The 962,500-nt window shown below is 43.6% G+C and overlaps 23 protein-coding genes, 1 long non-coding RNA gene and 2 other non-coding genes across 53 annotated transcripts in view; 11 read left to right on the top strand and 15 right to left on the bottom strand.

The window, feature by feature from the left end:
• LOC117966150 (oxytocin-neurophysin 1-like) overlaps positions 1-156 on the bottom strand; it is a 3,338-nt gene extending 3,182 nt beyond the window's left edge. The window contains exon 1 of the mRNA XM_058985686.1: positions 1-156. This exon is cut by the window's left edge and continues 71 nt beyond it. Coding sequence (XP_058841669.1) covers positions 1-46 — 46 coding nt within the window. The 5' untranslated portion in view covers positions 47-156.
• The window catches only part of LOC117404086 (ATP-dependent RNA helicase DQX1), a 26,941-nt gene extending 1,497 nt beyond the window's left edge, over positions 1-25,444 (top strand). The window contains exons 1-12 of one of the 2 annotated variants that reach the window (XM_058985673.1): positions 6,284-6,607; positions 9,669-9,993; positions 11,463-11,656; positions 11,992-12,373; positions 14,824-15,075; positions 17,241-17,340; positions 17,918-18,076; positions 18,763-18,954; positions 19,343-19,468; positions 19,624-19,814; positions 20,158-20,348; positions 20,918-25,444. In XM_058985673.1, coding sequence (XP_058841656.1) covers positions 9,700-9,993; positions 11,463-11,656; positions 11,992-12,373; positions 14,824-15,075; positions 17,241-17,340; positions 17,918-18,076; positions 18,763-18,954; positions 19,343-19,468; positions 19,624-19,814; positions 20,158-20,348; positions 20,918-21,137 — 2,301 coding nt within the window. In that variant the 5' untranslated portion in view covers positions 6,284-6,607; positions 9,669-9,699 and the 3' untranslated portion in view covers positions 21,138-25,444. Of the gene's footprint in view, positions 1-6,283; positions 6,608-9,668; positions 9,994-11,462; positions 11,657-11,991; positions 12,374-14,823; positions 15,076-17,240; positions 17,341-17,917; positions 18,077-18,762; positions 18,955-19,342; positions 19,469-19,623; positions 19,815-20,157; positions 20,349-20,917 lie in introns of those variants that run through there. The other variant, XM_058985680.1, reaches the window with a different exon arrangement.
• Positions 25,445-44,246: 18,802 nt separating this feature from the next.
• On the top strand, positions 44,247-53,649 carry il12b2 (interleukin 12B 2). The gene is made up of 7 exons (XM_059006519.1): positions 44,247-44,371; positions 49,087-49,168; positions 49,486-49,722; positions 50,509-50,614; positions 51,345-51,526; positions 51,820-51,968; positions 53,006-53,649. Exons 2-7 carry the CDS (start codon positions 49,087-49,089, stop codon positions 53,126-53,128), a joined length of 879 nt encoding a protein of 292 aa, XP_058862502.1. The 5' UTR covers positions 44,247-44,371; the 3' UTR covers positions 53,129-53,649.
• Positions 53,650-63,286: 9,637 nt separating this feature from the next.
• On the bottom strand, positions 63,287-71,833 carry LOC117403803 (protease-associated domain-containing protein 1-like). The gene is made up of 5 exons (XM_034006223.3): positions 71,669-71,833; positions 67,973-68,073; positions 66,742-66,851; positions 66,114-66,281; positions 63,287-64,011 (listed from the first exon to the last, which is right to left on the bottom strand). The coding sequence occupies exons 1-5, from the start codon at positions 71,745-71,747 to the stop codon at positions 63,891-63,893; spliced, it is 579 nt and encodes a 192-aa protein (XP_033862114.1). The 5' UTR covers positions 71,748-71,833; the 3' UTR covers positions 63,287-63,890.
• Positions 71,834-94,227: 22,394 nt separating this feature from the next.
• Positions 94,228-522,571, top strand: LOC117403985 (dedicator of cytokinesis protein 2-like). Of its 2 annotated transcripts, XM_058985720.1 has the most exons (53): positions 94,228-94,360; positions 101,210-101,293; positions 103,085-103,125; positions 104,490-104,545; positions 105,096-105,192; positions 108,536-108,684; positions 109,696-109,831; positions 112,727-112,881; positions 116,802-116,883; positions 118,771-118,906; positions 128,838-128,913; positions 130,739-130,818; positions 132,778-132,903; positions 134,657-134,739; positions 134,893-134,934; positions 140,848-140,946; positions 141,274-141,346; positions 142,272-142,375; positions 151,513-151,708; positions 154,635-154,732; positions 156,895-156,984; positions 165,997-166,097; positions 177,398-177,532; positions 182,510-182,621; positions 193,331-193,401; positions 199,159-199,265; positions 201,235-201,362; positions 206,340-206,435; positions 411,664-411,762; positions 423,435-423,529; positions 435,588-435,666; positions 440,548-440,648; positions 442,811-442,869; positions 444,530-444,678; positions 448,885-448,970; positions 453,241-453,397; positions 468,071-468,111; positions 483,341-483,431; positions 487,764-487,877; positions 490,959-491,048; positions 492,924-493,028; positions 504,213-504,354; positions 505,759-505,840; positions 509,121-509,205; positions 510,538-510,624; positions 510,957-511,133; positions 512,696-512,779; positions 515,066-515,203; positions 515,667-515,779; positions 516,405-516,564; positions 518,057-518,171; positions 518,851-518,996; positions 520,404-522,571. In XM_058985720.1, the coding sequence occupies exons 1-53, from the start codon at positions 94,318-94,320 to the stop codon at positions 520,482-520,484; spliced, it is 5,472 nt and encodes a 1,823-aa protein (XP_058841703.1). In that variant the 5' UTR covers positions 94,228-94,317; the 3' UTR covers positions 520,485-522,571. The 2 variants fall into 2 exon arrangements, with proteins under 2 accessions (XP_058841703.1, XP_058841693.1); XM_058985710.1 differs by lacking the exon at positions 134,893-134,934 and having other exon boundaries at positions 134,657-134,781.
• On the bottom strand, positions 262,458-379,181 carry LOC131697403 (uncharacterized). The gene is made up of 4 exons (XM_058985727.1): positions 378,718-379,181; positions 347,041-350,117; positions 311,536-311,610; positions 262,458-262,971 (listed from the first exon to the last, which is right to left on the bottom strand). The coding sequence occupies exons 2-4, from the start codon at positions 349,209-349,211 to the stop codon at positions 262,776-262,778; spliced, it is 2,442 nt and encodes an 813-aa protein (XP_058841710.1). The 5' UTR covers positions 349,212-350,117; positions 378,718-379,181; the 3' UTR covers positions 262,458-262,775.
• On the bottom strand, positions 264,819-270,774 carry LOC131697405 (zinc finger protein 444-like). The gene is made up of 2 exons (XM_058985733.1): positions 268,975-270,774; positions 264,819-265,203 (listed from the first exon to the last, which is right to left on the bottom strand). Exons 1-2 carry the CDS (start codon positions 270,029-270,031, stop codon positions 265,196-265,198), a joined length of 1,065 nt encoding a protein of 354 aa, XP_058841716.1. The 5' UTR covers positions 270,032-270,774; the 3' UTR covers positions 264,819-265,195.
• Positions 522,572-527,418: 4,847 nt separating the features above from the next.
• Positions 527,419-544,252, bottom strand: LOC117404037 (BCL2/adenovirus E1B 19 kDa protein-interacting protein 3). 2 transcript variants are annotated; one of them, XM_058985740.1, is made up of 6 exons: positions 544,018-544,252; positions 533,668-533,833; positions 532,882-532,969; positions 531,919-532,025; positions 529,645-529,791; positions 527,419-528,903 (listed from the first exon to the last, which is right to left on the bottom strand). In XM_058985740.1, the coding sequence occupies exons 1-6, from the start codon at positions 544,055-544,057 to the stop codon at positions 528,855-528,857; spliced, it is 597 nt and encodes a 198-aa protein (XP_058841723.1). In that variant the 5' UTR covers positions 544,058-544,252; the 3' UTR covers positions 527,419-528,854. The 2 variants fall into 2 exon arrangements, with proteins under 2 accessions (XP_058841723.1, XP_033862564.3); XM_034006673.3 differs by lacking the exons at positions 533,668-533,833; positions 544,018-544,252 and adding an exon at positions 533,272-533,645.
• Positions 544,253-547,984: 3,732 nt separating this feature from the next.
• Positions 547,985-564,342, top strand: LOC117403993 (isocitrate dehydrogenase [NAD] subunit beta, mitochondrial). Of its 3 annotated transcripts, none has more exons than XM_058985765.1 (12): positions 547,985-548,116; positions 549,382-549,492; positions 549,737-549,835; positions 550,322-550,442; positions 550,663-550,723; positions 552,021-552,153; positions 552,690-552,823; positions 553,282-553,384; positions 555,012-555,158; positions 557,373-557,467; positions 558,096-558,156; positions 563,424-564,342. In XM_058985765.1, the coding sequence occupies exons 1-12, from the start codon at positions 548,075-548,077 to the stop codon at positions 563,499-563,501; spliced, it is 1,185 nt and encodes a 394-aa protein (XP_058841748.1). In that variant the 5' UTR covers positions 547,985-548,074; the 3' UTR covers positions 563,502-564,342. The 3 variants fall into 3 exon arrangements, with proteins under 3 accessions (XP_058841748.1, XP_058841739.1, XP_058841759.1); XM_058985756.1 differs by lacking the exon at positions 563,424-564,342 and adding an exon at positions 559,990-560,717; XM_058985776.1 differs by lacking the exon at positions 563,424-564,342 and adding an exon at positions 559,990-560,717 and having other exon boundaries at positions 549,382-549,462.
• Positions 564,343-564,936: 594 nt separating this feature from the next.
• LOC117962639 (threonine synthase-like 2) lies at positions 564,937-580,828 on the bottom strand. Of its 3 annotated transcripts, none has more exons than XM_058985743.1 (9): positions 580,694-580,828; positions 579,594-579,823; positions 575,106-575,300; positions 569,039-569,191; positions 567,719-567,949; positions 566,903-567,051; positions 566,459-566,584; positions 565,410-565,564; positions 564,937-565,315 (listed from the first exon to the last, which is right to left on the bottom strand). In XM_058985743.1, the coding sequence occupies exons 2-9, from the start codon at positions 579,814-579,816 to the stop codon at positions 565,099-565,101; spliced, it is 1,449 nt and encodes a 482-aa protein (XP_058841726.1). In that variant the 5' UTR covers positions 579,817-579,823; positions 580,694-580,828; the 3' UTR covers positions 564,937-565,098. The 3 variants fall into 3 exon arrangements, with proteins under 3 accessions (XP_058841726.1, XP_058841731.1, XP_058841736.1); XM_058985748.1 differs by having other exon boundaries at positions 579,594-579,838; positions 580,694-580,813; XM_058985753.1 differs by lacking the exons at positions 579,594-579,823; positions 580,694-580,828 and adding an exon at positions 579,414-579,587.
• Positions 580,829-648,635: 67,807 nt separating this feature from the next.
• On the bottom strand, positions 648,636-656,723 carry LOC117973520 (aquaporin-3-like). The gene is made up of 6 exons (XM_034926279.2): positions 656,514-656,723; positions 652,911-653,037; positions 651,762-651,899; positions 651,345-651,457; positions 650,401-650,618; positions 648,636-649,833 (listed from the first exon to the last, which is right to left on the bottom strand). Exons 1-6 carry the CDS (start codon positions 656,619-656,621, stop codon positions 649,653-649,655), a joined length of 885 nt encoding a protein of 294 aa, XP_034782170.1. The 5' UTR covers positions 656,622-656,723; the 3' UTR covers positions 648,636-649,652.
• Positions 656,724-695,775: 39,052 nt separating this feature from the next.
• Positions 695,776-744,159, bottom strand: LOC117404057 (nucleolar protein 6). The gene is made up of 26 exons (XM_058985798.1): positions 743,938-744,159; positions 742,939-743,163; positions 741,474-741,590; positions 741,001-741,180; positions 739,908-740,078; positions 739,560-739,689; positions 738,110-738,273; positions 737,648-737,768; positions 736,617-736,675; positions 736,373-736,474; positions 735,622-735,737; positions 733,894-734,071; positions 732,979-733,101; positions 726,154-726,302; positions 725,549-725,624; positions 723,165-723,305; positions 722,969-723,086; positions 722,504-722,658; positions 716,825-716,988; positions 716,401-716,553; positions 710,126-710,223; positions 708,746-708,870; positions 706,712-706,801; positions 706,315-706,515; positions 701,382-701,483; positions 695,776-696,502 (listed from the first exon to the last, which is right to left on the bottom strand). The coding sequence occupies exons 1-26, from the start codon at positions 744,001-744,003 to the stop codon at positions 696,353-696,355; spliced, it is 3,474 nt and encodes a 1,157-aa protein (XP_058841781.1). The 5' UTR covers positions 744,004-744,159; the 3' UTR covers positions 695,776-696,352.
• A 94-nt stretch (positions 744,160-744,253) lies between these two features.
• Positions 744,254-749,191, top strand: LOC131697411 (uncharacterized). The gene is made up of 3 exons (XR_009307246.1): positions 744,254-744,521; positions 745,732-745,819; positions 748,384-749,191. It is a non-coding gene; the product is annotated as an uncharacterized LOC131697411 (long non-coding RNA).
• A 1,395-nt stretch (positions 749,192-750,586) lies between these two features.
• LOC117962492 (ubiquitin-conjugating enzyme E2 R2) lies at positions 750,587-784,451 on the top strand. Its single transcript, XM_034927737.2, has 5 exons — positions 750,587-752,109; positions 775,300-775,386; positions 775,641-775,738; positions 776,122-776,256; positions 778,637-784,451. Exons 1-5 carry the CDS (start codon positions 751,933-751,935, stop codon positions 778,881-778,883), a joined length of 744 nt encoding a protein of 247 aa, XP_034783628.1. The 5' UTR covers positions 750,587-751,932; the 3' UTR covers positions 778,884-784,451.
• Positions 784,452-785,570: 1,119 nt separating this feature from the next.
• Positions 785,571-788,724, bottom strand: LOC117403958 (bis(5'-nucleosyl)-tetraphosphatase [asymmetrical]). 5 transcript variants are annotated; one of them, XM_034006481.3, is made up of 3 exons: positions 788,601-788,724; positions 786,934-787,076; positions 785,571-786,131 (listed from the first exon to the last, which is right to left on the bottom strand). In XM_034006481.3, the coding sequence occupies exons 2-3, from the start codon at positions 787,061-787,063 to the stop codon at positions 785,809-785,811; spliced, it is 453 nt and encodes a 150-aa protein (XP_033862372.3). In that variant the 5' UTR covers positions 787,064-787,076; positions 788,601-788,724; the 3' UTR covers positions 785,571-785,808. The 5 variants fall into 5 exon arrangements, with proteins under 5 accessions (XP_033862372.3, XP_033862375.3, XP_033862374.3 ...); XM_034006484.3 differs by lacking the exon at positions 788,601-788,724 and adding an exon at positions 788,445-788,587; XM_034006483.3 differs by lacking the exon at positions 788,601-788,724 and adding an exon at positions 788,090-788,361.
• A 476-nt stretch (positions 788,725-789,200) lies between these two features.
• LOC117963247 (kinesin-like protein KIF24) lies at positions 789,201-804,218 on the top strand. 3 transcript variants are annotated; one of them, XM_034902517.2, is made up of 14 exons: positions 789,201-789,644; positions 791,737-792,399; positions 792,659-792,842; positions 793,223-793,320; positions 793,724-793,939; positions 794,463-794,550; positions 794,949-795,070; positions 795,575-795,680; positions 796,306-796,377; positions 797,468-797,577; positions 797,767-799,652; positions 800,294-800,999; positions 801,756-801,849; positions 802,463-804,218. In XM_034902517.2, exons 2-14 carry the CDS (start codon positions 791,858-791,860, stop codon positions 802,580-802,582), a joined length of 4,344 nt encoding a protein of 1,447 aa, XP_034758408.2. In that variant the 5' UTR covers positions 789,201-789,644; positions 791,737-791,857; the 3' UTR covers positions 802,583-804,218. The 3 variants fall into 3 exon arrangements, with proteins under 3 accessions (XP_034758408.2, XP_058841820.1, XP_034758401.2); XM_058985837.1 differs by having other exon boundaries at positions 791,827-792,399; XM_034902510.2 differs by lacking the exon at positions 789,201-789,644 and adding an exon at positions 791,248-791,315.
• Positions 804,219-805,647: 1,429 nt separating this feature from the next.
• On the bottom strand, positions 805,648-831,243 carry LOC117962550 (ubiquitin-associated protein 1-like). Of its 4 annotated transcripts, none has more exons than XM_034902529.2 (7): positions 830,983-831,242; positions 823,797-823,843; positions 823,049-823,173; positions 814,784-815,617; positions 813,118-813,321; positions 809,978-810,079; positions 805,648-809,175 (listed from the first exon to the last, which is right to left on the bottom strand). In XM_034902529.2, the coding sequence occupies exons 2-7, from the start codon at positions 823,834-823,836 to the stop codon at positions 809,035-809,037; spliced, it is 1,446 nt and encodes a 481-aa protein (XP_034758420.2). In that variant the 5' UTR covers positions 823,837-823,843; positions 830,983-831,242; the 3' UTR covers positions 805,648-809,034. The 4 variants fall into 4 exon arrangements, with proteins under 4 accessions (XP_034758420.2, XP_058841842.1, XP_058841840.1 ...); XM_058985859.1 differs by lacking the exon at positions 830,983-831,242 and adding an exon at positions 830,772-830,790; XM_058985857.1 differs by lacking the exon at positions 830,983-831,242 and adding an exon at positions 830,457-830,478.
• A 4,106-nt stretch (positions 831,244-835,349) lies between these two features.
• On the top strand, positions 835,350-845,747 carry LOC117963251 (DDB1- and CUL4-associated factor 12-like). Its single transcript, XM_058985879.1, has 9 exons — positions 835,350-835,788; positions 839,622-839,885; positions 841,712-841,924; positions 842,579-842,639; positions 843,509-843,702; positions 844,079-844,144; positions 844,450-844,612; positions 845,086-845,264; positions 845,435-845,747. Exons 1-9 carry the CDS (start codon positions 835,732-835,734, stop codon positions 845,591-845,593), a joined length of 1,356 nt encoding a protein of 451 aa, XP_058841862.1. The 5' UTR covers positions 835,350-835,731; the 3' UTR covers positions 845,594-845,747.
• Positions 845,748-857,271: 11,524 nt separating this feature from the next.
• LOC117963253 (ubiquitin-associated protein 2-like) lies at positions 857,272-892,789 on the top strand. 8 transcript variants are annotated; one of them, XM_058985918.1, is made up of 27 exons: positions 857,272-857,370; positions 865,646-865,779; positions 867,574-867,651; positions 868,247-868,357; positions 870,643-870,793; positions 871,378-871,455; positions 874,362-874,425; positions 877,563-877,687; positions 878,217-878,269; positions 878,796-878,866; positions 879,191-879,377; positions 880,616-880,832; positions 881,355-881,668; positions 882,520-882,692; positions 883,120-883,348; positions 883,940-883,979; positions 884,812-884,998; positions 885,579-885,645; positions 886,987-887,182; positions 887,313-887,407; positions 887,599-887,649; positions 889,057-889,138; positions 889,525-889,848; positions 890,445-890,552; positions 890,722-890,789; positions 891,157-891,348; positions 891,732-892,789. In XM_058985918.1, the coding sequence occupies exons 2-27, from the start codon at positions 865,687-865,689 to the stop codon at positions 891,825-891,827; spliced, it is 3,450 nt and encodes a 1,149-aa protein (XP_058841901.1). In that variant the 5' UTR covers positions 857,272-857,370; positions 865,646-865,686; the 3' UTR covers positions 891,828-892,789. The 8 variants fall into 8 exon arrangements, with proteins under 8 accessions (XP_058841901.1, XP_058841873.1, XP_058841881.1 ...); XM_058985890.1 differs by lacking the exon at positions 857,272-857,370 and having other exon boundaries at positions 887,602-887,649; XM_058985898.1 differs by lacking the exon at positions 857,272-857,370 and having other exon boundaries at positions 887,316-887,407.
• Positions 892,790-898,747: 5,958 nt separating this feature from the next.
• On the bottom strand, positions 898,748-911,215 carry LOC117404075 (nucleolar protein 56). The gene is made up of 12 exons (XM_034006749.3): positions 911,113-911,215; positions 909,640-909,729; positions 907,673-907,787; positions 906,927-907,094; positions 905,683-905,881; positions 904,540-904,727; positions 903,843-903,994; positions 902,991-903,091; positions 902,203-902,351; positions 901,557-901,678; positions 900,691-900,843; positions 898,748-899,900 (listed from the first exon to the last, which is right to left on the bottom strand). Exons 1-12 carry the CDS (start codon positions 911,113-911,115, stop codon positions 899,673-899,675), a joined length of 1,668 nt encoding a protein of 555 aa, XP_033862640.3. The 5' UTR covers positions 911,116-911,215; the 3' UTR covers positions 898,748-899,672.
• LOC117973562 (small nucleolar RNA SNORD57) lies at positions 900,489-900,558 on the bottom strand. Its single transcript, XR_009310536.1, has one exon. It is a non-coding gene; the product is annotated as a small nucleolar RNA SNORD57 (small nucleolar RNA).
• On the bottom strand, positions 901,448-901,517 carry LOC117973563 (small nucleolar RNA SNORD57). The gene has a single exon (XR_009310545.1). It is a non-coding gene; the product is annotated as a small nucleolar RNA SNORD57 (small nucleolar RNA).
• Positions 910,625-916,098, top strand: LOC117973286 (uncharacterized). 2 transcript variants are annotated; one of them, XM_058985934.1, is made up of 4 exons: positions 910,625-910,693; positions 912,501-912,705; positions 913,246-913,412; positions 914,423-916,098. In XM_058985934.1, exons 2-4 carry the CDS (start codon positions 912,558-912,560, stop codon positions 915,716-915,718), a joined length of 1,611 nt encoding a protein of 536 aa, XP_058841917.1. In that variant the 5' UTR covers positions 910,625-910,693; positions 912,501-912,557; the 3' UTR covers positions 915,719-916,098. The 2 variants fall into 2 exon arrangements, with proteins under 2 accessions (XP_058841917.1, XP_058841913.1); XM_058985930.1 differs by lacking the exon at positions 910,625-910,693 and adding an exon at positions 911,273-911,704.
• A 3,073-nt stretch (positions 916,099-919,171) lies between these two features.
• Positions 919,172-929,737, bottom strand: LOC117973290 (retinol dehydrogenase 12-like). Its single transcript, XM_058985941.1, has 6 exons — positions 929,454-929,737; positions 925,513-925,752; positions 925,160-925,249; positions 924,379-924,567; positions 923,672-923,781; positions 919,172-920,578 (listed from the first exon to the last, which is right to left on the bottom strand). The coding sequence occupies exons 1-6, from the start codon at positions 929,614-929,616 to the stop codon at positions 920,384-920,386; spliced, it is 987 nt and encodes a 328-aa protein (XP_058841924.1). The 5' UTR covers positions 929,617-929,737; the 3' UTR covers positions 919,172-920,383.
• A 15,863-nt stretch (positions 929,738-945,600) lies between these two features.
• On the top strand, positions 945,601-956,199 carry LOC117403824 (aquaporin-7). 2 transcript variants are annotated; one of them, XM_034006264.3, is made up of 6 exons: positions 945,601-945,808; positions 948,205-948,331; positions 949,251-949,388; positions 953,142-953,260; positions 954,659-954,876; positions 955,290-956,199. In XM_034006264.3, the coding sequence occupies exons 1-6, from the start codon at positions 945,701-945,703 to the stop codon at positions 955,456-955,458; spliced, it is 879 nt and encodes a 292-aa protein (XP_033862155.3). In that variant the 5' UTR covers positions 945,601-945,700; the 3' UTR covers positions 955,459-956,199. The 2 variants fall into 2 exon arrangements, with proteins under 2 accessions (XP_033862155.3, XP_058841981.1); XM_058985998.1 differs by lacking the exon at positions 949,251-949,388.
• Positions 956,200-957,020: 821 nt separating this feature from the next.
• The window catches only part of LOC131697416 (tubulin polyglutamylase complex subunit 2-like), a 6,856-nt gene continuing 1,376 nt past the window's right edge, over positions 957,021-962,500 (bottom strand). Inside the window, exons 1-7 of one of the 3 annotated variants that reach the window (XM_058985974.1) lie at positions 962,454-962,500; positions 962,142-962,221; positions 960,735-960,822; positions 959,667-959,798; positions 959,094-959,207; positions 958,829-958,992; positions 957,021-958,402 (exon numbers count right to left, since the gene is read on the bottom strand). The exon at positions 962,454-962,500 is cut by the window's right edge and continues 29 nt beyond it. In XM_058985974.1, coding sequence (XP_058841957.1) covers positions 958,202-958,402; positions 958,829-958,992; positions 959,094-959,207; positions 959,667-959,798; positions 960,735-960,822; positions 962,142-962,221; positions 962,454-962,500 — 826 coding nt within the window. In that variant the 3' untranslated portion in view covers positions 957,021-958,201. Of the gene's footprint in view, positions 958,403-958,828; positions 958,993-959,093; positions 959,208-959,629; positions 959,799-960,734; positions 960,823-962,141; positions 962,222-962,453 lie in introns of those variants that run through there. The other 2 variants (XM_058985969.1, XM_058985983.1) reach the window with 2 other exon arrangements.

Below are 962,500 nucleotides of genomic sequence, written 5' to 3' on the forward strand. Positions count from 1 at the left end.
AGACAGCGAGCAGGCACAGGAAGCAGGCAATGGAAGCACCAGGCATGGCTCCTGCTGTGTGGGGTCTGAATGTTCTCAGCTCAAACTCGCACTTCCCTGCCCTCGCTCCGAGTCCGCTCCCCTTTCATAGCGCTGATGACTCACTCGCGCCCACTTAAAATAATGATCATTTATTGAAACACAAACAGGTAGCGCAGGACAGTTGCAGGATGTCTGATAATGAAATGACTGTGGGTTTCTGTGGAGTGATTACAGTGTGCAGGTTTTGCTGTGCCTGTGCATTAATGCCATTTAGACCAAAGTTATCCAGTTAATCTTGACTGCCCCTCCAGGTCACCTCTTGATGGAGAGACAAGGCCTCATTTAAATTCACACCCAGAGACGTCTCTAATGTCCTAATATTGAGACCATGCAAAGTGAGCACGTAGCACGGAGCGCCTGTCAAAGAAGGGCAGATTTAAATACTGAACAGCGCTGTATAAACAGTTTGCTTATGAGCGACTGTGTTGAGTGTGAACAGTGTCACTGCTTTAGTATGGGGTGCTATTCAAAAAATGTCATAAAGTACAAGAAGTTTATTTTTATTTGATAATAGTGTATTATTTTAAATTAAACATTTGTGTGTATTAATAGGAGGCTCGGGGTCTCTGTGTGTATTAATAGGAAGCTCGGGGTCTCTGTGTGTATTAATAGGAGGCTCGGGGTCTCTGTGTGTATTAATAGGAGGCTCGGGGTCTCTGTGTGTATTAATAGGAGGCTCGGGGTCTCTGTGTGTATTAATAGGAGGCTCGGGGTCTCTGTGTGTATTAATAGGAGGCTCGGGGTCTCTGTGTGTATTAATAGGAGGCTCGGGGTCTCTGTGTGTATTAATAGGAGGCTCGGGGTCTCTGTGTGTATTAATAGGAGGCTCGGGGTCTCTGTGTGTATTAATAGGAGGCTCGGGGTCTCTGTGTGTATTAATAGGAGGCTCGGGGTCTCTGTGTGTATTAATAGGAGGCTCGGGGTCTCTGTGTGTATTAATAGGAAGCTGGGGGTCTCTGTGTGTATTAATAGGAAGCTCGGGGTCTCTGTGTGTATTAATAGGAGGCACGGGGTCTCTGTGTGTATTAATAGGAGGCTCTGGGTCTCTGTGTGTATTAATAGGAAGCTCGGGGTCTCTGTGTGTATTAATAGGAAGCTCGGGGTCTCTGTGTGTATTAATAGGAAGCTCGGGGTCTCTGTGTGTATTAATAGGAGGCTCGGGGTCTCTGTGTGTATTAATAGGAGGCTCGGGGTCTCTGTGTGTATTAATAGGAGGCTCGGGGTCTCTGTGTGTATTAATAGGAAGCTCGGGGTCTCTGTGTGTATTAATAGGAAGCTCGGGGTCTCTGTGTGTATTAATAGGAGGCTCGGGGTCTCTGTGTGTATTAATAGGAGGCTCGGGGTCTCTGTGTGTATTAATAGGAGGCTCGGGGTCTCTGTGTGTATTAATAGGAGGCTCGGGGTCTCTGTGTGTATTAATAGGAAGCTGGGGGTCTCTGTGTGTATTAATAGGAGGCTTGGGGTCTCTGTGTGTATTAATAGGAGGCACGGGGTCTCTGTGTGTATTAATAGGAGGCTCGGGGTCTCTGTGTGTATTAATAGGAAGCTGGGGGTCTCTGTGTGTATTAATAGGAAGCTCGGGGTCTCTGTGTGTATTAATAGGAGGCTCGGGGTCTCTGTGTGTATTAATAGGAGGCTCGGGGTCTCTGTGTGTATTAATAGGAGGCTCGGGGTCTCTGTGTGTATTAATAGGAGGCTCGGGGTCTCTGTGTGTATTAATAGGAAGCTCGGGGTCTCTGTGTGTATTAATAGGAGGCTCGGGGTCTCTGTGTGTATTAATAGGAAGCTCGGGGTCTCTGTGTGTATTAATAGGAGGCTCGGGGTCTCTGTGTGTATTAATAGGAAGCTCGGGGTCTCTGTGTGTATTAATAGGAGGGTCGGGGTCTCTGTGTGTATTAATAGGAGGCACGGGGTCTCTGTGTGTATTAATAGGAGGCTCGGGGTCTCTGTGTGTATTAATAGGAGGCTCTGGGTCTCTGTGTGTATTAATAGCAGGCTCGGGGTCTCTGTGTGTATTAATAGGAGGCTCGGGGTCTCTGTGTGTATTAATAGCAGGCTCGGGGTCTCTGTGTGTATTAATAGGAGGCTCGGGGTCTCTGTGTGTATTAATAGGAGGCTCGGGGTCTCTGTGTGTATTAATAGGAGGCTCGGGGTCTCTGTGTGTTTTAATAGGAGGCTCGGGGTCTCTGTGTGTATTAATAGGAGGCTCGGGGTCTCTGTGTGTATTAATAGGAAGCTCGGGGTCTCTGTGTGTATTAATAGGAGGCTTGGGGTCTCTGTGTGTATTAATAGGAAGCTCGGGGTCTCTGTGTGTATTAATAGGAGGCTCGGGGTCTCTGTGTGTATTAATAGGAGGCTCGGGGTCTCTGTGTGTATTAATAGCAGGCTCGGGGTCTCTGTGTGTATTAATAGGAGGCTCGGGGTCTCTGTGTGTATTAATAGGAGGCTCGGGGTCTCTGTGTGTATTAATAGGAGGCTCGGGGTCTCTGTGTGTATTAATAGGAGGCTTGGGGTCTCTGTGTGTATTAATAGGAGGCTCGGGGTCTCTGTCTGTATTAATAGGAGGCTCGGGGTCTCTGTGTGTATTAATAGGAGGCTCGGGGTCTCTGTGTGTGTGTGTATTAATAGTTTGCTGAGCTGGTTTTGAGTTTGCTGAGCTGGTTGGTTTGCTGAACTGGTTTTGAGTTTGCTGAACTGGTTTTGAGTTTGCTGAACTGGTTTTGAGTTTGCTTAGCTGGTTTTGAGTTTGCTGAACTGGTTTTGAGTTTGCTGAGCTGGTTTTGAGTTTGCTGAGCTAGTTTTTAGTTTGCTGAACTGGTTTTGAGTTTGCTGAACTGGTTTTCAGTTTGCTGAGCTGGTTTTTAGTTTGCTGAACTTGTTTGCTGAGCTGGTTTTGAGTTTGCTGAACTGGTTTGAGTTTGTTGAACTAGTTTGCAACAATACATTCTCCCATAGTGGTAATGCAAGTGGCTTGGAGTCTTTCCAGGAAAGTAATGTGGCTTTTTTAGCGACCAAATAAGAATAGATTCCTTTTTGAAGTGGTTTTGTTCCATCAATTTCCAATTGTTCTGCTATTTCTTGACATGCGCCGTCCTTCTTTATAACCACTGCATCATAACTAAGATTAGTGCTTTTTTTAAACAGTTGTCGCCCCATGCATGGAAGCTGCATTTCGGCTCTGTTTCACTGACACACTCGCCACTTCAAACATCATTTCTCAGATTCTACATGTCCTAGAGTCAAGGTGACCATATGGCTCAGTGTTCAGCGGGACAGTTCAGGCTTTTCAAATCACAACCCAATGCATTCTGGTAAGCGTAGTCCTGCTTCTCTTATAGGAAAGAATGGTACCCGAGACAGGTAAAACGTACCAGAATGCATTGGGTTGACAGGTAAAACGTACCAGAATGCATTGGGTTGACAGGTAAAACGTACCAGAATGCATTGGGTTGGGAGTTGAAAAGCCTGAACTGTCCCAAACTGTCCCGCTGAACACGGAGCCATATGGTCACCTTACCTACAGTGATCATTTGCAAGGTAAGAACTTGGACTAATTAGCTGTATTTATTATGTATTTATTTAAAATGTTCTATTAGTCATAGTCGTGCCACCTTACCGACTCTCTGCACCCCCCGCTTTGCACACCGCTGCTCTAAATCACTGCTGGAAATAAAAAACAAGCCCATAGAGTTTGTCCACAAACATTTCAAATGAGCTTACACCAGATAGTGTCATTAACACTAAGCTCTGAGCCATGTGCTGCACAATACCACATGCTGAAGTAATTACTGCGCAACACCTCATTCTCAGCCGAACATAACTAAAGCACCATCAAAACACAGTGCTGCCAGACACATTCACAGAGGATTGTTATTCACTTCTTCCACAAGACTGTTCAGCAGGGATAGAAGATACTCTTAGCTGCAGTTTGGGGAAGCTCAGTCAAGGAAACGCCCTTATCCAGGACGACTTACAATTAAAATATCACAGCACAAAGTATCACATTACAAAATATCACATTGCAGAATATCAGAATACAGATAAGCAGTTATGTACAATAAGATCAAATTCAAGTAAGAGCAAAATAAAAATGCAATCAATTATAAGAGTGAGTTTGACTAAGAGCAGTTCAAACTTACAGTAAATATTTGCTTATATGAGTAAAGTCCAGTAAGAACACGGTAAGTATGATGAATGAATGATAATGATTTCAAATAAGAGCAATTACAGAAGAGGTGAGTACGGTTACCTGTAAGAGTAAAATCAAATACACGATACAGTAAGTAGTTATAGTTAGGATCAGTAGTTGAATGTGGCAAGGTATGGGGCAGTTCAGTGCAGATACAAGCTGATGCAAGTACTGGTACAAATTGGTGCCATGTAGTCCAGTGTGGTTGAGAGTTGTGAGGTTTACAGATGCTGTCTGCAGGTGTGTCTTGACGAGGCGTTGGAAGGTGGTCAGGGACTGAGCAGTCCTGATATCCATGGGTAGGTTGTTCCACCACTGAAGCAAGGGAGGAGAAGGAACGGGCTCTGGAGGCGGGGGTGCGGGGGGGGGGGGGGGTACAGCTAGTCTGCCGGAGGTGGAGGAGCAGAGGGGACGAGAGGGGGCGTAGGGAGAAATGATAGTCTAGAGACAGACAATAGGTGAGTACAAGAGTTGTGAATTGGATGGAAGCAGCGATAGGGAGAGGAGTGGAGCACCGGTGTAGCATGGGAGAAACGAGAAAGGGAAAAGACAGAGTCTGGGCGAGCAGCAGAGTTTGGGATGAGCTGTAGCGGACGGGTAGCAGAGGCAGGAAGGCCGGCCAGGAGGGAGTTGCAGTAATCAAGGAGGGACAGTACCAGCTGTGTGGAGTAGTCGGTGAGGAAGGGGTGAATTCTGCGTATGTTACTGAGGAAGAAGCGACAGGAGCGTGCCAGAGTAGTGATGTGCTGAGAGTAGGAGAGGGAGGGGTCTCGGGTGACACAATGTTATTGGTGGATGAGGAGGAGGAGAGGGTGGTGGATTGAGGCGGAAGAGCGAGAGAGAGATCAGCGGAGGGGGAAGACGAGGAGGTCTGACTTGGAGAGGTTGAGTTTGAGATGATGCGAGTGCATCCAGGAGGAGATGGCTGAGAGACAGGTAGAGATACTGGAGGAAATGTCAGCATCAGAGGAGGGAAAGGAGAGGAAGATCTGGACGACATCAGCATAGAAATGATACGAGAAGCCATGGGAGGAGATGAGGGGACCCAGGGAGCAGGTGTAGAGAGAAAACAGGAGGGGTCCCAGGACTGAGCCTTGGGGGACACCTGTCGAAAAAGAGTAATAGGTGGAGGGTGAGCCAAGCCAGGATGTGCGCTCAGAGAGGTAGGAGGAGAACTAGGCAACGAGCAGGGCCAGAGAGCAGCCTGGAATAGGCGAGTGGGGAGGGGGTCCAGAGCACACATGGTGGGTTCATGGCTCTGGAGCAGGGAGCAAAGATCGGCGACCGAGAGGGGCGAGAAGGAGGAGAAGGAGGGTAGGATAGTAGGGTTTGTAGAGGGTGATGGGGAGGGAGTGAGCAGAGAACAGGGTATGGGTGGGGAAGGCGTTTGCAGATATCTGCGATTTTGGATGAGAAGGAGGAGGCAAAGTCATCAGCCGAGATGGAGGAGGGTAGAAGAGGGGGGGAGGACTAAGGAGGGAGGAGAAGGTAGAAAAAAGTTTACGAGGATTGTTAGTGGAAGACAGAATGATAGAGTGGAAGTAGAAGATTTGGCAGAAGTGAGTGTAGAAGAGAAGGAAGCGAGGAGTGAATGATAGAGATCCAAGGCATCAGGTGATTGGTTTTATGACGTGTTCAAGCCCACTTTCTGTGCTCTTTCTAAAACTCTCAGAGCAACCTCATGAGCCTCAGAATGTAATGCTAGTTTTGACAGCTCTGTCTAGATTCTGAAGAACATGTTTTTCTCCTTTCAGAAAAAAGGTTAAAAAAACCCTATAGAAATCTATGGATATTTATAGAAATTTACAGAAAATGAAAGACGTGTATCGCCATTTTCACAGATATGGAGAAAACTGTATATATCTATAGAAACAGGTGAAAATTTGAAAAATATTATAGTTTTCTTAGACGAAACATGTCATTTCGAAATGAACAGAGCTAACGAGGGCAGTCATGTACACTGTAGCAAACTACAGTCCACCAGCTGTTTCCTACTGTCTGTTTTCCGTCGGCCAACACAAACCCAGCCCGTCTGGCCCCTCCCCTTTAATCCCCACCTGTCGACGCCGGTGTGGTTTGTGGAAAGATGGCTGCTGCTTTGGAGTGATTTTGTGGAGGAGCGAGAGATTGATTACTAGACACTGCGGGTGAATAATAACACTCAGAACAGGGATTCGGGAGGCGAGGACACAGGGGCACATCAGCAACCCTGTCACATTACATAAAGACATTGGGGGGACCTGTGACGAAGTGTCTAAACATACACACACAATATCCTCTGTGTGACACGACAGTGAGGACGTGGCAAGCGTCGGTTCGCTATATAATGAGAAGCAGGTGAGTGCTTTCATTATAATATGATACTGTTTTTCTTGTTTTATGTTTTTTAGTCGTATCGTCTTATTTTCGTGTTTGGTATAGTGTATCGCGCTTGTCGTCGGCAGAACTACTAGCCGGGACAGGTACCCGGTCACTCCCGTAGTAGTACTGTCTGTATCTCTATTGTAGCCTTTAGTTTTTGCATTTGGAAAATGTCTTTTCTTAATAAAACAACAACCTCAATTATTACTGATAACTGCAAATAAATGGCCGATAAATACACACTAGTGCTGACAATGCGTACGTGACGATTTGCGTCTCTAAAGGAAGGGCTGTACTGTGTTAGCTCGAGTGACACTAGTCTGGTTATGTTTTGGTAACAGTATTATTTATATATAGTATTATTATGTATAGAGAGAGATACATCATTAACGATTTTAATATTTTTTTGTATTACTGTTGAAATAAAACGTACTTCTTAATGGCCGTAAACCGCTCAATAATGTACAGTCGGTACAAAGGTTAATGAGTTTTCTGAGTTGTGTATACTGTTGTGTGAGCTGCAGATCGTAATCTGAGCAAGTGACCGGATATGGAGCATCGATAGAAATAAAGAAGGCGTGTTTCCTGTAGAGCTCGACACTGGGTGGATTCAGTTCAGGGGCCAAGCATAGGATAGGATAGGATAGAATAGGATAGGATAGGATAGGAGAGAGAGCTGGTCTGGTGAAGCGGGCAGGAATATTGTTCTTGCAAATAGAGGGCCTCCGTGGCTTCTGTTTGTATCTGCATGTCACACCCAATACACGGATGGATTTAAAATAAGTATCTGGGGCACGGCTTCCCACCCCTGTGTCTTCTGGTGTTCATTCCAATCGAGCTCTCAATCACTTAACTAAACCTGATCATGTGCTTAATTAGACTTTTATTACTTGTTTTCAGCTCTTTAACAGTTGCAGATTTCAAGTTAGCGATAACATTTTAGAAGTAACTTGAATGCTGTCACTTTTTAATGTCTAATTAAGCAAATGAATTTAAGGGTCTAGTTAAGTAATTGAGAGCTCAGTTGGAATGAAAAGCAGAAGACACAGGGGGTCCCCAGTAAGGATGAGGCGATGCATCCTATCGTTTGACAGCTAGCGATAGTCAAGCCTGTGCATTGCTTTTGTGTAAAGGGTTTAAGCAAAGGAAAGTTTTTATTTTTTATTAAATTTGGAATGGGCAGTTCTGTTTTGCATTAAGAGCAGAGCTTCTCTGCTCCCCTCAGGTGTGACTCTCTGAATCTGCATGCGATTGAGCTCAGCTTCTCCCCATGCGCCGCTCCCTGTGAGTGTTTACTGATGGCATTGCATCTGTGCAGGCAGGAGTCTTCAAAGTAGCAGAGCAAGTTTGGAAATGATTTTCTAAAGTAAGACTGTTAGATAGTAAAGAAAGTGATGTTTGGGATTCTCCGGTAACACATCTGAACTACGCCGTAGTGAAAATGAAGGAAATCAACCAAGATCCTTCCTAACGCTATGTCTTTGTTCAGACGTATGAAGCATCCCGGCAGCGTTGGTCCCTAGCGAGCAGGTATTCAGTAATGCTGGGCAGACTGTAAGCAAGGGCCAGTCATCGCTTAAAACAAAATGTGGACACTGTCACGTTCCTTCGCACAATTCAGATATAAGCCATGGACAGCACTCTTATCACTGAACTGCTGTGGACAGGGATAACTTTTAAAATTGTTTGTTTGTTTTTTCTCTTGGTTGGTTGTTGCTCTTGTTATGGATTTACAGCTTTTCTTTGGATTTTGCTTTGATCCCCAGCTGGTCCAGATAAACATGTCACTGGCAACGTTACACAGTAATCCACAGCTCCACATCTGGTACTGCAGGAGTTTTTAATTTATGTTTTGCACACACTTTCATAATGTCGATACATCGATGCATCTGCTTTCTCGGAGAACGATATATCGATAGTGAGAAGTTAGGCATCACCCCAGCCTGAGTCCCCAGGACCAGGGTTGGAAAGCCCTGATCGAGGGGCTTGCCCAACTAAAACAAGCTTACCATAGTAAAAGCATAGAAAAGTGTGCTGGAGGGTACAGTAGGTAAACACTGTACAGTCTAGAGAGGTATGGTATAGCATGAATGGCAAACCATGGTAAATGCATTGTATAACTACAGTGCAAATGTACCAGGGTTAATGTAAAAGGTGACCAAAGTGAAAGTGTGGTTTGATCTCAGTACCAGGGCTTGCATGCCACTCAGGTGAAATTCAGGGGAGTTTGTGGGAGTGAGTGGGAAGGAGGATTTGAGGGTGTCATCAGTAGGCTTGCATGCCACTCAGGTGAAATTCAGGGGAGTTTGTGGGAGTGAGTGGGAAGGAGGATTTGAGGGTGTCATCAGTAGGCTTGCATGCCACTCAGGTGAAATTCAGGGGAGTTTGTGGGCGTGAGTGGGAAGGAGGATTTGAGGGTGTCATCAGTAGGCTTGGTGTTACACAGTTTGATTCATGATTAAATAATTTCTCCATGAAAATGTCTAATGGAATCGTCTGGCAGTCGGGACCTATTACAGCAGGGGTCTTCAACCCTGGTCCTGGAGAGCTACTGTGGCTGCTGGTTTTCATTTCAGCCAATCTCTCTGTTACTTAATTGAACCAATTATTGGCTTAATTAGTCAAGATTAACAGGTGTTCCAGATCTTTAGCCACTGATGATGTAAAGACACCTATAAAACCTGCTGGATAGGGGCTCTCCAGGACCAGGGTTGGAGACCCCTGTATTACAGGAATGCAAATAAGACTCCCATTGCATAGCAGTTTGATCCAATCCTGGTTTTACTATGAGTTTAATAAGACATACCTGACTAGTTCCCTATACACTGGGGCTAATCAAGCTTGTATCAAAACCTGAAATGGGTGAAACTGCTGTGCAATAGGAGTCTTATTTCCATCCCTGTGGAATGATTTGCAGAGCGTGGCTTCATGGTTTATAGTTATGAAACTTCAGCACGTTCCTCTGTCTGTTAATCCAGTTGATATTTGGTGATCTCTGTGATGGCTGATGCCCTGTTTCCGTTACCCCCCATGGCAGGTGATCTCTTGCCCTGACTGCACTGTCAGAGATGGAGGCGGCGGTGTTGGAGGAGGACCCCAGTGGTACCCAGGGCCTCGACTCTCTCTCCCTGTCCTCCTTGCTGTCTCCAGACCTCGAGGAGGGAGAGGGGCTGGGCGGAGGGGAGGGGGATCTGGAGTTGAACCCCTACGATGGGCTGCCCTTCTCCTCGCGCTACTACGAGCTGCTGAAGGAGCGCAGGCAGTTACCAGTCTGGAGCGTCAAGTACGAGTTCCTGGAGAGCCTGGAGAGCAGCGGGGTGGTCATCGTCTCAGGGGAGCTGGGGGCCGGCAAGAGCACACAGGTGAGGGACGGACAGTCTGCGCACTGCATCACTGAGGAAGTGTCGCCTCACAGGAAATCGCATCACGTCTGACGTGTGGCGTACTCCCTGCAGCGCTCTGTACTAAAGGAGACCCACATCAGAACTAAGAACAGACATCAGATCTCACTCTGCTCACTCTAGAAGATCCAAATGCAGGGTCTGGACCAAAAGCTTGTAGTTTTTCCCCCATGCTTTTTGTTCATGGGTGTGCTATGCATTTACCATAGTTAACCCTAACCCTAAACTGGCAGGGATGAAAACTCCAGCCTTTCCATTATCAACCTGTTTTACTGCAGTTTGTCTGTTCTCACAGCCATATACCGGTACCTGTAGCAGCTGTAGTGCTTCAGTGAAATATATACTGAATACCTCGTGTACAAGACAGTGTAAGAGAAGTGCTGTGGTTGAATATGTTTGAAACATACAAAATATACGATGACACTAACAATTTTAATTTTGAAAACTGAGCACCGTCTGCCCCTCCCTCCTCCAGCTCGTGTTATCCAGAGGCAAACCTTTAATTTCATTCCTGTTTTCGACTCAAAGCGTTATGGAGCGTAAGCTGTATTGAAATGTCTCGAAACCCCCCTGCTTTTTGGGATTTTTTTGTTAAATGGCCAGACAACCAAAAAAAAAGTTGAATGCAAACTGTGCGAGCAACTCGTATCACGGAGGCATAACCAATCTCCGGGGTCACTTGACAAGCGTAAGTTCATATAATTATTAGTATTATTAATATTTCTAGCAGTAGTAAAATGTGGCTGATAACCTGCTTGGAACGGAGATGTTAAAGCTTTGTTTTGCCTCAGTCCGCTGCAGTTGGTGCTGCTGCACTGCAAGCTTACTGTATAGAGATCGCAAGCAGCCTCAATTACGTGTAAATAAACAACGGGTATTTTTATTTAAATTATAAAAACATGATTACTGTTCTATATAACATACTTTTAAACTACATGTGAATGTTTTATTCCATTTATATGGATTATCAGTAAAATAATTTCCAATCAAATATAAACAAGTAGCTATGGTGATGTCACCAATAAATTATGCAAATGAGTGTCATCGAAGGTTCGAACCTTTCTTCGGTAATGTGTTCCGAACCTTTGAAGGTCCAAATGTACCCTTCATTACAGCCCTCATGTTTCATTCTTGTTCTGCGCAGTGTTCCAGTGAATGACAGTGTGTTTCAGTGAATGACAGTGTGTTTTATTCTTGTTCTGGGCAGTGCTCCGGTGAATGACAGTGTGTTTCAGTCTTGTTCTGCGCAGTGCTCCAGTGAATGACAGTGTGTTTCAGTCTTGTTCTGGGCAGTGCTCCAGTGAATGACAGTGTGTTTCAGTCTTGTTCTGCGCAGTGCTCCAGTGAATGACAGTGTGTTTCAGTCTTGTTCTGCGCAGTGCTCCAGTGCTCCACTGAATGACGATGTGTCTCTGTGTTCCTCTCCTCAGATCCCGCAGTGGTGTGCAGAGTATGCCCTCTCACTGCAGTTTTCCAGCGGTCTGGTTGCCTGCACTCAGCCTCACAGCCTTGCTGCCATGGGCCTGGCGCTGCGGGTGGCGGATGAGATGGAGCTGAACCTGGGCCTGGAGGTGGGGTACCGGGTCCCTTATGAGGACTGCTGCAACTCAGACACCATGCTCAGGTACTGTAGGAGTTGCCTCGCCCTCGCAGACGCTGAATCTGTACAATGCACAGTGTAATCTTCTGTGTTCTGTTGAGATCCCAGTACAGTGTGTTCCAGTCTTGTCTGGAACCCCTGCTTCACCGGTACGGGGTGTGTGTGTGTGTGTGTGTGTGTGTGTGTGTGTGTGTGTGTGTGTGTGTGTACCTCCTGTAACCCTAACCCCTATCTCTCTGTGTGTTCAGGTTTGTGAGTGACTCTGTGCTGCTCAGTGAGATGATGTCGGACCCGCTGCTTCACCGGTTCGGTGTGTGTGTACCTCTGTAACCCTAACCCCTATCTCTCTGTGTGTTCAGGTTTGTGAGTGACTCTGTGCTGCTCAGTGAGATGATGTCGGACCCGCTGCTTCACCGGTACGGTGTTGTCGTGATCGATGAGATCCAGGAGCGCACTGTGCCCACGGACGTGCTGCTGGGGCTGCTGAAGGACGTGTGGCGGCAGCGTGCGGAGCTGCGCGTGGTCGTCGTGACGGCACCTTCTCTGCAGCCCAGCCTGGAGCGCTTCTTTGGGGAGGCAGTGCCGCTGGTCACCGTGCCCCAGAACAGACCCGTCGCCTTGGAAACGGTGTACCGCGACCCACAGTCCCGGGACCGACACTCTGCCGCCTGTCACATGGTCCTGGACATTCACCGCAAGGCAGAGCCTGGAGACGTGCTTGTCTTCCTGCCCAGCTCGCAGGTACGGTAGCAGAGTGTGTGGGAGGGAGGACACTTTGTGATTAGCGCTTTATAGCAACAGGCAGCTGACAGGATCATCTGCCAATAGTGAGTCATGAAACATCTCTGCCTTTCGTACACACACTCTTAAATATTATACATGTTTTATCCTGGTGAAGTGCTGTTGAGTAAAAACACAGGGCATGATTGTCAGAGCTACAGTACTCCAAATCATCATTGGCACAGTCTTTTTTTTTTTTTTTTTTTTCTAAAATGTAAAACAAATTAAGAACAACTTCAGACTACTTTGACATTTTTAATTTAATCACTGGCTTCACTTTATTGAGTGTGTTCTTTCTGAAAATAAAAATGTGCATGTCTGTGAATCTAGCCAGCTTTTTTTTAATGTTCAAGTACATTTAGGAGTATATAGTGTAAGTATATAATTCAAATACATACAGCACAGTGGTGTTTCAGAGCTTGCTCTTCAGGGGTTAAAAACTGATTAGCTGTAACATTTGGACCTTTGTGTGTGCTGGTTGATGTGGTGACAAGAATAAAAACCAAACCCAAATCACAGCCTTGGCACTTCAGTGAATCAGGATTGTGAGACTTAACTGGTGTAGACCCTTCTGATCATTTGAGAACCTGTTATTTCTTATGAACAGCGTGGTCTAGAGGTGACGTGCAAGTTATTTGTAATGTTGTTTTAATGCAAGAGAAATCTGTAGTCAAGAGATACATACAAGTAAACACAAACTCTTTAAATACAGTGATGCACACTATGTTTGATTTTATACCACAAGCAACTAATAATCAAACAAAAACTTTTCACCGGATACTGTACTAGTAATACAATGCGTTGCAAACATTAAAACCAGAGCTTTAAAACAGCTATGCAATGGTAAGGGAAACAGAAGTACAACGTTTTGTAAGCTGTGTTACATACAGCTTCTGCCGTTTTGGACATGTGCTAACCATCAGTAATGTGAAATGAATGCAGTGCTGTTTGTGAGAAGAGCGGTGACATGTGAAGAGTCACCCAGCAGGGCCAGCTGTCTGCGGTGCTGCTCAGCTGCCGTCCTCTCCTTTACCCTTTACATCCTAGAAACTACTGAGTGCAGGGACTGGGAGGGAGGCAGTGTGGTCTAGAGCTGAGGGACTGGGAGGGAGGCAGTGTGCTCTAGAGCTGAGGGACTGGGAGGGAGGCAGTGTGCTCTAGAGCTGAGGGACTGGGAGGGAGGCAGTGTGCTCTAGAGCTGAGGGACTGGGAGGGAGGCAGTGTGCTCTAGAGCTGAGGGACTTGGAGGGAAGCAGTGTGCTCTAGAGCTGAGGGACTGGGAGGGGGGCAGTGTGCTCTAGAGCTGAGGGACTGGGAGGGGGGCAGTGTGCTCTAGAGCTGAGGGACTGGGAGGGAGGCAGTGTGCTCTAGAGCTGAGGGACTGGGAGGGAGGCAGTGTGCTCTAGAGCTGAGGGACTGGGAGGGAAGCAGTGTGCTCTAGAGCTGAGGGATTGGGAGGGAGGCAGTGTGCTCTAGAGCTGAGGGACTGGGAGGGAGGCAGTGTGCTCTAGGGTTAGAGCTGAGGGAGGCAGTGTGCTCTAGGGTTAGAGCTGAGGGAAGCAGTGTGCTCTAGGGTTAGGTAGAGCTCTAGGTTAGGCAGTGTGGTTTAGTGGTAAGAGCTGAGAAATGGAGAGGCAGTGTGGTCTCATGATTAGAGCTGAGAGATTGGGAGGCCGTGTGGTCTCATGATTAGAAATTAGAGTCATAGGATACAAATACAAAGATCACATAGTAATTTACAAACACTATCTCCTTTGTCCACTGTTGTAAAAGAGGTTTGTGATTAAGAATACGTTATCAGAAAATATCTAACCATATGCTGCATTCCTGCAATGTGTGTTCTAAGGGCACTGTGCCTTTAAGGGTGCCCAGTCCTCCCCTTTAAGAGTAAAGCTCCCTGCCTGCCAGCTGGTCTGCAGTCCTGTTCCAAGGGTGAGTGAGAGAGCAGGCAGGCGGGCAGGCAGTTCATGACACCCACCCTAACTCACTCGTTTGATAGTGATGGTTGTTCATCTCGTTGGAATTTTAGAACTGACTGACATGGAGACATACCACCCCTTTCTACTGTATCTAAGTTTAAGAATCAAGTGGGTTCTGAATTGCCCAAAGAGAATTTAAGAACATTTATATACAGCATACACATCTGAAGAATATTTTATTTTCCATTCTGTACATTTTGTTTAAATGGAGTTTGCATGGTTCTGAATGGTTCTGTGTCTTGTTGGGCTGGGTTCAGCAGTCCAGTGAACGTGCTAACGGCTCTCGCTCTCTTTCTCTGTGTCTGCAGGAGATCAGCCCTTAGCCCTCGACTGACACACCTGGTCCACCTGCCTCTCCACTCAGGGCTGGGCTTGGCAGTGAATGTGCTAACTCTTTCCTTTCTCTCTCTCTCTCTCTCTCTGTGTCTTCAGGAGATAGAGCTGTGCTGTGCTCTGATCCAGAAGGAGAGTGTAGCTCTGAGTTCTCAGCTGGGAGAGCTGGTCCCCTTGCCTCTCCACTCAGGGCTGGGCTCAGCCGTGCAGAGGGTGTATGAGCCGCTGGGGGAGAGGGCAGTGCCGGGGGGGTGTCGGCGCAGAGTGGTGCTCACAGACGCGCTGGGGGAGTCCTCCTTCTCACTGCCACACATCCGCTACGTCATCGACACCGGCATCCAGCTCAAAACCGTGAGTCTGTTTTTTTTTTAATAAATATATTGTTGAGGTTTTATAGGAAACCACCATGAACACACACCCACACACACACACCCACACCCACACCCACACCCACACCCACAGACACAGACACAGACACACACCCACACACACCCACACCCCCACCCCCACACCCACACACACACACACACACAGACACCCACACAAACCCACACACACCCACACCCCCACCCCCACACCCACACACACACACACACACAGACACCCACACACACACACACACACAGACACACAGACACACACCCACACACCCACACACACAGACACCCACCCACACCCACCCACACCCCCACACACACACACACACACACACACACCCACCCCCCCACCCCCACACCCCCACACCCCCACACAGACCCACACACACAGACCCACCCCCACCCCCACCCCCACCCACACCCACACACAGGTACATATATATATACCTGTATTAGCCCAAATACAAGGCAAGGTTGTTTTTTTTGTTGTTTTTTTTAATGAAAATAAGATTTGAAAAATACAACTCGTCTTGTCAAGTCAAGGCTGTTGTGAAAGTGCGTATTGAGTAGAGTATACAGTGATGAAAATGGATCAGACTACCTGCAGTGATCATGTGGAAAAGAGTGGATTGAAAAGGGGTCAAGTATCAAAGGGATTACGATATAAGAAGTTATGATGGAATTTTTTAGATCAAGGTTATCAGAAAAGCTGATTCAGGCAGGGACAAAGCAACTGCTATTGAACGCCCAGGAAGTCGTTTTGTGAGCTGTGGGTTGTCTGTGTTTCTTAATTTCTTTCTTACCTAATGAGTCAGTAAGTTACAGTATTTCAGTTTCATTACTATTTTTGACAGAAACTTCTGTTCATAACATCAGCACTCACTTTTAAAATGATATAGAGCCTTTAATTATTGTGTGTGCATCACCAGGATGCAACACGTGTAAATAGTTGTTCTGGCATTACCATACTGTATGTCTGGATTACAAACAACCATCCCAACTTTACTGCATCAGTAAATGTGTACCACTGACGTAGTGCTGAGTAAAGAAACGTTAATTTTTCCAGATTCATTGCTGAAGTTGTCTTATCTGCTTTATATAATGCCATCTTATCAATCCTGTGTCTGCTGTATATTACTGTAATGTTTGTAATTGATTGTCCATGAAAAGATTTCACAGGGTCACTGTCAGGGGTCTGCTGTTCTGTGACAGTCTGTGGCCTGTGATCACAGACAAAATATGACAAAAATTGGTATTATAGGCCATAACAGACAATTGCTAAACTAATATAAACTATTTACAGAGTATAGATACTGAAGCGTATATTATTGGTAATCAAGCACATTACAGTTTTGGAGATTACGCTCCCCATGCACTGTAGCTGATCCGCACAGGTTTTGAATGGTCCACCACTGTTTTTCTTGTCGATCCCCATTTAGTCGCTGCCTCTGTTGATCAGTGGGATCCTGCTGCCTCTCCGGCGGTTCAGAAATGTAGGGCTGTGGACCCTGTTCTCTAAAATGAATTGGGTCTTGGACTTCATCTTCGATGTTTTCAGCGGCAGTCGCCATGTGTGTTTACCGTTTCGTACGTAACCTCTGGGTTTTATTTTATTTCTGTTGATTAAATCTGTACAGAAATGTATTGGTGAGTTTGACCTGCATGATGCACTTAAACCTGTCCTGATCTGAGATGGTATGTCCTCGTGAAGAGTTACTGAACAGCCTGGAGGGATTAATAAGCTACTAACAACCAAACAAGCAAGATGGGCTGAATGGCCTCCTCTTGTGTTGAAACTTTCTTATGTTCTTATGATTACAACAAAACCCATTTCTCTTATTTTCATGCTTTTTTCACGGTTGTCCTTGTTCATAAATCAGTTTTGAACCCTGGTTGTCGGGTCATGTCAGGTAAGTGTTTGTGTTTGTAGGTGTTTCGTTGTACACCTAGCGCCTGTTCACTATCACTTTAAATTCGACTCCCGTGAAATGTTTGATCTTTGCTCTCAGATTCCTATTGGAATGGTTTGAGTTCAGGTTTTGTGGTGCAGATGACAGAGTAGCTTCTCACCTCAGTGTGTGTTATTTCATTGCATTAAAGCTGCATCACTCAGCTGTCCTCGCTGCTTCTCGCCCACAGGTTTACAACCCTCGAATCAGAGCGGACTCGCAGGTGTTTCGAACAATCAGCAAGAGTCAAGCGGAGCTGCGGAGACAGAGGGTGAACAGCAGTAGTGCTGGTAAGATTCAGTGAAGTGGATGAGACTGCTTCTTGAATTGGTATGAAGCTTGACAAGGACAGCGTTTAGTCCTGTCTGTGTGTGTGTGTGTTAGCGCAGGGCTGTGTTGTTCATGATGTGTGTGTTTAATGGTCCTGTCTGTGTGTGTGTGTGTGTGTGTGTGTGTTAGCGCAGGGCTCTGTTTATGATGTGTGTGTTAGCGCAGGGCTCTGTTGTTTATGGTGTGTGTGTTAGCGCAGGGCTGTGTTGTTCATGACGTGTGTATTTAATGGTCCTGTCTGTGTGTGTGTGTGTGTGTGTGTGTGTGTGTTAGCGCAGGGCTGTGTTGTTCATGATGTGTGTGTTTAATGGTCCTGTCTGTGTGTGTGTGTTAGCGCAGGGCTGTGTTGTTCATGACGTGTGTATTTAATGGTCCTGTCTGTGTGTGTGTGTGTTAGCGCAGGGCTGTGTTGTTTATGATGTGTGTGTTTGTGCAGGGCTGTGTTGTTCATGATGTGTGTGTTTAATGGTCCTGTCTGTGTGTGTGTGTGTGTGTTAGCGCAGGGCTGTGTTGTTCATGATGTGTGTGTTTGTGCAGGGCTGTGTTTCCGGCTGTACCAGCAGAGTTTCCACGACTCAGACATGCCAGATTTCTCCGCTCCTCGAGTGTCGGAGGAGAACCTGAGTCAGCTGGTGCTGCTGCTGAAACGCCTGGACATCGCTGACATGGGCCAGTGCAAGTTCCTGGACAGGCCAGGTGAGGGCGCTGTGAGGCTAGCCAGCTTATAAAGGGCAGCTGGAACTGTATGTTGTTGAGTAGGAAACATAAAAGGACCAACTCCAAGGTTTCAGCAATCACGCTGTGTTAATTCACAGACAGGAATCCAAGGCTACACGTTGCACTTTCACGAGTTTGTCGAAGCATTTATTGAGTGAACATACTGCATGCAATGATCTGATGGACCGATAGAATATAGATACAGGTTCCTAATAGGCTTCTTAATACCGCTGTCTTAGTTAAGTGGTATTTTCATTACAGAGAGAGTGCTCACACATCCACCGTACTCTGTGCCCTGTTCTATCTCTCACTCACACTGTGATTGTGATCTAGCATGGAGAATAAGGGCTCCCATAGGGGTGTGGTTAAGCACAGAGCTGCTAGTACAGGGATGGGAATAAGCCCTGTTGCATAGCAGTTTCACCCAGTCCAGGTTTTGATACAAGCTTGATAAGTCCTAGTGTATAGGTAACAAGCTCAGATGTGTCTTTTTAAACCCATAGTAAAACCAGGAATGGATCAAACTGTTATGCAATGGGGGTCTTCTTTCCATCCCTGCAGTACAGTAAAATGATATTTTAAAGATTTTCAGGAGAGGTGTAGAGGTTCATTACATTGGAAACAGTGTGAGACTCTCTTCTCTGCGTCTCCTCCCCCCTCCGTAGCGCCGGAAGCTCTGATGCAGGCCCTGGAAGACCTGGATTACCTGGCTGCGCTGGACGACGATGGTAATCTCTCCGAAGTTGGAATCATCATGTCTGAGTTCCCGCTTGACCCCCAGCTGGCCAAGGCGCTCATCGCATCCTGCGAGTTCGACTGTGTCAGCGAGATGCTCACTGTGGCTGCCATGCTGACAGGTACACTCTCTCCATGCACTCCTGCGCTGCACTGCACTGCATCCATACACATGCCATGTGGCGGGTACACACTTCCTGTCAATCCAGGCATTATTAGCTTCAGATGCAGGTTTAGACACTCGCTCCAGGAACCAGGAATGTGAGCAATCAGCACCCCCTGGTAAATCTGCTCTCATCACAGAAAAAATAAGTCCATCTTGAAGTCTGTAAGTTTACTATTAGGAGTTGTTCATGCAGCTGCAGGGGAGGAACAGTGTATTTAACATGGACCTGATTGATATCCTGGAAAAGGATGATTTAAAATAACATACTTAAATGAAGATAGTTCTGAAACCAGGCCTGGAGATGCTGACGGGAAGGTCTCTTCCTAACCTCTCTCTCTCTCCAGCCTCGCCGTGTTTTGTGACCCCCCCTCAGCACTCGGAGGAAGCGGCCGCTACTCGACGCAGAGTCCTGCTGCACTCTGACGGGGATCACTTCACGCTCATCAACCTGTACAACGCATTCAAACAGCGTGAGTGCAGAATCGGGGAGGGAGGGAGAGTCAATACTAACAACATGCAAGACAAAATCCAATCAAACACACTGAGATGGTATAGAACATGAAAAATAAATATGAAGTATAGCCAGCCCAGTGTTCTTTTAAAATGAGGGGTGCTTGTGTTGCAGATAACGAGGACGAGGGCTGGTGCAGAAAGAACTTTGTGAGCCATTCTGCTCTGAAGCGCGCTGACGTGATCCGCTCTGAGCTGCTGGAGATCATGCACCGCATCGAGCTGCCAGTCTCGCCCCCTAGCTTCGGGACTGAGGACAACATCCACAACATCAAGAGAGCGCTCATCTCGGGCTACTTCCTCAGGGTAGGGGTCGGGCTCCAGGGGGGAGGGGGAGAGGAGGGGTGTGCAGATACTCTCTTTAACGGCAGGCTTTAAATGAAACAGAAACAAACCTGTTTTAAAATGTGTTCATTTCAACACAAGAAAAGCTCCCTGTCCCTCATTTACCCTCGACTCTATATTTAAGTACCGAATGATTTAAGCTGGAAAGCTTCGCCACGCTAATTTTTCTGTTATGTAAATGAAGAGTTTAAGAGGTTTTATTGCATTTAATTACACTTGAATTACTAAAAATCAGTATGTGCACACCCGTGTCAGACCCTAACGGATGTCCTGTTTTAACACTTCTCTCTGGTCTCTCTGGAAGGTGGCTCGTGATGTGGATGGTTCTGGAAACTACCTGCTCCTGACTCACAAGCACGTGGCTCACCTGCACCCCTTCTCAGGGTACCTGTCCCGCAAGCCTCTGCCACGCCCCCCCTGCTGGGTGCTGTACCACGAGTTCACCATCTCCCAGAACAACTGCATCAGTGTGGTCTCCGAGATACAGCCCCAAATGTGAGATACAGTATGTGTGTGAGATACAGCCCCGAATGTGAGATACAGTGTGTGTGTGTGAAATAGTGTGTGTGTGTGTGAGATACAGCCCTGAATGTGAGATACAGTGTGTGTGTGTGAAATAGTGTGTGTGTGAGATACAGCCCTGAATGTGAGATACAGTGTGTGTGTGTGAAATAGTGTGTGTGTGTGTGTGAGATACAGCTCTGAATGTGAGATACAGTGTGTGTGTGTGAAATAGTGTGTGTGTGAGATACAGCCCTGACTGTTATTACTAGGAATGCACCGGTAATCAGAATTGGTATCTACCTGTTGTTGATATGGCATTTCGGAATAGGTGCAACCATAATCATTTCCTTTTGTCCAACCCTAGAGTGTGGGTGGGGCTCTCTCTCTCTCTCTCTCCCTCTCTCTCTCTCTCGCGCTCTCTCTCTCTCTCTCTCTCTCTCTCTCTCTCTCTCTCTCTCTCTCTCTTGCTCTCTCTCTCTCCCTCTCTCTCTCGCTCGTTTAATTGTCTGTATGTAGTTGTACCTCTGTAAGCTGATGCAGTACGCCTCCTGTTTCTCCAGGCTGGTGGAGCTAGCCCCACAGTACTACCTGGGTAACCTACCCGCCAGTGAGGGGCGAGACCTGCTGATGGAGCTGCGTCACAAACTGTTTCTCCCGGACCCCCAGCGAGGAGAGGAGGAGGAAGAGCAGGGGGAAGGTGGTCAAGTGGAGAGTGCGGGGGCCAAGCTGCCCAAGGACCACCTGCACCAGGAGAGCCAGGAGCTCTGTGTGCTGCAGTAGGACCAGAGGGATTACACACAGCCCTGCCATGCTGGGAGGAATCTGCACTGCTTTGTGGAAGGCTGACCCTGAGCTGCTGTACTCCACACTTCCTACCTGTCTGTCTGGCGGACCCTCAGCAGGGATTTCAGCTCAATCAAAATGAATGCTGTATGCAGCAGTGGGAATATTCTGTCCCCCCTGACTGTCTGTCTATACAACCCTTTAAAAAGGGCACCCTGGGACGAGTCAGCTAAACTAAAGCTGGAAAGGTAAAAAGAAAAAAACTACAACATTTTCCTGTCTCAGCTTGGAATCCTGTCAGTAACACCATCCACACTCCAGTTTTTGTTGTGGACTTCAGCCCCTTGGAAATTAATTCCAAAGCTTAGGTGCACAGGAAGAAAATGCCTTGCAGCTCTTTGCTTTGAGATGGTCTAACATGGTGTGCCACTCCCTTCTGAATTTCATATGCTTTGGAGCCTACCATTGAACCTGATTGGCTTTGAGCACAGCAAGTGTCTTCACAGGACCTGCTAGAACGCTGTGGTTTATATCCTTGGTATGATATGGAGTATCTTGTCCTCCCTTAGCAGGCTGCGTTGGCTGGAGTCTGGGCTTGGCTGAGCTAATCCAGAGACAGGAGTTTCAGTCTGGAGTCCAATGAATAAACTGGCTCTGAAGTCCTATAAAGGCTCTGTGAAGTTAGAGCCATGCTCGCTGTGCTTTTCATTACAGTGTGTATCCTTCTCCATATGCAGGGCAAGTTCATTTATCCACGGCCTCAGCAAGAGTATATAGAGACCTGTCTGGAAGCCGTCGTGCAGAGAGTGCCTTTCTATAGAGGTGTGGCTCACATTTATGAGCTTGTTCTTTACCAACAAACAGCGCTTATGAGTTTAGTGAACTGCTAAGAGCAGATGAGTTTCTGTTTTGAATTCACAAATAAAGTCAACAGTTCTTAGAGGCAGAAATCATCAGAAGTTCAAAGAGCTGCTCATTATTCCATCATTTTATAAAAAATGTTTCAGCCCTCTTTTCATAAACTGGTAAAAGACTGTTCTAGTGTGTTCTGTCAGACTGTTTTCAGAGCAGGAGACACATCGACAGTCTTCTAGAATCTGCACTTCTGATTGTCTGAGAGGAGTTTTATGATTTGAGCTGAAGTATTATTTCAAGGTTAATGAATTGTAAACAAAGTCACCTAGTAATTCCCAGCATTGGTGCAACAAAACATTGTAACAAACCATGATCACAAGGCACTTGATGCTACGGGCAGATCACCTTTTTAATGATTCTTATTATTTCATAACAGGTATATTTAATATTACATTTTCCTCTAAAAGATTGTACATTACAGGGTTAAACCAGCCTTGCATTTAACCAGGTATATTTTATGAATCTGCTGGTCTGTGTTTGAGTTTAAACTTTGAACACATGGTGAATACAATATAGCATGTAAAGAATATTTGAGGCTGAAGTTTACAAAGATATTTAAAAATATCTTATTTTATAAATATCGAAATCCTATGTCATTAAATTCAGGCATTACAATATAATTACGGCTGTAGGTACATGGAAAAATCATTGTAATTGCATGTCTGTGTGTGCTATTCATTTCACATGATGGTTTCTTATCAACTGACTACAACTGTACATGTGTAATCAGTTACCCTTAAAATACATTACACCTGTACAGTGCTGCTGCAAATGGTTTCATATATGAGTGCAGTGTCGAGTGCAAAATGCACAGAACCCCTGAGATTCACTCTCCCTCTGAATGACATGCCATCTGGGGTTCTCAAGTCTTCTGTCCAAGACTGCAGGGGTCATGAAGTGTAATACTGTGAGACCGAACAGACCAGAGACCTGGGTCATCTAGAGATGATCTCCTTCCCTGGGACAAACAGTCCGGTCAGCGCAATGATTTTCAGATGTTGAAACATGGAGTCTCTGGATACTGTTAGAAACAAAGTACAGCTTTTACTAAGAAATTACAATAAACACAGACTAGATATGCAACAATCTTTCTTTCCTTACTGTAGAGGGAAAGTTGTATGTATGTATAATATTTATGACCCATTATTAATGTACATACAATGACATATGGTACCTGTAATATAATTTGCCTATTCTATTTATGATCATGGATAATTAATTCTGCTCTGTAATGCTATATATTAATTTATAGTATTGTAAATATGTTGTGAAAGGAAAAAAACATGATGTGTCCAAATCTGTTCTACCTAGAGTCCATAAAGCAATGGGACTGGGAGGCAGTGTGCTATTGGTTAGAGCTGAGAGACTGGAATGGAGGCAGTGTGGTTCAGTGGTTAAAGCTGAGAGACTGGAATGGAGGCAGTGTGGCTCAGTGGTTAGAGCTGAAGGACTGGAAGGCAGTGTGGTCTAAGATATGCTGCGACACAGTGTGATTCTTAGTGATGAGGCACAGAGGGGAAAGGCTTTTAAAATTCTGTTTATATCAGATTTGATGGAACAGGTATTATGAAGCCTGCTCCAGTGGAAATGCCTCTGTTTCTGTGTCAGAGACTTGTTTTAGGCAGCTGGCTCTCGGTAGAGGTGACCTTTAGCATAATAAAGCCTGGTCCTCATGACACCGAGCCTGTGTAATTCATCCAGAGTCTCTTTTCTGTGCTTGGATATCAAGAACTGAGCCCTAAGGGTGGACCACAGTTTATTACAGGGCTGTCAATTTCAAACCTCCTCAGCCCACTGTGAGCCGCTCTGCAGACGGGAGTTCTCACTTCTCAAGTGAAACGCTGTGAGCCGCTCTGCAGACGGGAGTTCTCACTTCTCAAGTGAAGCGCTGTGAGCCGCTCTGCAGACGGGAGTTCTCACTTCTCAAGTGAAGCGCTGTGAGCCGCTCTGCAGACGGGAGTTCTCACTTCTCAAGTGAAACGCTGTGAGCCGCTTTGCAGACGGGAGTTCTCACTTCTCAAGTGAAACGCTGTGAGCCGCTCTGCAGACGGGAGTTCTCACTTCTCAAGTGAAACGCTGTGAGCCGCTCTGCAGACGGGAGTTCTCACTTCTCAAGTGAAGCGCTGTGAGCCGCTCTGCAGACGGGAGTTCTCACTTCTCAAGTGAAGCGCTGTGAGCCGCTCTGCAGACGGGAGTTCTCACTTCTCAAGTGAAGCGCTGTGAGCCGCTCTGCAGACGGGAGTTCTCACTTCTCAAGTGAAACGCTGTGAGCCGCTCTGCAGACGGGAGTTCTCACTTCTCAAGTGAAACGCTGCGAGCCGCTCTGCAGACGGGAGTTCTCACTTCTCAAGTGAAACGCTGCGAGCCGCTCTGCAGACGGGAGTTCTCACTTCTCAAGTGAAACGCTGTGAGCCGCTCTGCAGACGGGAGTTCTCACTTCTCAAGTGAAACGCTGTGAGCCGCTCTGCAGACGGGAGTTCTCACTTCTCAAGTGAAACGCTGTGAGCCGCTTTGCAGACGGGAGTTCTCACTTCTCAAGTGAAACGCTGTGAGCCGCTTTGCAGACGGGAGTTCTCACTTCTCAAGTGAAACGCTGTGAGCCGCTTTGCAGACGGGAGTTCTCACTTCTCAAGTGAAACGCTGTGAGCCGCTCTGCAGACGGGAGTTCTCACTTCTCAAGTGAAACGCTGTGAGCCGCTCTGCAGACGGGAGTTCTCACTTCTCAAGTGAAGCGCTGTGAGCCGCTCTGCAGACGGGAGTTCTCACTTCTCAAGTGAAGCGCTGTGAGCCGCTCTGCAGACGGGAGTTCTCACTTCTCAAGTGAAGCGCTGTGAGCCGCTCTGCAGACGGGAGTTCTCACTTCTCAAGTGAAACGCTGTGAGCCGCTCTGCAGACGGGAGTTCTCACTTCTCAAGTGAAACGCTGTGAGCCGCTCTGCAGACGGGAGTTCTCACTTCTCAAGTGAAACGCTGTGAGCCGCTCTGCAGACGGGAGTTCTCACTTCTCAAGTGAAACGCTGGACAAATTGCATAATTGCATCAACGAGAGAAACTGAAAATAAAATCCAGTGCAATTTTATTGGTTTTGCCATTTTGTTTTTTTAAATAATATTAGTATTGTTATTTTTATAATTGATAGTAATGTTGAAATGCTTTTTCCTGTTTGTTAAACCTCATTTTGTTTCTTCGTGGTTTTCTGCACAGCAGGTAGTAGTCTGGGAGTTGGGATGTTAGTTTTTTGTGAATCGCTTCTGTGATGACGATTTCTGTGTTCCTTGATGGATCTTGGAGATTGATGTTCTGCTGTTATTGAATGCAATTGGACACTTCTAACTGTTCTCAAAAAGATAGGTGTCAGAATTCTTATAAATAAAATCAAACAAAATTAAATCTGCATTAACAATCTACTTCTTTAAGTTCATCTCAGTCTTAAGGAACTGTATTGTGGCCTTCCATGGCTTCCTGTTTCACTGGGGTATAATAATGAGGTAAGATGCATATGAAATCCATTTGTCATCCATCACCATGTGGAAAGGCAAAGAACTCACAAATGAAAACAGACAAATGGTTGTTGACCTTCATAAATCAGGCAATGGGTACAAAACAATAGCTAAAAAACTAAATATACCACTTACCACTATTAGGGCAGTAATTAAGAAGTTCAAAACCACTGGAACAGTGGTAAACTTGCCTGGTAGAGGATGCAAGTGTGTCTTGCCCCCACGCACAGTGAGGCGGATGGTTAGGGAGGCAAAGGGAAATCCAAGGGCCACAGTTGGAGAATTACAGAACTTGGTTGCATCTTGGGGTCACCAAGTCTCCAAATCTACAATTAGACACCACCTTCATGCCAATAGGCTATTTGGAAGGGTTGCTAGAAAAAAGCCTTTATTGAGAGCAACCAACAAACGTAAGCGCCTGGAGTTTGCTAAACGGCATCTCTTTGGCTAAGCACGCCAGCGGTGGGTTTGGCGTCGAAAGAAGGATGCGTGTGCAGAAAAGAACCTCATACCTACTGTAAAAAATGGTGGTGGATCTTTGATGTTATGGGGCTCTTTTGCTTCCACTGGTCCTGGGGCCCTTGTTAAGGTCAACGGCATCATGAACTCTACCCAGTACCAGGACATTTTACCCAAAAACCTGAAACTTGGCCGCAAGTGGATCTTCAAGCAAGACAATGACCCCAAGCACACATCAAAATCCACAAAGAAATGGTTAATTGACCACAAAATCAACATTTTGCAATGGCCATCTCAGTCTCTGGACGTGCACCCCATTGAAAACCTGTGGTTTCAATTGAAGAGGGCAGTCCATAAGCGCAGACTGAAGGATATCAAGGATCTGGAAAGATTCTGTATGGAGGAATGGTCTAAGATCCCTCCCAATGTGTTCTCCAGTCTAATTAAACATTATAGATAAAGACTCCGTGCCGTTATCCTTGCAAGGGGAGGGTGCACAAAGTACTGAAACAAAGGTGCCAATAATTGTGACACTTCATTATTTTATTTTTTTTGGAAATAAATTTTTAATTTGAGAAATGTGTAATTTTGGTTGATTCCATTGAATCATTAGTCAAATATATTCCACATGTTGGAAAATTACAATATAGCTCAGTACTGGTATTTATTTGATACAGTCTTTTTTTGCATATATGTGTTTTATATATGTGTGTTGTGCGCATGTGTTATCTCACTAGCATGTGGCATGATGCAGCAGACTGCTACGGTACAGTATATCCAAATAGTTTCAATCTAGGGGTGCTTCAGCAAAGAGGTTAGTACAGCGATATTTCCTTTCTGTTGAGCTGTTGAATGTGTGAGTGTTGTGTGTGTTTTTTTAATCATAATGCATAGAATTGTGCAGACCGATTTAGCCACAAGACGGGCTGCTGGAGAACTTTTACAAAATCAGCTGCACAACAGGCTCTCCTCCACTGGGGCTGTATTTCCTTCTGTTAAAAAAAAAAATAAAGGGATTAAAACTTGATAAAACATTGTCTGTCTAGCTTTGTTCTTAATGTGATTTTGTAATATTCCTTTAAAATAAATGTGCTTTATTGTGTTTACCTCTCCTGCCTGTTTCACGTACTGCAATGTGACGACTCAGAATATGAGTCCTAATTGATTGCTCCACGCCTGGTTGAACGGCTGCACAGGTTACTGTGTACTCGCTTGCAAACTGCCATCGTTTAGCTGCTAAGGGTTTCGCACTGCAACCCACTGCAAGCAAAGGTTAAAAAAAGACTTGTCAACGTCACACAGACATTTCTATCTAGAACAGGAACAAACTGTTCAGACCCTTATAAAAGTTTCCCATAGTAAAAATAACATGTTATAAAGCATAGGTAAAGCATAGTCAAATAATATGGCAAACCAGGGTAAACTATGGTAATGTATAGTACATCCATGGGAAAACTGCAAAATACCATTCTTTTTATTTTATTTTTTTAATATATTTATATTTTAAAAATGTCTAAGAAATATACCATGCAAATGAATATTTCATTTAATATTTTTTTTGGTGTTTAATACAATTGCACTTGGTGTAATGAATTGGCTTCTCAGCCCATAGAATTGAATGGAGAGGCAAGGGCTGGATGCAAACTGCAGACCATACTGGTCAAAGACAAACGCCTTCCCATTGAACCAAAGAGCTAATGAGAGTTTCCAGCAACAGCACCGTTGTGCAATTCAGTTTGGAAATGCAGTTTCCCTTGTTTGGCCACCAGAGGGAGGTGCAGTCCATTGATAGTGTTGCATGATTCTGCGCCTTCTTTCTAGAGGAAAGCAACATTTAAGCAATCAGTCTTTCCACAAGATTATGCCTTTTTATACTCAGAACTCTATTTCCAGCTGCAATGAATCTCCTTCTGGTGACTGATGAGTTAATAATACTGACTTCAGCATAAGACCCGTACTGACCTGTCCACTGGACAGAGCTTGCTCCTTCGTTGAAGGGTAAGACGTTCGTCTTTGATCGGTATGGTTTGCAGGTCATGTCCAGTCCTTGCCTTTCTATTGAATTCGTTACACAAGCATGGATTCTAGCTTGTATGTTTTACTAGCCACTGATAATAGCAATAAGCTTTGATAAACCTGGTCTGTCTTGTCCTCTGAGTGCTTGGTAAAACCAACTCACACATGTAGACTTACTTCAGGCTAAAGTGCATTGCAGAAGCAGTTTTGTTCATTGCATTTCCAGAATAAAGGGATATTGTATTGCAGAGTGTAATAACATCATGGTGAAAGCATAGCAAAGTGTAACAACACAATGAAAGCATGGTGAAAGCATGGCAAAGTGTAACAAAACACAAAACATAGTGAAAGCATAGCAAAGTGTAACAACACAATGAAAGCATAGTGAAAGCATAGCAAAGTGTAACAAAACACAAAGCATAGTGAAAGCATAGCAAAGTGTAACAAAACACAAAGCATAGTGAAAGCATAGCAAAGTGTAACAACACAATGAAAGCATAGTGAAAGCATAGCAGAGTTTAACAAAACACAAAGCATAGTGAAAGCATAGCAAAGTGTAACAAAACAAAGCATAGTGAAAGCATAGCAAAGTGTAACAAAACAAAGCATAGTGAAAGCATAGCAAAGTGTAACAACACAATGAAAGCATAGTGAAAGCATAGCAAAGTGTAACAAAACACAAAGCATAGTGAAAGCATAGCAAAGTGTAACAACACAATGAAAGCATAGTGAAAGCATAGCAAAGTGTAACAAAACACAAAGCATAGTGAAAGCATAGCAAAGTGTAACAAAACACAAAGCATAGTGAAAGCATAGCAGAGTTTAACAAAACACAAAGCATAGTGAAAGCATAGCAGAGTTTAACAAAACACAAAGCATAGTGAAAGCATAGCAGAGTTTAACAAAACACAAAGCATAGTGAAAGCATAGCAGAGTGTAACAAAACAAAGCATAGTGAAAGCATAGCAAAGTGTAACAAAACACAAAGCATAGTGAAAGCATAGCAAAGTGTAACAAAACAAAGCATAGTGAAAGCATAGCAAAGTGTAACAAAACACAAAGCATAGTGAAAGCATAGCAAAGTGTAACAAAACACAAAGCATAGTGAAAGCATAGCAAAGTGTAACAAAACACAAAGCATAGTGAAAGCATAGCAAAGTGTAACAAAACACAAAGCATAGTGAAAGCATAGCAAAGTGTAACAAAACAAAGCATAGTGAAAGCATAGCAAAGTGTAACAAAACACAAAGCATAGTGAAAGCATAGCAGAGTTTAACAAAACAGAAAGCATAGTGAAAGCATAGCAAAGTGTAACAACACAATGAAAGCATGGTGAAAGCATAGCAAAGTGTCCTAGTGAAGTATGTTACAGTAGTAAAGGCTGTTTCTCAAAGGGGTCACAGCAGACTCCACACTTATTGCAAAGAGTCCTGTAGTAGAGCATGTCTGAGAACCTCGAAGTTTTATGTCCAGAGTCATTAAGTGTATAAAGAAGACAGTGTTTGGACTCATTTTGTTTTGTTCACTGATCCTCATCCTGTTTTGAAATCCATTTATATTTTCAGTTCCTCTTTTACACAGTTCCACAATTCAACGTTAGGCTATAGTATATTTCAGTATAATTACGTCAGGACTCAACCCCTCTCATTGACTAAGGGAAGCTTAATACACGCAGAAACGTCATTCAAATTAATAGAAATGTGGAGTGCGATCGAGCGTCACACATTCACAATCACACACAGGAGTAGACTCTCGCTAATCCAAACCACGGCGCTGTAATTGGAATTGACCTATAATAGTCAGCAGCTGTAGAAACGTGTGTCATGTCACAGTTTTAGGGTTTAAAACATTTGCAGCTGTCTCTGTATTTTATTTTTATCAAAGGTTATTGAAGAATGTAGGTGTAATACATAAAACAAAGACTAGAGAAGGCATTTTAGTATGGTAGAGATTATGATTGGTATTCCAAAGAAAACACTAATCTGAACAGGACCAAATCCCGACTGGCTGGGATCACCATGTGTCTGCTGACCACAGTTCTATCAACTGCGCCTGGGACAAAAATGATTATGCTTTAATGTAATACAAAATCAACCATGTAAGAGAGAATTTACACACCAAGTATTCACTTCATTACACATGGGTACTATACAGCCTACAAAGAGGGGTCATGAGTAAGCAGACAGACGCAGACGGTGCTTTGTTCCCAGTGTTGGAGGGACCACGTGCACGTTTCACCTGCTGTTTCTCTTAATTCTGTAAGCATGTATCGGAACTTGTTCTGTAGATGTGAGGTGTTGGATGTGTGGCAGCTTGAAAGGTAGTAGTGGATTTACAAAGTCTAAGACAAACACCACCACCACCCCCTATGGCTGTAGCTAACAAAATCATTTCATAAACCGCACCCTGCCTGTCCTGCACTTTGCTTGAAATGTGCAGTTTTGAGAGAAACACATTTTATTGCCAACTTTTACAATTTTTTTTTATTTTTTAAAAGTGATACCTTGTACACAAACCTCTGTTTGGAAGCCTTACTTTCAGGTTGTCTTAGATGTTCTTAGGTAATTTTTCACCAGGACAGTAAAATGGTCCCAACCCCATTCCCTCACCACTCTCTGTGTGGAGAAGGGTCTCCTGCCCTCTGTCCTAAGTCTCTTTTGTCTCCACTTCATTTCCAGCTGTGGTTCATTTGGTCCTATTTGTGTTTAAAGTTTTGATTAGGGGCCACTTTGTCAAGTCCTTTTAATATTTCAGAGACCTGAGATTAGTCTGGTTGCTCTTCTCTGGACTGTTCAGGCAGACACAGGTCAGTCAGGTGAGAGAATAAATAATTTCTTAATAATACATCAGATTACGGGAAAGGCAGAATGGAGCCTGCCTGCTCATGTGCTGCCTTGGCTGAGTGTCAGTAAGGAGTGAGGCATTGCCACATACCAAGCAGGGAGCTCAACCCTGAGAATGTGAATGTGCAACCTGCATGACTCAGTGGGACTTAACAAAACACCTGGAACTTAGGCAAGCAGGAATTTAAGTGGCCACACTTAGGACAGAAAATATTTTACACAGAGAGTGAGAAGAGTTTCCTTGTTGGTTCAGAAGTTTTGGTGTCTAAAAAAAAACAAAAAAAAAAACCCAGTAATCTGAAGGAAAGAAGCTGCTTAAAGGCTAAGCCTGGTGCAGGTTCGAGTCCTGGCTGTCCGACGTCTGAGATTCTGAAGGGAGCGTCGCATTGGCTCTGGTGCTCCTGTGGGTTAGGGAGGCATGACCGACAGGGACTGTTTCTCCTCATCGTGTTACAGTGAACCCAGTGAGCTCAGAGCGGACACCTGCAGGGCTGGCCTTTGTCCTCCAGAGGCCGGTAGCTCGCTGACATCCACTCTCGAGTTCCTGGGTGTAAAAGACAAGGCTGGCTCGGTCGTGGGATCGAAGGACTCCCGCTGAACCTTCAGTTGTCCTGGCCTGTGGGGGGAATTGCTGCAGTAAGGGGGGACGGGGAGGGGGATATTATATTTGCTAAAATAATTGGTTACACTAAATCAATAAAACAAAAATGTAAAGAAAGGTTAGCCCTCCAAACATGGACATGTAAATGAATAGAAATGTATGCGACAGAATCGCACAGCGTCAGTTAAATATGTCAGTCAATGTGCTCACCAACACAGGCCACAAAAACCAAGTATCTATTATTGACTCTGACACATGAACCAGAATCCCACTGACATGCATTGCAAAATCGCAAATTAATGCAAGGGAGAGAAGGATTCAGAGAGAGAGAGAGGCAACAAGAAAGAAGTCCCTCGCTTGAGAGGTATCATGGGGGGTCCCTGCCTCCGGTGACATCACACTGTACCACTGGTGAATCACAGCTTCCACAAAAAACATGTGTGGTTGAAACCTCTGTGTATTACGACATAGCTGGTTTGACAGACCTGCCTCTGAGGAAGGTTGCAGCTGCGTGATCATCAGTCTGTGGGCACTGGCTTCAAACCTGCCCTGACGCAGAAGACACAGCTGGAAACTACTGTAGGTGACGACAGCTGGAAACTACTGTAGGTGACGACAGACTTAGGAGAGGGGAAGGAGGCACTTATTTTCACAGTGTGCTGAGGGTATGGAAACGGATACCTAGTCATGCTGTTGATGAATCACTGGGATCCTTTAAGACCTGACTTGACAAAGTTCAGCTACTAGGATCAGAAAGACCACTGATGAAACGAAAAGTTTCTCATTGGTAATGTCCCCATGTTCTTGTGCGTGTGCTCTCATTGGTAATGTTCCCATGTTCCCATGTTCTTGTGCATGTGCTCTCGTTGGTAATGTCCCCATGTTCTTGTGCATGTGCTCTCATTGGTAATGTTCCCATGTTCCCATGTTCTTGTGCATGTGCTCTCGTTGGTAATGTCCCCATGTTCTTGTGCATGTGCTCTCGTTGGTAATGTCCCCATGTTCTTGTGCGTGTGCTCTCATTGGTAATGTTCCCATGTTCCCATGTTCTTGTGCATGTGCTCTCGTTGGTAATGTCCCCATGTTCTTGTGCATGTGCTCTCATTGGTAATGTTCCCATGTTCCCATGTTCTTGTGCATGTGCTCTCGTTGGTAATGTCCCCATGTTCTTGTGCATGTGCTCTCATTGGTAATGTTCCCATGTTCCCATGTTCTTGTGCATGTGCTCTCGTTAGTAATGTCCCCATGTTCTTGTGCATGTGTAATGGATCCTGACCGGAATACAGGGAAGACAGTTGAGAAGTTTTTTTCATGAGATGTACGAGACTCGTGTCACAATCGTCGCAGTGTTGACTCGGGAGTCTGTGTCTTCTGCACCCTGACGAAGGAGCAGCTGCTGTTTCGTGGGAGGGGTGCTTTTATCTGTACCATTTAGGGTTTTATAAACTTCAATTAGAAATCATAGGTAAGCATTGTAAAGCACAAAAGTCTATGGTAAAGAATCTTAAAAAAAACAAACATGGCAAACCAGGGTTAATGCATTGTATAACCATAGGAAAAGCAAGGGAACACTGCAGAAGTACCCTGGAAAACTTTTATAAGGGTATATTTCTTCATCGTTCCCTACGGTATGTCCAGCCAATTAATTTGTACTTATATCCTAGATTTTTGCAACAAACTGTTTCTGAGTCCCCATTAGTTTGTTATCATTTCCAAATGTTACAATCTTGCAGTGTTTATATTGGTCTAAGTCATTTATAGAAATGAGGAACAGGAAATGCTCACTTTTGTTGTACCCCACAAAGTACAACACCCCCCCCCCCCCGTCCCCCCCGTCTAATTTTACACAACTTACAATTACTCTCTGCCTCCTGTTTTACTATTACAATACTACGATATTCAGACAGAAACCTTGCGAAAGTTCATATTGTGAGGAAATATTGTGTTTTGTGTTATTCAGATTTGTTATGACACTTTCTTTGTCAATTCAGTTTCAGTCACATTAAACTTTCAAAAGAAACAGGAGAGGTGTGTAATGGCTGACGAGGCTGATGATGAAATGCAGTTTCACTTACTCTGCAGCATTGCACAGTCACTGCTGCACCTTTGTCAGCTTTCACCTGAGGCATTCAGACAGCTGGGATTGAAACACAACACCGATGATTGACATGGGCATTGTTACAACCTTAACGACATGGCCGTCCTCCCATCTAACTACATTGCATTCGCTCTGTAGTTCAGAGGTATTCCTGTTTATGCTGATGTTGATATTACTGACATAAGAACATAAGAATATAAGAAAGGTTACAAACGAGAGGAGGCCATTCGGCCCATCTTGCTCATTTGGTTGTTAGTAGCTTATTGATCCCAGAATCTCATCAAGCAGCTTCTTGAAGGATCCCAGGGTGTCAGCTTCAACATTACTGGGGAGTTGGTTCCAGACCCTCACAATTCTCTGTGTAAAAAGTGCCTCCTGGGGGCTCCTGAGCGGCGCATCCTGTAAAAGCACTCGTATGGCGTGTAGGATGCGTCCTATAGCCTGGACGTCGTCGGTTCGAGTCCAGGCTATTCCACAGCTGACTGAGGATGGGAGCTCCCGGGGGGCGGAGCACAATTGGCCGAGCGCCACCCGGAGGGAGGGAGGATAAGGTCGGCGAGGGTGTCCTCGGCTCACCGCACACCAGCAACCCCTGTAGTCTGGCCAGGCGCCTGCGGGCTTGCCTGTAAGCTGCCTGAGAGCTGCGTTGTCCTCCGACGCTGTAGCTCTGGGTGGCTACATGGTGAGTTTGCAGTGTGAAAAAAGCTGTTGTCTGATGGCACACGCTTCGGAGGACAGCGTGTGCTCATCTTCACACTCCCGAGTCAGCGCGGGGGTGGTAGCCGTCGGCTGAGCTAAACAAAAAAAATTGGACACTATTAAATTAAGGAGAAAAAAAAGAAAAAAGTTCCTCCTATGTTCTGTTCTGAATGCCCCTTTATCTAATCTCCACTTGTGACTCCTGGTCCTTGCTTCTTTTTCACTTTGAAAAAGTCCCCTGGGTCGACATTGTCTATACCTTTTAGGATTCTGAATGTTTGAATCAGATCACCGCGTAGTCTTTGTTCAAGACTGAATAGATTCAATTATTTTAGCCTGTCTGCATACGACATGCCTTTTAAACCCGGGATAATTCTGGTTGCTCTTCTTTGCACTCTTTCTAGAGCAGCAATATCCTTTTTGTAACGAGGTGACCAGAACTGAACACAGTATTCTAGATGAGGTCTTATTAATGCATTGTAAAGTTTTAACATTACTTCCCTTGATTTAAATTCAACACTTTTCACAATATATCTGAGCATTTTGTTGGCCTTTTTTATAACTTCCCCACATTGTCTAGATGAAGACATTTATTTTATTATTATTATAATTTTTTTTAATTTAGTCATTGCCAGTTATTTTTATTATTTTCTCCCCAATTTGGAAAGGCCAATAGATTTTTAGGCTCAGCTCACCGCCACCACCCCTGCGCTGACTCGGGAGTGCGAAGATGAACACACTGTCCTCCGAAGCGTGTGCCGTCAGCCGTCCGCTTTTTTTCACACTGTGGACTCACCATGCAGCCACCCAAGAGCTACAGCGTCGGAGGACAACGCAGCTCTCGGGCAGCTTACAGGCAAGCCCGCAGGCGCCTGGCCAGACTACAGGGGTTGCTGGTGCGCGGTGAGCCGAGGACCCCCTCGCCGACCTTTGATGCTGCATCAGTGTTTGCCACTCCTCCTATTTTTGTGTCATCTGCAAATTTAACAAGTTTGCTTACTATACCAGAATCTAAGTCATTAATGTAGATTAGGAATAGCAGAGGACCTAATACTGATCCCTGTGGTACACCACTGATTACCTCTATTACTAACTCAGCCGCAAGCACTCAGAATGACTGTGTTAAGCACAGTAATCAGGAATGTTTTATTTAATCATGCATACAGTGTAGTGTGAATAAAATGTGCAAGGTTTAGCATTTTTGATCATTTTAGCATTGATGAGTCATCATGCAAATGATACAGCTCAGTCAGACAAAACTTATAAAAAGAGTACCAACAAATGTTTCAAACTTTACGCTTGAACTTGTTTTCTGCGTACAGCAGAGATGGGAAGTCCTGATCCCCCGGGTGCTTATGAAAGTGCTGTTGACTGAGAGCACATGGAAACACACCATGTCAGCAACTTCCCAGCACATCACTGTCAGCAGGGATGAACATGCATTCTAACCCATTCATCATGCTTCACAATGTGTGGAATACGCGTATCACATGGATACTAACTATAATAGGGTCTTATCCCATGGAAAATCATTTTTTTCCAGAAATAAGTTGCATTGCACTTTTGACATCAGAAATTTGTATTGTGCAGATCAAACTACTGCTACTTTCTCTGCCAATATAAACTGTACAAGTGTGTCCAAAAACCAAATGGGCAGCTAATTACAAGCAAATAAATGGGCTCTTATTTAATCTGGCAGTAAATTATTGATTGCAGTGTAGTTACTGATGTGGTTGTGTACTTACATTGTTTATATCAAGAGACTGGTTGCTAATGATTCTGCTGAGTGTATTTCTACACACCCCTCAGCAGTCCTTTCCATCTTGTCCATTGCCACCCTTGCTGTTTATTTTATCCTTATTATTTAGCCAATGGAATTAAGATAGCACAGACAAGACTTGAAAGATGCGACAGAACGTTAGAGTAAAATGCAACACAGTTGAAGTGTGTAGAAACATGCTGCTCTGCCTCCCTGAGGACGCACATCCTCCTGACTTGCAGCAGCCAGAGTCTGCAGATGCTGGGAGACATGGGATGCTAAAGGGAAGAGGAAATGCAACACAGTTGAAGTGTGTAGAAACATGCTGCTCTGCCTCCCTGAGGACGCACATCCTCCTGACTTGCAGCAGCCAGAGTCTGCAGATGCTGGGAGAGATGGGATGCTAAAGGGAAGAGGAAATGTAACACAGTTGAAGTGTGTAGAAACATGCTGCTCTGCCTCCCTGAGGATGCACATCCTCCTGACTTGCAGCAGCCAGAGTCTGCAGATGCTGGGAGAGATGGGATGCTAAAGGGAAGAGGAAATGCAACACAGTTGAAGTGTGTAGAAACATGCTGCTCTGCCTCCCTGAGGACGCACATCCTCCTGACTTGCAGCAGCCAGAGTCTGCAGATGCTGGGAGAGATGGGATGCTAAAGGGAAGAGGAAATGCAACACAGTTGAAGTGTGTAGAAACATGCTGCTCTGCCTCCCTGAGGACGCACATCCTCCTGACTTGCAGCAGCCAGAGTCTGCAGATGCTGGGAGAGATGGGATGCTAAAGGGAAGAGGAAATGCAACACAGTTGAAGTGTGTAGAAACATGCTGCTCTGCCTCCCTGAGGACGCACATCCTCCTGACTTGCAGCAGCCAGAGTCTGCAGATGCTGGGAGACATGGGATGCTAAAGGGAAGAGGAAATGCAACACAGTTGAAGTGTGTAGAAACATGCTGCTCTGCCTCCCTGAGGACGCACATCCTCCTGACTTGCAGCAGCCAGAGTCTGCAAATGCTGGGAGACATGGGATGCTAAAGGGAAGAGGAAATGCAACACAGTTGAAGTGTGTAGAAACATGCTGCTCTGCCTCCCTGAGGACGCACATCCTCCTGACTTGCAGCAGCCAGAGTCTGCAGATGCTGGGAGAGATGGGATGCTAAAGGGAAGAGGAAATGCAACACAGTTGAAGTGTGTAGAAACATGCTGCTCTGCCTCCCTGAGGACGCACATCCTCCTGACTTGCAGCAGCCAGAGTCTGCAGATGCTGGGAGAGATGGGATGCTAAAGGGAAGAGGAAATGCAACACAGTTGAAGTGTGTAGAAACATGCTGCTCTGCCTCCCTGAGGACACACATCCTCCTGACTTGCAGCAGCCAGAGTCTGCAGATGCTGGGAGAGATGGGATGCTAAAGGGAAGAGGAAATGCAACACAGTTGAAGTGTGTAGAAACATGCTGCTCTGCCTCCCTGAGGACGCACATCCTCCTGACTTGCAGCAGCCAGAGTCTGCAGATGCTGGGAGACATGGGATGCTAAAGGGAAGAGGAAATGCAACACAGCTGAAGTGTGTAGAAACATGCTGCTCTGCCTCCCTGAGGACGCACATCCTCCTGACTTGCAGCAGCCAGAGTCTGCAGATGCTGGGAGAGATGGGATGCTAAAGGGAAGAGGAAATGCAACACAGTGTCAAACCGATCTGCCACTTGTGATATGCGTTGCAGGCGTGGACAGCTTTCTCATTTGCAAATCATATTCTTCTTAGAAACGTTATTTGTAAAAGATTCAAGGTGATGCAACTATTTGCTGATAACAGTTGAGAAAGTGATTGTTTCTGATATCAAAAGCAGAATCTCTCTCCCATTTACTTTCATTGGGATTCCAAATCCTGTTACTCTGTTATAGGACACAGTGCAGTGTCAAAAAAACAAACGTCACAAAGCCTCCCATTGACAACACAGCACGTTAGGAATAGGTTGTACAATGCGCTGCTGAGCCCGTAATACTGTGTTTAGGGATGCAAATAAGAGTCCTGTTGCACAGCAGTTTCACCCATTCCAGGTTTTAATACTGTGGAAGTTTGTTAGCCACAGTGTATAGGTAACTAGCTCAGGCTACTAAACTCAGTAAAACCAGGAATGGATGCTATGCAATGGGAGTCTTCTTTCCATCCACGGTTTTCAGTTTGCAGGACAGACATTGTGACCCTGGAGAGAGTCCAATGAAGAGCAACCAGAATAATTTCAAGAATGAGCTACAGTCTGAAAACAGACTGATGGAACAATTCAGCCCAGAACAAAGAAGGATTAGGTGGGGCTTGTCTGAAGTCTTTTAAAATCATAGTTGACAAAGTCAACCCTTTTATAGACGTTTGCTTTTTTAATTATTATTATTTTTTTAATTCTCCATGTAGCCTGATTTCTGTCATCATTTGTGACTGCATTTTAAAGACAAAGATGTATGAAATCGCTGAACAATTATGTTATTCCCCCTCTATTGCCCTTTTCTGAAGAAAGTGTCTCTTGCTACGACTTTGAGACATGCTGTTTCTAAAGAAAATGAAAGGAACCCCCAAGACCTATGAAACAGACACTTGCTGCATGTTGAGACTCGGGCTGCTGTGCTGGCCACCCCCACAACAAATTCAATATGAATGACATGCGGATGATATAAAGTGTCCCTTTAAAGTCTACTGTATCTTTGTGTATTCAGTGGCTATAATCATGCTATGTATTTTCCACACTGCAGCCAAGCGCTCTAACCACTGAGTTACTCAGACCCACTGCCTTCCCCACTGCAGCCCAGCACTCTAACCACTGAGCTACTCAAACCCACTGCCTTCCCCACTGCAGCCCAGCACTCTAACTACTGAGCTACTCAGACCCACTGCCTTCCACACTGCAGCCCAGCACTCTAACCACTGAGCTACTCAAACTACCATCCTCCACACTGCAGCCCAGCACTCTAACTACTGAGTTACTCAGACCCACTGCCTTCCACACTGCAGCCCAGCACTCTAACTACTGAGTTACTCAGACCCACTGCCTTCCACACTGCAGCCCAGCACTCTAACTACTGAGTTACTCAGACCCACTGCCTTCCACACTGCAGCCCAGCACTCTAACTACTGAGTTACTCAGACCCACTGCCTTCCACACTGCAGCCCAGCATTCTAACTACAGAGCTACTCAAACTACCATCCTCCACACTGCAGCCCAGCACTCTAACCACTGAGCTACTCAAACCCACTGCCTTCCCCACTGCAGATTACAAAGCCTGTCTCATTTAGTTACTAAGCCTAATAATTCCAGCCCTGCTTTAGCATGTACATAAATGGTTGACAGTATTTTTGTAAACTTTATCAGCAAATGACACCACTGTGGTGTTAGTTCTGTGGTCGTGATCAGGAAGTGCAGTTTGAAGCAGTGTGTATGGGTTTGTACTCTACTAGTAACACAATGCTACTAATCTAGTATTCAGGGAAGCAGCTCTGTGACCTTTGTGTTATGAGGTAAAGCATGGAGCGCTAAAACTATTAGAAACTACATGAAGAAAAGAAGGTGTCATTAACAGCCTTTAGGTGTGAGGCTGAAAGCAGTCAGTGGTGGTGAGCTACCAGACAGTGGTGGTTTGAGTTCACTTGTGCTTGTTGACTATAATTCCTGTCCAGTGAAATGGGCTTTACACAGGAGGTCACACTAATGAACAGATCTGACAGATAGGAGGTCGGGGTCTGCGTGGGGGGGGGCTTCATCATAGGTTTTGTTCACACATATCTCAGAAATGGGTCTGTTTTTCTTTTTAAATGTTTTATTTTCTCCCCCAAGAATTCAGATTAATTTCTGAGTTCTCAGAAAGGAAAGAAAATACATTGTGGGATTCTTAAATGAATCACAGAGACTCTGAAATCCCATAGTTCAGAAGAATGTGTTCAGAGTATTATCCTGTGTTTCAAGCTCTGGGGTCATAGTCATAAAGCTTAAACTCAGAAGTTGTGTATTGATTATTTAGATTACATTTAGTATTTAAGACACAGTCCCGGCTGATTTCTTTAAAAACAGTTTAGTGAGTAATATTGACTGCATTGTGAAGAAATAACATTTAAATAAACATCACTTCAATCACAGTAATTTCAGTTATCTAGCTGACAGAGAAAGGGAGCCTCTTTCATGGTTCACATCATCCCTCCAATTCCCCAGCATGGTGTGAGGGGAGATGGAATTGTCAGCTTCCAGCCAGATATGTTAAAGAGTAGGTAGGGGGTTCCGAAAAATCTAGCGTTCCACGTCCCGCGTGTTGCTACAACTGTTTAAATAACGTACCTGTCATTTGTATTTTCATTGTTAACATCCTGACAACTTTTTACACATAACTTTTAAGTCTGTTTCAAAGCTTTTTTTCCAAATGTCCGCACTGATAGCTGTAAGGATTATTGCCCACATTGTCAAACAGGTAACACAGCAAGAACGATCCATGATGTGGTACGGAGAAGAAAAGCCAGAGCAGTTGTTGTTGTTATTATTATTTTAATCGCTCTTCCTGCAGTGATTTAGAGGACAGATCTCAAAACCCAGTGCACTAAAGCAGACATTTTGAAAAGAGCTTTGAAACACACTTTAAAGTTCTAAGTGTAAAAAGTTGTCAGGATGTTAACCATGAAAAGGAAAATGACAGGTACGTTATTTAAACAGTTGTAGCGACACGCGGGACGTACAATGTTATATTTTGTGGAACTCCACTACTTTAAGCTTTGCTACTAGCTGAAGATAAGGTGGCTGTTAAGGTGAGTGTCCAAGTCACATTCTAGACCTGTATTCCACTGCTGAGCTTCTCAAACCCACTACCTTCCACACTGCAGCCCAGCACTCTAACCACTGAGCTACTCAAACCAACTGCCTTCCACACTGCAGCCCAATACTCTAACCACTGAGCTACTCAAACCAACTGCCTTCCACACTGCAACCCAGCACTCTAACCACTGAGCTACTCAAACCATCTGCCTTCCACACTGCAGCCCAGCACTCTAACCACTGAGCTACTCAAACCCGCTGCCTTCCACACTGCAGCCCAGCACGCTAAACACTCAGCTACTCAATGTCGCAATGTCACATTTTTACAATTTTGGGTAGTTTTTTGTTAAGTATATGGAAAACTACAAAGCAGTGTGTAATTCAATATGTTAACGTTACATTATTCAGCAGGTTTCATTCGACTTTATGAAGAAGAATTAGTCAATTCTATAGGGTGATGCAAAACTTTTGGTCATAGCTGTAAATGTTGGCCAGGCAACAAGAGCAAACATATTGAGCTACAGTCCTTGGGATCCATCAAGAATCATCAACCTCGACCATGTTCTGAGATCAATGAGCTACTAGGAACTGGTGGAGCTCTCATGGGCTGAACGGCCTCTTCTAGTTCATAACATATTTTATGTTTGTTAAAGTGAACGTCACGGAGGAGAGGAACTGCAGAAAGGGAATTTGGTTAAGGGGTGGTTCATGAAGAGAAAAGAAAAAACAAGCTTTTCTTTAGACATACAGTATGAAAGGGTCTAAAGAGAACTGGAGGGAACACCCTTTCTCTTAGGAGGTGAGGGAGGGAGCAGTTCAGTCTCCATACCTCAAGCTTGCCCTGGACTGGAGGGAACACCCTTTCTCTTAGGAGGTGAGGGAGGGAGCAGTTCAGTCTCCATACCTCAAGCTTGCCCTGGACTGGAGGGAACACCCTTTCTCTTAGGAGGTGAGGGAGGGAGCAGTTCAGTCTCCATACCTCAAGCTTGCCCTGGACTGGAGGGAACACTCTTTCTTTTTGCAGCCGAGGGAGTAGTTCATCTCTTCCGTGGATGAGAGGTTTCGTCCAGTTGGCAGTTTATCACACAATTCGCCTGGACAAAACCAGCATGTGACGAGTTTTGCTACTTCCTCATGTGATGAAATTTGACATTACAATTGTGCCACCGGAGCAGTTTCTCTTTAGTGTCTCATAACAGAAACTTGATGACTGTCAATCTTCACAATCCTACAAGAAATCAGCAGTGTGGTATCTGAACACACCCTCCATCGAACCCAACAAAGAGCTGCTAATCCCTCGTGACAGCATGATACTGCCACCGCGATGGACACAGTCTACCCCACACACCGCCAGCATGACATGATGAGGTGGGAGCAGGGTTTCATGCTCACCAGCCACATGCTGATCCTCAGCATGCTAGGGTTTGCAACTTGTAAAATAAAATGTACATGGACATAGCAAATCCGGGACCGGAGGGTGGTTTTTTTATACACTCGATGTGCCGTCTAGTTAAAGGTTTTAAGCACCGGGTGCTTTGGACTTTCCTTTTAACAATCCTGGCTGAGCTGCTGCTTGGAGTCTGACTGGAACAGAATGTCGCTCTGTTGCAGGACAGCAGGATTTGGAACCCTCATGAAACTGAGCAGCAGACACATTCCACTGGGCAGTTCATCCCAATATTCTCATTCTCTGCTGTTCTGTGGATCCTCCGAATAGCTGTACCCCCTACAGCTACGGCCAAAAGGTTTCCTTCATGAAGTTCAATGGAACCTGCTGAATAATGTTACCTTAGCATATTGAATTACACACCCCTTTGTAGTTTTCCATATACTTAACAAAAGAAAACTGACAGAAATTGAAAAATGTGACATTTTCAAATCTATCATGAAATACTGTACTACTATTATCTTTTTGCAGTTTCTTTGATTACATGATGTTAAGTAAAAGATCTCAATTATATTCATATAGTTTTTTTTTTTTAATTATGTCTCGATCCTAAAGTTTTAGGTGTTGCAGAACTTTTGTCCAGAGCTGTACGTGCATGTTTGTTATTTATCCTGTTTGTATGTAGATTATGCATGTATATTGCAATGGGAGCAACGTTTGCAGGCTGTTCTCATGTATTATTGTAGGTGTGACTGGATCTGTCAGAGGGGACTGGATGGTACAAGTTTAGGGTTAAGTGGTCTTCAAATGAAGGTTTTAGTTGAAAGTGCATGGATATAGACTTATATACAAAGAAAGATTACTTTGTTACAAAAAAATAAGAGGGAACAAATAACCAAGGGCACATCTATTCTCTGAGAGCAGCTTTGTGGACATTAACAATCCCATGGCTCAATTCTAAAGAAGACCCGGGCTGTCAACCCAGTGCACTATCCCAGTGCAAAACCAGTGCATGCACCTACACTGGGGCCTCACAATAGCATCATACTTGCACAGTACCCAAAAGGTTACAAATATTTGTATAAAACTGAGAGTTTATCAGATTATAGACAAAAGCAATCCGAAAGATCTATAGGATAAAAGTTTGGTAAAGATCGATGCAAAATCCAAGCAGTTATCGTGTTCACCATGTAGAGTATGACAGAGACAGACAGGCAAGCAGGCAGGCAGGCGGACAGGCAGGCGGACAGGCAGGCAGGCAGGCAGACAGGCAGGCAGACAGACAGACAGACAGACAGACAGACAGACACTGAGTAATATATGTGATGTAGAGTGTCAAAATGATATTGAATTGAATCTGTTCAGTCTTGAACAAAGAAGACTATGCGGTGATCTGATTCAAGCATTCAAAATTCTAAAAAGTTATAGACAATGTTGACCCAGGGGACTTTTTCCACCTGAAAAAAAGAAACAAGGACCAGGGGTCACAAATGGAGATTAGAAAAAAGAAAATAGGAGGCACTTTTTTACAGAGAATTGTGAGGGTCTGGAATGAGATTCTGGGATCAATAAGCTACTAACAACCAAACGAGCAAGATGGGCTGAATGGCCTCCTCTCGTTTGCATACTTTCTTATGTTCTTATGATTGATACAGCATGACTGGAGTTAAGAGTCTGCAGAGAACAGAGATTGGACAGAACAAGAAACCTTTAGAAGAACTATGGCATTTAGCTAAACAACAGTGAATGTGCAGAAGATTAATGCTGCTGATCAGTGTAGAACTATAAATAAACAAGATAATAATAATAATAATAATAATAATAATAATAATAATAATAATAATAATAATAATAATAAAGACTTCTCTGAAATAAAATCCACTTTGTTGCAGACACAAAAAAGTGTTCCAGTGCTCCCTCTAGTGTTAATCTGCGGTACTGCAACGCCTCTAAATTCTCTGCTGTTCCACAATTCATCTTTCTTGGAACTCTGTTGTCATCGTCTCATTAAAGGGCTGCATGTAATTCTTTGGTATTTTCGATGGGGAAATTCTGGATGGAGAGTGTAGGTGTGGATAACCTATATAAACAGAAGATACTGCTCTCTGTTAAATCAGGACCAAGACAAGAACATCCTAAACACGTTGAGCCAGACTGCACACCGTTAAAAAGGTAAGACTTTTTAAAGTAGCACCACAGCTATACCATCCGCAATATTTCAACAGTATAAAACGACTGTAGTTTACATATGACCTGCCGTGAATTGCAAGAAGGAAAAAAGCATCACTGGGTCTGTGAAGTACAAGGACGAAGTAACAATGTTATTGTATGTTATTGCTGCCGTATAATATTATTATAGCATGTTTGAATGTAGTCGTGTTAAGCGGCTATACTGTATAGTGTTATTATTCGGCATAGTGCTGTACACACTGTAGCTACCTCCCCTTACCTGCACGTCGTGTACCTGTCCTTTTAACACTCGGAGCAGTAGCTGGGCTGCCTGGCATCTACACCACTTCAAACAGTACAGTAACATTCAGGTACCTTAAGCGAGATGAACACTGAGGCGAGTAACAGGTACAGTGTCAGGAGTCGGTATGTGCACATTGCTGGTATCAGTCGATGCTGGGGGTCCGGGATTGGATATCCTGTATACCACAATGCGTGTCCGGCACTCACACGGGGTTTCCCAGTAGCGAGCCCAGTCTCAGCTCAGCCCAGTCTTAGCTCGGCTCAGCCCAGTCTCAGCTCAGCTCGGCTCAGCTCAGCTCGGCTCAGCCCAGTCTCAGCTCGGCTCAGCTCAGGTACAGTGTCAGGAGTCGGTATGTGCACATTGCTGGTATCAGTCGATGCTGGGGGTCCGGGATTGGATATCCTGTATACCACAATGCGTGTCCGGCACTCACACGGGGTTTCCCAGTAGCGAGCCCAGTCTCAGCTCAGCTCGGCTCAGCCCAGTCTCAGCTCGGCTCAGCTCAGGTACAGTGTCAGGAGATGGTATGTGCACATGGCCGGTATCAGTCGATGCTGGGGGGGGGGTGGGATTGGATATCTTGAATACCTCAATGCGTGTCTGGCACTCACACGGGGTTGGCATCGATTCTACAAACTTCCATACTATACGTGGTACCTTGACTGCCTGTATTTGTAACATTCATTACGCACCCTGGGTACAGTTTAAGACTGTAGTTTGGAGCTGAGCGCTTGAGCGACAGCCAGGATGAAAACATATCAACTTCATATTCCTGAACCGCCAAGCGTTCTCACCTTCATTCGCCATCTCCTGAAAAATATTCCTCGTTCGAGTCAAGAAATACACTTATTTATCTTTCAAATCTATTTATTTATTTATTTATATATTTATTTATTGTTATTTTGTTGTTAAGAACAGACCTGCTACAATTAAAACCAAAGAAGTCCCTAAAATGACAGATTCTTATTCCAAATGAAGCAGACCCGACATGCACCCGATCCGCATTCCACTGCGCGCTTTTCACCTCCAGCGACAGCGTGTCACTGACGCTGGCATGCGTATCGGGTGCGACATGTCTGACACTATGTTATTCTAAAAAATAATGTATTTAATTGTACTGTGACTGTCTATTATTAAGCTGTTAAAAAAACAAATAGCCACTATAATGATTATTTTTTAAACCAAGGAGGTCCAGGTTGGAATATTAATTATTTATTCGTAATCCTTTTTTTTTTTTTTAAAGAGATCGATGCTAGATAAATACACCAATAAAGCCGTATCCTCATTACTGTATGTGACACTCCCGATTAGAAGAAAGAAACGGGATATTATATGACATTAAACAATTAATTAGAGTGAATTAGAAGTGAACGTATTTTACCCGTTTATAATAATCTTCTATACATTATCAGGTATTACATGTACATTATTACATTTCATTTGACACGATAAAGACTGAGAACTAAACGTTTTGTATCGGACATGTATTTTTTAATGGATTGAATTGAGATACACATAAGGGATGTGTTTCTCTCTCTCTCTCTGAATGAACAGTGTCCGCAATGTATCATTATAAGCACCTTTATTATAGCGAATCAAAGTAAAGTGCATTATATACTGGCACCCGATATATACAGAATCACGTGACATTTGTGTGTGTGTGTGTTATTTTTTATTTTTTAGTTTTAGTCTTTTTAAAATATGATTTTCTCTAGTTAGTTTTATCAATACAACAACATATCCGAAGCGTTAAATAACACTCCGGGCTACAAAAACAAACAAACAAACAAACAAACAAACAAACAAACAAACCAACAAACAAACAAACAAACAAACAAACCAACAAACAAACAAAAACAACAACAAATACTTACAGGTTTCTAAGTTTAAAAAAATGTGCTCATAACAATCTGCAGTAAATAGTCTCGAGAATTGATCCCAGTATGTTATACCAATGCTGTGTTTTCATTTCAGATACAGCTCTTTATTGTAGGAGGCTGCTGTGTTTTCATTTCAGATACAGCTCTTTATTGTAGGAGGCTGCTGTGTTTTCATTTCAGAGTCACACAGCTCTTTATTGTAGGAGGCTGCTGTGTTTTCATTTCAGATACAGCTCTTTATTGTAGGAGGCTGCTGTGTTTTCATTTCAGATACAGCTCTTTATTGTAGGAGTCTGCTGTGTTTTCATTTCAGATACAGCTCTTTATTGTAGGAGGCTGCTGTGTTTTCATTTCAGATACAGCTCTTTATTGTAGGAGGCTGCTGTGTTTTCATTTCAGATACAGCTCTTTATTGTAGGAGGCTGCTGTGTTTTCATTTCAGATACAGCTCTTTATTGTAGGAGGCTGCTGTGTTTTCATTTCAGATACAGCTCTTTATTGTAGGAGGCTGCTGTGTTTTCATTTCAGAGTCACACAGCTCTTTATTGTAGGAGGCTGCTGTGTTTTCATTTCAGAGTCACACAGCTCTTTATTGTAGGAGGCTGCTGTGTTTTCATTTCAGATACAGCTCTTTATTGTAGGAGGCTGCTGTGTTTACATTTCAGATACAGCTCTTTATTGTAGGAGGCTGCTGTGTTTTCATTTCAGATACAGCTCTTTATTGTAAGAGGCTGCTGTGTTTTCATTTCAGACACAGCTCTTTATTGTAGGAGGCTGCTGTGTTTTCATTTCAGATACAGCTCTTTATTGTAGGAGGCTGCTGTGTTTTCATTTCAGAGTCACACAGCTCTTTATTGTAGGAGCCTGCTCTTTTGCTTAAATTAGTTGTTGCTTAAGTGATATATCTCTTAAATTATTTCAGACTACTGGTAACTTTGATAAAAAGATAAGATATGAATATATTATAATTGCTGTTGTGTTTATTTTCTAGCAGAACATAATTTCTAGAAAACTTTCATTAAAAAAAATTGAAAAAACATTTTTTTTAAAGTTCTGCAAGTACAAAAAAATGCTCTATAAAGAAATTTTAAACAAATTGGAAAACACAGCAGTCCTGTAAAACTATCTAGGCCTGCTGTGCAATACAGTAGATTAGTACTGTATATATTAGTATGAGGGCAGATCTACAAAAGCATTCCCCAGAACATCTCAATATAACCTACATGTTGTGTTGCTGCTATCTGGACAGATGCTATTTCCTTTTTCTGAGCAAGCTGCATGAGCGCTTGAATACACATTCACAGAGCTGCTACTGTAAAAAAAAAACACCAAACATACATCGTTTTGGGGGAATTTCTGAAAACATTGGTATCTATAGGAATCTCCCTCCACAGTGTTTTTTTTGTTTGTTTTGTATGTTTTTAAAGTAAGGATTTTTCCACAGCGCATTGCAGATTTATTGTCAGAACTTCAAATAATATTAATACAAGGGAATGGGATGAGCTGCCCAGCGGTAGAAGATAATGTAACATGGAAAGAGTCTTTTTAACTGGATTAAAATTTCAAAACAGATTACTCTTTAAAATACGTTTCAGTAATTGAAATACAACTATCTGTGAACAAACACATTTACTCATGAATTCATTTGAAGCAAGCATCCATCCAGGGCACACACTCACATTTGTGGTATGTTACAATCCATGTTTAATTATTATTATTATTATTATTATTATTATTATTATTATTATTATTATTATTAATGAAAGCTGCTGTTAGGGTCACACATGGACTGCTGTTTGCTTGACTTGAACTCAGTAGTAAACAATGTGTTTGTTCATATGTAATTACACCTGAATTGAAGCCACTGTTATAAAGTGCTAAATAAAGGGTTAAATAAATTGAAACTACTTCAAAATACAAACAGCCCTTAATGAACGTCCACCGCAGCGGTGATTTCTTTTTTATACCCATTGTGATGAATTCTGCTAATAAAATGGAACACGAGTGCCTAATAGTATGTTTGCAACTGAGACACCGCTGCAGTTATTTCCCAGTAGCAAGCCCAGTCTCAGCTCAGCTTGGCTCAGCTCGGCTCAGCCCAGTCTCAGCTTGGCTCAGACACGCTGCTTCAGCACCATAACTTCCATTTGCACCAGTGGTTTAAAACGCGCACCAGCCCCGCACCTAGTCGAGGGTATGTTAAGGAATATTATTGAAATGCCCAGGTGCCAAGAGTTTGAACAATCACACACCTGGTAAGTCTGCTCTGACTTAACTGACTGCATGAATAACACTCACCTGCGAGTCTGTGTTCATTTCAACAATGTACTTCACTGAGGGGATTTCTAAACCCCAGGACTGGGGGGAGCAGCAGGGCTAGCGTGAGTTTCAAGTGCTTCTCTGGCTCCCTGACCTTTGCAATATCAGGCTAACTCATTCTCCTCATGTCACCAGTCCCGAATCTCACGAAAGTACTTTCAGTATATCCTGTTGTGTTGCTCTGTATTGACTGCCTTGCTTCTCTTCCGTTTCAGATGTGGAGTGGATCACTGCAAGCTCTCGTCGTCTTCACCTCGATGCTGACGGCACACACGCTCCACTCCTTTCCAAAGACATGTGAGTGGAACAAAATCTGATCATCTGAAAGTGGCCTGCGAACCTAATTTAGAGAAATCTTGTGTTTCTAAACTCGATCATGTCGCATGTTTTGCAACATGAAAACAAACTCAGATATTGTTTAGCAACAGTTGAGAAAATACCAAGAAACTTTTTAATTATTCCTCAAAACAAAAAAAGATAATGAGATGAAGTCTAATGAATACAACTATCCACACAAAGTGAAGTGAAGGTTTCTTGTTCTCTAAACTGTAATCTAACCCAGTCTAGATTCTTGTTGAATCCATGCTGCACTGACAGTGTCGTTGTGATTGCAGTCATGGTTGGCAAGGAGGACGGGGAGGTTACACTCACGTGCAGCACCCAGTTTCAGGGAACTGTAACCTGGAGGCATGACGACAACCCTGTGCCTGCGTCCGGATACAACGTGATGAGCGGACACACCCTGACACTGCACGGACTGGACTCCGAAGGCAGCCCAGGAAACTACACCTGCTGGGGCAACGACCAGCTGCTGGACCACTCCTACCTGGTGCTGGAGCAGGAGGAGGAGGAGGAAGAGGAGGAGGAGGAGGATGAGGAGGAGGGGAAGGGGGAGGATGAGGAGGAGAGAGGCAGCTCAGGTAGGGGTCATTGCGCACCCATTTTTCTTGTTTTCCTGTAACTTCGGAGTGGAGAAGGAGGAGCAGGAGAGGGAGGAGGGGGAGGAGGATGAGGGGAAGGGGGAGGAGGAGGAGGAGGAGGGGAGGAGGAGGAGGAGGAGGGGAAGGGGAGGATGAGGAGGAGAGAGGCAGCTCAGGTAGGGGTCATTGCACACCCATTTTTCTTGTTTTCCTGTAACTTCGGAGTGGAGAAGGAGGAGCAGGAGAGGGAGGAGGGGGAGGAGGATGAGGGGAAGGGGGAGGAGGAGGAGGAGGAGGGGAGGAGGAGGAGGAGGAGGGGAAGGGGGAGGATGAGGAGGAGAGAGGCAGCTCAGGTAGGGGTCATTGCACACCCATTTTTCTTGTTTTCCTGTAACTCCGGAGGGGAGGAGGGGAGGAGGGGAAGGAGGAGGAGGACGAGGAGGAAGGAGGCAGCTCAGGTAGGGGTCATTGCACACCCATTTTTCTTGTTTTCCTGTAACTTCGGATGCTGCCTTTTAAGTTTTTTGTTTGTTTGTTTTTGTTTCTACTGTCTTTTAAGAAGCATGTCAGTGCTGCACAGGCTGCAGTGCTCCTGTGGGCCTCAGTCTAAATTGCGATGCTAACATGCTTCCCCACCTTGTGAAAGCATGGTACAACTGCATCAAATACTGTGAAAAAATACTGTGAGGAACTTCTTCAAGAGTCTCCCTCTCGTTCCCCCCTCAGTCCACCTCTCCTGCTCAGCAAAGACCTACAGCTGCTCCTTTCTCTGCATCTGGAGACTGATGGGCTACGACGTTGCCAGGGTGAAGCACCAGCGCAGGTAAGCGTCCCGTCCCGTTATGAGGAGATGCTGTGTGCACAGAATTAGGGGGGTGCTGATACTCATACTCGCAATTGCCTTTAAGAAGTATTTATTAGCAGGTATCACATAAATCCATTCATGAATGTGTTGATTTCTAAACAAGAAATGCTGTCCTCCTCTCACCTTTACATCTGCGTACCAATCAATGGCAATTAACTTCTGCATTGAGTGTTTCGCAAGCGCCGACATTTTTACTGGCAGTGTATGGCCTCGGTGCGGTATATGTACGGGCATCAGCACAGCCCTGCACAGAATGTACCTGGCCATGCTGTCCTGACCGACTGGTTTTAGTCTGAAGGCTGTCTGTGACTTGGGGCCATATTTTCAAAGGGTTTCCTCCATTCTTTAATTAGAGGAGATAAAAGCATGTTAATGTTGCAAAATGAAAATCAAAACACCTTGAGCGTGCTGAGAAGAACTTGACATGATTCACTTAGTTGTTTGGTTCTAGTTTTGTAAAATGAACAGGTGTTTAGCCTCTGTCAAAAAATGGGAGTTGAATGGGCGGGGGAGGGGCAGGAGGATGTTGGCTGCCTGGAATGCTGTATGTTTTTTTTTTTAATGAAAACTGTTTTCTAAATGTGTTCTTGTCAGCGGAACATGGGGGTTCCACTGTAGCTCTGGGGCTGTCTCTCTGGGCTTCCTGAACTCTGCTTACAGAGCACTATGTGCTGTGTGTGTGTTTCAGCGAGGCCAGCGGAGGCTCGTCCTGGGATCTCGGCACTTGGATGCAGGACGGTTTCCACTTCCACTTGTCGGACCTCAGCTCACCGTTCACAGAGGAGGACCGGCCCATCCGCCTCACTGCCGAGGCGATGAGCGGCCAGCGCTACAAGAAACAGCAGCTCAGATTCTTCCTTCGTGAAATCAGTACGCATCAGCTGCTCCATTTAACTAGATCACACAGGGGTGCTCCTCTGACTCGAAACATCAGCTCAGATTCTTCCTCTGTGAAATCAGTACGCATAACCCTACTGGCCCTCAGGCTGTGGCAGGCAGACACATATTGGGCAGCTTTTCCTGTTGTCTGCGCGGCTCTGCTAGCAGGATTACTAGTTTCTTAGAGTCAGGCAGGTGAATGAATTGGGTCATCTGACTCGAGAATTTTTTTCAGTGTATTTGGAGCAAGATAACAGAAAGTGCATCTCTGTCTCTCTGTGTAGTTGAGCCGGACGCGCCGGAGATAAAGGACTGTGTGCGGACTGGGGACAGCCTGCACGTCTCAGTGGAGCCCCCCTCCTCCTGGGCCAAACCGCACAGCTACTTCCCCCTCGAACCCGAGGTCGAGTACGAGTACAAAGATGATGGCAAGGTAGGCATTCTGTGAACCTGAGAACCCCCTTCTGCTTCTCCTGTCTCCTGTGAGAGTGAAGGCCAACTTCAGAAAGAGTTCAAGGTGGAAGCAGAGTAATGTTTGTTAGATGTTGGCTTCTCTTGTTAGCGTCTCTTCCTGCTCTCTCCACATGGAAGAGGAATGTATAAAATCATACCCCATTCAAATGAAAATTAATTCAGAAGTATAGTAGGATTTTTTAGCATATAAATATTATAAAATGGCTGATGAGATATATTGCAATGCAGTATTGTGGGCAGCAGTGTGGAGTAGTGGTTAGGGCTCTGGACTCCTGATCGGAGTGTTGTGGGTTCAATCCCCAGTGGGGGACACTGCTGTTGTACCCTTGAGCAAGGTACTTTACCTAGATTGCTCCAGTAAAAACCCAACTGCATAAATGGGTAACTGTATGTAAAAATAATGTGATATCTGTATAATGTGATATCTTGTAACAATTGTAAGTCGCCCTGGATAAGGGCGTCTGCTAAGAAATAAATAAATAAAAAGTATATTTTGAAAGGATGCTGAAAGAATATGGGAGATGATTTAGGAATGCATCGCACTGTATGACATATCATGGAATATGATTGCTCTGCAGCTCTTCTCCTGCAGTGGTTTGGCAGTAGCCTGTGAGTTATAATACTTTTATAATCCGGTCCTACAGCGCTCTGTCATTTCTATTGATATGAATCAAATAAGCACAGTCAGCTTTTTACTTTGCCATAATATAGATGTGCCCAAGAAAAAGCTAACAGTATGTTCCATGCTACCTGTATAAAAAACCTCCATGGAACGTGTGGAAATCCCAATGATTCAGCATCAGCAATGTGTCCAGGTAAGCCTTGCTGCCCAGTCCATCTCTGTGTGAAGAAGCGCCTCCTTCCCTCCGTCCCAGGTCTGTCTCCACTCCTGCTCCTTGTTTGTGTGTGGCGCTTGAAGTACTGCTTGTGGTTTAAGTGCATGAGTAAGATGACAGTGGTGGTGTTAATGCTCTCCTCCCCTCCTCCCCCATGCAGATCGAGCGCTCCATGAACCTGGTCATCCCCAAGGACATCACAAGGCTGAGGGTGCGCGCCCGAGACCCCTACTTCAATTCCTCCTGGAGCAAGTGGACCCCCTGGAAAAAAGTAATGCAGTGATTTCAGTGACTCGCTCCTCACAGGGTCAGGGCCTGCGCGCACAGAGACAGGCAGCTGTGTGTCTCTGCACTAACACCAGTAATAATAATTATAACAGCACAGGAAAGCCTGCATTAACCCTTGGTAATCTGTCTTGTTGTGTGCATGTGCTCTTCTACCCTTTTGTCACTGAAAATACAGCCCTCCATCACCGGTACAGAACAGTTCAGCACAGTGTGTTTGATATTTACAGATAAAGGGGTTGAACTACATCTTTTTATGAGGTTTGGGAAAGACGTATAAACAATTTCAATTATACAAACTATTTGATTTTACAAACACCTCCTGGTCACAATTAGTTCGGATAATAGAGGTTTTACTGTACTACCAATAATAATAATAATAATAATAATAATAATAATAATAATAATAATAATAATGTGCCACCATAAAGAACGCTAGATACTTCAGCTCTCTGACGGTCTCAAGAATTCCATGAGTTCCATGAGTTCTGTTTTGTGATATCAGTTACAATAAGCTCGCTCTCTCTCTCTCTCTCTCTCTCTCTCTCTCTCTCTCTCTCTCCTCTCTCTCTCTCTCTCTCTCTCTCTCTCTCTCTCTCTCTCTCTCTCTCTCTCTCTCTCTCTCTCTATATATATATATTTTGTTTTAACAATAAGCTAAGCTATTTAATTTTTTTAACAATTAGATGAGCTATCTATTTGTTTATAACTTGATACGTTGTGTGTAAGGTGCCTCAGAAAAGTTGTCTAGTGTTTTTTTCAACAGTAAAATAAGCTTAGATAGAGGTGTGTCACTAACCTTTTATTTAAATATGACATGTTACTGACAAACGTGTTTATTAATAGTTAAAAACAGGTAGAACATATATAAGCTACTTTCTAGAGGGTCTTTTTAAATTCGGCTTTCCAGCCTTGTCTTTGTTTCAGGCAGTGTTTCAACACTATGTTACTACACAAAAAGAAAACAAATGATTTGAAACGACTGAAAGAGGCATAGATCACGTGACGCTAACCCTTTACTGCCCCGGTTATCTTCCCATATCTATTTAATGGCTATTTTCTCAATGTCAGATATATTGGACACTGGGCAGAAAAAGGTTACAGGTGTTTTATGGATCAGCTGCACATTACACAGAATGCAGCACATTGTTAAAACCCTTACTAACCTTTATGGATAAGTTCCTTCGTGTTTTGTATCTGTCTTGATCATGAGAATGTACTTTTCACTGCTGCCCCTTCTCTGTGGATTGACTGTCTGTCTTCTACTCAATTACATGACCTGAATTCCAAGCAAGACCTTCGGACATCTGTCTGTCTCTCAACCTGTCCTGTTCTGTTGTGGTTTTACTTCATGCTATTAAAATGCTCTGTCCAAACAACCTGCATTGCCGATTCTCTTTGTTTCTTTCATTTGCGTGTTTTACTGCTGTTATTGAATGTTTCAGACATATTTCTGATTTACTTTATACTGGGGGTGTGCAGATGCTTATGGCAAACCAAATGATCATTTAGAGATATCTCAAAATAACTTCCTGGTCATTTAAAGATAGACAGGAAGTCCATTCAAAACATTTTCACAAGAAGTAATTCAGAGATATCTTGAAATTACTTCCTGTTCATTTAGCGCTATCTCTAAATGAAAAGGAAGTAAAAAATAATGAACAGATATCTCTAAATGACCAGGAGGTTATTTAGAGATCTCTCTAAATGATAGTTTCAAAATTAAATGAAGATATCTTCAAAATGGTTCATTTAAAGATATCTCAAATTCATTTAAAGATATCTGCAAATGATTTACAGATATCTCTAAATATCTTAAAATGTAATTTCTAAATGACAGTTTGGCTTGCTAGACATACTAAGGTTTTCCAAGTAATTCCCTTTAAAAATAAAATAAATAAAAGATGTTTATTCAGAAAAAACTACTAGACAGGCGATCCTTCAGAAACACCGACACCAAGTATCACCTACAAACATGATCCAGAGATGGAAATAAGACTCCTATTGCATAGCAGTGTCACCCATTCCAGGTTTTATTACGAGCTTGATTAGCCACAGAGTATAGGTAACAGGCTCAGGTGTGTCTTATTAATAAACTCACAGTAAAACCAGGATTGGATCAAACTGCTCTGCAATGGGAGTCTTATTGCCGTCCCTGTGTAAATCACAAGCACATCAATTAATGGATTTATTGAATACCTGCCAACAAACACTTCATAAAGGCAGCTATGAGTATGACTTTCTGCACACCCCTACTATCTATATTTCTAAGTTTTGAATGGACTTATATCTTAAAGCAAATGTATTTGTGTGTGTGGATTGAGAAGAATGGTAGTTCCTCGCGCCAAGTTATCAGCGAGAACTGCCAGAGACTCTGTACAGCAAGGATGGTTTACGTGTTTTCAGGGTATTGGTGCAGCAAAAGTAAATCAGTCAAAAGAACCACATCACTTTTAATTTGTAGTTCCCAACACTCTTAGGTGAAATGTAGAAACAAAAGTCAATGCCTGTGTGGCAAAGTGGTTTGCAGTGCGCAGGTGTAAAGGTGATGCAGTGCTCAGGAATAACAAACACAACACAGTTCAGGTGAAAAACAGCTCTTTATTTGTGCAGCAAATAACAGTAACTGGCCCTCCACAGCGATGTGTGTGGCACAGGTAAACCCTCCGGGGTTCAGTCCTGAAATAATAAGAACACTAATAAAGACACACACTTTACACACTCACACGATCACAAGTGCAATAGTGAGTGCTCCGAGTGCAAGTGCTGAATTATACAGCAGCTAGTGAAGCAGTAATGCAGTGGTGTAGTGCAGCTAATGAAGCAGTAGTGCAGTGGTGTAGTGCAGTGGTGTACATCACTTAGTGAAGCAGTAGTGCAGTGGTGTAGTGCAGTGGTGTACATCACTTAGTGAAGCAGTAGTGCAGTGGTGTAGTGCAGTGGTGTACATCACTTAGTGAAGCAGTAGTGCAGTGGTGTAGTGCAGTTAGTAAAGCAGTAGTGCAGTGGTGGACAGCAGTTAGTGAAGCAGTAGTACAGTGGTGTAGTGCAGTGGACAGCAGCTAGTGAAGCAGTAGTGCAGTGGTGTAGTGCAGTTAGTGAAGCAGTAGTGCAGTGGTATAGTGCAGTTAGAGAAGCAGTAGTGCAGTGGTGTAGTGCAGTTAGTGAAGCAGTAGTGCAGTGGTGTAGTGCAGTGGTGTAGTGCAGTTAGTGAAGCAGTAGTGCAGTGGTGTAGTGCAGTTAGTGAAGCAGTAGTGCAGTGGTGTAGTGCAGTTAGTGAAGCAGTAGTGCAGTGGTGTAGTGCAGTTAGTGAAGCAGTAGTGCAGTGGTGTAGTGCAGTTAGTGAAGCAGTGGTATAATCCGGGGTTGGGGCTGGTTTTTAGCAACAGCTCCCCGATAGTTTAGCCGTCTAATAATGACAAATACAAGTATTAATAGACAGACCAAAACAACACGAAAAACTTGCTGTTTCTTTTTACAACAGTGCGTCCTTTATAGGTCTTTCCGTAACCATAACAAAGGAACAGATCGCTCGGCCACATCCCGATATAACTTCAGTCACTCCCCCTTCGGTAGCGAGTGCAATCACGTATCCTCCAATCCATGACTGACACATCGCCTAACGCAATAAGGCGATGACTTCTGGCATTATGACTCTGCTCCCTTTCTGGATGGCTGACTTCCGACTGGCCCTGGAATGAACTGTCAAACCATCCAGTGCAGGGCACGCTGTTCCTGTTATACAGCGCCCTCACAGGTCAGGAGGGAGATTGTTGACTAGGATTCATTCGCTCTCTGTCACAACCGGTCATACAGTAAGAGAAATACTGGTTGATGAGAGTAACACTATGTGTGGTCCCCACTGGACAAAAAGGAATGTTAATTTCTGAGAATTAGCCATGCTGAAGGTTGGCCTATATATTTGGTAAAAGTAAAACACAAATATAAATAAATACATTATTATTATTATTATTATTATTTATTTCTTAGCAGACGCTCTTATCCAGAGCGACTTACAATCGTAAGCAAATACATTTCAAGTGTTACAATACAAGTAGTACAATAAGAGCAAGAAATACAATAACTTTTGTTCAAGCAAAGTACAAGTGTGACAAACCACAATTCAATAATACAGCAGATAATAGTGATAGTTACATCAGGATATGATTAAATAGTGATAGTTACATCAGGATATGATTAAATACAAAATACTACAGGTTAAACACTTGGCAGATTACAGTATTCTGAAGTACAGGATTAAATGCAGTAAAATAGGGGGCAGATAAGAGCAAAATAAATAAATAAATAATAATACATCAATAAATATTGAAAAAAATGAATACATAAATCAATATATAGACATTTATTTCTTTCCTTATCTATCTTGATATTTATTTATTTCTTTTTCACTAGCAAATATAAACACTGCCATTTAATACTGTATGAAACGAAAATAAATACTCAACAGTTCTTGTTCAATTGTATATTAATTTTATATTTTTGTACATAAAGGTCGTCATGCTTTCATATATTTTTACTTTCAAATTAATAAATATATTGTAATGACCCGGACAATTGCTTTGTTGCAGGACTTGTTGTCTGTTCAGTTTGTCTTGTCTGTCTTTTATGTTTCATGTATTGTAAGGGGAACGGGTCGCACCGTTACTTGGGAAGGGGGAGTGAGTGAGTGAGTGAATGAATGGGAGAATGTGTGTTGCTGTTTTCGGGGGTTGCAGAGCATGGATGTTACTGGCTGATGAGCCGGACAGCGGCTAACGGGGTGCAAGAGCCTGGGGACTGGAGACAGTCCAGCGCTGAACTTGAATGAGAAACTGTGGGTGCGACTGAGCGAGCGTGTGAGCTGTGACCGGAGAGAATATGCAGTGAAAGTGCCAAGACTAAAACGCAGGGTTATTATTTTGGTACTGTGAATTCCAGACCCTGACAGGAATTCTCTGTAGTTTCAAATAAAACAAACATTTTGAGAATTCAACACCATCTCCTTGAATACTACAGTACTTTCTAAACATGAAAACGTTACAATATACTAAATGAACGGATCAAGCTTATTATGATAGTTTGCAAAATCAGATGAAAGCTTTCAATACAATCGGGATAATACATAATCATTATTTACAAAATCTTTTTCGTCTCATTACTAAAACTGTAACTTTACTGCTATACTATTCGCAAATGTTGTGAAATGGAAATACAAGCTTTGTGGTGTGAAAGTGAGGGTGTCTGCATTGGAAGCATGTCTTGGGTTCAGTGAAAGCCAGGGCGTCTGCATTGGAAGCATGTCTTGGGTTCAGTGAAAGTGAGGGTGTCTGCATTGGAAGCATGTCTTGGGTTCAGTGAAAGCCAGGGCGTCTGCATTGGAAGCATGTCTTGGGTTCAGTGAAAGCCAGGGCATCTGCATTGGAAGCATGTCTTGGGTTCAGTGAAAGCCAGGGCGTCCGCATTGGAAGCATGTCTTGGGTTCAGTGAAAGCCAGGGCATCTGCATTGGAAGCATGTCTTGGGTTCAGTGAAAGCCAGGGCGTCTGCATTGGAAGCATGTCTTGGGTTCAGTGAAAGCGAGGGCGTCTGCATTGGAAGCATGTCTTGGGTTCAGTGAAAGCGAGGGCGTCTGCATTGGAAGCATGTCTTGGGTTCAGTGAAAGCCAGGGCATCTGCATTGGAAGCATGTCTTGGGTTCAGTGAAAGCCAGGGCGTCCGCATTGGAAGCATGTCTTGGGTTCAGTGAAAGCCAGGGCATCTGCATTGGAAGCATGTCTTGGGTTCAGTGAAAGCCAGGGCGTCTGCATTGGAAGCATGTCTTGGGTTCAGTGAAAGCGAGGGCGTCTGCATTGGAAGCATGTCTTGGGTTCAGTGAAAGCCAGGGCGTCTGCATTGGAAGCATGTCTTGGGTTCAGTGAAAGCGAGGGCATCTGCATTGGAAGCATGTCTTGGGTTCAGTGAAAGCCAGGGCGTCTGCATTGGAAGCATGTCTTGGGTTCAGTGAAAGCGAGGGCGTCTGCATTGGAAGCATGTCTTGGGTTCAGTGAAAGCGAGGGCATCTGCATTGGAAGCATGTCTTGGGTTCAGTGAAAGCCAGGGCGTCTGCATTGGAAGCATGTCTTGGGTTCAGTGAAAGCGAGGGCGTCTGCATTGGAAGCATGTCTTGGGTTCAGTGAAAGCCAGGGCGTCTGCATTGGAAGCATGTCTTGGGTTCAGTGAAAGCGAGGGCGTCTGCATTGGAAGCATGTCTTGGGTTCAGTGAAAGCCAGGGCGTCTGCATTGGAAGCATGTCTTGGGTTCAGTGAAAGCGAGGGCGTCTGCATTGGAAGCATGTCTTGGGTTCAGTGAAAGCCAGGGCGTCTGCATTGGAAACATGTCTTGGGTTCAGTGAAAGCGAGGGCGTCTGCATTGGAAGCATGTCTTGGGTTCAGTGAAAGCGAGGGCGTCTGCATTGGAAGCATGTCTTGGGTTCAGTTGCCACACAGGGTTTATATTGCAGACTTTATTTTTTTTATTTAAGTGAAACAAACACATTTTTCGCCCCAGTTGTTTCTACTAACTTGTCTTGTGTTTTTCAGGCACAATAAAAGCGGATCGAACTTGCATGAGAAACACAAGCCAAGTTAGTAGAAACAATCGGGGCAACCTTGACCCCCATCGGTTTTACAGTTGTGCCTGTTTGCTTTGTGCTGGGCAAGGTTGCCACAATGGTTTCTTGAAACTTGGCTTGTGTTTTTGATATCTCCACTTTAAATGGCTGGGCACTTTTGGTAACTTGGCGTGTTACACATTTCCAATGTGTTTTTGTTTCAGATAGTAAATACATTAGCATTCGTATTACACAGTGTTACCATACTTATCAGAGAATAATAACGTTACTCCATCATGAAAACGCACTCCTGTGACCAGGCTTTTATTTATAGATCCCTTTTTTTAACAGGTAAAAAAAGGAAGAAAGGTGAACGGACAGAGAAAAAAGTCAATAAGATGCTGAAAAATCTAAACAAGAGTGTCGTCTTCGCTGGAGGGATTGACTCTCGCTGCTGGAAGAGCCGATACCCCTCCCGGGCTGGGGATCCAGAGAGTCTGCAGACCAAACTGCTTTTAATGCTTTTCATTAGGGATCCAGAGAGTCTGCAGACCAAACTGCTTTTAATGCTTTTCATTAGGGATCCAGAGAGTCTGCAGACCAAACTGCTTTTAATGCTTTTCATTAGGGATCAGAGAGCCTGGAGACCAAACTGCTTTTAATGCTTTTCATTAGGGATCCAGAGAGTCTGCAGACCAAACTGCTTTTAATGCTTTTCATTAGGGATCCAGAGAGTCTGCAGACCAAACTGCTTTTAATGCTTTTCATTAGGGATCAGAGAGCCTGGAGACCAAACTGCTTTTAATGCTTTCATTAGGGATCCAGAGAGCCTGCAGACCAAACTGCTTTTAATGCTTTTCATTAGGGATCCAGAGAGTCTGCAGACCAAACTGCTTTTAATGCTTTTCATTAGGGATCCAGAGAGTCTGCAGACCAAACTGCTTTTAATGCTTTTCATTAGGGATCCAGAGAGTCTGCAGACCAAACTGCTTTTAATGCTTTTCATTAGGGATCAGAGAGCCTGGAGACCAAACTGCTTTTAATGCTTTCATTAGGGATCCAGAGAGCCTGCAGACCAAACTGCTTTTAATGCTTTTCATTAGGGATCCAGGGAGCCTGCAGACCAAACTGCTTTTAATGCTTTTCATTAGGGATCCAGAGAGCCTGGAGACCAAACTGCTTTTAATGCTTTTCATTAGGGATCCAGAGAGTCTGCAGACCAAACTGCTTTTAATGCTTTTCATTAGGGATCCAGAGAGCCTGGAGACCAAACTGCTTTTAATGCTTTTCATTAGGGATCAGAGAGTCTGCAGACCAAACTGCTTTTAATGCTTTTCATTAGGGATCCAGAGAGTCTGCAGACCAAACTGCTTTTAATGCATTTCATTAGGGATCAGAGAGCCTGGAGACCAAACTGCTTTTAATGCTTTTCATTAGGGATCCAGAGAGTCTGCAGACCAAACTGCTTTTAATGCTTTTCATTAGGGATCCAGGGACAGCTAATGGGAGCTGCCTGGGAAGTGCCAGAAACACGGGACCAATAAGTCTGTGTTTTTATTAAAAAAAAACTAAAAATGTATGGAGTCCACTCACCTGCAATGTGTGTTTCTGTCTGGTGAATAAGCGACTGGATTCTTGATCCTCAGCGCAGTCTTAATCACCTTCAACCTAACCTTCCATCAATGTAATTTCTGGAAGGTAAATCTATAGAATAAATACAATATCCTTTGTTTGGAGAGTCGGGATGCTTTATATTGCTATAGCATGACCGATCTAAGGAATGCAATATTATCCTTTCTTTATAAATATATACTATGATCATGCTGGACTCTTGTTATTAAGAATATTCTATCTGCAGTGTTGGAATTTTAAAAATCTATGTTCTGTTTTGTGTTTTTTCCTTCACAGCCATATTGTTTTTGGTCAATAAAGCAAATATGAATATATATATATATATAGATTTTTATTGTAATACCAATTGTTGTACAATCATTGAAAGTAACATTACAGTTATCATTAAAGTATGTAAAGTATTATTGAAAGCACTCATGACTTCAAGGTAATGTTGCATTTTACTCACCCAAAATACATTTTACTCACATAGTGTCTAAACTGGAGAGTAAAATACTCAATGATCCAAAACCTTATCTGGAGCGCTGCCTATATGTAATCACTGCTTGAAACTTAACATATTCAATAACACATGTTTCTAAAGTCTTTTTCACTGTAAAAACATGTGCTGCGGAATTTGTTAAGTTTCTTTTAGCATTTCTAAAAGTAACACTAACAATCCAACTCCTGTTCAGTAAATGGGATTCACAAAACAAAGAAAGGTGTGACAGGGTGAGGGACATGCAGTGGTGAAGTTCGACTGTGTGACGGGGTGAGGGACATGCAGTGGTGAAGTTCGACTGTGTGACAGGGTGAGGGACATGCAGTGGTGAAGTTCGACTGTGTGCCAGGGTGAGGGACATGCAGTGGTGAAGTTCGACTGTGTGCCAGGGTGAGGGACATGCAGTGGTGAAGTTCGACTGTGTGACAGGGTGAGGGACATGCAGTGGTGAAGTTCGACTGTGTGACAGGGTGATGGACATGCAGTGGTGAAGTTCGACCTCCCGACACACAGAGGTGCTAAAGCCATTACCTTCCTTCCCTTGCCAGGATGGAACAGACCAGGGTCTATGGCTGGTTTACGGTGGCTAGCTTGGTAAGGTCAGCCACACAGACACTTTCAACCTTCCCTTCTCCAGTACAGAGATTAAAGAGATACATCTGCCAACTAGTGATAGGCGTACCAGTGACTGGGGCGGCGGAGATTGAAAGTATATAAGGGGACTGTGATGGCTTGGGAGTTAGTAGCGTTTGCATTGCAGATATCCCACTGATTTGATTAGCATTTTCTTATTTGTTTAATAAAAACATCCAAGATCATGCTGAGGTTCTATGCTGTTCTGCACACGTCTTCTACAACTCAAACGAACCCAAAGGGATCTGCCTCGTCCTTTAACAGACACAGCTGGTGATTGGAGAGCTGCTTGAGGACACAAGAGACTCCGCCCTCCCTCCCCAGAGTCCCTCTGAGTGAACAGCTACAGCCAGATTTTTATCCTTATATACATGTGGCCAGGTTGAACTGGCAACCAGTTACCCAATTTAACAAACAGAGATTTACTGTGCCCCTGCCTGCCAAATCTATTCATAACAATAAAACAATCAGTAATTATACATGCACATATTGGCATAATTTGGAAGACATCACCTGCTTGAAATATCCCATCGCTATCAGAATATGTAATGAGCCAATCACAATGCTCCCGGGGTCCTGGTTCCAATACAAGAGCCTCCTGTCGGCGTCAGGTGGGCCGCTGTTCTTGCTCTTGGGCTGGGAACGACAATCTGACTTTTCATTGGTACCAGGTCCAGATAAATAAGTGATCATGTGGATGCTGTATGCACTGTATCCACTCCTGTGCTGGATTGTGTTGCTGATCATTGGGCCCCCACCCGACTCTGTGGCAGCCCTGAATAGATTATCTTCCACTCTCGAAATACTGGACTTTCCACAGAATTCATCATTGAGTGTTTTAATTTACTGATGAACAGTAACTGCATAGAATCAAAAACCCAGAGTGTAAATACATGTTCTGTGCAAGATTGATTTGACTGAACAACAGCCTTACAATATTTGACAAAGAAACAAAAGAAAACAGTCAAAGAAGGGGCGTTTCCGTTGTTTTCAAAGGGAGATGTTTGAGGTGCACAAACCCTAAGCATACACACAGAGCCCACGTCTCCGGAGCAGGACTGAGTGTCAATGCATTTCAATCAGGTGTTTAAAACACTCGCTCACAGGGCAGACCTCCACTCCGGGCTCCACCCACATGAAAGGGAAATAAATCAAAACATATCCCAATAGCAGATTTTTAAATACATTTTTAAATATACTTCAAAGCATATTTAGAAACATTTGAAATACTCATAAATGGCCAATACAATACATTGCAACATTGCACAATATAACTTAGATTATAGAAAGGAAATGTATTGCAACATATCTGAAATACATTTCTAGTGCTTTGAAATATACTGCAATATATTTGTCTTCCATGTGGGCAGAGGGTAACGAGAGAGCAGGGGCCCCTCCCTCCCTCCCTGTCCGAGCAGTGCCTTCCCTACCAGAGGGTCCAGGGGGGCTGCATGAGCTGGAAGGAGGCAATGCTGGACACGTTGACAGGGATAGAGATGACAGCCCACGGCAGGGCATGCTTCTCCAGCGACCTCCGAATCATTAACCTGCAGGGGGAGGAGAGACTGTGTTTGGAGTGGCAATGATGAGCGATTCAGCAGTAGTGGTTATAATAGAAAACTGTGCAAAGATGCAGGCAGAAAACTATCAAAGCAATTGCAAAAACTCTTAATTGGCAGGTAAATCTTTGCAACCATCACCAAAAGTCAAGCAGAGAACCTCCCTTCCATGTCAACCTTCAATCAATGACAGCTACCATTAATATTCAAGCCAGGTCAATTTAAACCCACCTCCCAGCATGTACCTCGCCAGTCTCTCTCTCCCAAATTCAAATTCAAATTCAATTCAAATTCAAAAAATGCTTTATTGGCATGACAAAATGGAATTGAGTTTTGCCAAAGCAATTCAACAATGAACATTATCACAAACAGTCCAGACAATACAATACAACAACAACCCTCCCATTTCCCTCCCTCTCTGTATTTACAGTGGACATGGGTGCGCATGAGTGCCTGGTCCCCGTGCTCCCGGGTGTCTACACCAGGGTCTGTCTCTCTGTCTCTCTGTCTCTCTGGCTGCGGCAGGCAGCTACATACTGGGCAGCTAGCTCTGCTGTCTGCTGCTCCTCTCCTGACAGAACTGGCAGTTTTTCTAAGTCAGAGAGCAGCTGGAATGTTGTGGCCTGATTGGCCAGTTTGGGGAAGTACGTGTCCCTGATTTGCTTATACTGGGGACAGTGTAACAGGAAATGCATTTCTGTCTCTACCTCTCCCAGATCACAGTGACAGCACAGCCTTTTTTCTTTGGCAATCCAGGTTTTTTTGTGCCAGCCAGTTTCGATGGCCAGGCTGTAGTCACTGAGTCTGTACTTGGTCAGGATCTGTCTATGTTTTGTGTTTTTGACCCTGACCAGATATTCTGCTAGGGTAAATTCTTTTTTAGGGCCAGATAGCATTGTAATTTATTTTGTGATTCAATTTCGTTATTCCAATGTACTTTATAATTGTTTTCCAGATTTAGATTAATTTGTTTCATTTTTTGTGCTGGGAGTTTTTTGTTGGTGGTGTTCTGAAGCTCGCTGGTGTTAATTTGGCTCAATTGGCTGAGCTTCAGTACCATTCTACTGAGGGGATCCTCTTGTGGGGGCTGTGTGCAGCTCCACAGTGCAGTGTGGTGGTAGGACTGCGGATCAGCCTGCTGTTGATGGATCCAGTAGTTGAGCGCTCGTTTCTGTATGGAGTAAGGGGAACTGGCCCAATTCAGCCCTGCAAGCGCTATTGGCTGCACTCCTGTGAACCTGCAGGAGGTGTTTATAAAATTCCAAATGGAAAATTTCTATGGGGCTTTGATCCCATTTTTTTTATAATCAGGGTTCATAAGGGGACTCCATACTTCACTACAGAAGGATTGGCTTTATCATGCTGTCGAAAATTTTTAGCCAGATTTTTATTGGTGGTTTAATTTTGTATAGCCGATTCTTTATTGCATAAAAAGCCCTGCGCGCTTTATCTCTTAATGCATTTATAGCCAGGTTGAAGTTCCCAGACGCACTGATTTTTAGACCCAGGTAATTGTAGCTGGTGCTGTGCTCCAGTGTGTTGTTTCCAGGATGAAGTGGTACCTGTTTCTCCCTCTTTCTCCTACTCTCACTCACCACTCTCTCTCTCACCTCTCTCTCCCAGTCTCTCTCACCTCTCCCTCTCCCAGTCTCTCACTCACCTCTCTCCCAGTCTCTCGCTCACCTCTCTCTTCTCTCTCCCAGTCTCTCGCTCACCTCTCTCTTCTCTCTCCCAGTCTCTCGCTCACCTCTCTCTCTCTCCCAGACTCTCGCTCACCTCTCTCTCTCTCTTCTCTCTCCCAGTCTCTCGCTCACCTCTCTCTTCTCTCTCCCAGTCTCTCGCTCACCTCTCTCTCTCTCACCTCTCTCTCTCTCCCAGACTCTCGCTCACCTCTCTCTCTCTCTCTCTCTCCCAGTCTCTCGCTCACCTCTCTCTCTCTCTCCCAGTCTCTCGCTCACCTCTCTCTCTCTCTCCCAGTCTCTCGCTCACCTCTCTCTCTCTCTCCCAGTCTCTCGCTCACCTCTCTCTCTCTCCCTCTCCCAGTCTCTCACTTACCTCTCTCTCTCTCCCTCTCCCAGTCTCTCACTTACCCGTCTCTTCCAAGCAGGAACAGCGCTGGGATGCTGGTGGAGACTGCAGTGCCGTCCTGCACCATCTCCACGTAGAGGCTGTCGTTATCATATGCATTGTCAGCGATGAGGACCGCCTTGCCACCCGCTTCCTCCACCCGGCGAGCCTTGGAGAGGAAAGAGCACCCTCTGCAGGACAGAGAGACAATCGCACTGCATTCACACCATTTAAAATCAAACCCAGTTTAATATCACCATAAAAAAGCTGTCTCTGAATGGTGACAATAAGAGGAGCTGACACTTATCAATTAACCTGGAAAAATTAGCATCACAACACTAGAAATTATCCTGCTTTGCAGAGCACAGTAAACATCATCCTTCTGGCTCTCTTCTCTCTCCAGCTCATTAATACAGGTGGGTGCCCTCTCCTCTCAACAGCTCATTAATACAGGTGGGTGCCCTCTCCTCTCAACAGGTCATTAATACAGGTGGGTGCCCTCTCCTCTCAACAGGTCATTAATACAGGTGGGTGCCCTCTCCTCTCTCCAGGTCATTAATACAGGTGGGTGCCCTCTCCTCTCTCCAGGTCATTAGTACAGGTGGGTGCCCTACCCTCTCTCCAGGTCATTAGTACAGGTGGGTGCCCTACCCTCTCTCCAGCAACGTGACCTGTCCCTCCAGGAACGCTGCATTCCTCAGCTCAGCACAGCCATCGGGAGGCTCTGCCAGCACCAGGTAGATCTCCTCATACAGCTGGGTCTGAGACAAACAAATAAGACGTTAGGGAAACAGGGATGGAAGGAAGACTCCCATTGCATAACAGTGTCATCCATTCCTGCTTTTACTATGACTTTAAAAAAACACACCTGAGCTTGTTACCTATACACTGTGGCCAATCAAGCTCGTAGTAAAACCTGGAATGGGTGAAACTGCTTTGCAACAAGAGTCATATTTCTACTCCTGGGTAAACCTCTCTTCTGCTTCTGTATAATAATGCGTACTGAAGACATTCACACAATCGCTTTACACCCAATTATAAATTATGAGGTAGCTGAAAGACAAGTAAAAAGGGATAGAAGTAAGACTCCTGTTGCACAGCAGTTTCAGCCAGACCAGGTTTTATTATGAGCTTGGTAAGCCACAGCGTAAAGGTAACAAGCTCAGATGTGGCTTTTAATACATTTCTAGTAAAATCAGGAATGGATTGAACTGCTATGCAATCATCCCTGCAGTAAACAGAGATCAAGCTGAAAAAGACATTGGGGTCTATTATAATTATCATCTCATCAGTGGCGGATCTTAATACCACCGAACCTCACTTAACTGTATTTCTGTTGTACAGTAAAACCTGGATTATCTGAAATTCAATGATCTGAATACCTCTGTTATCTAAACAGCCCCCTGTTCACCTGTCTTGTGTGTAGGGCTCTTTGTCACAGATAATGCGCTATTCAGCCCTTCATTTCTGGAAATGTACAGAACAGTGTAGTACTGTATGTTATAACAGCTTGATTTTATTTTCTAAGCATTTATCGGAAAACACTGAAGAATTAAAGAGAGAGACACTTTTGGAATGCTTGTACCAATCATAAAACCAAAACACTCAATAACTTACAAACACAACTACACAGGTGTGTCAAGGTACAACTACACTTACAATTACACTGGAATTGCAATGGCAAACTACCCAATTACATTGTGACTGACCCCAGGTCTAGTATGTAACACATTAGTTAACGTCTGTGTTTCACAAGCTTATTTTTACACACAATTCTAAATGATTTACACTCAGTTAACACTTAAGTTGTTGTGACCCTTTAAAAGCTAAAGTTTAACCCCTTTAAAGCCAGATGGAAAGGGGGGAGGGGGGTGGTACTCACAAAGACCCCCCCGAAATCTTGAGCGGGAGCCGCAGTGAAGATGTAGCCGATGTCCTCGGGGCTGAGAACTCTGAAATACAGGAAGTCGTTCACACCGAGACCTGCAGGGAGTGAGAGAGCGCGGGAGGGAGGGAGGGAGGGAGGGAGGGAGTGAGGGAGGGAGGGAGGGAGAGAGCACGGGAGGGAGGGAGGGAGTGAGGGAGCGCAGGAGGGAGGGAGAGAGCACGGGAGAGAGGGAGGGAGGGAGCACGGGAGGGGGGGAGGGAGGGAGAGAGCGCGGGAGGGAGGGAGTGAGGGAGGGAGGGAGAGAGCACGGGAGGGAGTGAGGGAGCGCGGGAGGGAGGAAGAGAGCACGGGAGAGAGCACGGGAGGGAGTGAGGGAGCGCGGGAGGGAGGGAGAGAGCACGGGAGAGAGGGAGGGAGGGAGCACGGGAGGGGGAGAGGGAGGGAGAGAGCGCGGGAGGGAGGGAGGGAGCGCGGGAGGGAGGGAGGGAGGGAGAGAGCACGGGAGGGAGGGAGAGAGCGCGGGAGGGAGGGAGGGAGTGAGAGAGCACGGGAGGGAGGGAGAGAGCACGGGAGGGAGGGAGAGAGCGTGGGAGGGAGGGAGGGAGTGAGAGAGCGCGGGAGGGAGGGAGGGAGTGAGAGAGCGCGGGAGGGAGGGAGAGAGCGCAGGAGGGAGGGAGGGAGGGAGAGAGCGCGGGAGGGAGGGAGGGAGGGAGCGCGGGAGGGAGGGAGGGAGTGAGAGAGCACGGGAGGGAGGGAGAGAGCGCGGGAGGGAGGGAGGGAGTGAGAGAGCACAGGAGGGAGGGAGAGAGCACGGGAGGGAGGGAGAGAGCGCGGGAGGGAGGGAGGGAGTGAGAGAGCGCGGGAGGGAGGGAGGGAGTGAGAGAGCGCGGGAGGGAGGGAGAGAGCGCGGGAGGGAGGGAGGGAGGGAGGGAGGGAGCGCGGGAGGGAGGGAGGGAGTGAGAGAGCGCGGGAGGGAGGGAGGGAGCGCGGGAGGGAGGGAGGGAGTGAGAGAGCGCGGGAGGGAGGGAGAGAGCGCGGGAGGGAGGGAGGGAGGGAGGGAGCACGGGAGGGAGGGTGGTAGAAGGAATGCGCGGGAGAGAGGCACAGAGGAAGAAGAGCGTCACTGAGTCTGTCAGGTTTTCAGCACACTGCAAGAAGCTCAATGCAAATATCAACATTATACAGCAGTTTGGAGTGAACTATGCAGACATATGGCTAATGTAAAGAATCTGGGCAGGCCGCTGTTGAACACAGTGGGGCAGCAGCACAGTTAATAAGTACAGTGCTGGAACTGGTTTTGAGAAATACTGGAACTGCTCTTACAGAATGTCACGGTACTGAATGGACAATCTATGATGACTTGTGTAAAACACTCTGAGCTGTCTCTATTTTTTTTATTGAAAGGGTTATTACTCAATTTTGATCAAAAATAAGATAAGTACTCAGAACGAATCCCTAATCCGAACAGTGTGTTCCTGTATGCCTTGTATTAGCCACTAGGTGGAGCTCTCTTTACAGGTCATACAGAGCAGGCACAGAGCTGTTCAGGGTGGATCCACACAGGATGTTGTTAAAATTGGTTGCTTTTAACATTTGTTGTGACTGCTCAATCTAAAACAACAACAACAACAACTCATCATCACTGCACGTATACAGAGCCTTTCAAGACCAGGTCCTCTCAAAGCGCCGAACAAACTCTAGCACAGCAATATGATTAAAAACAAAGAGTTTAAAATGAAGAAGAAACATTTTAGTTATTGTTAGTCAGCTATTTCAAATCCATTCACAACCTTAATGCAGTGTTCAAAGAAATGCCTTTTCAAACAGGTATGTTTTAAATGAGACATAGAAACAGGAAGAGACTGCTTGTCTGACCAAAGGTGGTAAGGAATTCCAATGGCTAGGGCCCGGGGCGAGGTAAGAGGATGTGAGGTAAGAGGATGTCCTTTCACTCCTGGTACTCATTTTACACCTGGGAAGTTGCAGTAAACTGGCATCCTGTGTCCGGACAGGGATGTCGGGGATAATAATTCTGTGCTATATAATGGGGAAAGCCCATATACTCCTTATAGGTAAGGAGTAGGATCTTAAAGGCAGATCTAAATCGCACCAGAAGCCTGTGTAACAAGGTAAAAACTGGGGTGATGTGATCACATTCCCTAGAATTCATTAACACTCTCCCAGCGGCATTCTGAACAATCTGAACATGTGACAAAGCCTTTTCAGCTTGGACATCAGAGAGCATTGCAGTAATCAATCCTACAAGAAACGAAAGCATGGAGAAGCCTCTCAGCGTCAGGCAAGGATAGGACCCGAGTCTGGCTATAGTTCTAAGATGAAAAGAGGTGAAAGAAATGTGAGCTCTTCAGTTTGCTGTCTGTTTGGAGTTACATCATAGTTCATTCACCATGTGATTTGCACAGTTGGGGCTTTGGGCTTCAATATGTTTTCCTCATGGACTGTTCTGTTCCAGTACCAACATGCAGAGCTCACTCTGCGGTGCTGGAGGAGTCACAGTTGCCCTGAATATACCACAAGCCAAGTGACCTTATGCCAGTTGTGTATGGTAAATTGCCCTCCATCAGGTTCAAACAGACAGCTGAGGAGTGACATCTCAGGGATTTTCACAAGGATTTCTTCTACAAAGCCCCTCTCCAAACCTAGAAAACAGTCATCCCTTTGCAGATGCCGACTTTGAAACAGCTGCGTTCAAAACTAACAACGTTATCATCCAGACACACACACAGTACATCCCTACCGGCATTACGATGAATCACATGTCAACCGTATGTACTGAGTAGTACAGGATAAGAAATGGCAACGAATGAAAACATGAACATTGCATCAGCGGTATTTCAAATGTAGTCTCCAGGCACGCAAGAAGGTCGTCGGTGTCACGGCGATTTACATTATGTGGAATAACTGGAACAGCCTGTGTGTTCTCAAGACACATATGACTATGCATTGTGACATGCACAAGTCATCTGTACCTCATCACCTTGCGTAGTTTAACCGATGATACTGTAGTTGGAAGTTTGCTAATATGCGCAATACAGAGACTGAACCACAGGAGTGCTACCGATCCGAGACACCCGACCTGATTCTGAACTACAGGAGTCCCTCGATCACGCGGACACAGGTCACATTTTATTGTTCAATCTCGGGGGCAAAAAAAAAAAAAGTAAAAATCTTTAGCTGTAGACAGTGCTGGGCAGAGGGCAGCCTGATTCTGAATATATCACTTAGCTTCCACTAATTCATCAAAATGCACCGTATTATAATACTACTACTACTAATATCAAAATTCTAACATATATTCATAGGAATCTTATCTTTGAAGGCACCACATTGTATGTAGCCACGCACTGGATTTAATAATACATTAACATTTCACGTTAATATATTTTTTTAAAAAGGCATTTACATTACTATCTGTGCATGGGGGTGATGACTGACACAGCCACGTACATCTTGAGATTGTCTGAGTATATATGCTGGTCGTGTATATTTGCTCACGTTAAAATATATTTTGTTTCCGCACCATCCAAACACATTGTTTTCAATGTGGCGCTTTATTTTCAGAGCAATGCATTTAAATACACTGCCGTGGCAGCAGCTCCTGACTATGTACACAGACTGGAAGACAGGGGAGTAGGGGGATGCTATGCTGCGTACAGCGCCAGCTCCTACCTGTCGCGAGCTGTGGAAGATGAATAACAAGCCCCAAAACTTTAAGACAGAACAGCAAGCCCTGGATTCCTCTGATCATTCTGGGTGCACTCAGACCCCACGTCTCGACCGTCGCTCGTCTCACTCACAAGCCTGTGGGTTGAGAGTCACTCCGCGTAAGAAATGCTCGTGGAGGGAGCGGGCTGTGATTGGTTGCACAGAAATGTCGTCATTTAAAGCGACCCGCTTCCAGGTCTGCCAGATTGGCGGTTTTCCAGCCAAATGTGGCTTGTTTTGAAAGCATTTACGGGAAAATACTGTCTCTGGCGGTTTGGCTATTTTTTTTGGCTGTTTTTACCGTGCATGTTTTTTTGTTTTTTTTCTATTGCTTTTCATTATGAGGGCGTCATCAGTGAGGACTTCAATCACCACAATGCCTTGCACACTCTACCACGCCCTCCCCTGGGCGGGACTGTTCTGGAGCTCAGCATCCAATAAATGACAAATCACTCAAATGCCCACACTTGCATTCAGCCAATCCGGCTGAAGAACATGGTGAACCCGCCTACCTCTTTCATCAGGACTGGTTAATATGGGGAGTCTTACAGATAATTGACACTCGTATGCATTTGACCGAGGTTCTTGTTTAATTGTAAAACAGGGAGAAAATTATATATATATATATATATATATATATATATATATATATATATATATATATATATATATATGAGATCGCATTTGATCTCATCACATAAGAAACAGCCGTGCTTATACTGTAAATTGTGAGAAAAAACAAACAAACAAGCAAAACCCATATATAAATAAATAATTTATAATATTACTTACCTGTTATTTTTTATTTTAAATAAATATGTAACACTTATGCTTTTGTAATATATATTTAAGTCTTAAATGGAAGTACAGATTTTTGGCTGGTTTCAAAAACACAATTTGTGTTTTTGAAGTGCATGACTTTTTATTGTGCTGATTAACAATTGACATCACGAAGATGCTGCAAAATGATCTGTCGATCTCGGGCAGGTGTTGTGACTCTCGGTCTCCCAGTTCGTGGCTTGTCATTGACAGAGTGTGTCTGGTTATACCGTCTCGCCAGGTTTGAAATCGCTGGCTGTGAGCACCCAAGACGGCGAGCCACAGTGCGCTGCCTGAGTCCAGCCTCCAACGAAGGCGCCGCTGCTCTCTTCACAGACGTGGCATATTGTTTTATTTTCTGTGATTTTCTTTATTGCTTTTATTCAAGCTTGCAATTCAACAGCTGAAATCACTCCATATCCAGAGTCCAATCAACTGTTTCTCTAATTAGGTGATTAAGTGCATATGCTTCAGTCACAGTCACTCAAGCGTGTCATGGTCAAGGATAAATGACTGAGTGATTAAAAAGAAACCAAAAACATTTCGTCAATGTCCATCATTTATATACCTTATTTTTTTTTCAAAAATAAATGTGTTATAATAGTGATACGTTTCATTTGATGCTCGGTATATTAATCCAGTTATTAAAAGTTGTGTATTTAAGTCACTAGGTGGCGCTGTGTAATGCCAAGTCTTTTATAGCTAATTGTTTCATGAATGTATTGCACGTTTGGTATTCAAGTTAAAACAATGGTTATTTGAATCTGGTGTAAATCATGTTTTCCTTCAACATTGTCTTTTACATTGTTATAACACTATTAATGGGGGGGATTCTGCTTCCTTGTCCAGGGGCTCATACTAGTAGCTACTGTATTTGGAATTTGAGATTTTTTTTAAAAATTTTTTATCATTGCTTTAAGTAAAAAGTGACATTTTATGTTTTCGGTCAGAGCTGTTCAGTCGTTAAGGCAGGTAGATTAACACGGTAAGCTTACGTCTGTTTGAATGGATGTTTACTGTGTTTCTTGCCACCGCATAACAAACTGCCATTTTCATTTTCAGCTTCCAGTAGAGTTTTTCCATTGACCATTGCTGATTGTTACATTTTGAGTTGAATATTTTGTAATTACACGAGACGTAAATACAAGGAAGGCAGGGAGGGATGAGAGACGTAAATACAAGGAAGACAGGGAGGGATGAGAGACGTAAATACAAGGAAGACAGGGAGGGATGAGAGACGTAAATACAAGGAAGACAGGGAGGGATGAGAGACGTAAATACAAGGAAGACAGGGAGAGACGAGAGACGTAAATACAAGGAAGACAGGGAGGGATGAGAGACGCAAATACAAGGAAGACAGGGAGGGATGAGAGACGCAAATACAAGGAAGACAGGGAGGGATGAGAGACGTAAATACAAGGAAGACAGGGAGGGATGAGAGACGTAAATACAAGGAAGACAGGGAGGGATGAGAGACGTAAATACAAGGAAGACAGGGAGGGATGAGAGACGTAAATACAAGGAAGACAGGGAGGGATGAGAGACGTAAATACAAGGAAGACAGGGAGGGATGAGAGACGTAAATACAAGGAAGACAGGGAGAGACGAGAGACGTAAATACAAGGAAGACAGGGAGGGATGAGAGACGCAAATACAAGGAAGACAGGGAGGGATGAGAGACGCAAATACAAGGAAGACAGGGAGGGATGAGAGACGTAAATACAAGGAAGACAGGGAGGGATGAGAGACGTAAATACAAGGAAGACAGGGAGGGATGAGAGACGTAAATACAAGGAAGACAGGGAGAGACGAGAGACGTAAATACAAGGAAGACAGGGAGGGATGAGAGACGCAAATACAAGGAAGACAGGGAGGGATGAGAGACGCAAATACAAGGAAGGCAGGGAGAGATGAGAGACGTAAATACAAGGAAGGCAGGGAGAGATGAGAGACGTAAATACAAGGAAGACAGGGAGAGATGAGAGACGCAAATACAAGGAAGACAGGGAGGGATGAGAGACGTAAATACAAGGAAGACAGGGAGGGATGCGAGACGTAAATACAAGGAAGACGGGGGGGGGGGGTGAACTACTAAGAGATAAAACAATTCAAATAAAAACAAAATCTAAACAAATCCATTTACAACGATATTGACTTCAATCTTTCTTTCACTCTAAATAATTACTCTAAAAGCAACGCGACTCGCTCGATTGCTAACAGGTTTATTGCTCTGTATCCCCGAATTGCAATTTAAATAGCGCCCCTTTTAATGTAAACACATGAGATAATTAATAATTCAAGTCGTTTCTTTGTTAATTCTACATTTTGCTATTTGTTAAGTTCAAGCCGTGTGTATCCAGACAGGATATCTGTATTTTACGAAATCAGCGGTGTGTCGTGACTACATCCTCCTCACAGTGAGAGGAAAGCCGCCTGTTTTCATTAAGGAATATAGCGCTACAACATATTTGAGCTCGATTTAATCCAGCCCATGGTTAAATGATGCCAATTACAGCTTTAAAGACAGGCAGAGAGAACAAATAAATGTAAAAATCTACCAACCCTATATTAATAAGTAACAGTTGCTACCAAATACCAAGCAGTGGTGCACTGCCTTTAAAACTGGAGCTTTGTTTCCCAACGCGTCTCCACAGCGAATGTACGAAAGGCGGAATGTTCCCGAGTAGCACGGGTGTGTGTAACGTGTTCCCTTTCAAGTCGAAAATAACCATCAAGGTATGGGATATTGCCGTCAGGCAGTAGCGATTGGCTGAGCTTTTATAGCAAAGCTGCCGATAGGCCTCTGCGCGAGCTGCCACGTAAGCCCGCCCCCTTGGGAGCTTACTATACGCAGCGCGCAGAGACTCACTTCCTCTTTTGTCTTCAGCATTGGTAGCGGTAGGTATTAGAGCCTGTAGCTGACTGTACTCAAAAAGCTTAAAGCTTGAGAAGCTGGTTTTTGCCCCTTCTCCGAGTTTATTTCAGTTACACTCTTCGGAGTCGTTATTATTATTATTTAAGGATTTTATATATTGTGTATATTTTTATATATTTTATATATTTCCTTCACGCTTTGCTTGCATCGCGTTTCTCGTGGTCTCCCGTCTTTCCTTTATTAATTAATTTTGATTATTGTGTTGTGTTTTGGGTTGTATTAAAATATATATTTTTCTGTGTGTATTTGTATATATTTGTGACGCACGTTGCGTTGGCCTTGGCCGCGCGCGTGTCTGCAGCCCCGGTCTTGCCTTGGCTAGACCGCGTGTGTGTGGAGCCTGCTCTGCTGTCTCCCACGTACTGCCTGCGGTAAAAAAAAAAAAAAAAAAACCGCGTGGTAGTTGTACTGTGCCCACATATACTGTGTCCCAGTCACATAATCACCACCAGCAGTACTGCTGCAGCGAAAAAAAAAAAAAAAAAAAAAAAAAAAATCCCATTCACTACACAGAGGAAGACGACCACTAAGCCTCTATCCCCAGCACCAGCAGGTAAGTAGTGCACAGCATAAGACACTGTACCAGCACATAGCGTCTCCGCTCTGCGGGTCAGCTGACGCTTAGGCGTCTGTGCTAGCGTTCTACGCTCGGTACTCACGCTCCGGCGAGCTGCGCTTAGGCGCTTGGTGTCGGCACTTTGCCACTTGGTGCAGCGCTTCGGCGCTTTGTGCAGCGCATCAGCGCTTGGTGCTAGCGCGTCTGCGCTTGGGGACTTCGGCGCATCGACGCTCGGTGCACGCACCTCGACGCTCGACGCTTCGGCGCTCGACGCTCGGTGCACGCACCTCGACGCTCGGCGCTCGACGCTCGGCGCGTCGACGCCTCGACGCTCGGTGCACGCACCTCGACGCTTCGACGCTCGGCGCGTCGACGCCTCGACGCTCGGTGCACGCACCTCGACGCTCGACGCTCGGTGCACGCACCTCGACGCTTCGACGCTCGGCGCATCGGCGCCTCGACGCTCGGTGCACGCACCTCGACGCTCGGTGCACGCACCTCGACGCTCGGTGCACGCACCTCGACGCTCGACGCTTCGGCGCTCGACGCTCGGCGCATCGACGCCTTGACGCTCGGTGCACGCACCTCGACGCTCGACGCTCGACGCTCGGTGCACGCACCTCGACGCTCGACGCTCGGTGCACGCACCTCGACGCTCGGCGCTTCGACGCTCGACGCTTGGCGCATCGACGCCTTTACGACCAGGGCACGTCCACGCTTCGGCAACCATGTCCGGGTTCCACCGTTGCGTCACCTGCCAGGCAAAATTGCCAGCGAGCGATCCCCATGAGGACTGTGGCGTGTCTGGGGCCAGAGCACGCCGCATCCGCGTTGGCGGATAGGGCTTTTTGCCATCTTTGTGCTGGTTTCCAGACACGCACCCTCCGCCAAAGGGCGAAGAAAGCAGTGGGTGGGCGCTCTCCTTCCACTGGATCGTCCCACACCATTTCTGCCCCGCCGTCATCTACGGCGACGCCGCCAGGGCGGCTGCAGCTCTCCAGGAGCCCGTCCTCCCAGCTAACGGCTGGTCAGAGGTCCCCCACCAGACGCGCTCGGGAGCGCAGCCCCTCCCCTCGTAGGGTACGCCCCCGTCGGGAGTCTAGGTCGCACTCCAGATCGCCTCGACGGAGAGCACGCTCTCGTTCCCCTCGTCGGGACAGGCGATACAGAGACAGGTCGGGGGTGGCAGAGCTAACCTCCAAAATGTCCCAATTCATGGAGGTTATGATGGGGCAGCAGTCCATCCTCATGTCCTTAGCAAATGTGGTGCCTCCAGTCCCAGGACAACCGACTGGGCCCATTGCTAGTCAGCCAGTGGCCCCTCCACAACCTGCACCGGTCGTCGCTCCTCCAGTGCAGTCTCAAGGGGAGTGGGATATCGATGCGCTGTCTAGAGACGCATCTGACATCCTAGAGGGGGACAGTACAGAGGCTGAGGTAGCCTCCCAGCACTCTGAGGACGAGCTCCACGTGCTGGACACCAATGACCCTACGTGGTCTGTGGTGGACAGAGCAACCCGCCACTTGGGCGTCGAGTGGCCGATGGCGGAGCCGCCTCGGCGCTCCTTGTTTGAGTCGCCTTCAGCCCAGTCCAGTCAGTCCAGGATGCTTCCGGCATTCCCGGACTTTATTAAGGAGGTACAGTCCACCTGGGGGGCTCCGGCCTCTGCCCCGGCGACTTCTCGCAAGGCCTCGGCCTTTAACATGCAAGGGGCAAGTGAGGCTGGGTTGGCGTCCTTCCCACCTGTGGACGCTGCGTTCGCCGCGTTGGTGAAGACGCCAACACTATCGGGGCTGACGAAAGATCCTGCATGCCCCAATAAGCAGTGCAGGACCACTGAGGTACACCTCAAGAAGGGGTACGCTGCGGCCACAGAGGCGGTCAAGCTCTCTAATGTGGCCAGCTTGCTGACGGTCTACCAAGCGGCATTAATTAAAGACCTGCCTGAGTGCCCTTCGGCGGCCCTCAGAAGCGAGTTGGGGACCGTCAGTCAACTGCTGGTGAAGCTGGCCCAGCTCAACGCGCGGGCTCAGGGCAGGAGCATCGCGTCTCTGGTGGTGGCCAGAAGGCAGCTCTGGCTCTCGCAGGCGAGAGTGCAGGAACCTGATAAGGCCCCGTTGCTGGATGCCCCAATTACACCGGGACACACATTTGGTCCAGCGGTGGAGGAGATGCTGCAACGCTCCGCCAAGGCGCGGGAGGCGTCACAGCAGATGGCGAAAATGTGGCCAAAACCGTCGTTCCAGCCGAAGCGGCCTCAGGAACATCAGTGGCGCAGGGCACCACCACAGCACCAGCCACGGCCAGGGGGGACTAAGACCTCTCCCTCAAGCACAGCAGCGCGCGGTCAACCTCCTTTTTCAAGACCGCAGCGCGGAGGGTGGCGCCCTAGAGGTGGTGCCAAGCCACGCCCTCGGGGCTCTGGCCAGGCCCCTCGCGAACGAGCCCAGCCCAAACAGCCCTGAGAACACCAGGCAGCTGTTAACCCTCCCCTACACTGTCTCCCAGCTCCAGTTCTGGCAACAATGCACCAACGACATCTGGGTGCACAAAACTATATCCACCGGGTACACCCTTCAGTTCCAGTTAAAACCTCCCCCCTTTCGGGGGGTGGTCGTAACTGCAGTGAAGGACTCGGTTCAGTCCTCAGCTCTGAATGTGGAAATACAAGCATTGCTCAGCAAGCGTGCCATTCAACAAGTAGACCCTGCTCTGATCGACCAGGGGTTCTATTCCAAATACTTCCTGGTGCCCAAGAAGGACGGCGGGCTCCGTCCTATTTTAGATCTGCGAGTACTGAACAAATACCTGCGGGTGTTATCGTTCAGGATGCTTACGCACAGGCACATCATCCAGTCAGTCCGACACGGCGACTGGTTCACCACCGTGGACCTGACAGATGCGTACTTTCACGTTCCCATCTGCCCGGGTCACAGGAAGTATCTGCGTTTCGCATTCCAGAGCAGGGTATACGAGTTTTGTGTCCTTCCGTTCGGCCTGTCACTAGCTCCTCGAACCTTTTCGAAATGTATGGATGCCATTCTAGCTCCCTTGCGGGCTCAAGGTGTCCGACTGCTGAATTATCTGGACGACTGGCTCGTCTGCGCGCAGTCAAAGGAGCAGGTGGCACAGCACACAGTGATGGTTACAGACCATCTTCGGCGGCTAGGTCTGAAGATCAATTCAGAAAAGAGCCGCCTAGTGCCGAGCCAACAGACCGAGTTCTTGGGTCTGCATCTGGACTCAGTGTCCATGGAAGCGACCCTGTCGACACAAAGAGTTGCCTCAATAGAGCGGTGTCTTTCCCTATTCAGGTTGAGACAAACAGTCAGCATGGAGCTGTGTCAGCGCATGCTGGGGTTGATGGCTGCCGCCTCTCAAGCCCTTCCTTTGGGCTTACTACACCAGAGACCTCTGCAGGCCTGGTTCAATGCCTTCGCGTTGCATCCGCGGAGAGACAAACACCGCAGGCTAAGGGTATCCCAAGCCTGCTGGGAAGCGCTACGCTGGTGGAGAGTTCCGTCAAACCTCCGCCAAGGCGTACGCTTGGGTCCCATTTTCAGAAGGCAGGTCATCACGACCGACGCTTCCAACCACGGTTGGGGAGCAGTCTGGAACGGGACAGGGACCCGTGGAGTGTGGTCAGGACCCTGGAGGTCAGCCCACATCAACGCTCTGGAGCTCAGAGCGGTGGACCTCGCCCTCCGGCACTTCTTGCCAGTGCTTCTAGACAAGCACGTGTTAGTGCGGTCAGACAACACCACAGTAGTGGCGTATATCAATCGCCAGGGCGGATTGCGGTCCCCCAGTCTTCACCAGATGGTAACGCGGCTGTTGCTCTGGGCTCAACCGCGTTTAGCCTCTCTGCGTGCAGTTCATCTGCCGGGCAGAGTCAATTACGCAGCGGATCTCCTGTCCAGAGGAGGTCCTCTTGCGGGCGAATGGCGTCTCCACCCTCAAGTGGTGGAGCGCATCTGGGAATGGTTCGGCACAGCGCAGGTCGATCTCTTCGCTTCGCGAGAGACCACGCACTGTCCTCTATGGTTCTCGGTGAAGGACCTCGACAGCCCCCTGGGGGTGGATGCACTGGCTCACGAATGGCCGCCAGGGCTCCTGTATGCCTTTCCACCGATTCCGATGCTCCCCGCCTTCTTGGAGAAGGTCAGGGTAGAGCGAGCGACAGTGATTCTGATCGCTCCTCGGTGGCCTCGGAGAATATGGTTCCCGAGTCTAGTGCAGTTACTGCACGGTCGCCCGAGGGAACTCCCTTTGCGAGCGGACTTGTTGTCCCAAGCTCAAGGACAGCTTTGGCATCCGAACCCCAAACTCATGCAGTTGTGGGCTTGGCCCCTGAGCGGGAGCGCCTGTCAGCCTTAGGGCTTTCGACTGCAGTTATATCGACCATCCAGAGTGCGAGAGCGCCCTCTACTAGGTCGCAGTATGCGTATAAGTGGCAGCTGTTTCAGAGTTGGTGTCTGGCTGAGAGCCACGACCCAGTCTCCTGTCCTATGGCAGTAATATTGCAGTTTCTACAGAAACTGCTGGATGAAGGGAAATCTCCTTCTACACTTAAAGTGTATTTAGCCGCCATTTCGGTTTGTCATGTACGCATTGACGGGTTATCACCTGGTTGCCATTTTTTGGCATCTCAGTTTCTGAAAGGTGCAAGACGCTTGCGGCCTCCAAGAATGACCAGTTTACCGTCGTGGAGCCTTGATGTGGTGCTAGAAGCCCTTACCAAGGCACCGTTTGAGCCTCTCCACAGCGTGGATATGAAGCTCATATCTATTAAGACAGCTTTTTTGCTGGCTGTGGTATCAGCAAAACGCGTGAGCGAGTTACATGCACTTTCAGTGCATCCTTCTTGTACTCGTTTTGCAGGAGACGGTTCTAAGGTCTCCATGCGCCCTAATCCGGCCTTTTTACCAAAGGTTATATCCCCGTTCCACATGAACCAGTCAGTCGAGTTGATGGCGTTCCATCCTCCTCCTTTTTCTTCCCCAGAGGAAGAGCGGTTACACATGCTCTGCCCCGTGAGGGCATTGAGGTGTTATATGGACCGTACAAAGACTGTGAGGCAGACAGAACAGTTGTTCATATGCCATGGTTCTAGATCTTTGGGTCAGCCGCTGTCTAAACAGCGCCTTTCCCACTGGATAGTGGATGCTATTAAATTAGCGTATGAATCTGCAGGCCTTCCACCACCAGGGCAGTTGAAGGCGCATTCTACCAGGGGTATGGCGACATCCTGGGCCCTCTTTCGAGGGGTGCCGGTGTCTGATATTTGCGCGGCAGCCAGTTGGGCTACGCCGCATACTTTCATGAGGTTTTACAGGTTAAATGTACTGGATTCCTCTGCTCCACTGTTTGGAGCATCTGTTTTACACTCTACGACGCCTCAGGATGCGGACGTATAGAGTGGTTGATAGCATGGTGTTGACTGTTCCACCTTTAAGACAGGTGTCATTACGAGCATAGACGCTGAGGCGCAGCTCCGCATATGCCTAGATGTTCTGCCTACGCAGTTGCGTTATGACGTAAGTCTGTCCTACTGCCGAGAATCCTCCCTCGCGACGGCTTGGGTACACTGTTCCCATACCTTGATGGTTATTTTCGACTTGAAAGGGAACGATAGGTTGCGGATGCAACCCCGGTTCCCTGAAAGAGAAAATAACCATCAAGCCGCGTGGTCGCTTCAGAAGCCTTCACGGCCTGAAGAGCAAAAGGGGAAGTGAGTCTCTGCGCGCTGCGTATAGTAAGCTCCCAAGGGGGCGGGCTTACGTGGCAGCTCGCGCAGAGGCCTATCGGCAGCTTTGCTATAAAAGCTCAGCCAATCGCTACTGCCTGACGGCAATATCCCATACCTTGATGGTTATTTTCTCTTTCAGGGAACCGGGGTTGCATCCGCAACCTATCGTTTTCAAGTCTGATCTGTGTTACGTTAGAGACCAGCACAATGTATAATGTGTGAATAGACCTATAAACGTGTCCAATAGAATGAAAGCATTTTAGTGCTGAAGATTAATGTATTTTATTTGTATTTATTTTAAAGACATCTACATCTGATAGCAACGTAGTTAATACATTGTCTTGTTGCTTCGAATCTTACATAAATACACTATGTAACACAATTTTTTTTCCTGGGTAGTAAGTGTTATTTCCTAATTGCTTATGCCTCAAAAGTATAGAAAATGGCTATTATTCCCCACAAACTTTGCTTTTGTGACCAGGACAGTGATATTTTGAAATTTACCTATTTCCAATGAGAAAACAGGCAAATTTGTGTCTTTTCGTTCACATAAAGTCAGAAAAAAACAACATATGAATCCAAATTAACATGTATTTATACTAAAGTAATACAAAAATGACTACAAAAGATTTAGAAGTGAGTAGTTTTTCGAGATTTACGATTATACTGTAAATCACTTTCACGAATCAGCCCCCAAATGTAGTCTCCCATCATATTCTCGTTATACTGTCCTTGGTAGCAGCGTTCAAAGTCCAATATATCCTGGTGGAAGTGCTCGCATTGCTCCTCCGAGTACGCTCCCATGTTCTCCTTGAATTTATCAAGATGAGCATCAAGGATATGGACTTTGAGGGACATCCTACAGCCCATTGTGCCGTAGTTCTTCACCAGAGTCTCAACCAGCTCCACATAGTTTTCGGCCTTGTGATTGCCCAGGAAGCCCCGAACCACTGCGACAAAGCTGTTCCAAGCCGCTTTCTCCTTACTAGTGAGCTTCTTGGGGAATTCATTGCACTCCAGGATCTTCTTTATCTGTGGTCCGACGAAGACACCGGCTTTGACCTTTGCCTCAGACAGCTTAGGGAAGAAGTCTTGAAGGTACTTGAAGGCTGCCGACTCCTTATCTAGAGCTCTGACCAATTGTTTCATAAGGCCCAATTTGATGTGCAGTGGTGGCATCAGCACCGCCTTGGAGACCCATCAGGAATGCCACCATTTTGAAGTCTCCTATGACCTCCCAGCCGTACTCATCATACTTCAAGGCGTCCAGCAAGGTCTTGATGCTGTTATAATCCTTTTTGAGGTGCACCGAGTGAGCCAGGGGAAGAGACGGGTACTTGTTACCATTATGGAGCAGCACGGCTTTGAGGCTCCTGGATGTTCCTCACTCATTCTGGTTACAGGCGATTCCAATTGCCTCGAACAGACTGGTCACATTGTGGCAGAAGCAGAGCCCATCTTGACGGGTGAAGAAGCTGGAAAAAGGTTGGTGACGCTTCCTCTGATCTGCGACTTGCACACTTTCATCCAACAAGTTCCATTGCTTGAGCCTAGACGTCAAAAGCTCGGCATTGGACTTGGTGAGACCAAGATCTCTAATCAAGTCGTTGAGGTCTTTTTGGTTGGGGTAGTATGGGTTTCTCTCAGCTCCACCTCTGAAATTGTCATCTGGATCTACAACGTCTTCCTCGCTCTCTGACTTGCTGCTCTCTCTCCGGAGGAGTGGGTACGGAGAGCTCATGGCAGTGTGGCACCGGGGCGATGGATGAAGGAAGGTCCGGATACGTGATAGCAGGTGCATTCTTGCCAGTCCGACGTTTGGAAGGGTCCACCATGCAGAAGTAGCAGTTGCTTGAGTGGTCAGTGGGTTCCCACCAAATTCTTGGGATAGCGAACTTCATGGCTCTCTATTCCCCTCTGTACCATCCTACAAAAATACATTTATTTCACTCATGACTAATGTGTAAGAGATTCTCGCAACATTTTTCATATATGATATATTTTTTCAATAACATTGAAAATTGTAAAACATTTTAAAATTAAAGACTTTTACGATTTTAAAAATTTTAACAAATTTTATAACATAAAATTCCGAGCAACAATTGTCCATCTTACCTTCCAGAGTTTTTTTGCAGTGCTCGCAGGTGAAATGAGGTGCCCAGGGTTTGTCTTGATACCCGACAGGCATGCCGAAATATGCCTTGTAGGCCTCACACATCTTAGCAGATGCTTCCACGGAGTACTTTTTCGCTCTTGTCTTGATAAATTGGCCGCAGACATAGCAAAATGCGTCTGCAAGATGTTTGCAGCCTCTTGATGCCATCTCAGAAAAATGCAGATATGTATCCACTTAGGCAGCTGGAACTAAACTGAACTGGTGGGCTTAAGGCCCCTGTATTTATACTACTATTTATATTACTGGAAAGTTCTAGAAAGTTCTAGAAGTTACTCCAAGTTTACTCAGCACTGAATCTATCTGGAATGTTCTGGAAAATGGGTCAATTTCAAAATATCACTGTCCTGGTCACAAAAGCAAAGTTTGTGGGGAATAATAGCCATTTTCTATACTTTTGAGGCATAAGCAATTAGGAAATAACACTTACTACCCAGGAACAAAAAACGGTTTTGTATATATTGTGAAGTACTTTGTTCTTTCCAACAGGTGTTTGTCACTTTAATTATACACGAAACAAGGGTAGTGCTCTTTAAACGCCGTGGCGTACGTTTATTTAGCAAACTGTTCAAACAAAAAAACACACAAAACAAAACCTAGCCTTTCTTCAGGCGCTAACTAAACTGAGAAACAGAAAGGCTAACTAATGCAGGGCAGGGTAAGCCTGTTCCCCTGTTTAAACTAATTCCCAGAATCACCTCAGCCAAATCACCGTCCAGAACTTCGTTGTCAAGGATCGCCGTACCTTTATTTTGTTATAAGAAAACCTTTTGTCCAACACGCTTGTTTCACCACTTCAACCCTCTCCCGAACACACAAACTGAAGCCCTTTTTAACCCCGACCTGATCACTTCCATCTGATCAGCATTTGCCGATTAATTATACAATTAAACACTTGTTACATTTGTTTCAACACAGTGTGTGGCTACCCCCCATGGTCCTAAAGCCTCCAAATTACTGTCTGGTACATACACATCATCACATACCCTCCCCCTCTGCACGATCCCGTGGGGTCGGGCATACAAGACTTCTGCTGGCTGCGGAAACCTAGACAGGAAATCAGCATTTATGTGCTCTTTACCTTTTCTATGTATTAAGTCAAAACAGTAAGGCTGTAACGTTAAAAACCACCTGGTTATTCTCGCATTCTTGTCTTTCTGACGATACATCCACTGTAATGGGGCGTGGTCTGTAACCAGTGTAAATCTCCTTCCCCAGAGATAATACCTCAAAGAGTCCACTGCCCACTTGACAGCTAAGCACTCCTTTTCTATTGTAGCATATGCTTTTTCCCTTGGGAGGAGCTTTCTGCTCAAAAATAAAACAGGATGTTCCTCCCCCTCACAGGACTGTGATAACACTGCCCCTAAACCCACTTCCGAAGCATCTGTTTGTAATATAAACGGTTTATCAAAGTCAGGACTTATCAAAACAGGTTCAGAGCACAGTGCTGATTTCAAATCTAAAAATGCCCATTCAGCCTCTGCTGACCATTTTACCATGTTAGACGTGGATGTTTTAGTGAGATCTGTTAAGGGCACAGCTCTTGAGGCAAAATTTTCAATGAACTGACGATAATAGCCAATAAGTCCGAGAAAGGCTCAGACTTGTTTCTTGTTCACTGGACGGGGACAAGACAGAACAGCTTCAATTTTGTTTTGCTGTGGTCTAATTAAGCCACGTCCGAGTGAAAATCCCAGATACCTTGTTTCCTGCAGAGCGAATGCACACTTCTTTTTATTAGCTGTTAAGCCTGCTTCCCTTAACGATCTCAATACCGCTTCCACCTTGTATACATGAGACTCCCAATCAACGCTAAAAATGACCACATCGTCAAGATAAGCTGCTGCATAGTGACTATGTGGCCTGAGTACCCTGTTCATAAGCCTTTGGAACGTGGCTGGGGCACCATGCAGACCAAAGGGCAACACTGTAAATTGGAATAAACCCTGTGGAGTTACAAATGCTGTCTTTTCTTTTGACTCTGGTGACAATGGCACCTGCCAATAGCCTTTGGTCAAGTCGAGTGTGGTAATATACTTGGCTTTTCCCAACCTTTCTAGCAATTCATCCACCCTCGGCATTGGGTATGCATCAAACTTTGATATTTCGTTCACTTTTCTAAAATCCATACAAAATCTTATAGTTCCATCAGGTTTTGGCACCATCAACACCGGGCTGCACCAGTCACTATTTGATTCCTCAATTACTTGTAATTCCAACATCTTTTTTATTTCTTTAGCGAGATCCCCCTGTTTAGACTCTGGAATTCGAAATGGTTTCACTCTGACTCGGGCTCCTGGAGGGGTAATGATACTATGTGATATAAGATTAGCTCTCCCTGGCAAGTCTGAGAACACGTCATCATTTCGATTAATTAGTTCTTTAATTGCATTATTCTGTTCCGCAGTCAAGTGTTCACCAATTTTCATTTCAGTCACACTTGTCATATCCGGCAACTCAGGACCCAGTTCTAAATCTTCGCACTGTACTGTGCCTACTAAAGGTTCCCTGTCTACCCACGGTTTCAGCAGATTGACATGGTAAATCTGGTATGGTTTCCTTTTCCCTGTCTGGTACACCTTATAGTTTACATTACTTAACTTATCCGCTATTTGGAAAGGTCCCTGCCATTTAGCCAAAAACTTGTGTGCATGTGAAGGGAGCAAAACCAACACTTTGTCTCCCACTTTAAACTCTCTTAGACGAGCCCCGGCGTTATACGACGTTTTTTGTCGCTCTTGCGCTCTGACCAGATTTTCATTTACCAGGCTGCTAACCTTGTCCATTCTATCTCTCATTTTTATTACATACTCAACTAAATTGTCCCCTCTAGGTGGCGTTCCTTCCCACACTTCTTTGACAACGTCTAAAATTCCCCTCGGCTGTCTCCCATACAATAATTCAAACGGCGAAAACCCAGTCGAGGCTTGAGGAACCTCTCTGATAGCGAACATAAGATAAGGAAGAAAACTATCCCAGTCTCTGCCGTCTACGTGCATTACCTTCTTTATCATTTGTTTTAACGTTTTATTAAACCGTTCCACCAAACCATCCGTTTGTGGGTGGTGAACAGAGGTAGTAATTTTTTTTACTTTGCACAACTTACACATGTCTTTCATAACTGTGGACATAAAGGGGGTCCCTTGATCGGTAAGGATCTCTTTAGGGAAACCGACCCTAGAAAAAACCTGTATCAACGCCTGTGCTATATTCATTGAATTAGTGTTCCTTAACGGTATAGCCTCGGGGTATCTAGTGGCATAATCCACAATGACCAGAATGTACTGGAACCCTGTTTTAGACTTTTCCAAGGGCCCAATTAAGTCCATTCCCACTCTCTCAAATGGCACGTCTATGACAGGTAACGGGACAAGCGGGGCTCGAGTAGGTTTCCTGCCAGTGACCAGTTGACATTCCGGGCAAGCTATACAAAACCGCTCTACATCCTTATAGACTCCTGGCCAATGAAAACGCATCATTACCCGGTCCCTAGTTTTCTGTATGCCTAGATGCCCTCCTAACAGATGACTGTGAGCCAGCTGTAGTATTACCCCTTTGAACTTACTTGGCACCAGTAACTGTTCTAACCACTCGCCACATTCAGTTCTAGTGACCCTATACAAGAGATCATTTTTAACAATGAAATGTGGTATAGTCACCGTGTCCCTATTTTCCCAATAACGTTCGTCCGGTACCACAGCTTGATTAAAGGCATATTGTAGGTTTTTATCTTCTATTTGTTCTCGTTTGAAGTCCAAAGAAGACACTGCTAGCTCATCCCACATCTCGGGGAGGTTTTCTTCTAAACTTCCTAACGACTCAGATTCCCTGTTAGGCTGCCCTACACGCGTTTGGGGGTCTGCACTTTTGCTTGTATATTTCCCCCCAGGGAGCCTTTGCGGTTTAGCTTGGGTCCTATACTTTTGACTTCGTGTCTTCCTGGTTTTTCCCGGTTCAGCTAGTACCTCTTCGTCAAACGGAAACAATTCAGACAACTCTGGGTTCTGGCCACTAGATGACCCTGCCTCATTAGTAGCAACAAAAACCTCTCGCAACTGTACTAAGCGAGCAAATTCGGTACAATCACGACCCACAATCACTGGATAAGGAAGTCTAGGTAACACTCCCACTTTTAACTTTACCTCCTTGGAACCTATTTTTAGATTTACGGTGGTAGCTGGGTAGGTTTTAATATCACCGTGGATGCACATTATTCGTACCTCCGCCTGGTCTGTAGAAAAGTGTTCCCCCACCAGGTCAGAGGATATTAAACTCTGCCCACAGCCTGAATCTAACAAAGCTACTGTGCTTTTATCGCCTATTGTAACAGCAACCACATACTCTGTTTTTGGTGACCTGCAGGAAAATAAGTTATTAACCGTAGTCACTACATGACAGTCCATTGACTCTACCGTCTCCCTCTTGGGACAATTTCGGGCAATGTGCCCCCAACCATCACATTTAAAACATTGCACCCTGTGATATGGCAAACTCTGCATTTCATTCCACAATTTATTCTCCCCTGCCCAAGGTCCCTTCACGGTTCTAGACCGCTCTTCAGCGCCCCCTTTTTCCCAGTCATTCTTACCGGGATTCTCGGCGGTGCGTTGTTTCGGGCTTGTGGGGCGCCAGTTGCTTTTGGCAAAACGGGATGTGGGCTGGGCAATTTCCAGGGCAGTGAGTTGACGCTCGACCAGGGCGATTAGTTCATCGGCGGTGTTTGGACTGCCCTGTGCCACCCATTTTCGTAAGCCCACTGGAAGGTTCCTCAGATAATGGTCGAGGACCAGTAGTTCCACAACCCGCGCTGAGCTATTCGTCTCTGGTTTAAGCCACCTACGGGCTAAGTGGATTAAGTCAAACAGCTGTGACCTTGGTGCTTTTCCCTCTTCATATCTCCAAGAATGGAAGCGTTGAGCCCTCACAGCTACGGTGACCCCGGCTCTCGCCAGAATCTCAGCCTTCAGAAGATTATAATTAGCTGCTTCTGTTAGCTCCAAATCAAAATAAGCTTTTTGAGCATCTCCACTCAAAAAAGGCGCAACAATGCCAGCCCACTGCTCAAGTGGCCAAGCCTCACGCTCGGCGGTCCTTTCGAACGCCAGCAGGTAAGCTTCCACGTCGTCTGCTGGGTTCATTTTCTGTAAAACATGGCTAGCTCTTATAGGACGGGGTCCCGCAGAAGCTGCTCCCCCCCGTTCTCCAGAATTCATCTGGCTCCATAGTTCTCTCCACTCTCGACGATCCTGCGCTGCTTGTTCTGCCAGGGCTTTGGTATGCTCCTGCAAAGCCGCTGTGGCGAGCTGCTGAGCTGCTGTTGCTTGTAGAACTGTTTTAAGTAATTCTTCCATGTTGCGGGGTTCTCAAAGAAAACAAAGCCCCACTTCTGGTACCAAATGTGAAGTACTTTGTTCTTTCCAACAGGTGTTTGTCACTTTAATTATACACGAAACAAGGGTAGTGCTCTTTAAACGCCGTGGCGTACGTTTATTTAGCAAACTGTTCAAACAAAAAAACACACAAAACAAAACCTAGCCTTTCTTCAGGCGCTAACTAAACTGAGAAACAGAAAGGCTAACTAATGCAGGGCAGGGTAAGCCTGTTCCCCTGTTTAAACTAATTCCCAGAATCACCTCAGCCAAATCACCATCCAGAACTTCGTTGTCAAGGATCGCCGTACCTTTATTTTGTTATAAGAAAACCTTTTGTCCAACACGCTTGTTTCACCACTTCAACCCTCTCCCGAACACACAAACTGAAGCCCTTTTTAACCCCGACCTGATCACTTCCATCTGATCAGCATTTGCTGATTAATTATACAATTAAACACTTGTTACATTTGTTTCAACACAGTGTGTGGCTACCCCCCATGGTCCTAAAGCCTCCAAATTACTGTCTGGTACATACACATCATCACAATATTTAAATATCCCCCCCTTTTCATTTTCAGCACCCCCTGTTTGAAATGCTCTTCAGGATCGTGTTACTAAAGTGAAGCGATCTCAAGATGATGGAAAACGACTTCAAGCTCATTATCTTTCTGCAGACAGCCAGAATGAGTTTATCCAGGCATGCAGCGCAAACGTAGTTAAAGAAATACCATGGGGAAGACGGAAATCTAAATATTTTGTTGACTTCAGTTTGTTGACTTCAACAAAAAAAAAACTGGAGGAGATATTGCAAGCCTCATTATAACTGGACTGGAAAAGCACTATCCCATTGCAAGGCTGCAGGGGTCAGAGGTACGGCAATGGGTCCAATATGGCTGGCAAGTATAATGGTGCTCAAGCCTTTATTACTGAAATTAATCCTCTCGCCAAATTTTCTAATTGTGGAGCTCATAGCTTAAATTTGTGTGGCTCAAGTGGTGCTGAATCTACAATTTATTTGCTCACAGCCCTCAACGATGGGAGATACTGCAAGCTAAGATTGGGTGTTCATTGCACAATCTCTCTCAGACTAGATGGTCAGCTCACGTGGAAAGTGTTAAACCAATTGCAAAACATTTGCCACTAATAAAACATGTAATTGAGTGCCAGGAACTAAATCTGTCTTCTGAGTGCAAAACAGCACTAAAGGGAATTCAGCGCGACATCCAGTCATTTAAGTGTACTTTGATGGCACCAGTATGGCTCAAAATATTGGTTGCCGTAGATCAACGCAATGAGGTTCCTCAATCAAGAGAGGCAACTCTTGACGTGGAAGTACAAAACATTGACAGCTTGATTGAGGAGCTTAAAGAGTGACGTGATAAGTGGGAAACTCTTCTATCAGAAGCCATGTCAACAGACCTGCCAGCCGAAACTGAAACCCCAGAGAAGCTCACAAAAAAGAGAAGACCTTTTCACAATGAAACACCAGAGCTCCACCTGGACAAGAGAACGAGGAGGGGGATTTTAAAGGGAGTGTTTAAAAAGAGAAGACCATTTCACAATGAAACACCAGAGCTCCACCTGGACAAGAGAACGAGGAGGGGGATTTTAAAGGGAGTGTTTAAAAAGAGAAGACCTTTTCACAATGAAACACCAGAGCTCCGCCTGGACAAGAGAACGAGGAGGGGGATTTTAAAGGGAGTGTTTAAAAAGAGAAGACCTTTTCACAATGAAACACCAGAGCTCCACCTGGACAAGAGAACGAGGAGGGAGATTTTAAAGGGAGTGTTTAAAAAGAGAAGACCTTTTCACAATGAAACACCAGAGCTCCACCTGGACAAGAGAACGAGGAGGGGGATTTTAAAGGGAGTGTTTTTTACCAGCTTGTTGACTGTGTATCGGAGGGTTAACACAGCACTTTGTCTTGGCCAAAGATATCAATAATTCTTTCAGCTTTTTGTGGTTATTTTTGGAATTCACTGATACGGACATCATCGATGAGGTGAAACACATGAAAGCAATTTATAAGGCAAACTTGGAAGTGCATCTCTCAAACCACGAGAACTGTTAAATAAACTTCATACTTAAACTGGAATGTCTTTTTCCTGATGTCGCTGACGATTTCCTGTACCATACCCGTCACTGTTTCTGAAGACAAAAGATCTTTTAGCAAAATTAAGCAAATCAGAAGCATACAAAGATCAAAAATCAGACAAGAAAGACTCCATGGTCTTGCTCTTCTTGCTGTTGAGCGCGATCTTTCCGGGTCAGTGAACTTTCAAGACATCATTGATGATTTTGCTGCAAAATAATCCAGAAGACTTGCATTTTAGGACCCCTTCCCCATATTATGTGAGTATCTGACCTTTTTAAATACCTGTTTTATTGTTGTATGTTTTAACTTTGTTGGTCATGTTCAGTTACATCTTGTATATTTTTTGGTTAGTGTTTTGCTTGTTTGTTTTAGATTACACATGAATCAGGATCTGGTGTTTAATTAGCCTAATTGATATCTCTTAGCTTTGTGCTTCCACAGTTTAGGCATATTGGGTTCTAATGTGTTATTTAGGATAAAAAGTAGTGTCGTAACCCTCAGCTGTCCCGTTCTAGGGGGGCCTTTGACTGTTCTGCCCTGGGGCCCGGAATTGCTGTCGGCAGGTCTGGGTAAGAATGGTACCTGAGACAGGTAAATCGTACCGGAATGCATTGGGTTGACAGGTAAAACGTACCAGAATGCATTGGGTTGACAGGTAAAACGTACCAGAATGCATTGGGTTGACAGGTAAAATGTACCAGAATGCATTGGGTTGACAGGTAAAACATACCAGAATGCATTGGGTTGACAGGTAAAACGTACCAGAATGCATTGGGTTGACAGGTAAAACGTACCAGAATGCATTGGGTTGACAGGTAAAACGTACCAGAATGCATTGGGTTGACAGGTAAAACGTACCAAAATGCATTGGGTTGTGAGTTGAAAAGCCTGAATTGTCTCAAACTTTCCTGCTGAACACGGAGCCATGTGGTTGCCTTAACTAATACTAGACTAAAATCCCAAAAGCTTGTCTTCAACTACACTGAGAGATTGGCTAAAATAAAAACAATGTTGACTAAATGAAGGTTGCTTGGCTGGAGTCACAACATACAGTCTCCCCTCAAACACATGAAATAGATTTAAACGAGCAATCCGCAGCAAACCACATCTTAACACAAATATATTCATGGCTTCTAAACTGTCCGAATAATTTCAGTGAAAATGTTTTTTAGGTTTCTGTGTATGAGTGAGCAAATGAGCTTGTGTGATGTGATTTTGCCTTGATGGGAGTATTTTGTGTAATGAACTGTGTGAAGCATTACCCTCCTGCCACCCCATCTTCACACAAACATAGACAGCGTTTGTGTTTTATTGGGACTGCCCATATAGGGCATGATTGAATGACCGATCAGAAACAACAGAGGTGTAACCCCAGTGATTATACCCACTCTCGTGTGAGTCTGTCTTTGAAACGTGGTCATTCAGCCCATTGGTTTAGAAGAGCATTCTTGGCACAAGTCATAACTCGATTGTAAATCTAGGCTTCCTGGATTGAATTCTATCATTTTCTTTCTCCTTCAACACAGATCAGGCATGCTTTTGAATGGGGAACAGGAGCAGCGCTGATAGGCTGAATGATGTATCCGATATGTACAGTGCTGATTTCTTTCTTTTCAGCTGGAACCATTGCAGGGTATATTGTTTGTCAAGGAGGATGTATTCCCTGATCAAAGTGCCAGCCTAAATTGAACTAATTCAAGTCGGACCTGTGCAGCCCAGTTTAAACAGTACATGCAGACCTGTGCAGCCCAGTTTAAACAGTACATGCAGACCTGTGCAGCCCAGTTTAAACAGTACATGCAGACCTGTGCAGCCCAGTTTAAACAGTACATGCGGACCTGTGCAGCCCAGTTTAAACAGTACATGCGGACCTGTGCAGCCCAGTTTAAACAGTACATGCGGACCTGTGCAGCCCAGTTTAAACAGTACATGCGGACCTGTGCAGCCCAGTTTAAACAGTACATGCGGACCTGTGCAGCCCAGTTTAAACAGTACATGCGGACCTGTGCAGCCCAGTTTAAACAGTACATGCGGACCTGTGCAGCCCAGTTTAAACAGTACATGCGGACCTGTGCAGCCCAGTTTAAACAGTACATGCGGACCTGTGCAGCCCAGTTTAAACAGTACATGCGGAACTGTGCAGCCCAGTTTAAACAGTTCATGTGGTTTTTAAAGGAGCCCAGCATGCCTGAACAACTGAGATATGAAGACATGTGTTTGTGTCCCTGTGTCTCCTTCATTGTGATTAAACTTCAGAGACGGTACTGCCAAGATGAAATATGCTGGTGACTTACATAAACATCCCAAATATCTGAGTGCACACATAGTGAGAAATAAGGATTAAATAATGATTCTTTAAAATGAAATTCATGAAATTAATTAAATAAGGATTAAGAAGACATATAATACAAGATCATTACGAATCTTAGTGGATTTATTTGACCATGTTTCAATGCTGACCTGAAAACAAAAAGGCTGTAGAAAAATATCAAGTAAGTTAATGTGATACAGAAGTGAATTTCTATTTAATAAAGAGATTACCAATGTTCATTCAAATAAAGGCAAATTGCTTCCCATGCCCATCTTGAATTGTACCTCATGCATCACATATACATTTAGTAGAATATAAACTTTTATCACATTGATTTTGTATGTGTATTCAAGTTAGGATTGCCCATTTGGGGACGTTAAACTGTGACTGGATTCTGTCTTCACCTCTGCAGAGCAGATGAGCTTTTAAGGAACAAACAGGCTCGTGCACAGCAGTGTTGTGCACACGTGACCAGCAGGAGCGACAGTTTGAGAGCTTCACAGAAGGAACAGGAGTATACAGGAGGTGTAAGGTGTTACTGGAGTACAGCCAGTGCAGCAATCTGCAACAAAACCAGCCCAGGGCACCTGCAAAACATGTCTTGTTGGGCACGTACCAGTAAGGAGAAGTATGGAGTGGGTAAGTCATCACTTTTGGCATTTATAATCGGCAGTGTTACGTTTCCTTATGCAGAGTGAAGGTGCATTTCCAGTAAACAGCACAGCGCTCAAGCTGAAGCAATGTTGCAAGGGTTTCCTGAGCTGTCATCGACCCATAAACAGACACTCTGTAGCTGCACAGTAACGTTACAGCACTTTTAAGCAAAGGAATTTAAAGCTGTTCAGGTTATTACAGCACAGCAACACAAGGCATTAGATTTAAGAAGACGATAACTGTTTTTTTTAATTGTCAGCATACAGTAACTCTACCTCAGCTATGTGATAATGTATAGATATGCAAAACCTGTTAACATTTGATAATAAGTGTTATCAGCTCAGATGTAGTTACTGTCCATGTGAAGTTCCAGATGATTTCCTTATGAGAAGCATGTATGCCGAGTCAGGAGAGAAGGAGAAAATGCTTGGCACCGAATGTCACTTCCACCAGTATTGTATCTATGTAAAAGTCTCCTCTTTCAGCGAGATTGTCACTGGTTTTCATCAGGTGTCTGCTCATCTGGTGATTTACAATACCCAGGGAGAGACAATCAGCAGAAGACCTTTCTCCAGTTACTCAGAGCTGTGTGCAAAGTGCTCAGCAGCATTCTCACACAGCTCATTAATGAAAACAACTGTGCTGAAAAGACGCTGCAGGAAATCACACAGTACAGGAGAGTGCAGCGGTTTGTCCTCGTCTCTACATGCTCCGTGTCCAGTTGAGAGCGTCTCTCCAGCACGAGGGTTTCCTCATTATTGCTGAGCTTGTGCTGGTGCTCCTAGGGGTCAGGGGTATGCACAAAACTCTGCACGGCGGCATTTTCTGTTTTCTTTTTTAACCAACAAACCTGCTCTTATTACTCTTCTTTTGAACATTTAAAAGCAAACTTGCAATAAACATAATTTACTCTCCAGGTGAAATGACCCACAAGGTGCAAGACAGTCTGAAAGGACCAATCAGATTTCTTGAACTGAATGTAGTTCCAAAAGCATGGAAGCCACAGTAAAGTGTCTGAAGTTATCCTTACAGTTCATCATGTTTTATGACGGATACAGTTTGATACACAACTGGCCATTTGCAATCTACATGCCATAAAGAGCTTGTTTTTTAATACCTGATATATGTGGATGGACACAATCTCTGCTCCTATGCCACTTATTATTTTTCAGCATCTCTCTCGCTGTACACAATGATGCATTGTTAAAGGCTGTGTTTTCACTTCCCTGCTCATCATGGGGCCAGGTTCTCGATAGAAAAGGTAGTGTGTAAAGTACCCCCCCCCCCCCCCCCCATCCCCACTTCCCCAAACCATGGTCTCTTGGTCCCTGAATATAAAAGCTTTTCCGACCGTCAGGGAGGGCTTTTGTGGCGGGTTTTTTGTGTTTTTCGTGTTCCGAGCAAAAATCAAATATGGCCAGGCATACTTTAAGAGGATGGAAGCTGAAAATACTTTTTAAAAACACCCTTTTCTTAAACCAATACATGCTAGCATAATTTTAACAGCAAAGCTGTATTTATCTTAGTATTTCAATTGTGGGGTAACCCTCAATGTTTCTAGAAAGATACAGTGGATCAAAAGTATTCACCCCCCTTGGACTTTTCCACATTTTACTGTGTTACAACATGGAATCAGAATGGATTGAATTAGGAGTTTTTGCCACTGATCAACACAAGAAAATCCATAATGTCAAAGTGAAAAATAAAATCTACAAATTGTTCTAAATTAATTACAAATATAAAACAGAAAATAATTGATTGCATAAGTATTCACCCCCTTTGCTATAACACACTTAAATAAGCTCTGGTGCAACCAATTGTCTTTAGAAGTCACATAATTAGTTGAATGGAGTCCACCTGTGAACATTTCCAAGGCATTGAAAATCCCCCAAAGCACAGTAAAGTCCATTATTAAGAAATGGAGAGAATATGGCACAACTGTGTACCTGTCTAGAACAGGCCGTCCTCAAAAACTGAGTATCCGGGCGAGAAGGTCAGTCAGGGAGGCCACCAAGAGGCCTATGGCAACTCTAAAGGAGTTACAGTCTTCCACGGCTGAGCTGGGAGACACTGTGCATACGGCAACAATAGCCTGGGTTCTTCACAAAACTGGCCTTTATGGGAGAGTGGCAAAAAGAAAGCCGTTGTTGAAAAAAACTCACATCAAATCTCGGCTAGAGTTTGCCAGAAGGCATGTGGGAGACTCTGAGACCAAGTGGAAGAAGATTCTATGGTCTGATGAGACCAAAATAGAGCTTTTTGGTGGCAGCATCATGCTATGGGGATGCTTCTCTGCGTCAGGGCCTGGAAAGCTCGTGAAGATAGAGAGCAAAATGGATGCAGCAAAGTACCGAGAAATCCTGGAGGAAAACCTGCTGAAGTCTGCAAGAGACCTGGGACTTGGGAGAAGATTCATCTTCCAGCAGGACAATGACCCCAAACATACAGCCAAAGCCACACTGGAGTGGCTTAAAAACAAAAAGGTCAATGTCCTGGAGTGGTCCAGTCAAAGCCCGGACCTCAATCCAATTGAGAATATGTGGAAAGAGTTGAAAATATCTGTTCACCAAAGGTCCCCATCCAACTTGACGGAGCTTGAGCAATTTTGGAAAGAAGAATGGGCAAAAATTGCAGTGTCCAGATGTGCAAAGCTGGTAGAGACTTATCCAAATAGACTCATGGCTGTAATTGCACAGAAAAGAAGAAGCTGAATCATAGAGGCAGAGGCAAGGGGAAATTTCACCTCCTGTGTTCTCATTTCATCGGAACTGCTGTGCGAGAAAGGGTTCTGTAAGAGCATGCTGTGTGCATTCTGTACGTAGACTCTTCAGATATTTATAAAGCTCACATTGCTGTGTGAGACGGGGTTCTGTAAGAGCATGCTGTGTGCATTCTGTACGCAGACTCTTCAGATATTTATAAAGCTCACATTGCTGTGTGAGACGGGGTTCTGTAAGAGCATGCTGTGTGCATTCTGTACGTAGACTCTTCAGATATTTATAAAGCTCAGATTGCTGTGTGAGACGGGGTTCTGTAAGAGCATGCTGTGTGCATTCTGTACGTAGACTCTTCAGATATTTATAAAGCTCAGATTGCTGTGTGAGACAGGGTTCTGTAAGAGCATGCTGTGTGCATTCTGTACGCAGACTCTTCAGATATTTATAAAGCTCACATTGCTGTGTGAGACGGGGTTCTGTAAGAGCATGCAGTGTGCATTCTGTACGCAGGCTCTTCAGATATTTATAAAGCTCACATTGCTGTGTGAGACGGGGTTCTGTAAGAGCATGCTGTGTGCATTCTGTACGCAGACTCTTCAGATATTTATAAAGCTCACATTGCTGTGTGAGACGGGGTTCTGTAAGAGCATGCTGTGTGCATTCTGTACGCAGACTCTTCAGATATTTATAAAGCTCACATTGCTGTGTGAGACGGGGTTCTGTAAGAGCATGCTGTGTGCATTCTGTACGCAGACTCTTCAGATATTTATAAAGCTCACATTGCTGTGTGAGACGGGGTTCTGTAAGAGCATGCTGTGTGCATTCTGTACGTAGACTCTTCAGATATTTATAAAGCTCAGATTGCTGTGTGAGACGGGGTTCTGTAAGAGCATGCTGTGTGCATTCTGTACGTAGACTCTTCAGATATTTATAAAGCTCAGATTGCTGTGTGAGACGGGGTTCTGTAAGAGCATGCTGTGTGCATTCTGTACGCAGACTCTTCAGATATTTATAAAGCTCACATTGCTGTGTGAGACGGGGTTCTGTAAGAGCATGCAGTGTGCATTCTGTACGCAGGCTCTTCAGATATTTATAAAGCTCACATTGCTGTGTGAGACGGGGTTCTGTAAGAGCATGCTGTGTGCATTCTGTACGCAGACTCTTCAGATATTTATAAAGCTCACATTGCTGTGTGAGACGGGGTTCTGTAAGAGCATGCTGTGTGCATTCTGTACGCAGACTCTTCAGATATTTATAAAGCTCACATTGCTGTGTGAGACGGGGTTCTGTAAGAGCATGCTGTGTGCATTCTGTACGCAGACTCTTCAGATATTTATAAAGCTCACATTGCTGTGTGAGACGGGGTTCTGTAAGAGCATGCTGTGTGCATTCTGTACGCAGACTCTTCAGATATTTATAAAGCTCACATTGCTGTGTGAGACGGGGTTCTGTAAGAGCATGCTGTGTGCATTCTGTACGTAGACTCTTCAGATATTTATAAAGCTCAGATTGCTGTGTGAGACGGGGTTCTGTAAGAGCATGCTGTGTGCATTCTGTACGTAGACTCTTCAGATATTTATAAAGCTCAGATTGCTGTGTGAGACGGGGTTCTGTAAGAGCATGCTGTGTGCATTCTGTACGTAGACTCTTCAGATATTTATAAAGCTCAGATTGCTGTGTGAGACGGGGTTCTGTAAGAGCATGCTGTGTGCATTCTGTACGCAGACTCTTCAGATATTTATAAAGCTCACATTGCTGTGTGAGACGGGGTTCTGTAAGAGCATGCAGTGTGCATTCTGTACGCAGGCTCTTCAGATATTTATAAAGCTCACATTGCTGTGTGAGACGGGGTTCTGTAAGAGCATGCTGTGTGCATTCTGTACGCAGACTCTTCAGATATTTATAAAGCTCACATTGCTGTGTGAGACGGGGTTCTGTAAGAGCATGCTGTGTGCATTCTGTACGCAGACTCTTCAGATATTTATAAAGCTCACATTGCTGTGTGAGACGGGGTTCTGTAAGAGCATGCTGTGTGCATTCTGTACGCAGACTCTTCAGATATTTATAAAGCTCACATTGCTGTGTGAGACGGGGTTCTGTAAGAGCATGCTGTGTGCATTCTGTACGCAGACTCTTCAGATATTTATAAAGCTCACATTGCTGTGTGAGACGGGGTTCTGTAAGAGCATGCTGTGTGCATTCTGTACGTAGACTCTTCAGATATTTATAAAGCTCAGATTGCTGTGTGAGACGGGGTTCTGTAAGAGCATGCTGTGTGCATTCTGTACGTAGACTCTTCAGATATTTATAAAGCTCAGATTGCTGTGTGAGACGGGGTTCTGTAAGAGCATGCTGTGTGCATTCTGTACGCAGACTCTTCAGATATTTATAAAGCTCACATTGCTGTGTGAGACGGGGTTCTGTAAGAGCATGCAGTGTGCATTCTGTACGCAGGCTCTTCAGATATTTATAAAGCTCACATTGCTGTGTGAGACGGGGTTCTGTAAGAGCATGCTGTGTGCATTCTGTACGCAGACTCTTCAGATATTTATAAAGCTCACATTGCTGTGTGAGACGGGGTTCTGTAAGAGCATGCTGTGTGCATTCTGTACGCAGACTCTTCAGATATTTATAAAGCTCACATTGCTGTGTGAGACGGGGTTCTGTAAGAGCATGCAGTGTGCATTCTGTACGCAGACTCTTCAGATATTTATAAAGCTCAGATTGCTGTGTGAGAAGGGGTTCTGTAAGAGCATGCTGTGTGCATTCTGTACGCAGACTCTTCAGATATTTATAAAGCTCAGATTGCTGTGTGAGACAGGGTTCTGTAAGAGCATGCTGTGTGCATTCTGTACGCAGACTCTTCAGATATTTATAAAGCTCAGATTGCTGTGTGAAAATTGGTTCTGTAAGAGCACGCTGTGTGCATTCTGTACGCAGACTCTTCAGATATTTATAAAGCTCACATTGCTGTGTGAGACGGGGTTCTGTAAGAGCATGCTGTGTGCATTCTGTACGCAGACTCTTCAGATATTTATAAAGCTCACATTGCTGTGTGAGACGGGGTTCTGTAAGAGCATGCTGTGTGCATTCTGTACGCAGACTCTTCAGATATTTATAAAGCTCACATTGCTGTGTGAGACGGGGTTCTGTAAGAGCACGCAGTGTGCATTCTGTACGCAGACTCTTCAGATATTTATAAAGCTCACATTGCTGTGTGAGACGGGGTTCTGTAAGAGCACGCAGTGTGCATTCTGTATGCAGACTCTTCAGATATTTATAAAGCTCACAATGCTGTGTGAGACGGGGTTCTGTAAGAGCACGCAGTGTGCATTCTGTACGCAGACTCTTCAGATATTTATAAAGCTCACATTGCTGTGTGAGACGGGGTTCTGTGAGAGCACGCTGTGTGCATTCTGTACGCAGACTCTTCAGATATTTATAAAGCTCACATTGCTGTGTGAGACGGGGTTCTGTAAGAGCATGCTGTGTGCATTCTGTACGCAGACTCTTCAGATATTTATAAAGCTCAGATTGCTGTGTGAAAATTGGTTCTGTAAGAGCACGCAGTGTGCATTCTGTATGCAGACTTCAGATATTTATAAAGCTCACATTGCTGTGTGAGACGGGGTTCTGTAAAAGCATGCTGTGTGCATTCTGTACGCAGGCTCTTCAGATATTTATAAAGCTCACATTGCTGTGTGAGACGGGGTTCTGTATACAGGAACCACATTTTACACGAGGCACAGTAATCTGAGCTTTATTAATATATTATGTGAGGGTGTGAAATGACAAATCTCTTAGATGCCAACATGCTGAAGTGTAGCTTTTGTTTTGTTTTTCGACCTGTACCCTAGAAGGTGTTCTGATGGGAGTGCAAAGGCAACATTTCAGAGAGGAATTGGATGGTTCTAATGGCAGACATCTAATAAGAAACTGCACAGAAAACAATTCAGCCATTCTTCTTTGCAACTCAGCAGTTATTGACACTTTCTGTTTCTGATAAAATTGCCTCTGCCTTCAAAATAGGGCCTGTTGGGTATATATTGAGTATCCAATCTCTGGATTTGCGTCTTGTGTTTCCAGCTCTAACTGATCCTTCTCTCTCTCTACGCAGCGATTTGGAATTTCAAAGGGACGGGCGAGTATCACCTCCCCCTGCAGATTGGGGACACTGTGCATATCCTGGAGCTCAGAGAAGGTAACCTGGCACACAGTAGAATAAAGCTTGCACTCTCGTTCTGTCTTGAGAGTAACCGACACACCACCATCGGCATGGCTTTACAGAACATCATATCATTAACACCACCATGCTTGCAGTCTATAATAATGCATTAATATTCAAAGTGTAAACTAGTCCACTGTCACCCATCCCCCCCCCCCCCCGTAACGGGTCTCCTATCAGCTGATGAGTTAATAATACTGGCATCGGGGGAGGCACATGCTCGCCTCTCAGCTGCAGAGCTTCTCTTCAGTTGAATGGTATAAAAGTTGTAAAAGTCGTTCATTATTGAACCATGGGCGGTTCATGTCCAGCCCTTGCCTTCCCCAGGAGGCTTGGTGGTCCAGTGGTTAGAGAAAGGTCCTTATTACCAGGAAGTTCCTGGTTCAATCCCAGCTCAGCCACTGACTCACTGTGTGTGACTCTGAGCAAGCCACTTAACCTCCATGTGCTCCATCCTTCGGAGGTCCTATTGTAAGTGACTCTGCAGCAGCAGTAGACATGCATAGTTCACCTGCTAGGCTCTGTAAGTCACTTTGGATAAAATCATCTGCTAAAATGACAATAATAATTACGCCGTCTAACCAATTGTTTTCAGTATTTGCGTTTTTGCTTCTAACAAACCCTGTTGTAGATTGCGGTTACTCCTTTAAGGCAGGGGTTCCCACACGTTCTTACCTGAGGCCCAGCTTATTCAGCTGCATGAGGCACTGCTGCCCACTATTCAAACTTCTTAGGAATTTTTAAATTAAACCTGTAACACTGTAAATAAACTGAATTGAAATTGTTCTTTTTTCATTTTAGTAAGAAATTTTCTTCATTTAGTATTTTTGTTGCTTTTCGTTATTTTATATATATATATATATATATATATATATATATATATATATATATATATATATATATATATATAGTGTAAAAAAACCGCATCACTCACGGGTTCGTGCCCCTTTAAAAATACGACCCAACACACAGGAGCTTTGGATTTTTCTGCGTGATTGCGCTGATTTTTTAATAAACACAAAATAAAACAAAACAAACACCTAGCTCCGTTTTGGAGCGCTAACTAAACAGGTTATTCCCTGACCTAACTCGCAGGACGGCTAAGCCATTTACCTGCCCACCACACACAAAAACCACACAGGCTTAACACAGCACTTACTTTTCTACGACTGCTCGGAGACAGAGCACACCATCTGCCTCTTTCTGCTCAGCAGCCCCGAATAATCTGACTGCCTATCCTTTATTCCCTGCACCTGGTCCCATTCCCAATTACCGCCCAGGTGCAGGGGATAATTAAACAATAAAACAGTTAAATTAAACAATTAAACAATAAACCAAAAACAATTAAACAAACAAACGTGCTTACGCACATGTTTTCCTCAGGGAGGCTTTAACCCCCTCCCTGCTGTCTCACACACCCCGCTGCTGTTACAATATATATATATATATATAGATATACATAGGATGCCGTTGCTCCCGCTGCCCGCTTGGGACCCACAGTTTGTGAACCCCTGCTTTAAGGGGCCAGTGATCCCAAAGGTTTATGGGAGCTCTGTACTCATTGTTTAGTACATGTAATGGGTTAACATCAAGCATACTGTGGGGTTAATTTAACTGAGCAAGCCAGTTCATTCATTGTTGAAATCACAGGAGAAAGTCCTTATCCAGTAAAAAATATAATTAAAATAGTGTGCTCAACAACAAATCACCGATTTAAATGCTTTATCTAAAATAAATAATACATGCTTTAAAATCCCCTTTCTTTAGGTTGGTACAGAGGATACACACTGAAAAACACTTCGGTCTGGGTAAGGGATCTTTTAATATGTTTACTATCATAACATCTTTTCTGTAAGTCCCTCGTGTTTCTTCTATAGACATGTGTTTCATTTTCCAGACAATATTTTCACCTTGATTCTGATCCACTTAAAGTGGTTGTTGATAATACATCTGAAAGTATTTTCTTATCGGTCGTGCACGTGACTTTAATCATGCAAATTTAAGACATGACTTCTATTACTACTCTAGGGTATAAAAAGTTGTCAGTTTGTTTGCCTTGCCTCCCAGGAAGTCTTCTACACTTGCACCTCTAAGCTCAGCAGTGTAGTTAGAGGCGATTCATGTTAAGTATTAGCAGTGTGTAAGTATTGTGTGCATCAGGGCTCTGCAGATCGCTCAAGCCTCGGCCTTGCTCATCTGATCAGATAACCCCGAGAGCGTAGAGTCAGGAAGTCTTCTACACTTGCACCTCTTAGCTCAGCAGTGTAGTTAGAGGCGATTCATGTTAAGTATTAGCAGTGTGTAAGTATTGTGTGCGTCAGGGCTCTGCAGATCGCTCAAGCCTCGGCCTTGCTCATCTGATCAGATAACCCCGAGAGCGTAGAGTCAGTTTCCTCCTTTGGTGAAGGCCAGTTAAATCAACTCAGAGGTGGAGCTGAGTAGCGCTGTGACATCTTATCAGCTGCCAGGCCCCTATGGTTTCTGTATCCTTTGTTTTTCTGACGTGTCAGGCAGTTTCTAATTTATCAGAAGTCTGTAAGTGTTAAGGCCATTATAATTTAGGTTTGTGACCCCTTTGATTTAAAATGAATTGGTCGTCCGTTTTCACAGTCTGAGCACCGGTTCATTATAAGGTTACTTGCAGATACAGATGTACTATAGTACAGTCTGTGGTGCTGTTGCTGATTTTGTAAAATGAAGTGTGTAAAGCAGGATCTCTTGTGCCAGGGGTTGCCTCAACAGCTTATTATGCAATGTTTTAAAAACTACGCGCCGGCTCTCAAGATGGTCCTTATGATAAGAATGTTGTTTCTTCAGTAATGGGTTTCTTCAGAGGTGGCATACTGGTATGGAAAAGGGAATATCGTAACATTGGTACTAAATGGATAACATATGTGGTGCGCCTGCACTTGAGGGGCGTCTTGCTTATTGGGGTCTGCTGGAGAAAGGGGAGAAGCACTCCCAGCAAGTGTAATCTCAATGGCATAAGAGCATAAGAAAAAATTGGAGGAGGCCCCATATTAGCTGGTTGAGCTTAAACCGTGTTGAGTTGTAAAGGATTCCAGTAATTCAGCATGAGCATGTTTAGGTAACCACTGAAATCTGGCATGTCTTGTGACTGGCAGCACCTTCCTGTCTAAACTCTCTGCTCTCGAACCTTTGTGTCTTTCAGGGCATATTCCCCATATCCTTTATCAAAGTGAAGAACGCCAGAGTGGAGATGAGAGAGTAGGTGATAAAGCAGCTTGAAAACATTACAAATTTACATTACATTCAATATATATACACTTTATTTTACTTAAATTAAGGGCCTGTTCTTCAGAAATATTATTATAAATCTGACTTGTTTTGCCTTTCAACTTAAATTCGATTTTCTTCATATGTTAACGTAAATATGCAACAATTGCAGTTTTTGTATTTATTTTTTGTTCCGGAGCATTAGTTTTCCTGAGATTTACTCAATGTAACTTACCAAGCTTGGAATATCAGGCCCTTTGTAAGATACTGTGCTGTACTGGTACTGATGGTTGAAGGATGAAGTTCCATTTTTACTTCTAGAAAGTGAAATAAAGGCTGCGAACAACACCAACACTAAGTATGCAGTGTTCAGGATCATACTATCTCAGAAGACAGCTTCATATTTCATATAGTAAAGCTTCACACAGTGCACCCCTCAGCCCACCAGATCCGATTTTAATTATCATGTTTAACCCAATCTGTGTTGGTGTGTTCACCCCTGCCATGGCTCTCTATGGAAACCTCACTGTCTTTGTTTCAGCGGTCGAGAGACGATCATCTCGTCTGAGTTAGCGATGGTGCAGGAGATCACCACCACACTGAGGGAGTGGGCCCACAACTGGAGACAGGTCTACCTGGTGAGGAAACGCCAGCACCTTCCACCCCTTCTCCCAACCTACCCACTTCCTTCCATCCCTCCATCCTTCCTACCTCCATCTTTCCACCCCTCCATTCTTCTATCCCCTATCCTTCCTACCTGCTTCCTTCCATCTTTCCATTCCTTCATCCCTCAACCCTTCCTACTACCTCTTTCCTACCTCCATCCCTCTATCCTTCCTACCTCCATCATTCTATCCTTCCATCCCTCCATCCCATCCCTCCATCCTTCCTACCTACCTCCTTCTGCCTGTACAAACATGATACTGTATATAATTCAGTAATGCATAATGTACAAACATTATACTGTATATAATTCAGTAATGCATAATGTACAAACATTATACTGTATATAATTCAGTAATGCATAATGTACAAACATAGGCAAGATCTATTGGAGCCCAAATATATGGAACAAGCCTTCCTTAACTTATAATAATACAGTCATCTCCAATGAACACTGGGAAGACCCAGGGATCCGCTATACCAGTGATCTGTATTTTAAAGCAGGGGTCTCCAATCCTGGTCCTGCAGGGATGGTGTCCCTCCTTGTTTTTGTTCCAGCTGTACCCTAAATTAATTAATTGGACCAATTAAGCTTCTAATACGCATTTAATTGGTCCAATTAAGTAATTTAGGGTAACGTTAGAACAAAACCCAGGAGGGACACCGGCCCTCCAGGGCCAGGATTGGACACCCTTTTTTCAAAGGAACTATTCCATCTCTGAGGGTTCTTCAATATCAAATACCAGAACCTATAATCATATAAAATGAACTCTGATTCAAATATTAGGACAACAGACTCCCCTTCCCGCATGTTACAGAACTTGAGAGCTTAAATCGCAAGGCGCTTTACTGACTTTGGAAGCCCCCTAGAGCAGGGAGGGCCGTTCCACTCATGGTCTTTGTTCAAAACCTGGTCTAAAAAGTAATCTTATTGAAGAAGCTATTTTGCAGCTCTGTCTGTTTCTTTGTTGCTCTTGCTATAAAAGCATCTCACTGCAGCTGTGATCGATCTCAAACTCCAACAGTGCTTTCTTTAACGTTCTGAGATGACAGCCAGTAAATCTTCTAGGACTCAAAGAACACACCCCTGCTTCTAGTGCCTTTTAATAAAAACACAAATATACCAGCAGTGTGCCTCTGGAAAGCATGGCTGATGTAGCCATACAACACAAATAACAGGATTCCTCTTTCCCTCAAAGAAGAAGCGTATTAGCACTGGCTTCTGACATGTTCCTGATCACTGAGCAGCATAGCACTGGCAGAAAGGATCTTCACCAGCCTCAACCAAGATCTCAGGAAGAAGTTTAGCACAAAGCAGAACTTGTTGCAGAGGCTAGCACTGCAGCTATGAGGATATGATACAATGCAAACAGCAACTGAGCTGAAATGCTTTCTGTAGTAAAAGCCAAACTGAATTTGAAATGACTAATAATGAGGTAATAATGTGATGGAAACAGGAACCAGGGAATAAGACAATCTTCCTGGACACCTAAGATCTCACACAGTATGCTTAGTCTTAGCAAAATAATAAGAGCACAGATATTTTAAAGGGAACTGAAAACAATGAAGTATGTAGCAGGAAGCACAGTAGTCCTTCATTAATAACAGACAGCCAGGGAAGATAATTTGGATGCACTTAAACACAGGTACATTACTGTAGTTTCCATTTAGTAATAATGATGGAACGCCATACATAAACAACATGTATTAACAAAGTCATTTGTGTAATTTGTGAAACAAAGTGTAGTTAATGTACATGTATTGCAAAGTGTAGCTAGATACAGAGAAGGAGTTGTGGTGCCTTGTATTGGACTAACTAAATAATAATTAATCCCAAGCTTTCAAGACCTAGTAGGACAGAGAGATTAAGCTGTATCTAATCATTTATTAAAAGCAGCACTAGCACTTTCTACCTACATTTGAGGAAGGACTTGTTTAGACAGGCTTGTTGAAGAGAAGTGGAACTGTGTTTGTGAGGGTAAATTCTGCATCCTCATGCTGTGACGTTTAATCTCACAGAGTAACTGCTCTGACCTCAAAGCCTAGCAAGCAACTGTCACTTGTACCTCACACTAACCACAAACCCCAAACCACAGCACAACCCCAAACCCTGTGTACGCTCAAGAGAGCAGAAGAGACTGCCTAATGTTTCAGAGCAGAACACATGGCTATATATATATATATATATATATACACACACACACACACACACACCACAATAGATGATAGCTGTGTCTGGTATCTGGTGGCAGGGTTTTATTGTGATAAGAAACTGCTAAACGATGCCATTGTTGTAATTAAGAACATAAGAAAGTTTACAAACGAGAGGAGGCCATTCAGCCCATCTTGCTCGTTTGGTTGTTAGTAGCTTATTGATCCCAGAATCTCATCAAGCAGCTTATTGAAGGATCCCAGGGTGTCAGCTTCAACAACATTACTGGGGAGTTGGTTCCAGACCCTCACAATTCTCTGTGTAAAAAAGTGCCTCCTATTTTCTGTTCTGAATGCCCCTTTATCTAATCTTCATTTGTGACCCCTGGTCCTTGTTTCTTTTTTCATGTCAAAAAAGTCCCCTGGGTCGACATTGTCTATACCTTTTAGGATTTTGAAACTTAGAATCAGATCGCAGCGTAGTCTTCTTTGTTCAAGACTTTTAAACCCGGGATAATTCTGGTTGCTCTTCTTTGCACTCTTTTTAGAGCAGCAACATGCTTTTTGTAACGAGGTGACAAGAACCACAAACTAAAAAAAAATAATATATAGATCATTACTGCCAGATAAAAGAAATGCTAACTACTGTAAAAAAACCAAAAATTGAACATGTGTTTTATTAAGTGAAGTCATTCACTATACCTTCCATCTCTATGTGTGACTCTGCACTCTCTCTCTACTCTATGAGGATCATGCAGGTGGGTGTACAGTAGTGGTTCAGTATCTCAGTGACTCTGCACTCTCTCTCTCCTCTATGAGGATCATGCAGGTGTGTGTAGAGTAGTGGTTCAGTATCTCAGTGACTCTGCACTCTCTCTCTCCTCTATGAGGATCATGCAGGTGGGTGTACAGTAGTGGTTCAGTATCTCAGTGACTCTGCACTCTCTCTCTCCTCTATGAGGATCATGCAGGTGTGTGTAGAGTAGTGGTTCAGTATCTCAGTGACTCTGCACTCTCTCTCTACTCTATGAGGATCATGCAGGTGGGTGTACAGTAGTGGTTCAGTATCTCAGTGACTCTGCACTCTCTCTCTCCTCTATGAGGATCATGCAGGTGGGTGTACAGTAGTGGTTCAGTATCTCAGTGACTCTGCACTCTCTCCTCCAGGAGGGTGGGAAGGCTCTGTTCTTGCGGTTGGGTCATATGATGCGTGAGTTGATGGAGAGGAGGTCTCAGCTTCTCTCAGGGACCCTGCCGAAGGACAAGCTACAGGAGCTGAAGCAGCAGGTCACCTCCAAGATGGACTACGGGAACAAGTGAGTGTATCCCCCTTTACAACAACCTCCAGCTGTGCTACGTGAGTGTGCCCCCCTTTACAACCAGCCTCCAGCTGTGCTACGTGAGTGTGCCCCCCTTTACAACCAGCCTCCAGCTGTGCTACGTGAGTGTGCCCCCCTTTACAACCAGCATCCAGCTGTGCTACGTGAGTGTACCCCCTTTACAACCAGCTGTGGTACGTGAGTGTGCCCCCCTTTACAACCAGCTGTGGTACGTGAGTGTGCCCCCCTTTACAACCAGCTGTGCTACGTGAGTGTGCCCCCCTTTACAACCAGCCTCCAGCTGTGCTACGTGAGTGTGCCCCCCTTTACAACCAGCTGTGCTACGTGAGTGTGCCCCCCTTTACAACCAGTCTCCAGCTGTGCTACGTGAGTGTGCCCCCCTTTACAACCAGCTGTGGTACGTGAGTGTGCCCCCCTTTACAACCAGCTGTGCTACGTGAGTGTGCCCCCCTTTACAACCAGCTGTGGTACGTGAGTGTGCCCCCCTTTACAACCAGCTGTGCTACATGAGTGTGCCCCCCTTTACAACCAGCTGTGGTACGTGAGTGTGCCCCCCTTTACAACCAGCTGTGCTACGTGAGTGTGCCCCCCTTTACAACCAGCTGTGCACTGACTTGTATAAGTTTTGCTGTCATTAAGATTTCTAAAGCCCCTATAATTGTATTGCAGAATTGTGACTGTGACACTTTCAGAATTATTTGAGATGTATTTAAGAAGTCTTACGTGAACCTTTATTGTTTCTTGCCAGTCTGGTCATTTGTTTTTTGTTTTACAAACACAATGGGCAAGCCTGGCATGTGATGTATGCTTTGTGAAGATATCTGTTACCTTTGTTAACCCTCTCCTGACTCCTGGCTAAACAATAACACAAAGAAATGATGATAACATCGTGCGTGATCCTGGAGCCACTGGTCATGACGTCTGCACCACATGAAAGACGTTTCTGATTGGTAACCAGCACTGTGTCTCCCTCTCTCCACTTTACAGGATCCTGACGCTGGACCTGGTGGTGCGCGATGACGAGGGCAACATCCTGGATCCAGAACGCACCAGCGTGGTCAGCCTGTTCCGAGCCCACTGCAAGACCACCTGCCGCATCACGCAGCGAATCAATGAGGAGTCTGTAAGTCTGTGCCTGCGTGTGAGCCTGCCTGTACCTGTGTGAGCCTGCCTGTACCTGTGTGAGCCTGCCTGTACCTGCGTGTCAGCCTGCCTGTACCTGTGTGAGCCTGCCTGTACCTGCGTGTCAGCCTGCCTGTACCTGTGTGAGCCTGCCTGTACCTGTGTGTCAGCCTGCCTGTACCTGTGTGTGAGCCTGCCTGTACCTGTGTGTCAGCCTGCCTGTACCTGTGTGTCAGCCTGCCTGTACCTGCGTGTCAGCCTGCCTGTACCTGTGTGTCAGCCTGCCTGTACCTGTGTGTCAGCCTGCCTGTACCTGTGTGAGCCTGCCTGTACCTGCGTGTCAGCCTGCCTGTACCTGCGTGTCAGCCTGCCTGTACCTGTGTGTCAGCCTGCCTGTACCTGTGTGTCAGCCTGCCTGTACCTGTGTGAGCCTGCCTGTACCTGTGTGTCAGCCTGCCTGTACCTGTGTGTCAGCCTGCCTGTACCTGTGTGTCAGCCTGCCTGTACCTGTGTGTCAGCCTGCCTGTACCTGTGTGTCAGCCTGCCTGTACCTGCGTGTCAGCCTGCCTATACCTGTGTGTGAGCCTGCCTATACCTGTGTGTGAGCCTGCCTGTACCTGTGTGTCAGCCTGCCTGTACCTGTGTGTCAGCCTGCCTGTACCTGTGTGTCAGCCTGCCTGTACCTGTGTCAGCCTGCCTGTACCTGTGTGAGCCTGCCTGTACCTGTGTGTCAGCCTGCCTGTACCTGTGTGTCAGCCTGCCTGTACCTGTGAGTCAGCCTGCCTGTACCTGTGTGAGCCTGCCTGTACCTGTGTGTGAGCCTGCCTGTACCTTTTCAGACACCAGTGTTAATGTTTTGAACTCGTGGTATAGTAACAAGAGCTTTAGTAGCAAGTGATTTTCAAACGAAATGTGTTAATTAAATCAATCTGTTAATGGAAATTACTAGCGTGCAGTGAGACAGCTCTCCCACCAGCAGCCAAACGGAAATGGAAAATAATGGGAATATCTATTTTGTGTGTAATTCATTTATTTAGAACACTTCACATATAAAGTGGGTAAAAATCGGACGACACAGATTAAAAAAAAAACCTTTATTATTTATATTTTGGGCGGGGGTAATCTATCTGTGTATATTGGTTGGAATTAGTTTTCTTATGTTGACATCTATTTTTGTCTATTTTAGTCTGTACGATTGTAAGCTATAAATAAATACATTTGAAGTGTCATTTGTGTTTGTAGTTGTTAGTTATTATACATGTATACCATCAATCAATCAATCAATCAATAAATCAATCTTTATTTTATATAGCGCCTTTCATAGTGGAGCACCATCACAAAGCAATTTACAAGATGCAGTAACAAGAAGAAAATCCAGAATACTTTAAATACAGAGAAATGCATCATACATGATATACAGTAAAAAAACACCCCCCCCCCCCAAAAAAAAATAACCCCCCCCCCCCCCTCAATGCATATTACATTAAATACAGTGGAAAGTGCATAATACATGAAAGAGCAGCAGCAACACAGCAGCTAATAGGATGATGTGTTACCATGTATGTAACACTTCATTATGTATTTATCAAGCTTTTAAAAGGATGATGGAGCTCCCTAACCCATACACTGTTTGCTTATAGTTAATTGTTCGGGGAATTCCTCTAATCTTTTCTCTGGTACGGTTTGCTCACCTCCGCGATAAATAAACTCAACATGATTAGAATTAGCCACCGCGCACTTCCAGTATTATAAGAAGATGTTATAATATATACATACAGACGTGTGAGAGTGTACACTGTGCATACAGTGTGGGGGGAGTCAGACAACATTACAAATACGTTTAGGAAAAATCCACGTGAGTGATCTGGATCACATTCGATGTAAATAAAATGGAATTTGGTATAATTTAATGATAACGATATTAATAATAAATAAATCAAGATTATAGCAGCAGTTTTTATTCGGTAAATATTTTGTCTAATAGTTAAAAAGTACAATGTGGGGCTGTCAGGTCTTGTTTTCAGAAAATATCGGCACAGACATTATATACAAACCAATGGAATACCGTGTGTGTGTGTGTGTTTAATAGAGAAAACACATGCATGTCTCCAGTCACGTGGTTTTCACAATCATGTCACCTTAAGTTCTAGCCAGGATTGTAGATATTTATTACTGCCATAGCCTTATCTTTTCGCCTATGGATTCTCCCCATTGCCACTGTACTTTATGCATCCATGCATCCCTTCCTGTGATGTAATCGGGCAGTGTGTTCCGGTGTTGTGTAATATTCTGAATCCTGTAATATTACAACCTTTTGAAAATCCTGCCCTGTGTGTCAAAGACGATCTTTCCCTGTACGGTACCAGTGTCACCCAGTAGCAAACCCTCAGTGACCAGTGCAGTCCTGGCTGAAGAGTTTCTGTCTCTTTACTGAAGGCAGTGTGTGTTTCAGTTAAAGTACACAAGCTGACCACACTGAGAGCCAGTGAGGCCCCACGACACATAGTTAATACTCTGTGACATCACATGCACAATGTAAAACTACAACTAAGCTTAACTGGGCCAATCAATTCATTTAGGGTACAGCTGGAACAAAAATCAGGAGGGACAGCGGCCCTCCAGGACCAGGATTGGAGACCCTGATGTAAAATGTTGCTTGCATTGTGCCTGTGCAGCCTCAATACTTGCTGCCAACAGACCTTTGCTGTTATAGCAAAGTGTAACAAAGCACAGTGAAAGCACAGTCAAGCAGACGTAAGCATGCACATTTAAAAAACATAGCAACCAAGCTTAACTGTGGTGTGACCATGGGAAAAGCTTAGGAAAACTGCAGTGTAAAATTACTGTAGTAAATATGTAAAAGCGTGAGCCTACTACTCCTGTCTCCTCTCCACAGTGCAGTGATCAGAGTGGGATAAACCAGACAGACGTTTTCTCCAGCTCCCCCACGCACAGTCTCTACGTCTGCGTTCGGAACTTCGTCTGCAAGCTGGGAGAGGAGGCTGAGCTCTTCATGTGTCTGTATGACCCTGCCGAGCAGAAGATAATCAGGTGAGGGGAGGAACCTTGCAATCACTGCATCCTTGCTTACAGGACAGGTGGCTCTTACTGTGTGTGTTCAAATATCACACTTGTCTACTCTAATCGCTTGCATACTCAGCATAGTTCCTTAGAGTTCAGCAGTGCACACTGAAGAAGGCACTACTGTGACAGGGTGGGGGCTGGACACAAACCCGCGACCATGCACTCCAGATACAGGGTCACCAGTTCACATCTGACCCCCGCCCTGTTACACCAGCTGAAGTGTTTGTCTTCTTGACTGAGTCTCTTAAAGTTTTACCTGTAAGAGCATACAGGAAGCTTTGTAAATCCCTTAGAGAAGTGCAGTAAAACACTTACCTGTGACACCACCTCCATAGAGAACGGGATTTGAGAGAACACACTGCAGAATTTGACTTTGAGCCTGATTTTAAATCTAGAATGTGAACATACAGGGCCTTGAGTGTTTCAGTGCAAGTACTGTTCCCATACTGTGTCTACTGATATCCAGTCTGCATGCACCATGGAGATCACTGCTAATGATAGGCTTTTCCAAAACCCTGGCAAGTATGAATGCTGAATCAGATCATGTTAATCTGCGGGCTGATCAAACATTAACATCCCTTTAACATGCTGCAAAAGCTTTGAGAGTAAGGGGAAACGGTGACACCCTCATTGTAACAATGTTGTGAGGGGCTAAACGTGCAGCAAGCTGCTTGCGAGAACCGACACTGCATGGGCTGTGATTTAAAAATGTGCTGATTGGGTAAGAGGGAAACGTAAAGACAAGAACACGAGACGTGAATTTGAGACGTGTGTTTGTTTGCGGCAGTCTTTGATACCCTGATTAATTAACATGATTGTAAAAGAGGAGGCTGGCCCTTATAACATGCAGTAGCGTGGTGTGATCATGACCCAGGCCACAGGCAAGGTCAGCTGCATACTGAAGTCCAAACAGGAGAACATCTGCTGTTTTTTCCTAGGACTACCTTTACTGTGGAATTAAATTACACAACAGTTTACAGAGGTGTGGCCACCAGAGGGCAGCCTAACCCCAGGAATACAGAGCTCACAGAATGAAAGTGCCCGGAATGCAACAGCGAGATTTCTCGGGTGTGACAATCTGTAATAATTAGCAGGCAGGTATTTAAACCAGGAGAAATGTTTGTTCAGGGTGGTTTTCAGTCTGTGTGAAGCCAGGCTGTCATGAAGAAGAATCCTGTGTGAAAAGGTCGAGTGAAGACCGTGTGTGTGTGTGTTTGGTTTGGAAAACATTGTGTTAAAGTGTTGTTTTCACTGGTAAACGGCTTAGCCGTCCAGTGGTTAGCAAGGGAAACGAAGGAAAGTGTTTATCAAGCGCTACAAAACTGAGTTAGGTTTTGGTTTGTGTTTCTTTTCTTTTCTTACATTTCTGTACAATTTAATAAGTCCTGCACTGAAGTGCTGAAAACTTTCAAATCCTGTCTGGGTCTGCATTAGAAGAGCCGAACGAACCAGAGTGAAGCAACATCTTAACAATATATACTATGTCTGATTTTACTTGCCAGCACCTACTCCAGAATACATTGAATTCCTGTGTCATTTAGACTCCCTGTTAAATTACATTTCTGTCAATCCTTTAATATTTGTGGTAACTTACAAAAAAACAAGAGTGAAGGTCAAGTTTATGAAGAACGCCGAGAATCACCATCATATTACTGTGTTCAACACTTCGAAACACATCCAGACACTTTTCTAAGAGTGGCCCGAATTATCCAGGGTAGTACACTCCCTCCCTCCCAGTCCCTCAGCTCTAACCACCAGACCACACTCCCTCCCAGTCCCTCATCTCAGCTCTAACAACTAGACCACACTGCCTCCCTCCCAGTCCCTCATCTCTATCCTCTAGACCATGCTGCCTCCCTCCCAGTCCCTCAGCTCAAACCACTAGATCACACTGCCTCCCTCCCAGTCCCTCAGCTCAAACCACTAGACCACACGGCCTCCCTCCCAGTCCCTCAGCTCTAACCACTTGACCTCACTGCCTCCCTCCCAGTCCCTCAGCTCTAACCTCTAGACCACACTGCCTCCCTCACAGTCCCTCAGCTCTAACCACTTGACCTCACTGCCTCCCTCCCAGTCCCTCAGCTCTAACCTCTAGACCACACTGCCTCCCTGACAGTTTCTCAGCTCTTTTGCTTAATTTATTTCTACTTGTCTGTCTGTCTAATCAAGCCAAGTGTTGATGCAGATTGGCTTGGCTTCATTCCTTATCATTTCTGCGAGACTCCCCAAGTCGGATACTGGATTTATGAACACCGCTCTCTCATTGATGTCATTGGATTAGGACAGATGGTGAAGGATTTTGTTTTGTTTGAAGGGATCATTTTGTTGGTTTTGCACATCGAGTAACCTTGTTAAAAGGCATAATCTGAAGGATTCAGCAGAAACTATACAAGAGACAAGCGAACAGTGTCACTGTTAACCCTTTCACACCCTGACAGGAGTGTCAGCTACAATGGGCTTTCCTCTGTCCCTGGCAAATAGGGGTACTGCATGTTTACTTCAGCACAAGGGTGGTCTGCTTTTTGCTTTTATTAGTTTTCTCCCTCTTCTTGACACTGAACCCTGTAATATAAAATGTGTTGTAATGCATGTAGGACGTGTGAGGGTCCAGGCTTCTCGCACAGCGGTCAGGGCTTTGGGACGGCCATGACAGAACACGTCTTTATGTCTTTTCTAAAAACAACGCATAACTGCAGTCCCAGAGGTCATGGGCGTGGTTCAGGATATCGGTCAGAATGATAATGTTTCTCTCGCACTCTATCCATGATCGGAGAGCTGTGATAATGCTGCTGATGCTTTAATGGGACCCGTTTGAAAGCCGTGAACCCTGGAAGTGTGGTAATACACAGGAGGTAGGGTGCAGTCCTGGGGAGACTCCGCTTGGAGGAAACGTGTTCAAAACAGCAGCTGCTAACAGAGTCTGACAGGTCAATTAGAAAGAGGGACCTCTTAGAAGGAAGGATTCATAATTGAGCAGGCTGTTGGAAGCAAACCCAAGACTTAGTGATCAATTAATGATGCAAATGAAGAGCTGACGGGATTGGAGAAGACGTCAGATTGTTCATTTCTGCTGGTGTCTAAGTTTCTTCGCAGTGCTCGGATCCCCTTTGCACCTATAATGGGAGTCTGCATTTGTTTGCTTGTGCTTTGCTTAAGTGGCTGTCTAATTTTGGCAGTCAGTTCTTAAGGTTTTACTTTTTATAGTGACATGAATATACCAAGAGCTTCTACAAGCTGACAGCGCTAAAGACTTGTATTTCTCTACACAGCCTGTCCACTCATGTCTCAGCCACAGAGCTGTGCCTCCACCCACATCCTTTATAAACAGAACGGTGCATCAGATATCTCTCCAGCAAAAACATGGATTTACCCTTCTAAACTCTGCAGCCGTACACCTTGTGAAACTGCCTCACATTAGGAGATTTCCTCCTTTTCTATCAAAGAGAGATCTTATAGCATCTAAGCCAGAGTGGCAGAGGCATTGGTACAATGGACAACCCTGCAGGAACCTGCATGGTAAAGCATAGATAGGTAACCATTGTAAAGTCCAGAGAGAGAGAGAGAGAGAGCTATAGTCAAGCTGTGGGAAAAGCATCGTATAACTATGGGAAAAGCATGAGAAAAGTGTTGTTTAGGTACTGGAAGTATTTACACAAGCATATAAGAAAATCAGAAGGGTTACGGACAAGGGGAGGTCACTCATCAATGCTTGTCTGGTCCCCTGTAGCTGATGCATCTTAAAACTGTCTAATGATTGAGCTGAAACAGCCTCTGAAAAGCACCCTGAAAGTGTTGTGAATGCATCTCTTCAGTTGCAATAACAGGTTATTGAAGCGTTCTCTAAGGTCAGTACGCCTGCATTTAAATGTTCTTTGTGTTTGTTTCAGTGAGAACTTCCTCATTCGCTGGGCACACACTGGCTTGCCAAAAGAGATTGACAAACTAAACAACCTCAAAGTCGTTTTCACTGTAAGTGCTGATTTATACGGGGGGGGGTTGCGGTTTGGGGGGGGGTTTCATAGATACTGCACCTCACCAGTACTCATTTTTCATAAACTACAGCCCTGTCATTCAAGGGCGCCTTGTCTTTTTCATTTATCAGCACTAGAAGAAAGATTTCATAATCCTACGAATGAGAATATTGCATTAGTTATTGAGGTATAAAATGTCAGACGACAGCCTGTGTCACCAAGTTGGATGTAATTTTAGAAATGATCAGTGGATCAGCTGACCACATCCCATGCATATTATTTCTAGAATCTCACACTAACCAGAAAAGGAAAGGTGAGAGAAAAAAAAAAAAAGTGTGCAGATCTATTTATATTTTATGAAGGGCACTGAAACTCAAACGCACCATTTTAGGTAAAGGCAATTTGCTCTTAAAATGCAATGTGTCTAACTCAATCACTCAGCTGGTTCAGGGTTATTGGATGGTGGAGTGCAGGTGAGATGTTTTTGTTTCTGGGAAGGAGGGACTTCTGTGTTTGCAGGGAGTTGCTCACTTTTTCCTCAAGATTACAGGTGCTGTGTGTGTGCGTGCGTGCGTGTGCGTGTGTGTGTGTGCGTGCGTGCGCGTGTGTGTGCGTGTGCGTGTCCGTGTGCGTGTGTGTGTGCGTGTGTGTTTTTATTTTTTGTTTTTGTTTTTTAAAATACTTGTTGTCCATTGTGACTGCAACATAACTTATTAATATTTTGTGGTGCAGAAAAAGGAACAGTTTCACATTCATGTTTGAAGACAAAGCCCTTACAAAACTAAAATACACACAAGTTATTATCAGTTTCCAGTAGCAATATGTCATTTTCTTTTCTTGTTGTGTGCCTACACGTGGTTTTGGGATGGTGTTGGTGTCGTGTGCTGTGAGATGTACTGGATCGAGAGCATTCAGCATGCCTGATGTCTGATCCATCAAAGCAATTCTGAGTATGGGTTTCTGCACACCCTTAAACACACACACACACACCCTTACACACACACACACACTCACACACACACACACACACACACACACACACACACACCCTTAAACACACACACACACACACACACACACACACACACCCTTAAACACACACACACACACACACTCACACACACACACACACACACACACACCCTTAAACACACACACACACACACACACACACACACACACACTCACACACACACACACACACACACACACACTCACACACACACACACACACACACACACACACCCTTAAACACACTCACACACACACACACACTCACACACTCACACACACACACACACACACACCCTTAAACACACTCACACACACACACACACACACACACACACACTCACACACACACACACACACACACACACACACACACACACCCTTAAACACACTCACACACACACACACACACTCACACACACACACACACACACACACACACACACACCCTTAAACACACTCACACACACACACACACACTCACACACTCACACACACACACACACACACACACCCTTAAACACACACACACACACACACACACACTCACACACTCACACACACACACACACACACACACACACACACACACACACACACACCCTTACACCCTTACACACACACACACACACTCACACACACACACACACCCTTAAACACACTCACACACACACACACACACACTCACACACTCACACACACACACACACACACACACACACACACACACACACACACATCACTCTGAAGGCTTTACCCTGGAGTGAGGTAGAGTGAGGGTGAGGGTGAAGTTTAGAGTTTGACTTCAACCACAGGTTCCTGTTATCATTGGGAGCTCTGGAAGCGCTGACGTCTCTGTTTCCTTTGCTGCAGGATCTGGGGAGGAAGGAGCTGAGCCGGGAGAAGCTGTTCCTGGTGTGCCAGATTGTCCGAGTGGGAAGGATGGATCTGAAGGAAGCGAATGTCCGGAAAGCTACCCTGGGGCTGCGGAGGCCGCTTGGAGTCTCAGGTGGGGCAGCACTTTTAAAGTCTCTCTCTTTAGTCTGCCCCATGGCCTTCTACACTATAAGTAGTACACCAATGTTTCGGTTCATGCCTTCATCTCTCATACCTGAATAAGTGTTACTCTGACCTCAGATTGAAGCGATCATGGACAGACCCCTGACATTCACTTGAGGGGGTTCTGTACCTGTTAGACCCCTCTCCTTTCAAAAGCACCTTGACTCATGAAAATGAAATGGAACAGGGAGGAGTTTCAGAGAGTCCCGTCAATACCAAGCCATGCCTTGTCTGCTATATAATGGTACCTTACAGGTGAAAAGAGAAACATTGAAGGGACTATGAGGGTGTTGTGCCCCACATAGACTGTGATAAACCTGGAATAAGATCTGCCTAATTCAGACTGCAGCCAAGTGGATTAGATTACTCTTCAGGGATGGAATTCCATTGCATAGCAGTTTGAGCCATTCCTAGTTTTACTATGACTTTAGAAAGATACAGCTGAGCTTGTTCCCTATGCACTGGGGCTAATCAAGCATGTATTAAAACCTGGAATGGGTGAAACTGCTATGCAGTAGGAGTGTTATTTCCCTGCTGTTCCTGTAACTTTGAGAGTCGGCCCTGCATTCCACCTCCCTCTTCGATGGAGGTAATTTACTGCTTGAGAGCACTGCCTTCGGAACTCGGATCCAAGAACGACACGTTCCATCAGGATGATGGTGTTGAAATGTGCTGAGCGCTGGGAGGCACGGCCCTGCTGTGCTGTGTGCTCCTGGCAATCAGACACGGCACCTCTGTAATCTTTCTTTAGTCTTTTGTAAAAGGAAACAGCTATGGGTTTGACTGTGCATGCATCATCCAAACAACATGATGTGATAAAAACTATAACAATAATACATCATCATCATCATCATCATCATCATCATCATCATCATCATCATCATCATAATAATCATAATAATAATAATAATAATAATAATAATAATAATAATAATAATAATAATAATAATAATACCAAATTAGAATGTGGTCCCGAGGACAAGGTGAGCCCCAGAGGTCCACAGAAATGCATTAGATGGGTGGGATTTTGGCCCATATTTTAAACTAAGATAACCATGTTGTCAGAGGAAGCATGCATTTTTTCTGTTTCTGTTGCTTGTGAGAGCATGCATGCATTTATAGCTTTACCATGTCACATTTTTATAAATGTTGAAGTGCAGACAGCGCTTCTAGCGTGATTTAAGATGTTTGTGACTGTGAGAATCCTGTAAATATGGGGTTACATTGTAACACAGCCACACGTGTTAGTACTGTGCTGTTACAGTGCAATGGAGTGTTAGAGATGTGTGTTTACTTACACATCCTGCCATCACATTGTTAGATCACACAGCACAGTAAATACATAGTAGAAGTAATCTTAGAGATGAAGGATTGGGTGTTGGCCAGTATGCATACTTTGAGATGTTAGCTTAGTTTTGCTGCTGAGCTTTCCTGTGTTTTTAAGTGTTCGATGGCTGCCTCTGATCACATTGAGAGTCTATTTTTCACGCACTCTTTGTTGGAGGAGCCACCGAACACTTAGAAACATATAAGAAGTCCTGAAATAAAATCTAAACTGCCGAATCCCTGATATTAATGTACTGGATCTGTTCAGATAGACGCTGGTGTGGTTAAACATTTAGAATGCTTTGTCCTTGCCATTCGAAATGCGGGTTCTGATTGTAAGAGTTTCCAATGGGGCGTGACTTACAATGTGCCTTATAGACATGAGTGTGTTTATGTAGAGCAATCTCACAGCAGGATTTGTAGGGGTGCAGTTTCATTGAGGGACAATCTGGACCTGCTCCATCTGTTAACAGACCTTATTTTTTGTGTGTTTTTTTTGTTGTTGTTTTTTGTAGATAAACCCAATAGCAATTGATTGGTGTGCAAAAACAACAGAGAAAGCATTTAATTTGAGACGATTGATTTTCGATTTCCTAATTACTGTCTCTCGCGTACAAATTGCTCTGTAAGTAGGGGGTGAATTATTAATGCTGTTTTTCACAGGGCCCAGGCTAATGAATTGATTTCAATGATAGATGTGGTTTGAATTACTAAAAGGGCTGGATACAACTTTGAATTATTTTTTTTACTTTTTAAAAACAGGGGTTGCATCAAATGAAAAAAATGAAAATGGAAATGTTCCCGCAGCTCCTCCAGTATCGTTGTCTCTAGAGAAGTGTGCTGCATTGCATTTCAACGTGTTTGCTGTGAAGCCCTTGATCAGCGCACAGTGTGTGTGTGAGCCAGTGAACAGCGACGCTCAGTAAAGGATTTCTTTATTAGTTTTCTTTTCCGGCCGGGACGGTGTCTGAATGAGGTGAATATCAGTTCTGTAGTGCGGAGTGCTCACTGAATGGGTTTCTAGCTTCAGACGCATGCTCTTGGGCTCTGCTGCGTACGGGTGATGTACTCTCTTATTCTAATTGATTCGAGAAACATCTGCTTTGCATAATGCAGCAGAAGCTTGTGGACTTTGTAAGAGAGGAGAAGCTGATATATATTCATGTTCCAGAGCGGGAGGTGAGGAGTCCGTCGCTACACATACAGTCATGAAAGTCGGCTTGCTTTAATGGCAGTTTGAAATCTCCTGGCAGGAATTGTAATGCTCCAGTGGTTTCTTTAGGTTGCAGCTGCAGTTTTTCAATGTCATTTCAAATGGTAAAAAAAAAGAAAAAAGGTTTCTAATTCATACCCCAAACCCATTAATTTCCTTAAGATACTGGATGAGCAGTCTGACACTACAGCCACTCTGCCACACTGGCCTGGAGATTCTACTTCCCCTTGTTTAGGTGCGTTGGAAATCCTTATTTTAAGTTCATTATTATAAGGGACATTCAGTTAGCAACACCACCCATGCCATCTATTGAATCATTGAGTGCAGTAAAATAGCCTTAATGTTTCTTTTGTTATTAAAACAATGGTTTTCATGTGACTGTGAGGACTAGGGAGTGCCACCCTGTGCATTCAGGCATATTCGATTATAAAGCACAGTAGAGCATGTGGTGCTGTCAGTGATCCTCGCATGCACTGTGAGGCATGAAACACAGCCAGGTGAGCACCTTCAACCCCTGTATTGCGATTCTGAAATGAACCACTTCAAATCTCAGCATGCTTTGGCATTTCTCTCCACTCAATGAAAGTTTGCTGGACAGGAGCGGTTGTAAATGCAAACGGGAGTACTGCGACATTAACATCATGGGATGAATTTTTCGTTGCCTGACTTAAATGAATGAATGAATAACTCTGACAAACAAGGATTTTAATTTGAGGCTGATGAATGACCGCAATCGCTGCCCATGCTGAAGGTGTGAATACATTAGGCAAATCAATTCAGACCCATGGCTTTATACTATATCAGCTTGAAACCCTCATGGAACAACCACACGACAGGAATTTAAAAGGCCGGGGGAACACTAGGATTCAGGTGACTATGCAGTCTGTGGGAAGCATTTCCTTCAGTCGTGCAGTCCGGCAACAATCGGGCATATTTCTCTAGTATCTCACACACATGTTTCTCTAGTATCTCACACATGTTTCTCTAGTATCTCACACACGTGTTTCTCTAGTTTCTCACACACGTGTTTCACTAATATCTCACACACGTGTTTCTCTAGTTTCTCACACACGTGTTTCACTAATATCTCACACACGTGTTTCTCTAGTTTCTCACACACGTGTTTCTCTAGTATCTCACACACGATTCTCTAGTATCTCACACACGTGTTTCTCTAGTATCTCACACACGTGTTTCTCTAGTTTCTCACACACGTGTTTCACTAATATCTCACACGTGTTTCTCTAGTTTCTCACAAACGTGTTTCTCTAGTATCTCACACATGATTCTCTAGTATCTCACACACGTGTTTCTCTAGTATCTCACACACATGTTTCTCTAGTATCTCACACACGTGTTTCTCTAGTATCTCACACACGTGTTTCACTAATATCTCACACACGTGTTTCTCTAGTTTCTCACACACGTGTTTCTCTAGTATCTCACACACATTCACATCAGGGATTTCATTTCAGTCAACACCACCAGGCCTGCTCACAGTCATCTACATTTTTTTATTAATATATTTTTAAGTCACCTTAACCTTAAAAGGTTTTTGTTTTGGCTTTTTCTTGCTTTTAAAAAAAAAAAAAATTTTCTAAGTAAGCAAAGCAAATCCCTGTTCGGAGTCGCCCGTGCCACACAGATCCCAGATGCAGCTTCTCTGCTGCCCACAGCTGTTAAAGCTTCAGGGTTTGGAGCCGGGCCCAGTCTGTGATACAAACTGCTTCAAACACGTTAATGTCCAGTCTGTGATACAAACACGTTGATGTCCAGTCTGTGATACAAACACATTAATGTCCAGTCTGTGATACAAACTGCTTCAAACACGTTGATGTCCAGTCTGTGATGCAAACACGTTAATGTCCAGTCTGTGATACAAACACGTTAATGTCCAGTCTGTGATACAAACACGTTAATGTCCAGTCTGTGATACAAACACGTTAATGTCCAGTCTGTGATACAAACACGTTAATGTCCAGTCTGTGATACAAACACGTTAATGTCCAGTCTGTGATACAAACACGTTAATGTCCAGTCTGTGATACAAACACGTTAATGTCCAGTCTGTGATACAAACTGCTTCAAACACGTTAATGTCCAGTCTGTGATACAAACTGCTTCAAACACGTTAATGTCCAGTCTGTGATACAAACACGTTAATGTCCAGTCTGTGATACAAACACGTTAATGTCCAGTCTGTGATACAAACACGTTAATGTCCAGTCTGTGATACAAACACGTTAATGTCCAGTCTGTGATACAAACACGTTAATGTCCAGTCTGTGATACAAACTGCTTCAAACACGTTAATGTCCAGTCTGTGATACAAACACGTTACTGTCCAGTCTGTGATACAAACACGTTAATGTCCAGTCTGTGATACAAACTGCTTCAAACACGTTAATGTCCAGTCTGTGATACAAACACGTTGATGTCCAGTCTGTGATACAAACACGTTAATGTCCAGTCTGTGATACAAACACGTTGATGTCCAGTCTGTGATGCAAACACGTTAATGTCCAGTCTGTGATACAAACTGCTTCAAACACGTTAATGTCCAGTCTGTGATACAAACTGCTTCAAACACGTTAATGTCCAGTCTGTGATACAAACACGTTAATGTCCAGTCTGTGATACAAACACGTTAATGTCCAGTCTGTGATACAAACACGTTAATGTCCAGTCTGTGATACAAACACGTTAATGTCCAGTCTGTGATACAAACACGTTAATGTCCAGTCTGTGATACAAACTGCTTCAAACACGTTAATGTCCAGTCTGTGATACAAACTGCTTCAAACACGTTAATGTCCAGTCTGTGATACAAACACGTTAATGTCCAGTCTGTGATACAAACACGTTAATGTCCAGTCTGTGATACAAACACGTTGATGTCCAGTCTGTGATACAAACACGTTAATGTCCAGTCTGTGATACAAACACGTTAATGTCCAGTCTGTGATACAAACTGCTTCAAACACGTTAATGTCCAGTCTGTGATACAAACACGTTAATGTCCAGTCTGTGATACAAACACGTTAATGTCCAGTCTGTGATACAAACACGTTGATGTCCAGTCTGTGATACAAACACGTTAATGTCCAGTCTGTGATACAAACACGTTAATGTCCAGTCTGTGATACAAACTGCTTCAAACACGTTAATGTCCAGTCTGTGATACAAACACGTTGATGTCCAGTCTGTGATACAAACACGTTAATGTCCAGTCTGTGATACAAACACGTTAATGTCCAGTCTGTGATACAAACTGCTTCAAACACGTTAATGTCCAGTCTGTGATACAAACACGTTAATGTCCAGTCTGTGATACAAACACGTTAATGTCCAGTCTGTGATACAAACACGTTAATGTCCAGTCTGTGATACAAACACGTTAATGTCCAGTCTGTGATACAAACACGTTAATGTCCAGTCTGTGATACAAACTGCTTCAAACACGTTAATGTCCAGTCTGTGATACAAACTGCTTCAAACACGTTAATGTCCAGTCTGTGATACAAACACGTTAATGTCCAGTCTGTGATACAAACACGTTAATGTCCAGTCTGTGATACAAACACGTTAATGTCCAGTCTGTGATACAAACACGTTAATGTCCAGTCTGTGATACAAACTGCTTCAAACACGTTAATGTCCAGTCTGTGATACAAACACGTTGATGTCCAGTCTGTGATACAAACACGTTAATGTCCAGTCTGTGATACAAACACGTTAATGTCCAGTCTGTGATACAAACTGCTTCAAACACGTTAATGTCCAGTCTGTGATACAAACTGCTTCAAACACGTTAATGTCCAGTCTGTGATACAAACACGTTAATGTCCAGTCTGTGATACAAACACGTTAATGTCCAGTCTGTGATACAAACACGTTAATGTCCAGTCTGTGATACAAACACGTTAATGTCCAGTCTGTGATACAAACACGTTAATGTCCAGTCTGTGATACAAACTGCTTCAAACACGTTGATGTCCAGTCTGTGATACAAACACGTTGATGTCCAGTCTGTGATACAAACACGTTAATGTCCAGTCTGTGATACAAACACGTTAATGTCCAGTCTGTGATACAAACACGTTAATGTCCAGTCTGTGATACAAACACGTTAATGTCCAGTCTGTGATACAAACACGTTAATGTCCAGTCTGTGATACAAACACGTTAATGTCCAGTCTGTGATACAAACTGCTTCAAACACGTTAATGTCCAGTCTGTGATACAAACACGTTGATGTCCAGTCTGTGATACAAACACGTTAATGTCCAGTCTGTGATACAAACACGTTAATGTCCAGTCTGTGATACAAACACGTTGATGTCCAGTCTGTGATACAAACACGTTAATGTCCAGTCTGTGATACAAACACGTTAATGTCCAGTCTGTGATACAAACACGTTAATGTCCAGTCTGTGATACAAACTGCTTCAAACACGTTAATGTCCAGTCTGTGATACAAACACGTTACTGTCCAGTCTGTGATACAAACTGCTTCAAACACGTTAATGTCCAGTCTGTGATACAAACTGCTTCAAACACGTTAATGTCCAGTCTGTGATACAAACACGTTAATGTCCAGTCTGTGATACAAACTGCTTCAAACACGTTGATGTCCAGTCTGTGATACAAACACGTTAATGTCCAGTCTGTGATACAAACACGTTGATGTCCAGTCTGTGATACAAACACGTTAATGTCCAGTCTGTGATACAAACACGTTAATGTCCAGTCTGTGATGCAAACACGTTAATGTCCAGTCTGTGATGCAAACACGTTGATGTCCAGTCTGTGATACAAACTGCTTCAAACACGTTAATGTCCAGTCTGTGATACAAACTGCTTCAAACACGTTGATGTCCAGTCTGTGATACAAACTGCTTCAAACACGTTAATGTCCAGTCTGTGATACAAACTGCTTCAAACACGTTGATGTCCAGTCTGTGATACAAACTGCTTCAAACACGTTGATGTCCAGTCTGTGATACAAACTGCTTCAAACACGTTAATGTCCAGTCTGTGATACAAACACGTTACTGTCTAGTCTGTGATACAAACACGTTAATGTCAATACCTTGTAGAATTTTGAATCAGATCTCCGCGTAGTCTTCTTTGTTCAAGACTGAACAGATTCAGTTCTTTGAACCTGTCTGCATACAACATGCCTTTTAAACCTGGGATCATTCTGGTCTTTCTAGAGCAGCAATATCCTTTTTGTGACGAGGTGACCAGAACTGAACACAGTATTACTTTTTGGGTTTTAAAAAGCACTTCAAATGGGACCATGTTGTGGTCTGAGTTTGCCAATGCTTCTCTGGCCTCTGTTTTAGTTATTCTGTCTTTGTTATTTGAAAAGACTAAATCAAGGCGTGCCTCCTCTCTAGTCAGTGCCTTGACAGATTGCATTAGGAAGCATGTATTTTTTTTTGCTGGTTAGAATTCCTTTGCTGAATCATGAACATAAATAAATGTCACATTAAGTCAAACAGGGGAAGAACACATGCCTGTAATATCATGGGAAGACACAAGAGAAATAAATGGCTGTGGCATTCACCCTTTGCACATGTCTGTGTGCTGAATAATAGCTGTCATCTATCATTTTTACAGGAGTAACGTTTCCACAGCAATCAGAGGCTGCTGGCTGAATCCATTCACACACGCAGCGGCAGTGACCTCTGTAGAGCACCAGTATCCTGGAGCCTCCCCATCCAGCACAGACCTCTGCTGTAAATACAGTCTGTAGCCGTCTGTCAGTGGCTCTCAGAGACTGTGGTCAGAAAGGACAGAGGCTCCACCAGACACGGGTTCAGCTGCCTGACTGCACCATGGTCAGGGGCTTTTAAATCAACATGTTCATGGTTTGGTTTTGGATCACCCTTTGTACAGTAATCGAATCATTTTTAAAAGCAATGGTGGGTTATGGGATATATAACTCCTTGTTAACGGCTATGTGGTGTAGTGTCCCAGTCAAGGCTGATCTGCATCCTTGAAACCGTAAACCCAGACTCAAAGTGCAATTTAGCGCTTCTTCACACACTTTTATTATTCTCAAACAGGACCAAACAAAACAGGAACAAAACAAAGATTTAAACAAAACCCGTCAAAACAGCACCCAGGCCTCGGCTATCCCTGTGCCTTAAACACAGAGAGCACGGCCCGCTGCTTGCTTCTCTTTGTTCCATCCAAGCGCTCAATTACATAATTCAACCCTTAATTGAACTAATAATTTGCCTGATCTGAGCTTTTCAATTATTTTAAACAGATGGAGATTTCAATTTAGGTATAAAATTGTATAAGGAACTTAAATTCTCCAACTTTTTATAAGCTACACTATTTAAAAAGTCAAATTTAAGCTAATTGTTAGTTCAGTTAAGGGTTCAGTTAAGTAATTGAGAGCTTGGTTGGAACAAAAACCAGCAGGGCAGTGGTCCCGCAGGACCAGGATTGAGAACCACTGGCTTAGAACCTCCTGCCAATGCTTCTCATCCAGTCCACATGAACACACAGATATGAAAAGCTGAGTTAGAGTTGGAGAAGAACAGGGTTTTGTTCTGGTGTCAAGGAGGAAGATTCTGGCCAGGTTGCACAGGTTTCACAGAGAGGCAAGGTAAATAAGAAACAGTAAAGATTAGGCACAAGTGGGATTTCACGAACCTGCCTTCTGTGTAGGGCTCAGCTGAAGAGGATGCACTGAGCCTGCGTGACCGCTGGTTAGGAAGATCTCGTTGATGTAGCATTAACAACATGGCTTGGTAACCCGTTCCATACCCTCCCTCTGTAAAGAAGATCTCCACTCTTCAGAGTAGCTGCTCCCTTCTAATGACAATGACATTAAAGGCATGCTTCCCATGTGCTTACCTCTCCTTGGCATAATCAACACCTTCTTTCCTCAACCACTTTCGCTTAATTAGATAAAAAAAAATTATCAAAAGTTTTCCTTGAATAACTGCACCTGTGAATAAATTATAGGCAAAGGATTTATTTTTTACTGTTTATTGCTTTTGCGAGATGGAAAGTCATCTTGAATCTTAAATTATAAGAGAATGTTGCTTCATGGTCTCTACTAATCTTTCATAATGTTTTCAAATTTTTTTTTTACATAAAGTCCCCCGTCCCTGACACCCTCTACACTGTATATAGTGTACACATTCACAATCACAATCATACAAGCCTGCACTTTATGCATAGTGCTCAATACTGAGTTATTCCGAACACCTCTAACCTATCTGTATGCATACAGTTCAGGCCAGGCAAGTTGTGTTAGCGTTGCCTCACCCTGTGGAGCTGCTGTGAAGAAGTGTGCTGTGCTGACTTGTTGTTGCAGTGATGGACGTGACGGAGATCGTTAAAGGGAAGGTGGAGAGCGACGAGGACAAACAGCACTTCATCCCCTTCGTGCAGTGAGTACCTCCCTCCCAGCCTGTCCTCTCCGCACACACTTCCCTTGCTGCTTCCCTCCCAGCCTGTCCTCTCCGCACACACTTCCCTTGCTGCTTCCCTCCCAGCCTGTCCTCTCTGCACACACTTCCCTTGCTGCTTCCCTCCCAGTCTGTCCTCTCCGCACACACTTCCCTTGCTGCTTCCCTCCCAGCATGCTGTCCTCTCCGCACACACTTCCCTTGCTGCTTCCCTCCCAGCCTGTCCTCTCCGCACACACTTCCCTTGCTGCTTCCCTCCCAGCCTGTCCTCTCCGCACACACTTCCCTTGCTGCTTCCCTCCCAGCCTGTCCTCTCCGCACACACTTCCCTTGCTGCTTCCCTCCCAGCCTGACCTCTCCGCACACACTTCCCTTGCTGCTTCCCTCCCAGTCTGTCCTCTCCGCACACACTTCCCTTGCTGCTTCCCTCCCAGCCTGTCCTCTCCGCACACACTTCCCTTGCTGTTTCCCTCCCAGTCTGTCCTCTCCGCACACACTTCCCTTGCTGTTTCCCTCCCAGCCTGTCCTCTCCGCACACACTTCACTTGCTGCTTCCCTCCCAGCCTGTCCTCTCCGCACACACTTCCCTTGCTGCTTCCCTCCCAGTCTGTCCTCTCCGCACACACTTCCCTTGCTGCTTCCCTCCCAGCCTGTCCTCTCCGCACACACTTCCCTTGCTGCTTCCCTCCCAGTCTGTCCTCTCCGCACACACTTCCCTTGCTGCTTCCCTCCCAGCCTGTCCTCTCTGCACACACTTCCCTTGCTGCTTCCCTCCCAGCCTGTCCTCTCCGCACACACTTCCCTTGCTGCTTCCCTCCCAGCCTGTCCTCTCCGCACACACTTCCCTTGCTGCTTCCCTCCCAGCCTGTCCTCTCCGCACACACTTCCCTTGCTGCTTCCCTCCCAGCCTGTCCTCTCCGCACACACTTCCCTTGCTGCTTCCCTCCCAGCCTGTCCTCTCCGCACACACTTCCCTTGCTGCTTCCCTCCCAGCCTGTCCTCTCCGCACACACTTCCCTTGCTGCTTCCCTCCCAGTCTGTCCTCTCCGCACACACTTCCCTTGCTGCTTCCCTCCCAGCCTGTCCTCTCCGCACACACTTCCCTTGCTGCTTCCCTCCCAGCCTGTCCTCTCCGCACACACTTCCCTTGCTGCTTCCCTCCCAGTCTGTCCTCTCCGCACACACTTCCCTTGCTGCTTCCCTCCCAGCCTGTCCTCTCCGCACACACTTCCCTTGCTGCTTCCCTCCCAGTCTGTCCTCTCCGCACACACTTCCCTTGCTGCTTCCCTCCCAGCCTGTCCTCTCCGCACACACTTCCCTTGCTGTTTCCCTCCCAGCCTGTCCTCTTCGCACACACTTCCCTTGCTGCTTCCCTCCCAGCCTGTCCTCTCCGCACACACTTCCCTTGCTGCTTCCCTCCCAGCCTGTCCTCTCCGCACACACTTCCCTTGCTGCTTCCCTCCCAGCCTGTCCTCTCCGCACACACTTCCCTTGCTGCTTCCCTCCCAGCCTGTCCTCTCCGCACACACTTCTCTTGCTGCTTCCCTCCCATTCCTCTCTATGCTCAACAGTGCTTGCCTATGCTTTATCCTTTTGCTTTGGTAAACTTATACAAGGGCCTGGTCATTTTTTTGAGAAATTGTCAAACTGACCAGACACTTCCCCCAACCTCTGGAAATGGCACTGAACACCATGTCTCTGAACACCTTGTCTCTGAACACCTTGTCTCTGAACACCTTGTCTCCTGAACACCTTGTCTGTGAGCACCTTGTCTCTGAACACCATGTCTCTGCTCTTTGTTATTCAGAGTGGCAGCCGAGAATGATTTTCTTCACAGCTTGATCAAGAAAGTCATTGAAGCCAAAGACATAAACCACAAAGGACAAGGTAAACTAACTCCATAAGAATGCGACGTGTGTCTCTGCTGCGCTGTGATTTATAGTCTGGTGTGCTCCGGCTGTAACGCAGAGTGACTGGGAGAGGGATGCAACCCGACACCTGGCAGAGCGGCTCAGGGAAACTGCCTCAAATCACATGGACAATGGATTGTGCAGAAGGGAGGCCCTTTGAATAGCTGTGTGGTGCAATAGCTCTCTACTGAACCCATCTGCCCACGTATTCATCTGTATATGTATCTATCCCAGTCGAAATAGAAACACTTCTACTGTTGCCCATGCTGACAGGGCTGGAGAAAGCCTCTAAACCCTGTTTGCTGAGCTAAGTAAAATCAATGCTGAAAAGATCCACATTTGTTTTTTTCATATAAAGCAAAAGGTCCCATTGAGATTGAAATCTCTTTTTCGAGGGAGACCTGATCAAGAAGGAGGCATTTCAGGTATAATGTATTGACAAGCAAGCGTTATCCAGAAACCTTGAATCCTAGCCTTGTATGTTTGTTAATATGCGTGTCACAGAATATCACAAGTATACCACGCTTTGATTTCAACAGCATGTTTTATTTTATTTATTTATTTATTTATTTATATTTATATAGTGCCTTTGACCAGGGCGCTTTACAATTATTAGACTAAACGGTACAATCAGGAGAAATGGCGGAAGGAAGAAGGTATGTTTATTGGGCAAGGGTGAGGAATAGAGAGTGGTGCTACTGTGAGAACAGAGGCTAGGACAGGGTTGGGCAAACAGGCAGGGTCTTGACCGGGGGTTAGGGGCTAGGGCACGCAGTGAGATGAGCTAGGGTGAAAAGATGTGTTTTAAGGGAGGAGCGAAAACTGCGTAGTGTAGGGGACTGTTTTATATGGAGTGGGAGTTTATTCCAATGAAGGGGAGCCAGGAGGGAGAAGGAACGGAAACGGGATTGACAGGACGAGGGTGGGACCGAGAGGGACAACAGAGTTTGAGAGCGTAAGGGACGGGCGGGAGCATGGTAAGTGATAAGTGCAGCCAGGTAGGGTGGGGCGAGACCATGGAGGGATTTATAGACTAGAGTAAGGAATTTAAATAAGCAGCGATAGTAAACAGGGAGCAGGTGTAGCTGAAGGAGAAGAGGGGAGGTATGAGAGGAGAGGGGGGAGGTTGAAAATAATACGAGTAGAGGAGTTTTGAATTTGCTGTAGTGGTCTGAAGGCGTAGGAGGGAAGGCCAAGGAGGAGGGAGTTGCAGTAATCGAGGCGGGTGAAAATGAGAGCATGAAGCAGGAGTTTAGCGGCAGAGAAAGAGATGGAGGGGCGTATTTTGCGGATGTTAAATAGGTGGAATCGACAGGTGCGTGTAGTGGCCGAGATATGATCAGCAAGGGAAAGGGTCGCGTCAAAGATGACGCCGAGGTTGCGAGCAGAGTTGTTTAAATGCTAACCCTTGAATGGCCACACATTGCAAACATAACAACTAGGATATGGTAGTGATCGTTCTTGGACAATGACATTTTATTTGGCTGAAACCATTAGCCATACATTTGTAACAAGCAGTGTGATGTGATGCTGTTGGTGAGATGGAATGGGTTTAAAATCTCTATAACCACGAATGCGGTGTGTGGGGTCACCATTACATGACCATCTGTTACACTTTAGACTTCTACCACTTCACAAACACAGCTTATATTTGTTAGAAGTGAAGCTTAGCGAAACAAAAACAAAATTCTAATGTACACAGTCCTGACCTTAAAAAAATCGATTTAAAAAAACACCTGGCTAGAGAACCCATTGAGGTTTGCCTCTTATTTTCAAAGGTGGTCCAAGAAGCAGCGATACAAAGTCTCACTCTGTTACAAACAAATGACAAATAATATCAATAAAACTAGGATATCTTGCTGTGGGAAGCCCATTTTGATAGAGAGCCTCCTCCTCTCTCCGGTTTCCATGGTGACCTGTGTGTTCTGTGTTCCAGGGCTCTGGGTGTCCATTAAGATGCTGAACTGGGACCTGAAGCAGCTTCAGCAGGAGCAGCCTCATCTATTGGACCGGGGTGCCGTGGTGGCACGGAAGATGGGCTTCCCTGAGATCATCATGCCAGGTGAGACTGTATCCCATGGAGCTGCCCTCTGCTTTACATTTCCAGCATCTATGGCACAGACTGAAGAGCCCACAATGTGAGGACATTTACAGCTGCATTACAGCACTGTTTTACAGCAGAATGCAATTGCTTGGTTGTATTTAGCCAGGAGTGGAAAACAGAACCTAGCTGATAATCCACTGACACATTCAGCTTGCCAATGGAGCTGTGCCAAACCAGCATGCTCCTGCTTTTACTTGCAGCAGTAGTAGGTTATACAGCATGTGACATATTGAATATCTTTCACAGCTCACGACTTTACAAGAAAGAATAATCTTATTTCGAGATTTTGAGCATCACTCTTTGAGCAGATGTTTTTAATTGCTTTAACTTATTTATGTGCTGGATGGAAATAAGACCCCCATTGCATAGCAGTTCACCCATTCCAGGCGTTAATATAAGCTTGATTAGCCACAGTGTACAGGTAACGACCTCAGGTGTGTCTTATTAAACTCACAGTAAAACCAGGAATGGATCAAACTGCTATGGAATGGAAGTTTCCATTCATGCTTAATTATTATATGACACATAAATAAGTGAAATCATCTGCTCAGAAGGTAATGCTTACTTATATCCCAGATTATGGTATATGATTGATACGATCTCTGGCTGTAACCAAACCATATTGCATATCTCTGTTACCCCTTTAAGAGATTTTTTTAAAGATATTCTTACCTGCATGCTTATATATTACTGTTGCCCCTTTGAGTGACCGAAGACCTGCAGTGAATATGTGAAAATAGACTCGACTCGGAAGCTGTTAGGGTGTTTGCATCTTTTATTTCTTGCAAATAACCCAAACTGAATGTGACTACACTAGAACAAAGAAGGATGAGGGGGGCTTGATATGGATATTTTTCAAATCTTAAAAGGAGTTGACAGTTAACCCTGTAGCCAGTTCTTTAAACTCAGCACTGAAACAAGGAACATAGGACACGGTTGGAAATTGGGTCAGGAGACTTGGTATGGAATGTGTTGCCAAGCTGCCTTGTTGATGCTAAATCATTGGGATCCTTTAAGACACAAAGTTCTTATTGTATGTTCTAACACTGTGTGAGTGAATCCATTTCATTTGAGCTGGTTGGACACGTGTGGGTTTACCCCAGAAGCCCCTAACACAGTACTCTGGGTCTTGGAGCTCATTATAGGCCACAGCAGCATATTAATAAGGGGTGTCCTATCAATGCAGTCCACGAGAGGCTCCTCTGATAAAGAACTGACTGCATGGTGTGCAGGGTGAGCCACACAGCCAGGGGAGTTCATAATAATAAGAGGTGTCCTATCAATGCAGTCCACGAGAGGCTCCTCTGATAAAGAACTGACTGCATGGTGTGCAGGGTGAGTCACACAGCCAGGGGAGTTCATAATAATAAGAGGTGTCCTATCAATGCAGTCCATGAGAGGCTCCTCTGATAAAGAACTGACTGCATGGTGTGCAGGGTGAGTCACACAGCCAGGGGAGTTCATAATAATAAGGGGTGTCCTATCAATGCAGTCCACGAGAGGCTCCTCTGATAAAGAACTGACTGCATGGTGTTCAGGGTGAGCCACACAGCCAGGGGAGTTCAGGTCCTGGCTGTGCCTGAGCTCTTGTGGGAAATGTTTGCATTGAGGGGAAGTACTAGGGCATTCTGAATAGGGGACAGAACCAGTGATAATATAATTAGGCACTCTAAATAAATACATACCAAAGCTGTTTTTTTTTTTTTCTCAGGGGATGTGAGGAATGATATCTACGTGACACTGGTTCAGGGCGAGTTTGACAAGTGTAACAAAACCACCCAGAAGAATGTGGAGGTGACCATGGTGGTGTGCAGCGAAGAGGGGGAGGTGATCTCTGTGAGTACAGCGATGGAGCAGGGCAGAGCGCCCTCATCAACAGCTGCTTAGAGCTGCAGTGATGTTTATGAACCTGCTATGCAATGTGGTCCGTACAGTAAGAATGTGGAGGTGACCATGGTGGTGTGCAGCGAGGAGGGGGAGGTGATCTCTGTGAGTACAGCGATGGAGCAGGGCAGAGCGCCCTTATCAACAGCTGCTTAGAGCTGCAGTGATGTTTATGAACCTGCTATGCAATGTGGTCCGTACAGTAAGAATGTGGAGGTGACCATGGTGGTGTGCAGCGAAGAGGGGGAGGTGATCTCTGTGAGTACAGCGATGGAGCAGGGCAGAGCGCCCTCATCAACAGCTGCTTAGAGCTGCACTGATGTTTATGAACCTGCTATGCAATGTGGTCCGTACAGTAAGAATGTGGAGGTGACCATGGTGGTGTGCAGCGAGGAGGGGGAGGTGATCTCTGTGAGTACAGCGATGGAGCAGGGCAGAGCGCCCTCATCAACAGCTGCTTAGAGCTGCAGTGATGTTTATGAACCTGCTATGCAATGTGGTCCGTACAGTAAGTCAGACACCATGAGTAATATCTTAGATAATGCCGAGCAGGATGTGTTCTGTAAAATCGGGCGGCTACACGCCATTTATCATGTGCACCACATTTCAAAATAATCTGAATTTATTCCTCTTTGCTTAAAGAAATCGTACACGTGAAAGAAAGGGAAACAACCAATATCAACAGTGCCTGACCTATGGGATATATATATATATATATATATATATATATATATATATATATATATATATATATATATATACAGTATATATATATATATATATATATACAGTTGTCATTGACTTTGACTTATTGAATGGTTTAAGCTGTATTTTTAGCAACAGAAAAGTAGCGTGCACGTGAAGTTTTTAAGTTTTATCTTTATCTTTATTAAGGATTATTCAGTCAAACAGTGCTTTGAAAATAAGAATGAGAAACTAGTAAACGCTCTCTAGATCAGCTGGAAAAAGTTTAATCAACACAAAGCTACAGTCCTTTAAGATTTGAGAATAGTTCTAAAAGTTATCCAATACTTTCACATAGTCATCTTATGCAGTTACCAGAGTTTACCATGGTTTGCCATGTTTTTAACATGCTTTACTAAACAGTACATCTCAGGGCTTTACAATTCATGCCTGCGCTTTTCCATGCTTTCACTATGCTTTATTACATTGTGCTATGCTTTGCTGTACTGTGGTAAACTTTTATAAAGGAAGAGGGGCCATTTTAACAAAGCATTTAGCAGCATGCTAAGTTTACTTTAAAAAACAAAACATCAATGCTACAAAAACGCATTTAATTGACTATCATTAATGCACCTTAGTAACGTCTTGCTAGTTCTATACCAGTTGGTGTTTCTTTTTACAAAAAGGGATGCAAACTTCGAAATGTGGTAAATGCTTTGTGAATATGGCTGATGTACTTTAGCTAATACTCATTTATAAATGAGGTGCATTCAAAGCAGCACCTCTAAACAGCACTGGAAACAAGACTCCTATTGCATAGCAGTTTCACCCATTCCAGGTTTATCTACAAGCCTGATGAACCGCAGTGTATAGGTAACATGTTCAGGTGTGTCTTATTAAACTCATAGTAAAACCAGGAATGGATGAAACTGCTAAGCAATGGGAGTCTTTGTTCTCTTCCTTTAAAAGTGTCTGTATCAGTGTTTACAGCAGGCTCTTCTTCTATCCACTTCTCTGGATGAGACTGACTTGTCGAATCTATAATTAAAAACCAAATGCAGGCTGTTGCCGGTTGTTGTCAGGGCTGCTTCTGCAAAGCGAGAGGTGATTTTCCGGCAGGTTGTCTGGCATAAATTTTTCAGCTGATAAATAAATAAACACTGTCGGGTACGGTTAAAGCACAAGAAGGCTTCGTGTGTTCAATTACACCTCCTTGGTCCTTTGCACTCTGATACGTCCCTGCTGTTTATGGTAAATGGAAGGGATTCAATTATTCTTGTGTGTCTGTGAGCTTCCCTCATTATTCATGGGACAGGAGCAAGGCCTGTGTGGAGGAAGAACCTCGGGAATTGATAATGTAGGGATTCCCCTTGACTCGCGGAGAGCTGCCCTCGCAAAGGTGAGACCGAACCGATCGGACTCCAAGGCTGGGAAGCAACTGATATTTCCAAAGGGAACCGAGCGGTGTGAAAATGGGAAAAGGAAAGATAGATAGATTTGTCCGGGGGTCCCCTTTGTCTCACAGAGGACAAAGCCAGCACTGCTGGGCTTCTTAGCTTGGGAAGTGAGCTTCACTTACCCCCAAAAGAGGACCCCAGCGCTATTTAATAAAATAGAGGTTAATAATGTAATGTAATATATATATACATATACACAGACGTGCTCAAATTTGTTGGTACCCCTCCACAAAAAACGAAGAATGCACAATTTTCTCTGAAATAACTTGAAACTGACAAAAGTAATTGGCATCCACCATTGTTTATTCCATAGTTAATAGAAATCAGACTTTGCTTTTGATTTTTTATTCAACATAATATTGTAAATAATAAAACAAATGAAAATGGCATGGACAAAAATGATGGGACCGCTAACCTAACCTAATGTTGCACAACCTTTAGAGGCAATCACTGCAATCAAACGTTTTCTGTAGCTCTCAATGAGACTTCTGCACCTGTTAACAGGTAGTTTGGCCCACTCTTCCTGAGCAAACTGCTCCAGCTGTCTCAGGTTTGATGGGTGCCTTCTCCAGACTGCAAGTTTCAGCTCTTTCCATAGATGTTCGATAGGATTCAGATCAGGACTCATAGAAGGCCATTTCAGAATAGTCCAATGTTTTGTTCTTATCCATTCTTGGGTGCTTTTAGCTGTGTGTTTTGGGTCATTATCCTGTTGGAGGACCCATGACCTGCGACTGAGACAGAGCTTTCTGACACTGGGCAGTACGTTTCGCTCCAGAATGCCTTGATAGTCTTGAGATTTCATTGTGTCCTCACAGATTCAAGGCACCCTGTGCCAGGTGCAGCAAAGCAGCCCCAAAACATAACCGAGCCTCCTCCATGTTTCACTGTAGGTATGGTGTTCTTTTCTTTGAAAGCTTCATTTTTTCATCTGTGAACATAGAGCTGATGTGACTTGCCAAAAAGCTCCAGTTTTGACTCATCTGTCCAAAGGACATTCTCCCAGAAGGATTGTGGCTTGTCAATATGCATTTTAGCAAATTCCAGTCTGGCTTTTTTATGTTTTTCTTTCAAAAGTGGAGTCCTCCTGGGTCTTCTTCCATGGAGCCCACTTTCGCTCAAAAAGCGACGGATGGTGCGATCAGAAACTGACGTACCTTCACCTTGGAGTTCAGCTTGTATTTTTTTGGCAGTTATCCTTGGTTCTTTTTCTACCATTCGCACTATCCTTCTGTTCAATCTGGGGTCGATTTTCCTCTTGCGGCCGCGCCCAGGGAGGTTGGCTACAGTTCCATGGACCTTAAACTTCTTAATAATATTTGCAACTGTTGTCACAGGAACATCGAGCTGCTTGGAGATGGTCTTGTAGCCTTTACCTTTGCCATGCTTGTCTATTATTTTCTTTCTGATCTCCTCAGACAACTCTCTCCTTTGCTTTCTCCGGTCCATGTTCAGTGTGGTGCACACAATGATACCAAACAGCACAGTGACTACTTTTCTCCATTTAAATAGGCTGAATGACTGATTACAAGATTGGAGACATGTGTGATACTAATTAAAGAAACTAATTAGTTTGAAATATCACTATAATCCAATTATTTATTATCTTTTCTAAGGGGTACCAACAAATGTGTCCAGGCCATTTTAGAATATCTTTGTAGAATAAGCAATAATTCATCTCTTTTCACAGCTTCTTTGCTTTATTCTATGACATACCAAAGGCATGCAAGTATACATGATAAAATAGCTTTTAATTTCATCACTTTTCAGGAGGAATGAAGCATTATTTCAATGAGCTGTAAGGGTACCAACAAATTTGAGCACGTCTGTATATATATAAATAACCTCTGGTGGTCCTGTCAGAGAGATGGCCCCCACTCATGGGCATACTAGCAATACTCTGTTGGGTAAAGATATATCATAGAGAAGAGCGAACTCAAGAGTCCACTGCAGTGGAAGACCTGCTGACCTGACTGCTGCATCTATACGGAAGGAATGCATATGATGTTTAATTGTGAAAATCTTCAAATAGGTGCTTTAGACTGAAATGATGTGAACGAGTCTGATGAAACCATACACAGCCATAACTGAATATCCCTTTTGATTACATGCTGGTTAAAATACTTTTGGCTGCTGAGGTTGCTGCCTAATACTGAATGAATAGGTGGCTACAGGATATGACGTCATCGCAGAACAGAGATAGTAATAGGAGCTAGTGCAGCGTCCGTGTAAACTTGAGCGGACGTGATGAGACTGCATGGACATGGAAAAAAACACAAGCCAGAGAGCAATGCATGACTTTGGGTTTAAATAGGGGTTTGGCAGATATTATTGGCAGGATGGAATGGGGGGGGGGCTCGATCCTGCCCCCCGAACCACACTAAAGGTTATAATTAAAACATGTCTTTGTACAAACGACTGGAGATATTTCAGAGCTCTCTATTTTTTTGGAGCTGTTTGTAGCTAACAAAATAGTTCTGTAACTCTATTTCCTCTCACCTCTATAAGTCTCAAATATGCAGAAAGAAAAAAACCAAACAAAAACACATGATATAGCAAACATGTCCTGAGGTTATCTGGTGATACAGCAGGTTAAAGACAGTTCTCAGTGTCCACATTTTATTCTCAGGAAGCCTGCTTCTGTTTTACTTGCTAGATCTTTTCACCTCAGCGGTGTCTTCAGGATCAAAGGCTGTTCCTGGCTGTAAAGCAGGTCAGGTAATCGAGGAAGCAGCTAGTTGGTAATAGTGACAAGAAAAAATGCACTGAAGGGGTGCCTGCAATTTCACTCTAACTGAAAGCAATGATGCAAACAGATTGCTGGAACCTAGCGCAGAACCAGATGTCATGGTTTTAAATGAAAATGGAATGTTTGCTAGAGCTTGTTCAAAGCTGCCGTTTTCAGTCCTGTATTGGGAATGGAAGTGGAATGTTTGCTAGAGCTTGTTCAAAGCTGCCGTTTTCAGTGCTGTATTGGGAATGGAAGTGGAATGTTTGCTAGAGCTTGTTCAAAGCTGCCGTTTTCAGTCCTGTATTGGGAATGGAAATGGAATGTTTGCTAGAGCTTGTTCAAAGCTGCCGTTTTCAGTCCTGTATTGGGAATGGAAGTGTACGACAGGTGAGAGTTCTGGAATTCTTTGGTCTGCTCCGAGCACTTTGAAACGGTGTCCTTTACGCTCCAGAGTGGAGAGTTTTAGTTCTCATTATTGAGCTGCAGGGTGACAATGCTCTCTGTATGCGTGAGTAGAGAATCTGTTAGAGATTGTAATCCAGCTTTGAGCTGCCCTTGTGAAGAAGAATACCTAGTGATTCACGGCAGCTCTGAATCCTCTCTGTCACTCACAGTGAAGGCTCTCCGCGCTCAAGTGGAGCTCATGTTATCTCACGCACCACGGTCGTACTCATTAACACTCACAGTGAAGGCTCTCCACACTCAAGTGGCGCTCATATTATCTCATGCACCACTGTCATACTCATTAACACTCACAGTGAAGGCTCTCCGTGCTCAAGTGGAGCTCATATTATCTCACGCACCACTGTCGTACTCATTAACACTCACAGTGAAGGCTCTCCGCGCTCAAGTGGAGCTCATATTATCTCACGCACCACTGTCATACTCATTAACACCACAGACTCATGGAGCCCCGCGGTAATCACTGGAGCCAACACTGGATGACTTGTAATAATGAGCAGCTCCAAATCAACAAGCCCTGCCCTCATACTGCCCTGTGAGAGACTATTCATCAGGAGCCTGCTGCACTGGAACGACAAGCATGATCATCATAATCATAACAGTAATAATAATAGTAATAATAATAATAACAGTAATAATAATAATAGTAATAATGATGATGTTCCTGTTTTTTTATGTCCTCAGAACGCTATCTCCCTGGGTACAGGAGACAAGAATGTGAGCGAGTTCCAGTCTACGGTGTATTACCAGTTGAAGCACCAGCACTGGATGGAGACAGTCAAGGTGCTGCAGTTATCACAGCTATGCCATAGAGACACATAACTAATTACTGTAGTTATTTTGTACAGCAATTCAAGGCACAGAATGCAGGCATTGCTTGCAACTTAACAAATTGCAATTTTGCATAAGTCTGCTAATAATATAGAGATACTTTATCTACAACCCATTTATTTATTTATGAATGAATTAAAAACTAACACACTTTTGATGTCGACATACCCACCTGCGAGACAAGACATGATACCCAGATCCTTGCAGCCCCCCGCAGCACTGATGGAAAGGTGGAGCTCTGGAAAGAACCCCTTTTCACTGGTGTTCCTTTTTCTACAGGTATCCATCCCTATTGAAGATGTTCAAAAGACTCACCTGAGATTCACCTTCAAGCACCGGCCCTCAAGTGACTGTAAGTGAGATTTGGTCTTCTATGAGAGCAGTAACACTGATGACAAGGTTTTGAAATTGAGGTTTGGAATGGCCTCTGTATTGCTTTAATTCACCTGGTTGTTGAATGTAAAGCTATGCAAAGTTTCAGACAGGAAACTAAACTCACCTACAAAATAATATGAGAATTTGATTGACAAGAAAATCTTTGCAAGTCAAGCTTTATCTAGTGCCAGCTACCAATAGCATTCAAGCCAGGCACATTGAACCCTTTCTTTTGAGTCTGTACCATGTGTTGAGCTTAGCTCCTCCTCCACACCATTGTCACCTCACCAGCAGGGCTGACGGTCAAACTGACTGTCTTTTAACTCCAGCTGATAGATGTGAATTCAGATTTCAAGGCAGCCCAGTATGCCCAAAATTGAAAGGCAAGACCAAACCAGCAAGTCAAAATGCTGTGATACAGTCTAATGACAACTGTTTTTATACAATCGGAATGTGGTTTTAAATCGCAAGAATTCCACCTCCGATCCCGAGAGAGACTCGGCCCTGCTCAGTAACTGGATGGATGGGAGATCTCCAGGGAATACAAGGGGATGAACTGCATGCACACTGGTTGGTGGTTCAGTAACTGGATGGATGGGAGATCTCCAGGGAGTACCAGGGGATGAACTGCATGCACACTGGTTGGTGGCTCAGTGACTGGATGGATGGGAGATCTCCAGGGAATACCAGGGGATGAACTGCATGCACACTGGTTGGTGGCTCAGTGACTGGATGGATGGGAGATCTCCAGGGAATACCAGGGGATGTACTGCATGCACACTGGTTGGTGGTTCAGTAGGGAGCTCTTAACGGTCACCCCAGCATGGTGTAGGAACTGCTGTATTGCAGGAGGTCCTTAAGTTCAGACAAGATGCTGCATCTCCTTTTTCTTGTTTCCTTAGCCAAAGACAAGGGTGAGAAGAATTTCGCCATGGCGTTTGTGAGGCTGATGAGGCCAGATGGGACAACTCTGAGGGATGGTGAGCACGACCTGGTTCTCTACAAGGTAAGAGGAGAGCTGGAGAGACCTTGCTCTCTGTTAGGCTCACAGAGGGATATTAACACCACACTTTTACATCCCCAGGTATCATTGTAGGCTACATCCAATTAGTGCACAGTACTTATTATATGTAGGCTATTATTTACACTCCCTGTGTATTAAAGTGGTTATTACAATATTATATTTAAAAACAAAAGCCTGGGGCATGCATATTCCATGTATAATAACTGGGGAATACAGATTCATAATCACCAACTCCTAAATGAAGGAGCGAGACGTGTATGTTATGCTCACTGTGTGGCTGTTTCCACAAATACCAGTTTAAGTAACAATAATGCCACACTGTTAGTTAGAGGAGGTGTGAGTCCATACAATGCACAGTAGGCTGTTAGCAGCTATTTAAATGCACATAAAGAAATGATCTAAATAGAACGACTCTCTAAATAATGAAGATTTAGATCCTTGCACCTACTGCACCTACTAGCTAGAGTATAATTAATCAGGAAATAGTGTTACCTGCGTTCTAGAGTATAATTAATCAGGGAATAGTGTTACCTGCGTTCTAGAGTATAATTAATCAGGGAATAGTGTTACCTGTGTTCTAGAGTATAATTAATCAGGGAATAATGTTACCTGCATTCTAGAGTATAATTAGTCAGGGAATAGTGTTACCTGCGTTCTGGAGTATAAGTAATCAGGTAATAGTGTTACCTGCGTTCTAGAGTATAATTAATCAGGTAATAGTGTTACCTGCGTTCTAGAGTATAATTAATCAGGGAATAGTGTTACCTGCGTTCTAGAGTATTATTAATCAGGTAATAGTGTTACCTGTGTTCTAGAGTATAATTAATCAGGTAATAGTGTTACCTGCGTTCTAGAGTATAATTAATCAGGTAATAGTGTTACCTGCATTCTAGAGTATAATTAATCAGGTAATAGTGTTACCTGCATTCTAGAGTATAATTAATCAGGGAATAGTGTTACCTGCATTCTAGAGTATAATTAATCAGGGAATAGTGTTACCTGCGTTCTAGAGTATAATTAATGAGGGAATAGTGTTACCTGTGTTCTAGAGTATAATTAATCAGGGAATAGTGTTACCTGTGTTCTAGAGTATAATTAATCAGGGAATAGTGTTACCTGTGTTCTAGAGTATAATTAATCAGGGAATAGTGTTACCTGTGTTCTAGAGTATAATTAATCAGGGAATAGTGTTACCTGTGTTCTAGAGTATAATTAATCAGGTAATAGTGTTACTTGTATTCTAGAGTATAATTAATTAGGGAATAGTGTTACCTGTGTTCTAGAGTATAATTAATCAGGGAATAGTGTTACCTGTGTTCTAGAGTATAATTAATCAGGGAATAGTGTTACCTGTGTTCTAGAGTATAATTAATCAGGGAATAGTGTTACCTGTGTTAGAGATTGTTTTCCTGCATTCTCCCACAGCTCCTGGTGTTATTAAAAAGCTGACCAGTTTGTTTCTGTTCCCCTGTGAGTTTGATGGCTGCAGGTTTGACTTCAGACCAGGGAAATGAAACACAACAAGGAATGAGGGGCAAACCGAGACGCTGCGGTGCTCAGCTTTCTATTAAACAAAAACACAAAAGAAAAGGGCACGTGAGCCAAACAGACAGAGAACAAACAATAACAAGTATTGTGCTGGTTTAATAACCAGCATGCTTAGCAATTGTTATTTTCTTCTGAATGGTCTTTTACCTCCTGTCTCCACTCTCTCCCTGTGCAGCCAAACTGCAGGTCTTTTATATTCTAACTAGCTATTAATGATCTTATTACCCCTCGGCCATAGTCTGCACGGGTTTACTAAGTCTGTGTGACTGCCAGCCAGTTAAACAAGCAGTAGCTGAGAGTCACGCATCCTCACAGGTAATTAAAATAATACAAAACAGTAATGGCAGCAGCATCTCACTCGTCTGACTAAACACAGCTTTTCACCATCATAAATATATTTACAGAAATCATAATACAAATACAAAATCATACAATAAATCATAATATATACATAGGAGTGGGGCTCCCCATCACATCCCCAAAGGTAGCTTCAGGTATGGGGACAGGAGTTTCTTTGCTTGTCCCTTGAAACATGCTTCCCACAATCTGATTGTATGAACCAGCTAGTGGTTCTGTATGTAACTCTGATAACTGTGACCTGCAGGGGTCTTTAATCTCATGCTCTTTAGGTGATAGAGGAGTCTGAGGCAGGCTCAATAGGGTGCTAGAAGACAGATCTGGTGTAAAGCAGTTTAATTTAGCAACGTTGCTCATGGGTTTAGGCGACTGCATCACAGATCCTGATTGCTGTGATCATGTTTTTTATTTTTTTCATTCTCACGCTGATGTTACTGAGCTCCATTTGCCTGTGAAAGGACTTTACTCACCAAACAGCACACCTGCCATCCAGCTGCAGATATAACCTTATGATAGCTTTCTGCACCTCAACACAGAATGAAAGGGAGGTCAAGCTGTTTGGCATTCGACGCTCGTTACAGAGATCAACTCTGTGATCTTTTATGATAGATGGATATTCACGCCCCGCCCCCTCCTCTGCCCCCATGCTAAACCTGTCATGTGCAATTTGAGTGTCTTGTCGGATGCTGAACTATCTTTTAATGATCACATCTGTCAGCATGCAAAATAGCATATTACCAATACCCCTGCAATGGCTCGGCTGGCATCACTGTCTGAGCACATCAGCAGAAGAGCCTCTGGAGCGTGCGATCAGCACAGCCCTAACTGATTAACGCAGGCCTCGCTGCTGCCGGACACACCTACTCTGCATGCTCCGCCTTGTACAACGGATACCAAAGCCACTTCCTTTCCATTTTCTCTGTAATGCAACACAAAATACAAGTCCTGCATATAATCATTATTATTATGACAATCATACGTTTTTTGATTGAATTTTGCTAAAGGCATTCAAATATTCCACATCCTGCCGGAGCGATCCCGTGGGCAGCGAGCGCCTCTTCTATTGACTGTTCAAGAATCCAAGCTTAGTATTCCTGTGCAGTAGCTGAAGATATTTACCACTGCTGTCACGGAAATGAAGCAGGTGAAGCCCCTGGCTGGCTGGGATTTCCTGATGCGCTTTTCATCTCACGATCGTCCCATCAATTCATGGGAAATCACGTACGCGCTTCGAAACACCCACGCGCTTCAGAGAGAGCTCGTTTGATGTTATGAAAGGTTACTGTTTGTTTTTTTGTTTTTTTTTATTGCTTGTTTTACTAATTTATCAGACTCTTAGAATAAACACATTTTAAAGACATTCAAGCGAGTGTTTTGGTGATAAGCAGTAAATTAAACTGCCAAAATACTTTGACAAGCTGTTTATATTCCCCGGGATGGTGGTGTGATATTCTCAGCTTAGCCCCCTAGACTTCAAACACAGCACACAGATGGTCAATTGACACAAATCCTTTTCTTATCTATGAAGATTTTCAAACCTCATGTGTCCTGCAAGAAGGGAACGTTGTTGTACAAGAGGACATTTTCTCTTGCTGAACCTAAGCAACAATTGTTGCCGTGCAACTAGTCTCCACCAGACCTTTGAACAGCAGGCATCCCTGAAACCCAAGAGGAGCAGAGAGGCTAATACAGCACTCTGTGTGGGGATTCTAGTACGGCAGGCATCTGTGTATGAAGGACTATTGGAACGAGTTGAAGTGAACAGCTTGTTTAGATATACGAGTGTCCTTGTAACCCACACACAGACTCTTGCAGTCCTATTATTATTATTATTATTATTATTATTATTATTATTATTATTATTATTATTATTATTATTATTATTATTATGTGTTTATTTAGCAGACACCTTTATCCAAGGCGACTTACAGAGACTAGGGTGTGTGAACCATGCAGACAGAGTCTCTTACAGCTGTGTCTCACCCGAAAGACGGAGCACAAGGAGGTGAAGTGACTTGCTCAAGGTCACACAGTGAGTCAGTGAGGGAGCCAGGATTTGAACCGGACCACACAGACTCCTATAACTCTTATGTACTGCTTTATTGCTAATATACAAGTAATTAAATGCAACTATAGCCCCTTTCATACTGGCATGCTCTACCCGGGTGGGAACCTACAGAGGTCAGGACCCGGCGTCACACGGGTCGGCTATGGGATTTCACACTGCTTTTGATTGACCTGGGTGACAGACGAGTGCACAATGTGCGTATATCAATGCCCTGGAAGCAGTTTGTTACTGACACTTCCTTCCAAGCTTCTCTGGATTGAACCGTCAGCCCAAATGTTGATTAGAGCAAATGTTTCTTCATCCCTGCTGCAGTCTGGCTCATGCTGTGTCTCAATCAACACAAATATGTCTATACGTATTTGTGGAAGTGAAACCTGGGTCGGGATCCGGGCAGGAGTGCCAGTGTGAAAGGGGCTTATATTTGTTTCTATTCATGAGCAACCTTTCTATAACTCAATTGTCCTTTTCATTGAAAAGAGGGAAAATGTTGAAGAAAATACCATTAAGGGGCTGCTAGGTGTGTGTTTGTGATGTCACTGTTTGGAATTGACGTTGAACTTCAGTTTGGAGAGGAGCCTCGGTTTTGATTTTTTTTATAGCAGGCAGCATCAACCACACTGATTTTGAGAATAAAGGCTGATGTCATCAATGGGGTTTCTTGTGTTGTGGAATATAGGCAGCAGTGTGGAGTAATGATTAGGGCTCTGGGCTCTTGACTGGAGGGTTGTGGGTTCAATCCCAGGTGGGGGACACTGCTCTGTACACTTGAGCAATGTACTTTACCTAGATTGCTCCAGTAAAAACCCAACTGTATAAATGGGTAATTGTATGTAAAAATAATGTGATATCTTGTAACAATTGTAAGTCGCCCTGGATAAGGGCGTCTTCTAAGAAATAATAATAATAATAATATAGCAGACGAAACATGCGCTCTGATTGGCTGAACGATCCTAACCCATCCTATAATTTTAATGAATATTCTTAAACGTTAAATAAGAAATTTAAATGCATGCTTGTGTTCCATGACAAAATGCAATACCTAATTACATACATGCTTTCATCTACATTAAGTATAAGATTGCATTACTCAAGTTTGTTTTCAATTTAATTAAACCTAATTATAACATAATTATTGCTTCAAATAATTGCTGTCTCGTGGCTCTAATTCAGAGACGAAAGACCGCTGCACAAAGTCAAAACAGAACAAAGAGTAATCGCAGAGAGCACAGGTACACGTTTGTGTCGTGAGGGCACGTTAATTGTTTTTGCTTGGGATTAAACGGCTCAGCGTGTGGTCTGATGTGTATATTAGCTCTCGGTTCATTCATCACCTCCTTCGCCCTCAAGTAAACCAAATTACCACTTAATTGACTCATAAAGTGTGGTTTGCTTGCGTTTCAAGGCCCTTTACTAGGTCAGAGGTAATTCATCAAATAATTAGGATCAATGTCTAAACCAGGAATCCATTTAAAGCAATGCACAATGTAATTAGAGCTTAAAGGAACAGTGAATTTATAAAGTGAAACTCCTGCTCTCTCTCTCATCAGACAATCCGCGAACGTGTTTCTCACTGCGTTTCAGTCATATGGCCTGTGAACACACACAGAGAGGGAGGAGGATAACCTTGTATTATCTGAACATACTGAAATTCTGGACTGGAGATAACTGGCTATTTTTTAAATATAACTGGGAGGGTGCGGGGTTTCACTGAACGCACGGGAGACAGAAAGTTAATTTGAGGCCAATTTTTATTTAATACACAAGGGGGCACCGTTGTACCGCGGACGAACAATACCAACACCGGTAAGGTTCTGTCCATGGCAGCATGCTGCTAAATACCAACGCTGGTAAGGTTCTGTCCACGGCAGTGTGCTGCTAAATACCAACGCTGGTAAGGTTCTGTCCACGGCAGTGTGCTGCTAAATACCAACGCTGGTAAGGTTCTGTCCATGGCAGCGTGCTGCTAAATACCAACGCTGGTAAGGTTCTGTCCACGGCAGTGTGCTGCTAAATACCAACGCTGGTAAGGTTCTGTCCATGGCAGCGTGCTGCAAAATACCAACGCTGGTAAGGTTCTGTCCACGGCAGCTTGCTGCAAAATACCAACGCTGGTAAGGTTCTGTCCATGGCAGCGTGCTGCTAAATACCAACGCTGCGAAGGTTCTGTCCACGGCAGTGTGCTGCTAAATACCAACGCTGGTAAGGTTCTGCACACGGCAGCGTGCTGCAAAATACCAACGCTGGTAAGGTTCTGTCCACGGCAGCGTGCTGCTAGATACCAACGCTGGTAAGGTTCTTGTGTCCGGCAGTTTACTGTGCACATGCAGGTGCTGAAAAGAATATTCAAAACAGAAGGCGAAAGTAAAAGGAAAATAAAACACAGTAACAAAACTACAAACAAAAGGTGCTGCGTCTTGCAGCGTCCCGCAGCCTGCACTGTCTGGGGCGGCTCGGGTTTCAGTCATGCTTTGCTGTTCCCTTGCTGTCACTCAAGGGGTTGCCCAGACTTCCTCGTCGCACTCGGGCACGTAATTCATTCTTTACTGTGACAGCCTTCCTCCGTCAGGCTTGCTCGGCTCTTTCCTCATTCCAGACCCTGGCGTTCCTGTTCTGTTTATTCCAGGGTTATGAACCCAGCTCCCGCTGTCATTTCTTCCCTCAAACACATCTCAAGCTTTGTGATGGCAGCCGAGTACCAGCTCCTTGTGCTGAAATGTGCACAAGTCAGCAGAAGCGGGTTTGAATCAAGGCCCTTTGGGGCACATTTGAACCCATTTTGTTTATAAATGTGATCATGTAGTGAGACAGGACCTCATTGAGAAGCTTCTTCTTATTTATAAATGTGCTCATGTGGTGAGACAGGACCTCATTGAGAAGCTTCTTCTTATTTATAAATGTGCTCATGTGGTAAAACAGGACCTCATTGAGAAGCTTCTTCTTACACTGATGCACTTCTTATTTATAAATGTGCTCATGTAGTGAGACAGGACCTCATTGAGAAGCTTCTTCTTATTTATAAATGTGCTCATGTGGTGAGACAGGACCTCATTGATAAGCTTCTTATTTATAAATGTGCTCATGTGGTGAGACAGGACCTCATTGAGAAGCTTCTTCTTATTTATAAATGTGCTCATGTGGTGAGACAGGACCTCATTGAGAAGCTTCTTCTTATTTATAAATGTGCTCATGTGGTGAGACAGGACCTCATTGAGAAGCTTCTTCTTATTTATAAATGTGCTCATGTAGTGAGACAGGACCTCATTGATAAGCTTCTTCTTATTTATAAATGTGCTCATGTGGTGAGACAGGACCTCATTGAGAAGCTTCTTCTTATTTATAAATGTGATCATGTGGTGAGACAGGACCTCATTGAGAAGCTTCTTCTTATTTATAAATGTGCTCATGTGGTGAGACAGGACCTCATTGAGAAGCTTCTTCTTATTTATAAATGTGCTCATGTGGTGAGACAGGACCTCATTGAGAAGCTTCTTCTTATTTATAAATGTGCTCATGTGGTGAGACAGGACCTCATTGAGAAGCTTCTTCTTATTTATAAATGTGCTCATGTGGTGAGACAGGACCTCATTGAGAAGCTTCTTCTTATTTATAAATGTGCTCATGTGGTGATACAGGACCTCATTGAGAACTTCTTATTTATAAATGTGCTCATGTGGTGAGACAGGACCTCATTGAGAAGCTTCTTCTTATTTATAAATGTGCTCATGTGGTGAGACAGGACCTCATTGAGAAGCTTCTTCTTATTTATAAATGTGCTCATGTGGTGAGACAGGACCTCATTGAGAAGCTTCTTCTTATTTATAAATGTGCTCATGTGGTGAGACAGGACCTCATTGAGAAGCTTCTTCTTATTTATAAATGTGCTCATGTAGTGAGACAGGACCTCATTGAGAAGCTTCTTCTTATTTATAAATGTGATCATGTGGTGAGACAGGACCTCATTGAGAAGCTTCTTCTTATTTATAAATGTGCTCATGTGGTGAGACAGGACCTCATTGAGAAGCTTCTTCTTATTTATAAATGTGCTCATGTGGTGAGACAGGACCTCATTGAGAAGCTTCTTCTTATTTATAAATGTGCTCATGTGGTGAGACAGGACCTCATTGATAAGCTTCTTCTTATTTATAAATGTGCTCATGTGGTGATACAGGACCTCATTGAGAAGCTTCTTCTTATTTATAAATGTGCTCATGTGGTGAGACAGGACCTCATTGAGAAGCTTCTTCTTATTTATGAATGTGCTCATGTGGTGAGACAGGACCTCATTGAGAAGCTTCTTGTCGTTTCAGCTGAACGTGGTGCACACATGTAGTGCCCGTGCAGTTGAGTTTTGCATGTTTGAATTCGCACAGCTTCAGCTGATGTCTACCTGATTAGCAAGCCGGTAGTTTTCTTACCGTATCCGGCTTTGTTAATAAAAAACGTTGATGACTGCAAAAGTGCAAGGCTTGTCTGCATGAGCTGCTACAGAGCTTATAAAGGTGAGAATTCATAATGGCAATGTATCCCACAACACTGCCCCTGACACTCTCCCACCCCCTTAATACATGTGATCGAGGCTGGGCACGATCCAGCTACCCTGCACACCAAAGCAAGCTTCTTAACCACTATCCCAAAGAGCGGGGCTCCTCTGCATTGATTCGTGGTTATAGAGCTTTGATCCTCATTTCACTGATGGGACAGTAGCGGCAGTGCATCACACAACACTACAAAAACAAAAGCCAGATTTGACTCTTTTAAGGCAGTGTCCTTAATCTGGAGATTACACATTAGATTTCAGTAACACTTTACATAGAAGTGTCTCTAATTGCTGTGCATTTACATAGAAGTTACTTAGATCTTTTTTGCATGATATATGTAAGTACGCAATTGTATCAGAAATGGGTTAGGGTTAGGTTTAGAGTTAGGGTTAGGGTCATTTACACATGAAGTACATTTTCACAATGCATAATAGCATTGCAATTCTGTGTAAGTACACATGTATTTACTAAGTATATACAGTATGTGTATATATAATGTTGCAGACAGTCTGTTTGAATGACCCTATTGTTCCAATGTGTGCATTCAGCTCGTAATCCCAGTGTAATTAACAGTGCTCATAGCCTAGCTCCTCTTCTCCGGGATGCAGGGCGACAGCAGAAAACTGGAGGACATCAACGTGTACAGAAACCTTCTGTCCACCAGGAGCAATGGTGAGCAGCAGAGCCGCCACTCCCTGGTCTCCACCGTGAAGGGAACCCTGGGAGGGGCCAGCGGGCTGAGCTGCAGCAGGGACAGCTTCCAGATCGCCACTCTCATCTGCTCCACCAAACTCACCCAGAACGGTGCGTCTGTCTGTCTGCTCCTAGCAGAGCAATGGAGATTCTGTAAACGGAGACACATACAGCATTGCACAGATAAGTGCAGCACAGGAGGCGGGGGCTCTGGGTGCTGTTTGGAAATTGAAGAGTAGGCAGGTTTAAAGGACTTTCTTTTTTTGGTGCCCTTACATTTTATACTGGAATATTTCTTGTTGCAATCACTCAGATATCTTTTGTTTTAAGTCTGTGTCAGGGTGCTTCTGTCCGAGTTCAGCAGCTACTGTTCAATTCTAATTGATGGAATAGGCATATGTAACAGAGGCTCGATCAGTGTCTTTACACAAGTAAGAACCAGAGCCATCTTGTGATCAGCCTCGTTTTCTGCTGTATTGCTGGCAGTACTCAGTGGTGCCCTTAACCCTTTCAGGTACAAGGGAGATAAGTGTTTCACAAATAAAACGATGCTAACTTTCTTATTTTTGCAAAAAGCTGCACAAAACAGTTGTACAAAACAGTTGTTCAAAATGTTTCTTTTAAGAAGAAACAGTTTGAACAACGGCTCAATTCCTTGTGTACCTGAAGGGGTGACAGTGCCAGTGCTTACTACTGAAAAGACACTTTGTATCCAGCCTGTGCTACATATGGCTGTGGCAGGCTAATAGAACTGATGAGCAACTCATGACTAAGGGGGAAAAAACATACACAGATTGCATAAAAATATTTATAAGGGACACACACACACAAGAACTCACTGCTGACCCCCAGCCCACAACACCTGCATTAGGCCCTGAGATGGGGCAGTGTAGTCTGGAAGGGGGGCTGGCATGCAAATAAGGTACCGAAGACGCAGGGATTGAGAAATGTTTTGGGAAAAAGCGTTCTTGTTTTGTTCATTAATTGTTGTACAGTGTCATGTTTCAGTAAATCAGTTACCCTTATGTCCTAGTTTTCAAAGATGTTTTCATTTATTGTTCATAAGTAATTACCTTTTGTTCAATGCCTGTTGGGGTTGGGAAGTGATTGCTGTGTGTGTGAGTGTGTGTGTTTGATGTGTGTTTGATGTGTGTGAGTGAGTGTTTGTGTGTGTGTGTGTGTGTTTGATGTGTGTGTGTTTGATGTGTGTGTGTGTGTGTGTGTTTGTGTGTTTGATGTGTGTTTGATGTGTGTGAGTGTGTGTGTGTGTGTTTGTGATTGATGTGTGTGTGTGTTTGATGTGTGTGAGTGAGTGTTTGTGTATGTGTGTGTTAGTGTGTGGATGGTGCTAGCTGTTGTTAGCTGCCAATGAAACTGCACTGTACTAACAGAGCTTTGGTGCGTGCGTCAGTCACTCCCCTGCTCACGACAGTATTCTACCATGGAGTGCTTTCCTGGTTAAGGATGAACTTATGATTGACATTCAGTTTGCATCTGCCCACTCATCCGGGCTCAGTTTAATGCAGCTGATGAGATATGAAGAGTAAATTGAAAGTTATCACATTAAGTCGCAATGCCTTTGACACTCGATGCACAGTTAACAGAATTCACAATGTTCCAGTGAAGAAGTGTGAGTGACGTATTACAGTATATTGTGTACTTGTCATCAAAAAAGAAAAGCCAAGCATTCCAGAATGTACAGTTCACAGGAATTTAAAGAGAAAAGCCAAGCATTCCAGAATGTATAGTGCGCAGGAATTTAAAGAGAAAAGCCAAGCATTCCAGAATGTATAGTGCACAGGAATTTAAAGAGAAAAGCCAAGCATTCTAGAATGTACAGTTCACAGGAATTTAAAGAGAAAAGCCAAGCATTCCAGAATGTACAGTTCACAGGAATTTAAAGAGAAAAGCCAAGCATTCCAGAATGTATAGTGCACAGGAATTTAAAGAGAAAAGCCAAGCATTCCAGAATGTATAGTGCACAGGAATTTAAAGAGAAAAGCCAAGCATTACAGAATGTATAGTGCGCAGGAATTTAAAGAGAAAAGCCAAGCATTCCAGAATGTATAGTGCACAGGAATTTAAAGAGAAAAGCCAAGCATTCCAGAATGTAGTGCGCAGGAATTTAAAACAAACGGGCACAAACTGAAATCAGTAGCCCTGTGTTGTGTGCATTGTTTCCCTCCAGTTGTTGAAGTTTGCCTGGGGTATGTTTCTTTATGTTTTCATGTAACCTCGCGCTCCCTTGTGCTTACACTTTGTATTTACTGAGCTTCTACTACTATGCTTTCCATACTTTCCCAAAATGTTCCATTCTTATCTGAGATTTACCATGCATGACAATGTTTTCACTATGCTTTAATAAGGATTGCAGTGTTGATCTATGCAGATGTAGTCACTCTAGGCTTTGTGCAGTCAAACGCAGTGTCTCAGCCACCCCTCCCGGTATAATTGCACTCGGCAGTCGGATGTATGTGTGCCCCTCAGGGCAGCATTCCCCTCTCGCTCTGTGGCTGCAGCGCTGCTTAGCTCTCCACTCCATTCCTCTCTGTCTCTTCTAAAGATCATTTTCAGAAAAAAGGCACTTTCCTGGGAGCTCAGGGCTGAACTCTCAAATTCTCAGGTGCTGTCTTTCTCTCAGCTTGTTTTTCTGTCTCACTCTTTACTGGCCTTTTCACTCACAATTTTTTTTTGTGTCTGAGCTGAAAATTAGGACATACTATAGAGCTGAGGGGGCTGGGAGGCAGTGTGGTCTAGTGGTTAGAGCTGAGGGGGCTGGGAGGCAGTGTGGTCTAGTGGTTAGAGCTGAGGGGGCTGGGAGGCAGTGTGGTCTAGTGGTTAGAGCTGAGGGGGCTGGGAGGCAGTGTGGTCTAGTGGTTAGAGCTGGGAGGCAGTGTGGATTAGGGTTTAGAGCTGAGGGCTGTAAGGAAGCAGTGTGGTCTACTGATTAGACCTAATGCATAAGGATTTTGTCCTGTCTGTATTCCTGAAAGCTGCTACAGTTTGTTTCTGAACCCCTCTGTCTGCTCCCTCACAGTGGACCTCCTAGGCCTGTTGAAATGGCGTTCGAACCCGAGCCTGCTGGAGCAGAACCTGAGGAAGCTGATGAAGGTGGAGGGAGGGGAGGTGGTGAAGGTAAGCGAATTCAGGACATGCTTGAGTGGATTGAGGCACAATTTACAGTCTTCTTGAGCAAGTTCTACTGAACCTGAACAAAACAGTTTCACAAATGTCTGGATCATTGTGAAGTCGTTCTGGTTAATATATGCTTTTACTGCATTGAACAGTCACATATATACCTTCCTAAGTTAACACTTGCACTGTAATTTAGCAGTTTTCCACCGTGCTTTTCCAATGATTATACTATGCATTTACCATAGCTGACATGTTTTTTGTATTATGCTTTACTATACCTCTATGTCTGACCTACAGTGCCTTGCGAAAGCATTCGGCCCCCTTGAACTTTGCGACCTTTTGCCACATTTCAGGCTTCAAACATAAAGATATGAAACTGTAATTTTTTGTGAAGAATCAACAACAAGTGGGACACAATCATGAAGTGGAACGAAATTTATTGGATATTTCAAACTTTTTTAACAAATAAAAAACTGAAAAATGTGGCAAAAGGTCGCAAAGTTCAAGGGGGCCGAATACTTTCGCAAGGCACTGTATGCCTGTCACTGTGCTTTATTACACTTTGCTGTGCTTTTACTGTGGGCACTTTTTCCAGGTTTCTGAGTGGCCATCAGGTTTGGGAGTTGAGAATGTGAATATTTCATGAGCAGTTTAAATGAGCTTGCTTCTTACTTGCAACACGCTTTTATTTGTCATCTGGGCTGTCACTGTGCGCATCAGTATTTCGTTTGGAGAATATTTATTCTGCTACTTGCTTGTGCAGTTACTAGCTCAGTGTATGTTGTGTTGCATCTTGCTGATGCTTTTCAAGTTCCACCGCTTTCACGTTGATGCAGACAGATCCGCACACTGTCTGCTCTGAGCCAGGTCAGGCCGTCCTCTGTTGTCTCTAAGGAGCTTTGTTTTTGGTTGCAGCGTCCTCAAAGGGGTAAAAAGTGTTTCCTTTTAAGATCGCAGCAGGTTTTTGTCCTCCTCTTACTTGTTATCTCATCGCTGCCACCACCTGGGAGAAACCAGACACAAGCGCTCGGTGTGTTGAATTAATGGGATTAATATCACCGGTTTTATGGCTGTGATGGATTGCAGTTTGGGGATTAGATATATTTCCTATAATAAACATGTTGAGCGGAAGAAAGGGACCTGGATAGTGACTGGAAAGCCAGTATCTTATTAACCGTGGGTTATCACTTTTTAAAGAGATTTATTTAGCTAGCTTTTTTTTATTCATCAAGTCACAGACACTGCACTGATAACAGCAGTATTTTTCACATTTTGATCACAGAGGATAAAAAATCTCCTTAGTTTCACAGGTTTTATTTTCTTAAAGTTCTCGTATTCTCCATTGGACGCATTTGGATTAAGACACATGGGTACACAAGAACATAAATACAGAAGAAAATGTATGAATGAGAGGAAGTCGTTGGGACTATCTTTGCTTGTCTGGTTCCTGCTGTCTGATTGATCTCAAACCTTTGTCAAGTTGGGTCTTAAAGGATCCAAGTGTTTCTGCCTCAAAAGCATGAGTAGGTAACCCCCTTCCCTCTGCCCTAAGTCTCTCTGCGTTTCTAATATCCCTTTCTTTCCAGCACCAGCTCTTCCTTGTACTCTTCTTGTTTTGCTGTGCTTTTGTCTGTTTTTGAATGCTTGGTAGATCTCCCACTTCTTCCTCATGCTTCGCTGGATGGATCGATTAACCCATTTTGGCCTCTGTGAGTTTAGTTTGGACTGCTTAGTGTTTGGGATGAATTGGTCTTGCATTCCCAGCATGAGGTCTCTAAACTTTGTCCACCCGCCCTCCACGGAGTCTTCTTCCGGTGTGTTATTTGCCTGCATCTCCAGTGTTGTTGTGTAAAGTGGAGCTGTCAGTGGTATCCATGTTTGTCAGTCTGTAGCACACTCCTAGCTTCAGTCCTTTTGTTTTCTTGTCAGTTACCTTGACCCAGATGGGTTGGCACAGGTTTTGGGTTCCACCTATCCATTGGTTTTACCTCTTTGTTGTCTCTATGCCACCCCTCCTCCTCCTCTTCTGTCTGGTCTGTCTCTCCTAAACTGCCTCAACCCACGAACTGAGTCCCAATGGCATCGTAGTTTTCATAAACAAGGGATCTACAGATCGCAGGTGGTTCCAATGTTTTTCTTCTAATCCTTTTGTCGTTCTATAGTTCCTGCAGGACACTCTGGACGCCCTCTTCACTATAATGATGGAAAACGCTGAGACTGATACCTACGACTGCCTGATCTTTGATGCACTGGTAAGTAATATGAGAGGGTGTGGGAGATGAAAGGAAGTGGTCTTTCCAGGGGCACGCTGTGGAAGCCCCTCGGAACCAGGCAAGGGCCCCGCAGGCCTGCTTAACGGACAGTGTTGTGTGAGGCGCTGCTGTTATGGATTCTGCCCCCCCTGTCCGTGAGAGGAGGTTGAAAGCTCTAAAATCAAGAAAGCAGATGAGCCTGGCTCTTGTGCATAGGGGTTAAGGTGCTCGCCCGTGGTGTGCACGGTTTCCATGGTCACCAAGCCTCCTCCCTGTTACAGTTGTACACAGTTTATTTTTTTTAGTGCCAGAAATAGCCGCTCAGAATGCCAACATGCGTTGATGTCAGGCTATCTTAAGTATTTTTTTTTAGATGGCGGGTAGCTAGTAGCTATGAGTGGGATGGAGAGAACTTTATGTATCACTTGCAAAAACAAACAAGGTTAGTAAAAAAAAATAAAAAAAGGAGCGGGTTTCAAACTAGAATGTGTTATACAAGCTCAGCCAATACAGACTTTTATTTTACTACAAAGGGCACACAGTGATTGTTTGAATTGAGTTCCTATGGGAAATGGGAAAAGCATGTGGGGGGGGGGGACTGCAAAATGATCCTGCAGATTTACCGTGGAGTCATTTAACAGTGTGGGTGGTTTGGCCCCATGCTAACAACACCCCAGCATGAACCGGCATTGAGCTGCACTTGCGAGACTTGTTCAGTAAAACAATTTGAATATATTTGAAGAGCTGTGGACAAATATATTTAGTTTAAACCGCCAACATCTTCGGTCCCCAGAAACCACTACTGTTTTGTGATGTACTGTATACCCTTGCATCGCATCCCAGGGGAGTTCTGATGTATAAACAAGATGTGATCTGGGTTTAAATCCAGCATTCCAAATCCCAGTCTCCTTACTTTGGTTTCCTTCGCTTGTAACGAATAGCTTGTCTCTGTGCAGGAGGTCACATGTGTCGTTCTCTGAAGTGCCTTCAGATGTCTTGAATAGCAATACACCCCTCATGCTGAGGTTGTTGCTGTTATTGTTGTGTGTGTTGAATTGACTCATCGAGTTCCTTGTCTTGAGTGTGATTTCACTTCTGCAGTGCTGTGTGTTTCACATTCAGAAGCGTGAGCTATTATGATTCAGATCCAGAAAGCACCATTTCTCTCTTTCTGGTCTCTTTGCTTTGGCTGCCAGTCAAGCTGAGAATAAAGATCAGGATACTGCTGTTGACTAGAAGGCTGTGGAAGGTTAGGATGTGGCTGCTGCAGACATGGATTCTCCTGCACACAAACCCCACAACTCTTTACTGTGTAGGTGTTCCTATAGTTATTCCATGCATACGCACCCACATAATGCAACACTATGACAGAGCATACAGTATCTGTCTGATTGAGCCAGCTTGTACCTGGTTGAACTTTGTTTGTTCAAAATAATTGTCTCCACAATGTATCTTTGATGGTCCTCTGTTCCAGCCTCACAAGGTCTTGATGATGGTTCATGCTTTAGTCGTGGTGTGGGCGATTTCTAGTTTCTCTAGTCGTGTGACTGTCTGGCTATCTAAGGGAGAGTGGTCACCAGGGAGAATTGTTCTTAACCATTCCATGTGCAAGCATCCCAGGGCACTTTACAAAAATGCATACTGACTCAGCTTTCCGGATAAAATTTGGAAGTGAGTTTTCAAAGTAAGAGAGCTAGAAAACTAAACTCTGTTGCACCATAGGTTTTTAATCAAGTTCTTGGAATTATCAAGAGGCCATCGTTTGTTCATCTCAAAATACGAGCTGGTTTGTAGGGAACAAGTAACTCACACAAATAGGCAGGGCAAGAAGCAGGAATAGCCTTCCAAGTGAGGAGCAGGGTTTTGAAATCAATGCGCTGCTTCACAGGAAGCCAATGTAGAGATCTTAAAACTGGGGACACACAGCAAACCAGACTTCGTGTGTGTAAGTATTCTTACTGCAGCAACTCTATCTGGTCAAGCCACTCAACTGCTGCATGACTGTCTCCTCGCTGGAGTCAAGGCTGAAGTATGAACAAGCCTTTAATCTGAGTATGAAGTCTCCCACTGTGGGTGCATTGTTATCACAGTCCAGAGGTGAGGGAGCCTGTAGTCCGGGCAGGGATCCCACAGCTATGAGAACTGAACAGCCCTGTCCTCTGTCTCTAATGTTGCACCCACTGGTTTATGACAGTTTTAGAGACAGACTAGATGAGACACTCTTTGTACATCTTGGAGGTTTGGTCTACTTCTGAATTGATATAATTGTCATTATAAATCACATATGAGAAATCACAATTCCAGTACAACTTATCCTGTGTGGAGATGTCACCCTGTACATGGAGCCCATATGACAACTTCACCTATCCCAGTATGGCTTACAGTGCCATACTTCTAGAATTACTTTGAATTGTGCTGTATAGTATTGTGTTTCACCAAGCTATACTGCAGGGATGGAAGTACTCTTATTGTATAGCAGTTTGATCCATTCCTGGTATTACTATGAGTTTAATAAGACTCATCTGAGCTTATTCTCTATACACCGTGGCTAATCAAGCTCGTAGTAAAACCTGGAATGGATGAACATGCTAAGCAATAGGAGTCTTTCTATCCATGCTTTACAATGGTTACAGTACCTGTGTTTTGCCATGCTTTCACAGGGCTTTGTTATACTTTGCTATGCTTTTACTGTGGGAAACTTTTTTCTAAGGTTCCACTCAGTGTCTCTCAATCCAGTCGGAGCTCTACAGGCCTGTAGCTATCAAAGACTGCAGGGTAGTGTGCAGTATTCCTGCCCTGATTTCAATGAGAATCTGCGGCCTGTTACTTTAAGATAATCGAATCTGATAGACTGCAGGGCAGTGTGCAGTATTTCTGCCCTGATTTCAATTGCAGACCTTCATGACTTGACCCCCCCTCCACCCTATTGCAGACCTGCATGACTTGATTCCCCGCTCCACCCAATTGCAGACCTGCATGACTTGACCCCCCCCCCCCCTCCACCCTATTGCAGACCTGCATGACTTGATCCCCCCCCCCCATGTCTGGACTCCTTATTCAGTTCAATATTATTCTACACAACGCTGCTCAGACATGGAACCTCACAATTCATTTTCCTGCAGAGCAGACAGTCTTGCGCTGAGATTCTTCAGTGATGTTTTTCTGAAGTTAAGTCTGATTGCTTCTGACAGGTTGATGATGGTAATACTGTATGTAAACCCTGGTTTCCCCTTGCCTAAGCCTGCATACAAACTTTCTTCTCATTTCCTGCTTTGCAAATCCATTGTGACAACCCCAGCTTGCTTATGAGGTAAAGGCAATCTGTTGTCAACCTGCTTCTTCCTTCCTGAAATATATATTTTTTGCAAATGTTAGGGGTCGCTACTGAACCATAAGAGCAGTTTTCATGTGTTTACTGCAGTGTACTGCAACCCTTTAACTTAGGATTTTACTGGGAAAGTAGGTAAAATCATAATCTCTTTGAAAAAAAATTTTTTGTATTTGTTTACTGTGATTTGGTGCATTCTCAGAACGTGCAAATTAGTAAAATAAAGACGGTATGCTGTACTCTGCGAGCCAGACAGCAAGGTGGTCATGCCATTCTGCATTATTTGCCTTGACAAGCTTCAAGGAAGGGGTTTGTAGTTTTCCGATACATTTATTTTCAAGGACACTGTGGTCGTGTGCAGTATTTTCTGTGGGTAATGTACTGTAAATGGCAGTATTTATAAAGGCTCAGTATCAGCATTTCTTTACATGTATTTCAATCTGTTACTTCAGAAGTAACCACCGCTCTGGGTGGGGTGAAGTTAACACACCGTGTGTTTGGGAAGTAAGATCAGGAAACGTGTTAAATGTGTAAATCAGCTTGTGTATTGACACTGCCATTCATCCTGGCCGATGATTGCAGTGGTGTCAGCGTCTCTGCACAGTGTGTCTGCTCTCTGGACCCGCTGCCCTCCACTTCCCCAGGTGTAGATGAGGACAGACAGGATTGGATGACCCCTGGTGACCTGCCATGACACCTGTGTCCTGCGGGCCTGCAGCGCCAATGAGCTGAGCTGAGTAAAATGTAATCCAGACTCCGACCGCCCACTCATACCACCTCCGGGATCCTGCAGCGAGTGGGAGATACGGACTGCGTTACCATGCACAGGGAATCGATCCTCTGGTGTTTGAAAACAGATATACAGAGTTTACAAGCCAAACTCAGTGTGGTTCAGAGGAGTCGTGCAATGAGTGCTTCTGAACCTGACACAATCGGAATCAGACACAATTCTAGTTCACAACCTGTATGCATGCAGAATAGACGGATATGCTACATTAGTGCCATGATCTGTTCTTGTAGATTGGCTGCAGCCGATCGCTGAGGTTAAAGGGGGGGCAGAGTGTAATGGGTAGCGTTGTGTGATACACTGTCTTTGTGGATTTTGTCCCTTGTCAGTGAGATGAGGTTAAAGGGGGGGCAGAGTGTAATGGGTAGCGTTGTGTGATACACTGCCTTTGTGGATTTTGTCCCCTGTCAGTGAGATGAGGTTAAAGGGGGGGCAGAGTGTAATGGGTAGCGTTGTGTGATACACTGCCTTTGTGGATTTTGTCCCCTGTCAGTGAGATGAGGATAAAAGCTTTCCAACCCATGACTGCAGACGAGCCCCACTCTTTTGCACAGTGGTTAAGACACTCGCTTATGGTGTCCACCTTGTTACAATGGATGCAGAATAAACAGTATGCATGCAGAATAGACAGAGGATTTGAATCCTATTAGATTGTGCATATAAACAAGGTAATTGAGAGAGCCCATTCTGTGAAAAATAAACTGTTTGTAAAATCAATAGCAGGGGTTTGTAATTGCTGTTCCATTTTTCCACTGGGGGTTAGGAGTAATTGATTTTATAAGCTCCAGCATAAGCGCACACACACACACACACACACACACACACACACACACACACACACATTGTAAAGCACAGGGTGAACATGCAGAAAAGTAATCCATGTTTGAAAGGCATTTTCTGTGCTTCGGAGACATACTGGTAGAATGTATACTGCTGGTGCCCCAGGTTACAGGGTTTCAAATACAGGACGCTTGCTAATATTATTCCAGGAGGAATTCAATTTGCACTCCATTTTTGTATTAGTTTTACAATTACAACCCGCCCCCCCATCCTCTTTTTAAAACTTTAGCCCCAACTTACAGTAATCCGTCGTGTCTCCACCCGTCACACATCCACCCTGACCGTTTATCCACCATGATCAACCTCTTCAGCAACGTTCGTTTATTATTGAACAGACAGGATTCCTTCAGATACTGTAGATCCTACCAACGTTTTCATACACTGTGTTGTATGTACTCTGTGCGCTACCATTGCTGTTAGTTTCACATGAGCTGTTCAGTGTGTTGATATGTAAATAAATCCTGTTCAGTGTGTAGATATGTAAATAAATCCTGTTCAGTGTGTAGATATGTAAATAAATCCTGTTCAGTGTGTTGATATGTAAATAAATCCTGTTCAGTGTTTCAACTTCAACCTCCATCTCGCTCTCCTGCCTGTCACTCAGCAGCGAATGCACGCACCCACATGGCAGATGGCTACCCTGTCACATGCATTAATACCCTGTATCTTTCTAAAGAAGGGATTTAGGGGAGCTCCCTAATAAAAGCTGAATCTCAGAACAGTAATTGTGTGAATATAACAATTGTTACAGCTAGTGTATAATTTAAAACAAGATTCATTTATCCAACTTTTTGGGATGGTAAAGAATCGAGAGGTGTGGTAAAGAATCGAGAGGTGTGGTAAAGAATCGAGAGGTGTGGTAAAGAATCGAGAGGTGTGGTAAAGAATCGAGAAGGATGGTAAGGAATCGAGAGGGATGGTAAAGAATCGAGAAGGATGGTAAAGAATCGAGAGGGATGGTAAAGAATCGAGAGGGATGGTAAAGAATCGAGAGGGATGGTAAAGAATCGAGAGGTGCGGTAAAGAATCGAGAGGTGCGGTAAAGAATCGAGAGGGATGGTAAAGAATCGAGAGGGATGGTAAAGAATCGAGAGGGATGGTAAAGAATCGAGAAGGATGGTAAAGAATCGAGAGGGATGGTAAAGAATCGAGAGGGATGGTAAAGAATCGAGAGGGATGGTAAAGAATCGAGAGGTGTGGTAAAGAATCGAGAGGGATGGTAAAGAATCGAGAGGGATGGTAAAGAATCGAGAGGGGTGGTAAAGAATCGAGAGGTGTGGTAAAGAATCGAGAAGGATGGTAAAGAATCGAGAGGGATGGTAAAGAATCGAGAGGGATGGTAAAGAATCGAGAGGGATGGTAAAGAATCGAGAGGGATGGTAAAGAATCGAGAGGTGTGGTAAAGAATCGAGAGGGATGGTAAAGAATCGAGAGGTGCGGTAAAGAATCGAGAGGTGCGGTAAAGAATCGAGAGGGATGGTAAAGAATCGAGAGGGATGGTAAAGAATCGAGAGGGGTGGTAAAGAATCGAGAGGTGTGGTAAAGAATCGAGAAGGATGGTAAAGAATCGAGAGGGATGGTAAAGAATCGAGAGGGATGGTAAAGAATCGAGAGGGATGGTAAAGAATCGAGAGGGATGGTAAAGAATCGAGAGGTGTGGTAAAGAATCGAGAGGGATGGTAAAGAATCGAGAGGGATGGTAAAGAATCGAGAGGGATGGTAAAGAATCGAGAGGGATGGTAAAGAATCGAGAAGGATGGTAAAGAATCGAGAGGGATGGTAAAGAATCGAGAGGGATGGTAAAGAATCGAGAGGGATGGTAAAGAATCGAGAGGTGTGGTAAAGAATCGAGAGGTGTGGTAAAGAATCGAGAGGTGTGGTAAAGAATCGAGAGGGTTGGTAAAGAATCGAGAAGGATGGTAAAGAATCGAGAGGGATGGTAAAGAATCGAGAGGTGTGGTAAAGAATCGAGAAGGATGGTAAAGAATCGAGAGGTGTGGTAAAGAATCGAGAGGGATGGTAAAGAATCGAGAGGTGTGGTAAAGAATCGAGAGGTGTGGTAAAGAATCGAGAGGTGTGGTAAAGAATCGAGAGGGATGGTAAAGAATCGAGAGGTGTGGTAAAGAATTGAGAGGGATGGTAAAGAATCGAGAGGTGTGGTAAAGAATCGAGAGGGATGGTAAAGAATCGAGAGGCATTGTAAAAAATCGAGAGGCATTGTAAACGAGGTAATATATGGCAGTGCACTCTGCAGACATGAGGTAATATATGGCAGTGCTCTCTGCAGACATGAGGTAATATATGGCAGTGCTCTCTGCAGACATGAGGTAATATATGGCAGTGCACTCTGCAGACATGAGGTAATATATGGCAGTGCACTCTGCAGACATGAGGTAATATATGGCAGTGCGCTCTGGAGACATGAGGTAATATATGGCAGTGCGCTCTGCAGACACAAGGTAATATATGGCAGTGCACTCTGGAGACATGAGGTAATATATGGCAGTGCACTCTGCAGACATGAGGTAATATATGGCAGTGCACTCTGGAGACATGAGGTAATATATGGCAGTGCGCTCTGCAGACACGAGGTAATATATGTCAGTGCACTCTGGAGACATGAGGTAATATATGGCAGTGCGCTCTGGAGACATGAGGTAATATATGGCAGTGCACTCTGCAGACATGAGGTAATATATGGCAGTGCGCGCTGGAGACATGAGGTAATCTATGGCAGTGCGCTCTGCAGACACAAGGTAATATATGGCAGTGCACTCTGCAGACATGAGGTAATATATGGCAGTGCACTCTGGAGACATGAGGTAATATATGGCAGTGCGCTCTGCAGATAGGAGGTAATATATGGCAGTGCACTCTGCAGACATGAGGTAATATATGGCAGTGCGCTCTGGAGACATGAGGTAATATATGGCAGTGCGCTCTGCAGACAGGAGGTAATATATGGCAGTGCGCTCTGCAGACATGAGGTAATATATGGCAGTGCACTCTGCAGACATGAGGTAATATATGGCAGTGCGCTCTGGAGACATGAGGTAATATATGGCAGTGCTCTCTGCAGACATGAGGTAATATATGGCAGTGCGCTCTGGAGACATGAGGTAATATATGGCAGTGCGCTCTGCAGACAGGAGGCTTATGCCTGCGGCCGAGTGGAGAGAAAAAACAACACATTATCTGTGCACATCACTCCGCTCCGATAATTCCATGTTAGCTTTCATGCTTTACATAAACCACATTAATTACATACTCACCAGAGTCTTTGCTTTCTAAATTCTAAATCCCACAATCCCAGTAGGTGCCTGGTCCCTGTAAATAACACATTATACATTTACATTAAATCTCTGTGCGTGGAGCATGAACAGCAGCCTTATGGATGGAATATAGACTTTCATTTTAGAAACCAGCTGGATATACAATTATGTCAAAGCATTGTTAAGAACAAGCTTCTTATTGTGTATCTGAGTTCAACTTTGTGAATAGATAAAGGCTTTAGTATACAGCAAAAAAGCAGCTTTCTGTGCCTGTAACTAGAGTGCAGTTGTGTGAAAGAGGTACGTGAAGGTTCTGTAGCAGAAGCTACAGCCTGATTTAGCTGATCTGACCCATGGATGCTATAATAACAAATGGACAGTAATACACTGGTTTTACTAAACCCCCTAAGGAATCTGCTTAGTTTAGAACATAAGAAGCCATTCTGCAGATTATTGCTCATCGGTTCCTACAGTATACTCGCTGATTGATTTTAAAACTTTGTCCAGTTGGGTCTTGAAGGATCCCAGTGATTCAGCATCAATAACATGCCTATGCTGTTTCCATACCCGCTCCACTCTCCTACTCTTTGTGGCTTCATGTTTTATGCTTGTACACCAGCTCTTGCAAACCTAATCACAGGTTGTAAGGGATGGTAAGAAGATATTTCTTAAGTGCTGGATGTTTTTCAGGTCAGTAGACACTGTATGAGAATAGGAATGTGATGGTGTAAATGAAGGAATGAAGTGTTTAAAGAGATAACGTCTTTCTTCTTTTTTCCCTCCAGGTTTTTATCATCAACCTGATTGCTGATAAGAAGTTCCAGCACTTCAATGCGGTCCTGGAGGCCTACATCTGCCTGCACTTCAGCGCCACCCTTGCTTACAAGTATGTTTCCACCAGGGCCACGCCTCAAAACACAGACCCAACCGGCTGAGCACAGCGGATTAGAAATAGCAATGCAGCTGTTTATTTATTTAACCAGCGATGAATCCACGGAGTCCCCAGTCCTTCTCCCTATCATTACAAACCTGCAGCCCCATGCACGGGTTCCTCTAGTGAGAGTGCTGAGCAGGGCATGCAGGCAGGGCAGTGCAGCTCTGCGTCCTGGCTGTGCCCACTTAACTGGGGATCCCACAGAAAGCATTGCTTTAGCCTAGCTTTCCCGTGGGTTTGGGAAGCAAAATCAATAGGTACTGCTTCACCTCGCCATGCTACAGTGGCCCCTACTGGCCAGGTGGCCGGTGAACTCATGCAGACCTACATGGCTTTGTTATCCAAGGGCCGGTAATTTACTGACATCCACTGTGGAGCTCCTGGGTGTAAAGAGGCGCTTGGCTTTGTTATCCAGGGCTGGTAATTTACTGACATCCACTGTGGAGCTCCTGGGTGTAAAGAGGCGTTTGGCTTTGTTATCCAGGGCTGGTAATTTACTGACATCCACTGTGGAGCTCCTGGGTGTAAAGAGGCATTTGGCTTTGTTATCCAGGGCTGGTAATTTACTGACATCCACTGTGGAGCTCCTGGGTGTAAAGAGGCGTTTGGCTTTGTTATCCAGGGCTGGTAATTTACTGACATCCACTGTGGAGCTCCTGGGTGTAAAGAGGCGCTTGGCTTTGTTATCCAGGGCTGGTAATTTACTGACATCCACTGTGGAGCTCCTGGGTGTAAAGAGGCGCTTGGCTTTGTTATCCAAGGCTGGTAATTCACTGACATCCACTGTGGAGCTCCTGGGTGTAAAGAGGCGCTTGGCTTTGTTATCCAAGGCTGGTAATTCACTGACATCCACTGTGGAGCTCCTGGGTGTAAAGAGGCGTTTGGCTTTGTTATCCAGGGCTGGTAATTCACTGACATCCACTGTGGAGCTCCTGGGTGTAAAGAGGCGCTTGGCTTTGTTATCCAAGGCTGGTAATTCACTGACATCCACTGTGGAGCTCCTGGGTGTAAAGAGGCGCTTGGCTTTGTTATCCAAGGCTGGTAATTCACTGACATCCACTGTGGAGCTCCTGGGTGTAAAGAGGCGCTTGGCTTTGTTATCCAAGGGCCGGTAATTTACTGACATCCACTGTGGAGCTCCTGGGTGTAAAGAGGCGCTTGGCTTTGGGATCCGAGGATGTCTACCGAGCTGCTGTGGGGAGCCTCTGCAATGAGGGAACATAATCAGAGAATCTATTGTGGGGAGAATAATGTGAACAGATAGGAATATCACTGGGGAAGGATCATTACAGTGCTAAATGAAGACCTTGTCATGGTTATAAAAAAGAAATCTGTTCAAGCAGGTCTCAGAGGTTTTTATACACAGGGGACTTCACAAATTTATGTTTTCTCTGCTTGTGTCACTTTTCATCAAGTTATCAACAGCCAAACACTGACCTTCCCCTTGGTCCAGCATAACAGTGGGGTTCTTGGAGTTCATGGTTACTCTCATACAACACATTTGGGGTGACCTGATAATCCCCCCTGTACTTTTCACTTGCTCAGTGTCTCCAGCACACACCGCTGCTGGAAGAGCAAAGACCCACCTATATTTTGAAGTGATTGTAACAGTTTGAAACTAGCAGCTGTCTTCCTGTTTCTAGTCATTCTTTTTGTTATTTTTTTTAATGTAATATGTCTCTAATCATTTCAAGCAGGGGATGCCTGTCAGATGCATGTGATTATTGTATTCAGGCTCATAGCAAATGAAGCTTATATCTTTGGAACACGTTACAGTACATTATTCAGCATGGTGTGAATATTACATTTTTTTGTCTTCAGAACTGCTCTGTACACATCTTTACCACAAGCGTTGTCAGACTACACTTTTAACTCAGTGCATTGCCCTGACCTCTCCACAAGGTGTGAGTGGCTTATTCTGCAGTCTGCAAGATGTTAGTAGAGTGGGTCTGACAACCCACACAATGTGCAGAGAGATCTAGGAAGTACAGTTATAATTGTATCACAAGTCAAAGTCAAAAAAAGGAGACTTGCTAGTTTTAAAATAATTGACAATATATTTTGTTACTAAAGGAAAAGCAAGGTTTTTCAAATGCTTTTGCTGGCATATTGTTTCTCACTCTTATGGTTCATTTATTTTAAAGTATTTAACATACTGTTTTCATTTTGATCAGGCAGCACGGGCACAATCTTTACAGGGGGGTTTGATCAAATAAGTTATTGAGCACAATCTAGATCTATGTGGATCAGGATAGAAGTGTTGTGGGTCATTCATTTGTAGATGTCTGATTTTTATCTTTACATACATAACATTTTCGGTTCAGGTCAGCAGATTTTGTTACTGTAGCTGCTGTGTTTTTCACCTCGTCCGATGCTGAGCTGGTAACAAGGCACTTGATGGTTTCTGACGTATATCTCCTCAGACTCCTGTGGTCTGTGGTGGCAGGCAGGCAGGCAGGCAGCTACCTGAAGCAGCCTCTGCTGGCCAGGCTGGCTGTCACTGGCTGACGAATGAAGCTGATCACATATTCCCTGTCTTTAAGATGCATCCCATCCTAACTAGCCTTCCTGCCCCCTGGACCATCAAACCTCCCTGAGGTTTCTATTTCATGATGCTTTCGCACATTCTATTTTAGTCACACATACGGTTTTGAGAAAAAAAGCCTGAAGTTCCCTTCGAAGTTTGAATTGTAACCATTTCCATAACGTGTCCCAAAGTGATATTAAAATAAAAGTATGCAAATCATATATATTGTGCCAAATCACTTTTTTCAATAACATTTGTTTTTATAATATGTGTGTATATAATTTTATATTATGTTTGTGCTTGTCCTTTCTCTAATTTTTAGTTTTGTTTCATAGTTTGTTTTGTGAAAACGTAACATTAGCGTAATATTTCTATGTGATGTGGTATATCATGGATCCTGGCCTTGACACTGACCTCGACAAGCTCCAGCCTAGTAAAAAACAAAACAAAAAAACACACAACCTAAATTCTCAAAGCAAAACAACAAATGTCAGGTTATTATCATAACCCTGGTACCCTGAAATAGAAATGTAACCATTACCGTCTGGGTATTTACCTCCTAAAGACCCGAAACCTGAATACTGATATACCAAAGCTGCTCGTAGAGCCTGTGACGCAGTCATGGCCCGCCCCCTAGGGCACAAAAGGACTGCGCTCACAGATCTCTGTGCCATTGTTGCTCTCAAGACTGACCTGATTGGAAAGCAACAAGAACCTGCTCCATGTGTCCAAGCTGAGCGGACAGGCTGTGGGTAGGAACCTGGCTGCACTGGTAGCTGCACATAGGCAGCTTTGACTTTCCCAGGCACGCGTTGTTAGACGCCCAGATCACACCAGGGCATACGTTTGGTCCGGCAGTGGACGAGATGCTACAGCACTCTCACCGCGTGCGGGAATCCACGAAGGAGCTGGTTCGCCCGCTTCCCAAGCGACCCCCTCCAGTGTGTAAACCAGCGGCAAACTGGCACCCTAGGCCCCAGCAACCTCAAAGACTGGCACAGCTGGCTGCAGCCACTGCCAGAGGTGATGTTCAAGACCAGCCCTAGTCTCCAGGTTCTTAGACTCCAGGTGCTTGGACTCCAGGGCCATGCTGTCCACTCTGTCAGACGGCAGAATGCAGAGAATAGCCGTCTGCTTTGAGCTCTTTCAGCTCAGCAGAGTGCTAAAGGTAGTGACGTTCCAGAAACATGGGCCTGATGGCAGCAGCTTCCCAGACCCTTCCATTGGGTCTCCGTCACATGGGCCCCCTGCAGGCCTGGTTCAACAGCAGGGTTTTTCAGCCCGCATTGAACCACAGCCTCCAGTTGACAGGGTCTCATCACTGTCTAAAGGCACGCTCTGGGTGGAAACAGCTGGCCCATCTATGCCTAGGCGTGGCGTCAGGCAATGTCACCAGAAGAGAGATTGTCATGGACACGTCCAGCCTGGGCTGGGTCGCTGTGGGGAATGGCCGGGGTGCGCAAGATGTGTGGAACGCCTCTTGGCAGGGTCTCCACATCAGTGTTTTAGAGCTGCAGGCAGTCTACCTGGCCTTGCAGAATTTTTTGCAAGAGATCACTGTTTTATGCCTTCCCACCGCTCGCCCTGCTTCCGCTGTGTCTGGAGAAAATCAGACAGGACCGGTACAAGGTGCTCCTAGAAGTCCCTTATTGGCTCAGGAGACTCTGCTTCTCAACCGTGATGCAGCTCCTGCCGAAGCGCAGCGACCTGCTCAGTCAGGCACGGGGGACCTTATGGCATCCCGACCCATCAAGCCTGCAGCTCTGGGTCTGGCCTCTGAATGGCTGAATTTGAGCTGTCTGGGGCTTTCTAATAGGGTTATTGACACCATGAAAAATACCAGAGCTCTGTCCACGCGTTCCCAATACCTTTTTGCAGAGGATGATCTTGGCATTCCATGTCTGTGGAATTAGAGGCTTTCCATCCACCTCCTTTCCAATCTGACAGAGAGTGGCAGCTCCATACACTCTGCTTAGTGCAGGCCCTGGCGTGCTATGTTGACAGGACGAAAAGTTGGAGGCAGTCTGAACAATTTTTTGTCTGCTATGGGCAAAGTCCCATGGTAAAGCCCTGTCTAAGCAGCAGCTGTCGAAGTGGATAGCAGACACGTTCAGGGCTGCCTATGAGCTGGCCAACTTGCCCCCTCCAGAAAAGCTCAGTGCCCATTCCACTAGGGGCATGATAACTTTGTGGGCTTTATTCCAGGGTGCATCTGTCAAGGACATCTGCAAGGCAGCAGTGTGGGCTACTCTCTATACCTTCACTAGGTTCTACAGGTTAAATGTCATGGATCCTCAAAACCCTGGTTTTGGAACTGGAGTGTCAAGGACGGCATCCCAGTCGACCCTTACAACACAAGCATAGAGGTGAGTATCTCCCTCAATTTTTTCACCCTAGCTACTGGGGTTCCATATGATAACGCACAGGGCAGCCTCTCGGCTTAGCCTTGTAGCTTTCCAGTCGTTCTGCAATATTGCCTTGCGACGGCTTTGGTACACTCACCCACATGGTAATGGTTACATTTCATACTTGAAAGGGAACGTTAGGTTATTATCATAACCCTGGTTCCCTGAAATAGAAATGTAACCAATAACCTTCAAGGTCGCTGCGTCCATGATTGCAGCAGACTTGAAGGAAAAATGACGCTGAGATCTGTGAGCGCATTCTGTTTGTGCCGTTGAGCAGCTTTGGTATATCAGTACCAGACGGTAATGGTTACATTTCTATTTCAGGGTACCAGAGTTATGATAATAACTGACGTTTGTTGTTTTGCTTTGTCTGAGGATTTAGGTTGTGTGTTTTTTTGTTTTGTTTTTTATTAGGCTGGGGCTTGTCGAGGTCAGTGTCAAGTCCAGGATCCATGATATACCACACCACATAGAAATATTACACTAATGTTACGTTTTCACAAAACAAACTATGAAACAAAACTAAAAATTAGAGAACAAGCACAAACATATGAAATGTATACACATAAGTGTAGAAAAATAATATAAAAACAAATGTTATTAAAAAAAGTGATTTGGCACGATATATATGATTTGCATACTATCGCTTTGGGACGTGTTAGTTAAAGAATCACCCTATAGTTATTATTAACAGATGTGCAGCAGTGTTATAAACAAAACATGTAACAAAGACATTTTAAAGAAATGATTACTCTATACTGCCACTTGACGAGAAGCTTTAGGCTAGTAATATGCCATTACAATTGTATTGTAGTAAATTGTTACCCCTTGTCGATAATAAATCAATGATAAATGTTAATGCATGTTTAATAACACATTTATAGGTGAATCCTTAAACTGAAGTGTGATCAAAGCACAGCTGAAATGTGCTCTTTGCAGGTGTATTATATGACCTTGTGGAAGGGTAGCGTTTCGGTCAAGGCTAGCGGTAGGATAGCAGAAGCAGGAGATTGCATTTTCAGCACTTTTTCTGAATGCTTTTATTTTAGCAAACAAAGAAATCAAAACTAAACCCAAATAAGCATGCACCCAAGCAAAGGCTGTCCCGGTGCAGAAGAGAGAGCGCCACCTGCTGCTCTCTGAACAAACTCCTAGTGTGGAGCTGCTAGCCAGCTCCTCTTGTATAGCACGTGACCAGTGTCCTTGATCAGCAGTGCCTCAATTAGCACCTGCAGGCCACATGCCACACATGCTTTAGCAGGGAGAGGATTCTAACCCCAGCCCTGCCATATGTTTCAAAAGAAAAACAAATGCGTACCCTCCCACAGACCTGTATTCCATTTCATTGAGGTCAGGGGTCATGGTGAGAATCAGGCGGACCAATGCCTGACTGGTGCCAGTCTGTATTATTCAGCTTTTCTGTTGAACACAAATTGGATAAACTATGTATCACAGGAAGAGGTAGTACAAACCAAGACATGATTTCAATGCTGAGGGATGAACCCAAGCCTGGATAGAATAATTCTAGTAGTAATTGGATGACTTCTTTCAGTAATTGGATAGCAGTTCATTAATGGCTGCGTTCAGTTTCAACAGTCAGGGGATAATCTGTCTAGAGCACCGTGAGGAGCTGTCTGGTGCAGTGTGTGTGTGTGTGTGTGTGTGCAGCTCCTAGCGCTGCGGCAGTCGTGTCCAGTCACTCCAGTGCAGGTGTCAGGTTAGCAGTCTCTCTTTGATGCAGGACTTTATGTTTAAAAGAGGTATTGCTGGGCATTATGCTGTAGAGACCATAATAAAGCTCCATGCATTGTGACAGTTGCACATACAGACCAAGGTGACTAATTCTCAATGTGAACCTGACCTGAATGGTGCATTGTAAATGTGTACCTGTAGAATAATGAGTCCAGCCATCATGCCAGAAGGACAGGGGAATAAAACCCATTAGTTTTTCTAATTACTCCTGCATATGGAATTCATTTTAAATGTTACAGGGTATTGAGCTGTTTCTCGCTGCTTTCCAGCATGGCAGTGTCCCTGAGCTGACTCAATTGAGTGCAGGCTTCTGTATTATTGAAACATTTCTTAAGGCTTATTCACAGTTCCTTTAACATTTGAATTGTGGCAAAAATGGTAATTGCTATCAAGGATTCATAAATGCATGTTTTAATCTACTTCACTCTTTTATATTATATACATTAAGAATATTCTGTCTACTCTCAACTGTACAGTCATATACAATTTTACAAACAAAGACTAATCCTAACGCATGTTTTTTGGAAGCATTTATCTGATATAAATTGTGCCTCTGTTTGTATGAAAGATCTTATTTAAAGTTAGCCTTGAGCAAAGAAGAATAATGGGGACTTGACTGAAGTCTATAACATCCTGAAAGGACTTGACATAGTTAACCCTATAGCCAATACTTTTAAGTGCATTATAGAAACCAGGACCAGAGGCCACAGTAGGAAATGAAGTGGAGACAGACTTAGGACAGAGAGTAGGAGGCACATTACACAGAGTGGTGAGTGTATGGTATGGGTTAACTAGCCATGATGCTAATGCTGGATCATCAGGAACTTTTAAGACCTGACTTGAAGTTTTCGGCTCATTCTTATGCTATGTAGCAAGTCTCATATTGTGATGAACTCTCTTCAGTTGCTCACTGACAGAGTAATACAAAATCACACCTGTGCTCCTTTTGCTCAGTGGGCAGATGTAGATTTAAAACTAGACGACCAGGGTTGGATCCCAAGTCTCTTCCTCTGTGTTGAGTTATGGATGCTGGTGTACCTTCCCAGCAGATCCTTACAAGAGGCATGTGGCAGGTCCAAGTCCATTAAAACAATGACTGTTGAATACCATGGAAAGTGCAGTAAAGAATAGTAAAAGCAGACTGAAGTCATGCTGAAGCAAAGGTGAACATGATGGATCACATTTTTGTAGAAGTACTGCTCAGCCATGGTGAAAGCATCAGGGGCCTGTCAGGCAGTGACATAGCAGTCCAGGTGTGCTTTGCAGAGGCTCAAACGAATTGAAGCCACATGACCGAGAGACACACAGCAGCTTGAATCTGTCGATACACCACGCTCACAACTCAGACTCTTCAAACTGCTTTATTTCACTCTGCCATGTTTGTCATTCAGTCCATTTGTGATCTTAATTGAATTTCTTGTTCACTGTCGTCATTGAAGTGTTGATGAACCCATTTGTAAGTGCTGCTGCCACAGTCAGTTGGTGCTTCCTGGAAGTAAGATGTAATTCTCAGTGAGAGTTCACAGAAAAACAAACCTGCTGTCATCTTGCTCCCCCTGTTCACTAATGGCAACATTAGCTGCACTGTGAGGGCCCTGGACAAGGCTAGTGCTGTTGTGTGATCCTTTATATAAGAAGCCCTTTATTTTTTATTCATGGTTCATACATAAAAGGAAATTCAGTGAAGCAGTTTCCTTTTTTCTTAGAAAGAATATTCGGGTCTATTCAACATATCTATAACATCTATTTTTGTTGCTGCTTGTATCCCATGACATCTTGGAGATATGAAATCCTGAAATCCTTCCGTTCATGAAAAAAAAAAAAAACAGTAACTTGTTAAGATGCTGGTTGGACGATCAGCTTTGTCCTGCCTGGCCGTCTTTTCTATAGAGTTGAAAGAGCCAACTCTGTGAGCTCTGAGGTCAGCAGCACTGAAAACACATCCCAGCCATTCAGCAGCAGAGGCAGCTTGTCACACACGGAACACAAATAGTTAGGCACAGATGAGTTTAAAATGCAGATGCTGTTCCAGCCAAGTGGTACAAAACACACTGAATTAAAGGAGAACTCTTAAGCAGTACATGTCCAGAGCACACTTCTTACAATAAACCCCTCCAGCTGCTACATGTAGTGTTTCCAAATCCCAAAGTGTTTTCTATATGATCACATTTATAGCTGAGTGCTGTTTTGCTCTAACATGCCCAACCCTCCTATTATGTGTCGGATCTGTTGACCTTAAGTGTTACTTTTCCTAGGTTGGGGTCACAAACTAATAAACAGAAAATAAAAACTTTGAAATGTTTATTTTTTTTTTTAGAACTGATCTGTATACAAACATAATGCCTTGGTTCAGTATGACCAGAGGTAATTATCTCTTCATGAGGTATTCATGAAGAAAATCAAATGCTTTTACTAGGTCTATTATCATTATTATCATTATTATTATTATTATTATTATTATTATTATTATTGTAATGATGTCTGGAAATGGCTGCACCTGTCTGGAGAGATGTTTATTAACACGTTCATACAAATCTCTGCAAGGCAGAGGTTAGTAGAGACTCATACAAGGCATCTCTCTGGTAAAGAGGTTAGTAGAGACTCATACAAGGCATCTCTCTGGTAAAGAGGTTAGTAGAGACTCATACAAGGCATCTCTCTGGTAAAGAGGTTAGTAGAGACTCATACAAGGCATCTCTCTGGTAAAGAGGTTAGTAGAGACTCATACAAGGCATCTCTCTGGTAAAGAGGTTAGTAGAGACTCATACAAGGCATCTCTCTGGTAAAGAGGTTAGTAGAGACTCATACAAGGCATCTCTCTGGTAAAGAGGTTAAAAATGAGCAGTGACAAGTGGTTATCAGACACAGACATTTTAGCAGAGCTGGACAGAGACAGTGAAGTGGAAGAGGATGTGTCAGAAACTGAAGACAATAATGATGATGGTCATGATTAACCTGAGTCATCCTTTAAGGAGTCTAAAGGTGCTGACATGAATGTGCCATGGCTTCTCCTTCAACATCAAAGGGAAGAGGCGGAGAATCAAACTCTCCCCACCTGCCTATTGCTTCTAATGTGAACGTCAAACATTCAAGATGGAAGGGCAGCAGTGTGGAGTAGTGGTTAGGGCTCTGGACTCTTGACCGGAGGGTCGTTGGTTCAATCCCCAGTGGGGGACACTGCTGCTGTACCCTTGAGCAAGGTACTTTACCTAGATTGTTCCAGTAAAAACCCAACTGTATAAATGGGTAATTGTATGTAAAAATAATGTGATATCTGTATAATGTGTAATGTGATATCTTATAACAATTGTAAGTCGCCCTGGATAAGGGCGTCTGCTAAGAAATAAATAATAATAATAATAATAACATGGGCAGCATCTCCACATATGAATCAATGTGGGCTGTCAAAAATAAAAGCAAAATGCTGTTGTGATGAACAGGGATGCGATAATGTGTACCAGGGATGACATGAAGCCAGACGTGACTACCATTCCTCCAAAGGGGGAGTTGACAACTGCCCGCTGGCCACTGGCCATATTCTACAATGCAACTGATGTGTTGGCATACAATGATATCAAAGCAATGTGGAATGCTGGCATACGTTTCATAGAGATGTTGGGCAAGGCACCAGTCACACTACTCATTCAAAGAAGATCAGGAATGCCTACAGCACCGGCAGCAATGGCTCTCATCCAGAATGTTTGGCATTTGCAAAAACATGCAACTGTTGCCCTTCAATCAGTGATGATAAGACACACATTACCTTTGTGAAATGCAGAAAAGGGCAGCAGTGTGGAGTAGTGGTTAGGGCTCTGGACTCTGGACCGGAGGGTCGTGGGTTCAGTCCCAAGTGGGGACACTGCTGCTGTGCCCTTGAGCAAGGTACTTTACCTAGATTGGTCCAGTAAAAACCCAGCTGTATAAATGGGTAATTGTATGTAAAAATAATGTGTAAAAAATAATGTAAGTGTATGTAAAAATAATGTAATTGTATGTAAATAATGTGATATCTTGTAACAATTGTAAGTCTCCCTGGATAAGGGCATCTGTTAAGAAATACATAATAATGATAAAGTATCTCTGCAGACGTCGTGTCTGCCTTTTGCCCATCATGTGCAATGTGATCTCACAGCTCTGTTCTGCATTTACAAAGGAACCTGAGAGTACATAGCCTTCATCCACAACAAAAATGATGTTTTGTTTTGTCAGTTTAGCACTTTTGTCCTTTTTTTATATATCCACATTTATTGGGACATTTATAAAGAAATATTATTGAAAATGAATGTACCATAGTGATAATTAATAGCACTTTTTACATACTTGAAATTCTGGACTATGCTCAAGCTTAATCCATTCCCTTCTCCAGATATTAAGGGAGAAAACCATTTTGCTTTCTGTGTAATACAATGGTCACATAATGTTATGATGCAATTATAATAGAGTTTACATACATTTCTAATATTTAACATGAAAGTATAAAAGTTATGCAAAGAAAAATGGTTTTATCAATTCATGGCTGTTTGAATGTATTTGCCTTGTTGACCGATCACCCTGCTGTGTTCCAGGAAGCTGATTGTGGTTCTGACGAGCTACCTGGAGCAAAGCAGCAAAGAGGAGCCCAACGAGAAGATGATGGTCACCTTCAAGGGGCTGGAGTACATCTTCAAGTTCATCGTGCGCTCGCGCAGCCTCTTCGCCAAGTGAGTCTCCATTCTCCTTTATGTGCCTTATTATTATTATTATTAGTTTATTTAGCAGACGCCTTTATCCAAGGCGACTTACAGAGGCTAGGGTGTGTGAACTATGCATCAGCTGCAGAGTCACTTACAAATACGTCTCACCCGAAAGATGGAGCACAAGGAGGTTAAGTGACTTGCTCAGAGACACACAATGAGTCAGTGGCTGAGGTGGGATTTGAACCAGGGACCTGCGGGTTACAAGCCCATTTCTTTAACCACTGGACCACACAGCCTTCATTGTCATCATCACAGGGAGGTTCTTACTTCCCAGGGTGCCTTAAAACATGAGCTGATAAAGTAGCACTTGAATAGAAGGATACTTTTCAAGAACCAGTGTGGTCTTGGGGTTACCTGTGTGTCATTTCTCCCTGGCATTATTTTGAAGTGCTAACCTCAGTACCCAGGCCTTTTTAACAAAGATATAGAATCACCTCTGCACCTTCTGCTCATGCTGTTCTGGTTCTGGTCTAGATGGGAAGAGTTCCTCATACTGAAACACATCAGGTGTCACAGACCTTGTCATATATTAATATGCTGGCATAGCATAGACATCGGACCTGCCCAGGAGAGGAGGACGTTGTGGGCAGGCAGAGAGAGAGAGAGAGAGACTTTTAACAGTTCTTTATTGACGGAACACTTCTTACAAGTTACAAGTTTTATAAATATATTTTATAAACCCGAAGGCTTCCAGACTTATAAAAGATAGCGATGGTCAACGCGATCAAAGGCTTTTTCCTGATCTAGGAAACCAAACCCACATTAAAATCTCCACTTTTTGCAAACGGGTATACAATAACTCTGATCTGGGTGAATGATCTTGTTGATACAGTTCTTCAATCTCATTGCCAAACATTTTGAATATATTTTCAGGTCAGAGCATAAAAGTGACACTGGTCTCCAGTTTTTGATTTAAACACAAATCCCCTTTCTTTGGCAACAAACTAATTACAGCCCTCCGACAGCTGAGCGGTAACTGCCTGTCCTGCAGGCTTTCTTGTAACTACAGAGACAGGTCACACCCCAGATCTTTCCAAAAGTGTTGATAGAACTCCACCGACAATCCATCTGTCCCAGCTTCTAACAGCATCATTTAACTCCTGGAAGCACAGTTTTATATCCAAGCTCTGCTGATCCCCCAAACCTTAACCCTAGCCCCACCACTGCCTTAAGTTTCATATTTTTCTGTTCTTTCCATTTTTTCCAAAAATCATGAAATTGTGAATTGAACCTTTTGTAATAATTTAACATTTAAATGCCAATATGATGCACTATGTATTTCCCTGTTTTTAATTACTGTGATTAATAAACAGTGAGGATCAGTTATTTGGTATTATTGTTGCTTTAGTACATTTATTTAAATGACACCGGGGTACATGTGTCCTATCTAACCTAGCTCTCACTACATGCTGACAGATATTATGGGACCATGTGTACTGACGAGTGGTGGGATGCAGACACCTCCAGGCGTCAACCGAGGCATTGGATATTAAAATAGCAGCCAACTCCGTCACTGAAGGAGGATGAGGCTCAAAACTATTCCGATCAATATTACAATCAACTGTGTAATGAAAATCACCTTTAGTATTAGAATATCACCATCAATTGTTAGATGTTCCTTTAAAATGTTCAAGAACAAAACCCTATCTCTTCCAATATTAGGAGCATAAACATTAATAAAAACATAAATACTCCTTCCTATTTCAGCTCTTACTCTCATCATTCACCCTCTAATGATCTCTTTAACTTCTAAAATATTACTGTCCATTCCAGGTCGAAAGAGCACCGCTACCCCCACACTGTTATTAGAGCGATGGCTCATCACATGCCTCCCTTCAGAGGGAGTGTGTTGAGCCAGCCCTCGATCCGAGGAGAAAGCCCCAGAGCTCTGCTCCGACACGCTTTCACCTTGTCCACCATCTTTACTAAGTTTGTTTCCTTTTTTTTCTGAACCACAATTAACTCTCACCTGACAGCAGTATCTCCGTCATTGTTTTCTGCTGCCTGACCAGCTGGCCCGGTCTGCTCGCCCGCTTCTGGCAGCTCTAGCTGCAGCGGATCTTCATCCTGCTCTCCCTGATCACTCCTGACAGCCTCCCCGCCAATCTCACCCTGTTCCTCCTGTCCTCCTCTATCATTCCTGACAGCCTCGCCCCAATCTCACCCGGTTCCTCCTGTCCTCTTCTATCACTCCTGACAGCCTCCCTGCCAATCTCACCCTGTTCCTCCTGTCCTCCTCTATCACTCCTGACAGCCTCCCCTCCCTTCAGTTCCATCACTGAAGTATGTGTGCCGATAACCTCAATCCTCACCTGACCTGGCTCATTACCCCTGCTGGACACATGCTGCACACATGCTGCTCCGTGGGGGGCGTGGTTAAGCTATACTGTGCTGCAGAAGTCTTTAAATAAATCAGAATCCAAGGTGATGTAGGGCTGGGTCACAAATCTTATATGTTGGGATCCTGGCAATTTCATAAATAACTACTCAAATAAATACATATATTCATAGGATTAAGAGAAAGGTTAGTTGCTCAGACGCTGCCAATCTGAGTTGCATGGTTTATGATGTGACCTCAGAGCCTGGATTCACATGATGATAGTAATTGGGAGCCCATGGCCTCCTTGCAGCTCTAAAGAGGGATCACAGGTCACTAATGAGGTTTGCAGCCAGAGCATCTTGCCAACATTGACAATACTGACAGAAATGAGAGACTGGTGTCTTATGACTGTTTGTGTATTTTAGCTAAGGGACAAAGATGTAGCGACTGGGAGGCAGTGTGGTCCAGTGGTTAGAGCTGAGTGACTGGGAGGGAGGCAGTGTGATCTAAGGGTTAGAGTTGAGGGACTGGGAGGCAGTGTGGTCCAGTAGTTAGAGCTGAGTGACTGGGAGGGAGGCAGTGTGATCTAAGGGTTAGAGTTGAGGGACTGGGAGGCAGTGTAGTCCAGTGGTTAGAGCTGAGTGACTGGGAGGGAGGCAGTGTGATCTAAGGGTTAGAGTTGAGGGACTGGGAGGCAGTGTGGTCCAGTGGTTAGAGCTGAGTGACTGGGAGGGAGGCAGTGTGATCTAGGGGTTAGAGTTGAGGGACTTGGAGGCAGTGTGGTCCAGTGGTTAGCACTGTGGGACTCTAAGAGTAAGGTGCTACTGTAGAAGATAAAATAATAGAACTTTAAGTGCTTATTATTTAAGCCGTTCGACACAGGTGAGCATGTGAGGTGGAGGAAACAGGCTAAATAATGATGTTTTCAGGACCAGAGGAAAATTGATGAGAATCGTAGTTTTTTGGAAATTGCATTTCAAACCGATTTACTTGAGCATGATGGAAGAGGCTTTCTAGTTTACACCCAGTGATCGTTGAATTTCATTTAATTATACCTTGTAAAGACCAGCATTACTTTAAGAGAAGTGCAGGGCCACTTCATTGCCAGTTGCGTAGGATGATCTCCCCTTCAGCTGTACAACACTGAAAACGGAACAATAAATAAAAACTACAATAACAGCTTTATGTCACCCTGAAGCTTCCAAGAAACACATTCTACCCTGTGTTGTCCGTTCAATTTTTTTTTAAAAATCAAACATCATAAAGGGCATAAATCAGATGGGGATTGCATTTCTCAGCATTTTACTCAGGAGCATTCACCAGGAGAAAGAGGCTCTCTCTTGTGGACATCACAGTGTGTCCAATCATGCTCCCTTCTTTCTTTTGTGAACGTCACAGTGTGTCCAATCACACTCCCTAATTTCTCTTGTGAACGTCACAGTGTGTCCAATCACACTCCCTAATTTCTCTTGTGAACGTCACAGTGTGTCCAATCACACTCCCTAATTTCTCTTGTGAATGTCACAGTGTGTCCAATCACACTCCCTAATTTCTCTTGTGAACGTCACAGTGTGTCCAATCACACTCCCTCCTGCAGCAGTGCTCGTTTTCTGTTTGTCCAATCCACCACCAGCATTGTTGCATTGTGGCAGAATAAACTGGATACATCATGGCGCTCACAAGAGAACATTTCTCTGCCGGAGCTCCCGAGTGAAAAATATCAAAAGAATCAGGATGACGCTGAGATTATCCTGATAGCAGCATCGACAGTCACTAAAAACTATTATGAAAAGGTCACAAACAGAACTGTCTGAAGTTCTTCTGAAGCAATGCAACAAGAAAAGAGAACCATTTGTTTATTGTTCAGTCCATGTTGCATTAATGACTCTGAAATGAAGTTGTGGGAGGCAGCAATCGGGGTGCGCAGAATACTGATTGATATTGTGTTAATAGAAAAAAAACCCACGACAAACAATGTAAACAGTTGTATGTGCTATAGAGTACATACATTCTGAAGCTTAAATATGTTGTGCTATGCTCTGACCTCTCTGTGATATTTACAGTGATTGGGGTTTTTTGCAGTTAAATATTGTGCTGGTTTATTTATTTATTTGACTCTGCTATAAAGCCCTTTGATCTGAATTCTGCAGCAGCTCAATTGGCTTTCACCGTAGAGATGTCCATGCAGGCATGATCAGCAAAGTGTAAGGGCCAGCAGCAGCTAGTGGACAGGTCAGAGCAGGTATACACAAGCATACACTGGATGACACTGGCCATGAAACCCGAATGGGTACTTTGCTAGAACCTGGCAACTAGTGCTGAAGAGCTGCTACAACACACAAGAGTATATGAACATGATTTAGGCGCAACATTTGAGTAACTGCAGTAATCTCCATTAAAAACCAAACAAATAAAACATCAGAAAAAGAAAGGAGGACAGTAAAAAAAGATTTGTGCTAACCTGGGTCTTTGAAAGCAGCCTTCTTGTAAGTGTGCTGTGTCTTTGCATAGTAAGGACTGCAATCTCCGACTGTGAGTTTGTTAAGAAGTGTAGAATACCATTATTGCTATGGAATAGCTCCTCCCCTCCAACTCACTGGTTGTATTTGTGTGTCTGTCAGGCTGTACGAAGGGAAGGAGGAAGCAGAGTTTGAGCTTTCTATCCAGAAGTTCTTCCAGGCGCTGAATGCAGTGATGGGATCCACAGTGGAGGGCTCCATCATCCTGGCACAGGTAAGCACGACACACAGGGTCACGATCACCATGACAACGGCAGCAGCAGACACACTGCTCCTCCATGTCCTAAACAACATCTTAAACAGCGTGCGCCGGACACCAAAAGATTGGTAAGGCGTGCGATCAAAGCTGTCAGGGGTCTTCTTCCTCTGAGATTGCAGCGAGCACCTGTCAAGCGTCACTCAACCAAGGACGTGGCATTGCAGCAGAATACAAGAAGAGCAGTGGCTCTCAAACTGGGGTCTGCTGACCCCTTTGGGTCCACAAAGGTTGCCCAGTCGGCCCCTGTAAATTCTGTAAAACCTCTCTTTTGTAAAATAACATAAAATGTGATGTACAGAAAAATAAATTCTCGCACTGTTGTGGTGAGAGGCTGACCGCCACTATATTGTTTTGTCATGTGAAGTTAGATTCAGAAAGTATTTGTATTTTCTCTATGCAAATGGCTTAGGAGGTAGTGGTAATCTGTTGACTGGAGTTCCAGAGTTTGTACAACATAAGCTCTCATTTAGAACAGATGAAGGGAATCACAGCTCGCTGTCTCTCTCACCAGCCTGCATATTGAAGCAATCTCCGTATTAGCGCTCTCAGGGGAAGCCTGATCTGACAGGGGTCACATTGAAACAAATTGATATCCGAGCAGAGAAATGCATTGCTGAGGAAAGGAGCAGGGACTTAGCAGTAATGGAGTGTGGAAAAATGCATTGTCCTTAGTCTGGAATATTATTCACAACACCTCTCCCCCAGCCTGCATCCCAATTAGAGAAAGACAGTACCAGCCCCCTCCCCTGACCTGGCTCTGAGAACCTTGTGACTCTGGCATTTCCATTATTGAGACCCAATCATTGTTCTAAGACAATGTCAAGGGTGCATTTCTAGAAAATAAGAAACGTTTCATAAACTTTGTAATGAACTGGCATTTGAGCCTTTTGAATTGAATGGAAAAGCAAGGGCTGAACACCAGCTGATAAGCATACAGTTCAACAATGAACATCTTACCATGCAATTAAACAGCAAGCTCTGCCCTTGAGAGGTAAGAAGGTGTATTATTCTGAGGTCAGTGTTATTAACTCGTCAGCCACTAGGAGGAGGTCCATTACAGTTTACATTAATCACACAGTAGCTACACTGTTACATTATTTATTATTATTATTATTATTATTTATTTCTCAGCAGACGCCTTATCCAGGACGACTTACAATTGTTACAAGATATCACATTATTTTTACATACAATTACATTATTTTTACACATTATTTTTACATACAATTACCCATTTATACAGCTGGGTTTTTACTGGAGCAATCTAGGTAAAGTACCTTGCTCAAGGGCACAGCAGCAGTGTCTCCCACCGGGGATTGAACCCACGACCCTCCGGTCAAGAGTCCAGAGCCCTAACCACTACTCCACACTGCTATTTAATATGTGTAGCAAACACTTCTGTAACATGGTAATAACTGAGCAGCTCTCAATGGTTCCTGCTGTTACATGGTAATGGAGGTATAGGTGTGTAATTGCATGGCAATGGCCTGTGCAGCTATTACAGTGTAATTACACCAGATAATACAATCACATAGCTATCACAGTGTAATTACACCAGGTAATACAATTGCATGGCTATCTACATGTAATTACACCAGATAATACAATCACATAGCCATTACAGTGCAATTACACCAGATAATTCAATTGCATGACTATCTACATGTAATTACACCAAATAATACAATCACATAGCTATCTACATGTAATTACACCAGGTAATACACTCACATAGCTATTACATTGTAATTACACCAGGTAATACAATCACATGGTTATCTACATGTAATTACACCAGGTAATACAATCGCATGGTTATTTATGTGTAATTACACCAGGTAATACAATCACATAGCTATTACAGTGTAATTATACCAGGTAATACAATCGCATGGTTATCTACATGTAATTACACCAGGTAATACAAGCGCATGGCTATCTAAGTGTACTTACACCAGGTAATACAATCACATAGCTATTACAGTATAATTACACCAGGTAATACAATCGCATGGCTATCTATGTATAATTACACCAGGTAATACAATTGCATGACTATCTATGTGTAAATACACCAGGTAATACAATTGCATGGCTATCTACGTGTAATTACACAGCAATTACCATGTAAGAACAGGATCATTATCCAGTTATGTAATTACATGACTATTTATTATCTGTAGTTTAACCCTCTGCCGTCCATTTATTATGTGCGTGTCAGGCGCGTCAGGTCCAATTTATTTTCAAACACGCAATTAATTTTAGACATGCTGTTTAAAAGTATTTTTTTCCAAGTCAAATGGGTTTAAAAAGGCCCTGCATATCAACAAAGCACTCACTAGGCATCTCCAGCCCCGCCCCACCCTTTCGTTTGCTATCGCTTTCACATATGCTAAGTAATAAATAATAATAATAATAGTCGTACATACCGATCAATCATCTCCTGATCACTCGTTTTATCACCAAACTCCTCAATAATGCAATCCAAGTCATTATTACTATAACATCTCAAAAAAGCTCTGCAAATGTCTGTGATATTCCCTGTGCGCTGATGCAGTATCAGCCAGCTTGTTTCCTTATGACCGCCCCATTATCTGATGCCAGGGCCATGTATGAGTATTCATGAGATACGCCCTTTTTTCCGGCTTGTCTCGGCTCCTGTTGCTCCCACTCGGCCATTGAATGGTTTTCTCTGCTTTTTCTGGAGAAAAAAACTGTTTTTTGCGTATTTTTGATGATGTCAGACAGGGTCCGACATTGGACCGTATAGGAATAATTGCAATGTCGGACCAGGTCCGACATAGGACCGCAAAGGGCTAAACTGCTAACCAAGCATTTCAGAAGAAACAATCTTAATTAACATGTTAAACAGAAAGAAATGTGGACATTTTTTCTTCTCATTCCAATAAGAATGTTTCAACATGTTCTGTGTCAGTTGCAGGAATGTATATATTCCTAAAACACTTTGTACCATTGAAACGGGCCCAGCATCTCTGTTGATGTAAAACCAGAATAAGCAATGTATATGTTTGGAAGCAATTCTGTTAATCCTGATACTGAAACATCTAGTCATTTGAAGCTTACTATAATTATTTTGATATACTGTATAAGCAATTAATGAAGCAAATGAAATAAGATGAAAGAACATGTGTGTGTGTTTAATCATCAAAGAGCTGTGTGCCTTCACTCAGACAAAAATAACACAAAGAGACCAGCAATAAAACTCTGAGCAATGTTCCAGCGATTCATTTGATCTATCATTCCTTATCCTTAACCGGCACGTAGAAAAACTCTTTCTATATGAAATTAATCTTCAGCACAATAATGAAAAAAAAAAATCATTGTCAAATCAAAGGACGATTTATGTTTTTCATTTCATCTCGTCTTCAAAAAAATGACCAAAAAACAACACCTATGTTATTACGCAGCAAAGAAATGATCGGCCCCTGTCGTTGTAGTGTTGAATAACAATGAAAAAACATCTTGTGATAAAATGCCCGTAAGTGTGACTCCACATAACAGATGGAGTTTAATATCGTGTACATGTTAATGATCTGATGTTCAATATAGTCTGCAAATGAAGCGCCGCTAAACAGATGCTGAGAATGACACATTAAACACAGATATAAAATCACATGAACTGTTTAAGGCCGCCTAAGGTTGTTTCTTTCATCTTTTATATTTGGCAAGTTCTGTAAGAGGGACAGGGCGGCACGGTGGCGTGGTGGTTAGCGCTGCTGCCTCACAGCTCCAGGGTCCTGGGTTCGATTCCAACCTCAGGGATCTGTCTGTGTGGAGTGTGCATGTTCTCCCTGTGTTCACGTGGGTTTTCTCTGGTTTCCTCCTACAGTCTAAAGACATGGTGGATTGGACTCTCTAAATTGCTCCTTAGTTTCCCTGCGATGGACAGGCGTCCCGTCCAGGGTGTAGTCCCGCCTTGTGCCCTGTGTCTGCCGAGTTAGGCTCCGGCTCACCACAACCCTCTATAGGATTAAGCGGTTATAGATAATGGATGTAAGAGGGACAGCAGGTTTGCATTACGGTCAGTTTGCATACTATTAGAACAGCATGGAACAGTGGGTTCTAGAACTCTTCATAATGTGGGATTTACTGCACTTTTGGAATTGCCATTTATTTCTTCTTATAAAGAAATTCTGAACATAAATATCCTAAGAAACACGCCCCAGACATGCTTCAAAATTCCCTTAAACTTTAAAGCCTGTTCATAACAGTACCTCACCCAATAGCTTCACCCACAGGAATGGAAATAAGACTCCTGTTGCATAGCAGTTTGATCCATTCCTGGTTTTATTACGAGCTTGATTAGTCACAGAGTATACGTAACAAGCTCAGGTGTGTCCTATTAAACTCATAATGAAACCAGGAATGGATCAAACTGCTGTGCAAGGTGTCTCATTTCCACCCCTGAACCATTCCCCAAAAGAAGTGACCATTGACAGAGAGATTGAATTGTGTGTGTGTGTGTGGAGGGAGAAGTGACCATGACAGAGAGATTGAATTGTGTGTGTGTTTGTGTGTGGGGAGGGAGAAGTGACCATGACAGAGAGATTGAATTGTGTGTGTGTGTGTGTGTGTGTGTGTGGGGAGGGAGAAGTGACCATGACAGAGAGATTGAATTGTGTGTGTGTGTGTGTGTGTGTGGGGAGGGAGAAGTGACCATGACAGAGAGATTGAATTGTGTGTGTGTGTGTGGAGGGAGAAGTGACCATGACAGAGAGATTGAATTGTGTGTGTGTGTGTGTGTGTGTGTGGGGAGGGAGAAGTGACCATGACAGAGAGATTGAATTGTGTGTGTGTGTGTGTGTGTGTGTGTGTGGAGGGAGAAGTGACCATGACAGAGAGATTGAATTGTGTGTGTGTGTGTGTGTGTGTGTGTGTGTGGAGGGAGAAGTGACCATGACAGAGAGATTGAATTGTGTGTGTGTGTGTGGAGGGAGAAGTGACCATGACAGAGAGATTGAATTGTGTGTGTGTGTGTGTGTGTGTGTGTGTGTGTGTGTGTGGAGGGAGAAGTGACCATGACAGAGAGATTGAATTGTGTGTGTGTGTGTGTGTGTGTGTGGGGAGGGAGAAGTGACCATGACAGAGAGATTGAATTGTGTGTGTGTGTGTGTGTGTGTGTGTGTGTGTGTGTGTGTGTGGAGGGAGAAGTGACCATGACAGAGAGATTGAATTGTGTGTGTGTGTGTGTGTGTGTGTGGAGGGAGAAGTGACCATGACAGAGAGATTGAATTGTGTGTGTGTGTGTGTGTGGAGGGAGAAGTGACCATGACAGAGAGATTGAATTGTGTGTGTGTGTGCGTGTGTGTGTGTGTGTGTGGAGGGAGAAGTGACATGCACATTGAAGCTCTCCTCACAGCTCCATCAGCTCCACAGCCAGTCAGTTTCAGCCCTGGGCTACTTTGTCAGGAGTTGTAAGGAGTGAGCTAATGGAACCACAGAGTACCGCAAACACACCTGCAGAGTCTGGAATATTAATCGCAGCTTGAGAGACGAGTGCAGAGGTGAAGTTCAGCATGAATCGCAATGTAACAGTGCTCTGCAATCCTTTCTTTTATGTATTTTGATTCCATTCTGCTGCTTGTAAGCCTTAGAGATGGAGAAGGAATTTCATTGTATTGTTGTTTTATTTAGCAGCATTAGTTCTTGATTTTTCAATTAAATGCAAATACCTTCACACACCATAGCCCTATAAAGATGTATACACTACAGGACAGTGATTAAACCCCATTTGAATTATACGATATGATCATTTCCCAAGCATAGAAAATCACGAAGACATTTTTAGCCCAACATAGTCCCTCTACTCCTGGATACCATTTTCTCAGCTCTAACCACTAGACCTCACTGCCTCACTGCCTCCGGGCTCCCAGTCCTCAGCTCTAACCACTAGACCTCACTGCCTCCTGGCTCCCAGTCCTCAGCTCTAACCACTAGAGCTCACTGCCTCCTGGCTCCCAGTCCTCAGCTCTAACCACTAGAGCTCACTGCCTCCTGGCTCCCAGTCCTCAGCTCTAACCACTAGACCTCACTGCCTCCTGGCTCCCAGTCCTCAGCTCTAACCACTAGACCACACTGCCTCCCTCCCATTCCCTCAGTTCTAACCACACACCACACTGACTCCTAATTAGCTCAGCTCTAAAACTCTACCAGGCTGAGATGGTGCAAATAAAGACACAGATTTCATAGTCAACCATTGACGTTCCTAATTACTGAAATTCTCCGCAGATACTGTGAAGGGTACAGTAATAGTATGCTCAGGCAGCTTTCCTCTGGATTTGAAAAGATGTGTTGGATGTTCTGAAATCTCGCTTCTTGACACAAACCAAATGACTGCTCCGCCATACAGTGTAACTAACAACCTCAGGAGAAATCATTTATTGCTGCAGTATGTACCATTCATTTAACACGCTGATCCCATCTGTTGTGTTAAAAATGGCATCCATCAGTTCCTGTCCAGAGGGCAAGCAGCATCAGAGATTGTGTGACCCATCTTGCAGTGATGTTCCTTTCATTTAGACACTCTGATTCTGAATCTGAAGGAGATTTATGCACAACACTGATGCATTTGTTATTTTTCTATAATACTTCAACAGTATTGTAACAGGGGTGTTCTGTTACTGTGTGGGTATCCGCTGAGAGACGAGAGAGACACAGACGGTTTGTAGTTGAAATGTCGCTTGGGCGTCCAGGTTTTATTTAAATCACAGGCTGTTGCAGGGGTTGGTGGTCGCCACTAGGGTATTATTATTATTATTATTATTATTATTATTATTATTATTATTATTATTATTTAGCAACGCCTTTATCCAAAGCGATTTACAGAAAATTAAACAAAATATGAAAGTATCTAAATTACAGCTAAATTAAAATGCAAAACAAACAAATACAGTATATGCAAAATAAATATAAATACAGGAAAATACAAAAAGATATATAAATAGGAATTTACAAGTAAAGATTGAACAAGTGGGTTTTGAGATGATGGCAGAAAGCAGTAAAAGACTGAACAGTCCTGAGGAGAACTGGTAGCTGCTTCCACCACAGGGGGACAAGGGAAGAGAAGGAGCAAGCATGGGAGGAAGGAGAGTGAAGAGAAGGAGGGAGCACGAGAGGAAGGAGAGTGAAGAGAAGAAGCAGCATGGGAGGAAGGAGAGTGGAGAGAAGGAGGGAGCACGGGAGGAAGGAAAGTGAAAAGAAGGAGGGAGCACGGGAGGAAGGAGAGGGAAGAGAAGGAGGGAGCACAGGAGGAAGGAGAGGGAAGAGAAGGAGGGAGCACGGGAGGAAGGAGAGGGAAGAGAAGGAGGGAGCACGGGAGGAAGGAGAGGGAAGAGAAGAAGCAGCACGGGAGGTAGGAGAGTGAAGAGAAGGAGGGAGCACAGGAGGAAGGAGAGGGAAGAGAAGAAGCAGCACGGGAGGAAGGAGAGTGAAGAGAAGAAGCAGCACGGGAGGAAGGAGAGGGAAGAGAAGGAGGGAGCACGGGAGGAAGGAGAGTGAAGAGAAGGAGGGAGCACAGGAGGAAGGAGAGTGAAGAGAAGGAGGGAGCACAGGAGGAAGGAGAGAGAAGAGAAGGAGGGAGCATGGGAGGAAGGAGAGTGAAGAGAAGGAGGGAGCACAGGAGGAAGGAGAGGGAAGAGAAGGAGCAGCACGGGAGGAAGGAGAGTGAAGAGAAGGAGGGAGCACAGGAGGAAGGAGAGAGAAGAGAAGGAGGGAGCATGGGAGGAAGGAGAGTGAAGAGAAGGAGGGAGCACAGGAGGAAGGAGAGGGAAGAGAAGGAGCAGCACGGGAGGAAGGAGAGTGAAGAGAAGGAGGGAGCACAGGAGGAAGGAGAGAGAAGAGAAGGAGGGAGCACGGGAGGAAGGAGAGTGAAGAGAAGGAGGGAGCACAATACCTTACTGTCCTGTAACCCTACCCTACTGTAGTACAATACCTTACTGTCCTGTAACCCTACCCTACTGTAGTATAATACCTTACTGTCCTGTAACCCTACTGTACTGTAGTGCAATACCTTACTGTCCTGTAACCCTACCCTACTGTAGTGCAATACCTTACTGTCCTGTAACCCTACCCTACTGTAGTGCAATACCTTACTGTCCTGTAACCCTACCCTACTGTAGTGCAATACCTTACTGTCCTGTAACCCTACCCTACTGTAGTGCAATACCTTACTGTCCTGTAACCCTACCGTACTGTAGTGCAATACCTTACTGTCCTGTAACCCTACCCTACTGTAGTGCAATACCTTACTGTCCTGTAACCCTACCCTACTGTAGTGCAATACCTTACTGTCCTGTAACCCTACCCTACTGTAGTGCAATACCTTACTGTCCTGTAACCCTACCCTACTGTAGTGCAATACCTTACTGTCCTGTAACCCTACCCTACTGTAGTGCAATACCTTACTGTCCTGTAACCCTACCCTACTGTAGTACAATACCTTACTGTCCTGTAACCCTACCGTACTGTAGTGCAATACCTTACTGTCCTGTAACCCTACCCTACTGTAGTGCAATACCTTACTGTCCTGTAACCCTACCCTCCCGTACTGTAGTGCAATACCTTACTGTCCTGTAACCCTACCCTACTGTAGTGCAATACCTTACTGTCCTGTAACCCTACCGTACTGTAGTGCAATACCTTACTGTCCTGTAACCCTACCCTACTGTAGTGCAATACCTTACTGTCCTGTAACCCTACCGTACTGTAGTGCAATACCTTACTGTCCTGTGACCCTACCGTACTGTAGTGCAATACCTTACTGTCCTGTGACCCTACCGTACTGTATTACAATACCTTACTGTCCTGTAACCCTACCCTACTGTAGTGCAATACCTTACTGTCCTGTAACCCTACCGTACTGTAGTACAATACCTTACTGTCCTGTAACCCTACCCTACTGTAGTGCAATACCTTACTGTCCTGTAACCCTACCCTACTGTAGTGCAATACCTTACTGTCCTGTAACCCTACCCTACCGTACTGTAGTGCAATACCTTACTGTCCTGTGACCCTACCCTACTGTAGTACAATACCTTACTGTCCTGTAACCCTACCCTACTGTAGTGCAATACCTTACTGTCCTGTAACCCTACCCTACTGTAGTGCAATACCTTACTGTCCTGTAACCCTACCCTACCGTACTGTAGTGCAATACCTTACTGTCCTGTAACCCTACCGTACTGTAGTGCAATACCTTACTGTCCTGTAACCCTACCCTCCTGTACTGCAGTGCAATACCTTACTGTCCTGTAACCCTACCCTACTGTAGTGCAATACCTTACTGTCCTGTAACCCTACCCTACTGTAGTGCAATACCTTACTGTCCTGTAACCCTACCATACTGTAGTACAATACCTTACTGTCCTGTAACCCTACCCTACTGTAGTACAATACCTTACTGTCCTGTAACCCTACTGTACTGTAGTGCAATACCTTACTGTCCTGTAACCCTACCCTACTGTAGTGCAATACCTTACTGTCCTGTAACCCTACCGTACTGTAGTGCAATACCTTACTGTCCTGTAACCCTACCCTACTGTAGTGCAATACCTTACTGTCCTGTAACCCTACCCTACTGTAGTACAATACCTTACTGTCCTGTAACCCTACCCTCCCGTACTGTAGTGCAATACCTTACTGTCCTGTAACCCTACCGTACTGTAGTACAATACCTTACTGTCCTGTAACCCTACCCTACTGTAGTGCAATACCTTACTGTCCTGTAACCCTACCCTACTGTAGTACAATACCTTACTGTCCTGTAACCCTACCCTCCCGTACTGTAGTGCAATACCTTACTGTCCTGTAACCCTACCGTACTGTAGTACAATACCTTACTGTCCTGTAACCCTACCCTACTGTAGTACAATACCTTACTGTCCTGTAACCCTACCGTACTGTAGTGCAATACCTTACTGTCCTGTAACCCTACCCTACTGTAGTGCAATACCTTACTGTCCTGTAACCCTACCCTACTGTAGTGCAATACCTTACTGTCCTGTAACCCTACCCTACTGTAGTGCAATACCTTACTGTCCTGTAACCCTACCCTACTGTAGTACAATACCTTACTGTCCTGTAACCCTACCGTACTGTAGTGCAATACCTTACTGTCCTGTAACCCTACCCTACTGTAGTGCAATACCTTACTGTCCTGTAACCCTACCCTACTGTAGTGCAATACCTTACTGTCCTGTAACCCTACCCTACTGTAGTGCAATACCTTACTGTCCTGTAACCCTACCCTACTGTAGTACAATACCTTACTGTCCTGTAACCCTACCCTACTGTAGTACAATACCTTACTGTCCTGTAACCCTACCGTACTGTAGTGCAATACCTTACTGTCCTGTAACCCTACCCTACTGTAGTGCAATACCTTACTGTCCTGTAACCCTACCCTACTGTAGTGCAATACCTTACTGTCCTGTAACCCTACCCTACTGTAGTGCAATACCTTACTGTCCTGTAACCCTACCCTACTGTAGTGCAATACCTTACTGTCCTGTAACCCTACCGTACTGTAGTGCAATACCTTACTGTCCTGTGACCCTACCGTACTGTAGTACAATACCTTACTGTCCTGTAACCCTACCGTACTGTAGTACAATGCAGTGTAATGTTGTTCTCTTGGCTGATTGCAGGGTTACGCTCTGAGGTATGTGCCAACAATACTGCAGGATCTGGCTAGGATATTCAACCCGGCACTGCTAAGGTAAGAGCATTTCAAAAGAAATACTGTGAGCACAAAGGGGGCCTGGGCCATGCTGGTGAGAGTGTGGAAACACGACGAGTTACAAGTGCAGCAGCAGCACTGCATGAATGGTGTTAACATTCCTGCTCCTCTCTCTCACACTGTAGTGCTGTACTGGGATGTGTGTGTTAATATTTCTACTCCTCTCTCTCACACTGTAGTGCTGTACCGGGATGAGTGTGTTAATATTTCTACTCCTCTGTCTCACACTGTAGTGCTGTACCGGGATGAGTGTGTTAATATTTCTACTCCTCTCTCTCACACTGTAGTGCTGTACCGGGATGAGTGTGTTAATATTTCTACTCCTCTCTCTCACACTGTAGTGCTGTACCGGGATGAGTGTGTTAATATTTCTACTCCTCTCTCTCACACTGTAGTGCTGTATCGGGATGAGTGTGTTAATATTTCTACTCCTCTCTCTCACACTGTAGTGCTGTACCGGGATGAGTGTGTTAATATTTCTACTCCTCTCTCTCACACTGTAGTGCTGTACCGGGATGTGTGTGTTAATATTTCTACTCCTCTCTCTCACACTGTAGTGCTGTATCGGGATGTGTGTGTTAATATTTCTACTCCTCTCTCTCACACTGTAGTGCTGTATCGGGATGTGTGTGTTAATATTTCTACTCCTCTCTCTCACACTGTAGTGCTGTATCGGGATGTGTGTGTTAATATTTCTACTCCTCTCTCTCACACTGTAGTGCTGTATCGGGATGTGTGTGTTAATATTTCTACTCCTCTCTCTCACACTGTAGTGCTGTACTGGGATGAGTGTGTGTTAACATTCCTGCTCCTCTCTCTCACACTGTAGTGCTGTACCGGGGTGTGTGTGTTAATATTTCTACTCCTCTGTCTCACACTGTAGTGCTGTACCGGGGTGTGTGTGTTAACATTCCTGCTCCTCTCTCTCACACTGTAGTGCTGTACCGGGATGTGTGTGTTAATATTTCTACTCCTCTCTCTCACACTGTAGTGCTGTACTGGGATGTGTGATTGCTTGATGTGAGAACATGAGTTATAACTCATTTTTTGCGCTAAGATATCATCGAATATTAAAACAATAATTGCAAGTGCTGCTTCAAGAGTGAGAGTGTCCCGCAGACAAGGAGAGGATGTGGGAGCAGGTGTGGCAGCGTGAGTGAGTGCAGATGGAAATGCAGGTTAAAGACGAAAAGCAGGGGCATGTTGGAATGGAACAAGCTATTGATTGGTGGACGAAACACCTTTCTGTGTTTATTTGGCAAATTCATCTCTTTCATGGATTAAACCGACATGTACCTGGAATAGGTGACTCTGCAAGGAAATACACAGATCTCTTTGGTGTCCTTTTTCGTATCGTTCTGGAGCCACGAAGAACAGACAAGACAACACTCTTATACCAAAGAGGTAGTCCCTCACATGTAAGCTTCGGACTGCTTACAAGTCCCTCGGTTAAGTGTCTGAGTTGTAGTGCTGCACAAACCGATTATTTCATTATTCAGATTGAGCGAGCCACAAAAACCAGGTGCTGACAATCAGGTGATGGCCATTGGTGTTGATTGGACTAATTTACCATTCAAAGAGAAACCAATGAACTGCTTTTATTAGACTCTGTGGAGAACAGCAATCCACACAAATCCAAGCAGCTGCTTCTACTGTTTCCCTTGTACTGGTAAATGAGCTCAATCAACACCAATGACCCTCACCTGTGGAGAGCCTGATCCGCATCATCACACCGTCAGTTTGTGCAGCTCTTCTGAGTTGTTTATTTCTGGAAGAAAGAGCTTTCCACTGCTGGGAATGTGGATTTCTGAGACGTTTAATGCCATCATTAATGTTTCATGTTAAAGGCCTCGTGTGTCCATTTCTAAGTAATTAGAGGGTATGAATTTACAACATGGGTTTGGCTCAGGCTCACCGCGACCCTCTATAGGATTAAGCGGTTACAGGTAATGAATGGATGAATGGAATTTACGACATAAGAACATAAGAAGAAGAAAGTTTACAAACGAGAGGAGGCCGTTCAGCCCATCTTGCTCGTTTGGTTGTTAGTAGCTTATTGATCCCAGAATCTCATCAAGCAGGTTCTTGAATGATCCCAGGGTGTCAGCTTCAACAACATTACTGGGGAGTTGGTTCCAGACCTTCACAATTCTCTATGTAAAATAGTGCCTATCTTCTGTTCTGAATGCCCCTTTATCTAATCTCCATTTGTGACCCCTGGTCCTTGTTTCTTTTTTCAGGGGTCGTCAAAAAAGTCCCCCGTGTCAACATTGTCTATACCTTTTAGGATTTTGAATGTTTGATTCAGATCGCCGCGTAGTCTTCTTTGTTCAAGACTGAATAGATTAAATTATTTTAGCCTGTCTGCATACGACATGCCTTTTAAACCCAGGATAATTCTGGTTGCTCTTCTTTGCACTCTTTCTAGAGCAGCAATATCCTTTTTGTAACGAGGTGACCAGAACTGAACACAATATTCTAGGTGAGGTCTTACTAATGCATTGTAAAGTTTTAACATTACTTCCCTTGATTTAAATTCAACACTTCTAACAACATATCCAAGCATCTTGTTGGCCTTTTTATATAGTTTCCCCACATTGTCTAGATGAAGACATTTATGAGTCAGCATAAACTCCTAGGTCTTTTTCATAGTTCCCTTCTTCAATTTCAGTATCTCCCATATGATATTTATAATGCATATTTTTATTGCCTGCATGCAATACTTTACACTTTACACATATCAAGTGAAACCAGAATCGTATCTAATTTCCCTATTGGTCATCTCTGAATTTCTCTGAAGGTATTTTCAGAACTGTTAGTAATAGATGAAGCCACGTTTTGGGCTGGGGATGCACTAGCCTTGTGCTCTCAGATACTTGAAGGTATTTTCAGAACTGTTAGTAATAGATGAAGCCACGTTTTGGGCTGGGGATGCACTAGCCTTGTGCTCTCAGATACTTGAAGGTATTTTCAGAACTGTTAGTAATAGATGAAGCCACGTTTTGGGCTGGGGATGCACTAGCCTTGTGCTCTCAGATACTTGAAGGTATTTTCAGAACTGTTAGTAATAGATGAAGCCACGTTTTGGGCTGGGGATGCACTAGCCTTGTGCTCTCAGATACTTGAAGGTATTTTCAGAACTGTTAGTAATAGATGAAGCCACGTTTTGGGCTGGGGATGCACTAGCCTTGTGCTCTCAGATACTTGAAGGTATTTTCAGAACTGTTAGTAATAGATGAAGCCACGTTTTGGGCTGGGGATGCACTAGCCTTGTGCTCTCAGATACTTGAAGGTATTTTCAGAACTGTTAGTAATAGATGAAGCCACGTTTTGGGCTGGGGATGCACTAGCCTTGTGCTCTCAGATACTTGAAGGTATTTTCAGAACTGTTAGTAATAGATGAAGCCACGTTTTGGGCTGGGGATGCACTAGCCTTGTGCTCTCAGATACTTGAAGGTATTTTCAGAACTGTTAGTAATAGATGAAGCCACGTTTTGGGCTGGGGATGCACTAGCCTTGTGCTCTCAGATACTTGAAGGTATTTTCAGAACTGTTAGTAATAGATGAAGCCACGTTTTGGGCTGGGGATGCACTAGCCTTGTGCTCTCAGATACTTGAAGGTATTTTCAGAACTGTTAGTAATAGATGAAGCCACGTTTTGGGCTGGGGATGCACTAGCCTTGTGCTCTCAGATACTTGAAGGTATTTTCAGAACTGTTAGTAATAGATGAAGCCACGTTTTGGGCTGGGGATGCACTAGCCTTGTGCTCTCAGATACTTGAAGGTATTTTCAGAACTGTTAGTAATAGATGAAGCCACGTTTTGGGCTGGGGATGCACTAGCCTTGTGCTCTCAGATACTTGAAGGTATTTTCAGAACTGTTAGTAATAGATGAAGCCACGTTTTGGGCTGGGGATGCACTAGCCTTGTGCTCTCAGATACTTGAAGGTATTTTCAGAACTGTTAGTAATAGATGAAGCCACGTTTTGGGCTGGGGATGCACTAGCCTTGTGCTCTCAGATACTTGAAGGTATTCCTGAAGAGTTTCTTAACTCCGCCTCACACAGAAAGGCTCCTCTGTTTCTCTGAGTAAACTGATGGGCAGTACAGGCTGTTTGATGCTTCATTAAGAAAGTAAGCAAGGGAAATTAAAAAGAAAACCTTATAGATTTACTTCTCATGACTGCAAAAAGGTGTCTCTTTACACTGCTGAATTATCTTCTAAACGGTATATTGCTGTCCTGGGCTCAGCAGTGCAGGCAGCAAAGCCTTGATTTCATCCCCTGGCTTTATCGATTTGTTGAGTCAGAAAATGACATCCCTCGTTTCTTTAAACCACGTCCAAAACAGAGGACTATGATTGGATATTTAAGGAACATCATGGACATTGTTTCCAGATATCACATTTAGTATAAGAAGTATTAAGTGTTGCTTTGAATGTGTAAAACAGCACATATTATTTTGTTAGATATTCAGCGGACTGATTGCATTTTTAAAGTAATTGTAGCTAACAATCATTTCATATCTTACCTGTTATGCAATGTTGTATTTTCCATTTAAAACACTAAATCAAGTTAAAGAAAATTCTCAGTTTCTGTGCCTTATTGTGCAACAGTTAACTGAAAGCCTGGCTTGCAGGCAGATATTTCTTTTACCTGTGGTTGAAAATGATACGGTTATACATTCTATTAACATTGAACTTCTGAAATTGAATGTCACAAAATTACCACACTGAGTGAAAGTCAAATGACAAAGAAACATGAAAAAGGTCTGATGATTACTGATAAGTATATAACCATCACTGAGAATGAACGCTGTCCTCATTCAAGACACTGCTGCAAATGTACAAACAAGCCTTTTCTTTGCATTGTGTGTTGGGATTGAATTGAATAGAAGTTTGATGCTTTTTGCAAATTAGGCACTCACGCAGTGTTGACAAAACGAGCATTACCATACCAATAAGACCATCAATAACTGACATGGCAATTTTAGGTCCTTCTTTTAAAGGTCCCAACTCTAGCAATATCTGGAACCATGTAACTTTTTTAAATGGACTGTTTTTCTATTCTATTCTACCATGAACTGTTACATATGTCAGCAGTTAAATCCATGCAATCAATTTAACTGCAGTTGTGTGTCTGAGTTGCGTGGTTAAAAAATAACATCAGCAGAATAGGGCTAATATTGAATGACTTTGTTTTCATTAACTCCCAGTGGGTTGTCTTCCTAGCCTGCAGTGTCACCCGCGGTCAGATGTTTTAATTGCAGCTGGGAAGCCATCTTGAATTAAAAGCTGAATGCTTTCCCTGCACACCCCTGCTCTTTGCCTGACCCCTGACAGACTTTTGTAAATATTAAACACTTCATTGAAGACACTGAGAAAGATGGTTGTCGATAGTTTGTCATTTCATTTATTACGTTTCTTTTAGTATTTCTAACCCTAACCAAAACTTCAAGCGCAGTACAGAGGCCAGGACAGGGGACACTGCTGGAAATTAAGTGGAGACAGACTTTGGACAGAGGGTAGGAGACACTGCTTCACACAGAGAGTGGTGAGGGTATGGAATGGGTGACCGAGGGTTAAACAGCCATGCTGTTGATGCTGAATCACTGAGATCCTTTAAAACCTGACTTGATAACATTTTGTGATCAATCAGACAATAGGAAACAGAGAAGGACTGATGGACTGACTGGCCTCCTCTCATTGGTGAACTTCTTTATGTTTCTTCTTGTCAGTAACCTGCTGAAGGACTTCATCCTGAGCCTGCCTCCGGACAGACTGGAGAAACAGAAGCTGCAGTCTCTCACAGCCATGGTCAACAGCCAGATCTTCCACAGGCCAGGTGAGGCAGGGCAGGGGTGGAAAATCAATTCACAATGTGAGTGCTTCTCCATAGACTCCAGCGTAAACAAACCAAGCAGACCAGTGATCTGTGCAGGGTCCCATTAGTAATTACAATAGACACAGTGCAGGGTCCCATTAGTAATTACAATAGACACTGTGCAGGGTCCCATTAGTAATTACAATAGACACTGTGCAGGGTCTCATTAGTAATTACAATAGACACTGTGCAGGGTCTCATTAGTAATTACAATAGTGGTCGGCAGCTAATGATTTATTGACAAATTGGCTGTCGACCGCGCATATCAGAAATCCTGTGCAGAATGTGGTCGAGGGGTAAACTAGGTAATTGTTAGCCACTTAATCCCGCAACCACGATATAAAAAACGAGCAGCTTCAGCTGACCGGGGTCGGGGTTGTTCAGAGGTGGAACTGAAAGAAAAGAGAGAACTAAACATATCAATAGAATTGCTACTCCTGCTGGATTTCCACCAGCACGGTACTTGTTTTGTTTAATTGTTGTGTCTGTTTTGGCCACCGTGCCGTTTTTGTTTTGTGTCAGTCTTTTGTTTTGTTTATGTATTTTCTTTACACATAAAGCATGAAGAGCGTGTTTGCGATCACCCTGCAGTACTTGTTGCCTGTATTTCCTGCTCATCCTGTCCACAGTGTTTTAGGTACAGCCCTCTGTAAAGAAGCCATTTAAGTGCCTATAGACTCTCCACGTTGTCGTGACACGGACACTGACACCTATTATACTTCACAAGACACATGCAGGTACACACACACACACACATGCAGGTACACACACACACACACACACACACACACACGCACACAGGTACAGACACAGACACACACACACACACACACACATATGCAGGTACACACACACACACGCAGGTACAGACACACACACACACAGGTACAGACACACACACATGCAGGTACACACACACACACACGCACACACACACAGGTAGAGACACACATGCATACACACACGCACGCAAGCATACACACATACCCACACACACATCCATAATTACAGTGCTTGTTTTCCAATCTGTTTACCTCACTGGTTTGTGATCTGTAATAAACTCTTCCTAATTAAAGCAGTTAGTTGCAGTAATGAGGGAAGATGGGCAGCTTTGCCTGACACTGCCAAATGAACAGATGTTCTCAGTATTTGTTTTATTAACAAACTTCAGCTCTCAAGCTGACAGCCTGGGAAGAAGGCTGGAGAGTCTGAATAAGGAGCGCTGTGTGAGACAGTGTGGTTTGGAGTGAAGGGACTGGGAGGCAGTGTAGCCTAGTGGTTAAAGGCAAGGGACTGGAAAGCAGTGTGGTCTAGTGGTTAGAGCTGAGGGACTGTGAGGGAGGCAGTGTGGTTTAGTGGTTAGAGCTGAGCGACTGGGAGGCAGTGTGGTTTAGTGTTTAGAGCTGAGCGACTGGGAGGCAGTCACTCTTATCATGTAAGAGCAGGAACCATTGGAAGCTACTCAGTTATTACCATGTTAGAGAATTGCTTGCTGCGTGTAACAAAGTGTAATGTAACAAAGTTTAGCTACTGTGTGGTTAATGTTAATTACAATGAGCCTCCTCCTAGTGGTTGATGAGTTAATAATACTGACATCAGCAGTATTATTAATAATACTGACATCTTACCTCTCGAGGCAGTGCTTGCTGTTTATGTTGAATGGTAAGACGTTAGCCTTTGAACCAAAGGGTTTGCAGTTTGAGTCCAGTCCTTGCCTTTCCATTCAGTTCAATGTACTGAGGTACAGATTCATTCCAACACGTATCAAATGCTTCTTATATATAGAAACACAAGGCTGACGTTGTTTTAGAACAGAACACATCCGAAAGCACAGGGATTGGGTCGGCACAATGGAAACGTCAAGGTCACGAAGGTCCTCAGCTGGCAGAGCTGGCCACGTGTGTCATCCCCTTTGTGTTGTTGTCTTCAGAGTGCAGAGACGCCCTGCTGCCCATGATGATTGAGGAGCTGAAGATGCTAATATTGAACTGGTCAGAGGAAGAGACCTGCATTGAGCTGCTGAGCAACATCCTGGAGGTTCTGCACAGGCCTGACATGGTGGGTGTGCACTGCAATGCTGCAACACTGTCTAACAATGCCCTTAGGAAAGGTTATACTCAGCAGATACCATAGTGTTCCATGCTTTACCACACCTCTCTGGCTTTACAATGCTTATCTTAGCTCACCATGTCTTCACTGGGATTTATTACACTTTGCTTTTACCATGGTAAACTTTCATAAGGGTGAACCCTGTCAGTGAGATTAGGGAGGCTAAAAGCTTATAGAACAGCACAGCACAAAGCAAGCACCAGTCAGTGGTATCGTGCACCACACAACATAACACAGTGCAAACCTATACAACACATCGTTATGCAATTTGATAGTGCAAATGCAATTCAGCTGGGTGCAATATTATATAGCACAGTTCAAAGTAAGTGTGTAAGTCATACTGGGGTAGATGGAGCAAGTCCTGAAGAGAGGCTCTCCACTATCCTCTGAGCCAGTCGCACTCTTTATATTGTGTTTAAGGTGAATTTGTGAGACCTCAGGTAGGTTTGGTACATGAGAAAGAGAACCCCTCAATGTTCCCTATCAGACAGCCTCTCAGACTCCATGCAGTGCTGTGGATAGGACAGCTCCCTATCGGACAGCCTCTCAGACTCAGTGCAGTGCTGTGGATAGGACAGCTCCCTGTCGGACAGCCTCTCAGACTTTGTGCAGTGCTGTGGATAGGACAGCTCCCTATCGGACAGCCTCTCAGACTCTGTGCAGTGCTGTGGATAGGACAGCTCTCTATCAGACAGCCTCTCAGACTCCGTGCAGTGCTGTGGATAGGACAGCTCCCTGTCGGACAGCCTCTCAGACTCCGTGCAGTGCTGTGGATAGGACAGCTCCCTATCAGACAGCCTCTCAGACTCTGTGCAGTGCTGTGGATAGGACAGCTCCCTATCGGACAGCCTCTCAGGCTCCGTGCAGTGCTGTGGATAGGACAGCTCCCTATCGGACAGCCTCTCAGACTCTGTGCAGTGCTGTGGATAGGACAGCTCCCTATCAGACAGCCTCTCAGACTCTGTGCAGTGCTGTGGATAGGACAGCTCTCTATCGGACAGCCTCTCAGACTCTGTGCAGTGCTGTGGATAGGACAGCTCCCTATCAGACAGCCTCTCAGACTCTGTGCAGTGCTGTGGATAGGACAGCTCCCTATCGGACAGCCTCTCAGGCTCTGTGCAGTGCTGTGGATAGGACAGCTCCCTATCAGACAGCCTCTCAGACTCCGTGCAGTGCTGTGGATAGGACAGCTCTCTATCGGACAGCCTCTCAGACTCTGTGCAGTGCTGTGGATAGGACAGCTCCCTATCAGACAGCCTCTCAGACTCTGTGCAGTGCTGTGGATAGGACAGCTCCCTATCGGACAGCCTCTCAGGCTCCGTGCAGTGCTGTGGATAGGACAGCTCCCTATCGGACAGCCTCTCAGACTCTGTGCAGTGCTGTGGATAGGACAGCTCCCTATCAGACAGCCTCTCAGACTCTGTGCAGTGCTGTGGATAGGACAGCTCCCTATCAGACAGCCTCTCAGACTCTGTGCAGTGCTGTGGATAGGACAGCTCTCTATCGGACAGCCTCTCAGACTCTGTGCAGTGCTGTGGATAGGACAGCTCTCTATCGGACAGCCTCTCAGACTCTGTGCAGTGCTGTGGATAGGACAGCTCCCTATCGGACAGCCTCTCAGGCTCTGTGCAGTGCTGTGGATAGGACAGCTCCCTATCAGACAGCCTCTCAGACTCCGTGCAGTGCTGTGGATAGGACAGCTCTCTATCGGACAGCCTCTCAGACTCTGTGCAGTGCTGTGGATAGGACAGCTCCCTATCAGACAGCCTCTCAGACTCTGTGCAGTGTTCCCTGGAACAGTTTCCTGTGTGATTCAATAGTGCAATCAGCAGCACTTTCACTTTAATTAATCTCACACACTGCAGAACGAAAAGAAAATGAAGTAATAAATGAAACGTAAAAAGATCCGAACTGAAACTGCACATTTGAATTTCCCTGGCACAGCCGGAGGTAAATGATTTTACAGCAACAGAGTGACTGAGCTCTTCACTGTTTTAGTGGGGTGATCAACCTGGAACCGTCCCAGCTGGAATGGTACTGTATGTCTACAGTCGCATCTCCATCTCAAAAGAGCAGAACTGACCCGCTGTGAGAGATTCTCGTTTTGAATAGGGGCCTACACCTGAACTGAAACTGCTTAAGTATAATTTAGTATGCAGGGATGGAAATAAGACTCCCAATGCATAGCAGCTTGATCCATTCCTGGTTTTACTCAGAGCTTAATATGACACACCTGAGCCTGTTACCTGTACAATGTGGCGAATATATATAATGTGGAAGGACACAGCCATTTTACCTGTGGAAGTAATTTATCACAAATAATTTTATTTAGTATTAACTTTGACTTAGCGTACCAGCTTTCTAATCATATAGTATAAACTGACAAAACTGACAAATAATCTCGAGGGAGAGTTATAAGACACGTCTCCTTCCCGTGAGCACCCTGAGAAAATGGTAGCAACAATAAATAAAGAAACCCACCAGTGCATACGTGTCGTTCTTAGTAGATGCATAGTGATTTCACCCCAGTATACATATGAATAATAACATCACAATGAAAGAGGTGTAAAAAGAGAATCATCTGCTCCTGCACTGAATGGGTTAATCAGCATCATCTATGGACAGATTTGAAGTGAGTCATTACACGCTGAATAAACTTGCACTTGGGATGAAGAAAGCCATTTGAATTTCAGAATTCAACTTGATGTCTACGATCTCACAACAGGCTCTCCCGCTCTTGTGTGTTATTGCTTCATTAGGAAAGGCTACCCAAGTGTGAAGCACCCCTCAATCTAACAGCCATCTGTCACCCAATCAAACCTCTCAATCAGGCAGTCAGAAACTTGAAGGGGTGCTGCCTGAGGTCCCTCTCGAGACGCAAGTGCAGCAGCTGTGCTTGTTTCTGAGATCATAACTCAGCGTGTGGGTTTATTTACTTATTTCTATATTTTTATTATAACAGAAATGAAGTGATTGAAGTCTGATCCCATGTGGGAAACTGAGCCCAGAAACAAAGCCTGTTCCTTTCAGACTTGCAAACTCTTTTCATTAATGAATTCGATTGAACAAAATAAAGTTTTGAAAAAGAACCTCCAGCATTTTTCTCAGCTTTTAGCCCAGTACTTGGAAACGTCGCGCATGTTGTAAGACACGGCTGAGTGTGAAAGGTCATCCGAGCAGCCAGACAGGAGGTGAGCACACAAACAAAAAGAAATGGGTTTGAAGCACCAAAGCACACTTTTATTCACACAAAAAAGAACGTGATTCAACAAACAACAGTGTTCTGCGTTTTAAACAAATAAGAACATAAGAACAAACGAAAGGAGGCCATTCAGCCCATAATTGTTTGGTTGCTTTGACCTGTACAAGCTGCTGCCTCCACTCCTCCCTCTCTGCAACAAGGGCCGATTGCAGCCTTTCATACACCTACTGTCCACATGGATTCGTTTCATTAACTAACTGGCCAGTGCTCAGTGATCTTATCTGCAGAGGCCATCAGTAATGCTGCTATTATCACAATCATTGTAGTTATAAACCCCTGACTGCAAAACAAACATTCCACAGCACCAACACCGTCCATACAGCCTGCATACTGACAGACCAGGTGAAAGAAACCCGATAGAACAGACGGCACACCTTGATGTACGCAGGGCCGGCATGGTGCTGCCACTGCTTTCGTCTTTGACATCCTGGACCTGCGTCTGTCCTGGAGCTGAAGTAGTTAAAATCAGCATCTGTGACAAAGTGAGAAAGAATCTAAGCTGTAAATCTCCCTCCCAACCAGAAAGGGTGCTGTGTAAGGTGAGTGGCATGCTTCCCCGTAGACTGGTAGGCAGAAACCGGAACTCAGCCATCTTGGCAAAGGCACGTAGCAGCACGCACACGAAACGAATCCCTTGTGATTGGCTACGGGGCAGGCAGCGATTAGAGAAACCAGGGTGCAGGGACGAGTTGGGCAGTACAAAGGGGACGCAGCTATGTGAGTACGGCCCCTTGCGCTGAGACGTAGCTGCCAGCCGGAGCGTGTGCGTGTGCGTGTGCGTGCGCGTGTTTGTTTTCTCTATCTGCAGAAGACTGAGGAGGAGATCCATAGCTGCAGCCACAGAGCCAGCTGATTGATAATCGCAAACCTCCCTGCACAGCACAGTGCAGCACGGACACCTGCCCACTTCCACTCAAGATAGGGAGCACAGTTTCGTGCTCCGAGGATCATGGTAAAGGAGTGTCGTTTTGTTGGGGACTGCAGCCCGCGATGTTTGGCTTCCCCGATGCCATTGCTGGTCATTTCTTTTTGTATCTGTTCAGAACTTTAATTAAACACAGTCGTTTTTGAAAGAATACAGTGTGTTTGCTTGTTGTTTATTATCACACCACTCACCAGCCTGTCACAGCATCTTGACATATAGGAGGACCAATGGTAAATGTATTCTAGTCTATATCTAAAAAAAATAGTAATATATTGAGGGTATATCAATTATGTATCAAGATAATATCTGTAAAATATATAACAATATGCTGTATTATTCTGAATGTAAAAGCAAACTGTTCTCGAGGCTTTAACATCTGAATTATTGAAAACCTGCTTTGATGGATTAATAAAAATGTATCTCCATGAAACTTCTAGACACTAGCAAAAGAAACCAAATAATAGTGAAAAAAGGGTTATGAAAATCTAACTTTAATCAATCAATCAAAATGGGCTTTAATAAAGCAAAAATGTTTCTTCAAATTGTTCTCATTACCTTCATGGTCCTTCTGTTAGGGTTAGGGTTAGGGCCTGTTGATTCCCTTTCTTCCCTGAGGTCACATAGCACTGCTCAACTGGTGATTCCTGTAAGCTGGTTAAAATGGGCTGAGTCTTTGGGGCATGAAGAGTGGGGTATAAGAGGACATTTGTCTTGTTTTTTATTGTACTGTCTCATTCAGGGGGAGGTGCGTGGACACATTCAGCTGATCCTGAAAAAGCTGCTTCAAACCGTCAACCAGCGCGTGATGATCCTGGGCCAGGAGCACGAGCTGAGCGTGAGTCACCCCGGGGTCCTGCCTCTTTCTATCTCTCTGCGCTGGGAACCAGGCTCTCAAACCAGCCCCTGGTGTCTGTACAGCTCTGCTGCAGTGTCTGCAGGTTTCTTCTGAGGCACCGCTGCCTTGTCATGGCAGTGTAGAGGTTAATACCAAGCTGGGAAGCTGATAGCTCTGTCTCATAGGACTGCTGCAGGAATGAATTGTTAGATTATTCATATTGAGCTCTCCACAGAAATCAGATGAGGGGCATTGGTGTTGATTGGGCTAATTTACAATTGAAAGTGAAACAAGTGAACAAGCAGCTGCTTCGATTTATGATGACTGCTGCTTTTCTTGCTCTGTGTGGAGAACAGCAGTTCGCACAAATTGAAGCAGCTGTTTCTTCACTTGTTTCCCCTGGAATGGTAAATGAGCCCGATCAACACCAGTGCCCCTCGTCTGTAGAGAGCTCAATCCCAGTAATGAAATAAGCGGTTTGTGCAGCTCTACTTTAAACACTTGTTCATAAAACAATATTTGCATTACAATTCGATTCACTAAAGATATTTGCTGTGAGTCTTTTAAATAAATGTCTCTTTCCACTTAACCAAGACTATCCCAGCCTGAACCAGAGCGGTCCAAAGCGAATGCCTCTAAATGCAAAGAGGGTCCTTGTGGATAATTCAGTTCTGATGGGATCACTGCACGGGAGTATAGCTGAAATGTTGCTGCTGGTTTGGGCAGGAGGTATTTAGCTTTGTGGTGTTGATACCACTTGAACTGGCATGCTTCCCAGTATGAGTAAATGGCGTTGGTGTCCCGGGTTTGAATGAACAGAGCGATTTGCTTGTTTTATTTGCCAGACATATGTTTGTGTACTGTGTGTGTATATATATATTCTTTCATGTATTTATTTTTTAACTTCGAGATGTGGATTTCTTCTTGCATTTGATCAGTCTGTTTTACACAGTTCTGATGTTGAGGGCTCTGTATATATTTACATACAGGACAAAGCTACCTTGGGTTTCTGGGCAAACGTGTTTTCGAGGCATGCCAAGCTGCAGAAACACATGAAAGAGGTTTATCAAGCACCTCTGTACTGTTCAGATTATGCATTCAGTCCACGGTCTCTCTCTTTGTTCTAACGGGGGTAGCTTTTAAAATGTAAAATTAAGTGGCCCATCCTTTGCCTTGAATGCGTACTGTGTAACCGATATTCAATGGTACTATTGTGATATTGGTCATGCCATCCACTTTGATCAATCTAGTACCACTGCAGGTGATACAGGTACACTTGTTTCCCTAGCTTCAGTGAATCCTGAGTTTTTACATTTCCGTTTATCCTGTTTTACCTGAAAACACATGGAGGGTTTCTCGCAGTGGAGTAAATGTTTAGCTGTAGCTGCTTTTATAGAAATCTGCTGCAGACTTTTGAGAAATGGTGTCCACAACGAAAACAAAGCAATACGTTATCATGAGTGTAGTTTAGGGCTGTCTTTGAACAGAGTTTCAGAGCATGGCAAGCACTTTAAACTACTTGTGGTTTACATGTTGTGGATTCTGTAAGGGGAAAGCATTGTCTACAGAAATGGTAAACAGGTTTACATGTTGTGGATTCTGTAAGGGGAAAGCATTGTCTACAGAAATGGTAAACAGGTTTACATGTTGTGGATTCTGTAAGGGGAAAGCATTGTCTACAGAAATGGTAAACAGGTTTACATGTTGTGGATTCTGTAAGGGGAACGCATTGTCTACAGAAATGGTAAACAGGTTTACATGTTGTGGATTCTGTAAGGGGAACGCATTGTCTACAGAAATGGTAAACAGGTTTACATGTTGTGGATTCTGTAAGGGGAACGCATTGTCTACAGAAATGGTAAACAGGTTTACATGTTGTGGATTCTGTAAGGGGAACGCATTGTCTACAGAAATGGTAAACAGTCTTTCCTTTTTGACAGTGAGGTATCGAGACATGTTTGGAGGCCCTAAACTTTCAACCCAGTGTTTTCCAAATGGAGATGTTTAATGAATGAATGAACTCAGCTTTGCAAAAAGAGAACCCGTTACTGTCTATCTCTTTAAATGCAATAGTTTCAGTGTTTTGTTATGGAAATAAGTAATAGAACAGTTATATACAGTAAGGGCATACCCATCACTGGAGCTCTGTTCCTGTGCTATGCTTAAAGTCTGCTGTCTTGAGTGCAGCTATCTTTCTTTAGAGGCCTGCAGTGTTAAAACAAATAAACATTGTAGAGATTGCGTAAGTTCATCCCAGGGAAAGAACTTCAGGGCACGCTAAACTGTTTCAAATACTATTCCATGGATGTGACCTGCTTTTCTCTGAGATGCTGACCTTCTTGTGCAGGGATTTCACTGCAGACAGAGGTAAGTTTTGTTTCCATTTCATTGCTTGTTTTTTTGTGTTTTTTGTATCCTGTAACGCTGTGTGAAACCCGACCTAGTCCTTCCATAACACTGCCAATCAGATGCACATTCATCAGCTTGTGATTGTATTTATTGTTTTTCTTGTGATACAGTGACCAGAGTGAAAGTGCAGTACAGTGTAGGTGCCCATGAGAAGCATGGTAAAGCAATCCGAAGCATTAAAACAGCATGCAAGGAAATGCGTAGTTAAGCATTTGTCATCCACTGTCCCCGATGGCGAAGCATGGCTAACCATTGTAGTGGCAGCATGGTTATTAATCATTATCATAACAGAGATATGTAGGAGAGCGCTGACACATCTTATAAAGAATCATTATACCAGCAAGCAAAGAAATGCATGGAAAGCATTGTCGTGTGTGTGGAGATTTATACCAGCAAGCAAAGAAATGCATGGAAAGCATTGTCGTGTGTGTGGAGATTTATACCAGCATGTAAAGAAATGCATGGAAAGCATTGTCGTGTGTGTGGAGATTTATACCAGCAAGCAAAGAAATGCATGGAAAGCATTGTCGTGTGTGTGGAGATTTATACCAGCAAGCAAAGAAATGCATGGAAAGCATTGTCGTGTGTGTGGAGATTTATACCAGCAAGCAAAGAAATGCATGGAAAGCATTGTCGTGTGTGTGGAGATTTATACCAGCATGTAAAGAAATGCATGGAAAGCATTGTCGTGTGTGTGGAGATTTATACCAGCATGCAAAGAAATGCATGGAAAGCATTGTCGTGTGTGTGGAGATTTATACCAGCAAGCAAAGAAATGCATGGAAAGCATTGTCGTGTGTGTGGAGATTTATACCAGCAAGCAAAGAAATGCATGGAAAGCATTGTCGTGTGTGTGGAGATTTATACCAGCAAGCAAAGAAATGCATGGAAAGCATTGTCGTGTGTGGAGATTTATACCAGCATGCAAAGAAATGCATGGAAAGCATTGTCGTGTGTGTGGAGATTTGGTAAAGCATCCCCCCCCCCCCACCCCCCAACAACTATTCCAGTACTTCAATAATCTAACAATAATTTCTTTTATGAGTGCTTCTATTGGGATTTTAATAAACTATTTCAAGAATTTCATCAATTCCAATAGCAAGGCCATTCTCTGTATTTTGCACAGCTTGCACCTCTAGTACATCTCTAGAACTCCAATAACACAAACACGGTTTTAAAGATATTTACACTAATCAGGATTTTCATAACATATTCTATTTTGTGATGCTTCAGTTTGGTTTTGGAAGAAATTTAACATAGAAGAAATTGAATTGCTGTTAGACGCTTTTTTTATTTTGTCATTCAATTCTTAATCAGCATACAGTAAGTTTTAATAATGCAAATGCAGTTTCTGCATATGGATATATTGCATTGCCTTTCTTTTAATTTGTCAAAGCAAGGAAACCAATTAAAATGCTGGTGTAAAACACATTTCAATAAATCTAGCTGGCTTTCCTTTGCACACGTGACTGATCGGGGTTTTGATTGTTTGATTTAACAAGAGGCTCGTTTTCAGAAAGGGGGTTTTCATTGGTGTGCAATTGCAAATTAAAGTGGAACCCTAAACCCTATAGGATTCCACAGCAGTGATCAATATACAGTAGCATGTAGTAAACTGTAGTGTTTTAGCTGGTGCTGTCGAATACTATAGTATTAAAAAAAAGATTACTATTGAAAAAATGTGTTATTGAATTCATTCCTGAGGGGTTTAGAGCCTTAAACAGAACAAACCTCATAAATAGCTTCTATCTGCAGCATATATAGCACAGGTATAAATCACCTATCTGCCTCTCCCCGGGGCACTGAGAATTGGCTCAAGGTGAAATACAGTAACTAGAACAGGTCCCCAGGACTTGAATACTGTCTGCCTCGCTTTGACTTTTACATTGCTTTACATGTGTCAGTCATGGTAAAGTCTGAAAGTGAAACAGGCAGGACCTCCAGCATAAGTCATATAGAGCAGCATGCAAAGTTTTTAGAGCAGTGAGTGTTTGATTTCTGTAGCGCTCCTCAGAGCTCTCAGAAACACTCAGAACTCAAGAAAGACACAAACAGAGAGAGTGTACAGTATGTAAAAGAGTTGAGGCTGGGAGCAACCTCACCCTGCAAGCAAGCGTCTCAACCACAGCACAAAACAGACAGTGCTGCTTCTTACACACACAGTTGTGCCAGTCAATAACAGGCAACCGTGCTGCTATGAGTTTGATCCAGTCCAGGCTAATGCCCCAGTTCCTCTTTACCTCCTGCAGTGTGAGGTTCAACAGAAGTGGCCAAAATGTATTATTTGTAAATCCAGCCCTAAGCAATTGAACTGATTGTGTGCAAATGGAGATCGTGTTTTACTTTAGAATTGCTGAGGGCATAGTGAAGCCTAAAACGACTGAAAAAAAGAAATCCCCATCAAATTCTTCCAACAAAAAGATCAGAGATGCTAACAGTAATCAGAACAGGAGAGACCAAACAGAAAGACTAATATTCATATCTAAAGGATTGCCATGGTAACAGATATAGTTCGTTTCAACCTGGGAGGTTCTGCTACGGATTCATCGTACCATTTTGTAAAAACGCTGACCGTGCAGAAACAGACCAGGATAATGATCATTTCACTTGACAGGGAAAAGCTCTTGTGCACAGCATGGAGGGGTTGGGATCGTCTTGCTGTTTTGTAATTGAATAATTAGGACGAAAGCAAAATGCTGTGATAACCCTTACGAAAAGCAATTTTCTTTTTAGTTAATTCAATTAACCCGGCTGTACGCAGCCAATGGGTCCTTCCTCAGACAAAACAGGGCTAGTATATTCAGAGATATTCAGAGAACGTTTAAGGAGATATTGCATTCTTTTGTTACTTGGTTCATCTTGGGTCCCTTGATTACTCCGAAAGTCTGAACAAATGCTGTAATTTACCAAAGCATTACGAACCCCAGACCTCAATCCAATTAAGCGTATTTGAGATGAATGTGAACAATCCTATGCCTCAGTTGTGTGAATTATTAATGATTAAATGGATTAACACCCCTCAAGACACTTTGCAGCACCTTGTGATCGATGCCTGTGAGGAGGGCAGGCTTTGAGTAGCATCCCTCAAGGCATTTTCCAGCACCTTGTGATCGATGCCTGTGAGGAGGGCAGGCTTTGAGTAGCATCCCTCAAGGCATTTTCCAGCACCTTGTGATCGATGCCTGTGAGCAGGGCAGGCTTTGAGTAGCATCCCTCAAGGCATTTTCCAGCACCTTGTGATAGATGCCTGTGAGGAGGGCAGGCTTTGAGTAACATCCCTCAAGGCATTTTCCAGCACCTTGTGATCGATGCCTGTGAGCAGGGCAGGCTTTGAGTAGCATCCCTCAAGGCATTTTCCAGCACCTTGTGATCGATGCCTGTGAGCAGGGCAGGCTTTGGTCCAGCCTGATCGGAGGTGCAGTCTTGCTCCATTCTTGCTTTGCTTCATCCCTCAATCTAAAAATTGCTCTGCAGTTTCTGCTCTTTTTTTGGGGTGGGGGGTTCTCGTGAGTCCTGGAGACCTGGACTAGCTACCTTCTAACTTGAGTTTTGGGAACTAGGTTTTCGATAGAATTGTCTCCAGTGTTTTAGAAATATGCAGTGTAGCTCAGTTGTACAGCAAGGAGAGTGCATGCGTGATACACTGTTAAACTCTACTGCTGTATCCTAATGGACAGGTTTGGGCTCGCACAGGATCACTAGCCACCTCTCTCTCTCTCTCTCTCTCTCTCTCTCTCTCTCTCTCTCTCTCTGCAGTTCCACACAGCTGCTCCAGTGTAATGCCTGGCTTCACTTTGAGCCTGAGAAGAAGCAGACTGAGTACCTGCTGGCCTGTGAACTGACTAGGGCCCAGCCTGTGGTTCGAGTTGGCAGCCTGTAACAAATCTAGGAAAGTAGTGTTGAACCCCAGCGGTCTGACACTACTATAGGAAACGTTTTACTTTTTTTTACAAAAAAAATTAAAATTAAATCAACGATGTTCTGTTACTATTACTGTAATTTCACTGACAGTAATATCACCTATAAATAAGGCAGGGGAGGTTAGATAGATTTTCTTCATACTTAGGGTTTGCATTAGAGATTTACAAAGGAGAGGAGCACTGCCTTCAGTACTTGTACCTATTCCTGGTACTGATGGTACGAGTGGCCTTCACTCATTCATAATAAAACATCAGGCGTACATGTGTGTGTGTGTGCGTGTGCGTGTGCGTGTGCGTGTGTGTGTGTGTGTGTGGTGTTTTGTGTATTAATCCAGCATGATTCACTCAATATCACAATTAGTCTGTTTAATAATATTTGATTAAACATCAAAATCAGCATGCAATACGGAAAAGACATTTTCCGTACATATTTACCATTTTCAGAGATGACAGAGATGTGCAATCTCCATTCATTCCTCTGTTCAATTAAAAAGCTTTCTACACGCCTTTTTATACCTAACCTGTGGTTACATCATTATATCGATCTCAGATTCATCATCTTCAACAATTATTAACAATTATTCTTCAACTGTCTTCCAATATAGCTTGATATCCTTTCCTGCCAGGAGGCTGTGTGGTCCAGTGGTTAAAGAAACGGGCTTGTAACCAGGAGGTCCCCGGTTCAAATCCCACCTCAGCCACTGACTCATTGTGTGACCCTGAGCAAGTCACTTAACCTCCTTGTGCTCCGTCTTTCGGGTGAGACGTAGTTGTAAGTGACTCTGCAGCTGATGCATAGGTCACACACCCTAGTCTCTGTAAGTCACCTTGGATAAAGGCGTCTGCTAAATAAACTAATAATAATAATAATAATAATAATAATAATAATAACCTTTAAATAAACATACCCACAATTCATGCATTTGACACACACACACACATACACACTGACACACACACACACACACACACACACACATCCTACTAAGTTGTATTACTACAGAGGTTACAACAGAAGAATACAAACAACAGCTTCCATATATCATACTGATAAGGAATGTGTCCTTATCAGTAACTTTACATTGAGAACTTACACAATAGAACAGAACAAAAAGAAAATACACAGACAAAGCATAGCCACATATAAAATGCGTGTGTGTAGCTGATTTCTTACATTGCTCCCGTCACAGGCAAATCAGTGCAGCAGAGGGAACGAGGCAGTTTCATCCCTTGGTAATACTGTTTATAAGAAGCAAACATTGCGAGGGGCAGAGATTGCACAGCGACCTCAGAGGCCCTATCGATCACAGATATTGAGGATTGTCAGGGGTGTCAGGCTGTCGTATTGCTGTGGCTGAGGTGACAGTGGAGTGACACGCCACCTCAGCTGACCTTTGCCTGGCTCAGGATGTATAAGGGATGTATACCCACCCCCACCCCATTTGTGTATCAGTCTGCATGTGTGCAGCATTTCATAAATGGACTATGAAATAAACTGACTTGCACTGTGCACGTACTGCTTTGTAAGCACTAAGGCTAACACTAAGGCCTGCATATTTTTGGCATAGTGTTACATATGTATGTTTAACACTTAAACTAAAGAGTTAAAACTGCAACCTCTAAAGTGTGAACATCCCCAATGTGAATTCAACACATACACATTGGAACACATACGTTGCTTTTTATAATTAAAAAGAAGTTGCACTCTCTGGGTCTGTCTGGCTCTCTCGTAAGACAAGCAATTCAGGAACACTAGTACATGCTGCCATGTTGGTTCCTCTTCTCTCATGAACCTTCTTTCCTGAGTCTGTCTATATTTTCTATCACTTATTAAAAGGTGAGTGCTGATAGTCGTAATAGAAAGAAGACAAGCGTTGAATTGACAACAGAACTGGCAGAAGGCACAGGTGTCGTTGGCCATCCATCAACAGTCCAAAGCACCTTTGACCATTGTTCCATAGTCCAATTTCTGTGTTCTTGTGCATATTTTAGTCTGTACTTGTTGATTATGCTTCGGATACCACACCTTGAAAATCGTGTCATGCGAGCTATTTCACTCAATGTTTTTCCTTCTTTATGCAAGTCAATGTTGTTATAATAGTAGAAAACACTAGTGGAGGCTTTGAGTAAATTGTCGATGCTCATAATGTATCAGAATAATGAATATAATTATTTTATTAGCTATAATCATTATAAAAAGTTGCCTTCTTATACTGTACAAAAAAATCACTGTAGCAGTGTGTTGATTGAAGATGATGTCTGCTGGGTCAGGTATCGCTGTTATTAAAAGAAAAATGGAGTTCTAAAATACTGTTAGGATTTCTAATCAATAGGCTTGTTTTAAAGATGCATAATTTCACTTGACATCAGAAGTTGCATCTTGGTAGTGTTTTCAGTGGAAGAGTTCTGATCTTCTCACCCACTGGGGCTCCTGCTGAACCAGCGTCCCAGAGGGGAGGCAGTGAACAGCCAGCATTCTCCCTGCACCAAACAGACAGCTCACTAAACACCCCTCTCACATTGATCCGACAGACTGAGGACAAGTGTTACTGCAGAGATCACACAGCATTACTTGACTGCTGTATCACTCATCAACACCGCGCTGATGGAAAATCCCCATGCCTCTGATAGAGCCTCTGCTCTTTGGTCTGTAAGAATCTGCGGAAAAGTTGCTGCATTACGGTCGTGTATTATCGGTCTGAAAGCTTTGAATTTCATTCATTCATTCTTCTTTCAGTGCTGAAGATTGCAATCGGAATCAGACACAAAAAGTTCCTTCATCGTTTCTATTAGTATTTTCCTCTGATGTGGCAACTCATAGTTAACCCTTTTAGACATTAAATCATCCTGTTTCTGACACCTTCATATTATCTGTTTGCATTCAGGGCCTGTATCCAGTATTGTCCCCAACAAAGATGGAGCTGTATATGAACAGTACAGTATGCATTAGACACTGAAAGCCAATACATGTGTATGTGTATGTGTGTATATATATATATATATATGTATATGTATATATAGTTTTAATATCTCCGCACAGTAGTACACTAACACACACAAGGTCCAGTACTGTTGAGGCACCACAGCAGCACGATGAATAGTTTTCATTAATAAATCAGCCCCTTGGCTTGTAGTCGGTGTCTAGCAGTCGAGCATTAAATATCTGTGGACAGGCAGCTTCCAGCCGCTCCGTGAGTTGGAGACGTATTCCTGCAGGCCAGCTATCGCTCATCCCAGTACTGCACGGGGCAGCCGGCTGACTGATGGGCTCAGCTCAGGGGCCTCCGCAGCAGGGAGTACCTGTTGCACGCTGCCAGGATCTGAGTGTGTTTGTGTGCACATGTATGGGGAAACTTTCCATGTTGTTAACTAATAGCGAGTGGATTAAAATTGACATTAAATATTGTTTTTATTTAAAGCACCATTTCAAAAAACGGATAAAAGCCGCAGCTATGGACTGTTTTAATCTTTAAAACTAAACAACAACTAAACAGCTTCCCAGTCCCCCAGCTCTACCACTAGACCACACTGCCTCCCAGTCTCTCAGCTCTACCACTAGACCACACTGCCTCCCAGTGCCTCAGCTCTACCACTAGACCACACTGCCTCCCAGTCTCTCAGCTCTACCACTAGACCACACTGCCTCCCAGTGCCTCAGCTCTACCACTAGACCACACTGCCTCCCAGTCTCTCAGCTCTACCACTAGACCACACTGCCTCCCAGTGCCTCAGCTCTACCACTAGACCACACTGCCTCCCAGTCTCTCAGCTCTACCACTAGACCACACTGCCTCCCAGTGCCTCAGCTCTACCACTAGACCACACTGCCTCCCAGTCTCTCAGCTCTACCACTAGACCACACTGCCTCCCAGTGCCTCAGCTCTACCACTAGACCACACTGCCTCCCAGTCTCTCAGCTCTACCACTAGACCACACTGCCTCCCAGTGCCTCAGCTCTAACCACTAGACCACACTGCCTTCCAGTCTCTCAGCTCTACCACTAGACCACACTGCCTCCCAGTGCCTCAGCTCTACCACTAGACCACACTGCCTCCCAGTCTCTCAGCTCTACCACTACACCACACTGCCTCCCAGTGCCTCAGCTCTACCACTAGACCACACTGCCTCCCAGTCTCTCAGCTCTACCACTAGACCACACTGCCTTCCAGTCTCTCAGCTCTACCACTAGACCACACTGCCTCCCAGTCTCTCAGCTCTAACCACTAGACCACACTGCCTCCCAGTGCCTCAGCTCTACCACTAGACCACACTGCCTCCCAGTCTCTCAGCTCTACCACTAGACCACACTGCCTCCCAGTGCCTCAGCTCTACCACTAGACCACACTGCCTCCCAGTCTCTCAGCTCTACCACTAGACCACACTGCCTCCCAGTCTCTCAGCTCTACCACTAGACCACACTGCCTCCCAGTCTCTCAGCTCTAACCACTAGACCACACTGCCTCCCAGTGCCTCAGCTCTAACCAAAAGACCACACTGCGTCCTGGCTCCCAGTCTTCAGCTCTAACCACTAGACCACACTGCCTTCCAGTCTCTCAGCTCTACCACTAGACCACACTGCCTCCCAGTCTCTCAGCTCTACCACTAGACCACACTGCCTCCCAGTCTCTCAGCTCTACCACTAGACCACACTGCCTTCCAGTCTCTCAGCTCTAACCACTAGACCACACTGCCTTCCAGTGCCTCAGCTCTAACCACTAGACCACACTGCCTCCTGCCTCCCAGTCTCTCAGCTCTGACCACTAGACCACACTGCCTTCCAGTCTCTCAGCTCTAACCACTAGACCACACTGCCTCCCAGTTCCTCAGCTGTAACCCCTAGACCACACTGCTTTCCATCTTAATATATACTGAAGGAGTGTATATAAATGCCACATTGGTTGAAATCCGTTCAGTTAAGTCTGTTCATTTAGAACAAGTTTAAAGTCAGTTAGTGTTACAGCTGAATAACTTTTTGTATCCACTGTTTTAATTGATATATACCATGTACTGTAGCGTAACAAATAGAATCTTGAACATCATCAGGGAATTTTCACCGAAACGACACCATTCATTTTCTAATAAACAGCGAGCACGTTGCAATCTTAAAGTGGCCCTGGGGACCTGGTGCAGAGCAAAAACACAATTCAAAATGCAAACTCCACATTTCCAAAAATAAGCGGTCAAAAAAGCTCATCTGAGCTGAAGATTAACAGCCAGGCTTACATGCCATGGCACTCACCTAAAAGCAATAGAGTTTGTGTTACTGACAAATTGAACTGCTATTTGATATCTCCTGCTGCTGCTTATACAGTACCTATTTCACTCCTGCTCTGATCCGAAAGATCATGCAAGTGACTATAACATTCGCTACACCTGGACCTGCTCCACCTGCTAGCTACCCAGCATGGAGTTCTGGAAATCAGGCATCAGGGTAATGATGAATCTGCTCCTCCTCCTGTACGAGCAACATAATAATCACAATATCTTACACTAACGTGTGAATAGTCGTGCTCCTCCACATACAAAATGCATTAGTGCTCTTCAAGGTCAGTTACACGTTACACCTGCTGTTAGGAGAGACGAGTAGGAAGAACATTTGAGAACAGCATTGAATCTGTCCAATTAACAGCTTTGAACTATGTAGGTCACTTGATATATCGGCTGATAGCTTAATAATACAGACTTCAGCATAAGACGTGTTCTTCCCTCTTGACTACAGGGCTTGCTCTTGAATTGTAAGCCAATCATTTTTTAACTGCTTTGTTTGTGGTTCCTATCTAGCCCTTGCCTTTCCATTGAATTCAATGGGCTGGAATGCCAAGTCATTACAGTGGCGTCGAAATGGACCCCTGACCCCTGTGGCTGAAACAGGTCATTAAATATCTGTGTTGCATTAAAGCTATAGCATCTGTGCAGTGTTTGCGAGTCACCCCGAATCCCGGGGGGACAGTGAGTTGTCACGGTTACAAGCCCAACGTTGAAACTCCCTGAGTCTGGGTGGATGTGCACTTGTGTCCACGCTTGAGGCAAGGTTTGATTAGGAACTGGTAGAACGTCATTGTTTTTAATGGGTAAGAGGGGGTTTGATATTTGATATACCTTTAGTAAAAGATGAAACGGAAGAAAGACATTTCATCGTCTCCCATTCAGACCCCCCCTCCCATTTCAGTTAGAGTGAATGGACTGACCCAAAGTTCTGCCCATCTCTTGATTCAAGTTGTGTTTATCAAACTACACAAGTCTTTATTAACATACTTGAAATACTTGTTTAAGATTTTGCTAACTTTCTTTTTAATACTTCTAGAAGTGCAATATCTAAGTTATGTAAACTATTTCTATCTCTGTGATCCTAGATGAGGTAGGGATGTACTGAAGGAGTTTGCTGTGTACTGTGGTCCCGGGGGCTATAGTCTTAGCTGACTTTGGTATGAGCTCCTAAGTGCAGTGCCAGGTTTCTCCTGTGTGTCGCTCTGAGGATGATCCCTCTGAGTTAGTGATGAGGAGCATCTGGATGGAGACAGCGTGACTGTCCTGGGCTGTTCGGGGGCTGCTGTCCAGCTGTTTCGACAGCGTGACTGTCCTGGGCTGTTCGGAGGCTGCTGTCCAGCTGTTTCGACAGCAGTAATAACATCCGACTGACATAATTCGTCTTCCCTGATCTCCAGCTTGTGTGATTGTGCTTTGATGGAAAGGCTGTCAGTATTCAGCCACTGGCTGTGTCACTAAGGGAGGAATATAACAACATAACACATTCTTGGGACTTGAGTTTGTTGATTTATTTATCTCTGCTTTCTTAATTTCTCCCAGCAACCCGACACACCCTCTCCTCTCTCACACAAATACCCTCTTTTTGTGATTACTGTGTAGTCATTCATTCACAATACTTCTTGCTAAGTGTCCTCCCTAAATAAGGACAGGGTTGTGCTCTTCAAGAATATTGGAATTATTTGTCTCTTTTGTTTGAAATTCTGATCATATTTACCACATAGTCACAATTGCCCAGAATGACCATACCTGTATTTATTTTCCCATATACTGACCAGTGAAAGTAACACACCATGTACAGTACATGGTAGCGTTTCATAAGGTGAATCTGGTATTGGAACTTTTCATTAAATGCCTTGATTACCAAAACCCGATTCACTGGAATAAATACAGGGCCATGTGAAATGGACTTCAACAGTGTCACCCTGTGTGATTTTTTAAATTTCTTTTTATTATTGCATCGTGTGGAAGGGGTTGAACTATTTCAGTGGAAGTGTGACGCAGGAGAAACACCTTGTTCTGTGAAATGATCACAGACAATCCCTCGATTACGTACACCGGTTACACTTCACTGAAAGAATGGGATTCAAATGATTAGAACACTGAAAGGGTTTTCAGTACTATTAAAATGGTTAAAACCACATTAAAATGATGGAAGCATCTGGAATACATTAATTACAGCTTGAGAAAGTCACCCGCAACAGCAGTGGTTTATCAACTCTGTGGGCAGATATGAATAGAACTCACCTTGTAGTAAATAACTGCAGTAAACCCTACCTGAGATGCATTACAATGACTTTGTAAATCCATGTGTGTGTATTTATACACTGATCATGTCCATCCGTCCGTCCCAGTGTCTGTCTGTCCCCTTGATCTTCATCATGTCCATCCGTCCGTCCCAGTGTCTGTCTGTCACCTTGATCGTCATCATGTCCATCCGTCCATCCCAGTGTCTGTCACCTTGATCTTCATCATGTCCATCCGTCCGTCCCAGTGTCTGTCTGTCACCTTGATCGTCATCATGTCCATCCGTCCGTCCCAGTGTCTGTCTGTCCCCTTGATCTTCATCATGTCCATCCGTCCGTCCCAGTGTCTGTCTGTCCCCTTGATCTTCATCATGTCCATCCGTCCGTCCCAGTGTCTGTCTGTCACCTTGATCTTCATCATGTCTGTCCGTCCATCCCAGTGTCTGTCTGTCTCACCTTGATCTTCACCAGGTGTGTGTCCCGCACTCCTGGCCTCCTCCTGTACACGTTTCAGATTGTATGTGGCTATAATCCAAAACACGTTCCATTTATACAGATAGTTTTAACCTTTCCCATAGTGTGCAGTTGTTGAGATTATGAGGCCCCTCTGTATATGTGGTTTTGCATAGAAATTTGTGAACAAAAAAGTGTGTGAATGCCTTTGTGCTTGCATGAGGTCAGCCTTGATAACGTAACAGGGAAAGCTGTGATCGCTTCCTGACAGAGCATGGATGACTTACTTATGTTCTTTTATAGTAATATGACACTCCTCACAAATACTGATAATACACGTTTGGAATTAATGTGTTAGCTTTATGTACTTCATAACATAACACACAGACACAGTCTCTTATCTCGCTGCCTCTCTGTCCACGTACCTACAGAATTCAATTCAATCTGAAACAGTCTGATTTGTTTGATCATATAAATTTGTTTTCTCAGACAATCAGCAAAGAGCAATGGATTAGATACAGCCCTGCAGTGTTCATGTCAGCTGACCTATCTATTCAATTTTAAATCTATATTTTTCAACCCATGTTTTTTGCATGTATTTCTCCTGAATTTCTCTCAATGTTATGCTTTTATCAGGGTGCTTTCAGCATAATGGATTTTATCCCATCACCATAGTATATATACAAATCCAATAATACATCTCCCAGTCTATCTGCCAAATCCACTTGCCCCAAGTTTGGTATGCTAGAGGCCTTGGATTCGGGCACACCCGCTGCAGTGCTAGCTCCTTATGGATCCCATGCATCATCTTACAGCAGCATGAAGTGGCTGAGCGTAGATAGAGCCTTATTTGAATTCAGTGACCATCAGCAGGGAAAAAAGTGCTGTAATGGAAATCAGTGTGTTTGGTTATAATATCGTACTTAGCTTGATTCGTGGGTTTGCAGCGATCTGGAATTTCTCTGTCAAAACTGACAGGTTTCATGTGTTGCTGTATTGCTGTTGTTTGTAGCAGAAGAACTACTAGAAAGTGTATGTTTAGAGAAAGCACGCAGGCGGTACAGCAGACTAGAAGCACTTCTGTGATACTGGAACTCACTGTGACAGTAGATACAAGCAACCCTCTTTCTATCCAGTGAACCGTCAAAAAGTTTTTAAAAAATAAACTTCCCTTTTGCAAGTCCTTCAGTGTGAGTGCTTTGCTACATAATGCGGTCCTTTGACTAATTTTCTATTCAAACGATGACTACACTCCTTCAATCCTGGCATGCATTTGATGTATTAAAATCGAAGTTTACTGAGAGTTAGGGTTGACTTCCACCTGCTTGATTCACCCTTAAAAAATGTGGTTCACTGTAACTGTGTTTTTGCTTTTGTTTTGTTTTTCATTGCCTGAAGAACAATAACCATGCAAGCCCCTGAATGCAACAGAGCAGTCGATCGGCAGGATACCAAATAGTGTGCAGGCTGGTTTGAGAGAAGAGTTGCATTATCATGAGAGTGCAGAGGGTGGAGGTTAATATAAACACCAAATAGTGTGCAGGCTGGTTTGAGAGAAGAGTTGCATTATCATGAGAGTGCAGAGGGTGGAGGTTAATATAAACACCAAATAGTGTGCAGGCTGGTTAGACAGAAGAGTTGCATTATCATGAGAGTGCAGAGGGTGGAGGTTAATATAAACACCAAATAGTGTGCAGGCTGGTTTGAGAGAAGAGTTGCATTATCATGAGAGTGCAGAGGGTGGAGGTTAATATAAACACCAAATAGTGTGCAGGCTGGTTAGACAGAGGAGTTGCATTATCATGAGAGTGCAGAGGGTGGAGGTTAATATAAACACCAAATAGTGTGCAGGCTGGTTAGACAGAAGAGTTGCATTATCATGAGAGTGCAGAGGGTGGAGGTTAATATAAACACCAAATAGTGTGCAGGCTGGTTTGAGAGAAGAGTTGCATTATCATGAGAATGCAGAGGGTGGAGGTTAGTATAGTGTGGGGAAGCTGGTAGCTCTGGGTCTCCATTCTTCAGATGGAGCTCTCCATGAAAATCAGGTACTGACTATCAGGTGAGGGCCACTGCAGTTGATTGAGCTAATTTACCATGAAAAGTGAAACAAGAGAGAAACAGCTGCTTGGACCCACTGCCACTGTGTTCTAATCTAGGACAGCATCAACAGACCCGGAGTTTAACTGCAATGCCCTTTAGAGATTCATGCATTCTGCCTGTCTGTGAAACTACCCCTAGGAATCTTTTCTACATTACTGTTAATGACATTATAATGCAAACATTCTTGACATAAAATGCAAATTAATTGCTCTACCATGACTTTACACAACTAATACAAAATGACTTCCTTTTTTCAGCGCCATCCAAGCGACCTACATCTGCTTTCTAAAGGCAATCTGAGGAACCCTCCCTCCAGTCTCTGTTATTTCTATTAGCCGTCAGTCACAGTCACAGCGTAAGGCTATGAACAGACTAGGAGGATCCCTTTTTAAAACAAATTCACAATGAAGTTCAAAATCAGATCTGTTCTGCTCTGCTGACAGGATTTATTCTAACTGGAATAAATCCTTTCCCATCTCAGCTTGTAACCTGTTATTTTGATCTTTCAATTTGCATATATCTATTTACCTGTCAGTCTCTGTCTCAACATCTGCTTGTCTGCCTGACTGCTTCTCTCTCTCTCTCTCTCTCTCTCTCTCTCTCTCTCTCTCTCTGTAGGAATATTACTATATAGGACGGTCCTCATAAAAAAAGTGTGAGGACATCAATACGATGATCAATATGGCCTGTCTTTGACATCAATACGATGATCAATACGGCCTGTCTTTGACATCAATATGATGATCAATAAGGCCTGTCTTTGACATCAATACGATAATTCAATATGGCCTGTCTTTGACATCAATACGATAATCAATACGGCCTGTCTTTGACATCAATACGATAATCAATAAGGCCTGTCTTTGACATCAATACGATGATCAATACGACCTGTCTTTGACATCAATACGATGATCAATAAGGCCTGTCTTTGACATCAATACGATAATTCAATATGGCCTGTCTTTGACATCAATACGATGATCAATACGGCCTGTCTTTGACATCAATACGATGATCAATAAGGCCTGTCTTTGACATCAATACGATGATCAATAAGGCCTGTCTTTGACATCAATACGATGATCAATAAGGCCTGTCTTTGACATCAATACGATAATTCAATATGGCCTGTCTTTGACATAAATACGATAATCAATACGGCCTGTCTTTGACATCAATACGATGATCAATAAGGCCTGTCTTTGACATCAATACGATGATCAATAAGGCCTGTCTTTGACATCAATACGATAATTCAATATGGCCTGTCTTTGACATCAATACGATGATCAATACGGCCTGTCTTTGACATCAATACGATGATCAATAAGGCCTGTCTTTGACATCAATACGATGATCAATAAGGCCTGTCTTTGACATCAATACGATGATCAATACGGCCTGTCTTTGACATCAATACGATGATCAATAAGGCCTGTCTTTGACATCAATACGATGATCAATAAGGCCTGTCTTTGACATAAATACGATGATCAATAAGGCCTGTCTTTGACATCAATACGATGATCAATACAGCCTGTCTTTGACATCAATACGATGATCAATACGGCCTGTCTTTGACATCAATACGATGATCAATACGGCCTGTCTTTGACATCAATACGATAATCAATACGGCCTGTCTTTGACATCAATACGATGATCAATAAGGCCTGTCTTTGACATCAATACGATGATCAATACAGCCTGTCTTTGACATCAATACGATGATCAATACAGCCTGTCTTTGACATCAATACGATGATCAATACGGCCTGTCTTTGACATCAATACGATGATCAATACAGCCTGTCTTTGACATCAATACGATGATCAATACAGCCTGTCTTTGACATCAATACGATGATCAATACGGCCTGTCTTTGACATCAATACGATGATCAATACGGCCTGTCTTTGACATCAATACGATGATCAATAAGGCCTGTCTTTGACATCAATACGATGATCAATAAGGCCTGTCTTTGACATCAATACGATGATCAATAAGGCCTGTCTTTGACATCAATACGATGATCAATACAGCCTGTCTTTGACATCAATACGATGATCAATACAGCCTGTCTTTGACATCAATACGATGATCAATACGGCCTGTCTTTGACATCAATACGATAATCAATACGGCCTGTCTTTGACATCAATACGATGATCAATAAGGCCTGTCTTTGACATCAATACGATGATCAATACGGCCTGTCTTTGACATCAATACGATAATCAATACGGCCTGTCTTTGACATCAATACGATGATCAATAAGGCCTGTCTTTGACATCAATACGATGATCAATACAGCCTGTCTTTGACATCAATACGATGATCAATACAGCCTGTCTTTGACATCAATACGATGATCAATACGGCCTGTCTTTGACATCAATACGATGATCAATACAGCCTGTCTTTGACATCAATACGATGATCAATACAGCCTGTCTTTGACATCAATACGATGATCAATACGGCCTGTCTTTGACATCAATACGATGATCAATACGGCCTGTCTTTGACATCAATACGATGATCAATACGGCCTGTCTTTGACATCAATACGATGATCAATACGGCCTGTCTTTGACATCAATACGATAATCAATACGGCCTGTCTTTGACATCAATACGATGATCAATAAGGCCTGTCTTTGACATCAATACGATGATCAATACGGCCTGTCTTTGACATCAATACGATAATCAATACGGCCTGTCTTTGACATCAATACGATGATCAATAAGGCCTGTCTTTGACATCAATACGATGATCAATACAGCCTGTCTTTGACATCAATACGATGATCAATACAGCCTGTCTTTGACATCAATACGATGATCAATACGGCCTGTCTTTGACATCAATACGATGATCAATACAGCCTGTCTTTGACATCAATACGATGATCAATACAGCCTGTCTTTGACATCAATACGATGATCAATAAGGCCTGTCTTTGACATCAATACGATGATCAATACGGCCTGTCTTTGACATCAATACGATGATCAATACGGCCTGTCTTTGACATCAATACGATGATCAATAAGGCCTGTCTTTGACATCAATACGATGATCAATAAGGCCTGTCTTTGACATCAATACGATGATCAATACGGCCTGTCTTTGACATCAATACGATAATCAATACGGCCTGTCTTTGACATCAATACGATGATCAATACGGCCTGTCTTTGACATCAATACGATGATCAATAAGGCCTGTCTTTGACATCAATACGATGATCAATACGGCCTGTCTTTGACATCAATACGATGATCAATACGGCCTGTCTTTGACATCAATACGATGATCAATAAGGCCTGTCTTTGACATCAATACGATGATCAATACGACCTGTCTTTGACATCAATACGATGATCAATACGGCCTGTCTTTGACATCAATACGATGATCAATACGGCCTGTCTTTGACATCAATACGATGATCAATAAGGCCTGTCTTTGACATCAATACGATGATCAATAAGGCCTGTCTTTGACATCAATACGATGATCAATACGGCCTGTCTTTGACATCAATACGATGATCAATAAGGCCTGTCTTTGACATCAATACGATGATCAATACGGCCTGTCTTTGACATCAATACGATAATCAATACGGCCTGTCTTTGACATCAATACGATGATCAATAAGGCCTGTCTTTGACATCAATACGATGATCAATACGGCCTGTCTTTGACATCAATACGATGATCAATACGGCCTGTCTTTGACATCAATACGATGATCAATACGGCCTGTCTTTGACATCAATACGATGATCAATACGGCCTGTCTTTGACATCAATACGATGATCAATACAGCCTGTCTTTGACATCAATACGATGATCAATACGGCCTGTCTTTGACATCAATACGATGATCAATACGGCCTGTCTTTGACATCAATCCTGATTTTGAATGCAGTGACAGATCAATCCTGATTTTGAATGCAGTGACAGATCAATCCTGATTTTGAATGCAGTGACAGATCAATCCTGATTTTGAATGCAGTGACAGATCAATCCTGATTTTGAATGCAGTGACAGATCAATCCTGATTTTGAATGCAGTGACAGATCAATCCTGATTTTGAATGCAGTGACAGATCAATCCTGATTTTGAATGCAGTGACAGATCAATCCTGATTTTGAATGCAGTGACAGATCAATCCTGATTTTGAATGCAGTGACAGTGGGTGTGTACTGTATGTGCTTATTTCTCAGCCTTGTAAAAACGGACGTGCTCGGGGGCTCGTGGCTTCCGAAAGCAGGGAAGAACTATACTAAGAAATCACATGCATTGTTCTATCCAGGACTCGAGGTCCCTGCACTGCGTTTCTCCTGGACCAGCAGAGCCTGCTCTGGAAGGAACCAGGGAGCTGCAGTATGTAAAAGTGCTTTGAAATGGTTTCACGCGAGCTTTTTTCTGTTGTGCTTACACTAGCAAACTGGAAGCAGATGCATTGAGTTAGTTATGATTCTGTCACCAGACCGTGGCTGATGTTCAGATTAGGAATTATGAAAGTTCACATTTCTGAATCCCCTTGTGCTCTCTCTCTGATTCTGTCTCTGATCTCACAGGAAGATCATGGTCTCTTAGATCATCAAGTTTTCAAACCAGTAATACACAACTCAGACATTGAATTCATGTGCTTCAGTTGTTTCTTTTTTATTATACTGATTGTGTATCTATGAATCTGCATACTTTCTTTACATGATGCAGTATACCGTAATAGAGGGATGGAGCGTTTGCATTGAGGTGCAAGAACAAAAGCACAGCATAGCTTCTGGTTCACCAAAAGGTTCTTGTATGAAATGTGTTTTATTCTCAGCATGAATACATACTCTCACTGTAACATTTAATTGTGTTTTTTTTTAACAAAATAATGCTTCATTAAGTGATCAGTTGATTTTTTTCTGCATCATACAAGAATCAGGACCAACACATGAGTCGTGATCCGTATCGTAGCGTGACATTAGAGTATCGAGATACCCCTACCTAAAAACAGCCACTTTCTATATACATGGCTGGATGTATGTGATGAATACATCTATTTCAAGGAGTAGGCACATATAAAGCAATGACATGCATAAAGGGGAAAGCAGAAATGTTATTTTTGACCCTTTTAATATAATTTAAGCTATGACAGGTTTTGTCATTGGCAGTGGGCCATATGGAGAAATTCCATCCAATGCACGGCTTTTACAACTGTCTTCAACCAGGTCACACTAAAAGAAACTTTGTCAAACGCTTTGAAAAACATAGAACTCTCCATTCACAAATATGATAAATAGCTTTTAGTAGTACTTCAGATTCTACCATTGAGTGTTTACAGTTGGCATTTGTGTGTTATTCCAGAAATGTTAAATACAAATGAATTCATCACAGCCATAATAGGAAGTTTAATTGCATGCAGAGTAGTAGTTGGTTCAGGGCTCTGATAACTGATAATGTAGGGATGGAAATTCACTTCTCAGCTCTCTCGTCTCCCTGAGGGGACGGGTGTCAGGGATGAAGGCAGCGTGGAGCAGTGGGAAGAGTCACTTTGCTGAGTACTTGTGGCAAAGTGGTACATGATCTGCAGGTGAAGAACAGGTGCAGTAATCCAATTGAAACAAACAGGCAACAAAGTATGGGTGAAATGGTTTGTTTATTAATTTGTAATCCAGATGGTCTGATGACCAGACAGAAAAGAATAAAGATCTGGCAGTACAATGTATGAGGACAGCCACGCATTTTACAGGTACAAATATAAACAGATTAAACATGCAGCAGTGGAGTGAACTTAAAGAGGTCATGTTTGCTCTGGGCTCGCTGACATGTCAAACTGCTTTCTGCTCTGAGTTTCCTGTACAGTTAGATGGCCTTTGCACGGCTTGCCTGAGTTCACCAAGGTGTCCCCGAAGCCCGAATCCCCAGCCTTCCAGCACCTGACAGTGGGGGAGTTTCCATGCATGCTTATTTACACGTGAAGTGGCAGTGTGCGTGCACGCTTGGAAGAACAGCTTGAGAGGATCAGGTTTGTGGCCGAAAATAAACCCGACATGTATAGGGCCATTTTTCATTTGGCTCGAGCACAATGTCTCGAGTAAAATTAGAATACACATGGAAACTTCCCCATTGTCTCTTTTGCCTAATATATGTAAATTAATATTTGATTAATTGTCATTTTCCTGAAAATAATGAGTCTTCCCTTTGCTTCCTTTTAAAACATGTCAGCCAATTTGTTCTGCTCAATTTATATATATATATATATATATATATATATATATATATATATAGAGAGAGAGAGAGAGAGAGAGAGAGAGAGAGAGAGAGAGAGAGAGAGAGAGAGAGAGAGAGAGAGAGAGAGAGAATAATGGCCTAGGATGCAAATATAGCTTTCATCCATGTATTATATGTAAACAACGTGTATACTCATATAATATACACATTCACAGTGTAATGGGTTGACCACTAGATGTCATGAGTTCCCACATGTAGGCACACCCATGCAAGCTGCTTTTCCTTAACGGATTATGGATAATAGTTAATTGGTTAGCTGCTTGTTAAAGTTAATGACACCTCCATAGAAATGGCTTAGCTGATATCTTTGTGATGGGGGGGGTATAGAGGCGTAAGGAAGCAGAAGTAACACAAAGAAACCAGAACACGAGTAAGAGAGCTAGTGTTTGTTCCACATGAAGTACTGTTAGTTAGTGATTCATTGTGTAAGAAAAATAAAACCAACACCGGTTTAAAACTCTAAATCAAGACTCCAGCCTGATCATTTACACTGTCCTCGGCCACTCTGTCGCATTACAATTAGCAAAAGTGTGCCATCAGCAGTTTAAATACAGTATACAGATGGCAATGGTACTCAGTCATTCAGGACAATACAAAACAAGTCCTTGTGGGTAAGCAGCTTGTTATATGGTCACAGTTGTGTTTACTCAAGGCTGCAGAATCCTATTTTACTGCAGTATACTTGAGAAGCGATCGTCTCGTGAGGGTGCCTAGTTTAACTGTCATGCGTTGGTACATGTAATGGCCTTTGAATTAAAATGATATCACAGTACAGTACTTTACTGTCAGGACTACCACTGCACTTAAGCATCTGTGGCTTACTTATTTTCTGTTGTGATGCAAATCTCACAGTTTTTCACTAAGTGGAGATGCAAAGCTCTGCAATCCCTCTCCTCCCCCTCCTCTTCCTCCCCCTCCTCCTCCCCCTCTCCTCTTCCTCCCCCCTCCTCATCCTCCCCCCTCCTCCTCCTCCCCCTCTCCTCTTCCTCCCCCCTCCTCCTCCCCCTCTCCTCTTCCTCCCCCTCCTCCTCCCCCTCTCCTCTTCCTCCCCCCTCCTCATCCTCCCCCCTCCTCCTCCTCCCCCTCTCCTCTTCCTCCCCCTCCTCCTCCCCCTCTCCTCTTCCTCCCCTCCCCCTCTCCTCTTCCTCCCCCCTCCTCATCCTCCCCCCTCCTCCTCCTCCCCCTCTCCTCTTCCTCCCCCTCCTCCTCCCCCTCTCCTCTTCCTCCCCCCTCCTCATCCTCCCCCCTCCTCCTCCTCCCCCTCTCCTCTTCCTCCCCCTCCTCCTCCCCCTCTCCTCTTCCTCCCCTCCCCCTCTCCTCTTCCTCCCCCCTCCTCATCCTCCCCCCTCCTCCTCCTCCCCCTCTCCTCTTCCTCCCCCTCCTCCTCCCCCTCTCCTCTTCCTCCCCCCTCCTCATCCTCCCCCCTCCTCCTCCTCCCCCTCCTCCTCTTCCTCCCCCTCCTCCTCCCCCTCTCCTCTTCCTCCCCTCCTCCTCCCCCTCTCCTCTTCCTCCCCCCTCCTCATCCTCCCCCCTCCTCCTCCTCCCCCTCTCCTCTTCCTCCCCCCTCCTCCTCCCCCTCTCCTCTTCCTCCCCCTCCTCCTCCCCCTCTCCTCTTCCTCCCCCCTCCTCATCCTCCCCCCCTCCTCCTCCTCCCCCTCTCCTCTTCCTCCCCCCTCCGCCTCCCCCTCCTCTCCTCCTCTTCCTCCCCCTCCTCCTCCCCTCCTCTCCTCCTCCTCTTCCTCCCCCGATCCACCCCCGATCCACGCTGTGTACGTGCTTAATCACGCGAGATGTGATCAAATTCAAATTCAAAAACAGCTTTTATTTGCTGTATACATTATAAAAGCCCTATTTTGAAGGTTTCATTTTGCTGCGTGGGTATAGTGTTGCCCCATTACTGATTACAAGCACCATTCTCAAAGTCAAACTGCAGATGTGTTGTTGGCTCAGCCACTGAGTTTATCTTGAGCAGTTTGAAATGTACTACAGCGTGGAATCAGTGAGACACGGCTCTCAGTGCGTTGTCCAGAGCAGGCTACAATTAAGTGGAATTAGAGGTATTTCGTGGGCTGTGCTCCTCATCTCTCCGGGGAGGCAGTTTGATGGTACGGTTGGAAAATCAATCACGAATGTGTGTCAGTAACTCCCCGTCGCTCCGCATTGTCCCTTCGCATTGTCCCCCGTGCGCATCCCTGCTCAAATGATTACATCGTAGAGAGCAAAAAAATATATCTTTTCAATAAAGAGTATCATCTTGTTTCCTTTTTATCAAAATAAGTTATTTCCCCAGGATGTATTCAATAAGTGTCTCTCTATCTCAATTTACATTTTTCTGTGCCAAGTTTCACAGCTGCTCCAGGGGTCTCGCCATACACATTAACCCATTGCGTACCAAATTCATTTTTAAAAAAAAAATCTGAACACAATTTTTAGGCTTCAGATCTGTAGGGCTATATTTGCTGAATTAACGGTTACATTTAGACGTAAGATTTGTGGTTAACAGAATTAGAGTAAGTTATCATAGCCATATAGTTAAATAAAAAATGAAAAAAAAAACAAGTAGATGCCAGTAAAAATGCACCAAAAAATTTCGAAGTTAGCCTGTCCTCAATGAGGTTCTTAATGGATTAAAAAATAGAATGACAACATCTTCCTCAAAATTGTCGATGTCCTGTAGATTCCCCAGTGACTCCTCCAGTACAGACTGTACTGCGTGGAAGATCAAGAGGACAGTCGGCTTGGTTCAGTTCACCTCATCGTACTTCCCCAGTGACTCCTCCAGTACAGACTGTACTGCGTGGAAGATCAAGAGGACAGTCGGCTTGGTTCAGTTCACCTCATCGTACTTCCCCAGTGACTCCTCCAGTACAGACTGTACTGCGTGGAAGATCAAGAGGACAGTCGGCTTGGTTCAGTTCACCTCATCGTACTTCCCCAGTGACTCCTCCAGTACAGACTGTACTGCATGGAAGATCAAGAGGACAGTCGGCTTGGTTCAGTTCACCTCATCGTACTTCCCCAGTGACTCCTCCAGTACAGACTGTACTGCGTGGAAGATCAAGAGGACAGTCGGCTTGGTTCAGTTCACCTCATCGTACTTCCCCAGTGACTCCTCCAGTACAGACTGTACTGCGTGGAAGATCAAGAGGACAGTCGGCTTGGTTCAGTTCACCTCATCGTACTTCCCCAGTGACTCCACGCAGTACAGACTGTACTGCGTGGAAGATCAAGAGGACAGTCGGCTTGGTTCAGTTCACCTCATCGTACTTCCCCAGTGACTCCTCCAGTACAGACTGTACTGCGTGGAAGATCAAGAGGACAGTCGGCTTGGTTCAGTTCACCTCGTCGTACTTCCCCAGTGACTCCTCCAGTACAGACTGTACTGTGTGGAAGATCAAGAGGACAGTCGGCTTGGTTCAGTTCACCTCATCGTACTTCCCCAGTGACTCCTCCAGTACAGACTGTACTGCGTGGAAGATCAAGAGGACAGTCGGCTTGGTTCAGTTCACCTCATCGTACTTCCCCAGTGACTCCTCCAGTACAGACTGTACTGCGTGGAAGATCAAGAGGACAGTCGGCTTGGTTCAGTTCACCTCATCGTACTTCCCCAGTGACTCCTCCAGTACAGACTGTACTGCATGGAAGATCAAGAGGACAGTCGGCTTGGTTCAGTTCACCTCATCGTACTTCCCCAGTGACTCCTCCAGTACAGACTGTACTGCGTGGAAGATCAAGAGGACAGTCGGCTTGGTTCAGTTCACCTCATCGTACTTCCCCAGTGACTCCTCCAGTACAGACTGTACTGCGTGGAAGATCAAGAGGACAGTCGGCTTGGTTCAGTTCACCTCATCGTACTTCCCCAGTGACTCCACGCAGTACAGACTGTACTGCGTGGAAGATCAAGAGGACAGTCGGCTTGGTTCAGTTCACCTCATCGTACTTCCCCAGTGACTCCTCCAGTACAGACTGTACTGCGTGGAAGATCAAGAGGACAGTCGGCTTGGTTCAGTTCACCTCGTCGTACTTCCCCAGTGACTCCTCCAGTACAGACTGTACTGCGTGGAAGATCAAGAGGACAGTCGGCTTGGTTCAGTTCACCTCATCGTACTTCCCCAGTGACTCCTCCAGTACAGACTGTACTGCGTGGAAGATCAAGAGGACAGTCGGCTTGGTTCAGTTCACCTCATCGTACTTCCCCAGTGACTCCTCCAGTACAGACTGTACTGCGTGGAAGATCAAGAGGACAGTCGGCTTGGTTCAGTTCACCTCATCGTACTTCCCCAGTGACTCCTCCAGTACAGACTGTACTGCATGGAAGATCAAGAGGACAGTCGGCTTGGTTCAGTTCACCTCATCGTACTTCCCCAGTGACTCCTCCAGTACAGACTGTACTGCGTGGAAGATCAAGAGGACAGTCGGCTTGGTTCAGTTCACCTCATCGTACTTCTGTGACCACTGATAGTCAAGTCCAGGTGGAGAACGCAGGTCACAGCCTGGGCTCGTACTCAGTATCTTGGTATCATGGGTTGCTTTTAGGTCTGGGAGGTGAAAAGAGGTAATAAGCTCAATGACCATCCTGAGGGATAAGGGGTTGCATTTCCTTACTCATAGCCCTTGATTGCTAAACATCTTTCTATGTCTGAATGGATAATCACGTCTTCAAACCTGTGCACATATTTAATGAGCAACCCCTCCCATAGAGTGAAGTGGTACACCTCATGTTATGCATTTGATACCAATGCAGAATGGCAGGGCAGGCTTGTGTTCTTTATTTTGCCATTGAAAATTGGTTTCTGATGCTGGGCTTTCTGTGACTAAGCGTATGTGACTAAGCGTGTTTCTCTGGTGGTTGTGCCTTTAGTCACCTTGCACCTGCCCTGGAGAATGCCTTTCCTTTGTTTATTCATAAGGCTGATTCTCTGGAGAGATTTAAATGTAGAGTTGAGACCTATCTGTTCATCCAGGCCTATGTATAATATAGGATTTGCAAGGTTGTGCTGTTGAGTGAAACAAATATTGGTTATTGTGGTTATATTGTACAATTTTAAAAGCCCTTTCCCTTCTTTTTGTGTAGTAAATTAAAAAGGAACAAAAAACTAAGGCTTTGACAAATGTTTAATGCTTTGTTTAAATATGTATACCAGTTTTTTTTTTTTTCTCAGACATTTTGTTTGAATGTTTAGCAAGTTAATAAAGCAGGGGTCACTTTGGAGGAAGTACCTTGACATATATTCAATTAAAAGCTGATAGATTTAAATAGGGTGACATGTCATTATGCTGAGCAAGCAACGTGCTGTCACGCTTTAGTTTGCAGATCCGTTTCTATCTGTAAATGATTGAGAATAGAGGATATGTCATGAAAAACCCAACATACAGTATTTAAATCACCTTCGAGGACCTTTGCTACCCTTCCACCGCTAGCCGCTCATGACATTAATGCCGTATGGCTTGGTTTCTCGTGACATTCATGCCGTATGGCTTGGTTTCTCATGACATTAATGTCGTATGGCTTGGTTTCTCATGACATTAATGCCGTATGGCTTGGTTTCTCATAACATTAATGCCGTATGGCTTGGTTTCTCGTGACATTAATGCCTTATGGTTTGGATTCTCATGACATTAATGCCGTATGGCTTGGTTTCTCGTGACATTAATGCCGTATGGCTTGGTTTCTCATAACATTAATGCCGTATGGCTTGGTTTCTCGTGACATTAATGCCGTATGGCTTGGTTTCTCGTGACATTAATGCCGTATGGCTTGGTTTCTCATGACATTAATGCCGTATGGCTTGGATTCTCATGACATTAATGCCGTATGGCTTGGTTTCTCGTGACATTAATGCCGTATGGCTTGGTTTCTCATAACATTAATGCCGTATGGCTTGGTTTCTCGTGACATTAATGCCGTATGGCTTGGTTTCTCGTGACATTAATGCCGTATGGCTTGGTTTCTCGTGACATTAATGCCGTATGGCTTGGTTTCTCGTGACATTAATGCCGTATGGCTTGGTTTCTCGTGACATTAATGCCGGATGGCTTGGTTTCTCATGACATTAATGCCGTATGGCTTGGTTTCTCATGACATTAATGCCGTATGGCTTGGTTTCTCATAACATTAATGCCGTATGGCTTGGTTTCTCGTGACATTAATGCCGTATGGCTTGGTTTCTCATGACATTAATGCCGTATGGCTTGGTTTCTCGTGACATTAATGTCGTATGGCTTGGTTTCTCATAACATTAATGCCGTATGGCTTGGTTTCTCGTGACATTAATGCCGTATGGCTTGGTTTCTCGTGACATTAATGCCATATGGCTTGGTTTCTCGTGACATTAATGCCGTATGGCTTGGTTTCTCGTGACATTAATGCCGTATGGCTTGGTTTCTCGTGACATTGATGTCGTATGGCTTGGTTTCTCGTGACATTAATGCCGTATGGCTTGGTTTCTCGTGACATTAATGCCGTATGGCTTGGTTTCTCATAACATTAATGCCGTATGGCTTGGTTTCTCGTGACATTAATGCCGTATGGCTTGGTTTCTCGTGACATTAATGCCGTATGGCTTGGTTTCTCATGACATTAATGCCGTATGGCTTGGTTTCTCGTGACATTAATGCCGTATGGCTTGGTTTCTCGTGACATTAATGCCGTATGGCTCGGTTTCTCATGACATTAATGTCGTATGACATGGTTTCTCATGACATTAATGCCGTATGGCTTGGTTTCTCATGACAATGAAGCCGTATGACATGGTTTCTCATGACATTAATGCTGTATAGCTTGGTTTCTCATGACATTAAAGCCGTATGGCTTGGTTTCTCATGACATTAATGCCGTATGGCTTGGTTTCTCATGACATTAATGCTGTATAGCTTGGTTTCTCATGACATTAAAGCCGTATGGCTTGGTTTCTCATGACATTAATGTCGTATGGCTTGGTTTCTCATGACGTATCTTGTTTATGCCACATGTTTCTGTTTTCTATAAGTAAGTTATCAGTAAGACTACTGCAGCTATCCTAACTCATTTAAAGATACTGCACTGTGATCTGCTTTTAACAAGGCACTGCAGAGTAGGCACCACAGAGCTCGTCCCTTTCTGACAGGCGGGCTGGTGTAGAGAAGCACGTTCTTAATTTCAACTTCTTCAAACTCCTCTAATAAAATATTATCTAATTAAAAATGTAGTTGAAGTTTACTTCTTTTACACGATACGCAGTATGCTTAGCAGTAGAATGTATATTGTTATTTATTTCTTAGCAGACGCCCTTATCCAGGGCGACTTACAATTGTTACATTATTTTTATATACAATTACATTATTTTTTACATATAATTACCCATTTATACAGTTGGGTTTTTACTGGAGCAATCTAGGTAAAGTATCATCTAAAGTAATGACGCTGTTTCTTATACATGCTTTGGTAACACGTTTCTATAACACTGTACTGCTATTGCCTTGTTACTATTATTATTATTACTATTATTATTACTATTATTATTATTATTATTATTACTATTATTACTATTATTACTATTATTATTATTATTTATTTCTTAGCAGACGCCCTTATCCAGGGCGACTTACAATTGTCACAAGATATCACATTATTTTTACATACAATTACATTTTTTTTACATACAATTACCCATTTATACAGTTGGGTTTTTTTTTTTTTTTTACTGGAGCAATCTAGGTAAAGTACCTTGCTCAAGGGTACAGCAGCAGTGTCCCCCCACCAGGGATTGAACCCACGACCCTCCGGTCAAGAGTCCAGAGCCCTAACCACTACTCCACACTGCTGCCCTTACTAATGATAATTGCATGCTCTTGTTTACAGCATCCTTTATAACACACATGCATTACTGGTTGTTTACAAGGCATCCTTAAACAGTGCTACCCGACCCCAATGTGTTAACTTGATACTGCAGGCAGATTGCTTCTGAGACTCAATGAACTTGTTGTTGATAAATTGAAAAGCAGCAGAAATGAGCACAGAAGCCCTTAATAAACCTTTCAAAAGGCACAAGCACCTTGATGAATAGTTCCCAATGTATGACTTGTATCACAAGGTTTTCTAATGAAAATTGCTTATTTTTTTCAGGACTACATTATTAATGACCGATAACGTATTTTCCCACAAGCTACAAGAACACAGGGCTTATTTGTTTCTAAGGAGCATTTTGTTCTTTTGGAAACCATAATTGAACCAGCTTGAACAGCCAATCACAGTGTGTATTACACCTGTACAGTACGTGTCATAGACTGGAACACAGTGTGGATTGGATTAACCCAGGCTCTTCATCTTACTGGTAGCTCGACTTAACCATGCCAGGCGAAAGAAAGAAATAAAGAAAGAAAGAAAACAATAATCACATTTAAAGTAAATAATAATAATAATAATAATAATAATAATAATAATAATAATAATAATAATAATAATAATAATAATCACATTTTCCACCTACTGGCGATCTGCTGACCATTCTGTTAGGTCCTCAGAGAGAATGGTGCTGTCCATCATCTTTGGTGCTGAAACTGGCACTTTGCTGCCTGCCTGGCAGCCAGTGTGGTTACAGTAAACAGATCTGTTAAAAGAGGGATCCAGGGCTATGTTCCCCTGCCTGAACATTTGGCCCTGGAGCTGGTGTGTTTGAGCTGTGAAAACACAGAGTGCTCCTTGCTAGATACAACCTTGGCCTGGGCTGTGTGCTGCATTCTTTATTGGCAGCAGAAGGATTTCTGAGATGGCCACTCACTCACTTGAAGCAGGGCAGCTGCCGTTCCATTTCAAAGAGAGATTAACATGATCACATTTCAATGTACAGCCAATCCAATGATGACTCATCATTACAGGTTTATTATACCAATCCCATCTGTACACAGGGAACGGGTTTTGATTATCTGTGTGCATAGAGCTATGGAAATAAGACTCCCATTGCATAGCAGTTTCACCCATTCCAGGTTTTACTTTGAGCTTGGTTAACCACAGTGTATAGGTAACAAGCTCGGGTGTTTCCTATTCAACTTACAGTAAAACCAGGAATGAATCAAAACTGCTATACAATGGGGGTCTTATTGCTATCCCTGTGCATATCAGCCAGAGTTTAACTGCAGTGAAAAGGCAATATATTGGGGTACTGCTCTTCAGTTTTTGTTGCCAGCCATAGACATACAAATAACCAATACATGAGGGAGACAGAAACACAGAGGGGCAAAGTTACTCACAAATGTTATCTTTGAGTTACCCACTTAGAACCATTATGTTTTCTGTGTATCCAATGCATAATTAACCATTTACTTATGATGATAGATTGAAGTAAGTCCCTTTTTTTGTTTTATGAATTACACATTGCCGTTGTTGAGGGGAGCTCTCAATTCGAGGCTTGGCGAAGTCACAATTGCGATGTCGCTGCAACAGACATTGAAATGTATCCGAATGACTCTGATGGCAAGTGCATAACAGAGTCATTTACATGGCGTACTGTGTGTATATTTTGAATTCTACAGATGATCTTAATCACCTCATACCAGGCGTACCGTTCTGTGTTTCATGAAATGCAGACGTGTGATTGTGTCTGTTTATGTCGATGTTTAAATTGATATTTCATGCAGATGCCGTGATGTTCCTGGTGTTTTACTTCATATATAATGTTTTAATCCGTGACCTCAAGGCAACGTGACATTTTGATATTCTTAACAGAGATTTAACTCCTTTTAATCAGCTGAAATGTCAATTGAAATAGAGGGAAACTCAATCTAGTGTTATTGTGTTTGGCAGCTAACAGTAAACACAAATTTGCCATATTACCATATTATTAATGTTAATATAATTACATCTGCAGTGTCCTACACAAACATGACTTGCCTGTGTCTGTTGTTGCTTTCTTCCATAGTTTTCTGTGCACAGTTCAGATTTTACAGATAAAATGGTTCATAAAGTATCTGTTGACTGTTTGGATGAGCTGTTATACAAATGTTGAGGGTGGAAGTGGGAAGGACACTTTTTAAACAATTTAAAAAAAAATCTGTGTTTTAAATGTTATATATTTGCATGTGGTACATTTAACTACAATTTTCTACATATGTGTTTTGTCTCTCTGTAAATAAGTTAGTAAAATACAAATAAAAAATGAAAATAAAGAAAAAACAACACCATCATATTATTTAAAATCACACTCACACATCTCATATCTGCACTACTGCGAGGATCAGCTGGTGCAGTCAGAATTGAAACAGACAATATCAGCTGTATTCTAATGATCTGACTGTCGTTTAGAGGGGAACTTTCCCTAGTGTGGCCCAGTAACAGCTTGCTGGCTGGCATTTCAAGACCTAACGAAGGTATTCAGTGTTTGTAGACTTTTTTTCTTAGAAATTGTACTTGAGATCCTGTCTCAGGCCCAAAAGCTGTGAAACTGCAGACTCTCCATTAACCTTTAATCCAGGATTTTGGAAAGCTTAAAAAGAATACTACTACTGAACCGCTGAAGTAAACAAGAAGGTTTTTAAAAGATATTCAGACTCAGTCATTTCAAATCCAGAAGGTTTGATTATGTTTGGCCAGGCTGTGGCCTTGGAAATAATTTGTTTGGTTACCTGTGCTGCTGTTGGACAGACAGCCAAGCCGTCTTTGTGTGGTTACGAGTCTACTCTGACCCCGGGGGAAATAACTGGTGGTAAAAAGGTACTGAATGAGTATCCGTAATGCTTCCTGTAATTCCTCACCTTGTCTGTGCCTCTGCAGTTTGTGTTCCCCACGTGCCATGGCAGCCTCGCTCGCTGTACTCCCTAGCTTTGCACTGCAGCCTTTGCACCCCCCTCACGTCACCTCCAGACCCCCCTCACATCACCTCCGGACAACCCTCCCGTCACCTCCAGACCACCTCTCACATCACCTCCAGACCCCCCTCACGTCACTTCCAGACCCCCCCTCCCGTCACCTCCAGACCACCTCTCACATCACCTCCAGACCCCCCTCACGTCACTTCCAGACCCCCCCTCACGTCACCTCCAGACCCCCTCATGTCACCCCCAGACCACCCTCACGACACCTCCAGATCCCCCCTCAGGTCACCTCCAGACCCCCTCACGTCACCTCCAGATCCCCCCTCAGGTCACCTCCAAACCACCTCTCACGTCACCTCCAGATCCCCCCTCAGGTCACCTCCAGACCCCCCTCACGTCACCTCCAAACCACCTCTCACGTCACCTCCAGATCCCCCCTCAGGTCACCTCCAGACCCCCCTCACGTCACCTCCAGACCCCCTCACATCACCTCCAGATCCCCCCTCACGTCACCTCCAAACCACCTCTCACGTCACCTCCAGATCCCCCCTCAGGTCACCTCCAGACCCCCCTCACGTCACCTCCAAACCACCTCTTACGTCACCTCTTTGGGACTGTAAAACAAAATGCAAGAACAAGAAAACCTCCACCAGTAACAGAAACTCCTAAATGTAGAAACTGCCACAGTGGTATTTTTTAAATTATTTTCTGTTGCACATAAATAGTGATGCATTTTGAATCAGCTTTATCATTGTGTTTCAAGCACTCGTTGAAGCTGCATGAATATTAATACTTGCATTCTGTTTGTATTCAGGGTTTTTTAAGCCTCTCATAGCACACTAAGCCTAGGCAAGCATTCCCTGTTCATCAGGTCTGTCAAGTCAGATATTAGTTAAAGGGAAAGCTGCGTAGTCCAGCTTTCATTACCTATAATGATGTCCTCCTAGAAGTTGCAAAATCACGTACATTTCCTGATGGTTTTTATGTGTCTTTGGCAGGGAGCTCCAGTCCCTCCCATGGAATCAGAACAATACAATAGACGAGTGAAGAACCAGCTCATCCACTTCCTAATTGCCAAGCCATTTCTTTCTTTTTATTTTTTGGCTGTAGAATATGAGTACACTGGTATTCTCCAGCTGGCTGGCCCTCTGTCTGGAAGTAATCTATTTTTTTCAGTGCAGAGTCTGTCGAAGTGAGATGGAGTAGCTTTAACAATGAGAACTCTGCTCCAGTTTCATCTTCAAAAGCTCCTTACGTTCTCTTGATAGTCACAGAACCTTACAGGAATCACACCTTTGCCTGCACGCCAGCCCACTGCATCCACTTTTGAAACAGCTGCTGTACAAAGCAGCCTGGAAACACTCAGTGCCTGTCAAGACGCAAGGTCGTTATAGTTGTAGTTTGAAACTGCTGTTTAACCCTTATAAAAGTTTACCAGAGTGTTTTTGCAGTTTTCCTATGCTATTTCCATGGTTATACTATGCAGTTACCCTGGTGTGCTTTACCCTACCTCTATTCTCACCTCAGTTAGCGTGTGTGTGTGTATTTATATATATATATATATCAAATACAAGATACAGTAAGTAGTTATAGTTAGGAGCAGTAGTTGAACACAGCCAGGTATGGAGCAGTTCAGTGCAGGTACAAGTTGATGCAAGTACTGGTACAATTGGGTGCCGTATAGTCCAGTATAGTCGAGAGTTGAGGTTTACAGATGCTGTCTGAACAGGTGTGTCTTGAGGAGGCGTCGGAAGGTGGTCAGGGACTGAGCAGTCTTGATATCCATGGGTAGGTCGTTCCACCACTGAGGGACGAGGGTGGAGAAGGAGCGGGCTCTGGAGGCGGGGGAGCTGACGGGGGGTACAGCTAGTCTGCCGGAGGTGGAGGAGCAGAGGGGGCGAGAGGGGGTGTAGGGAGAAATGATAGTCTGGAGATAGAAGGGAGTACAGCGATAGGCGAGTACAAGAGTTTTGAATTGGATGCGAGCAGAGATGGGAGCCAGTGCAGAGAGCGGAGTAGTGGTGTAGCGTGGGAGAAACGAGGAAGGGAAAAGACAGCAGAGGTGTCTTTTGGATGAGCTGGAGCGGACGGGTAGCAGAGGCAGGAAGGCCGACCAGGAAGGAGTTGGCGGTGTACAGCTCGGTTTTAGAGAAGAACGGGAGGAGGGAGACAGGACGTTAAGTAGGGGTTGCAGAGAATGATGGGGAGGGAGTGAGCAGAGGACAGGGTATGGGTGGGGAAAGGGGTGAGGTAGTGAAGAGTTTGCAGATGTCTGCGATTTTGGAGGAGAAGGAAGCGGCAAAGTCATCAGCCGAGATGGAGGAGGGTGGAAGAGGAGGGAGGAGAAGGTAAAGAAAAGTATACAAGGATTGTTGATAGAAGACTGAATGATAGAGTGGAAGTAGGAGTGTTTGGCAGAGGTGAGTGTAATGTACCGAATGTATACTTACTGAGGAAGAGCCTGATGGCTCCCGACTGCAAACAGAGTGTTGAAGTTTACATTCCATCAGTCACCAAACTGTGAAACGCACCTTCCTCTGTCTCTAGATGCCCAGGCCTCTCTGGGGTGACTTTCGATGGCCTCAGCGTGGCTTTGCACTGCCACCTACTGACTAAAAGCCACTGTGCGGCTGTATCTGTAATATTGTTAATGAATTGTCGATCTGTAAGTTTCTAATTTCTTCTGTTGAAAGCTGATAGAAAAATGTTTCAGGTCATCTTTGAATGTGGCACCCTTAGGAAACCGAAAGATGAAGAAGTTTTCCTCCTAATTAGGCCGTCAAATAAGTTTAAATACTAAAATAAATAAATGGAAGCTCAGTAGCTAAAAGGAATGAATGTTTCCTAAGTGATGTAATAGTTGGTGTCTTCGTGGGACAGAGTGGCATGTCTTGCTAATTTATTGTCTCAGACTTCAAGCCTGTTCAAAGCAGACTCTGTGAATTGTCAGGGTGTGATTTAATTGTGCTGTTTCCTCAGCTGAAGGCAATCTTTTACGCCTCGACAGTGATGAGGTGGCATAAAGAACCCAGCCTGCATCAGCTGATTGTGTCTGCAGTCACAGAGCTTTGTCCCTTAAGTGATAACTCAGAATCAATTATCAACACCCATCTTCAAATCTCGTACAGATGTCAAACACAGTATACAAAACTGAACCGAGTCTCACAAAACATGGTTTAGGCCTCCCAATACTGTCCCTTATAAAAGTTTACCAAGGTATTTTTGCAGTTTTCCCATGATTAACCCATACATTTACCATAGTTTACCCTGGTTTGCCATGTTTATTAATATGCTTTACCATACCTTTAATCTTTACAAAGCTTACCCATGCGTTAACATGCTTTCACTGTGCTTTATTACACTTTGCTATATTTTTACTTCTATAAGGGGTTAGAAAGTGCTGAAACATATTCGCCCTATTAAGACTCAGCACATACAGTGCTCCCTCTTTATAAGGCGGCCTGTTATGCTGTGTAACAGGTTATAAGGCGGTATGGTCTTGGCCCATAAAGCCATTACACTAACACTAGTATTCTCGTTATAAGGTGGAACACAAATAGCACGGCCTCTTAACTATGGGTCCCGACTACAGTGTTATAAAGAGGGAGCACTGTACTTGTAAGAGACAGCAGCAATGCCTCATCTCTCAGAGTCTGGTCTCTAGTTGGATTGTGATCTGATCAGATCTCAGAATTAGGCTCAGCTCTGCACAGTAGGTTAGAGTCTGGTCTCTAGTTGGATTGTGATCTGATCAGATATCAGAAGTAGGCTCAGCTCTGCACAGTAGGTTAGAGTCTGGTCTCTAGTTGGATTGTGATCTGATCAGATATCAGAAGTAGGCTCAGCTCTGCACAGTAGGTTAGAGTTTGGTCTCTAGTTGGATTGTGATCTGATCAGATCTCAGAAGTAGGCTCAGCTCTTCACAGTAGGTTAGAGTCTGGTCTCTAGTTGGATTGTGATCTGATCAGAGGTTCAGCTCTGGTGTGTACATGCTGTGTTATCTGGTGTCTGCTTTGCATAGCAGACTCCCACATGTACTAACCAAGCCCACCCTGCCTCCCTTTTCTCCATCACAAGTGATTTTATGTATTCTGAGTCACAAATAGAGGAAACACCTCCTCAGAATGCTCTTGAGCTGGTAAAACCCACATCCATTAATTACAAATATGAAGGGTCTGGATGGTCACGGTAGCTGTTTCCTATTTTATTTCACATCCTCAGTTATGTGAATACTGTCAACATAGGATTCTTGTCAATTGTAAAGTACTATAAAGCAGAGATGGCTATCTGTCCATATACAGAATCTTACTGGGGTTAGAAGTAGAACATCAGCTAGTAGAATTTGCTGGATAATTCAAGTATTAAGCAATATTGGGTTGGGTAAATTAAGGCTTCAACAATAACATGTACTGTATATGAGACAAGCAGTGTTGTGTGAGATGAGATGAGATGAGGTTAAAAGCTCTATGACAACAAATGCAGATGAGCCGGGCACTTTTGCATAGTGGTTAAGATGCTCACCTGCAGTGCGCGGGGTCGCCGGTTCTCGTCCAGCCTCCACCTATCCGTTACACGTGCTTGTGTGTGTCTGTGTGAATGCATGCATGGCTCACTCCCAGAGGGGCAGCTGTGAGTGTGTCAGGGATATCACAGATCCTCCTTCCTTCCTGGGTTATTAGAAATGAAACAAGATAAACGTCTAGACCTCTTTGTCACTGTCTTTGGCTTGTGTGCTGCTATGAAGTTCGAGAGGTTTGCTGCAAAGTGTTTGTGGCAGCTGGCTCTAGAAACTTGCAGGAAACCCCAAAGATTCAGACTCACGAACACAGTGTACTGGGGGTTTATACTGTTCCTTTATGAGGCTGCCATGAACTCCCTTCGACTAGCAGCAGTGTGTATAGTAAAGGGTGATATACAGCAGCTGCTGTTAGATGGACAGAATGATCATGTCTGGCCCTGGGTCTGGACACCCTCATCTGGATGCTGTAACCTTTGTGATTATGTATTCATTTCTGCTGTTCATATCATGTATTAAACCCATTTACCTCCTGTGAATAAAGCTGTTTCCTTAACTAAAACCATTGCAATGTTGCACAAACGGCATGCTTTGAACCTTATTCATGTGATGGATTGAGATACTCTGGAAAGCTGTGGTACAGCTTTCCCTGATTCTTACAGCAGTGCACATGACAAACCCCAGAGTCTCATACTGCAGGAAGCAGATGAACATTACATTTCTACCGGAGGAAGATATGCCTTTTTTGTTAAAGCTTTGAAGTGAATCTTTCAGATGCTAAGTAAGGTGCTTCAGCTATTCACTAGGGGTGGGAATTTCGAGTAATTTAGTGCTCGAGTACTCCAGCGTTAAAAATTTCGAGCACTCGAACCTAATGCCTGACAATATAATAACCGGCGCGGTTATACTCATACCTAAAACCACCGCCAGCAGCCATTGTGACGGTTACATTTTAAACAACATCAATATTAAAATGAAAGACAAACTATCGGGTACAACTCAAGAGTTTTATTCAAGCACATCATATCAAACATCTGCACAGCCAAAACGCCGTATTTAAATGAATGATTAAACATAAAAGGGTTTATTTTCTAAATTACCACATATAAAGCACTAATTCAAAAAATTACAGAAATATAATAAACATTTTAAAAGAAACTAGTGTGTAAAGAGGTATACGTACATACAAAACTGTAAAAACGAAAGTAGTTTTTAATTTAAACCGAAAGTAACATGTGTTAGCTCTTGCGTGTGTCAGCACAGAATCCAGGTTGAGCTGCTGCAGCCTGCAGCTTTGCAGTTTTCTGATTGAAATGTTTTTGCTGAAGCACTGTGGCTAGCTTCAAGATGAAATCTCTCATACTTATATTTTATATAAGAATATTGTAGGTTATATTCAAAATAAAAACTTGTATTAAAGTCAAAATAACGGCTTTGTTGCTTTGTTGCGTGCTTCCTTATTTTCGTAATCCTGCCTTTCAAACGCCATCGGGGTATTTATTTAGGAAAAGTCATAAACGGACAACCGCATAACTTTCAGACATGCAGAGTAATTTAAATTTGAAAACCTCAACCCGTCAAAATGACTTCCGTGGCTAGTGTTAAGGTGGTATATGTGAATAAATAACAACTCCTGGTCTTGAGGCTCAAAGCGGGAGACGGAGCCGGGATTCAGACTCTAACAAAACTACTTTATTAATTAAACAGGGTCCGTGTCTGGGTCAAGACCACACCACAAAAACAATAAATTCTTCCTGCTGTCTCCATCCTAAAAACTCGCTCACTTTCTGGCTCGCTCTATTCCACACACACGCACGCACGCACCACACACACACACACGCACGCACGCACGCACCACACACACCACACACACACACACACACACACACACACACACACACAGCACACAGCACACACACACTGAGACACCATCAGGGTAGATGTTATTTACTTCTGAGCCAAGCTGAGCTTTCATGGCACAGAGATGTTGTTTTTTTCTGAGCTTTCATGGCACAGAGATGTTGTTTTTTTCTGAGCCGGCATGGCACAGACATGTTAGTTTCTGTGCCTCCATCAGTGTAGATGTTAGTTTCTGAGCTGAGCTGACCCAACCTGACCAAAGAAATGACTTCGTACAGCACAGATCTACAGCTAGCTGACATAATTTCCTTCACAAATTTGGTCTTATTTCCCTCTAGCATGATGCGTGGTGTGAGAGAAAGCACATCTGCGTTTCATCTTCACTTTACCAATGTCAGCAGAAACCCAGAGAACAAAAAGTTACATTTTAGAACAATGCTATGAGTTTTGCTCAATTCTCACAGGCAGCACAGTGCTATACCCATGCATCACAAGGTCGAACAACAAGGCTGGTGATTGCAAACCTGCACTGCACAGATTGACTGCAACACTCTGGGGCACTCCCATGATGACAGCAAATAGAAAATGAATTAGAGCTGTCAGTATGAGGAAGAATATCACCAAGAACTGCATCCGCCGCCTGGCTGTACAGTATATGTAAAACGTACGGGCAGAGAGACAATCCGCTGCCTGGCTGTACAGTATATGTAAAACGTACGGGCAGAGAGACAATCCGCTGCCTGGCTGTACAGTATATGTAAAACGTACGGGCAGAGAGACAATCCGCTGCCTGGCTGTACAGTATATGTAAAACGTACGGGCAGAGGGACAATCCGTCGCCTGTCTGTACAGTATATGTAAAACGTACGGGCAGAGGGACAATCCATCGCCTGTCTGTACAGTATATGTAAAACGTACGGGCAGAGGGACAATCCATCGCCTGTCTGTACAGTATATGTAAAACGTACGGGCAGAGGGACAATCCATCGCCTGTCTGTACAGTATATGTAAAACGTACGGGCAGAGGGACAATCCATCGCCTGTCTGTACAGTATATGTAAAACGTACGGGCAGAGAGACAATCCGCTGCCTGGCTGTACAGTATATGTAAAACGTACGGGCAGAGGGACAATCCATCGCCTGTCTGTACAGTATATGTAAAACGTACGGGCAGAGAGACAATCCGCTGCCTGGCTGTACAGTATATGTAAAACGTACGGGCAGAGGGACAATCCATCGCCTGTCTGTACAGTATATGTAAAACGTACGGGCAGAGGGACAATCCATCGCCTGTCTGTACAGTATATGTAAAACGTACGGGCAGAGGGACAATCCATCGCCTGTCTGTACAGTATATGTAAAACGTACGGGCAGAGGGACAATCCATCGCCTGTCTGTACAGTATATGTAAAACGTACGGGCAGAGGGACAATCCATCGCCTGTCTGTACAGTATATGTAAAACGTACGGGCAGAGAGACAATCCGCTGCCTGGCTGTACAGTATATGTAAAACGTACGGGCAGAGGGACAATCCATCGCCTGTCTGTACAGTATATGTAAAACGTACGGGCAGAGAGACAATCCATCGCCTGGCTGTACAGTATATGTAAAACGTACGGGCAGAGAGACAATCCGCTGCCTGGCTGTACAGTATATGTAAAACGTACGGGCAGAGAGACAATCCGCTGCCTGGCTGTACAGTATATGTAAAACGTACGGGCAGAGAGACAATCCGCTGCCTGGCTGTACAGTATATGTAAAACGTACGGGCAGAGAGACAATCCGCTGCCTGGCTGTACAGTATATGTAAAACGTACGGGCAGACGTACAGAGGGACAGGTGGACAGATTTGTTCATATATACCCAGATTCTCAATTAATAATGTTGTTGTAGAATGCAGAGCAGCGCACAGGCAGACATTAAGTATTGTGGGGGAAAGTATTGTAAGCTTCAAAACTACTGAGAAACTTTTACTGTGTGAGAGTCATACAGTAGCCTTACCTGCAACCACGCAGAGAATCTGCATGTCCCCAGTGCTAGACAGTGCTTCCTTCAATCTTCATCCCATTACCATGCTATCCATGTGGGGTAGTAAACACATGCAGAATATTTTGACATCACAGAATGAGATATTCACACAAACAGAAAAAACCCACGCAGCTGTCTTATTAAAGCCTTCGAGTCAGGCTCAGAGAAATTCAATAGCTCGGGATTTGAGTTATTAAGGATCGTGTAATGGAGGCAAGCATACTGTATTGTTACGCGGAATGGGTTTTTATGACCTTCTCGACAAGCTTAAGTGAAGATTTAAGCACTACAGGAGTTGGCAGGATGTTGTTTATCTCCTTGCGTTCTATGGAAGCTTGTGCTCTGTCTTCACTGTGGTTTTAATTAAGTGGTGTTGCCTAACTCTATGTGAAATTGGTCACATAATCCAATTCTTACTGCAGAATTGTCAATAAGACATTTACAATCACAAACCCTCTAGAAATATTTACAATAAAACCCCTGTTAAGACCAGGGGCAGGTTATAAACACCAGGCTCATATAAACAAGCTTTGGCTGTATTACTGTTAAAGTTTCTTTCACAGGTGAAAAGAGGTGCTCATTAGTGTGCCGTGCTGACGAGGCATTCCTGACACATCATTAAAGAGGATCTAGCTACAGCAGCTAATGAAATGATTCCCTTAAAGGTGCCATTCACTATATGTATCGTTTTTAAAGAAGATGTTACAGTAAATATATTTACTGCAGTTTGTAAAGAATCATGTTACAGCACAGGCATTAATTTCCCTTTACTTTAAATATACATAAATAGTTATTGTGCCATACTTTGTTAGACATCTTCCATTGCCCTACTTTCTTGTAGTCCAGCACTTGCCCCCGCTTCTTTAATGCCTGTCATCACCAGTCAGCAACTGTGCCTGATTACTAACATGCTTTGAAGTGAAATGACCCTGGAAGTAAAACAATAACTGACGACCTGAAAGTAAATGCACAGCAGTGTATATGCACATAAATCCTGTTTATCACATATTCATAATCTCCGACCCATCATTGCAAAAAAAAAGAAGCAGTGCAAACTTGCTTCGACTCCTATTTAAAAGACAGAGTGGGTTTAAAGGTATGGCTCATTGACCAAATCAATAACAGACAAAACATGCATTCTGATGCCAGACAAGGAAATAGTTTGCAATGTTTTGCCATCGGTTCTCATAATCTCTTGAGTTTGGGGCGCATGTGTTGAAAGGGCTGGCAGTGCTATTGAGTGTGAGCGATGAGAGAGAGGGGGGAGGGGGGAGGGGAGGGATGCTGTCTGCAGTGAGATCTTCTTTGTGCCATGCTGTGGAAGTGCTGCTGCTCTGTGTGTATCAGGGGACACAGATTAACCGTGACCCGGTCACTCATGCTTCCTCTGAGGTTAAGAGCTGAAGTGGACTCGAATCAGTGGTGCACAGAGCAGCTATTCATCTCTGATTGTCAGTGCTAAAACACATTCCAAAAATATATAGTTGTATTTAGGCACAGGGATTGCACAATCACTTCACGTGCATTTAAAGTATGTAATAGTATGTGAGCACGGGATTGCACGAATTAGTTCATGTGCTGGGATTCAAGTGAATAATTAATTAGTAATTGAATCCCAGCACAACAGTATATATAGATGCATGTTTCACTCACTCGGGGTGGGGTGTTTGAACAGTATATATAGGTGCATGTTTCACTCACTCGGGGTGGGTGTTTGAACAGTATATATAGATGCATGTTTCACTCACTCGGGGTGGGTGTTTGAACAGTATATATAGATGCATGTTTCACTCACTCGGGGTGGGGTGTTTGAACAGTATATATAGATGCATGTTTCACTCACTCGGGGTGGGTGTTTGAACAGTATATATAGATGCATGTTTCACTCACTCGGGGTGGGGTGTTTGAACAGTATATATAGATGCATGTTTCACTCACTCGGGGTGGGTGTTTGAACAGTATATATAGATGCATGTTTCACTCACTCGGGGTGGGTGTTTGAACAGTATATATAGATGCATGTTTCACTCACTCGGGGTGGGTGTTTGAACAGTATATATAGATGCATGTTTCACTCACTCGGGGTGGGGTGTTTGAACAGTATATATAGATGCATGTTTCACTCACTCGGGGTGGGTGTTTGAACAGTATATATAGATGCATGTTTCACTCACTCGGGGTGGGTGTTTGAACAGTATATATAGATGCATGTTTCACTCACTCGGGGTGGGTGTTTGAACAGTATATATAGATGCATGTTTCACTCACTCGGGGTGGGTGTTTGAACAGTATATATAGATGCATGTTTCACTCACTCGGGGTGGGTGTTCGGTGAGTAGTGAACGAGAGAAAGAGGAGGAGTAAAATAAAGGATAATAATAATAATAATAATAATAATAATAATAATAATAATAATAATAATAATAATTGATAACAGTTGCTTTTGCGTGCTGGTAGGGCCAGCACAATACTCCAGGTCTGACGTCATCACTGTAACCTGCTTCTCACAGACCCATGTCAAGGTGAGGGTACTACTTTTGTGGGTGATGGGTGTAAGTTTGAATTAGGCTTGCTCCTTTTCAATGTTTCTGTTAAAGGGGATAATAAAATGCTGTATTAAATCACTCTAAGTATTTGACTGAGGTTTTTCATTGGAACACCATGAATCCTGGTAATACCTGGTTTCAGCGCTTTCAGTTTGTGAGTCATTTCTGACCAGCTGAGCTGATTTAGTGAGGTGAGATACTGGGACAGCAACAGGAAAGTGTCAGTCTTTGCTGAGGATTCCACAGGGAGCAAAGCATTCGCTGTGGCTGCAATTAAACAGGAACTCTATATTAACCAGGCCTCAGTTACAGTACCAGGAGCTGCAGAGCAATTAAAAAGGCAATTGCCTGTAATTTGCTCTGTTTCACAGTAATAGTGGTTAGATTGATTGATCAGTAACACTTTAAAAGAATGGCTGTACATGTATAATGCATTCCGGCTGACTCCCACAGGAATAACACCTGAATATCTCCTGCACTGCCTCTGAGTTTTGATGTCATTCATTCTGAATTCAGCCCTGTGAATTCCTGTGGATTTAATTACCTGCAGTCATTCCATCATTCTTTGTAACACATGCTGCTGATCACATTACTGGCTAGGTCGCACTTGTAAAAGAGATTTTAATCTCAATGTGCTTACCTAGTAAAATAAAGGGTTAAAACTAAAAAAAAGGTTAGGGGTGAGCCTAAGTTTAGGACAACACAATGAAATAATGCAATGACAGTTTCTGGCAATTATCACTTGGTCCTGATAATCTGTCATTCTCTGGCAGGTCCTAATAAATCTGTTGTTCACTGTGTGTCTGTGTGTATGTGTCTGTGTGTGTCTATGTGTATCTGTGTGTGTGTGTGTGTGTGTGTGTGTGTCTGTGTCTACAGCTATGGCCAAAAGCTTTGCCTGACCCTATAGAATTAATTAAAGTCGAATGAAACCTGCTGAATAATGTTACATTAACACATTGAATTGCATACTGCTTCGTAGCAGGGGTGTCATTTGCTATAGGGCAGGGGGGACAGTTGCTCCCCCCAGACCTTTGTTTGCCCCCCCCCCCCCAGACGATCTACATGACATGATGTCTTCCATTTGACCCCCCCGACACATAATATAATCGCATATAAGATGGTCGAAGTTTTCCTCCCAAACAAATAAAATATGTTTTTCAAACATCGTTCTTTTCTAATCTAACCTGGCTCTGGAATGAAGTCGGCCACGGTTGTCATGGTGATGTAATTGCTCGCGTGCGCTCAGAGTCTTAAGGTGTCGGCTGCATTCATTCATTTTGATTGATAGTTCATTGTTGTCCAGTGATTCTGTCGACAACACAGAATGGGGTTGCATGTTATTGTTTCTATAATGCAATGTTATTGATATCATGATGAGTCAAGGGGAAATGTCGGATATGTTTGCCACAGCAGGTGGAAAGCGAAAGAAATGAAACACAGGGAGACAACAAGGAGGGATTCACTTGCGGAAGAAATTATGAATATTGCTGATGCCCAGGTACAATCACTTAAGAAAAGGTACCATCGATTTTAAATGAGATTGAGGCTCATGCGTAGGGCTGTGCTGTGTGCTTTCGTTTTAAGGATTTATTTCTTTAACAGAATTTTGCCATATGTAAATGTTGATATTAGTTTGGCAAATGAAAAGTTCTTTTGAAATCTAACATGAAATACTGTACAGTAGTCTCTGGGTATAGGAACTGAGAGAACACTTCGCCTAAGAGAACACACTTGTGATGAAAGATTTTTCCCATTGTAAATGCTCTGCCTAAAGGAACAGGAACTTTGCTTAAAAGAATACCTTTTTGACACTGCTAGCGATTCGTACACAACTGATACAGTACTGTTTTGTAACCTGATAACTCATCATCATCAAACTTAAATTCAAATGGTTTATTCAGTCTTTTCAAATGTAACTTGCCATTGAGAGGCTCATTGATTGGTTTATGAAATCTCTCCAGAAATGCCATGTGGAAGGGTGGTGGACAGTTCACTGACACACACGGGAGACACAAGTTTTACTTCAAAACACCGCACTGGTGCCCAGTTTTATTATTTTGGATATTTTTCTTTTAGCCTGCAGAGGGCGCTGTTGTCTGTAGCCTGAGTACTGGCAACGGTACACAGGACCACAGAAATACCAATACTGGTAAACAGTTAAAAGCTGACACACTCACAGGTGCTCAAAATAATAATGAAAACAAAAGGTGAAATGAAAAGGGAAAATAAAACACAGTAATAAAACTACAATATAAAGGTGCTGCTTACGCAGTGTCTCCACTGCCGCTAAGCTGGTCAGCTCGGGATCTCCATCCTACACTGTTATACATAACCCAGCGCAGTACTTATGGGCTGAGCAATCCCCCAAGGCCCACCTCTCAGCCACTCAGAGAGAGGGAAAGCCAACACACGCTCTTCCCCACCTCTCCGTGTCACTGCCATGACTGACAGGCGGATCTAAGGGGCTGCTGCCCCCTTCCTGCAGTACCACGCATGCGCCAGATAGTCAGCACACCCCCCCCTCCCCGTTGCATGCCGTCATATCATTGCCTCGTTTTGTATCCTGATTTCCACGAGTGCACCTCATTGCTACAAAATGGCATGTAAGCAAACAGTGAAACGCGCCGCTGTTTCTTTTGCTACAAAAAGTTTGAAATTGTTCGAGCTCCTGAAAAAAACCTAAATCAGACACAAGTCACCGAGCAATGTGGTGTTTTCCGTTCTGGTGAGTTGCTTCACCATTCTGTTAAATAATTTTGTGCCTGTCTTGAATATTGCTCCTGTACAGGTATTCATAATTAATCTAGAGCAACTGCAGTATTTTTTGACGTGTGTAGGGATGCTGTGTAATTTAGTTTGACAGTTAGTTCATTAATGTTAGTTTGTCTGTTACTTTATTATTATAGTTTATTAACATACACTTGCATATGGCTTTCTTTGTGACTGTGTATGTGTGTGACTGTTTGTGTGAGTGTCTGTGTGTGTGACTGGGTGTCTGTGTGTGTGTGAGTGTGTGTGTGTTTCTGAGTGTATGACTGTGTCTGTGTGTGTGTGTTTCTGTGTGTGTGTGACTGGGTGTCTGGGTGTCTGTGTGTGTGTCTGTGTCTGTGAGTGTGTGTGTGTGTGTGTGTTTCTGTGTGTGTATCTGTGTGTAGGTGTATGTCTGCTTTCGTTTTCTTTTTCATGTATTTTCTTTCGAATGCAATACAACAGCTGCCCACTTTCCTGTCCTAGGATGGCTTTTTTTTTTATAATTGTATAATCTTATACCCTGCCGTAAATGTGCAGGATATTCTTAAATGATGCGCTTTGTAGATACTGAAATATGTGCTGCAGGTGATGGAAGATGTGTTGAATGCTGTAAGAGTGAAATCCACACCCGTTTGTTTTTATTTGGTAAAAGTCAGCATATATTGTTCATAAAAAGAAAGCAGAATATTTAATCAAATGTAAAATGTTCAAACCTCAATAAAACAGATCAGCAGTGAGACCATTCTTACAAAGTCCAAAAATGTACATAAAAATAGATAGATAGTATGTCGACCTAATACCCAGTGAGGTCCTGTCGAAATAAAAAGGGTGGAACCCACATATAAAAAGAAATGACATATTGAAATGAAAATGTAATAATATGGGTCGCAGGGGCATTCAGGGAGACATGGTTTCTTCCATCTGAAGTCTCCTATTAGATAAAAATGTCTTTGCCTCCTTCTTAAAAACATTCCTGCTGTTCAAACTCTTCATATGGTTTGGGAGTGAATTCCAGATCTGTGTGCCAGTGAAATAAGAGCTATCCATAGCTGAACTGTTTAGCATTGGCACAACACAGTTATAAATACTATTCCTAGTAGAATGACTATGCTGTTCTACTACTCTCTTGAAATTGTTGTGTAAATAATTACTTGATAAATTCTTATGAATTTTGAAAACATGATTTAGTTTTAACGGATTGACTCGTTGACATTGAGAAGTCTAATACTAATCAATTCTTTCTGTCCAATATGTGACCCTGAGTCCCTGTCTTTTATAAAGAGAATTACTTTATTTTGTGCCTCTTGTTACTTATTCTTCAGTGTTTGGGTAAGGCCTGAATACCAAGATGAACAAGAGTAGTCACCTGGTGTGCAAAAAAAAACAAAAAACTAAAAAAAGAATGAAATAAGAAAGAAAGAACGACCCCTTCTCGTCAAAATGTTTGTCAAAGAAGTTTACTAGTTTCTTATTTGTATTTATGATTGAGTGCCTTATAGTTATGGATTAAACAAGGAAACTGCTGCTCTGTGTGTGTGTGTGTGTGTGCGCGCGCGCGTGTATGTGTGTGTGTGCCCGTGTGTGTGCATGTGTGTGTGCGTGCGCATGTGCGTGCGCGTGTGCGTGCGCGTGTGCGTGTGTGTGCGTTGAGATCAAAGCACATTTTTACTGATTAAAAATATACTTCTTTGCAGGATCTATACTTGATAAGACTTGTGAATATATTCATGCAGTATATACTGCGATGCTTTCAAGATGTTTCTGGCTTCTGCTGAAAGTATCCTGACAGGTAAAGGCTATTGCTTCTAAAGTGAGGAAGAGTTTCAGTCTTTTGATTTCTTACAAATGATATCCCTGCTGGAGCCCAATTTAGAAGATGCTTGTGCTCTACCTTTCATGACTTGCTCTCTCAATAAGGAAACATTGGAATTAAAATTCAGAACCAGTACACTCAACCCATTAGACAAGACAGATTTGGAACAACACATTACAGCTTTACATTTCTGTCTGCCCCTTACTGTGACTGCTCAAGTACACAGTGTGGAGCTCATGGAAATTCACACTCACTGTTACCCGGGTCCATGCTGCTCATTGAAGTTGCACAGTACAGTATGGATGCAGGGTTAGTGAGGTAGCAGCCCCTCAGCTCTAAAGAGAACATGGCCAACTGCCCCCACAGATCCTCAACTGGACCACTTAACCACACTTCCTCCCAGTCTCTCAGCTCTAACCACTAGACCACACTGCCTCCGTTCTCTCTGTCTCTCAGCTCTAACCACTAGACCACACTGCCTCCTTCTCTCTCAGTCTCTCAGCTCTAACCACTAGACCACATTGCCTCCCTTCTCTCTGTCTCTCAGCTCTAACCACTAGACCACACTGCCTCCTTCTCTCTCAGTCTCTCAGCTCTAACCACTAGACCACACTGCCTCCCTTATCTTTGTCTCTCAGCTCTAACCACTAGACCACACTGCCTCCTTCTCTCTCAGTCTCTCAGCTCTAACCACTAGACCACACTGCCTCCCTTCTCTCTGTCTCTCAGCTCTAACCACTAGACCACACTGCCTCCCTTCTCTCTGTCTCTCAGCTCTAACCACTAGACCACACTGCCTCCCTTCTCTCTGTCTCTCAGCTCTAACCACTAGACCACACTGCCTCCTTCTCTCTCTGTCTCTCAGCTCTAACCACTAGACCACACTGCCTCCCTTCTCTCTGTCTCTCAGCTCTAACCACTAGACCACACTGCCTCCCTTCTCTCTCAGTCTCTCAGCTCTAACCACTAGACCACACTGCCTCCCTTCTCTCTGTCTCTCAGCTCTAACCACTAGACCACACTGCCTCCCTTCTCTCTGTCTCTCAGCTCTAACCACTAGACCACACTGCCTCCCTTCTCTTTGTCTCTCAGCTCTAACCACTAGACCATGCTGTCTCCCAGCCGCTAAGCCTTAACCACTAGAGTACACTGCTGCCTTCCCTGCCACCCTCAGCTCTAACCACTAAACCACATTGCCTCTTTCCCAGTCCTCATCTCTAACCACAACACCACACTGCCTCCCTCCCAGTCCCTCAGCTGTAACCACTAGACCACACTGTCTTCCAGTCTCTCAGTCCTCTTTGTTAATATTGTCTAATTAGTTAATAGACGCACTGAATGATTAAGCAACTCAGATCCCACTTGTGCAATTCAAGGTTTTGCCTTCCCTGTGTGGGTAGGACTATGGGGGAGGTAATTGCTCAGGAAACAGTCAGACAGGCTGGGACTACAGTAACGCTGCCTCCAGATTCCTGAATGATGAATTGTGTGTGAAAAGTTTCTCTCAATCAGAAGTACAGCTATGGACAAAGGTTTTGCATCGCCTTATAGAATTAACTCATTTTGCTTCATGAAGTCGAACGAAACCTGCTGAATAACGTTAACCTATTGAATTACAAACCACTTTGTTGTTTTCTATATACTGGCAGTTTGAAATCTTGCATGAAATACTATTTTGCTTCCAGTAGACTTTTGCAATACCATGTTGTAGTGTCCTTGATTACATGATGTTAAATAAAAGATCTAAATTATGTTCAGATCTTTTTCTTTTTTTATTATGTCTCAGTCCTAAACTTCTATGTGATGCAGACCTTGTGGCCTTAGCTATACACATTACTGTATGAACACCCCAGGACAAGGTAGGTAATATACGGTAGTCCTTCCTGTGTGGTCAGTTTTAACTGTGTAGTAAAGCACAGGGATAAAGCTGTACACATTACTGTATGAACACCCCAGGACAAGGTAGGTAATATACGGTAGTCCTTCCTGTTAGCTTCCTGTGTGGTCAGTTTTAACTGTGTAGTAAAGCACAGGGATAACACTGTACACATTACTGTATGAACACCACAGGACAAGATAGGTAATATACGGTAGTCCTTCCTGTGTGGTCAGTTTTAACTGTGTAGTAAGGCATTGGGATAGATATCACTATGCTGTGGTACTGTAGCTAAACCCAGTATACTGTACTGTAGCTACAGAACCACAGGGTCAAATAGCCAAAACAAGGTCCAGGAAATGGAAATACAGAAGTACCTGTGGAATTGCAGGATCTCCAGACCAACATATGCCTGGTCTGCATGGCATCTTAAAGAAACAAGGAGAATTACCAGAGGAGATTTGTGACAAATCAGCAAAGACAGGAGATGCCCCTGCTGACTGCCAGATTGTTGTATTGATATTTAAGAGGGAAGATGAGGCAGAGCAGGGACATTAGAGACCTATCATTCTCACCTCCATAACATGTCAGGTCATGGAATCATGCATGCGAGGGAACCTAGAGGGACTGTCTTTATCATCACCGGCGTTATAGCAGGCAGAACATGACACTCCTGTCTGACTAACCTCTGCTCTTCAAGAATGGATAAAAGTCCAGCGATGAGTAACCAGACTAATCCTGGGGCTAACAGTTATGAGCAGGGATGCTAGTTCTCAGCAATATATAATAATAATATTTTTAATATATATTGCGCCTTTCATAGTGGACCACCATCACAAAGTGCTTTACAGAGCTAGGCTGTGGACTGTGCATTATATGCAGTGTCACTTACAACAGGACATTGATTTAACATCTTATCCGCAGGACGGAGCACAAGGAGGTTAAGTGACTTGCTCAGGGTCACAGTGAGTCAGTCAGTGGCAGAGGTGGGTTTGAACCGGTGACCTTCTGGTTACAAGCCAGGGACTTTAACCACTGGACCACAAACTAAAAAAAAATTGTTTTTCTGTGATTAATGTAAAATGCTAACATTTCCCCAAACCCAGTATTGATAACCAGGCTATCTACTTAAATAGCAATGTACACAGGGTGTGGTTATTGATACAAAGCTAATTCACTGTTTTTATTGGTTATTGAGACAAAGCTAATTCATTGTTGTTATTGGTTATTGATACAAAGCTAATTCACTGTTGTTATTGGTTATTGATACAAAGCTAATTCACTGTTGTTATTGGTTATTGATACAAAGCTAATTCACTGTTGTTATTGGTTATTGATACAAAACTAATTCACTGTTGTTATTGGTTATTGATACAAAGCTAATTCACTGTTGTTATTGGTTATTGATACAAAGCTAATTCACTGTTGTTATTGGTTGTATTGATTTTACAAAAAGAAAAAGAAACTTCAAAAAACAAAAACAATTACTGTTTTTTTTTTCCTATGGAGTGTAAAAACAAAAGAGAACCTTTGTTTTTCCTCGCTATTTTGCATCAAACAGATTGCTAGCAACCCTGGTTATTATTGAAGGATATATAAAATCAGGGCTTCATTTATGCCAGAGAGCACCAGATCCCAGATCCGGTACCTTATTGCCTGACAGGCACGAATGAAGCAGTTTGCAAATGATGACCCTTAGGAATTATTACTTTGTTGTTGCAAAAATAACTGTATATACATAACATGTACAATACAAACCCTGCATTCCTGTTCCAAGAATGGAATGCCAAAACCTGCATTCCTGTTCCAAGAATGGAATGCCAAAACCTGCATTCCTGTTCCAAGAATGGAATGCCAAAACCCTACATTCCTGTTCCAAGAATGGAATGCCAAAACCTGCATTCCTGTTCCAAGAATGGAATGCCAAAACCCTACATTCCTGTTCCAAAAATGGAATGCCAAAACCTGCATTCCTGTTCCAAGAATGGAATGCCAAAACCTGCATTCCTGTTCCAAGAATGGAATGCCAAAACCCTACATTCCTGTTCCAAGAATGGAATGCCAAAACCTGCATTCCTGTTCCAAGAATGGAATGCCAAAACCCTACATTCCTGTTCCAAAAATGGAATGCCAAAACCTGCATTCCTGTTCCAAGAATGGAATGCCAAAACCTGCATTCCTGTTCCAAGAATGGAATGCCAAAACCTACATTCCTGTTCCAATAATGGAATGCCAAAACCTACATTCCTGTTCCAAGAATGGAATGCCAAAACCTGCATTCCTGTTCCAAGAATGGAATGCCAAAACCTGCATTCCTGTTCCAAGAATGGAATGCCAAAACCCTACATTCCTGTTCCAAAAATGGAATGCCAAAACCTACATTCCTGTTCCAAGAATGGAATGCCAAAACCTACATTCCTGTTCCAAGAATGGAATGCCAAAACCTACATTCCTGTTCCAAGAATGGAATGACAAACCCTGCATTCCTGTTCCAAGAATGGAATGCCAAAACCTGCATTCCTGTTCCAAGAATGGAATGCCAAAACATACATTCCTTTTCCAAGAATGGAATGCCAAAACCTACATTCCTGTTCCAAGAATGGAATGCCAAAACCTACATTCCTGTTCCAAGAATGGAATGCCAAAACCTACATTCCTGTTCCAAGAATGGAATGCCAAAAGTGTTCGGTAACAATATATTTTAGGGTGCAACAGTGCCGATCCACAAGCAGATGAGAACTTGAAGCATATATGCAAGCTACTGTAAATCCAGGTCAGTACATCAGGTCTAGAAACAACGATGCTGTCCCTCTTCCTTCATTAGAAGATCTGCTACCTGTGTTTTTATTTATTATTTGAATGAAAGATAGAAATTCCCAAATGAGATCTGATAACAATTCATAACAGGCTGATCTTTCACCATCTGTTTTATAAATACAAATTATTCTTCAGGATAACAAATAATGTTATAATGTTCCATAACTTTACCAGATCGCATACTGTTTGTAATTGCACTTGTATTATCTTCCCATTGCAATCCTTACAAAATGCAGCTCAATTGCAAATGAAAGATAGCTTTCATTAACTTGTGAATCTTTGTTGGACCTCGTGTTGGGTAAACATTCCCTCGTTTGTTCCTCTTTCTGTACATTTGTCTGTTACCCTTAGACAGTATTCGGGTTGGCGTCAGTGGTTTTCTCACTAATGAGCTGCTTGCTGGAAAGATGTAAGCTCTTCAGAATCTTTCAGATTGTTTGGTTGTTAGGAGGTGAATTACTATTGAAATTACAATTGAGCCTGTAGGAGTGAAAAACCTAATGAGACCGTGTTTGATCCAAAGAGTTGAAAGGCGAACACACACATCTGCTAAAATTAAAATAATACATACTCTGAATGAAAGATCATTACATTGAAATGAATACGTGTGGAGAAAAGGCAGATGTGGAGAGTTGCATATTTGTAGAGAATTGTGCAGTATTTAATTTTCTGGCCTGGTTGAGTCTTCTACCTGCAACCCTGCACTCTAACCACTGAGCTACTCAAACCCACTGCCTTCCCTACTGCAGCCCAGAACTCTAACCACTGAGCTACTCAAACCCACTGCCTTCCCCACTGCAGCCCACAACTCTAACCACTGAGCTACTCAAACCCACTGCCTTCCCCACTGCAGCCCACCACTCTAACCACTGAGCTACTCAAACCCACTGCCTTCCCTGCAGCCCAGAACTCTAACCACTGAGCTACTCAAACCCACTGCCTTCCACACTGCAGCCCAGAACTCTAACCACTGAGCTACTCAAACCTACTGCCTTCCACAGTGCAGCCCAGAACTCTAACCACTGAGCTATTCAAACCCACTGCCTTCCACACTGCAGCCCAGAACTCTAACCAATTAACTACTCAAGGTAATTATCGTCCACTGGGCAGTAGACAAGCAGTAAAATATTGAGCGTAAAATACTTTTCTTGTACATGAGACGTGGAGAAGCTTCTTGATATTAAAGTCTCTTTCCTGCACTCCCGTGTACTCACGTCTTCAGCCTGAGAGCTCTTCATTCTCAGTGAGTGCTGGGGGGAGAACACAATGTTCCATGTACAACTCTGCTTACAGTGGCATAGTTAGTTGAAATATGAGGATTGTCTAAAACATAATAATTTAATGATATTGAAAAATAAATGTAAAACAAAGAAACATTAGTCTTTCCTCGAATAATTAACATGATATATGCAGAATATTGTATAGGGTGCTGTATGATAAAAAGCTGCCATCCACCACATGGGAGTTCACTTTTCCACAAGTAGCCTTTTTGGCTGTTCTGACCATAAGTGCGTGAAAATGGTCTTGTCCCTTATTGAACCTGTATTGTAAGGGGCAGTGTTGTGTGAAGACGAGCCTGGCTCTTCAAGATGCTCGCTTGCGGTATGTGTGGTCGCCAGTTCAAACCCAGCCTCCTCCCTGTTACAAATACATGCAGGCATAGATGCTACATACATACATACTGGTCATGCAAAAGGTTCGGCAAAGCCTCTGTTCACAGTAATTGTTGGTGTTGTTTTACTGGCCTCTGTAGTGTGAGTGCTGAGTGCCCTGTACAATAGGACAATCCAGTAGAAAAATAGACATTTCACAAAGCATATGAGAAGCGTGAGTCCACTAAAATGTACCTGTTCTGTACGGCACATTCTGGGCTGGTCTTCTGCTACATGCTGTCTGTCAGCTTGCTGGTCCTCTTGTGTAATATGGAGATGTTTTGTGTCGTAGGGGATGTTGTAAACTCTGTTTAGTTGTTTAGCTATTCTAATGCAGTGGTTTATTTAATGTGTTGGCACTGATACCATAGTAAAAGCACAGCCCAATGTAATAAAGAATTGCACGGTAAAGCACAGGTCAGCATTGTAAAGCCCAGGGAGGAATGGTAAAGCATATTAAAAACACAGCATAGCACCGTCAACGATGGTGAATGTGTTGTATAACAATAAGAAAGCATGAGGGGAGAACTGGAAAATGAACGTGCAAATCAGTGTGGTAACCTTTCATAAGGGTAAGTGCAGGAGAGCAATGATAACCTTCATCTCTACAAATGAATTTCACTCTACCCAACAAACACAAGAGCAATGGCATTAAAACCTGTGTAATAAAATACTTTATAGATCCGTTTATTCCATGGTTTGAAATAGAGCATTCACAAACTGCTAGAATTCTCTGTTATTTACAATAGTTGTTAGTAATTGATTTTCACAGCTGTAATAATAATTCATTTTAAAAATAGAAAAGCTGGTGTTCACCAAACCCTCGCTTCCCTGTGCTGATGAAAAGTCCCGGATAGCGATCCCACCCCATTCCAGCAGGAGCTTTTGTTAAGTTTGCTTTTGTCTTTATTTCACCCTGTACCCTCAGAAGGGGGTCTTTATTTATTTATTTTTCAATCCCATTGTTCATTGTCTTGGTTCACAAAAACCAGAAACATTTGCGTTTGGACTTTTTGGACTCCATCTTGGTGGCGGGCGTGGGTTTGGGCACTGGGGAGTCTTCTTGCCGACTGGCAGTCGAGCTCGTCAGAGGAGAGCTCTGGCTGGACTCCAGATCAACGACCCTCCATGTCCTCTGGAACTGACCCTCCTGCAGCCTGAAGTCGTGCTCCACACTGTGAACAAAGAAACAGACAACATCACTCATCAGAACAAAGCAACACAAGACAATTTACAAACGAGATGAGGCCATTTGGCCTGTAAACACTTGTCCGGTTCCTACATAATTAGCTGAATCATCTCAAAATAGTGTCAAGTTGGGTCTTGAAAGTTCGCAATGATTCAGCATCAACAATATGCCAAGGTAACCCATTCCATACCCTTAACATTTACACAACAAACTCCAGAAACTGCTGTTTTGTTACTACCTTTTGTAACAGATAATGCAGACCCCTGATTCACTCAATCTGTTCCGTTTGTACAGTGGTTAAGTTGTGTGTCTCGGAAATACGGAGGGAACAGGCCTCTGCCCAGCCCACTCTACTAACTGTGCATCCAACTCCCCTCGCGCTTCCACAATGTAAAGCCATATAGATACATGAAGATCATCATTACAATGAATACATGAAAGAAATCATTCATGACTAGTGATACCATTTGCTGATTCTCTATCGTTCTGTGGTTTTCCACTTCCAAGGCACGCAGATTTAATTAACACAAGTGCTGACACTAGGGTACCAATAATGGTAGCCCTAGTCTCACATTTAATAAACAAAACAAAGCAAAACAAAGGTAAAAATAAAAGTTTGCCACACAAGGCGAGCACTAGCCTCACTAAGAAACGTCCCGCTCCAGGAACCTACAACACTACAAAAACCCTCTCTGTACACTGGGATCAAGCTCCCCTAAACTAACCTACTTCCTGAAGTCCCGGCATCCTCATGGAGACTCCTGCCTCTTCAAACAGCCTGGGCTGGGCAACGCCTTCACGAGCGCTGTTTGTGTGGCGCAGACCCATTTCCTTTATTGTTATCATTGTTTGCAAATTAAATGTTTTGCAAGTTAAAGGTTTCTCCTCACACTACAGACAACAACAACATGGTTCATTTGTGCGCAGCATCGCTGGCTGCATGTGGCACATGTTTGAGCCCTGCTTGGATCCGTGCCCTTTCCCATGCAGACAGTGCTAACATTTATAACAGAAAGTGTTGCAGGGCGTGATCCTAACAAGAACATTTTCAGCTCACATTTTACTCATGATGACTGAGAAGTTAAAATTGACACATATAACAATGGGTATGACAACGGTCAGTACAAAAGTCAGTGAGAGGCAAGGGCATGGATTTTAAAAGACACACCAGAACATCTTTTAACTGAAGATTGAACACAAATACAAAGCATCAGACAAAGCCACCAGAAGTAGTCACAGATTCTGTATGGCCTCCCTACAGCAACAGCTGCTATGGAGATACACATATGCGCAGCATTAGCATTAAATACAGTAATTCAAAATCATAGCTTTTGTTATGTGGTACTTTTAAAAAGCCACGATTAGGACACCAATATAAAATGTTACCTCTGTAACTGTATATAGTCATTTTGCCGTTTTTCCATTTCCCATGGTTATACCATTGTTTGCCATGTTTTATAATAGGCTTTACCATACCTCTCTGGCATTTCTAATGCTTGCCTTTACTTTACTATGCTTCCAGACAGAGAGACACCAAAGGGAGGTCACTTAAAGGTCATGCTGTATGGAAGGTTTATATTTTGCACATACGTGTAACACAGAGCACTGCTTCTCACTCCACCTTCTATACAGGGGGTCCTTGGCCACAGTTTACAATACTTTACATTGCTAGAAGAGATACAGTATGGAATACAGATATACATATAAAGAGGTCTGTGAATTCATTATTCTGGAATATGTTTTGCTAGGGACTTGAGATCGCTGGACACTGATCTACTGGTCCAGTATATAAAAGAGTATTTGTATTTTATTGAATTGTTGAATGCATGTGTGTGGGAGGGTAGTGGGTGGAGCTTTAGGGAAGGACCAGAAATGACAGCACACAGGAGCCGGAAGTGTCGTTTAGTCCTTGGAGCCCTGTACCTTCAATGGTACAGGCAGGATTTTATTTTAACAAACAAAAATAGAACAGTCCAGTATTCCAGAAAATAAACAAGAAAACCACCTGGAATACCAGCGATGGTAAACTCAGGTTTCAAATAAAAAGAATAAACAAAAACGTCCCGTTACACACAACAATAAAGGAAGCACTGGGTTTCTCTGTGCTCCTGCAGTGGGTTTCCTCTCACCGCCTCCTGGCCCCCTTCCACGGATTACTGGCTTGTCCTGGGTTTCTTCCACTGCGGCAATCCACCAAAGTCCCTTAAGTTTCAAGCTTCTGCGAATTACAGCAGTTTGATAAAACAAAACAACAACAAAGCACAGCACGTGTTTTCAGTTCAGGACAGGGGGCCGAATGGCAAAACCATACTGCTTAAATACTGCCAAGTCCCACCCCTGCAATCAGCACGCTGCCTCACGTCAGCCAATCGATGAGAACAGCACAGCTGATTGCAATGATGGGACCTGACGGCCGCATGGTCCCACCTTGGGCCAAGATGGCCGCCTGACCCGGAACTTCCTGTATGGTCAGAGTTCAGCCTCCTGACCCAATCACGGTCAACCCTACACAGCGCTGCCGGTGGTCGGGAGGGCGAATTACAACAGGGACTCCTTTCAATCCTGTCACACATCCCCCCCCTCAGAGTGGAGCCGTAGGCACACTCGGCCAACCCTAACTCCCCTAAATGACCCCCCTCCCTTGAAAAAAAATCAGCATTTTGATGCTCCTTACCCGAACGATGTTTAACAGTGAAGTTAAAGGGTTGCAGCGCCAGACTCCACCGAGTAATCCGGGCGTTCGTGTCCCTCATCGTGTTTAGCCACTTAAGAGGAGCGTGATCTGTGACAAGAGTGAAGGACCGCCCCAGGAGATAATATCGAAGAGAGTTTGTGGCCCATTTAATGGCCAGGCACTCCTTCTCAATAACTGAGTAGTTGCGCTCCCTTTGAGCCATTTTCCTGCTAATGTATAGCACGGGGTGTTCTACCCCATCGATCTCCTGGGACAAGACGGCCCCCAGACCGACATCCGAGGCGTCTGTCTGGAGGATGAATTCCCTGTCGAAATCTGGTGAAACTAGTGCAGGGGCTTGGCAAAGTATCCGCTTTATCGTGTCAAACGCTTCCTGACACTCATCTGACCATTTTACAGTGTTTGGGGCGCTCTTCTTAGTGAGGTCAATCAAGGGGCTAACAATGGTGGAAAACTCGGGGATAAAACGGCGATAATAGCCTGCCAGCCCCAAAAGTGACCTCACTTGAGCCTTGGTTCGTGGGACCGGAGTGTCCACCAAGGCCTGGACCTTGGAAGCCACTGGTTTCACCCGACCATTACCCATGCTAAAGCCAAGATATTGGGTCTCTTGTTTGCCAAACGCGCATTTGCCTAGGTTGACTGTTAGCCCCGCCTCCCTCAAAGACTGCAGGACAGCCGCCAATCTATCAAGGTGCTCCTTCCAGGTAGAGCTAAAAATAACAACGTCATCAATACATGCTGCCGCATACTGATGATGGGGACGTAACACCTTGTCCATCAGTCTCTGGAAGGTAGCTGGGGCCCCATGCAAACCGAAGGGCATGGTCTTGAAATGAAACAAGCCATCCGGGGTAGCAAATGCGGTTTTCTCCTTGGAACTGGGTGTTAACGGGATCTGCCAATATCCCTTTGTCAGGTCCAGAGTGGACAAGAACCTCGCCTTACCCAGTCTGTCGAGGAGCTCATCCACTCGAGGCATGGGGTACGCATCGAACTTAGAGATAGCGTTCACCTTTCTAAAGTCCACACAGAAACGAGTGGAGCCATCCTTCTTAGGTACCATTACCACAGGACTACACCACTCGCTCTGGGAAGGCTGCACTACTCCCAGCTCGAGCATACTGGCCACTTCCCGGCGCATTACACCCCGCCGACTTTCCGGGATCCGGTAAGGCCTCTGACGCACCCGAACACCTGGCGGAGTAATAATGGCATGTTCAATAATGTCAGTTCTACCGGGCAACTCAGAAAAAACATCACTGAATTCCTCAATTAATTGACCCAGCTCCTGTTTCTGACGGGGAAGTAACTGTTCCCCCATCGAAATTTTAGCTGTTTGACCAGATGGCCCTGCCTCAGGACCGAAATCCTCCTCGGGGCTATCATTAGCAACAAACAGGGCTTCTCTGTCTCTCCAGGGTTTTAACAAATTTACATGATAAATTTGGAGTGGTTTTCGATGGTCGGGCTGCCTGATTTCATAATTCACTCTCCCTATAGCCCGAACCACCTCATAAGGCCCCTGCCACTTGGCAAACAACTTAGATTCGGCTGTGGGAAGGAGCAGCAGTACCTTATCTCCAGGTCGAAAAGTCCGAATTCGTGCTTTTTGATTGTACTGCTGCTGCTGCTGATGCTGAGCATTGCGCAGGTTCTCTTGAGCCAAACGACCGACTAATTCTAAGCGATCTCTTAGCAGTAGTACGTATTTGACTACATTTTTAGAAGTAGAGGTTTGGTCCTCCCACCCTTCTCGCACGAGATCGAGAATGCCTCGGGGTTGTCTCCCATATAGCAGCTCAAACGGGGAGAACCCTGTTGAACTCTGTGGCACCTCTCTCACTGCAAACATCAGGAAGGGGAGGAGTTTTGCCCAATGTTTTTGTTCCTGGTTCACAAATCGCCTCAGCATTTGCTTCAGGGTCTGATTAAACCTTTCCACCAGGCCATCTGTCTGCGGATGGTACACAGAGGTCCTGATGGGACGGATTTTCAAAATTTTGTATACTTCTTTGAGGGTATCGGACATGAAGTTGGTTCCCTGATCCGTCAGAATCTCTTTGGGCACCCCTACTCTAGCAATGATCTCAACTAGTTCTTTAGCAATGGCGACGGCACTAGTGGAGCGCAGTGGCACCGCCTCTGGATATCGCGTAGCATAATCCACCACTACTAGAATGTGCGTATATCCAGAGTCGGCGGGATGCACTGGGCCCACTATGTCCATGGCTATGCGATCGAAGGGAGTACAAACCAGGGGCAGTGGGACCAGCGGGGCCGGGCGAACCCGCCCCGGCGCTACTCTCTGGCAATCGGGACACTCCGCTACATATTTCCTCACATCCACGTGGAGTCCCATCCAATAAAACCGGGCCAGTATTCGTTCCAAGGTCTTTTCCCGCCCCAGGTGGCCAGAAAAGGGAATATCATGTGCCAACCGCATGACCTCCCGGCGGAAAGACCCCGGAACCAATAATTGGGTTACAGGCTGTCCTGTGCCCGGGGCTTGGGATACCCTATACAGCAAATGCCCCATCACGATGAAGTGAGGAAATGTGAGCGGCCCGCAGCCTTCAACTTCCTTCCCCTCGACAGACCGAACCCGCCCCCGGATGTGCACCAGAGTGGGGTCGTTACTTTGCTCCCACTCTAGGTCCACACCCCGGTCCCAGAATTGCGGTATGCCGAGCGGGGCCACAGTAGCTTCTGCTCTAGGGATCTCAGTAACCCGCTCCTGCTGGTCACACTGGACACCCACCCCCTTCTGTGTTCGTTTGACAGGCAAAGCAGATTCTCCCACCAATCCCCAGCCTTGCCTCATTAATGCCCCCTCAAGTTTCTCGGCCCTCCGCTCTCTTTTAGTTTTATGGGGCCGGAACCTGGAAGTAAATATGTCGGCCTGCAAGGGGAAGATCTGGCCAATTGGATCCCCCATTGCGACCACCTTTTCTACAATAGGTGGCCGAGCCGCATTGACCTTAACTTGTGTATAGTAAGGCCAATCTCGACCCAAAATTACTGGGTATGGCACCTTTTTAGCAACGGCCACGACTACGTGGCACGTCCGACTTTCCACAGTCATTCTAACTTTAGTGGTAGGATACGCCTTGGTTTCTCCATGAATACACGAGATGGTCACAGACCCCTGTGGCCGCCAGGGCGTACCCTCCAAGAGAGCAGACCGAATTATAGTGTGACTACACCCTGAGTCCACTAATGCGTGGGTACTCATATTACCAACAACTACATTAATAATGCAAGGCCCCTCCCGACCCCTTCCCCTGTACTCACCACCCTCTGCGTCCGGACATCGCAAGGCCACGTCACACTCCATTGCGGCAGGACAGAATCTCGCGATGTGTCCCACCTCATGGCACCGGAAGCAGGTAGGGGAAGGCAACGCTGTGGGAGACGGCTGCTTGTCCCTTGGTCCACCACTGGGGGGGGGGGTCCAGGGATTCTCTCTGGCCCAGCTGGGAGCTAACCTCGGTCTCCACTTTGGAGTCGAGGCGCTCAAAGGGACGGGGAAAACTGAAGGCCTCGCTGCAGTCCTTGGGTGCGCTGGTAAAGGGCGATGCTTCACTGGGACTGCTGGGGCTGGACTGGGGTCCACCCGAAGCAGTGAATCCTCGAAAGCCTCCGCCAGTTCGACGGCCTTGTCCATCGTCTCGGGTCTGTGGCGAGCGACCCAGGCTCGAGTCTCCGGTTCCAACACCTCCAGGAACTGGTCGACCCCCACAGACTCCATGATTTGTTGGGTGGTCCGTTCAGTGGGACGCAGCCAGCGGGTCAGATGGTCCCAGAGTTGCTGGGCCGCAATGCGGGGCCGGGTTCCCTCTGGACGCTTGTAGGTCCGGAAACGCCGGCAATGCGTTTCCGGAGTGATATTGAGGCGTTGGAGGATAGCTGCCTTCACCTGGGGATAATCCTCCGCTGCCACATTGCTCAGGGCCCGGTATGCTGCCTGCGCCTCACCAGTCAGACAAGGGGCGAGTTGTGCCGCCCAACATCTGGCTGGCCACCCTGACACTGTAGCCACCCGCTCAAACGTGGTCAGGAAGGCCTCCGGGTCATCTTCTGAGGTCATCTTTTGCAGCCGGATTTTGGGCGTCGGCTGCGCTGGTCCAGCTGCTGCGGCCGGGACCTGGGCTTGGGCCTGGGCCTGGGCCACTACCAGGTTCTGAATGGCCAGACACATGGCCGCCATCTTGTCAGTCATCGCGGTCAGATGGGCTGAACGCTCAGCATCCCTCTGAGCATCCCGTTCTTCCCGACGCCGCTCTACACCGTCACGGTGTCTCTCCTGATCCTCCAAGACGGCTTGCAGGGTGTGCCGGTCCATGCTCATCCCACTTCTGACACCACCTTGTGGGAGGGTAGTGGGTGGAGCTTTAGGGAAGGACCAGAAATGACAGCACACAGGAGCCGGAAGTGTCGTTTAGTCCTTGGAGCCCTGTACCTTCAATGGTACAGGCAGGATTTTATTTTAACAAACAAAAATAGAACAGTCCAGTATTCCAGAAAATAAACAAGAAAACCACCTGGAATACCAGCGATGGTAAACTCAGGTTTCAAATAAAAAGAATAAACAAAAACGTCCCGTTACACACAACAATAAAGGAAGCACTGGGTTTCTCTGTGCTCCTGCAGTGGGTTTCCTCTCACCGCCTCCTGGCCCCCTTCCACGGATTACTGGCTTGTCCTGGGTTTCTTCCACTGCGGCAATCCACCAAAGTCCCTTAAGTTTCAAGCTTCTGCGAATTACAGCAGTTTGATAAAACAAAACAACAACAAAGCACAGCACGTGTTTTCAGTTCAGGACAGGGGGCCGAATGGCAAAACCATACTGCTTAAATACTGCCAAGTCCCACCCCTGCAATCAGCACGCTGCCTCACGTCAGCCAATCGATGAGAACAGCACAGCTGATTGCAATGATGGGACCTGACGGCCGCATGGTCCCACCTTGGGCCAAGATGGCCGCCTGACCCGGAACTTCCTGTATGGTCAGAGTTCAGCCTCCTGACCCAATCACGGTCAACCCTACACAGCGCTGCCGGTGGTCGGGAGGGCGAATTACAACAGGGACTCCTTTCAATCCTGTCACAATGTGTTACTCAATTTCTATTGGTTGTTGTGTTTCCAGTTCTAGCCTTATAAAAGTTTGCCATAGTAAAAGCATAACAGAGAGGTATGGTAAAGCATATTAATAAACATGACAAACCAGGTTAGACTATGGTAAAGGCATAGCATAATCATGGGGAAAGCATGGTAAAATTGTAAAAATACTGTGGTAAACTTTTCCTCAAATAACTGTGCCCAGCAGAAAGAAAACACCATTAAAAAAAACAGCTTACAAAGCTGTACTTTTTTTCCTTTTGATTTAGAATATGTGAGTTTTTTACCTTTTTGCAGCCTCATCAATGAACAAATTCTAGAATGGCCCCAAGCTGATCTTTGAAGTGAGTCTCTGGAGAATCATCTAGTCAATACTCTGCCTTTATCTGCAAGCATGCCTGATCCCCACTCTCAGCACGGTTTAACACAGGGGTTAGCTGCTGCATTGCCTCAGTAACAGCACTGGTTCTGAACTGCCAAATACAAACTGTTGAAGGTGATCCTAGCAGAAATTAACCAAAAAAAATCAAATAAATTTCAACCCAATTTCATGGATTCCTAACTTGAATATGTCTTTGATATAATACAATAATATATACGATAGTAGCATTAAGCATATATCAAATTAATATCTCTGCAGGTGAAATCCTGTTTATTTTAATCAATGGAAAAATCTGATTCCTAATGAGATTTCTACATTGCCGCATCTGCTTGCTAAACTTTGTGATTGTGTATTGTTGTTTAAATAGATCATCAAAGCTCCTCTTAAAGGCAAAATCAAATCTGTTTTCCTTTTCAGATGTTGACTGAGCAGTTGTTTACTTGCCCCTATGGTTAGGACCTGGACGTCCTCCCTACGTTAATGACAGGTCAACAAGCCTGTAGCTGGAAGAAGCAGAGATGGGCAAACAGGCAGACACAACTCTTATGAAAGGTGTCCCTGAAGCAGTTAAACTTACTGTTCTCTGTTGCTTGAAATGTTTTTTGGTGTAATCTCAGGTCCCCAGAATACCCCAAGCAAACAGAAGCCAATAAATCCAATTATTTTAAGCAGTGACTAAGACTAATAGTGCTGGTGTGACATCTCAGGATAGAATACTAATCTCTGACAGCTCTTAACTCCTTGCTGTCATGCTGGGACTCATATCTGACAATACATGTCATTTGTGACTCGCTGAGTCTCTCTGTTTCTACACCACTGTATGCAGAGGTTAAGTACTGTAGCATTACCAGATCCCTTTTCTCTGGAAAGCAGGTGGAATTAATCACATCAAGGCAACATAATAATAAAATGGGCTGATTATATATGTGAATCATAGTAACAATGTAACAACATGAACCTAATGTCAGTCATACAGTAAAAGAAAATCCTGGATCAGAGGAATATGTGACATAATAACAAAGATGTCTTTTGCTGGTTTGGGCACAAATATTAAGCCATAGGCTAAGGTATTTGATCTGCAGCCAGGCTTAAACACAAAGGTTAATGGCCAGCTGGTTCTCTTAAGAGGATCAGGGGCATGGACAGCATTCAGTTGATTCTTCTGAAGGAGATTCAGCACCTTGGACAGACAGCTGGTTATTTTGAAGAATATTCAGCACTCTGGACAGCGGACGGCTGGCTCTTCTGAAAGAGATTCAGCATCTTGGACAGTGGACATTTGGTTCTTCTGAAGGAGATTCAGCACCTTGGACAGCTGGTTCTTCTGAAGGAGATTCAGCACCTTGGACAGTGGACATTTGGGTTTTCTGAAGGAGATTCAGCACCTTGGACAGCGGGTTCTTCTGAAAGATATTCAGCACCTTGGACAGCTGGATCATCTGAAGGAAATTCAGCACCTTAGACAGAGGACAGCAGGTTTTTCTGAAGGAGATTCAGCACCTTGGATAGCGGGTTCTTCTGAAGGATATTCAGCACCTTGGACAGCGGGTTCTTCTGACAGAAGAGGACAGAGGACAGCTATTTCCGAAGCTTCACTGATCAGTTCAGCACATTAGACAGCGACTGCTGGATCATGCTGGATTTCCTCTCTATCAATTGGCAGGCGTTTAAAAGTAGGAGCTTTTACAATGGTTAGGTGGTTGAAGCAATGACCTCTCCAGCAGTAAACCAGTTTTTCAATAGGCATCAGCTGCTAAGATCCAAACAGTGTAGGCCTTCAAACATTTCGTATCCTACCTGTCCTCCCCATCTCTTCAGTCCCTGGATCTGGGTCTGCTCTGTGACCAGGAGGCCCATGCTGTGCTCATAGTCTCTGGAGCACCCTGCTGCAGCTTATTAGGGATTCCTAGACTATGACAGTTCTTAAAGATCCTCTTTAGACTTATTTGTTTCACATAGCTTTTAATTAAATGAATACCATTTTGTAAGGAGATTTGGGATGGCCTTGGTCATGAAAGTTGCTAATAAGTTGGATAATGCTGTTGTTTTTGTTGTTGTCGAGTAGGGGAACAAACAGTTTGAATTTGCAAAATGGTTGGTCAGCAGTTGACAATTCACATAAAATATCATCCGAATTTTAATGAAATTACCTTTGCCTGACAGCCATCAAGCTGGGTATCTGAGACGTGTTTAATAGAAATGAAAAATGACGCTCACGGTTCTGTGTATTGATCTGGCAACATGAATTTGTTTTGATACAAGGAATCATTGTGGGATCATAGCCTGACCTTCATGATCTTGCACAGGGTCACCCTGTGTGTCATATGAAGGAGGACTTTGAGCACATTGTGGGTCAATTGCAGCGTACCAGTGATTCAGTCACATCAAGCGACTAAAATGCAGACTAGAAAATCCTGCAAGTCTGTACTAACTTAATCCTGATTGCAGCGCACCAAATGGATGATCCCGGTAACTGATTTAGCGGACAGGAACAAGAGGAACAAGTGGAACAAGTGGGGACTAACCTACAGCTATGGCCAAAAGCTTTGCATCACCGCATAGAATTAACGCATTTTGCTTTATAAAGTCGAATGAAACCAGCTCAATAATGTTACGTTAATATATGAAATGACATACAGCTTTGTAGTTTTCCATATACAAAAAACTGACACATTGAAAAATGTGACATTTTGAAATCTAACATGAAATACTGTACAACTGTTATGGCTTCCCGGGAGACTTTTGCAATATCATTTTGTAGTTTCTTTGATTACATGATATTAAATAAAAGATCTAAATTATGTTCATATATATTTTTTTAGATTATGTCTGAATCCTAAAATTCTAGGTGAGGCAAAACACTTAGCTGTATAAACCCTTCTTTACTAATCCGATATGTGGGATTCAGTGCCAGATAAATATATAAAGGAATCCCTGTACAAAAAGCAAGATGTTTTATTGCATTTTTTAAATGTAGGGCCTATTATAACATTATCAATAACTGACCAGAAATCACAGTGGCTATTGCAACCAATCACCCTAATGTGCACTGCAATATGTACTTCTTCTGTTACCAAAGATAGCGGTAATTGGGTTATCAGTGAGGAAGGCCTGCATCCTGAGGCCCTCAGGTGGTACTGTATCAAATAAACTGCAGTGACAGTATTGTGAATAAGAAGGACAGGAAATGTGCCTGTTAATAAAGATATACTCATTCTGGAAGCAGAAATGAAAAGAAACCTTAAAATGAGATGTCATCTCTTGTGTGTTTAACTGAAAATAGATCAAAGACATTCTCCTCCCTGCAGTAATAAGATTAATTTGTTTGTTTTTATAAATAGAACATTTTTATTAGGGGCTGCCATATTGCTGTGATGTAGCTTTATGTTTTCTGGATGATTAAGACCAAAAAAATAAAAGATATTACAAGAAGCCAACAAAGGTCTCTATGGGGAAGTTTCCATGTGTGTTCTAATTTCACTCGAGACATTGTGCTCCAGCCAAATGAGAAATGACCCTATACATGTCGGGTTTCCATTGGCTCAAGTTATATTACTCGAGAAGTCCCTCTTTTCACCTGACGTTATACAAATGAAGGGGAAAGGAGGATATGCACATTAGCCATGTGTAGCGTTCAGTGCTGTTTTCACAGACAGCTTGGGAAAGCGTGGTTTCCATGCTCAGAGAACAGGTACACCAGAGAATCTCACCTGGAAATCCATGATTGTCAGGTGACATCTTGTTTGAGTGAAACTCTGAAGCACAGTGAAAATAATTAACCCAGAGGTGTATAATGGAACTGTTCGACCCAGCTATTGCAGATCACCATGGCTGAAAACCAGCAGAGACGCAGGATTATAGAGATCTGTGCCAGACACCTTCCACGTGTGCTCCCAAGGCTGTCTGGATTGGGAGCAGTGGACGTTTTCATGTGAAATGCGTGTTTCTATGTGAAAATAGGCGTGTTTTACATCATGCTCATGGGTAAATGAGATTTACCCTATCCCTCTCTGTGTCAAACTGTATTTTACTCAAACAAGAAAAAAATATTATTTAAATAACCCAGAGGTGTTCAATGAATTGCAGAATATGTCTTTCAAGTAAGTCTCTTGACAAAGCAACATATCAGATCTGAGGGGCTGTTTAAGATACATACTTCATATTTCACATTTGCATTATTATCGTATGCCTGTAGTTAAGTAGACATGCAGCCATCTCCCCTCAGTCCAGGAGCTCAGCACATCATTCTTCTTCAGCTCTCATCTCTATATACAGTGTATTGGATTATTTCCCGATCAGTCGTTCCATAGAAGGCTGCAGCACTCACACATGTCCGTCATGCAGCTTCATTTTGACTTGCAGGACTGAGCTTGTGGACCAGCTCAGACACAGTGTGGCTAATGTATGGGATTCCTTTTGTGAGCACAAAACACACCCAGCTCTGTATCCAAAGAAAGCAGGGGAGCAATAAGAGCCTTGCATTGTAAATAGTTATCTGTTCAACCACACCAGCAGTCTTATACAGGTACCTGCAGTAGCTATTGAGTCCTGGAACCCGCATGCACTTGAATGCACTTTGATATGTGCACATGTGTAAAGACTGCTTAGTGAGTCTGCAATGACTGTCTTAAGTGAATAGAGAACACCGAACAGCAGAGAAAGGATTGTTTGACCAAAGGCCTGCTCCAGCAATCAAATTGTATTCTTCTCATCAAAACTACCTGAGAGGCACACATGACCTTACCGCTGCGAAGGGATTTCAAGGGTTTTTTTTCAGTTTTTTTTAGTATAAGTCACCCGTTGTGGCCTGTGAGTGTCCAGAAAGATTGGATCAAAATAAAAAAGCACAGGTACCAACAAACACATTCAGGTTACTGAACATACCTGAAGGGGAGAAACAACTCGAAACAAATACATTTTAAAGACTTCTGATACAATAGTGGGTGAGCTCCCCTGCCCTCTCCGCAGCCTGCGTAAGAAGCCAGTCTTATCTTGTACTTACAGTTGGCGCAGCACATGGATTTTTACAGCAAACCTCATTTATGCATCGGTTTCCTTTGCCCGATATCTTTATCTTAACAAGGGTTCAGGGAACTGCAATGCACATCTACTAAGCCATGGAGGTAGGAAGTCTGACGTGTGTAGTTAAGGATCGCTTTAGTTTATAGCTTATAAAACCTTCTCCTGTCACGTGTTTTGTAACAACCTCTGTTTTGTAGGCTGAGCAATGAATTGTTGTAGTGTGCTGTGGGACCATACTATAAATGAAACTAAGGTCACTTTCCTGATGCTAGTCTTCTTCCATTAAATGTGCTGGACAAGAATACAATTAAAAACATCAACTGTAGTGCTGACTGAGTGCAGAACACTGCCCTTTGCTCATCGGACATCCGTGTGTCTGCAGCTGTCTGTTTGAGTTGAGAGGGTTCGCCCCCTTGATGCAGCTTCTCCTTCCCCGTCTCCTCTAGTTTAAAGTCCCTGTTTTATGCTGAATAAAATCTCTTTCTAATAATGTATTTATTATTTATTAAAACATTAATATTTTGTATCAGGTATCTGTGAGACTCACAGGAAGTACTTTTCAGTGATTCAGAATTCACAGGCACCCGTTCTATAAAACGCTGGAGGACAAAAAGGTATTAAAGCTGACCTTTCGTGAGTAATAATAATAAAACAGACACATATTAAAATATTCTGTCAGCACTGCATTTTTGCTGGGAAAGCACAGTTTAGGGTGCAGGTGTTAACTCCCTGCTTGCTCCCCGGGGTATCCTGTGTGTTTTATGGGATTCTTGTCTTGAATAAGGATTATCAGAGGCGGCCACCATCTGCTAGGAATGCAGTGTCGAGGCTCGCGCTCTCTTTATGAGACAGGGCACTGCTGCTGCTGCAGGGGGCTGGCAGGCAGGGAGCTGGGAGAGCTTATTCACAGGAATCACTCTGATAGTCACAGCTTGCACAGAACGGGACGGAAAAGAGCGGGTCATTAAAGATGTGCAGAATCTTACCACAACTGCAACGCTTGATGCCCAGGTGACGGTGTGTGCTGTGCAAAGCGAGTCCAAGCCAAAGATACAGCAGTGTGGAGTAGTGGTTAGGGTTCTGGACTCTTGATCAGAGGGTCGTGGGTTCAATCCCCAGTGATGGACACTGCTGCTGTACACTTGAGCAAGGTACTTTACCTAGATTGCTCCAGTAAAAACCCAACTGTATAAATGGGTAATTGTATGTAAAAATAATGTGATATCTTGTAACAAGTCGCCCTGGATAAGGGCATCGGCTAAGAAATAAATAATAATAATAATACAGAGCTGGTTAACAGCACGTGTCTCTGGTCCAGTGAACATGCGTCAAACACAAGTTCAAAGAGGAGGTGATTTTAGAGAGAGTATGCTGAGTGAGTGGATCTACTGATCAACATTAGATGCAATTGAGAATCATGTAATAGTTAGTGCTGACGGTTATATACAGCACAGTGGGCCATTCACAAAACTTTAACTCGCTTAAAGAATGTTTTTTCAAAGTCTGTTTTTCTAAATAAATTTAAGTTTGATTTCCATGAAATTGTTCATTACCGTTGTAAAGGAAACCATCAATAGCCCAGAACCGTTTCAGCAATATCAAATATTGGCGATTGGAGCCTTGGGACTGGGAGGCAGTGTGGTGTAGTGATTGGAGCTGAGAGACTGGGAGGCAGTGTGGTGTAGTGATTGGAGCTGAGGCACTGGGAGGCAGTGTGATGTAGTGATTGGAGCTGAGGGAGTTGGAGGCAGTGTGGTGTAGTGATTGGAGCTGAGGCACTGGGAGGCAGTGTGGTGTAGTGATTGGAGCTGTGAGACTGGGAGGCAGTGTGGTGTAGTGATTGGAGCTGAGGCACTAGGAGGCAGTGTGGTGTAATGATTGGAGCTGAGAGACTGGGAGGCAGTGTGGTGTAGTGATTGGAGCTGAGGCACTAGGAGGCAGTGTGGTGTAGTGATTGGAGCTGAGAGACTGGGAGGCAGTGTGGTGTAGTGATTGGAGCTGAGGCACTGGGAGGCAGTGTGGTGTAGTGATTGGAGCTGAGGCACTAGGAGGCAGTGTGGTGTAATGATTGGAGCTGAGAGACTGGGAGGCAGTGTGGTGTAGTGATTGGAGCTGAGGGAGTTGGAGGCAGTGTGGTGTAGTGATTGGAGCTGAGGGACTGGGAGGCAGTGTGGTGTAGTGATTGGAGCTGAGAGACTGGGAGGCAGTGTGGTGTAGTGATTGGAGCTGGGAGGCAGTGTGGTGTAGTGATTGGAGCTGAGGGACTAGGAGGCAGTGTGGTGTAGTGATTGGAGCTGAGAGACTGGGAGGCAGTGTGGTGTAGTGATTGGAGCTGAGGGACTGGGAGGCAGTGTGGTGTAGTGATTGGAGCTGAGGGAGTTGGAGGCAGTGTGGTGTAGTGATTGGAGCTGAGAGACTGGGAGGCAGTGTGGTGTAGTGATTGGAGCTGAGGGACTAGGAGGCAGTGTGGTGTAGTGATTGGAGCTGAGGCACTAGGAGGCAGTGTGGTGTAATGATTGGAGCTGAGAGACTGGGAGGCAGTGTGGTGTAGTGATTGGAGCTGAGGGACTGGGAGGCAGTGTGGTGTAGTGATTGGAGCTGAGGGAGTTGGAGGCAGTGTGGTGTAGTGATTGGAGCTGAGAGACTGGGAGGCAGTGTGGTGTAGTGATTGGAGCTGAGGGAGTAGGAGGCAGTGTGGTGTAGTGATTGGAGCTGAGGGAGTTGGAGGCATAGCAGATATTGTTTTATAGAGACAGGATTTTCACATTATATAAATAGTGGCTTTATTCTTATTTATGAACATGTCTATCAATGTATTGATAGGCAGTCTTGTGTTCAACCTGTAGCCTGTTCTGTCTATTTCCATGGCATTTGTCTTTACAATGTACTGCTGTGTTTGTCACAGCTTCAATGACAAGCAGCCTTTAGCTAGAAGTATTACGGTGAATAAATACAACAAATGGATTATCAAAACAAAAAAAGAGCTCTTTTTAATTCATTAGTCTCTCCTGAAACCAGAAATGAATGATGTATGTGATTAATGGAGAACTCGGCCATGCTTCTGGGTGTCCGCAGCAGAACCACTGTGTGTGGATGTTCTCTAATTCCATTGCTGTTGCGTTTACAGCCATCAATAAAAGTAAAACACCCGTTAAACTGGCCATAAAGAAAAACATTTTGCTTTTTATAATGGTGATAATTTGCAGTTCCCTGCTTGGTGGCATCCTGTGTGGAGCAATGAATCCCTTCACCTGCCCCAGTGCAAACGTGATTTGCATCAGGAATGTCTTATATAAATAACGCTCAGCCACAGAGCTAAGGCCATCAACATATAAATATTCAGATTAACCCTATAAACGTTTACAGTAGTAAAAGCATAGTAAAGTGTAATAAATCATTGATAAAGATGGTAATGTAAATTAATAAAAATATCAAGCCAGAGTAAACTATTGTAAATGCATACAATAGTATAACCATGGGAAAAGCTTGTTAAAACTGACAAAATATTGTGGTAAACTTTTATATGGGTAAAGTAGTTGCAGCTAACAGAATAATACTATGAAACGTGGAGTGTTGTAAGAAGCACATGTTACAGTAAACATGTGTTTTAATTTTAAACATTACATATAGTACTACACATGGTGACAGAAATCTCTGTCTGCAAGCCATGCTTCCCGTTAGGGTTGCACTTGTTTGATCATTACACCTGGAGGGTGAATTTGTCTCCACCCCTTCACTGGCTTCTTTCCTGTCATTAACCAATCATCTGCTTCTCCTGTTGACTGACATGCTTTCAGCCAGTAACATGACTCAGGAAGTGCTAGTGGAACATCTATCCTGTGATTTTTGAAATATCACAATTCCTTTCTGAATCAACAGCCTCAATTTAAGACAGAATTATGGATCCTGGCTCAAATGAAACCTGTTAGTTGTCTCTCTGGTGCACTGTTTACCTGCTTAAAGACTGCTACCTACCAGATGTGATGCGATTTTTCATCGGGCGACAAGATACTTGTGCAGCGACATGACAATACACACCACGAGCGTCACAGGCACGATGCAACGGATTGGAAAACTGCCAGATCTATAAAACTATAACAAAATTGCTATTGCTATTCGTCAGCATGATGTGAAAATTATGAGTTTTTTTTCTGATGGTATTTTAACTTATGTGGCAATAAATCATACATACCAGGCTTATCGAGTTCCTTCGAAATGGACTCCCATATATTATCTTTCATCTCTGTGTCTTTGTAATTGCGATGATCTTTGTCATGAAGCTCTGGGTATTTTCCTACAGAAAGTGGTGTTTTTTCTCTGTCATTTTGGATCCTGTTTCAACCTGGTGGACCACGTGCATTGAAGCTGTTCTCTGATTGTTTAATTCCTTGGATGTTGCGTGAAGAAATCACAGAAAATCGGATTCCCCCCTATTTATTTTGTGTTGCTCCAGTGTCGCCCTGGTGTTGCCCCTGCATCGCCTGTCATGTCGCCTGGGGTGTGAAAGACACTTATCAAAAGTATTGGTTCTATTCATTTTGTCGCATCATGTCTGGTGTGTCCGGGCCAGCTGAGACACAATCACTGCCAAACCTGTTTACTGCAGGAATCATGATATTATTAATATAATAACTGCACACCCACATTGTGATCAATGCAGCCTTGGGGGAAATGTTTTAATGAAAGAGTGTCAGCCACTCGTTTCTCATGTTGGATCAGAAGATAGAAGAATGTCAGCAAGAATTATACTGCTGTTCAAGATTCTAGACTGCTAGTTAATCAGTGACAAAGAGCTGATTAAATCTTGAGCAAGCACACTATTATCTTGGGGTGTGTTACTATAATTTCTCTTGGATTAACTTTGGCTCCCTTCCCTATTCATTCTGCATAATATCCATACTGCTCGACTTTCCATTTCTCTTGCAGTAACGTTGCAGTATACTCTGCTTTTACCATCTTTATACCTTGTGTTTCTCAAGCTGGTGTTTACAATGCTTTAGCACACTTCTATGTATGTGATTCACCATGCGTACCTGTGCTTTGCCAGGCTGGATTCACCACACCTTGCTATGCTTTTGCTATGAGGTAGACTTTTACAAGGCAAGGAGCACAGCTCTGTTCTCTGCCGTGACAGCCATTCTCTCACAGTCATTCTGAGATGCAATGACGCTGTTGTCTTCTGCTTGCCCTATATCAGCAATACCTTGAGACCAATGGATTTAGTGATTGATCACAAGACATAGAGAACGGACTGGAACACTAGACCGGCTGTCTGATCCCCAGGGTGAGAGAGAGAGAGAGAGAGAGAGAGAGAGAGAGAGGAATGTTGTAATGAGCCTACTTACCTACTTAAAGTACTATATCTTTTTACTTTTCTAGGAAACACGCTAGCTATGTTAAAAGTACACTGTCCTATTCCTTATAGCACAGATTAAGTAAAAAGAGCCACATTCAGAGCTACAGGTAGTGGACAGAAAAATGGAAACACCAATGTAAATTCACTTAATAGGGTGTTGGCCACTATGGTATCCCGCTCTGTGGAGTTCTCAGTGGACCGTTTTTGATGAAACTGGCTTCTTGAGCCCCAGGTTGAAATTTGCAGTCAGTTGATCTGCAGTTGCTTGCCTGTTTTGCCTTGCACTTCGAATTGATGCACGGATATCACGATCCTGGAGTATGCGCTTCCACCCACTGTTGCCCTTTGCTGATGATGTCTTTCCCTCGGAGTTCCATGCTGACATCACCTTAGACACCGTTGCTCGTGAAACATCAGCAAGTTGAGCTGTCTTGGTCACTGAAGCTCCTGCTAAACGCGCCCCAACAATCACCCCTCTTTCAAAGTCACTGAGGTCTCCTCTTGCAGCCATGCTAGCCATAATTTTACCTGTGTGGAAGCCCTTGCTTTCAATATACTTGGTGTCCCTCATTTACCCAGGTGTTTCCATTTTATTGTCCACTATCCATATATTAATGTTGAATCTAGAGCCACGTTCAGAGCTATATTAATGTTGAATCTAGAGCCACATTCAGAGCTATATTAATGTCGAATCTAGAGCCACATTCAGACCTATATTAATGTTGAATCTAGAGCCACATTCAGAGCTATATTAATGTTGAATCTAGAGCCACATTCAGAGCTATATTAATGTTGAATCTAGAGCCACATTCAGAGCTATATTAATGTTGAATCTAGATTCACATTCAGAGCTATATTAATGTTGAATCTAGAGCCACATTCAGAGCTATATTAATGTTGAATCTAGAGTCACATTCAGAGCTATATTAATGTTGAATCTAGAGCCACATTCAGAGCTATATTAATGTTGAATCTAGAGTCACGTTCAGAGCTATATTAATGTTGAATCTAGAGCCACATTCAGAGCTATATTAATGTTGAATCTAGAGCCACATTCAGAGCTATATTAATGTTGAATCTAGTTTTCTTTTTCTTTTTTTTAATACATTTATTTTTCCAGTAAAGAAACCCTGCTGCACTGCAAGATCATTAGTGTAATTTTCAGGTGCCTGGAACAAACACATTTTCACTGTCACTCTTACCTGCAGGCGATTCTTGTTGAAGGTTATACCAACCAAACTGTAAAATACACCTCCTGTACTATATGTACTTAAAGAAGACCCTGCTCACTGTGACTGCAGGGCTATACAGCTAACCCTGCTCACTGTGACTGCAGGGCTATACAGCTAACCCTGCTCACTGTGACTGCAGGGCTATACAGCTAACCCTGCTCACTGTGACTGGACTATACAGCTAACCCTGCTCACTGTGACTGGACTATACAGCTAACCCTGCTCACTGTGACTGGACTATACAGCTAACCCTGCTCACTGTGACTGCTGGGCTATACAGCTAACCCTGCTCACTGTGACTGCTGGGCTATACAGCTAACCCTGCTCACTGTGACTGGACTATACAGCTAACCCTGCTCACTGTGACTGGACTATACAGCTAACCCTGCTCACTGTGACTGCTGGACTATACAGCTAACCCTGCTCACTGTGACTGGACTAGAAAGTACTGATTAGAGGAGAAACCTCGAAATGGAGCGAGGTAACCAGTGGTGTACCACAGGGATCAGTATTAGGTCCTCTGCTATTCCTAATCTACATTAATGATTTAGACTCTGATATAGTAAGCAAACTCGTTAAATTTGCAGACGACACAAAAATAGGAGGAGTGGCAGACACTGTTGAAGCAGCAAAGGTCATTCAAAATGATCTAGACCGAATTCAAATGAAATTTAATAGAGAAAAGTGTAAAGTATTGCATGCGGGCAATAAAAATGTGCATTATAAATATCATATGGGAGATAGTGAAATTGATGAAGGGAACTATGAAAAAGACCTAGGAGTTTATGTTGACTCAGAAATGTCTTCATCTAGACAATGTGGGGAATCTATAAAAAAGGCTAACAAGATGCTTGGATATATTGTGAGAAGTGTTGAATTTAAATCAAGGGAAGTAATGTTAAAACTCTACAATGCATTAGTAAGACCTCACCTAGAATATTGTGTTCAGTTCTGGTCACCTCGTTACAAAAAGGATATTGCTGCTCTAGAAAGAGTGCAAAGAAGAGCAACCAGAATTATCCTGGGTTTAAAAGGCATGTCGTATGCAGACAGGCTAAAAGAATTGAATCTATTCAGTCTTGAACAAAGAAGACTACGCGGCGATCTGATTCAAACATTCAAAATCCTAAAAGGTATAGACAATGTCAACCCGGGGGACTTCTTTGACTTGAAAAAAGAAAAAAGGACCAGGGGTCATAAATGGAGATTAGATAAAGGGGCATTCAGAACAGAAAATAGGAGGCACTTTTTTACACAGAGAATTGTGAGTGTCTGGAACCAACTCCCCAGTAATGTTGTTGAAGCTGACACCCTGGGATCCTTCAAGAAGCTGCTTGATGAGATTCTGGGATCAATAAGCTACTAACAACCAAACGAGCAAGATGGGCTGAATGGCCTCCTCTCGTTTGTAAACTTTCTTATGTTCTTATGTTCTTATGTTCTTATGACTATACAGCTAACCCTGCTCACTGTGACTGGACTATATAGCTAACCCTGCTCCCTGTGACTGCTGGGCTGTTCTTAAAGAAGGCTTACCATGCTCAACATTATGTTAAGGCTAGTCATGAAGAAAGCTATTATAGTAGCCAAGGTATTTTGTGAATGCTCCAAAGATTTCACATATGTCAGCGTTTCTGCTTTGAAACATGTTTAATCCTTCATTGTAAACACTGACTGCTAGTTTCACAGACCCTGATTTGCTCTAATCTTGGACTACACAAAATCAATTTAGGTAATCCAAGTTTAGACCTAATTAGAATCTGTGAAACTAGCTTTTAATTAATAGAATTAATTCGTACAGACCTGATAATAAATTGGTTAACATACTTCATACATTAACTAACCATTGACACAAATCGAAGAATGCGTTAATATTTAAGCAAAACTCTTAATAAAAAAAGTGTTTCTTAAACTAAAGAGTTACTTCTCTCTCATAAAAAAGAGAACTAAGATGAGGAATCAGTGAAGACTGCAGTGTATGCATCATGATCCCAATTTAACTGGGTAAGACATACTGTATATAGTTCTCATTATTCATAGCCAGCGCACAGAGTTAGGGATAACATTGATGAATGCAGGAAAAGCAAATGCTAAAAAGACAATGTCATATTTAAATGCAAATATTTCAAAAGCCTGGTTGTAAAATATGTGTGAGGACCTTTCGAACTGCAAGGAGGCGTATTGTTCAGCTGCTTTATTTTATCTAAATGGAATGTCTCAGTTGCCAGATTAAATTTATTGCAGAAACTGGAAGAGTAGAGGGAAATAATAAAAAAAGAAAAACAGCTGATTTTAACATTTGCAAAAGTGATTACTGAAGTTGTAAAGTGAGCTGAGCAATATCAGTCTTTCCCCCTCCCCTCCAACATGCACCGAAAGAAAGAATTGTTTAAACAGAATGCAGTCAGCAAAACCAACTAGTATTGTGGGACTTTTCATCCTGCCCGCAGTGGCTTCACAGAGCTCATGCGCAGCCTGGCAGTCTGAGAGGATAGCACGCTCGGTATGCCAGTGTTGAGTCTCAGTGGCATTGCTGAGCCTCGCTCTGAAACACAGCAGGCTTAATGCCCACCTCGTCCCTAGCAGGAGCTGCTGCCATGCTGAGCTGCTGACTCTGACTCTGGTTCTCTGGGGAGCTAAGAGCACCCGTGCCTCCCAGAACAGAATGGTTCCGGCTAACTCAAAGGGACCAAACAACATGCTGTTGTCAAAAAGACCTGTGCTGTGCTAACATGCTTATTTCTGCGTTGGGGATTTCAGAGATCTCTGGTGCCAGCCTGCAGTTCAGTGATGCCTCAGTGATCAGAGCTGTGCTGCATTTTATCAAAGAATGTGTTTAGAAACAGTAGAAAATTTGACGGGCGAGAGGAGGACATTCAGCCCATCAATGCTTGTCCCATTCCTAGTAGCTGATTGATCTCAAAACCTTGCCAAGTCATGTCTTAATGGATCCCAATGACTGATAATCTATTGATAGCCTGGTCCATCCCCTCACCACTGTGTGTGAAGACATGCCTCCTGCCCTCTGTCCTGAGTCTGTCTCCTCCTCATTTCCAGCTGCTCTCTTCTGATCCTGGTTTCTGTGCCACACTTAAGATATTAGGTAGGATTAACTTTGCCCATTTTTACTGAATGCTGTTTTATTTTATTGCTACAGTTTGTATGCAGATTCAAAGGGAAAAAGTAAGCGATGAGATCATGTGATCCCTGTTAGCTAACAATGTAATATTATGTGATTAGACAGCATTAGTGAGAACACATTCGGGTACATTGGTTGCCAAACTCAGGGTGCCTAAGAAGTATTCAAAACCAGCATTTCTGCTTTTTGGTTTTAGATTGATTCCATGAAAGCAGTTGTAGTTCAATGCGCGACTCCTGGGTCCCACTTTCCCACTGAGCTCTGACTGCGATTCAGCATGAAAGCAGTAGAGGTCACAGAGGATGCTAGACTGCTCTTCCAAGGCCAGGTCAGCTAAGATGCCAGATTTTGGTGGCTGTTTAGGAATGAGAGAAAGAAGAAGCCTTGTTTGTATTACACTGCTGAGCATTGTGTACAAGGCAATCGAAACATGCATGCTTTTTCTGGAGTATAACAACATTTCATGACAGAAGCTACATGACAGAGACTACAGAACCTCTGCCTATGTTTCTGATCATGGCAAGAAATACCAATGTAAGGGGGGGGGGGGGGCTAAAACAGTTCATGAAAACAGCGTTATTTTCACGCTGCATGTAAACCTTGCATTTGACCTCATATTTTGGAATGCTAAGCCTAATGGATCTATTCATTTGGCCTAAACAGTGGCATACCTAAGGACAGCCACTGCTTAGAAATAACCTGCATTGTACTTTCTTTTAAAGACAAAAAACACACTAAAGAGACTCACGCACACACGCTGTAAAATAGAGGCATTGACGAATCATGATTCTTTCTTTACATCATAATGTATATCGTATCATAGAGGTATGTATTGTTTGAATGGTAATACAAGGCCAAAAGCACAGCATAGCTCATTGTATTCCACCAAATGGTTCTCGAATGCAGAATAAGTGTGTTTTATAGTTGATATACTTAATGGTCCATCATTTAAATTACCGTTGAATCCTACTCTGCATCACACAAGTAGCCCATCAGGACCATCACTTTACGAGAGGGTGATTTAAAAGAAGGCAGTATTTCAATCAATTGCACAAACCTCAATATATTTTACAGTGGAAGTTCAGTATAAGGCAGTGGAATGATGCCCATTGTGTTGCTCCCAGACTCCCAGACTGTTTGTTTGCTGGTTCTTTGACAGCAAGAATGAAACATATTAATTAAATTATGTGTTTTTGTTATTACTGTTTATTTACAGGGGTTCTGGAGCATTCAAACTGTGTTTATTTACAGGGGTTCTGGAGCATTCAAACTGTGTTTATTTACAGGGGTTCTGGAGCATTCAAACTGTGTTTATTTACAGGGGTTCTGGAGCATTCAAACTGTGTTTATTGCAGGTGTTCTGTTGCAGGATCCTGAGCCCTTTGGATTGTTTACAGTGAAGACTAAGCATCTTTAAATGTGTGTTTCTTAGTGTTCGGTGGCTGGCTGTTATCAAGTTGAGAAAGTACGCTCTCAACTTCAATAGATGCAGGCTTTGCAAACCGCTTGCCTGATGAAGGCACAAGCCAAAACGTTTGTCTACGAGACTTGGTTTCCTCTAAGTTGTATCTTTTGAGTGTGTGTTACGGATCAGTCTGTTGAACATACTCCTCTTCCACCATCCAGCATGGTTTCTATCCCTGTTGAGAGGCACTTCTGCTCCTGACATGCCTTGTTATTGTGTTGTAATTATCTGTTTAAGTGTGAGATTTTACTGTCAGCACAGAGAACATGTTGATCATTGGCTTGTACTGACTGTCAAGTAAAGCAATGAGAAAATCATACAGCAGTGTTCTGTAATGGGCTTGTCTGTCTGCTACAGATTTGACATGTGCTGGTGTCTCTGTAATGTAACAGTTAGGGGTTTTTGTTGTTGTTGTTGTTTTAATTATTATTATTGTTTGTTTTTCCCAGAAGAGTTGTCAGTGTTGATGTACCTGATTCAGCTACAACAATGGAGTGTCATTATTTTAAACCCAGCTCTCCTTCACTGTGACCTTGTTCTCAATCCACAGCTCTTCTTCACTGTGACCTTGTTCTCAATCTGCAGCTCTTCTTCACTGTGACCTTGTTCTCAATCTGCAGCTCTTCTGCACTGTGACCTTGTTCTCAATCTGCAGCTCTCCTCCACTGTAACCTTGTTCTCAATCTGCAGCTCTTCTGCACTGTGACCTTGTTCTCAATCTGCAGCTCTTCTTCACTGTGACCTTGTTCTCAATCCACAGCTCTTCTTCACTGTGACCTTGTTCTCAATCTGCAGCTCTTCTTCACTGTGACCTTGTTCTCAATCTGCAGCTCTTCTTCACTGTGACCTTGTTCTCAATCTGCAGCTCTCCTCCACTGTAACCTTGTTCTCAATCTGCAGCTCTTCTGCACTGTGACCTTGTTCTCAATCTGCAGCTCTTCTTCACTGTGACCTTGTTCTCAATCTGCAGTTCTTCTTCACTGTGACCTTGTTCTCAATCCACAGCTCTTCTTCACTGTGACCTTGTTCTCAATCCACAGCTCTTCTGCACAGTGACCTTGTTCTCAATCCACAGCTCTTCTGCACTGTGACCTTGTTCTCAATCTGCAGCTCTTCTGCACTGTGACCTTGTTCTCAATCTGCAGCTCTTCTTCACTGTGACCTTGTTCTCAATCCACAGCTCTTCTGCACTGTGACCTTGTTCTCAATCTGCAGCTCTTCTTCACTGTGACCTTGTTCTCAATCCGCAGCTCTTCTTCACTGTGACCTTGTTCTCAATCCACAGCTCTTCTTCACTGTCTCAGAAGAGTTTCACGCGTCTTACCAGTTGTGCTCTTCCATTAGCTACATGTCTCAGAAGAGTTTCACGCATCTTACCAGTTGTGCTCTTCCATTAGCTACATGTCTCAGAAGAGTTTCACGCATCTTACCAGTTGTGCTCTTCCATTAGCTACATGTCTCAGAAGAGCCAGAAATACAGTTAACATAGCTTTTCATTTGAAGTTAAAGTTCTCAGTTTCTATGTCTTATTCTCAGGATATCTGTTACAATTGTGCTTCTTGGGTCATTTCACCTCAGCAGTGTTTTCAGGGTCAAAGCATGTTACTGGCTGAAAAGCATGTCAGTCAGCAGGGGAAGCAGCTGATTGGTTAATGAGAGGAACAAAGCTATTTGGGTGGGGGCTGAAATTAAACAGAGATTTCTTTAACCAAGTGCAGTAGCAGATATTATGTTTTACAACATGTGTTTCTTTCAAACTGGATATTTGAGGCTTATTTAACTATATTTAACTATATTATATTAATGAATCACAATTCGCATTAGCTATGAACTGTTTTTCAAACCTAGAGGGTAAGTCCTGTTTAGGGAATAGCGAAACACTAGGAAGGGTCTGTGGAAATATTCCAGCCTGACTCTAGCATCAAACACTATTTCCACAGAAATTGTGTGGAGTAGTGGTTAGGGCTCTGGACTCTTGACCGGAGGGTCGTGGGTTCAATCCCCGATGGGGACACTGCTGCTGTACCCTTGAGCAAGGTACTTTACCTAGATTGCTTCAGTAAAAACCCAATTGTATAAATGGGTAATTGTATGTAAAAATAATGTGATATCTTGTAACAATTGTAAGTCGCCCTGGATAAGGGTGTCAGCTAAGAAATAAATATTAATAATAATGTAAGACAGCAATTTAGTTCTGTGAAATCAGAATGAGAAAGCGCATGTGAATCTTGTGTTGACTTGTGCATTGTTTAAATTTATAGATGTTAGAATTTGACATTTCAATTCCTCTAAATACAGTAAGTAGCTGAGTTTGATGTGCGTATTTTGGCAGGATTAAACTTCACTAAATTTATTGAAGGAAATAGGTTTCCAATGAATAGTATGCTTCAGGTGGTGTATGCAGATTTTATTGCAACATTTCTTGTTGTTTGTTTTTCCCATGTCATTTGGAGCGACATTGTTTTGTTTTGTTTTGTTTGTTCCCTTTCGTATTCCGATGTGTATTTTTTTAAAGACTCTCTCGAAACCATCTTTGCCTGAAAAAAAAAAATGTTGTCAAAGGTGATCTACCGCAGGAGCTGGGCTCAGGGCACAGGGCCACCTGTTTAACCCCTATAGGGGTTAAACAGCAGTGTGGAGTAGTGGTTAGGGATCTGGACCCTTGACCGGAGGGTCGTGGGTTCAGTCCCCAGTGGAGGACACTGCTGTTGTACCCTTGAGCAAGGTACTTTACCTAGATTGCTCCAGTAAAAACCCAACTGTATAAATGGGTAATTGTATGTAAAAATAATGTGATATCTGTATAATGTGAAATAATGTATAATGTGATATCTTGTAACAATTGTAAGTCGCCCTGGATAAGGGCGTCTGCTAAGAAATAAATAATAATAATAATATATGGGTTCACAGCCGAGCCTCAGCAAGGACATTTCCATTGTGCACCCTGGCTCATCTTCCAGTTCTAACAGAAGTACAATGTCTTCTTCTTAAGCTTGTACTGTATGTATCCCAGGGGTGCTCATTTCTGCTGGCTGGGCAGAAATGCAGATGCAAACTTCAGTGAGCGAATCCCCTCACACCAGCATTGCTCTGTCTCCGGCACTTCACCCAGGTCCCTCTGCAGCTCATTAACACCATCATTAATCTAAATCTGCTGTGGAAAGTGGGTGCAGGAGGAGCTGGCTCTGCAGAATGATGACATTACCATCCGATTGCTTACTTGTCTCCTTGCTGCTGCAGATTCAAATAAGGCAGGGGGAGGGAGGTGGGGGGTTCTATCTAATACAGTATACAGGATTTTATTCCAGGGATTGTCATTGGCAGGGTATGGCCATGCTGGCTGATTCCCTAGATAGAGACACACAACACTCAGGGTTAACGAAGCGAAGGCCAGCCTGGGAAGTTCAGGGTGATTGACACTGTGGGAGAGCCAGGAGCGCCTGGGATTGAGATGAATGAGGAATATTGCAATGTGTGGGAGAGAGAGGCTCATTTCAGAAATGGAGAGAAGAGCACCGGCCTGTCCTTGTACCTAATCACAGAGTCAAGGTTAGCGCTGCTGCATTATTCATCGCACAGGGCACGGCTCACCACGTGGGTAATGGCTTAGAGGAGGATGTGCACTTGATGTGAACCACCTCCAAGGCCATTTTAGTCATTTTTTATTTTTATTAGCAAGGAGTTATATAAAACTTGACTTTCCATCTTCATTTTTGCAGTCTTCTGCCGTACTTCCGACAATAGGTATGGAATGGTGCAGTTTTCTTTGTAAATTGAAGGATGTGGTTCTAGCTACCCCTCCCAAAGCCATGTAGATGTTCAATTGATTTTGAAAACGTCCAGGGATGCTGGCACAGGAACGATGCTACACAATGGTACTTTGTAGGGCTAAGTAAATAACGTACTGATGCAGAGATTACTATTACACAGGAGGTTGTGTAGTTACAATGGGACATATTTTCAAAAGTCTACTCCAGTCTTTAATTAACTTCTGTTTTTGACAGGAGAAATTATATATCAACTTTACAAAACATTTAAGTAATGTATTTGAAGATCTCTTAGGACACGGTCTAACAAGACTGTTGCTAACTACAGAAAACCTCTTTTGTAATAGCGCTGTAATTACACATGCAGGTGTACATTTAATGTAGTTACTATATACCTTGAGGAGCAATTGCAGTGTAATAAGAGTATGGTGAGACATTCTGGGCCTTTTTCACACAGCATTTACAGTAATTGGGTGCTAATTTTCAAATTGCTAATGTACAGAACCAGCACAAAAGAACTAACGTGCAGACAGGAGCTCTACAATTAACCTCATCAGTGATTTATTTGAACTTTTTTTTTTTTTTTTTTAGAAACAAATTGTTGTTACTTTATAGTCCATTGGTAAATTTACGAATAAAATGTAATGTAATAAGAATATAAGAACATAAGAAAGTTGACAAACGAGAGGAGGCCTTTCGGCCCATCTTGCTCGTTTGGTTTTAAGTAGCTTATTGATCCCAGAATCTCATCATTCAGCTTCTTAAAGGATCCCAGGGTGTCAGCTTCAAAAACATTACCGGGGAGTTGGTTCCAGACCCTCACAATTCTCTGTGTAAAAAAGTGCCTCCTATTTTCTGTTCTGAATACCCCTTTATCTAATCTCCATTTGTGAACCCTGGTCCTTGTTTCCTTTTTCAGGTCGAAAAAATCCCGTGGGTCGACATTGTCTAGACCTTTTAGGATTTTTAATGCTTGAATCAGATCACCGTGTTGTCTTCTTTGTTCAAGACTGAATAGATTCAATTATTTTAGCCTCTCGAGGCCCTACGCTCCCTAAGCAGGGCCCTGGATTGGCACTGTTCATGTGTTTACACAACTAACTTCAATAATAGAGCCACCGTGTCGGCATCTGGGGAATACAAACACCACACAGACCTCCATATGTCTCATAGAGCGAGCTTTGAAATAACTGCCTTCAAAAGAATGTCAAGCGAATAGCTTATAAATACTATATGGATTGGGTCTGCTAGCTATTCTGTGAGTTTTAAATAAGGACAAATTGGATGAGAATAAGTTTGCTGCCAATGCTGTAATGTTCACACGGTCTACAAAGACCTTCGTGTAATGTGTCTGTTTGTGCTGGCTTGCTCTCTCTTGTATAAAGCAGGGGTTTTGTGATTACTCTGGGAATGTACTGTATTGTATTGTAAGCAAGTTTTCCGGGTTCAGTGAGTTACAAGAACTTTTTAAATATTTTTTTAAATGAGGGATCGTAAAAGCGAGAGAGGTTTGCAAGCAGATCCTTTTTGCCTACATCCTGTGAATTAGTTAGGATGACCTACATAGTTTGTTATATATGAATGTATTCATATTCTCAGCAGGTATACAGTGCTTCATAGCTCAGCACTATCGCTCACTAAAGTAAAAGGGTAACTTCCATGTTTGGAATGATAATACATGTTTCATCATGCTCTCACTGGCTCTAAGGACAGCAACTATTTCTCAAAAAGGGGGCAGGGATAGTGCAAATGAGGGTTCTCAAATATTCTAATGAGATGTACGAAAGCTGCCATTGCAACACTTACAATTGCATCAATTTGTTAAATTTCTATGACATTTCTGGTTGCCTCAACGTGTTAGGAGAAAAAGACTGCACACATGTGCCACTAACCCCTCCAGCTCATTCTGAGCATCTGTATAGGACTGTGATCTGTTTTGTGTCAATTGTCTAAGCTACTAAGTAGGCCAAGTTAAAAATAAAAATAATTAAAAACAAAACAAAACAAAAAACCAAATGCTAAAATCATTTAGTTTCAATTGTCTTCGCATTGTACAGCAATGTGTGCAATGCAGCAGCATGATTTATTTTGTGTTACCGGTAGCTTACAGGCTAAAGTAAAAAGAAAGTGTGCTAGGTGTTCATTTGATTTTACTACTGTACTGTATACTGTATAGGCCTACTGTACAGATTTATATCATACAGATGACATTTACATTGAACAAAAACAATGCAAACCACAACTCAACTTCCACTATTTATTTGAACAAATCGAGTATGTGTTTCCACTGTATAGATCACTGTTGTCCAAGGCTGATAAATCTTGCTAGGGACCATCTTCAGCACAAGTTATTTAGCATATCATTATCTGGAGATTCTCTGTCTGTCTGCATGTTACCTATGTACACTGCGTCCCATTGGTGAAGCATTGTGCGTCTTTTCAGAAGCTCCATTTTCACTGGAACAGTATGTAGTTACAGATTTTACAGTACATTCCAATACAAACACAGTTATAATAATATACTACTGTAAGTATTATTGTCCCCCTCTGCCTCTCTGGCTAGGCACGGCACACATGTGAGTTTGACTTGACGCTCCTCAGCTGGGCAGTCTGTGTACAGACATCCCTCAGTGTCACATGATCACTGGAGTGTACCTGTAGTTCAGCAGTGTTTTCAGTGCTATTGCAGTGTAATGATTTCATACTGCAGCTACGATATACCAGGGCTGTAGTGCAGCAGCTAATTTGTAGTTAGGAGTGATTGTGGTTTTTATTCTTGCTTCATGCACTTAAAAAAAGAAACGGCCAAACAATCAATACACTATTACAATCCTAGTGCTTCAGCTTCCCAAGAATGAACACTGATTACCAGTCAATAGCAACAGAACTTCAGGACGTGCTCCATTCCATGTCAGAATGCTGCTAACTCGAACCCTCACCCTCACCAGAATCCTCACCCTCACCCTAACCCTCACTCAAACTCTTACCCTAACCCTAACCCTCACTCAAACTCTTACCCTAACCCTAACGCTCACTCAAACTCTTACCCTAACCCTAACCCTCACTCAAACTCTTACCCTAACCCTAACCCTCACTCAAACTCTTACCCTAACCCTCACCCTCACTCAAACTCTTACCCTAACCCTCACTCAAACTCTTACCCTAACCCTAACCCTCACTCAAACTCTTATCCTAACCCTAACCCTCACTCAAACTCTTACCCTAACCCTAACGCTCACTCAAACTCTTACCCTAACCCTCACCCTCACTCAAACTCTTACCCTAACCCTAACCCTCACTCAAACTCTTACCCTAACCCTAACCCTCACTCAAACTCTTACCCTAACCCTCACCCTCACTCAAACTCTTACCCTAACCCTAACCCTCACTCAAACTCTTACCCTAACCCTCACCCTCACTCAAACTCTTACCCTAACCCTAACCCTCACTCAAACTCTTACCCTAACCCTAACCCTCACTCAAACTCTTACCCTAACCCTAACCCTCACTCAAACTCTTACCCTAACCCTAACCCTCATCCTCTAAACAAAGCTGTTAAACTAAAACTGCAAATTTTGTATTTGTGTTTTAATCTGTAAAACAAAAAGAAATTGCTTAATTAAATCTATCATAATGAGTAAATGTTTAATAATGCAAGTTATAAACAGAAAACGCACGGGTTCTTCATGTGTAACTCAAATGATTAATTTGGGAGTAAAGAACTCTGAGTCATCATCCATCTGTGTCTCTGTCATCCCTCACAGTCGGTTCTTTGTGTCTATGGCTTTGTTCACTCAATGATTATTTTTACGTTACGCACTTAGAGCCATTGTGTATCCTCTCTATGTAACAACACACAGGAAAGCTCTGAGCAGTTCATTATAGGCTTTTAAAAAAGAATACATTTACAAAATGTGTTCAGTTAATTAGCGAGCAGGGTAATTGAACATTTCAATAGACGGCTAAAAAAAACGTCACTTTTTTTTAAGCATCTTTCTTGTCATTTCTCCGCTCGGAAGATCCTCTACAGCAGCTGCAGCTTTTCAAAGTCATGCATATTTCATGCCTCTTTTCCATTGTTTCTTCTTCTTTAATTAGAACTCAATGGTAGGTAAGCATTCCCAATAAAGACACTGTAGATGCAGTGAGCAGCAGACTGTGTCTGGATTTAGTAACAGCTTGACTAGCGATGCTTGTGGAACCAGGACTTACAGAACCAGGACTAATCATTTATTTGACCAACTTTAACTGTTATCTGTAGGCTCTTGAAGAGTGCTGCAGAATACTATTCTTTCGTACGTCAGTCTTTCTGTCTGTCTGTCCTGCATCCTTCATGACGTATCTCACAAGCAGAGGTCATGGTCATTTTGACACAGATACACTTCTGTGCAGCACATACAAGCATTGGTGAATCTTTGACCTTTGACTTCCAGGTCAAGGTCATGGAATACCAGACCAGTCTTGTTTTCAACATTCTCGGAAGTAGAACAGACCATTTGATTTGTATTCATTTTTGTTCAATTACTCACTTAAGTACAAACTTGTTTCCTATTGATTTTCAAGAAAGTAGGCCATGTCGTCCCAGATGCTACAGCGATGTTGTCTATGTGTAAGGCAATGGCTGCAGGTAACACAAAACAGGATTCTACCTTGTTAGATACATTAGCATGCTTTCTGTTTTAACTTTTAACTTTTACAGTAACCTTTGCTGAATGCTAATCTGCAGAAGCTGAACTACAGTTTAATTAAATACATTTGCAGTTGAGTTTCCAGATGATTATTAGCATTGGTTTTAATATTAGTAATACTTAGTATTCTTATTACAAAAAAAACGGGGGGGGGGGGGGGGTTACATTGATAAGTACATTTATATCAATATGATCTGATGGAAATTCAATCCCACAAACCTCTTTATTTGTGCAGTGCATTACACTATCAGCCACCATTCAAGTTAGCAATTCGCTGCACTCTGTGGAATGAGCTCAAATACATGTGTAGAGGGTTGGTGGGTAGCAGGAAGCATGCTGGCTTTTAAAAACTCTGATCATGCATGTGGAATTCTGCAGTCACAGAACAGCTGTCACTCATAGAAACGAAATTCCACTGTCGCTTCCCAGGTAACCATTAGCATTAGGTGACACCTCTCTCAGTATGGACATCACTCTTGCTTAGTATGGATTATTTAAGTTTGCATGGACCTGTCGAGTCCTTCATGCTTAGATGAGGCTAGCCATTATGAAGTTAGAGCTTAAGAGAGGATTGCAAAGAAGCAAAGCACAGTTATTGATGTTTGGAGAGGTAACTTTCATCACACAAGTGATTCCCTGTGTCTGTGTGTGTGTATGGCTGCTGTCCTGAGGAGGGTCATCACAGAGTCTCTTCTAACCTTGGAGTTACAGTAGTTGGAATGTGCTGGTGTTGTGTGTGTGTATATGCTGTATATATATATATATATATATATATATATATATATATATATATATATATATATATATATAAATTAGTCATTCATCTGAATTTCTTTTTTCTAGTAAGTCTCAGAGTCTTGGAATGCCCTCTTCCCAGCAGTGAAGAGAAATAAGGACGGCTGCAAGCCTCAAACTGATGGTTTGAAGACTTTACTTTTGGCCTCCAATGTACAGAATAAGATTAGCTTGTCATGTACGCTGTCTGTTTCTTTGTAACATTCCTGTTTCTGTAAAAAAAGCAATTCATAATAAACAGCTTAGCGTACCGTACCGAAGCCATTTCATTTATACAGAGTCCTTCATGTGCGAGCATCCCAGGGCGCTTTACACAAAGAAACAACAAGCTTGCTAGTGAAAGGTCAAATCTCTCACTGCATCCAGCTGAGCCTTTTTTACAACCTCAAGCTCCTAAGAAAATCTAAAATAAACCTTCACTGAACTGTCAAACTGTCAAAGGCAAGAAGCCCATCGCGGCCTGTCTGAGTGGCTGCTATCTCCCTGGCTCAGGCAGCAAGGAGAACCACGATGCCTACAGTACACAGGGAAGGGAGATGAATACACACAGGGTTGCCTTTTCACTCTCTGAGCATTATATCATCTTCACTGTACAAGGAGAACCACGATGCCTACAGTACGCAGGGAAGGGAGATGAATACACACAGGGCTGCCTTTTCACTCTCTGAGCATTATATCATCTTCACTGTACAAGGAGAACCACGATGCCTACAGTACGCAGGGAAGGGAGATGAATACACACAGGGCTGCCTTTTCACTCTCTGAGCATTATATCATCTTCACTGTACAAGGAGACCCAGGATGCCTACAGTACACAGGGAAGGGAGATGAATACACACAGGGCTGCCTTTTCACTCTCTGAGGAGAGAACACACTTCATTTGTGTGATCCGCACTATTGTTGTTTCAAAAAGGTTCCTGATGGGCAGCGGTTAAAGGCATGTGGACATTCTTCAACGTTTTAACCCTGTGTTGCACACTTCAAAACCAAAACTGCAGCCCATTATCACTGTGGTGGGGTAGCGTCACAGCGAGGCTGGCCAGCGGCAGAAATAGCAAAGCCAGAGGCGGCCGACTGCCATTCAGCACTTTATCCAACTTTCATTCTTTAACAAACAAACAGTTTAAACAATTAAACAAATCCAAACAAAAACAGTTTAAAACCGCAGCCGAGTCTCAGCGACCTCGGTGCACAGACAGGGAGCACAAGCTGCCACTCCCAGTCTGCTCACTGAACTCTCTCTCTAACTAATGTTTCTTTGTCTTTTTAAATGGGGTGGTGTCTTCTCCAGGAGGCCAGCCAGGAACGGCATGCCTCTCATTCTCAGCTAATCAGCCTTCCCAGAAAGACACCACACCAATCATCTTCACTTCCATGTGGCTGTGCAAAGGGCGGCCATCTTAGCTCCAGGCAGTTCCCCCGCTGATGAGCCAAGATGGCTGCCAGCCACAAAACACATATTTTAATGTGCAAGGCCTCTGCCCTGCGACAGCACTTACATTGTAATCATTGAGATCCAGTACGTATGTTTTTGCATGTTTGATTCTTTTTATTATAACGTACATGGCAAGCGTCTGATGAGTACCTCGGTGCGTGCTATGAATGATAATGCGCATACTGTAGTTATACTGTGTTATGCTTCTGAAAATGTTAGGACTGCTAGATTCACAAAGCTGTTTACTCCACACAGTCATTAGCACAATAAGCTCAGGCAGAAATAAACTCAGACACTTGATGGGTTTTTTTCATTTGTTTTAGAAATGTAATTTGTGCTTTTTCCTTAAAGAAAACAATTGGAGTAAATAGCTTTAAGAATCTAGCCCAGCCTCTTTTACTAATAAAACTTTACTAAATTTCTGTTACTACTTGTACTTATTGTATTAGTGGAGCTCCAGGAGCAATGCATTCTGCCACACTGTGGAACTGAGCCTTTCATTTCTGAGCCAGAAAGTATACAATAATTGACAGATAGACTCTGAATAGGATCAAATGCAGCAGTACGCACAATTAATGCAAAGCTGTAAGAAAGAATATATACTGCAGATCAGCTTTAAAGGTTTTGTGCTTGAGAAAGCGAAAAAAAAACAACAAAAAAAAAACAGAACCAGTGAGACAGCTTAAAAAGAAGCTGCTGTTTGAGTCTCTGCAAATTGAGAAGAGACCTCTCACATTCCCAGAGAGGCAGGCATGTTGAAGAGATCTCTCACATTCCCAGAGAGGCAGGCATGTTGAAGAGACCTCTCACATTCCCAGAGAGGCAGGCATGTTGAAGAGACCTCTCACATTCCCAGAGAGACAGGCATGTTGAAGAGACCTCTCACATTCCCAGAGAGGCAGGCATGTTGAAGAGACCTCTCACATTCCCAGAGAGGCAGGCATGTTGAAGAGACCTCTCACATTCCCAGAGAGGCAGGCATGTTGAAGAGACCTCTCACATTCCCAGAGAGGCAGGCATGTTGAAGAGACCTCTCACATTCCCAGAGAGGCAGGCATGTTGAAGAGACCTCTCACATTCCCAGAGAGGCAGGCATGTTGAAGAGACCTCTCACATTCCCAGAGAGGCAGGCATGTTGAAGAGACCTCTCACATTCCAAGAGAGGCAGGCATGTTGAAGAGACCTCTCACATTCCCAGAGAGGCAGGCATGTTGAAGAGACCTCTCACATTCCCAGAGAGGCAGGCATGTTGAAGAGACCTCTCACATTCCCAGAGAGGCAGGCATGTTGAAGAGACCTCTCACATTCCCAGAGAGGCAGGCATGTTGAAGAGACCTCTCACATTCCCAGAGAGGCAGGCATGTTGAAGAGACCTCTCACATTCCCAGAGAGGCAGGCATGTTGAAGAGACCTCTCACATTCCTAGAGAGGCAGGCATGTTGAAGAGACCTCTCACATTCCCAGAGGCAGGCATGTTGAAGAGACCTCTCACATTCCCAGAGAGGCAGGCATGTTGAAGAGACCTCTCACATTCCCAGAGAGGCAGGCATGTTTGTAGAGCTCTCCCAGCCCTGAGGGAACAGACCTATGTGCTGAAAGGCGAGACACAGCTTTTGTTCAGTCCAAAGACACACACCAAACACATACAGAGGAAATTATTTTTCTCTCTCCAAGGTAATGCTGGTCCATTACTGTTAATTAGAGCAGCTCTTAAAAGCCAGACACAGAGTCCAGACTGTGATGCTCTTTCTGACAATGTACAGAACTTTCTCTAGTTCATCCTTTTGAAAAGATAAGAAAAAAAATCCTAATGAATCAAAATGATCAGCTCAAGAATGCAGACCATTACTTGATTAGCTTCTACAGTAGCTTCATTTACACTGGCGTGTAAGAGCAGTTCTTTGTACAAACTGTTCTATACGTTTCTGGTTCTTTTTGGAAGTTCCTCTTGCAAGGCCAGCACAGCAATAAACCAGCGAACACTCTCTCACACACACACACTCTATTTAAATTCTTGTCAAAACCAAGACTCCTGCCATTACATCTATATTTGTTAAGTGCTAAGTCAGCTCAGAAGGTGAACAGCTGTTGAGCTAATTCCAAGCTGTCTGGAGCTGCTGTGAGCTGCAACTTTTATCAATTAGTGTTTAAAATATCAGCCCTGGCCAGCTGACTGAGTACAAGACAGACGTCAGCTCCTGTTGGATCGGGTCATGGGCGCTTGGTGTTTGGTACAGTTGGTGAGGCAGGAGTGGACTGGTCGTCTGGTTCAGCACACTGGCATTCTCTGTGTAATGGACTTGTTATGTCACAATCATGTCAGTCTCTTTCACAATTACACAGGTCACTTTGAACGCTGAGCCCAAGTCCTGGGTTAACTCTCCTTCAGGGAGCCAATTTGCTTAATAGTGACACCAGTCGGTCAGTCAGTCACACACGTACTGCCTTCCTGGCAGAGCATTGAACAGCCAGTTACTTATTAGATTTCTAGTGTCTGTTTATAGAAACGCTGTATTTGAGGGTTTCATTAGTAAAGTTATCGGATGTTGTCAGGAAATCTAGCAGGATTTATAGGTCAGACTTTACAGTGTAAGGTCAGATTTCTGTGGTTGTCAGTGACTCTACCATTGCTTCAATGTGCAGTACAGTAAGATGTATGGATTCAATGTGCAGTACAGTAAGATGCATAGCTTCAATGTGCAGTACAGTAAGATGCATGGCTTCAATGTGCAGTACAGTAAGATGCATGGCTTCAATGTGCAGTACAGTAAGATGTATGGCTTCAATGTGCAGTACAGTAAGATGCATGGCTTCAATGTGCAGTACCGTAAGATGTATGGATTCAATGTGCAGTACAGTAAGATGCATGGCTTCAATGTGCAGTACAGTAAGATGCATGGCTTCAATGTGCAGTACAGTAAGATGCATGGCTTCAATGTGCAGTACAGTAAGATGCATGGCTTCAATGTGCAGTACAGTAAGATGCATAGCTTCAATGTACAGTACAGTAAGATGCATGGCTTCAATGTGCAGTACAGTAAGATGTATGGCTTCAATGTGCAGTACAGTAAGATGTATGGCTTCAATGTGCAGTACAGTAAGATGCATGGCTTCAATGTGCAGTACAGTAAGATGCATGGCTTCAATGTGCAGTACAGTAAGATGCATGGCTTCAATGTGGAGTCCAGTGTGTGGACCAGTGGTTAAAGAAAAGGGCTTGTAATCATGAGGTCCCCGGTTCAAATCCCACCTCAGCCACTGACTCATTGTGTGACCCTGAATAAGTCACTTCACCTCCTTGTGCTCCGTCTTTTGGGTTAGACGTAATTGTAAGTGACTCTGCAGCTGATGCATAGTTCACACACCCTAGTCTCTGTAAGTCGCCTTGGATAACGGTGTCTGCTAAATAAACAAATAATAATAATGCATGGCTTCAATGTGCAGTACAGTAAGATGTTAAACATTTGTTTGAATCCCTAAAGAAAGAAAGCAGCACCTCTGCACCTCAAACAAGCCAGGCTTACTAATCAGTAGCTGCTTATCTTTACAGTGATGCCACGTGATAGAGTCACACTGACATCTCAGGCAACACAGCGTTCCTCTGATTTTATTACAAGTGTATGAGATTAAACATAGCGGCTACCCAGACAAAATCAAAGATCGCCAACGGGCCCCGGATTCAAATAATAAATCAACAAACCATTTCAGCTATGCAGTATTAGTATAACTAATTATATTGCAATACTGAATAATGTCTTTTACTTAAGGAGAGCATCTTCAGATATTAAACGCCATTCCACCACTGCGTTTCAATCAAAATAACTCCACTCAATAGAAACTGATTAGAGGGTATGGATTTCAATTCAGGCTAAATCTGCCTTGACATCCATAAAACCTTATTCATCAGTAAGCTCTAGGCTATACATTACAATTATGTACCAAATACAACACATAACGTTAACTGTTTTGCTTATATATGATAACCAGTAAATGCTTCCTTAGAACAGTGTTTTCACTGAACACTAGAATGTGCAGGCATTCAAACTGTGCGTATTCACCAATAACTGTGATTCAAACGTACCTTTGCCGTACACGATGCAGTAAAAACGCTTTGTCTAAAACATTGCCTCCCATTGTGTTTCATTTTACAGATGGGACTTACAGTGAGGCACTTGGCTTCAGGCAGGCGGGGGGTCTTACTGCCCCAATCCCTGAGATACAGCTGCCAGGGCTGCTGACCTGTGAAGGATCATGCAGTCAGACCGAGTGTGGCAGTGTAGGGTAGGAGTGATGCGTTGGATTCATTTGGATGGAGCTCAAACGCAGGCTGCCAATGTTTGCATCCTCCAAGCCCCTTGTGATTGAATTGCTATTTGGTGCCCAGCCATTCGTCATCAGTATAAATCTTCAGTTTGTTTGCTCCTGTGTGCATTCATGTTTATCTTAGAAAAGTTTTGCAGTTAACTGCAAGTCCCTGGCTAAGTGGTGTAGGCAAGACTTGAGTCTCATTGGATTCGTCTTATTAAATAAATACGTGAATAACTAAATAAACAAACATGATCCCAGCCACACTGTGACTCCCTGAATTACACACATCACATGAGATCTTCAACACTATTTGTGTGGTATAACCTTCAGGCGATTCCATCACAATATCACTTTATCAAAAGCAAACTAATAGCTGGAGTCGCAGATATAAACCGAGTGAAAGTTCAAATCACTGCAGCTTTAAAGTGGTATGTAAATGTTAACCAGAACTGGTAAAGACTTGCTGATGTTATCCCAGGCCAGTGATACTGTACACTGTGTAGTGGGGAATGAAACATCTGCCAAAAAGGACGCTGTAGTAGTCATGTAAGTCTGCTTCATTCACACACCCACACCTCCATACCACCGTCTCCTCACTGAGGTGAGTCTGCTTCATTCACACACCCACGCCTCCACACCACCGTCTCCTCACTGAGGTGAGTCTGCTTCATTCACACACCCACGCCTCCATACCACCGTCTCCTTACTGAGGTGAGTCTGCTTCATTCACACACCCACACCTCCACACCACCGTCTCCTCACTGAGGTGAGTCTGGTTCATTCACATGCCCACGCCTCCACACCACCGTCTCCTCACTGAGGTGAGTCTGCTTCATTCACACACCCATGCCTCCACACCACCGTCTCCTCACTGAGGTGAGTCTGCTTCATTCACACACCCACACCTCCACACCACCGTCTCCTCACTGAGGTGAGTCTGCTTCATTCACACACCCACGCCTCCTCACCACCGTCTCCTCACTGAGGTGAGTCTGCTCCATTCACACACCCACGCCTCCACACCACCTTCTCCTCACTGAGGTGAGTCTGCTTCATTCACACACCCACACCTCCATACCACCGTCTCCTCACTGAGGTGAGTCTGGTTCATTCACACGCCCACGCCTCCATACCACCGTCTCCTCACTGAGGTGAGTCTGCTTCATTCACACACCCACGCCTCCACACCACCCTCTCCTCACTGAGGTGAGTCTGCTTCATTCACACACCCACACCTCCATACCACCGTCTCCTCACTGAGGTGAGTCTGCTTCATTCACACACCCACACCTCCATACCACCGTCTCCTCACTGAGGTGAGTCTGCTTCATTCACACACACACGCCTCCTCACCACCGTCTCCTCACTGAGGTGAGTCTGCTTCATTCACACACCCACGCCTCCATACCACCGTCTCCTCACTGAGGTGAGTCTGCTTCATTCACACACCCACGCCTCCTCACCACCGTCTCCTCACTGAGGTGAGTCTGGTTCATTCACACACCCACGCCTCCATACCACCGTCTCCTCACTGAGGTGAGTCTGCTTCATTCACACACCCACGCCTCCACACCACCGTCTCCTCACTGAGGTGAGTCTGGTTCATTCACACACCCACACCTCCATACCACCGTCTCCTCACTGAGGTGAGTCTGCTTCATTCACACACCCACGCCTCCATACCACCGTCTCCTCACTGAGGTGAGTCTGCTTCATTCACACACCCAGGGATATTGTTGCACCTCAGACCTCTGAGGACTTCCAAAATAAACTCAGTCAGAAAGTCCCAACTTCTGCAAGTTACGTTTTGTGTCTATTTCAAAGATCTGCAGTGCATCGTATCTTCATACCGCCACAATAAAACTTGTAGACCATCATGCATGTCTTTGCATTGTATTTGTTGAGGGTCCTCATTAAAAAATGGGGACCCTTATGTGCTGCTTGTGCCCTTGCATCTGCCTGTCTGCCTGTCACAGTCTATATGGTAAAGCCTTGGTTTTGCATTGGCCTGACCAGACTTTTTTTATCATGCTCTCCTAGTCTCCTGTAGACACTGCGGATTGCACTTGGCTGGAATCTGATCCACGCCTGGGAACCTGTTTAGTGATCTTGAAAATCGCCTTTGACAGAAGACATGATTGTGATTATGCCACTGTAGCGTGATATTACAAGGTGTCAGTATTACATGTAAGATCCACCACTGTTTAGATTATTCACATGAACCCCATTGTCTGCACAGTGCTGGGGACCGCTCCCCACACACACCAGACCTGGGTGCCAGTATGCATTACATTGAGTTAACGCATGACCTACAGGTACTTCATTTAGAAACAGTTTTGCTATTTTAATAAACTCTGTACATTTTTATAAACCCAATACTTGGTATGTATAAATCATTTAACACATACCATTTTAATTGGCATGTATTTACATTCTGTTCATTAAAAAAAAAAAAATCTATGAACCTTTTGCAGCAGAGAAGGAAATGGCATTGAATAGCAGAATTGAATTTGCATTAAAAAATGATACAGTGCTATTGAACACATAAATAATTCAGCTTCTCACCTGTGTTGATGCTTATCATCCTGCTGGGTGATATTTATTCCTTAGAAGAGTGTTAACTCTGAATATTGTAATGGATAATGTGCAATCAGACTATCATAATGGAAATGTTTTAATGAAACTGCAGATGGTTTTTTGCTATATATATAGAGAGTCAGTTTTAGTAAAATGCTCCAGTAGGGATAATAATAAAACCGTGAGAAGATTCATGCTTCATTGTGGAAGGGATTAATGTCTTATTTCTCTGCGGGGGAGCAAAAAATCACGGGTGAGCTGCACGAATCCACGTAATCCACCTTCTGGCAACACTGTAGTTGACATGCATGATCCACGGCTGTCTTGTAGTTTGCACAGCCCAGTGACGTTGTGCTTCAGAATTTCTGTGGCGTGTTCATTTTAGGTTGCGACTATGTAAATGTCACCGTGATTTACGATGGCTTAGGCAATGGCTTTGGTTGCAGGCTGGTTGTAAGCCGGGTAAAACGAGAGTAAACAGTGCTCTTCTTCCCCTGACCACACTTGCAGACAGCTCCCTGCTCCCAGCTCCCAGATCCCTGCTCCCAGCTCCCAGATCCCTGCTCCCAGCTCCCAGCCCCCAGCTCACTGCTCCATGCTCCCTGCTCCCAGCTCCCAGCTCCCTGCTCCCAGCTCCCAGCTCCCTGCTCCCAGCTCCCAGCTCCCAGCTCCCAGCTCCCTGTCCCCTACTCCAAGCTCCCAGCCCCCAGCTCACTGCTCCATGCTCCCAGCTCCAAGCTCCCTCTCCCTGCTCCCTGCTCCCTGCAATCTGCCACTTTATCTGTTTTAATTCATTTTATTAGTCTTGATTGTGTTTGTATTGATTTTATCTTACTTTCGACTTTTATTAGTTAGAAAGCTCACTGAGCCTGCTGTGGAAGACGGTTATGGGAAATCGCTCCACGTTTAAGACATGTGTTAGATAATAGAAATCAGAGTTTACTGTGGTGTAGGCGTGAATGCTGCCTGACCTGGTGGAGAGAGGGATAGAGTGATGGAATCCTAGCAGAATCACAGGCTGGAGGAGAGAGGGATAGAGAGTGATGGAATCCTAGCAGTATCACAGGCTGGTGGAGAGAGGGATAGAGAGTGATGGAATCCTAGCAGTATCACAGGCTGGTGGAGAGAGGGATAGAGAGTGATGGAATCCTAGCAGTATCACAGGCTGGTGGAGAGAGGGATAGAGAGTGATGGAATCCTAGCAGTATCACAGGCTGGTGGAGAGAGGGATAGAGACTGATGGAATCCTAGCAGTATCACAGGCTGGTGGAGAGAGGGATAGAGAGTGATGGAATCCTAGCAGTATCACAGGCTGGTGGAGAGAGGGATAGAGAGTGATGGAATCCTAGCAGTATCACAGGCTGGTGGAGAGAGGGATAGAGAGTGATGGAATCCTAGCAGAATCACAGGCTGGTGGAGAGGGATAGAGAGTGATGGAATCCTAGCAGTATCACAGGCTGGTGGAGAGAGGGATAGAGAGTGATGGAATCCTAGCAGTATCACAGGCTGGTGGAGAGAGGGATAGAGAGTGATGGAATCCTAGCAGTATCACAGGCTGGTGGAGAGAGGGATAGGGAGTGATGGAATCCTAGCAGTATCACAGGCTGGTGGAGAGAGGGATAGAGAGTGATGGAATCCTAGCAGTATCACAGGCTGGTGGAGAGAGGGATAGAGAGTGATGGAATCCTAGCAGTATCACAGGCTGGTGGAGAGAGGGATAGAGAGTGATGGAATCCTAGCAGTATCACAGGCTGGTGGAGAGAGGAATAGAGAATGATGGAATCCTAGCAGTATCACAGGCTGGTGGAGAGAGGGATAGAGAGTGATGGAATCCTAGCAGAATCACAGGCTGGTGGAGAGAGGGATAGAGAGTGATGGAATCCTAGCAGTATCACAGGCTGGTGGAGAGAGGGATAGAGAGTGATAGAATCCTAGCAGTATCACAGGCTGGTGGAGAGAGGGATAGAGAGTGATGGAATCCTAGCAGAATCACAGGCTGGTGGAGAGAGGGATAGAGAATGATAGAATCCTAGCAGTATCACAGGCTGGTGGAGAGAGGGATAGAGAGTGATGGAATCCTAGCAGTATCACAGGCTGGTGGAGAGAGGGATAGAGAGTGATGGAATCCTAGCAGTATCACAGGCTGGTGGAGAGAGGGATAGAGAGTGATGGAATCCTAGCAGTATCACAGGCTGGTGGAGAGAGGGATAGAGAGTGATGGAATCCTAGCAGTATCACAGGCTGGTGGAGAGAGGGATAGAGAGTGATGGAATCCTAGCAGTATCACAGGCTGGTGGAGAGAGGGATAGAGAGTGATGGAATCCTAGCAGTATCACAGGCTGGTGGAGAGAGGGATAGAGAGTGATGGAATCCTAGCAGTATCACAGGCTGGTGGAGAGAGGGATAGGGAGTGATGGAATCCTAGCAGTATCACAGGCTGGTGGAGAGAGGGATAGAGAGTGATGGAATCCTAGCAGTATCACAGGCTGGTGGAGAGAGGGATAGAGAGTGATGGAATCCTAGCAGTATCACAGGCTGGTGGAGAGAGGGATAGAGAGTGATGGAATCCTAGCAGTATCACAGGCTGGTGGAGAGAGGGATAGAGAGTGATGGAATCCTAGCAGTATCACAGGCTGGTGGAGAGAGGGATAGAGAGTGATGGAATCCTAGCAGTATCACAGGCTGGTGGAGAGAGGGATAGAGAGTGATGGAATCCTACCAGTATCACAGGCTGGTGGAGAGAGGGATAGAGAATGATGGAATCCTAGCAGTATCACAGGCTGGTGGAGAGAGGGATAGAGAGTGATGGAATCCTAGCAGAATCACAGGCTGGTGGAGAGAGGGATAGAGAATGATGGAATCCTAGCAGTACCACAGGCTGGTGGAGAGAGGGATAGAGAGTGATGGAATCCTAGCAGTATCACAGGCTGGTGGAGAGAGGGATAGAGAGTGATGGAATCCTAGCAGAATCACAGGCTGGTGGAGAGAGGGATAGAGAGTGATGGAATCCTAGCAGTATCACAGGCTGGTGGAGAGAGGGATAGAGAGTGATGGAATCCTAGCAGAATCACAGGCTGGTGGAGAGAGGGATAGAGAGTGATGGAATTAGAAGAGTGGTGCCATTCTCATGTTTCAGGTACTGTAGATGTGAACGACTTGTTTGTGAAGGTTTGTGTTTTATAGTTTGAACTGCGTCAGGCAGCCGATGGTTCAGTTGGTTGTTTAGTAAACTGTTTGATAAAATATCAAAATCCACATTGAAAGGTCATATTTCAATTAGAAAGGAAATGTGAAAAAAATAAAAATAAGTTTTGCAGCTCCTTCCTCTAACTTTTTTCCTAATTTTCCATTCCACTGTACAGTGTAGTTTACCCTTCTGTGCAGCAGCATGAGGTTACACATGTCAAAATATAATCGCGTTATTATTTTTATACATCCAGCATTGTAGCTGATTTTACAATAAATTATATCTGTCCTGATTCAGCGAGGACTTGTGTCCAGATTTTTTTTTTTTTTCAAGGAAAGCAAATCACATCCCTGAGCTGTGCTCTAATGAATCATCGTGAGCATTTGTAGTTCTTTATCATCGTTATGGTTTCTAGATGGTAATATAGCTGATGTATGTGTGCCAGCAGGGCCCCTGAGAGAATGAAATGTTTCATATCAGTGGAATTCCAACTTGTTTAAACAGAATGAGTAACGATGATAATAATGGTAATGAACAATCACTGCTCGCTGTAGAACCCCAAGGTCAACACAAGACAACATTAGCAGATATTAGGAGGTCTTTTAACTCCGCGGATCTCAGGATAAGGCACTAGCTACTGTAGGCAAGGATTGCTCTTTTTTTGTGCAGGGTTTACTTGCTGGGTTTTTAAACATTCATTTAATCAGGAAGAAAAAAGAGAGAACTCATTGTGCCTAAAACCATTCTTTATCGCAATGAGGCTTGTGAGATATCCAGCTACCCAGGTCCACAGTAGCATGCAGATTACCTGCTTGCTTCCCCCAGCAACAAAGCATTGAGCGTTTGAAGAGGTACAAGTTACCAGAAACGTTAGCAGTTCCTTTGAAGCCCCAAAGCAGACTGGGAGCAGATACTGAGACAACTGCTTAAAGGCCATAGAGTTAGAAAATAATTCCAGTAACCCTTTCCTAATGCAAATTACCATCACTGTGTGTGTGTGCTTGTGTGTGTGTGTGTGCGCGTGTGTGTGTGTGTGTGTGTGTGTGTGTGTGTGTATGTGTGTGCGCGCGCGCGTGTGTGTGTGTGTGTGTATGTGTGTCCGTGTGTGTGTGTGTGTGTGTGTGTATGTGTGTGTGTGCGCGTGTGTGCGTGTGTGTGTGTGTGTGTGTATGTGTGTGTGTGTGTGTGTATGTGTGTGTGTGTGTGTGTGTGTATGTGTGTGTGTTTCTGTGTATGTGTGTGTATGTGTGTGTGTGTGTGTGTGTGCGTGTGTGTGTGCGTGTGTGTTTGTGTTTCTGTGTGTGTATGTGTGCGTGTGTGTATGTGTGTGTGTGTGTGTGTTTCTGTGTATGTGTGTGTATGTGTGTGTGTGTGTGTGTGTGTGCGTGTGTGTGCGTGTGTGTTTCTGTGTATGTGTGTGTATGTGTGTGTGTGTGTGTGTGTGTGTGTGCATGTGTGTGTGTGTGCGTGTGTGTGCGTGTGTGTGTTTCTGTGTGTGTGTGTGTGTGTTTCTGTGTGTGTGTGTGTGTGTGTATGTGTGTGTGTGTGTGTGTGTGTGTGTGTGTGTGTATTATTATTATTATTATTATTTATTTTTTAGCAGACGCCCTTATCCAGGGCGACTTACAATTGTTACAACATATCACATTATACATTATACAGATATCACATTATTTACATACAATTACCCATTTATACAGTTGTTTTTTTTTACTGGAGCAATCTAGGTAAAGTACCTTGCTCAAGGGTACAACAGCAGTGTCCCCCACTGGGGATTGAACCCACAACCCTCCGGTCAAGAGTCCAGAGCCCTAACCACTACTCCACACTGCTGCCCTAATGTATGTGTGTGTGTGTGTGTGTGTGTGTGTGTTTCTATGTTATTTTTTCCCTAGCAATTAATGAATAAAACAGCCCAACTCTTGTACATTTTTCAGTGCTGCAAAAGATAGGCATGTAGGATTTCATAGAAGTTTATTAAACATTTAGAGCAGAGAGGCCTACAGTAGAAGCAAGGCACAAACATGAGCTGAAAGGATCCTCCCCAAATATTTCATATGTTCTGAAGTGTGATTTCTTAACAAAAAAACAAACAAAAAAATGACGTAGGAGCCTTTTAATTACAGTAATTGAAGAAGCTTCCTGAATATTTTAACCAGATCACAAAACAAAGCACAAAAAAAGTCTAAAAATAGGATAGAAATATTTTGCATTTGAACACAAGAACTGTAGTCCTGCCCCCAGAGACCAGTCACACTTTGATTGCAGTGCCAGTGCCAGCCAGTATAGAAGACAAAGGCCTGCTCCCGTCTGAACAATGTGCATTTCCACTTCACAAATTCTGAACCATTACAGGACAGGGCAGGAGAACTGATTAGTGAGCCTCTTGGAAAGGGAAATGCTTTGATAAGGTGAGGTTAGTTTACGCAGTTTTGTTGTGTTAGTTATACTCATTAGCAAAGACAAATGTAAATAAAAATTAAAATAAATCCCTTGAAGGCCTCTTGGATAAATCAGTTCAGGATTCTTTAAATTAGGATTAAAGCTAAGTATGTATTAATATATTATATCCATGTGAGTTTAGTAATGTAAGAATAACAGAACATAAGAACATTTAGGAATGAGAGGAGGCCATTAGGCCCATCAATGCATGTCCAGTTCCTAATAGATGATTTATCTCAAAACTTCTGAAAGGAATCCAGTGATTCAGCAACAACAACATGGCAATGTAACCCATTCCATACCCTCTCCTACCCTCTGCCCCCTCAGTCCTCTTAACATGGCAATGTAACCCATTCCATACCCTCTCCTACCCTCTGCCCCCTCAGTCCTCTTAACATGGCAATGTAACCCATTCCATACCCTCTCCTACCCTCTGCCCCCTCAGTCCTTTTAACATGGCAATGTAACCCATTCCATACCCTCTCCTACCCTCTGCCCTCAGTCCTCTTAACATGGCAATGTAACCCATTCCATACCCTCTCCTACCCTCTGCCCCCTCAGTCCTCTTAACATGGCAATGTAACCCATTCCATACCCTCTCCTACCCTCTGCCCCCTCAGTCCTCTTAACATGGCAATGTAACCCATTCCATACCCTCTCCTACCCTCTGCCCTCAGTCCTCTTAACATGGCAATGTAACCCATTCCATACCCTCTCCTACCCTCTGCCCCCTCAGTCCTCTTAACATGGCAATGTAACCCATTCCATACCCTCTCCTACCCTCTGCCCCCTCAGTCCTCTTAACATGGCAATGTAACCCATTCCATACCCTCTCCTACCTTCTGCCCTCAGTCCTCTTACTTTCCAAATGGTCCTGTTTTTTGTGCTGCACTTGAGGTACAGTATTAGTTAGGCCAAATCCTTTTAAGACATAGTCTTACCTATATATGATGCAGGCACAGTCCCTGCAGGTGCCACAGTTTTCAATGTCCTGACCCGTCCTGTACGAGTGCCTCCTAGAGAGAGAGAGAGAGAGAGAGAGAGAAAGTGAGGGGAGAGAGAGAGAGAGAGAGAGAGAGAGAGAGAGAGAGAGAGAAACATGTTCATGTTCTTGAAATTGGCAGTTCCAAGGGTTTCATCTGCTTTCATTTAATTCAGGGATTTGAAATTGATCAATCTGGTTTCTGTTAACCTTTTAGTTATAAACAGGATCTTCTACTTCCTGTTAATTCTGCACTGAGCGGGCTGGATAGCATTGTTTTATCTTACTCCTGGTGAAGTCTTGTAATGTGTCTCATGTATTGTATTGTGTTGTTGCATCGTGGTTGTTTATGATGGAAGTTAAGTATATGTTGTCTTTGCTGCAGTTTGGTCACCATTCTGAACGCTAACTTGTTCTCAACCGCTTTCTTACCTGGTTACATAAAGGAATTGAATTGAATTGAATGTTCGCATGAGGTACACGTGGCTGAGTAGTTACTGTGACGTACTGGACTCAGTTTAGACTGTCTTGGGATGGCTATGTCCCATTCCTCCAGCAGCACAGATGCTTCAGCAAGGACTCGAGGGATTTATATATGATTCTATAGCCAATCAGGGCTTGTGGAACTGGAAAAGGTCTACAAGCTGGCAAAACACGTTCCAGTGGTTCAAATAAATGATACCGCATTGCCTCCCGGTCCTGCAGCTTGAAACACAGAGTCTTCCTGCTGAGTCCTGAATACCAGGTCACACTAATGAGAAAGAAAGCTGCTCTGAAGCCTCAGCTTGGTGCAACAACACACCCGCTTGTGAATATTTGAATTACTGTATTTAAGCAGCTTACTAAAATACAATAATTATACATTCTTCAATATATTATCAAATACAATGGTGTGCATCAGTTCATCTCTTAGAAAGCCACAGACCCACTTAATAAAAAAATTCATAGTTGTCATCATGCAAAAAGAAACTGATGGCAATAAAACATACTTGCCCCTCCTGAAGCAGCTCTTAATAACAGATCTGTGTAATAGCTGTTTGAGCAGTGCAGGACAACCCTACCCAGCTCTCTATTTGTAATGAATGGTATTTATTTGATGGTCCTGGATCGTGGCACCTGGGCCTTCTTTGTATTATTTGTTAACAAGGATAGGGCAATACCCAGTCAGTAAAGCCAGCATTTTCAACAGACTGCTGCAAAAACAGGTCTTCTAACAGACATGAGGGTTTACTAGTAAATCTGACAGTGAAGGCACAGTGAATCCGTCCCACGGTCTGTGCTTAAAACAGGATTAAGAGTTATCAAAACACAGCTGGGCTTTTCATAGAGACACTCCATACTGTATGTCTTACGCATGGATGTGCACATAATGCATATCTCAGCTGCTCAAGCCAGTATAGTTAGCACCCCTGAGCACAATTTACAGTGCTGTATTTCAGCGGAACAGCCACATAGATCTCTGTGTTTCCTCAAGCAGAGTGTGAAGGGTTGACAGCACACGGGATTGGCAGGTAGCTCACGCCCGTCAGAGGGCAGCTCATCAGGAATGCAGAGGGTTCAGGCAGTGACTGGACTGTACGGCACTAAAGTATAAAATAGCTGGTAAATAAGGGAGCTAACCAAAAGCAATCTGTTACTGCGCGCAAAAAAAAACAACTCATCTGGAAGCAGCTCAACAGTGAATTGAGATTTCATGAGCGTCTGTGTGTGTGTTGAGGGGGGGGGGGGCGGGCAGGCTAAGTGCTGCAGTAACTGGAGCAATTAAACCACTGCACGGGGTCTGTTTTATCAGTTGTGTGCAATTAATCACCGATAGCAGTAAAAGCAATATGATTTGTTATTTTATTTTGTTTAACCTTTATTTGCCTCTCGACTACAGCTCTTGCTCTTTAGTTGAATGGCAAGTGATTCGTCTTTGAACCGCCTTGTTTGCGATCATATCCAGCCTTTGCCTTTCTATTCAATTCAATGGGCGGAGATGCCAGGTCATTACCATATGCTTACATGGAGGGAGTGGTTTCAAATATAACACCCTAAAGACACAGTATAGCTTAACATTGCCCTTATAGAACTTTACCATGGTGTTTTTGAATGGTATTTCTGCAGTTTCACCTCTCTGTGCTTTACGATGCTTCCCTATGCTTTACCACACCTCTCTGTGCTTTACAATGCTTCCCTATGCTTTACTACACCTCTTTGTGCTTTACAATGCTTCCCTATGCTTTGCCACACCTCTCTGTGCTTTACAATGCTTCCATATGCTTTACCACACCTCTCTGTGCTTTACAATGCTTCCCTATGCTTTACCACACCTCTCTGTGCTTTACAATGCTTCCCTATGCTTTACCACACCTCTCTGCTTTACAATGCTTCCCTATGCTTTACCAGACCTCTCTGTGCTTTACAATGCTTCCCTATGCTTTACCACACCTCTCTGTGCTTTACGATGCTTCCCTATGCTTTACCAGACCTCTCTGTGCTTTACAATGCTTCCCTATGCTTTACCAGACCTCTCTGTGCTTTACAATGCTTCCCTATGCTTTACCAAACCTCTCTGTGCTTTACAATGCTTCCCTATGCTTTACCAGACCTCTCTGTGCTTTACAATGCTTCCCTATGCTTTACCACACCTCTCTGTGCTTTACAATGCTTCCCTATGCTTTACCAGACCTCTCTGTGCTTTACAATGCTTCCCTATGCTTTACCAGACCTCTCTGTGCTTTACAATGCTTCCCTATGCTTTACTACACCTCTCTGTGCTTTACGATGCTTCCCTATGCTTTACCACACCTCTCTGTGCTTTACATTGCTTCCCTATGCTTTACCACACCTCTCTGCTTTACAATGCTTCCCTGTGATTTACCAGACCTCTCTGTGCTTTACAATGCTTCCCTATGCTTTACCAGACCTCTCTGTGCTTTACAATGCTTCCCTATGCTTTACCAGACCTCTCTGTGCTTTACAATACTTCCCTATGCTTTACCAAACCTCTCTGTGCTTTACAATGCTTCCCTATGCTTTACCAGACCTCTCTGTGCTTTACAATGCTTCCCTATGCTTTACCATGCCTCTCTGTGCTTTACGATGCTTCCCTATGCTTTACCACACCTCTCTGTGCTTTACATTGCTTCCCTATGCTTTACCACACCTCTCTACTTTACAATGCTTCCCTGTGCTTTACCAGACCTCTCTGTGCTTTACAATGCTTCCCTATGCTTTACCAGACCTCTCTGTGCTTTACAATACTTCCCTATGCTTTACCAGACCTCTCTGTTCTTTACAATGCTTCCCTATGCTTTACCATACCTATCTGTGCTTTACAATGCTTCCCTATGCTTTACCAGACCTCTCTGTTCTTTACAATGCTTCCCTATGCTTTACCATACCTCTCTGTGCTTTACAATGCTTCCCTATGCTTTACCAGACCTCTCTGTGCTTTACAATGCTTCCCTATGCTTTACCATACCTCTCTGTGCTTTACAATGCTTCCCTATGCTTTACCACACCTCTCTGTGCTTTACAATGCTTCCCTATGCTTTACCACGCCTCTCTGTGCTTTACAATGCTTCTCAATGCTTTACCACACCTCTCTGTGCTTTACAATGCTCCCCTATGCTTTACCAGACCTCTCTGTGCTTTACAATGCTTCCCTATGCTTTACCATGCCTCTATGTTCTTTACAATGCTTCCCTATGCTTTACCATGCCTCTCTGTTCTTTACAATGCTTCCCTATGCTTTACCAGACCTCTCTGTGCTTTACAATGCTTCCCTATGCTTTACCACACCTCTCTGTGCTTTACAATGCTTCCCTATGCTTTACCACACCTCTCTGCTTTACAATGCTTCCCTATGCTTTACCAGACCTCTCTGTGCTTTACAATGCTTCCCTATGCTTTACCACACCTCTCTGTGCTTTACGATGCTTCCCTATGCTTTACCAGACCTCTCTGTGCTTTACAATGCTTCCCTATGCTTTACCAGACCTCTCTGTGCTTTACAATGCTTCCCTATGCTTTACCAAACCTCTCTGTGCTTTACAATGCTTCCCTATGCTTTACCAGACCTCTCTGTGCTTTACAATGCTTCCCTATGCTTTACCACACCTCTCTGTGCTTTACAATGCTTCCCTATGCTTTACCAGACCTCTCTGTGCTTTACAATGCTTCCCTATGCTTTACCAGACCTCTCTGTGCTTTACAATGCTTCCCTATGCTTTACTACACCTCTCTGTGCTTTACGATGCTTCCCTATGCTTTACCACACCTCTCTGTGCTTTACATTGCTTCCCTATGCTTTACCACACCTCTCTGCTTTACAATGCTTCCCTGTGATTTACCAGACCTCTCTGTGCTTTACAATGCTTCCCTATGCTTTACCAGACCTCTCTGTGCTTTACAATGCTTCCCTATGCTTTACCAGACCTCTCTGTGCTTTACAATACTTCCCTATGCTTTACCAAACCTCTCTGTGCTTTACAATGCTTCCCTATGCTTTACCAGACCTCTCTGTGCTTTACAATGCTTCCCTATGCTTTACCATGCCTCTCTGTGCTTTACGATGCTTCCCTATGCTTTACCACACCTCTCTGTGCTTTACATTGCTTCCCTATGCTTTACCACACCTCTCTACTTTACAATGCTTCCCTGTGCTTTACCAGACCTCTCTGTGCTTTACAATGCTTCCCTATGCTTTACCAGACCTCTCTGTGCTTTACAATACTTCCCTATGCTTTACCAGACCTCTCTGTTCTTTACAATGCTTCCCTATGCTTTACCATACCTATCTGTGCTTTACAATGCTTCCCTATGCTTTACCAGACCTCTCTGTTCTTTACAATGCTTCCCTATGCTTTACCATACCTCTCTGTGCTTTACAATGCTTCCCTATGCTTTACCAGACCTCTCTGTGCTTTACAATGCTTCCCTATGCTTTACCATACCTCTCTGTGCTTTACAATGCTTCCCTATGCTTTACCACACCTCTCTGTGCTTTACAATGCTTCCCTATGCTTTACCACGCCTCTCTGTGCTTTACAATGCTTCTCAATGCTTTACCACACCTCTCTGTGCTTTACAATGCTCCCCTATGCTTTACCAGACCTCTCTGTGCTTTACAATGCTTCTCTATGCTTTACCAGACCTCTCTGTGCTTTACAATGCTTCCCTATGCTTTACCATGCCTCTCTGTGCTTTACAATGCTTCTCTATGCTTTACCAGACCTCTCTGTGCTTTAGTGATTTTTTTTCTCTGCTTGTTTAATGGTCTAAATTTCAGTCTGCAGACAGTTCCAGAATTTAAGTTGACATTTTTTAACTTTTTTTTTAATTTTTAATTTTTTTAACAACATTTTGTGCTTTTGGACAAAAGTTTGCAATTGAGCCAAAAAAATCCAACAAAAAAACAATGTTGTAACAATGAAGGTTCCTTATAAAAAAGAACAACCAAACAACAAAGCCACTGTTTACCCACCCGGGGTTTCGTAGTGACATGACTACAGCAGGCTCCAGGAATGTCAGTATCAGACTGCCAGCTAAATCAGCTCCAAACTGAGCACACTTCCTGTATCATCTCAGCATGAGCCTCACTTGAGTTCTGTAGGTTTACTATTAGGACTTGTTCACACAGCTGTGAGGGAGAGCTGTAGGTTTACTATTGGGACTTGTTCACACAGCTGTGAGGGAGAGAAACATTTGTTTAACAGGGGTCTGATTGCTCAAACTCCTGGCTGAGATCATTTAAATAATCTACTTAATTGGGGGTAGCTTTGAAGCCAGCACTGTGTGTAGGATTAGCATGAGCTTCGAACCCTGCACACATTAACCCTTTGATTGCCACTGCAGACTGAGTAAGACATGCAACTTGACTTGAGGTCATAGAAGACAGGCTCCTGGTCCACAGCAATAACTGTTAGGCTCTTCTCTATTACAACAACAGCAGTGAATGTGTTTAGGGTTATTGCTCTGAAAAAAACAAACACAATCATTTCTTATTAGCCCAGCAGGGATGAACTCCACTGCCCTCGGCTTACATAAGCTGCTGCTGGGCCCTGAACAGAGTGCCTTTCTTATTTGGGTCTCTACGCATGGTGGTCATTTCCCTTTGAAAGGGAGTGTATCTGACAGGTCTGCAGATAACCGCAGGAGCTGAAATAACATGACAGCAGAATCCTCTTCATTAACTTTCTGTGGTTTTGTTCTGCCTAGTATTGTGAATTGTGGTGTGTATAGTAGTTTAAATCACTGAAAATAATGTTGTAGTTCATGACAGACCCTCTTGACACAGAATGTGTCACTAATGCAATATATTTGATGATTATTGAGATTGGTAGAAGATTAAGCATTTGGCCTCAAAGGCACTTTGAGGGGGCATCGCCTGGCTGTTGGGACGAGACAATAGACCCTGACTGTGGTTGACCATGGGGTAATTGAAAGACAGGGGGCGATTGGGGGAGGTGGAGGGAAGAGGGATGAGTGACAGGACAATTCAGATTTTTTGCTGAAAGGTGATGTAATGTGGGGGGGGGGGGGGCAATCCTTCCTAACAAGCAAGTTAAAAACGTTCATAAAGTCTCTCAGCGTCTGCTTTTCAAACATGATCATGTCAGCAGCTCAATAAACACACCTGAGGAGTTCAGTATTTCCATATCGTACCTGTCGTGCGCTTCCATTTGCTGTGGGTGCAGTTTATTTTTATTTTATTCATGGCATGTGGTATGATGAAATGTTGAGCTATAGGTTAAATACATCTCTGATTGCATCTGATTGCAAGCCTTACTTTCAGGTAGTCTTGCACTTCCTTTCTCGTTCCACTTGGAGAGTGAAATTGTCGCCAACCCTACAACTCCTTCTTTCTTGTTATTAACCAATCAGCTGCTTCCCATACTGACAGGCGTGCTTTTCTGACAGTAGCATGCTTTGACCCAGAAGGGAAACAGTACGAGACTTCCTGAAAGTAAAGCAAACAAGCTGATAATTGGTGTGTACCTGCTGTGGTATCAACTGTGATCTTTTATAACAAAACAGGTCCTGTTTGTTCTGCAGTTTTAGTTCTATGCAGATAAAGCACTGGAGTGTTTCAGATCTCTGAGCAGCAGCGTCTGCTGCATTGTTCCTCTGATAGGAGAACATGCTTGATGGGAAACACTAATAATTGATGGCGTTTACACTTGAGGTATGAGCAAAAGTGACTGCTGACTTTAGCACATAATTAGGGCTTCTGATTTTCGGTTTTAACCAATCAAACCCTATGAAACACCCCCGATACAAAAAAATAAAATCGGTGGATAGCCAATAAACACCGGAAAACACCGGAAAACACCGGAAAAACTGTGGAAATGGTTAATCTATTCACGTTGACTTTACCCTTATCACATTAAAAAAAATAAAACCTACTACAAAAATAATAATAAATACATTTCCCAGTGCTGCTGGGCAATGCCCCGCCTTCCTGAGTTGTATCTATCATTGATTTGTTCTGAATACTTTAAACCCGCCCCAACTACTGAGTGACAGCACATTCCTACATTTCTATTGGAGACTCCGCTTGCGAGATTTAAAACAAGATTACAATCAGGATGGAGGCTTGTTAGCGGGATTTAAAGCTGCATTACACTTAAGATACGGAGGATTTAAAACAGAATTGTGGCGAAATGTACAAAAATGCCTACACACAAAAACCACAGAAGAATGTGCCTGTGACCAGAGGGATTTCATTGTGGAAGACAGCAAAGGAAAGAAGGTAGCTGTGTGGTCCAGTGGTTAAAGAAAAGGGCTTGTAACCAGAAGGTGCCTGGTTCAAAATCCCCCCTCAGCCACTGACTCACTGTGTGACCCTGAGCAAGTCACTTAACCTCCTTGTGCTCCATCTTTCGGGTGAGACGTAGTTGGAAGTGACTCTGCAGCTGATGCCTAGTTCACACACCCTAGTCTCTGTAAGTCGCCTTGGATAAAGGCGTCTGCTAAATAAACAAATAATAATAAAATGGTACAACTTAAGTGTGCAAGTACTGTCAAGTTAGTACTATACATATTTTGACAGAAAAAAACAAACGCTCAAGCATTTTGGAAAGTAACCGAAAACACTAATTTCATACAGTATGTCAAAAACAAAAGCCCTGAAAAAAAACGATTTACATAAAACTCGAAAATAGCTAAAAATAAGTATTGAAAAATACAATGAATAAAACCCGAAAAACAGAAGCCCTACACATAATTAAACAGATGGGGCCTTCTGGATTGACTGAATCACTGTTTAACAATAACACTAAAGCTAAAAAGAAAAAAAAGTTGAGAAAAGTGAAGAAAGGAAGCAGTGTGGCAGGAATGCCGTGGGAACTGAATGAACCAGCTTCAAATCCCAGGTCTGATCAAGAACAAGGGGGCTGCAACTGAGTGGACGGTCTTATAAGTCAACGCTGGATCACAGAAAAAAACAATATGCCACGTCTGTCAAGACAGCAGCACCTTCATGCAATCGGCATGTTGGAGGCTGGACTCAGGCAGCGTACTGTGGCTCGCCGTCTTGGGTGCTCACAGCCAGCAATTTCAAACCTGGCGAGACGGTATAACCAGACACACTCTGTCAATGAAAGGCCATGAACTGGGAGACCAAGAGTCACAACGCCTGCCCGAGATTGACAGATCATTTTGCAGCATCTTCGTGATGTCAGTTGTTAATCAGCACAATAAAAAGTCACTGCACCTGCTCTAAAACAGAGTTTGTCATTTTGCGATCACATCTAGTGAATTGTATCCAAATACAAGTGATACGTTTCTTTTGCTGCTCAAATATAAGTGATAAGTTTCTTTTGATGCTCAGTATATAATCCAAGATGTTATGAGTTTTTTTCCTCATGCTTCTCCACCCCAACATATTGCAACCATTTCGTTAATGCTTTATAGATACAGCCCTCTCTCGAGTGTTTAAAACAATTCGTCAGAACGCAGTCTGCCCAGTGTACAAACCTGACATTTTAAAACAGTTAATGAGCCCTTTATTAGAGAGTTAACAATCCCATTGTTTCTCGTGCTTGATTGCAGGGTATAGAGCTGTTTGGTATTTACAGTTTAGGGTTTGCTATTTGATTCTCCATTATCAGTGCTTGTAAGCAGGCTCCCTTGCAGTTTGGTGGCAGCATGAGTCACAATGCCTACAGTAATCTCACATCTTGAAAAGGACACAGGACTAGAGTGCAGGAATCCGCCGGGAATTCCAACAGACCTCTCTGTGGAACCCTACAGAGCAAAGATTCTGCTGAGATAACCAGGCTGGGGTTTCACAGGTGAAATACCTTCAAACTGATGCTCATTTTGAGAGCAAACACTAGTTTTCCATAGAGTACCATAGAACACTACATGCACCCTTTAAAAAGCAAAGCATTAAATTACGTGGTATACCTGAGTGATTGATTCCACTAAATATTATTTTTTTGCTTTTAGCGTACCAGAGAAGGATGTTTTACAAATGGTGCACATTATACAAGCTGTATTGGGTTATACTGGTATTGGGTTATACAAGGGGTGTTGAGTTATATAAAGGGTACTGGCTTATACAAGGGGTGTTGAGTTATATAAAGGGTGTTGAGTTATATAAAGGGTACTGGGTTATACAAGGGGTATTGAGTTATGTAAAGGGTGTTGAGTTATATAAAGGGTATTGCATTATATAAAGGGTGTTGAGTTATATAAAGGGTACTGGGTTATACAAGGGGTGTTGAGTTATATAAAGGGTATTGAGTTATATAAAGGGTACTGGGTTATACAAGGGGTATTGAGTTATGTAAAGGGTGTTGAGTTATATAAAGGGTATTGCATTATATAAAGGGTATTGAGTTATATAAAGGGTACTGGGTTATACAAGGGGTGTTGAGTTATATAAAGGGTATTGAGTTATATAAAGGGTACTGGGTTATACAAGGGGTGTTGAGTTATATAAAGGGTGTTGAGTTATATAAAGGGTGTTGAGTTATATAAAGGGTATTGTGTTATATAAAGGGTAGTGCATTATATAAAGGGTGTTGAGTTATATAAAGGGTATTGTGTTATATAAAGGGTATTGTGTTATATAAAGGGTATTGTGTTATATAAAGGGTAGTGCATTATATAAAGGGTGTTGTGTTATATAAAGGGTGTTGTGTTATATAAAGGGTATTGTGTTATATAAAGGGTATTGTGTTATATAAAGGGTAGTGCATTTTATAAAGGGTATTGTGTTATATAAAGGGTGTTGAGTTATATAAAGGGTATTGTGTTATATAAAGGGTAGTGCATTTTATAAAGGGTATTGTGTTATATAAAGGGTGTTGAGTTATATAAAGGGTATTGTGTTATATAAAGGGTATTGTGTTATATAAAGGGTGTTGTGTTATATAAAGGGTATTGTGTTATATAAAGGGTATTGTGTTATATAAAGGGTATTGTGTTATATAAAGGGTATTGTGTTATATAAAGGGTATTGTGTTATATAAAGGGTGTTGTGTTATATAAAGGGTGTTGTGTTATATAAAGGGTATTGTGTTATATAAAGGGTATTGTGTTATATAAAGGGTAGTGCATTTTATAAAGGGTATTGTGTTATATAAAGGGTGTTGAGTTATATAAAGGGTATTGTGTTATATAAAGGGTATTGTGTTATATAAAGGGTAGTGCATTATATAAAGGGTGTTGTGTTATATAAAGGGTAGTGCATTATATAAAGGGTGTTGAGTTATATAAAGGGTAGTGCATTATATAAAGGGTGTTGAGTTATATAAAGGGTAGTGCATTATATAAAGGGTGTTGAGTTATACAGGAGATGTTAAATGAAACCGCTGTGTCATGCACACAATGCATGTTATAGTTCCTCAGTTTGAACAGAACCGTGGGAACAGGATAAGGTTGCAACCAGGGAAATTAAAACAGTTTCCGCAGCAGTTCAAAATGAAACATTTGCATTAAACAAATGTATTCTACACAGATGCAATCCCATTTACTTTGCCGAAATGCACACACAGGCCCTTGTAAATAAGTATCGTACTCACAACATAATGCATCAAATTAAAGGACTGAATGCGACACATTTATAATAGCAATTTGTGGAATAATCATGAAGTAACGCAATTAAACAGGAGATGAGAATTGAAATGCCACGTCTCTTCCCATGCCTTGCCAATCTGGTAGTGTTGCGTGCCGGAGTCAGCTGGGAGTACTCTCATCCCTTTTTAAACCCATCTGAATCGTTTAGCTGAATGACACTGACTTGGTCTTTCTGTTCTCACCCTGACAAGGGATATTAAGTTCAGGTGACAATCAACATCATCCTAGATAATAATCACCTGCACTACAAACAATGTGGAGTGAAGCCGAAGCTCTGTAAACGTACTGAGCCTCTGGACTTCCGTACACAGCGGCCAAGCAAACAAATAACTTGGAGGGTCTGGAGATGAAATGGCATCCGTGCTGCGGCCACTCACTTCCTGAGGAGCTCTTCAGTGACTCTAACAGAGTGCTCGTACTATTGAGGCATGTTATAAATCACATCCCCATTGGAACCTATTAGCACTTATCATTTCACTGAGAGTGTATCTGAATATCTGATCAGGGTCAAAAACACAAAACATAGACAGATCCTGACCAAGTACAGACTAAGTGACCACAGCCTGGCCATCGAAACTGGCCAGCACAAAAAAACCTGGATTGCCAAAGAAAAAAGGCTGTGCTGTCACTGTGATCTGGGAGAGGTAGAGACAGAAATGCACTTCCTGTTACACTGTCCCCGGTATAAGCAAATCAGGGACACATACTTCCCCAAACTGGCCAATCAGGCCACAACATTCCAGCTGCTCCCTGACTTAGAAAAACTGCCAGTTCTGTTAGGAGAGGAGCAGCAGACAGCAGAGCTAGCTGCCCAGTATGTAGCTGCCTGCCACAGCCAGAGAGACAGCGAGACAGACCCTGGTGTAGACACCCTGGAGCACGGGGACCAGGCACTCATGCGCACCCATGTCCCCTGTAAATACAGAGGGAGGGAGGGAAATGGGAGGGTTGTTGTTGTATTGTATTGTCTGGACTGTTTCGTGATAATGTTCATTGTTGAATTGCTTTGGCAAAACTCAATTTCATCTTGTCATGCCAATAAAGCATTTTTTGAATTTGAATTTGAATTTGAATTTGTGTAGATCTCGCATGCAGAATGCCAATGATAAAACATTCTCAATGTTTAAACCACAACAGCTTCTATAGAAACAGGTTAAGGGCATTCATGTCGGGGCTTCGTCTGCTTTTTATTTAGATTGAATGTGTTTATGAGTGTTCAGTGGCTGCCTCTAATCAAGTGGGCAGTGTACTTTCTCTTACACTCTTTGTATGAGAGACACTTACACACGCTCTCTCTCTCTCTCTCTCTCTCTCTCTCTCTCTCTCTCTCTCTCTCTCTCTCTCTCTCTGTAAAAGACAGGGTCCACTCTGAATATTGACATTTTATATAATTTGGCTTATATTCCACATATCCTGGAGAGAGAAATTTAAAGTAAATTAATAAATGCATACTGTACATAAATAGTCCAGTGGACAGCAGGTTGTTTTTAGGGTACCTATAGCTTTGGGATCACCTTCTTAAGGCAATTCAGTGCAGTTCAATACAGTGCAAGTCCCAGGTCTAAGTCTGAAATCATACTTCATAGCTTCTTTTCTACTGTTAATAACCTACAAGGTCTCACATGGTCTTAGTCCTTCCTATATTTCAAAGCTGCTCATTCCTTTTGTCCCCAGTTGTGCCCTGCAGTCTCAAGATGTATTGGTGGAGCACAGACTTTCTCCCCTAGGAGCGCGCCCCTTTTCAAACTATGTGAATAAACTCTGGAAATTAATTTCATTAGGGACGTTCATTATTTATTTTGATACAAGAAACAATTTAAAAGTTAAAATGTCTTGTTGTTTGTGTTGTTGTTTGTGTTGTTGGTGTTGTTGGTGTTGGTGTTGGTGTTGCTGTTGGTGTTGTTGGTGTTGGTGTTGGTGTTGGTGTTGTTGGTGTTGGTGTTGGTGTTGTTGTTGTTGGTGTTGGTGTTGGTGGCATTGCTGTTGGTGTTGCTGTTGGAGTTGTTGTTGGTGTTGCTGTTGGTGTTGTTGTTGGTGGTGTTGGTGTTGGTGCTGGCGTTGGTGTTGGTGTTGTTGTTGTTGGTGTTGGTGTTGGTGTTGGTGTTGTTGTTGGTTATGTTGGTGTTGTTGTTGTTGGTGTTGTTGTTGGTGTTGCTGTTGGTGTTGTTGTTGGTGTTGCTGTTGGTGTTGTTGTTGGTGGTGTTGGTGTTGGTGTTGGTGTTGCTGTTGCTGTTGGTGTTGTTGTTGGTGGTGTTGGTGTTGGTGTTGGTGTTGTTGTTGTTGGTGTTGTTGTTGGTTGTGTTGGTGTTGGTGGTGTTGGTGTTGGTGCTGGCGTTGGTGTTGGTGTTGTTGTTGGTGTTGTTGGTGTTGGTGTTGTTGTTGGTGTTGTTGGTGTTGTTGTTGGTGTTGTTGTTGGTGTTGGTGTTGGTGTTGGTGTTGTTGGTGCTGGCGTTGGTGTTGGTGTTGTTGTTGGTGTTGTTGGTGTTGTTGTTGGTGTTGTTGTTGGTGTTGGTGTTGGTGTTGGTGTTGTTGGTGTTGGTGTTGGTGTTGTTGTTGTTGGTTGTGTTGGTGTTGTTGTTGTTGTTGGTTGTGTTGGTGTTGTTGTTGTTGTTGTTGTTGGTGTTGTTGTTGGTGTTGTTGTTGTTGGTGTTGGTGTTGGTGTTGTTGTTGTTGTTGTTGGTGTTGTTGGTGTTGGTGTTGCTGTTGGTGTTGTTGTTGGTTATGTTGGTGTTGTTGGTGTTGGTGTTGTTGTTGTTGGTGTTGTTGTTGGTGTTGTTGTTGTTGGTGTTGGTGTTGGTGTTGGTGTTGTTGTTGGTGTTGTTGTTGTTGGTGTTGGTGTTGGTGTTGGTGTTGTTGTTGTTGGTGTTGGTGTTGTTGTTGTTGGTGTTGGTGTTGCTGTTGGTGTTGTTGGTGTTGGTGTTGTTGTTGTTGGTGTTGGTGTTGGTGTTGGTGTTGTTGGTGTTGGTGTTGGTGTTGGTGTTGGTGTTGTTGTTGTTGGTGTTGGTGTTGTTGGTGTTGGTGTTGCTGTTGGTGTTGTTGTTGGTTATGTTGGTGTTGTTGGTGTTGGTGTTGTTGTTGGTGTTGTTGTTGGTGTTGGTGTTGGTGTTGTTGGTGTTGGTGTTGCTGTTGGTGTTGTTGTTGTTGTTGTTGGTGTTGGTGTTGCTGTTGGTGTTGTTGTTGGTTATGTTGGTGTTGTTGGTGTTGTTGTTGGTGTTGGTGTTGGTGTTGTTGGTGTTGGTGTTGCTGTTGGTGTTGTTGTTGGTGGTGTTGGTGTTGGTGCTGGCGTTGTTGTTGGTGTTGTTGTTGTTGGTGTTGGTGTTGGTGTTGTTGGTGTTGGTGTTGGTGTTGGTGCTGGCGTTGGTGTTGTTGTTGTTGTTGTTGTTGTTGTTGTTGTTGTTGTTGTTGGTGTTGGTGTTGCTGGTGTTGGTGTCGGTGTTGTTGTTGGTGTTGATGTTGGTGTTGGTGTTGTTGTTGGTGTTGGTGTTGGTGCTGTTGCTGTTGGTGTTGGTGTTGGTGTTGGTGTTGGTGTTGTTGCTGCTGTTGCAAGGCTGCAGATGTAAAGGGCAGTGTTGTGTGATTCACTGCCGTTGTGGATTCTGTCCCCTGTCTGTAAGATGAGACCAGGTTAAAAGCTCTAGAACCACGAATGCCCGTGAGCCTGGCTCTTTTGCATAGTGGTTTAGACACTCACTTGTGATGTGTGAGGTTGTCGGTTTATGCCCAGCCTCCATCCTGACAATATTTCTAATTCAGAATGTGGTTGTACAGCTGGACTTGTTTTTAATCAGATCTTTGCCTAACTGAAGCACAGTGTTTTGAATGGCTTTGTATCGTCTATTGTATTGTATTGCAGAAACAGTAGATGAGATATACAAGCATTAAGACTACAGTCCAGTGCATTCTGCAGAGAGACTCCACTAACCTTCACAGAGCCCAGATTCAGAGTGCTGGAGCAGGAGTAAAGGGAACCCTGATGTTAGATGTGTGCTTGTCCCATAAATCAGGAGAGGACAGCCGGGTGGTTAATGTCTCAGCCTTGAGCCCAGGTGAGGCTCCCTGCGCATTGCTTGTTTGCCAAAGTCCAGGAGAGTAATTTAAAGTCATTTTAAATCAATAGTGTTTTTTTTCCCCAATGATGAACTTTAACACTGCTATTCATCTTGCTTTCTGATCCGCTGACTTATTTATTCCACACTTTCCTTGAATAATTAGAAAGAAATGGAAATCTATAAGTTCTTTCTGGGACAGCAGCAGAGTAGCTTCCCCTCTGCTGTTCATTTATTTACTGTTTAACCCCCCCTCCCCATCTCCCGCTGGACGCTCACAGGTCAGGCGAGGGGTGGAGGAATACACAACAGTGTCAGGGCCCCATTCAAGTAATTGTAAGTTAGGAAAAAGCATTACAATGCATTTTAGGAAAACAGAAGTACAGTCAATATCACCTCAAAAGGACTGTGAAAAAATGGTGGCAATAAACAGGGTTGTTTTTATCAAGAGTTCACCAATAGCCTGGGAAAATAAGGTTTGACAACAGATACAGTATGCTTGTTTATATAAATATTATACTAGGTATTGCATTGCTTGCAACAGTTCATTAATAAAGCACAAGTGATATTGAATGGGTTTCACTGTACTTGCAAGAAATAAATTATGACCCAGGAGAAATATTTCTTTTGTGATGCATCGTAATTAAATTGGATCCACATTTGTTCTGTTTATTGCATGGATTTGTATTTTCATAAACATTTTTTTTAAAAGCTAGTTGAATTCGGCCCGCAGTAGCTCACAACGAGAACACAAAAGCATTGACAGCAGGCAGAGCTGCGTCCCGAGTCTCTCAATAATCAACACGAAACAATGGAAACCGCAGGAGTAATAGGAATACAATACCAACTTGATTAACTTGGTAATGTAATCAAATCAGACCCGGTGCAGCCTGTCTCTGTTCACAGGCACAGCGATGCCCAGGAGGCTTTTCTTACCCACATTTCAGGAACAGCAGATTCTGGATCCCACACCTTATAATTCTGTAATTAGTATTGATTTGATTGATTGAATGAGGGAAAGTAAGATAATAAGATATACTACGATTACTGTACTTCTACTAAGATTATTATTATTATTATTATTATTATTATTATTATTATTATTATTATTATTATTATTATTTGTAGTAGTAGTAGTAGTAGTAGTAGTAGTAGTAGTAGTATTCAATTATTCAAACGAAAGGATATTAAAACCTGTGCACACATTTGTTAAGTTATGGCATTGCCACCAGTGGAACAGGGTGGCTATTGTAGATGGCAGGGTAATTATCTGTGCATCAGCCCATAGGAATATAGCCCCATTAGAAAATGTATAAATAAGAGGAGTCCATTCAGCCCATCAGTGCTCGTCCGGTTCCTAGTATCTGTCTGATCTCAAAACCTTGCCAAGCCGGGTCTCCCAATGATTCATCATCATCAACGTGTCCAAGTAACCCAATCCCTAGCACTCTCATTGTGAAGAAGTGCCAGCCCTCTCTCTTAAGTCAGATTTATAGTACATTTGCCATCCTCCAAATCCAGCCCATTCCAGTCTTGTGTAGTTGAATCCAGTTTGGACCTCCAGCAGGGAGGTAACCATCCGCAGAGCAAACTCATAGAGTGCATACCTACTGCTTGTGACGTCCCACATGAAAGAGAAATAGCGATAGATAGAGAGATATAGATAGAAAAAGCATTTAGAGATATATCTAGAATCGCGCTGTTCTCAGAAAAATATCCCAAATTGGCTGCTAAAATATACTGCAAAACAGTTCATCATCAAGCTCATCCAGGGCTGGGCATTGCAAACTTGGTCTTGCTCAGAGCTCATTTATGATCCACCACCAGTTTCTAATTCATCCACCGTTCATTTAGTCAGCTCCTTTTAGGGTTTTTGAAGACTTCAATCAAGTCCCCTCTGACTCTACGGGTGGGTTGATCACTTTCTTATCCAGTTTGATTGTATATTTCCCAAAGCCTTACTGTGTACCTGCTGCTGCTGCTTCTGTATTCCCAGAGTCTCGTTTGGAAATAAAAGTAATATGTTGAAACAAAAGGAGCTGAATACTGTTAAGCTGGTGAATAAATACGATTCCAATTGGAAAATCGCCTTTTCCAGAGGCACCACTGAGAGGAGAGAGGAGAGGAGAGGAGAGGTGAGAGGAGAGGAGAGAGGAGGGGAGGGGAGGAGTGGACAGAAGAGGAGAGAGGGGAGCACAAAAACTACAAAATGATTGTGCAGACAGATTTATCATGCAATGAGGCTTGCCTCCGATTCTGAAGTGTTTCCTGGTATTTAGTCTTGTACTGACATGGTAGTGAATGTGTTTACAGTTGTCAATGCAGTTTGCCATACACATGGTTCATACAGTTTGTCTGATACAAGTTTCAAGGACTTTTCAAGGACCATTTTGACAATTTTCAAAGATCTAATGTAAGGCGTGTGATATCGTTTTCAATGTTGATAACTAATAACCAACTGTAAAAGTAAAGCTTTGGCATTATGCGTGTGAATAAGCTCTGGAGCAGTATACTTTCTTATCCAATCACACCAAGTCAGTTTTGGTATCTATTCCTGTTTCATTCTGAAAGCAGTCCAACACTTCAGTGTTTAATCAATGTCAGAAGCAATAGTCCAAGAATGTTGTGTCTCAATCACAGGCGCCTAACTTTATTAAAAAGTGGGCGGCAAATGGAAGGACGAACTGCCGTAGAGGCAAATGCATTGATTTAGTTCATTTTTACAATTAAGAAGCTCTAAGAAACCAAGCATTTTTAGTAATTGCAAACCTACAAAACTGGGCAGATGTTTCAGCATAACATGTTCAACATGTACTTACTGAGCATGCATTAATTACAAAATCGAAACATGCAAGTAGCACCAAATGGCACAACCAGTACCAATGGCACCTCTGCACAGAGCTGCAGCTGGAATTCACACATGAAGTTTATTAAAGGAAAGTATTAAACAATCAAAGAAAAGCAAGTCCTGTTCTTTTGAAGTAATCCCTAATTAAGGCAGTTCAAAATGCTTGCCATGTCAGAAGCACTGGTGTGCTTTATAAAAGAATACTTCGTCCTAAAGCAAAGACTGAACAAAACCATTTCAACAGTATGTATTTAACAGTATAAACTGAGTTGCAGGAAGGACCAGTCAAGAGTTGTTTTTGTTTTATACCATTAAAATGGTCTTGTTCCTCTAAGAAATGATGTATTTTCCTTTTGTGCTTGCTTCTAGATATGGTCCATTGAGTTAGAGGGGAGAGTCTGCCCATAATAAAATAAGTTAAAACAACCATGTAACTGCTGCTAGTCAGCTCTTGCTAGTTTTAAAATATTCATATTTTTTACTTTAAATTTTGGGGCAAGTTTTCCACTTGCTTCGGATCGGGTACATTATTCAAAGTATACGAAATACAGTGAGTGTATGTTATAGCATTGTAAAATGTCTTATGCATTGACTTATAAGATCGCTCTGAAACCTAGCATGTACGATTGATTCAGGTAACGATATTCGCATTGCGCAATTAATGAATAGATTATTTTATTAGCATGTGCTTTGTTTTGCTGATTCAGTCTTTATTAAACAAAACATCTCAAGATATACCGGTCAGATCTTTTGATGCATAATCAGTGGCTGTAAAACTGTGGTCTAGTAACATTATTGACTATTTACACACAACATGTTTATACAGATAAAAAGTCCATCCACACACACACAAACACGCACATACAAACACGCATGAACACATACTGTGTTTTTTTTATAGGCACGGTACTAAAGATGATTCCTTAAAAAAGGAATCTAAATTCCTTTTTTAAGAAGTTCAAGTCAAATGTAAATTTATGTTCAAACATCTGTACAGTACGAATCTCTTCCTCTTCCTCCTCCTCTTCTGGTGATGTCACACTTTCACAGCCCTGTTTTCTTTGTATATTAGGTAAGAGCAGCAGTGGGGGAGGGAGGGGATTTTCACACTGAATTGAATGCTATAAAGCACTTTTTTATGCAGGAAATGGAATTGACGCGTGGGTACAGCAAAGTGACGCAGTGTGACACGCTGGTGTGTCCAGGGCTTAAGAGATTCAAGAAAAAAGAGTTGGTGCAAGACTGACCCCTGTGGTGTAATGAGGTAGTGCACGAGAAAGCGCCAGGTCTGTAACTGCACGCCTGGCCTCTTGTACAGCGGTTAAGACCTGGGCTGACATGCGCTAGGTAGCGTCATGCCAAGTCTCCAGCTGTGTGTTGGGTTTCCTCACCTTCTGTCACCCGCAGGAACGCTCCACAAGCATACTGTATTTTATTGAACCTTTCATTATCCTTTCTCTTTCTCTTTCTCTCTCTCTCTCACTTTCTCTCTCTCTCTCTCTCTCTCTCTCTCTCTCTCTCTCTCTCTCTCTCTCTCTCTCCATTTTATACCATGTGGCTAGGAGTTAATTGACAATTAATCATCTAATCACCACCTGGCCACATTCCACACTTTTCCCATTAACAATCCAAACATTCCCCATTATTCAATCAATCAAACAATTACACAATTACACAATGTGGCTGTGCAAATGGCAGCTGTCTTGACTCCAGGCTGTTTGCCCCACACCCAAGCCAAGATGGCTGCCAGCCACAAAATACACAGACACGTGCAGAGTCTCTGCTGTGCCACAATCTCCAATGTGTTTGATATGTAATATAAAGTTAACGCTAAAATAAGCTTAAAAGAAGTAACGTGGTGCAGGAATATCGAGTTGCACAGCTATCATGTAAACAGCAGCATGACGAGCACACCTCTGATATCTCAGCAGCTGTCCTCATTGACTGATTCCGTTAAGATGAGTGATAATCTTTCATGCTACACATTATACAACATTAATGGATGACAATTTCATGCTGTATGATTCTTGATTTCAGATAAGCATTCTGGATTTTGCTATTGCACCTATAAAAAAAACTACAGAATAATTACTTTCAGAGAGCTTTATGGCAGCTCACTTGTGCCGTGTTTCCACTTGGAGCAGGCACTGGGTTAACACACGTCTGCAGTTCAGTCTCACAGCAGGCACTGGGTTGACACACTTCTGCAGTTCAGTCTCACAGCAGGCACTGGGTTGACACACGTCTGCAGTTCACTCTCACAGCAGGCACTGGATTGACACACGTCTGCAGTTCACTCTCACAGCAGGCACTGGGTTGACACACTTCTGCAGTTCACTCTCACAGCAGGCACTGGGTTGACACACGTCTGCAGTTCAGTCTCACAGCAGGCACTGGATTGACACACGTCTGCAGTTCACTCTCACAGCAGGCACTGGGTTGACACACTTCTGCAGTTCAGTCTCACAGCAGGCACTGGGTTGACACACTTCTGCAGTTCACTCTCACAGCAGGCACTGGGTTGACACACGTCTGCAGTTCAGTCTCACAGCAGGCACTGGATTGACACACGTCTGCAGTTCACTCTCACAGCAGGCACTGGGTTGACACACGTCTGCAGTTCAGTCTCACAGCAGGCACTGGGTTGACACACGTCTGCAGTTCAGTCTCACAGCAGGCACTGGGTTGACACACGTCTGCAGTTCAGTCTCACAGCAGGCACTGGGTTGACACACGTCTGCAGTTCACTCTCACAGCAGCCCCTTGCTGTCATGATTGATACCTTGCTACCACATTCTCTGTGTTTTGTTTTGTCTGAATGTAATCCTCATTCTGACATTTCCTTGATATTTGTGCTTCTGCAAAACCTGTTACGAGTCATGTCTAGCGAAGACAGTTTCAGAGGGCAACAATTGCAACAATGTGTCATGCCATGATGAGTGAGTACTTGCACTGTACCTACAGTAGAGGCCAGTACAAACAAAAGGTAGAGGAGCTAGCTAGGTTTATGAAGATCATGTAAAACAATGGCCATGTGTTCTCTGAGTGGCTCACCCAGTAAAGGCACGGGCGTGTGGTGTGCAGGGTGAATCTTACAGGTAGAGGAGCTAGGTTTATGAAGATCATGTAAAACAATTGCCATGTGTTCTCTGAGTGGCTCACCCAGTAAAGGCACGGGCGTGTGGTGTGCAGGGTGAATCTTACAGGTAGAGGAGCTAGGTCTATGAAGATCATGTAAAACAATGTCCAGGTGGTCTCTGAGTGGCTCACCCAGTAAAGGCACCGGCGTGTGCTGTGCAGGGTGAATCTTACAGGTAGAGGAGCTAGGTTTATGAAGATCATGTAAAACAATGTCCAGGTGGTCTCTGAGTGGCTCACCCAGTAAAGGCACCGGCGTGTGCTGTGCAGGGTGAATCTTACAGGTAGAGGAGCTAGGTTTCGAGTCCTGGCTGGGCTAAGTTGCCAATTTGGGGATTCCACAGGGAGTATTGCAATGGCTCTGGCTCTCTAGCGGGGAAGGCATTCAAAATCGTCAGGCAGTTAGAAAAGACCTTCCATTCTCCTGAGCTGTTGTGGGGATTGCTTCAGTGAGGGAACATAATTGGACATTACAAATTGGGGAGAAAAAATGATTGGGAAGACCAAAAAAAAAAAGGCTGCCTTACTCTTCCTTGTATGGCAGTGCACTGAAACACTCGATGTGCATCAATCGTGGCTTTACTCCTGAGCTAGAAGTGCTTTTTCCATAAACTCCAGTGGTTTACAGCAGTCACAACACATGTTCACCCCCGGGATTATTTACTGTGATGAGGACAGCTGTGAAGAATGGAGAATTGGATTATGACATTTTCTTGCAAGTTTCACAGGATAACTATAAGATTACTCCTCCAACAAGTGCTTCGAAATAGCTCCCAGCGATTTATACTTCCAAATGTAGTGCTGGGTATGTAGAAGCCAAATGCTGCGACAGGAGCACACAGCGGTTTGGCTAGGTGTGTAATTTGTGGCATTCATCTCGCCACTGCTCCATAAATTCAGCTAAACCCTTCAGTACCGCCTTATAAAAATGGGTACTTACAGCATCACATCCCTTAACATACACTATAAAACAAACACACAATAGAGAAACAATAACAGACCTTTCCCCAGTTTAAAGTAGGACAGACTTGTGTTTTATTTATTTGTTAGGTTTTTTTTTTACATTGGGTGCCTCTAAGTTAACTGTCATTAAACTGTATTGACACATGCAGTTACATAGTAATTACACCCATCCATAAAAACACTCAATGGTAGAATATGTAATACTAACATAAGCTTAATAGAATTCTTTGATTTTAGACTTTCATTTTTTCTCTCTTTGTCTTTCAATACAGTTTAACTGCAGAAGCTCGCATATACAGTATATATACAGTATATATATATCTACAGTATAGATATCTATATATATACAGTATATATCTCTATAAAACAAGTAGCTTTCGAGTTAAGGTGGAAGAAAGCAGTAACTATAAAACTGTGGGTAGTCGGGATTTATGCAAATATCAGAATTACAAGAGCCAATCAAATCACGTGAAAGTGGCCAAAAGACTTCTACATTCACAGAATTTTAAAAGTCACAGCACAGTATCTGCAGACATGTTTGGCTCTGTTTGGGGCTCATCAGTGCAGCGTAACTGTACTTTGACTAGTGAGAAGCTCAGGAGAGTAAAGTAAGTTCAGGGTGATTGTAAAGGAAGTTTACCACATCAACGCGCCACATCATTGGTGTGGTAAACTTGCTTTCTAATCACCCTGTATATTTACTCATTTTGGGAATCTGTCTTGCCTGCACTCAAATCGAATCGGTCGGATCGCGCTGTTCTGAATTCCGCCGCATTGCTAAGCACATTCAGAGCTTGTTCTTGTTTAATATCATTTTAAATTACGGGAGGGATATATGACCAGTCCTTAACGGTACAATAGTGTCTGGGATACGCTGACCGCTGAGCTGGTGAATCTACTCATATACTGGATATTTTATCGACTGACCGCTGAGCTGGTGAATCTACTCATATACTGGTTATTTTATAGACTGACCGCTGAGCTGGTGAATCTACTCATATACTGGATATTTTATAGACTGACCGCTGAGCTGGTGAATCTACTCATATACTGGATATTTTATCGACTGACCGCTGAGCTGGTGAATCTACTCATATACTGGTTATTTTATAGACTGAACGCTGAGCTGGTAACACATTTATCGGTTAAACATAACCTTTCCTTCTCTCTAACCCTGAGGGAGAAGAGTTTGCACAGGAAACCACCCCCAGGAGTAGACTAGATGAGTAAGAATCCCCTCTATTTGTTTCCAGCCTAATCCTGGAGTGGCTTTCCATGTTTCTGCAGATCTATACTGTGGCCAGCACTGTGTTGAAGTGGGTCAGTGTGTGGTTTTAACTGGGTAGATTACAGTTCAAGATAAATAAGACAGCATAGGTTGTTCAACGTAACTTAAAGAAATGTGCAGAACTTTTCAGCAGTCCAGTATTCCCCGTGTTTGAGCCTGCCTGAGCTTGTTCCCTATACACCCTGGCTGATCAGGCTTGTATTAAAAACTGGAATGGGTGAAACTGCTCTGCAATAGGAGTCTGATTCCCATCCCAGGTTGCATGTTGTTTAGTATAACCAGGGAAGCACAAGGATACCGAGTCCTCTAGGATTTATTGGTATCATTAAATATTTAACTGATTAGTACAGTACAAAAAAATAAATAAACCCAACCTTGCAGTAAGTGTTTTTAATGACACCAGGAATGATCCAGAGTGGCACAGATGCAGGGGTGGTTCATGTTTAAGAATGTCCTTTCTGCAGCCAGACTCACTAATATGACTTCCATGCAGCTCATATACTTTACCTTTATATCTGAATTAATTCACTGCCTGGAAATCAAGGCTATACGTACAGCGCTGTTCTGCTTGCTTGAGTCTAAGTATTCATTTAGTGAACTTAATACCATTGTCTTTGTTAACATGGTATTTGAATAGCAGAGCAATGCTCATGCATCTGTTATACTCTCCACCTATCACTCTCAAGCGCTAAAAGGGACAGCCGGCCCATAATAGTGTGGCTGAGCGTGCCAGTACTGGACAAGCATATTTTAAAGGAAAAGTACGTTTTAAGAGGTTCATTGCAGATTGAACACACAGGAAGGAATCAGGTCAAGTATTATAATGATAAAGTAGTGCCTAGTGACAGCAATGGCTGAGAGCACTGTCGTTGCACTGCAGGAGTGATGCAGAGTGGCACAGACGCTGGTATTTAAACCGTTGGTCCTGCAGGGGTGATTAGTGTTGGGGTGTGACCTTTCTGCTGTGCGACAGACTAATGTCACTTTCACACAGCACACATCATTTTCCTTCATACAGATTTCTTACTGTCAAGGGAACTGGTTCTTTATTAGGCTGTGAATTAAAAAAAATCATAATAATCATGTCCACACTATAATTATTTTTTACATAACTATTATTGTGTTTTTTGCAGTTTATTAAAATATATTTAAAGGGTGCTTTATAACTTTAAAATCTTCAGACCTGTTCCTTTTGCTGTATGTTCTTTCTTTATCGATCTCTTTTGTCATTTGTGCCGGCAAGGACTGTTTCTCCTCATCGCACTACAGCGAATCCTGTTGGCCAGGCACCCAGTGAGCTCAGAGCGGACACATGCAGGGCTGGCCTTTGTTCTCCAGAGGTCGGTAGCTCGCTGACATCCGCTCTCGAGTTCCTGGGTGTTAAAGGAAGCCGGCTTGGTCGTGGGATTGGAGGATGCCCACTGAGCCTTCGGGTCTCCTGAGCCACGTGGGGAATTACTGCGGTGAGGGGAAAAGCGATTGGGCATTTCAAATTGGAAGAAAATCAGGGGGGAAAATAATAATTGGACACACTAAATTAAAAAAAAGAAAAGAAAAAAGAAAGAAGAACAGTGATTAGAAAAAAAAACACTTGGGACAGACCTGTTGAAACAAGATTATCCCGGGGTAGAGAGTGCAAGCTGGAAATGATTGCACTCTGGAAATACATGATATAAACATAATAAAAGGTGACCCGAGAGACGCAGGCAATGTTCAGAGGAGAGGAAGAAGAAACAAACTGATTTGACTTTGTTTGATTATCAGGAGTATTTGTTTATTGATTTTACTATACTACTTTTATATACTCTCTGCCCTTGTCTTCTCTTCACAGTAAAGTCACCACAGACATTATTATTATTATTATTATTATTTATTTCTTAGCAGACGCCCTTATCCAGGGCGACTTACAATCTTACAGACATATTTTCATAAAATAATAACATGACTTTTTTAACTTTAATAAACAATTCAAATAAAATAAATATGAAAAGGGGGCTGTTGTAGTCACAGTTTCATTTATCTTATCGTATCGCAGCTTATAAAAAGAGATTGATTGGAAAAGCCAGTGCTGGTGAACAGTTTTCAAAAAGCTCTTCTTTTTCACTGAACCTTGTCAAATGTGTCATTTTAAAAACGTGTGCAAATACAGTACTGCTCTCTTGGAAATTAGGCTTTGGTTTTTCTGTCTGCAGACCTTGAACACAAATGTTTTTTTTCCTTTTTGGAGTGAGGTCCACTACATGTTTCATATGGAAGACAGAAACAGAAGCCGAATGACTTGCTTCACAAAGCTGAAGAAGCACCGGAGGCTTTAGGTAGAGGTCACTTTTTAAAGAGATCTCACACAGACTGAGATATTTTCCCACTTGCTGTCTGTCGCGCAAATTCTGGTAAATACTGTAGGTGCAAACCAAACACGTTGTAATACGTATTTAACATTTATATCAGTTGTGGAATTTCTGCCAGACACGGACATGCTTTTTTGCCTTAGGATACATGTCAGTAACAGTTGTTTGGATATTCGGATATTTCTTCCAGCAGAACGTTAAGTAGGGAGTTCCTCAGTCATTCTGCAGGCTATACACAGTATAGGGGGTTCTTCAGTTCCTCTGCATGGGGCAGGGAGAGCTTCAATACAGGAAAGTGATGATAAAGGGATATAGCCATGCAAATAAAAACTGCTCAGAAAGTTACAGAATGACACAGCTCTGTAATATGCTGATGCTCACTCGTAATGCACACCCCTGTTCAGTGCATGCTTTTTAATATCAGCACCAGCATAAAGCTCAAACCTTGTTCAGGAGCGGACAGATACCACGACAAGGCCATTACTTAGTGAAGCAACAACAGAAATGGCACTGGAGTAACACAGGCTAATTACTCACATGCTTAATCAAATAATTAGGCCATGTAACCATTGGGGTCATGCTTCAGATCAATGTACAATATGGAAATAAATACAAGAAACTGGCAGCATCTGTAAGACCATTAATATTCAACACAGCTTTATTGAGGAATACATTTTTTTGTAGAAATGCCTTCAAGCCAAGCAATGCGGTTTGAAAAGAACACTAATTGCATCTCCCATGAAAGCTGACAGAAAAGGAACAGGGTCATTTTCATTTTCCAGTTTTTAAAGGTTGCAACTCAGTTTCCAGTAAACATTCCCTAATAAAACTTTGCAGAGAGGCTTTTGAAGGCAGCGAGTCTTATTTACAAAGCAAACTGAACTTGATATTGAGTTATTTAAACATTGGTTTGATGGATTAAGTTCAGTTGTATTGTGATTCTACTAGGAGTGTATTGAGTTACATTGAAGGAATTTCAATTGTATTGTGATTCTACTAGGAGTGTATTGAGTTACATTGAAGGAATTTCAATTGTATTGTGTTTCTACTAGGAGTGTATTGAGTTACATTGAAGGAATTTCAATTGTATTGTGATTCTACTAGGAGTGTATTGAGTTACATTGAAGGAATTTCAATTGTATTGTGATTCTACTAGGAGTGTATTGAGTTACATTGAAGGAATTTCAATTGTATTGTGATTCTACTAGGAGTGTATTGAGTTACATTGAAGGAATTTCAATTGTATTGTGATTCTACTAGGAGTGTATTGAGTTACATTGAAGGAATTTCAATTGTATTGTGATTCTACTAGGAGTGTATTGAGTTACATTGAAGGAATTTCAATTGTATTGTGATTCTACTAGGAGTGCTCTGAGTTACATTGAAGGAATTTCAATTGTATTGTGTTTCTACTAGGAGTGTATTGAGTTACATTGAAGGAATTTCAATTGTATTGTGATTCTACTAGGAGTGTATTGAGTTACATTGAAGGAATTTCAATTGTATTGTGTTTACTAGGAGTGCTCTGAATTACATTGAAGGAATTTCAGTTGTATTGTGTTTCTACTAGGAGTGTATTGAGTTACATTGAAGGAATTTCAATTGTATTGTGATTCTACTAGGAGTGTTACGAAACTCATATTTTCTGAGTAATTACCTTTAAGGAATTTCAAGGTATTAATTAAATGCAATAAAAGGTGTTAATTACTCAACACAAAACAATGGCGTTGTTCCCCTAGTTACACAATTACTGAGTATCACTCAGTACCAATCTGACACCAATCTAACACTCGTTTAGATTTTATAAGCGATTATTTGCCTTAGCATTTTTTATCCTTTTGATATAGAATATATTTTGTGCACTTTCCTTAGTTTCATCTCTGCAGTGAATTGTGAGATTGCAGTCCTGGTCAAGGTGTTATCTCTGATTAAACTTGACAAAGAAATACAGACCTCTGTTCCCACAGCAGTACCTCGAGTTCGGTTTAACACCAGAGCGAGCGTGTTTATACTCATACCGAGAACAACCATGAGCGGTCAATTTGACCCGCGTATTAAAAACAACATCAATATTATAATGAAAGGACAAACAATTGAATGTAAGTCGTAGTTTTATCCAAGAGCGTCATCTAAAGCATCTACACAACCGCAACATTGTAAATAATAAAACGCATCTACACAACCGAAGCTGCGTTTATACACAGACGTACTAGAATTGAAATGACATGAATAAATAAACATGTGAACAGAATGGACTTCAAAGTCTAAATGCTGGCACAAATCACACAGATCCTGCGATTTTCAACATATACAGTGCACATCACAGACTGTCGTGTGCATTTGGCACAGCTGTCAACAGTAACCCAGGCTTCTGGCACCAAATGCTCCACGGGCACATACTAGTGCAATGAAAGCTTCTAATTCCTCCAAGGCATTGACCAGGGATCACCTTGGTGTCACTGCTGCAAGCCCAGTCTGCTTCAGAGCCAGATTCGTCATTGTCCCTCTCTGCTGCATCAGACTTGTTGTTTGGTAAACTTTGCAGTAATTCCAAACACTGCTTTGCTGTTCTGCGTCTTCCGTGATCCAATTTCAATGTGTATTGCGGTAACAATGAATTTCTTAGAAAAACGAGTGACTTACAGTAACCAGAGTCCCGGGTGCTGTGAACTGTCAAGGCTGATTGATTGGCTATCAGGAGGCTCATTGGTACAATAGAAACAGACAACAACTTCAGTACAAGGCTGCAAGTCCCGACTGATAAACACAAATAATAGCGCAACATTTCATTGTTATAATATGTTCTATATGTAGCGGTCAATTTGACCGCTCCAGGTCGGAATAGGTATGACAGTATTTTATCTCCCTTTTGCAGCTACGTGATTCTTTCTTTGTCAGGATAATTAGTACATATATTTAGGAAAAGTCAGGAAAGCACAGCTCCGGATCTTAAACACACGCACAGCAATTTATATTTAAATTCCAAAAGTGGTCAAAATGACCGCTTTGGTCATTCTAGTGTTAACAAAAGGTGACATTTCCAAACAGCTTTTAAAACACTCAGAAGTTAATTGCCATCGATGGATACTCAATTGTAAAGGTGAGGGAAGAGCAGCTTTTGTTGTTTTAAAATAAACACTTTAATAAACAGATGTGTTTTGATTTATTTAATACCTGCCGACAAATACTTCTTAAAGGTATCAGCACACCCCTACTACCTCATTTACACCACAGGGGTCAGCCTGGTAGCCTCTTACACTTTGTGTATACATTCTTATTTCTTAACAGACGCCCTTATCCAGGGTGACTTACAATTGTTACAAGATATCACAATATTTTTACATACAATTACATTATTTTTTACACATTAAAAAACATGGCAAACAGGATAATCTACTGTAAATGTGTAGTATAACCATAGGAAAAGCATGGGGAAAGTGCAGAACGAGTGTGTGAATTGAGTGTGGTAAACTTTTATAAGAGCAGACATGCAAGGATGGTCATCGTATCATCCTTCTCTTTTCCTGAGCGACCAATACAAAGCAAGACCTCTTAAAAGCGTTTTTGTTTTATGTGCAGTATTGCAGTTAAGACCTCCACATGGTTAGCATTCTGCACTTTGTCTGTGTGGAAGAAATGTTCCCAGGGTGTCCCTTTTATACAAATCTCTGGTTTGAAAGCCCTTAAACACCTCTGAGTTATTAATGCAAGAGCTAATCGTGCCACATTAACACCCGCTTCCTCGGACTCAGGTGGTCGTGCGCTGTGAGGATGAGGCGAATCCTGAGGGCTGCAGAGTCGCATGCTGTTCCAACATGACTCGCTGCTATTTAAAGAGAGCTGACGTAGCATCAAATTAAACAATATTGCATCAAATTCCAAAGTTTAAACTGTTCACAACTCTGTGTCATCTGTGGTGTTACTGTAGATCACTAAGAACTATAACTGTGCAATCCACGATGCAAAACCCATGATAGAGCCAGTTCATTCTCGAGCTGGTGTCTTGCATAAATAAGCTGGTTTTCCACTCTAGGTCTAAAGCTAATGTAGCTGTCAGAGTCTGCCTAGTGAAAAGGAGCACTGCTACTAATACCCATAGTAGATAACCAAACAAGGGGACAGATAAGAAGCCAGTAGCCGAGGAGATTGGCCAAGTAAGGAAGTGCCATGGGCTTCACATTGTTTTCACTTCTCTACAGTAGTAGGCAAACCAAACCTTGTGTAGCACAAACTGTAACTGTCTATCAGTATCTACCGAATGCAATTCTATATTTTTTAATGAACCCTTAGTCTAGTGGGATATGAAGTGAGCAGCTGCTGTACATGTGCAGTCAGTCTCTGGGCTTCATTTTGATGGGAGTACTGCCTTTAGCCTACAGCAGTGGTGGCTTGTGTATAGAGGGTGTTAGGGTGCTGCCCCTCCACATTTATATTTATTTTTAGTTTTTAGTGGGATCTGGGGCACTGGATTCACCGCCCTAGCTCTCTATGTTGCAGTAGTTAACTAGGAAACGATAACTGGCACGAAGGTTCATTTCTACCAGTAGACAAGATTAATACAGTTACTCGTGAAACCATTCTTGGGACTGAGTTATGACGATTAGGACCTCATCAGCCTGATTTAATCCTGGATCAGTCCTCAAAAGACAGGGATAAGGAGTATGTTTGGAGGTTTACAACGACCTGGTAGGATAAAAAGAAGTGGCTTTGTGGCAGTGCTTGTAGAAAGTCACTGTTCTGTTTTCCCTGCTTGCTGTTTGGGGGTGAAATAACTTGGAAGCAAACGGAAGTGAATGACTTAAATCATCTTTCCGAAAAAATTAAGAAACACAAACCATGTGAATGCCACTTAGACAACGCAATAAAGCTGGCAATGTTAGGAAGTGTAAATATTGCAACACTATTGGATGAAAGATATTGTGTTGGGATAAGAAAGCATAACGAGGAAGCTGAAAGGAATCAGTACATTCTGTCTAAATTAATCGATTGTGTACGGTTTTGTGGTGATTTTGAATCCAGGAGTGTTTAGGGGCCTAGTGGATTTTGTATCCCTATAGACAGTACAATGGAGAAGCATGGGAAAACTGCAACAGTGTTTAATTCAGGGCACTTCAAAACCATTCAGAACAAACTGCTGGACTGCGTGCTGGACAGGACTAGGGAGCACACTGTCCAGCAGCTGAGAAACACCGAATATGTGGCTATACAAGCTGACGATGCCGCTGATGTGTCGACAAAGTGTCAACGGAAAACGATAAAGCTGTTCTGAGTTTTTACAGTTTCACACATTTAAAAGAAGCTACAGCTTTGCTGATCAACTGAATTTGGTTTTCCCAGAGCACTGTGATAAACAAAAACGGATTGCTCAAAGTTACGATGGTGCCAGTGTGATGTTTGGAGAAACTGTCTAGGTTAAGGTGAAGGACAGATAGCCTGATGCACATGTTTTTCATTGCTATGCCCACCAGCTGAACCTCATGGAGCAAGCTGTACCTGAAATCTCACAAGTTAGAATTTTCTTTTGCTATTTGTTTGGCTTTCCGGCATTCTTTTCACACTCTCCAAAGAGGTCTGAGGTATTGAATGCCATAGTAAGCAGGAGGCTTCTGACAGGGGCGATGGAATTTAGTATTCTGACAGTTAATATTGTCTACGAGCACAGAGAGGACCTCCTTGAATCCTTTAAGACAATCGAAAGTTCAGGAGATTTCGAGTCCAACGCTATTCGTGAGGCCAGAGGATTTATTCGGATGCTTGAAGACAGGGAGTTTTTTTCTTTTTCTTGATATAATTCCCCATGTTGACGTGTTGTACAGTCAGCTCCAGAAAGGAGACATTGACACAGTCCATGTTGAGAGAGTTACTGCCGAGTTTATCAGGAGTAGCAACACAGTGCGCGAATGCAAGTGATTGCAAAGTGACTTGTTTGAAAGAAACCAATGCTTTCCAATGCAGGCACAGTGCAAGCATATCCGATGCTTACAAAGAAAGATTGCGCACTGAACTTTCTGTTATATATGGGGAGCCTGAATTGAGTTGTTCCAGTGGTGCTGTGGCACTGTTTCGTTGTGTCAGTGGTGCTATGGCACTGTTTCGTTGTGTCAGTGGTGCTATGGCACTGTTTCGTTGTGCCAGTGGTGCTATGGCACTGTTTCGTTGTGTCAGTGGTGCTATGGCACTGTTTCGTTGTGTCAGTGGTGCTATGGCACTGTTTCGTTGTGCCAGTGGTGCTATGGCACTGTTTCGTTGTGTCAGTGGTGCTATGCCACTGTTTCGTTGTGCCAGTGGTGCTATGGCACTGTTTCGTTGTGCCAGTGGTGCTATGGCACTGTTTCGTTGTGTCAGTGGTGCTATGCCACTGTTTCGTTGTGCCAGTGGTGCTATGGCACTGTTTCGTTGTGTCAGTGATGCTATGGCACTGTTTCGTTGTGTCAGTGGTGCTATGGCACTGTTTCGTTGTGCCAGTGATGCTATGGCACTGTTTCGTTGTTCCAGTGGTGCTATGACACTGTTTTGTTGTTCCAGTGGTGCTATGGCACTGTTTTGTTGTGCCAGTGGTGCTATGGCACTGTTTCGTTGTGTCAGTGATGCTATGGCACTGTTTTGTTGTGTCAGTGGTGCTATGGCACTGTTTTGTTGTGCCAGTGGTGCTATGGTACTGTTTCGTTGTGTCAGTGATGCTATGGCACTGTTTTGTTGTTCCAGTGGTGCTATGGCACTGTTTTGTTGTTCCAGTGGTGCTATGGCACTGTTTCGTTGTGTCAGTGATGCTATGCCACTGTTTCGTTGTGCCAGTGGTGCAATGGCACTGTTTCGTTGTGCCAGTGGTGCTATGGCACTGTTTCATTGTTCCAGTGGTGCTATGGCACTGTTTCATTGTGCCAGTGGTGCTATGGCACTGTTTCGTTGTGTCAGTGGTGCTATGGCACTGTTTCATTGTGCCAGTGGTGCTATGGCACTGTTTCGTTGTGTCAGTGATGCTATGCCACTGTTTCGTTGTGCCAGTGGTGCTATGGCACTGTTTCGTTGTGTCAGTGATGCTATGCCACTGTTTCGTTGTGCCAGTGGTGCTATGGCACTGTTTCGTTGTGTCAGTGGTGCTATGGCACTGTTTCGTTGTGCCAGTGGTGCTATGGCACTGTTTCGTTGTGTCAGTGGTGCTATGGCATTGTTTCGTAGTGCCAGTGGTGCTATGGCACTGTTTCGTTGTGTCAGTGGTGCTATGGCACTGTTTTGTTGTGTCAGTGGTGCTATGGCACTGTTTCATTGTGTCAGTGGTGCTATGGCACTGTTTCGTTGTGTCAGTGGTGCTATGGCATTGTTTCGTTGTGCCAGTGGTGCTATGGCACTGTTTCGTTGTGTCAGTGGTGCTATGGCACTGTTTTGTTGTGCCAGTGGTGCTATGGCACTGTTTCGTTGTGTCAGTGGTGCTATGGCATTGTTTCGTTGTGCCAGTGGTGCTATGGCACTGTTTCGTTGTGTCAGTGGTGCTATGGCACTGTTTTGTTGTGTCAGTGGTGCTATGGCACTGTTTCGTTGTGTCAGTGGTGCTATGGCATTGTTTCGTTGTGCCAGTGGTGCTATGGCATTGTTTCGTTGTGCCAGTGGTGCTATGGCACTGTTTCGTTGTGTCAGTGGTGCTATGGCACTGTTTTGTTGTGTCAGTGGTGCTATGGCACTGTTTCGTTGTGTCAGTGGTGCTATGGCACTGTTTCGTTGTGCCAGTGGTGCTATGGCACTGTTTCGTTGTGTCAGTGGTGCTATAGCACTGTTTTGTTGTGTCAGTGGTGCTATTGCACTGTTTCATTTTGCCAGTGGTGCTATGGCACTGTTTCGTTGTGTCAGTGGTGCTATGGCACTGTTTCGTTGTGTCAGTGGTGCTATGGCACTGTTTCGTTTTGCCAGTGGTGCTATGGCACTGTTTCGTTGTGTCAGTGGTGCTATGGCACTGTTTCGTTGTGTCAGTGGTGCTATGGCACTGTTTCATTTTGCCAGTGGTGCTATGGCACTGTTTCGTTGTGTCAGTGGTGCTATGGCACTGTTTCGTTGTGCCAGAGGTGCTATGGCACTGTTTCGTTGTGCCAGTGGTGCTATGGCACTGTTTCGTTGTGTCAGTGGTGCTATGGCACTGTTTCGTTGTGCCAGTGGTGCTATGGCACTGTTTTGTTGTGCCAGTCGTGCTATGGCACTGTTTCGTTGTGTCAGTGGTGCTATGGCACTGTTTCGTTGTGTCAGTGGTGCTATGGCACTGTTTCGTTGTGCCAGTGGTGCTATGGCACTGTTTTGGTTGTTTCTTGAAAATAATCTCCAGGATACATTTTCAGAGACTGTAACATGACTGCGAATTCTCATCACAACATCCACGACAACGGCACAATCTGAGAGGTGGTTTTCAACTCTAAAGAAGATAAAAACATTTTTAAGAAACACGATGAACCAGGATTGACTCAACTCACTGGCGATGCTGTCAATAGAGAAACAGCTGATACACGAGATACCGGACTTCAACAAGAGAACCATTGAGAAGTTTGCTGCCTTGAAAGATCGACAGGCAAAATTTGTGTATAAGTAGAGGTGAGCTGTTTACTTAACCACTTTACTTATGTGATTATACATATGATGTTTCTATTGCTGTTCATTAAAATATATTTGTATTAATATGCACTGTACACAGAGCTAATATAAATACATTTAACTGAATGAATTGCACAGTAACAAACCAAACAGAAATCAGTATTTAAATTAGCCATGTGCGAATATACGTGGCTTTACATAACATCAAGACATTTCAATCACAGTGGAATTCCAATGGTAAGAAAGAATCGGTGTGAAAATATCTTATACTGTAAGCATTCGTTCATTTTCTTTCTCCAACATCCCACTTGACTCAAAGTTCACCAGCTGCCACTGCCCTACAGGAAAAAACAGTATATGGGAGTTCTGCTCTGAAATTCAGTTGCATCGTTCTGTTGTACAAGCCTATTTTCTCTCCAGCACTAGAGCTATGGAACTTTAACCTTTTTAAAAGACGGCTGTCAGACTGCTCCACAGCACTTGTTTTGTACATTACTGTGTAGCTTGGTCATGTGGGAGCATTTCAGTTACTCATTGGGACACACTACAGTATGCTATATATATATATATATATATATATATATATATATATATATATATATATATATATATATATATATATATAAAACTATCAGTATTTGCATATAAAGTTAGTCACAGAACTGCATCATGGAGCAAAGTACTAAAAGTGAAGGACTTGTGAATGGGAAGTTTATTTCAAAAAACTTTCTGATGTATCTGCTGTCAAAATGAGTTTCAGTATAACTAATGTAGACTACATGTAATCTGAAGTACCACCTGTGTGCTAAACATGCTTTCACTTCTCAAAATACACTTTCTAGCAACAACACAACAAGAAATGAAACCCGTCAGTATTGACAGAGTACACTTTTGCTATCACATGAATCAAGCTGAGTATGATAATATAACCAATCCTGTTGCAAAGAGGACCAACTTTAAATTAAACAAAGCATTCATTGAGTAGCGGCCGTATTCTCCTGAATTGTAAATAGTATTTTATATATATATATATATATATATATATATATATATATATATATATATATATATATTTACAGGGTTAATTAAGATAATTTTGGGCGGCACATGAAAGCCCACCCTTGTTGTAGAAGCATTGAAATCAACCACAGCAGCTGCAGCAGCAGCAGGGAAACTCAAGACTTACCCATCCCTTATTGCTTCTTTCTTCTCCATGTCCTGAATTACATCCAAGAGGACCTTGATGGTGTGCTGGCTGGTCTCCAGAACGTCCTCCATGCTTTCCAGCCGGGACTGCAGGTTGCTGATTTCGTACTGTGTTGGCTCTGGGTTGCCTGTGGAAGGCCTGCCCTCTTTCTGACTTCCCTGTGACAGCAGGCCCCCCCTCACCTTGGCCAAATCAATTTGCCCCTTGGCCTCGGCCACCAGCTCCAGCAGCTCATGGACCTGCTTGAGGGTTTCTGACTGGCTGGCCGTCAGGGGAACCCCCCCTGGCTGCTCCGCAGTCCGTATAGTTCTGTCTGAAAGCTCTGCTTTGCCCTGAAGGGTTTGCGGCTGGCTTTCTCGGCTGGCTGGTTCTGGTGTCTTGGGTTTTCCATGAGAATTAGCAGGGGGCTCGGTGTAAAAAACGGTCCTGGCCGTGGCTTCCGAACATTGGTTCTGGCCAGGACTGGGGGTCTCGTCGGAGTTCAACAGAGCTGTCTTGGACACGCTCTCTCTGCACTGCCCTGATTCAGATCTGTTGGTGTCCGGAGCCTTCTTTGACTCAGACGTTGGATTCGACTGCTCTGCTTTTACTGATCTGTGTTCGACCACCTTAGGCAAGTCCACTAAGCCTTCTCCATTGTGTCGAACTACATTCTGGGGTTCAGAAACTTGACTTCGGGGCAACGTGTGGTGGATTAGGACCTTGTTAGTGAGATGACAATTACTGCAGTTCAGATCACATTTAGACCCTTTACTCAGCCCCCCAGAGCAGCCCCAGGTTTGCATGGATGGTTTGGAAACTGGCAGGGTAGGAACTGGAGTGCAGGTATTACTCCATTCCTTGCACCTTTGACCCTGAGATGTTTTGGGAGACGGTGCTGAATTGCAAGGAAGAGATTGTCCAAGGTCTCTCTGTCCTCCTTTGTCCACCAGATATCTTTGGTAGTGTCGGGTTGGGGTCTGTCTCTTACTCACTGCAGCAATGGCTTCATAATGGTGCCCTGATTTTGGCACAATCACCTTTTGTGGTGCAGAACAGGAGCCTGTGCAGCAGTTCCTTTCCTTTGAAGAGGTTCTACTGTGACAAAACATGGCTGAGTTGGGACTCAGTGGAGTCTGCTTCCCGTCACAAAGGCACTGCTCTCTCCACAGCACATTCTGGGCAACATTGACACACTGAGAGGAGGCAGAAACGTCACAGGCCTGGGGGGCGGGAGCAGGCCTGCCCCATGATACTGAACACCCGAGCCCTTCCAGGCCCTGTAGGGTTGTGTTTCCCAGGCTTCCAGGGTTCCATATTTGGGGCGGAACGTCCTGGTTCCTGGGTAGGCAGTTGCAGGATCCAGTGCAATTGACTTGGGCAGCTTTCAGAGGCTCCTCCACTGCTGTCTCCCAGTACCTCACAGCTCCCACCCCCTGACAGCATTGTTCACCCAGCATGTGCTGTACCTCATTGTTGGCAAACAGGGTCCCTTCCTCCGGCTCCGCTTTGGGGTCTTCTGTTTCCCCAAAGTCTCCCACGCTCTTGCTGCGAAACCTGAATGTGGGGAACTGTTTCTGCAGGCTGGGGGACGTCTGGATGGCAGTGCTCATGCAGCACTTCCTGGGGTTGGGCAGGGTCAGCGAGGATGGCCTGGGTTGGCTCCAGGGCTTCCTGGGGCCCCCTTTGGCCAGCACCGACGCCACTGCTCCCACTGCTCCCACTGTACCCACTGCTCCCACAGCTCCCACTGCTCCCACAGCTCCCACTGCTCCCACTGTTCCCACTGCTCCCACATCTCCCACTGCTCCCACTGCACCCCCATTGGCAGACACAACCTGCTGCTTCCTGCTGCTCTCTGCAAGACTCTTAGGGCCCGGCTCAGGCTTGCTGCTAGGGCCCTGATCGGGTACCACAATGACAGCCGGCCCGGTGTTGTTGATGCCAATGTTCTTGCTGGGATCGGTTGTCGGCCCAGGCCTGGGGCTTTCCTCGGCCCCGTCCTCCAGGTCCTTGAAGCGCACCTGCTGTGTGCGGTTGCGCCTGCGCTTGAGCCGCGTCTCGATGTCCGGGGAGTCCCTGTTGAGCAGCACTGATCTCACTGTCATGTTTTTTTCCTGGTTTAAGCTGATACTTGGAGCCAGTATATGGTTAGGTTCTTTGCTGACCATATCTTCTTGGTAACACTCTGTTTGTAACACAATGTCCTCCACACAGAAACAAACTTAGCTGTTTTGTGTTATTATTATTATTATTATTATTATTATTATTATTATTATTATTATTATTATTATTCAATTTGTGCAGCTGCTGTTCTATTAAAAAGGGAGAGGGGGCTTAGTAATTACAGAACATAAACTTTTTTGGGCTGCCGTTATGATTAATAATCTGTTATGATTGCAGTTGATGGAATTTGGCATTGTTGTTATAATTATTGTTTTTGTTCTTGTTATTACAAATATAAAACATTGTCCTTATTAAGCCCAGAACGGTGAAGAAAATGCCAGTGAATACTGTTGTGCATGGATCGAATAAAAGTAGAGTGTATTGTCTTTTTACTGTTATTAGAGTTCAGTTAGTTCAGTTGAACCATTGGGATCACATGGCTGAAGTTTAATTTTGTTTTCACTCATGGCTAAAGACAGCACTCCAGATATATTGATTTAATAACAGCTTTTGTTTTTGTAATGAGTCAGAGAATTCTGAGCTAGCAGCCAAGTTGGGCTGGCTGGCATGGCTCGGAGTTATTGTCCATGGGATACTGCTCCATGAGTTTCTAGCGTGTCCTGGTGGATACAGTGAAGTTATAAAGGGGGAATAAGCTGCGTTGAGTTCCAGGGCGAGGAGGTGACAAGTTGAGAGGTTAAGGCTGTGCCTCTGTGTCCCATGGTTGTGTGCATGGCGAGGTGCTGCTAGCTGTCCACGGTGCAGTGCATGCTGGGCCGAGTGCCCAGTGATGAAGGTTCATTTTACAGACCAGCCAGGGCGGGCACAGCTCGGCAGTCTCCCCGTCTGCATCCGCACTCCTGTTCCGGCCATCGCTCCACTCCCTAGCCCGCGGGACGGGCAGCCAGCGCCTAGAGACCAAAGAGAAGCCTGTTAACTGCTGCTTTACTTCTTCCTTCATTTGCATGTGTTTTCTGTAAACATGTAAACAAGTCACATCAGGTGTTAAACTAGTTGAATTTGCCTGAACTGTGACTCTGTGGTGTCCCTTAGTAAAGTATTAGAAGTCACATCCCTGTCAGAACCAATTAGCAGCAACTGCACTTCTAATGTCAGTGACAGTGCCGATCTCACACTCTAAATATGAGAATATCAGCTTTCTGTTTGTTTTCTAGTTAGATTTAATGACTTGTAATATTTTCAAGTTTTTGGTGGCTGCATCTAATCAATTTGTGAGTGCATTTCCTCTCGCACTCTTTATATGACAGACCTGACTTGGTTTGTAAAGAGTGTGCGAGAAGTACACTCTCAATTTGATTCATCAGTGAACACTGATAAACATACAAAAGAGGGTTCACATCCTCATTGTTTTATTCATTGGTGAAATACAGAAGGAATATAAGTGATCTGATAGGAAACAACTACTGCTGCCCAAAAACTCTCTAATCCTTTACTAAAGTTGTGATGGGACCATCCTTTTACCATAAGCAGAAGTCTTAAAACCTGACAGTAACACAGTAACGTATCCAAGCACATCCCCTCACTGTTAGGAAAGGAAAGACCTGCCCAAGCACAACAAGGTGCGTTCAAGCACATGATCTGTTTGACTGAAACAGTTTATGAATCACAGCGACATTCATTCAGAAGAGCACGGAATAGGATTCTCTGATAGTTAAAGGGCACAGAGACTCGTCCCTATGCTTATCTGTGTGGGGCTGGGAGGGGGACGCGGAGGGTTCCTGATAGTTAAAGGGCACAGAGACTCGTCCCTATGCTTATCTGTGTGGGGCTGGGAGGGGGACACGGAGGGTTGTGGAATCCTGACAGTTAAAGGGCACAGAGGCCCGTCCCTATGCTTATCTGTGTGGGGCTGGGAGGGAGGCGCGGAGGGTTGTGGAATCTGTAAAGACAGGCATGTTTTGTGGTGATCCAGGCCAGAAAGCAGTACAGAGAGCAAATGCGCTTTGCAGATACAAGAGCAGATCACATTTATTTTAGTAGTCAAATGATTCAGCCCGTAGCCTAATGTCACAGTTCCATTCTATAACACATGCCATCAAGTCAGGTACTCCTATTATTTAGCTTGCTAGTTAACCCACACTATTCAAGATGCATCGAGGCACATCTAGACAGCTTTCCACCCTCCTTGCAACGCAGAGATATTCCACAGAGTACAGTAGGTGGTGCTAAAAAGAACTACAATTTCAGTGTTACTGAAAGGATCCCTTCAACCACTTTGAGTTGACAGTATTGTTTTCATGCTGGGATGAAATGTAAAACAAGCCAACTGCATAGTGGACAATGGCTGGATGCAGTGAAGACACTAATAATGTCATTTCCATCGGCTCACTTGCTTCCGTTATGTGTAATGAAGTCACCTCACTGATTTGCTACACTAATGTCCTGGTTTCTGATTAGGAGTACATCTGTTCGTGACCATTGTAAAGATTTCCCTATCCTTGCAATATACTTTGCATGCCCCCATGAGGTTAACTTCAGAGCACAATTGAGTATTTTGTTTTTGAGGTACTTGAATATGTAATAATGCCTCTGATTTTCCACTGTGGGCAAATCAAATTGCCCTCATCAAACATTTTGCTATGGAGTAGGCAATTTGCCTGGAGTTTGCCAACAATGGAAAATGCTGCCAAGTGTGTGTTGCAGGGATGGAAATAAGACACCTATTGCATAGTGTGGGCAGCAGTGTGGAGTAGTGGTTAAGGCTCTGGACTCCTGACCAGAGGGTCGTGGGTTCAATCCCCAGTGAGGGACACTGCTGTTGTACCCTTGAGCAAGGTACTTTACCTAGATTGTTCCAGTAAAAACCCAACTGTTTAAATGGGTAATTGTATGTAAAAATAAAGTGGAATAATGTATAATGTGATATCTTGTAACAATTGTAAGTCGCCCTGGATAAGGGCGTCTGCTAAGAAATAAATAATAATAATAATAATATCAGTTTCACCCATTCCAGGTTTTACTACTCGTTTCATTAGCCACAGTGTATAGGTACGAAGCTCTTATTAAACTCCCAGTAAAACCAGGAATGGATAAAACTGCAATGCAATGGGACTTTTATTCCCATGCCGTGTTGGTAGTAAACGCACATGGCTTACAGATTGCCAGCAGCCTGCGCTGAAGGGTTTTTATTTGTTCACATTGGTCATGCGCTTTGGCACTGTACCTCACCTCTGCTATTTGTCATGAATCTGATAGCTTCATACTGTTTCAACTGATTGAAAATTCAGGAACATTAAATATGTATGTGAGCATCGTTTATCAATTTGTAGCACAAGGAATAATCTGAATATTAAAATATGAACTCAAATGGCCCATATACACAGTCAGCACATACTGTACGTCGTATGCTGTGCCAAGGTGTAACACCACATTTGTGTTTCACTATGTTCTCTAAGTAGCATTATGAATTTCATGACTGCTTTTGACTGCAGAGCATTCATTTTGATTCATGGTAATCTGCGTTGCACAAGTTATACAGGGCCTGTGTTTGACAAGGTGCTCTACAGGAGCTTTACCAGCCTCTGCGTTGCACAGGGTTATACAGGGTCTGTGTTTCACAAGCTGCTCTACAGGAGCTTTACCAGGGTTATACAGGGTCTGTGTTTGACAAGGTGCTCTACAGGAGCTTTACCAGCCTCTGCGTTGCACAGGGTTATACAGGGTCTGTGTTTGACAAGGTGCTCTACAGGAGCTTTACCAGCCTCTGCGTTGCACAGGGTTATACAGGGTCTGTGTTTGACAAGGTGCTCTACAGGAGGTTTACCAGCCTCTGCGTTGCACAGGGTTATACAGGGTCTGTGTTTCACAAGCTGCTCTACAGGAGCTTTACCAGCCTCTGCGTTGCACAGGGTTATACAGGGTCTGTGTTTGACAAGGTGCTCTACAGGAGCTTTACCAGCCTCTGCGTTGCACAGGGTTATACAGGGTCTGTGTTTGACAAGGTGCTCTACAGGAGCTTTACCAGCCTCTGCGTTGCACAGGGTTATACAGGGTCTGTGTTTGACAAGGTGCTCTACAGGAGCTTTACCAGCCTCTGCGTTGCACAGGGTTATACAGGGTCTGTGTTTCACAAGGTGCTCTACAGGAGGTTTACCAGCCTCTGCGTTGCACAGGGTTATACAGGGTCTGTGTTTGACAAGGTGCTCTACAGGAGCTTTACCAGCCTCTGCGTTGCACAGGGTTATACAGGGTCTGTGTTTGACAAGGTGCTCTACAGGAGCTTTATCAGCCTCTGCGTTGCACAGGGTTATACAGGGTCTGTGTTTGACAAGGTGCTCTACAGGAGGTTTACCAGCCTCTGCGTTGCACAGGGTTATACAGGGTCTGTGTTTGACAAGGTGCTCTACAGGAGCTTTACCAGCCTCTGCGTTGCACAGGGTTATACAGGGTCTGTGTTTGACAAGGTGCTCTACAGGAGGTTTACCAGCCTCTGCGTTGCACAGGGTTATACAGGGTCTGTGTTTGACAAGGTGCTCTACAGGAGCTTTACCAGCCTCTGCGTTGCACAGGGTTATACAGGGTCTGTGTTTCACAAGGTGCTTTACAGGAGGTTTACCAGCCTCTGCGTTGCACAGGGTTATACAGGGTCTGTGTTTGACAAGGTGCTCTACAGGAGCTTTACCAGCCTCTGCGTTGCACAGGGTTATACAGGGTCTGTGTTTGACAAGGTGCTCTACAGGAGGTTTACCAGCCTCTGCGTTGCACAGGGTTATACAGGGTCTGTGTTTGACAAGGTGCTCTACAGGAGCTTTACCAGCCTCTGCGTTGCACAGGGTTATACAGGGTCTGTGTTTGACAAGCTGCTCTACAGGAGCTTTACCAGCCTCTGCGTTGCACAGGGTTATACAGGGTCTGTGTTTGACAAGCTGCTCTACAGGAGCTTTACCAGCCTCTGCGTTGCACAGGGTTATACAGGGTCTGTGTTTGACAAGGTGCTCTACAGGTGCTTTACCAGCCAGCCCTGTACAGAATAGAGTGTCCTGTCTTGTATGAAACAATCATTTTAAAATGAATGCATTTAGTGGCCTGCTGAAAGGAGGGCCCCCTGGCTACTTGGTGGTGAGTCACTTCAGAATAGTTAGTGACCCCAATGAAAAGACTCCACTCCTACCGCCCATTGCATCACAGTTTCATTTCAATAATGCACAAACCAGGGGTTCATTTGGGACGGATCACACCAGATCCCAGATCCAGTATCTTTTGAGAATTGTACAGTTTGCAAATGATAAAATGTATGAAAAAACAAACCAAAAAATAACTATATATACATAACATGCACAGTAAAATTAAAATTTAAAAATCTCCATGCTCGCTTATATGTAGAGCATAATTCTAAACAAGCTGTTTCATTTCCAGAGCTACCTACAAGCTAATGTTCCTGACAGGTACATTATAATCTGGAGCCCCTACGTGCTTTCTTAAAGATGCCTTGGTGTTGTGTTGTGTTGTGCAGTAGCAGTGGTTACTCAGTGTTGTAATGACTGTGCTACGTGCTTTCTTAAAGATGCCTTGGTGTTGTGTTGTGTTGTGCAGTAGCAGTGGTTACTCAGTGTTGTAATGACTGTGCTACATGCTTTCTTAAAGATGCCTTGGTGTTGTGTTGTGTTGTGCAGTAGCAGTGGTTACTCAGTGTTGCAATGACTGTGCTACATGCTTTCTTAAAGATGCCTTGGTGTTGTGTTGTGTTGTGCAGTAGCAGTGGTTACTCAGTGTTGTAATGACTGTGCTACGTGCTTTCTTAAAGATGCCTTGGTGTTGTGTTGTGTTGTGCAGTAGCAGTGGTTACTCAGTGTTGTAATGACTGTGCTACATGCTTTCTTAAAGATGCCTTGGTGTTGTGTTGTGTTGTGCAGTAGCAGTGGTTACTCAGTGTTGTAATGACTGTGCTATGTGCTTTCTTAAAGATGCCTTGGTGTTGTGTTGTGTTGTGCAGTAGCAGTGGTTACTCAGTGTTGTAATGACTGTGCTACATGCTTTCTTAAAGATGCCTTGGTGTTGTGTTGTGTTGTGCAGTAGCAGTGGTTACTCAGTGTTGTAATGACTGTGCTACGTGCTTTCTTAAAGATGCCTTGGTGTTGTGTTGTGTTGTGCAGTAGCAGTGGTTACTCAGTGTTGTAATGACTGTGCTACGTGCTTTCTTAAAGATGCCTTGGTGTTGTGTTGTGTTGTGCAGTAGCAGTGGTTACTCAGTGTTGTAATGACTGTGCTACGTGCTTTCTTAAAGATGCCTTGGTGTTGTGCAGTAGCAGTGGTTACTCAGTGTTGTAATGACATGTCTGTTTCAAGCCACCTCAGTTTCTGAATTGAGGGATAGGGTTATGGTTAGGGTTAGGGTTAGGGTTAGGGTTAGTTATAGCTTTCAGTTTAGTATTATTATTAGTAGTAGTGGTGGTAGTAGTGGTAGTGGTAGTGGTAGTAGTAGTAGTAGTAGTAGTGGTAGTAGTAGTAGTAGTGGTAGTGGTAGTAGTAGTAGTGGTGGTAGTAGTAGTAGTGGTAGTAGTGGTGGTAGTGGTAGTAGTCATAGTAGTAGTAGTAGTAGTGGTAGTAGTAGTTGTTGTAGTAGTAGTAGTAGTAGTAGTCGTAGTAGTGGTGGTAGTAGCAGTATTGTTATTATTGTTTCTAATCATATGCATTCCACTGTGCCTGGGATTCAAAGGGAAACCACGTACAGAGAGCCAGCAAGTCAGATTCCAATCAAATGTTACATCCTGCCTCCAGAACCTGAGTCAGCTGGGAACAAACACAATCCTCAAAAGTATGAAGTTATTTATTTTGGTATTTCAGGCACTAGTCAAAAATAAACACTGTAATGTTTGAGCCATAATTATAGATAATACATATCATTAACCGTTAGTCATCTCTGAGTCAACCAGTGCCCCCACAAACACCATGCTATGGTACTGGTAGATGTAGCAGGTCCAGGTTAACCCTAGACTGAACACAGCACAGCACAGCACAGCGCCCCCACACACATGCACACTGCAACAAGGATAGGAAAGGTCCACTTGTTCATTAAAACATCGTGGTGTTGGAAGATAGACTAAAGGCTGTATATCCGCAGGCTATCCCCAGGCTGGCTCCCAAGTAGTGACTTTCTGCCTGTCCTGGAGGCAACTGTGCTAACAAGTGATCAACACTCGCTGTGCTGCTCTTTAAAAGGCGTGCCCAGCTTTGCAATGTGTTCACCCATCATGCGATACAGAGGCTCCTCTCCATATATTAGGGTGCAACAATTAATCGATGCATCAATTATTGATCATTTCCGAGCTTCGATTACATATTGGTGAATCGATGCATCAAATTAGAACCCAGTTTGAAGTCTCCTGTTGCCGGTTTGATTCAAACCTTGAGTGTGTGAGAGTGCGCTTCTTTCAGCGCTTCTTTTTTAACCTATTTAATCTACTGATTACCTTTGTTTGTTTCAAAGCATGTTGTGTTTGGATTATATGGCAATATTATAGAAAAAGAAGCGGAATTTAGTATGATAGTTAAATTAGTCAGGATGTGTGAGATTAATTCAAATGTTTTGCTTGGCTTTTGGTCATTATCTCCCTCACATCGGATGTCCACACTCATCAAAGAAGCAAGTTCAAATAATTATTATTTCAGATTATTTTATTTTCAAAGTTAAAAACACAAATACAAAAAAACAAACATGTTTTGACCAAACAATGGCCATCCTCAAATGTTAACAGTAATGAACACCCATAGTTCAGATAGAAATGACTTCTGTTAAAATCCAGGATTTTTTCTTATTATTATTACAATGTTAAGGGGCATCTGATGAGGACGCACGCATATTCTTCAGGTGTTTAAAACTCAAGTCCTTTGTATTTCTTTTTTTTTTATAATCGGAAGTCTTCTAATTTGATTGTAAGTCGTGCCTTTTTGTTTAACTATTATGCACAGCAGTGTTTTTAGTTATTGGATCTTCTGTTAAAAAAAACAAATGTTTGTTCTTTATTTTGAAAAATAAAATGTCAATGCATCGATTATCGTTGATAAATGCCTAAACAATAATTGAATTTGAAATTAGGGTGCCGATTGCACCACTAATATATACTGAACTTGAAGAAGGAGTCTCTGAAAAAGACCTAGGAGTTTATGTTGACTCAGAAATGTCTTCATCTGGACAGTGTGGGGAAGCTATAAAAAAAAGGCCAACAAGATGCTCAGATATGTTGTGAGAAGTGTTGAATTTAAATCAAGGGAAGTAATGTTAAAACTTTACAATGCATTAGTAAGACCTCACCATGAATATTGTGTTCATTTCTGGTCACCTCGTTACAAACAGGATATCGCTGCTCTAGAAAGAGTGATGCATTGCTTTCTTGATTTGTTTTGTTTGCATTGATAAAAGCCTCTTGCGCCAATCATTATATAACATGTTTATTAGCTGTTTGTTAATAGTTAATAAACAAAAAAACAGCCATACAATAAAGCGTGACCTTTGTATTTACTATTTCTAACTCCAGTCAGACGAAACTCCACGCAGGGTGAAAATCGACAACAAACTAAATATTTTGGCACTTTTTTACATTTTTTTGAAGGCATATTTAGTTTTTAAAAAGGTGTTTTACAAAGTGGGGAATCTCCACAATGTTGTTTTTTCAGGTGTCGGCTTTAGGAGCATGAGATCATATCCAGGACAACTGACATGATGCGCTGGTGCTTATACCTGGCCCCCTTCCACCACAACACACACAGATCATTGTAAGAAAGCTATCCTCAAACAACGGAGATTGGTTGAGCCCATTAGTTCATGTATTTATCTTTTTAAGATTATTACAGTATTAAAGATTTTCATGGATGTGTGTTCTGCATTTCTTATGGCACAGACATTGTCTGTATTTGCGGATGCAAACCTATGGATGCAGTGCAATGATAAGGTAACAGAGGACTTCAGTTTCCATTTCTATCAGCTGCAGCTTCTGCTCATGATGAGTCAATGGAAAACTCACACTGTCTGCAGAGCTGGGAGACTCCCGTGTGGTGAAGCTCCTCGTTATTACTGCACGGAGGGGACAGGAGCTGGCTAGTATTCTTCATTGTTTCAGTGTTTCCGTGTGTAAGGAGGCAGGACCTGCTGAGTCGGTAGTCCTTCCCAAAGCTGCAGAGAAGATTTCTCTCCTCAGATCACTGCATCCAGCACACACCTGATGATCACTGCTTTACAGAGCAGCACACACCTGATGATCACTGCTTTACAGAGCAGCACACACCTGATGATCACTGCTTTACAGAGCAGCACACACCTAATGATCACTGCTTTACAGACCAGCACACACCTAATGATCACTGCTTTACAGAGCAGCACACACCTGATGATCACTGCTTTACAGAGCAGCACACACCTAATGATCACTGCTTTACAGAGCAGCACACACCTAATGATCACTGCTTTACAGAGCAGCACACACCTGATGATCACTGCTTTACAGAGCAGCACACACCTGATGATCACTGCTTTACAGACCAGCACACACACCTGATGATCACTGCTTTACAGAGCAGCACACACCTGATGATCACTGCTTTACAGAGCAGCACACACCTGATGATCACTGCTTTACAGACCAGCACACACACCTAATTATCACTGCTTTACAGACCAGCACACACACCTAATGATCACTGCTTTACAGAGCAGCACACACCTGATGATCACTGGAATGAAAGATCTCTCCCTGGCACACCGTAAAGGTCATTCATTATTCATTATTTCATTTTTTAAATATGCAGCTGTAGAGCACAGATGAAATAATAAAAAAGCAAGAATCCTGCCGAAGCATCTTGATCATTTCACACAAGCTCTTCAAGACCACCTCACCCCACTGCCAGTCATACAGTTCATTTATCTTTTTAAATCATTCGTAATTACACCGTATTTGTAGATATAACAGGAAGGTAAGCTATTTTAATTTTGTACAATCAATGCATTGCTTTCTTGATTTTTGTTTGCATTGATCAAAAGCCTCTTGCGCCAATCATTATATTGATGGATCTCAAATTACATTCAATTGCTTAGGAGTCAATACATACACATGAATCATTGTCTAAAGAAAACAGTACGCTCCAAAATATTACAGCACCCAGTACAACATACAGCATTTACAATTGTGTAACTATTTACCACAAATTAGTATAGAAAGCTTCCCAAATCTGAAAATGCTGAGTGCTGCGGCATAGCTGTCAGTAACACTCATCCCCCACCACTGCTGTCAATTCAAAATCACTATTATGAAAACGTTGGTGACCATGATAGTTTTTGGTAGGGAGTGTAGGCGAGAATGCAAGGAAATGAAAGGGTTGACCCTGATCTGCAGACAGTGAGAATCTGAGCGATCTGCTCTTAGTTACATACAGAGTGTGTGGCAGGGTGTGCGATGAGAGAGCTCCGAATGGAAATCTCGCCACTGATTATTTCTGAGCTCTTATTAAGAGTGGGGCAGAAGCTGGGAGCTGTAGCCCTGGGCTGGATGCTGCTTCCTGTTGCTATTTCTGAATTGTTCCTGTTTACCAGGCCCTGACAAACAGAGTTACCATCATTGCTTTAACTAAACTAGATTACCGCTGGCCCTCAACTAAATCTGAGTTGAACTCCTTGGAAAGGCAGTGGAGCCCTGGAGCTGAGAGAAAACTGGGAGGCAGTGTGGTCTAGTGGTTAGAGCTGAGAGGCTGTGAGGCAGGTAGGGTGGGTTAGTGGTTGAAGCTGATGAACTGGGAGGCAGTGTGGTCTAGTGGTTAGAGCTGAGAGGCTGGGAGGCAGTGTGGTTTAGTGGTTAGAGCTGATGAACTGGGAGGCAGTGTGGTCTAGTGGTTAGAGCTGAGAGGCTGGGAGGCAGGTAGGGTGGTTTAGTGGTTAGAGCTGATGAACTGGGAGGCATTGTGGTCTAGTGGTTGGAGCTGGCGGTCTGGGAGGCAGTGTGGTCTAGTGGTTGGAGCTGGAGGTCTGGGAGGCATTGTGGTCTAGTGGTTGGAGCTGGAGGTCTGGGAGGCAGTGTGGTGTAGTGGTTGGATCATTTGTGTTGCTTTAAGGCTGTATGGTTTTAGGACTTGTACATGGAATGAAAGCATAATATAATGTTCCAAACAGCTTATTGAATCAGTCTTTGAGGTTTAAGTATTGTTTCTTGTAATCAAAAGATATCAGATCCCGTCGTGTTCAGACTTCTGCTTGTGTTTGTTGTCTCTGTATTTGTGCCATAAGTGTTGTCTTCAGCAAGGCTTTGAAGGACTGCAGATATGTTAAGAGGCCTTTATTAAAGCTGCTCTGAAATATCAGGTTTTGCAGCATCAGAGAGCTGCAGGTTGCTGTAATGTCTGATGAAAGGGAAGAGATCTTCTGTGCGATCAACAACTGAACCTGCAGAAAACTGTAAAGAAAGTAGCAACATGTACACTGTGCTGCAGCGTTAGAATGCGGCTCTGTTACTGCATGATGATGTGCCTACAATGTGCTGTGGAATTACTCTTAATGCAGATACCGTCTAGATTTAAACACATGGGCATATTGTAGTTATAGCACACAGCCAAATGAATGCAACCTCCCCTAAAAGGACCCAGTGTTATAGAATTTCAATATCCCTACCTTTTAACCAGTGAATACATTAAGGAGGGCTCAATAAAGATCCATTATCAGGTGCTTAAGTGAGAGCATCCACAGTTTCCTGTGGTCTAATCAGCAGTTATCTTGTTTACCGTAATTATTAGTATATAATCATCATGTCTCTCTTGATGGGGTTCATTGACTTCCCACTTGTATTGTACAAAGGTTTTCTTTTACAGAATTAGTACAACATGAATATCAACAGGCACATTTCCTGCGTGATTTATACACAGAGCGCATTACTAGAATGTGTGTTATATACAGCCGTGGATTATATGTAGGCTTGTGTCAACGTAATTAATTATGGTAAATATTTAAAAAGATTTTCTCCAAATCATCATTAACTCTTTTTTCTAAAAGAAGAAAACATGTAAACCCAAGACTTCTTACAAGCACCTAAATTAAATGTGTTAGTTGCTTACACCTGGTTATTGGGTGTGTTTTACCTTTAAAAAAAATTAAATGCTAATGATGACCAATTCAGAATCTAGTGTTAAAATGTTTTTTATTAAAGACAAACAGCTGCCAAGTAACAATGATTTGAAGTTAACGTTACAATAACAGAAGGTAACACGCCTATGGGGCTTGGTCCCTTTATAGAAGTGGGTTTTGCATGGTCCTAGCTCTCTGTGAGTGTGTGATTCACAAGAGTGAGAGAGAATCTCATGTGCAGTGTGTGTGTGCATGCATGTGTGTGTGTGTGTGTGTCCATGCCTGTGTGTGTGTGTGTGTGTCCATGCCTGTGTGTGTGTGTGTGTGTCCATGCCTGTGTGTGTGTGTGTGTGTGTGTGTGCCCATGCCTGTGTGTGTGTGTGTGTGTGTCCATGCCTGTGTGTGTGTGTGTGTGTGTGTGTGTGTGTCCATGCCTCTGTGTGTGTGTGTGTGTGTGTGTGTGTGTGTGTCCATGCCTCTGTGTGTGTGTGTGTGTGTGTGTGTGTGTGTGCGCGCAGCCACACAGTAGATCAGTTATACAATAGCAGTGTGATCTGAGTCCCGGGCAGCCTGCCTGAATCATCTGCAGAACGCTGTGCCCTCGATCTGTTCAGGACAATCAAACAGGTTTGCATTCTGCGTTCTCATCTTCAAGGGAAACCAAACCACACAGGATTTTCTCTTTCGTTTTTTTTTTTCATTGTTGTTTCCTTTTAAAGAAATACTGTAGATTCTCGGCATTCCGTACAAAGAAAAACTATGACTTGTATTTGAGGAACTGTAAAGGGAGACGTTTGTTCTTTCATTGAAATTTGTAAGTGCACGAGTTGGGGGAATAACACAGCAGTAAAAGACAAAAATGTGTCCTTTTTTTCAGTGAACACAAAAAAGATACAATGTCAAAAATACAGAGCCGAAAGGACTGTTTTAAAATAAGTAGACTTCCATTTAGATGTACTGTATTGGTTTTGTTGGTACAGTACTATATGTTCAACAGAAGAAGTATTATAATTCAGAACGATGTGATTCTGAAATTAACACTTGCCAAAAGAGACGACTGGACACGTGGACTGTAACACAGTACATACTTTTAAATCCAGTATGTATTGTAGCAGCATGTAAAATTCACCATTAACGACACAACTGCAAAATTAAATCAAAATGTTACCCATGCACAGAACTGCTTCAAACGTAAACACAATGCCATTTAGCAAAATATTAAAAAATAACAACACAGTCTCCAGAATAAAACTGTATCTAAAGTCAGTCTTCAAAATTACTGAATATAGTGCTTGATAAGGCCCTAATGTCACAGTTCACTTGCAAATGAAAATGCACAAAAACAGCTAATGGTCACAGATTTAAAAAAATGCATCACAGTATCTAAGACCATTTTTTGGAGGAAGCGCTGTGTAACTGCAGCGCACAATAAAGACAGACTGATTTGCCATCCCAGAAAAAAACAAAAAAAACAAAAAAAACAAAAAAAACAAAAAAAACAAAAAAAACAAAAAAAACAAAAAAAACAAAAAAAACAAAAAAAACAAAAACGCGGGCTGTGACTGTTAGTGAATTGTAACATAGAAGAGATGGGCTTTGTATCAGAAATCTGGTGACGGAGTCTGAAATCACGAGTGATGGGAAGTGCATTCATTTGATACAGAGTCTGAAATCACGAGTGATGGGGAAGTGCATTCATTTGATACAGAGTCTGAAATCACGAGTGATGGGGAAGTGCATTCATTTGATACAGAGTCTGAAATCGCGAGTGATGGGAAGTGCATTCATTTGATACAGAGTCTGAAATCACGAGTGATGGGGAAGTGCATTCATTTGATACAGAGTCTGAAATCGCGAGTGATGGGAAGTGCATTCATTTGATACAGAGTCTGAAATCGCGAGTGATGGGAAGTGCATTAATTTGATACAGAGTCTGAAATCACGAGTGATGAGAAGTGCATTCATTTGATACAGAGTCTGAAATCACGAGTGATGGGAAGTGCATTCATTTGATACAGAGTCTGAAATCACGAGTGATGAGAAGTGCATTCATTTGATACAGAGTCTGAAATCACGAGTGATGGGAAGTGCATTCATTTGATACAGAGTCTGAAATCACGAGTGATGAGAAGTGCATTCATTTGATACAGAGTCTGAAATCACGAGTGATGAGAAGTGCATTCATTTGATACAGAGTCTGAAATCACGAGTGATGAGAAGTGCATTCATTTGATACAGAGTCTGAAATCACGAGTGATGAGAAGTGCATTCATTTGATACAGAGTCTGAAATCGCGAGTGATGGGAAGTGCATTCATTTGATACAGAGTCTGAAATCACGAGTGATGGGGAAGTGCATTCATTTGATACAGAGTCTGAAATCACGAGTGATGAGAAGTGCATTCATTTGATACAGAGTCTGAAATCACGAGTGATGGGGAAGTGCATTCATTTGATACGGAGTCTGAAATCACGAGTGATGGGAAGTGCATTCATTTGATACAGAGTCTGAAATCACGAGTGATGAGAAGTGCATTCATTTGATACAGAGTCTGAAATCACGAGTGATGGGGAAGTGCATTCATTTGATACGGAGTCTGAAATCACGAGTGATGGGGAAGTGCATTCATTTGATACGGAGTCTGAAATCACGAGTGATGGGGAAGTGCATTCATTTGATACAGAGTCTGAAATCGCGAGTGATGGGAAGTGCATTCATTTGATACAGAGTCTGAAATCGCGAGTGATGGGAAGTGCATTCATTTGATACAGAGTCTGAAATCACGAGTGATGAGAAGTGCATTCATTTGATACAGAGTCTGAAATCGCGAGTGATGGGAAGTGCATTCATTTGATACAGAGTCTGAAATCACGAGTGATGAGAAGTGCATTCATTTGATACAGAGTCTGAAATCACGAGTGATGGGAAGTGCATTCATTTGATACAGAGTCTGAAATCACGAGTGATGGGAAGTGCATTCATTTGATACGGAGTCTGAAATCACGAGTGATGAGAAGTGCATTCATTTGATACAGAGTCTGAAATCTCGAGTGATGGGAAGTGCATTCATTTGATTCATATATAATGTGGATTGGTTTTATTCTTAACTCTTTGCGGTCCATTTATTCAGCGCCTGTCAGGCGCATCAGTTCCAATTTATTTTCACACATGCTGTTTATTTTACATGTGCTGTTTAAAAGTAATTTTATTCAAAGGTTTAAAAGGCACTGCATATCAACAGGACACTCAGTACTGCATCACCAGCACCGCCCCACCCCTTGTTCACTGTATTTTTCACATACCTCTTCATAGTCGTGCATACTGATAAATCATCTCCTGATCACTCGTTTTATCACCAAACTCCTCAATAATGCTATCCAAGTCGTTATTTTATTACTATAACATCTCAAAAAGCTCTGCAAATGTCTGTGATATTGTCTGAGCGCTGGATGCAGAAGCAGCTATCTTGTTAGTTTGTGTCCGTGTTATGCCTGTAGTGAAGGGACTATGTGTATTGCTCAGATTCGCCTACTTTTTTTTCCGGCTTCTCTCTACTCCTATCGTTCTCACTCGGCCATTGTAAGGTTTTCTCGGCTTTTTCCAGAGAAAAAATGACTAGACCCGTGCTTGACGTCGTTTTGATGATGTCAGACAGGGTCCAACATCAGACCGGAAAGGAATAATTGTAATGTCGGACCTGGTCCAACAGAGGACCGCAAAGGGTTAATACAAGGATGGTGAAATGCGAGTGGCGTGTATCCGAGTGTCGTATATCCGAGTGCTGACTGTACACAGTAACACTGAGATGTGCTAATGAAGTACCTCTCGGGTCATTTCCTTCCATGTTACCCGAATCACATGCAGTGGGTTTATTCTGTGGAAAAGCGTTTCAGGGCATGTTTTCACTTTGGATGAAGCCTTGCCGACAGTGAGCGCAGTTCCCCTAAACGACACTTGAAGACAGCAATGCAAGTGCAGGTTTTACCTCCAGTTATTTAGTCCTTTAAACAAAGGAAGTCCGACTGCAGTTTTTGTGTCATGGTATCGAACACCTTTGATCTGTATTTTTTTAGCTAGCTTGTTGAACGTACAGCCTGTCAGAAACGTCAAAGAGCTTTTCTCTTGGTTTCAGTAAAGAAGACTTACCAAGTATTTGGACAGACAGGCTTTCTGCACATTTCCATGCAATCAGAGATGCCGTTCTGCTAACATCGGGCCCCCGAGAGGCTTTGTATTTGTCACAACAACAAAAACAAAACCATTGACAGTTGATATATGAAAATAAAAACACACTGAAATGAACAAGGACAGTGCTACTTGAAGAGGTTCTTAGGGAACAGGCATTGTTTGAATCAGCTTTAATGTATGTTTACAGCCACCTAACACATACAGAACCCGTTGTGGTTTAACTGTTTAGAATGCTTTGCCATTGAAATTCTGCGTGTGAGTTCAACACTCTCAGCAAAATTCTAAGTGTAGTGGCTGCTAATAGGTTCAATGGGGATGTGACTTAGAATGAAAACGAGAGCCTATTGAGTTTTGCAACTCATTCACAAGAGGGTGCTACTGAGATATATTATCTTCAGAAAAGGAAAGGCGTGTGTTCCGGTTAGCTTATCGATCTTCACAATAGCTGTGGTAGTTACTTAACTAAAGTCTTTACAATCTTAAAAGGAGTTGACATAGAAACCAGGACCAGAGGACACATTTGGAAATTAATTGGAGATAGACTTGGGACAGGGGGAAGGAGACACTTCTTCACACAGAGGGTAGTGTTGAGGCTATGGAGTGGGTTACAAAAGAACATAAGAACATAAGAAAGTTTACAAATTAGAGGAGGCCATTCAGCCCATCTTGCTCGTTTGGTTGTTAGTAGCTTATTGATCCCAGAATCTCATCAAGCAGCTTCTTGAAGGATCCCAGGGTGTCGGCTTCAACAACATTACTGGGGAGTTGGTTCCAGACCCTCACAATTCTCTGTGTAAAAATGTGCCTCCTATTTTCTGTTCTGAATGCCCCTTTATCTAATCTCCATTTGTGTCCCCTGGTCCTTGTTTCTTTTTTCAGGTCAAAAAAATCCCCTGGGTCGACATACCTTTTAGGATTTTGAATGCTTGAATCAGATCGCGGCGTAGTCTTCTTTGTTCAAGACTGAATAGATTAAATTATTTTAGCCTGTCTGCATACGACATGCCTTTTAAACCTGGGGTAATTCTGGTTGCTCTTCTTTGCACTGTTTCTAGAGCAGCAATATCCTTTTTGTAATGAGGTGACTAGAACTGAACACAATATTCTAGGTGAGGTCTTACTAATGCATTGTAAAGTTTTAACATTATTTCCCTTGATTTAAATTCAACACTTCTCATAATATATCCAAGCATCTTGTTGGCCTTTTTTATAGCTTCCCCACATTGTCTAGATGAAGATATTTCTGAGTCAACATAATCTCCTAGGTCTTTTTCATAGTTCCCTTCTTCAATTTCACTATCTCCCATATGATATTTATAATGCACATTTTTATTGCCTGCATGCAATACTTTACACTTTTCTCTATTAAATGTCATTTGCCATGTGTCTGCCCAGTTCTGAATGCTGTCTAGATCATTTTGAATTACCTTTGCTGCTGCAACAGTGTTTGCCACTCCTCCTATTTTTGTGTCGTCTGCAAATTTAACAAGTTTGCATACTATACCAGAATCTAAATCATTAATGTAGATTAGGAATAGCAAAGGACCTAATACTGATCCCTGTGGTACACCTACTGTAGTCATATCATTGATGCTGAATCATTGGGATCCTTTAAGACCCGGCCTGACAAATGTTTGAGATCAATCAGATACTGGGAGCCTGATGGGCTGAATGGGCTCCTCTCTTTCATAAATGTTCTTATGTTCTTATGTACTATGCAGCCAGCCGGATGGCAGTGAGCTGGCTGCACCACAGCAGTACTCAGTGGGGCTGAAAGCTTGACACAGAGATGACTGCCAGAGGACGCCAGTGGATATCTGAGTGCCATTGTCTCCTTTGTGATATTTGTCTTTGATTCTCATGAAGGTGTCCTGCGCTGCTGGCGTATACAGGTGGCCCTGGGGTGTATGATAACTGTAGTCATTCATTGAATATTGTTACGAAACAAAGCGGCAAATCTACTTGCTGCAGCAAATCTTGCTTTTCAGCAGATTCAAAAGTGTGACAGTGATAAAGAGCAGTATGTAATGAAGCTCATATTCTATAAATAACACCTGACGAGGCCCCTCCCCTGGCACAGTAGAGCAGAGCATTGTGGGTAGAGAGAGAGCGATAGAGACTGACAAACGAGGTGCAAGGCTTCAGGCAGCTGGTCTGAAGGGTTAGTATTTCAGCAGTGCAATATGGGTGTTGACTAATCAAAGTGGCTGTAAGGACTAGATATAATCCCTAGCTGTGGACTGCCTGCAAAACTCTGTGCAGAATCCTTCATTCACCATAACCTAAATTACAATACAAGAACTGTAATACTGTCCCGAAATTTCTTTTTTTTTAAAAACCAGAATTTGCTTCCACGCTCTGTTTGTGATGCAATGTTCTAGAGTCCCTATCTGCACTTTTATCACGGCCCCGGGGTTCTGATAAGTGAAATACCTGTTGACAGATGTGTGGTTGACAGAGACGGCACCGCTCAGGGAAGGAGACAGAGTGTCTGTATCCCGTTGGGGCTGGCTGATTTATACAGACAGCTTAATGGGGCAGGCTTTGTAACGCTGTATTACATTTCCTGGGAAAAGTAATTGTATCGCCTTCATTGCCTGTTTCTTGGCTGCATTTATTAACTGAAAATGAGCACTTCATTTTGTGTCCTACACTGTGCATGCATGTACATATTTATGTGTTCATTAGCTGACAAAGAGTAGACCGTTTAACCAGTGAGCCTTTAACCAGTTCTTACATGATTCAGTCAGCCCAGCATCCTTCTTCAGCCTTCCACACATTGATCAGCAACACAGTGATTTCATTACAATAGCTTTAAAGTAGTGCTGCACAAACCGATGATCTGATTATTCGGAATGCGCTCTCTGCAGAAACCAAGCGTTGATAATCAGGTGAGGGTCATTGGTGTTCATTGGGGTAGTTTACCAGCTGTTTGGATTTGTGGTGATTCTGCTTTTCTTAGACTGTGAACAGGAATCCACACAAATCCAAGCAGCTGTTTCTTCACTTGGATGTTAAATTAGCCCGATCAACAGCAACGCCGCTCACCTCTGGAGTGCTTGATCCAAGTAATCGGTGTGTGCAGCCCTACTTTAAACTAGATAGAACTCTTACAATCATTCTTGCAAATCTTACTTAATCTGTATTACCTTGAGATTACTTCGTAGGTCTCACGTCTTCCTATGTAAAAGATTCACACATTTTGCTAAACGTGTATTAGGTTGTATAGCTATTAGTTTAACGATCGCTCCTTGCAGGTATTTCAAACGCTACACTTCCAGCAGGGACGTCATCCCTTTAACATTGGGGGGGGGGGGGGGGGCACAGTCAAAAAAGCAAGTGCTTTTATTATTATTATGGTATTTAATGCATTCAAAGGCATGTGTAGAGGCTGCTTAAATCTACAGATATAGTTTTATTCTTGATTACCCTACACAATATGTATAATGTCAACAGTGTTTGTTTCTCACTGGCATGTACACATTTATCTCACCCGCCTCCTCACTGACTGCGGAGAACTTTGTCTACCTTTGCTGTTGCTGCTGGTACTGCTACTGCTTCTCTGCATACCCCTCAACTTGCCCCCCCCATGCACAATGCCACTGACTTCCAGGTTCACACAATCTGCTTAAAAAGGTCACATGAAGGGACACAGATGCCATTGACAACAGTCCAATGAAACAGCAGCGATTGGTTACTGGGAACTCAGATGAACTTTAGAAAATAAGAACATCTGCGGATGAGAGGAGGCCATTCGGCCGATCTGAGCTCGTCCATTTCCTAGCAGCTGATTGATCTCAGAACTTCATCAAGCTGGGTCTTAAAGGGTTCAGATGATTCAGACTCAACAACATGACTAGGTAACCCATTCCACCCTCTCCTTCCATCTGTCCTTTTCATGTTTTCAGTGTCATCTGTGTTTCTTCATGATCGGAAGTGCAAGACTGCAGTATATACCAGAGAGTTTGGCAATTGTTTGTTCACTAACTGCAATGAAAATTAATACCTTGTCAAGTGATTATCAACTCTGACTTACTCATTCCAGTGAAACGCTTCACACTTTGTTTGAAAGATGCAGTAGTAGTACTTTTAAACAGTTCATATTAACTAAACATTTACAACAACAACAAAAAAACACAATTATTAATAAGTCAGAGCCCCTTAAAATAAAAGCTGAACCCTTTAATATTTAGAAAGCAAGCAAAGTGGAACTGGTGGAAAGTTTACAAACGAGAGGAGGCCATTCGGCCCATCTTGCTCGTTTGGTTGTTAGTAGCTTATGATCCCAGAATCTCATCAAGCAGTTTCTTGAAGGATCCCAGGGTGTCAGCTTCAACAACATTACTGGGGAGTTGGTTCCAGACCCTCACAATTCTCTGTGTAAAAAAGTGCCTCCTATTTTATGTTCTGAATGCCCCTTTATCTAATCTCCATTTGTGACCCCTGGTCCTTGTTTCTTTTTTCAGGTCAAAGAAGTCCCCTGGGTTGACATTGTCTATACCTTTTAGGATTTTGAATGTTTGAATCAGATCGCCGTGTAGTCTTCTTTGTTCAAGGCTGAATAGATTCAATTCTTTTAGCCTGTCTGCATACGACATGCCTTTTAAACCCGGGATAATTCTGGTTGCTCTTCTTTGTTCTTCTTCTTTGCACTCTTTCTACAGCGAAATCCTTTTTGTAACAAGGTGACCAGAACTGAACACAATATTCTAGATGAGGTGTTACTAATGCATTGTAAAGTTTTAACATTACTTCCCTTGATTTAAATTCAACACTTTTCACAATATATCTGAGCATCTTGTTGTCCTTTTTTATAGCTTCCCCACATTGTCTAGATGAAGACATTTCTGAGTCAACATAAACTCCTAGGTCTTTTTCATAGATTCCTTCTTCAGTTTCAGGTTGGAGGTTAAGACCCCCTAGAAAGGACCTTGTCCCTAGCTGGTGGCTCAATGTAGTGCTGGACGCACTTACAAGACTGCTGCTCAAACCCCTTCATTCAGCAGAGCTGAAATTCCTGTCCTTAAAGACAGCTTTACTGCTTGCCATTGCCTCTGCCAAGCGGGTAGGTGAAAAGCAAGCATTCTCAACAGAGAAAGCCTGTTTGTTTTTTTTTGGTGGAGGCCAGAACTAAGGTTACTCTTTTCTCCCTAAAGCATTTCTGCTTTCCATATCGACCAGTCAGTGGAATTGGAGGCCTTCCATCCACCTCCTTTCCAGTCTGTGAGGGACAGAAAGCTCCACACGCTCTGTCCAGGTTGGGCACTGGCGTATTATGTTGACCGCACCCAGAGTTGGCGACAATCAAAGCAATTGTTTATTTGCTGCATGTCGAAGTTCCATGGACAAGCCCTGTCTAAACAGCGGCTGTCGAGGTTGATTGCAGACACGGTCAGTATTGCATACGATCTTGCCAACCTGCCCCTACCAGAAAAGGTCACTAGTCCCTCCGCAAGAAGCCTTGCAACCTTCTGGCCGTTATTCCAGGGCGCATCTGTCTCAGACATGTGCAGCGCTGCAGTACGGGCCACACCTCATACTTTTACAAGGCTCTACCGACTATAGATCAGCAGACCCCCTGGTTTTGGGACCAGAGTGTTAAGAGCAGCCACTCATTCTGCTTTTTAACACATTTTTATTATGTTCAACTTTAAGTCCTGGGGTAGTTAGCCATACACCCTTTGTGGACTTCTGGTGTTAAATGCTGAGGTTACTCAGTGTAACCTTGCACTATATACACTGCATTAGGCGTCACTTGCGACGGCTTGGGTATTGTATCCCATTGGGTAATGGTTACATTTCGTACTTGAAAGGGAACATGAGGTTATTATCATAACCCTGGTTCCCTGAAATAGAAATGTAACCATTACCCACACTCCAACGCAGCAGGCCTGAAGAGAAAATGGCTCTGAGCCTGATGTGTCACTCATATTCATCTCCTGGGGGCTGAGACGATTGTCTGATGCATACAGGGCTCTTGAAGGAGCAGCTTTGATATAAGTGCTCAGGTCATTTGGGCTGTAAGAGAGATATCCCATTAGGTAATGGTTACATTTCTATTTCAGGGAACCAGGGTTATGATAATAACCTAACGGTTTCTTGCTGTTTGCTCTTTAAGAGGCGAGAGAAGTCTGGAGACCTGAAACTAAGCGGGGTACACACTAGGTCTTGCAATATAAGAGGGCATGTAAAAATGAAAGTCAATTTACTCTGGCCTATCTTTTCTCTAACATAGTAACCTCCTGAAAAGTTCATTTTATTGTTTTCTCATCTCCTATGGCAGAAGTGTTATTTTATTGCCAATAAGTAATTTAGAGCTCTAGCTAAGGTTTTAAATCGGGCCTCTCGCATTGCATTTATGGCTGGCTGGCAGCTCCCGATACCCGTTCTCCTTATTAAAATTATCTTCCACAGACATGTAAACAGCTGTTTCATATAATAATGGGGCTGGGGGGGGAGCCCTGGATGAACCGATGCTGTGCAGGTTTTCTTTTTAATGAATTTCAGAAGGACGTAGTGTGGAAGTGAGACAGACAGACATGATGTTTCTTAGGGAGTCTGCTCACTACCGGCTCCAGAAGAAGAGTGCCAGCCATTGCCCGTGAGCCCTGAGCTTGCCATGAACAGAGGGCAGCAAGGACAGCTTCTCACACGCTGTGCGTCTGCCAATGAAATGACCTTTACCTAATACAAACAAACTGGAAAGCCAACAAGGCATGCTTCTAGCGTAATCAAGGGCACAGAATGATTACTGTGGAGGAATGTTGAAACCAGGAATCATATCGTTTTAACGGAACATGACACTGCAGTTTTAATGGAAATAATAAAACGCCTGTATTTCCACATATCAATAGATTTAATTCAGGTCTGGTTAATTCAGCAGTCAGTTGCAGATCAACAGCGGGTGTGAGCCAGCTGTGAGTCAGCTGTTCCCAACACAAAACACAGGCTGACTCCTCCTCTGGCTGAACACGAGTCTCTTGATTGATTCATGTATTTATTTTATTTGCAATCCCTTTTATCCTGAATACCCTTTGTAATGAATTCTAATAAGAAACACTTATTGAAAATAGACCAGTACTAATCCTTGTCTGGGATTTTCCTGTGCCCGGGATGTTTTCTAGGAAGTGTCTATACTGTACTGACTGACTGTCCCGTAACTGTAAGGGACCAAAGTGATTGTTAGGATGCATTCAATACTTATTCATGGCAGTTGTATTTTTAGATTGTGTGTCTGTTCATGACTGACTCATGTTTGTGTTTGTGTCAACTATTCATGGGTATGGAGGTTCCCACGGTAGCCATACATTACCAGTTACAGTTCAGTCATCCACAACTGTTAAACACTCACCCGGGCTCAATTCAGAAATGTTAAAATAACCTTGATAAATTCAATGACAAGAAGTCTTCCTCAATCAGTGTACGCTCTAGCAAAGCAAAATATTACGATATTAAAGAGCTAAAATGACTGTTCAAAAGCATTACTGTTTGCAATGCATCTACACCATAGCACCTACAGTACTTACTCCAAGATAAGACCGCGTGAAAACAATGAGATCCTGAAGTCAGGTGTATTATTCTGATCGTCTGTGGACAGGAGTGAAAGGGCACAGTTCCAGATCATTTCCTCTCTCTCTCTCTCTCTCTCTCTCTCTCTCTCTCTCTCTCTCTCTCTCTCTCTCTCTCTCTCTCTCTCTCTCTCTCTCTCTCTCTCTCTCTCTCTCTCCTCTTCAGTGCCAACATTTCAAAGAGGAAAGTCATTGTTCCTCTATTAGACTCCACATAACAGCATATTTAAAAAAAAAACACAGCCTGTATGACAACAGCAGCAACCCCACATGGACACTGCCCCCTAGTGGAGAATAAGAAGCAAACAGCACCAGCAGCAAATAACACATCATGCCAGCCCCGTAACCAGGCATCGCTATTAAAACAAATAAATACAGTCATCTGCAGCATTGTTAGGTGTTGTCACGAGTATAATGCATCTTGATTTAAACACAGGATTAAAACACCTATAACTGCAATCAGACTTAAATACAAACACCCATCGCACAGCTTGCAAGACCAAACCAGCCTCCTTCAACATGTGTGGGTGTGGATTAATCAAATGACAGGACACTGCAAATGGATATACTGTATGACTTTGTCATTATCATAACAGTGGCAAAGAAAGGCATAGATTAATGCTTTAAATAGTATCTATTCTATACCTAAAACTCTATGACTCATAAAATAAAATATGACAAATATCAAAAATAATAAAATAGCAATCAAACGGATATTCGGTGAGGGTGAAACCACTTCTGGTTTTGAAAAGTTACTCAGCCTAAATACTATTCTATAGTTTTCTAATGGTCAAGACACTGCACTATTATTAGTAGTATTATTTTACAACACACACATATATTTACAATGCAGCATTTCTATTAGATAGTAAACTGGCTTTGCACAGGTGATTTGTGAAGCATGAAATGTTGCACAGCTCACATAATGAGAATGGGAGGAACCCGTTTCATGCCTTCCAGGTTAAAAAACAATGCCAGCTGAAATGTTTCTATGGCAGGGTACCTATGCATACACAGCGTGTGTTGAAATTAGAATTCCTTATAAAAGTTTTGCACAGTAAAAGCACAGCAAAGTGTAATAAAGCATTGTAAAAGCAACGTGCTGCGCAGGTACGCATTGTAAAAGCAACGTGCAGCGCAGGTACGCATTGTAAAAGCATGGTGCAGCGCAGGTACGCATTGTAAAAGCATGGTGCAGCGCAGGTACGCATTGTAAAAGCATGGTGCAGCGCAGGTACGCATTGTAAAAGCATGGCGCAGCGCAGGTACGCATTGTAAAAGCATGGCGCAGTGCAGGTACGCATTGTAAAAGCATGGCGCAGCGCAGGTACGCATTGTAAAAGCATGGTGCAGCGCAGGTATGCATTGTAAAAGCATGGCGCAGCACAGGTACGCATTGTAAAAGCATGGCGCAGCGCAGGTACGCATTGAAAAAGCATGGTGCAGCGCAGGTACGCATTGTAAAAGCATGGCGCAGCGCAGGTACACATTGTAAAAGCATGGCGCAGCGCAGGTACGCATTGAAAAACCTAGAAAGGTCTAGCAAAACACACAAAACATGTTTTACCAAATAAATGATAAACTATGGAAATGCATCGTATGAGAAGGGGAACACAAATATACCATGGTAAAGTTCAGTGAAGACACTAGCAGAACCCTCACACATACTGTATGAACAAATATACCATGGTAAAGTTCAGTGAAGATACTAGCAGAACCCTCACACATACTGTATGAACAAATATACCATGGTAAAGTTCAGTGAAGACACTAGCAGAACCCTCACACATACTGTATGAACAAATATACCATGGTAAAGTTCAGTGAAGACACTAGCAGAACGCTCACACATACTGTATAAGCATGTATGCTTGCAGTGAGTTTACATCTCAGTCTTCAGTGGTAGAGTACAGTTTAAATCCACATTGTACTTGTAGCATGTAACGCATGTAGCTCCTGTTTCTCACTGCTCTTGCTCGCATTGTGGAATATGGGTAACACTGTGTTCAGAGTTTCCATAGCGCAGGTTATAGCGTTATCAAGTGGCTCTCTGTCTATACATGTATGTTTAAGGACCAAGCGTTTTTCAGTGGGATGCTCCCCCAGGACCAGTTTTTTTTGGCTGTATTTGACTCTCTTCCTATAAAAATGTACCAACATTTTAGTTTTTTACAGTAGCATCTTGGAATGGGTGTGCTTTTTTCAGAACTCCCTCGGGAACTTTATAAACTACTTCAGAAACCATACAAAACGTTTTGCTTTTTTTTTTTTCAACACAATTTTTTTTTTTTTTAAACATTAAGCATTTTTTATGATGATGATGTATTCTGCTTAGAGATACATGTATAACATCTGGTTAGTCTATGACCTGAGGGACCTTACAATATTTCCTGAAAGTGTTGTAGGAAAATATTGATGTTTGGGCAATTTACAAGACATTGTTTCACCTGAGTGATTGCAATGACATAACAAACGATTATAAGGAATAATGGACACTACTCTCGATTTCCTCAAAAGAAATATTTATAAATAAAATAATAGCTCATCATTCCATTATTATCAGTAATAAGAAAAAAAATGTACCTGATACATTTAGTTAATGAAAGCTGATCTGCTTACATATAAATATATATATAAAGACATGAGACAGAATACATGTTCTGATGTCATTCTAAGTCAGATACTTCGGATTACAGTGTGTTTGGTGTCTTTCTTATACCTCTAAACACATTCCTGTGATTTTTTTTTTTTTCTGTGTGCTGCTGTAAACTGTCTCATCCCTTTACAAACGAAATGCCCGTCTCAGTGACGTCACATGAGTAAAAACCAATCAGGCAGTGAGATTCACTCCCTCCCCATCCAATGATATGCATTTACAGGCTGTACTGCATGCGTGGTGGCGCAGCAAGTCAAAGAAACGAAGTGCATTTTTTTATCGTGTTTACGTGATCACAGTCCCAGAATGACACTTCAGTATGATAGTGGTCCTTACAGAGTTAATTAGTCATGATAGAAAAAACCATGCGATTCAAGCACACTCCTCCAGGGGAGACCACAAACTGAATGCAAAAACTTAGATCAACAATTCAAGCACACTCCTCCAGGGGAGACCACAGACTGAATGCAAAAACTTAGATCAACAATTCAAGCACACTCCTCCAGGGGAGACCACAGACTGAATGCAAAAACTTAGATCAACAATTCAAGCACACTCCTCCAGGGGAGACCACAAACTGAATGCAAAAACTTAGATCAACAATTCCGGCCATCCTTGTTTACTTTAAGACAAAATCTGTTTCATCACATCAAATACATGAAGTACCGTATTCCTCTGAATTTAAGACACACTCCAATTTACGTCGCAGCCCAAATTTCCCACCAAATAAAGATGCGTTTCCAAAGATACAACCTCAAATCTGCGTATAAGAAAACTGGAGGCAGCTTGCGGACGTCTGCTGTCACACACAGAGCATTACAGTTATGAGCTGCTTCTCATTTCCAGTCTGCTGTCACACAGAGCATTACAGTTATGAGCTGCTTCTCATTTCCAGTCTGCTGTCACACAGAGCATTACAGTTATGAGCTGCTTCTCATTTCCAGTCTGCTGTCACACACAGAGCATTACAGTTATGAGCTGCTTCTCATTTCCAGTCTGCTGTCACACAGAGCATTACAGTTATGAGCTGCTTCTCATTTCCAGTCTGCTGTCACACAGAGCATTACAGTTATGAGCTGCTTCTCATTTCCAGTCTGCTGTCACACACACAGCATTACAGTTATGAGCTGCTTCTCATTTCCAGTCTGCTGTCACACACAGCATTACAGTTATGAGCTGCTTCTCATTTCCAGTCTGCTGTCACACACAGCATTACAGTTATGAGCTGCTTCTCATTTCCAGTCTGCTGTCACACAGAGCATTACAGTTATGAGCTGCTTCTCATTTCCAGTCTGCTGTCACACACACAGCATTACAGTTATGAGCTGCTTCTCATTTCTAGTCTGCTGTCACACACAGCATTACAGTTATGAGCTGCTTCTCATTTCCAGTCTGCTGTCACACACAGCATTACAGTTATGAGCTGCTTCTCATTTCCAGTCTGGTATTGCTTGGCATGTCAAAAAATACAGGGGTCTTGATGAGCATTTCCGATCCGTCCAAGCTGGTCCTGTTTGTTAGAACTGAGCCTAATAACGAAACACTGACATTGTAAAAGCTTCTCTTGGAATTCCCCAGGAAGCTCATGACGCTTCTTTGAGAATGTCTGTCTGCGTGTCATGGATGCTTCGAGATCGGGCGGTGACGTCTTTGTTCGTCTTTTCTCAGCATTCAGTCACGTTTCTGTTTGTGTATTGGACAGTCGCGTCTTTTGTTGATGATTTTAATGCGCATCACTGTACTCGCATTTAAGACGCAGGCCATTTCTGAGAAGAAAAAATGTGAGTCTTAAATTTGAAGGAATACGGTAACCCAGTCACTATACATTATATTCATGTAATATAACAAATACATATCTAATGAGATCTTCCAACTGTGATGGCACTATCACTGTAAAAAAGGATTATACATGGTATACAGCCTCTAGGATACCAGGATCTGTATAAGATTGCATTGGAAAGTCTATTATTGTCTACAGACACACTTTACTCCCAGCGGCATACAAAGAAGCACAAGCATGACATGTTTGCTGTTATTAAATTGAAGAGTTTGCTTATTTGTGCACAGGGCACTGGCAGACAGCTGAGTCCTATTCTGTGTTCATAAACAGAGCGCGCTGAGAGCCTGTGTGATGTTGCGTCTAGTCCTGTAACTTTAAACTGTTTAGTATGAATGAACAAGCGAGGAGGAGACACTGGCCAGTCAAACTATAGTCATGGCAAGAAGGGTAGCTGTCAAAAACACTGTGTCAGTCTGTCCGTCTGTCTATCGAAGCATGCACTCCACTCACATGTGTACTGGGATCCAGGGTGTTGGATCCCAATAAAGACTGTTCTGTGTATCAGGGTCAGTTACATGCTAACATTAGCACAATCGCAAACTAACACACACACACACACACTAATACACACACACATGCACACACACACACACACACTAATACACACACACATGCACGCGCACACACACACACGCACACACACACACACGCACACGCACTAATACACACACACACACACGCACACACACTAATACACACACTAATGCACACACACTAATACACACGCACACACGCACACACTAATGCACACACACTAATACACACGCACACACTAATGCACACACACTAATACACACACACACTAGTACACACACACACACACACGTACACACACACACAGTACCCTTGAACCCCTATCCTGAAGGTGACACTGGTGTGTCTCTGGAGAATCCTGGACCGCTCTTTAGGTTCAAGTATGACTGTCCAGAAATTGTCTTGAAATTTCTGAACTGGTTAAACAATGAGAAACAAACAAAACAACAAAAATACAAGAGTGTGTCACATGCTAGTATGTATTTAAATAATGTCAATTATTGCTAGACAGATAGACAGATACATAGTGTTTGACTTTTTTATAGGGTAATGCTATTCAGTAAAATAGTAGTATACACTGTGCGTTACTGATCTAGAGTGGAATACATGCAGGCATCCAATACCCTCCGTCCATCAAGTATTCAAAGTGAAAGCTTCAACTCACCTCCGCAGCTCGCGCCCTGTTACCACACTTTCTTTTGGTCTTCTTTTCGAACAATTCGCGAGGGGGGGAGCTGTTGTGATTAAATTGTAAAACAGGTTTCAGTGTTATTAGTTCCCAGGCTACTCGAAGCTGACTCTCACTCTTTGTCCTCTCCCATCTGACGAGCCTCTCACAGCCTCTCACAGCCTCTCCCGCTGCTCCCTCTGCGCTGCCTGCCACACGATCCCCCTGCTGAGCTCTGCCGATCCTGCTCCGCTGCTGCTGACTCCGTCCCTCTCAGGAAAGCCCATCTCTGCTATAACACGCTGCCACACCGGCAGTCCTGGGGTGTATTTTGCAATGTGCTCCTTCCCTCTCAGTGTGTAGGAGTGTGTGTATGTGTGTGATTGTGGAAAGGCTCTCTGATTGGAGCGCTGTGCTTGGCTGTTTGAGCAACCAAGGAAAAGCTAACTGCCTCTCTCTCTCTCTCTCTCTCTCTCTCTCTCTCTCTCTCTCTCTCTCTCTCTCTCTCTCTCTCTCTCTCTCTCTCTCTCTGTCACAAAGGTGCTCTTTGCCAGCATGTACTCATCACAGTTAGTTCAGGGGGAGAGGGAGTGGCCTCCTGTGTTTCAGTTTAATTAAAAAAACAGCCAGCACGCTGTTGCAGCTGCTGGAGCATCATCACAAGGCTGCTGTTTAGTAAGCGCTAAGGCAGGAGGAAGCAGAGAGTATCCTGTACTGTACAGTGAGAGCTGAGGTAGGAGGAAGCAGAGAGTATCCTGTACTGTACAGTGAGAGCTGAGGCAGGAGGAAGCAGAGGAGTATCCTGTACTGTACAGTGAGAGCTGAGGCAGGAGGAAGCAGAGGAGTATCCTGTACTGTACAGTGAGAGCTGAGGCAGGAGGAAGCAGAGGAGTATCCTGTACTGTACAGTGAGAGCTGAGGCAGGAGGAAGCAGAGGAGTATCCTGTACTGTACAGTGAGAGCTGAGGCAGGAGGAAGCAGAGGAGTATCCTGTACTGTACAGTGAGAGCTGAGGCAGGAGGAAGCAGAGGAGTATCCTGTACTGTACAGTGAGAGCTGAGGCAGGAGGAAGCAGAGGAGTATCCTGTAAGAGCTGAGGCAGGCAGCCTGCTTCTCATCTCTAGAGGTTTTACAAAGTATGAAGTGAGCTCGTTTGTGTAGTTATTCTGGACAAACTATGAAAGAGAAGGCAAAGACCGATGCCTGGCGTATCAGCCCTGAATGCGTGAACCTGTCTACCTTTATAATAAACTAGTCATGGAGCAGATTTGGGGATGCAGTGTTACTTTGTGTGTTAGCTCATCAAACGAAGCTCCACTTGTGTGGATGCGACGAGGCCTGGATTTATCACAAAGTTAGTCAACGGTTTCACAAATTCATGTAACAGACAGGTTGGTGGAAGCACTTCTCTTCATAAACGAAGCCCTCACAGGGACATAGAAGAGCAAGTCCACACTTTCCCTGAGGTTTAACTGTGGTGCTGCAAGCAGCTTTTGAAAAGTACCAAATATAAAACAAACAACAACTTTTATATATAAAAAACAGATTGCAAAAAATTGCATACTTTGTGATAGATCCTAATCCAGATATAATCCCGGGGTTTCTGAGTCTTCCAATAACAGAGCAGGTTTTAATAATCCACATCATCCAAAATAAAAAAAAAGATCTACACTACCAAAAAAACTAAAAAATGCTTGATAAAACCCAGAGAATAAACATTAAGCCTCCTTCAAAACCTTCAAGTGTGTGCAGCTCTCCCAAACGGGGTCTGTCACGCTGTAGCCAGCACCATCTGTGAAACAGTGGGTCGCTGGACTCCAACCACTCTGACATTGAGTACAGGAATACAGCAAGCTGTGGAGGTTTGTCCTGCCCTGTGATTACACGAGACCATGCAGGACAATTCAGAGGCATTTTTATAACAATTTCTTTGAAACCAGCTTGTTATGCTTTTTCAAAAAATGCTGCTGGCAACCTGGAGTCCTGATTGAGTAAGCACTGATGAAGACTTCACCCTTTAAGATGCTTGATTCTGCCACCTAGTGATAGCCAAGGGAAGTGCATTTTGACACAAAATTTAGTACAGCATGTATCAGTTGGGTTACTATTATCATTGGATCCATTGATGGAAACAGAAATGGTGTGTATATCATAACTGTGTACAGTGGTTCCCATAGGGATGGGCCCCGGTACTGTGGTTGACGTGGTAATTGGTACAGCAGTACACCACAGGTCACTGATCTTGGGAAAAGGCTGACAATTCATAATCACCCCTAGTATGCCACGAATTAACCATCCTCTTGTAGTAGTATGATAAGCTCTTATCATCTAAATAATAGCAGTGCCATTTCAGTTGTTGAATAGGATCTTCTTTGAATTTTTAGACAGTTTTCAGTACAGAGCCCCAAATGCACTGATGAAGTTTGTACTTGGTGTCAGTTACACATGCCGTCATCTCGATCATTAAATTAGGATCCCAAGAGTTTACAGTGCAATAACAACAGAGGCTTATTTCATTAGGCAGCCCTACAGTAGAGCATGTGAGTGAGAGACAGCAAGAGTGAGAGATAGAGAGATTCTCCTTACCCAATATTGATATGGCTCTAAGTGATCCCCAGTGGATCATAAAAAAAGGTTATACAAGAATCTCAAAATACATTTCAGGAACGGGAGGAGTCCATTAGACTGGTTCATCTCATATCTCCCACTTCTGACTTTCTGGCTCTCTCCTGAACCTGTCCAAAGTGTTTGTTATTTCAGTGATCTTCCCTGACAACGTACAGCTCCACATACGTACTGTACTACCCCTTCTAAAAGTTTACTGTGGCGCACAATGGCACACGCATCACAAAGTGATTGAAAGAACATTCATAAGCATGTCGAAGCACATGCAGATGGAACTATCAGAGATGGTCAAGCATATTTAATCACGTGAAATGTATTGTACAAGCATTGAGTTATAGTAATCTTTGTACTATAGTATTTTTGCTAGTGTTGTGTGTTAGAGGTGCGCTTTTTACAAGAGGTGTCTCTCTTATAAGTGATGCATGTCCCTTATACACTGTATGTGTGTTATACACAGGATGCACATTATATCATGAAAATTACGGTAAATGGCTAGGTATGCTGCAGGGTGTTCACCTGCAGCCTTCAGAGACAAACAGAGAAAAAGACATTGACAACTTGCTACTGTATTGCATGTTGTGCGCTGTTTTTTAAATGTCCTTAAAGATCAACTAAATGTTTAAGTAAAATGAAAGTAATTTCTCTCAAGATCAAATTCCTGGAATGGTTTGCAAAGCAGTGCTCTTGCTGTGCAGTGACATTGCCATCCTTGTGTCCTTGATGTCGAGGTAATTACTCATAGCCTGAATCTGAAATCCAGATGAGGCTTTTAATAAAGAAGACTGATGCAACTCTTAATCTTACAGCATAGGTGGAGTATGTGCCGTACATTTGTGTATGCAAAACAGGACAAAGTCAGGTATTTTTGCTGACCCAGATGGCATACAGGTGGACACTTCATAAAGCATGCTGCTTTCTGATACATTTTAAAACAGATTACAATGCATTTCGTGGCTGTGTCTGCTGATTATAAACAGGCAATAATAATAAAGGGTTCTGTGATTCAGTCCGGCTGAGAGAACAAAGCATGAAGGCCTTATTTTGGCAAGCGATCAGCACCCTCTTGTGGTAGCAGCGGAATATCGGGAAACTCACCCTGTGTTTCCCAGCAATGGACTGTGTAAATGACCTTTAAATTGCTTCTTAAAATACAATGTAAAAGTCTAAATGCTGTGTGCAATTCAAATAGTTAAATAGTATTAAATTAAGGCAATGCCATGGCCATTTCATAAAGCAACAGTAAACTATTCTTGTGCTTTTTTGTTGTTGTTTAAATACTATTACAATGCCTCCTAGTCTCTCAGCTCTAACTTTTAGACCACACTTCCTCCCTCCATATCCTACAGCTGTAACCACTAGACCACACTGCCTCCCCTCCCAGTCCCTCAGCTGTAACCACTAGACCACACTGCCTCCCCTCCCAGTCCCTCAGCTGTAACCACTAGACCACACTGCCTCCCCCCCAGTCCCCCACTAGACCACACTGCCTCCCCTCCCAGTCCCTCAGCTGTAACCACTAGACCACACTGCCTCCCCCCCAGTCCCCCACTAGACCACACTGCCTCCCCTCCCAGTCCCTCAGCTGTAACCACTAGACCACACTGCCTCCCCTCCCAGTCCCTCAGCTGTAACCACTAGACCACACTGCCTCCCCCCCAGTCTCTCACTAGACCACACTGCCTCCCCTCCCAGTCCCTCACTAGACCACACTGCCTCCCCTCCCAGTCCCTCACTAGACCACACTGCCTCCCCTCCCAGCCCTCACTAGACCACACTTCCTCCCCTCCCAGTCCCTCAGCTGTAACCACTAGACCACACTGCCTCCCCTCTCAGCCCTCACTAGACCACACTTCCTCCCCTCCCAGTCCCTCAGCTGTAACCACTAGACCACACTGCCTCCCCTCCCAGTCCCCCACTAGACCACACTGCCTCCCCTCCCAGTCCCTCAGCTGTAACCACTAGACCACACTGCCTCCCCTCCCAGCCCTCACTAGACCACACTGCCTCCCCTCCCAGTCCCTCAGCTGTAACCACTAGACCACACTGCCTCCCCTCCCAGTCCCTCACTAGACCACACTGCCTCCCCTCCCAGTCCCTCAGCTGTAACCCCTGCCATGTTGTTGTGAGAATGGGTGAGAGGTTTTCCAAGCATCGGTTTCAATCAGAAACTCTATCAGCAGCTTCATTGATAAGCCTGGCTTTATCAGCACAGATCCTTTCATCCGGGTAAAGCAGTTACAAATCCTACAGGAAAATAATCAGGCAGGTGTAATTAGTGTGAGATGAGATAAGAACAATCCTGCCTGTTGATGCAGAACACAAGCGATTGCAGACTGGCTGACTGACTGTGTGACGGAAGGGGAAGAATCCGTCACGACAGCAGCACGACAATACCAGACAGGCTCCTTCCCAAAAGAGCAGCTGCACATCCAGCCCTTCAGAATAGTGTAGACTTGCCTGATTATTATTATTATTATTATTATTATTATTATTATTATTATTATTATTATTATTATCATTATTCCAGAGAGTTGGGTTCAAGTTTTAACACTTTGAAACGATCAATTTGAAAGTGCTGGTTGTGTAGGGGTGTATTTTCTCAAAATGAAATGAAATTTGAATAAATAACATCTCAGGGTAAAAAAACTAAACCAAGTACTTTAGAAAGGTTTGAAGTTTTGAAGTTTTTTGCAGATACTGCAGAATGAAATAGCAAAAATGTGTGTTACGGTGGGTTGGGACACATGGGCTGAATGGAAGCAGATGGGAGAGAGATAGGATACAGTTGGGTTTATTGCACAATTGAAAATGTATAGCTAAATGCAACTGTGGTTGGCATTATCTCCTAGATAACTGACCACTGTAATAGTTACACTAGGTATCCTGAAAGAAAGACAAGGTCACTCATCTACAGGGTAGTGACTGCTGCAGAGGATAGTAATGCTCTTATTAACGGGACAAATGTTTTTGTGTGTGAAATCGCCTTTTAAACTGAGTTTTAAGATTCTAAAGTCCTGTTAGCTTTTAGCTTGAAAACCCCTTGTAAAAATATCCCATAGTAAAAACACAGCAATGTGTAATAAAATAAAGTGAAAGCATGGTAAAGCATAAGCAAGATTTGTAAAGAATAAACACGTCAGACCAGGGTAAAGTATGGGAAATGTAAAGTATAACCATGGGAGAAGCACAGGAAAGCTGCAAATATACTGTGTAAACCTTTAGAAGGGATCTGAGTGACTGAGACAAAAAGAACAAGTTACTGATCCTTTAAAATGTTGTTTAACTGGGGTGGTAAAAGACAAGTTTCCTAAACAAGCACTGTCCCAAGAGAAATACTAAAGCAATGTACTTCTCTTTCCAGTGCTTTCAAATGATGTGCCAGAGTTAGTCCAGGTTATCCCTGAACTTAACTGAGAAGTACAGAGCTCTCTAAACACCATAAGAACATAAGAACATAAGAAAGTTTACAAACGAGAGGAGGCCATTCTCCGGTGTAGACACGTGTTCTGACTTCTCAATGAGAAGGAGCTGCTGGATGTATTTATGTTCAGTAGTCTGACAAACCCCCCACAACACAGAATTTGTAACAAATTGTATTTATTTTGTTATTATGGAGTATGCTACAAGATGCAGTATTTGGCCTCAAACACACTTGGTTTGGGGGTCCATTGCCTGGCTGTTTGGACGAGACCATAGACCCCTCTGTGGTTGACCATGGAGTAATTGAAGAAGCAAGGAAGCAATAATTACGCAACAGCACAAATTCATCACAATGTAAATCAATGCTAAGCCATGCAGTTGTGCTGCTAAACGTGTAATTATAGCCATGCAGTTCTACTGCAGCCGCTGTGCCGCCTCCTTCAACCTGAATAGGCTGCTGTACCGGCAGTGGACCAGCCACACCTGAGCTTACAGGAGAGAAGGAGCACTACACTTTTATATTCAAAGTGTTGCAGGAATGAAATAATGGAGCAGCATTTCCTGGTAACCTATGGACATTCCCTTTGTAAAGGCTTCCCATAGTGAAGGCACAGCACAGTGTAGTAAAGCAGAGTGAAAGGACGATAACGCATATGCAAGCATTGTAAAGCACCTGACAAACCAGGGTCAACTGTGGTAAATGCATCGTATAATCATGGGAAAAGCATGGGAAAAGTGTGAACACACTGCCGTAAACTTTTCTAAGGGTTAGATTGGGTGCTCTCTTGAACCTACACTGGCAGTGACCCTTCAAAAGGCCTGGTTGTGAGGAGACTGCAGACTGTGACCGTTGGGATCAGAGGAATCAGCCTCTGCAGCTGGTCAGCGTACTGAGCACAGCTGTCAAACTACTTTAAAGCTGCCAGGCAGTGCTCCTTTGTTGCTTGTGTAATCTACTACAGCTAGATGCTTAAAGATGTTTTACATGATGCATCATTTTTATTTTTGAACGTTTTACATACAGTTCTAGAAGCACAGTCAGTTTAATCGACTCTTGGGTGTCGTCGGACTGTGAGGCCGACAGGGGAATCTGCTTGTTACTCCAAGGCAGATATCTTGACACTGCCTGGGCACTGAAGGAAGGGGCTGTAACGGCCGGAGATACAGGCTCTGGAAATGTCAGGATCGATAGAGTCTGAACACTCCACACAAAGCAGGCATGACTGTCCAATTCATCAGTGTTTAAACTGTTTAAAAAATCCTGCTATTTTATAGAAGAAATGTTTTTCCTGGTGGTAAAAGCTGAGGGACTGGGAGGCAGTGTGGTCTTGTGGTCAGAGCTTATCGACTGGGAGGTAGTATGGTCTAGTGTTAAGGATGAGGGACTGGGAGGCAGTGTGGTCCCCTGGTCAGAGCTTATCGACTGGGAGGTAGTATGGTCTAGTGTTAAGGCTGAGGGGCTGGGAGGCAGTGTGGTCTGGTGGTCAGAGCTTATCGACTGGGAGGTAGTATGGTCTAGTGTTAAGGATGAGGGGCTGGGAGGCAGTGTGGTCTGGTGGTCAGAGCTTATCGACTGGGAGGTAGTATGGTCTAGTGTTAAGGCTGAGGGACTGGGAGGCAGTGTGGTCTGGTGGTCAGAGCTTATCGACTGGGAGGTAGTATGGTCTAGTGTTAAGGCTGAGGGACTGGGAGGCAGTGTGGTCCCCTGGTCAGAGCTTATCGACTGGGAGGTAGTATGGTCTAGTGTTAAGGCTGAGGGACTGGGAGGCAGTGTGGTCCCCTGGTCAGAGCTTATCGACTGGGAGGTAGTATGGTCTAGTGTTAAGGATGAGGGGCTAGGAGGCAGTGTGGTCCCCTGGTCAGAGCTTATCGACTGGGAGGTAGTATGGTCTAGTGTTAAGGCTGAGAGGCTGGGAGGCAGTGTGGTCCCTTGGTCAGAGCTTATCGACTGGGAGGTAGTATGGTCTAGTGTTAAGGCTGAGGGACTGGGAGGCAGTGTGGCCTGTTTGTCTTTTCTAAACGTAACAACTATGGTACTCTTGAACGATCAGCCCCTTAAAGAAAATACATAAAGAAAACAGCTCAGATTCGCTCAAGATAGATATATTAGCCATTCTAAAAGCAATGCTAGTGTATTTCCAGCCAAACAGAAATCAATGAATTTTTTTAATTAAAGTCACTTCATAAGTTATTTTTAGATCGAGCTGCTTGTTAGCGCTGTACCTTTGGGACCCAGAGCTTCTGAAACACGTGAAACTGATCCATGTTTAACAATGCAGGTAAAAGCGTGCTGAAAACAAATAGAAGTGTATCTCAGTTAAAGCAGTGCTGCTCGAACGGCTCCACAGCTGTGTTTTACTCAAAGCGGAATTAGTGTTTGTTGTGTCAAAGCTGTGTTGGGAAGATACAGTATGTTTCCCTGCTTCATTGTAATTGTAGTTTGACATCTCTATACAATAGAACACCTCAGTGTTAGGAACCCCACCCATCATGAGCTGACTGGTGCTCTGAACACACAGCCACAAACAGGGCTTCCAGCTACTGTAAAAGACATGCAGTGAAACATGCCGTGTTTGGATTGTACTATTACTTTTCATGTTAAAGATTAAACATTGTATTAATACAATGCACGTGTTCACAACTGGCATTGTAATGGATCTTCTACAAGCGGCTGATGAGCTGATAATACCGACTTTAGCATAAGACCTGTACTTACCTCTCCACTACAGAGCTTGCTCTTTAGCTGAACAGTAAGACTTTAAAACCGTACGACTGGCATCCAGCCCTTGCCTTTCTATTCAGTTCAATGGGCTGAGCTGTCAATACAACACAATGCGTGGCAGTGACCTTAACCCCCAATCCAATGTACTGTAGCTCCAATGTTGCTGTCATGTGTGTCCTGTGACCTTGAGATGATGGAGACCCCACAAGCTCAACACTGCCTTCATGTTTCATACCCAGCTGTGTTTTTTTATGATTCCCTGGGTCAAGTTTGATTACTGGTATTGTCCAATTTAAAAACCTTTTGGGACCACAGTCATATCTCAGAAACCATTTGAGGTATGGGAGTTCATTTAACAGATCTAAACGGTGGTGCATCTTAAATAACACCATAGCTTTAAATCATTAAAATAGAAATACATTAAAGAAGCTCACAGGCACAGCTTGTGACCCAAAGGGCACTATCTTTGTAAGCTGTCGCTTAACGTACATAAGAGGCTTCCGTGCAATCAAGCTATAAGCTCATTGTAACTCACACAGAGTGATGTTAGACTAATAAGAGGTAATAACATGTATTTTTAAAGCCTTTAGCTTTTTACACTTTTAAATTAAAATGAGGCTTGCGGCAGAGAGGAGGGTGTCCTCCTGTGGTTTGATAGGATTCTTCTCTCCTTGAAATCAATCTTGTCCTGCATTAGCTTGGCACTTAACCAGACCCTTAGTGTAGCTGTGTATCTCCCTTTGCACACAGAAGCTAATCCAGCCCCGCACTGGTGGTGTCACAGATGAAAGTGATCTGGAGAGCTTCTGTGAGATTTAGCTGCTTTGATTCAAGGAAACGCAGAGCTCAGCGATTATGCTGCCTTGGCAGAAATACAAAGCTGTCTCCATTGCCTCTGTGCCTGCAGATCACAGCATCCCAACACAAATAAAGGCAGAGTGGAGGCATCGACTCTTCAATATCCTGCTCCACCTTCCCTGGGAAACACTACATTTATACGGGTCAAAGAGCCATGTGTGCCGTTATAGAAGTTTACTGCTCTAAATGTGCACGCTCATTTCACAGTTTTACTGTGCTTTTCCCCTAACTACCACAGTTTACCCTGCTTATTAAAATGCTTTACCTTGCCTCGCTATTCTTTACAATGCTTTAACATTATTTGCTGCAGTTTATTACACTGCTCTGCTTTTACCACGGTAACCCTTTAAAGGCTAATCCTTTTCATTGTTCATTATTTAAAGATGTATTATGATGCTTCAGGCAGATTGGGGAGTTGCTACGTGCTGCAGACCTTTGAGTATCCCCTGCTCTGTGTTGTTATTGCAACTCTGATCTGATCTGTGCTTCTACCAGCAATCCCTGTCTGGACTCTCTATACTGAACTAACATCAAACCAAATCACATTGTTACAATATTGCATTTGGAAGCTCTGTTCCAGCAAATTCAGTGCCAACATACAGTACATACTAATTCTCCTGAACCAGCAAAACCAGTCATGTTGTGGCTTTCCTCTTTCCCTGATAAATTCTATCACATATTTAACATTCACTTCGTGACTTCACTTTTATCAGACACTTTAGGTGTATGGCAAGCCAAACGATCATTTAGAGATGTCGCAAATGAATTTAGAGATATCGAAATATTTGAAGATATCTCAAACACATTTAGAGATATCTCAAAATTATTTAAAGATATCTCAAATACATTTAGAGATACCTCAAAATTATTTAAAGCTATCTCAAATACATTTAGAGATATCTCAAAATTATTTAAAGCTATCTCAAATACATTTAGAGATATCTCAAAATTATTTAAAGCTATCTCAAATACATTTAGAGATATCTCAAAATTATTTAAAGATATCGCAAACACATTTAGAGATATCTCAAAATTATTTAAAGCTATCTCAAATACATTCAGAGATATCTCAAAATTATTTAAAGCTATCTCAGATACATTTAGAGATATCTCAAAATTATTTAAAGCTATCTCAAATACATTTAAAGATACCTCAAAATTATTTAAAGCTATCTCAAATACATTTAGAGATATCTCAAAATTTTTTAAAGCTATCTCAAATACATTTAGAGATATCTCAAAATTATTTCCAGATATCTTTAAATGGAGCTTTAAATGAGATATCTAAAATGTATTTTCAGAGATCTTTAAATCATTTTAAGATACAGTATCTGAAAATGTTTTTGAGATATCTTTAACCCATTTTTAGACATCTCTAAATCATTTAGAGATATCTCAAAATAACATCCTGTTCATTTAGACCAGGGGTGCACAACATATGGCCCGTGACAATTGTGTGTCTTGCCAAGACAGAAACACAGTATTTGGGATTTTTAATGGGAAATGAAAGGGTGAGACCCATTGTCACCAAAATCCAGGCTTTGGTCAATGCGGCGATCCCCAAAACCAAGACTCCGGTGAAGTCACTACTGGGATTAGCCGGTTATTACCGCCGCTTTATCCCTGAGTGTGCCACAGTGGTTAACCCTTTAGTGACCCTTGGCCAGTTGTCTTTTTCGTGATCTGGCCCTCACAAAAATAAGGTTGTGCACCCCTGATTTAGACCTATCTCTAAATCATTTACTGATATCTCTGAACAACTTCCTGTTAATTTAGAGATCTCTCTAAATGGACAGGAAGTCCATTCAAAACATAGAGCATGTTCACAAGAAGTGATTTAGAGATATCTTGAAATGACTTCCTGTTCATTTTGGGATATCTCTAAATGAACAGGAAGTTATTTCAAGATATCTCTAAACGAACAGGAAGTTATTTCAAGATATCTCTAAATGAACAGGAAGTTATTTCAAGATATCTCTAAATGAACAGGAAGTTATTTCAAAATATCTCTAAACGAACAGGAAGTTATTTCAAGATATCTCTAAACGAACAGGAAGTTATTTCAAGATATCTCTAAACGAACAGGAAGTTATTTCAAGATATCTCTAAATGAACAGGAAGATATTTCAAGATATCTCTAAACGAACAGGAAGTTATTTCAAAATATCTCTAAACGAACAGGAAGTTATTTCAAGATATCTCTAAACGAACAGGAAGTTATTTCAAGATATCTCTAAACGAACAGGAAGTTATTTCAAGATATCTCTAAACGAACAGGAAGTTATTTCAAGATATCTCTAAACGAACAGGAAGTTATTTCAAGATATCTCTAAATGAACAGGAAGTTATTTCAAGATATCTCTAAATGAACAGGAAGTTATTTCAAGATATCTCTAAACGAACAGGAAGTTATTTCAAGATATCTCTAAACGAACAGGAAGTTATTTCAAGATATCTCTAAACGAACAGGAAGTTATTTCAAGATATCTCTAAACGAACAGGAAGTTATTTCAAGATATCTCTAAATGAACAGGAAGTTATTTCAAGATATCTGTAAATGCAATTTGAAATCTCTCTAAGCGATCGTTTGGCTTGCCATATAGGTGTGCTGATCAGGTTACAGCCACTGTAGCAACAGATCAGTAATCATGAAACAGTTTCATTCCATTTCAATGATTCTCAGAGTTAATAAGAGGAAATGCCGGGATCAATAATGTGCTGTTTCATGAGGTGGAACAACGAATCCCGCACACAGAGGTTAAGCATTTATGTAATAATGTTACAGATTGTTTTCCAATCCCCTGTAATGTGTTTACTTTGAGTATGACAGCCCTGGGGAAATTGACACAGCAGCAGGCAGTCTCTGTAATACTTTGAATACATGCATGCAAAAAAATATTTTTAAAATGCTTGTCCGATACTACATGACAATGTGATTACATTATTACAATCCGGGCAGTCACTTAGCTTTACCAGCATCAAACCCTTTTTGAAACACTTAGTGGCTGAACTGTGATACTCTCAACCCAAGCCCCTCAGTGGACATTACAAGAAGTCCTGCTAACAAAACCACCACAAAACCCAGCAAAGTTCACCACGCTGCATTTGCTCCATCATTTTGCAGTTTTACCATTCTTTTACCATATTTTGTACTATGCATTTACCACAGTTTACCTTGTTTTTTTAATATGCTTTCCTACCATTTACTATGCTTTATTACACTTTGCTTTGCTTTTACTATGCTTTATTACACTTTGCTTTGCTTTTACTGTGCTTTATTACATTTGCTTTGCTTTTAGCCGTGTTAAACTAGTAAGAAACAGCTTGAAACTGCTGGATGGACAGACCAATACCAATCCACAAGCTAAAAAATAAGTACAACATAAAACACCCCATCATGAAACCGGAGTGTAACTTAGGGGCCCTTTAAAAACTGAATGAAAGTAATATCCTGAAATCCAGTTACAGATGATTTATGGACAGGGACCCATCATCAGTGACTCTGTTCACTGAGAGTTTCCTGAGGGTACAGTTCCACAGCAGCGAGCAGAAAGAGCACTTCAAATTAGCGCTCAATAAAACAGAGAAACACAGAGACACATTAGCCACTGATGGGGCACACTCACTAACGAGATCCAATTGAAGCAGTCAGTGTGTGTCTGTGATGCAGTTAATATCACTGAGATGTCTGTGTATTCGTTATGCGAAGATGCACTGTACAGCAGTTGGATTGGAGATAACAGTAACACCCTAAAGGGTGTTCAGATATGGTCCAATATCCGCCTGTCAAGAGGCGTTGTTTCATCACAATTTTAAACCATATCTGAACCTTGTCATGAGTTATTGTGCTTAGAAATGGCATTACTGGGTGCTACCTCCGGGATCAGTTTCCCAAATAACCCAACATTGATCTCAATTGATGAAAATAGAGGTGCAACACCATAATAATAGATCATAGATCAAATTTCCATTCTTTGTTAAATATTATTTAAAAAGAACAAAGCAACGTTTCAGCCATGCGGCCTTCATCAGGCTGTAGTGTATAAAGTTCTCAAAGTTCTTATTTTCTGTTTAGAAGTTCGTGACCCCAACCTAGGAAATGTCATCAAGTATTGTAGGAAAAAAAGTAACATTTCAGGTCAATGGAAACCAGTGCCATGTCAAATAGAGCCGAAACATAATAAGAAGGTTAAGAAGTATTTGCAGGGATTGAAACTTGATTCCCAGTCATCCCTCACCTCTTTATAAATCTCAGTTTCTCAGAAATATACAGTACTGCACACTTCCTGCACAAAATATTGCTGGTATTTTAATGATATGGCCATTACAGGCCCACAAATAAAGTGTGTGCTTGCCTGGTAATGGAATAATGGGATCTGGATAGAGGAGCAGTGAGTCTGACTGTGTGGCTCATTGGAATTGGAGAGATGAGCCGGCTGTAGCTGCATCACATACTTCTAGTAGCTCCTAATGAAAACATTCCCATTATCTAGTTAATGGATCCCGACACCAAACACAACTCTCTATTACAGCAGCCACCCGAGTGCAAAGGACAAGCACTGTAAGACATCCCTGCCTCCCTTCCCTTTCCCACATCACTCCTACCCTCCCTCCCCTTACTCCCTGACCCCCCCCCCCCTTTAACATTAACTTCAAGAACATAAGAGAGATTGTGAAAGAGAGGAGTCCATTCAGCCTGGCAATGCTTGACCAGTCCCTAACAGCTCACTTTGTCAAGTTGAGTCTTAATGGATCACACAACATGACTAGGTAGCCCATTCCATACCCTCGCCACTCACTTTGTGAAGAAATGTCTCCTACCCTCTGTCCTAAGTCTGTCTCCTCTTAATTTCCAGTGGTGTTCTCTGATCCTGGTATCTGTCCTGTGCTTACGTATTGGTTTGGGTTAACTCCCTTTGTAGGATCTCCGCAGTGTGTGACATTTTCTAATGTGCGCATTTCGAGGGCGGAGTCATATTGCATGTAGAATTGTTTCATGTCATTTCGAGGGCGGAGTCATATTGCTTGTAGAATTGTTTCATGTCATTTCGAGGGCGGAGTCATATTGCTTGTAGAATTGTTTCATGTCATTTCGAGGGCGGAGTCATATTGCTTGTAGAAGTGTTTCATGTCATTTTCGAGGGCGGAGTCATATTGCATGTAGAATTGTTTCATGTCATTTCGAGGGCGGAGTCATATTGCATGTAGAATTGTTTCATGTCATTTCGAGGGCGGAGTCATATTGCATGTAGAATTGTTTCATGTCATTTCGAGGGCGGAGTCATATTGCATGTAGAAGTGTTTCATGTCATTTCGAGGGCGGAGTCATATTGCATGTAGAATTGTTTCATGTCATTTCGAGGGCGGAGTCATATTGCATGTAGAATTGTTTCATGTCATTTCGAGGGTGGAGTCATATTGCATGTAGAATTGTTTCATGTCATTTCCCCTACAGGTCACCTGTTTATTTATTTGTTTATGTGGTAATTTCCAGCTGATTTGGTAACTAATAGAAACATAAAACATTGTGTCTAAAGGAATCAGACTTATTTACGAGAGCTCATACATTTATATATGCAAGATGGCCTGGTTGAGTGGCAGTGTGGGCCATGCCTGTTCTTCAAGTATACAGGGTCAATTAGCAATTGGCTGAAAATGTCTGTGACAATCACAATCATATGCATTGATTTGACTTCCTCTCCAGTTCTTTCTCTTTTAATGTTTGTTGGCTTTTTAAAATAAAGTCAGGTAACTGTTTTCTTCCACAATAGAGGGGGGCAGAACCAAAGTAATTGAATTACATGAGGTTTAACCCCCAGCATTGTGGACCAATCAGTTTAAACCGCAGGTAAACTCATCTGGCTGTTGCTGACGCAATCCCAGTTGTAACTTCATCTGCCACCTCACAACCTCCACCTTATTTGCAGGCAGTCCCCTCAATTGGGGGGGGGGGGGTGGCATCCCCAGTTCAGCTGCTCTTTCAGAGGGCAGTGTCCTCCTTCTACAATTGAGATGCGGGACCAGCGGCCAAAACCATAAGCACTAACATCACCTGTACCCCAAGCAATCAACCATTATCCATGGGCTTTCTCTAGCTTTAGATGACTGTCAGAAACACAATTATTGACAGTAATCCAGTTATCAATAATAGTTTGGTAACACTTTACATTTCATGTCTCTCATTACTATGTGTTTACAGAGTATTTACTTAGTAAATACATGTGTACTTACACATATTTACAATGTTATTATGCATAGATTTTGCATGATATTTTTGCGTGAAATAACCCTAACCCTAAACCTAATTCTAAACCAAACCCCAACAGTGCTATAGTGTATATGATGCACACACAGCATAGGTAATGTTCTAGTGTTCTTAGTTTGATATTGATTTGTTAATGGCTTTACCGGTGTTTTACGCACATGGCAGTGTTCTGCGCACAAGGGATTGTGTGTGATGTTTGATATTTATTTTTTGCAAGACGTGGCAGTAAGCAAGCCTGGCAGTGCAACAGGAGTAAATTATTCATGTGCTGTGGGTGGGTGAGTTTGGCCGTCAAAGAGTAAAGGGACGTACGCCGGTCTCCTTCGTCCCAGTATAATAAACAGTTATGTGACAGGTGCTTAGCAGAGACACGCTATGCTGGCCACGCAGACAACACCATTTGTTATTCGGCGTATGCAAGTCGCACCAGCATGCATCGCTACATGTTGCAATTACAAAACACACCAGAGAGAATCACAAGGGAACAGGAGTGTTTAAATGAGACAGAGGTTTTAGGAGAGGCAGAGAGAAACACAAGGGAACAGGAGTGTTTAAATGAGACAGAGGTTTCAGGAGAGGCAGAGAGGATCACAAGGGAACAGGAGTGTTTAAATGAGACAGAGGTTTCAGGAGAGGCAGAGAGAATCACAAGGGAACAGGAGTGTTTAAATGAGACAGAGGTTTCAGGAGAGGCAGAGAGAATCACAAGGGAACAGGAGTGTTTAAATGGGACAGAGGTTTCAGGAGAGGCAGAGAGAATCACAAGGAGACAGGAGTGTTTAAATGAGACAGAGGTTTCAGGAGAGGCAGAGAGAATCACAAGGAGACAGGAGTGTTTAAATGAGACAGAGGTTTTAGGAGAGGCAGAGAGAATCACAAGGGAACGGGAGTGTTTAAATGAGACAGAGGTTTTAGGAGAGGCAGAGAGAATCACAAGGGAACAGGAGTGTTTAAATGAGACAGAGGTTTTAGGAGAGGCAGAGAGAATCACAAGGGAACGGGAGTGTTTAAATGAGACAGAGGTTTTAGGAGAGGCAGAGAGAATCACAAGGGAACAGGAGTGTTTAAATGAGACAGAGGTTTCAGGAGAGGCAGAGAGAATCACAAGGAGACAGGAGTGTTTAAATGAGACAGAGGTTTTAGGAGAGTCAAAGAGAATCACAAGGGAACAGGAGTGTTTAAATGAGACAGAGGTTTTAGGAGAGGCAGAGAGAAACACAAGGGAACAGGAGTGTTTAAATGAGACAGAGGTTTCAGGAGAGGCAGAGAGGATCACAAGGGAACAGGAGTGTTTAAATGAGACAGAGGTTTCAGGAGAGGCAGAGAGAATCACAAGGGAACAGGAGTGTTTAAATGAGACAGAGGTTTCAGGAGAGGCAGAGAGAATCACAAGGGAACAGGAGTGTTTAAATGGGACAGAGGTTTCAGGAGAGGCAGAGAGAATCACAAGGAGACAGGAGTGTTTAAATGAGACAGAGGTTTCAGGAGAGGCAGAGAGAATCACAAGGAGACAGGAGTGTTTAAATGAGACAGAGGTTTTAGGAGAGGCAGAGAGAATCACAAGGGAACGGGAGTGTTTAAATGAGACAGAGGTTTTAGGAGAGGCAGAGAGAATCACAAGGGAACAGGAGTGTTTAAATGAGACAGAGGTTTTAGGAGAGGCAGAGAGAATCACAAGGGAACGGGAGTGTTTAAATGAGACAGAGGTTTTAGGAGAGGCAGAGAGAATCACAAGGGAACAGGAGTGTTTAAATGAGACAGAGGTTTCAGGAGAGGCAGAGAGAATCACAAGGAGACAGGAGTGTTTAAATGAGACAGAGGTTTTAGGAGAGTCAAAGAGAATCACAAGGGAACAGGAGTGTTTAAATGAGACAGAGGTTTTAGGAGAGGCAGAGAGAATCACAAGGGAACAGGAGTGTTTAAATGAGACAGAGGTTTTAGGAGAGGCAGAGAGAATCACAAGGAAACAGGAGTGTTTAAATGAGACAGAGGTTTTAGGAGAGGCAGAGAGAATCACAAGGGAACAGGAGTGTTTAAATGAGACAGAGGTTTTAGGAGAGGCAGAGAGAATCACAAGGAGACAGGAGTGTTTAAATGAGACAGAGGTTTTAGGAGAGGCAGAGAGAATCACAAGGAAACAGGAGTGTTTAAATGAGACAGAGGTTTTAGGAGAGGCAGAGAGAATCACAAGGAAACAGGAGTGTTTAAATGAGACAGAGGTTTCAAGAGAGGCAGAGAGAATCACAAGGAAACAGGAGTGTTTAAATGGGACAGAGGTTTTAGGAGAGGCAGAGAGAATCACAAGGAGACAGGAGTGTTTAAATGAGACAGAGGTTTCAGGAGAGGCAGAGAGAATCACAAGGAGACAGGAGTGTTTAAATGAGACAGAGGTTTTAGGAGAGGCAGAGAGAATCACAAGGAAACAGGAGTGTTTAAATGAGACAGAGGTTTTAGGAGAGGCAGAGAGAATCACAAGGGAACAGGAGTGTTTAAATGAGACAGAGGTTTTAGGAGAGGCAGAGAGAATCACAAGGAGACAGGAGTGTTTAAATGAGACAGAGGTTTCAGGAGAGGCAGAGAGAATCACAAGGAGACAGGAGTGTTTAAATGAGACAGAGGTTTTAGGAGAGGCAGAGAGAATCACGAGGGAACAGGAGTGTTTAAATGAGACAGAGGTTTCAGGAGAGACAGAGAGAATCACAAGGGAACAGGAGTGTTTAAATGGGACAGAGGTTTTAGGAGAGGCAAAGAGAATCACAAGGAAACAGGAGTGTTTAAATGAGACAGAGGTTTTAGGAGAGGCAGAGAGAATCACAAGGAGACAGGAGTGTTTAAATGAGACATAGGTTTTAGGAGAGGCAGAGAGAATCACAAGGAAACAGGAGTGTTTAAATGAGACAGAGGTTTTAGGAGATGCAGAGAGAATCACAAGGGAACAGGAGTGTTTAAATGAGACAGAGGTTTCAGGAGAGGCAGAGAGAATCACAAGGGAACAGGAGTGTTTAAATGAGACAGAGGTTTTAGGAGAGGCAGAGAGAATCACAAGGGAACAGGAGTGTTTAAATGAGACAGAGGTTTCAGGAGAGGCAGAGAGAATCACAAGGAGACAGGAGTGTTTAAATGAGACAGAGGTTTCAGGAGAGGCAGAGAGAATCACAAGGGAACAGGAGTGTTTAAATGAGACAGAGGTTTTAGGAGAGGCAGAGAGAATCACAAGGGAACAGGAGTGTTTAAATGAGACAGAGGTTTCAGGAGAGGCAGAGAGAATCACAAGGAGACAGGAGTGTTTAAATGAGACAGAGGTTTTAGGAGAGGCAGAGAGAATCACAAGGGAACAGGAGTGTTTAAATGAGACAGAGGTTTCAGGAGAGGCAGAGAGAATCACAAGGGAACAGGAGTGTTTAAATGAGACAGAGGTTTCAGGAGAGGCAGAGAGAATCACAAGGGAACAGGAGTGTTTAAATGAGACAGAGGTTTTAGGAGAGGCAGAGAGAATCACAAGGGAACAGGAGTGTTTAAATGAGACAGAGGTTTTAGGAGAGGCAGAGAGAATCACAAGGGAACAGGAGTGTTTAAATGAGACAGAGGTTTTAGGAGAGGCAGAGAGAATCACAAGGAGGAGTGTTTAAATGGGACAGAGGTTTTAGGAGAGGCAGAGAGAATCACAAGGGAACAGGAGTGTTTAAATGGGACAGAGGTTTTAGGAGAGGCAGAGAGAATCACAAGGGAACAGGAGTGTTTAAATGGGACAGAGGTTTTACGAGAGGCAGAGAGAATCACAAGGAGGAGTGTTTAAATGGGACAGAGGTTTTAGGAGAGGCAGAGAGAATCACAAGGGAACAGGAGTGTTTAAATGGGACAGAGGTTTTAGGAGAGGCAGAGAGAATCACAAGGGAACAGGAGTGTTTAAATGAGACAGAGTTTTTAGGAGAGGCAGAGAGAATCACAAGGAAACAGGAGTGTTTAAATGAGACAGAGGTTTTAGGAGAGGCAGAGAGAATCACAAGGAAACAGGAGTGTTTAAATGGGACAGAGGTGCTAGATGTTGCATCTAAACATCTGTTGCACGTTAAATAATACGCAGCTGGGGTCTGTTGGGTATGGAGCATTTAGCACTTTTTCTTCATTGACAATAAAACCTGAGGCAAAGTGAGTGACTGTGGCAATGTGCCCCGCCCCTGTGTGCATATTATGTGTTGTATGTTGCGTGCGTGTGTTAATGTTGGTGTATAGATTGGTACACGGGATATAAACGGGTCTGTGTTTCACGTGTGTTTAAAAAGTGTAGATTTGTATTTAGGCACGAGGAGAGCACAAATCACTTCACATGCTGGTTAAATGTAATATGTGAGCATGGGGTTGCACAGAATTAATTCACGTGCTGGGATTCAAGTGAATAATTAATTAGTAATTGAATCCCAGCACAACAGTATATATAGATGCACGTTTCTTTCAGTCGGGGTTGGGTGTTCGGTGAGTGGAGAACGGGATTGGAGACGGAGGTAATTGTAAATTGTAAACGTAAATAGTTAGAGTATCTGCTCACCGTGTTTGTTTGTCTGTGTAGTCCGTTTTGTTTGTCTATTTATTTTGGCCTCAAGTGCCGTGTGCTGTGTTCTGTTTGTTAAACCTTTTTATTTATTTGTTATTAAACGCTGAGTGCAACCATCGCACTCAGTTTCTCTCATCATCACCGTCTGTCTGTGTGTTTCTCTCTCTGGTCTGAGTTCCTCCCTGCAGCCAGCCTGTCACAGTGACTTTCAATTCTCTTCTGTCCTTTGTTATGATCCCGCATACAGTTTGTGTCAGGATTTGTTTTTTTCTGCAGACTGCAAAGTTTAGGCTCTGACTGTATTTTGCCCTTGATTTGCACACAGCAACACAACAGGAAACCTCCTGGGTGACTTCTACTTCGTTTCTGAACCAGGCAAAATCAAAAAGCTCTTAAAAGTTCACGCTTCCCCCTGGCAGTTTGCATTGAGCACAGTTGATTGCAACGAGTGCAAGGTTAATGCTGGGAGACTGGGATTTAATCCACGTGATTTCAGGCAGCTTCCCTGACAGTACTGCACATGATTGAACCAGGATTACAGTAGCTAGTGGGCGTGCTATAATATCTTATATTAGAAAGCTCATGTTCAGAACTGGGGTCCACAGGGGGTTTGTGAATAATAGATCATTTCAAAGTTTAAATTCACAATGTTGCTGTCAATTGATGAATTGGAATAATAATACCAGCATATTTCCACTGGATTATTTAACAAGAATATTAAGCCTTTACCCAAATGTCCCACTGTCTAGGGTTTTCAATTTGAAAGACTATTACAGGGGAACAGTCATCTCTGGTGGATGAATATATAATATTTTTAATAATATCTATGACTGTTAAGCACTCAATAGTACGATGATGATGACGATAAAAGAAACTTAATAATTTAAATAACAAACGCCTCTCTCTCTCTCTTTCTAATTCACACACTCTGCTTCTGTTTATTTATGTTGTCTTTTGATCTCCTTATTTCTCTCTCTCTCTTGTCTCTCTCTCCTGGTCCCTTTTTTCTCTCCCTTATTTTTTCAGTCGCTTATTCTCACCCTTACTCGTACTTTCTCCGTCCTAGCTTTCTCTTTTCAACGCTCCCTCTCTCTGTCTCTCTCTCTCCTTCCTCTCATTCTCTCTTAATATTTTGCCCAGTGGATCCCCCTCCAAGATAAAAGATTCTTTGACATAAACATCAAACAATAATTTAGAACCCAGTCGCTGACAGAGTCGTTTAAGGAAGGTTCCTAGCGGGGCGCACATCAAACACTACAGCTATAAAAAAATCATTTGAAAAGGTCCAGCCTATATATTACAGCCAGTTATTTAAAACACGCACATGGGTGATTTACAGATGAAATTGTGCCCAGGCTAATAGCCCGGGACTGTGGGCTGATTCAAGCCGTAGGAGAGACATGGAGAAAGGCATTGATCATGTCAGTTCTGCCAGGGGACCCTGGTTAATGCGTTGCACTTTCTCTTCCGGTGAAAACTCCATATCTAGCCGCAGGATCACATCACAAAAACACCCTAGCATTTGGCATACGTGATCTTGATCATTGGCTTGTGTAAGGAGTTAGCGGTGAAGTTACAAGATGTAAAACTACGAATGTAGACGAGCCTGGCACTTGTCACATGCGGTGTGTGTGTGCCCACCACTTCATGCCCAGCTTCTGAAGTGCCTTCAACAGTATTTAAACCTACCCAGGCAGTACTTTCAGAGTCTTGCTTGAGCAAGAGCTGCTTATTTCCAGGATTTCCTGCAAGCTTAGCTAGTGTGTCAGTCATTAGGCTTGCAGTAAATCATGGACTGGCTCTACCAGCTCTGAAATGGGAACCTCATTCCCAGCCTTGTTTGAAACCCCCTGGGTCTCACTGCACTCTCCGACCCCGCTCTGATCTCTCTTGTTAAAAAGCTACATGCCCAGACAGTTGCTCTGGAGTTTGAATGTCATGATGAGTGAATACATTCTGCAGCTCACCAAGGCCCTCCGGAAACAGATTGTATTTACTGCTTCTGTTTGCTCGTTAACATTTAAATGTGAAGCCATCCACTGCTACGTTTACATTAGCTTTTCAGAGCAGAGCGAGCGAAGCAAGGAGCAGCAGGAGATGGGATCACAGCCTGAGGCAGGACAGACAGCCTGTGTCAGCCACATACACATACAGCATAATCACACAAACAGGCACACGTGCTTATGCTTGGGTACACGCGGCTTTTTCAGAAAATGATGTTACTCCGTTGGTTTCATGTATAAACTCATGTGTTTGTCTCCAAGTACAAGCACCCCCACAGCTGAAGATAAGTGTAGATGCAAGTGGTGTTTTTAAATCAGTATTACTATACAACAGCATGGTGAGCTGTGACAGTGATGTTAATAACAGACCACATTAAAAACCTTTCCATTGTATTTCTAATGGATTTTCTTTCTCTTCAACTCTTTAATAAAACAGTTTCACTTACAAGCCCATCTCTCATATACAGAAAGTACCAGCTAAATACAGAAGCAAATACGCCTCTTTGCATGATTATATGGTATTGCTTACCTGCAGTCTAACACTTCTCCTGTGTTGCAGTTCTGTTTTACATTGGGTCCTGCCTTCTTTGTTTAAAAGAAACCTTTTTTAATGCAGAATTTAATTTTAAAAATGCAGTCATGGTTTAGTTTGAAAACATAAATTTACAATACATTAAATCTACAGTAATATAAGGTGAAACTTATAGGAAACCTAAAGTCAGGCAAACAAACGTCTCAGCCAGCGCCTTCATCAGCGTACATTGAAGAGGGCTCCAACCGCAGTGTTCGTCTAATTGATGGATTTAATTATATAGTTTAATTATATAGTTTTTCAAAGGGAGCGTTTCAAGTTATGAATAAAGGATCGTAATATATCCTTTAAAAAATGAAATAGACCCATTAATGTAACAAGGGTATGGAATTCAACACCAGGCTGTGTTTTTGAGGAAGGCTGCAGTATTCAGATCAATTAGACAGACCCTGCAGATTGCAGATTGATAGGTGTGAGTCTGGGGGGGGGAGGACAGCAGCCTGAAGTTCAGTGTAACAGTCTAAACTGCACACATTTTCACAAGCATGGAATTCATCTAAAGAAACAACTGCAAATGGAAACAAATTGGTCAGATTTACCCCTGGCTGGTATGGTGTTAATCCAGAAAGTCCAGCCACGGATTGCGGGTGCAAGCAATGGACACACTTTGTTGATTATTTTAGTATGAAAATGCTTCACAGCATTCATAGCCTAGTTCCGCAGTTCCATTCTAGAACACACATATCAAAGAGGCATGCATGCTTTTAATATACCCACAGCAAGTCAATTATTCAGGGATACAGGGCTAGATTCTCAGAGCTATTTACTGCAAAATGTCATTAGCATGATATTTTCACAAAGTAATGAAACAAGCAATAAAGTTACCAAACCAGAAATGAACAACTCAGACATTCGATGCAGGGGCTTGTGAGGAGTCTTGAGTTGTGTCTTATTTGTTTTCAGAATTGTAAATGGTGTTTTTTTTTATCAAAAGTAAAAAATAATGCTAATGCCGATTTAGAGTAAACAGCTTTGAGAGTAGCCCACAGTGTTCAAACGGCACACATGGGCCCACCAGTTAGCATGCTGAGTTTGTTTGGTCTTTCATCAGAAGTTTGTGTTATCGGCTAAGCACTTGGATATGTCAGGTTATCAGAATTAGTTGTGTTACTGCAGCGATTGCTTTTATGAGTGAAGTGTGTGGTCTCTTCATATACAGGAAGACTGGTCTTGTAGCAGTGTTAAGCAGCTTCATTGAGTGTCACACGTTACACACAGTAGGTACTACACTGTAGTAAGGCAGAGAGACAGATCGAGAGAAAGAGCTTGCCAGTAGAGCACAATGCAATAGAATAAAGTGCTGAGTGCCGTTTATATTGGAAGGCATTAAAACAGAGAATCTCAAGTGTGACAGGATGGCCTCAGCTGTACTGCACTGTGCTGGCCATGCAAGACAGGACTGACAGCTGCACTGTGCTGGCCATGCAAGACAGTTCTAATTGCAGCACTGGCTTTAGGGCCTTGTCTGGGTCATCTCAGGCCGCAGATTGAACTGTGTGTTCCTTCCTGATCTTAAGTCAGCTGTGGAAGTCCAGCTGTGCAGTCTGGGCAGTAGCTTGTGATGTTGTGGTGTCAGACCCTACCGACCAGACTACACTGCACTGCTGCACACAGTCAAGGCTCAGAACAGCTGTGCTGGAATACTGAGGACAGATAGGGCCATGTTTTCAAAGCGTTGCCTTCATTCTTTAATGAACTCCTGTTTTTTGAAAGGAGAAAAAATCACGATAATGTTACATAATGAGAAACCAACACTGTGTGAGAGTGCTTAACACAAATTGGATTATATTACTTTGTTTTTTGGTTTTCATTTTGTAAAATTAACAGACAATTGACCGCTTTCAAAAAATATGGCCTATTGGGTTACTGGCCATGTGTTTTTGTCTGTTTTTGTCTTATCGCTGTACCACCTTCCTCTAGTGTTTCTCTGAAGAGATTATGGGAGTGGGATGCCATAGGGGTTGACCCTGGGTCCTCTGCTTTTTCTTGTCTATGTAAATGACCTAGACAGGGTGATAATTACAGTAGTAGGCTTATAAAAAATATATAAAAATATGTACAAAACTGTTACACATGCAACAGCTTAGGAAATGAAACCTCATTTAGAGGAAAGCAGTTTTGTGGTGAGAGTATGGAATAGGTAACCTAGCCATGTTGTTTATGCTGATTCATTGGGATCCTTTAACACTAGAAGCCCCGCAGTGCTATTTTGGCGGTTTTTGGTTTTAAAATGTAATTTTCTCCACTCGTGTAACACATATGGGGCTAGGCGTTCCTGTACCTTTCCGTCCGTATGTATTAAATATTCTCACAAAGCATGAAACGGAGTGCAGAAATAAAGGAGATCTAATACATTATACCTAAAAGCCTCGAGAGCAGTCACATTGTCGGCCACACAGAAAACAATTGTATTTTGATTATACAGAACGGTATTCTACTTTATTATTTTTATTTACCAGTCTGCAATGTGTTTAGCTGTAATCAGATTAGTCTCTACTCTATGCCTGAGTCTATTGTTTTCTATCAGCCTTTGAAGGCTGGCGCCTGCTTTCCAGCTGCTCTGCTTTGGTCAGTCAATTAGCATCAGGACTAGTGAAAATAAATACCAGAGACCGTGGGGTTTTACAATGCAACAAAATATGGAGTTGATGTTTTGGATCAGACGGCACGGAAGTATTCTGTGAAAGCTGGCTCCCGACGGTGGCCTGTTCAGGTGTTTTACAATGTATTGGACCTAGCAGCCATCAACTCCTGGGTACTTTACGAAGAATGCACGAAGAAGAATTTACCAAGGAGAGAATATATTTAGCACATTTAGCTTCGCAAGAAGCATTTGGAACAGAGGGAGACTGCCAAGCGTGTCCCCACAGTTGAAGCTGCTCATGTGATGACAAACCGATTGCTGTTGAAAAGTAAAAAATGTATTGCTATCATTTCAGTTTTATAAATATGTATGTTGTAAACCGATGTCTGTTCAGATGTTTATTTATTCACATTCTTGTTTTGATTTGTAAAATAAATGTTCATATATATATATATATATATATATATATATATATATATATATATATATATATATGCTTTGGCTGTTCAGATGTTTATGCAACGTACTCAATAAAACTAAAACTAATTACATCCAACTGTTTCTCCTTTCGTTATACTATTTACAGTGTTTTGAATACAGCCGTCAGAAAGACGGCTGCGGGGCTTCTAGGTATGAGTATATCTCCGGTCCTTCTAGTGCTAAGAACCGACTTGACCAAGTTCTGAGATCTACTACAGGAACAGGACGAGCACTGAGGAGCCGGCCCCCGCTCATTTTCACATTTTCTTAAGTTCTTGTGAATGAAAGGTCTGCCTGTAGTTCAAGAACATGAAATCATAAGCGTCCGGTTCCTAGTTTCTGTTTGATCCCCGAACCTCATCTAGTCAATACCTAAAAGATCCCATTGACAACGTGGCTTGGTCCAAATCCTGCACAACCAATTACAATAAGTAGTCTTTTAGTATGGAATTATTGAAAAACGAAATTAAAGACAGTTGCATGTACTGTAAACCGGCTAATTTCACTCCTTATACCCTAATAACACTGTGGATGGAAGACAGCAGCACATCATAGTAGGTGGTGTAAAACACATTAAATTATGTGAATAATTCATCCATTCAGGATGTTGGTCAGGTCAAATTGTCAAACTATCTTTCTTTTGTTCCAACATGTGCATGTAAGAGATAGCCATAGGGTTTGTCAAGTGTATAAGACAATAGCATCACTGCATTGATGACCACAAAGACAATTTAATATTATCAGGAGTCATATTATCAGATATTCAGTTGCCTGACCCCTATGATTATCCCTATTTAATATGCAACATACACTGTACACATGTATTGTGGTTCATACTGGAATACAAGCCAGTGTTTCTGATTACCTTTTGACTGATGAGTACCTTGCTGTGTGGACTGTGACTGTTTAAGAAGCAAAGCCCGGCCGCTTGCAGGGTTTTAAGCAAATCTCTTGTTAGCGCTTAAATAAACAATGTTCATGCTATCTGACTCGAGGACTCAGTGGCTTAATACCAGACTTAAAACAAATCCATCTGACCTTGTTTTTTCCTACATAAATTGTACAGCACTTAACTGCTTAATAGAAGACAAAAGCTATTTGGGTAAAATGAAAGCATCCAGTTTGAAATCAGTAAATGTCATGTGTGATTGTCTTGTGATGTGGACTACTGATATTGTTGCCACCAATATCAGTCTTGAGCATCACCCACAGAACCACAGCTCCACGCAGCCGCCGCTCATCAGGGCACTTACAACTCAGTTGTCTAGAAGGCTTATGGATTTCGGTGCTAAGGGTCTTTATATTCAGAGGTTGTGTAAGGTTTATTGCTCTCCTTTGTCCCTGCTGGAGTGTCTACAGCTCTGTGCTGGGCAGAGTGCCTCGTGGTATATTTATAAGCATGATCTTACAGTTATATAGCCCTGTTTCATGCACTACAGCATTTTAAAGCAAATTAATGAAAGCACAAGGCACAAGTTATTGCACCTGGTAATTGACATGGACAGTCATTATGGGCTCAGCAATATATAAAAGTACTTACAGCATGGTAAAAGCATATTGTAGCAGTCATTTTGTAGCGGTCATATTGTAGCGGTCATATTGTAGCGGTCATATTGTAGCGGTCATATTGTAGCGGTCATATTGTAGTGGTCATATTGTAATGGTCATATTGTAGTGGTCATATTGTAGCGGTCATATTGTAGCGGTCATATTGTAGTGGTCATATTGTAGTGGTCATATTGTAGCGGTCATATTGTAGTGGTCATATTGTAGTGGTCATATTGTAGCGGTCATATTGTAGAGGTCATATTGTAGCGGTCATATTGTAGTGGTCACATTGTAGCTATCATATTGTAGTGGTCATATTGTAGTGGTCATATTGTAGCGGTCATATTGTAGCGGTCATATTGTAGCGGTCATATTGTAGCTATCATATTGTAGTGGTCACATTGTAGCGGGTTACGTGGCTGACTTTAGGGGTGACGGGGTGACTAGCCCCTGTAGTTTCCAGCCTGGTCCACAGACGAATCCCCAGCCAGTTGGGGTGGTTGGTTGGGCTTGTGTCATTGTGAGGGAGACCTCGCTGGTTGGGGTGGTTGGTTGGGCTTGTGTCATTGTGAGGGAGACCTCGCTGGTTGGGATGGTTGGTTAGGCTTGTGTCATTGTGAGGGAGACCTCGCTGGTTGGGGTGGTTGGTTGGGCTTGTGTCATTGTGAGGGAGACCTCGCTGGTTGGGGTGGTTGGTTGGGCTTGTGTCATTGTGAGGGAGACCTCGCTGGTTGGGGTGGTTGGTTGGGCTTGTGTCATTGTGAGGGAGACCTCGCTGGTTGGGGTGGTTGGTTGGGCTTGTGTCATTGTGAGGGAGACCTCGCTGGTTGGGGTGGTTGGTTAGGCTTGTGTCATTGTGAGGGAGACCTCGCTGGTTGGGGTGGTTGGTTGGGCTTGTGTCATTGTGAGGGAGACCTCGCTGGTTGGGGTGGTTGGTTGGGCTTGTGTCATTGTGAGGGAGACCTCGCTGGTTGGGGTGGTTGGTTAGGCTTGTGTCATTGTGAGGGAGACCTCGCTGGTTGGGGTGGTTGGTTAGGCTTGTGTCATTGTGAGGGAGACCTCGCTGGTTGGGGTGGTTGGTTAGGCTTGTGTCATTGTGAGGGAGACCTTGCTGGTTGGGGTGGTTGGTTGGGCTTGTGTCATTGTGAGGGAGACCTCGCTGGTTGGGGTGGTTGGTTGGGCTTGTGTCATTGTGAGGGAGACCTCGCTGGTTGGGGTGGTTGGTTGGGCTTGTGTCATTGTGAGGGAGACCTCGCTGGTTGGGGTGGTTGGTTGAGCTTGTGTCATTGTGAGGGAGACCTCGCTGGTTGGGGTGGTTGGTTGGGCTTGTGTCATTGTGAGGGAGACCTCGCTGGTTGGGGTGGTTGGTTGGGCTTGTGTCATTGTGAGGGAGACCTCGCTGGTTGGGGTGGTTGGTTGGGCTTGTGTCATTGTGAGGGAGACCTCGCTGGTTGGGGTGGTTGGTTGGGCTTGTGTCATTGTGAGGGAGACCTCGCTGGTTGGGGTGGTTGGTTGGGCTTGTGTCATTGTGAGGGAGACCTCGCTGGTTGGGGTGGTTGGTTGGGCTTGTGTCATTGTGAGGGAGACCTCGCTGGTTGGGGTGGTTGGTTGGGCTTGTGTCATTGTGAGGGAGACCTCGCTGGTTGGGGTGGTTGGTTGGGCTTGTGTCATTGTGAGGGAGACCTCGCTGGTTGGGGTGGTTGGTTGGGCTTGTGTCATTGTGAGGGAGACCTCGCTGGTTGGGGTGGTTGGTTGGGCTTGTGTCATTGTGAGGGAGACCTCGCTGGTTGGGGTGGTTGGTTGGGCTTGTGTCATTGTGAGGGAGACCTCGCTGGTTGGGGTGGTTGGTTAGGCTTGTGTCATTGTGAGGGAGACCTCGCTGGTTGGGGTGGTTGGTTGGGCTTGTGTCATTGTGAGGGAGACCTCGCTGGTTGGGGTGGTTGGTTGGGCTTGTGTCATTGTGAGGGAGACCTCGCTGGTTGGGGTGGTTGGTTGGGCTTGTGTCATTGTGAGGGAGACCTCGCTGGTTGGGGTGGTTGGTTAGGCTTGTGTCATTGTGAGGGAGACCTCGCTGGTTGGGGTGGTTGGTTAGGCTTGTGTCATTGTGAGGGAGACCTCGCTGGTTGGGGTGGTTGGTTAGGCTTGTGTCATTGTGAGGGAGACCTTGCTGGTTGGGGTGGTTGGTTGGGCTTGTGTCATTGTGAGGGAGACCTCGCTGGTTGGGGTGGTTGGTTGGGCTTGTGTCATTGTGAGGGAGACCTCGCTGGTTGGGGTGGTTGGTTGGGCTTGTGTCATTGTGAGGGAGACCTCGCTGGTTGGGGTGGTTGGTTGGGCTTGTGTCATTGTGAGGGAGACCTCGCTGGTTGGGGTGGTTGGTTGGGCTTGTGTCATTGTGAGGGAGACCTCGCTGGTTGGGGTGGTTGGTTGGGCTTGTGTCATTGTGAGGGAGACCTCGCTGGTTGGGGTGGTTGGTTGGGCTTGTGTCATTGTGAGGGAGACCTCGCTGGTTGGGGTGGTTGGTTGGGCTTGTGTCATTGTGAGGGAGACCTCGCTGGTTGGGGTGGTTGGTTGGGCTTGTGTCATTGTGAGGGAGACCTCGCTGGTTGGGGTGGTTGGTTGGGCTTGTGTCATTGTGAGGGAGACCTCGCTGGTTGGGGTGGTTGGTTGGGCTTGTGTCATTGTGAGGGAGACCTCGCTGGTTGGGGTGGTTGGTTGGGCTTGTGTCATTGTGAGGGAGACCTCGCTGGTTGGGGTGGTTGGTTAGGCTTGTGTCATTGTGAGGGAGACCTCGCTGGTTGGGGTGGTTGGTTAGGCTTGTGTCATTGTGAGGGAGACCTCGCTGGTTGGGGTGGTTGGTTAGGCTTGTGTCATTGTGAGGGAGACCTTGCTGGTTGGGGTGGTTGGTTGGGCTTGTGTCATTGTGAGGGAGACCTCGCTGGTTGGGGTGGTTGGTTGGGCTTGTGTCATTGTGAGGGAGACCTCGCTGGTTGGGGTGGTTGGTTGGGCTTGTGTCATTGTGAGGGAGACCTCGCTGGTTGGGGTGGTTGGTTGGGCTTGTGTCATTGTGAGGGAGACCTCGCTGGTTGGGGTGGTTGGTTGGGCTTGTGTCATTGTGAGGGAGACCTCGCTGGTTGGGGTGGTTGGTTGGGCTTGTGTCATTGTGAGGGAGACCTCGCTGGTTGGGGTGGTTGGTTGGGCTTGTGTCATTGTGAGGGAGACCTCGCTGGTTGGGGTGGTTGGTTGGGCTTGTGTCATTGTGAGGGAGACCTCGCTGGTTGGGGTGGTTGGTTGGGCTTGTGTCATTGTGAGGGAGACCTCGCTGGTTGGGGTGGTTGGTTGGGCTTGTGTCATTGTGAGGGAGACCTCGCTGGTTGGGGTGGTTGGTTGGGCTTGTGTCATTGTGAGGGAGACCTCGCTGGTTGGGGTGGTTGGTTGGGCTTGTGTCATTGTGAGGGAGACCTCGCTGGTTGGGGTGGTTGGTTGGGCTTGTGTCATTGTGAGGGAGACCTCGCTGGTTGGGGTGGTTGGTTGGGCTTGTGTCATTGTGAGGGAGACCTCGCTGGTTGGGGTGGTTGGTTAGGCTTGTGTCATTGTGAGGGAGACCTCGCTGGTTGGGGTGGTTGGTTGGGCTTGTGTCATTGTGAGGGAGACCTCGCTGGTTGGGGTGGTTGGTTGGGCTTGTGTCATTGTGAGGGAGACCTCGCTGGTTGGGGTGGTTGGTTGGGCTTGTGTCATTGTGAGGGAGACCTCGCTGGTTGTTTTGGGCTACGCTCCCGTCCAACACCATTGGTGGCTGGGCCGTGACATCATTAATTAAGGGGGTGGAGATAAGAGAGGATAAATCACAGCGCCACGCGGGAGTGACACAATTCAGAGTAGAGCGAGTCGTGAAGAGGAGCATTGGTGGCAACAAAAATACCTCTTTCAGCTCCGGTCTTGAGCTCTGTTTTGCAATATCAAAGTACAGCACAGCGGTAAAGCACAACAAAACTTCAAAAAGCCAAGAATACTCATTTTAGAGCATGGTACTCTGCAAAACAGTCGTGCGAATGTGAAGTGTTTTAAATGTTCTCTGCTGTAGCCCGAGAGTTTAAAAAGTTTGTGAGAAACAGCTTTCTGTTCTAAAGTTCGCGAGTCTCCGAGAACGCTGGCTGACACATTACCAGACACAGCTCAACAACAGATGAGAACAGACCAAATGCTTTAATACCGGCCAATTCACACAGCTGTCTCTTTAAACATTCAATACAAATGCTCCATTCAATTCCGTCTCTTGATTCCATTCCAAAGAATGCTTAAAAAGGGCTTTTTGAAGCATGTCAGGCTGTGAGTCAAAAGAAATGGAAATCAATATTATGTGTAAGGGGTTTTGGATGAAGTGAGCACTTTTATTTATTTATTTATTTTACTGCAAAATTCTGCAACAGTCTATTATTTATAATTTTGCTGTCAGTTCACTTCGCAGGGTTCTTTGCAATCTAAATATAAAAAGCACCTGATCCCAGAAACAGGGCTGACCGTGCGGCCTGTTCGCTGTGCGCAAGAGACAGACTCCCTCCGTGCCGCTGCCCAACAGGTCTTTATGCTGTACTGCTCAACTCAGTCAGCTACTGAAGAGAGGCTTTATCTCAAGGCACAGCAGTCTAGAACTGTGGACTTTATTCCAACCCAGTCTGAAATTAGTTTAATTGACCCTCAGCATGTTCAGTTAACTCATTATGGTTGAAAAGAAAAACTCTGGACTGGAGTGGATTGTGGCAATAGACACGTTTATTACTGCCAGTACATATACCCTATGGTAGTTCCATTAAAGGTGAAAGAACTGTGTGTAAATATTTCCTTTATGTTCATCATTTGTTGGCAGAAATCCCATCATATAGACCCCAGTCCTTACATATGGAATTGTTTTGTGTTTTTTAATGATTATGTGTTCTAGTCGACCACAAAACAGTAGGGGGGTTACATTTGCTATTGGGGAATAGCTTTCAAAAATGGTTTAGGCTTGTCGTCTTTAAGCCTGGTCCTGCATCCGAGCCTGGAGCAGACGGTCCTCCCTGTGCCAGGGTGTTTCTGCTGCCCTGTTAATGTATGCTTGTGTGTAGGAGAGGCAGGTTTGTATTAAGTAATGAGGAAGCTAGAGCCAGGCACTCACTGAACATGTGACTGTGAGTCCTATCAGAAGTGAAAGGTCAAGTCCACTAGGATTCCCATGTATTTCAATTCTGCTTGGATAATTCTGCCTTGAATTGCATTGTAACCGTTCCTCTCTCTCTCTCTCTCTCTCTCTTTCTCAGAGTCACTATGTGGCGTGCATGACAGCAATCCTCAGCCACATGGACGATTCCCACTACAGAGATTATATCCAGTCCTTCACCACGCGCCAGGACCTCATGGTGAGTGCACAGGCCTCTCACAAGCCCCGGCTTCACCGCTGTGACCCCCTGAAGACCTATCCCTCCACAGGGGACCCCACAATCCCGGGAGTAGCATTGCTAAAGGCAGCGCATCCCAAGGTGCTGAAATTCCATGGTGTGACTTATTTAATGTAGGAGAATTCAATATATTGAATTATCACAACTTCCTGTAAATAAACTCATATTACACACCCCTTAACTGGAATTGTCAGACATTCTCAACACAGCGTATTAAGGGAAAGTGGAAAATCAAGATCAGTATCCCAAACTGCCAAAAATTCAAAAGGCAGCCCAGGAAATTCAGCTTTACAGTTTCAACCTAGTAAGAGGATCTTCTTTTGTTCAGCAAGTGATGCTGCTGGGGTTAATGCTGTGTGTGCGAAAAATACAAATGATGGCCAACAAAATAATCTCACCAGCATGGGTTAGATTTATTGATTTATTTATCCAGGAGATTTACCCATTGAGACCCAGGCCTCATTTACAAGGAGTCATAGGAGAACAATCACAAAGCTCTAACAATACACTAAAAACATGTGTGGTTCAGACTTAATCAGCACCTTACAGAGATCGAAGGGCAGAATAAATAATATCTGTGTGTTAATGTGGACTGAAGGAGAAGCATTGGCAGGAGGTTCGAAGCAATTCCCAAATATGATCCATGTAAACGAAGAAGTAGTACAATCTTAGACAAGGGGTCAAACGTGTCAACTATTGTAGTCAAGCATCCTAACCTGAAGGGTCCTGTCTGTTAGCTAGAAACTGTGCCTCCGTTCACACCAAAAACACCCTGATCTTCCTTCGTCTATTATTCGTTTGAGAAAGGTGTGCACAATGTTCACAATGGCCCTAAACAGTTATTGATTGTGGGGCTATGAAGCCAAATATAATAAGAAAGGAGTAGAACTTACCCTGTTAAATAATCCAGGCTAATTAAACAGCAATGCGGATTAAAGAGGGTACCGTTCTGCACGGCAGTGGAGAACCAGGGCACAGAACCCTCTGGACTTCAGAAACACTTACACTGCAGAGCATCTGTATGCACTGCATGCTGCTCAATTGCTTTTTGTGGCGACTGTCATCACAATTTACTCAGGACTCAGCAGCCTGACATTGTGCAGTATGTTGAACATCTCTCCAATCCTCTGAAGTCTTGCGCTGTTATGTTTCCATTTCTGTTGGTATCTAGTTATGTGTATTGTGACTCTACAGAAACTCAATTCCACATCCTGTAAACTGCATTGACAGAGAACCGGTGTATTATAAACTAACACATCCAGAAACACACAGACATATATTCAAGTGGTGGGGCGAAGACAAGTGTCTCATGTTCGAATATAATTTCATTTTGAAGTAGCTGGTAAACAAAATAAAAATCCGTACCATATTGAAGAAAGCAGAGAAGCACTCTTCTGTGCAGCAGAATGGGTGTCATTCATTTCAGATGTCATTTATCTATTGGTTTCATGATTTCTTTTTGGATGCTGTAATTTCTAAATTCAGTTTTATGAAATCTAGACATGGTCACATTTACATTTAAAGCAGTTAGAATATTTGAATATTTGTTCCAGCACTATTCATATACAGACAAGAAAAATATTCACCACCATGTGGACAAACAGTGTGTGTACAGTATATATATATATATATATATATATATATATATATATGAGAATGTGCAAGAAATCTCTTTGGAATTGCAGTAGTTTATTGAACATGCTTTCATTGCACTTTAACAGCAGTTGCTTATCATATTGTATTCACACACACAGACAAACTCGACCCTTAATTGCTGGAGAGCTGGCAAACGCAGCCCCTTGTGTTCAATTTAAAGGTTTTGTGAATTCCATATCGTTCAGGGGGTATAAATCTCTGTAATTGCTTTCATCAGCAAAGCAGTCCGAGGACTGGATAAACACGCACACCCCGTTTTCACACGGAATCTTCTCATTAGAAACTTCAGTGTAAAAAGGCCAGACGGAGGGGCGGCAATCTGTCACCCTGTCGCAGAGCTGCCCTCAATTAGAGGGCTATTAGTTTGATTCAGAGCACAACAAAGAGAGAGACGAGCATTGCAAAATACACTGTTTATAGCGGCTGTGTACTACAAGCACCACAACATGGTTTTACCTCCATGTATAACACACAATGCATGTGCCATGGACCCAGCAGAACCCCTGCCACTTGGGGTGATTCCTGCAAGCATAGCGGGTAGTGTTGAGTGATCCACGCCGTCATGGAGTCTGACCACCGTGGTGAGAGGAGGTTAGATTCCTGCAAGCATAGCGGGTAGTGTTGAGTGATCCACACCATCATGGAGTCTGACCCCTGTGGTGAGAGGAGGTTAGATTCCTGCAAGCATAGCGGGTAGTGTTGTGTGATCCACACCGTCATGGAGTCTGAACCCTGTGGTGAGAGGAGGTTAGATTCCTGCAAGCATAGCGGGTAGTGTTGTGTGATCCACACCATCATGGAGTCTGAACCCTGTGATGAGAGGAGGTTAGATTCCTGCAAGCATAGCGGGTAGCGTCATGGAGTCTGACCCCTGTGATGAGAGGAGGTTAGATTCCTGCAAGCATAGCGGGTAGTGTTGAGTGATCCACACCATCATGGAGTCTGACCCCTGTGATGAGAGGAGGTTAGATTCCTGCAAGTATAGCGGGTAGCGTCATGGAGTCTGACCCCTGTGGTGAGAGGAGGTTAGATTCCTGCAAGCATAGCGGGTAGTGTTGAGTGATCCACACCATCATGGAGTCTGACCCCTGTGGTGAGAGGAGGTTAGATTCCTGCAAGCATAGCGGGTAGTGTTGAGTGATCCACACCATCATGGAGTCTGACCCCTGTGGTGAGAGGAGGTTAGATTCCTGCAAGCATAGCGGGTAGTGTTGTGTGATACACACCGTCATGGAGTCTGAACCCTGTGATGAGAGGAGGTTAGATTCCTGCAAGCATAGCGGGTAGTGTTGAGTGATCCACGCCGTCATAGAGTCTGACCCCTGTGATGAGAGGAGGTTAGATTCCTGCAAGCATAGCGGGTAGTGTTGAGTGATCCACGCCGTCATGGAGTCTGACCCCTGTGGTGAGAGGAGGTTAGATTCCTGCAAGCATAGCGGGTAGTGTTGAGTGATCCACGCCGTCATGGAGTCTGACCCCTGTGATGAGAGAAGGTTAGATTCCTGCAAGCATAGCGGGTAGTGTTGTGTGATCCACACCGTCATGGAGTCTGACCCCTGTGATGAGAGGAGGTTAGATTCCTGCAAGAATAGCGGATAGTGTTGTGTGATCCACGCCGTCATGGAGTCTGACCCCTGTGGTGAGAGGAGGTTAGATTCCTGCAAGCATAGCGGGTAGTGTTGTGTGATCCACACCGTCATGGAGTCTGACCCCTGTGATGAGAGGAGGTTAGATTCCTGCAAGAATAGCGGATAGTGTTGTGTGATCCACGCCTTCATGGAGTCTGACCCCTGTGATGAGAGGAGGTTAGATTCCTGCAAGCATAGCGGGTAGTGTTGAGTGATCCACACCATCATGGTGTGCATGAACTCTTTTGCATCGTGGTTAAGATGCTGGTTTCAGTGTGCATGAACTCTTTTGCATAGTGGTTAAGATGCTGGTTTCAGGGTGCATGAACTCTTTTGCATCGTGGTTAAGATGCTGGTTTCAGTGTGCATGAACTCTTTTGCATAGTGGTTAAGATGCTGGTTTCAGGGTGCATGAACTCTTTTGCATCGTGGTTAAGATGCTGGTTTCAGTGTGCATGAACTCTTTTGCATCGTGGTTAAGATGCTGGTTTCAGTGTGCATGAACTCTTTTGCATCGTGGTTAAGATGCTGGTTTCAGTGTGCATGAACTCTTTTGCATCGTGGTTAAGATGCTGGTTTCAGTGTGCATGAACTCTTTTGCATCGTGGTTAAGATGCTGGTTTCAGTGTGCATGAACTCTTTTGCATAGTGGTTAAGATGCTGGTTTCAGTGTGCATGAACTCTTTTGCATCGTGGTTAAGATGCTGGTTTCAGTGTGCATGAACTCTTTTGCATCGTGGTTAAGATGCTGGTTTCAGTGTGCATGAACTCTTTTGCATAGTGGTTAAGATGCTGGTTTCAGTGTGCATGAACTCTTTTGCATCGTGGTTAAGATGCTGGTTTCAGTGTGCATGAACTCTTTTGCATCGTGGTTAAGATGCTGGTTTCAGTGTGCATGAACTCTTTTGCATTGTGGTTAAGATGCTGGTTTCAGTGTGCATGAACTCTTTTGCATCGTGGTTAAGATGCTGGTTTCAGTGTGCATGAACTCTTTTGCATAGTGGTTAAGATGCTGGTTTCAGGGTGCATGAACTCTTTTGCATCGTGGTTAAGATGCTGGTTTCAGTGTGCATGAACTCTTTTGCATCGTGGTTAAGATGCTGGTTTCAGTGTGCATGAACTCTTTTGCATCGTGGTTAAGATGCTGGTTTCAGGGTGCATGAACTCTTTTGCATCATGGTTAAGATGCTGGTTTCAGTGTGCATGAACTCTTTTGCATAGTGGTTAAGATGCTGGTTTCACTGTGCATTAACTATTTTGTGCAGTGGTTAAGATGCTGGTTTCAGGGTGCATGAACTCTTTTGCATCATGGTTAAGATGCTGGTTTCAGTGTGCATGAACTCTTCTGCATCGTTGTTAAGATGCTGGTTTCAGTGTGCATGAACTCATTTGCATCGTGGTTAAGATGCTGGTTTCAGTGTGCATGAACTCTTTTGCATAGTGGTTAAGATGCTGGTTTCACTGTGCATTAACTATTTTGTGCAGTGGTTAAGATGCTGGTTTCAGGGTACATGAACTCTTTTGCATCATGGTTAAGATGCTGGTTTCAGTGTGCATGAACTCTTTTGCATCGTTGTTAAGATGCTGGTTTCAGTGTGCATGAACTCATTTGCATCGTGGTTAAGATGCTGGTTTCAGTGTGCATGAACTCTTCTGCATAGCTCAGGTGTAACTTTTTGATGCTTTTGAAAAGTGCTTTTACATTAGACTAGTGCTTTTCCAAAATACCCATGTAGATGGTGTATCTCACTGTATCCATCCTGTAGAAATGAATGAAGTGTCAAATGTGTGGAGTGAGTGCACACTGCTGATGCTGAGTATCTGAGCTGCACAGCAGGCTTGCTAAAAGATGATCATTCAGCATTGCTTGGTTAAAGCTCTCAGGATGTATTTGGCTTGCTTTCAGTGTAATGCTCACTGTATGACTGTCTAACACTCTTGTGTAATAAAGGGTTTTTGGAAAAGCATACACTATATAAAGAGCAGTGCTTTAGTTTCTTATGGGGTATAGTGATGAAAAATGCAAAGCAAGCATTGTTAGCTTATATGAGACAGAAAACTCCCCTACCACCTCCCCAAGTGGTGTGAAAGAGATGAGCTCGCTCACCTTTACTAATCTCCAGCATCCACTTTATTGCTGAGCTTGCTACAACAAAACCACGTCACGCTTCAGTTATGAAGCATCCCCCTTCTCCTGAATCTTGCCAACCTTGCATTGATTTTTATATTAAATATAGACTTCTACAAACTCATTCTTCCCTTTTATTGCATTTCCTGAAGCTCAAACCTGTTTGTTTATTTTAATTAACAAAAAAAACACGTAATTGGAAGCTCCTGGGGTTCATTTATCATTAGGTAGCAATTTTGTGCTGTGCTGTTTGATCTTGTGGGCCACAGTCTAGTATTAGCCCCCCATGGGCCCTGTATTGACTTATCTGATGCTACTGTCACGGCAAGTTTGGGATTTCTGTTAAGACTGTTTATATAATAATCTTATTATTATTATTTATTTCTTAGCAGATGCCCTTATCCAGGGTGACTTACAATTGTTACAAGATATCACATTATTTGTACATACAATTACATTATTTTTACATACAATTACCCATTTATACAGTTGTGTTTTTACTGGAGCAATCTAGGTAAAGTACCTTGCTCAAGGGTACAGCAGCAGTGCCCCCCACCTGGGATTGAACCCATGACCATCCAGTCAAGAGTCCAGAGCCCTAACCACTACTCCACACTGCTCCTATCTAGCCTTGCGGCCTCAAGCGACAGCTCCCGGATGTTTTGCAGTCCAGGTTTTCGTGCTGGCCTCAAGCGACAGCTCCCGGATGTTTTGCAGTCTGGGTTTTCGTGCTGGCCTCAAGCGACAGCTCCTGGATGTTTTGCAGTCCAGGTTTCCGTGCTGGCCTCAAGCGACAGCTCCCGGATGTTTTGCAGTCTGCGTTTCCGTGCTGGCCTCAAGCGACAACTCCCGGATGTTTTGCAGTCCAGGTTTCCATGCTGGCCTCAAGCAACAGCTCCCAGATGTTTTGCAGTCCAGGTTTCCATGCTGGCCTCAAGCGACAGCTCCCGGATGTTTTGCAGTCTGCGTTTCCGTGCTGGCCTCAAGCGACAGCTCCCGGATGTTTTGCAGTCCAGGTTTTCGTGCTGGCCTCAAGCGACAGCTCCCGGATGTTTTGCAGTCCAGGTTTCCGTGCTGGCCTCAAGCGACAGCTCCCGGATGTTTTGCAGTCTGCGTTTCCGTGCTGGCCTCAAGCGACAACTCCCGGATGTTTTGCAGTCCAGGTTTCCATGCTGGCCTCAAGCAACAGCTCCCAGATGTTTTGCAGTCCAGGTTTCCATGCTGGCCTCAAGCGACAGCTTCCGGATGTTTTGCAGTCTGCGTTTCCGTGCTGGCCTCAAGCGACAGCTCCCGGATGTTTTGCAGTCTGGGTTTCCGTGCTGGCCTCAAGCGACAGCTCCCAGATGTTTTGCAGTCCAGGTTTCCGTGCTGGCCTCAAGCGACAGCTCCCGGATGTTTTGCAGTCTGGGTTTCCGTGCTGGCCTCAAGCGACAGCTCCCAGATGTTTTGCAGTCCAGGTTTCCGTGCTGGCCTCAAGCGACAGCTCCCAGATGTTTTGCAGTCCAGGTTTCCGTGCTGGCCTCAAGCGACAGCTCCCGGATGTTTTGCAGTCCAGGTTTCCGTGCTGGCCTCAAGCGACAGCTCCCGGATGTTTTGCAGTCCAGGTTTCTGTGCTGGCCTCAAGCGACAGCTCCCGGATGTTTTGCAGTCCAGGTTTCCGTGCTGGCCTCAAGCGACAGCTCCCGGATGTTTTGCAGTCCAGGTTTCCATGCTGGCCTCAAGCGACAGCTCCCGGATGTTTTGCAGTCTGCGTTTCCGTGCTGGCCTCAAGCGACAGCTCCCGGATGTTTTAGCCGTCTAACAGGAACAAACCATAACAATTAGACAGGTACCAAACAAACAAAACATGAAACACTCACGATCTCACAGTCCTCGTTTCCTCTCATTAACCACAACAAAGGAACTGCGGGGTGCAACAATGACTAAAGGGGCAGTTCTGTAAAATATTAAAATGCTTTTTTCTTTTTAAAGGATAGAAAATCTTAAATAAATACATAAATGACTGCTAATTAGTGCAAGTTCTTACCTTTTAAATGAGCCGTTGACGGTCACTCTAGGACTTGTAGAACCGGAGAAATGATGTTTGACGTGGCGAGGGTCAGTGTAGCTGCAGAGTATAGAGCTGAAATTACAGCATCCATGCGGCGCCAAATGTAAAAAAAATGTATGTTAAGAAAAGGGGGCGGCATAGGAAAAGTTTACTCCACTGCAATAGACTGCACACATAACCTCTCCAGCTCATTCTGAGCATCTGTATAGGAACAGGAAACACACCCATTATATTAAGGTTTGGAATTGTAAAAAGAGCTAAAATAATTCAGTTTCAATTTTAAATACTCTTTTATTCTCATTGTACAGCAATGTGTGCAATGCAGCAGCATGATTTATTTTGTGTTACCAGTAGCTTACAGGCTAAAGTAAAAAGAAAGTGCGCTAGGTGTTCATTTGATTTTACTACTGTACTGTATACTGTATAGGCCTACTGTACAGATTTATATATTATTTCATATTGTAATGTGCAGCCTACCCAAAACACATGAGTGTTATTTCAGCTCAATGATTTATACATTTAAAATACATTGAGCATTTATAAATGTATGCGTGTGCGATTTTATTGTATTTTTTTAAAACCTGACACCTCCTTATGTCAGGCAAGCATGTCCAGTTAAGCGAGGGGCTGCTGTATGATTATGAAAAGCTTTTTCATAAAAACACAATATTTGACTTGGAATATTGCAGCTCTCTTCATTAACATATTTTTTTCTTAATACATACGACAAAATGTGCACTTCGCAAACTGTCGCAACAAAAATGCAAACTGCGGTATGTTTGCGCTGCGACTGGCCCATCTTAGCACACCTGCCCCTGAGACTTTGAACTTAGTGAGTTGTAAGCAGTCTGAGGTTGTTTCTTTTTCACTTTAGAATTGTAATGGTGTTTTTTCTTTTCCTTTCAAATACAAATTGTGCTAATGATGATTTGGAGTAAATAGCTTTGAGAATCCAGCCCAGAGTGTCAGACTCTGCTGGCTCAGACTGTCAGTAAAGAGAACTGTCCTCCGGCTCAGACGCTTCGCTCGCCAGCCTCCTGGCGGACATGCAGCCTTTTTATTTTGTAATGAAATTAACATGAAGGAAATGATCTGAAAGGGTCATTAGGATGATTGAAGGAAGACACTTTGAGAATGGAAGCAATGTGCACAGATGGGCTGGAAGGAGCAGGCACAGTGATTAATGGGGCTCCCGTCATACTGCTTTCAGACTTTATTAATGTCACTGCGACTTCCCAGTAGCACCAGGCTTCGCAAATTATATATTTCATTTTTAAAAAAAATGGCTAAATTTGTTTCGAATGCTTTGAGGCTGTAACACGTAGCTTGGGTGGCAAAGCTGATATAATTGTAATCAGTCTGTTAAATGGGGTATTTTGAAGGAATATTGTCCCATTCGTACAGGCCAGTTGGGAACCTCTTGCTCTACTGTATTGGCATAGTCAGATTCATAAGGATGAACAGTGCCATAGCTTAATAATGCACAGAATTGAGCAAATTAATAAAATACCCCAAATCCTGAGAGTGTAATTTAAAGCAATGGACAGATCTGAGAAGAATGCAATCAGCCCATGAAATCGTTGATATCAACCTAATAGTTACTGTAGGAAGTTCCTAATGACCCATCTGAACGGGATGACATTAGATGTCATAATGTCACATGATGTCACATTTGGTATCTGGTACTCAGCTCTCAGGAGGGACTGTCTGCACGAGTTCACCCCCCATCCCTCACTCAGGCTCATCCTGGACCAGCTCTATCCACCAGCATCACAGCATCTGAGCCAGAACCTGCACATCTTATATGGGCCCATCTCTGAATCAATGACAAACACAAGGTGCTGTACGCTGACCAGGGCTCAGTCGACAAAGCACACGGGAGACGCAAGCACAGGTTTAAAACAGATGAGCTTTATCTGCAATGATCATGAGTGCGGTGAGCCATGCCCCTCTGGTGTTTAGAATAGTAGATCTCATGAATAGCGATGCAAGACGTGCAGAAAGACAGCCACTCACACCGGATGCCAACGTGTACACTGGAAATTGTTCCAGGAGCATTCGTACAGTAACTCCAGCAGCATCCACACAGACTGCGGGTTTCCAGTCATACTTATACTTTGAGGCTCTAGGTTGGTGCTCTGCTGTTGCTGTTAGGCTTTGAATTACTGAGAGAGTAGCATCACTGTGGAGAAGGGGTTCACTTCTGGGTTAGCAATTTGCTATTTATTTTTTTGTGTGTTTGTTTAGTTGTTTCACAACCACTACCAAGATATTAACTTTTAAACAAAAACACATTAACATAAAATAAAGATTAGTAATATTTCAAATAAACATTATTGATTAAATATTGCAGCCTGACACTAATCCTAATAAGGTTTACACCCCTATCAGAATCAGTGGTAAGATCAGATCCCAAACTTCCTTTAATAAATAAAAGTACAAGACTCAAAAAGGTCTGGATTTAAAGCAACATTCCTCATTTCCATGTATCCTCTGTGACAAAGCTGTCACGCCACCAAGTGGAAGCACAGATCACAGCGCCAGAGCCAGGCTGACATAGACAGTAAAACCAATACAGGCTAACACAAAATCCCACTTCCAGTTTATACTACTAGTACAAAATATCCATTATATTTCCCACAGGTACGATCAACTAAATCCTGGTTAAGATGAATATTACTACCACGTTTTGAGCAGGCATTGCCGTTCCAGCTGTATAAACTCTTAGATTACAGCACAGCAGTATAAAGGTGTGGCAAACATAACTCTACTCAAAGCTGCAAAGCATTCCAGTAGTAATACAGGAAGGATAGCTCACTGATATGTCCAGCTCTGTTTGTTTTTGTCAGTGCAAGTCACTGAAACTATTTCATTAGTTATCCTAGAGTAGCTTTTATACAAGTTTAAAGGTAGTGTTGATTGCGTCGCTTTGCTAACCTTTTTTTCTTATGCATTCATTTATCTGAAGAGTGCTCACAATGCACCATGCTTTGGATTCCTAGAGCTACACTGCCACTCCTCTCCTTAATATAAATGTCTCACAGTGGGTTTTGGGGGGTGCTATACTGTACTATATATAAAATATGTACCTAATGGAAGCAGAATATTCGTTACCTTCTTATTTCTCACAGAGCTGTCCCAAGCAAACCTTTACACTTGTCTTTTTTTTCACAGAATCAATTTATTCCAGCAGCCTATACAGCACTTTTTATAAGAGGAGCAACCAAGCAAAAGAACGGAGTTTATTATCCTTCAGCTCAGCAGCGCTGCCTCATAAAGAACACACACAAACCGCGGGTCTTTTACAGTTCCCATTACTAATTCATTGGTTTACTGTGCATCGGATGGCAAGCTCTCTTTTATGGCTGATATTGAGTGTACTTGAGTAACACAAGCCCCAGGACCTGCTCCATCTACCAGGATCCAGCATGGTGTATGGGGGCCGTGTGTGGTTAGAGGACTGCATGGATCTTGGATGATGGTGTAATGGGTTACCCCTAGCTGCTCATGTACAGTATGTAGCCTATTGTTCTGACATCTGTATAAGACATGCACTTAACCGCCTGTGTAGCGGGCAGTGTTGCATTTCCATTGTGTATTCTGACCCCAAAATCAGATGAGGTTAAAGGGCACGTAAGGACCTTTTTATTTTATTATGTTACATGTTCCCATGTGTTGCTACAACTGTTTACGCAAGGTGTGTGTATTGTTTTAATTTTTTATTTTTTTTTACATTTTGACCACTTTTTTAAACTTTTAAATTGCATTCCCTGCCTCAAGATGGCTTCCCATGTACCCGCAGGGACCTCTCAGAACTACATTTCCCATCATCCTCCTGCTCACTGGTAAATTCATCTCAGTTACATATGTGAGCAGGAGGATGATGGGAAATGTAGTTCTGAGAGGTCCATGTGGGTACAAAATTTTAAAAAAAATTAAAACACACACCTTATGTAAACAGTTACAGTTACTCATCAGCACACATGCAGATGAGTCTGCCTCTGTTACATAGTGGTTAATATGCTTGCTTGTGGTCTAGTTTGCACCCAGCCTCCGCCCCATTACACTGGTGTCATGGCCTGGACCTTACATACCTGCTGCACGCTGCCTGCAGAGCTGAGTGTTTGTGATGGAATCTCCTCCTCCTCAGTGTTTTCTGGTTCTTGTGCAGGACTTCCTGATGGAGACCTTCATCATCTTCAAGGACCTGATTGGGAAGACAGTCTACCCCTCTGACTGGATGGTGATGACCATGGTCCAGAACAGGTAGGGAACCACAGGGCTGGGGCAAGATGGATTGCATATTGTAATATAGCAAAAGCTTACTCTAGATCCAGTCCAGGTATTACATAGTGCACGGTAATAGCTATCCACATTTCTCTGCGTAGGTGTAACCTAGCACGCTGATAGGACGCAGTACAACCACAGCAGCAACATGTGTACAGTCCCAGCAGCAAAGTAAATACAGTATTCTTTATTTTATTATGAACATAACCACCTGAGTTTATTTGCATCATTACACACATGTAACTGGATTCTGTCCAGTCTCTGTCCTCTGCTTACCGCTAAGGTTAACATAAGTCTTGACTGACTCTTGGGCCCTTATTAAAAAAAAAATGCAATCTGCACACATCCTACAGCATGCAGCCTTCCCTGAGCTCTCTCTCCTACTGAGGTCAGCACAAACAGGGCTAAAGGGCTTCTGCTACCTTGCTAGGTATAGCACATCTCATCCATAATTATGAAACACTCGATACTGCTAAACTTAGAAATATGAAAAGAAACTTGGACGATGAGTCTTTCTCACTGTCTTCAACAAGCTTATTTTAGTATTTCTAAGTTTAGCACTATTGAGTGTTTAATAATTTATACAAGAGATGCTGTACTTAACATAGAGCACATGTGTTACAGACAGGGTTCACGTTATACACAGTGCGTTCCCTTAAAATAACTCTGGTACCGTGGTAACCAGTGTGGAACAAATCAGCTCAAAGTGCTGGTCTCAGGGCTCAGTTGAATATATTTCTGAGGATATGTGCCTGTGCACAGTGTGTCCTCTGTGCAGTACACAATTCCACGATTATGTTTTTGAGCTCTTTGTATAATCAGATAAAAATTGACCACTGGCTGCATTATTTCTTAGGACTATCAAATCATGCCCAGAATCAGCTCCAGTACTACGTCTATGTCTGAACAAATTCGTTTTAATCAATACATTGATTTATAGCCCCTGGAGTGAAATACAATTAGATCTCATTAAGGAGGGAGTGCAGCTTAAATATTAGGAGACAGGACCAAGTCCAGGATATCTGCCTTTGAAACTCAGCGCCACAGAACTCATGTGTGTATAAAGAGTGGCTGTCCATGAAGGTGGTAAGCCTTACCACCTGGAAAATGGACTCAACCAGAACAACCTTCATGTAATAACTGTCCGGTTTTCCTGTGCTAATCAATACTACAGTTATTAGGAAGTAATATTATTATTATTATTATTATTATTATTATTATTATTATTATTATTATTATTATTATTATTATTATTATTATTTATTAGCAGACGCCCTTATCCAGGGCGACTTACAGTCGTAAACAAAAATACATTTCAAGAATCACAGTACAAGTAATAATACAATTAAGAGCAAAATAAATACAATGACTTTGGTTCTAGCAAGTACAAGTGTGACAAAATACGATTCAAAAAAGGAGGAGTGTTTACTCTTCTACATCATCTGGGTGGATGAACTTCAATTGGATGATTCCATCCACGGCACACCTCTGACAAAATGAACTTCAATTGGATGATTCAACCCACGGCACACCTCTGACAAAATGAACTTCAATTGGATGATTCAACCCACGGCACACCTCTGACAAAATGAACTTCAATTGGATGATTCAACCCACGGCACACCTCTGACAAAATGAACTTCAATTGGATGATTCAACCCACGGCACACCTCTGACAAAATGAAGTTCAATTGGATGATTCAACCCACGGCACACCTCTGACAAAATGAACTTCAATTGGATGATTCAACCCACGGCACACCTCTGACAAAATGAACTTCAATTGGATGATTCAACCCACGGCACACCTCTGACAAAATGAAGTTCAATTGGATGATTCAACCCACGGCACACCTCTGACAAAATGAACTTCAATTGGATGATTCAACCCACGGCACACCTCTGACAAAATGAACTTCAATTGGATGATTCAACCCACGGCACACCTCTGACAAAATGAACTTCAATTGGATGATTCAACCCACGGCACACCTCTGACAAAATGAACTTCAATTGGATGATTCAACCCACGGCACACCTCTGACAAAATGAACTTCAATTGGATGATTCAACCCACGGCACACCTCTGACAAAATGAACTTCAATTGGATGATTCAACCCACGGCACACCTCTGACAAAATGAACTTCAATTGGATGATTCAACCCACGGCACACCTCTGACAAAATGAAGTTCAATTGGATGATTCAACCCACGGCACACCTCTGACAAAATGAACTTCAATTGGATGATTCAACCCACGGCACACCTCTGACAAAATTAACTTCAATTGGATGATTCAACCCACGGCACACCTCTGACAAAATGAACTTCAATTGGATGATTCAACCCACGGCACACCTCTGACAAAATGAACTTCAATTGGATGATTCAACCCACGGCACACCTCTGACAAAATGAACTTCAATTGGATGATTCAACCCACGGCACACCTCTGACAAAATGAACTTCAATTGGATGATTCAACCCACGGCACACCTCTGACAAAATGAACTTCAATTGGATGATTCCATCCATGGCACACCTCTGACAAAATGAACTTCAATTGGATGATTCAAACCACGGCACACCTCTGACAAAATGAACTTCAATTGGATGATTCAACCCACGGCACACCTCTGACAAAATGAACTTCAATTGGATGATTCAACCCACGGCACACCTCTGACAAAATGAATTTCAATTGGATGATTCAACCCACGGCACACCTCTGACAAAATGAACTTCAATTGGATGATTCAACCCACGGCACACCTCTGGCAAAATGAACTTCAATTGGATGATTCAACCCACGGCACACCTCTGACAAAATGAACTTCAATTGGATGATTCCATCCATGGCACACCTCTGACAAAATGAACTTCAATTGGATGATTCAACCCACGGCACACCTCTGACAAAATGAACTTCAATTGGATGATTCAACCCACGGCACACCTCTGACAAAATGAACTTCAATTGGATGATTCCATCCATGGCACACCTCTGACAAAATGAACTTCAATTGGATGATTCAACCCACGGCACACCTCTGACAAAATGAACTTCAATTGGATGATTCCATCCATGGCACACCTCTGACAAAATTAACTTCAATTGGATGATTCAACCCACGGCACACCTCTGACAAAATGAACTTCAATTGGATGATTCCATCCATGGCACACCTCTGACAAAATGAACTTCAATTGGATGATTCCATCCACACCACACCTCTGACAAAATGAACTTCAATTGGATGATTCAACCCACGGCACACCTCTGACAAAATTAACTTCAATTGGATGATTCCATCCACACCATGCCTCTGACAAAATGAACTTCAATTGGATGATTCAACCCACGGCACACCTCTGACAAAATGAACTTCAATTAGATGATTCCATCCACGGCACACCTCTGACAAAATGAACTTCAATTGGATGATTCAACCCACGGCACACCTCTGACAAAATGAACTTCAATTGGATGATTCAACCCACGGCACACCTCTGACAAAATGAACTTCAATTGGATGATTCAACCCACGGCACACCTCTGACAAAATGAACTTCAATTAGATGATTCCATCCACGGCACACCTCTGACAAAATGAACTTCAATTAGATGATTCCATCCACGGCACACCTCTGACAAAATGAACTTCAATTGGATGATTCCATCCACGGCACACCTCTGACAAAATGAACTTCAATTGGATGATTCAACCCACGGCACACCTCTGACAAAATGAACTTCAATTGGATGATTCAACCCACGGCACACCTCTGACAAAATGAACTTCAATTGGATGATTCCATCCACACCACACCTCTGACAAAATGAACTTCAATTGGATGATTCAACCCACGGCACACCTCTGACAAAATGAAGTTCAATTGGATGATTCAACCCACGGCACACCTCTGATAAAATGAACTTCAATTGGGTGATTCCATCCATGGCACACCTCTGATAAAATGAACTCAATTGGATGATTCCATCCACGGCACACCTCTGACAAAATGAACTTCAATTGGATGATTCCATCCACACCACACTGAAATCATTGGATTGAACCAAGAACTCCATCTTGATTTGAACCAATAATGATCAATATTATTTTGAATATGTGGATACATGTATTTGGTGGTATAAAGTTATTTAAAAATCGATTTGCCATTAAGCATATCAGTACAATGGATCTGACGTTTGAATGGGACGAGTAAGTCTGTTGTTCAATGCTAGGCAGGAAACATAAAGAAACATTAACTGTGAATATACTGCAGGACAATCAGGAGCCAGAAACATTAACTGTGAATATACTGCAGGAGAATCAGGAGCCAGAAACATTAACTGTGAATATACTGCAGGAGAATCAGGAGCCAGAAACATTAACTGTGAATATACTGCAGGAGAATCAGGAGCCAGAAACATTAACTGTGAATATACTGCAGGAGAATCAGGAGCCAGAAACATTAACTGTGAATATACTGCAGGAGAATCAGGAGCCAGAAACATTAACTGTGAATATACTGCAGGAGAATCAGGAGCCAGAAACATTAACTGTGAATATACTGCAGGAGAATCAGGAGCCAGAAACATTAACTGTGAATATACTGCAGGAGAATCAGGAGCCAGAAACATTAACTGTGAATATACTGCAGGAGAATCAGGAGCCAGAAACATTAACTGTGAATATACTGCAGGAGAATCAGGAGCCAGAAACATTAACTGTGAATATACTGCAGGAGAATCAGGAGCCAGAAACATTAACTGTGAATATACTGCAGGAGAATCAGGAGCCAGAAACATTAACTGTGAATATACTGCAGGAGAATCAGGAGCCAGAAACATTAACTGTGAATATACTGCAGGAGAATCAGGAGCCAGAAACATTAACTGTGAATATACTGCAGGAGAATCAGGAGCCAGGAGTTTACATTGCTTTCTGTTCTTTAGCATAAAAGGGTAAAAGCTATGCAAAGAAAAAAAAGACATGAGCTCAATTCAAGGCTGTTTCAATGTGTTTGAAATTACACAAATATGACCTAAAACACCTCAATTCTGAGCACAATAGGAGGGTTCATGTATTTATTTTATTGCTAGAGATGAATATATATATATATATATATATATATATATATATATATATATATATATATATATATATAAGCGTGGCCTATTTTTAAATGTGCTTTGTGGGAGCAGGTGCATATCCACTCTGCATCCTCCTTCACTTTACCAAATGCAATACAAATCTGATGTGTGCTGACGTGCGCGGTGAGGAAAGTACATTTAAAAAATGTTTTAATAAATATTAAACCCATATTTTAATAAGCCGGTGGTGGTGTTCTGCTTCATCGCACCCCTTTTAGATATTCCTTCAAAATTGACTTTGTTCTCCGGGAAGCTTTGTGATCTAACTTTTAAATGATTCAATAAAAATGCAGTTACATGGCAGATTGTAAACACCTCCCATATATAATGCAGCCTTCTGAGAGGGACGCACGGTGGTTTTAAGAAAGGGGGTGGTTTTAAGTTGTTAGACATTAATTAAATGGAATAAAACGTGGCAGTTACTGAATACTAAACAAAGCGCTCCCTCAGTTGCCCTTGTTTACACAATTATTGAGCACCAATTTAATACAGAACGTGTTGTGATCAAACTAACTCAAACCCCTCGTGTGATCTACGGCCTCTCAGATTACATCTGGATATAATCCCATAAGCTGTTGATTTTATAACATTGCACCAATATTTAAATCCCTCTGTGCTGTGTGTACATGCGCTGCTGTCCAGCTCCCCAGCCCCCCTTTGCCATGGTAAAAGGTTTGTTAATTAGGTTTCCCACTTTCCCCATGCTGGTACATTGCACACACTTTGCTTTGTAATTTAAACTGTGCTCTACGACATGTTTTTTCTCTGCCTTTACCATGGTAACCCTAGTTTGCCTATGCGTTAATCCGGCCCTGGGTACACCGCAGGTAAAGCTTATAGGGGGTCTGAATTGAAATCCTAATCCATTTCAATTCAAAGCGACTGGCTTGCTGAGGAGAGCTGGTATTGCCAAAGCTAATGTAGTACACCAAACAGCAGAGCCGTCAAAATAACAGGACAAGGAAATCCAAACATGTGATATCTTCTGCTTTTCACATGAAATGGCTGTCAGGGTGCAAGCCAACGTGCAGCTTGGGCTGGATTTCTTCTTCTTTAGTTTCTTATAGTTAATCTTTGGATTCCTATCAAGAGGTTTGAAGATTATTTACTGAATGTCTTTCATAAAAAAACCTCAGGGAATAGGTTTTGTAATTGAGCTGAATGGCAGCGGTATGAACTGTTCAGATCAATTGAATCGACCACACTGTATGAATGGCAAACCAACACCAAACTCCAGTGGTTCACAGACTGAAAAAGGGTTTGAGGAAAAAAAGCTTTCCCCCCGAGCAGGGTGAGGAAAGGAGCTCCAGAGCTGGGAGAGACGTCTGGCTGCAGCATGTCCCTGCGTCAAGAAAGGGCACTCGTCTATCTGAGGAGACTGGCAGCAGCACCTGTCTCACCGCCATAGGAGGGCAACGACTCCTCAATTATTATTATTATTATTATTATTATTATTTGTTTATTTAGCAGACGCCTTTATCCAAGGCGACTTACAGAGACTAGGGTGTGTGAACTATGCATCAGCTGCAGAGTCACTTACAACTACATCTCACCCGAAAGACGGAGCACAAGGAGGTTAAGTGACTTGCTCAGGGTCACACAATGAGTCAGTGGCTGAGGTGGGATTTGAACCGGGGACCTCCTGGTTACAAGCCCTTTTCTTTAACCACTGGACCACACAGCCTCCTCAATGATCTTGTAATTGCTTAAGATGCCTAATTAAAGCACAAAGCGGTCTGTCAGTGCCTATTGTTTCTATATCACTGATTACTGACCGAAAATTGCAAGAAAGTATATAATGGATAGAGGTGTTCTAATACATTTGCACACTACTGCATATTTTTAATCAAGATATTTAATTCAGCTTTTACAAGGGATCCCGCTATCCACGTACCCACTTCCTGTTTGCGTTCCTGCCTCGTAAACCCTGCTCTTCAGCATCCCAGACACTCTGCTCCTGTTTTTATTATAATTCACATGGAGCAGCAAGCTGAGTCCTCAGCTGGGTCCTGGTGTCACTTTATGAATTATTTTGAGTGAGTCACACTCCTGCAGCACCGCTGACTTACAATGCTTTACGCAGCCACTTCAAGCTACACATTCCACTGACGCCACGTCTTTGCTGATCTAAATCAAGGGTTTATATCGTATGCTGTGTTTATGAACAGTTTCATTCTCTGTATGGGAGAGGAATGTAGAACAACTAGAGGCTGCTGCAGACCAGTGTGTTCGGAATACAGTAGATGGGGCGTGATGCAAAGCAGGGGAGGCCAGACCACACAGGACACAGAATATAAAAAGAAGATACGACTCGCTTTTTATTTTTAAATGGCAGAATTATTATTATTATTATTATTAGTGGTAGTAGTAGTAGTAGTAGTAGTATTTATTTATAATTAAAGATTATTTCTATCATAAACATATGAAAAATATCATGCAGGAAGTATGCAGTCGCCTCCTTTTTTTGACAGCTTTGTTTAGTTTGTTAATATTGTAATGATCCCTGTAAGAGTTTTAAGTGCACTCATCTCTGGGAATGCCTTTAGTTACTGGTTAGCTCTGGAATGGCTGGTACAGTCTGAGACAGAGATAGAGGTTGGATGAACATCTGGTGCAGTACTAGGGACAGACAAGAAATGTGAACTGAGACTACTAATCGAGCCTTGTTTAGGTTGAGGTTGTTGTGTAGGAGGTGTGTCGTATGAAACTGGAAAATAGGTTGGAGTATGTGTAGAGTAGTTCTGAAGGTGCTGAGTAACTCTGTGATTGTTAACTGCTGTCCAGTCCAAGACTACCTTTGCACCTCTGGATCAGAACATCAAACCATACAATCTTCAGTGTCTAGGGGAAGCACATCTTTAAGTGCATCCCTGTATACCTGAATGCACTTGCTTGTCTCTAGCATACATTGCAGGTTTGAGATTTGATTTCAGCTCACTTTGCCACACGTTGCATTCCGCATCTATAAAGAGCAGCAGTTCAAAGCTTAGCTTAACATTTTGCAGCTCCGCAGATAACTGTCATTAGCAAACAGTGTGGAGCGCTGTCTCCATTCGGATATGGGTTTTTCTTCTTCTCTGCATTCGTTTCAATGAAACCTCGGCATGACCACTCACAGCAGGAGTGGATGAGCGGCAGAGAGATAGAGAGGGAAACTGTGGGAGTCTTCACAAAGAATGAGCAATGTCAATGTGTGAGCAAGAGACCCCCCCAGCTCTCTCCACGAGTTATACAACAAAGCCTTGGTGAGCAGGAAGCAGAGCATCGACAAGAGGGGACGTGCAGGGATCTGTCTCCGCTTGTTCCTCTAGCAATCCTCCCTCCTCTTTGTTTCCAATCTCTTTAATCAATTACCCCTGCCGGGCTCTCTCCTGTCGATCTGCACTCCCTCAGAGCTCATGCCTACCTGACAGGACACTCTAAATACCTTTTGTCAAAATAACGTAAACAACCGCTTTTAGTTTATAGTACCTGCAGTGAAAACAAAATCAAATTAAAAAAATAAGTTGGTTCCAGACCCTCACAATTCTCTGTGTAAAAAAGTGCCTCCTATTTTCTGTTCTGAATGCCCCTTTATCTAATCCTCTGGGTCGACATTGTCAATACCTTTTAGAATTTTGAATGCTTGAATCAGATCGCCGCGTAGTCTTCTTTGTTCAAGACTGAATAGATTGAATTATTTTAGCCTGTCTATGACATTTTAAACCAGGAATAATTCTGATAGCTCTTCTTTGCACTCTTTCTAGAACAGCAATATCCTTTTTGTAGCGAGGTGACCAGAATGGAACACAGTATTCTAGATGAGGTCTTACTAGTGCATTGTAAAGTTTTAACATTACTTCCCTTGATTTAAATTCAACATGCATGCATTTCCTTGAATCCCTACTGTGTTCAGTTTGAGAATTAATCTTTTATGTGGGACTTTGTCAAAAGCTTTCTGGAAATCTAAATAAACCATGTCATATGCTTTGCAATTATCAGTTGTCGATGTTGCATCCTCAAAAAAATCAAGTAGGTTAGTTAGACACGATCTCCCTTTCCTAAAACCATGCTGACTGTCACCCAGGATAATGTTACCATATAGGTAATTTTCCATTTTGGATCTTATTATAGTTTCCATAAGTTTACATATACTAGAAGTTCGGCTTATTGGTCTGTAGTTACCTGGTTCGGTTTTGTCTCCCTTTTTGTGGATCGGTATTACATTTGCAATACTAGGGTAAAATGTAGGGCAGCAGTGTGTTGTTGTGGTTAGGGCAGCAGTATGGAGTAGTGGTTAGGGCTCTGGACTGTTGTACCCTTGAGCAAGGTACTTTACCTAGATTGCTCCAGTAAAAACCCAACTGTATAAATGGGTAATTGTATGTAAAAATAATGTGATATCTGTATAATGTGAAATAATGTATATGTGATATCTTGTAACAATTGTAAGTCGCCCTGGATAAGGGCATCTGCTAAGAAATAAATAATAATAATAATAAGGGTGTCTGCTAATAAATAAATAATAATCAAGAACATTATTTTTATGAAGTGATTAACACAGGCGTACATGCTTATTCCTCAGTGTGCCACATGTTTTCATTTAGATTATATTCAATATTAATCTAAACTTGCTTGTCATTTTGTAGCTGTTCAGTTCTGAGGGGATTTAGCCCAGACAGAACAGCTAGAGGGTGCAAGCGTCCGAATCCACCAGGTTAAACCACATCAACAACATCACTAAACAGAGCCATCGTGATGCAGTGACTATAAAAAAGAATTAAACAAAGAAATGCCAAAACATACATTTATTTTTTATGACTTAATTTATTATTAGTAGCAGTATTATTATTGAACTTAATATTAAAGTATGCAATATGTAAAACACAATATGGCTACTTAAACTAATTAGCCTTAAATTATACACCCAGGCATGTACTGAAATTAGCTAGCTGCTTAACATACCGCAATTTGCATTTTTATTCCGACACTTAGCAAAGTAAACATTTTGTCATATGTACTAAGAGAAAATATGTTAATAAAGACAGCTGCAATATGCTAATTTAAATATGTGTTGCATCTTCTTAGTGAGCTCTATAGCATTATACATTACGAGAGTCATGCGACATTGTTCAAATAAGTAGCGGGAGTTGAGTTGTGGTTTGCTGCAGCAGAGGGTAAATAAATGAATCTCCCTCCCGACCTGTGAGGACGCAGTATAGCGGGAACAGAGTGCCCTGGACTGGATGGCCTGACAATTCATTCCCAGGGTTAGGCGGAAGTCAGCCATCTAGAAAGGGGGCAGTACACTAAGTCATCACCCCAGTGGGAAAGCGATGTGGCAACCGTGGACTGGAGGAGAAACGGCTGCACTCGCTAACCAAGGGGGCATGACTGACAGTACAAACAGGAGACGAAGCTAGGTGATCTATTCCTTTGTTTATGGTTAAGGTCAAACCGCCAAAGGACAAGTATAAAGTAACCGTGAGTGTTTTCTTTGTACTGTTTGTTATTTATTATATGGCTAATGCGATCCTGAGCTGTCAGGACAGGCCAGCACAAACCCGGACAACACTGCACTATTGTTCACGGATGAATTGTATTTGCACCACTAGCACTAACCTCACTCACCCTGGACTTGCACTCGTGTTTGTGTATTGCGTGTGTTTAAATGCTGTGCTTATTATTTCAGGACTGAACCCCATGTTGGGTACTGCCAGTCCTCTATTTATTGTTTACTGTTGTCATCAGACTATTGGATTACAAATTCAAGCCACAATTTCACCAGTACTTTGTTGTCTGTCGTTATCTTGAACACTGCATCACCTCTACACCTGCGCACTGCAACCCACCTTCCCACAGGCATATACACCCGTTCATTTTACAAAACTAGAACCAAATAGCTAAGAAACATCACGTGAGTTCACTAACAAAGTCAAGTAAATGCTTTTGAAAATATGAACCAGTATGTTTAATTTACAGTGCTCAATCACACTGGATTGAACGTCACTTCAAATAGAGCATTGCCAGTGTGAATATTGTGGATGCTAGAACTTGACATTCTGTGAGCTCTCAAACCACGTGGTTTTAATAATCATGAAGAGATGATTGTTAAGGAAGCTCTCTGTGAAACTCTCCTCAAAGAACTCTATCAGCTGCAAATTATATTTGTATGAAGAGGCAGTAAGTGAAAGGCTTTCTGGCGAAAAGAAAAATAACACATTCTGCCAAAGGACAAAAGCAATATTTTCAATCCTTCTCAAAAAGCAACAGACTCATTAAAATGTGACAGGGTGATACAGCATGCAGGCTGATTTACATGAGGAAATGATTACACAGTGATTCGGGTTGCAGGCAGGTACAGTACAATAGAACAACACAAACAGCCTGTGTTTTTTGAACGTGAGCAACAAAAAACAATGAGAAACACATTTGACATTGAACTGTTCAGAAACAAGGCTTCATGAAAACACGTTTCTGATAGATTTCTACAGGTTCATTCTCAGATTCAGACAGTACTGCAAATGCCATGATCTAGGAGCCTTAACAAACCTGCATCCAGGTGCATGCAAGAAAATGAAATCTGGTGCTACAGAAGGTTAAATAAATCTGCTTGCAAACCATACTGTACCAGGAGCAAGTGAACACAACAAGCAAATCATAATCTGAGCTGCGACCCTGCTGCTGAGAAGCTGCCAGGTCACATCCAGTCAGTTAGAAGATGTAGTGGTGTTTAGAGGGGTCAGGGGTTTGAGGGGTAACAGGTGACAAGAGTGACCGTAGTGTAAGTGTGAGCATCGGCCACAGCATCCTCCTTGATAAATTGTGCCAAACTGCATTTCTATGTAGGTGTGATGACAGCCTTCTCCTCTTCCTCTCCCTCTCTCACTTTCTCAAGGGTGTTCTGCCGAGCAATCAACCAGTTTGCTGAGACTCTCACCCAGAACTTCCTCCACGGATCCAATTTTGAACTGCAGGTGGGTTTCACAGAAACATCCAAACTTTTCAATGTCCAGCAGATGAACTTGGGAGTACTTGGAAAGGGGGCTTCATTGAAAATTTGTGTGTGTGTGTGTGTGTGTGTGTGTGTGCTAATGAGTTAACATATTATAATCCGGATTTCAAACCCTTTTTTTATCTGAAATTGAAGATGCTTGGGAAGTAACATTTTGGAAAGCACTACAGGTTTTTGTTTCCCAAAACTTTTTTTTTTAGCATTACATATTTTTTTTTTATCAAAAGTAAGCATTTTTTTTTAGTTGCATTGCATTATATTACATTCATAGTCAGCAGTTATTTGGTTGTAAACTTGTTGTAAAAGGGACAGCAGCGTTCGATTCACTGTGGTGCATAAGAGGTTAGGAAGCCCAGAGAAAGCCGCAGAAGGCGGGCGTGGACGTACTGGACCACACGAAGCGGCAGCAATGAAGAGTAGAGAAGGTCTGAGCGAGCCTCAAGGGGGTTCCCTCATCGGGTGAAAAGTAGAGAAGGTCTGAGCGAGCTTCGAGGGGGCGCCCTTATCGAGTGAAAAGTAGAGAAGGTCTGAGCGAGCTTCGAGGGGGCGGCCTCATCGGGTGAAAAGTAGGGAAGGTCTGAGCGAGCTTTGAGGGGGCGCCCTTATCGGGTGAAAAGTAGAGAAGGTCTGAGCGAGCCTCGAGGGGGCTCCCTTATCGGGTGAAAAGTAGAGAAGGTCTGAGCGAGCCTCGAGGGGGCTCCCTTATCGGGTGAAAAGTAGAGAAGGTCTGAGCGAGCTTCGAGGGGGCGCCCTCATCGAGTGAAAAGTAGAGAAGGTCTGAGCGAGCTTTGAGGGGGCGCCCTTATCGGGTGAAAAGTAGAGAAGGTCTGAGCGAGCCTCAAGGGGGCGCCCTCATCGGGATAAAAGTAGAGAAGGTCTGAGCGAGCCTCGAGGGGGCTCCCTCATTGGGTGAAAAGTAGAGAAGGGCTGAGCGAGCTTCGAGGGGGCGCCCTCATTGGATGAAAAGTAGAGAAGGTCTGAGCGAGCCTCGAGGGGGCGCCCTCATTGGGTGAAAAGTAGGGAAGGGCTGAGCGAGCCTCGAGGGGGCTTCCTCATCGAGTGAAAAGTAGAGAAGATCTTAGTGAGCCTCGAGGGGCTTCCCTCATCGGGTGAAAAGTAGAGAAGGTCTGAGCGAGCCTCGAGGGGGCTCCCTCATCGGGTGAAAAGTAGAGAAGGTCTGAACGAGCTTCGAGAGGGCGCCCTCATTGGGTGAAAAGTAGAGAAGGCCTGAGCGAGCCTCGAGGGGGCTCCCTCATCGGGTGAAAAGTAGGGAAGGTCTGAGCGAGCTTCGAGAGGACGCCCTCATTGGGTGAAAAGTAGAGAAGGTCTGAGCGAGCCTCGAGGGGGCTCCCTCATCGGGTGAAAAGTAGAGAAGGTCTGAGCGATGGTTACTTTCACTGTGTCCTTGAGGTCTGGAGCACTTCTGCTCTTTGATCCAGCTATACCCTTAATTAATTAGATGAACTAATGTAACCTTTTTCCGGATTCACAGGGGTAGAAATAAGACTCATAGTCTTCTTTCCATCCCTGTGTTCATAATCTCACAATTATTAAATGGTACCTATAAAACCTGGTAAAAAAAAAAAGCATAATGTAACGCTGTTCACGAAAATGAAATTCGATTCCAGATTTATAAGAAAGGTTCTGTTCTGCCTTCCTTGTTAAAATCAGTTTGCTTTGTAGAACATTCAGCCTTTTATCTTCTGTTACATAATTCAATTCTTCAAACTGAGTATCCCCTGTCGTTTTGTTTTAATCAAATAAGCATGCAGCCAGGATGTGCAGGCATTAAACAAGCAGGATCTAAAGCACTGGTGTCAGTCATCTTTTGAAATTTCTGAAATCAAACGAGCAAGATGGGCTGAATGGCCTCCTCACGTTTGTAAACTTTCTTATGTTCTTATGTCAGACCCAGAAGAGAATAGATACACAGAGACAGAACTGGGGTCTGAAAAGCGCTGCGGCGCGTTTTAATTATAAATAAACAAAAGATTTGAACAAAACAAAACACAAAACAAACGGCATGGTGGCCAAAACAAATAGACAAACAAAACAGACACGAAATGAAACAAAACAAGTATTGTGCTGTTGTGTAATCAGCACGCGTAGCAATTGTTATGTTTAAGCTTTTAATTTCTCTTTCACTCACGTCTCGTTCCGCCTCCGAACACACTCTCCATGTTCAGCCAAAGCTGCAGTTTTTTATATTGTGGCCGAGGGATTAACTGGCTATTAATTACCTAGTCTACCCCTCTGCCACATTCGACACAGGGCTTCTCATATGCTCGCTGCTGGCCACGCATTCTCATGATTTTATCTGGATGGGGTATTTTAACACCATCCAGGCTGTCAAACAAGAACAATAAAATGGCATGTTTTTACACACAAACAATACATTTTAAATAACAATGCCATAGGAAATCGGAGAATCTATGTGAAAAGAAAGGGAATAGTGATACTCACTGTGGAGAAATATAGTACTAGTACTATACATAATTAGATTTGGTACCAAGATGAAGTTTAGTGATGTTAAATAGATGATGCTCTCCACTTCCATAATAAGCCCGCTAATGAGCATTGATCAGGCGCAGATGCTGATTAGCTGTGTTGATTGATTGGGTCTCTGGTATCTTATTGATTTGGAAAATGCACAACATTGCAGAGCGAGTAAATCAGTGCAACGCAAACATCGATTCTGTCCAATCAGTGTGCGACGGCTGGATGTAAAAAGTACATTTAAAGACAGTAACAGTCACTGTTTTGCTATTTTAATGATGTACTCATCAGCTGAGAAAGCAAGGATGTTGTAGCTAACCACATTTTAAAGGTTTACTATCAAAACATAAACTAGATGTCAGATGTTTTTCTTTCATAATTGTAGTGATTCTCTGAGAGAGAACAAAGCAGAACATTTACAACGTGTTCTGAGCTGCCAGTAAATCACCCCTGTGGAAATACCAGGATTAATACACAGTAGGTATTTCAATCTGTCTTTGTTAAACACTTTTTATTGACTGTAACAACTTAAAAACCAGCCGTGATATCCCCTGATTTAAAACCAAGTTAATTGACATGTTTGCTAAGCTGATCCAACTAAAGGTGTGATTTTTCAATGACAACATCAGTGTGGGTTACCACAACCTTGCCCAGACTGCTTCCTGTATGTGCCCAGTACAGACGACACAGGGGGACCCGGTTACCTCTAAACTACACAGCACCACACTCAGGTGTCGCTAGAGGAAGCAGGTCCGTGTTAAACAGCTCCGCTTGTTTTGATTGCTAGAGACTTGGTGTTGAAGTAGCCTCTTGTAAGGAAACATTAATCTTCCATAATCTCAGAGGGAGCTATTTCACTGCGGCTGAGGATTTGACAGGAGTATACATTTTGCTATCAGACACCTGGGTCTCAGTCCATAATGCATTCAAAAGAAACCGTTTCCACAAGACAGCTTCTGAGTTTGAAATGATGCTGGCGGGACAAGCAATAAAAGCAGCTTGCTTGTAAAAGCATTGTCTGCCCATCCATTTGTCTCATTCGATTATGTCATTTCTTTTATTTTTTCTTCTGTATCTGTGTACAGCTCCTGTCGTTCTGAAAAGGTATTGACCCTGGTGTCTTGTGTAAATTCCAATGCACCTTATTCCCAGCTTTACATTTCCACTTGCAGAGGCTAAGTTACCTCTTGCTAGTTTGTAACCAGTGCAATTGTTTAACTCACCTGTGAAAATGTGCTTCAGCTCTGGCTTCACAGGCCCTTCAGCCTAGCTGTGCTTGTACGGGTGTTACCACTATAGCTTGTTGAACCCAAACCTTTTTAAAGTCAGATCTTAAAGGATTCCAGTGGCTCGGGATCGACAGCGTGGCTCGATAACAGTTCTGTTAGAGTCGTTTATAAAATGTTATGGATGACGGAAGCATCTATAGCAATCGCATGATCACCGATTGCTCTGATCTTTGAATTGCCTGTTTTATAAGTGCAATGACACACTACAGGGTGTGCCTCACCATGCCCCAGGGCTGCAGTGGTTGATTTACTGTTTGAAATGCAGCACACCCTGGGTCACATGGGGTGTTGATATTACAGTGTATCACCATGGGTCGGCACTTCTTTTCAAAAAGGGGCAAATTACTGGTAGATATCCATACGCCACCAGAATAATAAAAATAAGAAAACATACCATTATACACCTGGCTGAGTCGGCGATACACAGACCTTAGATCAACAGCAATGCATCTCCTTGCCGATGCAGGTCTCAAAGCACATAATGTCTGTCCCTGTGGAGTCACGTCTTCTCTTGCACTCCCTCAGACAAGAACAAGGAAAGCAGCAAACAAACAGCAGGCTCCTCCAATTAGCTTGCTGCAGCTCAACCTGCTGTTCAGAATGACAATCTAGATGCCTGTACATCTTCAAAACTGCACTTCCAATGGCAATGATTAATTCAACAGCTATAGATAACTCTTCTTGTTTTTAATCAATTCAATCTCTATAAAAATGTGTTTTGCTTTTAGTTATCTTTTTTAATGCATTTTTGTTTTTTAATTTTAAAAAGTTATAAAGGACAGTTTCTTCTTAGGGCAGTCTTGGCAGAAGGATATTTGATAAAAGAAATTCACTTTTGTAGTTAGTTAACCCATTTTCTAAGCGCAATAAGGCACTTGTGGGTGTGTGTTGTACTCTGATCTCACCACTTCCCAGGAGGTTGAAGTCACTTTCGTATGTTCCTATTGCATTACTCACCAGACGAACTGGCAGCATGTGTATGTTGGTCCCATGCATTTAGTGTTCTGTTCAGAATGTTCCCTCTCTCATTCCGTGTGTCTGTGTGTTCTGTATTCCAGCTCTGGAACAACTACTTCCACCTGGCCGTAGCCTTTCTCACCCAGAAGTCTTTGCAGCTGGAGAACTACTCCCACGTGAAGCGCTCCGCCATCCTGTACAAGTGAGTGTGTCTGTCAGCCACGAATCCCAGCTACACAGCCCAGCCTCAGTGCTGCTCTGCCCATCAGAAAGAGGCAGCAGAAACCAGTTACAGCACAGAGTAATCCTCTGGGCATCATAAGTGACCATTTGGAAGGAAGCAAAATAAACACTCATAGAACATTTACCTTTTTTGCTTGGTTTGCACATTTGGAAACAATTTACAATAAGTGTGTCTAACTACACTGTAATTAGACCATAATAACACAGTCATAACAAAGATGCTTGTGTAATTACAGTGCAACGTTCTCACTCCAAACCACTTTTTACTAAAGAAATGTTGATTTTTAGTAGGGGTAGGCATCAATATGAAAATTGTATCTTGCACGTATTTCGCTATTGATACTATCGAAGTCTTCCAAAACACAGAAATATATAATATCACAATTGCAATATAATACATATAGACGTTAACAGATATTTACATAATAAAAGCAATAACTTACTTTAACTTAGCTTTGCTTCACAATATCCATGGAGAAAAACAAGGTCTTGTTATATTGTTTTACTATTCCATGCCACATCAGCCACCTCAAAACCGAAATATTTATATACTTCACTGTGCAGGCCTGCCAATCCGGAAGTAATTTAATCTGCTCTGCGTATAAATGCAGGACACATCTAAAAGTATTAAGTACGGTGTCATGCTGAATGTTGCATTATTTTGAGATGTGTTTTGATGTTTTAAAAGTACATCTCATATATAATACAGAAAGTTCACATTTAAAAAATACATTAATAACAGGGTAAGTAAACGCATAGAAAAAATGCAATGCACCACACTGAGGCATGCGCATCTCTCACAATAATCCCAACAGTGCTTAATGCACCACACTGAGGCATGCGCATCTCTCACAATAATCCCAACAGTGCTTAATGCAGCATGCAAATAGCATGCAGTACCTTGCGAGTACGTTCTGAATGGAAGAAAAAAAACATATATACATATATCAAATTATTTAAGACGATTTTCCTGTGTATTATGTTTCTTGTGTTAAGTTTGTTTTTAGGTGTGCATCCCTTTAAAAAGACGGTCCTGTTTCTTAATTAGTTGGTGCGCGCACTTTTTGACAGCAGGATATAGTTTCCAGTAAGACTGGCCGGTGAGAGGAAACAGGTGAAGAAACGGGAGTAGAGCACACGAGAGGGAGGACACAGGTTGTGGATTTGTTGCTTTTCTAGATTTATAGCTATTGAATGTTTGAAATACATTTGTTAATCGGGTTCTTAGAAAAAGAAAAACGCCAATCAATGGAATACAATGGTTAAATAATACTTTAATGTGTGTGGTGTCTGCCTACCAGACTAACAATGACTGGCATGTTTGGGGTTTGTTGTATCTTAATATAAAATAAACGTGATTATACTGCGTTTGTATTTTTAGCAGGATTAGCAATACAAAGAATGTCTCTGCTAGCGGACGTGATTTTTTTATCCCACGATATCGCGATGTGGAAATTATCGATATCGAACGATATCGATAAAAATATCGATATTTGTGCCCACCCCTAATTTTTTCTATTAAGTATTCTAACAAATACCGCGGTCAACTTTCTCGTAGGTCAAGCGAAGCTAGCCAGTTTGAAATCTGCAAGAACAGGCTGTCCTGCGCTGGTATAGATGATGCTGTGTGTGTTTTTAGAGTCCTGGTTGCAACCAGAATTCATTTATTACAGTATGGTTCAAGATATGGATCATTTTAAGATAAGGTGGTGGTGCATTGGAGAGGGAGTGTGTGGGGTGGGTGAAGATTGCAATTTCATTTTTCATTTTTAAAAAGATAACGTGATTCTATCACTGTTGCTGCCCTTTGTGTTTTAATCATTGTTGCTGCTGTTTGATGGTGTAGAATGGATTGGTGTTGAATATTTTTTTCTGTTTCTTATAAACAATTTTTTTTGGTGTTTCAATAAAAAGATTTTAAAATTCAAATTCTCATTCTCATTCTCATTCTCATTCTCATTCTCTCTCTCTCTCTCTCTCTCTCTCTCTCTCTCTCTCTCTCTCTCTCTCTCTCTCTCTCTCTCTCTCTCTCTCTCTCTCTCTCTCTCTCTCTCTCTCTCTCTCTCTCTCTCTCTCTCTCTCTCTCTCTCTCTCTCTCTCTCTCTGTTTTTTCTCCTGCAGGTATGGTGATATGCGAGAAGCTCTGGGTGGTTCAATCAGGGACATGTGGTGCAATCTGGGTAAGGCTCCAGTGCATTTAGGCAGGAGGCCTGGGTAAGCAAACCCACACAACACAGTGCAGTTCAGAGGCAGATGCAGAAAGCTGTACTGAGGGAGGAGTCTAAGTGACTGCTGGGAGACAGCCTCCTGTGGCACCAATGCAATATCACCCAGTCTCTAGATCATTATTATTATTATTATTTATTTCTTAGCAGGCACCCTTATCCAGGGCGACTTACAATCGTAAGCAAATACATTTCAAGTGTTACAATACAAGTAATACAATAAGAGCAAGAATACAATAACTTTTGTTCAAGCAAAAGATTCCACTTCCCAGCTCTGCAAGCTGCCACATGCTCGCCTCCATCATGAGTCCTGTCTGCCTGTGCTGTTTGTCAAAGAATGTCGACACATTGGCAAACGTTTCGTTAGTGCCTTCATCAGTGAAACGTTTGTCTTATATACTGAAATTGGCTGAAGTGACTCTAGAAATCCAATCTACAGAGCGTGAGCAGAGTGTTTGCCATTGCCTCTACTTATACGTTGAATATTGTCATGGTTGTTACTTTGGTGAAATGGAGGACACGAAAAAGATTATACTAAATCCAAAGCGCTTTCATTGCTCGCAAGTACAGTGTGCAGAACAGGCAATACTGCTGTGGTAGAACAGATACCTGGGTGCTGTAGCTACAGCACAGTGCATCGTACACAAACGTCCAAGTCTTGAGCCTTCAAGCAACCAACTGACTCGACACCTCAAGTGCTGTTGGTTTTGAGCTCTCCCCGCTGTATCTTGTTGGAACCAAGCTCTGTCACAGGCAAGCCAGCAGGAAGGGCTGGCCCAGATATGTCACTATAACAAACAGTGAGTGCAATTATCTCAGCTTCTAACATCTGACCAATTCACAATCCAGAAGATGCATGGCTAAAGGGTAACTAAGCAGACCTGTAAATCTTCTGACAACAGCCCTGCAGAAAATACCTTTTGCCTGGCTGATTTATGTGGCATGATTGTGTCAAGCACTACCCTGCGTCCATAAACTGACATTAATTAACAATCTGAGCCAGAATGATTGCACGACAATGAGGAACGAGCTGTGGCTGTCTGGAGAATTATTCACTGCTGAAGCAAAGCATCCCTGAGGGCCAGCGTTTGAGGTTTCATAATTCATTATTTTTATTTTCAAAATGAGCTTGATATCATTGGTGGAGGAAGTATTCATTCACATGCAAATTATCTTTCCATGATAAAGACATTTGAATGCGATGTGTGCGGACGTGACGTGTCAGATTTGTCCTGTACTGGTGTTTACGAGATTGTCTTTATCCCGATCCTGGTGGGGGGCGGGGGGGGGGGATACTGCTGTGATCTGGGCAGGCAGGATACTGCTGTGATCTGGGCAGGAGGGATACTGCTGTGATCTGGGCAGGAGGGATACTGCTGTGATCTGGGCAGGTGGGATACTGCTGTGATCTGGGTAGGCGGGATACTGCTGTGATCTGGGCAGGCAGGATACTGCTGTGATCTGGTCATGCGGGATACTGCTGTGATCTGGGCAGGGAGGATACTGCTGTGATCTGGGCATGCGGGATACTGCTGTGATCAGGGCATGCGGGACACTGCTGTGATCTGGGCAGGCAGGTCTTCTCATGACAGTGCATGTGTGTGTTTCTTTTCAGGGGAGCACCAGATCTCCTTCATCCCTGACCTAGTGGGCCCGATCCTGGAGATGACGCTGGTGCCTCACGTGGAGCTGCAGCGCTCGACCATCCCGCTATTCTTCGACATGATGCTGTGCGAGTACCGCCTCACCGCCAAGTTCAGCTCGGTACGTCGCCCAGCCGCCATGCAGCATTCACTTTACACCGGGTCACATCCGCTGCCAAGTGGATTAGCACACAATGAAATAGATTACATAAGAACGTGAGAAAACCCACACATGAAAGGAGGCCATTCGGCCCTTCGGTGCTTGTCCAGTTCCTAGTAGCTGATTGATCTCAAAACTTTGACAAGTTGAGCGTCAGTAACATGACTAGGTACCCCAAGTCATACTCTCATACCTTTGTAAGAAAATTGTCTTAACCTAAGTCTGTCTCCACTTATTCTCTAACGGTGTATCTTGGTTTGGTATAAATGCTATCATACAGAAATGATGTGCTCTATAATAATGCCATAGAGGCTGACACGTAGTCCTTGTTGAACTCTATACAGAGTGTCTGCTGTGTGCAATGGTGGAATGCTATCATACAGAAATGATGTGCTCTATAATAATGCCATAGAGGCTGACACATGTCTACAGTGTCTGCTGTGTGCAATGGTCATTATGCTGCCTCCTCTCAAAGCCCATCTCAATAAGATGCCATGCTGCAATCTCAGCAGCTGTAAATAACCGGCTGTCAGGTGGAGAAATGTCCTGGTGCATTGTGGTTTATGCAAAGTAATGGTGAGGCTCGTGTGATCTCATCCCCTGTTGTAAACGCCTCTCATACCTTATCCACACAACCTGACTAATGCATGATCAACAACCTATGTGATTGCCATTCATGTCATTGACAGACATCAAAACATGATTTACTGTATGTAGTGTGAACAGGTTATAACTCTATCTGCTGTTCTGCTGTGCATTGCCACTTTAAATAAGACTTGATCTTTCAAGTCTAAATATATAAAGTGAGTCCCAGAGCAATCTGCCATGATCCAGTCCAACAGTGAAGGAGTTCTTTGTGTCTGAAACCATTTCAATCTATTGCAAATTTAGGAAATCACTAGAGAGATGCTGTTTCATTCCCTTACCAGTTGCTTTGCAGTGTTCTGCTTGGTATCGTAGTGATCTGAAATGGTTTGTGTCACAACAGACAAGGACAATTAAAAAGTAAAAAGTCTCTTCTAATCATCATGGAAATACAGCTCGTTATGATGCAGAGCGAGCCCTTTGATTCGGCTCAGCATCCTCACCCTCTGAACACTATGATAGGCTATTGTTTCAATGTTAATGTATACATCTCTTCACATGTAACAAAAAAAAAGACTCCAACTCAAAAATAAAACAAAAAATATAAAACAAATGTCATGGTTTGACCTTAACTGTGAACCATTCTGCCTAAATACTCCTGGGTGCTTTAGTACAGTATGAAAAGCAGACAGTGTTAGCTGTAGGGGAACAATGCAGCTTCATAAAGATCAGCCAATGGACTTGAATAATCCAGACCTGAAGGATCACTTTATCCTGCTACTCAGACCTGGAACACTCCCAAGCAAAAACGGACCGTTGTGCCAAATCGTCTCCAAACTATTTGGAGGTTTTGACATGTGGGTTAATGGGAAGCAGAACTGAGAACAAAGGTGATCGATTCCAGATTGAAAACCAACCCCCCAGAGGTGAAAGACTATCACAGCACCCGAGTGCACAACCTCTGCGTCTTTCAGGAAAATACACAGCACCGGACACGCTCGATGGACCCTGCTGTTTGTTTTTTTCAGTATCACTACGAGGACCGTCTCTTGAAGAAAGGATAATTTCCTGCATTTCAAATAAAACCCACGATTCAAGTCCAAATCCAGACTGGTCTGTACAAGTGACAGTCCTGACAGCAGTGCTCAGCATTGGACAGACCATTTCCACTACTGCTGGCTACTTTTCAAAATATACCTGCCCAAAAAACATTTCACATGTGCAGAAATGGTCAAGTTAGAATAAAGGAGCCAGATAAAGATGTGATTTTTTATTGCAATAGAAACCAGTAACAACTGGATAGATAGATCGATAGATCAATAGATAGATAGATCGATAGATAGATCGATAGATCGATTGATAGATAGATCGATAGATAGATTGATAGATAGATCGATAGATAGATTGATAGATAGATAGATAGATAGATCGATAGATAGATAGATGGATAGACAGATAGATATAAAGATGTTTATGAAGGATAGTCAAGCTTCAACAATGATAAAATGGCCCCTTTTCATCTGTGAAATGGCACCGTGGTGTCTTTCAAATCCACAACGTTGACAGCACAGCAGCTTGTCCCCTCATTGCAAGGACATCTCCCCCAGCAGCACAAACCCCCATGCAGAGACATAAGAAGAGCCCCAGCTTAGAGGCGAGAGGGCCCCCCAGACACACCGGCAGAGCAGCGTGGCTATCCTCTGCAGCTGCAGTTTAACTGCACTGTTCCAGCACTGCACTGTAATTCACAGTAATAATAAGTGTATTAAAGTTAGTTAAAGTTAGTTCTGCCATGGACGTTGTTTCTTAAATAAGATTATAGTGCTCCTTGTATTGTGCTTTTGAAACCCATCGTTTGAAAGGCCATCAGATATCAGTGTAATTGACACTTCAGTGTAATGCAGGGCGCTTGCAATTAAGAAGCTTGTTACTTATTCAATACGCTGCATTTGGCAGGAATTAGAAGGTCTGGGGTCAATCAAGCTAAATGTATTAAATGGATACATGAACAATTTAATTAAATTGATAAACAGCCAGAACATTTCTTCTAATAATCCCCTGACCTGTGCATTTAAACAATGGATTAGGCATCCAGTGCTGGGCTGCAGTGTGGAAGGCAGCGGGTTTGAGTAGCTCAGTGGTTAGTGCTGGGCTGCAGTTTGGAAGGCAGCGGGTTTGAGTAGCTCAGTGGTGAGAGTTATTTTACCTCCTCTGTATTGCTGCAGCTTCTTGTCTACCTCACTAAATGTTTACTAACTAAACACTAAATCCCTCCAACAAAATGAGCTATAGTTAATTATAGTAATTGATGCTGGAGAACGAACATTGTTTCACTGGCTTCATATCTTCAGAGGAGATCCGTAAAAGACATGTGCACCTGGAACTTTCTCAAAAAGGAAACTGAAACTCTGAATTTAAAAACCCTGTACAGTGTTTGAGATGAGAGGGCCGGACGCACCCGGGGCTGGAGGGGATGTTTACTGCTTTATGTACGATTGTCGAGGGACGTAACCTTTCATCATGCCACGCCGGTGAAAACATTTTTAATTAAAAATAGCACTTTTATTAAACACAGTCTCCAGAGGTTTTTTTTTTTTCATGACTTGATGATTTGAGATGGTCGTGGTTGTAAACCTTGGTACTGTATTGTGTTTTGATCTATCATGTTCCTTCCCCCCCTAACACATGCGCTCGCACGCCTCTGCATACTCACTGAGGCACGCAAGCTTCAAATGTTAATTGTCCTCATTTATACCGATCTCCATTGACAAAGCCAATTTTCCAAAAGAATATTCCACGGCACACGGTAATTATGATCTGCTTTTATGCACAGTGATGATGCTGTCAGGTTCACAGCCCACTTTGATCTTTCCTGTGCACATTTATTGTGTCTACTGGGAAGTGACGTAGCACTGGGGCTGTTTCTACCCCTTTAAGAACTATGTTTAACATGCCCGATAGCTGGTTTTATTTTGAACTGCTGTGAATGTGTTGGTCCTGTAGGTCGAGCAGGGGTCTAACTTTCCACGCTGCTTTCCACTGCCAGATGCAGCTTTTCACATGACGCTTTTGAGCCAGCTCTTAGAAAAGCACTGACGTTTTCATCACGTCTCGCCTGGGCTTTTTAAGATTAATGATACATGTGCAGCATATCCATTTGCAGTGGCGTGTAAGATCTCTGACATGCACTCTTGCCTTGCCTTGCTAGTCACATGTTCTGACTGCCATGCAGCATGTACCCAGCATGATGTGCCACTGAGCTCTCACATTGCAGGCAAAAAAGAAAGTGCAGTACGACAGAAACCTAGAAAGCTCCAGAGGTTTGGTCCTAAAACCTGTAAGAACAAAACAACTTATTTCATTTCATTTCATTTAGTTCCCTTCTCGTGAATTGAGCTGGAGTCAGGCTCCAAACAGGATTTCCTTGAATGTTTTTGCTGCACTGTGTAGTGACCCTTAAACCCTTTTGTTCAAGCTGAAATCTTCAAACAACTGCAGGGGCTCTAAGTCACACTATGAGCTAAGTACAAAATACATGGGTTTGACCAGGTCTCTATAATATTGTGTTCTTCTCACTGTCAGTTCGAAGACGAGATCATCAAGAAGCTGGACAGCGAAGTGGAGGGAGGCCGGGGAGATGAGCAGTACAAGCAACTCTTCCAGAAAACGTGAGTCTGCAAACTCAAACTCCTGAGCACAGAGTATGAGAGAGGGGATATGGGATGGGGGCTGAAACAGACCAGCGCGAGAGCATTCAGAAAACATGAGTCTGCAAACTCAAACTCCTGAGCATAGAGTATGAGAGAAGGGATATGGGATGGGGGCTGAAACAGACCAGCGCGAGAGCATTCAGAAAACATGAGTCTCCAAACTCAAACTCCTGAACACAGAGTATGAGAGAGGGGATATGGGATGGGGGCTGAAACAGACCAGCGCGAGAGCATTCAGAAAACGTGAGTCTCCAAACTCAAACTCCTGAGCACAGAGTATGAGAGAGGGGATATGGGATGGGGCTGAAACAGACCAGCACGAGAGCATTCAGAAAACGTGAGTCTCCAAACTCAAACTCCTGAGCACAGAGTATGAGAGAGGGGATATGGGATGGGGCTGAAACAGACCAGCGCGAGAGCATTCAGAAAACATGAGTCTGCAAACTCAAACTCCTGAGCACAGAGTATGAGAGAGGGGATATGGGATGGGGCTGAAACAGACCAGCGCGAGAGCATTCAGAAAACATGAGTCTGCAAACTCAAACTCCTGAACACAGAGTATGAGAGAGGGGATATGGGATGGGGCTGAAACAGACCAGTGCGAGAGCATTCAGAAAACATGAGTCTGCAAACTCAAACTCCTGAGCACAGAGTATGAGAGAGGTGATATGGGATGTGTGCTGAAACAGACCAGTGCGAGAGCATTCAGAAAACATGAGTCTCCAAACTCAAACTACTGAGCACAGAGTATGAGAGAGGGGATATGGGATGGGGCTGAAACAGACCAGCGCGAGAGCATTCAGAAAACATGAGTCTGCAAACTCAAACTCCTGAGCACAGAGTATGAGAGAGGGGATATGGGATGGGGCTGAAACAGACCAGTGCGAGAGCATTCAGAAAACATGAGTCTGCAAACTCAAACTCCTGAGCACAGAGTATGAGAGAGGTGATATGGGATGTGTGCTGAAACAGACCAGTGCGAGAGCATTCAGAAAACATGAGTCTGCAAACTCAAACTCCTGAGCACAGAGTATGAGAGAGGTGATATGGGATGTGTGCTGAAACAGACCAGTGCGAGAGCATTCAGAAAACATGAGTCTCCAAACTCAAACTACTGAGCACAGAGTATGAGAGAGGGGATATGGGATGGGGCTGAAACAGACCAGCGCGAGAGCATTCAGAAAACATGAGTCTGCAAACTCAAACTCCTGAGCACAGAGTATGAGAGAGGGGATATGGGATGGGGCTGAAACAGACCAGTGCGAGAGCATTCAGAAAACATGAGTCTGCAAACTCAAACTCCTGAGCACAGAGTATGAGAGAGGGGATATGGGATGGGGCTGAAACAGACCAGCGCGAGAGCATTCAGAAAACATGAGTCTGCAAACTCAAACTCCTGAACACAGATTATGAGAGAGGGGATATGGGATGGGGCTGAAACAGACCAGTGCGAGAGCATTCAGAAAACATGAGTGTGCAAACTCAAACTCCTGAGCACAGAGTATGAGAGAGGTGATATGGGATGTGTGCTGAAACAGACCAGTGCGAGAGCATTCAGAAAACATGAGTCTGCAAACTCAAACTCCTGAGCACAGAGTATGAGAGAGGGGATATGGGATGGGGCTGAAACAGACCAGCGCGAGAGCATTTAGAAAACAACAAATTGAGGGTTAGGGCGTGATTGTAACAGTCCATAAAGGGGTTTGATAATCCCCTTAGCCCAGCGAGCAGATCTCCTGTTGTACTTAAAAATACACCCCTGAGCTCAGTCGACCAGCTTCTATTGTTCATCATTTAATTACGCCTTAAAGGAAAGGGGTTGATAAAAAAGAAAGACCAAGCCTGTGTCTTAAAATGTATATGAAAAGAGAAGTAATGCAGGAGAATAACAAGTACAATCCTACTGAAAGCAGAAACGGTTAACTGCAGGGTCTGGGAGTCTTGTGGAGAATGAGGTCATCGCTGAAGTGCAGTGTGCAGGTTTTCATGATGCTGCTTTCGGACGATGTCTTGTGGGTGCGGACGTAAAGACTTCCCGTGGGTTCATTCATTTTGCACAAGCCTTCTTGACATTTGAATCTACCTGGTGAGGGGTCTCAGGACACTTTGTTAAAATGAACCCAATTCATGCTTATGCACAGCACTTGCTGAAGGCATAGAGGGATGAAATTAAACATAATTATTAATTCTATACTATTTGAGGGTTTTTTTGTACTGGAATTGAGAGACTAAAGTTGCACTTCATATTTTCACTGTAAGATGTGCTCTTGAATGTAGGTCTCATTAAGATGCCTGTGCTGCTTTGAAGGAATTGGCTCATTAGCTGTAACCCCTTTGATCTGGGTTATTGGCGCTCTTTACTTTCTCTTTCATCTTTTGCCTACTCTTTTTATTTTGAAGCAGTCATGAGACCTGTTTCGTGTCTCTTCCTCTTCATGATATCCCTGATGTGTGTACAGTGCCTCTCCCCACCATCCTTTACCATGGCCAGCCTGGTCCGCTTCCTCTCTTGTTTGAAAAGTTCTCTTCTTATAACGGGCAGTGTTGTGTGCAGCACTGTCGTGGATTCTGCCCCCTGTTGGTGAGATGAGATGAGGTTGAAAGCTATAAAACCATGAATACAGATGCAAATGACATTTGAAGCTACTCTCTATACAGAGACTTAGCATAAGTAAATGGACACCAAGTATAAAAGAAGACCTGTTTATTCTAGAAGCATACATAGCACTGGCAAAATATGAGTAGCTTCATATACATCAGCATTCTCCAAGAGGGACTTCTGCCTGCCTATGACAATGGTCATCCAAAGAGGCCAGTGTTTTTGTGGAAGAAGGTGCCCCAGGTCACACTGCCCATGCAAAACAAAGAAGGAAAGACAGTCGGGGCATCACAACTCTGCCATGGCCTGGTCAATCACTGGACATGAACTCCATTGAGCATGTGTGGGCAATCCTTGACCGATCCCTGTGAAAGTGTCCCACTAAACTAACTTCCCCAGACTCCATAATACGGGTTCTGTGCCAGGAATGGACTGCAGTCGTGCAGACCGGAATTGCTGATCTCATCCACACAATGTATAAGTACGTTGCACCACAAAGTATTAACCCTACTCTTATTTTGCCATTTTGCTATGTATGGTTCCAGAATAAACAGGTGTTCTTTCAAACTTCAGTGTCTATTTACTTATATCAAGTCTCTGCATATAGCAGTTTTATTTACCTGTATCAATAAAATGTTCACTCTGGAAGAAGAGACTTGGTTTTCTAATTAAACTTCCCCATTAGGGGAGCATCTGTGTTTTTGTAAATCTGCCTACTCCCTGACTCCATCACAAGCCTGTAAGTGAGTTGAGCTTCTGTACTATAAAGACAGTATGTGACCCTCCTCTGCCATGTATGAATAAACCAGCATCAACGAATACAAAACTGACAAAACCCGTGTCTGTGGATGTTATCTTCACTGCAGCCACGCTGAGCAGCAGTAAAATCTTCTGTCAAGACAAAGAGCCTCGCCCTGTATGTGAGTGCTTGAACTGGTTTAGGGCTACAGTGAAATCCGGAGCCCAGAGTTTAGAGAGGCTGTCACACAGTTCAAACCTCATGATCTTCACTGCAGCCACGCTGAGCAGCAGTAAAATCTTCTATCAAGACAGAATTGGATGTTTCTGCTGGATTGGAAAAGGAGTAATAACAAGTGTCTCAGTGCATCATCCATACCGCTCATCCAATTCGATCCAACACGCGTGGAAATCTGAGCCATCTAATCAAGGACCCTGACCGTTAAACCTTCAAAGTGACCGCACAGCATAATGAAGAGAGAACCCAGTTTGTCGCAGAGTGGAAATTATTTCCCTGGAGGAACGACTGTGTTTTCCGAACAAGAGGTCTATGTTTTCAAAACTCTGAAAGTAATAATTGGTGGGTTCGAGAACAGTTCTTGCTTTAGTTCAGATTCGAACATTGACATGTCAGATAGTCCCAAAATTAATCTGTATTTTATTGTGTAACTATTTCATTCTATATGTGTGATTTTTTATATAAAAAATACAAGCTTTGATTTACATGCACAATTTAAAAAGTTGTCAAAGCATTTCTAAATGTGTTTATATTCTAAATGCATTTTGTATATTATTTTCTTTACAAACGGTTGTGAATGAAGGCTCTTGACTTTTTCACTTGCACCTCTTATGGTGTTCTGAATTGACTCCTGCCATGCCCCATCTCTCCAGCCTCCTGGACTGCTGCAAAAAGCACCCCCACCTGGCCAAGCCCTGTGAGAACTTTGTTGCCATGGTGACAGGGCTGATGGAGCGGCTGCTTGACTACAGAGCGGTGATGTACGATGAGAACCAGGCCTACCGCATGAGGTGCACCGTCAACCTGCTGGTAAGTGCCTGCTCACCCAGACACACACGCAGAGAAACACGCGTACACACACACACCCGGAGAAACACACTTACACACACACGCACCCGGAGAAACACGCTCGCACACGCACACACACACACACACACACGCACCCGGAGAAACACACTCTCACACACACACACATGCACGCACACGCACCCGGAGAAACACGCTCGCACACGCACACACACACGCACACGCACCTGGAGAAACACACTCTCACACACACACACACACGCACACAAACGCACCCGGAGAAACACGCTCGCACACGCACACACACACACGGAGAAACACGCTTGCACACGCACATGCACACACACACAGAGAAACACGCTCGCACACGCACACACACACACACACGCACCCGGAGAAACACACTCTCTCACACACACACACACGCACGCACACGCACCCGGAGAAACACGCTCGCACACGCACACACACACGCACACGCACCCGGAGAAACATGCTCGCACACACACACACACACGGAGAAACACGCTTGCACACGCACATGCACACACACACACAGAAACACGCTTGCACACGCACATGCACACACACAGAGAAACACGCTCGCACACGCACACACACACGCACCCGGAGAAACACGTTCACACACGCACACGCACACGGGGAAACACGCTCGCACACGCACATGCACACGCACACACACCCGGAGACACACGCACATGCACACACATCAGAAGGGTGCTCATACCACACTGCACTGTGCCATGCTTCTATTCAGCTTCATCATACAGAACCAGGCGCAGCCCTGCACAAACATTCAAAACAAATTAGAAATTAGAAAGTATGCAGATCTGCATGGGAACAGCACATTGTTTACTGTTGTGTCATTTTTGTAAGTTACATTAAGGGTTAACTTTCCCGTTGGTACCTTTTAGTTTCTATAGTCTATTGCAGTTTATTGTGGATGTAAAGGGACTTTGTTCAATTTGTCTAGCCTTAATAAAGGAAAACTTTATTTTTACTTTCTGTCCTGCATTACTTTCAACTTGTAGAATTGCTTTAAATGAAGCAGAGCTTTCCATTCTTCACAAGTGCTAAAAGCGGTGTGTGAAACCAGCTGATAGTGTTTAAAGTAAATGGATGATGCTACGAATAATTGAAGCTTAGCAAGTATGTTTTCACACTAGACTTCAACACCTGATAAATATAGCAAATTTTATCACCACAGCATGGCTTAGCAGCACAGTGTTATAACACTGCAATACGTAAAATAATTATATTTTCAGCAGGGAACAAGAACATAATATTTTGTTTTCCTTAACCGTGTGGAGTTTAGTACAGGACGGTTTTGCTCAAGCCTGATACAGCCTGTGAACATCATCAAAATACAATTCAATACGTGAAGCATTCATTATGGTAAGCCATTGAGGAGTCTTGCATGTGTTCCTCAAAGTATCCACTTGTGCGTTTTAAAGTAAAAGCCTCTGTTTGTTTTTAATATGAAGAGAATGCAATACTCCTTGGGAAACATTACTGAGGTACTGTATCCATTGGTAAACTAATAGCAAAGTAAACTGCCTGACTAATTATTGGGGTGCTTGATCACTCGTCCCCACATTTTTGGCACTAGTTTCCAGCTGGGGGTGTCCGGTGGAATTAGGGAGGGCCCCATGCAAAGTGAATCCCCGGGGGTTGCCTTGTTTTAGTCGGCTGCTTTGGGCTTCACACACGTGGGAAGAGGGGCGAGGGGATGGGTTAGGACTGAACGCCATTGATGCAGTTGAGTTAAGCGAGGATCAATTACAGAGCCAAGCAGGAGTTAGTTAGCATTTGGAATGTAGTGTGCAGTGAAGAGGATCAATGTGAATGGGACAGACTTCACCAGGTATGGTCTGGGCTCCGTTCAGCGGCCCGCTCAAGTCATAGAGTGGGGAACTAGGCATGGGCCTCGAGGTAAGTATTAACAAGTTACCATTACTATACACAGAACAGAAAGTACCATTCTTAAAGGTAAGCATTGGTAACAATTAGTTCATATAATATAGAAAACAGAAAGTACCATTCTTAAATGTACCGCTACATGTAGTATTACTAAGACACTCATCTTGCAGTCAGGGTTACAACTACATAACTTATAATGTTTTTTTCACCCAGACTGTATAACTTTCTTAAATGGCCTACTTACTTAAGCAAGGAGTGAATGTACTTTTGCATACCCAAATGTGCCCCCACTAGACCAAACAGCAACATGTCTAAGTTAGACTGAGGAGTTGACTGATATTTTGATTAGTCGTGAGCTGGTTTTTTGGTTTGTTCTCTTGCAAGTGCATCATAATGCCTGTGCATTAAATTTCTTTAATGCACAGGCATGAAAGAGTCTTGGAAGCTCAAATTAAATTGTATTGTGATGCAAAAACCCTTTTTAGTTTCAGGAGAGAACATTTGAAATATGTAGACACCAGGGACAGCTGTTTGAAATGACCCACAGCACTTAGCAGTGCCTGGAAGGAGGTGCAGCTGAATAGTGATTTGTGAAGCACCGCATCAGCTTCTCCAAACCAACACGCCTTCTCTTTTGTTTGTATCTGCTTTTAGATTGATACTGTATATCATTGCTGTTTTACACAATCATACATTGTTGAGTTGTTCAAAACAGCTACCTGTCTGACTGCAAAATGAATAGAGACAGCTGCTAACATCTTTGCTAATGACACTACATTCACATATGTGATTACAATACATTTACAATGTATACTCATTAGAGTACAACATCTCTTACAGATGGGTATATACCCATGGACGGTATAAAACACAGAATAAACCATGATCTTCACACACATTGCTCAGGGACAGCTGGTTTTTTTTTTTTTTTTTTGGTATTCGTATTTTCTGGTCATTAATCAGGCTCAGTTTATTCCAGAAGTTAGCCACTGTGCTGTAAGTTGAGATGTAATTCAGATCCCTTCGGACCACTCAATAAGCTCAGTAATGTGATATCTGACAAGGCTTTGCTCTCCTGTCTCCACTCGCGCCCCTGCCAGTCTTTAGCTCCTGTTGAAGGGACGTGCTACGAAGGGGTTACGAAGTGGAAATGTCTTTGCAAATCTGTCCAGAAGACAAGCAGGCAAAAAAAACCTCTGGTGCTCCAATGCACCTGAATATGATCCTGTGTATGAACCACCGAACCAGATCCGCTGTAGTCTGCAGTCCTGGGCTTTGAGAGAATGAGTGAGGCCAGATTCTCCATGGTGTCCTAATGATAAGGCACGACTTACTTTACGACTTACATTAGAATGGTTAAAAAAAGATGCTACAATCACACCTTCTGTAAATACAAGTAAAGAACAGTTTTATTAACCCTTAGCGGTCCATTTATTCAGCGCGTCTCAGGCGCGTCAGGTCCAATTTATTTTCACATGCGCAGTTTATTTTAGACGTGCTGTTTAAAAGTATTTTTTTCACAGTAAAACTGGTTTAAAAGGCACTGCATATCAACAGGACACTCAGTACTGCATCTCCAGCCCCGCCCCACCCCTCGTTCGCTGTTTTTTTCACATACCCCTTGATAGTAGTGCATACCGATAAATCATCTCCTGATCACTCGTTTTATCACCAAACTCCTCAATAATGTGATCCAAGTCATTATTTTATTACTATAACATCTAAAAAAAGCTCTGCAAATGTCTGTGATATTCTTTGAGCGCTGGATGCAGAAGCATCTATCTTGTTTGTTATCTATGTGGTGCCGGGGCGATCTGTATTCATGAGATACGCCCCTTTTTTCGGCTTCTCTCGGCTCCTATCGGTCTCACTCGGCCATTGAATGGTTTTCTCGACTTTTTCTGGAGAAAAAACAACTAGAGACCCGTCTTTTGCGTCTTTTTGATGATGTCGGACAGGGTCCGACACTGGACCGGAAAGGGTTAAATGTCATATATTTTCATATCCCATGTCCTTTAAACTGGGATACATGAAAGATGTTTACAATACAAATGAATATAGGGAAGAATGGGATCTTGATACCTTTAAACTTGCTCTAAGATAGAAAACATATTGCTGTATTTTTGCAGTAGTTTATGATGTTAACAAGGGGGGAAACAGTAGTAGGATTAGGATGAAACCAGGTGGAGGAGTCGCTTAGCTGGAGCTTCTGTCTGACAGCAGTAATGAAGGCCCTGCCAGTTGGTTTCTGTGCTGTGCTGTTACAGTGTCCTCAGTGTCCTGTGATGGCAGTGCTGTGTTGAGTGCTTGGTGAGCTATAGAGAGTCATGCCAGTCTTGGCTGGGGGCCCCCAGGGAATGTTCTATACAGGACAGTAGGTGTGCTTCTGCATGTTAGGTAGAAAAATCCACTGGGGTTAGCTTGAGCAGGACGAGCCCAGCAGAGCTGACTGTGAGAGATAGAAAGTTTCCATCTCAGAGAAGCTGAACGCCTGTCTAAGGGGACTCTGATTTTGGGCTCAGGAGCTCACCAGGTGCGTCATTCCATCATGAATTATTACAGATCGCTGGACTCGCACCAGGTGCGTCATTCCATCATGAATTATTACAGATCGCTGGACTCGCACCAGGTGCGTCATTCCATCATGAATTATTACAGATCGCTGGACTCGCACCAGGTGCGTCATTCCATCGTGAATTATTACAGATCGCTGGACTCGCACCAGGTGCATCATTCCAACGTGAATTATTACAGATCGCTGGACTCGCACCAGGTGCGTCATTCCATCATGAATTATTACAGATCGCTGGACTCGCACCAGGTGCGTCATTCCATCGTGAATTATTACAGATCCCTGGCCTCGCACCAGGTGCGTCATTCCATCATGAATTATTACAGATCGCTGGACTCGCACCAGGTGCGTCATTCCATCATGAATTATTACAGATCGCTGGACTCGCACCAGGTGCGTCATTCCATCGTGAATTATTACAGATCCCTGGCCTCGCACCAGGTGCGTCATTCCATCATGAATTATTACAGATCGCTGGACTCGCACCAGGTGCGTCATTCCATCATGAATTATTACAGATCGCTGGACTCGCACCAGGTGCGTCATTCCATCATGAATTATTACAGATCGCTGGACTCGCACCAGATGCGTCATTCCATCGTGAATTATTACAGATCCCTGGCCTCGCACCAGATGCGTCATTCCATCATGAATTATTACAGATCGCTGGACTCGCACCAGGTGCGTCATTCCATCGTGAATTATTACAGATCGCTGGACTCGCACCAGGTGCGTCATTCCATCGTGAATTATTACAGATCCCTGGCCTCGCACCAGGTGCGTCATTCCATCATGAATTATTACAGATCGCTGGACTCGCACCAGGTGCGTCATTCCATCGTGAATTATTACAGATCGCTTGACTCGTACCAGGTGCGTCATTCCATCGTGAATTATTACAGATCGCTGGACTCACACCAGGTGCGTCATTCCATCGTGAATTATTACAGATCGCTGGACTCGCATCTATCTATGCAGCAGAGAGTCAATGATCCGATCTTTGATCAACCGTACTGTCTAATTCCGGGGTTCCCAAACTGTGGTCCACGGCCCAAAGGTGGACTGCGACTCAGCCCCAGGTGGGCCGCGTGAGCAATGACATTCAATGTATTTTTCTCTATTAATAGCAAAAAGCAAGCACCGGCAGTATTGGCGGACTGTCAACCTCCGCTCCATTACTCAACCTCCACTCCATTACTCAACCTCCACTCCATTACTCACCCTCTGCTCCATTACTCAACCTCCACTCCATTACTCACCCTCTGCTCCATTACTCACCCTCTGCTCCATTACTCACCCTCCACTCCATTACTCAACCTCCACTCCATTACTCAACCTCCACTCCATTATTCAACCTCCGCTCCATTTCTCACCCTCCACTCCATTACTCAACCTCCACTCCATTACTCAACCTCCGCTCCATTATTCAACCTCCACTCCATTATTCAACCTCCGCTCCATTACTCAACCTCCGCTCCATTACTCACCCTCCACTCCATTATTCAACCTCCACTCCATTACTCAACCTCCGCTCCATTATTCAGCCTCCACTCCATTATTCAACCTCCGCTCCATTTCTCACCCTCCACTCCATTACTCACCCTCCACTCCATTACTCAACCTCCGCTCCATTATTCAACCTCTGCTCCATTGCTTAACCTCTGCTGCGTCTCCATTATAATGAATGGCCCTCCAGCAAACTTTTTAAAGCTCTGTTCGACAAAGGCATCAACATTCCCATCTGCTCAATCGCCTTGCCCTTATCATTTATTGCGAAGCTTTGTTTGCAGTCTTTTCATCCGCTGCAAACAACTACAAGCAGGCGCCCCTCCCCGACTTTTCTTTAAAGATTCGTACATCAACAAGATTCTGAAAGCTATTTTCGTAAAGGTATTTTCTCCTGTGTAGCAGTTCAGTGTTAGAGCAGCAGTATTCTCCCTGCCCACCTGGTCATTTGATAACAGAATCACACAATTCTGTTACACTCTCGTCTCGACGCCATTGCTGCCTCTGCTCCCTCAGCGCCCGCCTCCGCAGCAGATCTGTCAATCATCTCGCTTGTGTCTGTTCCCCATGTGGGTTCCTGGTTTAGTAATTCACTGCTACTTACGTTCAGCGGCCGACACAAAAACAAAAAAAATCACATTGGGTGAGCACATTTGTTTGAATTCCCAGTTCAACGTGGGAACCTCAGCTTTGTTCTCGTTCTAGTTTTGTGCTTTGTAATTACGTGAAGCCTACTCGCATAACATCACTTTCAAAACAAACCATTGCAAAAAAAAAACTCCCACGATACTGCCGTGCTGCAACTTTCCACTTGTGCCTCACAGGCCATGGTTACCACGGCAACGACCTCATCGAGCTACTACTGGGAGGGTTACGTTGCCATGGTAACCAGGCAGTTTCATGAGGCCCTGTGAGCTCTGTGCCTCAGTACTGCAATCTTCCAGCTTCCTGCCGCTGCGTTTTCACAACTGGAGAGAGAAAGTTCAACTCACAGAATTCATGACATTTAAATCAACTGCAGGAGCAACTCTTGGACCTATGTTAACTTACTTATATACATGCTTAACTGTCCTAAAATATGCATTCAGTATGTATTTTAATTAATAATAAATATGTAAAGAATATGGTAAATGTCTTCATAGATAGTCAGATAGACTAGCAGGCCACCTGTGATTTCAACAGCCCCTTCTATCAGGCATCACTCTCTCTCCTAACATCAGACAATAAATAATTAAAGGTAAAGATATCAATGTTACAGTCAAGTCATGAGACATTAACTTCCACACTGCCAGCAAGAGCTGGAGCAATACTTTATTCTACATCGTGGAGCTCTCAGTTAGATACGAGGGTACTATGTTCTATGAGTAACATTACATTACATTGACATTATTATTATTTATCAGACACCCTTATCCAGGGCGATTTACAATTGTTACAAGATATTTTTACATACAATTACATTATTATTATTTTTTTTTTTACACATTATTTTTACATGTAATTACCCATTTATACAGTTGGGTTTTTACTGGAGCAATCTAGGTAAAGTACCTTGCTCAAGGGTACAGCAGCAGTGTCCCCCACCTGGGATCGAACCCACGACCCTCCGGTCAAGAGTCCAGAGTCCTGACCACTACTCCACACTGCTGCCCATAAGCATTCCATAAAGCATTATCCGCTGAAGCCGCCACCATCTTATCAGCAGATAATGTAGATTGGTCTTTGGCTCTTTTAAGCGTTTTCAGTGGTTTGTGATCCAACGCCTGCGGATCAAACGCCTTCAGCTCGTCCTTTCATTGCGAAAGTCATGTATTTTCAAATCAGGTTAATATTTAATTCCATGTCAGCTGCCAGTCAGGTACGGAAGGTATGTCCTTCGATTTATCACTTAAAACAGCTTCCTACCTTGCAATGCACAATACACTCATAGACTGCTCCTGACCAAATCAATAGGTTTTGCAGCGGCCTCACAGCAATGCATTCTACATCTCTCCTGAAAGCAGCCTCATCTTTGGCTCCATCTAAATCGCCTTAACACTTAAAGACCAACATCGACGTCTTATCAAAATTTTGATTGGCAGACAAATGTGCAACATCCTCCTGCAATCCCAAGGAGGATCTTCATGCAGCTTAAATTTGCTCGTATCTCACAATGAGTTTCTTTACACTCACTTCAGCAGATCTCTGAAATCTCTTGAAATGTATTTGCTTTCGATTGTAAGTCACCCTGGATAAGGGCGTCTGCTAAGAAATAAATAATAATAATAATAATCTCTGCTCTCTATAGCAGGCCACCACACACTGTTACAGATCACTGCTTCAGCAGATCTCTGCTCTCTATAGCAGGCCACCACACACTGTTACAGATCACTGCTTCAGCAGATCTCTGGTCTCTATAGCAGTCCACCGCACACTGTTACAGGTCACTGCTTCAGCGGATCTCTGCTCTCTATAGCAGGCCACCACACACTGTTACAGATCACTGCTTCAGCAGATCTCTGGTCTCTATAGCAGTCCACCGCACACTGTTACAGATAACTGCTTCAGCAGATCTCTGCTCTCTATAGCAGTCCACCGCACACTGTTACAGATCACTGCTTCAGCAGATCTCTGCTCTCTATAGCAGTCCACCGCACACTGTTACAGATCACTGCTTCAGCAGATCTCTGCTCTCTATAGCAGGCCACCGCACACTGTTACAGATCACTGCTTCAGCAGATCTCTGCTCTCTATAGCAGGCCACCACACACTGTTACAGATCACTGCTTCAGCAGATCTCTGCTCTCTATAGCAGTCCACCGCACACTGTTACAGATCACTGCTTCAGCAGATCTCTGCTCTCTATAGCAGTCCACCACACACTGTTACAGATCACTGCTCTCTATAGCAGTCCACCGCACACTGTTACAGATCACTGCTTCAGCAGATCTCTGCTCTCTATAGCAGTCCACCGCACACTGTTACAGATCACTGCTTCAGCAGATCTCTGCTCTCTATAGCAGTCCACCGCACACTGTTACAGATCACTGCTTCAGCGGATCTCTGCTCTCTATAGCAGGCCACCGCACACTGTTACAGATCACTGCTTCAGCGGATCTCTGCTCTCTATAGCAGTCCACCACACACTGTTACAGATCACTGCTTCAGCAGATATCTGCTCTCTATAGCAGTCCACCGCACACTGTTACAGATCACTGCTTCAGTCGATCTCTGCTCTCTATAGCAGTCCACCACACACTGTTACAGATCACTGCTTCAGCAGATATCTGCTCTCTATAGCAGTCCACCGCACACTGTTACAGATCACTGCTTCAGCAGATCTCTGGTCTCTATAGCAGTCCACCACACACTGTTCCAGATCACTGCTTCAGCAGATATCTGCTCTCTATAGCAGTCCACCGCACACTGTTACAGATCTCTGCTCTCTATAGCAGTCCACCACACACTGTTACAGATCACTGCTTCAGCAGATCTCTGCTCTCTATAGCAGTCCACCGCACACTGTTACAGATCACTGCTTCAGCAGATCTCTGCTCTCTATAGCAGTCCACCGCACACTGTTACAGATCACTGCTTCAGCAGATCTCTGCTCTCTATAGCAGGCCACCACACACTGTTACAGATCACTGCTTCAGCAGATCTCTGCTCTCTATAGCAGTCCACCGCACACTGTTACAGATCACTGCTTCAGCAGATCTCTGCTCTCTATAGCAGTCCACCGCACACTGTTACAGGTCACTGCTTCAGCGGATCTCTGCTCTCTATAGCAGTCCACCGCACACTGTTACAGGTCACTGCTTCAGCAGATCTCTGCTCTCTATAGCAGTCCACCGCACACTGTTACAGGTCACTGCTTCAGCGGATCTCTGCTCTCTATAGCAGTCCACTGCACACTGTTCCAGATCACTGCTTCAGCAGATCTCTGCTCTCTATAGCAGTCCACCGCACACTGTTACAGATCACTGCTTCAGCAGATCTCTGGTCTCTATAGCAGGCCACCGCACACTGTTACAGATCACTGCTTCAGTAGATCTCTGCTCTCTATAGCAGTCCACCACACACTGTTCCAGATCACTGCTTCAGCAGATATCTGCTCTCTATAGCAGTCCACCGCACACTGTTACAGATCTCTGCTCTCTATAGCAGTCCACCGCACACTGTTACAGATCACTGCTTCAGCAGATCTCTGCTCTCTATAGCAGTCCACCGCACACTGTTACAGATCACTGCTTCAGCAGATCTCTGCTCTCTATAGCAGTCCACCGCACACTGTTACAGATCACTGCTTCAGCGGATCTCTGCTCTCTATAGCAGGCCACCGCACACTGTTACAGATCACTGCTTCAGCGGATCTCTGCTCTCTATAGCAGTCCACCACACACTGTTACAGATCACTGCTTCAGCAGATATCTGCTCTCTATAGCAGTCCACCGCACACTGTTACAGATCACTGCTTCAGTGGATCTCTGCTCTCTATAGCAGTCCACCACACACTGTTACAGATCACTGCTTCAGCAGATATCTGCTCTCTATAGCAGTCCACCGCACACTGTTACAGATCACTGCTTCAGCAGATCTCTGGTCTCTATAGCAGTCCACCACACACTGTTCCAGATCACTGCTTCAGCAGATATCTGCTCTCTATAGCAGTCCACCGCACACTGTTACAGATCTCTGCTCTCTATAGCAGTCCACCGCACACTGTTACAGATCACTGCTTCAGCAGATCTCTGCTCTCTATAGCAGTCCACCGCACACTGTTCCAGATCACTGCTTCAGCAGATCTCTGCTCTCTATAGCAGTCCACCACACACTGTTACAGATCACTGCTTCAGCAGATATCTGCTCTCTATAGCAGTCCACCGCACACTGTTACAGATCACTGCTTCAGCAGATCTCTGCTCTCTATAGCAGGCCACCGCACACTGTTACAGATCTCTGCTCTCTATAGCAGTCCACCGCACACTGTTACAGATCACTGCTTCAGAGGATCTCTGCTCTCTATAGCAGTCCACCACACACTGTTACAGGTCACTGCTTCAGCGGATCTCTGCTCTCTATAGCAGTCCACCGCACACTGTTACAGATCACTGCTTCAGCAGATCTCTGCTCTCTATAGCAGTCCACCGCACACTGTTACAGATCACTGCTTCAGCAGATCTCTGCTCTCTATAGCAGGCCACCGCACACTGTTACAGGTCACTGCTTCAGCGGATCTCTGCTCTCTATAGCAGTCCACCACACACTGTTACAGATCACTGCTTCAGCAGATCTCTGCTCTCTATAGCAGTCCACCGCACACTGTTCCAGATCACTGCTTCAGCAGATCTCTGCTCTCTATAGCAGTCCACCGCACACTGTTACAGATCACTGCTTCAGCAGATCTCTGCTCTCTATAGCAGTCCACAACACACTGTTACAGGTCACTGTTTCAGCGGATCTCTGCTCTCTATAGCAGTCCACTGCACACTGTTCCAGATCACTGCTTCAGCGGATCTCTGCTCTCTATAGCAGTCCACCGCACACTGTTACAGATCACTGCTTCAGCGGATCTCTGCTCTCTATAGCAGTCCACCGCACACTGTTCCAGGTCACTGCTTCAGCGGATCTCTGCTCTCTATAGCAGTCCACTGCACACTGTTCCAGATCACTGCTTCAGCAGATATCTGCTCTCTATAGCAGTCCACCGCACACTGTTCCAGATCACTGCTTCAGCGGATCTCTGCTCTCTATAGCAGTCCACCGCACACTGTTCCAGGTCACTGCTTCAGCGGATCTCTGCTCTCTATAGCAGGCCACCGCACACTGTTACAGGTCACTGCTTCAGCGGATCTCTGCTCTCTATAGCAGTCCACCGCACACTGTTACAGATCACTGCTTCAGTGGATCTCTGCTCTCTATAGCAGGCCACCGCACACTGTTACAGATCACTGCTTCAGCGGATCTCTGCTCTCTATAGCAGTCCACCGCACACTGTTACAGATCACTGCTTCAGCAGATCTCTGCTCTCTATAGCAGTCCACCGCACACTGTTACAGATCACTGCTTCAGCGGATCTCTGCTCTCTATAGCAGTCCACTGCACACTGTTACAGATCACTGCTTCAGCAGATCTCTGCTCTCTATAGCAGGCCACCGCACACTGTTACAGATCACTGCTTCAGCAGATCTCTGCTCTCTATAGCAGGCCACCGCACACTGTTACAGGTCACTGCTTCAGCGGATCTCTGCTCTCTATAGCAGTCCACCGCACACTGTTACAGATCACTGCTTCAGTGGATCTCTGCTCTCTATAGCAGGCCACCGCACACTGTTACAGATCACTGCTTCAGCGGATCTCTGCTCTCTATAGCAGTCCACCGCACACTGTTACAGATCACTGCTTCAGCAGATCTCTGCTCTCTATAGCAGTCCACCGCACACTGTTACAGATCACTGCTTCAGCGGATCTCTGCTCTCTATAGCAGTCCACTGCACACTGTTACAGATCACTGCTTCAGCAGATCTCTGCTCTCTATAGCAGGCCACCGCACACTGTTACAGATCACTGCTTCAGCAGATCTCTGCTCTCTATAGCAGGCCACCGCACACTGTTACAGGTCACTGCTTCAGCGGATCTCTGCTCTCTATAGCAGTCCACCGCACACTGTTACAGATCACTGCTTCAGTGGATCTCTGCTCTCTATAGCAGTCCACTGCACACTGTTACAGGTCACTGCTTCAGCAGATCTCTGCTCTCTATAGCAGGCCACCGCACACTGTTACAGATCACTGCTTCAGCGGATCTCTGCTCTCTATAGCAGTCCACCGCACACTGTTACAGATCACTGCTTCAGCAGATCTCTGCTCTCTATAGCAGTCCACCGCACACTGTTACAGATCACTGCTTCAGCGGATCTCTGCTCTCTATAGCAGTCCACTGCACACTGTTACAGATCACTGCTTCAGCAGATCTCTGCTCTCTATAGCAGGCCACCGCACACTGTTACAGATCACTGCTTCAGCAGATCTCTGGTCTCTATAGCAGTCCACCGCACACTGTTACAGATCACTGCTTCAGCAGATCTCTGCTCTCTATAGCAGGCCACCGCACACTGTTACAGATCACTGCTTCAGCAGATCTCTGCTCTCTATAGCAGGCCACCACACACTGTTACAGATCACTGCTTCAGCAGATCTCTGCTCTCTATAGCAGGCCACCGCACACTGTTACAGATCACTGCTTCAGCAGATCTCTGGTCTCTATAGCAGTCCACCGCACACTGTTACAGATCACTGCTTCAGCGGATCTCTGCTCTCTATAGCAGTCCACTGCACACTGTTACAGATCACTGCTTCAGCAGATCTCTGCTCTCTATAGCAGGCCACCGCACACTGTTACAGATCACTGCTTCAGCGGATCTCTGCTCTCTATAGCAGTCCACCGCACAATGTTCCAGATCACTGCTTCAGCAGATCTCTGCTCTCTATAGCAGTCCACCGCACACTGTTACAGATCACTGCTTCAGCAGATCTCTGCTCTCTATAGCAGTCCACCGCACACTGTTCCAGATCACTGCTTCAGCAGATCTCTGCTCTCTATAGCAGTCCACCGCACACTGTTACAGATCACTGCTTCAGCGGATCTCTGCTCTCTATAGCAGTCCACCGCACAATGTTCCAGATCACTGCTTCAGCAGATCTCTGCTCTCTATAGCAGTCCACCGCACACTGTTACAGATCACTGCTTCAGCAGATCTCTGCTCTCTATAGCAGTCCACCGCACACTGTTCCAGATCACTGCTTCAGCAGATCTCTGCTCTCTATAGCAGGCCACCGCACACTGTTACAGATCACTGCTTCAGCAGATCTCTGCTCTCTATAGCAGTCCACCGCACACTGTTCCAGATCACTGCTTCAGCAGATCTCTGCTCTCTATAGCAGGCCACCGCGCACTAGCTGGAGCATTGTGTGCTTTAAATTGTTGCAGTTAAGCAAATTCAAACAGTCGCCTCGTTCTTGATTTTTCTTCTATTTCATCAGTAAGGGCTGGAGATCCTGTCTGTCACTGAGCAGCTAAGAACGTTTATTCATTTCAATTGCACGTTATTACAATGCCTTAACAGCAAGTATCAAAGTATAGAAACAGTGTACTGAATTTTTGAAGTTTAATGATTCCTAAAGTTCTGTAATTTGTCAGAGTTGTACTGAACTGTATTCTTTGTTGATTTTCAAAGTTTGGTATATGGGACGTTTAATTACAGTATTTCAGTACCTTAACTGTAGGTGTTGAAGTTTTACTGAATTGCATTAATGTAATGATTTGTAAAGCTTTGTAATTGTTTATTCTTAATGTGATAGAATAGGTTTCTAGCTATATATCATCATTAGGTACTTGTGCACTAAGTACTTGTGTGTGTGTTAACTTTATTCTGTACATTATTAAAGGTACTGTAATTGTTATTAATACCTGTTTGATTACCCATACAAATGATGTGAACTAGTATCGGTACCAATTACTTCGGATAATTGACTCTCTACTATATATATATATATATATATATATATATACAGTATGTATAATACTGTGGTTTGTTTATTTATTCAAAATATAGGATGGATTATTTGATATTTAACAACTCCAAGGCTATTAACTAATTACTGTTTGTCTTTTAACAGAATTTCTACAAAGAGATAGACAGACAGGAAATGTACATCCGGTGAGTTAACCCAAATTCTTTCTTTCTTTCTTTCTTCCTTTCTTTCTTTCTTTCTTTCTTAACAAGTAACATGTTCAGCATGATTTAGTGTATCTAAAGGATTATGTCAGTGTCTTGGCTGTAATTAAATAACAAATACAGCTCAGCAATTATAGCCAATATTGTATAATATATATATATATATATATATATATATATATATATATATATATATATATATATATATACTGTCTATATATATATATATATATATATATATATATATATATATATATATATATTGTAACACAGCAGGGAGGGGGTTAATATCCTCCCTGCATAAAACGTGCTTATGCACAGTTTGTTTAATGATTTCATTGTTTTATTGTTAATGATCCCCTGCACCCGGCTATCATTGTAAATTAGAGCCAGGTGCAGGGTACTTAAGGAGAGCAGTCAGTCTGCTCAGGGCTGCTGCTGCTGTGTGGAGGAGCCCGACTGAAGAGGTGCTCAATCGGTCTGAAAAAAAAGGTAACTGGGTGTCCTTTTCGGTGTGTAAAATTGTGTGTTTTCCAGCCGGCAAACAGCTTAGCTGTCCGGCTTACTATAATTAGGTTCCTGACGTGTGTAGTTAGCGCTCCAAAAACGGAGTTAGGATTTTTGTTTGCTTTGATTTGTAAAAAATTAAAGTGCGTACAAACGTGTTTCTTTCAATTTCTGGTTGTGGAGTCGTGTTTTGAAGGGAAAAGAGCCTGAGTGAGCCTGTGTGGTGAGCGTCTCCATTACAATATATATGTACTCACATTTGCCAGGCCTTTTAACTTCACATCTCAACATACTTAATGTTTTGTTTAATGAAATCACTCAATGTGTTTCCCTGCACTACAGCTTTGACACACACCATTGTGCTGGGTTGTGTTGGGTTGGGTTCTGTTGTGTTGTGCTGGGTTATACTGGGTTGTGTTGTACTGGGTTGTGTTGTGCTGGGTTGTGTGTTGGGATGTACTGGGTTCGGTTGGGTTGTGCATTGATTCCTATGTATTATACTAATGGTTCCTAACTTTTCCACAAAACTATTTTCCAACCAGGTTCTAAATTATTTAATTGAGTCGGCTTTAGGTCAGTTAAACTAACTAATGAGCAGACTGTGCACTGTAAAGCACAGGAAAGCGTTGCAAAGCATGGCAAGAAACAGCGATAAAGCTCAGAATAGTCAGTGCAGGAGCTGACCAACAGTAAATTACAGACAAGAAGCAATTAACTGTGCTGCCACATGTGATCTGTATTTCTAGAGACAGAAGGCAATCACTCTGTGGCTCATGCACGGCGTATATTAACTTTTTTAAAGCTGGGTATATAATTGTGTCTAAATAATAAGTCCCTTTTACAATAACCTGCGTTTCAGTGACTTACAAAAGAACATCCTGCTGTGTACTGTAGAAAATTAATTGCTGTTTTTTTAAAGTATACAATGAGCTTACAGTATTTCCTGTTCATATGGTAATCAAGCAATTGAAAAATAATCCAGGCTAAAATTTAGACAGTAATCCATTAGGGTATTAAAGCTGTAGTTACAAAATACAGCTTGTAATGCAAACCAAGCCAGTCCGCTCACAGATATGATCGAGCGCCACGCCTGTGTCCTGCCATTTCTGGTTTACAGCCAAAAAAATGTTTAGTTCAATGGTTGCATAAAATAATAATGAGATGTTTGTAATAATGTTCATCAGAGCCTACAGTGTATACTAGCTGGATTCGGGACGATGTGTTGAGGCAGTGCTGTGAACAAAATCAGCACAGACTTTGCTGGATGTGAAGCTCTCTCCTCTCCCTTACACAGGTACAGGCTGGCATAAGCACAGTCTGATTGCTGGATGTGAAGCTCTCTCCTCTTCCTTACACAGGTACAGGCTGGCATAAGCACAGTCTGATTGCTGGATGTGAAGCTCTCTCCTCTCCTTACACAGGTACAGGCTGGCATAAGCACAGGCTGATTGCTGGATGTGAAGCTCTGTCCTCTCCTTACACAGGTACAGGCTGGCATAAGCACAGTCTGATTGCTGGATGTGAAGCTCTCTCCTCTTCCTTACACAGGTACAGGCTGGCATAAGCACAGGCTGATTGCTGGATGTGAAGCTCTCTCCTCTTCCTTACACAGGTACAGGCTGGCATAAGCACAGTCTGATTGCTGGATGTGAAGCTCTCTCCTCTCCCTTACACAGGTACAGGCTGGCATAAGCACAGTCTGATTGCTGGATGTGAAGCTCTCTCCTCTCCCTTACACAGGTACAGGCTGGCATAAGCACAGGCTGATTGCTGGATGTGAAGCTCTGTCCTCTCCTTACACAGGTACAGGCTGGCATAAGCACAGTCTGATTGCTGGATGTGAAGCTCTCTCCTCTTCCTTACACAGGTACAGGCTGGCATAAGCACAGTCTGATTGCTGGATGTGAAGCTCTCTCCTCTCCCTTACACAGGTACAGGCTGGCATAAGCACAGTCTGATTGCTGGATGTGAAGCTCTCTCCTCTCCCTTACACAGGTACAGGCTGGCATAAGCACAGTCTGATTGCTGGATGTGAAGCTCTCTCCTCTTCCTTACACAGGTACAGGCTGGCATAAGCACAGGCTGATTGCTGGATGTGAAGCTCTCTCCTCTTCCTTACACAGGTACAGGCTGGCATAAGCACAGGCTGATTGCTGGATGTGAAGCTCTGTCCTCTCCTTACACAGGTACAGGCTGGCATAAGCACAGTCTGATTGCTGGATGTGAAGCTCTCTCCTCTCCCTTACACAGGTACAGGCTGGCAGCTGGTGAGGGTAGAGTGATTAATCATATCTGCTCTGCGAACAAACAATTAGCTGGAGAAGGTCTCATCCTGTCGCCTGTATGCAGGTTGCGTGGTACCCGTATCACTGGCACCGTGTTCACAGGGAATTAGCTGTGTTCAGCAAGGTATGTCAGCCCGTAATGAGGCCCCTCGGGCAGCGGCGAAGACGACCTATAATTAATGTCATGGAGAATTTCATTATTCAGTCAGATTGATACCAAAGGTATGCAGCGGTGGAATAAACAAGATTCGGATGCCCTCAGTTCAGCAGCAATTAATATTAATGGATCGTGCTCCCAGGATTTTACTGAACAAGATTTAAGCATTTCATTTAACTTTTGCATCTTACCATGGTTCAAAGTAGAGAGACTAACAGTTGGTCTACATGAAGTCTTCCTCCTAGCCTCTCAGCTTTAACCACTAGACCACACTGTCTTCCTCCCAGTTCATCAGCTCTAACCACTAGACCACACTGCCTCCCAGTCTCTCAGCTCTAACCAGTAGACCACACTGCCTCCCAGTCCCTTAGCTTTAACCAGTAGACCACACTGCCTCCCAGTCTCTCGGCTCTAGCCACTAGACCACACTGCCTCCCAGTCTCTCGGCTCTAGCCACTAGACCACACTGCCTCCCAGTCACTCGGCTCTAGCCACTAGACCACACTGCCTCCCAGTCCCTCGGCTCTAACCACTAGACCACACTGCCTCCCAGTCCCTCGGCTCTAACCACTAGACCACACTGCCTCCCAGTCCCTTGGCTCTAACCACTAGACCACACTGCCTCCCAGTCCCTTGGCTCTAACCACTAGACCACACTGCCTCCCAGTCCCTCGGCTCTAACCACTAGACCACACTGCCTCCCAGTCCCTCAGCTCCAACCACTAGACCACACTGCCTCCCAGTCCCTCAGCTCTAACCACTAGACCACACTGCCTCCCAGTCTCTCAGCTCTAACCACTAGACCACACTGCCTCCCAGTCCCTCAGCTCTAACCACTAGACCACACTGCCTCCCAGTCTCTCAGCTCTAACCACTAGACCACACTGCCTCCCAGCCCCCTCAGCTCTAACCACTAGACCACACTGCCTCCCAGTCCCTCAGTAAGTTATTTCTACTTTACCTTTGTACCTCTCCCCATATCCACTCTGGGGTCTTTTCATAGCAGTTGCGTAGAAACCAAGAAGAAACAAATTGGGTAATTTAAAAAGCAGTTAAAGATTTAACTGGCAGGTGCATGGATTCAAACTGCTTAATGGGAGTATTAAATCCATATCTGCTATCCCATTACTAAGCTTGTTAAATGCATTCTTAAATGACTTCAATAACATTTATTGGGATGGAAAGGAGTGCTTAACTATATTTGCCGTAGCTGTTGTAGACATAGTTTATATATATATGATTTATTTAATGCATTTAAATGTATTAAAAACAATATCAAACAGATTTGTTGTTATTTTTCCATAGTACTTTGTTATTCAGTTAAAAAAATGATCATTTGTTATTGGCTCAGTATTCATCTTATCAGATAGTAAGACCTTTGCTGTGCAGTGTCAGCATGGATTTTGTTATCAGCGCTAAACATTGATAATCAGCGCTTGTCCTTTATTGTGATCTCGCTGTTACAATCCTGAACCTCCTTGCTATTGATTAGATTTTGACATGTACACATTTTAAACATCATCTATTCTCTCGGGGTCCGGTCTGGTGAATGTCCACTGCAATTAGACACACCTTTTTAAATAGATTATTATCTAAGCCAGGGGTCTCCAACCCTGGTCCTGGAGAGCCCCTATCCAGCAGGTTTTATAGGTGTCTTTACATTATCAGTGGCTAAAGATCTGGAACACCTGTTAATCTTGACTAATTAAGCCAATAATTGGTTCAATTAAGTAACTGAGAGATTGGTTGAAATGAAAACCAGCAGCCACGGTAGCTCTCCAGGACCAGGGTGGGAGACCCCTGCTCTAAGCGATATACAATTTACAGTTAAGCGCTCCCTTTTATTATCCCCAGCAGGGGATAAATCCCGGGGAGGTGATCGCATGTCCGTACGTAGGTCTCGCTTTACCGTTTCCTATATATTTGGATAAGCGCTTATACAGCAGTGCTCTTCTGGCTGCCCATTGTTGCCCTACACCTCATTGATAGTGTTGTGGCAGGAGTTTGTATTTTAGACTTGAGGACAGAATGTAGGAGACGCTTCGTTGCACAGAGAGCGCTCAGTGTGTAGTACGGGTTACCTAGCCAAGTTGTTGATGCTGAATCATTGGGGTCCTGTAACACCCGGCCTAGGTTTTTTTAGATTATAAAGCTATAATCTTTATAAAGATTATAAAGCTATGAACCGGATGAGCCCTGATGGGACTAATTGACTTATCTTGCTTGTAAGTTTTCTTAAGTATAACTTGCCTAATTTAAATGTAGACAGGTAAAAGGCCATGGCTACACACTGCTGCACAGTGAGCAGTCTCTGCACCCCACAGTAAGCTGGTGATGCCGGGAGATCAGTCAGGGTTCTGCCCTCTTGTCTGTCACTGTCAGGGCCTCTCCACTCTCTCTCTCTCTCTCTCTCAATGCTGGGGATTCTGCGCCCCTCCGTTTGCATCATTATTTCATCATGTATGCTGTCACTCTCCTGGCTGTCTTGAGCTCAGAGATGTGTGGCCTTTCTAAATGGAAATATTGATGGAAAGCTGCAGGGTAGCAGTCTTCCGTCCCCCTGCCTGCCTGCCCGCTGTTATTACTGGACTGTTTTCAAAGGTGAGCAATGCTGTGCACACCGAGGCAGGGAAACGAATTTGCTGGCATTAACACATATCTCCTGTCCCACTTATTCAGGGGGTTTTGGGATATAATAGTTTTCCTGTGGTTCGCAGCACATTCTCTGCTTTTAAAAGTTGTGTATCTTTTGTTGTATTCCGCAGCAGTTTTAGTGGCACGCTAATGTAGGTCCTACGGGGTTTCCTCTCAAGGGGGCTCGTGTAGAGCAGCAGGATAATTCAATAGCTTCACACGCCTTTCTGCCTTGGAGGCTTGTGTGCGAGTCACATGGGGATTGGTTTGATGGCAGGCAGGCTGTACTTGAAAGAGGCACAGGACTGAATGGCAGGCAGATCTGGATTGAGGTTCACTGTCTCGCTTGCACAAATGTGAGGGGAAGCTCTTGTGATGTCTGACAGTACCTTGTGCCTCAAATAACTAGACAAATAAAGTAATGTTAATACTTAACCCTTTCAAAACTGCAGTCCTCTAAAGCAGTCGTTCTCAAACTGGGCTCCACAAATGTTGCCTAGAGGGTCCTTCTTTTTTTACAGTGATGGCAGTTACTGTATAGTTGGGGTGGCCAGATGTTGCAGTTTCCTTTTCCTCAGTTTTCAGTTCAGGGTTCCTATTTAAAATGTTTTTTGAAAAAATGGGTGTCACTCCCATCCACACCCCCTAACAAAATACTTTGAGAACCTCTAAAGAGGTCTGAGGGAAATAACTCCATACAAAACAGCAGTCTGCTAATGCCACTGCATTCAACACAGAAGCCCCTGTCTTGGTGTTGCCACTGTGAAGCTACTTAATCTAATAGTTAAATCAGGGTTGTGTTTTTGCAAAGTTACTTTAGTGCTGAAAGAGTAAGTAGGATTGTCCTATTGAGTGTGACACTGGGGCAAGACTTATCAGGTTATCTCCGTTGTGTGGGGGTGAGGGCTATAGTTTCTCAATGGGATTTTATTTGTATTGAAACACATTTGTACTTGAAACTAACAAAGCCTGCCCTACAGAAATAGTTCAAGATTGTGAGATTAGCAGGCCTTGAGATAATGACTTGCATTAATGTGTTTAAACTTTTTTTCCCCTTAAAAATGAATTCTTCGCTTTTCTGGATCCACTCCAATAGTAGCGAACAGGAAGGAAGGGGAGAGGGAGAGAAGGAGTGAAAAAGGGGGAGAGGGAGAGAAGAGGATGGGGAGAAAGAAAGAGAGGGGAAGAATGAGAGATTTAAACAAAGATTAGGAATACATTTATACATCAACAGTACATTTAAATTATATTTTAAATCTGAGTTCACTTTTCCACTGGGCAATCTGTCCATATTAACAAAAAGAAAATCCATTCGGAAAGCCATCTTTAGCTGGATTATCCCTGTTCGCTTTCCGAGGTAATCTCAGAAGCAATGATTTTGGAACTCTTTATTCCACAGTGCTTCCTCCGCACAACCAATAAGAGATAAGGGATTATTGTCAAGAAATCCTCGGAAAAGGCAAACCTCCACTCAATGAAGCAGAGAGAACACGTCGCTCCGGAAAGAAAGGCTTCTCTGGTGGGAAGGTCCAGACTGTGGGATTGGTCTGTGGCTGACTATCAGGTTCCTGCACTATCATTTAAAATGCAATAGCTGTATAGAGCCAGGTTAGGGAAGTTGTTTTGATATTGTCATATTCTACTCCTGAATTGCCATAGCAATTTTCTTAAGTAAAAGATTCTCATTTAAGATTGACAGTCATCACTGCCCTGTTGGAACCAGGCGCTAATTGCATGCATTTTTTACGTAGATTTTTTTTACAATTCGGGAAAATGACCATACTCGTTATGAATATTTGTTTGTACTCATTGCTCAGCACGGGCCAAGTAAAAACAATTTATATTATATTAGATTAAGGACTCATTTCTCACTTGCATCTCAAAAGCCAAGAATTATTCCCTTGTAATGTTGCTTTTGTTTTGCATGATTAGCTCACCCTATACCTACAAGACAATGAAAAGCGCAGTACGTTTGGACAACGCATAACAGAGTGGTATTGTGATACTGCAGTCACACAGCACTGCAGCTACATTGTATGTGGAAAGTGGTCACTTCCTGCCTTAGTTAATGTCCTGGCATCCCTGCCCATTGAATTGAAAGGAAAGACAAAAGCTGGATGCAAACCACTACCCACTGTTTTACCATTCAACTAAGGGTAAGACAAGCTTGGCAACGTCTTACCATTCAACTAAGGGTAAGACAAGCTTGGCAACGTCTTACCATTCAACTAAGGGCAAGACAAGCTTGGCAACGTCTTACCATTCAACTAAGGGTAAGCAAGCTCTGTAGTGGAGAGGGAAGTATGTGTCTTGTGCTGATGTCAGTAGTATTAACTTCATTACAACTGCCTGATTTGGATGCAGGTACAGCTCTGTTTTAATTGCTGTTCTGGCACAAAAGTATTTAAACAAAGTTAATGCTAGCCATAGCAGTGTTGCAAATCTATGAGCAGGATGTAATTATACACGGAGCGAATGTGTCACCAACTATAATTAAAAATGTACAATTGCCAGGGGGGTCTGCAGTAGCTGAATGGAATGACTCATATAAATTAAAAGTAGCGCCGCTTCATTCTTGAAATGCCAGAGATGCTCGCAAACCAGCTTTTCTTTCTGATAGAGAAATGATCCGTGCCCCGCTATAGAGTTCTCAATCAATCGCTACAAATGAATGTTTGTTCAGTGATTTGTTTTGAAACGCAATCATGAGATATAGAGAATTTCTAAAAGGAACTTAAATGTAGACATCTGTCTCATACACAGAAAAGAGAAAAGACAGTCACTCTTTTTGCTTCTGTCATGTTTTACAATAAATACACGTTATTTTGTAATAATGTACAATATTTAACTTTCCTAAACAGATATCTGGCTTATTGATACGGCCACAGCTATTTCCCTGGCAGCCCAGAGAGAGGGAGCAGTCTGGGGTAGAGGAGAGGATGCATTACTATTTGAATCTCTGATTAATAATCTGTTGCATGGTTTCCCTTCTTCATGTTGGGTGCTTCTTCAATTTAATATGATTTACTACTAGGCAGGCAATTTATCCATACTTGGCAACAACCTCAGATATTTATTTTTAGTCTACATATAGACAAATCAAGCTTGTCATACATTGAGCAAGACCCATACATTACAAGCTGGATTTTTCCCAGCAGACGAGTCACTGCGCTGTCTATAGAAATACAGGCTGTAGGGGACTGGAGACTCCAGAGAACAGAGCTGCACACTTTAGTTAAAGTGAAAAGGACCCATGCAGGTCTCAGTTCGCCTCCCTTGTGCAATGTTGCTAGTTTCATGTTTCATGTTAGTTTATGGCACCACCTCTGGTATGGCAGTCATAATGTCAGCGCCGCAAGGCCAAAGGAAAAGCGCGCTCCGAGCCCCTTTGAAATCCGCTCATGTGAATGCGCATTGACATTGATTGGCACTCAGTTGTACCGATGAGAGAAAGGCAGCTTGTTGTGAAATGAACACATGTTTAACATGTGCTTGTTTTCGGTTTCATTTAATACCTGATGAAAAGGGTCTTCAGAAAAATGTTCACAGGAATTGCTGGGATAATCCATGTACTGTATCTGCACACTCCTCGTAACAATGCAGCTAAACAGCTGGGTTTATTTGACAGAAACATGCTAAAAGTGCTCGATTTTTATTTCTTTGTTTTGAAAAGATTTCCCAAAGGATGAATTTTAAACAAAGAAAACACTGATACTGAAAAACAAAAACCTGAATGTATTTTCTTGGTGACTGCTTTTTAATTAAAACAAGCAGCCTGGTGTCTGAAGGGTGCTAATTGAGAGTGTGTTTCTTAATTGTTTCGGAAGCCAAGTGAAGCGATCTTGTGTTTTTGTTTTGTGTTGAAGCTGCTGGCCTTGGTGCTGAATGGGTTCCATGTGAGTGAAGCAGCATGCCCATCACTTTATCAAGCACTGCTCCAGATGACACACCCGTTTATGTAACTCCGTTCCTTGGAGAAGCAGCTTGTCTGTCTGTATGGGGGGGCTGGTCTCGGAATCTTACATTTAAAGGTGTGCTGGGACCTGTTGCAAATCCTAACAGTTTGACTGCAGTTAAATAAGTCTAACTGTACAGAACAGGCACAGGATAGGAAATGTGAAACTCTTGACATAACCAGACCTCTGCAGGCAGCCAGGCTGGCACTGCTCTGTTGTCTTGAATGCCAATGCACCTGCCAACCAAGTGTGAACATCGGGTGAAAAGCAGGTTGTATCTCACGCAGCACCCCATACTGTGGTTTCATTTCATTTCATAATCTATAGTAAAATAAGGTTAATTAAAGTATAGTTCATTTTAATGTGACGTCATTTCTATCTGATACAGACCATCTGATATAAGCTATCCGATGGAAACACATCTAAGATCCCATCATTATCAGTCTGCTGTATATTCGGGGGTATAGTCTGCAGTAACAGTGCTGTTAATGGCAGTGCAGCAGTGCATTCCATCAAATAAATAACATGCTGTAGTGCTGACAGATGGGCTGCTTCACCAGTTATACAAAACTAGCATACTGGAGTATTTTGGCAATAAAGGATATTGTTTAGTTTCATTTTTGTGTGGAATGTCAGCAGATTAAATACATGAATCTGCACATTCAAATAATTTGTAAATTATTATTTTTAATTTTACTGCATACCAAAGCCTCACAGCACTCTTTTTAGCTTTATTAAATATCACAGCTAGGAATATATATATATATATATATATATTATATAGTGAAATTTCTTCTACCCTACCCCCACGCCCAGCGCCCCACCGTGAGCTGTTTCTAAATGTGATTTCCTCCCTGAGTTTAAACCACAGCTTTCTAAAATAATCAAGTTTCATGCCTTAGGTTACGCTTTTCATTCGAGGTGCATTGTCAAAATGGTATCTGCACAACTGAGAAAATGAGTCCATGCATTAAATACACTTTCCTTCCAGTCCATGTTTCCGACACGGTGACGCGCGGCTCTGCTTGCACGCTTTGATGTCTCAGCACCTCCATGCTTCCCTGCATTAGGAAGGTGTTCTCTTTGATTAGAAACGTGCGGCTGCATGACAGGCAAGGCTCAGCTCAGTGCAGCACAGTACAGAAGCTTAAAGGTGCAGAGTCCCATACAGCCCTTAAAACTGCAGTCTCACACTACAGGATAATTCATAGGTGTCTGTTTTCCACATCCTTTTTTAACTAGCGAGCATTGTGGTCCTCTTTTTAGTCTGTTTGATTTATTTTTGTAAGGCACAATGGGATGCTTGTTCATGTACAGTATAAATTCAAGAATGGAAATATTGCATAGCAGCATTCCTGGTTTTACTATGAGTTTAAGAAGGCACACCTGAGCTTGTTACCTATAGGTATGCACTGTGGCAATCAGGCTCATTTTAAAACCTGAAATGGGAGAAACTGCTATGCAGTTGGAGTCTTATTTCCATCCTTGTAATGGTATGGTATGGTCTTCTGTGTAAACAGCTTTGTCAACCCTGTTGACAGTTAGCTTTGTATTTAAAGAAGTTTTTACAATGTTGGTCAGTTGTTAGTCTACCATGCACAAGAAGAGACTTATGGATAAATAAGATGTTAATTGTGCCGTCCCGACAGGCTGAGAGTGTGTCGTGGTTTATAATGCAATAATATAATATAATGGCTGTAGTGTCATTGGTGTGATCGGAATTGCTGGATTGGGACTCCCGCTTGAAGATTTCTAAAATAAACAGGACTCGGCTCCCAGTGAAATAATGATTTGTTCTCATTATTGAAGGTTACGGGCAGAGTTAATTTGATTTGCTTTAATTAAGATATTTAAATGACTTCAGACAGTGATTATGATCTGCTGGTTGTATAATGGCATCAATTAAAATTAATAATGGCTGCTGCAAACAAAACTATATTCAGATTAATTAAAAAGGCTTGATGGTTCATTAATCTGCTTTAATTAAGATATGGAATGTAGATCAAAGGTCAATCATCATCATCATCATCATCATCATCATCGTCATCCATCATTATTATTTATTTCTTAGCAGACTTTCAATTGTTACAAGATATCACATTATACATTATTTCACATTATACAGATATCACATTATTTCACATTATACATTATTTCACATTATACAGATCACATTATTTTTTACATACAATTACCCATTTATACAGTTTGGTTTTTACTGGAGCAATCTAGGTAAAGTACCTTGCTCAAGGGTACAGCAGCAGTGTCCCCCACCTGGGATTGAACCCACGATCCTCCGGTGAAGAGTCCAGAGCCCTGACCACTACTCCACCATCATCGTCATCATCATCATGCAGCAGTACTATAAGATTTATTACACTATGTAACACAATTTTTGTTCCTGGGTAGTAAGTGTTATTTCCTAATTGCTCATGCCTCAAAAGTATAGAAAATGGCTATTATTCCCCACAAACTTTGCTTTTGTGACCAGGACAGTGATATTTTGAAATGTACCTATTTCCAATGAGAAAACGGGCGAATTTGTGTCTTTTCGTTCACATAAAGACAGAAAAAAACAACTTATGAATCCAATTTAACATGTATTTACACTAAAGTAATACAAAAATGACTACAAAAGATTTAGAAGTGAGTAGTTTTTCGAGATTTACGATTATACTGTAAATCACTTTCACGAATCAGCCCCCAAATATAGTCTCCCATCATGTTCTCGTTATACTGTCCTTGGTAGCGGCGTTCAAAGTCCAGTATATCCTGGTGGAAGCGCTCGCCTTGCTCCTCCGAGTACGCTCCCATGTTCTCCTTGAATTTATCAAGATGAGCATCAAGGATATGGACTTTGAGGGACATCCTACAGCCCATTGTGCCGTAGTTCTTCACCAGAGTCTCAACCAGCTCCACATAATTTTCGGCCTTGTGATTGCCCAGGAAGCCCCGAACCACTGCGACAAAGCTGTTCCAAGCCGCTTTCTCCTTACAAGTGAGCTTCTTGGGGAATTCATTGCACTCCAGGATCTTCTTTATCTGTGGTCCGACGAAGACACCGGCTTTGACCTTTGCCTCATACAGCTTAAGGGAAGAAGTCTTGAAGGTACTTGAAGGCTGCCGACTCCTTATCTAGAGCTCTGACAAATTGTTTCATAAGGCCCAATTTGATGTGCAGTGGTGGCATCAGCACCTTCCGGGGGTCCACCAGTGGCTCCCACTTGACGTTGTTCCTCCCCACAGAGAACTCGGTCCGCTGTGGCCGGTCCCGTCTGTGGTAGTGCGCCTTGGTGTCCCTGCTGTCCCAAAGGCAAAGATAGCAGGGAAACTTGGTAAAACCGCCTTGGAGACCCATCAGGAATGCCACCATTTTGAAGTCTCCTATGACCTTGATGCCATCTCAGAAAAATGCAGATATGTATCCACTTAGGCAGCTGGAACTAAACTGAACTGGTGGGCTTAAGGCCCCTGTATTTATACTACTATTTATATTACTGGAAAGTTCTAGAAAGTTCTAGAAGTTACTCCAAGTTTACTCAGCACTGAATCTATCTGGAATGTTCTGGAAAATAGGTCAATTTCAAAATATCACTGTCCTGGTCACAAAAGCAAAGTTTGTGGGGAATAATAGCCATTTTCTATACTTTTGAGGCATAAGCAATTAAGAAATAACACTTACTACCCAGGAACAAAAAAAATAAATAAAATTGTTACATGGTGTTATTAATGTTGCTGGTTTTTTTTTAAATTATCTTCATACAGTAATAAAAAATATATTGCAAATGCTGTAAAATAGTAAGGGAAATGTAAAAAATAAATTAAAATTATGCTACATGTACCTCAACAACTCAGCAACAACTACGTGAAGTAAGATTCTAAGCACAATGCATTTTTTTTCCAAGATATGCAAATATTAAAAATGCAATATGCAAAGGAAGCTGCATGCATAAACCAGTACCCTTGCTGTACAGTCGCTCAGAATGGTCATATTGCAGCTAGCGCATGAAAGTGAATTTCAAGTGATTAGGTACATAAGAACATAGTGACATTTACAAACGAGAGGAAGCCAGAGTAATCTTGCCCTGCATTAGCTCATCCGGTTTCGAGGAGCTGATTGATCTCAGACCTGTGCCACGTTGGGTCTTAAAGGATCCCAGTGATTCTGCCTCACAACACAGAGGTAGCCGATTCCATACACTCTCTGTGAAGAATGTGAGACATGTTTAAAACGTCTGACTCTGTAGAATGTGAGGCGTGGTTAAAACGTCTGACTCTGTAGAATGTGAGGCGTGGTTAAAACGTCTGACTCTAGAATGTGAGGCGTGGTTAAAACGTCTGACTGTGTAGAATGTGAGGCGTGGTTAAAACGTCTGACTGTGTAGAATGTGAGGCATGGTTAAAACGTCTGACTCTGTAGAATGTGAGGCATGGTTAAAACGTCTGAATGTGTAGAATGTGAGGCGTGGTTAAAACGTCTGACTGTGTAGAATGTGAGGCGTGGTTAAAACGTCTGACTCTAGAATGTGAGGCGTGGTTAAAACGTCTGACTGTAGAATGTGAGGCGTGGTTAAAACGTCTGACTCTGTAGAATGTGAGGCGTGGTTAAAACGTCTGACTCTAGAATGTGAGGCGTGGTTAAAACGTCTGACTGTAGAATGTGAGGCGTGGTTAAAACATCTGAATGTGAGGCGTGGTTAAAACGTCTGACTGTGTAGAATGTGAGGCGTGGTTAAAGCGTAGTGAGTATTGAACCTGGAACGCGGGTTGTGTCATTGTGTAATACAGTGTTTAATAATAGTTGGAGCAGATCCATTACCCAGATAAGACTCAGAGCCTTTCATTGTTCTTAATCTGAGATCCTTTATCGACCGAGGCAGCTGCAGGTGTACTTAACAGCATTGTAAAAGTCCCTCTGGCTTTAGATTGCAGTTCCACTCCCCTGACAGCTGCACACTGGTGTCAGGATTCTTCTTTTTAAGTTAATGTAGGAAGTCTCTGGTTTCAGACTGTGTTGCTCACAGTGAGTGTAAGAGCCTTGCTTACACCTGCTGTGTGCAACGTGTCACCCTTCACCTGATATATCATATTACTCAGTTCCCTCACTGCGATTTCTAGCCTCTGGTCAGTTGAAGCTGGTGGTCAGATTCAGCAGTAATTGATGTGGCTTTGCTCCCTGTTCTATTCACACTATAAACGTGTCCCAGATTTGATGCTGCTTAGTTTTTCTTTAGAGTAGACACACTAAAGCTGGATTTGACTTTGCAGTGCGGTTCTTTGATCTGCGCCTGTATAAAACACTCTTTACCTGCTTGATAGTCGCATTATGTTTTAATGTGGCTTTGTTAGTTTACACACGCTAATGCAGGGTAAGATTACTCTGGTAGTAATTAACGCAGACTCGAAACTACCTCAGGAGGTGGATTAGTTAGTCCAGCAGTCAGTCGAACTCAGGTAAGTGTGAACAAAACAAAACCTGGTTGTGAGTCTTGCTTCACTCAACACCACTCTAAAGCAACAGTGTGAAAAAGTATCAGAAAAAAAATTATATTAACTCAATATGGGCGCAGCAGAGCCCCAAACCACTATGATATATTATAATATTGCTCTAATCCCACATTCGCACTCAGCCGGTCACTCCCTAACCCTGCCCCTGTCCCCCTCCCTCACAGATACTTACACAAGCTCCGGGACCTGCACCTGTGCTACGAGAACTACACTGAGGCAGCCTTCACCCTGCTGCTGCACGCCAAGCTGCTCAAGGTGAGAGACAGACACGGGTTCAACCGGCCTGGACTAGGGAGGGCCAGGCTGCACTTACAAACAGTCAAGCACAGCTGAACTCTAGTTACAGTTACACGTCAAACTGTATCTCTAACTACACAGTAATAACACAGGTGTGCAGTTTCAGGGCAACGACGTTAAAATTAAAAATTGCTAGTATGATTTGTTAATAGACTGTGTTTACACATATGTTATTACAATGTAATTACTATGTAACTGTGTATTCAATTACAGTGTAATTACAGTGTAGTTAGTCAACTAATGGAAAGCTGTACACAATGTAGCCACTGTGAGGGATAATTCATAGGTAAGACCCAAGCAGTGAGTTGGACCCAACTCACTGGTTGGGTCTTACCTTAAGAATTGTACCTAAAAAATGTTTTAGTCACCACTTGATTCTGTGTTTCTAAACTATATTGAACATGTTTTTAAAACCTACCATTAGGAATCTTGGGGTTTTATTTGACATAGAGCATAACTTTAGCAGCACATCAAAATGGTTTTCAGAACAGCCTTTTTCATCTAAGGAATATAGCTAGGCTGAGAAATGTTTTAGAACAAGGCTTTGCTGAAACTCTGCTCCATGCGTTTATTTTTTCGCGACTGGATTATTGTAACTGTCAAAACTCCAGTTGGTTATGAATTCTGCTGTGTGAGTCGAGACTCATACCGGCTCTTCAGAGCATATCATACCAGTGTTGAAAAGCCTTCATTGGCTGCCTGTTTGGTTTTGGATTGAACTGACCTATAAGATCCTTCATGGGCTAGCTTCTTAGTACCTTTCAGACATGTCGTCTGAATAAGAGCCAGCCTGTTCGCCATGCTGTCTACTGCAGGGCTAGCAACCATCCCGAAGGCTCGGTTCAGAACTGTGGGAGGTACAGTAGGGCGTTCGGATCTGTGGGAGGTACAGTAGGGCGTTCGGAACTGTGGGAGGTACAGTAGGGCGTTCGGAACTGTGGGAGGTACAGTAGGGCGTTCAGAACTGTGCTCCCTGCTTGTGGAATTCTCTACCAAAACACACTAGGGCATCGGTGCCAATTCTTAAATCAAGGCTAAAAAAGTAGTCATTTGAGGCGTTTCACAGAAGTTGCTTTATAAATCCCTATTGTATTGTATTTTCTATTTATCCTAGCACTTTAATGTTTAACGCTGGTCTGCATCTGTTACATCAAGGATACTAGCTGAAGTGCACTGCTGTTTTCATTTGATTTGATTCCTGTTGAATCAAACTCAGCTTATTCAGTTGCTGTTAGCTATTAGATTTTCTTTCAGTACCACAAGCTGGACATTGATTTTTGACACAATCATTATTTTGTAAGATCCCAAAATAAAGTGTTCCATCTAGTTTCATTTAAACTGCAATTACAATGCAATTCAGCTGCAGGTAAATTGCAGGCAGCGTTAGTTCTTATAATGGAAGACTCGTTCAAAACGTAATTGTAGCTTTTAATCTGCGCTGCTATTCCAGCTCATCTGATCTGAAATCTAAATATGCAGAGTAAAACGCAGCTGCTTTCTCAATGCATGTGGTTTTAAATACATGCCTCGGTGTGCTGTCTGTGAATAGCCCCTCAGTGCTGCCATGTGGTTTCAGGGGGCAGGAGCACATACAGTTCAATCATGTTCTCTCCTAAGTGACCCTGACAGGGTACCCCACACCCCTGGGTGTATTTTGGATTGTCTATTGTTGTTTTATGTATGTGTTGGTGCATGGGGTATAGCTTGGGTTGTGTAGCATGGGTGATTTGAAAAGTATATTTGTATTTAGGCACAGGGATTGCACAATCACTTCATGTGCATATTAAAGTGGGTATTTGTATAGGGGGAATGGGGATTCCACAAATGAGTTCACGTGGAGACTGTGCCGGGATTCAAGTGAATGATTGATTAAGCAAGCAAGTCTCAGCACAGCTGCATGACAAGAGCCAGTTTTCGCGCACACAGGGTTGGTGTGTTCAGAGGCGGAACGAGAGTCGGGAGGTAAAGAGAAAGAATAAATAATAAGAAAGCAGTCGCTACACGTGCCGGGTACACACCAGTGCGATACTTGTTTGTTTTGTTCCTTGTCTGTTTTGGCCATCGTGCTGTTTCGGTTTGTTCAGTGTTTTTGTTTTGTTCAAGCTTTGTATTTGTTTATTTATAATAAACTCACGCTTCACTCACTCCAGTACTGTGTCTGTCTGCTCCTGGGTGTGTGACGTCGCCACGCAAGCTATCCGTGACGCTTCTACACAAGCCAACCATACCACTCCCTCTTATTCTTACAGGCAGGTTAATGTTGCATTTGCAGTCAGACAGTGCACAGTAATTATGGAGCGGTTTCACAACATGTCTGAGAAATGGCACTGAACACAATGAAAGCAGCAGCACTTCTACCAGTGCAAACGAACACGCTCTTGCAGTAAAGGATCAGAATTAAAACTGCAGGCGGGGTTCCTCAGTCAGGGTGCCTCGTGTCTTGATCCAAGCTTGGGAAGCCCTGCCGTAGCTGTCAGCTGTGTTGGGAAGGGCTCCGTACAGCGTGCATTCATTAGCAGTGGATGCAGATTGAAACACAAGCTGTTCAAGCGTATTGCAGCTCACCACAGCACATCACGCTGCCCCAGTGAAAGCAAAGTCTTTGAGAACTGGAGACTGGACCGAAGCTACCTGGGTCTGAACCCTGTTTCATTAGATTACACTCCCAGCAGAGCAGAGCGCCCTGCCAGTTCACTCTTTAATTCTCTTTAGATTGCGCTGCTCTTTACTGAGGTTTACATGCAGTCTGGAGTGCAAGGAAACTGGTCTGCGAGCAAGGGGGCTGGCAGGCAGCAGACACATGTGCGTAAGTGATGCAAGGACGGACTTACATGTGCATGTATAATAATATCATCATAATAAACATTATTTTATACAGCGCCTTTCATGTACAAACATCACAAAGCACTGTACAGTTCAATAAAAAAGACATAGTCAAACATTAGGAAAAGCTAGTGTATAAAAGTAAGTTTTAAGATGTGATTTAAATATACCCAAAGTCTGAGAGTCCTTGATCACCCCAGGAAGAGCATTCCACAATCTTGGTGCAGAGCTGCAGAATGCTCCATGGAATGTTGCCTTGTTTTTGGAATAATTACAAGACCAGAGTCCATTGACCGCAAATGACGTGTTAACATTCCACACGTGTATAACAGCGCTGAGCTACAAAATCTGCAAATGCAAGTGCAGAAGACTGGGATTGCTGTGTCATCAGTGTAGTGAAAACAAGCAGTAGAATGAGAGCACAGAGTAGAAAGATGTGCATTTACATGAATACTATTACTGGCTAAAAAGACAAGTCTGTCATTTTAACAAGTGTGCCCCTTCATAATGTCTAACAGTTATTTAGGTAGTATGTGTTTCACATAGAAAGCTGTTTCAGTTACTGGCGGCTTTGAAGGCGATGGTTGGTATTGCATCACTGGAAGCTAATATAAATTATAAACACACCTGTAATTAAACAGATACGGGGGGTGCAGACTACATACATATCTTATTGTATATAATGTGGTTTAATCTGTTTGTTGTGCTGCTTAGTGATATAAATATTGTGGTAGTACAACATGTGATTGTGTAGAAATGGATTTATGCAAGAACTGCTTAACCAAATGTTGGGAGTTGTTTGCAGACCACATGGAGTTTCCTGACAGACCACAGGCTGGGAAGCATTGCTTTAAAGGAAGCATCTTGAGAGCCTCCAGGGAGACAGATCTGTTTCTAATTAGGGATCTGAGGTGATTTCTGAGATAGCTGTTACCAGATGCAGCGCTTATCTGAACAGTTTAAATGATCAGAGAATTTGGAATTGCACTATCTCAAGAGAGTTTAGCATAGAGCTGGGGGCTCAGCCAAGTACACCGCTTGACACAAACAACGTCGCTTTCTATAGTCCTGTAATGAATCTGAATTTTTTCTCCAAATGTTAACCCACAGATGAGACTAGAAACAAAGTGCAAAGCTCACGGCTAACCTTCTTAACGTGATTGAGGCTTACACAATAATTCAATAAATCCTACATGTTTAGCACTTGCGTTGGTTATATAGGTTTCAAGATTCCGCTTTTCAAATCCTTTCATCATATTTACCACGAGCTATCATGTTTTAAATTGAAAGTACATGTGTGCTGTAACATTTGCCTCTTTCCAAACTGTGCATTTCAGACCCATGTAGTGCAAAACAGGTAAGACTTAAGGATTCTTTAAAGTAAAACTTAAGGATTTTTTAAGGATTCTTTTGTTGACTTTAACAAAACCCTTTAACTGCCTTGTTCTGTGTGTTTCTCGCTGGCAGTGGTCGGACGAGCCCTTCTCTGCCCAGACACAGGGCTTCGAGAGCATGCACACCCAGCGACAGGTGAAGGAGAGCCTCTACAGCAAGATCATCGACTACTTCGACAAGGGCAAGGTACTGTACACCCGCACCGACCACTGAGCAGAGCAGGGCAGGGGCACGCACACTGCTATACCTGGGGTAACGATGGGCAAGCTGGTTTGAGGTTAATCCAGACCAGAAGCCAGTATAGAGAGTCCAGACACAGGGTTCAGCAGTCAACTGCTTCAGACCACACAGAGCCAAGATCCAGTTTCATTCTATAACACACAAGTCATGCTGGTTAGCCCGCGTTTACTACGGATACTTCTGAGGCACGTCTACACGGCTCTGCAGCGTCTGACAACTGAGAGCGAGTCACTAACCCAGTGAGTGGTGCTAAAGAACTACATGTGCTACTTAAAGGTGCAGTAACCAATTAGTAACAGTTCATTACACTGCCTGCTGACATTGACTCACTCTCACCTGAAGAATATTTAAATTTGGGAAAAACAATGTTATAAAACTGCACAGCCCAACTACAACCACAACGACTCCTGTTAAAACACAGGCAGACGCATTTCAAGTTCCTTTCCATGCTCCATCTGTCTTTCACAAGATGATACACATTAACAATGGCTAATAATAAATGCAATCTCTTAATCTGGGCCAGTTCTCAAAAGCAGACTGACCTCCGTTCAGGATCATTATTTCCAGCTCTGGTACTGCTGTGTCCAATCAGTGCTCTCCTCTGCTCTCCTCGACTGACCCCCCACACCCCCTGGGGCCAGGAGGTTAATTTGAGTTTAAAATGCAAATAGCATCAGAGCCCAGTGGGATGACCCTGCTCAGCCCTGTGATCGTCCGTGCTAATGGAGCTCTCCACACAGAATATCAAGTGGCATTGCTCAGCCTTCGTACCGCAGCCCCGAGTCCTTCACAGGCCACAGAGGGGCTTGTGCTCCACCTGGTATCATAATGTGAATGACTCACCTTTAGAAAAGTTTACTGCTGGATCTTTCCCATACTTGTCCCATGGTTAAATTATGCATTTACCGTTGTTTACCCTGGTCTACCATTTATAGTAATATGCTTTACCATACCTCACTAGTCTTTACAATCCTTACCTATTCTTTACCATGCTTTCACTGTGCTTTATTACACTTTGCTGTGCTTTTACTGTGGGGAAATGTTATAAAGACATTCTCCACCCGCAAGTACAATGCAGGAGACTCTGGTTAAGTGGAAGCGTATGGCCTTGCTGTTTCTCTCTGTCAGATTGTAATGTCATAGTCTGTCGACGAGGAATGAATAGACTGTTCAGTCGTTGCTCATTTATTTTGTAATGTCATAGTCTGTCGAAGAGGAATGAAAAGACTGTTCAGTCGTTGTTCATTTATTTTGTAATGTCATAGTCTGTCGAAGAGGAATGAAAAGCCTGTTCAGTGGTTGCTCATTTATTTTGTAATGTCATAGTCTGTCGAAGAGGAATGAAAAGACTGTTCAGTCGTTGTTCATTTATTTTGTAATGTCGTAGTCTGTCGAAGAGGAATGAAAAGACTGTTCAGTCGTTGTTCATTTATTTTGTAATGTCGTAGTCTGTCCACGAGGAATGAAAAGCCTGTTCAGTCGTTGTTCATTTATTTTGTAATGTCATAGTCTGTCGAAGAGGAATGAAAAGCCTGTTCAGTGGTTGCTCATTTATTTTGTAATGTCATAGTCTGTCGAAGAGGAATGAAAAGAGTGTTCAGTCGTTGTTCATTTATTTTGTAATGTCATAGTCTGTCGAAGAGGAATGAAAAGACTGTTCAGTCGTTGTTCATTTATTTTGTAATGTCATAGTCTGTCGAAGAGGAATGAAAAGCCTGTTCAGTGGTTGCTCATTTATTTTGTAATGTCATAGTCTGTCCACGAGGAATGAATAGACTGTTCAGTCATTGTTCATTTATTTTGTAATGTCAGTCTGTCGAAGAGGAATGAATAGACTGTTCAGAGTGCACATTACAGTACTTAAAATGTGTGTTTCCTGATTACATTCATTCTACAGCAAATAGCCAGCATATGAAATAAAACAAAAAGTACTATACTGTAACTTAAATATTAAATGCAAAAATGGTATAGCAAAACAAAGACTATGTTTTTTGGTACATTGGAGCAGTACTAATATGTGTTGTCCATGGTCTTACAAGACCTGGCATTGGCATCCATCCTTTGTCATTTTAAACTTTATTTAAGGGTGCTGGTCAGTGAACACAAATACTGTGTACACCGCTCCACTGTAACCACGACAACCTCTTAGCAGCCAATGGGGTACATTTCCTGGTGGAATAAAATAAAAGGTCCTCGATTGCTGTAAAAAGGTGTTTGTTTTAACAGTATGGTCCCACGCGGCAGCCCCTCTGAAATTGTATCGGCAATTCTATAAGACGGAGCACGGACTGGCAGGAAAATAATGCAGTGCCAACAAGCAGGCCAACTGCAACTAACTTAGAATAAATATTTAGGTAAACAATTAGATGTAATTGCCAGTCATTCGAATTCGTTTGGATCCACCCCTGTTCTTTGCCTCCCCGAGTCACTACACAGTAACTACAGCATTCTGTGCCATTGTTTTGACATGTGTAGTTTAATTTCAGTGAAGTGATCACTTCCAGTACAGTTCACAGACAGGCTGTCTTGCAGCTGCAGCACAATGCTGAAAGTTGATTGAACTCCAGTGTTCTAGTTGCAGTTGTCTTTTTTAAGCATTAACACTTCAAGATGCCGATTGCATTGTGCAGATCCTTGTTGCATTACACCCAAACTGCATGTGGATTCTGTGCTGTTGAACAAAGCTACCACAAGCTGGCAAGGGTGGATCACATTCCTTGAAAGGGATTTCTGCAAACAGGCTACAATGCATTATTATTTCAATTGACCTTACTGTACTTTTTGTATTCTTCATGGGGAAAAAAAAAACTAACATTTCCAATAGCAAAGTATTAGAGGATCTGTTCCTGTCAATTGATTTAAACTTTATAAAGTGCTTGCAGACAGACAGACAGCCAACACTCTTTCTAAAGTATGTAAAGTGCTGTGTAAACAGCATGTGAAAGTCTATTCACTGTATTTTGTGTTTATTCTGGACCCTGTCAGGAAAGTGTTCTGTGTTGATTTGAATGTGTCTTCATGTGTCAGATGTGGGAGGAGGCAATCGTGCTGTGCAAGGAGCTGGCTCAGCAGTACGAGAGCGAGCTGTTCGACTACGAGATGCTGAGCGCCAACCTGGTGAGTCGAGGGACGAGAGGAAGGGGAGTGAGGGAGAGGAGAGGAGGGTAAAGGAGAGGACAGGGAGGGAGAGGAGGTGGGGGAGTGAGGGAGAGGAGAGGATGGTAGAGGAGAGGACAGGGAGGGAGGGAGAGGAGGTGAGGGAGAGGAGAGGACAGGGAGGGAGAGGAGGTGGGGGAGCGAGCTGTTCGACTATGAGATGCTGAGCGCCAACCTGGTGAGTCGAGGGACGAGAGGAAGGGGAGTGAGGGAGAGGAGAGGAGGGGGAGAGGAGAGGACAGGGAGGGAGAGGAGGTGGGGGAGTGAGGGAGAGGAGAGGATGGTAGAGGAGAGGACAGGGAGGGAGGGAGAGGAGGTGAGGGAGATGAGAGGAGGGTAGAGGAGAGGACAGGGAGAGAGAGGAGGGTAGAGGAGAGGACAGGGAGGGAGAGGAGGTGGGGGAGTGAGGTACTCCACTACGAGATGCTGAGCGCCAGCCTAGTGAGTCGAGGAAAGGGAGTGAGGGAGAGGAGGGTAGAGGAGAGGACAGGGAGGGAGAGGAGATGGGGTGATGGAGAGGAGAGGAAGGTAGAAGAGATGAAAGGGAGAGAGGAGGGAAAGGAGGTGGGGGAGTGAGGTACTTGACTACAAGATGCTGAGCGCCAGCTTAGTCAAGAGAGAGCAAGGGGGAACTGGAGTGGAGGAAGAGGGAGAGAGAGGGCGAGGATGTGGGGAGAGTGAGGTATTCAACTACGAGATGCTGAAATTCCAACTTAGTCGAGAGAGAGCAAGGGAGAACTAGAGTAGAGGGAAGGAGGGAGAGGGAGAGGGATGGAGGAGAGGGGGAGGGAGAAAGGAGGGGAGTGGGGGAGGGAGATGGGAGGGAGGGAGGGAGGGAGGGACAGAGGAAGAGATAGGGAGATAGAGAGGGTAGGAAGGGGAGAGAGAGAGGAGGGGGGTATAGATGGGCAGAGGGTGAGCGGTTTAACCATTAGATGCTCAGTGCCAATTTGAGTCAAGAGGGTGCAGCTGGAGATGGGTTGGAGGGAGGGGTAGTGAAGGGAAAGCAGCAGGGTGGACAGTGGTATCCTTTAAGCCGTTTCTTTACAGACAAACAGAATAGACTCTGGCGCTGCTCGCATCACGGGTACACCTGCGAGACAGGAGGCAGCAGAGATGATTTTATTTCTTTGGTATAAAGGAGTTCACCTGAGCCTAGCAGCCTCTGGTGATGATTGAGAGGAGACAGCTGCTGGGAGTGTAATTGGCACCTCAAAGCTCTTCTATCCCCAGCACACCCAGGGGTCACACAGATCCACACGGTTCACACAGCAGAGTCAGGGCTTCAAACAGGCTTCATTTTCAGGCAGCACGGAGAATCTTATCATTTGCTTTCTCTAAAATATTTGATTTGATAATAACAAAAAGACCGGTTAAAAACAAAACTCCATGCTTTAATCATTGAGATCACCAAACAAACATGCTGACTGCTTTAATAACACATTCAATTGCTTATCATGGTAAGTTGCTTTTCATTCTACAGCAGTGCAACCTCTTTAGTGTACACTAAATTGAATGGGAGTCAAGTGACCTTTCTGAATACCAATGCTAACTTAAGCATAAATCATTTCAATAGATACTACTTCTCTATGCACTACACAAAGCGTATGCTAAACTCGAAGGTCAGTGTTCTGTTAATACGGACCTCAGAGGTTATGACTGAGGGTTTACAGTTATAGATGGACTGTCTGTAATATTGCAAGTTCAACACAAGAAAAAAGTGTTAGGTACCTACTATGAAAATATTAGCAGAAGGATTTTGTTTTATCCTGTCTCTCGTTCAAATCCACATCTCTCTCTCTCTCTCTCTCTCTCTCTCTCTCTCTCTCTCTCTAGCAAATACAGGCCAAGTTCTTCCAGAACATCATGACTGTGCTCCGGCCCAAGCCAGACTACTTCGCAGTGGGGTACTATGGCCAGGGGTTCCCCACCTTCCTCCGGGTAGGCTTGCTGTCTGTCCCCAAGTGTCACTGTGTGCTTTATTAAACTGCACCCGTGCTGGCATTCTACTGTTATTTACTAAACTTCTGTGATGCTTAACTACAGTACAGTATACCACATGTCTGTCTGTCTTTCTTTCTGATGTGTATTTCACATAGAATGCACAATAACCCAGACTGTATCTACTGTAGGTTTTAAACATAGAGATAAACAGCCTATTTCAAGATATCTAATTTGTTTTAGAACTTAATTGGATGACAGTTTTTTCAAAACCTATTATATTATTATTTGTTTATTTAGCAGACGCTTTTATCCAAGGCGACTTACAGAGACTAGGGTGTGTGAGCTATGCATCAGCTGCAGAGTCACTTACAATTACATCTCACCCGAAAGACAGAGCACAAGGAGGTTAAGTGACTTGCTCAGGGTCACACAATGAGTCAGTAGCTGAGGTGGGATTTGAACCGGGGACCTCCTGGTTACAAGCCCTTTACTTTAACCACTGGACCACACAGCCTCCTTATAAACAACTCAAGTTCAAATTTCACTTTCAAAGCTTTCAAAGGCAATGTTCTCTCTCTCTCTCTCTCTCTCTCTCTCTCTCTCTCATTTTCAAAGCGTAACCTTTTTAGCAGTAATTATTCAAGACCCCCCCCCCCCTTATTAAATATGGTATATACATTTTGATACTTTGAAATAATGTGTGAAATCCATTGTCTCCTCGTACTCCAGTTTAAATCGAGAGGCTAAATCCGCTTTTTCGTCTGAATCATCAGAAAGCAAGCTCGTCTGTACAGTTCTGTCTAAACTGGGAGATTAATTCACATGCAGGGAGACCCTCCACTGCAGAGAAATGACTTTCACGCCATCCTCCGTGCTCCATGCTGGCTTTCAGGCTCCTGTCCTGGAGCCAGCACCCCACCCTCTCTCCTCCTGCTATCGGCACGCCGAGGCTGGACGATGGCAGATGGCACAGTGATAAGCTACATCAGGAAATGCTCTTTTACCTTACACAATAGCCCTGTATGTCTAGTGGCTCCTGCTCACTAGACATGCAACATATGGACTTGCTGTATTGGTACAGGTCCTCATGAAGTGACCAAACAGTGTATGTGTCCCAGTAAATTGAAATGTGTGAGAGTAACACCATCATGTGGCTGGGTGGCTTGTGCTGCAGGGGTTGCTGTCCTGATGTCAAGCCAAGGGCTGTTACAGTATAATCCCAACACAGGTCAATAAATCACCTGTCTGCATTCCTCCAACATGGCTTATTTTCAGATGCTCTCAAGTCTCCATTCCCCTCCCTATTCCCCCAGGCTACCACAGTTTAAATATCTTACAGATTCATGTAATCCGAAGGGATACTGGAAGGTTCAAACCTCAGGAACAAGGACAGCTCGAGGCCATTTTTGCACGCATATGACCTGACCATCGTGCCCCATTTGGAGGTGGGTTTGGATGTCAGTGTCCAGAAAGCCTAAACCTTAAAGCTTTAATAGAAATATATATAAGGGATCATTAAGAATTTCAGCATGCTAATGATTCAACAAGCACTATTTAGGCAGAAATGGTATACATGGGAAACTGATGGCGGTGATAGAGCCAGCACAGTCTGCTAGAGAACCAAAGGCAGTGCTTTAGTATACGCTGGCCAAGGCAAAGACAACGAACCTCGAGCAGAAGAAGACTGAGATTCCACTGGACTCTGTCAGAGACATCAATGCTGACCCAATCAGTCTTACCCAATGAATAGAGACATCAATGCTGACCCAATCAGTCTCACCCGCTGAATAGAGACATCAATGCTGACCCAATCAGTCTTATCCAATGAATAGAGACATCAATGCTGACCCAATCAGTCTTACCCGCTGAATAGAGACATCACTGCTGACACAATCAGTCTTACCCAATGAATAGAGACATCAATGCTGACCCAATCAGTCTTACCCAATGAATAGAGACATCAATGCTGACCCAATCATTCTTACCCAATGAATAGAGACATCAATGCTGACCCAATCAGTCTTATCCAATGAATAGAGACATCAATGCTGACCCAATCAGTCTTACCCAATGAATAGAGACATCAATGCTGACCCAATCAGTCTTACCCGCTGAATAGAGACATCAATGCTGACCCAATCAGTCTTACCCAATGAATAGAGATATCAATGCTGACCCAATCAGTCTTACCCGCTGAATAGAGACATCAATGCTGACCCAATCAGTCTTACCCAATGAATAGAGATATCAATGCTGACCCAATCAGTCTTACCCAATGAATGGACATCAATGCTGACCCAATCAGTCTTATCCAATGAATAGAGACATCAATGCTAACCCAATCAGTCTTACCCAATGAATAGAGACATCAATGCTGACCCAATCAGTCTTACCCGCTGAATAGAGACATCAATGCTGACCCAATCAGTCTTACCCAATGAATAGAGATATCAATGCTGACCCAATCAGTCTTACCCAATGAATAGAGACATCAATGCTGACCCAATCAGTCTTACCCAATGAATAGAGACATCAATGCTGACCCAATCAGTCTTACCCGCTGAATAGAGACATCAATGCTGACCCAATCAGTCTTACCCAATGAATAGAGACATCAATGCTGACCCAATCAGTCTTACCCAATGAATAGAGATATCAATGCTGACCCAATCAGTCTTACCCAATGAATAGACATCAATGCTGACCCAATCAGTCTTACCCAATGAATAGAGACATCAATGCTGATCCAATCAGTCTTACCCGCTGAATAGAGACATCAATGCTGACCCAATCAGTCTCACCCAATGAATAGAGACATCAATGCTGACCCAATCAGTCTCACCCGCTGAATAGAGACATCAATGCTGACCCAATCAGTCTTATCCAATGAATAGAGACATCAATGCTGACCCAATCAGTCTTATCCAATGAATAGAGACATCAATGCTGACCCAATCAGTCTCACCCGCTGAATAGAGACATCAATGCTGACCCAATCAGTCTTACCCGCTGAATAGAGACATCAATGCTGACCCAATCAGTCTTACCCAATGAATAGAGACATCAATGCTGACCCAATCAGTCTTACCCAATGAATAGAGACATCAATGCTGACCCAATCAGTCTTACCCAATGAATAGAGACATCAATGCTGACCCAATCAGTCTTACCCAATGAATAGAGACATCAATGCTGACCCAATCAGTCTTACCCGCTGAATAGAGACATCAATGCTGACCCAATCAGTCTTACCCAATGAATAGAGACATCACTGCTGACCCAATCAGTCTTACCCAATGAATAGAGACATCAATGCTGACACAATCAGTCTCACCCAATGAATAGAGACATCAATGCTGACCCAATCAGTCTTATCCGCTGAATAGAGACATCAATGCTGACCCAATCAGTCTTACCCAATGAATAGAGACATCAATGCTGACCCAATCAGTCTCACCCAATGAATAGAGACATCAATGCTGACCCAATCAGTCTTAACCAATGAATAGAGACATCAATGCTGACCCAATCAGTCTTACCCGCTGAATAGAGACATCAATGCTGACCCAATCAGTCTTATCCAATGAATAGAGACATCAATGCTGACCCAATCAGTCTTACCCAATGAATAGAGACATCAATGCTGACCCAATGAGTCTTACCCAATGAATAGACATCAATGCTGACCCAATCAGTCTTACCCGCTGAATAGAGACATCAATGCTGACCCAATCAGTCTTATCCAATGAATAGAGACATCAATGCTGACCCAATCAGTCTTACCCAATGAATAGAGACATCAATGCTGACCCAATCAGTCTCACCCGCTGAATAGAGACATCAATGCTGACCCAATCAGTCTTACCCAATGAATAGAGACATCAATGCTGACCCAATCAGTCTTATCCAATGAATAGCAAGTAAGGTTTGTGATCAAGCTGATAGAGTGTAAAGCTGAAGCTGAGTCAGTTGCATTCAGCTTATTATTTGGTATTTTGTTCATTTCTAGACCTTTTTGGGACATTGTGCTGGTGGGGAATGGTGCGCTGGGACCAGGTTTGCTCATCCTTGTAGAACCTGTGAAACATGAATGTACATTACTGGGTAAAACGTATTTCAGTCAACACTTAGCAGCAGATATTTGCAGCCAAGCAAAAAGAGAAAGTTAACCGTCTCTCTGGGATGGTTAAAAAATCAAACCAGAATTCAAACACACTTTTTTAAAGAACGAAAAGCCCGGGTTGCCATCCATTATCAATGAACAACCTACTGGAGTCCAGGTCTGGTTCTGAACCAGAAACACCGAGACAGGGCTGTGCGGGGAACTCTCCCTGCAAACTGCTTTCTCACAGAGGCTTTTCCATGAGTAAAGCCACCTGCTTCTGCACTGTACATGGCTCCATGTACTCAATGAAGTTTGTAAATCATGACACTAAAGCTCCTGTTATCATTATAGAAGACAGTTACTGCTGTAATCCCAGAGTAGAAGCTTAGTAAATCATAGACAATGCAAAAGACTTCAAGTTGAAATGTTTGTCAATGACTCTATTCATTTTCTTTTAGTATTTCTACGTTTAGCGCTATTGAGTGTTTAATAATTGTGGTAAAGCACAAAGCAGATTTTCAAAGCACTTGAATGGCTTGCACAATTACTGTGAACAGCTTTCTTAAGGGTATTATCAAAGGCACACATCGAAGCGCACGGCTGCTGCTGTTTTTGCAAGCCCAGCAGTATTTAAAGCAATAATCTCCCATAGGGGGCTGGTGCAGGTGAACAAAGTAAAAAGCAGGCTGTAAGCTGTGCTAGGTCTTCATTAAAACCAAGCCAGCTCCCCTGTGAGCCCCCTGCAGGGATTCATTACTGTACACTCCATCTCTCGCTTGCATCCTTCTTTTTTAGTGACGTTCTGACGTCATTTTGTTTGTTCATCCAAGTTTTATGAGGTTTGAAGGTCTGCAAGTCCCTGTGCTTTAAAAGTTTTTTTTTTATTATTGTTTCAATCAAAATGTAATGAAATTGCAGTACTGTACTTGTAAAATGCATCACGTTTTCCCTGCAGTAATGACAATTGTAAAAAATAAAATAAAAACACACCCGCTGTTCTTTTTACAACCCTTTACAATAAGTTTCCCATAGTAAGAGCATAGCACAATGTAATAAAGCAGAGTGAAAGCATGGTAAAGCACAGGCAAGCATTCTAAAGCCCAGAGAGGTGCAGTAAAGCATATTAATAAACATGGCAAACCCTGTTAAACTATGCTAATGCATTGTATAAACATGGCGGGAAAGTGCGTAATTACTGTGCAAATTTACTGTGGGTAACTTTAATAAAATAAGGAAACCAACATTCCTACAAACAGTAAAAGAAACAGGGTGAACAGATTACTGATTAGAGTGTCAGGGCTCTTCATTACATTGCATTACATGCCCGTGTGTCCAGGTGAGAGACAGAGCTGCAGCTTCAGAAAGCAGTCTGCTAAATCCCATTCACTTCCATAAAAAATAATAACACCTTTATCCTTTAATCACACAGACTTAGGCTGAGTGGATATCGTTTTCTGAAAATAATATAGTTTGCTTGCTAGCTAGCTTGCCCCAGGTCTGTCTGCACATCGTGTAGTTTCACATGCTTGTACAGTAATATGTTTTTACTGTGCATTTACAATGGCAATTAAAACCTTCTACCCCAGTGCTGGAGAATGCCCCGTCATAATTTCCATGGCAGTGGCGGGACAATCTGTTTAACCAGCTGTTGTGTGTTTTGCATATTAGAGGGCGCTAAGTGACTAGAAACTGGAATTGCATGCATTATTAACACATATCCATAAATATCCAAAGTTTGACATACAGACAGATGAAAGCACGGGCAGACAGGCCCCTCCATATCCAGATAATCTGATAGCTTATTCTAAATAACGTTAGCACCAAGTTTCATTCCAGTTGGATAAGCGGTTGTCCAGATATATGCAAACATGTCAGTGTGACGTACAGACGGACGGATCAGGGCAGATTAAAGGACGAGGGGGCCCTACGCTAACCCGTATTTTGGGGGCCGAATGCACAATAGCTTATGAAACGGTGTTGTAATTAACAGCCTGTAGATAAAGTGTGGACAGCTTTCAGTTCTACGTCAGATGCATGTTCACCATTTAGGCCTTGTAAAACAAATACAATGTGTAGCCCATACTGATCTTGTGCATCAGTCAACTCGTCAGTGTGACCACTGACAAGCAACCAGACTGTTTTACCAATTCCATAATCTCCTTCTTGTGATACTAGGCAACTTAAGTATTCACGTCTCAGCTGGGCTGATGAAGGAATCGCTCCACTATTTGCTACACTCAGTCTGAAGAATTTATGTAACTTTTTGGTTGTCCAATTTTTCAAGAGAGATATTTGCGCAAACAAACACCTCTGTCCAGTCAAAATGTAATGTGTTTCGTGCTTCACGGTTTTCAGTGGAATTTTGGAACATGAAAGTCACCGTTTTTTGTTTCTTTGCAAGTAAAGCAGTCGCAGTACTGCTCTGGATTTCTCTTTCGGTGAATACTTGAATCTAAATGCCTGTCAACAGCTGATTCTCGCTAGTGATCTACAGTAACGTACAGGACTTACAGAAGAGCTTCCCTTCATCGCTGTGTAAACTCCTGCTGGATTCTGCTTCACATGATTTGCTGCAGACACATTTTGAGACATGCATTGTCTTGTTTACAGTGTGTAGTATTTTAATTTCCTGCCTAGATTGCATATAGTCACATGACATAATCACTGCACAGCACTATGTGCATGGCGTGTGTTACACGCAGGCACACAACAGAGCTGTACAGTTTAGTTAAAGTGATTTTTTTTGTATGTAATACAAATAATTATGAACCGAAAAAATGAACCGAAAGCCAGTTTTCTTGCGCCCCTCTTCCTGTGTGCTTGGGCCCGGCCGCCCACATGCAGTTTGTGTAAAATGTCCCAAAAACGTCGACCTCGCGTGGGCCCCAGTTCTGCTGTGGGCCCTACGCTATAGCATAATTTGTGTAGAGGTTCATCCGGCCCAGGGATGGATGTATGTACAGACTCCCCCATGTATCCACAGGATGTGATATTCTCCATGTCCTTTGATAAATAATGGTAATACCAAGTTTCATCAAAAAGGGATAGGTGGGTTTCCAGAAATATGGAAAAATGTTAAGTGTACAACTTCCTCCGATCTATCCTCTTCCCCAGGGCTTTCCTCCCCTCCGGAGGATAATATGGATCTATCCTCTTCCCCGGGGATTTCCTCCCCTCCAGAGGATAATATGGATCTATCCTCTTCCCCGGGGATTTCCTCCCCTCCGGAGGATAATATGGATCTATCCTCTTCCCTGGGGATTTCCTCCCCTCCGGAGGATAATATGAATCTATCCTCTTCCCCGGGGATTTCCTCCCCTCCGGAGGATAATATGGATCTATCCTCTTCCCCGGGGATTTCCTCCCCTCCGGAGGATAATATGGATCTATCCTCTTCCCCAGGTATTCCTCCCCTCCGGAGGATAATATGGAAGGGAATGCACGTACCTACAGTCACATACAGGCACGATCATGGTCCATAGGGTTGGGTGTTAGGAGGCAGGTTCTGCAAGGTTCTGAAAATAAACAAATATTATACCGTTTTCTAAAAAAAAGTGTAAAACAATCTCATATTTAAAAAATGTGGCTCCTTTATTTACGTTTGTACTGAATCAGAAGCCACATAGGTATTTGTTGTCAACAAACATACTTAAAAAATGCTGTGAGTCAAGGCAGAGCAATTTCAATCCCAACGCTAGAGGAATCGTCTCTACTGCATCCTACTCAAATACCTCGCAGTATTTCTTCATGATGATTTGCAATGCCTGTCTGTGGTTAATGCAGCCACAGTTTCACCACGTTTTTAACATGCTTAACTACACATTGCTATGCTACTTTGCAATGACTAGGCAACTCTGCAATGCTGGAAAAAAAACAAAGCAATTTGAAGGCTGCTGTCTGTGAAGAGCCTCTGTGCGCCCCTGTGAAAACGCTGTGCCTGCTGTTTCGATGTTATCTCTATGAATAAGCTCTTCAGCAGCCGTTACTGTAGTGGGGTTCCCTGCAGAGCTCTTTATGACCCCTGTGGAGGCCCTTCAGTCTCGCTGCTCCTCCTCATCAGCTTCCTCCAGCTGCCACGCTTCATATTCATTCAGATATTTATCCACGACTGAGATGCCGCATCTCATTTGCAGTATGTGGCATACAGTATGACAAAGTGCCACGTGTCACTTGAGACGAACGCTCGTTATTTCAATGTTTCTAGCAGGGCCACTGAGCCACAGCACGTTCTCTCTCTCTTGTATCCCAAACTTGTCTCAGTTCAAACAGTCGTAGGGCTGTCTGTCTCCTCTCTTGCAGTGGAGGAGCTATGGCAGCGAGTGGCTATAATACTAACCCTGTTCTGTGTTTCCACTGATTGAACTGTGGAACCTGTAAGGCATTGGGAATTCCAGTCAGATCGTGTAACTGGCTGGGCTGCTCTTGTGTTTTAAGAACTGATTTTGTGTCTCAGGACATGGTGCTCCTGCTCCACGGCAGGGTGATTAAAGACAGCCAACTTGTCCGTAAGCAAACCCCCCCTTCCCCTGCTGCAGATTAACATTTAGATGTGCACAATCAAAAGTAATAGATACCTGAACCTTTGCAAACAATGAAAATCGATTATGTGTAGCGGTGCTGTCAAAAGCCCGCCTTTCTGCAGAGACAGACAGGGAGCTTAAAGGATACTCAAGGAATGCAGCACACACCCGATCCAGTTAGATTTATCACTGACGTGTGTGGAGCAGGGGCCGGGTTTCTCCGAAGCTGGAACAGCACCAGGCCCGGTCCACTGCTGCAAGCCAGAGCCACCTGATCAGTGCTCTCATGGAAACAGAAAAAATTAATAAACGCTGTCACAGAATTTCAGGAAAAAGGGCTCAGTCTACCCGTTTGATAGGACATTGCCCTGGTGTGAGGCAGCTTCTGGTGTACCCTCATCTGTGCCCGAATTGGGCACAAATGGTTTGAGGAGCATGGCAGAGAATCATCTTTAAGGCAGTTTTTTTTTTTTCACGATTTCCATGAAATTGTCATGTAATATGTAGTTCCCGTTTATGAAAGAATAGTGTAAATATACATGTTTTGTATCACGTACAAATAAATACAGTAAAAGTTTTCCTTATTGACAACATCAGCTGTTGCATTTAGAACCTGGCAGCCTTTTTGGTTTGATTCTGGTAAATGATGGAACACACTGCATAGAGCTGCATGATTTCTTTAAAATGTTTTCAACAAAAAAGCCAGCAGCTGCATCAAAGATCGGAAATATTTCTGCTGAAGCTTGCTCTGTCCAGATAGAATCTCTATAAAGGAGGAATTCAAAAATGAAATATTCTACAATGTAGCTGTTTTTCGGTTAAGCATTTAAATATTTAGGAAAAGTTAGGAGTTATTATACAAACTTTGTTGTATAATAACTCTAGAGAAAATAATCACATTTTGAATGTGACAACACAATGTTTTCTGCTTTTAATAAATATTATGTTTGATGGTAAAATCATGAAATATCAAGCCATTTTTTACCATGAAAACAATACAGCCCTAGTCATCTCCCATGGACACCACAATCCCATTGAGTTTATATGGGATGAACTTGAACAAACATGATCCTTTGCCTTCTTTTGCTGGCTGTGATCTGTGAACGGTGGCTCAACCTGATATTAGTTGCAGGTTCTAAAAAATGTGGACAGGCCGTGTATATATGTATATTTACATGGGCATCTATACCTCAAGCTATTTTAATCTGTTTGATTTGTAGGGAAATGCTGTAAGGCTTAGCAAACCCCATTAAAATGAAACAAACACTAGAAAACCAGCCAGCACAAATACAATACGAAAGGGATTTACAGATCGCCTTCCATGAAACACCTCAAAGCCCTAAAGGCTTGATAGAAACCCTGCAAGCAGCAGCTAACAGAAAACCCAAGAGAAAGGACAAGCAGCGCCTGCATGCTGTAAGTAGCGCCTGCGTGCTGTAAGTAGCGCCTGCATGCTGGAAGCAGCGCCTGCATGCTGGAAGCAGCACCTGCATGCTGTAAGCAACGCCTGCGTGCTGTAAGCAGCGCCTGCATGCTGGAAGCAGCGCCTGCATGTGGAGCTTGGGGGTCATCAATAGGGTGGATTTGCTGGTGTCTCCTGGGCTCAGTCAGGCTGGGGTCCAATCACAGCACATGCAGGAGAAAGGATAGATCTGTATGGTTTCCACACATGGAGCCCCCTTTCATCTTTACTGATCCTGTCTCAGTGACGCTGCATTTCCATCAGTGCTTCTCCAGCAAGCCCCTCGATGTGCTCCTGTTTCCATCAGAGCAGCCTGGCAGTCTCTTTCCATAAGCCCCTCGATGTGCTCCTGTTTCCATCAGAGCAGCCTGGCAGTCTCTTTCCATAAGCCCCTCGATGTGCTCCTGTTTCCATCAGAGCAGCCTGGCAGTCTCTTTCCATTCCCTTGACCTGGGAGGCACTAGGTCATGGCTGTTAACTTCATTCTGTCTGCTGGGTGCAAAGGTTCCAGCCCACGCAGTTACTTCATTAAATATATTGTAGAGAATCAAAAGGATGGAGTGGCTCACACAGAGGCAAAGCTCATTTTCCACAACCTTTATTGAAATGAAAATTGGTACCCGGAGTTAAGCTAGTTAATAGTGTGCTTTAACAACCATTACCAGACCTCAGAACAGCACTACTTAGATAGGGGTGAATAGCAACTCGCAGCCCAGTGCACCATCAGGGGGGTAGCAATACACACAGTCCTAGCAAGGAGGCCAAGAGTCTGATTTCTGCCTCAGAAATCATTACCCATAATCACTAGCAGCTCTGCATTTGCATATCGCCATTAGATTATACAGATTAACACAAGGGGGAGGTAAACTGCTCCAGTATTATTTATATTAGATTGCAGGGGACAACACTAAAAGGCATGTGGGTGTGCTATACACGTCTTTACTCACCAGCTGCTGGGATGATCTTTATAAAAGCTAAATAAAAGGTAAATGCATAGCATAACCACAGGAAAAAGCATGGGAAAAATACTGTGGTAAACTTTTATAAGGGGAGATCTCAAGGTTTGTTTTGTGTGTTTCTGTCTCCCTCCACAGAACATGATCTTCATCCACCGCGGGAAGGAGTACGAGAGGAGGGAGGACTTTGAGCTGCAGCTCATGACTCAGTTCCCCAGCGCAGAGAAACTCAAGACCACATCGCCCCCTGGAGACGACATCAAGAACTCCCCTGGACAGTGTATCCTACAGTGAGAGGAGACGGGGGGGGGGGGTTGCAGGGTTACAGTTGGAAATTAAATGGTGATGGATTTATGACAGAAGGTAGGAGACAGTTCTTCACACAGAAAGTGGTGAGGGTATGGAATGGGTTCCCTAGTCATGCAGTTGATGCCAGATTACTGAGTGCATTTGAGACCTGTCTTGACAAAGTCCTGAGATCTATCAGCTACTTGGAACCGGGCGAGCACTGATGGGCAGCATAGCCTCCTCTCATTTGTAGATGTTCTTATTGTTTTGATGAACTCTCCTTGTTTAGCTATATTAATGAAATGAGCAATCAGGCCCCTGCTGAACTGAACTGATGGCACTTATCCTGGCTCCATGAACAAGTCTCACTTTACAAGAGTCACTTTATTATCATTCATGCAGTGGGATGGATTTGATTTGCCAAGGGCCTGATTACTTCAGTTCCTGTCTCCTTCTCATTTACATAACGCACAGATCTGAAGGTAGACTGAGGTCAGGGCCAGGTTACACCGAATCTTGAACTGAACTCTAACCTGAAAGAAAGGCACTATCAGACTTGAAAACTGCCATTCAGTCCCACTGAACAGTTTCCAAATGTTGGCAAGTATGCATAAGAACATAAGAAAGTTTACAAACGAGAGGAGGCCGTTCAGCCCATCTTGCTCGTTTGGTTGTTAGTAGCTTATTGGTCCCAGAATCTCATCAAGCAGCTTCTTGAAGGATCCCAGGGTGTCAGCTTCAACAACATTACTGGGGAGTTGGTTCCAGATCCTCACAATTCTCTGTGTAAAAAATTGCCTCCTATGTTCTGTTCTGAATGCCCCCTTTATCTAATCTCCATTTGTGACCCCTGGTCCTTGTTTCTTTTTTCAGGTTGAAAAAGTCCCTTGGGTCGACACTTTTAGAATTTTGAATGCTTGAATCAGATCGTCTTCTTTGTTCAAGACTGAATAGATTCGATTCTTTTAGCCTGTCTGCATATCACATACATTTTAAACCAGATATAATTCTGGTTGCTCTTCTTTGCACTCTTTCTAGAGCAGCAATATCCTTTTTGTAGCGAGGTGACCAGAATGGAACACAGTATTCTAGATGAGGTCTTACTAGTGCATTGTAAAGTTTTAACATTACCTCACTTGATTTAAATTCGATACTTTTCACAATATAGATGAGATGATATTGAAAGCTCTATAACCATGCATGCATGCAAGTCCTAACCCTTTGCATAAGTGCTCGCTTGAATGTACAGTGGATTATTTACATCTTAGATCTTAGAAGGAAAGAAAAAGCTTCCACATCCATGTATTATTATTTCTTTCTCTCTTGACTGTGTTGTCCCATGTTCTTTAAGTCTCTTGCTCCCCCTAGTGTCACCCACCCTTAACTGTGCTCTTAGATATCCAGTGCTTCACTGTCCAGCCGATCCTGGTGGAAAACAACCTGTTTAAGAACAAGTGTGTCCCCGATCAGATCCTCGAGTAAGTGTGACAGATTGAGGTGTCTCAAGGAAACCTTCTTTCACTTCACTTTGAGACTTGTGCATTCTCATCTCAAAAGGCATGTCCTGGCAACATTGTACTGTATCTAGTTAAAAGTGCATTCCACTTCTAAACATAATGTACTGTATTTGACAAGGGTGTTTCTTACATTATAACTATAATCCTGTGTTAAAAGATCAGTTTAATGGGTGTCTTCTATAGAAAATGTTACCTGTACACTGTGGGGTAGGTGCACTAAAGTGTTGTGCCTGTCTCAATAGTCACAAACCAGTTGCAAACGAGTCGGAAGTCTAGGGTGAAATGTACTAAACAAGCGAATGCTATTTCCAGCTTTTTCGGGAATGCTTTGCAGCTGCAGTTTCTGTTTGCGGTTCAAGCGTAGATGAATATGTAATTATCGGCGTTCCTGCATAAATTCTCAAAAAGGGGGCGGAGATAATGCAAATGAGGGTTCTCAAATATTATAATGAGATGTATGAAAGCTGCAGGCAATTGTGACACTTACAATTGCATCAATGTGTTCAGAACTTTTGAAAGCATGTTTTAAACAGTCACAATTGTTGCTGGCATTTCCCAGTCCGTTTTTTCTCGTGTGTTGCCAGTTGTGCTCAATGCATTTTTGAGGCGAACGGCCAAATACCTATTTTTCCCTAAAAGCAGGGTGTACTTACAAGCCTTGAAAACAAATTTCTATGGCATTTCTGGTTTCCGCAACATGTTGGGAGCAATAGGCTGGACACTTGTGCCGGTAACCCCTCCAGCTCATTCTGAACATCTGTATAGGAATAGTTAACACACCTATTCTGCATTTGGCTTATAGGCTGTTAATGATAATATGAATTAGTGGTATAATGCAAAATTGGTTGCAGGTCCTTTGAAGTTGGTATTAACGAGAATGGACTGTCCTCCTGTAAGTATCGTAACTTGTCAATGCGGCTCCATGATCATTCAGTTTCAATTTTAAATACTCTTTTATTCTCATTGTACAGCAATGTGTGCAATGCAGCAGCATGATTTATTTTGTGTTACCGGTAGCCTACAGGCTAAAATAAAAAGAAAGTGCGCTGGGTGCTCATTTGATTTTGCTACTGTACTGTACAGATTTATATATTATTTCATATTGTAATGTGCAGCCTACCCAAAACACATTAGTGTTTTTTCAGCACAATGATTTATACATTTAAAATACATTGAGCCTTATAAATGTATGTGTGTGTGTGATTTTATTGTATTTTTTAAAACCCGACACCTCCTAACAAAAGCAATGTTGTTTTGATTCTTGCACCCTTGCATGTATAGACGTTATCCTTCGGACACCCTCTACTGCAGCAAACCACAACTCAGCTCCCGCTATTTATTTGAACAATGTCGCCCGACTCTCGCAATAGAGCTCACTAAGAAGATGCAACAAATATTTCAATTAGTATATTGCGTCTCTTTTCATTAACATATTTTCTCTTAATAAATACGACAAAATGTATGGGATGTTTGCGCTGCTGCTGGCCCATCTTAGTACACCTGCCCCTGTGTTTAATTAACAGGGCAATTCCAGATGTGTCCCATTTTGCTGAATATTACCACTATGTACTATTTTCTTTAAAAAAAAAAAAAAAAGATGTGGTAGAAAATCAGGATAGGCCATAAACATTTCATTTTTCAGGAATTTATGTTTATTTTTAATAAGAAGCAAGGTTAGCTTTTCTAAAGAAAAGAAAATCGTGGGTTGTCAAGTTTTTCCAGGACACCCCTAAAAGTGAAGACATGTTTTTAAAACCAACACATGAAAGCAAGCAGAGAGTGGAGTCCTTACAGCTAAAAGCGCCTCTGGAGACTGTAAACAAACCGGGCTGTCAACAGACACTGCCGCTCTGCACAGCAGATCCAGCAGCAGGGGTCTTCCCTCATTTGTACGATTGTTTTCCAGCTGGGTCGAAAGGCTCCAGGGGGCAAAGCTAATGTTGATCTAATTGTCTGTACAAAGCAGCAGCATCTAGCAAGAGCCATTAGGCTCTATTTGCTTTGTATTTGTGTGGCAGGATCTCATATAATTAAGCAAGTAAATTACAATTTCAGAGCCGGGAGCCCTATTATCTCTATCAGTTTTTAATGCAGCTCGCAGTGCTGGCTGTCTCGAGGACAGATGGGCAGAGCCTCCAAAGCACAGCTCAGTGTGCCCCTGAAGACACAGGGGGGAGAACCTCACCTCCTAAAGGGATGAGCTACGATGAAAGGGTGCAGGAACTTCATTTAGTTAGCCTGGAACAAAGGAGAATTAGGGGAGACTTGATTAAAGTCTTTAAAATCTTAAAAGCAGTTGAAATTAACCCGAAGAATACAGAAACCAGGACCAGAAGACACAGATGGAAATTAAGTGGAAAGAGACTTAGGAGCATTGATGGGCTGAATGGCCTCCCTCTTGTTCTTAACCCTTTGCGGTCCATTTATTCAGCGCCTGTCAGGTGTGTCAGGTCCAATTTATTTTCACACGCGCAGTTTATTTTAGACGCGCTGTTTAAAAGTATTTTTTTCACAGTAAAACTGGTTTAAAAGGCACTGCATATCAACAGGACACTCAGTACTGCATCTCCAGTCCCGCCCCACCCCTTGTTCGCTGTATTTTTCTCATACCTCTTCATACCTCTTCTCATCGCTCGTTTTATCACCAAGCTCCTCAATAATGCAATCCAAGTCATTATTTTATTACTATAACATCTCAAAAAGCTTGGCAAATGTCCGTGATATTCTTTGAGCGCTGGATGCAGAAGCAGCTATCTTGGACCGGAAAGGAAAAATTGTAATGTCAGACCTGGTCCGACATAGGACCGCAAAGGGTTAAATTTCCATTTATGTTAGTATGGAATGGGTCAGAAAGTATTGCTGTCTTATATGATCAACATACAGGATCAAGAAAGCTACACAAATATGAGGGGCTTATTACGAATCGTTTTCTTGTTAACCCTTAGTTTTGAGTTTCTTGGTAAGTGTGTAATAGTACCGCCTCCAATCAGTGTACTCTCTATTGTAAAAGCATTAGAACTGTGCAGATACAATATCTAACCTCATAACTGTGTATAATGTAGGGATTTACTGCTGATATCAGCATGACATTATTGCAAACAAGAGATTCCCTAAACAGATAAATAGAATCATCCATACAAACCATGATTATAATGTACTTAAGAGGCATAGACAGCTAAATATAAGAAAACAAAGATACATGAATATTCAGGTTTCTAACAAACTTCTTTTTGTTTTTTAGTTTCTACAAAGCCAATAAAGTTCAGAACTTCACCTACTCTCGGCCAGTTAGGAAGGGACCCAAAAACCCCGAGAACGAGTTTGCGGTAAAAACATAATCACCTGCATCCGTGCACTGAATCACTGTGCTTATATCACCTGCATCCTCACACTGAATCACTGTGCTTATATCACCTGCATCCTCGCACTGAATCACTGTGCTTATATCACCTGCATCCTCGCACTGAATCACTGTGCTTATATCACCTGCATCCTCGCACTGAATCACTGTGCTTATATCACCTGCATCCTCGCACTGAATCACTGTGCTTATATCACCTGCATCCTCGCACTGAATCACTGTGCTTATATCACCTGCATCCTCGCACTGAATCACTGTGCTTATATCACCTGCATCCTCGCACTGAATCACTGTGCTTATATCACCTGCATCCTCGCACTGAATCACTGTGCTTATATCACCTGCATCCTCGCACTGCATCACTGTGCTTATATCACCTGCATCCTCGCACTGCATCACTGTGCTTATATCACCTGCATCCTCGCACTGCATCACTGTGCTTATATCACCTGCATCCTCGCACTGCATCACTGTGCTTATATCACCTGCATCCTCGCACTGCATCACTTTGCTTATATCACCTGCATCCTCGCACTGCATCACTGTGCTTATATCACCTGCATCCTCGCACTGCATCACTGTGCTTATATCACCTGCATCCTCGCACTGCATCACTGTGCTTATATCACCTGCATCCTCGCACTGCATCACTTTGCTTATATCACCTGCATCCTCGCACTGCATCACTGTGCTTATATCACCTGCATCCTCGCACTGCATCACTGTGCTTATATCACCTGCATCCTCACACTGCGTCACTGTGCTATAACCAGCTTTGGTGACCTGTGGTATTATTTAAATTATATTATAACATGCTCAAGGTCATTTAAAGCCAATTGGAGCACAGATCGTCATTAATTTGTTACACAACAACAGCACAAATCCTGCACAACCTTTGCACATTTCCTCAACCATGCAGATGTACCACTAATGAGTTCCCATAGCCAGCTATACTGTACTACAGCCTCAGATGAGACGTGCATTCCACTTACATCACAGTTTGAAGCAATGTCTGTGTCATGGTTCAGTTCAAACACAGCACCATAGCCGCCACGGCCCCTGAGCTCACAACGTGTCTCCTGTCTAACTGCACGGATAGAAGGAGCTGCAGTAACCGAGGAGCTTTACCTGGTAACACCAGGGGGCGCTGCACTTGCCATTCTGCTTGTGTTGACTAATCCTGCTGGCCGGGTGTAAATATTCCCTCGGTAACCAAGCACTGCTGCTCATGATTATTCCATATTTCACTTTTTTCATTTTTATTTTTTTCTTGTTTGTGTTTCCTCTCTGCTCTCAGACCATGTGGATCGAGCGAACCACCTTCAGCACGGCATACAGACTGCCGGATATCCTGCGCTGGTACAAGGTGACCAGCATGTGCGAGGTGAGTACGGCACCGTCAGAGCCCCTCTAAATCTGAAGTGCAGGATCATTATTTCATATATAAGTGTGTAAAACATTTTCAGCAGTCTGATTTCTAATGAAAAGTAGATATCAAAAACATAAAATGAAGACTGGACATGTTAGTCAGAACATGGTCTGGTAGGAACTGCTTCAGTTAAGCGAGGGTATTCTGTACTGTCAAAGATCTGAATGTACAGACAACTCTGAGGATTGTGCCCATCTCTTCACTCTCCTATACTGTTGAATTCAATTATGTTTCTCCTCATTGAGGACGGTTTTCTGTTACTGGAGTTTTTGCTGTATGATTCCTAGATCACGCTGAGTCCGCTGGAGAACGCCATTGAGACGATGCAGACAGCCAATGAAAAGATCCTGACTATGATCAAACAGCAGCAGAGCGACCCCTCACTCTCCATCAACCCGCTCTCCATGCTGCTCAATGGCATTGTGGACCCAGCTGTCATGGGAGGCTTCGCCAAGTACGAGAAGGTCTGTCTCTCTCTGTTTGTCTGCATGTCTGCCTGTCTCTCTGTTTGCCTGCATGTCTGCCTGTCTCTCGTTCCGAGTATCTGCCTGTCTCTCTGCCTGCTTGTTTGTCTGTGTCTCTCTGTATGCCTGTCTCTGTATCTGTGTCTGTCTGTCTGTGTGTCTATCTGTCTATCTGTATGCATGTCTGTGTGTCTGCCTAGCTTTCTCTGATATGTAGCCAACTTGAGGTTCTTAAGAGACATGGAATTACATAGCTTGGTTGTTTGGATCTAGTTTTGCTTTATTATTGCTTTTAAAATACAGACATCTCGACTCAAACTCAATAAAAACCAGATCGTTGTTGAGCACCTTGTCCTCACCTTAAACACCAGCTACAGTAAAGGCAGCTGAGCGTTGAACTGCATGTACAGCACTGAGCACCATCATAGACACAGGGATACTAAACAGAAAAGGACATTAAAAACGATATTGTCCTGGTATTAGCTGTGCCCCTGGGGCAGCCCCTGCAGCATTCTGCACCATGCAGACAGGCATAGTGCAAGAGCACCCCCTACTGTCCACACACCACCTCAAATCATCAGGAACTACACTAACAGCCCAGGGCACAACACTGTATCTCCAGAAATATTACAAGCATCTTTAAATGGCAGTTTGGCTTGACTCATTCAATATGCTTCTTGATCTGTGTTTTTTGTGTGTGTGTGTGTTTGTTTGTTTGTTTGTGTGTGTGTGTGTGTGTGTGTGTGTGTGTTTGTTTGTTTGTATTTTCTGTTGGGCTGTGATCGTGCAGCTTTTTGACAGCTCTGGCAAATCTTCTTGAAGTTCAAATCAGCTATAATTACTTAGCGGATAAAGGAAAGTATTACATAAACACACCATGTCCCATACGGCATTAGATTTTCCTTCTGCAGCACGCAGTGTAAATGTGCGTTTCCAAATTTAGGAGGTGAGATTAGCAAATGTGTGTTTCCAAATTTAGGAGGTGAGATTAGCTGGATACTGTGAAGCCGATGAACAGCGTGTTTGACAGGAACAGTGCAGGAGCTTTGCGATGGCTAGAGTATGGTAATACTGCAGCCGTGCTGGCTGTCTTTGGGTCTTTTTAGACCCACAAGCATGCATACCCATGGATCTCTGGGGCAGCAGTGTAGGAAGTGTGGTGTTGGAGGCTCTGGAGAGGGCGTACTCTCCCCGAGGGCTCTACCAGCATGTAATGTACAAAAACAAAAAATCGTTTACTGTTTTGGTGAGAGACAGGTCTTGTGATATGCATGACATCTACTTTCACTGCAGTAGTGTCTTTTTTTCTAGTTTGTGATTTTCTGATTCCTTAGTTTTTAGTTGGGGGTCCCCAGTTCAAAACAGTTTTTTAAAAAGGGGTCCCCCAAACAAAAGTGTTTAAGAACCACTGCTGTAGATCACACTTCTGTACACCAAGCCTATTTGGCTACCCAGATTTGTATCGCTTCTCATTTGCCGGCAGTCTGGCTCTAGATGGATTCTCATTGGTCCGTTTGTGTACTGAGGGTGGCAGGATCTCTGATGGGCTCTCTTCCCTGCAGGCGTTCTTCACTGAAGACTACAAGCAGAAGCACCCGGAAGACCAGGAGAAAATCCTCAAGCTGCAGGACCTCATTGCCTGGCAGGTAGGCATACTAATAATAATACTAATAATAATAATAAACCTCACAGATCATCTCAGCTAATCCTCTGCATTTAACCTCATCTCATCTCATTGACAGGGGTCAGAATCCCTAACCGCAGCTCAGCACACAACACTGCCACTTACACTCTCCTCCAACTTTAACCTCAGCCATCTGTGAGATCCAGGTCATGGCACCAATATAGCAGGGCATAGGCTGGGCATGAATCAGGGACCCAGGCTCATATGCACTGTGCTTAAGACACTCGCGTGCAGAGTGCGAGGGCATTGGTTCACACTCAACCTCCGCCCTGTTACACAGACACTATCCCACAGGGAGATGCCCTCTAAGTGCTATAAAATAATAATAATAAAATTCTGTTCATATAGTTGTCGTTTTTTAAATTCTCTCAATCCCAAATTCTAGGTGATGCAAAACTTTTGGCCATAGCTGTATTCACAGCATGAATTCATCTTGCTCATTTTTTCCAATTGTATCTCTTGTGAAGTGCACAGAACAGGACTATCTGTTTTAACTGTCTGGAAATAAAGTGGAAAGCGAAGGAGAGATTTCTCAGCCGGCTTCATGTTCTCATTAATACTTCAGCACATTCTTATGTCTGATACCTTTGAAGAAGATAGAACTGTTCTGGCAGTGGCAAGTTTTTAAAGACATCATCAGAAATGATGTATTTCTTTCTCCAGGTAGTGAGATTACTGAGCTGGCTATCATCCGGTGTGATCAGGGGATAGAGGAGTCCTGTTATTGTGTTAACTGCAGCAGTCTGTAATTACATGTCTGTGCTATTAAAAGCTTCAAATAATTCAACAAATACATACAGTAATTATGCTGTCAACTCATAAGCAGTTAAGGAGATTCTGTCAAACGTTCAGAGCAGGATAACCCCTATGAGATAAACAGCTTGTTTCCAAGGGGGTCTGTAACAGGGCGAGCAGCCCTGTACATTGTTTATTTATTTTTAGATCGGGGTCTCCCCCTCCGCCCCTGTGCAGATTGTTTTGTATTGTTTATTTATTTTTAGTGTATTGTATTTGTCGGCGAGCGCCGTATGTTTTATTGTTTTGATTAAATGACGGCGTAGCGCCGTGTTATTGTTTTGTTTATTTTTCAAACGTGTCCTGGCAGAGGCGAGATCGGTGCTCGTCCTCTGCCAGGAGTAATAATTAATAAACCCGTGCAGATTGTGGCCGAGGGGTAGTAGGATGATTTACTAATTAGTTAAACCCCTCGGCCATGATATAAAAAGCCTGCAGATCTCCAACTCGGGGTGGGTGTTTTAGGTGGGTGTTGTAGGTGCGGAGAGAGCGAGACGGAGATTAAAAGCGAAACTAAAAGAAAATAACATAGGAACAGTGAAGGCAATCTGCCCAGCCTGACCTGTGTTTTATTTATTTTGTGTCCGTGATTTGTTTATGTTTAAACCTTTTATTTAGCTCTGTGAGCGAGTGTTTATTTTTGTTTGAATATTTTATTTATTTTTGGTTGCTTTAAATAAAACGGCGCCCGCGCCACTGCACCTTACTTTTTGTTTTTGTTGTCCCTTCTTCTGGTCTGACGTCACCCTCAGCCATTCCTGCCACAGGGTCCTACAGGACAACATCAGCAGCTCCCAGCGCACATGCACACACGTACACGCATGCACACACATTACAGTACATTAACACATCATACAGACAACACTACCATCATAATCCATGTCAATACATCCATTTAGTTACAACAGCAATGTTCAACACTGGAAATAGGCAGGACTTTAACTGTGTTGCCAGGGTTCTGGCTGTTTTTAAAATAACAGAGAGAATCAAACTTATTGGTAGTCTTGCTCCTTCTGACGTGTATCTTTCAGGGGCTCTCAAAATACCATCATAAATCACTCATCCTTTAGAGTATCCTGCTGAATATACAACTGCTTTCACCTCTTTTAGTTAATGAGATGTTTCTGAACAGCCGAGCTGAAGACAAGCTGTGAATTAGTGATGCAGATGTTTCCTTAGCCTGGAAACTTCCGCTCTGGCCTCATCTGGTCAGTTGCTGGTCAGACGCAAAGAGTGTTCATGCAGCTGCTCAGGATGAAGATAATCCTGGTAGATGGAGGTCCTACCCTGCTGGAGATTCTGGTACAGTACAGTACGAGTCAGTCCCCCTGATTTAAGTTTGGGCAAAGATACCCCTGGAGTTGATGCTCCCCAGCCAGTTTCCTCGGGCAGTCCATCGACAGTCTGGTGGTGGTGATGATGGTGATGATGATGATGATGGCCTCTGTTTCAGATCCCTCTGCTGGCTAGTGGAATTCACATCCACGGGCAGAAAGTGACGGGGGACCTGAAACCCTTCCATGAGCGCATGGAGGAGTGCTTCACCCAGCTCAGGGCCAAGGTGGAGAGCCAGTATGGAGTGCGGCAGCTGGTAAGATCCTTAAGAGCCTTCAGCACAAAGCAGATCCCACTGGCATCCATTAATACAGCCATTCAGAATTCAAAGACACTCATTAAAAGATTTCAGCACAAAGCAGATCCCACCGGCATCCATTAATACAGCCATTCAGAATTCAAAGACACTCATTGAGACTTGGGGTACCGGTAGTGCCTGCACTCTCCACACCAAACTAAATCTCTTTCCCGGTTTTTTATAACAGTGATGTGATTTTTTTCCCTTTCAAATAATAAAAGGTTACTTGAATGGAGAAAACAATGAGTAGTATTACAACATAACTCTCCATTCAGTTTTTTTTGGCTGAAATAAATATGATCCTCAGGTTTCTGACCCCTCTCCCCCCTGCCTCTCTCCCCTCTCCTCTCCCCTCTCCCCCCTCTCCCCTCTCCCCTCCATGTCACTCTCTTTCCCTTTCCCATGCTCTCCCCCCCCCCAGCCATTGTTTGAAGGTCCTCACAGCTCCCGCCCTCGCTCCATGATGACCTCATTCAGACCCATGTCCACCATCTCTACCGGGTCGCTGGGGTCCCCCGGATTTGACAAGGACAGGTCAGCAGCACCTCCTCAACACTACAACACATTACCAGTCATTAGAACATACAGAAATACACTTAGAATGCTGCAGGGAATGTAGATCTTTCATTTAGAAACATCCACAACACATTCTATAGAAACAGATTAAATACTTTAAAATCAGCTTTTTGTCTTTTTTATTTAATGTACTGTAATATGTTTATAAGTGTTCACTGGCTCCCAAGAAACACTGTCAACTGAACAATTATAAACATACAGTACAACACTGCCCCCTGTCTCTCCGGAGCAAACCCACTGTATTTATTGTGTCAAAGGGAAAGCTGTGTTGCTAAAAGCTAACATGATTTATAGAGCATGCCTTTCAGCCCAAAATTGTGCCAATAATGCATATCAATTAAAAAAAAAATTCTACTCGCTTAGGCACATTCCTGGCAGCAATTCAGCAAGTCAGAACCAAATAATAAATAGAAAGTTGTTGCATTAAATGTAAAAACCTGGCACACAATTAACAGGTTTCACAATGAAGAGCCCCCAGTGAAGTAAGTGATTTAGTATGGTATAATGTGCAATGAAAAACTGGGAACTCTAGTTATAAGTATCTCTTTAACAGCAGTCTAAATACATTTCAATGTGTTTGTAGTCTGGAGCTGCCCCTACCGAAGAAGGGAATCTCCAAATCACAGGAGAAGGTGGATGTGGAGGAGAAGAAGAGTGAGAAGAGAGAGAACAGGAACAGCCTGCTCTTCATGTACCGGAAGAACGATCGTCCGTCCATCTCTGACACCACCGAGCACAGCAAGGTAAACCAGCCTGCTGCAGGTTGGCATGCTGATAGCAGCTGATAATAACACTCACCTGTCGACTAGACAGCACCCAGCCCTTGCCTCTCCATTCAGTTCCATGGGCTGAGATGCCATGCCATTACATTGGCGCCCGAACAGGGACCGACTTCTGTCCCCTGTGATTGAAAAAGGCAATGTAAAGGTCTGTGTTTTTTGCATTAGAAAAGCTGTAGCATGTATGTTGACTTGCGAGACGTGTAATTGTCTCTAGTTCCAGATCCTGGGGGACAGCAAGTGGTCACGGAATCCCTGAGCCTGGTTCGAGGACCAGCTCTGATTAACCCTTTGCAGTCCTATGTCAGACCTGGTCCGACATTATTATTTTCCCTTTCCGGTCCAATGTTGGACACTGTCCGACATCATCAAAAAGACGTAAAAAAAAACAGGTCTCTAGTCATTTTTTCTCCGGAAAAAGCTGAGAAAACCATTCAATGGGCGAGTGAGACTGATAGGAGCCGAGAGAAGCCGAAAAAAAGGGGGCGTATCTCATGAATACAGATCGCCCCGGCACCACATAGATAACACGGACATAAACAAACAAGATAGCTGCTTCTGCATTCAGTGCTCAAAGAATATCACAGACATTTGCAGAGCTTTTTTTAGATGTTATAGTAATAAAATAATGACTTGGATCGCATTATTGAGGAGTTTGGTGATAAAATGAGCGATCAGGTATGCACGACTATCAAGAGGTATGTGAAAAATACAGCGAACGGGGGGGGGCGGAGTTGGAGATGCAGTACTGAGTGTCCTGTTGATATGCAGTGCCTTTAAAACCTGTTTTACTGTGAAAAAAATACTTTTAAAACAGCGCATCTAAAATAAACTGCAAGTGTGAAAATAAATTGTACCCGACGCGCCTGAGACACGCTGAATAAATGGACCGCAAAGGGTTAAGCAAGGAGAGTATGTAATGAATACTGACATTAGCATGAGACTTACTTATCTCACAGCTACAGAGCTTGCTCTTTAGTGGAATGTTAAGGCATTCATCTTTGAATAGTGATGCTAGCAGTTCGCTTCCAGCCCTTGCCTCTCTATGTAATTCAATCTGCTGAGCTGCCATGCCATAAGAAGGTGCATGTACTGCTGTGATATGCCCACAGAATTGACAAGAACAGCCAAATAACAACTTCCCCCTTACGGCCATTATTTTAACAAGCCACAAGGATATGATGTGCATTTGAAGAGTTTCAGAACGTATGCAGAGGGCTCTGTCCGGTTCATTGCACAGTGGATGACTGGCCTGGACTACAGTGTGTGAATGACACATATCTAAGCTATAACAGATATTGCAGGTGTAGAGGAATTGGTATTCAACAGGAGACAGGCGCAGAAGACCGTCAGGGTCTTATAAACATTACCTGGTGTCACTTAACAACTCGTTTTCTTGGTTTTGTTTTTGAACTCTTCCAAAGTGTCTGAAATGCTCTTTTCTCTTCTCACTCAGGATGTGGGGGCGAGCATGTCCCGAAACATGAGCGACAGTGTGCTTGATAAGAGGGACGAGCAGAGACCCGCTCCTCAAGGCAAGACCACCAGCTCCTCTCTCCCCGCTATATCAGGTGAGCTGTCACTCAGAGCCGAGGCAGGGCCAGTTCTTCGCCTGCTGCCTCAGCCTGTGTTTGCTGTTACTTTAGGAAGCATTGGGGGGTATCCTGTGCTCCAGCGTTCCGTCTTTATTTCACTGTCTGACTCACATCACAAAATCATGACCTTTTGAAAACAGTGAATTGGTGACTTATACTGTAAAATATAGCACATGCTGATTTACTGTCGTACATGGCCAAACCATGAATTAGTCAAATTAGCTGAATCATCGAATCGTGACATGACGAAGGAGCACTGTACTATACATCCACACAGCCTTGTCTTTAATGAAGGAGCACTGTACTATACATCCACACAGCCTTGTCTTTAATGAAGGAGCACTGTACTATACATCCACACAGCCTTGTCTTTAATGAAGGAGCACTGTACTATACATTCACACAGCCTTGTCTTTAATGAAGGAGCACTGTACTATACACCCATGTAGCCTTGTCTTTAATGAAGGAGCACTGTACTATACATCCATGTAGCCTTGTCTTTAATGAAGGAGCACTGTACTATACATCCATGTAGCCTTGTCTTTAATGAAGGAGCTCTACTATACATCCATGTAGCCTTGTCTTTAATGAAGGAGCACTGTACTATACATCCATGTAGCCTTGTCTTTAAAGGGCTGAAACTTTCTTTTTGCAGGATCGAGGAAGAACAGTTTTGGGGGCCGAGTGAAGAGCGCCAAGCCCCCCCCTCTCCCGAAGAAGATCAGCCCCACGGTGTACGAGCAGTTCAGCCCCGACGCACCCCCAGAGGCCCCCCGCCCTGCCAGACTGGGCTCCGTCAAGGTAATCAATCAATCAATCAATCCTTTATTTATATAACGTCTTTATACAGCGTCTTTCATACAAAACGTATATCAAAGCGCTGTACAGAACAAAACAGAAGACAATCTAAATACAATTCATGTGTATAGAAATTAAAGAAAAAAAGAGTTTAAAATTCAGTTTAAAAATGCTAATCTAAAAAAGTATGTTTTCAATTTTGACTTCAATTCATCAACTGATGTAGCCCTTCTGCTATGAGGTGGCAGAGCATTCCACAATCTGGGAGCACAGTGACTACAAGCTCTCTCTCCCTTCCTTTGTGTGTACACTTGTGGGAGGCACAGGCCGATCTTAAATCACGAGAAGGTATAGATGTGACTAGAAGCTCCTTTATATAATCTGGTGCCATAGCTTTAAGTGCTTTATAAGTAATAAGTAAAATTGTAAAATCAACTCTAAACTTCACTGGGAGCCAGTGCAGTGAAGCCAGCACAGGTGTTACATGGTCTCTTTTTTTCATTCTGCTGAGAAGCCCAGCAGCTGCATTCTGTATACGCCGCAGTGAAGCCCAGCAGCTGCATTCTGTATAAGCTGCAGATTTATGGTGTGACCCGGAAGCCCAGTGAATAGATAACTGCATAGAATGGATCGGGAAGCATGAATTAGTTTATCAGCATCAGGCAAAGATAGAAATGACCTCATTTTAGCAATGTTTCGCAAAATGGTAAAAGGACAGTTTGGTGATATTGCAAATATGCGACTCAACAGATAAATCAGAGTCAAATGAGACCCCTCGATTTTTCACTTCTGTTTTTATGTTTGTGGTCAAATTGCCCAGATCAGTTTTTAGAGATTGTGTTGCTTCTAGTTGCTGCTGAGAACTTAATAACAGCAGCAATCTCTTATCAGAGTTTAACTGCTAGGGCAGCAGTGTGGAGTAGTGGTTAGGGCTCTGGACTCTGGACTGGAGGGTCGTGGGTTCAATCCCTGGTAGGGGACACTGCTGCTGTACCCTTGAGCAAGGTACTTAACCTGGCTTGCTCCAGTAAAAACCCAACTGTATAAATGGGTAATTGTATGTAAAAAAAATAATGCGATATCTTGTAACAATTGTAAGTCGCCCTGGATAAGGGCGTCAGCTAAGAAATAAATAATAATAATAATAATAATAATAATAATAATAACTGCAACTGTAAGGAATGTTGCTGATGCTGAATCATGGAGATCTTTCAAAACACAACTTTACAGTTCAGGTTTGAGATCCATCAGCTGCTACGAAAGCTGAAGGGCCCAGCAGCCTCTGGTCATTGAAATGTTCTGAAGGGGGTTTGGAGCCCAAGGGGGCACATTGCACAGTGAATTCCTATAAACAGTGAACATCAAAAGTTTTAAACAGTATCAAACTCTTTTTTTTCCCCTCCCTTACAGTCTCCAAGTTCGTTGAGCCCTGTGAAGTCAAAGTCTCCACCCACTCCCCCACCCAAGGGCAAACGCCAGAGCCAAATGTGAGACAATCAAAACTTTTCATCAGTGAACCAAACCAATCAGAGCTTCTCTTCAGTGAACCAAACCAATCAGAGCTTCTCTTCAGTGAACCAAACCAATCAGAGCTTCTCTTCAGTGAACCAATAAGATCGCCTCTTTAACAAATCAGAGCTTCTTTTTATTAAACCAATCAAAGTGTCTTGTCTTTACAGTGAATCAATCAGAACTTTGTCTCCGTGAACCAATCAGAACTTGTCTACAGTGACCCAATCAGAACTTCTTCTCAGTGAACCAATCAGAACATGTCTACTGTGAAACAATCATAACATCTTTTCATTGAAAGTTTGACACAACAAGTAGACTTCTGATCAACATGAAACACAAACAACTAAGTGTGCAGATATTCAACTGAAAGTAGCGTGTGAGAAACTTCGAGATACACAGACAGACAGGGCTCCAATTCTCCTTCTTCCCCCTCCCCCTCCCTACCTGAGTTTAGGATTATGGGGTAGCCCTTTAAATCTAATCAGGTTTGCCAAACTGTTTGTTTTTTTGTTTTTTTGGGGTTAATACAGTCGGCAAGCAGGGGTCACTGTGGCTTCATGTCAGGTAAAGAGAATCTAAATCTAGAATCCGTTTCCCAGCCAAGAGTTTTTTTGGTTTGTTTTTTAAATAATACTTTTTAAATAGCTGTTTCCTGTAAAATTATTGTCAGCACAACAGATGCCCTTTTTACTGTCTAATCTTGATAGTCTGCACAATCTGCTTTTTGATACAGCAGAGTGCACCAAAAGGCTTGCATGCAGTATAGAGCAGGAGGTGAATGAATTCGGTGTTAACATTGAACATGAGTGTGGGACAATGCAGCTTGAAATCCAGCCTGATACCTAGTTTGAAAAGTTCTGACAGAACAGCTACTTAGTTTTTCATATGTCATATAAAAGGACAAATACTGTGAATGCCAAGCTTGTCAAGGCAACCTCTCGACTTCATGTCAACCCCTTCACTGTTGCATTTTAGCTGGAAAGCTGCAATCCTAAAAGACAGAGAGGAATGCTTGCACAGGTGTTATTGCTGGCAAGTGTAACATAACCAATAATTACCAGGTTTTACGTAGCCGCAGATGTCCACCAGATGGCGGACAATGATTAAAAAAGCAACAGTCCAGTCATTCAATATGTGAAGGCTGCCTGCACCTGGTAGGGTCTTTAATATCCACCTTGCATTGCAATTGCTGTTCTAGGAAAGGTTGACCAGGTGCCCCTTAATCATGTCCTGAACAGCACTGTGTGCAAGCAGTGACAGGGAGGCGATGAGCCGGAGATTGAGGACAAACTTATTAACAATCACCTTCAATTCGAAGAAAAGCAATGAAACTCCTGCATACCTCATTTGTTAACAGTTCTGTTTATTTAATAAGAATTATACGGTGCATTACAGGTACAGCGATCATTTTACTTAAGGTTTTTTTAAACTCACATCCCACTGCATCCAGTACCTTTACCTGTCCTTTACTTTAAGAGACACGGGACTACAACTACCAGCATGCACTGTAATTTAAAACTACATGATGGAGACCTTTTAAATTCCCCAGCGAGGAGGAACCCTGCTAGCACCAGCCTGGTGAACCTGAAGCAGTATGATCCCCCCACACCTCATTTGTTGACACTTGTATGTATTTGTTTAGTTAGTTTAATAAGAATTTGACAGCAGTTACAATGCCATGTGGATTCTGTAGACCTTCCCAGGGGCAGGCAACCTCAGCTCCTCCAGTCTACTTCATTGCAGGTGCCTTGATCCCGTAATCGACCCTGCATGGTTAGGGTTGTCTCCCCGTGTTGCTTTGTACCAGTGTACTGCACCTCTGTAGCAGGACTGCAGCTGTGACCTCCCCTTACCTTCCTGTCCTTTGTATGGCTGCCATTGGCAGGGGCTGGGACTCTGAGGGAGGTACAGTGGAGCTCGAACCCAGCCCCACACAATTCAATTCAGCTCAGCTCAGTCTGCAGGGTGTCCAGTGCCATTTAGACAGTGCGCTCCCTCTCTCCACACTTTCAGCTTGTTAAGTGTCCTGCTCTGTAACTGTGATTTTAATAAAGCTCATTAACAATAACAAGCCAAAGCTGTTGTTTTTATTTCTCATTGTAGTAAAAAATAAAAAAAATTAAAAACGAACCGTGGCGCAGGGGTCAGTCAGTGCAAGACTGACCCCTGCGGCATAAATGGGGTACTGCACTGAAAGGGAAACAAACCAGGTCCTTGATCTGCTGTAGCTTTTAACTACAGTACTAGCCTTGGTTAAAAAATAAATAAATAAATAAAAGGTTCTACAGCAGCGGGCTGGACTGAGTGTTCATCCACAGCTTCTGCCGTTTGAATTTTTGAATCCGACATTGAATCTAATATTAGCTATGGTTTGAATCTGACATTGAATCTAATATTAGCTAGTGTAAAACTGAAAATAACAATAATTTGAAAATAAACTGTGTACATTGTTAATACAAACTGAACCGTGTCATGGTCAACATGGTTTGTCTCAAGAGAACAACAGCAAATCAATACGTGTACTAAAATATTTGAAACGCATACTAAATAACACGTTTCTGACCTGCATGGCCTTCTATACTGCTGCGAATTTGACGTGTGCAATACTAAACTTGTTCAGCATATATATTTAAATGGTTAAACATTTAGACACAAATGTCTAATGGGGTGTTATATTATAGTACCTGGCCAACATTTAACACTCCACATTAGACAGAGAGAGTGGAACAAAACACAAAATAGACACGTTTTAAACGGGTTTCAGCGTAATTGTATTTATTTCTTGACAACACACCATCCCTCCCTCCCTTGCTTCGTACTGCCCCATGCTGTTAGTAACCTCCCTACAAAGCAATACACAATGTTCAATGCAGATGAAGGCTACAAAGCTAAAGTTATTCCCCAAACCCTCCTTCAGGGGTTTGTTCTGAGATAAAGAATATACAGTACAGGTTTCCCAGCTAGGTTAAAAGCTCCTGGAAGTGTTACATTATATTGTGCTTGTTTAGTTTTAGTTTTTTAAACTAACTTGTTACTGGTCCTGAAATGAATGCAACCAGTCATATAAAAGCAAGAGTCACGGGGAAGCTGAAGGATCTCGGTGACTTCACAAGCTGCATGAGTTTGCATGCAACCAGCAAGATTCACAACACAGTGGCTGCATTGACCAACTGTAGTGTCTATGAAGACACTCTTCCTGGAAAGGCAACTCTTGCAGAAAACTACAACAGGCAAGAAAGCACACCACCGGTCAGAGGCAGGTCATGACAAGTCGAGCCTGCAGCCTGGTACAACGTCTCAAGAAAGCACACCACCGGTCGGAGGCAGGTCATGACAAGTCGAGCCTGCAGCCTAGTGCAACGTATCAAGAAAGCACACCACCGGTCAGAGGCAGGTCATGACGAGTCGAGCCTGCAGCCTGGTACAACGTATCAAGAAAGCACACCACCATTCACAGGCAGGTCATGACGAGTCGAGCCTGCACCCTGGTACAACGTCTCAAGAAAGCACACCACCGGTCACAGGCAGGTCATGACCAGTCGAGCCTGCAGCCTGGTACAACGTATCAAGAAAGCACACCACCGGTCAGAGGCAGGTCATGACGAGTCGAGCCTGCAGCCTGGTACAACGTCTCAAGAAAGCACACCACCGGTCAGAGGCAGGTCATGACGAGTCGAGCCTGCAGCCTAGTGCAACGTATCAAGAAAGCACACCACCGGTCAGAGGCAGGTCATGACGAGTCGAGCCTGCACCCTGGTACAACGTCTCAAGAAAGCACACCACCGGTCAGAGGCAGGTCATGACGAGTCGAGCCTGCACCCTGGTACAACGTCTCAAGAAAGCACACCACCGGTCAGAGGCAGGTCATGACGAGTCGAGCCTGCAGCCTAGTGCAACGTATCAAGAAAGCACACCACCGGTCAGAGGCAGGTCATGACGAGTCGAGCCTGCAGCCTGGTACAACGTCTCAAGAAAGCACACCACCGGTCAGAGGCAGGTCATGACGAGTCGAGCCTGCACCCTGGTACAACGTATCAAGAAAGCACACCACCGGTCAGAGGCAGGTCATGACGAGTCGACCCTGCAGCCTGGTACAACGTATCAAGAAAGCACACCACCGGTCACAGGCAGGTCATGACCAGTCGAGCCTGCACCCTGGTACAACGTATCAAGAAAGCACACCACCGGTCAGAGGCAGGTCATGACGAGTCGAGCCTGCAGCCTGGTACAACGTCTCAAGAAAGCACACCACCGGTCAGAGGCAGGTCATGACGAGTCGAGCCTGCAGCCTGGTACAACGTCTCAAGAAAGCACACCACCGGTCAGAGGCAGGTCATGACGAGTCGAGCCTGCACCCTGGTACAACGTCTCAAGAAAGCACACCACCGGTCAGAGGCAGGTCATGACGAGTCGAGCCTGCACCCTGGTACAACGTCTCAAGAAAGCACACCACCGGTCAGAGGCAGGTCATGACGAGTCGAGCCTGCACCCTGGTGCAACGTATCAAGAAAGCACACCACCGGTCAGAGGCAGGTCATGACGAGTCGAGCCTGCAGCCTGGTACAACGTCTCAAGAAAGCACACCACCGGTCAGAGGCAGGTCATGACGAGTCGAGCCTGCACCCTGGTACAACGTATCAAGAAAGCACACCACCGGTCAGAGGCAGGTCATGACGAGTCGAGCCTGCAGCCTGGTACAACGTCTCAAGAAAGCACACCACCGGTCAGAGGCAGGTCATGACGAGTCGAGCCTGCAGCCTGGTACAACGTCTCAAGAAAGCACACCACCGGTCAGAGGCAGGTCATGACGAGTCGAGCCTGCACCCTGGTACAACGTCTCAAGAAAGCACACCACCGGTCAGAGGCAGGTCATGACGAGTCGAGCCTGCAGCCTGGTACAACGTCTCAAGAAAGCACACCACCGGTCAGAGGCAGGTCATGACGAGTCGAGCCTGCACCCTAGTACAACGTATCAAGAAAGCACACCACCGGTCAGAGGCAGGTCATGACGAGTCGACCCTGCAGCCTGGTACAACGTATCAAGAAAGCACACCACCGGTCACAGGCAGGTCATGACCAGTCGAGCCTGCAGCCTGGTACAACGTATCAAGAAAGCACACCACCGGTCACAGGCAGGTCATGACGAGTCGAGCCTGCACCCTGGTACAACGTATCAAGAAAGCACACCACCGGTCACAGGCAGGTCATGACGAGTCGAGCCTGCAGCCTGGTACAACTATCATAACAAGCAGGTGCTTCAGTGGCCCAAATCACAGAAACCACAGCTCAACAGTGTACCAGGATATATGGACAGAGGGCTTCTGAGACCACAATCTCATTTTCTAGGCCAGTCATTCTACAATTAGCCAGCATGACATAACCAGGTCTTGTGATCATGGACCAGTGTCACAGCAGCATGTCACCTGATGGCTTGCAGGATACTTGCACATTCTGATGTCAACACTGCTCCAGGCTGTCTTGCACATCCAAATGCTGTTTCAGATGCAATGAGAACAAAAAAGAAACACGCACAATATTTTCTGTAACACTTAAACAGAGTCCAAGTAAAGAAATCTGCTTTACTACCCAGGTGCAGAACTCGTACTTCTTATATAATAACAAGGCATCGCTGCCTGGAATTCACTCTACTTTTTTAAATATTGAAATATAGATATTTAGATAGATATACAAGCTGGATATATTCACATTTAAAGAATTATTTTCTAAATGTTCATTTAAAACAGAAAATATGCACATATAAAATGGAAAGCTGAGCTATTTCAGTGGTCGTGTGTTGCAGTGGCGTGCAGTGGGTTTCCCAGCAGGTCATGCAGCAAGACTATATGAATGTAACATTAGATAGAGGTGGGCACTGGTAGCCGAAAACTGGGTACCCGTCGGGTTTTAAAATGACCTGTTTACTACCCGGGTATCAATTGATGCCACTGATTACTTATTTTTCTCAGTAATTTTTTCATATACCACAAGCCAGTACTTTGGGTGGCACTAGGACCCAGTGAAAAGGCCAGCCTGCCTGCCTTGGTTAGTGCGCAATGCATTATGGCGCGCTCTAAAGGTGCAAACAGAATGAAATCAGTATGAGTGAACCACAGTGCGCAGTCGCAGACTGTCTTGCTACTTGAATACAGCATGGCTTGAGCTCCACTAGGCAGGTGTGGCTGCGACGTCACTCACAGAGCCTGGTACTGTTTGAAGTGCCGGACTAGTCATGCAGAGCTAACGCAGCATGACTTGAGCACAGCACAAAGAATGGAGTGGTCCGCGCAGTGAACACGCATACAAAAAAGATTATATAAAGACAGAGAGACACATTTTATGTTCTAGTGTTATCACAACATTTGTAGTTTTCAGATTGGTCATGCAGTGCATGACCTGCATGCCCTGACTGCACGCCACTGCTGTGCTGCAACTCCCTGTTTGTAAATCATGGTGAAGTAGCTGACTACAGAAGGTTCCACAGCTGTGCTGCAATGTGTCCTCCCTGCTTGTAAGTCGTGGTGGAGTAGATGACTACAGAAGGTTCCACTGCTGTGCTGCAATGTGTCCTCCCTGCTTGTAAGTCGTGGTGGAGTAGATAACTGCACAAGGTTCCAGGTGGTTGCACTGGCCAGGATAGTCAAGATAAAGACGTTCCGGAGACCAGCTCCATCCACAGCTGCCTCTCACAGTACTGACAGAGGGGATCTGTGCACAGCAGCTCAAGATGAAGGCTGCATAGTGAAAGGTATCTATGAGATCTTTAACCAGTGAGCACCAGCCCCTGCTAGTGCAGATACTCCCTTAGAAACGTGTACTGCAGTAAAAGCATATCAAAGTGTAATAAAGCATAGTGCGCAATGGTAAGCATTGTAAAGGATAAGGAGGTATGGTAAAGCACATTAAAACACATAGCAAACTAGGGTAAACTAAGAGAAGGCAAAACAAAAACAAAATCAGCAGACAGACATTAAAAGACTCTGGAGTATCGCACAATGATTGTAGTCTAAATGAGAAACGACCACGTACTCGCTCTGCTGGAGTTTATAATAACAAACAGTGTGGTTCAGCTGCTTCTGCTAAATGACTGTGTTCCATAATTTATTAGACGCTTCACAACCCATCTGTGTACCAGCGAATCTGCAGGATAGAGCACTGTGCTGCTCCCAGCATTACTATAGTAGCTCAGAAGTTCTAGTACTGGGCTGCAGCGGTGCAGAGGGACACAGGTACGAGCAGCTCAGCGTAGTGTAGAGTGCAGGGAGCACTTTCACCTCTGCCTGGAGTCTGCTAAATCCAGTGCAATTATATAGAAGGAGATGCACTGACAGAAACCATTTATCTTTCGATCTTTCTGTCTTCTTGAAAAAACGTTTTCTGAAAAAACATTTTCTGAAAAACAATGCAAGATGTTTTTGCTAGCTGGAAGACCGTTGAGTCTGAAAAACACTTTGTGAAACTGGCCCCAGTTTAACTCCAGTTTAGATTCCACAAAACACATTTAAAGTCTATGAAATCTGGGGTAGTTTGAATGCTTTTTATGTATTTTATAATTGTACATTTTTTTAGATTTTCGAAATTAAATTGTAATTGCGCTAATTACACAGCTGACAGAATCAAATAAAAATATTTTGAAAACACAAGGAGAAAATACTTCAAGGTAGAGGAAGCAATCCAGCCCTGCTGGCTCTGGCTTTCCAGGACAGAACTCTACCAGCTGGGGCTGAAGGAACGGCTCCTTGAGCCTGGCTGGCAGAAATTCTCAAATGTGTCTTTATACAGTATGAGTACATTACCTCACAGTGCTGGAACAGGGAGACAGACAACACAGTGCAGTGAGACAGCTTTCTGTATTATTGCATTAGGATTAGGACTGATTTCCAAAATTAAATGCAAAACAAAACAAAAAAATCTTAACTGCCAGCAACAGACAATCTCCACTGTCATAAACAGCGTCCAGCTCCCACCCGAGCACTCACAGTGCTGCAGCTCGCTGCCAGTGTGGTGGACACAAAGCTCTCTCTCAGGTCTGTGTATCATTGGGTCAGATATCAAATATATCTCTTTCTCCCCCTACCAGAGGGGTTAACAACGCAAAAGTGAGCCTCACTTTTTTCTTACTTCAATTTGAGTATCGGAAGAAAAAAAAAATCAGAAAACAACAAAAGATACAAAAAACAAAAAAAGGAAACAAACCAAAAAAACAAATCTGTAACCCTCCTCCTCCTCCTCTCAGGAAGGAGGATCTGCTGTCCTCCAATGTGAGATGAGTGGATGGAGATGTCAACGCTACGTTCCTATTGGTTCAAGTATTCAGAGTTGTTATGTTGTTCCTGCAGGGGGTGCTGGCGCTCACAGCGTGCTGGCTGTGGATGCAGCCAGCCTCTTCCCAATGTAGATCCTGGAGAGAGAGAGAGAGAGAGAGAGGACAGTTAGCAGGCTAGCATGTCCGCTACAAACCCAAACACCGTTCTGCTCTCCGAGGAGGCAGCAAAGGCTCCAGTTTAGTCAATCAACCCTTATAAAAGCTGACCACAGTATTTTTGCACGGTACTGAGCTGCGGTCCTAAACACTGACACTGTTAAAGTCCCTTACAGCACATGCTCGCATATCCAGAGATATTAATCTCTGCAGACTGGACCCAGGAAGAGTTCTGATTGGTTTTGAAGAACATAAAAGGGTAAAAACACACCTGCTTGAGTCCGCGCTTAAGCCACAGTATTCTTTTAGTTTTACCATGGTTATATTGTATTACACTTTGCTATGCTTTTACTGTGGGGAAACTTCTATAAGGAAAGTATAGGTACTTGGTCAGGTAGCAGCACTGTGTAATTTTCAATATGTTACCCTAAAGTTATACAATTGAGGAATCGCTACCCTATCTCTGTTTACTAGTCTGTATTGTAAAACATTGCAGCACACCTTAGACCACTTGCATTCAGGAAGACGATTAAAAAAAAATGGAGTAATTGTGCTGCTATCATGACGATCGTTGTATCGTGACAGACAAGGCTCACAGTTATCGAGTAAATGTTTCATCACCAGCACCCAGCGAGTACAGTACTGCCCCCCTGGCTGGTAGCTGGCAGGACTGTGCTCTGGGTGGGAGAGTGGAAGCGAGACCAGTCCAGTTCTCATTACCCGAGTCCGAGGGTGAGCAGGTGAGAGACGACGATGGAGGGGATAAAGATGACCAGGAATTCAGAGGATAAGATCCCCTTCTTCATCATGCGAGCCTTCCTCATGCTCAGCGAGCCTGTCTGCTTTGGGTGCTGGAACAGAAACTCCCTGAGAGAAAGAGGGAGGGAGTCAACGCTTTCATAATCAAATTATAGGAGCATGTGAATACACACATGATCAATGATGTGTAAATAAATGTATTTTCAGATCTCACCTTATACAGATGCATACTAAAATAAATCTCTGCCTACCTACCTTCCCTCCACCCCACAATCCCTCCCTTCTCCCTCCCATCCCATCCCATTTGTGTGATTTAGTTAATGTACTTGATGTAGTGTAGTACAGTAGATACAGCTGATGTAGTAGATCTAGTTGATGTAGTCGGTCTAGGTAATATAGTTGTTGTAGTAGGTTTAGTTGATATAGTTGATGTAGTGGGTGTAGATCTAGTTGATGTGTAGTTGATCTAGGTAATATAGTTGTTGTAGTCCTAATTCTCCTCGACCTCTCTGCTGCCTTTGACACTGTTGATCACTCTATTCTACTATCATCTCTTGCTGACCTGGGGATCTCTGGCACTGCTCTGGCCTGGTTCTCCTCCTACCTCTCCAACCGCACTTACCAGGTAACCTGGCGTGGAGCAACCTCCACACCTCACCCTCTCTTAACTGGAGTCCCCCAAGGGTCAGTCTTGGGTCCTCTCCTGTTCTCTCTCTACACCCGCTCCCTGGGCCCCCTCATCGCATCCTATGGTTTCTCATACCATTTCTATGCTGATGATGCTCAGATTTTCCTCTCCTTCCCCACCTCTGACTCCACCATCTCCTCCCGTATCTCTCCCTGTCTGTCTGCTATTTCCTCCTGGATGCACTCGCATCAGCTCAAACTCAACCTCTCTAAATCTGACCTCCTTTTCTTTCCCTCCTCCTCCCCCTCCTCTGATCTCTCTATCTCTGTTCCTCTGGAATCTATCACACTCTCTCCCTCTTCCTCCGCTAAGAACCTTGGAGTCACCCTGGACCCCTGTCTCTCTTATTCCCAGCACATCTCCACTCTGGCACGCACTTGCCGATTCTTCCTGAGCAACATCCAAAGAATCCGACCCTTCCTCACCAACTATGCTACCCAGCTCCTGGTCCAGGCCCTGGTACTCTCCCGCCTAGACTACTGCAACTCCCTCCTGGCTGGCCTCCCTGCGTCCGCCACCCGTCCGCTCCAGCTCATCCAGAACTCTGCTGCCCGCCTGGTGTTCTCTCTGCCTCGCTTCGCCCACGCTACTCCACTACTCCGCTCGCTCCACTGGCTCCCGATCACCGCTCGCATCCAGTTCAAGACTCTTGTACTAGCCTACAGATGCCTTGACCAGTCTGCACCCAGCTACCTCCAGACCCTCATCTCTCCCTACACCCCCACTCGACCTCTCCGCTCCGCCTGCACTAGAAGACTAGCTCTACCACCGCTACGCTCCCCTGCCTCCAAAGCCCGCTCCTTCTCCACCCTTGCTCCGCAGTGGTGGAATGACCTTCCTACAGATGTCAGGACTGCCCAGTCCCTGACCACATTCCGGCGCCTCCTTAAGACTCACCTCTTCAAAGAGCACCTGTAGAACTCCTCTGTTTGTATCCTGGGACACTATCACCCTTCATGTAAATGTGCTTTATTTTGCTCTTATCAGCCCCCTATTTTACTGCATTTAATCCTGTACTTCAGAATACTGTAATCTGCCAAGTTTTTAACCTGTAGTACTTTGTATTTAATCACATCCTGATGTAACTATCACTATTTAATCACATCCTGATGTAACTATCACTATTACCTGCTGTATTATTGAATTGTGGTTTGTCAAACTTGTACTTTGCTTGAACAAAAGTTATTGTATTTCTTGCTCTTATTGTATTACTTGTATTGTAACGCTTGAAATGTTTTTGCTTACGATTGTAAGTCGCCCTGGATAAGGGCGTCTGCTAAGAAATAAATAATAATAATAATAATAATAATAATAATAATAATAATAATAATAGTAGGTTTAGTTGATATAGTTGATGTAGTGGGTGTAGATCTAGTTGATGTGTAGTTGATACAGGTGGTGTAATAGATCTAGGTGATGTAGTTGGTGTAGTAGGTTTAGTTGATATAGTTGATGTAGTGGGTGTAGATCTAGTTGATGTGTAGTTGATACAGGTGGTGTAATAGATCTAGGTGATGTAGTTGGTGTAGCCGGGTGGCTGTTCATACTTTGGCGGCAGGTTCTCCGGACGGCTTGACCAGTCCCAGATCCAGTCAGCACTGCTCTTCAGCATGCTCTCCACCTCCACAGCACGCTCCTGACCATCCTCCTCCGACTGCGTCACACACAGAGCATGATTAAACACACATTGCAACAGAGAAAACAATGCACCTCCTTCAAGAACTACATCCACAACTTCAAACAATAGGGGTGTTACAATTCATTGTGTAATCAATGAATCGTAACACTTTCTATACATGACCTATGGTGTCGTAATAGAGGTATGAATAGTTTGTATTGTGAGACAAGACCAAGAAAGCACAACAGAGCTCACTGTAGTTCACCAAATGGTTCTTGAATGAATGTGATTAACAACTGGTAAAAGATAAATACATTTCCATATCTCGTTAAATTGTTGTCGTAACAAAATAGTCCATCATTATTGATCTTATTATACATCATACAAGCAGCCCATCAGGACCATCCCATGAATCCTATATAAAGTTGTAGTATGAGATGACAGATTTGCCTGCTTGAGTTTTAAGGACTCTGGTTATTTTCATTGATACAGCATTCCTGAGACATGCAATAGATAGGAAGAGCACGTGAAGTGCTCAGCACAGCCGCCCCTCCCGCAGCTCACCACACTTCATTGTATCTGCACTACGACTACAACTAGAGGGCAACAACTACAAAGAGGTGCAACAGCACAGAAACTCTGGGAGATTGCTGGGCTGCAACATGTAATGAACACATGTATATTTCTACCAATATATAACCCATTTGAAAGCAGGTCTATTAAGCATCTCTCCATTCAGTTGGGCTACAACTTATGGCGCACCCGTGTCATATGCACAGGGGTAGCCTAGCTGATTTGTTTCCTCTAGTCGTGGATATAAATTAATTGCTGGTCAGTGGGCCAGGCTGCACTAGTGTGTGAGCTGGGAAGTGTGTGTGATGTGTGGTGGTACCTGTGTGCTGGTGTGGTCTGCGCTGCTCCCAGACTCGCTGGGTGCTGCTCGAGGGGCTGCTGTCTTTGGCCTCATCACCAGGGGAGGGCTGGGGACACAAACACACTGAGCTTATTGACAGAGATAGCCTGTGAAGTCTATTACTGCTGGGTAGGCTGTGACATTTCAGATTCTTCAGAGTACAGTGACCTGGAGTAACAGTGCAAGATCTCAGGGGCATTGCACAACACAGAGCTGCAGTAGAGAGCACAAAAATGGCTAGAATGAGCAAAGGCAAGTCAACATAACATCCTTATTGTTGTCACACTCTTGCTGCGATTGCCCTATGGCACTACTATACTGCACCTCTGTTTCTGCCCTATGTCAGTACTTTACCGCTGCGATACAGACCTGTCGGAGGAGCTGTTTCTGTCAGACTCGAGCTGAGCATCCAGCAGGATCTGCTCCATGTCGCGCTGGTGCACTATCATACTGCACCTCTGTTTCTGCCCTATGTCAGTACTATACCGCTGCGATACAGACCTGTCGGAGGAGCTGTTTCTGTCAGACTCGAGCTGAGCATCCAGCAGGATCTGCTCCATGTCGCGCTGGTGCACTATCATACTGCACCTCTGTTTCTGCCCTATGTCAGTACTATACCGCTGCGATACAGACCTGTCGGAGGAGCTGTTTCTGTCAGACTCGAGCTGAGCATCCAGCAGGATCTGCTCCATGTCGCGCTGGTGCACTATCATACTGCACCTCTGTTTCTGCCCTATGTCAGTACTATACCGCTGCGATACAGACCTGTCGGAGGAGCTGTTTCTGTCAGACTCGAGCTGAGCATCCAGCAGGATCTGCTCCATGTCACCCTGGTGCTGTGAGGAGGAGGAGGGCATGTGTTCCAGCCCCCCTCCCACGCTCGATCTCCTGCTGCTGCTGCTCTGACTGTACTGCAGTTCCACCCAAGAGCCTAGAGACACAAGACAACACAACGCAGATCACATGAGAGACACAACACAACACAACACAGGTCACATGAGAGACACAACACAGATCACATGAGAGACACAACACAACACAGGTCACAGTGGAGACAACGCAACAACACAACACAGGTCACATGAGAAACACAAGACAACACAGGTCACATGAGAGACACAACACAACAACACAACACAGATCACATGAGAGACACAACACAACACAGGTCACAGTGGAGACAACACAACAGGTCCCATGACAGATGCAACACAACACAGGTCACATGGGAGACAACACAACATGGGTGAAGGCACAACACAACTCAGGCATTGTTTCGTGTTTGCAATTAACTTTTTTTCATTCTGTTTGAATTAATACCTTCATTAAAACTTGTTAAAAGGGAATTACTTGGCCCACACCTAGTTTAAACCCTTCACAAATTAGTCAAAAACCCACACATGAAAATTTGAATTGGAGATCAGTATTGGGGATTCAGGGTTTCTTTGTTTTTAAAGAACAGCCTTACTTCAGAAGTAGGGAATCACAGATGTGCACATTACAATGCACATTACAATGCACATTACAATGCACATTACAATGCACATTACAATGCACATTACAATGCACATTACAATGCACATTACAATGGAGAGCTAGCTTCGCCATCTTTCTTAAATAAAGCATTTAAAATGATGTTCTTAAGCAACACAACATCACATCAAATGAGAGGCTAAAATCAATGTGGCATTGAAACCAGTAAATGTACACTGGACACCACCTGCAATGGAACTCTGTTGAGAGAATCATAGAATATAGCTGAGTACCAACTATGAAGACGCATATATCTTCAATATGGCCAGGCATCAGCCCACAGAAAATCTAGCTGAGCTTTGAAATCTTGACCATCTGCTTTCAACTTCAGCTGTATATGTTATACTTAGAACCGGATTCTGCCAAGTCAACGCCCCGGTTTGAACAATCGCCGCAACATCCCCCAACCCCACAACCTGCAGCTGAAAGTAACATTTTCACCAAGAGTGTGACAGACATACTCTTCATCAGAGAAACTGGGATACAGAAGAAGACGAGCTTCAACTTATCTTAGTCGAGTCCCTTGCTCTTCATCCAGAAGCAGTCCCCAACTGTTTCGATCAAGAAGGATTTGGTGATAGATAGATAAGAACATAACAACATAAGAAAGTTTACAAACAAGAGGAGGCCATTCTCTCGGCCCATCTTGCTCATTTGGTTGTTAGTAGCTTATTGATCCCAGAATCTCATCAAGCAGCTTCATGAAGGATCCCTGGGTGTCAGCTTCAACAACATTACTGAGGAGTTGGTTCCAGACCCTCACAATTCTCTGTGTAAAAAAGTGCCTCCTATTTTCTGTTCTGAATGCCCCTTTATCTAATCTCCATTTGTGACCCCTGGTCCTTGTTTCTTTTTTCAGGTCGAAAAAGTCCCCTGGGTTGACATTGTCAATACTTTTTAGAATTTTGAATGCGGAGTCGCCAATAGAAATGTAAGAATTTGCTGCCACCGAGTAGCTGGGGTGGGTTTAAAGTATTTGGAACAAATCAATTATAGAGAAGTCAAGAAGGAGCGACATTGCCCAGCTGCACTACAAGGTAGTTTGTTTTTGTTTTTTTTAAATGGGAAAGGGGTGAAGTCAGTGTGAATGGAGTAACCATTTCCAGTGCTTCTTGGCTAGACACAGATTTCATTTTCTTTGTATTGAGGGTATTTTATCGTTATTTATTATATATTTATTTTTTTTGTAATCTTTTAAAACAGAAAATCCGAAGCCCTAGTTATGCTGTGCCCGGGGTACTCACTATACCTACACACTGGGAACAATGCCCTTTAAGGGTTACTTCAGGGCACTGGAAACAAAGCTGAAAACTGCTACTGTACATTGTGTGTGTTAACAAATCTCCAATTCAACAAACAAAGGCATGCGTATGGATGTGATCAAAACTCTAACCCTAAAACCTTTAAACAAGGTTTTAATATAATTAAAGACAGGAACTGCACAATTATAATTGATCGTTACCTCAATTATCATCACGCTAGTCATCAAATGATGGCTCAGGTGAAGGGCTGAGGGTTGGAGAGAGGCCCATTACAAGCAAGACACAAGTCAGAAGATTTCATCTGAACTTCTGTAATGTGCGGAGGTAACAGGTTTTGTGCAGGGGTGCTGGCAGATGGAGCAGGTCCAGTTTATCAGTATGCAAGATTTAAACCCAATTAGCTTGGCAGTGGCCCAGTTCTGCACCACAGCAGGCAGGGATCAGGACCAACACAAGCTGACAGGAGGCTGTTATGTAACACATCTATTCCTGCCTGAGATTATCGTCACCCTCCCTCCCTCTGTGAGCTCTGTGCCTGCCCCCACGTGCGCCAGCTGGAAACCTACCCAGACAGTGTGTCTGCAGGGTTTACTCACTCCCAGGCTGGGCAGACTAGGCTTGAAGGGTCTGGCTGTCTACGTTTCTCCTCTTCTGGGCCTTGCAACTAGTTTACATCTTTTTTAACCCTTTGCATGCTATAGTGGCTCACTGTGCCTATCAGTGATCAAAAGGAGGGGCTTCAAGAGCAAATGGCTTCCAATGTCTTTACATTTCCTTTTCAACTTCCCTATTTTATTGTATTGCATTTACAATCATTCTGACTAGGTTCTCAGTTCTGTTAAGAACATAAGAAAGTTTACAAAACGAGAGGAGGCCATTCAGCCCATCTTGCTCGTTTGGATGAAAGTAGCTTATTTATCCCAGAATCTCATCAAGCAGCTTCTTGAAGGATCCCAGGGTGTCAGCTTCAACAACATTACTGGGGAGTTGGTTCCAGACCCTCACAATTCTCTGTGTAAAAAAGTGCCTCCTATTTTCTGTTCTGAATGCCCCTTTATCTAATCTTCATTTGTAACGCCTGGTCCTTGTTTCTTTTATCAGGTCGAAAAAGTCCCTTGGGTCAACATTGTCAATACCTTTTAAGATTTTGAATGCTTGAATCAGATCGCCGCGTAGTCTTCTTTGTTCAAGACTGAATAGATTCAATTCTTTTAGCCTGTCTGCATACGACATGCCATTTAAACCCAGGGTAATTCCGGTTGCTCTTCTTTGCACTCTTTCTAGAGCGGCAATATCCTTTTTGTAACGAGGTGACCAGAACTGAACACAATATTCTAGATGAGGTCTTACAAATGCATTGTAAAGTTTTAACATTACTTCCCTTGACTTAAATTCAACACTTTTCACAATATATCCGAGCATCTTGTTGGCCTTTTTTTATAGCTCCCCCACATTGTCTAGACATTTCTGAGTCAACATAAACTCCTTGGTCTTTTTCATAAATTCCTTCTTCAATTTCAGTATCTCCCATATGATATTTATAATGCACATTTTTATTGCCTGCGCGCAGTACCTTACACTTCTCTATTAAACATTGCTCCAATACTGAGTTATTTGAACATTTCTCTAGCTCTGCCTTTACCTGGTATTGAGCTGCTTTGAGCTTGTCTGGCAAACCCTAAGTGCCAGGACTGAACAGCCTTCCTCATTCCATTCAAATCAAGTGCCAGTGTGACCTTTCAACTTTGCTGGGCCAGGAAAACCTAAAGAAAAAACAAACCCTGGCAAGTCCAGTTGCTGACAGAACCAGCTTGTTCCATTCTGAACACTGGTAGCCACCTCACTGTATGAAGGCACAGTCAGGCTTGTTGTAGTGCCCCCTATAGCGCAGTTCAGGTAGTGCATCAGCTACAACAGACCTAAGAACAAGGGATTCCAAATCCCAGCGGAGATAAAGGATGACCCCCAGCCTAGCTGGTATAAAGAACCAATGCAGTTCTCTGTCTGTGTGTCTGTGCAGCTGGCTGCTGAATGTGGCTATTGTGTTTTGCAGTGTCTGTCTGTCCGTATTGCTGATATGCAGGGAGGTGTGTCACAGAGCAGCATGCTTGTGTCTTGCTTCCTGCGCGGGGCACAGAGATGCAGGGTGACGACACTGTGATTCTCAGTGCAGGTCGCTGTACAGCAGTCCTGGAGAGAGCCATGTGTCTGGGCTTAGCTCCAGCCTGTCCCTCTGGTTCACTGGAGCCGACCCCACCAACAACAGAGCCCTGAGTCAGCAGCACAGGCACTGCCACACACCAACCTACAGTACCATGGGAAGTGTGCCGCGCAGCGTGCTATGCTTTTCACAAGTGACAATGGTGAGTTTAGGGGTGTCCAACGATGAATCGTGGTACTTTATTTACATGGTATGTCGTATTGTAATAAAAGCATGTATCATTTGTAACTTGATACAAGAGCAAAAGCACAACAGATCTCATTGTAGTTCACCAAATGGTTCTTGAATGAAGAACAAGTGTGTTTTATAGCTGGTATGAATACACTCTCTCCCTATTTCATTTAATCTTTTTTTATTTTATTTTTTTAAAACAAAATAGCACATTCTTAAATGGTCATTTGATCTTATTGTGCATATACAAGTAACCAATCTGGAGCGTCACATGTATCGGGATACATATTGTATCACTACCTGCATATCACGATATGTATCATAACGTGACATTATTATACTGTCAAACCCCTAGGAGAGTTACAAAGAAAAGGGAAGACAAGTGATGAAAACTGGGGCCCCGCGCTCAGTCCTGCCCTGCTCCAGACAGACAGCCCTCCGATGTGCTCTAAACTACGTCTCTTTCCAGCAGGGTCAATGAAAACTACCTGCAATCGATTAACTGCAGTCGGGGTTTGTAGTGATTGAAACAACGAGGTAGCAGAGCAAGCAGAAAAAGAGACAAAATCAATACGAGAGAACAGATGGACTTAGGTACACAAGAAAATGTACATACTGGGTACACAGTGTGCAGTAATCCAGAGATGCCCTAGCTTTAAGAGAAAGGGATGAGAGCAGCCAGGGCTGCAGAGGAGAGGCATGCTAGATCTCACGTACTACAAATCATCTATATTGCACTGTGCCACCCTGCACGTCTGCCAGAGAGGAGGGGGGGGGGGGGCGGTCTCTCTCTCTCTCTCTCTCTCTCGCTCTCCCTCCTTTTGCTTTGTTTCTTTGTCAGAAAATACAGCATGTGTTTTATTACGTACATTTGAAGTACTGTAACTGTGTTTGTTGTTTTATAGTAAGCACTGATGCACTTTATCCTGCACATCGCCTCTCTGTTAATAAAGTTTCAACAATCAGATGACGAGCAAGTTAAATGAGTCACGTTCAGAGTAGCAGTTTGGAGTAGAGTTGAAATTCAGTTTTATTTTCTACAGAATTGAGCTCACAAGGCACAACTCAATCATTTGTTTTCAGTGTAGCAGTATTAGAACCAAACATGTTTTCCGTTGCTGCTTCACCCGTTTCAGTTGCAGTGGTTTGTTAGGGATTAGGTAGGAATCTTTTTTTTTGCAGCAGCAGTCTGTTCCTCTGGATTTGGCCTCCCTGTCTCAATGTGTTTCTCTGTGCTGTGTGCCAGGCTGATACAGAGACAGACGATGACATCACGAGGAGTGGACAGAGACGGGGGCAACTACTCAAGCTGTCAGAACTTGGTCCCACTCTTTAAAAACTGCGAAGGGCTGCGACTGCGATCGGATTTACCAGGCTGTTGCTCCGATTGCAAGAAGTGCTACACTTACTAGTGTTGAGAAATATTCAAACAGACACTGGCTAAAATGATTACAATAATGACTGTGTTCGTATTGCATAGCAAACCAAAGCAGAACTGTGTTTTTCTCCATTCTTTAATAGACAATTTGATGCATTACAATTTTACTCTAAATATGGTACTCCAATAAGTTAAACATTTGTTTTCCAGCTAATTCAAAATGAAAGAACATTTTAATATTCATATACATTTTCACTTTGAAAGAACATTTGAAAATGTAAAACCCATGTTCATCCTGGCAATAACACTTTCACATCTGAGGTGTCACTTCTTTATCTGAAGTCTTGTACAGCCACTACTGTTTGCAACCATTTCATCTAATGAGCTGCGGGCCTAAACACTGACACTGTTAAAGCCCCTTCCAGCACATGCTCGCATATCCAGAGATCACAGCTCGTCCACAAGTCATTAATCCCTGCTGACTGGACCCAGGAAGAGTTCTGATCAGTTTGTGAGGAACGTAAAAGGGTAAAAACACATCTAGACCAAATCAAAGTGTGCCTTTATGAAAGTGTTCCCATGGTTACACCACATTTACCACAGCTTACCATGTTTATCCTCTCTGTACTTTACAGTGCTTATCTCTGCTTTACCATACTTTCACTGTGCTTTATTACACTTTGCTGTGCTTTCACTCTGGGAAGCTCTTAAGGGTTGCTTTACTATCATTTGTTTTTTAATATACTTTACCATACCGCTCTGTGCTTCACAATGCTTACCTCTGTTTTACCAAGCTTCCACTGTGCTTTATTACACTTTGCAATGCTTTCACTAGGGGACTCTGTTATAAGGGTCGTGTTTGGCCTTTGAGTTGGTCACTGTCAACAGTTTTTACCCTCTGAGAGCACCAGGACAGTCAGAGCAGAACAATGGGAGGTAAAAGGCAGAGTTAGCAGACAGAGTCGGCCAGGGTCACGCTGATACTGACACTGCACAAAGCGGACAGGCAAAACAAACAAAGAAATCCACTTGAGTTCTGCTTGAACACTCACACAACAAGCTAAACTAAGAAATATCACACACCGATAACAGCACCAAGGGTGCAGTAGACTGCAGTAATAAAATAAGAAATATCATGCACCGATAACAGCACCAAGGGTGCAGTAGACTGCAGTAATAAACTAAGAAATATCATGCACAGATAACAGCACCAAGGGTGCAGTAGACTGCAGTAATAAACTAAGAAATATCATGCACAGATAACAGCACCAAGGGTGCAGCAGACTGCAGTAATAAACTAAGAAATATCACACACCGATAACAGCACCAAGGGTGCAGTAGACTGCAGTAATAAACTAAGAAATATCATGCACAGATAACAGCACCAAGGGTGCAGTAGACTGCAGTAATAAGGTGGCTATAGCTAACACAATAATTCCACACATTTTACACCATGTTTAGCCTCCGCAGGTCATGCAGTTTAAATGTAGTTTAATCTTTAATCTGACACAACAGTAGCAGACACCACGAATGACCCCTTCATTATAGACACAAAGCTCTTCAGAAAAACAACTGATCCAGAGACCGTCTCTACAGTATGCAACACTGATGAGCTTTTTAACCCCTTTCACCAGAATGAGGCTTCACTGTTTGCAAATAGTGAGTAACATCTGCTTTACAGGGATGGAAAGAAGACTCCTACTGCATATCAGTTTCACCCGTTCCAGGTTTTAATACGAGCATGATTAGCTACAGTGTATAGGGAACAGTAGCTCAGGTGAGTCTTATTAAACTCACAGTCAAACCAAGAATGGATCAAACTGCTATGTCATGGGGTCTTATTTCCATCCCTGCTTTATGATGTTATTGGGCTAAAAAGCCACTGATTAGACCTGGATTACCTTGTGGAGAAAATAGGTATCAAACTCAGACTACACTGTATTTTGCAGGGTTGTTATTGACTACAGTATTAAATCAAATGGGCCATAGTCACTAAACATTCATTCCACTTCTTGTTTTCACCAATGTTTGTTTCTAAAAAGGAAAGACAAACTTGTTCAGCTAACAGAATTACTTGCATAAGAACATAAGAAAAATGAAGAGCGAGAGGAGGCCGTTCATCCCCTCAGTGCTCGCCTGGTTCCTGGATAGCTGGCTGATCTCAAAACTCTGTCAATCGGATCCTGATAACCCCATTCTGTACCGTCACCGCTCTCTGTGTGAAGGTGTCCTGCCCTCTGTCTCCTAAGTCTTTTAACACTTCACTTCCAACTGTCCCCTCTGGTCCTGGTTTCTGTGCTGCGCTTCAAGTATTAATCAGGATTAACTTTGTCAGCTGCCTTTTAATATTTTAAAAGACTATATCACGTGCCCCCCCCCCCCCCTCTCCTATTTCTTCTTTGTTCTTGGCTGGATTAATTCAGTCCCTGTTTTCTCACTGTTTTGCAGCATTAGTGTGTTGTTCTTCTCTGGTGAAGGGTTCTGAGAAACTCCAGGAATCAAGGGAGGATGTATTCTTAAAACTACTGCATCACTTTACACCATTTATTTGGAGGGACCTCAAATCGCAGACAGAAATATTATTTTGTTTAATAATTTGCATAGAATCAACAGTGTATGGGATTATATCCAGATGCAATCCTAGAGGTCTATAGGAGGCGAGGAGAAATAAAAAGAGACTTCAAGTGGCAGACACGGTCAGTGCTTTGAGACAGGTCCACATTCTTAATAACTACTGCTACACTATGGTATGCCAACCCTCCCAGCACTATGTGAAAGCGACACCCTCCACGTCAGCAGGACATAAACACCTCACATGTACACACTGACCACAGGAAACCTGCACGCAATCGCTTCTACCTGCAAGTCACTCGGATAAATTTAGAACATAAATCTGTGCGTCTTAACAAGCCAACAACAACAACAACAACAACAACAAGGGGCTTAAACTTCCTGACGACACGGAACACATCCCTTTATAAATGAGGGGGGGGGGGGGTGGATTAATATGCAGAGCTGTTGCAATCACCGCAATGCTGTGTATGAGTCAGCTTGACTTGCCTCTGTCTCCAGCTAAAAAAAATAATAAAGCTGCTGACAGTGTTTAGGGAGCCGATATAAACTTCATTGATCCCTCAGGAACTATGAAAACACCTGTCAGCCTCATCATGTTGAACCAGCTTCCACCTGGCTGCTCATGGTGGCCCTCCACCACATTCACGCTGTAGTGCAGATATTTTACTTTGTCCAGCCTATCTGATCTCAATAAAACGCACGGGGTAAAGGAGAAGACATGCTGTTAAACAGGAGGCTCTCGCCCTCGTCCATCACTCGAGTCCCTGCCTACACATGACATGCTGTCCAGAGCAACACAACACACACCACATGCTGTCCAGAGCAACACCACACACACAACATGCTGTCCAGAGCAACACAACACACACGACATGCTGTCCAGAGCAACACCACACACACGACATGCTGTCCAGAGCAACACAAGACACACGACATGCTGTCCAGAGCAATACAACACACACCACATGCTGTCTTGTCTTGCTCTGGGGGCCTAGGTCACAAGTAAGCCGAGTTCAGTGCTCCCAGTTTCATGGCAGACATCCCCAACAACACAAACTGGTACCACCTGACACGATAGGCAGACTGGCGACCCGAGGGACCAGGCCACCATTGGACCTGTGCTGCACTCTGTGCCATTCACCCCCTTATAAACGTTTCCCACAGTAAAAGCACAGCAAAGTGTAATAAAGCACCGAAAGCTTGGTAAGGCAAAGATAAACGTTGTAAAGACTAGAGAGGTATGGTACAGCATGTTAATAAACACGGCAAACTATGGTTAGTGCACAGTATAACCATGAGGAAACTCAGCTCTCCTCTTTCATTAGGACAAGACATTGTCAGGATCACCTAGAAGGAGAAAACCTGCTGCTCCTTTTCTTGACAATCCTCCTGCCAATTCACTCCTGGGTGTGTTAAAGGAATCTTCATGTGTAATATTTAATGAATGGCTATTCAGCGGTAAATTATTTCAATGCAATTCCCGTGTCAAACCAAGCAGTATATTATACAGTTATACACTGTTGCTTCTGATATTGTCTTTCAAACAGGACTTTCAAACAGACACCTCGTTTTTGAATGGAAGAATGCACTCTCGTGTTTAACGATGCGTGGCACAGTCTTCTTTGTTTTGGTGTTCAAAATAAATAAATATATAAATAAATAAATAAATAAATAAATAAAAATTACATTCACAAGTAACTAACAACGTGAATCGCAAACAAAACGTATTAACATTCATTTAAAAACGAGCATTTCAATTGTTTGTTTATTTAATACATACGTGACCCCTGTTGCCTATTCCATTACACTTTCACTGTTTAAAACAGTTATTCTTTCTTGCAATGACTGTACATGCATTGCAACTATAAATTGAACGTATAGCGTGAAAGAAACACACACACACGATATATACCGGTATATTAAATACAAAATACTAAAATAAAATAAAACCACACGCTCACAAATCCAGTGCTTACTGTGCAGGTTATCCTCGGGGTCTTGTCCGTGATGAGACATGATTGTTCTGTATTGCCGGTTCCGTTCTCCAGTAATCAGTGACGGGACGTGTGTATAGCAATGCTCTTTCTTTCTTTCTCTCGCTGTCTCAGTCAGTGCTGCTGGCTCTGTATTGATTGTTATTGCACGCACACGGCATGCTCTGCTGCAGTTATGGAATGCTCTGGCCCCTCCCCTCTCGCGGTCCGGCACCGCAGGTCATGCAGCGCCGCTCCCACATCACGTGTCCGCGTCGTGCTCGCGAGGTAAACAAAGGCCTGTCCGAGCTCTTGCTGGGGATTGGCTGGACTGGCAGTGACGGTGTCGAGATCCGCGTGCTGCCTGCAGCGGCTCGCAGACCCGGTGTGCTCCCTCCCGCACGCGCGCGATGCAGGCGATGCACAGTCACTTTCCTTCATAAATCTGTACATGTAGAGACAGCGCAGGGATGGAAGTTGAGCACGTTCACCCATTGCAGGTTTTACTAGGAGCTTGATGTGCCACAGTGTATAATGTGTATCCCTGTGCGTTGCTGTGCTTCCTTCTCATACATAGTGGCGGGAGGGGTTCTTCTTTGGAAAGAGGACAGCTGTTTGGATTATATTTCAAAATATTATCTCAAAAGGGGGGAACGCTAAGTGCAATGTGGACACAATGTGCCGTGCACAAAGCAGCTGAGGAGTAAACAAACTCCCCAGAGAACTGCTGGTCCCGTGACGCTGCTGTGGAGCAATGTGACAGCTCCAGTTGTACTGTTTGATCTGTGCTGTCAGTGTGGACAGGCAGGGTCAGGTGTCAGTAATGTGTATACTTCTCCATAAGGAAGGTGTTTGTTCTGTACACACCTTTCTAATGGAGTAACTCCAGCCTCTAACCTTAAAAGGTAAAACAAATCGAAGTACACAATGGTATAATTCTCTCACCTACTTATCATTCATGATTCAGTTCTTGAACGTCTTTTTAAACAACACATTCAACCCCCTCTCCGCCCCCCTCTGAATAATTCGGTAACGTCTCACACCAGGGGATTCCTTGAAACAGACGCAAACAGTTTGACAAATAACTTATCACTGAGCACTGCGTCTCCAAAAGGGCATTGTGACCTTGGACAGAGTACAACGATGAGCAGCAACCAGACTAATCTCAGAGCTTAAAGAAATGAGATAGAACAGCGAGGAATTGGGGGGGGGGGGGGGACTTACTGAAGTCTTTAATAGTCTTTAAAATCTTAAAAGAGTTGAGAAACTTAACCCTAACCAATATACAGTGTGGAAATTAAGTGGAGACAGACTTAGGACAGAGGGTAGGAGACACTGCTTCACATAGAGAGTGGTGAGGGTACGGAATGGGTGACCAAGGGTTAAACAGCCATGCTGTTGATGTGGAATCACTGAGATCCTTGACAATATTTTGAGATCAATCCGATACTAGGAACGGAATGACCTCTCGGTCGTAACTCTTTATGTTCTTATATAGTTCTTGTTAGAGAAGCTGTAATGATTCCCTCCGTGGAAGATGTGCCAGTCTTCCAGTATGACGCCCAACGCGCCACAAACACTGCATCCTCACAGCGTTCACCTTCCTCTACAGGTAAACAGAGACACGAGATAGCAGGGTTTGATTCTGTTTGATTTAATGACAAAAACATTACTGGCAATACAGAGCCAGGAGGACACAAGAAACATACTTTTTTAAATTACTTTCTTTTTTTCTATGCAGTTTTAGGTTCTGACATATTGCCCCATCTCCTCTTTGAATATATTCTGTTTCATACATCCACATTTATTTTTTTTCAAATTTGCAATATAAATGACATTTGTAACGTTAGTCGGCACGAGAGTAATATCAGCAGCCCACATGCATGTGTGTCTTTGGTTTTGGTGTAAGGTGCGAGGTACGGTAGCACAGAGCTGTGTAGCGAGCAGTGTTGAATGATGCAGTGTAGTTATATGTTCTGACCCCCGTCGGTGGGATATAGGCCTACTGTAGTGCTGGAAGTTTTTAATTCTCTACTGAAAGGGTAACATACCCATATTTAAAATACTGCAATCAAATATGTTAACTAATAACCAATGAAAGTACTGCAGGACGGTTCTTCAGATTTGTATTACATCTCTCTTTCTGTGTCTCATTTCCTCTTATTTGTTGCCTCCCTTTTTTCCTCCCTCTCTCTCTCCATCCTTCCATGTCACTGTCTCCCTGTTTCCTTCTCTCTCCATCCTTCCATGTCACTGTCTCCCTGTTTCCTTCTCTCTCCATCCTTCCATGTCACTGTCTCCCTCTTTTCTTCTCTCTCCATCCTTCCATGTCACTGTCTCCCTGTTTCCTTCTCTCTCCATCCTTCCATGTCACTGTCTCCCTGTTTCCTTCTCTCTCCATCCTTCCATGTCACTGTCTCCCTCTTTCCTTCTCTCTCCCACAATGTTTTTTGGCTGTGTTTCTCTTTCCCTCCCTCTCCCTCTTTCTCTTGCTCACTCTCTCAGTCAGTATGAATGGTGGCGTGTCAGTGCTGCTGACATGTCGATCTGCACGCAGGCTGTGGAGCTGTATGTGGGGGGGGGGGGGCTCATCTTACCCACACCAGTGACCTACTTCAGAATGAGGAGAGTGAGGGGAGGGAGGAGAGAGGGGAGAGACGTTTCTGATGGGATAACTCTATCCTCTAACCTTAAAAGGTAAAACAAATAGGATGTACACCATTGTATAATTCTCTCACCTACGTATCATTCATGATTCAGCTGTTTTCTTTGTTTTTTGTTACACCCGAGCACTTATTTTTAAAAGCAGTCTGGAGGGACCAGAGTAAAAGCATGCTAACTGTGCTACATGTATTACATAAGGTTTCATTTATAGAAGTATTGTATAAGGCTTGTAAAGACATGGTATTTCCCATTGCCTCTGACTGATAGTGAAGCAGCTTCGCCAATATCAGGATCCTTGGTCACCCATTCCGTACCCTCAGCACGCTGTGTGTGAAGAAGCGTCTCCTTCCTTCGGTCCCATCTCCACTTGATCATCTGTTTGCTCTTTTTCAGACTCTCTCCAGGGCCACAATGTCTCTTTGGTGTCGCGGTGACCGGAATCGGACACACTATTCCAGTGCATTAAACAACCTCATCGTAACAGCCTCCTGGGATTTGTGCTCGACACTTTCAGCCTAAGCTTTGTTTTTTCGTTTGTTTGCTGACGGCTGAGTCTATTATTACAACAATGCGAGCTTCTCTTGGCGAGCCTGCTCTGGTTCTACACCTCCCGTTTGGTATCCGGATCTTATATTTTATTATGAGCTTTACATAAAGAGGAACTGAAATGCATTGCCTGTGTTAAATCAATTGTGTCGCACTCAATCAGTGGGTGTAGAGCGGGGCTGAGGCGATGCGGTGCATGCACCGTCTGAGCACGGGGTGGCGTTTCAGCAGAAAACAAGTTTCTTATTCCTATATCCTGTATCTGCTGCAGACAATGCTACCAATAAAACTTCATTTATTCATATTTAAAAAAAAATAACTTAAAACTTACTTAAAGGAAACAGTGTACCGCCTGGGCAATACAAACCCCATTGTGTAGCAACACTACTTGAGCTGGAGTCTGATGAGATATTATAAAGTACACAGGCACGTCATTTAACGGTAGTAACTTTTGGATGGTAGTCGACAACATTCCTGAGATATATTCGTGTTTATTACAAAAAAGTCAGCATATAACATGATTGTAATCAAGACAATAAAAGACTGCAAATTAATTTGCACCAAAACAGAACTAGGTTTTTTTTTATTTGATTTCACATTATTTTATTTTTTCCCAAAACGTAACTAGTTTTTTATTTATTTATTTGATTTATATGATTTATATGATTTTTTCTAAAACAGAACTAATGCTTACTGCTTTACAATCGTGCAAGTACAATCCTGCCGGTAAATGAAAATACCCGTGTTTAAAAAAAAAAAAAGGGTTTTGCCCCGGAAGCAGATCCGCGTTGTGGAGTAACAGTTTGCGGTGTCATTGTCAGCGGCAGGGTCACTCTGATAATACTGTGCGATGGCTGCTTCGTTGAGAGGAGTGCTTTCTGCCGTGTCTAAGGTCTGATTCTAACCCAGATAAGTGTGGGAATGACACTGTGTGTTTATTCAGCACACGAAGCAGCGCACCCATTTTCCAGCAGGGATTAGCTAACGTTGTGTGTGATTGCAATACGATGAGATCAGTGCCATTTCAGTGAAGGTTGTTGGATGTTGATGCTGGGGATTATATATATATATATATATATATATATACAACATATCGAAACGTTGGGCAGCTGGCTCTTTGACCTAAAATATTATATATATATATATATATATATATATATATATATATATATATATATATATATTACATACACACAGAGATGTGTTTTTACAATAGCGATTCAGCCGTGTGTGTTTCTTGTGTTCGGAAAAAAATGTTTTGAGCTGGGGTCGGTTGCGCTTTTGAATTCCTGTTTATGTACGACTAATAATAATAATAATAATAATCACCGTCATCATAATCACCTGTGCAGTGTACGGACTGGCCTTTCTCTGCGTCTCCAGCGTCTCCCCATTGATGTGTTACTTGTGGATACTACTAGTGGCAGGTTAGACGTCGGGTGGGGGGTAATTAGGGCCAGCATGTTTAAAGGGAATTCACAGCCCCCGTCCATTATACTTGATGTTGATGGGAAGCAGTGATGTTGAGCGAGCAGTCCAGATAAAGAGGGGTCTCTCCCTTATTAAAAAACAGGCCTTGTAATTTCTAATAATATAGTACTATATGTGCTGTATGCACAATGGTGTTTTGGTGTTCTGTGACAATGACAGATGCTTAAGAAGAGGAAGGTAGGTTAAAGCACTATCCCTTCTCTGGAGACCTGGGTTTCAATCGTTTTTTAAGTATAAGATGGAAAAGGGGATTTTTGTAGTCTCAGTCGTGCACTTGGTATAGGACATACAGAACTTCAAGTAATTGTAGCTGAGAAAGGCTTACCTGATTGTGTGGCTACACAGGTCTCACAATTATTATTATTATTATTATTATTATTTATTTCTTAGCAGACGCCCTTATCCATGTATGTGTAGTTTAGAAAGAAACACATGTTATAGCACACTTGGATTTTCATTTTAAAACACAATATCTGCGTGTAGTTTTTTTTATAGTATAAACAGGAAGTGCATTGAACATTTTATATTTTTAATCTTTCATCATAGCACAATTCTTGACTGAACAAAAAAACGAATTACAAAATAATTAAACCACACATTTCCATTCTGTTCTTGTACAGAAGATAGAGCTGGATGCCACTAACTCTGTCTCTCTCTCTTTTTCAGGGGTTCATTGCTCCATGGGCACAGATCGGTTCCAGAGCTCTCGGGACCACACCCTGCCTCCAGCACCTGACAGGCAGCCAGGTGAGGCGGGAGATGGGAGCTGAACACTGGGTACTGGGAACAAGGGACAGGGCAATTTCCTTTCCCCAAGTACCCCTCCCCACCCCCCCAACCACGCTCCCCCTACCCCCCTAAAACAGTCACTGTGGCTGCAAAGTGAGCTAGAAGTAGAGCATTATTGCTATACCAGTGTGTAAAGTGCTGTGCATCACAGATTGGATACGATCCCCCACAACAGGATCTGTGAAGGAGTCTAACCTTCCTCCTCCTCCTCCTCCTCTCCTCCTTTGTGCAGGGTGACGCTGTGCGCGCGGACGTGCAGTTCAAGGTAACGATGGTCCCTGGGGATGGAGTGGGACCTGAGCTCATGACTGCTGTCAAGGAGGTCTTCAAGGTAGTCTTTAAAATCTTACAAGAACTGGACAAAGTTAACAAATACAAATTCATTGACATGACAAGCCATACAAGCATTGCCCAAATGAATGTAGCAAATGTACAGAAGAAACCCCACTTGTTTGAAATAACAGCAGGACAAGATGTGTTGAAAGGGCTCTACTCTGCTCTTCAACAAAGTTAACCCTAAACAATACTTTAAGTGCATCACAGAAACCTGGAGCAGTCTAAGACAGACTGGAAACTGTAAATCAAGCGGAGACAGAGGTTAGGAGACACTTCACACAGAGAGGGGTTAGGGTGTAGAATGAGTTCCCACGTTGTTGATGCTGAGTCACAGGGATACTTTAAGACCGACTTGACAAAGTTTTAACATCTATCAGCTACTAGGAACCAGATGAACACTGATGGACCGAATGGCCTCCTCTTGCTCGTCAATCTTAATTTCTCTCTCCCCCTCTCCCTTTGGTTTTTCTCTCTCTCTCAGGCAGCCGATGTCCCCGTGGTTTTTGAGGAGTTCCACCTCAGTGAGGTTCAGAACATGGCATCAGAGGAGAAGCTGGAGCAGGTCCTCAACTCCATGAGAAGCAACCGGGTAGCCATCAAAGGTAAGAGCGATCCCAGCTCCGGAGAGAGAGAGACGCACTGCGGACCATGTACACGTTTTATAGTTCTGTATCGTTAGCCACTTTAAAATGGTGTAAGTTTAGCATTGCAGCAATTGTGTTCTGAGTATGATCCGCTTTCTGGAAACGCCTCTAGACACAGGCTTGTATCTCTTCTGTAAGCAGTGAGGGATTTTAAGCCGGCTTTGTTATTTTGCTGCAGGAAAGATCCACACCCCCATGGAGTACAAGGGAGAGCTGGCGTCATATGAGATGAAACTGAGGTAAGACACACACACCTGCGTACAACTGAGACTAATGATAACGGTTAAGAAATGCAAACCAAATGGGGGTCTGCTTTTTACAAGAGCAGTGGCACCCAAAATGTTACAGTGCTCCCTCGTTATAAGACCTTTATTTCTTTATTTATTTATTAAAAAATGGTTTTCCAGCAAATAACATATGATCTACAATCAGCTCGTTTACAAAGGCATCCCAGGGGGAAGGCAGGAGCACGTTCCAGTTACAGGCAAGCACACAGTTACGCAGTCCATGTGTTACTGTATCCACATCACATCACATGCAATCACAAGGCTGCTTCGAATGATCAAGCAATAGCCTCGAAGCTTGAGGAAGTGACACAGTGGATCTGAGTTCTATGGGTGGTTTATTCCAGTCTGAGGGGCAGCAAAAGCTTTCCTTCCAATAGTACTTCTCATTGTTGGGATTTGGAAATATTTAGTATCGCCAGCATTTCTTAAGGAATAAACACAATGAACTATTTAGATAGCCAGGTAGTTATTTGACCCTTTAAAAAGGATCCGAGCCCAGTGAAAGCTCCTGTTCTCTGGTGACAGTACGTTTAGCCTGGTGTACCGAGTGCGATGGGGTTCTAATGGAGGACGCTGAAGAGTAAATCTGCAAATCCCAGCGAGCACTGGATGTCTTTCCTTTAACAGAACTTTACGTGCAGTCATTTATATCACATCCCCATAATCCAGAGTTAGAAACGGTTTGTTTTTCACTGTGAATCCGCTTCTAATGCAGTATGGTCATGGCTCCCATTGGTGCAATAAAGCCATTCCACCAGCTCTTGTCTTCTCGTTATAAAGCGGAACACAAATAGCACTGTCTTATAACTAGGGCTCCTGACTACAGCATTATAAAGAACAACTTGGTGAAACATTTGTTCTTCATTTTACCCAAAAAAAAGTTCTGCAGTCTCCACTGCCATGGCTGGTATTGCATTCAGTTACCACTAAAAAAAAATGCAGTTTCAAGTGATCCTCGATGTTCTACACTTTGGAAGTACTCACAAAACCAGCTCAGGTGTGTCTTATTAAACTCCTAGTAAAACCAGGACTGTATCAAACTGCTATGCAATGGGAGTGTTATTTCCATCCCTCTTGTGCTGTCTTGTGGTTAGAGCTGTGAATCTGTATTGAGTGAGTGCAGGTGTTGACTTTTTATAAAGCTCAGCACTGAGCATGCTGTCCTGCTCGAGGGTAAGCTGGCTGGCTTGCTTGCATACCCACTGTAGTTGCGAGCTGTGTTTGCTTTTATCTCCTGTTTGTTTGCCAGGCGGAAGCTGGACCTGTTTGCCAATGTGGTTCGTGTGAACAGTCTTCCTGGGTATAAAACTCGGCACAACAACCTGGACCTGGTGATCATTCGGGAGCAGACGGAGGGAGAGTACAGCTCTCTGGAGCACGAGGTACCGCGTTCTTTACTCCATGACATTCAAATGTAACACGCTTACCCTCATGAAGTTTACCGTGCTGGCTGAGATCCTGTGTTCAGGGTTTTTAAATAGCCTTTGCCATACCTCTCTGCTCTTTACAAGGCTTGCATATGCTTTACCTTGCTTTCACTATGCTTTATTGCTCAGGGATGAAAATACGACTCCCATCGCATAGCAGTTGTACCCATTCCAGGTTTTATTACAAACTTGATTAGCCACAGTGTACGTATAGGTAACAAGCTCAGGTGTGTCTTATTAAACTCCTAGTGAAACCAGGAATGGATCAAGCAGTGTCTTTAATGAGACACAGCTGAGCTTGTTACCTGTGCACTGTGGCTAATCAAGCTCATAGTGAAACTGCTATGCAATAGGAGTCTTGTTTCCACCCCTGCATTATCACTTAGCATTATTGCTTCTACTACAGTACACTTCTGTAAGGGTTCCCAGTATAATCCCGGGGTTCTGTGTTAAAAGCTGCTCGCGGCTGAAGATTTCCTCTCTCTTTGCAGAGTGTGACAGGCGTGGTCGAGTGTCTCAAGATCATCACTCGAGTGAAGTCCCGGCGCATCGCCAAGTTCGCCTTCGACTACGCCACAAAGAATGGCCGGTCAAAGGTCACCGCCGTGCACAAGGCCAACATCATGTGAGTGCAGGGCAGCTCTGTCTGTCAGCTAGGGTGGGACTGAGACGCTCGATTGACTTGCACTAAGAGCCTAATGAGCAACTGATGTTGAGTAAAGCCTATATACCTGGAATATTGAAGGGCCCTTACACAGTAAAATACAGTAATATAGTGCAATTAAATGTCAGCATGGTATAACTGTGAATGAACCTGGCTCACGAGTTAGTGAATAGCACTGTAGTAGAATACAGATTCATCCTTTTGAAAAATGAGTACATTTATTCAAAATCCACTTACCAAGTATTGAGAATTGGATGCATCCAGTGAGAAACTAAAGCCACCACTTTTTTCTCTAGCCACTCTGTTATGCTGAGGCTGCAACTCTGTATGTCTTTCCTCCCCTCCTGACTTCTCGCTCTCTCTTGCTCTCTCTCTCTCTCCTCTCTCTTTCTCTCTCTCTCTCTCTCTCTCATATGTAGGAAGCTAGCGGACGGTCTGTTCCTGCAGAGCTGTCAGGAGGTGGGTGAACTGTACCCAAAAATCAAGTTTGAGACCATCATCATCGACAACTGCTGCATGCAGGTACTCTCTCCATGTTATATATTTTATTGGTGCCAAGTGCAATGCTGTTTTAAAAGCTGTGGGCACCCCAGAATTATGTAGGGTCTGCCTGCAGAGTGTGAGAGTGAGGAGGGTGAAAGGGGTCCTGGGGCTGTGTTCTCTTGTGGATGATCTGTGCTGTGTTCAGGGGTAGCCTGGACCTGCCTCCAGAGTGTGAGAGTGAGGATGGTGAAAGGGGTCCTGGGGCTGTGTTCTCTTGTGGATGATCTGTGCTGTGTTCAGGGGTAGCCTGAACCTGCCTCCAGAGTGTGAGAGTGAGGATGGTGAAAGGGGTCCTGGGGCTGTGTTCTCTTGTGGGTGATCTGTGCTGTGTTCAGGGGTAGCCTGGACCTGCCTCCAGAGTGTGAGAGTGAGGAGGGTGAAAGGGGTCCTGGGGCTGTGTTCTCTTGTGGATGATCTGTGCTGTGTTCAGGGGTAGCCTGGACCTGCCTCCAGAGTGTGAGAGTGAGGATGGTGAAAGGGGTCCTGGGGCTGTGTTCTCTTGTGGGTGATCTGTGCTGTGTTCAGGGGTAGCCTGAACCTGCCTCCAGAGTGTGAGAGTGAGGAGGGTGAAAGGGGTCCTGGGGCTGTGTTCTCTTGTGGGTGATCTGTGCTGTGTTCAGGGGTAGCCTGGACCTGCCTCCAGAGTGTGAGAGTGAGGATGGTGAAAGGGGTCCTGGGGCTGTGTTCTCTTGTGGGTGATCTGTGCTGTGTTCAGGGGTAGCCTGGACCTGCCTCCAGAGTGTGAGAGTGAGGATGGTGAAAGGGGTCCTGGGGCTGTGTTCTCTTGTGGGTGATCTGTGCTGTGTTCAGGGGTAGCCTGGACCTGCCTCCAGAGTGTGAGAGTGAGGATGGTGAAAGGGGTCCTGGGGCTGTGTTCTCTTGTGGATGATCTGTGCTGTGTTCAGGGGTAGCCTGGACCTGCCTCCAGAGTGTGAGAGTGAGGATGGTGAAAGGGGTCCTGGGGCTGTGTTCTCTTGTGGATGATCTGTGCTGTGTTCAGGGGTAGCCTGGACCTGCCTCCAGAGTGTGAGAGTGAGGATGGTGAAAGGGGTCCTGGGGCTGTGTTCTCTTGGCAGTTGGATGATGTGTGCTGTGCTCAATCAGTCCCGCCTCGTCCCACTCGACGGCCAATCACCAGCATCTTGTGGACCGGGGCTGTTGCCCATAGGCTGTTCGACTGCTGTGAAACACAGCCCCTCCTGCTCCAAGCGTTCCTGCACTTCACAGACCTCCCATACGCTATAATATTATCTTTTGTTGTTTTTTTTATTTGGGGTCCAGCAGCCAGGCTCGTTATAGCCAAAGGTTCATTATAATGAACGGCGTTCTAGCGAGAGTGTGCTGTACTCTCCATCTCTCATTTAATCTTTAAACAAAATGATCCCTTATTAAATGACCATTTGAACTTACTGTGCATCACACAAGTAGCCAATCAGGACAATCGCATGTATGGTGAGGCATATCCGATCACAACCTGCATGTCACGATGCGTATCGTACTGTGAGATTGGGGTTACACCCCTATTGAGCTGTGAGTGCTGTGTTAGAGATGCTGCATTAATAAACTATACCCTAACTGCTCGCTCACTGTCTCTGTCTCTCCACAGCTGGTGCAGAACCCGTACCAGTTTGACGTGCTGGTGATGCCCAACCTGTACGGGAACATCATTGACAACCTGGCGGCTGGGCTGGTGGGGGGCGCTGGGGTGGTGCCTGGAGAGAGCTACAGCGCGGAGTACGCTGTCTTCGAGACGGTCAGTGTGCCTTCAATAAACCTTCTGTGAAAACGTGTTTACTGTTTAAACTGTCAGACCCGTTTTCAGTGAAGCAGACTCCATATAGCAGGGATATTCATCTTTATTCTGAATATTTATTTCAAATTCCAATCGTTTTTTACACACAGTTTTCAATGACGGTTGTTAACAATACATCAGGATTGTTATTGTTGTGAAACCCTCTGTGAAGGGGGTACGGTGGAGGCAGACGCTGGGGATGAAGCCCCCTGTGAAGGGGGTACGGTGGAGGCAGACGCTGGGGATGAAGCCCCCTGTGAAGGGGGTACGGTGGAGGCAGACGCTGGGGATGAAGCCCCCTGTGAAGGGGGTACGGTGGTGGCAGACGCTGGGGATGGAGCCCCCTGTGGAGGGGGTACGGTGGAGGCAGACGCTGGGGATGAAGCCCCCTGTGAAGGGGGTACGGTGGAGGCAGACGCTGGGGATGGAGCCCCCTGTGGAGGGGGTACGGCGGAGGCAGACGCTGGGGATGAAGCCCCCGGTGGAGGGGGTACGGCGGAGGCAGACGCTGGGGATGAAGCCCCCCGTGGAGGGGGTACGGCGGAGGCAGACGCTGGGGATGAAGCCCCCCGTGGAGGGGGTACGGCGGAGGCAGACGCTGGGGATGAAGCCCCCCGTGGAGGGGGTACGGCGGAGGCAGACGCTGGGGATGAAGCCCCCCGTGGAGGGGGTACGGCGGAGGCAGACGCTGGGGATGAAGCCCCCCGTGGAGGGGGTACGGCGGAGGCAGACGCTGGGGATGAAGCCCCCCGTGGAGGGGGTACGGCGGAGGCAGACGCTGGGGATGAAGCCCCCCTTGGAGGGGGTACGGCGGAGGCAGACGCTGGGGATGAAGCCCCCCGTGGAGGGGGTACGGCGGAGGCAGACGCTGGGGATGAAGCCCCCCGTGGAGGGGGTACGGCGGAGGCAGACGCTGGGGATGAAGCCCCCCGTGGAGGGGGTACGGCGGAGGCAGACGCTGGGGATGAAGCCCCCCGTGGAGGGGGTACGGCGGAGGCAGACGCTGGGGATGAAGCCCCCCGTGGAGGGGGTACGGCGGAGGCAGACGCTGGGGATGAAGCCCCCCGTGGAGGGGGTACGGCGGAGGCAGACGCTGGGGATGAAGCCCCCCGTGGAGGGGGTACGGCGGAGGCAGACGCTGGGGATGGAGCCCCCCGTGGAGGGGGTACGGCGGAGGCAGACGCTGGGGATGGAGCCCCCCGTGGAGGGGGTACGGCGGAGGCAGACGCTGGGGATGGAGCCCCCCGTGGAGGGGGTACGGCGGAGGCAGACGCTGGGGATGAAGCCCCCCGTGAAGGGGGTACGGCGGAGGCAGACGCTGGGGATGAAGCCCCCCGTGAAGGGGGTACGGTGGAGGCAGACTCTGGGGATAAAGCCCCCTGTGAAGGGGGTACGGTGGAGGTTGTCACATGTCGCATGTTTACATACATCTAGAGAACTGCTTAGTGCTGCACAAACCGATCATTGGGATTGAGCGCTCCACAGAAATCGGGTGCTGACAAACAGGTGGGGGTCACTGGTGTTGACTGGGCTAATTACCAACCCAAGAGAAACAAGTGAACAAACAGCTGCTTGGGTTTGTGGTGATTGCTGCTTTTATTAGACTGTGTGGAGAACAGCGATCCACACAAACCCTAGCAGCTGCTTCTTCACTTGTTTCACTCTGAATGTTAAATTAGCCCGATCAACCCCAATGACCCTTATCTGTGGAGAGCTTGATCTGAATAATCAGTTTGTGCAGCACTATTGCATATCCCTAGCAGCAGTGTGGAGTAGTGGTTAGGGCTCTGGACTCTTGACCGGAGGGTCGTGGGTTCAGTCCCAGATGGGGGACACTGCTGCTGTACCCTTGAGCAAGGTACCTTACCTAGATTGCTCCAGTAAAAACCCAACTGTATAAATGGGTAATTGTATGTAAAAATAATGTGATATCTTGTAACAATTGTAAATCGCCCTGGATAAGCGCGTCTGCTAATAAATAAATAATAATAATAATAATAATCCCTGGAGACCTGCTCATCACACTGAGATTGAAGCATTTCATTGCAATTCTTATTCTGTACATGATGCTGATACATGTCGTGGTTTCCTCTTATGTGAATGTCCCGCAGTGGCAGGGGGGGTGTGTTACTGACATGCTTGTCATTATATCATCCTCCTCCTCTCTTGTTTCAGGGCGCTCGGCACCCCTTCGCTCAGGCTGTGGGCCGGAACATCGCCAACCCCACCGCCATGCTGCTCAGCTCTGCAAACATGCTGCACCACCTCAAGTGAGTCTCCTCCTGCTGGCCGGAGGGTGCCAACACATTAACAACTTCAGCATGGCTCCAAAAACACAAATAAACCTTTTAGAATTCAAATTAGTCTAACCTCTTGAAGTACACAGCTTTAAAAATGATTGAAGGTCAGTTTATGATGTTATTTTTGGACAAGCGTATGAAGTCTATTCACAAGGTTCTATTTGATAGTGCCCCAAGTAATAAACTTTTCAATTAATTGAACTTTTAAAATACCCGTTCAAGGACAGCTGTTTTAATAAATGTGTTTTTAAACTGGTCTAAAAGGCATGCATCTGTATTTTATTATATTATTTCATGGCATGTTTAAGGAATACCACGGAAATGTATGTGATAGTTTATCGTATGTGTAAGTGTCTTTGTGTTTAGTAATTACTTTATTAAAGATGCAATCCATTACTGAGTCTTACAAAAAAAAAAAGATTTCAAGTGAAGATTTAAAAAGTTGTAAAAATAAATAAATAAATAAATGCAGTAAATATTACAAATATTTTTGCTTTATGAAAAATAATCAATGTCAGGTATTCCTGTACAACAGATAGCAAGCGCGTCACCCAAGACCTCCCCCCCGGACTGATCTCTTTGTGTTTGTTGTTTGCAGCCTGGAGTATCACTCCAACCTGATCTCTGAGGCAGTGAAGAGAGTGATCAAACTGGGCAAGGTAACAACCCTCTGAGTGTGAGTGTGAGCAGGGATGGAAATCAGACTCCTCTTGCAAAACACTTTCACCCAAGCCAGGTTTTACTACAAGCTTGATTAGCCTCAGTGTATAGCTATCAAGCTCAGATGTGTCTTATTAAACTCATAGTAAAACCAGGAATGGATGAAACGGCTATGCAATGGGAGTCTTGTTTCCATCTCTGGAGAGTGCGAGTTTGCATTGTTAATAGTTTAGAGTTGAAGCCTTTGAACAGTTTCCCTGTGTCACATATACAGGTCAGCTGTAGTGTTTATATAGTGGGGTGTGTGCTGTGTAAGGCTATTTATTCAATATGAATTCAAAGTCTGCAACCTACAGTATGTACCCACATGCTGTACACGTGGAGTCTCCTCCTCTTTAATGTTGTATAGTGTAGAAACGTAACCACACTCCAATGGAAGGCTTCTCATTGGTTTTCATTGGTTACAAAAATAACTGCTGAGTTCAAGTTGCAACGTGTTTAATCCTGTAGTTCAAACGTTTATGAAATTACACAGAGTCTGACACCCCGAGTGTGAGTGTGAGGTGGGTTGTTGAAAAGGTTGTTTTCTGTTCTTTTAGAGATCTTAAAAGAAACCGAATGCATTCCATGACAAACGATTCAACTACAAGTCTTTCTCGTTGTCTTCAGTTGAAGACATTGAGAAAGACTTCAGTTGGAAGCGTTTGTTTTCTGTTCTTGCTGATACCTTGGCATGCAGTGTGCGGTGTGCTTGCCCTGCGTGTTGTGATCGGGGCTAGCTGATACCTTGGCATGCAGTGTGTGGTGTGCTTGCCCTGAGTGTTGTGATCGGGGCTAGAGGAGACAGCAGTGTTGATTTGCTGCATGGCTGTTTCGTGATCCACAGAGAGGATGAACACCTTGCTGATGTTTGTGCTTCAATGGAGTCCCAATGGAAACATGCATCTTGATTCACTGCTACTGTTTCAATGAGGCCCTCCTGTTTTTCTGCAGATGTCCTGTATCCCTTCCAAACCCAATATATTCACATACTAACTCTACTGTGGTTGATTCCTTCTCTGTTTCACTGTTTGTCTGCCTGCCTGGTGTAACCCTGGGATGTGGGTCCTCTAAACCTGCTGTAAATCTCTGGAGGTGAAACTGTCAAGTCAAGTAAACAAAGGTTTCGGGCCAAAACCTTCATCGGAGATGGCAGTAACCAGAATAAGCGTCTAGTCCTGTAGCTTTACCTTCCTGCAAACGTAACCGCGCTGCTGCTTTCTGCTGCTTCTTTCTGTCTGTCTCTCTTCCCCTTTCTTTAACCTGCTCAATCAACGCTTTCAAGTGAAGATTGTTTTAAATGAAGGTCTTTGTTGGAATGGGACAGCGCTCTGGCTCTCAGGGTCTCAGTCATGTTCTGAGATTTCCTGCTGCACTCTGTGTCAGACCCAGATCAGGGCTGTGTTGTTTCACTTGGTACTGACGCGCTTTATTGTTGATCTAACACAATCAGTTAATGCTTTCCCCAAAGCACCACTTCATATGTCTCTTCAAATCAGCAGAAAACATGTGATGCCACTGCTCGTGACCTGCAGTCTCTGCAGGTATCCTAGCGTTCTAATTTTGCTTTGGATCTGTGGGCTTGCTGGTTGGCTGAGCTGTGTCTGTGTGTTAGCAGGTCAGTTTGCTTGCTTGGACAGTCAGTGTAGATGTGCACCCTCAACACTAAGCCCTGTACTCCTGCCTCTCATCGCTCTCCTGCGGGTGTGATACTGGCTCTCGTTTTTAGTTACTTTTTTCTTTTCTGTTTTGAGTCTCGCTCATTTCCTCTCCCCTCCTTGCATGTGTACCAGGTGAAAACCCGAGACCTGGGTGGTTACTGCACCACCAACGATTTCGTCAAGTCTGTTATTGACAACCTGCACCCCCGGCGCCTGCCCTAAGGACCCCAGGATCTGCTCTCTGCTCATACCTGCTGAATCCTCTGCCTCTGCTGACTCTCTCCTGACGCCACTCAAACCTGACCGCTTTCCACTCAGTTCCACTCATCCCAGTCCAGACTTTCAAGTGCTTAAACTTTAAAGCTGTGAAGCTACGTTTAAACCACCTTCTGTCGTTTACCATGTAAACTATCACATACATTCTCAGAATTCCATGTGTGGTCTGGTAGCCTCCAGGCTTCAGGATCTCAGTTTAAATTGTTCATTCAAAGTCCTTTACAATATTAAAATTGAGATCCTCTGAATTTTACCTATATTTTTTCTAGACGGGGTCGTGTGCTGTATCTTTAAAGCTTTAAATTACCAGCGCTGGACGATGTCACGTTGTGGGTATTTTCAGAAGCCTAAATAACTTCATACTAAAATAAAGTCTTCTATCACATGGAGCGGTTCTTCAGTTCAGGTACCTCGTACACAAACGCGAACGTGGTTTGTAAACTATGGTTTTTATCTACCTCATAAATGTAAAACATTTCAAAGAATACAAATACCTGTAACTTTATTTTTTAATTAGGATTTGAGTACGCGTTTGTGTATTTATTTGCTATACTGAACTTTTAAATAAAAAGGACAACGAGGAAGCAGACTTTAGTCTGTATTGAAAGACACTATTCAGAGTGTCTTTCAAGCAGAAAAAAAGGTAAATTACATAAATGGAATACTGTATTTAGATATCTTCTGACGGATTGATTTGGAGCAGAGATTAAACATAGTTTGAAAGATAACAATCAATGGCCTTCACCTGAGATTAGGGACCTCATATTGACCAATCAGGTTAAAGGAGATCTTCGACCCATTTTCTAATTCCATTTGTTGTTTAACTCTTTACAGCCTGAAATACATTTGAATGTGTTAATATTAAACTAGTAAGATCCTTCCTTTTCTGTCATAATGTTTGTACTGGAACGTGCTCCGAGGTGCTGAGTGCCCTGTGCTGCCTCTGAGCAGCGTTCCTGAGGAAGAGTGCTCGGACTCCCAGCGCACTCCATGCTTCCCTGGCATACTCGCTGTGTGCTTCCATTGATTACAGCAGCTGCTATTCGTTTTCTTTCATTCTTTATAGAAGAATAAAGCAAAATAAACGGATAAATCAACTCAATACCACCATGCCTGAAGGTTTAAATAGAAAGGAAAAGTAGATTGTTACACCATTAACTATGTCGTAAATGACATCACAGGCACATCAGTAGATTTAAATAGAAATACATGTGTAGTTGCCATGGCATCAAAAGCCTGTAAGTACCTCCACTGTTTTGTTTTCAAACACACTTTCCCTATGTTAAACATACTCAAACATTGGCTCTTTAACTGGAATAATGGATTACTACACTGTTTGTGTTTCCTGCTTTGTGATTGGCTGGATTGGTACATTATAAATCACTGGGCTGGTACAGCAGCTTCTGGGTATTTTATAAAAACGACAGCGGCAACTTGAACTGCCTCACAGCTGATGAGTGCAATAGAATGAAAAAAATAATGCAAACATTACATCTCCCGGCTTTAAGAGAGAAATAGGTAGAGATTCTGTTTGTTTTTTTAGCCTCACATATCCGAGCTAGCCAGACAGGATGGTGATGTTGCACCTCCTTTCTAAACTCCGCCCCTTCATTACCTCACTTGTTTACCGCTTTGTGACTGAGAAAGCATCCCGTTACAGAACGAGGGAATGAAGAGTCGGGGTTTAAAATTGTGACAGCTACTCCAGGGCCAACATTAAAATAGAGATGTGTGAAAATGGAAGAGATTCGTTTTGGGTAATCTGAACTAGAGCTACCAGGACACAAGTATGTGTGTGCTGTCTGTGCGGAACAGCCAACAGAAGCAAAACGGAGTTCAAGCCATTAGAAAAATCAATGTTTGTATTTGTGTGGCGCCGGCTCACTGAGTAGGCGTTGATTCCTGAGGTCGTCATTTCTTAGTACACTCCAGGTGCTCTCCTAGAAGCCAGTCTCGGTCACTCACATGCTCATGTTGTTCATAGTGGTTGGTGTCTCGTTCTGTGCATTTCATTGTGTCACTCCTGTCTGATGTATTTGTGTTGAGCTCATTCTAAAGTGTCAGTGGGTGTCAGCACTGTGTTTTACATGCACAGTGTAGATTTGAAATGGAGGCTGTAAAGATGTGTTCAGAGAAGAGGTTTTTAAAACATTTCATCTACTAAACAATCTTTTACTCTTTTAAACTGTCATGAACATTTTCAATGGAAAAAGTAGTCTAAATATATTTATACACAGATTTTTACATACATTGTTTAAGTTCACAATTGCAGTATTTTGCAATGCATCAGAATGCTTTAAATGACGAAACCCTTTGAAAAGGTTAATGTAAGATCCGAAACGTTCAGTAAAGTACTGTGTCCTTTAGGATTTCTGTTTACCGTTGTAACTTTGACAGCCTCCAGGGCTCCAGGAAGGCTGGGTTAGGTTGATCTTCTGCTGCCTGGGAACCACATTTAAAGGGTTTGTTTATCCCAGTGTTTGTATCTGTATGATGCCCAATATAAACCATGTTAAAGTACCAAAAGGAAATCAAGAAAGAACACATTGTTCAGCATCTCAATAGCAGCACACTTCCCAGAGAAGACCTGTACTGAGCACAAAGAACAGCACATTGAGTGTAAAGGTAAGCAAAAAAACATGCCATGGTGCTTCATCAATGACATGACGTGCTGGACCTCAGATTCAGTGAAAGAGCCTACGCTGTGGAGTGGTGTTATCCAGCTATGGGATCGCTTTGGGAAACTCGCACATGTACTGTCTCTCTCCATCATTTTGCAATTTTACTAAACCCAGATTGATTAACCCACGTTAAAAATGATGGATCTGGGTAAGAAAATACAGAGAGTTTTTATAGGGGTATGTGGAGGTGACTGTCCGTCCGTCCATATGTAGGTATGTCCTTCTTGCATTTTTACATCTGGTTAACTGTTAGTGTGTGACCAGGGAATCTGTGAATCTGCAGGCAATGTAGATCTCCACTAGGGGGACTCCGAATCCAATTCCTGAATTACCTCTGTGTGTCTCTCTTGAAATACAGCCTTACTCCGTACCAGACAAAGGGCATGTGGATTTATACTGTAGCGGATCAATCAGTTCACCAGTTACTACATGAACTTGTTCATCACTTGTCTAGTTACTACATGAACTTGTTCATCACCTGTATGGTGAACGGTGAATGGTTTGGTTTTCGCCCTGTTCTCGGGGTGAGTAAGGTTGTTTCTCACTTACAGTTCCACACATTGCTAATGGAGGTGTGTTTCTTTCTCTCTCTGCCCGTGTGTGTGGCAGGTTCGGACCGGAGATCTGGGGGGCTATGCTTCCTGTGACGAGTTCACACGTGCTGTCATCGGAAACCTGGGCTGCTGAGCATGACCTCCTGCACCTTTCTACTGCAGCCCCCTCGCTACCAGATTCTATATCATTTACAATTTCAATATCAGCTGAAGAAAAGAAGAAACATTTGTTATGTTGAGCTCACGAGGCAAATGATCTCAGGAACTCCATTTCAAACTGTTGTGTTTGTCTTGTGATCGCAACATAACACTGTTTTATTTCATTCCCCTCCCCATGTCCTCTATAGGCCCCACTCTACTTTCATGCTACCGAGTCTATATCCTGCATTGGCACATTGATTCATCCAATTTCATCCAATTACATGCTAGTTTTTTTGGCCATTTCAAAGTAGCAGCATTGGGGCAGCCTAAAGCTGTCCCACCACTCAGTACCAGCACGGAGCACTAATGGCCCTCAAGTTTGAGGGACCTTAAAGAAAGTGGTAGTACATTTCAACTGGGAAGAACCTGCATTGAGAGAGGAGTTCTTATTCCTTCAGACAGCACTCCTTTTAATCATCTGTATGCTGCTGCTGCTCCACAGGGGTAGCAGTGCAACTCCTGTTGAATTGCAGTTTGAGCCGTAACAGATTTACTATGAGCCTGAAACAGAGGAGTTCCCAAATGAATGCAGTATCTCATTTAGAACCTGAAACCTGGAGTGACTCGATCTGCTATGGAGTCAGTCTTGTTTCCTTAAGGCCAGTTACACTGGAGCCTGATTTCTGCTAAAGGTCAACTTGATACAAAAAAAAATATGTGTTGCTGCTTCTGGTCAACCATCAATGCAAGTGCTGATAATGGATCAATGTATTTATCTGTCAGATGTCTTATTTATCTGTCAACCAAATAAAGTCTTGACATGTCTTATTGTACACTTGTTGAATGGAGTATGTGTGTGTGTGTTTGTTTATTGTACTTGATTTAGCAGAGTGGTTAGAGCTGAGCGACTAGGAGGCAGTGAGGTCTAGTGGTTAGAGCTGAGGGATTGGGGCAGTGATCTAATGGTTAGAGCTGAGGGACGGCGGGAGGCAGTGAGGTCTAGTGGTTAGAGCTGAGGGACTGGGAGCGAGGCAGTGAGGTCTAGTGGTTAGAGCAGAGGGATTGGGGCAGAGTGGTGTAGTGGTTAGAGCAGAGGGACTGGGAGGGGGTGTGGGTCATGGATAAAGGAATGGCCCCTTCTAAAGGCACAAATCACACATGACTGGCTGTGACAGGTGTGAGTGAAATCCCAGACAGATTTCACTGAGAACTAAGATATTCACAGAGTTGTAGCCTGCAGATCAGTCATCCTCTGATAGACTGGATTATTGATGCAATCTCAATTTGCACAATTATCCTGTGCCTCTAACTGACACTTCAATTAAAACACGTGTTTTGGCTACAGTTTAATCTGTAATAAAAAAAAAAGGTTTTCAATATTGTCTTTTGAAACAAAAAAAGAAATGAAATCAGTAGAGTAGCAGTAACAATGTTATTATTATTTTTATTTATTTATTTATTTATTTTTTTGCCAGATTTTCTAAGCAGCAAGGGTCACATTTACATTTCTGAAAAACATTTTTAAATGTTTTCAGAACTGGATTATTCCACAGTAAAATACTGAAATTGTCCAGTATGTGTAAGGTGAGCTACACGGAGTTCCCTCCTTTCCTGGTGCTGGAGATGAGCTCAATCTTCTCTCTCAGGATTCCTTCCCAGCATTCCCCTCTCCTCATCGGGGTGGAGTGTGTCACCATGGTTTCCAGGGCTCGGATTTCCGCAGGGATCTCGGGGGTTAGTCCCGCCTTCAGCACTGCATCCTGGAACTTCGCCGCAGAGGCAGTTGCTAGGCAACACCTGGGAAGACTGAACAACAATATTATATTGTTTGTTTTATTGTTAGTTGCTTGTTTAACAGGTACGAAGCCCCAGTTCCTGCTGTGAGCGTCTAAAGCTGTACCTGGCGTGTTTGAGCTGCTGCTGCTGCTGGTAATGATGCTGCACTGCGACCGCAGAGTGGGGGCACAGCAGGTAGTGGTTCTCCTCCCAGCATCTCCTCATGGTCTCCACGATGTCTCTGTCCGTCACTGACCGGGAGGACACCACCTCTGAGACCTGGGGCATAGCAACACACCGGGGTCATCCCCAGGTCAGACTGCAGCACGGACCGACAAGAGGCACTTGGATCTTTTCATAGAGTCTCAAACTGAGTTAATTCAGTTCTACTGTTCCTTTACCTTGATGCCTGCAATCCTGCAGAGTGGTTCTGACTGCAGTTACTGAAATGTTGTTTTCATTTTTTTTTTTCATGTGTGTTAAGGTGCTTTGAGTACGGCTTCAGGAGCTGCTAGATCAGCCAGCGTCTTTTATATTAGTAAGTACCAGCACCATCTAGTGCACAGCTGTGTATTGCCAGAACAACACATTTAACTTAATCCAAAGTAGCAGCTCACTAGATGGCACTGGCTCTTCCATTGGTTAATCCAGCCTGTTACGTCAATGGCAGCCAACTAGAGTGGAAGAGCAGTTCCTGAACTCCTCAACACAGACTTATAAAAAAATAACATGTAAAGAACACAGCACCCGAGTAACCGGGTTATATGGATTCAAAATCTTACTTTTATTATCCAAAGAATACAAACTGAGAAAAGCAAGCATGCTTTTGAGTATAATGCACCTGTGTCATGTGAATGAAATGCCAAACAAAGCGTTTGTGAGCTTTTTTATTAGGGCAGTCTGATATTCACTATATACAGTACAGGGCTCCCCCTGTATAAGGCTGTAGTCAGGAGTCATAGCTAACAGACCTTGGAATGTGTGTTCTGCCTTCTAACAAGAACACATGCTGGTGTAAGGACACTGTGGGGCAAATGGGAGGCAGGACTGTAGGGCTAATAGAAAGAGCCACTTATTACGAGGGAGCACTGTAGGGTGTAAATGTGCAGTTTTGAAAGAAAAACACATTTTATCAAATATGTATTTTCTTTTATTTAAAAACATGATACTGACCGTCTTGTGCAAACCTGGTGGTAATCTCAGCTTCCCTGTGGAGTAGAACTCCTCCATCAGCCCTTTCATCAAGCTGCTATCCATTCCAGACAACAGCCAGAACACCCGCTCCATATTGTAGGGGTCCTGGAAAACACCAAGCGAGAGCGGAACACTGAGCCACCCGCACAGCGTGGGCTGTTACAGCACAGAGAAGCAGTAGCACCAGTCTGTTCAGATGGTTCACTTGAGCTTGATATTTGGGGGACAATATCACTTTTTACCATACTGTGCCGTTCCATGAAAACGGTCCGCTTCTTACACTGGTTTGTCATTAGTATTAGACTAATGAAAAGTGTCATTTTTTTCTGGTGATGTCAAGAAGTTTGATTATTAAATTATACTACAGCAGTGTGTGTGTGTAAGGATGAACGGAGGCTGCCGTTCCCTGTGTAGGATCCTCACCTGGATATCGATGGCTGGAGCCAGCGTGTGCTTCACAGACTCGGATAGGGAGAAATCCCCAAGCTGAACGGCCCTGTGGATGATATCATTCTCATTCACCACGGCAACGAGGCGCACAGGCAGGCCCATCTTCACTGCCACACACCCAGCTGCAGGAAGTCAGTTACTATTAGAGTGGAGTGGGGATTTCATAACAAGTACATGCATAGCTTCAGTTCATCAGTGAACTGAAGGACTGGGAGGGAGGCAGTGTGTCCCTGAGCTCTAACCACTAGACACGCTGCCTCCCTCCCAGTCCCTCAGCTCTAACCACTAGACACACTGCCTCCCTCCCAGTCCCTCAGCTCTAACCACTAGACACACTGCCTCCCTCCCAGTCCCTCAGCTCTAACCACTAGACACACTGCCTCCCTCCCAGTCCCTCAGCTCTAACCACTAGACACACTGCCTCCCTCCCAGTCCCTCAGCTCTAACCACTAGACACGCTGCCTCCCTCCCAGTCCCTCAGCTCTAACCACTAGACACGCTGCCTCCCTCCCAGTCCCTCAGCTCTAACCACTAGACATGCTGCCTCCCTCCCAGTCCCTCAGCTCTAACCACTAGACACGCTGCCTCCCTCCCAGTCCCTCAGCTCTAACCACTAGACTCGCTGCCTCCCTCCCAGTCCCTCAGCTCTAACCACTAGACACGCTGCCTCCCTCCCAGTCCCTCAGCTCTAACCACTAGACACACTGCCTCCCTCCCAGTCCCTCAGCTCTAACCACTAGACACACTGCCTCCCTCCCAGTCCCTCAGCTCTGGATTTTCCCTGTGTACCTGTGATGTTCCCAGCTCCCCCAGTGGGCACCACTATCTCCACTTCAGGCAGCGGTGAGTTCTCCAGTGAGGGTGCGCACTGAAAGTAGGCGTAGAAGAAGTGTGCCACCTGCACCATGATCCGAGCCCAGTTCACAGAGTTCAGACTCATCAGCCCGTGCTGCTCCACAAACCCAGCGTCGGAGAACAGCTTCCGGATCGGCACGTCGATGTCATCAGAGGTGCCATCAGCTGCAGGGGCGAGAAACAACAGCCATTCTCCCCTGACCCTTTTCAATGCAGTACCACTACCAACCACCTGATGGCACTGGTTTACATGGGCTTTTCTAACAATTTCCAGCGTAGCCTCGTACCTGTAACCCTAATTCATTAATTCACCTTATTGAAGAATCCCAGAGGAAGGGGTGTTCCATGTAACATTGCAACTAACCAACACAATACAGTGGGCTGGATTCTCAAAGCTATTTACTCCAAACTGTCATTAGTGCAATTCTTACCTGAAAGGGGGAAAAAAAAAAAAAACGCCATTACAATTCTGAAACAAACAGGAAACAACTTAAGACTACTTAAAGGTTATTCAGTTAAGTCTTAGTTGTTTGTATCTGGTTTGGTAACTTTATTGGGTGTGTTTTTCCTTTGTACTAATGTTGATTTGGAGTAAACAACTTTGAAAATTTAGCCCAGTACCTTCTAAAATATATTTGTTACATGTTTGAAGAAATCTAGCCCCCTAACCCTCATCTGTAATAAGCCCTGGTTTACATGGTACAGAAACAAGTAGTTCCTGTGAAGTCTGGTAACCCTGGATCCTGGAATGCAGTAAGAATACCGGAATCAGTGTTAACCACTAGACTTTACAGAATCAAAAATAAAAACAGTTTTTCACTAGAACTGTGATTTTGTTTTTTAATGAGCTCAAACCCAAGTGAACACCTGGTACTACACAAGGTTAAATACATCTCTGTTTGCAAGCCATGCTTTCAGTTAGTGTTGCACTTGCTTGGCCACTTCACCGGGCCGGTGAAGTCGTCCCCACCTCTTCGATGGCTTCTTTCCTGTCAATAACAGCCAGCAAGATACCCAAAAACACTGCTGGGTTGAAATGACTTAGTAAAACAGCAACACACCAAAAACATTGCTGGGTTGAAATGACTTAGTAAAATAGCAACAGACATCCTGGAAGGCAAGGAGAGCAAACAGAGCTTTCTTAACCTAGTTCAGAACCAGGTGTTTTAAAATCATGTTTTAAAATTCAAATCTCTCTTTTTTGCTTTCGTGCCCAGTGCAGGGCTCTGACCTCACAGCCGCTCATGCACTGACCTGCAAACACGTGCACGTTGTCCTCCTTGACGGTGGTCATCTGCAGCTCCTGCACAGGGGTGCAGCGCCCCTTTGGGAAGGTCACGATGATGTCGACCCCCTCCATCCCGCGCACGCTCTCGATAGCTGAGCTCCCCGTGTCTCCGGAGGTCCCTGCATGAAGAGAAGCTGCGGGAGTGAGTGCTGGTATCCCTGCTTCTCCGTACCTGCCCCTCGAAAAGCCTACCGCAGTATTTCTGCAGTTTCCTATGCAAGTGTTTACCATGTTTTGCAATCCCTTTGCAGACTTGACTTTCCTGTGCTTCAAAATGCTTTCACTACGCTGCACTTTGCTGTTCTTTTGTCTTTGTGCAACACAGTAAACTTTTCTAATAGTACAGCTGATAAACTCATATATAAAAAGTACTGTGCATTTTATGATAAAAGCATGACATTTTCTACAGTCTTTCTACACACCCTGAGGTTTATTTTCAGAAGTGGAGCCATCTCAGATTTGACTTCTGATGACCTTGAGAGGTCAATGACCTCGGACAACAATTGTTTGCTATTTTAGCACCGAATGTCATAAAACATGATCATAACTCCCTAAATGACATCGTTTTATGTGTATTTCTGGGTCCTGGAACACTATTTGTCACATGTGAAATCACTGGAGGTTTGACCTCTGTTGACCTCACTCAGGGCTCACATGTGCTGTCCGATTGGGAAGGTGTAATGAATGCCACAAATAAAACAGTTTATTAGAAATGTGGGGTCTACATGTACAATAGATATAGACACAGATACCTATCTGATGCAAAGATCTAAAGAACTGGTAGGTCCGAGTAATGATCTAAGTACTAGCTTAGTGCTAACCTTCTCCAGAACAGGAGCAGAGGGCAGTGCACTTGCATTGCTCAGTGCATTCCTTCCTACACCCACAGTGAATGAGTTCACAGCACGACTGTGATGCTTCTGGAAGGGTGGTCCACAGTGAATGAGTTCACAGCACGACTGTGATGCTTCTGGAAGGATGGTCTACAGTGAATGAGTTCATAGCACGACTGTGATGCTTCTGGAAGGGTGGTCCACAGTGAATGAGTTCATAGCACGACTGCGATGCTTCTGGAAGGGTGGTCCACAGTGAATGAGTTCATAGCACGACTGTGATGCTTCTGGAAGGGTGGTCCACAGTGAATGAGTTCACAGCACGACTGTGATGCTTCTGGAAGGGTGGTCCACAGTGAATGAGTTCATAGCACGACTGTGATGCTTCTGGAAGGGTGGTCCACAGTGAATGAGTTCATAGCACGACTGTGATGCTTCTGGAAGGGTGGTCCACAGTGAATGAGTTCACAGCACGACTGTGATGCTTCTGGAAGGGTGGTCCACAGTGAATGAGTTCATAGCACGACTGTGATGTTTCTGGAAGGGTGGTCCACAGTGAATGAGTTCATAGCTTGACTGTGATGATTCTGGAAGGGTGGTCCACAGTGAATGAGTTCATAGCACGACTGCGATGCTTCTGGAAGGGTGGTCCACAGTGAATGAGTTCACAGCACGACTGCGATGCTTCTGGAAGGGTGGTCCACAGTGAATGAGTTCATAGCACGACTGCGATGCTTCTGGAAGGGTGGTCCACAGTGAATGAGTTCATAGCACGACTGTGATGCTTCTGGAAGGGTGGTCCACAGTGAATGAGTTCATAGCACGACTGTGATGCTTCTGGAAGGGTGGTCCACAGTGAATGAGTTCATAGCACGACTGCGATGCTTCTGGAAGGGTGGTCCACAGTGAATGAGTTCACAGCACGACTGTGATGCTTCTGGAAGGGTGGTCCACAGTGAATGAGTTCATAGCACGACTGCGATGCTTCTGGAAGGGTGGTCCACAGTGAATGAGTTCATAGCACGACTGTGATGCTTCTGGAAGGGTGGTCCACAGTGAATGAGTTCATAGTACGACTGTGATGCTTCTGGAAGGGTGGTCCACAGTGAATGAGTTCACAGCACGACTGTGATGCTTCTGGAAGGGTGGTCCACAGTGAATGAGTTCATAGCACGACTGTGATGCTTCTGGAAGGGTGGTCCACAGTGAATGAGTTCATAGCACGACTGTGATGCTTCTGGAAGGGTGGTCCACAGTGAATGAGTTCACAGCACGACTGTGATGCTTCTGGAAGGGTGATCCACAGTGAATGAGTTCATAGCACGACTGTGATGCTTCTGGAAGGGTGGTCCACAGTGAATGAGTTCATAGCTTGACTGTGATGCTTCTGGAAGGATGGTCCACAGTGAATGAGTTCATAGCACGACTGCGATGCTTCTGGAAGGGTGGTCCACAGTGAATGAGTTCACAGCACGACTGTGATGCTTCTGGAAGGGTGGTCCACAGTGAATGAGTTCATAACACGACTGTGATGCGTCTGGAAGGGTGGTCCACAGTGAATGAGTTCATAGCACGACTGTGATGCTTCTGGAAGGGTGGTCCACAGTGAATGAGTTCACAGCACGACTGTGATGCTTCTGGAAGGGTGGTCCACAGTGAATGAGTTCACAGCACGACTGTGATGCTTCTGGAAGGGTGGTCCACAGTGAATGAGTTCACAGCACGACTGTGATGCTTCTGGAAGGGTGGTCCACAGTGAATGAGTTCATAGCACGACTGTGATGCTTCTGGAAGGGTGGTCCACAGTGAATGAGTTCACAGCACGACTGTGATGCTTCTGGAAGGGTGGTCCACAGTGAATGAGTTCATAGCTTGACTGTGATGCTTCTGGAAGGGTGGTCCACAGTGAATGAGTTCACAGCACGACTGTGATGCTTCTGGAAGGGTGGTCCACAGTGAATGAGTTCATAGCACGACTGTGATGCTTCTGGAAGGGTGTTCCACAGTGAATGAGTTCACAGCACGACTGTGATGCTTCTGGAAGGGTGGTCCACAGTGAATGAGTTCATAGCACGACTGTGATGCTTCTGGAAGGGTGGTCCACAGTGAATGAGTTCATAGCTTGACTGTGATGATTCTGGAAGGGTCGTCCACAGTGAATGAGTTCATAGCACGACTGCGATGCTTCTGGAAGGGTGGTCCACAGTGAATGAGTTCACAGCACGACTGTGATGCTTCTGGAAGGGTGGTCCACAGTGAATGAGTTCATAGCACGACTGCGATGCTTCTGGAAGGGTGGTCCACAGTGAATGAGTTCATAGCACGACTGTGATGCTTCTGGAAGGGTGGTCCACAGTGAATGAGTTCACAGCACGACTGTGATGCTTCTGGAAGGGTGGTCCACAGTGAATGAGTTCATAGCACGACTGTGATGCTTCTGGAAGGGTGGTCCACAGTGAATGAGTTCATAGCACGACTGTGATGCTTCTGGAAGGGTGGTCCACAGTGAATGAGTTCACAGCACGACTGTGATGCTTCTGGAAGGGTGGTCCACAGTGAATGAGTTCATAGCACGACTGTGATGCTTCTGGAAGGGTGGTCCACAGTGAATGAGTTCATAGCACGACTGTGATGCTTCTGGAAGGGTGGTCCACAGTGAATGAGTTCATAGCACGACTGTGATGCTTCTGGAAGGGTGATCCACAGTGAATGAGTTCACAGCACGATTGTGATGCTTCTGGAAGGGTGGTCCACAGTGAATGAGTTCATAGCACGACTGTGATGCCTCTAGAAGGGTGGTCCACAGTGAATGAGTTCACAGCACCACTGTGATGCTTCTGGAAGGGTGGTCCACAGTGAATGAGTTCATAGCACGACTGTGATGCTTCTGGAAGGGTGGTCCACAGTGAATGAGTTCACAGTATGACTGTGATGCTTCTGGAAGGGTGGTCCACAGTGAATGAGTTCATAGCACGACTGTGATGCTTCTGGAAGGGTGGTCCACAGTGAATGAGTTCATAGCACGACTGTGATGCTTCTGGAAGGGTGGTCCACAGTGAATGAGTTCATAGCACGACTGTGATGCTTCTGGAAGGGTGGTCCACAGTGAATGAGTTCATAGCACGACTGTGATGCTTCTGGAAGGGTGATCCACAGTGAATGAGTTCATAGCACGACTGTGATGCTTCTGGAAGGGTGGTCCACAGTGAATGAGTTCACAGCACGACTGTGATGCTTCTGGAAGGGTGATCCACAGTGAATGAGTTCACAGCACGACTGTGATGCTTCTGGAAGGGTGGTCCACAGTGAATGAGTTCACAGCACGACTGTGATGCTTCTGGAAGGGTGATCCACAGTGAATGAGTTCATAGCACGACTGTGATGCTTCTGGAAGGGTGGTCCACAGTGAATGAGTTCACAGCACGACTGTGATGCTTCTGGAAGGGTGATCCACAGTGAATGAGTTCACAGCACGACTGTGATGCTTCTGGAAGGGTGGTCCACAGTGAATGAGTTCACAGCACGACTGTGATGCTTCTGGAAGGGTGGTCCACAGTGAATGAGTTCATAGCACAAGTTCCTGAAACTGATCGAGGTGACCTGCTAATGATTTGTAGCCGCTGCCAGTGAGTGCCTTGGTTGATTTAGCTGGACCGTGCAAAGCTTCCCCAGCCTCTTCTGATAAAGCACACACAGATCCCAATCTGCCAGCTGGCTTGGAGGGCTTGGGTTTAGGTGTGGTAGGGTCTACCAGGATGTGACGCTTTGCCATGGTGATAGGTGAGGAGAGGGCACGAACACCAGAGAAAAAGGTTCAATACAATTGTCTCTAATACCAATTATGTAATCAATTTGAATACCTGTTCAACCTGTTGTTTTGAACTTGGATTAGTTATAATTAATTACCCAAGTGAACTTGACTGAAACTTTTTATTGAGGATGATTTGTGTCTCTATTTAGCGACACCTGTTGTGCAGATCTGAATATTCTGTTTTTTCCCTCTGATAAAGACAAAAATGTATCTGCTTTGTATATAACATGGACTTTTAATTTACTTCAATGAAGTTTGATGATTTTACTGAATCCACTCGTGACTAATGAACGAAAGAAACACGAGTTAGTGTGTTAATATTTACTACACCGGCTGCCAGCGCTAAAGAGGTGCTGATCATGCACAAGAAACTCACCTGCAGCATACAAGCATGTCACAATGGTGTAGTATTGCACTGTGCAATTATAAAAAAAATATAAAATAAATATTCTCAGAACACAAGGATTTATCATGTTCTTAAAATACTTGTTATTTCTTCAAAATAGTTTGTGTTTCCTCAAAATACTTTTTGTTTCCTTAAAATATTTTTTGTGTTTTTAAAAATATTTTTAAAAATTCCAAAAACATTCTGAGGACTCAAAAAATATTTTGTGTGTGTTCAAAATATTTTTGGAATTTAAAAAAAATATTTTTGGTGTTTTCAAAATACTTTTTGTGTCCTTAAAACATTTTTTGATGTCCTGCAGGTTTCACCTCCACCTTACTGCACGCGTGCCGCGTGAGATCAATAATGGTCACGAGAGGTCAATACTGATTGACCTCTCAATGGCCACTATTCTGATAAATGTATGGTGGCTTCTGCATTATTATGTACATATAAACTCTGTGGGACAGAACAAAAGCATAATGCTCATAAAAGTGGTTTATCTTTTTATTTGTATGTATTATGATGCAGGGTTCAGACAAGTGAAAATCAGCATTGTCCAAACTCACTGACCTCTCAAGGTCATCAGAAGTCAAATCTGAGATGGCTCCACTTCTGAAAATAAACCTCAGGGTGTGTAGAAAGACTGTAGAAGATGTCATGCTTTTATCATAAAATGCACGATACGTTTGCTTGTCAGCTGTACTATAAGGGTGGATGTTCCTGAGCAGCATGTTGTTTAACTCTTCCGGGCTTAATGGGTTTATGAGGTCGCCCCCTATCCACAGCTCTTCCCTAAAACACAGACACACGTTGGAATCTAAGCAGGACTGGGTCTGGTCCCACCTAGTATACCAGGCAGCTGCTTAAAAGCAAGGGGAGTTTGCAGACATTTAGTTTTGGACAGGAAAATACAACATCACTATTAGGAGCACCTATAAGCCAGTAGTACAGGACAGCAGGATCCCGGGAAGGAAACCAGGCTGTTGAAGATCTCTACGTACCGACCACGATGGTGGCGTGTCTGTTGAGCTTGCTCAGGAAGTAGCGCAGGAACTGCCCCACGCAGGACATGGCCAGGTCCTTGAAGGCCAGCGTAGCCCCGTGCCACAACTCCACCACACGAAGTCCGTCCTTCAGCCTGGCCACACGCACCACCTCTGCCAGCGGGAACCGGCTGAACGCTGTGCTGAGGAGAGCTAAGAGCACAGGACACAGGAATCACTCACTGAGCAGAGAGAGCACAGGACACTGGAATCACTCACTGAGCAGAGAGAGCACAGGGCACAGGAATCACTCACTGAGCAGAGAGAGCACAGGACACTGGAATCACTCACTGAGCACAGAGAGCACAGGACACAGGAATCACTCACTGACAGAGAGAGCACAGGACACAGGAATCACTCACTGAGCAGAGAGAGCACAGGACACTGGAATCACTCACTGAGCACAGAGAGCACAGGACACTGGAATCACTCACTGAGCACAGAGAGCACAGGGCACAGGAATCACTCACTGAGCAGAGAGAGCACAGGACACAGGAATCACTCACTGAGCAGAGAGAGCACAGGACACTGGAATCACTCACTGAGCAGAGAGAACACAAGGCACAGGAATCACTCACTGAGCACAGAGAGAGCACAGGGCACAGGAATCACTCACTGAGCAGAGAGAGCACAGGGCACAGGAATCACTCACTGAGCAGAGAGAGCACAGGACACAGGAATCACTCACTGAGCAGAGAGAGCACAGGGCACAGGAATCACTCACTGAGCAGAGAGAGCACAGGACACAGGAATCACTCACTGAGCAGAGAGAGCACAGGGCACAGGAATCACTCACTGAGCAGAGAGAGCACAGGGCACAGGAATCACTCACTGAGCACAGAGAGCACAGGACACAGGAATCACTCACTGAGCACAGAGAGCACAGGACACAGGAATCACTCACTGAGCAGAGAGAGCACAGGGCACAGGAATCACTCACTGAGCAGAGAGAGCACAGGGCACAGGAATCACTCACTGAGCACAGAGAGCACAGGACACTGGAATCACTCACTGAGCACAGAGAGCACAGGACACAGGAATCACTCACTGAGCACAGAGAGCACAGGGCACAGGAATCACTCACTGAGCAGAGAGAGCACAGGGCACAGGAATCACTCACTGAGCAGAGAGAGCACAGGGCACAGGAATCACTCACTGAGCAGAGAGAGCACAGGGCACAGGAATCACTCACTGAGCACAGAGAACACAAGGCACAGGAATCACTCACTGAGCAGAGAGAGCACAGGACACAGGAATCACTCACTGAGCAGAGAGAGCACAGGGCACAGGAATCACTCACTGACAGAGAGAGCACAGGGCACAGGAATCACTCACTGAGCACAGAGAGCACAGGACACAGGAATCACTCACTGAGCAGAGAGAGCACAGGGCACAGGAATCACTCACTGACAGAGAGAGCACAGGGCACAGGAATCACTCACTGAGCAGAGAGAGCACAGGACACAGGAATCACTCACTGAGCACAGAGAGAGCACAGGGCACAGGAATCACTCACTGAGCAGAGAGAGCACAGGACACAGGAATCACTCACTGAGCAGAGAGAGCACAGGACACAGGAATCACTCACTGAGCAGAGAGAGCACAGGGCACAGGAATCACTCACTGACAGAGAGAGCACAGGGCACAGGAATCACTCACTGAGCACAGAGAGCACAGGGCACAGGAATCACTCACTGAGCACAGAGAGCACAGGGCACAGGAATCACTCACTGAGCAGAGAGAGCACAGGGCACAGGAATCACTCACTGAGCAGAGAGAGCACAGGACACTGGAATCACTCAGAGAGCACAGGGCACAGGAATCACTCACTGAGCACAGAGAGCACAGGACACAGGAATCACTCACTGACAGAGAGAGCACAGGGCACAGGAATCACTCACTGAGCACAGAGAGCACAGGGCACAGGAATCACTCACTGACAGAGAGAGCACAGGACACAGGAATCACTCACTGAGCAGAGAGAACACAAGGCACAGGAATCACTCACTGAGCACAGAGAGCACAGGGCACAGGAATCACTCACTGAGCACAGAGAGCACAGGGCACAGGAATCACTCACTGAGCAGAGAGCACAGGAATCACTCACTGAGCAGAGAGAGCACAGGACACAGGAATCACTCACTGAGCACAGAGAGCACAGGGCACAGGAATCACTCACTGAGCACAGAGAGCACAGGAATCACTCACTGAGCAGAGAGAGCACAGGACACAGGAATCACTCACTGAGCAGAGAGAGCACAGGACACAGGAATCACTCACTGAGCAGAGAGAGCACAGGACACTGGAATCACTCACTGAGCACAGAGAGAGCACAGGGCACAGGAATCACTCACTGAGCACAGAGAGCACAGGGCACAGGAATCACTCACTGAGCACAGAGAGAGCACAGGGCACAGGAATCACTCACTGAGCACAGAGAGAGCACAGGGCACAGGAATCACTCACTGAGCACAGAGAGCACAGGACACTGGAATCACTCACTGAGCACAGAGAACACAAGGCACAGGAATCACTCACTGAGCACAGAGAGCACAGGGCACAGGAATCACTCACTGAGCACAGAGAGAGCACAGGGCACAGGAATCACTCACTGAGCACAGAGAGAGCACAGGGCACAGGAATCACTCACTGAGCACAGAGAGCACAGGACACTGGAATCACTCACTGAGCACAGAGAACACAAGGCACAGGAATCACTCACTGAGCACAGAGAGCACAGGACACAGGAATCACTCACTGAGCAGAGAGAGCACAGGGCACAGGAATCACTCACTGAGCAGAGAGAGCACAGGGCACAGGAATCACTCACTGAGCAGAGAGAGCACAGGGCACAGGAATCACTCATTGAGCACAGAGAGCACAGGACACAGGAATCACTCACTGACAGAGAGAGCACAGGACACAGGAATCACTCACTGAGCAGAGAGAGCACAGGGCACAGGAATCACTCACTGAGCACAGAGAGAGCACAGGGCACAGGAATCACTCACTGAGCAGAGAGAGCACAGGGCACAGGAATCACTCACTGAGCAGAGAGAGCACAGGGCACAGGAATCACTCACTGAGCAGAGAGAGCACAGGGCACAGGAATCACTCACTGAGCACAGAGAACACAAGGCACAGGAATCACTCACTGAGCAGAGAGAGCACAGGGCACAGGAATCACTCACTGACAGAGAGAGCACAGGACACAGGAATCACTCACTGAGCAGAGAGAGCACAGGGCACAGGAATCACTCACTGAGCAGAGAGAGCACAGGGCACAGGAATCACTCACTGAGCAGAGAGAGCACAGGACACTGGAATCACTCACTGAGCACAGAGAGCACAGGGCACAGGAATCACTCACTGAGCAGAGAGAGCACAGGGCACAGGAATCACTCACTGAGCACAGAGAGAGCACAGGGCACAGGAATCACTCACTGAGCAGAGAGAGCACAGGACACTGGAATCACTCACTGAGCAGAGAGAGCACAGGACACTGGAATCACTCACTGAGCAGAGAGAGCACAGGACACAGGAATCACTCACTGAGCAGAGAGAGCACAGGACACTGGAATCACTCACTGAGCAGAGAGAGCACAGGGCACAGGAATCACTCACTGACAGAGAGAGCACAGGGCACAGGAATCACTCACTGACAGAGAGAGCACAGGACACAGGAATCACTCACTGAGCACAGAGAGCACAGGGCACAGGAATCACTCACTGAGCACAGAGAGCACAGGGCACAGGAATCACTCACTGAGCAGAGAGAGCACAGGGCACAGGAATCACTCACTGAGCACAGAGAGAGCACAGGACACTGGAATCACTCACTGAGCACAGAGAGCACAGGACACTGGAATCACTCACTGAGCAGAGAGAGCACAGGACACTGGAATCACTCACTGAGCACAGAGAGCACAGGGCACAGGAATCACTCACTGTTTAACTACACTTCTGCAAACACAATATACAGATTTTTTTATAGAAATCTACAGAACATAAACGAAATGGCTGGTTCATTTAAGCACCATAAAAACAAGTTAATTATACCAGTTTTCGCCATTTTCAGTTATTTCTGACCTGCTGAGCTGGTGAGTCCCTGAAAAATAAATACTGCAAAGGAGAGCTGTGTGAGATGTGAGACAGGCTTATCAGCCAGGTCCGCTCTGGGGATGAGGTGCTGGGGGATGAAGAGAGAGCAGACCTCCTGCACCAGCTCAGTGTAGGAGAGCTGTGTGAGATGAGAGGCAGGCTTACCGGCCAGGTCCGCTCTGGGGATGAAGAGAGAGCAGACCTCCTGCACCAGCTCAGTGTAGGAGAGCTGTGTGAGATGAGAGGCAGGCTTACCGGCCAGGTCCGCTCTGGGGATGAAGAGAGAGCAGACCTCCTGCACCAGCTCAGTGTAGGAGAGCTGTGTGAGATGAGAGGCAGGCTTACCGGCCAGGTCCGCTCTGGGGATGAGGTGCTGGGGGATGAAGAGAGAGCAGACCTCCTGCACCAGCTCAGTGTAGGACAGCCGGCTCCAGCTCCGCAGGGTGGCAGTGTCCAGCGCCGGGATCTCCTCAGGCATGAAGAGTCCTCCATCCGGAGCGAAGCCAGAGAACAGCACCGCCTGGAAGTCCCAGCGCAGCACCCCTCCACGTGTGCTACAGTAACGCATGCTGGACCTGGACAGGAGAATGCTGGGTCAGATCAATACAAGATCGTTCATATTTGAATGACTGGATAACCGGCAAATCCTTAAAAAAACTAAATTTAGAGAGAGGACACAGTACAGACCATGCATATGTACAAAGCGCTTATTTATTAATGAATGCATGTGTGTGTGTATTCATGTATGTGTGTGTGTGTATTTATGTATGTGTGTGTATGTATGTTTGCATGTATGTGTACTTTTATATAACAATATTTAAACTCAGAATACTCCTGAACGTCGTTTATTATTTACTTCTTAGCAGACGCCCTTATCCAGGGCGACTTACAATTGTTACAAGACATCACATTATACATTATTTCACATTATACAGATATCACATTATTTATTTATATTTTTTTATACAATTCCCCATTTATACAGTTGGGTTTTTACTGGAGCAATCTAGGTAAAGTACCTTGCTCAAGGGTACAGCAGCAGTGTCCCCCATCCTGGGATTGAACCCCCGACCCTCCGGTAAAGAGTCCAGAGCCCTAACCACTACTGCACACTGCTGCCCTAGTTCAATGTCAATAATAATAAATACTACTACTACGACTACTACTACTACTAATAATAATAATAATGGTATAATAATAATAATCTTCACAATGACATATTTAATTCAAGACTTTAAACCTCGTGTTTTATTAGAAGTCGTAGTATAAAAGAGAGATCTCTTTTTTTAAATACGAAGTTTCACTGCTGTGCTGTGCAGACATGCCCTAAGTTTCACATTGCAGTAATCGAGGCTGCGATCCTCGCTTAAATCCGCTACACTTGCTTGATGCTCATGTATCAAAGCTTTTCGTATGCTCAAAGCAAACAATAAAAAACTAGTTACCGGGGTCTGTGTGTGTGTCTGCTGGAAGGACTGTGGCCGTGTGTACAGCAGCACGCTGACCAGCACTTCGAGACTGCGTGGACTTTGTCTTCATATCACGAGACTGTCGGAAGCGAGGCGAACAGCTTCCAGAGTGCAGGACAGTGAAGGAGGGGACACGGGAGCGCCCTCTGCTGGCTCTCAGGAGACACACTCTCGTCCAGGATACATACTGTATATTTCCAGAGTAGTTTGAAGGCTTTGCATTTCAGTTTCAAGTTAAGATGTCTGAAGAATCAATAATAATAATAATAATAATAATAATAATAATAATAATAATAATCTTAACAACCACCACAAAATAATGATTAATATGATTATTTTTAACAGATATTACTGTACTTAAAAAGTATTTAACTTGTATATTTATTATTTTCAGTATTATCAGTATTTTACTCTAAACTCACCTTACCCTGTGTCTCAACTAGCCCCGGTCTCCCCTACATTGTACCTTACTCGCTGTGGCATTGCAGACATGCTGGGCAACATGAGGCACACACAACAAGAAACATGTCTCACTCACTCAATCAATCAATCAATCAATCAACCTGCATTTTATATAGCGCCTTTCATAGTGGAGCACCATCACAAAGCAATTTACAAGATGCAGTAACAACAATGCATAATACATTAAGTACAGGAAAAAAAAAGTTAGAAGCAGCAAAGACGCAACAGCTAACAGATATCAGGCTTAAAGAGCATGGAAAGCAAGAGAGAACAGGCGGGTCTTGAGAGTTGATTTAAAGAGAGTGACGGTGGGAGCATCACGCACCAAAGCTGGGAGAGAGTTTCAAAGAGTCGGAGCACTTTTGCTTGGGGATAACAAGCAGGCCAGAGTCGGAGGACCTCAGCTCATCTGTTTTACAGATATAGTGTTTTATGTGATACACCGCCATTAATGATTGTGTCCCCTGCTGCTGAGGCCAGGTTAAAAGCTCTAGAACCACGAATGCAGATGAGCCCGGCTTTTAGCACAGAGGTTAAGACGCTCGGTTGGTGTGTGAGCAGCTGTGGGGAATATATAATTACATTCTGAGATTTTGAGAAACAAAGCAAGTTCTTATGTGCCTCTATTACAGTGGAGCACACCGAAGGTCATTGTAGCCCCAGGCGTTTGTTACAATCACACCCTCATAGATCTAACTGAACCGACTCCACGCTGGTCATTGAAGCCCCAGGCGTTTGTTACATTCATACCCTCATAGATCTAACTGAACCGACTCCACGAAGGTCATTGTAGCCCCAGGCGTTTGTTACATTCATACCCTCATAGATCTAACTGAACCGACTCCACGAATGTCATTGTAGCCCCAGACGTTTGTTACATTCACACCCTCATAGATCTAACTGAACCGACTCCACGAAGGTCATTGTAGCCCCAGGCGTTTGTTACATTCATACCCTCATAGATCTAACTGAACCGACTCCACGAAGGTCATTGTAGCCCCAGGCGTTTGTTACAATCACACCCTCATAGATCTAACTGAACCGACTCCACGAAGGTCATTGTAGCCCCAGGCGTTTGTTACATTCACACCCTCATAGATCTAACTGAACCGACTCCACGAAGGTCATTGTAGCCCCAGGCGTTTGTTACATTCACACCCTCATAGATCTAACTGAACCGACTCCACGAAGGTCATTGTAGCCCCAGGCGTTTGTTACATTCATACCCTCATAGATCTAACTGAACCGACTCCACGAAGGTCATTGTAGCCCCAGGCGTTTGTTACATTCATACCCTCATAGATCTAACTGAACCGACTCCACGAAGGTCATTGTAGCCCCAGGCGTTTGTTACATTCACACCCTCATAGATCTAACTGAACCGACTCCACGAAGGTCATTGTAGCCCCAGGCGTTTGTTACATTCACACCCTCATAGATCTAACTGAACCGACTCCACGAAGGTCATTGTAGCCCCAGGCGTTTGTTACATTCATACCCTCATAGATCTAACTGAACCGACTCCACGAAGGTCATTGTAGCCCCAGGCGTTTGTTACATTCACACCCTCATAGATCTAACTGAACCGACTCCACGAAGGTCATTGCAGCCCCAGGCGTTTGTTACATTCACACCCTCATAGATCTAACTGAACCGACTCCACGCTGGTCATTGTAGCCCCAGACGTTTGTTACAATCACACCCTCATAGATCTAACTGAACCGACTCCACGAATGTCATTGTAGCCCCAGGCGTTTGTTACATTCACACCCTCATAGATCTAACTGAACCGACTCCACGCTGGTCATTGTAGCCCCAGGCGTTTGTTACATTCATACCCTCATAGATCTAACTGAACCGACTCCACGAAGGTCATTGTAGCCCCAGGCGTTTGTTACATTCACACCCTCATAGATCTAACTGAACCGACTCCACGAATGTCATTGTAGCCCCAGGCGTTTGTTACATTCACACCCTCATAGATCTAACTGAACCGACTCCACGAAGGTCATTGTAGCCCCAGGCGTTTGTTACATTCATACCCTCATAGATCTAACTGAACCGACTCCACGAAGGTCATTGTAGCCCCAGGCGTTTGTTACATTCATACCCTCATAGATCTAACTGAACCGACTCCACGAAGGTCATTGTAGCCCCAGGCGTTTGTTACATTCACACCCTCATAGATCTAACTGAACCGACTCCACGAAGGTCATTGCAGCCCCAGGCGTTTGTTACATTCACACCCTCATAGATCTAACTGAACCGACTCCACGAAGGTCATTGTAGCCCCAGGCGTTTGTTACATTCATACCCTCATAGATCTAACTGAACCGACTCCACGAAGGTCATTGTAGCCCCAGGCGTTTGTTACATTCATACCCTCATAGATCTAACTGAACCGACTCCACGAAGGTCATTGTAGCCCCAGGCGTTTGTTACATTCACACCCTCATAGATCTAACTGAACCGACTCCACGAAGGTCATTGTAGCCCCAGGCGTTTGTTACAATCACACCCTCATAGATCTAACTGAACCGACTCCACGAATGTCATTGTAGCCCCAGGCGTTTGTTACAATCACACCCTCATAGATCTAACTGAACCGACTCCACGAAGGTCATTGTAGCCCCAGGCGTTTGTTACATTCATACCCTCATAGATCTAACTGAACCGACTCCACGAAGGTCATTGTAGCCCCAGGCGTTTGTTACATTCACACCCTCATAGATCTAACTGAACCGACTCCACGAAGGTCATTGTAGCCCCAGGCGTTTGTTACATTCACACCCTCATAGATCTAACTGAACCGACTCCACGCAGGTCATTGTAGCCCCAGGCGTTTGTTACATTCACACCCTCATAGATCTAACTGAACCGACTCCACGCAGGTCATTGTAGCCCCAGGCGTTTGTTACATTCACACCCTCATAGATCTAACTGAACCGACTCCACGAAGGTCATTGTAGCCCCAGGCGTTTGTTACATTCACACCCTCATAGATCTAACTGAACCGACTCCACGAAGGTCATTGTAGCCCCAGGCGTTTGTTACAATCACACCCTCATAGATCTAGCTGAACCGACTCCACGAATGTCATTGTAGCCCCAGGCGTTTGTTACATTCACACCCTCATAGATCTAACTGAACCGACTCCACGAAGGTCATTGTAGCCCCAGGCGTTTGTTACATTCATACCCTCATAGATCTAACTGAACCGACTCCACGAAGGTCATTGTAGCCCCAGGCGTTTGTTACATTCATACCCTCATAGATCTAACTGAACCGACTCCACGAAGGTCATTGTAGCCCCAGGCGTTTGTTACAATCACACCCTCATAGATCTAACTGAACCGACTCCACGAAGGTCATTGTAGCCCCAGGCGTTTGTTACATTCACACCCTCATAGATCTAACTGAACCGACTCCACGAAGGTCATTGTAGCCCCAGGCGTTTGTTACAATCACACCCTCATAGATCTAACTGAACCGACTCCACGAAGGTCATTGTAGCCCCAGGCGTTTGTTACATTCACACCCTCATAGATCTAACTGAACCGACTCCACGCTGGTCATTGTAGCCCCAGGCGTTTGTTACATTCATACCCTCATAGATCTAACTGAACCGACTCCACGAAGGTCATTGTAGCCCCAGGCGTTTGTTACATTCACACCCTCATAGATCTAACTGAACCGACTCCACGAATGTCATTGTAGCCCCAGGCGTTTGTTACATTCACACCCTCATAGATCTAACTGAACCGACTCCACGAAGGTCATTGTAGCCCCAGGCGTTTGTTACATTCACACCCTCATAGATCTAACTGAACCGACTCCACGAAGGTCATTGTAGCCCCAGGCGTTTGTTACATTCACACCCTCATAGATCTAACTGAACCGACTCCACGAAGGTCATTGTAGCCCCAGGCGTTTGTTACATTCACACCCTCATAGATCTAACTGAACCGACTCCACGAAGGTCATTGTAGCCCCAGGCGTTTGTTACAATCACACCCTCATAGATCTAACTGAACCGACTCCACGAAGGTCATTGTAGCCCCAGGCGTTTGTTACATTCACACCCTCATAGATCTAACTGAACCGACTCCACGAAGGTCATTGTAGCCCCAGGCGTTTGTTACATTCACACCCTCATAGATCTAACTGAACCGACTCCACGAAGGTCATTGTAGCCCCAGGCGTTTGTTACAATCACACCCTCATAGATCTAACTGAACTGACTCCACGAAGGTCATTGTAGCCCCAGGCGTTTGTTACATTCATACCCTCATAGATCTAACTGAACCGACTCCACGAAGGTCATTGTAGCCCCAGGCGTTTGTTACATTCATACCCTCATAGATCTAACTGAACCGACTCCACGAAGGTCATTGCAGCCCCAGACGTTTGTTACATTCACACCCTCATAGATCTAACTGAACCGACTCCACGAAGGTCATTGTAGCCCCAGGCGTTTGTTACATTCATACCCTCATAGATCTAACTGAACCGACTCCACGCTGGTCATTGTAGCCCCAGACGTTTGTTACAATCACACCCTCATAGATCTAACTGAACTGACTCCACGAAGGTCATTGTAGCCCCAGGCGTTTGTTACATTCATACCCTCATAGATCTAACTGAACTGACTCCACGAAGGTCATTGTAGCCCCAGGCGTTTGTTACATTCATACCCTCATAGATCTAACTGAACCGACTCCACGCTGGTCATTGTAGCCCCAGACGTTTGTTACAATCACACCCTCATAGATCTAACTGAACTGACTCCACGCTGGTCATTGTAGCCCCAGGCGTTTGTTACATTCACACCCTCATAGATCTAACTGAACCGACTCCACGAAGGTCATTGTAGCCCCAGGCGTTTGTTACATTCACACCCTCATAGATCTAACTGAACCGACTCCACGAAGGTCATTGTAGCCCCAGGCGTTTGTTACAATCACACCCTCATAGATCTAACTGAACCGACTCCACGAAGGTCATTGTAGCCCCAGGCGTTTGTTACAATCACACCCTCATAGATCTAACTGAACCGACTCCACGAAGGTCATTGTAGCCCCAGGCGTTTGTTACATTCACACCCTCATAGATCTAACTGAACCGACTCCACGAAGGTCATTGTAGCCCCAGGCGTTTGTTACATTCACACCCTCATAGATCTAACTGAACCGACTCCACGAAGGTCATTGTAGCCCCAGGCGTTTGTTACAATCACACCCTCATAGATCTAACTGAACCGACTCCACGAAGGTCATTGTAGCCCCAGGCGTTTGTTACAATCACACCCTCATAGATCTAACTGAACCGACTCCACGAAGGTCATTGTAGTCCCAGGCGTTTGTTACAATCACACCCTCATAGATCTAACTGAACCGACTCCACGAAGGTCATTGTAGCCCCAGGCGTTTGTTACAATCACACCCTCATAGATCTAACTGAACAGACTCCACGCTGGCAGTTATTCATCCCTGCTCTATTACAGTGCCTCTGTGTCTCGTTGTACTGCCTGATGCTCTTGCTGGATGAACTTCATCTCCATGCTCAGTCACAGTTCATTTCACCCCGGAGTGCTGCTTTCTTGTGTTCTCGATGGAGGGTCACTGAGCTGAACGCTCTGTTCTCAACCGCAGCAATTCATCACAATAAAACCTTCTGAGCCCCTTAATGGAAATGATGCCCGATTCAGAGGGAACTTAATTGAAGTCTTTCAAAATCTTAAAAGGAGTTGACATAGTTAACCCAAAGCAATTCTTTAAGCGCAGTACAGAAACCAGGTCCAGAGAACACAGAGGTGGAAATCAAGTTAGATAGAGATAGAGCTAGGGCAGAGGGAAGGAGACTCTTCTTCACACAGAGAGTGGTGAAGGGATGGAATGGGTTACCTGGTCATGTTGCTGAAGGAGACGCTTCTTCACACAGAGAGTGGTGAAGGGATGGAATGGGTTACCTGGTCATGTTGTTGAAGGAGACTCTTCTTCACACAGAGAGGGGTGAGGGGATGGAATGGGTTACCTGGTCATGTTGTTGAAGGAGACGCTTCTTCACGCAAAGAGTGGTGAGGGGATGGAATGGGTTACCTAGTCATGTTGTTGAAGGAGACTCTTCTTCACAAAGAGAGGGGTGAGGGGATGGAATGGGTTACCTAGTCATGTTGTTGAAGGAGACTCTTCTTCACACAGAGAGGGGTGAGGGGATGGAATGGGTTACCTAGTCATGTTGCTGAAGGAGACTCTTCTTCACACAGAGAGGGGTGAGGGGATGGAATGGGTTACCTAGTCATGTTGCTGAAGGAGACTCTTCTTACACAGAGAGGGGTGAGGGGATGGAATGGGTTACCTAGTCATGTTGCTGAAGGAGACTCTTCTTACACAGAGAGGGGTGAGGGGATGGAATGGGTTACCTAGTCATGTTGCTGAAGGTGACACTTACACAGAGAGGGGTGAGGGGATGGAATGGGTTACCTAGTCATGTTGCTGAAGGTGACACTTACACAGAGAGGGGTGAGGGGATGGAATGTGTTACCTAGTCATGTTGTTGAGACAGAATCAGTGTAATGTTTAAGACTCAACTTCATAAAGTTCAGAGATGAATGAGCTACTAGGGACCGGAGGAATTTAAATGGGCTGAATGACCTCCTCTCGTTCAAAGAGCGTGTTGTTTTTCCTGAAAACTGCCGTCTTCCTTGAGTCCCAGCCTAGCTCGCTACAATAAAAAGCACTGGAGGCAGTCGCATGTCACACTTCACATTTGCCTGGAGGACCGCTTATCTGATTGTCATGAAAATCAGTATTATCATAATTCAGCGTAAGGTAATGAGAGTATTAGATTGTGGGAGATACTGAAGTACACCTGTCCATCTGCATGTCACATATATCTGGAAAAGTGCCAAGTAAATTGTGATGAAACCTGGTATTAACATTGTTTAGCAAAGGTGTCTATCTGTTCACCCATCACTGAAACGTGTACATACAGTATATCTTGAAAGCCTCCTATGTAATGAAACTTAGCATAAGATATTGAGAGTAAAAAGATCTGAAGGTGCATATGCATCCATTTAATGAAGCTTTCTGATTGGTGGAGGCAGTAAGATCTTTCACAGACCCCAATCAGCACGAATCTTGGACTACCTCACCTAAAATAACATCAAGCAGTCCAAGATTAGTGCTGATCAGGGTGTGTGAAGCCAGCCCTTGTGTTTAAATTGAACAGGCATTGCTTCGCACAGTCTGGTGGAGAACGTGTCTATTTGCTTCCAGACTGTGGTATTGATATCTATGATTCCACCAGGTTCCATGCGATTGCCATGACCTTTGTTTTAATTCTTCACAAAGCACATCTTATCTGAAACTGAATATTTTATCAGGACTCTAATCAGATTGTGTGCTGGACCTTTGACTGATAATCACCCTGCTGTGGCACTAGAGAGCAAAGTCGACAGCGTTTCATTTTAGTGTTAGCTGGATCAATCTAAGAAGATCTAGTCAGTGCACAGGTCGTCTCAAAGCGCTGAATGCATTAAGCAGAGCAAATATGATTGAAATAACAGTTTAAAACGAATAAGAAACCGTGTAGTTGTTAATCAGCTATTTAAAATGAATATCTATGTTATTATATATACACAATTAAAATAGTGTTGTTGTGGCAATGCCATACAGTCTAACTTCCCCTTTTGTTTCTTTCCAGTGTGTATTCATGACTCCTAAAGTGCAGAAGTGCTCCGTGCAAAGCACAATGCAGAGGTTTCCTCTTGAGACCTTCCTCAGTGCTAACTCCAAATCACTCATACACCCAACAACACTTACATCATGTTATATCCCTTATATCACTCTGCTTTACCGCACTTTCACTGTGCTTTATTACACCTTGCTATGCTTTTGTTATGGGGAACTACAGGGAAAATACAGGACAGGTCCAGTGAATAAATAGAATGAGGTGTTAGGCATTTGTCTGCCACTAGAGGGCACAAGGAGGTCGTGCTTTTCAACACACACACTTTCTTAAAGGTGTACTACCTAAGATTTTGAAACTGGATGAAACTGCTATGCAGCAGGAACTTTATTTCCATCCCTGCCTATACATACACCACTTGTGCTGCTTGATAAGTGAAACTTAATAGCTGCAAGTCGAACGAGAACCACGTCATAAAACACTGACTAGCGCAACCTTGAGAACAGTTTGAATGTGTTTTACTATTATTATTATTATTATTATTATTATTATTATTATTATTATTATTATTATTATTATTATTTCAGTTTACACATAAAAGCAGCTCATGAATGTACAGGTGTACTAAGGCCATGAGTGTCTCAGTTTCGTGCCACCCGAGCTCTTAATTTTGTAATTGGTGTAATTATTTGATTAATTGGACTAATTGAACACTTCTCTCCAGGCCTCAACATGTTTCAGAGGTAGTGTCCATTGAATCATGTGCATTTCATAAACCATCCATTGTAAAAGACCTTGAAAATTATTGAATATGTCCAATTGAACAAATAATTAGGTCAATTATGTTAATTGAGAGCTTAAGTTGGAATGAAAACCAGAAGACCCTGCGTTTGACACCCCTGCTGTAGGGTTTTTGGCATGTTGTATGGCATGCTGTAGAGTGTTTGGCATGCTGTAGAGTGTTTGGCATGTTGTAGGGTGTTTGGCATGTTGTAGGGTGTTTGGCATGTTGTAGGGTGTTTGGCATGTTGTAGAGTGTTTGGCATGTTGTAGGGTGTTTGGCATGTTGTAGGGTGCTTGGCATGTTGTAGGGTGTTTGGCATGTTGTAGAGTGTTTGGCATGTTGTAGGGTGTTTGGCATGTTGTATGGTGTTTGGCATGTTGTAGGGTGTTTGGTATGTTGTAGGGTGTTTGGTATGTTGTAGAGTGTTTGGTATGTTGTAGAGTGTTTGGCATGTTGTAGGGTGTTTGGCATGTTGTATGGTGTTTGGCATGTTGTAGGGTGTTTGGTATGTTGTAGGGTGTTTGGTATGTTGTAGAGTGTTTGGCATGTTGTAGGGTGTTTGGCATGTTGTATGGTGTTTGGCATGTTGTAGGGTGTTTGGTATGTTGTAGGGTGTTTGGTTTGTTGTAGAGTGTTTGGCATGTTGTAGGGTGTTTGGCATGTTGTAGGGTGTTTGGTATGTTGTAGGGTGTTTGGTATGTTGTAGGGTGTTTGGCATGTTGTAGGGTGTTTGGCATGTTATAGGGTATTTGCGCTGACGTAATGATAAATAGGTTTAAATAGAATCATTTGATACAACAGAACCCTAATAAGAGGTTCCAAATCCCATATTTGGAAGCTTTATCATTGGCACACTTTCGGGCAGCGACACGAGTACATTCCAGTTTGATTTTGTTTGAATACAGCAAACGATGTCTCTTTCGGAGGCAGCAAAGCACAAACACAAGAAACGAGAAGAAGATGAATGCAAGCGGCAAAGGGGGCAGAGAAATCATTTTACAAATCGGTGCTGAACGCCCCGTAGCACCCAAAACCTTCTCCCAGACCGACCCTGGAGAACGAGCATTTTCATAAACAAAGCGTGTCAGAAACCACCTCCGATCAACAGCAAGGAAAGCGCGCTGCCTTTCTGTATGAGACTGAGAAGTAAGCCACGTTAACATGCATTTGACTGAAGGTTGCCAACTGTCCATTAAGGCCAGTCAGTAAAAGAAAAAGTCACATTTGAACACTAAAACCTAAATAAATTAAAAAAAAAATGTCTGTAGTTTTGGATCAAAATAAATGTGGTATATTTTTTTTATTGCTTGCAGCTTTCCAAATCAGCTTGAATGCCATATCCCCGCACCTTATGTGATGGCAGTGAAAAGCATCTAAAGAAGAATGCCAATTAACAGTACTGTGCTGAAATGAGTGGACGTGTTCTTCAACCAAGTAACCAAAGCACAGCGAGCTCCGAGCCATCGTCCAGCTTGCAGTGTTTTTTTGTTATTGGAAATCTGCTGGATCACGCAGATGGTATTAATGCAGTAACAAGAGAATGGCTAGACGGGATCTGGCAGCTGAGGAAAACTGGCACACAAGTGCGCTCTTGTCTACACCTAGCGGAGAGCCACGCTTTCATACACTTGCCAAGTTTATTTTTTCTCAGATGAACCTTGTAAAAACAGATGTAAGAAATGAATCGTCTCCAGACATTCTGAATGGAATTCTGGCTATCAAGGCTGCTGTTAAAAACAGCACCAGCTTCAGAGCAACGAAGCAAACGATCCAGTCTGCAAAAGTGTCCGTGTATGACCAGAAGAAGTGACTGTGACCCAGATGTGAGTACACAAAACTAGCCTCTCTTATAATGGATTTTATTGTTTCCATTTTCTTTTTAATTATGTCAGTAAAAAAAAAATAGATTGGGTCAGTCTTTCAGAATTCAGAGCAGTGCGTGAAACTTGAGTCATAATTAATAACTTGAATTCGGCATAATCGACCATTTCTGATCAAAACCATGTATAGAACTTAAAAACAAAAATGATACCTTTTGCAGATTGGTGAAGCGTGAGTTAAGATAATATAAACATATATGTGTTGTTATTCATATAAGAAGATAGGGTATGTCTGGCCAGGGCCCCGTGATGTGTGAATCCAGCCCTGCTCATGGAGGAAAGCAGACAGGCCTGTGCAAGGGAAGCATTGTATGCGTCTCTGTGGCATGTGTCCCTAACCTGTGGCAAATTGTCTTTTACACCACAAGTATCTAAACTATTTGCACAGTTTGTAGTCTTGCATAATAGTAACGCAATCATTGTCCTGAAAACATTGTCAAACATGTTGGTTTATTGTCAGATAGCAAAACAGGATATTCCTCACCGAGTCAATGGAGTCTTTCCCAGTACATGATCATAAACTTAAACACTGTTGTGACTAAGTGCTAATGCAGAAACTTGGCCTGCACATTACTTCCTGGCACTCTCATTCACCTGTCAGAATGAAGACTTCTACCACAAGGCAACCGAAACATATTATCTGCTGTATTATTGAATTGTGATTTGTCACACTTGAACAAAAATTATTGTATTTCTCGCTCTTATTGTATTACTTGTATTGTAACACTTGAAATGTATTTGCTTACGATTGTAAGTCGCCCTGGATAAGGGCGTCTGCTAAGAAATAAATAATAATAATAATAATAATAATAATAATATTACCTTCTGTACTGCAGCCCAGCTCTCTAACCACTGAGCTACTCAAACCCACTGCCTTCTCCACTGCAGCCCAGCACTCTAACCACTGAGCTACTCAAACCCACTGCCTTCTCCACTGCAGCCCAGCACGCTAAACACTCAGCTACTCAAACCCACTGCCTTCCCCACTGCAGCCCAGCACTCTAACCACTGAGCTACTCAAACCCACTGCCTTCCCCACTGCAGCCCAGCACTCTAACCACTGAGCTACTCAAACCCACTGCCTTCCCCACTGCAGCCCAGCACTCTAACCACTGAGCTACTCAAACCCACTGCCTTCCCCACTGCAGCCCAGCACTCTCAACATCTATACATCAGTCTGTCCCCTGTCAAGCTTCAGATAATGCCTCAGCCTGGCACTGCCTGTGTCTGCCGTTGGATCCCATCAAACTGCACAGTGCACACCTGCCACCACCATCCTGGAGATATTTTATAGCTTATATGCATGCAGGCCCTGGAAGCTGTTAATGCATAAAGCCATTCCAGATGAGTGGAGAATTCTTTCCATGCCTTTGATCCCCCTCCTCTCCGCCCCTCTCCTCTCTACCACAGTGCCCCATATTGATGATCCCTCTCCTCTCCGCCCCTCTCCTCTCTGCCACAGTGCCCCATATTGATGATCCCTCTCCTCTCCGCCCCTCTCCTCTCTACCACAGTGCCCCATATTGATGATCCCTCTCCTCTCCGCCCCTCTCCTCTCTGCCACAGTGCCCCATATTGATGATCCCCCCCTCTCTGCCCTCTCTCCTCTCTACCACTGTGCCCCATATTGATGATCCCTCTCCTCTCCGCCCCTCTCCTCTCTACCACAGTGCCCCATATTGATGATCCCTCTCCTCTCTGCCACAGTGCCCCATATTGATGATCCCCCTCCTCTCCGCCCCTCTCCTCTCTACCAGTGCCCCATATTGATGATCCCTCTCCTCTCTGCCCCCTCTCCTCTCTACCACAGTGCCCCATATTGATGATCCCCCCCTCTCTGCCCCCTCTCCTCTCTACCACAGTGCCCCATATTGATGATCCCCCTCCTCTCCGCCCCTCTCCTCTCTACCACAGTGCCCCATATTGATGATCCCCCTCCTTTCTGCCCCTCTCCTCTCTACCACAGTGCCCCATATTGATGATCCCCCTCCTCTCCTCTCTACCACAGTGCCCCATATTGATGATCCCCCTCCTCTCTGCCCCCTCTCCTCTCTGCCACAGTGCCCCATATTGATGATCCCTCTCCTCTCTGCCCCCTCTCCTCTCTACCAGTGCCCCATATTGATGATCCCTCTCCTCTCTGACCCCTCTCCTCTCTGCCACAGTGCCCCATATTGATGATCTCTCTCCTCTCTGCCCCCTCTCCTCTCTACCACAGTGCCCCATATTGATGATCCCCCCTTCTCCGCCCCTCTCCTCTCTACCACAGTGCCCCATATTGATGATCCCCCTCCTCTCCGTCCCCTCTCCTCTCTGCCACAGTGCCCCATATTGATGATCCCCCTCCTCTCTGCCCCCTCTCCTCTCTACCACAGTGCCCCATATTGATGATCCCTCTCCTCTCCGCCCCTCTCCTCTCTACCACAGTGCCCCATATTGATGATCCCTCTCCTCTCTGCCCCCTCTCCTCTCTACCACAGTGCCCCATATTGATGATCCCCCTCCTCTCTGCCCCCTCTCCTCTACCACAGTGCCCCATATTGATGATCCCTCTCCTCTCCGTCCCCTCTCCTCTCTGCCACAGTGCCCCATATTGATGATCCCCCTCCTCTCTGCCCCCTCTCCTCTCTACCACAGTGCCCAATATTGATGATCCCCCCTTCTCCGCCCCTCTCCTCTCTACCACAGTGCCCCATATTGATGATCCGCCCTTCTCCGCCCCTCTCCTCTCTACCACAGTGCCCCATATTGATGATCCCCCTCCTCTCCGTCCCCTCTCCTCTCTGCCACAGTGCCCCATATTGATGATCCCCCTCCTCTCTGCCCCCTCTCCTCTCTGCCACAGTGCCCCATATTGATGATTCCCCTCCTCTCTGCCCCCTCTCCTCTACCACAGTGCCCCATATTGATGATCCCCCTCCTCTCCGTCCCCTCTCCTCTCTGCCACAGTGCCCCATATTGATGATCCCCCTCCTCTCTGCCCCCTCTCCTCTCTACCACAGTGCCCAATATTGATGATCCCCCCTTCTCCGCCCCTCTCCTCTCTACCACAGTGCCCCATATTGATGATCCGCCCTTCTCCGCCCCTCTCCTCTCTACCACAGTGCCCCATATTGATGATCCCCCTCCTCTCCGTCCCCTCTCCTCTCTGCCACAGTGCCCCATATTGATGATCCCCCTCCTCTCTGCCCCCTCTCCTCTCTGCCACAGTGCCCCATATTGATGATTCCCCTCCTCTCTGCCCCCTCTCCTCTACCACAGTGCCCCATATTGATGATCCGCCCTTCTCCGTCCCCTCTCCTCTCTGCCACAGTGCCCCATATTGATGATCCCCCTCCTCTCTGCCCCCTCTCCTCTCTGCCACAGTGCCCCATATTGATGATTCCCCTCCTCTCTGCCCCCTCTCCTCTACCACAGTGCCCCATATTGATGATCCGCCCTTCTCCGTCCCCTCTCCTCTCTGCCACAGTGCCCCATATTGATGATCCCCCTCCTCTCTGCCCCCTCTCCTCTCTGCCACAGTGCCCCATATTGATGATCCCCCTCCTCTCTGCCCCCTCTCCTCTCTGCCACAGTGTTAGTGATCTCAGTACCCCCCATTGACACCCCCACTCTCAAGTAATGGGATATTTCTGGAGTTGTTGATAATCATTTTAGGAATCACCTCAATATGTAGAACACATTTTTTTTTCTTATCATTTATTTTTTGCCACATTTTTAAATTAGGCTCCTGTCTAGCGTACATTTTTTGTCTAAATGGGCCAGTCTTAACTCGACTGATTACCCTAACCCTAACCCTAACCCTAACCCTAACCCTAACCCTAACCCTAACCCTAACTCTAACCCTAACCCTAATCCTAATCCTAACCCTAACCCTAACCCTAACCCTAACCCTAACCCTAACCCTAATCCTAACCCTAACCCTAACCCTAACCCTAATCCTAACCCTAACCCTAACCCGAACCCTAACCCTCCAACATGCATTCTGCAATATATAAAAGATGAATCTCCCTATTGCATGACTGTGTCCGTCATGATGGGCTAAACAGCGCAAGCTCTGGCAGATACTGATAGAAGGCTGACATCAGGTGTTCGGTTGACAGGTGCTTCTGTATCCAGCTGCACAAATTAGTGATATTTCACAAGGACTCAGGGTATGGAGGTACGTTATGGACCATTCAGGAGAACAGACCGCCGACTTCCTATTAACATTTCCCAGCAGATATAAGCAAAAGGGTGCCGGTCCCAAATGAAATACCACAAGATCATGGACCAGGTTCACCGAACACCTTGATTAACCATTTATAAAGCAGTACTTAAGAGCAGCACGTGACACAGTCATCAGATATATACTAACATTCATTTAGACCAATGTTATTACACAGTCATCAGATATATACTAACATTCATTTAGACCAATGTTATTACACAGTCATCAGATATATACTAACATTCATTTAGACCAATGTTATTACACAGTCATCAGATATATACTAACATTCATTTAGACCAATGTTATTACACAGTCATCAGATATATACTAACATTCATTTAGACCAATGTTATTACACAGTCATCAGATATATACTAACATTCATTTAGACCAATGTTATTACACAGCTTCATTGCTTTTTATAGTTTTCTCTCTCTCTCTCTCTCTCTCTCTCTATATATATATATATATATATATATATAAATTTAGTAGTCGGCAATTGATTTTTACCCCATTTTGAAATTGCCAATTGTATTATTTTAGGCTCAGCTCACTGCTCCCACCCCCGCGCTGACTCGGGAGCGGCAAAGACGGGACCTTGCCAAGAGCTGCTGTCTGCAGATTTAGACATCTCGCTCTCCTGAAGTAATAAGAGGTGGGACCCTCTGAGGAGCAGCCATGTACCCTCAAGCACAATGCACACACCCTGCTTACTCAGTGTCGTCACGGCTTCTCATTGTGGGAAGCCTCCCTCCTGACATGATGATAATTATTATTATTATTATTATTATTATTATTATTATTATTATTATTATTATTATTATTAGTAGTAGTAGTAGTAGTAGTAGTAGTATTGGTATTATTATTATTGTTGTTCTCATAAGTCCCTTCACCAAAAAATATATATTAGTGGAGGTTTTCACAAGTCTCGGTTTGACAACAGTGGCAAAAGAAACATATTTCTCTTGAATCACCAACATGGTAAACACCTGCGATTGTACTGAAAGTGCTAAGAATTTCTACAGTCAGACTGTAATGAAAGTGCAAAGCAACCGAACAGTCATCAGTTCCAGTTAAAGAGGCTTTATTCTGAACAGGTCACCCTTACTGGAATGTATAACTGTGTGGGCGCCTTGCATTGTTCTAATTGAGTGAATTTAGATTCCATGTAATTTTGCTTAAAGAGAAACTTAATAGCTCTTCTAAAAGTTCACCACAGTTTTCTGAGTGATTCACTCACTAATTGTTACAAAAATAAAATTAGGTCACTTTTCCATTGTAAAAATGAATGGTATAACAAATCCAATTTAAAAAACATAAACTTTCAGAAAGAAAAAATACAGCTGGTAATTCTGCCAAAAATAAATACTCAGGATATTTTTAATGAACTCAGTCACACACCACTAATACAAAGATTAGACTAGAGGCTTAGATACAGCCTCAGTGATACAACAGCACTATAAGCAATGTCAGTGAAGGGGACGTTAAAAGATAGATTTTCAGGTAAACTGGCTGAAGAGTTACACATGGCTGGTGTAATAACGATAGAGGTCAAATGAGTTGTTCAGTGTGTGCAACTGTAGTTTGCTAACCGGTGCTACAAAACCTGTACAAACAACGCAGCTTTGAAAAAAACAACTTGAAACAGAAACTTGGTCAGGCAATGGAGAGGCTCTGCATCCCAACGATGAAGAGCTGGATGTACATAATGTTGGATGCTTACATTTGAGAGACTTTAGATAGATTCCCAGTTCTTGAAATCTACAGTTGCAAAGGATTTACAGTTTTGTTATGGTGCATTGCTGGACACTCGATTCAGGAAATGACGGACGGGCTTACAGGCAGCTATTGCCGTAAGTTTTTTTTTAAATTTGGGAGGCACTGCGGTGAGCAGCTTGGGCACGTCACAGTTCCACCCGTGTCGTCGGTTATTTCGCACCCTGAACTACTGCATTCCTCTTCGTGTTTAAATTCACTTTGTAACATTTTACTGATTCACTCAACACTTCTTCATCAGGATGTTCCTGGAGTAATATTTTCTTTAAATAATTGTAATAAATATACAGAATGCAACTGGAATATCTTCCATTTAAATACGTCCTTAATCTAATTTTATGAAATGTTAATATCCTGTTTAATATTGTTAAGTCCTGATGGTAATCAATGAAACCCCAGCTCAAACTCTCTCCTTAAAATTAAAAAAAGCTACATGAACTTCTAACCCCTTCTGAAAACTAAATTAAAAATATCCTATTTCTACCCCAGATGTGAACCCTGCTCCCCCTGTGCTGTTCAGAGGCTTGGTCCAGTGGTTAGAGAAACAGACTTGTAACCAGGAGGTCCCCGGTTCAAATCCCGACACAACCACTGACTCATTGTGTGACCCTGAGCAAGTCACTTAACCTCCTTGTACTCCGTCTTTCGGGTGAGGCGTTGTTGTTGACTCTACAGCTGATGCATAGTTCACACACCCTAATCTCTGTAAGTTGCCTTGGATAAAGGTGTGTGCTAAATAAGCAAATAATAATCCAAAGCTTAAAGACATGATTATGATAAGTATTTATTGGCAAGTATTAAACACATTGATTTACGAATGTATTCATTTCAAAACGTCAGAGCTCCAGATGAGAGGACGCTCTCTAAAACAATCAGCCAAGAAGTTAATTGCCTTTGATTGGTGCTCAGTTGTAAAGGTGAGGAAAGGACAGCTCTTCTTGTTTTGAAATCAACACATTATGAAATGGATTAATACCTGCTAATAAATACTTCTGAAAGCCAATTACATGTACGAGTATCGGTGCACTCCTAGTAAAAACAGCACAGTGAAGACAGTCCCTGATGTCCTCAGCCACTGGGCTCAACCACACTTATTATTTTCTCTCAAATCCACTGTGACAGGGTAGTGTCACGACCCAAGCTGTTACCGACAGGAAAGAGACCTAGAGACAGAAAGATAGAGTTTAAGTGCTGGTGCGCACCTTTATTAACAAAACCAACACAAAAACAGGAACAAAATAAACTGGCATGAGGGCCAAAATAAAATGTTGAAACAAAACAATAATCACTTGTAGGCTGGGAATTAGCCGTCGCTACAGATACAAAACAATACAAAACTCAGAGCACAAACTCCTCTCCTCGACACAGGATCTCGGGATCCTTTTATACAGGAGGCCACTCAATTAGCACCAGTTACCTAATTGTGACAGGGTTAGATTTAACCCCCTCCCTGCCAACCTTGCATTCCCACACGCACACTATTTACAGCAGCAGGGCTTCTGCCCTGCCACACCCACTCATACAGATAACAACTGTCTTACCTTTCACAAACTATACCGAGCACATGTATTGCTATCCTTAGTGTATAAGAAACGCAATGCACATTCACGGGCACAGACCACTGGAGAATGCCATGAAGAGTTCATTACAGACAATGTGAGATGATTCCCATACTAAAAAAATATATATTTTAAATATATTTTTGTAAACATATTATTCATATAAAACTCATAGTCTTTGAGAATGATAAAATATATGGAAAAATATATGTATTATGTATGTAATGTTATATAAAATATATTTAACATATTACAAAATTGGCCCGTTTTCATCATATGGAAAATATATTTACAATCTATTTGCTTAAACATATTTTAAATATATTTAAAATATAATTTCAGGTAACACTATATCAATTAAATTGTCAATTTTTTTAGAAATGTATTATTCAATATATTTACTAAACATGTATTATATAATGTATTCACAATATATTGCATCATGTAAAGTGCCTGGACGCACACCGTATTTTGCATGTGTTCCACCAAACAGATATGAAGCAAATAAATAAGAAAGGAATTGAATTCCGCAATTTCACTTAAAAATAACTACTATCTTTAAACATAACGGAATATATCAACATTTTGTAAAAATTCAGTGTATATAAAACACTCAAGTACAAAAATGAAAAGCTTTCAACATATGCTAAAAGGCTGTTTTTTACAATTTCATTCTTTTTTTCTTATTGGTGGGCATACAGTTTAAATATAAGGTGACTTAAAATATGAACAACCTATTGTGTCCTTGATTGTTATTGACCTCTCTTTTTTTTTCTTCTAAATACTAGGCTTAGCCCAGTTATTTTTTATGAGGTATCTGTAACACTTCGGTATCTGCAGAAAGATTGATTAACGAACATAACGTCAAGAATAAACTTATTTACCGAATTAAAATCACAGTGTCTGTGTTTTTATCTGCTGTACATGGATAAACTTATGAAGCCTTCTTGTTTTAAATTTAATGCTGCCTGACTGTCGCAGTCTCCCATTATATGCAATATATAAATATATTGTTTGAAAACACTGCATACACTTTTAAATATATTAATGTAAATATATTTATTTACAACATATTTTACAATGTATTTTGAATATAATTTAGAAAAATAAAATGTATAAATGTGAATATGTTGATTTACAAAATGCATTTATAGTATATTATAAATATATTTAAGCAACATGTCATGTTTAAGAAAATATATTATAAATACATTTCAGGTTTAAAAAAGATCTAATTCCATATATTAAAAATATATTTATTTTCCGTATGGGTTGCTTTACAGTAAACCGACAGGTTCCAAAAACGGAATGTGCCCCTTTGTGCTAACATGAAAACACATGCTCAGTGCAGACTGCCAGCATACCTGACAAGGAAAAAATACAAAGTAAAACAGATGGGTGACACGTGGGCAGAATCCAGAGAAGAAAAAAAGACAGAAACATTACATCCACGTCAAGTTTTCCATTATAAACTTTGGACATTTTTTTTTTTTTTTTTTACTATTTTATTATTGGTAACTGCATATTTTTGCATAAAGAAAGAAAGAAAGAAAGAAAGAAAGAAAGAAAGAAAGCTGTGTCTGTGCTTGTACTTGTGCTTGTGTCTGTGCTTGTGCTTGTGCCTGTGCTTGTGTCTGTGCTTGTGCTTGTGCCTGTGTTTGTGCCTGTACTTATACCTGTGCCTGTGTTTGTGCCTGTACTTATACCTGTGCCTGTGCCTGTGCCTGTACTTATACCTGTGCCTGTGCTTGTGCCTGTACTTATACCTGTGCCTGTGCCTATGCCTGTACTTATACCTGTGCCTGTGTTTGTGCCTGTACTTATACCTGTGCATGTGTTTGTGCTTGTACTTATACCTTTGCCTGTGCTTGTGCCTGTACTTATACCTGTGCCTGTGTTTCTGCCTGTGCTTGTGCCTGTGATTGTGCTCGTGCTTGCCTCAGTGGTTTTGTGTTTTGTGTTATGTGTTTGTGATTGTGTTCGTGCTTGCCTCAGTGGTTTTGTGTTTTATGTTATGTGTTTGTGATTGTGCTCGTGCTTGCCTCAGTGGTTTTGTGTTTTGTGTTATGTGTTTGTGATTGTGTTCGTGCTTGCCTCAGTGGTTTTGTGTTTTATGTTATGTGTTTGTGATTGTGTTCGTGCTTGCCTCAGTGGTTTTGTGTTTTATGTTATGTGTTTGTGATTGTGTTCGTGCTTGCCTCAGTGGTTTTGTGTTTTATGTTATGTGTTTGATCCTGTGCTCGTGCTTGCCTCAGTGGTTTTGTGTTTTATGTTATGTGTTTGTGATTGTGTTCGTGCTTGCCTCAGTGGTTTTGTGTTTTATGTTATGTGTTTGATCCTGTGCTCGTGCTTGCCTCAGTGGTTTTGTGTTTTATGTTATGTGTTTGTGATTGTGCTCGTGCTTGCCTCAGTGGTTTTGTGTTTTATGTTATGTGTTTGTGATTGTGCTCGTGCTTGCCTCAGTGGTTTTGTGTTTTATGTTATGTGTTTGATCCTGTGCTCGTGCTTGCCTCAGTGGTTTTGTGTTTTATGTTATGTGTTTGTGATTGTGCTCGTGTTTGCCTCAGTGGTTTTGTGTTTTATGTTATGTGTTTGTGATTGTGCTCGTGCTTGCCTCAGTGGTTTTGTGTTTTATGTTATGTGTTTGTGATTGTGCTCGTGTTTGCCTCAGTGGTTTTGTGTTTTATGTTATGTGTTTGATCCTGTGCTCGTGCTTGCCTCAGTGGTTTTGTGTTTTATGTTATGTGTTTGTGATTGTGCTCGTGTTTGCCTCAGTGGTTTTGTGTTTTATGTTATGTGTTTGTGATTGTGCTCGTGCTTGCCTCAGTGGTTTTGTGTTTTATGTTATGTGTTTGATCCTGTGCTCGTGTTTGCCTCAGTGGTTTTGTGTTTTATGTTATGTGTTTGTGATTGTGCTCGTGCTTGCCTCAGTGGTTTTGTGTTTTATGTTATGTGTTTGTGATTGTGCTCGTGCTTGCCTCAGTGGTTTTGTGTTTTATGTTATGTGTTTGTGATTGTGTTCGTGCTTGCCTCAGTGGTTTTGTGTTTTATGTTATGTGTTTGTGATTGTGCTCGTGCTTGCCTCAGTGGTTTTGTGTTTTATGTTATGTGTTTGATCCTGTGCTCGTGCGTGCCTCAGTGGTTTTGTGTTTTATGTTATGTGTTTGTGATTGTGTTCGTGCTTGCCTCAGTGGTTTTGTGTTTTATGTTATGTGTTTGTGATTGTGCTCGTGCTTGCCTCAGTGGTTTTGTGTTTTATGTTATGTGTTTGATCCTGTGCTCGTGCTTGCCTCAGTGGTTTTGTGTTTTGTGTTATGTGTTTGATCCTGTGCTCGTGCTTGCCTCAGTGGTTTTGTGTTTTATGTTATGTGTTTGTGATTGTGCTCGTGCTTGCCTCAGTGGTTTTGTGTTTTATGTTATGTGTTTGTGATTGTGCTCGTGCTTGCCTCAGTGGTTTTGTGTTTTATGTTATGTGTTTGATCCTGTGCTCGTGCTTGCCTCAGTGGTTTTGTGTTTTATGTTATGTGTTTGTGATTGTGCTCGTGCTTGCCTCAGTGGTTTTGTGTTTTATGTTATGTGTTTGATCCTGTGCTCATGCTTGCCTCAGTGGTTTTGTGTTTTATGTTATGTGTTTGTGATTGTGCTCGTGCTTGCCTCAGTGGTTTTGTGTTTTATGTTATGTGTTTGTGATTGTGCTCGTGCTTGCCTCAGTGGTTTTGTGTTTTATGTTATGTGTTTGTGATTGTGCTCGTGCTTGCCTCAGTGGTTTTGTGTTTTATGTTATGTGTTTGTGATTGTGCTCGTGTTTGCCTCAGTGGTTTTGTGTTTTATGTTATGTGTTTGATCCTGTGCTCGTGCTTGCCTCAGTGGTTTTGTGTTTTATGTTATGTGTTTGTGATTGTGCTCGTGCTTGCCTCAGTGGTTTTGTGTTTTATGTTATGTGTTTGTGATTGTGCTCGTGCTTGCCTCAGTGGTTTTGTGTTTTATGTTATGTGTTTGATCCTGTGCTCGTGCTTGCCTCAGTGGTTTTGTGTTTTATGTTATGTGTTTGATCCTGTGCTCGTGCGTGCCTCAGTGGTTTTGTGTTTTATGTTATGTGTTTGTGATTGTGTTGGTGCTTGCCTCAGTGGTTTTGTGTTTTATGTTATGTGTTTGTGATTGTGCTCGTGCTTGCCTCAGTGGTTTTGTGTTTTATGTTATGTGTTTGTGAGTGTGCTCGTGCTTGCCTCAGTGGTTTTGTGTTTTATGTTATGTGTTTGATCCTGTGCTCGTGCTTGCCTCAGTGGTTTTGTGTTTTATGTTATGTGTTTGATCCTGTACTCGTGCTTGCCTCAGTGGTTTTGTGTTTTATGTTATGTGTTTGATTCTGTGCTCGTGCTTGCCTCAGTGGTTTTGTGTTTTATGTTATGTGTTTGTGATTGTGCTCGTGCTTGCCTCAGTGGTTTTGTGTTTTATGTTATGTGTTTGTGATTGTGCTCGTGCTTGCCTCAGTGGTTTTGTGTTTTTTTTTATGTGTTTGTGAAAATGACTCTATCCCTAATTGTCTGACTCCTACTTCTTGGGACAAACTGCAGCTGGAGAAAGTGGCAGGGTTACTCTAGGTCAAACTGAATTGAATGTGACTGTTAGTAAACAGCAATTAGCACTGTACCAGGGGGAGTGTTTTTTTGTTTGCTTCTGAGTCGGATCTATCCGGTTTATACTGTACACCCTGTGGGTGAAAAAACAGGCATGCACAGGCATGAGGGAGTTCTGACAGACTCTACTTAACTGTCATCAGGGAAATAGCTGAGCTTCCTTCCTACCCATCAACACTAGAGGCGCTTCACAGGGTGAAAAAATAAAACCAGTACATTGTCAGTTTAGAGCAGAATCCATCAGACAACAGGAATACAAAGTGAATACAACAAAACAGTAAGAACAGAACAATAAAACATGCAGGCAAGTCATTAAAAAAATAGGATTGCTCACTACCCCAAAAAATACACGCATGGAGCTTTCAGCTATAGGGCTCCTGAACTTTGGAATAAACCACCTCGTTCCAGAAGGGAAGCACCAGCCATTGCTGTTTGTAAAACAAGACTAAAGACACATTTTATAGTCTAGCCAGCGTCCCGTGATCGGAGTGGTTGTCTGGGAACATGTGGGATCAACAAGCCATTCAAATAAGATGGGACTGAAGTATTTATGGTTTTGTAGCTTATTAGCAGGACTTTAAAATCAATCCTGAACCGAACTGGAAGCCAGTGCAGGGATGCTAAGATAGGCGTGATATGGTCATATTTTTTTGTTTTTTGTATTTTGCTCAAGCTGCAATCAGGATAAGACATCCCTTGAAACAGCAGTAAACAGGGCACTGCAGTGATCAATTCTGGATGATACAAAAGCATGAATCAGCCTCTCAACATCATGTTGTGAAAGCGAGCATCTTAGTTTTGCAAGGTTCCTTAGATGGAAAAACAACACTTTGGTTACATTCCTAATGTAGTACATTCCTGTAGTATTTCTTATTGAATTATATCCTGATGTAACTATCACTGACACTGTGTTATCTGCTCCGTTATTGAATCATATTTTGTCATACTTGTACTTGCTAGAACCAAAGTCATTGTATTTATCTTGCTCTTAATTGTATTATTACTTGTACTGTGATTCTTGAAATGCATTTTTGGGCGTCTGCTAAGAAATAAATGATAATAATAATAATAATAATAATAATAATAATAATAATAATAATAATAATGTGAGGTTCGAATAAAAGATTTCTCATTGCAGTCAAAAGGGAAGCTGTCCACTCTCGTTATTTAGTTGACCTTTTGATCCCAAGAACATGATCTCTGTTTTATCCGGGTTTAACATTAAGAAATGTTCGGACCTCCACATCTGTAGCTGTTGTATAAAGACACGTCTGTATGTGAGATTGGGGCTTGATTTTTACTGATTAACAGCAGGGCTTCAGAAAATGTGATATTTGTATTTCATGGTGTTTAGTCAGGAGAATGGGAAATGGGAAGCTACTGTATATTAATAATTACTAAGATTAGGTTAAGGAAATATTTCAAAGGAAGATATTCCAGGATCCTGAGGGAAGAGTTGCAACGTGATTGAAGCTGACAGGACTTTATGTTCCTGAACACTATAGTATTGAATACCATATAAATGTCCTATTGGAGATAAAAGAACATTGTTCTCTCAGGCAGTTTTCCCAAACAGGAATGCAAGTGTGTCCCGATATCCCACTTTTTCCATAGCAGCCAGAGATGTAGGAGGTTTATCTATTGAACTCACAGAAATCTGTGTGATGGCGTGGAGGAAAGGCAGCATGGGCAGCATGGCCTCACAGGGCTCCATGAGAAACACATGGTAAAATGAATTCCAGCTCAGAGGGTCTGTCTCCAACAGCCTCCTCTGGAAGAGCTCAGACAAGCCCTTACAATGTTATTCTATTTCAATCATGTGAACATCTAAGATTTCTTATAATTATCAGTCAGAAATAATGTACCGCATTCATACTTTATTGTATAATTTTCTTCATATAATTACCATTTTCAAGTGGGCTTCCAAGTAATACTTGACAGGAGACAAGAACAAGCCTGTAGTTTAATTTGAGATGCAAGCCTGGTGAAAACATTCTTAACAGAGGTATTCACACTTCAACACATCCTTTAAGTCCTGATTTCAAGAGTGACCTTCATACTGTTGATTTGATGGACAACGACACCAGCTTGTTAGACAGCTTTTTGGGTCTTCCAGTCCTGGGTTTGTCAATTACAGATGATGCTTCGGATACCACACCTTGAAGCTATTTCACTCAATGTTTTTCCTTCTTTATGTAAGTCAAGGTTTTTATAATAGTAGAAAACACTAGTGGAGGCTTTGAGTAAATTGTTGATGCTCATAATGCATCAGAGTAGAAAAATGTCTAAGACTTTTGTACAGCAGTGTGTGTGTGTGTATATATGTGTGTGTGTGTGTGTGTGTGTGTATGTGTGTGTGTGTGTGTGTGTGTGTGTGTGTGTGTGTGTGTGTCTGTGTGCGTGTGCCTGTGTGTGTACGTACAGTGGTTTGCAGAAGTATTCACCCCCCTGCAAAGTTTTCACATTTTGTTGGCACCTGAGTGTACTCCACGACACTTTAAAAATTAGACTTTACATGTAGAATCTACACAAAATACTCCACATTGATAGTTAAAAAAATGCATATAGAATATAAATAAGTAAGATTTATAGAGAAAAACAGATTAATCTCAGTTGCATAAGTATTCAACCCCTTTGCTACTGCAGCCCTAAATCTGCTCAGGTGCAAATGATTTGTCTGAAAGGTCACAAAACTAGTGAAATGGGTTCAGCCTGTGTGTTCTCAAAGTGGTTTAACTTGTAGATAATTTCCCTCAGGTATATAAAGACTTTCAAGCTACAACTCACATAGTGACCTAACAAAGCAACCATGAAGACCAAGGAGCTTTCTAAACAAGCCAGGGATAAAGTGGTAGAGAGGCGCAGAGCAGGAGAAGGGTACAAGAACATTTCAAAGGTGCTGATTATCCCTCTCAGAACAGTGAAGTCCATCATTAAGAAGTGGAAGATGCATCATACCACCCAGACACTACCCAGATCAGGTTGCCCTCCCAAACTGAGCAGCCAGGCAAACAGGAAACTGGTTCGGGATGTCACTCTGAAGCCAACAATGACCTTGAGGGATCTGCAAAGTTCTGTGTCTGAGATGGGAGTCAGTATTCACACATCAACAATAAGCCGGTCCCTGCACAAAGATGGCCTGTATGGACAGGTGGCAAGAAAGAAGCCTTTACTCAAAAGCCTCATCTTAAAGCAGGTATGGTTTGTGAAAAAGCATGTAGATGATACTGCAGACATGTGGAAAAAGGTTTTGTGGTCAGACGAGACAAAAATTCCAAGCGTTACGTCTGGCACAGGCCCAACACTGCACATCACCCAGTCAACACCATCCCAACTGTCAAGCATGGTGGTGGCAGCATCATTTTATGGGGATGCTTCTCTTCAGCAGGGACTGGGAAGCTTGTCAGGATAGAGGGTAGAATGGATAGTGTAAAGTACAGGCAAATCCTCGAGGAAAACCTGTTTGAGTCAGCCAAGACTCACATTTCAGCAGGACAATGACCAGAAGCACAAAGCCAAAGCCACACTGGAGTGGCTGAACAAGAAGAGAATTAATCTTCTTGAGTGGCCCAGTCAAAGTCTTGACTTGAATCCAATCAAAAATTTATGTCGAGGCTTGAAGATTGAAGTCCATCGACGATCCCCAACAAACTTATCAGAACTGGAGCAATTTTCCTGTGAAGAATGGGCAAAATGTTCACCATCCTACTGTGCAAAGCTAGTAGAGACCTATCCAAAAAGACTCAGTAATTGCTGCAAAAGGTGCTTCTACCAGGGGCTGAATACTTATGCAACCAGTAAATTTCATTTTGTACATTTTCTTTGCAAGTTTTGCTGACATTTAACCTCCTCCTCATATAACAGTGTTGAGTTTAACCACTACAGCTTTGAATAAAAAAAGCGTGTTTGAAAAACTGTGCATACGTTATTTGTAATTCAATAAATTGTCAAAACTTTGCAGGGGGGTGAATACTTCTGCAAACCACTGTGTGTATATATATATATATATATATATATATATATATATATATATATATATATATGCCCTGCAGGTCTGGTCTGAACAGGTGGCATGCAGACTTGTTTTTCAAAAACTGCGGCTCACACTTGCTGTACGTTTGAAAATAAATCACACACCCACAGATTTGCACACATGCCCAAATTCAAACCAGACCCAAGTTCAGATTTCAGGGGCCGGTGTTTTTCTGTGCTATACCATTGTTTTCAAGCAAGGAGAAACAGGTTATTCTTCTTCACTCCCACTCCCACGCTACGTGAGATGCTGCATCAGGGCTGATTCTGTAGCTCTTAAGAGGTAACCGGTGACACAAAATGTTTTTGAGTTTTCAGTGCTTCCTGTCATACTGTAATGTGATCTTTACAGTTCAATGAGATGCCCTTAAGTGATCATGTGTTTTTCAGTGCAGTGTATTATTATTATTATTATTTATTTCTTAGCAGACGCCCTTATCCAGGGCGACTTACAATTGTTACAACATATCACATTATACATTATTTCACATTATTTTTACATACAATTACCCATTTATACAGTTGGGTTTTTACTGGAGCAATCTAGGTAAAGTACCTTGCTCAAGGGTACAACAGCAGTGTCCCCCACTGGGGATTGAACCCACAACCCTCCGGTCAAGAGTCCAGAGCCCTAACCACTACTCCACACTGCTGCCCTATAAGAACATAAGAAAGTTTACAAATGAGAGGAGGCCATTCAGCCCATCTTGCTCGTTTGGTTGTTAGTAGCTTATTGATCCCAGAATCTCATCAAGCAGCTTCTTGAAGGATCCCAGGGTGTCAGCTTCAACAACATTACTGGGGAGTTGGTTCCAGACCCTCACAATTCTCTGTGTAAAAAAGTGCCTCCTATTTTCTGTTCTGAATGCCCCTTTATCTAATCTCCATTTGTGACCCCTGGTCCTTGTTTCTTTTTTCAGGTCAAAAAAGTCCCCTGGGTCATTTGCCATGTGTCTGCCCAGTTCTGAATGCTGTCTAGATCATTTTGAATGACCTTTGCTGCTTCAACAGTGTTTGCCACTCTTCATATTTTTGTGTCGTCTGCAAATTTAACAAGTTTGCTTACTATACCAGAATCTAAATCATTAATGTAGATTAGGAATAGCAGAGGACCTAATACTGATCCCTGTGGTACTCCACTGGTTACCTCACTCCATTTTGAGGTTTCTCCTCTAATCAGTACTTTCTGTTTTCTACATGTTAACCACTCCCTAATCCATGTGCATGCATTTCCTTGAATCCCTACTGAGTTCAGTGGAACTATGTGGAAGTAAACATTGTGAATTGTAATAAACAGCAGGTCCCAGGGTGGTTTGTAATGTTTCCCTTCGAGTTCACTGCAGTGGTAGTAATGTTGTCTCGGCTCATTCAATTGAATGCTAACCTTACGGTTCAAACAAAAATTGCTCTGTAGTGATGTCATTTTTTATTTTTTTTCTAGCTTAAACTAGATCTGATCCATTTCATGCACTCCAGAAATCAAAAGCTCTGGTGTATCATAAGAACATAAGAACATAAGAACATAGGAAATTTACAAACGAGAGGAGGCCATTCAGCCCATCTTGCTCGTTTGGTTGTTAGTAGCTTATTGATCCCAAAATCTCATCAAGCAGCTTCTTGAAGGATCCCAGGGTGTCAGCTTCAACAACATTACTGGGGAGTTGGTTCCAGACCCTCACAATTTTCTGTGTAAAAAAGTGCCTCCTATTTTCTGTTTCTTCATCTCCATTTGTGACCCCTGGTCCTTGTTTCTTTTTTCAGGTCGAAAAAGTTCTCTGGGTCAACATTGTCAATACCTTTTAGAATTTGGAATGCTTGAATCAGATCATCGTGTAGTCTTCTTTGTTCAAGATTGAACAGTTTCAATTCTTTTAGCCTGTCTGCATACGACATGCCTTTTAAACCCGGGATAATTCTGGTTGCGTACATGTGCAATTCATTCTAAATATAGAGAGGCACAGTCAATAACTAAGGGAGGCACTGATAGAATTTAGATTACGCTAATATACGTGAACTTGGTTTCTTTGATTACTGGGTTTGAAGTTACAAAAGAGACAACAGATCCACACTTTTTTGCATGCAGACAGAAACAAAGCATACCGAACAAAAGAGGTTGAAATCTGACGACTATTATGGCTTCCAGGATACTTTTACAATATCATTTTGTAGTTTCTTTGATTACATATAGTTTTTTTTTTGTTTGTTTTTTTAATTTTAAAATTCTAGGTAATGCTAAAGTTTTGGCTGGAGCTGTAGGTTTGGCAGCCAGTGGAAGCTGCTCTTCTATATTTGTGCTGTAACTTGCAGCAGGAGGGTATGTGATTTGAATGTCAGAAGTTGATCCCTCAAGTGTTCTGAATCTCATGCTGTTCCACCCTCACACAGTGGAGCACAGCTAAGCAGACTGAAAGAGGCACATCATATAGGTTTTCTTCTAGGTGATGCAAAACTTTTAGCCATAAAAACTCTTAGCCATAGATGTTGTTTGTGTTTTTTTTGTCATTTTATAATGCCTTATAAAATAATCACATCTATTATCAGAAAAGTCATTTAATCCTGATAAGCTTCATGAACTTTCTGTAAAACAGGTTTAGATATGTATAAAAAGTTAGCAGGTCTTCAGACTAAGGCATGATGATGTATCATATACTGTAGCTTAATTAAAATATTGAGGTTTACAAAATGACTCCCAATATTCCCCAATTGTGATGCACACTTCACGCAATTTTATTAATTTGGTACATTAGTAGGAATGTTTAAGTACAAACATGGTTTTAGAAATCTTTGTTTGACTGTAAGTTTGTCACTATGGCTGTGAGAAGCAGAGACAGGCTTCATCCTGACTGTTGTGAACAAAAGTGTAAGGAGTGAACCAGCGCTTGAGGTCTTTTCTGTAAACTAGTATATACAGATCCACTAAACTATTGTGTCAGTTCTGTGTTATACAGTGGAAACCACATACTCTAATAGCTTGACTTATTAATAATATTGTAAATAGTATTGCAATTCAATCAGTCAGGATAGCCAATGCAATATTAATCCATAAATGTAACCCTTATAAAAGTTTACCATGGTAATATTTCATAATCAGTTTTTCAATTTTCTTTACCATCCTTTTCTGAGCTTTATAATGCTGGCCAGTGCTTTACCCTGCTTTTTCTATGCATTATTACACTTTGCCATGCTTTTACTATGGGAATCTTTTGAAAGAGAAAACTCACTGACCGAAGCTAAAAAGAAACATATTTATAAGGTAGGATCAAGAGTATGAGAAAGAAAAGGTTTCTTAAAACAGGGGTGAGAGATTGTTCACTGGAAGGGAGCCAGCTGCTTCAAAAAACTGCTTTTAAATACAGCTTCTTTCAAATGTCATTTTTAAATATAACAGTCATAATACATGTCAGAACAAGTCAAAACCCATACCCTCCACACAACACCCACACCCACATTCACTCACAGACATTCACATGCAGGCACAAACCGGCTGATGCAGTCATTTCTCTTACAGGTAGGGGGAGCTCCTGAGGTGCTGACAGTGCCTTCTGAGGTACAGGCATCGAAAGAAAGTCTTAATGTTGCTTATTTTCCCATTTTCTGGCAGTCATTTGTAAACATTTTCCACTAATTAGAACAAACTACCACACTATTGTGCAGCAATAAGAAATTATGAAATTATATATTGTGGTTTTTTTAGTAAATCAAGCTTTGCTCTTGTGGTTGTGGTCATCTGAACCCCTCACTAAAATCACAGCCGTATCATGTACATTGTGAACTAATTGAGATTGAACGCAGGCTCCTTCCAGAGATTTGGCAGAGCTATCTGGACATGCGTTTTTAGCTAAATCGGAAATGCTCACCCTACTGTAATTTAAAGATCAACATGGTACAGGAATGAAGTATAACAGTTATCTTGACTAATGTATGCTTCTGCTTTCTTTCAAATTAATCATTTTCTGTTTCAGTCATCTCTTTGTCGTGACTTTTTAAACTTTTTTTCACAGTTCAGTTTATGTTTTGGGAGGTTTTTCACTCTTGACATTTAACCTTTAGCTACTTATTGCAAAAATAAAATCTGATTAAAATAGAGATTTATCAAATGGCACAAATACAGAGATGGCGAGCACAGGGCTGTAGCTGGTAATGATTTAGGTCCTTCTACATCAGAACTGCGGTGTTGCAGATTATGTCAGCTGGCATTGTGGGCACGGCTGTGAGGACCACTGTGCCAAGTGGATTTAGAAATACTAAAATAAACAGTGAAGCACAGCATCAGGCTTACATGGTTTTTAAAAATATTTTAATTTAGGTGAGTCCAATCTGTAGATCTTTTTCCATTGTAGGTCTCTTCAAGCCCCAAGGCCTAGCAGATATTATAGGCTTAGGAGACGTCACATGTTGCCATGAAGGGGTCCGTTTGTTTATTGCCTTACTCCAGTTGTGCTCTTCAATGCAAAGTTCCCATGACAAATTGATTTTTTAAACAGATGCTTGGAGTCTCCAAACCGTTCAAGACCAGGGTTGGGATCAGAAGTTTGGTTCACCTAGTCAATGCCGCGTGGTGTGCAGTGTGAGTCACAGAGTCAGGGTACAGCAGGCTTGGATCCTGGCTGTGGGAAGTTGCAGATCTTCGCTGGAGAAGATTTGCTCTGGTGTCACAGAGGTGACTAAATGTGTGCACTGTATTAGTATTATTATATATGTTGTTTAATGAGCACATTATGATTTATTTGTCGTTATGTTGTTGTGCCTTTTTTAATGATTTTACACAGATTATTTTCTAAAAATGTGTCCTATTTTCACGTACTTGTGTGTGTGGGTTTTCATTGTGCACTTAGTGTTTTTTTTGTGGATTTTCGTTGAGCATGTAGTGGTGGCTTCGACCCCCCCACCCCCCCAATGATGATGATGCCTTTCTTTATGGGTGCACCCTGGATCTCTAAATTTAAAGGAAAAGGTGAGGGAATAAAATTGGTAGAATGGAGGGAGCAAGTCAAGGGAATGTTGCGCATGCAGAAACTAAACAATGAACAGTCTTGATTTTGTACTTGGTACAGTAGAAGGGAAAGCCAAGCATGAAATTTTGGTCATAGATGAGGGTGATAGGTCCACTCCTGAGGGTGATAGGTCCACTCCTGATAAAATATGTAATTTGTTGGATGAACTGTTTGGTGACAAAGTGCCTAATTCTGTGCTGCAGTCCTCTTTTTTTGTTGTAAATAAGAAAGTAATGAAAGTATTAAGCCTTCACTTTACACCTTGGAGAACTCCTTCGTAGGTTGCAGTGGTGAGAACCTCACTCTCCACTCTCAGATCCCTACTTACAAGACCAGTTTTTGTTTGGATTGCGTGATGGTGCTCTCCGACAAGAACTTAAAGCAATGATCCGGAGAGACGCAAGCCAGACCTTTTGAAGACATCCGTAAGGAAGCATTCTTCTACGAGGAGGAATGGTCTGTAGAGGGTTGGAAGCCAGAAGTGTGCAAAGTGGTTGGTGAGGCTGTTACTTCCTCTATACAGGATCCTAAGGACTGGAAGCAGGATTTTCGGAAGGAGCTGATCCAGGAAGTTAAAGGACAGCTGGTGGATTGCAAGCAGGAAATGTGGGCTGAATTCAGTGGAATGAGAGGGCCTCCTCCAGGTGGGAATCCATCTGTTCGAGAGCATCCTGTTCAAGGTCCCCCTTTACATCAAGGGAGTACCTTTCGCTGGAGCAACTGCCCTATGCCCTCCCCTAATCAGTGGGATGATCAAGGTAGGCCGATATGTCGTAGGTGTGGGGAAAGCGGCCATATAACAAGATTACCACAGCAGGCATGGTGCAACCCCGCCCAGAAGACAAGCCTACAGATGGGAGAGGCTATCGTGGTTGAGCAGTTTTGCCATGTGGTCGGCGCCGACACACAGGAGTGGATACGGCGCCACAACCCCGACACCCTGGAAAAGCAGTGAAACTCGCTGAGGACTTCGAGGACTCCCTGGTTTCTGCCCAGACCGGCCTACTCACCGCTCCAGTACAACAGAGCAGCCGAGTACCACCACCTCGCCCACTTTGAGCGCATTGCGATGGACATAGTGGGCTCTTTGTTACCTTCTCATTTCAGGTATATGCATATATTAGTGGTGGTAGATTACACAACGCGATACCTGGAGGCAGTTCCATTGAGGTCCACTAATGCAGATGCAATTGCCAAAGAACTAGTGCAGATTATGGCTAGAGTAGGGATCCCCAAGGAGATTTTGACTGATCAGGGAATCAACTTTCTGTCTAACTCGTTAAAGCAAGTTTATAAAATACAAAAAATCTGTTTATCATCCACAGACAGATGGTTTGGTGGAATGTTTCAATCAGACCCTGAAGCAGCTGCTGAAATGACTTGTGAACCAAGAGCAAAAACATTGGGCATCGCTTCTCCCCTACCTCCTTTTCGCAGTGAGAGAGGTGCCGCAGAGCTCAACAGGGTTCTCCGACAGCCTCGCAGCATCCTCGATCTGCTAAGAGAGGGGTGGGAGGAGCACAAAGGCTTGTTCAAAAATGTAGTGCAGCATGTGCTCCTACTCAGAGATCGCCTAGATTTGGTCGGTCGTTTGGCCCAGGACAACCTCAAATCGGCTCAGCACCGACAAAAGCAACATTACAACAAAAATGCAAGAATTCGAACTGTATTGCTTCATTACCATTGTTATTATTTACTGTTGTTTTGCCATCAGGCCATTGGATTTAAAAAGCATTAAACAACATTGCACCTGTCTGTTTATTGATCACCTGCACCTGCACACTGCTAACCACTTTGACACACCCTGTCTCTGACCTCTCACCAGACTGAAATCACAATCCCCAACCCAAAGGGCCCTGTTGCTGCTCACACCACACATTTAAAATAAATCTGTGCAATAACACAGAATTTTAAAAGGAATTACAAAAAAAGTATGTATATGTGGAAGGGTGGTGGACAATTCACTGGCACACTGGAGACAGAACTTTATTTGTAACGCTGCTCAGGCACACCGATTTATTTTAGCCCGCAGAGGGCGCTGTTGTCCGTGGCCTGAATACCGGCAACAGTAATCAGGTCCACAGGAATACCAACACAGGTAAACAGTTCAAATGCGGATGCACTCACAGGTGCTCTGAAAATAATAAGAATGAATGACAAAAGGAGAATGAAAAAGGGAAAATAAAACACAGTAATAAAACTACAAAATAAAGGTGCTGCACTCTGCAGCTTTACCCCGACCGTCGCTATCCGCACGGCCCGGGTCTCCGTCCTACGCTGACCCGTTCCCTCACTATACTATGTAGTCTTTTCCCCGCTATTAAAAACATAATTTTTCTTTCTTTTTATTTTCGGCTTCTTTCTTTTTATTTTGCTTTGTTTTGGTCCTCTCCTGCTGTGTTTGGTCCGGCAGCAGCGCTTCCGCTGGCTTGTTTCTCGTCTTAGAGGGGCAGATCAGAGGGAACAACAGAGCCTTATTTAAAGGTTCAGCAATCCCCCATGGCCCGCCTCTCAGCCACTCAGAGAGAGAGAAATCCAACACACCCTCTTCCCCACCTCTCCATGTCATCGCCATGACTGACAGGCAGATCTTACGAGGCTGCTGCCCTCTTCCTGCAGCACCATACATACGTCAGACAGTCAGTACAGATCTCCCCTGTTACAGTGTATTTCTTGGAAAATAAGGTAAAAAAAGAGAAGAACATAAAATGTGGTGCTGTCTGACTCTGTTCCTAGCTGAGATGACTCTGTTCCTTGCTTTTGTTTATGCTAAACTGTAAGTACAAGTTTGAAAGTTATGAGAGCTTAAAAAACAAACAAACTCAAATTTAAGGATATACAGCGTGTCTGGTGTTTAGGTAACAAAAAAACAACCTATCTTGGTTTGCACTATAAGGTTGTGAGCCTTCTATATCTTCATGTGACTCGTCTTGCTTCTGTTTGGAGGCTGTCTGGAAGTTTGACGGGCAGAGAGAAGCTGTGATTTACTTTAATGTCTCCGTTTTGTGCATCGCAGAGCTCAGAGCAGTGCGCTCCTTGTTCCTATGCAGTCAGCTATATCGGTTGTTAAGTCTAGCATTTCTTGTGCGTCTGTAAAATCCAGTAGTGCTATCTATTGTATCCTCTCTGCTGCCGGCTTGTAAATCACTTTAACGAGCATCAGCTCAAAGAAGACTTGATGCTCTACATGGCACTTCAAATTCCTCTCGTCGTTTCCAGTTGAAGTCCACCCCAGAGACACAGGCGAGTGCAGTGGTCAGCAGCTACTGTGGCAGGATTTGTGCATTATTTAGAAATACAAAAATAATCTTCAATGACTAATGTTTCCACTGAAAGTCTTTTCGCACACACGTATTCCTCTTAAAGTATATGAATCAAAACTAATTTCAACATTTAAGACATAAAACGTTGGTCAGTGAATTCATACATTTCTATCCAGTGTTTCTAAATGCAGCACTGTTGAGTGCTTTATACTGTTGCTATGAATGTTACAAGCAATACACCAAACACTATAAATATAAAGTATATACTATCCAAGCACAAATGCACAAATATATACTCACTATACTGTACAGATTTGTGCAGTGTTCAAACCTTGTCGATAGCTGTTCAGACATGATTCTGTTGTGATTGTGTTGCTATGAAATAGAAATTCATTATCACTAGGTAAACAGCCATCAACACCAAACTAGCTGACATGAATGAAGGAGATTATAGAAGTTTCAATCGCTTCTCATGGGCATATTCGTACAGTATATCTTTGCAGACACATGCAGAACTGGCAACATGCCGCTCTCAGACTCTAGCCAGCCTCTCCCTGGGCTATCCAGAACTGAGAAAATGATACCAACCAACCACCAACCCATAAACAAAGTAAAAAAAAGAGCTACTGAGCTTATCTCATGGGCTGATGCCACTCCCTCTCAGCTATGGGAAGCTGGAGCTGGACCAAGATGTGTTGCTTCATTATCTTAATGAATCTCCTTAGTTTGGCATTTCGAATGAACTTTAGAACTAGTCTTGTATATAATCTCAACAGAACAGGTTTTATATTTATGTATTTTTTTAACAGTATTATATTAATAAACAAAACATTTATTAATTAATTAATAATTACATATATTTGGGAGGGGGTGTAGGGAAAATTACTAGAATCAATATGGAAAACATTGTATATCATTATTTTAATATAAAAAAGGCAGGTTTTTTTTTTTTTTTTTGGTTTTTGTTGTACATGTCTATACATTTCCAGATAAAATACTGTAAACCGGAAGATGTACAGAATGTTATCAGTAAACAAACTGTCTGCTACGGTTATACTAATGCATTCAACAGAAATGTGTTTTTTTTTTTGTTTTTTTTTTTGTTGTTGAATATTTTATAAAAATGATATTTCTTCTTATTTACTTTCTTAAATGAGTTGAAAGGTGATACCAGCTCCATGAAAACAAGAAATGAGGGATCTGACTTCCTAATATTCAAAAAGCACAAATACATAAAATTATTATTAGGGGTGTGCATGAAACCGGAGCTCAGACCACAGAGCACAGACCATACCAGCTTTAGTGGTTTAGATGGATACATTAACATACATTCGCAGCAATGTGTGCAAGCCTGCTTCACACCCCTGGGACCCCACTCACACTCCTCAGCAGCTGAGGACATACACTGTTCATTTCAGTCAAAGAGACAGGAAAAAGAACATAAACCCTAAACCAAAATCCATTCTGTACTGAATTCTGAATAATGCACTCCCAACAAATGATAATAAACAAACATCTATCAGCGAAATATCCGATAAATCTGTAGTCTTATTATAACAACACAATATTAATACAATTACAGTATGGTTCAAATCCCACCTCAGCCACTGACTCATTGTGTGACCCTGAGCAAGTCACTTAACCTCCTTGTGCTCCGTCTTTCGGGTGAGACGTAATTGTAAGTGACTCTGCAGCTGATGCATAGGTCACACACCCTAGTCTCTGTAAGTCGCCTTGGATAAAGGCATCTGCTAAATAAACAAATAATAATAATAATAATAATGTACAGAATAAAGTTAACACACACACAAGTGCTTAGTGCACAAGTACCTAATGATGATATATAGCTAGAAACCTATTCTATCACATTAAGCATAAACAATTACAAAGCTTTACAAATCATTACATTAATGCAATTCAGTAAAACTTCAACACCTACAGTTAAGGTAATGAAGGTAATGCTAAATCTTTTAGCAGTAGAAGCTGTGTGTGTAATACACCACACATAATTCATCACATGAGTACAGGTGCGTTGGGTTGATTAAACAGTACGGTTGATTAAAGATCGGAGAATTGACTCACTACTGTATTCTCAATTAGCACTGCAGTGACCATATGGCTCCGGGCAGTTTGGAATACCTTGGGTTTCAAAACTCACACCAAGTGATTCAAGTATCAGTGAGACAAACATGCACATATGCGCGTTGGGATCCTCTGCTCTTACAATAATGCTACTTTGTTTTCTAAAGAAAGATCTACACAGGTCCCTGTGTGGTTTACTAGTTTATTATTATAATAATTGCAAAAATTGTTGGCAGTGAAACCATGTGCATACATGCAGAGACACAGTGACTCCTGTGTAATTGACTGCAGAGGCGGTTTAAACAGAGCAAGTTGGTTCTAGATGCTCAAACAACTCAGGTTAGGACATGGTATTTATTCAAAGATAATATAACCATGGAAATAAACCAGGTTCAGATACACAATGGGAATGTCTAGTCGACCTGCTTGTCCTAAACCAGGCACCCAAGTTCATGGGAAAATAAATCAATTTCCAATTAATGAGAAACTGTTTTGTGTGGGCGTGTTTTTTGTCACGCATACTGTTTCAGCAATGCTCCAGCAATGGCGACTAATTGTGTTGCTGTTTCTCTAAGCAGAGCTCTTAATTGGTATTTAAATCAAGGGAAGTAATGTTAAAACTTTACAATGCATTAGTAAGGCCTCACCTAGAATATTGTGTTCAGTTCTGGTCACCTTGTTACAGAAAGGATATTGCTGCTCTAGAAAGAGTGCAAAGAAGCGCAAGCAGAATTATCCCTGGTTTAAAAGGCTTGAACAAAGAAGAATACGCAGGGATCTGATTCAAACATTCAAAATCCTAAAAGGTATAGACAATGTCAACCCAGGGGACTTTTTTGACCTGAAAAAAGAAACAAGGACCAGGGGTCACAAATGGAGATTAGATAAAGGGGCATTCAGAACAGAAAATAGGAGGCACTTTTTTACAGAGAATTGTGAGGGTCTGGAACCAACTCCCCAGTAATGTTGTTGAAGTTGACACCCTGGGATCCTTCAAGAAGCTGCTTGATAAGATTCTGGGATCAATAAGCTACTAACAACCAAACGAGCAAGATGGGCTGAATGGCCTCCTCTCGTTTGTAAACTTTCTTATGTTCTTATGTTCTAACAGTGCGGTCATTTGTGTATGATTGAAGGGTGCTCTCTTTTACAGTGCATCGCTGTTTCTCTGTGGGACAGCCTTGTAAACAGGGTGCTAACAACCCTAGTACCCATCCTACTGGTAGAAACCTTTTATAAACAGAGGCCAAGCTGGTGAGGGGTGGTACATGTCTCCTCTAAAGAACAAGGAGGAATGAGAGGGTAATGTAAAGGCATGATATCAGATACAGAGCAGATGTGTCGAACAGGGGAAGGCAACTCCAGTCATGGATTTCATCAGTTCATATGAAGTATTAAGGACTGGTGTAGTATGTGTAAAGTTGAACAAAATGAAATGTTTGAAATCACACAGGCCTACAGTATTTCATTGTTCATTGCACATCACAGCTTGAAGATTCAAAGGCTCAGTCGATCCCTGCCTCGTTGGTTAAATATTGCTGTTTCACACAAACACATTTCATCCTCTCATAGTTATTAATACAAATAAACAAAGTGCTCTGAATTGAAATAGTTCTTTAACCACCACATGTTATCAGAGACAAACTATGCTCTGTCCTCCACCCATGCCATCAGCAATTCAACTCCAATCTAGTCCCAGGCATGTCTGGCTATGACTTTTCAAAGTGTTTCCTCCATTCTTTAAGAAAAACCAATCATGTTAATATTACACAATGAAAAACAAAACACCTGGAGAGGACCTGAAATGTATCATCTTGTTTTTGTTTTTAGTGTAAAACAGGTGTTTTATGTCTTTAAAAAAAGGGGGTTGGATAAAGACTCAGTGGCCCTGTAGCAGGGTGATTGCCCTGCATGTGTGTGTTTAGTGTTGATATAATTTGTATGGGGAATGGGTTTATTTTGTGTCATTTTGGGAGCTGATTTGTTTAATTGAATTATTGTTTACAGACGGACGCTCGATTGAGACTTGCTGCCTGCTAGGCTTGGTTGAGGGGAAGGGCAGCAGGGTGGGGGTGTGGCAGGGTGGTTGTGTGGCAGGGTGGGGGTGTGGCAGGGTGGTGGTGTGGCAGTGTGGCATGGTGGCAGTGTGGCAGGGTGGCTGTGTGGCAGGGTGGTTGTGTGGCAGGGTGGTGGTGTGGTGGTGTGGCGGTGTGGCGGTGTGGCGGTGTGGCAGGGTGGTTGTGTGGCAGGGTGGTTGTGTGGCAGGGTGGTGGTGTGGTGGTGTGGCGGTGTGGCGGTGTGGCAGGGTGGTTGTGTGGCAGGGTGGTGGTGTGGTGGTGTGGCGGTGTGGCGGTGTGGCAGGGTGGTTGTGTGGCAGGGTGGTGGTGTGTCGGTGTGGCAGGGTGGTTGTGTGGCAGGGTGGTGGTGTGTCGGTGTGGCAGGGTGGTTGTGTGGCAGGGTGGGGGTGTGGCTGGGTGGTTGTGTGGTGGTGTGGTGGTGTGGTTGTGTGGCAGGGTGGTTGTGTGGCAGGGTGGGGGGGTGTCAGTGTGGCAGGGTGGTTGTGTGGCAGGGTGGCGGTGTGTCGGTGTGGAAGGGTGGTTGTGTGGCAGGGTGGTTGTGTGGCAGGGTGGTTGTGTGGTGGTGTGGTGGTGTGGTTGTGTGGCAGGGTGGTTGTGTGGCAGGGTGGGGGTGTGTCGGTGTGGCAGGGTGGTTGTGTGGCAGGGTGGTGGTGTGTCGGTGTGGCGGTGTGGCAGTGTGGCAGGGTGGTTGTGTGGCAGGGTGGTGGTGTGTCGGTGTGGTGGTGTGGTGGTGTGGCAGTGTGGCAGGGTGGTTGTGTGGCAGGGTGGTTGTGTGGCAGGGTGGTGGTGTGTCGGTGTGGCAGGGTGGTTGTGTGGCAGGGTGGCGGTGTGGCGGTGTGGCAGGGTGGTTGTGTGGCAGGGTGGTTGTGTGGCGGTGTGGTTGTGTGGTGGTGTGGTGGTGTGGTTGTGTGGCAGGGTGGTTGTGTGGCAGGGTGGGGGTGTGTCAGTGTGGCAGGGTGGTTGTGTGGCAGGGTGGTGGTGTGTCGGTGTGGCGGTGTGGCAGTGTGGCAGGGTGGTTGTGTGGCAGGGTGGTGGTGTGTCGGTGTGGTGGTGTGGTGGTGTGGTTGTGTGGCAGGGTGGTTGTGTGGCAGGGTGGTTGTGTGGCAGGGTGGTGGTGTGTCGGTGTGGCAGGGTGGTTGTGTGGCAGGGTGGCGGTGTGGCGGTGTGGCAGGGTGGTTGTGTGGCAGGGTGGTTGTGTGGCGGTGTGGTGGTGTGGTGGTGTGGTGGTGTGGCAGTGTGGCAGGGTGGTTGTGTGGCAGGGTGGTGGTGTGTCGGTGTGGCAGGGTGGTTGTGTGGCAGGGTGGGGGTGTGGCAGGGTGGTGGTGTGGCATGGTGGCAGTGTGGCAGGGTGGCTGTGTGGCAGGGTGGTTGTGTGGCAGGGTGGTGGTGTGGTGGTGTGGCAGTGTGGCGGTGTGGCGGTGTGGCAGGGTGGTTGTGTGGCAGGGTGGTGGTGTGGCAGGGTGGTGGTGTGGTGGTGTGGCAGGGTGGTTGTGTGGCAGGGTGGTGGTGTGGTGGTGTGGCGGTGTGGCGGTGTGGCAGGGTGGTTGTGTGGCAGGGTGGTTGTGTGGCAGGGTGGGGGTGTGGCAGGGTGGTTGTGTGGTGGTGTGACGGTGTGGTGGTGTGGTTGTGTGGCAGGGTGGTTGTGTGGCAGGGTGGGGGTGTGTCGGTGTGGCAGGGTGGTTGTGTGGCAGGGTGGTGGTGTGTCGGTGTGGCAGGGTGGTTGTGTGGCAGGGTGGTGGTGTAGCGGTGTGGCGGTGTGGTGGTGTGTCGGTGTGGCAGGGTGTTTGTGTGGCAGGGTGGGGGTGTAGCGGTGTGGCGGTGTGGTGGTGTGTCGGTGTGGCAGGGTGGTTGTGTGGCAGGGTGGTTGTGTGGTGGTGTGGCGGTGTGGCGGTGTGGCGGTGAGGCAGGGTGGTGGTGTGGCGGTGTGGGGGTTCATGGGAGTTTTAGGAAGCCATGTTTCCTTGAAAGCGGCAGCTCAGCCTGGAACCAACATTTTTATTAAGCTGGATATACAGGACGCTGCTCAGGAGTGTTTGCCAGGAGGAAGAGACGTTTTTATTTGAGAAGATATAGATTTTAATGATATAAAAAGAAAATGAAAATAATCCAGCACCCAGTAATGCAGTGCAAGTGTGTGTAATGGGCGGGGTCATGTGATCATGTGCACAGCGGTTAAGACGCTCGCATGCCGTGTGCAGGGTCCCTAGCTTGCCTCCAGACTCCACCCTGCTACATTAGTGCCGTGACCCTATGATGCAACTTTATATAGTGTATAGAGCCTTGTTTTAAAGATGATCGTCGTCTTTTGAATAGTGTTAGAGAGTTGCTGACTAAAGAAACTGAAGGTGGTGTACCACAGAGCCTTGCTCGTCTGTCTGTGTGTGTGTGGTCAGGGTTGTACCACAGAGCCTTGCACGTCTGTGTGTGTGTGTGTGGTCAGGGTTGTACCATAGAGCCTTGCACGTCTGTGTGTGTGTGTGTGGTCAGGGTTGTACCACAGAACCTTGCACGTCTGTCTGTGTGTGTGGTCAGGGTTGTACCACAGAGCCTTGCACGTCTGTCTGTCTGTGTGTGTGGTCAGGGTTGTACCACAGAACCTTGCACGTCTGTCTGTGTGTGTGGTCAGGGTTGTACCACAGAGTCTTGCACGTCTGTCTGTGTGTGTGTTCAGGGTTGTACCACAGAGCCTTGCACGTCTGTCTGTCTGTGTGTGTGGTCAGGGTTGTACCACAGAGCCTTGCACGTCTGTCTGTCTGTGTGTGTGGTCAGGGTTGTACCACAGAACCTTGCACGTCTGTCTGTGTGTGTGTGTGTGGTCAGGGTTGTACCACAGAGCCTTGCACGTCTGTCTGTCTGTGTGTGTGTTCAGGGTTGTACCACAGAACCTTGCACGTCTGTCTGTGTGTGTGTTCAGGGTTGTACCACAGAACCTTGCACATCTGTCTGTGTGTGTGTGGTCAGGGTTGTACCACAGAGTCTTGCACGTCTGTCTGTGTGTGTGGTCAGGGTTGTACCACAGAGCCTTGCATGGCTTTCTTTACCCACCGGACCTCACAGCCTCCTTGTAAACATTTACATCTTGATTAAGGAGTTTCTCTTTTCTTCCCATGTGAGAGGCTGCATGGCTGCATGTACCCGCTGTAGTCTTATAAACACAGCTTCCTCCCCTGACTGCCTGAGCAGCAGTACAAACCGAAAGCCAAAATCAGCTGATACAAATGACAGATTGTGACCTAGGAGGAGCAATACCTTCTTATTGTCTGCTTCATTTTCTATGATGGCTGCAAAGATATTCCCATCAAGCAAATGATCATATTTGCAGGTGTATGTAGTTGCCTGCCTGGAACGTCACATAGCTTCTATGTACTCAGTGTCTCAATAGTCGCTGGAAAAAGGAGAAGCCGCAGATGTAATCAGGCTTACATTAACTATCAGCCAGTTTACACTGGGAGAGTACACGTTGATCAATCGAGTGCTTACACGTTCACAGTGAAATGACTTTATAAGTTCATTTTGGAAATAGTTCCAGTTTACATGAATTGCCGGTTTGGTGAAGTGAGGTGTATACAAGGGACTTCACAGCAGATTCTGCTGAGCGCCTTTCAGTTTGAGAGGTATAATTGATTCCTTTGAATGCTCTTTAATTTAGAGGCTCACAGTCTGTACTTCCAAGCAAACCCTCAGTAGCAGGGATAAGAAATGACAGGCTTGGATGGCTTAAAATGGTTTCAGACGATTATCAGCCCCAGGTTAGTATTTAGTGTAAACATCCAATGCTGGAGACAACAGGGCAAAATCTGCAGATATTCCAGCGAATCAGCTTTGAAAAAATGTAATACAAAATGTGTTTGGTCCCTGTTGTAACAACTAAATGAACTATGGAGGGAGAGAACAGTATGTGGATTGTCTATTTTAAACCTCTGGTGTCATCTTTAAATGTCAAAATATCCTTCCAGGGTTTGATGTTGACTAGAGTTAGAAGCCAACAATCCTGCATGCTGATTGGTTGAGCCACTGTCCAGCATTCAATCATGTTTATTGTGTATATATATATATATATCACATGAAACAAAAAAGTTATAGTTGTTGGCTTTCGTGAGGAACACACGTTGAACAGATGCTGACTTCAAAAAGAATTTAAAAAGAAACCATGTGTTAGACCATACATCGAAAACACACCAGCCCGACCTCATAGGGTGAACTAGTTTTCAAGCAGGACCAGAGGTCATCTGCTACAAATACATATTCCATCATTCATTCCACACACACACACACACACACTCACACACACACACACACACACACACACACACACACACACACACACACACACACACAAACACACACACACACGCATGCAGACACACACTCACACACACACTCACACACACACACACACACACACACACACACACACACACTCACACACACACACACACACACACACACACACACACAAACACACACACACACGCATGCAGACACACACTCACACACAAACACACACACACACACTCACACACACACACACACACACACACACAAACACACACACACGCATGCAGACACACACTCACACACAAACACACACACACACACACACAAACACACACACACACACTCACACACACATGCAGACACACACACACACACACTCACACACACACGCAGACACACACAAACACACGCAGACACACACACACACACACACACACTCACACACACACACACACACAAACACACACACACACACATGCAGACACACACTCACACAAACACACACACACACACACACACAAACACACACACACACACTCACACACACACGCAGACACACACAAACACACACACACACACAAACACACACACACACGCACTCACACACAAACACACACACACACACACACACACACACACACACACACACTCACACACACTCCATTGAACAAGCCAGTTCAGTCTGAAAGATAATTACTAGGAACTTTTATATAAATGATCATTGCTCAACTTATTAATATAGCAATAAACCAGCTAATGTTTTATGCATATGATCAGAGTGTTCACGTGATCTAAACACTGCTTCTAGTATAGAATAATCACATACAGTTCCAATATGATCAGAGTGTTTACATGATCTAAAAACTGCTTCCAGAATAGTCACATACAATTCCAAAAATCTATTGTGTGTGTATTATTCCTCATCGCAATCCCTCCAACATGGACAAGAAACATTAGAATGTGATTAAAATGGAATTAATGTGAATGGAAGTCACAGACTTTCCTTTTGCATTCTAGTTACACCATCCAATACATTTACAGGTCTGAAGATAAAGATGTTGCATTTTTTATTTCTGTTTTATTTATTTATTTTCCTTCAAAAATATAATTTATGAATGTTTACAGAGAGTACATCGCAATAATAGCAACACATAGTGACATGCAGCCTCCCTCAACACTGCCCGTTACATGATGTGTTTCTTTCTGATAGCCTGCATGCACGCCAGTAGACTTCAATCTTGATTAATACAGCGTGCGAGAGAGTGATCGGCCCCAAACACTACACACCCTGTCAGCCTTCTCCCTTTGTGAAAGCATTCAAGCACTGCAGGGATCAATGGGATTAGAGGTGATGTGTAACAAAGTGTGTTCAAAACCTCTTAAGGGATAATAACAGATAAAGCTTAAAAAATGACTGGTAAGTAAAACATTTCAGGCATAACTCCCAAACAAACTCACTCATCTAATCCACCTATCTCACCCACCTATCTAATCCAGGCACTAATTAGTTTATTCCACCAAATCCCAGACAAGCTCCCCATGTGTTTAAAACCTAGGAAGTACACATAGTACAGTATGTGCAGTTTCTCTGTTTTATGTACCATAAAATGCTCAGACATTTCAAAAGTTATTAGTGCCCATTATCCCTCTAATCATCACTTCTACACTACATCCTGATCAACCCTGTATAGCATAGCAACCCACATACAGTCTTATAACAAATAGATCGGACATATGCTTATTGAATATCTTTAAGGGACATTTTATTCCATTTATCTAACTTTAAATGGAATATTGCCAGTGCTAATAAGACGTTGGAAATCAGATTCCGTACAGTACCCTTAGTGGCTCACCTGGTAAAGGCATGACTGCGTGGTGAGCAGGGTGAGTTTAAAGATGCAATTGGCTTGGTGAGGCAACATAATTGTACATTCTAAATGTACAATTATGACGTGCTGTTTAAAAGTATTTTTTTCACAATTAAACAGGTTTAAAAGGCACTGCATATCAACAGGACACTCAGTACTGCATCTCCAGCACCGCCCCACCCCTTGTTCGCTGTATTTATCACATACCTCTTGATGAAATGTATTTGCTTACGATTGTAAGTCGCCCTAGATAAGGGCGTCTGCTAAGAAATGAATAATAATAATAATAATAGTTGTGCATACTGATAAAGCATCTCCTGATCACTCGTTTTATCACCAAACTCCTCAATAATGCGATCCAAGTCATTATTTTATTACTGTAACATCTCTAAAAGCTCTGCAAATGTCTGTGATCTATGTAACACAATTTTTGTTCCTGGGTAGTAAGTGTTATTTCCTAATTGCTTATGCCTCAAAAGTATAGAAAATGGCTATTATTCCCCACAAACTTTGCTTTTATGACCAGGATAGTGATATTTTGAAATTTACCTATTTCCAATGAGAAAACGGGCGAATTTGTGTCTTTTCGTTCACATAAAGTAAAAAAAAACAACAACATATGAATCCAAATTAACATGTATTTATACTAAAGTAATACAAAAATGACTACAAAAGATTTAGAAGTGAGTAGTTTTTCGAGATTTACGATTATACTGTAAATCACTTTTACGAATCAGCCCCCAAATGTAGTCTCCCATCATGTTCTCGTTATACTGTCCTTGGTAGCGGCGTTCAAAGTCCAGTATATCCTGGTGGAAGTGCTCGCCTTGCTCCTCCGAGTACGCTCCCATGTTCTCCTTGAATTTATCAAGATGAGCATCAAGGATATGGACTTTGAGGGACATCCTACAGCCCATTGTGCCATAGTTCTTCACCAGAGTCTCAACCAGCTCCACATAGTTTTCGGCCTTGTGATTGCCCAGGAAGCCCTGAACCACTGCGACAAAGCTGTTCCAAGCCGCTTTCTCCTTACTAGTGAGCTTCTTGGGGAATTCATTGCACTCCAGGATCTTCTTTATCTGTGGTTCGACGAAGACACCGGCTTTGACCTTTGCCTCAGACAGCTTAGGGAAGAAGTCTTGAAGGTACTTGAAGGCTGCCGACTCCTTATCTAGAGCTCTGACAAATTGTTTCATAAGGCCCAATTTGATGTGCAGTGGTGGCATCAGCACCTTCCGGGGGTCCACCAGTGGCTCCCACTTGACGTTGTTCCTCCCCACAGAGAACTCGGTCCGCTGTGGCCAGTCCCGCCTGTGGTAGTGCGCCTTGGTGTCCCTGCTGTCCCAAAGGCAAAGATAGCAGGGAAACTTGGTAAAACCGCCTCGGAGACCCATCAGGAATGCCACCATTTTGAAGTCTCCTATGACCTCCCAGCCGTACTCATCATACTTCAAGGCGTCCAGCAAGGTCTTGATGCTGTTGTAATCCTCTTTGAGGTGCACCGAGTGAGCCAGGTGAAGAGACGGGTACTTGTTACCATTATGGAGCAGCACGGCTTTGAGGCTCCTGGATAAGCTGTCAATGAAGAGGCGCCACTCATTCTGGTTACAGGCGATTCCGATTGCCTCGAACAGACTGGTCACATTGTGGCAGAAGCAGAGCCCATCTTGACGGGTGAAGAAGCTGGAAAAAGGTTGGTGACGCTTCCTCTGATCTGCGACTTGCACACTTTCATCCAACAAGTTCCACTGCTTGAGCCTAGACGTCAAAAGCTCGGCATTGGACTTGGTGAGACTAAGATCTCTAATCAAGTCGTTGAGGTCTTTTTGGTTGGGGTAGTATGGGTTTCTCTCCTCAGCTCCACCTCTGAAATTGTCATCTGGATCTACAACGTCTTCCTCGCTCTCTGACTTGCTGCTCTCTTCTAAAGACGGCTACTCTCTCTCAGGAGGAGTGGGTATGGGGAGCTCATGGCAGTGTGGCACCGGGGCGATGGATGAAGGAAGGTCCGGATACATGATAGCAGGTGCATTCTTGCCAGTCCGATGTTTGGAAGGGTCCACCATGCAGAAGTAGCAGTTGCTGGAGTGGTCAAGTGGGTTCCCGCCAAATTCTTGAGATAGCGAACTTCATGGCTCTCTTTTCCCCTCTGTACCATCCTACAAAAATACATTTATTTCACCCAGCACTGAATCTATCTGGAATGTTCTGGAAAATAGGTAAATTTCAAAATATCACTGTCCTGGTCACAAAAGCAAAGTTTGTGGGGAATAATAGCCATTTTCTATATTTTTGAGGCATAAGCAATTAGGAAATAACACTTTTTTTGTACCCAGGAACAAAAAAAAAAAGAAATTTGTTACACGGTAATACTGATTGACCTCTCAATGGCCACTATTCTGATAAATGTATAGTGGCTTCTGCATTATTATGTACATATAAACTCTGTGGGACAGAACAAAAGCATAATGCTCATAAAAGTGGTTTATCTTTTTATTTGTATGTATTATGATGCAGAGTTCAGACAAGTGAAAATCAGCATTGTCCAAACTCACTGACCTCTCAAGGTCATCAGAAGTCAAATCTGAGATGGCTCCACTTCTGAAAATAAACCTTAGGGTGTGTAGAAAGACTGTAGAAAATGTCATGCTTTTATCATAAAATGCACGATACGTTCTTTGAGCGCTGGATGCAGAAGCAGCTGTCTTGTTTGTTTATGGCCGTGTTATCTCTGTGGTGTCGGGGCTATCTGTATTCATGAGACACGCACCTTTTTTTTCGGTCTCACTCGGCGATTGAATGGTTTTCTCGACTTTTTCCAGAGAAAAAAAACAACTAGATACCTGTGCTTTGCGTCTTTTTGATGATGTCAGACAGGGTCGTATGACACGTATAACCGGACAGGTTATTTTATTTAATTATTTTTTTCATTTATATTTCAGACAGGTTTGCCTAGCCCCCCCCCCCCCCCCCCCCCCAAAAAAATGACCTTAATAAATTGCTAATTCCCTCTAGTAGTACTTATAATCTGAGATCCCAGACTATTCTCAGTGTCTCAGTTCATACAATCTGACTGAATTTGTAAACAAGGCATTCGGTTTTCTTGTTTTGGAATAAACTTCAGGAACAAACTAATCTTGTCTTGATACCTTTCAACGAGTTCAAACAAAAAAATAGCATCTAGATGCTTGCTTTGGCTGGTGCTAATAAATCTTTTTTTTTCATTTAATGAACTTGTTTGTATTGTTGTGTTCATTTGAATGTGTGTTCTTTTGTATTTTATGGCACCATCCTGACCAGGCCTCCTTTGAAAAATAGATTTTAATCTCAATGGGACTATCTTGGTTCAATAAAGGTTAAATGAACAAATAAAATAAAAATAAATGAATTTGCAACACTGTGCACACTGGCCTGGGTGACCCTTGACACTGAAGAATGAGGGTCCAGGATTCACAGTGACTCACCAAGCCAGAATCATGCTGCTGGGGTCTGAAATGAAAATATTAAGCAATAGCTAATAGCTAAGATCCTACTGTGAAAACACTGGACAGATATAAACGTCACATTTATTTAAAAGGAGAAAGAATCCTCTTTGAGCAGAGGTTATGATGAAGTTATATAATACACATGTGTGAGACCTCTCTTATGGGGTTATTCTGCCACCAGGGTACATTAAACATTAAATTCTGGCACCAGCACACATGCTTCATTTATTTTATTCCTTAGCAACCATAGATGATGATCGTTTTTCATTGGGTCTGGACTACTCACATGACCCACCCACTCATCCACATACACAGGAGAGAAGGTTTGTGTCGTGTGGGAAGTTTAATTGCAGAAACTGGTCGCACACATATATTCGCAGCGCATTTTTACCCAATTATAAGACAAAAAAATTCATCAAAGAGGGGGGGGGGGCTTGATTAGGGCGGATTGGATCATTTAGCATCAGTATGCTCTCTGGCGCTAAACTTTCAAAGCAGTTTAGCACCAATTTTCAAAACGATTTACACCCCTGACTGCATGTCCAGATGGAAGTCACATGAAAAGAAACACTGTAGGTGTTACCATTTGTGTTTAAGTTTTCCTAGATTTATCCTTTATTCTCAACGGGTCTTGAGAACGCACGTCTTAATAAATAGTTAGCAAATGTTCGTAACAAACATGACTTTAAGAACTTATATCGTTACGAGTCATTTTAGAAAAAAGCTAACCTACGTGTCATTCACCTCCCGTGAGAAGATGGCAGTATTCGAATGACAGGTTACTTCTAGAGCATTTCTTGATTCCTGAAGTGTTTTCAAATCAAATTAGTGCTTTTTTAAGTAGTGCTTTGATTCCTTAGTACTGAAACGTTTTCAGGTAAGGTCAATTGTTTCTAATTGAAAAAGAATGCACGTGCACCACTATGCAGTTTAAACTATGATTTCTGGTCATGTGTTTCTCCTTTTGTGTCTCCTAAAGGGGTTTTAGGAGAAAACTGTGTCGACATATCTCATATTGAAACGAGAAGGAAAAGATTAATACACAATATAGCAACTATTTTCTGAAATATTTCTTTTAGACCCTAAGGGTGTCCCTTGTATTTCTAATGCGCCTGAAAGATAACTGAGGAAATGAGGGTCAAGGTTTTACATGGACTCACCAAGCCAGAATCATCCAGCTGGAGTCTGAAATGAAAGCACTGGGACCGCTTTAATGAAAAACAAATATTAAAGCGGGCATGCATTGCCACTGTGAAAAACACTGGACGTGATAAATGTCAGATTTATTGAGAAGGGAAAAGAAACCTTTGAGGCTGAGGATTAAGAGCCAGGGGGCTTGAGGCCCAGAGATTCCAAAGGGAGGCTCGACAGGTTATTCTCAAAGGTTGCGCATTCCAAAACACAAATCCAGACCTTATTTTTGCTAAATAAAAGCATGACGACCCTTAATAAAGTCTGGTAAAGCACAGGTAAGCATTGTAAAGGCCAGAGTAAAGGACTATAGTAAAAGCACATTTAAAAACATGCTAAACTACTGTAAAATAATAGAATAACAATGGGGAAAACATTGAAAAACTGCAACATTTCCCATGGTACATTTCTGCTGGGGTGGATCCAGCATTAGACTGTGTGATGAGAATGAGCAACACCTTGCACCAGCAGGGCACCCTTTACTTTCTGTGTGTGTATTTATCTATCTGTCTATCTCTCTGTCTATCTATCTATCCAGAGCTGGTCATAAGGCAAGGCGAGGGAGGCAGCCTCCTAGGGCCCCCACACTTTAGGTGGCCCCGCGCTCAATCAGACTGTCCTGAGATAAAATGTGCTGCAAAATTTAGTGTGTTTGTTACGTGTGCGTAAAATGCTCAGGGGTGCAAATATGGCTCTATGGTGCTGGATTCTAAATTCTGGCACCAGTATTGTTCAGACGATTACATTACCATTTGTTTCACGATTTGAATTTTTTTTTTTTTTTATTGGTGGTGAATAAGCTGATATTATCTAAAATGTACCTTACCTGACATGACATGTTCTCCCATTACAAATTGCAAAGGTATGTATTAAAGCAAGTCAGGACAGCAAGGTTGTACTTCTGGTGACTCAGCGATGTCAATGGGTTAGAGTTTCAGTAAAGAAGTGACCCTCGAGAGGGGATGGTATCAACACTGAAGAAAAACAAGAGGGTATTCTGTGCTATACTGCCCCTTGTCCAGCTAGTTCAGTAACACTCACTTGTAATCTCAGTGCATTCTCCAGTTAAACGGTTAATTGCAAGACACAAAGGTACAAACACCCCAACAAGTTCAGGATCAGGGCACAGGCCCATTATCTGATAAACTCTATAGAGCTCCTGGAAACCTTTCTGGTCACTGGTCACTTAAAGGGGTAACACTAACATACAATATGCATACAGTTAAGTAACTTGTAATGAATCTCCTCCTAGCGGCTGATGAGTGAACAATACTGACATCAACATAAGACACGTACCTGCCTGTGGACTACAGAGCTTGTTCTTTAGGTGAATGGTGAGGCATTCGTTTTGGAACCGTACAGCTTGTGGTTCGCATCCAGCCCTTACTCATTACAACAGGCTGAAGCCCAGGCTCAGATGATGCAAAGCCACAGATTCTGTGGTGATTTACTGTCTCTGGGCAGAGAGATTGGATTCATGGTAATAATAAAAACAGGTTATATAACAACAGGTGCTGTTAAGAAACTTGCTCAGCTTAAAGAGCCAGTATCATGATTACACCTTCACAGAGTTGTTCATTCAGTTATGGCCAGCAGCATGTTTGCATCACCTAGAATTTTAGGATTGAGACATAATTAAAAAAACTACTATATAAACATGATTTAGATATTTTATTTAACATCATGTAATCAAATAAACTACAAAATGATATTGCAAAAGTCTACCAGAAGCCATAATAGTAGTAGAGAATTTCATGTTAGGATTTGAAATGTCACATTTTTGTCAGTTTTTCGTAAAGTATGTGGAAAACTACAAAGCAGTATGTAATTCAACATGTTAATGTAACATTATTCAGCAGGTTTCGTTCGGCTTTATGAATTAATTCTATAGGGTGATGCAAAACGCTTGGCCATGGATGTACATTTATTTTTCACCACAAACCGTTTTACCTCACCTGGGAACGTTTCTGTGCTGTGTCCCGTATCGGACATGCCCTGAGCAATCCTTTTGTAGATGGTTGGATAAAAGGACCAGATTTTTTTAATCTTGTCCGTGATTCAGGGGTCAGGAGCTAGGGCTCCTCTCCTGTTCAGTCCTGCCAATAATCTCTGCCAATCTCCCTATTTAAACCCCAAGTCATGCACTCGTTCTCTGTCTTGTGTTTTTCATTTTCATGTTGTTACACAGCTGACAAACGCCACAGACCATTCTACCCTCGACACTGCTGGACAAAGCTTTCTCGCTCCGAATTCTGAATCTGAATTCCCGAACGGGCTACCTGTTTTTGTTAATGTATCGCTACACAGCCCTGCAGACTCCGACTCAATCATTCAGATCTCATTATCAATTTAGATTTGAAATGGCTACTCAGAGCGCACTTTTCTTTCTCTGCAGAATCAAATCCTCGAATGGTGACTGCATTTCTCGTCCTGGACAATCCACCGATCCTGCGCTCCCGCAAAATCTAATCCCTGGCAATCTGCACTCAAATGATGTTATCATCAGTAGGCTATGCTACAGTATGTACAGGTAACATTGTTGCATGTGCAAGAAAGAGTGCAAAGAAGAGCAACCAGAATTATCCCGGGTTTAAAAGGCATGTCGTATGTAGACAGGCTAAAAGAATTGAATCTATTCAGTCTTGAACAAAGAAGACTACGCGGCGATCTGATTCAAGCATTCAAAATCCTAAAAGATATAGACAATGTCCACCCAGGGGAATTTTTTGACCTGAAAAAGGAAACAAGGACCAGGGGTCACAAATGGAGATTAGATAAAGGGGCATTCAGAACAGAAAATAGGAGGCACTTTTTTACACAGAGAATTGTGAGGGTCTGGAACCAACTCCCCAGTAATGTTGTTGAAGCTGACATCCTGGGATCCTTCAAGAAGCTGCTTGATGAGATTCTGGGATCAATAAGCTACTAACAACCAAACGAGCAAGATGGGCTGAATGGCCTCCTCTCGTTTGTAAACTTTCTTATGTTCTTATGTTCTTATGCAAGTCCAGTCTATATTGGGTGCAACAAATTGCAGTTTAGCCTGAATATGTTCTCTACTACAAAATCAGTGTCACCAGAACGCATTTGGCTGGTGTGCCTTCACAACCTTGTGCAAGCAAGGTTGTATCTGCCCTGCACCCTTCAATCAGGATTCCATTCCGTCTTTCCTTGTTCACACATAAGATAACCAACACAATTCAGCCATCTGATATTGACCTTAAATTCATCGATTTCACAATCCCTTCACCTCCACTGAAGTTTGCACAGCTTGCACTTGCTCCTATTACATTCTCGCTCTTCCTACGCAACCAGCTGGTCTGCCTTCTGCAAGCAGACGTCTGGTTCTCTGAGCTGACCTCTTCCACCTGCCTGTACCTCCATTGAGAGAGCTGATATTCAGTTAAATCAGTCCCTTTCCAATCTCCTCTCTTCAGCTCAAGACTATATGATCGCTGCCATCGCTCCATCCATCCGCTCCTCCTGAGCAACAGGTTGGTCTGCTTTCAGTACCTTCTGCAAGCAAAATCAGATCACACCTTCACCTTTCATGCTAGTTTTGCAACATATTTTCATTGTAAGTTTATAGCCTTGGGATAGTATACAGCAGTAAAAAACAGTGAGTGCTTATTGATACACTGACTGTTGACCACGCATATGATAAACCCCATGCCGAATGTGGTTGAGGGGTAAATTAGGTAATTGATAGCCAGTTAAACCCTCGGCCACAATGTAAAAGTCCTGCAGCTTTGGCTGAACGGGGTTAGTGTGTTCAGAGGCGGAACGAGACGTGAGTGAAAGAGAAACTAAAAAGCTTAAATCAGAACAATTGCTGCTCGTGCTGGCTTGACACCAGCATGATACTTGTTTGTTCCATGTCTGTTTGTTTTGTTTGTCTGTTTTGGCCACTGTGCCGTTTTGTTTTGTTCAAACCTTTTATTTATTTTACAATAAACAGGCACACCAGCGCATTCATTCATATTCCAGCACTGTTGTCTGTTAATTGCCATTGATTGGTACTCCTCTAATGCCTGTACACCCTCTCTTACAGCATCTCTCTGGTACCCTATTTCACCACCGCAACACCCCCAAATCTTAATTCCGCTCTCCGAAGCCCCTTGTGGGATTCTGCTCAACACTCATTGTGTCCCCTTCCAGCTGCACTTGCTGGATGACTTTCTCCTCCCTCGATTTCTCTCGTTTCTTGTTAATGTCTGATGCTTTTCATTCTTTTCACTGTGTCTCAATGGTTGCCCCCAGTAGGAGTACTCCCGAAACCCAGGTCCCTCTTCTCTACAGTCGGTGTTCTCCTCTGAGGAGACAAACTTAGGTTCTGTCCACTCTCTCAGATTTCTCAGAATAACCTTGGACACTCTTCGCCTCGAAGCACGCCTCCCCCTGATAAACTGGAATGCATTCGCACCCGTTCAAAACAGGACCATCTTTCGCTCCTAGGACATATCAATTTCAATATATATATATATATAAGGACCGACCCACCCTCAAGCCCGTCCGTGGAAGAGGGTGAAGATTAAAAAGATGGGACTTGAGGGTGGGTGGTATATATATATTGTAAAAAAAACACAGCCAAAACAGCCAAAATCGTACACACAGTACCTTTTTTCCTTTTAATGACTCACAGTCGGGCTCTTCACACAGTAGCAGCCCTGAGCAGACTGACTGCTCTCCTTAAGTACCCTGCACCTGGCTCTAATTTACAATGATAGCCAGGTGCAGGTGATAATTAACAAAAATTAACAATTAAATTAGGGTTTTTCAGCCCATGTCCTTCTGGGAGGTGTAGTCCTGTTTTTTCCCCGGACTACACTATCTTACACTTCCTCCCCCATGTGTGTAACACACCGGCCATTCTACGGCCACCTCCCCCCCTAAAACACAACCACCCACCCTCAAGTCCAAAGATTGCCATCTTCTCCCGATCCTTCAGGTGGGCTTGAGGATGGGTTGATTCCTCCGGCGCTTCAGGGTAGGGACGGCAACCTGGCGATGAGGGACCCAGACAGGGTGACTGGGGCAAAAGCTGTGCAGGCCTGTGAGCTGTCGGGAGCAGCAGCAGGCAGAGGCTTGAGGCTTGGTCATAGTGCAGCGATGTCTGATCCACCAGGGGGAGTACAGCAACAGGCAGGGGGAGCCCAAGTGACGTCTGCCAATCGCACCACGACGTCTGGGGCTTCAGGGTGAGTGGTGCTCCAGACGTCCAGACTGATCTTCAGGCCCAACGGCTGGAGGTCCGGGCACTCTGACCAGGTGTCCAGGAGCACAGGTTGCTGGACCGCACTGTTTTGTGGCAGACTAGCTCTCAGGGGTGGAGGTTGAGGCTGTGGTGGCAGTACAGACTTCACCTCCTCCCCCTTGTCTGAAGCCCGTGGTTCTGGAGAAGGTAATGGTTCCACTTCCTCTGGCTCTGGGAAGGACTCCTCCTCCTGCTCTGGACGTAGCACCAGCTCCTCTGGTGCAGGAGACCGCAGGGCTTCTCTCTCCAACTCCCACCTCTGGAGCAGCAGCTCCAGCTCGTTCGGCTCTCGTTCCGGCAGCCCCCTCTCCAGTCTCCATGTCTTGTTCTGCTCAGTTTGAGCAGCAGTGTTTTTATTTATTTGTTTCATTAACTCTTCTAAATCAATTTTACTGTGTTTTGAGCCAGAAGGGCACTTCTGACACCATATGTAAAAGTGTACACCATATGTACACTTTCTTACTTTCTTACAATATATAGCAAACAAGTTCTTTCACAAGTGCGAGTCCTCTCCATAGAACAAATGCCAGCTGAGACAGTATTAAAAAGCAATACATTTTTATTACAAATAGAGAATTACAATTCTTATTGGGCAGTCCACCATAAACTACTTGAGTGTGTATAGAGACAGGCAACACCAGTAGAATTATAACCGTTTGCTTGAGTACTGAGGCAGATCATTTTCCACTGTCTGCACTCAACCCAAAACAAACAACACAAGAAAGAAAAACAAAAACTCCAATAATAAATAAAACAAAAGAAACGCAGCTAATCCACTGAATTAATATTCAAACGGAAATTCAATAATGAACAAAACAATCCACATAACAAACGTGCGTTTACACTCACAATCAGAGCCGTTTCAAATATAAATACAAATAAACATAAGACCACATTCCGGCGCCTCCTCAAGACTCACCTCTTCAGACAGCACCTGTACAACTCCTCTGTTCTTCGCCTGGGACACTATCACCCTTCTTTAAATGCGCCTTATTTGCTTTTATCTGCCCCCTATTTTACTGCATTTAATCCTGTACTTCAGAGTACTGTAATCTGTCACAAGTGTTATTTAATCTGTAGTATTTTGTATTTAATCATATCTTGATGTAACTGTCACTGTTATCTTCTGTATTATTGAATTGTATTTTGTCACACTTGTACTTACTTGAACCAAAGTCATTGTATTTATCTTGCTCTTATTGTATTATTACTTGTACTGTAACACTTGAAATGTATTTGCTTACGATTGTAAGTCGCCCTGGATAAGGGCGTCTGCTAAGAAATAAATAATAATAATAATAATAATTAACAACTAGAGTATGATTTAGCAGCAATAATATAAGTTAGCAGCAAAAGTATACTTTAGCAGGAATAATACACATTAATAACTATATAAGTATACTTTAGCAAGAATAATACACATTAATAACTATATAAGTATACTTTAGCAGGAATAATACACATTAATAACTATATAAGTATACTTTAGCAGCAATAATACACATTAATGACTACATAAGTATACTTTAGCAGCAATAATACACATTAATAACTATATAAGTATACTTTAGCAGCAATAATACACATTAATAACTATATAAGTATACTTTAGCAGCAATAATACACATTAATAACTATATAAGTATACTTTAGCAGCAATAATACACATTAATAACTATATAAGTATACTTTAGCAGCAATAATACACATTAATAACTATATAAGTATACTTTAGCAGGAATAATACACATTTGCAGCAATCTTAATTAACAATACCAGATGCCCTGCAGAAGCAATCTCATACTATAGTAGACATAAGACTTTAATAACCCTGCCCCCTCAAGGATACCTCCTAAACACATATATCTGATGCTATCATTATTATTATTATTATTATTATTATTATTATTATTATTATAATAAAGTTCTTCTTATAGATTTATCACCTTTGGAAGTTCAAAATATAGTAACTTCTGACCTTTCTATTTCTGATCATCTTGCAATTCATTTTGAGATTAAACTACCCTTAATTGTGAAGAACCAGGCTCATATAATTACTACTCGGGTAGTTAACTCATTAACTGCTACAAAGTTTTGTGAGGCTTTTAATTAATTGGCAGCTGCTCAGGCTGTATCATTAAATGAGTTAGCTGACACCTATAACACCTCCATGACTAACATGTTTGATACTATAGCTCCAGTTAAAACACGGAGGGTGTTTTCCAAAAGAAGCGCTCCATGGTTTAATGATTCTACTCGGAAGCTGAAATGTGACGCTCGTGAATTGGAACACAGATGGAAGAAATCCAAACTGCATGTTCATTATCTTGCATGGAAAAGACACCAAGTTAAATATAAGAAGGCTTTGTCCCAGGCTGGATCTTCATACTATTCTAACCTGACTGAAAAAATAAAAATAATGCTGGATTTCTTTTTGCAGCTATAGATAAATGAGTTAATCCACCTTCTATTACTTCTACCTCTAATATTGGTTTAGTTTTTAAAATTCTTTCACACTGGCCTCGTCCACCCCCAGGAAGGTCCTCTGCAAGCCAGTCTTTCGTTTCCCATTCTCTCTGAGGAAGGCTATCTGCGAGCCAAGGGGAAAACCATGTATAACAAAGCACTGCTCAATTCAAGAGGTTCTTCATCCACTCAGCCCTTCTGCTCCGTGAATCTACAATCGAAGTGGGACTAATGGCACTGGAAAAGGCAAAAGATATTTACATTGTGTGGACTTTGTATTACCTCCCCATGTCTTTGGTCTTTTACAAAAATAAACCATGCTTTCAACACAAGATCAAATATGTTTCCGTGTGTTTAAATGTGTTTTATCAGGATGTTCAAATACATGCACACAGCAATTAAAAACACCCAGTCGCAGTGACTAGTAGCTTAGCAATTGTCCATTTTCTAATGACTAATTAGATACCAGTGATTTTACCAGTGTTCCTGAAACCATATTAATGATGATAAGAAGAACTGGAAATAAATCTTACACCGATTTGTATTTCTCAATTGACCTTAACACAAGTTTTAAGGAAAGCGTTCTTTCATGCCCGCTTTATGGGTTGTTTGCCTCTGTGGGTTCAGGCAGTTTTTAAGGTGTTTATTAAGGGTTTACAATCCCTGACTTCCATGCCTTACTCGTGGTTTAACTCTCAGGTCCTTCCCCTCCCAACTCTCATACCCCTAACTGTGTTCATTTAAATCTGGTTCACTTCATTTATTTTCATACAAAGAAAATACTACTAATTGTTTGGAAAATGGCAATTATTTATTATTGTAGGGGCTATGGGACTGATAATTATTTCATTAAATAACTATTAAGGCTATTAACTATTGGCCAGACCCTTAGACATTTAACTAGATATTAAATTGCTTGTGAAGTTACAGAGGTCAGAGCCATAGCAGGTACTATAATACAGAATTGCCATTTTCCAAACAGTTAATAGTATTTGTGTGTGTGTGAGAGTGTGCATGTGCGTGCACACGTTCATGCGTTTGCACGTGTGTGTGCGTGCGTGCGAGCGTGCGTGTGTGCGTGTGTGTGTTTTTGTAAACTTTCTTATGTTCTTATGTTCTTATGTCACTGAACTGAGAAAACGGGCAAAGTCATGTGAATTTGGAGAATTATAAGAATCCCTAAATAAGAGACAGAATTGTTTGTGGGATTGCAACAGATTCTCTGAGAGAAAGGCTTCTGAGAGAAGGTGATCTGACACTAGGAAAAGCAGACGACAAAAAGCCAAATGAAAGTAAAGACGACTTCGCAAATAAGCAAGTAAGTAGATGCGCTAAAAAAGAAGCTGCCTCAGTGAAAACGGAAGCAAACCCAAAGTAAAGAGCACAGCTCGGGCATGAAGAAGTTTAAATGCAAAAGATGCGGATTAGAGCATTCGCCACGAAAGCGTCCAGCCTATGGAAAGCAATGTAGAAACTGTGACAAAAGAACCACTATACCAGGAAAGTGCACACAATGGAGGATGATGAAACAGGTTCAGAAAATGAACTTTTCATGGGAACTGTAACAGCACCATATTCCAGAGAAGATGAATGGAAGGTGAATTTAAAAGTTTGTGATGCAGTCGTGAACTTTAAGCTTGATACAGGTGCACACGCTAATGTAACCCCAGCAGGCTTGTATGATCAAATATGCCAAGGCAAGCAACTAGAGAAAACAAAAGTAAGGCTGTCCACCTACACTGGAGAACAAATAAAAGTTGAAGGCAAGTGCACACTCAAAGTGAACTGCAGTGAAAACAGATGCAAAACCCCATTCTAGGAATAAGAGCATGTGACAATTTGAACCTTATTCAGAGAGTAATGGCTGTAACCACAACTGATGTTCTCAGTGAGTATGAGGATGTGTTTCAGAGTACTGGCTGCTTGAAAGGGGAACATTCTATCAGAATAGATGAAACCACTCCACCCAAAATACACCCACGCAGAAAAGTTCCAGTCATGCTGTAACAGAGTGGTGAGTGGGATGATGATAAAAAAAAACAAGCAACACACTGTATCCTTTCCATATTTAATGAAATAATTCACAAAAAGAAAACTAATCACCCCTGTACCAGCAATCGTATAGGGGAATCAAAATGCAGGGGGTTGCAGTCCCAAACAAAACAAAACTCCTTTAACCACGATCCTCTGTGCACGAAACTGTGCTCTGCGATTCGGAAAGTGGTGCGAGTGTCCGTGCTGTGCTGTGCTGTGCTGTGCTGTGATTCGTGTAGTGAGCTGGCCACATGGCTGCAGCTCCCGATCTCCTCCTTACTCCTCTGCAATATACAAACATAAACAAAGCAAACACGCTCCGGCTGGTCAAACGTCTCAGTTCAAGGGGCCGTACTTACATAGCTGCATCCCCTTTATACTACCCAACTCCTCCCTGCGATCAGACCCGCGCCATGGTTTCTCCAATCGCTGCCTGCCCCACAGCTGATCGCAAGGGATTAGTTTTGTGTACGTGCAGCTACACGCTTCCATCAAGCTGGCCGACTTCTAGTTTCTGCCTACCGTCGAGTTGAACTGTCTACGGGGAAGCATACCGCCAACCTTACACAGCGCCCTTTGTGGTTGTGGAGATTTACAGCTTAGATTCTTTCTCTCTCTGTCACACATGCTGAGAGGTCGACTTATTGCAGAACTAAACAGAATGGATAAACGTCACGTGATCAAGAAAAGTGAAGAACCGACAGAGTGGGCGTGACAGAGATAAATCTCCCTCCAGACCTGTGAAGGCGCCATGCAAAGGGAACAGAGTGCCCTGGACTGGATGGCCAGACAATTCATTCCCAGGGTTAGAAGGAAGTTGGCCATCTAGAAAGGGGGTGGAGCTACGGTACACTAAATCATCGACCCGGAAGGGAAACGATGTGGCAGCTGCGGATTGGAGGAGCGGTTGCAATCGTTAACGAAGGGGTCATGATTGATGGTATATAAGGGGACGTAGTGAGGTGATCTGTTCCTTTGTTATGGTTAACGCTGAACTGGAAGGAGAACCGTATTGTCTATCGTGAGTGTTTTGTTTGTTTGTCGTGTCTAATTATACTTGTTTGTTGTTATAAGACGGCTAACACGATCCGGAGCTGTTGCTACAGGCCAGCACAAAACCCAGACAACACTGCATTTGTTTCATGATAAATTGTATTTGCACCAAGAGCACTACAGCACTCACTTTGGACTGGTGACGGTGTTTGTATATTGTGTGTGTATTAAAGGCTGTGTTTATTGTTTCAGGACTGAACCCCTGGGTTAAACTGTGTAGTACACATCATGGTGTACTACCATTCATTATTATTTAGTTGTGAAGTTGTGAAGTGACTTTTAGGATTATAAATAAACACCATTGCACCTTGATTATCGTTGTCTGTCTGTTATTGATCACCGCATCACTCCTGCACCTGCACACTGCAAACCACTTTGCCAAAGTTGGTTAATCCAATCATGAGTGTGGAAAAGGCCGATGGAAATCTAAGAGTCTGCCTGGATCCAAGGGATTTGAATGTGTATCAGTTGTCCACAGTAGAGGAGGGCACATGTAAACTGACTGATACTACTCAGTCCTGGATGCAAGCTCTGGTTTCTGGCAACTCGAGACAGATTTCCTGACTCTGCACCTTCAACACACCGTACGGACGCTACAGATTTATGTGTTTACTCTTTGACATCGATTCAGCGCCAGAGGTTTTTCACAGAACGGAGGCACAGCTGTTTGAAGGAATTGAAGGAGTTGAAACCTACATAGATGATGTGCTTGTTTGGGGAGCTACCATAGAACAACATGGCGACAGATTGAAGCAAGTCCTGGAAAGAGCAAGGGAAAAGAAGTTCAAGATGAAAAAGGGAAAATGCAAAATAAGACTTAGTGAAATAAAATATCTGGGACATGTGCTTCCAAGCGATGGACTGAAACCAGAGCAGAGCAAGATTGAAGCAATAGTGTACATGCCCCCACCAGAATGCAAAAAAACACCTGGAGAGATTCCTAGGCATGGTGACTTACTTAGAGAAGTTCATTCCAAAGATGTTATGAAGGAGGTGTTTGTTTATTCAGACTGAGATGCTGGATGCTATTGCCAGGATGCAGCCTTGAACAGAATGATCAAGCAATAACAACAATGACTTCTCTTCGCTTTCCCTAACCCGAATTTCCAGCTTTTAATTCATTATCCAATCACACTCACTACTGGCTACTTATTATACTAGAATAGTGACACCTAATTCTAAGTAGTATTAACTCACCAAAATGCCAATTCCTATTACACTACGATTGCAAGGATTAGGTGCAAGGCACAGGGGCTTTAATACACACACACCCCCCCCCCTCCATTCTGCTGAACTGTGTGCAGGCTTCTTGAATATCAATTACAGCATACTTTCATGTGCTATAAAAACCAAACAAATCAATCAATAAATAAATAAATACAGAAATAAATAAAGTACCCACTGAAACGTCTGTGGTGGTACTCTTTGTACTTGCTGTTACATGAAACGTGTTAAAAAGAAGATAGCGTGCTATTAAAGGGTTTTAAAGGATTTCATAGGCGTAACCAGGAAGCATTATGCTCCTGGCACTGAGTTAACTATCATACAAGCACAGCATTAAATTAAGCTGAGTATTTGATGTCCTTGTTATTGTTCATCTGCTCACACCTTTCAAAGTCTTGACAAAAAACGGTGTAAACTAAAACAGCGAAACCTGTTTCTGATGACTGCACTGATCTGTCTGGTTTGCCTTACCCGCCCCAGTTTGCTCCAGATTAACTTTTTTTATAAGGCAACATAATAACATTTTGAAAGATGTATAGAGCATCAGACTAGACCACCCAGCCTCCTGGCTCCCAGGCCTCGGCTCTAACCACAGATCTTAGCTGAAATTTAAAAAAAAGGTTGGCAATCTCTGAAAGACTTTTATATTGACTGTTATTTTGTTTTTTGACTGAACCTACCTACTAAAATAAAATCAGCACAGTGTCTGTGGGCCAGGCTAACAATATTCAATCTGACTCTGAAATGGAACGGGAACACCTAGGAGATAGAATTTCCTCCCAGGGTTGATCAACGCTCCAGATAAGCTGCTTAAGGGTGTTTTAAGCATTGAAAAACTATGAATTACACATTATATTGAAGAAAAGTGCTAAAAGGAGGAGCGTGAAGCAGGTTTGCGATTCAGAACAGCAACTCTTTTATTAAACAGCCCAATCAGGATCGGACAGTTGTACAACACAAGCAAATCAGCAGACAGAACTACACTGCCAGTGCCAGCACACAGGCTGCCCCTCTTTATACCCACCACCCTCACAACACTGCGACAGAGTAATCAGTGCTCGTTGTCCGTCCCAGCCCCATGCCTGGCAGGGCTCAGTGTTGGTGCAGAGTTAACCAAACGAGCAAGATGGGCTGAATGGCCTCCTCTCATTTGTAAACTTTCTTATGTTCTTCTTATGTTCAATATCCAGCATAGGGAACTAGTTTCTGCCACACGGTAGGCGTTCCTGCATGCAGAAGCACGTTTCCAGACCGGACACCCAGTCCTGCAAACAGCATAATCCGATTGCAAGCACAGAGAGTTCTAGCAGCTGGCAAAGTGTCAAACACGGAAAAGGTTGCATGATCCGCAGCACGGCAGCAAGTGAACTCCTAGGCCCATTAATATTTACCTTTAATGCGTACTGAATACGCGTAGCAATCCTGCTGCAGAGCTATCAGGCTTCTTACTTCGTTGAGTCCCGGGGTCTCAATGGTCAGTTGTGAATACACTGCATGCGGTAACTAGAGAATGTCGGGACAGCTCATTGTAACCTGCCTGGGAATTGCTAGAAACAGGCGACCAGTAAGTCTGGGTTTTCATAAAAAAAGTAAAAAAAAGTAAAAAAAAACATATGTTGAATCCTCACTTGCAATGTGTGTTTGTGTCTGGTGAATAATCGACTAGACACGCAATAACCCTAAAAGCCCAAAGAGAACTTCAGTGAAATACCTGGTGTGTTTATATCCAGTTTAACAGATGTTTTGTTCTCAATTTGTACAAGTTTCACTTCACAGTTAAAACCTTTGAATATGGTGTATTGGAAACACATTCCAGATCTAGAGGTAAAGCAGCAGATATCAGAACCTGAAACTAATTTCACACTTCAGAGAAACTTCAGTTTTTAATAATCCTGATTTCCTGAAACACACTGGAGGCTGCAGATGCAGTATTACCCCGGTTCAAACTGATGCTCCAGTGGTGTGCCGAACTCAATTGAAATTCCGTACGTGTTAGAGCCGCACTTCATTATATTCCAAGAACCCGTTGATTTCATACCGGCAAACTGAAGCACGCGGCACTTAATCCAAAGCAATCTCCCACAATGCATTGCAGTAAGTAATGACAAAAACAGGAAGCGGGTGTGAATGTATGTGTTTGTTTACGTTTGTTATCGATATTGTGCAATTGTACCAATAAAAACATTTCCCCACTCTATCACATAGCATTCCGTGTTCTAGCTAGCTAGCTAGATATGGATTCAAGTGATACCAGACGGCAAATCATTATTTGGAAGATTCTTCAAGAGAGAAAGAAAAGAAGAAAGATGATGGCTATTCTCAGCATGATGGTGCCGACGAAATGTCTCATACAATACGTAATTACACGTGTGAGATTCAGAACTGGTTGCTCCTCTGTGAGCGCTGCCATGATCGAGTCTGGTGGGAACAGGTGATCAGTGTAGCATTGTGGGACACATGCATCTCATTAGCATCTCATTTGAGTACATTAGCATTAAGTACAGTTCGCTGCTGGAGCGCTGTATGAAGCCAAGGCGCACCAGAGGCGCTCGGAGCGGCAGAGGAAGGCGCGCTAACGTCGAAAGAGCGCCAAGGCTTACTTCATTGTTTCAGACGCTGCTCTAACCAGGTACTTCATGGGGACATTGTAAATATTTGGTGTTTTAATTCAGTTTGGCACGCCGCTGAAGCATCACTTTGAAACAGGGGTTACTCTCTCTTCTCAGGGAAGACTTGTGTCTCCGCGGGCAAGCCGTCAATCTAGTCTCTGCAGTCAGATTATACTGCACAGCTCCATTCAAGTTCTATTCAGAGATGGGAACTGTATATTAAGGCTCTTGTTGACAGCATGCATAATAGTTGTCAGGCTTCGTAGACATTAAGAACAACTTCTCGTAAAAATGTTTGCCAAAGAACTTTCTTTTTAGTCTATGTAGGCATGAGATAGTGACTTTACTAATATAGTGCTCTTGTTGACCGTGTGTGTGTGCGTTCTGTAACTGGAAAGGGGAACTAAATAACAAGTGAGATGTTTCCCTAGGGGGACATTTTGAAGATCAGAGAACATTGTACTGCTAATTAGTATATTTACTAGTGTAGAGGAGCAGAATACCGTCTCCGTTCACCTTTTAATGGGCAAAATAAAAACATAAATACATGTCAAAATAACAACAAGCATGTGCAATATCCCCTTTTATGTATTGGACAAAGCGATCTTTAACAGAAATATTTCCGATCTGTGATGCAGCTGGTGTCTTTCATTGAGCAGCTGCCAGGTAATAAATTGGCCTCACTCTCCGTGTGGAAGCTCACCATGAACTGGTGCACACACTCAGAGGGGGGACAATCAGGGCAGGTGTGGCCCTGTGACTATCAGGACCCAACCAATCGGGATCCCCTTTCCAGCTATTATTTAAATACAGAACCTGGGTGTTTTAATGCCCAATATACAGCTTGGCCATAAGTTTTCCATCATCCTGTATAAATAATTAATTTTATAAAGTCGAATGAAACCTGCTGAATAATGTTACGTTAACATATTGAATTACATACTACGTTGTAGTTTTCCATATACAGATTAACCTGTTTTATATCACATTGCTTAATATCACGCCTCGTTTATTATCATGATTTTTGAAAAACCGCTCGCCATGCACCATAGGTTCTTTGAGAAATTACTTCTCTTAATATCATCTCACAAACCGGCTTATTTTTTGTGCAGCCTGTCAGATGCTGCGTGGCCGGGCTTTACTAAGTAACCACAGGATAGAATTAATTTCCAGCACAACGAACAACCAATAATCATCTTGGCTGATAAACTGACATTTTGTGCAGCTTGTCAAATGCTGCGTGGGCGGTCTTAACGGGATACAGTTTAGTTACAAAACACCAACAGCACCAAGTTTTAACAGTCAGTCTTATACAAATGCACACAAAACAACACCAAGCATTGACAGCTTTAATCAGTCGATAATGACTGTGACAGAGCAGCTGTTGTTGAGTGGCGTGTGTGGTGACGTCACGGACCAGGAAGTACCAGAAACAAAACAGTGGATGGGCGGGTGAAGCTGAACGCTACTGCGCTCAGCGTATTTATTAAATAATAAAACAAAACAAAAGATTTAAACAAACAACAAAACAAAAGGGCACGTTGGCCAAATAAATAAACAAACAAATAAGAGTGCTGGTTTTAGCACCAGCACGATACTTGGCAGTTGTTTTTAAATGGAGTTTCTCTCTCCTCGCTCTCTCCGCTCCCCGTACTCTCCGCTGTACACTCTCCCCCGCAGCACGGACAGCTGCAGGTTCTTCTACTCTGGCCGAGGGGTTAATTAGCTGTTAATTATCTTATTACCCCTCGGCCACAGTCTGCACGAGTTTAGTAAGGATGCGTGACTGACAGCTAGTTAAATAATCAGTAGCTGATCAGCCACGCATCCTCACGAGATTTTTAAAATATAAAAACAATAACAAATACGCTGCGCTTTGATCTGCGCCGCAAACAAAAATACAAATAATAATAAATATAAATATAGGGGCAGGGCAAGCCGCCACAATGACACAAACTGTTTCATTCCAGTTAAGGATACATCACGTATTTGTCCTGCAGTAAACTATATGCATTTGTATAAATGTTAAGAACGACTAAATGTACAGCATTAAAACACTGAACATGTTGATTGCTAACATGTGTTTATATACAGTGTTTTCATTTGAAGTAGAAGATAGTTGACAGTGAAATGTTACTGACAGTGGCATTATTGATTCGCCTCATGAGTGCAGTGGAATGAACTTGCAACACCATGTTGTTCTGTATTTTGGCTTTTTAAAATTAATTAATTATTGTATTTTTTATGATGGACTTACTGAATGTAGATGTTTTTTTTTCTTGTTATAGATGGCATAGCTCATCCTTTGATGACGAGGTCAGCGTGCAGCACCAAACTCAGCCTTCAGGTTTGTGGTGTGATGAAAGTAACAACACCAACTGTGTATGCTTTGCTGTCGTGCAAAATCAACTACCGTTGACAAAGTATTGGCTGCTGCCCAATCAGCCACCTACAACTACAGTGCAAGAAGAACCACACGGGCCAAGAGAGAATTGGATTGTGAGGTGTGTCATGGTTGTTTCTCTGGTTGATATTTTTCCTTTTTAAAAGCAGGAGCGCCATATCACAGTCTATCATTCTACCAAGTAATAAAGTGGAATAGCTGTATGCCTTTGGCTATGTTGGTATTCACTTCAATTCAGCCACTAAGATTTCAGTTTACAAAAGCCCCCGTATTTTGAAAACTCAATGTTGATAAGTATGTAGCACACAATAATGTTGTTTTGTTTTTGTTTGTTTTTGTTTTCCAAATGCATGTTTTATATCAGTATGTATAACATGCCCATGCACATTTGAAGTTATATTTGATGACTTGCATGTTATTTCAGACACAGTCAGCTTTGCAGTATATGCTAGACACAGCTGTGGAGCGCGGTACCTGTTTTTATCATCATGTTAATGGATAATGGGGGCGGGATACCTACAGTAGAACCGTTTGCTGTAAGTGGCCTTGCAGTACAAGATGACTTGTGAGTTTCTCACAAAATCCCTTTGAAAACCTGTATCATTCATTTAATAAGGTCTTTAATGACCAAGAAATACAATAATACATACAAAAAGACAACAGAGAAATGTGCATTTGAAATGCCCCTTCAAGCTGAAAAACAATCTGGATATTTTACAAAATGATGTTCATCTGCACACCTCCATGATATAAAACAACGAAACAATCACATGCAAAAATAATTCATCAATATCAGAATGCACAGGCAGCAGAAGGCAGCCTTTCCTAGGGTTAGTTAATAAAGACTTCCAATGAAGCAGACATTAGTTGCATTTACAACCTTTGGTAGAAAATACATAATATAATTTGTGTTTCAACCCTACGTTTCAACGTTCCAACCTTAACATTTCTACACACACCATACACATCACTTGAAGGCCATTTATGTTGATATGTGGTTTGAAGGGTCTAACAGAAAAGCAAAAAAGTAACCAGGCAAGCTAAACAAAAGAAAGTACATTAGTTCAGGTTCATTTCAAATACTTTTAAATAAAGGGGTAATTAAGTGTGCATAGCTGTGCTGTGGACAGGCAGGACGATGATGCAGGGAGACAGAGAGATTGTCACTCTACCGCTCACAATGACCAGACTTGCTAAATTTATTCACTGTGCTTCAAATAAAAATAGTTGAGGGTCCCACCCCACGTTGGCCCACTGCCTGTGTGCTGCCCAGACAGGATTCAAGATTTGTTCACTTAGTAAAAGTCTAAAGTAAAACCTGACAAAACACTAAAGAAAAGTAAAAAGCTGTAGAAAGTAAATACAGACAGATTACTCTAATCCAGGAGATGTCAGGACAAATATAAAGACACTGATACTACATCAACAGGGTTCTCTGGAAGATCTAATTCCATCAGTAGAGAAGAGGGTATTGTGTGTGTCCTGCTCCACTCCTCCTTCTCCTCCTCTCTCAGTTGGAATGCAAGGGGGAAGCCCCCACAATGACAGGCGTGCTGTTACAGTCACAACATGTATGGAGGTCAGAAAGTTCTGTGTGTGCTAGACAGGGCAGGGGGCTGATCAAGCTGTCTGTTTGGAGTGAATGTTGGACAGCTTGACGTTCTCCTCATTGTCCTCCCTTGCGCGGTCTTTGGCCTCGCCCTCAGTGTGGAAGCCCACCATGAACTGGTACACCAGAACCCCGATGACGGCACCCAGGAAGGGGGCAAAGATGGGCACCAACCACCAGTGAGGTCCAGTGCTGGAAAAGAAAAGACAGACCTAAGCTCTGGCATTCTCATAATCAGAAATAAAACACACACACACACACACACACACACACACACACACACACACACACACACACACACACACACACACCACAACTCAGGAGAATAGGGTTCCGGGTGAGGAAACACTGAATTAAATGGAAAACTCTAACAGAGAGGACCTTTCCTAATTGTCCCCAAGGATAAATAAAACTCCCATTGCATAGCAGTCTGATCCATTTTTGGTTTTACTATGAGTTTAATAAGACACACCTGAGCTTGTTACCTGTACACTGTGGCTAATCAAGCTCATTTTAAAACCTGGAATGGGTGAAACTGCTATGCAATAGGAGATATTTTCATCCCTGCCCAACACAGGGGAATAAACTACGAAAGGCTCCTTTAAAGTCGTCTTTTTCAGCAGTTCTGGTGGTATGCAGAGACATGAACAGGGTACAAGGATTTCATTGGAGATGAAGTTCAGCAGTTCTGGTGGTATGCAGAGACATGAACAGGGTACGAGGATTTCATGGGAGATGAAGTTCATGGCTGTGACTTACGTGAAGACCTCTGTGCCCCAGCCGGCTATGGCGGTGAAGAGGCGAGGACCAAAGTCTCTGGCAGGGTTGACGGCGTAGCCAGAGTTGAAGCCCATGGACAGACCGATGACCAAGACGACAAAGCCCACAGTAAAGGCCTCCAGACCCCTGGGGATGGGGTTGTTGTAGGGGTCCACGATGGCCAGGAGGCACACGATCAGGGCAGCAGTACCAATCATCTGCAGGGGAGGAGAGAAGAGAGGGAGGAATTAGAGATTAGAAACCAAGTCAAGTAGACAGAATGTTTGGGGTAGGAGGCTGTGTGGTCCAGTGGTTAAAGAAAAAGGCTTGTAACCAGGAGGTCCCCGGTTCAAATCCCACCTCAGCCACTGACTCATTGTGTGACCCTGAGCAAGTCACTTAACCTCCTTGTGCTCCGTCTTTTGGGTGAGACATAGTTGTAAGTGACTCTGCAGCTGATGCATAGTTCACACACCCTAGTCTCTGTTAGTCTCCTTGGATAAAGGCATCTGCTAAATAAACAAATAATAATAATAATAATAAAAATAGTGCCTCCAGTGTATACCTATGAGGGCACCAGCTGAAATGTCTGTCTACTTGACTCAGTTACAGTAACTGAAATTATGAAATTATGAATCAACATCTTCAGGGGGGTGCAGAGGACTCCAAAATAAGTCTTAGTTTTGCGATTTTATTGAAACTCTCTATTGGAGCAATTTTATAATCAAGCAATTATTTTTACCTCAAAATGGGCTGTGCTGAGGCCAAGAACTTTGATTCATTTAATATAAAAAGTACATTTTCATAAGCGTACTGCATAAAAAGAAAAAGGAGCCATGTGCTGTAGTTGCTCATCATTCAGCGAATGGGATTTTCACAAGGTATAAGTGCCTCCGCCTGGGGAAAGTGCCAATGCAGCCAGCTAAAGTGATTCAACTCCTTACCTGGTCAAAGAAGCCATTGAGCAGGGTCAAGTGCTGAGATGGATAGGTAGCAAAGATCCCGGCGGTACCGTTTGACACTAACAGATTGTCATTCCCAAAGAACCACAAGGCATCTGTGAGCACAAACCAACCATCAGAATCACAGCCCAGACAAAACCAGCATGTTAAATACAGGGCTGTACGTGACAGCTAGGCGCTAAAGGAGTGATTTCATTCCATGTTAAAACACAATTTGACTTGAATCACAATGGACATAATGCAAGGCTTCAGATCATACGGCTAGGTATCTAGACACTGATTCGCACGCTGTCACCTCAAGGTAAGGTAGTTCAAGCATGAAACCAGCCGGAAATGTTATTTGATAACCTTTCCAAACACGGCTATTTGTCATTTATATTTTGGGGGGTGCCCACTCACCGAAGTACATTCCAAAGATGACCCCAGCCCCCAGGAAGGCACCCACCGTCTGCGCCAAGAAGTACACCGGCATCTTGCGCCACGGCTCCCGCCCCAGCAGACAGAGGGCAAAGGTCAGAGCCGGGTTCAGATGGCCACCTGCAGAGACGGGTCAGGAAGGTCAAGGGTTTGTCCGAACAAACCGGCAAATAGCGTTGCCGACACGCACGTGCAGAACGAATAACTAATTAAGAGTAATGTGTACTTGCTAAATGCAGCACCTTTACTCTGAAAATAGGTAACCATGCTACTGCAAACTAATGAATTCCACTGCTTGAGAAGCATTAGGTTATTTGGAACTCCTGCATGTTCAAATGCACTTCTTAAAGCTAAAAAGGCGTAATACTTAAAACGCATGTAATGCTAGTGTGCAGATAGCACCAAGCAAACACAAACAAGTCTTAGCAAGTTCACACAAGGGTGGACACACATGCCGGGTGTGGTTTATAGAACCACTGTTTGGGTGGATTTGAGTGTGTTGCATGTGTTTTAATCCTCAAATTTGTGTCACCATCTTGATCTAGGAGCGTCCTGTTAAGCATAGCTGTGTGCCTGTCTCCTGCAGGTGAATCACAAGAACACTACCTAAAATTATGAAGACAGGTTTTGGTAGTATGTGGAGCAATGCACCTCACCTGATTGAAGCAAACACTGCACTTTGAGAGTCTCTTGCCCCCTTTGTTGTCTAAATTGTACTCTTGCTTAGGCAGTATCTTTTGAGGCACGTATGCAGTTAAGTTACACCTGAAAGCCTGCTCAGCACTAATGGTTTCAGGTTATATTTGCACACCTCCATTAGGGAGTAGTGTAAACCTCACCTAACTGGTGAGGCATGTTTATTGAATTTTTTTTTATAATCCTACCCCAGTATCAGAGCAGGTAGGAAAATAAATAATTCACTCCAATAGTTGTGTAGGATGCTTCATTCTAGCACAGGACTGTTTAATTATAATGTGCATTAATGGTGCCATAGGAAGTCTTAAAATTCCTGAAGTAGTAGGAGTGCATTTACTGTTGGAATTCTCACTGGAGTGAAGAGGTCTCTGCACTACAGCAAGCACTGAAAACGTGCAGAAATTGAAACCAGAATCATCCCCTGACAGCTCTTACCTGACACCTGCCCAGACACCAGGACACCCAGGGTCGCAGCAAAGCCGAAAGCGAAGTTCACAGTCAGGAACTGTCCATGAGATCCACCACTGAGAACTAGCTGAGCGACAGAGCCACAGCCGAACATCTGCAGAGAAGAGGAGGGAAGCAGGACGAGTCAGAGCCTGCGCTTACATTTTACACACATCACATTTATACACACACACACACACACACACACACACACACACACACACACACACGCACACAGGAGAGAAGTGGGGGGGGGGGGGACCAACACTACATTTTTACAGTAAATGCAATCACGGATTGTGCGATCCCCTATCCCAATCCCAAGTACATGGAGAAGGGGCATACATCAGTGTCGTTCAAATAACAATTTAGAGTCAGCTGCATCAAAGACGCCCTGCAAAAGGAAGCCAGTGCGTTCATGAGGTCATAAATAAGCATTCTACTGCACAAAGCAGTTTTTCTCATTTCTATAAACAAGTTATTTTTCGTGGGGTGCCACTAGTCTTTTGTTTTTTTCTATTCCAAAGAGTTTTCCAGCTCATTCAAAATGAAAGAATATTGGAATAATCATTTCAATTTTAAAGGAATATTCGAACATGTGCCACCACAAGTAGCACTACATTTGGGTCTGTCACTATTGAAAAAAGGCGCAGCAAGGCACAAACTCCAGGGATGGAAATAACACTCTTATTGCAGAGCAGTTTCACCCAGTCCAGGTTTTACGAGGAGCTTGATTAGCCGCAGTGTCTTATTAAACACAGTAAAACCAGGAATGGCTCAAACTGTGATTCGTTTACTTAATTTAAAGTGAAAGGGTGCTGTGAAGCAACTGTTAAACATGTGTAGTGGAGCTGGTCTTTCAAAGAAAAAAACAGCCACGTCAACAACCTGCTGATTAGGCAAAGAGGTGCACAGTGTGTTCCAAACCATGCTTTCACTACTCTGCAGTAAACCTTCAGAAGGGCATTCTGCAGAGCCGCTGAAAAGCTTAGCCAATAAAAGAGGCAGCCGAAGAGTTGTGAAAGCAGTTCAAATCTAAAGGCTAGAACTTTGTTAAGCTAGCACACAGTACCAGCTTGTGAGTTTCCCCCAACTGTCCATCTAACGAAGAGCTAGTAGATGCAAGTAAACCTTCCGTAGAGAAGAGAAGCATGAAAAATGAATTTAATTAAAATAAAACTGCATGTTACAAAGAGTTTGTTCTTTTGTTACAACTGCCCATCACGTAAAGTGAGTTTTATGACCATGTAATTGAATTAAACATCTTTTTATTTTTCGGACTGTGTCTTACGATTGAGCGTTATGGAGGAGCACCCTAACAAAGTCATCTAGACAAGAGAGGCACACCCAGCTCCATTGGATTGTAGCCCCGTTGCTGTTGGTTTGTCCCGGGGCAGAAAGATAATTAGTCTGTTATTCAAAACTCAGCAGCTCCGGCAGCACACAACGTGTCAAGTCTTGTTGAGAACCACAAGAAAAATTCATTTTGTAAAAAGAAACAGAGAGAACTAAAACATAGTATATGCTTTCAGTAAACTCCTGTGTGGCCTTTCAGAAAACCTCTAAAAACATGTATTAAATAATTAGAACTGCTATCCAACATTGTGTTCTTATTCTTAACCCCACCAATGAGCCAACCAGACTGTTAATCTGATGTGTTCATATAAACCACCTGTTCAAACCACTGAAGAGTGCTAATGAGTCAGGATACACCTGAAGTGTGTCAGCCAAGCACAACAAGCCACTGATAAGCACCCCTTCCAGTGTGAAAGCCATTGACAAGCACCCCTTCCAGTGTGAAAGCCATTGACAAGCACCCCTTCCAGTGTGAAAGCTATTGACAAGCACCCCTTCCACGGTGAAAGCCATTGAGAAGCGCCCCTTCCAGTGTGAAACAGTGTCTTATAACAGGTCAGCTCTGATTGAAAGCTGCCACACCAAGGCTGCTCTTCAGGTCATCCCCACAAACAATTCCTTTGTAACCCTGAACGGAACCCATTCACCAGCTAGTGAAATCGCTCTGTCAGCACCTTCTCAGATACAAGTCCAAACCCACAACGAGCCTGTCGTTTCAGAACTAGCCCATCCATCGCTCTGCTGGCAGAGTGACATTCTAGACCAAGGGGCTGGTGGAAGTTCTTGCTCTTCAGAAATGAAATGAAGCCTTTGTTCCTACAGGGACCTCATTTCCTTCATTGCTCAGGAGTCCTGCAATGGAATAGATTGGGAGAGCCAGGGCTCCCTGCCCTTTCTCTAAAGCACTCTTGGAAGGGAAGTCAGGTGGCGCACTTGGCTAAGATATAACTATCTCTCACAAGCCAAGCCACATACAGCATATATATAAAAAAAGATTTCAGCAACAATTTGTTACATAGTTAAAATGTGTACTAATATATTACTTTTATACAAGTGAAATTAAAATGTCACAGATAAGTAGGAGAGGATAGCAGGGATGGAAATAAGACTCCCATTGCATAGCAGTTTGATCCAGAATTCAGCTTCACAATAACAGTTTAGAAGCCATAATCCAGTATGAAACATCACACTAAAATTACAGCGAGATGTGAAGTATCAGATCAGTGACATCTAATAGAATTTTTCAAGCAATTGTAAAAGGAATTATGGAGACTGGACTTTAATGCTGCCAAGCATACCTAGTCATCACCCATCATATACAGAGAACGCAGTCAGAGGCCAAAAGCAACAGGCTGCATATCTGAAGCAGGCTGCATATCTGAAGCAGGCTGCATATCTGAAGCAGGGTGCATATCTGAAGCAGGGTGCATATCTGAAGCAGGGTGCATATCTGAAGCAGGCTGCATATCTGAAGCAGGCTGCATATCTGAAGCAGGGTGCATATCTGAAGCAGGGTGCATATCTGAAGCAGGGTGCATATCTGAAGCAGGGTCAGGTAAAGAGTCTCTGGAAGGAATGTACTTCAAGCCACCTGGACTCCAAACTGAGACACTTTAACACCGAGCTGCACACTTAAACGTATGCTGTGCTGTGCCTTAGGAAGGTGCAGTTAAGACTAAGCTATGGTTTAAAAAAAATAAAACAAAAACATACACAGGGTCAAATAACAGTAACTGTACACCAGGAGCAATAAAAAGAAACACTGGCAAAGTGTCAGATTCAAAAGATTTAATGCAAAGAACTTAGTAACAGGGACCTACCCCAGCAAAACCAAGACTAAAAAGTAACTCAGACCCAGCCCGATCTGGTATAGGACATGTGCTGAATGAAGATGCTCAAAAAGGCTGTTTAAAAAAGGCAATGTACACCAAGAAACAAGCTTGATTAAGAACGTGAAATCTGATATCACAGAAGTTTGAGTTTACAATAATAGCACCTCAATCTGGGGGACCATGCAACATTAACTCTCTAAATATTTGCTTGGCAAATGTGTGGCAAAATTGTGTTAATGTAAACTTTTTCTGTTAAGCAAAAAAATGTAATTAAAAATTATTCAACTTCTCCCCACTAAAGCAATATCATTTTGTAAAGTGATCAATTTCATTCAAACTACATAACATCAATTAAACACTCGCAAAATAACAGAAGTCAGGAAGATTTGTTTGTGTCTCTCACCACTAGAACGAGGGTCCCCAGACATTCTGCCAGAGCTTGCCTCAGCAGCAAGTTCTGGATATAAAACAGCTCAGAGATCCTGGTCAGAGCCTGCTTCTGTCTGCCCATGCTTGTGTGTGCTTGAGGTCCTGGGAGCACGAAGAAGAAGAGAGTGCAAAGCTGATACTCACTAGATCCTAACCAGCTGCTGACTGACTAATACTGCTCTGTCTTGTGTCAGGGGTCTTATAGGGACCAAGTCAGAGTCCTCCCATTCTACACACCTACACAACCCCAATGCACCTCCCTCCATGATCCAGCACAGTGAGCCCTGTCCACTTTTAAAGAGACAGCACCACACTGCTGAGGAACTGTTACAAAACAAACCTATGGGACACTCCCAATATACTGGAAATCCCATGAAAGCAATGCATGTTAATCCATGGAAAGAAAGTATGTCACAGGAGTGGCCAAGTTAATGAACATTTAGCACAGAAAAAAATGTATAATCTCAATTGGTAAAAGGGTTGTAAAGCATGTCATTTTCCACCATCTGAAACATTTACAAGTGATTTGTCCAGATCTCTGGGTGAACATTTTAAAAAGTGTCAATGACATCATTCTCTTACTGCAGAGAAACACCCCCGCTAAACGAGAACACAAGAACAGTGGCTGCAGCATCTCCGCTGAGGAGAAAGAAAAACACAATAAATACCCTTACAAAAGATTACCATAGTAAAAGCGTAGACCAGGGAAAGCACAGTAAATAACACAGCGGTATGGGAAGGCAGATTTTAAAAATGGCAAATTATAGTAAATGCATAGCACAACCCTGGAAAAACATTGGAGTCAATCTGAAGTAATCAGAGAACTGGATCACTATAAAAATAGAAGATTGTATTGTATCAGCGATTACATACACATTGAGAAGATAAGAAACGTGTAAGTTAAATATTTAAAATGAAGTGAAGCTGCATTCCACATATCCAATGGCAACACAATCCCAAGTGTTCTTTAAACCAGGGCTGTCCAATCGATGGCTTTCGAGCCATACACAGTGGCTCTCAAAAGTATTCAACCCCCTTGGACTTTTCCACATGTTATTGTGTTACAACATGGAATCAAAATGGATTTAATTAGGTGCTTTTGCCACTGATCAACACAAAAAAAGTCCATAATGTCAAAGTGAAAAATAAAATCTACAAATTGTTCTAAATTAATTACAAATATAAAACAGAAAATAATTGATTGCATAAGTATTCACCCCCTTTGCTATGACACACCTAAATAAGCGCTGGTGCAACCAATTGTCTTTAGAAGTCACATAAGTAGTTGAATGGAGTCCACCTGTGTGCAATTAAGGTGTTTCACATGATTTCAGGTTAAATACACCTGTCTCTGGGAGGTCCCACAGTTGGTTAGTACATTTCCTAACAAAAACTACATCATGAAGACGAAGGAACATTCAAAGCAAATCCGGAATGAGGTTCTTCAAAAGCACCAATCAGGGGTAGGATATAAGAACATTTCCAAGGCACTGAATATCCCCCGGAGCACAGTAAAGTCCATTATTATTATTATTATTATTTATTTCTTAGCAGACGCCCTTATCCAGGGCGACTTACAATCGTAAGCAAAAACATTTCAAGCGTTACAATACAAGTAATACAATAAGAGCAAGAAATACAATAACTTTTGTTCAAGTAAAGTACAAGTTTGACAAACCACAATTCAATAATACAGCAGGTAATAGTGATAGTTACATCAGGATATGATTAAATAGTGATAGTTACATCAGGATGTGATTAAATACAAAGTACTACAGGTTAAAAACTTGGCAGATTACAGTATTCTGAAGTACAGGATTAAATGCAGTAAAATAGGGGCTGATAAGAGCAAAATAAAGCACATTTACATGAAGGGTGATAGTGTCCCAGGATACAAACAGAGGAGTTCTACAGGTGCTCTTTGAAGAGGTGAGTCTTAAGGAGGCGCCGGAATGTGGTCAGGGACTGGGCAGTCCTGACATCTGTAGGAAGGTCATTCCACCACTGCGGAGCAAGGGTGGAGAAGGAGCGGGCTTTGGAGGCAGGGGAGCGTAGCGGTGGTAGAGCTAGTCTTCTAGTGCAGGCGGAGCGGAGAGGTCGAGTGGGGGTGTAGGGAGAGATGAGGGTCTGGAGGTAGCTGGGTGCAGACTGGTCAAGGCATCTGTAGGCTAGTACAAGAGTCTTGAACTGGATGCGAGCGGTGATCGGGAGCCAGTGGAGCGAGCGGAGTAGTGGAGTAGCGTGGGCGAAGCGAGGCAGAGAGAACACCAGGCGGGCAGCAGAGTTCTGGATGAGCTGGAGCGGACGGGTGGCGGACGCAGGGAGGCCAGCCAGGAGGGAGTTGCAGTAGTCTAGGCGGGAGAGTACCAGGGCCTGGACCAGGAGCTGGGTAGCATAGTTGGTGAGGAAGGGTCGGATTCTTCGGATGTTGCTCAGGAAGAATCGGCAAGTGCGTGCCAGAGTGGAGATGTGCTGGGAATAAGAGAGGCAGGGGTCCAGGGTGACTCCAAGGTTCTTAGCTGAGGAAGAGGGAGAGAGTGTGGTAGATTCCAGAGGAACAGAGATGGAGAGATCAGAGGAGGGGGAGGAGGAGGGAAAGAAAAGGAGGTCAGATTTAGAGAGGTTGAGTTTGAGGTGATGCAAGTGCATCCAGGAGGAAATAGCAGACAGACAGGTAGAGATACGGGAGGAGATGGTGGAGTCAGAGGTGGGGAAGGAGAGGAAAATCTGAGCATCATCAGCATAGAAATGGTATGAGAAACCATAGGATGCGATGAGGGGGCCCAGGGAGCGGGTGTAGAGAGAGAACAGGAGAGGACCCAAGACTGACCCTTGGGGGACTCCAGTTAAGAGAGGGTGAGGTGTGGAGGTTGCTCCACGCCAGGTTACCTGGTAAGTGCGGTTGGAGAGGTAGGAGGAGAACCAGGCCAGAGCAGTGCCAGAGATCCCCAGGTCAGCAAGAGATGATAGTAGAATAGAGTGATCAACAGTGTCAAAGGCAGCAGAGAGGTCGAGGAGAATTAGGACAGAGGAGAGAGAGGCAGCTCGGGCACATTTAAGTGAGTTGGTGACAGACAGGAGGGCGGTTTCAGTAGAGTGAGCAGAGCGGAAGCCAGATTGGAGAGGGTCAAGCAGAGAGTGGTTGGACAGGAAAGCAGAGAGCTGGCGGTGTACAGTCCGCTCGAGGGTTTTGGAGAGGAAGGGTAGGAGGGAGACAGGACGGTAGCTCTGGAGGGAGGTGGGGTCGAGGGTAGGTTTTTTGAGGAGGGGAGTGATAGAGGCTTTTTTGAAGGCAGAGGGAAAGATACCAGAAAGTAGAGAGGTGTTGAGGAGGGAGGAGATGAAGGGGAGTAGAGCAGGAGCAGCAGCTTGAAAGAGGTGAGTGGGGAGGGGGTCCAAGGCACACGTGGTGGGTTTGTGACCCTGGAGCAGGGAGGAGAGGTCAGAGTCTGAGAGGGGCAAGAAGGTGGAGAAGGAGGGTGAGTTAGTAGGGGTTGCAGTGGGTGTAGGAGTTGGAGCGGGAGGGGGTGCGGGGGAGGGAGAGGTGTTAAAGAGTTTGCGGATATCTGAAATTTTAGAAGAGAAGAAGGAGGCAAAGTCATCAGGGGAGATAGAGGAGGGAGGAGGAGGGGGGGAGGGTTAAGGAGGGAGGAGAAGGTAGAGAATAGTTTACGTGGGTTGTTAGTGGAGGCTTGGATTACAGATTGGAAATAAGCACATTTAGCAGAGGAGAGAGTAGAGGAGAAGGAGGAGAGGAGAGTGCGGTAAAGGTCTAGGGCAGCAGGGAGTTTGGTTCTCTTCCATTTCTTTTCAGCAGATCGCAGTGTGATTCTTGCCGAGCGGAGCGCAGAGGAGAGCCAGGGATGGGGAGGGGAGGGGCGAGCAGGACGGGAGGTGAGGGGACAGAGGGAGTCGAGGGAGGAGGTGAGTGAGGAGAAGAGGGTGGAGGTAGCAGAGTCTACGGAGAGTTGTGAAAAGGAGTCGATAGGAGGGAGGTGAGAGAGAGCAGTGGAGGCAAGGACAGAGGGGGAGATAGAGCGGAGGTTACGGTGAGAGGTGACAGTGGGGGTAGGAGGAGCAGGGAGAGGGGGGAGAGACAGAGAAAAAGAGATGAAATAGTGATCAGAGAGGTCCAGGGGGGTGACAGAGAGGGCACAACTGTGAATCTGTCTAGAACAGGTCGTCCTCAAAAACCGGTATCCGGACGAGAAGGGCACTAGTCAGGGGGGCCACCAAGAGGCCTATGGCAACTCTAAAGGAGTTACAGTCTTCCACGGCTGAGCTGGGAGACACTGTGCATACAGCAACAATAGCCCGGGTGCTTATGGGAGAGTGGCAAAAAGAAAGCCATCTTTGAAAAAAACTCACATCAAATCTAAGATAGTTTGCCAGAAGGCATGTGGGAGACTCTGAGACCAAGTGGAAGAAGATTCTATAGTCTGATGAGATCAAAATAGAGCTTTTTGACCTCAACGCTAAGTGCTATGTTTGGCGCAAGCCTAACACCGCACATCATCCTGAGAACAACATCCCTACCGTGCAGCATGGTGGTGGCAGCATCATGCTATGGGGATGCTTCTCTCTGTCAGGGACTGGAAAGCTTGTGAAGATAGAGGGCAAAATGGATGCAGCAAAGTACAGAGAAATCCTGGAGGAAAACCTGCTGGAAAAGTCTGCAAGAGACCTGGGACTTGGGAGAAGATTCATCTTCCAGCAGGACAATGACCCCAAACATACAGCCAAAGCCACACTGGAGTGGCTTAAAAACAAAAAGGTCAATGTCCTGGAGTGGCCCAGTCATAGCCCGGACCTCAATCCAATTGAGAATATGTGGAAAGAGTTGAAAATATCTGTTCACCAAAGGTCCCCATCCAACTTGACGGAGCTTGAGCAATTTTGGAAAGAAGACTGGGCAAAAATTGCAGTGTCCAGATGTGCAAAGCTGGTAGAGACTTATCCAAATAGACTCATGGCTGTACCAAATATTGACTCAAGGGAATACTTATGCAATCAATTATTTTCTGTTTTGTATTTGTAATTAATTTAGAACAATTTGTAGATTTTATTTTTCACTTCGACATGATGGACTTTTTTGTGTTGGCAAAAACTCCTAATTAAATCAATTTTGATTCCATGTTGTAACACAATAAAATGTGGAAAAGTCCAAGGGGGTGAATACTTTTGAGAGCCACTGTATGCCTCACCAAGCTTCCCAATTTAGCTCTTTCAATTTAGAAGCACCGTATCCCATTCAAAGGCTCTTTGTGGGTTTGAAAAGACTACAAGGGTAATGGACAGTCTTTGGTAGAAGTACTATACGAATACATTGATCCCAATAGTACTCAAAGAAATGAAAGAAATTATTTACAAACCGCTAACCAAGACCATGCAACGGTCTCTTGACACAGGGGTTGTACCAACAGACTGGAGAATTGCAAACGTAATACCGATCCACAAAAAGGGATACAAAACCAAACCAGGTAACTACAGATCAATAAGCCTGACTTCTATTACATGTAAACTTATGGAAACTATAATAAGATCCAAAATGGAAAATTGCCTATATAGTAACAGTATCCTGGGAGACAGTCAGCATGGTTTTAGGAAAGGGAGATCGTGTCTAACTAACCTGCTAGATTTTTTTGAGGATGCAACATTGAAAATGCATAATTGCAAAGCATATGACATGGTTTATTTAGATTTCCAGAAAGCTTTTGACAAAGTCCTGCATAAAAGATTAATTCTCAAACTGAACTCAGTAGGGATTCAAGGAAATGCATGCACCTGGATTAGGGAGTGGTTAACATGTAGAAAACAGAAAGTACTGATTAGAGGAGAAACCTCAAAATGGAGTGAGGTTACCAGTGGTGTACCACAGGGATCAATATTAGGTCCTCTGCTATTCCTAATCTATATTAATGATTTAGATTCTGAAATAGTAAGCAAACTTGTTAAATTTGCTGACGACACAAAAATAGGAGGAGTGGCATACACTGTTGCAGCAGCAAAGGTCATTCAAAATGATCTAGACAGCATTCAGAACTGGGCAGACACATGGCAAATGAAATTTAATAGAGAAAAGTTTAAGGTACTACACGCAGGAAATAAAAATGTGCATTATAAATATCATATGGGAGATACTGAAATTAAAGAAGGAATCTATGAAAAAGACCTAGGAGTTTATGTTGACTCAGAAATGTCTTCATCTAGACAATGTGGGGAAGCTATAATAAAGGCCAACAAGATGCTCGGATATATTGTGAAGTGTTGAATTTAAATCAAGGGAAGTAATGTTAAAACTTTACAATGCATTAGTAAGACCTCATCTAGAATATTGTGTTCAATTCTGGTCACCTCGTTACAAAAAGGATATTGCTGCTCTAGAAAGAGTGCAAAGAGGAGCGACCAGAATTATCCTGGGTTTAAAAGGCATGTCGTATGCAGACAGCTTAAAAGAATTGAATCTATTCAGTCTTGAACAAAGAAGACTATGCGGTGATCTGATTCAAGCATTCAAAATTCCAAAAGGTATTGACAATGTTGACCCAGGGGACTTTTTCAACCTATCAAAAGAAACAAAGGACCAGGGGTCACAAATAGAGATTAGATAAAGGGGCATTCAGAACAGAAAATAGGAGGCACTTTTTTACACAGAGAACTGTGAGGGTCTGGAACCAACTCCCCAGTAATGTTGTTGAAGCTGACACCCTGGGATTCTTCAAGAAGCTGCTTATCTTTCAAATCTGTCTGTCAAAGATAAACTTGCTTACATTTTTGACAAAAGAAATACTAACCGGTTGTCACACCTGTTCCAGGTTTTGCTGTAATAAAATACAAAATAGAATGAAAATAGAAAACATTTTGTGCTGGTAAGTTGATGTAACAACTGAGTCTGTGAAACAAAGCAGTTTCCATGGAAGACATTTAAAAAAAGACTGTCGCTCCATTTGGAACAAGAAAATAGACTATGCTTTTTCTTATGGCAGTTTGTTGCAATTCCTTTAGGCATATTCATAGTTCATATTAGTTTCATAGCAAAACAAGTTTATTCATAAAAGTACTCATTTCTTCAGTATCATATGTCTGTTAACCACGCCATTTAAAAACATTACCCTTGTGTATTTGAACCAATGCATTTGACCTAGTGCTTGCCTATGGTTAAGTTGCATTCAAAATATCTATGCATTAAGTTTTAGGGTGGTTAATTTATCCTTGGTTGTTGGTGTCTCTGCTCACCAACACAGTTGTCTGTTATCTTAATTGCTCAGGTTGTGCCAAGCGTCAGGCTTCAGGACACACCCAGCACTTAAATAAACATGTTGTTTTCCACATACAGGGGCGAGGGAATGTTGGGTCACAGTGGGTTTGCAGCCTAAAAGTGTTTTCAAAATCATTCCAAGATGTATCTTAGAAACTGTTGGAAATACTGAAACAAATTGTCAATCAGTTGAATTGACTATGCCCCAAACAAACTTCTCCAGTGACATTTGAACCAGGGGTCTTCTTTATTCCAAACTTCAGCCACTAGGCTCTAGAACTACCCCAAGCTTGTATGGATGTCAGACATTTGCTGTTGTACTGTGTGTGTAGTGACTTCGTTTCTAGCTGACATTGAAACGATTACGGTAGAAGACAAACAAATGTGAAAAAGTGCTCAATGTAAATTTTTATTATCATGAGTTGGTATATTGGGATTTGGTCATGAGTCACTAAGAAGAATGCTTGTAACTTATTTTTAGATGAAATTACATCTCTGAAAAACAGGTGGAAAGGTAATTGTAATACATTATATTACTTAGTTTATAAACTGTAAACTGCACCATACAGCATAATTGGCTGCGGCCCAATGCCCCTGGTTGCCAACAAGTAAGAAAAGGTTTTAATTTGTCAGTGAATATTTGTGTTCTGTCAACTGCATGTGTTTCCTACTTAAATATCATGAGCATCAGATACAATCTGATCATGTAAATTAAGCACATTATCTATGGAGGTGACATTGGTACCAAGTTTCTCTATTTTACTTATTTTACTTCAGTCGTGTTATATATATATATATATATATATATATATATATATATATATATATATATATATAGGAGGCTATGTGGTCAAAGTGGTTAAAGAAAAGGGCTTGTAACCAGGAAGTCCCCAGTTCAAATCCCACCTCAGCCACTGACTCATTGTGTGACCCTGAGCAAGTCACTTAACCTCCTTGTGCTCCGTCTTTTGGGTGAGACGTAGTTGTAAGTGACTCTGCAGCTGATGCATAGTTCACACACCCTAGTCTCTGTAAGTTGCCTTGGATAAAGGCGTCTGCTAAATAAACAAATAATAATAATAATTCCCCTGGTAAACAATGAAACAGTGGTACTGCCTCCCAGCTGAGGGAGATATTTATTTAACTTCATTTCGGTGCATTCAAACATTGGCTTTTTATTTTCAGGAACTTTGAGGAGGAGCCCCTCTGTCAAAGAGTCCTAAATACCGTATTCTGAAGAATGTGGTTATCAAGTGACTGCATTACACCCCAGATAGGGCGGGTGTAAGTTAGATAGCCACGAGAGACGACAGGTTAAAGAAGAACCCCTCACCCCCTTGTTTTTACACACTCTGTTTTAACAAGTCAATTTGTAAACCAAGACAAAATCCTTAAAGAGAATTTAGGATACCTTCACAAATTATTCTTTGCAAAGAAAATGCTTAACATCTGCAAAAAGTATTTGTTTGTGTTTATATATATATATATATATAAATTTACACTGAGTGTACAAAACATTAGGAACACCTGCTCTTTCCATGAAATAGCCTGACGAGGTGAATCCAGGTGAAAGCTATGATCCCTTATTGATGTAACCTGTTAAATCCACTTCAATCAGTGTAGATTGGTTAAACAAGGATTTTTAAGCCTTGACACAATTGAGACATGGACTGTGTATGTGTGCCATTCAGAGGGTAAATGGGCAAGACAAAAGATTTAAGTGCCTTTAAGTTTGAGTGTGTCAAGAACTGCAGCGCTGCTGGGTTTTTCACACTCAACAGGCTATATCTGGAACACCCAAAGGACATCCAGCCAACGGCAGGCCAGAGGTCGAAAACGGTTCATTGATGAAAGAGGCCAAAGGAGGCTGACATGAACTGTGCAGAGCAAAAGACGGGCTACAGTTAGTCAGCTGACAGTCCAGTACAACACTGGTGCTGAAAGACCCATAAAAGAATGCAAAACTTTTTCTGATGATTAAATTGGATTTTTTTTTTTTTTTAAATTAACATGTTTATTGTTTTTTTAAAGATTTCAGTTAGCATAACTGAATTACTAGCATTTTTCAATACTACACAGTAGCTGGTTGCAGAACATTGACACAAAAGCGTTTCTAAAAGGACAATAATGTGAACACCACGAGGTCGGTTGGCCACTTTGGCGTCTTAAAACACCACATTTTCTTAGCTTACCGTCACAAACTGGACATTCTCAAAAACACCCAACCCAGCTAATGAGGGGCCCAACCAGCATCTCTAAAGTTTAACTATTTTCACTTGGCTAAAATAACAAACTCAAATAAACTCAAATAACAGATTTATTTTGTTTTGGCATTTCTTTTTTTCATTTCAAAATGTTGTCACCGCTACATCATAACTAAAATAGTTGTAACAAACTCTTGAGCTTGTCTATGATGATATACTGTAACATGAACACCAAACATGTATTTATGTTTCTCTTCATTTCAGCACTTTGTAAATGTTTTCATCTTGACTAAAATAATTGTAAAATTAAAGAATATGAGAGAGAGAGAGAGACAGAGAGAGAGAGAGACAGAGAGAGAGAGAGAGAGAGCACAAACTTTTGTTCTTAATTTCTGGGCTTTCAAACTTTGGCTTTCATTTCCAGGAACAAAACTGTGAAGTGTAAGGACAACAAAAGTGAATAGTTTTACAGTGTGTGCTCCAAGTAGGCCTATACCTGTTGTCAATATTTTGAAAATGTTTTGGAAACCATGTTTTCTGATGAATAACATGTATTTATGTTTTTTTTTTATTTCAGTTAGCATAACAGAATTACTAGAGCCACATTTTCTCCAGTACTTCATTGCAGAACATTGACACAAAAGTGTTTCTGAAAGGACAGTCATGTGAATGTACTCAAAAAAATCCTGTAGACAGATTTCACCGCAAGATTCCCACACTATGAAGCACTTTAATGGTAACACTCAAATGGTTTTCAAATGCTTTGTCATCAGACTCTTTTTCAGTTCAGAAAAGCCTTGATCTCTGTGTATTTTCTTAGTCCCCTCTAACAATTCCCAGTCACGACATCCACGGTCTTGTGCAACCCGAAAACACTGCCTGCAAAACAAAGATTGTTAGCCTAGTTGTTTAAGTCGAACAACACAGCTCTTTGCAGTGCTTTTCAATACATGTTTCAGTACTACTAAAAGCCTGTGTGCACCGCCATCCATATTCCAAACAACCGTCAGGACTAAGCATAGTCTGTCTTAGTCAGCAGCTCTGTGCGACAGATCAATGACATTCTACGCGCCCTGTGCTAAGAACTCCCCAACAATTCTTTATCGCAATTGCATTGGCGATTCTCTTGTGAATCTGGCTGGACAACCTCTAGATATCAGCACAGGATGCAGTGGTTGGAGGCTTTGAAATGCGCTGTTCACTTCTTTAGCTGTCTTGCTTGTCAAAGGGCCAGCCCCTGCATCCTTAGACAGCACAGCTATACACGCTTTAATGTAACCAAAAACCATCGTTGAAGTTTGAATACCAGCACATCTCTAGTTCATTTTGCCATTGCGACTCAGTCAACAACCTCAGTCAGTCTGTTTTATTTTGTTTTTCCCCATTTTTACTGACCGTTGTGACTCAATGTCAGCAACTGCAGTTCTGTTTCTCTTAAAAAATGTTTCCCCTGTTTGCTTTGTGCATCGTGTAAGCGTACTGGTCAGTTAACCAATTCTGTTAACCAATTTGACCCTTATTTTCTTTATACAGACACCCCGCTATTCTGAGCACTTTTTAACAGGCTATATCTGGAATAGTTTTTCGTGCAGTTTTCTGTAAATATACAACAGTCCTATGTATGAAAAACTTTAAAAGGGAGTGAAATACTGTCTATGTCATTATTGAGAGGAGCTATCTATACGATAAATGACTGTTTTTTAATTTAACACAAACACCAACACTGCCAATTCTTGTTTTAATTAACTTATAAATTGTTTACCATTCCACTCTTTGAAACTGTTCTCATTCTACCTAAAGGAATTACAGCAAACTCTTGTACAGCATCTTACAATAAAACACACCAGTCACTTATCGCCTATAGCCTCACCACAGGCCAGTGTAATCCTCAGCCCCTCGTCCAGGAGGGGGGCCTGGCGCTTGTACAGTTGTCTCTCAGTTTGCCGTGCTCACACAAGAATAGACACAGTCGAAGTTTGTCACATTTTATTTAAAAACTGTTTTTTGTTTTAAAGTAAATACATTGTAACAAAGTTGGAAATTGTCTAAAATATGACCGCTAATAGTCAATGTTTGTAGCATTTTTTTTTGTGACATTTTTAAGCTTTAAACTAAATAAACTTAAATAGACATTCATGATCCGTGCATTTCAGCATAAACACCGGGTTTCAAAGTGTTTACGTGCCTAACGACTGTTTTGTTCAGTTGATAATAGTTTGTAGTTTTTTTGTTTGTTTTTTTTATAAATTTAGTTGTTGCCAATTATTTTTTATTGTTTTCTCCCAATTTAGAATGGCTAACCTACCCCCCCCACCCCGGGCGACACTCGGCCAATTGTGCTCCTCCCCCTGGAAGCTCCCGTCCACGGACTCGAACTCGCAACGTCCAGGCTATAGAGCACATCCTGCACTCCACGTGGAGCGCCTTTGCTGGATGCGCCACTCGGGAGCCCCCCAGTCTGTAGTTTTGAAAACTTTTGTGTTTGTTTACTTCTGCATAAGCATACAGGCCGCTCCAGCTTTGCCAAGAGAGACCCAAACTGATCTTTCTGCACGGCTGGGTCAACATATACCTTATTTTATTTGTATAAATTAAAAAATACAACAACTCTATACTTTAGTTTTATTTACCATTTTACGGTAACAATTTGTTTTCTTTATATCAAAATTGACTTGAAACTACAATCTTTAAAACTGTTGCTTGAAAACTACACACATGGCCCTGAACCGAGGTAAAGCTTCTGTAAAAACTACAAGAACGTGACAGGAAGAGGTAGTGGCACTTCCACAACACCCCCTCAGCACACTGGGGGAACTGCCAGCCACACTCGCAACTCTCTCTCAGTTTGTTCAGATACAGACAAGCACTGACACTGAAAAAGTTTGTAGCGTTTTATTTTAAAACTGTTTTTTTTTTCTTCAGTTTAAGTAAATACATTGTAACAAGTCTAACATAGCGGCAGCTGATAGTCATGGTTTGTATTCTTTTTTTGTTGGACATTTTAATGTTTTAAACTGAAGACACTTGGTACGGACATTTCAGAACCCGACCGTGCTGTTTTACACTTGCTTGTACATCCAGCTGTGTAAAATAAATAATGCAATTAGGTTTTTAAAATGTTAACTTCTCAATGTATCCAGGGTCTCACATTATTATTATTTTATTTTGTTTGTTTATTTTATTTATTTATTTACTTATTTATTTGTGTTGGGTTAAGTATGTACATTTTTTAACAGGTTGTTCCTTATTTTAAACACTCTTCTCTGTTTAAAGCCATCCTGTGTCGCTTCCTTCTGTGTCAGGGCAATATAGCTCTGGACATGCAGCCTCTACACGTGTTAACAATTTCACATTTTAATTCACATTTCTCCCCTTTGAAATAGTTTTTCATTTTTAAGTAACTGCTTTGCAACCTTGTTTTTACCATTTATTGCAAAGATTCAGCGTTTGGTTCTGGACCGTTTCTTATCTTATACAAACATACCAGCAACACCCTTAGCACATGCTAGCCAGTGCTGGGGCCCCCTAGTTTCTTATCTTCGAGCGACGCCCTTAGCTGCATGTAGGGCACAGTTTAGTGTACAACAGTGTTCTCTTTCCCTCAGACACAGACAAACACAGTCATAATTAAGGTTTGTAGCGTTTTATTTAAAAAAAAGTTTCTTTCTTTAAGCAAATACATTGTAACAAGTCTAACATCGCCGCCTCCGCAGCAGCAGCAGGTAGTCAAGGTTTGTTTTCTTTTGTATTGTGTTTTTTAATGTTTTAAACTCAAGGCCCTTTGTAGCGCATTTCAGAAGAGCCGTGTGTTTCTTTTACACCTGCTTCGGTCTCAAGCTGTCTAAAATGAGGTTTTAAAAATGCTAACTTAGCCGTGTATACAGGTTCTCACATTTTATTTAGTTTTATTTATTTATGTGTTGGTTAAGAAGTGTTTTAAACGGTTTAGCACGTTTTTAGTCTTTTTTCAACAGACACACTTCTCTGTTCTCTGCAGGTTTTAACCGTTCACATTTCTCCGCTTTTAAACTGTTTTTCATGTTTAAGTACACGCATTGTAACCTTGTTTTTAACATTTTACTGCTCATTTTATTTTCAAAACTTGCTTTATCTTTCAACACTATACATTTTGGTTTTACTCATTATATTTTTCAACACTGTACCCTTTTTTACTGCTTATTTTATTTTCGATAATTAAGAATATAACAAACTGTATATCCCTGTTTTCAAACTTACTTTTATTTTTCTAAGGTCCTGTTTTATTTTGTTTTTCCCCATTTTTACCGACCCGTTTATTTTTTTCTGAAATAAAAAATACAACAAACTATATACCCCTGTTTTCAAACGTATTTTATTTTTCTAAAAAGCTTATTTTATTTTCTGAAATAACACATATAACAAAACAATGTATTCCCCTTGTTTTTCTCCATTTCACTCTTAAATACATTTAAAAATAATACCCCAAACCTTTGTTTCATTGCCCATTTTAATGTGATAAACTACAATCATGGAACACGGTTTCCAAAAGTGCATTACAAACTACAAAACTACAAAACGTCACAGGGCGGGAGGGTGGGACTTCCGGAATTGCTTAAAGACTACAAACATATGACCGGAATTGGGAGGCGGGACTTCCGGTCAATTCTGATTGGCTAAGGGGACCTGTCAAAACCAAATGCTGCATTCTCATTGGTTAAAAATTAACATGGTGATGGCGCATATAGCGTTTACTACTATTATCATTATGCATATGGTAAAACAGCTGTTGGTAAACCTACCTGCGGCTATTTGGTTTTAGTAAATGAAACTTATTTTATGTTGCAGTCCTTCTTTTTTATGTTAGTATTAATACAGCACAAATATATTTTCCGTGTCTCTTTATTAAGAACTCCCGAGTCACCGGTACGGCTCTTAAAACCAGAAGGGTTGGAAAGCTCTGCTTTAAAACTACAGCACTGCTTAACTTCAGATACCAACATGGACTGGAGGCATCCTGAACCATCACCATTTCTAGATGTGTGAACCTCTTCTCAACTGCAATGGCAACAGACACATGTTAATATGCAGTGGGGAGCTAAACCAGCACAGAGCAAGGCAAGCATTCTTTAAATGAGAAACAGATCTGTACGATTTAACCCTGCTTTTTGAAAGCAGGATGAGATGCCCAGTGAGAAACAGCACTATCCCCAGTCTGTGAAGCTAAATGGTTCTAAAATTGACATCATGTTTGCCATGCACTTACCTCAAACCCTCCTATGCTGTCCATAACTGCTATTATGTTTGATGGAGTGATTTTAGCAGTCCTCCTGTGGAAAGGGATGTGGTTACTGGGCAGTCGAAGCCCTCAGGAAGGCTTGCACTTTGTGTAAGTGAATGTAAACCAGGACACACTTTCCTGAAGGGGGAAATAATGAAATAAGGACAGTGAATCATCATTTTATCAAGTGAACATACTTCAAAACATTGCACAATGAACGTGTGTCCTTGTTTTAATTAGGAAGCTGCTCTTCTGAGGTTAGCAAACCTCTTCATTGTTCCAAGTTTACTGCAGTGTTGGTTGATGACAGTGGCTCTTATTGAAGTGATGATGATAGAGCGCTGTTATAGAGATAATAGCTTGTGCACTCGAGACAGATCTATCTATCTATCTATGTGTGTGTGTGTGTGCGCGTGCGTGTCTCAGTGTGTCAGTGGGTGTGTGTCTCAGTGTGTGTGTGTGTCAGTGTGTCTGTGTGTGTGTGTCAGTGTGTCAGTGTGTGTCTCTCAGTGTGTGTGTGCGCGTGCTTGTCTCAGTGTGTGTGTGTGTGTGTGTGTGTGTGTTTTCTCTCATTTCCCCTCCAGGGCTCAGTATGGTGTAAAGAAGCATTGGAGTTAAAATGTTTAAAGCCCATTAGCCTTTTTAAAGGGGGGGGGGGGGGGGCACTTTGGAGAGTGCCAGTAAAACTGTGTGCTAATATGAGTAGGGCAGACAGTCGAGACTGGGTGTTATATCAAGCATATATAGTAGGGTTTCACAGACCCCTGCTAGCACTAATCTAAAACTACCTTAACCATTAGGTAGTCTCAATATTAGTGCTAACCTTGGTCTGTAAAACTATTGTACTAGTGCACTAGTATCAATTAACCAGTGACACCCAATTCACCCTCTCCAATCTAAAACCTAAAATGGTTTGGAGAAAACAAATAAAGGGCTTTCTCTTTTGTTGAATGGTAAGGCGTTCGTCTTTGAACCGCAGGATTCGCGTCCAGCCCTTGCCTTTCCGTTCACTTCAATGGGCTGAGATGCCAGTTCATTACAACAAGGTTACGTAGTGTTAGGCCTCGTACACACACAGCCTGAATTCGGTTTCGAGTTCACCTTTTGTCTTAATACAGTTTAAATCCACACACATACATTTTTAATCCAGTCGCTTGGAAACCATTGACGAGCTCTCAATCAATTACGTACTGTACTTTCTTCCAAAAGCATAAACAAAAACACAGCCTCCATGCTGCCCCACACAAACCTAACGAATGTCGTGTAATGATGGTCCGAGTTCAGCTGTTAGTTTAACCGCAGTGTGTGTGTGTGTATGAGGCCTTAGTGTATTAATGAGAGTGCTGTAGGACACAATAAAACCAGACAGAACTTCAGCAACCAAATGTATAAATGTTGTTATGAATTATGAAGAAAAAAAATCTAGTTGGTTAATTTTAGACATTCCCAAATAAATAAATCCAAACTTGACATGTGTGGTTTTGATCATGACAGTCGCCACACAGTGTATGACACACATGCAGTGCCATGCCAAGGGTACTCCAGGCCCAGTTCAAAGACTCAAATCCAGCCCCTCCATCATACCCACGAAAAATGTAATCAGCACAAAGTACTTTTAAAAAGGGACCTTCCTAGCCTTCTCTGAAGCAATGTCAGGGGCCACAACAGAAGAAAAGAGCAGGAAAGGGGCAGCACTGTGGAGTAGTGGTTAGGACTCTCGACTCTTGTCCAGAGGGTCGTGGGTTCAATCCCAGGAGGGGGACACTGCTGCTGTACCCTTGAGCAAGGTACTTTACCTAGGTTGCTCCAGTAAAAACCCAACTGTATAAATGGGTAATTGTATGTAAAAACAATGTGATATAATTTTAACAATTGTAAGACACCCTGGATAAGAAATTAAAAAAGTGAATCAGCTGTGATCATGATCAAGGCTACACAGCTTACAGGTCTGCAATTCACTAATCTGTAACTTAAAAGTCGTTTTATTAATACAATCCGTTAAAACAGTTTTAGAAACTTTCCTAAAATGTTTTGCAAATGCCAATCTTTATCAAACAGATTTTGAAATGCATTTTCTTTAATTAGATTTTTTTCGCATCCATGTTAAAACGAATGAACCCTTATGTGCTGATCGTGTCCGCCCATCAGTCATGATAACTGCCTTCAATCTGCATCAGCCTGTCACCAAACATTTATCATGCACTCCTCGCCTTCTACACAAGTTTCTGATTGCATTTGGTGTAATCAGTTTAACTCACGGTCTTATACAAACAGTTCAGATAATTATGTGATCACGTGAATGCAATGGTTTAAACAGCTGGGGCCAAGTGTACCTTTTAACCCAGATCAACAGAAGCTTTCCACACCAGTTACAAGCCTGATCACAAGAGACAAGCCTTAAAGCCTTTGAGCCTATCCTTAGAAGTACTTATTCCATTGCTGTGGAACAGTTCTGCTGCGCTACTCGGACTCTGAATCATTCAATCAGGACCCCAGGTCAGCTGTGCCTCAAGGAGAAGCAACTCTTTCAGAAAATGTTTGATAAGCTTGACAGTCAGAGTTCAGATCAGTTTAGTGAGAGTCAGTAACAGCATTTATTGTGAATCAGCTGCATTCATTTGGTTTAGTGGAACATCTGGAAGGCAATTGGCCTCGATGTTTGTCATCGATTGACACAGTATCAAAACCTAACTCCCCAAGTTCCTGGCATTTGAGACACCAAAAAGAAACTGCAAACCAAGAGGGTGTGTTAGTTTCACTGCTCTAGCACATCCAGTAAGCTTTTTTGCATTGTTTTATTCATTTAAAAAGAGTGATTGTGTCCCCACATGTGTAGGAAGGATAGTCATTTAGTCATGAAACATCCTATTCATTGAGGAACATGCAGTAAACAGCAAACAGAGGGGAAAGATGCAGATAGACACAAACCACAACACTGGCAAGAAAAGGGATTACCAAACACCTTCACAAGCAGGAGGAACAGGACAGTAATGCTGTACTTTAGAGGACTCTACCTGAACTGCTGGTCACCTTGTTTGAGACCTAGAATATCTAGGGTTCAATTACTATACAAATGATGAAATCCTCTTTGCTGCATTCAGAATTTGTATTCATATATATAGTGTATATATATATTGTAACCGGACTCACCCACTTGGGTTCGTTGCCCCTTTAAAAACACGACCCAGGACACTCAAATGGATTTTTTTCAGCGCTCACGCGCTATTTTTTTAATAAACACAAAAGTAAAACAAAGTACACAAAATAAACACCTAGCTCTTTCTGAGCACTAACTACACACGCAGGAACCTAACTATCACAGGACGGCTAAGCCGTTTCCCTGTTCCACAAAACTTAACCACACAGGTTTGCACTGTACCTTTTTCCTCGGGACTGCCAGGAAGCAGAGCACTCCTTTCTGCCTCCTTCTCCTTAGCAGCCCCGAGCAGACTGCCTGCTCTCCTTTTAAACCCCCGCACCTGGGTCTAATTCCCTAATAGCCCAGGTGCGGATGATAATTAATAAAACAATTAAACTAAACAATAATACAATTAAGAAATCAATTAGAAAATCAAATGAAACAATAAAGCAACACAAATCAAAACGGTGCATTTCTATAGCAGGGAGGTTTTAACACCCTCCCTGCTGTTTCTCATAACCCACTACTTCACACATCCCCCCCCTTGTCTTTACAAGACACAGGCCACGAGACGGCCACCTCCTCCCCTGAAACACAACCACCCACCCTCAAGTGCATAAATGTCCTTTCTTGCCCTCTTCCACGGGCAGGCTTGAGGGTGGATCGGTCCACATCCCGGCTCAGCCAGGTAAGGACCGCGCACCGGCGACAAGGGGACCCAACGGTTCGACAGGGGCGACCGGAGCGTAGACCGTGGCACTGGAGGATGCAGCAGTGGGCAGAGATCTTCCCCTGGGAACCGGTGCAGTGATGTCCGATCACCCAGGGGAAGCGAAGCAGCGAACAGGGGGAGCGACAGCGACGTCTGGCAGCAGCCCAGCGACGTCTGGGTGCTCGGGGAGAGCGGAGCAGGGAACCAGGGGCAAAGCTGTGGCTAGTGCTGCAGACTCCTGGGCTCTAGGTCCAGCGCAGGAAGGTCCAGGAAGACCGGCCGGGTGTCCTGGAGCAAGGAGTGAGGGACTGGACGCAGCAGCGCCGGACTGGACCGTAGGGGTGGTGGTCGGGGCTGTGGTGGAGGTATGCGTTCCCCCTCCTCCCCGGGCTCCAGAAGCAGCGGCTCCTCCCCTCTGGGTTCTGTCAACGGCAGCTCCTCCCCTCTGGGCTCTGGCAGCGGCAGCTCCTCCCCTCTGGGCTCTGGCAGCGGCAGCTCCTCCCCTCTGGGCTCCGGCAGCGGCAGCTCCTCCCCTTTGGGCTCCGGCAGCGGCGGCTCCTCCCCTTTGGGCTCCGGCAGCGGCGGCTCCTCCCCTCTGGGCTCCGGAAGCGGCAGCTCCTCCTCTCTAGGCTCTGGCAGCGGCGGCTCCTCCCCCTCTGACTCGGGAGGCTGCGGAGCTCCGCTAGCCTGCTCCCATTCTTGGAGCAGCAGCTCCAATTCTGTTGGCTCCCTTTTCTTCACTGGGGCCAACCCCATCTCTCTCTCCCATCTCCCAAGTTGCTCTCTCTGAGCAACAGCCTTCTTTGTAATCTGCTCAATCATCTGCAGTAAATCCATTTTCTGGGTCTTAGGGGCGCCCACACTCTCTGCCACCATATGTGAAAGATTCGCACCCACTCGGGTTCGTTGCCCCTTTAAAAACACGACCCAGGACACTCAAATGGATTTTTTTCAGCGCTCACGCGCTATTTTTTTAATAAACACAAAAGTAAAACAAAGTACACAAAATAAACACCTAGCTCTTTCTGAGCACTAACTACACACGCAGGAACCTAACTATCACAGGACGGCTAAGCCGTTTCCCTGTTCCACAAAACTTAACCACACAGGTTTGCACTGTACCTTTTTCCTCGGGACTGCCAGGAAGCAGAGCACTCCTTTCTGCCTCCTTCTCCTTAGCAGCCCCGAGCAGACTGCCTGCTCTCCTTTTAAACCCCCGCACCTGGGTCTAATTCCCTAATAGCCCAGGTGCGGATGATAATTAATAAAACAATTAAACTAAACAATAATACAATTAAGAAATCAATTAGAAAATCAAATGAAACAATAAAGCAACACAAATCAAAACGGTGCATTTCTATAGCAGGGAGGTTTTAACCCCCTCCCTGCTGTTTCTCATAACCCACTACTTCACAATATATATATATATATATATATATATATATATATATATATATATATATATATATATATGGGAGGGACCATATATAGAGGATACAGAATGGCCGTTCATGGTATACAGTCTTTATTCACCGCAGGAGGATGTCCCAGTAAATCACAAGCCACGACAAAGGCGAGTGGTTTATGTAAAGACATACTCCTAAGTGAAATAAAAACCATATACCACAAACCATCATGCTGTTTATACCACAAGTATATATTTTTAATAAATAACAATAAAATGTGTATATTTTTTATATTAAATCGATTAATTCAGGGATTATTTTACCTGACAGATCTTTACTTTCATTGTCAGCAGACTGTGATCGACACAGATTCATTTCGAACCCTGTTGATGGCTTCTTCACAAGCCTCTTCAGATAGAACCTTGCTCTCAGTCTGTCAGTTGACATCCTCTCTGTTGCTTCCTACCTTTACTGGTTTCAATGAAGGGGCTGCAGGCTGCTCAGATTAGTCAAACGCATTTCCTGACTAAACTTGTTCAAGGAAATCGGAGTCCAAATCAAAATAACAATAGAAATTTCAGCCATTTTAAAGCATAGGTGTAGAATGACAGGCCAGCTGAGAGAATTAAAATACTGAGTCTATAAAAACATAAGAGGTCATTCGGCCCATCTTGCTTGCTTAGTTGTTATAGGCTTATTGATCCCAGGATCTCATCAAGCAGGTTCTTGAAGGATCCCAGGGTGTCGAGGTGACCAGAACTGAACACAATATTCTAGATGAGGTCTTACTAATGCAGTTTTAACATTACTTCCCTTAATTTAAATTCAACACTTTTCACAATATATCCAAGCATTTTGTTGGCCTTTTTTATAGCTTCCCCACATTGTCTAGATGAAGACATTTCTCAGTCAGCATGAACTCCTAGATCCTTTTCATAGATTCCTTCTTCAATTTTAGTATCTCCCATACTAGAATCTGAAACTCGGAAACTGTCTGCTGACTTCTTCTTGACAGCAACCTCTCATTTGATGCCCACATCTCCTCCATGGTCAAATCTTCCTTCTACCATCTTCGAAACATCTCCAAAGTCCGTCCCTACCTTTCCCTCCCAGATGCGGAGATACTTTGTCATGCATTTGTCTCCTCTCGACTCGACTACTGCAACTCTCTATATGGTGATCTTCCGGAACGCACCATCATCGGCTAGTTCAGAATGCCGCTGCCAGGATCCTTACCAGATGTAAAAAATGTGATCACATCCCCAGCTGCACTGGCTACCTGTATTGTTCAGGATTATTTTCAAAACTCTCCTGCTCACCTACAATGCCCTTCATCACACAGGTCTCAAGTCCCTCCTCAAACTGCTGACCCTCTATGTCCCTGCCCACAAGCTGAGGTCCTCTGACTCTACTTTGCTTGTTATCCCCAAGCATGTGCAGCACACTTGGAGAACGCTCGTTCAGCTTCATGGCTCTGACTCTTTGGAACTCTCTCCCAGCTTTGGTGTGTGATGCTCCCACTGTCGCTCGCTTTAAATCAACTCTCAAGACCCACTTGTTCTCTCTTGCTTTCCATGCTCTTTAAGCCTGATGTCTGCTATTAGTTGCTGTTACTATCATGTATTATGCACTTTCCACTGTATTTAATGTATTATTCATTTTTCACTGTACTGTTTTATGCATATGGGAGATACTGAAATTGAAGAAGGAATTTATGAATCTATGAAAAAGACCTAGAAGTTTATGTTGACTCAGAAATGTCTTCATCTAGACAATGTGGGTAAGCTATAAAAAAGGCCAACAAGATGCTCAGATATATTGTGAGAAGTGTCGAATTTAAATCAAGGGAAGTAATGTTAAAACATTACAATGCATTAGTAAGACCTCACCTAGAATATTGTGTTCAGTTCTGGTCACCGCATTACAAAAAGGATATTGCTGATCTAGAAAGAGTGCAAAGAAGAGCAACCAGAATTATCCCGGGTTTAAAAGGCATGTCGTATGCAGACAGGCTAAAAGAATTTAATCTATTCAGTCGAACAAAGAAGACTACGCAGTGATCTGATTCAAACATTCAGAATCCTAAAAGGTATAGACAATGTCGACCCAGAGGACTTTTTTGACCTGAAAAAAGAAACAAGGACCAGGGGTCACGAATGGAGATTAGATAAAGGGGCATTCAGAACAGAAAATAGAAGGCACTTTTTTACACAGAGAATTGTGAGGGTCTGGAACCAACTCCCCAGTAATGTTGTTGAAGCTGACACCCTGGGATCCTTCAATAAGCTGCTTGCTGAGATTCTGGGATCAATAATCTAATAAGCTACTAACAACCAAACGAGCAAGATGGGCTGAATGGCCTTCTCTCGTTTGTAATCTTTCTTATGTTCTTATTTTTTTTCTTACTGTATATCATGTATTATGCATTTGGATTATGGATTTTCTTGTTGTTACTGCATCTTGTAAAGCACTTTGTGATGGTGCTCCACTATGAAAGATGCTATATCAAATAAAGATTGATTGCTTGATTGCTTGATATGGTATTTATAATGCACATTTTTATTGCTTGCGTGCAGTACCTTACACTTTTCTCTATTAAATGTCATTTGCCATGTGTCTGCCCAGTTCTGAATGCTGTCCAGATCATTATGAATGAGCCTTGTTGCTGCAACAGTGTTTGCCACTCCTCCTATTTTTGTGTTGTCTGCAAATTTAACAAGTTTGCTTACTATACCAGAATCTAAGTCATGAATATTAGGAAGAGCAGAGGACTTAATACTGATTCCTGTGGTACACCACTGGTTACCTCGTTCCATTTTGAGGTTTCTCCTCTAATCAGTACTTTCTGTTTTCTACGTTAACCACTCCCTAATCCATGCATTTCCTTGAATCCCTAGTGCGTTCAGTTTGAGGATTAATCTTTTATGCGGGACTTTGTCAAAAGCTTTCTGGAAATCTACTCTAAATAAGCCATGTCGTATGCTTGGCAGTTATCCATTGTCGATGTTGCAGCTCCTTTTCCTAAAACCATGCGGGCTGTCTCACAGGATACTGTTACCATATAGGTAATTTTCCATTTTGGATCTTATTATAATTTATGTAAGTTTACATATAATAGAAGTCAGGCTTATTGGTCTGTAGTTACCTGGTTCGGTTTTGTTTCCCTTTTTGTGGATCGGTATTACATTCGCAATTCTCCAGTCTGTCAGTATAACCCCTTTGTCAAGAGACTGTTGCATGATCTTGGTTAGCGGTTTGTAAATAACTTTTTTCATTTCTTCGAGTTCTATTGGGAGGATCTCATCCGGCCCAGGGGATTTGTTTATTTTAATAGCTCCTAGTCCCTTTAACACTTCTGCCTCTGTTATGCTAAAGTTATTTAAAACTGGATAGGAACAGGTCGACATGTGGGGCATGTTGTCCGTATCCTCCTTTGTAATCATTAAATAAATTTGCTATTTTTTCTCTTCATCGATGATTTTGCCATTTTGTATCTCTTAGACCTCCTCCTTGAATGTTCTTTTGCTGTTATAATATTGGAAGAATTGCTAGAATTGGTTTTAGCCCCCTTAGCAATGTTCATTTCTATCTCTCTCTTGACCTTTCTAACTTCCTTTTTGACTTGCGCTTGCAGTTTCAAGTACTCTTTCTGTGTACTTTGTTCTTGGTACCTTATGATTTAAATAATTTAATTCCAACACACACACACACACACACACACACCTACCTTAACATAAGGGTTGGGGTTAGGACCATAGATATAAGAATCGCATTCATGGCAATTCATTTTGTTTTTCAGAACTCAATATAGCGTACCTGTCAACATTGAGTTTTCAAAATAAGGGGGCGTTTGTAAACTGAAATCTTTGTGGCCTGAATACCTACATAAGACAAAGGCACACAACTATTCCACTGTATTACTTCCTTCTAATTGCTTTTAAAAGGAACAAGAAATACAACTATTGCTCTTTATTACTTCCTTCTAATTGCTTTTCAAAAGGAACAATATTAAACAGAAACAATCATGACACGACTCACAATCCAATTCTCTCTTGGCCCGTGTGGTTCTTCTTGCACTGTAGTTGTAGGTGGCTGATTGGGCAGCAGCCAATACTTTGTCAACGGTAGTTGATTTTGCATGACAGCAAAGCATACACGGTTGGTGTTGTTACTTTCATCACACCACAAACCTGAAGGCTGAGTTTGGTGCTGCACGCTGACCTCGTCATCAAAGGATGAGCTATGCCACCTATAACAACATGGTATTGCAACATTATTAATTCCACTGCACACATGTGGAGGATCAATAATACCACTGTCAGTAACATTTCATTGTCAACTATCTTCTACTTTAAATGAGCACACTGTATATAAACACACTATCAATCAATCTGCATTCCTAAAGCAATGTTGATGCTGAAATTGTAATAGAAACACTTTCACTATTTGTGTGACTTTTAGACTTTCCTGCAGAATACTTTGCAATGTGAGTCTGGGAATATGTCTGCGACAGGGTTGCTGAACTAGTCACAACATGCAACGGTCTCTGCATACATAACTTTCTTAGTCTCTGTTTTCCCTTTGGCAAAATGTTATTGAAGCACTGCTTTCTGAGCGTCGCTGTCTTTTTGGTGTTTTTGTGCTCTCTCGTGCTCACCACAAACATCATTCCTGCTCCCATGTCCCACCGTCAGTATATAGGGTGACCAGATTTTCAAAGCTCAAAACCGGGACACTTTGTTAAATAGTTAAGACTGACTAGGAGAAAATTGATAAGACTAATTAAACCATTTAAACATATGCTATTTAATGGTTATTTAAATAGACATCCTCTCACTCTTAGCATTATCTTTTTTTATTTGAGGTAATTATCTCCTCATGTATAATTTTGGGGGGGAGAGGGGGGGTGCAGGTGCGTGACTGAGTATGTGAACTTGCCTTAAGCACTGAATGCATGCCTGCCACAGGGCTCCCCTGGGTCCTAAACCCTGCTAGGTACAGGTGGGGATTGCAGTAACCACACACCGGCCATGACTTTTGCAGACATTAAAGGGGTCTCCAACCCCGGTCCTGGAAGAGCTACTGGGTCTGCTGGCTTTCATTCCAACCGAGTTCTCAGTTACTTAATTGCACCAATTACTGTCTTAAATTAGTCAAGATGAACAGGTGTTCCAACTCTTTAGTCACTGATGATGTAAAGACACCTATAAAACCTGCAGCACAGGGGCTCTCCAGGACCAGGGATGGAGATCCCTGAATTAAAGGCTTGCGGACATAAGAGTTTAACAGTAGAGTTCTGAGCAAAATACGGGAGAAAATCTGTCCCGGGAGTTGTCCAGGAGAAGTTTAAAAAAAAACAGAACAGGAGCGTCCAGGCAAATAAGGCAGAGTCGACAAGTCTGCACTCACTCACCACTTTTATTGTATCAGAGGCGATTATGAAAACAGAGCACACAGGAGGACACATTGTAAGCACTCAAAAAAGTCCTGCAAAAAAAGTACTTGGAAAAAAGATGTGTTAAAATGTTAAGGCTTTTTTTACACTTGGCGCCCCATACATGACTACCTCAAACCACAACTGACTTCAGCAAGCAAGCGAGCCCCAAATATGATAGAACTGCTGGAGGAGAACAAAAAGAAATGGCCAGAATATTAGAACCCTGGTCCGGGTTAGGCAAAGCAACAGAGGGTCTGGCAGACCACCTGGAAGTTGGTTCCTTATTCCCGGTTCCTTATTCGCGGTATACTTGACAAAGCAGCGTGTGTTTTAACTCACTTACACATATTGCTCAATAAATATATTGCTACCATTTAAAAGATAATCGCTCCCTCTTTCAAGAAAAAAGAAAATAAAAAAAATCTGTATAAGGAGCATAGCGGTACCCCATATATTACCCGCTTGTTTTGCCCCATCATCTCCTCTTTGCAAAAACACTTAATATTTTAATGAGCAAGCCGTACCCCAGGAGCAGCAGCACTCCAAAGTGTAACCAATACAAATCCCTTTGCTCTTAGTAACTTGTTTATACACAGGATCCAAAGAATGATGCTGAAGTTGGCTTCTTACTCACCAGCTTCTTATTCACCAGCTTCTTATTCACCAGCTTCTTATTCGCCAGCTTCTTTTTCGCCAGCTTCTTATTTGGCCAGCTTCTAATTCACCAGCTTCTTATTTGGCCAGCTTCTAATTCACCAGCTTCTTATTTGGCCAGCTTCTTATTCACCAGCTTCTTATTTCGCCAGCTTCTTATTTCGCCAGTTTCTTATTCGCATTCCAGCTTATTTGTCTCCGCAAATGTAACACAAATTGAAAAGTAACTTGTGTATTTCAGGGGTTAAATCATTTTGGGCCACTTATTTCAAAGCTGATTCTCACACAGGGGGAACCCCTCTATGTCCCCCACATGTATTTATCCCGGCCCAAAACGGATTTTGATACAAAAACAGCAGCAAACATGACACGTACTGCAAGTTGGTCAACCTATAACTATATGATAACCTATCTAGGGGTACCTCGATATTTAGTGAGCAAAGCGTCTAAGAGGGTAAATGGGGCAAAACAAGCGGGTAATATAGGGAACCGCTATGCTGCTGATACAGATTTGTTATTAATATTTTCATTTTTCTTGAAAGAGAGAGCGATTATCTTTTAAATGGTAGCAATATATTTATTGAGCAAGATGTGTAAGTTAGATAAAACACACAGAAAAATGGCACGCTGCTTTTTCAACTATACCTCGAATAAGGAACTGGGAATAAGTTACCAACTTCCAGGTGGTCAAAAAGGACACGCTGCTTTGACAACTGTACCGTGAATAAGGAACTGGGAAGAGGCAACCAACTTCCATGTAGTCAAAAAGGACACGGTGCTTTGACAAGTGTACCATGAATAAGGAACTGGGAAGAGGCAACCAACTTCCAGGTGGTGTCTCGCTGGGGGTTAGACAGACACAAAACAAAAGCGAAATCAATTCAGCGTCAAAAATAAAACACACACACAACTCTCTTTGTAAATAAAATATCATTCTAATAAAAATCAAAGCAAACTACCCTGACCCAAAAACTAAACCAAAACTAAGTAGCGGTTTCCATTTACACCTTGTATGGAAGTGTAAGACAGGATGCTGTCGTGTCATTGGACAAGCACCGAAACCGCCTCTGGTTTGGTTTAGTCTTTACAGCTGTGGAGGACATGGTTCCGATTTGTTCAAGGTGCAGCGTCCTGCATGGTTTTAAAATGGTGCAATTTCCACACGTTGAAGGGGACTGGTTGTAACCCTATCCCAGATCCGAAGTAGACTGGCTTGTGCAATGTTACAATTTGTAAGACATTTTTCAAAAACATTTTTAATGTGTTATTTTTAAACAACTCCAGAGTTGTGTGTCTAATGAGATGTGATAAATAATAAACAATGATATTGTTGAAGGACAGCGCTCATATTCCTGGATTTCTGAGCTGTTTCTCCAGCATTCCCTGCAGTTGTATAACTACAATACAATCAAACCCTTTATTCATGCAATTTCTAGCATTTAACATGCTGTCAGTCTAGTGTAGTTTCGTCATATATTCAAATATATTTTTGTTGTTGCCAAACATGATAACTAGAACTAGAAGTCTAAATAACTTTTAAATAACATTACTGGTGTTTTAATAACATGGACTCCAAGTAAGTGATCAATAGACTTCAATTGACTTATATGGACAGATTTGAATATCTAACTAACTTTACACTGTAAACTGTGGCAGTTCTTCAGTAAGTGGCCAATTAGTTACTATTCTGGCTGTGTTTTAATGCCAATAATGTGTGGGTGTTCTTTTTTTTACTTTGACCAGCTGTCATAGGCAAGTCCTCTTCAACCCTGCTTGTTCTCCCTGACCCTTGTACGTCTCTCTCCCCCCGCCTGCCCCTCCCTACAGCTGCCTGCAGGTGCACCTCCTCCCCCCCCCATTCCACCCAAAACAACCAAGAGACTGTTTGGATCCAGTGAAAGCTCGTGCATGGAGCCGACTGGCTGTCCTGGCAGGCTAGCGGCATGCATCTCCAAAACTAGAATACATAACAGATCATGAAGTGCAAGGTAAGGTAGTGACAGTTATCATCTTCGCACAGTTAGCAGATTTGCATTGACTGGTGTCTACATGTACTATTCCCCTGGGAGTATAATATAACCGTGTTCTATTTTTGATGGATTTGTATTCTTAAATCAGGGTTCCCAAACTTTTTTTTTTTTACCTGTGGCCCACCTGTTCAGCTACATTAGGCACTGCGAACCACTATTAGCACTAAAGAAGAAATGACAAATTAAACATGAACTTTGCTTGCGATTTGAAAACTGATCTGGTCGGGGAGGACTTGAACCAGTTCCAGTGATTGAAGGGCCTAACCTTAAGAAAGCAGTCTGTAAACACAAAAATAAGGCAGATAAGGATTATTATAGCACACTGGTCTTTCACCTCTTGTGATTGACTCCAGCTCAGGGATTAGGTGAGGCAGGGATTATTATAGCACACTGGTTTTTCACCTCTTGTGACTGACTCCAGCTCAGGGATTAGGTGAGGCAGGGATTAGTATAGCACATTGGTCTTTCACCTCTTGTGATTGATTCCAGCTCAGGTGATAATTGAAATGATTTCTGGTACTCCAGACTACTGGATAGTCAGACTAGACCAGGGCTTCTCACTCTGGTTTAAAATGACACCGCACATGCAGTGAATGATTTGCCAAAATTCCAGTACATCTTGTCCTGTGGACTGATGTAACCCCGTGCACACACCACCACACCTGATTCCAATGCTCAAAAAACCCAATATTTAAGTAAAATAAAAAAACACATTCCTGGTACCTTTTTTCACTCTTTCTTAAAATGTTGATGAACTCAAGACTAGTGTTTCTGAAGATTACTGAAATCGCTACAAGCTTTTAAAAGCACACGTTTCTCAGGTTGCACTTTTGTTTTTAATAGTCTGTCATTAACCAGCACATCACCACAGACGCCACTCATCATCGTACTTTACTACATGCTCATACTGGACTTCACTGGCAGAAGCAAATTCTTTTAATTGAAGTGAACTGCTCTCACATGTCATTATTTACTGTATTCTCTGCTCTCATCTGTAATGTGATATTTTAATGTAATGTGATACTTTACAATGTGATATCTGTACTGTGATATTTTGTAACAATTGTAAGTCGCCCTGGTTAAGGGCGTCTGCTAATTAATTAATAAATAAATAAACAAACAAACAAACAAACTGCAGTGCCATCAAAGGCAAATGCAATCTCCAGGCAGCTTTTTTCATATTTGCGAGCATTTTGTTTTTTAGACAGTGATGCCCCTGCACAATCGTTTTTTTTCACACACCACAAAGCGATCCATTTCAAGCACTGCACAAGGGCACAAAACAATCCATTTCATGCACTGCACAAGGGCACAAAACAATCCATTTCATGCACTGCACAAGGGCACAAAACGATCCATTTCATGCACTGCACAAGGGCACAAAACGATCCATTTCATGCACTGCACAAGGGCACAAAACGATCCATTTCATGCACTGCACATGGGCACAAAACGATCCATTTCAAGCACTGCACAAGGGCACAAAGCGATCCATTTCAAGCACTGCACATGGGCACAAAGCGATCCATTTCATGCACTGCACAAGGGCACAAAACGATCCATTTCATGCACTGCACATGGGCACAAAGCGATCCATTTCAAGCACTGCACAAGGGCACAAAGCGATCCATTTCAAGCACTGCACATGGGCACAAAGCGATCCATTTCAAGCACTGCACATGGGCACAAAGCGATCCATTTCAAGCACTGCACATGGGCACAAAGCGATCCATTTCAAGCACTGCACATGGGCACAAAGCGATCCATTTCATGCACTGCACAAGGGCACAAAACAATCCATTTCATGCACTGCACAAGGGCACAAAACGATCCATTTCATGCACTGGACAAGGGCACAAAACAATCCATTTCATGCACTGCACAAGGGCACAAAGCGATAGGAACTGAACGGCCACAGATTCCTAAACACAGAATCACTCGTGATTGGGGCTCTGACTAAGACACATTTTGGTGTAAAAGTTGGTAACCAGGCTAAAAATCAAGACTCTCAATGACGATTATGCTGCTTATGTTTGATTGCAAGAATATTGTAATACGAAAAGAAACTTAAGAAATTATATTTATTAAATACGGATTTAGTTTCTTTCAGTATTACCACTTACACTACCATAGAGAAAAATAAATAAAATGACACAGTACAAATTACACCTGCTCTTAAGCATGATCTTAGTGCAGATCCTTCCATTTCAGACATGCTGGTGCACGTTTGAAATGTTTCCACGGAAGGAGTTCTGTTTTCAAAGTGATTACAGGGCATGGCAGTGACTGCAGTGCCACAGTCACAGTGATGTGAACCCAGTGGAGCTGCCCTAACGATCGCTCTGTCCCTCCCCTTCCACAGACACCCAATGTACTAGCAACACATAAAAAAAATAAAAAAAAAACATTAAAACAATTTGGCAACTAATTAACTAAAAACACATTGGCAAATCGGTGAGTAATTTATTTATTTATTTTTCACACTTTATAATGAAATCTTCCTGGCTGTTCCATCAATGTAGCCCGGCTCTTTAGACACACACACAGCGATGATCTTCGAACCTGGGGGCTGCGGTTCCATCCTCGCTCCCCATCTCAACAGCACTTCCTCAGAACTCCACTCAAGTCGTCAGTCTGCTGGTTCAGGTATGCTGGCATTTCAGAGACAGCGGTGGGACCCCTGCTTCAGATGATCCGCGCACTTACCATACCAATTTCATTTATAGTGTCTTTCCTGTGCAAGCATCCAAGGGTGCTTTATACAAAATACACAGAATGCAAAAAGAGCTCCACACTGCTCACTAGTGAAAAGGTAAAATCAAAGAAATTTGTTTTGAGTTGAGATTCAAAAACACTGATAGACTCAGCATTCCGGATGAAACTTGGAAGTAACTTCCAAAGAGAAGGAGCTTGAACACTACAAGCTCTCACACAGCAGGGTTTTAGTTCCAAAGAGAAGGAGCTTGAACACTACAAGCTCTCACACAGCAGGGTTTTAGTTCCAAAGTGAAGGCGCTTGAACACTACAAGCTCTCACACAGCAGGGTTTTAGTGCTGAAGTGAAGGAGCTTGAACACTACAAGCTCTCACACAGCAGGGTTTTAGTTCCAAAGAGAAGGAGCTTGAACACTACAAGCTCTCACACAGCAGGGTTTTAGTTCCAAAGTGAAGGCGCTTGAACACTACAAGCTCTCACACAGCAGGGTTTTAGTGCTGAAGTGAAGGAGCTTGAACACTACAAGCTCTCACACAGCAGGGTTTTAGTTCCAAAGTGAAGGAGCTTGAACACTACAAGCTCTCACACAGCAGGGTTTTAGTGCTGAAGTGAAGGCGCTTGAACACTACAAGCTCTCACACAGCAGGGTTTTAGTGCTGAAGTGAAGGAGCTTGAACACTACAAGCTCTCACACAGCAGGGTTTTAGTGCTGAAGTGAAGGCGCTTGAACACTACAAGCTCTCACACAGCAGGGTTTTAGTGCCAAAGTGAAGGCGCTTGAACACTACAAGCTCTCACACAGCAGGGTTTTAGTTCCAAAGTGAAGGAGCTTGAACACTACAAGCTCTCACACAGCAGGGTTTTAGTGCTGAAGTGAAGGCGCTTGAACACTACAAGCTCTCACACAGCAGGGTTTTAGTTCCAAAGTGAAGGAGCTTGAACACTACAAGCTCTCACACAGCAGGGTTTTAGTGCTGAAGTGAAGGCGCTTGAACACTACAAGCTCTCACACAGCAGGGTTTTAGTGCTGAAGTGAAGGCGCTTGAACACTACAAGCTCTCACACAGCAGGGTTTTAGTGCTGAAGTGAAGGCGCTTGAACACTACAAGCTCTCACACAGCAGGGTTTTAGTGCCGAAGTGAAGGCGCTTGAACACTACAAGCTCTCACACAGCAGGGTTTTAGTTCCAAAGTGAAGGAGCTTGAACACTACAAGCTCTCACACAGCAGGGTTTTAGTGCTGAAGTGAAGGCGCTTGAACACTACAAGCTCTCACACAGCAGGGTTTTAGTGCTGAAGTGAAGGCGCTTGAACACTACAAGCTCTCACACAGCAGGGTTTTAGTGCTGAAGTGAAGGAGCTTGAACACTACAAGCTCTCACACAGCAGGGTTTTAGTGCTGAAGTGAAGGAGCTTGAACACTACAAGCTCTCACACAGCAGGGTTTTAGTGCTGAAGTGAAGGAGCTTGAACACTACAAGCTCTCACACAGCAGGGTTTTAGTGCTGAAGTGAAGGAGCTTGAACACTACAAGCTCTCACACAGCAGGGTTTTAGTGCCGAAGTGAAGGCGCTTGAACACTACAAGCTCTCACACAGCAGGGTTTTAGTGCTGAAGTGAAGGAGCTTGAACACTACAAGCTCTCACACAGCAGGGTTTTAGTTCCAAAGTGAAGGAGCTTGAACACTACAAGCTCTCACACAGCAGGGTTTTAGTGCTGAAGTGAAGGCGCTTGAACACTACAAGCTCTCACACAGCAGGGTTTTAGTTCCAAAGTGAAGGAGCTTGAACACTACAAGCTCTCACACAGCAGGGTTTTAGTGCTGAAGTGAAGGAGCTTGAACACTACAAGCTCTCACACAGCAGGGTTTTAGTTCCAAAGTGAAGGAGCTTGAACACTACAAGCTCTCACACAGCAGGGTTTTAGTGCTGAAGTGAAGGCGCTTGAACACTACAAGCTCTCACACAGCAGGGTTTTAGTGCCGAAGTGAAGGCGCTTGAACACTACAAGCTCTCACACAGCAGGGTTTTAGTGCTGAAGTGAAGGAGCTTGAACACTACAAGCTCTCACACAGCAGGGTTTTAGTGCTGAAGTGAAGGAGCTTGAACACTACAAGCTCTCACACAGCAGGGTTTTAGTGCTGAAGTGAAGGCGCTTGAACACTACAAGCTCTCACACAGCAGGGTTTTAGTGCTGAAGTGAAGGAGCTTGAACACTACAAGCTCTCACACAGCAGGGTTTTAGTGCTGAAGTGAAGGCGCTTGAACACTACAAGCTCTCACACAGCAGGGTTTTAGTGCTGAAGTGAAGGAGCTTGAACACTACAAGCTCTCACACAGCAGGGTTTTAGTGCTGAAGTGAAGGCGCTTGAACACTACAAGCTCTCACACAGCAGGGTTTTAGTGCTGAAGTGAAGGAGCTTGAACACTACAAGCTCTCACACAGCAGGGTTTTAGTTCCAAAGTGAAGGAGCTTGAACACTACAAGCTCTCACACAGCAGGGTTTTAGTTCCAAAGTGAAGGAGCTTGAACACTACAAGCTCTCACACAGCAGGGTTTTAGTGCTGAAGTGAAGGCGCTTGAACACTACAAGCTCTCACACAGCAGGGTTTTAGTGCCGAAGTGAAGGAGCTTGAACACTACAAGCTCTCACACAGCAGGGTTTTAGTGCCGAAGTGAAGGAGCTTGAACACTACAAGCTCTCACACAGCAGGGTTTTAGTTCCAAAGAGAAGGAGCTTGAACACTACAAGCTCTCACACAGCAGGGTTTTAGTTCCAAAGTGAAGGAGCTTGAACACTACAAGCTCTCACACAGCAGGGTTTTAGTGCTGAAGTGAAGGCGCTTGAACACTACAAGCTCTCACACAGCAGGGTTTTAGTGCCGAAGTGAAGGAGCTTGAACACTACAAGCTCTCACACAGCAGGGTTTTAGTGCCAAAGTGAAGGCGCTTGAACACTACAAGCTCTCACACAGCAGGGTTTTAGTGCCGAAGTGAAGGCGCTTGAACACTACAAGCTCTCACACAGCAGGGTTTTAGTGCCGAAGTGAAGGCGCTTGAACACTACAAGCTCTCACACAGCAGGGTTTTAGTTCCAAAGAGAAGGAGCTTGAACACTACAAGCTCTCACACAGCAGGGTTTTAGTTCCAGAGTGAAGGAGCTTGAACACTACAAGCTCTCACACAGCAGGGTTTTAGTTCCAAAGTGAAGGAGCTTGAACACTACAAGCTCTCACACAGCAGGGTTTTAGTTCCAAAGTGAAGGAGCTTGAACACTACAAGCTCTCACACAGCAGGGTTTTAGTGCTGAAGTGAAGGAGCTTGAACACTACAAGCTCTCACACAGCAGGGTTTTAGTGCTGAAGTGAAGGAGCTTGAACACTACAAGCTCTCACACAGCAGGGTTTTAGTGCTGAAGTGAAGGTGCTTGAACACTACAAGCTCTCACACAGCAGGGTTTTAGTTCCAAAGAGAAGGAGCTTGAACACTACAAGCTCTCACACAGCAGGGTTTTAGTGCTGAAGTGAAGGAGCTTGAACACTACAAGCTCTCACACAGCAGGGTTTTAGTTCCAAAGAGAAGGAGCTTGAACACTACAAGCTCTCACACAGCAGGGTTTTAGTGCTGAAGTGAAGGAGCTTGAACACTACAAGCTCTCACACAGCAGGGTTTTAGTGCTGAAGTGAAGGAGCTTGAACACTACAAGCTCTCACACAGCAGGGTTTTAGTGCCAAAGTGAAGGAGCTTGAACACTACAAGCTCTCACACAGCAGGGTTTTAGTTCCAAAGAGAAGGAGCTTGAACACTACAAGCTCTCACACAGCAGGGTTTTAGTTCCAAAGTGAAGGAGCTTGAACACTACAAGCTTTCACACAGCAGGGTTTTAGTTCCAAAGTGAAGGAGCTTGAACACTACAAGCTCTCACACAGCAGGGTTTTAGTTCCAAAGAGAAGGAGCTTGAACACTACAAGCTCTCACACAGCAGGGTTTTAGTGCTGAAGTGAAGGAGCTTGAACACTACAAGCTCTCACACAGCAGGGTTTTAGTTCCAAAGAGAAGGAGCTTGAACACTACAAGCTCTCACACAGCAGGGTTTTAGTGCTGAAGTGAAGGCGCTTGAACACTACAAGCTCTCACACAGCAGGGTTTTAGTGCTGAAGTGAAGGCGCTTGAACACTACAAGCTCTCACACAGCAGGGTTTTAGTGCCGAAGTGAAGGAGCTTGAACACTACAAGCTCTCACACAGCAGGGTTTTAGTGCTGAAGTGAAGGCGCTTGAACACTACAAGCTCTCACACAGCAGGGTTTTAGTGCCGAAGTGAAGGAGCTTGAACACTACAAGCTCTCACACAGCAGGGTTTTAGTGCCGAAGTGAAGGAGCTTGAACACTACAAGCTCTCACACAGCAGGGTTTTAGTGCTGAAGTGAAGGCGCTTGAACACTACAAGCTCTCACACAGCAGGGTTTTAGTGCTGAAGTGAAGGCGCTTGAACACTACAAGCTCTCACACAGCAGGGTTTTAGTTCCAAAGAGAAGGAGCTTGAACACTACAAGCTCTCACACAGCAGGGTTTTAGTGCTGAAGTGAAGGCGCTTGAACACTACAAGCTCTCACACAGCAGGGTTTTAGTGCTGAAGTGAAGGCGCTTGAACACTACAAGCTCTCACACAGCAGGGTTTTAGTTCCAAAGTGAAGGCGCTTGAACACTACAAGCTCTCACACAGCAGGGTTTTAGTTCCAAAGTGAAGGAGCTTGAACACTACAAGCTCTCACACAGCAGGGTTTTAGTGCTGAAGTGAAGGCGCTTGAACACTACAAGCTCTCACACAGCAGGGTTTTAGTGCTGAAGTGAAGGAGCTTGAACACTACAAGCTCTCACACAGCAGGGTTTTAGTGCTGAAGTGAAGGCGCTTGAACACTACAAGCTCTCACACAGCAGGGTTTTAGTGCTGAAGTGAAGGAGCTTGAACACTACAAGCTCTCACACAGCAGGGTTTTAGTGCTGAAGTGAAGGAGCTTGAACACTACAAGCTCTCACACAGCAGGGTTTTAGTGCTGAAGTGAAGGTGCTTGAACACTACAAGCTCTCACACAGCAGGGTTTTAGTTCCAAAGAGAAGGAGCTTGAACACTACAAGCTCTCACACAGCAGGGTTTTAGTTCCAGAGTGAAGGAGCTTGAACACTACAAGCTCTCACACAGCAGGGTTTTAGTTCCAAAGTGAAGGAGCTTGAACACTACAAGCTCTCACACAGCAGGGTTTTAGTTCCAAAGTGAAGGAGCTTGAACACTACAAGCTCTCACACAGCAGGGTTTTAGTGCTGAAGTGAAGGAGCTTGAACACTACAAGCTCTCACACAGCAGGGTTTTAGTGCTGAAGTGAAGGAGCTTGAACACTACAAGCTCTCACACAGCAGGGTTTTAGTGCTGAAGTGAAGGTGCTTGAACACTACAAGCTCTCACACAGCAGGGTTTTAGTTCCAAAGAGAAGGAGCTTGAACACTACAAGCTCTCACACAGCAGGGTTTTAGTGCTGAAGTGAAGGAGCTTGAACACTACAAGCTCTCACACAGCAGGGTTTTAGTTCCAAAGAGAAGGAGCTTGAACACTACAAGCTCTCACACAGCAGGGTTTTAGTGCTGAAGTGAAGGAGCTTGAACACTACAAGCTCTCACACAGCAGGGTTTTAGTGCTGAAGTGAAGGAGCTTGAACACTACAAGCTCTCACACAGCAGGGTTTTAGTGCCAAAGTGAAGGAGCTTGAACACTACAAGCTCTCACACAGCAGGGTTTTAGTTCCAAAGAGAAGGAGCTTGAACACTACAAGCTCTCACACAGCAGGGTTTTAGTTCCAAAGTGAAGGAGCTTGAACACTACAAGCTCTCACACAGCAGGGTTTTAGTTCCAAAGTGAAGGAGCTTGAACACTACAAGCTCTCACACAGCAGGGTTTTAGTTCCAAAGAGAAGGAGCTTGAACACTACAAGCTCTCACACAGCAGGGTTTTAGTGCTGAAGTGAAGGAGCTTGAACACTACAAGCTCTCACACAGCAGGGTTTTAGTTCCAAAGAGAAGGAGCTTGAACACTACAAGCTCTCACACAGCAGGGTTTTAGTGCTGAAGTGAAGGCGCTTGAACACTACAAGCTCTCACACAGCAGGGTTTTAGTGCTGAAGTGAAGGCGCTTGAACACTACAAGCTCTCACACAGCAGGGTTTTAGTGCCGAAGTGAAGGAGCTTGAACACTACAAGCTCTCACACAGCAGGGTTTTAGTGCTGAAGTGAAGGCGCTTGAACACTACAAGCTCTCACACAGCAGGGTTTTAGTGCCGAAGTGAAGGAGCTTGAACACTACAAGCTCTCACACAGCAGGGTTTTAGTGCCGAAGTGAAGGAGCTTGAACACTACAAGCTCTCACACAGCAGGGTTTTAGTGCTGAAGTGAAGGAGCTTGAACACTACAAGCTCTCACACAGCAGGGTTTTAGTTCCAAAGTGAAGGAGCTTGAACACTACAAGCTCTCACACAGCAGGGTTTTAGTGCTGAAGTGAAGGAGCTTGAACACTACAAGCTCTCACACAGCAGGGTTTTAGTTCCAAAGTGAAGGAGCTTGAACACTACAAGCTCTCACACAGCAGGGTTTTAGTGCTGAAGTGAAGGAGCTTGAACACTACAAGCTCTCACACAGCAGGGTTTTAGTGCTGAAGTGAAGGCGCTTGAACACTACAAGCTCTCACACAGCAGGGTTTTAGTTCCAAAGTGAAGGCGCTTGAACACTACAAGCTCTCACACAGCAGGGTTTTAGTTCCAAAGTGAAGGAGCTTGAACACTACAAGCTCTCACACAGCAGGGTTTTAGTGCTGAAGTGAAGGAGCTTGAACACTACAAGCTCTCACACAGCAGGGTTTTAGTGCTGAAGTGAAGGAGCTTGAACACTACAAGCTCTCACACAGCAGGGTTTTAGTGCTGAAGTGAAGGCGCTTGAACACTACAAGCTCTCACACAGCAGGGTTTTAGTTCCAAAGTGAAGGAGCTTGAACACTACAAGCTCTCACACAGCAGGGTTTTAGTGCTGAAGTGAAGGCGCTTGAACACTACAAGCTCTCACACAGCAGGGTTTTAGTGCTGAAGTGAAGGCGCTTGAACACTACAAGCTCTCACACAGCAGGGTTTTAGTGCTGAAGTGAAGGAGCTTGAACACTACAAGCTCTCACACAGCAGGGTTTTAGTGCTGAAGTGAAGGCGCTTGAACACTACAAGCTCTCACACAGCAGGGTTTTAGTGCCGAAGTGAAGGCGCTTGAACACTACAAGCTCTCACACAGCAGGGTTTTAGTGCTGAAGTGAAGGCGCTTGAACACTACAAGCTCTCACACAGCAGGGTTTTAGTTCCAAAGTGAAGGAGCTTGAACACTACAAGCTCTCACACAGCAGGGTTTTAGTTCCAAAGTGAAGGAGCTTGAACACTACAAGCTCTCACACAGCAGGGTTTTAGTGCTGAAGTGAAGGAGCTTGAACACTACAAGCTCTCACACAGCAGGGTTTTAGTTCCAAAGTGAAGGAGCTTGAACACTACAAGCTCTCACACAGCAGGGTTTTAGTGCTGAAGTGAAGGAGCTTGAACACTACAAGCTCTCACACAGCAGGGTTTTAGTGCTGAAGTGAAGGAGCTTGAACACTACAAGCTCTCACACAGCAGGGTTTTAGTGCTGAAGTGAAGGAGCTTGAACACTACAAGCTCTCACACAGCAGGGTTTTAGTGCCGAAGTGAAGGAGCTTGAACACTACAAGCTCTCACACAGCAGGGTTTTAGTGCTGAAGTGAAGGAGCTTGAACACTACAAGCTCTCACACAGCAGGGTTTTAGTGCCGAAGTGAAGGCGCTTGAACACTACAAGCTCTCACACAGCAGGGTTTTAGTTCCAAAGTGAAGGAGCTTGAACACTACAAGCTCTCACACAGCAGGGTTTTAGTTCCAAAGTGAAGGAGCTTGAACACTACAAGCTCTCACACAGCAGGGTTTTAACCAAGCTCTTGGAATGATCAAGAGGCCATCATTTGCAGCTCTTAAAGTGTGAGCTGGTTTAGAGGGTAACTCACACAAACAGCCAGGGCCAGAGCCTTAAGAGAGCAGCAGCATTTTGAAATCAATGTGTTGCTTCACAGGAAGCCAACGTAGTGACCTTAAAATGTGGAAATACAGCAAACAGACTTATTGTGTGGAAATATTCTTGCACACACACTAACTCTGTTAGTGAGAGCTCAGGCAAGAGAAAGGTGGGGTTCCATAAAAATGCAGTCATTAAATTCCAGTCTGACTGCAAATAAGAATCGCAGCGTGGGTGAAAGTGACCCAACTCTGTGGTGTGCTTCCTGGAGAAGAAATGAAAATTCCCTCGGGAAAGAAGCCATGACAAGAGGACACTGATGAGAAGGAGGGTTTTTTAATTGGACAGGATTACATTACAGAGGAATCTGTGTAATTGGAAATGATGTATGTATTCAGATGCCTGTTTTCTTCACATGTGGGTCGAGATTCAATTCTCTTTGTGCTGGAATGGGTCAGCAAAATGACCTCTAATAAAAAGCTAGTAAGGGCTGTGGTCCAGTCCAGGTATGAAATAACAAGGCGACTGCATTATAAAGACCCTGTATTGCATACCGCCGATGCTTCTACACCTCTAATAAACAGCCACAACTGGAAAGACCAAACAGGAGGTGCAGTCTCCTTAATTTATCAAATTAAACAAAGCATAAAACCAAAATGACTGTAGAAAACGTAATGTATACAACGGGACTCCCCTCGAGAGGGCAGGTATCTCACAGTCAGCCCACTCAGGGCAAGCTGCAGCCACCACTCCAGCATGGAGCATATCAGATATCGCCATCAATCCAACACAGAGTAGAGATACAGCCATCAAATTAGGCATGGAGTAGATCCACACAGCCTCAACACCTGAGGGGTCTTTGGGGGAGGCAGGAGGGGTGATCGGGGGGGGGGGTCCTCAGACAGTCCACCGCTCGCTGCGCACCTCCACCTCCCGCACCAGCCCCGCCCCAAGGGTCTCGAAGTCTTCCAGGATGGCCTCCACGTTGGGCACGGTCTGCGCCTCGCTCCCCTTCACCTGCACCAGCCGGGCCTTCACATGGGCCGTCTTATAGAGAGAGAAAGAGAGAGGAGGTTACACCACAGCATCCCTCCCAATCAATCAATCAATCAATCTCATCAATCAATCAATCAATCAATCAATCAATCAATGGTAACCTGGCCAATAAGGATCAGGCTGCAGCAACACAGGACAACGTACAATACGCATGTAAAAAATAAAAATCAATGTTATAGCAACACACGGTTCTCCCCAGGCCTTTCAGATGCTACTGTGCCTTTAACAATAAGGATCTGATTGCGCTTCTAGCAGACTAGATCAGTTGGAACCACATGACAGCTGTTTTACGTCTTGACACAACATTTAACCAATCAGAGACTTGAAGGGGCGGGTTTTCTGTGTTAAACACTAAAACGTTAAAATGACTGCTAAAAAAATAACCGATTACTTTCAAGGCAAAAATAGCGACAATGAATGCAGGGTTTTCAAAACAAGCAGGCGATCTGCGCAATCCAATGCTTGTGAGAGATATTGGGGGTTGTATAGAGGTTGTACACCTTTAAGAAGAAAGGCATGCTGGGATATCAGCTGAACACTTGTCAGCTGACCTACAAATGCTTCAGTGCAGCGGTGCTGGATTATTACACTGCGGTTTCATGATGACCAAACGTGTGTGAGTTCTGCTGTGTACAAAAATGGATAAAATGAACAGCAAAAAACAAAAATAGACATGAAAACTTAAAGAAAACCATTTAAATGAAGCAATAAGCTAATTAAGCTAAAAAGGAAGTGAAAAGGGTTACCATTTTTTTTGTGAACTCCAGTAACCCTACGTTATCTTTCCCCGGTCAAATCGTAGAGTGCCTAAATAAGCAGGTAATTTACCAGAATATAAAACCAGATATAGTCAACGAAAGACAACACATTATTAGAATTCTTTGTCGTATTATATATTTAAGGTAAGGCAAGTTTATTTTTCTGTTAAAAGTGCTCCCGGCTGGAATGTTCTGCCGCCCGGCTGCACAGAATTCCTGGGGGGAGCCCTGGAACATAACACAAAGTACACAATAACTACATCCGATACGAAACTGCATCATAAATACGGATAAAGCATACAAGCCCACCCAATGCAGAGTCAGCAGTTACAAGAATCAACAGCAAATCCAAGCTGTGATGAACAATGTTAGCAGAAACTAAACAGATTCATTTCACATGTAAACAGATTCATTTCACATGTATGGAACTATCTGCTTCTGCAAATTCAAACAAGTGGCTACCAAATACAGACAAGATCTCAGCAACTGCCATTTAAAAACATTGCATCTTACTTCCATCCCTGTACCACAATTTTGTCCACCTCAGTGCAATAAGCAACTACCCACCCCTTCTCAGAGGTTCATAGCCTTTAAATCATAGTCTTATGTTTGTGGGGGCACCATTTAAAAAAAAATGTATACATTCTTTGAATAGTGATCTTTCGTTAAACTGAGGGAAAGGCAATCCAAAAAAAAGACAGTGGATTTATGATGTGAAACACAACATGCAGGAATGGAGAGCGCGAGTACCAGGCTCCACCAAGAATACACGGCTCCGGACACAACACCTCGGAAATCTCCTTTCAATTCTTATTTTTCCAGCTCATACTTCTTGAAACTCTGTTACAAGGTCAGCTGTATAACACCAACACCACATGTATACAGTGCCTTTCAAGATGAGAAGTATTCTCAAAAGCACTTCTCTAACAGTAGGGCCTGCAGGCAGTGGTACTTACAGGTCAAACAAAAGGGACCAGGAACAAAGCCTGCCTGCTGCTGGGAATCTGAGGAAGGGCTGCAGGGAGCCACGCAGATCACAGGTTGATTAAGAGCATAATGCGAGCTGAAGAATTAACCTCGCGTTGCCTGACTTGTGATTGATCGACCAGCTGATTTGTGTTGGTAAAAAATCTGCACAGGTTAATTGGTTGATTGTAATTTCCTGAAATTGTCATGCTTTCCATGGGAACAGTGGGAGGATTCAATCAATCAAGTGTCATGTCTGGATGATAGAAAAAGCCTGGCGATAGCGTTTATGCACAGTTATTATTTGTCCTGTTTTATTGTTTTACAATATTGCTATTGTTGCTGTGAAACATAACCTGCAGGATCTGGAATCTCATTCCTGGTATCCAGGTTATAATTAATAAAATTGAGCCGACACAGCATTTCATCCAGATATCTCTGGTCTCCAGCGGCTCTCTGCTCTCTGGCACCTAGTTCTCCTGCTACAGCTTAACACGAAGTTCATCAGTTTGACCCGACTAAATACTTGAGCCTGCTGTTTAGAAAAGACTTGTTCAAACAAGCGTGTCTTCAGATAAGATTTTAAAAAACAAGACCGACGTCCCATGGCAAGGCATTCCAAAGCCTTGGAGCACAAAAGTGATTTCACCCTTTGTACTCAGATTGAGTCTAGGAGGCCTCAACAACCCTGTGTCAAGTACAGGCAGGAGCAAGTGGTTACAATAACAACAAGAGGCAGGATCCAGTTCAATTAACAGCCTCACAAGCTAAAGGCAAGCTTTTAAAATCTACTCTTTTTTATCTAAGCCATGACCTCATAACATCAGGCATCGCTGTAAATCAGGGCTTCTCAAACTCGGTCCTGGGGACCCCCTGTGGCTGCTGGTTTTCATTCAAACCCAGCTCTCAATTACTGAACTAGACCCTTAACTGAACTGATCATTAGCTTAATTAGACCTTTTTACTTGTTTTCAGCTCTTAAACAGTTGCTGTTCAAGTTACTTATCAAATGTTACAGCGAACTTGAAATCTGCTACTGTTCAAGAGCTGAAAACAAGTAAATGAACAGTTAGAGCAGGGGTGTCAAACTCCAGTCCTCGAGGGCCACAGGGTCTTCTGGTTTTCATTCCAACTTAAGCTCTCAATTGACATAATTGATCTAATTATTTGTTCAATTTGACATATGTAATATTTTTCAAGGTCTTTTACAGTTGACGGGTTAAAAAATGCACTGATTCAAGGTACACTACCTATGAAACATGTTGAGGCCTGAAGAGAAGTGTTAAATGTGTCCAGTTAATCAAATAATTAGACCAATTAAATAATTGAGAGCTCGGGTGGAACGAAAGCCAGAAGACACTGCGGCCCTCCAGGAACCGAGTTTGACACCCCTGAGTTAGAGGCTGGGAGTGGAAGGGGACTTCAGGCCATGCACAACACAAATAAGCCCTCAGACCAGGGGAGTGAGGCTGGGAGTGATAGGGGACTTCAGACCACGCACCACAAATAAGCCCTCAGACCAGGGGAGTGAGGCTGGGAGTGATAGGGGACTTCAGACCATGCACCACAAATAAGCCCTCAGACCAGGGGAGTGAGGCTGGGAGTGATAGGGGACTTCAGACCATGCACCACAAATAAGCCCTCAGACCAGGGGGGGGCAAAGCTGGGCCCTTCCACTCCTGGTCTTTGTTCCAACCCTGGTCTGAATTGTTTAACCTAACCCATTAAACCTCCATCCAGACCCTAGTTCACATGATACCTGTACCTGTTAAATGTGGAGTGGATTGGCCCTCCAGGACCGTGATTGGACAGCCCTGCCTTAACAAAACACAGCTCCAGTGTAGATAGCTATATCTTAGTGAAGAGCAGCGGGTTTAAAAGTGTTTCCACTGGCATAAGATGTCACACGGTGTGAAGTGCACAGTGTGAAATGCTTTCATCCTTGATTACCGTTCTTAAAAAGACAGCTTCTCTTCCAGAACGGATCACGTTTCACAGTAAATGCAGTCTTAAGCCCTGAAGACCTAAATACCAACAACCTCTGCTGTGTCGCAGACAACGCCTGAGAATACCTCGGAATCCAATGCAAAGCAGCAAGACTCTGCATGTTCTACAGGACCTCCTGATTTAACCCCTTCACACCCAGGACGTGCATAACCCCCCCCCCCCCTTTGTGACTTCCTGGATGATTTTACGCCTTGCTCTTGGAAACATTTTGGCAGGACGGCCACTCCTGGGAAGATTCACTACTGTCCCAAACTTTCTTCATTTGTACAATATGGCTCTGACTGTGGTTCGGTGGAGCCCCAGAGCCTTAGAAAAGGCTTTGTAACCCTTTGCAGACTGATAGGCATCAACAACTCTTTTCCGGAGGTCTTCAGTAATTTCTTTTGTTCGTGCCTCTAGAAATTGTGTGCTGACAACTTCACTCTGATGGCAAGGGTCAAAGTTAGTCAGATTTATATTGGGCAGGGCTGGCCCAAATCAGAACTGGTTGTTAACCAAAGTACTCAAGCAGCTGACCCTAATTATCGCTTTAATTGTGTTGAGTTAACTACGGGGGGGGGGGGGGGGGCAATAACTTTTTCACACCTGAAGATTGCATGTTTGATTACCTTGCACACCAAACAAATGAAAGAAGCACCAAATTTTGGTGTCATTTTTTCTCTCAGACTCCCTCTATATACTACTACAACCCCCCAAAAAATCTGACCAAATACAATGTGAATAATGTGCAAAAATAAGACAGGGGGCAAATGCTTTTTCACGGCACTATATATATATTACATATACTCCAACTGCATATATTATATACATATATATATATATATATATATATATATATGTATATATATATAATCATTGATTTATGGTATTTTCACACCCGGAGTTGAGGTGGCTAATCTGGGTGTGTCAATGTCTCAGAGCTCAAGCACAAGGAAACTGAAAGATGAATAGCCATCTGGTTCCCCGCGGTGACTTGCTGCATGTTATGACACGCCTATCTGTACATGTTCCTACTTGGAACTACTGTAAGCGCAGGGGTCAACATATGTAACCAGGGCCAGATTACAGGGCGTTTGTCTAGGGCACAGGAACCTCAGATGGAACCGGAATCATGGCTGCTCCCTCCTCCCTTCACTCACCCGGAATGGCTGGGGTGCGAAGGCCTGTGGTTTCCACAGCACTGCAATCACCGTGCCTCCGAACGGGTCACAGAAAAACAACGCCAGCTCTTCAAAGGCATCCTGGGAAAAAAAACACCACAGCGGTCATGAGCACCAGCCACCGCACCACCACGCTGTTACTTCTGCAAATATACCCCATGACAGTTCCATTAAATGGTGTTAAAACTTGCACAGTAAATATTTCCTTTTTGGCCATCGCTTGTGGGCAAAGTTCCCCTCCTACAGCCTCTCAAGATGTAAGAGTGTCTGTCCCCCCAATCAGTGCTAGAGAGTTTTAAAATAGCCGTGGTGCACAGAGGGAAGAGAAGAGCTGAACAATACTATATGAAGCACGCAAGAGCCTCTTCATTGCCACCTGGGGTACAAGCATTCCTCCAGCAGGAAATAAGAGTTATCTGACCAGCATCAGTACACAGCTCAATTACAGAGATGGAAGCAACAGCGATAAGCCTCAGTCACAACAGGGACAGAGACAGGGTAATCTGCCTGCAGATTGAAGGCATTAGAAGGAACGTGCTTTAAGGAGTGGCACATGCTATTTCTTTTTTTTAACACATGCAATGGGGCGAATGACCGTGAGACCGGGGGTTCAGTTTCATGCTGGTTGGTCCCCAGGGCTGTGATGGGGAAGCAATCAAGGGATGGAGTCTGGACAGATAAATATTTGCAGCCATAATGATGGGAAATTGTAAATCACCATAGGAGATAATGCAGCGTCTTCGCTGTGATAAAGAGAACTCTTGGGAGAAGCGGTCTGCTCCCATAATAAAGACATTGAGAAGTGTAACAAAGCTTTAGAGTCATGCCAGTGTAAGGGTGCCTCAATCATGCTGAACTGATACGATACGAAATGCTTTAGAGGCACGCCGGACATTCAGATCTGCCACAAGCTTTGGCAAACTGCTTTTCAATTGACTTTTTCATTTCGGGTCCTAAAGGATCCCAGTGATTCAGCATCAAGGACATGACTAGGCAGCCCATTCCATTCCGTCTCTGTGTGAAGAAGAGTCTCCATCAGCAGCATGACTAGGTAACCCATTCCATCCCCTCACCACTCTCTGTGTGAAGAAGAGTCTCCTTCAGCAACATGACTAGGTAACCCATTCCATCCCCTCACCCCTCTCTGTGTGAAGAAGAGTCTCCTTCAGCAGCATGACTAGGTAACCCATTCCATCCCCTCACCACTCTCTGTGTGAAGAAGAGTCTCCTTCAGCAACATGGCTAGGGAACCCATTCCATCCCCTCACCCCTCTCTGTGTGAAGAAGAGTCTCCTTCAGCAACATGACTAGGTAACCCATTCCATCCCCTCACCACTCTCTGTGTGAAGAAGAGTCTCCTTCAGCAACATGGCTAGGTAACCCATTCCATCCCCTCACCCCTCTATGTGTGAGGAAGAGTCTCCTTCAGCAACATGACTAGGTAACACATTCCATCCCCTCACCCCTCTCTGTGTGAGGAGTCTCCTTCAGCAACATGACTAGGTAACCCATTCCATCCCCTCACCCCTCTCTGTGTGAAGAGTCTCCTTCAGCAACATGACTAGGTAACCCATTCCATCCCCTCACCCCTCTCTGTGTGAAGAAGAGACTCCTTCAACAACATGACTAGGTAACCCATTCCATCCCCTCACTCCTCTTTGTGTGAAGAGTCTCCTTCCCTCTGTCCCAAGTCCATTTCCACTTAATTTCTGGTCCTGGTTTCTGTGCTGCATTTACTGTATTGGTTAGACTTAACTTTGTCAACTCCTTTTAAGATTTTAAGGACTTCAGATCATGTCCCCTTTAATTCTTCTTTGTTTGAGGCTAAATGGACGTCATTATTTTAGCCTATCTAAAGTGTTTGTGCTGAAGCTTGCTTAGACTCTGAATGTAGGACAGTGCTTTCATCCTTGATTACCGTTCTTAAAAAGACAGCTTCTCTTCCAGAACGGATCACGTTTCACAGTAAATGCAGTCTTAAGCCCTGAAGACCTAAATACCAACAACCTCTGCTGTGTCGCAGACAACGCCTGAGAATACCTCAGAATCCAATGCAAAGCAGCAAGACTCTGCATGTTCTACAGGACCTCCTGACGAATTCCAACCTCCTGATTTAACCCCTTCACACCCAGGACGTGCGTAACCTGTGTATAACAAGGTTTCTTTCGCGTGCAGAGTCAGCTTGCGTGTTCAGTCATCAGTACACAGCTCAATTACAGAGATGGAAGCAACAGCGATAAGCCTCAGTCACAACAGGGACAAAGACAGGGTAATCTGCCTGCAGATTGAAGGCATTAGAAGGAACGTGCTTTAAGGAGTGGCACATGCTATTTCTTTTTTTTAACACATGCAATGGGTTAAAGTCAGTGTGCTCAATCATTGCGCGTGTTCAGTCAGTGTGCTCAATCAGTGCGCATGCTCAGTCAGTGTGCTCAATCATTGCGCGTGTTCAGTCAGTGCGCGTGTTCAGTCAGTGTGCTCAATCAGTGCGCATGCTCAGTCAGTGTGCTCAATCATTGCGCGTGTTCAGTCAGTGTGCATGCTCAATCAGTGTGCGTGTTCAGTGCGCATGTTCAGTAAGTGCGCGTGCTCAGTCAGTGTGCTCACTCAGTCAGTGTGCTCAGTCAGTGTGCTCAGGCAGTGTGCGCGTGCTCAGTCAGTGTGCTCAGTCAGTGTTTGTGCTCAGTCAGTGTGTTCGCGTGGTCAGTCAGTGTGTGCGTGCTCAGTCAGTGTACGCGTGCTCAGTCAGTGTGTGCTCAGTCAGTGTGCGCGTGGTCAGTCAGTGTGCTCAGTCAGTGTGCTCAGTCAGTGTGCGCGTGGTCAGTCAGTGTGCTCAGGCAGTGTGCGCGTGCTCAGTCAGTGTGCTCAATCAGTGTTTGTGCTCAGTCAGTGTTTGTGTTCAGTCAGTGTGTTCGCGTGGTCAGTCAGTGTGTGCGTGCTCAGTCAGTGTGCTCAGTCAGTGTGCGCGTGCTCAGTCAGTGTGTGCTCAGTCAGTGTGTGCTCAGTCAGTGTGCGCGTGGTCAGTCAGTGTGCTCAGTCAGTGTGCTCAGTCAGTGTGCGCGTGTTCAGTCAGTGTGCTCAATCAGTGCGCATGCTCAGTCAGTGTGCTCAATCATTGCGCGTGTTCAGTCAGTGTGCATGCTCAATCAGTGTGCGTGTTCAGTGCGCATGTTCAGTAAGTGCGCGTGCTCAGTCAGTGTGCTCACTCAGTCAGTGTGCGCGTGCTCAGTCAGTGTGCTCAGGCAGTGTGCGCGTGCTCAGTCAGTGTGCTCAGTCAGTGTTTGTGCTCAGTCAGTGTGTTCGCGTGGTCAGTCAGTGTGTGCGTGCTCAGTCAGTGTGCTCAGTCAGTGTGCGCGTGCTCAGTCAGTGTGTGCTCAGTCAGTGTGCGCGTGGTCAGTCAGTGTGCTCAGTCAGTGTGCTCAGTCAGTGTGCGCGTGGTCAGTCAGTGTGCTCAGGCAGTGTGCGCGTGCTCAGTCAGTGTGCTCAATCAGTGTTTGTGCTCAGTCAGTGTTTGTGTTCAGTCAGTGTGTTCGCGTGCTCAGTCAGTGTGTGCGTGCTCAGTCAGTGTGCTCAGTCAGTGTGCGCGTGGTCAGTCAGTGTGCTCACTCAGTCAGTGTGCGCGTGGTCAGTCAGTGTGCTCAGGCAGTGTGCTCAGTCAGTGTTTGTGCTCAGTCAGTGTGTTCGCGTGGTCAGTCAGTGTGTGCGTGCTCAGTCAGTGTGCTCAGTCAGTGTGCGCGTGCTCAGTCAGTGTGTGTTCAGTGTGCTCATGCTCAGTCAGTGAGCTCAGTCAGTGTGCTCAGTCAGTGTGCATGCTGTATAGGCTGTGTTGGTGCTGGGGAATGTTTGTTTTGCAGTTGGATCAGAAAACTGCAAAGCTGCAGGCTGCTGCTGCTCAACCAGGATTCAGTGCTGCACTGAGTGACACACACAAGAGAAAACATGTGTTACTTTCATTATATATATTTTTTGTCATTTTTTGAAGCAGTGCTTTATATGTGGCAAGTTAGAAAATAAACCCTTTTATGTTTAATTGTTCATTTAAATACGGCGTTTCGGCTGTGCAGATGTTTGATATGATGTGCTTGAATAAAACTCTTGAGTTGTATCTGATAGTTTGTCTTTCATTTTAATATTGATGTTGTTTAAAATGTAACCGTCACATGGCTGCTGGCGGTGGTTTTAGGTATGAGTATAACCGCGCCGGTTCTAGTGTTAAGCCCCAGGTCTTGTCTGGTTGACCGCCGCTGGCCTCTCTCCAGGGTCACAATGTCCCTTTGGTACTGTGGTGAGCAGAACTGGATACGAAGTGCGGTCTCACCCGTGTATTACACAGCCTCTTCATACCCTCCTTGGATTGGTATTCTACACTTCTGGCGATATACCTAAGCATTCTGTTTCGAGTGCTTTCCTGCACTGTGTGGTTGGGTGCTGACAGCGATGACACTATTACATCACCAAGGTCTTTCTCGTGGTGAGCCTGTTCTAGTTCTATCCGACACATTTGGTATTTGCATCCTACATGTAACATATAGCCGCGGAGCACACAGACAGTCAGACAGAGAGACACAGGGCCAGTCAAACAGGCAGCCAGCCGGCCACCAGGAGAGACAGCACAGACACCCAGCCATAGAGAAAGCAGAGACACCCAGCAATAGAGAAAGCAGAGACACCCAGCCATAGAGACAGCACAGACACCCAGCCATAGACAGCAGACAGCACAGACGCCCAGCCATAGATACAGCACAGACGCCCAGCCATAGACAGCTAAACAGACGTACTCTCAGCTCGCTCAGGTAGCACAGACAGCACAGGCACCCAGCCATAGAGACAGCTAAACAGACGTACTCTCAGCTCGCTCAGGTAGCACAGACAGCACAGACACCCAGCCATAGAGACAGCTAAACAGACGTACTCTCAGCTCGCTCAGGTAGCAGGCGACGGGGTTGAAGTCGACGACGGGCATGTTACCCGAGCCCCCTGCCGCCCCGCTCGGCAGCGCCCCCCTGCTGAAAACGATGCGCGGCGTGTCGACGGCCTGTGCATGCAGAGGAACCTGCTTGGGGTTCAGGTGAATCAGCACATCGTAGATATCCAGGGGAGGACGCAGCACCATCTGCAGGATGGGAGGGAGACAGCAAGCACAGAAAATGTCAATACTGAGCGCAGAAATCAACCTTGATTGCCTCAACCAATGACTTGAAGTTGACCGATGCACATTAGCTACAGGCATTTCTGACAAGTCTGTTTCTTTTGCCTGAAACCATTTTAATGGGGTTGCAAGCATTTCCACACAGTCCTGTCCTCCTCACCTTGACGTCTTGCGGCTGAGTTGGGTCCGTCAGCTGTGTCTCCAGGACCCGCAGGCTCTCTGCAGCCAGAACGATCAGCCTCTGCAGGATCTGAAAGGAAAGCGCCCACAGGACAGAGATTAGCACGGCACACCGTGACACCATGCTGATCTGATTAAAAATGACATCAACGAAGAACACATCCTCGGAGACACAGAGCATGTGACATTTACCCAGAGCAGAATTCAAGATTCATCAGCCTATCGAGGGATTTGCTCAGGGCAGACAGTGTAGGTAAACTGGACACACACACACACACACAAAAAAAAGAGACCAGTCAGGCTGTACTGGGGGGGGGGGGGGGGGGGGGGGGGGGGGGGGAGACCAGGCTGGGTGTACGGGGAGAGAGACCAGGCTGGGTGTACTGAGAGGGATAGGGAGAGAGACCAGGCTGGGTGTACTGGGAGGGATAGGGAGAGAGACCAGGCTGGGTGTACTGAGAGGGATAGGGAGAGAGACCAGGCTGGGTGTACTGAGAGGGATAGGGAGAGAGACTAGGCTGGGTGTACTGGGAGAGAGACCAGGCTGGGTGTACGGGGAGGGATAGGGAGAGAGACCAGGCTGGGTATACTGGGAGAGAGACCAGGCTGGGTGTGCTGGGAGAGAGACCAGGCTGGGTGTACGGGGAGGGATAGGGAGAGAGACCAGGCTGAGTGTACGGGGAGAGAGACCAGGCTGGGTGTACTGAGAGAGAGACCAGGCTGGGTGTACTGGGAGGGATAGGGAGAGAGACCAGGCTGGGTGTACTGAGAGACCAGGCTGGGTGTAATGGGAGGGATAGAGAGAGAGACCAGGCTGGGTGTACGGGGAGAGAGACCAGGCTGGGTGTACTGAGAGAGAGACCAGGCTGGGTGTACTGGGAGGGATAGGGAGAGAGACCAGGCTGGGTGTACTGAGAGACCAGGCTGGGTGTACTGGGAGGGATAGAGAGAGAGACCAGGCTGGGTGTACGGGGAGAGAGACCAGGCTGGGTGTACTGAGAGAGAGACCAGGCTGGGTGTACTGAGAGAGAGACCAGGCTGGGTGTACTGAGAGAGAGACCAGGCTGGGTGTACTGGGAGAGAGACCAGGCTGGGTGTACGGGGAGGGATAGGGAGAGAGACCAGGCTGGGTATACTGGGAGAGAGACCAGGCTGGGTGTGCTGGGAGAGAGACCAGGCTGGGTGTACGGGGAGGGATAGGGAGAGAGACCAGGCTGAGTGTACGGGGAGAGAGACCAGGCTGGGTGTACTGAGAGAGAGACCAGGCTGGGTGTACTGGGAGGGATAGGGAGAGAGACCAGGCTGGGTGTACTGAGAGACCAGGCTGGGTGTGCGGGGAGAGAGACCAGGCTGGGTGTACTGAGAGAGAGACCAGGCTGGGTGTACTGGGAGGGATGGGGAGAGAGACCAGGCTGGGTGTACTGGGAGGGATGGGGAGAGAGACCAGGCTGGGTGTACTGGGAGAGATAGGGAGAGAGACCAGGCTGGGGTGTACTGAGAGGGATAGGGAGAGAGACCAGGCTGGGTGTACTGGGAGGGATAGAGAGAGAGACCAGGCTGGGTGTACGGGGAGAGAGACCAGGCTGGGTGTACGGGGAGAGAGACCAGGCTGGGTGTACGGGGAGAGAGACCAGGCTGGGTGTACGGGGAGAGAGACCAGGCTGGGTGTACGGGGAGAGAGACCAGGCTGGGTGTACGGGGAGAGAGACCAGGCTGGGTGTACGGGGAGAGAGACCAGGCTGGGTGTACGGGGAGAGAGACCAGGCTGGGTGTACGGGGAGAGAGACCAGGCTGGGTGTACGGGGAGAGAGACCAGGCTGGGTGTACGGGGAGAGAGACCAGGCTGGGTGTACGGGGAGAGAGACCAGGCTGGGTGTACGGGGAGAGAGACCAGGCTGGGTGTACGGGGAGAGAGACCAGGCTGGGTGTACTGGGAGGGATAGGGAGAGAGACCAGGCTGGGTGTACTGAGAGATCAGGCTGGGTGCACGGGGAGGGTGAGAGACCCCCTTTACCTGCACGGATGGCCCCTCTTTGGTCCAGACTGAGTTCTTCTTGTCTTTGGGGGTGGCGATGAACATGGCAGGCAGCGAGGAGCGGGAGGCGATAAAATCGTTTCTAATCTCTGTGATTTCCGTGGCTGCGGGATGAGAAAGAGAGGTGCGCCATGTGAATGCAAATGCTATTATACAGTAATAAAAAAAAAAAAAGTACCATTGGATCACTGGAAATCTAATTAACCAAAACCAGCACTGAACAGCATAAGGCATGCACTTACCTCGATTTGAACCATATGGTTTGCGCTTCACGTCAAATCCTTGTTTTTCCATTCAATCCAACTCGCAGCGATGCTAAGCCGTTACAGTATACCCAAGGGTGAAGTCCACCGTTCAGGCAGAGTCAGCTACCCTGACCTTGGCTTTAACATTCAGAGGACTAGAGGCAGATATATCGGCTCAGTGGTGTATGACACTAGAGGACTAAGGGCTGATCTATCTATCTATCTATCTATCTATCTGCTGGCAGAAATTATTTGATTTAGCTATTCTACCTAGGAACAAAATGTGTCAACCAGCAGATGTTTTTACAAATAGCACTAGCATATATTTTTAATAGTTGTAAAATTAATTACAGCTACAACTAATGGTGAATTTAGCAAGCTGTTTTCCGGCTTCTGAAGTCGCTTGAACTGGGGTGGATCTGCACAGAAACCTGGAAAGCGAGGACTGCGATTGGAATTTCAATGAAGAGGACGAGGAGGAGGAGAGAGCTTCGCACGGCAGCCAGGAGACGGGAGTTCTGCATACAATCCCCAGCACTTTCCTATGCTTTACTACACTTTGCTATGCTTTCACTATGATACACTTTTATAAGGGACAGACCTGTAGTCTTTCAGTGAAGATTGCAGTGTGCGCTGCTTAGTCTCCTGAAGGCTAACCCACTCAGATTATTTTTAACCCTGGTTTCTGGTCAAACATTACTCACCACCTTCCTACTTCTTGGTCTTTGCGCAATGAGACGGGCTGGGTTTCCCAGCATTCACAGCACATTCGGATAACTAGTCACCTCCCTTCATTTGGTAGTATGACTAAAGTTTTTAACCCGCCTCAATTCTACAGACATACGTGCTCACAAAATGAAGGTCCCGTTGCCCTGCACTGACAGGACACACTATGTGCACGTCCCTGTTTTTATTGTGCAATTTGGTTTAACTCCCAGACATAGAAAGACATGTCCTTAACATAGTAACAATTCCCTGTCCTCACAATTCTATTAGGTTTAATGTCGCTACAAAACAATGCAGTAACACAGGCACTATGTGTTTTAATTGCTGGAACACTGTGAGATGTACAGAGGCAGCGTCAGTTAGCTACACAGGGGAGGCGGGGTCTCACCTGTGATGTCACCGTTGAGGTTCACAATGAGAGGGTCGTTCCTCCAATCAAATGAGACGAGCAGGTGAAGGAAGCGCAGGAATCCCACCTGCGGGGAGCTGCACAAACAGAGAGAGGGTTGGGTTACAGTAGCTCCCAGAATTCACTGCTTTCCTCTATTGCTCTAATTATTGAGCTCCAGCTGTGAAATCTGAAAATGTTTTTCCAAATCCAGCAACCTCATAAAATAGATTTTCTACAAACCCTGCACCTTTACAGGGATGGGAATAAGACTCCTATTTCAGAGCAGTTTGAGTCATTCCTGTTTATAATAGGAGTTTAATAAGACACACCTAAGCTCGTTACCTGTACACTGTGGATAACCATGCTTGTAGCAAAACCTGGAATGGTTGAAACTGCTGTGCAATAGGAGTCCAATTTCCATCCCTGCTTTCCATATTTAACACACAGTCCAGCACTGTTATGAAAATGCCAGATATTGAGCTCTGAATAGTGTATCCAGCCTTCTCATTTCCATCCCTGCTTTCCATATTTAACACACAGTCCAGCACTGTTCTGACAGTGCCAGATATTGAGCTCTGAATAGTGTATCCAGCCTTCTCATTTCCATCCCTGCTTTCCATATTTAACACACAGTCCAGCACTGTTCTGAAAATGCCAGATATTGAGCTCTGAATAGTGTATCCAGCCTTCTCATTTCCATCCCTGCTTTCCATATTTAACACACAGTCCAGCACTGTTCTGACAATGCCAGATATTGAGCTCTGAATAGTGTATCCAGCCTTCTCATTTCCATCCCTGCTTTCCATATTTAACACACAGTCCAGCACTGTTCTGACAGTGCCAGATATTGAGCTCTGAATAGTGTATCCAGCCTTCTCATTTCCATCCCTGCTTTCCATATTTAACACAGTCCAGCACTGTTCTGACAGTGCCAGATATTGAGCTCTGAATAGTGTATCCAGCCTTCTCATTTCCATCCCTGCTTTCCATATTTAACACACAGTCCAGCACTGTTCTGAAAATGCCAGATATTGAGCACTGAATAGTGTATCCAGCCTTCTCATTTCCATCCCTGCTTTCCATATTTAACACACAGTCCAGCACTGTTCTGACAGTGCCAGATATTGAGCACTGAATAGTGTATCCAGCCTTCTCATTTCCATCCCTGCTTTCCATATTTAACACACAGTCCAGCACTGTTCTGACAATGCCAGATATTGAACACTGAATAGTGTATCCAGACTTCTCATTTCCATCCCTGCTTTCCATATTTAACACACAGTCCAGCACTGTTCTGAAAATGCCAGATATTGAGCACTGAATAGTGTATCCAGACTTCTCATTTCCTGCCCGCGGTTGGCTTAATTGCTGTCTACTTTTCCAGATAAGCCACCTAAAATATTTATTGTTATTTATATCAAACAAACAAAAAAAGGTTTTACAGTGCTTGTATGTTCCTGTGAATAGTATTCAAAATGTTTATTTTCTTCCAGTAAAGTAGCAGCAATTTGCACAATTCATTGTGTATGTAGGTCGAGTAAAACATGCCTTCTCTGAGGGCATTTCGTTACCGGACTTCTGTTTCCATGGACACCGTGAAATCGCGACGGACCCGTCAGTTTCTTACAAGTGATGTTGGTGATGATGGCTGAACGATGAAGCGGTTATCAAATCAATCATCGATTTACACTTTATACCCAAGAAAACAGAGGACAGTGGAGGCGAGTAATGCACATCTTACTGTGATTGATCATTTTTATTGAAAACAGAGGGCAGTGGAGGCGAGTAATGCACATCTTACTGTGACTGATCATTTTTATTGAAAACGTTCAGTAGCTGTACGCTTACACGTTGCCTCTTCTTTTTGAGTGCACAGGCTCTCACTGCCATCGAAACCAGGGGTACCAGATTTCCACAGTAAAAAACTGAAACCTTTTTTTTTTTTTCCAGCGAACCAGTTTGCCATTTTGATTACAAACAAAGCGCTTTTTTGTTTTAGTGTTTCAGTACATACCAGTCGTTATCTGTGACTTGTTGAATCTTGTTGTCAGTAGCTTAAATAACTCCTTTTGTAGGCATTCATGGTTTTGCTTTCACTTTGAAACATTCTACACCTACGCACTCACAAGCTGTATATAGGATAGTTGGCTCGTCAATCCGAGTGCCTCACGCTCTGGCAATACTGAGCTACAACAGTATTACATATTGGAAGTCTTGAATGGACTGAATACAATCTACGTTAACAGCTTTGACCCTTTTCCTACATGAACATTAACGGTCGCACTATAATTCAATACAGATAGCTAGTAAGATGAGACAGACTGCAAGCACCTGTTTGCAGGGGAAGCTTCTCCAGATTTCCTATCGCTCATGCTAATCTCCCAAGGAAGGAGGGAAGCTTCTCCAGATTTCCTATCGCTCATGCTAATCTCCCAAGGAAGGAGGGAAGCTTCTCCAGATTTCCTATCGCTCATGCTAATCTCCCAAGGAAGGGAGGGAAGATTCTCCAGATTTCCTATCGCTCATGCTAATCTCCCAAGGAAGGGGGGAAGCTTCTCCAGATTTCCTATCGCTCATGCTAATCTCCCAAGGAAGGGAGGAATCTTCTCCAGATTTCCTATCGCTCATGCTAATCTCCCAAGGAAGGGAGGGAAGATTCTCCAGATTTCCTATCGCTCATGCTAATCTCCCAAGGAAGGGAGGAATCTTCTCCAGATTTCCTATCGCTCATGCTAATCTCCCAAGGAAGGAGGGAAGCTTCTCCAGATTTCCTATCGCTCATGCTAATCTCCCAAGGAAGGGAGGAATCTTCTCCAGATTTCCTATCGCTCATGCTAATCTCCCAAGGAAGGGAGGAATCTTCTCCAGATTTCCTATCGCTCATGCTAATCTCCCAAGGAAGGGAGGGAAGATTCTCCAGATTTCCTATCGCTCATGCTAATCTCCCAAGGAAGGGAGGAATCTTCTCCAGATTTCCTATCGCTCATGCTAATCTCCCAAGGAAGGAGGGAAGCTTCTCCAGATTTCCTATCGCTCATGCTAATCTCCCAAGGAAGGGAGGAATCTTCTCCAGATTTCCTATCGCTCATGCTAATCTCCCAAGGAAGGGGGGGAAGATTCTCCAGATTTCCTATCGCTCATGCTAATCTCCCAAGGAAGGGAGGAATCTTCTCCAGATTTCCTATCGCTCATGCTAATCTCCCAAGGAAGGGGGGAAGCTTCTCCAGATTTCCTATCGCTCATGCTAATCTCCCAAGGAAGGGAGGAATCTTCTCCAGATTTCCTATCGCTCATGCTAATCTCCCAAGGAAGGGGGGGAAGATTCTCCAGATTTCCTATCGCTCATGCTAATCTCCCAAGGAAGGGAGGAATCTTCTCCAGATTTCCTATCGCTCATGCTAATCTCCCAAGGAAGGAGGGAAGCTTCTCCAGATTTCCTATCGCTCATGCTAATCTCCCAAGGAAGGGAGGGAAGATTCTCCAGATTTCCTATCGCTCATGCTAATCTCCCAAGGAAGGGGGGAAGCTTCTCCAGATTTCCTATCGCTCATGCTAATCTCCCAAGGAAGGGAGGAATCTTCTCCAGATTTCCTATCGCTCATGCTAATCTCCCAAGGAAGGGAGGGAAGATTCTCCAGATTTCCTATCGCTCATGCTAATCTCCCAAGGAAGGGAGGAATCTTCTCCAGATTTCCTATCGCTCATGCTAATCTCCCAAGGAAGGAGGGAAGCTTCTCCAGATTTCCTATCGCTCATGCTAATCTCCCAAGGAAGGGAGGAATCTTCTCCAGATTTCCTATCGCTCATGCTAATCTCCCAAGGAAGGGAGGAATCTTCTCCAGATTTCCTATCGCTCATGCTAATCTCCCAAGGAAGGGAGGGAAGATTCTCCAGATTTCCTATCGCTCATGCTAATCTCCCAAGGAAGGGAGGAATCTTCTCCAGATTTCCTATCGCTCATGCTAATCTCCCAAGGAAGGAGGGAAGCTTCTCCAGATTTCCTATCGCTCATGCTAATCTCCCAAGGAAGGGAGGAATCTTCTCCAGATTTCCTATCGCTCATGCTAATCTCCCAAGGAAGGGGGGGAAGATTCTCCAGATTTCCTATCGCTCATGCTAATCTCCCAAGGAAGGGAGGAATCTTCTCCAGATTTCCTATCGCTCATGCTAATCTCCCAAGGAAGGGGGGAAGCTTCTCCAGATTTCCTATCGCTCATGCTAATCTCCCAAGGAAGGGAGGAATCTTCTCCAGATTTCCTATCGCTCATGCTAATCTCCCAAGGAAGGGGGGAAGCTTCTCCAGATTTCCTATCGCTCATGCTAATCTCCCAAGGAAGGGGGGAATCTTCTCCAGATTTCCTATCGCTCATGCTAATCTCCCAAGGAAGGGAGGAATCTTCTCCAGATTTCCTATCGCTCATGCTAATCTCCCAAGGAAGGGAGGAAGCTTCTCCAGATTTCCTATCGCTCATGCTAATCTCCCAAGGAAGGGAGGAATCTTCTCCAGATTTCCTATCGCTCATGCTAATCTCCCAAGGAAGGGGGGAAGCTTGTGTTGCTTTGTGCCAATCTGCATTAATAAAAATGATTAAGAAATATCCAAAACCATTTGTGTGCAATTTTCCATTTCAACACTACTCTTTCCATTTGAGAAGTCATTTCCATGTTTTTCCATTTCATTATTATTATTTGTTTATTTAGCAGACGCCTTTATCCAAGGCGACTTACAGAGCGACTAGGGTGTGTGAACTATGCATCAGCTGTAGAGTCATTTACAACTACGTCTCACCCGAAAGACGGAGCACAAGGAGGTTAAGTGACTTGCTCAGGGTCACACAATGAGTCAGTGGCTGAGGTGGGGACCTCCTGGTTACAAGCCCTTTTCTTTAACCACTGGACCACACAGCCTCCTATTTCATATACGTATTACTTGATATTTATGTACTGGACTTTTACTTTCAAGCTACATTGTTCAAGTAAATGCCAATTCATTACTTATTGTTATTTGTATTTATTTGAATCAAGCAACAGTTAACAGAATTTAAAAAAAACAAAAGAAAAAATACAACTTGCTGTAGAAATCGCATTAATGCTTACAGAAACTGCAACAGAAACGAACTTCTGAAAACTGTAAAATAAACAGCGTTTGAAATGGCAGTTCTTGCAAACACATTTTGATTTATTTATTATAATTGATTTATTAATGCTCTTGCGCATTCTCGCACTCTGTATTTAATGAGAAGCGGCGTCACGGGATCGTATGTACACTCCGAATCCCGGAAAACTAAAAATACACGGAAGGACTGGTGGTTCCATGAATGTTTTCAGAAACTGAGAATTGGTCTGAAAAAATGAAATACATGAAAAAATAGAAAACAAAACACGGCTTACATTTTCTGTATTCAAATTTACTACCAATTAATACTGCTTATCTTAGATCTATAATTTAGAAATTGCTTCACTGTTCTCTTCTGGCTCACCTGGTATTATGGTATCTATATAATGTGACACTGTGTGTTTTTGTGCCTGAAATATCATTTCTCTGTCTTTCCACGCTTTTTTTCTGTGTGTAAAATTATTGCAAAAAATTATTGTAAAGGACTTTACTTACTTTGACATGTACTGTGTGTTAAGACAAGTTTGTGGTTTTAAGCTTCTAATATAAATAGGTTATTTTGTCATTTCTTTTCATAGACACTATAAGTCACTTTTACTCGCTCTTTAAATCTGGACACCTGCAATCATAAAAAACAAACAAAAAGTTACACGCTTATTTGGATTTTTGGGGTCCTATCAAGGCACATATTTAGGCCCAGGATATGCAGTTTTAGACCCCTGCAAAACCCTGAAATTGGTTTTCGGTGGGGGGGTGTTGGCCCCTGCACCCCCAATGGCGGAGGACCCCCATACCCCCCTGCACCCCCACACCCCGCAGGGGGAGGACCCCCACACCCCGACCCCCACACCCCCCTGCTTTCTACTTAGGATTTCTAGCCTCCTACTTTAAATGGAAGTGAAGACTGCCTGCATTGTTTATTTTGCACAATCCTCAGCACAAATCGCTGCATTTTTGCCCATGTTCTGCTCCAACTCATGCAAAGGAATGCTGCCTCACTGTTTGTAATCCATCTCAAAAAGAGGCTGTTCTGCAGACGCCTCTACGGCCAGATTACTACACAGCAAAAAGTGTTCCTGTGTGGAAGCATGAGCACTGATCACGATCAGATGGTAGCAGTGTGGCACCCCCCCCCCGTCCGCCTATGCCCTGTTACCTGGGCGCTGTGTGTGGCGCAGGCTGCAGGAACAGAGATGCTGCCAGCAGGTCCACGCTCTCCTCGCTCAGGCTGGCGCTCAGGAGGTGCGCACCGACCCAGCGCTTCGCCAGTCGGGCCGTGGCACCAAACACAGAGTGCTGCTGCTGGAGCCTGGAGCAGAGACACGGGCACACACACACACACTTGTAAACGATTCCCATAGAAAAAGCACCGCAAAGAGTGATAAAGCATAGTGAAAGCATGGTAAAGAATAGGTCAGCACTGTAAAGAGAGAGGCAAGGTAAAGCATATTGATAAACAGAGCAAACTACAATACATGCACAGTATAAAGGGGAAAAGCATTGTTCTCTATTAATCTTCAACAGTTTCTATGTTGTTGAGAATAGCTGTGTTAGAGCTCCCCCTGGTGTTGGCTGCGTACCCGTGCAGTGTGCTGGTGAGGTAGGGCCGGTGCACCGTCTCCAGCTCAAGCCGCAGGGCCTCCTCGTTGTCACGGTAACGCACCATCCCCTCGGGAGTCATCGTCTCCCTCAGGATTTGTAGCTCCCGGTGATAGGCCACCTGCACCCGGAACACCAGCCCGTCCTGCAACACAGAGAGAGAAAACACAAGGGCATTAGTACCAGGGACGGGCTCCTACTGCATAGCAGATTCACTCACGCTAGGTTTTAATACGAGCTTGACTAGACACAGCGTACAGGTAACAAGCTCAGGTGAGTCTTATTAAACTCATAGTGAAGCCAGGAATGGATCAAATTTCTATGCAATGGGAGTCTTATTTCCGTATTACAGTTCTCCCAGGAATAATACACTTAATAAACTAAGGACTATCTATACAGGTGGGACGGACTGCACTTAAACAGAAAGGGAACCAATCTACTCGGAGAAAGGATCCTTCAGGCGGTACAGAAGCATTTAAACTAGAAAGGAAGGGGGGAGAAAACAAAAAAACAGAAGGGAGACCACATCAAAACAAGGGCAACAACTCAGGTAAGACCACTATTAAATGTATTTATCTTAATGCTAGAAGTCTCAGAAACAAAATGTTAGAACTTGAAGCTACTGCACTAACAAGTAACTACGACGTGATAGGTGTTACAGAAACTTGGTTGTCTGAGAGTGATGGAGATGAATATGATATTAGTGGGTACACACTATATAGGAAAGACAGGCAGGACAGAAGAGGCGGAGGGGTAGCGCTATACATAAGAAATAGCCTTGAAGCCCAGGTGTTAAATCAGGACAAAGAAAACAATGCAGAATCAATATGGGTCAGAATAATGGACACAAATTCAAAGGGCATAATAACAGGATCACGGTATAGACCGCCAAATTCAGACGCTGAGCAAAATAATCTGTTATACAATGACATTCGAAATGCGTGTAGAAAAGGAGAAGCCATACTAATGGGGGATTTCAACTTCCCCTGTATAAAATGGGAAAACCCAATGGGAGGCACGACGGACGAAATTGAAATGGTGGAAATGACAAATGACTGCTTCCTATATTTTTTAAAACCCCAAAAGTAATGACTAAAGCTAAGGTTTACAATTTTAGAAAAGCAAACTACAAAGGTATGAAACAGAGACTAACAGAAGTAGATTGGAGTAAAATAGAGAAAACATCCACAGAAAAAGGGTGGCTGTTTTTTAAAAATGTAGTACTAGAGGCACAAAACAATTACATCCCAAAAGTAGACAAATCTAAATCTAAAACAAAATGGCCAAAATGGTTTAATAGATCAATTAAAAAAAATATTCAGCGAAAAAAGGCTCTTTACAGAGCGTTTAAAAGGGACCAAAAACAAAGCACACAGAAAGAGTACTTGGAACTGCAAACACAAGTCAAAAGGGAAGTTAGAAAGGCCAAGAGAGAGATAGAAATCAATATTGCTAAGGGGGCTAAAACCAATTCCAAAATGTTTTTCCAATATTACAACAGCAAGAGAACATTCAAAGAGGAGGTTAAATGTCTAAGAGACACAAATGGCAAAATCATAGATGAAGAAAAAAAAATAGCAAATATATTACATGATTACTTTTCACAGGTTTTTACAAAGGAGGACACGGACAACATCCCCACATGTCAACCTGTTCCTATCCAATTTTAAATAACTTTAGCATAACAGAGGCAGAAGTGTTAAAGGGACTAGGAGCTCTTAAAATAAACAAATCCCCTGGGCCGGATGAGATCCTCCCAATAGTACTCAAAGAAATGAAAGAAGTTATTTACAAACCGCTAACCAAGATCATGCAACAGTCTCTTGACACAGGGGTTGTACCAACAGACTGGAAAATAGCAAATGTAATACCAATCCACAAAAAGGGAGACAAAACCGAACCAGGTAACTACAGACCAATAAGCCTGACTTCTATTATATGTAAACTTATGGAAACTATAATAAGATCCAAAATGGAAAATTACTTATATGGTAACAATATCCTGGGAGACAGCCAGCATGGTTTTAGGAAAGGGAGATCGTGTCTAACTAACCTGCTTGACTTTTTTGAGGATGCAACATTGAAAATGGATAACTGCAAAGCATACGACATGGTTTATTTAGATTTCCAGAAAGCTTTTGACAAAGTCCCGCATAAAAGATTAATTCTCAAACTGAACGCAGTAGGGATTCAAGGAAATGCATGCACATGGATTAGGGATTGGTTAACAGGTAGAAAACAGAAAGTACTGATTAGAGGAGAAACCTCAAAATGGAGTGAGGTAACCAGTGGTGTACCACAGGGATCAGTATTAGGTCCTCTGCTATTCCTAATCTACATTAATGATTTAGACTCTGATATAGTAAGCAAACTCGTTAAATTTGCAGACGACACAAAAATAGGAGGAGTGGCAGACACTGTTGAAGCAGCAAAGGTCATTCAAAATGATCTAGACAGCATTCAAAATTGGGCAGACACATGGCAAATGAAATTTAATAGAGAAAAGTGTAAAGTATTGCATGCGGGCAGTAAAAATGTGCATTACAAATATCAGATGGGAGATAGTGAAATTGAAGAAGGGAACTATGAAAAAGACCTAGGAGTTTATGTTGACTCAGAAATGTCTTCATCTAGACAATGTGGGGAAGCTATAAAAAAGGCTAACAAGATGCTTGGATATATTGTGAGAAGTGTTGAATTTAAATCAAGGGAAGTAATGTTAAAACTCTACAATGCATTAGTAAGACCTCACCTAGAATATTGTGTTCAGTTCTGGTCACCTCGTTACAAAAAGGATATTGCTGCTCTAGAAAGAGTGCAAAGAAGAGCAACCAGAATTATCCCGGGTTTAAAAGGCATGTCGTATGCAGACAGGCTAAAAGAATTGAATCTATTCAGTCTTGAACAAAGAAGACTACGCGGCGATCTGATTCAAACATTCAAAATCCTAAAGGGTATAGACAATGTCAACCCGGGGGACTTCTTTGACTTGAAAAAAGAAAAAAGGACCAGGGGTCACAAATGGAGATTAGATAAAGGGGCATTCAGAACAGAAAATAGGAGGCACTTTTTTACACAGAGAATTGTGAGGGTCTGGAACCAACTCCCCAGTAATGTTGTTGAAGCTGACACCATGGGATCCTTCAAGAAGCTGCTTGATGAGATTCTGGGATCAATAAGCTACTAACAACCAAACGAGCAAGATGGGCTGAATGGCCTCCTCTCGTTTGTAAACTTTCTTATGTTCTTATGTTCTAATACTTACATGGTTCTTTTTACCAGCGAATACAATTCAAGCATTGTTTGTTTGAAAATCTCTCTCAAGCTGTGATAGTAACGGGCAGTGTGGTGTGCTGCGGTGCCGTTACGGAATTGATGATGATGATGATGATGATGATGATGATGATGATGATGATGAGGATGATGATGATGAGGATGATGATGATGAGGATGATGAGGATGAGGATGATGAGGATGAGGATGATGAGGATGATGATGATGAGGATGATGATGATGAGGATGATGATGATGATGATGATGAGGAGGATGAGGATGAGGATGAGGATGATGATGATGATGATGATGATAGGAGCCTGGCTCTTTCACAGGTAAGACACTCGCTCATGGAGTACAGTGTCCCCAGATCCCATCAGGGGCATGTCTATGCTGCTCACATACTGGTTTGCATTGTAATGCTACGCACAGGGACTTGCTGAAAATGATTGTTGTGCTGTTGTTCACAGGAGGTGATCCACCGCCTAATACTATATTTGCGTCGGCTACTTTATTAAAAATATTAGGATTATTTTTAGGTATTATCATTCAGTCCATGTTTTGTCGTATTGTCGTACTGTAAGGCGAAATATAGTACATAATAAATATACATATGCACCACGGGGAAGACAACAAAAAACAAAAGCAAATTCCCTTTGTTGTGATTTCATAAAAATATGTACCCAGGTGCTTGTTTGAGATATTGAGGATTCATGTATAGAGGCTGTATGCCTTTTAGAAGAAAGGCATGATGGGATATCAGGGGAGCCCTTTCCAGCTGATATACACATGCTGCAGTGCAGAGAGGTGCTGTATTCACACCAGCAGAGTATGGGAACCCCAGTTTCATGCAGCAGATATACACATGCTGCAGTGCAGAGAGGTGCTGTATTCACACCAGCAGAGTATGGGAACCCCAGTTTCATGCAGCAGTTGTGATGGTGATCAAACGTGCGAGTACTGCTGTTGTGTAAAAAAAATGCTTAAAATGAACAGCTGCATTGAAGAAATTTAGAACAAGAACAGCGAAAAACACAAATAAAAATACAGTGTTGCACATGTCGTGCCATTAACAAAATGATCTGAAAACTTAAAGAAAATCAATTGAATGAAGTGCTGTAATGTTTTGAGTCCATCAGGAGTTTAAGGATGATTTAATCACACAGCAGATTCCCTAGTTGTACTACAGCAGGGTCAGCTGTTGCAGGGAAAATGATTCTAAAACGGACCAGAAAGGTGAAATCAGAACGCATAGAAATACTTGGAACTGTAATTAGGAAGTGTACTGCTGAGAGAAAAACTAAATATTTAGGTAATGCAGCTGATTTGACAGGTCAGGACTTGACTAACACTGCGTATGGGAGCCGCAGCACCGATTCCCAGCTGTACACAGTTAAAGGCGTGGTCTCCAATTCCACACACACTTTCAGCCAAACAGTCTTGTATTGCAAGGGGCTTGATGCTCCAAAAGCATTGTTCTTCTTGTTGCTCTTGCCTTGCTATGAGCAGTGCTGAAATAAAGCTCTATCAGACACTACAAGCACACCACAACTAGTCTAGCACATCCACAACTGCACCAGAATGCACCATTTTAATCTCTCTTCAAGAATTTCCCTGGAGCTCCCGAGTGGCGCATCCGGTAGAGGCGCTCCACGTGGAGTGCAGGATGCGCTCTATAGCCTGGACGTCGCCGGTTCGAGTCCAGGCTATTCCACTGCCGACCGTGGATGGGAGCTCCCAGGGGGCGGAGCACAATTGGCCGAGCATCGCCGGGAGGGAGGGGGAGGGTTAGGTCGGCCAGGTTGTCCTCGGCTCACCGCACACCAGCCATCCCTGTAGTCTGGCCGGGTGCCTGCGGGCTTGCCTGTAAGCTGCCTGAGAGCTGCGTTGTCCTCCGACGCTGTAGCTCTTGGGTGGCTGCATGGTGAGTCTGCAGTGTGAAAAAAAGCGGTCGGCTGACAGCACACGCTTCGGAGGACAGGATGCGTTTGTCTTTACCCTCCCGAGTCAGCACAAGGGTGGTAGCGGTGAGCTGAGCTTAAAAAATAATTGACCATTCCAAATTGGGAGAAAATAATAGGCAACGACTAAATTAAAAAATAAAAAAAAAATTTAAAAAATTTAAAAAAATGTCCCAGTGGGTGTCTCTCCCCCATCAGCACTACGCACCACGATGAGATCGGTGTCCCCTACTACCTTAGCAATACACTTTAATACGAATCGAAAACCCTGTTGAAGGCTCTACTCTTTCCAAGGGTGAATCCTAGTTTGTCACTCCTTAACCCATCAATAAGCATTTCCGCTTGCCTACCAGGCAGGTGCTCCACACCCCTCGCCGCCCCAGCGAGTGGGCCGTGCCCTCACTTGGGACGCACGCAGGGCCCTACCTTGTAGACGTCGAGGTGCGTGGGTGCGGGTCGGCAGATGAGTCGGTGCTGCTGTCCCAGGAGCTCTCCCAGGCGGATGTGGAAGGCAGCCTTGATGTGCCGGATCGCCTCCCGGTCCTGGGGCCACTTCCCACTGCCCTCCATGTGGCAAATCACTGCGAAAGAGGGACGTCAAAATATCATTATGAGTGTGTGGGGAAAACCACTGCAAGAGAGACAGGGGGGAGGCAAGTCAAGACACCTCTGATACAGGGGGGCAGAGAGGAAGAGAGGCAAATCACTGCAACAAACAAAAACAAACAGTAGCAATCAGAGGGAGGGAAAGAAACAAACAAACAGACAGAGAGGGAGGGGGACCTGGCAGAGAGTTAAAATGATGAAAGATGATGCCTTAACTTAATAAAACACGTCATGCCAACAAAGACAAACTGAACTGGATACAGATGCAGACAGAGACAGGGTTACCCTTGATCGCCGGGACGTATGCAGGGCAGGGCTTCCCTTCCAGGGGCAGTAGGGAGCGGTGGGATTTCTCCACCCGGAAAAAGGAGTAGTCAGGCTTCATCGGGACAGGAGGAAACACCTGCAGAGAGGGAGCGTACGTTACTTGAACAGAAAGTCCTCGTGCTTGCCGCCCCCCCTCGTATGTGAGGGCACTGACCTGGGTGTAGCGCAGCGCGGGGTGAGCCCCCTGTACCGAGGTCACCGTCAGGGGCAGCCCATCCAGGTTCCACAGCTTGCGGCTCAGGTCATCGTAGGACTGGATCACCTGCACACTCGCCTCCTCCCCAGTGCTGCCGCCCTACAGGGAGAACACAGCAAATGCACCTTCAAGAGCGGCGCCAGGTCACAGCACACCGCAGTGACTAACCATTATTTTAGTCATCCTCAGACATACCGCTCATCAATGCTTCATCAAATCTGCCATCAGGGACTACATTTGAAAAACAAAAATGAATGCCATCTTGTAACCAAAAATATATTTTACTCTGATAAAAGTACACTAGACTGACAACATTGCATTAATAAAGGGGTTGATTGTAACTACTGTAGCTTTTAGCTGAATGCACCTTGTAAGGTTTTATATACATTGAACTCATATTATGTGCCCTTTAAATGGTAAAGAAGTGAGAAATTATTGAAGCTCTGTTTCTGAACATTGTGTGATTTTCCTGTTTAACGTAAGGCTTTTCAACTCTGCACAGACATTTCACACCTACGCGGATTAACTGGTATAACTTCGGTCCCGTCTTTGTTTCTCACAAGATGTTATCGCTTCAGAAGCTGTTTCCTCATTTCTATTGAAAAAGCACAAACCTGTCTGATAAAATCAGACATGCTAATTGTACCCCTGCTCAAAAACTTCTGCTTAAATGACACAATATAGTCATAGCGTTCCAAGCTCAGGTGAGTCTTATTAACCCTTTAGGTCCAATTTATTTTCACACATGCAGTTTATTTTAGACGCGCTGTTTAAAGGTATTTTTTTTCCCACAGTAAAACAGGTTTAAAATGCACTGCATATCAACAGCCCCGCCCCACCCCTTCTTCGCTGTATTTTTCTCATACCTCTTCATAGTCGTGTATACCGATAAATCATCTCCTGATCGCTCGTTTTATCACCAAACTCCTCAATAATGCGATCCAAGTCATTATTTTTTTACTATAACATCTCAAAAAGCTCTGCAAATGTCCGTGATATTGTTTGAGCGCTGGATGCAGAAGCAGCTATCTTGTTTGTTTATGGCCGTGTTGTGTCTGTGGTCCCGGGGCTGTCTGCATTCATGAGATACACCCCTTTTTTTATTTATTTATTTTTTTCGGCTTCTCTCGGCTCCTATCGGTCTCACTCTGCCATTGAATGCCTTTCTCGGCTTTTTCCGGAAAGTAGAGAAAGAGACCTGTGTTTTACGTCTTTTTGATGATGTCGGACAGGGTCCTGCATTGGACCGGAAAGGGAAAATTGTAATGTCGGACCGCAAAGGGTTAAAGACTCCTAGTAAAACCAGGAATGGATCAAACTGCTATGCAACGGCTCTTATTTCCATCCCTGCACTGGCAACAGCTTTCCAATGGACACACACTTACAACAGAAGAAGGGTCATAGTTAGAGCGCAGCACAGAAACCAGGACCAGATGACACAGTTGGAAATGAAATGGACTCAGGACAGAGGGTAGGAGTCACTTCCTCACACAGTGTTTCGGGTTTGGAATGGGTTATCTAGTAAAGGGTCAAATGGCCTCCTCTTGTTTATGAATTTTCTTTTGTTCTAGTAAAAGTGCCGCAGTGGAAACAGAATTTTCAGGATGTCCTGTGTTACACTGCCCTCTATGAGGCGTGTAGCAGTACTGCGGGCAACAGGATTTGATACCCACATTCCAAACTGCAGCATCACTCGCCTCATAATTCTATAGTGGTGCAACAATTAAATCGATACATTTATTTATATTATTTATTTATATTATTTAATTTATATAGCGCCTTTCATACGAAGTACCACAAGGCGCTGTACATAAATCCATAAAAATACAATAAAATACAAATAATAATAAAAAAAATACCATTAAAAGCTTGCAATTATGTTTCATTAAAACCACGAAGATAAAAATGCCATTTTATAAAAATGTGTTTTAAGTTTAGACTTAAAAATCCCCACAGACCCAGCTTCTCCAACACATGGAGGTAGAGCTTTCCATAGCTTAGGGGCTCTGAAAGAAAAAGCCCTCCCTCCCTCCCGTATTGATTATTGATCATCTGTCCTTAAATTTCTCGAGCTTCGATTGCATATTGGTGAATCTGTGCATCAAATTAGAACCCAGTTTGAAGTCTCCAGTTGCCGGTTTGCATTAAACCTGGAGTGCGCTTCTTTTAGTGTTATTACGGTAGATAAACAACATCAGCACGTTGCTAGGATACGCACTTAGGCCTCTACATTCGCGTAAACCTATTAGCACACCTCAGCCCAGGTATCACCCAACACTGTCACAGTCCTGAGAGCAGTGTGCTCACAATCCCACTCGCCTGTTTAATCATCACCTCCTTACCTCTCGTCCCACCTTGATGACCTCATCAAGCAGCGCCCCCACGTAGCGCACCGAGGACTCTGGGATATTTGCATGTCTGCAAACATGAAGAGAGTGCAGGGTTAGCAATGCTGAGCTGTGAGCACAGGCTGTCGTACAAGAGCAGAGGCGTCACGGAGGAGATGCAGCTCCTCATGTGTACAATACATGGGACTGTCTTGATGGGTTACTTTGTAATGTGTGTTGCAAGACAAGACATTATTAAATGGTGGACTATTTTGTTAAAAGGGAAAACTTCACAGAAGGGGAGCATGTGTTCAATGTGACGTCGATGCCATCTGAAATTGCTTTGTATTAGTTTGTGTAAGACGGCTTGCATCGTGCTAATTACGTCACAATTCTGTGTCAGATACAAGCTGATTTTCACCCACTCTCAACTCCTCTGGAGTGGATGTGGGCTTGTATCATATAGCTCCCTATGCAATCATTGGTATACATTGTAATGCAATTCCATACACAGCATACAGTTTCATTCTCTTGCCCAGGTCTTTCTTGTAAACAGGGTCTCAATGGCAGCGCCTGGTGAGACTGACAAATAAGAGGAAGAAATAGAGGTCGACACGTACAGCTGCAGCAGGTGCTTGATGATCTGCTCCGGGATCAGCCTCTTCTGGAACGCAGATCCCCCCTGCCACACCACAGCCTCGCAGATCGAGCCGTCCTGGAAGCGCCGCAGCTCCGCCCTCTCACCCCAGAGCTTACGGAACTCCAGCGCCTGTGAGGACGAGAACGGGAACAACAAACAGGATCAGCTAGCTGCATTACAACACTGTATCACTCCCCCTGAGTCAGTGGAGACTAGATGACACTCAGCTAGCTGCATTACAACACTGTATCAATCCCCCTGAGTCAGTGGAGACTAGATCACACTCAGCTAGCTGCACCTACAACACTGTATCAATCCTCCTGAGTCAGTGGAGACTAGATCACACTCAGCTAGCTGCATTACAACACTGTATCAATCCCCCTGAGTCAGTGGAGACTAGATCACACTCAGCTAGCTGCACCTACAACACTGTATCACTCCCCCTGAGTCAGTGGAGACTAGATCACACTCAGCTAGCTGCACCTACAACACTGTATCACTCCCCCTGAGTCAGTGGAGACTAGATCACACTCAGCAAGCTGCACCTACAACACTGTATCACTCCCCCTGAGTCAGTGGAGACGAGATCACACTCAGCTAGCTGCATTACAACACTGTATCACTCCCCCTGAGTCAGTGGAGACTAGATCACACTCAGCAAGCTGCAGTACAACACTGTATCACTCCCCGAGTCAGTGGAGACTAGATCACACTCAGCTAGCTGCATTACAACACTGTATCACTCCCCCTGAGTCAGTGGAGACTAGATCACACTCAGCTAGCTGCATTACAACACTGTATCACTCCCCCTGAGTCAGTGGAGACTAGATCACACTCAGCTAGCTGCATTACAACACTGTATCACTCCCCCCGAGTCAGTGGAGACTAGATCACACTCAGCTAGCTGCACCTACAACACTGTATCACTCCCCCTGAGTCAGTGGAGACTAGATCACACTCAGCAAGCTACATTACAGCACTGTATCACTCCCCCTGAGTCAGTGGAGACTAGATCACACTCAGCTAGCTGCATTACAACACTGTATCACTCCCCCTGAGTCAGTGGAGACTAGATCACACTCAGCTAGCTGCAGCTACAACACTGTATCACTCCCCCTGAGTCAGTGGAGACTAGATCACACTCAGCTAGCTGCATTACAACACTGTATCAATCCCCCTGAGTCAGTGGAGACTAGATCACACTCAGCTAGCTGCATTACAACACTGTATCACTCCCCTTGAGTCAGTGGAGACTAGATCACACTCAGCTAGCTGCACCTACAACACTGTATCTCTCCCCCTGAGTCAGTGGAGACTAGATCACACTCAGCTAGCTGCATTACAACACTGTATCACTCCCCCTGAGTCAGTGGAGACTAGATCACACTCAGCTAGCTGCACCTACAACACTGTATCTCTCCCCCTGAGTCAGTGGAGACTAGATCACACTCAGCTAGCTGCACCTACAACACTGTATCACTCCCCCTGAGTCAGTGGAGACTAGATCACACTCAGCTAGCTGCATTACAACACTGTATCACTCCCCCTGAGTCAGTGGAGACTAGATCACACTCAGCTAGCTGCATTACAGCACTGTATCACTCCCCCTGAGTCAGTGGAGACTAGATCACACTCAGCTAGCTGCACCTACAACACTGTATCACTCCCCCTGAGTCAGTGGAGACTAGATCACACTCAGCAAGCTGCATTACAACACTGTATCACTCCCCCTGAGTCAGTGGAGACGAGATCACACTCAGCTAGCTGCATTACAACACTGCATCACTCACCCTGAGTCAGTGGAGACTAGATCACACTCAGCAAGCTGCAGTACAACACTGTATCACTCCCCGAGTCAGTGGAGACTAGATCACACTCAGCTAGCTGCATTACAACACTGTATCACTCCCCCTGAGTCAGTGGAGACTAGATCACACTCAGCTAGCTGCATTACAACACTGTATCACTCCCCCTGAGTCAGTGGAGACTAGATCACACTCAGCTAGCTGCATTACAACACTGTATCACTCCCCCTGAGTCAGTGGAGACTAGATCACACTCAGCTAGCTGCACCTACAACACTGTATCACTCCCCCTGAGTCAGTGGAGACTAGATCACACTCAGCAAGCTACATTACAACACTGTATCACTCCCCCTGAGTCAGTGGAGACTAGATCACACTCAGCAAGCTGCATTACAACACTGTATCACTCCCCCTGAGTCAGTGGAGACTAGATCACACTCAGCAAGCTGCACCTACAACACTGTATCACTCCCCCTGAGTCAGTGGAGACTAGATCACACTCAGCTAGCTGCATTACAACACTGTATCACTCCCCCTGAGTCAGTGGAGACTAGATCACACTCAGCTAGCTGCACCTACAACACTGTATCACTCCCCCTGAGTCAGTGGAGACTAGATCACACTCAGCTAGCTGCATTACAAAACTGTATCACTCCCCCTGAGTCAGTGGAGACTAGATGACACTCAGCTAGCTGCACCTACAACACTGTATCAATCCTCCTGAGTCAGTGGAGACTAGATCACACTCAGCAAGCTGCACCTACAACACTGTATCACTCCCCCTGAGTCAGTGGAGACTAGATCACACTCAGCTAGCTGCATTACAACACTGTATCACTCCCCCTGAGTCAGTGGAGACTAGATCACACTCAGCAAGCTGCATTACAACACTGTATCACTCCCCCTGAGTCAGTGGAGACTAGATCACACTCAGCTAGCTGCACCTACAACACTGTATCACTCCCCCTGAGTCAGTGGAGACTAGATCACACTCAGCTAGCTGCACCTACAACACTGCATCACTCCCCCTGAGTCAGTGGAGACTAGATCACACTCAGCTAGCTGCATTACAGCACTGCATCACTCCCCCTGAGTCAGTGGAGACTAGATCACACTCAGCTAGCTGCATTACAACACTGTATCAATCCCCCTGAGTCAGTGGAGACTAGATCACACTCAGCTAGCTGCATTACAACACTGTATCACTCCCCCTGAGTCAGTGGAGACTAGATCACACTCAGCTAGCTGCACCTACAACACTGTATCACTCCTCCTGAGTCAGTGGAGACTAGATCACACTCAGCTAGCTGCACCTACAACACTGTATCACTCCCTTTGAGTCAGTGGAGACTAGATCACACTCAGCTAGCTGCACCTACAACACTGTATCAATCCCCCTGAGTCAGTGGAGACTAGATCACACTCAGCTAGCTGCATTACAACACTGTATCACTCCCCCTGAGTCAGTGGAGACTAGATCACACAGCTAGCTGCATTACAGCACTGTATCACTCCCCCTGAGTCAGTGGAGACTAGATCACACTCAGCTAGCTGCACCTACAACACTCTATCACTCCCCCTGAGTCAGTGGAGACTAGATCACACTCAGCTAGCTGCACCTACAACACTGTATCACTCCCCCTGAGTCAGTGGAGACTAGATCACACTCAGCAAGCTGCACCTACAACACTGTATCACACCCCCTGAGTCAGTGGAGACTAGATCACACTCAGCTAGCTGCACCTACAACACTGTATCACTCCCCCTGAGTCAGTGGAGACTAGATCACACTCAGCTAGCTGCACCTACAACACTGCATCACTCCCCCTGAGTCAGTGGAGACTAGATCACACTCAGCTAGCTGCATTACAGCACTGCATCACTCCCCCTGAGTCAGTGGAGACTAGATCACACTCAGCTAGCTGCATTACAACACTGCATCACTCCTCCTGAGTCAGTGGAGACTAGATCACACTCAGCTAGCTGCATTACAACACTGTATCACTCCTCCTGAGTCAGTGGAGACTAGATCACACTCAGCTAGCTGCATTACAGCACTGTATCACTCCCCCAGAGTCAGTGGAGACTAGATCACACTCAGCAAGCTGCACCTACAACACTGTATCACTCCCCCTGAGTCAGTGGAGACTAGATCACACTCAGCAAGCTGCACCTACAACACTGTATCACTCCCCCTGAGTCAGTGGAGACTAGATCACACTCAGCAAGCTGCATTACAACACTGTATCACTCCCCCTGAGTCAGTGGAGACTAGATCACACTCAGCTAGCTGCACCTACAACACTGTATCACTCCCCCTGAGTCAGTGGAGACTAGATCACACTCAGCTAGCTGCACCTACAACACTGCATCACTCCCCCTGAGTCAGTGGAGACTAGATCACACTCAGCCAGCTGCATTACAACACTGCATCACTCCTCCTGAGTCAGTGGAGACTAGATCACACTCAGCTAGCTGCATTACAACACTGTATCACTCCTCCTGAGTCAGTGGAGACTAGATCACACTCAGCTAGCTGCATTACAGCACTGTATCACTCCCCCAGAGTCAGTGGAGACTAGATCACACTCAGCTAGCTGCATTACAACACTGTATCACTCCCCCTGAGTCAGTGGAGAATAGATCACACTCAGCTAGCTGCACCTACAACACTGCATCACTCCCCCTGAGTCAGTGGAGACTAGATCACACTCAGCTAGCTGCACCTACAACACTGTATCACTCCCCCTGAGTCAGTGGAGACTAGATCACACTCAGCTAGCTGCACCTACAACACTGTATCACTCCCCCTGAGTCAGTGGAGACTAGATCACACTCAGCTAGCTGCATTACAACACTGTATCACTCCCCCTGAGTCAGTGGAGACTAGATCACACTCAGCTAGCTGCACCTACAACACTGTATCACTCCCCCTGAGTCAGTGGAGACTAGATCACACTCAGCTAGCTGCATTACAACACTGTATCACTCCCCCTGAGTCAGTGGAGAATAGATCACACTCAGCTAGCTGCACCTACAACACTGCATCACTCCCCCTGAGTCAGTGGAGACTAGATCACACTCAGCTAGCTGCACCTACAACACTGTATCAATCCCCCTGAGTCAGTGGAGACTAGATCACACTCAGCTAGCTGCACCTACAACACTGCATCACTCCCCCTGAGTCAGTGGAGACTAGATCACACTCAGCTAGCTGCACCTACAACACTGTATCACTCCCCCTGAGTCAGTGGAGACTAGATCACACTCAGCAAGCTGCATTACAACACTGTATCACTCCCCCTGAGTCAGTGGAGACTAGATCACACTCAGCTAGCTGCATTACAACACTGTATCACTCCCCCTGAGTCAGTGGAGACTAGATCACACTCAGCTAGCTGCATTACAGCACTGTATCAATCCTCCTGAGTCAGTGGAGACTAGATCACACTCAGCTAGCTGCACCTACAACACTGTATCAATCCCCTTGAGTCAGTGGAGACTAGATCACACTCAGCTAGCTGCACCTACAACACTGTATCACTCCTCCTGAGTCAGTGGAGACTAGATCACACTCAGCTAGCTGCATTACAACACTGTATCACTCCCCCTGAGTCAGTGGAGACTAGATCACACTCAGCTAGCTGCACCTACAACACTGTATCACTCCCCCTGAGTCAGTGGAGACTAGATCACACTCAGCTAGCTGCACCTACAACACTGTATCACTCCTCCTGAGTCAGTGGAGACTAGATCACACTCAGCAAGCTGCATTACAACACTGTATCACTCCCCGAGTCAGTGGAGACTACAAACTCACCAGCACAATGCCAGGGATTCCTAAAGCTTTTTAAAGACCATTTCAACAACATGTTCAAATGGTCTTCATTCTAATTCTTTTGGATTGTGCAATGCTTGCAGGAGACTAATTTACAGACAGGGTGGATCAATGCAAGAGGCAGTGTGGTCTAGTGGTTAGAGCTGGGGACTGGGAAGCAGTGTGGTCTAGTGGTTAGAGCTGGGGACTGGGAGGAAGTGTAGTCTAGTGGTTACAGTTGAGGACTGGGAGGCAGTGTGGTCTAGTAGTTAGAGCCGAGGACTGGGAGGCAGAGTGGTCTCGTGGTTAGAGGTGTGGTTCTGACGGGGGTGCAGTGTGGTCTCGTGGTTAGAGGTGTGGTTCTGACGGGGGTGCAGTGTGGTCTCGTGGTTAGAGGTGTGGTTCTGACGGGGGTGCAGTGTGGTCTCGTGGTTAGAGGTGTGGTTCTGACGGGGGTGCAGTGTGGTCTCGTGGTTAGAGGTGTGGTTCTGACGGGGGTGCAGTGTGGTCTCGTGGTTAGAGGTGTGGTTCTGACGGGGTGCAGTGTGGTCTCGTGGTTAGAGGTGTGGTTCTGACGGGGGTGCAGTGTGGTCTCGTGGTTAGAGGTGTGGTTCTGACGGGGTGCAGTGTGGTCTCGTGGTTAGAGGTGTGGTTCTGACGGGGGTGCAGTGTGGTCTCGTGGTTAGAGGTGTGGTTCTGACGGGGGTGTAGTGTGGTCTCGTGGTTAGAGGTGTGGTTCTGACGGGGGTGCAGTGTGGTCTCGTGGTTAGAGGTGTGGTTCTGACGGGGTGCAGTGTGGTCTCGTGGTTAGAGGTGTGGTTCTGACGGGGTGCAGTGTGGTCTCGTGGTTAGAGGTGTGGTTCTGACAGGGGTGCAGTGTGGTCTCGTGGTTAGAGGTGTGGTTCTGACAGGGGTGCAGTGTGGTCTTGTGGTTAGAGGTGTGGTTCTGACAGGGGTGCAGTGTGGTCTCGTGGTTAGAGGAGTGGTTCTGACAGGGGTGCAGTGTGGTCTCGTGGTTAGAGGTGTGGTTCTGACGGGGGTGCAGTGTGGTCTCGTGGTTAGAGGTGTGGTTCTGACGGGGGTGCAGTGTGGTCTCGTGGTTAGAGGTGTGGTTCTGACGGGGGTGCAGTGTGGTCTCGTGGTTAGAGGTGTGGTTCTGACGGGGGTGCAGTGTGGTTCCTACCTGTGCACTGTCGGCTGGGGGTCCCCTCTCCAGTGTATTTGTACTGAACTCGGGATTCAGGAGCAACCCGAAGGACAGCAGCCCCTTGTCTTTGTGTTTGGGGGGCTCAGAGTCGATCGTCCACTGAAAATCAAACAAGGAAAACAGAGACAAATTAAAAACCAGACTAACACAATCAACAAATATTTGACTTGCCTATTGACCCACTTTTCACAACTCAACGGAGCAGTCACTCAGTCAATAGACTAGTTCTCACCCTCTTTCCTCCATTGTTTCAGCACTAAGTAACCTTACGAAAGACAGAAAGACTAGACAATTAATTAATACTTTAAAAATAAATACAAACATACATATTACTAGATTGGAGTAAAAAAGAGCTAAATTGCAGTAAACACTGCATGGAGCATCTGCACAGGTAACTTACAAATACGGCTCACAGGAATACCCACGCGATGGGAGTCTTAAATTACTCCCTGATTAAAGTGTACACTGCAGAAGAGCAGAGCTGCACAGACCAATTACTTGGATATGCTCTCCACATGTGAGGGTCACTGGTGTTGACTGGGCTAATGGACCATTTCCAGTAAAACAAGTGAAGCAGCAGCTGCTTGGGTTTGTGTGGGTCACTGCTTTCCGCAGTCTAGGAAGAGCAGCAGTCACCACAAATCCAAGCAGCTGCTTCTTTACTGCTTCTATTTTTAATGGTACATTAGCCCGATCAACACCAGTGACCCTCACCTGATCTTCAGCAGATTTCAGAGGAGAGTCCAATCCTAATAATCAAATGACCTGTTTGTGCAGCACGAATGGAAAGAGCCTGCATGATTCTGCAGCTCTCTCCAAAACGATTGCAGTTATGAACTAGGTCATACAGATCTCAAGGTACAGAGCAGATCCTCTCCGACAGAACCTTACCTCGGGGCTCTGAGGCAGGGAGTGTGCCAGAAGCCGGACTCTGTCTCCCAGCCCTCGCTGCAGGAGGGACATGATGAAAGGCAGAGCCGCTGCCACGTAGTTCCCAGCGTGGTCCATGAGCTCAGACAGCAGCTCCATTTTCTTACAGGCGGCCTGCAGCTTCACCACAGCGGGTAGGCTGTGGAAGAGGGGAAACAAGCAGGGTTCGTCAGCACCTGCAGGTCACCAGCATCCCAGCACAGCACGACTCACCGTGGCTTCTGATTGGTCACGAAACATTTCTAACGGAACCCAACCTCCCCCTATTTAACAAATATCACGGTAGGGCCAAGTCCCTTCCGCCTCATAGAGACTGCAAATAAAGAAATACAGCCTGGACTCAGGAAGGCAGGCCATTACCGTAGTGTCTATAAAACAAGCCCAGACAAAACCTGTCATGCCTTTCTCTGGATTCCACTGAAGTGACATTTTTTGTGCAACCACCAGTTATACAACCACAAAATATTCTTCTGGCGAGTACAATGCCAGATCACACAGTGCCACATGCTGTACACTGCCAGATCACACAGTGCCACATGCTGTACACTGCCAGATCACAGTGCCACATGCTGTACACTGCCAGATCACACAGTGCCACATGCTGTACACTGCCAGATCACACAGTGCCACATGCTGTACACTGCCAGATCACACAGTGCCACATGCTGTACACTGCCAGATCACAGTGCCACATGCTGTACACTGCCAGATCACACAGTGCCACATGCTGTACACTGCCAGATCACAGTGCCACATACTGTACACTGCCAGATCACACAGTGCCACATGCTGTACACTGCCAGATCACACAGTGTCACATGCTGTACACTGCCAGATCACACAGTGTCACATGCTGTACACTGCCAGATCACACAGTGCCACATGCTGTACACTGCAGGGATGGAAATAAGATCCATTCCTGGTTTTACTATGAGTTTAATTGAATACACCAGAGCTTGTTACCTATACACTGTGGCAAATCAAGCTCGAAATAAAACCAGGAATGGGTGAAACTGCTATGCAACAGGGTCTTACTGCCATCCCTGTAGGTCATGTGAAAGGTCAACTTCTGACCTCACACTGGGTTAATACAAACGAGAGGAGGCCATTCAGCCCATCTTGCTCGTTTGGTTGTTAGTAGCTTATTGATCCCAGAATCTTATCAAGCAGCTTCTTGAAGGAGCCCAGGGTGTCAGCTTCAACAGCATTACTGGGGAGTTGGTTCCAGACCCTCACAATTCTCTGTGTAAAAAAGTGCCTCCTATTTTCTGTTCTGAATGCCCCTTTATCTAATCTCCATTTGTGACCCCTGATCCTTGTTTCTTTTTACAGGTCGAAAAAGTCCCCTGGGTTGACATTGTCAATACCTTTTAGGATTTTAAATGCTTGAATCAGATCACCGCGTAGTCTTCTTTGTTCAAGACTGAATAGATTCAATTCTTTTAGCCTGTCTGCATACGACATGCCTTTTAAACCCGGGACCATTCTGGTCGCTCTCCTTTGCACTCTTTTTAGAGCAGCAATATCCTTTTTGTAAGGAGGTGACCAGAACTGAACACAGTATTCTAGATGAGGTCTTACTAATGCATTGTAAAATTTTAACATTACTTCCCTTGATTTAATGTTAAAATCATTAAATCAGTGTAGTGCTGCCCCCTGGTGGAGCAAGCCCACCACTGCAGTACTTACTGAAAGATGTGGTCGAAGGTGCGGACCAGGGGCTTGGGGGTCATCAGGAGGGCATGAAACCCGTCCAGTTTGGGGTTGTCCCACACCTGCATGGAGAGACGTGCCTCGTGCTGTACCTGGGGAGGGACAGGGGGACAGTCATTGACACGCAGACAGAAGGAGAGCCCTGTGGATGTATTAGGGCTGTAACGATTCATCGGGTACCCATGAATCGTGGTACCTTCTTTACAGCATATACTGTATCAAACCAAAGGTATGTATCGTTTGTATCGTGGTACAAGACCAAAAGCACAACAGAGCTCATTGTGGTTCACCAAGTGATTCTTAAATGACGAACAAGTGTGTTTTATAGTTGGTATTTAGGTGTTTAAAAACAGTCTATTGTTAAATGATCATTTGATCTTATTATGCATCACACAAGTTGTCATTCTGGACCATCACATCTATCGGGGTGCACGACAATTCATCCCTATTACTAGACCTACATATTTTAAGAGTCACACTATAAGAAACCTGTGTGTGTACTTAGGATGCTGACTGTGAGACCACATAGAAACTGATCATCGCTGACTTCAACAAGCTAGTGTGTTTTTTTGTGGTTCACCTGGAGCAGTGGGGAGGGGGTGTGCTTTATAAATGTTACACTTCAGTTATTGATAATAGACTGCAAGGGCAACTCATGTCATGTGTCTTATTATTATTATTATTATTATTATTATTTGTAATTGTTACACCCCTAAGCAGAACCCACCTGTCTGTATTTGCTGGCAGTCATGTCTCCGCAGAGGTTGACGTGACCCGAGGGATCAACAAACACCACCTGGAAAGCATCGTGGAACTCGGACAGGGCCGGCTACCGGAGGGGAAACGAGAGAGAGAGCGAGAGCGAGAGCGAGAGAGAGAGAGAGAGAGAGAGAGAGGGAGAGAGACACAGTCAGATCAGATTCTGGACTGACAGGCAGTAAACAGGAAGAGAAACAAAAGCAGCGTCTCACCAGCGTGCTGTCTGTGCCTTTCACCAGAGTAATCCCGCTTTCTGTCAGGTCCGTGGTGGCTGAGGGTCAGAGGGAGAGAGAGGGTCAGAGGGAGAGAGAGGGTCAGAGGGAGAGAGAGGGTCAGAGGGAGAGAGAGGGTCAGAGGGAGAGAGGGTCAGAGGGAGAGAGAGGGTCAGAGGGAGAGAGAGGGTCAGAGGGAGAGAGAGGGTCAGCCGCTGTATTTGGTTGATGTTGTTTTTGGAGTGTATATCTATAGATGGAATGGAGTCGCTGGGTACTAAAAGACCCAATATCAGGTGTTTAGGTTTCCCTTGTCACATGATCAGTGGATATATGTTGTGTTTTGGGGACAATAGAGTTAAAATTCCTTATCCCTGCAAGAAGATGAATACCTCTGCTCCTCTCCGTTCGAGCCATGAGACAACGCTGCTGGAATGAAGGCAAATCAAACCCTGGTCACTCAATCAACAATTACTTCAATGAAGGAATCAGCTGATTGATTCCCCTGCAGGTCACATGAGGTGTGGATCTGGGCATTTGATTAGGTCAGGGGCTGCTCGCTGTACCCGTTAAGATAACCTTTGGTTGAAGTTTACAAGTATTAACTTTGGTGCCAGCCAACAAAAAAAATGCTCAAAGCAGCTGAATTCTATTTTTTTTCATCTTTACTGTTTTCACCTCCCTGACAATCAGCCGTCCTGTCACACCCATAAAAACAGACCTAGCTGAAGACAGAATGACGGGGCGACAGCGGTTCATATTTCACATCACAGCCAGATGAACGAGAACATTGTAAGGGTGCGCTGTTTACTAGTGTCTTAAAGCAGCACTGAAAATTCATGAACATGTCGATTTCAAAACAAGGAAAGCTGTCCTCCCTCTAACAACAACCAGGTACCAATCAATGGCAATTAACTTCCCATTGAGTGTTTTTAAAAGCTGATTGGAAGAAAACTGTCCTCTTGTCTGGGGCCCTGACATTCTCCGTCTCCACTTCATCCTTTATGAGAGGAGCCCCCCATCACACTTACCCAGAAACTGGAGCACGTTCCTCAGCACCTGGTATGCGCTCATCATGGAGTTGATCTTGTGTTTGGAGAGCAGGTAGGCGACAAGCATGGAGGCCAGGAAGCCACTGAAACAGCCATAGCCCTGCAGGGGAGAGAGACACAGATCCATGAGAGGATGAAAACAATCTGTAAAGCACACACACACAGACAGGGAAAATGACAGCAGAATGATCAGACCCTTCCTTTCGGTATGAATTGCATAACTGCACATTATCATTCAGCCTGTCCTGTATCTGTGATGGATAGATGTGCTGCTCCTGCAGCTAAAATGATAAGAAACTAAAAAATGTAAGTAGACAAACGTTTTGGTAAACTGTTCCGTAGTCGTGCTGCTGTTCTTTTGCTAAAAGGGGTCTTGAGCAGTTTCCCCAGACAGAGCTCTTTGGCAGTGGTTCTCAGAGTGAATGAGCAGCTGCACTGTACCTGGTGGAGCTCTCTCTGACGCAGCCACACCTTGATGACAGCCACCCCCTCCCTGAAGCCGGGGAAGTCGGCAGCGCTGGCAGACAGGAAGCTCTTGTGGGACTCCAGCAGCATGTCACTCAGCACAGAGTTGTTGTAGTGAGGGGTGGGTGGCTCGCTGATGTCTACACACAGCCAGACCAGAATTAAAAACAGACAGTTAGGAACAGAAGGGGGGGCCGGCCTCACCCCAAAAAGCGTTTTGCACGTGTTGCATGTACACAGTCAGTGATGTGCTTGTGTTACTGAGGTACCCCATTGTTCCCTGATCGTGAATTCATTATTGTCCTGAGCGGTGTTGGCATGTCAGCATCACAGGTGTCTCGCCTTGTGATAAGATGTGATTTCATTCTCATTTCACGTAGAAATAAACAATGTGACTAAGGTCGGCTCAAATGCCTCTCATTTAATTGGTGCAGCCGCTTATTCATGACATTGTTACATCTCCCAACGCGTCCCAGTGAAGCGGCGCCGACTGTACCTTCAAGAACGCGTGCTTGAAAACACCCATACATAGCTTCTCGCAGTACCACACTGCTCCCTGATGTGCATGGGGACACCCAAGCAGTAAAGGAGAGACACTTTGTTTTGTTTCAGTTTGTATCAAGCATGATGTCTGAGCTCCCGTACTTCAACACACCAGCAGACAAAGTGCTGAGCTAGTGTCCCCATCACAGGATTTCCACACTCTTGAGTTTACAGGTACGGCACAATTACAGGGATGGAAATAAGACTCCTATTCCAGAGCAGTTTCCCCCCATTCCAGGTTTTAATACAAGCCTGATTAGCCACGGTGTATAGGGAACAAGCTCAGGTGTGTCTTATTAAACTCACAGTAAAACCAGGATTGGATCAAATTGCTATGCAATCGGATTCTTATTTCCATCCCTGGATTAGCAGATTTTAAGTTGACGGTAATGCCAATATAGTCAAACGGAATTCCTCGCCGGAATTACCAGTTGTATGATTCCAGATTGATGAGATCTGGTGAAACTGGGACCCAACTGTATTCTCAAAACCTGCTTATATGAAGTGTCAGTTGTATTTCCTAGAGCGTTAAACAGTTAGACTGAATTACTGATAAATGGAATTGGTGTGGAAATACATACAGCATTAGAATGGTAGATAATGAGTTTACTTGCAGAATCTGTTTCCGTGCTCTACTGTTTCAAAGCATGAAGAATTACAATTTGCACTGCTTCCAGTTCTACTATGTATTGGTCGTATATTGCAGCTCACTCTGCACCACTGCAACTGTACAGACAGATGAAGCTAAGAAGGGCCACAGGTGTGCTGCAGTATCATTGCAAACTCGTGCAGCTGTGACAGCACTGCTCTTGACTATTTTGGGCTCCCGGTGATGGTTCCTGGAGAGACGGGGGTAAGTTTGCCCCCCCGGAGCGCTACATACCCTGCTGGGGGGTCTCCTGGCCCAGGAACCAGGCCGTGCGCACGTTGTTTTTGCGGGGGTGGAATCGGCTCGGCTTGAAGAACCCGGCGGGGGGGCAGACGTGGAGCCGCAGGGTCACCGAGCGCTCCTCCTTACCTGGGGAGACAGCGGCAGAGACACAGAGTCGAGGAAACAGCAGGCAACTTATAAGGCAATTGGTTGTCGATTTTAAAATACTTTTTCACACTGTGAATAGTTCGAGCTACACATTTAAAACAAGCTGCCTGGTTCACACAATCCCACCCAGCGCCTGGCATCACACAGCGTGTTTTGACTGGCTATGAAGCCTCTGTCTCAGCTGGGCCGAACCTTACCCTGCGGAGTGAGTAGAAGGAGGGGTCGCAGGTGGTTCCCATGGTGATAGGTGAAACGCAGGCTGCCGAAGGCGTGGCTGGAGGACAGGTGGTGTGCCAGGCCGGTGAGGTACAGCGCCCTCTTGCGGTGATAACGCTGGTTCAGGTAGTCCTTTGGGTGCAGGACCTTATGGGGGAGGGAGGGAGAATTATTATTATTATTATTTTTTTTTTAATTGTTTGCTATTTTAACGAGTAAGTAGCCGGGTTCCGAAATATCTAGCGTTCCACGTCCCCACATGTTGCTACAACTGTTTAAATAATGTACATGTCATGTTTCTTTTCATTGTTAACATCCTGACAACACTTAAACTTTAAAGCCTGTTTCAAAGCTCTTTTCCAAATGGCTGCTCTAGTGCATTGATAGTGTAAGGATTACTGCTACACTGTCAGACAGATAACACTGCAATAACGACCCACGATGTGGTACAGAACAGAAAATAAATAAAAACAAACAAACAAACATAACGAGCGCTCTGGCGTTTCAGTCCCGTACCACATCGAGGATCGTTCTTGCTGTGTTACCTGTTTGATCAGATTAAAAGACAGCCCTGACACGCGGCCCGTTGGTATTTCCAACCTTTTCTTTTTTTTCAAGTTTGCTTTTCAAATTGAAACTATCACTGATTCTAAATGACATCGGCTCCAACTGGTTCAGAAGGCTGCAGCCCGAGTGCTGCCTCGCCCGCGCCGTTCACAGCCTGTTACTCCAGTTCAGAAATCACTGCGCTGGTCTCCTGTTCAATTCAGGATTGATTTAAAAATTCTGCTTGCAACTTATAAAGCCTGTTTTTTTATTTTGCAGATAACTGAGCTGCTGCAACGGTGCAAGACAGTTCTCAAAGGACTTTTCCACCGAGACAGCTTTGTGCCTTTCACTATGCACGTGCAAATTACAATTGTTCATAATATGCTCCCTCATTATAATGCTGTAGTCTGGAGCCAACGATTTATAGCTGCATGTCAGACTAATTACTGAGGCACACAAAGCAGCTCCAATCAAAGCCACCGCATCACCGATCCTGCCTCCACTCGTTCTGTATTCTTACCGCTGGCATGGTGACGGCCAGGTCCACATTGACGTCAGGTTTGGAGCAGGTGCCCAGGGGGTAGCTGCCCACCAGCTTGACAGAGAGGGGGGGTGCCATTCTGAAGCGTCCCTTCACAGAGTAGGGGACCTGCAGCAGGGGCACCTTCACACCACGTGGCACCCAGGACTGATCACTCAGCTGGGGGGACACACCAGGGCAGAGGGGTTAATATCCAGGCAAGTCAGAGTCCTGGCTCACAAGATTCTTAAGCGGAATAACCTCTATTTCAATCGCTCCATAGTGAACTGTTGCACTGTTACTCTTTCAATGTCTTCAAGAAAACATTCAGGACTCAAAACATTAGAATTTATTCAGTTTCTTTTAGTATTTCTGGCAGAACGTGCATCACAAGAGGCGTAGCATGATTTTGTGGTTCAAACCCTAAGGAAGGCGCATGGATTTTACAGCAGGTTAGGCGACTAACCCCTTACCTCTGTGTCAGTCGTCTCAGGGACACTAGCCAGCAGCGATGTCACTTCCTGCACGAGCGAGTCGATCGTCTTTCTCCTGCGCTCAGAAAGAGTCACTTCCTTCAGAAGCTCCTCCATCTGCAGAGCAAACACACAGTGCACAGAGAATCAAACAGGACCACGCAGGAGACACAGAGCAGGGCGTGTCTAACAGGAGGTATACCACATTACTTGGGGGCATTTTATATATAAAGCAGATTAAAACAGGTGAGAACTACCATATCACAGGGGTCAGAGAGGAATACACGGGACATGAGGCTGTATCCAGGACCACAGGGCTTACATGCATCATATACAAGAGATTAGTACAAGCAGATGAATTTAAGAGAAAGGGGTCTGAGCGCATTGTGCGACACCCAAGATCAGTAACTTATAGGAAACCAAAAGGCTACCGTTCCCCAATTTGTCATGCATGAAATATTGAAATATTGAATTTCCCCAGGCAATGCCGGGTACTTCAGCTAGTACAGATATATTCTTTAAAGGTATGCTAAAACAATCCATTTCCATGCTTCTTATTGTTAGTATGATTGTTACACCAAATATGTACAGAATCTTGTTTCTCCTCCACCTTTCTTCTTTTTTTTATTTCAGTGTTAACACTATAGATACAGTGCTGCATCCTGGTACCTTTGCTGTATGTCACGTGGTTACACATGAAGTCAAAGTACAGCACGGTGCAACATCTTAAACAGTGGGAATAATGTACAGTAGATACTGCTAATAAGAGCCAAGAGAATTCATTTGAAAAGCTTGTTAAGGACTCCTTTAAAGTCTTAACCAGGACCCACTGACTGAGATACCCAGGACCACCCTGAGCAAAAGAGCCGAGATACCCAGGCCCACCCTGAGCAAAAGAGCCGAGATACCCAGGATCACCCTGAGCAAAAGAGCCGAGATACCCAGGACCACCCTGAGCAAAAGAGCCGAGATACCCAGTCCCACCCTGAGCAAAAGAGCCGAGATACCCAGTCCCACCCTGAGCAAAAGAGCCGAGATACCCAGGACCACCCTGAGCAAAAGAGCCGAGATACCCAGGACCACCCTGAGCAAAAGAGCCGAGATACCCAGGACCACCCTGAGCAAAAGAGCCGAGATACCCAGGACCACCCTGAGCAAAAGAGCCGAGATACCCAGGACCACCCTGAGCAAAAGAGCCGAGATACCCAGTCCCACCCTGAGCAAAAGAGCCGAGATACCCAGGATCACCCTGAGCAAAAGAGCCGAGATACCCAGGACCACCCTGAGCAAAAGAGCCGAGATACCCAGGATCACCCTGAGCAAAAGAGCCGAGATACCCAGGATCACCCTGAGCAAAAGAGCCGAGATACCCAGTCCCACCCTGAGCAAAAAGAGCCGAGATACCCAGGACCACCCTGAGCAAAAGAGCTGCCCCAGGAGGCTGAAAGGGAAGCGCGTCTCTCACCTGCATCCTCAGCAGGCTGGAGTGGAAGAGGCTCTCGGTCTCTTGCAGGCGGTTCAGTTCCTCATTAGTGGGGGGTTTGTACAGCTCCTGCTTGGTCAGTTTTACAGGCTTCAGGACCCCATCCCCCAAACTCTTCCCCTGAACACGACTCCTCTTCAGTGGGCCCCCTGGACCACCACCCCCCTCGTCTCCATCCTCCTCCTCTGAGAGGTCCGACAGCTCCTCCTGGGACACACACAAACACAAACCAGTAAATATTTATGAACTTAATTCAGACATTTGGCAGAGGTGCAATTGGTAACTAACTTCCTAATGGAACATCGGACAGGTATTAATCAACAATGACCATTTGAGGTAAGAGAACACTAACATATGCCTTATCTGATTTTGAGCTGCAAAGAACACAAAGGTGTGAATGAGATGTACACAAAGCTGTCATGCTGGGCTAGTCCTCAACTCTGTTATCTTACAGAACAGACAGTGGAAAAGTTCATGTTCTCCACAGTCTGCTCACACTGGCAGGTTCTGACCCGGAACCATTTATTCTTCAACTTTAAACACTTTGGGTAAACTGTACAGTGTCAGTAGACGTCAGGCTAGGGATGGAAACAAGGCTCCCACTGCACAGCAACTTGATCCATTCCTGGTTTTACTTTAAGTATAGGAAGACACGCATGAGCTTGCTCCATAAACACTGTGTCTAATCAAGCTCGTATTAAAACCTGGAATGGTGTGATAACTGATAAACAATGGGAGTCTTATTTTCATCCGCCTGGCGTTCCATCAAAGCCAATGCGGTAGTGTGTATCTCTCTCTCTCTCTCTCTCTCTCTCTCTATATATATATTATTTATTTTTATTTGCACTGAATAACTGTTCGATGCTGATATTCGTATTAATAAGTCACATCATTTAAACCCACAAATTTGAAACAAACATTTTTAAAATGCGGTCATGTGCTTAATCTGCGCTCACTAGTCTTATTATGATCACATCGTACCTCGTTCTCCTTCTCCATCTCCATCACCGCCGTCTCCTGCACTTTCCTCTTCATCTTCATCTTCATCTTCTACTTTCTTTCGATATTATTGTTTTTTATTTGTGTTTGGTTGGTATTTCCTGCACGGCACAATCACGCATCAGACCCCAGGTTTGCGTGTTAGACTCACATGGACATACACGTGGACAGTCTAACCCACTTACACCGAAACCGCGCCCCTTGTCGTCCCCTATTGGTGGGGTCAGGCTGCTGTAGGATCGCTCGTTTTGATTGGTGTAACTGAGAGTTCTGACGGTCTTTCCCCGCCCACTGAAGCTTGGGTGCACCACACGCTAAAGTACGGCAGGAGATTTTGCGACTGGTTTTGAAGTCTGGTCAGCGGTGTACGGCAGGCGGGATTCCTCAAGTCTGCCGGTCGCGTTTCCACGAGTTCTTGGAGTTGGCTGAGGAAACAACACGTGCAATAAAACAGCACAGTCATGCCAGTCAGAGTGCCTTTAACCCCAGATTGAAATGCAGGCTTTACCTGGAAGTAATATTCGTGTTTCAAACACAGATGTGATCGTGATGTTGTGGAAGTGCAGGTATATTCGTGTGGGTGGGAGGGGGCACAGAATGTGTTCAACCCATGCAGTTCCTTTTGTTAAACGTTTACAATTCGAGCACTCTTTATAGCATATGCATGTTTATGAAAGAATGGCGCTGTTAGAGAAGATAGTGACTTTTTACATCATTACTTTCACATTGTAGTGTCGACAAACCGCAGCAAGTGTGAGAAATGTACGCTGCTGATATCAATCACTGCGCGCATGCACGCAGGCCTCCTGTAAGACTGGACAACCTTGGAGACATGCTTTAGTCCAGAGTTATTAGATTTGGTTTTAATGTAAGTTTTCATTGTTCAAAATGTTAATTCCAGCACAAAAGACAGATCGCGATCGCTATAACTAACGTTGGCCGCCATGATTGTTTTGGTTTTAACCCTAGCCTCGTTATGAGTTGGCTTATGAATATTCATGAGACAGAATTAAGGGTGCGTCACGACACTTTTTTGCCGGCTAGATTGCAGACGGGAGTCTGCGTCTGACGTCACGGTCTGTGCAGACGCAGCGTGGACAGCTTTGGTATTGGACAGCTGAGCAGAACCTAAATGGAGGTGGTGTTGAGAGAAATTCTAATCACAGAAGAAGTGGATGCAATCGAAGATCCCTTTGTGCTCCACCAGCTTCATAATTTACAGCATGATCAGAAAAAGTATAGAAGAAACAGGCCCTGCTATAAAGAGATCATATAAACGTATGTTTTAATTCGACCGTTGTTAGACAGTACTGTATTTTGATCTGGGACAAAAATAGTTCAAATATTTAAGCAGACTTAGCAAAGTCTGGACAGATTCTGCGGAAAACCTGTCCAAATTGAAAAGACGTCACCAGGTCACGCATCCACCAGTTTAAAAGTCTGCAGAGCCGCGCAGCTTCTCAAGGGGTCCTGCGCTGGAGCAGCCGCGGCTCAAAACAGTAGAGGAGCGCTGGCTGACAAAAGTGTGTAGCAAGCAGATCCAATCCTCACTCCATGTGCCACTGCCACCGAGTCAGGGTGTGTGAACCGCCTTCCAGTCAGATCATTAATTATCTCATGAATGATTTGTAATACAAATGGAAATGATTTAACTCTTTTTCCACACAGTTATTATACTCAAATATTCAGATATTTATTCTAAAGGTTTAAACATGTGAAAAAATAAAATAATGCTAAACGATTGAAATGAACCTAAAACCGCTCTGTTATTTTCAGCAGGTGTAATTGGTTATTGATGAAAGGCTATCAGGGACAGGGAATAACCTACTTTGAATTAAGGAGAATAAATCAGCTTTAATAACAGGTAGGTGAAGTGAGATATGTGACCATATGTGCAAGTATTTGAACTATTTTTGTCCCAGATCAAAATACAGTACTGTCTAACAACCCCTTTGTTAGAGGGCGGGGGGGGGGAATCCTGCCTGTTATAGCAGCAGTGTGGAGTAGCGGTTAGGGCTCTGGACTCTTGACCAGAGGGTTGTGGGTTTAATCCCCAGCGGGGGACACTGCTGCTGTACCCTTGAGCAAGGTACTTTATCTAGATTGCTCCAGTAAAAACCCAACTGTATAAATGGGTAATTGTATGTAAAATAATGTAATATCTGTATAATGTGAAATAATGTATAATGTGATATCTTGTAACAGTTGTAAGTCTCTCTGGATAAGGGCGTCTGCTAAGAAATAAATAATAATAATAATAATACTCATTAATTTGTCTCACATCACAAAACATACGTTTATATTATCTCTTTATAACAGGGACTGTTTCTACTATACATTTTCTAATCATGCTGTAAATTATGAAGCTGGTGGAGCACAAATGGAACTTTGATTGCATCCACTTCTGCGATTAGAATTTCTCTCAAACCACCTCCATTTAGGTTCTGCTCAGAACTGTTGTTCATCTACCAAAGGTGTCCATGCTACGTCTGCACAGACTGTGACGTTACACGCAGACTCCCGTCTGCAATCTAGCCGGCAAAAAAGTGTCGTGAACGCACCCTAAGAGTCACCTATGCCTGCTCTTTCTAATGAGGCCCCGGATGTTTCCTGTCTCTTGCAGTGCCTGAGTAAAAAGATTTTAAATCTGTATAATATTTATTTTACTCAAAATGCATGAGATAAGCTTCGGAATGTGTGAGAGTGAAAAAAGAAACAATGACCAGGGGTCACAAATGGAGATTAGATAAAGGGGCATTCAGAACAGAAAATAGGAGGCACTTTTTTACACAGAGAATTGTGAGGGTCTAGAACCAACTCCCCAGTAATGTTGTTGAAGCTGACACCCTGGGATCCTTCAAGAAGCTGCTTGATGAGATTCTGGGATCAATAAGCTACTAACAACCAAACGAGCAAGATGGGCCGAATGGCCTCCTCTCGTTTGTAAGCTTTCTTATGTTCTTAATGCGTTAGTGTCACGCTGAATGCGTGAGACTTGACGTGTCTGCAATTGTAGAACAGTGTTGCACCCTCGTCTTGTTACTCGACCGATTCTGCAGAAACAAATGGAGTATTCTCCATAGAAATTAAATAATAGAAAAGATGAACAGGAACTATACTCGGGGAATGTAATCAATGTATATTTACAGAAAGGGTTATGTAAACAGTTGTGATCAGGAGTTGCTTTATCACAAAAATAAGTAAATTTTAATATTTCATGAAAGTAAATTAAGAACTAAACAGAGTTAGAATAATTAAAGCAATCTAAGAAATTGAGAGGTGCTGGAATAAATGTAAACAAATTAAATGGTGTTATGTGCCGTGATTCTAACTGAAGGTTATATATATATAAATGTCAACCCGGGGGACTTCTTTGACTTGAAAAAAGAAACAAGGACCAGGGGTCACAAATGGAGATTAGATAAAGGGGCATTCAGAACAGAAAATAGGAGGCACTTTTTTACACAGAGAATTGTGAGGGTCTAGAACCAACTCCCCAGTAATGTTGTTGAAGCTGACACCCTGGGATCCTTCAAGAAGCTGCTTGATGAGATTCTGGGATCAATAAGCTACTAACAACCAAACGAGCAAGATGGGCTGAATGGCCTCCTCTCGTTTGTAAACTTTCTTATGTTCTTATCTATATATATATACAGTATAGTATTTATTTCTTAGCAGATGCCCTTATCCAGGGTGACTTACAGTTGTTGCAAGATATCACATTATTTTTTACATACAATTACCCATTTATACAGTTGGGTTTTTACTGGAGCAATCTAGGTAAAGGGTACAACAGCAGTGTCCCCCACCTGGGATTGAACCCACGACCCTCCGGTCAAGAGTCCAGAGCCCTAACCACTACTCCACACTGCTATATATATATATATATATATATATATATATATATATATAAATATAAATATAAACAATGGATAGACAGATAAAGGACTAATCAATATTGTGTAATATATAATTTGAATTAACTGGGATTTTATATCAGATATTTACTGAAACAGTTATCCTGCTTGCATATTCATATTCATTATATATGCTGATGTAAGAATGATATTAGGTAGAAAAGCCAAATTATAGACAATTGATAAGTGTTTGCTTTTACATGTAATTTATATCTACATAAGCTGAGATATTATCTGAATATTATTGCTTGCTGAGATTAGTATACTGGCTTGTGCTGTATCGATATTAATCTTCTTTTCTATTTTTGTACTGTATTATTTTACTAACCTTTTGATAAAATGTATAAAAGATATATAAACAGTGTTGAATGCTTTATTGTTCAATTGTTTAAAGATATATAAACAGTGTTGAATGCTTTATTGTTCAATTGTTTAAAGATATATAAACAGTGTTGAATGCTTTATTGTTCAATTGTTTTTTTTCTCTGTGATCTTGCACTCATTTTGGGAGAAACAACATCCGAAGAATCCGACCCTTCCTCACCAACTACGCCACCCAGCTCCTGGTCCAGGCCTTGGTACTCTCCCGCCTAGACTACTGCAACTTCCTCCTGGCTTGCCTCCCTGCATCCGCCACCCGTCCGCTCCAGCTCATCCAGAACTCTGCTGCTCGCCTGGTGTTCTCTCTGCCTCGCTTCGCCCACGCTACTCCACTACTCTGCTCACTCCACTGGCTCCCGATCACCGCTCGCATCCAGTTCAAGACTCTTCTACTAGCCTACAGATGCCTTGACCAGACTGCACCCAGCTACCTCCAGACCCTCATCTCTCCCTACACCCCCACTCGACCTCTCCGCTCTGCCTGCACTAGAAGACTGGCTCTACCTCCTCTACGCTCCCCTGCCTCCAGAGCCCGCTCCTTCTCCACCCTCACTCCGCAGTGGTGGAATGACCATCCTACAGATGTCAGGACTGCCCAGTCCCTGACCACATTCCGGCGCCTCCTTAAGACTCACCTCTTCAGACAGCACCTGTAGAACTCCTTTGTTTTTCCCCTGGGACACTATCACCCTTCCTTAAATGCGCTTTACTTGCTCTTATCTGCCCCCTATTTTACTGCATTTAATCCTGTACTTCAGAGTACTGTAATCTGCCAAGTGTTTAATCTGTAGTATTTTGTATTTAATCATATCTTGATGTAACTGTTACTGTTATCTTCTGTATTATTGAATTGTATTTTGTCACACTTGTACTTACTTGAACCAAAGTCATTGTATTTATCTTGCTCTTATTGTATTACTTGTACTGTAACACTTGAAATGTATTTGCTTTACGATTGTAAGTCACCCTGGATAAGGGCGTCTGCTAAGAAATAAATAATAATAATAATAATAATAATAATAATAACTAACAGTGCTAATTAAAGTAACCCATTAACCCATTGCACAGTAGTTAATGTGCTGAAGAGCCCATGGTATCAGTTTCACACCCAGCCTCCACTTGTGTACTAGGTCCCTTCTTCCTGTCAATCTCTCCTGAGTAGCACCCCTGCCACTCGCTGGAAACCCCAGCTACTGTCGCACAAGGGCAGTCACATTGTGTCGTCATGCCAGGGGCAGATTTTGCCCCCTGGTTTTTCCACACAATTTGAAATGCCCAGTTCAAATGTCACCTCACAGTTGCAAGCCACTTACAAATCTGGATGACTGCAGGTCAGCAGGCGACCCTGATTCCCACTGTCCAGCCAATCGCCTCTTTCCACCTGCTAAACCTAAGCAATGGCCGGTCTCGCTTGGGTCTGCCTGGATTTGAGAACGACTGTACCCTTAGATTTCCTTCCCTAACACATGGGAGCACAAAGGCCGATGCAGCAGCCCTGTGAGCCCCCAGCCGAGATCGGCAATGTGGCTTGAAGTGGTAGGAAACCAGCGAGCTACCACCCACAAGGATGTGCCTTTACTAGGTGAACCATTCACAGAACTTCTAATGTGGGGCGTAATGAATCTCCTAGCATCCGATCAGTTAATAATCCTGACATCAGCATGGGGCCCGTACTCGCCTCTCCACTACAGAGCTTGCTCTGGAATATAAGGGAAACATCAGTGTAGCGCTTTCATGTTTCAGTCCATCTGCCAGTGTCTGTCACAAGCGGAGGAATGCCAGCACTCTCACCCAGCTCACAGCAGAAACAGCAGTTGTAGGTGTTAAACTAAGTTACAAGGGTCACGTTGAACATTGCATTACTGACGTTGGGAGAACTTACAGTGAAATGAATGAATAAGCAGCTGCAAAGGTCACAACACATTTGTGCCATGCAAGGAACACACAGACCCAGTGTTCTTGTACACCTAACCTCATGTGATGCCAGAGGCATTGAGAAACGTGAACATGTGCTACTCTTCTTCAACCAGTATTGGGACATAGGAATACAGAAATACCAGGGGTGGGACATTTGTTGGGACATCATGTGTAGATCTCACACAGAATGTCATTGACATTGTGCAACAGAAAGAACACTCGCAACTTGAACAGTTAGCCACTGAACACTAATAAACATATACGTTTTGGCTAGTAAGTGTGTAACTATAAGTCCGTATAAGGCAATGGTAACAAAGGCAATTACAATGATTTTCGCAATGTGATTTTTGTTCAACCAATTTATGAATCAATACAATATTAGTTATCACCGGGGACGCGCTTGAGCGGTGGGCGCGCACGGCAGCTGTGACCCTGTGCGTGTTGGGGTCACTTGGCGACGTGAGGGCGGAGCAGCACAGCAGCATCAGCACAGCCGGAAGCCGAAGAGATCCATCTGTATCCAAGACTCTCTTTACTTCTAACTAAAATAAGATAAATAAGCACCGAGCACAATACATTATACACTATAAAGCGTGTTAACTCAGCTGGTATTTACCGTATAACCGAGACACTGTATCAAATCTGAGATTTAAAAAAAATAATAATAATAATTCAACGAAAACGGAGGCGCAGGCGGCCGGACGGGGGCGAAGGGGGCAGCGGGAGAGATTTTGTTTCCCCGGCTGTTTGGCAAAGGAAATAAATAAATAAATAAGCCCAGAAACTGGACGGACTCGGAGGAGCTCGGAGACCCGTGATCTAACATCTCTCCCCTCGGATAAGAGAAGGAAGCCACGCGTCTGGGTTGTTGTTTTTCTGTTTGTTTTCACAGAACTCGGGTTCTAACCCCCTCTTCGGTTTATATTTCTTAACAGCAGCACCTCGATAGTTCGCTTGTCTGCTTCTTTTGGAAAGTCGGACCCCGGAGCTGCATTGCCATTTCTTTTTTCATGTTGTTATAGTTTCAGTTTTTTTAATTTTTATTATTATTATTATTATTTCTGGCAATGATAGCAGCATTGCGGAATGAGTCAAGTTGAAACAAAGTGAGATCCTTTTTTTTTAGTGCTTCTGCTCTTTCTATGGCAAGAGTCGCGTTGTTATTTTAAATTATAACAGTTCTTTTGTTTCTTGTTTTAGATTGGTTATTGTGGGTTGTAAATGGATTCTTCACACTCTCTCCCCTCCCCCCTTTGATAACCCTTCCCCAGTTTCCCCCCCACCGCTGCGGCCTGATTTCTCGGTTCGGTTTGGTCCAGGACCCGCAGGATCACGCCGACCCCAGCACGCCTTGTACTTCGAATCGACATCCCATAATTAACTCAAGGAAGACACATTCGTTCCCCTCACGTTTGTTTAGTCGGATCTGTTCTATTTTGGGGGACTTCAGATCGAGTACGTCCAGACTGGCTCTTGGTCAGATTTAACCCGGGATTTGCTTGGCCTGTTTGGGATTGATCAAGGTCCATTCCTCATTAAGACTGCTTTTTTCCCCAGGGCTGCCACAACATAAATTGGGTTTCCGACTAATACTAGTCATCAGTGGATGTATTTCAGAAGTTGCGGTCCCGTTTAACTTCATCGACTCAGCTGGGAACCGGAGCCTCCTGCACACAATCACAGTCCGAGGCCATCTCAGCATCCGAGATTCCGACTGATTTCTATTAGTCCCAGTGTCGCCCCGGTCCGGCTGTACTGCAGTATGGCTCAGCAGCAGATGCCCAGCTCGCAGAAAGCGCTGATGTTGGAGCTCAAGTCTCTGCAGGAGGAGCCGGTGGAGGGGTTCCGCATAACCCTAGTGGAGGAGTCCGATCTTTACAACTGGGAGGTGGCGATCTTTGGGCCCCCCAACACACTGTACGAGGGGGGCTACTTTAAGGTAAAGCTACCCGCCATGGGGCCCTAATAAGGGAGGGAGGGAGGGAGGGAGGGAGGGAGGGGGGGGGGCTAGTACACGCAAAGCGCACATTGTGTTTGTTTCTTTATTTACATTAATATGTTTATTCTTTGTCTAACTGGTTCACAACTGGGACACATTTCGGTGTAAGATTTGCCCCATGGGTTATATATGCACATACTGACAATGGGTTAGAAGTTGCTCTGCGTTCACATACAGCCACACATCCCAGTGCAGCACGATGAGTCTATACGTCTGTTTTGTAAAGTCAAGAATGTAGTAAACTGGACACCATTCATGGTGTCTTTGCAAACCCCAAATTCTATTGCAACACACCTCAAGCAATTCAAGTAAAAGCATTATAATAAGGAAAATGTCCTTTTTATATAAAGGCACAATGGTGATAATATTACACAGTGAAGCTTGTTTTAGAATCAGGTCATGTTTTACACAGTGTTGGTAAAAGGCTGAGCCACAGCAGTTCCCATCCTATATTGCAGATCAGGTTTTGTGAGAATCTCCGTCAGTATTGGAAGCAGTGCTTCCCCCAGTCAGCAGCTCTTGCCTGTCAGTTTGTAAACAGGGTTTGTTAGCTGAACCTGTGTGGTAAAGGTGAATATACTCCCCTCTGCCGTCCCTGTCATTCATAGTATTGTATTTAGTTGCACATAGGAGGCTGTGTGGTCCAGTGGTTAAAAAAAAGGGGGCTTGTAACCAAGAGGTCCCCAGTTCAAATCCCAACTCACTCACTGACTCACTGTGTGACCCTGAGCAAGTCACTTCACCTCCTTGTGCTCCAGAGATGATGCTGTAGGTGACTCTGCAGCTGATGCATAGTTCACTCACCCTAAGTGGACTTGGCTAAAGGGTCTGCTAAACAAACAAATCATACTGTGGATCTGATGCTACAGTACACAGTGTATTTAAACATATGTTGCTGCATTGCCAATGCCCAGCCTCCTCTTTGTTTTGGGATACCCACTGAACTTGGTTTAGCAGCTTTAATTGGTGGTGGTGGTGGTTTTAACCTGGGATGCAGTACTTGTCAGAGTGTGAGAAAGACAGCAGCGTTTTCAGTCGGTCCTCCAGTGGGGTGTCCTGTAGCTGGAGAGCACATGATCACTTCGGTACAGTACACTGTTAGTGTTATTGATTTCATAGCAGACTTACAGTGGTTACAAAATATCACAGTACAGAAAATCACATTACAGAATATCACATTTCAGTTAAAATCAGTAGTTAGGGCAATGCTTAAAGGGGAAGGTAGCAATGAACAGTTTGAGGCAGGGAGGGGGAAGCTGTTTGAAAGGCTACCAATTTCTGTTTTTAAGTGGTGGGTTAAAATAATTATTTTTGAACATGTGTTAAAACAATAAATAAATAAATCATAATGGAATGGAGAAGTATTGAGCAACAAATCAAAGATGGGGGAGGGAAGTGATTTCTTAACTGCTGGGAAGATTAGAAAGGGAGTGAAACATTTCAGGAACTGCATCAATGCGATGAACAAGCTGAAAGAGCTGCACGGAGCTCGAAACGGGGTATTTAAGGGTTAGGGATGTGCTTGTGATGCAAGAAGAAAAGGTGTAGAGTAAGGTGTGCTGGAGGATGTGCGCCTTAGAGAGACGAGAGTGGAGCATTTTTGTAAGTGTTCGTTGTGGTACAAGGAGCTGATAAAGCAGCTTTATAAGGCACTGAGCTGCTGTGCTGGAGTGTTATAAGTGTTCGTTGTGGTGCAGGGTGTACAATACCAAAGATGGGATCTTGGATATAGTTTAAATAGTTCAAATCTGGATTACTTTAACAGAAGGCACGGCACTGTATATTGCTGCTGAACATTCTTTTTCTTGTTTAAACAAAAAAACATCATATACGAATCTTGGGTAAACTTTTCCCTCGTCTCCTAGACTGAAACCCTCAAGGGCAGCAGAGAAAAAGCGCTGCCTTCTTTTCCTGTCTTTGCCAGTCTTGTGTCTGTTCAGGATCACAGCAACGGGGAGCAGAACAAGGGCTGCTGTTGCTCAGAGACATTCCCTGGATAGATAACTGTAATACATTTCCACAGCAATGCACACACACGCACGCACACACACACAACCAACATGCACACAAATAAAAACAACGTCTTACACTTTACACAAACAAAAAAGCTAGCATAGTATGAGGTTTTGCCATCTAGAAGTCCTCAGCACCATGCACGTGGGGTTTGTAATAGTAGGTGCTTTTAGCAGGGTTTCTCTTGCTCAGACTGTAGATAGAGCTTATTCAGGTTATCTCAAAACTAGCTTATCCCGAACAGCATGCTGTGTTTCCCTCCCATACTATTATTATTATTATTATGATTAGTGTATTTATTATTATTATTATTATTATTATTATTATTATTATTATTATTTATTTCTTATCCAGGGCGTATATTTGTTACCCTCCTTCTCTCACTTCAGTTTATTAAACATGTGATATGCATTTTTTCCTCTTACAGACCGACGTCTTGGCGCATTCATAAATATTGACACATGCTTTTAAAGGGAGAGGCAGCATTTTTGTGTTACAGGCGCCAATGTGACTAACCCCGAAAAAACTAGATAGATAGATAGATAGATAGATATTTGTTGCATTTGCAATCATTTTATTCCGTCAGGAACCCTGCAAATTCGAATCTTGCACATTTTCTATCCAGCATGACTCTTCTCAAGAACATGCAGCGAGTCCACACTGGATTTTAAACCGTCCAGAGCAGGTTGAATTTCACTGTCACCCTGATGAGATTATCAACATTAAAAACCTGTCTCCGCTCAGCTTCCGTTTCACTCTCCGCTGCCGGCAGACCGACAGAAACACTGTGAACACAGTGATTGGTAGGTGAGGCTCAGAAATAATATTTGTAGACACAAATGAATGCGTGTTTATGTTAGCAGATCCAATTTTACTTACTGTATGGAAATGGTATGGTTGAGGAATATCACGGTTCACTGTGTGGCTCGATGAATCAGCACACCCCTAAAATGGGATGTTAGGGCTGATCTGTGGAGCATGCATTTACTGTACTTTATCTGACTCAATTTATTGATATTCACCTTGGCTAAAAGCAGAGCAGCAGTCTGATCATAGCACAATGCATTACAGTTCACACGGGGAATGCAACAGTCAGTGCAAGTGTCAAAACACATAGAACAGTCCTAGATTAGAATGAGGAACTGCAGTGCTAGATTCTACACTTAAATGTACCGCATGAACACATTTGCAAAGTGCCTTTCATGCTATGCATCCAAAATTAAAATGGGCGTTGATTAATATTGATAGCACCCGCTGAATTATAGATTGGTCCATCTAACTCTGTTGTTTACCAGCCTTCATGATGCAGGAGTGGAACAATTCATAGCCTTGGGATGCATTCCTCCTCCTCCTGCCCTCCATGCACACGCACACGCACGCATACGCACACACACACTCTGCTGCCTTGAAGAGGCACCTGCTTGCAAATGCAGGAGTGTTTACCACACTACACAAAGCCTCAGTGAGATACAGAAACAGGGTTGTCTCGCAGTTTCAAGTAAAGAATTTCACTAGCAGGTTATGTTCTCTTTTGTTAGACAGAACTGATAGTTAATAAAGAACATGTCAAATCTTGTTCTTTTCCAAGACCCCCAGAGGACATGGCTTTCCTCTTCATGATTAGATTTTTTTTCCTTTGGTTCTGAACCCAGCAAGTCCCTCGGTGTAAAGTGATTTGTTGGTTTAACTTTAACACATTGGGATAAATTCTCAAAGCGATTTGCTCCAGGTTGTCATTCGCACACTTTCTTTGTTTTTTGGTTTTTCAGAAGGGGGAAATGCACCCAATAAAGTTACCAAAGCAGAAATGAACAACAAAGACTTTTAATCCAGGGTCTGAATGAAGTATCGAGTTGGGTCGTGTTCGTTTTAGATGTTTTAATTGGTGGTTTTTTTTTTCCATTGAATTGTGCTTATGATGATTTGGAGCAAACCGCTTTGAGAATCAGGCCTATTGTCACCCTCTGCAAAGTATTAGGGGTCTGTTCAATTGAACCAAGTCCTTTAAATCATTCAGGTAGCACCCTTCTTGATGTTTTATATTTGCAGATAGACTTGCATACACTTTGAGAAGTTTGATTTTATTTTTTGTAACCTTGATACACAGAAAGTCCTGTTTGAATGGTCTGAACAGTGGTGGTATTTAGATCAGCTGTGCTTCCAAGCCAGCCTCCTAGAACACCATTTAGTGATATTCTGTACTGTATCATGTGTTGATGGGCAGATTATTTGGTACAAGAAATCATCTAGTTGCTGTGTGTGTGTGTAGATGGATAGATAGATAGATAGATAGATTAGAACCTGTTATATCTGGTGTAATTGGTTCCAGGGATTCATCGGTTGTGTAAATATCGTATCTCGGAGGGAGTCGTTCGTTGTACTACACTGTAGCTGCTTCTTACAGTAACGTCAGGGCATAATAAATGAACAATGTCAGGTACATCAGTGTGTCTGAAACACCAAAGCACTGACTGCACATTATACAAAGAAAATCAATCAGAGAAAAAACTAAGCACTGTAATGCAGTATCTGGCAATTTCCAAAACATCATTCCAAAAACCGTTCTTCCCAAGGCTTCTCAGTCCATGTCAAAGCATTATTTTTTTATATTACATTCCACATAATTATATAACATTATTCTATTACATTCCACATAACAAAAACTAGGATCTTGACAAAACAGACAAACAAACCGTTGATCACTGTACAAACATTTCCTTTGCAGGGGGTCAGTGTTGTGAAAGCGCCTCAGTTGCTGATGGAAACGGACCCCGACCTGACTTGCTTCCTAAATCTGAAGCAGCCCCGGCGAGTTAGAGCTCACTATTTGGCAGCTTGTGCTGCATGCTCTTCCCAGTCTGGACTCTGGTTAAAAGGCTGAAGGCTGGTTTTTGACAGCCAGCAGTAAATCGGGCACCAGGAGTGGCTGTGTTGATATTTTGTTTTATTATATAGAAATCACACACAGACAGAGCTATTTTTACACTTGCTAATTTAGAAGCTGCCTCGAGGATTCTGCCAATGTGGTAAATTGACGCAAGGCAAAACACTTTGATACGTACTTTCTTGAAGACAAAGACTTCATTTTTAGGCTTCGAATGCATATTCAGGTATTTGCCCCGGTACTGACGTACAGTATATCTTTTATTGTATGTATAAAATAAATAAAATACTCTGCTCAATTCAATATAACCCTTTGTGTTCAGCACTGCTACTGAGTCAGTTAATGTGCTGTAAAAGAAGCATTACAACATGTTGTTGCCACACTAAACTGAGCAGCGTTTTAAGCCATATTAGAAACTTATACAATTAAACTAGAAAGTGTTAAGAGGCCATACTGTGTAATACTCTGTTTGTGTTCAGCGGCTAATGCTTTGGAAACAAGAATACATTATGGAAGGTTCAACAAAGTCAACAAAGTTTTATGAGTGCTTTACATTTTTTTTTTCTTAGGAGTGGTTTGTTCGGATTGGTTGCAGCGGCATCCAGTTTGCATGTTAGGCACCAGAAGGAGAAACAGTGTGCAGTGTTTGTTTTTTTGGGGTCAGTATCCTAAGCTGCGGTGCCACCTTGGCTCTGCTTTGTGTGTTCAGTGTTCTGCAGTGAGTGGTAAACGCTGCTGGAGCTGCAGGCTCTGAACTCTAGCCCTGCCAGCCAGGCTTCCTGCTGCCAGCTTCACTGCCCACATGTTTCAAACCACCACCGAAGCTGACACTGGCATTTACTTGCATTTAGTTTCCCGTACAAAAAAAGGTTTTGCGCCAGTAAGCCCTTTTACTGTCAGGATCCAGTTTGCTGTATTTTGTCTTCAAAGCAGTTGTGCTTGAAAATCCTCTGCTTGTGTTTGGTGTAGGGATGGGTCGGGATGCTGCAGTTTAGGTTCGTTACACTATTGATAGCGTTCCTTTTGTTCTATTTATTTTTTTTGCACAAACTCCACATGTGTTATAATCATTAGTAACAAACAGCATTGGAAGCTTACTGTCAATGTCATGCACATGTCAATGTCAGCTATAAATCCAATAACACGTTTTAGTATTAAAATACATTTTTAATAGTGTTGCTATACATAGTTCATTTATCCAGTGCAAAAATGAAACCACTCATCTCTGCTCTTCAATAATAACCTGTATTGGTACGTGTTTGTGTTTTAAGCAATAAGACCGATCATTTCCTAATTCTGTTTACCATCAGCTGAACAAAGTGCTTATTTAATTTCATAACAAACTGCAGCATCACGTCATTGTGGGGGTCGCGACCCAAACATGGGTCGAGGCAAGGTTTCTGATAGGTCTCCAAACAATCTACAAAATATGACGTTCAGTGCACACTGTTAAGATTTTGTTTCACTATAAATTTCTTGTGCTATATTCAAAATAAATATAATTTGCATACAAATCATTAGCAGTAATTATGGAAGCAATGTATTTATCACCAGTCTTCTGCTTTAAATATGAACTGTAAAATAGAGCATAAAAGGTCATTTTATTTGCGGTTACTTGTGATTTTTAAAACAGCTGTTAAAATGGATGCAAAGCGAAAAATGTCTAATCCTACATGCAACTCAAAGAAACAAAAAATGATCACAATTCCGTACCGTCTTATATTAAGTTGGGTTCTTCTTGCATTGGAAGGAGGATGGTCCCAGTACTCGTGTGTCATTGGTTGTATGGTATTGGCTCCCGACAGCCTTAAGCCATCCAAATTGAAGCAGCCTCTTGAGACGCGATTGCGTTGGGAAAGGATGAGTTGTTCCAGAAGAAAGATGATCAATTAGCGATACAGCAAGACATTCGTAAAACAATCAGTCACCCTCTCGATGCATGGGTGCTATCTGGTTGCAATGCATATTGCAAAAAACAAAAAACTGCACACAGTTGCTGAGGAACTAATCTTACCAGCGTGAATCGGCATGCGCAGTGAAATGCTGGGTGCCAGTGCTGCAGAAATGTTCAAAGTAATTCCACTGCTTTCTACACCCTGAAGCTGTGGTTTTAAATGCAGCAGTTAAGGGTGTGAACTATACTGAGACCGGTGCTTTACATGCACGTTGCTTTTAGGCTTTGTAATTTGAATTAGGAGCCGTTCATGAACAGCTATTAATGCACACTGAAATACATTGGCTTTCCCATGGGAAGATGCTGCAGCGTCTGTTTTAATTTCAAAAAGAGGTGGATTCCTTCCTCACTGAGAAAAAGCACCCCCTTGCTGATTTTATTGATGATCAGAATTGGCTTCTTTAGCTGGAATACCTTGCATATTTATTCACTTACCTAAACGAATTACATTTAGCAATGCAGGGAAAATGAGCGGCATTGCAAAACTGAGGCATTCAAAGTAAAGCTGCAACTGTGGCAGAAAAGAATGGCAGAATGCCGTTATGAAATGTATTGGAAAGAACGAGGAGTTTGATGTCTCCATTACCAAACGGGTAATTGACCAGCATTTAAAAGCCCTTTCCTGGAAACCCACATGATGAGTACTGCTGGGTGCTGATCCCTTTGCCGTGGAGGTAGCAAATCTCTCTTTGCAATACCAACTGAGTCACAGCTCCTCGATCTGTCATGTGACCTCTCAGTAAAAGGTACATTTAGCAATTTACCTGTGAAGAAGTTGTGGCTGCTTGCTGTAGACTCTTAGTGTACTGTACGCATTATAACAGCTTAAGTTTCTGCACTACCATCAACAGAAAATGATTATTCCCCACGGGGAATGAATATCCTGGCAGCTGTTAGGCCTATAAAAGGGCTTGAAATTCGTAGGCCCCAAACCCATTGCTGGCTTTCAGACCTACCTTCACTTCAATTATTCCAATGATCCAGGAGCCAGGGGCTTGATGTTAAATATACTGTTCCAGCATTTTACAGCTCTCATTAATATAAACCTACAGGTTAAGGTATGCTTTATTCATGCTGTGATCAGTTCAGAGCAAGTTTATTAGGGACATAATTGTTCTTGATGCCAGTTCAATATATATCTGTCTCTCAACAAGGGGCATTCTGAAACCCAGGACTGGGTGCAGGGCTAATGCGAGTTTCAAGCCCTGCTATAAGCTCTGGTGGAGGTGCCCATACTTACATGTGTGTCTGGACAACTGCTTATCCAATAAAAGATTTGCCTAAACTTGGTTGGGACATTCCTTAGCACACGTTATTAAGAAGAGATTTGTTTTACTAACATAAGCACAGTATGTCAGTAACATTTTTATTTGTATTTTGAGAATTACTTTTCCAATTGATATTGATTATACAAGTTTAAATCTGGGTCCAGCATGAAGGAACGTGGACGTCTGTTTTAATGCACTGTATAATACATACCGTGGATGTAGAGCATAGGGGTGTACTGTTAAACTAGAATTTACAGCACTGGCAGGGGAGGTATGTTACTGACATACTTGTTTTAGCAGTGCAGGTTTTGACTTGATATCGTATGCAAAGCAATGCTATTATTATTATTATTATTATTATTATTATTATTATTATTTCAGCTGCCGGTGCTGGAGGGGGTGAGATGGGGTGTAGGGAGAAATGATAATCTGGAGATAGGAGGGAGCAAAAAGGTCAAGACAGTGATAGACGAGTACAAGAGTTTTGAATTGGATGCGAGCAGTGATAGGGAGCCAGTGCAGAGAGCAGAGCAGCGATGTAGCATGGGAGAAACGAGGAAGGGAAAAGACAAGGCTGGCAGGGAGTTTTGGATGATCTGGAGCGGACGGATAGCAGAGGCAGGGAGGCCGGCTAGGAGTGCATTGCAGTAGTCAAGGTGGGACAGTACCATGAACTAGGAGCTGTGTGGAGTAGTTGGTGAGGAATGGGTGAATTCTGTGTCTGTTGTTCACGGCACTGTATATATATATACAGTAATAACCCCCCTCTTTGTTGTATAATGGTACAAACTGTTAGTGCAGGCATTGTAAATGAAGATTCTTAATTCCGTGTATATAAAGCCAGGTGTTGGGGCTCCGTTGTTGGAAGAGAACATTTCTGTATGTGCTGAGGCCCCCCTGTAACCATCTCACAGCCTCCAGGGTATCCCAGCCCCCAGTCTGGGACCTGCTTGTCTAGAGGTTGAAGTTATTATTATTATTATTTTGTTTATTTAGCAGACACCTTTATCCAAGGCGACTTACAGAGACTCGGGTGTGTGAACTGTGCATCAGCTGCAGAGTCACTTACAACTACGTCTCACCCGAAAGACGGAGCACAAGGAGGTTAAGTGACTTGCTCAGGGTCACACAATGAGTCAGTGGCTGAGGTGGGATTTGAACCGGGGACCTCCTGGTTACATGCCCTTTTCTTTAACCACTGGACCACACAGCCTCCCTTGGGAGCCAGGACGCAGTGTGGTGTACTGCAGTGGTTGGAGCTGTGTGATTTGACATACTGAGCGCCATGACCCTGTTCTCGTCTTGTTTTCTGTACAGTATTGGCATTCTTCTATCTAGTAATGGTACAGGTTTATTGGTGGACATGAATAATATTTAGTGTGTTTGCACGTCTGTGTGATGTTGCAGTCTTGACTTTGTTCTGGTGTATCCCAGCTGTAGACTCTTGATAGTGTTATCACCTCCAGTGGAACATGGCCTCACCCAGGGACCTGCACATCGAAGGACACCAAATGTTCAAGCAACATCATCATACAGTTTGGATTTGATAAACTTGCTGGTCATTTCTTCAAGATGTCACATTAAACTAGTTGCTTTGAAAGTAAGAGGAAAATGTTGCAGGGATGGGAATAACCACAGTGTATAGGTAACAAGCTCAGGTGTGTCTTATTAAACTCCTAAACCAGGAATGGATCAAACTGCTGTGAGTCTTACAGTATTTCCATCCCATTGCCTGAAAGTTGCTGCCTTGACATTTACTGAACACCAACTCTGTCAGAAAAGCTCTCCCTGAAGTATGATTGACACACACACACACAGTCACCTGTACATTCTTTTCAGTAGACTACTGTGCCACAGATTTTTTATTAAAGACAATATGCTGTTGACTGTCCCAAATATTTATTTATTTATTCTTTTGTTTTTCTTTTAAGGTCCTTTTGAAAGGGTTAAATAGAATTCTGTTCCTGGTTGACGTACAGACAGTGACTTGGAGGGTTTCTTACACAGTGTGCAGAGTAATGACAAGTGGAAGCACGGTTTTTAATTCTGTTTATTCAACAAGGTGATGCTGGTTCGTGGTATGATGCTTGTGTTAGTTTTTTGTTTCAAATTGTTTTCACCAGCCAGCGGAGCATTCCGATGAACAGCAGACTCTCCTAGCCCTGTACATAATGAGCATGCTGGAAAGGTAACCCGGTCGTGGAGTGTGTAATCAGTAGTGGCTATTGTGTGCTGTAATGAGAGCAGGTATACTTGCTGAGCTGCATTGTGTGGCTTGGTTTATTTGTTTCCGGGTAGTATATTAGGTATGGTAGGAAAAGCGTGTTGTTCTTTCTGATTTCAGAGTTGTATAATACAACATTAAGTAGGTTTGAAATCTGCCTTCATCAAACCGCAGCTCCCGTATCAGCCGATGATATTCGCCGTACCTTATTCTTTTCTTGAGGATGTCACGGATCCACAGCGATCTTGCGTTTATTTTTCTTTCTCCAGTAGAGAAGGGCGATCGCAATGATCTTTTTTTTGTTTGCTGTTCATTGTTCCAGGTATTGTGTTGTCGCTTTTACAGCCCCACCACCCAGTTTCGCTCCTCATTACTTGAAATATATTTATATTTATATATTTTTTTTAATAAGCTTTGTGTCTTCAGTATAAAGAGTTTTCCCACCCCGCTGACTTTCCCCTGCCGCTCCCTTGTCGTGTTCGGTGTGAGCAGAGGTCTGCGGTGACTGCAGAGAGACGCGCAAGGAGACGGCATGCGCGCCGCGTCCGGTGTGAACGCCCCTCAACTCCTGACCCTGTCCTGTATTAAACTTGATGTTATCATACCTATTGAGCCCTTGTGATAAAATTGTATTGGATGTAAGACTTTCTTATAAGGTATTAAATATGGCCTTGGATTAGCCGTGTTTATTATGGAATTTAACCTTAAATATGTGTTTGTTTTGTGATGAAGCGTGTGCTGTCATGCAAGGGGGGAACAGAAAATCTACTTTTAATCAATGGTGCATATCTAATGAAATGAAAAGCATATTTCAAGGGAATCTAAATCTGCATCTCGTTTTATTTCTTGCTCTGCATGCATAGATTTTCAATACTATATGTTTTCTTAGTCTCTCTCAGCTGAATTCCAGACAGCCTCTCTGATATGCTCCAGGTCTGTTCACTGAGTTCTCTCTGCTTCAGCTGCAATAATCAGAAGGTCTTTCATCTCTACCATCTGTGGGTCTGCATCTCCTCTCTACTGTATTAGCTGTAAGATGCCTCAGTCTGTATTCCTGCTCTACCATCGGTGGGTCTGCATCTCTATACTGTAGTAGCTGTAAGCTGCCTCAGTCTGTGGGTCTGCATCTCTATACTGTAGTAGCTGTAAGCTGCCTCAGTCTGTGGGTCTGCATCTCTATACTGTAGTAGCTGTAAGCTGCCTCAGTCTTCAGATTTTTGTCAGGCTGCCTGCAGGTATGTGTTTTAACAGTGGCAATGCTCCAGCATTACAACTGTGTCATACTTTCTGTATGTAGATCCAGGGTTGCAAAGCAGAATTCAGTGCAAATGTTAGCCTTTTTTTTCAAATATTTTTTAAATATTGATTTAAAAAGAGATTGAAGATATCACCAAAGTTTCCGTACACCGTGTTGTATGTGTTCCATGCGCTGCCATTGCTGGCAGTGTCTCGTGAGCTGTTCAGTGTGTTGACTTGATATGTAAATACATCCTGTTCACCTGCGGGGGGCGTATCAACTTCAACCTCCGTCTGGATCTCCTGCCTGTCACTCAGCACCGAATGCACGCAGACACGCTGCAGACGGCTACCCTGTCACAAGCATTAATAACCTGTATCTTTCTAAACAGGGGATTTAGGGGAGCTCCCTAATAAAAGCTGAATCTCAACACAATAATTGTGTGAATAGTAATTATTATCCGACTTTTTACATAGCCGCCCTTACTCTGGTCTCACCGCAGTCGGATATGCAATGGATTACTGTACTGTGTTTCAGAGCTGTCCATTTCTGTACCCAAAACTCTTTAAAAAAAAAAAAAAAAAAAAAAAACAAACAAAAAACACACCCTCACCAAGGTACTCTCACTGTGCTTAAATTTACCAGATTCGCCCACTCCAAAAATAATTCCCATGGTCTCCAAAAAAATAAAACCCATCTCAAGGGGGCACACTGTAGGTATCCCCTCCTTTTATCCAATTACCAGTTTTGAGTGGACGGTCCTTTTTGTACTTTTCTTGGTCTCTGTTCCTGAAACTCTACTTGTATTTTTCAAGCAAGCTCTTCAGTTTCAGTCTGAAATGTTTAATCTGATCTTAGAGTAAGTAGCGGGGTTCCAAAAAATATACCATTATACATCCCCATGTGTTGCTCCAACTGTTTAAATAGTGCACCTGTCATTTCTTTTCATTGTTAACATCCTGACAACTTTTTACACTTACAACTTTTAAAGCCTGTTTCAGAGCTCTTCTCAAAATGTCCGCTGTAGTGCACTGGGGTTTGAGATCTGTCCTGTAAATCCGTAGTGCTCTGGCTTTTCTGTTCTGTACCACATCATGGATCGTTCTTGCTGTGTTACCTGTTTGACAATGTGGGCAATAATCCTTACACTATCAGTGCACTAGAGTGGACATTTTGAAAAGAGCTTTGAGTTTTATAAGTGTAAAAAGTTGTCAGGATGTTAACAATGAAAAGAGAAATTACAGGTGCGTTATTTAAACAGTTGGAGCAGCATGCAGGGACGTGTGACGCTGTGTTTTTTGGAACCCCTCTACTTACTCTTTAAAGTCTGCATGTCCACAGATGTTGAGGCCACATCTGTTACTGAAAGAATTCTGCTAAATCCTATCCAATAAAAGCAAAAATAAGTCAACAGCTTTGCAGAGTGCCAGAGCTGCACCAAAATAGTATCTGTCAAATGCTGTGTTGGTCTGAGTTTGTCGTAGTGCCTGTAGAACTGACTCAGTGGTGGAAAGAAAGGCTTTGCAGCTGTCAGCTCTGCTTGACCATTTAGTTACACTCATCAGTTTCACTAAGTTTCAGTAAAGCAGGAGTCGCTGGCTTTCACATTCTTCCTGTACTGCAAGAAACAGGCCATGTCTCTTGGTGGAGTTTTTGATAAATGTGAACAGCTGTTCAGTGACTCCAAAAAAGTTACGACAGGGTTATCATGCAGCGTGTGTCAACAAGAAGATTTAATCTGTGTGCATAGCAGTGCACAAAACATGCTTTATCCCTCGACTTGCAGATTATTGACTAAACACTTCTGTATGCACCTGACAGTTGCACAAGCATCGTATCCTTGGCCCTTTGCATTGCAGACGTTGAGTCTCATGAAGATAACTTGCCAGAAGAGCACCGGTTATCATTTTTGCTGAATTACTGTACATCAATCATGTCATTCAGTTTATAAGTGCTCTTGCCTGGCACAATCAGGAGTTGTGTCTAAGCAAACAGATTTTTTTTTTATTTCTGTTTTAATTGGACTTCAGACCCAAACTGGTCAAATACTAACAGCATGCAGTTACAGTGTGCAAGATAGCTTGCATTTAGTCTCCTGAATGAGCTAGCAATGTGATAGTAGTACCACATGTTTCATTAGTATTATATACAAAATAAAACTCAACCACATCAGTTAAATATATACCAAAACAACTAGATTCGTATGCCTTTGGTGTTCTAGGAAATTCAATGCAGAAACATCTGCCAGTACCAGCTTTCCATCTGCAGTACGAGTTCACTTGCTGTATGGAAATCTGTGCACTTCTCAAACATTTCATACTTAATAACAAGAACTTGCTAAATTCAACTCTATGTGCAAGAGGGGTATATTATTACGACAGCAAGTAAATATATCCTGGTATTTCCTTAGTTTTAACACAGTATTTTTGCACTTTCCCCATGCTTTTCCAATGGTTATGCTATGCATTTACCATAGCTTAACCAGGCTTGCCTTATATTTTAATATGCTTTATCATACCTCTCTGTGCTTCACCATGCTTTCACTATGCTTCAGTACACTTTGCTATGCTTTTACTATGATACAGTTTTATAAGGGTGCTCAAACTCGAGTCTGAAACAATTTAAATTAAAATGAAGCGCTCTTCCCGTACAGCAAATGACACGATAGTGTCAATTTCAAAACTAATATCGGCTGTTTCTCCCAAGGATCTCTAATGACGCCTCTTGTTTTAAAGTCTTTTAACAGTAGAGCGAGCGTGTTTATACTCATACCTAGAACAACCATGAGCGGTCAATTTGACCGGCGTATTAAAAACAACATCAGTATTATAATGAAAGGACAAACAATTGAATGCAAGTCGTAGTTATATCCAAGAGCGTCATCTAAAGCATCTACACAACCGCAACATTGTAAATAAACCGACATTTGAACAGAAATGTGTTTATATACAGACATATTACATAAAGGGCAACCTCAAAAAACAGTAAAAAATGAAATAAACAAATTTGAAAATAAATTTGTATATACAGGTATATCATGTACATACAAAACTGTACAACTGAAATGATATAAATAAGTATCCACATATTTTTTAAATAAATGGGTTTATATTGCCTACATAACAAAGCACATATACGCAAACAAAGCTCTGCATTTATACACAGACATACTAGAATCGAAATGACATGAAGAAATAAACATGTGAACAGAATGAGCTTCATTTACAATCGGTTACCAAGCCTAAGTGCTGGCACACATCACACAGATCCTGCGCTTTTCAACACATGCAGTGCACTTACTGCAGACTCTCTGCGCTTTTGGCACAGCTATGAGCAGTAACCCAGGCTTCTGACACCAAATGCTCCACGGGCATGTACTAGTACAATGAAAGCTTCTAATTCCTCCAAGGCATTGACCAGGGATCTTCTTGTAGTTGCCGGGTTTCTGCTTCGTGCACTCAGTCCTGGCACGTCACTGGCATCCTCCTCACTGTCACTGCTGCTGTAAGATTTATCTTCGCAAACCCAGTCTGCTTCAGAGCCAGATTGGTCATTGTCCGTCTCTGCTGAATCGTTGTTTGGTAAACTTTGCAGTAATTCCAAACACTGCTTTGCTGTTCTGCGTCTTCCACTATCCAATTTCAATGTGTATTGGGATAACAATTTATTTCTTGGAAAAACCGAGTGACTTGTATAGTAACCAGAGTGCCGGGTGCCGTGAGCTGTCAAGGCTGATTGATGGGCATCAGGAGGTGCATTGAAACCAAAGAAATGTCAGAAGACTGCTCACTCGAGGAATGCAGACTGTTATAATCAAACTTCAATACAAGGCTGCAAGTCCCGACTGATAAATACAAATAATACCGCAACATTTCATTGTTATAATATGTTTTATATATGTAGCAGTCAATTTGACCGCTCCAGGTCGGAATAGGTATGACAGTATTTTATCTCCCTTTTGCAGCTACGTGATTCTTTCTTTGTCAGGATAATTAGTACATATATTTAGGAAAAGTCAGGAAAGCACAGCTCCGGATCTTAAACACACGCACAGCAATTTATATTTAAATTCCAAAAGTGGTCAAAATGACTGCCTTGGTCGGTCTAGTGTTAAATACAGTAAACCCGGAACCAGACCCTCTTTTGAAGCCCTGATAGATAAAGTAGGCACCTTGCATCTCAATACATTTTACACATGAATGTGAGACTTAAGATGCCACTGCTCAGTATTCAAATTAAAGTAGCCGGACCTCAGATCCCCTGTGTTGAATTAGTCGGATCTCCGATTGTGATCTGTTAATCTTCTGGCTTGGCATTGCTGGCTCTGAGATACCAGTAGAGTGCTGTCACGGTGTTGAATTTTCTGGGGCTATAATCAGAAAAAAACAAAACAAAACAGAGAGGTAGGATAGAGACTGATGTAATGAAGGCCTGGAGAGGCTGAGAGGTTGCTGGAGGTGCAGAGCTGGGCAGCCGAGAGGGAGTGGTTCAGGATGAGGCGTCTGTGCTGGGCTGCTGTCTCTGTGTGTATGTGTGTGTGTGTGTGTGTGGAAGGTCCCTGTTCCTGAGGGCAAGGCAGCTTGTTTGTGTGCTGGGTGAGAGTGCACACTGAAACTGGCAATGACAGAGACACCAGGCTATTGGTACAACTCAACTTTGAGAGTGCACACTGAAGCTGGCAACGACAGAGACGCCAGGCTATCAGTACAACTCAACTTTGATGAGAGTGCACACCGAAGCTGGCAACGACAGAGACACCAGGCTATATCGGTACAACTCAACTTTGATTCTTCAGGCTGGGCTGTCAGGACAGGTTTGTATCCCCAAAAAGAAAAGAAAGGAAAAAAGAAAAGAAAAAAGACTGCACAGAATTACCACAAACTCTGAGAACAGCTGCTTAACAATCCCTTTATTTATTTCAACAGACTAGAAGTCTCTTTCTCTGTGAGGTCCTAGGGCAAGTCTGTGAGTCAGAGCTGTAATTGATTTGTTGATTCTTGTGTGTGTCCAGACTCCTAGTACTGTAGTTCAAGTCAGATCTGGAAATGAAAAACCTTGCTTCATGGATCTTTTACAGGTCCCATATGTGCACATTGCCATTTTTTGTTTCTATAAAAGTCACAGTTTAAACCTTCCTTACTGAGATCTGTGTTCTGTTTATTGTCTTGCCTTTTTTGTGATCCAAGTTTGTTTAGTACAGATGTACAGTTCAAACCTGCTATCATACTGAACATCAGGAGTCTGTATGGTTTAGAGCAGTGGTTTTCAGCCTTTTTTAAAAACTGTACCCCTTCTGTCTGAAGCTTTCAGCTCAAGTACCCCTTTAACATTTTCGCTGTACTGATTGGTACCACGGTTGCAATGAAAGGCAGTATAATCTGATTAACAGTTTGGGACTGACACACGGCTGGTGTAGGACAGAATACCAAACAGTAATTCATAAAACATTTCAGCACAGAATCAAGAGACATTATTTGGGAATCTCTTCAGAAACGCACGTATTCGCTTTCTATTCGGCAAAGTTATTAAAAATAAATAAATCCAAAATAGTCTGCACTGTAAATGTTTCACGTTACCATTTACTTCCCGTCTCGGCATAACTGTGTGCCATTTAAGTGTACAACATAAAAAACCTTAACCTGAAGATAATTAACAATGATAAACGTTGTATTAAAGCCAACAAGTGTTTTCTTCTTTCATTCTCTTTTGCAAGTAAGAATTATATCCATTTTTGATTTAAGAAACAATTCACAGGATAATCTGCTAATCTATCAAACACCAAAACCAATTCAACCTGCCGCTAGTGCAGTTACTAAAATGCACCCATGCTGTAATATCAGAGTGGAAACCTGCCCCATTCAAATCACGATGGGTACAGGTGGGTGATCATTTTGAAATGTAGTCAGACTGTGAACTCTGAGCTGCTAAACAAAGATGAAAGATTTCTGCACAGTGGTTTAGAGAGAATACATAATACCATTTAAAAGAAAATCAATTTAAGATCATTGTGTTCTTTTACTTCCATTTTTATCTTTGCATGTGTGAGTCGACCTTCGCATCCCCTAGGACCATTAGAAGCGCCCCCAGGGGTACGCGCAGCCGGGCTGAAAAGCTCTGGTTTACATCGTCATGTATTTAAATGTGCAGAGCCCTCCGTGTGTCAGCAGTGCATATACTGCACTGCACTGCTAGTCTTTATTGAAATAGAGATCACTTTGCATTGTGTGCTATTTTTTGCTCTGCAGTGTGCCGGTCTATCACATGCAAGTCCAGAGAACAGTAACCCAATGCATTTCCAATGCTGATTCCTCTTCTAGTGCGCTCTGTGGATGGTGTTTCAAGTAGAATAATAAACTACATCTGCTGCAGTTTGCCCAGGGGACCTCAAGGAAACACACTGCTATTACTGCTGCTCTGGGCTTTTAAAGCAGTGTGCTGTAGTCTAAACACTACATGATTCTGAGCTAATTGGCTGTTTGGCATCCCGTTCTAAACGGTATGTCGTGATTACAGTACATGTGTTTTAATAAACAGGCATTTCAAAGTTGCTGGCCACTCTCCTAGCGTGTCCCCTGAGTGGAGGCTGACGTAACCGATGGACATCCTTATTTTATGGTGCTGGCGCAGCAGCAAGTCTGCAGAGTTCAGAGTTCAAACAAGGCTGTCAAATTGTGTGACTGTGGTCTAGAAGGTGATTGCGGTCTATATGAACATACTGCATTGAAATGTGCGAGTCCTCCAATGCTTCCAGGTGCAATGCAGTACATTAGGCTTCAGGCACGTGCACACACATGCATCAAGCTGGTGCTTATGTCACTGAAACTAAAAGCAGACAGGATACAAAGATTGCAGCTGCAACAATAAATCTCACAACTATCTATTGTACCTGTTTTTAAAAGGTTAAATGCATTTCAATTTAAAAACCTCTAATCAGGTATATATAACTTAAAGCTCTGGAAAATGTCATTTAGAGTACATCATTTGATAGACGCTTTGAGACCCAGAATTGTCTATAAATGCAGTTTGGGGAGTAGTGTGGTCCCACCACCAAATCAACTTCCACTGACAACCAAAAATACAACTGCTGCTCAAGACTGTGCAGTAAAAATGATGGAAATAATGTCAAAGAACAGCTGATGAAATCACTTTGCTAGAATATACTGTAGGTCTATTCCCCATACAGTATCTTACACAAAAGGTTCACAGCTACAACTGATGACTTCAGTACTTTTGAATCTGAGATCATTAAACCATCTCATTTACAAAACTGTCCCGGGGGGGAAATGATTTAAGCCATCCATACAGTCACCTTAATATACCTACTGTGCCTGACTACAGTTAATCCACAGTCCCAAGGCCAGTAAAGAACCCAGGTTATTTAGGGCAGTGTATTCGATGCAGGTAAGTAGAGATCTAGCCCTGTATATCCTCACAGGAGAGAGGTTTAATGTGGGCCCTGAGGCGGCATACTGTACTGTACTGTAGTTATTATAATGTGACCAGATCCAACACATTTTAGAAATGAACCAGCAAAGGATTGGGTGCATTCTTGACTCCCAGTCCCTCCGCTCTAACATGTAGCCCACATTCCCTCCCAGTCGTCAGTGCTCACCACTAGACCACACTGCCTCCTGCCCCCAGTCCTAACCTTTCCCCTAGTCTACACCCCACAGATACACTGACCGAGGCACTGCTATATTTAGCTTTGTGGAATTGGCACAGAGGGAGAGTTTGCAGCCTGTGTGCTCCTGCCCTCTAAACTGAATCAAGTTTCATCTCCCCACCACCCTACCCACAGCCATGCAGATTTTCCTTTTTAAATCACTTTTTTCCCCAGACCCCCGCTTGTGCCCAGCATCTCGCACACGGTGTAGTCGAATGTTGAAGACACTTTTTTTTCTGGCCCACAAACCATAGCCCGAATATTGTATGAGATTTAGTTGATGTAAAATGGACAGAGCAGTATACTGTATATTGTGGTCACTGCCTCCTGCCCTCTCTTTCTGTCTGACCTCTTTTGTACTGTTTTTTTGTTTGTTTGCTCTTTCACCCACGCTCTCGTTCCCCCTCCCTGCAGATCTCTCATTAGCTCATCTTTGCAGCTTCATCTTTCCTTTTTCATTTGATCTCTTCCACTCCTTTCTTCTCCTTCCCTCCCTGTGTCTTTCACACTTGTCCTTCACCTTCCCCTCATCTGTTCTCATACAGTCTCTCTCTCTCTCTCTCCTCCCTCCTTTCCTTCCTCTCTCGCAAACACCACACTTTTGCACTGTCCCTCCCCCTTCCTCGATCATCTGATTGGCTGTATCCACAGTTTGCCTTAATTTAACCCTCGGTGCTTCCTGCTCTGTACTGTAAATCTAAGCTGATCCAGTCTGCCAGACTAAAAGCCCTGGCACGGTTATTTATTTTTAATTATAAAATCTTTGTACTGTATAAACGAAGAATACATTGTATACAACACTGCTGTATGTGTATACTGCTTATCAAGGAGGGGAAAAAACATAAAAACAACTGTATATAACCAATGCAGTGAATATTGCCTTTACCATTTTAAGACCTACATTTTAACTACATTCTGCCTGCAACCTATGGTCTGTCTTGCAGATAATCTGCTACACAAGCAGCTACAATCAAAGTGTTGCAGTTCCGTTTTCTTTTAGTTTTTTCCTTCTAATTTGGTAAGGGTACAGGCTTCCGTCTTAAATCATGTGCTTTTCAAAGAGATCGGGTGAGATCTCAAGTGATTCAGTCTGCGGTACAAGAATAGTGTATGAGCACAGGCACAGACACACACTGATACTGTACGTGGCCTGGCTAATATCACTTTTCTGCATTGCATCTCTCACCCCTTGCAGCACGATGGGATAGTAGAGTCATTCCCTAAAAAGGCCATCTCGCTCTCTCTCTCTCCTCTCTCGCTCTCTCTCTCACGCTCTCACTCTCTCTCGTTCTCTCGCCTCTCTCATCTCTCTCTCTCCTCTCGCTCTCTCTCTCTCTCTCTCCTCTCACGCTCTTTCTTTCTCTCTCATATTTACGATGTGCTCCCCCACTCCCCTCTCTCCTCTGCTCTCTGCTGCTAGAATGTAAGGTTCTAGGGTTGCAGGGACTGGCTGTACAGGGCAGGCAGTGAGTCAGCAATTCATGAGCTGGGACAGAGCTCAACACACACACACACACACACACAGAGTCTCCCCCACAGCACCTGCTGGTAGTCTGTTTAAACCTCACTTCAAGAGTACATTGCTGACAAATAATTGATATTGATTGTCTGTTTCAGTTAGTGTTGGGACGATAATGGGATTTTAGTATCATGATTATCATCTGAAAAATCAACACGATAGCTGCTTTTATTGCAATCATTCGTTTTTGTGTTTTTGAAACTTTAAAATTGCAGCAGCAATGCTTTATTTTATCCCCCCCCCCAAGAAAAAGGTTTGAACAAAAAATACATTGAGCCTTTGTTTTAACTACTCTTAAAGCTTAGCTTACACTCTTGCTCAGTATTTTTAGCTCCAGGTTTGTTACTGAAGTCCATGGGCTGATTTCAATAGGACAGATCATAGCCAGAAACCTGTCCATGGATTCTGTGTTTTTAGAGCTTGTTAACCACCTGGGGGAGCATTTACATGTAGGTTATAGCACGTCTGTCTGAGTGACTCGCTTCCATTTGTTCAGCTTTATATTGAGAACCACTCATTGAATTGGTATGGACACTTGGTATGGGCATTCTGCATTATACCAGTATCTACTGTAGACTGTGCTGAAGGCTTTTCCACATACAGTGAGTGTAACTTCCTCTTTGCTGTATTAGAGGGTATATCTTTGGAACTGCTTGCTTGGTTTCATTGATAATTTCACAAATCATTTCCATTGTATGATGTCCCCTGTGAGTGCCTGGCTCCTTTATGATCATTGGCATTTGGCCTGGACGTTACGGTCACTGGGGGCACGTGTGGTGATGGAATCAATGTTTTCAAATGGTCTTCCTGCACTGCAAAGCCTTTCAGCTGTAAATCAAGGGAGTCTCAGTGTCTAGTGCTTGATGTTGATTGAAGGAGCAACTCAGAAGAGACAGATGTGTCTTTCCCTCCCATGGGAGAAGGATGAGAGAAGCTTGGCATGGAGAACCTCACCTAAAGCCCCTTTCACAAGGTGTTACAGCAGTGAAGCGGCATGTTGGGCTGTGTGAATTGCCTGTACCAGCATTATGCCAGCACAGAAGCGCTATAGTGGGCGTGGATTAAATGGCAACACACCCCACATGACTGCATACAAGACAATAAAAATACATCACCGTGTTGGCGTTCCCTTACCCAAGTCGAGCGTTCACACCAGTAACCTTTATGTAACGCAAATATCCACCATATTGTCACTCTCTGCTGTTGCCTGAACAGCTGGACTTGTTTTAACAATACTGTATCGTCTACAGTGTGCCTGAAGCACCTGCAATTTGGTACTTGCCATATTGTATAACTTATATTGTATAAATACAATTGAAAACTAAAAGCAAACAAAACACAGCCAAATCCACTTCTTCGGTCATTCTTTTGGTTTTCCGTTGCCATGAGAACAATCTGTTGACTGACAGGTTTGAAAGTTGGTCTGTCATGATCCCTTTAGCTGTGTGAAAGGGTTCTGAAGTTATAATGGAGCAATTTTGTGCTGTGTGAATGGGGCTTTTTAAGAATTGTTGAAACATCTCTGAGATGGCTCTAGTGTACTCGTGCTGCAGTACTTCTAAATTGAGCACTATTGAGTGTTCAATAGTTATGGATGATACATATCTACGGCATCACCAGAGCCATGTGCTAATTATTATTTGTTTATTTCCAAGGCGACTTACAGAGACTAGGGTGTGTGAACTATGCATCAGCTGCAGAGTCGCTTACAATTACGTCTCACCCGAAAGACGGAGCACAAGGAGGTTAAGTGACTTGCTCAGGGTCACACAATGAGTCAGTGGTTGAGGTGGGATTTGAACCGGCGACCTTCAGAATACAAGCCCTTTTCTTTAATCACTGGACGACACAGCCTCCTAATGCATCCGGTTTGAAAACAGGCTTTAATTAGCAGAGTGCAAGCAGGTGGGAAGTGAAAACTGTCATCTTACACCTCCTGATAAAACCAGGGAACTGGCAGTAGTTGAAGTAAACTTAGTTTTGCTGTCTTAACATAACCTGGGAGTTGAATTCCACATGTTTGCTTTAATAGGATCAGCTTAAAAGGGGAATGATAATGTGAGAGAACTACAGGGCGCCCTAAAGGCTGGTTTCACAGACACAGATAAGCACGAATCTTGGATAACCTTACATAAAATAACATTAGGTAGTCCAAGATTAGTTCTCATCGGGGTCTGTGAAACCAGCCATGAAAGTACAGGCAAAGTGAGAATCGAAGGAGGTGGTTGTCTCCACTTGATGCATCTTCATGTGTTATAGCTATTATTGTTTATGCTGTCTAAGTGTCTTGCTACTGTTTTTATTACTGTATAACAATTGTTTCCTGGGTAACTGATGGATTAACTCTTTCTTTCTCTCTGTGTTTCAGGCTCATATTAAGTTCCCGATGGACTATCCCTACTCCCCTCCCACCTTCAGGTTCCTCACCAAGATGTGGCATCCTAATATCTACGAGGTAAGAGCGTGCGCTCAAGTGCCTGGGTAGTTTGTGGCTGCAAATGGGATTTAGTGTTTTAATCCAAGCGTTTTGACAAGAAGTATTTCCCAATATCTTAACGTTTCTTTTAGTATTACTACCACCGACTATCTAGATCTCCTTTGATAATGCTGTTCTGTATTCAGAATGCTCCCTGTTGTTTTTTGTATTGTGACTGCACCCCAGTAGAAGTGTGCAACACTCACTTTGCCTGTGTCCGTGTTCACCCACAGAACGGAGATGTGTGCATCTCGATCCTTCACCCCCCTGTGGACGACCCTCAAAGCGGAGAGCTGCCCTCCGAGAGGTGGAACCCCACCCAGAACGTCAGGTAACGCGGGGAGCCACTTATTGAAACACCTTTTGAGGGGGGCTATACCGCAGAATCGCACAAATAGGTGCACAGGCTTCTACTTGCTTCCCCTTTACTATAATGTTGCATTGAAAGTCATCAATGCTTAACTCTCAGCCCCACCACAGTGTTTCTGGAGGTGCTGTTCCACAGTTGTCTTGTCCCGTATTCACTGTAAAGGGATATGCTGCCATTGCAGCTTGGCATCTCCGTCCTTGTGTACACATCTTTAGATCGTGTTAGGAGGTTGAGGTAGGAGTCTGCATGTGACACATGGAGACATTACAGCACTAGGAAGGGAGGCAGTTAAATGCAGGGAATTGTGTGAATACAGAGCATGTTCTCAGTGTTTGTGTTTGCAGGACCATCCTGCTGAGCGTCATCTCCCTGCTTAATGAGCCCAACACCTTCTCTCCTGCCAACGTGGACGCCTCTGTCATGTTCCGCAAGTGGAGAGACAGCAAAGGGAAGGACAAGGAGTACGCTGAGATCATTAGGTACGTGGTCGTGCTCGTACAGGCACATTGTGAAATGGAACACACTCACTCACACTGTTTCCTGTATTACTCCTTTGTTATTTCACAATTCGGTAGTTCATGAATTCGGTTAATTTGCAGTTAGGCCATCCCGACTGTAAATTGTTATGTCCTATAGTCCTTCGCTTTATAAGGGCTATTTAACTGTTTTCAATATTTCACAATTTTCAGCACTATAGGGAGCACTGTGCTTCAAAACCACTCTTAAGGCTGGTTTATACTCCATCGCTCGGCCATCGTTAACAAGCAAAGCGACCGGCGATCATCGCTGTCGTGTCGCTCTGCAGTTTATAGTGTCTTCCGACAAGCGCCCTGCTCCAAAACGGCAGTCGCTGAGAGTTCAAATCAACTGAACTTTGACCTCGTCGCTGACCTTGTTGCTAGGTGATAGAACGCTAAAAATGGATGACAGGCTATTTATTGAGAAGCTGCTCAGTATAATTACTGCCTATCCCTGCATGTATGTTGTAGATAGAGCAGATTATAAAGATCAGCAGAAAAAAGAGAATGCTTGAGGATTTTACACTCTCGGCAAATGAAAGGCTTCAAAGTTGTGTGTCTTTTGACCGGCACATAATGTCACTGTCATATCTTAATATATGTTCGAATAATATTAAAGAACCGCAATGCGGAACTGTGGGACAATACGATTGAATTATAAATGGAATATAACAAATAAACGAGCTTTGAAATCAAACGATATATTTGTCTATCTAATCTAGCTACCTACTGCATACTGTGTTTCTTTCTAGAACGCAGTCAGTTAAAATAACAGAATGAGAGCTAGCCTGCATTGCAGTACAGCTCAGATAAAAACCACATGAATTCATAACGAAACGGAACACCAGCGCTCAACCCATGACAGCCCCAGTGTGTCTTTCTTGTGATCTGTCTAGAACACACGTATTGTATAATACCAGATGCCAGAATGCATCTGCATGTAGCGCCGGGATGGAAATTAGACACTCGCTGCACAGCATTTTGAGACCTTTTAGGTTTACTAGCTGCAGGCTCTTGATGAAGCAGAAAAGCTTCAAAACCTGAAATGCCTCAAACTGCTAAAGTCTTATTTCCATCCATGTAGCTTGTAGCTCAGAAAAACAGATTCGTCAAAACAGAGTTAATACACAAAGTCTTTTTCATATCGTGAATGTACTAGCTTTTCAGACCATAGAATAAATGTTTACTGTGTGTGGATAGACACAGAGACTGTGAAAATAATTACAAACTGATATTGAAAGTATGTAAAATACGTGTTACAGTTTGGTAGTAATATGACATTTTGTTTTTGACATTTGCAAGTCAAGTTAAATATATTTAAATTGCTGCGTTTTAGCTGAATTATAAGATGTGTAAATAATAGGATGTGTTCCTATTTTTGTTCTTGTTTGTGGTTAGCTATGTACATGTGTAGGAACACATTGTTTAAAAGGTCTCGGAGCCCTCTAAGCTAAATTAGTATTTGTCTTCTTAGAAGTACTTCAGTGTCGCTGTGTGTTTACAGTGCGTCGATGGACGGTGGCAGTGTGTTGGTCAGTTGATAATCGAGAGACAGCCGGCTGTCACTGGGCTTTCAGTTGAGCGATAGTCGAGTGATGGAGTATAAACCAGCCTTCAGAGTGTATGGTAACACTTAATAACTAAGTCAAGTACACAAACATTTTGACTAGGGGCTTCATTATTGTACATTTAGTTTTGCAGTCTGTCCACAGTTCTGTTGTTTCTAACTTGGGGTTAAACAGTCAAAGAACAATGCGTTTTCTTCAAACAGCAGCTTATGTAATTGTTTACTCCAGTGATTCTAATTAGCCTGGTATGGTGGATTCAGCTTCTCTCGCATGGAGTTTAAACACTGATCACTTGAGCTCTCTGTGCTCAATCTACCTACAGGCTGAATGCTTTGCGTATGATCATTCCTTGCAAACCCAGTAATTTTTTTATGTTCTGTGTCTTTGATCCATCCATCATCACAAAAGCCTTGCCATGTAGCTTGATATTGATGCCTTGTCTCTATATCAAACAAACCATTTTCACAAGACCTGAATGAGCTTCTGCTGTTAAAACCATTGATGAACAGATTCCCCAGAAAGAGATCTGAGGCAGTGGAAATGCAGTCCCCGATACAGTGCTACTCAACTCTGGCACTCGAGATCCATTCCAGTGCTGGTCTTTATTCCAGCCAGGTCCTAAATTAGTGAATTGTCTCTTAGCAGCTTCAATTAACTACATTAGAACCTGCTTGGAGTGAAAACCTGGACTGGATTCAATCTCGAGGGCCAGTTGAGTACCGCTACCCTAATATGACCCCCTCCTGTCCTCTGTGTTTGCCCACCCCCTTCAGGAAGCAGGTCCTAGCCACCAAGGCAGAGGCTGAGAAGGATGGTGTGAAGGTGCCCACCACGCTGGCAGAGTACTGCATCCAGACCAAAGTGCCTTCCCACGACAGCAGCTCGGACCTGCTGTACGACGACCTGTACGATGATGACATAGAGGAGGAGGAGGAGGATGAGGACGGGGAGTGCGGGGGGGGTGCCGAGGAGGGTGACTGCTACGAGGACGACGACGACTCTGGGAACGAGGAGTCCTGACCGCCCCCCCCCAACCCGAAACAGCCCACTCATCCATCCGCTCATCTGTCTGTCTCTCCGCCCGTCCAACGCACACACATACAGACATAGACACACACACACACACACACACACACACACACACACACACACACACACACACACACACACACACACACACACACACACACAAGCTGAAAAAGAGCAGGCAATGCAACAAGCAAAACCGCCAGTGCAAACAATTCAGATGAACCCCCGCAGCTTGTAATCCAATCCCAGTTTATTTCTAATTTAACAGACCTCCTCTCCACGGTGCTCTGGAGTAGGAGAATAGGGGATGCGAGGCAGTGGGGTGAAGAGGAGCACTGTTGGGGTTAAAAAATATTCAGAATTTGAATTCAGTAGCGGTTATTAATAACAAGTAACTTGCCCACTCTGTGCTGTTTCCTGTTGTGTGGCTTTTACCAGTTGCTCCTTTTTTATGGACTTTTGATTTAAATTTTAAAAAAGAAACACACACCTCATTACTCTTCACCCATTATTGTACAGAGTGTGTAACTCCCGGCTCCCGAACAAAATGAAATTCTCTTGCAAACAGCCTGGTTTTTCTTTTTTTTCTTTTTAAATGTTTGTGGTACAGTACAATAGAAAATCAAAACCTCTTTTTAAGGGTACTCCCTTGTCCCATTTCCTTGCCCTTTTCAGCAGATTTCTGCCCTGTCAGGTACCAACCAGTAATCATGAATTTAAGCAACCTACAGGTAGGGAGACTGTGGCTAAAATGAGCTCCCCTTTAAAATACGTTTTCAGTTTTGATAATAAAGGGGTTGATTACTGGTACTTTTTTTTTTTTTTTAAGAGGATTTCAGTGGGGGTTTTTTTTTAAGGAAGGTCAATTCAGAGTTTGCTGCATGGCCCAACCTACAGCACAGGCCATCCCATAGTTGAAGGTCTTCTGAACTTGTTACAGAAAGGAATTTGGTCAACACAGACCCATACTGAATAGAGACTAGCAAAGTAATTACTGCAGTGGCATGTCAACAGCCTGACTGGTAAATTCCACTGTTGGCTTTTATTCAGGTAGAAAGATTAAAACTAACTTGGCATGAACCCTACTTTGTGTGCAGTTGATAGTCTGGCATAGATAGAGGCTTCCCTTGATAATACAGTACTGGCTAGCAGGGCTATGTAACCTCTTCTATGTCTCTGGGAGTACAGACGTGCAAAACACACTACAAGCCATCCTGGTTAACAACAGCTTCTTATGCCACGACATTTCAAGGGTCTTTACTGAGGAAATACACAGCCACAGATTCTGCAGAGACATTTTACTTATTAACAGAGGAGTGGAGAGGGCTCCCTGATAACCCTGTGCAGAGGGTTCCACAGAAATGTGCTTCAAGGCTAAAACAAAGTGTGGCATGCTTAGGACTGAAATAACAAGGAGGTCGGCACCAGGTGAACCTCATTGGGGCTTGGAGAATGAAGGGTGTCCCAAGACAGTCCAAGAAAGATATCTTGGACCAAGGCACATGGACAGCTAACCAGACTATTTTAGATGCTGCGTTTGGAGTAGAGGATATCCCTTCTCTAGCTACAGTCACAGGCTTTCTGCGAGACACACGACCGCTGTTTGTGATAGAAAACCAGATCATCATTTTTAGGGTTAATTGAAATTACGAGCGATCATACCTTTTAATGACGTATGGTGCTTGTTTAGGATGCTGCCATGTGTCCTAGTTGGCATTGTGCAGACACTCTCAGCTTGTGCCTGCATCAACCAGCTTTATAAATATGGCAGCATGTTCGTGCTTCTGCATGCAGCGGAGGCTGAGGAATCCTGGAAAACAGAGAGCCCCTACTCCTGTTCTATGAGCTGGCAGCTCTCCAGAGCTGGGGCACAGTTTGATGGCTGCTCACGATTGCTCTGTTGCAAACACGTGTCATTTCAGTGGGGAGCCTGTTTGTGGTAGCAGTGTCTGAGGATTGCTGCAATTGGGTAAAGCAGGACTGGACACTCTATATGGATTTCTTTGTGTGTTTAGTTATGTAACCTGTACAGGTAGCATCCCTCCCCCAGGTTGAATCCCACTCCACAGTTGAAATGACATGCCTCACTGTGGCCCGCAGATAAGTCTTCTTTGAGACTGTGGAAGAGACCCAACCAATTCCTAGCACATGTTTTGAAGTTTTTCTGGAATTATCAGTGCTAGAAATTGTTTTTTTTAAATGTTATTCTGCTGTATGGTAGTTATGGTATGTTCTCTTACTATACTTCAGGCTGCATTCATTAAACATTAGTGGGCTATTAAATGCATAGAGGCTTCAATGTGTTTACTGGGACGCTTTTAGAAATGACTTGTGCATTACCTAGAAGTTCTGGAAAATTGGGTCATGTGGAACAGTCCATCCACCTCAAGGTTACTATGGTAGAAGTGTCTGACAATGTGCCATACTACTGCTGCACAGATAAATAACATCTCAACAAACCGCTGCAAACGTCCTGGTCTTGAAGTGAGGTTATGTTTCCATGTTCCTCAAATCTCATTCCCATTTATACGCTTTGTCAAGCAATCAGGATATTTCTGGTATGGTGTACAGTGCCAAAAATATCCACCAGCTGTCTGACTAGGTGTACTGTCTGTATTATTTGAAACCTCAGTGCTTTTGGACAGGTGTGTGGAAACTGCATTAGTTTAGCTCCTGACTCTTTGAATTGGTTTGAGCTGAGAAGTGGGGGTGGTGTGACCTGGCTTCTACCCCACTGTAGACACTCCTGTATGTAAGCTCCCCATAGTAAAAACATAGAACAGTTTAATAAAGCGTGGTAGAACATAGGTAAGCACTGTAAAAAATAATGAGGTATGGTAAAGCATATTCATAAACTGTGGGAAATGCATAGTATAACAATGGGAAATCTGCACAAATACCATGGTGAACTTTTATAAGAGCTGATTTGGAGTGTGACCCTGAGTGAATTGGTTCACCTTCCTTTTACTTCAGTAATGTACACATGTGTGTAATAATGCAGTATAGAGCAGGCTTTCTAAAGCTGATTCTCCCTCACTGCTTCAAATCTAAACCATGCTACCCAGAGCCATGTAATCATATACAGCCTGCCAAAGTGCAAGGTCAGAGTAGTAGAAGCTAGGCCAGCTGGTCAGCTGACGTCCTCTCCGTGTTTCAGAACTGATTGCCAAGGCTTTTCTGCTTCTGATTTGCAAAATAAATGTAAGACTGTGTGTGCAATTGCACCTCTACTAAGCAGTTCGGTTCGGTGTGCTTGTCTAGCTCCTTTAAAGGGATTAGGGGTGGGGCACATCTGTTACTGAAGGGATGGCCATTTTAATTTTCTGCAGCTCGACATTCAAGAAGTTTGTATGTTTGATCCATTATTGCGATGGGCTGCCTTAACAGTGCATATGTCCCCAGTTCCTCATGTGTTAGTATTAAAAGTTTTAAGGATGTGTTGCCTACCTTTTTAGTTTGATTCTATACAACACTGTAGAACAGTTGATGTTTGGTGGACATTACCCAGCTGACCGCTGTGATTTGCTGTCATTTGGAGACTTGTTACAACCCCTTAACCTGTCTGCCCCATGTTATCATGGACGTGTTTGCGTGTTGCTTTACAAATACAGTATCCCATTTCTAAACATGGCAACGCTGAGACCCCCTGGAGGATACCCTCGCAACTGCAGCTTCGAGCACGTTTTTCATGTTATACAATAGAGCACCATCTAGGCAGATTTCACCAGGCTGCCGCTACTGCAGCTCTGTTCAAAGTGTCTGTGGTGAAACATGCACACACCAGTAGCAGCATCCAATACATTGTTTTTTATTCAAAAAAATGAAACTCTGAATATCGTGGCTTCCGTTTAATTAAAATGGCATTTTCGCTTGGCGCTGCTAGTTTTTGAAAGAGAATTTAAATGTTTCTTAAAAGAATGGGTTATTTGTAGATGCCTACTGAAATTCTCTTATCCCATATAAGAGTACAGTGATATTTCAGTATTCCTGATTATGAATCTGCATCTATCCATCTGTTTTGGTATAAAGCAGGCATGCATAGTTGGAGGGGCTGAGCTGATGATTGGAAGTAGTTTTAATAATTATAATTCTGTTTTGTCATTTTTGACCAAAAGATTAGTCTTGTGTTTCCATTAGGCATTAGGATGAGTGTCAGTAAGGCCTGGATTTTGCCCCAGAATATTGATTTAGAAATTCCTACAGCATGAAAGCTATGGTATAAACTGGAGTTTATGGTACTGCAGTATATTTCCACCTGTGTATAACTGGGTTTGAAGCGAAGGCCATTTTGGACTCGGTTGTGAGGTTTGAAACAAATATTTCACCGAATTCCCAAACGGTCTCTTTGCACGCTAGCTTTGAAGCTCACTTTGTGGGAATATTCAGGCTTTCTGTTTCACAAATATTTGCCGTTGCCCCCTGAATATAGGTTTTAAAGCCCCAACACAAATTGACAGTGTGGGTTACTACACAAGTATTGACAATTTCAAAAGTGATACGACTGGCTGTCACGTCCCACGACGACTGTGTAAAGAGTGCAGCCTGTCTGAATGTGAGCAGGTATGCTGGCTATGGCAAAGGGCTGACCCTGTGCTGTGTCATTTTAAGCTGTCTCTGGACAGCAGCTTGATGTGTTTTTTTTTTTTTTTTTTTCAAATGTACCTTTTACTATGTTCTTTTTTTTCTGAACAGGAGCCATAAAAGCCCAACCCAGCCTGTGTGTTTGGGTTTTATTTTCTCTAAAGTGGTATCTTTTTCCCTGGTCAATGTGTCACTCTTGTGCTGTGTCTGTGGTGCTGCAGCTGTTAATCGGATTTGGCTCGGTGCTTGGGTACCCTAACACAGTATGATGGTTGAGAATGGATACGGCGTTGCGTTCTGTTTTACTGATACTTTGTTAGAATTCTGTTTTAGCCACGTTCTCTGTACTGGGGTTTGTTCGTGTGCAGGCCCATTGCTACAGGGTACTAATCGTGGTCCCTGGCTCTCTTTCTAAGTGACAGGTTTCCATGGAACTCCCATCCTTTGTCGTGGGGTAAAGAACTGCAGAGTTCCTTGGGTGACACAAATACTGCTTTTACTTCTGCTTTTGTTGTTTTCTTTCAACAGGCTCCCGGGATGTGTAGAAATAAGAAACTCGTACAGTTAAGATTTCTGTTCTGCCATTCGCTTGTTTGTCATCCACTTGGAGAAAATAAAAAAATAAAAAAATGAGTTTACATGTTGTGTAAATAAAAACTGAAAAAAGTTAAATAACTTTGGATTTGAACTGTAGCCTGAAGATTTCAATACATTGAAAATGCTGCACTAAAGTATCTTGATAGTCCTGTCTGAGTTGAAATTGCAGTTCTTTTCTTTTTCCTGGTTTTTTATAGTTTGCCTCCTGCGTTTACCTGTCCCAGTAGAATTCTCTTTCTGTGTCTCTCTCTCTCTCTCTCTCTCTTTCTCTTGTTCAAGCAAATTTTCCCTTCTTACTGCCTCTTTTTTGCTGTAGATTTTATTTTGGTCTCTGCATTTACTGACTAATAAAAATGTGAAATAAAGGATGCTGTATTGTTAGTTTGTGTCGTGTTTTTTTTTTTTTTTTTCACACGAGCACCACTGAGAGGGAATTTTCTTTTTCAATTATATATATAAAATGAAACTTGATTGAAATAAATAAATCAGACACGAGTGTTAACCAGCAGCAGTCCAAACAGCATCATCTGTTTGGATTTGTTCATGTTCTGTGGATTTTACACCAGCTAATTGTATTCATTGGTAAGAAAGTATGCAATATTTTTCTTTTTGTTTAGAATCACATAACACAAAAATGAACTTGGAGACCTCTACAGACTATGTTTATTACTTAAATCCATGTGGCAATACGTATAGACTATTGTATAGGGTGCTGCGCGATACAAGGTCGAAGCAGGTTTTATTATATTTAAATCTATATGTGTGTGCTGAAGTGGGGAGCTGTACCGAATGGAGATAAAGCAGCGGGCCGTTAGGAAACAATAAATAAAAATATTTGGGTAACCCATGCCTTAATTGACCTTACTCTTATTTCACCCAAATCAAGATCAATCTAGATGCAATACAACATTGTCACATATCCAGTCCTGTAAGCCCCCTCCTCCATTAGACACCACATCACAGACCCCTCTCTATATTGTACTGCTAATCTTCCCCAAACCTATAAGGTTCTCCCAGGTGACTTGGCAAAGCCAGTTTGCAAAAGATATTGATGTTTACTTGTATGAAACCTTGAAACAAACATTAACCAAGACCTGTCATCTCTATTAGAATGTACTGGATGAACTTTTTAAGCAGCTAGTTTTGGGATATCTCCAGCAGTAGGGGTATTTGTAACTGAAGTGGCATTAGCCAAAACGTGCCAGTAAGTAAGTAGTCATTGAGGAATGGTCACATACGCAATTTAACAACTTTAAACAGCTCACTGGCTCTCTGCCACGTACAAACAGTGCTGTCCTGGTGCCTCTAAATTCTATTATGGAATGTGTTTTCTATTCCTGCTCCAACCCCTGTACAAAACGTTCTACCTTCAGTTTTCAAAATGAAATAAGCCTTCGACACTGAAAAATAATCATCTTAGGCTTGACTAACCGAGCTTTTGCTAGAGGGCCAAATTCTGTCCCATAGACAAATCAAAACATTTGAAATACAATTAATAAGGCCAATTTAAAGGATAGTGCAGGCACCAATATTTATTATTTTTCTCATTACAAGATTTCTTACCAGATTTTTTTTCTTTTTTTTTTTTTGTCAAAACACACATATGTTTTTGTTTAGTACAGTAACAATCACCAACAACAATAAGCATGCTACAGACAAAACGAGCAATGAAGTCAGATTCAGATCTGTCCGGTAGACAGGCAGGTTCTGTGTTAGCGTGCGTGTGTGTGTGTGTAGATCAGGATGGCTGTTGTCTGTTCAGTATAAAGCTGTGTGCCTCTCTCAAGGCTTCCTGCATGTCCTTATACTCTGAGAGCTGGCAAGCCTCCTCCACGCCCAGCCAGCGGTAGTCCTGGTGCTCCTCGGACAGCCGGACTGAAGTGCCGCTGTCGCACAGCTCCGCCAGCCAGTACACCACAGTCTTGGGCTGGCTCTTCACCATGTAGCGCAGCTCCTTCCTGTAGCCCTCCAGAATGCGGAAGTGCTCCTCCCCCAGCCCCGCCTCTTCCTGCGTCTCCCTCAGAGCGGTCTGCAGGTCATCCTCCCCAGGGTCCACATGTCCTAGGAGGGGAGGCTGGAGGGTCACTCAAGAACTGAATTCCTGCCTTGGTTCAGCTAAACTACTATATCTTGGGAACAGTTTGCCTGAATTTGATCAGTCACCCATAACTATTAAACACTCAGTAGTGCTACACTTACAAATACCAAAAGAAACTGAATAAGTAATGACAACAGATTATCTTCTTGAAGACACTGAGAAAGACTTCTAGTCAATAGTTTTGTCATCACTTTATTAAAAGTTTATTTTAGTACTTCTGAATTTCATTCAAGAAGTTATTGAAAAAAAAACTTTTAGGGCCATTAACGTTCATAACGCGTGATCAACTTTAAATATTTCTAATTGAACTGATATCATTCAAAATGCCATTGATATGCCACCCCTTCTTAGCAATTAAACCACATTGGTTTTGACTATTACATTGACTTTAAGTTTGGAAAATGAGAAATTGACTACTGCAGATTCCAAAGCTCTATTCTTTAACTAGTCCACCGTTCCCCTTATTCTGTTTTACCCTATCCACACTCCCAAAACAATGCTAGATCAACATGAGGCAAAACCACATGACTGCCTGTTACATAAAGCACAGTTACGTTTTATTACAGTGATGATCGCACGTTACATAGGAAAAGTAAATGGGGCATCTATCACCAGTTTTCAGTTGAACTGTTCCATGAACTAATTAAAAGACTGGCCCATAGTTCTGTTTATAAATGGGGATATGTTTCCTTTCAGACCTGCCCTTGTGTTCTGTGGGCATTATTCCCCCTCCCGTTGCCTCTGTGCCATGCAGCTGGATGTTACCTTTGGGGGGAGTCCAGTGATGTTTCCCATAAGAGGTCTGAAGCAGCAGGAATTCGATTTCATCCCCCATCTTCAGTGCACTCCCACTCAGCGTTCTGCATATGATGAGGCCGCATGCCCTTAAAGCCATAACCCTCAGCAGACTACAGAAGACAGAGAAACAGTCTGGGGTCAGGAGGAGCTCTAGAGTGTCTCACAGGCATTGGACCTGCCAGAAAGAGTTGCAGGTAGGAGCTGCTGTGGACCGCCAGCGTGTTAAAATCATCCTGGGGGGAGGCATGGCCCTTCCTCAATGATTTCTGAATTGCTGAAAGCCCCACTGGAAGTCACCTCTCTGAAACAGCAGCACTCTCTGCAGTCTTGGGTAAGCTACAGAAGCACCTGCCAACAGAGCACCCACCATCAGCCCTGGACAAAGTCTGACTATGCTTCTGCTTGGGAGCTGTCCTTTTGGATTTGAGGGCTGCCACAAAGGCCACCCTTCGAGTTTTAGAAAAGAGAAGAAAAACAAAGCTTGAAAAACGTACAGAAATCCACCTGCATGGCTTCTTAATGTTACTGTGACGATGTGCTGGAGTACAGTAATGCGATTTGGATAGCACCTTATAGTAATCCCCACGTCTTGCATGACAATCAACATCAGCACATGAGCTTATATATGTGAAACCAAAGGAGTAACCAAAGGAGTAACAGTGTGACCGTTTACACGCTGTCTGCCGACTGAAAGCAAGCAAGGAGTAACAGTGTGACCGTTTACACGCTGTCTGCCGACTGAAAGCAAGCAAGGAGTAACAGTGTGACCGTTTACACGCTGTCTGCCGACTGAAAGCAAGCAAGGAGTAACAGTGTGACCGTTTACACGCTGTCTGCCGACTGAAAGCAAGCTGCTGCAAATCTTTTATCTCACCATACCCAGGACGGACAGTTAATTATACAGGCATCTGAGATTCACAAATAACAACTTCATTACTAACAGTACCTGTGCTCAAAACAAACATGTATTTTCTTTCTGAACGTTTCAGAACGGTATCGTTGCTCGAGAAATGGAAATGCACTGTGCTCTTAATTTGTTTTACAAGTCTACTGTCTTCAAATAACTGGTTTGGAATAAATGATGAATATAATGTGTCATAATTTACTTTTATGCTAGACCTACCGATACAGAGATAAGTAGCTACATGGTACAGGCACATTTAATGACACATTCAAGGAGGCAGTGTGGTCCAGTGGTTAAAGTCCAGTGGTTATATCCAGACAATCACTGGTTCAAATCCCACCTCTGCCACTGACTGACTCGCTGTGTGACCCTGAGCAAGTCACTGAACCTCCTTGTGCTCCGTCCTGCGGATGAGATGTTAAATCAGTGTCCTATTGTAAGTGACTCTGCATATAATCTACAGTTCACAGCCTACCTCTGTAAAGCACTTTGTGATGGTGGACCACTATGAAAGGTGCTATATATAAAATAAATAAATAAAGATATTATTATTATTATTTTGCAATTAACTCACCGAATCACACAGAATGCCTCCCCAGAATCTGTTGATACCCTGGGCACGTTAAACTAGTCGATGGTGCAAATGTGATATGTGTACACAAGTGAATGCCGGGCAGTATAAACGCGATTAAATGATGTTCAGAAATGTAAATAAACAGCACACACTTACATCTTTCCGCACACACATCACCCAGCTCGCTTCCTGAATGAAAGGGGCAAGTCTACGCGTCACGCAAGTCTTCAGATGATATTAAAACACCAATGACTGCGTTAGACGACTACCGTATAACCCTGGGAATAAGCGCGTTTCCTTATCCATGGACACAGGTGTTTAATGACCTGATAAACCAATGCGCCTGGACCGAGTATTAGCGACCCACCAGCCCGCGTCGTAAATTATGATAATTACATTCATTACAAATACACTGAAGCATTGTAATCGCATTTCACTGTTTGCTTTCTCTTCAGTTCTTTCCTAAAATAGCCCCGCATGTCGGTGCTCTTATCTGTAATAGCGCACCCCCGTTTCATAATAATATGCGCCTATTTGCTTGGTTATACGGTACTAAATGGGACCTGGTTGAAAACGGAGAGAACCCGCCCATCCGTTATGCATTTCTGGTTGGTCACGTTGCGACCTAGACCTACAGGGCTAGCGCTGATAGTTCAGAATGATTGGCCGGCAGGGGATCAGCGAGAGAGAACAGTGAGCTCTCATTGGTTAACTTGTTGTAACCCCACCCCTCCACTCCATTTATGCACTCTGATTGGCTTGTCTCCCACCACCTGGACGCGGGAGTCCCGGCGCGAGTCTGGTGTAAGTTTGAAACGGTTCGCGGCGTTGCCATGGATACCCGAGAGCAGGGGCAGCGTCTTGGAAGCGGAAGGGAGAGAATGGTTTAGATATTATATATATACACGGGGCATCGAAGACACAAGAAAACAAAGTAGCTTAAACTGAACATGTTCTGTATTTAAATGTACATTTATTCTCCAGTAACGGGCTGTAAGTGCTAGTCTCAACACGGTAAATAATGTGTAATTAATGCTGCATATGATGTATTGGGTTTTAAATACTACCAGTCCGAAGAAGAAATGATTAAGATACAGTATTTACAAAAGTGTATGCGGTTTCACTAAACTGGGTCCACACTTTTTCAAAAGTAAATGAAGGCTCGGTGACACAACCGTCTGTCCATACCAAAATAACAAGGTAAGTTATTAGAACAAATACATTTTAAAAAGGGCAGTTAACACATTGTATTTCAAAGGATTTCATTTAAAACCTTGATTTTAACCCTAACACCGAGCTAATCAATAACCCTACATTTGATTATTATTATTATTATTATTATTATTATTATTATTATTATTATTATTATTATCTATTTATTTATTTCTGTTAAATTGACTAATGTGCAGGTTCATGTCCAGGTAAGTCATACGCAATCAACTGTAATATAAGCGAGTGGCTTCGTGTGACATAACATTCCGGGTAGCGATTGTTTACTGTGTATTGTTGCACCTTGAAGGCTAATAGAAAAATGTGTGGCTCGAAATAGTGAAGGAAGCTCATTGTTCATTAGGAGACTGACAGTGTAAGAGTGAGATAGACCATTCAATAACATTGCTCATAATAAATACCCAGCTTCCGTTCAGTGCTAGGACCACGACCAGCATGCTTAGCTTTCACTGTTGTGTGCAGTTATCAAATAATATCCCACGCTAGGCTACAGTGCGAATTCATGTGGTTTCTTTCCTCCTAAGTTTATAGTATCATTTTAGGCAGTTCAGTTAAAGGGTGATGGATTTTGTAGGGCCCTCTACGCACTACAATGAGTAGGGAGGCAGTGTTGTGTATGACAGGTCAGATCTCCATACATCTCCATACACTGTGCTGTCTGATTCTGATCTGCAGTAACTAAAGGTGCTTACAGTTTTATCACAATTGAATAATCAGCTGTGTAGATGCAGTGTAAAGTGTGACTACTGTGTGACATGCATTCCAAGTGGGGGGTAAGAACTGTGTATTCTTGACTTGTATTTATTATAGGCTATTAAAGGATAATCAACTTGCTATAGTAATTTGTATGAAGACATGACTTTAGTGTTTCATTTAAATTCACAGGATTTTGTTGGATGTAGTCTATACCTTGAAATAAGAAATACAAAAATTAAACTTTTTTTTTTCCTGTCCCCTCTGTAACACAAATAAAAACCTAGTTGTTTTTTTAAAAAAAAAGGTTTGTTGAGTTTCTATGTATTAAGACAAGTCCAAATTTAATCTACTACTGAAACACTTTTGAAAAATGAGCTGAAATAAGTAGATTTAGGAACAACAAGACAGTTATTGTGGAATGCCCCTTTATATAGTCTTGAAGATGAATGTGAAACAGCCAGCTGTCAAGTTTTGTCAGAACATAAACCTTTATCAAGTCGAAGCAGCAGCTGACTGGTATAGTCCACACTTTTACAGTGGCCACACAGTGTTTTGATTGTGGCATTATTGTGTTGTGTTGTTGTTGTTGTTTTCCCTTGAAGAGGTCTTTTCTACTAGAGATCTTGTCATACAGTTTCTAATAGTTAGTGTCTGCTGTGTTTATTTATTTATTTTTTTACCAGTTGTCTGGTCTGCATAGACCAGCTGACATTCAGCATCAGAGTTTTCCCTTCCTACATACTCTATGCCCTGCCCTGCTTTGCATGAGCCAGCAGCTGCCCTGATACAGCACTGCAGCTGCTCTGGCTTCTCTAAAATGAACAGAGTTATTTCATATTGCTGTGGGATTGGGTTTCACTAGTCAATAGCCTGAGCTGCAGTCTGACATCACTTTCACAGTAACATGTACAGTACAAGGCTTGGCCACAGATAAAACTCAAGCAAGTAAGTGATTTATTATTTTTGTTAGAATTCAGAGATTATTAATTTGTTTTAAATATGTAAACCAATAGGAATAACTTATTTATATGTAAACTGTATCTTATTGCAAGAGCCAGGGGATTAGCAAAGGAGATGTAAGATTACAGCTTTTTATACTGTAACAAGGATCAATGAAACTGTAAAGCATCCGTGTGTCTTGATACAGTAAGTACCCCTATACTAGGTCAGTGAAAGTATCCCATGTCTCAAGGAATTTAGTCATGAGGAATAGTTACAGGTGTTAGGCTTACTGACTGAAGAGGATTAATAAAGGTTAGTAAATTGGATGCTAACAAATCAAACAAACTTTAATAAACAAATTACCAAGGAAGCCAAGTGAAACAAAGTAGGTTCAAGAGTGATCTGCAATTGTTTTTTTTTTAAGGGGGGATGAAGATACCCAAAAGAGGCAGGCCTATTGGACAGAAAGTGCTACCCTTTTCCTGTTCCTGAAGTTTGTCCTGTTTGTTGGCAGCCCTCTTCTGCTCCCAGGTGTTGATGTGAAGATGGCGACGTGTCTGTACGAGTGTCTGAGCGAGGCCGGCCTGCAGCGCTACTACCCTCAGTTCACAGCCCTGGGTGTGCGCCGGCCCCAGCAGCTCTCCCGGGTCACCATGAGTGACTACCCGCGGCTGGGCGTGCATGACATGCAGGACCGCACCCGGCTCTTTGAGCTGGTGCAGATTGTCAAGGCTCTCCAGGGTGACATGAGTGGAGAGGGGCACGACCCTCACTCCCCCAGGCGGGCCACACTGACCAGGTCCACTCCCCGCCGGCAGCTGGACTTCACTGCCCTGCCCACGAGTGAGCCAGCCGAGCAAAGAGGGTGCCGTCCCTCCTCCTCCTCCGCCTACTGCAAGACAAGCAAACAAGAGGGCAGGGAGCGCTCGCCCAGGCACACGCTGGCAAGAGGGGAATGGCACCACAACAGGGTGGCTGGCAGGGTGGAGGAGACTTGGGCAGCAGAGGAGGAACAGGTACACCTTGAGAGAGTAGCATGCTCCTCCACCTCAGGATACAACTACGGAGTCACACACTCCACCACCAGGTACCTATTATTAGATACCTGTATGTACCTGACGTACTTGTCTGTTAGCAGTAGAAATATTGTTCTGGGATTAGGGGTAACATATTGAATATATAATTTATTGCATTTTTGCAGTGAGACAAGCCTTTTGAGACAGATAAGCACTTGTCTTGGTACCGGAGCATAAATAAAATATCATAGGAGGGATTGCGTTACGTTGTCAGGTGACCTCAGTGTGTGGAACGACCGTGAGAGCGTGTGCTGGCTGGCTGTGTTTCAGGAAGACGAGCTGGGAGCGGGGCCAGGCGGAGTCCGATAGGATCCGTGTGTGTGTGCGGAAGCGGCCGCTGGGAATGCGAGAGGAGCGTCGAGGGGAGGCGGACGTGGTCAGCACCCGGGACAGCGGGACCGTTCTCATCCAAGAGAAGAAGGAGGCTGTGGACCTCACCCAGTACATCCTGCAGGTACCTCGCTCCACTCCACTTCCACTAGCTAGATTGGTAACGTGTAGGATTTTTGTATATTTTATTGTACAGTGCTCCCTATTTCACTACCTGATTTTCAGAATAGTACAGTATGTATTTGATCTTTCCTGAATTACTGTTTGGTTGGCAATTCTTTTATTGTTTTGTTTGGGAGCTTCTAACCAGTCTCACACATGCCCTGGGAATGCGGGGGGGGGGGGGGGGGGAGGGGGGGGGTCACAAGGATTAGCTTCCCAACATTTAAACAGACTGTGTACTGCCCTGCACCATAGTCATACAGTGCCTCTTATTATACAAAGAGAAGCACGTGCAAGTTCACTGTTTTGGAATACCATTTACCCCCTGTCTCCTTTCTTCAGCATGTGTTTCATTTTGATGGCGTTTTTGACGATGCGTGCTCCAATCAGGATGTGTATATGAAGACAGCCTATCCCCTAATCCAGCATGTCTTCAATGGGTACGACACTCCGCTTCCTTTCATTTCCATCTGCTGACATCCTGGGCGCTGTTTATTTGTCACAGTTTAGAAAGTCAGCCTACAGTACTTAAAATGTCACAGACACACATAATTAGTGGTAGAAACAGGACATTAGTGTCTTTATGTTCAAAGGTGCATGGAACCCTTTTCAGCTGTGTAAGAGCGTAACAAGTGCATTCTCAGGTTTAAAGTAATGTTTAACCTAGGCGAGTGTTTAAAAACACTGTCTTTTTCAAAGATCATGTACTGTACTCTGTTTTACGACAAACTCGATATGCTAGAAGCAGCATATGTATATAGACATGTGTATCGAGACAGATCTAGGGGTGTTTTATATTTTGTGGAGCTGCCCTTACCCATTCCTACTGACTTCCTGTTTCAGGGGGAAGGCTACTTGCTTTGCATATGGACAGACAGGCGCTGGGAAGACGCACACCATGATCGGGACACGGCAGAACCCGGGGCTCTACGCTCTGGCTGCAAAGGACATCTTCCTGCAGCTCGAGGCCCTGCAGCCCGGCCGCCACCTCCACGTCTACATCAGCTTCTTCGAGATCTACTGCGGCCAGCTCTACGACCTGCTGGACGGGAAGAAACGGTACCAAGAATCTCCTTAGCACGAGAAGACTAGGCCAGTTAAAATGATGTGGCTTACGGTTAGGGGTGTGTGGAAACAGCTTCCTTCTGTTTATTTATTCTTCATTTAAAGGTGAACCCTTATTATAACAGAATGTAGCATGTTGTGTTTATCTAAGGAGTTACACAGATATAGAAATATATAGTGTATACATAAACATATAACCCATAAACAAAGACTTTATGGCTTGATCCTGACACTTGTCACAAAACCGTACTGCATATCATACTGCCTTAAATTCTGTCCATGAATGAGAAATGGGAATGAGAGCATTATGGGATTTTCCATGAGGGCTTGGTTTGTACAAGCTATTTTAGAGTTAAATATACTATTGTATTGTGTCTTCTTGTTTTATAGATATGCACTACCAGAAATTGGGTTCATGTGTATTTCTTTCAGTGGAGGATGGGGCAGAGTTTTGGGGGTTTGTGGGCTCTGTGGCATTGCGCAGTAACCTGAAGCTGCTGTTTTCTCTCCTCTCCAGGCTGTTTGCCAGGGAGGATGGGAACCATGTGGTGCAGATAGTGGGGCTGCGAGAGGAGAGGGTGGCAAGGGTGGACACGCTGCTGGAGGTAATCCCTTTCTACTCTCTCCATCAACACTAAACACCATGTGATCTCCAGTGTTATTTCATGCTCTGTTCTTTTTAGCTCTATTTCAGCTTTCAGGGTTCACAGCTAGAGTTGTTGATTGTTGTTTTTTTCTTGATCAGAGGATGTTGAATAAAGTTTGTATTTGACAGAGTGTATGTGCTGTAGTCCAGTATGTTAAATTCAAACATCACATCAATAAAACACTGGTGTTCAATTTAGAAAATCCGACCCCACCAGCGCGCCATCTATACACGTGTAGATATAATGCTTGCTTTCTATGAGCCTGTACGCTGTTGCTGTTTCTCACCTTTCTGTGCGGCCTGGAAGATGGTAAGTGGCAGCTGTCTGAGCGGTGTGTGTGCCCCCTGTGTGTGCAGGTGATCTCGTGGGGCAGTAAGGAGCGCAGCACGGGAGCCAGCGGGGTGAACGCAGACTCCTCTCGCTCGCACGCCATCATTCAGGTACAGATCAAGGACTCGGACGCCAGGGTGTACGGGAGGTAAGAGACCCTTTCCATAGGAGGCACAGTCACAGACACGGAGGGCACGGACTCACAGTGAAGTTTCTTTGTATTTTACCCACCAAGATGATTTAAAAATGATTACAAATAAAAAAGCTATTATCATTAGTATTATTTTCTAAATAATTATTGTCAACATTTCAAAGGGCATCTAGTCACATTATTTAGCCACCAAGGACCACATTTTCCCTTTTTTGTTATAGAAATATAACAAGTCAGAATATTGCCTGCATGAGAAGTTTGTAACCTTAACATGTTAAAGTGCTTTAAAAAATTAATTGTATTGTTGTTAATTTGATTTGTAAACTCTTTGGTCAAAAGTGAACCTCTGTGATTGAAGGTTGTAGTTTAGAGGGAGTCACTAATCTCCTCCCTTCTGGTTTTTGCTGAACTAGCAGCTTGTGTGTCTCTCAGCTGGCGTGCTTGACGTGATCCGTGAAGGCTGTCAGTAAGCTGTGTTTCTCTGCTCTCTCTTGGCCACAGGATTTCTTTTATTGATCTGGCAGGCAGCGAGAGGGCAGCTGATGCCAGGGACCCTGACAAACAGACCAAGATGGAGGGAGCTGAAATTAACCAGAGCCTGTTAGCTGTGAGTTCATTCATTCCGTTTCCCCTGTAGCCTGTTTAAATACTGCAGACTAAAAACCTGGGGCTTAGAGGAGGTGGAGATAGTATGCATAGAACGTTTCCTTTAGAATAGGAACACAAAGTAACTGAAATAACAAACATGGATTTACTGTTTCACTCGTCGCACTGTAGACCATAAATCCATGTCACAGAATAAGAATACTGTGGAGAGTTGTTTTGAAAGTCGGTAAAATAAAGAAGAATTCATCTTAACAAGCAGTGTTTTAGTAGTTCGTTCTTGCTGCATGTATTTTCTGATTTAACATTGTAAAATCCTACCTAATTCCTGACTGTGTGAGCCTCTTTGCATCAAATCTGTTCCCACGATATGGCTGCTATCGTGTTCATTCACAAAGTAATTATCCTGGTTATGAATGCTGTCAGACTAAATGCCACTAACACGAGTTCTGATCCCACACATACAGTGGGTACACATTAATACACGTTTGCAGTTTAATCAGCTGGGTATTCTGAAGCTTTTCCATGTCAGTTCTTGTTAAAACGAAATGATTAAAATATATATGATAAGGTACATAGGGTTAGATGCAGGTCTGTGCAGTAACGCAGGAGTGTGTTTTGTTCCTTAGCTGAAGGAGTGTATTCGAGCTCTGGACCAGGAACACGCCCATACGCCATTCAGACAGAGCAAACTGACCCAGGTAACTGCGGGTCCCTTCCTGCTGTAAATCCCTTGCTTGACTCGATTTATCCACATCCCCAGCCCATCGTTAAAACAGCATGTCCACAAGTACAAACAGAAACATCCTTAATAATACAAGAAGGGTCTCCCAGCTCACTGCCAGGGTTATACCATTTTTCATGTAAATTTGTATTTAGAATACTATGAAATTCAAGTAAATCATTTCACAGATAGCAAAAAAATGAGAAGAAGAAAAACAAGAGTAAATATAAAAATGTTGAACTATTTTTGAAATGTAGAAGTCACAAGTTTATATGATAGAGAGGTGAGGTGCTTTATACCATGTATATTTTTATTTTTTAATGCAAGGTTTTCATTTCTTGCCTGTTTAATATCACACAACTAATTTTATAGAGAGTGCCCATCCCTAGTATCTTATTTGTGCACTTTGTGAAGTGGCTGTGAGAAAACAAGGCCTACTTTCCTTAATATTTCCCAGAGACACTGAGAGGGTAAGCACCAAACATGACAAACAATTTCAAGTCACAGCAATCTAGTTCCATTAACATAGAGGTAAAGTTATACAGAGAAATTCACTACTACTAGAGTATATGAACTAGCCCTAATACAGAGTAATAGGAAATGTTAATACTCAGCTGCTAGATCTGGACTGGCAATGTCAGCTCTCTTCTCTCTTTCCAGCTGTGCTGAGTTTAACAGTGTAACAATACATATAACCTAACCCCCAGCCTCTACTGGCCACAACCCACACATTCCCCAGACAAGACGAGAGCGGTCCTCTCCTTATCTCTCTTCTCCAACACAGACCCCGACTTGTCAGACAGTCCGCAACTCCCCACTAACAGAACAGATGTCACCTCTCCCAACAGTTCTCAGACATTGCATGTATAAAAACATTTCAGTTCTCAGCAAGAAAGTTAGTCAATTAAATGATTATTAAAATACTAAAATGGTTAAAAGTACTAGATTTTACATGACCTTTTCAATTTGGAGAATTATGAAACCGTTAACTTTTAAAAGCATTGAATGCTGTCATGATTTTGACTTCAGAGCGTTTAATGTGATTTATTTTGTATGTTCTTCTCCAGGTACTGAAAGACTCATTTATTGGAAATTCAAAGACCTGTATGATTGCTAACATCTCACCCAGCCACATAGCCACAGAACACACTCTTAACACTTTACGTTATGCAGACAGGTAAGCACAGGTCTGTACTGTCTTCTTGACTTTCAGTGTAAAACCTGCAAGACTGTGCCACTACAGTAATATGGCTCTAAACCACTAGCAGGCTATATATCGGCATGGTACCAGTCCCTTGAAGCTCCCAAAGAGACAGTAGCATGTTTGCATTACTTTTGTTTACATCATTTTTTTTCATTCTGTAAGGGTTAAGGAGCTGAAGAGAGGAGTGAAACATTCCCCAGGTCACCTTCACAAAGCAGGCAGGCCAGTGGGAAGCCCGTCTCCCAAACGCAACAAGAACTTCTGCCGGGAGAGAAACTCGCCTAAGAAAGTGAAGCTCTTGGGGGACAGAGGGGTGAAGCAGTCCGCTCAGCCGCAGCCGAGACCCACCCAGGGTCTATTCCAGCCGAGCAGCGTGCTCCTCTGCTCCACGCCAAAGGACGAGGCTGTCACTACCCGGGGGACCCAACGGACTGTGAAGGAGGCCTGGCTGGAGCAGACAACCCCTGTGAAGGGGACATTGAGAGGCGGCAGAAGAAGGGAAGACGTGGCAGAACTAGGGTCCGGAACACACGCTGTTAGAAGGACTGACTCTTCCGTAAAGAACAAATATTTTATTAAAGGGCATTACACGAAGGTCAATGCGACAGCAGCTCAGAAATTACAGGGAGTGCGACCGGTTTGGAAGGAAACTGTTACCAGAGAGAGATCCGGGGACCAGAGAGGATGGGGCCCCCAGCACTCAGATATCAGCTACGCAGAGATGTACCTTGAGCAGAAGGAGCGGGAGCGGCACCTGAGAATCTACCACCAGCAGCTGCAGCAGCTCCAGCCATCGCCCATACTGCAGCAGAAGCTGCCCTATCAACCCCTGGAGAGCCTGCTAGCTCTCTACAGGGCAGAGGGGATGGGAGCAGAGCAGAAGCAGCATACAAACAGTAAGAGTTACCAGAGGCGTGGTCTAGGGGAGACAGTAGAAGAGAGGAGAAACAGCAGCAGCAGCCAGGGTTCTCTCACTCACGTCAGGGTTGGAGGTGCTGAGAGGAGTGGAGCTAGTGGTGGGGATGGCCACAGTGACGGCAGTCATGATTCCTTCGTCTTCCTTCCCAGCACAAAGCCGACAGCCCTCCGGAGCAATGCTGACCACCTGGAGAACGCAGAACAGTCCAATAGCGGAGATGAGCACGTATTTCCAGGAAGAGATCTTAGATACCAGGAAGATGGCTACAGGTTCGTAGAAAACTTCGAATACCAAGGAGAGTGTGATCGAGAGCAAAGATATGGAGAAGATTATGAGTTCGGGCAGAGTGGAGAAAGGGAAGACAGTGACCTAGATGATCTGGCATTCTATGAGAGCTGGAAGCTGGAGAGAGAGCACTGGGAGGACCAGGCTAAAGACAGCCCCATCCACGCCGAGTGGAACACAGAGGAAGATTATGCCAGCTACAGATCGTGCAGCGACAACAGGGCAGAGAAACCCTACTGCCAAGAGGAGGATCACAGCTTCCCAGAGGAGAATCTCAACGACCTGTCGGCTGATCAGAAGCAGATCAACTCGTTCGTCATCCAAGCTGGGTCAGAAGCGAGTGCAGTAGCCTCTCTGCCGTCTCTTCAGGAAACAGGCTCCAATATACCGCCAACCGGGACCGGCTTAGCCAAATCAGAAATGGGGAGTGTGATGGGAGTTGTTGGATCAGCATCTGTAACAGGTATGGACAATAAACCTGATTCCCAACCCTCGTCAGAGACAGAAGATCTGCTTGAGATGCACGATTCTAAAGATTCTTCTTCGGGGATGATGGCCCCCCTAACGATATCCCTCCTGGACATTGAAAGGACGGCCGCTTCAGATTCTGTTTTCCACTGCGGTCCCCTGACTCCCGACAGACTTCTCGCTCAGGGAGGGACATCCACTCCAAAGAATTCCAGGGAAGAGGCCCCCGAGGGACTGGCTCGAGATCCAGAATCCTCTCTGGAGCCATCCTCAAGGTCAGAGAGGAGCTGGAAGCCAGAATCTGCAGCACCAGAGCAGCAGGGGGGACAGTTTTACCTGAAACCTGGCCTGGACACAACCATTTCCTCTGTTAATGGTGAGCTAGTATTTAAGTACATTTTTATCTGGTGATTTAAAGAAAGGAGATTCTGGGTCCAGATCTTGTGTATTGTTGTATAGCGCATTATTTTTTTTATTGTCAATCCCGGTTGACAGATATAGTGGAAGATACTCTGAAATTATATAATGACGGAGGTCTCCACTATATCCCTGTGAGGAGGAAAATGTAGCCACAATTTTGCTTCACTGCAAAGTTAACAAAAATGGTGCTTGTGGTGTGGTGGTTCTTTATCTTGACTTTAAACCTTGCTGTTACATCACTCATAACCAATCACAGCTGCATTCGTCTAAATATCTTAGGAAAAACCTTTGTGAATAAAGGAAAAACTAAACTGAATGCAGTTACATAAGTTAAACTTTTGATTGAAACCCTATTGGCTAATACAGTGTCACGTAATTTGTGCTATTGCCCACAAACCGGGCAAAAGTTACGCTAGCGGTCAGTAGTAATATTGACTACAGTTTTTGCCTTATAGTGGAAAACGGCCCCCTTTTGGGCTGAGAGAGCAACTTTGAGCAATAAAGACCTAATTATTGTTGTTTTTGTCAACGCTCAGGGAAATAGTTTTCAATCATAAGACTCCATGCCCGTTAGTAATCTGTTTTTTTCTGTGTCAGGCTCTACCCAGGGTTTTGTGACCATCGATGATACATTTGGACTAGAAGTGGAACCGGAGGGACTGGGACAAGGCATAGTCCTAGGGAACAAAGAGAAGCCCTCCCAAAACTTGATCACTAGTACAGGCAGCTTCAGTAAGAGCCTACTCAGCATTCCAGAGGGCTCAAGCAGCAGGCACTACCAGCCCTGCGCAGGAGTCTGTGTAAGTGGCAGTGGTGAGACTAAAGAACAAGGAGATGTCACAAACAAGAGTAGCGGTCTCTACACTGCACCTCCAGAGAGCCACTACTGGAGGGCCCCAGAGACGACTGTCCTCACTTTGCTGTCAACACTGCAGGACCAGTCTGAGCTAGAGCTACATAGCCCTGGCAGAGAAGATCTGGGCAGATCAAAGTTCGATGCCTCAAAAAACAGCAGAGCTTCAGGGCCAGCACCTAAGGGTGAACAGGACTCGTTGGAGGAAACAGGAAGCAGTCCAGCAGCGGTGGAGCCAAGCAGGAGGGAGGTGCTTCAGAACACTTTCACCCAGTTCAGTTACATGGCCTGTGCAGAGCTGGACTCCACCTCTCCCATTAGACCGGACCAGAGATCTCGTCCCCAGAGCCCTGACGAGGAGACAGGCTGGCGGTGGCTCTCGGCACACACAGGAGCCAGGCACCCACAGCAGATCACTGACCAGCAACTGGAAGCGCTGGGAAAGGCACAGTACGTTTCTGTTTTACTGTTGTTGGAAAGTTAGAGAATCTCTACAAGCTTGACTCCGTCCTGACCTTTTTAGATTAGAACCGATGATCCATTATGGACATGCACAACAGAAATCGGTCAAGACGGCCATTATAAATAGACACATCTTCTATGTTCGCTTTTCTCAAAGTAGGAGAACAGTTGACGACATTTGGATAATTTGTGCTGTTCAACTTCCAGAAATCCCAAAACGAGGAGACTGCATTCCCTGCTGATGTCAGGGGGTGTCATTTTATTACTATCCTGTCAGTGAAGCCCAAGCTGTTACCAGGGATCTTTTCACACTTTGTGTTATTGATAAGAACCAAGACTTCGTCACATATTGGTGTCTTTGTATCTGGCAACATTTATTTTAACCATTAATGTTAGGGTAGACTCTGTAAGTCGCCTTGGATAAAGGCGTCTGCTAAATAAACTAATAATTGTAATGTATTGTATCTTATAATCTTTTTCAAAGTATTCTCATATGTAAGATTTAACTTTCATATAAATGTAATATGTACTGTACTGCTTCCTGTGTCATCCAGAACTTTAAGCAGTCGATCATAGGACACACAGAAGTACTGACATACTGTTTGTCAAACCCGATCAGTGGTTGAGGGACTGGGTTAACCAAGCCCTCTGTCAAATGATTCTGTTCGTCAGGCACACAGCTGTGGGTTGGTAAGGATCAGAGTGAGCAAAGTGTTCCTAATACTTGTGATGGTTGATTCCCAGGAGGCTGGTTGTCCAGGCACACTGTGAAGAGATGGAGGAGATGGACACTCTGAGGCAGAGGGAGGAGGCTCTGCTGAGCCAGCTGCCAGGACTGGTAAGAGTGCCCGGCACCTCCTTATACCTTTTTTGGTCAGTGGTTCAGTTAGGATTCCACCACTCCCTTTTACCCCAATTGTAGGCCACTTGCATAGTAACTGTTAAAAGTACGTCCTCTTCCCTAATAAGGTGTAAAGTTGTTGGGGTCCCTGGTAAAGGCATGTCCACGTTGAGTGCAGGGTGAGTTATACAGTCAGGGCAGTGCAGGTTTGAGTCAACCTTCACGGGGGCTTGGCTCTGGCACTCCCGTGGGTTAGGAAGGCAGAATTGTCGGGGGCACTTGCAGGGCTGGATATCCGCTGTCAAGCTCCTGGGTGTAAAGAGGCAACTGGCTTGGTTGTGGGATTGGAGGACACTCACTGACCTTAAGTCCTCCAGAGCTTTTGTGGGAATTGCAGTGGTAAAATACTTAATTAAACATTCTAAAGTTGCTACGAAAAGAAGAGTAAAACGTACAAAAATTGGGAACTCTTAAATTATAAATATATAAATAGATAGATAGAGATAGATAGATAGATAGATAAAGGTTATTAGCATTAGGTTGCATAGTTCAGTTGCTTCTATCTAGGTGATGGTTAACTCCTCCTGTCTCTCCCTCTCTGTCTCCCCAGGACTTCACAGACTATGCTCGGAAGCTGGAGGAGATCATGGTGCAGAAAGCCAAGTGTATGCGCAGCATCCGGGCTCAGCTCCAACTCTACCTCACCTACCCGGGGGCTGGGGGCCCTTAGCCAGCCTGGGACCCTCTGGCTCTGTGTGAGTCCAGCTCACAGCCCCTGCACTGTGCATCAGTGTGTCCACACATGTTTGGAGTTCTAATCTAGCATATGTACTGAACACCTTTTACAAACTAAAGTGTGTATAATCCGTCGTACAACTCGGTCGCTGCTCAGGAAGTTAGATGTAGTTCAGTTATAAATATTTTCCCTATTAATTTTTGTATCTGATATGATCAATGTGTTATGTATTGTGTATATATACTATAGCGGATAAACATAGAAGTACATTCAAGCCGTGGTAAACCTTGCAGCATAGAAGCTTATGATTTAGTGCTGTTGCGATGGTGTGAAAGCAAAACATTTCAATCCTGACTGCTTTTATCCGACCCTGAGAAATCCGGCTGGAATACTGAAACCTGGGTTTGATCCCTGTTTCACACAGTACACAGTGTTTCACACTTTAAGACCATGTCACCCTGAAGCCACTTTAAAAGATTTAAACCGAAGCAAATCTTTAAATACACACTGTTTCAAATCCGTTCAGCCGCACCTTTGCTGTGTGAAGTGCACTGATCTTACAGAGCCCACTGTTAGATTGGAACAAAGGAAGATGCTGGCCCGGAGATGATTCTTAAGCCGTTGCTAAAATAATGTCACAAATCCCCTGGTTTCTAAAAGAGAAATCGACAGCTGCTTACATTTTAAAGCACTGCTAGCATCTACATAACCTATGTGTTTTTGTGACAAAAGTTAAGGTCACCAGGGCTACCTCAAGGTGTGACAATCCATGTTGTAATGTAGTCACTTCAAATGCCTTGGGTAAACTGGCACTGGCTAGAGCACAGGGGAAGGTGGGTAGTTCTAGTTCAATCAGATGAGAGTTAATTAAGTGAGAACAAGGAGCATCCAGTGTATGAGTAGATCAAATCCGAGACAGTGCAGGTTTTAAGACTAGGGAGAGAGATGTGTCATATAATCATGCAATAACTGGTATCTTGCTTAGAAGCAGCAGGATACTTCAGCCAGCTTATCACCACCAGGGGTCACTTTTGAGTGCATTATGCAGGTTGAGTTTTCAGCTTTTTGTGTCTGGTTTATTAACTAGTTCTGTTTCTCCAAAGCTTTGCCCTGCTCTAAAACACCCCGCATCCAACACCTGGGCTCTGTAGAGAAGTTAGAAACCTGTTTCGCTGTGTGTGCCACATTTTCAATCTTGTAAAGGTGTAATTAATTGGCATCTCAGCCCATTGAATTGAAAGGCAAGAGCGGGACGCAAACGAGGCATTTTAAAGACAAACAGAATCTTACCCTTCAATTGAAGAGCTAGCTCTGTAGTTGAGTGGTAAATATTATTAACTCATCAGTTGCTAGGAGGAGATGCAGTGCAAGAGTCATCTCAGGCTGTACTTCAGCTTCCTAGTTTGGATGTGTTTAAAATGAATGAATACCCATGGAGACCTACAGGACTAAAACAATGTGCCTTCCTATTTATAAATGCTTTGCAGTACATCTAACTATACTGTTATGGATAAGCACTGGGTTATGTTTTGTATTTATTATTAAATATGGATTGTATGAAATATTGACAGTACCATATGGAATACTAAAAATGATTTATGAAAATAATAAAACAAAATGTACATGTTGATTTACTTGTTTCAAACATCTTATAGCAGGAATTAAAGTAGATGTGGTAACAGCAAGGCTTTAAATGAACATGTCTATGCCTCTCCTGAGCACAATAACTTTCTTGCAAGCCCATTCTCATTCTTTTGCAGCTTTCCACACCTTTTTTAAGGTCTTCACATATGAAACTTCCTTTGCAGCATATAGGACTTAAGTGTGATTTGAATACATGTTGCACAGGTCAGCTTCACATACAGTAATTTAAAAAAGTCTGGAAAGCTAAACAAGCTTCAGTAAAATGATAAAGGACTTGTGGCAATGTGCTCCGCCCCTGTGTGCGTTTCTGTGTTGTATGTTGCGTGTGCTGTGTTAATGTTGGTGTATAGGCATTGGTACATGGGATATAAACGGGTCTGTGTTTCACATGTGATTTAAAATGTAGAATTGTATTTAGGCACGAGGATGGCACATCACTTCACGTGCATTTAAAGTATATAATATGCGAGCACGAGGTTGCACATAATTAATTCACGTGCTGGGATTCAAATGAATAATTAATTAGTAATTGAATCCCAGCACAACAGTATATATAGGTGCACGTTTCACTCACTCGGGGTTGTGTGTTCGGTGAGTGGAGAACGGGTGTGGAGAAGGAGGTAAAATTAACAAAAATAAACTAAAATAATAATTGATAGTTGTCTGACTCACCGTGTTTCGTTTGTCTGTCCGTCCACTGTTTTGTTTAGTGTTAATCTGTTTTGTTTCATGTTAATCTGTTTTGTTTAGTGTTAATCTGTTTTGTTTGTCTCTTTATTTTGGCCTCAAGGGCCGTGTCCTGTCTTGTTTTGTTCAACCTTTTTATTTATTTGTTTATTAAAGACTGAGTGCTGCCGCGACTCAGTTTCTCTCATCACCACTGTCTCTCTGTGTATTCATTTCCTGGATCTGACGGCACCACTCAGCAAGCCGTGTGACAGGACTTTATTATAACCATCACACAGATGCCACATTTGTACTGTGAAGTGTATTCTGGCATCTCCAGTTTGCAATAGAAATTCTTTAATGCATTATAATCAGGATGCATGGCACAAGAGATAAGAGAGGCGTGGTATCGAGACCAATCATTTGCACATCTGATGAGAGTTCATGCAGTTTCCTGGGCTTCACCACACTGGCTGAGAGGACTTGCAGAGGCTCACAGTGAATCCAAGCTGCTTCGGTGTCATTTTATTTATAAAATGCCAGGGAGGACCCTCTGTAGTACCAGACTGACACATCTCACACAAATGAAAAAGTGTGGTTCTTTCTAATAGACTGCAATATAGCTCTCCCGTAGCCATCTATCGTAACTGACAGTGAGATTTTTCTACAGTCCGATCAAGTCCAAACCGTCCTTTTTAAAACCACAATATGCCTTTCATGCAGCAATGGAAATAAATAAAACAGGTTGGTTTCATATTTATTTTGTATTTATTATTAGTACCTTTTTATGTAGCAATCAATTTTAAGCATTTTTTAAATATGTTGTAATCACTGCTCTGTATATAAAGTTCAGTTTCTGTACTTCACACTTAACATTTACAAGTTGTACTATTGAGAGGAGGGGAAGGTACTCCTATACGCTGACAAACATTTCACCCAACACTGCAGGAAAAAACACCCACAGCTGGTGAGAACTGAAATACATTTAAAAAAAAAAAAATTAAGTGTTTAAAGAAAGTGCTTAAACTAGACCAAACATAAATGGATAGTCTCACCCCACAAAGCCGCATCCATTGTCCTGTGGTCGTATCTCCAAATACACCATATTGTGAGATGTAGCAGTTAAATATATTTATACATCCCTGGGAATCACAATGAGAGGATTTTCCTTCTGCCAGTTGGGAAACTGGAAACTATGAAAATACATTTGTGGAAACCAGTAGAACAGTGCCTGGTTTATTACAAAACACCAAGAAAATACAATTTTCTTTTCTTTTTCAAATTATTTAAAACAGTCCTACAGTAGCAAAAAAACAAATGTAAGTTGGCTGAAATCAAAACTGAAACAACTGGGAACTTCCAAGACAATTTTACCACCATCCTCTTCCCTGGTGGTTTTAATCTACAAACTTCACTCAACCTTTAAATGAATACTTTTCAATCCGACACAATCGGCGCTCTCATTCCTAGCAATCCTCCCTAAGGGCACCGAAGGAGCTAACAACATTTTGAAATCCACCTTTTCTAATTTCACTAGAATGATTTAACCTTTTTATTACATAGTATAACTCTGATTCTCTAGGGGGTCTAGCACCACTCTGGAAATGTGTTTCTGTCTGATAAACATTTCCGCGGAGTGAATGAAATGACTTTTCAAAACATTCCCATCAGCTACTTCACTAACAGTGAGTGTATTCCTGGTTATTACTGCACTATGGTGGGGGTCCCAAAATACCTCGAACATGGACAAGAAGTCCTGTTCTCCTGGTTTCAGAAAGCTCAACTTGACTGTTGCAGAGTTCGACTATGCCAAACACTACCTTTCCAAAAAAACAATGTGTGCATCTGTATAGTTGACAACGTCCAATTTTTCTAATGGGACATATTAACACAAGTGTCCACATCACTATGGCATGTGTTCAGGCTGGCTGCCCAAGAGAATCCAGGGTGTAGTGTCATCTACCGCCTTTCAGTTTGTGATCCTATAAGGATAGAGCAGGCAGGCGGAGCGCAGCTCTCTTACAACACCCTGCTGGGACAGGGAACAGCCAGCAACACACAGACAGCCACTCCCTCCATGAACAAATGGGAGTCACTCATGGCTTGCTTAGCCAAACCGGCTACCATCCCTCCTGAAAAGTTGTGTTGTAGAGGCAATATCCCTCTAAAAGCCTTACACAAAAGGGAAGGTGTTCCTGCGGATTGACCAAGAGACCTGGGGGTTTGTACCACAGCTCCTGCCACTCTCACCGTGAACTTGTGATGATTGGACTTGAAGCCCTTGCCCTCCTCATGCTTCAGTCTCATTTATCGGTTAATGCAGGACAAGCACAATGATTTTAATGAGCAGAGTGCAGCACGAACACTGCCACACTCCAGCCTCCGGGAGCTTTGAGTCACACCGTGAAGGGAAGGTTAGGGGTATAATCAGCATGACAGTGGTGTTCAGAAATAGAAACATTGTTTCTTTCATTTTATTTTCATGGTTTTATGATGTGGATGTCTTGGGACCTTTTAGAATGGCTTTCAAGCTATGAAAACAAAAGCTGCTTCTTTGCTCTGTTATTCTAAACTTCATCGGATGTTTAATTGAATGCTCCAAAACATTCTGAAGCATAAAACTGCAGAAATAAGCAGAGCAAAGGCGGCAGCAACAGTTAGTGTTGAGTTTAGTGTAAAAACAGCACTTCAGTATTAAATGAGTTTTGTGTAACCTCAGACACTAGGGAGCAGGGTGGGATTATAGAACTGCTAAAGCTGATCTTAAAACTGGATCTGCACTCTGATACACTGCAATCTGGGATGAGACCGGACAATTTAGACAACTGCCCCCTTTCCAGCGCTCCCTTTAGGAACTGCACTGCTCTGAGTTTCAGCAAACCAGGCTGGCTGCTAATGAATCGTCTGGTCAGAGTAAAAATCACATGCAGTGCTCATGGATGTTAAGCTGAACAGAGTCCAATAGAAATCCTTTAGGCCCAAACATGAGAAATATTTTTTGTTGCACAAAACAGTTCAACACAAGTCCCTTTGTTTGGGTATCCACACAAAATTAAACAAACAAACAAACAAAAAAAACACAGAATACTTTTGCCCCATATAATAATTTTCAGAGAAAAATCTACAATTATTTCAGCAGTAATTGGAAGTGGGAGGGGGGGAACAAAAAAAAAGAAAAGTGTATGGCACTTAACGCATCTACGATCCCAAAGAATTTAAAGTGGCTTCCCACTTCTATTGGGCAACACAGACTTTTTACCATTTCAGATGACAATTCCATTGAATTCTATTGAAAGGGTTCCCAGAAGCCCAAGAGCTGGTTTTACTATACAAACCACAAAAGCCTGGTGCCACACAATGCATCTCTTTCTTGCCACTTCAAACAGGCAGCAGTGCAGGGCTGTTATCCAGAGACACCACCCCCCCTCCCCCCAGAGTTCATCCAAAAACACAGTCCTGCCCCTGGCTGCTCTACACAATATCTATTGCACTAATAGGTTGGCTGCAATTAAATACAAACTTAGACAGTTTTACAATCTGTTAGACACAAACAAACCTTTTGGAGCAGCTTTTACGCGTCATGTTTCTGTTTTGCTACTGATTTCTTTCTTTCAGGTTTCTCCTGCCTTCGTCCTCATCCAGTGAAAGGTGCACAACTTTGTTTTTTGTCTACTAATGCAGAGGAAAATTCCAGGAAAGAGAATTCAGTCACTCCTTCGACACAAACGTTTTTGAAGGACACTTCTTATTTTCTGTCTTTTTTTTTTTTTTTTTAAAGCCAGAGCTCTCCTCCCCGCTGTAAGACAGAAGCAGATCCCAAGCAGACAGGCAGGCATTCTGTAACATTCTTGAAATTTTGCAGAAGCTGCTGGTTAGCCAGAGGTCTGCCTGGGAATCCCCAGCTTATTGTTTTCTATGGCATTTCTTGCCCACAAACAGAAGTGTGAGCATGCTTTGAAATGTATTTTGTTTTAGAACAGAAGCTGGAAATGTCTTGAGAAGGCAGCTCTATTGTCTCTCTCTCGCTCTATAACTTTCTCTCTCTAAGCATCATCCAGCGCAGTTAACGAGAACATTGACTGCAAATGTTTAAAAGAAAGCAAAATGAATGAGAACGTTAGTGCAGCTTGTGCGTCTCAGCTGGCCTCTGCGCGAGCCATCAGGTCCTCCAGAGCTTTCTCCTGGTTGTTGTTGTGAACCACCAACACCTCCTTGATGGTACCCGGCTCAAAACCCATCTCCTGGAACTTGGACATCAGCTGGAGGAACTCCAGAGCCTGCAAGACAGGGACACGCATCCTGAAGAGGCACAGCTGCACAACAATGATTACAGCATGTGTGTGTGTGTGTGTGTGTGTGTGTGTGTGTGTGTGTGTGTGTGTGTGTGCGTACGCAGCAGACTGGTTTAGTTCACTCTTCAAAATATTCAACTATACTCCAAATCACAGCTGTACAATCTTTTAGCTATGGAATGCTCTTAAGAGCCAGAAAATTTTGTTTTGGCTTAACATGTACATTTGTGTGTATCATCGTTACTGTATTTCCCACAAAGGTGACCGATTATCACCGAGTTCCTTTAAAATCAAGAGAGCCCCGTTTTCAATTTCAATGACCAGGATATGGCTCAAGAGCCACCCTTTGGACAGTCATGCTCTAAATATTTAAAATAAACCCACACAGACATCACCGACTTTTGTCACCACTCAAACGTGGACAATTGTTTAGCACATTTTATTGAGGAAACTAATCCTTGAACTGTGGAGCTCCATTAGTACCTACTAGAAATCACTCCATTCCAGTAAAAATTCCATTTCAGTTCCCATCATGGGCACATCCAGACCCAAGACTTTATTCCTACCTAGCCCTCCCCACAGGTTGAACAGGACACATCTCAGACCCTAAATCTAAATCTTTGACAGCCTAATACTGACAGGACTCCAGTGTGATACTGAACACTAGGGCCTGTATTATCGCCTATGGGCAATCCGCAGGTAAATGACCCCTTCCATAGTAAATGTATAACACAGGCCAATTGCCCACAGTGGAAAACCGAGGCACAACTGCAGCTCCGACACTCACCTTCTCCTCCGAACACTGATACATCTCCAGACACTCCTCCACTGCGCCGGCCTCGAAGCCCCTCTCACACAGCCTCCCGTGCACAAACAGATAGTCCAGCACCTACAGACCAAGAGCAGGACGGGTCAGACTGGAGGCAGAGGTACAGCCTGATCCTGGAACATAGGGGGGTACTGCTATTCTGAAAGTATGACACAGCCTCCTGTGCACAAACAGATAGTCCAGCACCTACAGACCAAGAGCAGGACGGGTCAGACTGGAGGCAGAGGTACAGCCTGATCCTGGCACACAGGAGGGTACTGCTATTCTGAAAGTATGACACAGCCTCCCGTGCACAAACAGATAGTCCAGCACCTACAGACCAAGAGCAGGACGGGTCAGACTGGAGGCAGAGGTACCGCCTGATCCTGGAACATAGGGGGGTACTGCTATTCTGAAAGTATGAGGCATACTTCAACCTGCTTCACCTTTGAGAACATGGCCACTCATGGATTTGAAGATTATAATATTGATTATCATGATGTATTTGCATAGAGGTAATTCAAATGTTTTTTCTTCAAACAGATACATCAGATTTAAGACAAACCTTTAATGGGATGTGTTTTGTGAATATAATGCAAGGACAATGGCATCTGCTAGAATGGGTTGTACGCATGACAAAATGGATGTGTGAAAAAAGACTAGTGGTTAACAAAGTGGACTAGTGGACAAAGCAAAATGAAAATATGTGAAATGTAGATCAAACATTTTTACAAGATATGGCTGGATGCTCATTTCTGACTGGACATGACAGAGAGAATCATAGAATACAGCTGCATACCAAATGTGAAGAATATACAGGCTAACTTCACTATAACAAAGCCCCGTTTTTAACAATCCCAACAGCAAGAACTGATTCTTATCAACAGAAATTAGCCCTATTAAAACGATCACTTACCAGGATCAACCAGATACAACAATCTCAGTACGGACTGACACTGAACTTTCTCCAGTGTGAATGTGTTATCCTCTCAGTGAAAACAAACACCATGGTTGGCCAATTCAAAGGTAAGGCTGATTCAAAGAGAACCTATTGTAGTGTGAATCATGCGTGACTTCCACAATCGCTGCCTGTGTGCCATCTTCACACAAACTGTAACCAGGCAACGGCAAACAGTGCATTGAGAATCACAACAATATCAAGCAAATCGACACTGGATATTTTTTTCAAGGGAAAGGACATGCAAGTGTACATTCTTCCCTTTATTATTTTATGTTTTGATTTAAACATACCGTTTACATTTTGATCAATGTGAAGTAATCTTCATAAAAGTACGATATATTGATGTTCAAAAATTGATGCTGCAAATTGCCAAACCCTGTTATACTGAACACCCCGATACACCAACATTTCTCCAGGTCCCATGGGGGTTCGTTACAGTGAAGTTAGCCTGTATTTAATAGTTAAATGTGCTTTATCTATCCAGTTATATTAGGTCACAAGTCCCCTCTAGTAAAGGTGCCCTTACATTTCGCCCAAGGAGTTTTCATCACACTGGAAATAGGAAGCCGTCCCCTCAAATGGTTTATGCGACACGAGAAGTTGAAAAGGGAGCAGCAGATTCATAAAAAGAGGAACATCCCTCTTACACGCTGCTTAACAGTGAAAAGTGATGATGGGTTTGTGCTGACATGTGACCCCTCCAGTGCTGGGGGAGTTGGGGTGCACATTCACACTCTGAATTGCTGCTTTGCACTGAATGTATAGTTATAGTCAGGGGCATGGTTCTTCTAACAATAGGAATATTAAAATAGAAATGCTTAGATTCCATGTAGGGCTGTCACTTATTCATTACATGTTCATTTCTTGGGAGATTCATGTTTTTAGCATACTGCAATTCATTTACTGCAGCACCATTTCAGCGCATGCCAGGACTGAAGGAGTGTAGTCATCATTTGAATATAAAATTAGTCACAGAATCGCATTATGCAGCAAAGCACTCTAACTGAAGGACTTGCGGGACGTTTATTTGGATTTATTTTTTTAACTTTGATGGTTTATTGGATAGAAAGAGGGTTGCTTGTATCTACTGTCAAAGTGAGTTCCAGTATCACAGAAGTGCTTCTAATCTGCTGTACCGCCTGCGTGCTAAACATGCTTTCACTTCTCAAAACAGACTGGTATCTCTTTCTACAGACAACAACAAATGAAAACCGTCAGTTTCAGAGCACTCTTTTAGAAATTCAGGATCGCTGCAAACCCATGAATCAAGCTCAGTACGATACTGGAAGTATAACCAGTGCTGTTGGATAGCTACCGACTGCAGACCCGTTAACACTGTAGCTTTGTTTTATTTCAATAAGCACACTTATTTTAAACAACATTATTTACAATTATGGAGGATAGAACAGTTACTCAGTGAATGCTGTGTTTTATTTGGCAATTTCAAGTTATTAATAAAAGAGAGTTAATTATAATAATTATTATTAAATCAGCAATGGAAGACATCAGTTTATGAGCAAAGCAAACTGATCACTGTAAATGCAGTAGGAGAGTAATAAACAGACTCCATTGGGATTTAGCCGCTGGTTCAAACAATGCTGGTGTAAATAAATATAAAACTACAAGAGGGACGAACAAATAGGAAAATAGGGTTTTTATGCGGGGCTGTTTTATGGATAATAATAATAATAATAATAATAATAATAATAATAATAATAATAATAATAATAATAGCATCAGTAATAAAACTTAAATGAGACGGATGCAGTAATTTTATCAATTAACTATGCGATTACAACCAAGATTACAGATTCATTTTTTTAATCTCAAGATTAATGCCGATTCTTTTTTTCATTGCTTGACAGCCCTAACATATACTACAGGGACTCCCACTGCATAGCAATTTGATCCATTTCTGGTTTTACTATGTTTAATAAGACGCACCTGAGCTTGTTATCTATACTCTGTGCCTAATCAAGCTTGTAATAAAACCTGGAAGGGGCAAAAATGCAGGGTTTGATTTCCTTCCCTGTACTGTATATTTTTTCCCCCAGGAGTGCTTTTTTGCTCAGGTCTCATAAAGCTTTAAGGTACAGCTTGTGTTGTCACAGTGGACAGTGATAGACTGGATGAGGTGCTGAAGTGCCTGCAGCTTTACCTGCTCCATGCTCTGACCCTGCTTCTGCATGGCTCCGATGACGCTCTCGTAGGAGTAGCCCATGCTGACGATGGTCTCCACACACTGCCGCTCACCGGGGGACAGGGCCAGCAGATTACTGCAGTACCCACCCGGCACAGCAGGGGGAGTCGCTGCTGCCACCGACACAGCTTCAGCAGTACCAGGTGCTTTCGGGGAGTTTGACTGGAAGGGGACACAGTTTGTCAGTTAAAACTGATTTAGTGAAGTATCGAATCGCAAACAAAGGGCCCTCAAATCACACATTATCAGAAGGTAAAAGAGTAAGAGTTTACAGTAGGGACAGGTCAGTGTAGTCGAATATACACAAATATAAACTATTCATATTAGCTACTAGTGTTAAACGTCAGTCTTAAACCCCAAGTCAAACGTTGTTATGCCTGTTGTTATGACAATTTAGCCTGGCTTAGCCATATCCAGTGTTAATATGGAGCTCGAAATGCAAGTTCATGTGAATGAGATTTGCATATTAAACGTAAGGATCCTCATTAACTATGCAATGCTTGGAACAGCAACATACTCTGTTTGACATTGTTGCCTTGTTTTCAGCTAATGTTAACAGATCCCCGCTTGAGTTCCCCTGTAATGACAGCACACTGCAGCTATTTTCTATTGTTTTGGCCAGGTTACAATATTTGCACTATTCAGATTATTTTATGAATGTTATTTGTTGGAATTAAATAGACTGAGAACATTTAGGTTGCTATGGGATAAGTTTTATTTTAAACTGCTACTGTTTTGTACTGTACAGCATTATGCTGCTGTAGCTTTAACTGGATGCACGCTGTGACTTTGCTGCTCAACTGCATCTTGGTATAAATTTCAAAGAGTTGTGTATTTGAATTCAGTAAACAGGAAATAAAAGAAATAAAGACCATTGAACAAGGAACCTGTGTCTTGGACACGGTTTGTACACAACCCAGCCAGCTCCTCTGAAGTGTACACTTAGTCTTTACCAGCCTACACGGTTATGTGGTCTGCTTGTACTACACATACGGATTTGCCTTGGGAGCAGGAGAGCAGGGACTTGCGTTCGGGTAATCAAATACACGGAAATGTTGGACCCTGTGTATTCGAATAGGAAACTATTCAAAAATTCCCATCCCTAGTTTACCTAGTTTATAGACAAATGCAATAGGTCTACAGGAGGCTAGGGCAGTATTGTGCAAAATCAAGCAGTTATCTTAATTTCTGAATGAGGACCCCAAAAAAATTGACAAGACAGCTTAGAGCTTTCACCCAATCAGTAACCAATGTTAAAACAGCTGCTTTTTTAAATTTTGATACTGGTACCCCTGTGCACCTGTCTCTGAGTAGAAGTTCACCCATGTCTTAAAAGAAGTGGAAATGCAAGGCCTGGGGGTCAAGATATTTATAAATCTGCTTTGCTATACATCAGCATGGTAATATTTGATAGCAACATTGACAAAAGAGCACATTAAAGCCTTATGATTGGACTTCTAATAGATTTTAATTGTTTCTCTTCAGCTCTTATCTAAAATAGTCCTGCTACAAGCCCATGTGATTATCCTGCATATAAGCGCACTCCTATTGTATAACCTGATGGGCCTACTTAAACGATTATACGGTAAACAGAAGAAACCGACTGCAGTGCAACAAGTCAGACCTGTGTGGAGGCCCCGTTATGCGTGTGCCCGGCCAGCTCCGAGGGCTGTGTGCGAGGAGGGTCCCCCTGGAAAGAGGGCAGTGGCAGCTGCCCATTGGACCTGCCGTGGAGCAGGGCCCCCAGCAGGGAGGCGGAGGTGCCGTTGGGAAGGCCGGGGCCCCTGGTCACTGCGTCCATGGTGCTGTAGCTCTTGTGGTTGTCGTAAGCCGGGGGCAGCTCATCCTCTGACTCGGAGAACTTGGGGAAGGAGAGGGAGCGGATGTTGCAGGGAAAGGCAGCGAGTGGCCCCCTGGGCCCCAGGGAAGAGGAGGAGACGTGGCCCCCAGGCTCGTCCAGCTGCAGCAGGGCTACCAGGCCGTTGGGTTTGTGGAGGTGTTTGGAGAGCAGGGGTTTGGGTTCGCAGGCTGGGTCAGGCTGCTCGGGCGGGTTCACAGCTTGCAGCTGCAGGATGCTGCGGAGCTCCTCCTTGTCGTTGATGGTCTTCAGCTCCAGCTTGTCGAAGGGGTCCTCCTCACACTCGAAGTCGGCCAGGTTGAAGCCGCTGTTGTGCTGCGGCGGGGGGCTGGGCTCTCTGTGCCGGGGGCCTGACAAGCTGGGGGCCGGAAGGGGGGTCAGGATGTCGTTGTGCCGGAGTCCCGCCATGACTGGGTTGATGGCGGGAGGGAGAGGGTCTGGCAGGGCGGTCTGGGAGGAGTCTTCTCTGGCTGAACCTGTCTCTGAAGCTTGTTGCTGCCCCTCCCCCGACGCCTTCAGCTTGGCACGCTCCTGTGCCACTCTGATCTGATCCAGCTCCTCGGCCCATTGTATCGTCCGCATCTCCAGAGAGAAGTCATACTGCAGCACAGAGAGAGAGGGGGAGAGAGAACTGAGCTGTCTTTCCACATCCCACAGGACCCTACAGCACACATCATCATCCCACAGGACCCTACAGCACATGTCATCATCATCATCCCACAGGACTCTACAGCACACATCATCATCCCACAGGACCCTACAGCACACAACATCATCATCATCATCATCATCATCCCACAGGACCCTACAGCACACATCATCATCATCATCATCATCATCATCCCACAGGACTCTACAGCACACATCATCATCATCATCATCCCACAGGACTCTACAGCACACATCATCATCATCATCATCATCATCCCACAGGACTCTACAGCACACATCATCATCCCACAGGACCCTACAGCACACATCATCATCATCATCATCATCATCATCATCATCATCATCATCATCATCATCATCATCATCATCATCATCATCCCACAGGACTCTACAGCACACATCATCATCCCACATGACCCTACAGCACACAACATCATCATCATCATCATCCCACATGACCCTACAGCACACAACATCATCATCATCATCATCCCACAGGACCCTACAGCACACAACATCATCATCATCATCATCATCATCCCACAGGACCCTACAGCACACATCATCATCATCATCATCATCATCCCACAGGACCCTACAGCACACATCATCATCATCATCATCATCATCATCATCATCATCATCATCATCATCCCACAGGACCCTACAGCACACAACATCATCATCATCATCATCATCCCACAGGACCCTACAGCACACATCATCATCATCATCCCACAGGACTCTACAGCACACATCATCATCATCATCATCATCATCCCACAGGACTCTACAGCACACATCACCATCATCATCATCATCATCATCCCACAGGACTCTACAGCACACATCATCATCATCATCATCATCATCATCATCCCACAGGACCCTACAGCACACATCATCATCATCATCATCATCATCCCACAGGACCCTACAGCACACATCATCATCATCCCACAGGACCCTACAGCACACATCATCATCATCATCATCATCCCACAGGACCCTACAGCACACATCATCATCATCATCATCATCATCCCACAGGACCCTACAGCACACATCATCATCATCATCATCATCATCCCACAGGACTCTACAGCACACATCATCATCCCACAGGACCCTACAGCACATGTCATCATCATCATCCCACAGGACCCTACAGCACACAACATCATCATCATCATCATCATCCCACAGGACCCTACAGCACACATCATCATCATCATCATCATCATCCCACAGGACCCTACAGCACACATCATCATCATCATCATCATCATCATCATCATCATCCCACAGGACCCTACAGCACACAACATCATCATCATCATCATCATCATCCCACAGGACCCTACAGCACACATCATCATCATCATCCCACAGGACTCTACAGCACACATCATCATCATCATCATCATCATCCCACAGGACTCTACAGCACACATCACCATCATCATCATCATCATCATCCCACAGGACTCTACAGCACACATCATCATCATCATCATCATCATCATCCCACAGGACCCTACAGCACACATCATCATCATCATCATCATCATCCCACAGGACCCTACAGCACACATCATCATCATCCCACAGGACCCTACAGCACACATCATCATCATCATCATCATCATCCCACAGGACCCTACAGCACACATCATCATCATCATCATCATCATCCCACAGGACCCTACAGCACACATCATCATCATCATCATCATCATCATCATCATCCCACAGGACCCTACAGCACACAACATCATCATCATCATCATCATCCCACAGGACCCTACAGCACACATCATCATCATCATCCCACAGGACTCTACAGCACACATCATCATCATCATCATCATCATCCCACAGGACTCTACAGCACACATCACCATCATCATCATCATCATCATCCCACAGGACTCTACAGCACACATCATCATCATCATCATCATCATCATCCCACAGGACCCTACAGCACACATCATCATCATCATCATCATCCCACAGGACCCTACAGCACACATCATCATCATCCCACAGGACCCTACAGCACACATCATCATCATCATCATCATCATCATCATCCCACAGGACCCTACAGCACACATCATCATCATCATCATCATCATCCCACAGGACCCTACAGCACACAACATCATCATCATCATCATCATCCCACAGGACCCTACAGCACACATCATCATCATCATCCCACAGGACTCTACAGCACACATCATCATCATCATCATCATCATCCCACAGGACTCTACAGCACACATCATCATCATCATCATCATCATCATCATCATCATCATCATCATCATCATCATCATCCCACAGGACTCTACAGCACACATCATCATCATCATCATCATCATCCCACAGGACCCTACAGCACACATCATCATCATCATCATCATCATCCCACAGGACCCTACAGCACACATCATCATCATCCCACAGGACCCTACAGCACACATCATCATCATCATCATCATCATCCCACAGGACCCTACAGCACACATCATCATCATCATCATCATCATCCCACAGGACCCTACAGCACACATCATCATCATCATCATCATCATCATCATCATCATCCCACAGGACCCTACAGCACACAACATCATCATCATCATCATCATCCCACAGGACCCTACAGCACACATCATCATCATCATCCCACAGGACTCTACAGCACACATCATCATCATCATCATCATCATCATCCCACAGGACCCTACAGCACACATCATCATCATCATCATCATCATCATCATCATCATCATCCCACAGGACCCTACAGCACACAACATCATCATCATCATCATCATCCCACAGGACCCTACAGCACACATCATCATCATCATCCCACAGGACTCTACAGCACACATCATCATCATCATCATCATCATCATCATCATCATCATCCCACAGGACCCTACAGCACACATCATCATCATCATCATCATCATCCCACAGGACCCTACAGCACACATCATCATCATCCCACAGGACCCTACAGCACACATCATCATCATCATCATCATCATCCCACATGACCCTACAGCACACAACATCATCATCATCATCATCCCACAGGACTCTACAGCACACATCATCATCCCACAGGACCCTACAGCACATGTCATCATCATCATCCCACAGGACCCTACAGCACACATCATCATCCCACATGACCCTACAGCACACAACATCATCATCATCATCATCCCACATGACCCTACAGCACACAACATCATCATCATCATCATCATCATCATCCCACAGGACCCTACAGCACACATCATCATCCCACATGACCCTACAGCACACAACATCATCATCATCATCATCCCACATGACCCTACAGCACACATCATCATCATCATCCCACAGGACCCTACAGCACACAACATCATCATCATCATCATCATCATCCCACAGGACCCTACAGCACACATCATCATCATCATCATCCCACAGGACCCTACAGCACATGTCATCATCATCATCACACAGGACCCTACAGCACACATCATCATCCCACATGACCCTACAGCACACAACATCATCATCATCATCATCCCACAGGACCCTACAGCACACATCATCATCATCATCATCATCATCATCATCATCCCACAGGACCCTACAGCACACATCATCATCATCATCATCATCATCCCACAGGACTCTACAGCACACATCATCATCATCATCATCATCATCCCATAGGACCCTACAGCACACATCATCATCATCATCATCATCATCATCCCATAGGACCCTACAGCACACATCATCATCATCATCCCACAGGACTCTACAGCACACATCATCATCATCATCATCATCATCATCCCACAGGACCCTACAGCACACATCACCATCATCATCAACCCACAGGACTCTACAGCACACATCATCATCATCATCCCACAGGACTCTACAGCACACATCATCATCATCATCATCATCATCATCCCACAGGACCCTACAGCACACATCATCATCATCATCATCATCATCATCATCATCATCCCACAGGACTCTACAGCACACATCATCATCCCACAGGACCCTACAGCACACAACATCATCATCATCATCATCATCATCATCATCATCATCATCATCCCACAGGACTCTACAGCACACATCATCATCCCACATGACCCTACAGCACACAACATCATCATCATCATCATCCCACATGACCCTACAGCACACAACATCATCATCATCATCATCCCACAGGACCCTACAGCACACAACATCATCATCATCATCATCATCATCCCACAGGACCCTACAGCACACATCATCATCATCATCCCACAGGACTCTACAGCACACATCATCATCATCATCATCATCATCATCCCACAGGACTCTACAGCACACATCACCATCATCATCATCATCATCATCCCACAGGACTCTACAGCACACATCATCATCATCATCATCATCATCATCATCATCATCCCACAGGACCCTACAGCACACATCATCATCATCATCATCATCATCATCCCACAGGACCCTACAGCACACATCATCATCATCATCATCATCATCCCACAGGACCCTACAGCACACATCATCATCATCATCATCATCATCCCACAGGACCCTACAGCACACATCATCATCATCATCATCATCATCATCATCCCACAGGACTCTACAGCACACATCATCATCCCACAGGACCCTACAGCACATGTCATCATCATCATCCCACAGGACCCTACAGCACACATCATCATCCCACATGACCCTACAGCACACAACATCATCATCATCATCATCATCCCACATGATCCTACAGCACACAACATCATCATCATCATCATCATCCCACAGGACCCTACAGCACACAACATCATCATCATCATCATCATCATCATCATCATCATCCCACAGGACCCTACAGCACACATCATCATCCCACATGACCCTACAGCACACAACATCATCATCATCATCATCATCCCACATGACCCTACAGCACACATCATCATCATCATCATCATCCCACAGGACCCTACAGCACACAACATCATCATCATCATCATCATCATCCCACATGATCCTACAGCACACAACATCATCATCATCATCATCCCACAGGACCCTACAGCACACAACATCATCATCATCATCATCATCATCATCCCACAGGACCCTACAGCACACATCATCATCCCACATGACCCTACAGCACACAACATCATCATCATCATCATCCCACATGACCCTACAGCACACATCATCATCATCATCATCATCCCACAGGACCCTACAGCACACATCATCATCATCATCATCATCATCATCCCACAGGACCCTACAGCACACAACATCATCATCATCATCATCATCATCATCATCATCCCACAGGACCCTACAGCACACATCATCATCATCATCATCATCATCCCACAGGACCCTACAGCACACATCATCATCATCATCATCATCATCCCACAGGACCCTACAGCACACATCATCATCATCATCATCCCACAGGACCCTACAGCACATGTCATCATCATCATCACACAGGACCCTACAGCACACATCATCATCCCACATGACCCTACAGCACACAACATCATCATCATCATCATCCCACAGGACCCTACAGCACACATCATCATCATCATCATCATCATCCCACAGGACCCTACAGCACACATCATCATCCCACAGGACCCTACAGCACATGTCATCATCATCATCCCACAGGACCCTACAGCACACATCATCATCCCACATGACCCTACAGCACACAACATCATCATCATCATCATCATCATCCCACATGACCCTACAGCACACAACATCATCATCATCATCATCATCATCCCACAGGACCCTACAGCACACATCATCATCCCACATGACCCTACAGCACACAACATCATCATCATCATCATCATCATCCCACAGGACCCTACAGCACACATCATCATCATCATCATCATCATCATCATCCCACATGACCCTACAGCACACAACATCATCATCATCATCATCCCACATGACCCTACAGCACACATCATCATCATCATCATCATCATCCCACAGGACCCTACAGCACACATCATCATCATCATCATCATCATCCCACAGGACCCTACAGCACACAACATCATCATCATCATCATCATCATCATCCCACAGGACCCTACAGCACACAACATCATCATCATCATCATCATCATCATCCCACAGGACCCTACAGCACACATCATCATCATCATCATCCCACAGGACCCTACAGCACATGTCATCATCATCATCACACAGGACCCTACAGCACACACCATCATCCCACATGACCCTACAGCACACAACATCATCATCATCATCATCCCACAGGACCCTACAGCACACATCATCATCATCATCATCCCACAGGACCCTACAGCACACATCATCATCATCATCATCATCATCCCACAGGACTCTACAGCACACATCATCATCATCATCATCATCATCCCATAGGACCCTACAGCACACATCATCATCATCATCATCATCATCATCATCATCATCCCATAGGACCCTACAGCACACATCATCATCATCATCCCACAGGACTCTACAGCACACATCATCATCATCATCATCATCATCATCATCCCACAGGACCCTACAGCACACATCATCATCATCATCAACCCACAGGACTCTACAGCACACATCATCATCATCATCCCACAGGACTCTACAGCACACATCATCATCAACTCACAGGACTACAGCACACACCATCATCTCACATTTTTGTTCACAGATTTTCTTAGCTGATGCGATTGTTGCTAACAAAATAATTCCTTAAGGTCACACCTGGTTTTGAATTTCCATTAGCTACACAGGTCTTAAATGTGCAGTCAACAGGGAACGCTGCTTGTTGGTTAAAACAGGAAAGGAGCGCAGAGAATTTGACCCTTCAGATGAAATAACCAAGGAAGTTCAACACTATGTGAAAGCATGGCATGCAAAAGAGATAGCTTCAACCTAGTGTAGTCCAGGGAATTTTTAAAAAACCAAAACACGTCTCTTTCAAAACTGCACATTTGAGGCGTATCAGCCTATATAAAAGTGCACAAAAGGCAGGACTGATGGAATTAGTTTCAGCTACAATCACTTGAAGGGTTAAGGAGTTCACACCACAGAGCACCTGGGAGGCAGCACAGCATCATTACGAACAGGACAAAACGGATCTGGAGGCTCTGGACACGGTTCCAACACGATAACCTAGAAATGCTTACATCCCATGCCAACATGTTTACAATCACGTTGATGTTTTATCAATTCACTTACCTGTGATTCACGGAGCAGGGGGGCACAGTCAGGCACACAGAAGCCAATGGGCAAGCCTACTTTAGCAGGGCTCCTGAACTTATCTCCAATTTTAAAGGAAACATCCTCCAGGTAACTGACGGGCCCTGGAAGGGAAGAGGCGATGGGGTCCAGCATCAAAACAAGAAGCAACTTGAACGTTAGACATTAAAACATTTAGAAATGTGTCTAACATTTTCATCAATCAAACGTTGGCCTTTGAATGTTGGCATTTCTATAGTAGTAACTATGCATTTTTAAATGGAAGATTCAGTGTTTATTCCTAGTCTATTCCATTTCCAAGTTTAGTGCAGACATGTAGTCTTAAACATATTAATATTGTGGTCCTTTCTTTTACTCTTGGGGCTCTTCTCGTTATGGCTTGTCTGAGTGGTTACCAACATTGCCAAATATGCTCCAATAAAACAGACTTTGTCTTCAGGAAATAAACTGAATCTACAGCACCACCTCCACTTCACAGGATTGTATTAGAGAGACACCCTGCAGAGCGAGATCAGCCATTAAAAGAGGTTCAGAGCTACACAGAATAACAGATAGAGAGATAAATAAACAGAATCTACAGCAGCACCTCCGCTTCACAGGATTGTATTAGAGAGACACCCTGCAGAGCGAGATCAGCCATTAAAAGAGGTTCAGAGCTACACAGAATAACAAAGATAGAGAGATAAATAAACGTCAGTGGACACTTGTCAACACAACACACACTCACCAGTGTTATGAATATCTGATCCCGACTTCCTTGAAGCCATTTAGAATCTGCGAAAACAAAAGGCAGTTTATTACGTGGGGTATATTTTGCATAATTACTTATATATTCAAATTGGGTAACAGGGAAAAACAAATCTTGCAGACACATGCTGTAACCCAATAGCAGGATTTTTATAACTGACGCTCTCGCACAGTGCTTCCTACCGGCAATGTATTTAGCTATTGCACGGATGGAAATCAGACTGCATAGCAGTTTCGCCCATTCCAGGTTTTACTACGAGCTTGATCAGCCACAGTGTATAAGTAACAAGCTCACATATACTGTGGCTAATCAAGCTTGCAGTAAAACCAGGAATGGATCAAACTGCTATGTACTGGATTACCACAACAATCAACTCTGTTTTTACTGGATAAAAGATGATGGAATCATCAAAATAAACAACTGGTATTTTAGCACTAGAACCGCCGGATATTCAAACCAGAAACCGCCACGTGGATCACTGTAGGGTTGGAACAATAATCGATTATCGTGATATTATCGATAATGTTTTTGCATCGGTAATTGTATTGAGTTGAAAAATAATTATCGATAATCATTTTATCGTCCGTTATCCACTATGATATGCTTGTCTGTAACAGTAACTCTGCATTTAAGCAGTAAGACAGGACTTAACTGTCTGCGTGAGACGCAACACATGATCTGTGCGCGCTGCGTAGTGGGAAGTTGTAACATGTGACGTAAGATTCACCAAGTAAAGGCAAACATTTGTGCTAATGGTGATGGCAACTGCAGAAACTACCAAACCTTCCGAAAAGATTTAAAAAAAAAAAGAAACAGCATCAGTCCTGTGTGGCAGTTTTTTTGGAGTGACAGAAAGTGATCCGCAAGGTAATAAGCCCGTCTGTAGGCAGTGTGGAAAAGCTACCAAACAAACATTTGGTTATATTATTTGTGCTTTTTTGTAACCAACCATTGTTTCATATCTTTTATTAAAGATGCTGGTCTTTTTGAAAATTGTCTAGTTTTATTTCTTCTAAACTCGTAAAGGCAGTTGTCATATTGCTCAAGTATATATAGCTTTTAATTTGATAAATTCCAAGATATTTTACATATGTTATTTTTTCAGCCGATAATCATGATTATCGTGCTAATTTACAGCCGATAATTGATAACTGAAAATGTCATTATCGTCCAACCGACCCGTACATTTTTAAACTGCTTCATGATGAAAATGAGATGTACTATCGGACACAACTCAAAAGTTTTATTCATGAACATCATATCTAAACATCTGCGTCCCAGAAACACTATTTAAATGAAGAATTAAACATAAAAGGGTTTATTTTCAAAATGAGCGCACACATAGCATGACTAGAAACAGTGAAAAAATGTAATAAACATTTCTAAAGAAACAGGTTTGTACATAAACGCGTGTACAGGTGTAAACGGGTACATGAACACACAAAACTATAAATCCCAAATCATTGTTTCTAACACTACAGAAAAAGAAAATATGACACTACTTCCAGTATGACGGCTGCATTGTACTCTGTGGAGGAGCGTACGCGTCTGCCAGCTGTCTGTGCCTGCATCCAGGAGCTGTGTTGTAAACACAGACGCCGTTCCATTGAACACTATTGTGTAAACACGTGTAAACTGGGACTTACAATCCTGTAAAACCAAAATATTTTTTTCTAAAAGTAATATAAAAAATATATAACACATGTTTCATATTTGGCACCTACAGTAAGTTGTTATCCTACCTGTCATTTCAGTTTGCTGTGTGCATCTGAGTGCAGATTGCTGTATTCCAATCAAAATGAATACTTTCAGGATTAAATATTTCCTTCTGATATATTCCCATTGCATTTCTGGAACAAAATGAAGGATTGCCGTCTCCCAGGTACATTGAGAAATAAAGTATAGGCTGCTTTCACTGAGTTGGCATCTTGGTGCAACTGTACAAATCCACAATCATAGCAATCTCTGTCTCGTAGTCAGTCTACAAACAAAGAAAAGCTTGAAATAAAAAAAATAAAAACACATGGTGTGCTAGAGGAGGAGGCGTGTCTTGTTTGCTGCATTAAAAAAAAAAGATAGATATCTTACGTTATATTAAAAAGAAAAACGATGTATTGTAATGCAAGGATCAAACTGACCCACGTGGTGGTTCTAGGTAGAACTGTTTATAACTTTTCGCGATGCTGTAGAGGTTGTAACCTATCCCTTAAATGGATGCGATCATTCCAGCGTCCCAACGGCCCCATCCAAAAAAATAAAATTGAGGTGTAAAGGATCTAAACATTGTGGAAAATAGTACGTTGCTTCTCACTGATGACAATTAAATGGAAAAGTACACAAGCTTCACTACAGAGTAAAACATGTTTGCTGCCTGACCTACTTGGCACACATACAGTAATGGCATCTTTAATTTGATACATGCTACAGTTAATAGTATAGTACTTGAACAGTACTCCAACTATCCCTCAATTAACAATTCATCAAATAGTCCTGAGCTCAAAGCAACAGTGCCCCTCAATTCTAGTTGCCAACCACAGACATATTGCATAGTCTAGGTCAGCCAGTGTCTTCTGGCTGGTTTCGTAGACCCGAATTCGCACTAGTCTTGAATTCCCTTAACTAAACTATTATTAGGGACTCCAGGATTAGTGCTGATTGGGGTCTGAGAAACCAGATGTTTATGTTTAAGCACCAGCAATGTTTTGTTTTGTATTGCTGGCAATGCAGAGTGAGGCTTTCTCTAGATGATTGCTTGCGCTTTACTAACAAAGACATTTTGGCAGATCTACAGCAGCTTATGCTGCATGCAGTATTTGAGGGATTCCATTCAGAATAACAGCAGACATCATAAAAAAAGCAACGGAAATGTAGTTTGAAACTACAGTGCTGGATCATTAACATGTACTGTACAGTACAGACAGAACCACTTGCAGTTGAACACTTCCAAACGGTATTTACCTTTACAGGTGAGCCCTGTCTTAAACTGGCTTTCAATTCCAGTGGCTGTATAGCCTCTCACTCACACCCAGGACACAGTACCGAGCAACCACTGCAGCTCCACCTCTATGAATGGAGGAGGAACTCAGCTCTGCAATTGTATTGATTTGCTCTCAGTATTACTGTACATTTAAAACTTGACACAAGTTCCTAAATGCTTAACAGTATTGGACTTGTTTTGTAATGAATCGGATTGTCACTTTGCTTTAGGGCTGTCCCGATTCTCATGTGAATGTGAGACTTTCTTAGAGTTTGAACCACACTGCACTAACCAAACAATGTAGTGGCTCATCAGAACAAAAACACACAGCGTACAGCAGCAGCAGCAACGACGACGACAAGAAAAACAGCACGGGATCAACTGCATTTCCATGGGAGGGGAATCAAACGTGACAACAGCGCCAACACAACTTCAATCACTGCCATAAATACCATGCCATTCACCAGACAGGCCACAGTAGAATCACAAGAGGCCATTACTGACAAACACATTTCTGATTTACTAAACAACTCATCATCTAACACCAATGGGCTGTTTGGCAGTATAATAATTATATCTTTAAATGAATACATGACACAGTTAACAATACAGTGCTTGTACAGTATTTAAAATAGTTTTAACCAATTTTCCTTCAATGTATTAGGCCTAAATGACAGTAGATCCTATCATATCATATCATATATGGACCACTGGCATATGTCATTTACACATACTGGTAGCATTTGAACAGTACAGACGGAAACTGATCAATGTTCATTTTATTAAGTGTCTAAAACAGTCCATTCAGCTCTAAGCAAGACAGAACAGAATCAGTTCCATATAAAAACAGGTGCTAGAAAAGACCAGAGGGGTGCTGCAGACCTGGAAATACGTAAAACAGAACAAGAGAGAGCGGGATTACACAAGGATTGTACCGGTAACGCTTCAAAAGCAGTCTGTGTGCACACTTCTTTTTTTGTTGTTCTTGTTTTGTTTTTTAAAACATGCATTTTCGGTGCAAAAAAAACCCTAAAACTGTCGGATTACTTTGCCATTAACTGAGAATGCTGTATTACAGAGCTTTGTTTTACAGTAATTTTCACTGAGAATGCTGTATTACAGAGCTTTGTTTTACAGTAACTTTCACTGAGTGTCTTCGTATAGTACATATAGTGCATTGGAAATTAATACAATAGTATCCCACTATGCACTGGATTTTATTTTAAAATAATGTGTTATGCCCCATATTAACAGAGGTCCATATTGCTAAGAAATAAAACGAGTATTTTGGAAAAAGTAAATGCAAACACACACACAAGTAGGGCTTGAAGTTTTGGGGGGTTATTTTTAATCATGTGACAAATTTAGCTGATTCTGTTTCATAATTAAACTCAGAAAAAGCTGTTAATTGCAAAACAATCTTTGCTTTTACCTTCATATCTTGCCTGAGCCTAATTCTGGTCCCTTTAATTTTATGTCAAACAGAGCTGACAAATGATGTGAATTGTTCATCCTTGATCCTACTTTTAACTCGCATTTCATTTTTGCAGTCACCTAATTTAAAGTTGTGCTTTTGTTATTTTCTGCACTAGTTTAATAGGGATGCCCTTACAGATTTTTTAAGCATAAAAATTAATACCTAGTGCAGATTGTACACTGACAGCAAGAAAATGCAGAAAAATATTAAAACACACGTAGATGAAGGCAACAAACAGTGCTTAGAATCCCGTCTCGTTGTCATGCGAACGGTCTACTGTTAGTATATATAACAAAGAAAAGTGTGTCTGTGTTTACATGTATATCTATACACAGACAGAGATTTTTTAAACTACTACATGCCATAGAGTTTAAACGTTCAGAAAAATGAACCAAAATGCACATCCCTGGAGTTTATTAGCCTTTGTGCTAAAATGTATATTTGATGGATGGAACGCAAAATTTTGGGTATGTGTGTTTCAGGAACGCATGAAAAGAAAAGCTAGAAAATGCAGAATTGGACTGGTTGACTGATTTTCATTCCATTTTTTGAACGTCAGAAGCCCCTTCTTTTACTTGAGTGCCAATCCTCGCAGCGACACCATGTCACACTGAGCTGCAGGGCTCCTCTGTGAGACACCCCAAGCCTGCAGGTCTCAGGTCAGGCACAGCACAAGCCTCTGTGCATCGAAAATCACAACAGCAATGCATTCTCAAAATGCAAGACAGCAATAAACACAACCTGGAAAAACTAAATCCAACACCATCACAATCCTGATATAGTTGTATTGGAAGTGGATTTAAATATGGTTTAAATTAGTCTTATCAGGAGAGGGCTTTCTAATTCTTGGCATGTATAGAAAGGGCCCTTTTTTAATTATGCAAATGGGTTATTTAGACTGCATACTGAAACAGCACTATGTCCTGCAATGTGAAGCCAATCTATATTCTTTGCGAGTTCAGAGGAATATGGCATAGTGTTACAGTACACACAAACATTACACGAAGACCCCTGTATGTAAACAATAAAACTAACAAACAATGGAAGAATAAAGAATTTAAAACCAGTTCAGTTTCTGAATCCTTCCAGTGACCCCGACTGCAGGCTGTTTCTAAAGCCCTAGTGATAAACAAGCTACAAAACCACTGCCTGACAGTCCCAACCCTGTCAAGATACTGTACATCAAAATCTCCCGTCACAAGTGGAAACAATCACTCCTCATTAATAAGCATGATCACAAGGAAAAACGAAAGTAACAAACACGCACACACACACACACACAGACACACCCACCACAGACTTCCAAAGCAAAATGGCATGTTCTAGAATAGGTTCATGCCAACTGCTGAAGTACAAGCTGTGTGCTATTACTGCGCACATTTCATTTGTAGAGTCTCTAGCTCAGCCAGTGGCTTTCTATTACAGTGTAGTAATGTACGCTATATAGACTAGAATAAAGGGGAGGGGGAGTACACTGAACAGCACCTGAACCGTGTGCTAAGGGCTAGTCATGAGGGGATTAGGGGAAGGACATGCCAACATTGTACTTTCATTGGTTAGGGGAACAGAGACTGTGTTCTACCATTTCAAAACCCAAAACAGAAGTGCAATCGATTTTAAATCTCAAGCACAGATGTTTGCACATGTTCTTCCTCTAGCACTACCGCACTTGAGATGGGGGTTTTCCTTCTTGAGAGTCACACTGCATTTTACATACACCTACATTCATGATCTGTTTTAACATGTTGCACCAATTTTACAAGAATGGCTAGGTGGAAATTTCATGAGAACCGATTAAATGACTCAAACAAATCACTTGTTAAATGCCGCTATAAGATTAAAAAGTAACCACAACCTCCGTTTTCTGCTAGAACAAGGGATTATTAATATCGAGGTTATAAAAGGTATTGCACCTGGGGCACAATCTATTGTATTTTCATTCTATTGCTAAGAATTGATTCGATGTCTACATACCGGCAGCTTCATGTATACTCCTGTACTTCAAACCCACGAAGGAGGTGCAACCTGATCCAGTAATACCCCCCACCAGAAAGAAAAAAAACTCCCCGAGCTCTACTTTAAACGTCATTCTCTCTCTCATATATATATATATATATATATATATATATATATATATATATATATATATATATATATATATATGATTCGTTTAACTGAAAATTACCTTTCGTATATTTTATCCAGCTTGTCTCAGCTACTGATATCGGAGTGAGAACAGATCCGACTAGTACAGTTTGTAGACACAGATGCTACTGACTTAGTCTAGCCGTATCTTCTCGAAGTGTGACTGGATGAACAAACGCACTGACGAAGTTACCCAGCTTGTCAATTAATTCAGCAACAACCTCCAATAATACAAAGATACGGATAGCAGGTCGAGTACAGCGCGATGCATCATGAACCGAACCAAACCACCCCAGCCTGCGTCAGACTGGAGAAACCTGACCTGTGACAGTGACACTAAACCCAGCTGGCTTACCAACGGTGTTTAAAACATACAAATCCGTTTCCATCTGGTTCTGTGAGCACCGGGCCTGCTCTGTCACCCCAAACCGCTGTCTAGTAGTTTATATAACTGATACAGCGAGCCCGGAGCCCGGGTCCACTCGTATTATTGGTGCGCTCTATGGTCCCCTTCCCAGCCACACATCCGCTTCATACTGACTGTCGCCTCTTTTACACCCTCTCACCTCTTTCGACTGCTTCTTGTGTATCTGAAGGGATTTCTTCGGTTTCCTCCGCTCTCTCCTTTGGAAACTCTGTTGAAATATGTTTTAGTGAAACTGAAATGTATTTCCTGCTTCATCGCGGGACACCATCTTGTTTCGCTATTCCCCTCCTCGTTCCTGTCTGACGTCATCGCGCAGGCCACGTGACGTGTCTGGACCAATGGGGCTTCCTGGAGTTGACGTCATGCTCTCCGTTCTTTTGGGGTGGAGTGGAGTTCAGTGTCAGCTTCTGTCAGATGTTTCTGTTTTTTAATGTGAAGGTTACGATCATATTAATCATGTACAGGTGTAGATTGATGGCGGTGCTTGACCAGCCTGAAACCAGCATAGCTCAACTCCTGACGTTAGTACAATAGGTTTCTTTAAACCTGCAATATCCGAATCAGGCATCGATCGTATGTGTAAAAATATAATGTTTCACCTTGTAACGCAACGTTAATTATACTAATCTATTGCTTAATTTTACTTAACATGGTTAAACTGGGTAGTTACGCGAAGTGACAGCGTGTAAAAAATAAAACAGAATTATTATTTGTTTATTCAGCAGGCACCTTTATCTAAGGCGACTTACATAAACTAGGGGTGTGTGAACTATGCCTCAGCTGCAGAGTCACTAACAACGTCTCACCCGAAAGACGGAGCACAAGTAACTTGATCTGAGTCACAGAATGAGTCAGTGGCTAAACCGGGCTTTGAACTGGAGACCTCCTGGTTACAAGCCCTGTTCTTTAACCACTGGACCACACAACCTTTTCTACAGGAGTTCTGTCTTTTTTATTTATTTATTTGTATCTGCAAGTTAATCCATTCTGTCGTGCCAGCTGAATACCGTTTTAGATCCATAGTTAAATGTGCATTGATTAGTTTCCATCTGTAGCGTTCATTTGGTAGCAGCAGCCTGTGCAACTGACATATGCCAGAGGTCCATAGGATAATATCTATCTAACAGGATCGGATATGACGTGACAGGTTCTGCTGTAATACGCATTACAGCAGGATCCGATATGACGTAAAATCCAGGGTGTTGCCAATTCCAGTTCATGTCACTTGCAACAAAACATGTTGTAACTGTGGAGAAATAGGCAGACAAAACATGGGAACAATATCTATTTTTTGTTTAATACGTATATTAATACTGTAGTAAGTAAACAATGGAGGGTTGTCATGATATTTCATCCATGGGGTATGATCATCGGTATGATTTAGGGAAGGTTCAGCTCTCGATACGATTATTTGGGACTCCTCTGTTTGCTCTTCTTCAGACTCTCTCCAGGGCTGCAATGTCCCTGGTGCTGTGAGGATCACATTTGAACACAGTATTCCAAGAGCGGTCACCAGTGCATTGTACAGCCTCATCTTGGATTTGTATGCTATTACTAACAACCCTTCTCTTGTGTTCTTTTCTGTATCAAGATAATAAATCCAGGGTGCACCTACAAGTACAGTACAGCGCAGTGGATTAAATTAACTAGCGCTTGTTCCTGGTATCCAATCACTTCTTGTGGTGTAGGTCACATGAGCTAGACCACTGGAGACTGGTGTGAAACCAAGCTACAGCACAGGAACTGGTTTTGTACCAGGAATTAGCAGCAACTTTTACTTCAATTGTATGTCTGTGTATTCTTCCAAATTGAAGTATAAAATACAAGCAAAGTACCAAAAGATCTTCAACTGAAGAAAAGACCATGATAAGAAGCTAAGCACTGTTGTAAATTGATTAATTTAAACAAACATGGGACTCAGCAATTAAATATATAATGACTGTCTGACCATCCCTGGGATTGAAAGAAAAAAAATAGAGGTTGAATAAAACTTTATTAAACAAATCAAAATCATAACAATGTGTTTAAAAATAGGTATTCAATAAATCTATGGAATAACGCGTTGGTTTCAAAACAAGAAATGCTGTCCTCCCTCACATTTACAATTGAGTACCAATCAATGGCAATTAACTGCAGCATGGCACCGTGTAACAATTTTTTTTTTTTTTTTTTGTTCCTGGGTAGTAAGTGTTATTTCCTAATTGCTTATGCCTCAAAAGTATAGAAAATGGCTATTATTCCCCACAAACTTTGCTTTTGTGACCAGGACAGTGATATTTTGAAATTTACCTATTTCCAATGAGAAAACAGGCGAATTTGTGTCTTTTCGTTCACATAAAGTCAGAAAAAAACAACATATGAATCCAAATTAACATGTATTTATACTAAAGTAATACAAAAATGACTACAAAAGATTTAGAAGTGAGTAGTTTTTCGAGATTTACGATTATACTGTAAATTACTTTCACGAATCAGCCCCCAAATGTAGTCTCCCATCTTGTTCTCGTTATACTGTCCTTGGTAGCGGCGTTCAAAGTCCAGTATATCCTGGTGGAAGCGCTCGCCTTGCTCCTCCGGGTACGCTCCCATGTTCTCCTTGAATTTATCAAGATGAGCATCAAGGATATGGACTTTGAGGGACATCCTACAGCCCATTGTGCCGTAGTTCTTCACCAGAGTCGCAACCAGCTCCACATAGTTTTGGCCTTGTGATTGCCCAGGAAGCCCCGAACCACTGCGACAAAGCTGTTCCAAGCCGCTTTCTCCTTACTAATGAGCTTCTTGGGGAATTCATTGCACTCCAGGATCTTCTTTATCTGTGGTTCAACGAAGACACCGGCTTTGACCTTTGCCTCAGACAGCTTAGGGAAGAAGTCTTGAAGGTACTTGAAGGCTGCCGACTCCTTATCTAGAGCTCTGACAAATTGTTTCATAAGGCCCAATTTGATGTGCAGTGGTGGCAACAGCACCTTCCGGGGGTCCCAGCCGCACTCATCATACTTCAAGGCGTCCAGCAAGGTCTTGATGCTGTTGTAATCCTCTTTGAGGTGCACCAAGTGAGCCAGGGGAAGAGACGGGTACTTGTTACCATTATGGAGCAGCACGGCTTTGAGGCTCCTAGAGGCTGATTCGTGAAAGTGATTTACAGTATAATCGTAAATCTCGAAAAACTACTCACTTATAAATCTTTTGTAGTCATTTTTGTATTACTTTAGTATAAATACATGTTAATTTGGATTCATATGTTGTTTTTTTCTGACTTTATGTGAACGAAAAGACACAAATTCGCCTGTTTTCTCATTGGAAATAGGTAAATTTCAAAATATCACTGTCCTGGTCACAAAAGCAAAGTTTGTGGGGAATAATAGCCATTTTCTATACTTTTGAGGCATAAGCAATTAGGAAATAACACTTACTACCCAGGAACAAAAATTGTGTTACATAGTGTTATTATCCTCTCATCTGGGGCGCTGACATTTTTACTGCTGTACTGGCATACCAAGGTCGTAAACTGCCTTTTAATTGTCACACCCCGATATGTTATTGAATTGATTACATGACAACTGCAGTTTGATGTTACTGTGTAATCCTATTTGCTATGCTTTGTTTGATGAAAGCCCCTCTCCATTGGAATTTCACCGGAGGGTTGCTCCATGCCTCACTCTGGAGTTGCAATATCACAGCCCAGTCCTCCCGTGCTCTCTCTCTCACTGTTTAACTTCCAAGGCAGTGAAATGCACTCCAACACACCTAGCGCAACACTCAGTCTCCTAAGAATTTGCCTGTGATTTTTAAATGCTAAAGTTAGAAATCTTATTAGACTTTTTTTTTCTCAAACTTGGTCCCTAGCACATCTAGTTTTCATATATTTGTATAGCTTATTACTCTAATAATGTTGATAATGTTGTTGAAGCTGACACCCTGGGATCCTTCAAGAAGCTGCTTGATGAGATTATGGGATCAATAAGCTACTAACAACCAAACGAGCAAGATGGGCTGAATGGCCTCCTCTCGTTTGTAAACTTTCTTATGTTCTTTAACTTGGCTTTTATTGTATTTATGTTTTGTTTTATTAGACCATGTTGACTTCCCATAGTTCTGTTTCTTTAATCCAAACTTGGCTTGACAGCCCCCTGCTGGCCGTAGCGGTAACTAAACTAACCGGGGTTGCTGCGCTGCTGCTGTTGTTGTTGTTTGATTGCACTGCGGCTGCGTGTGTTGTTGTTTGATTGCACTGCGGCTGCGTGTGTTGTTGTTTGATTGCACTGCGGCTGCGCGTGTTGTTGTTTGATTGCACTGCGGCTGCGTGTGTTGTTGTTTGATTGCACTGTGGCTGCGTGTGTTGTTGTTTGATTGCACTGCGGCTGCGTGTGTTGTTGTTTGATTGCACTGCGGCTGCGTGTGTTGTTGTTTGATTGCACTGCGGCTGCGTGTGTTGTTGTTTGATTGCACTGCGGCTGCGTGTGTTGTTGTTTGATTGCACTGCGGCTGCGTGTGTTGTTGTTTGATTGCACTGTGGCTGCGTGTGTTGTTGTTTGATTGCACTGCGGCTGCGTGTGTTGTTGTTTGATTGCACTGCGGCTGCGCGTGTTGTTGCCGATGGTGCCACAGGGTCTCAAGACAAGCCGAGCGGAGACGGAGGAGGAGGCGGGCTCAGGGCTCCTACAGTACACTGTGCAATCCTGCCATCGATGCTGCACGACTCGCCTGGATTAACACATTCAACAGCTTTAGAAGAACCACTGGATATTATTATTTAAACATTGCAATAGCAGCCCTGCCGTTACTAACCCCCGATAATCAGCGAATCCCCGTTATATGATACATTATCCAGTTGCTAAACCCGTCCTATCATCCATGTGGGTTCGGGACCTCTGTGTTTCGGACTATGGCGAGGAAAACAGTTAGCAGGAAAAGGAAGGCAGCGGAGCAGCAGGCGGAACAGGTAGGTTTCATTTGGATCCATGTTATTGTTATGTGATTTCTGTAAATTCAACCAGCAGCAGGACTCGGGGCTCACGGAGAGTGCTGTTTATGTATCTGACTACGAATTGAATCCCTAAAAACACGAGCAGCTGTGATTACCCACGAAAACAAGATCACGGAAAACGCTGACGTGTTTACAAACAAATGGTTGAGTAAAGGGGCGCGGGTAATCCTCGGTGCATTGCTATTGCATAGGGGATCTCGCTGAAGTAACACCAGCAACCCTGCTTCCGAAATGCGATCCCCGGTTAGGCCCAGGCCCTTGTAAATGACCAAATCCTAAATGCTATGTGAAAACACAAGTCGATCTGCCGCCCTGAGGAGGACGAAGCAACGCTCAAAACAAACAAAATGCGAAACAGATTTGGGTTGTGGTGTGTGCTGTGGCCCGCGGCTTGCGGCCTGTTCTTTTGGAAAGGCCGCGGAGTTAGTATCCGGAGCAGGCATGGGTTCAACAACCTGTGAACGAAGCCAGTGGCAGCTCCTTCATTTTCAAATCAACCCTTCACAGTGCAGTGTGCAATCTGTAATCCACGACAGAAGCAGACAGAGCCACGCCGCGTCTTCGCGTGGATCACTGGGGTGACCACACCAGGAGCCGTGTCACCAGCAAAACCAGTGCAGGAAGAGCAAGAGCAGTCTTACGAAGTTACAAAAACAAAACTCTTTATATATATATATATATATATATATGAATACCGGTATCGTTTTCATTGTTTATTGTACATCAGTTGCAGGTTGCAAAATTAAATATGATGTACAGTGACAGTTGGTGGTTAGGAATAATAAACGCGTGCAAGGTCAAAAAGGTTGATATTTAAAATGACACAACAGTTTCCAACGTGTTAACTCTACGCACCCGACATATAATCAGTACAGCCTGTCGAACAGCACATAAAACCATTGTAAACGAGCTAGAGGTATGTGTGTTGACAGCGGGTGGCTAGGTGATGCTTTTGTTACTTACAACAGAACCATGATATCTTTTATGACAGAGAGATATAGATCTGCGTGCATTAAAAAAAAAAAAGAAGTACGTTGCAACGTTTCATTGTGATCGCCTGGGCATCATACGGCTGCGCAGTGCAATAATATATTATTAGACAAGGCGAGTAGTGGTTAGGGCGCTGGACTCTTGACCGGAGGGTCGTGGGTTCAATCCCAGGTGGGGGACACTGCTGCTGTACCCTTGAGCAAGGTACTTTACCTAGATTGCTCCAGTAAAAACCCAACTGTATAAATGGGTAATTGTATGTAAAAAATAATGTGATAAGTCACCCTGGATAAGGGCGTCTGCTAAGAAATAAATAAATAATAATCCGTAAGTGTGGTACTGCCACATTAGTGTACCCTTACATCCCTCGGTATAACTTCTGAGAGAGAGTGTAAATGCAAGCTGTGGCTTCAACGTGCCTGGTATGACTGCTTGGCACAGGCCCCCGATAGGACATCATCATAAGGAGATTTGACATACGTCATTTCTACATTATTTGAATAGGCTGCGTATCTGTGTCTCTAACCTGAAGTAACCTGAAGATGTCTTTCGTAATCTGTAATGCATAACCCCCCAGATCGCTGTTAATGAGTTTCCCTTATTCGCGCGGAGGGCCCAGCAGCATGAAGAGCGGCTGTCTCGCCTTGCAGACTGTATCCTCTCATTAGTATTTGTCGCTGTGAATTAGTTTTCCTGGAATGCAGCGGCTCTGTTTGTCTTGATTTCCATTGGGTCTGATGCCCGGTGAAAAGGAAGAACAGAGCAATCTTGAGAGAGACAGAAAATGAAAGAGCTGCTGTGTAGTGCAGAGTGGGGGGAAAAGCTGCTAGAAATCTAACGTTACCTTCTCCTGCCTCGCAATACGCATTTAACAGCAGGAGAAGCTACACTGGCATTTTACTTCAGTCCTCCTAGCTTTCTCATTGGCTTAAGCACTTGTGTTTCCGACTCGAGGGGCTTGTTTTTACACTTTATAAAGATCAGTAGAATCAATGAGAGAGCCACATTAATATTTACAGGGATGGAAATCAGACTCCTATTGCATAGCAGTTTTATTACCAGTTTGATTAACCCCATTGTATTAGGTAACAAGCTCAGGTGTGCCCTATTAAACTCCTAGCAAAACCAGGAATTATGTCCATCCCTGATTAAGATGTTTGTAAGCGTTGAGTATTACAAAGTAGTGTCTCCAGAATGATCTTCTTAAGCCCGCTGCACACAGCCCGACTCAAGCCATCCCGACTCATCTCATCTGAGTTTGCACAGATTTTGCGATCAGTTGTGCTCAGTTTTGGTTTGACGTCACAGTTGAGTTTTTCCCGACTGGGTGTCTCACACTGCTAAGACTGAATTAGACGGACCACAACTAGATCCTGGTGATTGCTATGTATGCAGATTTAATTAATACTGCCCTGTACACATTTTTGTATTAACTTAGCCCAGCATAGCGACCCTCATATTATGCATGGCATCGTATGCTGATTAGACGGCGGAGACAGCGCCGCGCGGCAACCAAAAAAATAACTTAGCCCATTAATTTAGCTATTGATCATTGATACCGTGCAAACGTTTCAGACAGTGTTTGACTTTTTGTATAGCTTGTCTACTGCACTTTAGCCTGTGGTAAATAAAATCCAACCTGTTGATTTTTTTATTTGACTTTGGCGGTTTTTTTCTCAGCGTGTGGATCTAGGGGCTTGTGATTTGTGACCTATTGGAGATCGACACACCGGTTACTTCTGTTTTAATGCAGTAAGAAAATATACGCTGACAGTAGATTGATAATAAAAAGGTAAATTGATCATTTATCTTTGATTAGTAAATGCCTAAAAAAACCTATTCAAATGTGCACATATCTGATATTTTTGAATTCAGGACACTCAGAGCAATTCAAGACTAATGTATTTTTACATGTGGAACTACAGCTGTCAATATTCCGTCATCTTGTATGACAAGTTACATGACAAGCTACGTCACTTAAACCTGCTTCACCATTGGTTGACACCCTCATGACTAATCAGTCTCAGTCAGTCTTGGTCGGCAATCGCTGCACACAGACAGACTGATCACATCTGAACGAAACTGCGTCTGAAAAAGATTCAACATGTTCAGTCTTCAAATCTGAAGACATCCCGACTGCAATCTGCATAATCTTGGTTTTAAGGGCACGCACACTGATACGATTCATCCAGACTCTGTACGGCCAGATGAGATGAGTCGGGACGGCTTGAGTCGGGCTGTGTGCGGCGGGCTTTACAGACACATGATGAAGATGCTGTTCATTCCCCTGAATGTCTACTGCCATATAAGGTGTTTGTTTATTTTCTAACACCGCTGGGCCCGTGGATCTGAGCAGTTCAATCTGAATAGTGCTATTTCTGGAAAACTAAACCACTGTACGCATTCCGGAAAATGTTTACAACATGAGTTGGCACTTGGTTTTGTGAAAACTGTGTTTGGTCTTTCAGAAAACATTTCCCTAAAACAATCTGAATTCTCGTGAGCATGTTATTTTGCTTACTTGATGTAACTGCACAGCAGATTACAGCAGCATGGAAATAAGACTCCTGTTGCATAGCAGTTTAATCCGTTCCAGGTTTTTAATATGAGCTTGATTAGCTCAGGTGTGTCTTATTAAGCACCTAATAAAACCGGGAATGGACGTGTGCGATGGGAGTCTCCCTTCCATCCCCGATGTACGCTGCGAATGATTCTGCTCATAGATCTGTTACTAGCCAGCAGGTGTTGTTTTCGGGGTGATGTAAACATGTGGCCCTGTGGCTGTTTGGTCCCTGCAGCTGGCCTGGGGTGAGTCGGTGTGCAAGCGGAAGCGTCTGCCGGTGGTGAAGAAGTCTGTGGTGTGTTTCCTGAAGGGCCGGGAGTTCCGGCAGCAGCAGCAGCAGCACGAGCACCACCTCCAGCAGAGCCTGCGGGGCTGTGCCGCCCAGCGACTGCCAGGCATCCTCCGCGAGAGGGAGTTCACCCTCGGCACCCTCAACAAGGTCTTCGCATCCCAGTGGCTCAACCACAGGCAGGTGGTGTGCGGGACCAAATGCAACACGGTAAGCTGGGCAGCTTTCAAAAAACTGCAGTGTGTGTGAGTGATTGCAAACATAGTGTTTACTGTTAAAGGTGTTAATAGCAGTTCAGTGCCTCAAGTGATCCAAGTATAAGGGAGATGCAGCTTCCACTCTATAGCTGTTTGATGCATTTCATTATAGATCATCTGTTAATAGCCAAGCCTTTAAAATAACGTTTTTCACACATTTATAAATCACATAAGAGAAATCAATCAATCAGCGTTATCGATTTGTCAGTGTCCTGTGCATAGAACAGAGGCACACTTTTTTTATTATTTATAATGTGTTAATATGTGATGTGTAAGAGACATGACAGCAGGCAGAACCTCCTGCCTGCACACACTACCGTCTCTTCAACAGTAAGAGACCGCTTACACACAGCATACTAACTGTTAGCATCACCAGCACCATCATCATTATTCTGCTGTGTTTTTTAGTAACCTTCCCCCTGCAACACTCTGCCCCTAATGGAAATGACATCAATACATCGAACACAGGTGGTAATATGTCTTCCCTCCACTAGGGGCATGGTGTCCCCGGTGGACAGGTTATAATGGTTACATTCTGGTGTGCCACCTGTACTTAGAGATGTGTTTGAGAGTTATATTGAGGCCTCAGGAGTGCTTTCAAATGTAATGTCATGACTGAAGAAGAATACATTAGTTAAGAGAACTGATTTTCCATATCTGTTGTGTGAGGTGGGATCCTAAAACCTGCTGCACAGGAAGTGAATCCACAGTTTTGTTTCAGGATACACAGGCTGCACTTGAAGGCTGAAAAACAAAACTGCAGTATCTACAGAATAACACAACTTGGAGACAGATTTTGAATACAGTGTTGTGCTATATTTAAACAAATATTTGCACTGCTCTCTTTCGTATTTGATCAGCTTGTAAATTTCCAAGCATGTGTATTTCATCCATGTCAGATGGGGGAGGAGGGGGGGTGAGTGAGATTATTCAGCAGGCAGCAGTTCCAGCCAGCCCCATTCTAGAGCAGCTGTGTAAGCACTGTGCTGTGCTGATCTTGCACAGCATGTGGCTGTGTGTCTTCTCAGTATTGCTGTTTGTACAGTCATAGGCGCTGCATTGTTCTAGCAGTTGCTTTCCCCCGTGTTCATTTATTGACTGGTTTATTATCATCATTAAATACAGTAAAGGTCCAGTCAGAAAAGGTCGGTGCTGGAGTGGGGTTTTGGGTTTTGCGCTGATGGACAGTGGTGTTTAAATGTACCATTGTTCAGATCATTATTAGAAATCCACTCTCAGCCGGTCAGTTCCAGTTATTTAAGTGTTGTCTCGTTCACAGTAGACAACCAACTGAGAGTTCTACAGACATGGATGGCGGTAATAACTATGTATTGTGGCTTTTAATGAAAACATTTTTAAAATGTATAATAATTTAATATGTACAGCTGACCCAGTCTCTTACAGTCTTGCTTTGCATTGTGGGTGACAGAGCCGCTCAGCCTTGCATTCCTTTTGCTCCCCCAAGGTGCTCACACAAAGACACTTCTGCTGTAAGATACAAGGACGACTTAATAATCAGCTATAGAGTAGATCTATTAAGAGACGTTCAGGCTGAGTGTCATGATGGAGAGGTTTGGAATTGCTGATTGAAAAGCTGGCTGTACAGGGGAGTTTGTACAGAAACTGGTGTTTAGCCCAGTAGGAAGCCTTGGTTTAAAACTGTTTTAAAGAGCAGTGATGTGCCCTATATTGCACAATATGGGTCTGCAGCCAGGGATGGCTTGATTGTGAGCCCTGACCCTCATGCCTGTCTCCCTCTCCCTCCGCGTGCTGCTGCAGCTGTTTGTGGCAGATGTGCTGACTGGGCAGATCACTAAGATCCCCATGCTGAAGGACCGGGAGCCTGCCTCTGCTCTGCTGGACCAGCAGGGCTGTGGGATCCACGCCATCGAGCTGAACCCCTCCCGCACGCTGCTGGCCACTGGTGGAGACAACCCCAACAGCCTGGCCGTGTACAGACTACCCACCCTGGACCCTGTTTGCGTGGGAGACGTGAGTTCATGCAACATATTGTATACTGTAGAGCTTCGTAACAGGGATGGAAGTAAGACTCCTAGTGCATAGCAGTTACACCCATTCCAGGCTCAAGTGTGTCGTATTAAACTCACAGTAAAACCAGGAATGGATCAAACTGCTATGCATTGGGAGTCTTCCTTCCATCCCTGATATGATTCAGCCATCTGAAATGTCATTGTATCAGGTGGAAATGATATCACGTTGAAATTAGCTGTACTGTTTCATTTTTCTTATTAACAATGTCTTATAAAAATAAAAAGCATGCAGAGCTTGATAATAAAGAAAGTAATTCCCCAAAAGCTGCTGTTTTATTTTGGGTGAAATCATGCTTTATTTTCCCTACGCTGGCCTTCAGGGGCTTGTTGGTTATTCAGCTGTCATCATGCTGATGTGGAGAGTACAGCACAGTAGAAACTCAAAGTGGCACGGTCGATGTCATGAATGGGGTTCATGATTGGTTGAAAGATCCTAAGCCCTATAATAATTGTGGTGTTCTAGAATATTCAAACATGAAAAGTCCACGTCCGTCCCTGCATTTAGGAACTGGCAGCGTATCAGAGAGGATGTCTTGAATTTGTATACAGAATGTATACAGAATACAGAATAACTTTTTCCTAATTTCCTTTTTAGGACGGACACAAAGACTGGATCTTCTCAATAGCATGGATTAGTGACAGCATGGCGGTGTCTGGTAAGTTGTGTAGAGCACACACACACACACACACACACACACACACACACACACACACACACACACAGGCTCTCTCTCACACTGCTTCACACACTGTCTGTGTGATACAGGACACCCATGTGCAGCCTCTCTGTATTCTGTCACGGTTCTGTAGTGTTGTTCCATTTTTGATGGGTCATCATTTCTTGGCTCCTAGAGGGTAGAAATGAATTATGCTGTCATTGACTGGAGTTTATTTCCATGTCATGCAACAAGTTTTTTTTTTTTGTCTGTGATTCTGGTGCTATGCCTCGTTTCCACTGTCTGGCGCTACAGGCTTCGGCTAGCCACAGAAATCTAAAGAGCGTAAAGGATCGCAGTGAGTGTTAAAAGCACATGAGTTCTAGGGAAGCCAGCGAGGGTTGCTGGGAAGGTGTGCCACATCTGAATGTTCTGGGAGTTTCAAGATTTTGTAAAGGAAGTAAACAGCAGGCACTTTTTCAATTTTTTTTTCATTTTATTCTTGAATTTCTTCAAGCTAGCTCAAGAAGTGGCAATTACAAAATTATATATATATATATATATAATGAATTGTTTTTCAGTTCGCAAGAGCTCAGACTCCCAAGAAGCAAAACGTGTGTTCAGTGTTGACACTCTTCCTTTGACAGGGAACTGGCGCATTAAAAAGAATGCGCCTTTTTTGTTCAGTAATAGATATGAAAAAAATATTGTTAAAATCCAATTCCCATATCATAATGCATGCATTTTTATAAAGGAACATGTCAGAGCTACTGACTGATGGTAATATACATTAGGCAAGATAAACTGGAATTGTTTTGTTAGCTCTGTGTAAGTGGACTCTCCCCTGCCCGTGTGTGTGTGTGTGCCAGGCTCTCGAGACGGCTCCATGGGTCTGTGGGAGGTGACAGAGGATGTGCTGTGTAAGACTGGGGGCGGGCACGATTCCACTGGGGTGCCCACCTACTCCCACATCAGCCACCGCGCCCTCAAAGACCTCCCCAAGGAGTACACCAACCCCTACAACTGCAAAGTGAGAGCGCTGGCTTTCAACAGCAACAGCAAGGTCAGAGCTCAGTACAGCAAGCGCTGCTAACGGAGGGGGAGCCAGACAGTCAGCCAGTGCTGCTGCCTGAAGTACAGGGCATCACATCACAGCCAATATCATACATTGGGCCAGTTTTTTTTAATGTTGAATCGGGCAGACAGTAGAGTTTAAAAAAAATATTCAATGTGCTGATTGAAATACAGTACTACAGTGAGTAGCAGATCAATCAATACTGCCCCAGTTTTCATTGCCAGAATAACATTGTGACCCTGTCCTGCCGTTGTGCTGTAAAGCGGATAATGAGGACAGTGCAGTACACCTGGTACAGAACTGTTTACCAACGGCTTGCCAAGGGAGTCCACGGCTTCTGAGTAGCTGCTTTATTTCTCTTCAGGAGCTGGGAGCCGTGTCCCTTGATGGATACTTCCACTTGTGGAAAGCAGAGCACAGCTTATGCAAGGTAAGGTTCTCCCATGAAGATTCTGCATGCCGCTCTCGTTGTAGGGATAGTGATTTCTGAGTTGAGAGTACCAAACGCGTGGTACTAGGTGCAAAGCATGTCCGTCAGTATGGGAAGAAGCTGAAGCAGCTGACAGGCGTTGAAGGGTTGGGGTAGTGAAGGTGGGTGAATGTAAGGCATACAAGCAGCTTACTTTGACATAGAAGCCTGATAAATGCAGGGCACAGAAAGACTGTAAAGGATTGCAAACCACTTTTTAAAGCGATCCGGATGTCATTTAAGTCTTGTGCTCCTCTGTGTTGCAGCTGCTCTCCACCAAGCTGCCGCACTGCAAGGAGAACGTGTGTCTGGCATACGGACAGGAGTGGTCCGTGTACGCGGTGGGCTCGCAGGCCCATGTCTCCTTCCTGGACCCCAGGCAGCCCCCCAACAATGTCAAGTCTGTCAGCTCTCGGGAGAGGGGCAGCGGTGAGTGCAGGCAGAGAAGCAGGTTGTGTTTCACAAACCACTGCCAAACTCAACTGAGAAGACAAGAAACTTAAGTAATATTTTAATCACTTAGTTGAGCAGACATGATTTCTGAAATGTAGGGGTGGCAATAAGACTCCTATTGCGTAGCAGTTTCACCCATTCCAGGTTTTACTACGAACTTGATTAGCCCCAGAGTATAGGTAACAAGCTCAGGTGTGTCTTATTAAACTCGGTAAAACCAGGAATGGATCAAACTGCTATGCAATGGGAGTCTTTCCATACCTGAACCAGTCCCTGTTCACAAAACTATTTTATGAAAATGCTGTTTAAAAACATTGTCTTAGGTGAAAAATCCGTGTAGTGTTTTCCAGGTGTTGGTGACTTTTCAGGTGTTTTAAAAGCTTTTTGCTCATTTAAATAGATATCTGTTGTGAGTCCTGGCTGAGGGTTGCCTGTGTTGGTCTCCTCAGGCATTCGCTCGGTCAGTTTCTACGAGCACATCATCACGGTGGGCACGGGCCACGGTTCACTGCTGTTCTACGATATCCGTGCCCAGCGCTTCCTGGAGGACCCCGTCGGGGCGAGCTGCGGGCACAAGGGCAGGCTGGGAGAAGGGATCCTCAATCTGACCACGGGCAAGGGCTGGCTGGTGAGTCCACCCCTCTGTGCACTCACACAGGTCCTGGAGTTTATACAAAGAGCAAGGGGTATAGCTGTATTAAGAATTTGAGCACCTGCACATGTGGGTGGGTTTGTGTCCCCTTGTCTCTGTGTGCTTGTGTGCTCTGTGCTCCTCATATTGTGCTCTCTCCTCCCCAGAACCACGACGAGACGTGGAGGAGTTACTTCTCAGACATCCCCTACTTCCCCAACGCCGTGTACACGCACTGCTACGACTCCTCCGGGACCAAGCTGTTCGTGGCGGGCGGGCCCCTCCCCTCTGGTCTCCATGGAAACTATGCCGGCCTCTGGAGCTAGCAGCATCCCCTCCTCCACACACCACTTCCTCCGAAATGTATTCTCCCCCCTGGGCCCCACCTCCCATTTTGTAATATATGTTATATTATTATTATTTTCAATTAGACATTATTTTGTGGTATGATTTTATTTGAAATACATGTTTTTATTTTCACTGGGTTATGTTTCTTTTTCTTTCTGTCTCTTTCTTCTGATTTGGTTTTAGTTTTTGCTCCTGCTTTTGTGATCGTCTCGCGCCCTCATTCCCTTGATCTTTTTCAATGCTTGGGGATTCTTTTTTTTTTGTTGTTTAAGATCTGTACGTGGTGTCTCTCCTCTACTTCAGTGTGAGGTAGGACTTTAATTTATTGCTTAACCTCTTCTGTGATTTTCTGTGAAAGTCGGAAGGGGTGGGATGTCTGTTTTATGGTACCATGTGTGTCTGTTAAGTACTAGAACAAAAAAGTGCATCTATCCTAAATGAATACGTTAACTTCGCTTTATAAAATAGATAAAACAATGAGCTAAATAATCTTTGTCTGGTGGTCACCACTTTTATACGCTCATGAATGTTTTTTACAAAGTACAAGTCTAAAGACATTGTATTGTTAAAAAAAAAAAAATATATATATAACAAAAAGCAACCAACAAAAACTAAGCCTCTGTTTGCAAGAAGACAGGTTCTGTGCTTTAGAGGACTGTTTTCTATGAGTTTTAGGGTTTGATTCTCAAAGCTATGTGCTCCAGATTGTCATTAGCGCACTTTTTATCTGAAAGGGGTGGGGAAGAAGAAAGTGCAAGTGGATTGTCTGGTTTGGTAACGTTATTGTGAGCTCATGCTGATTTGGAGTAACCAGCTTTGAGAATGTAGCTCTTTGTGATTCGTGGTGGATCACTTGGGCACGCTCTTATACTTTCTGTAAGTAACGCAGGCCTGGTTCATGTTGTGTAGAGTGTGTTTGAGGACCAGTAGATGAGAGGCTTGGTTTACTGCTTGTTTAAAATAGTACCTTCAGGTGTCATTTTAATTGTTTGGTCATTTAGTTTGATTCTAGGTTCTGTTGGCTCAGTACTGACTTCACACCATTTTTTTTCCCCCTAAATCTGCTTTTACTTTTGAGCTTCTGGAAAATCCTGGGACTGAGCCACTTTCCTCCATTCCATTCAAATCACATGACTGTGCGACTTTTCTACTTTGCCTGCCCCACTTACTCTCTCTATAAATGTGAAGATGGTGTGTCTGGCACAGTTGATGATAACTGAACCCAGAAGCACTCGGAATGATTCCAAACACTAGTAAGGGAATTGGAACAAAGTGATTAAGTTGAAGACACTTTACTTCACAGATGTGTGTCAGGACATGACTAACGGTTCTTATCCTTTGTTTGTCATTTGAAACAGTGGCTGCTTTTTAAAATCTTTTTATTTATTTTTTTACTTTAGCTACTTAAGAAATTTGTTGTATGGATGGGGTTCATTATGTATATGAAAGGGCTGGAAGTAAGACTCCCATTGCATAGTGTTTTTACTTCCCTGCTTTTATGAGAGCAGTGAATCGACCACAAACGAATGAAGTCGCTTCAAATGTCACTTTCCTTGCTTCCTTACAATCTTTCCGAGTGGTTCTTGGCTATGTTGCTCCATTGAAGTTGTTTTAATTTCTCTCAATCTGCCTTTACCTGGCATTGAATTTTACTTTGAGCTTTTTTTGGAGAATCCTTAATGCCGGGGGCTAAACAGCCTTCCTCATTCCATTCAAATCATGTGACAATATGACCTTTCAACCCTGCCAGCGCCACCTAACAGTATACATAGAGTCGGTGGGACTGGCAAAGACTGCTTTAGTTGATAATGATGATGACGATGATGTAACAGAACCCAGAAGTACTCTGAATGCCTACAAACACCACACAATAGAGAAGGAAATGGAAATAAGCAACTCAAATGACATTTGAAGCTGCTTACTCTCTGAAGTATTTTTTTGAATTCTGTGTTGAAGTGCTTTGACCGAGTTCAGGAGCTGCTCTTCAATTCTTTTAGCTTGCCAGAGACATATAATGTTGGTTGGATCAGCCAACGCAGGGGTGGCCGAAGCTGCCCCTTCCACTCCTGGTCTTTGTTCCAACCCTGGTCTGAATTGTTTAACTGAACCCATTAACCCTTCATCCAGACCCTGAAGCAGTTGATGATCTCATTGTACCTGTTAAACCTGGAGTGGCATGGCCCTCCAGGATCGGGATTCGACAGCCCTGAGCTGAAGTGTCTTTATATTAGTAAGTGACAGCACGAGCACAGCCGTGTACAGCCAGCATAGCTAAAGGAAACATGTTTCCAAAGCTCTAGCCTGGGTTACATACCGTGTGTGTGTGACAGACAACTAGAACTGAAGAGCGCAGCAAAAATAACCTTCACCTTTCAAAGCTGTATTAATGGAGATTTACTCAACACAGCTTTTAGCGTGTCAGGGCCTTGATGTGCAAGATTAGCTACAGTAAGAAATGTATATGTTTGTTTAAATTCATTTGGACAAATGCACGTATCCGATGTGCGCTGGCCCTGAGTCTTGCAGAAGGGGTGGATTTACTGTCTTTTATAGCCACACTCAAGCAGCATTTCCAAAGCTGCTGTGTTGTAGTGCCAAGTTGTTTGTGTTTCGTTGCTGTGTTGAGAGCTTGTTCACTACTCCTGGAGGTTGGATTGAGTGCACTAGAACAGGGACATGATGTGTATGGCAGGCTTGCACAATTCAGATCCTCCTAGTCTGTGTTCCACCTGTACCTTAAATTACTGAGCTGGGTCCATTTAAGCCCCGTTCCTCTGTAATCCGCTCATTCTTAAACAGTGCTTGTAAAAGCAGGAGGACTCCAGACCATGAGGACTGTATCTGCATCACTGACATGTGCCAGGGTTCCACAGGGACTATGTGAATATCACACTTCCAGAGCAGCACTGCTGGATTGACATGTGCCAGGGTTCCACAGGGACTATGTGAATATCACACTTCCAGAGCAGCACTGCTGGATTGACATGTGCCAGGGTTCCACAGGGACTATGTGAATATCACACTTCCAGAGCAGCACTGCTGGATTGACATGTGCCAGGGTTCCACAGGGACTATGTGAATATCACACTTCCAGAGCAGCACTGCTGGATTGCTATGTAGTGAGACTGGCACTGAGGAAGCATTGCGCTCTCTTAGGAATAGGGTCTGCATTGTTCCACATGTAAATAAGGTGGTTATAAAACGAACTGGCCACTTTGGCTGATGGAGTGCAAGATATATGACCTTCACCAAGTCTAGAAAACAACAGACTCCAGCAAAACAATAAGACAATGTGAGAATGGTCTGATTGTTTAGTTATTGTAGCTAACAAAATAATTCCAGAAAGCCACTAGGGGCGTGCTGTGGAGCACATGGTATAGCCCTCGGGAAGCTGATCAGTTATTTGATGTTATAAATGCAAACACAAACAGCAATGACTAATTGATCAGTCCTATCAATGTCCGTGATCACACTGTTTTATAATAACATTGCTTTACCGATCATCGCAGTACGGCGCATTCTTAAATGAGACCATCACGGTTAAAGTAACTTCACTAATCAAGCTGCACAAATTCAAATGAAAAAGCAAATGTGCTCCCTTTATTTGTATGGTGGTTGTAACAGAAACTGAGTAGTTATTTCAGGGCAATGTTTTAATTAAACACTAGAAAAATGTGCTTTGTCTTACTTTTCCTAAGCTATAAAACTGTAACATTGTACAAAACAAATAATCAACTAAATGAGTGAAGTGAAGTGAGTACACATTTCATCAAGATGTGGCACCAAACATGCTGCCTGCTGTGGGAACTATAACAATACATAGAAATGCTTTCTAAAGATCCGTAATGCTGGACTGTGCTGACGTTGAGGGTGTTGTTGCCTTTATACCACAGGTGTGAAGAGTTCCAGTGTTCAATAACGTTTTTATATTCAATGTGACAGAGTGCATTTTTTATTAAATGTTTTATTTCAACAACTGGCTGAATGGCACTGTTTCAAATGATGCTGTGTTGCTGTGCATAAGCGGACCTTGATCTAAGGAAATGTAGTTCTGTAAATGTTTCTATTGTGAACTGATATTCTTCCACAACTAAGATTCCTGTTTAAATGAGTACCAGTAATATGCAGGTATGCAAGAATATATAAATAATTCTTGAAAATACAATCCAAGCAGAAATTGCTTATAAGAAATCTAAAATGAGTTTGTCATCCAGGGCACAATTCTACAGCCCAGCCCAGCAATGTCTTTTATGTTTAAGTGCAGTTCCTGAGTATGATCTTTGTTTCTGACATTTCCAGTCATGTAATTTTGTATGGGGAAGTCATTTCGCACAGACTGAGCTGCCTGAACTCTCACCTTGTCACTGACCCCTGATACCTGACCTCGCCTTCCTGTTAGAGACGCCCAACACACCCCATATTGACTTGTATTACACGACAGAGGCACTGATTGCTCCAGGCCTATGGGAACTACAAGTTGGAATATACTACAGTATACAGAATTAGGATATAGTGTGATAAACCTGATGTCATGCACTTGTTAAATCTCAGCACAGCTCCAGTCTCTATTGAATGAAACTGCCACTGACTTGTACTTTCTGTTCGTGAAGTCAATGTGGATTAAAACTGCTCCATCTTTTCTTAAAACTGCTGCTGTCCTAGACCCTGATTTAGCTGTAACCTGGGACTGCCTCGCCTTTTCTTTAGTGAAGGTAGTCCATGGTTAGGGCAAACTGCAATCTGTGAAACCTGCAGGAATTGTTAGTCATGCAGCCTGAATTCTAGTATACAAAACAAGCAATATACAGTATCAAACACATGACAAAGGGGACCAGTGATGTTGCTAATGCTAAAGATTGGAAACCCTTGGTTATAATGTCTTTAATGTCTTTAGGAAATTGCCTGTACAGTATGTGTACATACTATATATTCTTATTCAGTATTAAATACACATGGCAGTCTGATATTCCTTAACAAGCTTTCAACTTGACTTTACAATATCAGCTGTAGTAGAGCAATCAAACCTTGCAGATTGCCAGCAGTGTGACACAGTGTGGCTTCTTAAGTGCACTGTGGTAGCTTAATGTAATCACAAGAGCATCCAAAGTGTCAACTATACCAGCCTTTACACCAGTGCTACGCAACTCTGGACCTTGACATCTATTCCAGTCCTGATCTTTATTCCAACCAGGTTCTAAATGTGTTAAATGCCTCTAAGCAGCTTCAATTCACTACATTAGAACCTGCTTGGAGTAAAACCTGGGGCTGGATTAGATCTTGAGGGCCTGAGCTGCATACCACTGCGCTACACCAAGGTCTACTGATGCTGCCTGCTCAAGTTTCATTGTTCATTGCTGAGCAGTGATCTAGTGAGCAGGTGCAAGGTTGAGTGGGCTTGTTACAATTATTCAGATTAATGTGGTGGTGAGAACCATGTTCGTTTTTGCTGTGGTAATAGAAATGTTCATAAGATATTAACCCTGCTGTCCTTGTAGATCTCACCACAGGAGTGGGCGTGTCCAGGTTGTTGTAATGTGTTGTTTATATTCTTTGTGGTGGATCTGCATCTCTTCTTGAAATACCTTGTCTGGTTCATGTTTTCTTCAGTGGTGAGGCAGGCAGTGTTCTGTGACGCTGCCGTTACGATCCTGTCCCGTCAGCGAGAGGAGGTTAAAAGCTCTCGAACCACGAATGCAGACGAGCCCGGCTCTTTTGCACAGTGGTTAAGACGCTCTCTTGCAGTGTGTGGGGTCGTCAGTTCACACCCAGCCTTCGCCCTGTTACAGCGGCATTCAAACACATAGGATTTTATTTAACGTATTCTATGCTCTCTTACTTCCAAATGGAGGTGCAGTCACTTTGCAGCTCTTTTCCTAAAATATTATTGGACATGTAATAGTCAATGCATTGAGTACATTTGAGTGTTTCACAAGGGAAATGTGACCGTGTACATGAGAGGGAAGGATTTGTGCTGTGTTCATAGTGTCTTTAGATGTGTACATTCATACAAAGTGTGTTTGTCACCTTGTCCTCTGCTGGAATATGCTATTTAGAAATGCTAAGAGAGTCGTTGAATTTCTGAAGTTTCTTTTTAGTATTTGTGAATTCAGCCCCACTGGGTGTTTAATAGTTGTGGATGATGGAATACACTGTAGAAAATTGCTGATAAAGAAACTGCACGTGAGACCAGGACTTGAGGAGGGAATGCTGCCTGATGTCTCTGCTTTGTATTAAGTTACTGTAGCGCACACTGCTTTCAAAGCTGCCCCATTACACTTAGCAAAGCCGCTGAAGAGTGCAGAGTTTCTTAACTTGCCTTGGCTAGCTTCTGATTGTGAATGACACGCCCACGAAGGGAAAACTACACTGTCTTTAGGCTTGTCCTTTCAAAAAAAATAAAAAGCGTTCATTCATTCTTCTCAAAATTGCAGTCTCAGGGTTATAGCACTCCTGTTTGGTTTTGTTCAAAACGGACCGATCCCTACTAATACAGCTCTTCTGTGCCTTTTCGTATCTGGTACCAGACATTTATGTAAATCTGGACAGGACTAACAGCAATGTGTGGATCCCGTCCTGGCAGAGTACAGTAAGACTGGCACTGTGGACCGCCAGCGGGCTGTGGTGACCAGCTCAGCACTGACATCACAGGTTATGTATGCAAAGCCTAGCATCTTTCATCCCAAACTCGACCCAATAGTATGCATTCACAGTGGAACCTGTCTTCACCCACCTCATAACAGGCATTTGACAAGTCAAAGTGTAAGACCAGCTGAGATGCCTGCAACTAATGTTCTTTGTGCTTTTTATTTTTATGCAGTGAAACCTGTCTTGACGGTCACCAGAACTAAGGGGCCCATCTGTTCTTGCCAGCTTTAGAAACCCCAGAAAGGATTCTTTCTGTAATAGACAACTCGAAGACGCCAGTTTCCAGTCCCATTTGGTGACCATTATATTCAGGTTTCACTGTACTTTGTCACAATGTATTCAGGTTTCACTGTACTTTGTCACACTGAGAAGACACTCCACTGCCTGGTCACTTTATTAGGACATGTACCTACTATTTGCCCCCGTTTGCCCTGATCAGAACCTTGACCCGACTTGACATCGACTCCACAAGGTGCTGGAAGGAATGTTAATCCATTCACTCATTAATATTTCCTGCAATTGGTGTAGAAACAGGCTGAGCATTGTGATGACAAATGCGCTGTTCAAGTTCATCCCAAATTTGCTCAATTTATAGTGAAATCCAGGGATTGTGGTGGCCATAGAAATGCCTAAAGTTAACCGCTAGCACGCCAGTCTGGCACAGTGCATGGGAGTGTTATTGTCTTGAACGTCGCCAACGCAGTCGATGCAAGTACAGCGTTGTTGGGTGGGCTCGACCTGCAACAACGCTTCAAATCTACAGCATTCATAATCAAGGCAAGCAGTGGACAGTGCAGGGCTGCTGTGTCATTTGTGTAACAGAGGGCCCTCTGTATCATGGTCACTGCTCTACCCTTCCCTCTCAAGGCTGAGAAGTGTTCACTGGAAGCACATGCTGATCATCCCAGTACTCCCTCAATAGCGCCCTTCACGCAGGGCAGCGGGCACATTAAGACACAGCCTGGCACTTCTCTCCCTTTCAAACAGGATCCACAATGGACTGGAGCTGCAAGAAAACCAAGGATCTTTCTGCAAAACTAAAATTCTGTTGTACACAACCCATCCTACGTGATACAAAGACACACGAAAGAAGATGAGCGCTTGAAAAAGAGTCGCTCAACAGTTTGGGAGGAAAACTGATCTTTTTAACATTTTAAAAGTTTTTACCTTCTTTGTAATAAAACTGAAAGGATCATTGTAGCTACAGCGTCAGCAGAACCATAGAGGGACCACAGCAATACCAGCAAAGACAACCCAATGGATTCAGAAGCAGTGTTAGTGGGAGTAGCTCGCGCCTGTGTATTGGTTCATCCTACTGTGACACCACTGATATGTTGACATATGAAAATGTGACACGTGTGGTTCCATTCCTCCCTTAGCTCATACAATTGTAGCCTTACACTTTCTTTCACCTTAATTAGAGCAAGCCTGCATTTTCATTAAAGCAGTGCTACTGGGTGAGAGATGTCCCTTATTAAAATGTCCCATAGTGAAAGCACATTAAAGAATAGCTATGGTAAAGCATATAAAAAAAAAAAAACTACAATAAACAATGCAAAACATGGTAAACTACAGTAAATGCATGGCATAGCCATGGTACAAGAACTGCAAAATCTCTGTGGTAAACTGTTCGAAGGGGTGTAGTAAACACAAAGCTCAATAATAACATGCTGTGGAAGCTCGATCAGCCTTCGCCCGTGCTGGTTCTCCTCACAGCTGCCTAGACTATTCGACAGTGTTGGGGAAAAGCAAAACTCCTGAACCCTGAGAATTCCTTTTCAACAGTGTCAGGGAAAAGCAAAGCTCCATAACCCTGAGAATTCCTTTTCAACAGTGTCAGGGGAAAGCAAAACTCCTGAACCCTGAGAATTCCTTTTCAACAGTGTCAGGGAAAAGCAAAACTCCATAACCCTGAGAATTCCTTTTCAACAGTGTCAGGGAAAAGCAAAACTCCTGAACCCTGAGAATTCCTTTTCAACAGTGTCAGGGAAAAGCAAAACTCCTGAACCCTGAGAATTCCTTTTCAACAGTGTCAGGGAAAAAGCAAAACTCCTGAACCCTGAGAATTCCTTTTCAACAGTGTCGGGGAAAAGCAAAACTCCTGAACCCTGAGAATTCCTTTTCAACAGTGTCAGGGGAAAGCAAAACTCCTGAACCCTGAGAATTCCTTTTCAACAGTGTCAGGGAAAAGCAAAACTCCTGAACCCTGAGAATTCCTTTTCAACAGTGTCAGGGAAAAGCAAAACTCCTGAACCCTGAGAATTCCTTTTCAACAGTGTCGGGGAAAAGCAAAACTCCTGAACCCTGAGAATTCCTTTTCAACAGTGCTGGGAAAAAGCAAAACTCCTGAACCCTGAGAATTCCTTTTCAACAGTGTCAGGGAAAAGCAAAACTCCTGAACCCTGAGAATTCCTTTTCAACAGTGCTGGGAAAAGCAAAACTCCTGAACCCTGAGAATTCCTTTTCAACAGTGTCAGGGAAAAGCAAAACTCCTGAACCCTGAGAATTCCTTTTCAACAGTGTCAGGGAAAAGCAAAACTCCTGAACCCTGAGAATTCCTTTTCAACAGTGTCAGGGAAAAGCAAAACTCCTGAACCCTGAGAATTCCTTTTCAACAGTGTCAGGGAAAAGCAAAACTCCTGAACCCTGAGAATTCCTTTTCAACAGTGTCAAGGAAAAGCAAAACTCCTGAACCCTGAGAATTCCTTTTCAACAGTGTCAGGGAAAAGCAAAACTCCTGAACCCTGAGAATTCCTTTTCAACAGTGTCAGGGAAAAAGCAAAACTCCTGAACCCTGAGAATTCCTTTTCAACAGTGTCAGGGAAAAGCAAAACTCCTGAACCCTGAGAATAACTTTTCAACAGTGTCAGGGAAAAAGCAAAACTCCAGAACCCTGAGAATTCCTTTTCAACATTTCTTGTGTACAGTAACATGGGTAGTTTGTGACTAAATGTTATTATTTTTTTTAAAGTGATGTTTTTTATGTGAACTGAAAAAAGAGCTCTAATAACGTTCCCGATGTGCTCCTTCGTTTCTGTATTCTGAATAAAGTATATTTGCCTAGTCAGTGCGTTGAGGATACTTTTTTCAGATTTGAAGTATGTCATTTTGTGTGTGTATTGCATGTACACGTATTACATTTTAAAGACATGATCCACTGACTTAAATGGTGCTTGTAAAGAAAAACAATGGATGGTGCTGTAACCTACTCCACTGTGCTGTACCATGATCCCCTGTGCTGTACCCTGTTCTACTGTGCTGTACCATGATCTACTGTGCTGTACCCTGCTCTACTGTGCTGTACCATGATCCCCTGTGCTGTACCCTGTTCTACTGTGATGTACCATGATCTACTGTGCTGTACCCCGTCCACTGTTCTGTACCATGATCCACTGTGCTGTACCATGATCCACTGTGCTGTACCCTGCTCCACTGTAGTGAACACTGCCCTCTTTGGTGTACCCTGCTCCCCTGTGCTGCACCCTTCTCTGTGCTGTACCCTGTGCTGCACCTTTCTCTGTGCTGTACCCTGTGCTGCACCCTTCTCTGTGCTGTAACCTGTGCTGCACCCTTCTCTGTGTTGCACCCTCCTCCCCTGTGCTGCACCCTTCTCTGTGCTGTACCCTGCTCCCCTATGTTGTGTCCTTCTCTGTGCTGTACCCTGTGCTGTACCCTGCTCCCCTGTGCTGCACCCTTCTCTGTGCTGTACCCTCCTCCCTGTGCTGTATTTATAAATACTGACAGTGTTATAATACCTCAGTAATGGAGCATCAGAACCACTTAGAGTGATTGTATAAACGGAATGGAAAACTGCAGTTAAAATTACAACTCTGAGCTGCTTGTGCAGATGATGTCCTAAATCTTAACACCAGGTGGTGCAGTGCTCGTTTCAGGCTGCAGAGACCAGCTGTTTGCGATGGGTAAGGAATCCATACTCCCACAATTTCCTAGCAGGGCATGCTGGCCGATTGCTTGTCTTCCCTTAAGTTCTCTCTAAAGGACTGTCAGAGGAGCCGATGGGAGGCATCAAATGCAAGCGACACTAAGAGGGACAGCTGGAGCTGTGAGTGACGGTGCTGTCTGTCAGTGCAGCCCTCCACACCGCCTGCCTGTGGAAAGCAGCTTTCTCACGCAGTGGAGTGGCCTGGTGTGGGGGTTTAAAAACTTGGGGTTCAATCCAAGTTTAGGAGTGTGGCTTCTGTTATATCTTAATACAATACAGCAGATTGGCCATTGTTATTATTATTGTTATTATTATTATTATTATTATTATTATTATTATTGGCCTAACACAATTACATGTAGAATAAACAGAGAACTAGGCTGCACACAATTCAATAATCCTCTCAGCTCATTCCTGTTATTTGGTTCCCAATACTTTTCTTTTTTCCTTTCAGTTATCATAACGATATCGGTAAAGAGAAAATGTAAATGCTCCACAAAATTCCAAAGTAGCCTGTCTTGAAATGATGGGTTAACCTGGCACAGTGCCAGATGTGCACACCTGGGACCTGTAACAAACAGCATGACATCTAATAGATTGGATTTTGTGTTTCATACAACCACCAGGATCGTATTATGTGTCTTTTGAATGATTCTTAATGAGATGTTTGTACGCAGTTGTGTTCATGTCACAGTGCAATGCAATGAGGAAGTATGTTTAGTGCTGGCAGATTCTCAGGTGAGCTCATAGCAAGATCAAAGCCAGGTGTTCAGACAGACAGCAAGAAATGTCTCGATATGGGAGTAACAGGACCCAGAGCCACTCAATGATTACAAGGCTAAGGTTCTTTGACTATGAGTTCACAAGCTGCTCTTCAGTTCTAGTTGATTGCCTTTGACGTATGCAGTGTAGGCTAAACCAACCAGTTCCAATGCAACCTACATTATTTTAAGTAGCAACAAGTGACGAATGACAACTTTAGGTTTATGAATGGGAGTTTTTGCTTGATGTGTCGTGGAAGTGGCGGGAGCGCGCCCGTCGGAGGTGAGTCGCGGGCGCGCACGGCGACTCTCTTGACTACGCGCACGCCGTGTGAGAATGTGTCTAGTCTCGGCGGCGGAGGAGTCACGTGACGGTGTCTGCTGGCTTTGTGAAGCACGTTAGCAGGTAAACCAGACCTTGGGAAAACGCACAAACCATCTGAAATATTATATATAATCGAGACAACAATGTAGAAATACACGGGTTTGAGTCGGCGGTGTGCGGGGTGTAAGCGTAGAAGCTCGGGATTGTGGGGGTAGTTTATTTATAATGGTATACTGTAGCCTAGGCTGGCGCCCGTGTGTGGCCATTTTTTATTTTTTAATAATATATTGTACGGCTTGCCCCGTTTTAGCTGAAAATGTCTATTGTTTTAAATATGCGACATAGTCGCTAATACAAGAGGCGCCTACAAATATTATTGGTAAATAAATTAATAAAGCAAAAAAGTGTAGCCTGAAGCGGTTTCTTTTGGGTGTCAATGAATCACATAGGTACGTTGTTTTGTTTTCGCGTTTTGAAACGAGGGGGTTCTGAAGAATGCGTGCACCGTGTATATATGTATGTGTGTGTGTGTGTGTGTGTGTGTGTTATATATATATATATATATATATATATATATATATATATATATATATATATATATATATATAATTACACACAATCTATAGCCGAAAGCGCACTGCTTTGGATAATGCTAAATATACATTTTGAGATATTATGAAGTCGAACAATGTTTTTTCGCTTGGGTCTCGAAACAGTATGCAGTCTGTCTGATGGCCCTGATTGGAGAGCTTAAGTTTTTGGCTATGATTTTGATCTATTAGAACTTGTATAGTCAGTGACGGTTTTCTTTTTTTTTTTTTTTTTGTGTGGGTGATTTGGACTGATAGTAGTACGACTACCGGCAGAGCTCCTGTAAACAATTTAAAAATAATAATAATAAAACATGCCAAGGGGGCTGGTGTGGGCTTTCCGAGGCCATTTTCCCTTTCTGCATTCCAACAAAACAAAAATAAAACCAGCGTGTCTCGATAAGGACTGAACCGGAGTAGTGCATGGAAACCGGTGCAAATTCCTGTAAGCACACTGGAAAAAAGCATAACACAGAAATAGGGTTTGTGTGGGAGGGAGGACACTATCCAGAACGGACATGGCTGGTTTGAGGTCATTTTCTTTGGTTTATAACCAGTACCGTCAGTACACACTTAAGATGGGAGTATCTGTGGTAATGCAGAAAGTGTTCTGTGTTTTCTTTCACATATCAGAACAGTGTGATGGAGGGGTGTCTGCTTACACAGCCCAGAAATCGGTTCCTGTGCAGCCCTCTGAAGGCTGTTGTGCCAAGTAGGACGACTGTACCTGTATATATTTTGGGGGGAGGTTAAGTTAATAGCCCTGAAACGGGATTGGTTATGTTTGTTTCAGCCCCAGATGCCTTTGTTTTTGTAACACAGCAGCATGATGCTATATTGCAGTGCTGTTTTATACTATTGATTTGATAGGCATCTACTGTACACTGTCTGTTGACTAAGAATGTACTCACAAGGCTGGTTGCTGGGTTAAAAAAAAAGTCTTCTTAGTGATTTGGAACCCTTTTTCCCCCATTTATTTGAACACAGTATTTTAGGAATAATTGCTAAATCGAAATTCTAATACTGCAAATACGTAATAAGTGGACAGATAGTTAATTGTCTCCTCTGGTTGAGAGAGTCATGTAAATGTGTTGGTGTGATGAGTTTAAGCTTTGCTGTTTTGTTTGTGGAAGAGGTGCAGAAATTCAGTTTCTTATGCTTCATATACAGTAGAGGTGTACAGTGGCAGTACTTTCCTCTCCTGGTCTTTGTTCCAACCCTGTTCTAAATTGTTGATTTGAACCAAAGACCCTAAAGTAGTTCATTATGTAATTTGCCCTTTTTTAATCCTGTGGAATGGCCCACCAGGACCGTGATTGAGCACATCTGTGACTGCTGTGTCACGTGATGGAGTGATTTTAATATTTAAAAAAATAAAAATTCAGAGGCCTTAAATATTGTCCAGAAAGATCACTTTGCATTTTAGCCGTTTGCATCTTGTCTGAAGGCCCCACAAAAGGAGGGCAACAATTTAAACATGTTCCTGAACTGGTATTCTTAAGATAACTTTTATAACAGAATATGCTTTTAGTGTAGGCCTGTGTGCAGTGTACATTTCTCTAGACTAGTGTGTCACAAGGTGATGCTGATATCCCTTTCCAGATATATTTTTCTCACTCGACAGGGTGTGTTTTGATAGATGACTTTTTCACACTAAGGCTTGATTTTTTTATTTTATTTTATGCAGCAGTCAATTAGCCTCCTCCGCACCCAATATCTGACCCAGAGTCCTGCGCAGGTCCGATATGTACGACCCGCTTCCAACACCGCAGCCAATATCTGACCCAGAGTCCTGCGCAGGTCCGATATGTACGACCCGCTTCCAACACGGACCCGAACCCGCAACCCGCTGCAGCACTGTCTTCTTACCCGTGACCCAACCCAACCCAACCTTACCCTCTTCAGTAAGACCTGCAGCCCGACCCGAACCCGCAAGTGTTTGTCCTGTACCTTCTGCCTGTGTCGACTGACTCTGTCGCTCGCTCACATTCATGCAGATATCTCTACCGCTCTCCACAGATCTGATTTACCTCTCAAACTATTATCCACCACGTAATTGCTGTTAAATAAAAGCTTGTGCACAACATTTGAATGTCAGGCGAAATGAACTGTAATATATAGCTTTGTGCATGGTACTGTAGGAATACCGGCATAATGTTTAGTCTAGAGATGTGCGAACCGGTTCCTTTTGAAACCGGATACAAATATCAAGGATCTGGTTCCAGTGAGTACTATGTTTTTAATAAAACTGATTATTAAAAACATAAAACAATTAATTATCAGACTATTGCATTCTGTCAAATACATTAGATAACTATAATGGACGCGTTCATGCTTAGCTAGACTATGTGGCCTATTTGTGTTGTGTTGTCCTTGTTTTGGACGGCTGTCTAATCGTGGCTGTGATGAGTTTAGTTTGACTTATTTTTTGCTCTGTGATTGTTGTGGTCTTTCTAATAGTTTTTATGCTGATGTAGAACTGTAGCACAAGTGCTTGTTTATGTGTATATAACATGCCCCCCCCCCCCCCCCCCCCCCCGCACACACTGACATGTTTTTCTAAATGATTGGAGCAATTTGTGATTTATTTTGGACACTCATTTTTAAAATGTAGGTCTAATTTGACTCGCTTGACGGTACTACCAGTTCAGATCTGCAAGTCATACTAAACCCGCCCCGGATGCCCATGTCTACCAATCAGCGAGTAGATCCCAGTTATTGGCTGTTGTCAAGTGTCAATCAATAAATCCCGTCCTGTTCATGATGAGCTTTTATTTTTTTATTTAAAATCACGAGGGAGACCAGATTTCACGGTCCATGATGCGTTTTATACGGCCGTGAATTTGGTAGGGTCCTGATAATGATGATTGAAAAATCGATTTTAATGTTGAGAAGGTTTTGGCCTTTATTAAAAGCTACCCCCCTGCCCCAACACTCTTTATTATTATTATTATTTATTTCTTAGCAGACGCCCTTATCCAGGGCGACTTACAATCGCAAGCAAATACAAATACATTCAAGTGTTACAATATAAGTCATACAATAAGAACAAGAAATACAATAATTCTCAAGTGTGACAAACCACAATTCAATAATACAGCAGATAATAGTGAAAGTTACATCAGGATATGATTAAGTAGTGATAGTTACATCAGGATATGATTAAGTAGTGATAGTTACATCAGGATATGATTAAGTACAAAATACTACAGATTAAACACTTGGGAGATTACAATACCATGAAAGATGTTTCTTTTAAAGACCGCATGCAGATGGTGTGCCCGAAGGGTTCATAGGACCAAGTGAATTTCAGCAGGAGCAGTTAACCGGGTTACTGATCAGTTGTCTCTTGGTGACTTGATGTAAAGTGCTGTATAGACTGAGATATTTATTTACAGTATCTACTGTCATGAAGTTGAACCAGTCTACACTGCAGATAAATGTTTGCATCATGCTACAGTAATTTGCATTAAAACTGTTTAACGTAATCTTTTGCAGGTGTCTCATAAAGAAAAACATTGGTTGAAAAACAGCAGGAAGAAAGTTAAATTGGTGAATTTATAGTAGAACTAGGAACAAGGATTCTGAACTGTGCTGTAGTGTTTTGGATTGCCAAGATTCCTAAAAAGTGGTCAGAAAATGCAATCATCGGATTTCAAAAATAAATAAGTGGGGGGGAGGCTTAAATCGCTGCTTTTTAAAAATGTGATACTGGCTCCAGATGTCTTTTTATTGACTTATTTGTTAATGCTATAGTGATCCGGTAACATTTATACTGGCTTGCATTATAACTTGCTTTGCCAATGCTGTGCAGATCATGCACGCGCTATCTCTACATGCAACCTTAGTGCTGCAGCCGGTTGTCTGGAAAAAGGTAAATAATGAAGGTTTAGTCACCGGCAAACTAAACTTTACAAGGTTAAAGAAAAGGCTGGAAAGGTTTAACTGGTAAACGGATATACAATCCTAATTGTCATAGTGCAGGGGTGGCCAATCCTGGTCAAGCCTTTCAATTACTTAATTGAACCAATTGTTTTCTTAATTGGTCAACACTAACATTTTTCCTAGGTCTTTGGTCATTGATTTAGAGACCCAGCAAACCTGCAGGATTGTGGCTCTCAGGGCCAGGATTGGCTACCCCTGGCATAGTGTTTTACTGAGTGTTTATCTGTAAATGTACTGTTTGAGTCTTGTTTTGATTGTTCATACTTCTTTTTTTTTTTTTTTTTTTATAAATTTAGTCGGTGCCAATTAGTTTGTATTATTTTCTCCCCAATTTGAAATGCCCAATTATTTTTAGGCTCAGCCCACCGCTACCACCCCTGCGCTGACTCGGGAGGGGCGAAGATGAACACATGCTGTCCTCCGAAGCGTGTGCTGTCAGCCGCCCGCTTCTTTACACTCTGCAGACTCACCGTGCAGCCGCCTCAGAGCTACAGCGTCAGAGGACAACGCAGCTCTGGGCAGGTTACAGGCAAGCCCGCAGGCGCCCGGCCAGACTACAGGGGTCGCTGGCGCGCGGTGAGCAGAGGACACCCTGGCTGACCAAACCCTCCCACCCCCCGGACGACGCTCGGCCAATTGAGTGCCGCCCCCTGGGAGCTCCCGTCCATGGACGGCTGTGGAATAGCCTGGACTCGAACCGGCGACGTCCAGACTATAGAGCGCATCCTGCACTCTGGCGAGTGCTTTTACTGGATGCGCCACTCGGGAGCCAATTGTTCATACTTCTGTAGTATCTGGATGCATTGTAAACTACTTCAGTTATACACTGCATGTGGAAACCATTGCAGCAAGTGGGGGAATCCTATACACAGCTGCAGAGGAAGAAGAGAGGGGTGTGTTTAATTACTGGTGCTGAAAAGCAGAGTACTGTAATTGAACAGAAGAATTTGGATTTAAGCGCAGTTTTGTTTGGTTAGAGATTTTGACAATTTTCAAATTAGTATAAAAACAGCTATTTTATCAGATTATGTCCAAAGAGAAATACATTTCAGAACATCTGGAAATAACGGGTTGAAATGCGGATTCTTGGTTGGAAGGATAAGTTGTTGGTCAAGTCTCAGAATATAGATTGTTGTGAAAGTGCACTCTGGACCACAGTGCTGGTGTGTTTGGAAGCTCTGTGAACACAGAAATGTAAATGTAAGGTTTCCCAGTGATTTAAGAGTTGGACAGTTCAGTGTTTTGGCAGGGGGATGGAGTTATTCATTCGCTGGGGTCCCATGGCCAAACAGCTGCCCACAAACCTCTGCAGGACACAGGCATATCACAGTCTAGTCTAGCATGGCTCAATTGCGCAGTGAACATTGAGGCTTGCAGATACGGAAGACTGCCTTTTCATTGTGTCAGCTTGGTGACAGTTCAGTTTGGACTGCATTCTTTTGTTGGTTTCAATGAGAACGTCCTAAAAGGAAAACACAAAGGCTGATGTTGACGGCAAGGTAACGCTGCACGGATCTGAAGGAAGTTGTAGATGCTGTTCCACCAGCCTTTGAGTAACTGAATTCAAGTATGCTCTTTCATTGATTTTTAGTGTTCCACTTGTCTTGATGGCTGATCGTCCAGCCCCTGTGTGGTTTGTGGCATGTGAGGGGTGTTACAAACTGTAAGGTGATACAGTGCAGTGATCCCATCAGCAGCCTAATTTAGCCAGCAGACAGCGGGTTATATGTTTATGCTAAACCCCTGTTGCGTAATAAGGGATGGCTTGTGCTTGAATAGCTTCCAACGATGAAAACATGCTGTAGTTGTGCTTCTCCATATGCTGGACTCCTCAAAGCTCAAGAAACAAGCTTTGAAATCCAGCTGCAGCTCATTAATTACATTTAAGTGTCATTATTTTTGTCCGTCATATAGCCTATAAAAATGGGTCACGTTTTAATTAGATTGCAGAAGCTTAAAGACTGTGTCCCAGTGCCAAGGCTTTAAGTGTTTTTGTTTTCACTTCATACATTTTGCTGGTTCTGCTGCCATTGCATTCTTGGTTCCGAAAACTAAACTCGGAACATTAATTTTATCCTGAGATCTCGAACAGTAAATCGAAACGAGACCCAGACACGTTCACTTTCACTGCATTTATTAAAGAAAAACCGGAGTCTGAGATCCTTGTTTTGAATCCTAGCCAAGTATAAGCTTTCTACTGTGTACCCCTTACTATGTGAACAGCATTCTCCGCATCAGAACTGTACTGATTCAAACAGTGTTTCCATTATAAATGATCAACTACAATTAGCCTGCAGTACGCTCTTTGCTATCAAACCACATGAAACACATGAACATATGAACACCTGGACGCTTATGTCTTTCATATTGCAATAAATCCATTCTTGCTTTCTATCATTTACAAAAGCAAGCCTATCTGGATCACAAAGACGCAGTGGCGTGCTGGTTAGTTACATTGGGTCATATTGTGTCATCACTCTAGCATGTTCTTGTGAACAGGACAGAGGCATGATTACACTGTGCTAATCTACCAACGCAAGGGGGGGAGGGGGGTGTTAAAGAAATATAATCTGAAGGCTGCCATAGTTTTATAGAATACCCAGAGTTACTTTTTATAGGTGTCTGGGGGACTTGCTGGTGATCTGCAGCAGACCAAGTCGTCTTCTGCAGTACTTCCTACATTTACTGCTTGTTCAGCCAGAGCACAGTGAGTGCAACATACAGAGTAATCTGGTTTTACTGCAGAGGGTGGGCTAGTGGAGCTGAGTGCTGCACTGCTGTTAGGGCAGGAGATTCCCTGGAATAGACTTGATGCTCGACTGCATTTGCTGGAAGAGTACCTGTGGTAGGAAGGTATGATGCTACAGTTTACTATAAATACTGCACAAAGTACATGGTGCTTCTGTATTCACTGATTTCAGGAAGTGTGATTCTTATAGGGGAACATGTTACAGGACTCTTGATCAAGGGAACATACTGAGTATATGATTTGGTATCTTTACCTTGAGACTCACTAGACACTTGTTTCTAGAATTTCATAACTTAGCCACATTTTGTGTTTTGTTGTTCTATAATAAACCAAGCCCTTGTACTGTTGGTCTTTCAGTATTGACATGTTGGGACAGATGTATTGTTTTGGTTTGTTATTACAGGGCAGCAGTGTGGAGTAGTGGTTAGGGCTCTGGACTCTTGACCGGAGGGTCGTGGGTTTGATCCCAGGTAGGGGACACTGCTGTTGTACCCTTGAGCAAGGTACTTTACCTAGATTGCTCCAGTAAAAACCCAACTGTATAAATGGGTAATTATATGTAAAAATAATGTGATATCTTGTAACAATTGTAAGTCGCCCTGGATAAGGGTGTCTGCTAAGAAATAAATAATAATAATAATAATAATAATAATAATAATAATAATAATAATAATATTGAGGTCTCTGGATGCTGGTTGGGTTGCTGCAGGAAGATGCCGTCTGGAGTCTTGTGGCTGGATCTTCAGTTGCATAGCGACCATGGATTTCTCTCCCTGTCTGCACTGCTTTACGCTTTTTAAACTAGAAGGCTGAAAATCTTTATCATCGGGCCTTTGCTTTGCAGCCGTTTATTGAAATGCTTGTAAGCGAAGGGCACTGTAGCAGATTTAGTGTTGTATTGTATTGAGGATGACTAACACGTTTGTGGATTGCCATGGCTGCGTAGCTTGTGTGATTTTGTGGTTGGTAATACTGACTTGCCTGCTGCACCGGTACCTGAATAGTTTCCGAGAGACCTTGCTTGAGTTCATTTTGGTTCCTAACTGCTCCTATCCCTCCTTCTTTCTTTTAGATTTTCCATTTTGTACATACATTGTTTTGTATATACTGTATATGATGACTTCATTGGGCAGTGAGCGGGCCCGGGGCACTCGGGATAAGGTACAGACTCCAGCCACACAGACACAACCACAGAAACAAGTACAGGTAAGTGGATCTACAGCAGGTGCCGTGTGCATGAGAAACCATGTTGGAATAACTAGAGGCTGGCTGCTGTACTGTAGCTCTCTAGACCACAAGGGTGGAAATAAGACTCCTACTGCATAGCAGGTCCACCCATTCCAGGTGTTTAATATGAGCTTGATTAACCACAGTGTATAGGTAACAAGCTCAGGTGAACTCACAGTAGATCAAGAATGGATCAAACTGCTATGCAGTGGGAGCCTTATTTCCATCCCTGTATTCAATATTTTATATTGGTACTAGACAGCCTAGGAAAGGGGGTAAACATTGTGTGGTAAATCAAAATATACAGCACTCCTTTATTTCATTATCTGACATCACAAACAATATAGTAAAACCTGCATAATTCTGCATCACTTGGGACTGGAAAATTGTGCTGGATTATACTGGTTTACAGAGGTACTGTAAAATCGAATACTCTACCTAAGTAAAATTAAAGGTGTAAATGACTATTTTGGACACGTTGAAAAACTAAAGTACACTAGAAGTTAGGGCTGCAACGAAGGGTACATTTTGACCTTTGAAGGTTCGTGACCTTCGATGGTACTCGTTTGCATCATTTACTGGTGCCATCGCCATATCTACTAGTTTATATTTGATTGAAAATCCTATTTTACAGGTAATCCATATAAATGGAATAAAACATCCACATGTAGTTTAAAAGTACGTTGTATAGAACAGTAATCATGTTTTTATAATTTAAATAAAAATACCTGTTTATTTCCACGTAATTGAAGATGTTTGCAATACGTACAGTAAGAGTGCATTGCACAACTGCAGCGGACTGAGGCAGAACTTATCCCAAACAGCAGAAGGGTTTCGAGACATTTCTTTAAATATAGTTAAAACTAAAAATTGTTAGTGTTAGCGTATATTTTGTATGTTTCAAACATATTCTACCATAGCACTTCTTGCACTGTCTTGTACACTAGATATTCAGTACATATTTTACTGAAGCACTACAGTCGTCCTGCCCCAGTGCTTTGGATACTAATACCCTGCTCCATACACGGCAGCAGCACCATGCAGAGTTGATGCGTGTAACGATTTGGTAGCGGATTTTAATACAACAACTTTTGTTTACGAAATATGCAGTGGGGTGGGGTGGGGTGGGGGGGGGGGAGTGTGTCAATGGCATCTGATGAACCTTCGAATCCCTGGCTAGCGAACAAACCTTCGAACGCAGCCCTAGTAGAAGTACTACCAGGGTATACCCTGTAATTCAAGGATTGTGTAGGTATTCATTTTACATCCTTCGTTATGTAAACAAGGATTTTGTATACTATACCCACAGAATACAGGTTCTGGAGTGTGTCACATCATTGAATTAATTAGGGATTTGTTTGGGACCCAGACTGCTGGATTAGATGGGTTTAACTGTATATTGAAAACTGTGAATTAGTGAAAGGCCCTTTAAACAGTACAGCAATGACAACTAGCAGTGAATTCTGTAAGCATGTAATAATGAGGGAGCGCTTGTTATGCTTCTTTTAAAAGGGTTTTATTGCATTTATTGGAAGTAGCTGATTGTGATCCTTTCAAATGGTGGTTTATTGCACTGAAAAAAAAAAAAGGATGAGGGTCGTTCTTGAATTTGTGCCAAATGATAGATGTACGGGTAAAGCTTTACAAATTGATGTTCTCGTTCTCTCTCTCTCTCTCTCTCTCTCTCTCTCTCTCTCTCTCTCTCTCTCTCTCTCACGTCACGGAGAAACCCTGAGTTAGAAACTGAGAGAATATTTTGATTCTTATCTACAGGCCACAGCTGAACAGATTCGCCTTGCTCAGATGATCTATGACAAGAACGATGCAGACTTCGAAGACAAAGTCAAACAGGTGACTCAGAAGCTGGTTCGTAACCTCACATCCAATAGTACGCTGCAAATTTTACCCGCAGTCCTATCTGCTTTTCTGTGGAGCAGTGTGTGGTGGTTGTGTGATATGGAACATTAGCGAAGCTTGGGATTCAACCCAGGCATCCAGAGGCGAAAGGCTAATGCAGTAACTTCCAGCTGTACCTCGTCACGTGGTGAGAGGTCCTTGAGAAATCCCTGAAATCCTGTGCTTGCTGCTAGCTAGAAGCGGGCAGCACTGATGGGCAGCAGCAGCTGTGGGGGTCCCTGCAGTCTGTTCAGGCACTGCAGCCCTGCCTGTATCCCAGCAGGATGATTCTGACAACCAGATCTGGAGAACGTCCCTAAAGAGGACCAACACTCGCAAAAATCAGTTTTGTGTTTTTATTATTTAACGAAAAGCAGCTTTCTGTTTTTAAAAACATGACAATACCGATGAGCGTCCACGTAGTCATCACCCTGTCTGACTGTTTACGTTGTAGCTCAGTAGCTTGAGTAGATTTTCATGAAACACCCTGAAACTTGGGTGAAGGTCTTCTGCTGAAGTTGTTTTGTCTTGTTTTTTGTCCCGTCTGCAGCTGATGGAGGTTACTGGAAAGAACCAGGATGAGTGTATAGTCGCACTACATGACTGCAATGAAGACGTGACCAGAGCAATCAACATCCTCCTGGAAGGAAACTCTGACACGGTAAGCAGAGCCTCCAAACACAGTCAGTCAGTTTTCAGCTCATATGTTATCTGGTTGCTGTGCATTAGGTACCTTGTAGTGAATTGTATTTGCTGGCTTTCAGATGCTCATGTATTGAGTTCTTTGAATTTAGTGGCTCCCATTCCCTGTGCAGAGTATTGAATTTGCTGGTGCTTGGAGCACCTCTAATGCATTTCCCTGTATTGAAATTGCTGGTTCTCTGCCTGGCTGAGATTCCTAGTACTGAAGTCTAATACATTTGACGTGGGGATTTTTGTAATTTAATATTATATAAAAATGCTTGGCAGAAAATGTATAAAAACATTAACTTAGTAGGCCTTCTTTAAAAAGTCCTATTGGAAAGAAATGAAAACTTTTAAGTGCTTGTTGCTAGCAAAGTGGTGGCATGTTTACCTGACACTGGATAGTGCCACATGCCTCCCAGCACGCCCACACCTGCAGTTTGAGTTGAACTAGGATTCTGGCTTTCATTTCCCTTGGTTGCTGCTGATATCCTTGGAACAGTTTTGGCCAGGACAGGGATTTTATAACACTGCGTGGTGAAGCCCTTTTATTAAGGTGACCTTTTTCTGAATACACTGATATGTAATTGTACAGTAAAGCCCGCAAAGCTGACCTCCTGCTTGTATTTCAATTGAGAATGGGCCTAGCCAAGGTAGTTACAGCTGGAATGCTCTGCACAGTGGTGCTCATAGCAGGCTTGCTGGCTGTGCTGTTGGAAGCTCAGTGGTGCTTCTCACTGGTGAGGCTTGGAGAGTAGCCTCACAATGGGCTCGTGTTGACAGCAGTTCGATATTCTCCATCACGCTTACTGTACACCTTTATCTTGAACCGCTCATGTACTGTAAGTGTGGTGAAGCATTGTGTGCTGTCACATGGTTGCTTTTTGAGTTGTTTAGAGCTAACAAACGGTTGACTTGGTTATTCTGATCGAGCCCTCCACAGGTGAGCATAGTTAGTGTTGATTGATTGGGCTGATTCACCATTCCAAGTGAAACGACTGAAGAAGCTGCTTGGATTTGTGAGGATTGCTGTCTTCCACAGTCTAAGGCCAGAGATAAACAAGCCCTTTTTTTCTTGGCAACTTAAATTGACAATAAAAATTAAGTGTGTCACTAATTGACAACTAAAGTTGTCAACAAATTTGATTGGCAATCGAGTTGCTAGATAGACCCCCTGCTGTTTCTGCAATTAATAATGTCATCTTTATTATTATATAGTGCCTTTTCATAGTGGACCACCATCGCAAAGCACTTTACAGAGGTAGGCTGTGAACTGTGCATTGTATGCAGAGTCACTTACAATAAACATTGATGTAACATCTCATCCGCAGTATGGAACACAAGGAGGTTAAGTGACTTGCTCAGGGTCACACAGTGGGTCAGTCAGTGGCAGAGGTGGGATATGAACCAGTGACCACCTGGTTACAAGCCGGGGGACTATAACCACTGGACCACACTGCCTCCTCCAAATTCAGTTGACAATTGTTCGTGCTGTGTGTTCAGCCAATGATACTGCACTTTCTAATCCCCTGATTTCACTCAATTCTGCTGAATAGGAAGTATAAGTGGATGCATGAGGAAACTTTTACAATTTATCTTGTGTTTTTTTTTTTTTTTTTTTGGATAGAAAAAGTTGATGGGGTGTTAGATGTGTGCAATATAAAGACTGCAATAAAAAAAGAAAGAAATTAGGAGATCTTTTTGGAAAATCATCAGCGGTGGTAAAAGACAAACTGAAGAACCTCTGAACTCTGCTGGGAGAAGAAGTATATCTAAAAGTAAATCAGCACAGCCACTCTCCGGTTTGCACTCCAGTTTTTCTACGTCAACGTCTTTTCAAAATTATTCCAGTTACTATAGCAGCTGCTGAAACCCGTTTCAAACAGATACCATCATAAAATGGATTCATTATTTTCTAATTGTGTGTTTGGCCCATTTAGCAACAGCAATTCGGTTGTCATTTTTTCCCCATTGCATAGCAGTTTCACCCATTCCAAGTTTTGCTAGGAGCTTGATTAGCCACAGTGTATAGGCAAAGAGCTCTGATGTGTTAAACCCGTAGGTACACTAGGAATGAAACCCAGTGCTATGCAATGGGAGTCTTATTTCCATCCCCGAGTATGTATTTGCACATGCTTTTGATGAAACGTTCTGGCATCAAGTGTTTTACATATTGTAGTAGGTCATGAACTACTTTGTCCGTGATACTGATGCCTGTGGTGTCTGCTTCCTGACAAGCTTGTGCTTTCTTTTTTTCGATAGACTTCGTGGGAGACGGTGGGGAAAAAGAAGAGCCTGGGTAAAGATGGATCAGAAAACAAAGAGAACAGAGAGAAGAGAGGAGAGCGGGAGATGAGCCGGGGGCGAGGAGGGGCCAGTAGGAGGGGGAGAGGGGCCAGCCGTGGCAGAGAGCGTAGGTGTTCCTCCTTGTTTAACACTGCACAGTTGTGTGGTTTTTAAATAACCAGCCAAGCTTCTGCAGTGTCAAGCCTGGCTCTCAGAACTACCCTCAGTTAGGTATTTATTTTTCAGGAGCAAGTTTTGAGCTATCAGACCCCAGCTAAATAAATGATGCACTCTTTTTAAACTGCATAACAATTCCTAAATAGTAACCCTACTGAAGAGGGTGAGACTTAATCATGCTGTGATAAGTGTGGTCAGAGCAGATTTGGAAGAGGTCTGGTTGTTGAAGTTCATTTCAATAATATACCTAATCACGGGGGGTTCTCAGACCAAAACTGGGGTGCAGGTTTAGTGTGAATTTCTAATCTTCTATTACATTTTACTGCTTAACCCTTTTAATATTAAGAAAGGCAGAATGTTTAATTTTCTCAGGAAAAGATGGAGAGCATCCTTCAGTTCTGTTTGTAATGTTGTAGGTTTGTTTTTTGTTTTTTTCCCCCTGCAGCAGTGCTAGCTGGGCGTGTAATAAGCCTTTACTTTCTAATGTTCTGTATTATTATGAAGTTGCTAAATGAAAGATTGTTCCCTTTGCAGTCAGAACAGAAGAGAACGGAGTGGATCTGGGTCCTGGAGACAGGGTATCGGACAGGGGCCGCAGAGGACGTGGCAGGGGTGAGTCAATCACGTCTGCGTACAGGTGGAGGATCATTTTGAAACGATGCTAAACAAAAATGAAATATTTATGCACAGAGAGATTTAAATTGCATTTGAGTTGTCCTGCATACCCCTGGCTAAAACCCCTTGAACTAAGGAGAAAGTCACAATGAATGGTAGTTACAATTGAATTTGCCCAACCTTAGCTGCTACTCGGTGCTACCTTTGTGTGCCATGTTCGTTTAGTTGCATTGTGTGCTTTTTCTTGCACTGCTTTGTTTCCATTGATGTACATTTCTGTCCCTACTCCTAATTTGGTGTAGGAAGTACATGGCTTAAGTACAAGTTTTTGTTTTTGGGGATGCGGGTTTAATAAGTGAGAGAATATTATGTTGGCTTGCTTTCCTAGTCTGATCAACGGATTCTGATATCCAGAACTTGCATATTGTATGAACTGGTCATTGTATTTGTATGTGTTGTATGATTGGTTACTAGCCACATGCCTGTACAGAATTTTTCTATTGAGTGCTGCAAGGGTTTAAACGGCTTTATCAGCTTAATCGACCCTTCTCGCGATGCTGGTAGAAACATGTTGACGTCATTAATCCCTGTTGCACAATGTGCTTTTTGCCATCCCTTTACATTAATTGTACATGCTATGAGCCGAGGTCTGCATTCCTATGGCATTATGTATGCCAGGCTGGTTTTTACTATGCATTTCAAACCTATAAATCAAAACCAACGAAGGGGGGCGGCTGGTTAAGTACGTCCTATCAGTCGGATTTCCTCTGCTGGAAAGCTTCACAATTGGCACAGGTGCCTGTTCTGAGGAAGTGTGTGTCTGCAGATTATTATTATTATTTATTTCTTAGCAGACGCCCTTATCCAGGGCGACTTACAATCGTAAGCAAAAACATTTCAAGCGTTACAATACAAGTAATACAATAAGAGCAAGAAATACAATAACTTTTGTTCAAGCAAAGTACAAGTTTGACAAACCACAATTCAATAATACAGCAGGTAATAGTGATAGTTACATCAGGATATGATTAAATAGTGATAGTTACATCAGGATGTGATTAAATACAAAGTACTACAGGTTAAAAACTTGGCAGATTACAGTATTCTGAAGTACAGGATTAAATGCAGTAAAATAGGGGGCTGATAAGAGCAAAGTAAAGCACATTTACATGAAGGGTGATAGTGTCCCAGGATACAAACAGAGGAGTTCTACAGGTGCTCTTTGAAGAGGTGAGTCTTAAGGAGGCGCCGGAATGTGGTCAGGGACTGGGCAGTCCTCCTCCCCACACACACACTATGGCAGCTTTACCCTCCTCCCCCTTATTTGGCACACAGCTGTCACTTCCAGCTCTCGCTACCTTGGAGCTGAATCCTCCCAATACAAATGAGTGCGCGGGGGGTGGGTTTGGTTTGGAAATGTTCTATTTCTGGCATGCATCAATTAACAGGACCCCTTGCAGTATCCGTGGAATGCGTGGTCAGCCAGCTGATTCGTGAGTTCGGCAGGGGGTGACAGCAGGCAGGTTTGATTTGAATGCTGGGAATCTCAATGTGAAATCTTCAAGGAGAAGGGAAGGAGGGACCTACTGTACTCCCTAGCCCCTCTCTCTCTCTCTCTCTTATGCCTGCCTTGAGCAGCTTTAGTGAAACTGTACATCCCTTCTGTTTCAGTTCTAATATGCATCCAGTTCATGCACTCAAAGCAGCATGCATGAGCTGTGACGTTTGGTTGCTGCTCTATCTTGCGAGTCCCTCATGACAGGGTTCCAGTCGTGGTCTTGTAGCAGCCGAGTAGTTAGCTCTTTGTGCTCTCAAAGCCCTGTTGGAGCAGGCTGTGTGACGTCCACAGTATGAGGAAACCTGTCTCATCTAGACTGCCTGTGTTCAAGTACTCCTCAGCTGTATTGCTTAGTATTTGATTTGTGGAAAGCAATTTCAGAACCAATTTGTAAAACGGAAGCAATTTCTTTTTCCAAGACTATTCTGGATATTGAATTGCACTTTTAAATTGAAATACAGGATGTTTATCATGTTGGGGAATTTTCTGCTAAAGGAACAACTCTGTATAAATCAACATTGCATTGTGCTGGCTTGTGTCTGGGTGGGTTACGCTGTGTCAAGGCTCCCATTGAGACCTGCAGCTGTTTGCCTGCAGACATTTGGTCAGGAGTCTTTGTGATATTGCCTTGCTGGATGGGATGCTGAGGATATGATGTCTCAGCTGTTCCTTTTTAAAGAAGTGTGTTATTGCGCTTCTAGAAATGGTGGCACCCCACGCCACCCATCCCAGAGTAAACGGGTTATCAATTCAGTCAGGCAGAGTGGTTCTGAAAGTCCCAGGCTGTGCTGATATGGTGACTGACTTGCACATGCTGGGATAAGTTAGTCATTGAGATTGCTCCCTCTTGCCATTTTATAAGCTTACAATGTGAAGAAATTATAAAAATAAGAAGACACAGATGGAATGTTGCTAGCCAGTCAGGCTTGATGGAACTTCCCAAGCTGTCCAAGTGTCAGTATTGATGACTCAATCAATTTCCATCTTATGTGCTGCAAAATGGAATCCTGCTAGTGACTGCTCAGTTTTTGTTTTGTCTGGTTGGGTACAGTATTTACTTAAGGGACCCCTGATGGTGAGATTGTGTTTTGCAGCTGTGTGTTTTTTTTTTTTTTTTTCCTGGCCAGCTCAACTCTCCTTTCTTTGTTCTGAGTTAGTGGGATAATCTAAACACCTACAGAATTGTAGTTGGATTAAAGCAATCCATTTTTTTGTTTGTTTTATGAGTCTTGCACAATGTATTTCAGAGGAGGTATATTAAGGTTTTGAAGGCTGCATTGTGGAAAGTCTGTGTGTAACTTGTCCCTGCATGTTAACAGTGGTGCATTGATGTGTGTCTCTGTAGGGTTTGGTGGCAGAGGCAGGGGAAGAGCTGCTGGAGGAAGCAGGTTTTCAGCACAAGGAATGGGGTAAGTAAAGCAATGTGGGATGGGAAAGTGCTGGCTTTGGTAGATGTCTTCCAAATCAGTACAGCAACAAGGTGAAGCATATATATATATATATACACAGTGCCTTGCAAAAGTATTCAGACCCCTGACCAATTCTCTCATATTACTGAATTACAAATGGTACACTGAAATTTCGTTCTGTTTGATATTTTATTTTAAAACACTGAAACTCAAAATCAATTATTGTAAGGTGACATTGGTTTTATGTTGGGAAATATTTAAGAAAAATAAAAAACTGAAATATCTTGCTTGCATAAGTATTCAACCCCCACACATTAATATTTGGTAGAGCCACCTTTCGCTGCAATAACAGCTTTAAGTCTTTTGGGGTAAGTATGTACCAGCTTTGCACACAGTGTCGGAGTGATTTTGGCCCATTCTTCTTGGCAGATTTGCTCCAGGTTGTTCAGGTTGGTTGGACGACACTTGTGGACCGCAATTTTCAAATAGTGCCACAGATTCTCAATGGGATTGAGATCAGGACTTTGACTGGGCCACTGTAGGACATTCACCTTTTTGTTCTTGAGCCACTCCAATGTTGCTTTGGCCTTGTGCTTGGGATCATTGTCTTGCTCAAAGGTGAATTTCCTCCCAAGCTTCAGTTTTTTAACAGACTGAAGCAGGTTCTCTTGCAGTATTTCCCTGTATTTTGCTCCATCCATTCTTCCTTCAATTTTAACAAGATGCCCAGTCCCTGCTGATGAAAGCATCCCCACAGCATGATGCAGCCACCACCATACTTCACAGTAGGGATAGTGTGTCTTGAGGCATGGGCAGTGTTAGGTTTGTGCCACACATAGCGCTTTGAGTTTTGGCCAAAAAACTCTAGCTTGGTCTCATCTGACCACAAAACCTTTTCCCACATCGCAGTTGGGTCACTCTCATGCTTTCTGGCAAACTCCAGACGTGCTTTCAGATGGTACTTTTTGAGTAACGGCTTCTTTCTTGCCACCCTCCCATACAGGCCAGTGTTATGCAGAGCTCTTGATATGGTTGACTGGTGCACCATTACTCCACTCCCAGCCACTGAACTCTGTAGCTCCTTCAAAGTGATTGTTGGCCTCTCTGTGGCTTCTCTCACAAGTCTCCTTCTTGTTTGAGCACTAAGTTTTGAGGGACAGCCTTTTCTTGACAGTGCCTGGGTGGTGTGATGCAGCTTCCACTTCCTGATTATTGATCCAACTGTGCTCACTGGGATATCCAAACACTTGGATATTATTTTGTACCCTTTCCCTAATCTATGCATTTGTATTATTTTATCTCTAACTTCTGTAGAATGCTCTTTGGTCTTCATTTTCCTTCAGATTCACATCCTGACCAATGATCCTTCAAAAGTGGGGTTTTTATCCAGAAAATGTGACAGCAACTTTAATGGTTCACAGGTGGAGGCCAATGGTAAGGTAATTGTGTCCTCGTTAGGGCAATTTCTTTCATCGGTGTAAACTGGGAGCTTCCACAGCACAGGGGTTGAATACTTATGCAAGCAAGATATTTCAGTTTTTTATTTTTCTTAAAAATATTTCCCAACATAAAACCAATGTCACCTTACAATAATTGATTTTGAGTTTCAGTGTTTTAAAATAAAATATCAAACAGAACGAAATTTCAATGTACCATTTGTAATTCAGTAATATGAGAGAATTGGTCAGGGGTCTGAATACTTTTGCAAGGCACTCTATATATGTGTGTGTGTGTGTGTGTGTGTGTATATATGTATATTTCTTTGCAGACACCCTTTTCCAGGGCGACTTACAATTGTTACAAGATATCACATTATTTTTACATACAATTACCCATTTATACAGTTGGGTTTTTACTGGAGCAATCTAGGTAAAGTACCTTGCTCAAAGGTACAGCAGCAGTGTCCCCCACCTAGGATTGAACCCACGATCCTCCGGTCAAGAGTCCAGAGCCCTAACCACTACTTTACACTGCTGCCCTATATATAAAATATATATCTATCTATCTATCTGAGAGATAGATAGATAGACCTATCTCTATTCACTCACAATAACATTAGCTATACTGTTTTAATTATTCTTTTTTTGTGTGGGTGTGTTTTAATTTAACAGTATAGCTAGTGATCGAGATGTAATTTCCAACTGGTATAAACTGAATCAAAGAATTTTCAGATGGCTGTATCACATTTAAATATTCACTGGTAAGGCTATATGAATGCAACGGCAGTTTTACAAGGGGCAGTGTTGAAGCACAAGCTACAGTAACAAGTCCTTCATAATTTGAAAACAATATTAAAAAAAATAAATAAAAAAATGCAAAAAAATTCTGTCCTAAGCAGCATTGTAATCTACCTTAGGAATGAGGCTGAATCATAGTTAAAAGGAACATTTTTTATAGTTTTATGTATGTAATTAAGAGTCTTGAGTTTATCAATTACGTTTTTTATTTTAAGTATTTCGAGTGATTTGAGAATACTGATTCTCCTTGGATATAGAGCTTTTTTTAATTCTCTGTAGTAATAATCTATATATGTATACTGAGCATCAAAAGAAACTTTATCACTTATAGTTGGATAAAATTCACCAGGTGCATGACTTTTTTATTGTGCTGCTTAACAATTGACATCACGAAGATGCTGCAAAATGATCTGTCGATCTCGGGCAGGTGTTGAAATCGCTGGCTGTGAGCACCCAAGACGGCGAGCCACAGTACGCTGCCCTAGTCCAGCCTCCAACATGCCGATCGCACGAAGGCACTGCTCTCTTGACAGACGTGGCATATTGTTTTTTTTTCTGTGATTTTCTTTATTGCTTTTATCCAAGCTTGCAATTCAACAGCTGAAATCACTCCATATCCAGTGTCCAATCAACTGTCTCACTAATTAGGTGATTAAGAGCGTCTGCTTCAGTCATAGTCACTCAAGCGTGTCATGGTCAAGGATGAATGATTAAAAATAAACCGAAAACATTTCGTCAGTGTCCATCATTTATATACCTTAGTTTTTTCTAAAATAAATATTATAATCGTAATAAGTTTCTTTTGATGCTCGATATAGATAGATATCTCTGTCTGTGTGTGTGTGTAAATAAATTGAATGAATAAATAAAAAAAATAATAATCTTTGGGGGGTGATGCAGAGTGTTCTCTCCCTCTTTCTGCAGAACCTTTAACCCAGCAGACTACACAGACTCCTCAGCGTCTGGGGGAGGTGGGTCGAAGACAGAGGCCTGGGAGTCTGGTAACGATGGAGACGATGGAACAGGTAGGCCAGTGTTCATCTTCAAACATACATCTTTAAAATGAGGAATGCAGAAATCCACAGAATATAGTCATTTAACTACCTTTTTATATATGATCTACCTTTTAACTACCTTTTAGAATGAATGCTAAAAGAAACCTATTGAAGTCATTGACAAATGTTTTAAAGACATTGAGAATTAAGGCCTTGAAAGACTTGTACTCGACACGTTTTTTTCACTCGGTGTATTTAGTATTTCTAAATTTACCTCAATTGGACTGGTTTCGTTTTACTACCTTTGTGTTTTTTATTTATTTATTTATTTATTTATTTATTTATTTATTTATTTGTTTGTTTACGTGCATTTTAATTATCTGACTTAATCTCTATGTAACAAACAAAGCCATGCAGTTTTCTTTAGAAAATTGCAGGGCTTTAGCAATCCCATGGGAACCATTGATGTGAAATCTTATGGAAGCAAAGCAAAAGTAAAGATTCCCAGAGTGTGGCCTGCCTGTTCTTAGCGCTGTCTGTCTGTCTGTTCTCAATGCAGGGGCCTGGAGGAGCACCATGGATGATTGGGCAGCTGAGGACTGGAATGAAGATGTAAGTTGATGGCAATACTGGCAGACAGATTCAACGTTTGATTAGCTGACTGGTTCAGATATTGTAATAGCTGTAACTTGAGGAACTGCCTGCCAAGATTTGTGTAACAAATGACCTTGCAAAGTTCACCAAAGTTATTCAGCATACTGTGAATGTAGGTCATGGTCAGATTGTACACCCTGACACCTACTTGGACCAGCTGTTTAATGTTATATTTTGGTAACAATTGTCTGTGCATTTGTCTTGGCCTAAACCATTCTGAATCGGCATACAACCTGCTATAGATATTTGAGAATGATTTCAGAATTATTTTTTAAATATATGAATTTGATTTTCATTTAGGTTCTTGGTTGAAACCCTCCAAGTGGTTCATATATTTGATTTTCATTTAGGTTATTGGTTTGAACCCTCAAGTGGTTCATATTGCATTACTTTACTGGTAGTTTTGTTTACTGTTTTATATTAAAAAAATAGTTAGCTGTTTTAGGTTTTTTTTTTTTTTAATCCAATATTATTCATTTTGTAGCTTTCTGAAACAAAAGTATTCACTGCATCTTCCGCTTCTCCCATTGAAAACCACATCACCCCTGGACAAAGGTAAGGCAGCTTGCCTGCAGCTTCTCTCATCACCCCTGTGGAGGTTGAATCACATCTCCTATGTTCTTGCCTCCGAGTGCTTGGGCCTTGCATAGAAAGCTTAACATCAAACGTTAAATGATACAGCTGCTTTTGTAAACGGATTCCTCCATGCTGTCGGATTAACTGCACAGTGACGGCGTTGCTGTGGTTTTGTCTACGTTTTCTGAAGTTTCGCAAAGTAGAATTGATAAGCAGGTAGTAGAGAGAGACCTTGGTCAGTTTCGGTCTTTTTCAAACTTTAAATATTCATGAACACTGTTGTGGTTCCTTGTGTGGTTTCAGCATTGATCTGGTAGCGTTGCTTCAGAAGCCAGCTGCGGGGGGTGCAGTGGGGGAGCTGAACTCGTATGACCCCTCCCAGCAGCATCAGCAGCAGAGCCTGGGCAATTCACTTGTGTTCACCAACTCCCAGATACCCTCGGTAACCAGCAACGCCACTGCTGTCAACCCCTACTCTCACCACATGCTGGTAAGAGACCTTTTAATTAGCTTTTCTGGGACCCTTAACGAGGAAGTAGCGGGGTTCTGAAAAACAGTGTTAGACGTCCCCACGTGTTGCTACAACTGTTTAAATAACGTACCTGTCATTTTGTTAACATTCGTTAAGTTTTTACGCTTCTAAATGTAAACTCTGTCTCAAAGGTAATTCAGGTGTCTGCTTAGTAGACTTGGGTTTGAGATCACAGGTATGTCCTCTCTCTGATTCCTACCTGTATTCCAGGAGAGATACACCCCAATTATTTCTATTTTTCTGCCCAAATAGTGACACAATGTATGGGTTTTATAGTTTTATGTAAGATTTATAATTGTTTAAAATTGTGGATGAACATACAAAATACAATACAGTACGGCCCTTTAACGTTAGACAGCTTTCATTTCTCTTCATACAGGATCGTCCTTCAGTTTCATACAAGTGTTAATACATAAATAAATCAGGTGGTTTGATAATTTCACTTGAGCATACGCGTGCAATATAGCGACATCTTGACACATTTGGGGCTCCCCCAAGAATAATTCAAACTGCAGAGCGGTAATTCAAAGGAGTCTCACTTTGACATGAAGGAATTTGTTTTAATATTTGTTTGGAACTGAAGACGATCCTGTATGAAGAGAAATGAAAGCTGTCTTGCTTTAAAGGGTCGTACTGTATTGTATTTCGTATGTTTGTCCACAATTACAATTCTACCCTTGGACCATGTTCATTTAGTTTTCATCCATTCCGCTAAAAACGTATTTCGGCTCGGGATCCTTCTATAGATGGGGTGTGTCTCGTCTTCTCTAGTCAGCGAGAGAGGACACACCTCTGATCTCAAACCCGAGTGCACTAACAGCCATCTTGAAAAGACCTTTGAGAGAGAGTTTGAACTGATAAGTGTAAAAACTTGTCACGATGTTAACAACTAAAATAAAGATTACAGGTACATCATTATAAATAGTTGTAACAACACGTGGGGACGTATGATGCTGCATTTTTCAGAACCCCGCTACTTGCTCTTTAAGGGTAATTGTGTCAGTCATGTCAATTTGTGAAACTTCAGTTTGGAGTGGTGTGGGATTGGACAGAATGTTCTACATAATTACACAACCCTGAGAAGGATTCTTGCTAAATTTACCTCAAACCTTGATAGCTAAATGTCCACAAAATCGACACTGTACATTTTTAAAATGCTGACATTTAAAGATGTTTAATTTCTTCTCCCATGGCAGTCCTCTGTCCTGAGCTCCGGGTTTGGAGAGCTGGGGAGCTCCAAGCTGCCTTCCTCTGCGGGCGCTCAGACCCTGGAGCAGCTGAAATCCCCTGGCCTGGGGCCACTGCCCTCCCAGCAGATAGGGGTCAGCGCTGTGGGGGGGAGCAGCAGTGTCAGCACCTCCTCTTGGGACATCAAACCCCTTGGCTCTCAGACCACCGTCCTCTCGCAATTCAGTAAGTACACGCCTCACGTTCCCAGGTGCCACTGAACCAGCTGTTGCCAATGTTACCAGACGTTTACTCCTGCTTTACAGCCACTGCCTTCAGCAGGGAATGGCTCTTAACCTGAACTGTAATGATGGATATGCTATATTTAGGAGACACCTGAGCTTGTTACATATACACTGGCTAATCAAGTTCTATTAAAATTAGTAATTTAGGTAGTAAAACTGCTGTGCAATAGGAGTCTAATTTCTGTCCCAATAAAGCACAGTTATTTATTTAAATTATATTTACTGATAAGGCTGTATGAGCTGCAACAGCTTGCCTGCAAAGGCATCCCATTTTTACAAGGGGCAGTGTTGAAGCACAAACTACAATAACACATTAACAAGGCAGTCATAATTTAAAAAAACTATATAAAATAAACCTTGGCAAAAAGGGTTCATAATGGAAGTAGAAATGATATTCTAAAGAAAGGTAGTAATCTGCCTCAGTCTAACCCCTGCCCTCGATTCTGGTGTCTATTCTGTCCAGTAGGCTTTAAGACGCAGCCTGAGCCGTCCCCTGTGTTGAGCCAGCTGACCCAGCGGCAGCAGCAGCAGCAACCGTCACTGTCCCTCTCCTCCCAAAGCAGCTTGTCCATGCTGCCCCCGCCCCCTGGTCTGGACACCTACCCCCCTCAGACAAAGCTGCGGGACCCCACGCCGCCAGACTCTGCTGCCACTGCTGCTATCGTCACCGCTGCTAAACTGCTGCACATGCCTCCAGGAGCAATAGACACACAGGCAGGCAGCACTCAGCAGAAACAGCTGAAGCTGCAGAAACGCAGAATACCTCCCACTTCTAAGGTACTGAGCGGCACAGGTCCCTTCCAAGGTCTTTATTCGTGTGGTAGCTATAGAGAAATTGAGTGCCAGAAAGTTGTCTGTGGGGGAGATTGTTTGCCTGTCTGTTTGTTTAAGATGTTTAACCCTTTGCGGTCCTATGTCGGACCTGGTCCGACATTGCAATTATTCCTATCCGGTCCAATATCTTCAAAAAGACGCAAAAAATGTGTTTCTAGTCGTTTTTTCTCCGGAGAAAGCCGAGAAAACCATTAAATGGCCGAGTGGGAGCGACAGGAGCCGAGACGAGCCGAAAAAAAAAATTAAAAAAAGGGCGTATCTCATGAATAGTCATACTTGCCCCTGGCATCTGATAATGAAGGCCATAAGGAAACAAGCTGGCTGTGACTGCATCAACTCTCAGAGAATATCACGGACATTTGCAGAGCTTTTTTCAGATGTTATAGTAATAAAATAATGACTTGGATTGAGGTGTTTGGTGATAAAACGAGTGATCAGGATGATTGATCGGTTTGTACGACTATTATTATTTATTTCTTAGCATATGTGAAAGCTATAGCGAACGAAAGGGTGGGGCGGGGCTGGAGATGCCTAGTGAGTGCTTTGTTGATATGCAAGGCCTTTTAAACCCGTTTGACTGTGGGAAAAAATAAATACTTTTAAACAGCGCGTCTAAAATTAACTGCGCGTGTGAAAATAAATTGGACCTGACGCGCCTGACGCGCAATTAATAAATGGACTGCAAAGGGTTAAAGACTACTGTATGTATACAAAGAAAATTGTGTGTGGCAACTGTCTTGTTTTTAATTGCACACACACCTGTGCTTGTTTGTGACTGACTGTGTGTGTTTTAGATTCCATCTTCAGCAGTAGAAATGCCTGCATCTGCTGATGTAACAGGGTTGACTTTCCAGTTTGGAGCCTTGGAGTTTGGATCAGAACCTTCTCTACAGGAATTTGGTTCAGCGGAGAGCAACAGCGACACACCGTCACAAACACAGAACAGTCTCTACTCAAAACCTGTGAGGTAACTGAGCTGTCTCCAGACAAATCACAACACCACACAGGCCAATGCGTGAACAAAACTGGCAGACAATGCTGCTTCAGTTTAAATGTATTTAAGTTAACTAGTAATTTTCAATAGGATGAACCATTCCTTTTCATAGACATAGAGATAACTATATAGGGTGCTGTATGATAAAAGCTGATGTCAACTCCACAAGAGATCAGAGTGACTACCCATGCGTGAAAAAGCTTGTATCTTACACGACACCCTTTTACTGTTTAAAAAAAAAAAAAAAAGTATTGAATATATAGTTAAAGAATGTATACATGTATACAATAAAATCTGTGGTAAATTCATGAGTGAAGATAGTTAAATGTTTGCTTGAAACCAGTATTTTTTATTTTGTTATTTATTTTTTGGTGTGTGAATCGCTGTTTCTTCCGCACAGCGATTCCTTGAGCAGCTCCTTGTCGATGCCCATCTCTGCTCCAGACTCCAGCTACTCTCCCCCTGTGGTCACGTCCTCCAGCCTCCCTGCCTTACCCCAGAGCTCGGCCCCTCCGGTGACGTCGCCTGGTCCCTCCTTGGAGCAGAACGCGGTGCACAGCAGGATAGCCTTCCAGAGTAGCCTGGCACCATCTCCCCAGGAAGAGCCCCCTGCCCCGACCACAGTGTCTGTGAGTCCTCATGCTTCAGCATGGTCTGCCCTCGGAGGAGATGCCTTCAAGCACGTAGCTGACTTAGTGTGTTGTATTCCCTTTTCAGGCTGAGTCTCCTTCAGGGTTCACCACCATATTAGTATACTGCATGTGAAACTGAAATGTATTCTGCTGTCTCTGGGAGCCACGCTTATTAATGAAAGTTTCACCAGAAGTGTTGGATGCAACCCATAAACTGTACTTTATATAAGAGAAGCACATTGATTTTGAAGCACCACACCTTACCACGACAGTCTTGTGAAGCCATTATTTGTTGAGCTTACTAAAAGATATTCTTTCACATCCAGTTAAATGATAAAATCAGTTTCCTCGTATATATTTGGTTCAACTCACAATTATAAATCCACTAATTAGCTATTTTAAAGGAGAGACGGGTTATTGGATGGAATGTGCTGTCAGACTCTTAAAGTATGCATTAGGGCAGTTTTTATAATGGGGATTTAGTTAGAAGCTAGATAAGTGTTATGCAGTATAAATGGCTGGAAATAATATGTAGATGGTTCTGAAAAGAAAGGGTTACTAACACGTATTTATTTGTTCCAACTACAGAATGGCTTCAATGGAGTAAGAACACCAACAGGTCTAGACAGTAAGTAGTTTGGTAGATATTAATTCCTTAAACCTTGGAACGTTAAATACTTCTGAACCGGGGACGGGACGGTGACAGATTCCCTTTTATAGTGGGGTTTGTCATTTTAGGAGTGATTTTTATTCTGCATGTATTATAAGCGTAACTAAATCTAGCATAACGTGTCAAGTGACATAAATCAGACCTTTTATAACCCTTAGTCGCTAATTTAACTCCTGTGTCCAGTGAGTAGGGGTCTAGCAGTACACTAATCTCACAATGCGATCCAGATCGTGATCTGCAGGTTGAGATTACGTTCTGTATCACGATGTATGTGATTGTCCTGATTAACATACATTTTAATGAAGGACCATTTAATGAATGGGAAGTGTGTATGCATACCAGCTGTGAAACACACTTCATTCAAGAACCCCTTGGTAATCTAGCGTGAGCTACGTTGTGCTTTTGATCTTGTGTCATGATACAAACTACATTCTGTTACGATACAATGTGTCATGTAAAGAAAGTATCCTGATTTCATCGATACATGATGGATCATTACACCCCTACTAATGAATTCTGAAAACAGTGAAATAGGACACCCTGCCTAATTCAGGATACAAACATTAAGGTGTTGCAGATCAGCCAAACTTGAACGGTTTGGGGTGTTAAGGAACCTTGGTATAACTAGGAGGAGGCTGAGTGCTGCTTGGTGTCTTAATCACAGCTCAGCTACCAATGTAAGATGATGAGAGGCTGGGCAGGGACAAACAAACATGCATTCCTGCAGAGATCTTCACAATGGCTTTTTGTTAATTTAACGAAAGGAAAACTTTGCGTTGCAAACTTCCAGCTACATCGACTGCCTCCACACCGAAGCCCGAGTCTCCATCACTTCCGTCGAGCTTAGGACCCCTGTCCAGCAGCGCCCCCGCAGCCTCAGCCCTCCTGCCCACCTCAGTACCCCAGCACTCAACAGCACTGACCAGCATGGGCCAGAACAGCGAGCTGTCCACAGCACCACTGCCGCAGCTCAGCAAGTACGTCTGCCTCTCAACTGACATTTACCATTCTGATCTGTCTCCCCATAGGATAATAGGTGCAGCACACCCAGTAAAAGAAAATAGTGTGATGGAGTGGCTGATGGGTGAAGCTGTATAATGGGGTGGTACCAGACCTACTGTTGGGTGAAAGGAGAGCTTTGTTAAGAATCTAGAAAGCAAGGTGTGAATATCCCCAATTTAGTCATCCAGGCCCACTTGTGCAACCCCAGGATGAGACCAGCCTTTGGGGTTTAGAGAACCACACAATCAGATGGCTGCAACAAGTTCTCCCTTCACCTAATTAAATATAGATGGGAGAGAAGTGTAGACTTTTGTAAATTCTAATTGTACAGGCAGGTATCTGTCCGTAGATGGCAGTAACGTGTTTTTATGGCTGCTGAAGATGCACATTAGGACTGTGTATTAACCTAACAGGGATGAAACACACATCTGGTTAACTGAAGCTGCAGGTCGTAGTCAGGAGTAACTTCCCTGCTAACTTCTCTCTCTCTTGCGCTCTCTCTCTCTCTCTCTCTCTCTCTTGCGCTCTCTCTCTCTCTCTCTCCATATATAAAAGCTCGCTGTCTAACCACCAGAACAGCCACTCTCCTGCCTCTGTGCTGTCTTCAAGCTCATCACACACGGTAAGCAACCATGTTTTCTTTTGTTAAACATGACTTTAATGTGTTGAAAACCTTTGACTGAGTTTCCTTCAGGGTTCACCCTATATTTTAACATGAACTTGAAATCGGCTTAAATACAGAAGTAAAATCAAAATACAGAGCTACCCCGTTATAATGCAGTTGTCGGGGTTCATAATTAGGAGACCGCGTTATTTGTGTTTTGCCTTTTTTTGTTCCTGAAATGATGCACAAGCCAAATTAATATTGTAGCGTACCGTGGAAAATGGGGGAAGGAGACGCACACAATGTGCAGGTACTCGAATCCACGGTTTATTGGGATGATTATTCCCGGCCCCTGTTAGCCTGGGCCACACCAAAAACAGCAAACACTCTCGCACTCTCACAGCAGCACGTTCACACAGCAGCTTGTCCCCTCCTCCCCAGACGTCACCCACCGATCCCAGCTGAGGCAAGCTTACCGCTTCCCTGCTAACGCACACAAAAACAAACCGGGTCCGTAGAACAGTCCTGCAGCAGTATATAAATCCCGGGTCGTTACAATATATACAGTGTAATAGAAACTGCTGTTCCTCCACTTTATAGTTTACACCACTCCTATTTAAATTGCATGTTTTTATAAGAAATGTTGTAAACTGTAAATAGAATCCAAGGATGTTTATACACACTTGTTTTGTAACATTAACAGACTTTTTAGAAGAAAAACAAGACAGTGCAAGCAGCCTTTCCATGCTCTAACCGATTCTGCACTATAACATGTTGTGTTATAACGGGGTAGCACTGTACAATGATCATTTCATTCACAAATTAGGCTCATTTCACAACTAGTCCATGTTGACAGTAAATTGTACATGTCCTATATTATACACTATCACTATTTTCGAAATTGCTGCTGTGCGAACCGGACACTGAAATAGAGGGAGTGTTGTGTACTGTACTTTAAGGTTGTACATTGTATTCTGTTAACTTTTTAATTAAGAATCAAATGACAATCTCGAAATAACTGCTGCACAAACAGATTATTCAGATTGAGCTCTTCGCAGAAATCAGGTGCTGACAATTGGTGTTGATCGGGCTAATTTTACCATTCACCAAAGTGAAACAAGTGAAGGAAAGGAGCAGTCATTACAAACTCAAGCAGCTGCTGCTTCACTTGTTTCACTGGGAATGGTACATTAGCCCGATCAACTCCAATGCCCCTCACCTGTGGAGAGCTCAGTGTGGTCAAGTCAAGTAACAGGTTTGGAAGCGTAAATCACACGATGGGTCTTTTATAAAGTGTGATTATGTCATGCTTTCAGCAGTCGGGACAGGAGGATTTAAGATCTTTGTTGTTTTTCCCAGTACACCAGTGTAGACAGTGTAAGCTCCCTACAGCCTTCCAGCAACTTCTCTGCAGCGTCCACGTGTTCCTCCAGCAACGCCTCCGCCATGGTCAACGTAGCCAACACCCTCCACATGACCAGCAGCCTGGGGCTGAGCAGCAACAGCGTCTCCATTCCCTCCGCCACACGCTCCGCGCACCTGCTCTCCTCCACCGGTAAAGGAAACCTTGAAATACCTGTTTTCAGACTCTGAAATAATAACCCCTTTTCTACCATGAGAGAGATGCAGTCCTAACCCATAGGCATGTGTAGCATTGTTTTTAAAATCTTAACTCTTGTCTTCAGCAGGAAAAGCCCCACCAAACCTGCCACAGGGGGTTCCCCCGTTACTGCACAACCAGTACATAGTGGGGCCAGGAGGACTGCTGCCAGCCTACCCGGTATGAGAACTCTTTATTATATATTAACAACGTGTTATTGTGTCCCTTTTTACAGATGCTTGAATACTGTTTTGACACATAGTGAATCAACCAGTGACTATTTGATGGCTATATCTATCTATAGAACAGTGGTCTCCAAGTAGACTTGCTTGTTGAAATTCACATGCTGTTCTGTTTTATATTCTGTTAAGCAGATCTATGGCTATGAAGACCTACAGATGCTACAATCCAGGTTACCCATGGTGAGTTAATGGAGTGTCCTGTCCTGGACACACGCTTTCACTTCTAAGGGTTTCTGGATGCATTCAGGTATTTTGTGGGATTTAAAGTTATCTGAGCGCACTGCTCTTCAATGCACACCTAAAGAAATTCAGATCTGATCCGGGTATATGCAGACAAACAACGCAGTACAGTGTGTTGGGTGGATGCATTTCACCAGGGCTCTACTTTGGTGTGTGTGTGTTTGTGTGTGTGTGTGTGTTTGTTTATAGGACAGTGTGCTGGGTGGATGCATTTCACCAGGGCTCTACTTTGATGTGTGTGTGTGTTTGTTTATAGGGCAGTGTGCTGGGTGGATGCATTTCACCAGGGCTCTACTTTGATGTGTGTGTGTTTGTTTATAGGGCAGTGTGTTGGGTGGATGCATTTCACCAGGGCTCTACTTTGATGTGTGTGTGTTTGTTTATAGGGCAGTGTGTTGGGTGGATGCATTTCACCAGGGCTCTACTTTGATGTGTGTGTGTTTGTTTATAGGGCAGTGTGCTGGGTGGATGCATTTCACCAGGGCTCTACTTTGATGTGTGTGTGTTTGTGTGTGTGTGTGTGTTTGTTTATAGGGCAGTGTGCTGGGTGGATGCATTTCACCAGGGCTCTACTTTGATGTGTGTGTGTTTGTTTATAGGGCAGTGTGCTGGGTGGATGCATTTCACCAGGGCTCTACTTTGATGTGTGTGTATTTGTTTATAGGACAGTGTGCTGGGTGGATGCATTTCACCAGGGCTCTACTTTGATGTGTGTGTATTTGTTTATAGGACAGTGTGCTGGGTGGATGCATTTCACCAGGGCTCTACTTTGATGTGTGTGTGTTTGTGTGTGTGTGTGTGTTTGTTTATAGGGCAGTGTGCTGGGTGGATGCATTTCACCAGGGCTCTACTTTTGATGTGTGTTTGTTTATAGGACAGTGTGTTGGGTGGATGCATTTCACCAGTGCTCTACTTTGGTGTGTGTGTGTGTTTGTTTGTGGGACAGTGTGTTGGGTGGATGCATTTCACCAGGGCTCTACTTTGATGTGTGTGTGTTTGTTTATAGGGCAGTGTGCTGGGTGGATGCATTTCACCAGGGCTCTACTTTGATGTGTGTGTATTTGTTTATAGGACAGTGTGCTGGGTGGATGCATTTCACCAGGGCTCTACTTTGGTGTGTGTGTGTTTGTTTGTAGGACAGTGTGTTGGGTGGATGCATTTCACCAGGGCTCTACTTTGATGTGTGTGTGTTTGTGTGTGTGTGTGTTTGTTTATAGGGCAGTGTGCTGGGTGGATGCATTTCACCAGGGCTCTACTTTGATGTGTGTGTGTTTGTTTATAGGGCAGTGTGTTGGGTGGATGCATTTCACCAGGGCTCCACTTTGATGTGTGTGTGTGTGTTTTTAGGATTACTATGGAATCCCATTCCCAGGCCCTACAGCAACACTACCAGGCAGAGATGGAAGCCTTGCCAACAACCCATACTCAGGTGGGTTCAGTTTGGTTATACCTCCGGTGATGGCTGTGGTGTTTCCTAAAATGGGGGAGTAGTTTCAGTGTGTATTGAACTCCTTTTCCAAGATTATTCATGTTGTCTTTTAATCATGTATATTTCTAATATAATTTTAGTAATACATAGGAGAAAACAATAACAGTTGGTAACTAGGAGCCAGTTACCTAGGTCCATCTGTTTGGTGTTGCTTCTCTATCAAGCACGAGTTAGGAAAATGAACAGTAAAGTAAGCTCCTTTTTGGAGATTCCACAGCAGTGGTGCTTTGTGGCTTCGTTTAGCCAAATTGGTTAAGTAATAGTAAATAAAAAATAAAAAAATGAAGCCACTTTTTTTTTTTTGACGTTTTGTTTTGGTGTTCTAGGTGAAGTGACAAAGTTTGGCCGAGGAGACTCTGCCTCCCCTGCTCCGACCACAAGCCTGGCCCAGCCCCTTCAGCAGCAGAGCCAGACTCAGCAGACCCACCACACCACACAGCAGGCCTTCCTGAACCCAGCCCTGCCTCCGGGGTACAGCTACACAGGGCTGCCCTATTACCCCGGGATGCCAGGGGTCCCCAGCGCCTTCCAGTATGGGCCCACCATGTTCGTACCCCCAGCCTCTGCCAAGCAGCACGGAGTCGGACTCAACAACCCCTCCACCCCCTTCCAGCAGGCCAGTGGCTACGGACAGCACGGCTACGGCTCAGGTACCCTGATAAAAGGGATGTTGCACCAGGTGCTGTGTGATACATGCTGATGGCCACCCCATGAGGGGCTGGCATAGCGGGCTGGAAAATCAGCTTGGATTTTACAGCACCCGACACTATATCCTATACAGATAGATCGATGTAGATATTATGAGTTAAATACTTGATTAAACAATATAGCTCGGGGATGGGAATAGGACTCTCATTGCATAGCAGTTTGATCCATTCCTGGTTTTACTATGAGTTTAAAATAAGACACACCTGCACGCAGTTTGCCACCAAAACACTGGCTAATGAAAATCTTAGCAGCTCATTTTTAATGTGACAATTTCCAGCTGATGAGAAATTACAAATGGCTGTATCAGGGTCAACGATATAGATATAATTGTGCAAGGGAAGGTGGGCAGCTTTTTCATTGAAGGATTTAAATTATAATAATTTTAATTGCCGATTTTCCTTGTGACGCTGGACAACTTATCCCAAGGAGCTTTTACAAAGTGAAAACAGTTTAGTTCTGAGCTGCAGCTTGTAGTACGAGAGTTGCGAGTTTTGTATTTGTGGGAGTTACTAATTTGCCTTTTGTGTTTCTCTTGTAGGTTATGATGATTTAACCCAGGGGACAGGAGGTGGAGAATACAGCAAAGGAGGCTACAGTGGCTCATCTCAAGCACAAGCCAAATCTGCTGGCTCTGGTCCTGGCAAAGGTAAGGGAGGGCTTTCCCTATCAGTAGTGTTAGACATGTCATTGTCACTGAATTTATACAATTTTGTACATGGATACAAACATAAGAAAAACATGCACTTGTGTTGGTTTGTCAAGAGTGTAGTGCAGAATCTCCAAAAACTTGTTTAAATTTCTTTCTTTCTGCTCAGGTGTTTCAGTGACATCCAGTAACACAGGAGTACCTGACATCAGTGGATCTGTCTACAATAAGACACAGGTGAGCCGATGGCACACAAGGATAGATGCAGCTGCGGAAGATCTAGACTAGACTAGTGCAACTGGCTTTTATTTACTTGTGAACTTGAAACCAGTGGATTACATTGTAACGGTTGTGGAAAAGATTTGTTGCTGTAGAAAAACATGCTTCCTTTTATGGTGTGACAGTACAGTAGCAGCCTATATTATGCAAGCCCTAAAAAAGAAAAGAAAAAAAACAACTTGTTTTCAGCAATATATAATGTGTTACATATGAATCATTTTTATATTACAGTAAGGTGGAAAATGTTGGCCTTTATGCGGTTTCCTCCATATTTCATATGTTAACTTTGTTTTTGTTTTTTTGGGGTGCCCCTTTTGTTGTCCAGTCTTTTGACAAGCAGGGGTTCCACGCTGGCACCCCTCCTCCGTTCAGCCTGCCTTCAGCACTGGGAGGGACCGGGCCCCTGAACCCGGGAGCAGCTCAAGGCTACGCGCCGGCCCCCTTCCTGCACATCTTGCCTGCACACCAGCAGCCACACTCCCAGATGCTCCACCACCATCTGCAGCAAGACGGGCAGGTACGCCTCCCCTCCCACACTGGGCCTGTCCGCGTCTGGTAGTGGTGGCACTGCAATGCCTGCTCAACTTATACATTTAAGAAAAATAATGAATACCGTTTATAATGTTCAGTTCACCCAGTGCTGTCAGATTGTAGCCCTCTATTTGGCGCTCTCGTTGAATGGGAAGATGTCTTTTGAACCGTCTGTGTGGCCCAGCCCTTGCCTTTCAGTTCAGTGGACTGAGATTCAAATTCATTACATCGGATACCCAAATCCTGTGTGCATCCATTTGCATACATCTGTTTTGTAATTGAAAGGATGTCCTGTTTTTGCTGAATGTTTGGAAGCGAGCTAGTGAACAAGACTCTGATCTGTAGTGTCTGCTCTGTCTCCCCCTGCAGGGCGGTTCTGGCCAGCGCAGCCAGCCCAACAGCATGCAGCAGAAGTCACAGGCTAACAAGTCCACCTACGGCAGCTCTCCGTACTGGGGAAACTGAGTCAGGAGACCACCAGGCCCTTTTAATGGAACCTCTAGCAGCAGCAACTGGAGGAATTAAATGTCAACAATAATAACTGGTCAGCAAAGAGTTTTAACACACGTGGGGGAGAAAAAGACAGTGTTTAATGTGATCTATTGCCCAGCTTTCATTTAATTTGTTGCTGTTGTATGTAAAATATTTATGTATGTATTTATATATGTAATAGTAGAGCCTAAATGTGGTTTCTGCATTTTGAAGGATTTCTTTTCCATTGTAGGGGTATAAAAAAGAAGAAAAAAACACTGCATATTGAGAGTATTTTTTTTATCTTAAAATCCTTGAACTGAGGAATTTTATTATTATTAGTATTATTATTATTATTATTATTATTAGTATTATTATTATTACTACTACTACTATTAAAGAAGCAAACCATTTGAAAGCGTTTTGTAGCTTGGATCTCCTCGTCCATGGTTTCAGCATGTGAAGATCCCTTGTGTTTAAACTGGAGTCTTGTCCTGTTCTTGAACAGTTTCAGGTGTGTCCCGACCTCTGTTTTGTCACTGCTTGTGAGCAGTGTGTTTCCACAGGTATGTAGGTACTGTATGGAGTCACAGAATTACAGCTCTAAATATCTGTTATTTTTTTATACTTGTTATAGCTGTTGGTTTTGAATCAAAATTGACTCTGTGTAAGGATTTGTAGTGTGTGTGTCTGTGTCTGTCTCTGTGTGTGTGCGCGTGCGTGTGTGTGTGCGCGTGCGCGTGCGTGTGTGTGTGTTTGTTTTTGTTTTTTTCTCGCTCATGTCACCTGAAATCTAGAACCAGTTTGATCCCAGGATGTCATCTCCACTCCTCCCCTCCCTTGTTAATGTTCCTCAATTCAGATTTAATTTCCCCCCTGCAATTGTATTTTTGAAGTTTTCATTTTTTTTATTTTAAACCTGTCACCCACAAAATAAAGTTCTGAGCAGTTCAGTATCCGCGTGTGCCTGCATTGAAGACCCTTTTTTTTTTTTTTTTTTTTAATGCCAAAATTCAGTTGTTTTGTTCAACACATTTTATTTCACGTTCACATTTTGAATATTGGGTTGTTAACCGTTTTGAGATACGAAACTATGGCCTGATTTACATTTTTACTTTATTTTTATCATGACTGTCAGGATGTGGGGGGTGATGTGGTGTAGGAGCAGTCCAAACAAACAAAAGGTCTCAAAATACGCTTAACCTGCAGGGCCTTTTAATATTTGAGGCAAGGTAGGGTTGGGTGACGGGCGGGTAGGGTTGGGTGACGGGCAGGTCGGAGTGGGAAGGTGAGGTTGGGTGACGGGCGGGTCGGGGTGGTGAGGTGAGGTGAGGTAGGGGTGGTGAGGTGAGGTGAGGTAGGGTTGGGTGACGTGCGGGTCGGGGTGGTGAGGTAGGGTTGGGTGACGGGCGGGTCGGGGTGGTGAGGTGAGGTAGGGTTGGGTGACGTGCGGGTTGGGTGGTGAGGTAGGGTTGGGTGACGGGCGGGTCGGGGTGGTGAGGTGAGGTAGGGTTGGGTGACGTCCGGGTCGGGGTGGGGAGGTAGGGTTGGGTGACGTGCAGGTCGGGGTGGTGAGGTGAGGTAGGGTTGGGTGACGTGCGGGTCGGAGTGGTGAGGTAGGGTTGGGTGACGTGCGGGTCGGGGTGGTGAGGTAGGGTTGGGTGACGGGAGGGTCAGGGTGGGGAGGTGAGGTAGGGTTGGGTGACGTGCGGGTCGGAGTGGGGAGGTGAGGTAGGGTTGGGTGACGGGTGAGGTAGGGTTGGGTGACGTCCGGGTCGGTGAGGTAGGGTTGGGTGACGTCCGGGTCGGGGTGGGGAGGTAGGGTTGGGTGACGTGCGGGTCGGGGTGGGGAGGTAGGGTTGGGTGACGTGCGGGTCGGGGTGGGGAGGTGAGGTAGGGTTGGGTGACGTGCGGGTCGGGGTGGTGAGGTAGGGTTGGGTGACGTGCTGGTCGGGGTGGGGAGGTGAGGTAGGGTTGGGTGACGTGCGGGTCGGGGTGGTGAGGTAGGGTTGGGTGACGGGAGGGTCAGGGTGGGGAGGTGAGGTAGGGTTGGGTGACGTGCGGGTCGGAGTGGGGAGGTGAGGTAGGGTTGGGTGACGTCCGGGTCGGTGAGGTAGGGTTGGGTGACGTCCGGGTCGGGGTGGGGAGGTAGGGTTGGGTGACGTGCGGGTCGGGGTGGGGAGGTAGGGTTGGGTGACGGGAGGGTCAGGGTGGGGAGGTAGGGTTGGGTGACGGGCGGGTCGGAGTGGGAAGGTGAGGTTGGGTGACGGGCGGGTCGGGGTGGTGAGGTGAGGTAGGGTTGGGTGACGTGCGGGTCGGGGTGGTGAGGTGAGGTAGGGTTGGGTGACGTGCGGGTCGGGGTGGTGAGGTAGGGTTGGGTGACGTGCGGGTCGGGGTGGGGAGGTGAGGTAGGGTTGGGTGACGGGAGGGTCAGGGTGGGGAGGTGAGGTAGGGTTGGGTGACGTGCAGGTCGGGGTGGTGAGGTGAGGTAGGGTTGGGTGACGTCCGGGTCGGGGTGGGGAGGTAGGGTTGGGTGACGTGCGGGTCGGGGTGGTGAGGTAGGGTTGGGTGACGGGAGGGTCAGGGTGGGGAGGTAGGGTTGGGTGACGGGCGGGTCGGGGTGGGAAGGTGAGGTTGGGTGACGGGCGGGTCGGGGTGGTGAGGTGAGGTAGGGTTGGGTGACGGGCGGGTCGGGGTGGTGAGGTGAGGTAGGGTTGTGTGACGGGCGGGTCGGGGTGGGGAGGTGAGGTAGGGTTGGGTGATGTGCGGGTCGGGGTGGTGAGGTAAGGTTGGGTGACGGGGTGGTGAGGTAGGGTTGGGTGACGTGCGGGTCGGGGTGGTGAGGTGAGGTAGGGTTGGGTGACGTGCGGGTCGGGGTGGTGAGGTGAGGTAGGGTTGGGTGACGGGTGAGGTAGGGTTGGGTGACGTCCGGGTCGGTGAGGTAGGGTTCGGTGACGTCCGGGTCGGGGTGGGGAGGTAGGGTTGGGTGACATGCAGGTCGGGGTGGTGAGGTAGGGTTGGGTGACGTGCGGGTCGGGGTGGGGAGGTGAGGTAGGGTTGGGTGACGTGTGGGGAGGTGAGGTAGGGTTGGGTGACGTGTGGGGAGGTGAGGTAGGGTTGGGTGACGTCCGGGTCGGGGTGGGGAGGTAGGGTTGGGTGACGTGCGGGTCGGGGTGGTGAGGTAGGGTTGGGTGACGTCCGGGTCGAGGTGGGGAGGTAGGGTTGGGTGACGTGCGGGTCGGGGTGGGGAGGTAGGGTTGGGTGACGTGCGGGTCGGGGTGGGGAGGTAGGGTTGGGTGACGTCCGGGTCGGGGTGGGGAGGTAGGGTTGGGTGACGTGCGGGTCGGGGTGGGGAGGTAGGGTTGGGTGACGTGCGCGTCGGAGTGGGGAGGTAGGGTTGGGTGACGGGCGGGTCGGGTGGTGAGGTAGGGTTGGGTGACGGACGGGTCGGGGTGGTGAGGTGAGAGGATTGGGTGACGGGCGGGTCGGGGTGGTGAGGTAGGGTTGGGTGACGTGCGGGTCGGGTGGTGAGGTTGGGTGACGGGCGGGTCGGGGTGGTGAGGTGAGAGGATTGGGTGACGGGTGGTGAGGTAGGGTTGGGTGATGGGCGGGTCGGGGTGGTGAGGTAGGGTTGGGTGACGTGCGGGTCGGGGTGGTGAGGTAGGGTTGGGTGACGGACGGGTCGGGGTGGTGAGGTAGGGTTGGGTGACGGGCGGGTCGGGTGGTGAGGTAGGGTTGGGTGACGGGCGGGTCGGGGTGGTGAGATGAGAGGATTGGGTGACGGGCGGGTCGGGGTGGTGAGGTAGGGTTGGGTGACGTGCGGGTCGGGGTGGGGAGGTGCGGTAGGGTTGGGTGACGTGCGGGTCGGGGTGGTGAGGTCAGGTTGGGTGACGTGCCTCTTGGTTCCAGCTGCAGTGGTTGTCTGTATTTCAGTTCCAGCTCCAAGGGCTCCTGCTGCCATCTGTGTACATGGGATAAGAGAACAGCTTCCAGCCTGTTACGCACCAACCTCCCAAAGGACAAGAGAGAGATTCAGCAAAACTGTGTTCCTTAAATACTACCAGACTCCTCCCTGTGATCAGCGTGTCACAGCCTCCAGTGCAAACGCTGCAAACAACACAGCTGATCACAGTAAAGAAATCCGGGTTCTCCACAGATTTGCCCCACAGAAAGATGGCTGACTTCTGGTCTAACTTCCGCCCCTACGGTGACCTTTTGAACCGGTGCATCTCCTGTTGGGTATACCTCTAGCCTTGCCTAGCGCCCTCTCAGGTCAGGAGGGAGATTTGCAGCTCAGATTCATTTTCTCCCTGTCACAATGACACGACCAGAAGTCTTTTGACGGAAAATTTTATTTTAATGTCCTGGGGAGAAACAAATAACTAGCCATTCCCATTTTGTCCCAATACCAAACAAATACAATTTTCTAAACAAATGTTTGGGTTATCTCATTTTTAACCCCCTCCCCCTTTTATTTATTTTATTTGTGTATGTATGTGTTCATTAATTCATTCATTTTATTAGTCATTACAATTGTACTTGTTCATCTATTGGCAAAAAAGTGAAATAATGTCTCTCCTGCAACGCGGTTGTCGGAAATGGGTTTCGCTCAGCCCAGGAGGTGTTTAAGTGTGCTTTTGAAATAGCATTAAAAACGACACGGCTGTGGATTTTAAGTTTTCCTAAATGATAGCTTCAAATACGGCATATCTACTCCAATCGGCTATGGAGGGACAGTCCACTCCAAGTTGAACTAGTCCTGTACAATGAACTAAAGAACTACTTTAGGGTCTTGGTGGAAGTTTAATCGGTCCGATTAAACACAGAACACAGAACACAAAACAAGCAGGCTCATTTACACAGACAGGACCAATCACGGGAGACACAGACCACAAACAAGCAGGTTGAATAACACAGACAGGTAAACACAGTGGCAGTGGCAGTGGGACTACAGAGCAGGAAACACAATTACACAGATTGCTACAATATGAACTAGCCCTAATACACAGTAACAGGTAAAAGGTTAATACTTAGCTGCTAGATCTAGACAGTTGGCAATGTCAGCTCCTCGCCTCCCTTTTTCCAGTTGTCCTGAGTCTCCAGTATACCACAATAGATATATTCTCCAAACCCCTCAGCCTCTACTTGCCACAACCCACACATTCCCCAGACAGGACGAGAGACGTCCTCCCCTTATCGCAAACACAGACCCTGATTATGTCTTGGCCGATCTTGACTTGGCAGGCACTCAGCAACTTCTCACTTAACAAAGAACAGATGCCAACTCTCCCGACAGTTCTCAGACATTGCATATATAGAAAAAGTTAGTCAATGAAATGATTATTAAAACATAGTAGAAGCTCATTCATCCATGGCTCCCTGACAAGTTGCATCTCTGAAATAAAGTACATTTTTGCCAATGTAGACTTCATGCCCACAGTGCGCACACACAGACGCAAGCGTCAGTCTAAAACCTGTGGAGCGGACGTTAACACAGCAGCGCTGCAGCTAGGAGGATTCATGTCTTGGTATGAACAGCCGTAAGACGCAGATTCGGTAAAATTAGTTCTCCTGAGGCAGTTACTTCAAGCACAGCAAACATATTTTGACTCACTGAAACAAAAGACCAGAGGCACTGGAACCATTTTTTAAAGAGAGGGGTGCTGAAAGCCATTGAACAAAACTGCAACCCCTGTATATGATGAAAGCCATGCTAAGCCACATGCTGTACCCCCAACACCCCTAGTTCCAGCACCCCTGCAAAAGACTATGATGGACTTTGTCAAGGTTCAGAACGACTTGCAGCAGTGAATTGTTTAAAAAAGCTGTTACAAAAAAACCACTTCTTTTGGTACATATTTTGTCAAAATGTAAGAAAAATAAAAATTAGACAGCAGGCTTGTTTTTTTTTTAGTTTTAAAGTAAAAAATAAATACACAGATTATTTAATATGAATGTGTGAAATAAATTAGCACGAACACCTTGAGATATTTCTAGCTGCTAGACATGCATGACTCAGTTAATAGGAATAAAACGTTTTATGATCTTGTAGCTTTGTAGTTTTATTTGGTAACAGAAAAGGCTAGCGAAACAGAAATGTATCCCATTTGAAATGATTTTACTAGGAGTAACACTATCAAATACATTTTAAAACATATTGTATTGCATACATCTTTAGTAAACACTACCGTGGTTTACATTACTAGTTTCTGTATTTTACTTGTGCATTCTAGTCACACGCAGTGACCTCATTTATCTGTGAACTTCACATATCCGCAGACATGCCCCCCCCCCCCCCCAGCATGCAGATAAATGGAGTTCCACTGTAATAAAAAGGTTAAATGTACTAGATGTTGCATCTGCATGTGCTGTGGCTTGTCAACCAGATATATCTTGCTAAGTTTTGGTACTGACCCAGAAGAAGCTATAGAATACAGAAACAGTAATATTGAAATCACTGCTCACATGGAATGCTGTTGAAGCTCATGTGTGCAGAACAGCATGTGCATTTCAACAGCAGCGGTCAGTAAAGATGCAGAACAGCAGCAGAGCATGGCTTGGATTTGTCATCCTCACTTGCTGTCTTGTGTTTACTTTCTCTATTCCAGGTACCTTCGTGTCATGGGTACTTGCAGGCATCACTTACTGTATCGTACTGTGCAAACATTAGAAAAGTAGCACTCTGCATCGGCTAGATATTAAAGCCGTCTGAGGTATACTACAAGCGACCTTGTATCAGCCTTGAGCATGGGACCAAAAACATGATTGCAACTCTGTTTGAGTAAACCAAATGAGAAACTAAATGTTAGATTAAAAACAAAAAGGAGCTTCTGACACAACTTTATAATGCACCAGAACCATGCAAAAAAAATAAATATTGTAAGCCTTCATTTTTAAATCAATGTACATAGCAATCACTTGAGAAACTTTATTTACAGAATTCACTGCACTGATGGACAGCCTTAAAAACACAAGGAACTTACAAGACAGAACATCTGGTCACTAATATAAATGTTGCATGCATTTAAATTTATTTAAAAACCTAAGCTGGTCAAAATAAACTACCCCTTAAGTGTGCACCGTTTGTGCTGTTCTGCTTGAAGCACTTTGATTTTACAATGCTACCTGCTAGCGGTGCATGTCACTGTACTGCTATACACTCCAACTAGGACAGCAGCCAACACCCCCCATACTGAGACAAATGAACCGGCTTACACTGCGAAACAAAGGAACAGCCATCAAAGTGCAAGGCAAATCACCAGTTTCCAGGTGGAAGGTTTAATACAGGATTTATATACTGGATTACAAGGTTGCAAAGACCACACATCTTTCTAGTTTTGTATTAGCTTAAGCTATAAAAAAAAAAAAAAAAAAAATCCATGGACGTCACATTTGACAATACAACCATTATAAAGCACGGTGTGCTTAATTCAGTTTTATGACAGTACTGTTTGCACAGCATGCAACTGCTCAGGTAAAAACAAAATAACCTGTTTGCCCTCAAATCTTGCTTTTTATTAAAAAAAACAAACCATAAAGACAAATTAAAAAGGCACAAGCTCACACGAAAGTGCTTGCTATACACAGTCTTCCAAGTCTGCGCACTGCTAATTACAAGCTCAGTTCCAAGTGAGCCATTATATATTTCTGCAGCAAGGATTCTTAAAAGTATAGAAGGAAGCAGGATGGTTGCTCACACCTTTGCAACTCTAATCCGTTTTCCTAAAAAGCAAGACCACAAGGGAGGTATAACAGGAATTAATCTACCATTAATAAAAATAAGCCAAAAAACTGTACAGTAACCATAAGAACCAAACTGGTGCAATGTCAGGGAGTTTATCAATCCTCCTCTGCTGCTGCTCTGGCTTTCCTCTTTTTCTTCTTCTCTGTCTGTGGAGTGTCCGGCACAGCAGGCACCTCCTCCTCCAGTACTGCAGCTTCACTCGGACGCTTTTTCTTTTTCTTTGGCAGGGGGGTCGTTGTCTCCTCCACTCCGTTCTCTGCAGACTCCTCTTCCACCTGCTCGTGCTTCTTCTTTTTCTTCTTCCCCTCGATCGCTCCACTCTCCTGACAACACAGCAGACACGTTTCAAAAACAGTGCAATGGCATTAGAAAGAATTCAGAGATCACACCTTGAGACAAGCATCTCCACAAAGACCAAAAAAGAACAGTGGGCACCTACAAAAAAGTTTCATACAAAAGGGTTTAAGACTAGTTTTGAAATGCGACAGATCCATGGTCTCCAAGTTGCAGAGACAGAGTTCCATTTCCATAGAGGGCAGCTGAACCCTTGCAAGCCTCTGCAGAGCTGTACCCGAGAGTGCTGGGCTCCCACAGAGATTACTGCTTCATGCTCCACAACCACTACAAAGTAGCGGCCTTTAGACCACGCATATGCTAGAAAGTACCTGGTCCCCAATGGCTTTTAGCCTTTCCTACAGTTTGATGTCTAAGGAATCTGACTTCGCTAATGGGCTCGATAATCAAAAGTTTAAAAGAAAATGAAATCCAATAAAAAGAATCTTTCAGCTCGCAAAAAGCTACAGCAGGTGATCAATGCCATCTTTAAAAAGACATGACACACAGCACCAGGGCAAGTCAGAGGTGCCTGGTGGTTACAGTTTAGTCTATTTCGAGTTCTCAATTCTCCTGCAGGATCAGACTCATTAAATCAGTAGTTTACCCTCCATAGACTGTCAGGTGCTAGATGTTGCATCATTTCCAGAAGGAGAAGAGAAAATAGGAGCGAGATTTTTGGAAACACAACAGGCCTACATTTCCACATCTAAAAAGGCAATTAAATTGGGACCTTCTCGAACCCTGCTCTCCCCCAGGGTAGTACTGGGGCTCACGCACCTGTCCATTGCTCTTGGCTTTCTTGAGTTCCGGCTCCTGGTCCTCCTCGCCCTCACCAGTGGCCAGAGCCTCCTGCTTTCTCTTCTCTTTCTTCCTCCTCTTTTTCTCCTTCTTTTCCAGCTTCCGCTTGATCTCGGTAGCCACCTCCATCGCCTGAAACACAACCAGGCCATCGCCATGAGGTAACACAACACTGGCAACATTACAGAGCCTTCCAAGAAGTCTATGGGTTTAGGGTTAAATGCAGTTCGCCACAGAAAGTGCCACAAGTCAGTCTGCATTTACAAAGTGTAATGAACGAAGCTGAAAGTTAATATAAGCTTGTGAATATAAGAAAGCACCCCCCCTCATTAATAAAGGGCTAACCCAGGTGCTTTTAATGCTGCTTGAAATGATTGAGTCACAAAGCCACGTTTGTATTCATTCACATAAATAACTCCAGTGCAAGGACATCTGAAAACACACATTCTACTACACAGAAGAGTACAGTAGAATATTGGGTTGCAGGGTTCAGAGAGATTACTTTTACAGGGGTGCTGATAGCTGCAATTGCCTTTGTTAAATGGCAAATAAACTTCCAATTGGCTTTTAAAACATTTGGAAGCAAACTTTTTATACAGGGCGTTGACATTTGTACTGCCATACTGAGGTTGTAAACAGACAATGAATCAGCAAATTCAAAATGAAATATTTGAACATTAAAAGCCTATGCTCTTTCCCCCACCTCCACTTCCCCTATTCCAGAGGAAGCTCAGCTGTGTCAGCCTCATTAAATCAGTTTGGAACCTCCATGTGTTCAGTCAGGGAAGAGAGTTGCATCATCCACAGCAAGGGCGGCCTCTCCAGAGCCAGGGTCCAGGACTTACCTCCACCACTGCCTCCTTCATCACATCAATGTTCTTGCGGGGCGCCTCTCCGGTCTCGTAGAAGGACAGTCGCTCCTCCACCTGGTCACGCAGCTTATCCCCGTACACGCACGTCGGCACCTCTGAAACACGCACACGCCGGTTAGTGCAATCAGATACAGCTTGCCTTTAATTCTTCACATACCCATAAAGCATTTATTTGATTTCTAAAGCAGCAGCAGCAGCTTTTCTCAGGCACCAGTGGGAACTGAACAGTTAACACAATATTATCTTGCAGGTTTTAAACCAGATATCTGGAACCCAAATAAAGACCTGCCTTTGGGCATTGGAAACTTACACCTGGTAACCAATCCTGGGCTACCTAATATTACCCTTAGAAAGGCAGCCTAAGAGGAGCGCTGATCAGTCTGTAAAACCTGCTGCAAGGAAGAGGAAATAAAACCCACCCACATCCCGAAGAAATTCAAACAAATAACTAACTATTCAGACTTGTTCATGCAGGCTTTGCTCAGTTAAAAGTTTATCAACATTCACCAATAGGTGAAATACTGTTGACGAAAAATAAGAGCATCATTGCTAAAGCCTGCACCTTCCAGCTACAGTGAGACGTCCCGCATACACCCAGACAGGATCCAATGTGACTCACCCGAGAAGCAGTCTATCCTGGAGGCGATGGAGCACTTGTTGGCCAGGTACCGAGAGATGCGGCCTTTGTTCTTGGCCGCGGCTCGGCCTATGAACGTGGAATGGAAGATCAGGCCGTACTTGGGGGTATTTCCCTTTGTCTTCAGGGCTCTGAAAACAAACAGGGCCGGAACAAGAGCTTCACATGAGCAGCAGCTTCCCTATTCAACACACAGAGCTCCCCAAATCCAGGAGGGCACTGCTTGAAACGACACTTCAGTCTAGATATTAACTAACATGTCCTAATGCTACAGCACAGGAAGTTTAAGGGAGGAGGGGGATCCATGTTGAACCTACATTCTCTATATTACTGTCTGCTACAATTCAAGTAAGTGAATTACAGTTTGAGCTACAAATGGTGTAAAAAACAGTAGATTTTATGGCTAATAAGTTAACTTTAAAAATTGAATCAGGAGTGGATATTTAAGTGGATGGGGGTTGGGGGGGTGCAGCACAGCAAATCAAATTTCATTTCAAACAAGTCCACTACTGCCCTTGTGTAGAAACAAGGTAAGCCAGATTCACAGTTGTAATGAAGTGCAATTCAGCTGGCCTCCTACCCTGCAGTGATCCCGTCCCTCACACACACCCTGCGTTACTCTGTGCTGGCAGCGGCTGCTCAGAATCTGGGGCCGAGGGGATAGATCACTCCCGCACCACCGTGGCACACAGAGGTAGCCACGGCAGCAGCGTGTCACTTCCTGGGGCACCCAGCAAGCTGCCATCACCACAGCCACCCTGCAGCAGTACCTGAACAGGGCCTTCTCTGCACCCAGGATCTGCACCGTCGACGCCGGGTACTTCGCCAGGTTAGTCAGGCTGCCTGCGTGGGAGATGAGCCGAGCGCCAACCTGTCGGGAAACAGAGCGAGCGTGAGCACCAAGACACACACAAAACAAACACAGCGCATGCAACCTGTGCTTCACGACAGCTCACAGGCGCTTCAAGTTGTGAAAAAAACAGTTTTGTTAATGCAACTTCCTATCAATTTGTCCAGCTTGGTAAATCGCCACGGTAGGCAAGCTTGCAATGGAACAGTTCTGTTTCACAGAGGGATCACATCAGTACCGAGAGACTGTCAGTCATGGTGAATCAGAGGATTGACAGATTGGTTTTTTTTTTGGTAATGCATCACTTGTGTCCCTCGTCCCTTCCCTTGCTTTGGTTCGCAATCAGGTTATTAATACTTGAACAGGAGCCAGTTAGACAAACAGATCAGCATGTACTAATATTATTTACTCCAAGGCATTCACTGCATGTTACATGAACAAAGCTTGAGAAGTGTACATAGAACAGCACTCTGGAACCTCTCAAAGAAAAAAAAACAAAACACGTCAGGAATTGCGAAATGCATGTGTCAGGGAGCCTGAGCTAGCTAGTTTACTCTGCGACATTTCTCAGCTGTTTTATACTAGACCGAGGTGTCCAATCACTGTCCTGGAGGGCCATTCCATGCCAGGTTTAACAGGTAAAATGATACAAGGAACTAGTTGAGCATTTGGATGGAGGTTTCAAATTGGTTCTAAACTATTTAAAAACAGGGTTGGAACAGAGTATGGGAGTGGAAGAGCCCTGTCCTAGACAGTAACAACGATGACGTACCACTTCCCCGATGAGGGCGGCCAAGTTGGGGGCCACCTGGCTCATCTTGGAGCGAAGATACTCCTGCAGCTCCTTCCGATACTCTGCCAGAGAGATGACCCGGGTGGAGAAGCTCTCGATATTGATCAGGTCAATGGGGGAGATATCCATGCCTGTGGGGTGGGGAAAGCGCACGCACACAGCCTGGTTACAAACAGGATCTTAAGAGACTAGGCAGAACTTTCCGTACATCAACTACAGGGGTCACATCAGTAACGATAGACTCATTCATGGTGAATCAGTGGATTGACAGATTTTGGTAATGCATCATTTGTATCCCCCTGGTTTGTAACACAAAAAACAAAAAGACTGGAATGAGCAACATCTCCTCAAGGGACCCATTAACTGCACAGTTGAAGGCAGAAAGCCACAATGTTAGCCTACGAAGCAAGGAACAGTTTGAAACGCGTGCCCTGCACCCAGTCCTAGGTTGCAGAACTCTCTTCATTTAAGTACATCAAAAAATGGTTTGCAGAGTCAGTCAAATCTAATGCAGCTATTGGGCTGTAAACATGATTAAACAGAGGTCGGATTGCACTAACCCGCCTCCTGATCATTAAAATCTACTTCACTGAGGTTTGATTGAAACCCCAGACTGGGTGGAGGGAGAGCGTGGGTTTCTAGCCCTGGCTGAGGAGCACTCGAGGGCAGTACTGACCCATGGAGCTGCGTGATGCCTCCAGAATGGACTGGGCCTTGGCGCTGTCCATGACCACCTCCTCTAGCCCTTCCAGGCTCTCCTCCGACAGCTCCTTGCGGTTCCCAATTAACTTCGCCAAGCGGCAGTACGTGTAGTTTTCACTGGCGATCTTGATCAGCTCCGGGAAGTGGTATCCGTACCACTCTCTAAACCATTACAAAATACAAACATAAATAAAAACCATGCAGGACACTTCAGGGATGGAAAGCAGACTCCTGTTGCACAGCAGTTTAATCCATTCCTGGGACACACTGGGGCTGATAAAGCATGTGTTCTTGCTAATGCAATAGGAGTCTTACTTCCATTCCTGTGCTTGTTAGGACAGTGAAGCCAGAGGTCCCAACACAGAAGGAAGAGCAGCACTGGCTTAGTGGTCAAAGCTGTGGTTTCAGGGATCAGAGAAGTCCTGATAAACCTCATCCAGACAAGCCTGTCTCCCCCTCAGCACCCCGAGGAGAGGAAGAGTCCTACCCTAGTGGGTGTGAAGGGGAGTTACTATGCCTCCTTTTTTTATACAGTCAGCGCTGGAATGGCACTGCCTGTGGTAAGCACTGGGAGGGGGGGATACATACAACACACTAGTTAGATACCAAAGCCTTGGTGATCACAATAAGTCTCCCCGATCCAACTAAGTTACATGTTTAAAATTACATTTCTGTGTGGGGAAAACTTCAGACAATTGGTAGTAATTATTTTAAACTTGATTGGAACAATGCAAACCTATATAGCCACTAGAAACTGATTTGAAAAACAAATCTATCCATCTTTACATTAAAAAAAATCAATTTTATATTAAAAAAAGGACATGAATATATAAACTATTAACCACTTCAACAGGCAGGCTAATATACAGGTAGTTAACAGGCATTGTGATTACAGGGCTGATGACAAGATCACTGTAGCAGTCTCCTCATTAAACCAGCTTCCCTGGCCCAGGTTTATTTCACAAGCCTCTTTTACATACGAGATGGTGACATCGCACAACTCAAACAGGGGCCCCATCCTGACTGCTTGTCCATTCTGGATTCGAGCCATGGCACTACAGGTGCTGACCCTTGAACAGCGGCGAGCGACTGACTGCACCCCCCCACCCGTGCTGACCTGACTCGCATGGCAAAGGTGTTGATGTCTTTGTCCAGCTGGTCCAGCAGGGCGATGGACTGGATGATCATGTTGTCGTTTCGGTTGACGTTGAACTTCACTTTGGCGCGAGAGTAGCTGTGACCCAAACCCAGCTGAGCCTTGGAGGCAGACTGAGCCGTGAGCCCCTTGACCAGGGCGTGGAAGTGCAGGCGGATACCTGGGAGAGCAAGCCGAGCATGAGGCAGCGTGTGGGAGACAGAAAAGCATTCACTACTGAAAGAAATACTAAAAACAGCATGGTATTTTACTATGTAACCAAAACACCACTGCTTTACCAGGATCATGCATATTGCATCACAATTTTATTTTTATATATATATATATATATATTTTTTAATATATAGGTCTAAACCACTGCAACTGAATACTTGATGGGAAAATAAATGTAAAACATAATAAAACGCAAGAGATAGAAACAGGACTAAATACTCAAATCAATAGCTGCATTTTTACTTACATTGTGCACTACAGTAAGTGGGAAACACCGCTTTACACAAAACAGGTTCAAACCCTTCATTTATTAGCTGTGCATGAACAGCCTGATGCACGGCACAGCTGCGACACGCTGCTGTCCAGCCCTAGCAGCAGCCCCCTTCCTGGTCGACTGCCCAAATGTTCAGTTTGACAAATGATGACATCACTGTTTTAATCAGTGGATTGACAGATTATTGAAACATCATGACACATGGGCAGGGTTATCAGGAACTATTTACAGGACAGGCCAGCGATGGAAGAGCCTCAGATGTTTAGCCTGGTTCCAGTCACTTAACCATTTCCTGTCATTTTTACAGCTGGTTTCACAAAACCTTATTACAGGGATGGAAATAAGATTCCCATTGCATAGCAGTTTGATCCATTCCTGGTTTTACTGCGAGTTTAATAACACAACCCTAACCTTGTTACCAATACACTGGTTAGTCATGCTCGTAGTAAAACCTTGAATGGGTGAAACTGCTATGCAATAGGAGTCTTATTTCCAACCATGTATTAGCAATAAGCTTGGACTACCTATTATTTACTTAGGCAAGGAAGTCCAAGATAAAGGATTAAATCAGGGTCAGGTGTTAATCCTATTGTAACCAACTCTGGACAAAACTTCCCTTATAAAAGAACCTGCTTAAACATGAAACTACATGTCAATGAAGCAGGCAGAAATGCACCATAATTCTAGTCTCTTCCTCGTCCCGCCCCCTTCCCCTCACCTCTGAGTATCTCCGCCACAACCCCCCCGGTCTGACAGGTCACCCCCAGCTCCTCCTGCGCCGCCGCACCGATCCTGCTGTCAGCCACACCCAGAACCACCTTCCGCTTCTTACCAGAAGGGGGCAGGCTGGTCTCCAGCAGCAGTTTCAAGTCTGCATGGAAAACACCTGCGAAAGAAGAAGTGAGAGGTCAGTCAGTCAGGGTCTAGATATCCCAGTTCAAGATCAGCATACAGCAAACTGGAATGTGCTGGTGCACAAATTGCCCAAATGTTCAGTTTAACATATGTAGACATCATTTTGTCAGAGGATTGACAGATTATTGAAAACATCACTACATTTGAGCAAAGTTTCTCTTTAGAACCCGGCATCACCTGACCCCAGAGATTTAATGTATTCAAATAGAATTTTCTAAATGTTGTACTATCCATTTTGTATTTTTTTTTTTTTTTTTTTTTTTTTAAATACCAAGCACTAAGGCTGTTTTCACAGACCCCCGATTAGCACGGATCCTGGACAGCCTAATGTTATGCAAGGCAGACCAATATTGGTGCTAACCAGGATCTTTAAAACCAGTTTTACATCTAGACATCTACATTATGGATGTGCACATGGGTACTCTGTCATAAGCCAAGAGCAAAGCACGCTATGGAATGAAGACATTCCTGTGACAAATCGCTGGTATGAAGTCTTACTGCCTCGTGGCACTTCCATGTTCAAGTCTACCACCACAGGCTCTCGCTCACCTTCAGAGATGGCATTGATGTTATCCAGGGCTGCCTGGGCGGATTTGAACGGTGAGAAAGCCACCAACTGCACGATGTTGTTGAATTTGCCAACATTCAAAACACTCTCCTCCACCTGGACAGAGAAAACACAAACACAAAGCAGGTTTTTAATGGTTACGGGCAATGCAACCAAGTACAAATCGCACCCTACAGACTCAAGATGCACCAGTCCAACCATGGTTTCCATCGCTTCACCCTCCATCAGAGGTTAGCTCTGTCTCCTGTTCCTGTACAAGACTCCCAGTAACCCTCAGGAACGAGACCAGAGTGCCTTATCCATGAACTGCATTCAAAACAGAGTTAACAGCCAACTACCCAGTTAGTTTCAGCTAGGGTTTATGCCTAAAATACCTGTTCAGCCCCTCAAAGCAGTTCAAGCCTTGTTAAACCCATGTGTATGACATGCACCATGTAGAACTCTTTATATTGAGGTCTGCATGGTGCATGTCATACACATACACAAATTCTCCTTAACACTAGTACCGCCATGTGGGTCAATTTGACCCATTTGGGATTTAAAATGTTAAATTACTCTTCCATTATAAGTCGTATGTGTATGTCCATTTGACTTTTCCTAAATATATGAATTAAATATCATAACAGCGTTTAATACCCAGAATCGCAAAAATGATACTTAAACAGTTCCACCTAGAACTACCGCGTGGGTCAATTTGACCCATGCATTATAATTATATATTTTTTTTTTTTTTATGTAATGCAAGATTCAATTTTTTTTGTAAATGCAGCACACAAGACAAGCCCCTATGACTGTGGATTGATACAATTGCCCAATATGAAACATATATTATATATTCTTTTTTTTAATATTTAGAAAAAGATATTTCGGTTTTACAGGTTTGTCTGTCCCAGTTTACACAATCGCGTTCAATGGAACTGCATCTGTGTTTACAACACAGCTCCTGGATGCAGGCAGTCAGCTGGCAGACGCGTACGCTCCTCCACAGAGTACAATGCAGCCGTCATACTGGAAGTAGTGTTATATTTTCTTTTTATGTAGTATCAGAAACAGTGATTTCAGTTTTGCGTGTACATATATCAGTTTACACCTGCACACATATGTGTGCAAACCCATTTCTTTTGAAATATTATATTTCTTTCACTGTTTTGTAGTTATGCTGTATGTGCGCTCATTTTGAAAATAAAGCCTTTTATGTTTAATTTTCCATTTAAATAGAGTTTCTGCGATGCAAATATTAGATATGATGTTCATGAATAAAACTTGAGTTGTATCCGATAGTATACAACTCAAGTGGAGTAGTGGTTAGGGCTCTGGACTCTTGACCGGAGGGTTGTGGGTTCAATCCCTAGTGGGGGACACTGCTGCTGTACCCTTGAGCAAGGTACTTTACCTAGATTGCTCCAATAAAAACCCAACTGTATAAATGGGTAATTGTATGTAAAAAATAATGTGATATCTTGTAACACTTGTAAGTCGCCCTGGATAAGGGCGTCTGCTAAGAAATAAATAATAATAATAATAATTTTCATAATGAAGCAGTTTAAAAATGCATGGGTCAAAATGACCCACATGGTGGTTCTACGTAGTATGAAAATCTGGGGGTTCTAGTGTTAAGTTATGGTACTCTGGACAAAGCTTGCTCTTACTGTGTAGCTGAATTGGTGATGGGCTTTTGGGCCAGCTTCTTCAGGGATTTAAATACGACTCTTATTGCTTAGCAGATTCCCCCATTCCAGGTTTTACTACGAGCTTGACTGGCCACAGTGCATAGGTAACAAGCTTGGGCACCTCTTTTTTTAAAGCATAATAAAATCTGGGAATGGATCAAAACACTGCTCTTAAAAGTAGGGCTAACAAAGGATTTCATATTTAAATGGTATTATTACCAACTCTATCCCAGAAGTACATATTAAATGTGTCCTATAGAAACTGAGCAGAGTCTTACCTGAGGCAGCAGTATGCCAATCTCCTCAGCTTCCTTAACTACAAAGAGAGCGTATCCAGCGGCATGCTCGAACAGGACGTGTAACAGCACCTGGGGAGGCAAGAGGGGGCAGGCTCACATTAACACACACCAAATCCAGGCTTACAAGCCTCACGCTAGCCCTGCGTTTCCAAACCACCATCAATTAACCTTCAACAGAACACCTAGTGGAAGATTAAATATGATTTGTTAGGTAAACATTTACAGCACATGCAATGTGCTTCCATTACATTTCACATCACACTACGAGTTGTTGTATACTATCGATGTTACCGATAACTCGAGATGCAGGGCGACCTGGAGGACTACGATCATTATACAGTTCTGTAAGTGGAAAGGGTTCAAAAAAGATGCAGCGAAGTAGAGATGTGTCGCTGTAAGTGACATCATTTCCGTGCGCACAGATCCCAGTGCAGCTTGCACGATCCGAGTCCAACAGCATGGTATTAGCAAGCGCACGTGTGACAGTAAACACTTTACAAAACACGTGTGGATTTAACTATTCAACTTATTAACTATATAAATCTCCGACCACAATAAAATCATACCAATGTATTATTCCTTAATTAAAACACCACGGGCTCCGTAACAAAGTACCAGTTTCCGTCATATTGACTATAACGTTTAAAATGTTTTTCAAGGCAACAGCGAGCAAGATATTCCCCACATTTCTAGCATAATGGAATGCGAAATACACCGCGCGCCCGTGTCCACACGTGGCACGGAACACGAGAAGCCTACCACGTGGTAATGTTCAATCCACGAGGACCGCAGACAACGAAAACAAATCCCCCAAAACGCAAACCAATGAAATAAAAACACAGCATAGCTTCTTTAAATGAGTCGCACTGAAGAGAAATCAACGAGTTTCACAGCATGTGTAAAATCAGAGCGCCGAGCCCCCTCCCCCACGCAAGCACTGCACTGTGTAAATCAACACGTGGATTTATTCACAGCCAGCAAAGGACCCAGGATTACAGAAGAGCAGTTACATTTACACCATCATTTTCCCCACGTACGTAACTATTTAACATTTACGGATTGACATTCAGCGCTGGCGAAACAACTCCTTAAGCACTTGCAAAGGTTTTATTTCAGGTAGAGGAAACTTTCGAGTCTTATTTATGCGGCCTAGCCACTCAGCAGCAGGCGGTAATCGATCTCATGAAAGGTTTTCAAAACAGTCCGACATTTAAAACACAGCCACGCAAAAACAACTGCGCTGCAGGTAAATAAGATTCGTTTCTTTTTAACGATGCATGGCTTTGCTAAATATACCACGAAACGCTTTTTAACACTCGTCCACGCTGGCACGCATTTTATATCTGGTGTACTAATGACTTGCACAATAGCTCGCCCCCCTGTTTTGGAAGCTGTTCTCTGTTTTTTTTGTTGGTTTAAGTTTGCATCTCTCTTGAATGTCGCTGCGCTCACCATGTTTCCTCTCCGTGCAGCAGCAGCTCCTGCAGCCTCTCTCACGACGCTGTGCTGTCCCACAATCACCCGCGCGCCTTCCCTTCACCCAACCCAACCGCGTCCTCTTCTGAGAACTCTCGCGAGAGATTACACGCTGGGCGGGGCAGGTGGGGCGACGACGCGCCATCTACTGGAATTACAGAAGCAGTGCAGACACGAAGAGTTTACCCAAACCTATTCTGCTTTTTTACATTATAAAATAACATGCATACAATTTCTTATAATACAGACATATTCTCAATAACTTTAACATCCGTACATGTATATATCTAAACCCACAACCCCAACCCATACGGTACCTACAGTTTTTTTAAAGTCACTGTGTACTAAGCCGACAGTGAAATGTGAAATTAGACATTGATTCATGAAGAATGATATATCATGTCAAGGGTTTGTCCTGTCCTCCAGTATACTCATTCAGCTCGACACAACTAATTGAGGACTGAAAGGGTTAAGAAGGGGTGTCCCGGGTGTGTGGCTGGTGTGCAGCGCTCCGGGACACGGAAGTGTGCTCACAGAGTGCAGAGCAAAGCACTGCTGGAGAAAAAAGGTAGGTAAGCGAGTCAAAGTTACTGGGATTGTGTGTGTGTGTGTGTGTGTCTATCTATCTATCTATCTATCTATCTATCTATCTATCTATCTATCTATCTATCTATCTATCTATCTATAGAGAGAGAGAGAGAGAGAGAGAGAGAGAGAGAGAGAGAGAGAGAGAGAGAGAGAGAGACACACACATATAACATTCAGGTAAAAGTAAAATAAAATGCCAGCTAGCCACAAAAAATACTTTTTAAACGGTGTATTGGTGATCTGCTTTAATGTGATTTCTCAACACGATCCAGTCAGTGCAGACGCCGATATCGATAACAATAGGATATTTAATGTTGACGCCGAGTCGCTTTCGAAATGAACCGGCAAATAATACAAATGTATAAAGTTTTTAAAAAGCAAGCTTGTATTTGTTCTTCCCACGTCCCATTTGGCAGCAGAGCGGGGCATTCCCCAGACCATAGAGAAGAGAAGAGTGGGCTTCCGTTTCAGTCAGCACTGTCAACGCTGTGGACCCGAGTGACAGACTTTGACAGACGCGTCCTAGGAGTTGATAGAATGCTTGGGCTAGAAACTATGATTTCATCTTTGTGAATTTCACTTTATTGTTAATTATTTATAAGTGTGCGGTTTACCCTCATTGAAAAGAACCCCAGAATATATGTATTGATAAGGGTCTGAGTTTTTCAGTAAACACATAAACACAAAGAAGGTTAAAATATTACCTTTAAGTCAGAAATATTAATTTAGCAAAACTTTCACTACTACTGTAATATGGCATGACTTGTGTTCCCCAGCTCTGTGTCCTGTGCGTGTTTCAGTGGACGGGAGAGCCCTGGGTATCAGTTGGCACAATGCCGAAGAGGAGAGCCGCGGAGAGCTTGGTGAAGCTGTGTCTTAGCAGCGTGGCCGACAACATGAAGGAGTGGGCTAGAGACTACGCTGACAACTACCTGGACCAGTACAGCTTCCTCTACATCATGGGCCCCTTCAACCAACTCCGTAAGGACCCCCGCACGCCCCTCTCAGTGTGCAGCCCCTGCACGGCTCTGTGTCTGGTCCAGGCATGCTTTTCAGGGATTTATATTGTAGTGTATGTCTGTTTCCCTGTACTAAGCAGCACAGTACCCCCTTCACGTCACGCTGGGATTCAGGGTTGGAAGTTTCAGCAGTATTATAGGAAAGACCTGTTTTAGTCAGAAAGGGATCATGTAAAACAACAGGTAACATTTACTGGTCACTTTTTTTAAAGTTGGTTATCTGTTAATAATCAGCTAACTAACCTATTATCTCTCTCCCCTTTGCTCTGTCTCCCCTCTCCTTCTCTGCCCCTCTCCCCTCTGCATCTTTCCCTCTCCCCCACCTTTCCTTCTTTCTGCTCCCCTCTCTGCCCCTCTCTCTTCCCCCCTTTTCCCTTGCTCTCTCACTCCTCCTCTCACTGCCCCTCTCTCTCCCCCTCTCTCTTCCCCCCTTTCCCCCTTCTCTTTCTCACTTCCTCCCTCCCCCCTACTCTCTCACTCCCCCTCTCACTGACCCTCTCAGCGGGTAGTCTGGTACAGGAGTTGCTGCGGTTGCTGTCAGAGTCTCATCGTGTGAGCCGCACGTACCTGCACCTGCTGCTGGTGCCTCACCTGAGTGCTCTCAGTCTGTCCGGCTGCTCCAGCATCGTCAGCAACGCCGTGGCCCAGCTCGTGGGGGCCCGCTGCCAGGTAAGGACCCCTGCCGCCACGGGGCCACCCCCACACTCGCATAGTGAACAAACCTAAAAAAATATATCAAACCATTGGTTAGCGCTCTTTTAAATATGCAAAAGCTGTGCATAAAACAGCATGCAGTTATTGTTTAAACATGATTTTTGCAGCATTAAATTGCAAACCAGTGCTTTAAAGATACCTGTTTTTATCGCCAGCACTGTTTGTCGTTCATTTCAACACTACTGTTTTTTGTGCCCCATACAGTTAAAACGCATTTGTTGCAGATTTAATGGAGTGCTAACAATTGTTTTAAAATCCTCTCCCCGTCTCTGTCTCTCTCCCTGTCACCCTGTCTCTTTGTCTCCCTGTCTCTGTCTCTCTCCTTGTCACTCTGTCCCTGTCTCAGAGCTTCACCTCTCTGTGTCTGTGGGACTGTCTCTCTCCTTGTCTGTATGTCCCTGACCCTGTCTCTGTCCCTGTCTCAGAGCTTCACCTCCCTGTGTCTGTGGGACTGTCTCTCTCCCTGTCACTGTCTCTCTCCTTGTCTCTATGTCCCTGACCCTCTCTCTGTGCCTGTCTCAGAGCCTCACCTCCCTGTGTCTGTGGGACTGTCTCTCTCCTTGTCTCTATGTCACTGACCCTTTCTCTGTGCTTGTCTCAGAGCCTCACCTCCCTGTGTCTGTGGGACTGTGTCTCTCCTTGTCTCTATGTCCCTGACCCTCTCTCTGTGTCTGTCTCGGAGCTTCACCTCCCTGTGTCTGTGGGACTGTCTCTCTCCCTGTCACTGTCTCTCTCCTTGTCTCTATGTCCCTGACCCTCTCTCTGTCCCTGTCTCAGAGCCTCACCCTGTGTCTGTGGGACTGTCTCTCTCCCTGTCACTGTCTCTTTCCTTGTCTCTATGTCCCTGATCCTGTCTCTGTCCCTGTCTCAGAGCCTCACCCTGTGTCTGTGGGACTGTCTCTCTCCCTGTCACTGTCTCTTTCCTTGTCTCTATGTCCCTGATCCAGTCTCTGTCCCTGTCTCAGAGCCTCACCTCCCTGTGTCTGCGGGATTGTAAGCGGGTGCAGCCGGGTGTGCTGGTGGACCTGGTGGAGTTGCTGCCGGGACTGCGCAGTCTGGACCTCTCGGGGTCTCAGTGCAACACACAGGTCCTGTCTGCCGTGGGCTCCTCCTGCCCTGCCCTCCGCGAGCTCCACGTCTCCAATTGCAGGGCCGTGACCTCTAGGGGGCTGCTGCACCTGGCCTTTGACCCCACACGGGGGTGCTCCACCCACTCTCAGCTCCGCAGGCTGGCTGCCTCTAACATCGACTCCAGAGGCGGGGTGGACAGCGTGGGGCCAGCCGCCTTCCTCCTGCTGGCTTTACCCCACCTGGAGCACCTGGATCACAGCGGCCTGGTGGAGGCCTGCACCTTGATCTCCCGGCTTCACTTCCAGACGATCGACTGCTTCGCAGCGAAGGAAGGCTTCCCCTCTCTGAGTGAGCTGGTCCACAGCAGAGCAGGCGAAGGAGTGGACGGTGAGGCCAGCCCAGTCTGCTTGAACCTGAGGCAGATGTCTGAGATAGAAGCCGAGCTGCTGGGGACCCTGACGCCTGTGTGTGGAGAGGTGGTGGAGGTGTCTGTGCTCTGCGGAGAGGAGCTGGGGTCTGACTGGGGTCTGTCACTGTGGAAGACCCTGACCCACCTCACTGTCCAGTCCACCGGGGTGCACAGCAGGCCCCTGAGGGACCTCCTACTAGCCCTGGAGGTCCTGGGGCCCAGCCTGCGCCTGCTCACCATCCAGGACTTCTCTCTGGACGACTCTCTGGACCCGATTCTGAGCTTGTGTCCGAACTTGAGGGTCCTCCACTGCCACCTCCAGCCCCCTGCCACCGCCCTGCACGAAGACCACGAGGCTGACGACTCTACCTGGGCCACGGAGCTCCGACTACTGCACTTCAGGGACTTCTTTCTGGGGTTCCCTCCCTGCTCCCCTGGGCTCACCGCGCAGACCTGTGCTGGCCTCCAGGGGACCCTGGCCTCGCTGCTGGCTGGCGCCCCCCAGGTGGAGAGGGTCTCCCTGCACGGCCTGCCCTTCTCCCTGGACAGGGTGCTCTGCAAGGCCCTGGAGGGGCCTGGGGCTCCCCTGTGCCGCCTGCAGCACCTCAGCCTGGCACACAGCAGCGTCTCTATGGGCACCGTGCTGGGGCTGATGGACCAGGGGAACCAGCTGAGCAGACTGGACCTGAGTGGCTGCCAGGACATCTACCGCAGAGACTTCGACCGGCTGGAGAGCTTGGCCAGGGAGAGGGGCTACGACCTGCAGATCACCTGGAGCTGAGGCCCCGAGGTTGGGGGGGGGGGGTCACCAATCGGTTATAGATGAAGGATTAAGAGCCAGTGTTTTGGTCGGTTTTTAGTGTTTATAGCTATGAGACTGGGAAGCAAAGTATTACAGTGGTTAGATCTAAGGACTGGGAGCCAGGAGGCAGTGTGGTCTAGTGGTTATCCAAGGTGAAGAAAGCATAGCTGAAGTAAAGAAAGTATATTAGAAGAGGTGTTTAGGTGTGTTATTTTCAATGCTGCAAGCTGTGTATTATCCCTGTGGTTACAGGAAACCAAAAAAGGGGGTCCCTGCCTAGCAAATGCAGAGCGCCTGTATGCTTTGTTTTTTAGATATCACTTGACTTGCTAAATAAAAACAAACTGATCTAAGTGTTACAGACTGCTCAGAAGATCATGTGGTACATTACTGTATTCAAGGGCTGGCCGATTTAAATCCCTGATTTAAATCATTTTTTCATTTACTACCTATTTTATATAATTTCTCAAGGAAAATACGTGAAAAGTATGTTTTAAAAACCTTTTATTAACACAGACATCTTAAACCCTTACTGTCCATAAACTCAAACTCTTAGGGCTGTATTGTGATCGCAGCGCAAATGCGTGTACGTAAAAAAAAAAAAATACATACATACTGCACTGAAATGGCATTCTGAAGAAATGTCTTGCCCCGTTATAGAGCGCCTGCCCCATCATTAACATATTCACTGAAGCGATTCTGATGACAGTGCAATGGGGTCCCAAACAGACAATTGAGCTCTGTGTTAAGACCCACTTTAACAATTGAACACACTATAAAAAGCAAAGCAGTCCTAAGTAACAACTGCGTGTGTTTGGACCGACAGAAAGAGGAAATCAAAGAAAGAAAAGTAAAAGAAAAGAATGCCTGGGATGAGTGCGGGGGATTTTTCTCTGGCGTACTCCATCGCTAAATTCTTGTAGTTCACATTTAGAGGACGCCACAATGATAAATCATTTGCTTTATTTATGTAGTCAATTAATATTTAAGAGTAATTTAGTTTGGATTGTAACTATTCACAAACCACTATTTTTAACATCCTTAAATTTATAGTTTGGAGGTACTGTAGAGCTACAACTACGGTACTACAAAAAAAATTCCATAATTAAAATAAATAAATAAATTGATTTAAATAAAAAAAAAAAATCAGATTTTTTTTAAAGAATAAAAAAATTGCCAACCCTGCTGTATTCTCTACAAGTTATTGTTCAAGTGGCCACACTGTAATTATAGTGTTGTACCACTAGGGGGTGTAATTGATCGCCATGTTTTCCACACTGACACAGAGGTTGCACTGTAATTATAGTGCTGTACCACTAGGGGGTGTAATTGATCACCATGTTTTCCACACTGACTCGGAGGCTGCACTGTAATTATAGTGTTGTACCACTAGGGGGTGTAATTGATCGCCATGTTTTCCACACTGACACAGAGGTTGCACTGTAATTATAGTGTTGTACCACTAGGGGGTGTAATTGATCGCCATGTTTTCCACACTGACACAGAGGTTGCACTGTAATTATAGTGCTGTACCACTAGGGGGTGCAATTGATCGCCATGTTTTCCACACTGACTCGGAGGCTGCACTGTAATTATAGTGTACCATATCACAGTAAATAGATTAATGTAGAGATGGAAAGAAGTCTCCCATTGCACAGCAGTTTCATCCAATCATGGTTTTACTATGAGTTTAATAAGACACAGCTGGGCCTGTTACCTATATACAGTGGCTACTCAAGCACCTAGTAAAACCTGGAATGGGTGAAACTGCTATGCGTTGAGTCTTGTTTCCATCCCTGCTCTTCTGTACAGTGGTATGTCTTCTTGGATTCAGGGGTATGGAGATATTTAGCAAGCAAGCAGAGTGAGGTACTCTACCCCCCTCTAGCCCCCCAGCACAGGTTGTACAGAACGTGCATGCCTGTCATTCATACACTGGGGAAACGTGTTGATTCTGGAACTCGTGGAGTATATCATGAAAAACAAACAAACACCATGGAGCCACAGTTGTTGCAGTGACATGTTTTATTGCTGTATCAAAAACACCACATAGAACACTCCCACACCCCCCAGCACGTATTGGTACAGACTAATCCATATCGAATCACTGGGGGTAGGGCATGTTAACCCACTGAGACGTCTTGCTTACTCCTTATCGTGCTTTCACTTACAACAGCTTGAATAAATCTCACCTGTAGGGTTAATCATAGGTGGTGTTCATGCAGCGATTGAGCTGGACCACATTATTGAACAATGTTCTAGATGCACAAACATGCCTCCGGATCATTTAAATTGTATATAGGCCTCTGTTAGGGCCAGTCAAGGGACAAACAACATGTGGCCTAATAGCGTGGTGGCCTTAATACTGAATGTCTATTAAAACTGAAGTCATTGGAACTGGGCTTGTTTTGTATTACATAAAAGTAGCTGTTATCTAAGTGCCTTCCTGCAACAACATAACTGAGGGTGGTTCTGAGCTTGGGACTGGGTGCAGGACGTGGGTGTGTGTGTGTGTGTGTGTGTGTGTTGTCGCAGGTGACGCTGAACTAGTTATTCCGTGTAGTAAAACATTGGACTCCTTTGCATGGAGGATCTCAGTAAGCTACAGTGCATGGTTCATCAACTGATTCAGATTCAGTTATGTTAAGTCTGCCAACTGATGATGTAGGGCAAGGCAACAACTGAGTGCCCAAAAATATGAATCACAGTGAGTTTTGACTGGAGCAGTATTCGATTTAATTAATTGGAAAAGTGGTACAGTTTCTTTCTCCTTCTATTGAACAACAAGACCTCTAGACATTATGATATCCATTGAATTATAGAATATAAAAGGTGTTGTGTTATTTTTTGTGTTAAGTTTGTAATAATATACTATAATGTACCTTGTTGTTAATCCACTATACTATTGTCTAATGATGGTAGATGGAGTCATTATAACTTGGTTCTTTGAAACTGCTGCATTGAGAAAGGGGCCTCTCTCCTTATCAAGACGTACGGGCTGTAGAGAAAGAAGGGATCTTCTTACGTTCCACTCTAGCAAAGCTGCAAGTCTTATAGATTTGTAATTTAAGGTTTATGGAATTAGTGGTTTAGCACAGATAAGAATATATCTTGAAATAATATGCAAAAAATTATGGCTTAACAGACATTGATAGGTCATATATCTAAAAAATGTTTGCACAGACTCTGGCCTTGAAAAAACAAGAGACTGTGGAAATTGCTTGCAATAGCATATTCTCAGAGTCAGGTACAGGTCAGAGCCTGGTTAGTGTATTTAAGGGATAAATAATTGCAATGGAAATTATTACCACTTAAACTTATTGAAACTAATTGACTTGAATGTTGTATAAGGCAATCTTTTGTCAAATACTCTGTTAGACAATAGTATATGGAATCAAAACTGACTCATTAAAAGCATGATGAAACACAGTATGAGGTTAAAAGAAACACATATCTTTAATTTAGCAAAATATAATCAATTAGAAGATGATGTCACATATTAAGAACATCTCTCATATATAACACATAAAAAGAATAATGTTTGCATGCACATATAACAGTAGTGTTTTTATATTATATTATAAACCAAGATCCTGGGAACCTTGGTTCACTCGACTTTTCAGATAAAGGAGGGGTTCGGAGGAAGACAAGGAATGAGATCATAGGTTTGGAGTTGGACAAATATGAAGTCTTGAATTTATTGGTACATAAATTAATTCTGAAAAGTTGGTCTGGATCTTGTGAAAACTATTATTTGTAAAAGGTATGAGCTGTCTCAAAAGATTAATGATTGGATTTAACTGAGGCGTCCCATGTATTCCAATGAGACGAAAATCCTATATAACTCCTAAGTAATTACAATGGAGCACCACACTCACACCAGGCAGGTTGAGGTGGTCCATTATCTGCAGACCTACACAACTGAGCTGATTGAACTCAGTTTCATTTGCCTGGTGAAGACAGTCATATTCCTTTACGATTTATATTAAAGGGTAAGCATTAATCAATTATTATTTTATCTCACATGTACTGCATGTATTGCTATAAGGGACTCACGCTATGTTTAGAAAATAGGAGAACGTTTGTTGAATGTGCTGAAATAGGCTACTGGGTGCTTTTAGTGTCGTGGTCATGGCCGGCCTGCAGGCTGCACGAATACATAAAGATGTATTAAAGTGTTAACGTTAATATCTGTTAAGACACTGGACTGCCCAGAACGTCTGTCAGCTGAGGATATGAAGTAGCCTGTAGCTACTCAATCCAATATTTAACCGTTAATAAACCGAATGAGTACTGATCATACTCTGATTCGTAAAAAACACTTTAGATACATGAGTCTGTCAATTTCTTGGATACTATATTAGTCATCTGGATATATTGCGGGTCCAGAACACGAACTACACCCCACTAGGAGTAATAACATCTCTGTCCTCCTAACGTCTCCCCTGAGATAAGAGTGTGTGCTGAGCAAATAAAAAGAGTATGTAAAGAAATCTGAACACGCAGAATTCGTGACAGTGTGTGTGTGTGTGTGTGTGTGTGTGTGTGTGCGTGCCTGTGCGTGTGCGTGTGTGCATGCCTGTGTGTGTGTGTGTCTGTGTCTGTGTGTGTGTGTGTGTGTCACAGCTGTGATGAGCCAAGTGCTCATTGGTCCTTTCCTCCGGAGAGCCCGGTTAGCCTCTCGCACACCTCCCAGTCCTTCCTGGCGAGGGCAGTGTCCCTGGCCAAGGGTGAGGGCAGGACCAGGGAGCAGTCACTGTCGAAGTACTTCCCAGTGATCCCTTCCACATCCTCCGACACCGCGCAGTATATAGAGCTCACTGCTCCCTCCATCGAGGACTGCAGAAACAAGCAAGAAAGGGGGAATCAGCAAGCCCTTATAAAGGTTCACCACAGTGAAAACGAAGCAAAGTGCAAACGAAGCAGAGCGAAAGCACAGTGAAGCGCTGATGAGCATGGTGAAGTGAAGAGTGGTCAAGAATATGAACACAGCAAACCGTGCTAAATTAACAAGAACAGCAAGAGGGAATGAAAAATTACAGTGCAAAAAAAAAACAAGAACATTACTGTTCCCTGCACAACAGTATACCAGGGGTGGCAATCAGACTGCCAGTGCAGTTTGATCCATACCAGGGTTTAATATTAGCTTCATTAGCCACAGTCTATAGCAGGGGGTGTTGCTTCCACTCCTGGTCTTTGTTCCAACCCTGTTATAAAATCATTTAATTGAACCAATGAAACCTCCATGCTTACTAATTCAGTTGCTTTAATATGCTTTTATATTAAGTTTCTATACAGTATTGTGTAAGTTTCGAGTTCTTTCATTTCCCATCGACAAAACCAGCTCTGTGCAGTTTTGCATAGCCTAGCACGACTGAGAGTCACAGATAAGTGTCTGAGCTAAACGCCAAAAGGCAGGAGATTAGCAGAGATAGTGTGAGATGGGGAGGGGAACTGAAAGACAAGATATGTGCCCTGCTAGGTATAACATGGTATTCAACCCCCCCTTTTTCCCCCGAAGCGGGAGTGTGCAATGATAGAGTGGAAACCCCGATCATTGGACACAGGTAAGACAAATGGAAGTGGAGTCAACTATTGCTTACAAAGGTATACATGCCAAACATTGTGAAGTTTTGTCAGTCTTTTCATCTCTTTCGATTGATTCCATGGATATCCGTGCTTTCTGATACAAACATATGTACTGAGCTGAACTGAGGCCTTGTCCAAAGTCAGTTTAAATCTCGTGCTTATATGATTGTATTGGCGGTATACCTTTCTTGTATATAAAGTGTTTTTGAATCAGAAAACATTTGTCAAGTTAATTTTTTTCACTACACTTTCACACGAGTTTCATATGATTTTACTATGCATTTACCATGGATTGCCATGTTTTTATTATTTATTTATTTATTTTAATTTATTTATTTTAAAATATGCTTTACCATACCTCTCTGTGCTTTACAATGCTTATCTTTCAATATGATTTACCATACCTCTCTGTGCTTTACAATGCTTATCTTTTAATATGCTTTACCATACCTCTCTGGGCTTTACAATGCGTATCTTTCAATATGCTTTACCATACCTCTCTGGGCTTTACAATGCTTCTCTTTCAATATGCTTTACCATACCTCTCTGTGCTTTACAATGCTTCTCTTTCAATATGCTTTACCATACCTCTCTGGGCTTTACAATGCTTATCTTTCAATATGCTTTACCATACCTCTCTGGGCTTTACAATGCTTCTCTTTCAATATGCTTTACCATACCTCTCTGTGCTTTACAATGCTTCTCTTTCAATATGCTTTACCATACCTCTCTGGGCTTTACCATGCTTATCTTTCAATATACTTTACCATACCTCTCTGTGCTTTACAATGCTTATCTTTCAATATGCTTTACCATACCTCTCTGTGCTTTACAATGCTTATCTTTCAATATGATTTACCATACCTCTCTGGGCTTTACAATGCGTATCTTTCAATATGCTTTACCATACCTCTCTGGGCTTTACAATGCTTCTCTTTCAATATGCTTTACCATACCTCTCTGTGCTTTACCATGCTTATCTTTCAATATGCTTTACCATACCTCTCTGTGCTTTACAATGCTTATCTTTCAATATGATTTACCATACCTCTCTGGGCTTTACAATGCGTATCTTTCAATATGCTTTACCATACCTCTCTGGGCTTTACAATGCTTCTCTTTCAATATGCTTTACCATACCTCTCTGTGCTTTACCATGCTTATCTTTCAATATGCTTTACCATACCTCTCTGTGCTTTACAATGCTTATCTTTCAATATACTTTGCCATACCTCTCTGTGCTTTGCAATGCTTATCTTTCAATATGCTTTACCATACCTCTCTGTGCTTTACAATGCTTATCTTTCAATATGCTTTATCACACTTTGCTGTGGTTTTACTGGTGGAGAAGCTCACATGAACTCCTGGAATGGTTCAAACAGCTATATCCATTCAATATATTATTCAAACCATTGCCTTCATATCTGCCAGAATCACTGCCTTAGTGATACAAGATTAAAAAGAATTATGAAAAAATGTAAACTTTTAAATTCAAATCCAGAAATATCTTCTATGTGGGTAGGGTACATGATTATTGAATTATTTGATTATTGAAATATGTTTTTGGTGGTGTCATTTTCCATCTTTCTTGGAGATATTATTTAAATATCTAAGAGCATGTTGTAAAGTCTCAATGGTTTTCTCAGGTGTCAACAAACACTTCCAAAATGTGAGCCCAATAGGACCGTGCAGTCAGGTACTTGAATAGAAAAGTACATGCTTTCTGCTAGAAAGGCCTTTTCTTTCACCACCACGTTGAAGGTTTGCTCTGGCTGCCCCTCCCCCCTGTATTTTGAACCCTGCTCACAGTTCTGATGCAACATCAATAAACTACAACCTTGGAGCTCGTACTGACTCCTGATGAAAAGCTAATCCAGCTACATGGCCCTGAACCCTGTGATTGTTTGCTCATGAATGTGCTTCGTTGTTAAGCGGTTGTAGAAGCCAGGATCCTTTTTAAATCGAACTGTGCCTTCTCAGTATCTAATCACTTCCTGTGAGGTAGGTCACATGACCTGATTGGAGCTAGAGCATGGGGGGGGGGGTGGGGTGGGAGGGGGGGACCGTTTTTATTTTAAATATGCGCATTGATAAAAAAAAAAAAAATCAATCAAAAATAAATAAATTGCTAATTTCTGGTACCTGGCAGAGTAAGTGATTACGTACAAGAAAGCACAACTTTTCACCCATAGCGTTTTTATTTATATTTGCACAGGCCAAATTAAAAAGAATCAAAGCATGATGATAATGTTGCAGAGCTAACAAGATGCAAAGAACCAGATTTTAAAGACCTGCTTTAAGCGTGCTGGTGGCAGCGCTCAGCAACACAAGCAGGAACATTACCTTCATGAAGAAGAACCCCACGATGTTGAAGAGCACTCGTATGAGCCAGTTATAATACCTCATCACCTCTGTCATCACCATGCCCGGGTGCAGGGAGTTAGCAGTCACTCCTGAAACACACACACAGACAAGGGTTCGAGACACTCACTTTTAATGGCTTATTTACTGAATAGTATTTATTTAATATTGTACCAGGACATTTGGAGAGAAATGGGCAAGCAATGCGTCATTTTGCCTCCAAACTGATAACGGCATTGCATGGACTCTTACAGACACCGTTATTTTGGCACAATCCACTCTAGTGTCTGCCCTGTGACACATAACCCATAAACCATTACACTAATAAAGTGTCCTCAGGTGTATGAACTGCATACCGAATGCGTCTCAGTCATCACTCAGACGTTCTTATACTTCTGAGTATAGGCATGTATCACTGGATCTCTATTCTACCCAATCTGAAATGGCTAATTGCTTGCAATCTGGAGGACTAAAGATCAACAGAGGACCTTGGCTTCTGGTGACAAGCTGATCGCCTCTTTTCAACAACCTAAGAGAACCTGCTTTACTACCCATTCTGCACACTGAGACCCAAATGAACCCGCTTGCAGATGGAAGTGCTCATGGAACATGGTGTTCAGAGCGGGTTTTGTGGCAGTGGAAACAGGCAGTGACATGTAGCGCCACGCCCAGCTCTGTGTGCCACCTACCTGTGCCCTGCAGTCTGCGGGCGAGCTCGTTGGTGCACAGGATGTTGTGTAGCTTGGTGTGATTGTACACGCTGTCCAGCCGGTAGGTCAGGTTCTCTCCGTGGAAGTGCGAGAAGTCCACCACCCCTCGCCAGTGATTGGCTGAGGACACGTTGACGATGCGGGCGGGGGTGGAGCGCTTCATGAGATCTGAGGGGGGAGAGGGGAGAGAGGAGGGGGGGGGGAGAAGTCTTTAAGAAATCCATCTTGTACAGGGCCCCCATAAGTTATCGGGAGAGTCAGATTGTGGGGAGGATGGACGTCTCTACATTCATCTATCTATGTCACACTTACATTTTATATTTTAACATGTATCTTGAGAATACAAGACATTATGTAATGAATTGGATACCAGTGCTGGCACACAAAGAAAAATACATCTGCAGTCAGACATTGCACAAAAAAGCTAGGCTGGTAATAATGAACCGGAATGCCATTCAATCAGTAGCAGATTGCAACACAATACAAAAATACACGAGGTATAAAATGATGCAGGCCTGTCTGCTGCTTCGTGCTAGTTTATAGTTTATGGGTTTTCTAAACATTTGTTAAACTAAACAGAGGCTTTTACCCATGTATTGGTGGCAACCTTAGCTGCAATTGCAATGTTCAGCCACCACACAAGATACTATGCAAAAGTAAAGATGAAGAAGCTGTGGAAGAGCAATGTTAACAGATGTGCTACTTAAATCAGATATCAGCACAGGGTGTTTGCTACAGTGGGATTCATTTCTGCTCTCACCCAGCAGCAGGTTCGTCAGTAGGAAGGGTCCGAGGTGATTGGTGGCGAAGGAGAGCTCCAGTCCCTCTGAGGTCATGGCTTTGGGTAGTCCTGGAACCGAAAACAACACAGCCAGTTACAGAGAGAGATTGCGACCAGGAGACAGCCCCCCCACCCCCACCCCAACTCCAGGACCTCCCCTTCTCCATTATCTTTATTTGTCTTTTCCTCATCTAGGGTACTCCTCTACCCTCCTTTTCTTTCTCTTTACCCCTCCCTGCCTCTCACTCATTTTCACCCATTCCCTCTCCCTTTTCCCCTATACTAACCCCCACCCTATCTCCCTATCCTATCTCTCTACCCCCCCTGCTCACCGGAGGCCCCTGCGTTGTTGACCAGTATGTCCAGTCGTTTCTCCTCCTGGTTGATTCTGTGTGCGAAGTCTCTGACAGAGCGCAGGGAGCTGGTGTCGACAAGCTGTAGGTGCACGTTGCTGTTGTGTGATTTCCTGCGGATCTCCTCCAGTGCTGCCTGGCCTCGCTCCTGACTGCGGCATGCCAGGATAACCCGCGCCTTCCTGTGAGCCAAATCCAGAGCAATGAACTTCCCGATACCTGGGGTAGGGAGGGAGGAGGCAGTCAGGTGGAGGCTTAGAAGCTCGAATTTAGACCTCTGTTTACAGACCTACCCCGTTTACTCTGAAGGGGTCAGTCTTGTACCGACTCCGGTGCCACACATAGCTTTTACTGACAACTGAAAGGTGGCTAGCAGCAGTGGTTAGCCAGAGGAATATTTATCTGACCAGTATGGTCTTGTTCTGAGGAGTAAAAAGGTTACAGGCATGGTAGGGTGAGTGAGTTGTTGTTAAAACATCTATTAGACTGTGTAACGGGGCCTCTCTACAGGTGATGACGGGAGACGTAATTTGGATGAAAATGACTCGCGCTGCTCTGCTAACAAACTGAGGTCAAATCAGTACACTTTATTATTATTATTATTATTATTTATAGGAGGCTGTGTGGTCGAGTGGTTAAAGAAACGGGCTTGTAACCAGGAGGTCCCCGGTTCAAATCCCACCTCAGCTACTGACTCATTGTGTGACCCTGAGCAAGTCACTTAACCTCCTTGTGCTCTGTCTTTCGGGTGAGACGTAATTGTAAGCGACTCTGCAGCTGATGCATAGTTCACACACCCTAGTCTCTGTAAGTCGCCTTGGATAAAGGCATCTGCTAAATAAACAAATAATAGTAATAAAGTACACTTGTACATGTTTACAATCTTTAATAAATACCTGTTCCTGATTTTCCAGAGTAACTCGTTCTTGTCTCATCATCAGACACATCCAAATGATCATCTCTGAATTCAAAGGTACAGCAGGGATGGAAATACGACTCCCATCACATAAGGGTTTGATCAATTCTTGGTTTTACAAGTTTAATAAGACATGCCTGAGCCTGTTACCTACGCTGTGACTAGTCAAGCTTGTATTAATTCACCTAAAATTTGCACATGGGCCATTGCACAATACAAGCCTGATCAAAAACCTGTAATAAATAAATCAAATAATCATTACCTGACTGTTATAAGGGTGCCGTGCACCTGCTCTGATTTATACCCTGGAAGGAAACACACAACCCTCACTAACAGTACTGTAGTTAGTGAAAAGGTATTGTTTATTTTAGTACTAGAATAAAAACAGAATACACAGCAAAATCTGTAGTGTTAAAATGGCAGGGTTATAACAGAGAGTTCGAAATCAGTGTTGTTTCAAATGTATTGTATTATCGAATTATATATTAATATATGTTTTAAAATTGAAAAGATTGAGCGTATAGTTGAACTTTAGTGATAACCTTTTGAGGTATATTTTGTTTGAGTCGCATTCATTGCCCTGAAACTACAAGGTTTCGTACAATACATGTTTGTTCATATATTTTCTGAAACAAAAACACATTGGCAATGTGAAAAAACATCAAGTTATCAGAAGCGCCCAGCCATTTAAAGTGGAGATATCAAAAACACAAGCCAAGTTTCAAGAAACCATTGTGACAGCCTTGCCCAGCACAAAGCAAACAGGCACAACTGTAAAAGCGATGGGGGCCAAGGTTGCACCGTTTCTATTAACTTGGCTTGTGTTTCTCATGCATTTGATCCACTTTTACTGTGCCTGAAACATATCAAACTAAATCACAGACAATGTGACCAAAAATAAAGAATCATGACATGTTTTCATTATGAAATGTGACACACTGTCAAAATGAACACATTACAAAGTTAGTATTGCGAATGACCTCCCTGAGTATTAACACAGTCCTGGCAGAGTTGATGCACTGACCTGATCAGCCTCTGGATAGACTGTGGCTTCCTGTGCAGCTGTAGTGTCACTAAAACCTGTCTTCCCTTGTACAAGGTGCGAGCACCTGTATTGAGTGAAAGGTGTATGTGGCAGGGATGGATGGCTCTTTGATAGAAATATTGTAAGGATTCTGTATTCCTTTTGAATAAGTCTGCATAGCCAGTAGAAAAATATTATTAGTGAATCTGTGTAAGGTCAGGCTGACCTGCTGAAAGTTCCAAACCTCCCTTATCAGGCAAAAGCATGTTTTTGAATTAGACTCAAACATTCTGATCCAGCGAGAGCAGAACGGCAAGCTCTATGGAGCAGAGTTAATATGCCAGAAGCAATCGAACTATGATAGGTCTGTAGTGCTGTTAGGGTAAGAGAAAACTGAAGTATTTAAATAAATAGAAGACTGTGAGATTTTAAAATAAGAAACGAATGGTATAAAGATCAATTTCCCGAATCTGACAAAGTACCAGTAATTAACTTAACTTTAATAGAAAAACGGCAACAGAAACCAAATCAACTCGAACTTGAAAGTAAAAAAACAAAAACATTTCACGTTACATACTGTAACTACTGCTACATTAAACAAACTGCTATACAACATCCTTTTTTAAGATCGCTTTACTGCTCTAGACTCCTCTTATTTCCTGAAGTCCTGGATTGCATGGGCTTTACAGAAAGAGGCAGGAGTAAGAACGCAGTTTAACTCTATATACAGCTCACCAGATTGGATACATACTGGGCGCGTTAAGTAAGTGAGCGGCTCAGAGCGGCTCAGTAAAGAATCAGCTTCACGCCTCGCTCCGTGCCGCTCCCGCTGAGCCGCTCAGAGCCGCTCCTGAGCATTTCACATCAGTGATCAGAGTGAGCGGACGGAATGCCCCCCAGCAGGAAACAAGTGGAGATGTCAGGCAGGATTGACAAACACGTTTGTCAAGAACGATGAACTGGTTTCGACTTATGAAGTTATGTATTAATTGGCAAAATAAGATGGTAAAAATTGTTGTTTTCGAATTTATATAATTTAATTTAATTTTGTTTTTAAATGTAGAGCTATTTTATAGTTGTTAATGTATTATTATTAGGCTTGTAGTATTAATATTATTCATAATTCTCATTATTAACGTCGGTATTGCCGGTATTAAACACAGCCAGATATGAGGTTCAGTCCAAACAGAGCGCCGAACTCAGCGAGGTCCAGCAGGGGACAGTAACTTCACACGGGGCCATTTCATCTACCATCACCTCAGAAACACAAACAAGCAAATCATTATTATTCTTTTCATTTTTGAAAGTCGCTCAGCGCTGTGGTGGAGCAGAGCGTGAAGTCATTTAAATCCGCTCGGTGTGCTTTCTGAGCGGCTCTCTCTCTGAGCGGCTCACTCACTTAACGCGCCCACTTACAACCTCGAGTTAAACTTTGATACATTTCACCTGCTTTCCACAAGGAATCACACTTTGTAGCAAATATAAACCAATGGACATAAACCGCTAAGTAAAGTTTTAAATAACATCTTTACACGGATACTCACACGACAAACTAAAATAAAAGCGGGTAGCGCGTCGCTTTCATCTGGCAGATCTCTCAGCACCAGCCTGTATGTCTAATGAGTTTGCTAATACCGAGATTTGCATAATGCATAATTTTCATGTACAACAACATATGGAAACATTTCATTCCATATAAACGCTGATTTAAGCAATGCAGCATTTTAAAACAGCGATTATAACAGTACATTTGTAACATAATGTATCTAATACTGTAGTGTACCACTTGAGATATTAGTCTATTTTCTGCCGATACACTGTGGAAAATACACCGACGAGTTTACAGCTACGAAAACGCGCAGCACAGCCCTATAGAGCCTACATCTCGTTTGGGAATCTGTGGTCACTCTTCTTTAGGGCATGTATAATAATTGTACCTGGGCATAGGCAATATTAACAGCAAACCTGTCTTAGTCTCACCTGTGTTAGCTCCGGTAACGATGGCAGTTTTGCCGGTCAGATCCACGGGGCAGGCTCGCGGGTTCCACGACCCCTTCCTCTGCATTCTCACAACGAGACCCAGAATCACGGTGCTGACCACCCAGCCCGGGTGATAAAGCACGCCAGTCCATGACCACTCCATGATCACCTGCTGCTTCAGGGACGCTCAGGTAAAAACCTCAAATGACTGCAGCGTGCCAGCGTCCTAGGTTACTTGAAAACCTGCTCAGAGGCGGAGCACGACTGGCCTGCTTAAAAAAAGAATCGCTTAGACAGGGCTCCAAAGATCAAGGCTGAAAGTCCCGGAATCAAACCCGGATTCCAGCTCAGTATTTGGCTACATACCAGTATTGAGCAATAAGAAAAAATAAATAAAACAAAAGCAGAAAGTTTATTTAATCTAATAGGTGTTAAAGGATTAAATGGACACTAAATGACATGTCGAAACCCCCCCGTTGCGCGTTGTTGGTCTCTGTGTCCCTCAGGACACGTTGTGTTGCGATATATTACATATAGAAAGTTGCGTCTCCCTTTTAGATACACCTGGAACCTGTGTAGGAACATACACTTCTGATTTTCATTTTGTAATAAAGGAACTTGTGCTTATTTTGTGCCATGAATTTTTATTATTTAAATATTATTAGTGGGGCTTGCGAAGCTTGCGAAAACGTGTAGCCCGGTCTGGAATAGTGTGCTTGTATTCAACTTTTTGATATATTTTATACTTTTTAAACTATCAAGCTTTTTATCCTTTTTTTTGTCCATCTTCATTCACTTTAATGGGACTTTCTTCAACATTGTAAAGATCCCCATTGTTTAAAAACTCCCTGACTTCCAGCGTTCTGTTTACTGTAAACGATGTAACTTTTGACACAAATCAGCTGCTTTGACCACTTTCCCAACAAGCAAGACAAAAAGTTAGAGCATATGGAATCTCCCTCCACTTCTCTGCTATTCAAATCTGAAATCAAAACAGAAATAACGAGGTACAGCTGTTTTAGTAACCGCATCAACTTCTTTCTGTAGGCTACTTCCTACGGTTTTAACTGTCATAGAACTTTGAGAAATTTCAAATTCTAGCACATTCTAAGCATGAGACAATTAGTAAACAATGTGACTTTTCACACAAATCAGCTACTTTGACCACTTTCCCAATAAAGCACGCCCCACAACTTTACTTGTAAAGTTACCACCTAGTTCATGTTATTTTTTTAAACGTTTGCTATAGTTTTTATCCTACCTTTTTATGAAGCATCCTCTGTACATTTAAGTGTCATTTGCCTGACTGGATCCTCAGCTGATGCACTGTCCCAGCACTACTGCACTGCTATGTACTGTATTCACCTGACCTCAGCACCACACTACTGGATCCTCAGCTGATGCACTGTCCCAGCACTACTGCACTGCTATGTACTGTATTCACCTGACCTCAGCACCACACTACTGGATCCTCAGCTGATGCACTGTCCCAGCACAATTGTACTGCTATGTACTGTATTCACCTGACCTGAGCACCACACTACTGGATCCTCAGCTGATGCACTGTCCCAGCACTACTGCACTGCTATGTACTGTATTCACCTGACCTCAGCACCACACTACTGGATCCTCAGCTGATGCACTGTCCCAGCACTATTGCACTGCTATGTACTGTAGTCACCTGACCTCAGCACCACATTACTGGATCCTCAGCTGATGCACTGTCCCAGCACTACTGCACTGCTATGTACTGTATTCACCTGACCTGAGCACCACACTACTGGATCCTCAGCTGATGCACTGTCCCAGCACTACTGCACTGCTATGTACTGTATTCACCTGACCTCAGCACCACACTACTGGATCCTCAGCTGATGCACTGTCCCAGCACTATTGCACTGCTATGTACTGTATTCACCTGACCTGAGCACCACATTACTGGATCCTCAGCTGATGCACTGTCCCAGCACTACTGCACTGCTATGTACTGTATTCACCTGACCTCAGCACCACACTACTGGATCCTCAGCTGATGCACTGTCCCAGCACTACTGCACTTTCTACATTGTTGTAATCCTAACTTGTTGCATCTTATTGTATATATTGTACTTTATAATTTGCACTTACTGTAAACTACACTGTATTTAAATATTGACCTTGCATTGTAACTCTGTACTGCCCTGTAACACCTGTAAGTTGCCTTAGATAAATAATAATAATAATAATAATAATAATAATAATAATAATAATAATAATAATAATAATAATAATAAGTCATATAAACCATTTGAGATTCATATTTTCAATGTAGTGTAAACTTTCTGGGTGAAATTCTGACCACGCCCGTCACTTTGACCTGGCCAACATGGCTTACACAGTATTGTGATCATGTGCCTTTTCTGTTTTTAAGTGATAAAGACTGAGCTACAGTGTGCAAGCCTTATATCTCAGAAACCATCTGAGGTAGAGACTTCATATCCTCAACAGACTGAGCTACAGTGTGCAAGCCTTATATCTCAGAAACCATCTGAGGTAGAGACTTCATATCCTCAACAGACTGAGCTACAGTGTGCAAGCCTTATATCTCAGAAACCATCTGAGGTAGAGACTTCATATCCTCAACAGACTGAGCTACAGTGTACAAGCCTTATATCTCAGAAACCATCTGAGGTAGAGACTTCATATCCTCAACAGACTGAGCTACAGTGTACAAGCCTTATATCTCAGAAACCATCTGAGGTAGAGACTTCATATCCTCAACAGACTGAGCTACAGTGAACAAGCCTTATATCTCAGAAACCATCTGAGGTAGAGACTTCATATCCTCAACAGACTGAGCTACAGTGAACAAGCCTTATATCTCAGAAACCATCTGAGGTAGAGACTTCATATCCTCAACAGACTGAGCTACAGTGTGCAAGCCTTATATCTCAGAAACCATCTGAGGTAGAGACTTCATATTCTCAACATACTGAGCTACAGTGTGCAAGCCTTATATCTCAGAACCCATATGAGGTAGAGACTTCATATCCTCAACAGACTGAGCTACAGTGAACAAGCCTTATATCTCAGAAACCATCTGAGGTAGAGACTTCATATCCTCAACAGACTGAGCTACAGTGTGCAAGCCTTATATCTCAGAAACCATCTGAGGTAGAGACTTCATATCCTCAACAGACTGAGCTACAGTGAACAAGCCTTATATCTCAGAAACCATCTGAGGTAGAGACTTCATATCCTCAACAGACTGAGCTACAGTGAACAAGCCTTATATCTCAGAAACCATCTGAGGTAGAGACTTCATATCCTCAACAGACTGAGCTACAGTGTGCAAGCCTTATATCTCAGAAACCATCTGAGGTAGAGACTTCATATCCTCAACAGACTGAGCTACAGTGTGCAAGCCTTATATCTCAGAAACCATCTGAGGTAGAGACTTCATATCCTCAACAGACTGAGCTACAGTGAACAAGCCTTATATCTCAGAAACCATCTGAGGTAGAGACTTCATATCCTCAACAGACTGAGCTACAGTGTGCAAGCCTTATATCTCAGAAACCATCTGAGGTAGAGACTTCATATCCTCAACAGACTGAGCTACAGTGTGCAAGCCTTATATCTCAGAAACCATCTGAGGTAGAGACTTCATATCCTCAACAGACTGAGCTACAGTGAACAAGCCTTATATCTCAGAAACCATCTGAGGTAGAGACTTCATATCCTCAACAGACTGAGCTACAGTGTACAAGCCTTATATCTCAGAAACCATCTGAGGTAGAGACTTCATATCCTCAACAGACTGAGCTACAGTGAACAAGCCTTATATCTCAGAAACCATCTGAGGTAGAGACTTCATATCCTCAACAGACTGAGCTACAGTGTGCAAGCCTTATATCTCAGAAACCATCTGAGGTAGAGACTTCATATCCTCAAGGCTAGAATACTATGTGCAGTTTTGGTCACCTCACCACAAGAAAGACATCATTGCACTGCAGAAGCTACAGAATAGGAAAACTAGGCTGATCCCAACACTTAATGACACAAGCTATGAGGAAAGATTAAAATAATGAAATCTCTTCAGCCTAGAAAAAAGAATGGAAGGATAAAGTCTACAAAATCTTAAATGGTCAAGATAAAGTTACCCACGTCACTGCTTCAGATTTAGCAGAGAGCAGAACAAGAACCTGAGGAAAAGAATGTTTAAGAACATAAAAACATAAGAACATAAGAACGTTTATAAACGAGAGGAGGCCATTCAGCCCATCTTGCTCGTTTGGTTGTTGGTAGCTTGTTAGTAGCTTATTGCTCCCAGAATCTCATCAAGAAGCTTCTTGAAGGATCAGCTTCAACAACATTACTGGGGAGTCAATTCTCTGTGTAAAAAAGTGCCTCCTATTTTCTGTTCTGAATGCCCCTTTATCTAATCTCCATTTGTGACCCCTGGTCCTTTTTCTTTTTTCAGGTCAAAAAAGTCCCCTGGGTCGACATTGTCTATACCTTTTAGGATTTTGAATGCTTGAATCAGATCACCACGTAGTCTTCTTTGCTTAAGACTGAATAGATTCAATTCTTTTAGCCTGTCTGCATACGACATGCCTTTTAAACCCGGGATAATTCTGGTTGCTCTTCTTTGCACTCTTTCTACAGCAGCAATATCTTTTTTGTAACAAGGTGACCAGAACTGAACACAATATTCTAGGTGAGGTCTTACTAATGCATTGTAAAGTTTTAACATTACTTCCCTTGATTTAAATTCAACACTTTTCACTATATATCTGAACTTTTTGTTGGCCTTTTTATAGCTTCCCCACATTGTCTACATGAAGACATTTCTGAGCCATGCCCTTGATGATGACCCATGCACTTGATGATGAAACAGAGGATGGAGAACGTTGCCAGGTACAATTAATAAGCTATTTATTAATCAAAATAACACGGTCCCTGTTTGGGCCAAGACCACACCACAAAAACAATAAAAGGAACCTATGTCCTTCCTTCATTCGCTAATCCCCACTTTCACTTTCTCACTCTCTCTCTCAAGCTCTCGCTATACGTCACTCCCTGACTTCAGTCTCTCTCAGTCTCTCACAGGGCTAATCTCACTCATTGTTTCTCACTTGAGTTCTGTCTGCTTGGTTCCTTCAGCATTCAAACCTTCTACTCTCTCCACTCTCTCTCCCGCGCAGGTGGTACTTATACCACCCCCCCACCCCCCCCCCGCTGCTCCTGCCCACTCCATCTAGACCGACCAACCGGATCTATCCCTCGCTCCCTTCCCCACTCTAAGTGGCGTGGTGGCACCCTCACAATACATGCAACACATACACAGGACAAGACAGACGAGACACACAAACGGGACACATGCAAGTCCAGCAGACACAGAACAGTGCCTGGGTCGCTACACTATGTAACAAGTGAATACACTTACCCGTCACACGTGATTTCCAAACTCCATCAACAGTTCTATGGCTCCTCTGGCCGCTATTGCTGTTGCTCCTGGGGCGGTGTTGCTGCTGGAGCGGTGGAGCAGTCTATCTTCCTCTGCTGGTGGTGGTGGAGACCGAGGTGACCCCTGCTCCTCTCTCTCCTGATGGACAGGGCAGCGGGTCACTTAGTGCCCACCTCCGCAGATGGGGCATAGCTGTCCGAGGGGGTACCAGGGACAGTTTGTGTGGGAATTCCCCTGCTCAGCGCAGCAGTAACACCCGGGCTGCTGTTCCTCCGGATGCAGCTGGTGATGCTGCTGCTGCCTTCTGCCGTGCTTTCCCATTTTCCTTTTTTAAAAACAAAACAAAAAACAAACAAAAAAAACTCCTTTAAAAAAAAAAACAACATAGTCCTTCCCTGGTCTGACTCTGGAGGCGTTGTTATCAACTATCATCAAAAAATCTACATCCAACCCTGAAAAAAAAATTCAAGGCCATGCCACTGCCACTACTGTGTAGTTATCAAACATACAAATTAAAAAAACAGAAATAATAACCTACCTTATCTGATGTTTAGATCTGTTGGTCTTCTGTTTTTCATAGCAAACATGTCAGGTACTTATAGGTCTTGGTTTTACAACAGCTATTCAAAGCATGATTCGCATGGGTCTCAAAGCCAGATGTCCTCAGAGTTGGCCAGAAACAGAGGATGTCTAGTAACCTCCCAGACGTGGATTAGTTTTTATCAACGAATGTAATTTCAAAGTGAAATGCGATGTTGTGGCCAGAGAAGACGCTTTTGTGCATGTTCTGTAAACATTGAACCAGGTGTAAATAACTAATTTCATTGTACCTTCTTTTCCAAAGGCTACAATAACCTTTTTGTCCATTGAGCGATATGTATTTCCATACATATCTTCAAATGCACCGTTAAAAGCTTTCATTTTTGAAGAGTAGCCAATTATGTTTTGTATTTTTGCCCATCCCCAATTCGGTTCTGCCCAATCGTTGTGTTTTACTGAAGTGTAGAATCTCAGGACAGATTGTACCAGTTTTAATATTATATTATGGTTTATTGCGAAGACTGGTATTACTTTAAGATGAATACCACGGAAATGCTATATCAATTGTAACATAGCACTGACATGGTAGATTTTGCACAGGAGTAAAAAGATACAGGACGCCTGAGTTTGAAATCTTACAGAAGGTCCAGATATCATCTAAAATAATCAGATGACCTCTGAGAATTATTTGGGATAACAATAAATGGACGGTTTGCATGGGAAGCTATAAAAAAGGCCAACAAGATGCTTGGATATATTGTGAGAAGTGTTGAATTTAAATCAAGGGAAGTAATGTTAAAACTTTACAATGCATTAGTAAGACCTCATCTAGAATATTGTGTTCAGTTCTGGTCACCTCGTTACAAAAAGGATATTGCTGCGCTAGAAATAGTGCAAAGAAGAGCGACCAGAATTATCCCGGGTTTAAAAGGAATGTCGTATGCAGACAGGCTAAAAGAATTGAATCTATTCAGTCTTGAACAAAGAAGACCACACAGTGATCTGATTCAAGCATTCAAAATCCTAAAAAAGAAACAAGGACCAGGGGTCACAAATGGAGATTAGATAAAGGGGCATTCAGAACAGAAAATAGGAGGCACTTTTTTACACAGAGAATTGTGAGGGTCTGGAACCAAATCCCCAGTAATGTTGTTGAAGCTGACACCCTGGGATCCTTCAAGAAGCTGCTTGATGAGATTCTGGGATCAACAAGCTACTAACAACCAAATGAGCAAGATGGGCTGAATGGCCTCCTCTCGTTTGTAAACTTTCTTATGTTCTTATGTTCTTACATTGTGTTAACCACTGCCCAGCTCAGTGATCCAGACCTGTTTTTACACATTCATTTCAATACAAGTTATTAAATCAGATATGACATTCCTTTACATCACACCCCCCAGGATGCTTTGCATTTGTTCTCAAAAGCACATTTCTAGTTTGATGCAGCTGATATGTTCTAAATATTTAACATTTGCCCTCTCTAATCCATAAAAGTTTAACTTTGCACAGTATATTCACAGGTTTGCTCTATGCTTTTACCTTACTTTACCATGTTTTGTTTTAATATGCTTTACCAACCTCTCTGGGCTTTACAATGTTTGCCCATGCTTTCACTGTGCTTTGCTACACATTGCTATGCTTTTACTTTGGAAACTTTTAATAAGGGTTACATTAAATCAAATCATTTTACATGAATAAAAATCAGCCGCGTAAAGATGTAATATCTATAAGGGACAAAGTTATGCAAAACAATTATGAATCGAGCATAGATGCGTTTTCTTTGATGCCATTCCACAGGTACTCATAAGCAGCTTGTCATGAATGTGCAGCATCACAGCCTCGAGCAGGTTTCTGAACAGAAGGACAGGGACGGATATAGCTCTTGTTCTGCCACACTAGTACCATGACCTTGATCAATAACCACATTGCATTGTGGTGCTGTTAGATTCCCAGGTGGTTACTAGTTAGTGATTGCAGTGCCTTTACTGGGATGGAAAGATTTGCGGTTGGCCCATAGCTAGATCTTTTTCAATCTCTGGCACTTTTCCTTTGCTTGAGGGGTCTCACCAACCCGTTTCCCTTCATTATAGTCACTAACAAAGCCGTGTTAATGTTTGTACAGATTAGTGATGCGGGTCTAGGGCTAGACAATTGGATGTTTTCAGCTTCATTCCAGGGATCCGATATACTGGTGACTTTATTAAACATGCCACTAACACAGGTCATGGCTCACTCAGGACATGAAAAATAAAATTTGTTACGTCGCGATCACAGGGTCATTTTTTTGTCATGATTTTGACATAACGGTTTGAAATGCAGAGATCCCAAGTCAATTTATCTCATGATCTGGACTTAACACATTTTAAAAGTAACAAATATGCAAATTCTGATGGTATAAAGTGTTTAATTAAAGACCTGAGCAAACGGTTTGAAATGTGACCATATCGTTGAAGTACTTTGATAGCATTGTAAATCAGACAACATCAGGTAATTCAGAGAATGACATTGTAAAAATCAGAATCCGGATTTACCTGCAGCTCCCGGACTTGCACTGCAGAATCTCCTTCCTGATGGTAACATCTTGGGCCACAGCGCTACCTTGTCACAAGGATGTCATGGAAAATGGAAACACAATAATAACTGGACACCAAATACCATGAATGAAATGATACAGGGTGAAAAGCGTATTTCATTGTGTACACCCTATGTGTTCTGCTGAATGTGTCCTTGGAGCCCAAAGAGAGTGAATGTCAGAGAGCAAGAGTCACGAAGTTCTATTCTGTACACTTCTCTCCCTTATGTAATAGGTAATAAGATATAGGGTGCCATCAGGTTTGTTTTACTCCTAAGATATATATATATATATATATATATATATATATATATATATATATATATATATTTGCACTCTTTCTAGAGCAGCAATATCCTTTTTGTAGCGAGGTGACCAGAACTGAACACAATATTGTAAAGTTTTAACATTACTTCCCTTGATTTAAATTCAACACTTTTCACAATATATCTGAGCATTTTGTTGGTCTTTTTATAGCTTCCCCACATTGTCTACATGAAGACATTTCTGAGCCATGCCCTTGATGATGACCCATGCACTTGATGATGAAACAGAGGACGGAGAACGTTGCCAGGTACAATTAATAAGCTATTTATTAATCAAAATAACATGGTCCCTGTTTGGGCCAAGACCACACCACAAAAACAATAAAAGGAACCTATCTCCTTTCTTCATTCGCTAATCCCCACTTTCACTTCCTCAGACTCTCTCTCTCAAGCTCTCGTTATACGTCACTCCCTGACTTCAGTCTCTCTCAGTCTCTCACAGGGCTAATCTCACTAATTGTTTCTCACTTGAGTTCTGTCTGCTTGGTTTCTTCAGCATTCAAACCTTCTACTATCTCCTCTCTCTCTCCCGCACAGGTGGTACTTATACTCCCCCCCCCCCCCCCCCTGCTGCCCACTCCACCTGGACTGACCAGCCGGATCTATCCCTCGCTCCCTCCACCCCCGAAAAAAAATTCAAGGCCACGCCACTGCCACTACTGTGTAGTTATCAAACATACAAATTAAAAAACAGAAATAATAACCTACTTTATCTGATGTTTAGATCTGTTGTCCTTCTGTTTTTCATAGCAAACATGTCAGGTACTTATAGGTCTTGGTTTTACAACAGCTATTCAAAGCATGATTCGCATGGGTCTCAAAGCCAGATGTCCTCAGAGTTGGCCAGAAACAGAAGATGTCTAGTAACCTCCCAACGGATTCGTTTTTATCAACGAATGTAATTTCAAAGTGAAATGCGATGTTGTGGCCAGAGAAGACGCTTTTGTGCATGTTCTGTAAACATTGAACCAGGTGTAAATAACTAATTTCATTGTACCTTCTTTTCCAAAGGCTACAATAACCTTTTTGTCCGTTGAGCGATATGTATTTCCATACATATCTTCAAATGCACCGTTAAAAGCATTCATTTTTGAAGAGTAGCCAATTAAATCAAGGGAAGTAATGTTAAAACTTTACAATGCATTAGTAAGACCTCATCTAGAATATTGTGTTCAGTTCTGGTCACCTCGTTACAAAAAGGATATTGCTGCTCTAGAAAGAGTGCAAAGAAGAGCGACCAGAATTATCCTGGGGTTAAAAGGAATGTCGTATGCAGACAGGCTAAAAGAATTGAATCTATTCAGTCTTGAACAAAGAAGACCACACAGTGATCTGATTCAAGCATTCAAAATCCTAAAAAAGAAGGACCAGGGGTCACAAATGGAGATTAGATAAAGGGGCATTCAGAACAGAAAATAGGAGGCAGTTTTTTACACAGAGAATTGTGAAGGTCTGGAACCAACTCCCCAGTAATGTTGTTGAAGCTGACACCCTGGGATCTTTCAAGAAGCTGCTTGATGAGATTCTGGGATCAATAAGCTACTAACAACCAAACGAGCAAGATGGGCTAAATGGCCTCCTCTCGTTTGTAAACTTTCTTATGTTCTTAAATTTCCCAGATGTTGGTAAAAATTCAGTTTGAACAGTACGTGCAGATGTGTTGTCCAATCAAAGGAGTCGAAGGCTGAAGCTCATATAAAAATGACAGGACTGCCCAATCACAACTAGATATGTGTTTGACTGTTTTTTTATTTATTTTTAAGTGTGTTTAGGTGGGCAGCTAAGCAAACAGCTCACGGGTCAGAGCTTACACTGGTTGGGGTGGTGGTTTACAGTGTTGCAGGTGGCTACACTGAGCAGAACAGATATGATTTTACAATCCTTTGTAAACAAAAATTAAGTGGAGAAACGTTGACACTTAAACCAGTTCTGCAGGTTTAGCTCGATCCCAAGCACAGGCACCACCCGTGAATCTCATCCTTCTTCCAAAACACAGTCACACAAATAAGTCAAATAAATCCACAAATGTTGAAATACATTAATCCTAATGTTTCGCTAGCTATGCCACCCGCTTCTACAGAGGTAAATTGAAGCTTTTAGTTTTAATAAATCTATGACGAAGAATGAGTGCATCCGTCATCTTGATACACTATAGAAGACTGCTAAAACATGCTGAAACATTTGTTACCATTTCATGGAATTTGTGTCCGAAGCAGTAAATAACTAGAACTTTAAAAAATAGGTAGCTTTTAGGTAGAACCAAAGTCATTGTATTTATCTTGCTCTTAATTGTATTATTACTTGTACTGTGATACTTGAAATGTATTTGCTTACGATTGTAAGTCACCCTAGATAAGGGCGTCTGCTAAGAAATAAATAATAATAATAATAATAATAATAATAATAATAATAATAATAATAATAATAATAATAATAATAATAATAGGCTATAAAGCTAAACAGATACATTGTAGACAGCTGTTTAATTCTTTATCAATACATTCTTTATCAATGTAAATGCTGTATATGGTCATTTTCTTTTTTGTTTGTTTTATAAAACAAACATTTGATTTCTTTTGAAGTAAATTAAGCGTTTGTTTGTGGGATACCACTCACCACCCAACATTCAGATAGCAAGTGCGGGCCACGGGATTCATTCTTTTGTGTTTTACACAGTTCTGTGCCTGGGTAACACTTTGATTTAATTTTGTTGATGGGTCATTGTAACGGGGGCAAGATCTGTGCTGGCTGTCTGGCACATTCGTGGTACCGCAGGAAGGAGGCAGCATGCCCGTAGATCCGCCTGTCAGTCATGGCAGTGTCACGGAGAGGTGGGGAAGAGCGTGTGTTGGCTTTCCCTCTCTCTGAGTGGCTGAGAGGCGGGTCTTGGGAGATTGCTGACCCTATAAGATAACGCTGTGTTGTTCCCTCGGCCTGCCCCTCTAAGATGAAACGAGCCAGCTGGCGGAAGCTCTGCGGCCGGACCGAGCACAGCTGGAGAAGAACGAGCACAACAATAAATGAATTAAACAGAAAAGAAAAGTCATTTTTAGTAGCGGGGAAAAACTTGGCAGAACCCCGAACAGTCTCCACAGGTTGAGGGAACGGGTCAGCGTAGGACGGAGACCCGGGCCGTGCGGATAGCGACGGTCGGGCTAATGCTGCCAAGGGCAGCACCTTTATTTTGTAGTTTTATTTTCCCTTGGTTTTTTCGCCTTTTGTTTTCATTATTATTTTGAGCACCTGCGTGTGTGCTACGACCTGCCAACCTTTTTACAATTGCTGGTATTGCTCTGGAGTGGTACCACAGTGCCACCTTGTGGCAAAAATAAATCAGTGCGCTTGAGCGTTGTTACAAATAAATTTCTGTCTCTTCTGTCTCAGTGAATTGCCCACCACCCTTCCACAGTCATTAATGGGGAATTTTACATACTGCTACAATACGTACCGGATTTAAAAGTATGTACTGTATTACAGTCCACATGTTTTTTTGGCAAGTGATATTTTCAGAATCATATCGTTCTGAATTAAAATACTTCTGTTGAAAATATACTACTGTGCCAACAAAACCAACTACAGTACATCTAAATGGAAGACTACTTTCAGATATGTATTTTTGACATTGTATCTCTTTTGTGTTCCCTTAAAAATGCACAAGGGTTGGAGCTGGTCAAAATGAAATAATCCGAAATGCGTCACACGCGTTTAACAGTCGCTGAAGTCAAAATGTTATAGGGTTGGATATGTGAGTGCTGACTGTATATATATTTACAGAAAAAGACATACATTTATCCTAACTTTGTGATTTAAAATCACTACAAACCTAAATGTGGAAAGTGTTATATTTACTAACTGTCTGTGCAGGCCTGTCAGTGTAAATAGAGCTAAGGTTGGCAGGGATGGGGTTAAATCTGTCCCTGCAAAAAATCACAGGTGTGGCCATTCCCTAATTAGGTAATTGAATGCTAATTGGGGAATGGCCATCTGTATAAAAAAAGGAGAAATCCTTTGTTTTTGGAGAAGGAATTAGAACATAAGAAAGGTTACAAACGAGAGGAGGCCATTCGGCCCATCTTGCCTGTTTGGTTGTGTCTCACGGCTGACTGAGTGGTGCCGTCAGATCCCGGAAATGAATAACACACAAGACAGATGAAATGAAATGATGAAGACGCTTGTTTGCGCCGGTTTATTATAAATAAAAAGGTTTTAACAAAACACACGACACGGCACTTTACGCCAAAATAAATAGACAAACAAAACGGACTAACATTAACAAACGGTGGACGGACAGACAAACACGGTGAGTTTAAATAAACAAACAAGTATCGTGCGGGTCCTACCAGCACGCAATAGCAATTATCTTTTTATTTCTCCTCCGCTCTCTCCCGTTCTCCACTCACCGAACACACAACCCCGAGTGAGTGAAACGTGCACCTATATATACTGTTGTACTGGGATTCAATTACTAATTAATTATTCACTTGAATCCCAGCACGTGAATTAATTATGTGCAACCTCGTGCTCGCATGTTATATACTTTAAATGCACGTGAAGTGATGTGCAATTCCCGTGCCTAAATACAATTATACATTTTAAATAACTCGTGCTGCACACACCCATTTATATCCCGTGCAGCAATATCTATACACCAACATTAACACACCACACGCAACATACAACACAGAAATGCACACAGGGGCGCGGGGCACATTGCCACAGTTGTTAGTAGCTTATTGATCCAAGAATCTCATCAAGCAGCTTCTTGAAGGATCCCAGGGTGTCAGCTTCAACAACATTACTGGGGAGTTGGTTCCAGACCCTCACAATTCTCTATGTAAAAAAGGGCCTCCTATTTTCTGTTCTGAATGCCCCTTTATCTTATCTCCATTTGTGACCCCTGGTCCTTGTTTCTTTTTTCAGGTTGAAAAAGTCCCCTGGGTCGACGTTGTCAATACCTTTTAGGATTTTGAATGCTTGAATCAGATCGCCGCGTAGTCTTCTTTGTTCAAGACTGAATAGATTCAATTCTTTTAGCCTGTTTGCATATGTCATGCCTTTTAAACCAGGAATAATTCTGGTCGCTCTTCTTTGCACTCTTTCTACAGCAGCAATATCCATTTTGTAGCAAGGTGACCAGAACTGAACACAATATTCTAGATGAGGTCTTACTAATGCATTGTAAAGTTTTAACATTACTTTCTTTGATTTAAATTCAACACTATTCACTATATATCCAAGCATTTTGTTGGCATTTTTTATAGCTTCCCAAAATTGTCTAGATGAAGACATTTCTGAGTCAACATAAACTCCTAGATCTTTTTCATAAATTCCTTCTTCAATTTCAGTATCTCCCATCAGAACCACGTCTAACCTCCAAGTACAGCTGAGTTCTCAGAACCACATCTAACCTCCAATTACAGCTGACCTCTCAGAACCACGTCAACATCCAAGTACAACTGAGCTCTCAGAACCACATCTAACCAAGTACAGCTGAGCTCTCAGAACCATGCCAACCTACAAGTACAGCTGAGCTCTCAGAACCATGTCAACCTACAAGTACAGCTGAGCTCTCAGAACCACATTTAACCTCCAAGTACAGCTGACATCTCAGAACCACGTCAACCTCCAAGTACAGCTGAGCTCTCAGAACCATGTCCTACCTCCAATTACAGCTGAGCTCTCAGAACCATGTCATCCTCCAAGTACAACTGAGCTTTCAGAACCACACCAAACCAAGTACAGCTGAGCTCTCAGAACCACGTCTAACCTCCAAGTACAACTGAGCTCTCAGAGCCACATCGAACCTCCAAGTACAGCTGACCTATCAGAACCACGTCTAACCTCCAAGCACAGCTGAGCTCTCAGAACCACGTCAACCTCCAAGTACAGCTGAGCTCTCAGAACCATGTCTAACCTCCCATTACAGCTGAGCTCTCAGAACCACGTCAACCTCCAAGTACAGCTGAGCTCTCAGAACCATGTCTAACCTCCAAGTACAGCTGAGCTCTCAGAACCATGTCTAACTTCCAAATACAACTGAGCTCTCAGAACCACATCTAACCTCCAATTACAGCTGAGCTCTCAGAACCACGTCAACCTCCAAGTACAGCTGAGCTCTTAGAACCACATCTAACCAAGTACAGCTGAGCTCTCAGAACCATGCCAACCTACAAGTACAGCTGAGCTCTCAGAACCACGTCAACCTCCAAATACAGCTGAGCTCTTAGAACCATGTCAACATCCAAGTACAACTGAGCTCTCAGAACCACATCTAACCTCCAATTACAGCTGACCTCTCAGAACCACATCAACCTCCAAGTACAGCTGACCTCTCAGAACCACGTCTAACCTCCAAGTACAACTGAGCTCTCAGAACCACGTCTAACCTCCAAGTACAGCTGAGCTCTCAGAACTACGTCTAACCTCCAGTACAGCTTAGCTCTCAGAACCACATCTAACCAAGTACAGCTGAGCTCTCAGAACCACATCTAACCTCCAAGTATAGCTGAGCTCTCAGAACCATGTCTAACCTCCAATTACAGCTGAGCTCCCAGAACCACGTCAACCTACAAGTACAGCTGAGCTCTCAGAACCATGTCTAACCTCCAAGTACAGCTGACCTCTCAGAACCATGTCAACCTCCAAGTACAACTGAGCTCTCAGAACCATTTCTAACCTCAAATTACAGCTGAGCTCTCAGAACCATGTCATCCTCCAAGTACAACTGAGCTCTCAGAACCACATCTAACCTCCAATTACAGCTGACCTCTCAGAACCACGTCAACCTCCAAGTACAGCTGAGCTCTCAGAACCATGTCTAACCTCCAAGTACAGCTGAGCTCTCAGAACCATGTCTAACCTCCAAGTACAGCTGATATACCAGAGGTGAACCGTTAAGATGCTCCCCTGCAACAACCACTAGATGCAGAGTGTTACAGAGGGGCTCGATTAATGGTAACACTCTGGTGTACCAGATGCCAATGATTCTGAATACAAAAATCAGCAAGATGTGATAGATAACTGAAACATAAAATAATACAGAGTGAATCTGAACAAGAAGAATACCTGAGCTAACTGAGATTTCACAACTGTACCGAGCTGCTCTATAAGCCTTTAAGTGGATTCATGAGTGGATTCTAAGGAGGGACGTGTGACTTTGTAAAGAATCAAAGAAACACATCCCCTTTATCTCCTATGACTGGTATTTTAACTGGACAGGAAGTACTTAAGCTAGGTCCAAGGAGGAATCTCGTGCCAAAGTGTAACCAGCCTAGTTAATAAAAGCAGCTGAAGTGGAGAGAGACAGAGAGACGAGAGGGCAGCGGGGAGAGCGAGAGAGTTGACAAATGGACAGAGCAAGATGAAGCTGGACAAGCAGTTTGTATCCAATGTAAAGAAAGCCATTCGAATCCAAAACGAATACCTGCGAGAGGCTCTGGCTGAGATACTCAGCACCTTTGTCATGATGGTAGGTGAGCCGTACAACAATGTTTATTAAAGACGTTTCTGCTACAGTTTCTGTATATCGAAGCATTTCCCTTAGAAAACTTGACCACAGTATTTTGATACAGTATTTTGCAGGTTTACCATGGTTATATTATGCATTTACCATAGTTATACCATGCTTTCACTATACTTTATTACACTTTGCTATACTTTAACTAAAGGGAACTTTTATAAGGGTTACTCCAGAGTGCAATATGCACCACACAATATGTGGAAGGAAAACACAACTGGAAAACAACATTTTATTTAATATTACTTGGCATATTTAAAAAGACCATGTTCATATTCATTCATATAACAGCATTTTTAAATGACTGGAACAAAAGAGATATCGTACACAGGATCCAATGCATTGGTGAGGTCTGAGATACAAACCCACATTCTACTGTACAGAAGAGAGCTTCTCTCCTTTCTGTGATCGCTCACTGGATGGGGTGCCATTGGGTTTGTTATACCCAAGATATTTAAACTGTAATATTGTACATTTAACAGCATATTCAAATATTCCTTGGAATTTTGAAAGAATATAATGTGAAAAGCTCAGAACTAGAATATTGTAGTTTGTATGGTTCTGTTGTATAAAGATGTTTTCTTCACTCAGGGTGTAGCCATTCTGCTGTGTTACACAGTATTTTTAGCTATGCCAGTTTAACTGTAGCAGTCATATTGAATTCAGATATTTAGTCTGCACCTCAAGCGACGTGTAGATTGGGTTCGTGGTTTATTCTTCTGTGCAGGCTGGGGACTTTCTGTTTTTCTCCATTAGTCATGCTGGGCCTGTTGATCCTTTAAAGGTATTTGGATATTCTAGTGTCTAAATAGTTTACGATTGACACAAAACATAACTAAATGCTTAAAGGCAGCTCATTTCAACTCTTTGTGTAGAATGTGACTTTCAGATCTGGAAGTTTAATAAATGCATCAGATCTGAGTTCATATGAGGAGATAACTATAGGAGCTGTGTAATGCACCCCCTATAGCCTTCAGGTCTGTGCATCAAAGGACCAGTGTAGTGCTTGGTCTCTACCCTGGCATTGCGTGGATAGGGTGAGCTGCTCTGACTATCCCTTATACCATGTTAAAAGCATAGCAAAGTGTAATAAAACATTCTAAAAATAAAGCATACAGTAGCTAAGCATTGTAAATCCCAGAGGCAAGGCATATTAAAAAAAAAAAACAAACATGGCAAGCGATGTTAAATGCATAGTATAACCATGGGAAAAGCATATTTACTGTGGTGAACTTGTATAAGGGATGTATGGTTCCCAGCTCACCTGTGGTCTACCTGCAGACCTGTCCATGGATCCTTCATTCTCCATCTGACCCTGCACGCTGGCTAACAAGTCATTTACAGGCTCTGGTTTTGCATGCAATTCTAGGCTTCGTGCAGCCACGGTCAGTTATAGCTATAGCACCACTGTCCAGCTAGCAAGTGTTGTGTTTTGTGAAGCGCTTCTGCAGTAAAACCGTCACATGCAGTCAGCTTAAACAGCAGCAGTCACCCACATGCTAAGAGTTTCCCAGTTTGAAAGAGGCAAAGTGCACTGAGTTTCATTACTGATTCACATTTTCTACACACAAAGCACTGCAAGCTTTACACAGGAGCTAGAGCGGAGTAGATCTGCTCCCTGGTCTCCAGCTGAGCGAGAGATTCAATGACTAACATAAAGAAAGGCCCATCATGTTTGAATGGTCCCTAGCAGTTATGTCAGCCAGGGATGGTAGTGCCTGTGAGTGCTGATCAATTTGCCAGCTCGTCCCATACATGCTGAGCAGTGTTTCCGTGTTGCCAGTGCTTAATGACACGTGAGACAGAGCTCCTTGATGTGTCAGGAGCAGACACTGATGCACCCAGGACATCCCTTTTGTTTAATAAATACGCACCCAGCTCTTCACTCGCAGTACTGTGTCTGTATTTCCTGGTCTGTGACGTCACACTGGCTTTACCAGACAGGCTTGTGGGTTTACAATAGAAATGCGGAAACAGTCATTGAAGTAGTAGCATGGAAACAAAGATGGAGACCCAAGGTTATACCAGTTCATCTCGGTCTTGTTGAAATAGCATGGGTGTAAAGTGTGTACGTTCAGAGTTGCATGATTCACAGGTTTGGGATACGTTAGGCAGGAATTTTAAAAGTTTTACATTAAACACAGGAAAATGACACAATGTTCAGAGACAATGATTTCTCTCTTCTTTACCATTTAAAGGGGCACCTAAAATGATTACAATTTATATAAAACCTCTACCTAGGAGGTTTCTCAGTTGGCCACTTCCTGTTTCTTGTTTCCTGTTCAGCCACGTGTCCTGTTTCAGAGGCTGCTCACCCTGTCGAATCTCACCCTTGTATTTTCTTGCAGGTTTTCGGTCTGGGCTCGGTAGCCCAGGTGGTCATGGGAGGTGGTTCCTATGGTGACTACTTCAGTATAAATTTGGGCTTCGGCCTTGGGGTCACCATGGGTATTCACATCGCTGGGGGCGTCTCAGGTGAGACAAAGATTTACATTTTAAACTTTTGAAATATTTATGTTCACATTAACTCAGATGTGTGTGTGTGTGTGCGTGTGTGTTTCTGTGAAGAGGATAACATTGAAATCATTTTATATAGTGTCTGTCTGACTGCCTTTATTATTTGAGTATCAAAGATGCCTGTTTCCATATCTTTTGTTGATGAGAATCTACATTAAGCTACCTTGCATGAATTCTTATTGGACCACACAAGCCCTCTCGGTGGGTCGGTGCCCTGTAGTATATGAAACACGAACTGTACAATGAACTGGTTGTGACTGAAAGGCTGTTGTGACTATAGGCTTGATTAACGACTCTTCAATTTAAGCAAGTCAAGCAAGAATGTTGTGCAACTTCATAATCCCCTTTTCTAAAATAAAAAATAAAAACATGCAGCCCCTTTTTCCCATGGTTATACTTCAAATTTATTATAGTTCACCATATTTAGCCATATTATTGTATTATTATTAGTTTATTTAGCAGACGCCTTTATCCAAGGCAACTTACAGAGACTAGGGTGTGTGAACTATGCATCAGCTGCAGAGTCACTTACAATTACATCTCACCCGAAAGACGGAGCACAAGGAGGTTAAGTGACTTGCACAGAGTCACACAATGAGTCAGTAGCTGAGGTGGGATTTGAACCGGGGACCTCCTGGTTACAAGCCCTTTTCTTTAACCACTGGACCACACAGCCTCCTATATGCTTTACCATGCCACTCTGTGCTTTACAATGCTTACCTATGCTTTACCATGCTTTCACTGTGCTTTAGTACACTGCTATGCTATTTACTATTTACTATGGTGAACTTCTATCAGGGGCAGTGCATTGAAGACGTAGTGAATGTGTCCCTGGTTCACTGCGCTCAGGCTTGGTTCCTGTGCTTGATCTCTGCAGGAGCTCATATGAACACTGCAGTCACCTTCTCCATGTGTGTTCTGGGGAGCCTGAGCTGGAGGAAGCTGCCGGTCTACGCTGCTGCCCAGTTCCTCGGCTCCTTTATGGCTGCGGTCACCGTCTTCTGGGTCTACTATGGTAAGCAGCTAATAGCGCCGCCTGTGTGCAAGGGCTGCTCTTTCCCTGATAAATGTGTCCCATAGTAAAAGCATAGTAAAGTGTAATAAAGCATAGTGATAGCGTATGGTAAAACATATTAATAAACACAGCAAACCAGGGTAAACTGTGGTAAATGCATATTCTAACCATGGAAAAAACGCAAAATACTGTGGTAAACATTCATAGGGGTAGAAGCTGTATGGTCCTTATTAAGCATGTTTGAGAACACACAAGGCTTTTAAGCGTATTTTACCTGATAAAAGTGTAACTGTGGTAAAGTTGCAGGTCACCATGCTTTTCTCCTGCTTCTCCTATGCATTTGCAGTGCTGTACGTACGGGAAGCTGTGTTTTTTTTGGTTTTTTTACCATGCTTTATAAACTTCTCTCTGATTTACCTTGCTGTTTCACTTTACTATGCTCCTGGGTGTTTAATGTCGCCCTCACATCTGTAGTAGTCATAGTTGAGCAGCCAGTGTTTCCGGTTTTGAGTTTGCCTTTATAAAAGTTTACCACAGTATTTTTACATGGTGTTTTTGCACTTTCCCATGGTTATACTCTGCATTTACCATAGTTTACCCTGGTTTGCCACGTTTATTAATGTGATTTACCATACCTCACTTTTCCTTACAATGCTTATTTATGCTTTACCATGCTTTCACTGTGCTTTATTATGGGACATTTTTAAAAGGGTGTGTAGTGCAATGTGTGTGTGCTCCTGTCCTCAGACTCAGTGTGTGTGTGTGTGTGTGCTCCTGTCCTCAGACTCAGTGTGCAGTGTGTGTGTGTGTGTGTGTGTGCTCCTGTCCTCAGACTCAGTGTGCAGTGTGTGTATGTGTATGTGCTCCTGTCCTCAGACTCAGTGTGCAGTGTGTGTGTGCTCCTGTCCTCAGACTCAGTGTGCAGTGTGTGTGTGTGTGTGTGTGTGTGCTCCTGTCCTCAGACTCAGTGTGCAGTGTGTGTATGTGCTCCTGTCCTCAGACTCAGTGTGCAGTGTGTGTGTGCTCCTGTCCTCAGACTCAGTGTGCAGTGAGTGTATGTGTATGTGCTCCTGTCCTCAGACTCAGTGTGCAGTGTGTGTATGTGTATGTGCTCCTGTCCTCAGACTCAGTGTGCAGTGAGTGTGTGTGTGCTCCTGTCCTCAGACTCAGTGTGCAGTGAGTGTGTGTGTATGTGCTCCTGTCCTCAGACTCAGTGTGCAGTGAGTGTATGTGCTCCTGTCCTCAGACTCAGTGTGCAGTGAGTGTATGTGTATGTGTATCTGCTCCTCAGACTCAGTGTGCAGTGAGTGTATGTGTATGTGCTCCTGTCCTCAGACTCAGTGTGCAGTGAGTGTATGTGTATGTGTATGTGCTCCTGTCCTCAGACTCAGTGTGCAGTGTGTGTGTGTATGTGCTCCTGTCCTCAGACTCAGTGTGCAGTGTGTGTATGTGTATGTGCTCCTGTCCTCAGACTCAGTGTGCAGTGTGTATGTGCTCCTGTCCTCAGACTCAGTGTGCAGTGTGTGTGTGTGTGCTCCTGTCCTCAGACTCAGTGTGCAGTGAGTGTGTGTGCTCCTGTCCTCAGACTCAGTGTGCAGTGAGTGTATGTGTATGTGTATCTGCTCCTCAGACTCAGTGTGCAGTGAGTGTATGTGTATGTGCTCCTGTCCTCAGACTCAGTGTGCAGTGAGTGTATGTGTATGTGTATGTGCTCCTGTCCTCAGACTCAGTGTGCAGTGTGTGTGTGTATGTGCTCCTGTCCTCAGACTCAGTGTGCAGTGAGTGTATGTGTATGTGCTCCTGTCCTCAGACTCAGTGTGCAGTGAGTGTATGTGTATGTGTATGTGCTCCTGTCCTCAGACTCAGTGTGCAGTGAGTGTATGTGTATGTGCTCCTGTCCTCAGACTCAGTGTGCAGTGTGTGTATGTGTATGTGCTCCTGTCCTCAGACTCAGTGTGCAGTGTGTGTATGTGTATGTGCTCCTGTCCTCAGACTCAGTGTGCAGTGAGTGTATGTGTATGTGTATGTGCTCCTGTCCTCAGACTCAGTGTGCAGTGAGTGTATGTGTATGTGCTCCTGTCCTCAGACTCAGTGTGCAGTGAGTGTATGTGTATGTGTATGTGCTCCTGTCCTCAGACTCAGTGTGCAGTGAGTGTATGTGTATGTGTATCTGCTCCTCAGACTCAGTGTGCAGTGAGTGTATGTGTATGTGTATCTGCTCCTCAGACTCAGTGTGCAGTGAGTGTATGTGTATGTGTATCTGCTCCTCAGACTCAGTGTGCAGTGAGTGTATGTGTATGTGTATCTGCTCCTCAGACTCAGTGTGCAGTGAGTGTATGTGTATGTGTATCTGCTCCTCAGACTCAGTGTGCAGTGAGTGTATGTGTATGTGTATCTGCTCCTCAGACTCAGTGTGCAGTGAGTGTATGTGTATGTGTATCTGCTCCTCAGACTCAGTGTGCAGTGAGTGTATGTGTATGTGTATCTGCTCCTCAGACTCAGTGTGCAGTGAGTGTATGTGTATGTGTATCTGCTCCTCAGACTCAGTGTGCAGTGAGTGTATGTGTATGTGTATCTGCTCCTCAGACTCAGTGTGCAGTGAGTGTATGTGTATGTGTATCTGCTCCTCAGACTCAGTGTGCAGTGAGTGTATGTGTATGTGTATCTGCTCCTCAGACTCAGTGTGCAGTGAGTGTATGTGTATGTGTATCTGCTCCTCAGACTCAGTGTGCAGTGAGTGTATGTGTATGTGTATCTGCTCCTCAGACTCAGTGTGCAGTGAGTGTATGTGTATGTGTATCTGCTCCTCAGACTCAGTGTGCAGTGAGTGTATGTGTATGTGTATGTGCTCCTGTCCTCAGACTCAGTGTGCAGTGAGTGTATGTGTATGTGCTCCTGTCCTCAGACTCAGTGTGCAGTGAGTGTATGTGTATGTGTATGTGCTCCTGTCCTCAGACTCAGTGTGCAGTGAGTGTATGTGTATGTGTATCTGCTCCTCAGACTCAGTGTGCAGTGAGTGTATGTGTATGTGTATCTGCTCCTCAGACTCAGTGTGCAGTGTGTGTATGTGTATGTGTATCTGCTCCTCAGACTCAGTGTGCAGTGAGTGTATGTGTATGTGTATCTGCTCCTCAGACTCAGTGTGCAGTGAGTGTATGTGTATGTGTATCTGCTCCTCAGACTCAGTGTGCAGTGAGTGTATGTGTATGTGTATCTGCTCCTCAGACTCAGTGTGCAGTGAGTGTATGTGTATCTGCTCCTCAGACTCAGTGTGCAGTGAGTGTATGTGTATGTGTATCTGCTCCTCAGACTCAGTGTGCAGTGAGTGTATGTGTATGTGTATCTGCTCCTCAGACTCAGTGTGCAGTGAGTGTATGTGTATGTGTATCTGCTCCTCAGACTCAGTGTGCAGTGAGTGTATGTGTATGTGTATCTGCTCCTCAGACTCAGTGTGCAGTGTGTGTATGTGTATCTGCTCCTCAGACTCAGTGTGCAGTGAGTGTATGTGTATGTGTATCTGCTCCTCAGACTCAGTGTGCAGTGAGTGTATGTGTATGTGTATCTGCTCCTCAGACTCAGTGTGCAGTGAGTGTATGTGTATGTGTATCTGCTCCTCAGACTCAGTGTGCAGTGAGTGTATGTGTATGTGTATCTGCTCCTCAGACTCAGTGTGCAGTGAGTGTGTGTGTATGTGTATCTGCTCCTCAGACTCAGTGTGCAGTGTGTGTATGTGTAATCTGCTCCTCTCTCCAGATGCTCTGTTTGAGTTCTGCGGAGGGAACTTCACAGTGACGGGCCCGAGAGCAACTGCTGGGATCTTCGCTACCTACCCGGCACCATACCTGTCAGTGGGAGGAGGCTTTCTGGACCAGGTGAGCAAAGAGGCGAGCACCGTGGCTGAATAATCAAACTGCTACTAATAATAATGTACTGCTTCCTGTTTTCCGTGAGTTGTTGATCTTTCTGCAGTGAAACAGATCTGTAGGTTTGCAGAGTGCTATCCATAGTGTTGCAGGACCACAGAGTGTGCAGCTGTAATAATTCTCTCACCTTTCCCGACTCCATTCAACGAGCTTTCATTCATTGAAAGCTTCTTTTAAACTCTAGTAAGACAAAAGCTATGGGATTCTCTGCTACAAGGACAAATGCTACTGTTGATTTAACTTTAGTTACGTTCTATTTCAAAGTCATTGAGTTAGTTGACAGCTATAAGTGTCTGGACATTTGGCTGGATAGTAATCTCGATTTCAAGGTCCATATTAACCATCTTGCAAAGAAAATTGAAATTCATGATAGGCTTTCTGTACAGACTCAAACCTTGTTTTTCTGTAGTTACAAAAAAGGCTAATTGCTTGCATATTTCTACCACAAACTGATTATGGTGACACAATCTATAGGTTTTTATCGCCCTTAACATTAAGCAAATTGGATCTCACGTACCATGCAGCCTTGAGATATATTACAAACTCAAGTTATTGTACTCCTCATTGTGTGTTATATAGTTTGGCTGGCTGGACCGCTTTGGCATTGCGAAGGTTGAAGGACTGGTATATTTTTTTTTATACAAGGCTATAGTATGTAAGCTACCTCCATATATAAATGAATACTTTACAGTCGCTTGCAGTAATCACAGTCTCAGATCGCACTCATTTTTGTATTTTACGGTTCCTAAAGTGTGCACTGAGGCTGATAAAAGATCATTCGCTTATTTTGCTCCATGGTCTCGGAATGACTTACAGTCTAAACTTAAGTTGCAGTCCCAAATAACTTCAGTACAATTCAGGAGTAAGCTTCATGATTATCTAATTGAGAGCTGTGCTTGTTTTAAGTAGTTGATTACACCTGTATTGATTGTCACTAACTGCTTGTTTATTGTATTGAGTATGACTTGTGTGTGTTTTAAAAGTATTTTATTTCTGTTTGTATTTTAATATGTTTTATTGTATTGCTGCTACCTTTCTTGGCTAGGTCTCACTTGCAAAATAGATTTTAATCTCAATGTGATTTCCTAGTAAAATAAAGGTTTAATAATAATAATAATAATAATAATAATAATAATAATAATAATAATAAATACCATGGATATATATCTTGTAAGGCATAGAAACTGAGAACTGTCTTTAACCTCAAGTAGTACCACAGATCATGTCTTAAATGCAAGGAATTCTCAACATTATTAGCGGTAGGCACCGAACACTTTGGAAGTGCACCGCAGGTAAGAGTTCTGAAACGGTTTAGTTAGCGGCAATCATTCTGTGGTGCTGTTCCAGGTGCTGGGCACTGCCATGCTGCTGCTGTGTATCCTGGCGCTGAATGACCACAGGAACAGCCCGGCGCTCAGCGGCACGCAGCCTGTGCTCATCGGCCTCCTGGTGGTGGTGATTGGCATCTCTCTGGGCAGCAACAGCGGGTACGCCATCAACCCCGCCCGTGACCTGCCCCCGCGCTTCTTCACCTCCATGGCAGGCTGGGGTCCTGACGTCTTCAGGTAGAACAGCTCTCAAGACTCTCACAGCTGCTGTTAGGTGAACAAGGCCACAAACGTATTGACTGATCTGTAAAGGCAATGCATGGCACTGTTTTATATATAACTGGAAAGCTTGCCAATTGTGATGAAGCTTGCTAAGGACATTGTTTAGCGCAAGTTATCGATAGGATCATAATATGATGTCAGTATGTCAGCCTTACATGTGTGCATGTGCGCACACAATGTAAGATGCAGGTCCTGGTGATCTACTGTGCTTTTTCATGTGGCTGATTTTGAATTTACAGCCATGGTGGGGGGGGGGGGGGGGGGGTGAATATCACTGACATGCTTGTTTGAATCAGCAAAGCTTTTCAAGTTTTGATTTACTGATTCTGCTGACCTCTTTCTGTCTGTGTCTGTCTCTGTCTCTGCAGTGCTGGTAATGGCTGGTGGTGGATCCCTGTGGTGGCACCCATGGTTGGCAGTGTGACTGGCTCTCTGCTTTACAAACTCTTCATCGAGTATCACCATCCATCTGAGATGCATCTAGAGGAGGGGCTGGGGGGAGTCTGCTCTGATCAAAAACACTGCTTCCGCTTTTAACACACCCCTGTGCGGGAACTGTGCGAGAGACACTGGCCCCTCCAAGTTCACTTTTCTTAAATATATATGCACCAGGGATGGTAGTCTCTGATAACCAAAAAAACCATCAATTAGAAGCTCTTCATTATAGTGTTGCTACTTTTTTTTATGATAGACTACTACATAAATTTGTTTCAGACTACATGCACACAACATTTACGTTTGCATGGAAAAGACTTTGAATGAATAACCTTACACTGCACACAATATACTTTATAAACACTACAGCTGACCTCTATTTGACATGCATATCTTTTACAATGCTTAAACGTTGAGGAAAATTCTTAAAGGGTCATCCAAAATGATCATCAAACACAACAAGTGTACACAGCATGTTCTTTTCAAGACAACCACCACCCCCGCAAAGTGTAGATAAAAAAGATGATATCCAAAGCAGGCCCTAGATTTTCAAAATAAAATGTAATTTCTCATAGTGAAAGTGAAAATATACACCTTTGACTGCTATATTGTATCCTATACTGTGCACAAACATATAAGAATTCAGGTCATTCTGATACCCTTCCCAACGTATGCTTTCAGAAAATGCTGATCATTTTGGACTAACCCATGTGACATGTTTAAACTCTGAACTAATAACATCCATAATATTCAAGCACACAGCAGGTCTGGGTAGGGTTGGAGAGGTTAAGAGTTTTAGAAGTTAACGATCATGTTTTCTTGTAAATAAATTAATTTTTAACATTAAAAGCAATTCATTGGAGTCTCTCATGCTGAACAGAACACGGTGGTGTAAACAGAGCTTTCATTAACTGTGGATCCACGAGACCACACTGCACCCCAGTCTCTCAGCTCTAACTACTAGACCACACTGCCTCCCAGTCCTCAGCTCTAACCACTAGACCACACTTCCTCCCTACCAGTCCCTCAGCTCTACCTACTAGACCACACTGCACCCCAGTCCCCAGCTCTAACCACTAGACCACACTGCACCCCAGTCTCTCAGCTCTAACCACTAGACCACACTGCACCCCAGTCCCCAGCTCTAACCACTAGACCACACTGCACCCCAGTCTCTCAGCTCTAACCACTAGACCACACTGCCTCCCAGTCCTCAGCTCTAACCACTAGACCACACTTCCTCCCTACCAGTCCCTCAGCTCTACCTACTAGACCACACTGCACCCCAGTCCCCAGCTCTAACCACTAGACCACACTGCACCCCAGTCCCCAGCTCTAACCACTAGACCACACTGCACCCCAGTCCCCAGCTCTAACCACTAGACCACACTGCACCCCAGTCCCCAGCTTTAACCACTAGACCACACTGCACCCCAGTCCCCAGCTCTAACCACTAGACCACACTGCACCCCAGTCCCCAGCTCTAACCACTAGACCACACTGCCTCCCAGTCCTCAGCTCTAACCACTAGACCACACTTCCTCCCTACCAGTCCCTCAGCTCTACCTACTAGACCACACTGCACCCCAGTCCCCAGCTCTAACCACTAGACCACACTGCACCCCAGTCCCCAGCTCTAACCACTAGACCACACTGCACCCCAGTCCCTCAGCTCTAGCCACTAGACCACACTGCCTCCCAGTCCTCAGCTCTAACCACTAGATGACACTGCCTCCTGGCTCCCAGTCCTCCGCTCTAACCACTAGACCACACTGCCTCCTGGCTCCCAGTCCTCAGCTCTAACCACTAGACCACACTGCCTCCCAGTCCTCAGCGCTAGCCACTAGACCACACTGCCTCCTGGCTCACAGTCCTCATTCTAAACACTAAACCACACTGCCTCCCAGTCCTCAGCTCTAGCCACTAGACCACACTGTCTCCTGGATCCCAGTCCTCAGCTCTGACCACACTGCCTGTCCTCAGGCATACCTATTAGCTAACAGTATTTTTCACTTACCTGCAGTTTAGCACTAATAACTCGCCAATGATCTCTAGTAGAAAGAAGGAATGCATTCATCACCTGGATAAACAGCTTTAATAAATAGATAAATAAATACATATCACAGGTGAGCAGACATGAAATTTTACAAAGACGACTTTGTAGGGAAGTCAAACCCGCTTATGCAGCAATTGAAAAGGAATCGCGACGTGGTCAACTGGTAAGCCAAGGCCACTGCACTCAGCATCCCGGGGCTTAAAGAGGAAAGTGCTGGATCAGCACCCATGCACTGGAAGAATCCTTTTAATAAGGAGAGGCACAGAGATCTGGCAAGCTGGACCTCAGGAAACAACATTCTGGATGTCAGCCTCTCATCTGGGTAAGGCGGTATGTGGGGCAGACCTGGGGTGAATTACAAGTGTAATTGTGCAATTACAATGTATTTGTAATTGTAGTTAAACCCTGGCACGCCTGCACAATTGCAAATGTAATTATCCCATACAATTGATCAATCACAGTTCAATAACACATTTATTTGTCATTCAATCACTATTCTGGTATTTTCAAACACTTTTTGGGACCCCATTTGTTTAAAAAGGTTAAAGGTTGTAGCATTTTTCTGTATTTGTATCTGTGATTATTGCTTGTTTATTTAGAATACATAGAGGAAACATGCTAATGTGTGTAGTTTATGTAACTTTTTAGTGTAACTGTAATTACTGCTGTATACTTGTAACTAATTGAATTGTAATTTCAGCAAACAATTCTGCTGTATCTGTAATTATAATTGAGCACAGCTCTGCTGAGGGGGTCATTTTCTGGCAATTCTTCAGGGGGTATGAGGGCTCACTTCCTGGCAGCGCTGGCCCCCATGTTCCTCCCTCTCTGAGCCCCTGTGGACTGGGTGGCAATCTTCTTTTTGGGGGTGGGCAGCTTGGCTTTGCCCCGGAAGGCTCTGTTGGGATCCAGCTTGTTAAGGAAGGGCTCCCCTTGGTCGGTGTGCGGGTCACAGCTGGAAGTGATGGGCCGGTACAGACACGACCACTGCTGCAAAGAGACGGGGATACTCTGTGAACATTCATAGGCTACTGCTGTAATTCCACAATTCAGGTAGGTTGAATAACCTGGTGAGCGAGTGAAACATCCATCCAGCTCGTTCATGTACTACACTGTTTATATAAAAACTACAATGTACAGAAAAGCAGATTCTAAAACTAAAATAATGAATTACTTTTCTTAGATCAAGCTCTGCATCTGCTTGGCTTAACTTGCGTCGGCATTCATGTTGTTGGATTTGAAACAGTGGGCTCTGGGAAACGGCACTGCACTACAACAGCCTTGTAACTACGATTTAAAGGGTTCTAGCTGCTGAAATAATCCATAAATAAGACCATGTCTTGTATAACCATAGGAAAAGCATGGGACAACTGCTTTTCTAAGGGGGACCCCTCTCTTGGCAGTCAGGGGGTTTACCTTGGTCTGTGGGCTGGGCCCATACTTGGTGAATCGGTATTGCCACTCAGGAAGCCCCAGGTGGGTGACCATGAGCCGATAGTAGGCAATGAAAGACTCAGTGAGGAAGTGCCAGTACAGCGCGCGGTCCAGAAACCACACCTCACACTGCTGCGCCACCAGCCCTGGAGAGAGGGCAATACAAACATGCACAGACACAGTCACACTACAGCCAGGAGGTACAGCTACTGAAATAATTGACTGGTGTATGATAAAAAATAACTACGTGGTTTGACGTTTCTGTAAACAAGGCAGACTTTTCCATTTCCGTTGCAGGCGTCCAACTCAAATATCCGACTTCGGGAATCAAAATGGGGCTTCACTGGCTGGCTTTTCACCCCTAGGAACAGAAAGCAGAGTGAGGGGACTGAGAGTAGAGTGAGGGGACTGAGAGAGGCAGTGCTTCTAGCTGTGTGTCCCAACCTGGGATCCAAGCCCCCCCTTGGGGATCCACAGCCCATGTTACCCTCGGTAAGATGAATATTACGTGCATGTTGGTGTGCTAGATTCCCAAATCTTCAGACATGGTTTTTCAGTAGATTTGCTAACTTTTAAACAGGTAGAATAAAGATGGTGTACACAGTTTATACACAGTAATTTAATCAAAAGAATAAACCTCTTTCCCTTTTGTATTGCAATATGTTTTTTCCCCGTTAAAAGTAATAATGCACAAAAATTGAACACAACATGTTCTACAGCTTCTCTCCGCACTTTAAAAACAAAGAATTACTCAGAACAAGTTACCAAGCATGTTTATTGTACCTTTAAGCAATGCTGCGTTGTGAGTCAGATCTCTTACCCTCGCTGTCTGACTCGCTGTCCAGGTCTGCCAGGGTGGGTGCGCTGGGCAGGGAGTACAGAGGGGACTCGCACAGGGGGCTCAGCGCACACACGCTGTTGATAACCATGGAGCCCAGCGGCACGGGCTGTCCTGCCAGAGAGAAGCAGGGAAACAGTCAGCATGCTCCGCACAGCCACGGCCACCAGGGGGCTCCCGAGAGTGTGGCCACTTCAGCCAGGGATTTACACACAATCACAGATTTAGAGTTAGAAGCTAAGATTCAAGCAAAATACAGCAGCTTTTTGATCAGTGCATTGGTGCGTTTGGGATGTGTCCTATTATATCGGATTATGCCACAGAGCAGGGATACTACATGCTATATGAAGCAAGGCTGTACTGTACTTCTTACAGTATTGGTGTTGGTACAGCAGACTTTCTTCAGTACATTAATCTGCTGTTGTCCTGGTTTGGGCAGCTTGCATTCTAGAAAGTATAAGAATGCAAGCTGCCCAAATGATGACAACTGCAGTGCAATGGACTGAAGGAAAGCTGCATCACTAATACTGCTGTCAGTGATTAATAGAGAAGCAGCTGGGGGTCTACTGTGGATGCTGTATTTGAGAAACACTCAAGTCAGAAAGGCGAGTGCTTGAACCAACTATGAACTACTATGACAATGTTCCCAATGTGCGTTAGTCCTGCACCCAGTCTTGGGTTTCAGAACTTCCCTTGTTTAGATATATTAATAAAATGAGCAGGTGCCAGGAGCTTGAGCAATCAGGCCCCTGCTAAAACTGCTCTGAATTAACTTTTCATCATAGCATGAATAAACCACACCTCAGTCTGTACAGTCTGTAGGCTTATTAATAGGAGTTCATGCAGCTGTTTATCATCAAACCCCTGGCTCCTGATCATTTAAATAATATAATTAAACAATAGAAGATTTGAAAACCCAGGACTGGGTGCAGGGCTAGTGTGAGTTTCAAGTACTGCAGTGATGGGGCTTTTGTAGCGTTACTTCCCTCCAAAGTACCAAACAGGCAACACAATCAGAACTGTGCGACAGATCTACTCTTCATAGCCTACCATCAAACTTGGCGCTCCAGGTGAGCTGAAAGCCATCTGTGGTGAGGTAGAAATCCCTCAGGTCCTCAGGCAGGATGCAGCAGTGCTTCTACAGACACACAGACACACTCTGGTTATACAGCATGGGCAAGCATGGGCAGCTCTGGTTCAGGAGGGCCATTCTAGACATGATTTAACAGGTATAATGACTGCTTTAAATGCAGGTTTAATCAGATCAATTAAAGAACATTTAATCAGCTCAATTAATGAACATGGGTGGAACAAAGACATGGTCTGAATGAGCCAGGGCCTCCCATCTCTGCTACAGATATACACACTGCTGCGTCCTGGTACCTGATTACAGATAAACCACAGGGGTGAGTTTGAACTAAAACAGAACAAACAATAAGGTAAGAGGAAGCAGGAGCTACTTCATCTATAGCCTTGTCCTTTTAATATCTGTATACTTCAAACTGAATTATAAAATTCACAAACCAAAAGACCTCCAAAAGAATTAAAGGAACCGATGATAGCACTGCTAGTGCTAATAAGAGGTATGAAATCTTGGTTAGCATTCCTTTTAGAGGACAGTATTATTTTTCAACCGACTGAGACTTGTTGCACAATTAACAGATTCCATAATGTCTCAATGTTGATACAATCATGCGAGTGATTTGTACTTTTTTTATTTAAAGTCCTAATTAAATATTACTGCAAGTCTATACAGTGTCAGTAGCAAAAACTACTCCAGCAGGTTCTATTAATGCTATTATACCCATATGTTTCTGCAATTAACCCAAAACAAGTGGTAGTTCAGGTTTAAAGTTGAATCCTACCTCTCTCACGGTCTCAGTGCTGCCACCTGGTGGTTCTATCTTGCACCTGCCTCCATTCCAAACAGCAGAGTGACAACACTACTTATTGGTTCAAAACCACAATGCAGAAACTACTGTCTAACTGCTGTTGTCTGTAGCACCCTATCAGTGATGCACATATAAACCCAGGGTCAGACTAGCTAATGAATTAGCCCTAACATATACTGAGGGGCCCTATCTGCTTTTTATGAATGACCCTTAAATACTTGGATTTACATTTGAGATCTGCTGTAAAATAAAATTCGTCATTTATTCTAACTTTATTATCATTGTGTTTTTCCAACAACATTAAGAATTGTTAAATATTAAACCATGCACTTGAAAACAGGATATTTTATTTTACTTTCATAGCTGGCTTTTTTTATTATTTAAAAATGTAAAAGACGCAGACACATGAGAGAGAAAGGAAAAAAAGCCAGGGTCCTAGGCACATGCCTGTGTAGCTGTGAGGCCCGTCACACCTGTCTTGTGTGAATCCAGCCTATCAATGGCATGAACGACCCCTCCTATTCCTGAACAGACACCCTTATTGCAGGCCCAGTATTGTACCCACCAGTTCCCAAGATAAGATGACGTGGCGCTCAGCGGGCTCCTTCTCCACAAACTTCACGTCTGTGACACCTGGGCGGCTTTCTGGAATGACAGGGGAGGCAGAACTGACACACTAGCAGGACAAACGCTGGCAGCCACCAGCCTGCTTGGGGTCGATGAGAGAATGCCACTCATCAGGGAAGGTTCCCTTATAAAAGTTTACCCTAAAATGAAAGCATAAACTATAAAACAAACCCTGGTAAACTATGGTAAATGCATAGTATAAAACCATGGGACAGTGATCATGGTAGAATTTATAGGGTTTGATCATTACCTTCAAAGCTAGAAACAACTCCTTCAGCCACAGGGTTACCATATGAC

This window comes from Acipenser ruthenus, chromosome 2 (assembly GCF_902713425.1).
Source record: "Acipenser ruthenus chromosome 2, fAciRut3.2 maternal haplotype, whole genome shotgun sequence".
Taxonomy (NCBI): Eukaryota; Metazoa; Chordata; class Actinopteri; order Acipenseriformes; family Acipenseridae; genus Acipenser; species Acipenser ruthenus.

What these genes read in the sequence shown, in the direction of transcription:
- il12b2 (XM_059006519.1), top strand. Translation starts at nt 49,087, where the DNA reads ATGTGGAGTGGATCACTGCAAGCTCTCGTCGTCTTCACCTCGATGCTG. An exon ending in CCACTCCTTTCCAAAGACAT is followed by an intron (nt 49,169 to 49,485) that starts GTGAGTGGAACA and finishes TTGTGATTGCAG; the next exon opens with TCATGGTTGGCAAGGAGGAC. An exon ending in AGGGTGAAGCACCAGCGCAG is followed by an intron (nt 50,615 to 51,344) that starts GTAAGCGTCCCG and finishes TGTGTGTTTCAG; the next exon opens with CGAGGCCAGCGGAGGCTCGT.
- LOC117403803 (XM_034006223.3), bottom strand. Translation starts at nt 71,747, where the DNA reads ATGATCAGAGGAATCCAGGGCTTGCTGTTCTGTCTTAAAGTTTTGGGG. An exon ending in AAGATTTCGGGGGGGTCTTT is followed by an intron (nt 66,852 to 67,972) that starts GTGAGTACCACC and finishes TGTTTGTCTCAG; the next exon opens with ACCCAGCTGTATGAGGAGAT. An exon ending in GTCACGTTGCTGGAGAGAGG is followed by an intron (nt 66,282 to 66,741) that starts GTAGGGCACCCA and finishes TCTGTCCTGCAG; the next exon opens with AGGGTGCTCTTTCCTCTCCA.
- LOC117403985 (XM_058985710.1), top strand. Translation starts at nt 94,318, where the DNA reads ATGTCTTGTTGGGCACGTACCAGTAAGGAGAAGTATGGAGTGG. An exon ending in GCCAGGAGCACGAGCTGAGC is followed by an intron (nt 206,436 to 411,663) that starts GTGAGTCACCCC and finishes TCTCTTTCTCAG; the next exon opens with AGTCACTATGTGGCGTGCAT. An exon ending in ATGACCATGGTCCAGAACAG is followed by an intron (nt 423,530 to 435,587) that starts GTAGGGAACCAC and finishes CACTTTCTCAAG; the next exon opens with GGTGTTCTGCCGAGCAATCA.
- LOC131697405 (XM_058985733.1), bottom strand. Translation starts at nt 270,031, where the DNA reads ATGAGCATGGACCGGCACACCCTGCAAGCCGTCTTGGAGGATCAGGAG.
- LOC131697403 (XM_058985727.1), bottom strand. Translation starts at nt 349,211, where the DNA reads ATGGTCAGCAAAGAACCTAACCATATACTGGCTCCAAGTATCAGCTTA. An exon ending in AAAGAAGCAATAAGGGATGG is followed by an intron (nt 311,611 to 347,040) that starts GTAAGTCTTGAG and finishes CTCTCTCTCTAG; the next exon opens with GAGGCACTCGTACAGGACGG. An exon ending in TGTGCCTGCATCATATATAG is followed by an intron (nt 262,972 to 311,535) that starts GTAAGACTATGT and finishes CTTTGTTCACAG; the next exon opens with TGTGGAGCACGACTTCAGGC.
- LOC117404037 (XM_034006673.3), bottom strand. Translation starts at nt 533,615, where the DNA reads ATGATAGTGCACCAGCGCGACATGGAGCAGATCCTGCTGGATGCTCAG. An exon ending in AGAAACAGCTCCTCCGACAG is followed by an intron (nt 532,970 to 533,271) that starts GTCTGTATCGCA and finishes TTGTGTCCCCAG; the next exon opens with CCCTCCCCTGGTGATGAGGC. An exon ending in CAGACCACACCAGCACACAG is followed by an intron (nt 532,026 to 532,881) that starts GTACCACCACAC and finishes TGTGTGACGCAG; the next exon opens with TCGGAGGAGGATGGTCAGGA.
- LOC117403993 (XM_058985756.1), top strand. Translation starts at nt 548,075, where the DNA reads ATGGCTGCTTCGTTGAGAGGAGTGCTTTCTGCCGTGTCTAAG. An exon ending in GTGCACAAGGCCAACATCAT is followed by an intron (nt 552,824 to 553,281) that starts GTGAGTGCAGGG and finishes TCTCATATGTAG; the next exon opens with GAAGCTAGCGGACGGTCTGT. An exon ending in AACATGCTGCACCACCTCAA is followed by an intron (nt 557,468 to 558,095) that starts GTGAGTCTCCTC and finishes TGTTGTTTGCAG; the next exon opens with CCTGGAGTATCACTCCAACC.
- LOC117962639 (XM_058985743.1), bottom strand. Translation starts at nt 579,816, where the DNA reads ATGCGTTACTGTAGCACACGTGGAGGGGTGCTGCGCTGGGACTTCCAG. An exon ending in CCCCAGAGCGGACCTGGCCG is followed by an intron (nt 575,301 to 579,593) that starts GTAAGCCTGCCT and finishes CTGTGCTCTTAG; the next exon opens with CTCTCCTCAGCACAGCGTTC. An exon ending in GGGAGCTGGGAACATCACAG is followed by an intron (nt 567,052 to 567,718) that starts GTACACAGGGAA and finishes GACTTCCTGCAG; the next exon opens with CTGGGTGTGTGGCAGTGAAG.
- LOC117973520 (XM_034926279.2), bottom strand. Translation starts at nt 656,621, where the DNA reads ATGGGCAGACAGAAGCAGGCTCTGACCAGGATCTCTGAGCTGTTTTAT. An exon ending in CATCTTTGGAATGTACTTCG is followed by an intron (nt 651,458 to 651,761) that starts GTGAGTGGGCAC and finishes TTGTGCTCACAG; the next exon opens with ATGCCTTGTGGTTCTTTGGG. An exon ending in TCAATGGCTTCTTTGACCAG is followed by an intron (nt 650,619 to 651,344) that starts GTAAGGAGTTGA and finishes CCTCCCCTGCAG; the next exon opens with ATGATTGGTACTGCTGCCCT.
- LOC117404057 (XM_058985798.1), bottom strand. Translation starts at nt 744,003, where the DNA reads ATGAAGATGAAGATGAAGAGGAAAGTGCAGGAGACGGCGGTGATGGAG. An exon ending in TACTCACTCCGCAGGGTAAG is followed by an intron (nt 739,690 to 739,907) that starts GTTCGGCCCAGC and finishes TCCCCAGGTAAG; the next exon opens with GAGGAGCGCTCGGTGACCCT. An exon ending in CCAGGAGACCCCCCAGCAGG is followed by an intron (nt 738,274 to 739,559) that starts GTATGTAGCGCT and finishes GGCTGTGTGTAG; the next exon opens with ACATCAGCGAGCCACCCACC.
- LOC117962492 (XM_034927737.2), top strand. Translation starts at nt 751,933, where the DNA reads ATGGCTCAGCAGCAGATGCCCAGCTCGCAGAAAGCGCTGATGTTGGAG. An exon ending in ACGAGGGGGGCTACTTTAAG is followed by an intron (nt 752,110 to 775,299) that starts GTAAAGCTACCC and finishes TCTGTGTTTCAG; the next exon opens with GCTCATATTAAGTTCCCGAT. An exon ending in GGCATCCTAATATCTACGAG is followed by an intron (nt 775,387 to 775,640) that starts GTAAGAGCGTGC and finishes GTTCACCCACAG; the next exon opens with AACGGAGATGTGTGCATCTC.
- LOC117403958 (XM_034006481.3), bottom strand. Translation starts at nt 787,063, where the DNA reads ATGGCTTTAAGGGCATGCGGCCTCATCATATGCAGAACGCTGAGTGGG. An exon ending in TCACTGGACTCCCCCCAAAG is followed by an intron (nt 786,132 to 786,933) that starts GTAACATCCAGC and finishes CTCCCCTCCTAG; the next exon opens with GACATGTGGACCCTGGGGAG.
- LOC117963247 (XM_034902517.2), top strand. Translation starts at nt 791,858, where the DNA reads ATGGCGACGTGTCTGTACGAGTGTCTGAGCGAGGCCGGCCTGCAGCGC. An exon ending in ATCCAGCATGTCTTCAATGG is followed by an intron (nt 793,321 to 793,723) that starts GTACGACACTCC and finishes TTCCTGTTTCAG; the next exon opens with GGGGAAGGCTACTTGCTTTG. An exon ending in GACGCCAGGGTGTACGGGAG is followed by an intron (nt 795,071 to 795,574) that starts GTAAGAGACCCT and finishes TCTTGGCCACAG; the next exon opens with GATTTCTTTTATTGATCTGG.
- LOC117962550 (XM_034902529.2), bottom strand. Translation starts at nt 823,836, where the DNA reads ATGGCTTCAAGGAAGTCGGGATCAGATATTCATAACACTG. An exon ending in ATCAGATATTCATAACACTG is followed by an intron (nt 823,174 to 823,796) that starts GTGAGTGTGTGT and finishes CTTCCCTTCCAG; the next exon opens with GGCCCGTCAGTTACCTGGAG. An exon ending in AGGGTCAGAGCATGGAGCAG is followed by an intron (nt 810,080 to 813,117) that starts GTAAAGCTGCAG and finishes CTTGGTCTGTAG; the next exon opens with GTGCTGGACTATCTGTTTGT.
- LOC117963251 (XM_058985879.1), top strand. Translation starts at nt 835,732, where the DNA reads ATGGCGAGGAAAACAGTTAGCAGGAAAAGGAAGGCAGCGGAGCAGCAG. An exon ending in CGGAGCAGCAGGCGGAACAG is followed by an intron (nt 835,789 to 839,621) that starts GTAGGTTTCATT and finishes TGGTCCCTGCAG; the next exon opens with CTGGCCTGGGGTGAGTCGGT. An exon ending in CCACGGGCAAGGGCTGGCTG is followed by an intron (nt 845,265 to 845,434) that starts GTGAGTCCACCC and finishes TCTCCTCCCCAG; the next exon opens with AACCACGACGAGACGTGGAG.
- LOC117963253 (XM_058985918.1), top strand. Translation starts at nt 865,687, where the DNA reads ATGATGACTTCATTGGGCAGTGAGCGGGCCCGGGGCACTCGGGATAAG. An exon ending in CTGCCCCGACCACAGTGTCT is followed by an intron (nt 883,349 to 883,939) that starts GTGAGTCCTCAT and finishes TTCCAACTACAG; the next exon opens with AATGGCTTCAATGGAGTAAG. An exon ending in CTTCAAGCTCATCACACACG is followed by an intron (nt 885,646 to 886,986) that starts GTAAGCAACCAT and finishes TGTTTTTCCCAG; the next exon opens with TACACCAGTGTAGACAGTGT.
- LOC117404075 (XM_034006749.3), bottom strand. An exon ending in CCGCCCTCATCGGGGAAGTG is followed by an intron (nt 903,092 to 903,842) that starts GTACGTCATCGT and finishes GTTTCCCGACAG; the next exon opens with GTTGGCGCTCGGCTCATCTC. An exon ending in GCAGAGAAGGCCCTGTTCAG is followed by an intron (nt 902,352 to 902,990) that starts GTACTGCTGCAG and finishes GTTTGTTTTCAG; the next exon opens with AGCCCTGAAGACAAAGGGAA.
- LOC117973286 (XM_058985934.1), top strand. Translation starts at nt 912,558, where the DNA reads ATGCCGAAGAGGAGAGCCGCGGAGAGCTTGGTGAAGCTGTGTCTTAGC. An exon ending in GGGCCCCTTCAACCAACTCC is followed by an intron (nt 912,706 to 913,245) that starts GTAAGGACCCCC and finishes TGACCCTCTCAG; the next exon opens with CGGGTAGTCTGGTACAGGAG. An exon ending in TCGTGGGGGCCCGCTGCCAG is followed by an intron (nt 913,413 to 914,422) that starts GTAAGGACCCCT and finishes TCCCTGTCTCAG; the next exon opens with AGCCTCACCTCCCTGTGTCT.
- LOC117973290 (XM_058985941.1), bottom strand. Translation starts at nt 929,616, where the DNA reads ATGGAGTGGTCATGGACTGGCGTGCTTTATCACCCGGGCTGGGTGGTC. An exon ending in CCGCAGACTGCAGGGCACAG is followed by an intron (nt 923,782 to 924,378) that starts GTAGGTGGCACA and finishes TGTGTGTTTCAG; the next exon opens with GAGTGACTGCTAACTCCCTG. An exon ending in TGGGGTTCTTCTTCATGAAG is followed by an intron (nt 920,579 to 923,671) that starts GTAATGTTCCTG and finishes TTGTTTCTGCAG; the next exon opens with TCCTCGATGGAGGGAGCAGT.
- LOC117403824 (XM_034006264.3), top strand. Translation starts at nt 945,701, where the DNA reads ATGAAGCTGGACAAGCAGTTTGTATCCAATGTAAAGAAAGCCATTCGA. An exon ending in CATCGCTGGGGGCGTCTCAG is followed by an intron (nt 948,332 to 949,250) that starts GTGAGACAAAGA and finishes TGATCTCTGCAG; the next exon opens with GAGCTCATATGAACACTGCA. An exon ending in GAGGAGGCTTTCTGGACCAG is followed by an intron (nt 953,261 to 954,658) that starts GTGAGCAAAGAG and finishes GTGCTGTTCCAG; the next exon opens with GTGCTGGGCACTGCCATGCT.